Below are 992,182 nucleotides of genomic sequence, written 5' to 3' on the forward strand. Positions count from 1 at the left end.
ATGAATAAAGCTGTATTCATTTGCTCATTTTGTATGGCTGCTTTGGATCTGCCAGAGCAAAGATGAGTGGCTGAGGCCAAGTCTGTGCTGCCCACAAAACCAATACTTACTATCTGGCCCTTTACAGAAAAGTCTGTGACACCTGCCTTCCTTTCAAGTCACCTTCTGTCTTTTTAGTCCCTGATGCCCAGGCTGAGCAAAGTGGCCAGAGAGGGACTGGTCAGGCAGCCAAAGGCACCCAGGATCACCGTGCAGGATGCCAGGGAGCACTGCTCTCTGGCCCCCTCTGCTGGCCATCCAGACAGCTCCGAGGTAGGAGGAAGGCGGGCAGCTGTGTGACAGCACTCAGGCCCAGGCCGAACTTCCTGGGTCCCAGGCAGGGCTCTAATCCCGTTTCTGTTTTATTGTCCATCCTTGCTCATCGCACTGTGTACATGCACTTAGCAAGCACCGAGAAACATGGCAGACACATGACAAATGTTTACTGAATGAGCAGGAAGCATCTCTTATAGTCTCTGTAACTCCAAGGCACAAAGGCTCAAGGAACAAGTCAGAAGGGACCCTCGGCCCCTTGGCCCCCATCACATACATGGTGCTTGATAATGGCACATGAGGACACCCACTATCTTATCTCTGCCTTGGCAGCTCGGTCTCATCTCTCATCCCAACACAGATGGGCCAGGTAGCAGCTTTGATGAAGCTCCTTTTTTATTCTGTGTTTGTGTCAGGAGCCCTGCACTTGGCAATTTACAACTCTGTAGGGAGCATTACTTCCATTTTACACATGAGGAGACTGAGGTGCACTACCGGTAAGAAACTTATTTACACACCAGGTCTGCCTGACTCCAGAGCCCACGTGCTCTCTGTCATCTATCTTTGCTACTCAGGCTGTGGCCCTCGGACCAGCAGCTTCTGCCATTGGCATCCCCTGGGTGCTTGCTAGAAACACAGACTCTCAGGTCCCAACCCAGACATCCTGAATCAGAACCTGCATTTCCACAAGCTCCCTAGATGATTTGGATGCTCATTAATATTTGAGAAACACCATCCTACATGTTCTGTCATCAACATTGGGAGACTACCTTAAATAAAAGGAAATCTGGGAATGCAAATCAAAACCACAATGAGATACCACTGCACACCCATTAGGATGGTTATTATAAAAAGGAAAAAAGAAGAAAACAAGTGTGTTGGCAAGCACGCGGAGAATCAGAACCTTCCTGCATTGCTAGTGGGAATGTAAAATGGTACAGCTGCTGTGGAAATCACTATGGCAGTTCCTCAAAAAATTAAAAATAGAATTACCATATGACCTAGCAATTTCACCTCTGGGTATAATAGGCAAAAGAAATGAAAGCAGGGACATGAACGGCTATTTGCACACCCATGTTCACAGCAGCATTACTCACAGTAGCCAAAAGATGGCACCAGTCCGTATCGATGGATAAGTGGGTAAGCACAATGGGGTCTATACATACGATAGAATATCATTAAGCCTTAAAGAGGAAGGAAATACTGATACGGGTTACAAGATGGATGAACCTTGAGGGCATTATGCTCAGTGAAATAAACCAGCCACAAAAGGACAAATATGTATGATTCCACTTATATGAAGTCCCTGGAGGTGTCAAATTCATAGACAGAAAATATAATGGTGGTTGTCAGGGGCCAAGGGTGGGGGATGGGGAGTTAACGGGGGACAGGATGTCAGTTGGGGAAGATGAAAAATTCTGTGGATGGATGGGGGTGATAGTTGCACAATGTGAATGTACTTAACACCCCTGAACTATCCACTTAAAAATAATTAAGATGGTAAATTTTGTTGTGTATATTTTATGACAATTTTTAAAAATGCTTTAAAACAAAACAAGGCAATCTGAGGAGGATTGTGGGGGACGCTTCAGGCTCACAGCAGCAGAGTACCCTAGTACCCTATTATTCTTTCTTGCTCCTTAGCCTTACATTTCAAGCTTTACTCTGTGTATTCCCTGCACCCACCAGCATCCCTTTTGAAACACTTCATAATGGAACAAATCAGAACAATGTGTGGGTGTGAATTTTAAAGTTCCTGTCCTCTGGTTTATCATGACCCAAAAGGCATTAACCTGCAACGTGTTTGACAAAAATCTAAAAATGCGAAACAAGTATTTCCCATTTACCAAAGAGGCCCTACAATGAGTTTATTTTATACACATGTGTAGGCTCACAATTCAGGAGGACCTGGGCTGAAGGTGTCAGCATGGGATCTATGTCTAGCCCTCTTTTAGGGGCTTGTCCTTTCAAGGTTCTCCACGAAATAAGGGAGCCCTGGCCTACATGCACACTGTCAGGCATTTATGCCTGTGTGGCTTGACTCTGAGTGTTGTTTACATAATCATAATAATGAAAACAAGGAATACCCACTTAACTGTAGAGGCAGGAAGGGGAAGGAATGTGGTTGAGATGGAAGAGAATTCTTGATTTCTACTTAGTGGTAATAAACAGATGCTATGAGAGAGAGAGAGAGAGAGAGAGAGGGAGGGAGGGAGGGAGGGAGGGAGGGAGGGAGGGAGGGAGAGAGAGAGAGAGAGAGAGAGAGAGAGAGAGAGAGAGAGAGACCATTATTTAGAAACATGGGGGAAAATAAGAGATACGAAAAGTGGCTGTCTTTGATGAGCAGAACCTGTAGGTGAGCAGGTGAGGTTAAGGTCTGGTAACTGATTGTAAAAAGCATGTATATGCAGTCTATTCTCACTGCTAGAACAAAAAATACCATAGACTGCGGCTTAAACAACAACCATTGATTTCTCGCAGTTCTGGAGGCTGGAAGTCCAAGATCAAGGTGCTGGCAGATTCAGTGTCTGGTGAGAGCCTGCTTCCTGGTTCATGGACGACTGTCTTCTTGCTGTGTCTTCACATGGTGAAGGGAACAAGGGAATTCCGTGGGCTCCTTTATAAGGGTACTAATCCCATTCACGAGGGTTTTGCCTAATCACCTCCCAAAGGCCCCATCTCCTGACACTTTGATTATAAACAAGAAAATTAAAAAGTTACCCATATGGGGCCGGCCTGGTGGCTCAGGCGGTTAGAGCTCTGTGCTCCTAACTCCGAAGGCTGCCGGTTCGATTCCCACGTGGGCCAGTGGGCTCTCAACCACAAGGTTGTTAGTTCAATTCCTCGACTCCCACAAGGGATGGTGGGCAGCACCCCCTGCAACTAAGATTGAACACAGCACCTTGAGCTGAGCTGCCGCTAAGCTCCCAGATGGCTCAGTTGATTGGAGCGCATCCTCTCAACCACAAGGTTGCCGGTTCGACTCCCACAAAGGATGGTGGGCTGTGCCCCCTGCAACTAGCAATGGCAACTGGACCTGGAGCCGAGCTGCGCCCTCCACAACTAAGATTGAAAGGACAACAACTTGACTTGGAAAAAAAGTCCTGGAAGTACACACTGTTCCCCAATAAAGTCCTGTACCCCTTCCCCCAATAAAATCTTTAAAAAAAAAAAGTTACCCATATGATGTAGCAGTTATCTGGCACAAAATAGATGCTTAATAAACGTCTGTGCTCTTCCTTCAATCACTAAAATGGCAGAACACAAATTACTAAGGTTCACAAGGGACTGACTTGTCTTTAACCCCCTTCTTCCATTGCTCAGAGAATACACTGTGACTGTTGTCCAAAGCAATCCACCATCAATGCTTCAAAACAAGTTTTAGTGGCTTTGCATGAAACAAAAAAGTGATTGCAAGAGAAACTTAAAATAATAATCACCTGAAATGCAAGTGTAAACAATGAGATAGCATTTTTTGCCCATCACACTGATGGGTGAGCCACTATGCTGGTGCAGGCATGCGCACACTAGACCCAACAATCCATTCAACTTCCAGAGGCAACTTGCCCACAGCTATCAAAATTACTTCAGGCACATTCCACTTGGCCCAGCAATCCAATTCCAGGAATTTCTCCTACAGAAATATTCACATATGCACAAACTGTGTGGAAAAGCAGCTCGTAATATGAAAAAAAAAAAAAAAAAAAGGTAAAACCCAATTATCCACCAGCCGGGAACAAGTTGGTACATCTAGACAAAAAAGTCAGGGAGCTCTTTCATACTGAATTGGGTTGATCTCCAAGAAACTCATAAGTGGAAAAAATGAGGTGGGAAAAACGCTCTTACATATACTTGTACGGGCATACCTCATTTTATTGCGCTTCACAGATACTGTGTTTTCATCAACATTGAGGCAAGACCCTCCACCAGCAAAAAGATAACCACACACTGAAGGCTCAGATGACCTCTTAGCAAAAAAGATTTTTTGTTTTTTTTTAAAGATTTTATTGGGGAAGGGGAACAGGACTTTATTGGGAACAGTGTGTACTTCCAGGACTTTTTTCCAAGTCAAGTTGTTGTCCTTTCAGTCTTAGTTGTGGAGGGCGCAGCTCAACTCCAGGTCCAGTTGCTGTTGCAGGGGGTGCAGCCCACCATCCCTTACGGGACTCGAGGAGTTGAACTGGCAACCTTGTGGTTGAGAGCCCACTGGCCCATGTGGGAATCAAACCGGCAGCCTTACGGGAATCAAATCGGCAGCCTTCGGAGTTAGGAGCACAGACCTCCAACCGCCTGAGCCACTGGGCCAGCCCCCAAAAAGGCATTTTTAAATTCAGATATGTACATGGTTTTTTTGGACATAATATTTTACACATTTAATAAACGACAGTATAGTGTAAATGTAAGTTTTATATGCACAGGGAAACCAAAAATTCATGTGACTCACTTTATTGCAGTGGTCTGGAACTGAACCCACAATATCGCCAAGGTAGGCCTCTATTGTGCATAAAATGTAGATGGAAAGACACACAAAGAAACTACAAGAGGGTCCAAGGTGAGAAACTTCATATTACTCTTAATATTCACTATCTTGACTGGAATCTGAACCATTTTAAAGCTAAAAGTAAATCTTTATGCAGGAAAGGGGGGAAGTGGGGAGTTACTGTTCAATGGGTAAGGAATTTCAGTTTAGAATGAAGAAGTTCTGGAGATGGATGGTGGTGATGGTTGCACATCAATGGGAATGTACTTAATGCCACAGAACTGTATACGTAAAAAAGGTTAAAATGGCACATCTTACTTAGGTGCAGTTTACAAGAAAAAAACCAATGTACATATAAATGGGTTTGAAAGCGCCTATCTCTGAAGCAGTCCATCCCTCAGCCGCCCCCACGCAGTGGCACTGGTGGGGCTAGGGGGTCGTGGGACCCCCCCCAGGTGGCGGGGCTACGGAAGGTCCCCAGAGCCGAGCCGCGGGACGCAGGAGACCCCAGGGAGCGGCAAGAACCCGGGGGGTCGCGAGCAGCCGCGCTGGGACCTGCTTAACCTTCGGCCCCGGGAACACGCCGGCGCAGTCACCCGAGTCTTCGGTCCGGAGCTGCTGGGATGTCTGCCCTTCTGGGCCTGCTCAGTCTCCTCTCAGCCTGGACACCCACTCAGGTACAGCCCGCCCACCGCGTTCACAGGTCCGCTGGGGACCGCCCGCATTCCGACCCGCGTCGCTCCCGGAAAGCCACCGCCCCGCGCCTGCGCACTCCCCGCGTTTACGCGACGGTGCGTCTTCGGAGGCGCCGCGCCTGCGCAGACCCGGGTATGTGCCTGCTTGAACCTGGATGCGGGCTCGTCCTCGGCTGTTCATCGTCCGATCCCGCTCATTGGCTGAGAGGTGGAGCGTGGGCCAGATCCGCTGCTGATTGGACGGCGCACGAACAGCTGGGGTCGCGTGGGCCAATGGAGGGGACAGCTGGGGCGCTTATCGGGACCGCTGAAGGCTGTGGGCTGTAGTTGCCATGTTCTTCGGCCATGGCTGCGGACAAATCGCTCGTGGCCGTGACCTGCACCGCGCCGATCAACATCGCGGTCATCAAGTACTGTGAGTGCACGGGCCGTGGGTGCGACAGCCTGGCGCGGGTGGACTGGATGGGGCCCTGCAGGCGGACTGGGCTCGCCGCCTCTTGTGAGGACGCGGTTGGAGGTCCACGTGCAGTGGTGAGCACTCATCCCAGCTCTCCACCCGGCCCCGCGGTGTGGCCTGCCGAATCCCGGACCTACGCTGCAGCCGGGACACTTGGGGGAGGGGGGTGTCACTGTCCACATTGGACGTCCATCCTCGCGGGGCCCGGAACACTTGTTTAAATGGTCCACACAGGACGTCCATCCCCAAGGGGGGACTCAGCTGCCACGGTCACGCCCACTCCGGCCACCTCGGGCCTGTTCTTCATTTCTAGCATGTTCCCTTTTCAAGAATGCTCCGTAAGTGGAATCGTTTAGTATGTAGCATTTTGGGATTGGCTCGTTTCAATCACTATAATTTCTGGAGGTTCATCCAGGTGGTAGCGGCAACAGTACTAAGTTCCTTTAGTGCTGAGTTGCCTGGTGTGGATGGGCCAGTTTGCCTAGTCATACACCTTTTGAAAGGCTGCAGGGTGGTTTCCAGCTTTGGTCTATTAGGAATAAGTCTGCTTTAAACGTTCGTGTTCGGGTGTTTGTGTGAATATAAGTTTTCATTCTTCTAGGGTAAATGCCCAGGAGTGTAATTGCTGAGTCATAGCTAGTTGTATGTTTAGTTTTTTTTAAAGAAACTGTTAAATTGTTTTCCCCGAATGGCTGTACCATTTTGCATCCCCCCACCTGTGTATATGTGATGTAGCTTTTCTGCTTTTGGTGTTGTCACTGGTTTTTGTTTTAGGTGACACTTCGTGGTTTTAGTGTGTGTTTTTCTACTGGCCAGTGATGCTGAACACCTTTGCATGGGCTTATTTGCTCTCTGTGTGTCCCCTTCAGTGAAATGTCTGTTCATGTCTTTCATCCATGTTCTAATTGGATTGTTTGCTTTTTAACCATGGAGTTTTGAGAGTCATTATATATTTTAGATACTAATGCTTTGTTGGATAAGTGGCTTGCAAATATTTCCTCCCACTCTGTAACTTGTCTTCATCCGCCTAAGAGGGTCTCTCAAACAGCCAAATTTAAAATTTTTTGGTGAATTCCAGTTACTAGTCTTTTCATTTGTGGATCGTGCTTTTGGTGAGACGTCTAAGATCTCTTTGCCTAACCCTACACTCTAAAGATTTTCTCTTGTTTTTTACTAAAACTTGTACAGTTTTACATTTTAAATTTTAAGCCTGCAATTTATTTTGAGGTTTTTTTGTTTGTTTTTTGTATAAGGTAAGAGACTTGGGTCAGGGTTCATTTTTGGCCTATGGATGTCCAGCAGTGTTTGCTGAAAAGGCTGTCCCTCCACTGAATTGCTGTTGCACTTTTTAAAAATATCAGATGGGTGTATTTATGGGTTTTTTTCTGGGCTGTCATAGATCACCTGCCAGGTATGAGTATTATCTCCTGTAACTGCCTACCATCCCCGAAGACCCCACACGACAGTACAGGAGATTTGAGGTTTTTTTCAGTGACTGGGGCTCCTCATGTTGGAAAGAAGGCAAAAGCCTCACAATTGAGCGCTTAGTACCTGGTAGGCACTCCAAGGTGATTTGTCGATTGAGTGAAAGAAGATAAAACAAACAATGAAGCAGGGAGATGGCTAGCCTCCAGCTCTGCTGGGGGACCTGGAGCTCAGTGAAGTGGGGAGCAATCCAGGAGGGCTTCCTGAGGGTGCATGCACAGCACAGCAGGAAGAGGATTTAAGTTGTGAATTGAGAGAGCAGGGTCCAGGCAGATGAGGGAACTATACAATGGGAATGGGGGTGAATGGGGAGTGCCCATGGGGAGGGGTGGGGCTTTGGTGGGTGGGGGCAACGGTGTCCTGGTTTGCAGAGCCAGCAAACTGACTGATCTTGTCTTGGGTTGTCTGTTCAGGGGGAAAGCGAGATGAGGAGCTGATCCTGCCCATCAACTCCTCTCTGAGTGTCACTTTGCACCAGGACCAGGTTAGTACAGACTGGCAATAAACACCAAGATAAATATTTACTAAACTGTGGCTAAACTTTTAACAGTTGGTAACAATAAATCCCCAGTCTGTGAACTGTGTCCATTCCATGCCCCCTGTTAGGAATGCTCATCACACACGCATGCACACGCCTACGCCCTTGGGTCTCCTCTGAGGTCCTGTCCCTTCATTCTCGTGCCTGACCCAGTGGCTCTACTGTGGGAAATGGATAGGGAGACTAGGCCTAGGGTCCAGCTGATCCCCTCCTGCCTTGGCCTTGACCTCCCATTCTCCAGCCAGGCTGTCCCTGTCCCTGAGTGGGCAACTGTGATGGGCCATGGCAGGAAAGGCCTCCCGAGCAGAAAGGGGTGCTTGGTGGGCCCCCACCCTTGAGGTGGCTCTGCATTTTCTTTTCCAGTTAAAAACCACCACAACAGCTGTCATTAGCAAGGACTTCACCGAGGACCAGATTTGGCTCAATGGCCGGAAGGAAGACGTGGGGCAGCCACGCATCCAAGCCTGCCTGAGGGAGAGTGAGTGGGGGTCCTACATGGGATTTGGGGGCCAGATCCAGCCTGTTCCTTCCCCTCTGTCCCCTCCTTGCTAGGCGGGGACTGAGAAGCACAGCAGGTGCTGCTGCCTCTTTACTCCCCATCCAGCTTTCCGAGCCCCCAGGGGATGGAGAAGGGGTGCCTGTTAGCACAGCCGGGGTTGGGTCTGGGGTCTAGGGCTTTCCCTCAGGAGGCCTGCAGGAGAAATTTGGGGCAGAGGCCCAGTATCAGTTGTGCCTCTTATCTGTGGTAGGCAAGATGCCAGGAGCAGGTCGGGGCAGCTCTGCCCAGTGGCTCTCTCCCCTTCTCCACAGTCCGCCGCCTGGCCCGGAAGCGGAGGAGCACCGATGACAAGGACCCGCCGCCCCTCAGCCTCAGCTACAAGGTTCATGTTGCATCGGTGAACAACTTCCCCACGGCCGCAGGCCTGGCGTCCTCCGCTGCAGGCTATGCCTGCCTAGGTGGGTTCCCAGAGGGAGACTCACACTCTTGCAGCCTTCAGGGAGCCCTCACCACATGAGGCTGAGGCCTTGGTTGTCTCACATATCTAAACATTAAAATCTCCCAAGAACTCTACGTGTTGGACCCTCCAGGTTGTATGTGATAGAAGCCCACCTCAGACTGGCTTAAGCCTAAAGTAGGGACAATTTCTTGGCTTACGTCACAGAATTCCAAGGGTGCAGTTGACTGCAGACTCTTCAGCAGCCTCACTGGGCATCTTCTTCTCTCCCTTGAAATCCTGGCTTGCTGTCCTCTGCGTTGGCTCACTCTCCAGCAGGCCCTCCCCACCTAGGGGCAAACTGGTCACCACAGTGGTGGCCATTAGGCTTGCACTGTCCTCATAGCCACTGAGACTAGTGAAAACCCCAGTGAACCTGGGGCCCAATGAAAACTCCAGGGATGATGCCTGCTGGCTTGGCTTGGCTCATATGCCCATGCCTGAACCATCTTTGGGGGCCGGCGGGTGGGTCAGCCAGGCCAGGAGGGGGTGCCAGTATCTGGAGGCAAAGGGCTTGCCTCATGGAGCCCCAGCTCTGAGTCCTGGCATCAGACCCTTGATCAAGCCCAGTCCTGCTCTGGCACCCAGTGTGCCGGCCGCCCCAAGGGTGCACATTTTTCAGGCCTCTGTGCCTTGGTCCCTGCCCCAGACAGTACCTGCCCCTCGAAGCCTAATTTCGTACTAATCCTCAGAGAAACTCTCTAGCCTCTTGGCACTCAGTCCTATAGGTGGTTCCGCTCCATAGGCTCTGGTGGTCTTGGTATGTCCAGTGCGTGCACTTGAGAACATTGAGTGTATGAGCACGTGGATGGGTGCATGGATGAGCAGGTGAATGCTCACTGTGGGAGCTGGTGACTGAAGCTCTGTCATCTCAGAATTGCTCATTTCTTGGGCTGGCACCCCCTTCCCTCTTAATCTCTGAGTCCTCTCTTCCCCTGTGCTCTCTCCTGTGCTTGCAGCCTATGCCCTGGCCCAAGTCTATGGGGTTGAGCATGACCTCTCTGAAGTGGCTCGCCGCGGCTCTGGCAGTGCCTGCCGGAGCCTATACGGTGGCTTTGTGGAGTGGCAGATGGGGGAGCAGGCCGACGGGAAGGACAGCATTGCCCGGCAGGTGGCCTCCGAGTTGCACTGGCCCGAGCTCCGAGCCCTCATCCTTGTGGTAAGTGAGACCGCTGTGGAGCAAGGGGTCCTCTTGGGCCAAGCTGGGAGCAGGAGGAGGGAGAAGAGACCTGCTTCTTGAGCTCGCTGTGGGGATGAGAAAAACGACTCTTGGTGGAGCCTTCAGGAATGACTCCAACGTGGCAAGGGGACTGCTGGTCTAGATGCTGCCATTGCCAGATCTGTGTCACCTCTGCCTTTGTCGGGAGGTCTCCATGGTCAGAAGGCACTGGCTCCCACCCTGCTGTCTGCAGCAGCTGAGGAAGGGAGGGACGGGATGGGTGTTGAGGATGAGGTCCAGGCTGTCTTTCCCTCAGTGCAGGTGAGCGCGGAGAAGAAGCCAACTAGCAGCACCGTGGGCATGCAGACCAGCGTGGAGACCAGCCCCCTGCTCAGGGTAAGGCCAGTGCGGGGCAGGTGCCATCTCCCCAGGGCAGGACACACGCCACACTGCCCATGTCCTCCGAAGCTGAGCTCACTGCTCTGCTGGACATGTGCATGGATGCTGAGACATGGGTGGGCGCGGACCCAGAGCCTGTGCTCTGGCTGCTATGCTGTGAAGCAGCCAGTGCCTCATTGGGAAACGCCTGTGCCTTGCAGTTCCGGGCCGAGGCAGTGGTGCCGGCTCGCATAGCAGAGATGACCCGCTATATCAAAGAGAGGGACTTCCAGGGCTTTGGCCAGCTGACCATGAAAGACAGCAACCAGTTCCACGCCACCTGCCTGGACACCTTCCCGCCCATCTCTTACCTCAACGACGTGTCCAGGCGCATCATCCACCTGGTGCACTGTTTCAACACCCACCACGGGCAGACCAAGGCAAGGCGGGGCCGGGGCAGCCCTGGAAACCTGTGGAGTGGGCTTGAGGCAATGAGCTTCAGTAACACCATGTCGTATCCCAGCACACGCTTGGCTGTGACAAAGCTTCACAGCACCTGCTTTACACCCCTGAGTGCAGGGCGCTGACAGTTTCCGTTTCACTGTTTCATTTTGGTTGCCTGACCCACTAAGGGATCGCAGCCCAAACTCTAAAGCACTGATGTGGGCGACCGCCTCCCCATCACATCCTTAGTTGGCGGGCAGAGGTGCCACCACTCCACTCCCGGTTGTCCCCGTGGGCACTGTGGGAGTTCCCGGGTCTCCATGGCAGATGAGAGGGCCTGAGGGGAGTGGAGCCACTGTTCAGGCGATGATGTTGACCGCGTGGGTTCCAGGTGGCGTACACGTTTGACGCGGGCCCCAATGCCGTGATCTTTACCCTGGACGACACTGTGGCCGAGTTTGTGGCCGCTGTGAGGCACAGCTTCCCCCCTGAGTCAAATGGAGACAAGTGAGTTGTGGGTCCCCCCATTTGGGAGGCCATGGAGGGAGGAGCAGGGTCTCCTGCTGAGCTCGGGACAGCTGCACCTAAGGCTGGTGCTGAATGGGGAGTCCCGCAGGGGGACCACAGGCTGTGTGTCACCGAGTATGCCTTGCTGTGACCATGGACTCTTCTTCCTCATACACCCCAGCCCTGTGGTCACAGAGACGGGCACATGCGGCGTCATGGCTCCTATGTGGACAGTACTTGCAGCCCCACTATGGGGACGGAGCATTTGGATTTCTTCCTACCCGTTGTTTTAATGGTCCTTTCTCAGTGTGGGGACACCGTCCTGTAGGGGTGTTGGAAGTGTGCGGGGTCATTTTCTCTGTCTCCGTAATTGGGGTAGTACTGACGTCTAGTGAGTGGGAGGCCGGAATGCTAACTTCCTTACCAAGCGGAACAGACCACACAACCATGATGGCCCCCGAGGCCACTGGTGCCCTCGTTAGAAGCCCTGCTCTTATTGCCCTTGTCACCCCAGTGGGTAGTGTGCAGCTTTTCCTGTTCTGAGGAACATGTAATGGACTCATGCTTGACCTGAGGCATTTTCTTCTTAAGTTGTGTTACCCTACTGGGTGGAGCAGTAACCCCAGGCCAGGAATGAACTTAAAACCTCCGGGAGGTTTCTGGAAACCTTCCTCTCACAGTGACCCCAGCCAGGTCCTTGGTCATTTCTACTTAGTTTTTTTGTGTGTGCAGTAAAATACAGAGAAACATAAAGTTGGCCATTTTAACCACTTTAAAGTGTACACTTCAGCAGGATTAAGTACATTCAGTGTTTTGCAACTAGCATTTCTATCTGGTTCCAGAATTTTTCATCACTCCACGGCAGTCACACCCCTTTCTGTCTCTTGGGTCTGCGTGCCCCACATTCTTCCCATCAGTGGACTCACAGCACACTCATGCCTTCCTTTCCCCAGGTTTCTGAAAGGGCTGCCCGTGAGGCCTGCCCTGCTCTCAGACGAGGTTAAAGCTGCGCTGGACATGGATCCCACCCCTGGTGTCATCAAATACATCATTGCCACTCAGGTGAGGCCTGGCACCAGCCCTCAGCCCCAGGGCCCAGGGGCCCCTGCGGCCCAGCTCACCTGGGGAGGGCCCCATCCAGCACACAGGCCTTGAGGACTCAGACCTGGCACGTCTACCCAGTGAAGGGACTCCCCTTCATCCCCACTTCATCGGGGGTGTGCAGCCAGGTTGCTAAGAATAACAGCAAAAGGAGGAGCACCACACTTCTGTTTTCAAGGCATCTGGTCCACTATGGTTTGTTTCACTCACTCGCTCTCAACGTGAACATTTTAAGACACCCTGTGAGGTTTGGGGCAGCATTCCCAGTGCTGAGGGAGGCAGGTGGGGCTGGGAATGTGAAGACTCCAGGAGACAGGTGCTAGGGGTCCGAGGACCCTCAGGGCTCGCCCACTGGAACCAGATCAGCATCGCTGCTCAGAGTGGCCGAGCCGGGATTTCACTCACATCATCGATTCCAAGTCCCCATGACCTCAGGTGCCCAGGCCCCAGTCTCTACCTTTCACTGAGTCTGGGTGATAGAGGCCGAGAGACCATGTGGTTCTGTCTGAGGAAGTTGGGCACAGGGCCAGGGTGTCACCACACGGGTGGTCAGCTTCTGACCTGCCCTTACCTGGGAGTTGGGGGGTACACCTGTCCCTCCCTGTCATCCCAACCTGACATTGATTTCTCTACCTGCCAGGTGGGGCCCGGGCCTCAAATCTTGGATGATCCTCAGGCTCACCTCCTGGGCCCCGATGGCCTGCCGAAGCCAGCTGCTTGACCAGTTGCTCGACAGGAGCCCCGGCTGCTGCTGGAGAAGGGCCGCTTTGCTGGGACTGGGGAGCTGGTTGTGGCGGTGCCTGTGCTATGCTTTCTGGGGCTGGTGGGTGGCCCCCTCGCCCTAGGCCAGGCCGTGGCTGAATGGGGGCAGTGGAGTGACCACTTGCAGGCGCCAGGTGGTCAGGAACGGGCCCCCCACCAAGTGCCTCACCTTCCCCACCTGCACCAATACTGTGCTGAGATGAGGGCTGGGGTCAGATGTGGGCCCTGGGGGACCCAGCTGATGGTGGTGAGCTGCTGGTGTGTCTCCCTGAAGGATCTCTGGCCCTGAGCCCTGGAGCCACTCCCACTGACTGAAACAGGAGCTGGGCCACCGGAGATGCTGGGGAGTTGGCATCCCTCCATGGAGCTGGAGGACCAGGCACTGCAGGGAGCTGCCTCTGCGGGCTCCAGAGCCCTCCATTACGTGCTTTGAACATTACGTGCTTTGAACGGTTGTCCCAGCTCCTCTGCCAGAGCTCAGGCCCCTGGGTGTGGACGGAATGTTTCTCCATAAGACCAGGACTTACCTCCAACTGGAGGTGGGAGAGGAGCACCATGGTGCGTTGTCACAGGGAGCCCTGTCAACAGACCACGGGGAATAAAGCCAGCGTTGCTGATTGGGCCTGGCGTGCTTCTGTGTAACCAGTGTCGCTGTGTAGGCAGTGGGCAGCGCTCAGCGGGAGGGTGGAGAGGGTGCGGGCTGCGTGCCTCCTGCAGGAGGAGAGAACTTAGAACTTGCCCATTTGCTGACTTCTGAAGAAGCTGCCTTCTGCCAAGGTCCCCTCATTGCCCAGCCCTGTGGTGGGTGTTCAGCACAGTCACCCCCAGGGCCACAAGCCACATTCAGTGGCTATGGCTCTGACAGGCGTGGGGACATGGTTTGGGTCCGGCTTTAAGTTCCCAGTCCATGAAAGAAAGTGGGAAGCGGGTTTGCAGGGAGGAGCACTGATTCAGGAAGGTTCCAGTAGCTTACAGGTTCTGGACCCCAGGAATTGCTTGCACTTCTAAATGAGTTTTTCCATTAGTGTGAGGTCCTGCAACTCCTCTCCACTTTCCCAGCTTCAGCACAGTTGGCTTAGAGGAAGAGGAGAGGACGCCTACACCTATTGACCTGCCTGCTGGTTTCCCGCCTCTCCCCCTGAGAGTCAGCTGCTACTGCTGCTGACTGAAGGGGGTGGGCAGAGGAGGGAGATGACAAAGGGACAGGGCCAGCACTCTGACATTCTGGGTTTTCCCAGGAGCTTTGTACATCCCGTTTCCCTCCCCTAAGTTAGTCCCGTGGAGAGGGCTGCTCACCATACTTGCACTAGTCCAGGGCCAGATGAGGAAGTAGGCGCTGGGCCTGCCACTGACCTTAGTATTGGGCACTGACTTCCAGGGAGGGGTCCCCCAGGCTCCTGGTCTGAGGTCCTTCTCCCTTGAGGGGATTTTCCCCCTCCCCCCAGTGGGCATGGTCAAATCTCTGGACTTTAAAACCCTTCTGGGAACCTGGCCTGCTCACCGTCCTCAGTAGGCACTTAAGAGAGCCCAGCATTATGAGGGCACTTTGCCTTCTGAAGCAGGTGTCCATCTCACTGGGTCCCCCCTCTGCCTATGTCCAAGACCCCCAAGCGATGCTTAGGATGCCCCAGGTTGACCAGGCTCGGAGCTGACAGGAGAGGTGCCTGGCACCAAGTGGGCATCCAAGTTGGCGGGGGCCACGGTTTGCCCCGGGGAAGTGAGGCGGAAGACCCCTCCGACCCGCAAGCAAAAATTCTGGAGGCCGGAGCAAACCTCCCGAGCACCGCAATAGCCTCGGCCCCTTGCTGTCCAGGCCCGTCACTTGGGAGCGGGACCGGAACTCAGGGTGGGGCGGGGCTGCACCCGAGGAACTAGGGGACAGGGTGGGGGTGGAACCGGAACTTCGCGCTGGGAGGTGGCTGGCGCGCCGGGCTCAGTGTCCCAGCGGAGCTAAGCCGAACCGCTTTGCTGGTCGCCATGGGGCAGATCGAGTGGGCCATGTGGGCTAACGAGCAGGCGCTGGCGTCTGGCCTGAGTGAGTGAGCCCGGGCTTGGCACGCGGGGCGGGACGGGAAACGCCGAGACCCCAGGCTGCAGGCCGAGGGACCGGGTGGGCTGGAAACAGGGCAGGGGAGCCAGGGTCCTGACGAGTCAGAGACTCCGGGCTGCGGGCCGGGAGGCGGGAGCTGAATCCTGGGGGTGTGGGTCTCCGAGACTTATGCGGAAACCTGCAGCTGCATGGCGGGGAAGTGGGCCTGGGGCTGCCCAGCAGTGGGAGACCTCGGGCTAGGGAGGTGGTCCGGAGACCCTCCTGTCCCCGCAGATACCCGCGCCCCCGTCCCCTCCCCCCTTCTGCTGTCCCCTTTTCACCCCCGCCACCCCACCCGGACCTCACCCCGCAGATAGAGGAAGTTGCAGCCCTAGGGGAAGAGGCCTTCACCCCGGGTGCTTTCCGGGAGTTACCACCCTCCAGGATTGGGAAAACCTGGCAGGACCACCCACTCCTGCTGTTCCTCCTGCCCTGGAAGCCCCAGGGGTCGCGAGGGGCTCCCTCCCCCGCCCTGAGCCTTCACAGGACATCTAAAACCGCCCAGAGGGACCCCTCCCAGCCCAACTATCAGAGACTGCTTCTGGGGAAGGATGGCAGGCCCCCTCAGTCATGCTGAGCCTGTGTTCAGGAGCTCTGGTGAAAACACAGTGGGGTCTGCACCCCTGTGCTGTACTTGGAAGTGGAACCACTTAGGGATGGTGAGATTGGGCCCAGGCAGAGTCTGAGGCAAGAGGAAGCTGCCCAGAGGCTCTGCCTGCCTCTGGGGACCTGCCATTTCCAGGAAGGACCTGCACCCAGTGGGAGTGGGTGGGTGGAAAGACGGTGGGGAATGTAGTGATGAGGAGGGTCCTAGCCCACCACCATTTCCCTGGGACCCACCCTGAGGCCCCTCTGCCAGCTGGGGACAGGAGTCTGGTAAAGCTCTGGGAGGGAAGGGAGCAGATATAAATGAAGTCTCTCTGGCCCCTGAACTGTAAGATCACATTTTGGGGTGAGCAGTTTTGGGTCATGAAGCCTAATGGTCTGTTCAGGCAGGTCACCCCCTTGAGTTTGGCGTCTAGAGTGAGTGAGAAGTCAGTGAGTTAGATAGTTCTCACTTTTTTTTTTTTTTTTTAATTTTATTGGGGAAGGGGAATAGGACTTTATTGGGGAACAGTGTGTACTTCCAGGACTTTCCCAAGTCAAGTTGTTGTCCTTTCTATCTTAGTTGTGGAGGGCGCAGCTCAGCTCCAGGTCCAGTTGCCGCTGTTAGTTACAGGGGGCGCAGCCCATTATCCCTTGTGGGAGTTGAGGAGTTGAACTGGCAACCTTGTGGTTGAGAGGACATGCTCCAACTAACTGAGCCATCTGGCCACCCGGGAGCTGAGCAGCAGCTCATTGACTTCATTCTAGTTGTGGAGGGTACAGCTCGCTGGCCCACGTGGGAATTGAACCGGCCGTCCCGTTGCCCAGAGCTGGCGCTCTAACCTACTGAGCCATCCGTCTGCCCCAGCTCTCCTCACTTCTCCCCAGAGTTGTCCCCAAGCAGTTCCCCTGTCTGCCACAGGTCATGAGGCCTTAAACAGCTGCAGACCAGCCTCCCTTCCTCTCACAGCTCCTCATCCCCCAAGAAGTAAAAGGCGACAGAGGGCACCAAACTCGGAGCTCTCTGAGAGGCATGGGTTCCAGTCTCCTTGGGTGCAGCACCCCCAGCACCCCTGTTCATGGCATGCCCACTGTGTGCTAGCTGAACCTTCCTTGCCTTAGCTAATGTCCTCAGGATCATGAGGCTGGAGCTGTTCCTGCCTCTACTTTACAGACAATGAAATCAAACCTAGAGAACGTACAAGCTGCAGCTCAGTTTCCTCCATCACCAAACGAGGCAGTTTACTGGAAGGTCTTCTAGGGCCATTCCTGCTCTGAGATCCTCCTCTTGCTGACTTTTTTTCCTGACTCCGTATAAACTGCAGCCACCTGAGACTGCTCAGGCCTGGCTAGACCCTGTTAGCAGCTGCCTGCAACAGGCTTCTTTTTTATTGTAGAAAATTCCGTCTAATCAGATCATGTCCCCTCCTGCTGAAAACCCTCCAGTGGGTCCAACTGCGAAGAATAAAAGCCAGAGTCTGACTGCTCTGTCCCTGTCCCCCTCCCTTCTCAGTCATTCCAACTGCACAGACCTCATCTCTGTTCCCAGATTTCCTAGGCGTACCCCAGGACCTTTGCATAAGCGGTTTCTTCTGTCTGAAGCATCCATGGCTGGCTCTGCCGTTCATTTCTCAGTTCAAATGTCACCTGCTTAGAAAAGTCTTTCCAGAGCACCTAGACATTTCTGTCACAGTCTCTTGTTCCAGTTCACCATCTCTGATGTTTATTTCTGTCCGCTCCTGAGACTATAAGCCCCACGAGAACTGAGGCCTTATCTGTCTTGCTCCTGCTTTGTCCCTACATTCACTTACAAGAGCCCCTGCATGCGGTGTGTAGTCAGCCCTCACACCTCCTGGTCAGCCAATGGTGTCTTTGCTCCCCTTTTGCTGATGGCAAGCAGCAGAACTGAGGCTCAGGATGGGAAAATCACACCCCAAAAGGCAAGTGGGCCTTATACTGACTGAGCACATGGAGAGACCACCCCTCCCTCTTCCAACTCACAGAAGTGCTGATGAGCAAACCAAAAGAGTTAATATATAGCTGAGCTCCACTCCAAGGATGGGAAATAATGCTGGCAACAAAAGCAGAGTGAGGTTTCAAGCTGGTGGGTTGGGGCAGAAGAAAGGGGTACCTAGGGAATTGGGACCAACAAATGTTCGGGTTTTTACCCAGTGGGATTTTGGAGCCTCTGTGTGAAAAGGGCTGAAACTGAGCTGCATGCCTCAGGCTAGAGCCAGGAAAGGCTACTTGTACAAGAAACAGACTAGAAAACTGTCCCCCCCAAGGAAGCTGCCATCTGCTGCCAGGGCCTGGATGAAAAAAGCAACAAACAAGGCAAAACCCCTGGAAGCTCAGGCTTGTGCTACCGTGTTTCCCTGAAAATAAGACCTAGCTAGACAGTCAGCTCTAATGTGTCTTTTGGAGCAAAAATTAATATAAGACTGGGTCTTATTTTACTATAATATAAGACCCGGTCTTATATTAAATTATATTATATTATACTATATTATAGTATATTAATTATATTAATTATATATATTATATTATATTATAGTCCTGGTCTTATTATATAAGACCCGGTCTTATAGTAAAATAAGACCGGGTCTTATATTAATTTTTGCTCCAAAAGATGCATTAGAGCTGATTGTCTGGCTAGGTCTTATTTTCAGGGAAACACAGTATGCATGGGGTGAAGGCTGAATCTACTCTACCCTGTGCTACAAGGACCACTGACCAAGAAATTCAGATAGACTCCATTCAGGACTGGAGAAACCTATAGAAGCAAATGTGAAACTGTTCTGTAAGGGCATTTCCTCAACCAGGACACAAGGCTGCCACAAGAAAACAGACCCTGCTGGGCACAGCTCACAAACATACCCACCATTTGAGGAAGCAGGCACCATTAAACAGGAAAATGTGCCTCCTTAAAACCACAACTACTAGTGCCCTTTGGGAGAGACTTGAGAATACGTGTACATGTTTAAACAGACGGTTATGTTCAAGGGGATAAAGGAGTAGAAAATTATAGAGGACAGTGCAAATAATGACTAATATAGAATGTCTAGAAATAAAAAATATAGTCATTAAAGGTTAATGGATGAATTAAACACTATCTATAGATGATAAGAAAATTGTTAAAGTGGAAGATGAATCTAAGAAAACCTCACAGAAGGTAGCAGAAAGAAGTTGAATCATACAATAATAGTACAGGAAGACCCAACATATATATTGGGGGTTCCGGAGGAGAGAATCAATAGACTGGAGGGAGGCAGTGTGAAAGGGATAATGGTTAAACATTTCCAAAATTGAAGGAGAAAAGAAAGTTCCTTATAAAATAAAGGAAAATAAATCCCTTCTTGGACACATTGTAATAAAATTACAGACCATTAAAGAAAATCTTCATTTTTTTGTTTTTTAAAGAAATTTCGAGGGTCAGATGCTTTTACTTATTTTGAAAAAATTTTTGGGGAATATTGGGGAACAGTGTTTCTCCAGGGCCCATGAGCTCTAAGTCGTTGTCCTTCTATCTAGTTGTGGAAGGCGCAGCTCAGCTCCAAGTCCAGTCGCCGTTTTCAATCTTTAGTTGCAGGGGGCACAGCCCACCATCCCATGCGGGAATTGAACCAGCAACCTTGTTGTTCAGAGCTCACACTCTAACCAACTGAGCCATCCGGCCGCCCTGAAAATCTTCAAATTTACCAGAGGGAAAAATGGATTGGTTTAAGACTGATTTCAGACTTCGTATCATCAATAATAGATGCCAGAAGACAATGGAATATTATCCTTGGTGCTGAGACAAAAACATGAATTTAATATCCAGATGATCTATCATTCAGAATGAGAGTATTTTCAGATATCCAGAGAGTTGCTGCTAACATACCCTCATCAAAAGGACGACTAAATGAGGTACTTCAGGAAGAGGGAAATTGAATCTTGAATCCAGAAGAAAGGACTGGGATGCTAGAATGACGATACTGGTGACTATTGACTGTAAATAATTAATAATAATGAGTAATTTGGGGATGAGATTGAAGTTAAACATTCTACATGTGGTTCAGAAAGAGGAATTTTAAAATTAAAGTTTGATCAAGTCAACAGGAGGCAGGAGAAGCAACAAAAGCACTTGTTAAAGAGAAAACACAAAATAAGATAAAATAAGTTACAATTATCTGCAATCACAGTCCATAAACTCTGTTAAGTATACTACCAGATTGGTTAAAAATTCAGCTATATCAGCTTATTCGTGATAGCCCAAAACTGGAAGCAACTGACATTTCCCCAAGATGGAAGAATGGATAAATTCATACAATAGAAACAACTCTATAAGAAAAAGTGGTCCATCCACCCAAACGGCATGAATGACCTTGACAGCCTTCCATTAAGCAAAAGAAGCCAGATCTAGGGTTCCAGTCTTGACTGGATAGGGGCACAAGAGAACTTTCTGGGATTATAGGCATCTTGACTTGGATACACATGTAAAAAGGCATCAAGCTTATGCCTGTATATTTTACTGTGTGTAATAATTATACCTCAATAAATTGCTGGAAATTCTGGGGATGGATGGTGGTGATGGTTGCACAACAGTGTGAATGTACTTAAGCCACTCAACTGTTAATTTTAAAATGGCTAAAATGGAAAATTTTATGTTATATATATTCTACCACAAAAAAAATTGCAAAAAAAAAAAAAAAAAAAAATTCCTGGGGAGGAAAAATCCAGATGTATGTCATTTACAGCAAGAACACGCAGAGCTGAAAATAAAGGGTTGGAATAGCTGACAAATACTAACCAAAGAAAGGTGTAGGGATATCGGTATCAGACAAAACTAAATGAAGGTGAAACACAGGAATAGGGGCAAACAGGAACACCATGCAATGAGGGGAGGGCTTCCATGAAGCAGATACAAAATCTACAGTCAACAATATAGTCTTTCAGTGCATAAAGCAAAAACAAAATCACAAGTGGTCACAGAGCTCAAGAGTGAGTGTTTAGGGCAGCCGGATGGCTCAGTTGGTTACAGCGTGAGCTCTTAACAACAAGGTTGCTGGTTCAATTCCAGATGGGATGGTGGGCTTCGCCCCCTGAAACTAGGATTAAAAATGGCGACTGGACCTGGAGTGAGCTGCGCCCTCCACAACTGGATTGAAGGACAACGACTTAGAGCTGATGGGCCCTGGAAAAAACAAAAACACACTGTTCCCCAATATTCCCCAATAAGAGTAAAAAAATATATATATATAGTATATATATGTGTGTGTATATGTGTGTGTGTGCGTGTGTGTGCGTGTGTGTGTGTGTGTGTGTGTGTGTATATATATAATTTTAAAAAAAGAGTGAATGTCCAAGCTGGAGTCCATGACCCTCCCCTCACCCAGGGCTCAGAGGCTTGCTGTGCCCCCACAGTCCCTGGGACACAGGCCCAGCTCCACCAGTACCCGAGGCTCCTTCAGCCTCTTCCCCAGCTCACATGCCACTTCCTAGGGAAAGGTATCTCCTTATGTGCAGGGGTCTGTAACTGCCTGGGTCCTCTTCCTGGGCATAAGTGTTGATGGACATGAGGGCTGCTCTGGGGTGGGCTGGTGGCCCAGCTGTGGGAGGGGGGAGTACAAGGGAAGGTGGCCAGAGCCCCCTGCGGACCCCACCCCTGCAGGAATGGGACAGGGGCATGCGCCTCCCACAAGTGCGGGGCCCCTACTAACCTGCTTCTCCTCTGCCCACAGTCCTCATCACGGGCGGCATTGTGGCCACTGCCGGCCAGTTCACCCAGTGGTACTTCGGCGCCTACTCCATGTATCCTCCTACCGTAAACCCCAGGATGGGGCGGGGTGGGGGTGGGAGAGTGGCATTGCCTGCGGCAGCGCACGTGGACTGGGAGTAGAGATGCCAGTGCCTCTGGGAGCACAGCACTTCACAGTTTGTAGAGTGCTGCTCACATCCCTGGGCCCTTTAGACTCAGAATAGGCTCAGCTGCAGTTTTGGAAGCCAGGGCTTGCTGTCAAGCAGTGAAGCAACTTGTCTAGTTCCTGGTGAGGAAGTGGGAAGTGTCAGCGCCCCCAGGGATCCCCTGTGTACCCCCTTCTATCAGCTGTCCCCCTGGCCTGCCTGGGGCTATCCAGGAATGGGCTGGGCCCCTCCGTCCCCTCCTACCCTGCGGCCAGCTGTCGTAGGCCCTCTGGAAGCCAAGGCAGGCGTGGAGGAGGGAGGGCACAGGACAGGCAGCCAAGGGGCCAGACCTGTGGAATCCTGCCTGGTTGTTCCATGCTATGCGGCCCCAGGCGGTTGCTGCCGCATGTCTCTGTTTCTCATCAGCAAAGAGCCTCTCACTGTGGCCCCTCGGGCTGGCCTGGGCTGTTCCTTAACTGCAGAATTAGTGTGGCAGGTGTGTTTATCTGCCTGCTGGAGTACCCCCGAGGGAAGAGGAGAAAGGGCTCCACGATGGAGAGATGGTGAGTCCCCCACCTGCTCTGGGGCCCATCCTAGGGGCTGGGTAGAACCCACAAGGGCAGGACACCAGGTCAGGAGTCCTGCAGGAGCCTGGCTCTGTCCCTCTGAAGCTCTCGCACCAACACCTTCGTCCTCCTGGACAAACCACAGCTGGTGCCTGCCCAGCTGCTGTGGCCCCGTGGCCCCTGGAAGGGAGGAAGCCAGGGTGCTCTGGGGCAGCGTGGGTAGTGGGGTTGCTGAGTAGGACCCAGCCTGCCTTCCCTCTCTCCCTCGGCCTAGTGGACAGAAGTACATGACGAAAGTGGTGAAGTTGTTCGGGCCCCTCTCCAGGAATTACTACGTCCGTGCCATCCTGCACCTTGGGTGAGTCCCTGCCCACTCTCAGGCCCAGGAGCGCCCTGGGGTCGACCCTCCCACTGGCCTGGCTGCCTGGATAGGAGAGCTTGGGGTGGGTCAGGCCCCTCTTAGCCCAGCTATTTTCCCAAACAAAACCCAGGTCCCAGGCTCAGCCAGTGGTTTCCCCAAACCTGTATCCCTCATCTCTTACTGCGGAACAGTTCGCCGCAAACCTTGGTAGCTTAAATCAGGAACAGTCAGGGTTCTGGGGTTGGTAGGGCCCAGCTGGGTGGTTCGGCCGCCTGCCTCACGCACGTGTGTGGTGGTGACTGTGGTGAGGCTGGAACACGCAGCTGCTTGGGCCTCCCCCCAACATGGCAACTGGGGCTAAGCTTGTTAGGGTACAAGTCCAGGCAGAGGACAGCTGCAGGGGCCCAAACATAGAAGCCCTGCATTTGGCAGGGTTGGATGTCGCCTCCACCCAGGGTCCTGTGGCTAGCACACTTATGGTCTATTTTGTCCTAAGATCTTGTGGCATCTGCCCAGGACCTGGACCCCTTGCCGACATCTGCTGACTACCCTTTTGAGTCTCTTGTCCTCCCCACTCTTCCCCAGGCTGTCTGTACCAGCTGGCTTCCTGCTTGCCACCATCCTGGGGACAGCCTGCTTGGCCATCTCAAGTGGCATCTATCTGCTGGTGAGTGGTGTGGACTGTGGTCAGTCCGGCTAATGCTTGATGCCTTGGTCCCTGCAGCCGCCTGCAGGCCGAGCCAAGGCCAGGAGCCTATGTCCTTGCTCGTGTGATAATAGGAATAGTGGTGACCCAGGGGCCTAGGAGTCTGCATTTTAACAAGTTCCCTGAGCTGCACACTCTTCACCCCACAATAGGCCTGGCGCCTTGGAGAGGCTCCAGGCCGGGATGGGTCCAGGGTGAGTGGGCTCCTGCCCTCTTGTCTGTCCCCCCGGCCTCTCCCTCCGTGGGTGCTACCTGTTTTCCTGACTCAGCATGATGGACACACAGGCAAGGCCTCCCTGTCCTGCTCCTGGGGGGAGTCTGGAAAGCGGCCTCCAGGGGCTCTTTCAGAAGCCCAGGGATTCCTCATGTCCCCTCTCCCCCTTGGGGCCCCTCCTGGCATGGTGAAATAACTTCAGTTTGAGGTTAGGCAGAGCCAGGTCCTGGCTGTGTGGCCTCAAGCCAGTTACTTAACCTTTCTGAGCTACAGTCCCTTCAGGTCTTAATTGAATTCAGAGTTGGTCCTACCCTGTCCCCTGGTGGGAGTGGGGGAATGCAGAGCCCGGGGTCAGGGTGGGGGTGGTGGCTCCTGTAGTCCCCTAGGGCCCAGCGCTTCCGTATCCCACAGGCAGCCATCCGTGGTGAGCAGTGGACCCCTATCGAGCCCAAGCCCAAGGAGCGGCCACAGGTGGGGGCCACCATCAAGCAGCCGCCCAGCAACCCCCCACCCCGGCCTCCAGCTGAAGCTCGCAAGAAGCTCAGTGAGGAGGAGGAGGTGGCAACAGGAGTCTCCAGTGGCCCCCAGGAAAACCCCATTCCAGTGACCGATGAGGTTGTGTGACAGGCACCTTGACCTGCAACCCAGGTGGTTGCTGTCTCTAGTAGCTCTTCCTGAGGGGGGGTAGCCCACCCAGAACCCAAGGGCACCCCTTTTTTTGCCATCCGGAACCACAGGCCCTCTTTCCGTGTCATTCGAAGCCACCGATCATCTTTCTCAGTGACACTTGAAATCACAGAGCATCTTCTATTCTGTGAAATACAGTATCTGGAATTCCAAGTATTTGAGTTTCTACTCTGGAAATTAAATTTCCAGGCCTGGGAGGAGTAAGTGTGTGTTTCCCTACCAGCTTTCCTGGACCTTCCCAGACTCAGCTTCTGGAGGCCCCTAGTCCCAGCTGAGTGGCTGAGTGAACAAGCAAAGCAATGAACTAGGGGGTTGGGCAGGGAGCCCAGCAGGCCTTCATCTTGGGGCCCCTTCCCTTGGTGTCATCCAGGATGGCCGACCAGCTGGGAGCGGGGGGTGAGGGGCTTCAGGGGCAGGGCCCAGCGTGGACCTCCTGGGTACCGCCTGTCACTCCCCAGCTGGGAGCCCTTGTGGTCGCCCAGTGTCATGCGGGAGACCCTGCTCGCTGCGCCATTTGTCATGCCGGGTGTCATGCAGGGTGGCCTGCAGTGTCTCTGCTCCCGCTCCCCACATAAGAACGCAGGATATGGTGAGGCCAAAAAGGAACACCCACAGAATCATAGATGGGGGAGTCATACCACTATATTCTCGCTGGCGACATCCGCCTCTCTGCAATCCGCTCTTGCCAGCCCAGCCACCATCTTCTTGCTAGCCCCCATTTTTTCTCTGCTAGCCTAGCCACAGCAGTTATATTAGTGGCCAATGGCTCACTGGTTAGAGCTGACGGCCAACTAGCCACAGCTGATGGCCATGCAATCACAGTCGATGGCTATTTACTACCTGAGCCAGCACCTTTCTATGTGAGGCCGAGAGACTGGAAACTGCTTTCTGGGGCTCTGTCCCCACACCCAGCTTTGCCTGGCTTCAGCTCACAGCCCAGCCTGGAAAGCCCCTTCCTCCTTGATGGGCTCTCCTCAATCTCCCACTCTCTCAAACCCTGGAAAAATCCTTAAATGCCTCCCTCCTGTTGGCCCCCCTGCTCTCAGTAAATCCTACTTGCAGAACTGGGGGTCCTCTAATGTTCCAGGGCCAACCAGCACTCCTGTACCAGCCTTGCCCCGAGACACAAGCACTCTGGCCTTCCAGAACGGCAGTAAAGCCTCAGGCCCCCTTGACGTGCTTTTATGAACCCCAGACCTATCCGTGCTCTGTCTCCAGCATAAATCCACCCCTTATCACCTCCCTGCTCTGCCCTGCCCCTTGCAGGCCATTCCCAGGACTGCAGCTGTCACGCCCAGTGCGGGCTCAGAACCCATAATCTTTCGCAGCGCAGGACAGACGCCCTCTGCATGCGGATCCTACAGTCACTCCCCACTCAACCCTCCGACACAGGCACGCTGCCTTCTCAGGGCCTTTGCATAGGCTGTTCCCTCTGTCTGGAGCGCCTGTCCCTGGCTGGCCATCCAGGCCTTTGCTCAGGTGGGGGAGCGGGGGATGACCCTCTGTTTGGAATTGCAGCCCCTCCTACTTCCCTGCATCACGGTCCTTAATTCTTTCGCCAAAGATAGTGCTTTACTGCTTATTCTGTGGTGGTCTGTCACCCCGCGTGCCCTGCGGGCAGGCAGGGAGTCTGCTCCTTTTGTTTACTGCTCTATTCCCAGTGACAGGTACATATAAATATGTGCTGATTCCACAGTCCTTCTAGGTTCAAGACAGAGGTTACCCTCCCCTCTTCCTGGGTGCTTGCACACCCAGGAAGTTAATCAGTGGGTAAGAACAACAAGTTAGAAAGGGAGGTGCTGACAACTGCCCTGCAGCCTTCACAGCCTGAGGTCAACCCTTAAAGCTGGCTGGGCCTATCCATCAGAGGTGGGGAAACAGGCTCCACAGGGGGTCGTAGCTGAGCCAGAACTACCTCAGAGCCCCTTCCACAACTGCTGAGGCCACACACTCCTGCGCCCCTTAACTAAATGCCTCCCACCTCAACACACCCAAATGCGCTAATTAGAACTTACGTGGTGAGAACATTGACCTAGTCATCAAGGCAGCCGGGGGGCATCTGGCCTGCTGGTGCTAGCTAGCTTTGCTGCCCCTGGTCTGGAAGGTGACCAGCTGTGGACAGAAGCCCAAGGGGGGGTGTCCAGGCCATGGCACTGGCCTTTGAAACTGCCTTGGCTTCTGCTGGGGCTGAGGGAGCATGACTCAGACACTGGAAGGTGATGATGCTCGCCCAGGCTGCAAAGGTGCCCCCCTGAGCTGACACCCCCTGGGAGTTATCCTCAGAGACGCCTGTCCCTGGGGCAGAAAGGCATGCCCCAGGTGTTCGCTGTCATTGCAAAGGCCTGGCACACCCTTGACCCGTGGGTACAGCAGGGTTGCCTACATCACCACTGGGCTGTGGGAGGGAGGCCCATCCCTGGGCCCCACACCATCACCAGGTGGTATGAACACCAGGTGAAAACTGTAGGTGCCAGCAGGGCACACTTGGGCTGTACTTGTTTAAACCCATTCCCCACCCTGGATGCAACTGGGGCTCAAGTGTAGACCTTTCAGGAAGGATATGCCAGAATCAGGCCTGTGGCTGCCCCTGTGGGTCCAGCTGGCTGTCAACCAGACAGGTGAGGGTGAGGAGAGTGACTTCACTCACCCCTGCTGTGCCATCCAATGCTGTGCTGGGGGCTGTTTATCAATGTAATAACATTTATTTACATTTACAATAAATAACTGTTTTAGAAATACAGGGGGCTAGGAAGAGGGAGCTTGGGGTGGCCTGGACCAGCCTGAGACCAGTGACAGGGTGAGGGAAGCCCCGGGGGATTACCGAGTTGGGGGCGTTAAGAACACCTTTTCTGTTTTAAGAAGTTCCTTAACCAGGTTCCTTCTAGACTCACTGTCTGTTTTTGTGAAAGGGTAACTGAGTGTCCAGGTGGGGCCTGACCAGCACACGGTCACCGGGCCCGTCCAGTGTCCATTCTCCACTGTGCTTACACCAGAGGCCTGGAGCCCCTGTACCTGCTCAGGAACCCCGGGCAGCAGAAACAGGGTCACTCAGGGCATATAAATAACTAATAAATACACATAAATAGGAGGGGCCCTCTCCACAGAGAGATCCCCACTGTCCAGTCTGGGAGGTGATCCCTGCCCATGGCACGGGGCGGGGACAGCTGAGGCTGGCAGTCATCATGCCACCCTGGGCAGGACGCAGGTGCAGCCAATGGGCACGCGGATGGACTCAGTGTGGAAGGTGAAGGCCCCCGGCGTGGGTGTCCCCGTGGCGTCCCGAGAGCAGGGCTGGCGGCGTAGTACCAACAGGCTCTGGTGCAGTGGGACAGAGTTGAGTGCGGCTGTCTCTCGGCCGGTCCTGGCGCTAATGCAGCCCTTGCACAGGCACTCAGCAACAGCCAGCTTCTGCGGGTAGCGGCTCTCGTCTGTGTCCACGCTGTGGGGACAGATGGGTGAGGCCCAGCCCCAGAGCCTGGGGGGGGGGGGCATGTCCCTCCTTCCCCCTATGGCTACCGATGTGCTCAGGGGCGCTGCTAGCCTGAGTGAGGGCTGAGGCATTAGGTTGCAGGGAGGATGGTGCGTGGCTCCTGGAGGGCCGGCATGTAGCCCGGGCTCAACGTGGTGCTTGTCTGCGTCCCCAGTACCCTCCCAGAGCACAGAAGCTGGGGGGAGGCTTCCAGGAGCCCCCTTCCCTTCCCTCTGGGCCCAGCTCAAACTCTGCAGGGGCGCAAGTGGGGGCCCCAAATTTTCCCAGAGGACCCTGATACCCAAGGTCTGGGCTGAGATTTTGGAGACAACATCGGCAAGGAGGTCATCTAATGGAGCCCCACTGTCCAGGGTAGGGGGGCCTGGCTGGATGAAGGTGAGTGTGCTTGTCCCATTTAACAGGTGAAAACACTGAGGCTAGAGAGCTCTGCATTAAGCCAGTGCCCAGAGAGGGGAGGGACCCCAATGCCACACAGCGGGGATCCCAGTGCCCAGGGAGCTCCCATAGGCCTCACCGGTATCTCCAGGGAGAGATGGAGCGCTGGTGGACGTCAGCTTCCAATACCTCCTCGGGCCGCAGCACTGGGCACTGGGTCCCAGTCGGGGGCTGCTTGTTGCGCCTCCTGCGGCCCACCACCTCCAGGCTGGACACCAGGGCTACTGGCAAAGCCAGTTCCCACTTGGCAGCTCGAGCCAGCAGGTGTGCCGGGACCTGACCCAGGGGCAGCTCCTCAGCTGTGTAGCAGCGTGGGGTCTCACGAGTATGGGTGTGGGAGCCTCCCCAGAGTGGAGGTCTGTGGCGGGCCAGGCTGGCAGGCAGCCAGAGCAGAAGCAGGAGGCCAGGGAGGAGCTGATGAAACAGGTGGTGGGTGGTCAGAGGGGCCCCAGTGAAGGGAGCATCTTGCTGCCACCCCAACTTGCCCTCTTCCCTGTGGAAAGATGAGGTACAGCCCACCCAGCCTCCACAGCTAGGGAAACTGAGGCCCAGAGGGGCTAGCACCTCAGCCCTTGCTCCCCAGTACACTGGGGCTCCTGGGTTCTGTCTGTGTCCTACCCCAAGATTGGGGGGGTTTCCTGGACCCCATCCCAACATCTTTAGTGTGGGGGTCAGGGAACTGCCACCCCTCTGGGCCAGATGACACCGTCCAGGTGGGGGCATGGGGAGAGGTGGCTCACCATCACAGTGGCAGCAGCTGGGCTCCGAGCAGTTGGAGTGCACCTGATGGCCGTCTGGGACACACCTGGCTGTGGTCCTGCGGTGCACCTGGCTGTGGCTGGCTTGCAGTGCCCTTTATACCTCAGCCACACCTGGGGAAAATCCAGCACCGCTTCCTCCTTGGGAAGTGCCCAGCCGCTTCTTCCTCCTCCCCTCCCTGTGGGTCCCTGGTGAATGTCCCCTCCTCCCCAGCCCAGGGCAGGCAGGCCCACCCCATGCTCCAGCCTCCCTCTCGCCCCCATCCAATTGTCACCTTGTCCTGTTACCCAACTCCCTCACCCAGAGGGACCCGACTCCAGGCTCAGCACCTGTGGATGGAGCCACAAACACATCCTGCCCGTGTGACATTCTCGCAACGTGCTATAAAAGGGTTCCTGGCTGAGTATTCTTTTGCCACTTGCATCTTTGATGCCACTGTATGTTTTTGATATGTGGACCCGGTGACCCGGGTACCTGGGTGGGGCTTGCTCATCCCACGCTGTGGCACAGGGCTCCTATCCCTGCCGATGCACACGAGGTCGGTTCCATTTTTTATCTAAGATGATCAGATCAGGTGAACTTCAGGGTCTGCCTCCTCCTGTCCAGGTGGGAGAGGTTCCAGGAGAGACAAGGGGGGCTGGGGCCAGTGAGCAGCTGCAGGTTTCCACATGGTCTTCTGTGATTTTACTCAACAAAAGTTCCAGCTGAGAAGCCTGAGATGGAGGGGCTAGAATGCCTTGGAAACTTTAAAGTGAAGTACACCCTAGGAAGCTTTGTTTAAGGAGGCCCCAGGAGCCCACCTGCGCCCCACCCACTCAGCGTTGTTCGGGGTTGCTGGCTGGGAAGGCAGGTGCTGGAGGTGGCTTTGTTACCCTGAAGAGAGTTTGGAGCCAGGTCTTGCAAAGTTTTGAATGAGGTTTGGACACCACCCGGGGGTCTCCTGGGGCCCTGGCCACCCTCCAAGACCAAGGGCCGTGTCTGCCCTGGTCCTCTCAAATCAGTCTAAAATGTCTAGTTAAGGAGGGTCTAGCGGGTGGAGGGAGGGTGTCAACCTGCCTTCCAGTCTTTCTTCACCTGCTGGCAGGTGCCAGAATGTACACCATTATGGCGCCCGTCTCTAGGCTTGGAACCGCACAGCTGATTGACATGAAGACCCCCTGAGACGGGAGCGGCTGGAGAAGGCAGTGGGATGGATGGCTGGGCCCTCCCAGCATCTTCACTCAACAGAGTGTGTCTCTGGGCAAGGAATTGTCTTCTGTGGGCCTTAGTATTTGTCCCTGTAAGCAGGGCTACGTAGCCCTCCCGGGAAGCAGGTGAGGACTGAAGGAGATCCTGTCCTGCTTACGTTGGCCGGATGGAAACACTCCGGGAACACGTGCTGTGTCTGTGACTGTTTTCCCCACTTAGTCTGAACGATGGATGGATGCATGCAGAGTTCCCGGGGCTGCTCTTCCTTACGATGCCCCTACCCATCTACCCTCTACTTGCATGCCTCCTGCAATGGGGAGCTCACCCTCTGCCGTCATTTTCTAGGGCTGCCATAATGAAGTTCCACAAACTGGCGGGGTGCGGGGAGGTTAAAATAACAGAAAATTATTCTCTCACAGTTCTGGAATGAAAAATCAAATGAAAAATCAAAGTGTCAGCAGGTTGGTTCCCTTTGGGGTCTCAGTGAGGATCCTTCCTGCCTCGTCCAGCTGCTTGTGGCTGCTGGTGACCCTTGGTGTCCTCGGCTTGTAGACACAGCACTCCAACCTCTGCCTCCGTGTTCACATGGCCCCTCCTCTGTGTGTCTTATAAGGACACTCACCCTCATTTCAAGAGCCTTACCTTAATTACGTCTACAGAGACCCTTTTCTCAGATGACGGCACCTTCCTCGCAGATACCAGAGCTAAGACTTCAACATGTCTTTTTGGGGGGCACACAACTGAGCCAGTACAGCCCAGGACAGGTGTTTGTACCGTGGGTTAGGTCAGGTGGAGAGAAAGACCCTCCTTAGGCTGAGCTGAGACCTGCCACCCTGCTGGGGCATTTGGGGATCTCAGAAAAATTCTAGTCCTCCTGCTGTCCCCAAAAAGTAGTGAGTCCCTTGAGGGCAGGGACCGTGTCCCCAGCACGACCTTCCCTAGCACCTAGATGCGCCATGACTATAGCAGAACGAAGGGTAGAGAGATGAGTCTGGACTCTCCCGTGGGGAAAATGGGGTGACAGTGCCTCACACATGGGGCCGTGTGGCCGTCCATGCTGCAGTGCAGGGAGACGGTGGGGTGCAGGGTCAGCTACATTGCTTCCTTTAGCTGAAAAGCCCAGTTAAACACTCACACAGATGCTGGTTTAGGTAGTGAAAAGGCTGTAAAACTGTTGCTTGCGCAGTGGGTCCCGTAGTGTTCCCACCGCGCGGGAATGCTCAAGTCCAGCCCTCCGGCCCCAGCCGTGCCCCCCGGGACGTTAACCGCCCCCGCGGGTGTCTGCATCTTCTGTGTTACTGTGTCTGTTCCGAACAGCCGGCCGCTTGGGTGGGTGCAGGAAATTGGGGATCCCGGCTTGGCCCTCACCTTTCCCCGTAGTATGCCCCGGGTGCCCCCAGAGCTGTTCCACGGGGTCGTAACAGTCAGTCCCCTGGAAACCGACCGACGGGACCGGCGCGGGAACTGGGGGTCAGGGGTCCCTCCTCGCGTGGAGGCAGGAAGGACAGACGCAGGGCGGGACTGGGCAGCACCTCATTCCTGGGCGCATGAGGCAAGTGCAGAAGTCTCGGGTTGGGCAAGACTGGAAAGGTGGCCGCCAGGGGACCGCCAGAGAGCGTCCTGGAGGCGGTGGCTGGGAAGACCCTCCTCCTCAAACCACGCCCCGCTGGGTCCCGCCCTTTCCAGACCACGCCCCTGCCGACCACACCCCCAAGTCCCAGAGAATCAGGATGAAGAGGATGGAGGTGCAGAGAGAAGGATGTGGAAGGGACCAGGATGCAGGAGGAGGGGATGGACAGAGGAGACAGGTGCCGAGTCACAGACACGGAACCAGAGACTGGCAGAGGGAAGGCAGGGGAGGGAAAGGCAGAGGCCAAGGCAGGAAGGCAGAAACACAGGGGACACAGGGACAGACACGCCAGGTGCCTCTGTAGTGGCCCAGCCTGTGGCTCAGAGCCCCTCCAGCCCTGGCTGGAGAGAAACAGCCTCAGTGGGCCTGGTTTAGGAATTGGCCTGCAGAGGGATTTGCTCCAGGTTCTTTGGGCTTCAGGTTTGTTTTCCCCCGTCCGGAGGAAGGCCCAGCAGCAGGGCTCAGTCCCCTCATCTGTGAAATGGGGATGACAATACCATCTCCCCCTTCTCCCAAGGGCATGCCCTTCCTGACACTTGGCCCCAGGCAGCCCTGCGCACGGTCAGTCTCTCACACAGCCCAGTTTTCTGGTGTACACAGCACTTGGCCTTGTGAGTGGGGGCCTGTCCAGGGTGGGGGTGCTTGCTTGTCCACCAGGGCCAAGACCAGGGCCTTGTGTCCTCAGCTCAAGTTCTTGGAGCTGCTGTGGTGCTGGGTGGTTGGAAGAGAATGGAGGCGAGGAGCCAAATGGGGTTTGGCGTAGGGGCAGGTAGAGGCCTGACCATGGGGCTGGGAGACGGAAATCAAGGCGGTCATGCGGGGCGTCCAGCGGGGTCTCTGCTCCCGCTCCCCACAAGAGAACGCAGGATATGGTGAGGCCAAAAAGGAACACCCATGGAGCCATAGGTAGGGGAGTCATATCACTATATTCTCGCTGGCGGCATCCGCCTCTGCAATCCGCTCTTGCTAGCTCAGCCACCATCTTCTTGCTAGCCCCCATTTTCTGCTAGCGTAGCCACAGCAGTTATATTAGTGGCCAATGGCTCACTGGTTACAGCTGACGGCCAATTAGCCACAGCTGATGGCCATCCAATCACAGTTGATGGCCATTTACTACCTGAGCCAGCACATTTCCACGTGAGGACGAGAGCCTGGAAACTGCACTTTGGGGCTCTGTCCCCACAAAGGCCTTGGCCCCTTCCCTCAAGAAGAGAAGAGCTAGTGTTGGGAGCTGCCAGCTAAGCGCCTCCAGGGTTACTCTTGAGGAGAGACAAGGTGACAGCTTGAGGACAGCACTGTGGCAGCAGACAATGAAGGGACTGAGGGGATGGGGAGCGGAGGGCTTGCCTGAGCTATGAGAGGAAGTGGGAGGAGTCAGCCAGGTCAGAGTGCCAGGAACAGGAAACAGCATGTGCAAAGGCCTTGGGGTGGGAGGAAAGGCAAGCAGAAGCAGGGTGGAGGCTGGGGGGTTGGGTCGTCAGCATCTGCAGGGTGGTAAGGCTCTTCCAGCTGTGGAGGACTGAGGACTGGAAGGCAGGGGATCCCACGGTGGCCTGGAGAACTCGGGGAGCAGTCTGGTAGGCAGAGATGGAACTTGGGAAACGTAATTGTTTCCATCATTTGCATGTTAACCACCTGTCAGTATCTCAGCCCTCCCATTTCCTGGAGGGCAAAAATACCCAAGGATTCATCACACAACAGAGGCCTCCCTTTTCTCAGATGCCTGGCCTAGAATGTTCTTTCCACTAGACCTGGGGAGGGGAGAGTTGGCTCGGGGTGTGCCTCACCCCTCCCAGGACAGGCACTTGCCCCCGTGTAGCAGGTGAGCCATGCCTCCAGACAGCTAATGGAAAACTGCTAGTTTAAACCCAGCTTGGGTCGGGGGAACCCAGGGCTGTGGCTCCAGCCCAGGCGTTAAGATCAGGGTCAGGTCAGCCTTTTGGGATGGGAAGAAGCTGGTCAATTGGGCAAGGAGGGCTGAGTGCAGAAATCTGTGTGGTGGGCTCGCCTGTGGGCTCCTGGCTTTAGAGGGGCACTCACTGCCTGGCTGGATTGCAGGGCCCAGGGGCAGAGTGACAGGGACAGGTTGGCTCTCAAGGTGTCCTGGATTCTGGCTCCATGTCCTTAAAAGCCACCCATTCAAAGAATGGGAGTTTCCTTTGCACCTGGCTTTGACCTGATAGCAAACCAGATAAGTCTAAAAATTGCAGACACATGACAGGCTGCCGTGATGTAAGAGGGAGGGACGTGGATGTGAAATGGAAAACAGCGTGGTTTTGGCCAGTCCACAGCACTTGCTCCCTCCCAGCGCTTGTGTCGTTTAATCACCACGTAGCGGAGGGGCAGAGCACCGTGGAATGCGCCCTGTAAGCTGGTTGCAGCTCAGCAGGTCATGCAACCAGGTGAGAACCCCAGGCTGCTGCCTCCTGACGCTGGCCCCACAGGGCCCTCCTGCAGAGCTGGAACTGGGGGCAGCAGTGTGGGCTCTGGGGGAGCATTTTGTCCGTACTTACAGCACTTGCTTTATAGTAACTCGAGGGTGGCAGGGCACCCTAAGGACGATGGCACCACTGTTTAGTCCCACAAAGAAAGACCTGGAACGAGCACTGGCATCTCCCCCCGGGGGTCCTGGCCCCCCTGGGGCTGAGTTGTTGTGGGCACAGCAGGGCAGCAGCTCTCAGAACTGCTGACATTTCTTGTCTGCAGTGGACAGAGTGGTCCTGGGCCCAGGACTTAAGCTGAGCTATGGGCACAGCTGTGTGGGCATGGATGGCACATTTAAGGCTGTGGGGAACTGGCTTTGTGGCTGGGTGTTGGTCAGGCCTGAGGAGTGTCCTTTCTGACCTCTCTGGCCCAGGTCCCACTGCTGGGAAAGGCGGCCACCGGTTTTCGTTCACAAAGCCCAGCCAGGGCCAGTTCCACCATGGAGACCAAGGCGCAGTGCTCCCTGGGGGCTGGGGCCAGGGCCGGGTGCCTGGACTGGCCGGTGAGTGAGTAGTTGCTGTTCCTGGCTGGCAGCTCCCGGCGAGTCGCACAGGGGTCTCTGGAGGACTCCATGTCCTCAGCCTGCATCAGCCAGGGGCAACTAAATGCTAGGCAGGCCCAGTGGGTGTTGTGAGGTGGCTGGCTCCGGTGCCATGCGGAGGGCAGGGGATGGGGTGCCCCAGGCACATGCAAACATCACCATCAGGGCAAGACAGCTGCTTATCAAAATATTTTATTTTAGGAGACCCCTCAAAAAAAGACCCTCCACATTAGACAGATGCCCAACAATACCGTTGGCCTTTTCCTTCTTTTTTTTTTTTTTTGGTCTTTTCTGTATTATTTTTTTTCCTTTTGAAATCAACTAAAACAATTTGATGCTTAAAATAAAAGACAGGAAATATTTCCCAGTCAGACTTTTGTCAAGAATATATATATTTTTTGATCCTGGGGAGGGGTAGGGCTGGGGAAGAGGCTGCTCAGAAGCATTCGGTGTTCCTGTCGACAGTAGGAGAGCCGCGTGGTGAGGACACCACGCACAGCAGGTCGAGAACTCATCTGACTAACAGAGAAAACGAAAACGGGGAGGAAAATGTATGGGGCAGCTGATGCGGGCATCTGGGACTTACAATTTACAGAAAACTACGTCACGTTCTTGCTTGGTGCTTTGCTGTCTGCCTGTCTGTCTGGTGGGACCTCTGCTCTGGGAAGGGACTGATCATGTAGTTGGGAGAAGGCTGGGGGTTCAGCGTCATCTTCATCATGTGTGGCTTCTTTTCCAGCTGAGAAACTTTTTTTTTCTTTTTTAATTTTTAAAAAGAATCACAGCCAAAGTAAGACATTAAATGCAAAATCCAAAATGGCTGCGCTTAGCCTATTTATAAAAACACGTGAGTCTCTGCCTCTGGTGGGGGGGCCGAGCCCGAGCCTGCAGGGCCCACTACACTTTCCCAGGGATCTTAGCCCGCTTGCGAGCGATGGCGTCCTCTACGGCTTTGAGCTGTTTCAGGAGCTCCTCGCGTCGAGACAGCGTGCTGGCCTTCCCTGATTTGGTGCCGGTGGAGGTCGCGGTGCCGGCATCCGAGGCTTTGCCGGGCACACTTGTGACTTTGCTGGAGCTCTTGGACTGGGGTGATAACTGACGCTTCCTGCAGGGGTGGAGAGGCTGTTAGAAGGGTCCAAGTGCCTCTCTCCCTCTGCCACAAGCTTCCTGCCAGGCGGGGAACACGAGGCCCAGTGTGGGGGGCTGGACCCCGTAAGCTGTACCTGCCAGGCAGAAGGCACCCTCTCCCCAGTGTACAGAGCCCCCCTCCCCTGGTGGATGAGTGTCCAGGGCGTAGCCTGGCATTCTGCTAACCTGTCTGTCCCTTCTGCTTCGGTCCTTGTATGCAACTGCCCTCCGTGGGGAGGTGAAACCCCACACTGCTGACTTAGGAGGACCCCTGAGACCGTGGGGGCCCCTGGTGTGTGGGGGGAGTTGTATAGCTCCCTGTGTCCTGTGCCCCCCATGTCTTCCGTCACCCAGCCCTCGACCCTGAGCTGCATGATGCAGGTACACAGAGGAACTTGGAGCTTACTTCCTGGGAAAAGGAAATTACTCTCCTACTTCCTGCGTCTGACATAGAAGGTAGGAAAAGAGCTGGGACCCATCCGACCACTCCCCTCCCCCACCTCAGATGGGTGAGCTGAGTGCCTCAGGCTCATTCTAAGACCCCCTGATAGGACAGAGTGAGACATGTGTGGGGCTGCCCTCTTGCCTCCAGGTCTAAGCCCCGCATATTACCCAGCTGCCTCTGGGCCTGCCGATCCTTCCCAAGGCAAAGGAGCCCACGCAGTAAGCCCAGGGCACAGGCGGGGTACTCACCGGTCTGGCAGGGCAACAGGAGCCTTGGAATTCTGGCCTCTCTGCCGCTCTGGCTTTGGGGAGCCCAATCTCCCACCTGACTTTCGGTCCCGAGAACCTGGGTGACAGGGTACAAGTTAAGACCAGGGTCCCAGTTACATGTGAGGCTGGCAGCCCCACATGTAACTGGGTGCACTATTACTGGATGCCTGTGACCCCGTTACAGTAGCAACAGCTCACAAACAGCTTCCTCATTTTTACAGGAAGAGGCAGAGGGCAGAGCGGATGAGAAAGGAGGAAGGGGAACAGTGATCGTTTGAGTGAGGCCTCGGAAAACCCTGGACGCTGAACTCCAATTTGGGCTCCAGGTATCCAGAGCCAGCGTCTGAACAGACCACTGAGCTTTCACTATCCAGTCAAAGAAAACAAACCCTCTCTCCTTGCTCTGAAAAAACTCATCTTACGGGTCTTCAAAGGGGAACAAAAGTCACGGTAGTTTAAAAAATTAAAGCAAAACCAAGCAATCGGGAGCAGTGGCTGCACTGCTGCTGAGTGAGTGCGGAGCCCGAGTGAATGGGGGCGGGGGGGGGGGGGAGGGGGAGCGGCGGGGGGGGGGGAGCGGCGGGGGGGGGGGGGAGCGGCGGGTGTCAGCGCTTGGTGGAGACACATGGGCTCTAGAGTGAATGAGGGTCAGCGTGACCACCGTGGCGTCTATGCCTTGGGGGCAAAACCAGCCCTGGGCTCATGGCGGGGGCAAATAGCATTCCCCATGGCCTCGTGCTCCTGACTGGCCCTGGGACCTGCACACCCAGCTGCCTGGGGGTTTGGCCGGGCCCCTCTGCCTTCCATTTCGGGGAGGAAAGATGGCCTGGTGAAACTCAGGTTTTGCTTTACTTGTTAAAGCCAGCCAGGAAGATGCTCCCCGAGTCATGGCGTGGGGCCTTGGACCGCTGCGGGTCCCACAGTCAGACTGCTTTCACAGTAACACCGAGACCCTGCCTGCGCTTGGTGCGCTGAAGTTCTCACAGCCTGGGGTGGAGTTTTCCAGAGGCCGTGTTTTGTTCTATCACAAGAGATAAGAACCCAGCCACTGTCTGTTAGCCAGACATTAGAGATTCGCGACAAAGAAAAAAACCAATGCCGCTCTTAACTTTTTTCGGAAACAGTTATTTTTCATTGAAAATGTTGTTTGTGTTAAATATAGTGGCTTACTACTGTTATTTAAAAATAAAGATTAAAAATTGTTCATAGTTTTAACTTCTAATACAGTAAATATTGATAGATATAATCCCGTAAGATGAGACGTTCCCGGGGGGGTGGGGTGTCCTTAATGTTTTTAAAAAGCAGGTGTCTTGGCCCCTCTGCCCGTCGAGCCCCTGCAGGGACAGAGCTCACCTCGGTCTGGGGACAAGTTGGCCCGCTTGGCTGGAGGGCTTTGCCTGTCCTTGTCTGAGGGCTCATACCGCTTCCTGCTCCCTTTATCAGCGGCCTGGAATAATGGAGGGGGCACAGTGAGGACGCATGGCCGGAGCTGTTGGCTGCCAGGCGGAACAGTGAAGGGAGCAGAGTGGTGACAGCCTCACTCCCAGACCTGCTCTCTGCTCTTACAGGCCCCTCCTCTGGGCTCTCCCTTTGCCCACGTGGCCCCAAGTGCAGGCAGGGCCCACTGTTTTGGGGCCTTCATTCTCTGTGGCAAAGGTGCCAGCAGAGACGCTGTACTCCCTGGGGGCTATAAGCCGGGAACAGGATTCTAGTGGGCTCAGCCTTTTGCTCTTTTAGTCCCACGGGGCCTTGGGGACATCAACTCACAGAGGCCAAGTTTGCTTTGCTCTCTGTCCCAGTGCTGCCCTGTGGGAACTGGCCAGCCCAGGCACAGGAAGGAGGGTCAAGGGTGCATGTTCTCAGGGGAAAGGAGAGCGCCCACTCCCAGATGCGCTAAGGGAACCTGTCTGCCCCCTGCCCATGCGCCCCTCCATTTCTCACAGGGCTGTCTGTCAGGGCAGGATGAGCAGGGGTGATATCCAGCCACCAAATTTCTAAGGCCACTTGGCCCTCACTCAGTCTTAGGACGACCTTCGAGTGTGTGGTTTCCTGGAGCTCCCACCGGAAGTGCCTCCGGCCTCACCTTATTCAGCAGTGTCAACTTGATCTCCTTGTGGGCCACAAAGGCACCCTGCTGGGGCTGCCCAGGGGGTGCCTGCTGTGGGGTGGATGGCTGCTGGGTGGATTTCCCGCCTGTGGAAGGTTTCGAGGATTTGGGCGGTTGTGTGGACGAATCCCTTTTCCTCTTTTCCTCTTTAACGCCATCTTCCTTTTTAGATTTTCCTATAGATGAGAAATGCTGGGTCAGGGTCACCGACCTGGCATGGTGGTTTCCCAGCGCCACTTGGAGGAGGGGTGCGTTATCAGCCAGGGGATGGGCACACAGGGATGCAACTGGCAGGCCCCCGCGACCTTGTGTGACTAGCTGCACGTAGTGTCAACCGAGGCTACTTGTACCCTCTCTACACAAAGGAGCTGCCCCTCATTTGGAGTCACAATGCACAGGATCCAAGGAGCCCCTGTACCTTTCTCCTTCTTGGTCTGGGCTGGGGTGGGGGACCGAGAGCTGGCTGAAGACACGGGGCTGGCTAGGTCTGCGTACATGTCGTCCGAGTCCACACTGTGCACCGAGCTGCTGCTTGACGTGGCGCTAGACACCGAGGAGACACTGCTTACGCTCAGGGACCTAGACACACACAAGCCTGTTTGTATCCACATGCCCCGATGGCAAGACAGGCAGGGGCTGGAGGCCCCACTGGGGGGTTTCTATGTCCACTTTCTCCAATTCCCATTTTTAAGGAACATGTACCTGTCAGCTTGAAATTTCAAGCTGGATACAGGTGACACACACCAAGTTGAGGCCCCCTATTGTTTGCTGGGCAGGGACATATGACTAAGTGTGACCCAAGAGTTAGGGACAAAATTTGGAGTCCCGGTTAATGATATACCACAAAGGGAGAGGGCACCAACCCAGTGACACCAGACGCCAGATCGGAGACTACCTTAACACATGGTGTCTCAGGAAAGCATGAAAATGCTGGCCAAGCTCATGGGTACTGGGTTCTGTCACAGCTCACGCTGCACAAGGACCCGAAATGCCCAAAGCTGCCATGTCGGTTTCTGCTGAGTACTCTCTCTTATGCTCTGACAAAGCGCCAATCACTGTTTCCTAAGGTTGGCAGATGCTGGAGCAGGGGAGGGGGAAGGAAAGAGAGCCCAATGATTTTTTAAAGGTTAGGTCTTTAAACCTATTTAGAAAGATTTAGGCAAATGTACATAAACCACCTGCTTTCTAGAAATGAAAGAGAAAGTTTGACTCAAGGAAGCTAAGGACTGATTCAATACTGTCTTCTTTTTAAACAACTAAATAGCAGAATTCTTTTCTACTTATTCTTTTCTCAGATTTAAAAAAAAAGTGGCTGTCCCCACCTGCCTCAGGCATAACAGACCAGGGCAGGACCCAGGCCTCCAGACAAGAACAGGCACGAGGGCCGATACACCAGCCTCACTCAGACCTGCTGGGCACTTGTAGGGACAGAGGGTGTCTGGGCCCCTCGACGTGCTGGGAGCTATTGGGCCAGGCTCCCTGCTATGTGAGCGTTAGTCCGTTCTCTCCGCCTCGTTCAGGTGCAGCCACCCAGCCGTGCTGCTCCTGACCGGCTCTCAGCCACAGGCTGCCTGAGGGAGAAGGATGCTCACAGCTGAGGCGACCTCTCCCCGGTTCCTGGACTCGGACTGAGAGGCAGGGGCAGAGGGGACTGGGGCCGGAGAGGTGCCAGCAATGACCTGGATCTGGAACTAGAGCCGCTGTAGCTGCTGCCGCTGCCGCTGCCACTGACGGTCCGCCTGCAACACAACCAAAAGTCCCGTCACTCACATCTCTGCCGAATTGACAAAGGGAAGATACACTCTCCTCAAAACCAGGGCTCATCATTGGCCTGATACAAATGTTTAACCAGTAACTTGCCAAAGACCTGGAAGTGGGTAGAGCTCATTTGTTTTTTTTTTTAAGTACAACATTTCCTCAAAATAAAAACACTAAACTTCTCTTTAGCGTCCCCACTCCACCACTGCCTCTTTCCAGGGAAGGTTCTGGGTGTTGAGGAAGTGCCTTCCCTCCTCAGGTGGAGCAGTGGGGATGGGCAAACACCTCCCATTGCACTCATGGGGAAACTGAGGCTCCGTGAGGCAACGTGACTAGCCAAAGCCCCACAGGACAGGGACAGAATGGGTCCCTGGCCTCGACTGCCTTGCCTGGGAGTGCCTCCTCCCCCAGCCCTGAAACCAAAGGTACAGATATCCCAATGAGGGTCCCTGAGAGTGGTGTGCTCACCTCCTGGGGGGGGTCCGGGCTTGCCGCTCCCTCCTCCTGGCTTCCCGAGGGTCTCCTGGCTTGGCGGACTCTGGGGCGGGAGCAATGGTCTTGGGGGCCTGTGGTGGCACTGGAGGTGGGGCTGGCTTCTTCACCGCCTTCTCTCTGTGCCATGGGATAGAAGGAGGTCAGATCTGGTGGGGGGCCCTGCCAATGGCCTCAGGCTGTGCCAGTGGGGGCGGCCCGAGCAGCCGCGGCTCTCATAATGTTTCTGAAGCTACCGAGCACCAGCCCTGCCTCCTGCTCACATCTGAGAATAGCCGAGAGTTGGCGCTGTGGTCCCCCAGACCTCCTGCCCCGAATGTGGGGGTGGCTCCGCGAGGGTACCCGGGGGCACACTCACATGTGGAAACCACACTGCAGTTAAGAAAACAGCTACCAAAGCTTTCCTTCACTGCCCGTGTGGGAAAACACTCAATTGTTTTAGTGGCTCTGAGACTCCCGACTCAGGGAGCACACAGCACGCACCTATCAGAGACCCTGTCAACAAGTGACATCAGCAGGAAACAGAGTCTTGGGTGAAAGCAAGCTGCTCAGCACCGCGCTGGGGGTGGATAAAAAATGCAGAAATGGAAGTGCATCCTGTGTGACTGTGTGAAGCCGCTGCAGGGGTTGGAGCGTCTGTACTGTGTGGTCTCACACATTTGTTAAACTCACTGAATGGTACAATTTAGATAGATGCGGTGCACTGGACATAAATTATACCTCCATACCATTCATATAAAAAAGTGAGCTGCTCCGGATTCCCTCAATGTTTCTGAGGCCTTATTATCTCACACTGTTCAGGATGAAAAATCTATAGGACAGAGCTTTTCAGTGCCTGCCATGCACTGGTTTTGGGGCTATTTACTGCTAAACAAGTAACAACCTGTAAGAACAAGTCAGAAAACAGAGCCTGCGATAGTGGCAGGGACAGGCGTCCAGTGTGCCCATAGGCTGCCCTGCCCCTCAGGTGGCAGGATGAAGTGCCTGGCTGAGACACTGCAGGTTAAGTGCTGTGCTGTTGGTGTAAAAAGTTCTAGGTATTTCAAACTTTTCCCATCAGTCACATCTACTGAGAAGGGTCAATGTGACCAACTCCAGGAGCAGCAAAGAAGGTGAAGGTGAGGCAGAGCCTGGCAGCTGCTCCTTCCCAAACATTGCAGACAGAGCCCCAGGGCAGAATGAGGTGGGACCCCCCACCATCTCCTGCCCAGTAAGAGCGGAGCCAGGGGCCTGTGCTGTGCTCGCTCTGAACCCCAAGGAGCGTCATCACCACGCTCCGTGCTGGAGCACAGACGTGGCATATGGCCCCGAGGTCCGCACGCTGGGAAGTGAGAGGCCAAGCCTGCACCCTGCAGCCTCCAGAGCCCGATTCCCTGCGCTCTGCCCACCTCCAGGGGTCCCGTCTCCAGTTCTCATGGGGCTTCTCCATAGACATGATGAGAGGGAGGGAGAAGGCTACAGGCTGCCAGCCTGATCTGACCACTGGGCACTTACCCTGCTTTCCCGGGAGGCGGAGCTGGCTCCCCCTTGGTTCTGACAGAAGGTCTGTGTGGGGAAGGCGTTGGAGATGGGGACGGGGATGAGGAAAAGGACCGGGACCTATGGAATAAACAGAGGCGTGAGGAGGGAGCGTCGGGGTGCTGTGGTCCGAGCCTGAGCACACAGGAGATGCCACCCCAGATTCAGAGAAGGCCACTTGTTTCCACCGATTTGCGTCAAATGTAAAATGGGTTTCAGACAGTTCTGGGTTGTTCTGTAAAACACACGGCCAGAGAAGAGAGGAGAGTGCTGAGGACAGATAGTAAGCACGCTGGTGAGTCCTCCTGAGGCCCTGGGAACCGTGTGGGCAGGATGGGACGGCACAGGCTCTGCTGTCCATGCTATGAAACCCCAACAAGGAGACACACAGCCTGACCGGGCCATGACAGCATGGGCAACATGGAAGGCCAAGCAGGGCACCTGAGACCCAGGTGCCTGCAAGGTGGGGGCGGTGAGGGTGGCCCCGAGATGGCCGGCAGCACAGGACCGCAAGTAGAGGTGACAGTGCTGAGGTAGAGGCTGACCTGGCCCGGGGCGTGTGCCAGCTGAAGGACATTGTGATGAGCTCAATGTGGACACAAGCTGCAGGTGTCAGTAGGGTGGACAAAGCGCCAGGAAGGGGGCACTGGGCCTGGAGGAGTTCACGGAGGCAGGGCCTGGCCAGGCTGCTGCCCTCACTGTCCCAGGATTCACACGATGTCACACAGGAGGCAACCCTTTAAAAGGCTCATGGGTTTGCTCATCTTTTCCCTACTTAGAAACTGTCATGTGAGATTCCCGACATTTTCAGCCAGGCAACACCAACAGCTAAGCACAGACTCTGGCAGTCACATGAGCTGTGATGGACGAAGACAGAGCTGCACAGGAGAAACGCCCGTTTTTCCTCCTGTCCTCACAGTCGCTGCTCTTGCTGGGCGGCCCACAGGACACAAAGGAACGCCAGGTTCCCTTCCAAGAAGCTTGCGTGACACTGCAGCCCCTTGTGGGTCCCCTTGGCCCCACACCCATCCCTCAGAAGGCCGCTGCCGAGCCAAAGCCCACGTGGGTGCTGTAGGACACAGTCCGCTCATGTCCTCAGGGATGGCGTGGGTCTGCCCAGGAGCAGCCAAGGCGTGGAGCTGGGGAAGAGGTCTGTTGAGGGAAGGACACTGCCACGGGGCCCAGGCCCACGTCAGCACAGTATAAACATAAGCCACTGGAAGGTTAAGTGGTGAAGAAAGTGCACCTAATTTTGTGACAATGGCTAAGCGGTTCACGTCCAAACAGGAAATAGTCTGCAGCTTACGAGGTGAACAAACTGGTTTGGGATGCGAGGTTGGGTCCTGAGTCGAGTTTCTTTAGAACTGAGTGACGAGGAGGCCAAGCATCTTTCTTGGGGTCCACCTCCTGGAAGGGCAGCTGGGTTCCTGCTGACTCTCTCCTGCTTGCCGCTGACGCCCCCACCGTGCCTTACTCAGCGGGAAGGGCCTGGCAAGCCTGCCGGGCTGACACCGGGTCTCTCTCTGGCTGTTTGTAACCTTGGTCCCTGTCACAGTGGCACCAGGGCTGTCCCTGATCTCAGAGACTACAATGCCATGGGGCTTTCTTCCCAGTCTCTCAAGGGTCAACGGCACATGCACAGGAAACACGGTGGTAACCTCATAACACTGTGATTTCCCAAACTTCCCAATTTTCCAGCTTGGCCGCAGGCATCTCCCCACAGCTCATAGCCTTGTTTCTTAAATGAAGCCACATACGAGGTCTCACCCATTGTTGATACTCTGATCAATATCTTTTCTGTCTTCCACGTCACCTTCTACAGGCAGCACACCATGACTACCCATGACTGGCAGCCCTTTTATACCCCCTGCGTACTGCTTAACTCCCGGCAGGAAGGTTGTGAGGCCCCAGGGTTCACAGCTGACCCTCTAGACTCCCTTAGATAAATGTCTGCTTTTTTTTTCAAGGCTATGGCTCTGCACAAGATTCAACATTCATGGAAAACAGGTCCCACCTATCACCTATTTTGTTTGCTCCACAGCCCACTTAAAATGTTAACTTCACAGTCAATTCAATAGCTTCCACGATCTAATGCGGTTCTAATTCTTTCTACAACTGTCCTAAAGTAAGACTGGCTGCCAGGAAGGGGCGCCACTGTGGGGCGACAGACAACTGCAAGATGAACTGGTCCGTTTATTCTCAAAACATCTGGTGATATGCTTCCCAAAGACTTGTGTGTGTGGAGAGTGTGTATGTGGGTCTCTGTGTGTGTGTGTGTTGCCTTCGGATTCTAGCACATCCAAAAACCAGGCCAGCGTAGGTGCTGTTTCTGAACCGTCTCCTAACGCGCACCCGCAGTTTGTTAGCTGGTTGGCACCCTGCCGTGCAGTCTTCAAAATTTACCATGACACAGGTAACTTAGGGAGACTGTTCTGACAACAGTATCTGGAAGAACATTGTCCGCAGAGACCTGCCATCACATGGGCCACACCCAGGTGCCCGTTCACTGCACCCACCGACCCTGGGGACGTACCTGGACCGGCTGCCTGAGAACGAGCTGTGTCTGGAAGACCGGCTGGAGTAGGAGCTGTAGGATGAGGACCGGGACCGCGACCGGGACGAGCCAGAGCCCGAGTAGGACGAGGACCGTGAAGATGACCTAGAGAGCCAAGGGGAAGAGAGGAGAGGCTGGGTCTAGGTCTTCCTAACGACACCCCCCCCCCCCGCCTACTGGTGCTGGGCCTCGGGTGTGAACACTGATGACATGGCTATACTCAGACCCCTTGCCACCCCCCCAGCCCCCCAGATGCACCCCACACACTGACACACACACCCATCCTCCACACACCTTTGGGGACATGCTGCAGTCCCACCCCCCTCTGGTGGCAGTGGTATTTAGAAACCAAGACCTGAGTGCCAGGTGTCTGTGTTGCTGTGACAGCTCCCAGGCCAGTGGACGGAGCCAGGACACGTGTGCCTGTGTGCAGGGGAGTGTCTAACCACACACATGTGCATCAGTTTTTCTACATCTGTCCATTTGTGCGTGTAGTGAACCCTGAATCCACACTGGGAACTCCAGTCCCCACCTAACACCCCGACTCCCCTGGCTGCCCCATTTCTGATCTGTAATGCCTTTCTCTAACGGAGATACCCAGCTCTCACCATCCATGACTTCACTTGTTTGTTCAGAGCTAGTTTACACACAAGTTTCAGAGCTGTTAACCCCAACTTGCAGGAGAAACAGATGGACTGTCTAGAGAGTGAGGCTGCCGGTCACTCCTCACGGCATCTCCCAGGGTGACCCAGGCAAGCTTTCTTCCCTTGCTGACCACCCCCCACCTCGGCTCACTGGCCAGGTCTGTGTTCTCTGGGTCCCCCACATCCTAGCTGATCTTCACATGTGCAGACGTACCAAGGTTCTCAGCAGCAGTCTTGCTGCTGACGCTCCAGCACTCACAATTGCTCAGTAAGTCTCGGCTACACCTCAAACGCCCACTTCGTTACTGACTTGTCCCCAGGCAACAAGGGCATATCACCCCGGTGGTATTTATGAACAGCCACTCGCACTAACTGGCCTCCTTACCTGGAGGAATTGGAGGCAGAGGCTGATGAGGCTGATGTTTTGCGACGCCTTCGTGCTCGGCTAGGGGAGACTGATAACCCGAGTTTCTTCTTGGGAGACTTAGACCGTCGCCAAGGGTCCTTCCATTCGTCTGCTCGCTTCACCTGTGGCCCGGTGGAGGCCGTCTCCTTCTTTGGTGGCTCAGCTTGCCGGCTAAAATCACAGAGGTGTTAGCAATTCCTGGGCCACCTTCCATATGACAGTATTGCTATTTGGTGAAAGAAACTTGAGAAGTGAGATGATGACATAATTGGCTTATTTGAGGAATGTCTGAACAATAAAGTGTCATCAAAAGAGGTAGCAGACATTCCACCTACTACAAAACTTATCTTGAACAAGACAAGCAGAGATCTCTCCATAAGTGGTTTCCACGCACACGTGTCTTTTTCAGGGGAAGAGTCATCTTTCCCCTTCACGGTACCCTAACCATATTGGTGTTTCCTGTTTTGGGTGTAATAATTTATTGAATTCCTATCTTCCTCACTATACTGCAAGCTCTGGGAAGGACAAGGATGGAGTTAGCCTCACCTAACATATTTTCTCTAGAGCTGGCACACAGTAGGTGCATAATACTTAGGAAATTAAAGGGTAATGAAGTATTTTTTGTTGTCAAATGTATTAGAAATTTTGTGAATTATCAAAAGTCTCAAACATTTCCTTTGTTCTGACCTTGGTTTAAGTGGACTGGTTTAATTCGCCCAGAGAACATCTGATTAAAACCGCAGAGAGAGAGAGAAGAGAGAGGCCCAGAGAAAGTCACAGGTGCTCCTATACAATAGCCATTAACTGCAAGTGTCCAGACTGAGGGCTGGTGGGCTAGTGAGAGGAGAATCTGCCAGGCTCGATGGCAATTCCTCTCAAATCCTGGCTGGGCAAGGAAGTGCTGATTACAGGTGGACAGATGAGACTAACTGTAAATGAATCAAGGCCTAAACGTGAAAACCACACACATTGCAGTGGAGAACCCGGAGGGGAGGGAGGTGGCGGTCACCAAGTCCTGACGGTGGGAGCCCGCTCACCCCTGCCCCGGGTGGAGAGAAAGTGGGAGCAGGAGGCTCAGCAGCCCTTGGGAGGCGGCTCAGCACCAAGCCGGTGCCCCTAGTCCTGAAGAAATACCCACAAACCTAAACATCCCCACTTAAATGTGAGCTCATGCGCAGAGTCCCAGAACCATTACCAACAGTCTAATATGATGGAATCTGCTGGCCCTGTGATTTTGTTTTTAAACTTTTATTTACGTTATGTGTGTTTTTCCAGGACCCAATAGCTCCAAGTCAACTAGTTGTTTCAATCTAGTTGTGGAGGGCGCAGCTCACAGTGGCCCATGTGGGGATTGAATCAGCAACCTTGTTAAGAGCCAACTGAGCTAACCGGCTGCCCATGATTTTATTTTTCTTATTTAAAAAAATTATATAAGTTCATTGGAAAATTTTTGGAAAATATAGAAAGACAAGGAAATAAAAATCCTGTTATCTCGCTCCCCAGGGACAGCAAACGTTTAGCATTTCTGTATTTTCTTTCCGCCTCTTTTCTTCTCCACGATGCATACTCGCATGTGAGTTCACACTCACTCTAACCACAGCTGGGACCTGCCTGTCACTGCTCAGCCGGCAGTGGGCGCATGTCTTCCCACATCGTCCATTTCTTGATTGTGTGACAATTCACTCAGGTGTTACATAATCTGAATATTTCTACACTGTTAGCTGTTTCTAACTTTAAAAAAAATACAAACAACATTCAAATGACCCTTTATATATAAATCTTATGGACATCTTGTTTATTTAAGGAGAAATTCCTAAGAAGTGGAACCACTGGGTCAAAGGAGAGGCGTTTACAGGTCCTTGGTGTATTGTCAAACATTTTCCCCAAAGGTGAAACCAATTTATACTCGTCCTGCAGTGGGAGGTGCCCATTTGACCTCATTGTCCACAATGCTGGGCTCCTGTGTTACCAGTGAAATACCACAAGCACCACCAGACAAAAACCCCAAATCCTGGCAACTGCACACACAGAAACGGGCTCCTGTTTGTTTTGAGCTGTACCTCCAATGGCTGGAGGGCTGTGTCCTCTGGGCCTCCTGGCGCCTGTGAGTTCTGGTCGTCTGCCTTGTTCTTGGCCAGTTTTCTAGTAAGCTCTTATATTTTGAAGGATTGGAACCATTTCCCAGGCTAGTTGCTTTTTATAGTTTTGTGGTGCTGTTTGACACACAGAGCATAAATCGTCAAATCAATTTCTTTTCCTTTTCTCGTATAGTTTTCTTTTATGCTTGCAGAGCCCTTCTCCATTCTAAGTCATATTCACTTGCATTTTCCTTCTAGTTGATCTAGAGTTTTTTTCCCGCAGTACTGACTAACCAGCTTCTTTCCCAAATGGTTTACGATGAGATGTCACCTTTGATGTATATAATTATTCTGAGGGGGGAGTGCTCAAAGGTTGTGCTCTCCTGTTAATCATTCTCTCATTCTAGAATCATATCTGCAAATAGGTCCCCAACATATGGACAGACGGTCCCCCAATTACAATGGTTTGACTTATGATTCAAGTTCACGACGATGCGAAAGTAATACACATTCAGTAGAAACTGTACTTTGAATTTTGATTTTTTTCCCCAGGCTAGTGATATTTGGTGCAATGTTCTCTCGTGATGCTGGGCAGCGGCAATGACCCACGATCACGAGGGCCAACAATGGATGCTCTAGTGTATTCACTGTGTTAGATGATTTTGCCCAACTGTAGGCTAACTTAATGTGTTCTGAACACGCTTAAGGCAGGCTAGGCTAAGCTATGAGGCTCGGTAGGTTAGGTGCATTAAATGCATTTTCAACTTACAGTAGGTTTATCGGGACGTAACCCCATTGTAAGTCGAGGTGCATCTGTAGTTAAAGTGCCTGCTGCTCTTCATTTTCAAAGATTACTTGGTAATCCTACCTATCTTTACCCACAGAAGAACTTCAGCAACACAGTCAGGCCCTGCTCCCCCAGTCCCACTGGGCTTTTGATTACAATGTTAAAAACTTACTAACAGAATCTTGCCATTTATTCATGTCTTCTTTTATGGGTGTAAGCAAAGGATAACAGTTTTCTTCAAAAAAGGTCCTGACTTTTTGGAGTAGATTTTTAGTTATTTGAATTCTCCACCACCAGCATCTCAGCATCTTGGCTTATACCTGGTTTTACTGTGACCAGCATCTAGTTATATTAGATAATTAACATAAAAACCATTGCCTGTTGATATTTTCAGAACTGTTCAATCTACCCACTAGCAAGTTCCATGCCTACTATTTGCCAAGAGTCATATACCAGGAGCAACACCCAACATTAAAACTGCCCTAAGGACACACTAAATTGAGGGATAAAATCCTTGTTACCTCAGCCCAAACCCCTATAGCTATTGCCACATAAGCTCATAAACGTGTCCTCCTGGAAAAGTAATCCAGGAAGGAAGTGAAACCTGTCTGATGGTTCCAGCCTGCCACAGGCCATCCGGGAAAAGCTTTCACCTTTATACTTCCTGTGTTATTCTCAACCTAAAATGCAACAGGAAATGGAACACCTTGGTCACCAGGTCTTTCATTAGTCATCAAAGTGGCCCAGTTTTGTCAACCTGCAGCCCTTCTAACAGGTGATATGGGAGAGCCACCTCACTATAGAAATTTTAAGTCTCCCTTTCCCTGGTTTCTTAGCTCCTTAGCCACTGGCTCTGACTACTCTTCTAATCAGTTTCTGAATCCTACACTAAAGATTGCTCCTCGCCTGCATCACAGGATGTCTCTGTGACTTCCCAACATCCCTCAGGCCATTCCGGACCCCCCAGGCCAGTATATTTGTTGATTGTAATCACTGAAGCCTAATGTTCTTTCCAACCCATTCTGGGCCCAGCTCCTGGACAACTGATGCCACCTGAATGACTGGTTGAATGGCCACAGGCTCTACAGAGCTAACGGATTTATTAATTAAAAGCTATTTTTCCTCATTCCGGGGCCTTGGCGATACAGAGGACACCCCAGCAAGATTGCCAGCCCCAACTAAAGAAGCCAGGCGGGTCTCGGATCTCGAGACCCTATCCTCTCATCTGAGGTGAGATAGGGCAAGAATTCCATGAATCCCCCAATAGGTAGGGACAGCTCTACGCCCCTGCCCAGCAGGAAGCAGATACAGAAACACAGACCTCCTGTCCCTCAATTTCCCATAGAGATTTTATGGGGATCACGGCTCTCAAGGAGAAAACCAGACAGGCAGTTAGATATAGGCATCGGGTCTCTGCATTACCGCCCAAAAGACCTCCCCTCTCTGTCCAAAATTCTCCTTTTCATTGTAAACAAATGAGTACAAGATACCCAACTAGATTAAACGTGCCACTCACACCTGCACAGTCTAAAAAGATGAGGTAATAGCCTCCTGCCAATCACAGGTGTCAATCAAGTGGTCCCATGCCCAGAAAGGAACAGCCCATTCTAGAGAAAAAAAAAAAAGGATAAAAAACCCAAGTCCTCGCCAGTCAGGCTCTTTTTGAGCCCGGGCCCTTGTCCCTTTGGGCCTTTTTGCCTTTTGAGCCTCTTCTTTTGCTCGGCCCGCTCCAAACTCTTTGGAGCGCACTTTTTCTCCTAATAATGTCACCTTGGGCCCTTGAGCCATTCTCTACTGCTTGGGTTCACTTCTATTTCTTCGAAGTGTACTGTCTCTTCTAATAAACTGCTCTTTCACCACTTTATTTCTGTGTCTCGTTCAGTTCTTTGCTCAAGACGCCAAGAACCTGGACATGGCGCCGAGGAGGACTCACTCTCTGGGAACAGAGGGAGAGAGAAACAGATGGAAATCAAGGGATTGATTCATGAAGCAGCCATGACCTTACTGAAAGTTCTTGCTGTCGTGATGGAAAAGGAGAAAAGATGCTGTACTCTGTCCTCATCATAGCTGGAAAAGAAAACCAATTGAGGCCACAGAGAGGTGGCCAACGCAGGCCTCCATAAGCTTTTAAGAGTCAACGCTTCCTTATCAGGAAGAATCTCTCACTAACTCTGGAGACTATGGGTTTCCAAATGAGCTGGCTCCTTTAACAGGCCTGGAGGTGTCCCTAGTCTCTCATTCTCTGGTCTTGTGCCAGGGGAGGGCCTGAACTCTGCCATCACCCCCAGAGTCAGCCCTACACAGATGGAGCCAACAGCTGGTACCACTTTCCCTCTTTAGGGCCAGTACCAGGCCTGGCAGTGACCCCAGTTTAAAAAGTGAAAATAGGGCGGCTGGATGGCCTCAGCTGGTTAGAAAGTGAGCTCTGAGCAACAGGGTTGCCAGTTCGATTCCCACATGGGCCAGGGAGCTGCACCCTCCACAGCTAGATTGAAGACAATGAGCTGCCGCTGAGCTTCCGGAGGGGCGGCCAGATGGCTCAGTTGGTTAGAGTGTGATTTCTCAACAACAAGGTTGCCGGTCAATTCCCGTGTGGGATGGTGGGCTGCGCCCCCTGCAACTAAAGACTGAAAACGGCGACTAGACTTGGAGCTGAGTTGCGCTCTGTACAACTAGATTGAAGGAAAACGACTTGGAGCTGATGGGCCCTGGAGAAACACACTGTCCCCCAATATTCCCCAATAAAATTGATAAAAAAGTGAAATTAAAAAATATATGAATGAATAGTACAGGTGATACCTGGATACAGCAAATCATGCAGTTGGCACAAGAATGAGGTAAGTTTAAGGATCACTCTGTGTTCACGAGTCACTCCGCAAACCACCAGAGTCAAAGATGAATGAGCGGAGTCCCAGTTGGTTTCTCTCCCCCGACATGGGGGACCCAAACCAGGAAGAAACGGTTTTAGACTGGGATGCAGAACTTACATCAGCTATTTTAATGGCAGATGTTATGGAAAAAAATGACTAAATTAACAATCAATAACAAATTCATTAAAAATTCTATTTGGGAAAAATGTTCATATGATATTGGGAAAAAGTGGGGGAAGAGGCAAAATCCCCACTCTCAACCCTCAAACACATGCGGGCGGGAGTGTGGCCAAGCTCTAACAGCGGCAGTCATCTCCAGGCCATCTTTTCTTCCTTACTTTTCTTTATTCTTTCGGAAGTCTTCCAACCTTTCCTAAATCATCATGGTTTAAATTATTACAAGAAAACGTTTATTTAAAATTTTTTTCCATTTCTGCAAAGAAAATCTTTTAAGACTGTTGCCGAGTGCACACTAATCACTGGTTTTAGTGACATGTCCTCATGTCTTACAGGAACCTCAAAGGAGAAAGAAGGTGGTGCCCCTGCCCACTGACCTCAGGCTCTGGAGTGGAAAGTGGCTTGTAAAGGGCACCCTGTCGAAGACATGAGTCCTTAACTGTCTATAAATGCAGCACCACCAGGGACAGCGGAAGCCGTCCTGCGCACAGCAGCAAATGAAACACACACCCAGTTAGGAAGGGACAATAACTAAGAACAAGGCTTAGGCCGATGTGCCATGGAAACCCTGGTGAGGCTGGCACCTCCGACCACCCAGGTCCCCTGGTGGTCAGACAGGTCTGCAGGGGCTGTGGGGCTGGGGTCATGCCGGTGCCTTGGGCCGATGGTAGAGAAGTCAGGCTGTACTGCTTTCTGAGAGCCCAAGATACCTGAGTCTGAAGCCCTTCTCTCACTGGATGACAACACCCCTGAAGAGAGGCGGGAAAAATAGGGATCAACTGCACCCAAACAGAAAACAGCAGGCTTGCCACCCACTAAAGCCCTGTGTGCAGGTGAGCCACTTAACACGTTGAAGACGTGACCGTGAAGAAAACCCAACTGAATGGAAATAGCTGGTAAGAGAGGACCTCAGTCAGGAATACTGACATCAAGAGCTGGCTGACCAGTTTGGAATTTGCATAAACACTTCTAAACATACAGGGGGAAAAAACCCTCTAGTAACCTCTGACGGAGGAAGTGGCCTTCCCTAGGCGCAGCTACCACACAATCTTATCTCCCGGTACCCGGTCCTTTGTTCAAGGCCACAGAGAGACTCCAAGGGACAGAGGGCAGCTGTTCTATGACTGTCAAAGAAAAATGTCACAGTAAAACACAACAAAGCGTTCCTGAGTCACCTCTGGACACGCTCACATCTTACATCAGCACAGAGGTGTCAGTGCCGATGATGCAACGTGCTCAGAGCTTGTCTGGAAACTCCGACCTGGGTGGCTGCCAGGTTTGGGGTCAAAGGTGATAAAAGATAAAAAGGATGAAGGTTCTTCTAAAACCAAAAGGGTTAAACATGTAATAAAGATACAGGAAAAGGGGGAAAAAAGATACAGGAAATTCGAAGGACGTGGATTTCCTCTTAACTGAACTCACTCACACTCATGTCTGGAGAAGCCTGTCAGCAGTTCCTCTGCTATTTCATCGGAGAAGCTTTGTGGAGAATTACACTCTGCTCACTTCCGTTAGTACTCAGCAGAACTGTATACAGGGGTCCTGAGTGTGCTAGGGGCTGTCACGCCCCCTTACTGGACGTGTGTGTGTGTGTGTGTGTGTTCCTCCTGCCCCCAAGTGCACCCTGCTCCACACTGCGCGAGGAGGAGGCTCCTGCCCCAGCGCACCCGAGGGCAAGCCTGCTACAGAAGAAACAGTCCCAGTAACCGACCCTCCCTAAAGCAGGCCCACCTCTAATGCAGTCCTTCGCATTCCCTGTCCAGGACTATCCTTACATTTTATGATCCACCCCACTGGCTGTAACCCCTCCTCCAAACTCCGCTGCGCTGTGTGGCTCTGTCTTAGGGACCCACACACAAGAAAGAATGTGACCTAACTTGTATTTCCTATTCGTATTACCTAACTCCGCGTCCCTCACAGGACCGAGTAAAAGGCCTACAGCACATGGCAATGCATGCCGAATCAACGAGGCCCAGAGCAAGTCCCAGAACCCTGCCAATTCCAGGGCCCAGAGTCCGGCCCTGACTGGAGGGCCCTGGGCGATCCAAGGGCCCGTGGAATTATACAAGGGTTGCCATTGCGGGCGACAGTCCTTCCAAGGGAGGCTTGAGAAAGTGGGGGGCAGGATAGGCTTTCCCCAGCCAGAGGGGCACTCCGAGATGACAGACCCATCACTTTAATCCTCATATTTTGAAAACATATCTGAACTTAATAACAAGAAGGTAAACCTGAGAGAAATGTAACTGCTAACAAAGGTGACACTTATGATCCCACTCACATTTTAATTTCTGGATGAATAGAAAGAAAAATAATCTGTACTGTTTCAAGTGGTGGGCAGGTATCATCAAGACTTCCTTTCCAAGGTGAGGGCCTGTCATTCAAATACGTTTTCGGAATTTCTAAGACTACGAACCTTGCCTTAGGTTCTTTATTTCTTCACTTCCCACCCTTGTTCCCCACAGCGAATACACAACTATGACTGTAAACAGAGTAAGGCTCAAACAGGCTCCAGAATGCTGCTGATTCAGGACTGTATTTGTCTTCATCTGTACTTACCCAATTCCGACCCATATCAGACGTCTACACTTAGCCTTGAATACACGAGACACCACTATCTTCATCTTTATCAAACAGTTGGGCAATTTCTGGACAACTCAGTGGGTAAGGAGTCAAGAAGTTAAACAGAATATACTTTTTCTTCCTGGGCAAAATGACTTTCTCTGAGCCAAGCAATTAAGCCCTGCCCAGGACTCGTTAGAATGAGCAATTATAAAGGTAAAATAGGTTTATTAAAATCTCAGGGGAGTGCCTTTTGCGCTAACAGAAATATCAGTGACTATTTGAGAGCCAAGCCTGTGTGGTGAGGCTCTAACTCTGGCTCATCAGGGACCAGTAAGTATCATGACAGAGCCAGAAGCGGAGTGGGAGGTGCCCTGCCCATCACAGGGCCTCAGGACAGCACCATCCTGCTTCCTGGGTTACACACATCCTGTGTGACTGCTGAGGGCAGGCCAGATGTAGTCATCTGACACACTCAGGCTCAGCAAAGGTGTGAGACTCCACCACGGGGGTCTAGGTACAATCAATCCCAACCCATAATATTCAAATTCAGGAAATCAATAAACTCCACCAGATGAGACGTGCACCTCAATGGGATGGCACTGAAAGGCGGTGGTGAACCCCTGGCTGCTGGAGGCAAAGCAGAGAGGAAACCGAGATGACCAGCCCTGCGCTGTGCAAGGCTGGAGAGGCAGCCACGCCTAAAAAACAGCAGGGGAAACAGTCACCAAAAGCTGAGGGAAAGCTAACATCCCCCCCCCCCAAAAAAAAAGACAGCAGAGTCCCAGGGAGCAGTCAGAGCAGACCTGAGTGATTGTCACCTTTCTCTCTAGAGTGGCAGAAGGCCACACAGCCTCAGCCACAGCTACAAGGGTGAGGCTGAGCCAGACAGAGACACAGAGGGCAGTCATCCGCGTGCAGCACGTTCACGGCTATTCCCTCCCTGACCGCAGCTGCTCCCTGACCCAAAGGACAAGGCTAAGCCAGTGCTTCCGAGTCTTTCCGGGACAGTTACCAACCACTCTGCAGAGGCTATGCACGCTCGCTGGCTGCCCACCTGCCCTGGGGCCCCTGGTGCATCTCAAACTGGAGGCTCGCGGGTTGGCATTTCAACGCCAGGGCCACATTGAGGGTGCAGTGACAGCCCACCAACCACCTGTGCTGAGAGCCAGGGCACAGGGCATGGCAGCCCCCGGCGATGAGAACCCCATGTGGGAAACAATCAGGCTTCAGTGAGTGTGAGGAAAGGAATGGGAACCAGTTCTCCCTTATGAGGGTTAAACAACTCTCCTAGGAAATGAGGAACCTGCCATTTCAACCCCAAGGGGCACCATCAAACCTCAAACGCCCATCTGAATATTTAGTCAACAGCTTCAAAGATAACAGGTAGTCTGAGCAATAACCTCCAGGGAAGGTCCCAGTTACTATTTATATATGGAATGAAATTAATTCACCTAAGCCAAAGGACATCCTAATTCCCTGCCTCAGCTCCACCCAGAAAGCACACCCACTGGCTTGGCTGTAAAGAGTAGGTTTCACAAAAGGGATTTCCCCCTATCTACATCGATGTAGAATTGGTTAAAAGGTTCTGTTCTATCTGAAAATAGCCCCAGTACAGGAGTAGGCAAAAGTTCTCAAAAGGCCTAATTATAAAAGGAAAACCTGGGTGAAGAGTGACACAATCTCTAAATACAGGGACACTGCATCTAGCCTGGGAGACGTACAGAAAAACCGAGATGTCCCTGAGGTAGAGATTTGACAGAAGTCAGCTCACCAATTACCTGTCCTAGACAGGTACATACAGCTGGGGGAAGTGAGGGAGAACGGCAGGAAAGAGGGCAGACAGGCGGGGATAGAAGGGGGCCCTGGTCTCCTGCTGGCCTGCTGGGCCTGTGACTCTGTCTCCCAGGAACGGGTGTCTCGGCTTAAAGCTCTTATTGGCTGCAGATTAAACAGAAGAACCACCATATTTCATTAGTTTATCATCGTCCACTCCTACTTCTATCCACTGGACCCTGCAAGTAATAGTCCCAGTGGAGAGTCTGTCCTCACACGGTGGCTGAAGACAAAAGCTTCCTAAGTGGTTCTTTCTGGATATAGTTATGTCATCCTCCTATTTTAGGTGAGAAAAGTTCTTTTCATCCAGCTGGTGATGAAAAATTCCAAACCTGTTGAAGGCTAAATAAACAAGCTCTACTGTAAGAGGGAGATCATACAAAGGTATTATGTGAGGGAAATTCAGCCACCTCCTGAAGTGGTCACGCCAGCTCTGGCTGATGAAAGGAGCTAGGAGGCCATGCTGGAAATTCTGTTCTGGTGAAACCTCAGCCCTCAGGCTGGTAGCTGGGCTGGCAGGGATCCAGCCAGGGGATCAGAGATGGGGTTCAAGACTCCCTAGCACTAATGAGACAGGCTAAATCCAGACCAAGTGATGCCGAGTGCCCCCCCCCATGGCAGTAGGTACTGGGGGGTGGAGGCCCACAGGAGAATAACTGAGAGTCTGTGGAGGAAAAGAAGGGAACAAATGAGGTCAGAAACCAGGGTGGGGTCAGGGAAGAACAGACCCACGCAGTTTGGTGAGAAAAGTGCATGTGATTTTAGGAAGAACTTAGTCAAGCTTCCTGATCCCTGACCTACGACTAGTGCAGCTGAGTTATCACTGATCCTTTCCTCGCTTGAGAGTCTATAGTTATGCAAACATAGGATTTGGAGGCTGTTCACAGCAATCTGCTACTTGGGGGCCAAGCCAATACATGCCACCACTTTTAAAACACTCTTTTTGGATTCCTATGCACTTTGCTTTGAAGAAGAGGGCAGGCAACACTGGAGGCACAAGTGAGACTAAATGGGCATCTGTCCTACAAGTTAGTAACCAGCAGAGAAACACAACCGACCTGTGCAGCTGTCCTCCAACAGGCCCTCTAAAAAGTACACTTGTGGGTCTAAAAACCCTCTCCTGGCTCCCTCCGCTGGAAATACAGATACTTGGTTTGAAAGAGCTGCCTGGCTTCTCGGAAACAAGCAAGGTTAGTAGGGGCTGGGGAAGGGCTGGTAGCCTGAGTAAATATGAGTAAATACACTTGGAAACCACTTGCTAATGTGATTCAGGAATCCACGGAGTTACATGGGCAGTGATGCCCTAGCCATTCACTTGCCTGTCTTTCTTGTGTCTCTGCTTAAGACCAGAGATCTGGATACACATCAAAACAGAGCCATTTTATGAATCTGGAAAGCAGACTGAGTTAGGTCTGATTGCAGGACTCAGTCTGCAATTCTACCATTGCTACAGCACTCACTTGTATCACATAAGGTACAAACGCAGGCTGCTACCAAACCCAAACTCATTTATGGCTCCATCAAGTTCAGGAGCGTCTGCTCTGTGCCAGCCCTGAGACTACAGGGCCCTCCAGGGGATTTACATTCTAAAAGGTCAAAGATGATAACAGATAAGAGAATGAGGCACAATAAAGCAGGGTGGGAAGATAGGAGTGGGGAGACCTGTATGCGTAGTGACAACCTACAGAAGGGATAAAATAAATATTTGCAAACCATATGTCTGATAAACGGTTAATATAAAAAAATATAATGAACTCCTATAACTCAATAGCAAACAAACAAATAATCTCAAAAAATGGGCAGCAGATCTGACTAGTTTCCCAAAGATGACATATAAATGACCAGCAGACATATGAAAAGATGCTCAACATCACTAATCATCAGGAAAATGCAAATCGAAAGCACAATAAGATATTCCCTCACCCCTGTTAGGATGGTTATTATCAAGAAAACAAGAAATAACAAGGGGTGGCAAGGATGTGGAGAAAGAGGAGCCCTGATGCACTGCTGGTGGGAATGTAAACTTGTGCAGCAGCTGTGGAAAAAGTATTGAGGTTCCTCAAGAAGTTTAAAAACATGAAAGTACCATATGCTCTACTTAGCAAGTCAATCCCACTTCTAGGTATACAGCCAAAGGAAATGAAATCACTCTTAAAGAGATACCTGCCCTCCCATGTTCACTACAGCATTATTCACAATAGCTAAGACATGTAAACAATCTAAGTGTCCACTGACGAGTAAATGGATAAAGAAAATGTGGTCTATATAGTCAATGGAATATTATTCAGCCACGAAAAACGACATCCTATTATTTGTGACAACATGAAGGGCACTAATGCCAAGTGAAATAAGTCAGACAAAGACTCTCTGTTCTCACTGTATAGTCTCACTTATATGTGGAATCCAAAAAGCCAAACTCACAGAGAGTAGAATGGTGGTTGCTAGAGGGTGGGGGAAATAGGAAGAAATTGGTCAAATGGTACAAATTTCCAGTTATAAGGTGAATAAGTTCTGGGATCTAAAGTGCAGCATGGTGACTGGAGTCAATAACACTGAACTGCACAGTTGAAAGTTGCCAAGAGAGTGTATCTTTTATTACCACACACTCAACCAAGGTAATTATGTGAGGTGATGTTAGTGTTAACTAATTTTATTGTGGTACTTGTTTCACAACGTAAATGTATCAAATAATCACATTATATGTCTTAAACTTACACAATGTTATATCTAAACAAAGCTGGAATAAAAGAGGCTTTCCCTTTAAAAAAAAAAAGGAAGATGAATATCATCAAGAAAGTGACAGGGCAACCCACAGAACGGAGACTGTATTTGCAACTCGATATCCGATAAGGGACTTGTACCTAGAATATATAAAGCAATTTTACAACTCAATAACGAAGACTACCAAATTTTAAAATGGGCAAAGGATCTGAATAGACATTTTTCCAAAGAATAGATACACATGGCCAATAAGCACATGAAAAGATGTTCAACACCTTTAGTTATCAGAGAAAAGTACATCAAACTACAATGAGGTACCACTTCATAATCACTAGGACAGCTATAATCAAAAAGATGGATAACAAGTGTTGGCAAGGACGAGGAAGAAACTGGAACCCTCACACATTTCTGGTGAAAATGTAAAATGTTGCAGCTGCTTTGGAAAAGTCTAGCAGTTCCTCAAAAGATTATGCACAGTTACCACATGAGCCAGAAATTCCACCCCTAGGCGTTTACCCAAGAGAAATGAAAAGTCTGTTCACACATAAACCTGAATGTACATGAATGCTCATACCCAGGAGCTGAAAAAAGTTGAAACAACCCAAATGTCCACCAATAGATGGTTAAACAAAATGTTGTATATCCACACAATGGACTATTATTATTTGGCCATAAAAAGGCACGACGTATTGCTACATGCCAGAATACGGATGAACACTGGAAAACATTGTGTCAAGTGAAAGGAACCAATCACAAAAGACCATGTATTATATGATTCCGTCTATATGAAATGTCCCCAATAAGCAAATCCATAGAGACAAAAAGTGGATTGATTAGTGGTGGCCAGGAGCTTGGTGTGTGTGTGTGGGGTGTTTGGGGGAAACTAGGGAGTGACTGCTAATGGGTACGGGGTTTCTTTCAGAGGGACAAAGGTGTTTTAAAAGTGTGGTGATGGCACCACAAGTCTATGAATATGCTATAAACCACTGAATCTGTACATGTGAAATGGGTGTATTGCATGGTCTGTCAATTAGATCTCAATAAAGCTGTAAAACACACACACACAAAACTTCATTGAGTATTACGATTTTCTAGTGAGGACCACCTGTCCTGCTCCAGTATTTAAATATGTTTATAAAGAAAAAGGGCTGTGAGAAGCCCCAGAGCCTGCCCCACACCTTGGGCCTTTGCTGTGGGGCATGTCCTCACTGCCCACTGCAGCAGTCCAACTGGCAGCTGTCATGCAAGCAGCATGGAAGCCGCCACATAGAGAACAAGCTAAGTGGAGTGGCCAGCTGGCCACCTGGAGACTCAAGGGCCGGCATTCCAGCTGCTAGAGCGCCACACTGTGGCCAGCAGCATGCACCTCCTGCAGCTCCCAATCCCTTCTCCCACGCCCCAGGGGAACCGGATGCAGGCCTTCCTGATTTAGGCCAGCAATACGCTGTCCGTAGTGCATGTCCTGTACCACACATGGCACGTGATAGGGCAGCACCTACGAATCAACACACATCAGCATTTCTTCAGCACCTGGTTTTGGGACCGTGGGCTGGAGCTGTGGGAAGCAGGTGTGCTTGCTGACCAGCGAGGCCCAGACAGCGTTGCTGCAGAGCCCCAAGCCCCGCTCCTCTCAGGGTCCCACACCCCGGCCTCCCGGACCCCAGCAGGGACCCCAGTATTGGGGAGCCTACCTTGGTGGCTGCGGGGAGCGGGGCTTTGGCTTCTCCTTCTCCTTCTCCCGCTCTTTCTCCCTGTCTCGGTCTCTGTGCTGTCTGTCCTTCTCGTCCCGCTTGGCTCGCTCTCGCTCCCACTCCTCTTTCCTCCGCTGCCGCTCCTTGTCTCGCTCGCGCTCCCGCTCCCGCTCGCGCTCCCGCTGCCGGCGTTCCCGCTCTCGGTCTCGCTCCCGCTCCCGCTCGCGCTCTCGCTGTCTGTTCTCTCGCTCTCGTTCCCTTTCCCTTTCCTTTGTTGAAAAGCCAAACACACACACCAGCTGCAATTTAAACACTTATAATGAAAAGTACAGAGAAAATGCAAAAGAGCAAGGCAATGAAGATTAGGAACAATCTCTGGTGTTAATTTTGTTTCAAAGTTTCCCCTTAAAAATGGGTTAGATGGCAAATTAGGGTGGAACTCCACCTAAGAGTGAACTCTTCCAACCACTACTTCTGGTTGCGGGTTCTGGCATGTGAGCCGTGGGCCTCCCTGGCCTCAGCGCTTCACGTGAAGGGTGCAGACAACCTAGGCCTCGCACAGGCCCAGGCTCGGGGCACCTAAAGCACTCTGTCTGGAACGGGGTGGAAACCCCAAAATGGTGGCTCTTGTTTTTCTAACCACAATGCTTGAACACCTTTTTGAACTACTGCTCTATTCTCATTCATTCATTTGCTGTAATATTCAAAGTTAAAAGTGAATAAAGTCCAAATCACAGCACACTGATGGTTTTCGGGCATTAGGTGGCCTTAGGGAAATGAAGTGCACTCCTGACCTTCATGCTGGCCTGCCCCTTGGACATAGTGGGGGAACATGGTGGAAAGGGATTCCAGCAGGTGCCTGCTACCTCCAAATCTGCCCTGCCTGGCACGAGACACCTGCAGCCCTGTAGCCCAACTGCAGTGAGGAATCTGCTCTACCAGGTAGAGGCGCACAGATTGTTAACCAGTGTCTTCATGTCTCTAGAATCTCAGCAACTAATGGGCTCCCAGGGCAGTCACCTTCCTTTGGTCCTAAAAACACATGGCTGTCACATAAGTCACAGCACTATTAAACTGCCTCTAACTGATCTCTTCCTAGTGGCAGCTTTTTCGTATCACCCTAAAAGCATTAAAATGAGGGACTCAAAGGCTGAAGCACATGTATTTGTAAATACAGTAAACTCTCAGAGAAGTATCAATACAGACCAATTCTCCATTAGACAAACAAGGCCTGGCTGGTAGAGGCCCACAGAAACGGACTTAAGTGGTTAAGCACAATTATAAATGGTATTATTAAGGAGTCTGAAAAAGTAATATGCTCAAGAGAGTGGAACACACTCCCCTGCAGACTTTTGTCAATAACCCGATCAGCAAACCTAATTAAAAAAAACCCAAAACCTATAGCAAGAACACAAATAAACCCAAGGAAGTCTGCTCAAATCACCACAAATTTAATCTGTGGATCTGAATCAGTTCTCCACAGTCAATTGGGCGGGTTAGTACACTACGCTGACACAACTAAGCCCACATAAAGTCCGACAAATAAGAAAAGAGGGCAATTTTAAGGAATGGCTCAGTGAAGTTCAGCTCTGCACATTACGTCCTACTTACTCGATAATTGTGGTACGGTTCTGTTTCTGTGTATTGCACCCTGAAATTCTCGTACTGTCCGCCACGCCAGAACCGCTCTATTTCATAGTCATAGTAAGGGTCTGCGTAAGGCTCGAGTCTGCAAAAAGAACGAGTAAAAAGTATATCTTTTCACTTAAAAATATGAATGTAAAAGTATTATATAAAATGTTAACAAACAAAATCTAACACATTAAGAAAATAACGCACCATGATTAAGTGGGATTTATTCCAGAAATGCAAGGTAGAGTCAATATTAGAAACTTCATGAGTATACTACATATGGTAATAGGCCTAAAGGGAAAAGCCAGAGGATTGTATTTACAGATGATGAAAACGTCTGTGACAAACTTTCACTACCCTTTCTTGATGAAAATACTCAAGAAAACAGGAAATGATCCTTTCTTAATGTGATAAAATATATGTATACACTTTAGAATAAAGCCAGCATCTTACTTCGGGGAAACGGGGAAGGCACTTCAGTGAGATGGAAACGGCAAGGAGGCCTGCTGTCCCCTCAGTGACCTAACATCGTGCTAGAGGCACTGCCAAGGCAGTCAGGCTACAGAAGCCCAAGAGAGGCAGAGTGGGAAAAGAAGCGAAAGATCTCAATTTGCAAATTAAATGATGCTATAAAAATCGAGACTTGATGATAAAGCCAATTCAAATAGCCAAAGAACCCATCCAGTAAGGCACATGAAGAAAAATGAACATATAGAAACCAATATCTTCATACACACAAAAAATTACCCCTAGGAGACAGAGGGTAGAGAAAACTCATTTACAACCGCAAGAAAGAAGAAAACATATGGAGGAACAAAATACATTTAACCAGAGATGTGCAGAACTTTACTTCAAAACATTCTCGAAAGACACAAAAGTTTGTGTGACGATATGCCTTGTCTTTAGTTAGGGTGAGTGGATATCACCAAGAAGTCAGTTCTCCCTACATTAATTTACAAATATAGGGCAATCCCAGTAAAAACACCAATGAGTTTCCTTATGGAGCGAGACAAGTCGATCCTCACATCCACATGGAAACAGACATGCGAGACCAGCCAAGAACACACGGAAAAGACAAGACACACGCTGGGATGTGATAACATTATAGGAGGCCTGGGCGTGAAGACACACACGGAGGAATAAAACAAAAGTCCAGAAACAGACCCCAGCACGCATGATCAAGATGGACTTTCGATCAACAGGAACAGGACACTAGCTAATCCTTGCGAAGAAGGTGCGAGTAGACCCACATGACCCACCTGGGCCAGAAGCCAAGCACACTGACCCAGATGACCTGCCCTGTGGGTGTCTTGAACCTGGGGGAGGTGGGGGGAGGACAGGGAAACGCACATTTGGCAACAGATGGGCCCCAGGAGGCTCTTGCAGGGATTTCGTGGGTAAACTGGCGGGGAAAACCAAGGTGCCCACAGCTTACAGAGGCCCCACTCTGAGTGGCTGCGGAGGCCTCTGCCAGGCTGCGCTGCAGCCCTTGCTGCGACCACCTCCAGTCACCTGCAGGGCCTTCTGCTGGCTGCTCTCTAGGGAATCTCTCCTCTGGTGTTTCCAGTGCCTTGGGCAGAGAAAACCTAGGCTGGCTCTGCCAAACGATACAGCTGTTTTTCATCCCAAACAGCCAGACATCTTTCTAACAATCTAACCCTCACACTACTCAGATAATATTTAATGACAACAATCACTAACTGTGCCGAGGCCTGCAGCACGGCATCGTGTCACACAGAAAGAGAGACTATGGTCCCCGAGGCACAGACTTTTCCTGTGACCTTCAAAATATAAAAACCAACACAACACACAGCCAACGAGCTGGTTAAGCAAAATGAAAATGGCCTCTCTCCTGAGGGATTTCTCAGTCTTAGGAGACAGCCGATGGAGAAAGGGCACTTTCCCACCTGACACGTGCCAGCGATCCCTCAGCCTGCCTCCCTCGGAACCAAGTCTGGGCTGCCCACGAGCCCGCAGGGCCTCGGACGCCCGTAAAATGCTACCATGAACGCAACCTGGCAACAACTGCCTCTTCAGGCACCATCTTGAAGGACAGACACTGGCAAGAGCACTTCTAGGCCCTGGGCATGTGGCCTAACAGTCTGACCCTGGTTGACTAAGAAGCTCTGTTCCCGACAGAGATAGTGTAGACGACATTCCGTGCAGGTGACACCTCGTGCATCCTGGGGGCCCCTATGTCTTCTGGACCACAGGCAACCTCCAGGACTCCGTGGAGTGCTCTCATACAGTCCCCACAGCCCTGTGCAGAGATGACATTTCTTAACGTCTCCTATGCATGAGGTCTCACGGGTCAGATGGCATCTGAATACAGTGCCCAATGTGGTAGAAATGAAACTTTAAAAGCTATGAATTGGGGGTGTCTGTCTAGAGAAACAGTATTTTTACTAAGTGATCATGCTAGAATTGTGTTTAATTCCAAATAAAGGTATAAAGTAAAAACAATTTTCCCATCCTTTATACCATGCTAGAATACTTCACCCGGAGTTGTGGAACGGGCAGCATTCCCATGGGTTCTACAACCTAGTACCTAGCTCCACATGACCAGAACTTGACGGCACTAAGAAGGTTTTGTGACAACTACTCAAGAGTAGTTTCTATCCCTACAATTCAGCATCAAGTCTGACAGCCTACGCTCCTGGAATTAAAATCAGTGTCTCTCTGACTATGAGTGGGCAGCAGAATCACCTAGGGGGCTTGTTAAAAACAGCAGGCTGGGCTCCACCTTCCCTAGAACTTCTGATCCAGCAGCTCCGAGGGAATGGTTTTCAACAATCTCCCAGGTCTACGGACCACCCCTGGGGAGCTACAGCTTTCAATCATTTTACCACATTTCCCCACCTGGGGTGTAACCGTGATTGTAGGCCTGCTGTTGTCCCTCACTGGGTAAGGAGTACCAGGGCACAAAGCAGTCACAAAGCAGGGTCCCAGTAAATAAGAATTATTAAGGCTGGCCTTTTTTGAGTCTTAACATTGATGGCCCTTGAGCCTGTTGTTAAATTCCAACTTAGTTTCTCAGTCACCCTTCTGCATCGTCCAACTCAAAGCTGCCAGCACAGCTGGCCCACGTGCCCTGCTCAGCCGTCTGAGTTCTAACCCTTTCTCCCAGCTTCTGTTTTAACAGTTCCAACCCCACGCCCACAGCACCTGGCGGCTACTTTCTGCAGTTGCTACCTTTCCTTCTGCAGTCACCTCTGCTGAGTGGACCCTGGCTGACACAGCCCTTGCACTGAGTGCCATCGGAAACAGCTGGGGGCACTTTCCCACCTCACACATGCTCGGGCCGCATTCCCAGCAGTTTGGACTGACTAGGTCTGGGTGGGGCCTGGCATGTGCATGTCACAAAAGCTCTAGTTAGTTCTGAGGCATACCTGATATTGAAAACACAAACAAAACGCAAGTAAAAGCCTGGCTCCAAGGCCTGCTTCACAGGCTGCTGAGTCTCAGGGTCCTGCAGCATCGACCCTCCCTGGTAGAGAAGGCAGCAGCCAGCGTCAGTCTGGCACCAAACACGGGGCAGGACTAGAGCACACCTGCTTGTGCAGCCAAAGTCGCCACAGAACCAGACCCGCCGACGGCTCCCCATCAGGCACGTTTCCGGAGTCCGTGCTCTGGCCAGGATGGGAACCTGGCAGTGTCAAGGATCGACCCTGAGCTTCTAAAGCCTCTGGTTTCCCCACTCACACCCGGTCAGAGCACGTTCTGCGCTGCAGCGTGCTTCTGTGGACACTAGCTCCTGTGACTCTCAGGCAAGGACAGTGTCATCACCTGCACTTAAGCTAGAAAGGGGTGAGGCCTCCAGACTTGTGGCAACATGCCCTTGGTGAGCCAGGAAACGCAGTTCTCACTCACACACTCCTGCCTGTGATCTCACACTGTACCCGCACAGAATTAGAAAACCAAAGTCTTAATTACTCTTTAAACCTCTCCCCCTCTGACCTCTGAGCTGCCAGTGCGGACACTGGAGCATCCTCTCCTCTTCTCTCTGCACAGACAGCCCAGGGACGCCTAACCCGGGACCGGAGGGCCCTGCCACAGCCTAGTGGGTTCAGGTCGCCAAGACCAAATCCTGAAGCACAAGCACTGTGTGTGTTCCTTTTCTCTGCCTTTTACTGCCATTTCAGCCAGAAGTCAGTGACTGTGACTTTCCAGTAGCAAATGTAAATGCACCAAGTGTTGCTACAAGACTAAGATGGTGCTAAAGCCGGTTGGGATCACTGACCGCATTACATGCCGTCCCCGGGACCTGAGCCCACATGGCACTGGCTGCTCCAGAGAAACCTGGCCTCTTTCTGTTCCCTGAGAGGTGAGCGCAACAAAGCCAGGCTTTCCCCTGGGAGCAGGAACACTGGGAGACAAGCGCTGTACTCATTAGGTTATACAATTTGGAAAGATTCGACTTATGTTTTTCAACCATATATGCTTTCTCTGTAATTATTTTTTAAGAGACCAGTAATAGAATATCTGGAAGAAATAATAAAGACAGCATTTACAGTGAAAAGGGTCAAACCTGCCACGCTCCTGGATTTTAGTGACAAATTTCACAGGTTTTCCTGGTCCCTGCATAACTTGGGGAGGGGTGGGGAAGAAACTTATGGGGCTTTAGGGGCTTCAAGAACGGCTGTAAAAACTCAAAGTTCATATGAACCCAAGTGGCTGTGAGCCGTCCCCAGTCACACGTCCCTGACACAAAAACATTTCCTTCCTTCCCAGAAGCTGAGGCAAGTCAATTGCAAAACATGTGGAATTATCTCCGGGATGTCATTCCGAGTCCAGGGACCGTAGATGGACACCAGCCCCCACACACCTTGGGGAACCTATGTGCTGCTGCTCGCCAGGGCCTGAGCCCCACACATCTGGGGACAACTTAATTCTCTCCAAAGGGAAGGAAGAGCAAACCAGTCCTTACGCTGTGTCTCTGACATCTCTTGTGATCCGATAATTCCAATCTCGGAAAACCTCATTTTCTTTGTCAAACTCTCGTTCATCTTCACCAATGGTCATAGTGAACCTTTTCTCTTCAAAGTCAGGCTCCTGTTCTTTTCGAATGGTTGCTTTTTTTAAAACCTACCATGGTGAGAAGAGAGAAGCCAACACTAGTTACTGTTAGGAAAACAAAGGGAAGCCTGTCCTGATCTGACCCGCACAGCGATCCTTGGCCAGTGTGGCTGGAGCGGCCCTGCAGGAGCGACGCAACTGAGCGCTCAGTGGGTGAGGGCACAGGATCCCACGTGCCCTTCTGCGGGACTGGAGCGTCCTGTCTCTGTCCCTGCACACAGCTATACCTGGCACTAAGCAGGGCGAGGAACTTCCTCACATTCTGGGACGGGTGACAGAGGTGGCTGCTTCCTACGAATAGTCCTAGCACTAAACCAGGGAGCCCAGGTATCCATTCAGTGATGAGGACCACGTGTGGTCTGTATAAGTCTGCTCACGGCAGAGAGTCATTCAAGTCTCAGAGGCGAGAGCTGGTGAAGTGTGTGCCGTGGGAGCGAGGAAAAGTTTTCAGTTTGTCATCTCACTGAAAAGAAATCGACACGGGGCTCAGAAAGCAGCCTGGACATCGGGGGCCAGAGTGCAGCCTGGAGTAGGAGTGGGAAGAAGGGAGACCCTTGTGTGCACCAAGGCTCTCTAGGGAGACAGGATGGCTCCTCCAGGAATAGCAGAGTGTGCTAATTGTGGGGAGTGGCTGGGGGCTGCAGCACCAGCTGGGTGTGGCCCGATGTTACCCAAGCCACATGAAGACAGGGGCCCATATTCTAGGCTGGCAATCCTGGCCTCCTGGGTGTGGTCCTGACCTAGCATGCCTGAGAGAGATAGCTAGACATCACTTTCTATTCTCTAGCTCTTCAAAGAAATCGCAGAAATATACCCATCACTTCAGAGGCTTTACTGAGTTTTCAATCAGTCTCTGGATCAAGGAAATCATAGTTTGGTGCAAGGACCGCCACTACTATTTTTCTTCTCAGGTTTTCTGCTGAATTCTGTTACCTCCTTTGCATGCCGAAGTCCTCGTTCCCATGCACTCTCTGTGGGGGGTTCTGGAGGGGGTGGAGGCAAAATTTCATCAACTACTGGCCCACCCTATTAAAAAATGAGAAGGAAAAGTTGAGAAAGCAAGCAAAACTTGAAAATCTATAAAGAGACAGGGGAGCAAAAACACCAACTAAACATCAGCTGGCTGCATGTGGATGCTCTCTCCTCAGAGCCTCACTCTGGCTTGACATGGCTGCCCCGAATTTAGGGTTACCTCTACATGGAGACAACGGAAGCATCTGGAAGGCGGCTTTGTAACTACGAGGTCACAGAAATGGCTTTTACATAAGGCACATGAATGTGCTTTAAGCTGGAGATTCACAGAGCTTAGATGTCTCACTTGCTAGCAATTAAAGAAAAGAGGTGTTCACGCACCCAAGGGTTGGCAGGCATCAGTGGGTGAGGTCCAAGAGGCGGGGCACCGTTAGGCGGGAAAGGTTCGGCTTTGGTGATTAGGGAGTAGTTGCCCTTGTCGTTGACTCCAGGGTGAATAAACCTACAATTCATTCCCCAGGTACAGTTCCCTAAGGAGACAAAAGTCAGGTCAGAGTGGGTCTACGAGAACCCAAGTGCATGAGGTCCACTTCCTGCCTGCTCTGCTTGGGCAGCAGCTTTTCTGAGGGCCTGTGACATGCCCGACAGTGTGCTGAGCACGCTCACAGGCTGCAGGTGTCACCCTCCACCCCATAAGGTGCACTGAGCCTGACGGTGGACAGGCCAAAGCCCAGGGGCGGCAGTGGCAGGCCCGGGCTCACAGCAGGGCTGCCCTGGCCGTCACCTCCCCCCAGGAGGCCAGTGCAGTTGTGCAAGTGTGGGCTCACTCCTCACACATGCACTCCCGCCCTCACCGCCACACAGGCAGGTGCCCAGCAGGCAGGCCTGGACAGTCTTAGGCCAGACCCTCAGCTGGAGAGTGAGCAGTGCTTCCTAAAGGGCCCCTGAAGGTGGCTGGTCACGTGTTAGAGGAAACAGCCCCAAAGTCACCGTGTGAATAGTTCATTTTTGCCTAAAAACAGAAAAGTCTGAGAGCTTCCTAGTTAGAAGCGGCCCCTGCTCTGTGGGTTTACTACTCAGAGACACTGCACCTCCAGCGAGGCTCACAGGTGCATGTCCAGGATCGTGATTCTGACTCAAAACCCACGCATACTGAAATAGAAATCAACAAGCATAAAAACGGCCAGAATTCTGCACGCCTGTCTGGGAGTGATCTTTACCAGCTCTGTAAATTTGCATTTCTCCGATCAAAAGCCTCATAAAATACTTCAGGATATTTCTGGTACTTAAATGTGTTAAAGAGAAAACATATAGACAATTATAATAAATTAACCGTTTATACTTTACCAAAAAAAAATGTCACCTGTTAATTTTATTCAGTGAGAAAACACTAGGGTTATTCAAGGAAACCACTTGCCTTTTCAACACCGAAGGCAAGAAGCCAAAGTTTTTAATCTAATTAATGGTAAATCACTTTTTTACAATTTAATTTCTAGAGTGGGTAATATGTGCACAGGTTCAAAAATAAATATCTAAGTAGTTTTAAAAATATTTCCAATGGGTTAACATGTAAACTTTAAACCATTTTTAATATATATTCACTTCTAAACATATTCCATTTGAATATTTCTGTGAACAAAACCTGTTTTTCCTTATATAACATAAATTAAAGAGAAATAATCATTTGGTATTTAGGAAAAAGCTAAACTTTACATTTTAAACATTACGAATATTTAAACTTGTATTAAAACCAATTTAATAATATATTAATCTAAATTAAATATAAAATAAGGCACGCTAAAAATTGCTTCTCTGAGAATGCAAAATGACAGATAAACTTTTAAAATTCCTAAAGGTGTTTGAGAAATCACATAGAAGAGATTGTCAAATACTGTACGACAGAGGATTCAAAATCCCAGTCTCAGGGGATTTAAAGAAAAAAAGACTATGCAGTCGCACATCTAAATAAAGAATTCCAAGACATTATCAACTTCACCATTTGACTCATAAAAACTCATACTGTATTCCACCTTGCTTTCGTAGTGAAAAAAGAAAAAGCTCGTTGTAGAAATTTGCAAGTACAGAAAACTATTAATATAGACCACAGCTTTCCCATAATTTTTAACCTAATTTACATATATATATCCACCACACACACACACACACACACACACACACACACACACACACAGTGGATAAACAGGTATTTGTTAGTCTCTGTTCTTTTTTAAATTAAAAAAATTTCAAAACAAAACATCACTCATGAGCCAGCCAGCCCACTGACAGCAAGACTTTTTTTTGGTAGGGGAGAAAAGAGGAACAGGTAGATAAGAAACACGCGAGCAAAGTGAGAGGTAAGAGCAGAGACACACACCCCTCCGAGACACCAGTGGGTGACAGAAGCCCATCCCCTTGGCCCCCCTGCTCCTGGCCGTGCTAAGATCCCTGCTGAGCATATGTTTGGACCCCTGGCCACCAAAGAGCAGGAGAAGGACAGATGTCTAGCAAATGCAAGCAAAAAGAGAACAGTCGGAATAGTGCAATCCCAGTAGCCTTTTTAATGTGAATTTTTATCAGCGTAGAAAGAAGTCTGGAAGGATACACCCCGAACTGCTGGGACTGTGGAAAGAGAAAGACTTTTACCCTTTATTGTCTTGACACTTGTCAGCACATAATACTTTCATAATTAAAAAATGTACTTGGAGAGGGGTGGGGGGTGGGAGATGAGCGTAAGGGCGATCAAATGTATGGTGATGGAAGGAGAACTGACTCTGGGTGGTGAACACACAATGGGATTTATAGATGATGTAATACAGAATTGTACACCTGAAATCTATGTAATTTTACTAACAATTGTCACCCCAATAAATAAAAAAAATGCAAAAAAAAATGTACTTGGAAAACTAATTCTCTGGGAAATGTAAACAAAAATCAATCTTCTGGTTTTAAAATTGGATGGTGGTCTGCTTCTGAATGAAACTTCACATACACAAAAGTTAGGTGGATTGTGATGCTGACTGGATGACTAAATAGGCTTACAATTATATAAGGACATGGGTATGAGCCAGAAGGGAACAGAAGAAATGGAAGCAGCTGTGACAGGGCAGGACAGTGGGACAAGTTTCTTCACTTCGGCACACACAGGGCTTCAAGGGCATTGACACTGCTCTTTTTCTTAACGGGATGGTGGGCACATAAGCAATTGTTTCATTCTTTATGTCTGTGTAAACATTACATATTTTATATATGAAATATTTCCTAATAAAAAGAATGCATGGAAACAAAAAGTACCCAAAGACTCTAAAAGCTATTCAGTGAAATCTCCATGCCTCCACAGAGGCAGATATCAATTTATTGGGGATCAATCAGTCAGTGTACTCATCCCCATTTTTTCCTGGTTACATCATACACTCTGTGTTGAACCTTGCCGTTTTTACTAAATATATCTAAAAAAAGGAACCTGTATGCTCAACAGCAACAGCCCAAACTCTTATCAGTGAAACAGACACAATACATGCAGGAAACCTAATGGGCCCCAGCAGAAATCAAGGAAACTAGACAGAGAGGACAGGAAATGAAATGCACATCTCCCACGCCAGCAACCCACTGGTGACAACCCACACACGACACCAGCTCAAGGAATCCATGGTTTGCAGTGTCAGAAGACAGCATGCCATGTCTGTGAATAGAGGTCCTGAGACACTAACAGCTTTTTCAATTTCTGATTGTTGGTTCCAGCGGCGAACAGCACAGGGCAGGGCTGACACCACTTCTCAGGCTGCGCTGCCACTGTGTTTGCAAGGCATCTTACAGAGCACTCGATAATTCCGCAGGATCTCTCTGCGTTTCCATAAAAAGTACTTGCTTCCCACTAACATTTTAAAGACTTTATTTCTAAATAAGACGTAGTTGTCTTATTTAAATATTCCTTGCTCCCATTTCCTGTTAGTCTAAATAACTCAGAATAGGTAATAAATATTCAGACTGCGAAAACAAAATAAAGCAGTTTAAAGTACTTCATGATGGGAAGGCAGAATATTTACAAATCTAACAATTAACTATTAAGGACAAACCTCAGCTCTGCAAATGCATATTCTAATAGGCATAAATCCAACAAACCATCACATACAAAGTTGTAACAATGTAACACCACAACTCAGGTGTCCTTTCCTTTGCCACTTCAGAGAACTGTGACAGAAATGGACAAACACCCACAGATATCCAACAGAGTTCTGAGATATTTTAACTTCTTTAAGGAATACCCATTATGGTAGCCGAAAGAATTAAAATAATTTCTGGACTGCTTCTTTATAAATAATGTAGACTCGAAACCAGCAGTTCTCTAACTTTTTGGTCCCAGGACCCCAAAGAGCCTTTTCTCGTATGGGTTATATCTACTGATATTCACTGTAGAAATTAAAACTGAGAAAATTTAAAGACAAAATATATAACACATGTCATTTACGTTAACAATGTTAACATAAACGCTCTATGAAAAGTAACTATATTTAAAAAATACCTAGTGATAGGAGTAGCGTTATTTCCCTTTTTGCAAATCTCTAATGCTGACACAGAATAGTAGACAGCTGGGTTCTCATGTCTGCTTCTGCATTCAATTTCTTGTGCCAGGTCGTTTCGGTTGAAGCAGGTGAAGCAAATCCAGCTGCAGGCAGAAATGTAGCTGGACAAGGGAGGGGCTTCGTTTTAACCGCCTTTTCAGATACTCTGGGATGGTCCTTGATGCTGCGCCACTTACCAAATGAAGAAGCCTTCTTCATGGCGGCAATGCAGGATCTATAACCCTATTACTGAACTCTTCCGACTGTTCCACTGAAATCCACTGATCTATCTTGAACTGTGAATGGGTCTTCTACCCAGGTATGATTTTGTAACACCACACAATGGTCATTTGGAAGAGTTCATTAAACACTACAAAGCTGTCAAGTTCATGGTGGAGATAAGAACTCTCCTAAATTCTAACTTTCACTCCAGAGCTGATTTATCATTAGCAGCAGATACCGTCAGTTGTTTTCCTTAAAGAGGCAGACTCCCTTGGTGAGTCTTGGAGAAGACCTGGCTCTGCGGCACCATGTCATGGTCGTTCCTGTGAGCAAACACATGCTCCCTGGAAAGCGCTGCTGGCTCAGTTCACTGTGCAAACCTTGTACGTGCCCTCCCGGGAGGATCTTTTGCACGTCAGTGCATAGCAGAGGGGCTCCGTGTGCACTTGCAGTTTTGTCATACTGAACGTAGAAAAGACATGTACTGAGAGTCCTTATTGGGGTGACGAAAATGTTCTAAAACTGGATTATGGTGATGGCTGCCCAACTTGGTAAATGCAATAAAAAAATCACTGGATTGTACACTTCACTTAAAACAGCCACATTTTATGGCATGTAAATTATATCTCAATAAAGTTGTTTTCTTTTTTAAAGACCTGTACTCAAGTGTAAAATTTAATTATAATTTTTACTGCTCTATCACAGACTTCGTTAAGTGAAATTGGCATTATTTAACTGTGAGTACATAGTGATCCATACCTGACTATTAGTGCAGACTTAGTATTATTATGAAAATAGGTTTGATCTTAGGGGACTTTTCAGGCCCTGAAAAAGTTTCAAGGACCTGTACGGGTCCACAGACCACACTTTGAGACCTGTTGCTTTAAACACAAGAGAATATAGGGAGTCAAAAATGAGCAACAGACATTTCTCCAAAGAAGACATACAAATAGCCAAAAAGCACATGAAAAAGTGCTCACCATCACGAGTCGTTAGGCAAGTACAAATCAAAACCACAATGAGGAGATACCAGTCTCACTTCATTAGGATGGTTACTAGAGAAAACTTGGAAAAAACAAGTGTTGGCGAGGATGTGAGAAACCGGAACCCCTGTGTACTGTTGGTGGGTAACCCGTCGTGGAAAACAGGCCGTTCCTCAAAAAATTAAAAACAGAACTACCAGATGACCCAGAAATCCCAACTCTGCATATATACCCAAAAGATGTGAAAGCAGGGTCATGAAGAGATTATTTGTCCACCTACATGCACAGCAGCATTATTCACAACAGCGAAAAGATGGAAGCAACCCAAATGTCCATTGTTGGATGAATGGATAAACGAACTGTGGTCTCTACACACAATGGAGTATTCTTTATTCACCCTTAAGAAGGAAATTCTGACGTGTGTTACAACACGGATAAGCCTTGAGGACATTATGCTAAGTGAAATAAGCCAGTCACAGAAAGACAAAATACTGTATGATTCCACGTATATTAGGCACCTAGAATAGTCAAATTCACAGAGAAATAAAGTAGAATGGTAGTCACTGGGGGCTGGGGGGGAGAGACGAGTTAGTGTTTAATGGGGACGGTTTTACAAGATGAAAAGCATTCTAGAGACAGAGGGTGGTGAGGACCACAATATCAATGTACTCAATGACACTGAATTTGACACTTTCAAATAGTCAAGATGGTCAAATTTTATGTGCATTTTACCACAATTAAAAAAAGAGCGAGAGAACAGGAAGAAGCAGAGAAAAGGAAGCCTGGCTCACAGAATGGGCTGGGTGCTACTGACAGCTGAATCAGAAACCCAGAGGGGCATACAGCTCCACGAAAATGCTATTTTTGCCTTTGTGAGTAGAACTTTGTGTCTTGATGATTCTACATCAATATATAAGGTAAAAGTATACCATAAACAAATACTGGTGCTTTAAAAATGTTTCAATTTGTATTCTTAAGTACATTTTGTTGTCATCGGTCACAAATATCAATGTGTCCATTTGGGCAATTAAATGATTAATCTGCAGATCACAACTTGTAATAGAAATATAGCCAACAAACTTTTTAAAAAAGAATTTCCAAATTAAGATATAATTCACATAACATAAATTACTACCATTTAAAGTATACAATTCAGGGGTTTTTAGTACATTCGCAAAGCTGTATAATCACTACCACTATCTAATTCCAGAACATTGCATCACCCCAAAAGGAAACCCTGTACTCATTAGCCACCAACCCCTTGCTGCTCCCACCCCCAACTCCCCAGCCTAGACAATGACTAATCTACTTTGTCTCTATGGATCTGTTTCTACTGGACAGTTTACATAAGTGGAAATGTACAATGTGTGGCCTTCGGTGCCTGGCTTCTTTCATTTGATGTAATGTCCTCAAGGTTCATCCATGTTAAAATATCAGTACTTCATTCTTTTTTATGGCTGAACAGTATTTCACTGTATGTGTAAACCCCACCATCATCGGCTGGTGGACATTTGGGTTGTTGGCACTTTTTGGCTACTGCAAATAATGCCACTGGAACATTCATGTACAAGTTTTTGTGTGGATGTATTTTTCATCTCTCCTGGATGGATACCTAACGTGCAATTGCTGGGTCATATGGCAGCTCTACCCTTCACTTTCTGAGGCACAGACAGACTGTTTTCAAGAGCAGCTACACCATTTTATATTCCCAGCAGCAGTGTATGAGGATTCCATTTCTCCGCATCCTCGCCAAACACAACAAACTTCGCCTTCAAAGTGACTTCTCTTGCGATTGGAGGGAACTTAAACATACCCATCTCAATTGAACACCATGCTTATAAATTGCAGGTAAGCAAAAACATTTACATCCAAAAACTTTCTTATAACTAAGAAAAGGCAGGAGCTATGTTCTAGAACACAGAAAGAATCAACCATTTCCTTTTGTACTATATCACATTACTCTGTAGAATAAACGAACAGTATGGGGGGAAAGGTAAATATATATATTTTTTAAATTCCCAAACAAGTTACTGGTCATGCCCAGTTCGGCTGCAAAAAAGGCCGCTTGCTACTAGCTTCAGATTTTTCTACCGCAGAAAGCCTTACCCACTGGTCTCACTCCCTGAAATCCAAACTGAGCACTTAGTCTGACCCTAGTGGCACCTTGCTCCTATTGTGATGTGACCCTGGTGACGTCCATGGAGATGGCATCCTGTCCTTGGCCATCGGGCATCTCCTGACGATGCTGATCTGCAGTTCCAGCAACAACTTCCTCGGTGTGCATGCTTCCCTTGCTAAATTCTGGACACTACTTCCGCGGTGTGACCCGGGCACCCAGATCAGAGCCTCTGTGGCATGCATGGTGGGGCGCTGCTGCCTCCTGCTGTGGGGGCCTCTGGCGCTAGTCCTGACTGCCAATTTGTGAACAGCGCTAACGGGAAATGACCACAAGTCCATCTCCGTATGTGCATACATATTTGTCCCCATTGCTTTAATCTAGAAATTTCAGAAAACAATTGACATTTCCTCCTACATCATTATGGAAAAGAGGTGCTCTGCTCAAGTTTCCATTTTCTGACACTTCCGATGCCTTCTGAAATGTACTGCATGCGTATCTGTGGCCTTAGCATGGCTCTGCTGCTCGGGATGTCGCGTCTGCTCTACAGCACATGACCGTGCGGGCTGCCCTCCTGCGGGCACGGTGGAGCCCGTCACATGCAGGCGAGTCAAAGTGTTTCCACGTGGCAGAAATGAGCACGGACACAGCACAGGCCCAGAGCACATGCCCCCAGGAGCGAGCTGACCTGGGTCCTGCATCCTGAGTGTGCTTGTCCCTCGGCCCCCGCGCACCCTCATCACCGGGCCATCCCTCAGGACCAGGGAGAGGGTCATTCAAAGGCCACCCAGCGCAGAGCTGCTCTCTCTGTGAGATGGGGCTGCCACGTGCCCGCGAGCCCACCCGCCCCATGAGGCCAGCGCACAGCACTGAGAGCCTCGTCGGGTACCTCTAAGTCTGCCCCTCCAAGCCTCCCCTTCCTTCTGGCTTCACAGCAGTACTCTGGGTCCAGGAGAAAGAAGTCTGGCCTCTGGAGCAGGGGACTTTGAGGGACTAAAGACAGTGAATACTGTATATTTTGTACCTTTAACCTGGTCTCTGAATGGTATGGAATTTGATATTGGTGGAAGAAGAGTGGATAATGGTGTCACAACATCTGGAAAAGAAGTACAGGAAGCTCTTGTGAACTTTACACAGTACACGCAGGCTGGGTCAGTGAGCAATCTCATCAAGGGTCAGAGTAAAATCAAGAGAAAAACATCTTCCTACCTGTCCAAGAAAAATGCTGGATCACAAGACATTTACCCAAACTACTGCTGCACGTCAAAGAAACCCTAAGACTGGGAATTCTCATTTCCACTTTCAAATTGCCCAAGACTTTATTCCAGACTTTTCAACAAGATTTTATCACACTGCCACCTGTTACTGCTTCTTGACTCGCACTGTTCACCTTTCAGAACAGAGGGAGCCTTGCTGCTTTCAGAGGCCATCCCTTTGCTATTCTGAAATCCATTCTAATTGATCGGATACATACTGCGGAGAAGTGGTAATTTTTCTTACAGAGGTGGGAAAATATCAAAACTGGCACCTGTGGTATTTTGCCTCATAAAAAGGACCGCTTTGAAAAACGATTGCTATAGTCTACGTTAAAATCATGGGACTGTTGTAAAACAGGTGGGCCTGGAACCATAAGTGTGAGAACGACCAGGCTGGCTCCCCCTTGAGTTGGTCATTAAAGTAACGGAAGGACCATTAAAAGAATGTATCATTTCCCATTCATATCACCATAACCACCACCACTAACTGTCACAGTCTAGCCCCACGAACAGCCTTGCACAGGCTCCAGGGCACGCGGCAAGGTTGAACCACCACCACAGTCCTAGGAAAAGCTGAGGCCACACAAGTGGACCGTGCAAAGGCCCCGCACTCAGACAATTACCTTTCATGAAGAATCGGCAGGTGGGACGAGGCCTCACCTTCCTGTCACTGGGGTCCTTTACTTCGCCCTCTTCCAGATCATCATCCTGAAACAGAGGACAACATGACTTGCAGAGAGAATCGTCTTCATAAGAGTGAACAGGCAGGAAGGGAATCTACCTATGGGCATGGCTTTCACCAAACAAGACAGGATACGGTCACAAGGCCACTCACCAATGCATCACATTTTCCAAACCTCTGATTCCACATGCACCCAATGGGACACCTCAAAGCGACCTACGAGACTGAGGCATCCCACAGGAGAACACTGAGTGAAAATACCGTGAAGCACCCGACAAACCTGGGTTTCGTTATATTTCTCTTAATTAGCAATTCTGGGCAGGAAATGGTTATACTTCAGGTTTTTCATATTTTGTTATTTAAACAAAATTTACAGAAAATATTTTATGTCCTTAAAATTCAACACTAACTCGCTCTAATTTGAAAGTCTGGGGGTGAGGAGGAGGGAAGTGACTCAGGGAAGTGACTCAGGTAGGCGATGCCGTCTGGTCAGTTTTGTGGAACCACCTTTCACCTAAGATCTACCAGGCCATTCTCTTCTCATTCTTAGTACCGAGTTCCCAACCTTGGCTGCCAAATTCTAAAATCAGGTGGGAGCTTTAAAAAGCCCAGGGATTCCAAAGAGCAGCACGACCTGGACCACTATCCTGTGCCCCCCCAACCATCTCCTGCCCCGGACCTTGGTCACCATCGATCTGCAGACTCCCACCCCTGCCCCTTAGTTGAGACGCCCACCCCCCAAGCAGGTATCCAGCTGCCCTGCTGACGACATCTCCGTTGGTCCGTCCAGGATGGAAATCCTCATTGCTCGTGTCCCAGCCTATTCCAGAGCGCCTTAGTGCAGTCAGTCCAAGGGGTCCCTCAGGTCTGGGAATCACTGGACCCTTTTCACCCCCCCATCTCCTGCGCTACCACCGTCTAGACTATGGCCCAGTCCCACCTGGTTAGGGAAAGCACTCCCTCACTGCTGTCCCCCACTCTCTCCCACATGCTCCCCACAGTGACCTTTTCTTTTTTTTTTTTAAATTTTTTTGGGTAACAGTGTTTTTTCCAGGACCCAACATCTCCAAGTCAAGTCGTTGTCCTTCAGTCTAGTTGTGGAGGGCGCAGCTCAGCTCCAAGTCCAGTCGCTGTTTTTTCCCCCAATCTAGTTGCGGGTGGTGCAGACCACCATCCCATGCGGGAATCGAACCGGCAACCATGTTATTAAGTGCACGCGCTCTAACCAGCTGGGCTAACCGGCTGCCCCCACAGTGACCATATTCTTCCTTCTCCTCTTCCCTCATCACTTAATTCATCTATTTTCAGATTGCTGCTTGAGTCCCCTACCTCAGGGTCCCTCATCTCCCTTCAGGATGGTCCTTACAGCCCCCTCTCCTGCAGCACTGGCCATGGACATCACAACCTGCCTGATGGAATGGAGACTCCACCAGACAGGACCGTGTCTGTCTTTCTGCCCATCACGTGTTGCCGGTGCAAGCGCAGTGCCAGGCTTCTAGGAAACGGTTAGTTAAGTGTTCACTGAACGTGGAAATGCTGAAGTCAAATCCTGGATTTATGATGACTTAGTTTTAAAGCTTAAATATTTGTATAATCTCTACATTGAAAATATTTAGTTATTAATAGCACCTTATAACAAAAAGAACAGATGCCTAAGAGTTTTATCCCCTAAGAGAGCTAACAGAATTTCTCACTCTCTCTCTATTTTATTTTTTTTTGAGAGAGAGAGGGATTAAGTTATTTATTTAAGGACTTTTTTTTAAGGTCCATTGGATTCATCATATAACTGAAAGTTTGTACCCTCTGAACAACATCTCCCCATCTTCCTCAACCCCAGGATGACTGCTTTAAGTTTTAGAGAAAACGTGCTTATTTTATGCTAAGTGACAGAACACCTTTCTCTCCCCTGGTCTTCTTTCCTATATTTACTTCTTACCTTTTTCTCATAGTAATAGTTACTGCACTAGAACCTTAATATGATATTTTACATGAGCTCTTATCTAAGTTGGGGGAAGATTCTTTCTTTGTTCTCATTAGAAAAACTAAATTTTTTTGAGAGGTTAGAACGTATTCAAATCTTCCTGCTTCATTTAGAAATTAATGCACGGGAGTGACATGATGAGTACAGAATAATAGTTTTTCAGAAGTCAGGATTCATAGTAAGTGTACTAGATCAGATTTAAAGAGGCGTGTGTTTCTACAAAGGTGTTACTTTCAATATACGCAAGAGCAAAATGGAAAACCACCGCCCATCTTCAGATTGATAAGCAGTCACATAAACCATGTGAAGGAGTATACACAGCCACTAAAAACAATCAGTAGACACACATAGAAATGCCCAGTAAAGCACATGATATAATGTCACCCCAATGAAGACAGAATAGCATCTACCCACTGACCACTGCCATCTAGTCCCCTCACCGGCCAGGATAGACACTGAGGGCTGTACACACTAGTGTACCGGGCTTATGGTCTCTCCTTTAATAAAAAATAAACAGAAACAATCAAATCACTCAACAATACAATATCCTGAATTTTTGACTAACCATTCAACACAATGGCTTTTCAAGTGACAGATGACTAAAACGAGTTCTTCAATCTTATAGTTCATGCAAATAGAACTCAAGAAAGCGATCTCTACAGCCAAACCCACAGTGCTCAGCTGTCGGAGGCTGTTACACTAAGCGTGTAACATCCGGTAATCCTTGTCGGCCTCCTGACCACGTGACCTAGAGCAGAGGGAGCAGACAGCAGAGGACAAGGAGAGGCCTTGGCGGTCTGGCCAGAAGCAAACTGGTGGGTGTATGAGAGGACAGGAGAGCCGACGAAGCTCTGAGCAAACAGCAAACATCACCCTGGATGGTGAAAATGGCATAGGCACCTAACTAGGTGAGTGTGCAAGGTCCTCCACAGCTTACAAATCTAAGGAATGGCCACGGCTCACTGGCAGACTTTTCTCAGCACTTCTTCAGGGTCAATATGCACAGGGCACATTCAGCTTTAATGCCTTTATAAAATACGTACCATGGGATGGAAGGCCTAAGTTCAAATTCTGGCTGAGTGACGGTGGACGCGTCCCTTCACTTTGAGCCGTGGTTTCCTCTAGCAGAACAGGGGTGTATTCAGAGTGCTCACACACAGTGCCTCGCATAACACGAGCAGTGAGCACTGCAAGAGCAATCGCTATTTTAATGGAAAAATGCCTCCGAGACAGCATGCTGAAATATAATTACCTCTGAGCAATGGCAGCATAGGGGATTTTTACTTTCTTCTCTGTACAGGTTATTTTCCTTAAAACAAAACAAAACGACCAAAAACCAAAAACCAATGCCTGTGTATTACTCATATAAGTCGTTTCCCACACGGCAGCACCTATAGCAACGGGAGATAAGGAGACTGTCGCCACGTGGTGCCGCCGTGCAGGGAAGCAGACATGGCACGCGGGCATGGGCACCAGAGCAGAGGCCCAGGTGCCACCCTGATGCTGCCACCAGGGGCCAACCACAATCTCTAGACCCGGGACCTGTATCCGTACACATGGGACAATGCAGGTCTCTAATGCCTTATCCGAAACTCTCACGGCCAGATGTTTTGGGAACTCAGAAACGTTTCAGCAAGGCCATATAACGGGGTCTGAAGCAGCAGCTTCTAACAGTCACGGTAATCTTTTCTGTGAGCTGTCACCAACCCCACACGGGGGCGACTACGGGACCACAAACAGCCTGGCGTCAGCTGGGGCTGGAGCTGCCGCACAACCAGTGAGGAAACCTTTCCCTTCTCAGAGCTTCTGGGCTCTCTTGGCCAAGAGTAAGGACCGTGGCCTGTGCTTACTCGTGTGCCCAGGCTGCCAGTCCTCTAGGTGGCTGACAGCACATGGGCTCTCTTCTCCAAGGTGGCGCAGGCGGTGGCTTGCCAGGCTTCAGCAAGGGGACCCGTGCTATCCTGCACCTAAGTGATGTGGAAGAGATCAAACACAGGGAACGGACCACCTGAAAGGAGCGGGCCCTGAGGAGTAAACCCTCAGCCACGAGGGTTTTGTAAAAGAGTGTGTATCCAGACATGAAAGAAACAGCTGTATGTGAACAGGAGAAAATATAAAATACCACCTGCAAAGAAAATGCTTCCGAGTATTTTTGTACAGGGCTGGGCTGAGTGCTACCACTTCTGACCAAGGAGTCACATGGACTGTCCACTCAGGCTGTGGCCGCTGTCCTGCTGTCTCCCAGAGGTCACCCTACCAGTGAGAGAGTCACTGACGAAAGGAGGAATGGAACAAAACATGTATTCCACCCTTTTCCAAAGGAATGGCGTACTCCAGGTAGCTGAAGTTCTGTCAACCAAATGACAGTAAGATAAAAACAACCAAGTAAACAAGCCAAGGAGAGGATGGACAGACCAAAGATGGGGGGACGCAAGTCTGTAGAGGTGAATCAAAGACCCATGAAAATTGTTCGATCTGCTCCTCAAACCCAGAAGGAATGGTTCTGGTGTGAGACTAAGCAGAAGTGCAGGAGAAGGAAAAACAGAACTTTCCACAGTGGGAGTTGCCTATGGTGGCTCTGTTCTCTTTTCTGAGAGATGCACATGTAGAAACAAAAACACAGATGTGTCTGATTTTCTTAAGCGTGGCTTCCTGAACAGGTAAGAGACTACTGAGTAAATAAGGCTCACACCAGGTTCAGTGTCAGGGACCCTCAGCCCCCACTCCACAAATTACCAGGTGCTAGAAACAGCTGGCCCACAACCCCGTGTGCAAAACGCCACCCTACCACAGCAGCGGGTGGCACTTCCCGAAAGGCATTTGTACCTGAAGGGTGTTCTAGCAGCATACCAAAAACATGTAAAGGTAATTTAAGGCCTTAGTCACGAACTGTGTGGTTTAGACAAAAGAATTTCCAGGGCTTATTGTACAATTGACGGCACTTTCTAGGAAACTACCAAGGGAGCAGAAAAGTTAGGAAGGGTGGGGTGACTTCCCTTCAATCAGTTCACCTGTCCCAAGACAGAAAAGCAGGATGATGCACCCGACAGAAGGGAAGAGCTCCTCAGTTATAGGAGGACGTGTCCTTGGAGTTCTACGTTCCCAGAAACGCAGGGCAGGGCCAGAGGTTGAGGGAGGAGACGGAGCAGCTGCGTGTGCAGGAGGGGCCATCGACTCATGAGCCTCTTGATTTGGCCAGGCTGGCAGGACGCCTGCTGGGCACGGAACTGCTCATGGGTCTCACTGAATGCATATTTCCTCCTCTTAAAAACACCCAGGTGGTTCACCCTGATACCAGAGCTGCACTTGCGAGGCACAGGGAAAAAGCCCTGTGCGGTAATGTCGTATACTTTCCACCAGGACCAGAAACTACTCTGCAGGGATTTAAACTAAAGAGGGCCAGGCCAAAAGCCTGCCAGACGCCAGCTGTTCTTGGACCCAAGTGCACACCTCTGGTGCCCTCGCCAGCACAGAAATGTACCTGGGGACACAGCATCTTGGGAAAGAAAGATACAGGAGTGTGTGCTTGGTGGGGACACGAGGCATACATTCTAGCAGAGATCTGATAGGGAAGGAAGAGTTAGAAATGAAGGGAGAGAGCATGAAAAACCAGCAACACGTCTTTACACTGAGTTCTTTCAATGGCGGGTGGTAGGGCAGGTGCTGGTTACCCACAGCCAGTGCTTGAACTGGCCTCTCTATGCAGACGGCTCTCCAGTGTAAACCTTCCGCCCACAGCCACTCCACATGTCAATGGCACTCAACTTAAACATGCCCCAAAGCAATGGGGTTCTCTAACTGCTCAGAAGGCAGTTATTGTCTGCCTACAACGTGCCAGGTCCTGGAGCCACAGAGGAAGCCAACCCTGTAGGTCCTGGATATAGGGAACTTGTGTTCTTCGAGCGTGGGGTGGGGGGCGGGGGGAAGCAACAGAAACAACTGATGACGTACAACAAAGGTCTACGCCAGGTACAACAGAGAAGGGTAGGAGGCAAGGGCAGGAGGCGGAGCCTATGTACAGGAGGTGACATTTATACCAATACGTAGTTAAAGGAGTGGGAGAAGCCCAGAGTGAAGTCGGGCAACCAGAGGAGTTCCGGCAGGGCAGGTGTGCTCCCGTGAGGACCCAGGCCACCATTTACAGTACCTCCCTGCCATGGTGAGGTTTGCCCGTCCCCAAGGTGAGGGCAGGCCCTGCTCTACCCTGTCACATCCCGGCATGGTCTGATAAGCCTGGCACACTACAGGACCCACCAGAGCTGTGCCCAAAGCACAGACCTGCAGGGGCGTCTTGGGTAGAAGGCCTGGTCGAAGGTGCAGGAAGGAAAGCGCGTTCCATGGCTGAATGAAACTGTATTTGGATCCCCTCAGCAGCACGCTGTTTCTAACTAGGCTGAGGGGCACTTCACGAGAGGGTGCCACACCAGGCAAAACATGCCAAACCAACCCACCAACTGTGGGATCTGAGTGGGCAAGCAAACCAAACTGGATTTTTTATTTCACAGGCTGTTGCGAGGGGAAACCAGCAAATCTCCAGACAATGGGTGTTTTCCAGCCAGGGACAGCGGACTTCAACTCAGTGTCCCCCACTGCCACATCTAATACAGTGGGGAAACCCACCAGTATGATGACACCAAGGCACTCTGGGACTCGCAGGGCGACACTGACCCCTATGATTATGGAAAGGTAGGGGAGTAGATGAATTTCCCCGAGACTTATTCAACAATTGAAGCAAGAAGAGTTTGTGACCGGTCCGCTCTTAACTGGTAATGGACTGTCCAGAACCCCCAGGCCACAATCAGGAGCCCCCCAACATCCCCTGGTGGCAGAACACACACAAAGCTTTTCTCTCTGCAACACTGAAAAACCAAACTCACAGGCAATCTCAAACAATGACTTCCACTTCTGCCCAAGATTTCATCCAAATCAATGAACCTGAGTGTTACAGCACCATTTTTCCCTTTGCCAACCCTGTGGTAGAGGTGAACTTTCCAAAAGTGAAAGGGAAGCATCGCTGGCAAAACCTAAGGACACTTGCATGATAATGTCCCGACAACACCCTTTTTAAATAGTATTAGGCAAAGGTTATTAACTCAGGAGACCATCTTGTACACTTAGTTGTGATAAAAGACCTGAAATTCTAAGCTTGTAACCACACACAAACAGTTCTGTTCTTATGAACCAAAGTTAGGTAAGTAATGTCTAAAACCCTATACATTCATGGCCACCACATTTTAAAATGGACTGAGCACACGTGCACCAACACACTAGTAGCGTGGTACCTCCAGTAAGCGTGTGGTTAAATATTTAGCAACCTTTTCCCTCCCAACCCAAAACAGTTCTGAGATACCCCACACACCTTCCACGGAGATGACTCTCAGATAAGCAGACTCTCCTTCTCAGGGGTACTTAACAAAACCAGGTTACTTCCATCTGTTCTGTCCCTCTCTCAGCTCCTCTGAGTAAAAGCATTCCTCAGAACTTCAGGCTATTCCCACCTCACCAAACTCAATTCCTTAAAGATCACGATTAAAGTTCTTTCAAAGGGATTATCTGTCATAAAACCCTAATATGTCCATATCGAACATGATATATTACAAGTCTTACCTTCTCCACCTGAAGGCCCGATTACTTAAATAAATTATAAGTGTGATGGTTTGATTAAAAGCTGAGATGTTCCCGCACACAACCCCATTTTCACTAGTCCCGAGGGTCTTTCCAGGGACACTTCCAAAGATGCTTGGCCCAGATGGGACCCTCACCAGAGGACAGGCCATGGGACAAAGATAAAAATGCCTAAAAGAATAGACAAAACTGGAAGACAGCTTGTAGAGTCTTTTTAGTCTCAAGAAGCTGACAAGGGCTGAAGAGCCACAAAGGTTCTGGCTGAATGCTAACTCAAACAGGATTTAAAGACAGCAAACACAGCGGGAGAAATGACCTCTTCACTTGATTAAGAAAAAAAAAAAATTCCAGAACTTAAAAAAAACCACCGGGGTGAGGCATTTTAATACAATCCAACCAAGAGAACCAGACTGAGTGAGGGACCCTGGAAATTCTGCCAGCTACCAACTGGCAGACAGAAGTTTTCTGAATCTAGCATATTTTTCCTCCTTGATTTTCAGCACTTCTTAATTGCCATGGCGACTGCTCCCAGAACAATTCTCTTTTTCCTGCACTCCTCCATCCCACCTCCTTGTTCTGAGACAGAGCGGATGGCTGAGTGAATCCTGGGAGGAGCCTCACTCCTGTACCAGGCCGAGGTGCGGCTGGTGACGGGAAGTCCCTTTGGGTTCTGCCTACACACCCTGGCAGCTCGGGCATACTCACGTCAATCTCCCCGTCGTCAATCTCTCCGTCGTCATCTTTTTTTTTCTCCTTGGCGGCCTCCAGGGGCTCCTTGTCTTCCACACTGTGGACCCCAGCCTTCCCTCCCTCCCCAGCAGCTCCCTCGCCCTTCTCCTCGTCCTCCTCGGCCCCGGCCTTCTCGGCCTCGTCCTCCTGCCCAGCAGGGGCTGGCTCTTCGGGGACCTCCTCGTCGTAGTCTAACTCATGCTCATCCAGTTCCCTGGTGACCGACGAGGCCTCGTCCCTCAGGTCGCTCGTGCGGTCTTCCTCCCCACTGTACCCCACCTCTGCGCGCGGGGGGCTCGTCGGGCCCCTGACCAGTTCCTGGGCCTCGGAGTCCCGCTCCTGGTCCTCCTCTTCCGAGCGACTCTCCTCCTCCTGGCTCAGTCCCGGGCCGGCATTCTCCTCATCCTCCAAGTCAGACGCCCTCCCCCCAGCTCCGTCCAAATCCTGATCAGACCCACTCTCCCTCAGAATGTCATCGTCCGAGAGCCCCTGCTGCTCCTCTTCTTCGTCCTCTGGAGAGCGAGGGTCCCGTTCAGGGCTCTCGGCCACATCCATCGGTACCCACAGTTCTGCAAAAACAAAGAGAACACAGAATCATAGCATTGAGCCAAATGGAGTGAATCTTGCCCTGGTTTATCAGGCCCCATGCTCATACCTACCTGCTGGGGGGGTCGGGGTGGGGGGGAAGGATGAGGACCCGCACTCTGCTTGGACATGCACTGCTCCTCCAAACCCCAGACCCTACTCCACAGACCCCTGCTTTGGCCGTTCCACCGCCGAGGAAAGCAGGCCGTCCCCACACACAGCACCTCCACGACGCTGGGCTGTGCTCACTAAGCTGTGTGTTAAGTGCCTCACATCTGCAGCAACTTGGCAGAACGACACCTGGCGTACCCCTTCTTCTCACAAGTGCAACCCAAATGGTTAACAGAAAGTGAGTGATAAGACATGCACTGCACGGGACAGACAGCCTTGTGGACTCTTAGATGGCTAATGAAATGCAAGACAATTTGCATCATGAAATAAGGCAACAAAGTGGAACGTATGTGTCTGACCATTTTTCGGGAGTCATCCTGAAGGGTCTGGAGCAGAAACCCAGCCCATCTACAGGAGTCCCCAAGCTGTAGTCTGTCTCCTGTTCCTGCACACGCCTCTCCAAGTATGGCCCTGGCTGCCTTATCAGAGCACTTGGGATGATCTGAGGACACACCACAGACCCCTCCGTGGAGCGGCCCGCGGATGCCCAGGTGTTCATGCACGCGATGATTCTCACAGGGAACTCGTGAACCACTGTTCTAACACAGGTACGCTGTGGAAAAGAACTCTGGCGGAAAGTTTTACATATTTAAGTGCAATTGACGCTTGAACAACACGGGTGTGAACTGCGCGGGTTCACTTACGAGTATATGTGGATTTTTTTGATTGGCCGATGTAGTTCAAACACACATTGTTCAAGGGTCAACTCCATGGTTGGAAATCTGAGAAGGTAGAGGGCCGACTATAGTTACCCTTAGATTTTCAACTGCTTGGGAGGTCGGCACTCCTACCCCCGACATGTTCAAGGTCAGCTGCAATTTCTTTTTTCTTTTTCTTTCTTTCTTTTTTTTAAGACAAGTAATCTAATTTTAGATTATTTTATTTTATTGGGGAATATTGGGGAACAGTGTGTTTCTCCAGGGCCCATCAGCTCCAAGTCAAGTCGTTGTCCTTCAATCAAGTTGTGGAGGGTGCAGCTCAGCTCCAAGTCCAGTCGCCATTTTCAATCTTAGTTGCAGGGGGTGCAGCCCACCATCCCATGTGGGAACTGAACCAGCAACTTTGTTGTTCAGAGCTTGCGCTCTAACCAACTGAGCCATCCAGCTGCCCAAGTGTAGTTTCTTAAGTTAAAAGATCGACAGTGTCATTTTAGATTTCATTTCTACTTTTACTAATCTACATTTAATTATAAAGTGAATATTTTCTGGTTTTCCTACCTCAATGTGCAAAGACAGTACACTGTTCTGTTTGTTTTAAACACAGACTGTATAAGGTGAAGTAAGAGTGTGCGTGCATGAAACCAACATCAAACAGTCTATAAGCAAACGCCATTCACCAACGCAAGGTGCAGCAAATTACCACTGAGTTGGTTTGAAATAATAGGAATAGTCAAGGGTTCAATGTTCACGTGGTTCTTCAAATTTTTTTATTTAAAATAATGTATGTCACAGTCATGCTGCTTGGGGTTTCAGCTAGATCTGGAGACATACACACATATATTTACAAACCTTATATAAAATTATTGTATGTATTTATATAACAAAAGATTAAAAATCTTTTTAAATTTATACTTTCAAAAGGAGAACCTGTATTAAAGATGCAACATACCAGGAGTTGATATCTGAACCTACAGTTAAAAACTTTTTTCGGCTGTTAATGGAATAATTTAACACACATTAAGACAAATCACTTAAAATTCATCACTTTATAAATAAACGAAATGGTTAGTAGTAATAGAAATTTATGAACCAGTCAATTCAGTCAAAGTCATTTAAGTAGACAGTTTTAAAAATGAGCTACTGTTCAGTCTTCCAACTACACTATCCAGAGGTAGGACTACTGGAAATAATTATTAAAAAGTTAGTCTTAATATGGTGTATGTACTCTGCTGAAAATGAAAAGCTGAGGTTATGCCATAGCTTTCCGCCCTCCCTGCGCAGGGCAGAGCCTGTCACGACATACTCCTACGGGCCCAGCAACAAGCAAGGACGAGAAATCTACCAAGGACAGGGGCGGCCGCGAAGACCCCTACACTCTAAACTCTTCCAGATGTAGCATGGGGGCGGTTACCACCATCAGCCAGGGACGAGTGGCAAACTGGCAGCCTCCCTATTCCGTAGTTAATGATATTAATAAAACACATAAGATTTGCCTTTGTGTATGCTACTCAATGCCTATCTTTGTATATTTTTTATTACATTGTATATAAGAAATCTTCTCCACAGAAGGGCAGGGCCTTTCATCTCCCCAGCTGCTTAAACTAGCACCTGTTACTCTGTAGTCAGGCATCACACCCCACTGATTACTGAGCCTTATACATCACTACTTGAAACCAAACAATTTCCAGTTCTCACATTTTGTAGTATAATGGTAACCTCGACACAAAGATATCTCTTAAATCAATCAACCAAAACTCCATGTCCCCTCAAACTAGTTTAAAAATCACACAACTGACACTCTGCAGAAAACACTGCCCACCCCAGCCTGTGATTGGCTTTGCAACATACTATCCTATTCACAGCCACAAACTGTCATAACCTGGTCACAGCCCTTTCCCAGGGCCCAGGTGCAAATTGGTTTCTGGTTTGGTTTCATTGTTATGATTAGATCCAAACTGCTTTTCATATTTTGGCAAACCTGAAATTAAATCCCAGAGTAAGAACTGGAAGAAAAAAGTGCCTAACTTTAAGTAATCCGAACTAATGCAAGAAATGGGCCAGTAACATGGGACATTTACCTCTTGGTATGATGTATCTTTACAGGATACATGCGCTAGTGCAAACAGTGTGGCCTTCTAAGGCGGAACTTGAACCCCATTTCTACTGCTTCTTAGCTTTAGGATCTTGGACAAATTATGTGAACTTGCCAGACCTCAGTTTCCTCATCTGAAATATGGGGACAACAGTGCGTATTTTACAAAGCCACAAAACAATTAGATGAGATGAGCCTGATAATGTGCCTGGCACATGCTTCACACATTTTAATTTAAACTGAATTCATGTGAAGGGGAGTAAAGGCAATCCTCTGCTTCCAAGAACCATACTCCTTTCACCCGTCGATTCATTTCAAGTCTCCTGGTGCACTCAGGGGTCATTCATTCACTTTGCATTCGTCAAATGCCCTGAGAATCTACTTAATGCGAGACTGTATTATTAAAACAGCTTCTGCAATAAAATCAACAGCCACCACTGTCCACTGAGAGACAACTACTCTGTGTCAGGCACTTGACCAATTTTCTCCCATCAACCTTCCAAATATGTGATGTTCCCCTTCATAGATAAGGACACTAAAGCCATATGGCCACACAGTGGCTATCTCAGAACTGCAAGTCAGAGCTGCGCCTCGAGCGAGTGCTCAGTCCCACAGCTCTGGACCACGCAGAAAATGAGTTTCGGCTTCCTGCCTAGGAACCCCTGCTTTTTGCCATTGTTCCTATACGAAAGTGGGAACCTGACTTCCAAAGTGATTTTATAAACTCCTTTTTGGAACACAGCCCATCCATAAATTGGGGACTGGCTCCTGTACCAGTAGGTTTTGCCTGTTTTTGTTCTCCCTTCTAAAGTTCTGTGCTGATCCAGCTACACTCCTATCTTAGCCCTTCTTAGAACCAAAAACATACCTTTTCATATAAATGGAAATGTTAATATGATTTATACAGACTACTAGTCAAAAAATAGTGACGAGCACATGGAGATCCAACTTGTGACACCATCTATTTTATTTTAAACTTGTCTGCTGTCTGAATCTTAGGTACTTAAACTAAACAGGAAGGTCCTCCAGTTTGAATATGGAAATTACTTTGACATTTTAAGAATGCGAAGGTTAACTTTTCAACTTTTCTTTTTAATTGGGGAATATTGGGAAACTGTGTTTTTCCAGGACACATCAGCTCCAAGTCAAGTCGTTGTTTTCAATCTAGTTGTAGAGGGTGCAGTTCACTAGCCCAGGTGGGAATCAAACCGGTGACCTTGGTGTTGAACACTGAGCTCTAACCAACTGAGCCAACTTTCCAACTCTTAAAGGCAGTTTTCAGGGCTGACTAGAGGTGGTGACGTCAGAGGTCCTGAGTGCATCTGCTACTCTCAGGGGCAGCCCAGGGCTCCATCAGTGGTGTTTAGCCTTTTGGGGAGCAAGGATTGCTTTGAGAATCTGATGAAGGGGATGTCTCCCCTCCTGAGAAAAACCTGGATACCACAATTTATCTTCTAATTTAGGAAGTTCAAAACCTCCTGAGGTCCATTCATGGTCCCCAGAGTAAGAACTCTTGCTCTAACTATATTGCACATTATTCTATTATGTATTCATAATTACCACACTGTACTGAGATTGTTTGCAAAGTCTGTTGGGAGGCTCCACTGCCCCCTATGAAGTGCCTGACTAGAAGGGCTCAAACTCACCTCTGTGTTCCCTGGGCTCAGCAAACGGCTGGCATGTAGTAGCAGACTTCTCATGTAATTTACTGTCTAAACTAGAATGTGTTTGAGACTGAAAGGGGGCACTGTTAACAATTACAATAGGCATGAACAGGGTCTGTCCACAGCTCACAGGGACATCCAGTCACCCTAGGAGGCCCTGAGGGAAGGAATCACATCTCTTCTTTCCTGGGAATTTACAATCTGAGGATGCTCACAAGTGAACACCTTGCAGAGGGAAATACGCCAAAGAACTTCCCTGTTACCAGAAGCACACCTTGCTATACAGAACAGGAAGAGTGTCACTGGGGAATCAGAAGATGGCTTGCGTTCCAGGACATGCTCTGGGCAGGTTAACTGTCTCGCTAGGTGTCTGTGTCCTAAATTAATTTGAGATGAATTCCATTTAACAAATATCTGAATGTGTGCTCTATGTCAGGTGGTAGGAAAAACATTGTTAAGTGTAGACAATGAAATGGAGGGTGCTCTGGTCATGTCTTCACTAACTCCCAGGTGCCCAGATTTTACTGTTTGTTCTTCTCACACAATTACCCTGTAATCGAGGATTCTTGGCAAAGTTTAGAACTAATTCTTTTATCTTTTGATCCATAAGATGATGAACCTGCCCAGAGAACTGAAAAACAACTATCCATCATTCACTGTCTCCACTGCCTACTGCATCAGGCAGATGGTGACTAATAAATGTTTGTTGAATTAATAAATGACAAAAGCTCATTACCTGACAAACTACCTGTTGTATACTAAAAATAAATTTGAATTCAGTGCCTAATTTTTAGAAGACTATACCAGCACTCAAGCATAGAGTGGGAGCTGTCTCATTTCCCAGCAGTCACTCTGGAAGGCTGCATATGGATTCCAATGGCACTGCTAAAGCACGGAACATTTTGGTAACTACCCTTTTGAGTGACCTTTCGAACCTGCAAAACACTCTCTTGGTGCTCTCAGTAGCAACAAATCTTTCTCCTCTCAAGGTGGGTCACTTTGACAAACCACAGGAAGCCATTCAGAGCCTGGTCTGGTAAGTGAAGTGAGTTATCAAGCAAGGTAAGACAATGTTTGGTCAAACATGGGGGTGTGACTATTGAATGAGACAGATTTTCTCACATGGCTTATGTATTTACTACCAAAACAGGCGTTCTCAAGAGATTTTTGGCAAAGGAGCACCAATAAAATACAAGGATAACGTCTTGGGATAACAACTTTAAATAGAGCAGTCCCTATCTGAATGCCCAAGTTCTGGCACATCTGGTTAAAATTCTGACTCATAACTTCACGTACTTACGTCATCTAAAGGAAAGACGTTGAGCGTGGTGACAAACACTACCCCCAAACTGACTAAGCTTGACCACCAAAATACTCAAGGAGGAAGCACTCACCTTGAGACGATGTATAGCTGTGCAAGAGTAAAAACAAAAAAGCAAAAAACCTATTTTAAACATGAGCAAGGTCATAATTTACCTGTTTGCTCTCTGCAATGATTCCACACAGCTTTCTTACAACGTTTGAGCATTTCCCACCCAAAACTGGAGAGGCATTCCAGCCTTTGGGACACAGTTGATTAGTTTCCAGAGCTGGCTGGGTTCCACGTCTTAGACTGTAAAATTAGCAGATCAAGACTCCCCTCCCAGGCCTTGGAAGTGGGAATCAGCCTGGGTCCAGTCTCACCCTGAGAATCCCAACCTCTGCCCTGGACAAGGACCGATCCATGGGCTGCACGATGGAGGCGAGTCTCAAGGGAGAAATGAGAGCCACTGCTATGCCCCTGAACAGCACTTCAGATGTCAAACACCCTCTTCCTCCATTTCCCCCAAATGAATCTGAAGACTGACCTACCCTTGCAATTGAGTCTGCTGGCATTTAAAATGGTCAACCACTCCACCCAGCAAACTCAGCTGTCATACAGTAGTGAGGAGAACTTAAGTTTCGGCAAGAGCAAGACTGGAAGTCTCAAAGTCTTAGGTCTTCCAGCACCATACCAACTGCAGTTAGTTTAGACCAAGGATTCAGCCTTCTCTGGGCTCCTATCCAAAGGGGCAAGGAAATTCCATATTCCTGAGAAAGTGGCGCCCGTCTCTAGGCACAGCCTACGCCTCCCACCTGTGCACACTGGGGGAGCTGAGAGAGCAAGTTCCAGGAGGCTCCAGAGAGCTCAAAGTTCCCGAAGAGCTCATCCCCAGTCCGGGCCGGCAGCCTCCGGAGGGCGAACTTGCGTGCCTACTCCCACATTTGTGGGCGGCAAACATGTGCCCCGCAAACGTCCCGGAAGAGAAATGACAGCTTCAAGAGAATCAACTCCACCGCGGGGCGCAGAGGCAGCCGCGGGGAGCTGGGGATCTGAGGGGTTTCAGGACCCCCAGGACCAGCTCGCGCGGACGGAACGCGGGATCTTGTCTATCTCAGCGTCCCCTTCCCGGGGTCCGAGAACCACGCTTCGGCCGGGGGCGCAGCCTGGAGCACTCCCCGGAGGCGGCGGCGGCGAGCTCCCCGGCCTGGGCTCCGCGCCGCCGCCACGCTCCCCTCCTGGCCGCCTCGGCCTCCTCCTCACCGCCGGCCCAGATGCCCCGCCGCCGCCACCGCTTACCTCAGCGCGAGGGCGGGGAGGGGGCCACGGTTCCGCTGGGGTCCGGCCGGCGCAGGGAAGACGTCCCTCGGCCCTTCCGCTCTTTATAGGCTCCGGGTTGAGGCGCGACGCGGGCGGAACAAACGGGCTCCACTACCCCCGGGGGCCGGCCATTGTGCTACGTCATCAAGGCGCGACCGTCCTGCGGACCGGCGGGCTTCCCTCGCTCGCCCCGCCTTCCGCTCGCTTCCTTCCGGCCTCCGCGCGCTCCCGTCGGTGCGCGGCACGCGCCCGAGCCCGCCAGGGCGCAGGCGCCGCCCGAGGCCCCGCCCCCAGGGGTGTTCTGAGTTAGTGTGTGGCTGGCGGTGTGACGGCGCCTGCGGAGAGGGCTTTTGGCGCCAGGCAGTCAAGTGACACCCCGAGCCCACGTTCCCGCCCTGGGTTCTCGGTGGGGAGTTCCGCCCTTAGCAGTGATGGGTTTCGCCCTCGCAACTTTCAATTTTAACTTCCCTAAGACTAAAGAATTCCCATTCTAACAAACATAAGCACCCAATAAAAAATTAATATTTTTTGAGATACTGAGTTTAAATATCAAAGCCTGAACGTTTGTAACTATTTCCGTGGAACTCAATAACTCCTGCTGTATTAAATATAGTCAGTTCAACACAAAATTAATCATTTTTGAGATACTGAGTTTAAGTATAAAAACTTAAAAATTTTAAAACTAATCCTGCTTTCTTAAGAATAATCAGCTGAGAACCTCCTACACTGTTGGTGGGAATGTCAACTGATACAGCCATTATGGAAACCAGTACGGAGATTACTTTAAAAATTAAGACTAGAACTACCACGTGATCCAGCAATTCCACTTCTGGGTATTTACCAGAGGAATATGAAAACACTAATTTGAAAAGATATCTGCAGTCCCATGTTTGTTGCAGCATTATTGCAATGATATGGCATCAACTTGTATCTAGGTAGCTGAATGGATAAAGAACAAGTAGTATACATGTTTATAGTCAATGGACTATTATTCAGCAGTAAGAAATGTGAAATCCTACCATCTGTGACAACATGGATGGACCTTGAGGGTATTATGCTAAGTGAAATAAATCAGAGAAAGACAAATACTGTTTGATTTCACTCATGTGCAATGTAAAACAAAACAAACAAAAAACAAAAACAGACAAAACAAAAGCAAACTCAGAGAGACAGAGACGACAGACCTGTGGTTACCAGAGGGGAAGGGGATGGAGGGAAGGCGAACAGGGAAAAGGGTCAATTGCATGGTGACAGATGGAAACTAGACTTTTGGTGGTGAGCAGGGCGTAATATGTATCTGTAGGTCAAGAATCAGGACATGGCTTAGCTGATCCTCTGCTTTGAGGTTTCTTCCAGGCTAAGACTAAACATGTAAAACGATTTCCATTGGACTAAATAGATTCCACTCCATTAAATATAAACAGTTCAACACAAAATTAATCATTTTGAGACATGGAGTGAGTTTAAATACTAAAGCTTAAAAATTTTTAACTATTCCCATCAGACTAAAGAGCTCCGCATCTTTTAAATGGGATGAGCTTACCGGTGTAACTTTTTCATGGTTAGAAGGACATCGTGTGGTACTTGGGGTATTTTTGCATCTTACCAATTGCCTTCAGGGCAGCCTGCAGAGGACCAAACTGCGCTCTCCGTTTAGAGACAAGGAGCCCACTTCTAGAAGGGTGCTGGGCTTGATTGAATGTTCTGCTATCCCTGCCTTCAAATTCTTAATCATTTTTGAACAAGGGGCCCACGTTTTAATTTTGCACTGGACCCTGCAAATTATGTAGCTGGTCCTGGCAGTAACTAAGGGTTTTGGGGGATGGTGAGCAAAGCAGACCTTTCCTCACCCCATCTTCCTCCTCCAGGAAAACTACTCCTCCTTGGGGCAGACTGCCACCATTCTGCCCATAAATCTGAGTGTCTGGCCCACAGTGAAGTTGAATTAACTCAGATGTTTGCCTTATGTTATCTGAATGAATGAATGAGCAAGGGAAGAAATGAAGGCATTAACATAGGGTTGTCATGTGACCCAGCAATGCCACTCCCAGGTATCTAACCCAAGAGAAATGAACATACATGCACACAAAAACCTGTACAAAAACTGTTAGTAGCCGTATCATTCACAATACCCCAAAGTGGAAACAACCTAGATGTCTATCAACTGATGATGGATAAATAAAATGTGGTCTATGCATACAATGGAATATTATTTAGCCATATAAAGGAATGAAGTCCCCTCTCCCTCTGTCTCTCCCTTCCAATCTCTATCACGTGAGGACACAGGTAGGTGGTGTCTGCAAGCTGGGAAGGCGGCTCTCACCAGAGCCAGAACCCAATCAAGCCAGCATCCTGATCTTGGATGTCTAGTTTCTCGAAAGGTAAGAAAATAAATTTCTGTTGTTTAAGGCTCCCAGCCTATGGTTTTATTATGGCAGCCTGAGCCGACTTACATATTTCATTTACATGAAATATCCAGAAGAGGCAAATCCATAGAGTCAGAAATGAGATTAGCGGTTACCAGAGCTGAAGGAGGGGAAATAGGGAGTCACTGCTAAATGGGGACAAAGTTTCTTTTAGGAGTGATGAAAATATTCTGAAATTAGGCAGTGGTGATGGTTGTACAACTTTGTGAATATACTAAAAACCACTGAATTATGCATTTTAAAAGGGTGAATTTTATGGCACCTGAATTATACCTTAATAAAACTATTACTTTTCTAAGAAGAAAAGAAATGAAGGGAAACAGGAGAGAAGGGGAGAAAATGCAGGAGGATAGCTGAGAGGAGGTGGGGGTGAAAAAGAGGAAAGGGCTGGGAGAGGTGAGGAGAGGCAAATGGGGCCGGACTCCTGCCCATTACCCATGACTCTACTTCCCAACTGAATCTTGAGTTGTCTTCCCTTTTCTCCATCCCCCTTGACTCTGGTTCTAGCTACCACCGCTTGCTCTGTCACTGCCCCCTGACCCCCACCCTCCCCCAGATATCCAGAGCCATCTTTCTATAATCTTGGGTTTGTTTCAGTCTCACTACTCCAGCCTGAGGCTCCCCAGGGGCTCCCTCTGCACCCAAACACCAAAGCCTGATGTACCTGCTCTTTAAAATCTGGCCCCACCAGCCTGGCCTGCCATTCCTCATGCTCCCTCCCTGGCTCTCAACTCTCTCCACACTTTTTCTTTGCACATGCCACTCCAGCTGCCTGGAACACTGTTCCCACCTTTCCCTCTCATCTAGCTAACTTTTTTAAAGGACCCATCAGCTCCAAGTCAAGTAGTTGTTTCAATCTAATTGTGGAGGGCGCAGCTCACACTGGCCCATGCGGGGATCGAACCAGCAACCCTGGTGTTACAAGCATGGTGCTCTAACCAACTGAATTAACTGGCCACCCCTCATCTAGCTAACTTTTAATCATTCTTCAGGTTTCACCTTGAATGGACCACCTACCAGAGCCCTTGTCTATTTCTGCAGGTGGGCACTAGCTCCTGGAGAGCAGGATTGCAGTGATCACCCTGTAACCTTGGGTCAGACACTGAGTTGCTAATCACAATGTTTGCAACATCTAGAGCGCGCGCGCGCGTGTGTGTGTGTGTGTGTGTGTGTGTGTGTGTGTGTGTGTTTATTGGGGTGGAGGGGAGTATTTAGAAAGACAGAAAATGGCTGAGGTCAGATTAGAACCCAGGTCTGTCTGCCCCGGGTGTGAGAGTGAAAGCAGCATCCCTCTAAGCCTCAGTTTTCCTGTTCTGTAAAGTGGGGGCTATTCACACCTGCTGCAGAATGAAGAGACCACACGGTAACAGGCACAAACTTTGTTGGTTTGTGTTGCTCTTCACTCCAGCGGGCCTCGTGCCGAGCTCCTCATGGATAAAGCTCCCATTGTTATGTCCATTTTATAGTTGGGAAAATAGAAAGTGAAAAGTCACAGAGCTGCGATTTCATCCCCGGCAGCTGGACTACAAGACCCAAGCCTTTTCTGACATAATGAACAACGCTGTCTCCAGATTGTTACTCTGGCTGTGATGTATGTAAAAGAAATGTAAATATCTGTTTTATCATTTGGGGTCACTGTCCCTGACGCTAATGGGTGCATTCCCCCACATTCTGAATGCTGACAGGCTGTGGTCACATCCTGCAAGGGCCACTGGGTCAGTCAAGGACAACACCTGCATTGGCATGACTTACCATGTAAGATAGCTGCCACCACTGAGCTGTGACAGACCATGGAACATGGAATCTGAATTTAACACGGTGGTAAGCTACACTGAGCCACAACCACGTCGGCGAACAATGTGGTATTGCTGAGAGCAGTACCTGGTGACCAGCAGTTCCACCCCAGGCATACACCTAGACAGGCGTTCTCAAGGTGGGGTCCCTACACTAAAAGCAGCACCTGGGGACTTGTTAGGAATGCACATTCTCAGGCTCCATCCCAGAACTGCTGCATCAGAAGCTCTGGCAGTGGGGCCAGCAGTGTGCATGTTAACAGGCCCTGGGTATTTTGCTGCTTCAGGGAGCGTGAGAACCACTGGACTGGTGCCTCTCTTGTCTACGGGCACAAGAAGACATGAACAGGACATTCATAGATTTTTCAGTAGTAACTGAAAGAAAAACAAACAAACAGAAATGACCGGGAGAACTAAGTTCGCGAACTCATCCTAGAAAAAGTGCTACATACGTCATTGCTGAATATCACTACAGTCTCCTTTGAAGTACTCCCCTTGGGAAGCTATACACTGACACCAGCACCTAGTCCACCCTTCAAAGCAATTTTGGAACTTTTTTTCTGGAAGGGTCATCAGAGGTGTCATCGTATTACCCTTAATGTCCTGAATGTCATAAAAATGTCTTCCTTTCAATATTTCCTTTATCTTTGGGTAAAGAAAGAAGTCAGTGGGGGCCAGATCAGGTGAGTAGGGAGGGTGTTCCAATACAGTTATTTGTTTACTGGCTAAAAGCTCCCTCACAGACAGTGCCGTGTGAGCTGGTGCATTGTTGTGATGCAAGAGCCATGAATTGTTGGCGAAAAGTTCAGGTCGTCTAACTTTTTTATTTTATTTTTTTTAAACCACAATCATTTTTTTTTTTTTTTTTTTAACAGGACTTTATTGGGGAACAATGGTCAAATTGTTGTTCTTTCAGTCTTAGTTGTGGAGGGCGCAGCTCAGCTCCAGGTCCAGTTGCCGTTGCTAGTTGCAGGGGGCACAGCCCACCATCCCTTGCGGGACTCCAGGAATTGAACTGGCAACTTTGTGGTTGAGAGTCCACTGGACCATGTGGGAATCGAACCAGCAGCCTTCGGAGTTAGGAGCACGGAGCTCTAACCGCCTGAGCCACCGGGCCAGCCCCTCGTCTAACTTTTTTACGCAGCCTTTTCAGCATTTCCAAATAGTAAACCTGGTTAACTGTTTGTCCAGTTGGTACAAATTCATAAGGAATAATCCCTCTGATATCAAAAAAGGTTAGCAAGAGCGTTGTAACAAGTTCACGAACTTAATTGTCAGAACTCGTAGGTGATTGTAATGTTGTACAATATTGTAATTGTTAAAAACTGTAATACATAAATGTCAAATACATATAGATGGGTGAAGCTGTTTTCTTTCCACTATGTGAAGCTGCTTCCAGAGAGGGTGTTGACCACCCTACTGAAGAGCGATGGGGAGCCACAGGAGACTCTTAGGCAGGGGACTGACTTGAAGAAAATGGCATGTTGGTGATTTTAAAGCCCCTATATCTTTCCTCTTTTTTTTTTTTTTTTTTTTGAACAGTGTGTATTTCCAGGACTTTATTGAGGAACAGTGTGTTTTTCCCAGGACCCATCAGTTCCAAGTCAAGTTGTTGTCCTTCAATCTTAGTTATGGAGGGTGCAGCTCAGCTCCAAGTCCAGTCGCTGTTTTCAATCTAGTTGCGGGGGGCGCAGCCCACCATCCCATGCAGGAGTCAAACCGGCAACTGCCCCTCGGCAGCTCAGCGGCAGCTCAGCTCAAGTTGTTGTCTTCAATCCAGTTGCAGAGGGTGCGGCTCACTGGCCCATGTGGGAATCGAACCGGCAACCCTGTTGCTCGGAGCTCACGCCCTAACCAACTGAGCCATCTGGCTGTCCCAAAGCCCCTGTATCTTATAGCTCCTAGGTCTGTCACTTTTCCTCTTGGTTTTCAGTGCTCTGGTCCCTTTTTACAGCGTGCCTTGTACTTTTTTATATGATGTTGGACATTGTGAATAAATTATTGCGGGGGCACTGGGATGGCATTCTGTACTCCCAATGAGGGTGAGGCTTTATTCTTACAGGTAGATGATTTCAGAAGATCACTGGGCCCCGGTGAAGCCTTGCTTCTAGGCCTCACTGTTTCGGAGAGGGTGGTCTATCTTCCTGGCGAGTGGACCTCATGCCCCATCAGAGGAAAGCCTGCACGGTCTGCATGGCGTCCACCTGCGCAGACATAATCTACAACCTGTTTCTCCTCATGCCACATGGCTGCTGAATGTGTGCTCAGCTCCTTACCCTCCAGGTGCTCTTTTCTGCTGGTTCTTGCAGTTTTCCTGGCTTGGGCAGCTTAGGGTTGGCCACAACCTCAGAGGATTTGAACTCAGGATTTGGGGCTCCTTTTCTGCCGGGTTTCTCCTCATAGTTCTGCTGGTTTGGACACCCGTCTGCTTAGTGAGGCTGTGCTTCCTGCTTTTATTTCCCCCACGCCAGTCGGGGGGTGAGCCCTCGTGGTAAACGGAGTAGGGGACTTGGTGTGACCTGTCCCTCTTTCTAGGGTCAGGGCCCCCTCATCCTACCAGTGTTGGCTGCCCTCCAAATACCTTAATATATGCATGTGTATCTTTGTGTTTGTCCGGCTTTTATAATCGTTGTTACCGGGAGGTGGGGGAGTTTAATACAAGGAATCTGCCTGAAAGCAGCATTTTAGAAAGGTGAATCTGAAGGACAAAACGACAGGGAGGAGGGCTCCAGAGGGCTCTCACTCGCTTGTCCAAATTGGCCCAAGCCTAGGGTCACCCTTTGCTGTTTTCTCAAGATGCCGCCAGAGGGCGCGCCAACCCAGATGTTCTCGGCAGGCGGGGGCGCTGGGTGCGGGATCCTGGGGATGGGTGAGTGGGCAAGAGCAGCTGTTGCTTCCGGGTGGATCCTGCTGTCCTAGTTTCCAGGGCCTGTCAGCCTTTCTCATCCTCAGGTCACAGCACGGAAGAACGCCTGGAAGGCGCGGGCAGGGTCAGGCTCCTGGACATTCAAATTCTGTACATCCCCTTCCACTTGCTCAGAGCCACGTGGTGGATGCAGGAAGGCCTTCGCCCGTTCTGTGAGGGATTCCCCACTCACATCACAGTCCCTACCCAGATACAGTGAGAGGGCGACCAGGGGCGGGGTTCTGCCATCAGGGAACCTGACACGTCTGGACCCTTTCCCCTGCAGGCTCCTTCCCCCCACCTCGGATGGGCACCCAAAGCCGACCCACGTGGCCTCATTCCCTCTCTCAAGACACCCAGGGGCGACCCTCGAACCTGGCCCAGTGGTGGCTCCCTACCCTTGCCTCTCTGACAATGTTCTCGCCCCTACCACCTCACATCCTACCTCCCCCTTACCCTCCCACGTTGGGTGAAGGATTCCTAGGACCTCTGCGCCTGAGGCTCAGAGTTTTTGCTGTTTCTGCCACCCCAGATGCAGCACACTGTAGAACCCCTGCCAGCTGGCTTGGGTGAGTGAATGGATGGATGTCAGTTCAGTTCCCACCCGTGGCCTTTAGCAAGGGCCTGGGAGTTCCTCCCCCAGCGACACTTTACGGCATTTCTTTGGTATATGTGAATTGCCAGCATCACTCCTCTTGTGCTTTGGGGTCGTTATTAAGTAAAATAAGGGTGACGTAAGCAGCGCGATACCGTGACAGTCAATCTGATAACCGAGACAGCTACTAAGTGACCCACAGGCAGAGAGTGTACAGATCGTGGAGACACTGGACAAAGGGATGATTCGCTTCCTGGGCAGCACTCTGCGAGATTTCATCCTGCTACTCAGAACAGTGTGCAACTTAATGAATTGTTTATTTCTGGAATTTTCCATGGAACATTTTTGGACCACGGGTAAGTGAAACTGTGAACAGCAAAACTGTGGACTGTATTTCTCTATGACATCCATTTTTAACAGCCAGATACTCTGCTGTGGAGACACAGCATCATTCTTAACCACTCTGTGGACACTTAAGTTGTCAGCAAGTTATCTTACTATGAACAAAAGCTACGTAACTGTGCTTTACAGTTATGGCAGGTGCCACTGAGGGTTCCTCTGCTGCTGCTGGTGGTTGGAGGGGGGGGCTGCTGACTCCAGGAGGAGCTCGCAGAAAGTGGGGACATGTGAAAATCTGTGAAATGTGGTCTGTCCATAGGTGAGTTAGTGGGTGTGAGAACTCAAGGCAGAGTGAAAACACTTTCCACATAGGAGCTGGGCAGTGATGCTATTGCTGCACTGGCCATCTCTCTCCTGTGAAGGAGGAACCCCCCCCTGAGATCAAGGGAGAGGGGAATGGAGTAGAGGAAGGGCCCAGCATGAGGCTGAAGATACAGGTTGGTCCCAACTCTGCTGCTTCTAGATGAGCTTCCTCCTCTAACAAGGGAGCAAAATAATAAGGTTCCTGCTCTTCAGCCTGCTGTGAGGATTGGCTGAGGTAGTCCCCACATAGACAGCATGGTGCCTGCATGTAAAAGGGCTCACTGAATCTCAGTTGTCATTGCCAGTTTCAATTATTATTTCTGTTAGCTGTGTGACTCTGGGCAAACCGCTTTCCTTCTCTGGACCTCCGTTTTCACTTCTATGTGATGAGGGTCTTGGCATGGATGGCTTTATAACCCCATTCCACACAATTGGATTCCGTTCTCTCTCAAGGTCACCAGAGTCTGCGGCTTCTTCTGGAATGTTGCATGGAAGGTAGCAGGGTGGTTTCAGCACCAGCGATGGAGGACAGCAGCCCAGGAGCTGTCCATGGGGCTGAATTCACGAGAGGACCTCCTGGAGGAGAGGGCAGCAGAGGAGTGGGCGGTGGACTGGGGGTGGCAGCAGTGGACAGTGAGAGATGGAGAAAGCCACCATCCAATGGGCACAACGGAGCCTTGTGTGTGACTATGGCTTGTGGAGTTGCAGCCTTCCCAGAATTCCTGGCAGCCCCAGTGGGGATCTAGGTGCAGTGTTTGGGGGTATTACGGACCACAGCCTGGCACATATATCATTTCTTCCATGACCCTTTTTTCTTCCCTTCAGCCCTCTCCCCTCACCTCATCTCTGTGGTCCCATGTTCAGCTGGATCCTCTTCCCAAGAGGAGTGCGAACCGTGCCCCTCGTGGAGTGCACAGCAGCAAGCCCCAGTCTCAGCAAGAAGGGCCTTGTGTACCCCTGCCCCCCAAAAGCTCCAGAACTGGGGCCCCAGTTCTACTCCTTCACCTGAGCCAGACACTTCCCCTTCCGAGCCTCAGTTTCCCCTCTGGCAGGTGCTACAAGAGATGCTCAGCAAGTATGTCCTCCTTCCCTTTCCAGGTCACTGTGAAAGGCCCTCAGGGGGGTGGCCACCACACCCGAGTCACCTTCAGATTCCAGACAGCGGGGCATCCCCAGTTAATTCCAGCCTGGTCTCTCACAGAGAAGGGGACTGGTCCCTGCCCTCCCCTCTGGTCTCTGCCTCCTCCTGACAAGCTGCTGTTAAAGGCTCAGCTGGCTAGTGGGATGGGGGTGTGTGTCTTTCCCAGACTGATGAATTCCTGGGGAGCCCGTGCCCAGGGCATGGGAGGGGAGGCAGCAGGCTTTGGGCTTTCTTCTCACAGGTCTCCCTACTGGGTAAGCTGCATCAGCTGATGCAGGGTTGGAGTGTTCAGCCATGCAGGGGGAGGGGGAGGGGCATAAGAGAGCAGGGAGAAGTTGGGGGGGCTGTATGTCTGCGCATATGTGTGTGTGTGCGGCATTGCAGCCTGCAGCATGAGAAGCCTTCGTCCGTGGACTGGCTGAGGTGTGGGATCAGCTCCCCTGTCTTTCCTGGAAGAAGGAGGAAGAAGGCACGAAGGCTCTTTGCGGGGTAAGTTCGTAGTGATTGCAGGTTTCTCCTGGGGGCTGGGCTGGGAGAGAGTGGTCCTGGCTGCCCACTTGGTGGAATGTTCTGTGGAGAAGTGCCACTGTGCAGGCAGAAGAGGGAGGGACGGAGGGGGGCCCACTGAGATGCCGAGGCGGCAGGGGTGGCTGCAGGGGGGGCTTGCACATCTGGAAGATCTGCTGTGAGAACTCTGGATTCAGTCCCAGGGTGGCCAGCCTCTACAGCTGGAAGGGAAATGAGGCTTCTGGGGAGTCGCAGTGCTGCGCTGGGATCCTGGGGTGCTCATCTCCTCAGCTAAGCAGAAAGGGAGCCTCATTTTCAGGAGAGTGAAGGGCCTGGGGTGTATGTAGGCATCTGTGACTTTAGGGGTGTAAAGTGTGCTCTGTGAACTTGTGCACGTGGGCTTAGGAGAGTGAACGGTGTGTGGGTGTGTGTATATTTACAGTACATACCTGCGCTGTGGGGTGTGAGAGAGCTTCTGTTGTGTATTTAATATGCATGTGTGTGCTTGGGTCCCTGGATTTTGGACATAGGGTGTGTGCATTGGTGAGTGCAAGTGTGTGTCCATGGAGAAGTGTGCACTGCACATGTGTGTGTTGAGGTCTGTTTTGTATGTGTGTGTGGTCATGTGTGTTGGGTATGATGGGGAGGGGAGTTTGAGTTCATGAGTGCTTTTGTGTGTACGTGTGCTCATGTGTCAGTGTTTCTGTGTACTGGTGTACGTGGGGGAGAGTTATAGGGTGTGTGCAGCATGTGTCTGCACGTGTGTGTGTGTGAATATGATGTGACTGTTGCATGTGTGCGAATATGTATGTGCTTGAATGTGTGAGCATGTCACATGTATGCAGGTGTGTTGCAGGTATATTGTGTGCATGTGTGTAGAGGTGTGTTATGTGCATGCATGTTGCATGTGTGTCACATGCAGCATATGTGAGCAGGCATGTGTTGTGGGTCTGATGCATGCATGCATTGTGTGTGCGTAGGTGTTATGTGTATGTGTTGTGTTTATGTTGCATGTGTGTGCGCAGGTGTGTGGGCAGCCTCCCATGGACCACCACTTCTCTCCCAGCCCTGCCCAATTCTGTGTCCTGGTCCCTGCCCTGTCGGGGCTGCAGTGGAGGCTGTAGGGATGGTAAGGGCTGTTGGTCACTCGGGCTGGGCAGGCGAGGATGGAGCACCTGGCCCGGAAACCGGCTCTGCACAGAGGGGCATCTGCTGCCCGCTCCAGGTCATCATGGGGTCGGCCTGGCTGGTGGGGAGGCAGGGTGGGGCTGCTGTGGGCCAGCTCCGTACACTCCTGGCTTCCAACACCAAGTCAGGGCTCTGAGGGGAGCTGACATGTGTTAACGGGTAGAGGTATGTGTGTGGTGTATGTATGTGTATCGTGTGTATGTGGTGTGAGTGTTGTGTGTGGTATGTGTATGTGTTGTGTGTGGTGTGTTTTGTATGTATGTAAGTGTTACCTATTGTGTGGTGTGCTGTGTGTTTGATGTATGTGTGGTGTGAGTGTGTGGTGTGTGTGTGTCCTGTGCCCTCACCTGTTTGCCCAAGTGCTCTATCAGTTTACAATAGACCTCTTTGGCTGTCATTCTCAGGAGTATGAGAAGGGGGGGCACCTCTGAACAATGACATGTGGAAAGGGGTCTGTGGATCTGTTTCCAGACGGAGGTGGAGCAAGGGTCTGCGTGGTCAAGGCCTGGGGGCTCCTGGGCAAGAGCCGGTCATCGGCTTCTGACTCTGTTCCCAGGAAACTGAGCCTGGGCACCCACTAACCCTGGGTGTGTCAATCTTACTCCCTCTCTACAGCACAGGAGATGTTTGCCAGCCTGTTACCAGCTACTGTCATTATCCCCACTGACAGATGGGGAAATCGAGGCTCAGGGAGATTAAAGCCTTAATATTAACATTAAATAACAGACACTGAACCTTCACCAAGCTTCACGCCCAGAACTTTTCATGCCTTGACATTTTGCAAGAATCTCACCACATCCCTGAAAAGTAGGTACTTCTATTCTCCCCATTTCACAGATGAGCTCATTGAGGTCTAGAGATGCGGTGTGACTTCCTAATGACAGAGGGCTGCTGATAGCACTCACGTTGTGTTGGGCCAAGGGCTCGACATACATGTTGCCTGGTTAAACCCCCCTCAGTCTTGTGTGTCAGGTAGGAGTGTTATCTGTATTTACATACCAGGAAACTGAGGCTTGCAGAGGGGTGTGACTCACTAATAATATTAATGGCAGAGACCAGAACATGCATTCCCTCTTCTATCCCCTTGCCCGGCCTAGCAGATAACTTCACAACACCTGGGGGCCTGGCTCATAAGAGAGGCAGGTGTTCACTGGGTCCTGCAAATGCCCCACTGGTGTTGGATGCCTCCTGGAGCTTCCTCTTCTTGTTCCCTCCAGCACCTGCTCAGCCACCATGGAAAATGGGAGCGAGCTGGATAACTCTAACAACGTGTCGCTGGTGTGTGGGGCCGCCGTCCTGGGCTCGATCGAGTACAGGATGGTCTCGGTCTTCCTGGTGCTCCTGGTGTGCCTGGTGGGCATCGTGGGCAATGCCATGGTGGTCCTGGTGGTGCTACCCACGCGGGACATGCACACACCCACCAATTGCTACCTGGTCAGCCTGGCACTGGCTGACCTCATTGTGCTGGTGGCCGCGGGGCTGCCCAATGTCTCCGACAGCTTGGCTGGGCAGTGGGTCTACGGGCATGCTGGCTGCCTGGGTATCACCTACTTGCAGTATCTGGGCATCAATGTTTCCTCCTGCTCCATCCTGGCATTCACTGTGGAGAGGTAGGTACCCCCAGCCTTCCTCTTGCACGCCATTTCCCTCACCACAAAGCAATACGGCCATGATTTCCTGGCTGCAATCCTTGGTAAACTGAGGCTCAGTTGAGTGGAGAGGGGAGCTGGGGTGGGACCCTGGGAGAACGTGGCACTGGGGGCAGGCATTAGGAAGTAGGGTTCTAATCTCAACTCTGTTGCTAACTCACTGTGGGATGCCAAGGCAATCCCCGCATTCCTCTGGGTCTTGGTTTCTCATCTGGAAAGTGGACATTTGGACCGGACAATCTCTTGGGTCTCTTCCAGTTCTGATTTTAACACCTGAGAAATATTCTAACCTCGTGGTTAAGAATATGGACTCTGAAGTCCATTGAATGGGTTCAAATCCAGCTCTGCCACATCCTAGATGCATAGCCTTGGGCAAGTTGGCCAAGGGCCACACAGAATCAGGACATAACTGAGGCCCTCGGACATACAGATGCTGGCCTGGTCCTAGCTCTCCGCACCTGTACCCATCTGGGGTCCAGTGGCCTCCATCTCCTGGCCACGTGCATAGACCTGGTGACCTGAGTGTTGCAGGGTGGAGGGTCCAGGCTGTGAATCTGACCATGCGGGGCACGCAGTATTGTTGGCTGCTTCAGTCAGCATGCTTTGGAGGTGGGCACCCGGAAAGCCACTGGGACTGGTGCATGGCCAAAGGCTTTTGAAGGGCACCGGGATCCCTGGGCTGCAGCAGATGCAGCCGTACCTGGTGAGCCTCAAGGACAAACGTCCTTGAGAGGTGAGTACCCACTCGCCTCCCCCTTCAAGACTGGCTCTCTTTGCTCTGCCAGCACCCCCTGATTGCTTCAGGACGGCCAACTGGCTCCCCAAATCTTCATGGCCTTCAAGTTCTTCCCATGAAAGGACCAGCTCAACCATTGCGTCCCCATTCCAGTTTCCCCAGATAGGGAATCTGATTGGCTAACCTGGGTCAGATGTCCCCCCTGTGGTCCAATCACACCCTGGTGGGTGGGTCATGTGACCCCACTGGCCCAGGGGCAACTGGGTGACCTGTGGCTGCAGGTACATCGCCATCTGCCATCCGATGTGGGCACAGACCGTGTGCACCGTGGCTCGGGCCAAGCGAATCATCGCGGGCGTCTGGGGGAGCACGTCCATCTACTGCCTGCTCTGGTTCTTCCTGGTGGACCTCAACGTCAGTGAGAGCCAGGGCCTGGAGTGTGGCTACAAGGTGTCCCGTAGCCTCTACCTGCCCATCTACCTGCTGGACTTCACTGTCTTCTTCATCATGCCTCTGCTGGTGACCACCGTCCTCTATGTGCTCATTGGGACACTCTTGTTCCGGAGCTCCAGGTCCCACCTGACCCATCATGGGGGCAGCGAGGCCTGGCCGGAGTCAGGAACCAAGGAGGGAGATCCCCATGGGCCAGGTGGGGGCAAGGTGGGCAGCTGCCCCAGGCCCAAAAGCTTCCCGTCTTCCAGGAAGCAGGTAATCAAGGTCTCCTCCAGGTTTGGGTGGGGGTGGCAGGTGACGTGTTGGAGGGTGGGAGGAATTGGTACACAGAGAGAGGCAGAGAGACAGGACGCAAGCTCAGCATTTGTTCATTCACTCAACAAGTGTCTACCAAGCACCTACTATGTGCCAGTCATGGTTCTAGGTGCTGGGACACAGGGGAGAACATGACAAGATAGACATCCACCTGGCTGGGCTCATGGCAGGTGGAAACACACCATGAGTACCACAGATACACAGAAGACTGTCAGAGGAACGATTGCAAATGAGGAAAAAAAGGAAGCGGGGAGGAGAGGGCGTTTAGGGGCAAGTTGGGAAAGGCCTCACTGTGAGGTGACAACTGAATAAAGATCTGAAGTTGGCAAGGAGCACACAAAGCAAACATCCACGCCAAGCATTCCAGGTGGTGGAAGCAGCAGCACAAAGGCCTGAGGCCCGAGAATGCCTGGCGCTGGGAATCAAAAAGGGGATGGGGGATGGGGAGGGGCCTGGGGGCTGGGAGGGCTTGGCTCTGACCAGTGGGAGTAGGGACAAAAGTCCGGGGCATTCTGAGTGGGGGGGCAGCCTCTGCCTCAGGTTTCAGCAGGATCCCCACATTTTCCGAGTCTGAGACAGGTGTTTACAGGCTTCCACGTGTAACCACGATGGGCGCTCAGAGAGACTGAGGCAAGGAGAGACCTGAGCAGAGAGGGCACCTATGAATGAGCAACAGGGATGCTAGTGGAGGGAGGGAGGGAGGGAGAGAGAGGGTGGGAGACGGAGAGAGACGGAGCGAAAGAGACAGAGACGGGGAGAGATAAGGAGAGAGAAAGGGACGGAGACAGAGAGAATAGAGCCAGGTGCACCGGGGGTGGCAAAGGCCTTTGCTCATAGGTGGGGTGGAGCATGGCCCCAGACACAAAGCTATGGACACACAGAAAGTCAAAGCTCCTGGGGCAGAGAGAGTGATGACTTCATGGGTGCCCCCTTCCTCACCATACTGGGGAGGAGACTGCTATTCTCCTGATGCTACACGTGGGGAAGGGAGGCTCACAGGGGTTCAGTGAGCTGCCCAGGGCCACACAACTAGGAAACGGGGAGCTGGGATTGAATTTAGGCATGCCTGCTCCAGCACCCACTCACCTGCGGCCTCTGCACCCTGGAGGCAGCAGCAGGGAGGTGCCAGGATTAGAGCAAATGAGGGGACATCCAGAGACCTTCCCTCAGCTCTGGGGCACCCAGGAAGCTCCCTGCATGGGTGAGGCTGGTGGCTGCCCTCTGAGGTGGCCAGGACACATGCCCCTTCCCCTTCCCAATGACACCACCTCCCTCAGACATGGGCACAAAGAAGCCCTGATCCTAACAGACTGTCCTTGGGCTATAAAACCCCTGTGCCCTCCCGTCTCCCTGACAGGTTTGTTTTTGGGGGTCTGGCGATGCACGCCTGGGCTGAAAGAACAGAACAGTGTCCCACCCAAAGGGACATGGCTGCAGAGCCATCAGATCTCCACGGGCGCAGATGGGCTGCAGAAGCAGCTGGGTCTGGGTGGCATGTGCTGTGTGATCCCTCAGATCTCTGAGCCTCCACTTCCTCACCCCCAGAGCAGAGGTGATAATAGCACCTGCCTGAGGTGGGAAGAACCCAGGGTAGGGGAGCGAGGGGGGTGTCAGCCACCACTGCATCCGACTCGGGCCTCGCTGCAGCATCAGGGTTCTGAGGCCTGGGGGGAATCTGAGAGGTCTGGGTGGCAGGGTGCACTTGGGGGGCTCAGGGAAGTTACTGTTTACCACCCTATGTGGAACTATTTCAGGATCGTATCAACAGACCCAGCTTCAAATGTCAGCCCCCGGAGGCGGCATAGGAAGTGTTTATTAGCACAATGCTCAGCGGATGTGCAGTGATCGTTTAAGTTGTGATTTTACTCACATTCTCATCACTTACTCAGCAAACACTTCCTGAGGCAGCAGCTATGGCTGCACCTTCCTGTGGCCTTGGCTCGGCCACCAGCCGTGGGTACGCTGGGCCCCAGGGGCTTCCCCTCTCCCGCTTTCCCGCAGGTCACCAAGATGCTGGTGGTGGTTGTGCTGCTCTTTGCTGTCCTATGGATGCCCTACCGCACGCTAGTGCTACTCAACTCCTTTGTGGCCCGGCCTGTCCTGGACCCCTGGGTCCTTCTCTTCTGCCGCACCTGTGTCTATACAAACAGTGCCATCAACCCCATCATCTACAGCCTCATGTCCCACAGGTTCCGCGTGGCCTTCAGGCAACTGTGCAGGTGCGGGGCAGAGGGGCCCCAGAGGCACGCAGCCTGCCTCAGCACCACCAGCTACAACGACGTGGTCCAAGAGATGCCTCAGAAGACGCAGACCCGCAGGAGCGAAGTCACCTGCCTTCGGGCCGCTGCGCCTCCACCCCAGCCACAGGAGCCATATTTCAGCAAGGTCTGAGGGGTGTCCCGCTGCTGCCCAGCCCCTCCCTGCCTCCCTCCCTCTGTCTCCACTCCCTCCGTCTGCTAACTGCTAGGTCCCGCAGGTGTCTGCCCTGTCCACTGTGGCTGGCAGGGCCAGAAGAGGGGGACACATCCCTGTTGCCGATGACTTTTAGCTCTGGGTCCCCAGTGGCTTTCTTCATAAACTAGGGCATTAAAGTATCCTGGGTCAGGTGGTTGAAGTTCAAGTGCGAAGCTCTGTCACCTCCTCCGGAAGTGGGAGAGGTGAGAAACAGGAAGAAGCTGAAAGGATCCCAGCCGTCACCCGTGTAAAATTATGAACATCCATCATTATTATTTTAAACATTTTTTTTTTCCAGGGGAAAAGTCCTGGTGGGTATTAAAGGAATGTACTTCCAGCCTTTGATAATATCCATCCATCAGTCTAGCTGTGGACAGTGCCACCTGGTGCCACATCAAAAGGGGACCCAGCTTCTACCGGCTGATACCCAGAGACACTTCATGCTGCCCCATCATTGGCCACTTTGCTGCTCATGTGTGCTAAGAATGACCTAGTACATAGGACTCCTGTTTCTCTCCTTTTTGGGTTCTGTCCTTGGTCCCGAATCCCTGAGTGAGACTGTGTCTGGGTTACAAATGGGGTAGAGCGCTTGACTTAACCAGAAACAGGAAGTCATTTCTGAGCTCCCTGGCTCCCAAACTGCGCAAGCCCAGGCTCACGGGGCCCACTCTGACCCTCAGGCATAGCCACCTATTCCCCTCTGGGTGAGCTGATTCCAGAGCTCCTGACCCCAGAGCTAGACATGACAAAAGCATGGGTCCCCAGACCCCATCCCTATTCCTCTTGAGATTATTTTCCTCTTGGGCCCCTGCAATGGTCATTAAAAGCAGATTTTTCGGTGGAGACTTGTTTGGGAGTGGGTCTGAGTTTTCCAGAGGTGGCCTGAGTGCAACCTTGGCAGCAGGGCACCTGTGTAGGGTGGAAGGAGGCGAGAGTGAAGGTGAGCAGGGGCAGAGAGGCATCCTGAAAGCTGGGCCACCCAGCTGTGATTCTACAGGGGCTGAGGGATGGACAGGGGAGGATGGGAAGATTCGGGGCCTTGCTGCAGGAAGGGCACCCACGCTGTGACCTCGTGGCTGAGTGCAGTGGACAAAGGCATCTCCTTCGGCCCCTGATGGTCTGTTCGTGTTGAGGTCTGGTCATCGGCATTGAGAGGCCAGTCCAACGTCAGTCATGCTGTCTGAACAGTTCCTTTACTATTCATCAATAGGGAGGTTAACTGTTTTACTGTCCCTTATCCAGGACATAGATGGAAAGCAGGAAGTCAGTTAATGTGTGCATCCCCTATTCCCCTGCAAATGAAAAAAGAAAACTTACTAAGTGCCGCTGGAGCTCACTGCCTCTGCTTCTGCTCTCCAGCGAGCATGTGTGGCTCAACCTGGGGCTGAACCGAAGCCTCAGGGTAAATGCCCTGTGGGATGTGGCAAAGGAGACAGGGCCCGGTGCCGGCACAGGCAGATCTGCGAATCCTGGCGGGGTCTCCATGTCCTCCCGCCAGAGACAGCCATGAGGATGGAGGAAAAGACGTGGGGCTGTGTGCTTTCTGGTACAGAGTTGGAGCTTAAGCTGCAGAGTGCTTCCTTTGGACATGGCTGAAACGCTGCTGTGTGTGGTCCCCTCTGAGCTTTCTTGGACTTTACCTGAGCCTGTGCTCCCAGAAGACAGGCATAGGGAAGAAGCCCTCACAACCCTTTTGTTTTCCAAATATCCTGAGAGACTGCTTACTGCAAAGAACCCCTTCCCCAAATGACTGAGCTGAGACTCCAGCCTCAGATTACCTGCTGCGTTACCTGTGACCCGGCCAGACCCCCACCCTCTAGCTCCCAGTTCTTTGCCTCAGTTGATTAGCTGAGGTTAGAGCTGTTTGTCCCCCTGAAACTAGCTAGATGCAGAGAAAAACATTTCCCACTTTGCCGACCCTGACTCTCCCCCATTGCAAAACAAGCCTACTTGTAGACCACCCACTTGTCACCTGCAAAGCACCCATCTGTCACCTGCAAACTACCCACCTATCACTTGCAGTCTATCTACCTATTACCCGCAGATTACCTGTCACCTGTCTACTTCCCGTGCAAGCCCAGGGCAAAACCACCTGACAGAACATGTGGCCTTCAGATCCATGGAGCTCTCCTTATTGCAATGGCCTGAATGAAACCACGGCCTTTTCCTACACATTTGTCTCTGGCTCCCTGACTTAGAGCCTGGGCAGGGGAGGAAAGGCTGGGGAGGTTGGGGGAGCACGGGGGGTGTTGGGAGCCATGCTCGGGGAGGGGAGTGGTTCCAGGGCCTCTCTGCGCCTCCGTCTCTCATTTCCCACTTTGACGATCCCCACAGGGGTCCTGAGGATGAAGAAGGATGAAACGCGTGTGGTAAACTATGAAGTGTTCCTGGTGTATGGGCTTCACCCACTCAGTGGGCCATCATTCAGTCGGCTGTCAGGAGCCATCTAGGTGACTTGGGTATCTGAGGACCCCAGCTGGTGAAGGCCACCTCCTGGGAAGGGGACCCAGGCCCCTGGAGGTGAACTAGGGAGGTCTGGGGTGCAGAGAACAGAGCACTGGATGTGTGTGGGGTGGGGGCTGCAGCTCCCACTGGGCTGAATACTTCAAGGATCAGGAGCTCCCTGCCTGGCCCTGTGTGGAGACGGGGCCGGGGCCAGGATGGTCACTCAAATTCCCACTGTGTTAGAGACAGAGGAGCAAGGCCCCGAAGCATGTGGACAAGGGCAGGGTCTCAAGGGGGCACTGGAACTGGCCTTGTGTCTAGGTACCACATTAATGTCCCTGAGTCTCCAGTTTCTTCTCTGGCAAAACAGAGAGCTCACTCCCATGACCTGGGGTGGGAAAGTATTGAATCTAGCAGTTCTCCAAGTGTGGTTGGCAGAACCCTCAAGGTCTATGATGTCAAAACCACTTAGACGTCATTTGCCTTGTTCACAAGTTGACTTTCACACGGATGGGACAGAATCAGTGTGGTGAAAATACTGCTGCCTGCGCTGGACCCCAAGCTGCACTCACGATCACCACATCCTTTATGCTCACACACGCAGCCAAAGAAACATGGCTTCCTCTGAGACAGTCCTTGATGAGGCAACAACGAACATGAATTGTATTAAATCTCAACTCTTGAATTCTGTCTTTTTCATGTTTTGGAGACAAACGGGAGGTGCGCAGGATGTCTGGAGGGAGGGCACGTGTGCCAGGTTTGCGCTGCGAGCTGAGCCAGCTGCAATTCCCACAGAGCATGCGTTCACTTGCAGGAACGACCGCGACACGCCTTAGCGACGCAGAACCAAATCGTCTCACAGACTCACCCAGGGAGCCTACCGCTTCAAAGAGAACTGACAGTATCTGTTGCTAATGGTAAAATTCGAGGTCTCAGGTGAAAATTAGAATTTAGGCGAGTCTGTATCTCCCCCGTGAGCTTGACCGCTTTGTAGCGTTCCATGACTTTTCTGATGACATTGGTGGTGATAGCAACGAGTGCTGTGTTCTGATATTGCACAATGAAGTCTGTCACCATTCGGAAGATCGATGACTCAGTGGTGGTTGCACATCCTCGCGAATGTGCTAAATACCACTGAACTGTGTACGTGACAAGGGTGCAGGTGATGTGTGAGTTTTACCTCAATTAAAACCCCAAAAATTTGGGGAGAGTGTGGTGGGGCGTGAGCCGGGTGGGGAGCCTGGTCCCCACATTGCTCTGGCAGGACCCTAGGTGCTCTCCCTCTGTGACTCAGTAACACCAGGGACTCTGCCAGTCTGAGTCCTGTGCTCCAGTGGCCTCTGCGAGCTCTGCCTTTGTCTGCCTGCCCTCGAAGGCTTTAGTGCATTTCACCGGCTGCCAGGACAGCGACATATCCTTCTCCGTCTCACTGAGATCAAATGGGGAGATTCGGCCCATTTTAAGTCATCTTAACGTAGATAAAGGGCTTAGAAAGTTCAGCAGTGTCATGGTCATTTTTAAAGAATCTTACCTTGTCCTGTTTGGATAAACGGTTGAGCAGACAGCTCTCCAGGAATTGTTACTCAGTCAGCTTCTCTCATCTGATCTTGAGCTGCTCACAGAACTCTGGGTGGATGGCCCGGTTACGAGGAGATGAGGTCAAATGGTGGCCCTGAACGTGGACCATGTGTGCGAGGAACTGTGACACTGCATCCCTGGTCAGAGCTGGCTCTGGGGAGGTGCAATTGGCACAGTGGAAGGATGAGGGGGTGGAGGAAGAAGCCCAGAGGCGGACAGGCAGGGCTGTAGACCATCAGGACGTTGGAGAGGAGGACATGCTTTTTTGTCTACTGGCCCTTTCACTCCCTCGGTGGCTTTAATGACCATGTGCCCCACCCCGGTGTCAGGCCAGGTGCCTAAGAGAGTGGTCAAGGTGGGCCAGGCCCCTGCGGAGAGGCAAGGGAGGGGAACCAAACCAGGAGATTCGGAGAGTGGCCACTGTTACGGGGAAAATAAATAGGGTGAGAATATGGAGGATCAGGGATGGTCCCTAAGCTGTGTGACAAGAAGGGCAGCCCTTCCGGAGAAGCAGACCATGATGAGGTACTGACCTGAGCAGCATGAATAGGACCAGAGTATGGTGGCTGTCCAGGGCCTGGAGGCCACCTCTGTGTGGAGGGAGGCCCTGAAGGCCAGGGCAGAGCAGGATGCCATCTGACCTCCCAAGCACCCTGATCTGGGAGCGGCAGCCATGCCTGAGAGGTAGGGCCAAGCAGACTCACTGGTAAGTTTGGAAGCAGTAATTGAGAGAGAACCCAGGTGAAATCACAGACCTAGCGGCCGGATGGTGGACGGGAGAGGCAAGTTTGGCGAAATCAAGTTACTTTGACAGTGAGCTCTGAGTAGGTGAGGGTGGTGTTCTATCAGGGAGGATGGTGACGTCTGGGCAGGGGTGGGAAGCAGACACAGGGATGAGGGGGTATATGCAGTCCTGGACATGCAGGACCCTTGAGGGACATCGGGGCGATATCAGGGCAGTGCGTAGACAGGTTTGGGTCTCAGAAGAGCCATGGCTGGGCTAGAGGGAGATTTAGGGGCACAGAATTCCACGTGCCCACCCAGAATGTGGGCAGTGAGAGCTTTGAGGGAAGGGTGGAGGGGCTCTGACAGCCTTGAACTCTCATTTAGAGAAAGGTCAAAGGTCAGAGTTCACCTTTATCCACTGTAGTCTGCTGGGTGTTTGCTACTTCAAGCAAAGTTAGAAAAGAACAAATGGTGCATTTTCTAGCAAGGACACCATGCTGGAGAGTGCCCATAGATGCCCAGCTGCGAAGTGGCAGGACCATGGCTGGACTCCGCTGGCTTGGGATTGGCCCAGCATTGTCCAGTCCAGCCGTAGCATGTATAGCCCCACAGCGCCAGCAGAGCATACTGGGGGTGGGGTGCCCGTCCCTCATGCCCACTGCAGCCACCACAGGTTCCATGGTGCCCCCAGTTCAGGATATCCCCACCCCCACCATCCCAGGGGCCACTGTGGGCTTTCTCCCGTGTCCACCTTCGTCCTTGGTGCTTGCCGACTGCTCCCTTCTCCCCTACCAGCTTTGGCAACCACAGAGCTTCACCCTACCCAAGACACTCCCATCCCTGGAACTTTGGTGGCTGGTGACCGGATGGGTGACATCCAGACCCCAGGCCTGACAGAGGGAGGTGAAAAGACTGTCAGTTGGGTAGGATTAAGCCCTTCTCTTTGGTATTTGATAGCCAAACCAGAGCTTCTGGTTGGATCCTGGAGGAGGCAGCAGTGGGCCTAGAAAGGCAGTGCCTGTTTCCCGTGCCCCAAGTGGGTACAGCAGTTCCCAGTGTGAGTGGTAGTGTCAGACTGACCTGGGGCTCCATCCAGCTCTTAGCACCACTAACTGCACGGCTCTGGCCGGGGATCCGGTCACTTCAGACCGCAGTGGCCTGTGTGTATGGTGGAGGTGGTGGTGGTAGACCTCTAAGTGCTTGGTACACAGATGACCCAAGATGCTGGCCGTGTGCACCCCCACCCCGCAGGGCTCAGAGAACTAGGCTCTTCCACCACTCTGCTCATCAAACTGAACTTCTTTATTAAGTGCCAAGGGTCCAGGTGGGCGCTGCCCCCTGCAGCCCCTCTGCTGAGGCCTGTGCTTGGTACGGTTTTCAGGAGCCAGAGTCCCCAACAGCCAGGGGCCTAGAGGGTGATCCTGTCTTTGCTAGTAGCAGGCCTGTGGGCCCTGGCTCCTGGAGAGCAGCAGGGCGTGTGAAGCGGTCTCCCTTCTGCAGTGTGGCTGCTGGTCACTTCACGTGTTCGGCAGCGTGCGAGGAACAGTAATACTTCTTGTGGGCGATGAAGGTGGACAGGCTGCTGAACTTGATGTTGCAGAGGCGGCAGTACCTGTGGTTGCCGTTGGGCAAGGGGGCCGGCGTCCCTTTGCTGGGGGTCTGGACGCCCTTGTCCGAGTGGGAAGGGGGTGTTGGCGGGGCCGCGGGCGGGCCCGGCCGGGGGCTGCTGTCAGGAGGGCCCGCGGGCGGCTCCTGGCCATTTAGGCCCTCACGGGGGGCAGAAGGAGAGGGAGTCCGGGCCTCCGAGCCGGGGCCAGGGCCAGCCAGGGGCTTGCCCAGCAGCAGGCCGTGAGCCAGGCGCAAGTGCTCGACGAGGTCTCCGCGAACCAGGCCGTTCAGGGGGCAGTAGGGGCACACGACAGCGGGGTCCTCGGGGGCGCACGGGCGGCGTGGTGCGGCGGGGCACGAGAACTTCTTGTGTGCCAGGTAGGCCTCGAGGCTGTGGAAGCTCACGCGGCAGGCCGTGCATTCGTGGTAGTCGGCTAGGGACGGCAGAGCGGGCGTGGGGCTGTTCAAGGGAGTGGCGGGAGCCTGGCGTCGCGGCTTCTTGCTCAGGTCAATAGGACCATCAGAGGGGTCCGGCTCGCTTCCGCTTCCGGGCCGCGGCGACGGCGACGCAGGCGGCTCGGGGGCGTGGCCTGGAGCAGGCGGGGCAAGACCAGGCGGCTCGGGGGCGTGGCCCGGCGCCGGCAAGGCGGAGCCTGGCGCCGCGGGGGCAGGGCTGGCCGCCTGCAGCTCGTAGAGCTTGCGGCGCCTGCGCGTGCGCACGGGCGGTGCGGAGGGTGCTGGGGTCCCAGGGGTCCCTGGAGGCGCAGCGGGCGCCGGCCGGCGTGGCGGCGGGTCGTGGCGGGAGGCGCAGTAGTAGCGCTTGTGCACCATGTAGGTCTCGTGGCGGCTGAAGCGGATGTTGCAGGCTTCGCACAGCGTCCGGCGGGGGTCGTCATCTTCATCCGCACCGCTGCCGGGGCTCGGGCTGCCCTCACTGCCTCGGCTGCCCGCCTCGGCCTCGGACGTGGCCGCGTCCCCCGCCTGGTCCTCACGCGCCCCGGGGCCCGGTGACGAGCTTGGCGCGTCGGACTCGGTTGGCGGCGGGGCAGGGGGCGCGCGCGCCGGGGCGGGTGGCGCCTTGGGCCTGCGGGCGGGGGGCGCGTCATCGGGCGCACGGCGGCCTGAGCAGTAGAGGCGCTTGTGCACATAGAAGTTGCTGACGTTGTTGAAGGTGATGTCGCACTCGAAGCACGTGGCGCCCTTGGGGGCCCCCGCGAGTAGGCCGGCCGACGCCCCTGCGCCCGCTCCCACCCCTGCCTGCAGCCGGCTGTGTACCAGCTCGGACATCTTGGCCAGGATCTCCGAGGCCGGGGGCGCTGCGGGGAACTGTGGCAGGAAGAGTGCGCCGGGTCCTGGGCTCGAGCCCGGCGTTGGGCTGGGCAGCTCGGCCTTGATACGCGCGGGTGCGGGGCTGGGAGGTGAGGGCGTCCGTGACGAAGGGGTTGGTGGGGGCCCTGACTCCACCTCGGGTTCCTCGGCCGCCTCCACCTTGATGCTTCTGGGCGCAGCCGGGGGCTCTCCGCTGCCCCCATTCTGTGGGGCCGCTCTGGTTTCTCCGTTGGTGGCCTCAGCCAGGGCTTTCCTGTCCAGTCCTGGAGATGAGGTGGGTGCCAGCCCCAGGTCGGCGGAGGCCAGGGGGCCGTGTAGGGCTGTGTGCTGCTGGAAGCCGGCCAGACTGTCTGCAGGGAGACCCCAGGGGCCACACTTCAGGGCTGGAGCAGGACCTACCTGGGCCAGACCTGAGGAGGGGGCAGGGCAGGAAGGGAGAGCTGGGCTGGGCAGAAATGGAGGGCCAAGGCCGAATTGACTCCCCAGCTATCTCATGAATCAGTCCCCTCCCAACTCCTGGGGGGAGCGGGGGGAGGACTCACCTGGGGGGTGCTTGGCCACGGGGTGCCCAGGCCCTGGTGAGTAGATCTCAGCCTTGGAGCCCGGCTGGCAGACCATGTGGTTGGTCACTAGGTGGCTGTAGAGGATGTCCCTTGTGGTGGAGATGAAGCCACAACTGTGGCAGACACCTGCAGATGGGCTGTAGGGTCAGGGCCCTGGGGTGGGTGGGCCCCACATACTCCCCCGACCCACCCCCTGTCCCCTTCCCAGCAGGCCTACCGCTCAGCGTGTCTGTGTGCACCTTGAGATGCCGCTCGCAGTTGGCCTTGGTGGTGAAGGCTGACAGGCAGATGAGACACACGAAGGGGCGCTCGCCTGGAACACAGGGCCCAGTGAGGGGCCTTGACAAGGGCCATGTGTGGAGGGCTCTTCAAGCCTCCCAGGACCTTGGCCCAGGCCCAGCCCTGAGCTGACTATCCAGACAGCCACAGGTGGGCTTCATGCCCTGGGAGCTGTGGGAGGCTGTGTGGTGGGGTGGGAATACCACACAGATACAGCTGTGGCTTGGGCACGCACAGGATATCATTGAGCAGGTGGGGGGCCTGAGGGGCTTGGGGCCTCACCGCTGTGGCTACGCATGTGGATCTCCAGGGAGCTGGCGCTGGGACAGCTTTTGCGGCACTGGGGGAAGGGACAGATGCGCTCGTTGGGGTACGGCTCCTTGGGCTTCTCATCGATGGCGGCTGTGGTGGGGGAGCTGGCGCTCTGGCGGCTGGCGCAGTAGTACAGGAGGTGGGCTTGCAGATTCCGCTCGCTGCGGTACCAAATCCCGCAGTCCTTACAGGGGAAAACATCTTCTGTGGGGGTGAGAGGTGGGTGAAGCCTGAGGCGACATCCTGGCAGCAGAGGGGCTCCGCCTGCAACCCGGGACAAGGCAGTGGACTCTGCAAGGGGGGGGCTCTGCCCTGGCTGCCCCCAGCATCCTCCTGCTCTGAGCAGTGAGGTTTGTGACCTGCTGTACCCCCTCCATCACTGCTGCCCCTTCTCATTTCCATTTACAACTTGGGGTGCCCTCTCTACAGATCTCCAGGATGCTGTGGGACTACATGGATGGGGTCTCTTCATGTCCCCCAGGATGGCCTCTATGCTGCCTCCCAACAGAGCCCCATAAGGAGATGCCGGGGTCTCAGAGGGTGCTCATGGGAGAAGCATGGACATGTTAGTGGACACCCAGTGAGTGAGACGAGTCCGGGATGTGGTTGTGTCAGTGACTTGGCAGGGTGACCATGTACAGGTGAAGAAGGTGGGTGAGCATGGACAGGTGCATGTGTACTGGCGAGGGGGTCATGAGGGCTGGTGTGGGCCCACGTGCTTGTGGAGGACGGAACAGGGTTAGGCACGTGCACTGGAATAGGAGTGTGAGTGGTCAGGTGCACAGGAACCATACGCATGAATCCCCAAGCATTGGAGCATGAGGACGAGAGTTGAGCATGGCTCTGGGTGGCTTCTGGGGTGGGGGCAGGCAGGGGCTGAGGCCAGGAGCTGCGGGGAAGAGCCCTTGCTGTCTCCCCTTCACCCCCCTTACACCTGGATGGTTCCACATCAGTTACTGGCTAAATGATCACGTTGCTGAATCCACCAAATTTACTCAAAATGGGCTGCCTCTCATTTTCCAGTTTATAGGAGTTTGGATCGCAGGGGTGATTTTGCCAGCAGGTGAGGATTTCTCTGATGGGTGCTTCACTAGTTCTCTGGTCTTCAGTGTATCTTTATAGCAGAATTTAAAGGAATATTCTGTTAGTCTCTTCCCCTGCTCTGTGGCTAGCTGCCTCTTGGCTGAACACTGCCTGGGGAGGGCTTGTTCTGCACCTTGACCTTGAGGTGGAACAAGGGGCCCTGGGGTTCCTTATCTGGCTTTTAGGCTGTGGAATTTACAGACCAATGTCCGATCTTGGTTTCTATTCCTGCAGTTAGGATGTGTTTCTCAGCCCATCTTGTCCAATGTTTGTCCTGGATTCACAGTTATTGCAGAAGTGCTCCTCCACGCCGGAGGCTGCCAGGTTTCCCACTTTTCCTACTTTTAAGGAATTTAAGTACCTATCTGTCTGGGTGAGGTGGCCACCCCTCATACTCCCTATACTTGTAGTTTTTCTGGTGACTTTTCTGGCTCTATTTCCTTCCCATTGTATCGTTTTTCTCTGCTTTTCAAGTTGCCTTTCATTTGGGGGCCTCAAGGCAGCTCTGTTCTCTATCTGCTGAGGCCTTGAGCTGGGATGGGGAGGCCCCTGGTGGGTTTGTTCTTATATCTGCAAGGTCAGTGCTGGGGACTGCTGCTGGCTGCAGTGTCAAGACAGCGACCAAAGTGTCGGAAGCCCATTCAAGCCCTGGACAGCAACCCAGAGCTTATCATGAGTCAAGTCCTGGATCGGTAAAGCCCAGGTAACCTGCACAAACACCTTGAGGCTGGTATTACCATTACCCCCATCTCACAGGTGAGAAAACAGGTCCAGAGTGGTGGAGTCTCAAGAATTAAACTGGCCAGGTCTAATAGACATTGGTACTCGAGTTCTTAAGGTCCTTCTGGACCACCAGTGGGAGAGGTCCGTGCAAAGGGCTGGGCTGGGGTTTGGAGGTTTAAACGAGATGGCTTCTCAAATCAAATGCTCCTGAGACACTGCTGCTTGGGGATTAGGAACTGACACCAAAGCCGGAGGCCAGAGAGAAGGAACTGGGGGCCGAGAGGGGCTGAGCCTGGGCTAGCTTGAGATTGCAAGCCCTCCTACCACCTGAGGGTCCCTGCAATCCCCCATTGGAGCAGCCCACGTGGAAGAGCTGGGAAGGCAGCCTCCATGGCAAGGACTCAACTGATGCCTCTCGTGCCTCCTTGGGCACTAGAGGCCATTTTGTGAGTCAGGTTCTCCGGGCACCCTGTGGCTGTACCTCTGCCCTGGTGAGGTGGCCGTCCTAGCTTCTGGGATACCCTTCCACCCTCCCTTCTCCCCTGAAGCCCTGACATCCAGACAGCACCCTTTTGCTCAGTGCCACCCTCTCAGTTTGCCTGCAGGACCCACATTCTTCTGGAGCAGTAGCCTTGCCCTATTCTGGCCTAGACCCTCTACGTGGGCTTTGGAGGCAGCCCACACCTGTAGCCTGTCCCTTTTCCACACGGGTGTCAACAGTTTCTCTATTCCCCATGTCATGTCCACCAGCATACAAACATACGAGGATGGCCTGAGTTCCAGCAACGCAGGCTGTGTGCCCTCTGACAGGTTCTTCCTCGGTCCCCTCCGAACGCTTCCTCATTCCCTGCTCACTCTGCTCCGGTGCTTTAAATTGGGGCCACAGGGACCTCCAGGCTTGCTAGGCCAGCAGTCACTTCTCAGCCTTGGTCTCACCACACCCAGGACACATCGGATACCACTGCCCTTAGCAGACACTCTCCAACTCTAGTGTTCACAGGTCGTGCTCTCCCTGGGGGTCGCATCCTGCCCCAGAGCTCCCCAGGGGGCTGTGGGGCTGTGCTGGAGCCCTGAGCCACAGCACGCATTCCCCCAGCTGTCTGGGGTCAGGATGTTCAGAGGGGCGCTCCAGCTCCCCTGCCAATGACTGCTGAGCGCCATCCACGCAGACAGCCACACCAAAGCCCCTTACCAGGCCCGACTGTAGCTGGCAGGTCCCATCTGGCTCTGCCTCAGCTGCCTCCACCTGCTTCAAGCTGTCATCACCTTTGACTTACTCAAAAAGGTCACTTTTCTCCCAATTTTGCAACTACACAGTTGCCACCAAGCAGCTAGGGTGATTTTACAACCAAATTGGATCCTGCCCTTTTCTGCTTAAAGCCGCCTCGGCTCTGAGAAGAAGTCCTGTCCTTGTGTGGAACGACCCTCAGAGATTTGCCCCCTTCATGCTTGCTGCACTGCCAGGCTCCAACCCCAGCGAGCAGCTCCTGGGCCTGCGCCCGGTGGGCCACCACTCAACTGCTCTTTCCTGGTGTGCAGGTCTCTGGCTGACTTCTCTCACCTGAGCGGCTTTCCCCAAGCACCCCGATTAAAGGGGCCCTACCACTGACTCATCACATCACTGCTTTCCTTCAGGAGGTGTACTCCTGCCTGCAGCTGCTGCTGCTACCTCCAAGTAAGGCCACTTCTCTGGAGTGGTAGCACCCTCAGGAGAGGCCAGCGCCCCACCTGAGACCCCAGTGCTTGCACCGCTTTGTTCATTGTGGATGTTAAATGTTAAATAAGCATTTATGGAATGCGTGAATCCTATTTAATTCTCACAATGACTCACTGAGGCTTAGTGTGTACTGGGAGAAGTGAGGGACACACAGCTTCCCAGTTCAGGGGTTCTCAGCATGTACCTTTGCCCCCAGGGAGGACCTGGGCAGTCACACCTGAGGTGGGGGTGGTACCAGCATCTAGTGGGCGGGGCTGGAGGCCCTCCACATCCCTGGATGTGCTTGTCAGCAGAAGCCTAGAAGCTGAGAAACAGAAACCTAGCTCTGCTCCAAAGTGGGAGGCATGGGCTCAGGTGTGTGCTTGCTTGCTGGGCCTTTCCCAGTGTGAGACCTGGGCCCGGGGACCCTGCTGCCTTTGCGCTCGTCTAGGCTCACGCTGCTGCTCTGCTTTCGTGCAGCCTGCTGGGGGCTGCCCCATTACAATCCATGAGCCAACCATTTCTCTCATGCACTGGCTGCAGCCTGGAGCCACCCCCGCCCCCGCCCTCCTCCTGGGACCCCTTTCAATTGCCTCACGCCTGTCCATTGCAGCACACTTCCTCCTCTGCTCAGATTCCAGGGGTCATAGATCTTTGCAGATCTTGAGCTCCTGGGCACCACCTGTAGCTCTGTGCTCAGGGACAGTGCTGTCTCTGCCACATAGCTGGGTGGCATAAGGGTGTACTTACTGTTGATGACAGCTGTGGCCAGGATGGACGCCATGCCGGCCTGCTGGGGCAGGAGCTGGATGTCGGTGTGTGAGGGGGCCAGGCTCTCAGGCTCTGGGGGCTCCTTCTTCACAGGGTGGCAGGCGGTGCTGTGAGGCTCAGCCACAAGGAGCACGCTCAACAGTCCGCCGGCTGGCACTGGCTTGGTGAGCCTGCACCAGAGGGCTTCATCTGTGGGGGTAAGGGCACCTGTGATGGGAGATCCAGCAGCTCTGGGCCTACCCCCCTGCCCTGCAAAGAGTCCCCCATCTTATCTTCCTGAATCCCTCATCTTAGAGACCAGGATTTTGAAGCCCCGGGGTGGGGGATGGAGCCACGGCCTTGGTCAGGGAGTGGCCATGCCTGGGTCACAGCTGTGGCTGGCTGGTTTCCACAACAAGCCGTCCTTCCTCTGTGGGGCAACTGGCTGGTCCCCCAGGCCTGCTGGTGGCTTGGGCCTCTGCCCTGAGCCCATGAAGTGGAAGGGCTCCGGGGGTGGCCAGCACAGCAGTCCCATTTTCCAGGAGGGGGTGGCATGTGGGACAGGTGGCAGAGCACCTGGGAGGATCTACTCATAGTAGCTGTTGGGCCAGGCCCTGGGTGGGCCTCCCAGCTCCACTCAACTCTGCTGGTGCACTGTTCCCAAGGCGGCCTGCAGGGGGCAGCCTTTGCCAACAGGACCCAGCGAAGTGCCCAACCATCCACCTCCAGCGTCCAGCACCAGGCCACCTTGTTTGCCACAAGGACCCTTGTCCTGCCTAGGCAGACACAAGTGGCCAGAGCCCTGCTGACCAGGCTAGCAGGAGGGGAGGTCCAGGCAGTGCCAAATGGTCTATGTCCTGGCTGGTTGTACAAACCCACGGCTGACCACTCGCTGCCAACACCAGGCCCTCTAGTGCCTTCCAGCTGCTCTCTGGGTCCCTAGAGTGCCCCTTGGTGGGTAGGAGGGGCCAGGGTCCTCTCCCCACTGAGGAGGGGGAAACAGGTATACTGGGTGAAGAGGTAGCCCATGTGTACAGGTCGATGGCAGCGTAGAATGGAAAGCATAGGTCCTCAGATGCTGAGCCCAGCACCCATTCTGCACCCTTGCTATGGCCTGGCAGCCCTCAGGCAGGTAGGGGCTGTCCTGAGGAGCTGGTCCCAGGGCCACCGCCTGCCCTCAGAGGCCTTTCGCTCTGTCGGGAAATGACAGCCACTCTCAGGATGGAGCTTTGCCTTTACTGGGGTGTTCTGAATGTGCTACGTGCTCAGGAGGCAGTGGTCAGGGTGACATCCCAGAACATTCGAGCAAAGTGGAGCCTCCCCCTCCACAGGGGAACGAGATGAGTTTCCCGTGGTCGGTGGATGAACATGTGGCGAACAGCCCTTGCTTAGAAGTTGTCATGCGTCTGTCCCCTCATCGTTCTCTAGGACCCAAACCTTCTCGACTGTAATGGGGGTCCCCATTGCCCTGACACCCTCACTTTCACCCTGGGAAGGCCGTGCCACACTTTCCTCAGGAATAAGACCACCCAGGACAGGAGGGCTGTAGTGATGGAGAAGGAAGCCCCTGCGTCTGTGTGGCCTGAACGCTGAACTGAGAAAGTGAGGGGCGAGGACCCGTATCCTGCTCTCCCTCCTCTTGCCCAGGCCCTCCCTCCTGGGTCCCTCCTTCCGGAAGGTACAGGGAGGCAGGGGGGACACAGGAAGGAGGCCAGGGCAGAAGCTGGGCCATGAACTGTTTGACCAAGCTCTTTCTTCAACCTCACAAAGAAATGGAGGCCCCAGAAGGGGAGGGGACTTAGGCCCCACAGCGAGGTGTGGACATGGCCTTCCTGAACGTTCCTGGAGTGGCCTGACTGCACAGGCCCTGGTCCAGTCGGCACCGTGGCTAGGCCTGCTGGCCTTCCTGGCTGGGGTTCCTTCACTGCCCTGGTGGTCTCCCAGAGGCCCTGAGAGTGCTGCTGGCTTCTTGAGACCTGACTCCTCCACCCCCAGGGCAGACATCTCTCTGGCCCCAGATTAATTGGGGTGCTGGGGGTGTGGTGGCCAGCCCCCCCTCAGCCTGGCTCAGAGCAGGCTAGTTTCCCTTTAAGGCCGGCGCGGAGAGAGCCAAAGGACCTCCACCTTCCGGAAGGCCGAGAGGGAAGCGCCAGATACCAACCCTTCCTGTGGATCTCTGCATTGGCCTCGGCCTCTGTCAGGGCCCTGGGCAGCGTCCTCAGCCAGCAGGCCTCATCCTCCAGCAGCAGGGTCAGGGCTGGGCTCTGGGGGACAAAAAGGGGGATTAGCAAGGACATAGAACGGGAAGAGCTCAGCCAGGGGTTCCCCATGGGGAATGTGGGGGTAAGCCCAAGAAACTGCCTGAGGGTTGGGCCAGGTTGGGGCCTGCTATTCATCAAGTGCTGTGCTGGTGATACCTTTCAGGGGTCAGGCGCTGGGTTCTCTTGGAAACCAATTGCTCAGAGAGGTCAAGCAACTTATCCAAGGTCACACAGTCAGTGGCAGACCTATATTCTCTCCTTACTACTTTTCCCATCCTGGCAGGCCGCTGAATGCTATGGCATGTACCACGGGGTGCATGGAGCTGTACAGGCATAGGCTCCTCCCACATGGGCCCCCAGCGGCCTCTAAAATGAGTTCTGTGGGCCGAGGCAAAGATTGGTCCCAAGTAGACAGCATCTCCCCAGAGAGGGGCTTTCATGTCCTCTCCGAAAGGGGCACCCTTCCTGCTGCAGGGCATGCGGCAGGCCCACCTTTGTCCTGACCATCCCCAGGGCCAGGACATGGCAGACACTCAAAAAACACCTGCCTGGGCCCAGCATCTCAGCATGTCCCTACGCTGAGGCTGGCTCAACACCTGGCCCCATCTCTGTGGCTCCCAGAGACCAGCCTGTGACGCACCTGGCCCTGCTGCCAGCCTGGATAGCAGGCAGTGTCCTTTTCCTATTTCACAAGTGAGGAAACTGAGGCATGTGGAGGGAGGGGAGGGACAGCTTGAGCCAGCACCTGGCCCAGCCATGCTCTCCCCAGCTGGGTCTGCCAGCTGGCCTTTGCAGCGCGCCCGGAAGGAAAGAGCAAGAGCGCTTTGGGTTAGGCCCTCAGGGCTGCTGCCTGCTGGGCCTTGGAGGGGGGTGGCCTGATTTCCGCTGCCCTGAGGAGCACAGGAAACACACGTCCTCTGTCCCAACTCAGCCTGGTGCCAGGAGATGAGGGGAGGGGCACCTGCAGCCCCACTCTGTGGCCTGGCCCTGGTGAGATGTCTGGGGGACATGGTGCAAATCCATGGCGGGCTGATGGGCAGGGCAGAACCCTGGCCCTCTTCGCCTGAGGAGATTGGGGTGACTGCTGCCACCCCCCGGGCCTCAGCCCCACCACTGGACCCTGGTTCTGGGCTCCTCTGCCCGGAAGTCCCCAACCTCAGCCACTGAGTCCCGTATGGAAAGGTATATCGTATGTCAACATTTGAGTATTTTTGTTTTATGCAAATAAATGCCTTTTACTTAGAAACTGTGTACATCCAGACAGCAGTGTCACTTGCTGTCACTTGGAAATGCTACCACCTAGATGGGTGGTTTTGTGCATCTTAGGGGTGCATGTGGCAGTTGACGGAGATGCTGCCATGGTAGGGTGGCCAGGGCAGGCGATGGCATGTGGGACATCCTCTGATGGGTTCTGGGAACCACCTGCCAGGTCAGAGCCCACAGCACTTCCTTGGGCTTTGCCTGTGGGGACCACAGGGGCTCCAGAGCTGGGCATCAGGTCCAGTCCAGGCCTGGCTTGCTCCACTGTGCCCTTGAGCAAGCTATCACCTCGTGATGGCCCCTCTGACCACCTCTGCATCTTGTCCCCATCCCGTGGTAGACTTGGGGGCCCAGCAAGATCAGGCCAGTGTGCTGGACCCTCCCAGAAATAGCTCCCAGCCAGGCCGGGGCACCCTGACTCAGGCGTGGAGCAGCTGTCCCGTGGGTCAGGGAGAGCCCCGCCGTGCTACGCCATGAAGTCCTCCTTGGGCCTCGGCATCTTTCTGGATATGGCTGAAGCCGCGCCTGTTCGGAGCTTTGGCCCAAGCCTGCATGCTTACTCTGGGACCCATCCTGGTCCTGCAACCTGCCACATCCATGGCTCTGTGACTCAGTGTCCCTCAGGGCATTGAGAAGAAGCAATCTGTGTGAAGCCCTCCTCTGGAACAGTACCCACCTGATGTGTGACCAGCACATGACAAATGAGCCCCCACCACCCTTACTTTCACAATCTCTTTGGCCAGTAGGACACACCAGGCAGGGGCTGTGCCTTTGGGCCCAGGAGGCTGGCATCCACTGGAATGCCAGGCCAGCAATCACCAAATGTCAACCTGGGGTGGGGTCTCCACCAAGGATCCTGCTTCGGGGCAGGCTGGTGGCAGGCATTGCCCAGCTTTTAATGGCCACTGGTTCTTCTGACACTGCAGAACAGGGCATGGGAGCTGGGTGCCAGCTGGGGTCTCCGCCAGCTGGGAGGTCTGTGGAGGTCACAGTCAGGGACAAGCCTGGGAAAAAGTAGGCCGGGCAGGGCTGGCACAGTGGTGGGTGAACGAGCAGGGCCAGCAGCTAGCAGCAAGGCAGAGGCCGGCCGGGGCCTCCCCGAGTCTCTAATGAATATTAATGAGTGGAGGAGGGTGAAAAAAATTAATCTGCCTGATCCTCCGATGGGTGCTGCGGTAACGATATGAAATCTAATTATTCGTCCCAATATTTCTAAACCCTCAAACTGAGACTGACAGCCTCCCGGTCGGTTTAATGCTTATCACTCTCAGGAGCGCGTGTTCGCAGCATGATAAAAACCCCTGCGCCCAGCTTTGCTGACGCTGCAGAACCCCTAATTTTCCATGTATGTTCTAAGCAGAAGGAAGGCAGTAGTGCCATGTCTCTAGCCAGCTCTGTGCCTTTTGCCTGGAGCAGTCCATCTCTGTGTCCCAACGGGTACTGAGCACCCAAGCCTGGTGGCTGTGCTGGCCAGGCTGGGTGACTGCCCCCATCTGTGAGGGCAGGTGAGGAAGGAAGGGATGCAGGGGCCTGGAAGGGGCTTCCATCCTGCACCCCATACCTGACTCTCAGGAAGAAATGGGCCAGAAAATCCAGGTCTTTATGACTGACCTTCACCCTCACATTCCCTCAGCCCTTAACACTTGGGGAGCTGGCCCCCCACTCAAGTGGGGAAGGCTAGAGATGCAATCTCTAAAGCCGGGAAGGCCGGATGCAATCATCTAAATGGCAGCATGCCTGCCCTGGGCCCGTAGGTGTGCAAGGGCCACCAGCCCGTGGCTGATGGGGAGCAGAGCATAGCCCCACCCAGCCTGCCCCTACCCCCTGAGGAAGTCCCTCATCCTGTACCAGGCAGCTGGACCTCCAATGTCTGCTGGGCTGCAGCCCGAAGGCCACCTCCCTGCCCCCAGGAGCACGCCCAGCCCTGGGGACCGAGGACATTGGGTGAGGGGCAGATTTGTCTCTGCTTCTCCTTTGGAGGGAGTGACGAAACATGGGGCTGCCCCATTATTTGTTTTCTTTTTTCCTTACTATTTTCTTCCCAATGCTGAGCAGCACGGGAACAGAAGCTCTTTTCTCTGGTGGTGAAGGCAGGAGCCAAGGCAGACCCCTTCCTGGCTTGCCCTGCCTGTGGGCAGCGGGGTACATACCTGGTGGGGGGCTATTCATAACTCCACCCCTGCCCTTTTGCCAAAACTAGCAGAGCCGTGTGTGCCGCCAGCGCCTTCCCTCTACGAGTGGTCCCAGGCTCAGTGTCCAGTCTGAGTTCAGTTTGCCCTGGGCAGGCCGTGTCCACAGTCAGTGAGAAGTCCCACGGGCCCTGCCTGCAGCCCCTCGGGGGTTGCCCTGTCCCTCTCTCCTGGCTCCAGGCCGGCCCCACCCAGCCCCGGGATAACGGGCGGCCACTTTAAATTCTCTGGGTGCATCTGAGAACCCTCCTTGTTTCCCCAACAAAGAGGTCAGTGTCTGGATTCTGTGCCCACCGATAACCATCAGAAACCCTATCTCTGCCGCATCCGCTGTGACAACTTTATCTGAGGCTGTTCCCAAACCTCGCGGTGCTTCTCATGAAGCAGAGTCAAGGGGAGGTGGGGGCCCTGTTCTGGGGTAGGAGGGTTCCAGCATAGGGAGCAGACAGCCCTGCAGAAGGTCAGTGGGGTACTGGGCCTTCCCTGTGAACCATGGGCAGGTTCGTGGGAGGGCAGGGCTAGGGCAGGCCAGGGTGGGCTCTGACTGGCCCCTCCCATGCACCTGAGAAGCCTCACCCACATCCCCACTAACCTTGACAGAGGCAACAGCCTTTCAGTCCTTGAGCCCCTCTTGTGAAGAACCCATTTCACAGGTGAGGAGACTGAGGCCTATAGAGGTAAATGGCGCTCAAAGCCATGGGATGTGGCTGTGTGTACACAGGACTAAAATCCAAGTCTGCATGAGCTCTACTGCATCACTGCAGCCTTTTTATTCATTCATTCATTCACCCAGCAAACAGTCCCCGAGGGCCTGCTTTGTGCCAGATGCGGGGACACTGTCAACAGAACACGCAGTCCCTGATGTCTCGGTGTGGAGGCTGGAATGGAGAGGCCAGCAAGAAATAAGCCATTGAGGCTGGAGGGGAAAGTGCTAGAGAAACAGGGACAGGCTGAGAAGGGCTGAGGCCTGGCAGAGGTGGGGGCAGGGTGTGGACTGCTGTAGACAGGGCAGTGGGGTGAGGCCTGGAGAGGTGAGGAGGGAAGCTGTGTAGACATCAGAGGGGAGGGGACATCAAAAGGGAGGGAGAGCAGAGGAGGGGACAACAGCGGAAGGAACAGAAGGGGGAGGGCATGGCATGGCACTGGGAAGGGCCATGTGGCCCCTAGCTGTTTTCCTCAGGGTGGCCCTAGCCTTAGGGAGGGAGCCAGCCATTAGGTGCCCTGACTCCAAGGGAGGGGTGGCCAGGGCTGAGGAGGAGAGGCTTTTCCCAGCCCTCAGATGGGTCTTTCCAGTGTGTGGGGAGGGGTAGTAAGTCCCTCAGACCAGCTGAGTCCTTCTCCTGAGACCCTAGGACGCCAGCCTGGGTTGACCGAAGCCAGAGCCCCTTCATGCCCACAGCGCCTTCCACACCCCATGGCACTTTCCCAGCTCCCACAATAGCAGGTAGGTGTGGAGAGGAAGTGTGCCAGGGACCCAGAAAGGCCAGCAGCAGGTCTCCTGTCTGGGCTTGTCCCTGGGAGGGCACCCACCCCATGCCGCCCTCTTCCCTCCCCTGGTGCTCCAGCAGAGCCCAGACCTGACCATCCCCTCAGGGGCCACCCCATGAAGGGGCACGGGCCAACCTGGCCACACCCTACCTCTGCTGCTTGCCAGCTCTGCGCAGTGGGATGCATGAGGCCCTCAGATACGTCCACCTGGAGCCTGAACATGGTCGTTTGGAAAAACGGTCTATGCAGCTATGATTAAATTAAGGATAATCCAGATGAATGATTACCCAGGTGGGTCCTAAAGTCAATGACAAGTGTCCTTGAGGAGGAGAGAAGAGACAGGGAGAAGAGGAGGCAGAGGTAGGACGGACACATCTCCAAGCCAAGGAACCCCAAGGATCCCCAGCAGTCACCAGAAGCTGGAGAGAGGCCTAGAATGAATTCAGAGACCCCAGAAGGAACCAGCCCTGATGACATTTGGCCTGAGAACTGGGAGAAAATACAATTCTGCTTAAGACACCCATATTGTGGTGCTTTGTTACAGCAGCCACAGGACACTCTTACAGGCTGGGGCCCTCTCTGAGCCTCAGTTTCCCCATCTGTACAATAGAGTAGTTGGAACAGCTGCCTCATGGCTGAGGTAGGTCAGCAGTGTCAGTGTAAAGCTCGACCTCAGGGTCTGTTGGGGAAGAACCGTTGTGGTCCTCATCATCTGTTGGCACCCCAGCTCTGAAACAGGCTACACCCCAGTAATGTGGGAAGGGAGCACAGCCTCAGGGCATTCCTGTGGGGTTCCATGGGGCTGCAAGGTTCATAGGACAGAGGACAATGGGCTGGGGTGTTTGGAAGACGCTCCTGGGAGCACGGAGCATGGAGAGGCTCATGGGCTGGTAAGTAAGGAGGCAGTGCTGGGACAGGGGCATGGGCAGGAATGGCTGGCAAGCCAGTTCCAGTTGTTGTGCCCAGACCTTCGTGGGTAGCAACTGCCTGCTGTCAGGGTGTGTCCACAACATGTCATGTGTCACTGACTCCCACTTTGCAAGTAGGAGCACTGAGGCTGGACAGCTGCAGCCAACAGTGGGACGCCCCCTTGCACCTGGCACAGTGAGGAGGCTGCCCTGATGTGGAATGCTTGGAAACATTTCAGCAGGTGAGCAAAGCAGGACCCAGGGCAGCTTGCAGTGGATCCCTACCTGGGTAAAGAAAGGGCTTGCAGCACCCCACACCTGGGCTGGATGTCCCAAAGTCACGGGGAAAGCAGTCTAGTGATGGGTGTGTGTGCGGGGTCTTCCCTGTGTATTCCCATGTCCCTTGTGAATTTATAACCTATTACAAACAGATGTAAATGAGAATGAGAGAGAATGAGAGAGAGAGAGAGAGAACTAGGAGTACATTTGGGCATCCTGCTTCAGCCCCCACCAGCCCCTGCTGTGAGGTTTGTCTCTGCTATGACAGTGACAGCTGACACCAGCCTTCGGGTCTCCCAACATGGAGGGCGACTCAGAGCCTGGGGTGCCTCCAAGGGCCCCAGCCCCAGCTCCAGCTCCCTCTCCAGGTGAAGGACCAAGGAAGCCTACCCAAAAGACCCTCTATACCTCTCCTTGGGCAAAACCTCACCTGGGGCCACTCCACATGTCAGGGCCCAGGGGGTCCCATTTTAACCTTTCAGGCAGGGTCTTTCCCCACTGAACCTGCTGCCCTGCATGGTAGCCATGGGGCCCCTCCTAGGTCTCACTGATGTCTTATGGCTAAAGACATCTGGCCTTGTGGCGAAAGTGGGTGAGCCCTGGGGGGACAAATGGGCAGACAGATGGGCCAAGCTGGGGGTGAGAGTTGGTTCATTCATTCATTGATTCATTCATTTGTCCATTCGTTCATTCATCCACCCACCATCCATTTATTCACCCATCCACCACCCACTCATCCATCCATCCATCCATCCATCCATCCTGAACATTTCTTTTGTATCTGACTGCAAATTTTAGAACTGGCTGGGTCTCCAAGCCCTGATTTCCAACAGTGGAAGCCGCTAGTGGGTCAGGCATGGATCTCCCAGAGGTCACACAGCAGGTTGGTGCCAGAACCAACTCTCAAACCCCCGCCAGGCTCTGTGCCCCCCGGGTCCTTCCTGGGGCTCCCACTCGCAACATCCAGCTACCCTGCCCCACCCCCGCTCCAACCTGCAAGTGTCCCCCCAACAAGGAGACCAGCAGGAAAGGGTGGCCATTACCCATCAGCGCCTCTCCTCCTCCTCCCTCTCCAAAGGGAGAAGACAAACCTCCTGGCAGCCAATAGGACGATATGGGGCAGGAGGTGTGTGGGGGGAGAGAACTGGGACCCATCAGCTGAGCTCGATAAAGGGCCCGCTGAAATGTTAGTAAAAATATTTAGACAATAAATGAACTATCAGAAAGGCACGCATATCTTTAAGAAATCAATCATCTTGTATGGTGCGTCTGGACACTCGGCGCCAAGGCAGAGATAGCGCCTGCCGGGGAGATAAGGGTTAATCAAGGATTTAATTCTGCAGGAGATAAAGCTGCGGGGAAGAGCTAGGCTCCTTCCTCTCCAGGCTCCTCCACTAGAACCTCAAAGGCCACTGGCTTCTCTGGCGCTGGCTCCCTCGCTCCCCTTGGACATTATCTCTCTGCCTGGAGAGGGTTTCCAGCCTCGTGCCAAGTCTCCCCAGGGTGACCTGTGCCCCAGGCCCAAGGAGGACAAAACTCCCAGAGAGGAGGCTGCAGGCGGGAGGAGAGGGTGCGCGTGGGCTGACTGGGCTGTCTCCGACCCCTAGGCTGTCCTCACAGAGCCTGCAGGGGTCTCTGGGCTTGGGCTGAAATGGGTTCCAATTCTCCTTCTGCTATTTGATCGGATGACTTTGGAAAGTCACTTAACCTCTTGCAGCCTCAGTTACTTCATCTGCAGACTAGGGACAGAGGTCTCCCCCTCACAGGGTGGGAGGGAGGAGGAAATGAGGTGCTGGAAGGATGCGTGCACAGCACAGTGTGGGGAGCGAGTCTGGAACACACACCTGTCCATCTTGGAAGGGGCTGATTATCTCCAGGAGGGAACAGATGCGAGAGGTGTAGGCCCCACTCAGGACTTGCCGAGACACGCAGTCCTTAGCCACCCTGCCTTTTTCCCATCCCTGCTCATGGGTTTTCTTGACACTGAGTTTAGAGATGAGAGCCAAAGAGCTCGCAGCCCTCCCACTCCTCCTTCCAACTATTAAGTGCCCCCCAACAGCCTACCCTCTGAAGAGTCAATTGCTGCTTGAATGCCTCCAGTGACAGGAAGCTCACTGCCTCCAGAGACTATTCTAAACACCAGAGCCTCCATCCCATAGGGGAGCCAAATTCAGGTTCCTTTCACGGAGCCAAAATCCACCCTGGAGCTTCCACTGTTGCCTCCCTGCTTGGGCCACAGGACAAGATGGTCATCCCTGCTGCAAGTCTGCTGGCTCTAATGCCTGCCAAGCTCTGCCCTGTGGTAGGCACTTCACATGGATCATCTCTCCTTTAACCTGCCCAGCTGTCCTGGTAAACAGGTATGCTGCCAGCTTCCCCACAGACAAGGTGCAGCTCCTCTGCTATGGGGAGGCTGGAGGGTCTGCAGGCTGAAGTCTCAAAGATCCTTCAGGGCTTCCCTGTTTCCCCCCAAAATCCCAAAGACTGAGGAAATAGAAGCTCAGAGAGGTTAGGGGCCTGCCTGGGGACACACAGCAAAATAGCCACAAGGTAGAAGACCCCAGGATCCAGACCCTGTGCCATGGGGGCAGCCTAGCCATGAAGGTGGGCACCCTTGGTCCTGGACCAGCCTCCCACGGACTTGCTGAGCAGTCTGGGCAAGCACCTAACTCTGATCCTGGCTGCTCCACTATGACAGGCAGTGCGGGTGGTCCAGGGGGCCTCCGCTGGGTTGCACATTTGGTCCCTGGGAGACTTCTCTAATCTCCTGAGGCCTAGGTCCAAGCCCAGAGTTTCTGACGCAATGTGACCCACAGCCCAGGTTTTATTGACCATGGGAGTGGGAGGGGGCTATAAGCACTGGTCCAAGGGTCTGCAGGTGGGGATTCTGCTTGTGATACCCATCAGCCCTTGGACACTACTCTAGGCAGAGTTCCTGGGGCCCTGGTTTCTGCAACTGAGAAACAGGGTCTCTAACCGTCAGGTTGGAGCTAGTTAGAATTATCAGGGCAACATTTGGCCTCCAGGTGCAGGTGTTGGGGGAGAGACCCACCCACACAACCCACCATTGCCTGCTAACTACACGGAGGCTGATTGGAGGGCCATACCTGGGGCCTTGGGACCAGGAGACCCAGCACTGGGGGCACTCACCAGCCAGTATATACCCTGAATCAGCCACACCTGCATGGTACATCAGGAATCAAGAGGGCCCAGGCCATGGATGTGCCTGCACACTTGGAACACCTGAGCCTGGGCCTGAGTGGACCAACCTGGGGTGCTGCCTGGCCTCCAAGGCAAGGGCCGTCAGGACCAGGAAGTGTTTCCTGAACATTCATCATACACAGACCCCTCCAGGTTCCCATACCATAGGCTGCCCATTCTGCTGCCCCATGCTTACTCATTTCCCATCACTGATGAGCTAGCCACATGCCAGGTCCAGCCCTACGACTTGGCTCCTTGTTGCTTCCTCTCCTTGAATGCCTTTCTCCTCTGCCTTACCAACTTCTACTCATCCGTTAAGGGCCCACTTAAAAAAAACCCTCCTAGCCGTGAGCCGCTCTGAGTGGCTGACTGACAACTGGCGACCGACCACCTCAGCTGGGAGCGGGGAGCGCAAGGCTCATATACCAGCATGAGCCAGGGAGCTGCGTCCTACACAACTAGACTGAGAAACAATGGCTTGAACCGGAGTGAGGGGGGGAGGTGGAAGAAGGGGAAAAAAACAAAACAAAATAAAACCCCTCCTTCAGGAAGCCTTTCTTGTGTCACACCAAGGTCCCAAAGGCCCCACATCACTTCCTCTAGGAAGTCCTCCCTGTACCACTTAAAGTCCCAGAGGTTCCCACATCACCTCCTCCAGGAAGCCCTCCTTGTGCTCCCAGGCAGTTAACCCCTTCCTACCCTCCTGGTCCCAACACCCACATCTCCCATGGAGTAGTGGGAGCTCCTGGGCTAGAGTCTAACCCAGGCCTGGCTCAGGGGGGTCAAAGGGGCCTGTGCCCTAGACAGGATGCTGCCCTGGCCACTCCCCTGTGGCTGGTGGGTGGGCTAGCCATGGTTGGGGCTTCTTACCAGTTCGGCCTGCCTGGGGGATGAAGCTCTGCTCTGGATGCTCCCTCTGAATGGGCCCCAGGAAAGGCCCTCAGTGAGACTGTGTCGAGCCCGCACGCACTTCTGCCCGTCCTGCAGGACCTGCTCCAGCTCGTCTGTGGGGAGAAACATCAGAGGTGAGAGGTGCGCGTGCCGTGGTGACTGCCGAGCCCTGCTGCCTGCCCAGGTCCAGCTCACTGCTGCAGCCCCAGTCCTCCAGGAGCGGTTGGGGGGCTGCAGGGCAGAGAAGGGAGGGCCGCTCTGTGGGCTTGGGCCTGAGTTACAGGGATGGTGGCTGGTGCCTGGCTTTGTGGGCCAGGGCAGCCCCTGTGCCAAAACCGTTTCTAGAGACAATGGGCTGCAGAGATAGGATAATGAGGGGTGCCTGCAGCTGGATCTGAGGAGGCAGGTGCAGCTCGGGAACCATGGCTGCTGTGTCAGGAACATTCATGGCCCTGACACCACAGCTGCCATATCAGGGACACCTATGACCCTCATGCAGTCAAGGGTGGCACTGGCAAAGTTGCCTGTGCCTAAGATGCAAGCATGAAGCCAGGTCACCCCTGCTGCCTGTGTTGGGTGGGCCCAGAGCAGAGGACAATGATGCTGACGAGACCCACCCCGTCCCCTCCACAGTCCTCCCAGCCCCTTCCTGTCAGCCAAGTCCCCGAATCTGCAGAGCAGGCCTGTGAGGGCAGCTGTGGAAATGCTGGGCCTTGCTTTCCGCATCTATCAGATGGGATCCCCAATACTTCCGACCTCCTCAGGGTGGTACGAGGATGGAAGGAGTTAATCAACCTAGCGTGCTTAGCACCGGGGCCTGGTGGAGGAACCGAGCACAGAGCCAAGCACTCTCTCCAAGCCCCTCAGCAAAGCCCGAATCTGACCTCTGTGACGCTGAGGTCAGCTCCGTTTACTCCCTGCACGCGGATCGGCGGGGGCAACTGAACACTGCTGCTCCCACATCCCTCTCAGAACCTCTGCTCGCTCTCCTCAAGGTCTGTGCCTCGACTCTTGCTGAGGCCTTTGGCTAGTCGCGGCCTCTCTCACAGTCTGTCACCTAGCTGAGGGTGGAAGGTTCCCGGGGGCTGTGGCTACCTGTGCCATGTTCTCCGGGCTATGCCAGCTTGCGTGGCTATAACTCTCATGGCACGGCTAGAGTGGCATCTGCTGCAGGGCCACCTGCAGGATTCTGTTCTGTTTATACACACAGACAGGCCTCAACTGTGAGCCCCTGCTACGGTCATTGTCATGGGGCGGGACCTTGGGGTCAAACAAGGTCTGCAGTCAGGCTTCGGGGTTCAGCCCAGCCTCATGCATAATCCTTAGGACTTTGTAGAGTGCGCTGAATCGTGGCCCCCAAGAATATATCCACCCAGAACCTGTGACTGTGCCCTCATTTGGAAAAAGGGTCTTTGTAGATGTAATCAAGTTAGGATCTCAAGAGGAGACCATGCTTGATCATCCAGTGGGCCCAAAATCCAATGACAAATGTCCTTACAAGAAGGACACACAGAAGAAATCAGAGGAAGAAGACCGAGGCAGAGATGGAGTGAGGCAGCCAGGAGGAAGCTGTGCCTGCGGTGCCCAGGAGCTGGAGGAGGCAGGAAGGACCCACCCCTGGGGGAGCCTCTAGAGGGAGCACAGCCATGCTGACACCTGGACGTGGGACGTCTGGCTCCAGAATTGTGAGAGAATAGATTTCTGATATGTTACGGCACCAAGGTTGTGCAAATGTGTCAGGGCTGCCCTGGGAGACTCACACCTGCATGTTACCTGTCCCCCCCCCCAAGCCTCAGTATCCACATTGGACAAGCGGATGGTGGTGGCTACAGCCTCTGAGGGCAGCCTGTCCTGAGGCTGCACACACTCTGCCCAGGAAGGCCAGGCCACCTTATGCCTCAGGTGCCACCGGGCTGCTTGGGCCCATGGAGGCCTCACGTGGCCTGGCCTGGTCCCTGAGCGAGTGCTGCTGTGGCGGCCCCACTTCCTGGAGCCCCGATTGGGCCGGCTGTGGCCTTAATGGGCCCGATTATCAGATAACTGCCGGCCTAATGGCAGAGATAATGTGTAAATATGCCAGGAGGCCCGACTAAAACGTTCTAACTGGGTCCTTGTCTTCCCCGGGGCAGATAAGATGGCAGGGGACCAGGGCGAGGCCGAGGAGGCCGGCGCCCCTTTATCAAACCTGCAGAGAGGGGGGCAGAGGCTGGCTCTGTCACTTCATGGCCTGCCCACGAGGGGCCTCATTCCCTACCAGCCCACCCAGGATGCATGGGTCCCAGCCCACGGTCCCTTCCCCTGGCCCTTGCAGGGATTGGCACCGAGGGGCTGAGTGAGAGCCAGCTGGTCATCAGGGATGAAAGTGTAGCCCAGCTGCATGCAGTCACCAGATCCTGCCCAAGTCACCCTATGAAGCTGGCCCTCTCCTTGTGTCCCCTGTACAGGTGAGGAAACCAAGGCCATGCAGCTGGCAGCAGGATGCCAGGATCTGAACCCAGGCCACCCGGCTTCACGTGCTGACCCGGAGTCCTGGCCCCTCGTGTCCTGGGTATATCTGGGTCTCTGACCGTCCCGCGGCTGGTCTTCAGGGGTGTGTGTGTGTGAGGGAGAGATGGGAGGAAGAGGCTGTCTGGACATGAGCTTGCTGGGCACTCATTTGTCCATCCATGCCTCTGTCTGTCCAGCCATCTGATGGGCCTAAGTGCTGCTGCTGAGGGACTGAGCCTGTGCACTACCGACTCAGGGCATTGGGGTCAAGGGGGAAGCATCCAGAATCCTAAAGCAATGGCCTGTCCCCACCCTGACAACCAGACACACACTAAGCCACACAGGAGTTGGCCTGCACTTGGGCCTCTGGACAGTGGTGCCCATGGGTCTCTCTGGGCACTATTTCTCCTGCTGGTGCCATAGACCGGACAGGGATAGTGGGCACCGCTCCCTCTGTTCTCACACATTTTCCTTTCCATGTACAGAATGTTCATGAAGGCACTGTTCCTGGCCTTGTTGGTCATGGAGTCCCCACGAGGAGACGACGCCTTTCCTCTGAGGCCGGCACCCACCTTCCTGAGGGAAAAGGAACTCGGAATTCAGCTCAAGTCTTCCCACATGTGGGCCAAGCCCCACCCAGACTCAGGGACATGGAGGGGGCGGGAGGGGGCTGACTCAGGTCACCTCTTGAACAATAAGAAGAGTGGGGCCGCCCCACGTCTCCCAGTCTGCCCCAGCTTGTCACACCTGTGGGGGGCCTGTGGTCCCTCTCCTGGAGCCCTGGCTCTGGCTTGTTCCCTGCCCTTATGTGAGTAGAGGAAGGCACAGAGCCAGTGGGCCCCTCACCTGCCCACGCGTGAACCCACAGGCAAACGGCCATGCTCCCTAATCAGAGCCCCACGGCTGGTGGGCCAGGCCTCTAGATAACAGCATGATTGGTGTTCCCCATGGCAGCTGCTCCATCTTCTGGGTATCATGCACGGCCAGAGAAGGCTGGCTCCTGATAAAGGCAGCCATTCTGCACCCAGGAGCAGAACCCACCATTCAGAGCTTGATGGAGGCTGGTCAAAGCCTGGGAAAGGTGGGAGGCCAGGGAACTGAGACCTGGGCTGGGGATTGGCAATGGTCACCATGACAACCCATCTCCCTGATCCTGGAGAGGCCATTTCTGGTACCCCCTGTGGGTGGATGTAAGGCCATGGCAGGTGCCTAGCTTGGTGAGCGGCACATGGCTGGATGTCAGCCCCAGCTCACCCACTGCCCTTGTGCAGTGCACAACCTGTGCAACTGTCCACGGTGGCCCTAGTGATGTTCAACACCCATCTGCTCAGATAACCTATTTCCAGCTCCCAGTTCCTGCTCAATCCCTTGCATGGCCGAAGTTGGGTCAAGCATGGTTAAAGCCCAGTTAGCACCTAGCAGAGACTCTCACGACCAGAAGCAAAATTGCATCAGAAAAGTGGGGGTGGGTAGGACCACCTACTCCTGGCAGACTGGGTATCAGTTCAAGGCCAGGCATGAATGAAAGCAGAAATGAGTGAGGGAGAGGGGCTAAGGGGTAGGAGATGCTGAGCCAGGGGTGACAACTGGCAAGGAGAGTGACAGGCAGGAAGATATAGTTCTTTTTACACAGCCTCTGTAACAGCTGGAGGACCCAGACAGGGGTGGCTATGAAGATGGTCAGCTCCCAACCACACTGAGAGGAAATCCAGGATCCAGGAAGGCCCAGGAGCGCCCAAACCATATCCTGAACTCAGGCTGGAGGTGAGCCTGAGACCCAGGTCTCTGGACTGATGGCTTAGGGCTCACTCAGTCACAAAACCCCGTATGGGCAGCTGGGCAGGCACAAGGGAGGCACAGGGCTCTGTGGTGGCATTTCCCATGGTGGGACAGTGAGGGTAGGCTTCCAGGTGGAAGTGTCCTCCTCCCTGGTCATCTCTGGTGACCTGTATCTCTGTTTCCTCCTCCCCAGCTCCAGAACAGCTGGTGTGAACAAGGCAGAGAGAGACACCAGCTCCAGCCAGGTCTGGCCAACTTTCCCCTGCTCTATTTATCATGGTCCCTGTCCCGTCAGCGGGAGAGTCGGGGTGATGCCATTTGCTCTGAGAAGTCACAATGCTCACATGATTTCTGGCCTTAGCCCAGCACCTGGCACAATGCACAGGGATTCTTCCTGGCCACACTGAACGTATTTTCTAGTGTATAGAGCAGGAGACTGAGGCTCAGAGAGGGTAAGCAACCAGCCAAAAGTACACAGTAGGTTGGTGGGATTTGAATCAGAGCTCCAGCCACACTCATGGCCAGGGTTTGATACCTTTTCTGGGCTGAGGCAGGAGGCAATAGAGAAAACAGAGGACAAGGAGGCTGCCGGAAGGGGTGTGGGGGGCACGGCGGGCCAGCCCTCAGCTCTCCTGTCCTGTGGCTGACTTCCTGCTTTGTCCTCAGTTTCCCCATCTGCAGATGGCCTCCTCTGGGGGACGGGCAGGCCCATGCTGCCTGGGTGGACCCCCTACCCCCATAGGGGTTGTGCTATCACTACAGACACAGCATCGGGACAAAGACTAATTTATTCTGGCAAACAACCCCACACACGTTATTTCTAGAACAAACATGCCGCACAGGATTCAATTTCATCCCCAAGCATCTGCAAGGAACCAGATGAGAAAATCCAGCCTTTGCATATTTATATGATTTACACATCTATTTAGGTCTCAAAATGCTCCCATGGCATCCTAAGGGGACAGAGAAGGGAGGCAGAGCTGATTGTTGCCACCCAGGCCAGCTCAGGACACACTCTTGGGAGAACCTGTTGGAGGGGGTGGCCGGGTGGGAGAATTGTGGTCTGGAATTAAGAGGCTGGGGCCAGGTCAAGGCCACCTTTGCCTGGCTCTCACTGAGCCTCAGTTTACCTCCTGGGCTGGTGCCTGGGCAAGTAGAGGCCAGTATTTCGGTAGGTATGGCCAGCATTGCTTTTCCTCTCCTGGGAGCCCAGGTACCCTGAGGCCTAGGGCACAGACTGGGGCTGCCACTGAGCTGCTGCCTTCAGCCTCGGCCCCTAGCTCTGCCCCTACCCTAGAGCTCATGATAGCCTCCCTCAACAATATGAGTAACAACCCAGTGAGAAAGTTCCACTCTTTCAGCCCCACCCCACAGAGGCAGCCCAGAGAGTTTGAGCAACTCTCTCAGAGTTGCACAGCAGTCACCTCACACAGACCAGGCCCAAACTCCTTTCTAATGGAAGATCCAGGGCTCCAACCTGGACCATTCGCCTTGAGAGCCCACTGTGCTCAGCCTCCCAGGCCTCAGTTTCCCCCCTGAGCAACGGCCCCAGGAGGCTGGCTGGCAACTCTGATTTGGAGTGGCCTTGTGGGTTTGCAGGAATGTCCATGAGCTTGGGGGCTGCCTCCTGTACCCTGCTGGCTGGCCCCTCCTTCCAAAGCCCAGGCTCTCTAATGAGCAGTGGCCTCCAGAGCAGAGTCCAGCCATCCTTCAGTCCACACCCTGAACGGTGGGCTGCGGGAGCAGCACGTGGGCGCCCACCCTGGGGTCACTGCCAGCATCCACTTATCTAATCAGGCTCATCGTTCCCACTCAGCCCTGCCCTGTGGCTCCTGTGGGCCAGCTGCCCCGGCTTTGTTGGGGAGTGGCCCTATCTCAGGGATCACGCTGTTTGCCTTTGATAAAAGTCACAGAAAAGGGAGAGAAAAAGGAGTGAGAGGCGAGAAGGAGGGAGAAAGAGGAGGAAAACCTTGGGGAGAGCAGGCACTACCCTGCCAGGGTTCTAGATGTCTCTGTTGGGTGTAGGCGCAGAGTGGGACTGGCTTGGAGGCTGTGTGGCCCTGAGAGTGTGTGCTTCTAACACATCTGTATCAACATGGAAACCAGGCCCAGAGAGGGTGAGTGGCTCTGTCAAAGTCACACAGCAGATCATGGCTGGCCCCTCTCTGTCCACCTTGGCCTGGTATCGACCGGCACAAGCTCTCCTGCAGTGATGTGTCATGTGGACCTGTTCACCAATACACCTGCTCAGCCCCTCCCACTGCAGACACACCTCCTTGGATACCCCCCATTATCCGGAACATTGGGGGGCTGAGCCCATTTTACTGAGGGTGGTGTGACTTGCACAAGGTCTCCGGATCTAAAGTCCATCGCTTTTCCTGCTCCCCACTTGACACTCTTGACTGGGAAAGCTGCGAGCTGTGTGGCGGCTGAGCCCCTAAAAGGTTGGGTGGCTGCTCCTCCTGCCCCATGTGGCCACCACCATCCAGCCTCTGACCATCCTCTCTGCAACTTCAGCAACTGACCCTGGCCCTGCCTTCTGGGACTGAGCTGCCTTGAAGAGGGGGTGGGGTATTGACTCCAATTAACTCAACTGCCAGGGCATGATGTATAAACCTCTGTCAGCCCCTGCGTTTGTATCCTGCCACTGCCATCTCCCAGCTGGACAGGTCATTTCCCTGCCAGACCTGTTTCCTCTTGTGTGAAATGGGGGATAAGAGCACCTGCCTCACAGGTCACTGCAAGGTGAAATGGCATAATGGATATGGTATGGGAAGCACAGGGCCTGCACACAGTAAGAGCTCCACAAGCACTCAGAGAAGCACGGCCCTCAAACAGCCAGAGCGGGTCCAGCTGGGCCAAGCTGCAGTCTCTGCCAAAACTTGGCCAGGTGCTCATCTCCTCTGGACCAAGGCCCCCTCCCTAAAGCAGGTGATACCAGAGCCCATTCTCAGCAGTGACAGGGCTTCCTAATGGCTCTGGCATGGCATCACGGTGCTGGGATGCAGCTGCAGCCACTACCAAGCACGCCTGGCTCCAGCATGGCCTCCCCAGGATCAGGGAGATGGGTTGTCATGGTGACCATTGCCCATCCTCAGCCCAGGTCTCAGTTCCCTGGCCTGAGATCTGTGTGACCTCCCACCTTTCCCAGGCTTTGACCAACCCCCATCTATCTCTGAATGGTGGGTTCTATGTTATTTTATGCTATTGAAAGCCCAGCACTGAAGATGTAAATGTGACCAAGACCAACGCCCATTTCACTGATGGGAAAAGTCAAAGAAGAAAAAATTTCTGGGAACCGCCTAACCAGTGGCACAGGGTCTCCTGGGCTCCACAACCTGGTCCCACCGCTACCCACGGAAGTCTCTGGCTTCTCACCCTGACCGCTTGTGCCCTCTGCGCAGTGTGGCCCCCAGGCCTGGTTATGGGAGTCCAGCCTCTGTTGGCACCTAGTCCCCCCAGTGCCCAGGCTAGTGGGGTGCAGAAAGCCTAGGTCCTCCCCGGGCGGGGGTGGAGGGAGTAGAGAAGTCTCCCCTTTCATTCCAGGTTACAGCTTTTCCAAGGGCTTCAGCCCAGACCCTTCCTTCCTAAGAAGCATCCCACAGACCCTGTGCTCGCAGTGGCTGGCTGCAGGGGGCTAGGCTGGAGGGGATACCAGAGCTCCCACTCTGAGGGCTCATCTTAACCTCCTCCCATGGGAAGTGGACACACCTGCAGGGAGACCCACGGCGGCCTGCTCAGCTCCGTTCCTGCCTGAGGTTTTCCTTCCACTGGACGTGGGCCGAGTGCCTGCCCATCGGCTGAGGCACCACTTCTTAAACCTCTCCTCTCCTGCCAAACTCTGCACTGTGGCTGCACCATGTGGGGTTGGCTGAGCTTGGGCAGAGCTGGCAAGTGACATTCCTGGGAGCTGATGGCAGAGGGGGCTGGCAATATGGCAGTGTGGCCGGCTCCAGTGTGAGCCAGTGGGTGCTGCCCCAGTGCCCAGCACAGGGCTGGGGTGGGGGGCCCTCCAAGGCCTCTGTGTGCCCTACTGCACTCGTGTGTGCAGTGGAGGCAATGCCCTTGGCCACCGGCCCCTCCATCTCCTGCTTTGTTGTATCCTGAGCGCCACTGCGGAACCATCACTGTGGAAGAGCTGATGCCTGTATTTTATTAACTCTCAGTCTCTTCACTAGAATGCCAGCCCCTTAGGCTGGGGTCACCAACGGCTGTGTCTTGATGGCCCCGAGAGTGCCGCGGACCCAGTGAACACCTGTGTCTGGAGGACGGTGGCAGGAGGTGGAACCGGAGCTGGACATTTCAGTCTGATTGACAAGCAGAGGCCTGGGAGATAGGGCAGCTGGTCCTGCCAGGCCTGGGAGGGGCCCCATACCGGCCTCCTCTCTGCTTTTGTTCTCACCTACTGGCCACCTCCCTGCCCAACCCTGGGGCGGGGCCCAGCCACTGTGGGCCACTTCAGAGGGGCGGTGATCAAACTGCCCACCCACAAAGAGGCGGCAGGCAAGGAGAGGGATGACTGGGTCTGGAGTCCACATGGATTGGCCCCGCCAGCCAGCCAGGTGAGGGCCAGGCAGGGAGGGCGGCCCCAGGTGCTAGAGCCCCCGGCCCTGCCCCCCACCTCACCTGCCAGCTGGTGCCTGTGAACTTCTTTCCCTATCGCTGGAACATCACTGGGGATTATTGATTTTTTGATATAGAACAACAGCCCATCTTTATCGGGCTGAACCCTGGCCCCGGCTAATGGTGGAGCTGGGACCGCCTGGGATAGCTGGAGTGCAGGGTGGGGCCCGGCTCCCCCACCCCCGACCTCAGGGGCCCTTCACCACTAGCAGGCCCAGAACCTGGCAAGGGGATGGCCCTAGGGAAAGAGGGGCTTTCAAGGGCTAGGAAGGAGCTTGGCCTTGGCCATCACTGGGACTGGGCCCCAGGTGGGTAGTAGGGGCCGCGGTGGGGCCACACTCAAGCCCAAAGGTGCCCTTTCTGAGGCCCTGTGGGCAGCTCAGAGTCTTAGGGGAGGTTGTGGTGGGGGATTGTCTCAAAATCTGATCACCCAAGATGGAGCCCCTTGGGGTGGGATGTCAGACACTCTGCCCCATCCAGGCATAGCCGAGAGGATGGGCTTGACTGGCAGGAGCAGCCATGAGGTGGGGCCTGAGACTCCCAGTGTCCTGGGCTCAGGACAGTGCCCTATGCTCACTGAGTTTTCTGACAGGCCCCTCCCTGTTCCCCACCCTGGATGGAGCCTTCCCTTGGGCCCATGGAGCCTGAGAATCACAGCTTCCTGGGTGCCTCAAAGTGCGAGGACTCATGATCTCTCCTGCCTTCTGGAAAAGTTAACTGTCCATGGTCTCAGTCTTTCCACCTGCGAAGTGGGGAGAGGGAGCCCCATAAGCTCCTGGGCCCTGGTACTTTGGTCTTGGGAAATTCTGAGTCCTGAGCACTGGGGTCAGGGTCCCTGGCTCTCCCGGGCCCTGCCTTGTCCTGTGAGCAGGCTGGAAGCAGGATGTGTGATAAGGTAAAGAAAATACCTCCTGTGCAAATAGCTTATCTGGCCCCTATCGGCCTGCGCGTCCTGGCCCCTGCTCCATTTTTCCAGGGGCCGACGCCATTGAGGGGGCCCTTCCTTCTTGTCCAGCCTCCAGCTCACCACCTTTCAGCCCTTGGCCTGGCCAGCCTACCCTGTTCCCTGTGCCGGGCAGGGGCATAGCCCCTTTAGGGCCCCGTCTCCACTCTGTAAATGGGCAGGAGGGGTGGGCATGAGGGTGAGTGAGGGTCTGGGCAGAGGCCCGATGGTTGAAAAAGTGAAGGTCTCGCCTCCCTCCTCCCTCCTCCCGGTGCTGGGACGCTGGGTGCTGGCCCGTTTCAGGTGAGCCCCCCTGAGGGGGCAGCAGCAGGCACTGAGCTGACATCATTGAGAATATCATGACACTGCCAACGCTACTAGGGTGAGCCCCTTAGGGATTACAAAGACTCTTCCAGGAAAGACGACAGTCAGTCCCTGAGCACCTACTGACCCTTAATGAGCACCAAGCACCTCCCATCTGCTCCGCCCACAAAGAAGGTGTTTCCATGTGGAGAGGGAAGCTGAGGCTTAGGTAGAGCTATAGCTTACCCACAACCCCACTAAGCCCTCACAGCTCTAATTGGGACACTGGCCCCCTGCCCCAGGGTCTGTGAGGGATGACCCAGTACAAGGGGAGGCTGGGGAGTTGTTAAAACTCTCTCTTGCGAAAGCCGTGCATGTTCCCTGCACTGTGTAAAACCAGCAGACCCTCTCTTTCATGGCACTGATCAACTCAATCCTCCAACCATCCCCTACCCTAGGGACTGGTTTATCATCTTTACAGACAAGACAGAGGGTCAGAGAAGACCGGACCACACAGTAGGGCAGGGTGACTGAGGGTCAGAGAAGACCCGACCACACAGTAGGGCAGGGTGACTGAGCTCACACCCAGACCCCCGACCCTGTTCAGTGCTCTGTCCTTCATGCCCCTGAAGAGAAGGTGGGGAGAACAATGACTGGGCCTGCGCAGGGCTGGGGAGGAGGGTGAGGAGGCTCGGAGCACAGAGAGCCCTGCCCCGCACTAATGGGTACAGGCCGGTCTCCTCCCTGGACATAGCTCCCTCCTGCTGAGCCTTTACTCAGGAACTATTGGGGCTTCCCACTGGGCCCCAAATGGAGCCCTCTGCTGCCCATCGAGCTGAGCCTATGGCTAGGCTCCCCTGGGGGTCCCTGTGTCAGGGGCACAAGTGCTTGCTCCCAATTCCACTTCTTGCCCCTGTCTCTCGTCTGCCAAGGTGACTGCATGTGCCCTCAGAGGCCCAGCAAAGGCCTTGGGCCCTGGGGTGGGGCAGGTAGAGTTTTGGTAGAACCAACAAAGCTCAGAAACGGGGAAGGGAGTGGGTGATGGTGGGGCTTCCCCATGTCAGCCCCAGATCTGCTCTTTTTGCTTGTGGCCTTTGGTGCTGGGCATGACTGGCCCACTGTGTGCGTGTGGGGAGATGCACATGTTGGCAAAGCGGTGGGGACGTCTGTGCAGAATTTGCTGCTTTTAGAACCATTTCTCCCTCTTCTTGTAGAAATTCTGCAGGCCAGCAAAAATTAAAAATAAATGGCTTGCTATCTTCAACACGACGCAATGACTATCCTCACCACTCTATGCCTGGCCATACTGAGATTATTTTTCTGGGATAAATTCTAGAAGCTGAAATGCTGAGTCAAGGCAAGAGCATCACAGCTCTGTGTGGGGTCTGGGTGGCTCCAGCCTGGGCACCTGGGTTTGTGTGAGCACTTTCTGGTTGGGGCGGGGGTCGGGCCCAGGTCCTTAGAGACCACTGTGTCCAGTAGCTTCAGGCAGCAGGGGGAGTCTTAGTGACAAACAGGAACACTGAGGCTCAGGGAGGCTGAAGAAACAATGCAGGAGGCACTGGGATGGCCCAGATGGGTGCCTGGGGCCAAAGCCCTTCTAAGGACTTGCTGCTGAGGGCACTGGGGCATCCCATGAGGGACGGGGCTGAGCATGGGCGGGAATCCAGATGTCTAGAGGGGTAAAGGCGGGTTCTGGCACGGAGGGGAGAGGGGCAGAGGCAGGCAGAGCCCCCTCCCCACTACAGTGCACAATAAGCCCCAGAGATAGCATCACGCCTCATTTCAGGACCCAGCTCAGCCCTTTCGGGCAGGATATGACCAGCCTTAGAGCCAATGGCGGCCCCTTTGTCCCATCTCCGGGGACCGATCTTATCGGCCTCGTCCACCGCTGCCGTAATGGAAAAACGTGGTGAGGAAATCAAAAGTTACGCACAGAGATAGAGGAATAATAAATAAATAAATAAGGAGCCCAGCTCGCCTGGCAGGGGGAGGGGATCTTCAAGAACAAAGTGTTAAGTCATGGCGGGGCGGAGTGCTGAGGGGTCAGTAGGGGCCTGGTTCCCATCCTGGATCTCAGAGAGCCATGCAGCACATCCAGCCTCAGTTTCCTCGCCTGTCAAGTAGGTGTGATGGAGGAGCCCACTTCTCGGGCTGGGGGAGGTCCTGTGACAAATGGTGCCTGGTACAAGGACAGTTGCCATCTACAACTGCCAGCGGGCTGCCTCTATTTCCTTCCCGGGCAATGAGAGCCAGCTGGTATAGGGGAGGGAACTGCCTGATGGTGACCCAAACGTGCCCCAGCTGAGGCTGCAGAACCCCAGGGAGAGCCTAACACCATGCCCTGGGGATTGCACAGCCCTGGGGACAGCCCTGGGGATGCTTGGAGAGAGACACCACGTTGCGCACGCTGCCCTGCCCTGCCCTCCTGGCACCTCAGACAGTCTGAGCATCCTGTCCTACAGAGGAGCAGCTTGAGTCCAGAGAGGGGTACAGTAGGCCGAAGGACCCCAGGTAGAGAGGTGACAGTTGGAAAATGGGTCTGCTCTGGTGTCAGTGTGGGGGCTGTGCCAGCAGGGGGTAATAGGACAGTAACAGTGCTGGTGACAGGGACAGTACTAGTGACAGTGCTATAAGTGAGAGTACCAATAACAGTACCCGTATTAGTGACAGCAATAGTGTTGGCAGCAGCGACACTGCTAGTCCCAGTGACACTGATAGTGCTAAGAAGGCTGACAGCATGAAACCTGGTGACAGTACCAGCGGGGGTATGAGCACTGGTGGTGGTGGAGGGACAATGCCAGCACTAGCACTGGCAATGACAATGGAACAGCGACAGTGGCTGTAATGGCAATTAGCGGGCTGCTGTCAAGCACCAGCCCTCCTGTTCCTTGGGGTCCTCCGTGTACATGTAGGACCATTTTACTGGGAGGCAACGGACTCAGAAAAGTGAGCCAACAAACCCCAGGCCATAAGGCGAGGCTGCAGTAAGTCTGCGTTTGGGCCTAGGAGGAGAACAGGAAGGGAAACTTCTGGAAAAGGCAGCCAAAGCTCTCGGGTCTCCCCAGGTGGGGGTGGGTGGACCTGTACCCCACTGATGTTTGGCAGGGGCAGGCCAGGCAAAGGCTGATGCTCAGACACACAGCCGACCAGTGGGGTGAGCTGGCTGGAGCAGGAAGTCGGTGGGAGGGCGGAGGAGGAAGCGGGGCTTGATTAGCGCCCGCAGCCAAGATAGGCTGCCCTGGCCATAGATAGGCACTCCCGGAAGGCTGGTGAGGTCAGTGGGCAGCATGGGCAGGCGGCCAGGCCTGGGCCCCCCAGCTCCAGCCATGCCCCTCGCTGGGCACCCCGCTGCCCACTCACCCTCCCCTGGAGCAGTGTCCACACCCTCCGAGGAGGGGCCCTAGAAGCCCATGAGAACCACATGGGGGCTGGGCCAGGAGAGGATGGGCGAGAGCCCCTCCCTGGGAGGTGGACTGAGGGTTCAGTTCTTTCAATCACACAGCAATGGCACTGGAGCAGCTGCCCAGCCTCTCTGGGCCTCAGTTTCCACATCTATAAAACAGGCAGTCCAGCATCTGAAGCCAAGTTTCAGTCTCAGCCTTTTCATGGGTCTCCCATGTCCACCCTGAATCCCTACAGTTGACTCCCCACATGGCAGCCCGCCCACCGGCCAGCCCTCGCCTCCCTGCTCTGTCCTTGTTTCCCCTGCAGGTCCCACTAAACTCCCGTGAACACAGGGCCTCTGTATGCCGTGCTCTGTGGGGCGGTTTACCTGGGGTATCCACTGAGCTCTCTGTGCAAACCCCTGAGGGTGAGGGGCAGCTCCGCCCTAGCCCGCTGACCACCCTTCTGTTCCTGTTCGCGTTATCTGCTTAGCCTGAGCCCCTCGCTGACCGCTGTCTCTGCTATAGACTGCAGCTCCAGGAGGGCAGTGGCTGGTCTGTTTTGCTCATGCTATACCCCCAGTGTCTGCGATAGGAGCTGGTCCACAGTAGGTGCTCAGTACATAAAAGGGCAAGTGAGTGAGTACATGGAGATAAGCTCCTATGGAGCAGCTGGACGGGCTGGCAGTCGAGTCTTGCTAAAGAGCTATCCACTGACTGCCCGCTCCTCCCACCGGTTCTGCCCCCCCACCGACCTATGACCCCGAGGCCCAGGCACCTTTGTCGGGGGCATATGGAGGTTGTCGTCAGAACCAGGCCAAGGGGCAACTGCCATGGCAGTGTCAACGTGAGTGCTGGGTGGTCAGCTCCTCTGGGGTGAGGAGCTGCTGAACACATTAAGGGGGCTACCCAGGGCTGAGGGGTCAGCAACCCGGCCGTGGGGGAGCCACTGCCAGCTCTGTGCCTCAGTTTCCTCACCAGTTAGAGAGGGAGTGGGAGCACAGGCTTTTCTGGGGTGCTGTGCAGGGCCTGGTGCACGGGACGCTAGGGCCTCCCGGGCAGCGCAGGGGGTGGCGCCCAGGTGGGCCAGGCCAGCCACAGAGGAGAGGCCACGGTTCCTGGTCCCACCTCAGCCCTGTCCTAGGGGCTCTGCCCACAGGGCCTTGCTCAGAGAGGTGGGCAGTCCTGAGCTTTGGTGGTGGACGCCAGCCGTGGGTTTAAGCCCTACCCTGGCCTGGGAACTTATGCTCTGGGGAGGGGCTGACAAGGGGTCATGGAAAGAGCTGGGGGTCCGGGGCAGTGGGTAGCTGAGGTTTCCATGAGTCAGTCAGCCACCCTCAGCCTGTGCCGGCCAAAGCCTGTGACCTCTGAACTCCATTTCCAAGATAACCAACCACAGATGGGGCCCCCTTGCTCTGAGCTCCCCTCTTCTCCCCTCTGCTGGCTCCAGACCCAGCCGGGAACACGCCAGCCTCAGGACTCTCGCCTGCACTGTGGCCTGTGCCTGGTATACCGTCCCCAGATGGCAGCTCCTTCCCCTCACTCTTTTGGTCTTTGGTCAAATGTGGGCTCAGCAAGGCCCACTCTGGCCACCCACTTTAGATTCGCTCCCCCTTATTCACTTTATTCCAGAGCCCCACCCCTTGGACCCATGACATTTTTACTTCTTTATTATTTAGTTTGTTTCCTTGACTAGAACATCAGCTCCCTGGGCGCCTGGACTCTGCCAGCAACACGCAGGTACTTAATACACAAATAAGGGTTGACTGAATAAACGACTTCTTTCTCTTGCCGAACCCTGGGCTATAGACCCCATGTTCCTCTGGTCCTATGGCCTGTGTCACCCCCACAACACACCTCCATGAGGGCAAGACTGTCCCTGTCTCTGCAGGCACCTGCAGTGTGAGTGGCCCCTAGTAGGTCCTCAGGAAACACCTGAGAGGAAAGAATAGCCAACTACAGGGACACACAGCGCCCTTGTCAGCAAAAGCTCCATTTCCCCTGAGTCTCGGTTTGCTCAGCTCTGCAGTGGGGAGGTCAGGATGGTGTAGGGCCCGCTGGGTAGTCTCAGGGAACATATCCCTCTGGGGCACCGGGTATCGGGCCCCCTTCCCTGGGCCACCCAGAAAAAGGTCGCTCTTGACCCAGCTGGTCTGGTCTCTGGAGCTGACCCTAGGCTGACCCCTGCCATCCACCATCTCTCCCTCCGGGGTCCCTCCCCCATCTGTTAATCTAAGACAAATAGGCCTATCAGGCTGCAATGCCAGGTCTGGTGATAACGCAAAATAGCTGAAATGATTTTTCCCACCCACACATGGCGAGCTGGCGGGAGGAGACTCGTGGCCGGGCCATATCGGCCCATCTCCTGGGCTGTCCATCAAGACAGGCTGTCCTGCCTCAGCTGCCAGCCCTCCGCTGCCCGATAACAAACCTTGAGGTTTGCATAGAAACTCCAGGCAGCAAGATTAGTCGGCCAAGTACGGCCCAGATAGCCAGCCCAACGCCCTTGCTCACACTCTAGGGTGAGGATTCCCAACCTTTAGCAGGCCCCCCGGGACCCCGAGGATGGGGGACCAGGCTCCCGACCCCGAGCAGGAAATGGCTGACAGATGCCTCGTCTGGCTCCTCACAGCAGCCACTTCACTGACGCTTCCTGGAGGTTCTCTCACCCCATCCATTCTCTGTATGGCAGCTGACAAAACACCCTGCTGAAAACCCTTCAGCTCGCCCGTTTTACAGGCAAGAAAATAAGAGTGTCTTCCCACAGTCTATGGCATTGATTCCAAACCCTGACTCGTGAATGTCCTGTCCTACCTCTCCCCACCCCCACTCCAACCTCTAATGCCCCAGTCACACCCACGCGTCAAATCTCAGGACCTTGGTGTGTGCCAGCCCCTTAGCTGAACACTCATGCCCCACTAGGCCTCAGCTTGGATGGCGGTGGGGAGAGGAGGTTAGGGGCCTTCCTATGGTGCTGACCTGGCTCTGACCACCTGGCTGTTTCCCTCTGTTGACCTGCAGTGCTGTGAGGACCTGGCCAGCCTACCCATCACTCCCTCCATGGCTGGAGATGGAGCTTGGGACAAAGAAGGTGACACCTTCTATTGGGGCAATTGGATGTATTTTGTAAACAGTGGTGACCAGGAAAGAGTTCCAGGCCCCAAGACACTGATGGGTGAAGGGGACTTCGTTCCTGGGGCCCTGATCACACAGCCAGACCAGAAGCAAGGTGTGTTTCCTGGAGGCCAGGAGTGGGGGGTATGGCGGGGGTGGACACTAAAATGAAGCCAAGAGACACCCCCCACCAAACAGGCACAGCCTGATCAGATCCCTGTCCACTATGGGCTGGGTGACCTTGGCCATGACACTGCACCTTGCTGGGCCTCAGTTTCCCACATTGTAAAATGGGGTTCAACTAGTATCTCCCTCACAGGACTGCTGACAGGATTGGGAGAGATAATGGCATGAAGGGGTAAGTGCAGCTTACGATCTGGAGAAAACGTGAGCAAAAGCAGTTCTCATCACGTCCTGAGCATACATGTGACCCTGCCATGTCCACAGTCCTGCTCTTGGTGGACATGGGTCCCCATCCCTGTCCCATGACCGTCTCTCCTGAAATTGGGCCACCCCAGGCAGGGGCTGCTGGGCCCAGGGGAATCCACCACAGTCTCAGCTCTAGGGAAACCCAAGCCATGCCCCCACCAAAGGCCCTGGCTTCCAGGGGGAGCAGAACCCACTCGCCCCTGGAGTCAGGGTGGGGGCAACAGACTCTGGCCCCTTGTGGGGACTCTTTACCCCAGGAGTGTCACAATTGTTACCCTGCCTAGGGCTGGGCACAGGTTACTGTTGAGTATTGATGAGTGAAACATGGTGGTCCCCAGCCATGCACCCCTGCCCCTTCCTGCTCCAGCTCTGCCTTCCTGCCCAATGCCAGTCTGGGGACCCAGGACGAGCCTCCTGTCCATTCAGTTCCCTCATGATAAAGCCAAGCCATGGTACAGCAGTTGGTCCCACACAGGCTGCCCCACCACCTACAGGCCTTCTCACCTGGTCTCCAGCCTCCCAAGGCTCTGCCTAGTTGGATTTGTTTTGTAAACAGTGGTCACCAGGAAAGAGCTCCAGGCCTTGAGACATTTAATGGGTGAAGAGGCCCTGCTTCAGGGGCCCTGATCACACAGCCAGGCCACAGGCCTGGGCACCCACTGTCCTGACCACTAAATGTGCCCCTGGCCACCCCCTTCCTTCCTGGGCCTGTGAAGCCCAAGCCGCCCTCAAGGCCACTTGACGTCTCCAGAGCTGGACAGTGGGGAGCATCCACGGTGAATAGTATCCAGGGTGTCTGTACCCCGCTGCCTCCCAGGCAGGCAGATGGAGAGCTAGCTGGAGCTAGATGGCGACACTTGCATTCACATCCCCTCTGTGCTGGGCACAGAGGGCAGGAAGGAGAGGGCAGGAAGGGAGGTCAGAAAGTGAAGCCTTCTCAGGCCACCCGTGGGGCAACTCACCCTCCCTCTGCTGGCTGAGGGGCTACTCATAGGAAGAGCCCTGAAGGACTCCCTGGGGGAGGTGACCCTACAGATTAGGCTGCCCTGGGGGCCCAAACCTGGGCCCAGCCCCCATGCAGTGTAGCTGCTCCCTTCATCTGTCTTCTTACAACCTACCAGGCAGGCCAAGGTCATGCTAATTGCCACTGGACAGAGGCTTGGATGGGGCCATGAGGTGCATGACAGGCCCAGGACCCCAGTCAGATGGGACCCTAATGGGGGCTGCGTGTCTGTCTGACCTGCTTTTTCTGGACATTAAGTAGGGATGCAGGGAGGGGCACAGGGTGGTGGGGGGTGTAGGGACAGGCCAGAGTGATGGTGGGACATGGGGTGGGTGGGGCCAAGCCCTGAGTAGCACAGAGCTCTGGGCCAGCAGAGCAAAGGCAGTGGCAGCCGCCCTCCCAGACAGGCTTTGGGGATTATAGATTATAGCTTGTATCCATTTGCATATCGGAATTTTAAACAGCCAACCTCTCTAGCAAACAAGGTCATTTCAAAGATAAATATACTGAGCTCTCTCCCTTCTTGCTGCCTACCCCGCCTCCCTTTGAATTGGGCTGGAGGCTCAGGCCAGGGCAGCTCCAGGCCAACACCCCTTCCCTGGACCTGGGGGTGCCTTCCCCACCACGGGCTGTGACCCCCTCCCCATAGACCAGAAGCAGGGAGGGATCCCCCTCTGCTCAGCTCCCACCCCCAACCCCTCTCCCTAGGGACTAGACTCCACCTACCTGATTCCTCCCTGACCCCACCTCCCCTCCTCAGGCCCCAGGGCCTCTTTGCTGGGCCCGATCCCACCTCAGAGCCTTTGCATGGGCTCTGCCCTCCGCCTGGCACCCCCTCCTCCCACATGCTCGAGGCCCTTTCTGCCCTGTTGGGCCCTCTGGGGTCATGCACTCCTTAGGACCGCTTACTTCTCCCACACCCCACAGGTAAAGTTGGTGTTGTAGGAACTCCAGGAGGGTGAAAAACCCCGGTACCCCCAGCATTTCTCCAATACTCAATGGGTGTGGCTCTGCTCCAGCTCTCACCCACCCCTGATGACTCAGAAGAGGAGGTGACATCTCAGAGGCCACACTGGCGTCACCGCAGAGCTGGGCCTCAAACTCAGCCCGAACCCTAGGCTCTGATGGACAGGAGATCTGGTTCTGGTGCAGGGGGGCATCTGGGGTGAGGGGTGGGTGATGGAATCTGTGGGGCTGAGATGGCCACCCCCCACGGGGAGCAAAAGGTGCTTCTCCCTGCTCCACAGCTGCACAGCGTGGCCGGCCCTGAGAGTAGAGTTCTGGTTGTCTCAGACAGTGGAAACTGCCGACACCCCTAGTCCCAGAGGAACCCATTCTGCCAGGAGGGATGACAGCCCTAAGGGTGAAGAAGCTGAGCTGAAGCGCTCGCCCTGTACCAGGCACGGCTCTCTCCTCACAGCTCCCTCCAGAGGCCAGCGCTCTCTTTAGCTCTGTTGTACACATGAGGAAACTGAGGCCCAGAGAGGCTAAGCGACCTGCCTGCACTCACTCAGCAAAGTCGGGACCCAGGCCTAGCAGGGAGACTCAGGGTCTGTGCTCCTGCTCTCAGCACAGCTTGGGGGTTCCACTTGAAGCAGCGACCCCTGAGAACCAAGCCACCAGCAGCTGACACAGCTTGTAACTTTTGAAAATGAAAACACATACCCTGAACACCTCCCCAGTGTGTGTTTGGAGCTCACCAGGTATCAGGCAGTGGCAGGAGGAAGTTGGGGGGAGGGCAGTAATGGGGCCAGGAGATGATGGGATGGGAAGCAGTGGTGACGGTCACTCTCGGGCCCTAGGACGTGCACTCTCGTGCGCACCGAGCCCTTGCATACCTAGGACTTCACCTAAGTTTGCAGTGTGTGTGGAGGGCCTCCTTGGAGGAGAGGGGCGGGAGGCCCCCCCTTCTGCCCAGTGCCATATGGGTGTCTCCTGGGGGTTCTTGTGGTCATCTGTTCTCAGGGCCCTGACCGCTGTAGGCAGGGCAGCCACGCTGCACCCACCATGCAGCTGCAGAGAGGGGCACCAAGGCCTGGCCTCTCTCCTGGGCTGGTGTTGCCTGGGTCTGGGCCAGAGGGCGGCCAGAAAGGCGAGAAGGAGGCAGCCAACGTGGGCTGCAGCATGGGCTCTGCGCGGCAATCAGCTCATCCTCACACAGGCCAGATGGGGAAACCGAGGCTCGGGCCCAGTCACTTATCCAAAGCCAGTGTGGGGCACACTGTGGTCCCCCATCCCAGATGGAAAGATGGGTGGCCCCCCAGGCTGGCCTCCCAAGTTGCTGGTGAGGGTGGGGGCTGCGGTTTTCCCCATGCTTGGGGGCGGGGGATTCGCGGCAGGCGGGGAATCAAGAAACAGGGAGAGACAGACAGGGAAGGAGGGACGCTCACACACGAGAGGCAGAGGGGCTCAGAGGGACAGAGAATAGGACAGAGGGCCTTGGACTTGTGAAGCGCGCCGGGACTTGCAGGTGAAGAGTGCAGAGCACCGGCTGTGTCCCTACCTCCCAGGTGGTCACTGCCAGGCAGTACCCTCAGGGACACCAACCCAGACAGGCCCTAGGAAAGCCCTGCCGCCACATTGATGGCACGGGCCGCTCCTGCGAGATAAGAGTCCACTAGGCCTCTCTGGCTTCCCTGGCCAGGCGATAAGTGTGGCCTGCTTGGGGTCTGATAGGGGGCAGCCACCGCGGCGGTTGGCCAGCGGCCGCTTATCGGCTCATCACTGCCCACTGCACAAAAATTCGTATCTGTGGGAGCTGATAGGGAGCCCTCTGGCCCCCAAGGATGCAAATAGCTCAAGGAAGCTCCCGGGTGCACCCCAGCCCTTGCCCAGGGTCAGGTTTTGATCTCTAGAGGCCTCTGTTGCTCGGTCTGTGAAATGGGGATGATGATACTGACACCACAGGACGGATAGGCACTTCCTGGGGTGATAATTGAAAGTGGTGCTCACAAACCCACAGCTAACTCTGGAGCCAGGCGGTGGGTCCGCACCCAGCTCTACCACTTCCCAGTTGGTGACCTTGGACAAGCCTCTTGGTCACGCTGTGCCCCTCTGCCCTGGCAAAGCCTTCCCTGACCCCCCAGCGAGGTGAGGCCCTCACCATGTGCCTTTTTCACACTGGTCATGAACCTCACTTGTATTACACCTGTATGCAAGCTCCCTGATGACTGTGTTTGCTCACAGCCGTGTATCGGTTATACCATAGGGGTTCAATAAATGCTTACTGCATCCACACAGGTGCCTGGCATGACGACGCAGTCTCTATTCCATCTTTCCAGTAACCCCAAGAACCATGCCTTCCCTTCTTCCACCCCAACTCCCGTGCAATGGCCCTCGATGGCAAGTTGTACTTGTGCCTGGAGACTCAGTCATGCCAAACCCTCCCACACGCCAGCCCATGTCCCCGAGCTGAGGAACCATACAGACAAACGACATGCCCAGCCTTCCTTCTCTTCACAAATGGGTGGAATTGGGAGGACACAGAGAGAACACATCTGGTGGGACCTCCAAGGTCAGAATTCCAGCTGCAAATTGGAGGGGCATGATGAGCAGCACAAAACCGCCCTCAAAGACACTCCCTGTGGTCCAGGACCAGGCAGTGTGCCTCCTGCCTCCCATGTGGCTGCAGCCACCCCAGGGAGGGTCAGGGTGGGGGTGGGTCCTCTCCTACCCTGCGCAGTCCTGAACACCTGCATAGGTGTGAACCCCCAGCCTGGCTGGGAAGGCCCTCCACACGCACCCACTTCCCTCTTTGTCCTGGCTGTTTCTGCCTCCTGGGATGCCTTTCCCTGCCCTCACTATCTACTCCTTTCCCAGCCAGGTCAGACTCTACCTCCTAGGAATCCTTAGAACACTTCTGGTCTGCAACACAGGGCCTGGGATTGAGTTCAGAGCATCGGCATGGCGCGGTGCCTGCCTCCAGCAACACTGCCGGCCCCACAGGCAGGCTGGACTTTGGAACAGGCACAGGCCCAGTGGGTTGCCACCAACCTCTCCAGCCAGCAGGCCAGGCCAATCCCACCCAAGACGTCAGGGTGGCCAGCTCCCAGGACTCCCAGAAGCCGGGGGCAGGGAGGCCCAGGGGCATCCTAGAGAGGCAATGCTGTTGGATTCAACCGCAGGCATGGTTACCTGGCCCACTCCACCTGCTGACCGCCTCCTCCAGACTCGTCTCTGGCTCCTGCCCCTTGGTCTCCTCGGGGTCTCCTGGGGATGTGGGGGACGGTGGTTGTGGTGGGAGCAGGCAATTAACTTCTGCAGAGAGGAAAACACAATCAGGCCCTTCCAATGGTCTGGGCACTGAGTCGCCCGCCCGCCCTACCCTGGGGCCAGGATGGACAGGAGGCCCAGGTGGGTGAGCGTGAGTCTAAGGTCACCCACCCCTAGGCTTGTCTAATTGAGGAGGATCAGATATGCCAATTTTCCCCTTGGCCTTTAACACCCCTCACCCCCTCATTAATTGTAGCAATAATAATTGCTATTCCAGCTGCTGTTAATAATTAGAACGCGGATGGCCTACCAGGCACGCCCAGGCCAGACTAGGGCTCCACCTCCCCGGTCTCCTCCTCAGGCAGCTGGGGCCCCCTCTGGTAGGCCCCGCACCCAATTCCAGCCCAAAGGGCATATTTGCCTTCCCTGTCGGCCTGATAACCACCTCGGCCCCCAATCGATGAGCTTCCATAAAAGCCCCCCCCCTTGGTGACGTCACATGCCCGGCAGATTATTAATACCCAAGATAAGGGCTGTGATTAACATCAAATAAATCAATCACACAGTATAAAAGTCCTATTATTTTTGGCTATAAATCAACGTGGCTGGCATTTGAGCTCCAGCCACTGCGAGGGAGCCGTGCTAGGCCCGCCCGAGAGGCAGATATTGCTCCTGCCGCCTTATCGCGCCCATCGCCGTGTTATCACCATGGCCTGTGCCAGGTGCAACCCCGGCTGTTTTTTCCAGCTCCTTCCCCACCCCCGCCCCCATGCAGCCCCGGCTCCCAGATCAGATAAGGGGCCCGGCTCCCCAGGAAAGCCACCAGGTCAAAGTCCACCAGTAATGAGCCATTTGCCCTTTGGCAGAGCTCAGCCTTGCGAGGCCCCCCAATTAGTGCGCAGCACCTAATAGTAATGGCGCTGGTGACAAGGGGCCTCTCACACACTCCCTCAGGCCCTCGGCCACCCACTGAGGCTTGTGCCCAGTTCCAGATGTGGAAACTGAGGCTCAGAAAGGACAGGAGCATGGCCTAGGGACCGGCAGGGCGCCAGGTTGGCTGTGCCACTAAGCAACATGGGACAATGATGATGATGACGGCACAGATAATAGTAACAAACCAAACCCAGTAACAGAGGCCAGGCCCGGGATCCCTTCACCTGGCCCAGAGGACCCGATGAGCCTCGGCCCTGGGTTCAAGTCCTGCTAGCCCAGTCTCTTCTCACTGCATGGTCATGGTGACCCCAAAGGGACACAGGGGCTAGTAGGTCTCCAAGGATGAGGCTTGTTGAGCTCCTGGGCCTGTGGCCATCCCAGGGGGAACCCTGATGTTTTGAGACTGGGAAATGCTGGAGGTAGAGGGTCCACAGTGAGAAGGACCCTTCCTGCCAGGGATCAAGGTCTGCTGGGATCTCTGCCCACGCCCTTCCCCTCCTAGGCTTTTAAGCCCCCATCCTGCCCTTCAGAGCCCTCCTGCTGTCCACTCTCCATCCCATCTCCTGGCCTTTGAGCTGCAGGTGCCACCACCTAATACACCTTTCCCTGTGCGCCCACAGCATGGGTGGCTCTACGCATCCTTTGGGTCTCTGTTCAATGTCACCCCGCCCGTCGCTCCTTCACTCCATCACGCCCATCCACTTACCACCCTCTCACATGGTCCAGTTTGTGGCTACGTCTCCCCTATCAGACTATGGCCTGGGGGTAGTAACTCAGCCTCTGTGTGCAAAGGGCTTCATGGCATGGAACGGGAACAGGAGTAAGATGACGACCTATGGCCATGGCAGAGGATCTGGGAGGTGGGGGACAGGGGAGCCAGGGCTCCCAGCAAGCAGACCAGGCAGAGCCCACCCTCCTCGTGCTTCTACCACTAGCTCCCCACCCCCCAACCTCAGTTTCCTCTTCTAGAAAACAGGGTTGAGGGTGCTGACCGACCCAGCGCCTTCACCTCAGTGAGGCCCCTCCTACTGGAGGCGTCTGGGGGTACAGCTAGCCTGAGAGGCGTCACTAGCTTGGAGGCCCCCAGGGGACCTGGCCAGAGCAGCCCTCCTGGTGTCAAATTAATTCATCCCCAGGTGGGAGGCTGTCTCTCCTTCTCAGTCCTGTTGTCAGCTTGAGAAATTTGTCCCTCCCTCCCTTGGGGAAACTGCTACCAAGAGGGCCCAAGGAGAGATTTAGGTGCCTGGGGTGGGGTGGGGTGGAGTGGGGAGCAGGGACCGGGGGTGGGGGGGTGAAGCAACATGAATCCAGACCTGGGGGTCAGATCCCTGCTCAGGTGCTTACAGGCTGTGTTACCCTGGGCAAGTCATTAACCTCTCTGGGCTTCATTCTCTTGTCTATAAAATGGGGTGACATGCTTTAATAAGAGAACCTGCTATGTACCAAGCACCACGTGTGCTGAGGCAGGCGTCACAGCCAGGCAAGGCCTCGCTGCCCCATTTCATAGAGGGTAAACTGAAGCTGGGAAGGGGCATGGCTTTCCCGAGGTCGCTCAGTGGCCCATATGACTTGCTGTCTAACCCTGGGCTAGGGAGCCCATGGGAGCCTCATCTGTACCACAGGAGGCTGGACTTCTAAGACCCTCCCACTGAAGGTGTACGTGCCTCCTCTTCGCAGCTACCCCACACCCCCTCCAGCCCCTGGGGTCAGGCCCTGGGGTGGGAGCCACCGTGGCCTCTCCTGACTTCACTGGGCACAGTTAGCCCTCAGATACACTGAGCTCAATGTCACTTCACAGATGTGGAAAATAAGAAGGACTGGCTCCCATGAAGTCACAGGTGATGATGTAGGACAGTGCGGTATAACTCTGGGTGCCAAACCCCAGCCTGTCGTGCCCACTGCCTGACTCACCTGGACTGGAAGGGCTCAGGGGCTCAGATTCTCCCATGGCCTCTGGCTCTGGCGCTGCAGCTTCCTGTTCTGGGAGGCCCGTGTCTGCGGCCTGGGCTTCTTCTCTGGCCTCCATGTCTCCGAGGGAACCTGCAGACATAGTCAGAGGGGAATCATGAGGCACTGCCCCCTCATGGTGCACCCTGGCCACACCACGGGGTCAGAGGCCATGAGGAGGCAGCCATCAGCGTGGGGGCTCCCTCAGGGCCCCTCAAGACTTGATGTGTGAACTCCACCCTATAGTAACCCAACCACTGCAGCAATTCCAACGCCTGGGGGTCACTGGCCCTCGCGCCCCACCTCACCTGCCCTGTAGCCTCTGCTCCCCCACAAACTGCTTTTGCCAGGACAATGGTCCCAGCCTCTCCCATCCGCTCTGCTGCAAGCCACGGGAGCTATGGGGACTCTTCTTGGTCAGGAGCCCCTGGGGGTAACACAAATGCCATGGCCTCCCCCGTCCCACAGGTACGTACTTCGGGGGTTCGCAGAGCCCCAGTGTGCATCCACAGCCCCCGTGGGTAAACACCTCCTGGGCCTTGCACAGCGATTCCCTCTGCCCCAGACCCCTCCTCTGGGAAGCGCCTCACACTCCGGTTCTGAGGTCTGGGAACTTCACAAGGGTGGGCCCTAGTGCCCAGCCCACAGGAAGCACTTAGAGAAGCTAAAGGAATAATTGGTTGATGGGGCACAGGTGAATGCACACGTGTCTGCAGTCAACCTCTGGGGGCTGGAGTGCCACAGGTCTGGGCCCCCTAATTCCAATCCCCATCTCCCCTTAGAGGCTCTTATAGGGGGTGCCCCATGGAGCCCATACAGGTAAGAAGGCAGCTGAGAGTCCAGATGACGTGACCCCAGACCCCCTGTAAGGGTATTGAAGCTGGACCTGCCAAGCCCGAGTGCAGGCCAGGGAGGAAACCTCTGCCCCGAGGTCAGACGGACGGTGCCAGAGTGGTGGGCAGAGAGAACAGTGGTGACCAGGGGCCCCCAAGACATGATGTATGAACCCCACCTGCTCCCCAAATCCCCTAGGCCTCCTCTATCACTGTCTGTCTCAGCCTGGGCCCTGAGACAGGAACTAGGGTGAGGCTGCCTACTGCCCCAATTATAGCAGGTCCTGGATGGACATCGTTTCCTTATAATGTTGATGAGATGCTATAAAAATCAAACTATGGCTTATTTCTGTTAGCCTAGGGTAAAACTGATTTCGTTACATCATTTCACTTAAAGTCAGGGAACCTATAGAGGACATTAAGTGGGGACTTACTGTACCTCCCCAACTTCCTCCTCTGCAGCCACCTGCCCTGGCCTCTCCACCCACTGGTCATCAGAGAGATGACACTTATCTTCCAAGTGTGGCATGGGGAACATTGTGACTCATGGAGCCCAGCTGTGTCTACTCAGGAGTGGGGAGTGCACTTCTGGGCCCAGGCCACTGAGCCTGAAGCAGCCAGGCCGTCTTGCTGTTGAAGACAATGAGCAAGAAGAAAAGTCTAGAAGCCATGGCAACATCTGCAAATTCAGACCTCAGAGGTACCTGATGGAGTAGAACGGGGCTTGCTCTGGCTGGTGACAGTAACAGAAGGCACCAGAAGGAAGGCCTGATCTGGGAGGAATGGAATGGCCACTTCTTAAGGGCTGAGCCCCCCATCCCTGGAGCAAGTAGCAGCAGAGGGAGACTTGCTTGGGATTCACACCTTTGTGGCTGGTGGTTCCTGACCTTTTGTATGTTATGACCCCTCTGGGAATCTGATGAAATCCAGTGCCTTCTCCCTGGAAAAACACGCAGAGGGACCAAAATTTGTCCAGTTTCAGGAGCTTCTCACCAAATTGTTGGTGTGCTCCTTCCCGGTTCCCTCACTCTCCTCCTTTGCCCGGGTTTTCCAGGGGTGAAAGGAGTTGGTTGGGTGGCTGATAGAGGGAGATGGGGCTTGCTGAGACCTCAGATGCCTGCCCATCAAGTAACAACAGTGCAAGCAGCCAGCGTCCAACACGGGCCACAGAAGCTGGCTCATGGCAGCAGGACAGACAGGGAGACCCACGAGGCTATGACAGAATGAGCAATGTTGTGGCCAAGTTTCCAGGCTGACTTTCAAAATCTAGCAATTTACATGGAGTAGGGAGGTGGAAAGCTGATTTCTCTTTGCTCAGCTTCCCTCTCTAACCATAGGTGGATGATGGCTGGCTATAGTAGTAAAAACTAAGTTGTTCCTGGTGGGGCAGATGCCTTTCCTGCCTTCTGCCAACATCTAAGGACAGGACCTCTGGACTCTGAGGGGGACCTCGAGGGTGGTAGGGGAGACAGTCAAACAACAGAAAACTATAAATGTGCTGTGAGGGAGGGAGGTAAATGAGAGAGAGAGGGAGGGAGAGGGAGGGAGGGAGAGAGAGAGAGAGAGAGAGAGAGAGAGAGAGAGAGAGAGAGAGACAGGCAGAGATGCTATCAGCAGATCTCAGAGGGGACGACACTGGTATGACGCTGACGAGGCTGGCAGCTGAGAAGAGGGCAGAGGGGCAGTTTGTGCAAAGGCCCAGAAGCAGGACAGGCTGTGATGTGGTAGAGGAAGAAGGAGGGGGGAGTCAAGGCTGACCGAGAGGCTGCGGAAAGCATGGATCCTAATGCTGGGGGCACTGGGGAGCCACAGAGGGTCCTGGCAGAGGTGGCAGGGTCATTTCCCAGCCGCAGACCTCTGGATTCAGCTCCTGACTAGTCCCAGCCTCCCCAGGACACTTCAGAGCTGTAATTACTCAGACCACACAGAACCAGCCTCGGGCTAAGCCTCTGTGCTCTCCTCCATGCGCCCACACGGGCAGGCTCCATGGCAGGCAGGGCACACCCCAGACCGGTCCAACTCGTGCCTCTGTGACAGGTGGGAGGCCTGACCCGCCATGACCTCCCTTGGCACACTCCGGGCCAGGCAAAGGCTGGCCTCCACTCCCTCTCCTGTGGGGTAGCCCTGAGCAGGCTCTGCCAGGCATGGGGCCAGCACACAGTCCTGGTGTCAGCCCATTCGCTGGCCCTTTTCTAGAAGGCCTGATGTCTTCTGTGTCTCATTCAGAGCTGGAGGGGGTGCCACAGAGCTGTGGCCCCTCCTGCTGAATGGCTACGGAACTTTAGGGCCTCAGGGGCCTGCTCGGGAGAATAGGTATGAAGCCACCTGTTTTCAGCAGGGACCAGAATATTGGGGCTTGGCCAACGCCGGGCACACAGCTGACTCCCTTCCCTGTATCTGCCAGGCCCCTAGGACAGCAGCCCCGACTCGGTGCCTCGCCCAGGTGGGCCTCAGCCACCCAGGGAGGCCTGAGCCCCTGGCAGGTCCATTTATGGAGAACAAAGGCCCGTGTTCCACACAAAGGCGAGACGATGAGCGTGAAGAAAGAGGCTGTCGGCCTGGCAATTTATTCTAATGCCGCTAATTCAGTTCCAGCACAATTAAAACAGCTCTGATAATGCAGGAGACAATTGCCAACCAGCAAATCGCTACAAGCCCACAGCCAGGAGGTGGCATGGCGAATTCTACCCCACGCCCACCTCATTACCCCACACGTGTGCCATGTCACCCCCGCTTCAGCCCCTGTGACACCCCTGGGGCCACCTGGGCCCCCGATCCATCAGGGACTCAGGTAGGAAGGTTTCTCTGCTGGCCTGGGGCATTGAAGAGACGTCGTGCTTCCTGGGTGCCCTGTGCTAGGAAAGAGCCCCGCCTGCCCCTGTGGGACCCTCTCTGCCCAGAGACCCCAACAGCTGAGCCAGGCCAACCCATGATCAGGCAGGAGGTATCCTTGCTGTGTGACCTCAAGGCAAGTCACTCTACCTGTTTGTGCTCAGAAACCACACAGCTCCTACCTGGCAGGATGAAATGTAGTGTCACCTCTATTCCAGCTTAGCTCAGGGCTGGCACACAGTAAGTGGACCCCAAACATCAACTGTTATCACCACTGGTTACTACCACACACTGCCCAGTAGGGCCTGGGAAATGGTGGGGTGGGGGGAGGATGTGCTAGTATTAAGTACCGCCCATATATGAGCCCTGTGCTCCGCATTTTACAATGTCCTCTTTATCCCGGTCACCCCCCTGTAGCCAAGGGGCGTAGGGACGGTGGGGAATATGTGTGGGGAGGGTGGGGCACACTCCCGGGCAGCCAGACAGGGTTCACAGAGAAGTGGTGGGAGAGGATAGCAGGACCGTGGTGGGGGTGGGGTGCAGGGGGAGCCAGTAGTGATGGGCAAGTGAGCCTTCCAACACCTCCCAGAGCGAAGCCCACGTCAGGACCACCTTGCAGATAAGTTCACTGAGGCCCAGCAAGGTGAACGGACCTGCTCATGGGTGTGGGCAAGGAAGCTTTGGGGGGGTGCGGGGGGAGATGGGCAGGGCAGGAGTCACCCCCAACACGCCACCCTTCTGGACACTGGCTCAGGCCATAGCCCTTCTCTGTGCCAGGTGCACCCCCTGTGGCTGAACCAAGAGCAGGGGCAATGCTGGTCCCATTACTCGGCAGGCGGGAGAGGCTGGGCACCTATCCGGGGGAGCCCACGGGTGACAGAGTGGTCACCATAGGCCAGGGCAACATGGCCCCCGCTGCCCGGAGCCCCCCTGGTTATCACGATGAGCAGACGCCCACGTGCCGATGCGTCTCCTGCTCATTAAGCTGGACGCCGAAATGGAAATGAAAACATAATAGCTATTTGATTGGGGGTGAGATATTTTGCATATTGGCTCAGCACTGATAGCGGAATTTCATCAACTCCCTTTTTTCATGCTTTAAAACTGAATTATGAAGACAGGCTCTGTGCAGCGGGATGATCCCAACTCCTTCCAAGTCCCCCAGCTGCAACGATTAACGACCCCCTCCCGGCTTTGATGGCCCAGGCAGCTGGGGGGTCCTTTTGAATGACTGCCTTCAAGAAAGCTGGTGGCTGAGGAGGGGACAAAATCCCCCCAGACTTCAACCCCCAGGTGGATCTACCAGGTGGGTGCAGATGGGGGTGGCTCAGAGCATTGGATGGGAGTCTGAAGCCCTGGGCGAAGACCCCCTCGTCCCTGAAGACTGTACCTGTGTCGAGTTGGGGAACTCTCACTGCCCTCCTCCCGGTCATTGGAAACGTGAAAGAACCAGGGCAAATCCCAGTGAGCCCCCACCTGGGTTGGGGCTTGACCACAGGTGCGGGTCTTTCCCTTGTGCCTGCCCGTTGCACGGGTTGTTTATGCCTCTCTGGGAAGGTCCTCTATAGTCCCAACTTACAGGGGAGGAAAGAGAAGAGCAGGTAGCTGCTCAGGCACCCCCTCCTGTGTCAGGGCTGGATTTTGAATGCAGGCCGGCTGGCCTAGGGTCAGAGTGGACACTGGAGGACCACACTCTCTGCTCCTCCCCCACCTATATCCCGGCCTGCCTGGGGAGTGGCAGAGGTGGGAGAGGGGTACCAGGCAGACCCTGGAGTGTGGGTGGACCTGCGTTCTGATGACCTCATTTTCAATCATTTTTCTTTTATTCACTCATTCAACAATTCACTAGCCCAGTTCTTCATTTACTCATCAAACCTTTCCTGAGTCCACCGAGTACCAGACACCCAAAGGCATTGGAGACCCTGCCCCCAAGAAAGAAACGTGAAAAATGTAAGTGTGGCCATTGCCACAAAAGAGAGGTGGAGGTGCTAGTCAAGGATGGCTTCCTGGAGGAGGCAACAAGCAAGTGGCAATCTGGAAAGGGACAGGGAGGTTGCCTGCAACGGGAGCCAGGGAAAAGCATTCTGGGCAGAAGAAACAGCAGGGTGCTGAGACTGGTGAGCTTGTGCAGGCTATGTCTCCTTGAGCCTGGTTTCCGGAAAGCCAGGGACGAAAGCCGCCTTGTGTCATGGGCTGGGGTCAGGGTTCAGTGAGGTGGTGTCAGTGGGTGCTGAGCACAGACTTGTGGTTATTATTACAACTGTTGTTATTGTTTCAACTCTCCAGGGGGGTGCCACCTGACCCTCTGGGGGCAGGGGTGAGGGTAGATAGGCATGGGGTGGCTGAGGGGCTAGGGCCTGGGGAGGGCAGTGCAAGCTGAAGAAAAAGACCTGCCCCCTCCACTCCCATGAACCTGGCAGAAGGCCTGGACTCCTGTCTCGCTGGCCCTGGGCAGCTGGTGGGTGGGCGGGGGCATGGTGCTGCCAGGAGAGAGACCCTGGCCTCTGGGCAGCACAGCGGCCAGATAAGGCCCCGATAACGGAGAGAAAATAGCAACAGATTCAGACTTTCCCACTGCTGGGTAGCGGGTAGCTCAGGCCATGGCGGGGACAGAGGCAGTGAGGACAGGCCTGCTTTCCCTGAGGGAGCTGTGCTGTGGGAGCTCAGGGTGATGGGGACCCAGCCATTCAAGGGGCCCGGCAGACAGAGCTAGGTCTGAAGCCTGACCTCTCGGCAGTGGGCAGCATGACGTCTGGTGAAGCACTCCTTCCCCCTGGGTCCTGGCAAGCAGGACTGGGTGCTCTTAAGCCCCCTCCCATATAGGAGATCTGGCTAGTGTTTGACATACAGGGAAACTGAGTCACAGAGCACTGGGGAAGCTGGCTGCTCTGGCCCAGCACCCACCTGTTAGCTACAACCCCACGCATGCAGCCTCCACGCACTGTCCAGGCCCCTTGGGACCAAGTGACTTATACTTTATGCACAATTCTGGCAAGCAGCTGAGCGAAGAGAAGCCGGTTAGAAGAAGGGAGCACTGGGTAGGGACAGGGTGAGGTCAGAACCAAACTCAGAAGAGCAGGAGGGAGTCCAGCATATGGGGCTCCAATGAAGGCAGGGCCCTGCATGGACGGCCCCAGATGGCCCCATGGCTGGTGAGGTTGGCTTGTGTTACCTATTGGGGGCTGGAGCACGCCCAATGGAGCTTCTGATAGGAAAGGCGTCTACGGGAAGGTGGGTTGGCACAGGGAGCAGGTTCTAGGCCCCCAGTGGAAGTTACAAAGCCTGGGGAAAGGGTTTCACTTAATCGGAACTTCTTCAACAGCTTCTCTAGCATCTGGACCAGAGGCAGGTTGCCGGCCCACTGCCTCCTAGCAGCTTGCAGCAGCAGACGGCTGGGAGCGCTCTGGAGGGCACAGGTACTCACAGGAGGAGGCTAGAGCTCTAGGAGGGCCTCCTGGGCACCCAGCCAGACCCCAGCACGACCCTCCCAATGGGTCCTCTCATGCCCACTTCCCACCAGGACACTGAGGCCTGGCACAGATGACACATGGAGACTGGCAATTATGGCGGGTCTACATACCATCCACTGCACCTCCCTAAATGTGGCCTGAAGTTGCCCCCTTCTTCCCACACCACTGCCAGAGTGGGGTCCAGCCCATCAGCAGGTCCCCTTCTGGGCCCTGGATCCTCCCTGTTCCACCCTTATCCCGGGAGGACGACTAAACCCCTTTTGCTGTCCTGGCCCGTCATCCACGGGGCCTCAGCCCACACTGTCCCTCTGCCAGGACACTCTGTCGCTTCCTCTCTATCCAGTTAAGGCCTCCTCACCCCTCAGTGAACTCTTTCTCCCCCAGTCTGGGTGTCCCAGAAGCCTCACATTTATTTGTAAGTCCTTTGTGTGATTCTTGATTTTCCCGGGGGGGGGGGGGGGAAGAGTGAGGGTGGGGAGGAGCTGGCCGGCTGATGCTCCCTGCCTGCCCCCCAGTGCCCAGAGGGAGGATGAAGTGTGACCCCACCCTGCAGTCAACTTCAAGGAAGGCGCCGCCCCAGTAGCCCTGCTGGCATGTGCCCTGTGTTCAAGGACTGCACCAGGGCCACCAGGATGGGGTGCTGTTGGAGAGGCACATGGTCCCAGCGGAGCGCAGAAGGGTCTCTGGGGCCTCAATGGGCGTGGACGAGGAGGGGCCCGCAGGCCCCTGCTGTGGCCTGCCAGTGGCTCTCATCAACCCAGGATCAGTCCCCGATGACAGCTTGGGCGACCACAAGAGGATGTTGGCAAGATAATCTTGGCTTATTCGAGCGGGCAGCCTATTCCGCAGAGGGCAGAGTGAGTGTCTGAACCTCTGTGTGTGCTGAGGACCTGGGCCCAGACGCCCTCCAGCACTGGTCCTGTCTTCCCCGCCTTCACCCCCATCCCCCACCCCATCCCAACTGCACAAGTAGGCCTGGGGCAGAGGAGTCATGGGGACTGAGCAGCTTGAGGCTACTTCGTCACCAAAGGTCAGCCAGATGTTGCTTGAATGCTTCCTGCAATGGGGAGCTCATACTGCTCTTCCAGAGGCCCAGACATCTGAGTCTTGGACCCTTGCACCTCTTGGGTCTTTGTCTCCCCATCACGCTGTGTATAACTGCCAGGCTGAGAGCTCATAGCCCAGTAGGCACCCAAGCCAAGCCCAGAGGTGCTGGTGAGTGCGACTGTCCCATGTAAGCCAGGCTGGAGATGGCTGTCGCTGTCACAACACTCTCTGGGCCATCTGAGGGTAAACAGATGCCCTCAGAATCAAGCACGAACTTGCAGTGCCAGGGGAGTGCTAAGCATACTCTCTGGGAACACACACCCATGTTCTAATGGACAAGAGCTGCAGGGACCTACTCCAGCTTCTGACAAATTAAAAATATCCTATGGGGATGTAATTCACATACAATAAAATTCATCCTCAGCTTTTAAAGGCGTAAGTGTTTATAGAAAGAAGGGAGGGGCAGTTACATGTACCCCAATAAAACCCAGGGCCCCTGTGGCCCAGTCTCATGCAAAGATACACGCTCTATCACCTTTCCTTGTCAACTCTCCCACACCCCAGCCACCCAGCGCCTCTCTCGGGCCCCAAACCCAGACGATTCAGGTCCCTGTGCCTCTGCCCTCCCTCCCTGCACCCCCACTTGAATGTTCATTGTCCCCGCTTCCCTCCCCCTCCTTCTCCCCACACCCACTTTCTGACTCTGTCACAGGCCTGGCAGCTGGGCTGGCTACACCATACCTCACTGTAAGGGTGTGGAGGGAGGCCTGGGTGTCAGGAAAAAATAAACCTTCTCCTCGGCAGACAGCGGGTGGGTGACAGGTAAAGTTATTGCTGCTACTGTCGTCATTATGAGCGACCATGCTCACGTAGGTATCTTGTCCGAGTCCTCCTTATGCCTGGGAGGGCTGCTGTAATCAAGAGCAGCCCCACGTGCAGAAATGAGACCTGCTGTCCACCCGTGTAACCTCTGGGACAGGAGGACCCCCTCCTAGGCTTCAGGCTCCCCTCGCCCTGTGGCCACCCTCTCCTCCTTAGGCCTCACCCTCCCTGGTCACCCACTGGTTAGCTTCCCAGGTCCTTCCTCCTAGGGCTGTCAGTGCAGATTCTAAGCACACACTCTCTGGCGGGCAGTTGTCTACACCTGTGTTCCCCATTGCACTCAGCCTTATGGGAGATGCTTACCTGGAAACCTCAACCCGCCCTCCTCTACTCAAGCTCCCCCTCCCCATGGCTCCCCATCTCTCTCAGTGCCAAAGCCAAATCCTTACCATGGACTGCAGCCCATGCCAGCATCCCAGCTCTGGAACAGCACCTTGCACATAGTAGGTGCTTAATGAATACTTGTGACTGTGTGATGGGGGTAGTAGGAGGGAAACAGGCTGCTCATGGACAGCCTGGCTCAGGAATAGGGCTGAGGCACAGGGGCAAGGGGAGTCTCGTTCGGCCCCAGGGGGGAGTCTTGGGGTCTGAGCCCATGTGTTCAGGGTGGATGACCAGGGGCTGAGCCCCGAAACAGGGACATGCCACCTCCTGCCACTGGTAGAAGATAAGCCAGGCCTGCCCTGCCTGGGGTCTCTGAAGCTTGGGTGGGAATGGGGGCTCCAGGCTGGGAGGAATGAGATTCAGGGAGATAGGGTAGTGACACCCGGCAAGGGGGTGCTGCATCCATATCCCGCCCCCCAGCCACCACCACTTCCTCCTGTGGCCAGCGCTGTAACCGACAGGCGGAACTTGGGGGGCTTAACTGCTCCGGCCCAGGGGGCCACGCCCAGTGGGAGCCGAGCTGTGAGCCAGGCACTCCCTGCCAGGCAGCGCTGGGGCCTCTCCCAGCCTGGCCGCTGCAGGCAGGAGTGAACTCCAGCAGTAATAGTGACAACAGTAGCAGCAATAACGACAACAGTCGCAGCAGTAGCACGGAGCGGCCTCCACAGCAGGCCCAGTTCTAAGGATTTAACCACAAAGCACTTTTGATCCCCGATTCATCACCTTAGTGTTACCTTATTTTACAGATGGGGAAACTGAGGCAAAGGGAGGTAGAGAAACTGGCCCAAGGCCTCATAGCTAGAAGAGTGGACAGGTGGCCTGCTCCCTTCTCCTGTGCCCTGCCCTGAGCCCAGTGTTCCCTACGCTCCCCCACCCACTCTGTGAAGTGTGTGTGGGGGTTCGAACCTAGGTCTGCAGACTCCCAGGCCTGAAGCCTTGTCTCTTCCCTCACCTGGCCTCAGTTTCCCTCCCTGGCCCTGTATCACAGATAGACTGAGGTCTGGAGAAGCCCTGCATATCCCTTGCATGCCTTTCTGCGTCCATTCCCTGATTGCCATGTGACTGCCATGTCTGCCCCCAACTCCAACCCTCAGGCCCTTTCTGTTCCGAGGCCAGGGCCTGGGCTCTGCCAGCTATTTGCTCTGTGGTCCAGGGCATGTATAACCCTCTTCACCATATGGAGGCGCTGCCTGCCTCCCTGGCTGTGGTACAGGGTCAGCAGGGGTGCACAGTGGCTGGCACCCGTCCCTCCAGGAGCTGTGTCCCCTTTGGCTTAGATCCCTGGGACACACTGGATAGCCCTCAACAGTTTATGAAGCTCTGCCAGGACCCTCCTCAGCACAAGCCTGTGGGGAAATTGGTTCCTCTCTACAGATGAGGAACTGAAGCAGAGAGTACTACACAAGCCCTCACCTGGCCCCATCACAGGCCTTGGGCCGTCTGCCCACACAGCTGCTCAGGGCAAGGCAGAACCAAGGCCGGGTTGGGGTCCTGGGTATATGGCTCTTGGCCTTGGTTTACAGATCTGGCAAGTGGGTGCTGATGCACTGACCTTGTAGTGCTGTTACAAGGAGTGAATGAGAAGGACTTTGTAGGAGGTGAAGACCGCCCAGGTGTGGGTTATTCCCAGGAGCACTGTGACTCCTTCTACCAGTTCCTGAACACCTGCCACGTGCTGGATCAACCGTGAGCAAACAGGTCCAGATGGGTGTGCGTACGTGTGTGTGAACATCCTGGGTGGGGGGTGGACACGAATCTCAGATCTCATGAAGTGCTACGGTGGTACAGGACACAGACAGGCAGGTGGGCATAGGGGTGGTCAGCAAGGGCTTCTTGGAGGAGGAGGCAATATTAAAGCTGTGACTGTGAATGGGGGGGCCACTTCGGGCAGAAGGAACTGTCAATGCAAAATCCTGGAGTCAGGAAAGAGTTGGCGGGTTCTGGTGCTGCAGGGGAGTACGGTGGGGGCTGGGGAGGAAGAGGGGTGGGAGCACAGGCAGCTGGCTCGGCACCTGGCAAGCTAAGCAGAAGACTGGGCACGGGACTGCAGCTCCTGTGGGTGGCCACCACCACCAGGCAACCCCTGCTGGGTGCCACCTGCTAGGCCTCGATCAGGATCCTCCTCTGCCCTGAGCTTGCCCCTTCTCTCCGGCCAGGACCATGGCCAGTGGGCTGGTCCCCCAGCCCTGTCCCCAGGGGCAGGGGCCGGGCAGGGCGAGGCAGAGAAAGGGGAGGCGGAGGAGGTGGGAAGAAAGAGCGGGGCCTGAGAAAGCCCAGCCCGGCTGATAGGGGAGAGATTGGTTTCAGCCGGAGCTACGGGCCTGCCAAGTCCACATCCTATCGCGCGGCCTGCACTTACTCAACATTCATCTCCGCTCAGCTCGGAAACTTTATCAACGCTGGAGGTTGGCGCCATCTCTGGGCCTGGCCACTCCCCGCCCTCCGATGGGCCCGATAGCCACTGATAGATTACACGAGATTGTTTCACTCCGAGGACCGATTACTAATACTCCCGGGGGAGGGGACACAGACCACGTGGCCTGAGCCGGGTGGGGAGGGGCCAGGCCACTCATGAGCTGGGGCGGGGGCGGGGGGTGGGGGTCAGGGAGAACACACTTGGGGCCACGTGGCAAAGACCCCGGCATGTGACTGGTGGGAGGTGAAGGGGCAAAGCCACAGTGTGGGGTGAGGGTGGTGGTCAGGGCATGGTGCGTGGCACAGGCAGCCAAGGTCATGGCATAGAACAGAGCAAGAGGAGGCCTGGGGAGGAGACGGGAAATAGTGCCCAAGAAAACGGGGTGCCACTGGCTCCAGAGAGACTCTCTCTCCAGATGGGTCAGTACGGCTGATAGATGGGAGTGGGGCTGTGGCAATTGGAGCTGTTGCTGTGCGGCCCCCATGTCAGATGGCGGCAGACTGCTTCTTGGAAGGGGACATGGCCCCAGTGTGACAGGGCCCTGCCATCTGATAGTTGGGGCCAGGAGACCCCAAGGAGGAACGGGCAGGCACCGAGCCCTCCTCAATTCCAGACTCTTCTCTCACCTGTGGGCACCTGGCCCTCAGACACTATTGCACTGGGACTCGCCCCACAGCCACCCTGAGAGAGGCCTCCCATTGCCTACTTCACTGAAGAGCTGCCGCCGGAGAGAGGGGGGAACTGGGCCCAGGGAGGCCTGGGTTCGGGATTTCATTCACCCCTTGGGGTGGGCGGTTCTCATCTCCGCTTCCAGGCCAGGCTGTCCCGAAGCTCTGTGGTCAGGAGCACACCCAGGCCTGGGAGACTCGAGTGTCCAGACTTTTGGCAGCCATCCTGGGCTGTTTCTCCAGTGCTCTGGGGATGGTGTGCAGGGAGGAAGGAAGAAGCCGGTCCTCTAGGCTGGCCTTTTCCCTTGTTGGGTGTGGCCAGGTCCCAAGCAACAAATCTACTCTGCTCCCATTGCACATATAAAGAAACCTCTCCGGTCCCATGGGGAGTTAGCGGCTCTGCAGCGCCTGAGCCCGCACCTCCTGGCCTCGTACCTCCTGGCCCCGTGTGCCCCTCATTCCCAGGGGGCCCACGTCCACAATGTCAAGGAAGCTGAAGTAGGGGATGCTTGGGTTCAAACCCCACCAGGCAGGGCCCTCGCCCACCCTGAGTCTGTTTCCTCCACTGAAAATTGGGAGTTAAAACATCAGCCTCAAATTCAGAGAGTAGAATGGAGGCTGCAGGGGCTGGGGGTGGAGTGGGGACTTCGAGTTCAATGGGGACAGAGTTTCTGTTGGGATTATGGAAGTTTTCTGGAAATGGATAGTGGTGATGGTTCCACACCTTGTGAATGTACTTAATGCCACTAAATTGTACATTTGAAAGTTATAATGATAAATTGTATGTATACTTTACTACAAAAAATATCTGCCACCCGTTGCCAAGGAGCACACAGCAGGTGCTCCATAAGTGCCTGTTCCCTTCCTTGGGGATTCAGAGACACAAGTCCCTCCCTACCTATGGGCACAGCTCTCTGCAGTGACTTGGCCTTCCCCACCACCACCACACTGCCTCAGGCCATTTGCCAGATGTGGAGACTGACGCCAGGGCTTGCTGGGGTCTGGTCCTGTGTCCACAGACAGGGGTGGGATGCTGGGGGCCGTGTCAGGTCCAGGAGGTAGGCCAGACCAGCTCACCCATCCCATGAATGACCCTGGGAAAAGTTCTGCTGCTGGTCATTGCTTGGCCCCTGAGGAGGGGACTGGGGCTTCCCTGGTATCCAGCTCCATGCCCTGCAGGCCAGGAATTCAAGTAAGACTGGACCGAGCCCCAGGCCTGTGTGAAGCATGGTCCACACAGCCCCTAATGGTCTCCTCACGACCTCGGAGGGCCCCATCCCCATCTCACAGGAGACTGAAGCTCAGGGGTTTTAGTGATTGGCCCAAGGGGACCCAGCGAGTGGTGGGCAGGGATTTATACCCAGGGCATGTGGCTCCAGAACTGGCAACTTTGATCTTTAGGGTGAATGAGAGACATGATGCTGACAGTCACCTTGGGGCCTGGACATTACAGCTTTGAGCCAAACCCTTTGGCTTGCCAAACCTTTGCTTAATCTGGATTCCCCAAGCCCATCAGGCCAGTGCAAAGTACGTGGAGAGGAAAAGTCTGGTACACGAGGAGAAGGAAGAGGAGGGAGAAGAGAGGGAGGGAAAGAGGGATGGAGGGGAGGAGCCATATAGTTCTCGTGTCCCCAGCTCACTCTCTGGGCCCACAGGCCATGAGGCTGCCCTGGAGATGGTGCTGGCATTTGAACTGGGCCCTAGCTGTGCTGGTCAATGCATGGCAGGGGGCTGGCACGTCTCCTGCTGTGATATCTCTTTCCCTGCTCAGAGCTCTGCCTCTGCTGTTCCCTCTGCCAGGAGCATTCTTCCCCACACATGCCACCATCCCATCAGCCTCTGCTTAGAGTTTTCTTCAACGTGGCCACCTATCCTCCTCTGACCATCAGTCCCCCAGCTACTGGGGTTCTTCCATTGTTAGCGATTCTTTGCTTCTCTCTCTCCCCACCTGCCTGGAGCTCCATGAGGGCAGGGACCCAGGTCCTGCCTGTGAAAGTCACCAGGATCCCTGGGCCAGGCCCCACATACAGTAGGTGCTCAGTACAAGTTAGAGGTCAGCTTGTCTGTCCCAGGCAGCCAGACCCCGAAGGAGTGAACCCCAACCCTGCCTCTGGGATGGGGACCTCACTGTCCACTAGTAAGGACCCCAGCTCCCGTGCTTTAGGGATCTGTCCATGACATGTTCACTTGCAGGCACTAATTTTTTTCTTCCAGTTTCCTTTTTCCCTTGGGTTTGCTTTGCTCTCCTGGGATAGGGGCTGGGGTAGGAAGTAGATTTATAAATCAATCAAGGGAGGATTTATTGAGCACCTACTATATGCCCTACACTGTCCTGGGGGAGATAAGAGTTGGTATAGAATGGGGGCCCCTCTTGGAGAGATTTTAGGCAGGTGTTAGGAGATTCCTCTCCGGTGAGGCTGCCTGGACTGTCCTGTCACTCTTGTGCTCTGGGTCCCTCTGACCCTCACACTTCCACCCAGGAGGCACCACCACCCAATCTTTCGGGGTGGAGGATGGAGGCCCAGGGAGGTAAGGGGCTCAGCTGAGATCACGCAGTAGCAGTCTGGTTCTGGCTGTTTCCTCCCCTTAGATCTCAGCCCAAACTCGTTCCTTCCTCACCCGTCTGCTATTTTCCACTTACGCATTTTTTGAAAACACCCACGCCTGTGGCTGGTTTTCGGGTCACGGAGCCCTGCCGGTACTGTGGGAGCTGGGGGGCCTCTGGCCAGGCTCTGGGCTTGTCCGGCTTACCTGAACTCCGTCTGGCCAACAAGATACCACATGGGGTGCAAAGTGATTTTGAACACAATGAGAATCCCCCCAAATTGCTCGAACACTTCTTACAGACAGTGGTCTGCTGTCCTGTAAATTTCTGAAAATGGGAGCTCTGGAAGACCCCAAGTTTTTAGAACATGCCAGAGACACAGAAAGCGTAGCAAACCTCCTTGTCATTGCATGGGTGGGGAACCTGAGGTCCAGAGTGACAGGGCTTGTTTTGCTGGAGGGTACAGAAACTGCTCAGGGAGGCGGAGACCAGGCCCTCCCCTTCACAGAACAGGAGGCAGGTCTGGGACACGGGTTGGGACTGTCATTCTTGTAGGTGGTGTTACAGAGAGCCTGGCAGAACACAGTTCTGGACAGAAATCATAGCCAGAGGAGGGCAGAGTCAGGGGACAGCACACACAGGGTCTGGAGGTGCCCAAAGGGAGTAGGAGGGGGAGCTGGCTGGCCTTGAGCTGTCCCCATCCCACTTTTGAACTTGGAGTTCCTATCTGGGAGTCAGAATTGGCAGTGCTGATTTCAGGAACACACAAGTCCTGGCCCCCCAATTCATACTGTGGGTGTCTGGGCTCTGAGGGTCAGCAGGTTATCTAAAGGCCAGCCTGTCCTGTCCATCTGCCTGCACACAGGCAAATGGGTGGCTCTGGCAGTAAGGCTTGGAAAAAGGTCCACCCTGTCAGAGTGGGGGTAGGGGGAAGGGAGGATTTATACCACTGAGGCAAGGTCTGGGCTGGGACACTGTACCCCATAATAAGGGCATCCAATGGAGGAGGCCCCACCCTCTCTGAGGAGGCCCAGCCCCACACAGTGCTCAGCCAATCCCTGGGTCTCACTCATGCTTATTTGCATGACCCATTTCCATTGGCTACCAGCACACAGGTAAGGACCTAGGTTCCCTGGCCAAGGAGTGCCTGGGGGGAAGTTGTTGGGTGGGCAGGATTGGGAGGCCACACTAAGGGTGCTGGGCTCTGGGAGTGCCAGACTCTGGGAGGGCTTGCTAGGGAGAACCTGAGCTCTGGGAATGCCAGACTCGAGTGCCACGCTGAGGCGCCTGGGCTCTGAGGGGCTGGGCTGGACTCTGGGGGGAAGTTGATGGGGGACTGGGCTGGGCTCTAGGGGTGCTGGGTTAGAGGTGTGCTGGACTCTGGGAGTGTCAGACACTGAGGGGCTGGGCTGGGGGGGCCCTGAGCTCCGGGAATGCTAGACTCTGGGGTGCCAAGGTAAGGGACCTGGTCTCTGAGGGTGCTGAGCTGGGCTCTGGGGGGAGCCCAGATTCTGAGGGGACAGGTTCTGGGGGTGCTGGGCTCTAGGTAACCTGAGCCCCAAGTCTGGGACACAACGGGCTGCCTGCCACATAGGTTAGACTTTGGTTATATATAGTTCAGGCTCTTCCTTTTCCTCTAAGGTTCCACCCCCACCCCCAATTAGGAATGGCTCAGAGAGGGAAAGATACTGACCCAAGGTCACACAGTCAAGATGCAGCAGCACAGCTGGACCTTGCCCCAAGTCCTGTGCTCCCCTGACCCCCAAGCTGGGTCCTTCCCTCCAGAGAGGGACTGTAGGGGGCAACTTCTTAATTTTAGCTGCCTCGTCTCAGGGAGGGCTATTTTTTGGCTCTCTTTGAAAAATGATGATGATAATGATGATTTTAAGAGAATCTGAACCCACCCCCGCCCCGGGTTTCAATTTAGATCTAGCGGCACTACTTTCTTGGGCTCCATGAGTTGTGGGGCAGTGAGCTTGCGAGTGTGTATGTGTGTGTGTGTGTGTGTGTGTGTGTGTGTGTGCTCACGTTTTGTTTCTGGCATTTTGGTGGGTGAGATAAGGGGAAACAACAGAACTGCTCAGAGCAGCAGGCAGATAGATAACAGCGATAGGACTCCCCTACCACACAGGCCTATCGCCCTTTTTATCACAGTTCCCTTTTCTTTCTTTCTTTCTTGTTGGGGGGGTAGGGTGGAACACACCCCTACCCCCAGCCCCCAAGCTGAGGAACCGAGGGGTGGGGCTTCCCTCTCTCAGGCTCCCTCCTGCTATGTCCACACACCCAGCACCCTGGCCCAGAGCTCCTGGCTGGGAGGGGCAGAGGTTCCAGGGTGGTTGTCACCATGGGGATAGCAGCAGCGGCAGCACCTCTACCTTTGCAGAGTGAAGAACCCATCTCCCTCTCATCAGCTCACAAAAGGGTCCTGGGAGTTGGTGACTCCCTGTTTCATGGACAAGGGCAGGGAGGCTCAGAGAGGAGACATGACAATGTTGGGGTGGGGCTGGGATTTGAACCTGGGCCACAAAGCTGGTGGTCTAGAGACTGGGTGCTGAACTCCTACCTTGAGAAGTCCTGCCCAGGTGGGCATAGCTGGGCAGGGATGTGGAGCCCTCAGGGGAGCCAGCCAGAGCCCAAGGCCTGCAGGGCAGGTCTTAGTATCTTCAGCTCCATTTTACAGATGTGGAAACTGATGCTCAGTCCAGTGACAGGGAGGCTGGACCCCACGCTTCCTCTGCATTCCCTCTGGCTCTGGTGAAAAGTATGGGCAGTCCATGGAATGGACGCCCAGGGCCACAGGACAAATGTTTTAGAACCACCTGTATCACTGGGGGATAGGATGGGGTCCTGGGCTTCAAACCAGAGCTGTTTGCCAAAAACAGTCCAGGAACAACGCTGGTGGGATTCGTGGAGCCTGTGTAGCTGGCAGCCCCAGGGACCCTTGTCCCTGCACATATGTGCCCCCTAGAGAACTCCTGAGCCCCCAGTGCTGTCCCCATTTCTCTCCCATCTCACACCTCAAAGACTGAGGACAGAACTGTGAAGAAACTGATGTCCAGGGATATTGAGTCACTTGCCCAGGCCACCCACCCAGGCAAGAATCAAACCTGTCACCCCACCCTACACTTGTCCCACTCCCCTGCATATACACACATTTTACTGGAAATAGCTATCTTCCCTTAGAAGACAAAACCCAAAAGACAGAAAGAGCCAACTTTATCACCGACGGAGCCAATTTTCCGGGGGCAGATGTAGAGGCACCTGTTGTCCACTGATCTTGGACAAGGCTACGTGGCCTCGAGCAGTCACTCACCTTGACCAGGCCGCTAAGCCAGAGTCTCTACTGCTCCCTCCCATGCTGTGTGACCTTGGGTGAGCTACTCAACCTCTCTGAGCCTGGAGTCTTTCTCTGAGGAAACATGAGGGCAGAAGTGCCCTTCCCAGGGCTATTGGGAGGATTCTACAGGATAATACAGGTTAAGTCCAAGCCTGGCATACAACAAGTGCTGAGCAAAGGGAGCTTTTACCTAACAATGGCTACCATTAACAGGATTGTCATTGGGGAGACCCAGAGCCACTCAAAAATGTTGGTGACTGCCCACTCAGACCTCCTGCCTCTGGGCTCACAGAGAATCTCATTTCTCAAGAGTCACTTTAAAAACCTGTGCAAAAAGATGGGCAATGGCCAGCTGCCCTGTGCCCACCGGGAGCCCCAGCAGCTCCTCTGGAGGGCTCTCTGCAGCAAGGGAGGCTGGCTCAGCCTGGCTACTGCCCCAGTGGGCATGTCAAGGCTGCCAGGGTCTCAGTTTCCCCTCCTGCTCAGCTGGGGGCTGGCTGTCCCTCTGTAGGTGCCAGCCCCCCGACAGCCCCCGTCACCTGTCCCTCACCGGGAGGATTAGCCGCACATCGGCCCTAATCGCCACGAATCGCACCATCAGCGCTGGATCTCAGATCAGCTGAAGGAGGAGGCTTTATCCAGACAGACGCGGAGATGGCACCTCAGTCCCATCTGGGCGCTGCTGTCACTCATGGCAGCTGGGCCAGTCACAGAAGGCAGGATGACTGGAGAGGAGGTGGGTAGACAACCGGGAGCCCTCCCTTTCCCCAAATGGGGTCCTGCTTGGTCCCTCAACCTTTAATGGGCACCTACGGGGTAACCAGGCACTGTTCTAGGTACCCAGGAGACAGCAGAGACCTGAAGAGGCAAAATTCCTGCCCTTGGGGGCACTGCATCCTTTCCACAAGCCTGGGCCCATTTGACAGACGAGGAAACTGAGGCACAGAGATATGCCCCAAGAGTTAGAGCCCTGGCAGCTGAGTCCAGACTCCTGGCTCTGGCAAGATAAATTCTCCCAACAGAGGGCTTGCCCCTTGGGCCCAGGCACCATTTCCTCCAGTGTGATTCCTTCTAAGGGAGGCCTGCTCTGCCTCCCCAGTCGGGCCCCTGGATGCTGTCTTTGTACTGAGGCCTGGGAGGTGCATGCTGGACGCTACGAGGTACATGGCCAGCCTGGGGGCCAGGAAAGGCCGGGAGAGACAGCCCAGGGCTCCCCTCCAGGGCCCCCACCCTCTCCACCCTCCTCCCTACCTTCTTTTTCAAAAACATAATTTATCTGTGTATTATCAAGAAATCCAGACACTTTAATCAGTGAGCTATGAAGTCAGAATTTCCATTCTTATCTGCGGGAGGAGTGGAAATGGAGGAGATAGGCTCGGGAGCGGATCGCTGGTGGGGAATGTTAATGGGTGGAGAGGCTGGGCTATTGGCCACGGAGACACCGTATCTTCCCCATTATCAAGGCCGTATCTCGCCAACCATCTCAGCGCAGTAATGGGGCCAGTTCAACTTTCCAAGTTATCACAGGAGCTGAAACCTGCGCCCGCCAGAGGCCCGGACCAGGAGACAGTTCGGGGCGGACTGGGCTTTGGCCGGCAGAGCTGGGAGGGAGAGGAGGACCGCTGGCCTGGCCAGGGTCCCCAAGGGCCTGGGTGCCTGCGGACCCTCAAGACCACTGAAGTAAGCATGAGGGGGTCCTTCTGCTCTCTGAGAAAATGTTTGGTTTTGGTGGAGTTGGGTGTGAGCCGATCACATAGGAAGGGAAACTGAGGAAGGAGGCCACCTCAGGGTCCCAGTGGGGTTGGGTGGTCCCAGGCCCTCCTGAGCTATGACAGGCCCATAAAGCACGAAGAAGGCCAGTGGTGTAGGGGCACGGCAGGTGGGGTTGGGGTGTGCTTGCCCTGCGCTCCTACCTTGTAACCTGTACGGTCCCCTGTCCCCTGCCTGGGGCCTCTTCTAGGCCTAAGTCCTGGAAGCAGGAAATATCAATAGGGTGGGGACATCCTGGTGAGCTCTGCCCCTGCTGGTCGGGACCTAAGGCTTAGCTCACTCCACAGCCCCTCAGCAGCCTGTGGAGCCTGGGGTATGCTCAGTGTGCCCCTTAAATGCTGAGGGCCTTCCACGTTCCTCAGGGCCTCTGCAGGAAACACCTGGGGACGGGGGAAACACACAGGGCCCATAAACAGAACACCTCTGTCCGTTCAGAGGAAGGCGTCCCCAAATGCACATTCCAAGACCCTGGGGATGAATGCTCTCACTCAGAGAGGGGCAGCGAAGGTGTGGCGCATGGGTCTCACCCTAGGGCCCCTTCTGCCTGGAGGAGCCCCTGTCTCATGACTGAGGCTCTAGTTGCTCTCTTGCAGCTAAAAGGCTGGGCAGTTGCCACGTTGGCCCAGAAAGGTGAAGGGACTTGCCCAAGATGATGCAGCCAGTGAGGAACAGCATGGAGAGCAGATCTGCACGCTGCCCGGAACCCCAGGAAAGCCTTGGTTTCCTGGACTTGAACTTGGAGATCGCCAGACTTGGCAGGGAGCACAAAGCTCTGCTCTGAAAACCATCAGTGTGGCCATGTTCTCCCTCCTGCCCCCAGGAGCGTGCTGCAGTCCTGGGTCTGACCTTTAAACTCTCTAAGCCTCAGTGTCCTCTGTGTACTGGGCTAATCACTAAACCTCCCTCGAAGGCTGCTGTGGGGAAGGCTGTGAGCTCACTGCTGTTAAGTCCTGGGCACAGAGCAGGGGCTTAGGAAATGCTGTAGTGACCAATGGCCAGCAAGCCCAGAGTGATCACGGAATGAGCTTAGGGACCCAGATTAGCTGGGAGCAGATGGGGGAGGACACCACGTGAGGCCCTATGGCTGCCCACGGCTCTGAGCCTCTGCTTTCTCTCCTGTCTCGAGGGGCTGAGTAACTACTGCAAGGACAGCCCAAAAACCAGTGAAGGGGCAACCCCAGGCACCAGATCACTCCTTGGGGGCTGAGAATCCAGCAATGCCCAGGATGGACCCACTATTGCCTGCAAGGCCTGGTTCCCAGCGGGGGGCCCTCTGGCAGCTCTTCCCCCCTACTGTAGGAAGGAGCCAAGACTACCTGGCCTTGGGACACCTTCCCTTCTTGCTTCTTGGGTCTGACTTTCAGGGTGGGGGCTTGATGGAGAAAAGGGAAATTGAAGCAGGAGGCTGTGATAGGCAGATTGGGAAAGCGGGAGGGCTTGAAGTCAGACACCAAGAGTAACTGTCAGGAAGCAGCCCAAGGGGGGAGGGGAGAGGTGCCCCTCTGTCCTCTCCATTTTAATTTTGTCAAACAACTCAGATGACACACCAGCTCCGGCCTAGGCTATACCTCCTATGTCAAGTCTCATCCATCTCATCGAGGCGCCCAGTGAGGTCGGGTCCATTTTGTAAGGGGGAACTGAGGCTCAATGACTTGCATGAGGCCTAGACACCCTCAAAGCTCAGCCTAGTGTCCCTATGACACCTGCATCGTGCAGAGCTGGAGACAGGCTCAGGAAGGTAACTTCTGTATACCTGCAGTCCAAGAACCTCGACGCCAGAATCCTACCTGTCTGTGGTGGTAGCCCCACATTCAGAGATGCCCCCTGTGACCTCCCCTCCTTCCCAGGAAACAACCCACCTGCCAGTTCCGGGGGATTTGGAACACAGGCACCCAGCCTGGGAGCTGGGACAGGGCTCCCGCAAACCACCCCATCCATCCTGTCTCCACATCACTCATGTGCTGTGTGACTGGTGCAGCTACCCACTCTCTCTGATCCTCCATTTCTTTGTGTGTAAAATGGGTTGAGAACCCCAACCTGAGCAGGCCACCAGAGAACCACAGGAGGGGATGCCTGGAAAGCACTTAGCAGGCAGGCACTCTCACTACTGGCTGGGTCTGTCTCCATTCCAGCTCCTGGATTGGAGGAACCAGGAGCACCAGGCCTGGGCTCAAGCAAGCTATGCACTAGCACCCCATCCATTCTTTTACAGGTGGGGAAACCAATGAGAGTCGACAGGCTGCTGACCCAGGGGAGGCAGAATGGAGGGACAGGAGGCCAAGGGGAGGGCCTGCTTATCTGCCTCACCGGGCTCTGGCCCAAGGTCAGCTGCCACATTCCTGCCCCAGCAGGGCCACTGTCTTCTCCCAAACATGGGGCTGCTAGGAGGGCAAAAGAGGAGGGGAGGAAAGGGGCTGGAGAGGACTAAGGGGCTGAGCGGGCACTGCCCAAAGAAACCTTTGCCTACCTCTGGGGCCCACAGGCCCAGCACCTGTGTCATGAGGCTTCAAGCATGTCACAGTCTCCCAGGGCCTCAGTTTTCTTGCCTATAAAATGGGTTAGTCAATAATGATGAGATCATAACAACAAGTAGACTATCTGGGCAGGAAGGGACTAAGCGGGCTTGGGTGTGGGGCCAGCCCAGCCCAGGATATGGTACAGTCAGGGCACCACTGCCCACGAGACCCTTCTTTAGAAACGTATACCCACAGGGGAGGAAGGCAGGAGGCAGGGATCTATGTGGAGTGACCAGCCCTCAGGACTTCTGGCAAAATATCAGTATTCCAGCCAGCAAATTTCAGGGCCATAGCGTCCACCTAGGACACAATGCCAGGTCAGCACTTTACAGTTTGCATCTGGGATCTCATGGATCCCCACATAAAGGCCCCAGGAGGGAGCTGCTCTTATTAAGCTCCTCCTTCAAAAGTGGAAACTGAGGCATTAGAGAAGCCACTTGCCCACAGGGTCATAGCGAGGCCAGGACTCAAGGCTCAGCAGTGGCCCCCACTGCATTGGCCTCCCACTCTGGAGGTGAGGGCTGTCCTGAAGCCCAGAGTCCTCAAAGGGTGGCCCAGACCTGGAGCTCAGAGCCCCAGCTGCTTGCTCTGGGGGTAGGGTGGGGATGGAACCCTGAGGCCCCAAAGGAAGGGTCTCTGTCCTCAGCCCACCTGGTGGCCTGATGGGATGGTGGGAACATGTCATCCAGCAGCACACAGCCCAGGTCCCCATCCGATCTGGGACCTCAGGTATTGACACCTATTGTGTCCCAGCGGTGCCTGAGTTCTCAGCACAGCCACTGGAGCAGGTACCATTTTACACACATTCTATAGATGAGAGAACCAGGGCTGGGAACAAAGGAGACACTCGCCAAGATGTTCAGCTGGGAAGCAGCCATGGGCTGGAGCTGAATCTCCAGCCTCACTTGGGGGTTTCTAGGTCAGGTCCACATGCTGAGAAAAAAGGCTGGGTGAGGGTGGAGGCCTCTCTCAGAGCTGAACCATACCCCCTATTTCCTCATGGCTCCAGGGCAGGATTCAAGTCCTAACCTCTTGTGGCCTTCACGTCCTCACTGGAAAAAATAGGGCATTCGACTGGGCTGTGCCCACTGTGGGCAAACTGAGGCACAGAGGGAGCACCACATTGATGCTGCCTGGCCCTCTGCCAGGAACCACTAAGTGTGCCTTCCTCAGGAAATCCCCACTCTTCCTAGACCCGCTCTCCCAGGCTGAGATGGGCTCACTGCTCTCCTGGTGCTTCCAACTGCTGGCTGGGGACCCTCCGCAAGCCCATCTGCCTCTCTAGGCCTCCAGCTCCCATTTCATCTGTGAAATGGGCACAGGGACACAGGAGACTCTGGGGTCCTCTCACTTGGCCGCCTGCACTGTGACCCCTCAACTCTGGGCTGGCTTTGTCCAGATCCATCCAGAGCTCAGGTAGGAAGGTGAAGAGGTGGGGAAGGGGATAGAAAAACATCACTGACCACTCTCTAGTGCAGCCCTTCCTCTTTCCCTCTCCTCTGACAAAGGAGATTCCAGTACAGAGAGGGTAAGCAATGTGCCAAGGTTGCACAGCCTGGGAACCCACTTGGCAAGATGTGGCGGGAATGAGCAGGAGGGCAAGGCCAGCCAGGAAGAGGGGTGGCTGGTGACCAGGGGCTGGCACAGTGAGCTCTGTGGGCCACAGGGTCAGGCAGGGGCTGTGTTTTACTCTCCGGAAGAGAGTTTGGGAAAAGGGACTTCTCCATCTCATATAAGCTGGAAACTACAGATGTGACCCAACCAACCACAGAGATACTGCCGAGGGGGAGGAGCAGCAGGATGGTCGGTGGGACCTGTTTCAGATGATGTGTATTTCCCTTCGATTCTCACAGTTGTGCTCAGGGGCGAGCAAGGCCATCATCCTGGTTTTGTAGACGGGGAAAACGAGGCTCACACGGGGCAGGAGTTGCTCCTAGTCCCACAGCCAGTAAGTGCCACAGCCAGGATTCCAGCCCATGTCCACTTCATGTCCTGAATCCATTAGATCATTTATCTGACAGAGAGTTCTGGAAGGCCCATTCTGTGGGGAGAGGACCCACTCCCTGCTCCCGGGAGTGAGTGAGCACATCGACTGATGAGGTCACTTCACAAAAGGAGGGGGTGGAGGTGGGGGATGACCTACTGGTGGGGGGCTCTGGGCAGCCAGTGCAAAGGCACTGAGGCCGGAAGGGACTGAAGGAAGCCAGAGAGAGAGAGATCCTCCCAGTCTCAGCTTGTGCGCAGCCCTGGGAGGGGCTCAGCCCTGATGGGAGCTGCCCCCACGAGTGTAGGCTCTTCCCTTCTCACAGGGCTACACGCAGTGCAGCTTGAAGGGAGGTAAGCTCTTACCAGTGGGGCCATCTGCCCCCTTCTGCCACAGCCAAGGATACTGAGGCCCACAAAGGCTGACACTTTCTGCAGGTGGAACCCCCCTCACCACTGGCCACTGTTGCCTGTGTGGGGAGCAGCAGATGAGGTCCAGAGAGCACACATGTGGCTGCGGCCTCAGTTTCCCTATCTGTGAAATGGGGACAGGGGCCAAGGGCAGCTCCAGGAAGATCCAGGGGTATGGTGGCTGGGTGGGCAGGAGCCCAGCCAGGTGCCCAAGTGTGGCCTGGCCAGCTTACGTGAGGGCCTAGGTCTGGGTCTATGGGGTAGGTGATAACAATCGGCGAGGCAACAGCTGCCTCCAGGAGGAGGCCTGTCGATGGCAGATAGGCCGGCCGGGAGTATTATTCACGAGCCCGTCAAGCCCCAGGAACGTCTGGTTGGCATAGAAACAGGAGATAAGGGGTACAATTAATGGCATCGCATTCCCTCCTCCTTTCTTCCTCAACTGACCCATTTAAATCGCTGGCGGTGCTGGTGCCATGCTGGGCTCCCGGTGACCTCCGGGGAGGGGCTGGCTGGGCGGCTGGGACTAGGCCAGTCTCAGGCCCCCGGGTAGGACTGGGTGAAGTCTCCCCAGGGGCCACCCCTGCACAAGAATGTCTCAGGAAGAAGGCCATGGGAGACTCAGCAAGAGCAGGGCTGGGAAAGACCCCAGAGCGCCTCTGCTCCCAAAGGCCATTTCACAGGTGTGGAGACTGAGGCCCAAAGAAGCCCAAAGGCAGGCAGAGGTGAGAGGACCGCGGGAAAGCAGTGTGATGTTCATGGACATGCTGGGTCAGAGCAAGGGGCCAGGCTGCCTGCATTCCAACTCTGGCTCTGCCACTTTCTTGGGTGAGAAACTCAACCTTTTTGTGCTTCAGTTACCCCAGATATAAACGATGATAAGAACAGGACCTGCTTTAAGTTAATGTGTGGCTTGGTATAGAGTAAGCTCCGTAAGTATTAGCTATTATTAATACCATTACTACTAACAAATGAACTATCTTCCTAGAGGTCCAGGAATGCAGAAAAACCAAGAACTGTCTGGAGCCGGGTGAAGCCCCACCATCCGGGTAAGACTGGGCTCCAGAGGGTACCAGAACGCTACTCAAGTCCAGGTTCAGGAGTGAGGGTAGTGAGCAAGGCCCTCTGCTGTCTCTAAGCCTGCTGTCCCCTTTGCTCACTATAGTCCAGTCCCCATGCCCCCAGGGCTCTGAAGAAGGGGCCCAAGCCAACTAACAACAGGACTTAGGTCCCTGTCAACCTCTGGATGACAGGCACTGTCACACCTGTTTCTCAGAGGCTGTGGAAGGTAAAGTGGGTTGCCCATGGTGGCTTGAGTCAGGCTGGGCAGCCAGGTCACCACAGCCCCCTTTCCTCACTTCTCTGCCAATCCCCGTGGGGTGGTGGGCATTGCAAGGTGGTGGCCCCTGGGAACCAGGAAGACTCCAGGTGCCTCCCACACATGCAAAGAGAGTGTGCAGGGCTCTGTGCAGACAATTGTGCTTACATTTATAAAAACTCACAGAGACCACCTCATCTCCTTTCGGGGCCTAACCCAGTCTCTGCCGGAACTGGCCCTTGCCAGAAAGCACTGACTACCAGTCCCACAGGTGGGCGTTGGGCTGCTGGGGAGAGCAGGCTGATGACTTTGAAGCTCGGAGTAAATTAGTCATCCTGTGGCCACCAATAATTTGTTTAATCAAACTCTGAGAATGTGTGAAAAACACCATCATCTGAGACAGAGTTGGAGCAGCTGTTGGGGCTGGGACTGGCAGGGAGTGGTAGGGCTGGGGAAGGCCCAGCCAGCTTCTTCTGGAAGCCCCTTCCCTAGTTGGCCTGTTTCCACTTGGTATCTGAGATCCAGGGTCCCTAACGGCCCTCCCATTGTAAAGGGGCTCTGTGGCACCTCAATATCCCCAGTCTGACCTGGGGCTTCACTCCTATCCCCATTTTTCAGAAAGGGAAACTGAGGCCCCACCCTCCTGACCTCATTCTCACCTCCTCCCACAGAATGAGCCTTCCCTAGCATTATGTGCCTCTCAGCCCTTCACTCTCCCCACAACAGCCAGGAATCATCATTCATTTTTCAGAGTTGGAAACTGAGGCCCATTGGCCCTGGTGCAACCCCATGACAGGCCTTTTCCTGTCCTCACTGGAAGAACCCCCCCCCATTCCAGGAACTGTCCCGGACTACTTAATGTACCCCATCTACTCTCCATTTCCTACCCTGTCTTGACTTCCCCGACTGCTTCCAGCCTCACCCCCTCCCATCTCCCCAAAGTAGTATGACCCAGTGCTTGCATACAGCAAGTGCTCAATAAAGTCATTCTGAGTGAACCAAGGCAGGTCTACAAAGACTTTCTCTTCTGATTTGGGGGACCTGCTCAAAAAGACACCTGCACAGTGGGTCCCCCAAAACTCAGCCTGGGCAATGGAAACCACCTGGTTTTTTTTTTTCTCTTCAAGACAACTCCAAGCAGGTTACACATCACATACTTGCCAGAAACGATACCAACCTCAACACAATTCAAGAGGAAAAACACCTTCTCTCCTGCTGGAGGTGCCAACCCCACCTCTGGCTATCTCACACTATCTAATAGGAATCAGGGGCGGGGTGTCCTCCTCCCCTGCCCTCCCCTCTTCAGGCCAGCAGTCACTTTTCTTTCATTTTGATGGACTGTACCACCCGCAGGGGGAGAATCAACTTCTTGGCAATTAAGTGTTTGGGACGAAAACTCGCCCAGACAGACGCACCCTGGCTCAGACGCCAGTTCCCCCTGCCTCCGCTGGGGTCTGAGGTCCCCACTCGCCTCAGTCGCGACGCCCCCACTCTGTTGTTGCCTCGAACCGGCGGGGCCTGGTGGCCATAGATAAGGCCTCTTATCACTCTTGGCGATCGCCATCCAGCCGACCGGCCCCAGTGTTTATCAGAGCTCACATCGACCCGGGCGGCAGGAAAGCTCAGCGGGCTGGGGGAGCCAGGGGTCCCGGGCTGCGCTCTGCCCCACGCTCTCCACCAGCGCGGCCCGGCCTATCGTGTCAGCCATCTGGCCGGCCAAGGCCGCGCTCCCGCCTCGCCCTCCCCCGCTCCCACGTTTGAAGTTAATAAATGGAAGCGCCTATCGCCGCCGCCATCGGTTACGCGCCTTATCAGCGTGGCACATCTATCTCTGCGCGGAACAAAAGGCGCACAGAGGCGCGGGCAGCTGCGCCCCGGCTTTGGTGGGGGCGTGGGGGGCGGCGGCCCCAAGCGCTCGGCTCCCTCCCCTCTACACCAGCGGCCTGGTTACAGGTGAGGCCAGCACAGCGGCCGCACAGCTGCGAGGGCCGTACGCACAGCCGCGGGCAGAGGGCTGGCGGGCGGGCGCCGCCGCTTGGTGACAATCAGCGTTCGCATCTTAACGCGCCAAGATCTGCAGTAGGGAGGAGGCTCCCCGAGCCGCCGGCTGCAGGGAGAGTGCCCGGCCCCGCCTCCCAGACCCAGCCTCCTCCCCTTAGGGGGTCGTAGGGGCGCGGAGAGTGGGCAACAGGGGCTCGCCCGTGCGCACGCTGTGATCCCTGTCCCCAACGCGCACCGCTCGGCTGACCCAGCTGGGCCCGGGCGCTCGCCCCGCTCGAGACCTTATCAGCGCTGGCGATCGGTTCCCAACCTGCGATCTCCCTGCCCGCGCTATCTGCATTTCTCATCACGCTGAAACACATACACATACACACACACACGAGAACAGACCGAACAGAGGCGCACAGGGGAGGAGGGGAAAAAGAAACCAGAGAACGCGCGCAGATCCGGACCTGTGGGTGGTTTTAATACTTGAGTTGACTTGATAGAAGGCGACTTTCTGAAAATAGGTCCCACTTGCACACTAAGGGAGTCGGGTTACGGGAACCCGGATTCATGTTTGCGTTCCCCCCTCTCCCCCGGACCTCTGGAGTAGACATTCCCCCAGGAGTTTGCACACGCGGTCCTGGTGGCAGTGGTCATGTGGACTGAAGTAGCAGTACCCGGGTGCCTGGCTGGCCCCCTCTCGTCGCCTCCCGGGCAGCCCTGACTACCTGCCCATCTGGCCAGGGAGATGCGACCCCCGGAGGAAGTCCCGCGCCCCGGCCCTGGACGCCGAAGCACTAAGTTATTATTGGCGTGGGGTGGGGAGCGGCGCTTCCTGTGCGCTAGCTCAGTCGCTCCTCCGCCAGCCGAGTAGCCCGGAGAGTGCAGGGCGCTCTTATCGCCGGGGCATCCGCAGTGTGGACACAACGGCCACTCAGTCCCGGTGGAGTGGCCCGTGGGCCAGATGGGCGAGAAATCTGGAAGCGCATAGAGGCGACCCTGGCCCAGAGCCCCCCCTCTGATTTGGAGCAGCTCCTTGGATGAGGGGGTTGTGCTCGAGGGCATCTGAGCGCACCTTCTGCTGCCCGTGCGGCCTTGGCCGGGTCAGATCTCCAGAAGGCTGTTTCCGAGCAAGGAAGGCTCGAGTTCGAGACACCGGTGACAGGACTCGGAGGTCTGAGTGCCTGGAGCCCAACGCTCGGGCTGCGGTAGCTGCACGCGGCCCCCACCCCCACAAGCCACGCTGCTCTTTGGGCAGCAGGAGTGGTGGTGGGCGCGGGCTGGTCCCCGCCACTTGGCCATGCATTTCCACGCGGCCCCGGGTGCCCCCTCTTCCTCCCAGGTCTCTCTTTCTCCCTCTAGATACAAAGCCTGGGAGAGTCAACCGCGTGAGATAAGATCACAATTTCAGCCCGTCCCGACAGAGCGATCTTATCAGGATGGGACTTGCAGAATGGAATATTTTAAACTTTATCTGAGCCCAGATCGGGGCCGCCTTATCGCCGCACCATCTCGGGGGATGCAGGGGAGGGGCCGGCTGCTAGGTAGGCGCGCCCCCCAGCCACCCCGCTCCCGGACCTCTGGGCGGACACCTCTCTGGGCCGGACCCCCGGTGCTGAGCCGAGACGCGGGGGCCCAGCCCGCTGCGGAGATTAGATTACGGCGCGCTTGGCACAGAGAGCGGGGGGCGCGGCGCGGGGTGAAGGTCGCCGGCGCCGCGGGTAGAGCGGGGCGGGCGGGTTCGGGCGGGGGGCCGGCGGGGGTCGGGGCGGTCGGGCGGGCAAAGTTTGACTCACGCTTGATCTGCCGGGGGTTGCTCTGTTTTCTTCTGGACATGTCTCCGGCGCCGCGTGCCCTCCCGGCGGCCGCCTCTAGCCCCTCGCGGGCAGCGGCGGGCGGCAGGGGCGCGGCGGTGCTGCGGAGCGGCTCATGCCCACGGCCCCCCGGCTCCACCGCCGCCCGGGCCTGCGCCCCCAGCCCGCCGCGCCCGGCCCGGAGCCGCTGCGGAGGCCGGAGGCTCGGCCCTGCGCTGCGGGCGCGCGGACCGCCGGGGGCGGCGGGCGGCGGGCTGCTGCCGGTCCTCGGCTCCCGCGCAGACGCCGCCGCCGCCGCCGCCGCCGCCGCTCAGCTTTTCTCAATGGAACCTGTGAGCAGAGCGCGGCGAACCGGGCGGCCTGGGCCGGGGCGCTCACGGCCGGCGGGCGGGCGGGCCGGGGCAGGGCCTGAGCGTCACGGACGCCGCGCCTCCGGGCCCGCCCCAGCCTCGCGGGCCCGCCCCGGCCTGCACAGCGCTAGTCCCGCCCCGCCCTCTCGGCTGAGGCCACGCCCCCGATCTGATCCTAGTTTCTTGCCTTCTTGGCCCCGCCCCCGACGCCGAGGCCCCGCCCCGTCTGGCCCCGCTCTCACCGCGCCAGCCCCTTCCGGAGGTCGCGCCCACGGCCCTGGGTAGATCTCTGGCCTCCTCGACTCTTCTTTTGGCCCTACAGCTTTGTCCCCAGTTCTGTCTCGTACTCGGCGACCTATTCCGTCTCGCCGCTCCTCCGCACCGTATCCAGCCAGACTCCAGGCCTTTCTGGACCCGCCCCTCGATGCTAGCTCCTCCCCCAAGCCTGGCCAGACTGGGTTCGGCCCCTAGACGCTCAGGCTCCGCCCCACCTCTGCCCTGGCAGCCTGGCTCCTCCCTCGTCCCGCCTCGGCTTCACATGGCACCTCCCCTTCTCTGTAACTCCGCCCCCAGGTCCTTGGTCCTGCTCAGAACGCCTGGGCTCTCTGTCCTCTTCCGCTCGCGGGATTCGGGCAGTGAGGGGTCAGGAAGCCCAATTCCTTTACGTTCCACATTTGTCTTGGGCCGGATTTAGGGTGTGGAGCCGACTCTGGCTGGTGAGGACTTCTGTCCGAGATTACGGTGGAAGCAGCATCCCCTGGGTCTGCCACCCCGGTGGCCGTGACCCTCAAATGGAGAGTCTTCTCTTGCGTTCAGATCTGGCTGGAAATCTGGGAGCGTGTGGAAGCCAGGCGTCTGTCCTTGCTCCCCCCACCCCCAGCAGCCCACGGAGGTTGTCCCTTGGAACCTCTCCTCTGTGGAGTGCCCCTGCTGGAGGCCCAGGAAGCAGGCCCCTGGGTGGGTTGAGGGAACCTCCATGCCCCTCTGCGTCTGGACAATAGGAAGGGAGCGAGGGTCTCAGATGGAGACAACTTTCCTGGCTGTTGGATGTGTTCATGGGATACCAGAGGCCACCCATTTCCAGTGAAGCTCAAGGTCACACAATATTCAGGTTTTCCCCAGGAGCACAATTTCATTTTAATATTCTTGGCCTGCATTTGGTGCCTGCCCTCTCTCCCACATATTCGTAAGAAATAGGGTGTTAGCAGGGCCCCAGGGCTACCAGGAAGAACTTGCAAAGATCCCCTCCCACCAGATGGCAGATGATGATCACCACTGTCACATGCAAGGCTAGTTCGGTGCAGAGCCCTCTGCCCATGAATCCCCCTTGCCCCCACCATTCCAACTCCTGTTACCTTTGCTCCCACCCCATGGATGAGAAGAAGCGTTGGTTACCCTTGAAGCCTGGGAACTCTCCCCTACCTTGCCACTTCCCTCAGGGGATCTCTGGATAGGAGAGTGGCAGGCAGGGCAGGAGGTTGAGGTCCATGCCGGGACCACCCACCACTGCTGGACAGACAGGAACACTAAGGCTGGGAGGCCAAGAGATATGCCCAGGGTCACACGGCTCCCTACCCAGGGCCAGTGGGTACAACCTTCTTGTAGCTGCCTGGTGCTGTACCCTCTCACTGAGGAATGTGGGGCCCATGGCTAGCTGTTTCACTCAGCCCAGGGCTCCCACAATATTTGTCAACTAGATGGGGCACACCACCCATCTGTGCTTCCCATTGGGCCTTACTGCCTTCCCAAAGACGGGGACATGGGAGTCAGGGATTCCTGGAGGAGGTGGCAATAGGCTAGCACCTGTGCTGTGTTTGAGGCTTCATGCACACCCAGGTTGGTGCTGCTGGAATGGCTGGAGATCTGTGTTAAGGAGGATCCTGAGGAACAGCAGGAGAAAGAGCCATGATTGATTAGTGATGTCTGTCTAGGGTGCAGGATAAGAAGATGGGCATCACTTGGGCCACTTCTCGGCCCATATACAGATGAAAAAACCCAGGCCCCAAGAAGAGGAAGACATCCAAATTACCCAGCAACTTAGGGGCAGAGGCAAGTCGGAAATAGAACCGGCTGACCAGGACTGGCCACGTCATTTTTGGGCCTAAGTGCAAAATGAAAACGTGGGGCCCCTTGTTCAAAAATTAAGAATTTCAGAGCAGCAACAGTAGAGCATTAAATCAAGTGCAGGGCCTTCCCCAAGTGCAGACCCCATGCATCTGTGCGGGTCTTAGGCCCATGAAGCGCCATGACAGCACTGACACAGGTGAGAGCTGTTTCTGGAGCACTTTCCGTCTATACATTGCCCCTCAATCTGCCCTTCAAGGGATATTATTACCGCCATTGTACAGAGGAGGAAATTGCATTGCTGGTGACCAGTGGCAATGCCATCGGAACTTGAACACATTACTATGCCCTCAGGGAAGGTCTGTTGATCATGAAGGCAGCGGAGCAAGAAATGTTGAAAGGAAGTGAGCCCAGAGCAGGAGCAACTACCTCTGCCTGGGGAAGTCAGGGAAGGTGGCCTGGGGGAGGTGGCATCTGAGTGGGGCTTAGCAGGAGTCCCTAATCAGGTGGGAGAGGAGAAGCAGGGTATGGTGTTGCTGAGGATGTCCCACTTGGCCACCACCATCCCCCATAGGCTGCCTGCGGTGAACCCTAATTTCCACCTGCCCCTGGGTGCCTGCAGGTACTGCCGGGATTCACATCTAAAAGTCATTAGTGGAAAAAAACAGAATTGCATTCAGTCCTCTTAGGGGACTGCCAATGCCCACTGTGGAACTGAGAGGGACTTTGCGTGGAGCTGGGCTGCTCTGGCCAAGCTCATTCTCTGCTTGCTGGATTCCAAGGCTAATAGCAGGCTTCCTGGGGGCCTTCCAGGAGGTACCAAAGGTGTCTGGGCCCAGGAAAGGCTCCTGGGCGTGGGTCTGTCCTGGGCACCTACTTCAGGGGTGATGTCATCTTCGCATCACCAGCATTTTCTAAGCCCTTCCTTTGGGCTGGTTCATATTCTGTCATGGTATCCTTCTGCAACCTTCTGGTGGTTACAACCATCGGGGTCACCTAGGCAGAAAGTGGCAAAGCTGGGCCTGGGACATAGCATTCAAGATTGCTGTGGCTGTAATGAAGACACTAAGGTTCAGAGTGGTCCTTCAGCTCAGAAGTGGCAGAACCTCCTGTAATCCCAGGCAGGCTAACTCCAGAGCTCGTGTCCTTAACCCTGGCCTGGGAGCCAGGAGAACTGGGTTGGAATCCTGCTTCCGCCATTTTAGAAGGTGTGATCTGAGCAAGTCCTTAACCAATCTGGTCCTTGGTTTCTTCACCTGTAAGTGGGGGTGGCCCCTGACCCCTCAAGGCTCCTTTAGCCTTGATGCCACTGTGGTTCTGGGCTCACATCCCATCTACCTCTGCCCTCTGACCTGTGGGCAGGCCGTCTGTGGGCATGCTCCATGCTGCCCTGCCCCAGGAGGGTGGCTCAGGGCCTGGCAGTTGCTGTGTGTGGAGGAGGAGACTAATAGCGGCACCTTTCATGTGCCAGGCCCTGCTCTGGTTGTTGGGCTATGACCAAGGAATCCAAGAAAGTTCTAGAAACTTAAGCTGGACATTGAAGGATGAAGAGGATGCTCAAGAAAGAGTGATGGGAGAAGGGGAATGTCAGCTGGTGCAAAGGTGAGTAGTGTGGGGTCTCAAATGCCTGGTGCTGGAGCAGACTGTGGGGAGCATATCCTGGGGCTAGGCCACATGAAGTACCTCAGGATGCCAGGACACACCGAGAGCCCTCTTTCTGCTTTACTGTCCCCCCCAGTGTCCATGACTTCACTTCCTTATAGCTCTGAAATGCCCTTAAAACACTGTTACCACCCCCTTCCTGCTCCAAGCCTCCCTTACCCACCACCCTAACTACTGTCACCCCGACCCTGCCAGCCCTCCAAAGCCACTCCTATCTCTGCTGCAGGCTGAAGCCATCGTGATAATCTCTGCTGCGGCCTGTTCTGCTCTTACCCTTTTTTCTGGACCTCCTTGTACATGGGTCCTGGTAGCCTGTGGCCTGGGCCTTTGCAAAAGCTGTTCCTGCTGTGGTTGCACCCTTTCCTCCCACTGCCTGGCCCACTCATCCTTCCTTGGGGAAGGCCCTGACTCTTCCCAGACAAGACTAGGCCTCTCCTCTCTGCTCCCGCTCGTGGGGACCAGGGGCCTCTTTCACAACACTCAGTGCTCTGTCATCTTATACTAGCAGCCATGGGAGGAAGGTCATGGCGGGTTCCTCAGTGCCAAGTTCCCTGCAGGACCATTAGAATTCCCATTTGCCAGATGAGTAAACTGAGGCTCAGAGTAATGAAGTCGCTTGCCCAAGGCCACACAGCAGGTAGTGGCAGAGCTGGATTCTCCCTAGGAAATCTATACCCTCTGCTTCAAAATGGACACTGGTTGCTGCATTGGGAAAGGGGGCCCAGCCTGTCCTGTGGCCCCTGGCTGGGCCAGGCCTCGTTCCCCTCCCCGCTACCAGTCAGCTCAAGGCCCTGGAGCCGCTGGGCAGCTGCATCAGGGGCTTATCCTGACATTTGTCAACACTGGCTCTGTGAAGGGTTTAATTAACTTCCCGTTTCAATGGGGGGATAATGAGTTTTAAGCACCATGTGACTCTGTAAGGAGGTCAAATGGCAGCAATGATGTCAAAATAAATTAAGTTAGAAATCAGGAGGTGGCCTGCGGGAGGGGCAGGGCAGGAGCTGGCCTAGAGACAATGAAATGCTGCCTGGGCCACCCGGAGGGGAGGGGGTTGGGAGCGGGGTGGGGTGGGGGGGATGGGGTGCTGCCTTGGCTGCTCCCATGGGTGGCTCTCGCCTTGGAGGCTGGGCTCAGGCAGTTCTGGTACAGCTGGGGACCCCACCTGAGGGATAGCAGAGAGAGTTAGCCTGGGACCATACCAGGCAAGCCCCTTCTCCTGGAATGGTGGTCCTCCATCAAATCAGCATCTCTAATAAGTGGCACCTTCTGATATCCTGGGACACAAGGGCTGTTGCCTGGAGACTGTCCTAGGTCCTTGAGTGTTAGCGATAGCCACGCTTTCTTGCAGCCGCCCAAGTGAGGCCCACTGATCCCATGGGGCAAGGCGATACTGGGAGGAAGTATTATCTGGAAGGAAGTATTTTCTGGACATTTCCCAACTCTGAGAGCTGGGGTCACGTGGTTACAGCACTAGATAGGAAATGCACACTTCCCCACAGGAAGACTTCCTTTCTTTCTTTCTCCTTCTTTTCCCCCTTTCCCCTCCACCCCCCGCCCCGCTCTGCTCCCTTTCCTCCTCCTTTGTCCCTTCCTCCCTTCCCACCCACAAACATATCTTGAGCTCCCACTCTAGGCATTAAAAGTAAACCGTGAACACACACAACCAGTTGAGTCATGGGGAGTCTAGCAGCGGGAAGAGTCTAGCCACCATTAAATAGTGGGTCCTGGGGCACATCAGAAGGTCAAATGTACTATGAATAAAGCAGAGTGGGGCCCACCAGGGCACTGGGGGTGCAGCTACCACCTTAAACAGGTGGTTAGGGAGGCCACAGAGCGGAGGTGCCATTTGAGTACAGACCTGAAGGAGGAGCCAAGTGCATGCTGCGGGAAAGGGTGTGGGTAGAGCAGTGAGATCCACCAGTACAGACGCAGCACTTAGGCCATGGAGAGAGCCTCCACGTGTCACGCTGGAAGGAGTTTTGGTGATTGTTGTGCCCATTTAATGAGTGGGAAAACTGAGATGCAGAGAGGATGGTGATGAGCCTGAGGTCTCCTGCCCCCTAGCCCAGAGCCCAGCCATCCTCAGTGCTGGTGTTGGCAGAACACAGCCACCCCCCTTCTTAGGCCCCAGACATGGGTTTCAGGGTCTCTCAGCAGCACAGGCCGAGGTTCAGTTTGTTCAGGCTCAGCTAAACCCTGGGCCTCTGGAGGCCTGTCCTGCCCCCTCTTTCTGCCTGGGGGCTCCCAGGAGGAGGCCAGTGGCCTTGAGCTGCAGTCCACAAGGCCAAGCGGCCAATCACTGAGGTAGGCAGTGCCGTGTAGGAAAGGGGCTGTGGCTTTGGATGCCCAGGCCCAGAGTGGGTAGGAGGGAGAGATGGCCCCAAGGGGCTCAGTTTGACTGCTTTGGGCCACAATCCACAGAACAGTAGGACCTCAGGCCCTGAGGGCAGGCTTCCGGGGAAAGCCTGGAAGACAAAGAAACCCACTGGACAGACAAAAAAACAAGGAGGCACGTGGTTAGGGCTGGATTTTCAGAGCCCACACGTGGCACATTCACAGGTGACCTGGGTAGGATCCACAGGCCTCCAAACCCTGTCCCCTCATGGGGGGGGGGGGGGTGCTTCAAGGAATCTTGACATTGGCCACCCCAGAGTGCCAAGAATTTGTCCCTTCTCTGGCAGCTGACTGCTCCTCTGAGGCCAGCTCTGTGGGATCCTTTCCATCAGATTCTTCCCACTGTGTGAGTGTGACCGTCTATACATTTTCCTGGGCAACCAGACTCTCGGAGGTGTTTGTGGCCCCAGAAGCTGAGAAAAGCCCATTTTAAATAACATTCTCCAGTGGGTTCTCTTGGCAGTTATGCCCAGCAAAGCTCCTCCTTTATGGGGCTTGGGGGATTGGAGGCCAGCCTGCCGCTCCCCAACCAGCTGCTCTCCCTCTGGCTGCCCAAGTTCAGGTACCCTCCCTACTTTCTCAGCCTGTTCCTTCCACCTGCACCTCCTCATCTGGTCCCAGGCACCATCTTCTCTCCCACTGGTCTCTGGGCTGGTGGGGCCAAGAGGTCCTTGGGGTCAGGCTTTGGGATCTAATAGGGGATACAGTTAAACAACACAGCCATCTATGTAATCTTCTGCTAGGACCTTCTCCCTCTGCCCTCCCCTGCCTGCCTCAGAGCAGCCCCTGGAGTGACCTGCAGTCTTCCTCGATGGTAAGCCAAGGCAGAAGCAGCCCTGCCTGAGGACATTTGGGAGCAGGTGTGGGGGCTGTGCCCCATTTTCTCAGCTGCAGGATGGCCGGGAACTTCCTTGGGTCCTCAGGAAACAGCAGCCCTAGCAGCTCCTGCCTGAACCCTCTCCCATCCTCATCCAGCCCACTCCCATGGCTGAAACAGGCCCTTCTGGATGCCTTCTGCAGAGACCGCTCAAGAGCCACGTGCCCCCAGATATACCCATAGTCACGCATATCTCAGTGTGTCTGGGTGGGTCCAGTGTTTGCCGTGTGTGGGGCTGCGTGTGGTGTTGGCATGCGTAAGGCCGTGGAGGGGTGCACACACGTGTGTAGTTAAGCATGGGTTTCTGAGCCTAAAGGTGAGGCTAGAAGCTGAAGGGTGTGCGTCTGTTGTGTTTGTGTGTGGGAGAGCTGGCGATGGGAAGGCCTGGAGTCCAGCTGCGGGACCCAGGTGCCCAGCCAAGTCAGGCAAATGCTGCCACCTGCTGGCCAGGCGGGCATTTCCATGCCTGGGGCTCTGGCAGCAGGAGGGGGCTCAAGCCACAGGAGTGGGGCGGCTTGCTCCCACCAGTCCCTGAGCAGACTGCAGCCGCTATAGGTACCCACATATCATGAGCATCAGCACCCCAAGGATTTGTGATAGTGCAGAGTGGCCGCCTGCCCTAGAGCGTCCGATCACAGTGTCGGCACAGCCTGGAATGTCCACCATGTTCCCAGGTGATATGGATGCTGCTGGCTCTGGGCCCTGCCCCAGGCATGGTTGGCTGAACAGGGGGCACCCAGGAATGGGGGCACCCAGTCCTGTGGACCTGCTGGGTCCCATGGGTCTCCATCTCAAGTCCCCAGATAGCCTTCCTCAAACACGGCTCAAACTCATCCACCCCAACCTAGCACCTCACTGCTTCATGAGGCACCAGCGCCCTTCTCACCCCTTTCCGTTCCTGATCTCCAGTCATGTCTGAGGTCCTGCGGTGGAGACCCCCCACCCAAGGAGACCAAAGCCCGCCCCTCATGAAAGAATCTGTTTGGAGGTCCCTGAGGGCGGGACCGGCACCTGCTTCATTTCCCAGTGCAGACCAGGTGTGTAAGTGTGAGATGGATGGCCAGGCTCCCTCACTGAGTTTCTCATGGCCACCCACCTGGGGTTGGGGGTGGTGGCGCACCGCTGGGAGGGGCTGAGACTGAGGGAGAGGACTTGAGAAGGGCATTCCTGGTAGAGGGAACTGTACAAGCAAGGGCCTGGCAGGATGGAGGTGAGTAGGGGGCAAAGGAATGTGGAGATGGGGCAGGGGCGTCATGGGCCTGGACAGAAGTTATAAGATCCCAGTTATTGTTTCATGTGTGGCCTCCCTCTCCACGTGGAAATGGTGAGGCTCCCCTCCTTTCTCCAACATGTGTTGCTGGGGGCTTCCTCTGAGCAGCCCTCCTCATGCCTGGGCCCAGGTGGCCCTCAGGGGCAGGACCAGATGGGTACTTGACTCTGGACAACTTCCTTTGCCATCCAGGTGCTTGTCATGGACACGGGAGTCTTTGAGGGGGTCTTCAAGACATGGTGGGCCGGAGAGGTCTGAGCCTGTGTGAGGGTGTTTCTCCTGGTTTCACCCCTCACGCTGCCTCTGCTGCCTTCCTGTGTCCCCAAAACTGAGCCACATTCATGATTTCCCGACACTTTAATCTCTCCTGCTCTGCTCCCTGGGCCTTAGCACAGAGCCGTGAAATTTCAGAAACATGGTGAGGCTGTGCTATGGCATGATTTGCACCATGTTACAACCCTGGAGGGGCTGATGGGACTGCTTTGCTGCTTGGGAGGAGGCTCTGCAGGGCCAGGTGGCCCTGGTGACAGGATAGCAGTGGCAGCTGAAGCCGACCCTTATGAGCCAGGTTCTGGGCCAGGGTGGGTAGGCAGTAGGGATGGAAGGGAGGACAGACACCATACAGTAGAGTCTTTCTGTGAAAATAGTGGGAATATATTTTACAGGATGAATTTGCTGTGATTCGTACAGTATAGCCTCAGAGTTCCCCCATGTTTTATTTATCAGCACTAAAGAGGCATTCTGAGTGGCACACAACACTTTCTAGAAAGGAGATTTGGTCTCTTTCGAAATACCAAAATAAAAACTTTTAACATACACATTGCACCCAAGGAAAAATGAAAAAAACAAAACAAAAAAAAAAACAAAAACAGAAGGAAACAAACCATGAACCTTAGACACCCAAGAACAGAAGGAAGCTTCTCCCACCCTCCTACCCCCTTCAAAGACATGATTCTGTAAAATGGACGTGTTCCAACCCTTGGCTCACGTCAGTGCATAAGATGCCAGCAGCGCCACCCCCGGCCCTGAGTGTCCCAGCCGGCTGCTCTGACTGCAACCCTGGGCCTGGAGCCTGCTAGCACCGGGGAGCCAGTGAAAGACTTCTCGGGGCAGCTGGTGCCTGTGGGCCTTCCGTGCAGCCCCCATCGCTCCTACCCACCCTGTCTCCCCAACCAATCCCCCAGGTAAAAAATCAAGGAAGCCTGTATTCACATTACAACATGAAAATAGCACCAGAAACTTCAGAGCTAAATTGCTGATACTTGCAACCAAGAGCTCCGTGTAGGAGGAAGGCTCTAGAAAGGCAACCGCAGAGGCTTGGTTGGGGTGGAGGCTCTGGGGAATGGGAAGGGAGGACCCGTGGGAGCTGGCTGATGAGCAGCTTTCTCCCTGTTCAGATAGGAACGTGGCCCTCCGGGTTCAGGATGCACTGGAGAGCAGTGCTTCTGTTGGTGGCACAGACACTGGCCATCACGATGTGTGCTCAGAGAAGGCCGGTTATACTCTGGGGGCCAGGTAGCTCACAAAACACTCTTCTAGGCAGAGTGCTGCACCACCCCCATTTGATCTGTAAAGCAACTTTGGAATTCCAGCTACAGCAGCAACAAGACGAAGAGGAGTTTGCCACTATCTGACCGACCGCGGCCGCCTCAATGTACTTCCCTGCTAGATGACATGGAGGGGAGGAAACCTGTGCAAACCTTCAAAGAAGGGGGTTCTGTGGTGTACTGTGCATCCACAGTGGGGGCACACAGGGTGCGGGGTGTGAGCTGCTCTTTCTTCAAGTTCTTGTTACTGAGAAAACAGCTGCATGATTTCGAAGAGGCTGCAGCTGGCCGACCCCTCACCGTCACCTTTCAGCTAGAGAGGGATTGTTGTCTATTCACCCCCGGACGCTGCCCAAAGCATTAGAGTCTCAGCTCTAACACCAAAGTCTGAGCATTTGCATGGGAAGCCAGGTGGATTAAGATGTGGCCACCAAGTGAACTATCTCAGGAGACTGAAGTGTAGATAGGAGTCCCTCATGTGTGGCGTTCGTACCCCAGCCCTTTTCCCATGCACTCGCTCATGCCTATAAATTATTCAGAAGGATCCTTTTTTAAAGGGATCTTGAAGCTGGTTAGTCTCTGTCCGAAGAGCTGGCTGAGGAGGTCGCTCTGGGATTCGGCGGTCCAGCAGCTACGGGGGTTGGCAGGTTCAGCACCGTGGACAGCTCTGGCCCTTTTGGGGGGCCTGTGCAGGGGTCTCGCCTGGGGGAAGGCCTTGCTCAGCCCATCCTTGCTGTGTCTGAAGTCCCGGTGCGGGTGGCCAGGCTCCCCCTTCCGCTGTTCCGAGGGCTGGGGCAGCGTCGTGCTGTTCTGGCTACTGGGCCTAGGCTTGGCGGGGAGCACACGGCTGGGAGTAGCCTGCTTTCGGGGAGCCCGGGGGGGTTTGTCAGGGACTGCAGGGGTTCTACCCAAGGTCCCACTTTCCCTCCTGGTTGGCCCCAAGGCCCGGCCCTTTCTCTTCTTCTCTTTGCCATCTCCATTCTCCCTGGAGCCCAGGTTCCCTTGGGGTCCCTGGTCACCAGCTTCCCTTGGTGCCTTGGGGTGGCCCTTGGCTGGGGCTCGAGTGGGAGGCTTGTCTGGGACGGGAGTCTGGCCTGGACAGTTGGGTTTGGCTGGGGTGGTGGCTGTCTCACTTTGGAGCTGCCCACTGGCTGGTTGGGGCTGGCTACCGCCTGCCATCTTGCTGCTGTGCCGTGGGCCTCCATTGCCCTGGGAGCTGGGACCCAGCTTGGCTTTGAGGGTCGTGGGCTTCTGCTTGTCCTCGGTGCCACAGGCTGGCTCTCCAGGTGTTGGGCTTGCCATGGCCTTCTTCGATTGCACCGGGAACTTGGGCACTTTGCTGGGGGTAGATAAGGCTGGCCTGTCCTTTGAAAAACTCCGGCAGCCCCCATGCTTGGTGGCACTACCCTTGTGGGAGGGGCCCTCTATACTCCCCTCAGGCATCATCTGGCATGTGGACACCTGCTTCTCCTTCCGGAGCAGGGAAGGGGCTTCGGGGCAATGGTCAGGGGCACATTTGCCAGGGGTACACGGGGTCCTGTTTTTCCCTGAGAACGGGCCAGCAGCCCTCTGTTCCTCTATGGCTTGGCCTCTGGCCCCCAGCCGGGGCAGAGACTCCTCCAGAGGGAGAGCCTGTTGGAGAAGAGGCACTGGGCTGCCCGGGGAAGCCTCATCTGTGGGGCTCTTTGGGGCTTGGTCTGGCTTGTGGCCATCTTTACAATCCGCTGAGGCTGCTGGAAAAGGAGACAGAGATGGGAGCAGGAGCTCCTGGGGGTCAGAGGGCCGATTGTCCCCACTGACCAGGTGGCCCACAGAGTCTATGGGCCTCTCTGGGGTCCTGGGCTGACCCTTGATGCTGCCGGGAGCCGCCTCCGGGCTGGGCTGGAGCAGGGCTGGGAGGGCTGCCTCATTCAGGGCGGGGCCGCTGCTTAGGGACAGAGGCCAGTCCATGACCAGCCCAGGGGTGCTGGTGGGTGTGGTCACCCTGCGCCGTTTGTTGGGCAGTGTGCCCTCTCGGGCAGGGGCCTTCTGCCCAGGGGTGCCCGGTCTCCGTACCCCACGGAATGTGAAGGGCTGCTGCCCCCTCCTAAGGTGTTTGTCCATGTGTCGGTCGAACTGCTCCTTCTTGGTGAACGTGTAGTTGCAGGAGCTGCAGACGAAAGACCTCTTGCTGATGTGCGTGACATTGGCGCAGAGCTCACAGGCATATAGTGGGGTGTGCTGCAGCTCCAGCTCCTCCCTAACCTCGTGCTCCTTGGCCAGGTGCGCGCGCAGCTCACGGGGCTCAGGGTAGACCCGGGGGCACTGGGGGCACAGAAAGACGCGCTGTGGACTATGCACCGCCAGGTGGCGCTGCAGCTTGAAGGGCTTGGGGAACCGTTTCCCGCAGTGGTGGCAGTCGCGGGAAGGGTCCTTGCAGTCCTGGTGCACGGGGATGGCATGGAGGAGGGTCTCGCGGTTGGAGCAGGGGTCAGGGGACAGGCTGGGGCATGTCTTGGTGGAGTCGGGGAAAGTGGTAGAGCTGCTGGGCGGAGTGGGGTTTTCGCAGGTGGATGGGCTGCTGTTGGCCAAGGCGCTGTCTGTCATTAAGGAGCCATCCAGGTTTGAGTTGTTGGCACGAGCCTTGGGTTTTGCCCTCTCCCTCTCTGCGGGGCCCCCATTTGCCTGACCAACTGAACGCTTGCCCCTGTGGGGTTTGGACGCCTGACCCATGATGCTGCTCAGGAAGTGTGTGACAGTGCTGTCCCCCTCCCAGCATCCAGGCGGGTCCCCCAGGGACCTCCGCACCGGCCCCTTGCGGGCAAACCGAAGGGCGTGCTCCCGCAGGTGCTCGTTGTACATCCAGACGTCCGCCACCTCCCGCAGGCACATCCCGCAGGACCACAGCCCCGCGCGGCCCTGCACGTGCTTCTCCTGCAGGTGCTCCCGCAGCAGCTCACGAGAGCCAAACCTGCGCTCCACACACATGTAGCAGGTAGGGGGTGGCGACGGGCTGTGGGCCAGCTTGTGGAGGTCCAGCTCGCCCAGGCCGTGGAAGCGCTGGAAGCACACCCTGCACTTGTACGGTACCCTCCCGGCCTTGGCGTGACGGTCTCTGCCTGGGGCCCTTCCGGCCCCGGCTGCCTCCTCTGTCCTTTGGCTCTGTGGCCCCTGAGAGTTCTCTGGGGCCTTGAAGTCTAAGAAACTCATGCCAGGCAGACCAATAGGGTCTTCGTAGCGTCCCAGGAAGCACAGATCTTGCATCTCCAGTTTGGCGCTGAGCCTCTCCAGATCCATGGCGTTCCCCGGGAGCCCGCAGTCATAGTGCTCTCGCTCCAGGTTGGGGGGCTCAGGGCTCACGTCCCCGAGAGAAGAGGCAGTCTCCTCGGGGGAAGCCCGCAGCTCCAGGCCTCGCCAAGCCGCTGGGACCATGTGTAGCTCGGGGATGTTCTCTGATGGGTGGTCCTCAGTGCTGTCAGAGGGCCCCTGCGCTGCATAGCCTGCCTCTGGGTCAGGCTCCAGGGCCCATAGGTTGGGGCCAGGGGCCCAGGGGTCAATGCCAGGCACCTTGCTGCTAAGAAAGCCCTCCAGCAGGAAGGACTCGGGCAGGCCTGTGGCCTCGTCACCCCATGGGTCCTCATGGGACAGGCAGAGGGAACCCGAGTCACTGAGGTCTGTGGGCAGGTGGGCAGAGGGCAGACTGGCACTGCTCTGGAAGTCGCCACTGGGTTCTGGTGGTGGCGGGGGCTTTGGCTTTTTACAGCGCTTCCCATAGACTCGGGGGTTCTTCTTCCGAGTTAAGCGGTTGCTCAGAGGGAAGAGCTGGGAAAAGGAAGCTTCGTCATCGAACAAGGCATGCGGGTCCCTGAGATCCAGGCTGGGGGCTTCAGGAGCGACAGCCTCATGCTCCTGGATCCCGTCTTCTGGGTTGTGCAGGGGGCCCCGGAGGCAAATGCTGATGGTGCCTGCTGCTTCAGAACCACGAGTCTCGGGAGGGCCTGGGGGTCCCGACAGGGCCTTGTGCGCCTCCCCAACATCGTGCCCTGACCTGCCACCCACTGCTGTGCTGTCCCCTGCAGGCTTACTCCTAGCTGCCTGTGATGGCTCTCTGTAGATACCTGATGTCCTGGTCTCTCTGGGTCCCTGGCCACCCCTTGCCAAGGCTGACTTCTGCCCCTCTGGTCCTTCCCCAGAAGGTGCCCCCTCCATTCTCCCTGGATGGGCCACCCAATTCCCAGGTGACTTCTGGGAGGGTGTCTCCTCGACGTCTGTGGCGGCGAGGAGAGGCGGCTGCATGACCCTGGTCTCCCGCTCTGCCTCTGGTGAGAGGCAGCGGCTTGGAGGGGCCGGGTAATTGGCAATCGCAGTTGATGGATTCCAGCGGCTTCTATCTGAAATCACATCAGGAGAGACTCGAGGACCTCTCTCCTCCCGGAACCTTCTTGCTCTTGGCTTTCTCACTTTCTTATTTGATTTTCCCTCTGACTCGCTGGGGACGTCCGCAGGCACTCTGCCCCGCCTCTGGCCTCCTCCTCTCTCTGCCCCTTTGGGATGGGGCTTGTCCCTCTCCAGCCGGTCCCGTTTCCTGGGCTCTGCAGGCCTCAAGTTCACCCCTTGCTTGACCAGGCCTGGAGGGTGTGGTTCCTGGCTCGGGGGACAGCATGATGTTCCCAGAACGTGGAGCCTAAGCCCCTTGGACATCTCAGGACCTGGGATGTCCTCAGGAGCCATGGAACCCTGGACTGGAGGTGACCCAGCCGTGTGGCTGGGACCACTCAGTCCTTGCTTTGGTTTCTCTTTCCCAGGTGCCCTGCGGTTCTTCTTTCCAGGAGGGTGGCACATCTTGGTTGCTATCTCCCCAGGCTGGGGAGCGGGCCGGGTCAGGGCGCTTAGCTGGGAGGTGGCCCCTCTGTGCAGCCCATGCTTCCTGGCTCTGTGTCGGTTTAAACCTGGCCTGGAGCGGAAGGTGGCTAAGCAGATCTCACAGGTCACAGGCCACCCGCTAGGGCCTTGGTCCTTCCAGTGGCCGTTCTCAGTGGATACGGGCCTCTTTTTAAAGCCATGAGGCTTCTGTCTGGGGTCCTGGGGACAGAGCGGGTCCCCCTGGGGCATCTGGTGGGGGACATTTCTGAGGCTCTGGGGGGAATTGGGTCTGGAGTTGTTGGCCGTGCTGTACAGAGATGCAGCTCTGCCTGGGTGGAGTTCTTCATAAGGGCAGGTGACTGTTGGGCCCCTAGTGCCAGCTTCGGTGGCCTTTGTAATGCCAGGTGTCTCCAAGTCCTCCTGGCCTTGGGAGCTGGCCCCCACCTCCCCTTCCCAGCGGGCATGGGGCTCTCGCCCTGAGGTCCCCTGGTGGGAAAGGTCAGAGGGCATAATGGTGGTGCTCTGGCCTTCCCTGTTTCCTGGGGTTTCTGAGGACGGGCCCTTGGGTGTCCTGTCAGGGCTGGTGTGTGGCAGGGCTCCCCTGCAGTGAGGGTCTGGCCACTCAGCCCCGGGGCCTATGACTGCCCCCATGCCATCTGTGGTGGGAATGCCGGGTAGGGCCGCAGCCTTGATGGTCACTCTTGGGGAGATGGCCCTCACTGGGGGAGGAGGGGCATCCCAGGCAGGAGATCCCCTTGGCCTCTCTTTTCTGGAGCCTTCTAGGGTTCTTGACATGCAGCCTTCAGGGCGGTCCCCCACATGGGCGGGAGTGAAGACATTGATAAAGCCAGGCTGGCCCAAGGGAGGGTCTTCCAGGAGGCTGCATTCCCCCAGGACAGGATGGCAAGCCAGGATTTCCTTGAGGCCACAGGGGTTTGTCCTTAAAGATGAGGGGGCTGCCAGGGCCCCACCAGCCCCAGCATCTTTGGGAGCTGGGATGCAATCAGCCCTTTTCGAAGTTGTCCAGGCAGAGGGACAGGCTGGCAGATGCTTTGGGCTGATAGGGTCCCCGCAGGATGAAGCTGGGAGTAGCCCCCTCAGCTCACCTGAAGGCACCGGGGGAGGGTCTTCCTGGAGCAGGTGCTCAAGGCTGCAAGGAATAGGGGTGACTGCAGAAGTGGGCAAGGGGGCATAGCCAGCTAAGGCCCTCATGGGGGCTTCCAGGCTTTCCCCAATGAGTAGCACATGCTTCTTAAGCCCTGAGCAGGTCGCCTCTTCTGGAGTGCAGTCCTTGGGCCCATTCTGGGAGTGGGCTGCTGCCAAGGCCGGGACCAAAGATTCTGCATCAGAGGAAGTGGGGCTTGGGGTGGCCCGTGCCTCATTCTGAGGGCCCAAGGCTGCCCCGCTTTCTTGGAGCTGCCCCCCTAGCTGGTCTGCAGCCATGGCCGGGCTGGCTAGTGTGCTTTTAGAGTCGGTATTGACTGTGGCGAGGTCATCCGGTCCCCCCAGTGTCCCCCAGTTATCTGGATGCAGCTGGCTGGCTTTGCCCCGGCCGTTGAGCTTCTGAGCCTGTCCATCTGCCTCTGGCCCCAGCTGATATCTGGCCATTGCAGGGACAGCTGTCATCTGCACGCCCCCATCAGAGCCTTTGGCGGGGCTGCAGGCCACGTTCCCATCTTCCATGCTGTCTCTTTCCAGATCTGAGGGGTCGCTCTGTTGAGGGCTTTGGGTGTCAGCAGGCGGGGGCCCCTGTAAGTCCCGGGTGTCATCTTCGCTCTCAGATGCTCTGGCCACCAGGAGCTGGAGCTGACGTAGGGGGCTCGTGGCTGGATTTTGGGGCCTCCTGCCAGGACTAGTGTCAGGCATGCAAGCAGGACTTGGGGAGGCTCCTGCTGGCACAAACTCCTTGTTACCCTCAGAGGCGAGGCCCCCCACCGCAGGGTGGAGAGGCCCGCCTGTGCTGCTGACAGAATGTCCCTTGGGAGCATCCGTATGACTGGCACCAGAAGGTGGAAGGGCATCCAGACGCAGAACCCCAGCACCCCGACATGCCAAGTCAGGTGCCAGACGGGCAGCGGGGCTGTCGTGCACTTTCAGCTTGGGGGCATCTCGGCAGGGTCCCTGTGACTTGGGGGATCCTGGGAACAGCCCTCCTCTCTGTGTGCAGGGAACGAGCAGCAAGACGTCTTCGCTGTGACGGATTCTGGTGGCCCTGTTATTTTTAGAAAGTAAAGGCTCACAGTTTGAGCCGCACTTTGCTAAACTCCCCTTTTCCGAAAGGGGCTTGTGTGGCTCTCCAGGGTGGGGCGTGCAGGCTTCTGAGTGTACCCTACAGCCCTCTTCTGCCTCGGAGAGCCTTGTCCTGGAGACACGGGCATTCTGCACTGACTGGAAACTGAGGCTGGCCCCAGTGGGGCTGAAAGGAGCCCCAGAAACCCGGTCTTTGTGGGTGCTGGGGAAAGGGGCAGCTTCTCCTGGGGGGAATGAGGGCCACTCCTCCCGGGGGCTCCCCAGAGTCCCCTCTGTGGTGGCCATGGCTGTTTCTGCCCCTTCCTGGTGTGGACTCAATTTGCCAAGACCAGTGAAGTCGGCTACAGGGAATGTGTCCTTGCCGGGCAAGGTGGCCTGGTGGACCGGCAGCGGGGTACCCGTGCCTGAGCACATCCTGCCTGCCTGCTCAGTTCTGCGCAGCTCTCCTGACGCCTCATGCACCCCTTTACTTTGCAGCTGACTTTCTAATTCGGTGACCAATCTTTTGATCTCTAATTCATCCTCAGACAGGTTGCTCATAAAAGCGACGCTACATTCGCTAACCTTGCTAGGCAAAGGGGGAGGGCTGGCTGCCACTGTCCCTTCACGAGGACACTTCTTATTGAATGCCTTTCCCCCTGAGAGATCAGGAAAATGGCCCAGATGGCTGGACAGCATCGGGGATACTTCCTCCAGCAGGGGCCAGCCCTTCTCAGGCAGAAATGAGGGGTATGGTGGGTCCAGCTGGGGTTTTCTTGGGGGAGGTTCGGTGCATGCAGATGGCGAGTGGGTGTCCCCATTTCCAGACAGGCTGCTGTAGATCGGGGGGTTGAAGCCTTCTCTGGGCAGCCCCGAGAGGAGGGGTGTGGATTCCAAGGTCAGTGGCGATTTGGCTTTGTCAGAGTCTGTGTCAACTTTGTAGGGTGGATTCTTGGGAGGTTTTGGCTTGAGGGAACTGGCGTCCACACCATCCCGGTGAAGGTGCATACTGCCGGCTGGCGCAGTGTCGGGAGCTAAGGGCTTGGAGTACAGGTCTTCGCGGAAACAGCCAGCCAGGTCTTTGGGTCCAAGGAGTAATTCGCTCGGGGGGCTGCTGTAGGGCTGGGGCCCCTTTTTGGTAGCTGGAACCACGGAGTCTGCATTAAAAAGAGCAGGATCACAGCCAAGATTAGGGGTCTTTAGAAACAGGATGCTGGGCTCTGGGTAGGCAGTGGTGGTGTCAGTGACAGGCAGCAGCAATTGTCCTGGCATGTAGGCAGGGGGGTCCTCTGTGTCATGAGAGATAGGGGCTTCAGTGCACCGGGAGACACACAGTAGCCTGCCTGCACCTGGTGCTGGTGAGCTCCGATTGGGCGCCATGGTGTCCTCTCTGCCCGGCTGTGGTTGCTCTGAGGCTGGGGGACAGGGATTTCCTTCCACACAGGTGGCCAGAGGAGAGCTGGAAACGTCTCTGCGAAGCTTTGTGGTATCAGGGGGAAACTCTTCAGCAATTTCAGGGCTCTTGGTCTCTTGGGGGAAGTCTAGTGATGGATGGTTTTCCTCTGGGGTCTTGGTGAGAACCTGCAGGAGAAGCTTGGGGCCTCTCTCCTTAGGGCCCGCCCTGGCCTCAGGGCTTTGCAGTGGGCCCTGCACCTCTGGGCTCTCACTGGGGCCTGGACAAGGCCTGCCTGGCTTTGTGGTTTCCTGCCTCACGACCTTCCTGGATTTCTGCTGCTCTCGATCCTCTCTGGGACCTGGGGTCAAGTCCACTTCCTTCCTCTTCTCACCCCGGTGCCACCTCCGGCAGCTGTGGTGGGGCTGGCCTCTGAAGCGGGAGCCCCGTGGCTGCAAGCTGTCCTCCTCCTCGGACTCCGAGGCGTAGTCGTACTCCTGCAGCCCACCATCCAGGGTGCTGGGCTCGGGCTTCTGGGCTGCTTGGGAGCAGTGCCCGCCCTGGCCGCGCTGCACCCGCCGCCTGTGCAGCTGGTTCTTCTGTTGCACGATCTTGTGGATGAGCTCCTTGCTCCAGGTGCCACCCTGCGCCTTCCTCTTTCTGGAATCCTTCCCGGGGGACAGTCGGAGGCGCTTAGAGCTCCTGGTCTCCACCGGGAGGGCCTGGCCACCAGGATCTGTGTGGCTCTTGGGGGCCTGGGGCCTGAGGTCCTGGGGGTGTGGTGGGGCTGGCTCAGCCCTGTCACCCTTCCTCCTGGGCCGTAGGCAGGGGGCTCTGGTTCTCCTGCCCGACTTCTTGGCGGTGTTGGATGTGTCCAACTCTTTCCGGAAAAACTTAAACTGCTTCCCTCTCCTCTGCTGGCTGGCCAGGCTGACCCCGTCTGCCTCCACACACACTGGGCCCAGGGAGCGGGTTTTGGGCCTGTTGCAGGCTGGGAAGCTCCCGTCCCCAGAGTGGGTGGCCTGGGGTTCCAGCGGGGCAGCCGCAGCTGGGAGCGGGAGGTGTGCTTTGCTCTCTGGCGTGGCCCCCACCCTGGTCTTGGGGGGCTGCCCAGCACTGGGACCTCTGGGGCCAGAAGGTTCCTCGTCGGCGAAGACATCAATGAAACTGCTGTCGATCTCAGGGTTGTCTGACTGGTACTCCAGGCCGTTGAGCGCCTCCGTGATGAGGCTGTCCAGCTTGGCGTCATCCTCCAGGTCCAGGTCCGACGCCGGCAGTGGGAAGGGGGCAGCAGCCAGGCCAGACAAGAAACTCGTCCTCAGGGGGTCATCTTTGCCGTCCACCCGGATGTCCCCTCCTAGCAGGAAAGGGACCATCTTGGTGTGGCTGAGCAGGCTTGGGTTCCCGCTGGCTGGTGCTTTGGGGGCAGCCAGCACAGAGAGGGTGGCCGGGGGAGTGGGGAGCCCCGAGGACTGCCGGTGGCCCTCCTTGGTCCTGGCCAGGAGCAGGCTGCAAAACTGCCGGTGCTCCAGAAAGGCAGCCAGGCTGCTGTAGTTGCGGTCACACTGCTTGCAGGTTAGTAGCACGTCTAGCTGGTCCAGGCTGGCGCTGCTGAGGGGGAAGTGGTGGGCAGAGTAGGGGGGCGGCTCTGGAGGGAAGCCTTCCAGCCCCCTGCTGCCCACCTCAGGGCCTGTGCTGGGGAACGGGGCTTCCTCTAGGCATTTGAAGGTGCCCTCAGCCCCCAGTCCCTCGCTGGGGAAAGGGAAGGCCTTGACTGGCTCTGGCTGGTAGTGGATGGGGAGAGTGCGTGAGGGCTTGGGGGACGGGAAGGGGCTGCGGGTCTCCTGGGGATGCGTGGGGGGATGGAAGAAAGCAGAAGTCCCGAGTGGGCCAGGGAGCTGGCTCTCCTCTGAGCTGGGGTTGGCTGGGCTGCTAGATAGTGGTGACAGTGACGAGCAGGTGCTGCTGCCAGCCGTGTTGGTGGCAGGAGAGGGCAGTGGGGACTCAGTGGGAGAGGCTCCCACCAGTCTGGGTGGGGGCAGACCAGGGGTCCCTTGGGGTGAGACCTGGGGCTGGGCCACCCCAAAGAACAGGGCCTGGGCTCCGGAGTCCTGCAGCCCACTGTAGGTGAATAGCCCTGGGGAGCTGCCACTATGCTGGCCTGGGCTGTCTCTTAGCACCGCCAGCTTCTCCCCTGGCCCTTGATTCTTGCTGGCAGCACCCAGGTTTCCCTGGCTGCCCCCCTGCCACTCTGGGGCCCCTGGGGGAAAAGGCAGCCGGCTCAGCATCTCCACTGGATGGGGACTAGGCCTGGTGGCTGGGAGTACCTGGGGCCAGGGCAGCGGGGGACTCTGGCGGAGGCCAAGACGCTGGCCTGGGCTGAGCTGGCCTTCAAAGAATGTACTCGTGGAGGTGGCGGGGGTGCCCAGAGGAGGTGTGGGGTAAGGGGCTGCAGCGGGATCCCACAGCTGGGGCAGTCTGGTGGGCGGGGGCCCTGGGGTAGCCAGCTCTGTGTCCAGAGACCCAGGGCTGGTGCCCACCCTGCTGGCTCTGGGGCTTCCATACACCTGCCCAGAAAAGTGCCTCTGGGGCACAGAGTTTGGGGGCCCCCTGGGGCTCCCCAGCTCATTGTGGGCAGAAGGCGGTCTCTCAGGGAGGGCTTTGGTCAGGCTCTTGTGCAAACTGTCTGGGAAGGTGGCCGTGCTCTCCGAGAAGGGGCTGGGGGCTGGGTGAGCAGCACCAGGGGAGGGGAGAGCATGGCCAAGGTCACTGGGGGGATCAAGGGCCCTGGGCTGGTTGGGGTAGCAGGGTGGCGGTGGGGCAGCAGGCCGGGCAGGGAGGGGGTAGGCTGCACCCATGCCCACTGCCTCCTCCGGCCACGCTCCCCGAGGCTGGTGGAAGGCAAACACTAGTGCCCTCTCGGAGTACTCAGGCTCAGCTGAGTTCTCTGGGAAGGATTTCGGGCCGGCCCTGTGCAGCGCTGGGAAGGGGAACTGGAGGGAGGCCACCCTGGGGCTGCTACCTTCTGGAAAGGGCTCCGGCTCTGTGGGGCGCACCCCGAAACTAGCACCTGGGAAGTTGTTCTCGGCAGTGGGCGGCCAGGCATCGGCCCCAATGGCCTGGAATTCCGAGTAAGACGCTGGCCTGCCGGGGCTGGCGTCATTGCTCTGGGGGGCCCTGAGGGGTGGGGGCCCAGGGGTGGCGCTCGGTGAGGTATAATTGGTGGAGGTAAAGCTGGAGGGGGTCTCCTGGAAGCACCTTTGGAAGCTGAGCTCTTCTGGGGCAGGTGGGGCCTCTGCCTCTGGGGGCTGGGTGGCCTCACACTGTAGGCCCTCAGGGGTCTCATCCAGGGGTGGTCTGGCTCTTGAGCCCACGATGCTCAGGCTGTAGAGTTGCTGGGGGCTGTCGTCAGCCCTGCCTGTGTGCTGTGTGGGAGCTAGTGTGTGGCTCCTCCCTGGTGGGGCCCGAGGGCTGCAGCCTTTTCCGTGGGGGTTGATTAGGGGCTGGGTTCTCGGGACTGGGGCCTTGGGCTCTCCCTCCCTAGCCTGCTGAGGCTGGGTTTCAGGGGGCTCCACGGCCTGGGCCCCGCTGTCCACCTCCCTTGTGGCTTTGGTGGTCCTGCTGGCTGGGGCACCATCCTCGCTGGGGGGCTGGGTAGCCGTGCCACTGGCCATGCCACTGGCCGTTTGGCAGGGCTGCAGGCCTCCGGTCATTGCTGGGGGTGGCGCTCCGCGGGGCTGCTCCCCAGGCATGGCCCCTCTGTCTGGGCGCTAGGAGGATGTGGTGGTCCGAGGGGGTCCGCAGGGAGTGGGCTGGGCAGCCATCCTTGCCCCTTGGGGGGCCCTCGAGAAGCCTGCTCTCATAGTCCTGAGTGGAGCCTGCAAGGAAAGGACAGAAGTGAGCTGAGAGCTGTGGAGGCTCCCTGGCTCCCGTGGAGGCCATGACAGCCTCCATGGGATGGGAAAGAGCTGGCACAAAAGCCCCCACCTTTAGGGGAAGGGGCTCAGCTCTAATGACACTGAGAGACAAGAGAAGAAAAGGGTTCCTGTCAGATTGAGCAAGAAGTTGGGGGGAAAGGGAAAGAGGGAGAAAGAGAAAAAAAGAGTGCTGTTTGGGGTCTGAGGGTCTCAGAAGACCTCTGGCTACTGTGTTTCCCTGAAAACAAGACCTAGCTGGACCATCAGCTCTAATGCGTCTTTTGGAGCAAAAATTAATGTATATATGACCCGGTCTTATTTTACTGTAAGACTGGGAATATAATATAATATAATACAATACAATACAATACAATACAATACAATACAATACAATACAATACAATACAATACAATACAATACAATACAATACAATATAATACCGGGTCTTATATTAATTTTTGCTTCAAAAGACGCATTAGAGCTGATGGTCCAGCTAGGTCTTATTTTCAGGGAAACACAGTACCTCAGAGCAGCCCTGCTTTGGGCCAGCTAGGCCATGAGCAGAAAGCCCCCAGATCTGAAGAGGCCCCATGGCAGGGATGACAGGCACCTGGCAGCCATCTGTGTGGCCTGAGCTACAGCCCAGGCGGGGTCAGGGGGCAGCCCAGGCAGGGCAGAGGGTGTGCCTTCACCTATCAAGAGGAGGCGCCTCACAGCCGAAGCCAAACTAGGAAATAAGGGGTAAGATTGTGCACACCTGAGTCTGGCCCTAGGCTGAAACCTGGTCCTATAGGGGTCTTGTGGCTGGCTGGCGTAGTATAGCCTCAAGCCACCTGCTCTGGGGACCCACTGGTCAGCACTGGGGTGGGGCCTGCATCTGTATTTCTAGGCAGCACCAGGCACCACTGGTGCTCCCTCCCTGCATTTGGAAACCTGCCTAGGGATCGTACCCACTGATGAGGGGTGCTCTGCCTGATTTGGGGCACAAGTTTCCCTCTCTTAGGTTGGTGTGGTTCCAGTACCAGCCAGCAGAGGATGCCACACTGCCCCCTTTCTCCCTGGCTAACCCCATGGATCCTCCTGCACGTCAGCAGCCTGGGGGACCCTCCCTTCCTAAGCAGAGGTCTCACCCCCTCCTCTGGGCCCTATTGCCTGAAGCCAGTCCTCTGCTCCCCTTTCCATCTCAAGACTGAAAGACCTTTAGGCAAGGGCTTGTGGGTGCAGTTTGTTGAATGAATAAATGATAGCAGTAATAGAAGTGTGAGCTCTTTCTAAGCACTTGGCTGGGGCCCAGGAAGCTGAGTGCTTTCCATCAATCACTTCTCTTGTCCTCACAGAGATTCTGGAGGTCAGAACCATTAAAGCTATGGGGAGGTAAGTAACTTTCCCACAGCCTAACAGCTAGTGGAGGGCACTGGGGTTCCCCAGGAGGGGCCTCCTCCATTTGTCACACATGGTCTGGACATGTGATCACGGCCAGGCTGTGCCCTGTGTGGGGACAGCAGCAGCCTGGACCCCTCACGAAGCCCCCTGCACTAGATAGGGCAGAGGCTGTGCAATGCTGTCTCCCCTGCTGGACTTCAAACTGCTTGGTGCAAGTCCTGGCTCAGCCACTGACCCTCAGTGGGAACTGGGACTAGACCTTCAGCTTCCATGTGCCTGGAAAATGGGGATCCCAAGAGAGGCCCCTCATAGGGCTGCGGAGAGATGACACGAGTCGCTGTGTCCAAGTTGTACACCAGGTCCCTGGTGGAGCATCTGCTGTTTGTGTGGTTTCGGACGATCTGTTTCTGCCTGAGCCTGGGGCTCCTGACTGGGGAACCTGCAGTTTATTCACTGCCCCTTCCCCATGGCCTGGAGTCTGGCGCACATTAGACACTCAAAAGGTCAGTTTCCACATCCTTGAAATAGGGATGGTAATGGCGCCTCCCTCACTGGGTCGTCCTGAGGTTCAACATTCTATGTGACCTGGCATGGTACCCAGAACGCAGGGGCACTCCCTCCTGGAATGCCAGCACCTCCCCAACCTCAGTGTCCCCATCTGTGCACTGGGTTTCGGAGCTGCTTCTCCAGGGGCATTTCTAAAAGCCAGATGGGAGTCGAGTCTGTCAGCACTCCAGGCTGCAGCCACACCTCTGGTGGGGCCACCTGGGCCATCCTGCGTGGGCTTTTAAGGAGGAGCAGAAGCCTCTGACCCAACGGCCCCATCTGTTCTCAGGGGCCCTTGCAGCCTCCAGGCAGCCCCAAGCCCTGCCCAGAAGGCTCCCTGTTGGGGTTCCAGGTAGTAGATCCCATTACTAAGATTCTGCTGTCCCTTTGGAAGGGTTGTTTCAGTTCGTCCTGCTGCCATCAGGCTTGGCCACATGGCTCCATTTGGTTACTAGCTATGAGTAGCAGTGACTCATGCTACGTCTGAGCAGAGACTTAGAGCTGAGACCTGGGAACCTGCCTTGTTGACTTTTTAAGGGCTGAGGTCACAAGCTGTGGCCAGGCCGCTTGGTTGTCTAGCGGGTGGGCTGGCTGCCTGGTCGCTAGGGGGCACTCTCCATTTCTGGGCTGCTTCCCCATCTGCCCAGTGGAAGGGGGACAGACCAGGCCCTTTTGTTTCCAGCAGCCAGAAGCAGCTGCTTTTGGTGGGAAGGCCACTGTGGGGCTGATCCCTTATTCACGTGTTCACACTCACACAAGTGCTTCTGGGCGTCTGTCTGCCTGTGCTCAGGGCCCACACACTGCGGCTTCCGAGACTTGACTCTGGCTCAGAGTTCCTGGAAGGCCCACGGAAGCTGGGCATGGGGGGGCATGGAGTGGCATTTATTGAACACCTACTGCATGCTGGGTGGAATTTAACCGAGGGCCTGGGGGGTTCAGTCGGGCTCCTGAGGAGGCTTCCTGGAGGACGTGGCATCGGTTCTAGCCTCGGAGCCCAAGGACAGAGAGGGCATTCAGGGGTGGGAACTGTGAGGATAGGCAGGTGCAGGGCTGTTTGGGGAAACTTGGAGAAAGAGTTCTGTGCCCAAGGAAGGAATTGCTGGGAACTGGGCCAGTTCCTGAAGGACAGTGAGGACTTGGTAGGGTGGGCAGGTGGGACCCCAAGTAAGTGGGCAGCCAGGCCGCAGCCAGCAGCTTGGGCAACGATGGCCTGCTTCTCTGTGCACTCGGACCCAGGCCAGGGAGTCTCCTGGGGGATCCTCCCCTTGTTGCTGGCTCCAGGGATGTCTCACAGGCAGAGCTCTTCACCCAGCTTCAGGGCAGTGAGCCAGTGAAAGTCAGGCCAAGAGCTGGCTCTGACCATGTTGGGCGCTGGTGTAGGAGGGGATGGGGTTCTGGCCTCTGGGACCTCCCCTCCTGAACTTCTCAGATAGCCTAAGGGGGCAGGACCCAGGCCAACTTCTAGACCGAGGCCCAGGGCTCCAACTGCAACAGGCGGTGAAATCCCTGCGGTCAGGCGTGCAGAGGTGCCATGGGCCGCTGACCTCCCAGGCCCTCCTGGCCTTGGAGGGTATCCTTCACCCACCCCTGCGCAGGCTGCCGAGAGGGGGGGCCTGAGGCCTGGGCAGCTTCCCGAGTTGTTTTAGGGGATGGCAGTTGAGGCCAGAGTAGCCGTCAGACAGTGAGCCCTGCAGGTCCAGACTCTGAGCAGCCTCTGAAAGGGATGGGTGGCTGGGGCCCTGGGTCTGAACTCCCCACCCATGCTGGGTGCATGCCCCAGGTACCTCTCTAGACTTAATCAGCCTGGGCTTCTCCATCTGTGACCTAAGAATAACGCTGGGACCTGTCTCAAAGGCTCATGGCAAGGGCGAAATCAGTGAATAACCTCTTCTCAAAGCATTTAGCAGAGAGGCTGGTGGGAACCAACGTATCTTCCCCATTAATACTGTAAGCACCATCACCCCTCTGAGCCTGGATTTGCTCATTGGCACAAAAGAAAGGTAGTGAGCAGAGGATAAGAAAGGGGCTTCGGGGAAGGCTGGGCGGGGTCTGAAAACAGGAAAAAGATGCTAATTTGTTGGTTTGAAACAGCTGTGCCCCAGGCCTCTCAGGAAAGGAGGGGTCTGATCTGAGGGGCCCGACTTGCTGGCCCCTGGAGAACATCAGGTGACAAGCTGCCATCCTGAATGTCCTTCTCACTCTGGCTCTGGACTGCGGTTAGAAGCCACGTGTCAGCCTCTGACAGCTGGATTGGGGAGACAGTCTCTTAAGGGAGGCAGCTGGCAGCCCCAATTACCGCCAGAGTGGGGAGACGGAAGGAGACGGAGCCAGGGTGGGGCGGGTGGGGAGGCTGGGACGAGGGCATCTCCGGCTGGGTGGCAGCCTGCCAGCCTCCAGGCCAGCTGTCCTCTTCTACGTACCTGGGGAGTCGGGCCCTCAGCTGAGTCGCCGCACAGCTTCCTGAGGAATGAGGATTTCTTGGCTGCAAGGAAAACGGAAAGTGTGTCAGAATCCATGTGGTGCTTGGCTGGGGTCCGAGAGCCCCGGGAGGAGCCAGGCAGAGGGAGCAGCTCCCGGGTGAGGCCCCCACAATGCCATGCAGAGCCAGCAGGGCCCCTGGGTGCCAGGAAGCCACCGTGGGGCTGCGAGGAGATGGTGAGCTCAAGAGGCCATCAGACAACTCAGTCCGGCTGGGGGCCCTGCAGGGTTGGGGTCAGCTAGCTGCCTTCGTCCCAGGTTTGATGATTATTTTACATTTCCTTTCATTAAGTTCTTATGTGTGCATAGACTCCACATTCGTGAGGCTCCCAAACTCAAGACAATATTCAAAGGTCTGCAGTGAGACGTCTCACCCTGAACCCTGGCCCTTCCACCCTCTTCCCCTGTCCTGCTGTGTAAGCACTCGGGAACTTCTTGTGTTTCCTTCTAGAATTTCTTGATGCAAATACCAGCAAATATGAATAAACATTCCCATTTTCCTCCTTTCTTCAACAAAAGACAGTCTGCTGCACTCACTGTTCCACACCTTTTTTACATTTAACAATGTATTTTGGAGATAATTCCACAGCATTCCATAGAGATTCCTGTCTGTCTGCCTGTGCATCTTTCCACCACACACAGCTACAGAATATTCTCGGTTGTCTATATTGAGCCTTACAAACAGTAGGGCCACAAATCCATGCCAGTGAGACCCTCAGGGTCAACTCTAAGAAGAGATAGTGGGGTTAAAAGGCAAATGCATTTGTGATTTGGAGAGAGATTGGCAAATTAATGCCTGGGATGGTTTTAAAATTTGGCCACAAATTCTTTGATCCTCCTCCTTTGAGAAGGTAGGGCCCAGTTCCTTCCCCTTGAACGTGGGCTAGCCCTGGTCACTTGCTGCTCACGCATGGAGTAGGGTGGAAGAAAGGTTGTTGGACTTTAGAAATTAGGTCATAACAGGCACTGTGGCTTCTGCCTTGCTCTCCGTCTGATCGCTCCCTCAGAGGCGCCATGTTGTAAGGACACGCATGCAGCCCTGTGGAGGGTCCACATTGGGAGGAACAGGCCTCCTGCCCATAGCTGTGTGAGGAGCCACCTTGGAAAAGGCTCTTCCAGCCCCAGTTGAGCCTTCAGATGAGGCAGCAGCCCCTGTTGACCTTCCCGCTGTAACCTCTGAGAGGCCCTGAGCCAGACCACCCAGCTGAGGTGCCCAAATTCCTGACACACAGAAACGGAGAGAATAATGGTATTGTTTTAAGCTGCTATTTGTCACATAGCAACAGATAACGAATCTATTAGTACAACCCGATGGGATTGCACCGACTTGCATTCATCCTGACAAAGTAGAGAACCCCAGGCTTTAATGTAAATCCTGGCATCACAGTGTGGCCTTTCCCGGCAGAGGTGGGCAGACTGAGGCCTGGAGAGAGGACGACCACAGGGGTCGCCGGTGACTCGGTGGAAGAACTTTCACTCTACCTTCCAATTCATTCATTTATTCACTCACAGAGCTGCAACTGGTGTCAGATGCTGCAATAGGCACTGGGCATACCGTGGTGAGTGACTAATTCCTGGCCTCTGCCACATGGAGCTCATATGAAAAGTTAACAGATAGATGAGGCAACCAAGGCTCAGAGAGGTAGTCTGACTTATCCAAGTTACACAGCACGTAGTGAAGCACACAGGGGGGTGAAGCAAGCCTGCTCAGGACCATACATGCCCCATGCTGGACAGAGTGGCTCTGTACCTTTGAACCTTGGTCCTGCCTCAGTGGCCCCTTCCCGTCCCTGAGGTGCCCTGCCCCCACATGCTCAGCCTGTGGGCAGAGCTCAGCCACCCCATCACCCTCTTTCCCCAGTCCCAGGACTCTGGGCCTAACATTCTGCCTGTAGCACCCCAGGGCTCTTGATGCCAGCTGCCCCTCCAGGGGCTCGAGGACCAGTCTTCGGTGCTCAGATCACGGGGCAGGCTCCGGGCAGCGTGTGCCCTAGGTCTCGGGTTCCCACCCCCGCCCAGACTCTTGGCAAAGCCCCTTGGTGTGCGTTGGTGTGGGTTTCAGCATCTGGGGCCCCTTTGAAGTCGGGAGATCCAATCCTCCAGATCCGGGGCTGCCCCAGGGAACCCCAGGAGTGCAGGCATCTCCTTTTCCTCAGAAACACTACCTGGCCCCTCTCCTAACAGGCCTGGCCCCAGTGCTCCAGGTAACTCAAGACTACGGTCAAGCTGGCTGGCTCTGGCCTGGGGTGTGGGCAGCAGCTCCTGGTGAGGGCGGTCCTGGACCCCTGCCCTCCCTGTGCTCACACCCCATGACCCCTGGCCCCTTTCCGCGTCCAGCCGCTGCTCCTGACCCTCTTCCCTCACCTGTTCTTTCAACCTGCCTTGTTTCAGCTATGGCTTCTCTGTCCTAGAGCTGGGCTTCCCTCTCCTTTCTGACCCACCTCCAGCCGGCCCCAGTCCTGGCCCTTCCTCCCGAGTTCCCCCTGCCTAGGACACCTCCTCCCTTCTTTCCAGTCTTCCTGATTTCTACTCACTTCCAGGGTCAGACCATGTGGGCCTGGGCTGGAATCCTGGCTCTGGCACTACCTGGCTGTGGGACTGGGGCCAACCTAGTGTCTCAGAGCAGTTTCCTCGCCAGGAAAATGGGGATGATCAAAGTCCTGCCCTCAAAGGGTTGTCGAGGAAGATTAAAGGGGACAGCACCCCTGAATCATTCATGCACCCAGCTATAGGAAACCCTTTGCTGATGTTTGCTCTGAATGTGGTCGTGCTCTTCCAGGCTCCTTTCCAGTCTACCCCATTCGAGAAGCCCTCCCTGTTGTGTGTTGTGTCCACCTGAGAGATATTTGTTCGTGAGGCAGTGCTTCCACCTGTAATCACTGATCTCTAAGCACAGGGCCTCCATAAGGAAGTGACCCTCAGCCAGGCATGGCTGTCCTTGGGTGAGGGGCTCTCGAGCACAGGTCGGGGGTGGGGACTCCAGCCTGGGAAGCTGGGATGGATGACAAGGGGATGGGCCAGTTCGGGTTTTATTGGCAGATTATGGGAGGCCCCAGATGGTCTGGGATGCTGTGCACATGTGCGCAGCCCACATCCACACCCAATCCCAGGGCTCTGCTCCCTGTCCTAGGTACCAAATAAGAGGCAAGCTCTATGTGCCTTTGGGCAGAGCCAGCTGGGAGAGGCAGCAGGCCTCCAGCCTGCCCTGAGGACAGCTAGGCAAACTGAGACTTAGAGCAGACTTGGGTTTGTCCAAGGGCACACGGTGACTTGACCCAGCCGCCCAAACCAGGTTGCCCTCCTGCGCCTCTGGGAGGCCCCTGCCCTGCCTGGGTCCAGCCCAGGCCTCGTGATTATTGATCCCCGCTCTGCTTCCGGCTGTCCAGCCTCGCAAGTCACCTGAGCTGCCTCCCTGGGCACTGACTTTGCCACCCAGCCTCTCTGAGCCTGCACCAAGACTGGTGTGAGACATGGCCTGGCCCCTCCAGTCACCGGCCCACTCCCAATGGGCATGGTGGGTGAAGCCAGGTCCCCTGTCTGCCAACTCTGCTGGGCAGGGGTCTCTGTTTCCAGGTCATCCTTGACAAGCGTGCCATGCCGACCGCCCCATGAAAATACCATTGTGGAGCTGGCACCGCTCTCTTGGTGCTCCTGACCCGTCTGAGTCCCTTTCCCAGCCGGCCGGGCAGCCGGACGTGTCCCAAGTTGTGGGGGAGCTGAGCAGAGTGGAGTGGCCCAGAACAGCACCTCAGGTTCCCAGTTAGCTGTCTTTGCTCTAAGAGGCTGTGGTATGGCTCATGCTGACATTTATTTCACAAATATCCCCCTTTCCTTTTTCTTCAAACGCTGCCGCTTTGCTTAAAAACTATCTGTTACCCAAGCGCGCAGATAAAACGCTGCAGGTAAAATTATATCTGAGATATGGCCCGAGGGTACGTTTAAGAATACTGCGCAAATTATCAGCTGCATTTATCTTAATTACTTTGGGGGAAAGTGGAGGCTGGCGTTGGAAGGGGCCGGGAAGCGGGTGTTTGTCCCGCCTTATCGGGTGCATAGTTGAGATCCTTTAACAGGAGGGAGATAAGAGGAGCACGTGGGGAGAAAATGATGTCTTCGAAAATGACAGGGAGGCGCTGGTGGGTGGAGGGAGAATATGCTTACAGACAGGGTCCGTGCCCACCGAACCCACCAAGGGCTGCTACAGCACTAACCACCTTCCTCTGTCCTTTTGTGCCTCAGGGACTAGTATTTAGGGGGACGTGACACACTGCTGACAGTAGCTCTTCATTTCCTAGACTTTACGTGTCAACTCTCCAGAAGGTGACTGGTGCCTCCATCAGTGCCTGATGGCCAGCCCGAGCCCTGCCCAAACCCCTCCTAGAATAAGTCCTGCAAACCCACCAGGACACCACACACCTTCATTCTAGATACAAGTGCAGAGCAGGACCTTATGCTGAGTGTGGTGGGAGCCCTGGAACTTCAAGCAGGGACTGGCAGGGACTGTTTGACAGGATGGTGCTGGCTGGGGATGCAGAATGGTTTGGGGGCTGGATGGATGCAGGAGAAGATGGGAGCTGGCTACCCACATCCAGCTCCGCCCAAGAAGCCTTTCCCCGAGCCTCAGCTCCTGGACGGCAGCAGCCTCGTCGGGTACATCCCGATGGCCCTGGATCTGGAATGCGCTGGCCGGCCCAGCTGACTACCTGACATGAAGAGGGCTGCCAGAAATCAAAGGCGGGAATCCCAGCCTAGTCCCCGATGCCTGCGCTGACTGGCTGTCTCTGAAACCCTGGACACCAGCTGTCCAGGGTGGGAGGGACCAGCTGTCTAGGGGTCCTCCGTGCCCTCACCTGCAAGATTGCAATGACCACATTGTCCCATACAGGCTGAGTAGGGAAGGGCCAAGGAGTGAGATGGGAGACTTGAAAGAAAGAGAAGTGTGGAGTCCTACGTGAAGTCAAGATGCCGGGGACCCAGGCAGGAGCCCTCAGGGCCGTCAGAGGGGCTGTGGGAACCCTGTGCCTTTGTCCCTGAGCTCCTGGTTCAGGCACCCGCATGTCTGAGAGGTCTACATGATGCTGCCTGGATGCTCCTGTCCCACTGCTGTCTGCCCTCCCCTCCCAGCACCCTCTGCCACCGTCCTTGTTGCTGCACGCCGGGGACGCTCCTGCCTCAGGTCCCTGCACCCACTGTTCCCTTCCCAGGATGGGCCTCCTTTCCCTCCTTCTCTGTCCAGGGCTGATGCCACCTCCTACAGACTCAGAGCCTTGTACTCTGCCCAGAGCAGATGGTCCGTCTGGGAGCCTGACCCTCTGTCTTCTGTAACGAGCCCCCACCCCCACCCTGAGGACCCTAGGAGGGGGGCAGGAAGCTCAGCACACCCCAGCCTCAGCTGGGCCTGGTCCCCCCTGGCTCTAGGTCACACTGGGAAAACTCCTGGAGGGTGAATAATGTTCCAGGCTTCATGTGATTCTGATTTTGTCGGAAAGATTGTCACTATCTCTTCCCCCAAATAACCCATCAACACTCAACGGCTCACAAAAGTCAAACTTACTTCCCATTACTTTAACCATTCAACATGAAGTCCCAAGGGCTTTGTCACGATCTTGGGGGGGGGGGGGGTGTCTGTAGTGGCTCGTTCAGTGCTCCTCTAGCTCCACTGCCCTCAGGTAAGTGAGAGGTTTCTAGACATTTGCTGCCTAGGCCGTGCTGTGGACCAGCCCCTGGAGGCAGAGTCTGGGGCCCAGAGTGTGCCTTGGGAATCGTTCGTGCTGCCACCCTGCCGCCCTGTGACCCCAATGTATGACCTTGTGAGAGGCACTGTTCCGCACAGAGATTGGATCCAGGTAAGAGGAGGGAGAGGCAGGGGCTGCAACGTGGGGTTGGGGACCCACATATGGGGTCTCGCTGTGTGCTCTGTGGGCCTTCCTGGGGCCGGGAGGCTGGGCCAGGTGTGGTTCTGACTACCCCAGGCCTTGGGATAAGTCGCCTTAGGCCAGTCTTCTCACCTCCCAGCTACCCTGGGGTAGGGGGCGGCATCAGACCCATTTTACAGACAAGGAAGCTGAGGCTGTGGGCAGTACTGTGTTTCCCCGAAAATAAGAGCTAGCTGAACAATCAGCTCTAATGAGTCTTTTGGAGCAAAAATTAATATAAGACCTGGTCTTATATTATATTATGTTAGATAAGACCTGGTCTTATATTATAGTAAAATAAGACGGGGTCTTATACTAATTTTGCTCCAAAAGACGCATTAAAGCTGATTGTCCGGCTAGGTCTTATTTTCAGGGAAACACGGTAGATGAAATGGGTGGTAGCTGTAGGGCTGCCTGCTCTGGCTTTTGGAAATCAAGCTTGTCTTGGCCCAAGCAAACCCTCCACATGAGAAATAGGGACCTGAGTAGAGGTCACTTGGGGCCTCCTTCCTGTGCTTGGCGGGGATGTGGGGTTTAATGAGCTGTGTCCTGAGTGACAAGATTAATGAGCTTTCTCGGAGGCCGGTGGCTGCTTTAATTACTCTCCTGTCAGGTTTGGAATCCTATCAGCCTCATTTTTCAATTAAAAGTGATTATAATTTCACTTCCTAAGGATGAAAGAATTAGTAACGTGCCGGTTTGCAGGGAAGCTGGGTGGGGGAGGGGTCCTCGATTCTCAGGGTTCTGTTGAGTTGAGGGAACGATCCACTGTATGAGGGGCCTGCAGGAGACAGCCAGTGGGCAGAAATGGGTACTTATTGAGTTTTGTGTGCCAGGTGAGGCATTCCCAGGCAATTAGTCCAATGAGGCACCTGCTGCATGCTGGGTTCAGGGGCCACACTCCCTGGACACAGGCACTCAGCCCCAGCATACAGATCAGGAAACTAAGGCTTGGAGTATAGGGGACCAGCTCAAGGTCATATGGCTCTTGTGTGGTGGGCTGGGGCTGGTGCCTAGCTCTCGCCACTTCCAAACTCTGTCTACTCTTCTGTTACCTCTTGTCATCTCCTGGGACAATCTGGGTCCGAGTCCTGCAGAAGAATCCTGAGTGGCTGGAATCCCCACTTTGGGAGAGTCCTGGGGTGAGGGGAGGCCCTGGGGACTGCCTTGGGCTCCACACATGCTCGGGCCCTGGCTGGACTCCTGGGGGTGGGGCACTGGGATGCAGCAGGCCACTTTCCTGCTCTCGTCTTCTGGGCTGGGGCTGGGGTTGGGGTCTTGCTAAGGTTTGAGGAGGGGGTGGGTGTTCCCTGGCAGTGGGGTGGGCCTTCACCCAGGCCCTGGTCTGCAGGCTGGAGTGGGTGATCCCGCTCCTATCTGAGCCCCTGTCCTGAGGGTCGCAGATGTCCTGGGTGCTCCCTCAGCTGGCACTGCCTCATTAATCCTCTTGGGTCCATGAGGTTGGTCTGTTGTCCTCTCCATCGCTCAGATGAGAAACCAAGGCTCCGAGAGGGCAAGTGACCCTTCCAAGGCCACACAGCCAGAAGCAGCACCCAGGATAGGAACCTCCTCGCCAGCAGCTTGAGGCAGGCACCTTCCCGCTAGTGTTTCCTGCAAGGCTGCCTGGGGTACTCGGTCGGCTGGCCCTGCCGTCCTCTTGCGCTGTTATCTTGACCAGTTTCTGGGCAGCTGGGATGTGAGGGGCTGGCTCTCCTTGGGCCCCACCGAATCTGGTTAACAGATCTCAGAGAAGCATTCCTGGGAGCATCCTTTCCCGTGGGCAGGTGACCCGGCTCAGGAGGGGCTGAGTGGGTGGTGGGTGGGTAAACCTTTGGCTGCAGCGGCCTGGCTCTGAGAATCCCAGATTCAAGGTCAGGGAGGCGGCCCTCCCATGAGACGTGCTCCCCAGTTGTCTGAGGGCAGGAGGCCACAGCATGGAGAGCAGAGGTGGCCTAGCTCCGGCCCACTACCCTCTCCCTGCAGCCTCATGGGCCTTGCTCCTGCTCTCTCACTCGAGCCCTGGTTCTGATCCTCAAAGGCACTCAGCTCTGACCCCACACAGGCCTTTGCCCTTCTGCTGCCCTTTACCCATAAGCTGCCACCTTTCTAGTCCTGGCTCGTGAGGCCATACAACCTCCCAGCTCTTCTGTGCGGAAGAAATGAATGCTGTCTCCTGCCAAGCCATCTGCTGGGCCAGGCCTTGTCCACCTTTGCCTACATTAGTTCCTAGCTCCTATGCACACACAGTAGGTGCTTCTGTGTGGGGGTGACACTCCCATTGGGTAGTGGGAGATGCGGGGGAACTAGACTTGAGAGGCCCCATGGGCTGGGGAGAGGAGGCTGGCTGGGGCAGCCCAGGCACAGGCAGGGGTTTCTGGCCCCCAGGACAAGACCCTTCCATCTACCAGGGGCTCTCAGGATCCAGGTCCGAAGGGGTGGGGGTTTGACAAACTGCAGAGAGCCAGCCTGAGGGGTCTGCAGCTCTGCCTGTTCCTGAGGGAGCCCCGATCCCTGACCCTGAGGGGTCCTGGGACACCTTCCCCCACAGCCTCCAGGAGGGTTGCACCAACCCCAGGCCACCATCACCCCTTTTACAGATGGGAACACCAAGGCCAAGGCAGCCCAGACCAAGCCCATGCCTGCATACAGCTGTCCCTGCCCTGTAGGACACCCTCCTCGACCTGGCTGCTGGGCCTGGGCAGTAGGCTCCCCTCCCTGGGCCCCCTGCCATCACAGCATGCACCAGCTCTGTGCAGGAGGGGAAAATGAGGCCTGTTGGGGCAGACACACAGCCAGCATATCATGGAGTGGGGTCTCAGGCAGACAGGATGGGCACTGACGGGTGCCTCTTCTCCTGGGACAGAGCGGGGCCCCCACCCTCCCCCTTTCATAAAAAGTCAGAAAACATGCCTGTGCTGGAAAACAAAAGGGCTGCCAGGATTCACAGCCGGTGACAGCCCTTCCTGAAAGCCGCCCCTGTCTGGGCCTTCAATTTACTCGTTTAGCTCTGCCTGCGGCCTGGTGCAACATATGAGGAAGCTGGCCTTCCCCGGGGCTCCCCTGGCAAAGCCACAGATGAATTTTTGGGGTTGGGGGTGGAGGAAGGGAAGGAAGAGGTTTGGGGGAGGACTGGGTGGGTCTGTGCTGCTTAGGGACAGGACTCTGTCCCTGTCTTGCCCTCCATCTTCATGTCACCTGTCCTTCCAGGACTTCACACTCCTGTCCTTGCTGATTCAGCCCCCGGCCCGCCCCCCCTCAGGCACACCATATTTGACTGTTTATCCCCAGGACTGAGCTTCCGATTAGTTTTATGTGCCTCCATGTCCCCAGTGCCAGGGACTGAGCCTGGCTGAGGCTGGGATCAGCGCGTGCTGCTTCAAGGAGCAGAGAGCGGGGGGCCACACTGTTGGCACCCGCCCGGCATCCCGTCTGCCCCTCGGACTCAGGTTCACAGCTGCATGAGCGGCGCTGTGGCTCCTGCCCGCCTGCCTGATGGGGAGCTGCTCTGATGGCTGCCGACTGTGGCCGCCAGGAAATCCAGCACAACGGCAGGCTCTCTGATTTTTTAGGAAAAGCCAGAAATCCAGGTTTTAAAGGGAAACCTCCCATTTTTAAACGTTGGCAACAAATTCACAGACAATAAAATAACTACTGTGTGGGCTAAAGCCTTTGGGGCCAGAATTGAGCCTATGGTTAGTCTTGTGTGACCTTTCTGTAGGTGGCACACATTCCAAATGTCCCACCAAGGCCCTTCGGTTACTCACTCATTCATTCACTCATGCATTCAGTGAATTTCAACCAAGCACCTCCGGTGTGCCGGGCTCCCTGCCAGGTTCTGGGACATGAACATGATGGGACAGAAATAGACCCCTCTGCACAGGGATGACATCCCAGTGGGCCCAGTTTAGGGCAATTAGGGTTCCTGACCCTGTGCCCTGGAAAGTTCTCAGGATTTCCAGAACCCCTATTGGAGTGGGAAAATCCCTCACTGGCAAAGGACCTTATGGGCTCCCTACGCAGCAGGGCTCAGAGAAAAGTTAGGCCCCGTTCCCCAGGTCACACAGTGGGCTGCAGAGGGGCTGCCAAGAGGGCAAGCTTGGGGTAGGCCATGTCCAAAGCAGGGGCCTCGTGAGAGCTGTGCAGAGAGGAGGGCGAGCTGAGCAGTGTGGACGTGACGCAGGGTGCCTGGTCAGCTCCTGTGAGGGCAAGGTGTGCCTGAGCCCCCACCCAGGTGTCTCTCTGGCCTGAGGCTGGATTGGGTGCCAGCAGGAGACAGGAGCAAGGCTACACGGGAGGTAGGAGGCCAAAGGTGTGCCTGGCATGGGGGTGGTGGCTCCCCATGCCTTCTCAAAGTTTTTGGGCTCTCCTCCCAGGTGGCTGAGGCTGGCAGCTGCCCTGTCACCCAACTCCCCACGATGAGGACACGGACCTTGCCCCTTTCCTGACCCACTGCCACGGGCACCCCCTGGTAAGGGTTGAGTCTCTCCCCTGGGAGGGCTGGCTGGTAGCGGGGCCTTGGTAAGTCCCTCGGACACTAGAAGGCGGAGGGGACCTGAGATCCTGAATGATACTATGGCCCTATCCAGCTATGTGACAAAAAAGGGACCTACAGGCGGGAGGCTCATCCACACTCTATAGATAAGGGAACCGAGCTCCAAGGGGCTGACATACTTGCCCGTGAACACACAGCCAATAGGCCACAGGCCCCAAAGTCCGGGCTGGCCTCTGCCCTGCTGCACCTCTGCTGTCCTTCTCTTCCTGGGCCAGGCCACCAACATCTCTCCTGCTCAGACGATTGCGGTGCTCCATCTCGGCTTTCGTGGGGGCTCCCTGAACCTTGTTTTGCCCACAGCAGCAGAGCGATCATTCCAAACACAAATGAGGCTGTATCTCCCTTGCAAAACCCTCTAAGATACTGGAATTAAGTCCCACTCTGGCCTATAAGTCCCTGCACCACCGAAGCTCTGCTTCTTGGGCCTTCTGGAAAGCACTAAGCTCATGCATGCCTCAGGGCCTTTGCACTCGCTATTTCCTCTGCCTGGAACATTCCTCTCAGACGTTCCCATGTTGGGCCACAGTTGGTCTGGATGCCTCAACTCAAACATTGCCTCCTTGGTGTCTCAATGAAAGTGATTTCTTTCAAGTATCTGTTTCATATTTTGTGGTTCCTTCTCCCGCTGAATTTGTCTTTGCCGAGACAGTGTAGGGGATGGGAGATAGGGTGTTGTGGATTGAATCGTGTCCCCCCAAAAGATATGTCCAAGTCCTAAGTGCCAGAACCTGTCTCTGGATGTGACCTTATTTGGAAATAGGGTCTTTGCAGATGTCATCAAGATGAGGTCATCCTAGGTTAGGGTGGCCTTAATCCAATGAGTGCAATGAGTGTCCTTTATAAGAGACAGAAACAGGGAGAGGCCACGTGACAACAGAGGCAGAGACTGGAGAGATGCAGCCACAAGCCCAGGGATGCTTGGAGTTCCCGGGAGCCAGAAGAGGTAGGTAGGCCCTTAGATCCTCTGGAGGGACTGTGGCCTTGACCGATTGTCCACTTCTCCATGAATGGTCCACTCTTCTCCAACATGCTCTGGCCAAAATGTTTGGAGTCACTCCTGCCCCTCTCTTCTCTGCATCAATGTCCAAGCCAATCCATCAGCAACCCCGTTGGCTCTGCCTTCAACCCAATCCAGAATCCGACTTCTGCACCTACATGCCATAGACTACTGTGGTCACCTCCTTCCTGCGCTCCTGCCACTACTCTGTTTGCCAGTATCTTGGAGGGAAGCACAGAGCTGCGTCTTGCCATTTCGTGACTGGCTGCATGGTGTCCCCTGAGGCCCTGGCATTGTGCCTGCTTTGCGGGGAACTGAGTCATGGCAAGGTCAGGGATTTCCTTTTCCAACATGATGACCTGAGCCCAGGGTACCCTGGAGGAACCTCCATGGGCAGGAGCCCCCAAATCCAGCCACACTCTGGGAGTCTCTGGCCACATGACCCATGCTGTGGTCCTCGAAGGCCCAGGGGTCCCTTGTGTCCCTGCACAGGGGCCTGCTGCAGAGGCGCTGGCTGGGAGCAGGGGCTGCCCAGCCCCTATGGGGGTACAGCCTCAATAACGCCGATATTCATCCCAGACAAGCCCTGGCTCTGTTGGCTTCAGAGGGTGGCGCTGGCTGAGACCCTGAAAAAAGCCCCTCCTCCCTGGCCCTCTGGCTGTTTTTCTTTCATCAATTGAAGAAAAAATAGGAAAAAAGCAGAATGTTTTGCTAAGGACTGAAAAAAGCATTGTGACCATGTTTATCTTTGATGGCATAGGGGGTACCGGGCACAGGGAGTCCCCTCTCTCTGGCCTTTGAGGTAGAAGTGAAGAGAGTGGGGCAAGCTTTGAGCCAGTGAGGGTCTTCAGGGATGGGGACGGGAGTGGGGGTGCAAAGCCCATGTGAGCCAACCCCTGGGAACCAGAAATGGGCTTGAAAAAGACAGAGGAGAAGTGAGACAGAGAGAAGGTTCTAGCAGGGCAAGCAGTGAGACAACCATTTAGTGCTGTGCATACAGCTGGTACTCAATAAGTGTTTGCTGGGTAGATTTATGGGTGGCTGGCAAAGCCATTCTGAGCCCTGTGGAGTCTGCTTACTCTAACTTCTTAGGAAGGCTGTCCCCTCACATTGGCTTTATGGTGACAGCCCAGCTCTCATTTCTCAATCTTGAATTCCCATCCTCCCAACTTTAAAACATGTACTCCTTCTGCTCAAAAAACAAAACAGAAGAAAACAAAAAACCCTAAATGTGGCTTAGGGAAAATGATGTCTATACCAGAAGGTGGTTAAGAAGAAACAGAAAGCCAAAAACCTCACAAGAGGTCCAAATTGAGCTCTGAGCTTCCTGGCCACCAAAGCAAAAAAGGAACAACGCACAGTGGACCGGTCTCTCCCATTATCTGACCAAAGTGGAGCACCTGTGGGTCAGATAGTTTTTCTGGAACTCTTTTAACCAATCACTACCTCACAGCATTGTGATGAGATTAAAAGAGATGCCCAGTGTTGCACTCCTGGTGGATGGTAAACGTTCAATGGCTGTGAATTCCTTCCCTTTATGCTACAGGTGAGGAAATGGAGGCTCAGAAAGGCACATGGCTTGTGAGGTTGTCAAACAGTGAGTGAGTGCCGGAAACCAGATGCCGAGAGGAGGCCAGGGCTCCCCCTACATTTTCCCCATCTTAGGGAGGGAAGCCCCAGCCTGCAGTGCTGCCTAGGTCTGAACTCATCCCCAGTCGAGGTCTCTGAGCTGCCAGGAGCCTGGGAGGGGTGAAATGGCCCCAAGTCACTCAGCCTAGGTCTTCTCCAAATCAAGTGGGGCAGCCTTGGGGGCCATGGGCATGGGGACCTGCCCCATGAGGTCCTGCTATCCCAGACTACTGGTGGCTCCTCATCCCATTAGGAGGACCCACTAGAGATCCAGATTATGGGGGGCCCTTGAGTGGGAGGAATGTCAGGTAGGGAAGAATGGTTGTACATACTTTTCCACAACAGGTGACCCTCCAGGAGTAACCTCAGGGGTGACCCTAACCTGTGGGGTGAGCCCAACCTGCAGTAATCCTGACCCAAGGTTAACCTTGACCTGAGAGTGACCCTGACCTGGGGGACCATGACCTCAGGTGACCCTACTCCAGAGCCGAGTCTGCGGGAAGCCACAACCTGCACCTCCTCAAGACGTGGCTTTTGCATGGACCAGGTCCAAGTAGGGACAACACGCCAGGGCCAAGGTAGCTCTGGGCCAGCTGCTTCCACTGGGGAGACCCAGCCCACCCAAGTGCTTTCGAGCTCCAAGCTGCTCCACCTGCTCAGTGAAGGCCACCCACATTCGGGCTCCCTGGCTCAGTTGTGGCCCTGCTGGGGTAGCAGAGGCTGGAGAGCAAAGGTACACCATTGGCCCCTCCCCTGGGGCACCAGGGAGGGGCCGGCTAATAGATGTCACCCTTCAACACGGCAGACACATCCTGTTGGTCTTGTTTTCCCCTAAAATAATGGGTGTATGCTAATTTTTAAGTAAGAAATAGATTATGGGTAATGAAAGACAAGCAACTTGGCAACCCGAAATACCATGGCTAGGATTTGTTTGGTCACCACGGGACAGCACCCAGGCCACTGTGGAGCTGTTACAGAGAGTAAGGGGGAGCCCACACTGTATTCCCGTAATGGAGCAGGCGAGCTGCTCACAGCACACTCGGTGGGATGGGCTCTGCAAAAAGCAAACATCCATCTACGCGCACCTGGACAGGAGCTTTGTGAAGGGGGACTGCACGGGCAGGGCCTGGCCTTCTCATTTTTAAACATCTCTGTCTGAGTTTCTGACACGGAGCAGAAATTGCTTTTATAAGGCAGAGTCCAAGCACGGGCTCTTCTGCAGAACTCTTTCCCTTGCTGAGCACAGGTGCTGGGACTGCGGCCTGCAGGGAGCTCACTCTGGGGGAGGGCAGGCAGGAAAGGCATGCTGGGAGGCTCTGCAGGGCACCTTCGGGGAGGCCTGTAAACTGAGGCCAGGGAGGGGAAGGACTGCTCTGGGGGCCAGAGCCAGCGACCCCGCTAAGCCCCCAGGTGAGCGGCCCCCACCCCTATTGCCCCTGCATCACACCCACACTTTTGCCCTCCTGCCCTGTTCCTGGACTGAGCTCTGGGCCCCACTGAGGGGCAGTTTCCCAGCCGGTCCCACCTCGTGGGCTCTGGTTACTCCTGAGTCCTTAGGAAAGTTTTCCTGGCTTCCACTACCTTCCAGCTTTTCACATCTCAGCTGGTCTTAATTCATTTCCTTCAAAGTCCCCCAAAGCAGTTCAGCCACATTAGTGCTTGCCTGCTGCCAGACACTCTGACATGTGTGTGTGTTTTGGGGGCGGCAGGTAGGCGATTGCAAAAACCATCTTGAGTTACTAAACTGCAGGAGCTTTTCTGCTGCTGGGGTCAAGAGCTGCAGGGCTGGAGAGCATGTCTGGCCTGGGCCACAGGGAAGGCTGAGCAGGACAGTAACCATGAGGGACATTGTGGCCACACTGGGGCAGCTGGGAAGGGCTGGCCTTGACTGCCTGGAGACTCCAAACCTTGTCTGCATTTCCTGGGGGCATCTGAGCAACCATGGGGCCTGTACGGCCCCCATACCCTCTGCTCTGCTCTGCTCCGACTATGTTTAGCAAAGCCTTATTCGTGCCACTTTGCTGGGGACCGGTGCTCACACTCTCTCAGCCTCTCCCAGCCTCTCCCAGCCCCAGCCCCACCTAGGCACTGAGGTACAGTTGGAAATGCCCAAAGGGACCAGGTGAGAACACAGTGAGGCAGAAGAGCTTGGGGTGATCAATAGGGAGTGCTGGGGACTGATCCCAACAGCAGATTCACGCCACATCCAAGGGGGCAGCAGCTGCTCAGCCCCACCCAACTGTTTGCTCATGGCGTCATAGCCCAGTGCGGACGCTTCTCTCAGGTTTCCAACAGAAGCATGGATATTCTTGTGGACTTCTATGATTTAAAAAGCAGCTGTGGCCAACCAAATACAGCGCTGGGTAGATCTGACCCAGGGGCTGCCAGTTTGCAATCCCCACCCTGTATGTTGTTGTCCCCCAGAATTCAGATTTTCTTGCTTTGCCCCATTTCTACCCCTGGACCATCCTTGCAGCTACAAACGTTTCCTCTGTGTGAAAATCTGTTTCTTGCCTGCCCAGCACCCATCCTCCTATTCCTGGCAATAGCACCTTGAGTTTCCTCTGGGGAACCACCCTCCCCCGCCCTCTGTCCATGTGGTTGTGGTGGGGCTGGCTTTCTCCTGTGTTGTTAGACTAGATTCTGATGCCACTGTGTGAGTACCTGGATCCAGCTATGCCTGAAGCATGCACTGCATGGCACAGTTACGGAAGTCAACAGTTTCATATTTGCTTACCCTATTTTGAGTTGAGTTCTGATCTCCTATGACTGAAAAGTGTCCTGATCAAATACAACCTCACATGGGGTTCACAGGTGAGCCCCTCTGGGCACTGGCTTCATCCTGGGTCAGCCTCTGACTGTCCTGAGGGGCCAGACACATCCTCTAACCTGCTCGTTACTTTTCTCCTCACATAGCCACTGGAACTTGCTTCTCATAGTGGTCGGTGTGTCCTTTCTGCAGCCCCCCTCTCCCTACCTTTCCGGCTCAGAAGAGCGCATTGCTTCATGAACTAGCATGTGCTGTGTGCCTGTCCTGGGCCTTGAAGCAACGAATCTGCACCAGAGATTTCCAAATGATTCTAAGACCTCCCAGTCTTCCTGTGAGACCTTGCATGGACACCCACACTCCTGGAGACCTACAGCTTCCTGGGGCTCGGCCCTTCCTCACCCCGCCAAGAGGGCTTAGCAGAATGTGACTACAAAGGGATATGGTGGCAGGATGAAATTCTAGTTCTGATTAAAAAGGCAAACAACCCATTCATACCGGTAACATTAATACACTACTCGAAACACTTCACACTGCTGTTTGCCAGTTTGTCATGCTTCTGAAGGGCCGACTGCTTTTCTTGAAGTTTTTACAGGAGAAATGGCGTGGCGTCTGGGATTTGCTTTAAAAAAAAAGCAGCAAGAGTAAGTGTGCGGGCAGGGACAGAGGGAAGCGGGTTACCAGGTGTTAGTAGCCCTTGCAGCTGAGTGACTGGACATGAGTTGGGTGCCTTTCTTGCTCCTTCTGTGTAAGTTTTTAAAAGTCCACCATAAAAATGTAAGAACAGTTATTCTATAAAACAACCACCACCGCAAAAATTCCAACTGTGTTGCTAAGGACCCCAGAACTGCAAGGAGTTTTGGACCGCGGGATGGCACACAGACTCCACCTGTACCGTCAGTTCCAGGAGGAAAGATTTCAGAAGGGAGGGTCCCTTAGTGTGGCCCCGAGAGGTGTGCACAGTGAGGGGGCCCTTTTTGGCCTTTAGGCAGATCAAAGAATGTATTGTCCAAACTTGACATTTCTGAGAGTAAACAGGGAGTGAATTATTTTGTTATAAATTGATAAAAACTGCAAAATAGAAAAGGACACTGACCAAGGAGATAAATAAGTATGTAGCGATTGACACCATAAGAAAATGGGATGACACTGCAGGGGCTTGCCCCTTGCTCTGGCAAACAACCCATTCCAACCCCACACCTGACTCCAGCCCCACCATCCCTGGGACTCTGCCTAAGATGGCAGCTCATTCCATTCATCTCCCCTCCTGACTCCTAAGGGTCTGGACCTTGTAAAAGTTGAAAGCGTCCTATCTATACATATTTCCCACATATCTGAACTCTGGTATGTGCAGCTGGGTGTTGCATGTATGGTTTTATCTTCCTAGGGAGAGCTGGCTTTTTTATGGGGTCTTTCTGTTCCCTGAGGGTGGGCCAGATGAGAGAATCAGCAGACCCAGGAGAGCTTAACTGGCTGTGTGCCCCAGGCTCTCCCCCGGCCACCCTGCCCAACTTGTTTCCCAACAGGAAAACACCGAGCGGGGTAGACAAGAGGGAGGTAAGCCCATGGGCAAAGAGCCCCCAGGGACAGGAGAATGATGCCTGGATGAAGCGGGAGGGGCCTGTTCCCTTTCTGTACCCCCAGTTTCTGGCAGAACCAGCCAGCATCCAGTGTAGGCTCAAAGAAAACAGGTACTTGTGGAGGTCTGGGGGTGTAGGTGTGGACCCAGGCTGACTGTGGAGGAATCAGAGCTATGACTGGGGCCCAGGGCAAGTCCTTATTCACAGATAGGAAACTGGGGGCTCCACTGGGATGCAAAATGTCCATCTGGGACGTGCCATGTCCACACAGCATTCTCTCCCCACTCCAGCATCCCCAGACTGTTTTCTCCTGGCCTCTCCCTGCAATCGTGTTCCTGTGAGTTTATCATCCTGCTGCAGTGCAGTGTCTGCTCATGTACTGGGAATCCTTGATCCACCTGTTCACCTGGGTTAACTGCCTCCTGTGTTGGATGGGAAGCTCCTGGAGGACAGGGCCTAGTTTGACAGGTTCACCCTTGTGTCTGCTGCTTGGCACAATGCCTGGCAAACGTAGTCATCCATCCATCTATCCATCCACCCATCCGTCTACCCACCCACTCATGCATCCATCATCCATCCATCCATCCATCCATCCATCCATCCATCCATCCATCCCCCATCTAGCCATCCACTTGTCTCTAGGACTAGAATTTTGGTCCTGGGGCCCTGAATGCAATACTCTAGCTCCTGGCTCACTGCAGGGCCGAGGGCAATACAATGTCTTGGAGTAAGTAACTGCCCCATGATGGGACCCCACCACCCTGAGAGTAGATCTGACATGACTGGACCTAAATGGTATGGGTACCACAGCTCTGCCACTGACAGCTCTGTCCCATGGCTGAGAGAGGGGACAACCCCCCTGGGCTCATTTCTGGTCAGCTCTGGGGTCCTGTGGGAGGAGGGACCTTACACAGCCAATCTGGGGTCTGGGTCCCCATTTCTGCTTGAGCTTATGGAGGATTCCAGGGTCTTGTGGGCCAAAGAGCTGGCAAGGGGCTGGAGTGGGGGACCCTGCTGTGGCCTGGGCCACGGCTGTCCTCCCCGCCCACACCGCCGTCCTGGTAGATGTGCCTCCACCCCCAGAGGGAGACAGTGGCCTGTTGTCTTGGACCCCATCCCTGAGGCAGCTCAGCCCTGGCCTCAGTCACTGCTGTGCTGGCGTCCTTGAAGACACTGGTACTGCCTTGAGAGCAGGGCCAACTTGGCCCGTCCACTGAGATGCCAAGAAGTAGACGGAGCAGAGTCACCGTCCCAGCTCACACTTAGTCTCTGACCAGGGTCCCTGCACTGCAGCCACCAGTTGACCCACGGCTGAGCCAGGCCTGAGCCCTCCATTTGCTGCTGCCGTTTACACAGCTGAGGGGACTGATCTGGACAGGCTGGTCCTGGGCAGAGGTGGCCACCGATTGGCAGGTCCCGGATGCAGGCATAAGCAAAGTGGTCCTAAGAGCCCCAGCCGTGGCAGGGCGGCCCTCCTTCCTGCCTCACCAGGCCAGGCGGAAGTGCATCCAGGAGCAGCAGAAGCTGCCCTGCAAGACCTGAGTGTGGGCCCCTCTGCCAGCACGTGGGCCTCAGTTTCCCCATCTGGAAAATGGTGCTGTGGTCCCTGCTGGCTCAGAGGTTTTGAGCTGCAGACCCCAGAGGAAGCTGGGGTGCTGGCCTGAGCTCCTGAGGCAGATCTGCTCAGCTCCCTCACTGGGTGGGGTCACAGCATGCTGAGGTTCAAAGGTCATAATGCAAGCTAGGCAGAATCACGTCTTGGGTGTGTTGACCCTAGAGGTCAGGCTCTTCCACTGGCGCCCTTGTCTGTTCCCACCATGGGAGCTGACGGCTCCGTACTCCCCAGGGAAGGCCATGGGGACAGTTGTGGATGAGAAGCAGCTCACTTTGACCCTCCATTTCCCTTCCCCCCAACAGGTTGCCTCCATCACCAAGGCTGAGTCTCCTGCCAATCCACAAGGCTGGCACAATGACGAAATTCCCATGTCCTCACTGAGGAACCAAGGACCAGAGAGGTGTGGACACTTATCCAGGGTCACACAGGCAGGGGCCCAGTGTGCTGGTGTCACCCTGAGGCCAACTGGAGGCCTGGAGTGTGGCCCCCACCTCTTGCGTGTCCCAGTGTGCCAACCGGCCTGTGGACACCGCCTGGTCCTCCTCAGGTGGCCTAGGGCCAGCATTGGGCAGAGCCGTGGAGAGGGGACACCTAGGAGAAAGGGCTGCTTGCCTGGGGTGCTCTCAGAACGACCCAGTTGGCCTCCACCCAAACCACCAACCGCCAGCCACATAAGTGAGGCCAGCGAGGACCAGCTGGCTGCCCCCGAGTGGCCTGGGCGGGGGCAGCAGAAGCACCGCTGCCAACCTGCAGACTCATGAAAAATGATAAACCATTGTTATCCGAATCCCCCAGGTCTGGGGCTGTTTGTCACACAGCAATAGATGGCTGTAGTAGTCAACATCTCTTGGCTTTAGGTTTCTTCTCTGTTAAATGGGGATAAAATAGACTTCCCAGGGGTGTCGGAGGGTTACATAAGATGGTGTGGGTCAAGCCCTCAGCACAGCACGGGCTGACAAACGACTGCTGCTATTACAGCTTCACCATCACCTGTCCCTGGACCTTATGCGAATGATTGTTTTCCTGTGGGGAAGCGACTTGGATCAGATCTGACTGTCTGGCCACAGATCCCATCCCAGATGCTCCAGCTGCTGCAAATGACCCACATCTACACTCATCGGCAAAACTCCTGTCCCACTGTTGGGGTGACCACCCCGATTACCAGGAGGTACCGTGTCTTTGCATCTAAGTCCTGAGCAGAGGGACCAGTGAAAAGTGGGGGTGGGGAGAACCCAGCTCCCCCCACTGGTCAGTGTGAGGAGCCAGAAATCACAGAAGGGACCTTCTGACTGCACAGCCAGGAGGCAGGGATCAAAAGCCGTCTCAGGAAGGAGACGAATCGCTTCCTCTCTTCCTCCAGCATTTTCTTCATTTGCTGATAAAATGCGCTTCTGAGGCTTTCGCTTTGTTTTCTCTGACCCGGCTTTGTCCCGTGGGCTGACCGAGGCCTCACTCTTCCAGGCTGATGGGAGCGACCTTGAGCTGGGCCAGAGATGCCTCTGACTTGTGCCTGAGGGTCTGGCTCCCCGAATACCGGGAGGCTGGGGAGCAAGGACCAGACTCCTCTCTTGACTGGCACCCCCAGACTTCCCAATGCCAGCATGTCTGGGACAGAAGGAATCTGAGGTGGTCTTAGACTGGGGGTTTCCGACTTTTATAGTCATGGAAACGTTGGTTCAACTGTCTAAAAGACATCTTACAGAGGAGAATCTATCTATCTATCTATCTATCTATCTATCTATCTATCTATCTATCATCTATATATTAGGTTGGTGCAAAAGTAATTGCGGTTTAAAAGGTTAAAAATAATTGCAAAAACCGCAGTTACTTTTGCATCAACCTAATATCTATTATCTATCTATCTACCATTTATCTATCTTACATATACACACATAATGCCTATATAAATATTCAGATTCATAGTTATATGTTGGGGCAAAGATTACTAACATAGGAAGATGCACAGCCATGCCCTCCTGACCCCTGGGAACTCTGAAATTTGCCAACCCAATCTCCCTTCTCCCTCCCTTTCCCAATTGCTGGGGAAGATAAAGGGATGGAGACCCACATGATAAAGGGATGGAGAATGGGGAAGAGGGAAAGCAGGGTGTGCCCAGACTGTGAGCCCTGGTAGGGGCTCCCAGTGGGCACGGATTCCCTAACGAGAGCCTTCCCTGGAACTTCTGCTGGGCTGGCAGGTGGGACAGAGGCCTGAGCCATTGGGCCCTCTTTGCCACCCTATGGGGTGGGTGGGTGGGTCTCCTGAGAGAGAGGCCAATTTGGCAGAAGGAAGAGCCAAGAGATGAAGAGAGGCCGACTTTCGAGGTGTTGTCTGGGAACCTGGATCCACCTCTGCCTGAAGCCTGCTAGTTTTTTCAGTCCCACAAGCCAACAAATACGCTTTTGCGTTGTAGGAGTTGTTTTCATCACTTGTACTCAAGAGACCCAAAGCACAACAATACGTACAATACAGCTTGCCAGCCAACCTAAAAGTGGAGTTACATGGAAAAAGGAGAGGGGGTGTAAGAAGTGGAAATTAGCGGATGGATGGTGGGTATCCCTAAGGATAATTCTGCCCCATGTGGCCGCAAGCCAGCCCTCAACCCCTAGTCGGGGCGAGCGCGTGGGTGGAGGGGCCTTGGCCTGCAGTGAGACGACCAGCTTGGGTAGAGGCTTTGGACTTCACCTGGGATGGCCCAGGGTTGTGACTTCCAAGGACAGGTGTCTAGAGGGGAGGCATGGGACAGTCTGAATGCAGCAAATGCTCTTGACTGATCCAAGCCTCATGGCAGGACTGACGCATGGCAACATCCTGGCACCAGGGGCATCGTGCGTGGACTACAGCTGTCACCGGGCTGTGAGATGACCAATACAGGCGAAGGAAACAGATTTTAGATTCATATATCTGGGCTCAGTCCTTTCTCCTTGCTGGGTATGCAATCTCAGACCCTCAAATGGGAATTATAATATTTACCCAGAGGTGTACCGTGGGATCAACACCAAATAAGCTGGACCAAATCCTAGCTTGGTGCCTGGTCCACAGCACCCAGGAATGGCACCTGATCCCAGTAACCCAAATATGCAATTTACATAATATTATATATAAAATACATACAATTATATAAAATAATATCTCTATATAACATATATTATATATGTATATGCAACATATACACAATAACATACATATGTATGTATTTCATATATGTATAGCTACCTAGCTCCAGAGCTTCCGAACTGGCCGTCCAAGGTCATCAAAGAAATCTCCTTGCCACAACTTCCTGAGGCGCTGCCTACAGAGTTTGACACCAGGTAGGGTTCCAGAGGCTGCCTCACTCCTGGAGGGCTAGCCGACGCAGCGTGAAGCAGGGAGAGGGTGTAGGATGGGTTGAGAGGTGTGGGTGCCCTGGGGTGGGCATGGGTGCCTGCGGGGACCACCAGGACGGAGACCACATTAAAAGCACAGACCTGGGAGCCCCTGCGTCCCCTCTTCCTGTGGGCACCGCGTCTCTCAGCCACATGCTTGCTGAGCACCTGTACATCTCCTGGCCTCCGGGGCCAGGAAATGCCCTGGCACAGCAGGTTCCAGGAGCTCACTGGCCAGCGGAGCAGATGCCAGTACGAGCCGATGGAGTGACGCCCAGGAGCTTGGACTGGAGTACAACCCACCCCAAGCCCCAAGGCCACCCTGAGAGCCCCAAGAATGTCAAGTCTCATGGATGTTTACAAATACAGACAATATGTTGAGATGAAAGTGGTTCAGTGGATAAAATATATCATGAAAGTGTGTGTCCCCTGTTTCTTTTCCTCATGTAGCCATTGGAAAATCTGAAATGAGCCCTGGGGCTTGCATTCCACTTCTCTCAACAGCACTGGTGTAGATGGTGAGCCCTTTCTTTGGGAGGCCCTATCGCTGATGGACACTTTTGGACCTTGACGATCTTTCCTGAAGTCACACGTTTGAGATCCCTGGTTGCCAGAAGGCTGGTGAAGTGGCGTCCACTCCACTCCACTTTCTGTAGGAACAATACCAGCTGCCGGACACTAGGCCTGGCCCATGGCTGGCAAAGCACTTTCAGGCCACACAGGTCCTCACCCCCACACCAGGAGGCAGGACTTGTGAGGCCTGAGGGCAGGTGGGGAGACTGAAGCTCAATGAGGTGAGACGCCGTAAGGTAGCCCCACAGCCGCCTGGCTGACCCTTACCTGAGCTCTCCTTGTGCTCGACATGACGAGGTCTCTTGTGCTGGTGGGGCTCAGCTCACAGCTGCCTGGGTAAAGTCCAGCTTCAATCTTTAACTCAATAGGCTACGGGTAATATGGCACCAGAGGGCCGCAGGCCCGAGCACGCAGACCCAGGCACCTACCGCCCCAGCAGCAGGCAGGCCCCTCTGGGAGCCTCTGAGACTTTAATTATTCCCCAGGCACCAGCCCGGCATAAATACAGCCTAGACATCCAAGAAAAGCACGCTGCCGGTACGGGGAGCCTTTCCCAGAGCTAAATGCAGCCTGGGCACTGGGCATGCCGGCAAGCGCGCTCAGATAACAATCGGATTAGGCAGGCCCTGAGCTGACCCTGGAGTGGGCACGCTCCCACTCACCGGGAGGGACAGCCGCGGCCAGGCGAGAGGGCCGCCGGCTGACTTTCTTCCGCTGGGAGGGCGCTCCGGGCGGGCGGAGAGCAGGAATGCATGTGGGCTGGTCGGCGTTTAGAATATATTTATAGATGGGGCATGGCTGCCAGCCGAGTGGTACCCTTGAGGTCAGCTTCCTGCCAGGCCCTGTGGCCAGATGTTTACTGAGATTGCAGAGAGACCGACCCACCCACGCAGGCCCGGATTTATTCCACAACCACGCTCCGAGGCTGCTCCTTGCTGGGGCCTAGCTGGGCTTCGGAAGCTCAGAGAGGAGATGGCCATCACGACCCTCCTCAGGTTCCAGTATGCCAGGGCCTTGAGACACGGAACCATTGTGCCCAGGGTGGATTTAAGAAGGAACCATGGAGGGGAGGGCACTCAGTCTGCCTTGGGAGGGAAGGCTTCTCAGAGGAAAGGCGGGGCAATGTTGGAGGTGGGTTTTGAAGGATGGGTAGGAGTTTTTCAAACATCCCAAGGAAAGAAAAATAGCATGTGCAATGGTATGGTGGTGATCAAAGAGGTGGAGCACTTGGAGATAGCGCTTGTCCAGTGTGCCTAGCGCACGGCATCTAGGGGTAAAAACATAAGGGTATAAGAAGGTCAGGAACTTCAATGTGGGCCAGTCGCCAGGGGAGCTTGTTAAGATGTAGCTCCCAGGCCTGCTCCCAGCGGTTTTGATTCAGCAGACCTGGCAGAGCGGGGAGACTGAAGTTTAACCACCACCAAGAGATTATGATCCAGAGCCACAGGCCGCAGTTTGGGAAACCGAGGCTCAGAGAAGGAAGAGCAGTCAGTCTGGAGAGGCTTCCTGGAGGAAGCAGCGAGAAAGGTGAGGAGGGCTTGGACGGGGGAGGGTAGACTATGCTAGGGGTGGGCATCAGGGATTCCACAGCTAAAGGGCACTTAGAAACCAATGGTGCATGGCAGCCATGAGCACATGGAGTCACTAAGCGCTTGCACATAACTGGTCGGAAATGAGACTCGCACTAAATGTAAAACATACCAGACCTCCAGAACCTAACCTATCTCACTGATTTTATATTGATTACATGTTGTTATGATGATAGTTTGGATATTCTGTATTAAATAAAAGTAATTTCATCTTTTTCTGTTTATTCTTTCAAATGTAGTTACTAGAACATTTCAAATTGCCTATGTACCTTGCATTTGTGACTTGCATTATATGTTGCATTATTATATCATATTCTATTCTGTTCCTGCACATTCTCATAGACACAACGACGTATTCACACACACGCGCGTGCACATACTCATATATGTGCTCACACAAGGATGACATGTTCATGTGTAAACACTCGCAGATGCACGCACACACGTACACAGGCACACATACACGCACTCACACACGTGTGGCTGTACCCCCGCTCTGCCCATATGAGCACACGGATACATACATGCACACATTCACAGACATACACACACGCCCACACACGTACATGCACACAGCCTGCTCTCACACACACCGCTGCTCTGATGGCTCTACACGGCCAAATGCTAGGACAAGAGAAGGCTTTGGTCTCTGGCTTTCTGGATTCTGGAGACAGCCCCTCACAGCACAGGCCATGGACAGTGGCAGCTCCGGCCCTTGAAATGGATTCTTGCTAGCCAGGAGGTGGGCTGGACGAGCACCCACTCATTGCCTGTCCTGCCCGTCGGCCATGCCCACGCCCTTGGGCTCCTGATGAAAGGGCCAGCCCCTTCTCCTATCTGTGCCTCAATTTCCTCACCTGTAAAATGACAACAGCAGCCCCACTTCCTCAGTGAGGTGAGACATAGCACTCACTGCTGCGCTGCCACCTGCCAAGTGCCCTCCTTCCCATCATGGCACAGACCAGCCCCAGATGGTTGAATGGGAGTGAGTGGCAACTATCTTGAGGGGTGGGGACCCCACTTCTCCTGGCAGACCCCGGCCAAGGGCTCCCTGAGGGCATCATCCTCCCCTCAGCTGCTCTCCTTCTGGCCCCTGGGATGAAGGGGCTGCAGTAAGAACTGGGGCAGGTTCGAATCCTGGCTCTGATTCTCAGAGCTGTGTGATGGAGGTAGGTTGCTCCACTGCACCCCTTCTCCCAAAAGAAGGGGCTGGCTAGGCCTGAGCCACCTCCTGCCCTCCCCTAGTCCTATTTTCCTTTCTAGGATCAGTGCCTGGGATATGCTGTCCCCACCCGGAACACCTGCTATGTCTCCTCGCAGCCTCACCTGGCCAGCCTCACCAGATCCCGCCCAGATGCCCCTCTCCTGGGCACCTGCATGAGCCTTTGCGCCTTTCCTACAGTGGCTACATAGGAAGCCGCTTCTCGCCTCCTCTCTGGCTGCCCCCCCCAGCCAGACTGTCAGCTCCTGCAGTGGAAGAAGGGTTGGTTGGTAACCCTGATGCCTGGAGCATAGCCTGGTCCCTGGGCAACCCTCCATACATGATTGTGAGGTGTGCACAAAGCACAGAGGGTAACCACCACCTGGTGGTGGCAGCGCTACGGCCAGTCCGGGGAGGCCCCTGTCTCCTCCAACTCCAAGCATAGGTGATGGCTAAGGAAGTCACTTGTCCAGGGCAGAAACCGAGCCCCAGCACCTCTCTCCCATGCGGTGGTATCAAAGTGAGATGCTTCCCGGCAGGAGCCAGCTTAGGAGTGCCTAGGGCAGAGCACACCCCCCTGCTGGGGTTGGAGAAGGCACGTGGCACTCCCGGGCCCCATGTCGGGTTGGGCAGCCTGGCTGGAGCCCCCCTGACTCCTCTGACCACTCCCCACTACGTGGACTTGGGGCAAATGTCTTAACCACTCTGGGGTAAGAACTATGGATTCTGCTAGTTGTTGGGTGCATTCTGGAACTGTAGAAATAGCCACAGGATGGGTTTGGGGACCTACTGGGCCCCCTTTGGAACAGACCTGAGCTAAAACTCCATAGATCACCTAACCTTGGGAAGTGACGCTCGGGTCTGTTAGGCTTAGTGTCCGTTCAGAGCCAGTGTCCTCAAATGACATGCTTACTCCCTCTGTGCAGTGTACAGTCATCCTGGGCAAAAGCCACGGGTCCCTTTGGGGAAGGCTGGGAGAAAGACGAGCAGCATACATTTCTGGCAGTATAGCAGGGTCCTGCCTAGAGGGGCCGGGCCTCCCCTTCATTCAAGGGAAGACAACAGGTAACAGGCATGGAGAGGGTCCAGGGCTAGTGCTAATTCCTCAGAAGCCTCAGGGAAGGGTGGGGGCCCGAGGACAGAGCCCCTCGCAGGACAGGGCCGTCCTGTAAAGACACAGCTTAGGATTATGACTGCCTCAATTTCCCCATCTGTGTGCTCAAAGCTCAGGCTCCCAGGCAGAGGTTGAATCCTGGGCCCCACATCTGTTATGCAGCCTTGAGCCAGCACCTCGTTTCCCTGTGCTGGTTTCCCATCCATAGAAAGGGGGTGAAGAGGCCTCCTACCCCTCATCTGATGGTGGGAATGGGAAATGGTGCAGCCACTGTGGGAAACAGTCTACTTGCAGCTACTCAAAAGATGACCACGAGACCCTGCAATTCCACTCCTAGGTGTCTACCCCAGAGAAAGGAAAACACACGTCCACACAAAAACATGCACACGCATGTTTGCACTAGCGTTCATTACTCATGATTGCCTAAAGGTGCAAACAATTCAAAAGTCCATTGATGCATGAAGAGATAAGCAAAACACGTGGTCCCTCTATACACTGGAATATTATTCAGCCTTTAAAAGGAACGAAGCCCCAATACAGGCCACCACATGGATGAACCTTGAAATCATTATGACAGATGAAGAAAGGCAGTCACAGAAAGAAAAATGCTGTGATTTCACTTACATGAAATGTCCTGAAGAGGCAAATTCATAGAGACAGAAAGTAGCTTAGTCGTTGCCAGGGGCTGGGGGGAGGAGAAATTGGGAGTGACTACCAATGGGTCTGGGTTTTCTTTTTGGAGTGATGAGAATGTTCTAGAACTAGACGGTGGTGATGGTTGCACAACCTTGTGCATATACTACAAACCACTGAACTGTATACTTTAAAGGGGTGAATTGTATGCTATGTGAACTCTATTAAAAAAGAAAACCAAAAGGTTCCAGCCGCATAGGGCTGATGTAGGAGACAGATGACACCAGCACCTGGCAGCGCAGCCTCCACCTCCAACATCAGGACCTGGCCCGGGCTGCCCCATCCAGCCATGGCCTTGGTCACTCCATACTGACAGGCCCCTGGCCCTGCTGCATCAGCCACCACGCCGGCCCCTTGCTTGGAACCCAGAGAATTCCCATTCTGCAGCAGCCCCAGAGGGCAGTGCCCGGCTGGCCACATGAGGGCCCAGAGGAGCAGGCCCTGTTTACACATGGCCACCTTGGCCCAGCAGCCCGGAGGAATGCAGAAAATGCAACGGTCACATTCTACAGGCGGAGGCCGTGCCCAGGCCGTTGGAAAGACTCAATGGCCGCTCATGAATGTGGATTCTGTTTGGCCGCTGGCTGGGATGCTGGCCCTGCGAGCAGCCCAGAGTCAAGACAGAGGCTGTTAGCAGGCGGCCAGGGGACAGAATGTCCCCCATCCTGCCACTGGCTCCTGCCTGCCCGCCCACCAGGAGGGGCTGAGGATGGAAGGGGAGGCTGCTCTGGGCATGGTCCCACGTACCAGTTCCCGTGTCATTCCCCGTGTTGGTGTACTCATCTCCTGCACTCACCTGTCCACTCACTCACTCACTCGCTCACTTGTTCACAGGCACTCAGCCTTCCTCCTTTGCCGACTGCTGTCTCTGGGGCCCAGGTGGGGTGGCTGAGACCAGGACAGGTAGCTGTGTACTGTACCTTGAAGGCAGGCCTACCTGGCCCTCTCTGTAGTGTCATCAGGGACCCCAGGGGGTCACTGCCTGGTTCTGGTCTTGTGGTCCCTACTGTTGAATGGGACCTGACTCAGGGATCTGAGGCCGCCGCCCCTCCCCCAGCCCATATGTTTGTCACTCAAGGGGCTCGCCCACCCTAACCTGTGGGTGTGGGGAGCCTTCCTGGGGGAGGAGAGGAAAACTGTGTGGCCAGCTCCCCAGCGGCTGGTGGTGGGCCGCCTCCTGCTTCAAGCGCTGGGTGACAGGGAAGACAGGCTGGGGAGGGCCCCTGGGATGACCAGGTCAGGATTTGGCAGGTAAGCCCCCAGATATTCCCAGACGAGCCCCGCCTTCTAACCTCCACTTTAGGCTCTTCCCCCCATGGTCATAAACGGAGCTTATATTTGGAACTGTCCTCCCCCAAACCGGCTCTATTTAAACAAGGATGTAATTCTCAGAGACCACTTCAATCCCAACAAAAGCGGGGCTGTGTAATGACGACTAGCGAACCTATAGTTTGACGCTGGGGTCACAGCCCCCAAACTCTTGCCAATGTAGTCAGTGATCTCATGTTCTGGTCACTGGGAGTCCGGACCAGCAACCGCAGGCGGTTGTGCAAGGGGGCGGGGCCCTCAGGCTTTGAAGAACATCTGGAGGCAGGAACTCACAGTGCTAACCTCAGCCAGGCCCCTGCCTGGCCTGCCACCATGCTTCCCACCCCTCCCCAAAGTTGTAGTGGTGCACTCAGACCAAAGGGGAATCTACAAGAGTGACATGGAACCAGAAATATGTTGACGGGGCCTGGCTGCTTGACAGCACCTGACGAGGGAGGAGGCAATCCTGTCAGAAATGACAGCTATATTGGCTTTTTGGACCTCTGAAGGAGTAGCTTTCAGTGCACACATGACAAGGTTGTATGTGAAGTCCTCAAGAGCACGGACAGAGGTCCATGCACAGCACATACATTGAAAGTGGGGCCACCACTTATGCTTCAGGTACCTTTGGGTGTACAGAAAAAGGTGGCCCCCTGGGTGTTCACAGCCCCAATAAGCCAAGGCCTGGTAAGCAGAGTATGGGCTGGTGCCCTTGTGCAGTGAACAACCTGCCCAACTGTACAGGCCCATCTTTCCTTCCACTTAGGGAAATGGCGACTCCTTAGCTAAGTTCATGGTGGGACTGAATTAAAAGATTGCAGTCAGTCCCTGAGGATAGCATCTGTCACCCCAACCATGGCCACCAGGTGAATGGTGAGGACAAACTAGCAAGGGAAAGACTAAAGAAACAAGCCCTGGGCACCTGCAAGGCCGTCTCAGTGAGCTCCCCACCACCCTTTACCCTTCACCATGCTCAGTTCAGTTCCCAATACGTACTGGGCCAATTCCATCAGAGAATGAAGTTGGCTACAGAATCCTAAACATCTCCCAGCTAGTGTGTGCTGACTGCCTGCTGTACCTGGCTCAGCAGGACGAGGCTCTGAACAGGAGGGACATTCTATCCGGAATGCACACAGACGATAAAGGTGGGATGTGGAAGAGCTGAGGGCAGAGCAGAGAAAGGGGCATTCTGACGGGTAGGGTGGGACCACTGGTGGTCAGCTTCGAATGCATGGCTCCAGCTCCAGCTTTGTCTGCAGTGGGCAGGAGAGAGAGTTGGTAATACTCTTTCCCAAGTCTCTTCTCCACCATGCACTTCTAGATGAACCAAAGCAAAAGTGGGCCTGCAGGCTGGGGTGAGCTGCTCACTGGGGAGGACTGGAGAAAGCAGTGTCCAGTGGGACCCAGGCTGCATCCTGCCTTGGCTGCGTGACCTTTCCCTACAAACTCCCTTCATCCTGGATTTGTAGCTGGCAACTTGCACCCTTCTAAGTCTTTTGCATCTTCAAAACCCTTCCTACAGACCCTGTGAGTCTCCTCAGAACCATGGGTAGTAGCCACAGTAGCTGGCATTTGCCAGACTCACAGTGTGCCAGGCCTGTGCTGCAGTGCTCTATCCCTCAGCTCATCCCATGAATGCTTGTGAGTTCTCCCCATTTTCCTGATGGGAAAATCAAGCCCGGAGACCTCGGCGACTAGCACACTGACCCTGAACAGCTTATTCTGGAGGCTGCACTCTGAATCACTATACAGTCTTCCCCTCATTCTTAGCCCCTCATTTTGGATGAGAAAGCAGACAAGTAACTGAATTCTTAGAAAGAGTCAAAACCAGAAGGGGGGGGCGGTGGGGCTTGGCTTGGAAGTCTCAGGGCTCTGGAGGAATCCACAGTGTGAACTGATGTCAAGAAGCACATGTGTCTTTGGCACCATCAATGGTGGCAAGCTTCCAGAAGGAAGGAGGTGAGAGCAGGTCTCTGCTTCCAGGCCACCCTGGTGTTCAGCAAATGTGAAGATGTGGCAGAGACCCACTGACTTTCTTCTAGGGAGGGAGGCAGGATGATGCCTGGTTTGGAATGTCAAGTCAGAAAAGGCACAGGACTTGAAAAGATTAGGCTTAAAGGGGACATAATCTCTCTATTAACATTCTCCAAAGGCAACTGTGTGTAAGAGTTTAACCTGCTGTGTTGTGCGCTGCCCAGGATGACAGGACCAGGGACAACAGAAACCACAGGTAGGAAGCTTTTTGCTCAACCTGAAGAGAGCTTTCTCATAATCCTTTGGTGTATTCTGTGGAGGGACCATGGAATGGACTGCTGTGATAGGAAGTGAGTTCCCCGTCACTGGGGGTATTCAAGTTGAGTCAGTAACCTGGAGGCAGAGTCTGGTGGAGACTGAAATATAGATGAGGGGGTTGAAGTTCATGACTTCTAACTTCTCTCTGACCATGAAATCCTGGGACTTGCTGTTTCCACACTGCTGGGGACTGGGGCCAGCCTGGGGTCTAGGCACATGGGCCACACACTCTTTACTTGTGCTTCCCATGCAGCGATGCTGAAGGGGCCAATAATCTCCCCTCAAGATGCCCAGCTTTCCAATTCCTCTCTCTTCTCACTCACAGGTGAGGATCTTGGCAAGCGCTGTTCTGTGGTTCCAGGACCTGCCAGCCCAGGCACACGGCACACGAGGGCATGCCCTCTCAGAGGCTGCCCTGGTCACCCTTCCCAAAACTGTAACATCTTCCAACTTCCCACCTGTATCAGCTCCCAGTCTGATACTACCCTGGCATTTTACCCGTTTATCTTGTTTGTTATCAGGAAGTCGGGGTCTTTGCTGGGTCCAGGGGTGCCTGGGACAGTGACGCGCACAGAGAAGGCTCAATGTACATTTGTTCCACCAACATGCAGACGTGGACTAGAGTCTATCTATGGGATGGAGAGACACTATCATCCACTGCTGCTCACCAGCTTTGAAGTGTTGGCTCAATTACTTAACTTCTCTGACCCTCAGTTTCTTCATCTAGAATATGGGGTACCACCTATCTCAGGATATGAGAATTAAACGCAGTAACACGTGGCACAGTCCTGATACGGTATCCAGTGTAAAGAGTTAACGACACAGCCACCACCAGGGCGCAGGAGGCCACTTGCCTAGGAGCCCCCACAACCTCTCTGGTGCCCACGGGCCTGTCCCCCAACCCAGCTGCTGCTCAGGCCGAGGGTGCACGGCAGGATCTGGGTGGCCGCGGGAAGTCCCCGTGAGCCCTGCTGGCCTTCCCTTCCGGCCGCCGCCGCGCGGCGCCGCGTCCCCACGGGTCCCGCCAGCGGACTCTCTGGGCACGCGAGCCCGCCAGGGGCGCCGGCCGTTGGGGGGGGGGGTGTTAAGGGTCGCACTGCGTGGCCTCCCCAGCAGTCGCCCAGCGGTGTGGATACCCAGGGCCAACCTGAAAGACCCCATCCGGCCCCGCGCGCTGCCTCCGCCACCGCCCTGAGAGCCGTGGGCCAGCACGCCTGGGGGCGGCCGGGAGGAGGCGGCGGCGGGGCTCCGGGACTAGCTACTCTGGTCCGTAATGAATGAGCCGGCCCGCGGTGGCGCGCCCCCGGAATCCCCGGCCATGCGCCCCCGCTCCCCGCAGTCTGGCCGGGCAGACCCGTCTCCCCGGCGGGCACGCAGGTCTTTGCAAAGTGCCCAGCGGAGGTTGGCAGAGCTCTGCAAACGGCGCTGGGCAGGGTTGAGGCCGGCTGGTCCGCGCGGCCCCGCCGAGCCCCCAGCGCCCAGGCGTTGGCGGCGCTGCACGTCCCAGGCCGGGGGAGCGAGGTCGGGTAGCCGGGCCGGGGCCGCGGCGCAGTGAGGCCGGGAGGATCATCTGGCCCCGCCGGGGCGCTCCACCGAGGGCACGGGGAGGGGCCGGGCCGGGGACGCGGGGGCGCGGACAGCCAGGTGACCCCAAGGTCTGAGACCCAGACCCTCTAAACCGGAGCCTGTAGCCCTGCCCGGGAGCGCGGGCGGCGCGGGGCGCGGCGCGTCCACACTCACCTCCCGCTCCGAGGGCCCCGCTCCGCTCGGCGCGCTGGCGGACACAGACGAGCGCTCTGCAGCGCGGAGCGCAGTCCCATCCCCGACCGCAGGCCCGCCCGGGCCGTGCAGACGGGCCGCGCGCCCGCCGGGCACCGAGCCGCCCCGCCGCCGCCGCCGCCGCCGCGCCGCGCTCTGCCCCTGCGGGGCGGGGTGGGGAGAGGAGGAGAGCAGCCTCCACCCGCTTCCCAGGCCGGCGCGCGAGCGGGCCAAGTCCTCTCCAAACAAGCTCTCGGCAGCCGGCTGGGTGCTCTGAAGGCCCTCCGCCCAGCCCTGGGCAGCCTGCTGGTCAGCCCCCAGGCACAGGGCCGGCTTCAGTTACAAACTTCGTCCCCCCCTCTCCCCCCCCCCCGCACCGCCCCCCACAAGCTATTTTTAGCACCGCTCTTCCTAGGTGTTTGTTTCATGGGATCCACTCTAGTGATGGGGTCCCTGATGGGACAGGTATGGTAGCCACCAAACCCCTTGTCCACGCCCCTTTGCCAGCCCACCCCCATACTGGCAGGGCTGTGCTGCTCAGATGCAAACCTGGATTTAGCCCGACTTTCAAAAGTGCTGGCATAAATGTACCCATGTGGTTTCGAATTGCTCCTCTATCCCCACCCCCTCTCTGCCTCCTCTCCAGCTCTAGCTAGGTACCAACATTAAACATTTTCCTCTTGTGCTTCTGGATGGCAGGCTGAGGCGGCCATGCCTCAACTGTCACTTGGCACCTGCTTGCGGAACTTCATTTTGAGGTCCCCCAGGTTGGCACCTCAAGGGTGTCCTGGGAGGAGGTGCTCTTGTCTCAAGGTGGGAGTTGACGTTCCCCTTTATAAAATCTTGGTGCCTTTGCTCTGGTCCCCTTGTCCAGCCTCAGGCCTGTCACAGACTGGCCTGGTGAAGTCTGGAACACAAATGGTGGGGAGCTGGAAACATTCAGGCTCCTATGGAGACAGGGCCCTTATGAGTCCTCTGTTCAATGGCTTCATTCACAGATAAGGATATAGAGGTCCAGAGAAGGCAAGGGACTTGCCCAAGGCCACACAGCCTAGTGTGTGTGACATTGGCTGCCCTGGGACAGGCAGGAGGGAAAGGCTAATCCCTAGTGTAGACTTGTGGGTCTCTTTCAAGGTCAGGAGAGGCCTCATTGGAGGTGTCCACCGACAGAGGCAGCCCCTCCCCCACAGCAGACAAACACAAGGTGTGGACTTAGGGCCCTTCTAAGAAGTGAAATCCTGGGAGGCATACTTCACTTTACAGAAAGGCATCCTTTCAGAATTAGTCCTTTGAACAATGTTCCCCCTGAGAGCACTGCAAGCATGCTTTAATTTACACAAGTTCAAGTTTCACACCCTCTTAGGAACACCTTTATTATGTAAAGCAAGGTATAGGTAACGCACAGGATCCTGCACACTGACTTGGAAATGAGTGAATGGGCCTGGCCCTCCCACCCACCTGTGGCATTTTGGGTCTGCATGAGGGGTGGAGCTCTGAGCGCTCCACTTACCATCTACAATAAGCTAAAATACACTGAAAGTTGAAGTTGATTTTCCTGTGCCTGTTTATTACAGCATGTGAAGGCACTTCCAGGAATTCCTGCTGGTCGACTTGAAAACTTGAATTGAACAAGGGGTAAGGGGCTCAGAGGCCCCTGCCACCCAGCCCTGCTTGGCACTGAGAGACTCCGAGATTCAGCTCACGTTTCTGTGACATCATTCTGGGCTCTCCCTCTCCATGGAAAGTGGCATGGGAAGGGGCTGAGAACCCCCCTTGAGTTAATCAGTATTTCAATCAAGTTGGTTTCCTAACGTTTCTAGTGCCGGGGGTCCCCTGGCTCAGACAAAGTTCCCAGAAGGTATTTCCTTCCTAATCCTTCCTACTGGGTCTATTCTTGTTTCTAAAAAAGGCCAGTTTCAGAACTCACCTGTGGGGTGTGTGTGTGTGTGAATGTGTGTGTGTGTGTGTGTCCAGCCCATGGCACACCTGGACACTCCTTGGGTGGGAGAAGCTAGTTCTCTTTCATGAATGTGCAGAAGTGACTTACTTACTTACTTACTTACTTACTTAGGAAGAAGCCCTTACTTAGGGATGGCACCCAAGCCCACAGTCCTAATTGCCGGTGGGCCCTCTGCCTGCCCTGGGCCAGGTGCTGTGCAGACAAATGAATCCCACAACTCTAGGATGTGGACCACGGCTCTTCCCAATTTACAGAGAGGTTTAGCACATGCCCCAGGCCACATAGCATGCCTCTCCTGCCCGGGGGCCACCATCCCACAGAGCTATGCACTCAGCCTTTCAGGTTGAGACCTTAGACAGCCTGTGAGCTCCCACCCCAACCCTCCAGGACCACCTGCTTCATGTAACCCAGTGCTTCCCAATCGGGGCAACCTTGCGCCGCCATACACAGGGGACATTGTCTAGAGACATTTTGGTGGTCACAACTAGGGGGCTGCTATGGCATCTACCGTGTTTCCCCCAAAATAAGACCTAGCCGGACAATCAGCTCTAATGCGTCTTTTGGAGCAAAAATTAATATAAGACCCAGTATTACATTATATTAATTATATTATGTTATGTTATATTATATTATATTATATTATATTATATTATATTATACCTGGTCTTATCTTATAATAAAATAAGATTGGGTCTTATATTAATTTTTGCTCCAAAAGATGCATTAGAGCTGATTGTCCGGCAAGGTCTTATTTTTGGGTAAACACAGTAGCAGGCAGAGACCAGAGATGCCGCTAAACATCCTATAATGCACAGGATGACCCATGACAAACAATGACCTGGCCCCAGAAGTCAACAGTGCTGAGGGTGAGAATCCTGTTGTCCACAGTCTCCTGAGGGTGGCCGGCAGCCCAGACCCCTGGATCTCAGTGCTCTTTTGCCTGATCAGGCAGTGCCTTCTCTTCTCTTCATTATCCCCAAAGCTGAATGTGCAGCCACATCCACCCCTCCTGGGAAGAGCTGCCCAACACGGAACACTGCACAGGGCACTGAGGAGAGGGCATGGGCTCACAGGGTCCCACGTGGGAGTCACTGCGCTTTTGTTCTGAGAAGTAACAGAGCTGGAAGATGCCACTCTGCACAGGGAGATGGCCCAGCAGTGGTACTGACTCGATGTGCCCAGAGTCACAGCATGGAGCTCAGCTGTCCTGCTCCTGGCCAGCCCCCATGCTGCCCAAGGCCCGAGGCCCACTCCGGGTCGCCCTCAAGGGGCCGAGGCTCCCTGGCCCGCTGCGAGTGTGGGGAGAGCCAGTCATCGCTCCTGAGTCATCCCTTTGACTTCTGCCTGATGTCAAAATGAAACCACGGACCCAAAGCCAGAGCAGGGGTGGGAGGAGTGAGAAACCTCCAGCAAATTCCAGGGGCATAGTGTCACATGGCCGCTCCAGCTTGACACTGACAGTGCCTTGGCATGGGGGCACACATCCATCCAGATAGCCTCGAACCTTGAAAGCAATGTCCCATGTCTGCCCCGTGTGGTGGTCCATGCCACACCCAGCAGGGTCCCCTTGTCCCTGGGAGATGAGACCTCCTACCTCGGACCAGGCCTGTGGCTGTGACATATGGTGTCAGATATTTAAACCCTCCTGGAGTTTTTGCAGTAAGTTTCACCTGCAATCTCTTGGGCTCCCTCAAGGTCCTTAGCTCCATTTTCCAGATAAGGAAATTGAGGCTAGAGGAGGGAGGAAACCTGTCTTAAGGGCATGAACGTTAATGATAGAGCCTGTTGGGTGCTGCTTGTTTGCTCTGCTCCTCTGCCTGCCGCTGGCCTTCCCACAGAATCCAGGGTGAGGGTAATGGCAGCCAGCAGCTGCCTGAGCCCTGCGGCACACTTCCTGCCTCACAGATCTGCCTCCTGGGTGACCCCCCCACTTCTCCCCAGGGCTCTGGCCAGTAGATGCGGGCATGTGGATTTGGTGGCTCTTGTACCCTGTCCCTTTAAGATGCACTTCAGCATAAATGACAGTAAATATGGAAGTACATGGAACCTGAGACCTCTCTAGGAATGGGTAACCTGGTCTATCCGAGCTAATTATCTGTGCACTGGCCCCTGCTTTCTAGAAAGTGGGCTCCAGGGAACTCACATGAGGAACATAATCAACGTCAGCAGAATTCACCAATTAGTCCATGAACTCGGGAAGCCTGGCACAGGCAGGCTTGGCCTCAGTTCCCCACTGTGCTCTACCAGCTGTGTGTCCTTGGGCAAGTCAGCAACCTCGCTGAGTTCCTCTGGGAGTTGGCAGTAGGGATGCCCACTACTCAGGGAGGATCTGAGAGGCTGAAGGGCAGAGCTGGCCCATGAGGCATGGCTGGGCAGTCCCAGCTCCTCCTGAGAGTGGCTGGGACCTCTGGGGGCCTTGGAGCAGTGGGACACACAGACACAAGGATCAGTGGTCTCACAGACACAAGCGACCTTGATGCCCAGTGCCTGCCCCTGCAGCAGACCCTCTCTGTCCCTGATACTCTCCTGTGCCCCTCAGGCACTCAGGCCAGGGCCGAGGGCACCAGAAAAATAAAAATAAAAACTAAAACAAAAATAACAGGCTCTGGAGTACAGAAAGTACAAAATGGAACCGAATAAATCTTCATCTACAAGGCACGGTATTAGCTTTACTGCTCAGCTGCCACTCAGCTCCTCAGTGGTTCTAGGTAACACCTGGGGGTACATTTACAGTGTCTGCTGTGATGGCGGTGGGGCTCACCCAGGAAAGGGAGACAAATGGGGGGAAAGGGGAGAAAAGAGTGAGGAGAGTCAGGAGGGAAAGAGAAAAAGAGAGGAGGGCGTCTAGGAGAAGAGGCAGGAGGGAGAGGGAAGCCTGAGAGTGGCCCAGAGGCTGGGGCTGGAACCTGGGCGCCTCTTTCGAAGGAGACATTCCAGACTGGTGGTGGCACATGACTCAGCTGCCCTAAGTGAAGTTGTCTCTGCCCCTGTCTTCCTGTCTTCCGAACAGCCCCATTTGTGAGCAAATGTCCCAAAGAGGCACTCACACATAGACTCAGGCACGCCCTCCTACCACATGCCATGATTTCACATGGTGAGCCAGGCCTGGCTACAGGACCCATAGCCTGGCTGAAGGTCTGGGTGTGCAGAACTTCCAGAGGCAGACCTTTCCCAGGACTAATAGCCCACCTCCTCCCATCCTCCCAGCACCAGCTCCTTCACCTCCAGGAAGCCCTCCCTGCCTGCACACTGGCTCAGGTCTCCCGTGTTTCCTGAGTGCCGCCCAGCACAGCCAGCGGGCAGCTGGTGGCCTAGGTCCAAACCCCAACAGCCATGTGGTCCGAGCCTCAGTTTCCCCATCTGCCGTGGTAAATCAGACTCCTTCATGAGTGGCTGGGGCCCATGTGTGGCTGTTCTCCTGCTCACACTCTCAGCAGAGCATCCCGGACTCAGCCCCTCACAGGCCTTCAATATGGGAATCCTTCTAATGAAAAGAAAACAGAGGCGGCGGAGACTGGCCTGGCCGTGGTAACCCAAGCCAGTGGCCTGCTGCATGAATGGGCCCTTTCATGGGACAGCCGCAGAGTGAGGGCCTGGGGTGGAGATATCTGTGCTGGGCCCAAGGAATGGCAGTGCCCAGGGCAGGGAGGAGAGGGAACTTGGCCTTCAGCTCCAGCCTCCAGCATCAGGGCCTCCGGGCCCAGCCTCCTCTTCCTCTGAGTCCCGGACACCCCCTTCTACCAAGCCTGGCTGCAGGAAAGGAGCCAGCCATCCCCTGTCCAAATGCCACTGTCCTTGTTTTTTTCCTATAATTATGTCTCTGAGGGATAACTACAAATTTACATTTTGCTCAGCTTGGTCATTTATTCGGAGCCTGCGCGGAAGGCCAGGCTGTAAAAGGCGCATTGATGTGTGTTTTCGCGTTGCTGGGGTGACCGGCTGAGGCGCGTGGACACAACCGGCCCTTTTAGCCAGGGCGGCTCTGCGAACAGCGGCGCCCTCACCACCTGGGCCTGTGCAAACGCCTCCGCTCCACTCGCCATGAATGACTTCAGTGTACAGAGGTTTTCTTTTTCCATACCTGGCCACCAAAACTTCCAACATTCTTCTAGAAAAAAATGTGGCAAGCTTCCCTGGGATCATTTTCTCTCTGAATGGATTATCCATCCCGGTCCCACCCAAACATAAGGCAGCCCTTCTTCCATGTAGCGACATTAAAGAAAAATTGTGCTTCCGTTTCTGCCACCTGCTGCTGTGGCCCTAACAATAGTTCCCTTCTGACTTCCTGGGGGACAAAGGCTAGTGGTCAGACATTTCTCTGAGTCTTTGAAGAGACATTGACAGATTGACTATGTGGCTCTGTGTTTAGCCTGCCCTGGGTGTGTCCTGCTGACAGAGGTGATGAGGGCCCAGGCTGGGTGCAGAGCTGGCAGGTCAGGGTCTAGAGCCAGCCCAGGGAGCCCAGTCCCACTCTGGACATCAGCAGATATTCACGTGGTCCCTAGCCTGGGCACAGGCTTTCCTTGATGTCCCCACCCATCCCTGCCAGGTACTGTCAGGACGCCACGTCTTCTTCTCAGCCGGTGCCCTTCAGAAGGACACCTCCTCCAAGGAGAATGCGAGGGTCAGGACAAGAAGGGACAGTGATGGGCAGGTGGGTACACTCTGTGTGCATGTATGTGAGTGTTTGCTTTTGCGCATGTGTTGGAGGATGTGTAGGTGTGCATGAGTGATTACATGTACCTGAGAGACTACGTACAAGTGTGAATGTGCATTTGAGTGTGTACGTACGTGTGTTCATGAAGATGTGTGTACACATACGTGTGAGTGCATGTGTCTGTGTGTTTGTGAGTGATTATGCATATATGCATATGTGAGAAAGCATGCGTGTGTGTGCGAGTGTGGGTACATGTGAAGGAGGGTGTGTGCATGCTTGAGTGTGTGGATGTGCACATATGTATGTGTGTGAGTGTGTGTTCACACCTATTTCTTCTGGAATGCAGGACCCTTGAGCCAGAGGACAGGAACTGTCTCGCTCATGCTGTACGCTCAGTGCCTGCAACAGGGCCTGGCACACAGAAAAGCTCCTATTTGCTGAATAAACGAAGAACAAAGAGCTTACAGACATCTGGAAGGGAACCTGTGCAAGACGGTTAGGATGAAGCCCACGTGTGTCACTGATGACACCTTGTATGGTTAAAGTAGCCGCAGGATCAGCAGTCCCCGTGGGGCATGCCCTTTGAGGACTTCACCCAGTTAATTTATTTAGTTTTCAGAACTCACCCAAGCCTGGAAGGGGTCCAGAGCTTGTCTGAGCAGCAGCGTGGCAGAGTTCCGGGTTCACATCCCAGCTCTGCCTCTTACAGCAGGCCTTGGCAAGTGGCCTACCTGCTCTGGGCCTCAGTTTCCCCGTCCCAAGAGGGTTGTTGGGTTATTGACGGCCAGCACCAAGCACTTAGAATCTAATGGATGTGAACTCTTAGTATTATTATCAGTGCCTTTCCCGGTTGACTTATTTTCCCCTTCACACGTCCCCAAATGTCCCCAGTAGTCATGACTTAGAGTTCATAATCCTAACAGCTCAACCGTGATCACCACTGTTCTTCTTCTAGCGTTTGCTGCCTTCGTCTGGGCCTATCTTTCCCGGAACTTGTACTGACCGAGTGTTCTGGCTGGGACTCTGCCTTGTGCATCCCTGTTCCCCCCACAGGTGGTCAGTGCGGGGTGATGTGCGGACCCCAGGGCCCCGGCCCCACAGACATCTGTCACAAGAGCCAGGGAAGATCAATTCTTCTGCTGCCTCACCCGCAGCCCTTTCTGTTTGTCCACGCCTCAGTCACCCAGCGTCCGTGGTGGGACATGCTCCTATGAAGGCTGGGAACTCTCCTGGCTATCTACCTGATCACAGTGGCCTAGATGGTGGACTTTGTGGCATGATGCTGGCCCGGGCACCTTGGGCTGGTGAAGAGGTCTTCTCAGAGCTCTCCCATAAACTCTGGGGACCACAGGCCCTGTCCTGATGTCTGGGCTGGACTTTGGGTGGGAGCAGAGAGGAGGCAGTTGGTTTATGGCCCAGTGATTATGCCCTGACCTTCCAGAGGCCTCTTGTCCTGGCTCCTTGCTACTCCCAGGCCCTCCCAAGTCCTGGGCCTCACATGACCGCCCCTCCCGGTTCTTGCACTCATTTCTCTGCTATATCCTGCCCACTGGCCTCCTGCCTCACCTGCATGTGCTGCTTTGCTCCCAGTAGCCCCAAGCCTGCCCCTCCTCCACATCTGGATGCTGATTCCCTGCTTGTCATTCCACCCTCTCCCTGGGCTAGCCTGCGGAGGGAGAGGGTGGTGCATCTGTACGCTCTTCCCCAGGCTAGCTCCTTCCTCATGAAAGCCTGTGGAGCCTCTGGCAGTAAGAGCAAACCATGTGAACAGGGGCCTTGCTCGGGCCTCCTCTGCTGCCGGGGGAGTCCCTGGCCCTCCCCCTCCTCTCAAGCTGTGCTGCGCAATACTGTGGCCAGTAGCCACAGGCAGCTGTCTACATTCAAACTAAATAAAAGTAAAAATCCAGTGCCTGCTTGTACTCGTCACATTTCAAGTGCTCAGTGGCCACATGTGGTTCGTGGTTCAGTGCTGGACGGCACAGACAGAACACATTGCCATCGTCACAGCAAGTGCTATTGAACCCGCTGTCCAGAAAGGGCACCGGCTGCTGCAGTTGTAACAGGTACTAGAAAATGTTGAGTAGCAAACCTAACTCAATAGCGCCATTTCCTGTTCCCAATTTATTTTGCATTGTTAGCAAAAAATACACAAAAAACCTCCCCAAAACCCTAAAACCCTAGACATGCGCTTACAAAACCTCTCTACTTCACCAAAGGAACATGCCCTTGTCCATTTAGGCTCCATCCTTCCACCTGATGCAGCAGCATCATGTGGAAAGGCGAATGAGCGTCACCCCAGCACCCAGGGCAGACATCACCAATCGACCGGGTGCTCGCCCTTCGTATCTCCCCGTCCTTCTCAGCCGTGCCTCCCGGGCAGCCCTTCCATGGACAGGAGTGAGTACCTGATACCTGTTCACACCTGTCAGGGCTGAGCCTGCCACCTGGTCAAGGACCTCAGAAGAACTGCAAAGACCCTCAGGCTTCAGTCGGGAATGCAGAGCACTTGGCGGTTGCCTGGGCACACGGGGCCTGGCCCTTTTGCACATGCAAGGTTTGTGTGAATGCCGCCAGTTCTTGTGCTTTTGGGGCCCTGTGCTGTCTCGGCATTTCACTGCCAGGTGTTTACTTAGAGCAAACAAAATGTTTATGTATCATGTACGCTCTGGAACACACAGGGCACCCTGCCACTGCTAGACCTGAAGCACAGCCAGCACACTTCCAGGGCACCAATGCAGCCTCTCAGAACTCAGTAGCACTCCAAATCCCAGCACAATCACATACATACTTGTGTGTTAATGAAATTCTAGTTGTGTAGCGATGGCAAAAGGGGGTTAGAACAACGTCCTACCCATTGCAAAAATATCCACGAGCACTTGGCGGTGACTTTTCTCAAACACACACTTTGTCATGTCCTGCCCCTGCTCACAAGCCTCTCATGGCTGCCCTAGTCCCTTAGGACAACATGCACACTCAGTTGAAGACAAAGCCTTTCCCCACCAGGCCCCAGGATATGTTCTCATTCTCAGTGCCTGTCCCTCTTCTTCCTGATGATGAAGATGATAGTGATGATGGTGATGGTGATGATGGTGATGGTGATGATGGTGATGATGGTGATGGTGATGGTGATGATGGTGATGGTGATGGTGATGATGGTGATGGTGATGGTGATGATGGTGATGGTGGTGATAGTGATGGTAATGGTGATGGTGATGGTGGTGATGATGGTGGTGATGATGGTGATGGTGATGATGGTGATGATGGTGATGGTGATGGTGATGATGGTGATGGTGATGGTGATGATGGTGATGGTGATGATGGTGATGGTGATGATGGTGATGATGGTGATGGTGATGATGGTGATGATGGTGATGGTGATGATGGTGATGATGGTGATGGTGATGGTGATGGTGATGATGTTTCCACTACTACCAAATTCCCCCCTTCAAAGAATGTTCCTGTTTCCTGCCTTTCTTGCTTGTGACATAGAACTTCATGGGGATGCTGAGCTCTATGTGGGTGGCAGGTACGGGAGTGTGTGCGAGAGGAGAGATCTCAAGAGCAGAAACAGATTGGGCATCTGTGTTCTGAGTGACATCGGCTCCCTCGCCTCCCCTCTCTGGGCTCTTGTTTCCCCATTTGTGAAACAATAGGGTTGAACTGGGTGACACCTAAAGGGTCTTTCTGGGTTTAAGGTTTCCTAACTATTTTTGCATTACATAAGTGGTTTTGCAGCAACCCTTCTTCTTCCTTGAGATATCTGTATTTCCCCAGGCAAGGCACTCCCTTTCTAAGTATAGGAACAAGCAGGATACAAGAGGACTGGGGCGGCATGTCCTGTGGAGCCGACTGCTCTAACTTTGGGTGACCTTGGGCATGAACTGAACTCCGCACACCTAGTTTCCTCCTCAGAGTGACTACACCTCTCAAGGAGGACTGAAGACACATGGTATTAGGCAGGGAATGTGTGGGCTCAGAGCCTGTGGCTCTGGACACTTGGGGACACCCATCCTCTGCCCAGCACTGTTCCAGGGCTGAGCGGCAGACACCATCCCTGTCCTCATGGGCTGTACTCCCCAGTGTTCACTCCCTTCTCTCCTGGAGGAAAGTGGAGCCCAGGGGTGGGTTGGTCCCTGAGGTCCTTAGCTAGTCACCTGAGAGCTAGTCTCTGAGTCCCTCTTAGACTGGACAGAGCTCGCTATGGAGAGCACCTCAGGAGATCTCTGTCATTTCTGTGTGGAGACTTCTATCCACCACGAGACAAGCATAGTGTAGCGGGTTGAGTTGTGTCCCCCTAAAAGATGTGTTCAAGTCCTAGCCTCCAGTACTTGTGAATGTGGCTTTATTGGGAGATAGGGTCTTTATAGATGTCATCAAGTTGAGGTCATGCTGAACTAGGCTGGCCCCTGATCCAATGACTGGGGTCCTTATAAGAAGAGGGGAATTTGGATACGGACTCAAGGGGAAAGGCCATCCGTGTGCTCATGGAGACAGAGAATGGAGCTGAGGGATGGCTGGAGTCCCCAGGAGCTGGAAGAGGTAGGAAAGATCCCCTCTAGAGCCTTTGGAGGGAATGTGGCCCTGCTGACACCTCGATTTTGGACTTCTGGCCTCTAGATTGTGAGAGGATAAATTTCTGTTGTTTTAACCCACCCATTTTGTGGTAATTTGCACCAGAAGACCCAGGACAGTAAGGCACCCAGGGACTGAGGAACGGGCCCATGACACAAACAGGTGACATAAGCAAGAAATATCAGTGGCCAGTGCACATAAATGTCCAGTCCCAGAAAGTGACATGATATGGCATTGTTTTCTTTAGCAAATTGTCAAAGGTGTGAAACACATAGATTTCCCAAGGCTGGACGATGGGAACTCCCACACTGCTATATTCTGGAATATTCCTCAATTTTGTGAAGTCATCCTAAAAATCAGAGTCAAGGTGAGGTGGTGTCCCCATTACACTATGTGATGTCAAAAGTGGGCAGTCTACATAAACGCCCACAATGGAAGATGGTTTAACCACATAGGCTGAGACCAGGAAGCACCAGAAAGTCATACTTTTACTGACCCTGGAAATTGCTCCTGATCTGCAAAACGCCAGATTGATAGAAGAGATATCTGTGCTAATTTTGTAAAAAGGCCACCCAAAGAAATGCTCAATTCCAGGGCGGGGAGCCTGCGGGAGAGTCTACAACGGGTATCTCTGGAATCAACGGTCATTTTGAAATTTCCCTGTTTGGGTTTTGCTGTAGTTTCCAAACTTTGTGTAAAGAAGAGGTATTATTTTTGAAACAGGAAAACAATGCAATTAAAAGAAGTGGCCTCAGCCCAAGTGCTTGAAGCCACCACTTCTCTGGGCCAGCTGGCATATGGAGAGGTGGGTCTCCGGGCGGGACAGAGCAGACAGCTGCGGTTTCTGAGGGCATGGTGGGAGCAGGTTGTTGGGACGGTGTAGTCATGCCTGGGAGCTGAGGCCGAGGGTCAGGTGCTTCTGTGACTGAGCTTCACTTGGCTTCCCCTTATCTGGTCTCTGCCCAGCCCTCTGACAGCTTGTTCTGTCACCTGAGAGATGGGTGGTGGGAAAGAATCACCCCACAGGATTTCTGTGAGAACGTTCACATGCTTGAGGAGTGCTATGTGAACATAAGTGGTGAGCAGTGATATGAGCATCCCAGTGCAAGATGATGGGCTGAGCTCAGAAAGGCCAAGCAACTTGCCTAAGGTCACACAGCAATGGGCTGTGGAATGACACTAAACTTTGTTGCGTCCAACTTCAGTTCTTCTGTTCTTCTCACATGGCTTATTGCCTCTTACCATGGAGAAGTTGGGGTCCCCCATTGGGCCTCTTGGGTTGGCCACGTGTTGATTTGAAGTACCAGAAGGAACAGACTCGGCTCAGCCTACATGAGCAGGAGTGCCAAGGAGTGTGGAGGCGCCCAGGGAAGAAATAATGGGCCTCAATCCAAAGGGGTGGATTTGCATGTCACTTGCATGCCAGGCTGGGATGTGGTTCCCTGATGTGTGGGTGCAGGCATGGCCTGAGAGGGGGGCTCTGGTGCGATACGTCCAGGGAGGGATCTTTGAGGTCACTAATGGGCGGCCAGAGCCCTGGGTGGGATGCACGTCACAGGCTCAGTACTTGCCCTTGGAGCCTCGCCACAATCTGGGGGATAGCGAGGACTAGGTCCTCTTGGAAATGCCACCAAGACTCAGAGGGCTGGGTGACCTGTCGGAGGGCTCCAGGACAGTCGCCTGCACTAAACCTCTGGTTTACCTGGGGGAGGACTTACTCCCAGCTGGGGGGAGTGGGCCGCTGGACAGAGATTTCCCTGGAGGTCAGCAGTTCACTCCCCACTCTCCCCAGAGGAGGAGAATGGTGGGGACATGCTGCTTGGATCTGAGGAGAGGACAACAGCAAGCTGATAGCCACCACAGAGGCCACACTTCCCTGGGTCACGTTCTCCCCGGGCCACACTGTCTGGGCCACGCTCTCCGTGGGCGGCTCCCAGCCAATGACTGTGCTCCATCCCTGAGAAGGAGAGCCCAGAGGCATCAGAAAGCTGCAAAGAGAAAGGACAGAGCTGCCCACCTCACAGAGCCCCACGGGGAGCTCTGCCTTCTGTCTGCTGCTGGGCCAGGGCCACGTCCGTCCCCATGAGAACCCTCTATAAACTCCCCTTCTCCCTCCCCTCTCCTCGGTTCCATCCAGGCTGTGACCCAGAGGCTCAGCCATCTGTCCAGAAAGGCCAGGCCCTGATGCCAAATCCCCTTCCTGGGGCAGAGGCAGGGTGAGCGAGCAGGCTTGTTTGTGTTTGATATAAGTGCTGGATTGTTCTCTCTGCCCTCGTCGGCTATTATGCGGAGGCAAGTCCTAAAATAATATTGCACTTCCTCTTTCATAATTTGGAGGGAGGATACTCATCCGGAATCGAGCTGGATGGGGATGCTTTCATGTGCGGGCACCGGGGACTGTGCATTGCCTCCCAGCGTGGTGGATAAGAATGCTGGGCTCTGTGCTGGCCACGTTCTCCACGTCTGCCAGTGTGGGGGGCTGCCCTGGGAGAGGGCTGCTTTTGTTTTTTAATGAATATGTCTCTTGGAAAGTTGGTCCCCTCATCGGATTGTTCAGCATTCCGGACGGGGCCGTGAGCCCTGGACCCCAGAGACCGGAGCCAGTGACTGGCTGGCGACCAACTGTGAGTCTGGCTCACGAAGGCACCCCTGGGAGATGGTGGTGCCTGGCGCATAGTGGGTGGTCAGCACGTACTCGAGTTGACTCCAGCACAAAGAGCACTCACACAGCAGACTTCTCTCTGCAGCCATGGATTGCTTTGCTTTGATTTCTAAATGCTGCTTTAGTTTATGACAGTGGCTGGGATGCACGCTTCCTTCCAAAGTCCTCAAAGCCCTTCTGTATTTGTTATCGAGACAAGTATTCGGGTGCCCTAAGCATTCGGGGAAGAGGGCAGTTGTTCTTCATGGGCTTCCTGGTGGAGGCGAAGCACAGACTTCTGTGCCGTGTAGGCCCGTGTTCAAATCCCAGCTCCACCCCTAGTGCCGGGACCTTGGGCTTCACTTATCCTGTGCCTTGATTTCCTCACCTGTAAAATGGGCTAAAAAATACTGACCTGGAAGCATTGTTGTGAGGACTGATGTGAGAAAACATAGGGCCCAAATAGAACTCAATACATGATGCTACTATTATTAAAATAAAGAACATGGCATGTAGTTGGAGCTTAATAGACAATTTCTTTCATTTACTCTGCAGACATCTGCTGAGCACCCACCAGAAGTCAGACCCTATGGTAGGCACCAAGGGCACACAAAGAGGGAGACGGCATGGATCTTGTCCTCAAGATGATGACGGTAATGATGATAAAAGTGATGATGGTGATGATAATGATGGTGATGGTGATATGATGATGATGGTGATGATGATGGTGGTGATGGTGGTGATGATGGTGAATTGTGTCCCCTTTGCCCCCTCCCCCTGCTAAGATACATCCACCTGGAAACTGTGGATGTAACTTTATTTGGAAAAAGGTCTTTGCAGATATAATCAAGTAAAGGATCTCCAGCTGAGATAACCCTGGGTTATCTGGGTGGGCCCTAAACCCCATGACTAATAAAGACAGGCAGAGAGATTTGAGACTCAGACACAGGGGAGGAGGCCATGTGAAGACTGAAGTGAAGCGGCCATAAGCCAAGGGATGTCTGGAGCCACCAGAAGCTGGAAGAGACAGGAAGACTCTTTCCCTGGAGCCTTTGGATGGAGTGAGGCCCTGTGACACCTTGATTTCAGACTCTGGCCTCCAGAACTGGGAGACAATACATTTCTGTTGTTTTAAGCCAGTTTGTGATAATTTGTTACAGTAGCCACAGGAAACTGAGAGGCTTGGAAAAATCCAGATTTCCAGGCTGCCCCAGACCAGTTAAAACCAGAGTCTCTGAGGATGGGAATGGGCATTAGTGTTTTCTAACACTTGCTGGAGCACAGAACTCAGTCCTTGAGGCTTGGCTCAGGGCTAAGGGGGACCTGGAGGAGGGCAGTCACTGGGAGTCACGAGTCCCGGGTTCTTGCTTACACCTGCTGCCAACCTGCTGGGTAACTTTGGGCAAATTGCCCCTTGCCTGGGCCTCTGCTTCTCACTCGCATTCTGGTTCTCTGAGGCATTCTGCCAGCAGCAGAGGCATTCACAGGGTCCCCTCTTTTAGAGCCTATAGACCACAGGTCATGCTGAGTCAGCCCCTGACCCCTTCCCTGGGCTAATCAACAGGGACTTGCACGGAGAAGGGACAGTTGGGAAAACTCCTGCCAGCCAAGAACAAAGGGAGTTCGACCAGCCCCATGGCTCCCACCCAAGGCCCTTCCCACTTGTTTATAATAACAAGTATATTCACGATCCTAGAATAAAAGTAAAGATCCTTTAACACATACAAGTTCAAAGGCCTTATCCAGTGCAATCAACAGGACCCATGATGGAGACCCAGCTGTTTGCTCCTGTAGAATTACAGTGAACGGGGCAAACGTGCCTGCAGGATGAACGGGGCTTTAGTGTCTGGGATGGTATTACCAACGAGACGCCCCAAGGGAACAAGAAACTCCTGCTACACCTCTAAAAAGCCAAAGTACCACCTTCTCTGGATATAATCAGCAGTTGCCATCCTAGAATAGTCAGTGTGTGTTAAAATCGTGCATCACCATAATGGGACAAAAACAGGAGCCTGACAAAGGTTATTGTAAAGAGACCTGACCTGCTTGGATGTCCTGCAGAATGCCCCTATGGCAGGTGAGTGGTGTGATACTTCCTTACCGTGCAGGCTGCTCTGTGCATGGCGGGTATTGAAAAGCTGCTGCCACAGGCCAGCAGCCCCCTCCAGGCTTTGGCCTCCTGAGCAGGACACTGCCCGTCCCAGTGGGTGTTCAAGGCATACCTCCACTCGCCAACCTCTTGCCAGCATCTGAAATCCCTCCACTAGGACACTGTTCCTTCAGCTGATGCTAAACTAGAGTCTGTTCCCAATGGGAAACAAGCACATCCCCGTAGCTGGGATTGTGGTCAGGCCGCTGGAGGCCATGGGGACCTCTGCAAGGATGATTAGCAAGGATGAAGGCCCCCCCCCCCCCCAAATGCCTTTCCTGGAATGTGAAAAGGCTGCTGAGAGAAATGGGCCGGGACACTGGGCTTTGGGCAACTCCCAAACCCAACCGAAACACAGAAACGTGAGGGTTGGTTTTGGTGGATTGTGGTCTACGGAGAAGACACATTTCTGTTTTGAAAAATGACAGATCCCATAGTTTGGCGGACCCCCAAGTGGTGTGTCCAGAGCCACCTCCTCACAAACGTCCCTTGAGAACTGAACACTGTCACTGAGGAGTGGGCCGTCCTGTGTGCCTTTTCAAATTGTAACAACGTGGTGCCTCTGGGGTGTCAGGGCCTCAGGCACAGATACAACGGGGCATGTTCCCTTGGCAGAGACAGTCCTGACAAGGTCTGCAGGGGCTGTTTAGCTTCCTGCCCCCACGAAAAGAGAGTTTGTTTTCACTTTGAGCACATAGAGAAGCTGCTCTGATAGTTCCAATTCAAGTGCGCAAAGGCCAGGCAAGTCTGGGACAATTTCAGCAACAAAATTAATAACGATAGTAATGGATTATAACCAATAGAATAAAATAAATGGCCCCAAGTCCACAATGGTGTACATAATTGCTTCAATACATAAATGGGGGCACAGACAACTCCTTTACAGCACACGCCAAGCATAACTGTAGAGGGAATAATGCACACAGGGAATTGTTATTCGTCCAACGTCGCAGTAACTGTCGTTGGTGGCAAGAACAATTAGCGGATGTTAAAATTAGCTAGCCAAAATACAATGAAAATTAGAACACTGACATGGTTGAGAAGTATCTCCCCACAAGGTACTTCTTAATTACAGAGAAGAAGAGTCGTTTATAGCCCAGAAATGTGACACCACTTAACCAAATGATCAAAGTTACCACAACCTGGAAAGGGACCCACAGGGGCATCCTGTGCTCCTGGCTCCTGCCCTGAGGATGCTCATTACTTCTGTGGGATTCCTGCCACAATGCACAACCAGACTTATTGGGAAAAACGCCAAACAAGCACAAATGGAGGGACATTCTCAAACTAACTGGCCAATCCTCACTTCTTACAAGTGTCAAGTTCATGAAAGACTGAGGAATGGGTTCGGATTGGAAGAGACTAAGGGACATGACTAGCAAAAGCATGTGGGACCCTGCCTGGGGTCCTCAACCAGAGAAAGGACATCGATGGGTCCACCAGTGAAGTTCTACTAAGGGCTGGAGGATAGTGAATTGTAGCGTATTGACGTTAATTATCCCAATGTTATGTCCCATGTGAATACTGGGGGTGCTGTATCAGAACTCTCTGTGCTATTTGTGCAATTAAAATTATGTCTAGGGCCGGCATGGTGGCTCAGGTGGTTGGAGCGCTGTGCTCCTAATGCCGAGATCACTGGTTCGATTCCCACATGGGCCAGTGAGCTGCGCCCTCTACAGCTAAGATTGTGAACAATGGCTCTCCCTGGAGCTGGGCTGCCGTGAGCAGCAGGAGGTCAGTGTGGGCTGCCGTGTGCTGCCAGGAGCAGCTGGCGGCCAGCATGAGTGTCCGCAGTGTGAGTGGCCGGCAGCCGGCGAGAGCTGCCGTGAGCTGCTATGAGCGGCCGACCGACAACTGGCGACCGACTGCCTGGGGTGGGGGGGGGCGGGGAGCACAAGGGTCATAATACCAGCCTGGGCCAGGGAGCTGTGTCCCACACAACTAGACTGAGAAACAACGGCTTGCATCGGAGTAGGGGGGAGGCGGAAGAAGGGGGGAAGAATTTATGTGTAAAGAAATAAATAAATAAGCAGTCCAGGGTCAAACTCCTCACTACTGCTAGTTGGAACCTTCCAGAGGCTTTAGGCCTTGGCACTTGCAGCTCCTTCTCGTTTTCCTAAGGCAGAGTGTGGACACCTCTACCATCCTGGTTATGCTCCTCTAAATGGGCCCTACTTGGCCAAGATCTTCTTCGAGACAGTGTAGGCACGGTGGGGACTGAGGCCAGGGGGTGGAGAGCTGACAGGGTCCTCCCTCCATCTCTCTGGGGTTCCATCACCTGAGCAGCTCACGGTGCACTCACGGCTCTGATAAAGACTTGTAGATCAGATGAGTCCCATCCTTAGCCTTAGCCCCCAGGACCAACCTCTCTCTGCTTTAGGGCCCCTTTGGGGCTATAATGTTGGTTAAAAAAAAAAAAGAAAAAGCCAGACACAAAAGAGTACATTCTGAATGATGTCATGTATACAAAATTCAAAACCGTGAGCCTGACCCCTGGTGATGGAGGGCGGCTGCTGGCTACTGGTGGGTACCTTCGGGGAAGGTGCTGGCTGGGAGGTTTCCAGGGTGCTGGCGTGTCTGGATCTTGGTAATCGTTACATGGGTGGGTGGGTTCACTTTGTAAACATGTGAGTTATGCGGTTTTCTGTATATAAACGATTCTGCAGTATTCCTACAGGACACACACCCTCACTTCATGGCATTCTGCCCGGAGGCAGCCCGGGGGGCCGGGTGGGAAGGCCAGTCCTACCCTGGTGCAGGAACCTTCCAGCTGTTGAGGTCTTGGGGGTCAGAGGTCCGAGTCCCTGGGCACTGGGGAATCCAGGCTGCGTCTGTTTACTTAGCTGGGCCTCCTCACAATGTCCCTTCTGTTCTTCCTGGGCTGACATCATACACTACAGGCTGGGGAGGGCTACAGTTGTGGGGGGAGGTGGCCCCTCCAGCAGCCATTGGGAATGGAACCCACCTTGCAAGGAGCCAGGAGGAGGCAGACCTCAGCCAGCCCTAACGCCCCGTGTGCACACACGAGCCCTCCTTCCTTCCCTGTCTTTATGCTTCAGTTTCCTCCTGGGCCAAATGAACGTTTGGGGCAAAATCTGCAACCCTGAGCAGACCCAAGGGGGTGATGAAGGAGACTTGGAGGATGAGTGGCTTCTTGTTTCCGCCCATCTGCTCTGGCCCACTCTGGATCCTTACCACTCGCTTCCTCCTGCCTCCCTTGTCTACACCTCCTGGCCTGAGTCACTCCCTTAATAACTAACACAGTTTGGGAAACATTTAAAGCATGCTGCACATTTTTTTCATCGCATGAGCAACAAAAGCATTAATTGAATCATGATCTCCCATAAATGTGGATGGGAAATAACTCTGCACAGCCTTGAAATAGACTTGGCTGCTTTTGAGCTGAGCTGTAGCTAACTCAAACCAAATACACCCGTTTCTTTACCGTGTCAGCTACTGCCCCGAGCCCAGCTCCACCCTGAGCTCCAAGTGGAGCCAGCTCCCCGCAAACACCGGGGTGAAGGGAGGCGTCAGGGTCCACCTTGACCTCCCCACTGATGCCACTGAGGCCCTGGGACAGGAAGGGGCTCCAGGCTCAGGACTGTGCTGAGACGAGAACCTAAATCTTCTAGTGTCCTTTGGGAGGCCATTTTTCAGGGCTCAAAGACTGGGTGTCCACGTGCAGGTGAGGGAGGTGCAGAGGTTGGCATTCAGGCAGTAGGTCCTGCCTCTGGTGGCTCTGAAACACCTTATGCCCCTTGGTCTTCACAACCTTTGAGGTGGAGTTGTCATGCCCATCTTACAGGTGAGAAAACTAGGCCTGCAGAGGCTGCCTGAGGGGATAGCAAGTGGGAAGGGAGGGAGGTACAAACCCAGGTCTCTGCTGTCCCATTGCCATGGGTTGCATTCTTTGTCCCAGAAGGAGCATAGGGCTGTCCCCTGGTGCCCTCACCCCGCCCCAGGGACACACCACAGCCTCCCCACCCACCATCGGCCAGGAGAGGGCAGCCTGGGCAGCTTCTGTCCACCAGGAACAGCCCAGCCTGAGGTTTCTCAAGGCTCTGCAGAGGACACTGGCTGGGTGCTCACAACTCCTCCCCAAGCGGGACCTGGGTCCCCACCACATGCTGGGGGTGTGCTGCTGAGAACAACTGCAACTCCATGCCCATTTTACAGCAGAGTAAACTGAGCTTCTAGGAGGTTCCCTGTGCTTGCCCAAGCTTGCAGAGCTGTTAGCAAGAGAAAGGGATTCAGTACAAATTCACTGAGTCTGGCCTCGTGCGTCTCGCCCCATCTCCACCAAGCTGGATGCGGCTCCTGCCCTGAGGAGCTCTGAGGCCGACAGTGGAAATGGGAGGTCTGCCTGGCTGCCCAGGACCGGCCGCTGCACGTGGGGCTGGGGCAAGGCCAAATTCTTTCCCTAAGCTCCTGCTGTGCCAGCCTTTGTGTGGGACTCATGAGGCACAGGCTGATGGTGCCTGCCCCAGAGTCCAGCCCGCCAAGAAGCGGCGGGTGAGCGCATGCCTGTAGTCCAAAGCCTCCTTCTTGCCCTCCCTGGGGAATTCCACGTGCCCTGTGGTCTGGCCCCGGTACCTCCTCTGGCATCCCTTCCTGAGAGTCCCTACAGCACCTGGTCATGGCTCTGTTGCGAGATCACCACACAGCAGTGAGCGGGTGGCCTTGGAGGCTTCTCTTCTCCACATGACTCCAGGTCCTTTGAGTGCAGGCCTGTCTGGGTCCTCCTTAGGTCTCCCATGGGTTCTGGAAAGCCCTGCCCACTCCTACCTGGGATGACCTGAGGACCACCTCTGTGATTGGGGCCTAGCCTCAGGTCCCCCATCTGTTAAGTGGGTTTTCTGGTACACCCACCTCACTGGCTGGGGGTAGGCCAGGTAGGCTATACGTGCAGGGTCAGTGGCAGCTATCACTGAGGGTGTGGGAGCCAAAGTCACTGTTTTCTCATGTTCCTCAGCTCAGTCGCTCAGGCCAGGTAGAGAACCAATGAGAACATGAACATGAGAATGGCTGCACACAGGGAGGGGCCCATGCTGCAGAGGTCAGAGGTGGCGGTTACAGTAAGGAACCCACATTTCAGTTTCAGTGTTGGGCAGCAGAGGAAACCAAGGCCCATGAAGGTTAGGGGTTTACTCAGGGTCACACTGCTGGAGCCAGAGTGAGAACCCAGATTGCCCAGCTCTCAAGAGCTATGGGCCGTGGTTGTTCAGCGGTTTGCACCATGGGTTCCATGAAGGAGGTGTGATGGCCCTATTTTAGAGCCGAGAAACTGAGGCTTGGTGGGACTGAGTGGTCAGCAGCTCACCACATGGGCCCAAGTAGACCCAGCATCTAGTTCTGTCCAGCATCCTGTGCCCCCAACTGCCCTCTGCTCACCTGAGATCTGTGGGAACAGGGCCGCGGGTCTACATTCCCCACATATCAGCGGGAGGAGATATGCGCGCAGAGCTGATAAGCAGGCCTGGAACTGAAGACGGGGAAGTCTTTCCAGCTCGGTGCCTTCCACCCGGGACCACCTGAACTTGACTCATCTCCAGCTCTTCCCTGGCAACACCCCACTTTGATCTCAGCTGCTCATCAAATCCTGGAACATTAGAACTAAGAGGCCCCCTTTGAAGCCGACAGAGGTGGTTCTAGGACACATAAAAGGAAGCACTGTTTAATGGGCTGTGAGGAAGCTTGGGGAACCTGGTCCCCTTGGGAGGCCGTTGAGGCTGAAAATAGAAATTAAATTCAAGGAGGGTTGAGATAAATTAGTGCATGATAATAAACAGCTGCTATTTCATTTGTGCCAATGAGCCAGGCACGGCGCAAAGCCCTTTCACATACATCCTCTTACTTAATCCTCAAAATATTGCTCTCAAGGGTTCATTGACCCTGCGCGACGAGGAAAACTGAGGTGTGGATGGCTTGCATGGCTCGCCTGAGGTTACACAGCTGGTAAGTAGCAAAAGAAGGCTTTGATCCCAGCTCCTTCCTATGCCAGAGATGGAGCTTGTAACCACTGTGCAGACTGCTAGTGCCCCCCAAGTCTGTGTTCACACCAACCTCTCCACTTCAGACTGCATCCTGGGCTCCAGAGGACATCTAGAGAGCTGCTGGGAAGTCAGAGCATAGCACTTGCCCCCAGTACATGAAGCATCTCTCCTCATTTGTCCCTTGCCCCCTAGGGGAGCTGTGTCCGTGTGCTGGGCTCCAGGTTTCCACTGCCCCTCCCCACAGGCTGACTTTCTTCCCATAGAAGAGAACTCTTTGGGTCAAGGCGGGACATGACAGGGAGCTGTCTTGGTTTTGATTCATTCACTCAATTCATTCATTCAACAATTGAATCCACAAGTATTTACTGAGTGCCTACTATGTGCTACGTACTGTTCTAGAAGTGCTCAGAAGTGTTGAGAAGGAAGGAAATAAAAAAGAACAGAGCAGAAATGAATGAAATAGAGACTAGAAAGACAACAGAAAAGATCAACAAATCTAAGAGTTGGTTTTTAGAAGAGAGAAACAAAATTGACCAACCTTTAGCTAGACTAAGAAAAAAAGAGAGAAGACTCAAGTAAATAAAATCAGAAATGAAAGAGGACACCGTACAAATGATATCACAGAAATACAAAGGATCATAAGTGATGGCTATGAATAATTACATGCCTACAAATTGGACAACATAGAAGAAACAGATAAATTTCTAGAAACATACAACCCACCAAGACTGGATCATGAAGAAATATAAAATCTGAACAGACCAATAATGAGTAGGAGATTAAACAGTGATTAAAAACCTCCCAAAACAGAAAAGCCCAGGACCAGTTGGCTTCATTGGTGAATTCTACCAAAGAGTTAAAGAATTTAATACCAACACTTCTCAACTATTCCACAAAATTAAAGAGGAGGCAACACTCCCAAACACATTTTTACGAGGCTGACATTACCCTCCTACCAAAACCAGACAAGGACACTACAAGAAGAGAAAACTATAGACCAACATCTCTGATGAATAGAGATAAAAAAATAGCAAAACAAATTTAAGAGCACATGAAAAGGATTATACACCATGAGCAAGTGCCATTCATCCCTGGGATGCAAGGATGGTTCAATATACTCAAGTCAATCAACATGATACACCCCACTAACAGAATGAAGTATAAAAATCATAGCTCAGTAAATGCAGAAAAAGCATCTGAAAAAATTGAACATCCTTTCATGATAAAAATACTCACAAATTAGGTAGAGAAGGATTGTACCTCTAATATAATAAAGCCCAGCTAGGGCAAGTCCACAGCTAAAATTATACTCCATGGTGAAAAGCTGATTTCCCTGTAACACAAGGAACAAGACAATGGCGCCCACTCTTGTCACTTTTATTCAACACCGTACTGGAAATTCTAGCCAGAGCAATTAGTCAAGAAAAAGAAGTAAAAACCATTACAATTGGAAAAGGAGAGGTAAAATGGTCTCTGTGTACATATGATATGATCTTATGCATAGGAAATGCTAAAGACTCCACAAAAAAACTGTTAGAATGAATAAATTAATTCAGTAAAATTTCAGGATACAAAGTCAACATGTAAGTATGTTACATTTCTATACACTAACAACCAACTATATGAACAAAAATTATGAAAACAATTCCATTTATAACAGCATCAGAAAGAATGAAATGCTTAGGAATAAATTTAACCAAGGTGGTGAAAGATCCATAAACTAAAAACTATAAAACAGTGATGAAAGAAATTCAAGAAGATGGCTGGCTGGGTAGCTCAGGTGGTTGGAGCGCTGTGCTCCTAATGCTGAGGTCGCCGGTTCGATTCCCATATGGGTCAGTGAGCTTCGCCCTCTACAGATAAGATTGTGAACAACAGCTCTCCTTGGAACTGGGCAGCTGTGAGCAGCCAGAGGTCTGCGTGAGCTGCCACGGGCTACTGTGTACTGCCGTGAGCGGCCGGTGGCCAGCGTGAGCGGCCGGCAGCCAGGGTGAGTGGCCAGCAGCTGGCGAGAGCTGCCGACCGACTGCCTCAGATGAGGGGAGCGCAAGGCTCATAATACCAGCATGGGCCAGGGAGCTGTGTCCTACACAACTAGACTGAGAAACAATGGCTTGAACCAGAATGGGGGGTGAGGGTAGAAGAAAGGGGAAAACAAAAAAGAAATTCAAGAAGACACAGATAATTGGAGAGATAGCCTGTGTATATGGATTGGAAAAATTAATATTGTTAAAATGTCTATACTACACTAAGAAATCTATAGTTCAATGTAATCCTTAGCAAAATTCCAATAGCATTTTTCATAGAAATATTAAAAAAAAAAATCCTAAAATTTGTATGGAACCACAAAAGACCCCAAATCCAAAGCAAACTGGAGAAAGAACAAAGCTGGTGGCATCACACATCCTGATTTCAAACTATATTACAAAGCTTTAGTAATCAAAACAGTATGATACTGGCCTACAAACAGATGCACATATCAATGGAATAGAGTAGAAAGTCTAGAAATAAGGGGTCTGGTAGATGAAGTAAAGCCTAGTATATAGGGTCAACTAATATTTGACAAAGATGTCAAGAATACACAATGGAGAAAGGAAAGCCTCTTCAATAAATGGTGTTGGGAAAACTGGACAGCCACATGCAAAAGAATGAAACTGGAGCCTCACCTTACACTGTACAAAAAATCAACTCAAAATGAATGAAAGACTTACATACATGTAAGACACAGCTCCCTAAAAATTCTAGAAGAAAACATAGGGGAAAAGCTTCTTGACATTAGTCTTGGCAATGACTTTTGGATATGACATCAAAAGCACAGGCAACAAACCAAAACAAATAAGTGGTATTACATCCTACTAAAAAGTTTTGCACAGCAAAGGAAACAATTAACAAAATAAACAGGCAAACTACAGAATAGGAGAGAATATTTGAAAATCATATATCTGACAGGAGGCTAACATCCAGAGCATATAAGGAACTCAAACAATTCAATAGCGAAAAAACAAATAACCTCATTGAAATATGGGCAAAAAACCTGAATAAATATGTTCCCAAAGAAGACATATATATAGCCAACAGGCACGTGAAAAGATGTCCAACATCACTAATCATCAGGAAAATGTAAATCAAAACCCAAATGAGCTATCAGCACACACCTGTTAGAATGGCTGTCAATCAAGAAGAAATAAGTATTCACGAGGATGTGGAGAAAAAGTAACTTAGGTCCATTGCTGGTGGCAATGTCAATTTGTGCAGCTATCATGGAAAACAGTACGGAGGTTCCTCAAAAATTTAAAAATAGAACTACCATATGTACGATCTAGCAATCTCACTTCTAGGTATATATTCAAGGGAAATGAAATCAGGATCTTGAAGAGATATGTGCATCCCCATGTTGACTGCAGCATTATTCACAACTGCCAAGACACGGAAACAACCTAAGTGTCAATGGGTGGATGAATAGATAAAGAAGATTTTATATATATATTACACACACACACACACACACACACACACACACACACACACGAATATTATTCAGCCATAAAAAGAAGGAATTCCTGCCATTTGCTCTCCTCATACCTGGATGAAGCTGGAGGGCGTTATGCTACGTGAAATAACTCAGACAAAGAAGGACAAGTACTGCATGATCTCATTTATATGTGGAATGTAAAAAGGTCAAACTCATAGAAACAGTTAAATGGAGGTTGTGGGGTAGGGGGGTGGGAGAGGGGAGGAAGGGAAAATGGGCAGATGTTGGTCAAAAGGTATAAACTTCCAGTTATAAGATGAGTAAGTTCTGGGGGTGTAATGTCCAGCCTGGTGACGAGGGTTAACAATACTGTATTATATGAAGTCAGACAATTAAGTTCGCGAACTCATCCTAAACCACATGCTACATACCTCACTGCTGAATATCACTACAGTCACCTTTGAAGTACTCCCCTGGGGAAGCTATGCACTGACGCCAGCACCTAGTCCACCCTTCAAAGCAATTTTGGAACTCTTTTTCTGAAATGGCCATATGGCAGATCTGTCATCATATTACCCTTGATGTCCTGAATGTCATCTAAATGTCTTCCTTTCAATATTTCCATTATCTTTGGGTAAAGACAGAAGTCACTGGGGGCCAGATCAGTGAGTAGGGAGGGTGTTCCAATCCAGTTATTTGTTTACTGGCTAAAAACTCCCTCACAGTCAGTGCTCTGTGAGCTGGTGCATTGTCGTGATGCAAGAGCCATGAATTGTTGGCGAAAAGTTCAGGTCGTCTAACTTTTTCATGCAGCCTTTTCAGCACGTCCAAATAGTAACCCTGGTTCACTGTTTGTCCAGTTGGTACAATTCATAACGAATAAGCCCTCTGATATAAAAAAAAAAATGTTAGCAACATCATTGCAACAAGTTCGTGAACTTAATTGTCAGATCTCGTATACTTGAAGGTGGCTGAGAGAATAGATCTTAAATGCTCTCACCACACACACACACACACACACACACACACACACACAGTAAATATGCGAGGTGACAGATAGGTTAACTAGCTAGATTGGGGGCATCATTTCACAATGTATACATATGTCAAAACTACCTGTTAGATACCTTAAATATGTACAATGATTATTCATCAATCATACCTTAATAAAGATGGGGGGAAATGCTGAGACTACAGCCATAGCCCAATGGACAATGTCCCTGATCTCGTGTCCTTATATTCTAGAAGGGAGCGGACCGTGGGCAGGTGGACATAACATGGCTCAGGTGGTGCATCCATTCTCTGTGCTGCTGTAATGAATTACCACAAACTGCGGAATTTAAAACAACAGAAATTTATTCTGTATAGTTCCAGACGCCCCAAATCCAAGATCCAGATATGGGAAGGACCTCACTCTCTCCAAGGCTCTAGGGGAGGATCCTTCCTGGCTCCTCCAGCTCTACGCGTTCCTTGGCTCGTGGTTGCGTCACTCCCTGGCCATCTTTCCTGAGTGTCTGTGTCCTCTCCTCTTCTCATAAGGACAGCAGTCATTGGATTTAGGGCCATCCTAATCCAATGCGATCTCATTTAGACCCTTAACTAATTTCATCTGCAAAAACTCTATTTCCAAATAAGGTCACCTTCACATATTATGGGTGGACATGAATTTTTGGAGGACATGGTTCAACCCATTATAGGTGATACCGTGTTTCCCCGAAAATAAGACCTAGATGGACCATCAGCTCTAATACGTCTTTTGGAGCAAAAATTAATATAAGACCCAGTCTTATTTTAATATAAGACTGGGTATAATATAATATAATGTAATATAATATAATACCGGGTCTTATATTAACTTTTGCTCCAAAAGACATATTAGAGCTGATGGCCCGTCTAGGTCTTATTTTCAGAAAAACACAGTGAGTGCTTCAATGAAAAATGAAGTATAGAAGGGGCAAAGCAACTGGGGATGGGGGACTGCGTCAGACAGGGTGGAAAGGGAAGGCCTCACTGAGAAGGCAACGTAGTGCTAAGGCCTGAATGAAAAGAGAGTGTGAGCCTTGTGGGGGGGGCACAGCCCGTGCAAAGGCCCTGAGGCAGGAACCCACTAGTGGCTTTGAGCAACATGAAGGAGACCAGTGTGGGGACTGAAAGAGATGGGTGGGGCTGACTCACTGACTCCTTGGTCATGGGCCTCCCTGGGCATGGTTACAGGAAGAACAGCCTTGGCCTGTATTCTGAATGAGGATGAGAAAAGCCATCCCTGGTCTCTTGGAAGTCAGCCAACTTGGGTTTTAAAACATCAGGATCCCTCTGGCTGTCTGTGGCGTTACTGGTAGTATGGTATCCTGAATGAGGACACCAGAGGCCCTGGACAGTTCTCTCTACATGAGATTTGGGACCTTGAGCATGGACGCTGTCAGCCTGACTGTTATTAGGGGACCTGGCATTTCCCGGCCATTCCCATTCTCTCCCAAAGCTCACTGGACTTCCAGTCTGCTTGGCAGAATGCCCTCCTACCCTGTGCTGTGTCAGGTTGCCTGGCCTGAAGCCTGGTCTCTCCTTCACCAGTTTCTCCAGCCCCGTCAGAGGGCTGCTGGGCAGGGCAGCCCTCGGCTCCTGAGGCCTGAGACCGAACATCAGTCTAACTTTCCTAGGTGGGGCAGGCCCTTGGCCACTGGTGCCCAGGCCCTTCACCTTGATGGGAACCTACTGTGGGTAAGAGGCCAGAGGAGCTGATGCACCTGGTGGGCTGGGAGGCAGTGCCCATGGGTCAGCTCCATGCCATGGGACTGAGGGGTCCTCAGAGCTGGGAGTCCAGGGGCAGCCAGATTGGATGTCTTCCCGTGACATGGAGCTACCCACGGAGAAAGGAGGAGGGGGCCCAGACCCTGGGGGATGTGACTGTTGCAGTCAGGGAGGTGATGGTCTCATTCCCATGGTGGGCTCCACTCAGTGCAGCTTGTTACCAACATGCCAATCACCTAATCCTCCCAATGATCCTGTGAAATCTGCCCTATGCTCGTCCCTTTGGTACACATGAAGAAACTGAGGCTGAACGCCTACGGAGCTTGACTGACAGCCTGGCACACTCTTAGCCCTGCCATGCGTGTTTGTATGGGGTACACCATGCCTGACACGCGGTAGGTGCTAAGGACATGTCTCTGCTTCTGTGGTACCTCCAAAAGGTGACAACCTAGTTATTTTGTTAATTAAAACTAGTTTCTTTTTAAACTAGTTTTGTTATTGCCGTAAAATATACATGCACAAAATTTCCTATTATGACCATTTTAAAGCACACAATTCAGTACATTCACAAGGGTAATCATTACCTTGATCTAGGTCCAAAACGATTTGTATCACTTCAAGAGTAAACCCTGACCCCATTAGCAGTCACCCCTGACCTATGCCTCCCCACAGCCCTTGGCAACCACCAGTTTTCTCTTAGTCTCTGTGAATTTGCCTGTTCTGGACATTTTGCATAGGTGGAATCACAATATGCGGCCTTTTGTGACTGGCTTCCTGTGCTTTGCACGCGATTTTGGGGGCCCATCCATGTCGCAGCCTGTGGCAGAGCTTCCCTCCTTTTCCTGGCTGAGTAACATTCCACTGGATGGATGTGCCACATTTTGTTTTGCCATCCTCTCTTGGATGTCCCAGGTTGGATCCCCACTTGTGGACATCAAAATAGGACCTTGGAGCCAGAGTCAATCCACCCACACAGACAAGCATGTGAGGTGAGAGTGGGCGGTGAGCTGGGGCAGAGCGTGACCTAGATCCAAGTCCTTAAGTGGTAGGCTGGGACCTCTGGGCTGGGTGGCCCCTCGGTTCCCTAGTGGAAGGACCCCCAAGAGCCCCCCTCATTTCTGGCTTGCCAGGCACTGTGTGTGGCGCTGGCTCCCACCACAGGGCTGTCTTCAGTACAAAGATAGCGGCTGGGCTCTGTAAATGGTGACCCGGCTTCAGCATGGGCCCTCCATCTTTCTCAGGGGGAGCCAGAACATCACAGTCACCATCTGTGGCATGCGACCCCAAGGGGTCAGGGCCCTCCTGAGGCCTTGTCCTTTGATTTAAGTTTTCTTGACGACAAATCCCTAAGCCTGGGGAGGAAGCCAAGTGAGCCTGACGGGTGGAGAGAGATCTGGGAAAGTCACCCCATTTTCTTCACCCCATTTTATGGATGGGGCAACTGAGGCCCAGAGCTTCACGGTGATGTGCTAATAGATACCAGGGGCCATCGGCAGGGAAAAATGGTAGCCTAGGCCTTTGGCGCCCCCTTTATGTTGTGCTGTGTTGTCTGCCCCCCCATCCTCAGACGCCCAAGTGTGAGCAAGGCCCGGGAGAATCTGTGCTGACACACATTTGTCGCCTCTCCTCTGAGTGTCCAGAGTAATGGCCTTGCTGAATCCCACCACTATGAGGGATGGTAGGATTTGTCTTTTCCAGATTCCAGAGGTGCCGCAGTCCTTGGCTGGTGGCCTTGCCTCACTCTGACCTCCACTTCATCTCGTCTCTTTCTCTCTGACCCTCCTGCCTCCCCTCATAAGGACGTTGTGATGACACTGGATCTGCCTGGATCACCCAGGATCGTTGCCCTTAATTGCAGCTGCAAAGTCCCTTTGCCATGTGAGGTCACACATCTACAGGCTCCAGAGTTAGGACATGGATGTCCTTGGGGCTGTTATTCTGTCAACCACGGGGAGCCTGGGCTTGAACTTAGGCTGCTCGGCCTCCCAAGTGGGCAGCTCACAGAAGGGGAAACCGAGGCCCAGAGAGGCGAGCTGTTCAGGTGAGCTGGTGAGTGGCTCAGCTGGAGGCTGAGGGCGGAGTGGTGGTAGGCAGCCTTGTATCCCCAAGAGCGCTCTGGGCTGAGGGGGGCTGGCTGCCCTGGGGTATGTGAGCGTGGGCTGGGTCTGGCCCAGATCCTCACAAACTGAGAAAAGGGGCAACAGCAGGAAATCTGGGGAGGCAGGCAGGGCCGGGCCACACTCGGGACAGGAGGAGGGGAGCTGGCAGGGAGACCGTGCTCGGCAGGAATATCTGCGGAATCAGATTTAGAGGGGCTGTTGCCGCTGTCTTCTCTTTAAATGTGGAAAGTATTTTTCCTTCAGTAACTAGAGCACCTCTGTGTTTATAACATCAGCCCCTAGGGTGGGGGCAATGGGAGGTAACCATCTGGAATGCAGGGTTTGATATGCAGACGCTGGCTGCTGAGAAAGCGCCCTGATGGCTTTTGTGATGGGGATGCCGCTGGGGTTTGAAAAGCTGAGGTGTGTGAGTGTAGCATGTGTCTGGCCTGTGCATGTAGTGTGTGTGCATGCAGTACGTGTGCATGGTGTGTAACGTGTGTGTGTGTGTGTGTGTGTTACGCTGAGGTACACCCAGAGCCAGGCAGGCCTTTGTGCAGCTCTTTCACTGTGAAACTTGGCTCCTGTTTTTCTCAGCCTCGGTTTCCTTATCTGTCCAATGGGGACGCGTACTGCTGACTGTATGTGTATCTGGAATCAGGATGTTGGCAAGAGGAAGGTGAGTGGCTGCCCTGCTTCTTTTTCCAGATTGCTGGAAGCTCCCTCCGCCTTCTGGCCGGGGCTGTGCTGGCCTGCAGCGCCTCAGCACCTTCAGAGCTTTCCGAGTGAAGTGATGGAAACTGGGGTCAGAGAGGCTGATGGTATGCCTGGTGCCCGCAGCTGGGAGGCAGGAGATGAGGGCCTTTGGGATCAGGGCGCAGTAGCTGGCAGATCTCTCTGGGAAGTGCATGGGTGTCCGAGGGCTTCCACCCAATGGCCTCCTTCTCTTCAGGGGCCAGACCTGCATGGCTGGAGGCTGTCCCCTCTCCTGGCCCCTCTTCCCATAAACCTCTGGCAGGACTCACCCCATCTTTTCCTGCGGGACCTGAACAAATCCACTGGTCCCAGAGGCTGGGGTGGAGGGCAGTGTATCCGGGGCACTGGAGAAGGCCCTTGGGGTGGAGGGGATTCCAGCAGAGACTGGAAGGACAGAGAGAGGAAGGAACAGTGCATACAGGGCCCCAGAGGTTGGAGCGACATGGGCAAGATGGTCTGTCATTTCTTCCTAAAAGTAAGGATTCTGATCCCTGCCTCTAGGGTTCGTCTTGTGGCTTTGAGGTGACACTGTGTGAAGGGCCGAGGCCAGCGATGGTTAAAGGAGCTCTTGGCAAGTGGATGCAAAGTTTCCCAGGGAACCCTGTGTGGGCCGGCAGCCTCTGCTTTGGAAACCAGCAGATGAGGGTGGCTGATTCCTCAGCCCACTTGGTCCCTGTCTCACCAGAGACTCCCGTGAAGTGAACGGACCACAGAGGTCAGCTTCTCCCTGCCCAGCTCCTCAGCTGGCTGGATCAGGGGTGGGGAGAGCCATCTGGAGAAATGTACCTGGGACAGAGCCAGAATTCCCATCCCCAGAGATGTCAGCTGGGCACCAACAAAGAAAGAGTAGAAATGGAATAAAAATTCTTTTTTAATGCTCTCGGCTGCTAAGTTCAGCACGTTAGCCAGAAATCTGAGCGAAGCGCTCGCACTGTGGCCTGTTCCAAAACTTTGCCTTTCACGCTCCCGCCTGGTCCAAGAATCATGGGAAGGGAAGGAGCCATTTTCCTCTGGTCCTTCCAGGGCCCTGTGTTGCCAGGTCATTACAGTGAGATCGGATTAGGGAGCAGAGCAAGATCCTCCATGATTAAGAAAGACAGGCCAGGTGAACAAAGACGAAGTCAGGAGAAGCGCTGCCAGGTCCGCTCTGGGGCCCGCAGAGGCAGGAGTGCGTGAACTTGACACCAGGCCCCAGGTGGGCGTGCTGGCCTAGTGTTCCCTGCTAGAAAGCTCTCTCACACAATCTGCCTTCCTTCCAGGCCTCGGGAGTTTCACGAGCCTGTGAAGAGCATGGGCCAACACTTCAGTGAAGCCTCCTGTTAAATGACTCTCAGCTGCCCTGCAGTCCTGAGATTCTTGGTGACTGTGTATGAAACTGGCTCTGAAGAGGTCCCCATGTGGGAGAGAGAGGGCAGGTACAGCCTACTCAGAACTGAACTTGAATCCGGAAATGTTGGCCTGGAGGGTTCCTAAGAGCACTGTCTGAGCTACTCTGTCATTTTACAAGGGGAGGTGGGGAGGGCTGAGGCCCCACCTCTTAGGGGAGTCATGTGCCCAAGTCGTGGTAAGTGACTACCGAGGACCGCTAACTCCTTACTCCTAGGCTCCCATTGCCCCCAAACTAGCCCTAACTTTATAATGAAAAAAAAAAAAAAAAAGGAACCCGTGATTTGTAGCAACATAAGCTTGACTAGAAGATTCGATTTTTCAGCAAAGATCCACTCTTTCCTCCCCAACCTCTGTGGTAGGATTAGACTTTTCTGCCCCGTGGAAACTGGCCCTGGCCAGTAGAATGTGGGTGGATGAGATAATGTATGAGTTCTGAGCTCAGGACTTAAGAAGCAGCTGTGTTTCCACTCGCCACTGGGAGCTTCTGCTTGGCCATGTGAGGAAAAAACCATGGGTATCCCACTGAACCAAGAAGACCGTGAGGCAGACCTGAAATGAACCCATGGCCTGGAGCCAAGTTCAGCTGAGCACAGACTAGCCTAGACGTATCCTAGAGACATGCAGATGAGTGAGCGAGAAAAACATGTCTATTGCTGTATGCCACAGAGATTCTGTGGTTATTTGTTACACAGCCATAGCCGACTGATACAGCTTGAAATCTGGTAAAGACAGAGGAAAGATAGGAGAGGTTCCTAAAATCTACAGAGTACTTTCTATGTACAGGGATGATCTTATTTTATCTTCTTAATAATGCTATGAGGTTGGTATGGCTATTTCCCCCGTTTTGAGACAAGGGAACAGGCTCAGATTGGTGAAGTGACCTCCTTAAGGCAACATAGGCAGAAAGTGGTGGAGCTGGGGTCTGAACCCATGTCTGTGTCCCCAAAGTGCTTGTGTTTAGCCATTATACCTGCATTGTTCAGTAGGGTAGCTACTAGCTACCTGTGGCTATTTAAATTTAATGAATTAAATTAGATAATGAATTCAGTTCTTCACACTAGTCACCTCTCAAGTGCTCAGCAGCCATGTGGTGGGTGCTGCATGGGACGGCACAGATATAGAGTGTTCCTAGTGTCCCATGGAGTTCTGGTGGACAGGGCCATGTGGAGGTGGTAGACTCATGCCACTGGTCTCACTGCCTGGGAGATGGTTCACTGGCCGCTTCAGGCTCTTCCACCAGTTTGCTTTGTAACCCTGGCATCAGTTCACCCCCACCTCCGTCTTGTCACTTATAGGACAGGTGATGAGGAAGATGGCTGTTCTCAGGCCCTTCGAGAACCTCGCTGCAGGACTCTGGGGCCACGCTGGTTGAACCCAAAGTCAGGGCAACTGTGCTGACAGACAGCTGTGCTCTCAGGGATGCAGCAACCACGTGTGCAAAATCTGGGCTGCTCCAGGGAGTCCCAGACGCTGGGTAAGAGAGGCAGGGCGACCAGAGGAGGTGGTACCTGGGAAACTAAGCCAGCTTGGGTTTCCAGGGCTGAGGTGTGTGTTCCAGGGGAGGTGGTTTGGGAGGAAGCCCGCACTATAGCCCAGCCTCACCACTAGGATGGGGGGGGGCACATCCACAAAAGCCAGCCTTGAGGCCTCAGGCAGCCCCTTCCCAGAACCCAGACACTTTGAGGGGAACTTCTGGATGCATTCTATATCCATCATGGCCTTGTGGAGAGCTGATCCCATGTTCTTTACATGCTGTGGTCACACAGGCCCAGAGAGGGTGTGGGCACTGCCTGAGGGCACACAGCCGCAGGAGGCAGAGCCTGCGCACAGATAGCTGTCCAGCTCCCAGTCCCAACATAACCCTCCACGCACTGATCCCACCCTGAGCCCAGGAGGCTCACCTCGGCCTGTGTGCTGGACACTCTGACCAAGCCCCTGGCTCTTAAATAAGCGTTAAATTTCAGAACAGTTTGGGATTTACTGAAAGTTGCAAGGTTAGTATGGAGAGTCCCTGTATGCCCCTCATGCCGTTTCCTGGACGGTCCACAGCTAACAATAGTGTGGTACAGTCGTCACAACGAGGGCGCCACTACTTCATTCAGATTTCCTCAGTTTGTCCCTAATGTCCTTTCTCTGTCCCAGGACCCCATCCAAGATCCCACGTATGAGTTGTCATGTCTCCCAGGCTCCTCTGGGCTGTGACAGTTTCTCAGACTTGCCGGTTTTTTTCTGATGGCCGTGACAGTTCTATCCTACCACTGGACAGCGAGGAGCCGGGAGAGCTGTCTGCTGGTCTCCCAGGGCTGGGGGTGGGGTGGGGACTCAGACCCCAGCCTGTCTGCCTCCCCAACCTCCTGACCTCTCCAGGTGAGCGGGGATGACTCCTGCCAGCGTCTCCTACCCAGCCCACGTGTGCTGGGCAAGGCTGTAGCATCGTAGACGGTGCCATCGTTACATAGTGGTGTCGGACACTCTTCTTACATTAGAAGAAACACACACGCAGGGAGGGGCTGGAGGTACCATGTGGAGTGCGGGGTCCTGAGCAGGACCCCCCTTCCTCCTGTGCCCCCTTCTAGCCCTGCCCTCCTTCACCCCCATTCCTCCTTTTTTGGGTCCTTTCCTTCACCTGCCTCTCAAATATTGCTGTTCAAGTGGCCCTCAGCCCAGGACTCTGAGGGCAAGCCCGTGTGGTATCAGGGCGACCCCGCCCCCCCAGAGTCTGAGCCTCTGTCTCTATGTCCTTCCCAGCCGCCCCACCTCCCACCTGACTTCTCTAGCTGGACATCCCCGCCATCTCCATGTCCACATGCCAATGCTGGGTTGAGCCCACCCCGTCCCGTCCCACTCCTTCCCTGTTATTCCTAGGTTGCCAGGACCCCCTGGGGTCACCCTTGCCCCTGGTGCCATCCTGTCCTTGGTCCCCGAGTCCCCCACCTGCACCCAGTCAATTGTCACCTAGCAGCCCTCTATCCCGAGCACCTCATGCCCCCACGTGTTGACCCCTCCCACACTCCCGGTTGGTTGTGCCCCTCCCCCAACACCGCATCTGCTGCTGTGCTGCCCACAGGCCCTGCCACCGTCGTGGCCCTGTCTCTCAGCTCTGATCCTGTAGTATCCGCTGACAGAAGCTAAGAACGCTCTGGAATACAGGTTTCTCCTCCCTGGGCAGGGCCATGAGTCAGTGCGAAAGGAAACTGAGATTAGGTCAGACCCTGGAGGGTGGCTTGATTTGAGGAAACCTGGAGGTGGCCCAGGATAACCCCCCAAAGAGAACAGATCAGAAAAGCAACTGCTCGTGCCCGGTGCTGGCCCTTCTAAGTTTGTTAGGAAGAAATAATAGTTTCCTCCTTAAACGCATTAACCTCCCAGCTTTGGGTCACCTGCTTTCTCTTTCCTTGTTCGAGGCAGCAGGAAGCACAGAGGAAGGAAAAAAAAAAGTGCTTTTCTGGCCAGCTTAGTTCTTTGGTGTATCCCTCTGGGGCCCAGCTGCCAGAGACCGTGGAGCTGGCAAAGGCTGGCTCAAGCATGACCGGGACAGTGAGAGGTGTGCCCGTTTCCCCGCTCCCTCTGAACCAGAGGCCCGAATGGTGACCTGGCAATGGGCCCATCATGAGCCTGGCTGCCAAGGGACCCAGAACCCAGAATCCTAGCTCTAGCCCTGCTGGTGACCTTCCATGAGGCCCAGGTGAGTCAGGGTCCCAGGGACTCCATGGTGGTCAGTAGATGCCAAGAACTTTCTGTAGACAGGCCCTAGATATGAAGGACTCATCGGGGTGAGTTGGAATCTCCACGTCCTGCCTAAAGTGAACCCTTTGGTGGAACGAAGGAGAGGCAGTGAAGTCGGGCTCTATTTGCCATTTCTCATCCACTCACCCCTCCCTCCAGGAAGCTTTCCTGAGCCCCTCCCTGGTTGTTCGGGCCGCCCACCCGCTCCCACTGCTTTGCGCATGCATCAGGCTGGCTCGAGGGTTTGCACAGACATGTCCATCTCCAGGGCCAGGCAGGCACGGGGCCTGCTGCTCGTCCACTGAGCAAACGAGCGACCTTGGATGGGTTGTCAGAGACGGCGCATCCACACCAGTCTGCACAGCAAAGCTAAGCACACTGTGGGATGCAACCCCACAGTTTCCCTCCCTTGGCCCTGTAAGATTTATGAGGGCCTGGGGGCAGCGATCTGCCCATCACTTTCTGCTCACTCTCAGGGGAGGAAGGTCTTAGGTCTTTCGTCACTGCCCTGTGGTTGAGTCTGAGACAGGAAGGGCTCATTTAACCATTGGTGACTTAGCCTCTTATGATCAGGTCTTGGGTCCATGGTGGCCCAGGTCCAGTCCCTACCGGGGGCTTGGATCTGGAGGCCAGTGGGGCAAGGGGGGGTGCCAGTCCTGCGCAGGGATTAGACAGGTCCCCGAGGTGGTGACACTGTGAAACGGAGACTTCAGATCTTGAATTCCCACAAGCACATGTGCTTCTTTGCTCCAGCTGTCCCAGCAGGGAGACACCCCTAGCCACGGCCATGAGCAGGATTCTATCTACTGTCTTCCCATCAGAGGCTGCCGGGTGTAGGTTCACCTTCCTTGTGAATGAGCCGCTGGGACGAGGGATGGAGAAAAGGGGTATGGGCTCCTCACCTGTACCAGCAGGCAGGGAGCACGCCATAGACTGCATGGAGATAACCCAGGGGGACAGCCACAGCCTGTTGGTATGGCCTGGAGATACGACTGGTCCTTACATTTTTAAAGGATTGTGGAGAAGGAGAAGGAGAAGAGGAAGAAGTGATAGAGACCACATGTGGCCCGCAAAGCCTAAAAGATTTACTATTTGGCCCTTTACAGGGAAAGTTTGCAACCTCTGGGATGGAGAAAAGGGCAGGGCACTCAGGCTGCTCGGGAGGGGGGCTTGGGCGGTGGCCAGGACCCCGCAGCTGTGCTCCCTCCTGGACACCAGCCCCCATCCCTGGTCGCTCTGGAGGGCCCCACCTCCGTCTCTCCCCAGCCCAGGCCTGTCTCTCTGGAGGGTCCCACTTCCCTTGCCCTCTCCATGGCCCCTCAGAGCCGGTCCTGCCAGCAAACACGTGTTCTGTAGACGAGCTCCTCAGCCAGCGTTCCCCCCTGGCCCCGGCCAGCAGATTCTGTTCCAGGGCTTCTCCCAGTACAGCCCCCACCCCCATGCTCAGGCCGTGGAGCTGTGTGGCCCTGAGCCAAATGTTCTTCCCTCTGGGCCTCGGTTTCCTCATGTGCTTGGTGAGTGGGTCTGACTCCCCTTCTCTAGGGCCCTTTCCAGCTCCAAGTGCCCATAATCTCCAATCCCCTCAAGCTCAAGAACCACCCCGAGCTTCACGAACAGGAAGGGCACCATGGGACCTCATAGGCTGGCTCTGACACCTGGCCTGTGACAGCTGTCTGGTGACACCTTGCTCTGACACCTGACTCATGACACCTGGCTCACTCCCACCTGTGAGGTGCTCTGGCCAGAACACCATGAAGCCATCTGCATGCCAGCTCCACCCTCGGCCTTGTGGGCCTGGATTGCTGCACTGAGAAGGGGCCCCATGACAGATTAGCCATGTCTGCTGGGGATGGAGGAGGTGGTGATAACAGTGCGGGTGTTTGCTGACCTCACTTTACAGTGTGGGCTGCTTTCCTTAGCTCAGGCCCTAGCATTTTTCCTCCCTCAGAATAGAATCCAAACTTCTAATCTCAGTTAGGAGGGCTGTCCGCTGGCTTCCTCTGCCTTGGTGGCTCCAGCCCCACCACACAGCCGGGGCTTGGAGACGTGCAGCTCCCGGCTCTGCCTAATGTGCTGCTTACTCCATCCGTTTGCAGACGTGTTCATCGTCAGGGCGACTCGGTCCAGGGGGCTGTTGGCTTGGCCTACTTGCCCCATGATTGGTAACCGTTATGCTTTTCCCAAGTTGTCCCCCTTGGTCTCTGCATCTGCGTCTTACGGAGGCCCCGCCCTGGCTGGCACATCAGCCTCTCACCCTTTTGGGAAACTGAGGTGGGCTCAGGGTTTCACAGTAGGGTGCTCAGTCATCGCTGTGTGCCTTGGAACAAAACGGGGTCCCCTACCTGCCCTCCACAGCTCTCTGGTGGCTGCATTTCCAAGGGGCCGTCCCTGGGAGGGCCAAGCCCTGGACTCCTGCTGAGACAACAGCCAGGTCTGAGGTCACCACAGGGCAGTCTCAAGAGCTCCTGTGTAGTCTCTGGGCTCCTGGAATCTGGGGAGCCATCTGTACACAGGTCGGCCTCCTTATGGAGACGGGAACATCACACACTGTCTGTCCTGTTGTGTTTCTTGCGCTGGGTGGGGTGTGTGGGTGGAGTTATCTCATTCTTGACACCTTTCATCATCACCAAAATATTTCAGAATAATAAAAAGAGAGTGGAATGAGTGAAAGGGAAGCATTTCCTCATGCCTGTGGGAAGGAGATAAAAGAAGGCGCATACCATTTCCCATAAATTTGGCTGTTTCGAACAAATCTGTGTCCCCTCTGTGGTGCCTGGAAGCTGAGACTGCTGTTCACACAACCCTCACCAAGGAAATGGAAACTGGCCTTCCCCCCATGGGGGGGCGAGTCAGGGAGCAAGGCGTGCCCACACCCATTGTGGCTCAGCGTGCCTGGGACTGCACCCTAAGGGGCTTACCACTCAGGTTAAGCTCTCCCTCCTTAGGGTGCAGTACCCGGGGGGAAGTCAGCTCCTGATACCCCCACGCTCTGGGGACGTGCCTGGTGTCAGGTGATGTGTTAGGTTCAGGGGCTGCCAGAACAGAGTGCCACAAACTGGTTGGCTTCAAATAACAGACATTTCTTCTCGCCCAGTTCTGGAGGCCAGAAGTCCGGGATCAAGGAGTGAGCAGGGCCAGGCTCCATTTGGAGGCTCCAGGGGAGGATGCTTCCTGCCTCTTCCAGCTCCTGGGGGCTGCCGGCTCTCCCTGACATTCCTTGGCTTGTGGCTGCATCACTCCGATGCTTGCCTCTGTTGTCACATGGCCTTTCCTCTGTGTGTGTCCGTGTCCAGATTCCTCCCCCCCTCGTCCCCTGCAAGGGCACCAGTATGACATCATCTTAACTAATAACATCAATAAAGTCCCTATTTCCTAATAAGGTCACACTCACAGGTTCTGGTGGGTGTGGATTTGGGGGGACACTGTTCACCCGGCACAGAAGCCATGCCCTAGCTCTGATTTTGCTCACCTGGGCCTCTGTGCCTTCCACACTAACAACTGTAAGAGAGGTTGGGTGCTTAGGTTCTTAGAGGAAGAAAGTCAGTGAAGATGGTCCAGTACCTAGGAGGCACAGAAAATGTCCTGGGGGAATCGAGCCATAGTGACAGCCTTTCCTAATCAAATGGCCAAGGTGTCACAAGAGGCACTAGCAAGTAGGTGGCACTGAGGTTGTCAGGGTTCATTTAGTGCCAGGACAGACATTATTAATGAATCACAGAGCACTTTTCCATGGGCCTGGATGTAGCTTAGTCCTGCCTCAGCCCTGCAGGCAGCAGTCACCACCACTTGGGACCCTCTTTTCTGGAGCCAGAGGTCTCTCCCCAGTTAATCAGAGGAACTGGATGGGCTCCTCAGAGCAGTTTGCTTGTGGCCTGTGGAATGTCCTGGATGTAACTCAAAGCCAGAACCACAGGTCACATTACTGTCATTTTTCTGAGATATGTCACCTAAAACCCAGGTAACCAAAGAAAAGGCAGACAAACTGGACTACATCAAAATTAAAAGTGTTGGTGCTTTAAAGAACACCAATCGAGAAAATGAAAAGACAATGCTCAGGTTGGATGAAAATATTTACCAGTCGTATAGCTGATAAAGGTCTAGTATCTAGACTATCTATCTATAGAACGCGTACAACACAACCACAAAACGGGCAAAAGATCTGAATAGACATGTCTCCACAGAAGGTGCATGTGGCCAACAAGTACATGAGAAGATAGGCAACCTTATTTGCCCTTGGGGAAACGAAAATCAAAACCACAAGGAGATGCCACTCGCCCCCACTAAGATGGCTAGAAGCAAAAGTAAGACAGACGATAACATGCGTTGACAAGAGTGTGGAGAAAGCAGAGCGTCTGTACATGGCTGGTGGGAATGTAAAACAGTGCAGCTGCCTTGGGTAAGCGTGGCAGTTCCTCTAAATGGTCAACACAGAGTGACCACAGGGTTTGGCACTTCCACTCCTAGGTGTAGACCCGAGAGACATGAAAACATACATCCTTGCAAACACTTGTACGTGAATGTTTGTAGCGTCACTATTCACAACAGCTATGAAACAACCCAGATGTTCATAAGTGAGCAATGGATAAATACAACGTGGTCTGTCCCTACAATGGAATATTATCCAACCATAAAAAGGAATAAAGTCCTAATAACACACACTGCAAATGTGGGTAAACCTTGAAAACCTGATGCTAAGTGAAATAAGCCAGCGACAAAAGGACAAATGTTATGTGAAACTGTCCAGAACAGAAAAATCCATAGAAATAGAAACGTATTTTCTATTCTTGGTTGCGAGGGGCTGGGAGGAGAGGAAAACGGGTGACTCTGAATGGTATGGATGGGGTTTGTTGTGGGGATGATGAAAATGGAGAATTAGATGGTGGTGATGGTTGTACAACTTTGTGAATATACCAAAGCCATTGGATTGTACACTTGAAAAGGATGGATTTTATGGTGTGTGAATATATCTCAATTTTAATTTTCCTTCATGCATTCGTTCACCCATTTAGTCAGCACTCACTGATACCCACTCTGGAGAGCTCTTAGGTTGGTTCTGAGTGAGCCAGAGATGAGTGGGTGAGATCTGACCCCCAAGGAGCTTCTAGCCTGGGAGATTTAAGGTCAAGTTCTTGGTCACATTCCCCCATCAACCCGATCACTCTTTTGGTAAACCAGGACGTCCCCTCTGGTGAGCTTTGCTGAATCAGGTGAAGGGAGATAGCAGCTCTGAGCCCACCTCTGGGCCCACAAAGTTCCAGGGTGGATGGAGATGGATATGAATTCTCTGTTCTTCCTGCCGTCTAACTCTCCTCCCTGAGTCAATGTGCTTAACCAACGGGAGGCTGTGGAAGTGAGGGGCAGGAAGGGAGGTTCCAGGACTGGGCCCTCAGAAGGCCCTCAGGGATGCTCACTGCTGGGGTCCTGAGCTGCCATGGAAGAATTCTGACCATGTGAGACTGCCATGTTGGGTGGGTGGGGGGGGGCCTGTGTCCAGCCTGCGATCCCAGGGGCCTAGCCTTCCAGCTGTTCCCGGAGGCCCACTGTGAAAAGGAAGCCATCTTGGACGCTTCTAGACCAGCCTGCCCATCCGCTGACCACCACTGAGTGTTGTCGACACCACACGGCCCAGCCTGTCCTGCTAAGCTCCTCACCCACAGGACCAGGAGATGCAAGAACACAGCTGCTGGAAGCACTATGTGTTGGAGGGGTTTGTTAGGCAATAGCAGAGCACTCAACCTACGCTGGACACCCCCGCACCCCCCACCTTCCCGCTTTCCTTCCTTGCCCGTGGAGGCAGGGAACGTACCACACAGAACTGACAAGGCAGATATACCTGCCCCCAACATTGACCAGAACCCAGACTATGTCCCAGGGACTGTTGAAGCTGTGGCTGCTCCAGCAAGGGCTCCAAGGCCACCGATTTCCAATAGGTAGAGAGAGAACTGGCAGCATCACCGGAGGGCCCAGAATAGTTGCCGCAGCCCTATCCCCCCCACCCCCCTCGCCCAATGCCCTTGGCCCCTGCTTGGGGTGCGCCTCTGTTATAACCTGGTTGTATGGCTCCGCCAGGTCAGTCCTTTTGGGTTTCCCTAAGAAAATGAAGGGCTCCACCTGGGGGCTGGGTTTATTGACCTCCGTTAAGAGGGGCAGGGGGCTGGGGGCTGGGTGTGCCTGGGAAAAGAGGGAACAAACATCGGAGAGGCTGACGACGGAGCAGGTGGGGCTGGGAAAGCACTTTGTAAAGGGATCCTCTGTGTCAGGCATCATCATTAGCAGAGGTGGTGGAACCCCTGCTGATGACTTTGCCAGGACGGCCTTGAGTGCAGCCCCAGATGGGCCAGCGAGGCCCAGAGCCTGGGAGTGGGCAGGGAGGCTGACGGCCAGCAAGTGTCTGCTTCCACAGCAGGATGTGTCCCGCACACACACAAGCGCAGAAGCCGCCGGAGTCCCTGCACCGGGGCCTCTGGGCCAGCCTGGGATGAGCTGGGAGGTGTGGTGCCAGGAGGTGTGGTGCCGGGGAGGGCCGGAGAGTTCTGAGCCTGGGCGGCCCCAGTCCTGGGTTCTGGTCTCGTCTCGCTTGATTTGCGGAGCGACATTCAGACCTCAGGTCAGGTAGATTATTCTGCAGAGCTTGTCCCCTATAGAGTCCCCTATAGTGTCCCCTAGACCTATAGTGTTCCCTAGAATTGGCACCCACCTGGAACCTTTGAGGATGATGTCATTTTAAAGTAAGGTCTTTGCCGAGGCAATAGAGTTGAGGGGAAGGTTAGGCCCAGAGTCAAGGTGTTCTTATGAGAAGAGGGGACACATAGAGGAGAGGCCTCAGGAAGGCAGGGACAGAGACTGGCTGCCAGCCAAAGCAGTTCAAGGACTGTGGCAACACCCGGAGCAGGAAGAGGCACAGGAAGGCTCCTCCCCGAGAGCCTGCAGAGGGAGTGTGGCCCCGCCCACACCTTGATTTCACACTTCCAACCTCCAGGACGTGAGAGAACAAAACACATGTGAAATATCTGTACTCCAGGACAGAGAGAAATGGGCAGGGCTTGGGGCGCAGAGACCCCACCGTGCAGGAGGCATAGGGCCATGCTCTTGGCTGCTCCGTCTCGCTGAGGAGGGAGGTGCCCCCCAATGGCCTTAGGAGGACGTTGCTGGCCACCTGGTGGAAGCCATGGTGCCAGGCAGCCACCTGGGGAGAGTCTAAGGCTGTACAATTACCATGTTTCCCCCAAAATCAGACCTAACCAGAAAATCAGCCCTAGCACAATTTCTCAGGAGGACTCCCCTGAACATAAGCCCTCGTGTGTCTTTTGGAGCAAAACTTAATATAAGAGCCAGTCTTATTTTCGGGGAAACACGGTTACAAGGAACAAGCGAGTCAGAGGCTGGCTTCTGCCTTCTGGCCCATGGGCCCTCCCCGCAGCTTGTTTGCTGCAGCCCAGCACCGCACGGAGCCCTCTGTGGGAAGCCTGACACCCGGAGCTATCAGCTGCTCCAAAGAGCGCAGAAAATTGTGACACTTTATCATGGCCTTTGGCTAGAAACCCCTGCCAGCCAGCTGAAGAAGAGGGAGACTTACAAAACGGAGCAAACAGACCCAGAAACATCTCATCCTCTAGACTGGGCTGCCAGGCAGTGAGGAGGGGCAGACAGCCTGACACAGGAGACTCAGCCCGGAGGCAACAACAAGACACCAGGGACATGATTAAAGGAAAGGAGGAAAAGTTAAATAAATACCACGAAGCCGTCCATAGGCCTGCAGCCTTGGCGAGGAGCCAGGGCCTGTTGGAGGGAGACCCAAAGGGAAGCAAAACCCTCAGAACCCGGCGACGTGAGCCATGTCGGGGGTTTCAGGCCAAGAGTGGGGCCTCCACATGCTGTGGGTGTGGTTGCCTCCCGGCAAATTCAGTTGGTTTTCCTGGTCTGAGGACTTATTTGGGGTGAGTGCACCCCCAGCTTGCTCTGCTTGTAGGAGAAGCCCTGAGAACAGACCTCGGCCATTTGCCCTCCAGCTGACCCCCTGTAAGGGTCCTGGGGCTGCCACAATAAAGGACCACAAACTCAGCAGCTTAAACACAGAAATTCATTCTCTCTCCATTCTGGAGACCACAAGTCTGAAGTCAAGGTATCTACAGGTGACATTCCCTCCGAAGGCTCCAGGGGAGCAGGCTTCCCTTCTCTCCCAGTTCCTGGTGGCCTCAGGTGTCCCTTGGCTTGTGGCTGCATCACTCCGGTCTCTGCCTGTCTTCACATGGCCATCTCCCTGTGTCTTCAATTTCCCTCTGTCCTCTTATGTATCTCCTAAAAGGACACTTGTCATTGGATCGAGGGCTTACCATAATCCAGGATGATCTGATCTCAAGATTCTTACCTTAATTACATCTACAAAGACCCTTATTCCAAATGCGGGCACGTTCTGAGGTTCCAGGTGGACATATATTCAGGGGCCGCAAGTCAACCCACCTCCCCTCCCAGACAGGTTAACCCCTCCCAGCTCTGGAAGCCACGCCCACTAGATTCTCACACTGGGGGGCTGTGGACTTTGTGGGTAGGTGGCCCCATCAGCAGGCCCTCACTCCCGCAGCCTGCTTTATTTACTGTTATATATCCCCGGAACTGATCGCAGAGCCTGGCACCGAGGGGTACGAGGTAAGATGTGATGAACTGAGTCGATGCCTTCATTCCCTCCTCCCATGCTCAGTGTGGGTCGACTCTCAGCATCCGTTTATTTTCATCTTCCTCATGATCTTTAGGAACAGACCAAACCTTCCTGACCCATATCCATTGGAAGAATACAACACAACAAAGTCACCAATGGGCAGCAGCATAGACCACGGTGCACGCTGGTGGGGCCATCACTTTCTGGGAGCGCAGCTCAGTGGCTCTGAGGGGATGGGAAAGGCTACAGGCTGGGAGGCAGGCAGGACTCCTGATTGAAGGGGCAACCCGGGCCTTAGTCTTCTCATCTGTGGAATGGGGTGATAACCCCCCTTAGAGGAGTTAATATAGGTGGGAAGATCTTTGTAAACTGAAATGACAGCCCTGGGCAGTGGCTACCAAAGGGGACATTGCCATGTTCCCTGGTATCCCTCCCTCCAACCTGCCCATTCTCAACTTGTGTTGCAGGGTTCAGCAGGGAGGCCTTGCTTCATTCACTGAAGTGGTGCCTTCCTGCTGCCTATCTCACCACAGCACTTGCCTGGTGGCTGCACAGAAAGGGTTTGCTCTATAAATGGCCCCCTGCCCACCACTCGGATTCAGAACCAGATCAACCCCAGCCTCAGCCATGTTCGTGAGGACCCCTTGCTGATGGCTGCTGCTAGTTCTGAGGTTGTGCCCGGCAGGGAGGTGCTGGCACAGCCGCAGCTGTGGGAGCTGGTGGGGGGATGGGCAAAGAGCGTGCACCGATGGCCGCATCCAGGGTTCCCACGAGTGTTTCCAGGCCCCAGGCGCTCCTGCCGCTCCCCACACAGACAGCGTCATCCTCTTGCAATAAGCCACAACATTCTTGGACGCCACACCAAACCCTGACCCACTTAATACCTAAGGGGATGGCACACTCGGAATGCTATTTCTTATGAGTCATTTTCCATTCTCCATCTATCAAAAATGCAATTTTGGTTTTTTCTGAAAGATTCCCTCAGTGGCTTTACTGATGACAACCAAAGACAAGGGAAGGGATGGCAAGAGTTCCCTGTCCCACTGTTGTCAAGTCCATGAGGAGAGTGTCTGTTGAAGGAGACGCTGGAGCTCAAGGCCCGTTTTGAGGGAGAGGGCTTGGTGGCGGCGGCGGTGATGGTGATGCAGCTGCCCAGTGTTTAGTTATCACGTACTATATGCCAGATGTTTTTCCCCCCAATACGCTCTCTTGTTCAGTCTGTGTGACCTGTTTGTAAGGTAAGGAATGCTGCTTCCTCTTTGTGGATGAGACTCATATGAGTTAAAGGGCAAGGCCAAGGTCACAGGGCAGCAAGCAGGTAGTGTGAGGGTATGGCCAGTCTGCCGACCACTCCGTGGGCAGCTTTCACATAGCAGGCTTTAGGAGTGGAGGTCAGGGGAGGGCCAGGAGAGAAGTGGCCCCTTTCCTGACGGTACAAGCCCCTTCCCCCCTTCCCAGTCAGGAACAGAGGCTCAAGCTGTGCCTCCACCTCTGGAGGCAGCAAGTCAGATGGGAGGTTTTCCCTCTGCCTCATTCTCCACCAAGTGGAGGCCCATGGGAACCGAAGAAAGGCCGAGTGAAACTAGGAGATGATGTTTTGGTGTTCGGTTTTTGTTCAAACATGGGATCTATTAGAAACAGGCAGAGCTAATGAAGGTGTGGTGAAGCAGCCCTCTCGACTCTGGGGTCGTGGCCTAATTGGCCAGCGATTTGGGAGGCTTGATAGTAGACGTGGACACTTCCCACGGTAGCGCTGTGGCCCAGCAGTCCCTCGGCTAGCGAGCGAGCCTACAGAAATGCCACGCGGGCATTCACACCGATGTGTAGAACGGATGCTCTCAGGGGACAGTTTGTGATAGGAAGAAACTGCAAAGACCTGCCTGTCCATCACCGAGGGACTTGGTAAGTGAATTCTCAGATGTCCCCACGGTGAAACGTTCCTGACAGTAGTCCATCGGCTAGCCTGATGCACAGTGCCGTGGGAGAATGTGCTCTGGTGTAGGAAATGAAAGACGTGCTTTCAAATTCCATTAAAAAAAGACACTATACATCTATCAAGGCATAGAAAGTTCCAGAAGATCACCTAGCAGTGTTTACAGTAATTCTCCACAAAAGGGGAGTGGCTGGGTCTCGCTCAGAGCGAGGCTCATTTGGGCAGGAACTGAGTCTTACTTGTGTCTATATGTCCTCAGCCCTGAGCATCGTGTCTGGCGGGGCAGGTGGGGGTGTCAGGCATGGAATGAGTGGGTGCAGAATGGATAAGCTGAATTTAGTAAGGACTAAGTGGACTGCTGAGTAGACAGAGCAAGCACAGGGCTTACAGCTTGAGATCCTGGTCAATTTGCTTGCCCTCAGCGTCAAAATGGGCAGTGAAAAGCCTCTACTTCCTAGGATTGCTGTGAGTGTGGAGCCAGAGCGTGGGTGAGAAGGGCTGAGCCCCAGACTCCGTAAATGGTATTGCTGCCGTTCTCCTATTCCTCCCGGTTTTGCCTAATAGATTGGGGTGGGGGTCGGGGGGTGAGGGAAGAAATTATGGTTGAAAAAACATGGAGAATGGCCCCAAATAAAGGCAAAGGCCTGAGGACTTTCTCGCAGGCCAGACCTTGTCCCATGCCCCTCTCTGGAGCCAGCAGCAAAATTCCTGAGCAGAAACATCAGCCCCCTCTCCAGCACCCCCATTCCCACCTAGCAGGGGGCCAGGGGCAGGGAGAGGATTCAGAAAGAACCACGGAGATGCAGCAGTTAGGGGAGGGGAGGCTGGGTTTCCGTGCCACAGAGCAAGCAGGTGGGGCCATAATAACAGTCTTGAAGGGCATGGCGGCGGGAGGCCCCGCGTCTCCCCACAACCAGCCTGGGCAGTAGGTGAAGGAGCAGGGGGCCTTGCTGGTAGTGGTGGAGTCTGGAAATCGGGGTGTAGGTTGACCACCAGCCCCAGTTTGCCCACAATGAGGAGGTTCCAGGATGTGGGAATTTCAATGTTTAACCCAGGAAAGTGGGTCACCTGAGGCTGTGGTCCAGGATTGTCAGGTACTTTTGGGCAACTCACACCCTCCGGCGGCCGCCTGTTGGCTGAACGGATAGGATCAGACCTCAGATGGCTCGTCCCAGTGAGGGGACGGTGGTTGGCTTAGCTGCCTGGGGTCCTGGGCAAGGAAGACGCTCAGCCACAGCCCAGGTCCAGCAGCTTGCCAAGGGTCTGGGGAGCCCCTGGTCTGTGCTCCTATAGGTGACTGGGGTAGGATCATGGGGAGGGAGAGGTGACTCTGATAGACAAGGTCTGGCCCTGTGAGAGATGGACACAGAGTCCCTAAACAAGGCAGGTCAGCATGAGCCAGGGAGCCATTGGGGTAGGGGGGGGAGGGGTGCAGGTACCGATCAGAGGAGGGCAGAGCTGGGCGCACAACCTCAGACACAGAACCAGGAGGGGCTGTACCTGCGATTAGGTAGCTGCTACCACTCCATCGGGTTCCAAGAATGATTCTCCGTATGCTTCTCAGGAAAACCTGAAAGCCTGTGTCACTGACGGAATGGTGTTGTTTTGCTGGAGGCACGCGGAGGCCTCACTGGACACCCTCTGGGCGATGCTGCTCCTACTCCCCTGGGCCCCGCAGGGAAGCACTGCTGGCGTCTCAGAAGGTCTAGTGAGCTCTGAGCTCTCGTGTGCTCCTTTCCCTGCCTCACGCCCCTGACTGCCAGTGCCCGCTCCCCACACTGACAGCTGGGACAGCCTGGAGATCTCAGACCCAGCTCCTTGGATGCTGGCCTCAAGTTGACCTTGCACATGTGTTTCCACGTCCTGCGGCCGCAGGGGCCAGCACTGCATCCGGCCTGCCTCCTGGGTCTTGGAATTTCCTTGTCAGTTTATACCCAAACCAGCCATGGTCCCTTTAAAAAGAAAATGACCACTGGTCATCCAAAATAACAGCTGATCCTGGGACAAGTCACAAGCCAGGAGATGTCATCTCAGAGATGTCATCACTTGTGGAGCTGGGTCCGGGTTCCCTCTAGCTCACAAGCCTGGAAGAGCGGGCTGTCCCACTAGAACAGCTGCAGAGTCTATGGAGGGCTGCCCGGCCGACCGTCCTGGGCGAGGAGAAAGGAAGGGAAGGCAGGCTGCCTGGACCACAGTGTGGAACCAGCCGTCCCAGCCACCTGACCACCTGCTTTGGGGAAACAGCTGCGGGATGCTGCTTAGAGGGGAAGAGGCCTGGGCTCGGCCTGGGATGTGTCAGTGCCCCTCACTGAGCTGGTCTGAGCAACCTGGCCCATGGGTCTGGTCAGCGTACATAGTGCTGGGCCGGAGCCAAATGCTTGCTGGTTAAAGAGAGAGAGAAAAGACAGGAAGAGAGAGACCCGGCAAGTGGCCTTATAGGAATGGGACACCTAGAGGAAAATCCTGTCCCGAGTCTCAGGGGGCAGAGTCCCTTTTGCTTTCCCCATGGGACCTTCCCTTTAGTGGGCACTTGGGGTCTTGTTCTTCAGGCCTCGGGTAGGGTGCCATGCCCTGGTTATGGGGGCGATGTCCAAACAGCCCTTTGTGTGGGCTTCCACACTTTGGAGACCTGGCCACACAGACCTGGCCCCAGCTGGCCTCCCAGGGCCTTGAGGGGGACACAGGGACAGACCAGCCTCAGCCCCTTGCCCACCTGGAACTGAGAGCTGCAGCCGTCCCCTCAGAGAATACCCCCCGTCCCACGCTCCTGCAGGCTGCCCAGGACAGGCCATCTACTCAGGAAAGTGAAAGTCTGGATTGGAAATCCCTAAATTCTTTGAATTCCCTCCTTCCAAAAAAACAAAGAGTCAAGGGAGGGCATGACCTCCTCACTCTGCCTACAGGCCCTTGGCTGGAGGTCTCACAACCACCACCTCAGCTCAATCCTGGGGCCATAGCAGCCTGTCAGTTCCTGCTGTGATGGAAGCCAGAGCTACAGGCATATTCCTTTGCTCTGATTTTCACACTTACGCTGGTAATTTAAAGATTACCGAAGTCATACTTACTTAGTATGGAAAAGAGGCAAACATACAGAGAAGGATGTTTCCCTCCCACCAGATGGAATCACTGTCAGCTCCCAGCCACAGTGACAAGTCCTGGCTTGTCCGGGACTGAGGGGTTCCCGGGTGCGGGTTCAGGTGGGGACCCCATTCTGGGACACATGAGCTGAGGAGTATGGGTTAGGTCCCATGTTGTCCCATCCCTCAAAGCACTTCTGTTCCAGCTTCTGACCTGGCCCATTTTGCCTAGCGGCTCAATGCCCACTCCCACGCTCCACAGCCCACTGGGATCCGGCTCTGCCAGGCTCAGGCTGCCTGAGGGAGCCTCCCACGGGGTCCTGACGAGTAGTTAGTGGAAGGAATTAAATCACATCCCGCTCATCCTGTCTTATCTGCCACCTGGTTCCACATCTGGACGGATGCTAGCCCAGACCTTTCCCTCTGGCAGCATTTCTGATTTCTCAACGACGAGGAAGAAGAGCCCCGCAGAAGGTGAAGCCCTGTGGCGCCCTCCTCCCCCCGGTCCACAAGCCCTCCTCATCCCATGAGAACAGCAGTGATTGGGCTACTCCCAGCTCGTGAACCTTCAAGGGTTCCCTACCGTTGACAGTAATGGTTAACACACAGACCCCTGGACCCCATCACCATGGTTTCTAATCAGTGGGTCAAAGGCAGGGCTCAGGAACTTGCATTTTAACAAAAACCATAGGAAATTTGGAGGCAGGTGGTCTCTGAACTCCAGCTACAGGCAAAAGTCAGAACCCTGTGGTGTGGCATCAAAGACCTTGTAGGACCAGGCCCGACCCTCCCTCCAGCTCTATTTGCCTCTACCCTCTTTTCTGCCCCTGTTGCTTTGGCCAAACTGCATTTCATCTGCCTCTAGTGCATTGTGTGCACTGTTCTCTCGCTCTCTGGAAACCTTGACTTTCCGCTGCCTAAGTTCCAGCCAAAATGCACGATCGCTCATCCTCACTGGCAGCAAACCCTCCCTGGACCGAACTCCACCATCACTCACAATGCTTATTCCTTCCCCCTTCACTCAGCTATCAGCCCCAGCTCCCGGGAGTTATAGAGCCGTTTCGCCTTTGTTTTCCTCATCTGGTGCCCACCCATGGTGGTTGCTGTAGGAGTAATTGCAGTGCAGTGTGGTGCAATTGCTGCCTGTGCTCTCCGTTGAGAATTGTGCATGTGCATTTGGATGCAGAGGAAGACTCTATTTCCCAGTTTTTCTAGCAACCCGAGGTGGCATGTGCCTAGTTCTGGCCTAGTGTGTGGAAGAGATGTGTGTGCAACACCAAGTGGTGCCCTCCTCTGCCTGCATCCCAGCTTTTGAGGAGTGGAGACAAGCTGTGATGGCAGGAGCTGAGGCAGTTATCTTAGGCCATGAGGTGAAGCCGAGGGTTAAAGAAATAAGAGCATCAGGGAGAAGGACCTGGGTCCTGGACACGTTGGAGATACTGTGTCAGTTCTAGCCTGCGTCTGCTCAGACTCCTTGGCAGAAAAAGTCAACCGCTTTTGTGTTGGGGGCGTGGCAATGTTTATTTCAGCTGCAGAAACTTTGCAATGGCCAGGCATTAGGCTGAGAGGTTCCAATGACATTTTCGTAGGGGACCTTCTCAAGAATGCTATGAAAAAGGCACTGTTATTTTTCCAATGTCACAGGTAAGGATATGGGTTCAGAGAACTTACTGGCTTAGCCAAGATCAAGCAGTCCACGGCGGAGTGAGAATTCTGTTTTTTAAAGAACATTCAAAATAAGCTTTAAACTCAAAATACAGTACATATACAGAGAGGGATACACTCCTTTCAGTGTAAGACTCAGCTCAGTGGACCGAGTGAGAAGCAGATGGTGCCGGGTCCCAGGATACCCAGGCTGCCTTTCCCCTCAGGGGCCCTACCTCCACCCGGACCTCCCGCTGGCTTCTTCACTCACTTTTCAACGTAAGGGCCATGGAACCACACTGCGCACAAATAGATTCATTGTGGGTGCTGTGGCTTGCCTCCAGTGACGTGCAATACCCCACGGCACACTCCTGCTCTGCTGTGGATGGCCGGTGGGCAGCTGAGGCTTGGTCGTGGGCGTCCCATGTGGAGTGTGGTGGATATGACTGGTCTAAAATGCTGTTCCAAGCTACACTCCCACTGCCGGGTAGGTAAGCTCCAGCTGTTTCCAGAAGGAGGACTGTGAACCCAGGACCGACCACACAGCCAGCCTCCTTGTTGGTCTCCAGAATGTGTGCAAGGAAGGCGGGTGAGAAGGAAGAACACAGAACAGGGAGAAAAACGGAAGGAGCAGGCTTCGTGTGATTGCTTAGCTCCCCTGAGTCATGGAGGACATACCTCATTCTGTTATGGAGGGGACCACAGAGCCCAATGTCGACACAGCCCCTCTCACCCAGCCGTCCTGTTTAGAAGAGGGCAGACGGTGGCCCGACTGGCCCGAAACGTCAGATGTGAACATTCTGATCCCACAAGGCCCAGCCTTGCCCCTCACAAATTCTACTCAAGTAAGGAAGAACGATGCCCGTTCTCACCTCTGCATCCCAGACCAGAGGGAGTGAAACCGCCTGGAGCGTCCTGGTGGGAGGGAGGAACAAGGCGGGGGCCTGCTAACCGCTCTGGCTCAGTCAGCCCGGCACTGCCTGGCACCCCTGCTGCCCCCTGCTCTCCCACCATGGATGGAATCCCCGTTTTTGTCCAGGGTCAAACCTCCACTCAGCGCAGTGCTCTGGGAAGGGCCCAGCCCCACTGGGGACAAATCTTGATGACTCCAGGCCAGGCATATTTTGAGAAGGCACACGTCACATCAGATTGACCCTTGTCAATTGACCAGCCGTTGATGAAGGGAAAAGCCAGTCAGAACAATTCGGTGCTCCATGAACGAATCCTGGGAACCTTCAACCGCCTATTTCGATGGTCCTGCTATGTGGACAATAGCTTCCCTTAGGATACAGGCCCCCGTCCCCCAGACATACCACTCATGGGTCTGTCTCAGCTGGGGCCCTGAAGAGCCTCACACCAGTGAGAAGGATGGATCCCACTCTTGGGGTACGAGTGACATTTCTCCTGGAGACCCCACAGGGAGGGTGCTGGGGATGGAGGAAGGATGTCCTGGGGGTAAGCCGCACAGGAAACACCGCTGCTCTTATGGGGTGGGAGGGGCTCGACACAAGCTGATGGCACAACAGGGCTGGGTCAGGGAGGGGCACAGAGTCAGAGAAAGGGACAGAGACAGAGAGAGGGACGGAGGACATTGGCCGGCACCCCTGGGTGTCCGTGTGGGTGGTAGGGGTGAGTCAGGCAAGTGTGAGTGGTTAGAACGCAGCCTGCCTGGTGGGGGGCGGCCTGGGTGCTCCCTGCCCAGAACCGGGCTTGTTCTGGAAGGTCTATAACGTACTTTCCTGGCTGGAATCTGAATCAGAGAAGTCAATGCAAACACCCAAAGGCCTCGAGGTGCCAAGCTCCCAGGTCTTGGAGCAAGGTAGCTGGAGGGTAGCCCCCAGCAAAACACCCCTGTGTCCTAACCCAGCAGCTCTGTCTTCCTGGAAAGGGACCTTAGGGCTTTTCCCAAAAACATGGGGAAAGACTCCCAGCCCAGGGACAGCAGGAGGCCCAGGACAGGGGGAGGCCGCATCCTCTGGAGAATTCTCTGGTGTAGAGGGTTTCTGGCCCTTTCTTTGATTGGCTCTGAAGTCCGGGGTATCCTGGGGGCTTGTGGGCAGCCCGAGGCCTGTAGGCCAGCTGCCCCTCACTGATGGCCCAGACCCGCTATCCATAGACACGGTGGGCATTTACCTGGACGGTGGTGGTGAGGCGCAGGGGTCATCCATTGATTTCCCCACCTGGCCTTGGATGACAGTGAAGGGTGAGCTTTCAACCTTCCAAGAGGTCCTCTGGGATTCTCTGTGGTCTCACCCAGGTGGGTTCCTGATGGCTATTCAGCACCCACGAACCGTCAGTGGCAATAGGATGCAGGGAAGACCCCTGGAGCTGGAGGCCCCGGGCTCAAGTGCTGTGCCTCCCAGCCCTGTCTTTGCAGACGTACGTAACGTGGGGGTACTGCCTGCCATTCCCAGGACAGCTGTGAGCTTGGGAACATTATAGTGCTCAATATACACTTTCCTTTTGTCTTTCTCTATAAGGCATTTCTGGATGTTCAGTGATTCCGAAGGGCCACCCTCAGGGAACAGACTCTTAGCACACTGGGCAGGCATCAGGGGCTGGGGATGGCCCATCCTTCTGGGGGAGAGAACGGGAGGGGACAGAGATCTGGGCTCCCCCCTTTCCTCTGTGAGGGGTCTTCTCACCCTCCTGCCACTGAAACCCCAGCAAACCCAGAGCTCTGCCTTCAACAGGTTCTCAGCTCCTGGGGAAGCCTCCCGGGGACATGGTGGCTGGAAGGATTGGTGGCAGTTGACAGGCATGTGGCCCAGCCGTGTCTAGCAGTTCTGGGCAATTTCTGACCCCTCCTGCTTGTCACCTCCTCCTAACTGATCACATTTCATCAGACCAACTTTGGCCAGCTTGTGAGTGACGAATGACCAAGACAGTGGTGGCGATGGCGTCCAGGAGAGGACTCCCTGTGTGCCATGTACCATGTGAACTGCTGGGGACCCAGCACCTCCTAAGTTCTCTGCAATAATGCTCAGGCAGGTGCCGTTACAGAAGGTGACGGGGTTCAAGATGACATACCTGTGAGGGCCGGGCTGTGCACCCCACAGGTCCAAGCTTCTCAAATGTTTCTGTCAGACTCACCCCACCGGCCTTGGAGCCACCCCATGTAGGGACCAAGGTTCAGGGGCCTGACTGCTGCAAACTTGGGACTTAGGTCAAGTCCCATGTCTCACAATAAAAATCCACACTGAATCCATTTCAGGTGGAGGATAGGGGAGGTTTTCACTTATTTCCTTTTAGTCACCAAATAGAGGAAAACTGATGCTCCAAGCAGAGGGGGTTCCCCAGCATCTTTTTGGGGGCACATATTCCCAGTTTGGAAGGCACAGCCCCTGCCACAGCGGGCAACCAACAGCATCTCCACTTTGGGCCCCTTGGAGGAGGGAACCCAGGTGCCCTCTCAAGTAGGTTCTCGAACGCGCCAAGTCGGCTCCGAGCACTCTGAGCCCCAAGGTGGCCATAGCAGCCTGCACTTGGTGTCCCACCGAATGACGCCTGTCAGACTGAGCAGCAATCAATTAGCAGGAACATGGGGAAGTGAGAGGGTGAGGGGCTTCAATTCCACGCAGACCCACCTGTGGCTCTGGGGGTGGGATCAAGAATGCAGGACGCTTGGGCATTGGCCACAGAAATCAGGGGCCATCGGCTTGCTCTATCCATCCCCCCACTCATCTACTCATTAATTCATTCATGCCTTCGTTCACATGTTTATCTATGTGTGAGCCAATCTGTGCCAGGCCCTTTGGGTGTGGGCATTAGTGGACCCCGGGACGGGGCAAAAAATGATGCATGTCAGTTACAACTGTGCTTTCCAACCATAGAAGGTACAGGGCGGCTTTGGCCTTTTAAATGTCCATCCACCGTGAGCTGACCTTTTGGGGATATGCCCTGCTCATGTCGAGGCTACTTATCACATGCCAGGATGTCATAGCCATGTGGAGAAAGCCGCTGGAGAATGATCTAGATGTGGGCTCTGAATTTCCATGTTGGGCTTGTCATGAATGAGAACCAGCTGTTCACAGGCTGGGGCACTTGGGCCTATCAGGGGCGGATAAACTCAGCCAGGGACGTGAGAGCCGCATGGGTGATGCTATAGCAGAGGAGGGTGGGACTTTCTGGAAGCAGGAAGACTAGCAGAACTAAGGACAAACATCCCCCCTTCCTGACACGTGTCCACACATGAACAGATGCTCCCCTTCACTAGTGTCAGGGAAACGCAGATGAAAACCACATGAGATGCCACCTCACGCCCACTAGGATGGCTATTAGAAGAAAAACACAAAAAAGGAAACAAGTGCTGGAGAGGACGTGGAGAGACTGGAACCCTTGAGCACGGCTGGTGGGAACGTAAACTGGTGCAGCTGCTGTGGAAAACAGTACGGCAGCTCCTCAAGAAGTGAAACACAGAATTACCACACGAGGCAGCAATTCCACTCCTAGATATAGACCCACCAGCGGATTCTTGTACGTCCATGTTCCTAGCAGCACAATGGCTAACAGGGGGAGACACACCAAGTAGCTATTGAGGGATAAAGTACACGTGGCCCATGCCTACCATGGAATACTGTTGAGCCGTGAAAGGGAAGGACCTTCTGACACCTGCTACAACGTGGATGGACCTGGAGGACAATAGGCTAAGTGAGGTAAGCCAGTCACAGCGGGACAAATACTGCATGCTCCCACTCTTACCCGGTCCCCAGAGGAGCCAAATCCATGGAGACTGAAAGTAGAACGGTGGTCACCAGGGGCTGGGGGGTTAGTGTTGAACAGGATAGAGCTTCAGTTTGGGAAGATGAGAAAGTCCTGGAGATGGATGGTTGTACAACAATGTGAATGTACTTAATGCCACAGAACTATACACTTAAAAATGGTTAAAATAGTATATTTCATAAAAAACCCACTACACCTCCAAAAGTGTTCACTTTTTAGCCTTCTCAAGCGAACCACAATTCTAGCCATTGAGAGTGTACACTGCCCTTGGAGTGAGACTCAGTGTGTCACGAAGGGGGTGGCCACAAGGAGGTGGGTCTTTTCTTCTGGAACCCAGGCTCAGGACACAGAGTCCCCAAACCACCAGGCTGGCGCTGGCATGGAGCACGGGTGCACAGGGAGCGGGGAAGCATGGGAAGCGAGGAAACTGGCTGCGGGGGAGATGGGGCCAACCAAGGGTAACTTCCTGGTGGTATCAGAGCTAGGTCTTTAAAATTAGGTGGGCGAAAAGCAGGACGAGGCAGAGAGAGGTGGGAGCAGTGGCAGAAGCAGAAGTAAGGTGCTTGGGTGGGACTCTCACCTTCCCACTGCTTCTGTCTGTAAAATGAGGAAGACCCTGTGACTCATCCAGACTGCGATACCCGTAGATGGGGCAGGGAAGGAACGTAATGGCAGGAGCAGCAGCCACTGCTGGGCAGAGTGCTCGGTGCTATGAGACTTGAATGGTTTATTCAGTTTTCATAACCAGTTGACAGCAAGGACACTGAGCACAGAAATGAAGTGGAGACCTTACATCTAGGAGGCTAGAGAGTGGATCCTCTGTAGTCCTGCCTGGGAGTGCGACATCTGGTATACACGGAAAGAAGGAATAAGGGAAGGGTGGAAGGAAGGAAGAAAGGAAGGGAGGAAGGGAGGAAGGAAGGAAGGAAGGAAGGAAGGAAGGAAGGAAGGAAGGAAGAAAGGAAGGAAGGAAGAGAAGAAGGAAAGAAAGAGGTCAGAAGGAGGGAAGGGGGAAGACAAGGGCATTGCCACCTCTCAGCGGGAAGGGTGTGGATGAGCCCTCAGACCAGGCTGGTCCTGGCTCTGCTGGGGATTTGTGGGGCGGCCTTGGGGAAGGAAGCGCGCTCTCTCTGGTCTCTTGGCGGTGGTTACATCAGCACCATCAGCCCTAGAGGCCCCTTCAGCTCTAGCACCTGAGACCCAGGTCACTTCTGGCAGCTCCCCTGCCCGTAGTGCCCCCTGGTGGCAGGCAGTGGGGTTGCACCTTCCCCTGGTCCCCTGGGCTCCTGGGTGCTGCAGCCCGACTAGGAAAAGGTATCCTCTGACATTTGGGCTTAAATTGAGAATCAAGATGCTTTGAGAGGAAGCCCTGCATCTCCAGATGTGGCATCAACAGTTGCCTCCACGTGAGCACTGACCTATGTGGTCTGGCGGGTTCATCCTGGGTCTGAACCCCAGCGCTCCTGCTTCCTGGAGGTGTGAGCAAGGGTGGCCACGGGCCTCAGTCTCCCCTTCTTAGAATGGGGGCGTGGTACCCACCTGAAGCCGACGTGTGAAAACTGAGGTCATGAACATGACGCAGTGAGTGGACGTGGGAGGAACATGTAGCTGTGGGAAGGGCCTTTCCCAGGGTCGGGGTAGAGAGCCAGTGACAGATGGAGAGAGATAGGAGGCAGGGCGCTGCTTCTGTCCTCACTGAACACAAATAATGTGACGTCCTTGGTGATAAAGAGAGGACGCGGGGCCGTGCTGCCCGTAGCACTTTGTGAGATGATGGAATGTTTTAGATCTGCACTGGCCAATACAGCTGCCACCAGCCAACTGTGGCTTTTAGGGCACTTGGAATGCAGCTATTGTGACTGAGGCACTAAATCTTCTATTTTATCAAGTTTCAGTGCATTTCAGTTTAAGGAACCCCATGTAGCTGGTGGTGACAGGGCCAGATGGCTCAGAGTTAGTGGATGGGCGGGGGGTGGGGAGGCCACATGCGAAAACTGACAGGCAAGTGATAGGTGCCTTTAGATGAGTCACTTAATCGTTCTGAAACTCAGTTTCCTATCTGAGAAATGGGGCTGCACCCTGACCCTGACTGACACCCACAGTCCTGAACAAACACGTGAGGTCACAGAAGTTGGCGGTCAGGGAGATGGGCAATGTGTGTGTTTGTGTCCAGTGCTGCCCAGGTCTGGGAGGGCCTGAACTCTGGGACAGCTGGAACGGAGCTGGCAAGGGAGGCAGTGGCTGTCAGGACACGCGATGCCTTCAACTAATGTGATTTCATGTTTAAATTGTGACCAGTGACTTAATGGGAAGCAGGAACTGACACTGGGCCCAGCAGCAGCCCGTGTCCCAGGCGATCAATGTCACCAGGGGGCTGGGGCTTGCCTATACCCGGCTGGAGAGCAGGGCTGCTTTGGGAATGTAGCAGATGCTATGGTGGCTGGGAGTCCAAGCCCAGGATAACCCCGAGATCCTCTGTGCCCTCGGCTCTCAACCCCTCCTGGCATCCTAAGCTGCCGCCCTACGGTGGAGACAAATCTGAAAACATCCTGATTCAACAACAGACCCGGTGCTCCCTCCTGAATCATAAAAGGGGGCGTTATTCACACAGACTCCGCAGAAAATTCAGGGCTAGAGTCACACCGTGAACGAACTTCAGGAAGCTCTGCCACCAAGTTTGACACAATTGTATCACACGAGGTGGCCACCCCCAAGCAGGCTTCCTGTGGCTGCTTCTGTCCCTTACGCTCCTCACACCATCCTGCTCACGGGGGTTTCAGGGCAGGAGCGGCAGCCACTGCTGGGCAGAGTGCTCGGTGCTGAGACTTGAACTGTTTATTCCGTTTTCATAACCAGTTGACAGCAAGGACACCGAGCACAGAAATGAAGTGGAGACTTACATCTAGGAAGCTAGAGAGTGGATCCTCTGTGGTCCTGCCTGGGAGTGCGACACCCGGCGTATGTGGAAAGAGAGAAGAAGGGAGGGAAGGAAGGAAGGAAGGAAGGAAGGAAGGAAGGAAGGAAGGAAGGAAGGAAGGAAGGAAGGAAAGAGGTCAGAAGGAGGGAAGGGGGAAGACAAGGGCATTGCCACCTCTCAGCGGGAAGGGTGTGGATGAGCCCTCAGACCAGGCTGGTCCTGGCTCTGCTGGGGATTTGTGGGGCGGCCTTGGGGAAGGAAGCGTGCTCTCTCTCTGGCCTCTTGCCGGTGGTTACATCAGCACCATCAGCCCTTAGAGGCCCCTTCAGCTCTAGCACCTGAGACCCAGGTCACTTCTGGCAGCTCCCTTGCCCATAGTGGCCCCTGGTTTCAGGGCTCCCCCTCCCCATAATGTCAACTGGATGCCTGCAAGCTCATCTTGTGTGGGGCCAGACAGGGTAGGAAAAGGGCCTCTACCCCAGATGGAGGGTCCCTGATGGAGGGGTTTCGGGGAAGTCAGACCTATTGACACATCAACTATTCTTGACTGTTTCTCAAAGCATGTGGCAATTTGCTTGGCTGAGACCCCAAGTTCTCACGGCTGCAGGAGAGACACACGGGCAAATACAAAGCGGCATTTCCTGGTTGGGGGCTAGAGGCAGGGAGGGAGGACACGGACAGATGACCACTATGGGACACCAGGTCCAGAGAGGACTTGGGAACGGCTGATCCACCCCTTCAGTTGTCATTTTATAAATGAGGGAACTGAGCCTCAGGGAGGGAAAGTGGTGCTGGCACAGTCATATCTTGAGTTATGGCCGAGGCTCGACAGGACGAAAGACTCCAAGCTCTCCTCTGGCTATATTCAGAGAGCTCTGGGCGGGGCAGTGTGTCACATGATGCAGCCCTGCGTTCTTTCTCACTCTCCCCATTAAGGGGTGCCTGGGATCTATGTTCCCTTCCCTTCAATCTGGACTTCTTGATCAAATGGAGTGTGGCAGGTGACGCTGAGAAAGCTTCCAGGCCGAGGCCTAAAGAAGCTGGCAGCCCCCATGCTCTGAGGCAGCCCAAGCATCCCGGGCAGGTGCACACGGAGAGGCACCAACAGCCAGCATCACCTTGCCTCCCCACCATGTGGGAGCAACACCTTGCAAGTGGACCCTTAACCCGTATCCAACCACCCCAGCGGATGCTCCCAGGCACCGAGAAGTGTTGTCACCCCTGAATCCTGTCCAAACTGCAGATTTGTGAGTAGAATAAAGAACTGTTGTTATCAGCCACTGGTTTTGGAGTGGCTGGTTATGCAGCATAGAGAACCGGAACAGATGAAAGGGTGGACACCCACTGATGTCAAGACCATAGGGTCAATCCGGGCTCCATCGTGCTAGCTGTGTGACCTGGGACAAGTTGCTTGCCCTCTCTGAGCCTTGCCCTCCCTGTCCTCTGTAGGATGGAAATAATACCTTTTGTAGAATGGTGGGGGGATTGAGTGGAGGAATGTGGGCAGGTGTCTGGCATGTTTCTGGGGAGAGTAGTCCCCTAGCCCATATGCATGACCATTACCCACCATGGGCAGGGCCTGGCCCGGGAGCTCTCCCATTCACTCCTACCTCTCACTGTGGCTCCTCCCACCCCTCCACACCATCCACAGGTCAGTGAGGGCTTGTGGAGACCTGAACTTCTCTAAAAGGGTGCTCAGCTGTGGGACCTCTCACCACGTCCTGGGTGCTCCTGGCACCAGTTTCCCATTTTCTTAAGGCTGGGTGTGATGGCAGTGCCCTCCTGCCCACAACGGCCTCATACTGCGGTGAGACTTTGGAAGTTCCCCAAACACAAATGCAGCAGGGGAGCAGCAAGGAGGGAGGTGGCTGTTCACATTTCAAGTTCATTAGTAAAACAGCCTCCATGTAAGGCAGCAGGATGTGGCCCTATCGTGATGGGGTCCTACTGACCCATTGAAAGGCCTGTGAGGGTGTCAGGGGCTGGGGCATCGGGCTGATTAGTGTGAGTGGCAGTGGGTGTGGAAAGACAGCACGACTGTGGCAACAGCGGAGGAGATGGACTCAGCCCACCAGTGGCTTGTCTCTACAGTTTACAAAGAACTTAGGAGATGTGGCACTTTATAGCTCGCAAGGACTTAGGGCACTGTCTCCGCTGAGCCCCACAGAGAGCCTGGGGGGCAGGCTGCATAGAATAAAAGACAGCGGGTGATCACCTAGCCTGGCACCTGCCTAACAGGTTGAAAACCCAAGAAAGGCAGCTGTAAGCAATTATTGTGTCCATTTTACAGATGAGGAAAACTGAGGTCCTGACTTGGTCCAGATGATAACAGCAGCTAGCAGCTGGATGGCTGTGGCTGGGTGGCTCTTCCTGTTTTCCTATCCTCAGAGGGACACTAGCCGTGAGAGCTATGACTTGCTCCTCTGTATGGAGTGGGTCTCTCAGGCTCTGAAGGGTTATACACCTTGGATCTGGGCAGGTTTGAACCTGGCCTCTCTGTCCTGGGCCAGCGTGCTTCCCTGTTGCCCCTGTCACACGCTGTCTCCTGAGGAGTGGGGGCAGCGATTGCTCAGTGGGGTGGGAGGTGGTTCAGGGAGGGCGTGACTTATGTCCCCTCAGGCTCCAGAGCCCTTCTCTGGGGGTGCTGACCTCTGCCCACTCTGCACAAACCCTCCTTGTGAACGCACCCTCCCCAGCACAACTGGATTCGCCGGCTGCTGCTCCTGCCATCTGGGGCCAGAGCCACGACGTACTGCTCGGTACTGAGAAAATTGCAATTGGCATTCCCTGTTAATGAGGGCAGCTGCGGGCAGCGCCTGCCAAGAAGCTGTCAGGAATAATGTGCCCAGAATAATTATGTGAGAGAGGGAGAGGGTGGGGGACTGGAAATGCCACGAAAACCAGCGAATGATCAATGGCTCCCCAGGCCGGTCTCACGTGTCGCCTCTTGTGTGACATGGGACGGTCACAGCAGATGCTGGCCTGGGCCTACCCCTAAACTGGCCGTGGGGCCTGGGGCAAATTCTCCTCCTCGGGGCCTTGGTTTTCTTGGGTAAAATGGGCAGGGGACTAAAAAGCCAGCTCTGCAGTTCTGTGGACCCATCTATGCAGGGAGATGCCGATTGGAAGCTGGGAAGGAAAGACCTAGGGTGTGGGGGGGATCATAGGGGACCCTGGGCTCCTCGTGCCCCTCATCCTGTGATGCCATGACCGGCAGGCCTGTTGGTTCCATGGCGGCTCACAGGGTGTGATGACAGGGTTTATGGGTCCATTTGACCAGGCTGTGGTCCCCGGTGATTCAATCCACTACTCATTCAGTTGTTGCTGTGAAGTACGTGGGAGACGTAGATAACCTCTACAATCTGTTCATCTTAAATAAAAGACATGACCCTCCACAGTGTGGGTGGGCCTCATGCAATCAGGCGAAGGCCGTAAGAACAAACACCGAGGCTTCCCTGAGATGAAGAAATTCCGCCTCAGGACTGCAGCGTCAGTTCCTGCTGGAGGCTCCAGCCTGCCCTATGGATCTTGGACTTGCAAGGACATAAACCTAGTCCCTGTGTTTTCCCAAGGGGCTGGCTTTACCATCAGCCCACCTCTTTCCCTGACCACGTCTTGTGTTAGATCAGGTTTGTTAGATACGCGTGAAGTTGGAAGGTCAGGACGAGTTTTCCTTTCTTGCCAGTGGATGTTTCTGGCTCCTTCAGTAGGTCAACATGGGGCATGCCAGCAGCCCCCCTGTCCTCCTGGGGTTCTCCTCTCCCCACAGACCATGCTCCTGTCTTCCCAGGTCCCTGGGAAGCACAGCTGAGAGGCGGGCTCTGCTTTTTGGACTGGTCAGTCCAGGACAGAGTCAGGAAGATCCTACAGTCCCTGGTCCTGACCCCCCAATATTTCATAACCACAGGGCAGCCTCTGATGGCAGTCACAGCATATTCATTCATTCATTCACTCATTCATTCATTCATTTATTCATTCACCTATTTCTGCACCCATACCTCACGTCATCCAGAGTCTCCTCCCATTTGCAAGGCCCCCGGGGCTAGTCATGCCCTCTGTTGACTCATGTTGGGCATAACCACCCCTGAAATCAAAGACCAGTAGGGCAAGCTCCCTCAGGCGACACCCAAGGCCATTTGGCAACATCCCCCACACTGAGTGTTGGTCAGTTCACTGTTTGACGGGCTGGCTCACCATTTTATTGTTATTTTGTGTGTTTTTTCTAAGAATACCAGAGGTAGGACTGGCAACCCCCATCACTTTCTTCCCATCAGATGGTTGCCAGCCAGCCTGAGGGATGTCGGTTCAGTAAACACAGACATAAGTGCATGCAGCCATGGGGCTCAAGACAACGTATCGAATTCAACACCAGCACGTCACTGTGGAGAATTTCATGGTCATCACTGAAAACTTATGGCATTACTATTAACAACAATTATTCTTGTTAAATATATGATTTCCATCATGAGGGCAATATAATCCCAGCAGAAGCATTTGGAAGATGACATTTTAAGCCCTTATTTCCTTTGGCGTTCACTTAGTAAACATGTATTGCCCACCCTCAGCTTTTCAAATTCACGGCATCACAAGTATTTCCCGTCATGCTGCACACACCTCTGACTTTGCCTTTGAATGTAAAATATTCCATGGATGGCGACACACCAATGTGGAGTAAGGGGTGGGCCTGCCCAGACGCCCCCCTGGAGTGAGGAACAGTGGGCCCATCTTTCCGAGTCATCCCTGAAGGTTCAGGACCACCTGGTCCCAAGATGCGGAGGCTCTCAGCCTATAGGAAGGGGGATCCACAAGCTCACCTGGCCTGGGCGCCTCATACCCTCCATCCTTGTGTCTCCAAACAGCCTAAACCCCTAATTCAGCATTGCAGTACCCAAGGCAAGAGAGGGTAAAGTGGCCCTCAAAGAACCCTGGAGGCCAGGATTCCCCACCCCACCGCAATGCGTCTGGCACCAACAGAACTAAAAGCCCAGACCAGCCTGCCCAGTTTTGGTCCCCGCGTACTACACGTCTGACGTTCTCCATAAACCTGACTCCCTACAACAATGAGCTGTCCCTGGGGTTCCTCAGCTGGTATCTGAAGATACGTTGCAACGTTGGGAGGACAACACCCACGTGAGCGAGTGGGTATTTCCTGCAAACTTGTAAACCTGGCCACGGGGGATCTTTCCCTTCAACACGAGACCTTCTGCAGTTCCACGCACACGCTTTCTTTCCCTTTCTAAATGCTGTGATCTCACACACTTCCTTTGGCAGAATAACAACTAAACTCTGAAATACGGGTCTCCTTCTGTCCATTAGCGAGATGGGGAAAGTAAGTCCAGGTGGCCGTGAGAGGGGCCCGAGTGTCCTTATTTGTGACAACAGAGCACAAAAGGGCCCACTTCCTGGACTCCCCTGGCTCTGCTAGCAGAAGCCATTGCTTCTCAACTTCCTAAAGGGCTTGTGGGGGGAGGGGAGGAATCACCTGATCCTATGATGTCACTTCTAGTCCCCAAGCCAGTGAGAGGGCCTGCCGCCCAGCCCCAGCGGGGCCCATTCCTATCTGCCTGGATATTCAGAGAGTGTTGGGTAGAGGAGAGGGTGGTGAGTCCCTGAGAGCAGAGGATGTGCTGATCCTCAAAGGGGCAGCTGTAATTCCGTGGAATGTCCTCCCACAGCCCCTCCCTCCTGTCTCAGGCTCAGCCCAGCAGCTCTGGGAGCAAAAGGAACCTGCTAAGATGGAAGTAATTGCCGCCCAGCCATCCAGACCTGCAATGGCTGGAGCCAAGAGTCCAGGGATCAAGGTCCCTCTCATCACATGTGGGACATGTCTCTGATGCTGGAATCTCTGGCCATAAATAACTCGTTGTGAAAGGACTGCAGATTGGGGGCAGGGCTGGGACGGCGACTGGTCCAGCTGGGGAAGGAAAAGTCTTGCGTGTCAGCCACTGAGGCAGCCCCACCACACATGCAGACATGGGGAGTCTCCCCACTGCCCCCCAATGCAGCTCACAAAGTCTGGGCTCATCACCACCCCGAGAGGAAGACGGCTGAGCTCGGAGACAGGCCAGTTCACTGGCTCCGAAAACAGGAGGAAATGTGGGGAATCCTTAAACAGAACCAGATGGGCTTTGGGAGATAAAGAGAGATTTCTGGAAGGTTCCTGTGAGTTCCTGGGGACTGGAGTAATGGTCAATGAGAACCAGTTGGGAAAATGTTTGCATGGACTTGCTGAGGTTGAAAAGACTTGTGGCTGGAAATCAGAGTGGGAAAAATAAAACACTCTGTACAGGGCGGGAACAAGACAGCATGACGGACACACCACAGGGACTGGAGAGGTCGCCTTAAAAGGACAGGAACATAAGGGCAACTGTTGACAAAGGAGCAGCTCCATAAGCCCCTCATGTCTGCGTCCCTACTTGGTCCCACCTGACTTCAACTGAGGGCAATATCCGCATTAGGTCGGGGCGGGGGGTACAGAGGAGACACCCTGGAAGGGTCTCTGCAGACCACATACCCTAGTCCTTCCTCTGCTTGGTGGGGATGCAGAAGTCTTCCAACAATTCACCAATTCTCCTGAGGGTCCCCCATTCACAGCGGCATGGTGTGCAAAGGTTCAGACATACTTGGGTGGGGTGGACATGAAAACAAACAGACCCTCCAATATGATGTTTCACACACGAGAAGAATGGAACATGCTGTGGGAGCTCTGCCTTGGGGCGAAGGAAGAAGAAGGTCCACTGAGAAGGTGATGCCTGATTTGGGCTTTGACGTATGAGTAGGAGTTCATCAGGCTGGAAGAGCAATTGGGGAACTACTTCTTGCCTCTCTGCTCTTGCTGACCAAAAGAGGTGAAACTCTGTTGATGTCTCCTGCCCGAGTGGGAAGGGGACAGGTCAGCCTGTGAGTAAAAGGGCTTTAGTCCTGTGATGGATTTGGTTTTATCAAACTGGGAGCACGGGGTCTGCTCATGTGTACTGAGCAAGGGGCTGTCAATGTGGCCACTCCCCTAAAGTCTCTATTCCACTAGCCCCTTGCTCTGCCCTAAATCCCACCATTCGGTTAATGTCTTTGGAGTTAAGCATTCCCCCTCCCAGCCTGGCTGGGTAGGAAAAGGCTCAGACCAGAGTCTCTGAGGTCGGGGCTTGGAACCACGAGGGATCTGTAACCTGACGAGCACGTACATCTTTCGTGGAGAGGGTCTAGCTTTTAGCAGCTTCCCAACATGATGGGGAATGGGGCATTCCGATAACGTGTATGTCTGTACTTCCTGGTTTTGTCCGGTATGCTGAGTGACAGAGTGCTCAGGCCTGCTCTTGGGGCATTCCGTATCTCCACTCACGGTCCCCTCACGAACAACAATCCCTGAAATAACATTCTGCCTGGTTTCCTGGATGAGGAAAGATGGCGGCAGAGAAAGGAAGGACCATACCAAGGAGATCTGGGGCAGAACAGCTGTCGCCCCATGATAGCGGTACTCCGTCCCATCCCGAAGGTCTTCCCCCCAGGGGTGCCAAAGCTGGCCAGACTGGCGCTGATGGCTGGCATTTCTCCTTCAAGGTGTAAAGATTCCTGCAGCTTCCTGGGCCCACTCCTGCCTGCTCTGATTCCGGATGGCAGGGAGTTAAAGCCACAAAACAATACAATTGCCCTGGCGATTCTGGTGAGAAGGACAGATCTATGGAGCCTGCCATCCATGTTTCAGACTGGGGGCCCATGGCGGGGGTGGGGGGCGATCCTCTCTGCCATCTCTGCCCACTGTGCCAGACTGGATTAGGGAGAGTGGCTGCCCTGGCCCCAGTAGCCTGGTGGCTGGGAGCCATATGGGGCTGGGCTCAGCTTCCTGGGGCGGTACCTGTGTAGCACACAGACCTCTTCTCGTACATGGGACCGCAGGTGCTCTGCAGGTATACCATCTGCCCAGTGGCATAGCCTTGTCAGTTCAGCTCTCTGTACACGTGGAGGTTTTCTCTACAATGTCTGGAGCAGGCAGCCTGGGGCAGTGGAGGCCCTGTGTGGAGGCTCCCTCACTCCCAGGAGACCCGTTGCCTGCGCCCTGGGTGGTCAGAAAGAGGCAGAGGGTCAGGAGAACCAGAGGGCCAGCAGGCCTCTTCCTGACAACCCCCAGCTCTACTCCTCCCAGGACCCCACTGGGGCCAGCCTCTTGCCTTGGCTTGGCATCTGACTCCCATGTGAGAGAGATGCCTAAAGGCAGGAAAGGTGTCCTTTAGGTCCCTGGAGTTAAAGGGCTGAGCTGCTGGGAGAGGGTCTTTTCTCTCCCTCCTCCTGCACAGGCAGACATACAGTTGAGCATTTCAGTGTGGAAGCTGGCAGTATTGGGAACATTCCCACTCTGGGAAGGCTGCTGTAGCCTTCTGTGGCCACAGGAAAGCGTAAGAGCTTTCTGGGCCTGGCTTCCTCATTTGTAAAGTCACTTGGTTACTCTCTTGGTCACAGTGGTGATAAAAATGAGCCAGCAGGGGTGAGTGGGCAAAGAACAAATGGAGGCTTCCATGTTCCCTAGCTGAGGGGTAAGCGCCACACTGCAGAATCTAGCTGGATGTCAGGCACACATGTGGCCGAGATGATGGGAATGGTACTGGCCACCGCTTGCTGGGTCTTTGGCTTAAACATCTAACTGTCCCCAATGATCCCCCTTCACCTTGCATCTGTGGGCCATAGCACCTGATTTGACCCCTTGGGGCCTCAGTTTTCCCTGCGATGAGATGGGAAAGCAGCACCCACCCCATGGGATTGTGAGGATTAAATGAGGGGTTGAATTTTGGGAAATGGGAAGATCGGACCTTTTAACATTAACTCATCATAGGGAAAGGTTCTCTCTGTCACCCCCAAATCACCCAAAGACTTATATGGTTTTAAAGCCCCATTTTGATTCGATGCAATCCCTATCACACTCCCGCTGTCTTTTTTTGCTGAAATTGCCGAGTTGATCCTAACATTCATGTGGAGATGCAAGGGACCCAGAATAGTCAAAACAATCTTGAAAGAGAAGAACAAAGTTGAAAGACTCACTTGCCATCATTTCAAAACTTACTACAAAGCTGCAATAATCAAGACTGTGTGGTGTTAGAATAAGAAGAGACACATGGATTAATAAAACGGGATAGAATTGAGGGGCCAGAAATAAACCCTCAAATTTATAGTCAACTGATTTTTAACAAAGGGGCTAGGACAACTGAATGGGAAAAAAATAATCTTGACAACAAATGGTGTGGGGACAACTGGAAATCCACATGCAAAAGAATGAAGCTGGATCCCTAGCTCACACCGTATACAAAATTAACTCAAAAAGGGTTAACGACCTAAATATAAGTGCTAAAACTGTATGACTTTTAGAAGAAAACAGAAATAAATCTTTGTGACCTTGAGATAGGCAATGCTTTCTTAGCTATGACACCAAAAGCACAAACAACAATAAAAAAAATAGATAAACAGCAAGTCATCAAAATTAAAACTTTTGTGCTACAAATGACATCATCAAGAAAGTGAAAAGGCAACCCACAAAATAGGAGGAAATTTTTGCAAATCATATATCTGATAAGGGACTTGGATGTAGAATATATATATATATATATATATATATATATATATATATATATATCTTGCAACTCAATAATAAGAAGGTAAAAAATTACATTAAATATGGGACCAAAGATCTGAATAGATATTTCTCCAAAGAAGATATGCCAATGGACAATCAACGCACGAAAAAAACGCTCAACATCATTAGTCAGCAGGGAAATGCAAACCAAAATCACAGTAAGTGATACCACTTCATTCCCACTAGCATGGCTATCATCAAAATAACAGAAAACAATACAGATTGGCAAGAATGTGGAAAAACTGGAACTCTCAGATTGCTGGTGGGAACATAAAATGGCACAGCCATTTTGGAAAACAGTCTGGCAGTTCCTCAAAGTGTGAAAGAGAGTCATCATGTGATGTAGCAATTCTGCTCCTAGGTATCGACCCAAGAAAAATGAAGACCTGTGTGCACACAAAGATTTGTACCTAAATGTTCATGGCAGTGTTAGTCACAATAGCCAAGAAGTAGAAACAACTCAGATATCTATCAATGGACAAAGGGACAAATACACTGTGGCACATCCAGACCATGATGTATTCAGCTTAAATGCAGCACTGACAGACTACAACATGGATGAACCTTGAAAACATGCTGACTAAAAGAAGCTTGTTACAAAAGGCCACGTAGTCTCCACTTTCATTTATGTGAACTGTCAAAACCCATGGAAACAGAAGTAGATAAGAGGTTGTCAGGAGGTGGAGTGGGGGTGGAGGGAAGGAACGGGGGTGGGGGATGATGGCTAAAGGGTACAGGGTGTCTTTTGGGAGTGATGAAAATATTCTGGAATTAGATAGTAGTGATGGTTGCACAACTCTGCGAATATACTGCAGCCCACTGAACTGTACATTTAAAAGGATGACTTCATGGTATATGAATTATATCCTTTCCCGTCTCCCTACCCACTGGTTGCAGCAGAGACAGTGAAGATGGAATAAAGCCAAAGCCCCTTAAAACCTGTTCCTGGAACAAAGAAAGACAGCTCCTCCCATAAGGGGTTTGCAGACGCTCATGAAATACGCATGTGCAGCACTTAGCAGCCACCCACGGTACAGCGCCCGGCATCCTGTGAGGGCCTGATAGAGCCAGAGACTGTGGACGGGATGCCTCCGTGTCTGCCTTACGTTCACAACAGGTCTGGCAGGAGCTTCTAACTCCAGCAGCTCCAGGTCCATCCACATGTCAGTCGAAACCAAGGTGCGTATAACATTCATATTCATGGATGCGAGTGCGTGGGGTGTGACAGTGTGTGCGCACGTGTGTGCATGTGTGTGACTGTGTGTGCACGCACATTTCCTGGACAGGCAGAAATCCCTGGGGCTTGACCTGCCCCATGCCAGGCGCAGACACCAGAGGCCTCCAGAGGGACTATGAGGTTTTCCAGTGGGACATCACGCCTGTGAAGGTCACCACTCTGAGTTCCCTTGGTGTGGCGGTCGGAGACCAACCTGTCCCCAGCTTGGCCCATGCTGCTTTGGCATCCAGGAGGCCCCTAAACAATCCAGAATCTAGGGAGTGGAGTGGGGGGCTCCTAGATGGAGTATGGAATACAGGTGTGACTTTAAGAGACCAAAATTCAGACTCTCAGCGAGGGGAACCAACCTTAACACCCAGATCCTTGCAGGAGGGGCCAGTCCATTGGCAAGTCCAGGCCACGTCCCCTCTTCATTGACAGCACGTAGTACCATTTCCTTCTTAGCCAGATGAGACAAAGCAAATTCCTCAAAGAGTCAGCCCAAAGTCATAAACTGATTTTGCAACATCCAGGAGCAGCCGCTCTTTGGGAGGAATAAAACGCTAATAAGATGGGAAAGAATGCACTGGGCTGGTGTTTGCTTTTTATGCTTCTTGGCTTCCAACCCCTGAGGGTGAGTACACCATGGAGACCAGAGCAGCTGGGCCCAATCGGATACACAAGTTCCTTAGCTGAGTCTAGTAAATACGGGGACTCACAGGCTCCGCCATTCACTGGGGTGAGTGGTGCCTCAGTTGCCATCAGTCAAACACCCTCCCTGCCTGTTTGGAAAGGGTGCTCTGGACAGAGGCCAGGCCTTCTGCTTCCTCTGTCTTGTCTCTTCTCAGTTTCCCATTATCAGATGACTCCAGGCTGCTGTACAAACTCATGCGCAGCGGTGGGGGGATGTGTGTGGGCTCCATCGTCCCTGCTTACCTGTGTGGGGCCTGGTCCATGGAGCGGGGGCTCTTGGGGCATCAGCCACCTCCAGATAAGCAGGACAATCATCTCACCCCTTCCCAGCCTGTCCCACACCTTTGAGATAGGCTTTATGAAAGAGTCCTACCTGCTCTCAAAGGCCCTCCAAGACTATTTCTATGACGAGCCTCCTCGGGGCTCACTCTGGCTTGAGTAGTAGCTCCGGAACTCAGAGTTACCCCATTACCTCTGGAAAGCTGCCCCACTGGCCAGCAGCTCCTTGCAAAGTCAGCTCTCCAAGGGGAACAAGGGCAGCATTCGGACGTCATCAGCAACTTTTGACAAGAGCGGACGACACCAGGTGCTGGCCACATGGCGGCCTGTGGACTGTGATTAACCATCGTCCTTAACCTGCCCACACCCCCAGGCAATGAGGCTGTTTTGTTCCCATGCTCCAGAGGGAGGTTGGGGCTTTGACAAGAGACTCTAAGCTCTTAATGAAAGGGATCCCACATCTGCCTGCAAGAGGCTTGTGATCTGGCCTGGAGAATGAGTGGGACAGAAAGCAACGCAAGGCAAACTGGGAACGTGGATCCTTCTGGAAGACCTCATTTGGGGAGATGGAGCTGAGCCCGACAGCCTTGGGAGGTCCTTTCCATCTCTGCAGCTCTGAGACTTTTGTCGGAGATACCTCAAACAAGCATGAGGAGGCCATTCTGGCCGTGACGCTCGGTGAGGCAGGCAAGGGGAGCTGCTGCCGGCTGCGGATGGGACTCTGGGCTCTGGGCACAGGGAGGCAGGCAGAGGTGTGGGGAAGGGCCCAGGGGAGCAGACAGAGTTCCCCACGGTGTAGGGCAGGAAAGCACACGTCTCCAAGCCCTCGGCGGCGCTGCCCAGGAGAACTCAGGCAATGATGCTCTTAGAGGTAGTTAGTGGGACTGAGGACGTGACTTGTTACCTGTATTTCATTGTAATTCATGTGGACGTCAGTAGCCACAGGTGGCTAGTGGCCGCCACATTTAGAGTGTCCCTCTGGACTACTCGGACAGTGACAGCCTGTGAACACAAACTCCTTGGACACAATTTCACGCTTTATTATTGGGCCCAGAGCTCACGGGGGTATTGACATTTTGGCTTGACAGACAGAGACCAAGGAAGGAAGGAAATTCATCTTTTGACCAGCTGGTTCCAGATGAAACCTAAGGGAGCTGTCCCCTGAAGGACAAACGACGTTGAGGCTGGCCTTCCACGCCAATGCTGGGAACAGGAGCGTACAGGGGGCTGGAGGCTGCTGGCACTGTTGGCTTCTACACCTTTCCCATACCATTTATTTTTTCTGCAGTTTCCTGGGGTTGCTGCTAAGGCTCCCCTTTATGCAGCCCCGCAGCAGCCCAGCACAGAGGGTTCTATGGTGGGGCCTCCCCTCCTCCCCCACTTCGCCCCTACAGCACAGAGCTGAACTGGGAGGTGGACAAGAAAACTGGGAGGGCAGAGACCTGGGGTCTTTGGAAAGTGGGCACATGGGGAGCCCGAGAAGCAGAAGCAGAGCCTGAGCCAGGGAAGAGAAGACGCGGGTCCACCTCTGTCCATTCACTCTCACCCAGCAAGCACCTAATGAGCGCCTTCTGTATGCACGGCCCTCCCCCAGCATCTCTTCCATCAAAGGACGATGAAATACCTCCCCTGCCATAGACCTGAGTAAGCAGAAGCCGCTGTGAGCAGAGGGAGGCAGCGGGAACACACTTTTAATGGAAGAAAGCTGAGAAATGGAGGAGACTGGGAATCAGGCAGGGTGGGCCGTGCTTCCTTGGCCAAAGGAATCAACCACTGAAATAGATTTTTAAGACACATGAAGCGCCACATTTAGTCACTCCCCAAAACAAAAAAGGAATTAAATTTATCTTGAGAGACTTTCAGCCAAACTCAGAGATGAAATGTTTTTACCATTAAGATGGTCTGGGTTCATAGGTAATTGTTTCATAGGACCTTGGGGCCCCAGGCCAGCAGCAAGGATAGTGGGACAGGCAGCAGGTGACCAGAACCCTGTTCCTGCCTTGTCTGACCTCCGCCCTGATGTTTGTTACATCCTGAGTCTCCTCTCACCCAGGGAGACTGGGACGCCCTCCCGTTGAGGGCTCCGGAGGCATTTGCTCTTTGTGGGTGCCGCCTGGAAAGGCCTGAGCTTGAGCAGGGCTTGGTTCCACTGAGACTCAGCCATGGGCTTCTCTGAGCCTGTTTCCTTGTCTTCCAAGTGGGCACAGTTATGCCCACGTTACAAGTGCTGTTTGAGGACAAGGGCCTGGAAGTCGCTGAACTGGGAAGCGACAGCAATTTGCAGAGATCGTCCTCCTGACAGTAATTCCTGCTTGCCCAACACCTGGGACACTCAGCCCTGAGCGGGACCTGGCGGGGGTGTGGGAGGCAGAGGCTGAGACCCATTGCCTGACAACAAAAAGATGTGTGGACAGAATGACAGATGAGACAGGCAGAGACAAAGCCGGTGTCACTCCATGGACACCCAAGGGTGCGGGGTCCCACACTGACTCACAGCCGACACCCCAACAGGTTCCTCCGGTGGCTCCTGAGAATTCCCGACTGGCAGAACTCTCCACGTGCCGCACGTGGGGGCCACTTACAAAGGACGATCTGCTCAGATATGTGGGTGATGTCTGTGTCCCTGACTGGCCTGAAAGGCTCCCTGAAGGATCTGCTTGGGGATCGTCCCTCTCCATCCCCAATGTTCCACTGTGTGCAAGGGGAGGTTCTCATCCAAACGATCACCCCTTAGACAAGCCAGGCTGACCCGTCGGAAGTGTCATCCAGTCTCACGTACGAGGTACGTTCCCAACGGCTTTGTTCTGAACGAATCCTCTTAGAGGTCATCATGGAGGTCCCACGGGACACGGATTTTCCAAGAGGCAGACTCTTGCAGATTTACCTGTTAATTATTCCAAGGGGCTTCCGTCCTCCCTGCAAGGGTTAGATCCAACGGTGGCCACCCACCCAAGTTCCCTGTGTGTACAACAGGGCCTCCACTGGCAAGATAACATCCTCCTGGTGGGTGGCAGGTTCTTCTGGCGTGGCTCAAATACTCAGGGGTCACATCAAGGGCAGAGCCAGCAAGTGCTGTCAAAATTTATTGAGGACACCTGCCCTCTGCTCTGTGTGGGTTCTGACTCAACAAAAGAAGAGGGGGTGTCGTGTCTCTAACGACCTCAGTTGATGAGGATAAGATGACTGATCGAGGGGATTGGCTTGTGGGGGTGGAGCCTGGCTCTGAACTTGGGTCTCCCAGTGTAAGTCCAGTGTCCATCTATGAACAGCTTCTCACCCACTGCCAAAGGCACGACTGTTTCTGTACAACGGTGGAAGAGCTTCCAGGAAACCCATCAGCTCTTGGAGTAGAATCAGCCTTGTTGAAATCAAAGTGACCACAGGCCAAGGGAAGTCAATCCAATGGCAGAGAGCAGAGAAATTCCAGTTTCTTCTTCCCAGTTAATCAATCAAGGTCAAATGATGTAAGCCCGACTGCCTGGAGCTGGGCCTTGCTCGCTGGACTCAGAGGCATCCAGGACCCACATAGTTCCTTCCTCCTCTGTGAAGCCCCGGCTCTGCCCAGCTGTCTGCCTCATGACATCAAGCTATAACAAGAGAAGTTTGACAAGGGACTGTGCAAACACTGCCACATAAAGATAGGATCCTGCTCAAACAAATAGCTTGTGACACTGCAACCCACCCTGGGCAGTGCTGGCTTATAAACAAGGAAGGGAAGCTCCAGACAGGGCACTCAGGCCCCTGGTGAAAACATCTGTACAGCATACAGCTGGGCATCTTGCTGGCACGAGTTCCCCACAGAGGGAAAGACCTGGGGCTGCCAGCTTGTTTCTCCATCTCATCCATGGGAAGCACCATGAGAGCTGGCAGGACCTCATGGGGCTTGGGCAAAGCTCACCCGAAGCCCCAAGGACCACCTAGCACATCTGGAGGGTTTGGCACCCAGCTGGGTGGGCTCCCGCTGGATCTAACCATCACCCCCACCCAGGAAGAGAGATCTGCCTGCTCTGCCTCCAGGACCCTCCGCTCAGACTTCTACCATCTAAAAACCTCATGGCGAATTTTCACTGGGTTCAGCCTGTGGCCCCAGAAAACTGCAGCCTCAACACGAGCCCCGACCAGATCATCCAAGACACAGTCCTTCCGAACGTTCACGGCATCTAGAGCTACATGATCCAGTCTCTGCTCTCTGGCCCCTTCTTCCAGAGCAATCTCTTACTGCTGTGAACCCTGAGCCTGTCTGGACACTGCATACTCCAGGCCACCTCTTTCCTGACACCTCCTGTGACACCCAGCCCCCCCCACTCACAGGGCTCTCCCACCTCCACTCTGGGACCATCTGCCTGTTGCTCTGTACACTGGGGACTCCTGGAAGGTGGGAGGGTGGGCTGGGTTCTTCCCACTCAGCAGACGTCTGCTGTACTCGTATGGCCGCATCTCCCAGCTGCACATTTTTCTCTGGGGAAGCTCATGGTCAAAGGTCAATGTCAGAAGAACTGCTGTGATGCAGAAGTGGGGGGCTGCCCCTCAAAAGGAAGCATGGGGCCAGGTGGGTGGACCCTGCAGGAATGTAGGGTGTGGCCTCAACGGTGGAAGGAATTTCCAGAAGACCTGTCTATTTAAAGACGGAATATTCTCGTGCCTGCAGTTGTGAGTTCCGCCTCAGTTGGAATTCCCACACATCGGGAGAACCACTCAGGAGATAGGATAGAGGGGTTCTAACTATGGGGAGAGTGACCTTTAGTGAGTGACAGACGCTGTGACCTTTTGGGGGCTGCCTCCCTCAGGAACGCAGGGCCAATACTCAGAACGTACATATAAATCTCAAATAATAACAGCCGTAAATCCTTCCATTCCCTGTGTGCTTCATTACATTTTCCTAACACGAAAAGTTAAAAACAACAGGAGACGTTTCTGGGTTCCGCCTTCCAGGGGCCGCCTTGACCTGTGGCTGCCGCCTGCCAGCCTTGCTCCAAACAGACCTTCCCCTGTGGGCGCCGCCGCGAGGGGACGGGCTCCTCTCAGAACACGGTGGCTGGATCTGGTGACACTTGGCTCCGCGTGCTGGATCCCGCCCATCTCCCCACATGTGCCTCTGTGTGGAAACACAGGAGCAGGGAGGAGCCCCAGAGAAGATTCCCTGTTGGGGTGCCCCTGATTGCCCACAACAGGAGAAACGAGGCTGCCGCCTTCAGGAGTGGACAGCCACACTTCCAGAGGCCCCTTCCCCAAAGCCTCTGTGGAAATGGGGACAGGTCTAAGGGAGGGAACTCAAGTGTTTGGGACCTGGTGCCCCCGTTGACCCCCACACTGTGGGCTGTGGAGGGGGTAGGGGATGGTTAGAAGATGGTAGAGCCATGTCTGCAACTGTGGTTTTAAAGGACTGGGACCATTGGTGAATCTGAAAAGACAGAGAGGGACTCGATTTCCGGGTGGCAGGGTCCATATCCTGGGGGTCCCCATTCCACCCTGATTCCATCCTCCTACCCACCTTCCCCTCGATTCAGAGCTGCAGCTTCCTTCCCAGCCCTTGGTGCATTTCTAATCAGGGGGTGACATGACTCCAAGGAGAGGTGTAAATGGTCAAGCATGACAAGTGGTGACTCATACAAACATCTACTGCCAGGCAGGCCTGTGACCTCCAGCCACGCGGGAAGGCAGACAGTGGTGCCCTACAAGTAAGTGTGATGATAGAGCACCCAAAAAAAGCGAGAGAGAAGAAGTAGGGAAAGGTGGGTGTGGTGCAGTAGGCCTGTCACGCAAGTGGGGTCACCCCCTAAGGCACTGAAGCATGTCTTGACAGGACCCTGAAAACACACCATCAGCATGCGGGCTGTTAACATGAGCAGGTGACCCACCTATCCACCGCCTGCCCCTGGCCCGACCTCTGTTCCGTCACTGACCCCACATTCACCAGCTGGCCTCCATACTTCTGGAGCAGACTGAACGCAGGTTGCAAGACTCGTGCCAAGCGCAATCCCTGTGCGACGAGATGGGATCTGCGGCTGTGACCACTGGCGGGAAGGCAGATGGCTGCTTGCTGGGCATCTGCTCCAGATCTTTAACAGCGAAATGGTTTTTCTGGAGTGTGGGAGACATGCTGAGTGAACACGTCACATGGTTCTACGATTGTTGTTTTCACCTCTGACCCAACCGGCACCAATGTCCCCACCGAGGAGCCACACCAGATCCATCATTCTGCCTGGGACAGAGCGGCCCCCCCACCCCAAATCCAGCCACCATGCGGCCGGAGCCCTGAGCGCTCCGAGGACGAGGATGCCCCTGCCAAGCCAAGCCAGAGTGAGGGGTCGGGGAGCAGGGAGCGGAGGTCCTGCTCTGTGGCCTTGAGGCTATAACAACACGTCAGCATTTGCAGGGCTGCTTTGAAGGAGAAAGTGCCGGAAAGAAGGATCTGCGGAGGCAAGGGAGGCTGCACAGGCACTGCCAGCAGGGCATTCGCACCCTGCAGAGCAGAGCCCCGGGGAGGCAGGCCTATCACACTAGGCAGCCTGTCCAACACCGCCCGTGGGCAGAGGGCACGTGGGTGCGGCCTCCCTATGTCTGAGGCTGACTGCAGGCTGCGGGCTCACGCGTGCCACACGTGATCTACACATCATGGGAAACACCCATACTGGCTGCCATGTTCTACGTATGCAGGGAGCTCAGGCTGCCGTTTGCCAGGTTTTCCCAGAGAAATGACTCTGCCAGAGCTCAGCCTGCTGAGCACCACGAAACACAGTGATGAGCAAGGCTGATCCACTGGCATCATCGGGGTCCCTCCCTGCGTGCGTCTGTCCCGGGCGCGCTGGGCACGATATCTGTGTGGACAGTCACGCAGCTCAGGCGCAGATCAATGCTTTCAGACGGCAACTCTAGCTACGCACCTGGGCCGCTCACTCTGTGTGTTTCTCTGAGAGAGAAACAGAAGTGTGTGGGTGGGGAAGGCCTGGAACCACTCAGTTGCTCAACAAGCATTTCCTGGGGGTTCCCTATGTGGCAGGTACTACTGTGGCCATTAGGCTAGGGGGAGTCCCGTTCAGGGGGAACACACAATTCTGCACCCACAGTAGGAGCAGCAGGCACAGGGAAAGTGCTGCATCCTGAAAACAGGGTTGGCTGGGTGTCTACTAGGGTACTTTTGGTCAGGGTCTAAACAACTGGGTACTGACTAGCCTGCCCTTCTTTCCTTCCTTCCTTCCTTCCTTCCTTCCTTCCTTCCTTCCTTCCTTCCTTCCTTCCTTCCTTCCTTCCTACCTTCTTTGCTTCCTTCCTCCCTCCCCTTCCTTTCTCCTTCCCTTCTTTGCTTCCTTCCTTCTTTCCTCCTTTCCTTCCTTCTTTCTTTCTTTCCTTCCTTCCTTCTTCTCTTTCTCTTTCCCTCACTCCCCCCTTCCTTCCTTCAGCAGATATATATTGAAAACCCACAGTGTGCAAAGCCCTGCGATGACAGCAACGCTGTGGGAGACCAGACCCAGAGAGCTTCTATTGTAGTTTAGTTTGGGGGTGGGCGTGGGGCTGGCTAGAAAGGAACCAATATCAACGGTTCTACTTAACATAGAATGCTCAGAGGGTGGTCTAGGTCCTCGACATTCATAATGTACAATTGTATATAACAGGAGGGAGCCCGAGCATTGGTAGGCATCCCTTAGGAAGGGCATGACTTGCATCTCGAATGGGACATGATGTTGGTTGGGGCTCTTTGAACTGAACCACACTAGCTCATTTCATGAAACTGAACGTAGCCCTGACATGTCATGGCCCCGATGCGGCAGAGGTAACAAGTCTGTTGAGGAAGGGGCCTCACCTACTGTGCTGGAAGCAGGCTGTTCAAAGAACGTCCAACATCCACCCCTTTTCTGCAAAAAAAATGTATCTTTATCTCCCCTGCACCGGCACAGTTTAAGAGGAAGTGAGAAGTATCCAAGAGACAACTTTGAGATCAAGGGCACAGGAAATTTTGCCTTTCATCTGAAAATCCATCAGCTGCAGAGGAAATGCATAGCCAGGCAGATGCCTGGGCAGCGGCTCAGAGCTCATATTAGCTCCTGCTGGTGTGAATAAGCCCGAGGCGACGGCTCCCGACAGCGTAAGTGCCTCATCTCTCTGGGATGGAGCCCATCCACAGTGTCCCCGGCGGCTGTTTGTACTCCACGGGCAGGCGTGCATCGCGGTTGTGACTTGGGGACAAGCAGTTTTCCCAAGCAGTCCCCAGACACAGTCTGTCTCCCTTGTGTTCAGACAGAGCCCCAGGCTCAGGACACTTAGGAACGTCCATCGCTTGAACTGACAGCATGAGGTTTTTTTGGCCAGAGAAAGCTATTTCCCCGGTTAGGCAATGGTGCAGGGATTCCCTCCCTCCAACACATGCAACAGCCACGTGCTTTGGAAAGGTGCATATTTGGTCCGTAAATCCTAATGAGAAGTCTGCTGGTTTGTGCATTTCTAATGTCTGTGATGAGGACCTTGAGGCACACGGACCAAGAGAGAGCTCAGCACACACTTGCCTGTATGTGCCTCTCTTTGGAGTCCGACTGCCTGGGGCGAGATCTTAGCTCCACCCTCAGAAGCCACTTTGCTTCTTTCTGTCTCAGTCTCTTCATTTGTAAACAAGTGACACTGTACTTACCCCCATGGCATGGGGGTGGGGTTTTTAGGTGTATTTGTCACCTCTTTTATTAGAGTTCCTTAGTTCATAGTTGTTATTATAGGAAGCACAAGAGTCTGGAAGCCAGGAGATCTGGGTTGGGTTCTTGCTGGGCAAGGAAGTCCCATAATTCTCTGGGTCTCAGTCTATCTACCTGACAGCGGCTTATGTGGGATGGTATTGCTCCAATATTCTAGCTCCAATATTCTAGGATTCTCCTTGATTGCCGGGCTTATTTGTGATTTCTTGTGAAGTCCCCACACACATAACAGGTGCTCAAGATAATGTGTGCTGAATTAATGAACAACTATAATGAGTATAAATGCCAAAGAAATAATGCAGATAATAAGTATCATAAGGGTTAGAAGAAAGAAGCCATCACTCAGGACTGAGGAGGTCAGGAAGGCTTCCTGAAGGAGGTGGCAGTTGAATTTAGCCTTAAAAATTGATAAAGATTTAGACGGGTGGAAGAGGAAGAGATACGATTTTAGGCAAGAGAAGTGGAGTGAACAAAGTTGCACATGATGAATCAAAAACAGGCCCTGCCACCAGGGAACCTGAGTGACAGAGTAGAATAAACACAGTTGGAGATATGCAAGTTTTCAACAAACGTACCTCCCTAGCACCCTTTCTGAGGAAGCTACTAAGGGATGTGCTCCAGGAAAACAAGGGAGTAAACCAAGAAAGTGAGAGATCTGGATCTCAGAAGCAGGGATCCAACACAAGAGCATGGCGGAAATACTTCCCTCATCCCGGGAATATAGAGAAAGAAGATTCTCAGACCATCAGTTGGGCCCCAGTCACCGAGAACATCCGGCCCAGACTGGAGCAGCAGAAGCTTCCAGAAAAGCTGTTTTCACAGAGATGAGATGAATAGATGGTCTAATACGTTTGAAAGTAGTGGGAAGAGAGTCACATGACTGGGAGTGAGTTTGGGGTTGAATTAGTGATAAGTGCACAGAAACGTAAGCCAGCCAACCACAACCAACCAACCCAAACCACAAGACACAATAAAATGCTCAATAAAGAAAAGTTACAGTATGCAGCAAAACTCGGCTGTGAATCCTGGCTATGAAATCATCATGAAGTCAGCATTGACCATGGAGCTGGCCAGGGAGGGTGCAGGCCGTCTAGTGTGGGGAATGGACACATCATGTCTAAAGCAGAGCATCAAGAGGTGCTCATATACAAACATTCATCGTGACACGGAGGCAAAGGCCTCAAGAATGAGCTCCATGCACTGAGCATAAATACTCACGGACAGGAAACGGTGTCAAGGGGAAGGAGGACCTGGGAGGGACGTTATAGCTCATACAAGCCTACAGAACTGTTTGACCTTCTCAATGAGCTGTATTTATAATTGTGATAAAGCGAGAAACTAAATAAAAAGTGAGAGGCAATTTGCCATCGTTCAATTGTTGGAGAAAGGAGGAAATGTAATGATCATAAACACTGCTGTGGGGGTGCCTGGAGTCCGGGCTGCCTTCTGGCCGGCGTGGACAGTGGTGCAGTCCCTTTGGAAATGCCTGGTCACTTGTGCCACACACACCTTCCACGTGCAGCACCCACAGGCATACTTACACCCGGAGAAAGCTCTGCACATCAGGGGGCTTAGGATATTCACAGTGGCCTTCTTGGTGATGGTGAAACACTGGAAGGGGATCAACAAATGGTACATCCGCACAAGGAAATAGTATACAGCAGTGAAAACGAAAGCCCTTCAGCTATGGATACACCTCAGATGCACCTTAGAAACAGAAGAGTCAGTGGAAGCAAGTCACAGAATGAAATATACCCTGGATGACAGCATGGTAATACAATTCAAAAACAAGCAAGGCAAATTGCAGGGTTTAGGGACACTCTATATATGGTAAAACCATAAAGAAAAGCAAGAGAATAAAAAAATTATGGAGTGTGGCTGTCTCTGGGGGCAGAGCCAGGGGTGGGTCAGGCAATTCCCAAAAAGGCACGAGAGGGCAGATGGTTTGTATCTTCATTGGGAGGTGGGCTCGCAGGGTAGATTTTGCCCATGAGCTCACAGCTCTTCTGTGCATTGTGTATATTCACTTGAATGTATCAAATATACCATTACAAGGATGGGTAAAAAAAGCCCCGTCCACGGACCTTCCCGGAGTCCTGTGCTGTGGGTCATGTGCATTCGGAGTGGAACTCACTGCGTCCTGAGCTCCCAGCCATTGACCTGTGTGTCAGGCACCTCTTCATTTCAGCCCCAGCTGAGAAATGGCATTTTGTTGGCGCTGACATTGCGTTCCTTCCCACACCTACTCAAGGCAAAGCCCTGGCAGGGGCCAGGCCAGGGGACAGCAAGAAGGTGGGAAATGAGAGGACAGCCATCTGCAGCCCAGATCAGCGGCCCCCACGTGCTGGGCGGTGGGAACTGGCTCCTGTGGACAGGTGTGCTGGGCAGAGGAAGGGGAAGGGAGAGGCATGGGCTGAGAGCGCTCAGAGCAAATGGGCAGGTGCAGACCACCACTGGGAACTGAGTGTTCCAATGACAGCCGACATCAGCAACCAGGACGGCTTCCCCTGGGCTCCAAGTAGCATGATGACACTGCCACCAGGGGAAGCGTGGCTGAATCCTGCGTCTTAGGCTGTAAAGGGTTCTGTGGGAAGGACAGGGGACTCTCAGGGGAGGACAGCATTGTGGGCTGTCCTCCCACACCCGTCTGCCTCTGTCCACCACTGCTTGGCTCTCCTTAGAAGGGGCCCCAATCCTGGGACGCTCAGTGGTCGAGTCCCTGCTCGTTTTCTCTGGAGCCTGTTTTGCGATTTAGCCGGGGGCTCTGCCTGCACATGGAGCTGCAAGACCACTGCAGCGACATCATCAAAGCGTCAAGGTGAGCGGCATACCTGGGCACACCTGGGCTGCGCCTTGCCTTAGCGTTCACAGCTAACCTGCGGGCCGCGCTCCCTTGGTCAGCGATCAGAAAAGGTGCTTGCCTGAGAACCCACACCAACTCCACGAACCCCTCGGGATCATAAGACATTTCAAAAGTACAGAAAGGACAAGAAAAATAATATAACACGTACCATGACACACCCCAGCCCCTGGCCAAAATTTTTGGCCAACATTAGGAAAACTTTCAAACACAGAAAGGCTGAAAGAATGGTGCAGCACACCCTCATAGATTTGCCACCTTGGTTCACAGTTTTCCACAGTTCACTATGTCTTATTACAAATTTGTCCACCTCTCCCTCCCGCTATCTGCCGATTGATCTATCTTATTTTTCATGCATTTCAAAGGACATAGCAGACATCCATACACACCATCCCTGAACACGTCAGCATGAATTGCATTAACTAGAGTTCAACATTTTTTTAAGGGAAATTACTGATGGTAAAAAGCACACATCGTAAATGTACCAGTCCGTGGGTATTGACGGAGGCCTCCCCCACTGTGACTCAAACCCTGTCAAGGTATAGACAGTTTCCATCGTTCTAGAAAGATTCCTCGTACCCTTTCCCTGCCAATCCCCCAGCCCCTCACACAGCCAACTGCTTACCACCTAGCGTTTCCTCCAATAAATGTCAAAGTCTACAATAAACAATTTAAATAGCAATGGCTTGAGTCATTAGAAATGGGAAAATGGGTGGCAGGTCTCATGACATAAAGTATTAACCACATTCCTGATGGACTTTCACGGGCTCTACTGTCCCCTAAAAGCTCAGCGTTGAGATGCTTCAAATTCTGTGTGCCTGTGCATGGAGCTCAAGGGCTGCTGGGAATTGGTGTACTCCCTGAACGCCTGCAAATCTTATCAGAAATAGCCCAGAGGAAACCACTTTGGGGGTAGGAGGGGCTTACAGATGTAGTCTACAGCCTCCTCCATCTCACTGGCGACATGAGATGTGGCTGCTTCTCGTAACCGGGATTACTGTCAAGGCCAGGGCAAATTTACAAGTTCACGGTCAGGTTCTTTCTTGTGGTGCTCTGCCACAGCCCACAGATAAGGTCTAGGGTTGACATCTGGACGAGCTGCGCGCTCTGCACAGACCTGGCAACATTCTGCACCTCTTCCCTGTGCTCCCACCGCACACATTGGCTCCAGATGTTTCCACAGCATCTTCAGCAGGGTGGACCTCAGAAGATCATTTCCTTCCCAAGGAAAATGGAAACGCGGAGCCAAGGGCCAGGGTACAACAGGCGACAGTAGCACACTCTGCACGCGGACCTCCTTCCCATGGCCCCTGGGGGCTTCCCCACCAGGCCCAGAAACGGCCCCAGGTGCTTCTCAACACAGCACCAGGCGGCTGCAACCCAGCGCCCTGGTCCAGCTTTAGATGTGACCTCACTGTTCAGCCTAAAGCACAGGGTGATGAGGGAGACCCAGAAGCACTATTTCGAATCAGCTCTACATATGCAACGCCCCCAGGGCTGCCTTCTGTCCTGCTGTGGACACAATCAGCCCTGCCCTCTAAGCCACTTCCATCAATGGCCTTGGACTCGGCTGAAGACGATTTTCCTGTCCTTGGGTCCATTCTGAGAACCCCTCAAATACCTGGGTCACAACTCTCGTCCATGAACACCCCAAACCGTGCCCCAGTGTCAGCTCAGTACCAACACGGACGCAGTACAAACCCACGTCCTGACGTCAGCACAACGCTCACCACGTCCCAACGTCCACACAACACTGACCAACATCAGCTCCGTCCTAACCAGGCACCCGCTTCAGTGCAACACTAACACATGCTTATCCTCAGCTCACCCCTAACCCACGCACAATATAACCCGTGTCAATCAGCGTGGCGCCAAATCAAACTCCAAAGACAAGAGAAGGCTGTCCCTTACCTTTGCGATACCAGGTCACAGGCTTATATTTCCACCCCGAGGAATGTGCCAGCCTGCCCGTGGGTGCACGGCTCTTCCCTTGCAATCACCGGCAGACTCTGCGAATTACAAATGAGCATTTAGACTGAAACACAAGCGGCAGTGCTTTGCACGTCTCAGGAAACCACCATGATCCAGCCCCATAGGGAGGGGTGGCTGCTGGGCCACCAGGAAGCCAGGGGCCCTGCCTGTTGGCTCTCCTCCCACCCCCACTGTGCCCCACCCAAGAGCCACACCCACCATCCAGCGTGTGTGTCTTCATTTTTGTCCCTGTTCCCATTGTGACAAACGTGCATGGCCACAGTCACCTATAGGCACAGCCATGGAGGTTGTTGTGGCACAGTTTCCTTGACACCTTCCTGATATTACTCACCCTCTGTGCCTCCTTCAAAGTCAATGGATAGAATTCTAATGTGTTCTTGTGGGTCACTGCGTGGTGTCCCTGGGAAGAGAGGTGTCACTGGAGGGAGGGGGTGACCTTGTTTGTCCCCCTCACCATGGGCATCACTTGCTGCCCTGTGCAGCGCCACAGGAAGGATGCTGAGAGGTACCAGGTGGGGTAGGGTGGGTCTCTTCCCCAGGCTCCCAGGAGGGGACTTTTGTCTTGATGGGTCTTCATTGCTGCTTTTCCCAGCACCTCTTGTCCTCAGCTTCCAGGCTTCTGTGTCAGCTTTGGAATTTGTAGTCAGTAACTTGTGGTCTGGTACCCACCCCTCCCCTCCTGGTGTCCCCCATCTAGCCTCTTGGTTGTTTCTTAACTTGCTTGACGTCTCCCTTATCTGGACAGCGAAAGTGGCAAGAAGCCTGATGTCTACCAGGACACTTCCGTTCCCACCCACAGGCTTTCGGGGAAGGGAAGAATCAAAACTTGTGCCCAACATCTGTTCAGAAACTGCTGAATTCGGAGCCACCAGACCGGGTCCTGCCCTGCTCGCTGGGCTTGCTTCCGATGGAGCCCAGGCATTTACCATGTCTTTCGAAGCCTCAGTTGGTCTATTTAGAAAGAGACCTGTGCCTCCCTCTCAGGACGGTCACAAAGATGGAATGAAACTGTGGGGACTCGAGAAGTTCTAAGCATGACAGGCTTTGGAGGTATCTTCCCACCCCCAGCTGTCAACGCCACGCCAGCAATGCTGTGCCAGGAATGCCAATGGCTACAGGAATGACAGGTGATAGCTTCAATCCTCTGTCCTCACTGGCATCCATTATCTGAACGAACGCTCACTAATGTCAAGTGGTTCCCCCAAGGACGTGTGTTCCTACCCTCCGGTGATGCCTCCTATTTAAAAAGGATCACGGCGGCGGCTCGGTCTGCGGAGTCCCAGCTGTGTTCTTGTGCAGTCGGTTAGGCTTACCCTCGCCAGGTGCTCGCTGGCTACTTCCACCCTCTGGTTTATGTAGCATCGTTTGGACTGTCAGCAAAACATAAAACATAGCTGCCTTCAGAGGCCAACTACACCATAGGCTCCTATCTCATCCGCTGTCTAATGAATAGTTTCCAGGTCACCGTGGCCTGGGGGGGACATCTGGCCTCCATCTCTCCAGCCCACAGATGTTGAGGGACAGACAGGCTTTCCCCCCTCTCATGGTCTCTCTTTAAGGAGCATTAAAAAAAAAAAATCTTGAAATTGGAGAATGCTGGTGTGTGTGTGTGTGTGTGTGTGTGTGTGTGTGTGTGTGCGCGCGCGCGTTTGTAAAATAGCCTGGCTGTTTGCAGGGGCCTGGTGGTACCCCTTAACCCAGTCTTCTCCATCACAGGTCTTCAGACACATCACAGCTCTTCTGATCCTTGGTGACAAGGGACGACCAAGGACCACAGTCAGTCCTCCAAGAAGCTCTAGTCCTTTATTCCAAAACAGCCCTTCTGTCTGATTACAACTTTTCCCCACGTAGAACAGACACACAGAAAAGTGAACGCATAGCATACAGCTCCCTACACTGCCACGTACCGAGCACACCCGGTAACCAGAGCCCCACTGAGAATCAGAATATGGCCCCCCTTCCTCAGATCTGCCCACCTGTGGCCTGGCTCCGACAGCCCAGAGGGCTGGTCCACTGGGTAACTTTTGTTGGTAGAATCACAGGGTGTGACTTCCTTCATTCAACTCTATGTTTAGGAGATTCGTCATATTTTCATTTTTAATTGTTGCTCATATACATATAGGGTAAAATTTACCGTCTTATCCATTTTTAGGTGTAGAGCTCATGGCGTCAAGTGCATTCACATTGTCGTACAACCATCCCCACCATCCATCCCCACAGGTCTTTTCACCTCATAAAACTGAAACTCTGTCTCCATTGGACAATAAGTCCCCCTCCCTCCCCCTCCCAGCCCCCATCCTGCTTTCTGTCTCTATGAATCTGACTACCATGGGTCCCTCATCTAAGTGGGATCATACAGTATTTGTCTGTGTGACTGGCTTATCTCACTTCGTATAATGTTTTTAAGGTTCATACATGTAGCATGTGTCAGTTTCCTCCCCTTTTAAAGTTGAATAATATTCCATGATAGATATACAGACCACAGCTTGTTTATCCATTCATCCATCAATGGACACTTGGGTTAGTTCCACCCAAGTGGGTGTACAAATATCTTTTTGAGACTCTGCTTTCACTTCCTTTGGGTATGTAGCCCAAAGTGGGATTGCTAGGTCCTATCGTAATTCTACTTTTAGTTTTTCTGAGGAACTGCCGTACTGCTTTCCGCAGAGGCTGCACCCTTTTTCATTCCCAACCACAGTGCACAAGCGTGCCAATTTCTCCAAATCCTTACCAACATTTATCTCCTTTTGATGTAGCCATCCTAGAGGGTGTGAGGTGGTCTTTTACTGTGGTTTTGATTTGTATTTCCCTGATTTGTGACGTTGAGCATCTTTTCATGGGTAAGAATTGTCCATATTGTTGTGTAAATCCTATTATGTGAACAGTTTATCCAAGTAGTCTCCTACTGATGAGCACGCAGGTAGTTTCCAGCTGGGGCTGCTAAGACGGTCTCAGTACACATCTTTCGTGAACACACATGAGCATTCCCACCCAGGTGTGGGATAACTGGGCTGTGGGTAGAGAGGGCGGAATGGTGTCCCAGTTTAGATGCACCCGACCATGCACGCACCTCTGGGAGCTTCATGTTCTCTGGACACTAGGCGTGGCCCAGGGGGTCTCACTTTAGAGCTTCTGCTGAATGGACGGCCGTATCTCAGGGGGGGTTTAGTTACACTTCCTTGACGGCTAATAAAACTAAGCACGTTTTCCTATTCATTTGGGTTTCTTCTTTGTGAAATGTATGTTTCAGACTTTTGCCCACTTTTATGTTGGGGTGTTTGTCTTTTTCCTACCGGTTTGTAGGAGTTTTTGAAAAATGCATTCTGCATAAAGGTCCTTTGTTGGATGAATATGGATTGAGAAAATGCTGTAAGGGACAGAGCCATGACTGTCTTTCTCCAAAGATCATTCTTTCCCTAACACGCCATCATGCCAATTGTAGCAAATGGCTTCCACGAGCAATTTCCTTCCCTCCCTCCCTTTCTTCCTCCCTGCCTTCCTTCCTTCCTTCTTTCATGAATGAGAACATCTGCCACATCTAGAGCCTGACACAACCCCCCACCCCACTCCGCTGCTCTCGTCTTAAACACAGCCCAGACGAAGCAGTGCCAGCCTCCATGCCAGGTGGCTTCCCTTCTATACACTATACAAGCGTTTCTCCCAGGGCATCCGAGGCCCTCACAGGTCAGCCCCACTGTGAACTCATATCCCTGCCCAGGTGCGGGGAGCACGCGGGCCTCACACACCTGCCTGTGCTGGTCCCAGCTGGCCCTCCTTCCTGTGGACTCACTCTCCACAGCCCCTGAGCTGTGCGAGCCCCTCGCTTGCCCCCTCCCTGGTGATGATGAGCCGGGCCTGTTCCTGTGTTCCCATGTGCTCTGTCAAACCTGTCCCAGCAGCTTTTCCATGGAGTCCATTATTAATGAAGATGTCACGCGGGGTCTCAGCTCCCGCTCCCCACACCAGAACACAGGATAGGGTGAAGCCAAAAAGGAACACCCACGGAGCCATCGATAGGGGAGTCATACCACTTTAGTCTCACTGGCGGCTGGGTTGGAGACACAGGAAGCAGGAGCCACACAATCCGCAACCTGCCGTCTACTTCTCTGCAACCAGCCCCTTACTAACTGCAATCCGCACCTGTTATCTCAGGCATGGCTGTTATATCAGTGGCCAATGGCTAACTGATTACAGCTGATGGCCATTTACTACCCGAGCCAGCACCTTTCACGTGAGGCCGAGAGCCTGGAAACTGGTCTCTGGGACTCTGTCCCCACAGAAGACAAAGATTACAGTGGCTGAGGTTGCTGAGCTCTGCCGGAGGCCAGGCCTGGACCAGAACATTCCACACAATATCCCACTGACTCCTCCTAACAACCCCGGAAAGCCAGTTCATCTTATAGATGAGGACCCTGAGGCTCAGAGAGGCAAAGCAACTTGCCCCAAGCCACACAGCGAGTAAGTGATGATCTGACTCCACAATTCCAGAGTGGCTGCCAGCACTGCATGGGGGACCATGCCTCAATGGCCTCTATGCTCCAGGGCCGAAAATCAGAGTAAATGAGTGAAGGCTCAAGCAAACAGCATAGGTCTCAAAGCCAAAAGGGCTCAGTTGTTAGCCATTAACTGGGGACTTTCCAACACGACCCGGGCCTGCCCAGTAACACAGACTTTCCTTCCCATACAGGAACAATAAGAAGAAGGGAAAAGCCAAGAGAAAAATAATAAGCAGAGAAAAATAGTCTTGGAAATTTTCCCCTGAAGCAAGCATAATTGCTTTGGATATCTGGAATTTGGGCGCCGTTGGAGAAACATCAGGTCATGATCAGTGTTTTATTTCACGTGCTGCAGGCAGATGGAATAACGGCCGTCTGCAGTGGCTCAGTTGCTGCTCAGAAGCCACGTGAAGGCCCAGAGAAGTCGTCCTGATAAACAGGCCCTGGCGCCCTTGGCTGTTCCCACTTTCCACTCACTTTGCAGGCTTGGGATGCTCACATTTGAGGGGCTCAAGTTGCTGGCTGTCCTCCACAACATCACGAAGCCATCAGCACACATTTCCTGCAGGGCCCCGGCCTTGCCCAGGGCCCACAGGGTCCCGGGTTGAGAGCCTTCGCGCAGCTCATACACTGTGTATTTCAATTACAGAGCGATCTGTCCTTGGGAAGGGGCTGAGGCCAGGGCCAGGCTGGGGAGGTCAGGAGGTCAGGGGCAAGCCCCAGGGTCTGCGGTCTTCACCAGTGTAGACAATCACACTGGGCTTGAGGGCTCTGGGGCTGCTCCAGCTCAGGGCACTGGGAAGTATCATGAACAGGGCATGCGTCCCTTTGTATTCATGAGGTGAGGTGGGCGCAACGTTGAGTGCAACGGAGAAGCCGCCTAATCCAGCGTGGGGTTCCTAGCACTTTTCTCAGGAAAACTGGCGGAGGCGTGTCCCAGGCAGGAGAACAAAAGGGCTGGGGCTGTGAGAGTGTGAGTCTAATCTGAGGATGAAGATGGGGGCGCGGGGGCACACCTGTGCACTCTCTCTGGCCTCCCTCCCTCCCTGCTCTGCTGGGCAGCTTCCCACCAGCACCCAATAGCCCTGGGTTTTCAGATGTGGATAAAACACCACCCTGGGCTTGGAGTCTGCTCTTTTGCGCTGCCCTGGTTGGTGAGCAGGGTGTGTACACCCGTGGGGCCCAGCGAGCCCGTGGGAAGAAGAGTGCAGGCGCTCAGCAGATGCCAGCCCTCCTTTCTCTCCTGCAGGTGCTCCAGGGGGCAGTTCCTTCTGCCAGCTGGGTCTCCACCTGGCTCTTGAGCTCCTGGAGCAGAGGTCCTAGGCAGAAGATGCACCTGTAGCCCTGTCGGCATCCCCTTTCCAAATAAAAGTGGGAGCTTGTAAGCTTTGCCTCAGCTCTGCTTTCTGGAGCACCTGGCTGAGGCAGCCAGAGTCACAGATCTCACCCCAAAGGTACGCGGCATGGGGCCAGACAGGGCCAGGGCAGACGGCTGAAGGGGAAGGAAGAGAGGGGCAAACCCAGAGGAAGACACAGGCCTCTAGGTGGCTTTCAAGAGTCGGCGAGAGCCTGACAGACAGCTCTTGTGCACGGAGACCTGGGACGAGTCAACACATGTCTCCTCTTAACCGGGCCCTTCATTTTCACACGTGTAAACTGGGCGGAGAGACATGTCAAATAAATAAAGTGAAGATCAAGGAGATGCAGGATTTGGAAAGCAGAGAGGGCTCCTCAGAGCACCACTGTCATAGGTATTAATTCAAGGCAAGATCGGGCCCTTTGGGGAAAGCCTAGCCCCCGAGGCCTCTGATCCCCAGAGGGTCTGCTTTGCCCCAGAAGCAAAGATCTACACGACAGCACTTTAAGTTACCTGGGGAAGTGTGCTCAGACTCAGAGGTGGGGTTTCAGGGGAGCTTTGTTCCTGGGAATCCAATGTAACCTGGGACCACCCGAGCCTGGGGACAATTGTCAAACCTCACCAGGCTGAGAGGACTCAACATACCCTTGGAGAGTCACTGCATCCTCCTCCTTGGGGAGAGGGCTGTTTGGGGAGCATGAGAAACACACCAGAGCCATAAAGATTAGCTAATGAAAACGGCAGCCTTTCAAAGAGTCAGGACATGAAACTGAAGTTAGAAAGTACTGCAAGGCCCAGCCAGACAAACCACAACAGAGGCCAAGCAGGGTCTTTTTTTTGGAAGATAGTATCAAGAAAAGCGAAAACAACAAGAGCAAAAGCAAAAACAACTGGAGTCAGAATCTGGGCGGGAGATTGCCAAGGTCAGAGACCCCAGACAGAGGCCTCGCAGTTCAGGCCTTGAGACTCAGAAAATTCAAACAAGTCTGAATTTTGGAGCGAAGCACTGAGTCTGCTCGACAGAAGGCGAGTTGGCTGGCCAGGCAGCAGGTGGCCGATGGCTGCCCTTTCGCAGAGCAGTCCCATACTCTCTCCTGAGACTCCCAAGGACCCCACCTTCCTAGGAGTCTTGTGACCCCAGTTCCCGCTTGGACTCTGCCAGACCACCCCACTGTGTCCAACATTGGTCACGCCCATGTGCCTTCCCCCAGCAGGGTCCCAGGGCTTCCTCCCCAAAGGCTGAGCTACCCAGCACCAGCCCCCACCTTCTGTTTGAGAGAGATGGACTTGGAAACCCTGGCAGCCAAGGCACAGGGCCACCAGTGAGCATGTAAGACCTGGACAAGCGAGGTACTTCCAAGTCTTGGTGCCATTTATTTTCTCCCCTCCTCTTTTGCGCCTTAGCCGAGCTGGCCTAAAGAGCAGCGGTCAATTTGGTTAAAAAATTAGTATGACAATTATTTGCCACTGCCACTTCCTCCTCTGGCTTTCTCTAATTAGCCTGGAGAGTATGAGGGCTCCACAGAGCTGGTGTGACTGCCCCAGAGTGCCAGCGAGGGTGAGCATGGTAGGGACAAAGTCCCAGAAGCAGACAGGTGGCCTCGTGGCAGGGGTTATGTGGATGCAGTGGGCACCTGGGCAGGATGTGGAACAGGGCACTGCCAGCTCCCAGGCCTCGCTTGGCTTTCTCTGAATTGCTCTGGTAAAGCCCCACTGCTAGAGTATTGAGCTGGTGTGAACGGTGCATGTCACACCTCTCCCTGACACAACTGAGTCTTAGAGAAAACATGTCTGTCATGCTGCCATCACCTGACCAGTGCCTCCAATGGCCACAGCCACATGGGCTCTGCTGAAGCCAAAAGTGAGATGCCCCCTGCTTCCTGTGGGTCCCTCCCTCTGTCAGCTTTGGCGCCAGGCCCCCAGCTGCATTCGGCCTGGGATTGACAGCGGTATTTCCCCTGCTTCTCTGCCCAACTTGTGCTCAGGCATCTGCTATTTGGCACTACAGCATCTTGGCAGAGGGTGGAGAGGGCAGATTTGGCCACAGTGACTATTTTCCCATGGTGGTACAACAGCCCTAGCATTCGTGTTTAGGTGCTCTGGCCAGCTTTTTCTAAACAAAATGCTATGATTAAAAGCTTTTGGCTGGAGAGATCAGGTCAGCAAACCCTATGTGTTCTTTGCAAAGTGAGACCCCATCCATCCTATATCCTGCACCTGCTAGGTGAGCAAACACTTGACATTGAACTACTGTGATTTTACTGTGGAGGGTATGGGGCCTCATAAATGGCTGCTGAATTGACCTCAATCTAAAGATAACAGATATTCCTTTAATATATATGTATATATCTATATCTATATCTATATCTATATCTATATCTATATCTATATCTATATCTATATCTAAAATCTCCTAGAATCAAGAAAAACACCATGAAGGATGGCAGAGTTGATAATCACTCTGCCTGTGACTTTCTGTGAACACATTAAAATTACAACTAAATTATAGAACAATCAACCTGGAGAACCATCTGAAGTCTAGCTGAACAGAAGCGTTATAACTAAGGATATAAAGAAGAAGCCACATGGAAACTTGTAAGAGGGGCGGAGACCTGAAACAGGGCTGGCCCCAAACCTCTGTGTGGCAGACGAAAATTGGGAGAGACACCTCAGCCACAGAGGTTCCCCACGGAAGAGCAAGGGACCCCAGCCTCACACCAGGCTCCCCAGCCAGGAGTACTTAGTGCCAGGAAGAGGAGCCCCCACAACTTCTGGCTGTGAAAAATCAGTGGGGATTCCGACTGTCTGGGTGGGACAGAAGGCAGTGGGAAACCCAGCTGTCCTCTGAAAGGGCCCGTGCACAGATTCACTCGCTTGCAGGTACTCACCCTGGGCTCTGGTGGAGGGATGGTGATTTGGGGGCATCGGAGACATATGGGGGGCAGACTGAGGTGTGTGGCTTCGGGGTATGAGCTGGAAGATAGTCACCATTTTCCCTGTGTGGGGAACTCCTTCTGTGCAGCCGGCAGGTGGGCGCCATCTTCCTTGTGTTGAGCCCGCCCCCTACACTTACGGCCAAATCTGAATCTGATTGGTCTGGTGAGCTCCGCAGCTCCGTCCTGCTGACTCACTGGAATCCCGCCCCACCAACTCCCACAGCAGGAGGCTTTGTCAGCAGCTGAACCTTATCAGAGCCAGCAGGCAGCCGCAGGCCTCGATGTGTCCTGGCTTTTTGTGGAGCTACCCCAGGCCCAGGACTGGTGGTAGCCCTCCTCAGTTTGCAGTGTGGCCTCTCCCACATGCCTCCAGGTTCAGCACACAGGCAGTGACCAACTCTGGATCACTTTGTAGCTCCTACGAGGTAGTCCCTAGCTGGTCACAGGCAGTGGGTGACATGGGCCTGTACTGGAGCTCTTCCCAAGAGACCCCAGAAAAACATACTTGGAGGTTGGCTTCAGATCACAGCAGAGCACCACCCAATTAGCCCCACAAGCAGCACACCCAAAGGGTGGTCTCCATAGTCATGAGAGCCCACTCGGGTGAATCCCACTCACTGGGGTAAGCCCCCCACACAGCAGACTATAAGCTGTGGACATGGCCAAAGCCCATAGCCAATCAGCGTGAGGGTCAGTCCAACCCACTGATGTGCCAATAGCAACCAAGGCTCAACTATAACAGGAGGGCACACACAACCAACACAAGGGATACTCCTGGAGCACCCAGTGCAGGTGACCAGGGAGACTGTGCCAGGGCCCTACAGGGCACCTACTACATAAGGCCATCTGGCAAGTGATGTAGCAGATCTACCTAATACATGGAAATAAACACAGAGAGGCAGCCAAAATGAAGAAACAAAAAAATACATCCCAAATAAAAGAACAGGAGAAAACTCCAGAAAAAAGAGCTAAACGAAATGGAGGCAAGCAACCTACCAGATACAGAGTTCAAAACACTGGTTATAAGGATGCTCAAGGAACTTAGTGGAACTTCAACAAAGAGATAACAAGCACTAAAAAGGACATAGAAACCATAAAAAAGAACCAGTCATCAGTGAAGACTACAATAACCAAAATGAAAAATGCACTAAAAGGAATCACTAGCAGACTAGATGAAGCAGAGGATCAAATTAATGATTTGGAAGACAGTGTAGCAAAAAACACCCAAATAGAACAGCAAAAGGACAAAAGAATTTAAAAAATTGAGGATAGTTTAAGAGACTTAAATTTCCCCAAGCACTGGGGTACCAGAAGGAGAAGAGAGAAAGCAAGGGGTTGAGAACCTATTTGAAGAAATAATAACTGAAAATTTTCCTAACCTGGCAAAGGAAATAGACATACAAGCCCAAGAAGCACAGAGAGTCCCAAACAAGGTGAGCCCAAACAGACCCACACCAAGAAACATTATAATTAAAATGGCAAAGGTTAAAGACAAAAATAGAATCCTAAAAGCAGCAATAGAAAGGCAACTAGTAACTTATAAGGGAGCTCCTGTAAGATTGTTAGTTGATTTCTCAACAGAAACTTTGCAAACCAGAAGGGATGGGCAGAAAATATTCAAAGTGATGGAAAGCAAGGATCTACAATCAAGACTACTCTACCCAGCAAGGCTATCATTTAAAATTGAAGGACAGATAAACAGCTTCCCAGACAAGAAAAAGCTAATGGAGTTCATCACCACCAAACAGGTATTACAAGGAATGTTAGAGGGACTTCTTTAAGACCAAAAATGGAAGAAGATCAAAAATATAAGTAATAAAATGGTAATAGTTACATATCTACTAACAGTTACTTTCAATGTAAATGGATTAAATGCTTCAATCAAAAACATAGGGTAGCTGAATGGATAAGAAAACAAAACCCTTACATACTTGTATGCTGTCTACAAGAGACTCACTTCAGATTGAAAGACACACACAGACTGAAAGTAAAGGGATGGAAAAAGATACTTCATGAAAATGAAAGAAACAAAGAAAGCTGGGGTAGCAATACTTATGCCAGACAAAATAGTCTTTAAAACAAAGGTTATAACAAGAAACACAGAAGGACCCAGTAATCCCACTTCTGGGTATTTATCTGAAGAAACCCAAAACACTACTTCAAGGGGATGTGTGCATATGTTCATTGCAGCATTGTTTACAATGGCCAAGATGTGAAGGCAGCCTGGGTGTCTGAATGGATGAATGGATAAAGAGGAGGTGGTACATATATACAATGGAACCTTGCTCGGCCATGGAAGGGGAGGGGTTCTTGCCGTCTACAGTGGCATGGATGGACCTGGAGGTTATTGTGCCAAGTAGAATATGTCAGACAGAGAAAGACAGATGCAATGTGATTTCCCTTATATGTAAAATCTGAAGAACAAAATAAACAAACAAAACGGAAACAGACTCATAGATACAAAGAACATTTTGATGGTTGGCTGATGGGAAGGGGGTTGAGGAGGTGGGTGAAAAATGGGACGGGATCAAGAAGTACAAATTGGTTGTTACAAAGTAGTCATGGGGATGTAGGGTATAGCAGAAGGAATATAATCAATAATATTGGTGTCAGATGGATACTAGATTTATTGGGGTGATAGATGGGAGGAGGTTGGGGGCAGGGTGACAAAGGTGAAGGGATGAAGAAGCACAAACTTGTAGTTACAAAATAGTCAAGGGGATGTAAAGTAAAGCACAGGGAATATAGTCAATAGTATGGTAATAGCTATGTATGGTGCCAGGTGGGTACTAGATTAGTCAGGGGCATCATTACTTAAATTATGCAAATCTAACCACTGTGCTGTACACCTGAAATTAATACAAAATAATATTGAACGTTAACTGTATTGAAACATTCAGAAAGGGGAGGGGAGGTGAAGGGGAATAAGAGGTTTAAATTTCCAGGTATAAAACAAATCAGTCATGGGGATGTCATGTGCAGCATGGGGAATATAGTCAATAATATTGTGATAGCAGGTACGGTGTCAGATGGTTGCTGGATTTATCATGGTGATCACTTCTTTAGGTATGTAAATATTAAACAACTATGGTGTACGCCTGAAACTGATATTACGTTGTACGTTAGCTATGTTTTTTAATAAAAAGTTAAAAAAAGAAAAAAGAAAATAAAAACACCATGAGTGGAAAAATGGGAAAAGGATGTGATGGTTCAGAGAAATGGCTCCCAGTTGTGTAAAAAGACATTCACCCTCACTCCTAACAAAAGAAATGGAAGTTAACTTATAAAGAGCTACAGCTCTGCAGTGATTAAAACAGCACGGCATTAGCAAAAAGATAGATACAAAGGTCAATGGAACAGAACAGAGAGGTCAGAAATAGAACCATAAAATATATAGTCAACTGATGTTGGGCAAAGGTGATTTAAAATGGGTCATACACGTAAACGTATAATGCAAAGTAGAAACTTCTAGAAGAAAACAAGGGAGAAATTCTGCTTAAACATAAGGTTGCCAATGAGTTTTAGATATGATACCAAAAGCATGATCCATGAAAATAAACTGATAGACTGGAGTTTATAAAATTTTTTATTAAAATTTGCTCTGTGAAAGACTCTTAAGAGAATGAAAAGTCATAGACCAAGGGAAAATATTTGCAAATCATAGTTCTGATAAAGGACTCATATCTAGAATACATAAATAACGCTTAAAACACAACAATAAGAAAATGAACAAGCCAATTTAAAAATTGCCAAAAGATCTGAACATTTTACCAAAGAAGATATACAGATGGCAAATAGGCAAATGAAAAGATGCTCACCAGTAGGGAAATGCAAATCGAAACATGGAGCTACATCAGAATGGCCGATAACACCAGATGTTGGTGAGAATCTGAGGACCAGGAACTTTCTCTCATTGCTGGTGGGAACACAAGATGGTGCAGCCCCTTGGGAAGACACGTTGGCAGTTTCTTACAAAGCTAAACATAGACGTGCCATACAACCCCGCAGTTGCACTGCTAAGTATTTAATCAAATGAACTGAAAACTTATGTTCACACAAAAACTTGTGTGTGACTGTTTATAGCAGCTTTGTGCACCCTCCGCCCAAACTAGAAGTAACCAAGACGTCCTTTAATAGGTTGATGGAGAAACAAGCTTGGTTATAGTATCCAGTGATAAAAAGGAACGAGCTATTGATTTACAACATGGATGAATCTTAAATGCAATTTGCTAAGTGAAACACACCAGACCCAAAATGCTACACAATCTATGATTCCATTCCTGTGACATCTGGAAAAGGCAAAACTATAGGGACGGAAACCAGGTCAGTGATGGCCGGGGCTGGGGGAGAGGACAGTGGTTGGTTATAAGACAGCCTCCAGAGGAGGGTAGGTGGATACAGCGGTACTGAGCTGATGGATACATGACTCTCGGTATTTATCTCCCAGAGATAACTTTATGCCGCAAAGAGTGAACTTTAATGTACGCTAATTAAAAATAAATCAGTCAGGATGGCGGGAGATCCCAGGATCTAACTGTATTACAAATGTTGACACAACCTCCCTGAGGCGAGTGGGGAAGAATGGAGCTGACCTGCCGTGTTTCCCCCAAAATAAACCCCAGTTAAGATCGTCAGCCAGACGGACGCATTTAGTACGTTAAGATGATGTTCCAGAAGAAGATGACATGACTGGATTTGAATAAATGTAGATTGTTGTGCATGAAAAAAATAAGACATCCCCCGAAAATACGCCCCAATGCATCTTTTGGAGCAAAAACTAACATGAGACCCAGCCTTATTTTCGGGGAAATATGGTATAAGACCCGGTCTTATCTTCGGGGAACCACGGTAAATAACTTTGGAAAATGGCGTGTAGGCTGCACACTAATGCCACAGACAGGAGAACGACCTGCACATCAAGACTAGTTGGCGGAGTTGCATCTCAGGGGGAGACAGGTTAGTTTTCAAGCGGTTTTACATGGACATGTGGGTCGAGCAAATAAACAAATGGATGGTGGATGGTGGGGGCCGTGTGTCTCACTGTTGGAGTGGGAGGGTGCAGAGGAGCAAGGAGGAAAGGCCAGAGTGATACATGTGGCACTGGATTAGTCAGGGACAGCAGCATGAGCTAATTTTTAGCTTGATAGATGATAGATAGATAGATAGATAGATAGATAGATAGATAGATAGATAGATAGGGATAGATACAGAAGTACTTATCAATCCGTGTGAACAAATGGGTTAGTACACACATATATGCTCCATATGCTCCCTGGCTCCATCTGCTCAGGGGGCCTAGAAAGAGTGACATACCCAGGCAAGGAGCATACCTGATGCCTAGACCTTGGTTTCTAACGCCTTCTCCAATAAAGGGATCCAGAGTTTCTTGGAGAAACAGCCGACTCTAGGGCTGCGTCAGGGAATACAGGAGATGGGCCAGCGTGTAGTGCCAGAAAGTAAGGAAGTGCTCAGAGTAAAAGGATGGGTGTGTCACAAGGACACAGGAGCCAACCTGAAAGAATGCCCGCTGGCCAAAGCTGGAAAAACGAAGCAACCAAATGGAGGACACGAGTATAGTGCCCCATGTACAAAGGAAACATCCATGGGTTCACACTGAGAGAAATAAATGACAGAAGACATAAACATACAGGGAGAAGAGACACTTTTCCTATACAAAAAAAATTCCAAATAATGTATGTCGGTACCTCCCCTCTAGGAGGTGGAGCTTAATGTCCCCTTCCTATCCTCAAATTTGAGGGTGGCTTGGATTTAGTGATTTGCTTCTAAAAATAGAGCAATTTAGAGCGGAGGGAACTGGCAACACAACCTCAGCCAGGTGATCAAGGTCACCATCAAGCGTGAGAGGCACGGTGACGGTGTGTACCCCCCTTGGGTATGATAGAGTGCTTGGCTTCTGTGTGTCCTTCCTCCAGAACGCAAAATCTCAGTCTAACAGAGAGGAAAACATCAGAAAATCTCAAACTGAGGGGAATTCTATAAAATACCTGCCCAGCACTCCTCAAAACTGTCAAGGTCATCAAAAACAAGGAAAGTCTGAGAAACTGTCACAGCCCAGAGAAGGCTGAGGAGAACAAATATCATATTCTCCTGGATGGGATCCTGGAACAGAAAAAAAACACATTAGTGGGAAACCTACTGAAATCTGAATAAAGTCTGGCATTCAGTTCATCGTAAATGCACCAACGCTGGTTCTCTGAGTTTTGACGAATGGACGGGCCATGGTGATGTGAGATGTTAACGACGGAGAAAACGGAGTGAGAGGTATGCAGGAATTCTCCATCCCACTGTTTCAACTTTTCTATAAATCTATAATTCTTCGAAAATAGAAACGTTGATTTTTAAAAGATGGGCAAAAGACTTGAACAGATATTTCGCCAAAGAAGACATATGAATGGCAAATAAGCACACGGAAAGGGGCTCAGCCTCATTAACGCTCAGGGAAATGCAAATCAAACCATGGAGAAACTGCAGCTCACAACCCCTAGAAGAGTCCTCTTCACAGAGAGGCGTCACTGCACTGGATGGCAGGTAAGATGGGGCAGTGCTTTGCAAACAATCAGGTCCTTTGTTAAAGGATAAACGCAGACTTACATAGGACCTGGTCGTTCCCCTGTTAGGAATCCACCCAAGTGAGGTGAAACACATCCACCATAGAAATCTCTATGCAAATGTTCATGGCACCATGACTCATGGTAGCCCCACACTGACTGCAACCCAAGTGTCCCCTGCCTGGGGAACAGATTAACAAAATGTGGTGCATCCATACCCTGGGATACGACTAACGGTAAAAAAAGAACAAGCTTCTGATACACACTACAGAGTGGATGGACCGCAAAAATATTATGCTAAGTGAAAGAAGCTAACTGCAAAAACAAAACAAAACAAACCCCTGCATACTCTAATTCCATGTCTATGAAATTTTCAGAAAAGGCAGTTCTCTAGAAACAGAATGCAGACCCTAAGGCTGGGCTGGGAACTGGGACTCACTGCAAATGAATGGGAGGGAACTTTCTCGAGGTGAGGGAGACGTTTTAGGACGGTATTGGGACAATGGCGACTTAATTCTATAAATGTACTAAACAGTGGATTGCACACTTATGGGGAGTGAATCTTATAGTATGTGAATTCTACCTCAACAAAACTGCTATAAAGAAAACAAGGGAGTGGGGCATTTTCACCTTCAGTAACTCTCAGATGGGTCTAATGTGGAAATGGATCTTTAATTCTTGAGAACTCCTTGGAAGAAAGGAAGCAAGCTACAACACAACTGCAAAGACCACATACCCGGAAGCAAGCCCACACCACAGACAAACCAAACTATGTACCAGGAGTCAAAAGGAGAGCTCATTGGCTTCCCTGGTACCCAAAATGGCCCTAAGCACAGCCATCTTCACAGACTTGGGTAAATCAACCCACTGACAAGCACCCCTCCCCACACCTGGTCCCTGCTCTCCTGTGAAGGTCACCCCCTGGGCCGCTCACCTCACAGTGAGGAGCTCCCTATGCAGGCACCCCCCACACCAGCGCGCCCACAGACGGATGAATTACGAATTCCATGTGAACCCGGAACATAAATGGGTAAGCCCATGCATGCTTTATTTCTAGCTCCATCCCCACATTTCACAAATATTGACCAAGTGTCATTCTACACCCATGGTGGGCCAGACCCTGACGGGAAGTCCCCAATTCCTCTCGAAGAGTGACCCAGGGCATCTGGAATCCAGTTCCAGGCTCCAGAACTTACGGCTGCCACTCTATAACTCTTGTGCTTGAATTCCAAGACAGCCAGCCCCTCACTGCCTCACAGACTCGGGCAATACCCACCCCACCCCATCCACTTCCTACCTCTCTTTTCTGGACCTCACCACCCAAAGAGTCAGTCTGTCCAGCAGTCCGTGAGGCCAGGGTGCTCCTCATACACTGCACAGCCCCAGCACCCACTGGCTGACGGGAGGAACCACCCAATCGATATGTACGGATGGAATGGTGAACTGTCTCTGAGGGGTCCTAGAGTGGAAGGTGGAAGAGCACATCCATCACTGAGTTCAAACCAGCTGTGTGTCCTTGGGGAAAAATCAGTGTGCTTCTCTGAGCCTAGGCTCCTCATGTGCACGACAGGAGGACGCCATTCTCCAAGAGCAGACGACCCCTTGGCACAGGGCCCGATGGATGGAGCACTTGGCCCCTGGAAACAGCTGGTGTTCTTTGCTCCTAGAGTTTCCTGGTTGCATAGCACCAGGGATACCAGTCTCTTGTGGTCGGCGTAAATGGTGGCCCTCACCAATGGCCACTATATCCTCATTACGTGCATCGCTCCTGGCTGACACACTGGCTTCAAATACTGCCGAGAAGTCGTGAGTGGCCAATTCTGCACAGGCTGGGGTTCATAAAGGATACCTGAGCTGTCAGTAGGCGCAGGCCATCATCCTGATGGGACTCAGAGGTAGCCGGTGGCTTGTCATAGAAAAGACAGCCTGGACAGGGCGACACCCTGAGACCTGGCTGACCGGGTAAAGTGGCAGATCCGTCTTGGGGGAGGGACACTGATCAGGCAGCCAGGACCCCACAGGAGTGACTTTGGGCAAATCACTGTTGGTCAGATGAGTACATTGGACTTTGTCCAAATCAAAGAATGCGAAGGTGCCTCTGGAAGCTTGGATGCAGCTCTGGAGTAGAGCAGGCAGGAGGTGGGTGCTCCCAGCTGGGCTACAGTCACACCTGGAAAGCTCATCTTTCCTCCAATCCTGTGATAGCAGGTGGGTTTCATTGCCCCACTTCATAGATGGGAATACTGAGGGTTAGAGGAGTTGAGCTCAAGCAGTGTTCCCACTGCCCTTGGGCGTGTCCTGGGGCTGGTCTGCTGGCAGGTGGGCAGGCATTGGGCGACACCTCCTCAGAGCACCAGGGTTGTGCGAGGGTCCTGGGCTGCCCCTGGTATGCTCCCCAATTACTTGGATCCTCTTCCTCTTTCTTGGGAGGATGTTTGGTTCCAGAGTCAAACCGGGTGAAGTCACGTGGTGGTTGTTGGAGGACAGAACCGGTGACTCAGCTGCACGAGAGAGAGACCAGGGTGCTTCCAGACCAAGGAGGTGGGAGAGACAGCCCATCAGGAGGGCAGTTCCTCATTGCTCCACTGGAATCCAAAACAGAGTCATGGCCTGGGGTATCCCATGCAGGGATGGAGGTGACGTAGTGGCTGCTGAAACGTGCACCTATCCCTCCCTTGAACTTCTGACCGGTCAGTGTTGGAGGAAAGCCTCACAGGGGAGTGAAGTTTTGTCTGGGCTACACAGAAAGGTCGACTCTGCCTCTGTCCCTGGTGAAGAAGGGAAGAAGGGAAAGGCCATGGCTCACGTCACCTGGGCTAGGCCTGCCTGCCCCTCGAAGGCTTGTGCGGTACTCACTTCCCATAACCCACTAGAAATGCAGCTCAGCGAGCATCTTAGAAGCACCAGTGTGGGGTGTCGGGGTACAAGGCTGAGAGCTGGCTTGGTTAGGCGACCCGCGGCCAAGGCAAAGCTGAGCACCACATTTTAGGAGGTGCAGGGGGAGCAGAGCTTGGCGATGGAGATGTAGGGACATGCTCTACCTCGGGAACAAAGGGACCCAGGGGCGCCCTGGGCACTGGGACCACCACCGGCAGTGCAACGCAGTGAGATGTCCCAATGTGGCTGAACCAGAGCTGGAGAGGCCCCAGGTCGGCAAAGCCTCCACCGTCAGGGCCTGAGCTTTGTGGCATCGACCCCAAGGCCCTCATTGAATGGGAGGGTGGCAGGGACTGGCAGCTCCCTGGGGACTGGGAAGGCACCGGATGGGTCAGGCCTCCCCCCATACACACCTCCCAGGGCCCTTTGGTCCTCCGGCCATGGTGCACGTCCACCCAGTGCCATGCCCCCTGCGCCATCCATCACTCCTCCTCCCCCGGGAACAGCAGACTCCCTAATCGTGGCGGTCCCGCTCCATTGAAAAAGACAGGGAGTTAGGGAGGGCAAGGGTCCCTCATGGGGGAGAACAGAGCTCCTTATGCTGACAAACCAACAAAACACTCCAGGGCGAAACGTGTGCAGAAGAACTTCGGAGGAAGCTGCTCAGTGTGGCTTGGCTTCCCGTTTGAGTAAGGTCAGAAACCTTCCCCAGGCACACCCACCCCGCCCCCAAGGCTCATGGCCATGAGCTACGGGTCCAGGTTCCCTAAATAGGAAGAGTGTTGGGGTCCTGCCAGAGGCAAGAGGTCTGCCTCTCTGAGCTCCACTGAGCTCCCTGCAGAAGACACTATTCTGTGGCCAGGAGCCGTGGGACCTGCTCTTGGGGCCTCCCTTCTTCCCTCCCTCCTTGTTTCAGCCTCCTCTAGGAAGGATGACAACTCGTGTCAGTCTGCTACCCCTGCTGGGTGGGGTGCCGGCTGTCTGATGGATTCCAGGCCTGCTCCTGGGAGGTAATTTATAAGCTGTCCACTTCTCTCCCTGACTCTTAAGTAAGTCTCAGCTGCCGACACCACGAGACCTGAGGTCCTTAGGAACGCGGGGACTTTTCCGCTCTGTGCTCACAGCTGTGCTCTCATCCGCCCACCATGCCCCTCCCACCCCCCACCAACTTGTCATCCTTCATGCAATGGCCCAAAAGGTCCCTCTGCTCAGGCAACTCTTCCTGAGCAGGACCCAAGCTGAGTGCCACCCTTCTGGGATGATACATGAGCAGCTATTCTTAATTCTGTAGGACTTTCCACATCGTTGCAGGGGTCTAGCGGCTTCCCATCCACACCAGGGGTGTAATACCTATGACTAAGCCAGTGAATCCTGAATCACCTCCTATTCCATGGTCCAAAGTCTGGGAACGTCCTGCTCGATGCAGTGGAGATACACTGAGGACCCCCAAATCTCTGTAAATTCAGGGGAACACAGAGCCGCAGGCTCCCTCACTCAGAGGAACTCTCAACACGAATCCTCGAGAAGATGTAGCCCTCAGACAGTCCTGATGCGATTTTTTTTTTCCATTTTGGAAGACGGGATTTTCACAGGTCTGATTCTCTTAGGGGGCCACATCTATGTTTTCGGGGAGAGTGATACTCCAGCTGTCTCTCATGAAACTTGCTCATGACTAAGAGATCCAGCTCCTTTATGTGAGTCAGAGCTTGGCCACACAGGGCTCTTTGTGCTGGTCATGCCACCACACAACGCAAATCGCGTTTGCCAGAAGTCTGTTTTATGGCGCTCTGAATGATTTCCCAAGATAAACCCTCAAGAGTTTCCTTGTAAGCACTTAGGCTTTTGTTTATAAGAATCTTTGATCCACTAAGAGTGTTTAGAACTCATAGAAGCTTCTTCCCTGCCTTCCATCACCACTCGGGAGCTCAGCTGGGCAGTGATTTCATCAGCCTGTCCTCAGTCTGGGGACCCACGGCCGAAGAGAGAGTCCCCAACCTGGGGCCTGTCCCCAGGGATCCCCAGGGTCCCTACAGGCTCGTGGCCACCTTTTCCAAAATAAAAGTTCCATACTGGGCCCTGGACAGCTACTGAGAGGGGGCCCATGTCCCTTGATCCTGTATGAGGGGTTTGGCCTTCAAACTGCAGCTCAGGATGGGGTGTGTTCCTCCCATGAAAGCCCAGCCACCTACCCAGCTACTTGAGTTGGAGGCAACACCCCACTGCAGACCCCTAAAATGTATGACCGTCTCCCAAACACCCAGCCCTTTGGCCCTTCTGAGTGGCCACTCCTTTCTCACTTTGTGCAATATTTTCTCCAAAAGCCTTTGCAGCATGCCCAGTCCTTTTGTTATTTCAGGTTGTTTTACTTCCAGCCCAGATTTCCATTCTGTTACCACCAGGATGGAAAAGGCCTCCTCCATCTGATTCCCGCAACCCCAAGATTCCGACTCCTTAAATAAAGCCGAGTGTGGTTTGGGGTAGAAGAAGCCTATAGGATCCAAGAGAATACGAGGGTGGGCGGCCGTGTGTGGTTGGAAACACTAGCACAGCGCTGAGGTCGCCCAGCCTGGTGGCTACAAGGAGCCTGTGGAACCGACAGACGAGCCTGGCGACTCTGGAAGCTGGTTCAGACGAGGGACCATCCCACATGCGTTTCAGGCCAGGGCCCCAGTCTTGGCTTCTGTTCTGCGGTTCTCTTGGGTGTGAGGCCTTCCCCTGGCTCAGAGAGTGACAGCCCCCAAGTCCTTGTGCATTAACCGACTCCAGGGGCCCCCCACAAAAGCCTCCTTCTGGCCAGCAGGGAACCTTCAAGAAAGACTTGCCATCCTGGAGATCCAATGGAATTCCCTCCTTGTGTTCCCTGCTCCCTCCCGCAGCCCCTGGGAATGCCACGAAATCTGGGGCAGCCCCTACTTCAAACAGATTTGCTCCCTAAGGGAGACCGTCAGCGCGCAGGACATACGGAGGGTTAGGAGAGGGACGGTCTGCGGACGGTGAACTGGCTGGTTAATTTGACTCCTCTGTGCTTTCAATCCTGTCAAAATCAGTTTCAAGGCCAGGATTGCGGTCTGGACTTGGGTGGCTCCGGGCCTCCATCCCATATGGTAGATTCATAATTCCACAAGTTCAAGGACTTGCGATGACCTGCAGCAAGCAGGCTGTTGGTGGGAGGGACAGGGTCCTTCCCAATTGTCTATAACTCACGTGAGGGGAGGGGTCAAGCTCTGGGACCTTAGACAAACCCTATGACCTCCAGCAACCTTGTCCCTCACCTGGGGGTTTGTGACAAAGGCCACCTGTCAGGGTGGGGGGCACGCGCTCACTCCCTAACCATGTGTCACGAGCCTCTCCCACCCCAAAACAGAGCGTGTGGAGGAGGCCACGATGCTGACTAGGGTAGGGGTGAAGGCTGCCACAGGGGGAGTGGGAAGGGTGCCGGTGGTGGGAGGTGGAGGCAGGGCTAGGGCGGCCGCGACCTTTTGGACTCTCTGCTCCCTAAAGTGAGGCTCCCTTCATCCCCCACCCTATCAACTGCCATGGCCCCAGAGAGGCCCTCTGTACCCCATCCTTGCTCACTACACCTGAGAACTTGATTGTCCCCTGGGTCACAGCATGCTCAAACCTCCACAGACCCATCCCAGCTTACAGAACCAGGAAGCCCCCATGGGCAGGAGACCCGCCATATGCTGGCCCAAGACCCCCATTTTCAGCTGAATCCCAACAGAGTTGCCTCTTCCAGCATCTAGAGGCTACAGGTAAGCCTTGGTTTGTGGCCATATCACCCCAACTTGCCTCTGTTTTCAGGGCCTTCTCCTCTCCATGTGTCTCAAATCTCTGTCTCCTTATAAGGGTCCCCCTCCCCCATCTCAAGATCCTTAACCACATCTGCAAGACGCTTTTTTCTTAGTAGGTCACACTCACAGGTCCAGGGATAGGATCTGATATCCTTGGGGGCCATCTTAGGTGGGTTTGACAATAGAAATAGAAATAATGGCATTCAGCTCAGTATCATTGTAAACAGGGGCCACTACTCGTTATTGAGAAGAAAAATGTCAAAACTCAAGCAGTTTTGTGAAAGACTATAGTCTCTCTGCTCTATTTCAATTCCAGCCAGTTTCTCAAAAAGCAGGGATGGCTCCTCTGAGCAGCAGGGCACTGGTTTTCTAGGAAGGGTCAAGGGATGGAGAGAGGCCCATGATTGCCATCACCCTAAATAAGGGTAGGGGTGGAGGGATGGGTTCCAGACTCTGGTGCACATCTGCTGAAAGCTGTGACCCCTGAATGCAGAAAAGCTGACTCCTCCCTCCCTCTTTTCCTCCTTCCCGCAATGTCCCCCACCGTGAGAGGTGCCATTCCAGCTGCATACACGATGGGCATGTGTATACACTCAGGCTGGTGTGTGCCATCTTAGACAGTCCCCAGCATGAGGTTCAGAACTGGATGCACAGCAGGAGAGATGGCTCGAACCCCGACGCTTTAGTCGAACATCCTTCCTAGAGAGCAGGCCAGTGAGCCGGGGTCTTGCTAAAAGCCATAGAGCGTCAGAGTGGGAGTGGCCCCAGGGCCCATCTGCAGCTGAGTGTGTGTGGCCAGCCCAGGCCACACAGGGGCAGCTCCTCACCCAGACCTGGCCCTGAGCCTGCTCCACTCCACCTGCTCTGTGGCCCTGTGGTCAGGGGTGATGGGAGACAGGAAAAGTCGGAGATGCTGATGTGGAATTGACCACCAGGGGAGCTAGGTAAGTGAGACTGCAATAGTGCCAATGACCAGAATCTAATTATGACCAGGTAGCAAGAACAAATGCTTATTGAGAACTTTCTATGTCCAAGGCTCTTGGCAAAGCCGATGTGGATTATGTCATATAAATGGTCATTCCTTCATTTAGCCATTTAAATAAACTTTAAATTCTACAAGTTTTAGAGTCACACAAAAATTGTAAGATAGTGCAGTGTTACCATATGCCCAACACTTAGTTTCCCTCTTGTTACCATCTTGGATTAGCGTGGTACATTTATTACAACTAATGAACTAATACTGACACATTACGATTGGCTAAAGTCCATTCTTTATTCTGATTTCCTTAGTTGTCCCCTAATATCCTTTTCAGTTCCGGGACACCGTATTATGTTTAGATGTCATGAATCCTTAGGCTCTCCTGGGCTGTGACAGTTGCTCAGACGTGCCTCGTCTTTGATGACCTTGGCAATTTTGAGCAGTGCCGGTCAGATATTTTATAGAATGTCCTTCAATTGGGATTTGTCTGATGTTTTCCTCATGACTGGCCCTGGTTGTGGGCTTGGAGAGAAAGACCACAGAGGTACAGTGCCCTGCTCATTGCATTCTTAGCTAGGGTGTGCACTGTCACCAGGACTTCTCGTTGCTGATACTGACCTTATCACCTGGCTGAGGTCACATTGGTCAGGTCTCTCCACTGTCAAGTTACTGTTTGTATCCCCTTCTGCCCTCTGCTCTTTGGCGGGATGTCACAGCTCAGCCCACCCTTGGGGGTTGGGAGTCATGCTCTACCTCCTGTGGGGGTAACGCCTACATATGCTTTTCAGAATTCTTCTGTATGTGAGATTGGTCTCTCCTCCCCCATGTGTTTGTTTATTCAATTACTTATTTATAGCAGTATGGTCTCCAGGATATTTGTGTTATACTTTGGGTGGCCAAATATTTTTGAGCAAGGCAGCAGTCGCTGCCCCTATGGGTGTGATCTAGAAGGAGGAGACAGAGTTTCCACAGCATCCTCACCACAGTGAGGAGTCACCTTTCCTACGTTGCTCAGTGTGGCCACCGAGGCCCATGGGGTTCAGGCCATGGACACACATCTCTATTACCCGAGGGGGAGGCATATGAGAAGGAGGAGTTTGGGAGGGCGCTGCATGTAGGAGTGTGCTGGGGACCCCGGGAGCTGGGTGTGAGCAGAAAGTGAACAGAGGTGAACGAGGGATGGGAGACAGGATGCAAGAGATGGAGATGGGGGGCATGGTCCAAGGGTGCGGCCGTCATCTGGGGGGTCTGGGGAATGGGGATCCTGGGGTCATCCTGGAGGGTTCTGGGGAACAAGGCTGTTTGGAGGCAGGAGGGTCCCCAGCTACTGTGGTCCTGGGACAGTTTTGAGTCCAGGCCTCCAGACTCCCTATATTTCCTCACTAAATGAACAAAGACCACAACTTTTTGTGTGTGGAGGAGAAAGTATGCAGTGTACCTAAATCTATAAAGCCTCCAAAGTGGAAAAACCTGTTGTTTTTCCTAAAAGCAGTGCCTGGAAACAATGGTGGCCTTGTTTCAGACTTTTCCCTGGCTGGCTTCCTGGTGGGAGAAGGGGTGCAGGATGCTACGTGGGAAGTGTGGGGAGAGGTGGAGATGCCAGTCAGTGGTCCTGGCCTCCTGCCCACCAAGGACACCTCTGCAGCCACCCCCCTCTGGGGAGGCCTGCTTGCTGCTGTCTGCAGGGAAATCTCAGAAGTTCCTCTTCAAAGGCTGGTGGGTGGCCATGAGACATGAACTCAAACAGCTTTATTCCCAAGACTTTCTTAGGCTCGTGGGCATGCGTTTTTGTTTTTTAAAGAATAGTTTGCTTAGAGAGAAAGAAACAAATGTACCATTCTCAGGTCTTTCTAAAGGTTGAGCTAAGCTGGGTCAAAAAACATGGCTCAATCACTCCTGGACAACAAGTTCCCACAGAACTCAGCGAGGCAGCTGTGTGTTCTCAGCCTGTACCTCTGCTCACCCCCCAGACGGTGCCTGCAAATTCCGCTCCACCATTACGTGCTGTGTGAATTGGGAAAATTCTGGACATCTCTGAGGCCCAGTTCCTTGAGTGTAAAATAGGTATAAGAACAACACCTGTGTTGTAGGACTATTGTGAGAACTGTTACTTATACATCTCCGTCTGCTAGAGCACAGAGACGTAACTCCGTGATGCTGGAATTGTCTTTTCCATTCGTTGCTGCAATCTCTCTGAAATGTCAGCTACCATAATATCTGTTATTGTTGTTGTTGTTTTATTATTATTATTAACCCAAATTCTCCGATCTCCAAGTTTCCAAAAGAAACTGTGGGTTCATGCCAAAGGCTACAATGCTACGCATCCCAAAACTAGATCTAAGTCTGCCCTCTGCTATTACTGCCTGAAATTTCAAGCCCAGACCTTGAGTGAACTTGTATTCCTTCTGGGCTGGACCTCCTCCAGCCAGCGGCTCCAGAGCCCCAGCCATGACAGTGAAACTCATCAGCGATGTGGGATAGAGCTCTGAGCTGTCATGGTGGGGCGTCCTGCCCTGCTGAGCTGTGCTGTCAGGTGGGAGCAATCCCTTCCCTTCTACGAAAACTTCCTCGAACAAAATCATTAGACCTCATCCAAGTGGTCTTGAAACCCCTTCCCCACTGGGACCCAATCATTCAGAGATCCTGACGATGTTCCCCGAAGGTAGAACTTAGTGCCTGCTCCCGAATTCACATGCACAAACTAACTTTGTCCATTAGGTCTGTCTTCCATAACTTTTGCTTTAAGCTATCAATGTCTATTTCCATTGGTCTGTACTAGATGCTGGTTGGGACAAAATTGCACGTTTATTTTATGAGTGTTTCCTTATATTCCATAGAAGGCACCAGAGCCCTTGTGGCATTTGAGAACAGTGGTCAGAGAATGCGGAATGCAAAGGAAGTTTTCACGCTATCATTCTGGGTCAAAGAACAGAGGGTGATAAAAAGGGAAGTGATTCTAGAGCCTTCCCTGGCATCTTACATATTGCTCAGTTTCCACAAAGCTATGCCACAGCTTAGCCTTCTGGATAGGAGCAGGGTTTTGGGGACCTTTGCTGATCAGCTGGGGGAACAATGTCCAAGTTATTTAACCTCTCCAAAACTCATCTGTAAAATGAGCCTAAAAATAGCACTTGATTTGCGGTATTGTGGAGATTAAATAAGGGAACACAGGGAAAGCATGTACCGTGTTTCCCTGAAAATCAGACCTAGCGTGACAATCAGCTCTAATGTGTCTTTTGGAGTAAAAATTAATATAAGACCTGGTCTTATAGTGAAATAAGACTGGGTCTTATATAATATAATATAATATAATATAATATAATATAATATAATATAATATAATATAATATAATATAATATAATACCGGGTCTTATATTAATTTTTGCTCCAAAAGACACGTTACAGCTGGTTGTCTGGCTAGGTCTTATTTTTGGGGAAATATGGTAGGAAATCCTGGCATGTGTGGAGGGCCAGATAGTATTTAATTATCATTATTATTGCATTTCCTTCCCCAAGGGGGGGGTCCTGGTTTAGCACTATATTCTTAAATTTAGACACATAATTGATGCTTGATAAATGTTGGAGAATGAATGCATTTAGACATTGGTAAGAACAACCTACACATTGGCTGTGAATGACAACTTGTCTTGGGGTTGATGTCCACATTTTGGGCTTCTCTGTGCTACCAGACCCCCACAACCTGAGAACAGGGTACATATCTCATATGTCTATGTTTTAAGGAGTTGCTGAAGAATTCTATATCAAACCTACAAAACATTATTGAGAGAAATTGAAGAAGATCTAAGTAAATGGAAATACACCATGTTCATGGATTCAAACACTCAATGCCCTCATGATGCCAATCTTATCCCAGATTTAACTATAGATTCAAAGCAGTCCCAATCAAAAATCACAGAAGACTTTCCTTTTTTTTGGTAGAAATTGATAAATGGAGTCTAAAAGTTATATGGAAACGCAAAGGCTCTAGAACAGCCAAACAATCTTTAAAAAGACCAAATTGGAGGAATTACACTATGTGACTTTAGGTCTTACTATAAAGCTACAGTAATCAACAAAGTATTGTACTGGAGTATAGACAGGCAGATAGTTCAAAACCAGAGTAAAGAGGGCCGGTCCGGTGGCGTAGGCGGTGGGAGCTCCGTGCTCCTAACTCCAAAGGCTGCCAGTTCAATTCCCACATGGGCCAGTGGGCTCTCAACCACAAGGTTGCCGGTTTGACTCCTCAACTCCCACAAGGGATGGTGGGCTGTGCCCCCTGCAACTAGCAACGGCAACTGGACCTGGAGCTGAGCTGCGCCCTCCACAACTAAGACTGAAAGGACAACAACTTGACTTGGAAAAAATCTTGGAAGTACACACGGTTCCCTAAGAAAGTCCTGTTCGCCTTCCCCAATAAAATCTTAAAACAACAACAACAACAACAAAAAACAAAGAATCCAGAAATAAAACACAAAAATATAAGTAATTGATTTAAACAAAAGATGTCACAGCAGCTTAGTGAGGAAAGGAAAGTCTTTTCAACAAATAGTGATGGGACAATTGGATATACAAGCGGAAGAAAATGAACCTCTCCTCAGTCTGCATACAAATAGTAATTTGCAATGTATTGAAGACCAGAGAGCGAGAAAGAGAGAGACTAGGGACTAACACACACACACACACACACACACACACACACACACACACACACACACACAGAGAGAGAGAGAGAAATAGGGCTAGGCTTAGGTGGACCCCTGGCAAGATTGTGGGGGTAGGAACAAAATAAACCAACTCAAGACACCGTAATGTGGAGCAAGGGGCACTTCCTCAGCCCACAGCCCCTGTTCCAATCCGAGCTCCACCAGAGCTCAGCTGTTTTGCTTGCACAGGTAGCTGTATCTCTTGGCACCCGAGTTTCCTGTCTGTACCATACAGGAGTTGAGATAAATGATCACAAAAGTTCCCAGCTCCAAAATTCCATTTACTGAGCTCATAAACATGTAACAGAAACACCCTCTCTTTTATTTGATTTCACAACTAGCCTATCCCCCCTGCATCAAATGGGGGGCATGGAGGGCACTATCCTAGCATACACTCAATTTTATAAATCCTACATAAATTAAAATTAATTGGGAGGAAATTTTCAATGGTATTGCAACTCTCTGAGAGAGAAATTGGAGCAATATTAGGAATATTGCAAAATCCAAGCATGTCTATCCAAAGCTTTTATCAGACAGATCCCAGTTGACCCACTTTTCCACATTTGGCAATATCTGGCCTGATTCATCCATGAACTTTTTCTCGATAATCTCCAAAGTGGCTTTTAAATGCCTCTTCATGTCTAAGTGAAGTTCTCCAGTCAGGGACTGGGCTTCATTCGGATTTGGGCCTGGCTGTTGAATGATCTGTTTTGCTCCGTCTGGGCAGTGCAAGTGGTCAGACTGGCGGGCTATGGCAGCCTCCGGTCCCCATGACTTCACAGCCTAGAACCCGCACTGAATGACGCTCACAGATGTGGGGGGTGAGGAGGGTGCAGGTGTAGGGCAAGCTGGGAACTCTGGGAGGCTGGAGATGACTCACCTATGAGGGTGGAATTATCAGGGAGGGGGCTCTTTCTCTGGGTCTGGAGCTGGGCTGGAACACCCCCCCCCCCAAGACTAGAGCAGCTGATGGGGACACCCATCCTTCCCCCCTTCCCCCACACAGCCTCTCCTTACAGCTTGGCTTCCTCCATCTTAGAGGCCCCAGGGTCCTCAGGCTTCTCATGTGGACGCCCAGGCCTCAGCACGAGAGTTCCAGTGGAGAAGGAGAGAGTCAGTCTTTTACACCCAGCCTCCAAAATCTGGCTGCATCTTCTGCCATACTCAGTTGAAGAAGACACACACCCTTCCAGTTTCAGGGGAAAAGATCCAGATATAGAGAAGACCCATGTCTTGAAGGTATGATGGGTTTTAAACCTCCACTCCCTTGGTCCCTCCTCAGCGACAGGAGGGAGTGATATCCCATGAACATGGGTTTGCTGCTGCCCTAATTAAAACCTTCTCATGGATGCCCTCCTCTTGGGGTAAACCCTCACCCTTCCCTCTGGCCCTCAGGCAGGCTGCCCAGCACATAGCTACCCACACTTCTTTGTTAGTAGTGCCCTGATTTAGTTGGGGTGTCAACCACCCTCCAGGCTTAGTTCTGGTTTTGTAAATCTGGATAATGTAAACATGTCAGTCAGCCCCAGCCCCTGGCTAACACCTGTTTGTTTAGTACAGATGCCACAAAATTGGCCAGTGGGAAGTGATGAAATCTGCTGGGGACATGGGAGAAAGGTTCCTCCCGATTGAGAGAGTGGGGTCTGGATCTGCACCTGCAATGACCACCTGGGGTCAGGAGGAGCCGGCCTGAATTCAAGGCTGGCAGGGGGGAGGATGAGGGGAAAGCTATGCAGAGCTGGATCCTTGCAGCTGCACAAGCCAAGCCCGGGGGAAGCATTGGTGCTGTGTTAGGCCGTTGAGTCAAGGCTTTCTCTTACTTGCTCCTGAAAGTGTCCTGAGTAATTGCCCCATCTCCCCTGCTGCCTCCAATCACACATTGCCTCTCCACTGAGCTCCAAAACCACTTGTCTCCTACCACGTGCCAAGCTTTGCGGGGTGCTGCCCACCCCCTTCTCTCTCTACTTTCCACACACGCCTACCTCCCCTCCAGGTCTCAGCTTAAATATTGAGACCCTTTATTTACCCTGGCAACCTAAAGTAGGCCCCATTCAAATTTCACGGTCCTCAGAATAATTGCTACGGTTGACAATTGGTGTGATTCTTTCAGGCTCTGTTCCTCACTAGCCTGTGGGTGAAGGGGGTATGTAAGGGCAGAGATGTGTCCAATCTTGCATTCCCAGCACCTGGCACAGCACCTGGCAGACAGCAAGCACTCAACAAATCTCTGTTACCTCTGTGTACCATCCAGATCTGGCGGCATCCAGAGAGCCAAGAATTCTTCCCCCAGTTAGTGGGAACCCCTTTGGTTCTGGGAAACTTCAGAGTCAAATAAACCTGGAAGAGAACAAAGGCCCCAGCGGCAGCAGCTCTGAGCTGACCCTCCAGCAGTTGAGGAAGCTGGGGTGGTGCTGGGGCCTTCCCCAGCCCTGCCTGCCCCCTTCCCACCTTTTCCAGCTTTGTGGCTCCCTACACTGACAATGGCCAACGACCAACATGGCAGCTCTGCGTTCTAGGGAGACAAGTGGGTAGTACCCCTAACATAGACATTTTCAAAAAATTCTGGCAAATTTTTCTGTCTTGGATTTTTCCAAATGAGCATTTATTTTAGGCCAATACAGATTTTACCATTGGAAATGCAGCTTAATCTTCATTTTTGTTAGTGTTTCATTGAGGAATTTGTGAAACTCAATGTAGTGAAACTGTTTCAATATACCGTGTTTCCCCGAAAATAAGCTGGACAATCAGCTCTAGTGTTTAATATAAGACCCGGTCTTATTTTACTATAAGACTGGGTATAATATATAATATATAATATAATATAATACAATACCGGGTCTTGTATTAATTTTTGCTCCAAAAGACGCATTAGAGCTGATGGTCTGGCTAGGTCTTGTTTTGGGGGAAACAGGGTAGAAGTAGTAACATTAATAGTTTAGGAATTTAGATAGTAGCCAACAGACTGTTCCCTGGAGCTCCTGGGTTACCTCGAATTGACTCACCTAGAGGCTGCAGGTGGGGAGCCTTCCCACCTTCAACAGCTCTGTCTTGGGCAGAGGGGCCCCTGGTTTCTTTGGGAAGCAACAATGGCCCTCCTGCTGTGAGGAAACTGGAGCAACAATGTTTCCACAAGGTTCTACAAGGTTACTAGTAACAATGTGTCCTGAACCTGGTCCTGAAAGTCACCCGCACAGGGAGGGGTGGTGTTGGATGAACAATATAGACTTAGGCTGAAGGAGACGCCGGCCTGAGGCGCCATGTGTGAAGGTCACCCTCACGAGGTCCTCTGTGGGCCTTTCACAGTCACACTGGCACATCTCCTCGTCCCTTGCTGGGGACGCTTGCGCTGGGCCTTAGCGATCGTGTTAGGAGACGCAGCCAAGGCTGCCTTTCTGGTTGTGGAACAGAGTCATCAGCCTTAGACCCTATACACATCATGACCTTGTCCGTTGGATACAAGAGAGACGCTTAATCCTCCTACACCCCATCCCAGCAGCGTGGGAGAAGCAACTCCAAGCTCATTCACTTCTCCACTCATTGGTCCATTCACACGGCCACCTCTATCCTTCAAACACGCTGCTCCCTATGCCCGGAACAGTGGTCCTCAAAGTGACATCCCTGGACCCGCAGCCTCAGCTTCACTGCCACTTGTTAGGAATGTAAGTTCTTGGGCTTCCCCTTGACCTGGGAATCAGGAGCGAGGGGGTGGCGCCTGGGCCATCTGGGCTTCAACAAGCCCCTGGCAGGCGCTGAGGCAGGCTCAAGGGTGGGAACCACTGCCAGTGCATCCTCTCCCAACCCCCTCTGCTCAGCGGATGCCCCTCACCTGTGATACTCCCCTCCGCCCCTCAGCCTTCCGTGACTACCTGCCCCAGCCGCTCATACTCCCCCCGCCGTGTGACATGCCACTCCTGTTTCCACTTGTCTCGGGGTAGATTTCCTGAGGATGGAGTGCCTTCCTCCCATAGCAGTTTCTCCACAAATGTTAAATGGATGGATGGATGACTGAGTGAATGAACACAGTCTTTATCAAGCCTTATGTGGTGGCAGACTTGGGGTTGTGAATGTGAACAAGGTGGGGTTCCTACTCTCTGCCCATCATGGGAGGCGAAGAAGAAATGGATGGGGCCCTCGGGGGCCACGGGCCAGGGCTGACGGCCGCAGGGTGGATGCTCTGTGATCACTAGCTGACCCTTCCATGTCCTGCGATCTTTGCACAGCGCCTGGACGGGCGTTTCCTAGCTGCTTTCGTTGGGTGAGCCAAAGCAACCATTCTGGCTATGGTCCAGGCTGGAGGACGTCCAGGTGTCATGTGGCTACTCCAGCCCCAGCCCCTGTGGTCTGGTCAGGCTGCCATTGTCACCAGGGCACACGGCAGTCGTCCTTCCTCCCTGCTCTTTGTTTTGGAGCCCGTGGTGGGATGGAGAGTTCCCAGAGCAGCTCCCATCCAGGGTAAACAAGCCTTGCCTGCCTGGACATTCTGGAGAGATGGCCTAAAAATAGGCGGGGAGGCTTGACTCATGGGAGAGACACTTGGAGATGAGAATTCCCCTCTTTCGGGATGATTTGTTTGGGTCTGTGGAGGATGAGGAAGGTGACTGTCATGTGGTGAGTCATCTGGGAACTCTCAGAGGTGACCACTGTGCCCTGGCCTTTGATTTCTCCCAGGCCGCTGACGTCCTAGCCTCGGGATGGACACACCACCGAGACCCACAGAGGAGATGACAGCAGGGAGCCGTGGGGGGACAAGATCCAGGGTGGGAAAAGCCAGCAGCTGACACATCCTCTCCTGAACCATGAGCAATGGGCCCGCTCTGCAGCCTGCAGGGGCCGGTCATGGTCTCCCCACTGCTCCGTCCTCCTCACATCCTGAAGTGCTGACTCAGGTCTGCCCTGAGTTCCTCGTGCTGCAGTGAGCCCGTGTCTCTGCTCATCCCGAGGAACATCCTCAGCGGGCAGGATGCAGTCCCCACAGAACAGGCTCCTCTCTCTTGCTCCCGTGTGGCAGCAGGACTCTCGAAGCCGTCAATATCACACAAAAACCAAAGGCCTGGGACTGGAGGGCAAAGTCTCATCTTCCAGAAAGTCCTGGATTGCTTCATGATCTTCCCTTTAGTGTGATGTATTGCTGGGGATCTCTTCTTATCACTGGCAGTAAATTCCAGGTCTCCTAGGGATGATCAGTGTCTCTGCTTTCCCAGATGATGGGCTTTCTGAGCCACACCACTGGGTAGATAACATGGCCTGGTTATCACACTTAGGTGACTGCATTACGTCCATCCACCCATCCATCCACCCATCCATCCATCTATCCACCCATCCATCCAAAAAGCACATAGGAAGCACATAGGGTGCCACTCCCTATACACCTGGAGCACAGAGCTGAATGAGACGCTCCGTTCCCTGTGCTCACCTGGGAACACAGGTTGGATGCGATGTGTCTCTCTTCTCGAGAAGTACAGTCTTTGGGCAGTCCATTAGCAGACAGCTGCAGAGCAGGGGACAAGTGCCAAATGTAAACACAACTGACAGGCACCTACTCGGCCTAGTGGGACTGAAGGAAACTCCCAGAAGGGGTTGTGTATGTCTTGCATCTGAGGTCAGAAGCCACTTGCAGACAGGGCCTGGATTCTGTCTGTGTGAGTGCAGGACTGCTCAGGGGACAGGCAGGAATGAATGGACAGGCTCACAAATGAGCATTTGCAGGCTGTGAACAGCCCCGCCCAGCCCCAGTGTCCACAGCACCAACAGACACCGCTTCAGGTGGGTGCCCTGGGACGGAGCTTCCGTGTGGAGCCAGTGAGTCAGCTGCTGGCCAAGGACACTTGCTGTTTTTCCAGCCTCTGACATCTTGTGCCATTATAAGCAGTGACTTAAGCATCTGGATAGCGGATACAGGGGAATGCAGACAACCAGGGCCGCCGGGGCAGGGCAAGGAGCTGGGAGCCTCGAGGACGGTAAACATTCCCAGTCAGCGTCTCCCCACAGGGGGCTCCGTGAGTGAGTCAAACGGCTTTTGTTCCTTTTGTTTTTGTTCATTCCATAAAGGATTTCACTTGACTCATGATTTCCCAACCAGCTCCTTCTGCAGCTTAAGAAAGCAAGAGTGAATAATTGCTCTGGGTTTTTGCTTCTTGGTTCCCCCCGCCCCCTTCATTACAGGAATGTGTAAACACCCGGGGTTTTTGAACATGGGCTGCCAAACCTCGTGTGCTGGTATCCACGCTGGGGGGAACCATCCGACCCTTTCGGTGAGGTCTGCCAGTTACCAAGCCGTTGAGGACCTGGCCTGGGAAAGGAGCCATGGCCCTGCCTGGAACTTCTTAGCCGTCTGTCATGAGCTGAATCATATCCCCCAAAATGCATATGTTGAAGTCCCAACCCCGAGGACCTCAGAATGCGACTGCATTTGGAGAGGGAAATTTGGCCAGACACACACAGAGGAGAGGCCATATGATGACGGGAGAGGTTGGGGTAACGAGGCCATAAGCCCAGGAAGTCTGAAGCCCCCCAGGAACTGGAAAAGCCCGGAAATCTCCCCTGGAGCCCCTGGAAGGGGCGTGGCTCTGCCCACACCTGGATCTCAGACTTCTGGCCCCCAGACGGGGAGAGAGCAGATTCTGTTGTTTTGAGCACCCCCACCCCCCACCCCCACCCAGTTTGTAGTCATTTGTTATGGCAGCTACAGGAAACTAATAAAGGGCTGTATAATTTTTTTTCGGGGGGGCTGGCAGGGGCCTATGGATATTGAGTAGCTACCTGTGCTCCACCCACTAGATGCCAGTAGCATCGCAGGCCTCACCAATTGTGACCAACATGCCTCCAGACACTGCCAGTGTCCCCCCAGGGCAAAGCCGCCTCTGGTTGGGAACCTTGGGGGCAGAGAAGGAAAGCCGCCTGTAAGCACATGGCCCTCTTTCAAGGCCTGTCCCAGCTTGTGTCCTTGGGGACGGGCTAAGCTCCAGTCCTGGGACCCGTCCACCCAGACTTTGCCCCAGACATCTGCCTCTGCTTTGTGTGCTGTGTAGAGCCCACCTGTCCCAGGACGGCGGTGGGAGTGGGTCTGGATGCCTGGACTGTGGGTTCCCTGAGGACAGACATCCTGTTTCCAGAACCTTCAAAAAGAGCCTGCCCCTGGGGGATCCAGCCACCTCTGTAGAGTAGACGGGCCATTCCTACTGTGTTGACTCCCTGATTTTTCATGTGGCCTGCAGGACATGGATACGGACCTCAGGGGACCTGGCACGCCACGTCTGGTGCCAGCCTCCTCCCACTCTTACCTCCTCACAACCCATGCCAGCGTGTCTCACAGTATGGCTAGGGGACCACCTGTATCACAACAGCTCGGGGGTACTTGCAAACTGTGCTGAACCCTGGGCCCCACCCCAGACACCCCAGTATGTCAGAGAAGTGATCTTGAATTAGCATTTCAACAAGCTCCCCAGGCACCCCTGTGCATAGCCCAAGCACCAACAGACGAAGCTGCTCACATGCCCTGCACACTTCCTGCTTGGCCTTCCTACTCTCTCTGCCCAGCAAATTCCTACTCAACCTTCAAAACCCAGGTGAACTTTCACCTCCTCTGAACCCTTAGAGGCTCTGCCAGGCATGCATATTGAATTTTCCCTCTGTGCCCACCTAACACTTTGCTAACAGCTCTCTTAAAGCTCTTACACTCTGGCGTAGGGTTTCTGTGTGCGGTTGGAGTGTAGTGTGTATGAGTATGGTTGTGTGTATGTGTGCGTGACACTGTGCGTGCATGTGAGTACGTATGTGAGTGTGTGCTGTGAATGTATGTAAGTGCCAGGGTGTCTGTGTGTGCCGTTTCAGTAGAGCTCCAGCTCCACAAGGGCGATGGCCTTGCATGTATCCCTGTGTGCAACTCCAGGGCATGTCTCAGCCCGTGGTGCAGAGAAATGAGGTGTGGGAAGCAGGAGCCAATGAGGTGATGGGTGCATCACAATCGAGGGCCTGGTGGGCTGTCCCAGGGCCTGGAAGGGCAGGGCCTGTCTTTGTAGTCTCTACTTCTGGCTGGGGCAGGTCCACCCTGGATGGACAGATGGAAGGACAAGGGGAGGAAACTGCTGGGGCTTAGAGCAGCGACCGTCTAACGTCATGATGATGCTTTGAGGGAAAGGCCTGGCACGGGCCAGCGTAAAATCTGGGCACAGCTTCAGGCACGTTCACACATTTTTACACTCTCCATGGCCATGCCAGGGGATGGTGGTGACTGGCTGGTTCTCACCAGCCGGCCTCAAAGGTGCCGTGTCTTGGGGAAGGTGCCCATAGTCCAGCTTGCACAAACGCCTGCTGAGTGCCCCAGGGCTCCCCAAATGTCACAACGGAGAGCTGCCCTGCACTCTGAGGGCAGGCCGGAAGGGCTTCATTGCCTCAGCTCTGGAGTGCGGTTGTGCAGAGGATGGTTATTTGGGAACCCCTGTCCCAAAGCAAATGGCTTCAGGAATGGCCTCACTGTCCCACTCTTGCCCCACCCTTCTGCCCCCACCTGGTCCCCTCAGAAATGGACCAGGACACCAGCAAGTAAAGGACAAGCATCCCCTGGGCTTGGCCTGCACCCACACCTCTCAGGTGCTCCACCTGAATTCAGAGCATGATTGCACCTCTGAAAACACCTGCCTGAATGGCTCATGGAACCTTTAGGGGGCAGACAGTCCATCTCTTCCAAATGTGTCTGAGCAACAAGGGCCTGACCATCAGAGAGAGAGGAAGGCCAGCTTCAGGGGTGCTCACGCCCCATGTTGCTGGCTGTCAGGGAGTGGGGAATGGGCCCGGCTCCTGGCCTCCTCGTCTGGGCTGCAGCAGCGGGACTTAGGCTCGAGACCCACGCCTGCAGAATCAAAGCCACATTCCCTTGGCATCCCTATGGGAGCTGTGGGCTGGGAGATGAGCAGGAAGACTGATTTCATCCCTCCCGCCTGCCGGGTACAAATGGTCATGGACTTTTGGGGAAACGTGGGGATGCTTGCAGAATGTCACTGAGGGCCTCCAGATGAACCCCTTCTCTGTGAAGAAGGCACCGCAGAGCCCAGAACGGGGTTGCTGCTGAACCTTCCATGCCCCAGGGATCTGCTGCAGGCTCCTGGCCCTTGACTGCCCAGAGCCGCGTCGCAGACGGCCTGGCTTGGCACGGTCATTCTTGACAGCAGGTCCTCTGGAGGGCTGTCACGTCTGTGCTCTCTGGGAAAAGCCCCTCTCGGCTTCAAGTCCAGCTTTGCTTCCTTCGGAGGCCTACGCTGGCTCCGTCCAATGTGACTACACCCCTGTGATGGGCCTTCCTTACAGAAGGTCTTCAGTGTATCTCCCCTGCGCCCAACTCTGGTGGCTGCACTCACTTCCTTGTCTTGTTAACAGCAGCGGCAGGAATATCTCCTCCCATCTCCTGTGCATCCTACACTTCAGGCATTTCTAAAACATCCAGTCACCCTCAATCCTCTCCTCCCTGGCCTCCCTGCCTCTTCCGGCAGCCTCGTCTTCCAGCAGTGTCCTGGCAGCTTTGCTCGGAGCCCTTGCCGACACCTCTCAACCTTCCTCAGTGAGGCAGGGCGCGGGACTCAGGTCCCTAACCTGCCTGCCTCATGAGGGATGGATAGGGGCAGACTGGGTCCCTGTTCAGTCACTTATGTGCCACAGCATGTGCTCCTTGCCACCGCCTCTCCACCTCAGGAGCAGCCTCTGTCACTCCAGTTCCAGGTCTGCAGGTGGAGAGCTTGTGCAGTGTCGTGGCAGGATGTGGTGGGGACATCAGTCCCCATGTCAGGAGGATGCCTGGAGACCTGGTGCCACCTCTCCTGCCCTCAGGGCTTGGGCACGTACCTGCCATGAACTTCAGTCTGCCAGTGTGTAACAGAGAGAAATCACCATCATAGCAGGACTGTCCTTTTTGAGGCCACGTCCCTGTCCTCACCTGGCCCTGGTGGTGGTGTCTGGGCCCATCCTCCTGAGCCTCTCAGGTTCCAGATAAATAATCTATTCATAAAGCAACGAAACCCTTCTCAACCCATGCCACTGCCCGGTGAATGAATGAAGGTTCACTAGTCGAGCACGGGAGCTAACATGTGGTATGCAGATGTGTTTGTGGGCAGATGAGCATGTGTGAGACATGTGTGAGCAGACGTGCCTGCAAGCGCATATATGACATGTGCATGAGGGGAAGTATTTGTGTGAGATGTGCACAGATGTGTGCATGAGCAGATGTGTGTGCGAGGTGCAGACATGTATGTGAGCAGCTGCCCCAGGTCCTCTAGGATGCCGGTGCAGGCCTGGGTCTGTAGGAGGAGAGGGTTTGCACCAGCCCCCTGGGTGGACCTGGGCTGAAGGCAGTTGGTACATCTCTCACTCCCACGCCACTGAGAGAGGGTTGGCGGCTGTACCTGGGACACACTGAGGGTCCCTGGGGAAAACTGGGAAGGAGCCAAGGACTGGGGAACATGGAGGTGGGCGTGGGGTGAGTGGGGAGGCTTTTCACATCACAAGTATCTTCTCTTTGCAATAGTCTCCGAACCAGCTAGAGGGAGCCACATGGCTACAGACGACAGCTGGATGATGTGCCCCATCTCCAAAATGTTCCCAAGTCATGTCCCCACCAAGCGGGGCTCACTGCCTCCTCCTCGTGGCACTGGAGTCTATAGAGACCCTCTGTGCTGCCCACATTGCTACGTGCCCCAGTCTCAGCTTTGAAAATGCTTCTCCATGCTTTCCGGTGGCTGCATCTACATCCCCACGGACCCCAAGCTCCAGCTCCGAGCTGTTTATCACTACATTTGCCTTTCAGTCCTGGCACATGGCAGCATGTGGAGAATGCTGAGGCTGAGTGGCTGGCACGTGCGCAACAGCTGACCTGCACAAGGAACGCAGAGCTCTCACCCCTGCCACTGCGGGCTGCTAGCGATGACCCTCCTTCCCCTCTCTGTCCCTGTCTACCCCCAGTTGGGCCTTCCTCCCTTTCTCCTGCTCCCTCATCATTACACAGTCATTAGAGGAATGACTTGACTCTGTCCTAATGTTCCTCAAGAGAGTCATTTCTAAATGCCAGGAATAGCCATGATTGGGAACAGATTACTCGCAACACTTCCCGCAGCAGATTGGGACAGGCTGGGGTAGACCAGGCACTGAGAATCACCTCTTACACCATCATAGGGAGCCAGCATCACCGCTGAGGGCTGGCAGAGCATGGCTCCACTGCACGGGGGGGCAGACGGCTCTAAGGATGGGGCAGAAGACCCTGCTGCTCCAGGACAAGCGCCTCTTCCCAGCTTGTCCCCCTGAACTGTCTTTTCTACACCAGGGCAACCTAATACCTGCCCGCTGGCAACCTGAATCCTGGAATATACAAAGGTGGGAGCCCTCTGGACCTGCAAAGGGCCATCGAGAGCATGTGGAAATTCACGAGCAGACCCAACTCTGATACCAGCCATCACATTGTGCATTCCAAGTTTTATCTAAAGGCAAAGCAGCGTATAAAAAAATCCCAAAGTTCCCTGGAAGCCCCTCCCCCACCCCATTTTTATTACAAGTCAGTGTTAAAAACGTAAAGAATCCTCTTTCTTCTTTTTTTGTTAACCACATAAGAGGAAAAAATGAAATCAACTTAACCACTTTTCAATTTTTTCCTGGCCTACCCCAACAACTCATAATTCTGGATTGTAAAATAAACAAAAATCAGGAGGACCTGTAGAGAAAGCCCCTAGAGCGTAGAGCGCCCAATGGTAGAGTCTTGAGCCTGGACCCAATGCCTCACTCCTGCACCAGAACAGACATGTCTAATCCACCACGGAGCATGGACCCAGCACTGTAGGCAGCCATTACCAATCAATCTCAGCCGACTTGCAAGGTGAAACCTGTCACACATCCCTCATTTGATTCCAATGGACGAAATTCAGAAAGGGGAGGTAACTCACCCATGGAGGCTGGACCTGCGCCCAGCAGAGGGTGATATCCCCAGAAGGAGTGGTTCCTGGGGCTGTAGAAGAATAAGAACAGGAATCTTCAGCTGCTTATTTTTTTTATTCAACGATTCTGCTACAGAGTATTATACTTTCCTCAACAAAGGACAATGGACTTTTGGAGGCTGTGGTGAGTGAGAAACAGTAAAGATTAACCCCTTGGTCATGGCTGTGCCTCCTAATTCTGCCCCCTATTCCTCGAAAAGATCGGGATTAAGTGGTCCTAAGTGGACCAATAGGAAAATATTGACTTCATTCAATTGCCCTCTGGTCCTGATGACTCTCAGATATGTGCTTTTTAAAGAGTTTAAGAGGCAAGTTGCAAACCCCAGTCTCCAACTCCAAGAGACCTGAAAGGAGGCCTTGAGCTGCCTGAAATGAGCTTAAACAAACCAGCGTCTCTTCACGGTCTGCCCCTCCTCTTGGGATGCCTCCTTCTGCCTACCCCGTTCCCTGTGAATGTCACTCACGTGGCTCTCCATTCCTCCACAGGGACATAAGGGCAAATTCCTCTCTCCCTTCTCAGCAGAATCTGCCTTCTCTTCTATTCCCTACCATCCAGGTCAACAAATATTGATGGAGCAGCGGCCACATCTCTGTCTGAGTGGGCGCTGCTGGGCACACAGACACAAACAGGCTGAAATCTCCCCCCCCCCCCCCCCGCCCCTGGGAACTTACAGCCTGATGTGGGCCACAGAGAAGCAAACAGATGAAAATTAGAAGATGCTTCATTCAAAATTTCCAAAACCTGGAAGATGGCCTTCAGTAGGTGAGTGGATAAATAAACTGTGGTCCATCCAGACAATGAAATATTATTTGCACTAAAAAGCGATAAATAAACCAAGTCATGAAAAGACATGGAAAACCCTTAAAGGCATATTACTAAGTGAAAGGAGTCAATCTGAAAAGGCTACACACTGTATGATTCCATCTCTATGACCTTCTGGAAAAGGCAACACTATGGAGACAATAAAGAGATCAGTGGTTTCCGGGGCTTGGGGGGAGAAGGAGGGATGAATAGATGGAGCACGGAGGATTCTTAGGGCAGCGAAACTACTCTGTGTGACATCATAATGGAGGATTCGTGCCATTACACATTTGTCCAAACCCTTAGAATGGACAACACCGAGAGTGAGCCCTGGTGTAGACTACGGACTCTAGTCAATAATGCATCAGTACTAGCTTATTGATTGTAACAAGTGCACTCACACTAATACAAGATTTTAATCATAGAGGAAACAGGATGGAAGAGTGGTGAAGGGGAAAGCAGAGCACATAGTAACTCTCTGTATTTCCTACTCAATTTTCTAGAAAGTTAAAACTGCTCTAAAAAAAAAAGTCTATTAAGTAAGGAGGGAAATGAAGGGATGGTGGCTTGTGCCACAGTCCGCTAATCTTGTAAGTCCTAATGGGAAATAATGGTTTGATGTTTTTTTCTTCTTTTTAGATATCGAGTTCATTTGAAATGTCGGTCTTCAAAATGCTACCTCAGGAGGCAGAGATAAGACAAGACAGCGCGTCCCCCTGGAGGTCCTGTCTCCCTTTTACGGAAAATCCCTTGATACAGATGAAGGGAAGATAGCGTTGGAGTCCAACAGGGCTGGTTTCAAACCCAGCTTTGCAGTCTGGTCTGGGGTAAACAGCTTTTACTCTTGGAAGAACTAGGAGACACAGAGGCTCCAACTCAAGCCCTGGGGTAGGGAGGGAGCATCCAGGAGGGGAGAAGGCTGGGAAGGCCCGTGTGTTGGTTCACGTTCCTTGTTCTGGGCTCCAGCGTGTGCTTGGGAGGTGGGGATGGACAGTCACACGGGGGTGTCTGTGAAAAAGGAGGGAACTGGGGTTACCAGGCCCTGCCCTGACGCTGCCACTCTTGACAGGAGACGACCCAAAGAAATAAGCCATTAAAAATGGAAAAAAATGAAGGCTCACCCCCCAAATTCTACAGACAGGAAGGAGGAGCATAGAGACAGGAAGGAACTGAGGAGCGACTCCCTGGACTCAAACATGACAAGGCAGGGCCGGCGACCTCATTGGTGGAGTTGAATGAACATCTGGGGCCTCTTGCCAGTAATTACTAGGAATTCCAAGATGGCACAGCAGAGTGTTACACCAGGCTCGGGGCCCATGTCAGGGGACCCATGTCCTTGGGGACCTGAGGCCTTGGGTGATGTTTCTTTCCTTTCCCAGAGTTCTGGGCACAGGGCAGGTGTTTTCTCAGATGTACGCTTATGGGTGCCAGGAAGAAGAAGAGAGAAAGGGACAGTGTGAGGCCTTAACTCAGACTTTCCCCCGTCAGCCATGTTGTAAACCCCTCACTTATTTCCCAGAGCCCAGGAAAAGTGCAGTGGGGAAAGTATCACAACTTTTGCCCAAATTCCTGTGTTTTTTTTGTTTTGTTTTGTTTTGTTTTCTTTTTTTACCTTCTTTGTGAGTCAGGCCGGGATAAATCTGCACTCCGTCCAGACTGTCCTAGCCTTTATCTGATTGGAACGAGGCTTTGCTGACAGCCATGTGGGGTTTGGGAGGGCTTCAGGACACAGAGAGATAAACACCAGTGATGACTTGACTCCACGTTCCATTGGGAAGAGGGCTGCACTCCCTCCCTAGGAAAACAACTGCTAACTAACCCACCCCGGCCATCTGTGAGAGGCGCTTTAGTCCAACCTCCCCAAGACAGTGAGGGCCCCTTGGAGGCTGTTACACCCCAAAAGAGAAGGCCCCTGGCAGCCTTCTGGTACCTTGGTGGGTGACCCAGAGCTGAGCGCTTCCTCAGCGTGCCTCCTTTGCACAGCTGAAGAGGCCTGCCTGCCCCAAGTCATGCTGTTCCTCAGCTCCTGGGAAGCCTGGTTCTGTGGGATGTTAAACCCCAGCCCATCTTTAATATTTAAATTGATTGCTCTTAAATCCTGTGACTGGCTTGAGACGGAAGCTGAGATCATTTTCATCTGAATGCTAACCTCTCCTCAGGGGCCCTATTAGAAATCTATAATGATCTCAGAAGGTCACAAAGGTCCCCTTACATCACTGACCACTTGGATAGGTGTCCTGGAGACCCAGCAGCCTTTTGGGTCCACAGCCTGTTTTCCTCTGGGTTCAGAAGTACACAGCCCCTCACACAAACCAGCCCCCACCAAAGTCAGTGAGCTCACTCAGATAGGAAAAAGATAATTTCATATTTCAAAAAAGCACTTAAACAGCAAAAGTTCCTGTGGATACCACATGTGGAAAACCCACTTACAAACGGGCCAAATCCCCAAACCGAGGCTCAAAATTGCAGAGAGTTCCCATGATGCTGGTTGGGGTGGGGCAAGAGAACAGGGTGAAAAGGCAGAAGGTCCACCAACATGCAGACCACGCCAAACACTAGCTGGCTCCCCTCCCACCTCCCCATCGGGGACAGTCCCTAGCACTGACAGGCCAAACGGTTCCCCCAAGGCTGTTTCGTTTCTGAGCATCTCAGCATATCCAGACTGGGGCCACCTCTGCCGGTCACTTTCCCCTCAAGAGGAGGTGGGCCAATCAAAGGCTCCTGTTTGGGCTCCTGTTTCATGCCACTGCCAGGTGGAATTCTTTAAAGCTTAATCAAACTCTCTCATCAAAACCAAACTCTTTCAAGTCACCTGTCCCTGGGGAGACTAACTGCTGCTCATTTGGACGCCTGTGTGCACGGGCCCTTCCCTCCTGCGGAAATCTCCAAAACAAGGCATTTAATGTCTCCCCACCACGGCGCAGGGCTCATCCAAGGTGGCTGTCACTGAGTTTCCAAAAGGAACTCCTGGGATAGTCCATGGCCCACATCAGGAACAGAGTGCAAGGCCCAGGCTCCGAGGGGACCAGTCCAGTCTCGCCTCATGCTGTGGGCTGCAGGCAGGGAAGAAAAGGGACTTAACAGACCTTTGACCTTGGTGACAAGTAGGTCAAGGCTTTCCTCCCAAGCCACATGATGAAAATAGAACCACTTCCAGGTTTCAGCTAGAAGTGTAAAGACAGTTCTGCTGTCCCCTTCTCCCTGAAATCTCAGGGGGAAAATAGCAAGTGGGACTAGAAACCGAAATTCCAATTCCACTGTGAATAAAATTTAGAAGCACCCAGAACTTGGAAACATAAGACATGAGGACCCTGTTCCAAATGGAGGGCAGAGTGGGTTAGGAAGTGGAGAAAGGGCGCCTGTCACTGCTTATCCCGGACTCTATCAACACTGCACAGGGTTCCCCAAAGTAGAGTGTGCCCCCATGAGAAGGGCCAAGCACCCCGTTGATCCTCTCAAGGACCTACTGGGGGCAGCAGTTCTGAGATGTGTGGGTGGCTGAATGGTCACTGGATGCCTTGGGCACACAGAGTAGCACGAAGAAACTCGCAGATGCCATTGTTGCAGGAAGCAGTGTGCAGGCGAGGCGGGGGGCAGGAGAGACTACAGCTGCATCACACGTGTGCACCCACCACACACGCTCACACATGTTCACACATACCACACATGCTCACAGACGCTCATACTCATGTTATCCCAAGCACAAATTGCATCAAAAGGAGCCCATCCTGGACTCAGGAGAGCACCCAGCAGCCCAGGGCCCGTCTGGGCTGTCCCCACTGCCTCCCGCAGCTCATGGAGGAAGAAGTCCTTTCATTCAGACAACTGAGTTCAGTCGGGCCCAGCAGCATGTGGGAGCCACACCAGACGCCCACAGGCACGTGCTGGCGGAGTATCTGCCAGCTGACTCATCTATTGAGCTGATGTCCAGTGGACACCCTCCGCGTCTAGTCCCGTTGGACACGTGGCCTCACCTAACCTCACGGCTTATCACAGGATGGAAAACAAATGGCCTCAAACTGCTTCCTGTTTCCTTTCCCTCCACTGCTAATCACGTCTCTCAATGCATGTCCATGGAGCAGGACAGCTCCTGCCAGAGGGTCATGTGCTTCAGAAATGATTCATTCCTGACGTCTTACAGGACGGTGGTTTCGGGTAAACTGGGGACTCAAGGCAAACACACTGCTCAGTCAAGGCCTTCAGCAGAGTCTCTCAAGTATTTCTTCTTGAGGAAAAATATTGGAAAATTGGTGAAAATATTTACATTGATTTTTATCTCTTTATCTTAGTTCGACTTTTTATTTTCCTTTTGGTCGATTCGTTTTAGTGAGATGCAAAATAAATCCGTTTATATTTGAAGTCTCAGAAAAGACTGAAATCCTCGGAGAAATGATTGGTTAAATGCTGTTTGTTGAACACAGACTGTAGATAGTTCAGCTGTCACCTCGACGAGGACAGCCAGCATGGGGACGGCTCTCCCTCACCAGTCTGCGTACCGATCTGTCCTGAGATGTGAGCTCCAACCCCAACTTCCCAGTACACCAGGACCCATTGCCAAACTTTCATGTCTTGCACTAAAAATAAAGCCCATTTATGATATATGACCTTGCCAAGCCTCCCGAGGGCTGTGTAAAAATTGCTTTCCGGATCAATCCCAACTATTAAAACAATTCATAGTAAAATAAAAACCCTGAAAGTAAATACACCAGAACACAAATAAAAGTTGTCTTCGGGTGTCTCCTTGCTCTTTACATCTACTATTCTGTGATTTCCAAATTTCTTAATGAGAATGTGTTACCAAAAACAGAAGTTATAGGTTTAGAATATTCAGGGTCAGCCTCCAAAATCTGCTACAAAAATGTCTTCTCTCAGAGGTCACTTCTTTACTTGACCCAACTCCTAGCAGAGTAAGAATCAAATGGTCGCTGAGCCCCCCCGCCAGGGATCCCCTGAGGCAGGTACTATGAGCCTCATTACCATGAAGAAGACTAAGGCTAAAGACTCGGGTGGCCAGGAGGCCCCAGGCAGCTCCTATGCCTGCTGTCCCAGACTACAGAGGGACGCGCTACCAGCCCAGGAAAGCTGGGGCCACCTGAGCTGGAGAGGCAGGAACGATCTACCCCAGAGACCCTGCGAGGAACCACCTGCAAAGCCCCTATTTCCAAACAAGTCACATGCGTAGGCGAAGGGGTGTTAGGACTGAGCATGTCCTTTGGGAGACATACATAGTTCAACTCACAACAACTGTCCAAAAAGAGTCAGGTCTTTGAAGAGGTGGAAGATGTTTAGACCCTACACACACACACACACACACACACACACACACACACACACACAGTAACACATAGCCTCCCCTGTCCCCCACACCCGAGAAGCCTCTGGGTGTGCCTTCATGGGTAACCAGGGATACAAGCCCCATAGGACCGTTACAACGTTGCAGACTGGCCGCCCCATTATCTGGCTCTGGAGAGAGAATCTCCTGTGTGTAGAGGGCACCAGACCAGTCCAGCCACCAGGTCCAGCAGCCAGAGCACAGCAGACTTTCCAGGGAGTACACAGCTGCTCATTCTTCACCCATTTACACTTATCTCCCCTCCAAAAGGCCAACATGCCCACTCCCAGCTGGTTTCTGACCCATCCCTGCCCACTGATTCCCTTCTTTCCATGAAAAGGGGCCCCTTTATCTAAATCCTCCTGGAAGTGCCGTAGGCTGTAGGAGATTTTAGGATAGGGGTAAAGAATGTGTCTCCAGTTTAGCCCTCAGGAAATCTGAATAGAGAAACTGCAGGCATTCAGTGGGAGTTCAGCCAGCACTGGGAAATCAGAAGCAAAGACTCACCAGGGTGCCATCAAAGGTGATTTTAAAAATATTGAAGGAAACTCGAAGAAGTCTGGGCAAGGGGCCTGAGGAAGGCAGCGGGTGGACACCAGGGAGTGGGCGTGAAGCTGAGAGTCCGGGGCTCCTGTGTGGATGCCAAGGCCCCAGGAGAGGGGATGGGTGGGGACCAGCAAGGGGGCCTGAGGGTGGGGGGCGGGGGGACAGCAGGGGACCTCCCCTCCCAGAGTGAGCACGTACCTGTCCCTGCTCAGCTCCTGAGTGACCAGGGCCAAAGCAAGAGACCTGCCGGGGGGCATCCTGAAAAAGGAGCCATGGGCCCTGGTCCACACACGTGCACACACATACACACACACACACCCGTGCACAGTCACGCTCATGTACAGAGCCACATACACACCTTCTCAGACTCTCACACACACAGACACCATGGTTACCACACTCAACCCTGCTCACAAACTCACACACACTCACATCCTCACACTCACTCACGCAGACGCTCTTCTCCGTCTTCCCCCCACCCCATCCCATCATTATGATTTTTCCATATAACGCTGCACATTTTTTCTGAAATGCCCTCTTTTTTCCACTCTACAGCCTGGCTGCAGACCAAGTTGTGCTCCTGTAACCAGATGCACTTTGGGAACGGCCTGTGGACTGTGGGGTGGGCTGGCAGCACTGGGACCTTTGCCCCCCAACTCCCTGCCCCAGCCCATCGCTCAGCTCCTGCCAGAACATCTGCACGCTCTCCTCTGCTCCACAGCACGTGGGAAACACAGCAGGCCCTTTTTGGGTAATGCCTGCCCTCTCCGCAGCCTCTGAGCCCCAGCCCTCGGCAGACTGGCACCCGGCCTGGACCCCCAAGGCAGCCTGCAAGTCACTGCTGGGTGAGTGAGTGAGTGAAGGAGGGCGCCCCAGGGGGTGTGATCCTCCCTTTCTGTCAGGCCTGGGGAAGCACTCTCCAGGAGGCTCCCCCCTCTATTTGCAACACTGCGGCTTGGCCAGGTGAGACACCTGCCATAACCCACAGCTGACCTCATTTGTCCCCATTGCACCCCCAGCCTTGGGGCACCCAGCGCCTCAGGGCTCCCCTTCCCACCCGAGTTTGGGAGAAGAGGGAAAGGCATACAATAGGAGAATGCAGGACAAACCCAGGAGGAAGGGAACAATGACGTGGCTGCTCTGCCATCGTCCAAGAGGTCACCACCCTGCATGGCCTGCCCAGGCAGTGCTGCAAAGCCCTGACCGCAGAACCCTGGTTCCCGGTCCCAGCTCAGCCCCTCTGGCTGTGTGGCCACATCCAGCCCTTCAACCTCTCTGAGCCCGTCTCCTCACTGCTAAAACAGCTGCTGTTTTCCCCATCAGACGAGGTCAGGACTATATGAACTCCTGTGAGAAGTGCCTCGTCCAGGCCAGGGACGGGGTGCACAGACATGCTAGTGTCCTCGAGGCAGGCGCTCAGCGAGTGTCACACACAAGGACTGATTCACACCGTATCTGTGCTGGTGGCAACGTTAAAACAGGAAGAAACGACTCACCACTGTGGAGTCACACGGACCCCATGTCCAGATTCCGTCCATGTGGTTTGCTAATACTGGGCCTTGATGCTGCAATCTCAGGGTCAGGAAAGAACAGCCCACGTCGTTGGGGACAGATGGCCCAGCCCAGGTGCACGGGGTAGCATTGCAGGGCCATCACTTCAGCATGTGGCCTGTGTGTGGAGAGAGCTTTGTCCTTCAGCCTCCTCCTCAGGTCCGAGGATGTGCCTCTTGGTCTCCAGAAGGAACTCAGCTCCCTTCTGACACCTGCGGGGAGAAGCAGCAGCTTCTTTAGTTTTATTTGATTTGGTTTCAAACATCGAAAAATAAACATCAGTCTTGCCATCTGACAGAAAATGATCTGCATTACAAATGATCAAGGAAATAGTGAAAACAATAAAAATGCCCAAACCATCATCCATCTGTCACTCCAGGATTGACTGAATGATTCATTCATTCATTCAACAAACATTCACTGGGCCCTGTGTATGGGGTTGTGTGGAGCTCCAGGTTGTGACACAAGACTGACGAGATTCCCACTCATGCAGCCGGCATTCCAGGGGCGGGGGGAAGCAGACACCTGAGAGGGTCAGAAAAAGAACAGAACCGGCACAGAGTGGGAGAAGTGCTGAGAATGGAGGAAACGTGGGATTGGAAGCAAATCTTTTCTAGTTGTTCCCCAGAGTATTGTTCACTTATTCACTCAGCAAACACATACTGTCTTCCCCGCACCCGGTGCCCTGCACTCTGGGCACCACGGTGCAGCACTGTACCCACGTCTACCTCCTTCTTTAAATGCTTGACTCAGTACTGTGTTGGGAGATTTTCTTCATGTTCCTAACCCATTTCTAACCGTCGTCTTTGGGGCTGCATAATATTCAGTGAGCCCCACCCCCGCTAGTGAACACCGAGGGTGTCCCCATCCTTCCCTATTATAAATACCACTGTTGTGAACATCTTCGTGCTTAAGGTTTTGATCTGTGTGTGTGAGGCTTTATGCAGCTGGTTTCAACCCTCCTTCACCAATTAATACTATGATTACCTCAGGCGTGACACGGAAATGTCAGGTGCCATAGAGAAGTTGGTGCTTCACAAAAGAAGCCTTTCATACAGGCTGCAGGCCATGACCGTGTTTCCCCGCAAATAAGACCTAGCCAGACCATCAGCTCTAACGCGTCTTTTGGAGCAAAAATTAATATAAGACCCGGTCTTACATTATTTAATTTTTGCTCCAAAAGACGCGTTAGAGCTGATGGTCTGGCTAGGTCTTATTTTTGGGGAAACACGGTAGTAGGCCAGGCATCAGTTTAGAGACTTTGCAACCTTATGAAAGAAAACAGAGGAGAAATAGAATAGAAAATATTGCCGTGTGTCACATAAAATAGGGATTAGTATCATGAGATTGTATTTTATTTGTGGATGTGATGGTGTATGTCTTTAGGATCAAGATGAAAACTATATTCCTTGCTGTGGATCTCAGTCAAAAAAGTTTGAAAGCGTGATGTAGTGTGTTAAAGGTGACACCCCCCACACACACACAAAAAAAGAGATATGCCCATGCCCCAGAACCTGTGAGTATGACCTTATTTGGAAAAAGAGCCTTTGCAGGTTTGATTAAAAGTAAAGGATATTGAGATGAGATCATCCTGGAATAGGGTAAGCCCTAAATTCAACGTCCTGAGAAGAGAAAGGAGAAAGGACACACCGAAGCAGAGATTGAAGTGATGCATCTATAAGCCAATGAACACCTGGAGCCACTAGAAGTTGGGAGACAGGCAAGGAATGCACTGCTCCGCAGAATGCCAGGAAGAACCAATCCTACCAAGACCTTGACTTCAGACTCATGGCCTCCAGAACGATAAGAGAATAAATTTCTGTTGTTTTAAGCCCCCAGTTTATGGTCAGCCACAGGAAATGAATACTTGGGCTCTAGCTGGTCTCAGATGGTATATGTTGCATACATAGCAGGTTGGACAGTGGCTGTCACCTGGAGCAGAGGGCAGGGCAAGGTCCCTCCTGTGCCACAGCCTGGAGGGAGCACGCAGAAGGCTTTCCTTCTTTCCAGAGACTGCCACATTCTAGCTGTTCTGCAAAACCCTGTACTCTGGCCCTACAGGGTTATTTTGCCCTGCAGGGTTATCTCAGGGGATATTTTGCAATCCCCTGAGAGCAAAATATCCAAGTGACCAGTGAGGCCTTCGCTGGACTGCAGAGGAGAGGCAGCAGCAGAGTGTGATAAGAGCCCGCAGAGAGTGTTTTACCAGTGACAAAGCATTTTCTCTTACATGATCTCACTTGAGCCCTCGCACTTGTGGAAAGCCGGTTTTATAGATTTGGGGATGAGGAAACCAAAGCCAGATGTGGGGTCCCTGGTCCCGCTCCCCACATAAGAATGCAGGACATGGTGAGGCCAAAAAGGAACACCCACGGAGCCATGGATAGGGGAGTCATACCACTATATTCTCGCTGGCGGCTGGGTTGGAGACACAGGGAGCAGGAGCCACATGATCCTCAATCCACAGTCTGCTTCTCTGCCAACCAACCAACCTCCTAGCGTACCCATGGCAGTTATATTAGCAGCTAATGGCTAACCGGTAACAGCTGATGGCCACCAAGCCACAGCGGATGGAAATCTGATTACAGCTGATGGCCATCTAATAAGCGAGCCAGCACCTTTCCATGGGAGGCCGAGAGCCTGGAAACTGCTCTCTGGGACTCTGTCCCCACAGACGGTATCCAATGGCAGAGCCAAACCTGGCCTGTCCAGTGCACTTCAGTGGGACAAGAAAATGGCCAGCATTGTTCTCTGGCAGTGGGAAGTCTGGAATTCACTGCACTCCCCATTATGAATCTCAGCGGAGCTGAGACCTCATTGGTTTTTTTCCATTTACAAGCAATGCTTCAGGTTTCGCACATGGTAGGAGTGACATCTGGCCCACGTAACAGGCACTTTCCCGGTGTCACTGAAGGATGCACCATCAGAGGGAGTCATGGAGCTCCTGGTTACAAGATCCCAACAGTGGATTCCAGGTGGGAATGAGAGCCAATATGAAACCATCACTCTTGCTGAGAACAAATAAAAAACTCTACAGGACATGAAACTATCTATTGGAAGGTATCAGGAGCTGCTATGAACAGGAGGAAGACTTTGGAGAGGGGAAGACCAGAAGGGTGGGCTAATTCATGCAGCTCCTTTTCTTGTGGAGGAATCTACCAATTGTAGGCACTGGCAGGAGGCTGAGACTCCCTGTGGCTTTGTACCCAGGGGCCACAGCTGGGGGATGGAGAATCAGTGGACCTCTTGGTGGAGACTTAGGAGGCTTCATGGATATAGCCATTTTTCCCCCTGGGTCATGTGGTGAGTTCTGGGGTTATATGGAAATGGGATATCCTAGAGAAGTAGAGTCACAGCAAAATTTAGACTTCAGGACCCACCAAAGAGGTGCAGTGGTAGGTGTCAAAAAGAACACATTAGGCTATTAACTGAAAACCTTAAAGGACCAGAGAGCAGATAAAAGGAGATTGAGCTTACCAGGGCTTCAACCTGCTTGACTCAGCAGAGTACCTGGATGGATTCAGACCATCTCAGCAGAAAAATCAGTCAATCAACTAGCACAGTCAGCTTTACTTATGAAATAAGAAAATAAAGGCTTACGTCTCTTAAAAAAAATCATCCCAGCAGAGGGAAGGGTAGAACCTCTTAGAGAAATATAGCATCAATGAGAGCCTCTATAATGTTGTGGGGGCAGAGCCCCAGAAAGTAGTTTCCAGGCTCTCAGCCTCACATAGACAGGTGCTGGCTCAGGTAGTAAATGGCCATCAACTGTGATGGGATGGCCATCAGCTGTGGCTAGTTGGCCGTCAGCTGTAACCAGTGAGCCATTGGCCACTAATATAACTGCTGTGGCTACACTAGCAGAGAGAGAAAGATGGGGGCTAGCAAGAAGATGGCGGCTGGGCTGGCAAGCGTGGATGGCGGTTTGCGGACAGTGTGGATCCAGCCTCCAGTGAGAGTATAGTGCCGCCAGAGAGAATATAGTGGTATGACTCCCCTACCTATGGCTCTGTGGGTGTTCCTTTTTGGCCTCACCATGTCCTGCGTTCTTGTATGAGGAGCGGGAGCAGAGACCCCGCCTGGCACCCTGCACGACAAATGGCGCAGCGAGCAGGGTCTCCCGCATGACAAATGTACTTTATTCACAATGTTTAACATTCAATTAAAAATTACTTTTCATGACAAAAGACAGGACCACATGACCAAAAGCCAAGAGAAAACACAGATATTAGAAACAGACCCAGAAGTGAACCAGATAGCAGATTTAGAAAGCAAAGATTTTAACTATAACCTTGCTGATTATGTTCAAGAAAACAGAGGGAAAGATGGAAAAATTCGTCAGAGGGCATTCTAGAACTGAAGAAAAATACAATATCAGAAAAGGAAGAACACATTAGACAAAGCAGAAGACAGAGGTGGAAACTGGAATAGAACATAATCAACTGAAGTTAGAGAAAAAAACTAATGAAAAATATAGAAAAAATTCTTGGAGATAAATGGGACATGGGTAAAAAAAGGTTAACATGCAGTAAATGGAGTCTCAGGAAAAAAGATAAAGAACAAAAAAGAAGCAATATTTGAAAAGATAATGAAAGAAATCAACCCTCCAAAACCCACAAAATCAGAAGCATGATAAATGCAAAGAAAGCCACTTCTAGGCAAACCATATTAAGATTTCTTAAAACCAAAGACAAAATCTTAGAAGAAGCCTGAAAAAAAGGCTTATTACCTTCGAAGAAGCAGCAGGGAGACTGACAGCCAGCTTCTCAATAGAAAGGATGGAAGTGCAGAGGCAATAAAATAATGACTTGTAAATGCTGAAAGACAGTATTCACCAACCTAGAATTCTGTGCCTACTGAAATTATCCTTCAAAAATGAAGGTGTTATATAGATATGTTCAGGCAAGTAAAAGCTGAAACTCTTTTGCCAGAAAACCTGCACCAAAAGAAATACTAAAGAGAGTTCTTCAGACACAAGGAAAATGACCCCAAAGAAAAACATGCAATTGTAAGAAGAAATAGAAAGCAACAGAAAGAGTAAATATATGGATAAATACAAATGAATATTTCCTGAATATTGGCCACATAAAGCAATGGTAAAATAAATTGTGGGGTTTAAAATATATGGAGAATTAAAATGCATGACCACAAAAACAAAAAAGCAGTAGGGTTTAAAGAGAGTTAAGTTATTCTAAGTTTATATTACCAGGGAGTGGCAAAGGTAATAATTTGTATTAGACTGTAATAAATAAATGTACCTGTTTCAACCTCTGGGGTAACCATTAAAAGACTTGTAAAAGTTAATAGATGGAAATGATGGAATAATAAAAAGAAAATTAGTAATAAAAAAAAGACAAGATATGAGGAAAAGGGAAACATAAAAGAGATGAGTCAAATAGAAAAAAATATGATAGATATAAATCCAAATAATTCACTAATTCATTAAATGCAAACAGACTACTGCAAATGAATGACTAAGATTATTGGAGACTAGATGAAAATATAAACACCAAATCCATCTTTATGTGGATTATAATAAACACACCTTCATTATAAAGCAGAATGTTTGAAAAATAAAATTATGGAATGAAAAAAATCACTCAAACAATAACCAAAAGAAAGCTGGTGTAGCTACACTAATATTATACAAATGAAGCTTTAATGAAGGAAGCATTACCAGTGACACAGAGGGACATTTCCTCATGATAAAATAGTTAATCTGCCAGAAAAATATTAGAATCCTAAGTTTGCATTTATTCAACGAAATGTCAACAGAATTCGAAGAGGTAGAGAAACCTACAATCACAGTGGAGGATGTTAACACACACCTCTTTCAGGATACCAGGAGTGAGCCTGGTTCCTTCACCTGGCGACTCTAATATCTAAAAAGGCTAAGCAAAGAGCTCACCTAGCCTTCATAGAGAGCATCCTCTCTGTCTGAAATCTTTGTTATGAGCCAAATGTGGATGGGCCATCACGGAGAAAACTCTGGGCATGCTCTTGTCAAGAGGTGATCAAGGAATCCTTTCTGAGGGAACACAGCCTCTTCATGGAGTAGGTTAGTTTGGAGTGGACACACATCCCCTTGTATTTAATTCCTGTGCCCAAATTCATTACCCTTTTCATTTAAAAGTCACCTCAATACTTTCCCAAGATTACTCACTTCAAGGTATAAACAGTTCCCTATTAGAAAGAGCTGGGGGTAGGTGTTGGGGCTTCCTGGAAGCTAAGATAATAGTGGCCGCCTAAATCTGAATCTTTGCAAACATCCTCTAAATATCGAGACGAGAAACAAGAGCAACACCACACATCTCTGCAGGGCGCCTTCCCCCTTTCCTCCAGAATTGTCTTTCTCAGACTGTGCCTCAAATGTCCATGCTTTCAGCAAATCTAAATGACAAAGAATACTAAAAAATTTAAATAACCTGTAGATAGAAAAATAAACCCTAATTTCAAACAGAGCTATTTCTTGAGCTCCTCCTACAGAAAACTGGGTGGGAGTAGAAAGAGTCTGGAACAGCTGCATGGAAAACAGAAGTAGAGACTGAGCTAAGAGCACTCCCAGAAAGAGAAAAAATCCATCACAAATGTGAAGATAGCAGGAAAAAAAAGCTTTGATAAATCAATGCACTACAGGAAAGGCTCTCAGAAGTGCATATGAGATTTGAGGCACAGTCTGAGAAAGACAATTCTGGGGGAAAAGGGGAAGGTGCCCTGCAGAGATGACATGGTGATGGATAAAAGTTAGGACAGAAATTTAGGATCACACAAGTCATTAAAACGTGGAAGAGCACACAGCCCCTTCTCACCACAAAGGCTCTTTGCTATCCTAATAAAAGAGAGTACTCTTGGACTCGGAATCTTGTAAACCACCCCAATTTGCCAACCGTTTCCATAAAATGCAGATACGTAAAAAGACTTCATCTATAAAATAAAGAATTTGACCCCTTTGAAAGGGGTAAAAAAAAAAAAAAAAGGTTACGCTACAAGTCCAAGTTTCTAGATTTTCCATTTTCATCCTGGCTCAGCTACTTTCAGAGCCATCATAAAGAGATATAGTCTCTCTCTTTCTTTCTCTCTCTCCCTCTGTATGTGCATGCATGTGCCCATACATACACACATTCACTCTGTGAGATGGAGGAGCTGAGATTTTGTTAGCAAAAAAAACAAAAAAATAAAAAGTCATTATAGAAAACAGAATATGAGGGTCAAAACATTTCAGGTTAAATTACTGCCCCTCTAATCAAAATGAGGAGAAGAAAAGAGTGACATAACACTCCAAACTTGATATTCTCAAACAAGCATTTGAATATATAAAACTCACCTTAAGATGTAAATTCAAAAACTAAGAAATGGATGCACACCAAAAAAAAAAAAAAGATACAACCCCACAGAAAATGAAGTAAACGTTAATTGAACTCAAGAAAGAAACAGAAGAGAAAGACAAAATCACATTAAAAATGAAGACTAAATTATAAGGTACCCCAACAACAGATTTGAATGAAAAATGAATGACACCATTGAAGAAAAGCAGAAAATCAACCAAAGGGATGAAAATGAGATGAAAAACAAAAGTGTTAGAGAGAAAGAGGTTAAAATACAAGACAGATAAGGAGAGTCAACTATGTATAATTGGAGTTACTGAAAAGAAAAACTAGAAAGCAATAAAACTTTTCAGAAATAGAAGATCTGAATCTATGTAACTGGACCCACTGGGCACCTGGAAAAATTTGCTTGGAATAATGAACTTTGAGACATACTTCAGTGAGACTATTAGACATTAAAGATAAAGAAAAAATCTTCAGGTCCTCTTGGCAAAGATAGCAAATAACTTTAAAAGGCTAAATAAATAAATATATTAGCACCAACCAATATACAAAGCAACTGAAATACCAGTTATAGCAATGAAGAATTAATTCCTATAAGATTAACTCTTCCATAAATAAAAACTATATACACTAGACAAATATGAAAACTAATACCTGAAGGAACTGGGGAGGATCTGAAAGAGGCAGAAAAATGGAAGTGTGTCTACACATGGACGAAGGAATGACATGGGGTAAGTTTCCATTTTCATGGTGTTTTGCCTGATGGCAAGCCCCGGTTGACACCACACAAATGGTTAACATTCTAATAGAAGACACACAATCTTACTGGGTTGAAAAAGCAAAGGACAGCATTTGTAGCAATCATAGAGTTGGAAAGTATGGGGGAAACCCAGGAAATGATAAAGAGAGAGAGAGAGAGACCAAAATTCTGTGTATAAACTCTACCCAAATTCCTGTGTCGGACACTTGAAATGTGCATGCATCTGTTCAGCTAATAGAATTGACCGATACAACTGACAGACACAACACATTAGTACACATCAGAGGAACATTACAGAATCCAAAAGTTATACAGTGCATTAGTCATATTTTAAATACTTCAATTTTTAAAAAATATAGACCACAATGGAACTAAACTAGAAATCAGTAACAGAAAGATAACTTGAAAATCCCTGAATACATGGAGATTAAACAACACATGCCTCAAAGAAGAAATCTCAAGAGAAATTTTTAAATATTTTGAGCAAAATGGAAACAAAAACACAACTTATCAAAATTTGTAGGATGCAGCAAAAGCAGTACTTAGATGGAAGTTTATATAGTACATGTATAAGAAAAGAAGAAAAATCTAAAACCAATAATCTACATTTCCATCGTACGAAACTAGAAAAATGAGAGCAAATTGAATCTAAAGTAAGCAGAAGACAAGAAATAATAACTACAGCAGAAATCAATGAAATTGAAAACAGAAAACCAATAGAAAAAACCAACAAACCAAAAGCTGACTCTTTGAAAAGATCAATAAAATCAATAAGCCTTGAGCTAACTAAGAAAAAACAAAAACTAATATCAGAAGTGAATCACTGAAGATCCCATGGATATTAAAAGCATAATAAAGGAATACTAGGAACAACTATAATGTAGATGAAATGGACCAATTCCTTAAAAGACATGATGTGCCAAAACTCATACAAGAAGAAACAGATGATCTACATAGGTCTATATCTATACAGAAATTGAATCAATAATTAATAACCTTCAAAAACAGAAAGCACCAGGCCCGGATGGGTTCACTGGTGAATTCTATCAAGCACTCAAGGATGAAATTATATTAATTCTCTACAATCTCTCAGAGGACAGAAACAGAAGGAATACTTCCTCACTCATTCTGAGGCCAGCATCACTATAATACCAAAACCAGACGAAATGTATTACCAATACCTCTCATGAACATAGATGCAAAAATCCTTAACAAAATATCAGCAAATTGAATCCAATAAAGTATAAAAGAGTTATACATCATAATCAAGTGGGATTTATGCCAGATATTCAAGGCTGGTTCAACATTATTAGAAAGCAATTAAAGTAATCCATCACATCAATAGACGAAAAAGAAAAATACATGATCATATTAATAAATGCATAAAAACATTTGACATAATCCAACACTCATTAGTGAGTTAAAAAAAAATCTACCAACTGGAAGCACAACACAAATAATAACTTAAAAAGCAACTTTTCCATGGTTAAAAATAATGCACAATAAGGAAATCCAAAGGGTAAATGAAAAATTGGGAAAAATATAACATATAAAAAATATAAGGACAAGGGGTGAGAAATCCAAGATGGCAGAGTAAACACTGTACCTCCATCCTTCTTTGAACACATTAAAATTACAACTAAATTATAGAACAATCTACTTGAAGAACCACCTGAAGTCTAGTGGAACAGAAGTCCTATAGCTTAAAATATACAGAAGAAGCCACATTGAGACTGGGAGGAGGGGCAGAGACGCCGAATGGGCCCCAAACCTCCCTCTGGCAGTTGAGCATCAGAAGGGATATCTTGGCTGCGGAGTTTCCCCGTTGGGGGAGCCACGGACCTCAGCTTTCCACACTAGGCTCCCCAGCCCAGAGTTCTGGTGTCAGCAAGATGAGCCTCCACAACATCTGGCTGTGAAAAACTGGGGATTCTGAATGTTTGGGTGGGCTTTGGGAAATCCAGACATCCACTTAAATGGCCCATGCCCGGACTCACACACTCGCAAGCACTCACCCTGGGCTCCAGAGGAGAGATGGTGACTTGGAGGGGTTCAGAGACATATGGGGGGGCAGAATGAGGGATATGGCGTCAGAGGGAGGACTGGAGGATGTTAGCATTTTCCCGGTAAGATGGTCCTTTTTCCATGCAGCTGGCAGGCGGCAGCCATCTTTCTTGTGTTGAGCCCGCCCCCTACACTTCCGACCAAATCTGAATCTGATTGGCCTGGTGAACTCTGCAGCTCCGCTCTGCTGACTCACCTGGGACTCTGCCCCACCCAACTCGCTTACCGCCAGAGGCACATTTTCTTCCAGCAGCCAGCCCTCCTGAATTGCACTCTTTTTTGGAAAATATTGCAAACAACCTAAATGCCCAGAGTGGTTGAATGAACTAGGGCCCATCCACACAATGGAGTACTATGCAGTTGTGAAAAATAATGAGACAGTCCTCTATTAACTCATATGGAATAATTTCCAGGATAGGTTGTTAAGTGCAAAAAACAAACAAACAAACAAACAAAACCCAAAAAACAAAACAGCGAAAGACTGTCTATAGTATGCCATCTTCTGGGTAAAAGGAAGGATAGTAAGGAAAAAGTATATGCTTAGTTTTGCAAGAGAAACATGGGAAGAATAAACCAGAAACTAATGAGACTGTTTATCTGCAGGAAGTGAGTAATAATGAGGGGGAAGAGATGGAGTAAGTTATGACCCTTTTCTGAATACACTTATGTGTAGTTTTGTGGAACTTTTGTTACTATATTACACACTCAAAAAAAAAAAGAAGTATGGGGAGGTGACTCTCAATGGATTATAGATAGAACAAAAGAACCTACATGTATTTCAAATTAATGAAATTTAGGGAGGGGGAGAAACTCACCCAAGTCATTTTTGAACAGCATTTTGACTAAAGACAAAAAGAAATGTAAGAAATATTGAACTCTGGTTAGCAGCTTTCTTTCACAGTGGTGAGGATTAGCAATTCTGAAACTATCTTCTGTTTGTTCTAGGATTGAGCAAATAAGTAACTATCTGGAGGATAATGGAAGCCAGATTTCTCACTGTTGGAGAAGGGAGTTATAAGCATGGAAAGGGAGAGACTGGTCTGGGACTGGAATTGGAGGTATCAGTGTGAACTCAAGGTCACATATATTATGGGTGAGTGTGTGTGCTCTAGAGAGATTATGGGTATAGCTATGTCCTGTCTGTTCACCTCCCTTCCTCATATTTCCTCGATGAAGCTACTGAGAAGCTTCAGCAGTGACACACCAGTGGCAACAAGCATGCATGGCCCCCACATCTTGGTTTCTACAGACCATTCACCACTTACAGGAAGCTTCTTGGAAAAAATGCCAGATTGCAGCGCTGTGCAGAGAAAGCACAAGATAATCTGGGAATATCTCTTTTCACCAGAAAGTAAAGAAGTGCTCCAAGAATGATGGGGACATGTCAAAAGGACACAGGAATCAGTTTGAAGGGGGTTCCACTGGTCAAATCTGTGACAATTGGGGCATCAAGAGACATGATGATGATAATGAATTATAACCCAGTAAAAAAAAATAAAAATACATGAGCCCATAGTGATAGAAACATATAAATGTTTCTATCTCTCTAAATAGATGAGAAAGAAAGCTCTCTTCCTCATAGTAGGATGCTCACTAGTACATAGCAGAAACCATAGAATGGAGAAAACGTAATTTAGTAACCACGAAGTTTAATGAAGTACCTCAGGACACTGGTATATTCTCAAAGCATCTCACAAAATAGTTATTAATTGCTGTGGTAGGCTAAATAATGGCCCCCAAAGACATGTGTGCTCCCTAATGCCCAGAACCTGTGACTGAGACGTACAGGGAGAAGGGTTTTTGCAGATATGATTTAAGTTAATGATCTTGAGATAAGGAGACTTTTCTGGATTATCCAGGTGGGCCCTAACTGAAATCACCTGTATCCGTGTAAGGAGGAGGCGAGGGGAGGTTTCAGGCAGAAGATGGGGAGTCCATGAGAAGACAGGACTGCGATTGGAGTTGATGCGGCCACAAGCTAAGTGGACGCCTGGAGCCACCAGGAGCTGGAAGAGGCAGGAAGGCGCCTGCCTTTGGGCCTCCAGAGGGATCAAGCCCTGCTGACACCCTGATTTCAGACTTCCGGCCTTCAGACGGTGAGAACAAATTGCTGTCATTTTAAACCACCCAGACTGCGGTGCTTTGTTACAGCAGCCCCAGAATCCTAATTCCACTCATCAGCCACTTTCCAGTGGAGAAGCCTGATGGAACCCCTAACCAGCTGGTCAGTATCACAGCGGGGGGCCTGCTGACAACATGTGCCTCTGGATGGGATGCACAGAGCAACACAGCCTCACTTCTGTGCCGTTCCTGCTGGAAATGCACCACCGGAATCTCAGCTCCAGGAGGCACTGAGGCGAGGCCTACCGAGAGCTGTCCGGCACCCTCCCAGCTGTCAAGGTGTGAGACACAGACAGACAGAGGTCAAAGGGGCCAAAAGTCATGACAAACACACACACCACTGGCTCCTGATCAGACCCTGGACCAGAATTTTTTTTTTCCCTCTTCCTATAAAGGACCTTATTGGAATAATAGGCAGTTGAATAAGGTCTGTAGACTAGATCATAGGACTGCACTAATGTTAATTTTCCAATTTCAAAAGTTGAACTGTGGTTATGGAAGAGACTATCCCTGCTCTTCGGAGACATACCTAAAGTATTTGGGGGTGAAAATAAATAAATGAAATAAAGGAAAAGTCCCCCCCACCACCCAACCCCCTATACACACATTCCCCTTCCTCGGGGCAACAGCTGAGGTTCAGTGGCCCTTTCCTCCCAGAGTCCAGGGCCAGGTCAGCAGGAAGCCATTGTTCAGGGCTGTGCTACCTTTCCTGTTCCTCCCAGGGCTGAGCTTGCAGGTTGAAAATGCAGCAAAGTTCTGGGTGGTGAACACACAATGTGATATATAGATGATGCATTACAGAATTGTACACCTGGAATCTATGTAGCTTTACTAACAATGGTCACCCCAGGAAACTTTAATTAAAAAGAAAGAAAGAAAAAAAAAAGAAAATGCAGCAAAGATCAGAGTAAGTCATGGGGCCTCCAGACCCGCACTGCGATGGGGAAAAACAAACTCTGTCTCTCCTGGAATTCTGTGTGGTGCTGGGCTCTGCTCAGCTTTTCCTAAGGCCACTGCCCAGAGCCTCCTTAAAGATCCTGGAACCCTCGGGGGAGGCACTGCCCTCTTCCCTCACCTCCACGCCCCCATCCCTGGGCCACCCCAGTGCCCTTATCACGAGGCCTCCCTCTGTCTGAGACCCTCCATGTCCCCCAGCCCCCATTCCTTATTGGAACATTCCCCGAGGCTTGGCCTCCCTGCCGACTTTCCTTGGTTTGCAGAACTTCTTTCCAGATCCGTGTTAAATCCATCATTTTTCTGGCCTGCACGAGTCCTGACACACATCACTCTTCTCCCCCTTCACAAAGTTCAGAAAACCGTTTCCTCTTCATTAAAAAGTCTGACGGGACAGCGCCTCTCTGACACTTCGTCTCGCGATGGATGTGACTGGGAGACGGCCATCGCAGTGCTTTGAGCCCCGCCTGAGCTATTTGTGGGGCCAGTGCTGGGCGTTTTCTTTGTGCAGTCCTATGGAGAATTCCAGCATAACTCCGAGATCTTATATTCCACCTTAGGGTTGCCACGTTGGAGCTCAGCCCTTTAAATTGATGTGAAGGAAAAGATTGTAAGGTTGACAATAGGCTATTAAGAGTGTTTGAATACAGGCTTAGAATCCTAAAAAACATGGCCCTCTCAAAATACAGCCGAAATGGGAACTCTGCCAGGAATCACATTTCCGGCCCGGGCTGTCCATGCTCCTGTCCCCTTCAGGAAACCTCTCAGCTCTTCCCCCTAACCGGGAGCCACCAGAATCCCTTTGAGCAAGCAGGAAAATAATCAGGGGTCATAAGATGCTGACTTTCTATCGGGAAACCTCTATGTGGTTTGAGGTTATGTATTTGGATATTATTTTCCTCATTCACCATTTATTTTCTTAAAATAATCAGCTCCTTCAGATTCTTGTGGCAAGGAGCTTCCAGTAACGTCTGTGGTGAAATCAGGGTGCTGGGAAGGTTGCGTGCTTTTAGCAAGGACGCCTCATGAAAGAAAGTCCGTAACGTTCCGATAATATACGGTAGGTCTCTGCTCCCTCAATGACACCTTTGAATGTGCTCCACTGCTTTTTACATTATAAATAAAGAACTGGCACACGCTGAGGTTGCTATTGGACGCCTGCAGCACACCGCCCGCCAACTTCCTAGATGCTTGGAGTCTGGCTGCCAGCATCCAAGTCGGGACTCCAATTTAACTTCAGAGCAAACGACTCCGTTTTCCGTGTCGGGTTGGATCCAGGTTTCCAGAGTGATACTAAAAAGCTGCAGACTTCTCAAGGAAAAACACAACGACGCCCCACCTACGACCTTCAGTTTTCAGAAGGCCACGTTAAATCATGTGGGGACAGTAGCAGAGACATCTTTAACCACCCCCAAATGGCCGTCTGCCCTCACTCTGTCCACACCTTGTGCCTGATTTCCTCTCAAAAGGTAATCTTCTGTTCTGGCCAACATAGTGTTCAGCCATTTTTAATAAGCATCTTTTCCCTCTTCTCCACCCCCTATCCCGGACAGTTTTCCACATTGAGGGGAGAGGAGGGTCTGGAGTAAGGGGGTGAACTACAGGGGTGGTTCTACAGGGTCACGCCTGGCTCACACGGGTGTGCAATTCCAAACTTTGCTTCGTTCCCAGGAATCTCAGAGCCAAAGCTCTGGTCATTGCTAGCCACCCTAAGGGGTTATGACATACGTCTTAAAAAAATTCATCTTATTTCAAAGTTCATACTTGTTATGGGTTGAATTATGTCCATGAATGAAATCCTAACCCTGGTACCTGTTGAATGTGGGCTTATTTGGAAATAGGGTCTTTGCAGATGTGATTAAGTAAAGATGAGGTCACTAGGGTGGGTCCTGACCCAGTGACTGGTGCCCTTCTAAGAAGAGGGGGACTTGGAGACGGAGAGATCCAGATACACAGAGAAGGAGGCCCTGTGAGGACAGAGGCAGAGGCTGAAGGGAGGTGGCCACAGCTAAGGGGTGCCTGCAGCCCCCAGGAGCTGGGAGAGGCAGGAATCATCCTCCCCTAGAGTCTTGGGAGGGAGTACGGCCCTGCCAGCTCCCAAGACCGAGAGAGGATTAACGTCTGTTGTTTGAAGCCACTTGATGTATGGTCATTTGTTACGGAGGCCCCAGGACTCTAGCACAAGCCCCTGCTAGGTCACCTGCTGTGAGCACAGGAGCTACAGTTCGGGTGAGACCCTCAGGCATGCCTCGGCACCCCTGAACAGCAGGCGCTCTGCTGTGGTGGAGGAGGCCCCTGGTGCAGAGGGAGGTGGGGGACCCACAGCCGAGTTTCTGAGGACCTTCTTCCTCCCATGCCTGGGGCTTGGCAATGTCTAAGGCCAACGCCCAATGGGGCTGGGGGCTCCTGCCTCCCTGGGGAGCTGCGTACCCTTTGCTTGAGCACCTGGGCAGGGGTAGCCCCTGGATATACACTCTTCCCCACCTCTGGGTCTCCCTTGCCCACTTGCCCCTCTCGGCTCTGACTTCCTGACGGCTGATTTGAACGTTCCTTTTGTTCGCAAAGCCTCGCTCACCTTGCACTTGTCACAGGGCAGTTTACCCAGATTTGTGTGAGGCTACCCGTGCTAGATGGTGGACTCTGTTACAGTAAAGAAAACTCTGTGCCCAGCACTAAGACCTCACAAGCACAGACCGTTCAGTGCTCGAAGGCTACCCTGCTGGCCCTTATCTCTGGGTTCCTACTCTGCCCGCCCAGAGCCCTTTTGAAACCCCACTGCTGCCCTCTGTTCTCCACACCCTCAGATGCTGGCCCAGTGATAGGGGCTCTGAGAATGTCGTGAGATGGAAGGAGGGTGAGGAATGATGCCCACTCACCAGGTCCTACCCAGGAAGCGTGAACTCGGTCATATTTTCCAAAGTTCGTCTCTAGACCCACAAAACCTATTCTGCATCCCGAAGCCTCAGGTTCTAAGGGAAAACGGACCTGGATTAGATGTGCTCTCCAGCGCTGCCTGCTCTGTGGGTACTGTTTGGGATGGGGGTGATGACATGGAAGATGAGAAGTCACGTGTCCCAGACGTGTGCAGGGATGACGTCTCCAAGCAGATGTGAGCCACGGCGCCTACCTCGCCAGGTACGGGCGCCTGACCATGGGAACAGCCCAGGTGTAGCCCCATTTCTGGGACAGGTGGACATTGCTCACCCAGAGGGGCCTGCAGGCAAACAGAGGCGGGATGACCCACATAAATGCCCTGATCCCCAAACTTGGATCTGCCACTGCCTCCTGCGGTGTGGGCAAGCTCTGGGCCTCGTTTCCTCCCGCAAAGCACAGGCTGTGCGTGCTGACCTTCTGTGTAGCTGCAACGGGGAGGGCTGAAGGGCATGCGGAGCGTGACACGATGATCCTTCTCATCCTGAATAACCATAATAATAGCCAACGCGCATTAGCGATCAGTAATGATCATTAGGTACCCTGAGGATGCCCTGCCTGTGCTAAGCGTCAACCACCTGGGGATCACTGAGCTGCAAACCTCCCTGGGAGGGGCCTTGCAGGAGTCACTGCAATCCCGTTTGGGGAGTGGTCTCCTCCTGGAAGGAGGGAGGAGAAAGGTGGAGGAGGAGAGCCCCACACAAACATATTGGAGGCAGGGCGGGGAGCCTGGTGGCCAGCTGACGTATCCCCACCCCCTACTCCCGGTGGCTGCACAGCGGCCTCTGCATGACTTGTGTGTTAGTCAAGAGCACAGATGACAGGGTAGCAGGACCAGGGTTGGATGGAGCCCCCACCAACCAGCAGCCAGAACACTTTCAGGAAATTCTTACCCTTTCAAAGCCTCCGTTTCCTGACTGGTAAAACATGGGGCTAATGCAAGTGACCAGGAAAGCTAATTCTCTGCCAGGTCTCAGCTGCTGTTCCAGGCACTTCCATGCAACCCTCCAGGCAACCGCTGTTTTCACCTCCACTCTCTACTTTGGGGGTTGCAAACTGTGGCCCACGGCGAAATCTGGCCAAAGGCCTGTTTGTGTGAGGCCTGTAAACTAAGATTGGTTTTCAACCCTTTATTTTAAAATGATATTTAAAAAAAAAAGAAGAAAGAAGAAGCAAAACAAGAATGAGTGACCATAGCATATTTATCCTCTGGCCCTTTATGGAAAAGCGTTTGCCACCACCGGTCCAGGTGGGTAAACGGAGGCACAGAGTGGGCCAGTGGCTGGCTGCAGGGTTAGGAAGAAGCATGTCTAACGGTAACGATGACAGTGTCTGAGGCCTAGCACGCGTCCAAGGCCAGAGAGAGCACTCACCCTTTCCTGGCAGCATGAAACTGCCCAGGTCACTGCCTGAGTAACAGTGTGCTCGGAAAGAACGTGCTGAGTTTGGGCGGCCTAGCCACCTCACTGACACACAGGGGTCCTCTGCAAACAGGGTCAGAGGTCCCCAAGGCCATAGTCACCTGTGCCCTCTCCTGCAGCTGGAGCAGTCAGGGGCGGTGTCAGGAACACAGGCTGGAGCGTGGGTGGAGGGCATTTGTGGGAGAGCAGTGAGGGGTCTGTGGTAGTTCACACACGGCGATTAATGAAGAGTCTTGGACGACTCTCCAAAGGCTGGAAACACATCTTGTCTATTAGAATTCTTCTACAAAGTCACATCTGATGTGTTTCCCGGCCCAACGGCTTTCACAGGGAGACCAGGCAAAGAAAAACCAGCTGCCGGTCCTTTGTCCAGGCTGCCCTCACCTGGCCATGGTGGTGACATCCAGCCCAAGGGCCAGGCAGACGAAAAGCAGCAGCACAGGTCAAAGCAGTGTTGGGGCCAAGCTTCAGAACATTCTTTCTTTGTATCACAGACCATCTGTCCAGGAGCAGCGAGACAGTCAGTCTGTCTGCTTCAGCTCAGCTGGGGAGCGGAGAGACGCAGGTATGTGGACAGCGCTCTCTTCTAGGAACCAGCCTTCAGGTCTGGGTGACAGAGGGCAGGGCTTGCCCCTTCTGCAATTCCTTGGTCTACCCTCTGGGATGTGGGAGTCAGAGCAATGATTTCTCAGCTCTCCCAGCCTCTGTGGGAAGGACTCCGTGCCACGCCAATTCCTGGGCACCACGGTGTTGCTCTTCCTGGGCCGCCTTTGAGAATAAGGCACATGCTGGCTCTGTCTCTGCGTCCTCCTTCACCTCTGGCTCCTACTCAGTCTAACCTCTTCCCAGATGCCACCTCCTTTGGGAAGCCCACCAGCATTTGGTGGTACCACCATTGCCTGCATGCCGCTGATCATTGCTTGCTCCCTGACTATATGCACACATCCCTTTCATCCATCTGTCATCCTCCCCATGGGGTGAGAATGCCTCCCCTCACCTACTTGCCTAGGGATGGGACCTGGGGACGCTCAGTGAAGAGTGCTACATGAATGTCTGGGTGACCAGAGGGAGACAGGATGAACCCCATCATGTGCCTTCTTGGACCTGGGCCAATGGAGAAACCTCTTGGGGCTGCCAGGACTAGAAACCTTCAGAGTTTCAGCCTGGCCCCTTGCCATCGTCCTCTCGCCCCTTTGACCATTTCTCTTTTGGTTTCTCCACCAAAGAGAGATAAGGGTGCAGAAAGCTTGCTTTGGGCGATCAAGAACATGCATGTGGACCCACTCCTGGGCTCCCCACCTCCACGGATCCTAGGTGGGCAACTCCGGTCCTTGTCATTCCCTGGTTGAGACTCCCAGCTACGGAGCTTCCAGGGAGTCAAGTGAAACAATGCAGGAAGCATGGGATAATCCAAGGGTTTCTACAGCCCCGTAAATGTTTGCTGCCCCTCCAGTCTGCACTGTGCTTGGGGCCACGGTTCCTTTCCCAGACACCCCCAAACAAGTGCCATTTGTGGAAACCAGGAGCCCTGAAATTAGATCCTGTTTTGCTGTGAAAACACGCGGGTGGTCCGGGTCGGCTGGTTCTTGAGAAAAAGATGGGACGTTCACCAAAGAATGTCCAAGGAGAGAGAGGTGGGTGCAAGGGCGCCTTTATTTCAACAACAGTTGGCACGGAGGCTGAAGATGACCTCTCAGATCCACATATTTTCAGCATCCTTAGAGGCCTGAGGCTTGGGGCGGAATGCTTTCCCGCTGGCCCACCCCCACCACAAAGACAAGTGCACCACCGGGCCAAGCGGATTCCACTCTCATCTATCAGACACTTGCCAGGTGTTGGCTGGAATTTTCCTCCAAAAACACCTTTTTTTATATAATGAAAAGGTCTCATCTTTCCCTGGCAAGCTCCACTGTTTGCTCTCACATAGTCCTTTTGTCCTGGGGCTGTTAGATGCCAGGAGGCTGGGGGACGTGCTGGGGACAAGCTCACAAACACAGAACTGCCCAGGCAGCCTGGGCCAGCACCCTGTGAGGTTCCTCTGGAAGCTCACGCTCACCTGCAGCTCCCAGACCAAGGAGCTGCCATGCTGGCGGCGCTGGGAGGGGTGCTGGGAGAGGAGACTCTAAACCATGGATGCACAGGGGCACGCAACTGGGGACTTGGCCACGGGGTCCTCATTGTGGCCTGTGGGCCCCTGTCTAGATGGTGAACAGGTGCACAGCTGCTGACAGCCTGTCCTTGGAAAACATCCACAGCCACCTCAGAGAGAACCAGCGAGGCCTTCGGCTTACTGGATGAAGTCTCCTGCCGAGTGAAACTGAAATCGGAGTGTGAATCCCCAGAGGTATTTTTTTTTGGGGGGGGGGGCAGAGCTGCACCATCAGGCCATGGCCCACCGCAGATCCCAGTGTTCCCCAAAATGCACTAAGGGGAGCCCCAGCAGAACCTCGGCCAACACAGTTCTCCAGGAGAATACCAGGAGGCAGAAATGTTCCTTGCGAAGCAGAATGAGCACCAATAAAAATGGGGGCTCTCACCCTGGCCTCTCGCTGGGGCCACCCAAGCCAACACTTACAGAATCTGAGCCACACGGGCTTGTCATGACTCCCGAGGAGACTGCACAGCGACTACCCCTATTTTTAGTAGACTGAGACTTGGCAAGATTTGGGGATTTGACGAGTCCACAGAACTACTAAGGAACAAAGCGCGAATTCAAACACAGATTTCACAATCCCAAGGCCTGGGCCATTAATGACCCATACTGCTCATTACCAATCCATTAAGAAATCCATCAGCCCTACTCTCAAAATATACACAGGCTCTGGCCACTTCTCACTCCCTTCACTGCTGCCACTTGGGCCCAAGCCACTGCCATTTGGACCTGCACCGTCCACTGTGGTCACTGCTTGCCATGGGTGGCTCTTTAAATTCAAAGTGATCAGAATTAAATAAAATTAAAATTTACTCCCATTTAGTTGCACAAGATGCATTTCAAGTGATCAACAGCCACAGGGGACTGGGGGTGATCGCACGAGAGCAGCTGTAGATCATTTCCACCACGGCAGAAAGTTCTATGGAAAGGTGCCGTCTGGACCATTGTCATAGCATCTAACTGGTCCCACTGCTTCCGCACTTGTGCCCCCATTGCAGCCTCTTCTCCACCAGCAGCCAGAGAGCCTTTAAACATGTCAGTAGAGATCTACATGTCTCAGTCACTTCCTTCAGGTTTCTGTTCCGATGTCACCTACCACAGAGACTTCCCTGCCCTCTCTATCCAAAATAAAATCCCTGTCCTCACGCTTCATCCTCTAAGTAGCTTTTTCTTCAGCGCCCATGATGTGGAATACATCCGTGTATTGTCCATCTCACTCACTCTGACGTGAGTTCCACGATGGCCACTTACGTTGCTCTACCCCCAGAACTGAGAACACAGCAGATACTCATTCATTATTTTTTGAATGAATGAATGAACTAACTTTATCTAGACCGGATGGGCAAGGTGGTTTTGAAATGTGCCCCCCATCCTTGGACACGCCTCCCTTCAAAAGGTGGAGGCCAATTCCCCTCTCCTCAAGCGTGGGTTGGACTGAGAGACTCGCTGCTCACGAATAGAAGGTTGTGAACGTGATGATGTGTGACTTACAAGAGGAAGTCAAAGACCCTGGAGGCTCTGCCTGCATCGCTTGGTCACTTCTCCTTGGTGGACGCCAGCTGCCACGTTGTGAGGATGCTCCAGCAGCCCCCTGGAGCCGTCCCTGTGGCAGTGACTGAGGCCCCTTGCCAAGAGCCAGTATGAGCTTGGCGGTGGAACTTCCAGGCCCAGGCCGGCCTTCAGATGATTGCAGGGCAAGGGACACCTTGACTGAGAGACTGTGAAACCAGTGCCATCCTGCTGCCCTCCGGTTCATGGCCCATAGAAATTGTGTGAGATGGTAAACATTAACTGCCTTCAGCTGCTGCATTTTGGGGGCGTGTGCAATGCAGCAGTGATAACTAACACAACTGGGCAGAGCTTTCTCCAAAATACAAACCTGGTCGCGTCATCCCCAAACTTTGGCCCACACACCCTTGGGAAAGACATCCACTTTCCTTTCTGCATTTAATACCACATGACACATGTCGACTACCTCCTGTCTACCCAACACTGAGGACAGAAAGATGAAAAACCCTTCAGTCTGTGGGTGACTCAGTGTGAAGAGGCTATCCCTGCCAGTTTCTGCTCCGGCGCCCACAGAGCCCCCGCCCCGTCTCTCTGCACAAAGAGGCAGGAGCCCCCTGGGGTTCAGGCATGGTCTGGGCTTAGAGACTCACTGCCGACTTCTCCCATCTCTCAAATGTGTTTCCTGCCGTTCTTGCTCCACCGTGCAGGCCAAAATGGCAGCTCCCCCCTACAAGCACGGTTTATCTAACGGCCTCAAGAGAGGGAACAGCCAGCTTCCTAGACGTGACGGCCTCCAGGACCAGTAAATCACAATGAAATGGGCGGCAGCCATGTTTTGAAGACAGTCAATGGCAGAAATCGGCTGACAAATTATGACCAGCTGAACAGGATGTTCCCACTCTGAGAAGCCCAAGTTGAACGTGACCCAGACAAAAGAAACCGGCTTTTTAAGAGCAAGCTGTCCATTCCGAGACGTCTCGCTATAGGCACGGGCAGTACTGATTGTCCCCAGAAGCTCGGCACGGTAGCCACGTGGACTCTGGGAAGAGCCCTGGCAGGGGATGGAACCACGGGCGAGTCACCCTCTTGCTCTTCCTGGCTGTGTGGCCTCCGGCCACTCATTGCTGTTTCTGAGCCTCACTTTCCAGTTTATGAGGAGCGGGTGATACAGTGCAAAGGGCCATTGTAAGGATCCAGGAAGAGAGCAAGTGAGAGACACCTCGTGTGGTCCACAGCAGGCAACTGCTTAGTGCCAGTCTCCATTCCCTCACGGCATCGCTCCAGCAGGTGATTTTCAGGGGACTTTATTCTACCAAACCCTCCTTCTCTTATTCTTCAACTTCTCACAGGTGGAGCCCACTCTTGGCAGATCAGCAGTTTCCCCAGGCATGGCTCTGGTGGCCCCAGGGAAAGCTGAACCAGGCCGAGCTCCTTCCCTCCTAAGATCACAAATGGGAAAAATGCTACTCAGAGCCGCCTCTTACCTGATCCAGGAAGCCTCCTTCCATGCCCTCTTCCCACTCTGCCGGCTGGTCGGAGCAGCAAATCCAACCCTGGGCCAGCACCTCTAGGCTGGTGGCCACACAAATCAAGGCTGGCATTCAGGGCACTCAGCTTCTGTGCATTACTTCACGTTGTCAGTGTCACTTTGGGTAAGGCACGCACCTTTCCGGGCCTCAGTTTACCCACAAACAGTAAGGGTAGGGCCGGCCTCAGAGGAGCTGATGTGCCAAATGCAGCAGGGTAGACAGGGGTGAGTCAGAGCACAGATCTCAAGTAAAGACAGAATATTGCTGATTTGGCCGGAGACATCGGGAGATGTCTGTGGATGGTGTCGCAGCTTCCTCTGGGCAGAATAATTCCAGTTTCCCAAGTCAATTATCACGGGACCGAGGTTATCTGGCCATCAAATCATCCTCAGGGCTCTCTTTGGAGCTCGTCTTGTCTTTCCAAACCCACAGAGGGTGTCCTCAACCAGTTTACACAGAATATAAATTACTCTGGAAGAGATTTCTGTTTAGATAGCTCAGGGTATAGAAACCAATAAAGTCATAGGGGCCCTTTCTTGATCTTACCAGTTCTGTTCTCATTTGTGCCTCTGTGACACCTTCAAGTCTCAGAGCACTTGCCCATTTCTACCCTTTCTTCAGACAGAATTCCACAGGCCATCATGTGTTGGACTCACCCATTCAGTGGGGCCCATCACTACCTGTGTGCCAGGTTCTGACAATGTGCCAGAGACGCCCCTAAGCCAGGCCCGACTGTCAGAACCAACACTGCAACCTCAGTCCCGGACTGGGGGCCAGGGCAGATAGCCCAAATGCACTCCCATCTAGCCTCTCACTTCCTCAGAAAACCATCTCTCATCCACAGCCTCCTGTCAAACCATCAATGTGAACCAAGTCATGGATTTTCAGAAAACCACTCACCGAGGCCCCCAAACCAGCCATAGTTAGTAGCACAGCCCTGGTCCACATGACACACATTGCACAAGACCAGAAAAGCAGGCCCTGCCACCCGCGCTTGGTTTTCTCTAGCTTTTTGAAGGCTGGGAGATTTTGTTTGTCCACCGTGCAAAAATTCACACGTATCTGAACGCATGTCCCTGTGCCCGTTATTTATTGCCAAAGTCTGTGTGTGAGAGCAACGCAGCCCAGCTGTGTTAGGAGAATAGGCAGTTTGCACCGAGATCTCCGTGTGTTGAAGCATGAGCCTCCTCGCCCAAATTGGCTCTCCGTCGGGACTGAAGTTAGACGGAATTACTCCCTTGGAGAGCGGCAGGGTCTTCCCGACCAGAACCCTGGAGACTTTTCAGAGCGTCTTCGATCTGCCACCCACCCCCATGCCCCACTCCACACAATGTGCTTGGCTTCCTGTAAATCATGAAAGCCAACCCGGCTCTTGTTTTTTTTCTGCCTTTTAAAGGACAGAGCAACAGCTGCCATTTCCCTTTTTGGCCGGCATTGTCCTGGCATGAGAAAGGTAGATTTATGCAAGTCCACTGAAATGTTGACAAACCACTAGATTGGAAAATAACGAATGGCATAAATCTGCCCCAGAGTGAATGGCAACAGCCTGGAGTAGAAGAAGAGGCAGCATGAAATCCTAGGCTGTCCCCCGCCCCACGCCGAGATGGGAAGAGCCAATGTGGTGAGATCGCTCTCTCCAGCAGGAGCTAATTGCTTCCAGACACTAGTGGAGCACCTGGTGCCCCAAGCCACCAGGACTGGGAGTTAATGCAGCCGATGTCTTCCCTTGTCCCCACCGCCCAGTATGTGCAGAGAAACTGACCTCTGCTAAGTCTTGGGATGAACCTGAGTGGTATTGAGATCAACTCTAAAAAGCACAACCCCTTTCTTCCTTGGTGGCAGACCATACAGGGTGCTGAGGTGGTGAAGAGTGACCTCTGGCTGACCACCGCATTGCCCTCTGCTGGCTGTGTGACCTGGGGAGGTAATTTCACCTCCAGGCCTCTAGTTTCTCATCTGGAAGAGGATACTCAGTAACCCCCAAACTTGCAGATTTGTGTGTGTGTGTGTGTGGGTGTGTGTGTGTGTGTGTGTGTGGGGAATAACCAGGGAATCAAGGTCAAGAGCTTGAAACAGTGGCTGGAACAAAGCCCATGCTCACCAGGTACTGTCTCTCATCAATAATATCACCATCACGATAACTACCATCATCGTTAATATCACCCTCATCCCCAAAGTAATGGTGTTTGTAGGTGGGGTCTGAGGTGATCTGGGGGGGGGTCCCCAGGGTAGAGTCCTCATGATGGGATCAGCACCCCTATAAGAAGAGAGATGAGAGATATTTCCTCTCTCTCCGCCATGTAAAAAGACACAGCGAGAAGGTAGATGTTTGCACACCAGGAAGTGGGCCCTTACCAGACACTGGATCTACCCTGACCACCGACTTCCCGGTTTCCAGAACTGTGAGGAATAAGTTTCTATTGTTTAAGCCCCCAGCCTGTGGTATTTTGTTATGGCTGCCCAATCTGGCTACTATCCTACGGTGGCTGGCGAAGCCTTTTGGGTGAGCGTGCCCCTGCGGGGAGATGGGTCAGGGCAGCAATGTCGGTGCCAGGCATCGGTGGAGCTTCAGTTTCTTTGGCTCGAGCCAGGTAAGGTGAGAAGTCTGGACCAGGCAGCTCTACACATGCCTCCTTGGTAACTCTTTCAGAAAATGCAGACAGATTTCAGAGCTGGCCCACCTTGGAGAGAAAGACAATGAGCTATAAGAGGAAAAGATAATGGGGAGACCCATGGGTTGGATGCCACCCCATGAGATTTGAGGTCACAAGTGTCTCTAGGCCATTTTCCTGGGTCTCAACTCCCTGCCCGTCGAGAATCAGAAGGCTAGGAGCACGGGTCAGCTGAGTAGAACCCGAGTTCTGGTACAGGCTCTCTTCCTGGCTGGTAGGTGGCTGTCTCCTCGCCATGTCTCACATGGTGGTACGGGGTGGGGTTGTGGAGGGAGGGAGGGAGGGAAGGAGAGGGAAGGAGAGAGAGAGAGAGAGAGAGAGAGAGAGAGAGAGAGAGAGAGAGAGAGAGCTCTTCCTCTTCTCATAAGGGCACTAGTCCCATCATGAGGGATTCACACTCATGACCACGTCTCCCTTCCAATGCCCCACCTCCAAATGCCATCACCTTGGGGGGTAGGGCTTCACCATGTGAATATCAGGGGATGCAAACATTCAGTCAGTAACAGGCAGCTTTGAGAGAAGCCCCCGAGCTCCCCACCCCAGTGAGAAGAACCCCAAAGACGTGACCAGTCACTCTCCAAAGCTATGACTGTTGTGCCCTGAGCACAATCATTTTTCCCTTGCCGCCTATATTCTGTGAGAGCAGGAGTTTCTTATGCCTTTTAAAATTCTCAACAGAGCCTGTTACCACGTCTTGGTGTTTGAGGAATGAACGAACAAATGAACAAATGAGTGAAGTCTACCCATTGGTTCCCAGGGGAGACTCTGGTGGGATTCTGCCTTTTGCCCCAACAAACTGTTGCTTTCTCTTTTGCCCCAAAAAATGCAGCATTGAGAGATAGGGAGGAAGAAAAGGTCTGAAAGAAAAACTTCAGACCTTTGCTTTCTCCATATCTCTCAACGCTGCATTTCTCTTACTCATGTTTATTCGTATCCCTCCGCCCTTTCTATTTCTTTTCTGTGACCAAATGAAGAAAAATAAATCTATTAACAGTTTGTTCAAAGTACCTTCAGATGCAGCTTGTCAATTAATCTTTCCAGAGCCCTTGAGGTGGTAATGTCATTACCGCCCCATTTGCCAGGGGTCAGTTGAGACCACACTGGGCAGGCACCGTGTGGACTCAAATCCAGAATTTTCAGACCTCAAATCCAGTGCCCACCCTACTTCAGGGTGCTGTCTTGTCTGTTTGCATCCCGGGGGCCCTGACCCCTGGCCCCCAGCCCCAGCTGGAGCCCAGCATGCCTTGGTGCTATCCTGCAAGAAGCCATCCTACTGTGTTTCCTTGAAAATAAGACCTACCCTGAAAATGAGCCCCAGTTAAGATCGTCAGCCAGACGGACACATTTAGTACATTATGACGATGTTTCAGAAGAAGATGACATGACTGTATTTGAGTAAATGTAGATTGTTGTACATGAAAAAAATAAGACATCCCCTGAAAATACGCCCTAATGTGTCTTTTGGAGCAAAAATTAATATAAGAGCTGGTCTTTTTTTCGGGGAAACACGGTAATGCCTGGAGATGCAGGATGATGCTACAGGAATAACTAAGGATGGAAGCCAGCGTGTGGAGGATGGTAGGGCGGACATTGGGACAAGCTGGGCCCTTGGTGCCACAGGGGAGCTGCTAGTTGATCGGAGGACTGCCCACCTCCATGCTCCTCACATGAGATAACAGGAGTCCTGAGTTCAAGCCACGTTCAGCTGGGCCTTGGGTTTGGGGCAGGTTGGAACCCTTCACGGAGCCTACAAGAGCCTTTGTTAGGGTTCACCCAGCCCCGAGCTTCTCTTCTTTGTCCTCTGCCCCCCATACCCAGGGTCCAGCAACGGCCACGTGTTCGAGCCTTGAAGAAGCAGCCTTATGGCTTTGGCACCTGCAGTTCTTGGGGCTGGACTGAGGCTGTGGACACCCCAGTCTCATTAGTAACTTGCTACCTTTGAACAGATAGTCTTCCCAAATAGCGAGTACTCAGAGATGGCAGTTCACACACTGAATCTCTATCCATACAACGGCTACACCTCTTTCTGCCTGTTTGTGACCTTCAAGCTCTTCCTCAAGCACCCTCCCAAATACCACTCTACTCGTCTGTGGGCATCGGGAGCCTCAGAGAACTACCGTCAGGTGGAGAGAAGGACCCAGAGCAAAAGCGTATGACCCCTCCGGTAGCGGGGCCAGGGGTTTGCCGACTACCCCCGGTTCACTAGCGCCGGGCTTCCCAACAGCAGACAGTTCTCTCTCTGACCACGTGTGCACCCTTAGGCCCCGGCCACTTACCCGGCCACGGGTGCTCCCCTTAGTGACAGCAGACAGTCCCACTCTGTCTCCCTGCCCTCGTCACCCTCCTGGACCCAAGTTGCTTGGCTGGCCATCCCCGGTGGCTCTCACACTTGGCAGGACAGCACCAGCAACGTGTTGTGCTGTGCTTGGCGTGGGCCCGACACAATGAAGGATGAGTTGGACAACAACAGCGAAGTTGATGCCAAACTAATTGATTTCACAAGCAAGAGGGAGACCTGCCAGCGCGCCCCCCACCCAAGGCAAGGAGGATGCCAGCCATTCTCCTCACAGAGGGGAGGGAGGGGAGGGCAGGACAGGGAAGGGCGGGGAGAGAAGGGGATGGGAGGGGAGAAAAGGGGAGGGGGAGGACAGGGCAGGGGAAGGGAAGGGAGGTCAGTACAGGGGAGAAGAGGGGAGGGGAGGGGAAGGAAGGTCAGGACAGGGGAGAAGAGGGGAGGGGAGGGGAAGGAAGTTCAGGACAGGGGAGAAGAGGGGAGGGGAGGGGAAGGAAGGTCAGAGGAGGGCAGGGGAAGGGAGGGGAGATGATGGGAGGGGAGGGGAGAGATGGGAGGAGGGAAGGGCAGGGGAGGGAAGAGTGAGGAGGGGGAGACAGGAAAGGGGAGGGAAGGTGCATGATGAACATATTGATCTTCAGTGATAACACACGTACCTCCTCAAACAAGGACCTGGGGTTGACTCATGTGCCACCTGCCAGGTCTGCTACAACACCTAGAAGGGGCATGGAGGAAGCCAGGTTTCAGACGGCACACACGTTATTATGGCCTCTGAAACCTTGCGCGGGTGCCTGGCCAGGCACCGGCTCTCCAGCAGAAGTAGCCCCACATGCCGGCCTGGGCTGCGTTGAACTCGAGTCTGAGTTTGCTTGATCCCAGAGATCTCGCCTGCAAAGCAGGGATATTGATGTCAACCTCCCAGGGTTGTGATGAACAGAAGGGGCTGTGTGAGCGGAAAGCCAGTCTCCAGCCTTGTGTCCATGGCCCTCTGGAGCTTGCAGAACCATGGGAGTTCCAGCCCTGATGTCCCAGGCAGTTATCACAGCAGAGAAAATGAAATCTCCGGATAAGAAAACAAAGCAGAGCAGAGACACACATCGCAGACGGCAACACGCTTATTTGGTGGATGGCCAACCCTAGGATACTAGAAAGGGCAATGGGTTTGGAGTTTGAAGACCGGGATTGGAATCCTAGCCGTGGCCTTCCAGCTGTGGGATCTGAATCTGGGGTCATCCTGTGTGAAATGGAGGTACTGGCACATACCTTGCTGGGTTGTGTGGTCCCTGCTGATCCCATCCCCATGTCTATGAAATGGGATCATAGCACTGAGCCCAAGGTGGGCAGGCACCCAGCATGGGCGAGCAGGAGGATACGGACCCTCCCATCTTCTGCGTGGCCATGACCGTGGGCACAATTTAGCCGAAGGGGCAAGATTATCTTTCACAGATTACATCTGCAAAGACTTGGGGAGATATTTCTAGGTATTCAGCTCCTGCCCACTGAGGAGAACTCCTTAAAAGCCCATTTGTGCTAAGTCCAATTGGACTCTCCTCCCAAACAGCTTCCACCAGCATCTACAGGAACCCTGAGACTCTCAAATCCTATACTTGATTCCCTTTGTCAGAAAGGAATGGTATTTGAGAGACTGTCTAGAAAGTCATGACATTCTAATCCAGCAGCATGTGAGGACACCAAAAAGAAAATGTTTCAATTCAAAAGAGATATCCGGGGGTGGCCGGTTAGCTCAGTTGGTTAGAGCCTGGTGCTAACAACACCAAGGTTGCTGGTTCGATCACTGCATGGGCCACTGTGAGCTGCGCCCTCCTTAACACGTTGCGTACGGATCATGAGAATCTTCACGAGGGATTTAAACCCCACCGTACGCAACGTGTTAAAAACAAAAAAACAAAAAACGAGAGAGAGATCCGAAATGCACAGCTCATGTTCCCTGGGCTCAAATCCTGCTCTGCCACCCGCTGCTGGGCATCCTTGGACAAGTCACTGAACCTCTCTGAGCCTCAGTTTCCTCATCAGTGCATGGGATAACCACACTCCCTTGCCAAGGTTGTTGAGGTTAAAATGAGATGTCTATCAGATGCCCAGCATAGCACCTGGCTTATAGCACACGCTCAGTAAACAATCATACCCTTTTGTCTTCCCTTGGCATGATTTGAAGTCTCACAACTTTGCCCCCAGCACGGGACTGTCATAAGAATGCAAACAGCTGAGCCTTTTTCCTATAAAGTTCAGAACGTCACTGGTGTTAGAGAGAAAGCTGAGCTGACTGCAGACATGTGAAATTGTGTTCACATGCAACTTCCTTCATTTTTTCCCACTGCACGTTTGATGTGGTCACTGGAATCTTAAATGTTTGTAGCTGTTTGCAAATTCACTCTGCCCCCATGCGCAGGAGGGAACGCCCCGGTGGAAGCTGAGCTTGCGTCCCCAAGCTTCGCATGCACACTGCAGTTGGCCTCCTGCTGACTCTGCCAGGCTGGGGACAGTCATCTCCCCTCGTGTGATCAGAAGGCAGGTTCTAGAACAGGCTCTGCCACCTGGAGTCTCAGGACCAAAACATCCCAGGGCAGAGATACTGCCAAGGCCACAGAGCTTGACCTTCCCACCTGACACGTGCACGCTGGCCAGGACAGCCACAGCTCTACCTGGCATCCGTGCCTGGACTTCTGGTAGTGGCACCTCAGCTGTCCTCCCCCAGCCCCGACCCTCCTCAGGTCACGTGGTCTGGGCAGGGCTGACCAGCTCCATGAATGGCCACATGATCCAACACATCAGAGCATCTACTGCCTGGTCTCAGGGACTGGTCCAAGGGGCTAGTGACTGAGCCAGGCCTAAGAGGTGAGGTCCTGGGATGTGTCCCAGGCCCAGGTGAAGGAGCTCATGCCGTACAGGGGTCTGGACCAGAACCTTCCGGGGGCCACCCTGCCGCCATGAGGGCCAGGACGTCCTGAGGAGGAAGCAGAGCCTTGAGCTGGATCATGCCCATTGGACACACCCTTGGAGCTCTGAAGCCAGCCGCCCTCTGTCAGCATTTCCATCTGTGCTTCAGGCAGCCCAGGCTGGGTTTCTCTCACTTACAGTCAAAGGGTCCTTTGGGTAAAATTCTCGCCTATCTTCCCCATCACGATGGGTTGCCCAGCCTCTCTGCAGTTGCTCCCCTGGGCAGCTCAGCCACCCCACTGTCCTGTCTTCATGTCCCTCCTTCCTCTCCCTCCAATCCCTTCATCGGAGCACATGGCTTGCCTCTGTCGGTGCCTGTCTGGCTGGGCACCCTGGGGCAAGTTGCTTACCCTCTCTGAGCTTGTCCCCCTCTCTCCAAGCAGGAGTGCAGCTGCCTGCCCCCATCCGTGGGTTCCTGGGAGGATCAGAGATCATGGACACTGAAGCTCTTCCTGATGGCAGGGCCCAGGTGGGGCCAGAGACCCTGGAAGCCACTTCACTTGATGGAGAGCCACCAAACGGAGGAGAACCCTCAGCCATGCATCGGGGCTGAACAATGGCCCCAAAGATATCAGCTCCTAGTCCCTGCCACCTGCAAATGCCACCCTACATGGCTAAGACATTACAGATACAGGTATTAAGGATCAACTCAGGAGAAGAGGCGATTACTCTGGGCTATCAGAAAGGGCCCTGAACGCCGTCACAAATATCCTTGAAAGGGAGACAGAGGGAGATGTGACACACACAGAAGCGGAAGGCCGTGTGCCCCTGGAGGCAGAGACGGGGGTGATACAGCCACAAGCCAAGGAGCACCCTGGAGCCCCAGGAGCTGGAAGAGGCAGGAAGGACCGCCCTCTAGAGCTTCTAGAGGGAGCGTGGCCCCGCCCACACCTGATTGCAGACGTCTAACCCCCAGAATTGGGAGAGGATACATTTCTGTGGCTTAAAGCCACCAAGTTTGTGGTACTTTGTTACAGAGGGGACAGGAAACTAATATTCTATGTAAATCAATGGGTAAGTAGGATTTCAACAATTTGCACCAATCCTATTTATGGATGTTTATACACATATTCCCCTAGTTCCAGCCAACGCCACCCCTCTCCTGGGTTCTGCACCCGCTGCACCTCAGCCTCCACTTCAGCTCCACCAAACCCAACACAGATGCCTCTAACACGGTTTTGCTTATGTTGCTCCCAGCCTAGAGTCTTCAATGGCTCCCTATTGCCCTTAGAACAATGACTAATGTCCGATAGGCGCCATATGGTTGTGTGTGATCTCATCCCAGTTTACTTCTCTCGCTTAGTCTCTGCTACCCTCTCCTTCCCGCCCTGCCTCCTCCAGCTAATATGAACTGAACCTCTCTTAATTTCACAAACATGTCATCTCTACTGTTGGGCAAATTAAGAGGGTGAGGCGTGCAAAATGCCTGGTGCAGTGCCTGGTGATTGGGGGCCGTGAAGGGAAACGGCAAGGCATGGGTCCTGGTTCAGCTGTAGGGGCCTACGGGTTCCCCTTTCACCCTCTAAAAAATGTAAGTGCTGGACCAGAAATTAGCCTTCCAAGGTCTCCCCTGCTCCTGTGAGTTCACAAGAATCAAAACGTTTCAGATCAAGAAAAAAAAACACATGGCCCATAAAAATGAGAAGGTTTTGACCTGGTGTATCCAGATTGGCTCTTTCTGTGGATTCAGATCCACCCACCAAACCAAAGCCCAAAGCCCTGCATGTGTGCCCATGTCACAGCACAAAGGTCAAGATCAGGAAATGAGACAGGGAAAAGTCAAGGCAGCAGTGGGGTTGGGGGTGGGAATTAGAAATGGTGCGTGACGTTCTTGAAAGTTCTCTGGAGCCTGCTTCCCTCCTGCTGGTTAATATTTCTGCGGCTTTTTCTACAGTGACAAGTAGCACAGGCAACAATCGCTTTCCTACGAGACTGTTTCCCTGGGACCTATTCCAGTGCCCCACATACAGTAGGAGCATAAGAAATACACATTGAGTGGATGAGCAGAGCCAGTGCTTTCCAAAGAGGAGTTCTCAGACCTGTGCAGGCACACATATCCCCTTGGCCCAACATCTCCCCTCTACTCTCATCAGAGGGCACTATGAGCAACCAACTGAGATAAATAGTCCTGACCCCCATGAAACCTCTGCTTGGCGAGGGACACGGCATCCAGGCACTGCCATGTTTATCCTCCAGCTCTTCTCTCTGCTGCTATTCTGAAAAGTGCATTCAGATTTTGTTGCTATCAGAAGTGACAGTTGGCAATTCTGCACTCTGGAAGGTCCGATAAAAGTGTAATGGAACCGGTGTGGCCTGATTTTATTTTATATGGCTTTGCTGAGGCTACAATTCCTCGAACCTTCAGAAACTATAAACAGGGCTGCTGTGTGAGCAAGGCCCTTCAGATGTTTTTAATAGAGCATCTTCCCCTCATCAGGGGACGCTTAGTAGATAAGGTTTGGGAAAGAAGGGTCTTCCTTTTCAAATGGGAAAATGAGGCAACACTTTCTGCCCAAGCATTCATTCTCCAAGCACACGTGAGGGGCCTCCCGCATGCAGAGGCTGCTGGTGACACAAGGACACAAGAGGAGCAATGGCAGCTCCCTGCAGCAGTGAGCTTAGGGCCTAACCCAGTGCTTCTCAAACTTCCGCGCACAGAGGAGCCACCTGGGTTCTTTTAAAATGTAGATTCTCATGCAGTAGGTCTGGGCAAGGTGAGGGTCTGCATTTCTAACAGGGTCCCAGGGGATGCCAGCCTGGGACATGTGTCAATGTCCCCCAGCCTGGGGACCAGTGGCACTGACAACCCCTGAGATCTTGTTAGAAGTGAAAATTCTGGGGCACCACCCCTTGTTCTCCTGTATCAGAATCTCTGGGAGGGGGCCCAGGAATCCGTGCTTACTTAACAAGCCCCCCAGTGGAGTCTGACGCTCTAGCGGGTGTTAGCACCACAGGGCGTACATAGACCGTGGTCAGCAGATTCGGTCCAGGAGTTGACACTTCCTTCTTTCTTGCACACCATGACATCACTAAACAAGAGATCACACTCGGTCCCATGATCCTTCTCCACACAGCAGTCTAGGCAACCCATGGGAGTTGGCACTCACGGTGACAGCTATGACATCCCAGGTCTGCACTAAATAAAGGACAGATGGTCCCCCACGATGTGACAGATGCTATGATAACAAGATGCACAGTGCCCCGGGAGCTCAGGGGAGGGAGCGACTCATGGTGTTTGGGGTGCGGGAGGGGTCACAGAAGAGGGGAAAGAGGAGCTGGGTGTTGGGAAGACAAGTAGTTCTCTAGGCCAATAAGGGAAGGCACTCGGGTAGGGTAACAGGACGGGCAAGTGTGGGGGGTACAAACACTCATACTTTGCTTGGAAACAGTGAGTGTGAATCAGCTTAGGGCCAGACCAGAGCTCCAAAGTAGAAATCGGGCCACAAAATGAGGAATGGTGAGACGGGAGCCAGAAGGCTTGTGTGACAGAGGCAGAGCCCTGTGGGGGGGACGACACAGTCCCTGCAAGAAGGTCCATGTTATCCCAGTGGTTGCCCCTGCCCGCCCTGCCTATCTGCCCAGGCCCCTTCCCTGAGACCCGCCTGTGGGGGAAAAAGGACAGGCGGCAACACAGAAGGAGGAGGAGAAAGAGGATGGATAGATGAGATTTGAGACCCTCCAAGATAAACATACAGAGAAACTGAAAAAGTTGGGACCTATTACATTAGCCATGGGAAAAAAAATTAGCATTAGGCACTGCATTTTAATAAAGCATTCTGTCTGGTTTTGATTTCACAGATGTAAAAATATGCAGGCAATCTGGAAATAAGTTGGACTACTTCAAACTGTTTCTATAAACCACATTTGGGATTCTCTCAGCATTGCTGAGATTCAATTTACAGAGACTTCTTCAAGTCAAAAAAAAGGAAAAGAAAGAAAACAAAAAAACCCAAACCTAAATAAACTCCGGGGGTGGGGGGGAGGGCTGTTGTCGGGTCTGTGGTGTGTGTAATCTATTACCACAAAAAGAATCATCCAACAGTGAGGCAGACTTTCCTTTCTCATTTTAATTGGTATGATCTGGTGTTGTCCTAATTACAGAGATGCAGTGAGATGCTGCATTTAGGAGACATGGAAGAGATTTTCCTTCCAGTATTAAATACAATCTGTATTTTTATCAGAGAATTTGGTTATTAATAGAACATATGCGTTCTCCAGTTGAACATGAGACTGTAGTGATGCATGGGGCAGGCCCAGTGTCCCCAGGGGTGTGGGAACAAAGGGCGCTGGGCTTCTGGAGACCCTGGCAAGAACTGAGAAGCTCTTAGCTTTGACGGGTTTTCATAGACAACGCTGGCCAGGGCCGAACCGTCCTGGGCATCCTATAGCCCACTCTGTTTACTCAGGGCTCATCAGCCTAGAGAGCTGGAGCCCCAGGGATCTTTGGCAGGGACCTCAGCTAGACCTGACCTGCAGGCCAGACTCCCACTGGCTCCTCCTTACAACGAAGGGCACCTCCCACTCCCACCTCCCCCCAGGACCTCCCACTCGGCCCTTCTGCTAGGTCCTTAGAACCTTCTTCCATGACAAATCCTGCTAGGTAATAGGTTGGTGCAAAGGTAATTGCGGTTTTTGCAATTATTTTTAACCTTTTATGGGCCCAGCATGCTTCCGCTGCGCTACTCTGCGATCTTGTTTTTAACCTTTTGAACAGCAATTACTTTTGCACCAACCTAATAGTCCTCTGTCGCTCTCCCCGCAGCCTATCCCCACCCTGGGAAGTCCCATGAATGTCTACAGTCCAGTGTCCCTGAGGGTCTGTCTCACCAGCAGTACCTCTGGAACTTACGCCCACTCAGTCATGGCTGCTTCTTCCAATCCCTTGGCCAACCACATCCCCAGCCAGACTAGAACCTGACAAGGAGCCCTCCCAGGGAGGCAGTGTTTATTTCAGTTTGCATACATTTTTCCAACACAAAGGAGCTCAGGCACATGCAGCGCCTGCATCCTGGTTGGTACCTTCTAGCAGCGGCCAGTGCCTCTTGGATTGAGCTATCTTCTATTAGGAGAAGTGGGGCCCCCACCACGTTTTGGGGTGACCATGGCTGGCACCCATTTTTAGAGCTACTTTCTGACTCTTCACCCTCGCTGGTCCTCTCTGGGAGAGAAGACGGCCAGCAACCCTGCAGCTAAATGCTTCTGGGGAGCTGGTGCCAAAAACAGCTCTCCAGCACACAAGACGAGCCTGGCTCACTGTCCCCCTGAACACATCACTGAGGGGGAGCCTGCAGTGGGGCCAGCCAGATCCACACACATCGCTCCCCAGGCCTGCCGGGGGAAGAGCAGTTCTTGTTTCCAGAGGTTTCTGGCGAAGTGTATGGGCTCCCATTACTGGCTGATTTATAGGGAAAGGGGGAAAAAAGGCCAAGTGCAGATATCCATCATTATGCCCTGATCGAGATCCTCTGACAAACCCAGGGTCCCACTGGGAAAAGGATGCCCTTGAATGTTGAGACCTGGAATTGGGAACTCGTCCTCCCAGAAGGAAGTTCCCTGGGCCAGTCCACCCAGCCCTCGCCCTTCTGATGCCCCTGGAATCAAATATACTTTAATTAATCATCATCGTCATCATCTATTGTCGGTGGAACAATTTATAATTTAAGAGTTTAGGATACTTATATTGGTTCCCTTATCCCCATGACAACACCTGTGAGTATGTGTGTACATGTGTGTCCATTTGTAGGAGTGTGTATCCTTCATGTATGTGCGTGCGCTTGTGCACGCGAGGGCCAGCGAGAGGGAGTGTTCCCTGAGTAAATCCGTCAGTAGCACTTTACTTAATGACAAGATTATGGAAACATCACTGAGGTCTCAAGTGTCTCTAGCACTTTCCAGCTCCCTCTGAAGTAACAGCTCATGAGCATGGCCCATGTGGTTGTGGACTTTTCTCTTTCATCACTGGTTGTTTTGCTTGTGTGAGCAGTGGCACTTTCTTGCAAACTTTAGAGGTGACCCCAAACAGACGGGAAGATGATGAGGGCATGGGTAGACAACCCCCTGTCCCCCGCCCGCCTGCTGCAACAGGCACCACTGCTGCTCCACAGTGAGGAGAGAAAACAGACCCAGCGCCAAAGCAGAGGAAACTGAGACCATGCGGCCAAGAAAAATTGCCTTTTTCTTTCCAGTCTCTCGCTAAAATAGCTTTCTCGTTGGCTGCGTCACTGGGGGAATGGCAGAAATAATATGTTAAGTTGCTGAGGCCGCCTCCTTTCCAAAGGGTTTTTCCAGTGGCAGGCGGACGGCAGCCCTGCTGCTTCTCAATCGATGGCTCCTTCCTCTGTGGCTGGGATCTCTGGTGCCCTTTACCCCACGCTGTCAGGCTGGGGACACGACAGGCTGCAGAGTCACCCCAGAATGACCTGGGGTAACCAGGATGAGGAGCAGTCTTTCTTAAAATGGAGCCTTATTAATCAGTCAAAGCGATGTGTGGCCCCCCCTCTCACGGGGGGTGGCGGGGGGGAAAGGAGGGCACGAAGAAAGACCACCACGTGGCATGCAGATCTTGCTGGCTGTCTACACAGGGGCCAGGGCAGCTGTGTGCTGACTTGGAGCTTCTCTTTGTTCTGCCCCGCCTCAAAATAGTTAGAGCCCTATTCAAACATTGGCTGCCTGAGTCAACCCTCCCAATAGATCCATCATTTTGTCAGCCGATTACCATGCATCACGCCTGCCTCGGTTCCTTTAACCATTTCTTCTCCCCCACCCGCCCCCACCCCTGGCCCCAGTTTTTCACTAAGCCTCTCCCTTTCTGCTGCACCTGACATGGGCGGTGCAACGAGATTGAGTTCTGTTTCCCATTCCATCACTCTGACTTGCCCACCCGCCCAGCCGGAGGAAGAAAGGAGGAAGGTTGGCATCTTTGGGAAAACAAGTTTGCTTAATCATGGGTGAGCTTTCAGGGGCAAAGTCAGTTGGATAAATCCTCACGTGTCTGGCTCCCTTCCCAAAATGTGGCAAAACTCCCATGTTAGAAAGCCTGGAAGGAAAGTCTCACAGGCCGGGCCCCCTTTGCATTTAGCACATAGGTAGGAGCAGAAAGTTGGAACGGAGGGGGTGAGAAGGAAGTGTGTCCTTAGGCAGACAGGAGGGCAAAGGATGGGGTGCTCTGGGCAGAAGTTTGAGCAATTAAGGGAAGTTGGGGGTCACCATCCATATCCTAATGGTACCTGGTTAAATAAATACCAAAGACAGCTTTGAAATACAATTGGCCCTTGTAGGGGTTGGTGTGCCGACCAGACCACTCGCACAGTCAAAAATCCATGTATAACTTTTAACTCCACTAAAACTGAACTATGAATAGCCTGCTTTGACTGGAAGCCTTACTGATAACAGAAACAGTTGATTAACACATATTTTGTATGTTATATGTATTATATACTGCGTTCTAACAATAAAGCTAGAGAAAAGAAAATATTAAGAAAATCATAAGGAAGTGAAAATATATCTACAGTACTGTATGCACTTACTGAAAAAAACAACAACACCCACATATAAGTGGACCCTCACATTTCCAACCAATATTGTTTGAGGGTTAACTGTATATGCCTCTACTACTTAGCTGCTCTTGGCAAAGCCACTCCCTCCCTCCCACTGCTTGCTGACCCAACAATCTCAGCAGTAGCTTGGAGTTCCCAGAGGCACAGGGGACATCTTTCTCCCCTCGCTCAATAGTTACTCTCACTTTCCAGGCAATTATAACAGGCAAGGTGACCTGCTATTCCCCCCCATGGTCTATGACAAATTCAGAACAGGGTCAGATGACAGTTTTGGCTCACAGAGATCTGGCCTATTGGTAGGGCTGTTGAGATTTTGTGCGTCATCTCTCCAAGGAGAAATTTTGTGGCTGTGTCTGAGTGCACAACAGTGCTATTTGATGAAGATGAAAGTGAACTAGGACATAGTTAAAACCTTGGCTAGAGCACAAGAGGCATGAAATTTAGCTCTGCCCTGAGTCCAAGAGCTTCCAACAGTCCCTGCCATCTACCATAGCAATCAGAGCACGGAAATTAAGCATATGAGCCCTCCCTCCCTGCCTGTGCCCCGCATGTGTCCCCACACACACTCCACCCACCAGTCGCTCCCAAGTGCTCCCACCTTCTTGCCTCTGGTGGGGTTTTATCCTGTGCCTGCAGCAGCACCTCCTCTCACCTATGCCTATGGGGTCCCTGTGGAACACCTTTCCTGTTCTTCCCAAACAAAGTGGACAGCAATAATGGGATCTCTTTACTGAGCACCTAATTCTCCTTTGTTGAGTTTGGTAGAGTGCGTCATTCAAGAAATCTGTTCATTACATCTATATTATTAAATTGTCATAAAGATTGTTAATATTTCCTTATTATTTTCCTTACCTCTCTATTTTATGTCTGTAGGACCTGTAGTGATGTCCCTCTTTCATTTTGGATAATTTGTGACTTCTCTCTTTTTTCCTGGATCAGTCTGGCTACAGGCTTTGTTGTTCAGATCAATTTGTTGTTCTGTTCAAAGAACCAGCTGTTTGTTTTATTGATTTTCTCTGTTGTTTTCCTGTCTTCAAGTTCATTGATTTCTGCTCTTATTTTTATAGTTCCTGTTCTTCCACTTACTTTGAATTTATTGTGTTCTTCCTTTTCGAGGCTCTTAAGGGTGAAAGCTAAGATTACTGATTTGAGAACTTTCTTCTTTTTCAATATATACATTTAATGGTATAAATTTCCCTTTAAGTATGGCCTTACCAGCATCCTATAAATTGTCATGTTTTCTTTCATCGATTAAATTTTTGTCCTATTTTCTCTTTTGATTTTTTGACCCATGGGTTATTTAAAAGTATATTTTTTAACTCCAATATTTGGAGATTTTAGATATAGATTTCTACTTTAATTCTGTTGTGGCCGATAACAGATTTCACCTCTTTTAAATCTGCTGAGATTTGTTTTATGGCCCAGAATATGGTCTATCTTGGTGACTGTTCTATGTGTGCTTGTAAAATTGTGTATTCTGCCAATGTTTGGGAGGACTCTGCAGTAAATGTCAATTAAATCAACTTGGGTGATATTATGATTAGGATTTCTACATCCTTACTGACTTTCTTCTATCCACTTGTTCTATAATTTACAGAGAGGAGTATTGAAGTTTTCAACTACATATCTTTGGGAATTTTTCTGTTTTTACTTTATGTGTCACGTGTGGATGAAAGCACATTTACAATTGTTATGTCTTCCAGAATGACATTTTTATTATTATAAAATGTCCCTCCTCTCTTGCAATATCCCTGTTCTGACGTCTACTTTATACGATGCTATCATCTCTACCCAGCTTTCTTTTGATTAGTATTTTCAGTATAACTTTTTCTATCTTTTGACTTTCAATCTACCCGTGTTTTTATGTTAAAATGGTTGGTTTTTGTTTTGTTTTGGAGACAGCATATAGTTGAGTCTTATTTTGTTACCCAATCTTATAATCTCTGTCTTTTCATTGGGCAGTTAAACTTAAATCTATCGTCTTTCTACTTATTTTCAACTTGTCTTATCTGTTCTTTTCAAAACTTTTTACTATTTTTTTCTTATACTGGATTAACTGAGTATTTTTTATGATCCCATTTTTTATCTCTACTATTGCCTTAAGTGTTATACCTAAAAGAGGTGTTAAATTAAAAGAATTTTTAGTGGTTTCAATAGGGCTTAAAAATACAACTTTCACTTATTAAGGTCTACCTTCAAATAATGTTATACCACTTCACATATAGTGTAATAAATTTATAACAGTATACATTAATTTCCTCCTTCCCCTCCTTTGTACTATTATTATCATCTACTTACTTCTACATGGTATAAACCCCATAATACATTGTTATCCTTTTTGCTTCAGATAGTCTAGCTTCTAATTTATGTTTTTGAGACCTTTATTGAGATGTAATTCACTTGCATAAAATTCACCCATTGAAAGTACACAGTTTCATGAACCAGAGGTTCTCAAACTGTGTCAGAATTACCTGGAGGGCTTATTAAAAGGCAGATGGCCACGGCCCACCCCCAACTCTTCAGATTCGACAGATCTGGGGTGAGGCCTGAGAACCTTCATTTCTATGGGAGATCCCAGGTGGTGCTGACCCTGCTGGTCTGGTCCAGGGACCACCCCCGCACACCTTGAGAATCACTGCTATAAACAGAATTATAAATACAGATTACCAACCTAGCCCAAATAATGATATATCCACATTAGGAGGCTAAAGAGAGGTGGGTGGAGGTCTAAAGGAAAAATTCTGATGGCCAATCAAGTCACCCAATGGGTCTGTGGAAACACCAGACACCTGACTCTGGAAGAGAAGGGGCATCCTTCAGGGGACAGTGGTCAGGAACCTCTGGCCAAAGCAAGGCTGAAAGTCTAACCCAATAATGACTTTTAACGAATGAATGATTTTTATTGTCCTCTTCCTCCGGGGCTGTGTGTCTTCTCATCAAGCAAACCTAACATGCAGGAAAACCTAAGTCTACACGAAATATGTTAGGCACTGAATATTTGTTTTATATAAAACATTACTTTTTTTTTTTTTTTTTTGCTTTTCTGACATAGCACGTTTTAAATTCCTTTAAAAACAAACTCCTGGGGATACTGAAAACAGGCAGAATGCCAACAAAAGTTCGTCTGATGCTCTCCCCTTTGTTGGGAAACTCTAGTGTCCTTCTGAGGGCAAGAAGCAGGGGATGATGAACCTTCTCCACACTTGTGCCCTCAGGAAGGGCCTGGCCCATCCCCACTGGACACAGTCCCTTTCATCCCAGTCCTTCAGAGCACTTTGAAGGTGCCCAGTTCATAACCTGCAACGTCCCTTCCTTTCCCTCCCCCCAACTCTCACAGCCCACCCCCTAGAGCCCCTCTTCCCAGAGCTCCTCCCAAATCTTCCCCGTTATTCTTCCAGCTGTCACCTCCCCAACTCCCCTCTCTTCTCAGTTCCACTTTTCCTCCTGCCTACATCTAGGGGCCAGTTCTGCCCTCCAATTCTGCATCACATGGCTGGCAGTGGGAGTGGTCTGTGGGGTGGTCTCAGTGGTTTGGCCAATGGACTAAGGATTGAAAAGTCACAAAACTCCTACGAGAGCAAATAAACTGTCAAATTTGCCTGTTGCCTAAGTTACAGCCCAAGGAGCTTTCAGAAGCTGTGGATCACAAGAGTCAATGGCACCTCCACAAGAACTGTGCCAGATGGCAGTTTAAATGTGGAAAGAATTTCGTGAGCACGTTTCACTTTGCTCTGATAAAAAAAAAAAAGACTGGTTAAGCCTTGACCATGACCATGGCAGGAGGAGGTGAAAGCAGGGTGGCAATGGCACATCCCCGGGGCTATATGTGGGATTCCAGCATGGAGCACTGACAACTTTTTCTCTGTCAGAGAAACTTTAGGATATGTGGCTTCCAATATAACTAGTATTCTGATTTTGATGGACTCACATGGCAAGAAAAACAAGTTCATTTGCCAGTGGGGAGTGAGGATTGGGGAGAAAGGAGGGGGGAGGAAAATAGGAGGGATAGAGGAAATTCCACAAGTTACAAAAAGTTGGACCCCTCCATTCCTCAATAAATAGTGTTTTAATTTGTTGTGATTAATTCAACATTTCATTTTAGTTATGGAAGTTGGGCACATGGTATGTGTAGTTTGGCAAATGAGTTCAGCTTAGCCCCCCTAATCTGCTTCTATTTTCTCATTCTCTCCCCGGTATCCCCCTCCTTTCACACAGATGAGTGAAGGAATAAATTAGTCCGGAAATGTTTCTGCTCCAATAAAACATTATCACCTGTCAATCACCGGACAAGTACATGGAAACCCTCTCCTGTGCGATTTCTATGACCTCGGCAAAGCTCACATGGTTCTGAAATGAGAGCGTCTTAGCCATATGCCACATGTGACTGAGCCATGCCCCTGCTCTGCCAAAGCGTGTAGGGCAGTGCATGAGAACCCGTCATTTCCCCATCTATAGTGTACATACATGTTTCATGTAACATCTGTTTGGAGTTCATTGTCTCTTTTTTTTCAAAGCTGCTTTTTACCCCAACTTACGACAAAAGCAGATGAGTAAGCAAGATGATGAACTGGTCGCCTGTGAGTTTTGATAGATAATCAGGTTGCACTTGGACTGACAGGTCACAGGACTACCTACCACAGGCAGCTCAGAAGCCTGCCAAGGGACAAAGACACAGCGATAACAATAAAAAACTTTCCTCACCTTAATACTTCCCTCAGCTATCGTTTTGAGTTCCAAGTTCACGACATTTTGGAGCAGCACCTGCTCTATTATTTCACAGGAGAGAGGGTGGTGGTGTGGGCAGCTCTCAGAGCTGGCTCAGGGCACCACCGCCCCTGTTGGAGAGGATTCTGGAAGGCCCTGGCCATGCTCCTTGGCGTTGCAGAACAAATCTCCTCCTCTGAGGCCTCTGAACTTTTATTCAAAGGACAAAGGCTTCCCAGCCAGCTCTCCCAGTGGCCCCAGTCCAATTCATCATGTTCTCTCCACTGCATCTCTGGGTCCTCTGGAGAGAAACGTCAGCAGTGTCAGCTCATGCTGGCAGTCTCTGAAGACAAAAGCACCCCGGGGGTGGAATGCGTGAGGCCCTTTGTGATGATGGACGTGAGGCTGAAAGTCTTAAGTGTTTGTGCAGTCTGGTGCTAATAACACAGGATCACCAGCAACTTGAAACATTTTATGAGATGCAATTGGTGCAGGGCGCCAGACGTCTCCAGCCCACCAGGCGCAGACCCACTCACTCTCCAGGAGTTGGGTTGGCAGCCTGGGGTAGCAGGAAGTGGGTGCGGCTTTAAAAAGCAAGAAAGGCTTGTGTTCAAATCCTAGTTCCACTACTTCCTAGCCACCTGGTCTTAGACAAGTCACCTGACCGCTTTGAAATTAAGCCCCTCATGGTCAGAAAACATACTTTGTATGGCTTTAATCTTCTTCATTTATTGGGATCTATTTTATGGTCCAGACTACAGTCCATCTGGAGGAAAGTTTGATGTGCATGCTACTGTTTTGGGTAGAATACCAATTAGGTAAAGTTAATTGATAACAGCCTCCAATCTTCCATATCGTCACTGATTTTCTGACTACTTCTTCTATCCGTTGTTGGGAGAGGGTTGTGATGGCTTCTGATGTGTCTGCTTTGCTGGGCTACAACCTTCAGTTCTCCAGTCAAATACTAATCCAGGTGCAACCGTGAGGGGATTTTACAGATGTGATTAAAGTCCCTAATCAGTTGACAGTAAATGAGGGAGCTGATACTGGGTGGGCCCAACATGTTCAGACAGAGCACCTTCAAAGCTGAGCTGAGACCTCCCCAGGGAGAGAAGAAATCGCTCCTATGAACAGCAAACAGTGGGTACTATGACTGCACCCGCATCGGCCGGCTGTCAGATTTGCTTGGCCCGTCCCACAATTGCATGAGGCAGTAATTTCTTGTATTTCTTGATACATACAAACCTACCAGTTCTGCTCCTCTAGTCAAACCCTGCCTGATACAGGGGTATTGAAACCTCCAGATAGAATTGTGATTTCTTTATACATCCTTTCAGTTTTACCACTTTTTGCTTCATATATTTTGAAGCTGTTATTATACATTTAACATCTGTATCTTCTTAATGAGTCGACCCCTTTATCATCATGAATTAACTTCCTTATCCCTGGAAATCTTCCTTGGTATGAAATCTACTTTGTCTGGTATTAAGACAGCCACTGCAGCTTTCTACTGATCAGTGTTAACATGGGATATATTTTCCTAGCCTCTTACTTTGAACTTATTTGTGCCTTTCTGTTTAAATTGCCCTTCTTTAGGCAGCATTTACTTGCGTCTTGCTTCTTTACCCTATCTTGCAATCTGTGTCTGAATTTTGAGTTAGAAAACTTGCATACAGTGTAATTATTTAAAATTGTAATGAATACAGTTGGATTTAAGTCCATCTTCTTGTTATTGGGTTTCTATCTGCCCCATCTGTTCTTTGTTTCCTTTTCCCTGTGGTCATGACTTCTTTCAGATTAACTGAGAATTTTATTTTAATGATACTCTTTTCTCCCACTATGGGCTTATTAGCTACATCTTAACTTTCTATTTTTACTGAATGTCCACAGTTGATCTGTGTGTGAGAATCCCTTGGTTTGCTTATCACAAACACAGATTCCTGGAGTTGCTTTCCAGGAAAATGTGTTTTATATTTTTAAAAAGATTTTTATTAAAATATAGCTAACATACGATATTACATTAGTTTCAGGTGTACACCATAATTATTCAACATTTATAGACCTAAAGAAGTGATCACCGTGATAAGTTCAGCAATCATCTGACACTGTATTATGCCATCACAATATTATTGACTATATTCCCTATGCGGTAGATTATTTATTTGAATTATTTGTTTTATACCTGGAGATTTAAACCTCTTATTCCCCTTCACCTTCTCCGCCTTTTTTACTTTTTCAATTACAGTTGGCATTCAATTTATTTTATATTAATCTCAGGTGTACAATATAGTGATTAGACATTTATATAATTTAAGAAGTGATCCCTCTGACTAGTTTAGTACCTGCTTGGCACTATACAAAGTTATTACCATATTATTGACTATATTCCCTATGCTTTACTTTACATCCCCATGACTATTTTGTAACTACCAATTTGTACTTCTTAACCCTTTCACCTTTTCACCCTGCCTCCAACCCCCTCGTATCTATTACCCCAATAAATCTGGTACCCATCTGATAGCATACATAGTTATTACAATATTATTGACTATATTCCTTATGCTACACCCTACATCCCCATGACTACTGCGTAACAACCAATTTATACTTCTTAATCTCGTTTCCTTTTTCATTCACCTCCAAACCCCCTCCCATCTGGAAGCCATCAAAAAGTTCTTTGTGCCTATGAGTTCGTTTCTGTTTTGTTTGTTTATTTTGTTCTTTAAATTCCACATATTATTGAAACCACATTGCATCTGTCTTTCTCTGTCTGACACATTTCACTCAGCACAATATCTTCCAGGTCCATCCATGCCACTGCAGATGGCAAGAACCTTCCGTATCCGAGCAATATTCCATTGCATATATGAAACACGTACTCTTTATGCACTCATCCATCTACAAACACCTGGGCTGCCTCCACATCTTGGCCATTGTAAACAATGCTGCAATCAACATATGGATGCCCATTTCCCCTCGAAGTAGCATTTTGAGTTTCTTCAGATAAACACATAGAAGTGGGATTACTAGGCCCTTTTTTGTCTCTTATTATAGCTTCTGTTTTAAAATCTATTTTGTCTGGTGTAAGTGTTGCTACCTCAGCTTTTTTGTTTCTATTTTAATGAAATATCTTTTTCATATCCTTTCACTTTCAGTCTGGGTGTGTCTTTCAATCTGAAGTGAGTCTCTTGTAGGCAGCATATATAAGTCTTGTTTAATTATCCATTCAGCCTCCCCATCTTTTGATTGGAGCATTTGATCCATTTACTTTTAAATTAATTGTTGATATATATGTAGTCATTGCCATTTTATTATTCATATTTATATATACCAGGGGTGCCAATAAAATGTATACAAGTGGACACTTTGGTCAACGTTGCTCAAGCAGTAGTTCGCCGTAATCAGAAGTATCTGGACGCTGATAGTAACCACTTTGAGCACCTCTTTTAATTGCAGAAGTCAAACGTGACTTGTACTCATTTTTTGTTATCAGTATTATTGAGTATTATAATTTTAATAGTTTTATTCCTTTCTTAAAATGTATATACATTTTTTTGGCACCCTCTGTATATTTGTCTTAAAGAAGTCCTTCTAAGATTCCTTGTAATACTGGCTTGTAATAGACTTGCTGGATAGAGGAATCTTGGTTGTAGATCCTTGCTTTTCATCACTTTGAATATTTCCTGCCAATCCCTTCTGGCCTGCAAAGTTTCTGTTGAGAAATCCGCTGACTATCTTATGGGAGCTCCCTTGTAGGTAAATAACTGCTTTTCTCTTGCTGCTTTTAAGATTCTTTGTTTGTCTTTAACCTTCGGCATTTTGATTATGATGTGTCTTGGTGTGGGCCTCTTTGGGTTCATCTTGATTGGGCCTTTCTCTGCTTCCTGGGCTCGAATATATATTTCCTTCACCAGGTTAGGAAAGTTTTCTGTCATTATTTCTTGATTCCTTGCTCTCTCTCTTCACCGTCTGGTATCTCTGTGATGCGAATATTGTTATGCCTGATGTTGAACAGAAGCCCCTTACACCATCCTCATTTGTTTTGGATTCTTTTTTCTTTTTGCTGTTCTGATTGGGTGTTTTCTGCTACCTTATCTTCTAAATCACTAATTCCATCCTCTGCTTCATCTAATCTGCTGTTGATTCCCTCTAATGTATTCTTCACTTCAGTTATTGTATTCTTTATTTCTGACTTTGTAAAAATGTTTTCTATCTCCAGTTTTATGTTTCCTATCTCTTTGTTGAAGTTCTCCCTGAGATCATTGAGCATCCTCTAACCACCATTTTGAACTCTGCATCTGGTAGATTGCTTGTCCATTTTGTTTAGTTCTTTTCCTGGAGCTTTGTTCTATTCTTTTATTTTTGACATGTTGACCCTTTTTGGCCATCTCCCTGTGTTTGTTTTTATGTATTAGGTAGGGCTGCTATGGCTCCTGGTCTTAGTAGAGTGGTCTTATGTAGTAGGTGTCCTGTGGGGCCCAGTGGCACAATCTCCCTAGTCACCTGAGCGAGGTGCTCTCCAGGTGTGTCCCTGGTGTGGGTTGTGTGTACCGTCCTGTTGTAGTTGAGCCTTGGTTGCTGTTTGCACGTCAATAAGAGGGATTGATCCTTGGGCTGATTGGTGGGAGGACTGGCTGTGGCTACAGTATCATTTGCTTAAAAAAAAAAATCAGGGAACCCATGAAAATAAACTATGATGAACACTACACTATTATTAAATTCTAGCTAGATGCTCCTGTGTTCCTGTGACTTTCTGTTTCTTCATTAGAAAGTGAGAACAGGAGCTTTTTGAGAGGGATGGACATCATAATACCTGAGACTTTCTCTTAGATACAACTGGAAATTTTGAAAAAGACTAGCTTCCAGTTAAGTTTGGCTGACTGAACACATGCATTTTTTTTCTGCCTCTTAACAAAACCAAAATATGAATAGAGGAGTAGGAGGCACAAACCCATCAGAAGTAAAAGCACTAAAAGGTAGATACCATCGGGGAAAAGAAGAAACACGAGTGGAGAGAAAGTGAGGGGTCTGAGTAACCGAGAACAAGTTGAGGAACGTGGAACTTCCATGCCTACAGAGAACGATGCCCATGGGAATAAGTTGATTCAAATAGAAAACTTTCCAGTACCTTAGGAGAAGAAGTCCCTAGGAATCCCTGAAGGTGGGAACATGGGCTAAGATGGAAAACAGAGCGCTGATTAGACCCCTTTCCTCCCCACCCCCTATCAGCCTAGACCATCCTTCCCCCACCCTAGCCTAAGCAGGAAATTTGCTCTGAATTGGAGGTTGTAAGGCAAAATGCAAGGCAAGTGCTAGCTGTTTCAATCAATCAATCATCAGTTGAAGGCTACCTGCCATGTCCCCAAATCTGAACCCCTTTCTCCCACTTACTGCTGGGGTCTGGAGCCAGGCTTACACCATTTCTTATGCTCAGATGGAACTTGGTGGGCCTCACTCCAGAAAAACTGTCATCCCAAGAACAATGACCACAGATACTGACATTTGAAAATAATCCACTGAAACAGCTGGTCCCCGAGTCCCTGCCTTCCTGAGAGTCCACTGACAATCCCTGATGCATGTACGGAGCCAACGTGCATGTCTTCTTATACCCACTCTAAGAATGGTGGTCAGCTAGGGACCACTGCATCCTGAGTGAAGACATCACAAAAAAGACAGAGATCAAACTCCCCCAAAATGGAAGAAAAAAAGAGAAAGAAAGCTAAAAACAACTAACAGGAAACAGAAACTGCAGGGATTAGGGAGAGCTCCAGAGAAAAGCACATTTAATAACCTCCAGGAGAAAAAAAGATAATGTACTAATGAAATAAGAACAGAATAATATAAGAAAGAAAAAATACTACATAATTTTTAAAATCTTGGAAATTTAAAGTATATTAGTAAAATAAAATCAATGGAAAAGTAGGAGGAAATAGTGAAGGAAATTTCCCAGAATGTTGAACAACTAGAGAGAAGAAAAGAGAGGGACTGAGAGATTAAAAATAGGGGAGAAAAGACAGGAAAATGAAAGGATCGACCTCAAAGGCCCAGAACCTGAGTAATAGAAGTTAGAGAACACAAACTAATGAAAGAAAACAAAAAACAAACAAACAAAAAACTTCCCAGAACTGAGAGGCATGAATCTTCGAGTGAAAGACTTTGCTGAGTTCACAGATAATTCATCAAAAGAGACACATGCTGCAGCCCATAATGATGAGATTTCAGAAAACCCAGAGTCAAGAGGGGTCCTAGAAGTTTCCAGAGAGAAAACAAATCACAACGGATCAGGACTCAGATGGCATTTGTTTCTCAATAGCAACCCCAGCTGCTAGAATACGATGAAGAAGTGCCTTTAAAATTCAGAGGGAAATTTCTTCCAACCCTGAATTCTGTAGTCAGACAAGTGACCAAGTGTGAGGACAGAATAAGGACATTTTTCAGACATGCAAATTCTTTAAAAACTTACCTATTGTACACTGTTTCCCAAGAAGCTATGAAGCAAAGGAGAACATCAAGAGAAGGGAAGATATGAGATCCAGGAAACAGTGCTTCCCACCAAAAGACAGAGGCAGAAATTGTAAAGAGGGAGAGCAGCAGAAAGAAGCATCAAGACAGTCTGGGATACGCTGGGAGAGTCCTCACTGAGGATGGAAAAACTACGTGAAGGAAAATCGAACTGATAAACTGTCTTCCATTTGGAGAGAAGTCTTAGAGGTGAGTTAAATGACATGGAAAAAATAGAGAAGGCCAGTTCATAGAAAACTAAGCAAGTAGGAGGGGAGCATTTATTAATCCCAGAGAAAACAAAAAGTTGCACAAGAAAAGACATGTAATCATAACACACAACGTAGCTTGCTGTGAACATTATTTACATAGCTCACAATAATTCATAAATACGGATGTAACCAAGGGTCACCATTTACTTAGCTATATTAGGAGGACTGGAAAGAAGTTGCAGGGATGTGAATATTCAGGGTGGGGAGCTGTGTAAGAGAAAAGAAGTCTGTAAAAAATGTAAAAAAATAAGAAGCAATAAAAGCAAACTGTTTATATTTAGTGAAAAACAATCAGGAAAAACAAAAGAGATAAGAGTAATTACATCTGGGAAGCAGGATTTGAGGTGGGGAGATAGGCAGGGAAGGGCTGTTCTTCAGTAGAAAATGTTTTGTTGGACTTTCAATACTGCACATATGGATTCCTTTGGTGGGGGGAATTACACTGAAAAATAAAGAGGCAGAAAAAGAATTGAAAAAAGGTTGAGTGTCTCATGACAGCTAGCCAGTGCCTTCCCAAATCAGGTGGGCCATAATTTGCCCACATGGTCCATCTAACGGTTCTGGATTTTCCTTTCCTTGAATAAAACTTGATGGTGAAACACCATAACCAGTGAGCTGGCAATAGGGCAGGAATCATTAGAATTTCCCTGATCTTGAGCCCACCAAGCAGGAAACCCCTTACTCTGAGGGTTCCAAGGACCAGAGAGCCACTCCCACCATGAAGCTGTCCTTCTTCTAGAGAAGGGTTCTCAATGTGACATTTGGGGCCAGCTTGTTCTGTGTTGTGAGGAGCTGACCCATGCATCATATCCTGAACTGCATCCCTCTGCCCACTTCCCACCAGTAGCAAGCCCCCCACCCCAGTCGTAGCACCAAAATCGTCTCCAGATATTGCCAGATGTCCTCTGGGGCTGGGCTACCAGATTTAGCAAACAAAAATATAGGATGCCCAGTTAAATTTGAATTTCAGATAAGCACAAAATCATTCTTAACGTAAGTATGTCCCAAGCAATATTGGGGATCTACTTATACCTCTTTTCTTAAACCTAGTTGTTTATTCCAAATTCTAAAATTCCTATTTATCCAAGCTTTCTGCATTGTGTCTGACAACCCTAAAAATCACCGCTGGTTAAGAAGCACTGCTCTAGAACTAGTCTCTCCACTTTTCTCATTGCACATCGCCATCTGTAAATAATTTTGTCTCCTTGTTTATAAATTATACACATATGTTATTCCATTACTACACTGCAGATACTATTAAACACATACACATTGAAATGTTAAAAGAATAATATTCAAAAGTCCACAGAAGTTTTCATCTTTTCTCCTCACACCCTCGTGAGTCATCCTGTCCACCCCGTTTGGACTCCTCTGCTCAGGAACACCTGTGTGACTCTGACCCGGACCTGAATGATGTGACTTCCGGGGGCCGCCTTCTGATGCCTCAGTGGTTTTAGAAAAATAGCTGACCTCCTGACACTGATTTCTTGCTAGGACACTGTACCTCTCAGCCATTACCAATTCCTGGTTGATTCATCAAGTCTTTTATGTGTCTGTTCCTTCAGCAAGTATTCAGGGGCCCCACGTGTGCCACAGGTTGGGTACCAGGATCAAGCAGTGACCAGGACCAGAAAACCCTGCAGCCTGGAGCTGATATCCTTAGAGGTGGGACAGACCCTAAATAGTAAATAAATATATAATATGTCGGCTGGGGCCATGCACTGAGAGGAAAACAGAAGCAGGTAACAGAAGGTGTCTGGAGAGGTGGCTGTTGAGCAGAGCCTGAATAGAGAGCAGGAGCAAGTGGGCAGCGACGGGTCTGGCAGAAGGTTCTCAGGCAGAGTGCTAGGATGCCCGCCCTGAGCAGAAGGGCAGGCGGGCAGGAGGGGGGGACCTCTTTGGCCTCCAATTTGGAAAATCGACTGTGGGGCCAGGGTGGGGGGCACTGGGAGACCCATCAGCAAGCCATGGCAACAGTCCAGGTGAGAGGTGGGGCTTGGACTGGGGTGCAAATGATGGAAACGCTGGCAAGATTTTGGATCTATTTTAAAAATGGTGGTAGACGTCATCAAAATGGCAGCGTGAGGTGAGCCTCTGTAAATCTCCCCTGGAATTTACAACTAATCGAACAACTATAATTCCACAAAGGACTCCCTGCACAGCAGACACTCAAGACGAAGAGGCCCACTACTGAATTCACCTAAAGGTGGGTGAATCGCGCGAGCGGGGGAGGTGGGAAGGGAGAAGTGCGGTGACGGAGCCGAGCGCAGGACGCAGACCTAGCTCAGTGCTCCGAGCTCGCTGGATCCCAGAACTACCGCAGCTGTGGGAGAGGGAAGATCTCGGACTGCTAGGGATCTCGGACTGTTTATGGCTGACAGGGCTGAGGGGGCAGCATATAACACGGTTGAACCCAACGTTCATGGCAGAGACCTCGGAGAAAAGACTGAAGGTGAGAAGGCTGAAAACGGTGGTTTAAGCCCTCACTGCTGAGCAGAGAACGGAAGCCTTAGGTACTGAGACTAGCCACCCGCTCCCTACCCTCCCAGAGCTCGCCCCGCCCCCACCTGCCCGGTGCTAGAAGTGGAACAGTAGCAGTGTCAGATCAAAAGAACAGAACATTTGCTGTTCTGAGAACTGTGGTCCTCAGACACAGATTCGCAGCCCAACTAGTTCTGGCAAAGGGGAGGGAGCTGTGGAAGCAGGACCCACTGTGGTGGTGGTCGCTGCCATTGCTCTGGGCCACCTCTCACAACTCACCCTGCCTCTGTCCCCACCTAACTGGGTGGATCCCTGCAGGAGTAAACAGAACTGCTGAAACACACGGGCTCTGAATCTGGTGCAGGAACAGCTTTGGAACTTCAAAAGCTCTCCACATACCCACCGGGACACTGCGTCCTGTGACCCAGGCAAACTATTAACAGAGGAGAAGCCTGTCTCCCAGGGAATCCCCCCATTGTGTGAGAAGCTGGAATAGTGCAGAGAAAACATAGCACTACTGTGTGAGAGAAAAAAAGGCTGCAGTCAGAGAGAAAATAAAACATTCTACCAACAAGTACTGGAAAACAAAAGAAAGACCTCTTCCTATCAACCTGTTGCAGAAGCCACTCCTGTAGATGTCTAGGAAGAGAAATAATAAATCAGTAATTGCCATGAATAACCAAGGCAACAAGACAGCTGAGAAAAAAAGTGAAAAGTCTCCAGAAAAGGAACTGAAAGATATGGAAATGTGTGACTTCAATGACAGAGAATTCAAGATTGCAGTTCTGAAAAAAACTCAACGAGATGCAAGAAAACACAGAAAGGCAGTTTAATGAACTCAGAAACACAATCAAAGAACAACATGAGCATTTTACGAAAGAGATTGAAATTTTAAAAAAGAATCAAATAGAATTCCTGGAGATTAAGAACTCAATAGAAGAAATTAAGAATGAAATAGCCAGCTTAGGTAGTAGAGTTGACCAGATGGAGGACAAAATCAGTGACATCGAAGATAGAAACCTGGAAATGACACAGATGGAAGAAGAAAGAGACTTCAGACTTAAAAGAAATGAAAGAACTCTACAAGAACTTTCTGACTCCATCAGAAAGAGCAATATAGAATAATGGACATACCAGAAGGATAAGAAAGAGAGAAGGGAACAGAGAATATATTCAAACAAGTTGTCAATGAGAACTTCCCAAACTTGTGGAAAGAACTGGATCCTCGAATCCAAGAAGCAAATAGAACACCTAATTACCTCAATCCCAACAGGCTTTTTCCAAGGCATGTTGTATTGAAGCTGTCTAAAATCAACGACAAAGAAAGAATCCTCAAGGCAGCCAGGGAAAAGAAGACGATAACCTACAAAGGAAAGCCCATTAGATTATCATCAGATTTTTCAGTAGAAACTCTACAAGCCAGGAGGGAGTGGAACCAAATATTCAAACTATTGAAAGAGAAAAATTATGAGCCAAGAATAATATATCCAGCAAAGATATCCTTTAGATATGAAGGAAGAATAAAGACCTTTCCAGACATACAGAAGCTGAGGGAATTTTCTAATACATGACCTGCACTACAAGAAATACTAAAGGAGGCTATTCGACCACCATCAACAGGGACAATTTGTGGCAACCAACACATAAAAAGGGGGAGAGTAAAGGCCTGAACCGGAATATGGGAATGGAGAAAGTAAGTGTGCTGAAGAAAATGGAATACTCTAAATATCAAACTTTCTTTTACATAAACTTAAGGGTAACCACTCAAAAAAAATCCAGAACTGAAATATACACTGTAATCAAAGAAGAAACAGAGGGAAACATCAAAGAATACCACCACACAGAAATAATAGACAACAACAAAAAGGCAAAGAAACAATGGAGACATAGCCTTACCAGAAAACTAAAGATAGAATGACAGGAAATCCTCACATATCAATAATCACCCTAAATGTAAATGGACTAAACTCACCAATAAAAAGGCACAGAGTAGCGGATTGGATGAAAAAACTAAACCCAACCATACGCTGTCTCCAAGAGACACATCTCAGCTACAAGGACAAGCATAGACTCAAAGTGAAAGGGTGGAAATTGACACTCCAAGCAAATGGTACCCAGAGAAAATCAGGTGTAGCCATACTGATATCAGATGAAACAGACTTCAGGGTGAAAAAGGTAACAAGAGACAAAGATGGACATTTCATAATGGTAAAGGGGACTATACAACAAGAAGACATAACAGTCATCAATATTTATGCCCCCAATCAGGGAGCACCGAAATATACCAAGCAACTACTGACAGAACTAAAGGGAGAAATTGACCAAAACACAATTATACTAGGGAACTTAAATACATCATTGACAGCTATGGATAGATCATCCAAACAGAAAATAAATAACAAAATAGCAGCCCTAAATGACACATTAGATGAAATGTACATAATTGACATATATAGAGCACTTCACACTAAAACATCAGACTATACATTTTTTTCTAGTGTACATGGAACATTCTCAAGGATAAATCATATACTGGGACATAAAATCAGCCTCAGCAAATTTAAGAACATTGAAATCATACCAAGCATATTCTCTGATCACAAGGCTTTGAAATTGGATATCAACTGCAAAAAGAAAGCAGAAAAAAACACAAATACATGGAGAGATTAAACGTTTTAAAGAATGACCGGGTCAAAGAAGAAATTAGAGGAGAGATCAAAATATACATAGAAACAAATGACAATGAAAATATATCCTACCAAAATTTTGGGGATGCAGCGAAAGCAGTTTTAAGAGGGAAATTTATATCATTACAGGCCTATCTCAAGAAACAAGAAAAATCCCAAATAAATAACCTCATGTTATACCTTAAGAACTAGAAAAAGAACAAATGTAACCCAAGGTCAGCAGAAGAAAGGAAATAACAAAAATCAGAGCAGAACTAAATGAAATAGAGAACAAAAAGACAATAGAAAAAATTAATGTGACAAAGAGCTGGTTCTTTGAAAAGATTAACAAAATTGACAAACCCTTGGCTAGACTCACTGCGATAAAAAGAGAGAAGACGCTAATCAACAATATCAGAAATGAAAAAGGGGAAGTTATCACAGACACCACAGAAATACAAAGGATCATCCAAGAATACTATGAAGGACTATATGCCACCAAATTCAATAACCTAGAAGAAATGGACAAGTTCTTAGAAACATATAGCCTTCCTAGGCTGAACCATGAAGAACTGGAAAATCTAAACAGACCGATCACCAGTAACGAAATTGAATCAGTCATCCAAAACCTTCCCAAAAGCAAAAGTCCTGGACCAGATGGCTTCACTAGTGAATTCTACCAAACCTTCAAAGAGGATCTAATACCAATCCTGCTCAAGCTCTTCCAAAAAATTGAAGAAGAGACAGTACTCCCTAACTCATTTTATGAGGCTAACATTACCCTGATACCAAAACCTGGTAAGGACAGCACAAAAAAAGAAAACTACAGACCAATATCTCTGATGAATACAGATGCAAAAATCCTAAACAAAATTCTAACAAATAGAATACAACAATGCATTAAAAAGATTATTCATCACGACCAAGTGGGGTTCATCCCCGGGGCACAAGGATGGTTTAACATCCACAAATCCATCAATGTGATACATCACATAAACAAAATAAAGGACAAAAATCATATGATTATATCAATTGATGCAGAAAAAGCATTTGACAAGATATAACATCCATTTATGATTAAAACACTTAATAAAATAGGTATAGAAGGAAAATACCTTAACATAATAAAGGCCATATATGACAAATCCTCAGCTAATCTCATAATTAATGGTGAAAAACTGAAGCCCTTTGCTCTGCGTTCAGGAACATGACAGGGCTGTCCCCTATCACCTCTGCTTTTCAACATAGTGTTGGAAGTCCTTGCCAGAGCAATCAGGCAAGAGAAAGAAATAAAAGGCATCCAAACTGGGAATGAAGAAGTTAAATTGTCACTCTTTGCAGATGACATGATGCTATATATAGAAAACCCTAAAGACTCTATCAAAAAGCTATTAGAAACAATCAACAACTACAGTAAAGTTGCCGGCTACAAAATCAAAGTACAAAAATCCATTGCTTTCCTATATACTGACAATGAAATCTCAGAAAAACAAATACAAAAAACAATTCCTTTTGCAATTGCAGCAAAAAGTATAAAATACCTAGGAATAAACTTAACCAAGGATGTGAAAGACCTATATGCTGAAAACTATGACATTTTTAAAGGAAATTGAAGAAGATACAAAGAGATGGAAAGACATTCCGTGCTCATGGATTGGAAGAATCAACATAGTTAAAATGGCCATATTACCCAAAGCAATATACAGATTTAATGCAATCCCCATCAAAATCCCAATGGCATTTTTAAAAGAAATAGAACAAAAAATCATCAGATTTGTTTGGAACCACAAAAGACCCTGAATAGTCAAAGCAATCTTAAGAAAATAGAACAATACTAGAGGTATCACACTCCGTGACTTTAGCTTGTACTACAGGGCTACAATAATCAACACAGCATGGTATTGGCAGAAAAACAGACATATAGACCAATGGAATAGAATTGAGAACCCAGAAATAAAACCACATAAATATGGACAGATAATTTTTGACAAAGAAGCAAAAACATACAATGGAGAAAAGACAGCCTCTTCAATAAATAGTACTGGGAGAATTGGATAGCCACGTGTAAAAGAATGAAACTGGACTGCTATCTGTCACCATGTACCAAAATTAATTCAAAATGGATCAAAGACTTAAGCATAAGACCTGATACAATAAACTGCATAGAAGAAAACATAGGTACTAAACTTATGGACCTTGGATTCAAAGAGCATTTTATGAATTTGACTCCAAAGGCAAGGGAAGTAAAAGCTAAAATAAACGAATGGGACTATATGAAACTTAAAAGCTTCTGCACAGCAAAAGAAACCATTGACAAAATAAAGAGGCAACCAACTGAATGGTAGAAGATTTTTGCAAACAGTGCCTCCGATAAGGGGCTAGTATCCAGGATATACAAGGAACTCATGCAACTCAACAACAAAAAAACAAACAACCCAATTGAAAAATGGGCAGAGGACTTGAAGAGACATTTCTCCAAAGAGGACATACAAATGGCAAATAGACATATGAAACAATGCTCAACATCACTAATCATCAAAGAAATGCAAATCAAAACCACAATGAGATATCACCTCACCCCAGTCAGAATGGCTATCATCAACAAGACAAATAGTAACAAATGTTGGAGAGGCTGTGGAGAAAAAGGGACCCTCATACACTGTTGGTGGGAATGCAGACTGGTGCAGCCGCTATGGAAGGCAGTGTGGAGGTTCCTCAAAGAATTACGAATAGAATTACCTTATGACCCAGCAATCCCTCTCCTGGGTATCGACCCAAAAAATCTGAAAACATTTATAGATAAAGACACGTGTGCTCCAATGTTCATTGCAGCTTTGTTTACGGTGGCCAAGACATGGAAATAACCAAAATGTCCTTTGATAGATGAATGGATAAAAAAGTTGTGGTATATATACACAATGGAATACTACTCGGTGGTAAGAAAAGATAATATAGGAACATTTGTGACAACATGGATGGATCTTGAGAGTATAATGCTAAGCGAAATAAGTCAGACAGAAAAAGCACAGAACCATATGATTTCACTGATATGTGGTATATAAACCAAAAACAACAAAAGAACAAGACAAACAAATGAGAAACAAAAACTCATAGACACAGACAATAGTTTAGTGGTTACCAGAGGGTAAGGGGGGTGGGGGGTGGGAGATGAGGGTAAGGGGGATCAAATATATGGTGATGGAAGGAGAACTGACTCTGGGTGGTGAACACACAATGGGATTTATAGATGATGTATTACAGAATTGTACACCTGAAATCCATGTAATTTTACTAACAATTGTCACCCCAATAAAAAAAAATGGCGCCACAGGACCTGCTGAAGGATTGAATGTGGGTGTACAAGAGAGCGGGATGGAATTCAGGATGATTCCAGGGTTCTTGGCCCAAGAAAGTGGGAACGTGGGAGTTTGTGGGAGGAGCAGGATGGGGGTGGGTGGTGGCAGTGTGGAACTGAGGTTTGGTGATGGTACACAGTTTTCCAGAAAGAATGGGTCACTGTGTATCATCAAAATTCTTTCCCTTACCTCAGAAAATAAAACGAGACAGTTATGTGAAAGCGACCTGGTAACTGTGAAGTTCCACAGCCATGTTAGTTATGGACTCCATGAGGACGGTGCAGAGGTGAGGAAGGAAGGAGAACATTTGCTAAGTCCGGCGGCAGAAACGGACCAGGAGAGTGAAAGCGTGACTAGGAATTGTAACAATGTCCGTGTAATGAACCTGTAACTGTAAAGCGCTTTCTCACCTGTTACCTTGGCCTCGATCCTCATGACAGCCCTGTGAAACATTATTATCCCCAATAACAGTTGTAGGAAACGAGGCAAAGAGGGCAGAAGGGATTTGCCCAACATCACACAGCAAGTGAACAGCTGAGATCAGGCCTCAGACTCCCAGTTTCCAGGCTGGGGCTCCCTCTACCAGACCCAAAATAAGTTTCCTTTAAAAAAGTAACAACGAAAGCCCATGATGGAAAGATGTTGAATGTCTCAGTCATGAGGGAAATGAAAATCAGAGTCCTAGGCAGGGGCCACTGCACACCCGCCAGGACCGGACACACTGACGATGGAGCTCGGGAGGCTGGAGGCTGGAGGCATCACCAGTGGGGCTGCCCCATGGTCCAGCCACTTTGGAAAATGGTTCAGCAGTTTATTATAACGTTAAGTATACTCTTACTGTACAACCCAGAAATCCCTACAAATATGCATGGAGCATTGGCCAGGAGTGGGGCGAGAGGGGCAGAAACACCAGCCTGAGTACAAAGCACATAGCAGCTCTATGCATGGCCACCAAGAACTGGAATCTGTCCAGACATTCTTCAGCTGGGGGTTGGCTAAACCAATGGCAGTGGCAGCATGTTGAATGAGGGACAGCCACTCAGCAATCAAAGGAGCCAACTGTTGATGCCTGTAACAACTCAGATGTCAGATGCATTATGACAACTGAAAGGAGACAGACTCAAAGGGTTACATCCTGGATTGTTCCATTTCAATGACGTTCTGGAAAAGGCAAAAGTAATCTCTGTGACAGAAATCAGATGGGGGCTGCCAGGAGCTGGCGGATGGGAAGTGGTTGACTACTAAGGCCATGAGGGAGTTTTGGGGGGGGTGGGGTGATGGAATCCTTTTATACCTTAATTGTGATTTTGGTTACACAGTTGTTGAATTTGTCAAAACTCATAGAACAGTGAGATGAAAAGGGTGAATTTTACCGATGTAGATTGTATCCCAATAAACCTGACGTAAACAACAACAAAAATTGGACCAAATCCCTTTCCTGCTGCAGATGTGTCAACATCTTATTACTCTTTGGGTAAAATGTAAACTCCTTTCTGCCACCTCTGAGCTGAGCATGACCTGGCCCCGCCTCCTCCTCCTCCCTGTTGACCCTCCCACACGACAGCTTCCTGGTCCTTGAGCATGCCCAGTCCTCCAGTTACTCAGGGATCCTGCACACTCTGTTCCCCACCCCGAATGCTCTTCCCTTCACCCCTCCCCACATCCTTCTCAAGTTTCAGACTTCAGTCTTCCCACCACCTTCCGAAGGAGGCTCCCATCTTGTCATACCTCAGTCTTTCTCTTTATCAGTCGCAATCATACTTTTATGATTTACAGATGTTTACCTGTTACTTATCTGTCTCCCCCATAAGTGGGTGAGCTCTCAAAGGACACATACATGTGTTTTGCTCATCACTGATGCCCTGTCCTTATTACAGTGCTCGTCACGTGATAGGTGTTCAATAAAATTACTGAATGAGTGAATGAATGAATGAATGAATGAACGAACTAAGTTCTGGAGAAAAGAAACAGACAAAATGACTTCTCTACATCCCATTCTTTGGCAAAAGAAAAACGTCTGTCAAAAAAAGAAGTTACCTAGACCCCTCCAGACCCCGTGCAAGGCACATACTGAGCCATCTTGACCAACAGAGGAGCAAGTGACACTGAGTCCTACCTGTCACAGTTGTGGGCCCCGAATTCCCTGTTCAAAGCCTGTTGTCAGTCTGAAAAATATAAGGACAAAAAAACAGTTAATGACTGCCTAGAGTCTAGTCTTTCCCAACTGCCTGGCTTTGCTCAGCCTAAAATCAGTAGAAAATGTTTGGCCAAGTTCAGTGCCCGCTCAAACACCAGAGCTTCTGAGTGTCGGACCAAACACCAATCTTTTGAAGTTGAGATTCTGCTAATGCTTGGCTCAAAACAACAGAGTCACTAAGGGGCTTATAAAAGAGACTTGAAATGCTACCCAGGCACCAATTAGCTCTTACAAAAGTTTGTATTTTGATGAGCAACGTGTAAATGAATCAGTTACACATGGCTTACATTTCCCTGGAAACACCCATGGGCTTAAAAATTAAAGGGTGGTTGAGAGAGGTGGGGCCCAGGGAGAGGGATCTTTGAGCCCAAACGTGGGTACAGGTTTTGCCAGATTCCTAATGTTGGGAGGGGGTAAATAGTTGAAGACATCTGGCTGACATAAAAACATGGCTGGGTTCGTCCTTCCTCAAAGCAAATATTATTCTCATTAAAACATAATCAGATCATCTATTGGGAGGAGTGAACCATCGTGGAGAGCGGCACAAAGAATCTCTTTTGTTACACAACAGCTGCTCTCTCTGCGGGGTTGCAGGAAAAAGGCGTGGACGCCACCACCCCTGTTGTGGTTCCTGCCCAGCCTGGGCTCCCTCCAATGACTGGTGAGACTCTCAACCAGGATCATGGCTCCTCCCTTCCAGTTAGGTCTCTGGGCATACCTCCCTCCTCTTGGAAACCACCTTCCCACCTTCTCAGCCAGGGCCAGGGCAGGAGGTCTCAACTCAGGGGCATTACAGTGTGAGCGTTAATTTTATGTGTCAACTTGGAGAGGCGATGGTGCCCAGTTGCTTGGTTAAATGCCAGTCTTGATGTTGCTCTGAAGATATTTGGTAGATGTGGTTAGCACCACCATCAGCTGGCTTTGAGTAACGAAGGTTATTCTTCATACGTTGGGTGGGCCTTATCCAACCAGTTGAAGTTCTTATGAGCAAAAACTGACGTGTTCCAAAGAAGGAAAAATGCTGCTTCAGGACTATATAACACACGTCCTGCCAGAGTTTCCAGCCTATTGACCTGCCCTACAGATTTCAGACTTGCCAGCTCCACAATCCTTAAAAAAAAAATCTCTCTCTCTCTCTCTCTCTCTCTCTCTCTCTCTCTCTCTCTCAATAGATAGATAGATAGATAGATAGATAGATAGATAGATAGATAGATAGATAAAGATTGATGATAGATATTCTATTGGTTCTGTTTCTCTGGAAAACCCTGGCTGATACACAGAGAAAGCAAAGCTCTGTCAGGCCCTCAAAGCTAGCCCATGAAAAAAACAGTGGCAGGGTAGACTGGTGATTCAAAACGCCAACGCTGATTTATATGAAATTCTAGACAAGGCAAAATTAACCTATGATGAAAAAAATCAGGGTTGACTAGGAAGTAGAGGACTTTCTGGGGTGATGGGAAACTTCCAGGTCTCAACAGGGGAGGGGACTCATGGATGTTTGCTTTTGTCAAAACTCGGAGAATGAACTTTCAGTGGCGGGCAACCAGCCCCAACCCACATTGCAGTCTTTCTTGGACACCTCGCAAGGTCTGTGGACACAGGTCGGTCAGCGGCTGGCCTCGGCATGCTCTGGGCATTGTGTGGAGTGGCCCCAGGCTCAGCATTGGTGCCACCCCTGAATCGGCATTAGCCTGGTGCGCACCCCACCCTGGTGACCGACTACCTAGGATCCTGCCTCACCCAACTTGCTTATTCCCTGAGGATGTTTCAGCAGCTGAGCCTTATGGGCAGCCAGCAGGTGGCATCATGACTTGGGGTGCCCTGAGCCTTTTGCTAAGCTGCCCCAGACCCAGCACTGGTGGCAGCCAGCACTGGTTCTCAGCAAGGCCTCTCCCATGTGCCTCCAGGTACAGCACAGGCAGCAACCAACCATGGATCACTTTGTAGCTTCTACTACGTAGCCCCAGGCTGGTGTATATATTAAAATGGCAATAACTATATATCAAGAATGACTTTAAATGTAAATGGTTTAAATGCTCCAGTAGGGTAGCTGAATGGATAAGAAAACATGGCCCTTCCATATGCTACCTACAAGAGACTCACTTCAGACCGAAAGGCACACATAGACTGAAAGTAAAGGGAAGGAAAAAGATATTTCATGAAAATGAAGACAAACAAAAAGCTGAGGTAGCAATACTTACGCCAGACAAAATAGACTTTACAACAAAGACTATAACAAGAGACAAAAAAGAATCCAGTAATCCCGCTTCTGATATTTATCTGAGAAAACCCCAAATGCCACTTCAGGGGCACGTGTGCATTCATATGTTCATTGCAGCATTGTTTACAATGGCCAAGATATGGAGGCAGCCTGGGTGTCCGGCGATGGAAGAATGGATAAAGAGGAGGTGGTACATGTATACAGTGGAGTATTGCTCGGCCATGGAAGGGAATGGGTTCTTGCCATCTGTGGCAGCACAGACGGACCTGGAGGGTATTGTGCTGAGTGGAGTGTCAGACAGAGAAAGACAGATGCAATGTGATGTTGCTTATATGTGGAATCTAAAGAACAAAACAAACAAAGCAACAAACAAAACAGAAACAGACTCCTAGATACAGAGAACAAAATGATGGTTGCCAGATTGGGGGTGTGGTGGGGGCGGTGGGCACTGGGTGAAAAAGGTGAAGGGATGAAGAAATACAAACTGGTAGTTACAAAATAATCATGGGGATGTAAAGTAAAGCACAGGAAGTATAGTCATTAATATGGTAATAACTATGTATAGTGCCAGGTGGGTACTAGACTAGTCAAGGGGATCACCTCTTAAATTAGAATGTCTTTTTTTTCATTTTTTATTAGTTTCATTTTTTCATAAATTATCCCCAATCTTCTTCAGTGTTGTACTTTGTGATTAATAAATTCAAAATTGTTGATACTTTCGACTGACTCTGTGAAGTATAATATTTTACTGAGAAAATACTCTTCCTATAGGTACTGACAGACCTGATAAGCTCAGAGCAAATTTGGCTAAATGGAGGGTTTTCTCAACTCTAATTTTTCCGTTTGGACATGTGTAGCTATTTCAGCCTGGATCGCTGGGCAGGTGCTGTCTTTCTGTCTCCATTCAGAGAACTGCATTAACCAACAAGCATTTCACGAGCCAAAACTCATCAAACAAGTTGTCTCTATTTACAATTCTTTTGAATGTTTCAAAATCTTATGTTGTCTCAACTACATTCCATTTGGGTACAGAATATAAATTTATCTAGTTTAAAATGTGGACTTCATCAGAAGATTCTTCCACAAGTCCAGAACATTCCAGCGTGAAATTGTAGCACTGCACATAAAATCCCAGGCTCCAAGTTCACAAAATTTGATCCCTCTGCTCTTCCCTGGCTTTTGCAGTGAAAAGTTTCAGCATCTTTTAGTGAGCAGGCTTTCCTCCTTCACTTAAAAGCTTCAGGAACTAAAGTTTTCTGGTACGATATTCACTGAAAAATTGGAAGTTTCCAGTGGACTTTGGGAAAAATGCAACCAAACATTAAGAACTCATTTACAAAACAATGCCATGCCATCACAGGCCACTTTGTTTCACTTACAAAGGTTCTAACACTTCTGAACCCATTGGTGAGGGCTGGCAGCACAGAGACGGCATGGACTGCCCAGCTGACACTCCTTTTGTTTTGCTTTTTTAACTTAGTGTGGGTTCCGTCACACAGACTTTGTGGTCTAGTTTTTCTACTTCATGGTTTTACCTTTTGACAATCTCGGCTTCTATTTTGATTAGAATATCCTGATGTAGTTATTGCTCATGGGGTAACATCGATTCTAAGCATATTTCTGCCCGACAGATGTCCCCATTCGGCAAAAAATACTGTTTTTGCCATGATGTTTATGCACCACCAAAATTTGAATTTGTGTTATCACTGCAAAAATAAATATAACAATAATGTTGTAAAGATTTTGTAGGGTGTCAGATGGGCACTTGTCTTATTAGGGAGACCACTTCAGGGACGGTGTAGATGCCTGATCACTGCACTGTATACCTGAAGCTGAAACTGAATTATACTGAATGTCAACTATAACTTAATATATATATAGTCACAGGATGTGGAGTTCAGCATAGGGAATAGAGTCAATGGAATTGTAACAGCTGTATACGATGTCAGAGGGGTAGTAGATTGGGGGGTGGTTATCACTTTGTGAGGGGTGTAAGTCTCTAATTAGTACACTGTTTTGTACACCTGAAACTAATTTAAAAAAATCCTCATACCTTCAACATTGAACTTTCACACTGGATCAACAAAAGTCTTTATATTTCCCAGGCTGCCCACTGACCGTGCCAGCTTGGGGTTCCCTGTGTCCTGCAGGAGAACACTTGTGGGGATGGCACAGTGTCCAGGAACCAGAGGCTGGCAAGGCAGCTGACTCTATGCTCTAAAATTTTTTTTATTTTTTAAATCCTCAAATTCTGGCTCGATTCTCTTGCCCACCAAAGTCTCCACACCGGATATTCGCTACTTCTTTACCTAAAAGAAAGATTAGTAAGTGTCAGAGACGACTAGCTAATGCCCGACTGAGTCTCCCGGGGTCACAGCCGCGGTATTAGACAAAGCGGGAGCCCCAGTCCCTTTCTATGGGATTCGAGGCATGTGGATGTTTCATACATAAAGTCACCCACGTGGGATGGGATGTGGGGAGGCCCAAGAGTGGGCACACTTGAAGAAAATGAGTCCCAAGAGGGAAGGCAAGTTACCCTCAAGCCACCGAGGCCGTGGTGGAGCCAGAACTTTACACATCCCGCTGCCACCATCAGACAGGCTGCCTGTGGAGACCAGAGGCAGCCTCACCTGTGGTGTCCGATCATGACCCTCGGAGCACCTGAGTACAAAGGGGACACCCGGCTTTGGGAGACCATGGCCTTCCCCCCATCGTGCGTGACAAGGTATGGAGACTGCTGGACGCACAGTGAAGGCAAAAAAAAGCTGTTGCACAACAGGAAACATGAAACACCCCCTAGAATACAGCAAATAATTTTAAATTATAGGAGGAATGTTAAAATAAATATTTAGAGGTTTTGATGAAACGCAGCTCTGTTTCAAAGGAAAATGAAGAGTCGGAAAAACAGGCTCAACGGCTATTTTCGCATCAAGAAGCTGAGTTGGATGTAAGAACACATGGGGAGAAGCCCCTACCCTCCAGACACCCTGAGACTGAGATTCTATATTCATTGATTCAGTCTTTTCTTTCCCAGTAGCTCTTACAATGAACAAGCCCATCCTCAGGGAGCTCTAGAATCAGCGGGCAGACAGCCACAGCCCTCACAGGAGCCAGGACAATGATGATGGCCAACCCTCATCCCAGAAGATCAGGCACAGGTTGGCACAGAGACCAGGCCTGCACCCTTGAGGAAACTGAGGCCAGAGAGGGTGAGTACCCAGCCCAACATTACACTGGAAAGTGGGCAGCTCTTGCTGTGTCTGCCCAGCGTCCTTCCCCTCTGCTCCAACCCAAGCTGCTCAGCCCAGGGCAGTCTGAGGACCCAGAACCAGGCTGCTAGCTCAGGAGCCTCCTCCTGAGAGGACAAGGCAGGGCAGGGGGCAGGCGCAGGCCCTAAAAAGAAGCAGAGGACAGGCCAAGTGGACATGTGGGCAGGACCAGCTCCCTGGAACGGAGTTCAGCCGGTGGAGAAGCAGCAGCGGTCTTGTGTGTGGATCATCCTGGAGGAAGAAGGCGTCAGGTGCCTCTCTAAGCAAGTGAGGGAGGTGCTAGAAAAGTCCCTGAGTGGCAGAGGGAGGGAGGGATCAGCGCACATAGCAAGAGCCCGGTCCCATCCTGGGGGCTGGACCCGGCACGAATCAGCAGTCATTCATCAGAGCCCTGGGAGTCCCCACCAGCTGCCAGCACTCCGAAGTGCCCAGAGTGGCCAGTGCCTGCCCTCATGGGGATGTATAGTCACATAACAGTGACAGAGACCCAAGAGGTGGGGCCAGGGACACCTGACCCAGGGTGGCAGGGCCTGCTGGGGACAGCATCTCAGGAGAAGGTGTGAGCAGGCCAGACTGATGCACCATCTCAGAGCTGTAAGGGCTCTGGGCAAAGAGGGCTGCCCCGAGGAAGGATTTGGGCATTTCTTCATTAGCTCCACATTAGACCAAATCAGATTTTCCCTACAGTGCCCACCCACCGTGGCATTTCCAGGCCCTGAAAGGGGCTGCATGGTGTGCTCACCGAGAGCGGGGGTTTTGAGGGCTTCCGGAGTTGGGTGGTGGGAGGGGAAGCCCCTGAGACATGGGCACTGCCCGCCCTTGAGGGACAAGAACCTGCTCTCGACAGGGACAGCGTAAGTTGTAGAACACAGGGCTCAGCTGCCCTGTGAGCTGCAGATGGAAGAATAACTGTAACCAGGACACTATCTAATTAATTTTGCATGTGCTGTTGCACAGAAAGTGGAATTCAGTGCAAACAGGATTCCTGGAGTCTGAGAAGCAGTTCAGAATCTAGGTCTTCCCTGAGACCGGGAGCAAGGTGTCCCCATATGAAATGACGTTGCACCCACTCATGCCCCAGGAGATGGAACTTAGAGGACATAGGTTCCCCCACCCAAGTTTGGAGGCACCCCCTTGAATCCAGCAGCACAGAGCATTCTGGTAGAAAGCATGTTGAACCACCAGGCATTCCGGAAAGCCTAGGGGGGTGGCAGTTTTTGCCTTAGCCCCCAGCTTACGACACACCTATGTGACTGTGGCCCTGAGCTGGTGCCAACAGGGTGGACGACACCCCTAGGTGCTGGCTGCCTCGGTGCCTTCCAACATTTCACAAGGGATTTGAGAAGGCTGAGGAGGAACAAGGATACAGAGGCAAGAAATGCCTCCTGCAGCTGCTCGGCGGGAAATGGGAGGTGGGGGGCTAGCAAGGAAATCTGGGCAAAGGGGCCTCCCTGGAAACCACTGTTTGGGGCCATGTTTTCTCCAAGCCTTTGTTACCAAGGACGTTTTGTTCCAAATCCCTACCCCTCACCTGAGATCATCGTCCATCTTCGTAAAAAGATGGAATAATTCTTTCCATGCCTGCTGGCCAGGTTGGGTGTGCATGGGCCAGGTCATGTTGGCATGGCAAGGAGACACGGCTGGGAAGAATGAAGCCCTCCCCCAGCCTCAGCTCCAGCCCACTGCCCCCTCCCTCCCAGCCTGTGCCTCTGCAGCAGGGCAGCTTCTTCCAGGAAAGAACAGCCTGGCTCCGTGTGTCCACACAGCCTTCCTCACGGCCACATCCATGCCTGGGGCCTGAGTGCCTATAAGGTGCCAGGCCATGTATGGGAAGTGCCTCACATGAATTATTTCATTTAACCCTCATAATAGCAACCAGTTGCCGGCATTAATTTTTATCCTGAGTTCAAAGATAAAAACCTGATGCTCTAAACCCTTGCCTGTATGGTCAATTGATTTTCAACAAGGGTACCAAGACCAGTCAATGGGGAAAGGACAATCTTTTCAAAAAATGGTGCTGACAGCTGGATATTCACATGCAAAAGAATAAAATTGGAGCCCTACGCAACAGCATGAATGAGTATAAAACTTAAGAGACTCAAAGAACTAAATGTAAGAGCTAAGAGTGTAACTCTCAAAGGAAAGCAAAGTGCAAATCTTCATACCCTTGTATTAGGCAATGGTTTCTTAAATATGACACCAAACGCACAGCAAGAAAATAAAAAAATAGGTGTATTGTACTTAATCAATATTTAACATTCCGTGATGCAGAGGACACCATCAAGAAAGTGAGAAGGTGCAGAATGAGAGAAAGTACCCTGCAAATCACATGCCTGATGAGACTTATACCTGGAAAACATGGAGAACTACAAGTCAAAAATAAAAAGACAAAGAAGATACACAAATGGACAACCAGCACATGAAAAAGATATTCACCACCATGAGACGTCAGGGAAATGCAAAGCAAAACCACAAGGAGATGCTACTTCACACTTATTACAATGACTCTAACCAGACAGACAGAAAATGAGAAGTGATTGAGAGGCTGGGGAAAATTGGGAACCTCATACACTGTTGGTGGGAACATAAAATGGCACAACCACTGTGTCTGACAGCTGCTCAAAAGGTGAAGCCTGGTGTTCCCCCATGACCCAGCAATTTCACTTCTATGTGTATACCCAAGAGAAATGAAACATGTGTCCACAGAGCTTGTACATGTTTGTAGCAGCATTATTCATAATAGCCAAAAAACAAAAACAGCTGAAATAGCCAACAAACTAATGAATAAACAAAATGTGGCACATCCATACAATGGAATACTACTCAGCCATGAAAAGGAATGAAGTACTAACACATGCTACAGTGTGCATGAGCCTTGAAAACATTATGCTAAGCGAGATAAACCAGTCACAAAGGCCATATGCTGTGTGATTCCATTTACATAAAATGTCCAAAATAACCAGAGGGTAAGGGGGGTGGGGGGTGGGAGATGAGGGTAAGGGGAATCAAATATATGGTGATGGAAGGAGAACTGACTCTGGGTGGTGAACACACAATAGGATTTATAGATAATGTAATACAGAATTGTACACCTGAAATCTATGTAATTTTACTAACAATTGTCAACCCAATAAATTTAAAAAATAAATTAAAAAAAAATGTTCAAAATAGGCAAATCCATAGAGACAGAAAGTAGATTCATGGTTGCAGGGGCTGGAGGGGGGGAGACATGGGAATAATTGCTAATGGGTACAAGGTGATCTTTTGGGGAGATGGAAAAGTTCCAAAATTGATTGTGGCTCTGGTTGTACAATTCTGTGAACATATTAAAAACTACTAAATTGTACACTTTAAATAGGTAAATTGTATAGTACAGGAATGATATTTATATAAAAAACAACTGAGACTCAGGGCAGTAATCGATGGACCATGTTCCACATAAAGGGCAGAAGGCAGGACTTGAACTCAGTACCACAGGTCAAAGCTCTTTACTACTTGCTCTGTTGCCTCCTCTGGATTTACATCTTCTGAGTTTTCCCTAACTCTGGATTTGCTCATCACCAATGACCTAGTCCATGCTATTCCCAGCGTGGTCCCTGAGCCAGCAGCATAAGCAGCCGCTCACAGCTGCTTAGTGATGCGACATTTCAGGCCCCACCCAGACCTGCTGATCAGAATATGCATTTTGACGAGAACCATGGGAAATCTGTGGCCACACTACAGTGCTGATTACATCCCTCCCTTTCTCACAAAAGTGCCTCGGAAAGACTTGTCAACCATTCCTGTGTGTAGCGGGAGTCACTGTGGTGGTGAGAAATCCACACGCGATTTGGAATAAGAAGACCTGGTTTCAAGTTCCAGCTGTGCCACTTCATTCATTCATTCAATCATTCATTCATTCTTCATTCATTAACTGGTTATGATACAGCAGACCTGTTCTAGGGACACAGAGATGGACAAAACAGACAAACATACCTGCCAGCCCTCATGGAGCTTACACAATAATGAAGCTAACTAGCTCTTGCAAATTGAGGAAACTCAGCAAGTTGGTCCACCTCTCTGAGCCTCAGTCTTCTCATCAGTAAAGGCTGTGAGGGCTACATGAGAAAATACGGGGAATTTGGCCACAGCGAAGCATCATACAATTATACACCAGCTTCTCCCAGAGTGTCTTTTAACAGAAGCAAAGGGGAAGTGTAGGGCTAGAATATCTGAATTATCACTTTGGTTCCAGCTGCTGGATTTTCATTACTTTCCCAGGGGGCTGAGGGCAGCTGCACGTGAGTGGGAGACATCTGGTTGGGGAGATCAGACAAGGCTGGCCTCCCTGCTCTGGGAGTAAGAGGCAGCTGCTGCCACCATCCTGTGGTCAGATGGAGGCAGTTTATCAGTGTGGCCCGGGAGCTCTGGGGACAGGTATACCCTATAGGTGAGCTGGGGGAGATCACGGCCATGTTAGACCAACGTAGAGGCACTGTGTTGGAAGGGAACAGTCATTGAGTCAACTTACCACTTCCTACAGGAGATACCTTCCTAGTGTTTCTGAGGGGGTCAGCTAGCCCCATATCTCACCTGCCACCCTGTTGCATTATGAAGCAGGACCAAGCATTTTGGGAGAAAGGGGGCAAACACCCTTAAGAATCTGATTTTTCCACATTGAAGCTCCTGAGGAACCACTGTAGCTCACGGATGCTATCTACTTTCTAAGTCAGTAGCTCTTGTGGGTCTAGATGCTGTCCTAGACACCCCCTCTAGTCATGGTGGAGTAGGTCATTTGGACGGGCCCATCTACTAGACAAAACGCAAAACACACACACACACACACAAAAGACTAAATTAAAAAGGTTTGAAGGCAAGTCAACAGCAATGAAGAATAACAGAGATAAGATTCAGGAGAGAAGAGACAACTAGAGAGGTATGACTGAGTTGGAGTCTCCTCTCCACTCAAGACATCTTCTGATGAGGGTAGAGCCACCTCTCTGCCCAGTCCATAGAGGCAACAGAGAGGCTGAGACACTGAACAGATCATTCAACGGACTCAAAGTGTAAGGGACATAGACTAAGGGGCGGGGGATCGAAAAAACACCAAAGGCTTAGGTGGGAACGCTCAAGGACTATACTCTAAGAGTAAAGGAAAACTGGAAATGGACCACCTCTTGCAGATATTAAGCCCAGATATAAGTTCAAAATAACTCAGTCCCTGATTAGGATGCAGTGATAATGGCATTCTTTAATGCCCCAGAAGCTTACATAAGTCCTTTCGTGAAGGAAGTTGACATCGTCCCAGGCTTAAGGTTTTGCTACCGTTTTTCATGTAAAATATCCAGTACAGAATCAAAAATAACATGGAATATAAGGAGATGGGACAACATGATGAAAAGAACAAAAGGAACAACAGACAATATAAAAGGAGCCATGGAAGAGGATAATGGCATTATCAGGACATGGACTTTCAATAATTAATTAAAATATTCAAGGAAGTAAAAGGCAAGATTGAGAATTTTGGCACAGTGGAAACTATAATAGGGAGTCAGAGAGAAATTCTAGAACTCAGAAATACAATAAATGAAATTCAGAACTTCATAAATTAGACCTAACTGAAAGAATAATTAGTAAACTGGAAGATAAATCGAAAGAAATTTTCCAGATAAAAATGATAATTATTTTGGTGACTGTACATTAGTATTTACTGCAGTTTATAATTGCATTTTCCTAATGACTGATGACATTTAACACATTTTCATATGGTTATCTGGAGATTTTTTATGACGTGCCTATTTAAACCTTTTTCCAATTTAAAAAATTAGGTTGTCTTTTTTAGAAATACTAATTTTTATTAACGTTTAACAAGTCCTAGATGAACATGTTAATTTCTATGGTAACCTAAAAAACAACAAAGGTATTTATAACTATCAAGCTAATAAAGGGGGTATAAAATAATAAAAAAACAACCATTTTTAAAGCCAAGAAAGAAGAGAAAAAGCAATATACAATAGTCAGGATAAATAGAAAGCACATAGTAACTTAGATGGGAATGTTAGATGAAATCCCAAATATATCAGTCATCACATTAAATGTAAACAGACTAAATGCTCAGAATAAAAGACAAAGATGGTATCTTTTGTCAGTGGGAAAATGTGACTTTTTCCTCCACTAAATGACTTTCTTGGCAGCATGTTTTTTGTCTTTGACCATCCCCCATTATCACTACACAGAGAAAAGAAATCTGTAAGTCTGCTCTCTGTTGGCTGGAAATGTCTGATAATCATTGCTGAGAGACTGTTTTGGTTTGCTACTGAAAAGCTAGTTAATTCTGGTAGACAAATTCCCTTTCTAAAGAAAGGTTACCAATTCTACTTGTCAAGATCCTTTAAAAAGTGTGTTTTTAAAATCAGATTTACTGTCGGTGCAGTTCCCTTTAAATTCTCACAACTTAGTCCATCCTTGTGTCTGGAATATTGGTTAATATCTCAAGCTCTGGAGCTGCCTTGGTTTGAATCTTGACCCTTACTAGTTAGAGTTGAATCTTTATTTCACCTCCCTGGACCTCAGTTTCCTCATCTATAAAATAGGACGATGGTCTTTACCTCATAGGGTTGTCATGTAGATTAAATAAATGAATGCCTACCGTGGCACATAATGAATATACAATAAACAATAGCTGACATTATGACCATAATATGAAAACTATTTTATTAGCACTACTCTCCCATCCCCTTTTTGCTGTGGCCAGTTCCTCCTGATCCCTGTCAAGACTCAATTCAAAAGCTATTCCCTTGTGTGACTCTTGTCCTGACCATTCCTGCCATGCTTCATGTACATACATAAACAAACATGCACCTCTAACCCTCACAGCCGTGTGCTGGAGGCAGATGTTTACATGCATTTAATTCACCCCACATTGGAAACAAAAGACTCATGAAGGTAGGGAAGGAATGATTTTTTTGTCTTCCTCCTTTGATTCACATCTTCTATAGGAGATTCTAAAGTCAGCAAGTCAAGTCACAGTTATGCAGTCGAAGTGTCCCTTGAAAGTCCTTTCCATCGTCCCTGTAGAACACCTGGTTTGGTGTATACATTCCTGGCACTAGACCTTGCCCACTGAAGGGAGAGACCCACGGGGCCAGGTAAAGGATGGACCCAGAGGAAGGTCTACATACCAATGTAGGGGTATTTGAGCTGTTCTTTGAAAGGACTGGCCAACCCCAAGAAGAAATAATAGGAGAGGTGGGGAATGGAGATAGAGAGATGAGAATCTCAGTGCCCTGCTCAGCAGGAAGACTCACTGCGCTCTGTCCCCGTTGTGATTTCATATCCCATTGCACATGCACAGGTTTGGTGTTCGTCGAGAGGATGAAAATAAATGGAGCAGCGTCCTCTGATGCAGGGTAAGCTCTCAGCCAAGGAGTTAGCTAAAGGTGTGCTCCAGCGGAGAGGGCTTTCAGGTCCGACTGTGTGTCAGTCAGTCATTGAACAATCGTTGGAAATACAGAAATGAATAAAACAGTCTGTTTCTTCAAGGAGCTTCCACTCTCTTCCATAAGAAAAACAGTGGGGAGTGGGCAGTCACGTAAGTGGAGATTTCAGGGACGATGGAAAGGACTCTCTCCTCCATTCCTAACACGGAGTAGGGCTCGGTCAGTGTTTGTGGTTCCCATGAAGAAGAAAAATGAGAGAACAAAACCGCCACAGGGGACATCCCAAGTGCACATGTTAACAGCTTCTGACTAAAGAGCTGCCTGGGGACAACAAGTAGCTGTTTACTCCACGTTTTGTCTGACTTCCACTTTGGGAACATCAAGGTCAGAAATAATGGCTCCCAGTGGCCTCTTCCATTTCCACACAGGCGGCCACAGCACGCTGCTCCATCCACAGCGCGATGAGCCTGCCCCTATAAGACCCTAGTGCTCTATTTTCACACTCCAGGCGCCGCTGCCCAGGCGCCCCGCTTTCATCATTTTGAAGGATGAGCTGTTTGCCGCTGACCCACACAAAGCTGTCCTGGACCCAGCCGTGCTTTCTCTAGTCCCACTCTTACTCTATGACGGGTCTGGGAGAACTCCCTGCCAATGCACGTGTTGTGTGTTCTCCCGCCTTCCTCGGAGCAGACACCACGGGCAACCCCACCACACACACACACACCCCAGCGCAGCGTTCTCTGCTGGCGGCTGGACACAATAGGACAGACAGGACACCTGGAGGTCCTCCCTCTTCCACGCAGAGTTCCCAAGTCTTCTCAAATGGGGCAGCCCTGGGCTCCAACAACGGCGGCAGGCTTGCCTTTCCAGAGAGTAAACCAAGCCCAGGAGTTGTGGCTGCAGACATGTAGACCACCTACCCCGTGGAAGAGACACTGCGCCCCTAAGCTAGAATGGGCGGCCTTCCTGTCACAGAGGACTTCCGGCATCAGAACTGCCACCAAGCAAACTAAACCCAGAAGGGTCACGTGTGCCCATCAGATGAACAAAGATAAGAAGGAACATGAAGACACAGCGTCAGCCAAAGTGTGGACAATCGCACAACTAGAAAACTAAACTGATGCGCCAACATTTAAAAGGCACTTGGAGGCAGCAATCGTACTCCGAGGTTTGCGTGGTGCAAAGATGTGGGCACAGTGTTGTTCAAAATAGGAAAATCTCAGGAACAGCACCGCTGTTATCAGCAGGGAACAGGTTAAATCCAGCATGGGTCATCTTCACTGTGGAATACGATGAAGCCGTCCAAAGGAATGAGGGGGACCACCCTCACAAATGTGGAACAACTCGCGATAAGCCAAGTGAAATCAGCAGGTGTCCGGAAGAGTGTGTGAAGGCCAACCCATGAGGAGAATAAGGAAATCTGTGTGCCTGTGTGTTTGTAGAGGTACAGATAATCCCTGGCAGAATGCACACAAGGAGCTGGAAGATGGAAACAGGAGAGAAGGGAGGGGCTCTGAAAGCAGAGAGACCTCCTTTTCCCGAATTTCTATCTCACACACAGACAACCAATTCGAAACAATAAATATTGTCAGCTGCGCTTTGTGTCTCTCACGAAGGCCTTCTGAGGTCCTTAAAACGCCAGACTGGATTCTCTAGTGGATCAGAGAGTTTAGTTCCTGCCAGATACTGCCTCTCCTTAGACCAATGGGAAAAGCAATACAATTTCATTTTGCCTAAGCGTACTGGCTTGGAGGCCTGGTGGTGAGATCATGGCATTTTGTAAAGATACTTAGAAACGTAGACAGAGCCCTGTGCTGTGATGGAGACAGACTGAAAATGCAAATTCACACATTAGGGACTGAACTGTGTGCCCTCAAATTCGTACGCTAACCCCCAACATGACTGCATTTGGAGATGGGGCTCTCAGGGGGTGATTAAGGATAAATGAGGTCATAGAGGTGGGGCCCTGATCTAATAGGACTGGTGTCCTTATAAGATGAGGAAGACGCACCAGAATCCTCTCTCCATACACACAGAGGAAAGTCCATGGGACGCCATGCAGAGAAGACAACTGTCTGAAAGCCAAAGAGAGAGGCCTCTGGAGAAACAACCCTGCTGACACCTCAGGCTTGGACTTCTGGCTTCCAGAACTGTGAGAAATAAATGTCTGTTGTTGAAAGCCCTGGTCTGCGGTATTCTGCTATGGCAGCTAAGGCTAAGCCAATGTGTCCCTAAATCTTTGACCTGGGGACCTTGCTGACGGTGGCGATCACCTTCCATGCCCACACACCTCACTCAGGCTCCCAAAATGCAAACACCGGGTCGACCTTGCTCAGGGATTGGAGGGCACATGTTTCTGCCCACTCAGAGAAAAATACTCAGGCCAACCAGCAAATTCTATCTTCTTTTCTCATTCGATGTTTTTCCTTCCCAAACACCAAGTAGCCTTGCTGACTTGAAAACGTGAACATTGCAAGAGACAGCAGGGAACCACAGAAACCAACCTTCTAATTTACCTCCAAAGGGGCTCAGGGAGAGTTTTTCAGCCAAGGGGGCAGCAGGGTGGAGCCCCAGCAGCCCCGCCACCATGGTGAGAGAGACCCTACCTGGAGAAAGCTGGTGGGGAGCCAGGCTTTTGCCACACCCGCTCTGCTCCCTCGCCCTAGATTCAAGGGGAGTGTGGCAGGAACTAGAGTGTGTGGAAATGGGCCACCCTGTCTGGCTCGTTCAAAAGCATCCTCTACACGCTGGGGAGGGACCCCTTCATGCTGTTCCCAACCTGCAGGATGTAAATATGGCGGGAGACCCCAGCCAGGGCCAGCGGGGCTGTGGGCACCCACAGTGCGAAGGGATGTCTTTGCAGCAGCCGAGATGGAGGGAACAGCATTTAGAACAAATCCCCCTTGACAGAAATTTGCCCCAGGTCCAAAATCATCAGTGAAAACCCAAATGGTTCAAGTCTGGCAACTCATCAGACGATGTTTGTGTGAGAAACGTGTCATGCCTGGTTGCAGCGACAGCTCTGTTCCCAACGCTGTGTGCGGGTCTCTCTGTTCCCAACGCTGTGTGCGGGTCTGTAGCATCTTAGAATTCCCAGGAAAGGACAGCTTCTCTGGAAATGAAGTTATTTTCAAGGGAGGGAAGGGATTTACCAATTGCTAAGTAATTCTCACATTTGAAAAACAAAACCAAAGATGTATCCAGAGACCCTGGTAGAGGTTAATTGTTTTTTAGCGTTTTTCCCCAATTAGCACAGACAGCAGAATGAAGTATTTCAGAGGGTGACCCTGCTCCCTGTGACTCAGCAGGGCTGGCACCAGCCACAGGCCAGGAGAAGACCCAGCAGGGCAGATTCCAGCGCAGGGGTGGTTAGCAGGCCAGGCCGACATCGGCTGCACGGATCCCGGGCCTCTGGGGCAGCCAAAATCCACAGCTGCTGAGGCCCTGGTTCCGGCCAGCACCTCTGCATACAGAGCAGCTGGCTTCCCTACCCCACATGAGAAAACACCCTATAGGAATGTGGGAAAACCCTATGGAAATCGGATACCTGCCTGCGGTCTGCTCACGGGCAGCACATTATTTTCCTACCGCCAAAGTCCGTCTTGGAGGGTTATAATCAGCTCTAGAGCAAAACAGTGCCTGGTGCAGAATTGTGGCCAAATGGTCTTTTTTTTTTTTTTTTTTCCCCAACACATTAAAAAATGAAATCTTCCTTTTGCTGAGTTCTTAGAATTGTTTTTCCATCAACAGTCTAAGACGCCTGCCGTCCTCTGCCCACCACCTCACTCCCTCAGCCCAGTTTTCTCTAAAGTTAGCTCTCTGCTGGGTTCACCCACTCCCGACACCCCACCCCCCCCGCCAAGAATTGGGGAAGCAGGAATTTTAATTTTTAAATTTTTCACTGTACGAGGGAACTGAGAGACTCTACAGTTGGTGTAGGATAGTTAGATCCTCTGCAGAAACATATCCTTTTTAAAGCGATTGGTTAATGAAGAAAGCGTTTTCTGAGTTTCCAGGGTCCCACAACACCGTCGCTGGAAACAATGCCTGTGCTTTAGTTGTGATTACCTCATAAGCACCCACATTGAGGTGTTTTCAAAAATTATTTGATGCTTCCTACCCAACTCTGGGCTCCTTTTCTCATGAACTGAAGTCTCCAGTTCAGAAGTGGCCAGAATGAGACTGCTTCTTGAACAGTAGGTCAAGTTATTGAGAATGTTTATCGGAATTCAAGTGGGTACACAGAGCAGTTGTTATTCGTGTGATAAAGAATGAACACAATATGTAAAGTCAGCTCCCACAATACACATGGAAAACACTAGAAGTAGTGGTGTGATACATGTGACTGTGACAAATGACACTGCAGCAGACGCAATTTTAACACGTGTCATCTGGGGTGGGGTCTCCTCCAGACGCCCGTGTCTCTAGGGATGTTTCAAGGACCGTGTTTGAGTCCCAAGGTCTCCTTCCATTGCTGAGGCACCCCAAAATGAAATTGGTAAGATCAGGAGGGTTTGTGGCCACTTCTGTCTCATGGTTCCATCAGGGACAGACACACACACACAGTCAAACTCTCAGTGTACTCGTTTCCGTATTTTATGTCGTTGCTAAGTAACTGAAGAAATCATGCTGAGTGACCACGTGCTCTTCTCAAGCTGACCAAGATTTCCTGTGCCAGTTCTCAGAACTACTAATGATGGAGATGGGTGGGGCGTTTCTTGGTGTGTCAAGTAACCAGTCGAAGTTACTTTAGGCAAAGTAGATCCCTTTCTTTCTTTGTTTTTGCTTTTGTTGTTGGATAACAAGAAATGTCCAGGCTAATATCCATCCCTTTTATAAACATCAAGACAATCAGTTGACTTGCTTGCTCCATGACTGTTTTTTGTTTTTTATTAAAAAGAAAAACTGACAGTCGAGGCCTGGGTGATTTGTCTTTGCTCAGCCTGACATTCTGCATCAGCCACAGGTGGTCTTGGAGCATTTGTGTCACTAGCAGCGTTCGTTCGTGTTGGGATTCTGGAGGCTTCGCCCCACAGCGTTTCTCTCTGAAGGACACTGGTTCCAGGACAAGACAGCATATCTGTGTATTTAAATTAGTGAGCCCTCAGCACTTTTGAAAGCACTTTCCTCCTGGACATTTGAGGACTACATTTTATGTATTTATTTACTTATTTATTTATTTCTAAACTTTTTAAAATTAGTTTCAGGTGTACAAAACAATGTAATAGTTAGACATTTGCACCTCTCACAAAGTGATAACCCTCCTTCCCCGATCTACCAGCCCTCTGACATCGTATACAGCTGTTACAATACCATCGACTCTATTCCCTATGCTGTACCCCACATCCCGTGACCACATATATATTAAATGATAGTTGACACTCATTGTTATTTGGCTGCAGGTGTACAGCGCAGTGGTCAGGCATGCACACCATCCCTGAAGCGATCTCTCTAATAAGACGAGCTGAGGACATTTTAAACCAGATGGCTGTGGTCGTGTCCGGGGTGGGAGGAATCCAGACCCTCTGGCTCTTCCCTCCCACTCCGTCCACCCAAACCGCAGAGCGACGACTGCATGGAGCAAAGGACCACTGCTCCCTCCAGAAATCGCACGGCACTTCTACAGCCCAACCAACTTCACGTTCTTGCTTAAATGTTGCTTCCTCACAGTTAGCGCCCTCCCCCCACCCACAACCGTGTGCCCCAACAAATAAAGGTCCTGTCCTCCCTTTGACCTCTCTCTGCAATGTGACAGCTTGTAGCTGTGGGTCCTCCATCTGCGTGTGCTGTTTTTCACCATTCTGGACCCAACTCCACAGGGCAGGGTGTGTGTGTGTGAATACCCACCCTAGTGGATGTGTGTCAAGGGGGTGACGAAGGACCCCAGGCTTTGAGAGCGCTCCAGGGAAGCCGGGCCCGTTGTTGGCTGCGCCTGAGCTCCACAGCAGGAAAATCTCGGTGGAAACACCTTCTTCTGGGACTGGAGGTAAAGTAGAAGTAAATTCTAAAACTACACCTCTGACAGGTGACAGGGAAGGTTTGCCCCAATGTTACAGTGCATGCCGAATGTCAAATAAACCAAGAATCCAGCTCCCTCAAAAAAATTAAAGTAGAATTACCATAGGATCCAGGAGTTCTACTTCTGGGTACATGCCCCAAAGAACTGAAAGCAGGGTCTCGAAGAGATATTTGTGCCTCCATGTTCATGGCAGCATTACTCACAATAGCCAAGAGGTAGAAACAACCCAAGTGTCCATCGATGGATAAATGTAAAACACAGTGTGGTCTGTCTATATAACGGAGGATCATTCAGCCTTAAAACGGAAGGAAATCCTGACACATGCTACACGATGAAAGAACTTTAAGGACATTATGCTCAGTGAAATAAGCCAGGCACAAAAGGACAAATACTGTGTGATTCCACTTCTATGGGGTTCCTCAGAAAAGTCAAATCCATACAGACAGAAAGTAGAATAGTGGTTGCCAGAGGCTGGGGAAGGGGGTTGGGAGTTCGTGTTGAATGGGGACAGAGTTTCAGTTTGGGTCGATAAGTTCTGGAGACGATGGCGGTGATGGTTGTACAACAATGTGTAAATGTACGTAACGCTAGCGAACTGTACACTTTAAAATGATGGTAAATTTCATGTTCTGTGTATTTTACTACAATAAAAATGAATAAATAAATAAACCAAGAGTTCAGACAGAGTCCTTCCACCTAAGGCTTGATTCATTCTGGCGTCTCCTGGGTACTGTGGGTTCAAAGCCTGAAAGCCCAAAGCTCCCACATAGCACCCACCCTGTTTTTAATGAGTCCTGCTCACGTGGCACTTTTAATGACCTGGGCAGGGATTGTCGCTGTGTGGTCAGAAGACCACCTACAGCAGAGTTATCTGGGGGCCAATTTACAATGCAGATTCCTGGGCACGATTCCAGGCTCTGAATTGATCTTGGGGTGGAGGGGCTCAATCACCTGTACTTAAGCAAGCCCCTCACATGCTTCTTATGCCCATGTAAACATGAACACAGTGCAGAGCGTGGGTCTTTTACGTGCCCTTCAAAACACTGATTTGCAAACCCAAAGACAACTCTGGTGGAAACCTAGAGAGAGCAGGCACGCTAAAGTGATTTTCATAAGCACCTTTTGTCACATTTCAAGTCCCTAAGTCTCCATACTATATACTAAGCTTTTTTAAAAGGGTGTTCATTTAGAGGTGACCCTGAAACTGTCACTAATCGTGAAACTTTATAGAATCATTGAGTTTTTCGAGAGAGACCAATAAAACCCGGCTTTCTCACTTGCTGGTGAGGCCGCTCAGCCCGCCGGGGCGAAGCTGGAACACCAATAGGAGGTCCCCGCAAATCGCACTCGCTGCCAGGACTTCCTGCCGCTCTCAGGCATCCACGGTAGCCCACAGTCAGAGTTCCTCTGTGGGAGGTTTGCTACCACACTGTGAAATGTGAACTGGCCCCTGGATCCAGGGGTCCGTTTCACCTGGCTTCCTGCCTGCAGGAGAAGGAAATGGTAGGCGGGCAGTTGAGAAGGGGTCAGCCACACACCATCAACCTCTCAAGGATGCTGGCCAAGCAGGCAGCTCTCCAAGCACATTGTCCTTCCCTCCCTTGATGAGGGAACCACACCCAGAAACCCAGTTCCAGTTAGCAGGAAGCAGGCCCTCCCAGTCCCACCCCGCTGGCTGCTGGGTAATGAGGCCAGAACGAAAACCAGACAAAAGTGACTTGGAAGAAAAGAAAGGGCAGGAGGGCACATCTGAACCTACTGACACCAGGCCTGGGGTGGGAAAGAGCCTCTCCGGGGGGGCAGCGGACGTGCCCCCGCCGTCACACACCCTAGGACCCCTTCCAGAGAGTGGTCTTCCCAGGCGTTATTCTGCACACAGAGGAAAGAACAAGAACGTGTTTACAACAGGCCCCTTTGAGCAGGGCCCCCAAGAAGACCATCAGCTTTGAGGTAGTGTGTACTCTCTGCTTTTGTTCAGTGGGTAAGTTGGTTTTGAACCTGCAGATGTGCTGGGGGGCTATCTCCCTGCATGCCCATGTGAAGTGACAGACACAGAGGTACGTGACACAGGGCAGATTCTATGTTAGGGGCACAACAAAGTCCCAGAGGACAGCAAACCATCTCCACCCTGAGAGGAGGGACATGTGAGCGTGGCTTTGAAGGATATGTAGGAGTTTGCTGGCTGCAAGAGTTTAAAGACCAGCTCTGTCTCCTGTTTTACAAGGAGGACCCTGGGACCTAAAGAGAGAAAAGAACCTGCCCAACATGTGTGTGTGTGTGAAGACTGGAACTGGGAGCTGAGGCCCAACACCTGGCATTATCTGTGTCCTGGGAAGCTATGGGGGTGCAGAAGTTCTTCAGAGGTGGACCACCTGACAAATCAGTCCTCTTGCTACTTTTGGGGGAAATGTTCTCTTAGCTTGAGTCTCAGATGCATCCAGGTTTTACTAAATTCCTCTCCACCTGGACTGAGCCCTGCAAAGGTTGGCAGCCCAGAGCAATGCTGATAAAGAGCAAGATGGGTAATTCTCTCGTCTCTGCTCAGATGCTGCAGTGACAGGATCAGGAGAGAGGCACAGACTGGACAAATGGCATCTGCCAAGGGACAGACACACCAGCCCAACAGGTAGAGGGACGGTTGGATGGCTATGTTTTTTTTCCATGAAAACAGATCCAGTGAAACCTCCAAATGCCCCTCTCAGACGCCAGGTGGAATGAACTGGCCAAGGAAGGTCCTGGAGAGCTCTGTGTGGACAGGTGCTTTGTGTGGCCATCACACATCGCCTTCTAGGAACAGCAGACAGGAACGGGCCTGGATGCAGCCCTGCAGGGAGAATGTTCCAGTCCTCACCCTCTGGCAGCGAGGGGCACAGTCGGCGGTGTGACCTTGGAGAAGATACCCCTTTATATGAGCTCAGTTGCCTCTTCCAAAAATAACAACAGAATCGAGTGCAGCCTTTCCTGACCCCACTGGGAAAGGGGAAGAATTTGACTTAATACACTGAACAAGCACGTGGGAATCCAGAAAGGGTTGGACCTCACTCTAAGGGACAAGCCTGACAGTGACCTGGCAGCAAGCGTCCCCATCCCACCCCACCACGACCAGAGCCTTCTCAAGCACCCACTCCACACCAGGGGCTGCCCAAGCACCCAATATGCTTCCCCATGGGAACCTTCCCCATACGGGGATTCAGTGCCACACGCCCACCAGCTGCCCTGCCTCTGGGTCACATGGAGTGCCAGCCTCACCTCAGTCTCCCCAGCATCTCCCTGCATGGCAGCTGCCTGATTCTGGAGGAGACCTGGGACACAGAGGCCCAGCCAGGGCCAGATACCCCAACTCTGGTGTGCTGCCTTCAAAGGGTTCCTGGGGACCCAGAAGTGGGGCTCCCTTCAGACATTTGGAAGTTGAGACTGGACAGCAGGAGCCCGCTGCCCTGGGCCTCTCCCAGGTTCTTCCACGAGGACAGCAGCAAACCCACGGGGACAGCTGGTCCCCGGCATTGAGGGGCCATGCACGAGGCTACAGAGGTCAGATAGCAAAGCTGGTACTGCACAGAGAAGCCAGGATTTCAATGTGTTATTTTGGGAAGGGCGTTTGGGAAGTTCTTCCAAGTAGCCCAGTGGGAGGGGCGGTTGGGGGAGCAGAGAGCGTGGGGGTGACCATGATGGAGCCGAACAAGGGGTGCGCGAGCGTTCACTGTGTGTGTGCATGTTTGAAATTTTCCCAATTAATTGTTTTCTTAATCCTGACTGGTTTGACTATAAAGTCACACTGTTCCCTGTAACATGAATCATGGCTCCTCCCTGGGACTTCAGGTCACTTAAGGTTTAAAGGGAAAAAAAAAATTTTTTTTGTTTTAATCTTGAAGAAGGCAACAATGGCATTTAACTGATGTCTGAGATGAGGGGCTCTGGTCCAAAACTTAGGGACCCGTCCAGAAAATAACAGAAGACCGCGGTAAAGTCTAATACAGTAGACTTCCCATTTCATTATTTTAGGTTGAAAAACAAGGACCAAGCTTTGCCTTCTCATCAGAACCAATGGATTTTTGCTGGGCCACATGGTGATCACAGAGGAGAACTCAGAAAACACGTACCTTACAGAGCCTTGGGGCTCCAAGGCCAAAATTAACCTAAAACGTTTCACATGCAGCGTGTGTTGTTGCATCTATTATTACATCTGTCCTTGAAAATCAAGAGAGAAAAATGAGGCTTGAGCAGCACGAAAGAACTTAAAACACGAGTGTGTTAACGGTCGAGGTAGTTGGAGGGACAAGATAGATGTCATCCCCCCGATGAGAGCAAAGGCAGCTGGCATTAATCACGTGTGATCCTTTATCTTCTCACTGCCTCCCAATAGGACATCAGAGAGCTAGGTCGACGCCAAGCAAATATTTAGTCAGATTTTATTCTATTTACGGCATCTCATGGCAACACTGCATGGTTATTGAAGTTAGACGCAACCCAATCAACAAACACACACAGCTGCAGCTGGTAAAGCAACGCAGCTCCTCGGGGCAAGACCCCACTCTGGACCACCCCAGAGAGCGCCCGGGCTGTGCACCCAGGTGCCCAGTGTCCGCTGCACGGAAGGTGCCCCAGCCCAGGTGCACCATCTCAGCCCTTTGGCCCAGACCACCCATGGGCTCATCAGACCATTGACCACCTACCCCTCTTACTTCCAAATACCACTCCCTCCTGACCCAAGGTGTGTGGAATCCTTTCGGGGCGCACAGAGCTTTCGTTCCACCATCAGAAACCAAAGGTGAAGTGAAAATCGACATACCGAAAGCAACACCCCGGCTTAAATTCATACTAATGTGTAAATGACCAGTGGCAGACGCCTCTAAGTGCAGCAAAGTTGGGCTTCTTTCCATTACATCCTTCAAGGGCCTCCACAGCGTGGGCCCTGCCTCCCCACTCTTCTTTGCTCACCACTTTGTGTGCAATGGCTCCCACTTCCTGTCTCCCCACTTTGCCTGTGCTCCAGACGGGCCCCCTCTACTTCCTTCTGCTGCTCCTCACCCCCATTAGGCCTGGCCAGGCGTCCCTGTGCTCCTATCGGCTCCACTGCTGCCTGGGTGCATGTCTACCACCTCACCTCCCCTGGCGTCACCGTTCATCTGTCTCCCCAAATCGACTGGTTCTACTTCGAAGCCTCTGCTGTTTCTCCAGCACCTGGCATAAGGCTGGCTCTTGGTAAATGTTTGTGATGAGAAGGAGGGAGGCAGGGAGGAAGGGAGGGCTGGGGCCAGATGCTATCGGAGGCCTTGGGAAGAGGAAGGCAGCTAACATAGAAATAGAAGCAGGTCCTTGCTCTGGCTAATGATCCAAACTGTGTCTCTGACCCCAAACTGGGCAACAGGGGGGCCTCAGGCCCTAAGCGAGCACTGGTATTGCAGCTTACTGACGACGCCTGGGCCATCGGTGTGAGCAGTGCCCCCTGGACCCGGGCTGCAGGTGAGAGCCCTCGGTGTCCCCTCTCCAATCTCAGCTCTTGGCTGCTCAGCCTATCCGCTGGGGTTTATTTGCATCCACTTTGGAACAAATGGATTTCTTCCATATTTATATCATAGAATAAACAGAGACGTTCCCGATCAAAGGCCACCCCGGAGGGCCTGGAGATAATTACCAGAGCGTTTTCCCAACCGAGGTCACGCCGCCCATTCAGGAGACGGGCCCTGGCTGTGCCCAGCACATGTTCCAGCTTGGTGACCATCAGCATATTCTGGAAAGGAACAAAACGTCACATCCTATGGGGTCGGTGGCTCCCTGTTCGAAGATTCAATCCGGAGCCCAGCTGGGGGGTCTCAGAGCAAACATTCCTCCACAGGCATGTGCATTTATGCTGCAGGCTGGGGCAATCCTCCAGACAGCCCCAGAAGGCTGGGGAGGCTTATAAAAGGCGTGCGTGTGTGTGTGTGTGTGTGTGTGTGTGTGTGTGTGTGTGTGTGGTGGGAGGGGGGTTGGGGGGGGACCTGTTCTGACCCACACTTGCCCCAGGTCACACGGCACCAATTGGAGGAGGGGAGTTTGGAACCCACACCAGAGAGTTGCAGTCCTGCTTTGGGTCACAAGGTGACCGAGTGAGGCTAGTTTAGAGAGACAGGATCCCTGGGATGGATTTCCATGAGGGAGCGTGTCAAGGACAGCAGGATATTTAGCTCTTTAATCCATACAGAATTTATTTTGCACGTGAGGTAAGGCTCTAACTTTACGTCTTCCCAAAAGGTGGACTAATGATCCCAAGAATACATTTGAATGATCCTTTCCTCTATCTGAAATTCCTGATTTCCCACATGAACTTCTCCTTTCAAGGGCCATGTGCTGGACTCCATTTATTTTTTTAAAATCCCCTTACTTGTTTCTGTGCCATGCTTCTGAATTTGCATCGCGTTAGAATGTGGTTTGATAACTAGAAAAGCAAGGCCTCTGCCGTTTCCCCCATATGTTTTAATATTGCCTCTCTCAGATTCTAGCTATTCATGTGTAAATTCCAGCGTTTGTCACTGGACTTTCCTCTCTATCCTCCATTTTCTAAATAGTTCTGTCCTCTTTCCCATATGCCTGTTCCTCTCCTCTGCACTGTAATTTCCTTAGATCTGTTTTCCAAATTGGCTACTTTTCTCCTCAGCTTTGTTAGAACTGCAGTTGAACTTATCCAATGAGGATTTTTTTTTTTTTTAAACAACTACATTTTTCATTTAAATAAATTCCTCTGGATGAACTCCGAAACCATTTCTTCTGTTCTGATCTTTCATTCTGACTCCTTACATATGTCATAATTTTAAATAAACACATCTATTTCATATTGTTCTGTTATTTCTAGTTGACAGAGTGCTGATCCTATGTTGGTTAATTATTCCTCCGGAGAGTTCATTTCTTAACGTGGTTTGTATTGCGGGCTCCTCTCTGGCAGGAGTTGCTTTCTGGGCGTGTCCCAGGGACGTGGAGCTGAGGAAATGTATATGCGTTTACCAGCTCCCCGATTCTGGCCTCGGTTTTATGTGCATTCCTGTCTCCATGATTCTATGCCGTGCAGACAGAGTAAATGCAGTAACCAGACCCACGGAGAGTAAAGGTTTGAGTATTTTTTGCGGGGAAACGGTTTGTTTCTCTTCAAATCCCTGGACAGACAGCAACTTTCTTCATCGCTTCCGCAGGCCAAGGGCCAAAGGTTTATAATCCACTTTTCCTGGTATCGCAGCCCCTTCATGGGAGGCTCCATCCCAGTGCCCTACACCCCCAGAGCAGGAGGCACCTGTAGCTGTAGGCACCTGCAGTGATACACACGAGTCTGTCCACGGATGCTGAGGTGTTTGAGCACAGAACACAGATGGCATCTGTCTCCCTCTTCTCCCCATGGCCGGGATCAGGACAAAGCTTCCTACATGTTCCTCACCCAGACGCACTTAGTTCAACGACAAAAGTCTGAGCACTCACTACGTGTCATACTCTGCTCCTGGCATTTTGATATGTTAATACCATTTAAACCTTGCAAGAAGGGAAACAGAGAGGATTAGGGGGGAGGCTGGCTGGGCGGCTGCCCAGGGGACCCACTTAGAATGGACAGGAAGGGATTTCTGGATGGATGGGAATCAGGGCTCAGGTCTCCACTCCCCCTCTCAGTAATTAGCAAATGTAAATTGGTCTCCGTGGGCGGGGCCCACACTGTATCTGTCCTGCTTTATTTCCATCGATTGTCAGGGTGCTGCTTGCCAGGGACACAGAATTTATTTATCTATATTCTCAAGCTTTGATGTGAAATCCAGGGAGCTGTGTGGTCAAGAAAACTACAAAATAAAACTTACAAGAAAATCAGGACTAGTGTTTCTGATATTGTTTCTGGAACATCCATTCTGCTTCTGCCAGAGGAAGTGAATGAGAACGTGAATCTGTTTCTGTGTGGATGGGAAACCAGTTTCTCTGGCTCCACTCAAAGGCTGTTGGACAGACCCTCTAAAGCTGCACCAAATAGTGAGCCTTCTGCATTCAGGCCCTGGGACCCAGGGGTCATTGTCCCCTTTGCAGGTGAAGAAATGGAGGCTTGCAGTGAAACAGACACTTGCCCAAGAGACTGCGTAGCTGATGGGTGTCCACAGGAGTCCTTGAGCGACAGCAACCTAACGCCTGTGCCTTCGGTGAGAACCCACCCATCCGCTGAGGCTGCCCAGGGCACAGGCTCTCCTGAGGGAGCTGAAGGCATTCCTCACATTCTCCATCCGCAGGTAAACTTCTGGTTAACTGCTTGTCTGTAAACCAAGCCTTCCAGTGGCCTGCGACCAATTGGCTGAGGGTGTTTCCAGAAGGGATGTGGCCCCCTGGCCGCACAGTTCTCTTCCAAGCTCATAACAACTGAGCCCTTCCTGGAACCCAGAGAGACAGCTGGAAGAAAGCGACAAGGCTCTACAGAGAGACGGGCCTCCACCCCACTGGCTCCCAACCCGCCTTCCATCCAAACCCTGTGCAGTGCTTGCCTGGGGATGTGAGAAGCCGGGAACGGACCCTGCTGGACTCAGCCTCGTGGCCAAGCTGGACATCACAATTCCCCAGGTCACCCCATGGCCCCAGGGCAGCTGTGCACCTTGGAAACGCTGTGACTTTATCGCAGAGATTTGTGTTTGTGAAACAGAACTTAGAGAGGGAGGATGCCTATGCCCCCGGGAAGAGGCCAGAGCTGGCAAGGAGGAGGGGCAGGGCCAGACTGGAAAGAAGAACAGACGCGACTCCACCCATCCGTGCGTCCAGAGCGGCAGGCGACATGTCATCACACTGAGGCTCTGCTACCTGATCACACTGTCTGGGATCCGGGGGTGAGGGGGTGATGTCTTGCGGGGCCATTATTTACCCAAATACGCATAACAGAATGAGGCGTCATTGCCCCTATGAAACAGCGAGATCCTTGAAGCCAAATCTGTGTCCTTTGGCTCACAAGGTCCCAACCCCCAGCTAGTCTTTGCTGAGCAACTGAATACTCAGGAATAAGCCGCACTGATCGTTGGGGGGGGGTATTCCTCCCCCCGGGGCCTGGCTCCCAGCAGTACGAGTGCCCCCACGCCATGCTGAGAGGCACGCTGGATCGCTCCTGTCCAACAAAAGACCCCTTCCAACTGCATCCACCTGGAGCGACCTCTCTCCAGTGGTGTCACTGACAACAAGTCAACCAGCCTCAAGGTCTTCTCAACAGATGGCATCTGAGTGAGCGGAAATCCCAAACCTCGCACAAGAGAACAACGTGGACGACAAGCAGCTTGGGCCGGAGAAAACGCTTCAGCAGATGTGGACTCAGAACAAGGAGCCTTTATGAGATAAAGGAGGGAGAGACGGGGGCACTACAGAGGAAGCGAGGGGTTCCTCCACTGCCCTGCCCTAAGCAATGTGCACGGGTCCCTGCCGATGCCAGGCGAGCACCCCATGTTGTGGGGAACCCTAGCCACCTGTCCCTCCTCATGGCGATGTCATCAAAGTACAGAGGAAACGCAGGTATCAATCCTGACAAACCATGGACGACAAGCACCTGAAATGAAACAGCAGTCACACGGGTGGCAATACCCTGTGACACAGGCGTTGGGACATACCAGGTTAGCAAGATGGAAGTGGGTGCAGACTTTTTAGGAGTTACTTGGATGTGTGTCCAGTTTTAAACGGGGTTTACTCCTGGTTCCGTAATCCTACTGCTGGGAACTTAGCCTAAGGCATTAATAGGACATTTATTAGAAAGATGGATAAAGATGCTTATTGCAACGTGGGTTTGTAGTAGGAAACACCACGGAATTATCTAAACCCATCAATTAGGGATTTGTGAACTAAATGTCGATGCATACAGGCAGACCTTATCTTTCTTCTTCATTTCTGTATCCTCAAGCCCAGAAAGTGCCTGGCAGGTTTTAGAAGACCCTCCATCAATGTTTGCTGAAAGCATGAACACAAAATGATACCATGTAGCCATTGGAATAAAACAAAAGAACTGAGCAAAGAGTTCTGTTCCCAGGGCCACAGTGCACTGTGAGTTACATACGTGATGCGTAGATAGTAGAGATAAACATTTCATTTGCATAAAAACAAGTACAGAAAGATACATTTAACACTTAATCACTGGGTCACTCTGCTGTTTCAATTTTTTATCAATAATATATCGTCAGAAAGCCAAGGAAAGACATTTCCAGTGTTGAACATGCATCAAGTCTTATGACTTTAATATCCAAGAAGCATCAGAGAATTTGCTTCCAACTTGGATTCAGAAGCTGGCCTGCATTTCCTGCCAGGAAGTAACTTGGTTGTCAGCCCTAAGGCCGCAGGTCACTGGACTCTGACCCAGCCAACCTCTAGGGTAGCCAAGGGAGGAATTGAAAAAAAAAAAAAGACTATGAAAAAGGTTCTCAAGCTGCTCTCAATGGGAAGAGCTGCTGAAATGTGGGGTTACTGGCAACATCATTTGACAACAGGACATAGCAGAAAGAATACTTTATCCTTAGACCACCAAACTCATAACAAGGAAGAGAGCCTGTACACTGGCCCATCTCTGCGTCTGAGTCTCCTGAGTGGCTGTGGAATGGCTGAATGCTGCAGCTGGTTACACCCAAGTTGGTGACGCTTCGTCATGAGACTGCACTTACTAACAGAATAAAGCTACACACTCCATGAAGGTGGTCTTCCTATGACACCACTGTCACCCCAAATGTGTTGATGACTGTCCTGCTGGAGCCAACTGGGGGGCCTACTTGTGTCTCTCTGAAGCGTTCCCCCCACACCCATTTCCACACAAAACCCCTGTTTGCTCCAGGGGGCTGTACCGGAGACCTGTTGTATGCAGAGCACCCGCTGACCTGAAGACATGTCTCAATTCACGTAACTCTTCTATCAGGGCCTCAGTCAGTGGGTTCCAGACTGACTTTGCCTGGGAACTTGGGCTTATAGACTGGATGGTCACTTGTCAATGAGTTTCTCTTCCAGATGTTTCCATTTTGTCCTGAAATTTGAATCCACCTTGCCAGATAAAAATTTGTCACCACTGAGAGCATCCAACAGAATGAAATGCGGATGCTTGAAATGATTCCAAAAATATTTTGGTAAGTGGCAACAGAGCTGGAGTGAGCGAGTGGGATCGGAGGTCACGCCAGCAGCCCTGACATGTCTGTGACCCTGGACAGGCACACATCTTAGGTGGACTGGAAATAACAGGAACACCGAGTACAGAAATGCCACAGAGCTCAAGAGGCTGCAAAAACTAGAGTCGACCAGAGCAAAGCTGAGGGCAGTGTGTCTCAGCTGACTCTAACTGACCATGGAACAGAGCAGTGATAAAATCAGCATTCCACAATCCTGAGAGGAACAGCGGAGGGAGGTGTCTCAGTGTCCTGTGGTTGCTGGAACAAATGACCACAGACTGAGTGGATTAAGGCAACACAAGTGGATTCTCTCTCCGTCTGGAGGGCAGAAGTCTGATGCGTGCCTCTCTGGGCTAAATCAGGTTGTTGGCAGGGCTGGTTCCCTTGGAGGCTCCAGGGGAGAGTCCGTTTCCTGCCTTTCCAGCTGCTACAGGTGCCGCTGTCCTTGGCTCCTGGCCCCTTCTGCCATCTTCAAAGCCAGAAGTGTAGCATCTTCCCATCTCTGACTCTCACCCCTTCCCCTGTGATCATGTCTCCTCTTCTCTCTGACCCTCCGGCCTCCATTTTATAGGACCCTTGTGATGACACCAGGCCACCTGGATCATCCAGGGTCACCTCTCCATCCCAAGACCCTTCACTTAATCACACCTGCAAAGTCCCTTTTGCCATATGAAGTCACATAACCACTGGATCTGGGGGTCAGGATGTGAACATCTTTGGGGGCCATTATTTTGCCAACCACAGGGCAGGACCTCCTAGGCCGGGCTCTGAGAGACAAGGCCAGTGCACACATGCCTTGGAGTTCCACAGATGCTGTAAGGCAGGTGCTTGTTACTCTACCACCCAAAGGCGAGCAGCCGGAGATTCAGGTCAATCGAGTGCTCATGCCACATGTCCAGGAAGCCCCGAGCCCAGTCTCTTCATCACACTATCGGCTGCACCCCAGCGTGGGGGCGAGTCAGGACTGGACGCCACTTGCCCTCGGGCCACCATCTAACAATCGCCATTGTTAACCCCCCACCTGGCTCTTGAAGACCTTCAAATCCCTTCAGTAACACAAACACAGGGAGACAGGAAATGGAATACGAACCTTTGTGAAGAACCTGAGCACGTGTTGCTTTGACTCCTGATCTCACAGGAGGAAAGTTGGGCTGGGAAGGGCCAAGCCATTGACTCAAGTTGCCTGGGGATGGAGTGACAGAGGCAGCGGTGAGCTGGCCAGGCCTCTGCCTCCCATGTGGAGTGCGCTGTGTTGGCTGAGTCCCAGTGAAGGAGGTGGGAGCCGCAGGGCTCTCTTCTGGAGCTGGCTGCGGTGGGGGAGCCACAGGTCAGGGCTGGGGAGGCTGGAGAGACCCTGGGGCCCTGAGCACCCTCCCAGTTCTGAGCTAGAACAGGTAGCAGGTGGTGGGGTCCTGTGCCATTACCACATGGGAACGTCGTCAGCTGAATCAGCAGCACCAGGCCAGCCTGCGGAGGGTGATTTCCAAAACATGTGGCCGAGAGTGACCAGGAAGCATTGCACTCCGGCCACGATGCAAAGCAGTTGGAGAGGCTGGGAGCGTCCTCCAATAGCTGCTGGGCCCCTGTGGGGCCAAGAGCGAGGGCCACTGTCCTCAGCACCCCTGAAGATGGACAGAGGGATGGGGAGCATGCAGCATCCTGCCCAGGCATGTTCCACTTGGGCAGCTGGGAGCCCCAAGTCACCTGCCAGGAGGGAGCCAACCTGCCAGGGAGTCACAGAGGTGGAGCCTAACCACAAAGCATGTCTAAGGGGAGGGCACCTGCTCCTACCCCTCAGCAGTAGACAGGGCTGACCCCTGTCCCCTGTCCCTCTCCTGGAGGGAGTATCCGCCAAGACACCCCATGGACATGGCTCTGACTCCTGTGTCCACTTTCCCACGCCCCACCAAACACATCTGCATAAACCGCATTGAGACCGCCTTGCCTCATCAGCGTAAATTCCCGCAGAGTCTGCCAAACACTCCAGCCTGAGGGGCATTTGGTGTGTTTTTTGAATTGTGGAAACGTGAAACCATACTTCCTTCCTTACCTAAGAGTTAGCAGCTCTGGGGAAGGGGCAGTTAGGGAAGGACCCTGCCCCCAGGAAGGGACAGTGGAGAGGCACGGACCCGCCCTCTATCTGCTTCTGGACAGGGTCACAGACTTTGACAGCACTCCAAGTCAGTGTTTTGCTTTGCCTTCTTTTGTTTTGCTTTTCATTTTTCTGACAGACTCTGGCTGAGAAAAGCTGTCATTCTTAAATTTATTCAAGGGGCATAATTGTGTGTGTTCACTTTTCACTTTACAAAGAGACTCAATAGGATAACTCAGGCCCCCAGCACAGCAGTCCTGCAACATTTGTTTTGAAAATGCAAATTTGCTCCAACATGACTAATATATTAAGGAACAGTTTGAGCATAACACAAATGGCTTGTTTTCCTATGCACAATTTCATCCTCCAGGAATGCAGGCAACGGTACCCACTGAACTGAGCCTTAAGAAACACACGACACACACACCTCAAGCCTACAGCAGCCACAGTGCACCCCAAGTGTGAGGGCCACACCCTCCACGTCGGGGACCACCCAGCCTCTGACCCAGCCAGCCCTCCGCCGGCCACCTCTCAGTGGCGACCCTCCCAGGCCCACATCCTAGCAAATTCCACCTGTTGCAGTGCTTACTGTACTAGTTATGTATTGAACCATTTAATGCATGAAACGGGCCTGCTGTTTTTATTAGGTCCCCATCTTCACCTGTCACTGATAAAGTTTTGCGTGCTGTGACCGCAACCCCATTTTTCCCACAAGCCCTATGGTTTTTAATCGTATGATTTTGCAGGGCTTGGCGGTTTTTAGGAACGCATCCATCATGTGATAGCAGGACCATCCACGTCACATGTGATGTGTGGTTCGTCCACAGTACATTCTTATCCTTTATCCTCCCTGAAGACCCCAAAGAGCCCCTCGCTCGCTGCCTTTGGGGTGTGTGCAGATAATGTGCTCCCTCCCTCTTCCTGAGCATTCACCTCTCATGATGCTATGTGTGTGGGTTGGCACTTAGAATATGTGTGACTGGTAGGTAAAGACTGGGCTGTAATGAGTTCTAGAGAAAGACCCCGCCCCCTCCCGTAACCTACACATTTATATTAGTCCTTTTCATGCAGCCATACAAGCCCTTTTCACTAAAGAGAAAGCTACGTAACTTTCTTCCTGCCCCGTGACAGGAGTTTGATCACAAGGTAGAAGAAGTCCCTAAATGGCAACTATTTCAAACCAAAGACCAAATAATTTAAGGATGAACTCAGAGTGACTTCAACAGCTGGTTAAGCAATTACCGCCATCGAACAAGCATTTCTTCATCACCTACTGGATTCTAAGCACTGGCCATCAAACCAGGAGAAGAATCTAGACAGAGAAACAGGAGCTTGCATAAATTAGCATGTTCTGCTTCGCGCTGGTAGTAATAAATAATAGATGCGGAAAGGACAGAAGCGGAGAGTGATGAGTCTGCTTCCTCCTCTGAATCACACGCTCCATGGCGTCAACGAAGGGACAAGAGCGCAGCAGGGTTCTTGGGCCTCCCGCTTGCCAGACACTGCCAACAGCTTATCCCATGAGCTCACTGACAGCCTTGAGGTGAATCCCAGCATAAGAAAAGGGGTCCGAGGCTCAGGGAGGGTAAGTGACTTGCATGAATTTGCACCGAGCGAGTGGCAGAGCAGGGGTCTGAACGCAGCTCTCCCTGACCAGTGAGTTCTCTGGTCTGAATAAATGAATCAGGCACTTTTCGATTGTTTGGGGGATTTTATACTGTATCGCTATATTACAAATTGTTTTCATTACCTCATTTTACTTCTTCTAATGCATTTATTCTATATTTATAAGCACAGGACCTTTTTAGAAGCAAAAGAGTGTATCTCACGTATTCACCGTATGGTGCAAGTTTTCCGTAAGTTGAAGGATTCTCTCCATTCTTTATCCCATTACTCTGAATAAAGTGTGCACTTCCTCAGAAGGGCGGTGACGCTGCTGACAGCAGAGGCTGCCTCCACTCTCCCCCCTCAGAGGTTTCCTCACAGCCCAGTAAGCAGAACCCTCAGCCCCAGCATACACGTCGCCCGGACAGGCTCACAGGAAGGGGACGGCAGAGGCCTTAGAAAGGCCCTGGCAGGGGTCCCGATTCACCCCTAGGGCAGCCTTGGTAACACACAGTCTAGAAGGGTCTGCACAACCCTTCTGAGATGGCGACAAAGTACCCAGAGAAAATACCCAGAGGAAGTACTCAGAATAGATGGGGGAAGTGGAGATCCCTGATTCCACGTGGAAAGGTTCTCTTGTCTGGGTTGGGTTTGCATACAGAGGGAGCGCCGAGTCCTTGACTTAGAAGCTCTGGCTCCTATGAGTGGAGAGAACTTTCTGGAATGTTCCGGGCATGTCGTGAACAGCAGCAGTACATCTTCCTGGAGCATCAATTGTACTCGAGGGTTCAAGGGTAAAAACAGTAAAATAGAAATTCAACTGGTCAGTTATTTTAAACATTATTTTCATATGTTTGAAAAAAAACATGGCTGTATGTTGGGATTAAATGTAAAACTTCAAAGAAATGCGATCCTCGCAAAGGGCTGCACCAGCCAGTGCCCCCAAATTGCCATCAAGGTCACCTCACAGATGCTGTCCTCTGCCTCTCCCAGGCGTGGGTGGTAACGACGTCATTCTCACATGTATGAAAGTGTGCCGGCCTCTCCTTTCCAGGATACATACATGTTACACTAATTGCAGCCTAGCGTGAAATCGCAGTTTACACAGATGAGCTTCATGCTTATACGTTCTGGAGCATGTTTCTGTGGGAGGCATTTGGGACTCAGCTCTGCTCTTCAGTGTTGGGACAGCCCTTTTAAGACCCCTCTATCCTGAGGCAAGGAGATAGAAGGATCCTCCGGTAATTTGGGGGAAAGTGTTGCTTCAAGTAACAAAATTTTCCTCCTAAACACAGTTCCGGCTGTCACCAGACTTAATCTACTTCATCTCAAATATAGAATCCAATCAAAAGGAGAGGAGCTCCCCCCCCCCCCAACAGCCTGAATCCATCTGGTACTTAGCACGCACAGCAGCTGGGGTGACAGGGGAGCCCCAAGGCCCCTCCTGCTGCTGCCCAGTTTGTACCGTGTTTTTCACACTTTAGTCTTTCCATCTCAATGCACAACTTTTGCCACATCTGAATACTCCCTATACTATTTACTTCTTATCTTTCTTTAAATAGATTTACATGTATGAAAATCAAACCTTGATATTGCTACTGCAAATGAAAAATCATAATCAACTGACTAAATAGTAAGAAACCATAAAAATGAAAATGAGGTGATGCTATTAAATTCTAGCTAGATCCCGAGGTCTCCAGATGGATTCATCACTGAAATCTACCAGACATTTGAGGGGGGGAAAATAACCAAGCTTATATAAACGCACTCAGAAAATAAAGGCGAAGGGATGTTTTCTTATTCATGTTATGAGGCCTATGACGCTGATACCAAAACCAGATGAACACATTACAAGAAAATAACAGACCAAAAATACCTCATGAGCATAGACATAAAATTCCTTAAAATATGAGCAAACCAATTCCAGCAATATGAAAATGATAGCACATTATTACCAAGTGGGGTCTGTCCCAGGAATGCAAGGTCAGTTTAATACTTGAAAATAAATCAACCTAATTCGACATACAGAGAGAACAAAGGAGAAAAGCAGATCCTCTCAAAGATGCAGTAAAAGCTTTTGACAAAACTTAGCATCCAATTATGATTAAAAACTCCAAGCAAATTAGAAATAGAAGAGAACTTCCTCAATCGGATAAAGGGCATGTATGTAAAATCTAGAGCTCACATCATCCTTAATGGTGAAATATTGGAGTTTCCCCCTAAGGTGAGGGCAAGGCAACAATGTTCCCTCTCTTCACTTCTAAAAACATTGGACTGGAGGGACCCAACTGTGCAGAATGACAGAAACAGACAATAAAACGCCTGCAGATTAGAAAGGCAGAAGTAAAACTTTATTTGCAGACAATGTGAACACCTACCTAGATAATCCCCAGAAACTAAAAAGAAAGAAGTGACTAGAACTAGAACTAAGCAGGGTCTCGGGATAAAGGTTAATATCAAATATCAGCTGTATTTCTCCATATAAACACAAGCGATCGGAAAGTGAAAAAAATATATATCATTCACAATTGAGTCATAACACGCTTAGGGATAAATTAAACCTGTGCTAGGCCTGATGCTGAAAACTACAAAACATTACTAAGAGAAATTACAGAAGACCTAAACAAAAGAAGAGGCCAACGATATTAAAGGAATTTGGAACAGTCAATATAGTAAAATGGCAACTCTTCCCAAATCGGTCAGTAGATCAGACCAATCCCAGTCAAGGACCAGCAGGTTGTTTTTGTAGAAATTCAGAGGCCAATTCTAAACTTTCTATGGAAATACAAAGGACGTGTAATAGACAAAATAATTTTGAAAAAGAACAAGTTTAGAAGGAATACCATTTAAGACGTACTATAAAGCTACAGTAGTCAAGACAGTGAGGTATTAGTGTAAAGACAGATACATACAGGTCAAAGGAAGAGAGTCAGAAATAGACCCACACGTAAATGGGCAATCAATTCTCAACAAGTTACCGAATTACTTGGGGGAAAGAAGAGTCTTTTCAACAAACGTGCTGACACAACTGCATATCCATATGGAAAAAAATGTATGAATTTCAACCCTTACTTCAGATCATACACAAACATTATCTTGACATGGATCACAGATCTAACTCTGAAACTAAATTTATAAAACTTCTGGAAGAAAACACAAGAAAAATTATTCATGACCTTAGGATGACAAATAGTTCTTGGAGACAACACAAAAAAAGCATAAACCATTAAAAAATTTGACAAATGGAACATCATAAACTTCTGTTCTTCAAGAGACATTATTAAGAAAATGAAAAAGCAAGCCACAGACTGGAAGAAAATATTCACAAAACACATATTTCATAAGAGACTTCTGTCCAGATGACATTTAAATGCTCTCAAAACCTAGTAATAAGAATACAAATACCCCAATTAAAAATAAGTAAAAGATTTAAGTAGATACTTCATCAAAGATTGCAAATAGGTACATAATAAGATGTTCAAAATCATTAGTCACTAGGAAAATGAAAATTAAAACCATACGATACCACTACATACCCATTACAAAAGCTAAAAAATTTTAAAACACGTGACAATACCCAATGCTGGCAAACATATGGGGTGACTGGCAGCCCCAGGATTAGGGAGGGCAAGTGAGGCATCCAGAGTGAACATTTAAGGAGACACGCTCCCTCAGGGTCATGCAGGCCCAACCCCGGGGGACCCTAAGAGTGCATACCTTCTTAAATTCTGCCCCAAGGTGTCTCACTCGTTTCACCCTAGTCCCAGTATTGTCACCTGGAACTCTTGTACGCTGTTGCTTGGAAAACAAAGCAGCTATTGCTTATATAAAGTTAAGCACACACTTATCATAAGACCCAGCAATTCCACTCCTAGAGTGAAGAAATGAAAACACATGCCCATGCAAAGACTTGTACGTTAACGTTTATAGTAGCTTTACTCATAACAGCCCCAAACTGGTAATAACCCCAACGTCCATCAACTGGAGAACACACAAATGGCCATACATCTAAATAATGGAATACTACTGACAATAAAAATAAATAAACCTCTGATAAACAACACCACAAGATAAATCTCAATAATATTATGCTCAGTGAAAAGAAGCCAGACACACAGAAAGTGTGTACTGATATAAAATTCCAGAAAATACGTATCTGATCTATGTGAGGGAAAGCAGATAAGGTGGGTGATAAGCTGGGGTGATGAAAATGATTTATCTCAATTGTGGGGTTGGTTACATGCATGTATAAATTTGCCCAAACTCATCAACATGTATAATTCAATTGATTATAAGTATTTCATTAAAAAAAATAAGAAAATTAGAATTTAAAAGGACGCAGGAGGAGGAAATCTAAGATGGCAGAGTAGACAAACTCTGTGCCTGCTTCCTTCCACGAACACATTAAAATTACAACTAAAGTATAGAACAATCAACCTGGAGAACCATCTGAAGTCTGGCTGAACAGAAGTTTTATAACTAAGGATATAAAGAAGCCACGTTGAGACTGGTAGGAGGAGCAGAGGTGCAAAATGGGCTGGCCCCAAACCTCCATGTAGTGGTTGAGAACTAGGCCATGGAGGTTCCCCCTGGAGGAGCGAGAGACCCTAGCTCCACACCGGCCGCCCCGGCCCAGAGTACTGGTGCCAGGAAGAGGAGCCTCCACAACAACTGGCTGTGAAAAACAGTGCAGATTCTGACCATCCAGGTGGGACAGAAGGCTGCGGGAAACCCAGATGTCCTCTCAGACAGCTCACACACAGACTCTCATTCCCAGGCACTCACCCTGGGCTCCGGTAGAGGGATGGTGACTTGGGGGCATCAGAGACACACGGTGGGGCATGTGAGATGTGTGGCTCCGAGCAAGGGCTGGAGGATAGTCGCCATTTTCCCTGTGTGGAATCTTCTTCCTACATAGCCAGCTGGCTGGCGGGTGCCATCTTTCCTGTGTTGAGCCCTCCCCCATAAGGCCAAATCTGAATCTGATTGGCCTGCTGAGCTCTGCTGAGACCCACACCAAAACATATTATAATTAGAATGGCAAAGGTTAAAGATAAAGAGAGAATCCTAAAAGCCACAAGAGAAAGGCAACTAGTAACTTATAAGGGATCTCCCATAAGATTGTCAGCTGATTTCTCAACAGAAACTTTGCAGGCCAGAAGAGATTGGCACAAAATATTCAACGTGATGAAAAGCAAGGACCTACAAACAAGATTACTCTACCCATCAAGGCTATCATGTAGAAGGACATATAAAGAGCTTCCCAGACAAGAAAAAGCTCAAGTTCATCACTACCAAATCAGTATTACAAGGACTGTTAGAGGAACTTCTTTAAGATGGAAAAAAAAAAAAAAGATCAAAATTATGAGTAATAAAATGGCAATAACTACATATCTATCACAATTACTTTCAATATAAATGGATTCAATGCTTCAATCGAAAACACAGGGGGGGCTGAACGCATAAGAAAACAAAACTCTTACATATGCTGTCTACAAGAGAATCGCTTCAGATTGAAAGACACACACAGAAGGAAAGTAAAGGGATGGAAAAACATATTTTGGGAAAATTGAAACAAACAAACAAAAAAAGCTGGGTAGCAATACTTACAGCAGACAAAATAAACTTTAAAATAAAGGCTATTAACAAGAGCAAAGAAGGACCCAGTAATCCCACTTCAGGGTATTTATCTGAACAACCCAAATGCTACTTTGAAAAGACGTGTGCATCCATATGTTCATTGCAGCAGTGTTTACAATGGCCAAGATGTGAAGGCAGCCTGGGAGTCGTCAATGGAAGAATGGTGAAAGAGGAGGTGGTACATGTATACAGTGGAATATTGCTGGGCCATGGAAGGGAATGGGTTCTTGCCATCTGTGGAGGCATGAATGGACCTGGAGGTTATTGTGCTGAGTGGAGAGTAAGACAGAGAAAGACAGATGCAATGTGATTTTGCTTATATGTGGAATCTAAAGAACAAAACAAACAAAACAGAAACAAAGTCACAGAGATACAGAGAACATACTGATGGTTGCCAGATGGGAGGGGGGTTAGAGGTGAGTGAAAAGGGGGAAGGGATTAAGAAGTACAAATTGGTTGTTACAAAGTAGTCATGGGGATGTAGGGTATAGCATAAGGAATATAGTCAATAATATTGTAATAACTACATATGGTGTCAGATGGGTACTAGAGTTCTTGGGGTGACAGATGGGAGGAGGTTGGGGGCAGGGTGAAAAAGGTGAAGGGATTAAGATGTACAAACTGGTAGTTACAAAATAGTCATGGGGATGTAAAGTAAAGCATAGGGAATACAGTCAATAATATGGTAACAACCATGTATACTATCAGGTGGGTACTAGTCAGGGGGATTGTTTCTTAAATTATATAAATGTCTAACCCCTATGCTGTACACATGAAATTAATATAAAATAATACTGAATGTCAACTCCAATTGAAAAAATTTAAAAGGGGATGAAAAGGTGAAGGGACATAAGAGGTCCAAATTTCCAGGTATAAAACAAATAAGTCATGGAGATGTAATGTACAGCATGCGGAATATAGTCAATACCAGTGTGATAGCAGGTACGGTGTCAGATGGTTGCTGGACTTATCATGGTGATCACTTCTTTATGTAAATGTTGAATAACTCTGGTGTACACCTGAAACTAATATAATATTGTATGTTAGCTATATTTTAATAAAATTCTTTTTGAAAAATGAAGTACGGATACAGGGTAGGGCATGGATGAATCTTGAAAACATTAGGCTAATGAAAAGAAGCCAGTCACAAAAGACCACATATTACGTATGTGATTCCATTCATAGGAAAGTCCACATCAGGGAAACACAGAGCTAGAAAGCAGATTAGTGGGTTAGTTAGGGCTGGAGTGGGGGCTTGGATATAGGGTTTCTTACTGAGGTGACGAAAACGTTTTACCATTGGCTGTGGTGATGGTTGCCCTGTGACTAACTGAATCCACTGAATTATACACTTTAAATAGGCGAATTGTATGGTATGTGAATCATATCTCAATAAAGCTTTTTATAAATAAATAAATAAATAAATAAATAAATAAATAAATAAATAAAGAACACTGGAACATCTTGAAGGGTTTCCCACTGGCCAATCATGGAGTCATTTGAGTCGCAAACGTATAATGACTGTACCAGATTAAAGCAGACACATAGGTCACACAAACCCTTGAGTCCATCATCGTGCTAACATACGTGGCTTTCTGAGGTTCATCAGGACAGATGCCTGGTGTCCCCCCCACCCCCCGCACTTTAACAATTGCTAGAACCAAACATGATCCTGTGTGAAGTCGATTTCAGGGTAGTCTCGTGGTGGACGAAGGGAAGTACTTCTCTATAAAGAACCATAGCTGAGAACCAGAAAGAAACAGATAGAATCAGAAGTCACCACACACGATCCTGAGCATAGCTGTGGACCCAGGCACGCCCACCTGCTGCCTGAGTTCCAAGGGAAAGGACGGGAGGGAATGTGTGCAATGGATGGAGCAGACCAACGACACCCCAACCTGCTGGTCAATCCAGGTAGAGGAGTGGGGTGCGCTCGGGAGGGGAGGGTGGAATGGATGAAACAAAACTGCAACACACTGATCTTTGCTGCAGCTGCTGCTGAAGTTCTCACTCATACTATGTGTTTCACTTCTGTGTAGGTTTGAAAAAAGTGAGGGAAAGCGCTTTGATGGGGCTGATAGACCCACATCGTCTCTCTGTACATTTTCATGAATTTCTACTCTACTGACCAGTAGGCTAAGAAAGAAGAGGCCTATTTTGACAGCATAAAGCCTGAATTATGAGAGTGAACTTGACCAAAGCAGGGACCTAGCATGTTAATATTTACGTAGTTACATCAGAACGATGTAATTTGGTCTGGCAACGGCTTTGCCAATTAGGGATTAGGAAGGCAAGACTTAAAGGTTACTGAACAACAGGCAAAATGATTCATTATTCTTAGGTCATTGGAATAAAACATAGATATGCTTAACTATTTATGGAATTTCACCTACTCACTCTCACGCAGGCCTGGGGCTGGACTGAAACATGCAAGCCAGCATCGTGCTCTTACGGCCAAACTTTAAGGGCCGTGCGCCCCAAGTTGAATTCCTTTTAAGGATAATTTCATTTCTCTGCCGATAATGTCATTCTGATTGTTGAGCCCACTAGCCCATCCAATGGCCATAATCCATAGTTTTGAAATTTATAGCCTGCGATATGGCCTTAGCTCTATCGCTTAGTTTCTATTTTCTGTCTGACTTTGGACAAATCTCTTAAAACTCTGAGCCTGTCTTAAAAAAAAAATCTGTATAATAGGTTTAACCTCTAGGAGCATTTTATTATTATTATTATTATTATTATATCTTTAAGGAGGGTGCACCTTACAGTGGCCCAAACTGGGATCGAACCAGCAACCTTGGTGTTATTAGCACCACACTCTAACCAACGGAGCTGACCGGCCGCCCCTGGAGGAGCGTTTTGACAAGGATCAGAGTCAGAATAAGGAAACCTTGGCACAGATGCTGTGCCCGGGACACAGCAGGCACTCAGTCACATCACATCAATGGAGAAGGGACAAAACATCGCACACCTTAGGATGAGGCTTTTCCAGAACCTCAAAAATAAACTCCCCTGACTGAGATCCAAGAAAGACCACACCAAATTCCTGCCAAGGTCCAGGTCACGTGGCTGCAGGGAAGACTGACTTGGCTCCTAGGCTGAGCTTTCTGACTACCCTCCACAAGCCTCGTCTCCTCCAGAACCAATACTAGACCCCAGTGACCGTGTCCATACTTTCTTCGGCATTTTCCAGCCAGCGTTCAATGTCTTCCAGCCACCAGGAGCCAACTCGGAGAATGAGCATGAGAAACATGTGTCCTCGCCCGCAAGGCCCACCCCAGGAGGTGGTGACTCAGGCTTTCTGGCGCGTAAGGACCGAGCACTGAGAGCCCAGCTGAGCACTCCTGGCCGGAGGGCGGCGCCTTCCCTGAGGGTGGACACTTGCCTCCATTCGGCCGCTAACTTGCCGGTTCAGGTGGTGGCTGCAGCAGCCAGGAGCCTGGGGACACCCAGCCTCCAGCCCCTGCTGCCTGCCATTAATGAGTTTTCAGGTGGCTAGAATAATGTCTAGCTACTTCCTCCAGCTGCCTGTGGTTCTGGGGAGAGCCACCTCAGCAAACTTTCGCAGCTCTGTAGCTAATGGTGCCTCCCCGAAGGGCCTGATGACATCATCGTGTGGAATGAAAACAAAGCTCTGAGGCACAAACTACTTTCTCATCTGCCATTTCTGTGATGTGTACAACCAAGGAAGGGGCCTTGACCTCCCTGACGAAGCCTGGAGAGAGTAAGCATTCAGAGACACCACCATGGAAGAGACGTGCTCCCCTGGGCCTGCTCTGGCTTCCTTTGAAGCTTGTTCCCATCCTCAAAAACAATCTGGGTCAACCCAGCACTCTCTGGAAATGGAAAGCTGGACAGTGGATTGGGGCAACTGCGTCCCCACCTTCCATGGGCCATGGCCACTGCCATGGAACCGGCTGACATTAGCTTCTTTCTACAGACCCCCGTACAGACTTGGGGGGCTTCTTGGTAGATCCAGGCCCCCTTGTCACTGTGAGAAGCCTCCCCAGCCCCACCCATTCTTCCCAGAAGAGGGAGCTTTCCATACTGCCAGCGCTTTGGTCAGAACAGGCAACCCCAACGCCCAGACTCTCGAGCCAACTCCCACTTTTGCAAATCCTGGTCTGACTGAACCATCACGTCATAGCAGTAGTTAGAACAAGATCCAGATGTCCATGTTTCTTCACTTACAGGAGAACTGTCTTCCCTGACTTGCACTCACGCTGATACCTTCCCAATTACCAGAGACCCAGGTCTGGGGAGTAGGGCAAAACCTCCTTTACAAACTGTTCTCCACTTCCCAGAAAAGCAGAGAAGCAAGGAGAGGGAGACGCCTTGGGCGCAGCACATTCACATGACTTCCAGACCTGCTGGCTGCCTAGCGTCTCTCAAATGGGTGGAAGGCTGCCTAGCAGGGGTCAGTTTCCGGCACCGGGGTCTCCAGCTCCTCGACCCCACCTTCCATGGAAATCACATCCAAGGCATTAGTCCCTGGACCTCATAGCAGGGGTTGTTAATCTCTGCGTTGGAGTAAGGGACCCTGATGAAAACTTTGGTGTCTTGTTACTTTGAGCAATTGGCTTGGAAGAGAGACTGGCAACCAGGAAAAAGACTACGTTGTTCCCAGCAGTGCAAGAGGATTGTCGTTACACTTAATAATGATAAATGTACCACAGGCTATCGATGTGCTAGGCTTCTGGGCCAGGGATCTTGCCTCTGAAGGAAGAGTGTGAGAATGAGGGGAAGAAAGGAAGAAGCACAGGAGAGATGGAGTGGGGAGTCTTAGCTCCGGCTCCAGCCAAGCCGAGAGCTGCCATCACCACGACACCGGGCTTATACAAAGCTTACACCAACGTGCCTCTGCAAAGCCCTTCTTCCCTTGGCATCTTTCACTCTCACAGCAATGTGAGGATTGGAGAAACGTTGCTACCATCCAATGGAATTACAAGTGAAACGAAATCTTGCAAAAGACTTAGAAATGGGCAAAAAGCAATGGCTGAGTGTCCCGTCCAGTTTCGATCGTATTTGTCTGGTTTCAATCGTATTTGACAAATCTAAATGGTAGAAAAATGATAATAATGTAAGTGATTCTTGTCCATAGAAATGCACTGTGTCTGGGTGGAGTGCAGGATCCCGGCCCCGGATAGGCTAGCTTTTCACCCCAGCACTCCTCACCGGCTATGTGTGTGGTTCTCTGAAATCTCCTTTGAAATGCTAGCGCTGTCTTACTGGTTCCCTCATTAGTTCACAAAGTAAATAAAATCCCTGATGTGTGTGCATTTTGTATTGGTTTGAGTTAGAATTTTATCTTCCTTTAAAAATGATCCTTTTTCCACCAGGTCTCACGGCTAGCGAATGGCAGAGTGGGGATGTGAGCCAGCTCAGCCCACTCTGTCCAGAAGGAAAGAGAAAAAGGAGCCTATTTGGTGCATTAGTGATGTGCCTGCCATCTGTACCTCATTCCTCCCTCACTCTGCAGATGAGGAAGCTGAAGGTCAGTATCATCGAGGTGAAGCAGAGAATCAACCCAACCGGCAGACTCTGCTCCAAAATCCACGATCAGCCCCAAAGCTGACACCTCCACATGGAATGGACAGGACACTCCTGTCCTTGCTGTTGTCCGTCTCTGGGGTGATGACCAGAGGCCTCCGCCCAAAGCCTTCACTCCTCAGGGGCATGTGTGAACAGCCCCGGAAGAACGTTGGAAGTCCAAGTACCCCCAAGACTTCCAGAGAAGCTCCACTTACAGGAAATACACTATCTCTAGAAGCTCGAAGGCGACTTTTCAATACCGAGATGCAGCTGGTTAACTACTAGCCAGCCAGAGGGAAAACTATGTCTACAGGAGAGCTCACCAGAGAAAGGAAAGGAGGGAGGGAAGGAGGGAGGGCGGGAGGGAGGAAGGAAGGCAGGCTTCCTGTGGTTGTTTGTCACCGGCCTTGGGAAACTCTGGTCCCCTCCTTGGTCATTGCTGGCCTGTGGCTGAAATACAGCATAACCCCAATCATTAGATCTCTCCCTGCGTCCTCGCACTAGCAATATTCCCAAACTTGAGTGTGTGTATCCATCGCCCAGGGAAGGGTGTTACCACACAGATTCCTGGGTTCTGCCCATAGAGATTTGGATCTGGAAGTCGCAGGGAGCCCAGCCTCTGTGTTTTCTATGAGCAGGCCCTGTTGTCTCTGAAATGGCGCTCTAACCTGGGGTACTTTGGCTAGGCTCCAACCGCGGTCTCGTACATAAAGGCTCCAAGAAAGGAGTCTCTGAACTTGGATGAGAAAACAAGGACATCTTCACTAACCTTAGCGGAAATGGAGCATTTCCTTCAAGGACAAAAGTAGGTCCCCACGTGTGGCAGAACCAGCCATTGCGCCTGGGACTTGTCACGTTGCCGGCACCTTCAGTGCCCTGTTCGCTCACCACTGCACTGCAGTTGTTGGAGCTGCTTCTCTATCTCCTTAGAGGCATAGACATCTGTCATGCGGGGGCTCAGCTCCCGCTCCCCGCACCAGAACGCAGGATATGGTGAGGCCAAAAAGGAACACCCACGGAGCCACAGATGGGGAGTCACACTGCTATAGTCTCGCTGGCCACTGGGTTGGAGACACAGGAAGCAGGAGCCACACGATCCACAACCCGCCGCCCACTTCTCTGCCAATGAACCAACTCTCTAGCATATCCATGGCAGTTATATCAGTGGCTAATGGCTAACCGGTTACAGCTGATGGCCATCTGCTACCGAGCCAGCACCTTTCCACGTGAGGTCGAGAGCCTGGAAACTGCTCCCACAGTATCACTCTGTCTGGCCTGTTATTGGATGTCTACGCCAATATAGCTGGGTTCCTTGGTATGCCCAGAACACAACTTTTATATGTTTAAAAATATTTACGTACGAGGAGGGGTCCGTAGGCCACAGCAGACTGCAAAGGGGTTCCCGGCACCATGAGGGTTAGGAACCTCTGATCTGAGTGGGGCGTACCACCAGCACTGTCGCACGTGGAGGGCAAGCCAACCTCAGTGGAGTGGATGTCCCCTCGATGCTACGGCTGGGCGTATGCCAACCTCGTCCACCCATCTGGAAGGAGGCCCACGGAGTGTGCAGGGTGGGCCCCTCTCCCCACACAAACGTGGCAGCACAGGCTGACTTGTGGAGAGCAACACTGAATGTCACTCACTATATGTTGTCTTCCTTGCATCCCAGCCCATGGTCTCTCCATCATGATGCTGGGGACAGGTGACCCGTGGTACGAAGAGGACTCCATGCTAGAAAGGCTTGTTGCTATTCACAGAGAGGAGCGAGGGCGCTTCGCCTGAATGGTCACAGAACTGCCCTCCCATGAGGCGAAGGAGCCCCGGTGCACAGCCAATCAGTCTGTGGGTCGGCGGCTGAGGCCCAGAGAGATCGAGGGGCTTATCTGAAGTCACACAGCAGGAAGCTTCAAAGCTAGATGTCAGGCCCCCACTAAGCTGCTGTCCTCTTCACCAAGCTGTGTCCTCATCAGGCTGGCGTGTCCGCGGGACCACACCTCGGGACGTGCCGGACGCACTGGACCTGCGTGAGGCTACGGGAGCTGGCTGGGCTCAGAGCAGCTCCCTGCCCATTCTGATATCTGCCAGTGTCCCAGGCAGAGGCTTCTCCAGGGCCAGGAGCATTGCTCTGGCTGCTGAAGGACTCCATGAAGGCAAAGTTGTGTTCTCAGGCCAGACCCAGCTTCCCACTCCCTTGAGCTCTGCTGCCCAAGAAGCCAACCTCACCTTCTGGGATATGAGGAGGAGAGCGGGCCAGGCGCAGGCAGGGCTGGGCCCAGGTCGGAACCTACGGGGAAGGAAACGGGCCGTCCAGGGCTTCTCAGCTGGGAACTGTGGCCAGAACCCAGCCTCACCCTCTGCTTCACCAGTGGCGTCAGCATCTGCTCCTTGAGGCTGGAAAAACGCCTTCTAGAGATGGGTGACCCAGAGTGGACCCAGAATCATCCTCCCTAAGGAAGGAATTCAGGGGCATATGGCAGTCACTGCTAGTCATGGGGAGCAGTTAAGCATGTGGCCTCCAGAGCCAGATGGCCTGGGTTCCACCCGCTCTGTCACTCACTAGCTGTGTGAGCTGGGACAGGTTGCTGTACCTCTCTGTGCTTCACTTTCCTCTTTTGTGTCTGGCACACAATAGATGCTTGATAAATACCTGTCGAATGGACGCTGAGTACTACAACTGACAACTTCGTAGCTTACTCAGCTGTCACTAAGGCGCAGAGAGGGTCACGGCCTTCTCAGGGAGGTTCCACCTCTCCCCATCGCTGTCATCTGGGAAGAGGCCTGTGGCCGGATTAGCCCACATCTCAAAAGCCTGGCCCTCTCCAGGTCCCTCTGGTGATTCAGATGCTGATTATTTAAAGATGTTAGTCACTTCTCCAAGTTAAAAAAGATTAAAGGGACAAAAGAATTTGTTGTGTGTTTTCTTTGGTTTTTCCCCTTTTTTAAACTTTCAATTTTGAAATAATAAATTCGCAGGAAATTGAAAAGAAATGTACAGCAGGTCCTGAATACCCTTTCTGCACTCCCACCTCCCCGTGTTAACATCTGGCACAAATGCAGTGTCAGTGCAACAGCACAACCCCAGAGCACATTCAGTTTCCACCAGTTCTATGCACACGCATGTGTGTGTGCGTGTGTGTGTGTGTGTGATTAGCTCTCTACTAAGAGAGTTCATTCCTTTTTATTGCCGAAAAGAATTCCATGGAGATGAAAGACAACATGAGTTGTTTCCAGGTTTTGGCTGTTAGCAATACAGCTGCAATGAATATTTGTGTACAGTTCATGTGTGACAATATTGTCCTTTTCTCTAGGATAAATGTCCCAAGAGTGTAATTACTGGGTTGCATGTTCAGTTTTAGAAGGAGTTGCCAAGTTGTCTTTTAGAATGGCAGTACCATTTTGCTTTCCCACTGGCAATGGATGAGAGACCCGTATCTCTGCACCCTTGCCAACATTCAGCGTTATGACTGTTTCTACTGCAGCCATTCTGATAGATGTGCGGTGATATCTCATTGTGGTTTCAGTTTGCGTTTCCCTAATGGCCAGTGACATTGAACACCTTTCCATGTACTTATTTGCCATCCATGTCTCCTCTTTGGGGAAGCGCCTGTCCACGTCTTTTGTGCATTTTCTCATGGGGTTGTTCGTTTTTTCGCTGTTGAGTTTTGAGAGTTCTCTGTATATTTGGGAACAAAGTCCTTTGTTGGATACATGTTTTGCAAATATTTTCTCCACTTGGTAGCTTGTCTTTTCATCCTCGTAACAGAGTTGGTCAATAAGCAAAGTTTTTCATTTTGATCAAGTTCAGTTTATGGACTTTAGTATGTTTATGAAGACCCTTTGAGGGGTCGTGCTTTCAGAGTCAAGTCTCAGAACTCTGCCTGGCCCTGGATCCTGAAGGTTTTCTTGTGTGTGTGTGTGTGTGTTTTCCTAATATTTTATAGTTTTCCATTGAAATCCACACCCCACTTTGCATTAATTTTGGTATAAGGCATAAAGCAACTCATTTTCTGCCTCTGGATGTCCAGCTGCTCCAGCCCCAGCTGTTGAAAGGCTGTCCTCCATTATGGAAGAGTCTTTGACCTTTATTAAGAATCATTCGGGCATGTCTGTGTGGTTCCATTTCTGGGCCTTCTGTGCTGTCCCCTCCGTCTGTGTCTGTCCCTCCGCTAACACCACACAGTCTTGATGGCTGTCACTCTGCACGCGCTAGCGTAGCAGGTAGAGTGATTCTTCTCGCTTGACTCCTCTTTTCCCAAATCGCTTTGGCTCTTCTAGGTCCCTTGCCTTTCCGTATAAATTTTAAAATAAGCTAGTCTGTGTTGACAGAAATTCTTGCTGGGTTTTTATTTTCTCCTTTAAAAATAAGCATTTGAAACCATCTCCATTCACACGGGCATTTCTGCAAATCCCTAGCCAGTGGTACCTCAAAGCCTTCCCAGAGCTCTGGGTGGATGTAAACTGGATTTCCTTGGACGCCAATGTTTACCACTTAGTAAGTGGCCTCCTGGGTGGCCCACTCCTGCTGGCCTCCGTAAGCTGGCCCCTGTCCCCAGAACATTCACGAAACCAGGGCAGAGTCTCTCCCAGCGGCTTTGGCTGCTCCTGTGGGGTTGCGCCTACTGGCTGTGGGCGTGGGAAGAAGTGTTCCTCAGAAGAATGGCTTCACACACCTGCCCTGCATCGGCATCCCTGAGGGCCCATAAAACACAGATGCTAGCTTCATCCAGAGCATTCGATTCAGGAGGTCTTGGGCCTGAGAATCTGCATTTCTAGCAAGTTCCCAGGTGCTGTTGCTGCAGGTTGGGGACCCCACTTGAAAACCCCTGCATTACACAATAGGCTACGGGTGCATTTTAAAGTACAAATTATAGCTCCACTATTATTTAAAGGAGGGGTGGAGGAGTGAGGGAAATGGTTCTTTCCAGATTGTCTCATTTAAATGGTTTGTTGGTGGTTCATAAAATCTTTTGCTAAAGGAAACATTACAGATTACACGGTACAGGAAGCATAATGAGCTACCGCGCGTCACACACTCGCTGTGCCAGACCCCGCGCATAGGGCTTTTCAGGGTCGTTTCATTCATTTTCCCCTCGTTCCGCCCAGGGCCACAAGGTTAGCAAATTGCCTGACCTGATCGGGTCAGTGCCAGGGACAGCGAGGCCTGCAGGCCGCCAGAGCACCAGCCAGGCTCTTCTTAGAGAAACGACCACAATACCATCTGTGTAGGCCGAGAATGGCCTCCAAAGATATCAGGTCCTCCTCCCAGGAACCTGTGAAGATGACCTTCAATGGAAAAAGAACTTTGCAGGTGTGACTGAATTAAGGATCTTGAGATGTGGAGACTCTCCTGGATTACCCGAGTGAAACCTAGAAGCAATCATGAGTATCCTTAGAAGAGAGAGGAGGACGAAGTTTGGTACACACAGAAGAAGAGGCCATGTGAAGACGGAGGCAGAGAGACCGGAGGTGTGTGGCCACAGCCCGGACAGCCTGGAGCCCCCAGGATATGGATGAGGCAGGATGCTCCTCCCCTAGAGCCTGCTGAGGAAGACTGGCCTGCTGACGTGCTCCACGCGTGTGCTTGTGTTCCTAAAGGTCTTTAGCACATTTTTATGATGATGAAAATAATATATACTTATTATAGATAAATTAGAAATTACAACAAAGCATAAAAATAACTCAGCAGCTAGAAATAAGCACAGTGACCATCTGGGCAAGCTGCCTCCCATTTCTTCCTTTGCACTAAGATCTCGCTGACATGTGGATTAGATTAAGTCACACCCTAAATGCACCAGCATGGCAGAGAAGACAAGGCGGGGGGGGGGGGGGGGGGGAGGGTTAGAACAAGCTTGGGGAGCCAAAGGGGGGGATCTGGGTCTTCACCTGGGATCTGTCATTAGCTGACCCCGCGGTCTTGGACAGTTTTTTGTGTCTTAAATGCATCTAGGGTTCTGGCTCCTCATCTGTAGAATGGGCACAGGGGTGTTGTGCAGAGTACACAGTGCAGGTAGATGCTCTGGGGCCTGCAGTGCTGACCCGATGTTAGCGGTGCCGGTGCAGGTACGTCAAGGGAGGCCCGCTAACGTGTGAACGGTAAGCTGGACTCAAGCTTTCCAGTTGGTAGTAGAGTCGACTTTTTAAAAATTAGTTTCAGGTGTACAAAAAACATAATGATTACTCACTTACACCCCTCACAAAGTGATAACCTCACCAAGTCTACTACCCCTGACCTCATACATAGCTATTACAGTACCACTGACTATATTCCCTGTGCTGTGCTTTACATCCTGTGACTATATATATATATATATATATATATATATATATATATATATATATATATATATAAATAATATGTACTATATATAATATATTATATAGTATATTATATATATGTGTATATATATATAATACACACACACACACACACAGAGGGTGCCAAAAAAATGTATACACATTTTAAGAAAGGAAAAACTGTTATTAAAATTACGCTGATGGTAACCACTTGGAGCACCTCTAGTAATTGCAGAAGTCAAATGTGACTTGTATCCATCTTTTGTTATTGGTATATATTGAGGATTACAACTTGAATACATTTTTTTCCTTTCTTAAAATGCGATGTATAAATTGGTACAAAAGTAATTGCAGTTTTTGCAATTATTTTTAACTTTTAAAACCGCAATTACTTTTGCACCAACCTAATATATACATATATATTTAAATTATAGTTGACATTCAGCATTATTTTATATTGGTTTCAGGGTTACATCACAGGGCTTAGGCCTTTATATAATGTACGCAATGATCCCTCGATACGTGTATAACCCCTCTGACATCATACATACTTTTTACGACATTATTGGCTATATTCCCCACACTGCATTTCACTTTCCTGTGAATATTTTGTGACTACCACTTTGTACTTCCTAATCTCTTCTCCTTTCTTACCCACCCTCCCAACCCCACTCCCCCCTGGCAAGCATCAGGATGTTCATCTGTGTCTCTATTTCTATTTTGTTTGTTCATTTATTCTGTTCTTTAGATTCCACGTATGAGATCATATGGTATTTATCTTTCCCTGTCTGACTTATTTCATTTAACATACTGTTCTCTAGGCCCATCCATGTTGTTGCAAATGGTAAGATTTCATTCTTTTTTATGGCAGAGCAATAGTCCATTCTATAAATGTACCACATCTTCTTTGTCCAATTGTCTATTGATGGCATTTCAGTTGTTTCCATATCTTGGCTATTGTGAATAATGCTGCAGTAAACATAGGGGTGCATATATTTTTTTTCGAATTAGTGTTTTGGATTTCTCTGGATAAATACCCAGGAGTGGAATTGCTGGGTCATAAGGTAGTTCTATTTTTAATTTTTTGAGGAACTCCCATACTGTTTTCCATAGCGGCTGCACCAATTTGCAATCCCACCAACAGTGCACAAGGGGTCCCTTTTCTTTCTTGATTTATTGATGGTAGCCACTGTGACAGGTGTTAGGTGATATCTCATTGTGATTTTTATTTGCACTTCTCTGATGATTAGTGACGCTGAGCATCTTTTCATATATCTATTGGCCATGTGTATGTTCTCTTGGAGAAATGTCTATTCAGGTCCTCTGCCCATTTTTAAATTGCATTGTTTGTTTTCTTGGTGTTGAGTTACATGAGTTTTGTAAATAAGTTTTGGATATTAACCCCTTATCAGACAGATGTATCACTGGCAAATATCTTCTCCCATTCAGTAGGATGTCTTTTTTATTTTTTTGATGGTTTCCTTTTCTGTGAAAATACTTTCTAGCTCGATGTAGTCCCATTTGTTTATTTATTTTGTTTGTTTGTTTGTTTTGCTTGCCTGAGCAGATATATCAGTAAAAATATTAATAAGGGTAATATCTGAGAGTTTACTTCCTATATTTTCTTCTAGGAGTTTAATGGTTTCGGGTCTTACATTTAAGTCTTTAATCCATTTTGAGTTTATTTTTGTATATGGCATAAGAAGGTGGTCCAGTTTCATTTTTATGCATGTACCTTTCCAGTTTTCCCAGCACCATTTATTGAATAAAATATCTTTACCCCAATGTAAATTCTTGCTTCCTTTGCCATAGATTAAATGGTCATATTGGCATGGATTTATTTCTGGGCTCTTTACTCTGTTTCATTGATCTGTGTGTTTGTTTTTATGCCAATACCATGCTGTTTTGATTACTATGGCCTTGTAGTATAATTTGATATCAGGTAGTATGATACCTCCAGCTTTGTTCTTCTTTCTCAGGATTGCCGTGGCTCTTCAGGTTTTTTTTATGGTTCCATATAAATTTTAGGATTATTTGTTCTAGTTCTGTGAAAAATGCCGTTGGTATTTTGATAGGGATTGTGTTGAATCTATATATTGGTTTGGGTACTATGGACATTTTGACTATGTTAATTCTTCCTATCCACGGGCATGGAATATGTTTCCACTTATTTGTACCTTCTTTTAGTTCTCTATTCAATGTCTTATAATTTCCTGAGTACAAGTCTTTTACTTCCTTGGTTAAATTTATTCCTAAGTATTTTATTTATTTTTTAAATGAAATTGTAAATGGGGTTGTTTTCTTAATTTCTCTTCCTGATGGTTCATTATTGGTGTATAAAAATGCAACCAATTTCTGAATATTAACTTTGTATCCTGCTACTTTATTAAATTCATTTATCAGTTCTAATAGATTTTTGGTGGAATCTTTGGGGTTTTCTCTATATCATGTTGTCTGCAAATAATGACAGTTTTATTTCTTCCTTTCCCATTTGGATGCCTTTTATTTCTTTTTCTTGTCTGATTCCTGTGGCTAGAACTTGCACTACTATAAATGTGGTGAATAAAAGTGGTGAAAGTGGGCATCCTTGTCTTGTTCCTGATTTTAAGGGGAATGCTTTTAGCTTTTCACCCATTGAGTATGATGTGTGATATTAGCTGTGGACTTGTCATGTATTGCCTTTATTATGTTGAGGCATGTTCCCTCTATTCCCACTTTGCTGAGAGTTTTTATCATAAATGGATGCTGGATTTTGTCAAACGTTTTTTCTGCATCTAATGATGTATTGCATTATTTGATTTGCAAATATTGAATCAATCTTGCATACCAGTAATGAATCCCACTTGATCGTGGTATATGATCTTTTTAATTCATTGCTGAATTTGGTTTGCTAACATTTTGTTGAGGATTTTTCTATCTATGTTCATTAGAGATATCAGCCTATAGTTTTGTTTTTTTTTGTAATGTCTTTATCTGGTTTTGCAATCAGGGTAATGGTGGCTTTGTAAAATGAGCTTGGGAGCCTTCCCTTCTCCTGGACTTTTTTGAGTAGTTTGAGGAAAATAGATGTTAATTCTTTTTGGAATGTTTAGTAAAATTTACCTGTGAAGGCATTTCGTCCAGGACTTTTGTTTATTGGGAGTTTGTTGATTACAAATTAGATTTCATTGGCAGTTCAGATTTTCTGTTTTTTCTTGTTTCAGCCTTAGAAGATTGTATGCTTCTGGGAATTTACCCATTTCTTCCAGATTGTCCAATTTGTTAGTGTATAGTTGCTGATAGTATTTTCTTAATTTTTTTTCCCTGTGGTGTCTGTTGTCACTTCTCCTCTCACATTTCTGATTCTATTTATTTGGGTCCTTTCTCTTTTTTCTCGATGAAAAAGGTTTGTCAATTTTGTTTATCATTTCAAAAAACCAGCTCTTGGTTTCATTGATGCTTTGTGTTGCTTTTGTTTTTTTAGTCTCTATTTTATTTATTTCTGCTCTGATCTTTATTATTTCCTTCCTTGTACTCACTCTGGGCTTTGTTTGCTGTTCTGTTTCCAGTTCCCTTAGATATAAAGTTAGACTGTTTATTTTGAGATTTTTCTTATTTCTTTAGGTAGGCCTGCCTTGCTATATATTTCCCTTTTGGGAATGCTTTTGTGGTGTCCCATAGATTTGGGGTTGTTGTGTTTTCATTTTCATTTGTCTCAAGGTATCTTTTGATTTCTTCCTTGATCTTATTGTTGACCCATTCATTATTTAGCAGCGTGTTATTCAGCCTCCATGTGTTTGTGTGGTTTTCTTAGTTTTTTCTCGTAATTGATTTCTAGTTTCATACCATTGTGGTCAGGGAAGACGCTTGACATGATTTCAATCTTCTTAAATTTGTTGAGACTTGTTTTGTAGCCTAACATGTGGTCTATCTTGAAAAATGTTCCATGTGTACTTGAAAAGAATGTATATTCTGCTGCTTTGGGGTAAAATGCTCTAAAAATATCAATTAAATCCATCTGGTCTAGTGTGTCATTTAAGGCCGCTGTTTCCGTGTTGATTTTCTGTCTGGAAGATCTGTCCATTGGTGTCAGTGTGGTATTAAAGTCCCCTACTATGATTGTGTTACTGTCGATCTCTGCTTTTATGTTGGTCAATATTTGTTTTATATATTTAGGTGCTCCTGTGTTGGGTGCATAGATGTTTACTAGGGTTATGTCCTCTTGTTGGATTGATCCCTTTATTATTACATAATGTCCTTCTTTGTCTCTTATTATAGTCTTTGCTTTAAAGTCTATTTTGTTCAATATAAATATTGCTATCCCAGCTTTTTTCTCATTTCCATTTGCATGAAACATCTTTTTCCATCCCTTTACTTTCAGTCTGTGTGTGTCTTTCGAACTGAGATGGGTCTCTTGTAGACAGCATATGCATGGGTCTTGTTTTCTTATCCTATGTCTTTTGAATAAAGCGTTTAATTAATTTAGATTTAAAGTGATTATTGATAGCTACACAGTTATTGCCATTTTATTATTCATAGTTTTGATCTTCATTTATTTGTTTGTTTTCTCCTTTCTTCTGCTTAAAGAAGTCATTTTCATATTTCTTGTAATACTGGCTTGGTGGTAATGAATTCCTTTAGCTTTTTCTTGTCTGGGAAGCTCTTTATCTTTCCTTCAATTCTAAATAATAGCCTTGCTGGATAGAGTAGTTTTGGTTGTAGGTCCTTGTTTTTCATCACTTTGAATATTTCCTGCCATTCCCTTCTGGCCTGCAAAGTTTCTGTGGAGAAATCTGCTGATAGTTTTATAGGAACTCCCTTGTAAGTAACTAGTTTTCTTTCTCTTGCTGCTTTTAGGATTCTATTTTTGTCTTTAACCTTTGCCATTTCAATTATGATGTGTCTTGGTGTGGGCCTCTTTGGGTTCATCTTGCTTGGGACTCTCTGTGCTTCTTGGGCTTGTATGTCTATTTCCTTCACCAGGTTAGGGAAGTTTTCTGTCATTATTTCTTCAAAATAGGTTCTCACCCCTTCGCTCCCTCTATTCTCTTTCTGGTACCCCTATAATGCGAATATTGTTACACTTAGTGTCGTCCCACAGGTCCCTTAAACTATCTTCATTTTTTAAAATTATTCTTTTTTTCTTTTTGTTGTTTCGTTTGGGTGTTTTCTGCTACCTTGTATTCTAAATCACTGATTCAGTCCTCTGCTTCATCTAATCTGCTGTTGGTTTTTTCTAGTGTATTCTAGATTTCAGTTACTGTATTTTTTAATTTCTGACTGGTTATTTTTTATGGTTTCTATGTACTTCTTTATGCATACTATTTCTTTTTTGAAATTCTCACTAAGTTCCTTAACCATTCTTATAACCAGTGCTTTAAACTCTTTCTCTGGTAGGTTGGTTTCCTCCATTTGATTTAGTTCTGTTTCTGCAGGTTTCTTTTGTTCTGTTATTTGGGACACGTTTCTTTGTTTCCTTATTCTAGCTGCCTCTCTGTGTTTGCATCTATGTGTTACATAGATCTCCTATGTCTCTCAGTGTTTGCAGGGTGGCCTTATGTAGCATGTGTCCTGTGTGGTCCAATGGTTCAGTTTCCTTGATCTCCTGTACATGTGCTCCAGGAGTGTCTCTTGAGTGTGTCGTGTGTGTTCTTCTGTTGTAGTTGAGCTTTGATTTGTTTTGGCACATCAGTAGGTGGGATTGACTCCCAGGCTGACTGACTGGGAGTGTATGAGCTGCTGCACGTGGGCTGACCCCTCAGAAGAGGATGTGCCCCCACAGACTCTTGTGCCTGTTGAGACTACCTTTTGGGTGCACCACCTGTAGTACTCTGTTTGATTTTATTTGGGAAAAGGGACTTTGCAGATGTGATTAAAGATCATGAGATGAGATCAGCCTGGATTTTGGGTGGGCACTACATCCAGTGACTGGTGTCCTTACAAGAGAAGGACAGAGGGAGATTTGGGGACACAGACACAGACAGAGCCCCTGTGAGGACAGAGGCAGAGACTGGAGGGATTTGGCTGTAAACCAAGAACACCAGGAGCTGGAAGAGGCAGGAAGGCTCCTCCCCTAGAACGTCCAGAAGGAGTGCAGACCTGCTGACCTCTAGATTTTAGACTTCTGGACTTCAGAACTGGGAGGGAATACATTTCTGTTATTGTCAGCTCCCTGGTTTGTGGTAACTTGTTGTGGCAGCCCCAGGAACTAAGACACTGTCCAGCATCCCTTAGGCAGGATGGGTCAGTCAAAACGCCTGTTGAGGCATTCTGGGTTCAGCTTCTTAAAGAGCAGCAGCCAAGAGAAATCCAGGGAAGGGGTGTGAGGGAACTTCAGCACCTGGCAGGTGCACATCCTGGTAACATTGATTTCCTGGCACATTTTTGTGGATAAACAATGGTTCAAGCCAATAAAACTGGAGCTTTGTATGGTAGGAGGTGCTCATGCATGCCCTCTGCCTCCTCAGACCCTGTACACACACATTATATTTTTATGAACCCGTGCAATGATGTCTTCATGCAGTTCGTGTTCTAAGAAGAAAGAAATGGAATTATTTTCCTTAGTACCACTCACTGCAGCCACTCACACAATAACTGAGCCCCATTAACTTTCCAGAGCTTCTCTACCCTTTCCTCTCCTTTTATCCTCATCACAGCCCACGACCCAGATGGTGCAGGAAACACCGTGCCCATATCGAAGGTGGCAGGAATCCTGGGGAAGGGAGGGGTGGTCTAGGGTCCCACTCTGCCCCGAACTGTGCTGGCACACACCAGTGGGACAGGCAGCTGGAGAGCACCAAGGCCGTGGTCTCTCTGCCCCCTTCACGCCAGCCCAGCTGAGTGTGGGATGGGCTGTGTCTTCCCACCAGAAATGACTTCAGAAGCAAAGGATCGAGGGATGAATGGAGCATTTTCTAATAAGCAAATAGCCTCATTTCTTCTTAGTAAAAGGAGAGCAACAATGCTTTAAAAAAAAAAAAAAAGGCCTCTATCCTCCACTCTTCATCTGTCTTCAAACGATACAAAAAATGGTGTGGACCCTGGAGTCAGTGAGATTGCACTCAGGGCCTGGCACTTGGCTGATGACCTCGGTCTCAGTCACTACATGGGTTTCCCATCACTGCTCTTAACAAGTTACCACACACTCAGTGGCTTAAGCAACACAAATTTATTCTCTCCCAGTTACGGAGGTCAGAAGTCCAATGTGGGTCTTGCGTGGCTAAAATCAGGGTGACAGCAGGGCTGCTCCCTCCAAAGGCTCCAGAGGAATCTGTTCCTGCCCCTGTCAACTTCGGGTGGCTGCCGGCAATCCCTGGCTTATGGCCGCATCGCTCCAACTTCTGCCTCTGTTGTCACGTGGCCTTCTTTTCTGTCTGTGCCAAATCTCCCTCAGCCTCCCTCTTATGAGGACCCTATGATTACCTTGGACAATCCAGAAAGATCTCACCCTCTCAAGACCCTTAACTTAATCACACCTGCAAAGCTCTTTTGCTGTGTAAGGTCCCATATCTACAGGTTCTAGGGATTAGGGTGTGGACATGTTTGGGGGCCATTTTTCAACTTACCCTTGTTACCTCATCTTAAACAGGAACCATAAACCTGCCCTCTTAGGCCTAAGGGGGCAGAGGCTCCTAGAATGTGTGCCCCACATGGACCTGGCAGTGGTCAACACGGGCAGTGAGGTTGGGACTAAGCTGAACTCAGGCACTGCCCCATCAATTGCTCGTGGCCATCAAGTGTCCACATTCCTGGCTGGTAGTGCTATCCCCACCCCCCGGCCTTCTCAGGTTAAATGCCTGTCTCTCAAGACCAAGAGAAGCCTTGGGCCAGCTCAGCCCATCTGCCTACACGCTGCAGCGCAGATGAGAAGGTGGACGACATTCCAGGACAATATCCATGAAGAGAAACTTCTGGTCAACCCAGATGTGGAAAGACTGACTATACACTCCTCTCTCTGGTCATATTTGCTGTCTGGATTGGTCTTTAAGGGAAAAATCTGATCTCTCACAAGAAATGAATTAAGCAGGAGGTTGGAAACAAATAAAGGAGATAAGGTGACACTGAAAGAAAGTTCTAGAACACCGGCAGCATGAGTCCAGACACCCTACTCCCTTGAGAAGGTACATAGGGTTCTTCCTGTTAGGCAACCAGTCTCATCTGTGGGAGTTTACTGCACTCAACTCACTCTCTGTTGGAGGAAAATTCCTTTGGAAGCCCCCATCTGCCAAGGACTGTTTGTTAATTATGAGTATGGGAGGTTCAGGGGGCAGGACAGTGCAGGGGGGAGGAGGACAGGCTCGTAATTCCTCTGCAATGCACTGACTTCAGAGGTGTGGAGACATATGGTGGGAGGCTGGAACCTGGCCCAAGGTGCTGGCGCCCATCCACGCTGTCTCCCTCTGCGGGGACCCACTGGCCAAGAAGGAAATGCATTGTGCTGGCCCAAATACTGCCAGATGTGACGAAGCAGTGGATTCTGGTTTTTAAATCCTCGATTACTCAGAGGTGGCTGACCTGGGACATAACTTCCTCCGGATTCCCTGAAACCAGCTTACTGGGCCTGTGCCCAGACCCCGCCTGCCTGAAACTTGGCCTGGTGCATCCCAGGGTCTGGGCAGTGCATGGCTGGGTCTGAGGACACATCCTTCAGTACACACACACACACACACACACACACACACACACACACACGAGTTGGTATGAATCCTTGCCTTCTGAGTGTGCGCTGGTCCTGACTTCTGGGATCCAGTGACTTCTTCCTTCTAACCAAATGTGCACCAGATGCCATCACGTAGCACCTTCATCGTTACCCCAGTCCCCAGTCCATGGCAGACATCACTAGTCAATCACCAAAATCCCAGCAGGGGCTTTGGGATCCTTTAGCACATAGCACCTCAGGCCCTCATAACTTTATCCATCTGAAATCACACGTTTACTAATCTTGCCTGAGATCACTATGTTTGCTTTCAAATACACACCTCATACACTCTTTCGACAATGCCCCCCAGGATACACTGAAAATGCTACTTTCAACGGTTAAAATTCCTCTTATTAGCCGAACAGTATCCTCTCCAGGAGGACAATAACTGGAGGTGCCTGCATTGATTGGGAAAAGCAGGTTAGACTGCTGACTTAGCAAATCTAGCTGAAGGCCACCAAAGGTCTGCAGCCTTCTGCGTTTACTGGGGCGGGGGAGCAGTAGAGCATGATTTTGTCGTGACGCGGAGTTCAGGGATTGCCATGACGAGGGTGAAGGGATCCCGCTGATGGAGCCGCAGCCAGTGAAGTGGACGTTTCCAACGAACGTGTCTTTACAAGTCTGCATCAGCTCTGATGGGAAAAGCTAAGATCTCAACTGGAGACACCTGCAGCACCCATGATGCTAAGTGAGAGAGGCTGGATACAGAACACACACTGTCTGCTTCCTTCATAGGGAATGCCCAGAACAGGCAAATCTCTGGAGACAGAAAGAGGATTAGGGGTGGCCGCCAGGGGATGGGAGATGGGGTGACCGCTAATGGGAATGGGGTGATAAAAATGTTCTAAAATTGATTGTGGCGAGAGCTGCACACTCTGTAAATACACTAAAAACCATAGAATTGTACTCTTCCAATGAGTGGACTGTATGGTATATGAATTATATCTCAGTAACTCTGTTGGGTTTGTTTAATAGCATCTGGGAGGCGATGACCTCACGATGGGATGGCCAGGCTGCCGGCAGGCTCACAGCTTCCGGGCCAGGTGGCCTTGGCAAGTGTGTTAACTGTCCTGAGGCCCAAATTCTGTAACCATAAAATGGGCTTAAGACAACTCACCCTTCAGAGCTGCGGGGGGGCTCTTGTGTGGATGAAAAACCATGAGAAGACAACCTGGCATGTAGGAAACACAGTAAATCCAGGTTCTTTGGGAGCAGGCCTGGTGATTCCCAGACATGGAGCTCAGGGTGACAAACAGTGATCCGTGACTGACTGAAGCCTGAGCACGCCCTTGGATGGCCCTTGGATGGCCCCTGGGGGCTGTCCCATCCCTCACCCACCCACAGAGGGGCAGGACCTGTGGCTCCCGTGCAGTGACAGCATACTTTCTGCAGGAGAAAAGGGACAAGACACCCCACACACCCATGGGTCCCTAGCATTGCATAGTGGGAACGTGGGGGGCCAGTGCCCCAAACTTTTGTGGGGAGTGCTCTGCAAAGAGGTTCTCAAGGGAAGAGCTCAGACAGCTTGGACTGAAGCATAGAGTGGAACAGCAGCCACCGCGAGCGGTTACTGTCTCCTTCTAGAGCCCCCTGAGGAAGGGAGGGGAGTGGGAGAAAAACTGCCAACCCCGGGGGCTGCAGTGAGGGCACTTTCAGCTCCTGAAGGCTTTTCTAGGCTCAAGGGTGAAGCATCGAGGACTTTCAGAGACAAGGACCACATAAAACATTCCAGCAAGATTCTACCCAGGTCTGAAGAGTTGGAGGAAGGCCATTCCTCCTTTGGGAGAGCCTTCGGACACTGGCTGATGAGGACACTGTTTCAAGAGAAACTGAAACCATAAAAAGGTGTGTTTGCCCTGGAGCCCGGCAGTTTCCCTCCTTTGGGAATCACTGCCACAAGGTACATGCCCTGGGATGCAAAACCGAGGGGACAGGGTCTCAGTGGACCAAAGTGGGAATGAAAACACTCAGGTCCCGATAGCTAACACATCCATCTATCCAGCAGCTCATTTCTGTCTTTCTAGCTTAAATCGAGCTCGGAGTCTGAAAGGACTCTCTCCTCCAAGTCCAGTGCCAGGAAGACTGTAGGAACAATTGATAGCTGGCATTTCTGAATCTGGAAGCCTGACCACCAGCGGGGACAAGACTGACCGAGGCCATAGAGAGGTCAGGAAGCCCGAGTTCTTACGCCATCCACGCTGGGGTTGGAAATCCTGCCAATGTTTTCAACAACCAAAAAGCCACCTCCGCCCTGTCTCCCATTACAACTCAGGACGTGGAAGGCATGAGGAATCGCCAACACATGGCGCCAACACATGGCAACAGCTCACCGAGATCGTACATCACGCCAGATTTTTGCACAAAGCATAGTGGCACTTGGGGAGAAATGAACTTCCGAAAAGGTCTTTGGTGAACCTCATCCATTTCCCTTTCTATTCCTCACTTAAGTCCCCTCCAAGAATCGCCAGGTCCTTCCCAGCTATGAAGCCCAAGCCCAGGGGGCCTACAGCAAACCCCTCACCCCCACCCCTCACCTTACCCCCCATGAGAAAGGGCTTTGGGTTGAGTTTGCATGTTAGGGAAGAATCTTCCCAGGGAGTTTCTGGAAGTTTATGTGAAACCCCGATTGTCACTTTCGCTCATTGCCCGACTTTATAATGGGAAACAGACACATCCATAAACCCCAGGAAGAGACCTGCTTTGAAAACCTGCTCAGATGAAACTGTTGTGAAGAAACCGGCACTCACAAATATTGCAAAAATGGCTTGTTATTGGTAACGCATGATTAAGGTAGCTCATGTACAATCGAGAGAGGTTTATGCCCAATTCTGCTCCTGGTTGGTCAGGGAGACCCAGCCCTGTCTCCATGCTTGGTCAGAAAAGCCATAATGAAATGCACATTTAGCAAAAAGTATAGCTAATCGGGTTTGTTCATGGCACATCCGCACCCAGGTACTGAGCGACAAGCCTGTCACCAGGGACATGTCACAAAAATAAAGAATAATGCAGCAACTAATAGAAAACCTTAGTGAAGGAGGAAACCCCTGATTGTGTCAGAGCAAAGACTGCAGACAAATCACTATCCCCACCAAATGAATCTGCTTTTGAGCGCCTGCATTTGGTCTAGCACTAGGAATTTTCAACGGGAAAACAGAATGCTTTGTTTTGCTTAAAGATGGTCCCAGACTGCATTTGTCCCATGACTTCATTGCAAATCTGAATGCATTGATGATAATAATAAAAATACCGATTGCCCTAATAGCATCACATCCAGACTGTCCCTGATGGCTGGTGCCCGGAGCCGGCTCCTGAACCAGGGAACTTGTACTTACCCTGGAAGCGGTGGGTGTCTGCTGCATGTCCTGCGGTGTGGCATGTGGAGGGTCAGCTATTTACGTGTCCTCCCTGATTGCATTGCCCCAGGTGCCCGCAGTAGCCGCAGGGCGCTGACTCTGCTCTCTCCTGGACTGGCTCGTGCTCAGCTGGGAAGTTTCAAGTTCCAGGCAGTCTGGGATTCCCGCTCCCCTCACACACACTTAACCCTGCTTTTGCCTGGTTAAGAGGGATCCGCGTGAGATCAGTCTTGCGCGCTTAGCGACACAGACCGGCTGTGCTCAGGGATGAAGGACCAGCTCCTGGTCTCCATCTGGCTTCCCTCTTGCTTTCTCCTTAATAAACTGGAGCATGTGGGGAAGACGCCAGAAGATGCTTCTTTGCAAGGCTTGTCGGTTTTCTTAACCCTCTGGACTGTTTTTCCCCAGGCAGCAGTTTTTCCCCAGAGGAAGTGCCTGCTTTGGGACGTCTTTTCTGGGGGTTAGCACCCCACAGGTCTTGGGGTTGGGGGTGCCCTTTGCTGGGCTCCTCTTCAAAGGACTCCTTTGGAGAGTTTGGGCTCGGATCTCACCCCTAGGCTCAGGGAGGTTGGGGGCAGTGAGGGAGAAGTGTGGCTGGTGGATTCCAGCCCACTCCTAATTGTCTGTGGATGCTCAGCCAGTCTAGCTCTTTAAAGAGCCCCAGCATCTGTAACATGTAAATAGTGCCCACTGACCAATAAAGTGATTTATGTGCCCAATGGAGGCGAATCGCCAAACTGAGCCCCCTCTCCTCTGAGCCCACTCACACCTCCCGGCCCCTGAGTTGCCCATCCTGTCTGCTTACCAAGGTGTCCTTGGCTCTCATGATCTACAGGGAAACTGAGTCATGAGAGCTTGACGTGGCTGTAGTTCACCCCATAAGCAGGTACTGAGCTCCTACCACGCAGCGGGCGGGTTTCCATGGTGGATGCAGGAACAGATGATGGTGGTGACCTCTTGCACGCTCACACACACACTCACGTCCTTACCCGTCTGACCACATGAGGCCGTTAGCACGTTCCCTGGTCATATGAGGGTCACACGACCCTCTAAGATCCCTGGGGTCTCAGGTATCCTCTCTTCTTGATTAAGACACCTTCAAGAAGGACCCTCAGTCGTCACCAGCTTGGGGGACTAAAAAGACACGTCCCCAATCTTGGTTCTGATTCCTGATTCTAGAACTGATGCCCCAGAGTTTCAGCCCACAGGGGTGGACTTTCAGAGCCTCTTTCTGTGGGCCTCCGTCAGACCCCAGATGGAGGAAAGGAGAGAGACAACGCCAACACCCACACCAGGTGGCCTTGAGAGGCAGCAGCAGGCAGGTCAGATCCTGACTCTGGAGTCAGCTGGATTCAAATGGGACTTTACCACTTACTGGCTGTGCCACTTAAGGCAAGTTGCTTAACCTCTCTGAGCTTCAGTGTATGCATCGGCAAAGTTCGGGAGATGATGCTCAGGATTAAATGACTTTAAAACATGTCGCGTTCTTGGAAGTGCTGTTACTGGAACTCAAAGAGTGATTGCATCATCCCCTGGTCCCATGCAGAGGCTCCCTGGGAAGCCCTGGGGGCTGGAGCACTTGCGAGCCAGCTGCAGGTACTTACGCCTGTGGCTGCAGCCAATTTGCTGATGTGTATCTGCAGCCTTGGAAATGCTGTTAACCTTTGCTGCGGTGGTTCCCTGGGCTCTCCCCTACAGAAGAAATCCAAGATCCAGGAATCATGGTACAGAGATACTAATTAACTGGAAACTAAATGCCCCAAAATAGGGGGATGGCAAATTGGGAAACATCCTGAAATCGGTCAGCATACAGCCCATGCATGGGTGATGCATGAAGAGCTTCCACCTCTGCGGGGTTGATATCTAAATGTATATTTAGATATAAGCAATTCTACCTGGAATTGACAAAATAAGATCTCAAAAATGGAGGGCCGGTGCATTAAAATAAAATTATCAGAAACGTGAAGTCATCTTAATGGGTGTCTGAGACATGAAATCTTGCATCTGGGGTGGGGGCAGGCAAGGAAAGAATGAACAGGCTACAACACCCCACAGGTTCATCTTGGGGACCTCTGGAGGGCAGGATTACGGGTGGTCTTTAATCTTTTCTTTCTGCTTTTCTGTATTTTTGAAGTGTTCTACAATGAGCATGGATTGCTTTTATTATCAAAAACCAGACGTTCATGAAATAAAAAAAGCCAATCCTGACTTCTCCCTCCCTCATTTTCAGTCATCGGTTCTCCCTTTGCACTGTCTCTCATTTCTCCTTTTCTGTTTCAGCTCTTCTCTGCCAGTCAGCGTATGTCCCACTACCCACCTCCCGCTTCCCAAATAGCCCCTCTTGCCCTCTGCCAGGGGCCATCCATCTGCACCAACCCAGCTCATCACCCTCCCCACAATATGGGGGGTGCCAGTATTACTGTGCCCAACTCCCAGATGGGAACAGTGAGGCTCAGAGAGGTTAAGTGACTTGCACAAATCAGACAGCTAACAGGTGGCAGGGCTGGGACTTGAACCCGTCTTACACCAAAGCCCTTAGCCATCCTGAGAGGTGAGAAATTCCACCCCATGGGGCCTAGTGGGAAAGATGCCAAATTCGACTGGGTGCTTCCCTTTCAGGGCTTGTCTAGGTGTTGCCATTCTGCGTAGTGGCCTCACAATTCGCCTCCCAGTCGTCCTGTGTCACCATCACAGCATCTGGAGGGCAATTACGGTGTGCAAGTTACCATGAATGAATGAATGCATAATCCGCTTATTCGACCAACATTTTTGAACTTTTCCTGTGTACCAGGGGCCATCTGAGCACTGGGGGCTCCGATGCGAATGAGACACGGTCCCTACTCTTGGGAGCTTGCGCTGTAGTGAGAGCAGACAAATCAACAGGCATACAGATGAACAAGGAAATGTCGGAAGTACCTGAGAGCAGTGTGTTCTGGCAGAGAATTCCAACAGGATCTGTATTTTAAAGAGGTGACCGGAGAAGTCCCCTGTGAGGAAATGGCAGGAGGGACCTAGAGCCTTCCCTGGAGGACACCAGGACAAGTTTGGGGCCTGGATGGTCAGGTTTACGGGTTGGCTTGGCCAGGCTGTCGTTTCAGGATTCAATCAAACGCTTATCTGAGTGTTGCTGTGAAGGTACTTATGGACGTGGTTCACCTCTGCAGTCGGACTTCAGGTAACGGAGCTCATCATCCTCCATAGTGTGTGTGTGGGGGGGGCTCATCTACTCGGCTGAGAGACTTGGGGAGAAAAACTGAGGTTTCTGTGAGGAAGGAGAAATGCTGCCTCTGGACTACAGCGTCAGCTCCTGCTGTTTCCAGCCCTGCCCCCACGGACTTCAGACTTGCCAGGCCGACAGCTGTAAGCCAAGTCCTTAAAATAAATCTCTTTCTCTATGTGTAATCTCTTCCTGGCTCTGTCTCTGACGACACAAGATGGAACCTTTCTCTGAGTCCTGAGACTCTATTGTGTGAAGGAACCTCAGGAGTTAATAAAACGTGGATTTCTCTACTGTGCTTCCTTTCATAATTGAGTTTTGTACAGTTGGGAAACTGTGTGCAAGGCAGGTACACAATCGGTTAACTTACTGTGTTTGTGGCCATTTCTATTTAAAAAGCCAGGCTGGGCATCCTGCCCTTCACAGCACCGTGACACTTTTTTCTGTGGCAAAATGCGATTAAACATAAACCATTTCAGGTTAGACCACCGTTTCCAGAAAAACAATTTCCTAACTTGTGGACTGCCTGTATTTGTTGGATTCTACTTTTTAACCAAGAGCTCTATTTTGTAAACAAGGCCTGGAAAAACTTTATAAGCATAAATCTGGTAGATTTAATCCAGTGGTTTCAACTGTTGGCTGCACATTAGAACCCTGGGCAGGTTTTGAACCTCCAGTGCCCAGGCAAACTGCAGACAACTGAACCAGTCTCGGGGCTGGGGTGGTGCCAGTGCTTCATTATCCTCCAGCTGTTTCCAGAGCCTGGGCAAAGTTGAGCACCTCTGGTTTACCCACAGGACTCTAATTAGGCATTTCAGACCAGCCTTTTTCCTTTGTGGGGCAGACACAGAGTGCGCCCTTTGCTAACAGCACGCTCAAATTTTGGGAGGAATCGTGAACCAAACACTGGCCTCCCAAGAGGTGAAATTGCTAGGCTGGTTGTCATTAAGTAGGGGTGACAGGTGACTGGCCTGTGTAAATGACCAAAGCTATGAGAAAGCCTCCTCGTGTCCTGCACATTGGAGTGGATCCTCCAAACTGGTTGGAAGTTGAAACCCCAAAGCCGGTAACTGATGCCAGGACCATTAACAAGTGTCTTGGGGAGGAAAAATAGATGGTATTGTCCATCCCTTGTCCAAACTATGGTACATTCCCACTTCTATATCCTGTGCAGGTCAGGGTGCTTATTTCAGTAATCTATTCCTGCATAACAAACCACCCCAAAACTTGGTGGCTTAAAACAGTAAAATCACTTCTTATCTCTCACACTTTCTGTTGGCCAGGGCTTGGCTGGGCAGTTTTCACTTGGGCTAAGTCATACAGTCTTAATGTCAGCTGGGGCTGTGGTCTCACCTGAAGGCTGGACTGGGGTGGGGGGATCACTTCCAAGGTGGCTCCTCACACGGCTGGCAAGCTGGTGTTGGCTGTTGGCTGGGGGCCTCAGCTCCTCTCCACACGGCGCCTTGGGTATCTTCACAGCATGGCGGCCAGCTTCTCCAAGAGCGTATGATCCAACAGACCAAGGTGAGAGCTGCAATCCTTTTGTAATCTAGCCTGAAGGGGAAGTCACATACTGTCACTTCCACTATGTTATACTGAGCACGCAGCACCAGCCGTGGTTCAGTGTGGAGGGGAGTGTACCAAGTCTGGAGGTGAGGATCACTGCAGCCATCTTGGAGGCTGGCCCCATAGTCTGCCGTGTATCCCCGAGGGAGCCGTATTCCTCCCATTTCTTATTTTTAGCATTGTTTGCCACTGTGAGTCTGGGAATGAGGGGAAAAAAAATACTATTTTGAAACACAGAAGGTATCCCCTTATGTTTAACTGTCCGTCCTCTGGCTTATTTCATCCCTTTCTCATTTTATTATAACTAGAAGAAGCCACCTTCAAACATTCTCCTTACATGTCTTGCTAGCTCCATCACTCAGTTCACGAGGTGAAGGTTCCACTTTCCATATTACTGCAGCAACAGTATTGCTAAACCGTAACCAGGACCCCATTTCTCTAGAAAGGGCGTGGTGGGCATTCTTGCTAGGGTCTCTCATGCAGTTGTGGTCCTGTGTTGGCTGGGGCTGCGGTCTCGCTTGAAGGCTTGGCTGGGAGGGATCACTGCCAAGGAGGCTCCTCACAGGGCTGGCAAGTTGGTGCTGCGGTCAGAGGTCTCAGTGTCTCTTCAAGTGGCCCTCTCCACAGGGCTGCTTGAGTGTCACAGCATGGCTGGCTCCCTCACAGTGAGCATCCCAGAGACCAAGGAGGAGCTGCAGTGCCTTTTATGACTTAGCCGCCTTAGGAGTCCACTCTGTCAGCTCTGCCGTGTTCTATTGGTCACACAAACCAGCCCTGACTCAGTTTGGGAAGGTGAACACCAAGAAGCATGGGTCAGGGGAGTCATCTTGGAGGCTGACCACCACAGTGCTGTCCTAGAGAGAGGTTGAAATGAAAAGGGCTCAGAGAAAAGCAAAGAAAGGTCAAGGGAATCAGATTGATTCATCTGAAAATGACCAAATTACACCGGGATGGGGCTCAGTGTTAAATGACAGATCAGCTCATGGTGAGCACACACAGAAAGAGCCAAAGTCAGGAATCTGTGGACTGAAGCCTTAGTCCTACCACTTCCTCTCCAGGGCTGTGACGTCATGTAACTTCCTCATGAGCAAGCTGGACATGATCTTGGCTTCCGACCTTCCTTATACATCCATTTGTTGGAAGACCAATGGCACGATGGAAAGAATAGTAAAATACTAAGAGTTATGCTGTCTTTATTAGCTTATTTATTGTAATTAGAATAAGGCCCTTTGCAAAACCTACAGCTTTATTGTGATATAATTCACATACCATGCATTTCACTGATATGAAATGTGCAGTTCATTGGTTTTTAGTGAATTCCTATTCCAGAGAATAGGAAGGTCGCTTTGACACTTGAGAGGCTATTCTGACCACAGAGAGAAATCCCAGTTGATATGGCCGAAGTTCAATGGGGAACTCCTCCTCCCAAAGGGCCTAGGACCACAAAGTTCAGGCGGAAAAAGGACTTTGGTGGGCAGAGAGGTCTGGATATTGGGGCTGAGGAGTCTGTGCAGGGGTTTCAGGCATCAGCTTCACTCACTTGAGGTTGGCGTGAAGCCTGATGGCCTGTCCGGAGGGGCCTCGGCACCACAGGGAGAACCTGCTTCCCGAATCCTGAACTCCCGTTTCACTCGCTCCTGCGGAGGAGGCGCCTTTATTTTCAAGGCAAGTTGTTTGGGGTGGGACCCTATGGCCACCTGCAGTCACACTGCCCCTCTATCCGACCCTCCTGGAAGCCTTTCCATCATTGCATTTGGCTCCGGCCACCCCATTCCACAGCCGGACCTGAAGAGAAAGGGGGATGGGACCCTATGGGCCAGAGCCCCAGCAGTGGGACAAAGGAATGATGGCTGCAGGTCCTCAGAGCAGGGGACAGGCTTGGCCCCAAAGGGTCGGCCAGGCGCCTCAACAAAGGACATGGGCCACAGGAGGGCATGGCTCTCCTGATAAACCACATCCAGATGCAGGAGACAGGATGCACTTCCAGCAGCAAAGGGAAGAAACGGCCTGTGAACACTGATTTACTGGACGTTCTGATTTGGACTTGTTTCTCTCTGTCCCTTCCTTGCTCCGTGCAAGACCGATGAGCAGAAGGAACGCTGGCTCACAAGCGAGGACGCGGTGGTATCTTCTAGAGTGAGTTAGGGGGCTCCATCATGACCCCAGCAAACAGGGAGTCCCAGCTGCCCTTGGAAACAGATCAGGGCGCTCTCTCCTCTGTTGCACAGCTCTGGAGCCAAGTCCAAGCTGTTTCGCCAAAACATTCTCCCCTCTCGCCTCCACAGGCCGCAGCCTGGAGAATTCCCACCACCACCTTCTGACCTGACCCTCCGTCGGGGGTCAAGAATTCCGTGGCAGACGCTGAAGCCACGGTTCACGGAATCATCCTCTCATCCATGGACACGAAGGGCTTTTCAACTTTCTGCTCTTATAGAGAACACAGCTGAGGTTGGAAAGTTGTTCAGAGGGCCTCCATGGCAAGTCCTGTTCTGAGTTCTGTCACTAGTCCAGGTTTCCCGGGCAGCCCTGAGAGCTCCCTCCATCAAGTTATAGGCTTCACAGAGATGCTTCCTCAGGACCACAGTCTCCTGGCGTGGATCAAGTGAAGAATTCTATACATCAATGAACTGAAAACGTGGATGGCTCGACAAGGGAAGGCAGCTGGCAACTGGCTGACTGGGGAAACTCACTGACAGATAAATGTGGATATAAGCCCGTGAGGGAGGGACTGCACTCATGCAAATGTCTATGTGTGTGTGACACACACACACACACATCTGTGTGCACATGCACACACAGGACCCAGAACTCCGCTTCTAAATACCATCTTCCTCTACAAGTGACCAGGACTCCTTGGAGAGATGGCTGAACCCAGTCTCGGCAGGGAAATACGAAATGCTCCTGGAATATCTTGATGCACCAGATGGCCAGGAGCCCGGGCGCCGTCAATGCCTCTGAAGCCAGCTTGAGGGGGTGCACTGAGAGCAACAGATTACACCCTGTTGAAAAAATTGTAATTCATGAGTTCATACTCAGACAAATAAATAGTCAAGTCAGTGAAAGTCTGAGGAAGCATGGAATAGTTATGTAATTTTCAAGTACCTTGCTACAAAATACTTATTTATAATAAAGAGGGAAAAAGAAACGTTGGAGGGGCCTGGAAGACAGTATATTAGTTAAATGATCAGTGTTCAATGGCTTGTAATGGGACAAATTTAAATTTTAGCCCCTTTCCCATGGGAAAGGCACGGCCTCACTTCCTGCCATTCCTGCCCACCTGGAATGTCATCTCCAGAAGGCATCAGACATCCTATAAAACCAGCCGAGTGCCAAGGCCGAGAACATCAGGACAGATGAGGAACTCACACTGACTAACGGAGATGGATGTGGGGCGACACCCTGGTACCGAGCACGACACTGCCCAGATGGACCCGCTGCTCTCCCGCCCGACTGGGACGGGGGTCAGATGGACAGTGCTGCTTTCTGATTCTGATGGCACGCTGAGGCCAGAAGAAGGCCCGTGTGTGTAGGAGATACACACCAAGGTGCTGGGCTGGGCGCTCGTGGCTGGCTGCACCCTCCGCTGCATTTCATGCACAGCTGGCAGCACTGTTGGCAGGGTGCTCCCTCGCCTTTGCATGGAGCTGCTGGCTCGTCCACATGTGGTGTGGAGACCACACATGGTCTCGTCCACACTCCCCGGGGCGTGGAGGCTGACCTGCCACATCCTTGGCTCTGCTCAGCTCCACACCGCCTCTCCATGTCGGAGTTGAGTCCTCGACTGCACACCGCAAACTCTGCTGCCCAGGGCTTCACCTCAGAGGAGGACCCAGGCTGGAGGGTCTCGGATGGCATCCCAGGGGGATGGTCATCACGGAGGGCGCCCCAGGGCCATGGGCGCCCCAGGACAGATGAGGAACTCACACTGACTAAAGGAGATGGATGTGGGGCGACACCCTGGTACCGAGCACGACACTGCCCAGATGGACCCGCTGCTCTCCCGCCCGACTGGGATGGGGGTCAGATGGACAGTGCTGCTTTCTGATTCTGATGAGCAAGACCCCGAGGGACAGGCGTGTCCCTTGCCCCCACAGGAGGGCCCTGACGTGGTCCACCCACTGCCCACTCCTCCGGTGGATATCCAGTGCAAACATCAGGGTGAGAACAACCCTTGGGTCGGGGTGTCCCTCCACATGCTTCTCCCCTCTGCCCTTTTATGTCACTCCACTGTCACCCGCACATCCCAGCCAAGGAAGGGTGGGAAGTCAGCTGGGCCCTGAGAGCTCCTGGCCTCACTGGGGAAATGGGGGCCTTTAGTGCTTCCCTCCCTTTCTTTCCTGACTACGACCCACACGTCCTGGGTTCTGCCTCCACCCACCACATGCCAGTAATACACCCTCCTCAATGTGACAAACAAACATGTCTCCAGACATTGACCAATGTCCCATGAGGGTAAGATTTGCCCTAGATTGAGAACCATGGGGTCCTCCTATGACCCACACTTGTCCCCCACCAGGCTCCAGCTCCCTGGCTTATTGGCAAAATGACCACCAGCTGAGCGGGGAGGGGGAACCAGGTGAGTCCCCTGGTCTTGGCTGGAGAGAGAAGCATAAGAAAGCAAACTTTCTTGGGGACACAGAGGTCCATCTGCAGGGCTTGTGATAAACTCCAACAGTGCCCACACACAGGCTTTCCTTGTCAGCAGCCCGAAGCCTGAGTCACTACACCCACCGCACTGAGATCATTCTTGAAAATCCCCCAATCACAGACCAGCACAGGCTGGAGGGAGCAAGTAAGAGGGAGCTGCTTGGCTGTGATAAGCCGGGTCCGGAGCTCAGAGGGTTCCTGGGGCTGCCCCAGGCCTGTGGCCAGCATGAGGTCCTCACTTAGGTATGCTGGCCCCGGAGGCCGGCAGGGATAGCCTGGGAGTCCACGGAGAGGCCATGACCCATACCCACACAGCTTGGCCAGGGGCCAAGGGCCCCTGTGTGGTCACACCTGGAGGTCCTCACAGAGAGTAGGCCAGCAGCCAGGGCAGCGTGGGAGCAGGGCCTCCCGGCTCACCTCCTCCTGACAGCCTGGCGACTCGAGCAGAGCTGGGGAGGACAGAGTCACATAGAGCTGTCTGAAGGTGGTGTTTCAGCCAGAGCAGCCCCATGGGCAGGCAAGTGCTGAGTAGGGGTCCCAGCGGTCCTTTTGGATCCCTTTCCCATGACAGTGGGGGCCAAAAGGGAAGAAGGAGCCTGCCCGGAGAGGCTAATACTTGAACCCCACAACAGTGGCCCCAGCTCTTGGGTTCAGGTCAGCTCAGGGTTTAGGCAGTGGCGGCGCGGCACGGCTTGGGGCCAGAGGGGCTGAGGGACGGCGCACAGGAAACAAGCCGAAAATGAGACTCCTGCCCACATTCCAAGTCTATCTGGTCCTTCTTCACCCACTTCCCATCATCTTTCTATCTGAGAAATCAGGGAGTTGGTGACCAGATGGAGGACAAAACCAGGATATGTGGGGCCTACCACTTATGTCTTTGGGGGTGGAGGGCAGTCTTTTTCTAGAAAAGCAATACAAAAATCACAGATACCAGACTTGCGACATTGGTGAATGCTTAAGTTCATGCACTGCCAGGCGCCCTGAGGGTGATTTGATGGCCAGATAACCTCGGTCCTGTGATGACTGACTTGGGAAACTGGAGTTATTTCCGCCCAGAGGAGGCTGTGACACCATCCACAGACATCTCCCGATGTCTCAGGCCAAATCAGCAATACTCCGTCTTTACTTGAGATTTGTGCTCTGACTCCCTTCATCATATGCCAATTCTATTTTTTTTAAAGCCCCATAAGACATTATTTTCTTTATATGGGCAGTTTTTAGACTATTCACATGTTTACCACTTTCTCTGCTCTTCTTTCCTTCCTGCATCTCAGATTTTCCATCTGGGATCACTTTCCCTTTGCCAAAAGTATAGTATTTAAAACTTCTTTTAGTGTGTGTCTGCTGGTGGCAAACTCTTGCCCTTTGTGGTGTGTGTGTGTTACTTAAAAACAAAAACCGCAGGTTTTAATTGAAGAATAACAGAGGTAAATGTACCATCATCGCACTCCTCACACAGTGAGTGCACTCAAATTAAGAAACAAAGATGCCAGCCACCCCCACCCCCATCATTATGGCCTCTTCCTCCTGGGAGGGCTTCAAACACCACCATTCTTCTGTCTGTGTTTGAAATGAGCACAAATGGAATCACACAGTGTCCTCTTTCTTTCCACACTATGCATGCATGACTCGGTGTGACTGCAGAAGCGGCAATCTGTTCGTTTCCATGGCTATTTCAGATTCCGTGAAATGAGCCAGCCATGAAGATTTGCCCATTCTGTTAGTGATGGGTGTCTGAGGATTTCCTTTGGGGCTCACAAACAGGTGCCATGGCTGACCTGGCACACGTCTTCTGAAACACACGTGCCCACAGGGCCTGGAGGGGCTGCTGTACCATCAGCGTGTGTGTGCTCACTTCAGTAGAAGGCACCTCACCGTTTCCCATGGCTTTATCAGTTTGCACACTGCGCATGTCACATAGTAGGCCCAGTATTTCACCTCCCTCAATATCACGAGTCTTTTAAATCTTAGTGATTTTGGAGGCATCTCATGGTGGTTTTGATTTGACCAGTGAGATTGAGCAGCTTTTCAGATATTTAGTGACCATGGGGAGATCTTTTCTTATTATCTGTTCATGTGTTAAAGTCTTTTGCTTTGTTTGGGGAAGGTAGGAGAACCAAAAACATCATTCACCGTTAGGTAATTCAGCAGCAATGAATGACTGACAGTTACAACCCTCATTCCTGAAAATGATCAGGATGGCCCCTCCATCTCCATTCCCTCCTCCACTGGCTTCCCAGCCGCAGCCCGGTGCTTGGTCCATCCGTACATAGAGTTGTCTGTGTGTATTACCTTACAGGTAATAAAAAACCTTATAACCTATACATCTGGATATAAGTCCTTTATTGACTAAAATAATGGCAAATATCTACCCCCCTCTGTGGCTGGGTTTTCTGTCCTCTTTTAATGCTGTCTCTGATGAACCAAAGTTTTCAATTGGAATAAACTCCAATTTGTCAGTCTTTTCCTTTATAGTCGGTACTTTTGCACACAGTTTAAGAAACTTTTGCTAACTCTCAGGTCTCCTTCATTATCTCTCAGAAGTTTTATTGTGTTCCTTTCCCATTTTTCTCCATAACTGGTTTTTGTATACGTTGTGAGATGGGGATGAATAGTTTCCTTTATGAATTCACTCATTGCTTTTAAGAGTTTGCTTGTGGATTTCTTTGGATTTTCTTTATAACCACGTCATTGCAAATAATGGCAGTTTCATTTCTGGCTTTTCTAACCTTATACCTTTACATCTTCTTTTCTGGTGAGGTTCTGCGGTGCGGTGCCAAACGGAAGCGGTACTGGGCAGCCATCCTTGTCTCAGTCCTACCTGAGGAACGGAGCTTTTGATATTTCACAATTAAGTAGAATATCTATTAACATTCTGATCAAGATTTCTTGCTTGATCAGATGAGGGAAGTTCCTTTCCATTCGTAGTTTGCGCAAAGCTCTCTTAGTCACGAATGGCTGCTGAGTTGTACAAATGACGTTTCTGCGTTAACTGAGATTATCATATGGTTTGTTTCTTCGTTTATGTGATGAATTACATTGACTAATTTTTTGACTATTACACAAAACCTGCATTCCTGAAGTCAACCCAACTTGGCCATGATATATTATCACTCAATATCACTGCGTCCAGCTTGTTCATACTTTGCTTAGGATTGTTTAGGATTTTAAAGAGAAACGCTGACCTGTATCTCTCTCTCTCTCTCTCTCTCTCTCTCTCTCTCTCTCTCTCTCTCTCTCTGTCTCTTTGAAACAGACTTCTCAGATTTTGGTGACAAGGTTATGCTGCCTCACACAACAAGATGGGACATGAGCATATTTTGTTGTTGTTGTTGTTCTGTGGAAGAGCTTTTAACAGGCTGTTGTTCTTTCCTAAACATTTGAAACACTTAACAGTGAAGTCATCTGAGCCTGGAGTTTTCCTTATGACAAGATTTTAAGTCATACATAAGATTTCTGAAAGATAGGTGCTGTGAAGAGTGACCTCAGCAAGATGGCAGTATAGAAGTGTCTGGTGTTCTCCTCCTCCCAGAAACGTCAATTTGAACAACTAACTATCCACACATGAAAGGGTCTTCACAAGAGCTTAGGATTCCAGGTGAGACATTACAGCACCTGGGTGGAGCCTAGATAAAAAAAGAGGGTAGAAAAGACAGTTTCACGTTACCTCTGTGACCCTTCCTCCAGGCCCAGGCAGCCCAGAACAGAGAGAGACACCCTCCCCATGGGGAAGGGAGAGTGAAGTGAGCACTCAACCTCACCATAGACTTCAGTGCCAGCCCACAGGTGCCAGGCCGAACTCTGTGGACCCAAGTACCAGACCTGCCCACCTGCTGACCCAGGCACCAGGCTGGCCTGTCTAAGAACACTACCAAGGTTCCTGAATGGGCTGGCTGGTGAAGGACTCTCCCTGCCACAGACCGTTGGTGAAAACTGGAAGAAGTGCCTACTTCTTCAAATGCACAGACATCCACACAAGGACACAAGGAAATAATAATGAAATGAGAAATGATGAGAAAAAGAAAAGAGTAATCAAGGAAACATGACAGCACAGAAGGAAAGTAATGAAACTCCAATGATGACCCTAAGAAATACAGACATAGGAAGTATCTGAGAAGAATTCAGAATTATCCTTTTAAAGGAACTCAGCAAACTACAGGGAAACACAGATAGACAACTAAACGAAATTAGGAAAACAATGCATGAACAAAAAACCAAAACATTAAAAAAAAACACAGAAATCTTAAAGAGTTAAAGAAAACAATGACTAAAATGAAGAATCTGATAGAGCTTTAAGAGAAGATTGGATCAAGCAACAGAATTAGTGAACTAGAAGACAGGCCATTTGAATCATCCACTCAGAGGAGCAAGAAGAAAACAAGAGTGAAGAAAGCCTACATGAATTATGGGATGCCATTGAGAGAGAGAAAAAAAAAAAATCTACATATTATTGGGGTCCTAGAAGAGAGGGGAAAGGAGCAAAAGCCTTATTTTTAAAAATAATAGCTGAGAACATCCCAAAGCTGAGGAGAGATTTAGATATTCAAGTTCATGAAGCTCATAGATTCCAAAATTTCAACCCCAAATGATCTTCGACAGGACACATTATAATAAAACTGTCTAAAATCAAAGACAAAGAGAGTTTTAAAAGCTGCAAGAGAAAGAAAAAAATTCCTTACATATAAGGGAGCCTCCAGAAGGCTATAAGTGGATTTCTCAGCAGAAATTAATGGAGGTCAGGAGACAGTGGGATGATATATTCAAAGTGCTGAAAGAGCTGCCAAAAGAACATCCAACAAAGTTGTCCTTCACAAATAAAGGAGATAGACTTTCCCACACAAACATAGGGGTGCATATATTTTTTCGAATTAGCATTTTGGATTTCTCTGGGTAGATACCTAAGAGTGGAATTGCTGGGTCATAAGGTAGTTCCATTTCCAGTTTTTTCAGATACCTCCATACTGATTGCCATAGTGGCTGCACCAATCTGCCATCCCACCAGCTGTGCACAAGGGATCCCTTTTCTCCACAACCTCGCCAGCACTCGCTGTTTGTTGATTTATTGACCGGAGTGAGGTGGTATCTCATTGTGTTTTTAATTTATATTCCTCTAACAATTAGTGAGGTTGAGCATTTTTTCATATGTCTATTGCTCATCTGTGTGTCCTCTTTAGAGAAAAGTCTCATGTCCTCTACGCATTTTTAAATTGGGTTGTTTACTTTTTTGATGTTGAATTGAATGAGTGTTTTATAAATTTTGGATATTAACCCCTTATCAGATGTATCATTGACAAATATCTTCTCCAATTCAGTAGGCTCCCTTTTTGTTTTATTGATGGTTTCCTCTGCTGTGAAAAAACTTTTTAGTTTGATGTAATCCCATATGTTTATTTTTTCTTTTACTTCCCTTGCCCAAGGGGATATACCAGTAAAAATATTACTCAAGGTAATGTCTGCAAATGTCTTCCTATGTTTCCTTCTAGGAGTTTTATGGCTTCAGATCTTACATTTAAGTCTTTAATCCATTTGAATTTATCATTTGCAACGATATAGATGGACCCAGAGAATATTATGCTAAGTGAAATAAATCAGACGGAGAAAGACAGATACCACATGATCTCACTTATATGTGGAATCTAAAGAATAGAATAAATGAGCAAACTGAACAGAAATAGTCTGAGATACAAAGAAACAACTGATGGTTGCTAGTTGGGAGGGGGATAGAGGTGAGGGAGAAGGTGAGGGGATTAGAAAGCACAAATTGGTAGTCACAATATTGCCACAGGGTTATGAAAGACAGTTTGGGCAATACAATCAGTAATGTTGTAAAGATTTTGTAGGGTGTCCGATGGGCACTTGTCCTATTAGGGAGACCACTTCAGGGATGGTGTAGATGCCTGACCACTAAAGCAGAAGCTGGATAATACTGAATGTCAACTAATTATATATATAACTATATATAACTATATATACACTCACGGGCTATGGAGGACAGCATAGGGAATAGAGTCAATGGAAATGTAACAGCTGTATACGATGTCAAAGGGGCAGTAGACTGGGGGAGGGGATTACCACTTTGTGAGGGGTGTAAATGTCTAACTATTACATTTTTTGTACATCTGAAACAAACAAAAGGCTTTCCCAAACAAATAAAAGTTGAGGGAGTTAGTTCATCACCTGTCTTACAAGAGATGCTAAAGGAGCTCTTCAAGCCGAAATAAAAAGATGCTAACTAGTGACATGAAAACATAAAATACACTGGAAAGGGAAGTAAACAGTCAAACCCAGAATACTCTAATATGGTGGTGTGTTAATCACTTACCTCTAGTATAAAAATTTAAGGACAAACGTATTAAAAAAACACTACAGCTACAATAATTTGTAAATGGATACACAACATAAAAAGATGTGAATTGTGACATCAAAAACAAAACTGGGGGGAGGGTAGTAAAAGTGTAGGGTTTTTGTATGCGATCAAAGTTATCATCTTTAAAAAGACTGTTATATCTGTAAGATGTTTTATGTAAGCCTCATGGTAGCCACAAAACAACAGCCTACAGAAGATATACAAAGGACAAAGAAAAGGGAACCAAAGCATACCACTACAGAAAACCATAAATTCACAATGGAAGACAGCAAAAGAGGAAGAAAAGAACAAAGAAACAATAAAACAGTCAAAAACAATTAATAATACGGTATTATTACATCACTACCCATCAATAATTACTTTAAATGTAAGTGGATTAAAAATCTCCAAATGGAAAAAAGCATCAAGTGGCTGAATGGATAAAAAAACCAAGACTCAATTATATGCTGTCTAAAAAGAGACTGACTTCAGCTTTAGGGTACACGTCGTCTCAAATGGAAGGATGGAAAAGATTTTCAATGCAAATGGAAAACAAAAACCAGCAGGGGTAACAATACTTACATAAAAAAATATACTTTACTAACAATTGTTGCCCCAATAAACATTAACTTAAAGAAAAAACAAACAAACAAAAACCCTACACACACATATATACATATATGCACTTTAAGAAAAAACTGTAACGAGACAAAGGTCATTATATAATGATAAAGGGGTCAATTCATCTAAGATGATATATCAATTGTAAATGTATACACAGCACATGGTGCTGAGTTTTGAAAAGATAAACACAACTGACAAACCTTTAACTAGACTAAGAAAAAAAGAGAGACAACTCAAAGAAAATCAGAAATGAAAGAGAAGACATTGATTATAACGAATACCACAGAAACACAAAAGAATCTTAAGAGATAACAACGAACAAACATACACATTAACCAACTGGATGACCTAGAAGAAATTGTCATTTCATTAAGTCTTATTTTTAGAAATAAGACTTAATTAAGAAGATACAGAAAATCTGAAGAGACCATTAAGGAGTAAGGAAATTAAACAGTAATCAAAAACTTCCCAACACAGAGAAGCCCAAGACTAGATGGCTTTACTGGTGAATTCTACCAAACACTTAAAGAATTAATGCCAAGCTTTCTCAAACTCTTCCACCAATTGAAGAGGAGGGAACACTCCCAAATTCATTTTATATGGCCAGCATTACTCTGATACCAGAGCCAGACGCAGACATTATAGGAAAACTACACAACATTCCTGATGAATATAGATGTAAAAATTCTCAATGAAATACTAGCAAACAGAAATCAACAGCACATTAAAAGTACCATACACCATGACCAAGTGGGATTTATCCCTGGGACACAAAGATGGTTCAACATGTGCAAATCAATAAATGTGATACACCACATTAATACAATGAAAGATAAAAATCATGTGATCATCTCAATAGATGCAGAAAAAGCATTTGATAAAATACGACATCCTTTCTTGATAAAACTCTCAACAAACAGGGTATAACAGGGACATACGTCAACATAAAAAGGCCATATATGACAAGCTCACAGTGAACATCATACTAAACAGTGAAATGCTGAAAGCTTTCTCTCTAACATCAGGAACAAGACAACGGTGCCCACTCTCGCCACTTCTATTCAACACAGTACTGGAAATCCTAGCCAGAGCAATGAGGCAAGGACAAGAAAAGGTATCCAGTTCAGAAAGCAAGAAGTTAAACTGTCTGTCTGTAAATGATGTGATCTTATATAGAGAAAATCCTAAAGACTCCACCAAAAAACTGTTAATAAACAAATTTAATACGGTTGCAAGATACAAAACTAACATACAAAACTCCGTTGCATTTCTATACACTAACAACAAACTATCTGAAAAACAAAGAAAACAATCTCATTTACAACAGCATCAAAAACAATAAAATACTTAGGAACACATTTAACCAAGGAAATAAAAGATTTGCACCCTGAAAACTTTAATTTCTTTGATGAAAGAAATTAAAGACATAATAAATGGAAAGACATCCCATGTTCATAGATTGAAAGAATTTTGTTAAAATGTCCATACGACCCAAAGCCATCTGTAGATTCAATGGCATTTTTCATAGAAATAGAAAAAAAAATCCTAAATCTGGATGGAACCACAAAAGACCCCAAATAGCCAAAGCAATCTTGAGAAAGAAGAATAATGCTGGAGGCATCACAAGTCCTGATTTCAAACTATATTACACAGCTATAGTAATCAAAACAGTATGGTACTGGCATAAAAACAGCACATAAAACAATGAAACAAAACCTAGAGCCCAGAAATAAACCCATAAATATATAAAATAATATTTGACAAAGAATATTCAATGGGAAAAGGAGAGTCTCTTCAACAGATAAGAGCTGGAAAAATGGGATATTCACATGCAAAAGAATAAAACTGAAATCTTATCGTATACCATGCACAAAAATTACCTTGAAATGGATTAAAGACATAAATGTGAGACCTGAAATCATAAAACTCCTAGAGGAAAACATAGAGAAAAAGTGCCTTTACACTAGTCTTGGTCATAATTTTTTTGGATATCACACTCCATGCACGAGCACAAAAGCAAAAATAATCAAATGAGACTACATTAAAATAAAAAGGTTGTGCAAAGCAAAAGAAATCATTAACAAAGTGAAAATGCAACCGACGGAATGGGAGAAAACATTTGCAAACTATACATCTCATAATGGGTTAATATCCTAAATAAAACAGAAATTCATACAACTCTACAGCAAAACAAACAAACAACCCAATTAAAAAGTGAGCAGAGAAACTGAACATTTTTCCAAAGACAAACATATGGCCAACATGAAAAGATGCTCAACATCATTATTCATGGAAATGCAAATCAAAACCACAATGAGATACCACCTCGAACCTTTTAGAATGGCTATTATCAAAAAGACAAAAGACAGTAAGTGCTGGCAGACAAGAGGAGTAAAAGGGAACCCTTGTACCCTGTGGGTGGGACTATAAATTGGTGCAGCCACAGTGGAAAACAGTCTGGCTATTCCTCAAAAAGTTAAAAATTGAACTACCATAGGATCCAGTAGCCCCATTCTAGGAATATATCCAAAGGAAATATAAATTTTTCCCTAAGAACGTTTTATGTATTCCAGAAGTTTTGATGTCAATTTGTCATATTTAATTGTCAATTAAAAATACTTTCCTATTTTGATTCTTTATTTGACCTTCTTTATGGTCTAGCCTGTGGTCAACTTTGATAAAGTTCCAAAGAGCACATGGGTGTGCTCCATGACCGCTGGATGCAGCGTTCTACACGTCGCCTGGGTCAGGTTCCTGAGTTACAGTGGAAATAACCCACACCTTACTGATTTTTTATATACTGTTTCTTAAACGTTTGTCATAGATATTGAATTTCATGTCTTAAAATTGTACAGTCTCGTGATCTGTTTTTTACAGGGTAATAAGAGGGGCCTTTAAAACAACTCGGCTCCTTTCCTACCCATCCCAACTTTACAGAGTAATGTTTTCCAATATTTTCTTGTTTTTGACAATTTCAGTGTGAGACAGAGCACTGAGACATATCTGTGTGATTATGGTTCTATTTGTTCACCACTCCTTCTTGCTCTTCTTCTGGAATCCATGGTGTTTCTCTTGAAGAAAATTCCTTACAATTTCCTTTTTTTGAAGAATTATCTGCAGAATTAGCCTCATTTTTGTTTATAAATGGTTTTTGAAATGTCACCCAATTCTTTACTATTAAATAACTTTGAGCTATAATTTATATACCAAAAATTTCACCCTTTTAAGTGTGCAATTCAACGAGTTTTAGTCAATTTAGAGTTGTGCCAACATCACCATTAATTCCAAAACATTTTTGTCACCTCAAAGAAGCCCCATGCCCCATTTCTCCCACCCCCTCATCCCCTGGCAATCACGAATCTGCTTTCTGTCTCTATGGGTTTGCCTATTTGGAACATTTCATATACATAGGATCATACAATATGGGGCCTGTTGTGTCTGGCTTCTTTCGCTCAGAATGTTTTTAAGATTCATCCATGTGGTAGCGTGTGTCACAGCTTCCTTGCTTTTTATGGCTGAATAATACTCCATTGTGTGGATGGACCACATTTTGTTTATCCATTCATCCGCTGACAGACACTTGGTTCTTTCCCATTTGGGGCCATTGTGAATAGTGCTGCTGTGAACATTCACGTACAAGTTTATATATGAACATAGGGCTTCGATTCTCTCGGGTGGACTCGTACAGCTAGGAGTGAAACTGCTGGGTCAAATGGTGACTGTCACCAGCTTCTTGAACAACAGTTTTACTAAAGACCCAGTTCTGTGTAGAGAATGTTGTCCTCTCAATGCCTCATTGGTACTCTACCCTCTGCTTCTGGTATCCTGTGGTTGCTGACAAGTCTGCTCTGATCTCTGCACCCCACTGTAGGTGGTCTGTCTTTTCTCTCTGGCTGTTTTCAGAATTATCTTTGTCGTTAATGGTCTGTGTGTGTCCAGGCATGGATTTATTTTTATTTACTTGGGATCTGTTCTGCCTCCTGAATCCTTTAAATGTTAAATTTCTTCTGTTCTCTCCACTCTCTCCTCCTGGGATTCCAGACACGTTAATTAAACCTTCTCCTTCTAGCCTTATGACTGGTTCTTTTGCCCACTTCCACCTCCTGGAGAATGGCCTCCAGGTGACTGTGAGGGAGTCCTCAGCTCACAGCGCCCATCCTCGGAGCATGGACGGAGGCATGGAATGTAGACAAGCTGTTTCCCTGGAGGGAGCTGCTCTGCCCACCCTACCTTCACCCCTCAACATGTTCCGCGTTAACTACCCAGCCCAGGAACCCCCAGAGGGTGAAGAGGAAGAGGCATGGCTATTTGGCATGGCAACTTGGAATGCTTCCCACAAAAAGTGTTGAGCAGGCATAGTCTAAGCCAGGGAACACAGTTTTGTTGTGGGAATTTCAAAAATCTCACTCATGTAACTGCCAAACGGTGTGACAGAAGCAGGCCCCACACGCTGGTCACGTGTAATGCAAACCACCTCTGTGCTTATGTTTGGAACTGTTTTCTCTGCCTTTCTTTTTTTAACTTTAGACGATGAGGCAGGTTCTTTTGGACACGACTTTCTCTAAGGAGCCCTGGAGCTGCGACTTTCTGGAGTTGATAGCACAGGTTATTGGTGGGAGTTCCTACAATCCTGAAGCCGGCTCACACTGTAGCGGGGTGCCTGTGTCCGAGAGGCACTCTGACTCTGGGGGAGCTGACACTCAAGGCCCTGTTGTGTGGGACTGACAGAAACAGCCATGCCCCTTCCTTTGCAAGGACCCACAAGTGCTGCCAGCACAGCTGAAAGGGCCCGCTGGTGACCTCTGAGCATCCACCAGGAGTGGGGTGGGCCTCGGTAAACCATCTCTGAAGAGGAACTAGCATCAAAGCTGCTGTGGTCATAAATACATTTTATTTCATTAGAAATGCTTAATTACAGTGTTGAGAGCATTTCCCCCTAGAAAAGTAGGTAAGCAATATTTCCATCAAAATCAGTTGTCTTTGCAAATACCTATTTTCATTACACTGAACAGAGCACACAGCAAAAGGCTTCTGCTACTCCATTTTTTTCAATTTTCTTTTTTGTTATAAACACCATAGCAAATTAAAAAAAGCTGTTTAAACAGAGAAAAATATTGTAGTTCTTGATTTTCTGCGTGTACTTAACGCAATCCACACTGTGCTTCCCCACTCTTTCTCTAGACACCAACAGTGTGACTCAAACGAAAGGGGTCTTCTGGCAGGGGCAGCGGCTGCTGTTATCGTCTGTGTTACTGGGACACTTTCTCCTGTGGACGAGGCTTTCGGATGCACTTTAACAGAATGTGTGGGGTCACCTCCTCCGTGCAAAGCCGTGGGGCCAGGGCGCGTGTAGAACTGGGTGGTTGGCTGGAGCCCGCGCTGAGCGCGGTGACGGCTCCATCTCAGGTCCTGTCGCAGTCAGGCGGCCTGTCCTGCATCACTGGATCTGAATGGCTCCGTGCTCAAGCTGCATTTCGGACTGCAGGGTGGGCTGCAGGGTCTCAGCCGTCTGCAAGAGGGGAGAGAGGAGGGCTTTTCTATAAAAGGACCCGCCACTCACCAGTCACAAAACACCAATGGTTTCCATACATAGAGCAAACACACACAGCAGAGCTGAGAGGGGTTGGGTCCCAGCTTCACCCCGGCCTTGAGCAATGACTCTCCCAGATCCTGAGCTACTCACGCAGCAGCTCTGACGAGTCCAGGCCGCAGGCCCTCCTCACGGAGCCTTCCGCTTGCCCAGAACCCCGCCCACCCTCCCATACATGCCACAGGGCTCCTGGAAGCCTGTGCTGCTGATTTCCCACCCCGACCCCTGCTTATCACTGGGGAACATTCTCGCAGTAGTTAACACGTCCTTAACCTAATATATTTCTCTAGAATTTCAGTTACCATTTTGCCTTTTCTTATAAAACTTGATCCAATGTTCCAAAAAACATTTAGGGGCAGCTACCTTTCTCCCCTTAAAGACGTATGTTCAAATTAATGAGTTATAGATATTAAGGACTTTAAATGCATATTCACAGTTTTAAGTTAAAGGGAAAAACACAATCATAAAATAAGTCACCAATCATCCAGAATTGGCCCCCAAATGGAGATTTGGGTTTATTTTAGGATCTACGCCATTCGTCAAAGGCGATGTCACAAAGACTAGACCCTCAGAGATAGGCTCCCAGCTTCCCTAGCCGTAATTTAGCTGGAGGGGCCCGACATGGTGACCACAAAGGAAGATGCAAAGAAAGCCACAGAGACGGAGCACGGAAGTCCCTGGGGTGTGGGGGCTGGTGCTACAATTCCTACTACAGGTCAAGGGTACGCTTCTGAAATACTACACAAACATCAAATGACATTCAGCATAGTGTTTCCTTAAAGGAGAAGCCTTCCGGTTTCAGATGAAGGTTTCGGCACAGGCACCCTCCGCACTGTCTACAGAGCTCAGGAGAGGGGCTGGGCAGGTGCAAGGAACAAGGGATAAACCTAAGACACAGGCGGAATGGGGAGGGGTTCCCCACAAGTTTCTGGACAACAGCAAGTGGATTAGAGCATGCTGGTAGCTGCAGGCGGAGGGACGGAAGCAGGAGGGAGGCCAGGCGGGGGCAGTAAGCATACATCTCATTCTCTACTCCGTTGCTATCTGTCCTAATGGAATGGTTCTCAAGAGCTGCCAGGTGTGAGCGGAGACAAAGAACGCTGACAGGAAGCCAAGGGGACAGAGGGCTAAAATGGACACAGCTTTCTTCAATTCCAAAACCTGTAGAATAACCACAAACTTATAATCCAGTAAGATGACCCACCACACAGCCCCCAAAACCTGCAGGACACGCACTGCGTGACCCTTCCGTACCTGCCCAGCAGCACGGAGCAAACTGCCTTTACAGAAGGACCCCATTCATGACGTGGGCATCACACACTCACCCAGTGTGGGACGAGGTGGGGCTTGCACGGGTGCTTTCTTCCAGGACAAGTTCACTCTCAACCACATCAAATAAGCTGGCTGGGAAGCGCGCGCGCGTGCGCACACGCACACACACACACACAAACACACACACACACACACACACACACCCCCCACCCCACACACACACCACGCACGCACGCACTCTAGGCCACGCATCATCCTTCTTAGTCTCCAGAGCTTCTGTGGTCACTGCTATGTGAAAGCCCAACACCACTCAGAGCCAGAAGTACCTGGAAATGCCCAGGCCACGGGCACTGCTGGAGGGGCCTGGTGGGGATGGGGGGGGGGGTGAGAGGCATGTTTCCTCTGGAACACACCTTCCCAAACTCTGGGCCAACTGGGGCCTCGTTGTGATTCAGGAGAGTAAGAATTTAAGTCCTCACTGGACTACTGAGTTCACCCAGCCAGCCACTTGGTCACCAGGGTCACGTTGGGTAACCCACGTGGCTCTGCTGAGCACCAATCCTCAGCAGCCACCTCATGCGGCTGCAAGGGGACCAAATGAGAATATCCTTTTCTCCAAGGGCGACGGAGAGCACACAAAACCTAGCACAGTGCAGAGAAGAGGGCGAGAGGGGAGAGGAACAGCCTGAAAATTTGGGGCTTTAATTCTAAGCGTCAAAGGCTAATGGCATCAAGAGACACAGGCTCTTAGTGCCTGGCCACAGAAAAGAGAGGAGCAGACCCCGAGAGGACGGCAGAATGTGCAGGAAGGCGGAGCAGGAGTCAACACCCAGCAGGCTGGAACAGAACACCAACAGGGTCCTGTGGGCAGGGGGCTCTGAGGCCGTCCCTTGCCGTCCCACGGTCAGAGCATATAAAAGCCCCAGCATCACAACGGCACTCTCGATCTCAGCAGTAACATTAGTGATTTAAACCTACAGGCTATGTGATTTGAGAAAGCAGGCAACGAGCATTTGTGTCATTTGCAACACCAGCAGCCTTGTGCTTTGTTCCAAGGGACCGCCTGTCTTCTCAGGAGCAATCCTATGGTTACTCTCATAAACACAGGAATCCACCCTAACTTTAGAACTGGTTGTTCCAACACAACCAACCAATCAGACAGAACCCACTCGTACCGTCCTCTAAAGGGGCTCAGGCCGCCAGGCTTCTGCCAGCTCTCCTTGCTAGCACAGGGGCTCAGGCCTGGTTCCCCCAGACCCAGGGGACTGTGAGGAGAGAGGCCATGATGCTCGCTCCACCCAGGACACTCACCGTGGGGCAGCTCCAGGAACGCTTCAAATGTCTAAAGCAGCAGCCCTCTCATCGGACACTTCCAGAAGTGTCCAAACGGAGTCTCAATACAAGAGCTCCCGAGAAAGAGCAGGTAAGGGACAGCGCAGGAGGAGACCCAGCAAAACCAGACAATGAGAAGCTTCCGTGGCAAGCTCACAGTCAGTCAGACATGCTGAAGGAGCACGTAGCAAACAAAGGGAAAAGTGGGCCTTACGAATGTGGAGTTCCCAACAAGGCGGTCAGGATGCCTTGCGAGAAGTGTAATGTAAGAAGCCGGCTCAGCGCCCGCAGGACCCAGGGCAAGCACTACAGCTACCGTGGCCAGCCTGCACTTCCACCACAGCGCTGCGAGCTGCGCAGAGGCAGGTGCCCCAACACCCAGTCCCTGGGCAAAGGGTCGAGGCCAAGGGCTGGGCCTGCAGAAGCACTGACCTCTGCTGCCCCCCACAGAGAAGCAGCGAGGTTTCAGGTCCCGGAGACCCCTCACTTGCAGAGGAGGATTGAACAGAATGTAATTTTTGCCTCTGAATTTATAGACAAACATTTGCATGAGACAGAGTATCTCAAGAATCGGTTTAGGGCTACCGATCTAACTTCTTACCTGTACATTTTCAGGCACTAAAAAAAAAATGGAGCTCCACAGGAGTGCTTCTGTCTGTCCTAATTAAGACTCTTTCACTCAATGGTAATTACCTTGCAGGAGAACATCAGAAGTAGTAACACCCTAACTGGGGCTGTGTTCACACCTGCAGAGGCCCCAGGACCTGTCCACGGACAGGGCATCCACTTCTCGAAGGGACAGGACCCACCTGAGCTGCAGTGGTGTGGTCTGTCACCGGTGCCAGCTGGACGTACTGGACCTGGATGTCACTGCCCTGGAGAGGAGACCCGTCCACGCCTGCAGCAGCAGGGTCCGAAGAGGCCACGGCTATCAGCTGGGCTCCTTGCAGTACCTGCAGGGACAAAGCAGATCACCGTCAGCACTGGCCCCGGTGCGAGGGCAGAGGTGAGCACCACGCACGCAGACTCCGCCATGACCGTAGGGACCAAGGAGGACGGCCCAAGACCACATTCCGCACTGCCGGGATCTGGCTCGCGAATCACTCAGGAGGTGTGTCTGCTTGGCAAGTATATGTGTGTGGTGTGAGCGCGTATGAATGTATCTGCATTTGATCAGGTTGTTCCGCCACTTCTGCAAGTGACCTCTCTCACACATCCACATATTGGACACAAAAATGGCTTTTGAAGCCTCATAGGAAAAAAACCAACTAGCTTGAGTTTCCAAAGAGTGAGTGCGGGGAAGTGGCCAAGGGCATGCCTGAGAACACAGGAACGGAGAGACAGCGGGACACAGAGCAGGAGGTAAAGCAACTGAAGACCCCCCGAAATCACTTGTTCTAGGATCACAGGGAGGGGAGACCTGGAGGCAGCCAAGAAAGGGAAAGGACATGGAGGCACGTCCTCGACCCACAGGCAGGACATATGCACCAGTACAATTCTGGGAGCCCCCAGATCATTTGTGAGTTATGGGAGATGAAAACATGGAGTTCCACAGGAGTGCTTCTGCCTGTCCAAATTAAGACTCCCCAATGAAAAAGCCCCCCAAGAGTTGACGACAGAGTTTAAAGAACAGCAGACACACAAAACCCAACACTCCAGATGGAGTCGAGAAGACCTCTGGGTGAGGGGCGGCAGTCAGCAAAGAGGAAACACTGGTGACGGATGGCTAGAGAAGAACTCCCAGGGGGGAGACCAAGTTCCAGACACACATCGCCAGCACACGGGCCGTCCTCACAACCAGGGCCACTGTGCTGGGCTGTGGCTGGAGAGGGCTAGATGAGGCCTCAGGGGACGGGCTCCGGGTGACCCCACCACTGGTGAGCATCCCCATGACCAGGCCCACTGCCCGCCCAGCCTACCTGGTGCTCCAGCAGCTGGAAGGTAGGCTGGCGCCTTGGTCCCCTGCAGGCCAGGATGGGGAGGTGGGGGCAGGGGCCCTGACGCTTTGCATTCAGGAGAGTGAGTTGCCATGAGCTGTGAGGGTTTTTACTTGGGGGTTGCGTCCCATCCCTCCTTCAAACTATGCTCACGGCACCACCTTCGCTTTCGGGCTCTCCACAGTGAGGCAACCATGACCACACTTCCTGGCCAGCCCACTGCCTCCAGCAACAGCAGCAGAGCTGAGGAAGATGGGGCAGATGCGTGGAGAGAGGATGGGCTGCTCACTCCAGGAAAGGCGGGCTTGGAGTCTGTATGAAAATATAGTCTGTGGTTCTAAAATAATGTTCTAGTTTTTGATAAGCAAGAGTTCTGTTTCTTTAACCAGGAACCCATCAGTGGAAAAAACAGATAAACTCAAATTTTTAGAATAAAAGATGGCAGCAAGTTCTTTTCCTTTTGTGTCTTCAGAAACCATCTGCGAACAGTTTCACATTCTAATGCCAGCTGGCTGTGTTGGGAAGAATACTGCTCCCCAACATGTACACGTCTCATCCCTGGACCCCACGGGCGTGTGCCCTGACATGCACGGGCAGAGGCACTTTGCAGATGGGATTAAGCTGATCCTCTCAAGATGGAGAGAGTATCCTGGAGTATCGGGGGGCCCAATGGCACACGGGCATCTTTAAAGCAGAGACTCTTCCCCAGCTCCAGAGAGCAAGAGTTGACTAGACACTGCTGGCTTTGAAGACGGAGGAACGGGCTGTGAGCCAAGGAGCGTGGTGCCTCTAGAAGCCAGAAAAGGCAGGAAACAGATTCTCCCCTGGAACCTCCAGAAGGAACCGGCCCTGTGACACCTTGACTTTAGCCCAGGGAGACACGTGTTGGACTTCTGACCTCCAGACAGAGAATAAACGTGGGTTGTTTAAGCCACGAGGTGTGTGGCCATTTGTCACAGCAGCCACAGGACATGCATACAACTGCGGTCACCATTTCCTTAACTACCTCCTTTGAGTGCAAGAACTGGCTTCTTGGTCCCCAAAGGGCTGATCTGACAACAATGGTTCTTTATTAAAACACTACTCTTTTCCATTATAAACCATTTGCACTAGTGAGTTTTTGAAAGGTTGAAAAAAAAAAAAACACTGAAGAAAACTGAAGTCTCTATTATTCACATTTTCTTTTTCCCAGCATTTACTCTCCACCAGATCTTTCATGATCAGAAAATAGGACCCAGTCCTGTCCAGGTCCATAGCTTTGCTTCCCATCACCAGGGAGGCAGCCAACCCCCACGTGGCCCGTGGGGCCGAGCAGCCTTGGGCAGCAGCCGGCATGGCCTTAGCAGAACTGAAGGGCCGGCTCAGGTGGGGGGGCCTCCCTGCAGCATACCCATGGCCCTCAGTGCTCAAAGCCAAGGGTCCCCGAGTCTCCTCCGCATAGCCAGGTGGGCCTCTGCTGGGCATCAGTCTCCTCGTGGCTTGGGAAAGCATCAGCATTTTTTTAAGAAAGAGCAGCAAGATTCAGGGCTCCCTAGGCCCCTCCAGCAAACGTCCCGACATGCCCTCCACTCCACAAACTCCCAGCATGGACAGAAAGTCAAAGAAGTCTAATCCAGACAAGTCAGCTGGGACCTGAAGAAAGGGAGACACGAAGCTATATTTAGTCATGGATTGTTCTAGGAGCCTCTGTGCATCAGAACGGAGGGGCGGTGGTTTTATTTTTTTGGCATGAAGAGTAAAACTATCAAAGCCCCTTCAAAAATCACATGTCAGATGTCACGTTTCTTTAGCCTGAGCAAACTGATTCTGACGGGTCTGCTCCAACTGTCAGAATCCACACAATGCCTCAGTCATGTGGGGTGACCGAAGTGGGGTGATTCACAGGTCTGGAGCGGTGACATGCCTGCACACCCCTGGGCCAGCAGGCTCCACTGCATACGTGCCACTCTCTGCTGCCCTGTGCCCGGCGGCCTGCCCTTGTGTCCAGCCCCGCTGGCCCCTGCCTCCCTCTCCTCTGCTCCTCCTCCCCCTGCCTCTGTCTTTGCTTCCCTTCCACTACGAACGGAAGCCAGCAGAGGACCCGGCGATTCCCACCCGGCCCACCACGGCCCGCTCTGGAGCCCTGGCCACCTCTAGGAGCACAGTGCATCTTGCTTGAGTATTTGCTCAGAGTTCCCCCTGCCTCCACCAGTGGAATAGGAGCTCCAGGAAGAAAAGTGGGGAGGGGGTCATGTTTTGTTCACTGCTAAATTCCTAGCATCTAGAACCATACCTGGCACTCGATAAATATTCGTTAAGTAAATGAAAATGAAGCTGATGTTGATGAGGAAACACTAAGAATGAGAAACAGGTGAGAAAACAGGCCGTTGCCTAGACGGGTCCATCAGACAGGGACTGAACTGTGGTGATGTGCAAGGAACATGGAAACATGTCTGCGTGGATTTTCAAAGGCTCTCCTGGTGTCTAACAGGGGTTGAGGCGGTTGTTCCTGAGCCAGGCAATTCTACAGGAAAACTCAGGAGAGGCAAATGGAAAGTTTTCAGAAGAAAATGTGAAGGGGTAAGAGCAGTTAAGAAGACACCTGGGCAAGTTAGGGACGACTTTCCTGTAAGCACAGCATCACCTGAGGTGTGAGTGGAGGACAGTGCGGAGGCCACGAGCCAGGGAGGAATGGGGAAGGCCACACAAGCCAGACCGAGCTGACTGCCTGCTCCGATCCACTGCCAGCCCTGCAGACCAGACGACAGCACGCCTCCCTCCTGCCTGGCGGTGGGCCTCTCCGTGGCCCTGATACGACACGCTCCTTCCATGGCCGCCCTCTTCACAAGGCTGAGCCAGCTGACACGTGTGAAAGAACCTTTGCACTCCTGGATTCTCTGTGACAAGACAAATCCATATTCCCAAAAGGGGGCCAGGAAAAGGCCAAGTCAGTTGAAGGGTATCTGAATCCAAACAGCACTACATCGAAGCCAGCCGCCGCCGACCGGACGAGAACATTTACTCATGCGCTTTGCACTCAAAACACCACTGAAAGGTCATGCACAGATAAATTACAAGTAGTGTTACAGGTACAGTGATTTGGTTTTGATGAGCCATTGCAAGATTACACTGAGTGTCTGAGAGAAATGAATGCAACTTATTGTTAAGTCTTAACTAATGGAACGGACATTTGCCTTTTCTCTGAATTTCAGTTTAGCATCTACATCATCTTAAATTAGCTCAACTGTCAGCAAGTGACTGGCCTGTACTGAAGGCTCTCTGGTATATTCGGACCAGCCTGCTCCCCGAGGCCACGAGGCTGCATCAGCTACGTGTCAACAGACACCTGCTCCACCCAGTGCCCGCTGCCCCCTGCACTGTGCTCCCCAATTCCCTCCCGCACAGCAGCCCTCCACATGAACTCCTCTCTAGAAAAACAAACTCAGATATGTACTGAAGACCTACCATGTGCAAGACCCTGCAGGGGTAGGAATGGGACCCCAAGAACGTATGTTCTAGAACAAACACAAACTATGAAGCGAAGTGGACTGCATTCTGAGAATGAGAAATGTCTAGTTCTCTTACCTGCAGAGACTCAGGAAAGTTCTGCGGGAAGGAGGGATGGGAAGGAAGAGTATCATAGGCAGAGGGAACGAGAAGGCCCAGAGACGGCAAAGGAGGAGACCACGGGGTTGGCGAGGGCTGTGGGGGGAGGGGTGTAGCTCACACAGAGGAGAGGTGGGCTCAGTGCCGGGCAGAGCATCTAAGGCTCCGTGAGGACAGCAAGAGAGCTGAAGGCTCCATTTAATTCTGTCTGGCATCCCATGCACAGGATATTTAACCGGTTAGAAAGAACACAGTTCATCCAGCTGGGCCAAGAGGACTGGAGAGGCCAGGGCAGGATGGAGGAGACACTTGCTATTTGTGGGCCCATCACGGGACCCCACTGTTGTCCAGCCAAGGCCAACTCATCTTTCGTCCCTTTGCCTCTTTTTGGAGTGGCTGTAGGCCCGGGACCCTGACCCAGCAAATAAAATCCAGTATGTGACTTCACGTTGCCAGCCCAGGAATGGACACAAGGATCCAATCCATTCCTCTATTGTCAACTCTCAACACTGGATGGAAACATGGCGCTTTGGCCTGGCAGGGTCTCTGCCGGATTATGCAGCCTCTCCACGACACAGGTGGGGCTGCCAGTTCCGTATCTTCTCTCCACAGACGGCTGCTTCGCCCAGGTCTGTAAGTCTGAAGTTAACGACAACTACTTTGGTTCAAGGATGCTACACTCTTGGTCCTCATCCCCATCTTTACAACATTCCTGCAAACTGTCAATTCTTTGTGCTATGGAATGTGTAGCAATGTTCTTGGGAATCTGGAGATGTAACACCCCTAGCACAGCAGAGCCACTGCAGAAACACTGACCAGACAAGGTGTCATTAGCAGGCCTGGTGTCCCACAACACCCTACTGCAGTTTACTAAGACCGAGAGCAACCCAGCTGCGCGTGGGTGACAAGCTGGTTGGGAAGCCCGGCATAGTGCTCGTGGCAGCTGCGTCTCTTAGTCAGCAGACTTATTCCTGACTTACACGCACCTGGGAACTTTTTATGACTTAGTCCCATGTAGGAATGCCCATGTGACGTCCCTGCGCCGGCCCCCACATTCCTCCAAGTGGGTAACCTCATGTCTAACTTGTACAGTCGTGGGTGGTTTATTCCCACGGCAAAGCTGGGGAAAGGAACGTGGGCCAGCAACGCCCATTCGAGGGAGGTTTGTGATTCAGGTGAGAGATTGTGCTGGGCAACAATGCAGCCACACAACAGCTAGAAAAGAAATCAGTCTGAGGAAAAGACAAAATGTAATAGACGTGTAGGCAATTTTCAAAACCACACAGACAGATGCCCTTCTGGTGGGTGGAGAAGGGGAAAGAGGGACACAGGTTGCAATGCTCTGTGGCTGCCCTGACTTAGCACTGGTTTGCCAGATCCTGGACTGAACTTAATAAAAAAAGAAAAATCTAGGCAATGTTTTGAAATACTAAACTAAAATGTTAGGTACTATAATGTAGTCACAGTTTTGTAATTGATATATATTTTACGAGATTCCTTAATAAGTGAATTTAAGGTCAAATCATGTAACTAATTTTTAAGGAAACTTATGAAATCATGGAACTTATTTCCGAGAAGGTTCTGCCTGTACTCTGGTTTTGGCGATGAGCCATTACCCCCTACAAATGGAAGACATTTTAGGTTTCCTAAGAGATTTTTTTCCCCTGTCAGCATTGCCAATAAAATGACTTTTCACATGATTTACACCGTTGATTAAATCTTAAGGATTGTAATGTCAGAAACCTCAGAATCTAAATGTGCAGAATTATAATAGCAAAGGTATGCATATTACCAGTCTTGCTGCTAAATGAAAATAAAAATGTTCTCCACTGGGAGTTTATTCAAAATGCTATGCCTTTTAAACATTTCCACATTGGTTTAGTTTTGCTAAGTGATTCAGAAACGAGTTAAACACTTAATGTGCACAGAACTGGAGGAAAAGACCGTCCAGACATTTCGGTATCATGCTTCCTCTTCCTCGTACTCCAGACCCTGCAGAGAAAGCCGGCCCATGGGGCCGTCGCCTACGAGGCCTCAGCAGAAGCCCTGTGCGGCCAGGCTGCCACAGTTCCTATGCCTGAACTCCAAGGCGGGGCAAGACACGGCTATTTAGACAAAGCGATTCAAGACATTTTTCAGGGAATCCTCAAAATTTGGAAATGACTCTTCTAAGGTGAGATTAACATTTTGTTAAAGAATGAATGAAATCTTCTCAAAAATGGGTTATTCTTCGGACGAAAGAGTAAACACCGTAAGGAAGAGTACAAAAGGCCCCCTCTCCGAATGGCTAACTTCACCACAAGCCAGCAGAGGCAATGGCACTCTCAGCAGGAACCTTGCCCAGAAGCAGCACTGATTTCTCACAGTGCAGCCCATGGAAGCAAACATGGAAGACGAAAGTCAGTCTCACGAAAGTCAGTCTCCACAAAATAACCACATGGCTGAGGATTCCGGGGATTCGCATCGAGGGAGTATCAGAACTGACGGGTGGGCACCCTGTGGAGTGGGCTGACGGTCCAGGCTGGGAGGGAAATGCCCCATGGACCTCACGTAGTAATGTTTTCACCTTGTGCTGTTTTCATGATAAGAGAATGAATCATGCTAAGGGAGCGAGGACGTCATGCAGAACGACCTGGAAGAAGACCCAGCGGGGCTCTCCTTTCAGACCAACGCACAGTCTGGGGTGGAGAAAGGGCTAAGTGACCAGCACACAGTAGGCAGTGACCAGCTCACACAGCAAGGCACAAATGGGCTGAGATGAGAACGGAGCAGACACCCCCACAGGGCCTCAGGGAAGGCTCTGCAGCCAGGGGTCACTCACGAGGGAGCTGAGACAGGAGTGGACACTCGGGCATACCTGCACCTTCTCTCTCTCTCTCTCTAATAACTGCATTACCCTGAAGGCAGGGTGTTTGTGTGAGGGTCACAGAAGTGAAACGACCAAAATAAAAACAAAAGGCTACCAGAAACAATTACACAAAAGATCTGATTTGTCCACTTCTCAGCTGTGTTGCTCAAAGCTCTCTGCAGCCTCTTGAAATACACAGAAGGCTGAGACAGATGTGTTGGTTTGGACCTGATTTTAAACTGGTGACACGGAAAACCCATTACATCAAACCTTAAGTGCAGAGCAGCAAAGAGGAGGTCACATGCCATTGTCCCATGGATCACTGCGGTGCCCCACGAAGGGGAATCCACTGAAAACCTGTCCAGTTGATCCTTGCGCTGGCAGGAGGATGGCTGGCCCAGCACCTCATCCTGCCTCCTGCTCATCTGATCGTGGCCCAGGTCTTCTGTGGGGCAAAGCTTGCCTGGACGAATTCCCACTCATCTCCCAAAAGTGAATTTTCAGTTCCTTCTTCATTCTGCCTGCTCATTTTATGTGTGGTGCCTTTTTCAAACAGGCTCTGGAACGTAGAAGGCTCTAACTGGAATGCGGTGAGCTCCCAGGCCAGTAGCCAGCGGCAGCACCTCCAGGCTGTCAGTGACAGCGAGCCTGCGGCTGTACTTACAGGGGGGCTCCCAGACGGGCAGCACGTCATCATACGTGAGACACTCACGGACGGGGTGCAGGCACGGGCTACGTTCCCAACTTCATTCAGAGGGTTCCCCTGTACATTTCTGAAGCACAGCCAATTATTTTCCGACAAAAGAAAAGAATGGCATAGGGTACGAATTTAAAGCAGTCTACGAAGGGAATCTGGATCTCAGAGTCCTGTGTTTTGGAGCACACACATCTGGTTTTCCGCTTTATACTGCCAATTCTGAAACTCTGTTTAATACCCAACTGAGATAATGCAAAACTGGTGCAAAACCTAAAATAAATGCAAGAAGCCTAAGGATTTTTCAGTAATATTTAGATATAAAATTCCAAATCCAACCAAGAATCCACCCAGATGCGAGAGAGAGAGAGAGAGAGAGAGAGAGAGAGAGAGAAAGAGAGAGAGAGAGAGAAACCCCAACCCCCCAAAAACAAATGAGAAACCCTCAATGTACTTATAAGATCTGCTTTCAAAAGTTTAATTGTGTGGCTGGGAACAGGGACAAGACTACCAATCCCGAGGCCTCCTGGAAAAGCCATGATCATTTATTTGTTGTGTTTGTTTTAATCCAACGTGTTATGAGAACGTAATCAACCAGCAAGATGAGTTCCTCAAATCTGGATGTTAATTCAAGGAGTAGCTTCCTCGTGACAGGCAAGGAAGAGGCTGAGAGACAGCTGTCCAAGGGATGGCCCCAAATCACCAACTGGCCAGGAGATCTACCAGCCCGAAATCTTTTTCACCTATCAGTATAGCAAATGCCAAAACCAAATGATTATTCTTAAGCCTTTAAACCCACTGATGGAACACTAGTGGGTTTCCCTGGACTCCATTCTGAGTGCTTTCATAAACCACATCACCATTAGTCGAGGGTCACAAATGAGTTCAAATGGCAAGGCTCCTCTGGGGTCGCTCTGGGGTCACCACAGAGCAAGACCTGGCACAGAGACTGCTCAGTCCCCAGGGTCCGAGCCAACTGCTGCAACATTCTAGAAAAGCATCTCACAGCCAGTGCTTGCAAAGCGAACAGGCTAACAGCCGTGAGCTAGATTTACAGCCCGGAGCTGATGGGAAGATGCCCCAGGGAACCCAGGTCCAGAGTCTGTGCACACAAAGCCCTGGTGTGGCAGGCAGTAATACAAAGCAGGTTCTGCTATGTGCTCTGTGGCTCAGTCCAGCACTGGAGCACGAACCTCAAACACAATCCAGGAGAAAGCAAAACAAAACCTAAAAAACAGAATAAAGCAGAAACGGAAATCTGCAGATACTTGGTATTCATCCCCCATCGTTCCAGATAGGCCAGCTTTCCGGGGAACAAATCTTAACCATGTGTCTTAAAACTGTCCAGTTGATTGGGGCTGGGGTAGGGGGAGGTTTAATAACTCCTCCCCCTACGAAAGTCAAATCCAAGGCCCTCCACATTTTCCCAGGGGTCCAGGCTTCTGGCTTCTAGAAGGGGAGGTGCAGGGGTGCGAGGGGAGTGGGTGAGACAGCAGGAACAAAATAAAAGGTTTATTTTAATTATGTGTGTAAGTACATCACATCACTGCAGTGCCGTTCAGACCCTAGGAAGGGAGAGGGTGCACCAGGCTACCAGCTACCGCACTTCACGACTGCAGTGCACTGAGATGCCCAGCCACAGGAAACGAACGCTGCCAGATGCCGTCCGGACTGATAATGAGGACAAAGTGGCCACCACCTCATAGGACGTAGGTGACCTAAGCCAGGACTGCGCTCAGCGCTGCTTCCCTCGCTGTCCTGTGGCAGTGTTCGCACGGCTTTATTTCTTTTTTTAACTTGGAAAACTCACCGCACGGAACAGCAAAAATTACTGGTGTCATAGGGCAAAAGAACAAACTTCTAAAAGAGAGGCTCTGCAACTTACCTACTGAGTTGATTTCAGTAGGAAGCATTAATAAAAATGAATAAAATTAACAGAAATGTCTGCTTTACTGGGTGACATGAACGTCAACTAATGTTCCCTCCTAATCAGGATGGAGAAAAGCAATTTTTGAAAAGAGGGTACACCAGTCCTCAAATTCTCACCTAACAACCCAGATCGCATGAATGACCAGAACCCTCAGCAGACCATAGGCCCCCCTGAGAAAGAGCCAGACAGTTGCCTCTCACAGAGGGCAGCGGGCACCCACAGTGGAAACAGCTTCGAGTCCTTGCATCAATGTAAACGTGCATCATATTGTAGAAACACACACGGCCTTGCTAGTCATGCGTATGGGTGATTTATTATGAAACGCTGACTGACAGGGACGTCTGCACGGTCCTCATACTGGTGACACATCAGCGTGGCGTGATGATTCTATTCTGATAAACCACGGGGCCTGCTGGCTCTTAAAGAAAAGTTTAAAACCTGATTTCGGGGCCAAGTAACCGACTACACACCAAGTGGACAGTCTCACTAGGTGACAACTTACCACAGCGGCCCTCGTTGGTGAGGACGGCACTTCTCCCCTTTCGAGGTGACGGTTCTAGAGGTGACTCCATCCCCACACGTCACCTCAAAGCACAGCGTGACTTAGTGCATCGAACAGGCGCAGGAAACACTGCCCCTTCCTTACCAAGCGTCCCTTCATGTAAGTGAAGAGGGGACTGCGCCTGTGTTCCCATCAGGACAGCCATCAGGAGGCCCGGGAGGGACGTGAGAGGCAGGGCAGGGCACACAGGTGTGTCCCACAGGACGCCACACGGCACCCGGAACGTCACCACTCACACTGCCTCACACACAACTTGTTTCACGGCGTAGAGCTTGGGTTTATCACACATCTCTGTAAGATGTGGGTCCACGGTGAGGTGGTCAGCCAACGTTCTACAAATGATGGGGTCAGGGGTGTTGGGGGCCCAACTGTGTCCCCCAAAAGATATCTCCATGTCCTAACCTCTGGAACCTATAATGTGACCTTATTTGTAAATAGGGTCTTGGAGGATGTAATCAGGATGAGGTCACATGAAAGCAGGGTAGGACCTAATCCCATGACAGGTGTCCTTATAAGAGGGGGATTTGGACACAGAGAAAGGAAAACACCATGGGAACACAGAGGCAGAGGTTGGAGTGATGCACCCCCAAGCCAAGCACTGCCAGGAGCCCCCGGGAGCTGGAAGAGGCAAGGAAGGCTCTCTCCTGGAGCTTCTGGAGGGAGCACAGCTCTGCTGACCGTGAGTTTAGAATTCTGGCCACCAGCACTGTGAGAGGATACATTTATGGCTGTTTTAAGCCACCCAGTGCGGGGTCACTGGTTTGGGGGTGACGGGCCAGGAACAGTCTTTGCACTTTCAGACCCTCCACTAGAATGCCGTAACCCCATGCCCAGGGCCACCTGGTCAATGGTCTTTCATTGACAAAGCTTCAGGCCTTTTGTTTCCAGAGAGCATCCTGCTGGCTCCTTTCCCTAATGTCTGTCAGCTCCTCACAGGTACATGGCTCTAGGGGAGCTCGCCCTCTGCCCTTTCAATGGGACAACCAACGACCTTCTCCCAAATGTCAGGGCCTCAGTCTTCCTGGACACTCCCCAACAGGTGTGGGAGTGGGTCTGCACTGGGTCCAGTGCAGACAGGTCCTGACCCTGCGTGGCTAGTGCACGAGTGACATCAGCCGGCATGACAGATAGGAACACGGCAGGGCTGGGCTGCAGACAAGAGGAACCAGATGCGGGCATGAATCTTAAACCTCTCCTGTTGCTTAAGGACCATCATAAGAAAGCAGCCAAACTTCAGAAGACATGAGCAATGGTCTCTTAAAAAGCCAGATTCCAATTTCCCACTGAGAAGAACTGGCCACCATTGGACCAATTTCTAATTAACCTGCAAGAGAAGGGGCACCTCCTCCTACAAGCTAATGGTGCGTCCCTTGTCTGAATCAGTACTGGGCAGGGCCAGCTCTTGCGACCACTCTCTCCCTTCACCAAGACCTGCCGTGCAAATAGCCGCTGGGATCCAACCCCACCTGGGGCTTAGAACTCTCCAGGAACCTGCCCATCTGACGCAACGGCTCAGGAAATTCCATGCTGAGGTAAGACAGAGTGCAATTACTGCCTGGCCAAGGTGACTAGGACCAAGTAACCACAGATATTTTCAGGCCCAAATCCCCTTTCTGCATCCACAGCAGAACTCAGTCCATCCTTTCTTAGAACAGGCAGGACACTCTGGACTAAACGTTTGTGTCCTTCCCCCCAATTCATACGTTGAAGCCCTAATTTCCCCAAGTGATGGTGTTTGGAGGTGGGCCCTTTGGGAGGTGATTAGGGTTAGATGAGGCTGTGGGGGTGGGGCCTCTACGACGGGATTAGTGCCCTTCTCAGAGGAAGGGGGTCACTGGCTCTCTCCATGCGCACCCCAAGCAAGGCCATGGGAGGACAGAACCAGGAAGAGGGTCCTCACCAGAACCCAACTGGACCGGCACCCTGATCTTGGACTTCCAGCCCCCAGAACTGTGAGGAATAGCTGTCTGCCGCTTAAACTCCCAGTCTGTGGCGTTCTGTTAGAGCCGCCCACACTCAGAGAGTGACGGTAGATAAACATCTTTATCTTCCTTCTTGTGTGGTGGGAAAGACATCCTGAGGAGAGGAAGTTTCAAGAACTGTTTAATCACCAAAAGGGTCCAGCTTGGTGAGAGACCAAGTCAAGAAATTCTGGACATGTTTGGAAACGGCTGGAAGGACAGATCCCTGCGAAAGAAAAATCCACTAACAGACCCACAGGCACCTCTGATAGATCAGCCTTGGGTTTGAAATCCAATGGTGTTAATTTTCTAGGACTTTCCAATGGAAGGGACATTCTTATTTAAACATACACTGTTTTCTGTTCAATGGTCCGGAAAGACCTACTTTATATACATTTCAAGTTCAAGTTAGGAGGAATCCCTTCAGCATATCCCTGGACTCCCGCCGCCATGGAGTGTTTCTCTGGGAGCATTTTGAATCTGGGGATTTCACAGAGCATTCGCCTTGGTCCCTCGACACTGAGAGACCACGTTTCTAACCTCTAGAAAGCAAAACGTAAGACAGGCAGGACGACGGCCCTTTTAGAGCGCCGCAGTCTTGGCGGGGCGGGGGGGGGGGGGGTTGCGGCCTTGAAGGACTTAGCAGAAACCAAACCAGCGTCCTGTCCTCTCCCCTGTGTGCCCTCCAGGTGGGACCAGGAATCGTTTGCCCTGTTAAAGCACAGCATGCCATTCTCAAACATGTTGTGCAGACACAACAAGACAACTGCTCGTTCTCACTGCACGGTGCTCCAGGCACCCCATTGCGAAACCAGATTGACACCAGGAGTCAGAAACGATGCAAACGGTAAACTTCAGGTGTAAAGGATTTCTTTAAACTTTGTCCAAGTGAAAAACACCCGAAAAGCAACTCTTCACACTCAGCCAACGCTGGGCCACCTCCGGGGAGGAGAGTGTGGGCTGCCTGGGAAGAGTGAGTTCACGCTCGACAATGTGTTTCCATATCATACCCAGCATGGGGCTGTGTTCACGCTATCACTCCTGCACTGAAAACAACAAAATACCGCCACAGTAACTCCGAATGAGAGGGAAGGAGGGAGGGAGATAGGGAGGGCTTGCTTCTGTAAATGATTCCGTCTCAGAAAACACAGTTTTGCACATATGGAGTTCAAGCTACAAGTTCAAGCTGAGCCCAGGGTGAGGATGCAGCCAGGCCAGCGCCCAGGGGCAGATCAGTGGAATGAAGACCTGGAGCTCCCTCTTCCCGTACCCCTCATGGGCCAGTGGGTGACGGAGCCGACGGAGGGCCGAGCCAGGAGAGCAGAGATCGTACATGAAAGGCCGGTAACAGGGAAGCCCCTGCATCCTGCTCTAACACAGTGTGTCCTCTCTGGGGACGTCCTGGCTGCTGCTGATGGCTGCAGGTGTCAGGATCACACAGGCTGTTTTAGTCATCAGAAGAGCCCCTCGATCACCATTCTGAACCTGAGCAGATAAGCACCCGGAGCTCTGGCCGGTGGGCAGGACCACCAGGGCGAGTGCATTTGCGAGGGAGCAGCAGGGCTGGCCGGGGTCCCGGGGCCTCAGCTGTGCGCTGGGCACTCGGCACAGATGCCATCTTGTTTGTTATCATTAGCTCCACTTTGCCAGGAGGAAACAGGGCCTCAGAGGCTAACGTATGTGCCCAGGATCAGAGGCCAGTAAAAATACAACCAAACAGAAGAGGCTTTGAACACAGTTGTGGCAGCTCCTCTGGGCCGCTCCCATCACACCATGAGGCTGGAGCCAATCACTTGTGTGTGACGGAGATGTGTTAGAAAAAAGTGAAAAGAATGATTACACAACAAGTCATATAACTAAGAAACTTCAAGAGCCTCATTTGACTTTAAAAATAATTTCCCCTTAGAACAACAAGGGAAATTATGCTAAATCCCCTCTACTTTGGCCTTTGTTAAGAAGAGAAAACAGCCTCAAGGCCTGCATTCAGTTTCTTTTTGGCCGACTTGTCTCTTGGCTCAACACCGGCCAATCAATCAGGGATCGTTTGCCCCTGGTGCATTCTCCAACACGGGGGGAACGCAACTCAGGTGCCAATGGAGCATCCTCCCAAATGTAATAAGACAATTTTTCTCAAAAAGATTAGCCAGTTGCTTACATCTGAGGAACTATTTTTGAGGAGACACAATTTTCCATCCTCTTTTTGCAAACCTTCCAATAACTAGGCCCGATTTACCCAACTGTTTTCGACTGAATGTGATGGGCCCACCAGTGGCCTGGGGCTGGTGGCCCATGTCTGTCATCTGGCCTAGGCAGCTTCATGTCTCACTGCTCTGTCACTGCCTGCCCCACTCTTGGTGACGTAAGACATTCATTAGCGGATAGGCACATCTGCACTGGGCTGTTGGCTCTCTATTCTAGGGGCTTCCACCTGTACACCTCGACTTGCATCTTTTGCCAGCTGGAACGCCATCCTCAGAGCTTAGAGCAACTTTCAGTAACAGGCACAGGGCTAATTTCTATGGACCGTCCCTAATACCAAGTGGACAGTACTGAGTGCTGTGTGTACAGGTGATGACACAGGAACATGAAGTGAAAAGAGTTACTGAAAGCAAATGCAATAGCTCAACAGGGCAGATGAACAGGGAGAATTAAAAATTAATCTGGGTTACTTTACAAGCTTTTTGTTTTACTTTGGAAGTCAACATGAAACAATGGCTTAAATTTTAACAATAAGTGACTATATTTGTATACACATAAAAATCATCTCTAGATTATCTGTCTGCTCTGAATGTATATTATACACAGAGCAGCTACCAGTTTAATGTGTTCTTAATCTCTCCCCTCCCGTCCATTTTTCTCTTACACACACACACACACACACACACACACACACACACACACCCTCTGATGGTCTCAGACATTATACTTTCTCTCCAACCCAAACCCAGTGGCATGTCACACATATTTTCATTTCATTTTTGGACTGCAAATCCTTAGAGGAAATGTGAAGAAAGGTGATAGTGGATTTTACCAAATACTTGCAAATATTCTCATTATCTGAGTGAGAGGAAACGTGGAACCTTCCAGCTGCTCAGAATAAGGGGAATCATCCTGACACTTTGGTATGTTACTTGATCAGAAATCAACCTCTGCTCTGCAACTGCATAAAAAGTCATAATACCGTGTGTTTCCCCCAAAATAAGACCCAGTCGGACAATCAGCTCTAATGCGTCTTTGGGAGCAAAAATTAATCTAAGACCGGGTCTTATTTTACTATAAGACCAGGTTTTATGTAAGACCAAGTCTTCTATTATATTATACTAAAATAAGACCAGGTCTTATATTAATTTTTGCTCCCAAAGATGCATTAGAGCTGATTGTCCGACTGGGTCTTATTTTGGGGGAAACACAGTAGCACTTGCACTGGTTCTGCTATGGATTGTGCCAAATTTCTAAACATAAATCCTTCTGTAGACAGCACTGTCTGGTCCTGTCTGCATGTGCTCCATAAGCCTGTCGGTGTGAAAACGCCTACAATCAAAGGCTCCTGATGGGAAAGACAGGAATCTGCGTTTTCATGTCCTTCAGTTTCCCACAGGTCAGCGAGTGCGTTAACACACATAGGATTCGCTTTTACTCATTTCAACACACTGTTAAAGCAGGAGCTTTAACAATTTCACCAGGTACCCTGATCAGACAGGAACTATGGTTTCTAGATAAAGGACCCCTCATAAACACAGTGAATTAAATAATCGCTCAATGGTTCCCTCTCAAAGTGAGTAAAAGGTGGGGAATGACCCTGTGCTTGAAATTTTCTTCCTTCTGCAGTAATTCTGTCATATAAATGGTTCGAGGCCTATGAGATTTTCAGTCAGGCTCATTGGTGTCTTCTTATCTGTCAGAACTCAGGACACCGCAGGCCCCACTTGCTCACGCCTCTCACCACTGGACAGTCTGGTGGCAGTTCCTCTGATGGACCCCCTTCTTCCCTGCTCAGGGCCCTGGGAGGAAGATGACATGATCCTGAAATCTCTAGACCATGGAGACCAGCAACAGCGGGACACAGTACAAACCACGGAACCCTCTCAGCCTGATTCCTCTCAAGTGTTCTCCACTGCCTACCACTCTTCCGTTCTGGAATGGAACCACCCTAGTCCAAACATGACCACAGTTAAGGGCATGAAGAACAATCTACCAATTTATAAATACGGGCAAGTCAGAGATCCTCGAGTTTACACGAGGGGAAAGCTGTGGCCTGGTCAGAACAGGAATGAAATGTCCTAATAGGTATCTTCCATTACCAATTTCTCTGTCTCTAAAGAAATGAAACATCTGGAGCTCATGACAGAGTGCCAAGGTTCATTCCTGCTTCTAAAATCTCACCTCCCACCCTTCACTCTCCACAAGCCAGAAGTCAGAAATTAAGTTCCTGGTGCAGCAGTGGTAACTTGACTTCCTTTCAACTGACAGCAGCTGCTCTGATGGCTTCTGGAATAGAACCCTTGGGACTAAAGAATCCTTTACACATTCCTTGAATGCTCTGCCTGGCCATTCAAACCAACAGGTTATACTGGCCGGGCCCCAGACATGGGCTTGGGCTGTGCACCCAATCAGGTGGCAGTTCCTACTCATGACACAGCAGGCCCATTAGCAGGAAACAGACACGTTTAAAAGAAGCTTCAGAAAAGCCCGAAGAAATCACCCAAACTTATTTATATAGTAAAAGTTCTACAACTTGGGTCCCACTGAAAAGAAATTTGGAATTACTCAGAAGTCACAATTTTTCAGGTTACTGAGCTGTGAAGTTTAAGGAAGTATTTTTCTGTACGTTTCCAGGTTATTACTCGTGATTAAAATTATCGATGAACATATGCTACTTAAAAATGGAAGAGTTTTGCAAAATGTCTTCAATTACCCTGACTTCACAAGACTTTGATGTGGGACCCAACCAAAGGGGCTCAAGGCGGCCCTGGGTCCATTGACTATTGTGTGATGTGTCCAAACCATCAGAAACATCTTTGGGATTTTATTATAAAGCTACACTACTGCAGCCGCCACTAATATGAGCCCCTTCAAAGACATCATAGTTTCAACTACCTAAGTACTGAAAATGTATATATAGGTAATCATTTCATCTAACTTCTCTCTAAAAATATTATAATACCCTGCTCAGCCCAAACTGTTGTCCAGCTTTTTCCTGGTCATTCCTGACCTGATGTGGTCTTGTCTGTTACAACTGTAGCGACAAGATAAGCCCAAAGGAACACCGCAGCGTTCCCAACTGATGGTCACTTAGCCCGAGACCCCCTCCCTGCTTAGGGGAGGCCAGAAGCTACAGCACATTGAGTTCTCAGGTCTTCTGTGCGCACTGGCATCTGGTCCGTTTTGCTTCATATAACAAGCCTCTGTTGGGGACCAAACAGATTCCTGAAGAATTAGAGCCAGCAGCAGGAAATACTGTGGGCCCCTTGTCCCATCCGGGCCAGCTGCCTCAGACAGGGTGACAAACCCACAGCGTCTCGCTCAATCCAGGGCTGCCGGCGGGCCAGGCTCCTCGACCAGGCAGCAGGAGACCCACAGTTGTTTTCGTGACTTTTCTAGGATGTATTTTGGAACTAGTCAACACCAAACTCACTCCACTCTGACCTTTTATGGCTTAAATTAAATTATATTTTCCACCATTTCTGGTATGGAAGCTTTTCCATAAGGGATGAATTCCCTGAGCTACCTAGGTTCTCCAAGATTTCTGTTTGTGTTTTGGCATGCAATGCAGGAACATATTTTCTTGAAGGGAACATTTTTATTAGAAGTGAAGTGATCAGTGTATGCCATCTGGGAGGCTGACATTGTTCTCCCCAGTGTGTGACAAACCATTAAAAGTGGACTAAAGCCTCCCGGAAATAGAGGAGACATTTACTGCTACAGATAAAGGCAGGCTGTGCACACACACAAAACACACCCCCTACACACACACATCCTATACAAACACACAAGCCCTATGTACATACACTATACACATACGCCGCACACAAACTCCCCTTATATATACACACCCCCTATACACATGTCCCACACACACCCCCTCCACACACACAAACCCCTTTTGCTCACCCACTCCAAAAAAGTCCTACACATCAAATGCTAGCTACTTCCCATCTCTTTTAAGCTTTTTCCCAGCTGGGTTTAGAAGGCCTCGTTTCATGGAAAAAATTCTGAAAGCTACTGAAATTTACTTTGAAGCAAAGTATAAGGAGGGACACAAATGCCAATGAACTCAAAAGAGGTTTAAAAGTTTAAAGAATGCCAACGCTTAACAACTGTCACCCCAATAAACCTTAATTAAAAGAAAAACAAATGCCAAAGCTGTTGTTAGCTGGATATTAGTAACGTTCTCTCACAGATACACAATGAGAATAACCTGGATTTATCACTATGCTGCTTAACTTGGTTTACTATACCCGGGTGTATTCAAATGGACACTTTGGTCTACGTTGCTCAAGCAGTAGTTCGCCGTAATCAGAAATGTCTGGACGCTGATGGTAACCATTTTGAGCACCTCTTGTAATTGCAGAAGTCAAACGTGACTTGTATTCATCTTTTGTTATCAGTATATACTGAGTATTACAATTTTAATATAGTTTTCCTTTCTTAAAACGTTTTTTGGGCACCCTCTGCATATGTATTTTGTGTGTGTGTGTGTGTGTGTGTGTGTGTGTGTGTGTGTGTGTGTGTCGTGTATTATTACAAAGATGGGCTTACCAGAACACACACAAAATCTCCCTGGTTACCAAGTGATCTGACATTGTTGAGCCTATAGACATTTAAGAACTTTTTCATATACATCGTAGGTGATATTAGCTACCACTGGGGCGGGGGTACCTATCAATATCAAAATATCCATCTAGTGGAAACAGTACTAAACCATTTCATGATTCATGATCTAAGCAGCAGCATGACTAAAGCCCAAGACTTGAGAGATTTCCCAGGTGGCTAGAAATCTCTCAAATGTAGAGGAATAACTGACCCCGATTTGAATGTTTCAAGACATAATATTGCCTAGCAACAGAGTTTATTACAAAGTGAGTATTCAAATCTTACTAAGTCTCAGTCTACTAGATCCAAATTCCACACTGCGCATGTAGCCTGTACCTGGAAGCAGCCCTGTGCACGGTTCTGCCCCACACCTGAGGGCCTCCTGCACGCACAATGTAACAAGGCAGGAAACAGCTCCCACGGATTTGTCCCTTACTTTTCTTGTACATTTTCATAGCTTTGGTGACCTCACCCCCCAAAAAATTCCTAAGAGCTGGGCAAAGGAAGCACTGTCATTTCCGTCAAAACAGAAAGAGGTAGAGAAGGAAATGAGAAGGAAAGACAGATTAGGCCACAGCTCATGACAAACAACTCACTCGATTCCTCGGTGGTGATGGTGGTGGTGACAATGGCAGTGATGGTGGTGGTGGTGACAGCGGTTGTGCTGCCTCGGTGATGGTGGTGGTGGGGTGGTGGTGGTGGCAGTGATGATGGTGGAAACGGTGGTAGCAGTAGAGAACTGGCGCCAGTTTGGCCCTTCAGGAGTCATCAGATGAGTTGGGTTCTGGATCCCTCCCTGACTTCCCCTCCTTCCACAATCCTGGAACAGCTACTACCTACTGTCCTCGTGTGTAAAAGGGGAGTAACACTCACCTAGTTCCTGAACTTACCTCATTTCCTCTACAGAATTCTACCAAAGAAGTTACGACGTAGGACAAAGCACGTGACCAGATCCGGAAAGGGACATCTGAGTCACTGCAGGCAGGCAACTAGCTCCCTGCGATGCTTTGGAAGGGAAGGCATAGTTTAGTATCTGAAGGTAATTTTATATGATGGGGAACCTTGATACATTACATCTAGGCTAAAAGAACCCCTGATGTGTTCTTCTTGGTTGTGTTTTGATCTTTATTAGCAACTTAGTATTAACTAAAACAAAGAATGCACTAGCACACTCTCAGGAACGGGTGCCTGTCCTTGGGTGTTGAAGAGCTCAGTAAACAGAGAGCAGCCTCAGACATGGTACTCCAAGAGGAATTTGAGGTCAGCCACCAGAAGCTGCCAATTACCGTATTTCCCTGAAAATAAGCCTTAGCCAGACAATCAGCTCTAATGTGTCTTTTGGAGCAAAAATTAATATAAGACCCGGTATTATATTATATTATACATTTTATATTATATTATATTATATTATATTATATTATATTATATTATATTATATTATATTATATTATATATTATACCCGGTCTTATATTATAGTAAAATAAGACAGGGTCTTATATTAATTTTTGCTCCAAAAGATGCATTAGAGTTGACTGTCTGGCTAGGTCTTATTTTCAAGGGAACACAGTATCCAAAAACAGACTGTTTTTGGAGCATTATTTCTTAGTCACATGAATAAATGTTCAGGTCTTTGCTTTATTTTCTTAGACTCCCCAAAGAAATAAGATGAATGGAATGCAAAAGATATCTCGGAAATAGTATAAATCTATATTTTAAAAATCTAAATTTTTTAAATGCAAAAAAGAAAATGTTATGACTCTTTTAACAGTTCAATAATTAACAATGTATAATTATGAAAATGCATCTGACTTTATCATTAGCAAAGCTGCCTCAACAAAGCACAGAATTAATCAATCACGTAAACGTTCTCAATGTGAATTTTATGCCACACGGGTGGGTGGGCAGGTGTCTGCCTGAGGTCATGACACTGGCATTGACAGACTCACCTCCAACCCAACAGCCTGAACAGAAAAGGTTATGTCTGGGGGTTCTAGCACGTGATTCACCCAATAAATGACTATGTGGAAACATATCCGTCCTTGTAACTGCAGCGGTACCTTGCCTTAGCGTCACCGAACTGCGGGCCCACGCTTCCTGTGGGCCTCTTGTGTGCTTGGCCCTGTGGTCCGTGCCTGAGTGAAACCAGGACTCCCGTGCAGCCCACGCTTCCTGCATGCCTCCCAGGCACTCAGGCAGGACACAGGCCCTGCATATGGCACGGGCCCTGCCTAAAGAGCTCAGAGTCGAGCCACAGCATGGATGCTAAGAGATGCCGTATCCCTCCTTGCAGGCAACCTCGTCCCTCATCCTTCCCAATTCAAGATACTGGCACGTATGTCCCATACTGTACTGGAAACATGGTTACCACGGGGGTTTGCAGGGCCCACAGCCTCCGCTCTTGAATGCCAGTTATATCCCCTCCTGGAACACTGCCACGTGGGGGAGCCTGCACAAAGGAGAACCACGGGCTCAGGTGGACAGCCCAGCTGAGACACTGGCCATGGATCAGCACGCTTCAGCCCCAGGAGTGAGCCCCCAGGCAGGGCAGCCCGCTAAGCCTCCAGATGACCCCAGGCGATCCCAGGGACACCACTTGGAGCAGAACCACCACCCGAGGAGCCCAATAAACTCAGAGTCATGAAAGATAATGAAAGGTCCTCATCTTCAGCCCTAAGCTTTGGGGTGATTTGTTAATACACCAAGCAGTAACTGAAACAAGAGTGACAAACTGGTTGTGTAGGGAAGTGTCCTTGTGCTTATAAGTTCTATGATAAAGTTTTTGGTGTTTGCAACTTACTACCAAATAATAGAACACACACACACACACACACACACACACACACACACAGTACTTACTTATACAAATGTATGGATTTCTGGTTGTTTGTACTTTCATACAATTGAATCGTGCGTGACTCACTGACTGGTTTTTGAATTTAGGCAGTTTTAGAACTAGAATCCTCTGTACTGCAATACCAACACGAATTAATAATGTCTGCGATTTGTATGGACACGCTAACTTCTTATTCAATCATCGTTCCCACTTACATGACTAAGTGGAGACAAACCACTTATGTGGTTTCACTAGAAACACAAAATGCTCAAAGCAATCATCAAGAGTCGATGTCGCAAAGGCAGAACACACACTAAATGCGAGTGCCTTGTCTGTGTTTAACTGCATTTATTCCAGTTGATCGTGCCTGAAATATCCGAATTAACCCAACAGCGAAGGACTCACATCCTTGTTAATGAGACTGAAATGCTCAGCTGGCAAAGGACTGGAAACCAAGCCCACATGCCCGCTCTCTCCTAAAGAATGTTCTTAATTTGTTGAGTTATTACATTATGCTCTAATTAAAACAACATATTTTCTATGCCTTATGCAATCTAACCCCCCAAGAAAACAATTATCTTTGGAGAACACAGAGAGGAAAAAAAATACAGCCTTTTCGATTCAGTTCACTTAAATGAGTTACAGGAGATGTCTGGTTTTGATATGAAGTCATGTGGCTGAGAGCTTCATGTCACCGAGCGTGTGACCTCAGAGCACTCTTGCTTCCACTGTGGTGCCAAAGCTGGGCCCGTCTCCTGTGTTGACTCCACAAAACCCGCTGCTGAGGCACACATCACAGGTTCAAAACCATTATCTCCCCAACTGGTCAGGCAGATGTAAACTTTAGTACTTTATACTTGCATGTCACAATTTGTTTTGTGGAAGCCAATTTGATACTGGGAATCTTTTCAGAAAAAAAGTCCTTTCTTTTTGGCTGCTTCTTTCCTCCACTACTCAAATTTAACCTCTCCGCATAATCTCTCTACTTCCATGTTTAATTCTATAATTGTAATGCAATCTCCTAGACTGAGCCAGATTGTTTAGTTATTTCTCCAACTGATTAGATACTTCTGAAAATTATTTTGAGTTGGCTAAGTGTTCAATCACAACAAAATAATCACATCTAAACCATGTACGTCTTGCTATCTAAACTTTGTGTATCCCATGATTCCCTGTAAGCACTTGGCAATTTTTACCCCAAATTCCCCATTCAAACTGAAAAACTGTTATAAAAACCTCGCAGTCAACTGTTAGAGTTGCACGTGATTTCTGAGAGGTTGGCGTGAGCTGTGATTACATCTGAGCTTGCCCTATTGTCTTGGCTCCAGTGGTTTAAAAGTATCGGCTGTCAGCTTCCCTACACTTGCCTAAGTGTTAGCCCCTGAAGCCCAGAGTTTGCTTCTGCCAACACCTGGGGGCACTGCGAAATTGGTTCAAATTTAGATTAATATCTTTAAAATTATTTCGTTATAGTACCTAGTCCCAGCCATGTAAAGAGACAGCATATTCACACCCAACATTTTAGTGAACTACTGCAACGTGCACAAAACACACCAGCAACAAGTTCATGAATCACTATCAAGTTAGGTCATTGGTGCTTTAAAGGCTTTGACTTAAGCAGAAATCCTCTGTGGACATAAAAAAGAGTTGTGAGAGTGTTTTAGTGGTATCTGGGAAAAGGTGTGAGTTTGGGATGGGCTGGAACGTACTGTCATTGTTCCCACTTAGACATCCGACTAGAAAGCCCCCAAGCCCTTAAGTCTTGCTGTCCAGTGCATTTTAGGAAGAGCCAGGATCTGAAGAGTGCGGATGCCTCACTAGGGCCAAACTCTGACTCACACGCACGAGTGCTTCCCTTTGATCTCTAACAAGGGCTCACAGAACAGAGACGCACACTACACTCTATTCCACCAGACCCCACCATGCGCAGGCTTTGCTGTCCGGAGCCAGCTTTACCTGTCCCACAGGTGAGGCGGGATGAGTGAAGAGTGGGACTGAGAGTAACCCCAGGCTCTGTGTATCCCCCATCCCCGCTCATTCTCTGAGGGGAATCCTGCCTATTTTCCCCATCTCACCTGAAAAAGTTCTTCTGGCAAATCATCGCAAGATATGAGCGCACCCGGCTAACCAGACACCTTCCTGAGCTCACCTGGTGAGTGAAGGGGCCCTGGACTCCAGCTCCGGGTGCTGATCTGCTGTACTATGTGGGGATTGGGGGTGGCAGGCCCCACTTCTGAGGCTCATCCAAATCTTAAACCTTGAAAGGGGTTTCAGAGATACTCTGGTTTCCCAGGAAGAGTGTGACTTTCAAGTAACATGGCCTGTCCACCAAGCGCCTTGGGCTCCTGTTCTCTGGGCCGACGGAGGCAGGAAGCACACACGACTGTCAGCCCACGCCACAGGCCTCTGCTTCCTAGAACATGTACTCACAGCAAAGGCGCCCAGGACAAAAAGTGAACGTTTCCTCTCCTCCGTAATGGCATCGTTTCGCTTGACTCCTCACTTTCCCCTAAAGAACAGCCAGTGTCGCAAGGAGCAGAACCATCAGGCCGGCGTAGCACTGGAAGTAATGAGGCTCCTGGATGGCAAGATGCAAACCGCTGAGTGACAGAAGCCGAGACTTTATGGGCTATGGCCGAAGAAGTTCCAGTAAAAAAAGACAAACACTGTGTTACTGGAACACTAAGCACCATTAATCGGAATTTAAGGGTTACTCCCAAAACCTTTTTAACCACATCATTCTTAATCAATGCTCAAAACTGGGCCAGGTTGTAATCCTGTATTATTCATTTAAAAGGTCTTCAAAAATGACTTGCCAAGGTTAAAATGTCCATATAACTTTACAAGGATTTTCTATGTACGAAAAAGCAAGGTCAAGAAAACACGGTCACCAAAGTTAGCCCGAACCGAACTCTGTGCCTTGGCCTTCCCACTAACGTGGATGCTCTGAGGACTGGTCTGTTCCTGCTCGGCCACACTTGGCTTCCTGGTTCAGGGAAAGGAGCACGCTCACTGCAACACATGAAAAGGCTGCCTTGACCAAGATGGTCATTCTCCCTAATGAATGTTTGGTAAGAAATGTGACTGGAAGTTTTCTCCATGGAATTAGGATAAGCGTCCACAGCCTTTTTCCATCCCAGCGTCCGGCGCTGTGTTACTCGCCAGGCAGGCCCAAACCTTGGCAGCACCGTGAAACATAATCTGGGATTTTCAATAACACCAACATAATGCCTCCTGCCATCCAAGATTCCACGTGGTAACAGTTCCCTAACATGACTAAAACATGTTTATATTACGTTTGGCATTTAACAAATAATTTTAATTCATTTTAAATAGCTAAGTTCTAATCTAAATTGTTTCACAGTGATGAGGCTCAGAGGATCTGCTTTCTCTGAAAGGCTCATTCATGGCTATAATTTTAACAAGGAAGGGAACATTTTCTAACTAATGCTTTAAGTATACGAGTATAGCTTTCTAAATAATGTCTCCAAAAATCTCTCTCTCTCTCTCTCTCTCTCACACACACACACACACACACACACACACACACACACAATAAAACTAAAGGAATGTTCTCTGCCAGACTCTACATCAAGAATTTCTAAGGGTCACAGCGCAGGGACATCACTCGAGAACAGAACAGACCTTACTTTGAGTGTGGAAAGTAAAAACTTCTTCCTTCAGAGTCCATTCACCACTCTCATGCCCTGCCTGCAGGGGCAGTCTCTGAGGGTTGGGACAAATGCACCCACTTTCTCAGAGAGGCAGCTGAGCGGACAATGAGCATCTATCAAGTGCCACCCAAATGCCAGGCTGAGCACTGGGCAGCCTTCTGCTCTTGATGAAGGCACAACTTCCTGAAGCAGGTCTCCTTTCAGTGACGAGAAAACCCAAGCAAAAGAAGTGAAGTCTCTGCCCTAAGACGACGCACTCACGGAGTGGCAGCACCGAGGCAAGACTTAGATCCCAGTTACAACCCTCCCACCCACCCAGCTCTCTTCCAAACCACATCCCACCCAAAGCTGGGCCTAACTTCGTGGCCAAAGCAAAGGTCTCAGGAGGCAGCACCATGGGAGTGCACCGATGCAGGTGTGGCCAGCGGGGCAAGAGCCCTGGACAGGTGCTTTACCTCTCACTGCTGACCTACTGGGGGTGGGAGGAGCCCCACAACCCTAACTTTCTCTGACAGAGAGTAAGTGGGAGATTCAGGTGCATTAGGTCCAACATGGCTGCAGGCCCCCATGGAGAAAAGCCTCTCTGTTGCTGGCGGAGGCTGGCTCAACATCCCAGGCTGTTCCCAGCAGGGCCTCCCAGAACAGAGCAGCTGCAACTGACCCTCTGGGACAGGGCTCCTTCTCTCCCTCACCTTCTTTACAAGGACAACATGAAGGCACACGATAAATGAGTTAATTTAAAAATACTCACTAAGAAAGGACAGTAGTATGTAGTAGTTAGTAGTAAGAAATCGCCTACACTCCACTAGTACCTATGGTCAAAGTGGGGACAAGAGAAATCAGCACAGTTTGAATTTGTTGAATAACGTGACTTTCAACACCAAGAACCATCTGGAACAAAGCCAGAGACACGTGTGAATAGCTAAAGGACCAGCCTCAGGCCCGTGCATCTTTCTCCAGAGTCCACGACCAGAATTAGTGACAGCATCTTAATTTCAGCCCTAACAAATCTGGCCACCTGGCTTTCCCCCAAAACAGCAGATTAGATGCAGGATGAGGAATGACCACTACATGAAGATGGGCATGGCCGAAAGCGGAAGGAAAAGAAGAGGAAACATGCACACCCGACGTGGTTCAGGGCTGCCTCAAGCCTGCTCACCACTCCCTGAGTGCGGATTCCAGCTAAGCCTCCAGTTCTCTGGGGGTCTGCAAGTTGTTCGTCTTTCCAGATCCTTCCTTCCCACATTTGAGAAGCACTGGGCACTGCTGTAAAGTACCCACAGCAGACCTGCCAGGTGCCACATCCCCGCATGGGCGGGGACTAGAGTCCTCTGCTATTTAATTTGAAGAAAATGTATGATTCAGAAAGTATGGTCCACTGTCAGAACCATGTTACAGGATTATGTAAATGCAGTATAATAAACTCCACATGACAGGAAGACATCAGATCTCCCTGCTGGAAACGAAGTTTGCTGCGGACTTGACCTTACAAATCCCACCACAGGCAGCTGCAGTCAGCACACCGCGCGCTTCCTTCCCCTCTCCTGCCTGGTAACAAAGGGAGAGGTACTTTCACAGAACCTGCGCACTGACTGAGAAAACACTCCGCCAACACAAGCAAGACTAGCAACACGTATCTTAGAAGTAGAAAAAAGAAAACCCAGGATAAACATGACCCTAACATGGAACAGAAGTGAGAAGAGGCTTGCCAACGCCCAGCATCAGGAAGGGAGACTCCTGGGCCATCAGCCCGTGTCATGTTTAGCTGCTCCGTAAGGATTCCCAGTGTTGCCACATAGTCAACTTTAAATGGCACTTACACGTACTGAATAAGAATTTAACATGAAGCTGATGAGAGGGTCACTAAACCTCTGAACTCAAAAAGATAGATGTAATTTTGCACACGAGTATATTATGCAATTTTTACGTAATTTTTCAATTACGTCAATAATACATTTTTTTGCGGGCTTCTATAATTCAGGAGGATTTTCTGTTCCCCAGAGTCATGGCAGCCATTCAACACCTTCCCCCCATAAAACTGGAGAGTAGCTGTCGGGAACGTTACGTGAGGGAAGATTCGGGGGCTGCATGTGGATGAAGGCGAAAGAGCCCTAGGACCCCGGGACTGTCCTCTCATGGGCATGGGAAAGAGAGGAGGCAGGGAGGGAAAGGGAAGGGCAGGGAGATGGAGAGCAGAGGCGGAGGTGGCAGGGGCAGAGCGGGGCGATGACACGGCAGACACCCCTGCCTGCAGCAGGCTGCGCTTCTTAGCCAGCCCGATCGGTGACATCCAGTTGAGTGGGGTGTTCTGCATCTTGCGAAACACCCTTCTGTGTCACAAGTACACGGTCAATGTAGAAAACAAGGCTGTGATGAGCTGGGTAACTTAACAGGAACAAGAACTGGACCAATGACAAAATACAAAAAACGATTTCCAAAGGAAAACAAGAAAGGATTCGCTAAAACAGATTTAACAGAAAAAGGGGGCTTCCTACGAACAGAAGGTACCAAATACTAAAATTCCTCTGGCCACCATCAGCGTTAGTCCTGCCTTGAAGTTCTGTCCTTAACTGAAGGTCCCACAAATGTGACCCATGATGAGAATCAGGTAGAGGTGGGAAGGCAGCAAGAGATTTTATAGGTGACTAATAAATTATTATGTGTGTAACACAGAAAAGTAGATGGTGCAGTAGTTCTATTTATTTTGTAGCAAGGTTGCTAAGAGTCCGTGGGAACCTGGAGGAAGACGCGCCTGCCCAGACGTGAATCAGTGGTAAATCAGGGCTGCTCGCGTGGAACAGGCCGATGAGGCACGAACGTGAACATAAGCAAGGCAGCAGCAGCTGGTGAGTGTGAAGAAGGGGCGAACACAGAAAGCACTCTTGTTTGGGAAATTTCCAGAAGGTGGCTCTTGCGAAGTAAACTCTAGGAGTCCCTCCTGAGTTGAAAACTGTGGCTGGAGCTCCTGTGCCTGCCGTACCTGTCCACAAAAGTTGGGTTCTCCGCCTGCATGACTTATTAGGGATGGTGTTGTCTCTAACCATACACAGTGACACCATATGAAACCCCGACTAATTTCAAAGTCTCCAGTGGAATTTTGCTCAGGAATAGAAACACAAACAAACAGGAAAATCAAAGGTAATAGACTTACTTTGCTCATAAATTAAAGTTGAGCAACATTTTAATCAGGATAAAATTTCACTCCCAGGACAAATACAAACCACTAAACTGTCAAAAACAAAGAGATAAACTGCTGCTGGTGACCGGTCCTCTCCTGCCCCAGCTGGGACATCTCTTGTCTGACCGAGTGAAGTATCAGAGAAAAGCTGCTGAAAACCGATTTCTATTGGGCCTGGCCCAATAGCTCAAAGAAACAACTGTGGGTTTTTCACATTTTGCGTTTCTTTGGCTTCTTGGCTCTTCCAAGGCAGTTATATTTGTATATTAATATTGCTTCAGGACTCTGATGAAAACCTCATGTGTATGTTCAAGATGAAACTTTCGAACTAAGAAACTCCCATTTAAACAAATGCTTTAAGGTCTGTCGCAATTCTCCCAAGGCGCCCTGAGGGTTCAACAGAAAATCCAAGGGATGTAACTATCCTCTCGCTTCCCAGGCCAGCGACACACATTCTCCACAGCCCATTCATGGCAGACATCAGGCTCTCGCTGATGACAATGGGAATGCACACAGGAGTTGCAAAGGAAGTGTGCACTTGGTTTTGAGAGTAACAAGTATTATTACCTTGACAGTAAATGGACTCGGTGTTTATGGTTCATAAGTTATGTGTTATAAAAATGGGAGATCATCCAGACTCTAGTTCATAATTATTCAGAGGTTACAAATGAAACTTGAATGGAAACTTGTCAAAAGGACACGTAAATTTTAATCCTCGAATTCACCAGCAATTTCACTTGATCTTAGAAAGCAAATCACTCCCTGGAAACCCTCACAGTTGGCACACTTCACTTTGTGAAGACAATTCATATTGAGTGTGTTCAATGACTGTTTCAGTTACTTGTCTGAATTTAGAAAACAGGCAGTGGCTGGAGTTTGTCAGTAATACCCACAAACAAACCTACCATATTCTGATATACGAGTATAGCTACTGTACAAACACGGTCATTGACAATATTCATGCAAACTTACAGAAAACGGTGATCAGCAAATGGGGGTGTTTCATCTGGAAGGCAAAGAGCTACCTGAACCCCCAAAAAGAAGCCGATGTAGCCCAGAGCGCTGCAGTCCACATGTCCTCGTCCTTCAGGACGTCCTTGGCCACCAGGAATACAGCCAACATTTCCCCAGGGCTAACACTGTTCCACCCTCTTCCTCCTCGCTCCTTCCCTGTGGCAATGCAACGTCTAATGATCCACGACAGCAAGCAGACACAAAGTGAAGGCAGGTGAGGAGCACTTACCTGCCCATCCTGTCCCACGTGGTGTATCTGTAGATTGCCCTGCAAAATGGATGAAAAAAAAGAGAGATCAAGCACAAAAAGGACTTCAAGACACAATGAGACAGAGATAGGATCTTCCCCACGCCATTTGTGAATAAACAGCAAAACCATTAACATCAATTCTACAAAAACTCAACCCTTGTAGCAAGCAATAGGACCCCCCCAAACAAAATACTTAACCTGAATTTACAGGTACTATTTTTCCTTATAAAAACAAACTCAAAAAAATCATTGTACCCCCCCCACCCTGACCCCAAATGAAAATGTCATTTTCTTCTTTTTATATTGAAACAAGTTTAGACTTACAAGAAGAACCAAAAGTGGTATTGAGAGGACCCGTGTAACATTATCACAACCAGCAAATTGACAGGACACAAAGCAATTAACTAGACCACGGGCCTAGTAGGATCTCACAAGTTGGAAATTCATTTTCACTTGTTTAAAAAATAATAATAATTGCTTTAAGTCTGGTAGGTTCTGCTAAATGTCTCTTTGCAGATATCCTCATTTTGACAAAACAATAACTTAATTTTTAAATGAACAAGGTAAGATTTCATTGTGATAAGAAGACAATTGCATATTATAACTTATGACAAAGGAACCATTAGTATTCTCAGCAATTTCTTCTAATTCATTGCATTCAATTCCTAATGGAAACAAAAAATACTGGATTATATACACAAGAGGGATTCAGTTATGAAAACTGAAAAAATAAAAGAGCAAAATTGATTAAAAAATTGAAATTCAAGAAGCATTCTAATGACTTTTTGGCAAAAACAACATAAAAGCAAATGTATGCTGATTTTCCCTTTTACTATTACATCAGTTTTCCTTCCTTTCCAATGGCTACCAGCAAATCAAGCATTCTGATCATGTGTGCCTTCCAAAACGACACCTTTAAATTGTTAGTTTGGCCTTAACTTGTCTGTGCCTTTCCAAATGAAGCCTCCCTGCCCCTCAACAAGACATCCCATAGCCTGCCGGTCTCCTGCTCCACTCTTCACATCTCCTGTACAACCCATGTGAGGGTGAGCCCACAGATTCCTCTCCCATCACCGTCAAGCTCCTTAACTTTCACAATCAGGACTTCCAGGACCATCTCCAAGTTCACTGTTTGCTGCTCTCCTTCCTCAGATCGATGCTGCAGCCCCACCAGCGGGCTTTCTCCCCTTCAATTGTTTGGCCACATGCCAATTGGTGAAGTAAGTATTCCTATGAATGAATCAATCCCCCCACTTGACCAGGCATCTTATTTTTCCACACAGTGGAATTCACTCAGCCAGGTATGCTCGTTCTCCCCTCGGCTCATCTCTCCCCTTTGCACGCCGGGCCCACTGATAAGCCTGTGGGATCCAAATGAAAGCAATTCCCTCCTAAAGCACCCTGGATCCCCTCTCCCACCAGTCTCGTGTTCTCTGCACCAGTGAATGCACGTCACTTGTGGCCTTCCTGGCACAATCAGCTCCTGTACGCTGTCAGGAGCCTCTAACTCACATTTCAACACAGCAGCAACAGCCAGCACAGCGAACTGCACGAAACGGCAGCTCAGCAAGCATCTCATACACGAGTCAGTGAGCAAATTACGGCCCCCTCCACCTTAGCCCCCTAGGTTCTGGGAACTAAAAAGTCAAGAGGGCACTAAGGTCTTATCTACTTCCTAGGTTGCTGCTAGAATACGAGGAGAAATGTCCACAAAGCAGCTCTGAAAAGCCATCAGGCACCACTTAACTAGTCAAACACTTCCCTGGAGAGCTTCTCCTGAAAGGCTCTTTGACGATTCAGGATTTGCACGATCACTGCTGGGTCTGTAGCTGCTTTCGCAATTGGTGTGTGAGGAAACCCGACACCCGTGTAACAACACACCACAGTGCAGCTCAGGCACAAAGCTGCTACTATCTCCACAGCCTAGAAATAAGTATGTTCTTCAGCTCCCGGCCCACACTGCAAGGGGTACGCCGTCCCACACCACACTTGGTCAGTAGCGCACATGTGCACTGCTCTGCGTCCACGGGACAAGGTCAGAGGAGGTCAAGTGCACTGAGTCTGCTGGCACTACCCTGTGCCACAGGAGACAGTCAACAATGTCCTGCAACAGATGGCCATCAACCACCTGTGACCCGCACAGGAAAGCTTGAAAGAGAAGGTCCACCTGAGGGGCTCACAGAACACCAGCAACGTGACCAGCTGGCCTCATCCTCCAACAATTCAGACGGCCCACTGGACCTTCACACACCGACCACCTGCAGTAGCTGATGCGCACGAAGAACAGCCCTCGTATAGCTGGGAGGATGCCCTGCATTCTATCCTGATCATGGATGAGAATTCATGAAACGTGGAATGCCAAAGCCCTGACACCCTGACCAGAAGCTTGGCTCTCGTGAACTTAAGGCAGCTGAGGCAATCCTAGAAGCGCCATGTGTGTGGAGAGCCGGTCAAGCTGCGCTGAAAGCTCACAGGACGTGCACGCGCTATCTCACCAGATTCCCCGCCTCCCCACAAAACGGGCATTGGTCCCACAGGGCAGAGACGGAGCTGAGGCTCGTGGAGGTGAGAACACGTGCAGTCACAGGGGCAGAGCCTCCCCTCCTGCCCTTCCCATGCTAGCATGCCGGGGAGCTCCCCAGGTGGGAGAGCAGGGCTGGAGCTGTGCTGGGAGGTAGGTCTACATCTCAGGTGGGAAGACGGGAAGCAGCACGGGAAGGGAGAAAGGGGGTGTTCAGAGGGCAGCTCCAGCCAGGAGCAAAATCCTCTACGAAGCAAGTATTTACAAAGAAAACCAGATGGGCCACACAGATAAGCTGGCAGTACAAGGGCAAGAGGACAGGCAGGGCCTGGAGTTTGTGCCCAAGGAAATGAGAGTCCATGGCTGGACGTCCATGGTGTCTGGGGACTGCCACTTGTCCACCTCATTTGACAAAGATCAGAGTGTGGGGAGCCCGGCACAGGGAGGGCCTGCGGCAGCACTGGCGGTCGCCACTCACCTCGCTGTCCTGCGTGATCTGCACCTGCTCCCCCTGAGGCACCTGGGCGATGTGGAGGTGACCCTGTGGGATCCGCAGAGAGAGAAGACAACAAGAAGCATCAGAAGAAAATCAAAACCAGAGGAAACAAGAAACGCTTTCTGAAACTTCTGTTCTTTATTATCTGCTCACAATTCAAGAAAAGACAGTATGTGCAGGGGATAAGCCACTTAATAGCCTCTTGAAACGAAACGTTTAGTACGGAACACCTATAGAACATTTTGCAGTAATCCTTAAAGGAGCGATGAGGCCTAGGAAAAATCAATTAAGTCTTTAAATGTTACTAAACAAGCAAATTTCAGAATGTGAAGGACACATAGAAAAGGAAAAGAAATTTTCCAGAATATCAGAATTAAAAAAAAATATATCATACTATCAACTCAGAGGGACCTGAAACCTCATGGAACAGCCAGGCAGGGTCTGGGAGTGCTGGGTGGCTACACGGGGGTGTGGGGTTGCGGGGAGGGCAGTTGTGCATCTACACTGAAGACAGGTCAGGCAATTTTTTTTTAATCAAAGAAACACTTACATGACTACGTAAACAGCTAAACACTAATAAATGTGGCTTCCCCCCCAAAAAAAAAAACCCGAAAGCACCCAACTACAACGCAGTTATATTTGTAGATACAGGCAGACAGTTAATTCCTATAAACCTTAACTTTGCTCAATGAAATGAATATCTATGGTCTTATTTAACATTCTAGCTTAATAAAAATGGACCTTAAACTATTGTAGAATTTTCTATTGCTTTAATTTTACTATGTCTATGTGAACCCGGTATCTAAGTTATCTATTCTGGAATTCTTTCACAGACTTTCTTACTAATAAGATAAGAGTAATTGCCTTTGTGACTGTCCATTAAACAAAGAATTCACTATTCATAACTGCTTCATCTCCGTTGGAAAAAGAAAATGTCCATTTAACAGTCCTCATAGCACTTTCTGGAAGCCCACACCTTTCCAGGCCGTGTGCTGAGTGCAACATCGAGCCGAGGCTGCCCTGCGACGGGAATCAGGGTTCCAGGAGAAAGCCCTGCGATGCAGGTGTACAGCGAGAGGCTGGGTGTGACTCAAACATCACCAGGCCCCCGGGGCACGCTGAAAATGTCCTGTTCCCTAGCAAAGTTCCTGCCCCCGAGACCTCGGCCACAGGATCCGTGAAGGCTCTGGAGGCATTCCGCCCTGGGCCGGCACCACGAGGGGCAGGACGACGAGGCTGTGTGGGTTCACCACTCAGCTAACGGTCCACACAGGCTGAGTGCAGGACCCACAATCCAAAGGAAATGCTATGCAGTAACTAAGGCCACCAGCTTTTGCCACTGACCCCAGAAGGAAAGTCCCTTTTCTTCCCCCTTTACACAGGTGCCCATGTTTCCAAAATGAGGAAGTATCTCTGACGCCTCCCAGGAGGACGGGCAGCAGCAGGGTCCCTTAGAGCTGACAGTGACCACCAGGTGCAGCAAAGCAGGGAGGCCACAAAGGGCCCATGACAATGACACCGTCACCTGGTACCCACCCTCATTATGAAATGTAAGAGCCCCCACCCCTAACTACTTCTACTCTAAGGTGGCACTCTTCCCTCATCCCAGGCTGTCCACGTGATCCAGAAACCCACAGAGAGCCGATCTCGCTGCTCCCCAGAGCTCCCTCCCTGCCGCGCCCTCCCTCCAATTCATTCCGGCAGAAGGGTACATACTACTTGGACCTGTCCGTCCTCTCCGATCTGATGGATCTGGACCTGCTGGGCATTGGCCAGGGCGTAGTGCAGGGCCTGCGGCTGGGGCTGGGGCATCTCACTGGCGGGCGGTGGTGTGGTCATGATGCTCTCTGTGGGGAAACAGACGGCGCTCAGAGCAGCTGGCAGACGAGCCGCACCTGCACACCTCTGGCTGCCTTCTCTTCCCCGACCCCAGACTCCCACAGAAGAGGAAAGGAAGTTCTTCATCCCAAGACCTGAGTCAACGTGTCCCAATGGAGAGCACGGCATTTGGAGAGCTCATTAGTAATAAGCATTAGATAATGCAGATTTCTGACCTGTAGACAGAAGGAAGCTAAAAAATTGACTATTCACCAACACAAATGATTCTCATCTACTCATTTAAATGAATTTCCTCAGGATGTATCGACAAAATGAAAAATAGGACTAAACTGATATTAAATTATTTTAGAACAGCAATTAAGTAATATGTGTCCTTGGATAATTTAACTACAGAAAAAAGCTCTGCCCATGCATTTAAAGATACACTTCCAATAAAATTTCACTTTCTATGTTTAATCCAAAATGAGATACATTTGTTTTGATGTTGTGTATTAATTTTAATTGTAATGATATCTCAATCAGAAGAATTTTCTTAAACACTAAGGGCTCAGAAAAAACATTTTAATTTTTACATATTTTTGTTGTAGAGAATTAGGATGGATTTATCAATAAAAAACTTTTAAACAGAAAAACATTATTATATTAGAATGAAATTCTGTGAGAGAAGGGGAATAGTAATATAGATGCAAGAAGAAAAGATGTAAAATGTCTGATAACCGAAGGAAAACTTTTCATGCATTTTTTAAATAATTTAATGGTGGGCATCAAATTGATATGATATACAGATTCTACTGCAAACATTTTTAAAAGTAAACTATAGCAATGTGTCAGAAATTACATCCTTTTAAATTATTTCCAAGTATCATGAAAAATTATAGGTGCCAACATTTTAAAATATCACCTTAAAAATATGCAAGGAAAAACACTTTCTCAAACTTCTTTAACAGGGTACCAAAACATTGAAAATCCATTCTGCTAGTTAATAAGGCCTATATAACTAAATACATTGCCAGACAATTTCTGCTCCAACGTTAAGAAAAAAATCAACTGATATTGCTGGTTTTCAAAAATATAACCAAGAAGAATCACAGTCCCCAGGGTTCTAAAAAAACTGTAGGAGATATGACTTACGGGTCTGATGTAAGTGGTTTCCCAACCTGAGATTCAAATGATTGAATTTACCATTTAAATTTAGCTCCCTATATTTATATATGAAGACCAGTTAAAATCCATGTTTTATAATTTATACTGAAATCAAACTCCAGTGTGAAAATGTACACTAGTGACTTGTGATCAAGAACAGACCAAGATCTACAGCAAGTGACCAGAGAAGAGGTCGAGGGACAGTGCTGAGGTGGACCTGGACCACACCGCCTACTGGAAGAGCGTGAAACACAAGGGGTGCACACCCAACGGGCCTCCACCCTTCCCCCGCCTGACCCTTTTCTGCATCCAGGGGAAAAACAGCTGCACAAACAGATTTGCATGCAGTGGGGCTGTCAAGAGATGGTTCTCTGCAACGCTAACATATTGGGCACTAAATAGCCGCCCACCTAAGGTCTTCAACTCACCAATGAGACCTGTGTGAAAAAACAGTGAACTGCATTTTAAACAATAAAATGTAGCCACCTTAAACTCCAGCACCTATCAAGTTTATACAGTGTTGCCAGATAGGAGAGTGCAATACAAATGTTTTAATAAATTGATTTTTTTTTAAATCTGTTGAAACTGGTGGTTTTACCGGTTGTGTTCAAATTGGCAATACTAACCTTGGCTAAAAATCTCATTTATACCATTTATTTGGAAGTTTATTTCTTGTCTGCTGATAATTCAAAAGGAAACAAGACATCCCCAACTGGAATTGCTACCCATTCCAAATGAATGGAATCCTGGCTTTATTACATTTACTGGATTATTTCTGCCACCAGAATACCCTTAAATAACAGATGCTAGGCAAAGAGTATGCATAAAAGACAATGACAAAAATCCCAGAAGTCCCTTTAACTAACCATCTATTTTTTGCTTTACCTAATTTTAGCCATGTATGCAGTATATTAAAATAAAGAACAATTAAATCACCAGCTTTGACAAAGCTAGGTACTTGTTACAAAGTTTATTAAAAGAAGAATACGTTCTGTGTTTCTCTGAAAACTTGTTCGATTCCAGCACTGGCGAGGAGGCAGCCCTCGGACCGGGAAACCTCCGGCCTCTAGCAAACGATGCAGGAAGGCAGCACGTGGCAGCGTTTATGAATAGGAGCGTGAGACTAAATATCGTAACTCAGAAGAAACTCATTCTTCATTCTCTCTAGACAAATAAACACCTAAAGGCTGAGGGAATATAATTATGCTCATCTCCCTCTAGTGGTTTTTTTTTTTTTTAAAGCCCTACCTTGAATGCCACCCTCCTCCTTCCCCACCCATGGCTGGGTTTGCTGCCCTCCAAACACCTGGCACAGAGACCGAGGTCGAGGCAGCAGTGCTCTTATGTGTACAACAGTATCCATCTCCCGAGAGCTGACCACACAGGAAAACGAGGACGGCCCTGCGCCTGGGCACAAGTGCGCACGCACCTGAGTAGACAGCTCGTCACTCAGGCCGTGAAAGGTGCTGCTGATTCTGTTCTTCTTCCAAAGTCACCTGGGGTCAGCCAGCTGATGAGGTTTCTCAGACAGAGGCTATTCCAACTGATACATCCTGAGACACTGAGCTCACGGTCCCAGAGCTGAGCCTGCCAGGGGACACAGGCACTACAGACCTGCTCACACAGCAGCTATTCACCACCCACGAGAGGCCAGCAGCACCCAAGAGGCATGTGCACCCACAGCATCTTAGAGGAAAGGCTGACATGTTTATAAACAAAGAAACAAAGTAAATGAAAACAATGCAACTACCATGAAACTGAATTATCATCATCCAATTGAAAGAAACACTAATAACTGGAAAAGAAACAAACACTAAAGTAAGCATAAAAAAGAAATTATGAAATCACCAGCCATACAGCAGAGATCAGATGTGAGAGGGAGGTAAAGACCACCTGAGTCTCTAGTCACAAGGTCAGAAGCATTTAAAGGTTGGCAGCCCAACAACCCAACCACGACTTAAGGGACTCAACACCTCGCCACTCACGTGTGGTCTAGAATAGCTAGAGGCACCACTCGGCACTTGTTCAAAATGCAGAGTTTTGGGCTCTGCCCAGATGTACTAAATCACGATCTGAATATAACACGATTCCAAGGAGCCTGCCTGCACATCAGCGTGGAGAAGCACCTCCAGACAGGGGGACACCATGTCCACAGCAATCCCTCCCATGGGGAAACCTCTCAAATTAGACGATTCCTCCTTGTGCGTCTGGAACACACACTGAGTGCTGACCGTGTGTCCAACCCTGGGTTAGGCCATGTAGACCCCAGGGTAAAGAGGACAAAACCCCAGCCAGGTGGAAACTTGCCTTCCTGAACCTCCGTCCCTACGCTAATCTCTCAGGCCCACAAAGCCAGTCTAATTCTTCAAGGAGCCACGTTAGCATGCCCCACGATTGCAACCTCTTTTAGTTCTCAAGACAGAATTCCTAACTGTAAGACCAAGGCCTAGATTTCTCACTAAGAGAGTCTCAGCACAGGCCATTCACACAGCACTGCTGGGAGCCCGACTTGTGTGGCCCACATGGGCTGGCCGCCTCCCATCTTCAGGAATCGCTGGCAAGTTAAGGCAAAGTATCTGGTAACTACCAAAACAACGGGGAGGAAACCGCTTCCTGAGGTCTGGTTCAGGGAGAACAAAGCCCTCCGAGGACTCCAGGTAACCTGGTCTGTCAACGCAGTGTCTCTAGAACAGGAGTTCCGGCCGACCCCACCCACTGCTGCCCCTGAATCCTGACCCCAATCCCAATCAAGGCTCGAGTTCCAAGTCACTACCCAGGGAGCCACTGTGGGAGTTTAAAAAAACACACAAAACGTTTGTTAAAATATTTTGAGATGTCTTGGGAAAAAGCCATATTCAAGTCATACTGTCATTCCTCGTGAACATTTTCCTACAACGCCTGAAAGAAAAGGCATAGAGAATTTTTTCCCATTATCCTGCAGGTAAGTCTAACTCAGGCCCTAAACTCGAAACAGTAATAAAGAGTGCTCACCCCTAAGCCTTCATCTGTGGTTACCACACAAATAAGGACAACAATGTGGTAAATAACGACCGTAGGCAGAGGGAGGAAGTGAAGGAGCTGCTGGGCACAGCGCCTGCCGTGGTCCTGACGGAACCTGTCCTTCTGCCTCAGCACCCAGGTGGCATCAGGGTGCGGTGGCCCTGGTCTACATGCCCTCTTTACTGCCACAGGGTGCCCCGAGCGGGTCTGGCCGAGGCTCCCCACCTGCCATGTTAGCAGGGCTCCCTAGATAACTGACACCGCATGTGTGTGCACAAGGTTAAAGCTGCAATCACTGAATCCCGAGTGGCAGCTGTAGATTCTGCAGGCGGGAGGCCTCACTCGAGACTGCCCCCACCCCCACCCCACCAAGTCCCACGATGCAAACTGCCCGGGATGCTCTCCACAGCGTACCTGATGCACTGTACGAGGATGAGGACGGCGTTCTCCGAGAAAAGCTCTTGACGGCCAGGCTCTGACCTCGCTGTTTCCGCCGCCAGGCTGTCCGGCATTTGGAGTCAATGCTCTGTTTGATTCGGTACCAGTCTGATTCCGTGATGCCAAATTTATAGAAGAGGTGACCTGGAAGCACACATCCCAGACAAAAGCCCCATGAGATGAAGTCCTGCCTCTTGAACCCCGGCTTTTTGGGAGCAACTTGGACACAAAAATGTGATTGGAGCTGAAAGCCTCCCCTACAGGCATGCCGGCTATACGGTACAAATTCTTTTCATTTATTTAGTTTTCACATTATTCTGACTGGATCCACCCACACCAGATGGAAATAAGGCAACAAGCTAGGTGCTGAGGGCGCACACGAGCGCCCAGACGCTGCACACGCAAACTCTCCTCTGCATGCTAACGTCACAGAATGCACTCAACGTCCTGGACGTCGAGAATAAAATCAAGGTCTCAACGATTTTATCAGAACTGCGCTTCCACACTCCAGCTCATAGTCCTCTGTTCATTCATGTCTGCCTGGCTGTCTCCTTCCCTTCTTTCAAGTCTTGGCTCAAATTAAACCTCAATAATCCTACCCTTAACCAGTCCATTGAACCCCAAGCTCCCTCCTACCTCCATCCCCGTCCTGGCTCGCTACAATTTTAGAGAATGTATATATTTATTGCATTTACTCTTTGTTTCTGTCACAGACACAGGAATCTTTTGTTTTGTTCACCCGTGTGTGCCCAGAACCCGGAATATCCAGGCGCATGGTAGATGCTTCAGCATTTATTGACTAAATGGTGATTGTGATCCATCTTGAGACATTCTCCCATTGCTACTTGGGTCTGAGGCTGGCTTACGTAACTCTTGGTGCCTTTCCACGTGCCTCCTGGATCAGAACGGAAACTCCCTGAGGACAGAAGCGACTTGTATTCCCGAGAGCCCCACAACCAGGAGGACAGGCTAGCCACAGAGGTGGGTGCGTGTCACTCACAGTACTCCCGTGGCTTGTCTCCCGCTCAGCAGGACATCCTATTGGCACCCACATTTGTTAGCCATTTAAATTATAGAGTGCTCTCAACACATGACTGAATGGCATCCAGAGACACCCCACCTTATCAACAATGAGGAAACTGGGGGTCAGGGAGGCCACTGAGGAGTGGGCGGCAAATGGAGACCCCTCACTGCCAGCCCCACCTCTTTGTGCTAAATCAACAGAAAGTAATGGTCATGAACGTGGGAACCGCAAGAAACACTCCTCATCAGTGTGACCTCCTCTCTAGCTGGCTTATGACACTTCACTACTTAGTGGGGAAAAAAATGGATAAAATTCAAAAATTGAATAATAAAAAGATTAAGCTAAAAAAACTTCCTGTTTTGACTACTTACAGCATTGAGTTTGGACCATCTCCTGAGAATTCACTTGATGTCCAACTCCTAAATGCTGTTCCTATCAAGACCAAAACTACTACAAATAATTAAAACAAAGGAAGTATTTGTTTTTTTAAGTACTATATTAAGTATCAAAAGTTCCTTTTGTCTTGGAAAGACATTTCTAGATTTTTTTCTATGAGCACATGCTTAAGACATCTTTGACTCTAAATATTGACAACCAAAATTTCTGAGATCTAGACAGAAAAAGAAATCGGGTTAAGGAGAGGTAGGCTTTATAGGATCGGAAAGAACAAAAACCGAAGGTAGCGTCAGCAGCACTTTGTAATTCTCATGCACAAAAGGAAATACATAAATGAAGTGGCAACTCTTTGCTTCTTGGTTTTCAGGTCATCTCTAAAATAAACACAGAATCATGAATCGATATTTACTAAACGTTCACTACATGCTGGGTATGTCTTTAGGTGCAGGGGGTCGCCTCACAAAGTTCTGGACTAGTGACCAATTTTAGTGACAAGAGAAACCAACTACCAGCTGTAGTTACAGGAGAATCCGACTGTTAACTGTAGTTGTACAGTTACAGGAGAACTCAAGTACTGACTGTAATTACAATACAACTCACTGACTACCGTGTTTCCCTGAAAATAAGACCAGGTCTTATATTAAGGTTTGCTCCAAAAGACGCAATTAGGGCTTATGTTCAGGGGATGTCATCCTGAAAAATCATGCTAGGGCTTATTTTCCAGTTAGGTCTTATTTTCGGGAAAACACGGTATAATTACAGGAGAACCAAACATTAGAACTACAGTTATATAGTTATAAGAGAACCTAACTCCTGACTGTGGTTAAAGAAAACTACTAACTACAGTTATATATTAATAGTTCTATATTAATAGAACCCAATCACAGACTAAAGTCACAGGAGAACGGGACTATCAGAACTACAATTATATAGTTACAGGAGAACCCAACTACTGGCTACAGTTGCAGAGAAGCCCAAATACAACTGTGGTCTCCAAAACAGGAAAAGAAACAGCCATCATACACCGTATCAAGATATCTTATTAGGTACATGCTTCAATAAAGAGAAACATTCTACAAACCATCTTCTTCTCCTCGTATCTTCACCCACAAGGAAAAAATCTTCCAAATGCCTCTAGGGATTAATGAAATTATATATAAAATTTTAAAAACTTAAAGACTATATATAAGACACACACGGGTATATAAATATAAGAAATGAGCAAAAACATTAACATGTAAATTCAACTTTGTAAAAACCAACTTGCCAGTTCAAAACCTGGCTTACATTCTTTGAAGAAAAAAATTTACATTCATGTAGTTATACATTATCCATTTTTGAATTCTCTTAAGACATATTACATAATTCCTTCCAACAGAGACTCAAGACTCCAAATGGATGGCAAATGCCACCCTGAGGACTGCCAAGAAAAACTAACTAATGAATCACAAATGTTCCCCTGCTGAGCGCGTCCTAGGGGGAAGGAAGGGGGTCGACCCGATGGGGCAGGAGTGGAGTCAGCTCTGCCCTCAGAAACCCCATGTCGGGCATCCACAGGGCAGCTCCAAGGAGAAGCGCTGATGGCAGAGGGTGGGGGCCTCCTGATCGCACGGCTGCCTGGCACTGCTGCTCTGACTTTTCCAAAAGCATTCTTCCTTGGCATTTAACTGGTATTTCACATTTGTTGAAGCAGTTTATCTCTTAAGTTATTATATGCTCATAAGAAAACCTCATGAAATAAGAATGTCATTACCCTCACTTCAGTTCCAAGTTGAATTATCAGTTAGGAGTGAGACATGGCTTTAAAATTCAGGCCTCCCAGAGCCCACCCAAGTGGAGAAATGGTCGCAGCGTAAACCCCAGGAGCACCTCACTCTGCCCCTCAACAGCACCCAGGAGCCCCACTGGGGGACACTCAGGAGACCAGGAAGAAGATGACGTCAGATCTCACACTGTAGCCTCTGCTCGCATGACTCCCCTCAGCTAGGCTGTCACCCTGGCTGCCCTGCGTAGGAGACAGTGCAACTTCAAGGCCATTTCCGGTACATGGCCCAGTGCACAGGGTCTCTGGGAAGCTGTGGGGCCATCTTATCTGGAGGGTGAGCCACTTAGCCCTCTGAAGCGTCTTTGTGGGAGAGCTGTGCAGCAGGCAAAGCCCCTGGGCCACCCCAAAAGAACGGCCCCTGCGAGCTTGTCCCTGTCTTTCCTGGCAAGTAGTCTGGCCACCACCTAAAGATCTGAAAAGAGTCCGTCACTGTTAACCACGTTCCCACTTTCCAGAACACCCATGGTTTACACTGGTGGTTCAAATCACAAAACCAGATTCCCAGCTCTCAAATAATGAGCCCCACAGAGGGGCTGAGACACACTGTGGGAAAAAGGAACATAGGAAATCAAGTGAACAGAGAGCATAATCTCGCATCCTTGGTGGGTGGCATGGGGCTTATCAGTCACAAAGGAATGAAAAACACTGTCACTGCTAATGTAATCTCAAATTCAAGGAGAAAGCGAAGCAGAAAGCTTAGTGCCAGCAACTTATTTCTTAAAATTACAGTCCTGACTTGATAGTGACTGGCCTAGAAAAACAACAGAAATCTTCAGCCCTCCGAATCAGGGGAACTAGCCCATGTGCTCTCTCATGCTGGGGGGGGCCCGCACCCCACACACCATGTTTGTCCAGCGGGTCCCAGCCTGAGGACCAGGTTAGCCCCTTCTCCCCAAGCAGCGGTGATCCCGACTGAAGATAAGCACAGTGGAGTGACACCACCCCTCGAGCCATCAGGGAGTCCACGGCGACCTGTGAGTAAGGTCCCCACTGTTCTGCATCTCACAGGCCCCTTCTCACCACCAACCCACACAGACCAAAGCTTCCTCCCAACTTTCCAAACAGGTGCCTTGGGATCCCCAAAGACACGTGGTGGGCCCCCCCAAAGAAGCCGTGTGAGACACAGTATCTGATTACTCAAGAACCCTGGCCCTGTGTACAATGCTGAAAAGTCTGCCGAGATTCATGTCCTTCCCAGGACCTCAGAAGGTGACCTCCCTTGGAAATAGGGTCTTTGCAGATGGGATTAATTACGTTAAATGAGGTCATACTTGAGCAAACTGAGCTCTAAATCCAATATGACGGGTGTCCTCATAAGGAGAGGAGGAGAGACACAGAGAGAGAGACCCAGGGAGAAGGAGGCCGTGTGACGACACAGACACAAGGAGAAGACAGCCGTGTGATGACGGAGACACAAGGAGAAAAGGCCGCTGAGGACTCCTGAAGGGGCCCGTGTCACTCCTGCAACAGTAGACTGGGGCAGGTGTGACAAAGCAGCCAATGCCTACATTCGCCACTGCTCAAGTTCAGTGCTCAGGAGTTTGATCCTGTTCTAGTTTTTGCTTTTTTTTTTTTTTTGAGTAACCATCAGCAATGTAAATGAAACTGGGCCAAAAGGAAAAATGGTCAACAAATACTTTCAACCTTTCAAAATTCCACCTGAACTTTAACACTGAGAAGGCAGCGACTCACGACGTTTCCCAGATGAGGGAGCGCTCAGCAGGCAGCCAAGGTCTCCTCGTGCAGGGAAACAGGACTTGACCGGTTCTGTCATCGCAGTGCCTTCCACCACGCCATGCAGACTCCTGAGCACAGCACGCCCACCTGTCACCAGCCACGTGCTTCTGCTCTGAATCCCACCGGCCCAGCTTCCCCTCCCCCACTGCAGGACAGCCTCCATGCCTGTGCCTCACAACGTGTGTCACAGCCTGTACCACATTCCCAGGTACCTCTGCTGGTAACGCTATGAGAACAGTAACCCACCACCAGACGCCATCCCCCCACAGCCCTGGGCCCGATCCCGGCCGCTCTCGGAGCCTGTCCACAAGCCCTGCTCTCTGCCAGGCTTCCGCTTCCAACCACTGCGGCGTGGTCAAACTCCCCGTGACCAGCTCTCGGGGCTGCAACCACTTACATATATTTGACTACATACTGTGCGTTGGGAATCGCTTCTTGTTCATCTACAGGGGGTGCCCAAAAAATGGATACAAGGGGACACTTTCGGCAACATTGCCCGAGCAGTAGTTCTCCATAATCAGAAATGTCTGGACGCTGATGGTAACCACTGTGAGCATCTCTTGTAATTGAGGAAGTCAAATGTGACTTGTATTCGTCTTTTGTTATCAGTACATATCGAATATTACAATTTTAATACAGTTTTCCTTTCTTAAAATGTGTATACATTTTTTTGGCACCCTCTGTATACATCTCAACAGCGCTTCACACCGTGAGTCACACTGTCACACACCATTACACGGTATCCTGTCACCAAGCAAACCCATGTGTCCTTAAGCTTGCACGCACATTCTGCACGGTGCCCACAGATCCTAGTGGTGCCCACTGCAGTAGGCATCATGCTTTAAAACATGGGTTGGCAGACGGTGGGCAGACCCCTGCCTGCTTTGGAAAGCCATGTTTTACTGGTACACAGCCACGCCTATTCGTTCATGTTTGGTCTATGGCTGCTTTCAGAGCTGAGTAGTTACAACACAGACCCTATGCCCGCAAAGCCGAGCACACCGATTGCGTGTCCCCTAGGAAAAGTCTGCTGACGCCTCTGACACTCTTCATCCGGGAACTGCTTTAGCCCCACCCGAGGGACTGATGTCAGCTGGTTTCTCATACAGGTTCTCAGGAAGCTACTCAAAACAATTCTCAGGGTCTGGCAGGCCCACACACTCCAGTGTCTTTCCCATGGACAGGGCCCCCGGCAGTACTCACTAAAGGAAACGCTCGATCCAGAAATCCCTCTCTTTGCTCTGTGACTGGTTCTGACGCCGACATCTTCTTTAACCCACCAGCCGAAGGCCTGACACGTCCCTGAAACGCTACCTGGCAGGGCCCACCCTCCAGCCAGGTCCTTCCTGCAACCGCAGGCTAAGGGACGCGAGCCAAGCACAGGAAGCCCACACTTACACCGGATGCCGTAGATGGTGAGGGGGTCAAGTTGCTTCTTGCCATGCTTCCCCTGGCCTGACAGGTTGGAGACAGCCTGCACCTCCCGGTGGAAGAGGTAGTCCAGCAGCGTCAGTGCCATCTTCTCGGCGGTGCGGCAGTTGGTGCTGATGTGCAGCATGTCGGAGGGGATGATGGCACAGCGCACGCGCATCTCGGGGTTGTTCTCGTCCCCCAGCCAGGTGCCGTTGGGGTAGTCCTCTGCAAGAGAGAAGGGCAGGCTCAGACAAGCTCACACTCTCCAAAGGGCCCAGTGCTCAGCTCAAACACACAAGAAAGATCGAGGGGAGGGGGGGCTGGCTGGCAAATCGCTCCCCCAACTTCCAAGGTGCCGGCCAGGGGGGCTCGGGCAATTCCTGCGGTCACAAAAGAGTGGGACTTTATGTCTGATGAAGACCAGAAACGAGGCCATCATTCCCCAAAGGGCGGCCTGGGTGTCTGTTGACCCATCTCAGGAAGATGAACGGCACATGGTGTAACATGTAAATGCTCTTCTGCCTTCAAGGCTGGCTCCCGCAAGGCTACGCCCGCCTGGCTAACTCGGTTCAAAGCAAACGGAAAGCAGTGCTGTGCGCCAGCAGCATGTGTGCCACCCACCCGATGGCCTGCCCAGAGCTCTCACAAGTCTGACAACAAGAGGCTACAGAGGCCCTGGCTGAGGACGCTGCCCGACCCTACCACAGGCCTGTGTGTCTAGAAAAGGTGACATGAACAAGCTCTAGCCTCAAACCCCAAATTATCTTTACAACTCCAGGAGGGTAAAGAGTTTTTGAAAAGACTTGTGTATGGTTTCCGCTTCGCCCTGCATCCAGAAGGGTGGCAAACGGGAGTGGTCTCAGAGTGCTAACATCATGGATCAGAGAGGGAGGCCACTCGCAGAACACACTCCCTCGGGTTCCACCGGCTATGAATCCAGGCCGTCAGCACAGGACAGCCATGCAGAGTGTTCCGTCTCTGGGACGAGACTCAATGCACAACCCTGGATTCCGTGACTCAAGCCTCCACTTGGAACTGCTCTGTGAAGAGGCTACTTGGAAGGTGGGCATATACGAGGTGAAACAAATGATTTACATGATGGAAGCTGTTCTTCTGACCTGCTGAGGGGTCAGCAGGCCGGCCAGCTCAGCAAGGACAAAGGGCTCAGGGGGATGCTAAGCTCCTCACACTGAGTCCTTCCACTGCCCTGCTGTGGCACCCTCGCTCCCTCGACCTTCCAGCAGTGAACCTGGACGTGTACAGATCAGAAGCACCTTCCGACCTCCTGCTTGAGCACCGTGATCCCTCTCCTCTCCCTGTGGCCAAATTCCCTTCCCTGCCACTCATTCTTCCCTGGAGAATCCACCATTTGCAATTTTCAGATCTCAAAAGTTCCTAATGACAGAATGAATATCCCTAGGCCTTGTGTCTCGACATGCCCTAGACTTTGGCTTTCTCGAGGGTCGTCTGAAATGGAAACACCCAGAGCTCAACATTCATGTGTGGGACGGACCCCCAATTTCTCAAGCTTCAGCAAGGCCACAGCGATGGTCATAAGCAGGTACGAGGCTGATGTAGAGAGAAAAGAGGGAGGGCACTGAGGCAGCTAGCTCTCCCTCCTCCCCAGGAGGAGCACTTCACTTATGATCACAAATCGAGAAAACAATCTATTCTGCTTGGAAACTTGGCAGCTTTCCAAACAATCTCTTCTGACCCTAATGTGGAAGCAAGTGAAGGTGTGAGAGAGGGAGAGAGAGAGAGAGCGCGCGTACCCCCATCCCAAGCAAATGTGGGGGGGGGGTAGGGATGTTAACAGGGAGAGTTAAAAACCCCCCTCTGGGGCAGCCGGATGGCTCAGTTGGTTAGAGTGCGAGCTCTTAACAACAAGGTCGCCAGTTCGATTCCCACATGGGCCAGTAAACTGCACCCTCCACAACTAGACTGAAAACAATGGCTTGAGCTTGGAGCTGGGCCACCGGTGGGTGGCCGGTCGGCTCAGTGGTTAGAGCGCAGTGCTCATAACACCAAGGTCGCCTAACACCAAGGTCGGCAGTTCGATTCCCACATGAGCCAGTGAGCTGCACCCTCCACAACTAGATTGAAAACGACTTGACTTGGAGCTGAGCTATACTGCCCCCACAACTAGATTGAAAAACAACAACTTGACATCCTTGATATTCTGGAAAAACACAGTTCCCCAATAAAAAAAAAACAGAAAAAACAACAACCTCCCTCTGGGAGCTGGGATCTAAGAGGGGCTCCAGCTTTCTGCTGAGTGTCTACTAGGCCTGTAGGCTGTCATGTCATGTCATAGGCATACTCATTACTGCTTTAAGATTTCTCATGAGCTTTATTTTGAAATGTCCCGATATTTACATTCCGGCCTCATGCACAGAAGAGGTCCCGACAAAGGGTGGTCAGCCCTGCCTTGCTTCGCCAAAGACCTGGAGCAGAGCAGAAAACCAAGTGGTTAGCCGTCTATGACTCCTACATCCTGCCCGCTTCACAGGCAGCCTCCCCCAGCCCAGCTCCTGAGTCACGAGATTTGCATGACCATCAGGCGAGGCTCGGTAACCCTGGCAAGATGACCACGTCCTCACTGGGGTGGACCGGCGGTTGGAAGGACTGCTTAGGGTGTTTGAGGCTGGGCTCCTGGCTTTAGCTAAGGACAGAAAACAACTCACAAATCTAATTTTTGGAACTCAGACTAAGAGATGAGTAAGCAGTACCATTTCTCAGAAACATCAATGGTTTGGAAGTAAAGAGGGGGTGCCATGAGCATATGCTGAGATATGTGCATTTTTCTGAACATCCTCACCAGCCAGGCTTCCCCACACGTGGTTCAGAATCACCTCCTCACTGCTCCTGGTCAAGTATGAGTGCACAAACTGAAATTCTCGATGCATCCAAGGGACATCTGAGAACCTGAGTTACTCAGGGGAGCTGCCCATACTGAGCTCATGAACAGAGGGGAGGGTGGATACAATGAACAGAGAAGTGGCAGCTACAAGATGGGAAGTGCCACACAGCGGAGGGGCAGAGCTGATCACTTCAGACGGAGGCCAGGGCCGGCCTCAGCAATGAGAAGTCTGCAAGCAGATATGGTAATGAACCACCTGTGTGGAGAACCACAGAAAAGGTTCCAAAAGAAGGAGCGGCTCACACTGGCCTGGGCCGGGAAGCGCCAGGTGCTCTGGGAATGAAATGGAGCCAGTGAGGTCAGAGCAGGGAGCACGGGGCAGACCCGTGAGAACAGAACAGGGAGTGAGAACACAGAGACGGGAGACAGGGCGACAGAGGGCGCACGTGGCCACCTCTGGGGCGACTCAGCAGTCCAGGAAGGACCCATGGCATGTAGGCATTACATCTCACGACAGGATCTGCAGTGTGTGAACCTCCCGCGGTCAAGCAGGGATGCTAACTGACCGCGAATACAGTGTCAGGCTGAAGGTGGTACCTAATGACACCACGTTTCTGGACTTAAATGCTTGAGCCCAGGAAGCGGGGCAGCATCGTGAGTCACCAGGGGTGGGAGGCGATGCCACCTTGCCTCCGTAACCACCATCAATACTGCACACGGGCCAGTGCAAGGACGGTGGGCTGGGGCTCTCAACCTAAGTAGCAGCACTGCCCAAGGTCACGGTGGCCTTTCTCAGGCATAACAAGTTATGTGAACCCTGCTCGGCAAGCTCCTCGTGTTTACATATTTTTAAAGCAATGTAAACACTGGACAAGAGCTCAGTGTTGTTTTCCAAACAGCAAGTCAACATCTCGTCAAAGTGATACTGAGCCTGTGTAGGTGGAATGTTGGCAGGGTGGCCCTTCAGTCCAAAGGGGTGATAACTCGAGCTCTCTCTATAAACTCGCCATGAACCTCAATTCTTACTCGAGCCCCAAGAAACAGCTTCCTGCCAAGCTGCCCTCCGCACCCCGTCCTCTCCTTCCACCAAAGTCACACTATCTGCACCGTGAGGTCTCCCGCTGGCACCTCGGCGTCCAGGCCCTGCCCAACCTCTCGAATCACAGGCTGTGGGGTAGGGCCCAGAAGCAAGGGGGCTTCTGACGCTCACACCCCTGTACTAGGAGCACCTCACCATGTCCAAACCCTGTACTTGGCCCCGGTGCTCAGTGACGTGTGGGAGAAAGAGCCATCCTCCTTCCACATGTCACACATTAGACAGCCTCACAGTTCCAGCAACAATCGAGACAACACACCAGCAGGCTGGCGCTGTGACAGTCCATCTACAGGAATGCAGGAAACACACATACAAGGCAGGTATTTTCCCCCAGGGGCTGTGTCCTCACTGGGCCGACCATCAGGAAGCAAGCTTCAGTGCCCACGGCAGCCCTGCTCCCTGCTGACGCCTGCCTACAGATGAAAGCCCAGCCTCAGTGCTAAGCAGATGGACTTTCGGAAATGTAACCAGAATATTCTGGAGGATGAAGGATGTCATTTTAAACTCCTACAGTAGTTATGATTTCAGTAATTGTTTCAGGGAATACTGTCCATCCATCCCCCCACCCCCCCAAAAAAAACAGCAAATCAGTCTAAAAATTAACTTTCCTTATTTTCCCTCCCTTATCACTCCAGAAAATAATGGCTTACAGTTCTCTGGTAACACAGGAAATTATCCAGAAACTTTATTTCAAGCAAATATCTCAAGATTTTAAAAGGCATTTTAAATAACCCATTTATAATTTAGTCATTCCTGACTTGACTTATATGCCCTGGGAACTGCAGTTGTGTGGTCATCTCTCAAGCAAGAAGTCCAGGCTAGGTGGTTAAGAAACAGAGGTTGCAGCAATTCTGACCAACCCAGAGGTGAGAAAAATCATTGCTATGGGAACAGGGGACCCATCCCAGAGGGAAGAGAGGACCAGGGCTCCACCATCACCATCCGTGGGGCTCTGGGGAGCACCTCTGAGCCCCTTGGCAAGAAGAGGCTCACCTGGGACGCTGGGTGCACTTTTCGCACCCAGGTCATGCTGGGCGCACCGGCTGACTCAGCTCTGCTCCCCTGCAGCCCTAACTCACCTCCAACTTGGAGCCGGAGCCCCTTCTGGATCCCTGCTTCTCACCAGTGACAATAAATCATGTCTTTCAAATGGAAAACAAGACAGAGTACTTGCCCACATAAATATTTGAGAAATTTGAGATATTCGCCTTTTGACAATTCAGAAAGGACGTATTTATTTTACTAAAATCACTTGGTCCAGTTTTGGCATCTGAAACAATGGACAGATTCTAGTAGCTTTATTTGAAAACTACCAGATTATAAGAAAAATAAACTTGCTTTCTATTACAATCATTTAAATATTCAATGAAATTAACTGGCACTTCTAAAAAAACCTATTGTAATGAAAACCCTTCAGCAGTAACTTGAAGGTTCTTACCATTAAAACAGCTGAGAATACACATATTTGTTTTGAGGTTCTATTTTGGTGCCAGGAAAATGAAATGAAAAGGAGGACCTCGTTCTCGTGGTCATCAAGTCTAAACCAAGAAACACAAGCAGCTGCTGTTACGCTTCCTTCCCCTCTTGTTGACATACATGCACACATACATACGCACATACGTTCTCCTGAGATCATGCCGCACACTCCTGCCAACAATACCAGTCAGCCTTGGTTCCCAGTCACTCTGCCATCCCAGGGCCTAGACCGAAACAAATCTCTCTTCCCAGGACGAGCGCTAACCGTGAGAGACATAGATAAGGCAGTATTTACTCAGCACCTACTATGCGCTGGGACTTCACATGCATTATATTGCAACTCTGGGGCTCTCTGCTAAGCAAACATGGACACTGAACTGACTCGATATATAAACAGCAAAACCCATGTCTGTGGACAGCAGCTCTGCACACATCTTGCGCATGAATGAGCTCATAAAGGGCAAGGCTGGACAGTCTAGAAGGTTACCAGTCACTCCAAATGCCATCTCGCACCAGTCAAGCCTAACTTGCCACCTCGGCTCTTTCCAAAAACAAAGTGGTTTTGCCCGTGGTGTCCCTCTCCGCCCCCACAAGTCCTCTCAGGGTCAGCAACTCTGCTGGGAAAGGGCACGGGAGCAGGGGCCCACTTCCTGCAAACGTGCTGCTTGGACACACCTATGGGTTCCAGTTCTGCCACCTCTGCTCCCAGAACGCCCCCACACCCTCGCTGAGGGCTGCCTGTAGCAGCTGGTCCGGTAGCTATCACAGAGACGACATAGTCAGTTATTTGCAGCCATGAGAAGTGACTCTACCCAAAGGATAACAAACAAACCGAAAGAGGGCAATACTTTATGATTCACTAAATGCTGCACAGTTGTTTCAAGACTCGGAACATGGGGTCAGTTCTACAACACAATGAACTTCAGTTCAATTTAGTTCCTCAAGGTCAGCCTCCATCGTCTCCAGGGAAGTCTTCATGGAACAGATTCAGGGCCTGAGGTGGTATCAGGTTGTATTTCCCATCTATGCCCCAAATTAACTTTCCTCTGGCTTTTGTAAAGGCCTACTCAAACTGTTTATGCATTTTAAAAGCAACAAACTGCATAAAATGGAAGAAATGGTTTCAAACATGAAAGGTAATACAGGATAAATCCACACAGACTACCTTGCCAGTGTCCTGAACCCTTTCAGGCTGCATTACTATATACGTACATCATGGCTCAGAGTGTTTTCAAAGCCAGGATGTGGATTCATCATAATTACAAATAATGAATTCCTTCCACTGGAGGTGGAGAGTAAGAATCCTACGTATTACATGAAACATTTTATTGTTGCACTACTTACAATTCTCTGCCCCATAAAAGAACCATGTATTGCGGTATTCCAGGATCCTTGGGGTTATTTTTATGTATGTAAAAATAAAGCTACACTTGTCACAGCATGTCAGCTACAGCTACCTGCTAGCTAAACTTCTATGATGTCATATATAGCTGCTTCAAAAAGATCTTCACCCCAACCATGTATCAGTGGGTATTTAATGACTATTTGGGATGGGAAAGGGGGCAGAACGATTAAAAGAAAAGGAAAACACATGGCATGTTCTGAACAATGGCATGCCTACCCATCAAGACGACACCTGTGAACCCCAGGTGGCTCCCTAACAGGTCCTGTCCTTCCTATGCAACCAGGATTTGATAACTACATGAAAGAGAACTTGAGAAATCTGTAAGATTGACATTCCACAAACTACAAATTACAGAGATTTCAACTTAGAAACGGTACGTTCTGCTGTTTTCTTTTAAAAGAGGTTTCTGGTATGGGCTATTTTTGCTTTGTTTTGCTTTGTTTTTTGTTTTGTTTTTTTGAGTGAGATGTTTTAGATCAACAATCGTATTACAAAGATTTTACCAGTAACACTGAAACATTTCTTAAAGTGAAAACACGATTCCACCATCCTGGAAGTCGTCTGCACACTAGCCATGGCCCGAGTTCCCTGTCACGGTACCACGGACGCCCTGCTGGCTAACGACCCTCCGAGCGGAGGAAAGGGAGCTCGAGCTAAAGTACAGCCTCAGCGTGTCCTCACCCCACGATTCACGTCCTGCCCTGGCCTCCCTCCGTCCACCCTCTGTGCTTCTGCAGGCGGTGATAGGCTGCAGTTTAAGTTATGTGCACAATTCTTCTGCTTTTACATTTCACTGCTATCAGTTAACTCATCAGAATCACAATTATGATCATTCCCGTCTCTGAAATATTCTTGTAAAAGTCCTCAGACTCTCCGCCACGTCCATGAGGAGAAGGCGCAGAGAGAGCCAGGGCCTGACTCACTGCAAGACTTCCCCAGGAGAGCAGTCAATGTCACTAAGCGAGAGTGGGAGGAGGAGTGAAGGGACAAGACATCTCATATCGCAAAAGGACACGTGCAGTCTGAAAAGACACAGATCAGTACGATATTCATTTGTTCTGAACTCTCCAACATTCAGATCTTTCATGTTTCCCAAAGGAGTCAGGGGTTAGAAGACTGAGAAGCCTGCTCTAGGAGAGTCCTGTCTATACAGGCAGAATGCAGTACACCACATAGCTACACACACCACGGTGCCCACACTAAAGCCAGCATGCCCAGTGCCTATGGTGGGCAGAATTCTAAGTTGGCCCCATGGGCCCTGCCCACAATTATGTCACGAGGCAAAAGGATCCCACAGGTATCACTAAAGCCACTCACCAGTTGCCTTAGGGTGGGGGAGAGTCTCTGGGTGGACCAATCGTGTGAGCCTTATCACAGCAGAATCTTCTCTGCTGGTGGCAGAGGGGGACGATGGAGACGTCAGAGGGTCATGGGGACAAGAGAGCTCTCTGCTGTAAGACAGAGGGGCCATAGGGCAAGAACCTGAGCACAGTCCCTGGCCAACAGCCATCAAGAAAACAGGGGCACTGGTCCTAGAACCCCAAGAACCCAAACCTGCCAACACCCTAAATGAGCTTGGAGGCAGAGCTTCCCCAGCGCCTCCAGACACAAGCCCAGCAGGCTCGACACCTTGACAGAGGCCTCGTGAGCCCGAGCAGAGACATCTGCTCTCCAGACCTATGAGATAATAAACAGTGCTGTAAGATCCACTACGTTGGTGGTGACGTGTCATGCAGCACAGAAAACACAAATGCATCAGTACATGTAAGAGGGAACTGGAAAGGGATGCGAGGGAGGCCTCTAACCCTTTGCCCTGACGCACTTGGGGCTCTGAAGCGGCAGGAACACACGACACTGTTCAGCGTGACTTTGGAGGCCGCGTGGCTGGTCAGAGTCACAGAAACTACTTCCAGATATGTGTTGGGTCAAACATTAACACAGGGAGTACAAGGTATTTATGAGTCATTTCCAAAATGGGATTAAATCCATGTTCAGGCCAATCACTGGACTGCTCTTTCCCAGCTCTAAATTCATCGACAAGTTTTTGAAACCCAAGTGCTCCATCCATGCTTGAGCTGCGCCCGAAACCCAGTGTTCACACACCTCTCCTCTGACCCTCACTCCGCGGTGCTCCCAGCTCACACTTCAAATGTTTCAATGAAACATCACCTTCCCCACGTCCCTTTTCTATACCAGACAATCTCTGGAGCAAACGTCATTAACTCTGGAGTGAAAGGACGAGCCCGGGAAGAAGGACTGCAGCTTTTTCAGTGATGGACGAGGTGCCGGAGGTGAGGACCAGGGGAGCCCGCAGGCTGGGGAGAGACCAGGCCAGGAATGAGCAGAAGGAGGCTTTTCAAAACACACCCTGCTGGGCCAGTCCTCCCAGAACTGGAACACACACTACTTAGAATTTGGCACCAATTTCTGAGCCCTTATACATGAAGGTGTTTACAGTCTGACTGTGAACCTCATTCCCACGTGACACCTCCAGTGAGTGTCCATAACATTTTACCCTTCCAACCAACCTATAAAAACTGACGGCCCGCCTTTCTGGTTTTAGACACAGTTAACTTTGTACCTGCAGCCCAAATACCCATGCCTATTGGGGAGTGATGTGACATCTTTAAGCTATAAACAGACTGATAATCTGTGGTTTTTCAACCGGCAATTCAAGATGGTTGAGTTACATATAGGATCGTGATACAGGAAAAGGGAAAAAAACAAACGGTTTTTGGTACTGATGCCAATTCTTTCCCCAACAATATGAGCACATTCCACAGAAACTGCATGACCACACCATTGACTGACAGCCAAGGCCACCTACTCAGGCCGGGATGCCACCAGCTGGGAGGGCAACTCCTCGACTGCAGGGCAGGGCCAGACCAGACGGGCCTCTTTCCCTGTGAATTCCTGCCTGCTGAGCAGGGATGTCATCGTGAGCTCAACCACGACTAAAGCAGGTGTGAAAGGGCGCCTCGGCATAAATGACCCCCTCCACTGGGCACAGACAGGGTGGCCCTAATCAGTGTCACGTGTCCATTCTGAAACTCAGCATGAGACATCGAAATGGTGTCACCTTCCCAGGCACTGTTCTGGATCGCCCTGCCGGTCTCCCTTCTCGGATCTCGGATAAGCTTAGCATTCACTATAGGGCCATGCTCAAAGATCCACTCACATTCTTATACTAGTTTCTAGTTTCTCTTTATTAACTTCATTTTATTTTGGTCGCTAACCTCTTTGTAATCCTATTCTTAGTGGCATCCAATTGACGATCGCCGATAAAATGTGTCTTAATGTTACCACACAAAAAATGTATGCAAAAAATTTTTATATATAAAATAAACTATGGAAATAAATTCCCAAGAAATGTTCTTCTGCTAACTGTCCCTCTTTGTGTAGGTACAGCTGATGTTTTGTAAACACAGCAATTTGTATCCATCTTATTTCGGAGCCTCTGGCACCATGAACATCCTGGAGAACATGTCCAACTTCCTGTTACTGTGACACAAAATGAACTGCTTCTCCCAGACTGCATTTCGCCACCCCCACGGAGCACATCACAGATAGTTACCATAGAAGTCAGTAAGCATACTGACTGGGCTTTGGAACATTCAGGAAGACAACCTCTGATATTAATTCAATTATACCTGAAGTACAACCCTTCCCCGCTAAAATTAAGTACCCAACATTTTATATGTAGGATTAGTCAAGTTTTGTAAGAATTATCAAATGCATAATAAACAGCAGGAACTTAAACTCTTCATTAAGACTCTAAATCGCTTCATTAATGAACAGATCCCATTTTTGGTCCCTTTTTGCTAATTTGTTTCTCTAACTCAATTAGCCAGCTTAATCTTTGAAGGATTATACCCACCACACTTTCAGTACTTAACCCAGAAGTACACAAAGACCAAAACCTCCAAGGGAAGACAGGAACAAGAACTAAGGAGTAAGTTTATTGTTCACTGTTCTCAACAGTTAGCAATTCTTTCTTATGTAGTTTATGCCACAGACAGAACTGCCTAAGCAAAATACTGGGATAAGAAGAGACAGTACCTTCGCAGAATAATACAGTAACTCCAAATTTGATATAAAACTGCATGTCCATTCATGCAAACCATTTGGAATTCTTCAGAAGTAACCATTTTGAAACCTGTGGTTTCCCAAAACTTCAGGCACTGAAACAATTTTATAAGAAGATAAGAACAATCTGTCTTGTTGCAGCTCTAGGCTCTTATCAGGAATTAAAATGACTCAATCTAAAGATGAGCTTATGGCCCTTTAGCACTTTGCATATTAATAATCCTTCTCTAATATAAACTAGCTGACTTGACATTCTCTCCAGTTGAGCAAGCTGTTCTAGTCTTGGGGGAGGACGCAACAGGGAAACAGCTAATCCAATTTTCAGTGTATTCATAAATCTCACAGAAATGTTTAACAGATGATGCCACTACAGGTCGATAGTGAATCTGATACAAGAGACATTAATGGATTAGCTCTTTTTCCAACATTACATACACAGCAGTCACTTAAAGATGACTCCCACCTTCCCCAAACCACCATGCCAATGAAGGCAGCTCAACTTGAGTTCTCATAACACTGAAACGGCTGGGGGAGACGTTCCCAAGGACAGTGTCAGTAAAACAGATCTTTTACAAAATGATTCTCCTAATGGTAAAATGGAATGGTCCTGAACGATAACCTCTTCTGCAAAATATAGAAAATTTAAAAGCAGAAAAATTTCTCTAATTTGCCCCAATCGTAACCTGTGTTATACATTAGTCACATTTAACGGAAGCAATTAGTTTTAAAGGTGATTATAAAACTTTGCTCAAAGCCTCTGCTAAAGAAAAATGTTTTACACAAAGTGTATCATCTCACATTTAAATAATTTACAATCAGATACAAAAGAACCCATATTTTTTCTTACAGATCTTAATAATACTAATAAAAGCTCAAATTTTGATTCCTTTTTGTTCATTTTAGTGTCAGTCTGCGATTTCTCCCACTGCAGTATATTTCATCTTGATCATATTGCATTAAGAAACAAACATTTAAAAGTTAAAATTCTTTGCTTTTATGATAATCACAGACTTTCCCAAAATTATGAAATGTTACGTATCTAAGCTGATGGAGTTAAAACCAAACAAATGGTCAGCCTAAAGTGGGTAGCCAGATCTGGTGGGTATTTACCCAAAATCAACATGAAAAAAGAGTAAGAACAATTAGTTTTCGCTGCAATTGTTGCAAATGTGATTTCATGCAATATCCATGAGGATGAAATCAGCAGCATCCCTCTTTCCCTCAAATTTAATGTATAAAGCAACTAGTCGCCCCGACCCAGCAATTTCACTCCCGGGTATCAATCGACCCAAGAAAAATGGCCACATACAGCCACACAGAAACCTATACACAAATGTTCACAACTGCACTACACATAACAGTCAAAAAGTGGAAACCAAGTGTCCATCAACAGATGAGCGGATAAATAAAATGCAGTCTATCCATACAGGTAGAATATTATTCAGCCATAAAAAGAAATGAAATACTGAAGACTGCTACAACATGGATGGCATCATATGATTCCATTTATACAAAATGTCCACAGTAGTTAAATCCATAGAGACAGAAAGTAGATTAGTGGTTGCCAGTCGCTGGGGGGAGGAAGAATTGGGAGTAACTACTATGGAGTTTCCTTTTGAGGTGATGACAATATTCTGGAATTAGATAGTGGTGATGGTTGCATAACTTCGTGAATATACTAAAAACCACTTAAGTGTATGCTTTTTAAAATGGTGAATTGTATGGTATGTAAATTAGAACTCAATTTTAAAAAAAGGTTGCCCCTAATTCTCTTCTCTTTCCACCTTATTCTGCCATCCCACTCCTAGCAATTTAAGTTAGAGGTGAACAGCATTTTGAGGAAACCACTGTTTTCAATGTTTTAGATATGGTGACAAGTCTTTCTAACAGGATGATCTTCACTCAGCAGAAAAATCTACCTTGCGTTTTTAGGAAAAATCAACAACTCAAATGTTGAAGCAGAAAATCCTCACAAGTTTTGACTAGTGAAGGAATTATAGGCTTTTGAACTCTGTAACAATACTAAATTTGTCTGAGTTCTCTCTCTTTTCTCTCCATGCTGTGATAAGTCCTGTTTGGGAAGCATTAAGTTAGCCGCCAAAGGTATGACAAAGGTGCCAGGTGGCAGGAATCCTTTGAAGGGTACACCAAGCCGGCCACACAGACCAAGGGCCAGGTGAGAGTACACCTCAGACCCTGGCAGGGGAGAGGAAGGGGGGAGAGAAACCCCAGTGTGGGTGAAACGGGTTCACTTAGACTCTAACAGCCACACCACACAGTTCCCTCCAAATCTCACTGGAAGAGGTAGCACAGCTCGTGGCGTGGACCGACTTGAAGGTGCTGTCACCTCCGCGAGTCCACACTAGGCCCTCCTCAGAGAGCCACGGCCAGACCTGTCGTCCCAGACAGTACTGCTCGTTACACTACTAGTTATACGAGTTACAACTGTCCCTTATAAGAAAGCCGCCAGAAGTTGGTTAAGTAAGTGAAACTGACTGACAACGTGTATGGAAATCTGTGTGAATGTGGAAAGATTTCTACTATGCAGTGGAAAAAAGTGAGTTATAGAATCATAAATCAGTGTGTGTGTTAACACAGAAAAAAGCCTGGAAGATTTAGAGATCCACAGATGTGGAATTTTCCAGGTTATTTTCACTTTCTTCATCGTTTTTATATTTTGTCACTTTTGAAAAACAATAAACATGTATTACTCTTCCAAAAAGCAGTGTGTATCTGGGGGAACTGTACCTACTGCCGTTCGGGCAAAGGAAAGGAAAGGCTTTGCGGGCGCACCTTCTGAGTTCAGGGTGATGAGGGTGACGTTGTTTCCGATGTTCTGACTCCCTGACTGTCCACAGGTGGAAACGGAGTCACTGGCCTCCGACCCGCTCTCCCCGTCCTCGTTGTGGCTGTCTTCTTGTCCTGGCACCTTCACCACGATGGTGTTCTGCCGACGCCCAGGAACCGCACTGAACGGGGAAACAAAAACACCAGCAAGGTTGTGAGAGCAGCACAGCCGAGACAAGCACTGAGTCACTGCAATGTTCTGGCCTTCCCTTATCAGAGACTAACTTCACGCGGAGCAGGGGGTCACAAGTCTTCCCATGCAGCTCCTTCTACTAAGATTGATAGCAATTTAATGCCAGGAAATAGTCTGGGGTTGAAAGAAACTGTATACAATTTTAGAAGTTTAAAAAACTGTTTATATCATGAAGTAAAATCACAGCTCACCGCAACTGAAGGCCTAAATGTTGCTTTCCGATCACAAGTATTCCTACAAAGTATTGACATTTGTGTAAGAGTAACTTTTAAACAGTAACTTTTACGTCAAGGGGAAAGACTAAATTAAGAGGAAGTACGCCTAGAGACTTCCACTGACCCAATCCACTCCATACTTAGACATTCTAGAAATGACTCAGGCGGTGAAAACGCAGTTATCACTCCCAGTATTCCCACTGACAAAACCCACTAAATTAGGTTTAAAAAGCCAGTCAAGAATCTCCTAGGGGAAATGCTCACCCACCAGGAGCAATGAGATACTACCAGAAAGACAGGACACAGGCCAGCTCCAAAAAGTGCTCAAAAAAAAATATCCAGAGATGTGGTACTCGCCTTTTTAATAACCCTCTCAACATCACTTCACGTGGACTGAGAAAGGGGAGAGAAGCACAATTTCCTTGTTTACACATCAAAACGGGTTTCAAATCCTGGCTCTACCCGGAGGAGGACTATCCTTTCTGGACTTGATTCCGCAGAGGCCTATCCAAGCTGACCTGGCTCCTAAAGGCTCAGACTCTGATGGCTGACCCGCACCCAGGCCACGCGAGAGGCACGCCTCACCCCGCCTCTTCTCCACTGGCCAGATCTCCCGGCCTCTGAGCCCCTGACACCCGGACTTCACCACCTTTTCTCCCTTCGCCCCACACGCCCACCTTCAACGGCACAGCTGGGCTCCCAGAGGCCTGGGCAACAACAATAAAGAAAACAGGACGTAGCTGGAAGAGGAACAATCTGCAAAGGAGACCGAGAGAAAAGGCAAAACAGAACTCTGTGAAGACACGGAAACAAAAACAGCCCTCTCGGAGGCATGTTGGCAGGAAAAGCTGGGCCCAGGCTGCTAGGCAGGGCCACCTGTGGCAGACTGCATGGTCACACAAGGGTGGCAACGATGCCTTTTTGCACTTCCATTTCTGACAAAAGTTACAAACAAAATACCTCAAATGAAAAAGGTGTGAGAAAAAAGCCATCACCTCGAAATGCTTCCACCACTTAGCAAACTTACACGAGGGTGTCCATTGACCTGACATGCTGCTGGACAAACAGATACCCAGAGGTGAGTAAGCCGTGAACAGGTAAGAGGATAAGGGCTTGACTGAGTGTTGTGAAAACACAGCGCAATGTCCCTATACCACACGCTACACTAGACACAACAGTCCCAAACGCCGCCTCTCCCTGAAGCGCTGGCCCTTCTCCAGCTTGTCCGTAGGGACTTGGGCCCGCAGCATGGCACAGCCCTCCCCACCGCCAAGAACTGTGGGCAGTGCCTGTTGTGCTCAACCCACATGAGGACAGAAATGCCGACTGTGCCTGGCTCGGAACGCTGATTTGTCCGGGAGGGGACTCATCACGGTGGCAATGGCAGTGAAAGGTGGGGTTGGTGTTGTGGCTACTGACTTGCTAATGATATTTTCCAGGGAATCCGGTGCCCTGCTGCTCAAGGGGTCTTCCATCTTGGCTACAATGGCGTTCTGCCGATCACTGTTGAGTATTACTGTAGTCTGGGGGACGACGCTAGGGAACAAAAGAATCACAAAGAAAAAGAAGACCTTAAAACAACAACATTCATTGTCAGAGTGCATAAGAGTAATTTAATACAGTCAGCTCCCAATGACCGGCCCTAAGGGAGGGAGGTGGCCCCAAGCAGAAACCACATTTAAAGCAAAGTACAGTTACCACTGAGCACAGAATAAACTGGAGATGGGGATTTTTTTAATAGAGTTTAACCTTCCTCATTGTTGGCATTCTCAGTTTGCACAACGGGATAATAATGGTAAAGCTGAGATAAAAATATTTAAATCTTTATATAGAACATAAAGATCGAGCTATCGCAAGTTGTTATTATGCAGTTAATAAGGGCTCTAAAGTAGCATGTTCGCATGAAAAACAGCTTGATATTTTTACTCATCCCATTCCAATGGATTCCTACTTGACAAACCTAGGCTTTCATAACCACTGTATTTAATCAGTATCATCCCACAATGTTCGTGCTGCTTTGGAAAGAAAAGGGCCATCACAATAGAGGGCCTGTGGGTGGGCCACACGGCACTGATTGCCTCCAGGTTCCACTGGGAGAGCACAGGAACCACGACCAAGGGCCTCAGGATTTCGCTTTGAAGGCCAACGATCCCAGGAAAGAAGGGCACCCTCACCGGCACCTTCCTAGAGAGGACGCACTCTGTTTACCAGCAGCCAACAGCCTATCTCAAGGCCACGCTCACTGAGACGTCCCAGTCATAAATCTTCTAGCCCTCAGCACTTACTGCACCAGGAAAGTTGAGCATTTGCTTTGTTGTGGAGGTCAGAGTGCCAGAACAAGCACTTGAAACGCACAGCAGTATGACCTGAAAAAAGTGTCATTCTTGGATTTCACACTCCAAGACACAACTCTGAGGAAACATCGCCTTTACACAGAAGATTTCACGTGACCAACAGCACACGTGCAAATCCAGCCCACTAGCACAGCCGCACGGCTGTTAACTAACCCCCGGCCAAACATCAGTGCACAAATGGCTCCACTTCCTACCCAAGTAAATGGCAGGACCACTGGCCTTCGAAAACAAGAGCATGGTCAACTGCACTTCACTCAAAGGTATATATTATTTCTTTTCAATTATTCTACTTGTTCTTTGGTGATACCTAAAGTCACCCACCAAACCCTGATGACCAGGCCACAGGTCAGGCTCGCGAGTAACCTAGGTGACCTCTGACTCGGTACTGTGGTCACATACAGGCTGACGATGTCATGCTCCTCATATATCAAAACAGGAGACAAAATAGTTTGCACACATTTGGTATTTCCAAAGTGTATTCCATGGAACACTAGTGTCCCCCAGGATCCCACACACATACCCTGCCCACGCCCTCATTCCAGGAGGGTCTACTGAGTAGTAAGTCGTTCCCTAATGGACGTTACCACATTAACGGTCTGAGAAGTCCTGCAAGAAATACATAGATTAAAATTTATTCATGCTCATCTGGAAGTTGTTTGACTAAACATACCTTTTTCCCCTGGAGATTCTTATTAAGATCAAGGAAATACTGTTCACAGGCCAGCTTCAAGCTGGAATAAATGTAGCCCTAGAGGTACCCCAAGGCTTCCAGGAGGTTCCTGGGTGTGGACAGCTCTCAGCAACTCAATTTCCAGATCCTGACTTTCCAGAATGTTCTATTTCCTAAAAATGATGCTTCTTGGGAGAATGCCTCTAGTCTATGTGTTTGTTCCCTTTCACAAAGCTCTTTTCCCACTTTAAAAGAAAAAAATTACCTCACTCTAATTATACTCAGACGTACTGTCCATCCAGGAAATGAACACCTAGGTACCAACACAGGGCCAGTCTGAAACACAGCAATGCCTCCACTGACCGACTGGAAAACCCTTCAGTGAGTTACTGCTCCAAAATTCTTCACTTTCAACAAAACTGACAGGATCTAGTTAAATATTCAGCTCACAGATCATCAAAAATAATTTCTGATGATAGACCACTACAATTTTTGGCATGTAACGTAAAGAACTGAGGAACTCCTTCCTTTCCCACATATTTACTTATGGGAACAAAGTTTCTCAGAACTTAAAACTGTAAAAACTAAAAAGAGAAACAGAACCAACGCGAACCCTGTCTCATTTTAAGCGGTGTCATAATTATCGTGGGGTTCAGAAATTAACTAAGACTAAATCCACATCCATCTCAAAAATACATTCACAATACTGTGTTATTAAGAATTCATTATAAACGAGTGATAAACATTTGTGTTGTTGTGTTCGACTGTGTACTAACAATTATAATGAGAACTCAATACAGAAGAGCTTTTTTAATCCTTGGGGTCTTCCAGTTACAGGAAACAAACATTTCAGCTTCAATTTCTATCCCTATTTGTGATGCAAAGGAGTGTGACAGCCTGGTTGACAGGATAAAATTTTGTGAGGGGAAAAACAGGAATCAAAGTTCAAAAAGCAAAGGAACAATGCAAAATTTGGCTGTCGAAAGTTTATTCATGGGATTTTTTAAATGGATGACGGTATTTAGATTATAATAAAAACATTTAAAGAGCAATGAATCCGTTTTGTTTTTAAATATCAGTATTACAATATGCCAGAAATTACACCCTTTCTACTAATGCAATTTATGTCAACCTCAAATTGTATTACAAAAGAACGAAAAGAATTTCGTTTTTCAAAAATTATGTAACATCTACCATGTTTCCCCGAAAGTAAGACCTAGCTGGACAATCAGCTCTAATGCGTCTTTTGGAGCAAAAATTAATATAAGCCCCAGTCTTATTTTACTATAATATAAGACCATAATATAATACCGGATCTTATATTAATATTTGCTCCAAAAGACACATTAGAGCTGATTGTCTGGCTAGGTCTTACTTTTGGGGAAACAGGGTATATCATATTAAGAAGAATGAAGTAGTTCTCTAAGGGTTGATATGGAAACATTGTCACAATATTAAGTTTCTTGACTGGCTGAATTACAGCCCCCAGTCATTCAATCAGACATCCGTCTGGGTACTGCTGTGAAGGGCTTTTGCAGATGTGATTAAAAGTCTACCTGGTGGATGTCAAAAGAAAGATGATGCTGGGTGGGCCTGGCCTAATCAGATGGAACGTTGGAGGGGAGGTTTAGGCTTTCCCTGGTCTTGGAGACTCCAAACAGCTCCCGCCAGCTGACCGTGATCTTCCCTTCCTGTCCACCTGACCTACAGACTTCCGACATGCTTTGGCTGCCCCCACAGCCGTGCAGGCCAATCCCATGTGATAAATCTCTCATGGGGGCTCTCCCTAGCTCGCTCTCTTTCTCTCTCGCTCTCTCTCTCTGTCACATGTATCTCCTATTGGTTCTGCTTCTATGGTTGAACCCTGATACATTCTGAAATAAGTATAGATCCACAGGAAGTTATAAAAGAAGTACATCAAGTCCTGTGTCCCCAGTGGTGACATCCTATAACCTGTGGTTCAATACCAAACGTAGGAAAGTGGACTCGGAACAATAGTGCTAATGAGACTACAGGCCTTGTTCAGGTTTCACCAGTTTGTGCGCACGGGGACGTGGTCTGAGGGCTTCAATGCACCTGACCCTGGGCGTACATCTGTGTGCTGCTCCACTGCCACCATCCCGTCCCACCCTGTCCCCCAACAACCACGAGCCTATTCTCCATCTATAGTTCCAACATTTCGAGAAAGTTACAGGCATGGAAGCATACAGCACATGACTATTTGAGACTGGCTTTTGGCACTCAGCACAATGTCCCCAAGGTCATCCAAGTGGCAGCACATATCAGCAGCTCACTATGTGTTGTTGCTGCATGTTTGTCCAGGCGCGAGTGTTTGTTTCCAGGTGTACCAGTTTGTTTAACCTTTCACCCACAGAAGGGCATCTGGGGTGTTTGCAGCTTTGGGATATTACAAATAAAGCTGCCATGGACATCCATGAAGAGGTCTGTGTGAACAAAAGTTTTCATTTCTCTGGGACAAATGCCCAAGAATGTGATTACTGGGCCATATGGCAAGTACATGTTTAGCTTTATAAAATATCGCCAGACCGTGTTCCACAGCGGCTGCACCATTTTACATTCGCACCAGCAATGGAGGAGTGATCCAGTTTCTCCACATCCTCGTCAGCATTTATTTGGTGGTGTCACTATTTTTTCATTTAGCCATTGTGGTAGGTGTGGAGTGATTATGTCACTGTGGTTTTCTTGGCCCATTTTCTCATTGTATTGTTTGTTTATTTACTGTTGAGTTTTGAGAGTTCTTTATTCTAGATACTAGTCTTTGTCAGGTAAGTGGTTTGCAAATGTTTTCTCCTAGTCTGTGGCTTGTCTTTTCATCCTCCTAGCAGGTCTTTCACAGAGCACAAGTTTCTTATTTTGATCAAGTCCAATTTATCTTTTTATGCTGTTGGTGTCAAGTCTAAGAAGTCTTTGCCTAACACCTAAGTTCAAGAATTTTCTCCTGTGTTTTCATCTAAAGGTTTCTCAGTTTCACATTTACATTTAAATCTGTGATCCATTTAAAATTAATTTCTGTTCAAGTTGTGAGACTGACATTGAGGTTCTTTTATTTTGCCTGTGGATGCCCAATTCTTCCAGCACCGTTTGTTAAAAGTCTGTCCTTCCTCCATCGAACTGCTTTTGCACCTTTGTCAAACACTAGCTGGGGGCATATTAGGGAGGGTCTATTTCTGGGCTCTCTATTCTGTTCCACTGATCAATTTATCTACCCCTCAGTCATTTTGTTTTTTAAAAACTTTCTTTTGTGTTCAATACATGCCTTCACAATCTTAAATCATTATCTCTACCTTTGTGGTTGAAGCGCCTGTGAAATAAAAACTTACCAAAATTAAGGAAAAGGAAAGCAGCTAGACCCACAGGCTGTCCTGTTTTAATTCTATTATGCTAATTCACAAGCTGAATATTCTTGCTTAACTCTAAGATTATGCTAATTACACACTGAATACTCTTGTCTAAATACAGCACCATTCAGAAGTAAAACACGCCCTAGAGCTTGGCCCCGAGGCCTGGGACGGGGCAGAACAAGGACCATTCGCTCCTTGAGGACAGTGGCTGTGAGTGCAGACTCCAGCAGGGGCAGTCAGGGCAACGGAACTGCCAAGTGCTCTGTGGGAAAGGAGTCCCTCAACCCTGGAAGCCTGAGGGGGCCCTGCAGTACCTTCCCTGCAGAGATGAGCAGCCCACTGCACACATAGGCCAACAACCTGCCCAGGCCACACCGCTGGGAAGTGGCGAAGTTAGATTTGAGCCCGAAGTCCTCAAGCAGCAGGGCCAACAATCTTAACCACCATCAGTGAAGCAGGAGTCTACAGCCCCCAACTTCTGGAATATCAGAAGTTCCTGGGGAAGCGAGGGCCCATTCCCAGACAGCCTGGGCCTTTAAAAAACAAAAACAATTCCCCCAGGTGATTCTGATGGGTGCTTCTGGTTTAAAACAACAACAATAAAAATTACACAAACCTATAATAAGAAGCACAAATCTGCTCTGTTCACTGTTTTCCCCACAGCACTCAGCACCTTCTGATCTATTACCTAGTTCACTTATTACAGTTTAGTTTGATAAGTGCTCATCCCTATGCAGGAAACTGCTTTGTGACCACATTACAAGTACCTGTATTACTACTTTAAAACATCAAATTTTCTGCCCCCTTTGCTCATCAATCATACAAAATGGACTATTATTTAAATGGACACTTAGGAGCTTTATTCAAGTCCATGTAAAAACAAAAAAAACAACAACAACAAAAAAACACAAAATAAAAGACATCAAAAAATCTTCTCCTTGAAAAATACAGGATTTAAACTATTTTTCACAAGTTTGTATTTGCCACTTTTTTTATTACAAAAGAAAAATTAAAAACGAGTTGGACAAAAGTAGTCTTGGGTTGAACCAGAGGGCTTGGAGCCCATACAGTGGTCTAGTACAGGCAAGGTTTATGGGGATGATGACACCAGGACAGGACCAGCCAACACTTGACAGGTTAGTGTCTGATGTGCAGAGAGCTCAACAACACGCACATGCAGACCTGGGACAGACAGAGAAGGGTCAGGTGGACCAGAGGCTGCACCCAAGCTCTACAGAAGAACTGGGGCTGTCAGATTGGTGTACTCTTAGAGAATTTTGTAGGAACTCTAACTCAGAATCTGCAAAACCCCTATACAGATTTCAGGGGCTTATAACTGGATGCTGAATGTACGTCTACATGCATGCAGACACATATACACACACCTCTCACTGTGCACTAATAGAGAAAACCCCTTAGAACCATGATAGTCAAACCAGTTTACTCTTTGGAGCCAGCTCCATCTTCCTGAAACACACACATGGAGATTCAGATTTGAGGTTGTTGCTGGCTCAGGGGGATGGGCCAACATCAACTAACAAGTCTGCCATGCAACTGGTGGGGTGCAGGGAGGTACAAGGGTCATGCCTATGTCCTCCATCCCCACCCAAGAGTTTCAGTGCACTGGGGTTCAACCAAGCAAACGCTTCTTAAGTTCCCATGCAGAATGGAGTCCCCTGGGAGAATCAGGTTTGTATAAGCAGCACAGTCCTTCCTTATTTCCAATTCCCAAAGATCAAGGAAAACTTCCACAAGCACCGAAAGCATTTAATCCAAGCAAAAAACTCATCTAGGAAATAAGAAACCAAGTGCCACCAAGTCTGATCCATCATCAACAGTGACACACCTCAAAGAAAAACTCTCAATTAACGAAAACAAACCAGCAAGGACCTCAAGCAATTTCTTCTGCTTTCTACTTACAAGAAAACATGTTGACAGGTTCTTCTAAAACCCCACAGGTATTTGTTCCCTAAGTACCTGTTCTCCCATTGGCTCTCACAGTGCTATTCCTGCATAGCACACAAGAACCTGGGTCACAATAAAATAAAACTATTCAGTTCAGTGTCATGTACTTACACAAACAGAATTGTTTACCAGTCTTAGAGTTTCAACAAGGGCAGAAAGGGGGGTGTGAGGGGGTAGCAATTCTCAGTTAAATACTCAGTCAGATACTCCGAGGTCCCCAAGCCTGAAACAGGCAGGTGGGCTGGGGTCCAACATGAGCCCCTGCCCCTTTTCATAGGGTGATCCTGTCCCCTGGGAGCTACTACGCAGCCACACTACAGTTCCAGGGGGTGTTTTCTGCAAACACTCCCCTGGGACAAGTGCATGTGGGTGGGACATAAACGGGAGAGAGGTGTGTCTCTCCCAGGCCAGTGTTTTAAGAATGGGATATGCCTTCTCCAATCTTTCCTTTCCCAGACAGAGGACCCTGAGGCCTTAGGGGACGGCAGAGCACAGATGGAAGGCACCAGCATCAGAGCCACACCAGGAGAGAGCCGTGGGAGGCCCAGAAACACCCACGTGGCCATGAGCAATCTTCCATGGTGTCGACCCCCAAGTATCGGGGAGTCTTTACCACGCAGTTCGTGCTAGCCCATCAATACACCAAGCACTCAAATGAAACATTTACTAAAATTTGTTTTCAAATGTTTATTTCTATTGCTTGTAGATTAAAAGTTAAGACGTCGTAACAACCAGGATCCAAAAAAAATACTCTTAGGGATTGGAATAAATTAGCATTAAAAATTTCTTTCCAATATCTAATGAGATGAGCAAAACGTAAGTATAAAACCAATCCGTCCAACTGCATCAAAGAAATGAGGATAACCTAACACGACTAACTTCAAAAACCAGCTGATTGACAAAGACGATTCTGAAGCAGACAGACTGTAGAGGCTCAGGTTCTAACCTGCACCTCGCCCCGCCCCACAGGAGCCATGCTTGTATGGTAACAAATTTCTGTGAATTCAACCCAATAGTTCAAATCAGGAGAAGAGCACATTGGTTAGGAAAGCGTATTTTTCCTTCTTTACAAGGAGCTACACAAATAACTGCTAGTGACAACAAGTGGGAAAGGGAAACTTGAATGACAGCACTGGCTCCCTGCGGGGAGCAGGCCCTCCATCAGCGCACGGAGGAGCAAGATACCAGGCCCTCCATCAGCGCACGGAGGAGCAAGATACCTGCCTGTGACTTGCACAGGCATGCCCTGCGGGTGGGGGACACTCTGAACACTCAAGAAGTCACCTGGTACCCGGTCTAGTCTCTAACACCATTTTCCAATACAGGGAGAAATGGCCGACTCTGGGACTGGGACAGTGAACATACAAGATGAGCCTGGAGCATCTCGTGGTGCCAGAAAGGGAAGCAGAGCTCCGACCAAACAAATCCCACAGCGTTGGGGTGGGGGGTGTCAAAGGCCTCAGGAGCCACCTGAGGGCGCCCCCAATGGCCAAAGCTGGAACAATTAACGCAACAAAATGAAGTAGTACAGATGCTCCTTGACTTATGACAGGGTTACATCCCAATAAACCCACTGTAAGTCAAAAATATCATAAGTGGAAAATGCACTTAACAGACTTCACCTACCTACCGTGTTTCCCCGAAAATAAGACTTAGCCAGACAATCAGCTCTAATGCATCTTTTGGAGCAAAAATTAATATAAGACCTGGTATTATATTATGTTATATCATATCATATCATACCATATTATACCCGGAATTATAGTATAGTAAAATAAGACCAGGTTTTATATTAATTTTTGCTCCAAAAGATGCATTAGAGATGATTGCCCGGCTAGCTCTTATTTTCGGGGAAAGATGGTATACTGAACACCACAGCTTCGCCCAGCCTGCTTTATATGTACTCAAACACTCACACTGGCCTACAGTTGAGCAAACCATCTAACACAGTGAATACACTGTACAGTATTAGTTGCTGACCCTCCTGATCGTGCAGCTGACCAGGAGCTACAGCTCGCTGCCACTGCCCAGCATCACGAGAGAGAATCTCATACTGCGTATCACTAGCCCAGGAAAAGCTCAAAATTCAAAACTCGAAGTAGCATGGTTTCCACTGAATGCACATCGTTTTTGCTCTACTTTGTGAAGTTGAAAAATCGTTAAGTCAGACCACCGTAAGTTGGGAACTATCTGTTTTGGATTCTAACCCAAAGTATAAAATAAATATCCATGAATCCATACTGATACAAATGATTGACTAAATTAATAAGTGAGGAAGAGGAGACAAATCTCCCAGTAAGAACAACAAATAGTGTGTGTAGATGCTCCACCTTATAGGAGGTGGAGCAGGACTCCCATTCCGTAGGTGGGGACCAAGCTAAGCGACATCCTCCCAAAGAGCACAGGCTGGAAGGCGTGGGGGGAGGGTAGCAGCTGCACTGCGGAGACACCTGACAAACATCCCTCAGCCGGCGATCCACGTCAACGCCAGCAGTGAAAAGTCATGGAGCCGGCACACACCCTTGATGAGATGCAATGGGAAGCACACGTCATCTCTGTGGGCCTCCTCCCCAAAACCCCCAACCCCCGTCTAATCATGAGAAAGGCACCAGACAAATCCCAACTGAAGGACAGTCTGTAAAACACCTGACCAGCACTACTCAAAAAGTCATAAAAACAAGAAAAGCCTAAGAACCTCTCACAGACCAGAGGAGCCCAAGGAGACACGGCACCCAAATGTCATGTGGACCTGCAGACATTTAAAAGATGACACGGAACATGATGAAAAGACTACGCTAATATATTCTAGAATTTAGATGAAAAGGAAAAACCATGTGAGATACAAACTAAACAACACTGACTCAAGGAGGTCTACATTTATCAAAGTTCTGTATTTATTAAAGAAATTGAACTCATAACTAAAACCTAAACTCAGATGGCTTCACTGGCAAATTCTACCAAGTATTTAAGACAGAAATATAGAAACACTTTCAGAAAATGAGAGATGACTTCCCAGCTCACTTTTTGAAGCTAGCATTTTCCTGATAACAAAACAGAGAAAGCATGTCAAAAAGAAAACTACAGACTAATACACCCCATAAACACAGATGCAAAAACCCTTAACTAAAGATTAGCAAATCAAACCAAGAAACTATATAAAAAGCGGTAATACACTGTGATCAAGTCAGGTATATTAGAACAAATGCAAAGTTAGTTTAGCATTGGAAATCCATCAGTGTTAAGACACTGTAACAACAGAATCAAGAAGAAAAACCATAAGGTCATCTCAAGTAGATACACGAAAAGCATGTGAACATTCAATGCCTACTCATGATAAAAACTCTCACGAAATAAGGAAAAGAAGGGAACTTTTCTGACTTGAGAAAGAGCATCAATGAAAACTTTATAGCTAACATCATACTTAATGGTGAAAGTCTGGATGCTATTACCCAGAGATCAGAAATAGGGCAAAAATATAAAAAATAATACACTGAAATGGAGATTCTAGCCAGTGCAGCAAAGTAAGATATAGAAATTTAATAGAAAGTAAAACTCTTTATTTAAAAACAATATGACCACGTACACTTTTGAAAAAAAAATCCCCACAGAAAAGCTCCCTAAAACAAGTGAATTTAGCAGTGACACAGGATAATGGTCAGTATACAAAAACCTACTATACTTCTATACATACCAATAAACAACTGGATAGTGAAATTTAAAATACAACATAATTTATGACAGTATTTAAAAATATGAAGTACTTAGAGATAAATTTAACAAAATATGTACAAGAGCCCCACACTGAAAACCGTTTAAGACCTTGCTGACAGAGCGTGAAGACCTACATAAGTGGAAAGGTGTACCATGGTCATGTATCAGAAGACTCAATTATGTTACGACGGCAACTGTCTCCAAATTAATCCACAGATTCAACTCAATCCCAATCAATGGGGTATGAGTTATTCTAAAACTAGAGAAGTACACCAAATTATTAGAATGCGCACAATCTATTAAGCGATGTGACTCTATGTTTATTATCTGCTTTGATTTTTAGACTGTACCTCTGAGCCATCAGATTACGTTAATGATTCCCGACATTTTATGTGTGTAAACTGTATGTTTTCCTTGGCTAGTACTCAGCCCTGACATGTACAAGGAATCACAACGAGGTCACCAAAAGTCTGCAGGTGTGTGAGGTAGTGTAGAGCAGTAGGGAAGAGAAATCACATGCATACAAAATGAAATGGAAACATCAAAAATTCAAAATTCAATAAGGAAAGAATTAAACAAGTCCGTCATGCCTGAGACCAAACCATTTCTTCAAAATTCAAACCACCTTATCTTGAGTTTGTCACATTTTCTAAAGCCTATGAAGTGCTATACTTTTGACTGAGAAGGTCAATGGCCCCAAACTGGAAACATCCTGAACACTGCGTACCCCAGCCAAGACTGCCCTGCTCCAACGCCAGAACAGACATGCTCAGAGGGAGACCTCTCTCTACCCGGAAGCCATGAGGGCTCAAAGACCCAGAAGAGTCTTCCACAAATATCCATCAACATTTAAAACAAAAGATCCTCTGGGATATAAAACAGAGAATCAGCATATTAGAGGGAATTTAAATAATTTCTTGATCAAATATTTCAATTCTCTATGGATCAATAATCAGTTTAAAGGAAAAGAAGAAAAAAAATTCCCCTTCCAAATGTTTTACATGATATATCTCTCTGAAAGACAAACTTTAAGAGAAATTACATGGGTGGCCAGCCCGGTGGCTCAGGCGGTTAGAGCTCCGTGCTCCTAACTCCGAAGGCCGCAGGTTCAATTCCCACATGGGCCAGTAGGCTCTCACCTTGAGCTGAGCTGCCACTGAGCCCCCAGATGGCCCAGTTGGTTGGGGCCCGTCCTCTCAACCACAAGGTTGCTGGTTCGACTCCCGCAAGGGATGGTGGGCTGCGCCCCCTGCAACTAGCAACAGCAATTGGACCTGGAGCTGAGCTGCGCCCTCCACAACTAAGACTGAAAGGACAACAACTTGAAGCTGAACAGCACCCTCTACAACTAAGATTGAAAGGACAACAACTTGACTTGGAAAAAAAAAGTCCTGGAAGTACATGCTATTCCCCAATAAAGTCCTGTTAAAAAAAAAAAAAAAAAAAGAAATTACATGTATTTTCAGAGTATAATAAATAAGCCTCTGATGTATTATAATTGGCTTAAAATTACAGAAACACATTAAAGCTTTAAAAATGTTTAAGCTTTTAAAAATGAAAATCTGTTATGTCGATCACATCTCAATAAAAATAAACCACTTGTGCATACAAAAATAAAAATAATAAAACAGAAACCTACTGCTTTTAAAAATAAGAAACATAAGCATTTTTCTAGTTAGTATGTGCAGGTGACCGAACACAAGCCCAAAACTTCCGGGATCTGAGTTGCTGTCTGTCAGACAGTCTGGTTCTACAGGACCCCACTGGACAAGCAGGTATGCTACCCCGTGATCTACGCACTGCATGCAGGCAGGCACGCTGGCCTTCCAGAAGCCATCACCGAGGACAGCACCCCAAATCCGGCCAGCACCAGGCTCAGCAGTATCCTACTTTACTGTACCTTCTTCAAATGGCTTTATGTCTATACTCAAAAAAAATTAAAAAGTGCAGAAAAGGGGTTTTTACACTTCCCCAACTCAGCACAGACACTTCTGTAGTCCTCTACTTCCAATACCAACGCTAACCAGCTTCAGAGTTAAACTTCAAGTCACTATGCCTGGAATTCCAATTAAGCAAAATCTGAATTTATGGTAGGTACACTTGTAAGGAAGAAAAAAGCACCTAGCTACAAGTCCATTTTTCTTTTCCCAAAATAGAATACCATTGTTGGGTGAGACCCCATCCGAGAAACCTCACGTTTTCACCACAATGATTAAGCTTCAGCATCAAAGAAAAAGGTTTCCTTTCTTTACTTTTCTTTTTTTCTTGAATTTATTTAAAGAATCTCATTCAGGTGTAGAATCTGAAAATCTGGATCCAAAATGCCAATTGAGGTTGGCTGCAGTCCACGGCCTTCTGAGCTCCAGGGATTAACGAGAAGAACTCCCAGAGCTGACAGCACAGCCTACCCTGGGCCGGTTTTCATTACCGACCACGTGAGTGGATTTTGGCGCCGAGAGGATTTCTCGGTGGGCCCCACAGCTGGGAGGTGGCACCAGCCCCGGCAGGTGGGGCTGCTCTGGGCCACGTGCAGCCTCTCCAAATGGAAGGGAACGTGGTATTTCAAAGAACAACTTCTCCTCCACTATCTAGAGGTCCCATCATAACTGCAAAGACCTGTACAGTGTCTGCATTTGTCCTGTGACGTTACACTCAGACTTCCCAACAAATCATTCACAACAAACACAAGGGAGCCTAAGGAATCTTAAGTAATTTTTAAAAGCATATGATTTGGCTATAAAATAATCTAGCACTTATATACTTGTAACTTTCATATTAAATATCTGAGGCCCAAAATAAATAACTCGAGGAATTACCTTACTACTCAGAATGTTAACCATTTTTCAATTGTTTTGAGACTACCCACATTAAGACAGACAATTCTCATTTACATGTGTTTACAAAAATTAGTAACTTTCTAGTTTAAATATACATTTTTTTCATTGATATACTGAGATTAAATTCTTATCCTTTATTTTCTTGTTAACAGTTTTTAATTGTTGGCAATTTTTAGTTCTCATTTTCAGAGCTTACATGGAAAGAAATGTCAGATTTAGAACCTTCCTTAAAAATCATTCACGTACATCCTATTTAAAACTATGCCTATGAGAAAATGGAGGAATGGTTTTTTTCCTTCTAATAATCTTACATCAACTTTTATAAGTAATGGTTTCACTAACAATAGTAATAAAACCTCGTTCCAATATACGATAAGCATATTATATAATAGGTTGATTTTATCTCACCAATATGATTCTTTAAAATCAGAAAAACATAACTGATTTGGGTTAACTAGATTATATATCTGAATCAGTATTAGAATACTTTTATTTTACCTCTTGGTCATACACTCAGAGAAAACCAAGGCAGATCTCTAACTGATAAAATTCCCCGGCAGAGGGAGGCATGGTGGAATTTCTAACCAGGAAAGTTGCTAATAGTTCTTCCCACTAGCTCTGCAATCACTGGAACACTGAAGAAAGCCAGAAAGATGGTGGCTCCCTGCAGCCTGGAAATGCCCAAGCGGGCCGCTCTGTCATCATATAACTCAAAGGAACATGGTACACCAACCAGGAGGGACAACCTCAACAGAAGTGGCGCCAACCTCTCTCCCACCCACCTGTGTGAGTGAGCGTGGGCAGTTTTGTCATTTGAACTGTGGGAGAATCCTGGCCTAAGTCACCTTCTCTGGTCTTCTTTTTAAAGCTGAGGAAACTGGAAACGGGCTCAACATGACTACATGACTTGGTCCCGGTCACTCTAGCAGTTTCAAACTAGGGTAACTTGTGACAGGCAGAAGGAACATCAAAACAAGTCACCTCAGGTCCAAATCACAGCTACAATAGCTCTCCAGTCCCTGGACACTCGCCTTCTCCACCTGACCGTGATGGAACCATCACAAATAATCAAAGGCAGAATCGGAATGGACAGATTTTGTCAACATTTACCCTGACTCATCTCATGAAGATTACCTCTTCCAAACTCAGGTTAAAGAGTGACACACCTCCAAAGAGGACCACCCTTATAATATGCAAGCTTCTTACTTAAGGGCAGGAAGCACGTCAGTCATTCTTTCCTTACCCTTAGAGCAACAGTTCTCAGTGGAGGTGCCCAGGGCGCGTTTCGAAAAACAATGAATGGGACATATCTGGTTATCAAAATTAAGAGATACCATTGAGATTTAGTGGGTTTAGTCCAAGGAGGTTAAGACATCCTTCAATGGATGAGAGTCTTAACTAACAAAAAATCTTTCCGCACAAAGTTTAAATGTCTCAGACATTCACGAGTGAAAAACATGCTTCTAACTCTGAGCCCAGAATCTTATTCCATTCTATATTTACATACGAAATATTTTTGGATAGTTTTAAAACTTGAATTTTCTAGGAATTCAATTCTTGTTCAAGTCTAGAAAAAAATCATACTTTGCTTTATCTGAAACTTCATTAAGAATTGCTCGTCGTTTTATAAATATTCCATCACTGACTAGTGTGAGTCACCAGGACTTGACACGGGAGGTTTGGGCATCTGGCCCATTTTATTACATACTACTATCCTGCCATTTTTCCTTCCATTATACTTAAGGCATTAGATTCATGTTTTCACTACAAATTATATTTTCTAAACATCGCATTTTAGGATAAGAGGGCATTACAAAAAAAATCTTCTTAAAAAAGGCACTGGGTCTGAAAGGTTTAAGACTCACTGCTTGCACAGAGGACATGCTCAACAAACGTTTGCTGGGAGAAAACACACGCGGAACCTGTTAGGACCTGTCAGGACAGCATAAACCAGGGCAACAGACCCCGTCTCACAGCAACACCAGGAACTGCCTCACCTGCCCTCTGGGGACAGAGATCCCCGGAATCTCCGACCCACAGCTGGCGATGAGGCGTAAGGGCCACGCCGTGTTTCAAACACACCAGGACACCTTGGAGAGGTAAAGGAGATACTACTAATTATGCCCACCCCGCAGGCGTCACCCACAGCTGTCCCAGACAAACCGGGACAAGTGGCCACCTTGAAATTGAGGCAGGTTTGCGAGCATCGCAAAATCAACCAGAAACCCCTCCTCAATCCCACATTCCCCTGAAAAGCACACAAAGCCCCTAATGCTGCTCCTGTCCCCAGGGCACCCAGGCAGGGCGGGACCCAGCCCAGCCCGGCAGCAAGGCCTGCCCGCTGCTGTCCTTCCGGCTCTCCGTGGCTCCCTCTCCTCTCATCCACCATGATGCCCACTGCCCTTGCTCCTCACAGACACACATGGCAGGAGGTGTAGTCGGTCCAGAGAACCAGAACAGGAGAGCCCTCAGCAAACATGCTTCAAGTTTTCGTGAAGTACAGAGAGAAATTTTGCCACTGCCACAAATAGGACTTTTTTGTTGCCAGTTGTGGGAAAGGACAGAAATGCCAACAGGACTGATGGAAACCGCTGCTCAGTGCCTGAGCTTTAGCTCGTCTCAGGAGCCCACGTAGGTGACCAGATGCCGTGGACTAACAGATAATATAAACAGGTCAAAGATTTTGAGACAACATTCCAATCTAACTAAACTCTTCATAAAGTTTCAATTCAAATGGTACATACACTCCTTACCACACACCTCACTACGATCAGGCTCTAAGTACTTTTTTTTAAAACATAAGCACAATAAAAACTACAGATGTGAATGGAAAGTTTGATATACTCAAGTGAAATTTATAAATACTACCTATGGAGAAAAATATCTAACGACTCACCAGCTAGACTAGGAAAAAAAAGAAAAGAAACAAACGCACATCTTCAAAGATTTGGTGGGTTCATTCCAAAGAAAAGATGCACCAGACTGGTTTACGTCAGAAGGAAAAGGTGAGGCTGGCCGAGTGCAAGCCGGTCCAGCAGGGTGTCCGTGTTTATCTGGGGTCTAACTGACACAGGGGCCGTGAAGCTGCTGAAGCAATGCCCTCACGTGCGTAACAGCTCAGGGAACTGCGCTGGGAGCCTGGTGAGGAGGTGACCTGGGCCCCGGGGTCTGTTCTTACCATCGCACTTTGTTGCAAGTCTGCGTCGCGCCGAGAGGGGAGCCAGCCACCATGGGGACTTGGATGGGACTGTGCTGCTTGTTCGTGACCAGATCCAGCTTTTCTTCCAATGATTTACAAGTAGCCTCGAGAGCTTGCAGCTTGGCTTCAATGCTATCCAATCGTAAGCATATTGTCTGGTTAATGGAATACAGGAATGACTGGAAGTGAAAAAAAGAAAAACTTCAGAAGGGATATCTTTAACTTTAAGGAGACAATTTCAAGGAACACCAAACAGCTATACCCTCATTTCAGTTGTATCTAGTCCAACAGAACAATCAATCCCTGCACTTTAGCTCTTTAGTCAGACGCCAGAAACATTTGAGTGAACAAGTTCAACCTCTTGTACTTAAAATGTGATGATACCTTAATCATGGTTTTATTTTTACATGCAGTTGTGATCTTTACTAACACTGAAGTCCATGGAACAAACACGTATGTCGTTTTTAGGACGTTCTTCTATTAGTGAGTAAATTTACACCTACAACTAGTCTCTAACTATGAAAACAGATTACACGTACCATCAAAACAGCCTGGATCCCCCGGGCCCCCACATTCATATTACTCCCACTGCCTGGATGTTGAAATGTGGTTCACCGGGATCCCTGCAGTTGTGAAGAGCACGCCTGCCACCTAGTGGTCAATATGAAGAGCAGCCTCACACTTGTATCATTGCTGAGTCAGGTCCCAGTGACCAACTCCAGCTAATCACAGTAAGCAGTGACATGCATGACTCCAAACCCAAGAAATGGGTCAATCCACACAGCAGATAGAGAAGCCTCTTCACTTCCCACAATTGCCAATCCTGCCGTGAGGCGACAAGAATACAGATGGAAGCATGTCTTCAGGTAAGACTTCCACTGTGCAGCAAACACTCTAAATAGGTAGCACCAGCTGATAGGATTCAGGGTGCCGGTGAGGAGCAGTTCGTAAAGCATCCACCAGCTCGATTTAGTAGGAAGGCTGGCTCGAGAGTCAACAGCTAAAAATAATGAAGAATTTGCCTTCTGTCTTTCCCTCTGCTTGTCTGTCCACAGTAAAAGGCCGGCCTCTCTTTGACTGACAGGACGTGCCATCTTTGACAGGACGTGCCATCCGTCCAATTGCTGCTGACCTCAGCTAAGGCCTACTCTTCTCATCTGAAGCAAAACAGCAACATTGGAGCAATATCACACATCCCATCATGTGGCTGGCACCAAGGCCCACAAGAAGAAAACGGATACTATTAGTTATTCAGTGCATTTTCAACAGACTGAGCTGATCTTTGGAAGAAGTTAAATGCATTTGTCTGCCTGCCTGGGAAATAGGGCAGTAAGGGGCAGCAACGTGGTAAATAAAACCCACACGTTGTCCAAACAACTCACTTTGTCTCAAGCAATCACTCCCTCTGCAAGACTCATCGTGAGTGTTAATACGTAAAGCAAAGGGCTAAACGCCACGTCCTCCGTTGACTGTTCTCAGGAGAACAGAAGAAAAGCAGTGCGAGAGGGCAGTGCAGACATTCTCACCGGGATCTACAAAGAGGCAAAGTCCATGGCTCACCTAACGTAAGCTGTCTTGAGAACCACTCATTGGTGGCTGAATTCTTGAGATAAAATCACTGATAGTTCCACTATTCTTTATCATTTGAAAACACCAAACACTGGGCTCCCAAATTCTTAAAACACAGGAAAAACCTTATTATTTTAATTCTGAATTAGAACTGATTCTGCCTGGGGGTTGGGGGAAAAAAATCACTGTTATGTGCTATTAAAACAATGTGTCAAACAAAGTAATAACACAGAAGAAAGACAGAGAATAGTATTTGTGAATAAGTCCTTTATATACAAGTGATAGTAATCATAAACATTCAAATTTATTCATTAACGAGTTCTTGGCAATTTGGCGGGCAAACTTTTTCAACAGTATTCAGTTTGGCAGTATTCAACCCGCAGACCAAAGTCTAACTGATTGACAGCAGGACTCGGGCTGAGGCCGAGGCTAGGCCACGTTCATTTTTTACTTTGTACATTCCCGTATTGTTCATGTTTACAATGAATGTATTTCTGGTGGTAAAATTCTAACTGCATTTTATTTTAAAATATAGTAATCTGGCATTACTAATACCGTCACCTTCTATCCATTAGTCTGAATACACTTTTAAAACACCTACATGTTTAAGCTTCCACGGCTTCCACTGAATAACAAAATTGTTAAGTTTGGGGGCACATGAATGTTTCTAAACAGATACCCCATGCAAACAGAGGGATTATATGAAAAGTTACTCCGGTTTCCATTTGCATTGCTTTCCTCTCAACATGTGCTGATATTTACCTCCACGACTCTGTAAACACTAAACCAAGTCACCAAATCCAAAGATCCAAACTCACTGACTGACTGACTCAGTGGTTTCCAAAACTGCATCCAGTAAATTTTAAAATGTAGGTGACCTAAGTGGTAGGTACAGAAGTACTTCATCACTAATGGGAAAAAGTAGCCACACAAATTGCTTTCTTCCCTTCTGTCCACAACAGGTCTACAGTCCCATAGGGAGATGCCTCATTTGGCAGCAATCTCAGTCTGAACAATGTTTATTCTTCATACTCTTTAAGGGGGTAAAATGGCTTTATGCACAATGCAGGGGGTTGAATGAGGACTCCCCAAAACAATACCTCTACATCCTCATCCCCAGAACCTATGAATGTGGTCTTATTTGGGAAAGAGTCTTCGTAGATATAATTAATCAAGGATCTCAAGATGAGATCTTCCTGCATCAGTGTGGTCCCTAAATTCAACAATGTCCTTAGAAGAGAAGAAAAAGGAAAACAGACACAGACACATAGGAAGGAGGCCATGCGAAGATGGAGGCAGAGGCTAGAGGGATGTGACCACAAGCCAAGGGACGCCGGGAGCCCCCAGGAGCTGGGAGGGACAGGAAGGATCCTCCCCTGGAGTCTTTGGAGGGAGCACAGCCCTGCTGACACCTCAATTTCAGACCTCTGGCCTCCAAAGCTGTGAGAGGATAAATTCCTGTTGTTTTAGGCTCCCCAGTTTTTACAATTTGTGTGGCAGTCCTAGGAAATGAAGATATAAGTAATAAAATATGTTAGTATTTTTACCTTTATGGAGGGGTCCTGGCAATTGATCTCTAGTCGCTGGCGTTTCAAAGCTGGTTCATCCTCGTCTGTCACTACATGATTCTCCAGTACAACTGAAAACCAAAGGCAGAAACAAAAGACTTCAACTCGAATAATGAAAAAGTTTTACAGAACTATTTTAATATTAAGATAGTAAACAGCTCTGACACCTTAAGATTAAATGAGAAATGGTACAACCTGTTTCATATTTTACCTTGTTATAGTTTTAACTTAAACCTCTCAGATAGAACAGAGGCTCTCTCCTTAACCTCAGTAAAACCGAGACACTGGGCAATCTCCCCAATGTGCCACGGGGTTGATTCTAACACCACAACTATGGCTTCTCATTCGATGCTCTAATAAGCTGCCCTGTATGAGTTTCAACATCATAAAACCCAATCAATAATAATGATTTCTTCCCAACTTTAAATTCTTGTCTGATGACCACCTCATTGCAAATTCAAAACCACTCTCTGGTTATTACATTTTTTTAGGTGTTGGTCATCAAAACAGTGCCAAACTTAACATGCTAAGTTATATAGAAAGTTATTACACAGTGCCGCTGAAATCAATGTCTCAGCAATTTCCAATTGATCTTCATGGTTCCCTCACAGACAAGTAACTCAGCCTACATTCAAGCCTGTCACAATAGGGTCCCAAAATCCTTCTTTTCATCTAAAATTAACTACAAAAGCAGTACTAAAGACAACCACAAAAATCAAAGACCAAAACTGTCCACAACCTCATTATCTTTGCAAATTGAGTTTCTCTGTCCCTGATCCTTTGGCCTAGACCTAGTCAATCAATAAACACTTACATACGAGCAATTATAGAATTTTGTATTCAACATTTTTATCGAACATGATACCATGAGTACTTTTCCACTTTGTTACAGTATTTTTTTCCTTCTCAGCTCCTTGCCTGAAATTACCAGTGTTAACTGCCAGGTATAGTTCTCACCTCTTCCTACATGCTCACACATGGACACAAACATATTACATATACACAGGAGGGCCAAGGCCATCTTATCAACAGATCTGTCTGCATCTTGTCTTCACTTAGCAATGTAATGTGAATAGATCTGCCGGTTCATGGTTTCCACTCACATTTTAACAGTAATATCAGTTTGTGACTGTTCTACAGAAATGAGCACCAGTGTATGAGACAATATATAAATATACACACAGAACACATATAGTATCATATTGTGTATACACACATGCACACACAGAAGCGCGCTTACCGTAGCACTTTGGGAGCGTGTCCACCCATGGAGAATAAACTATGGTGCACGCACACTTTGGCTTATCATCTGTCCTCCTTCCAAATGCACCCCAGGCTACAGTTGAGCTGGAAAAACTCGCTGTGGACAGACGATACCTGCCTTGCTTGGACAGTGCTGTCTGGCCGTGTCTCAGCTTTTCCCCTCTAGCCCTCCCTGTATCCCCAACCGTTCAACCACTTCCACTCAGGGAAATCTATCCACCTTCCATCCAGGCCCACATGGATGCCAGAACTAATGCCTGCTCACGCTGTGACACCAGCAGTGGCACAGCGCATACCCCCAAAGCAGACCAACCCTCTGCCCCTCACACACAAGGCTGTCCACAGATGTGGATAAAGCTCATTTTGCTGGCATTCAATTCCTCATCTGCTAAGGGAGGGTTGGGGCAAGCACGGGAGAAGCCAAGTACACAAGTCTCTGTGGTCCTGGCCCCACCTCAAAGAACCTCCACTTCGACAGGCTAGTATATACGAGGTCTGACAATTAAGTTCATGAACTCATCCTGGAAACAGTGCTACATACCTCATTGCTGAATATCACTATGGTCACCTTCGAAGTACTCCCCTTGGGAAGCTATGCACTGACGCCAGCGCCTAGTTCACCCTTCAAAGCAATTTGGAACTCTTTTTCTGGAATGGCCATCAGAGTTGTCATTGTATTACTCTTGATGTCCTGAATGTCATCAAAATGTCTTCCTTTCAATAGTTCCTTTATCTTCAGGTAAAGAAAGAAGTCATTGGGGTTCAGATCAGGTGAGTAGGGAGGGTATTCCAATACAGTTATTTGTTTACTGGCTAAAAACTCCTCACAGACAGTGCCGTGTGAGCTGGTGCATTGTCGTGATGCAAGAGCCTTGAATTGTTGGTGAAAAGTTCAGGTCGTCTAACTTTCTCACGCAGCCTTTTCAGCACGTCCAAATAGTAAACTTGGTTAACTATTTGTCCAGTTGGTACAAATTCATAATGAATAATCCCTCTGATATCAAAAAAAGGTTAGCAGCATCATTGCAACAAGTTTGGAACTTAATTGTCAGACCTTGTATGTTACAGTTCCAAATAAGATCTCAATTTCAAAAAGTGTCAATGCCATTAAACCTGTACTTACTACTAGATGACTCATCTCCAAACTCTCAAGTTTAAAGACACCGCATAGTCCTATGGCTCTAACATGAACCTTTTACAGGTCCTAAGAAAGAGCAGTAAACTGATCTCCCAGAGGTGACTACCTGAAGCTCCCCTGCAGAAACCAGCCAAGGGCCAATAGTAACAAGATGCATCCAGCCCACCTAAGGGATTCGCATCACATGCTGTGGGCTCTGCAGCAGGGAGTGCCTCATCCCCTGCCACAGAGATCCATATCCACAAGTATTGGTGGGGAGCGAAACAGAGTCTCAGGACCTTAGTCACCACCTAGTTGCTCCCCCAAAAAAACTGGTAGTAATACCAGGACTGGGAGGACAAGAAAGAGGCCCTGGCAATTGTTATTTGAATTCTTTTAATTTGCTGAACAGAAAAACAAGTCCAGAGAGGTTAGGTGACTTGTCCAGAGCCACACAGCTGGCTCCTGTAACTACAGAAAAGAAGACTCCATGCTCCTTGGCAGGGTGAAGCACCTCAAGCCCAGAAGCAAAGGGCGCTGAAGCAGAGCAGCAGATGTGTGAAAGGAGGCAGACGACAGAGGCACACACACCAGGAATCAGCAATAACTTCCCATGGGCCGTGGGGCTGCAAGTTTCTTTTCTTCTTTGTCCTTTGCTGCATTGCTTTTTATAGTTTTGCATGAACTACTTTTAGAATTAGACTAAAGAACTCAATGTACATTTTAAAGCCATCACAATCAACTGGAATGATAGGCCCGAGGAAAGTTACAATATGTGCAGACAGGTAAAGTATGTGCAGCTATGATGTGTACATGCAAAACCAGAACCTAACCATTTTTGTTTTAAATGGAAATTTTAAAAAACTGGAAGGACATACATGCCAACAATTTAAAAGCAGATCTATTGCTAAGACTATGGGAAATTTTTATTGCTTATACTTGCATGACTATACTTTTCAATTTCACAAAGGTCCGATTTTAGAGATGAGGAAAAAATAATCTCACTCTTAAACCCACTCTGGATGCAAACGTGTGTAACGCACCACAGTATTTGCCAGGTGTGTGCAAGTTTGTTTGGGTCAGAGATTGCAGGCTTTCTGTCTACAAAGGCCTCAGAGAACCACCCTTCACACAGTAGGTTTTCATTAAATAGCCAATAAACTGTAGTTCCCAGTTATTTAAGGAACAGAAATGGAACAAAAGTAAGATGAGAAATGATGCTCTAAGCCTTCTTTGGACTGTAATCTAGAGAAAAAGAATTTATTTGGAAAGTTAGCTGTCAGAATTTTAATAGTTCTAAAAATGCTTCAATTTTATGTAACTGGAACATTTTTCTTTTATAACACTGCAGTGTGTGCTTTCTAAAAAAAATCATCATTCAGATATTGAACCAAAATATGAACACAGATATTTTTTTAAATGTTATATACAGTGATAGTGCGCCTTCTTTTTTAAGTTCAGTGGTATCTAAGGTGTGGGGCTAATGACGTCAAGCCTACAAGTTCTAGCTCTAAACAAACTGGTCAGTTTTTTCAGAGAAAATTGTGGTTGACCAGCTACAGGTGTATACCCTAACTTTGTTCAGTGATCTGATAAGGCTCTTGATCTTGCCAGTTAAGAGGTGACAGTGCTTCTTATAAACAAATCAGAAGCAAAATAAGGGGGAAACTGACTAAAGAATAGCATGTCTATAAGAGTGACGTCATTTCTTTATGACTGCTCATTTAATTCCAAAATTATTTATATTACTCTCCCTTTCCATATAACTAATATATAAATGAGGTTTTTCAATTAACATATCAAACAGATCATACAACACAGACATCATACTTCCTTATGAGATTTCTGAAAATTCTCTTTTCTGTAGGAAAAATTATTCAACATTTCAATTCTACCATTCCAGAAAGAAAAACCAGGCAACCAAAACATTCAGTGTCTTAATTGTGTGAGTTTGTGATTTCAAATTTAACAGAAATATAAACCACATAAAACATTTTTTATAGTTTAAGTACTTTAATTTTATTTTTCAATTATAGTTGACATTCAATATTATATTACTTTCAGGTGTACAGCAGAGGTTAGACATTCATATAACTTATGAAAGTGATCCCCCAATAACTCCAGTCACCACCTGACACCACACATCATTATTACAATATTACTGACTATATTCCTTATGCTGTACTCTACATCTCCATGACTATTTTGTAACTGCCAAATTTGTACTTCTTAATCCCTTCACTTTTTTCACCCAGCCCCTCAAGCACCCTCCCACCTGGCAACCATCAGTTTATTCTCTGTATCGATGAGTCTGTTTCTTTTTTGTTTGTTTACTTTGTTTTTCAGATTCCACATATAAGTAAAATCACATGGTATTTGTCTTTCTCTGATTTATTTCATTTAGCATAATCCCCTGTAGGTCCAACCATGTTGTTGCAAATGGTAAGATTTCACTTTTTATGGCCAATATTCCACTGTATATATGTACCACTTCTTCTTTATCCAGTCGTCTATTGATGGACTCTTAGGTTGCTTCCATATTTTGGCTATTGTAAATAACGCTGCAATGAACATAGGGATGCACATATATTTTCAAATTAATGTTTGGGATTTCTTCGGATAAATACCCAGAAATCGAATTGCTGGGTCATATATAGTTCTATTTTTAATTTTTTGAAGAAACTCCACACTGTTTTCCATAGTGGCTGCACCAATTTGCAATCCCACCAACAGTACTCAAGGGTTCCCTTTTCTCCACATCCTCACCAACAATTGTTGTTTGTTGATTTATTGATGATGGCCATTCTGATAGGTGTGAGGTGATATCTCATTGTGGTTTTAATTTGCATTTCTCTGATGATTACTGACATTGAGTAACTTTTCATGTCTATCGGTCATCTAGATGTCCTCTTTGGAGAAATGTCTATTCAGGTCCTCTGCCCATTTTTTAATTGGATATATATATATATTTTTTTGGTGTTAAGTTGCATGAGTTCTTTATATATTTTGGATATTAACCCCTTATCAGATGTATCACTGGTGAATATCTTCTCCCACTCAGGTTGTCGTTTTGTTTTGTTGATGGTCTCATTTGCTGTGAAAAAACTTTTTACTTTGATGTCATCCCATTTGTTTATTTTTTCTTTTGTTTTCCTTGCCCGAGGAGATGACATCCAAAAAAAATTTTACTAAGAGCAATGTCACAGAGTTTACTGCCTTTGTTCCAGTTGTTTTACAGCTTCAGGTCTTACATTTAAGTCTTTAATCCATTGAGTTTATTCTTGTATATGGTATAAGAAAGTGGTCTGGTTTCATTTTTTTGCATGTATCTGTCCAGCTTTCCCAACACCATTTACTGAGGAGACTGTCTTTACACTATTGTATATTCTTGCCTCCTTGTCATAGATTAATTGACCATATAGGTATGGGTTTATTTCTGGGCTCTCTATTCTGTTCCATTGATTTATGTGTCTGTTTTTATACCAGTGCCACGCTGTGTTGATTATTATAGCCTCGTAGTATAGTTTGACATGAGGTAGCGAGATACCTCCAACTTTGTTTCTCAAGATTGCTGTGGCTATTTGGGGTCTTTTGTGGTTCCATATAAATTTTAGGATTAGTTGTCCAGTTCTGTGAAAAATGCCATTGGCATTTTGATAGGGATTGCGTTGAATTTATAGATTGCTTTGGGTAATATGGACATTTTAACTATATTAATTTTTCCTATCCATGAGCATCGGAGAGCCTTCCATTTATTTGTATCTTCTTCAATGTCTTATAATTTTCTGAGTACTGGTCTTTTACCGCCTTTGTTAAATTTATTCCTAGATACTTTTTTTATGCAATTATTAATGGGATTGTAAAATATATAAAACTAAGGCAAAAAAAAAAGAGGAGGAAACACACTAAGAAATCTTTATATAAAACAAAAGTATAGACAAAATTTTTCACAGATGAAGTTCTTGAAATTTAGAGGTTTTCTTAAAATAAATATTTAGTTAAGGTTTCAAAGTAAATGTGTGCCTTTAACATCAGTAACAAAAATTACCAGCCTTAGCAAAAGTGTAGGAAAAGTTGTTCTCACACACAGTTGACAGAAGAATAACTTAGCAAAACATTTCTGGGAAATCTGTCAGTGTCTTATCAAAATTTTATCACAAAGCAATTCTAGTTCTGGGAACTTACCCTATAAAAAATATTTGCCAAGATATACATGCAAGTATCTTTATTGCAGGGGCGTATATGAAAAACAGTGCAAACAATGGACATGCCGTCCACAAGGGAAGGGTTTAATAAATGAGGGGGCACCTATAAATGGAATACCACACAGTTGTCCAAAAAATACAGTCAATTCATACATACCAACATGGTAAGACTTCCATCACACATTGTAAGAGTGAACTTTAAAGGGGGGAAGTTGTAAGGAAGAAAGTTGTCAGACGACCCCCTGTGCGTGGTGGTAAGAAGAAAGAGACTGTGTGCGCCTGTGCACAGCAGGGAGGGGAGAGCAGACAAGGTGCTGGAAGGACACCCATCTGGGAGTGGGTGTGGGAGCTGATACTGTTTACACACTCCGTGATTTGAATTTTTCATACAGAGCATGCATCACTTGTTTTTTTGCTTTCTTTAAAGGGTTCAAGAAAACTTCTGAAGCGCTTTGGGATTTTTTAAAGAATAAAGAGAATCAAGGCCACCGAACTCTGCCACAGCTCTGTACCTGGGTGATGGGGACTCAGGTCTTCCACTGCAATCTGTACCACGTCCGCCAGATCCTGTTCTGACATCATCCAGAACGAGAGGAGAGGGGCCAGTCAACCAGCAAGAACTAAACTCACGCAGGACTAGGATTCTGTCACCTACAAAACAAACACAATGGCAGAGGAGAGGGGGATTAATGATGGGGACCTGTGAAATGAACACTGCTAACCATGTATATTCAAGAGGATGTCATTTGTCTGTGGATTTTTTTTTTTTTAATATAGGGTTCTTCTTGCCCCAAGCTACCAAAAAGTTAAGTGTTCTTTGAGAAGTGAGCAACAGCCCCAAAACTGCTCACTGTCTCTGTCCTTAACCGCTAGATTAACTCCTCCCTGACAGCCTCTCACTTTATCAATCCATTCCTTACACTACCTCCAAAGTCACCTTCCTAATCTGGCTTGAATCCCCCCAAGCCTAGAGTCTCCAGCGATCCCCTACTGCTCACAGAACATGTCCTACGCACATCCTCCAGCTGCTCCCCATGGGGTCTCTGTTCCTGCTACGTACACCACACACCAGCAAACCATCGCACTGTTGTCTCCAGTAGTACCGGAAGTCCCACCTCCCGAATTTTACCCAAATGGACGCTTCTGCGCTCCATGTCAACTCCTCAACCCCACGCACCCTCTAAGCTCCTGTGTTGCTTCCCCTTGGCTTCCAGCACAGACCGGAACCACGGCACTGCACCACCGCCATGCCCAGCAGCAGTGCCATCCTGGCCACACTGCACTTTCCAGGGCTGGGCCACCCGCCTCTGGTATGAGTTGTCATTTCCTGAGCCTGGCACTGTGTCTGGAATGGAGTCAGCTACTTTCTTCCTGCTCCTAAAACCCTTAGATTAGGCCTACTAGAGTGACCTGATTTTCCAAAACAGAAATGAGGCCATGTCATTCCAAATATTTCTATCGATCCAGGGATCTAAATATAGTACTGAAAACAGGATGTACTGAAGAACTCAGGAATCAATGTCACCATGTAATTATCATATCATACTTTATATTACTTATTTATAAAATAAATTTATAAAATAAACTATTTAACTTTCCCCAACCAGACTGCATGCTCCCTGAGGGCAGAAACCACACATTCAACTCTAGAGCATAGCTCCTTTCATGAGTTAGTACTCACTGTAGCTTGTCACAACTCCCAGGGGACAGCGGGGCACTAAATTACAAGTTACAGATCATTTAGTTTTTCAAGTAGGAGTCTCCTGACAGCTCCTTTTGATGGTAAGTTCTAACAGGCATTAAGCGAAATTCACAGGTTTCACACGTGTTTTTAAACGCTATAAACAACGTGGTTCTCCTTTCGCCAGATCATATTCTATAGCATACGTGGTACCAGCTCCGGAATTGCCCAGGGATGGCAATTTTTAGAAGGAGGAACCAAGCTCCTCTGAAATCTTCCTTTGTAGAGTACATGTAACATTTTTACATATACGTGATCAAATGTATGATTATAAAAACGGCTAAGGTGTTTTTATTCCCAATTTATGCCCTTCACACAATACTGAATGAGGTGAGAGAGCATCAACTGTCCTTAACAAAGAAGAGACTGATAACAAGCTATCGGGAGGGGGAACAAGCACCTCAGAGGAACTCAGACTGAACCCTTTCACAATCTGACCATGAAAAGACGGCAGTACCAAAGATTTTTATTCTCCCCAAACCTTCCCCATAAAAACACATGGAGCAGGTGGGGTAGCAAAACCAAAATCCAGGTCAACATCTAAAATGGAACTGAGTGATAAGGTGTTCCTGCCAAACCCCAAAACACAAGCAAAGGGGGACACACCACTGACAGTTACAAGAACATCATGATAAAAGCACATATGAAGCAGGAAACAGAGAGAAGCAATGCGTCAACTTGAGAACAGCTAAAACCAGGAAGTGAGCACAGTCTCATAGTGGACAAATGCAAGAGGTCCGCAGTCAAGTCTGGAAGGCCTAGAACATTCTGGGCCCCATGAACTCTCAAAACTAATCATCCAAAGCTCCCTGTAGGCCAAACACACTGAAAAGAAATAATTGGCAACAGAATACAAAATGTACAGGACAGGGAAAACCGTGACGGGAAAATAAAACTCTAATTAAAGGTGGGAGAGAAAAACAGAGCCAGGAGAATTCAGAAAATGAGCTGCTCCTTTCTTTAAAACTTCCTCAAAACCACAGAAAATAGAGCTCTAGAACACTGAAATTAGAAAAACTATTCTAAATCAAACCTCCCTTCTAAATATTCAGGAAAACTAATTCCACATAAACTGAACAACAGAAAATACTGAGGTCCAATCCATACGAAGATAATATATTTTAAAAGAGAATAGGAGAAAGTTAACATCATTAGAGACAGTGAAAGCATGCTAGAAAGACATGTCCCCAAAAGAGATGAAAATATTATCCTAGTATTTCAAAACAGGCTAAAATACATGAAGAAAATGATATAAGATATCATTAACCATGAAGCAGCATTAGAAAAGCTCAAAAATGAAGTGACGGAACTAAGATGAGAAATAAAAGAACACTAATTTGGGAAATGAAGACAAAACTAGAAGGAATCAAAGAGCAAATAAACACAATAAATTATGTCTTAAGAAAAACAAAAGGAGTAAAGGAAGGACATTTTAAGAATAAAAAAAGAAATAAAAAGAGTTCAAGAAAAAATAACATAGTGACAGGCAAAGAAGACCCAACACGTGTGTAACAGGAGACTCTAAAGAAAACCAAAGCAACACTCACTCAAGTGTGGCACGCTGTACTGTGAATAGGGGAAATAGGAGCTCTACTGTGCTTTTGGTGGGAGTATAACCCTGAAAAGCAACAGGCAATATAGCTGTCAAAATGCTACCGGCCACAGCCCTGACCTCGCCACTCCCCATTCAAGAATCCATCCAGCACACAGATTCACATATTTGTGCAAAGATCTATGTATACCAAAAACACAAAACAACTAAGGCATTGCTTTTAGCAGCAAAAGAATGGATACAACCTAAATGTACAATAGGACGTTGTTTAAAACAAGTATGGCACAGCCAAACAATGGAATTCCAAACAACTATAAAAAAAGGAGGCAGAGCTCTCTAAGGACAACTCCCAAGATGCAGTATTACACGAATACAAAGGGGGCAGAACATGTTTTTTTTAAAAAAAGAAATACACTAGATATGCATAGAATATCCCTGGGATATAAGAGGTGAAAAGGAAACTATTTTTCCCCTTTCACCCTTTTATAATATTTTGCATTGTATAATATTGCAAATATGTACAATATTTGCATTTTTATCATGTTCATGTATCATCTTTTCAAAAATTAAAAAAAAAAACACATACTTTTTTAAATGGTCAGACAACTACATATTTCGGCATAAACTCTGGGGGGAAATGCTCAGTTCCAACCTCAGTTACATGCAGTAATATTCTCTGAACCTGGTGTCTGTGCGAAACACTGGGAGTTTCTTCAACCTTCATCATCCTCAGCAACTGCTCCAGGATTCAGAGGCAGGCAGAACCCACATGAACTGATTCAGGAGAACCTGTCAGGATAAGGAAATAAGGCGTCGTGCTAAATCTGTGTCCTCTGAAGACGACGTCTAAGTACAGATTACCTGGTGGTCAGTTTGAAGACCAAAGCTACTCATGCCATAAACTCGGTCTTGTTTTTTCTGAATTAAGAACCAAAGCAAAGGTTATTACAGGGATACACTGGACTTCTTCACGAAGGCGGTAGTCCTCAGTTAGATAATACCACCCAACCAATCTTTGACTTGATAGATTTAAAACATTTTAGGATCAGACTGCTTTCAGAATCCAATTAAAAAAAAACAAACAACTGATGGACCCTTTCCCAGAAAAAGAACACAGACAAAATTCTGCCAAGTTTCACAGGGTTCAGCAACACCACTTTAAGAGCTAATTTACAGGGGAGTGTGGCCCCCAGAGGACGGCTCCCTGCCTCTCCTGCAGCACGCTGTGACCACCTGACCAAGTTCCAGCCAATGGGACGTGAGCTCAGATGTGGCACATGGCAGGTCCAGGGACAGGGGCTAGAACGGCAGGGCAAAGAACGAGAAGGGAATGGTAGCCTGGGGCCTTTACATGTATGGAGCCATCATATGTCCCTGGACTGCCTGCCCCAGACTTCCTCATAAGAGAAATAACCAACCACTTTAAAATAATGTATTTTGGACTCTGTCACATGCAGCCAAGCTTAACTTAAGTGATACTCTCTGAAGCCCATTCATGATGGCCCTGGATCCAGCTTTCAGGTTAAATACTTATCTCTCAAAAAGGGCTAGTGGAAAGTTTTCAAGGACCCAATTAAGCTTTTTCCTGGTTTCTAAAACCTGTGCGAGGAGCTTAAAAAAATACTCCAAGTTCACCATAAAATCCTGAATCCGAATCGCTTCCAAATGAGGACACCATACATTATCCAAGTTGTTTATTCAAAATGATTCTGTTGCCAAGATAAAGAATCACTTAAAATTCTGCTAACAGTGAAAGTCTAAATAGAAAAAACTAGGGCAATAAGCCCAAGAAAACTGGAACAGAGCGATACATGCAGTTGCCATTTTGGCAAATTAAATTTGCCATTTCTCAGAAGTCCTGGAGATAGTCCAGTTTTAATATAATAAAGCAACTGGACTGAGATTAAGGGACAATAATGTCTCTAATGGCAGTGACTAGTTAGAACCCTAGTAAGCTTGTCAAGAGACCATCTTTCATGGGACACATGAAATAGTGCCCACCAACCAAATCAACAACCCAAGTGCTTCTTCTTAGGGGAAGCAAATGGTACATGACGGCACACCCTACCGTAAAATACTGCACACATTAGTGTGAGTGAGATTGGTTAAATTACATGAACCACAATGGAAAGAGCTCCAAAGTGTAACACTAACAGAAGGGAATATAAAAGGAAAATTGCAGAACAGTATGTATATAATCCCTATTCTGCTTTCTAAAAGTTGCATGCGTACGTACGTGTGTGTGTGTGTGTGTGTGTGTGTGTGTGTGTGAATCCATACCCGATGATCGGGAATGATACATACTTCTGATACATACATGTATAATGAGCACTTTTTTGCCCAGATTTGTGAAGGAAAAATAAGGATGTGCATTATACATACGCGTTAGTGCATTAGTACTAATTCTGCATTAGTACTAATTCTGTATCTATATAAACGTTTTCAATTCTTTTAGTTACGCTTATGAGTTAAAAGTGTCACTCTAGAAATCAATAGCGATAGCCATACACAAAATAATAACCCTGGAATACAATAATCGGTTTTGTTGAACTTAAGATGAACTTGCAACAACAAAGAGTTCTTAGCCTTCTATGATGTGTTAATATCATAAATTTGTTAACAGTACATAAAATTTCTTGGACCTTGTATCTGTTCTTGTGTTTTGTAATTATTTGTTACATAAAATTTCTTGTATCGTAATATGTTAAAAAATAAATACTAAAATCCCTTTATAATACAAAAAACAAGTACCTAAATGTAAACAAATAAAAATTTGAATTAAAAAATTAGAAAGAAAGATTTTTTCCCCTGAATGTTTGGGCCAAAAACATGGGTGCGCATTATACACAGAAGCACATTATACACGGCAAAATACAGTAACTTAAGGTTACCCATGAGGGAAAGAGTATACAGACAACAGGAGCTGACTTTCATCCTTGATCTTTCTGGATTACTGAGTTTTCTGTAAGCCCATTTTATTGATCAACGGTGAAATCGTTTTTCTGAAACAAAGTAATAAGTACATAGCCTACAAGGTGTGTGCATCCACACAGCCGTGACCAGTTGCACAGGTGTGTCCGAGGTTACGGCCACCACACAGCCCTACCCACTCTGTGAATGTTTCCATTCTCTTGAACCACTGTGTCATACTTTCTCCTCTCCCCTCCAAATCCCTCTCCTCCTTCCCTCAGGGAGCTGGTAGCCTTGCTTTCTCTTCCCCATCAGTTCCCTTGAACTTGGCATCCCCTCCTGTGGCTGCTACAAGCACCACGCGACCTTGCTCTTGTCCCCCCGGCACGCCCCTCCTCACGGCCAGGTCCCCGCACTTCAGCAGTCTCCCTGGTCCTTCCCAATACACATCGCGCTGCTGTTTCTCCACCTCCCCTCCATCTCCAATCCTCTGCTTCCCTTCAGAGCAGAATTCCCCACAGATTGGCCTGTATATGCGGGCAGACACGCTCGCGAACTCATCCTAGAAAAAGTGCAACATACCTCATTGCTGAATATCACTACGGTCACCTTCGAAGTACTCCCCTTGGGAAGCTATGCACTGACGCCAGCGCCTAGTCCACCCTTCAGAGCAATTTTGGAACTCTTTCTGGAATGGCCGTCAGAGCTGTTGTCATATTACCCTTGATGTCCTGAATGTCATCAAATGTCTTCCTTTCAATATTTCCTTTATCTTCGGGTAAAGAAAGAAGTCTTTCTTTACCCAAAAGAAAGGTGAGTAGGGGGGATATTCCAATACAGTTATTTGTTTACTAGCTAAAAACTCCCTCACAGACAGTGCCATGAGCTGGTACATTGTCATGATGCAAGAGCCATGAATTGTTGGCGAAAAGTTCAGGTCGCCAAACTTTTTCACGCAGCCTTTTCAGCACTTCCAAATAGTAAACTTGGTTAACTGTTTGTCCAGTTGGTACAAAATCATAACGAATAATCCCTCTGATATCAAAAAAGATTAGCCGCATCGTTGCAACAAGTTCCCAAACTTAATTGTCACACCTAGTATGCTGTCTCCATTTTCTCCCCTCATATTCTAGAGCCAGACCAGGCTCTGGTTTTCCCACCCACCACACTGCCCCCATTCAGTTCTCCCCGCATGCCTGCCCTGCCCGCCAAAGTACCTGCTCAGGGTTCCCTCGCGTCTTCCACAGCCGGCCGCCCTCCCTCCCCTTCCTTGCCTGGTTCTGTTCTCCTGGCCTTGTCCCACACAGGCTCTCTGTGGGTTCGTATCATCTTCCTGACCTGTAGTGCCCAGGGTTCTGTGCCGGGCCTCTTGTCAACCATCCTGAAATACCATCCACGTGCTGAGGCTGAACAGATTTACCCCTCAACTCAGACCTCGCACATGAACTCCAGATCCACGGCGCCAACAGCCTGCTGGTCAGCTCCCCTGGGGGTCTAGTCTCAACTGTAACACGCCACACCGAACCCAACACCCACCCCACAACCAACGTGCTCTTCCCAGACTTTCCATCTCAATTTAAGGAAACACCCCATTGCTCAGGCCAAAAGCGTCAGTCCTTGGTTTTTCTCTCATGCCCACCTGTAGGCAAATTCTCTCATGATACACATTCTCCGCACCATCTGGAGCTGTGCACTAGCCTCCGCAGGGGCCTCCCTGCTCTGCCTTTACCCCATAATTATTCCAATACCCAGTTAAAAAACTACCTGGGTCCTAACACGTATCAGACTGTTAAGAGCCCGCTGAAGGCGTCCTGCTCACTCAGGATGGCTTCCCAGTCCTCTGAAGCCAGCTGTGCACCCGCCAGCACCTCTCAGTGCGACTCAGGTTCTCCGCACTGCTCCTCACTCAGCCCAGCGCAGCAGGCACACGCCCAGCTCAGGGCCCTTACACTCTGACACCCGCCTGCCCCTCCACCACCTACTACTGCCTCTTCCCAGTGACACTGAATTGCACCCACCACCAGCACCCACCTCCCTGCGCCCCTCTCCTGCTTTATCGAAAAGCACTTACCGTCTAACTTACGACATGTGCTAAATGTTCATTTTGGTTACATCTGTCTCCTCTACTACTGTAGCAGGTCAGCTCCATCAGGGCAGGAATTTTCACCATGTCGCTCACTGCCTAGCACAGGGTTGGAACACACTGCCCCTCAATGAACGTACGTGTGATGAACCTAGTAGGTGCACACCAAGGCAGAACTATGAAGGTCAGCATTTCTCCTTAAAAACCATGGATTAGGGTCTTTAAAGTTCTCTGTGTCTGTGTTTTGATTTCAATAAGGACTATGCCATAATTACGTCACAAACCTATTTAGTTTATGACTGTGAACTTTATGGGAATGACACTTTCAGTTGTTAACAGTGAAAATACAACACGCTGCCCATCAGCTGTCGGCAACAGACACAGGCTGTTCACCACCCGAAATACAGCACTGCACAATGATTTTTAATTTTTGCTAACTTTCAAATAAATTTTAAATTTTGGATACCCATACACTAAAACCACAAGACCATTAAAACAGGAATAAAAGAAAGGCTCCTGTAGTTGAGCATACAACTTACCTTTAGCAGTAAAGGTTAAAAACAAAAACAAAAAGAAAACACTATGGACGACCGGCTTTCATTACATGAAAAAAGGCAGCAAGAAAAAAAAAAACCGAACCAAGCTTCCCTGTACTGACCCCAGGATTTTTCTTAGTCACTGCAAGAATGACACCACTTGGGTCATCTCATTAGGAATGTCACAACATATGGGGCTTTTTTTCCCATCAGTTTTTTGGGGCAGTCTTCATAGAGCCAATTCTATCACCCCTTGAATGAAGCCCCAGTGCTGAATCTGATCTGGACCAGGTGATCTCCACAGGCAGCAGAACCATGTAGCCAGGTGTATAACCTCCCAGGGCAGTGACCTGACTCTTCTCTACTAGAATTCTTTACTAGCCATCACATACATGCAGGGAGACTAACGAGATGCCGTCCACAAGCCATGGCTAAAAAGCCAGGCACACCCCTTACGCATCTTGGAGGGGGCTTGGAAGTCATCTGGTGCTAGGCTAACTTCACTTTATAGTTGACAAGAATATAAACTGAATGTATTACTCTCAGGGTTGGGAGTGTTCATGGACCAGAACGAGAGGAAGAGGATCCTATAAGTCTCGGAGTGCAATCACGCAGAAAAGACGCTGGACCATGACAGGAGTGATGGGGAAGGGCCGCCATCACCAAGGTCCTCAGCAGGCCCGCCTCCCTGGATCCCAGCCCCACATGCCCCTCCCAGGAATGGCCAGTCAACAATGCCATAAAAATCAGAGCAGTAATTTCCATTCCCATTTAAGGAAGTGGCTAAGTAGTACCAAGTTAAAAAGCTGTATCTCCAGAAACAGGGAAATTTCCAAGAAACTAAAGGTCATTCCATTTAGTCAAATCCTTCCAGATGTAAGTGTAGTAATAAAATAACCAATTAAAAGCCAGTATGAAGCAAAGAAACCAATTTTTATTAAACTGAGATATGTGAAAAAGACTCGGCTTACTTCATACTGTTTATTTTTTAAGACACCCCCCTAAAAATGCTTAAGTTTAAAATTAGAAAAAGAAGGTCAAACTGGCTTCAGATGGCAGGTCCTTCCTCCTTATAGCTAACATGTTTGATTAAATTTGCCACTTCCATTCATGCTTTCCAAAATACATAAGCCGCCTGAAATATAAACCACAAATGCAGAAAAGAGAAGCTGGATTTAAGCTGATCCCACAGCACCCACTGTCCTGGTTCAAACTCATTGGTCTCGGGACCCCTTTTATCATCTTAAAATTAGTGAGGCCCCAAAACCTTGTGCTTGTATAGGTATATCTATCAATAGTTACCACATTTGAAATTAAAATAGAAAATGTCTGAATATTTCTTTATTCATTTAAAAATTATAAAAACTAACACATTACATATGAACATACAAAACATTTTTTATAAAATAATAACTACAGTTCCAAAGCAGCAAAATCTTAAGAAGAGAAACATAGTTTGGCATTTTTACAAATCTCTTAGTGTCAGAATTAATGGAAAACTGGATTCTCATATATGTATCAGTTTTCAATATGTTGTAATAGGTTGTTCTAGTTGATACATATAAAGAAAATCCAGCCTCCTAGAGAGGTGCTGCTGGGACAGGAAAGATTATTTTAATAGCCTTTTCAGATCATTATAAATATTCTTAATACCAAAACTCAACAAGTGTTTTATTTTTTTCCCAAAGGCTTGTTGCAATGTAGAATCTGAAACCGTATCTGTGAACTTTTTGTTCTTTATTACTTTAAAATACATTGGTATGCCTTGCCCTTTAAATGGATCTTTATGCCAGTGTGATTTTGTAATATCATGCATTGGTCATCTGGAAAATACTGATTCACTGAGCTATGCCTATCTTCCAAATGTCGTTTATTATATGCTATCAAAAGCATCACATTCATTAATATGAGCACTGATCTCATCAGAAAGTCTTTAAATATTAGGAAGCTGTCAGGCTCCTAGTGGCAGATACAAGCTTTGTGAAATTCCAGTTTCACTTGAAAGCTCAAATTTTATCAATGGCAATAGTGTTAATTGCTTTCCTTGAAGTGATGGGCTAACTTTGTTCATTTAGTAAGAAATGTCAGCTGTTTTTTCCCTGGTGGTCCATGAAAAAAAGCGGCTAGTTTAGCTAGCAACTCAAAATTGCAGAAGGGCAATCCTCTAACTCTGAAATGCCACAGAAGTGCTTTCTGCATACTTCCTGTTTTGTCACACAGAGTAATAAAAAGAAATGTATTCAAGGGTTTCAATTTAATAAAATAAATGATTTTTATTGCTTCATCAAGGACATTCTTAGGTGAAAAAGGATTTTTCTAAATCGCGTGGCAGTGAAGAATACAATGATACAAGTACAGCTTGCGGGGGGTTAGCCTCAATTGTGCTAACGCAGCAGTAGTTTTACTACCATTGATCCTGAACCAATAGTGCAAATGTCAGTATGCAAAAAAGGCAAACGACCTCTTACAATCATTATGAAAACTGTGTGGACCTCACAGATCCCCTGGGAAGGTCTCAGGGACACTCCTGGTGTTCTGTGGACTACACTTTGACCACCATTGTTTTCAGGTACTACAGCTCTAGAAAGAAAACATAAGAACCACAAATACATTAAAGTGAATTCCAGATAACTTCTACTGTAAAATATAAATCATATATGTAATGAAAAGCAACCTTTACTTGATTTACCAACTGCCAAAGATAAATGTAAATATACTTTAGAAGCCTGCATATATCTTGCAATAAAAATTTTGGACTTTACATATATAACACTCATATTTTAATTCTTCCCTGATAGCTACTAAACTGCTTACATTGTGAAGTATTTATTCTGATAATATAAAATGCTACATCTGCCAAAGATGCACAAGTATAATAACTTACAATTGACTGTGGGCTTAAACACCTTAACCTTATTTCTTATTCTTAGTTCCAAGAGAAAGTTTAATGAGTCTCTGTGAACTCGTTTACACAATTAATATTAAGTGATCTTACTGCACTCATTCATACCTTCTTCAAAAAATAATCATTGGGCACACATTGTACATAAACATAAGCTACAAGGGACATTTAAGAGCTCTCCTGCAGGTAAGTTCCAGAGAGAGTTTTCCGAAGGGGGCTCATCTTCTAAAAGCCCAGCTCAGCACCTTCCATGACCCTCCTCTGCTGATGACATCATGTCTAAACTCCTCTATCCAGGTTTCAAGCCTTTCGCAGTCTGGCTCCCCCCGCCTGCCTGTATATGATCTCATTCACTCAACAAACGTCTTCTAAGCTAAGGGTTGGCATACTATGGTCCCAGGGGCCATATCTGACCCTCCACCTGTTTTTGTACAGCCCATGAGCCAAATCAAAAGAAGAACAATATTTCAAGACGTCAAATTATATGAAACAAAAATTTTGGTGTCCACAAATAAAGTTTTATTTGAATGTAGCCACACCCAGGTCTCCGCATAGTGTCTATGGCTCCTTTGGGGCTGTAATGGCTCCTCTAGCCGCTGCAAGTCTCACTTTAATGTAAAAACAGAGGCTCTGGCGTTGGATTGCCAGTACCATAGCACCATGCTGGCACACAGGAGCCACCCACACATACTTGGTTAGTGGATAAAGGAATAATCTTGAGGTTCAAACGCTCCGATGAGCATAGATAATCCTGAAACTACTGCTTCAATTCCCTGACGGCTCCTTCAGTCTTTCAGCTGCAAGGAGAGTAGAAATCTTGGTTCTAATCATCTCCTCATTAAAAACAAAAACAAAGTCAAAAGTAAGCATTAACTCTTTGGAGACTCTCTCTCTCCTACACCTCGCACTTGTTGCTCTATTTTTCAGTTAACATGGAAACATTCAGAGATGTGAAAATGAATTAGATGACATAGGTCAATTTTTACAACTCAACAGGAGAAAATTATGTTTCAGAGAGACATTATATTTTGATGACTGTATACCTAAATCCAACTATAGCTCATTTTATACTCAGATACTGAATGAAAAATAAAATTTAAGTCATTTTCCCACAGGTATCTGTTCATATAAGAAATATCGGTCCGAAGGTAGTAAGAATTCACACTCAACATTGCAATTTGTCTAAAATCATCTAATAGAATGGAAAATTCTCAATAAAGTATCATTGAATAACAATATACCAAAATTACAACATTGTATAGTAACAGAATCTGTCACAATTTACAACAAAAAGTACAAGAGAAAAGTCACTCCCCTGGAGAGAACAAGAGGGTGCCTTAAACCTAATAACTATCAAGGAGAGCTGCCGGGACAGTGGTCTGTGGGGTTCCCCACCCCCAGAGTGTGGGCTCACATCGTACTGGCAGGTTCCTCACAGAAGCGCAATGTTATCGTGCGTTCTTGCACTTGCAAGGGTACACTTTACAACCACAGCCAAGCTTTTAATTAGCAACTTATACTCATTTAAAACTCCTCTGAGCTCCTGTGCAATTCTAAATTTCTAAGATTTTATGATGTTAGTTTATCACAGACAAAATTCTAACTAGATGCAAATTTCTCTCAATTAAATCAGCACTCTATGAGGTTGACAAGCATAAAAAGATACAAGACCTGGCAGGTAAAGTTGATAATGACAATAATTATAGGAGCTACCATTTATTGAATCTTAAACACTATATTAAACATTATCTCATTTAATCTTCACAACCTTTGATGTAGGTGTGTCCCCATTTTAGAGATGGGCCCATCCCTGAACACTCCCCTTATCGTAAACATATATCAGGAATATGTACTAAGGAATAGGAGACCAAACAGCAGTGAAGAAGTGGGGCTGGGGTGGGGGAAGCCGAGCTCCCACAGTTAACTCATCGTGTGCCCAGGTAACTAAGCCCACGTTAGCCATCACCACGTGTTCTGGAGTTTGGTCCTGTGCATCCATCCCTCCTTCCCTCACCTCCCTCCAGAAACTGAAATCCTTTTACCCCCCACCTGCCCCTCCTGTGTATGCCTTTCTACTGCGCAAAGCTTGGGGAGGGAGTGGTCAGCAGTCCCAGGGGTAAGTGTCCTACCTCCTTTGTCCACCTCACAATTTCATAGAAACCAAACAACTAGCATGTGTCAAACCGTTAAGGGAATTTATAATCCTAACCAGTAACATAAAAACAAATGAAAATTAACTCCCAACTGGAGAGTCATCAGAACAAGAAACAATGACAGGTGGCAAATGCAGATGCCAGGACCATTCCAGAGGTTTCTGACCCAAACAGCAGCTTTCAGAGGCAGGGCAGATAACCAAGGAGAACCAGCTAATATGATCTAGAACAGAAAACAGACAAAAGCGTAAGGAGGCCAGCAAAAGTCGTATGTGCGTCGCTGGCAGACACAGCCATGCCAGCATCATCATGGGGGCCAAATATTCTTGGGAAAAAGTATATTCAAAGATCACGAAGGAGTCCCCTTTTCTTTTGCTATAAAGGACATTATTGGGATAATTAGTAAAATCTGCATTAGCTCTGTTGCTTAGATAACAGAGCTGCATCAATGATAAATTCCTAATTTTAAATTGTACTGTGTTTATGTAATAGAATGTCCTTGTTTTTAAGCAATAGCCACTTAAGTATTTAAGGGCAGAGACACATATTTTAAATTGTTCAGAAAAAAAACAACAACGTATATACACACAGAGAAGTTGTAGAAAGGAAGAGGGAGGATACAGCAAATACAAAATATTAACATCTGAGAATCTAGAAGACGATACCATAATTCTTTGTACTATTCTTGCAACTTCTAAGCCTGAAAAAAAAAAAAAAAAAAAAAAAAAAATTCCTAAAGAGATGCTGATGCTTTTTCCCCAAAGAAAGGCAGTGAGGATAGACAGAAGCATTCTCATCTGAAGATGACTTGCCCAATACTAATTGTACTTCTGAGAGGCTGTCACGGACATTTTCTTTCCAAGTAGATTTTCCCAAAATAAATTAAGTTTCTGACCTACACACTCTGAGTGCCTTCACCAGATAAATGAGATGGTTCCGTGGATTCCTCCAGATAACCCCAAAACCTCCCCATCAGCAGTGATGAGCGTGGATGCTGGAGGCAACTGGCAGAGCGGTCTGTGACGTGCCGACAGCGCTCTGAACAGTGTGTGGAGCCAGCAGAAGTGTTCCTTACCATCATCTTACGGTCACTCAACTCCCAACCTTGATTTCTTTCTCCCACATGCGTTAGTACTTTTAGTCCAGAGCTTGAGGATTCACAAAGTACAGCCCCAGGACCAAATCTGGCCAGCTGTCAGTTTTTGTAGGTTAAGTTTTATGGAAAAACAGCTATGCCCATTCAGGCTTCCACCCTTCAAGGGCAGAGTCAAGCAGTTGTGACAGAGATCCCTAAGCCAAAAATATGGACTTCTTGGGCCCTTTACAGGAAGTTTGTTGCCTTTTACCCTAGTGTTTAATGACATTCACAGCATCTTTAACAATCTGGAAACGGCCTCAAGACTGAGAGTTAAATGAGACACGATTACTGAACAGTAATCTAGACGTCCTGAGGTGCCTCTATCACAGGATCGGTCACTTGTTCCAGGTCTGGACGGGTCCACCTCCTGGGAGCTGGAAAGAGTGATTTCTGATTCAGATGAGACGGATCTATACACACCCAACGAGGCAACCAGGCTTACTGAGCTCTCACGTGATCCTGGAAGAACCCATGAAACAAGATGAACTGAATTTTTTATTACCAGCTACGTGAGAAGGGAACCCCATGCAGTGTATGTTTGCTTTCGTCTTACTGCAGCCCATTGAGCGTCCTTTCTCCTCCCTAACATAGTATGACTGCATTTTATACAAATTTGAATTACACAAATTTAATATATTAAGCCCTCGTTTTGCAAACAAAAGTGAAATTAGTTGAATCCCACAAATCTTAAAAATCCATAAAGTGCTTAGAAGGCCAATTAACTGCAAACTGTGTTTGCCCCCTGGCAGCTGCAACTTTTACATGGTTCACAGGACACCCAGACTTGTCAGTCAGTCTAAACACATGGGGTGTGAACTACTTGGCATCTTCAGGGAAGTGTTCCTGGCATAAAACGCAGCCTGCCACAGCACTTTGCTCCCAAGGCCCATCCCTGGCCCCCTGATGAAACAGTTTCCAGGAGGAGGGCTTGGCAACAGAAGGCCCCAACACGGTCATCCACCTGCCAAGAGGATGGCGGGGCTGCACGTCTGTGGTGACAGCAGGAATCACAGCCCAAGTCCTTCCCTGCTCCCTCTAGTAAGAGGGAGACGCCTGTGCCTCTTGCCACGTTCAGAGACACGTAGTTCACACCAAGGAAGTGACAGCAGCGCACATTGGCACAGCCAGTTTATCCAGACCCACTTCTAGTTCAGAAAGGTTCAACTTTGCTTCAAGTTACTTCATGATTTTTCACGTTGAGGAAAAACGGGAAAAAATCACTAAAGACCACAAGCAGCATTCTTTGAAGCACAGAATGTAAATCTTTATTACAAAAAGCTTTGTCAGCACGGGGCTCTGCCTAGTCAGAGGCCCCAGCCTGCCTGGCTGAATGCCCTCCCAGGTTTCCTGACAGCCCTCCTGGCCACAGGGCCAGGCCTCCACCCCTACTCCGCAGCCCCTCTGCCCAGCTCACTTTCACTTGTGTGCCTGATTTATGCTCAACTATTTAAAATGCTAAAATACAAAAAAACTTAGGACAAAGCAATGGTAGTCAATTTCCCACATTCAGTTCTACGTGACCTTTTCAGTGATTTCACTAAAACCTGTTCTCATCCCTTCACATTCTCTGGCCTTTTCCGACAGATTTTATTCTTCCGTGCTTGTGCCTCAGAAGCAATCTGACCTGTGGTTACCTGTCTGGGACACCGATCACTCACATACCACCCTCCCTCCTCCCCAGTGTGAGGCTCCCTAAGGGGACAAAGCAAATCTCACTGTCCGCCCCACCATCTACCATGGAGGTAGATGGTCCAAAACATTTAATCAAATCGGACAGTTCTTGACTATGGGTAAACATGAAAGATGCAGAGAAGTTATTAATAATGCAAAATAGGAACCACTTTCATGTGACTTTACAATACTTTGGGCATATTATCTGCTTGTGGCTAAGTTAATGGTTTCATCACATTTGAATTCAAGAACAGCCACAGGTTTCAAGCAGTGGGGGGCCCCAGGTGCTGTTGCCAAGCTCCGCTTCCTCTTAGAGACTTACTGTGGAATGTGGGGAGGGTGCCCCACCTCACCACTGCACTGGGGACATAAGGAAGGGTCAAGAGCCTTCTTCCTGCTCCTTGCCCTCTAGGACTGAGGACAGACACCGTCTCTTCAGAGGGGACAGGCTGAGCACAGCCCTGGACAGTGGACAGAGCCAAAGGCAAGGCAGAGGGCATAAAATGAGTAGGTGAAGCTCTTGTTTCTAAGTGGTCTCACAACCTGACAAAAGTGGGAAACCTAAGGGGTGAGTATTTTTAAAAACACTTGGAGAAGCAGGGAGACTGCTATGATTCTCATCTTCTGGGATGCACCACGTGAGGTCCGGGTACTGTCCACGAGGAAGAAAACAAGTGTACAGTTTTTTAAGAGCAAAGTGCAACCACGTGACCCCACTCCATACTCGCTCTCAAATTCCCCACGACTCCTCCTCACACCCCCTAAAAATGAACATTTCATAATGGGTCAAAGCACTTCTGATGAACAATTCATTACGTGATTTTGTTTTTATGCTCACTATATGTGTGCAGTCAGAGGACGCGTGACAATCTTTATTTCCCTCCGGTATAGGGAAGACTTTCAAAGTTTTTATCTGAGACATTCTCATTGACAGCCTTAATGTTTATTTTCCTCCAGAAGACGTCTTCAAAATGAGAACATGTTTATTGTTTCCAGATTTAAACAGCTAAAGTGGTAGGTAAAGTTACATGGACATTTTAAAGTCAGTCTTGCATTGTCATGTAACATCTTTCATTGTATAGCTAAAGTTTTTTGAGATATATACAATCTAGATAAAGAGAATAAGGAAAAACTAAGGTTCATAAGCTATTGTTATCAATAAATCATTAATGCAAACTCATCTAAAACCCGCGCCTGGCATACCTATTTACCAATCCACAAAACAAGGTTTGTGGTTCATTATCTCTTATTTCCTTGGAGACCATCTAGCACAGGAAGTGTTTCTTCAGCATCAAAGCGACTATGCAACACCTGGCCATTTCTTAAAATGCAAATTCTAAGTCTTTCCCTTTCAAGACTGGACACTTCTATTCATGGCCACATTCCATCTAGAGTAGAGAATAATTAGAAACAATCTAAATGAACAAAAATAAAAGAATTGCTAAGTAAGTTATGATACATCTACTCAAAGAAATGTTATACACCCATTATAGGTTATCATTATGAGAACTATGGAAACGGAAAATTATGGTAGTGAAAATCACTGAAAATGTTATGTACGTATGTAGACACTATGTGTATATGTATGTAATTTTTTTTTTTAAGGAGGGCGCAGCTCACAATGACTCATGAGGATCAAAGTGGCAACTGTGGTGTTATTACGTCACAGCACACTCTAAACAACTGAGTGAACCAGCCACCCCAACATATTATATTTTAAAATGTGTATTTTGTAGACAAAAACTGGAAAAGTATTCTCAAATATATAATGTATTAATGTGCTGGGACTAGAGGGGCTTTTTTCAGAATTTTTTATGTTGGTGTGCTGTTTCACACTAACAAAGAAAAATATTTGGAAAAAGTATTAGTTTTCAAGAAAAACTCTGTGTGCTTTATCCTGAAAATCAATCTGGAAAAAAAACAAAAAAAACAAATGCACTTGATCAGAAAAAGATCCCCAGACTACCAACTGGTGAGAGAGAATACAAGAAATCAGAAAAAATTTATTACATTTTAATTTTTTTCCAATTATATCAAAACCTAAGTTTATTTCTTGAAGTCATTATTCATCCTCAACTTTAAACCTCAATGGAAGAGAAAGGGGTACAGGCATGCTGAAGCCATTCCTACTTGCCTTTTATACATTTTCTGACAGCCTTTGTAAGGTTTTACTTCTGCGGATACAACAATTACACCAACAAAGTGGTTTCCCAAAAATTGGGGGTATATTCTCAGCATGAAAACTAGCTTTCTTAAAAATCTCTGGGACTGCCTTCTCTTAACAAAATAAAACAAAACAAACATACAAAATAAAAATAAAGCCTTTTATTAGATTTGTCACCATATCGCTTCTGTTTTAGAAGAGGGATCAGTTCACAAAATTTGGACGACTATTATTAGCCCAACTGAGTTGCTTTTCATTAACTCCTGGGGAAAAACCAATATCACGATATGTAAATCACTTCTCCACAATACAGCTTTATCCAGAAATAAGATAACTTAGAACCTCAGAAAATTCAGCGAGAAGTTACTTGACTGTTAACTTCAATAGACTTGGAAGAGAAAATACATTCATATAATCTCTTTGGTTCTCCACATTTTGACCGTGGCAGGAAGCTCGGTTAAGTTGGCCATTATTTCGTATGATAATAAAGTGTATACGTATAAACTGTCTGCTTGCCAAGAGACGTGAACCTCTTAGCTTCCCTCTGTAAAATGGTAGCCATTTCAATGCTTCTGTGAGGATCACGTGCCACATCTGTAAAGTGTTTAACTCAGGCACCCAGTAAGCGCGGGGCAGGGGACAGCTATTACTCTGCGGTGGCGGTGGCGAAGCACAGCCGCCCTGAAACACGTGGTCCGCTGTGAAGCGCAGCTCCGTTCCCTACAGGTCACTCCACCTATCAAATAACAGCGCCCACCGCATAGGGTTGTTGTCAAGAATAATGAATTTATGTATGTAGAGCCCTTGAAGACAATGCCTGGCGTCTATTCAGTGCTCACTACACATTTATTATGTTTTCTCCCGAGCATCATGCCTGCAATTTGGATAAACTGCAGCAAAAGAGGTTTGACTGTCTTCAGACACCTTCAGCGATTATGAAACTCGGCCATAACTCAGACACAGCCCACCTTCCCCCTGGCATAGCTAGAGGTAATTAGCATGATTTCTTCCTGTTATTATTTTAAAAGAAAAGGGGAGATGGAGAAAAAACACTTTAAACATTTGCAAAAGTATAAAATTATACTTTAAAGTGGTGATTATCAATGGAGAAGTTTCTGGAAACTGAGGGAACATTTTTTGGTTGCCACAGTGATGGAGAAGGGGTGCTACGAGCAACAGTTGCGGGGAGGGGTTACAGTACATCCTGTAATGCTTGGGTTGGTCCTTCACAACAAAGAATTGCCCTGCATTCCTCATGACTTTCAAATGCCCAGAAGACATTCATGTAAATGAAAAATCTGTTTATAATTATCTAAGCCTAGAACCTAATTATATTTTAAATGCAAACACAAAGGATTTTTTTTTGTTCTAACATTGTTTTTCCAAATTATACGATAACTAGGCTCCTTGTAAAATATTGAAACATTACAGAAACAATGCAGAAAATACCTAGCAAAAGTAAATCTTCCATATTGCCTGTTAAGGACTGATTGTGTCTCCCCGAAATTCATGATGAAACCTTAGCCCCAGTATCTCAGAAGGTGGCTGTATTTGGAGACAGGGCCTCGAAAGAGGTGACTAAGTTACAATGAGGCCATTAAGGTGGGCCCTAATCCAATCTGACTGGCGTCCTCGTAAGAAAAGGAAACTCTGACACATGAAGAGACACCAGACGCGTGTGTACAGAGGAAAGGCCGTGTGAGGGCATAGCAAGGTGGCCATGTGCAAACCAAGGACAGAGGCGTCAGAAGGAACCAAACCTGCTAACCAAACCTTGATCTCACATTTCTAGTCTCCAGGAACTAAGAGAAAATAAATTCCTGTTGTTTAAGCCAAAAAACAAACCAAAAAACAAAACTGGACACTTCTGAGAAGTACTAGTCAGGATTTTGGTGAATGTCCCTCAATTTGGGTTTTCTCATTATTAGACTGAGGGCACGCATTTGTTTCAGTGCGTCATACAAGGGTACATAACGTCGTTATGTCTTACTACTGGTGATGCTAAGGTGGTATCTGCTGGGTTTTCCCACTGTGAAGTGACTACTCTCCCCTTTGTAATTTATAAACATTAATATCTTGGAGGAGCTACCTTGTGGCTATGTAAATATCACAGATTGGAGATTTAAAGCGATGTGACAACTGAATGAAGAGTGGGATCTTGGATTAGATCCTGAAACAGAGAAAGGACATTAGTGGAAAACTGATTAAGTTCACTACGGTCTGTGCATTTAGTAACTAGTACTGTTACTAGTTACAGCCGATGTTCATTTTCTGATTTTTATATGGCTATTTATGTAAGATGTCAGCATTAGGAAAGTAGGTAAAGGGAGTAGGGAAGCTCTCTAAACTATTTTTGCAACTTCAAAATGAAGTTTACAAAGCTGCAGGTTCTGCTTTGGGCAGGGCCTGAGAGTCTGCATTCGAGCTGCCGCTGCTGGCAGCGGACCACTTCATTAGCAAGGCCTTGGCAAACACAGCGCATGCATTTCACTGTGCACAATTTCCAAAGGACAATCGACGAAAATGCATCAAGATTATACTTCGAGTACAGTAATCCCTGCTTAACTAGAGGTATTCCTTAAATGCTGGCACGCTGAACTACTTACTCTCTCAGTACACTGACACAGGGAGAAGCCGACTGAAGAATCTGAAAACGCAATCTTTGCTACAACACACATCTATGGCTGGCCTTCTCCAGCTGAGCCTGGCACCCCTCCAAGGCCGCGGAGCCAGGAGAACCTACACAAGGAATCCATGCCATCCACCCACACTGCACCAGGGAAGCTGCCGTGGGCCTCATCATCTGGCCACACGTCCCACTGATGGTGGCATCATCACCAAGGCCACTGGGAGGCAGGAGAGTGGACCAGAGTGTGAAGTACGGGCTCTGGAACTCGGGTTCACAGCGAAGGGCGGGCCGGCACACACATGACCTCTGCTCATCCCATCAAAATGATTTTTAACAGCGTATAACAAACCCACAAGAAAGAAAATAAAACGGCGGGCAAGAGATTTTCCAAAAAGACTGAGAAAAGGAAACAGCAACCTGGAGCACACAAGAGAGGGTACAACCCAAGGAGGGCTCTAAACGGCACCCGGCTGGAACCCAAACCCAGGGCGCTCAGCAGAGGGCGAGGGCTGCGCCTGCGCGAGGAAGACAGCCGGGTACAGAAAAGCTATACAAGGGGCTGCCAGACCAAGTGCGGCAGCCCCCAATCCAAGGGGTGTTCCTAAAGCTGAAAGGGCAGAGAAAATCTCTCTGCCGTCTGGCATTCCAGGTCCAAGCACAGTAACAAGTTCCCAATCACCCAAAGGGAAACCCACACATTTTAAAACCAGTCCCACAGACTCAGATCTCTCTGCCCGCTTCCTCTTGCCTTAGACAACAATGACCAATAATTGAGAACTTGCCCTGCAAAGCAAGAAGCCAGTATTTTAAAATAAAAAGACAATGATGGCAGTGACACTAGACGAAATGAGAGATCACAGAACAAAAAAGAATTGGAAAAAAAAATCCTTATTGGTATCGTCAGAGTCAACGAGACAAATGCCTTCAAAAAACAAAGGAACAGAACAAATATACACTTGGAAATTAACATTTCAATTATGGAAATAAAAATGTTAAATAGGATTGGAGGAGAAACTGAAGGCCTCTCCCAGAAATAAGAACAAAATGACACAGGAAGATACAGACAAGAGATTCAGGGGCTCAAGATATCCATCACCAAACTAACAGGAACTTGGAAAGGTGAAGAGTAAAAGCAAAGAGGAAGAAATTCTCAAGCAAATGATATAAGACACTTTCCCAGAACTGAAGGACAAGGCCCCAGGAACGAAGAGCGTTCGGAATGGGACTCCACATCGTCTGGCACTCTGGAAATGTCCTAAAACCAAAGAGGACCCTAAAAAGTCAAGCGAAAGGAGTAAGGCTACTTGGCAGAAGGTCCTCATTGAAATGAAGAAAGCAAAGACTAAAACATGGAGTCCTGAGCAAACTCAGATGTATAATAAAGGAAAATGTCAGGATACCTGTGGTGGTATAGAGTACTCGATCCAGACCAGAAAAAGAGAACAGAGGAATGGGGGGGAGGGGGAAGTCTGGAGGGACTTGACACTATCCTTGAGAATTTAAAACAATTTAAGCAGCCAATAGGAGCAGAAAATGCAAAGAAAAAGAAAGGCCAATACAAACAATAGAAAAAACAAACGGCTGTATAAGAAGGGTAATGCGCTACTTGGCTGCGGAGCAAACAACTTTTGCACAGTTACAAACAATGAGTTAACTGAGCACAGTGGATTCAGGGGCTAAAAGAGGTGGGATATGCTATGAAGAGCTAAATCATAGTACCATAACAGAAACTCAAAAATGTGTATAATTAATAAAATACCAGCTTATCATTTAGAGCTATGGAAAACTTACTAAAGAAACAAAACGATATAAACGGTTGGACAGGCGACTACTACTTCTCATCATAAGTTTTTCATTGACATTTTATTATGTACCTTGCTTTAAAATATTATATATATGTGTTACTTATTTTAAATATTCAAACCCTGGCTCTGTGTGTCTTAGGCAAGTCACTTAACCTCTGTGGACCTCAGTCACCTCATCCATAAAACAGGACAGTCTCTACCTCACTGGGTGGTTGTGATGAGAAACACTGGAAATGATTAAGTCCCGGCCAGAGGACACGATCCCATAAATGGCAACTGTTTTTTAAAAATTAAAACCCATGATGGCAGAATACAACATGAGAAGAACATATTCTGATTGCAACACAAAAGGTAAATGGAGTTGAATATATAGAATTAATTTTACGGGCAGTTTTGGTGTTTTTTTACCACTGGGTATTTGTACCCAGGGTTGTCAAAAACTCAATGCTAATTGATCCAATCATCTACTTTCTGATGTAACCTTCCCTCCCTGAGAACCACTCAACTTTCCCAAGTTATGTGTTTCCCAAACTTCCAGTTACAACTCTACCCTTAGGAAGGACGGTCTCCTCTCATCAACTAGTTTACCTTAGTGCTCGTTCTACCAACGCCCTCAGGCCTTGGAGTGCATTCCTTGGGGTACATTCAGGAAGAACAGGTAACTGGAAACAAAGCAATCACCTGTTTCCTTCCACAGCCTCTAACCTGCAGGGCAGGCAAGCTCTCTGTCCTTGGAGGTTGCACTTGTTAACAGTTCTTTGGGAAATATTTATTTCTCCAATATCAAGACAATCCCTACCATCTCATCAGTGAAAAACGAGTCCTCTATTAATGTCTCCAATTCACTCACAGTGAGGTGGAATGTACATCGACTTTTTGCAGCCATGGTGGGTGGGGCGGAGGGACTTCAAAGCAAAAAACTAAGGCCACATTTCAAAAGGATTACACCACAGAAATAGCAAAAAAGTATAGGGGTGAAAGAACCTGCAATCCTCATTCCTCAAGGCCGGGAGGAGGGCTGGACCCGGTCCTCTCCTAGGTCTACAGCAGCCTGTTCCTAAAACGGCACCTTAGGTCCCTACTTCCCTTTGTGAAACCGTAAGCAAAGTAAGAGAACGCTGTTTGTGTTCCTGGCTCTCGGGGCTCCGTTTCACGTTAGGAACTCGGGATGCCAACCAAGTCGGAAGTCGGGCTGACAGGAACTACTGCACCGCAGGGTCTTTCGGGTGCGTGTTCAGTTTTCCTCCCATTTCCCAGAGAAACGAGAGACCCCGCCTGCCCCCTCGTGCAGCTGCAGGGCGGCCCTCGGGACGTCTGGGAGCACCTCTCGCAGGGCTGCTCCCCAAGTTTAAAGGCAGCTGCCGGCGGCCGGGCCTGTCACCCGGACCGTCCTAACCCGCGCACGGCGTGACAATATGGGTGGGAGTGGGGGGGTGCAAGTGCAAAAGAAAATTAATGAAATCAACAGTCTCCCGTGGGAAGAAAACGAGCCTGCGATCGGCCCTGTGACCCGGCCCCCCAGTAGCGGGAATGTCGGGGGGGACAGCGCCGTGCGCTCACGGGAGGAAGCGCGGGGGGCCCTGGGAGCCGCAGGAACCGGGGGGCTGACAGGGAAGAGGGGGGCGGCGGGGCCTAGGGACGCTGAGGCCGAGGGGGCGTCCGGAGGGGTTGACAGAACTGAGGGGAGCGGCGGGGGAAGGACGGGTGACGGCTGGGCTCAGGCGGGCGGCGGGGCCCGGGGGCGCTAAGGGGGCTACCGGGCGGGGGTAGTGGGCCGTTGGCGGAACCGGCAGGGCGTCCCGGGAGGGGGCGGCGGGCGCGGCGGCCGGAGGAGGGTGCAAGGAGGAGGGAGGAGGGGAGATCTCGCTCTCGCTCTCGCCCCGCGGGAAGGGGGAGGTGGAGACGCGACCGGCTGCGGGAGCTGCAATTACCGTGTGGGCTGCGGAATTCTCGTGGTGTTTGTCGGGGAGATGCGATAATGGCGTCCGTCCTCGCGAGAGAAGCCGCCGCTCTGCGCAGGCGCCGCGAGTCCCTCCTCGAGGCCCTCTGCCCTGCACTATCTGCGCAGGCTCCCTGGGCGGGGCGCGCCGGGAGCGGGGGAGGGGCCAGAGGCAGGGCCTGCAGCTTGAGGCCTCCCGCGCGCGCTTTCGCCCGCGCCGTCGATCGCCGGGCATGCGCACGCGTTGTACTCCAGTGCCACGGTTTGGGCCCCGAGGAGCTCTTACTTCCCCAGGGTGTGTTAGGGCTCCTCGCTAACCCTTGAAAAATCGTGTCGGTGGGCCGTTGGAGGACTTTGCATTTTCTTTGAGACTGAATGAATTAAGAATTAGCTCCCCACCAACGACTACATATCCCGGAGGGCCCTGCGCGAACCGCGAGCAGTACATTCTGGGACTCGTAGTCCCGGCGTCTGCGCCGTGCCTGCCGGTACTTGTAGTCTCTCCATACTCCGGTAGTCCGGCCCGCGCCGTGGGCTGCTGGAACTTGTAGTTCAGATGCACGGGATCGCTGCGCCCCGCGTGTGCTGCTGCTTCCGCTCTGGCGGGGTTCCCCCAAAGAATAGGTGGTGCACAAGGGTCCCCCGTGTCATGTGCACAGTCCTGAGTGCACGCTCGTGGGGGAAGAATATATTAATTATATGTGATATATGTTTTGTATATAATTAATGTTATATATTGCATATAATACGCACCTATGTAAATATAAACGATTATAAATATAAATATGGTATGAATGTAAATATATTTATAGAACATAAGTGCATGTTTGTGGGTATTCCCAGACTATAGACAGCAATGTTATTCCTGCTTGTTGTCATCACCGTTGCTTTTCATGTGTGCTGGGCTTACTATTACTTTTCATTTTACTTCTTTATACTTGCCTCTGTTTTCTGAGTTGTTTACTTTGAGCAAGAATTCCTTTGATCACCCAAACACAAGAGGATGGAGCTATTTTCATTCAGAAAAGGAAATGCTTTACCATGAGTTTCCTGCTCATTTCCCTTTTGCCAATGATAAAAACTTGATTCAGGGCAGCAACCAGTTGTGCAACCTTGGGCAAGTTTGTTGAGTTAGCCTCTCTGCCAGTTAACACTGGGGTTCTGCTGAGGCTGGTCACCGGATTCCTTTACCGAAAAAGTGCCTTAAAGAAATTGCAAAGAACCACAAAAGGTCAGCGCTGGAAAAGATAATTGATATGGAAACGAGATATGTCCTATGTAGAGATGAGAAGTCCAAAGAGATTGGAAAAATTGCTCAGCAAGGTCACAGGGCTGGAAAGAGACAAAAAGCACTGTGTGGAATCCAAAACACCTTGGTCTGGAGTCTACAGTCCGTTCACAGTGGGGAAAAAAGATTGCAAAAGCTAACCACAAAAACCCTGAGAGAGGCATGGGAGCAAAAAAGTTCTTCTGTCGCCACCTCAGCCTCAGTCAGAGCCAAATCTAATACTTAACTATGTAAGAAGTCTTAACATTCTGCATCTGAGGAGAAAGCAGATAAACGTAAGGAGATATTTTTCATATTATCTCAAAATATCAGAAAGTCCTCACCAGTAGCTCCCTTGCAGGTGTGGGTTTGCCGACTCCTTCCTGCCCAGGGCTTGCACACTGCTTGGCTCCAAGCAACTGCTTACTAAGTCATGTTCAGAAATTAAACCAATCAAAATTATAATTGTGTGTGTGCTGGAATCCTTGACTTCTCTTTTTTGTTTTCAATGTTTCCGATTTACTTATTTTACATGTTGCTGCCCAGGAAGCTCCAATAGAGGAAGGTGTTCAATAGTCACATCTCAGTGATTAACCATGGTTTTTTCCAAAAAAAAAATTAAATCGCTTGAAATCGACAAAGATAGCTGTCTACCGATAAAGGGTCACTTCCTGACCACACAGGACCCTTCTCCTTACCCATCAATTCATATAAGACTCCAGTGGACATCCCTGGAGTTAATTAGGCTGAAGTCACGTTTGGTGGGTGGTTTATAAGAAGAGAGGTGCACTCTGACCTGGATGAGACCAGAAATGGGGGACCCCTTAGATGTATGTATGCGGGACATTTGCAAAGATCTCAAAGGCCCCTTCTTCAAAACCACGCAATGCCCACTTTAAGCAAAATCTGGAATCCTTCAGAACAGTCCTGTTCTTGAAGATGTCAGTAGGATGGAGAAAAGTGAATTATTCATGAAGTCCTTCGTTGCCCAAGAAAGCTTAGAAAACTGAGCTTAGAAAGCTTAGAAAGCTGTTCATAAAAGCAGAGCCATAAGAACAGGCCTGAGCTGGGCCTTGAATCTAAGCTCTCTTGTGGCAAGTTGCTGAGGCTTCACACTCACAGATCATGAGGCCCTGGGGAGGATTCAATGTAGCAGAGCTTCTAAAGGGATTAGCAGAGGGCCTGACTCAGAAAATGATGATGTTACTGGTGCTGAGTTACCATGCCTTGGGCAAGGCACATCTTATTTTAATCCCTATTCTTTATGAAAAACATAAAGTTCAGAGAGATTAAGCAACACACCCAAGGTCACACAGCCATAGCAGTACAAGCACTTTGAAGAGGAAGTTTGTGAGATGTGATGGAAAAGGTACTTAGGATGTGGGCCGTGCAGGTTGCAGGTCCTCGTTGGCCAAGGGATGAGTTTTGTCTTGATCCTAAAAATAATGGGAAGCCTTTACAAGGTTAGGGGCAAGGGTAGATATGATCAGATTTGTGTTTTCAAAAGTCACTCTGGCTGGAGTGTTGGAAAATCAATTGGGGGTGGGGAGGAAGGGTCCTGAGTGGATTTGGAGCGAGCACTTGAGGAAACTATGGCAGGCTTCCAGGCAAGAGACAATGGAGTCCTGAACTAGGGTGATCCTAGGGGAGACCAACATGCAGAGAAGTGGACAGAATCAAAGAGTGAAATCAATAGGACATGAGTATGAATCCAATACTGAGAGCAGGGTAAGGGAAGGAGGGCAGCTCGGATGCCTCATGGGTCTGCAAACATGTAAAACTGGATAGACAGAGTACCGTTCCCTGGGATGGGAAACTCTGCGCACCACTGGCCACTGGCCACCATTGCTGTGGAGGCTGCCAGGAACAACGCTTCTTTGTTATTGGTCCAGCCAAGGGGGCCTCTTCTGTAATTCTTCCCCCATCCTATGACACTTTCCTCTACTTCACACAAAGGCCCCCTTTGTGTAGGTTCCCAGCACCTGCTGGGAAAAGATCATGTTGGGGGTGATCTGGAATCCTGGAGCTAGAGCCCACAAAATAATTCACGGGAAATGGGAAGAAGGAGCACCCAGCACCCACTATGGCCCCATTTCCCCCTGGCGTGAATTCCACTCAGACCTGGGACAGGCCACAGCCATACGTTCTGGGCCATCAAGAGATTTAAAGATTAGGAAGTGATGTCAGCAACAGGGCAGAATGCGGGGTCCCCCATCATATCCTCCCTCAGCAGCCATAATTTGGCATCCATCCATGGACAGAAGTACCTTGGTGGGAACTTGGAGATGCCTAAGAGACTGTGAATCCCTGGTGGAACCCCAATTCATAAGGGCCAGTTTGAGTCAGCTACCACTGACTCAAGTGGAAGATTCACTAACCTTGGTCTCAGCTACAGACCCAGAAACAGACCATCCCCCTGTGGACGCGGCTACAGCTCCATTTGGCCTTGGTCCTGTCACCAGCATCATCCACCAAGGGATCCAGCAAGAATCAGACCTACGCATGCCCCAGATAACAGGCCCAATGTATTTGGTTCTGGCTGTGGACCCTGAAGCAGCCTGGGACCCAACTCTAGCCCCTCTTAGCTGTGGTCCAGGAGCAGTCCCAAGCCTCCCAGGGGGAGACACACCGTCCGTAATGTGATACACCACGTTAACAAAATAGAAGATAAAAATTACATCATCTCAATAGATGCAAAAAAAAAAAAAAGCATTTGACAACTTCAACATCCTTCATAATTAAACCTCTCAGTAAATAAGGTACAGAAGGAACAAACTTCAACATAATAAAGACCATATAACTGATAGCTAACATCATGCTCAATGATGAAAGGTGGAAAGCTTTTCCTTTAAGTTCAGGATCTTAGTGCCCATTCCTATTCAGCATAATAATGGAAGTCCTAGTCAGAGCAATTAGGCAAGAAAAAGCAATAAAATGCATGCAAATCAGAAAGAAAAAAGTTAAATTGTCTTTGTTTGTAGGTTACATGATCTTATACATAGAAAATGCTAGTAAAGACTCCACCAAGAAACACTTAGAACTAGTAAATGAATTCAGTCAAGTTTCAGGATACAAAATCAACATGCAAAAAATCGGTTGCATTTCTATGCACTAACAATGAACTGTCTGAAAAAGAAATGAAAATCATCCCGTTTACAATAGCACCAAAATAATAAAACACTTAAGAATTAATTTAACCAAGGAGGTGAAAGATCTATACACTGAAAACTTTAAGATGTTGATGAAAGAAATTAAAGAAAACGCAATAAATGGAAAGATATACTACCTTTATGGATCAGAAGAATTAATATTGTGAAAATGTTCATACTATCCAAAGCCATCTACAGATTCAAAGTAATCTCTATCAAAATTCCAATGGCATTTTCCACAGAAATAGAAAAAACAATCCTAAAATTCATATGGAACCAGAGAAGACCCCAAATAATAATCCTGTGAAAAAGGAACAAAGCTGAAGGCATCATACTTTCTGATTTCAAACTATATCACAAAGCTATAGTAATCAAAACAGTATAATACTGGTGTAAAAATGGACCCATAGACCAATGGAACAATGTATAGAGAGCTCAGAAATAAAACCACACGTATTTAGTCAACTAATCTTTGACAAGGGCACCAAGAATATGCAATAGGGAAAGAATAGTCTCGTCAATAAATGGTGTTGGGAAAACTGAATATTCACAGGCAAAAGAAATGAAATTTGACGCCTATCTTACAACATACATAAAATTAACTCGAAATGAATTAAAGACTTAAATATAAGACCTGAAGCTATAAAACTCCTTGAAGAAAACATAGGGGAAATCTCCTTCATAGTGGTCTTGGCAGTGTTTTTTTTGGATATGACACCAAAATCACAGGCAGCAAAAGCAAAAACAAAGTGAGCTACATCAAACTAAAAAGTTTCTATACAGCAAAATAAAAAAGCAACTTATAAAATGGGAGAAAATATTTGCAAACCATATATCTGACAGTCAGTTAATATCCAAAATATATAAGGAAATTATACAACTCAATAGCAAAAAACAAAAAACACAACAAAACCCTGATTTTAAAATTGGCAGAGGACCTGAGTAGACATTTTTCCAAAGACATATAGATATATGAAAAAGTGCTCAGTATCACTAATCATCAGGGAAACACAAATCAAAACCACAGTGAGATACCACCTCTCACCTGTTAAAATGGCTATTGTCAAAAAAATAAGAAATAGCAAGCATTGGAGAAGATGTAGAGAAAAAGGGACCCTTGGACACTGTTGGTGGGAATGTCACTATGGAAAACAGTATGAAGTTTTCTCAAAAAATGAAAAATAGAACTACCACATGATCTAGCAATCCCACTTCTGGGTGTATATCCAAAGGAAAGAAATCAGTGTCTCCAAGAGATATCTGCTTGCCCATGTTTATTGCAGCATTATTCACAATCGCAAGTGTCCACCGATGAATGAATGGGTAAAGAAGACGTAATATATACAATGGAATATTATTAAGCCACAAGAAAGAACGAAATCCTGCCATGTGCAACGACGTGGATGGACCTAGAGAATATTATGCTAAGTGAAATAAGCCAGACACAGAAAGACAAATACTGTATGATCTCACTTACAGGTGGAATCTAAAAGAGCCAAACTTATAGAAACAGAGAGTAGAACAGTGGTTGCCAGAGGCTAGGGGGTGGGGAAATGGGAGATGTTGATCAAAGGGTAGAAACTTTCAGTTGTAAGAGGAATAAGTTCTGCAGACCTAATATACAGCTTGGTGACTGGAGTTAATAATACTATATAGCATACTTGAAATTCACTAAGATCGTACGTATTCTCACCACCAAAAGAAAAATGAAAACTGTAAGAGACAATAGAGGTATTAATTAATCTGATTGTGGTAGACCTTTCAGAATGTACACATATATTAGATCACCTTTTCATTTGTCAATTGTACCTCTGTAAAGCTAGAAAATAAGTATATTTTTTAATTTTTTAAGAGAGATAGGACCCTACCACTGTTGCACGGATATGATGTCCTGTGAACCTAGGAAAGCTACCTAAACTTCCTGTGCCTTTAGTCTCCTCCCTGTAAAATGGGATAGTAAGAACTCATGAAAGTTCCTTGTGTGGTAGCGTGCCTTTGAGTACAGACTCACGTGGGTTCCACTCCCAGTTACCTATGTGGCTCTGGACCAATAACATTATATCCCTGGCCTCAGTGTCCTCATCTGTAAAATGAAACAATAAAATCTACCTCCCAGAATTGTTTGTAAGTTTTGAAATTGACCATGGGAAGTGCTTACAGCAATATTTGGCACAAAAGGTATACTTACCTGGATCTTTTTTGCAAAAATTTGTATCTATACCAACAACTCTGACAATCATGTTACTACCAATGAAACATTAATAGCTACCACCATTGATTGCTTCCTAGGTTCCAATTTCTGTGCTTTTGCCTAAATCTGTAATAACCTGCTGGTTTATCTACATTTTGCCAATCCTGTTTGACTGCTTTTTTTGCTATCTTTTTCTTTTATTGTGGTTAAATATATATAACATAGAATTTACCATTTTAACCATTTTAAAGTATACAATTCAGTAACATTAAGTACATTCACAATATGTGCAACCACGACCACTAACTCGTTCCAGAACGTAATCATCACTCCAAAAGAAAACCCTGTACCTTTTACCAGTCAGTCCCCCTTCCTCCCAGCCCCTGGCAACCACCAATAGATCTACTTTCTATCTCTACATATTTGTCTATTCTGGACATTTCATGTAAATGGCATCATACAACATGTGATGTCTTATGTCTGGCTTCTTTTCCTCAGCATAATGTTTTCAAGGTTCATCCATGTTGTAACCTGTGTCAGCATTTCACTTTTATTTTTAATGAATAAACTTCATTGTTTTAGAGCAGTTCTCAGTTCACTGCAAAGTTGAGCAGAAAGGCACAGAAATTTCCCATGTACCCCTGGCCCTTCCACACATGTAACCTCCCCCACACTGGGGTTCACTCTTGGTGTTGTACCTTCTTGGTATCTTTTGCTAGTCTTTTCCCCCAGCCTGTGGTTTGTCTTCTCCTTCTCTTGACAGTGTCTTTTACAGAGAAGTTTTAAATTTTACTGAAGTCTGGCTTAACTATTATTTCTTTTTCATGGATCCTGCCTTTGGTGTTGTATCTGAAAAGTCATCGCTAAACCCGAGGTTGTGTAGGTTTTCTCCTATGTGCTCTTCCAGCAGTTTTATATGGTTAAAAATAATTGCAAAACCCTCAATTACTTTTGTACCAACCTAATAGTTTTGCATTATACAGCTAGGACTATGCTCCATTTTGAGTTAATTTTTGTAAAGTGTGTTAGATCTGTGTCTAGATTCATTTTTTTGCATGTGGGAGTCCAGCTGTTCCAGCACTATTAGTTGAAAAGACAATTTTTCTCCATTGTGTTACCTCTGCTCTTTTATGGAAAATCAATTGACTATATTTGTGTGGGTTTCTTTCTAGGGTCTCTATTCTGTCTGTGGATCTATTTGTCTATTCTTTTGCCAATACCACACTGTCTTGATTATTGTAGCTTCATTCCTTTTTATGGCTGAAAAATTGTATTTTGTGATATACCACATTTATTTATCTATTCATCCACTGACAGACATTTGGGTTATTTCTACCTTTTGGTTATTGTGAATAAAGCTGCTATGAATATTCGTGTACAAGTGTTTGTGTGGATGTATGTTTTCATTGCTGTTGGGTATATGCCTAAGGAATGGAATTGCCAGGTCAGATAGTTCACTCTTGGTTTAACTTACGGAAGAATCTGTTTGACTTCCCAAAGACACTCTTCATTATTCTGAGCGAGCAGTTGCTGACTTCCTCCTTCAGAGAGGTCCGCGTGGGGAGGAACCACCAACCAGCACCACCTCACCAGCCACCTGAGTGTGCCGTCTTGGAAGTGGGTCCTCCAGCCCCAGCCGAGCCATCTCAGCTGATACCGTCTGGAGCAGAGGCAGGCTGTTTTCACCAAGACCTGCCCACATTACAGATGTGTGAGCTAAATAAATGATTGTTGTTTCCAGCCACTAAGTTTTGGGGTGATTTGTTAGGCAGAGGTCACGGGGATATAGGCTTCCATGCACACTTTTTATTCCAACCAAAAATCTCCCTGTAACAGGTAAGAATTTGGAATGGATGGTGGGCCATTTCCCTGCAATACCATGTGCACTGATTATGCACCTGACGCGTATGCCTGTGGAAGCGATGGACAGGCATGTGGCAGCACTCAAAGAGATGATGAGCTCACGGCCACGTACGCCAGCCCTGCCCGTGCCACTTTCCAGCTAGGGAGAACTTAGACCAGGCACGTCACGCCCTCAGCTTTGGTTTCTTCCTCTGTAAGATGGAGACTGAAATATCTGCTCCGTTAGGACCCTTTGGAATACAGAGAAAAACATTTTTAACTGGCTTAATAAAAGGAACTTATGGATTCACATAAATGAAAAGTTTGGAAATGGACTTGAGAAATAGGAATGGCTTGGCTGAAGCAATGTCATATTCTCTCTGTGTGACTTTCTCTCAGACATCTGCCCTTTCTAAACCAAGGGTTCTTATTATGACAGCAAGAAGCCCTTCAGCAATAACCATTAGGAAACTTTGAAGAGAAAAGGTTCATTACTTACAGGCCTTGGAGTGTCCAAGGCACACAGCAAGGTGTGTGTGGGGGGGGTGGGGGGGGCGGGGGGGAAGAGAGAGAGAGAGAGAGAGAGAGAATGGGCCTGGGGTTCTGCTTTCACTGGGGTCATGGGTTGGGCCTAGGGTTTCACAGGCTCACTCTTTATTAATGAATTTAAAACATAACAGCGAGAATTTAAAGTGTGAAAAGAGAAAAAAAACAAGTAGCCCAAATGGTCAGTTATCAGAATTAACCAAGATCTCTAAAACCAAAGGTGTCTCAATGGGGCGGGTGGGGGGGACTGGCTCTTTATCTAGTCATGTGGCTAATATTATATTTGTTTGAGATAGTTATCTTTGAAATGGATGCCTCTTTGAAATGGATGCCTCCGCAATCATAGCTTAAGTGTCTAAACTTGCATTACAGAAAAGAAAGTCCACTGTCAGGGCTCACACCTACAATTCCTCAGTATACGTGGTGACGCTGGTGTATACAAACCTAGTGCACTGCCAGGCATATAAAATTATAGCACATACGATTACAGCAGGAGGCCCTCCCACCCAAGTTTGTGTAAGTACACTCTGTGATACTCACACAACGATGAAATCACCTAACTACCCATTTTTCAGCATGTATCCCCATCATTAAGCAACGCATGACTGTATAGGCTTATATCTCATGGACATTTCCAGAGCCACAAGAAACAGTTACCTGCAGTTCACGCTGGGAAAAAGAGATTTTCACTTTTCACCTTTGAACTTTATGACTTGTATATATGTTTAACGACAGAGGTTTCAATTTCTACTCTAAAAGCGATTGAAATGGTGTGTGAATCAGCTGAGGGAATTGCAGGACGAGCTGGTTCCAAGGAGGTCAGAGGGACCCCAGACCCACAGGGATGGCCAGTGATGCAGTCTACCTAAAATAGGCTGGTGACGATGGCAGGGCAGCCTGGGATGGTGGAGGACATGCCCCTAAGAGCAAAGGGAAGTTGGCAGGTATCTGCTTGCCAATGCAATTGGAAGCCTGGGCTCATGCAGGGCCTGTGACATGGTACTTGGCATGCAGCAGTAGTAACAGAACCATTCTAAGCACTTTACTTGTATCTTTTCATTACACCCTCACAATAACGTAACAAAGTGTTATTATCTTCCTGTTTTACAGATGAGGAAACAGAAGGTAGAAGTGAATGAATAAATGAATGAATGAATGAATGAACGAATGAATGAATGAAGCTACCCAAGGGTAGGTACATTTCTAAAATGACTCCATGGGAAGAAAAGCCTATATATTCCAGAGTTGTTTTTTGTTGATTGCAACAAAGGCAATCAAACTTCTGGGCCAGTCAGAGAATTGGATGAACGTTACAGACCTTGTACACAACCAATGGGGTTCTTGGGTTCCCAGGAGCCCACATGTGGACTCAAGGTTCAGAACCCTTGTTCTGCGGGGTTTTCCAGATCTAAGACCCTAGGATCCTATGATAAGTTATGATATCCCTGCCCCCTCAAAGCTTATCAGTTTAACCCACCAAAGAAATTAGAAACTTCTCCAACCCTGTAATCTCCGTTTCATGGGTAAAAAGTGTCTGCGGAATAAACTGCTATGTAATCCAACGTAGTCTTGTTTGTTATCTGGCATCTGCAAATATTACAGCTTACATAATGAGAGACACCATCTTATTTACTGTCCAAATGTGGAGACTTTTATGCAAGAAAGGGGGACCAGTAATATTTATATGGAGACAAGAGCCAAAACCTGGGTGCCCTGGGGAAGCCTAGACAGCTTACTTGGGGCAGAAAGAATTTGTATCAAATCAGGTCTGTGTTATGGACAGTGGGGACTGGCTGCTTTTCCAGGAGCCCTAGGCAGAGAGGTCACCTGCTCACCGGCCCCACCCCCCACCCCAGCTTTGGCTGAGTCCCATTCCCACATTTTTGTACCTATTGGTACCTGTACATACATATAGCCTGGCTTTGTGCCTGATCTGGGGTGGCCTGAGGCCAGAGAGCCACATGGCTTCAAACAAGAGGTCAACCCCGAATAAGAGAGACTTTGCCCACACCTGTGTGCCTTCGCCTGCCCCCTGGGACTTGCAGCAGGCCTGCCTCCCTGGCTAGCTCACCCAGCTGTTTACCAGATCAAAGCACAGTGACCCCAGGGGCCTGGCCACTGCATAGGCCACTTGTCCCAGCACACCCACCCCTAAGCCAAACCAAGTGTCATTCTAGAAGCTGGGATGGTTGAAATTTAACCATCAGGTTCGTGGTTTGGATGAGTTTTTATAGTAAGAGGTGGGTCCAATCCACTCCACCACTGTCCCAATCAAATTGAGGACACATAGTAGGAAAAAAATCACCCTCTATCGGGCTCTGAGGGGAACAGACAGACCCAAGATGCTAAGGACCTCGATATGGGGCAGGAAGTATCCAAAGTCCTCAGGTTTCTCCGTCTTGGTCAAGCAGGCGTGGGGGACTCTACAAGGTCATCTGCTGAGGCCAGAGCGACCGTGCTCCCAGTGTCCCTGTGCATGGAGAAATAGAAATAACGCTTGTAAGTAGAATTTCTTAGATTTCTTCGAATCCTCGAATTTCCCCAAATGCGATTTGATGTTTGTCCAATTTTATGGTGTCTTTCAAAATAGAAGACAGTCTGGAGCCAGAAGTCTTGGGTTCACATTTCCACTCTGTCTCTTTTCCCATGGATGACCTTGGGCAAGTCCTTTAACCTCAGATTCACCGGGTGGTGGGGGTGAGGCAAGAGGCTTAGAACAAGGCAGGCAGCAAGTGCCGCCCCACACCAAGACGAGCTGTTATCATGCAACATCCAGCCCTGATGGGAAAGGAGCCAGTCATTCAATCTCCAGAACCCCTTCAGCAGAGAACATTCTCAGCAAACAGGCAATAAGTAGACCACCCACGCAGCTCTGTCCTGAGACTGCTGCAGGTCAGCCTCATCCTTACATGGGCACAGTTAATGCTCTTTGAACTTGGACTCATTGCTCCCTCTTTCTGGGTCTCAGAGTCTTCCCGTCAAATAAAAGGCCTGCATCAAAGGCTGAAAAGTTGGCTTCTGATGTAAATATTTCACAGTTTCCAAGATTGGGTAGTTGAAAGAGTAGGGGCTTCAGAACCGTCGCTCCTGTGGGGTGGGCCAAGTGACACTTGTCGTGAGAGCTGGGCGGGTTGCTTCACCTCCCTGAACCTCAGTTGCCTCATCTATAAAACGAAGTGTTGCATGGGGCAGCGTAAAGAAGAAACGATGTGAGTGGAAAGCCTGGAACACACCAGGCTTTTGGTGAGCATTAGTAGCTCTTTCCAGTTAATCTGTTGGTCCACACCTGACGACAATGCGGAGCTCTCTTGTCTCGAAACCACAGGGCGATTTACAGCACTTCAGCTCCACTTGGGTTCCTGTTAGGCCAGAACTCAGGCCTGTGAAGGTGAGAGCAGGCAGCCTAGGGTGTGTTGGACCGCACCCCTTGGGGTGAGCTTGGCTTAAGCTCCAAGAGGATTGTGGGATTCGGGAGTTCCTATAGGTCCCAGAGAGCAGGAAACCCAAGGAGTCCTCCCTGATGTGGCACAGAAACGAAACCAAAGTCATAGGGATCCACGTCGAAAACCCCCTACCCAGAAGGGGATGGGACAGAAGTCTTGTCCCAAACCCTAACCCTGATCCTTTCAGTTACCCCACACTCAGAGTAGGGCCCCCAGACCGGCAGCAGCACCACCACATGGGAGGCTGCTGTACAAGGCAGTACCTCACGTCCAACCCAGACCTACCTGTACATTGCAAACCATACAGCAGCGTCTGTGCTCATATAGAGAGACACTCCCACCTGCCCGCCTCCAACACCAATTCCCAGGGAGGCAACTACTATGAATAGTTTGCAGGGCAGCTTTCTGACGCTTTCCCTCATGCACATAGAAACGCATCTAGCCATGCACAAGACTTTTCAAAGAATAAAAGTACCTCACTTTATATGCTGACCTGTACCTCGGTTTTCTTTACTTAACTGTAGACAATTCCGCAATTGTGTCTCAGTACCTGAGCCTGCTTAGTACTACCATGAAGAGCATCAGACCACCTAGACGGAACCCTCGCCCCATCACTGCGCAGATGTGTGCCCCTTGGCAAGTTTATTAACCTCTCTGAGCCTCAGTTTCCTCACCTGTAAACGGTGGGTAATAAGAGTACTTACCACACAGCGCCATTGGCAACACGAAATGAGGTGTTACGTGGAGAGGCTTAGACCAGAGTCTGGCATCTCAGAAGTACTCTCTGTGCGTTATTATCACCATTACGTCACCAGGGACAAAGCATGCACGACCCTGTATTTAACCATTGCCCTCGTGGGTGACATCCAATTTTTATCTAGTAAACCATACTCCCCCACATCTTTGCACACTTGCGCAGGACAGAGTAACAGTAACTTTGTATCGCGCGCCTAAATCGGTTTATGCGGCGGGCAGTAGTCCAACAGCTGGCAGGGGAACCCTAGGGCACTGTGATTTCAGAGTCCCACAGTAAACGGGATTTATTCTGCCAACAGGGAAGACTAGAACTTCCAGAGGAATCCATTCCTCTCATTCCGTGTTTTGTTTATTGGGATTGGGCCGAATATTTCAATTGGGGGAAAAAAAGAAAGTTTGTTACTAAAAATGATTGAGAATCACTGGTGGTTTGGCCCAGAGAGAAAAGTCAAAGAGTTACAACATGCTTGGAAATAATTTCAGGGACCATTTCATTTAAGCGTGCCCCGGCCATGTCTCTGTGAGTGCGGAAGCTACCTGCTACCCACGGTGCATATCTCTTCTTACATCTGTCATCAGTGACGTCCACATCGGTAGCTTAACGTTGGCTACGGTGGGAGTTGTCACACCGTGATAAGTGACAAACACTACATACACATCAGGGCTTCTTATGCCCCAGCAGAGCTGGTTATCAAACTTTCACCAACACACCACTCATGTTCTCAAACATTTTAATAGGTATCTTGCTCACGTGTCCGCAGGGCTTCTTGCTTTGGCCCACACTGGCGGGTCGGGCTGGGCTCCAAGCTGGGGGCGTGTCCCGATCTGTTCAACATGTCTCTCCTTCTTCTCTGCACTTGGGCCAAAGCTGGACCCATAAAAGAAGAGCTATGAATATTTGTGGAAAGATGGAAAAAAGAGGATAATCCTTCGCCTTTATTACTTCCCATCAGAGAGCTGCTTTAGTTATGGCAAGACTTACTTTGCTGACACCAGCTTGGTCCTGAAGATACATGGCCAACTTGAGCAAACATGGGAAACCTATTCAGGATTCAAGCAGCGTCATCACCCGTGTTTCCCCGAAAATAAGACCTAGCTGGACCATCAGCTCCAGTGATGGTCCAAACAACTGAGCCATCCAGGAGCTCAGTGGCAGCTCAGCTCAAGGTGCTGTGTTCAATCTTAGTTGCAGGGGGCGCTGCCCACCATCCCTTGCGGGACTCGAGGAATTGAACTGGCAACCTTGTGGTGGAGAGCCCACTGGCCCATGTGGGAATCAAACCGGCAGCCTTCGGAGTTAGGAGCACAGAGTTCCAACTGCCTGAGCCACTGGGCCAGCCCTTTAATGCGTCTTTTGGAGCAAAAATTAATATAAGACCCAGTCTTATTTTACTACAAGACCCGGTATAATATAATATAAATATAATACGATACAATAATACCAGGTCTTATTTTAATATAAGACCGGGTATAATATAATATAATCTCAAGTCTTATATTAATTTTTGCTCCAAAAGATGCGTTAGAGCTGATGGTCCACCTAGGGCTTATTTTCAGGGAAACACAGTCTTTGCAGGGCGCGATAGGCAATACCATTTTACCCTATGGTAAGGATGGTGTTCAACGCACATGTTTCATGTTTGGCAGCCCCTTCATGCAGTTCCACAAATGTAACCTAAAACCTCGCACTCTCCTGCATCTTGCATCTCTGTGTCGGGGGTAGCTGAGTCCGCAGGTAGAGGAGGGCCACCTCTGCGGCTCTCAGCTATTCCTGTCTTCTAGCGATGTGCAGGGTTGTGCAGCCGTGTTGAATCTCCGTTTTCCCACAGGGATTGACACGAGGGTGGTTTGTGAGGGCTGCACTGTTTGTTAAGTGTTGCTTCCCATCAGACACAATCGTGGTTGTGCTTCAGAGGGGCTCTGGGAGAGAACAGACAATGGAAGACTGGTACAGTGCTGAATTAAAGGAGGCTGCAACAAAGGACATGCAGCCAATTATCCAGCTCTGAGTCTGTTGTCATCCATGACAAGGAGAAAGCAGCAGGAGGGAGGGGTGTGCCTACAGTACATTTCAGGCTGAGTTTCCCTGAGCTTGGCCGAGTCATTGCTTCAGGGCCCTGGACTGGGGTCTCTGTGGAAGAAAGGTCCCTGCTGGGCTGTAAGGCAGGAGCCAGAGCTAACGTGGATTCCACAAGCTACCTCATCTAATTGCAGCCAACCTGCTGTTATTATACACTATTGTTCTCGTTCTATGGATGAGGAAACAGCCTGAGGGTGTGGGGTGGGCGACCGGGGGAAGGGAAAGAACCTGCTCAATAACTCAGGTAGTGAGTAGGGAGAGCTGGGTTATTTGGTCACAAATGTGTCTTCCCCCCTCCATAATGTTGAAAACTTTAACACAAAATTAATCAGCGACACTTAAACAGGGAAACTTCATAGGAAAATCTGCATTTTCATCCCCTCTTGAAAAACCGAAAGCTCTGGCAACAGATGCTGCCGTGCCTTCCACACTGACACAGTGCCCACCTTTCCCTACTGCCTCTCAGCTCCAGGTTGAGAGTCAGCTGCCTCATTTACTTACCTGCCAGGCCCCCAGTCTGTATCCCAGGAATCAGGTAAGATGATGGCCAAGGCCGCACTCCACCACCGCAGCCTCCACTTCTGTGATTTCACAAACACTGACTCTTTCACATGATTGGATGTTTCTTGCCCATGATGAACCCACATGGTCATGTCCCATATGTGGAAAGTGGCACCTCTTCACTGTGCTGCCCTCCAGGTCCCGACTCTGTGCTCATCCCGAGATTGCTCTCAAATCTACATGTAAATCATTTTAATTTATATACGAGATAAGACAATTAAGTTATGAACTCATCCTAGAAAAAGTGCTACATACCTCATTGCTGAATATCACTATGGTCCCCTTCAAAGTACTCCCCTTGGGAAGCTATGCACTGATGCCAGCGCCTAGTCCACCCTTCAAAGCAATTTTGGAACTCTTTTTCTGGAATGGCCATCAGAGCTGTCATCATATTACCTTTGATGTCCTGAATGTCATCAAAAGGTCTTCCTTTCAAGATTTTCTTTATCTTCAGGTAAAGAAAGGAGTCATTAGGGACTAGATCAGATGAATAGGGAGGGTGTTCCAATACAGTTATTTGTTTACTGGCTAAAAACTCCCTCACAGACAGTGCCGTGTGAGCTGGTGCATTGTCGTGATGCAAGAGCCATGAATTGTTGGCGAAAAGTTCAGGTCGTCTAACCTTTTCATGCAGCCTTTTTAGCACTTACAAATAGTAAACCTGGTTCACTGTTTGTCCAGTTGGTACAAATTCATAATGAATAATCCCTCTGATAGCAAAAATGTTTAGCAACATCATTGCAACAAGTTCTCGAACTTAATTGTCAGACCTCGTATATGGGATATCCGTCAGCAACATGTCTACTTTCATAGGGAAAGCTGACACACGAATCTGATGGTGGAATTTCAGGCCTTGGGTGGCCACTGCCAGAAGGATTGTGGGGAGTTCCCTCAAGGGTCCACAAAGAACAGAGAACCTCTGCCAGGTCTGGTTGGCAGCCCAGAACAGCAGGAACCTGGAGAAAGAGGGATGGGGGAGTCATTCTGCTCAATTTTCTTGCTGCTGGAGCACTTTCACCTCCTCCTTGTGGGAGACTGAAGTTTCAGCCCTACCATGCAGGCGGGCGTGAAGTCATAGGAAGACGTTCTGCCCTCTGCCTCCCTCCCCACCAGCTGCCCTCACCCACCTGCTTCCCTGGGGCTGGGCTGGAACCACAGGTCATGGACTTCCTGGGACAGCACTATGACAATGGCCACAAATCAATGTACTGCAGAAAAATTGGTGCCTGGGAACGGTCCAGAGAGGGCATGGAACAGGGACCCTGTACCGGTACAGGCTGACCATCTGCTGACCCCAGGCTCCAGGCAGGGCTGGCTCTTCTGGGATCTCTGCTTTCTGCCTCTGAAGCTCATGTAAGGTCCATCCATCATCAGAGTCTCTTCTCCCTTCTCTCTGCCCACAGTGCACCCCCTCTGGAAGGGCCCGGCCTCTGTGCCAGGGGGCACCCGGCAGTCCCCCATCAACATTTGCTGGAGGGACAGCGTCTACGACCCCCGGCTGCAGCCCCTGCAGGTCTCCTATGACGCGGCAGCCTGCCTCTACGTCTGGAACACCGGCTACCTCTTCCAAGTGGAATTTGACGATGCCACCGAGGGGTCAGGTGAGCCCGAGTTGGGGTTTAAGGCCTTTCTCGCCTCCTGTCACATCCTAAGGGTGGGGTCATGGGTTTAGCAGAGGAGACAAGAGCTTTGCTTACATACGAAGTTTGGGGACAAGGACCAGCATTGCAGAGGCAGGAACAGGAAGAATTTATGAAGGGTCTCAGCGGGGACAGAGGAGTGATGCTTATTTTAAAGATTAGAATGCCAATCACCCACATTCACACGGTTTAACTAGGGACAAAACTACGAACAAAGTTAAGTCTCTTCCCTCATGGGTTACATTTCAGGGACCGGGGAGGAAGAAACACTAAGCTAATAAACATGCAAGGATATTGCACATCAAAGGAGAAAAACAGAGGAAGGCAGAGGAGAGAGGCCTGGTGGTGGTGAGGCCTGAAAGGAGAGGAGGAAGGAACTTGTGCTGACAATGGGGACGGGGCACCTGCAGCCTGATTACCTCACTGGTTCTTACTCGGAGTGAGATAGGCCACCAGTAGACACTGACCTGGCTGAGGTTTTAAATGGATGCCCCGCTACTATGACAAAGAGGAGGGCAGGAGGACAGGGGTGGAACAGGGACGCGCAGGAAGCTGTCCAGGATGGCGGTGGTGGAGGGCGGTGGGACAGGTGGGCAGGGAGGCCCCAGAAGCCACCAACCCCTTATGGGTCCCAGTGCTCTGGACGGGCTTTACGTGAATCAGCTCCTTAAATCCTCCCCAGGATGCTCAGGAGTTTGGGGTGGTTGCTCCATCCGGTTGGACGTCAGGATGTTTCTTTCTATGATATTTGCCGGGGTTGGCTGCTCGATTCCAGCTGGTGCTTTTTCAGTCCCTTTTGGTGTCATCATAAGGCTTGTTTATGCCGACCATCAGTTTTCTTTCTGGGACTTGGGAATGTTCCTACATACAGGACAGAGGGAGCCCACGTGACCCCCCCCCCTGCGAAAACCTTGGGCACCAAGTCTCCTATGGGCATCCCTGGTAGATAACACTTCACACAAGTTATTACCACTCATTGCGACAGGAGTCAGGGCGTCCCTGTGAGTCCAGCAGAGAGAGGACACTGGAAGCTGGCACCTGGTCTCCTCCAGACATCACCCTGTGTACCTTTTCCCTTGGCTGACTTTGCTTGTATCCTCTGCTTGTAATAAATCTTAGCCTTTCTGGGCCAGTCCTCAGCCTATCTCCTCCCACATGCCCAGTTATCTTGTTCACTTACCTGTTGCCCTGGCAGGGAGGTACACGCCACAGGGGCACTCTAAACCATGTGTGCCAGCCTCCTTGGAGCCTGGGGACAGGGACTGGATAGTATGCAAGGCCCAGCCTCACCTGCCTCTCCTGGATGACTGCATGAGAGGACAGAGAGTTCTTTCTCCCTGTGCAGGCCCTGTGAAGTGCTTCATGCAGACCATGCTGAGCCTTTTCAGGTCTCTGTCCTCATCTCACAGGTGAGAAGGAGCTCATGTTTCCTGAGCAGCCGCCTATGTGTCTGGAGCTGCACACGGTTCTTGGTCAGTCTTCACAGTAACCCTCAAGGATGCTTGTCATGTAGCGCTCCCCACATGCAAGGGACAGGACCCTCAACTCTGGCCAACATAAGCAAAGAGGAACTTCTTGGAAGGTTAAGCCTAGCTCAAAGCAAAGAAAGAAAGCTGGACACCCCGATCTTGGAAAGCACAGGAACCAGACCAGCTCAGGGCTCCGGGGAGCAGAGGTTATACATTTATTTACTTAGCACGCCAACTTTTTTTCTGCCCTTGTTGGTCTGTTCCAAGTTCAAATTCCCAAGGAGCAACTGAAATTGGCTTTCCAGGTTTAATATGGTTTGTATTATTTTTAAACATTTCAGGCAGCAACTTTAAAAGACTGAATAAAGGATAATAGTTCCTGAATTTTTAACTGCTTGGTTAATAGTTGTGTGAATATACTAATAATTTTGAGAAATACAGATATGGCTGTAGATGGGTTATTATATAATTCATATTCCTCCTATATAATTTTTATGTATAGTTATGGGTCTTTACGATATCTATATAACAGATTTATTTTCCTCTAAGTCATAAAATAGGAACAACTTTGAAAGTTACTTTGGACTTTTGTATGAGTATTGTTAAGATATATTTGACAAAGTCATTCAGATTCCCAAGGGAGAGGGTCTGGTGGCTGAGCTTGACCCTCACCTAGTCCTTGGTCAGTGGGGTACCCGGGATGCTGACCCATAGCCTCACCAAGAGCACACTCTGATGGATGCACTGGTCCTAGGGGACATCGCAGTGTTATTTCTAGAAGGTGGAAAGTATGCTGGACAGACAAGCAAACACCCTCTTTAAAAAGCACCGCCATGTAATGAATAACAGCACACACAAAACAGACACCTCTGTGGAAAGTATTGGAGTCTTCATTTATGCAAGGAGAAACAGAGGCTTGGAGGGGAAGTGACTCCCTCAAGGTTGAGTGGCAAGGAATAGAGGGGTCGGGTTCAAACCCAATGCCTGCTCATGCTAACGCCCTCATCAGTCATAACTGGCCCCCTTCTCCTTGTTAAGGGCTTCACTTCAACAAACTTGAGTATTTCATGTAACAACGGCATGAGATGCATGTTATTCTCCATTTGACAGATGAGAAAAATGAGGCTCAGAGAGATTCACTGCCGGAGGTCACAGAGGCCTCATAATGAGATTCTCTACTCTCCAAAGAAGGGAATTTTAGGAGCATGAACCCTCTATGGAAGGAATCTGCATCCAGCATCCTCAGGGTTCAGGCACAAGGCCAAAGGTGTGAACCAAAACATAAGAAAGGAAAGAACTAGCACGTGGTTTGAATGTGGTCAAGCTCATGTAGGTCCCCAGGAGAGCCAGCAGCCTGCTCAGGGTGCAGGTGGGCTCCTGGCTCCAGCCCAGCCAAGCCCATGTCCAGTGTGTAAACCCCAACGGGAAGGCCAGTGAATGGTGAGTTCAGCCTGGGGCACCCATCCCTCCCCCACCAGCAAGAAGACACCCACGCCTGGACCCTCCTGACAGGTGGAGCAGGGATGTCTCTGATGCTTCAAGGAGGGCTCAATTGTGTGCATTATTCTTATTTAGGTGTCTTACAGCATGTGTGCATTAGAATCTAGTTGTTTCTGTGTCTCACAGGAGCTCAGGATCAGAGTTTAGGCTAGGAAACTAGACCATCGCTGGTGTCATTTATCTCATGAATCGTAAGTCAAGGCCTCCTTTTGGTCAAGAATGTCAACCTCTTGAAATTTACCCAAAGTTTGAATCATAGGAGTGGGCATGGCCAGTCAGAACAACCCTTTCTCTGGCTTCAGTGATTGGTCCAGAGGTAGGCATGTGATTCAAGACAGGCCAATCAGAGCCAAAGAGTTTTTCTTGGAAATGTTAAAAGAGAATCTCTCTCTCTACCTGCCCACTGGGGTCACCTGCATGCCCAGGCCTATGGGTCCTTAGAGAAGACCAAAGCCAAAAGATGGAGGAAAAATTGAGGCCAAGGCCATTGTCAGAGCTTCTAACTGCAGGTGTGCCTGAAGCCAAACTAGCCCCTGAGAGACTAATCAATCTCTTTGTTGCTTCAGTCAGTTTAAGTTTCAGTCACTTGTTTCCAAGAGTCCTAATACAAGTAGACAAATAAAAAGTGATTAAATTAAGAGAGAAGAAATAGAAGGGGAACAGCCGGAGAATTGCCAGTTTCAGTTTTTTTAATCTTTGCTCAAATGGAATTTAGCTGTAAGCTGGGTCTGTGCAGCCCAGGGTGAAGGGGAACGTTGGCCATGATCTGTTTCACTTGACCCACAGAGATGGGCTGTCAGAGCATGGTGCTTTAAGACTCCCAGACCCGTCCTTCAGGAAGCTGGGCCCACATAAGCCTGGCCCTTCTGACTATATGGCTATTGGAGTGCTGGTAAATGTTTAGCAACTGGCCTTCTGAGTGTGGGGCAGGGTGGGGGCAGCAAGAAGCTATGATTTGTAGTGTGTGCCACTTCTCATGGTATAAATGCTCCCACATGGCTGATTCCAAGCTCCCAATGCAAAACTGCTGATCATGAGTTGGGAAGAGATGCCCACAGTCCGTTCCTGGGAGCCAGATGAGCCCGTCCCACACATCACTCTTCTGAGCTCTTTTCTCCAGTCCTGCAGCCTCCGATCTCAGTTTTCCTCTCCAAGTGAGTAATTCACTGTAATGGTTGAGACTTCCTTTGTGTTGCATGTGACAGAAACTCAACTCCAACTGGCTTCAGCAAAGAAGAGGGGAACTTATTGGCTCAGATCTGAAAAGTCTAGGGCGCATCATGGTCTAAATCCTCCCTGTCGGCTCTTTCTTCCCCTGGTGGGTTTGTTCCAGGCGGGGACTCCCGAATGGGAAAAAGATGGTGGCCTGCAGCCCTGGCTCAGCCTCCCAATAGACTGGCACAAAGGGACACCGCCTCTATCCCAGCAACAGCAGCATCAGCCCCAAGGCTTGTTCCCATCACCCAGCTTCCATCAGTCATCTCGGGTGAGCCACTCACAGTGACTCTGGGGGTGAGCTGCCCTGGAGCAAGGAGAGGCCAAGAGTGGAGGACCCCAGGGTGCTATTCCCCAAAGTGGGGTCAGGCCAGAGAGGCACACTCAGTGCCGTCTCCACTGGGCCTGATGTCACTGCTGTTGACCCTGAACTGACCTTGGCCCCCTGATTCTCATCGCTTTCAAAGTCCAAGGCTTTCATGCCCATTGTTGCAGCCAGGCCTCTGCACTGACCCAGTCCTGACCCCCACTCTTTGGCTTCTCCACCACCTGCTCGATCTGGTTCAAAGCGGCTCACCCCACCCGTCCACAAACCAAACAAATTATCTGGTGTCTCTCCCCAGCCACATAAATTAGTTGGGTAATTCCCCCTATGGCTCACATCCACACAGGACAATCTGGTTTTACTTTACTTGTTATTTTCCCCCAACCCCAGTTTCCTACTTCTTTCTCTCCTACTCAGTTTCCCATGCTCCCACACCCCCCATCTCAAGTCGTTTTCCAGCCTCTGGCCCTCCCTTTTCAGATTTTCTGTCTTCTTCATTCATCTCTATTGGAAATTGGGTGTCTCCAGGAGCAAAGAAAATGGAAAACACAGCTGAAAGATGGAAAGTACTGAAAAAAGTTTTGCCGCAAGAAGCAGAATAATGAGACTCACCCATAATTAAAACAAACAAACAAAGGAAGAAAAACCCCTGGATGGATGGAAAGGAAATGCCTCATGAGCAAGAAAGGAAGTGAGTGGAGCAGACGCACAGGGTAGAAGGAATTCTGCATAAAATGTGATCACATAGATTGGGTAACACCAACAGGCGGGAGCCAGAAATTCAAAGCAAAGCATTACCAGGAGGCCGAGGACATTTTCTGTCAGCGTGGAAGGTTCCAGCAGTTTTTCCAACGGGTGAGGGATACAAGCGCTTGGAGATTAACACCGGCCAGGGAGGATGAATAACAGAGGTGGAGGCAGCAGCTCTTTCCAAGGAATGTGAGTGGTACTGCAGCCAAGAAAGAAAGAGCAAGGAAAGGCTTTTTATAGGAAAGGCGGGTGGAGGCAATGAAGGGAAATAGGGCCCAGCTCTAAATGGCCCCCAGCTGTCAAACCCGTAAACCACTTCACAGGTGAAGGAAGACCCTTGTCCCAGCCCAGTGCAGTGATCCTCTTCGTAAGGAATGACAGCACCATTTCCACCTGATTGTCGTGTTAGTGCAGAAAACGCATCAAAGGTCAAGGTTCAAAGGCCACAGATAGATCCTATTGCTTCTTGAGAAGACGCCCTGTGTTCTGTGAACCAGATCCTAAATTATGGCTAGTAGGAATAACCATCGCTGCTGCTAGTTACGTATGTGACAAATCAATGTGCTCCTTGGAGTAAGGTTTTCAAGGCATTTAATTCTCACAGAAACCTCAAGAGACAGGTAAATATTCCCATTTATCAGAAGAGGATACCTAGATCCAACATTCCAACCCAGGGGTGTCTCCAAATCCTACTCTGTCCCTGCCAGCCACAGAACAAAGCTGATACATGGTGGGCTTGCTGACGGTGGAAAGCCTGGCCTGACTCCAGGGTGCTAAGATGCCCTGTTGTTCCCCCATCCCACCCACTTAGCTGAGTAGGGTGAGTAGACGAGCAGATGGCAAAACGCCTGTCTTGCATGCCAGACCCTTCTTCTTTGGGGGTACAGGGTCCTAAGCTGCCCCTCTAGCCCCCAAATAGCAGCTCATCTTACTCCTCAAGGGTGGGGGGTGGACAGCATTGTGCTGAGGATTGCGAGGCCAGAAGAACAGGGTATGAGGCCGAGTGCCTCTGCTTGCCAGCTGGGTGGCAAGAACGTGTTACCTAACCTCTCTGACCCTCAGTCTCCTCCTCTGTAGACTTAAGATCTGACACTGGCTGGCAGATGGGAGGATGCAAAAGGACCCTCGTGAAGCACTTAGAAATGTGCCAGGAGATTTAAGCATTTGATCAATGATAGCTTCGCCTACTGTGGTAGTTCCTTCAAAATAAAATGATCAAAGCAAGGGTCTGGCTATGTGCTCTTTTAATGTTTTCCATTAGAGGGAAAACAGAAAAGGCGGAGAAGCAGGTGCTAGGCCAGGCTGAGTCTGGCTTTCTTGGACTATGGAGAACTCCACGTGCTTCTGTGACCCGGTCAGTTCCCTGAAGGAGGACAAATGGAAACTCCAAGCCTGGAAGCCCCCAACGTGACTGGTGAGCAGCCTTTCTGAAAGGCCACTCACTCGCAATTGAGGCATCGGGCACAGACGCCACAGTCTGCTGCTAACGTTCCTTCCAACATTGGAGTGAATTTTAAGTCATTTGTAAAGTGGGGCCAGTAACAGCCTTTTATCCTCTCAATGACAATTGATAACTGTCCCCACTGCCAAGAGATCCCAGCTGGGCATGGTTCCTGAGAGCCGGAGTCTGTGAGCACCACTCACCATTGTAGAATCAGCAGCTGACGCACACAGCAGGAGCTCAGTGTATGTTTCGTCCTGGAGCAAATGCACGACTAGCAGACCAGTGTGCTTTGCAAGTTTGCAGACTTCACTTCCATCCGTTGGCGATCTTCAGGTGCAAGGCAAAGAAACTGACTCAGGCCACAGAAGCCACAAAGAAGCTGCCTGGAAAAATCTGGGGCTCCCCTAGAAAGGCAGGCTGGAGTTGGATCAGGAATGTGGTGGCAAGAACTGCTGTGCCATCTCTCTACGCAGGACCCAAGCCCCAGGGGATCCTTCCATTGGTTGGGTCAGGCAATGTGCCTGCAGTGAGGCGTGAACTGGTGGTTCTAAGATTATGCACAGTGGGGCAGAGGGGATGCCCAGAAGGGAATCCTGTGCTGTCAGGAAAGGGACTCTGGCTACACGGTTCAAAGATGACACCTTGCCTGGGATGAAAGAGTGTGATTATCACACTTTTATACTAGGGAAGCTATTTTTCACTGAAAATTTATAAATTGGTAATCTGGTTCCTAAAACCATATATTTTCCATCTTTGTTAAGGAATCAAGATATACAAGATGTGAGCAAACAATACAGTGAATATTTAAATTAAAAATATATATATTATAGTAAGAGACACATTGCCATTAACCCCCACCCCCAAGATACTCCCCCTTGCTTCAAACACACTTATCCCATCGTTCTTGCCACTTTCTGAAGCAGTTCTGGAAGTTCTCTTTCATGAGTGTCTTTAGTAGCGCTGTCGTGGCTACCTCAATGTCCTGAATCATTTTGACTTTGGGGAAGAGCCAGAAGTCGCACGGTGCCAGATCCGGTGAATAAAGTGGATGAGAACACACCGTAATGTTTTTAGTTGACAGAAATTGCCGTATACCAGAAGTGATGTGTGACATGGAGAGTTGTCATGATGGAAGATAATTTACAGCACACTTTAAAACACATCTTCTCTCAACCGTAGCTCACACCCGACTGACTGCACTGAACAAGTTGAAACTTGTCACATATGGTTACTAAGGTTCAACGTGCCTCTTCCTGTATCGAAGATCCTGCCTTTCTGTTGGATGACACTCGACAGCAGCATTCACCATGTTTTGTGATCACAATGGAAAGGCTCCGTGTCACACATCGCTTCTGGTATTGCAATTTCTATTAAATTAAAACATTACAGTGTGATCTCCTCCACCTTATTCACCGGGTCTGGCACCGTGTGACTTCTGGCTCTTCCCCAAAGTCAAAATGACCATGAAAGGTAAACATTTTGAATCGATTCAGGACATTGAGGCAGCCATGACAGCGCAACTAAAGACACGAAAGAGGACTTCCAGAACTACTTCAGAAAGTGGCAAGAATGATGGGGAAAGTGTGTTCAAAGCAAGGAGGCGTATTTTGAGCAGAATTAATGGCAATGTGTCTTTTATTGTCATAATTTTTAAAAATGTAAACATTCACTGTATTTTGTGATCATACCTCGTAAGTTATTTATCAGTGTTTCTTCTCTTAGGTCCTAGGTGTGGGTATTTTCTGGGATGCAGAGGTGTTATTTGGAGTTTGGGTGGAAGTATGGTTCTCTGAGCCTGTCCCCTCACCCAACCCACGGGAATAACAATCCCCACATAGGAAAACTTGCTGCCCACAAAGGCCCATGAGTCCACATCAATTCCAACCCCCTCACTCCCCACCAGGCCAATCCAGGCTGATGTCACTGGCCCAACCCCTTGATGGTCTCTTCCTCCTCCCCCACTGTTCTCCCACCCTCTCGTCTTCCCTCTCCCTTTTCCTGCACTAGTCTTTTCCTCTTCCCTTACATTGTTCCCAGGGCACCCGCCCCACACTCTGATGGCACCATCCCCTCTAGCCTCCCCAGCATCTGGAATGCCAGTGAGGCTGAAGAGGACTCCCCGTCACATGTGGTGCGTCTGCGCTCCAACCATTCCTGTGATGCATCAAGGCTTCGTCCCTGGGTGTCCTGGGCAGTTGTCTGACAAAACGTTCCACTGAACAGGAATCAATTTGGAAATGAAAGGACTGTCGGAATTCCCTATCACGTTGTAACACCTGTGTGTTTCCAACCCTGCCCTCCCTCTCTCCATCGCTAGGAATGCCATTCACCATTGCTTCCACAGAACTACCCAGGAATTACATGTTCTTGCAAATATTTACTAAACACAGTGCATAGAAATGCGCTACGTCGCAGAACCTTCCCAGATGCAGTCCTTGCTCACAAGATCTCAAGTTAGGAAATATGTGAAAAGGTGAAATGAGAGATAAGCTAAATCACGGATGGAGAATGGAGAATGCAAGCATTGCCACGCCCCGTTTCTCCAGGCAGACATCACCATAGATCCCGCATCCTTCCATGGTCCTGTACCAGGGTCTGGTAACCATGTCCGTAAGGCTGTCATGCAGAGCAGAACAGACCACTATGCTTCCCAAGGGTTTTGCAAGGCAGAGGAGATTGTACGCCGCAAGGCAGTGTTGTGTGCCGCGTATAGGGAGGAGGAGGAGGCCTGTGTGTGGCTGGGAGCACAACCTAGGGAGAGGAGGGGAGGGAGGTGGTAAGTGAGACTCAGTGGAAAAGGGACCAGAAAGAGGAGACATTTGAAAGGAGCCATGGTGGAGGCCTTGTAAGATTAATTGGAGGGGCTTTCTGAATCAGATGCCTAGTAGATTCTTCTGTTAGGTTGGTGCGAAAGTAATTGCGGATTTTGCAATTGTTTTTATCCTTTTAAACCACGATTACTTTTCTACCAACCTAATAACATATTCCGGAGAGCCGACCACAGAGTCTATATTATTAGGACTTCTAACATTGGCTTTGTATTTGAAAACAAGGTCAGTGGGCAGCGGCACTCGGGATCCAGGCACCCCAATGTGCTTGGATTCACACTGCTCCACCATGATAGACGATGGCCGGGAAGGGATGCCCAGCCCACACACGGCATGGTTTCACCCTGCACACCTCTCTCCATGCTGAGGTCGGAGTCAGGCCAGGGGCGTTGAGGAATTAAACCATTGGTGGCTGGGGCGAATCTTGCATGATGGGTCCATCTTTAAAGTGCGTCGGCAAAGGCTCCACTCCTTGGCCACTGTCAGCGCCTACCCCTTGGCCCTTCCAACCCATCTCTCACTCCTCCCTGCACAAAGCCTACCCTCCAGCCACTCAGAACGTCCAGGCATGCCATCATGGGGGTCCTCTCTTCCTCTTATCCCTGGCTGCTTAGAACCATCTTCATCTTTATCCTGAGGGCTTAGCTGAACCACCACTTCCTCAGGATGCCCTACACCAGTTTAGATCCCCCAAAGCACCTCATCCGTGCCTAGCACCACACTCATCACCGCTTGTGTTTTGACTCACTGTCTGTCTGTCCCTATGCATTCCCAGCTCCAGGACGCCAAGATGGCATCTACACCGTACTCTCTCGATCCCCAATACGCAACATAGGGTGTGGCACATAGCAGGAATGCAGCGACTATTTGTTGAATAAATGAATGATTTTTCCACTTTTATGCCCCCTATGGCTGGTTGAGTTCCTTCTAATGGACCCTCTCTTGAGATATGTTTACCCTTCAATGTCTTTATGTGCAGGTCCTATCTTGGGAGGAAAAGTGGCTGTTTCAGGTGACTGCAAATCTCTGCTTTGATGATGATGGTGATGATGATAATTTTAATAAGAACAATAATACCCATGATAACAGAAAGTGCTACTGCGAGCTGAGATCCCCCTGGTGCCAGGGGGCGCTGTTGGGAAGCATTGAGTAAACATCACTAGCTGAGATCCCGCTGGTGCCAGGGGGCGCTGCTGGGAAGCATTGAGTAAACATCACTAGCTGAGATCCCGCTGGCGCCAGGGGGCGCTGCTGGGAAGCATTGAGTAAACATCACTAGCTGAGATCCCGCTGGCGCCAGGGGGCGCTGCTGGGAAGCATTGAGTAAACATCACTGTATTTGATCCTTGCCGAGGTCCCATGAAGCAGGTGTCATTATCTTTCTACAAATGTCAAATCTGAGACACAGAGAGATAAAAACAACCCCTGCAAAGCCGCACTGTGTGAAACCAGGATTTGAGCTCAAGTTTGTCTAGCTTTAAAACTAAAGCCAATATATGATGACCTTTGAGTTCAAGTTTACCTGGCTTTAAAACCGGAGCCAATATGTGATGACCTTAGAGTTTAACTCCCAGAGAGTGATCTGGATTCCCTCATTCCGGGGTCCCGTGGTGGGGTTGTGCCCCACCAGCACTGACAGCGTGCTGGCCGCTGGCTATGGCTCCCACTTGCCTGGAGAGGGTTACAGAGGCCTCTTCTTGGTCCGGAGAACACACAGAAAGCCCCTGCCCTTGAGCTTTATAGCTTCGGAACGTTAGTTAAATCCCAGAGTGGCACCAAGAACAGGATGTCGTGTGAGTTGCAGTTTTGACTAAATAGAACATCTCAAACATCTTTAAGCCTTAAAACAACCGTGCCTGCCAAATAGCCTGCTTATACTGGTAGAAACGTGGGCACTACAAATAGATGGCTATTAACAGCCACCATTGTAAGAATAGAGACAATAGTATCTGGGGCCAGCAAATTGCAGAGTTGAATCAGCCTCCAATGTCATCTGTCCTCAGGGTATTTGGAGGGTCTGGCAGTGACTGATACAACTTCCCAATTACATCTCAGTGCACCTGCTCACAGAGAACTGGGGTGGATGACGCACGGCCCCCATTCTATGGACAGACCCTGCTGGGGGCTGGCAAACTAAAGGCCCCCTTCTCATGGATTGGGCTTGCATTTTTAAATTGTTTTATTAAAGGGAATTATTTTGACACTGTGTTGTCATTATGAAAAGTCACTGAGGTTTTTTTATCTGGGGCTGTAACCTTAAATTGGGTTCCTAACGTTCCCAGCAAGAAAAACTGCAGAGTTTGGCTTGAACCCTGCTGTGTAAGCAGAGGGGCTGAAGCTTCAAGCAGTCCTGGGTTGGGGTCACCGGGTGACCTGGGGCAGGTGACTTAACTTCTGAGTCTCAGTTTCCTCATCTCAAAAATGGGCTAATCGTACCTGCTGCAGTGTCATAAGGAGGTCATATGTTCTCTGGGGGAACATAAAGTGCTTGGTACAATGCCCAGCATATAGCAGGTGCTCAATAAATGCTGACTTGTCAGGTAGTAGCATTTGCAGCACATACTAACTACCCACCAGGCACTGACAGTTATGTGAGCTAACAGATATAGCTGCCTACACAGCACCCTGAACACACAAGAGGTTGATCAATGAGAGCCTCTTCTCCTGAATCGGCGATTTCACCCCCTATCAGAGACATGTCAGTGGTTGCTGGGCCTTGTTCTTTGAGTGCTTCCAAATTGCCAGGTGTCGTGCTAAGAACTTTGTGTTTCCGATGTGACTTAATCCTTGCAACAACCCTCGGATTTGGCACTAGGCTCATCCCCATTTTACAGATGGGGAAACTGAGGCTGTGAGCAGTTCAGTAATTGCATCACTCAGTTTGGAAGAGATGGTGCCGGCATCCGATTCCAGAACCTGTTCCTGACCACCTCCAGAAAGGGAAACAAAACACTTTCCCAGTTTTTAGATAAGTACACAGTAGCTTTGCTGGTGGGCTGTCTTTGTCATCATCTGAGAGACATTGTTGCAGTGAGATTCTTCTGTGGAGTCCATACCTGCTGGCTTTCTTGAATTTAAACATTGTACTTTTTGATGTGCTCTTTTTCTCTTCTGAAACACACTTACAGGACAGAGGCTGCATCAGCCAGAATGGCAGATCCTGGTATGTCTCCACTGACTGTCCACAGGGGGCCCCCCCAGCCCACATTATAGCTTATCTCCTGCTGCCAGTTTCAGAAAGCCAGTCAGCCCCAGACCTCCTTCCTCCTTGCTCATCCCTCTTGAGAAGCTCACGTTTTGCTTATGAGAAGCTCACGTTTTGCTTATGACCTTATTTGCGTTTGCATATTACAAAGCTCATCGGGGCAGCAGTTTGGGGGAGTATTGTTATGAATTTGCTGGTCCCCAGACCAGGTTTCTGGCAAACTCCTGGTTCATGTACAAATGACCAGATGTCAGCACGAAGGAGATGCGTATTCTGGAGGCCCCACTGAAAAGGAACATTCTTTCCTGCAGCAGGAGAGCCCGAGGATTGCAAAGGATGGACTTCCATTTATATTCTCTTACTGAAACGGTCTACTGGGTCTTCTGGAAGCAGACAGGCAGGAGCCCAACCGGCCAGAGGCTGCTTGAGTAAAGAATTCTGGGAGCAGTTCGATGTCAGGGAGAGCAGGGAGCCGTGGTCCGTGGGCTCCAGTCCTGCTGGGAGGGTGACCTTGGGAAAGTCTTCTGACCTCCGCAGCTCTTCACCTGCCAGAGGGAGGAGTAATGCTGGGTGCTCACAAGTCCCTTCCCATCCCAGCAGCCTCTGATCCTGTCTTTTTGCTGTTGGCGACAGTGTGGAGTGATTTTTCTAAACGTTATTTTTGGCGGGGATTTGGCAGACATCCAGCTAGTGGTAGATGTATTTCTCATGCAGTTGGTATCACCTTTCTGGAGACTTTATGTATGTACCTACATATAATTCTAAGTGCTTGAACTGGAGGGGACCGCAAGAACCATTTGGGTTGCAATTCCTTTTTTTAAATAGATGCAGCAGCTGAGTGCCTGGAATGTTACGTAATGTATAGTCATTAGCCTTTGGTCGTCATCCTCCCCTGACAACACTATACGAAGTGCTTTCCCTGCCATTATCTCTGTTTATCCTGTCAACTGACCTCATTTCACAGGTGGGGAGGCTGATGCTCAGAGAGGCTGAGCAATTTACTCTAGGTCACACAGCAAGTTAGAGCTAAGCTGCAAATCCGGATCATTAAGTAATTGTAGCATTCTGCGTGATTCCCTAGACATCCCAGGCAGTTCCCAAGCTGCCGTGGGAAAGGCTGAGTTCTGCTATAACACAGACCTTCTTACTGAATAAGTGAGTGGCTGAATAAACCAATCAATGAGCTGAATAATCCCATTGATTCATCCACTGGGTGTCTCCACCGGACATGTCCTAGATTAAGTGCTGAGAATACAATGATGGACAAGGCAGAAATGGTCCCTGTTCTGGGAACTCGACGGGCTGGTACTTAACCCACAGCCTATAAACTGTGTCCACCAGTTTGTGTACAATTCGATTTGTTCCTGGCTTAGATGAAACACCCATCATTCCTGCCTCCTGGCACTTTCATTCTGGAAAAAATGATACAGAGTGCATGGACATCCATGTGGTTACCTTCTGCGTAAATGTGCATGTTGCCAGTCTTGGTCTCTCAGTTCCCAAGGCATCTCCTGGAGGACAATTGGTCAAACGACAGGCAGACTCACCCTTTAGTCTCATCTCTCGGTCACTAAGCGATTCCTTCTGGTAGCACGCGGTCTCTGGCTGCCTGGCGCTACAAACTCCCTTTCTACCACTGATACACAACGCCAGGCAAAAGTGGCACAAAGTTTATCACTGTCTGCATTTCATGGTTCTGTAATGTCCTTAGATTACATCTTGTACTTTGAAGGATAAAGTGGAAAGGCATAAATTTTGGCATCAGACTTGGGTTCGAATCCTGCCTCCTGTGGCTACACCTCAGGGATTACTGGCAACTTACCATGTTTCCCCAAAAATAAGACCGGGTCTTATATTAAGGTTTGCTCTAAAAGACGCATTCGGGCTTATCTTCAGGGGAGGTCATCCTGAAAAATCATGCTAGGGCTTATTTTCCGGTTAGGTCTTTTTTTGGGGGGAAACACAGTATTTAAGCTCCCCTCATAAATTAAAATCCGACACAAAACTACAAAGACCAATCTGCTGGAGTTCCCTCACCTCTCAAAGGGAAAAAAAATCAACCCCATTGTATTTCTCGCCACAGAAAATCCCCATTAAAGTCTTGCTATTTGAACCCACCTTGGAGGTTTTCTTCTTTCATGCTCACAGTGCTGCCAGCTGCCCATAGATTCAGAGTTTATGATTTAAAATGATTTTATATACTTGCTGGGCAAAGAGCTATTTCTGCATATCTTGAAAAAGGAATTCATGTATAGTTCATATGCATGTGTATGTTAAGGAACATAGAAGATTACCTTGTGAAACCATAGAACTTTATGACTAGCCCTAATGACCTAGCGTCCAGGGGTGTCAGTCCTTTGTTAACTGGCCCGCAGCAAATTCCAAAAATATATTTAGTTTACTTAAATAAACCAGGTGAGGCAATACGTACTTCACCTTGAGTGAGTGGCCCGGCTGTTTGTGTATTTTACCGCATATGGCCCTTGGTGAAAAACGTTGAAAAAAGTTTAGACACCCCGACCTAGACCAACACCCTCATTTCAAGTGAAGAAAGGTGATGATAAGCTTTCCGACCTGACCGAGAGCAGAATCATGAGCTGAATCTGTTGCCTCACTTAGAGTTCAGTGCTTTCTGCTACAAATACTTGATATGGTAAAAACCAAACAGAAAACACCACTAGCCAGTAGGATTTGACATGTAGAAGAGTTGATGCAAGGAAGGCCACCCTGGAATTCACCCCATCCCTCTGCCCTGTGTTCCAGACTTGCCCCAGCCATCCCGGTAGCACATACTCACTTCCATTCAAAGTGAGACGTCCCACAGTTGCAGCTATATTTGCAGCAGTTGTTCATGGAAATCTGTTAGCAAAGTGCAGCTGGAGATAGGCTGAGCCACGTGCCTCAGAGCCACCTGGGAGGTCATCAAAATGCAGAGTCCCAGCCTTAACCCTGGACCTGGGGATGGTGCCGCCATTCTGCAGTTGAGAGCCAGATTGCTCATGTCTGAGCCTGTGCGTGTCAAGCTAGCAGCCCTTGGGGAGGCGACTCGAGTATGTAGGGTGACTTAGAAAAAAGTGCTTCAATAAAACCTGGTCGTAGAGTGGGATGGACTGAGCAGGGGCTGCGCAGAGTTTAGCGCTGGTGGAAAAGGTAGGATGCCGTAGCTCAGAATTTATTTTAAAATCTTGCCCTTTACATATTAGTTTCTGAAATTATTTGGTGATAGGATTCAAGCCGATTTTTATTCATTTGAAAGTCGTTTTTTTTGTTTGTTTGTTTGTTTTTTTTAATTCAGGAAGTTTGGAAATCGTATAGCACCGGCACGCATCTCAGAAACGGTTTTTCTTTGCCTTATTGCTGCAGGCTGGGGTTGAGGCCCTTACCGCCACCTGGTGGCAGCACTGGGATCTGCAGGCATACACTATGAGTGTGATGTGGGCCGGCCCAGGGCCAGGTGACAGGGACAGAGGTGAATAAGACAGACAAGACCCACCTCTTATAGGGCCCGCCTTCCAGTTTGTTATTTCAACAGGACATCAATCTCTCGAGAGTGAAATGAGACCTCTGTGTAGACTGTATCGCAGCAACACCACAGTCCAACTAATAGACAAACTAATACACAAGTTCCACTGGTTTCATTTTCCAGGAATTAGTGGTGGCCCCTTGGAAAACCACTACCGACTGAAGCAGTTCCACTTCCACTGGGGAGCAGTGAACGAGTGGGGCTCAGAGCACACAGTGGATGACCATGCGTACCCAGCAGAGGTTCGTAGACAGCATCCTAGCAGCAAATATGTGGGTGATTTCTACATGCCAGCCTCGATTGTAGGGTGACTAACCATGCTGGTGGCCCAGAATGGGAGGATTTCCCAGGATGCGGGACTCTCAGTGCCCAAACCAGAACAATTGGCCACCCTACCCGTTCAATCACGTAACTATCCTAAGGGGAGGGTACTATTAGCACTTTCATTGAACAGAAGAAGACACTGAGGTTCTAAGTGGTTATACGAGGTCTGACAATTAAGTTCACAAACTCATCCTAGAAAAAGTGCTACATACCTCATTGCTGAATATCACTACAGTCACCTTCAAAGTACACCCCTTGGGAAGCTGTGCACCGACACCAGTGGCTAGTCCACCCTTCAAAGCAATTTGAGAACTTTTTCTCTGGAATGGCCCTCAGAGCTGTTGTCGCATTACCCTTGATGTCCTGAATGTCATCAAAATGTCTTCCTGTCAATATTTCCTTTATCTTCAGGTAAAGAAAGAAGTCCTTGGGGGCCAGATCAGGTGAGTAGGGGGTGGGGGTGTTCCAATGCAGTTATGTATTTACTGGCTAAAAACTCCCTCACAGACAGTGCCATGTGAGCTGGTGCATTGTCATGATGCAAGAGCCATGAATTGTTGGCGAAAAGTTCGGGTCGTCAAACTTTTTCAAACAGCCTTTTCAGCACTTCCAAATAGTAAACTCGGTTAACTGTTTGTCCAGTTGGTACAAATTCATAATGAATAATCCGTCTGATAGCAAAAAAAAAAAGGTTACCAGCGTCCTTTCAACAAGTTCGCGAACTTAATTGTCTGACCTTTTATAAGGTGCCAAAGCCAGACAGCTGGGATTCAAGAACAAAGCCTGTGCTCCTAACAGCCTCTCATTGAGCCAGGTGCTTGCTGGTAGTCAGTTATGGACTAACGGCTTCCTGTCTTTTGGGTGCATCCGAGGCGTCCTATTGAGGATCTGAAAATCTTTACACTAGAGGGCATCTTTAAAAAAGTGATGTTTGCAACATTCAAAAATGGGAGTCAGGGAAAAAAATGAGTAGAGATACATGTTAGGAATTGGTTTTTGTAGTTATGGTGGGGTGATACGTGGTGCCTTACAGACTTCCCCCAATATTTTATTAGGAAATTTTTCCAACATACAAAAAAATGGGAAGAACTGTGTGCAGTAAGAACCCGTGAGTCACCCAGATCCTACGGTTCACATTTTGCCATATTCACTTTATCACACCTCTGCCGACCCACCAGCCACCTGATTTTTGGATGCATTTCAAGTTATGAACTGTTTCTGTTTCAACTTTTTGTTGCCATTGTTATGGGAGTAATACTACAGTTAAAATCAAACTAGAGTCCGGCCAAACCAAAAAATGAAAATCACGGGTAATCACACACCCCGAGGTGACCTCTGGGGACAGCTTATAAATAGGGAGTTACGTATGTTGTTCTATACATATTTACAAATATGACAAAAATGAAGGCACAGTGGCTTGCAACAAACACTCTCCCTTTCATTTGACGACACACCGTTTATCTTCATAACTGTGTATCTGCACCATGGTTTTTAATGAACAAATATTGTAACAGAGGAGGTTGTTGTCATTTATTAGCATAGAGGCAAAATCAGAGATGGGACGCGCTGGGGCGCTCCCTGGTCAGGCCCCTCCTGGCAGTGCCTCTGAGGCATGTTGCCCTTTCCTGTGGGGGTTTGGAAGACAAAGCCAGCGCCAAAGTTGGGGTCCGTGAAGGAAGAAGCCTGCAGTCAGGGCCATGGGCCCAGTAATCTCTATTTCTGCACTAGGGTAGCAGGTGAGCTACGGATGGGCAGGAAGGGGACTTGCCACCCTATCTGTCCCCAGAGCACATGGTCAGGAACACTAGGACTTGGGAGTGAGGTGCCACCTGGAGCACACGTGGACCCAGCAGCGCGGCAGAGTCCCCAGGGCTTTCTGGACTCTGTCCTTGCAGGCTCGGGGCTTGGGTCACCATTCAGAAAGGCCTCCACCAAATTCATGTCCGTAGAAAGAAATATGAGTGGACACCCAGGTCCTTTCTCGGTTCTGTGTCAGACCGGGCATCAGCAGCCCCACAGAGTCTCATCGCAGAGAACCCGGATCCGGCCCAGGTGTCCTGGCTCCGCCTCCCGCTCGTCAGAGACCCAGGAACGCCTATTTCCCCAGCCAGTCACCTGCCCCTGCTTTAATCTTCATTATCTGGCCAATCCTGATGTCAACTCTGGACTTAGGAAAACCGAAGGAGTGGTGTGAGATAAGGACCCAGATGAAGACAGAAAAAAAAGGGCAATATTTGGGGCATACTTACATCAAAAATTATTTGTTGTTTACCTGAAATTCAAATTTAATTGAGAGTCCTGTATTTGATGTGGCAGCCCATGCTCAAGGGTATCTGAAAAATAGCCAATAATCCGACCGCCCACTTCTATTTTATAAAGTTCAAACAAGCCTCTTTCTCTCCCACCAGAAAAACTGAGGCCCTTACTCTCTGTGGTTTCATCAAGCCTTTGGTAGCCTCAAGTCAGGTTGTACCGACTGGACTCATTAAAATCGTTAAAGAGACACACAGGTCTGCCACGCAGGAGGGGGAATGACTATTTTATTTCTTACTGCATCGTGCTAAGTGTCAATGCTCTTTCTCCTGTGTTTCAGCTGCATTTAGTTCACTGGAATTCTGTGAAATACCAAAATTACAAAGACGCTGTGTTGGGAGAGAATGGTTTGGCTGTGATAGGCGTATTTTTAAAGGTAATCTCTTGCCAGGGCATGTAGCTCTCCTAACGAAGGACTGTTTTTTGAACACAGTCTATGTAGAATGACCAGTGCTTGTCACCCGGTCCTCTGCTTTTCAAATGAACATTTCATGTCTGTGCCGTGCAGCTGGGGGCCCACCATGAGGCGCTGCAGAAGTTGGTGGAAGTCTTGCCGGAAATAAAACATAAGGTAAGCTCCATATGTCAAAATCAGCAAATTGGAAAAGGAAAATTGTTTAGAGCAATGCCTCGCTTGCAAGGGGAACAAAACAGCGTGGTGGAACAAGTGTTGCAGAGAGGGTGTGAGACCTGTTCTGGAAATGGAACCCACTGGGGCTAGCTTCAGTTGTGTCAGCTGGCTGGCTATCTGGCATTATTGTGTCACTGCTATTCTCGGGGCATCTCCGTTTTTAGTATAATTGGGGTGCTGGACGCGATTTGAGTTTCTCAAAATTCAGTCATTCAGGCAGCATCTTTAAGATTGTTTGCCATGTCCGCCTGCACCGGTCCTATTTAGCTACTTAATTTTTTTTTTTCTTTAATGTATCCGCTTTTTAAAGTCTTTAGCCTGTCCCAAGCAACAACATCCATTAGTTTGTTTTAAAACTGATAGAAATAAATGCCTAATCATGAACATTTAAGACTGCCCACCCAAGTGCCACCTGGCACACTCCTGGGGGGCACTCAAGACCACCATCCCTGAGAGCATGGAGACCACAGAAAGCCCTGCAAACTTTCCAGCTGATCTTTGCCCAGCTCCCTTCAGACACCTTGCTGCGGTAAGCATTGCTCAAAAAAGATAACAAGGTTACAACAATGTCACTTTTCTCCAACAACAATTGAGAAAGGGCTTTGATGGAGAAGTGGAAATTCCAAACAAGTGCAGTTTATTTGTTCGGTACCAAACAAAAGCATTCTGAGACAGAAGGAGTCCCCGTGGTCCTTGAAAGTGGGGACGGATGGGGCTCCCACCTGTCTGAACAATGAGGAGCGGGGCTCCAAAGGAAAGCTGGGGGCCAGCCCTTCCTCTGCCGGTTCACAGGGACCGTTTGATCTGTGTGGTGCATTCCCTTGATGTTGACCTCTGGGCTTCGTGGGACTGAGACCAGCTCATCCCCATTGCCTTGGCCACCAGCTCGGGAACACCGAAAGGTCAAGGTGCTGGGAGCACCCTCTTCCTCACTGGTCGGAGGCCAGAGTAAACCTGGGATGTTTTCCCCACCAGCATCCACCTCCCGTATGGCGTGGTGTCCACCTCCTGCTGGGAAAGAAAGTCACTGACTGTGAGGTCCTGTTTATTCAGGGGTGTGTTTTGATTCCAAGGAAGGCTCTGGAGAGTAACCCATGAATTCCCCCAATATGGGCTAACTCAGGGTCTCCTGGGCAAACCACATGGGAGACATGATATCAGTGCCATGACAGAAGATACTGCTGGTCTTCATGGTCAGTTTCCTCACCTGAAAATTAAGAGTTAGAATCTCAAGAGGACCAGGCCTAGCCTTAGCGAGCAGGGGTCTGTGCTCCATGGATTGGGGAGTGTAACCATTAGAGTCATTTGTCACAGTCTGCGCTCCCTCCTGCTGGGTTCCTCTAATGTCTGGGTTGATTTTTAAATTTTGCAACATTATGAGTGACTTCTGTGGTGTACAGTTCTACGGGTTTTGACAAATTCATAGAGTCACAGGGCCCCCAGCCAGGACCCTACAGAGCAGTGCCCTACCCTGAACATTCCACCCTATGTTCCCTCGTAGAGTCAAGCCCCACCCCGCCCCTACCCCCTGCCCCAAGCCTTGGCAACCACGGATTTGTTCCAACCCCTATAGTTTTGCCTTTTCTCCTGTTTTTATTCTGACGTGCTATATCACATGGAGCTTTCTTTATAAGCTACCTTCCCTCTTGCCAAAGTGGGATGCACATAAGTAGAAAAGAGAACCACAAAGACGTACAAAGGGGGCGCCCGTCCACCGGGAGCTAGTCTGTCTGTATTGGTGATGGACAGTGGTCCAAACCACACTGTGTGCTGCCCGCTAACCCTTCAGCCACCAGGGCTGACAGACACATTGAGGAGGGGCCTTGACTTGCTGGGGCCCCCCAGGGGCAGCCGCTTTCTGTATCACAAGCTGTTCTGAACCCTAATGTACTTTAGGGATAGAACACAGAGCTCCTGGTGACGTGACTGGAAATACGGAGATGTTCTCTCAAATTTTTAATTGGCAAGAAACAGGCAATGGGCACAGTGGTGGGTCCATTCAGCTGCTTCTTCTTATGAGCCACTGCCTTTGCGTCCACCCCTGCAGGCCCCAGGGAGACAGGAACCAGCCCTGGCTTTGGAAAGGGACAGACCTCCCGTAGTGTCTGGGTTCTGCCACTGTCTAATTGCGTGGCTTCGGGAAAGTCGTATATCTAGCTTACTTTCTTCATCAATAAAATAGAAATACTCTTCAAAGCCTGGTTCTGAAAATTCAAGGTAATAGCCTCAGAACGTCTCTGGCAGCCTTTAGGGCTGGGGAAGGGAGGGATGTATTTGTCACCACACCCACTGATACTTTTGCATTTTGTCCCATGTGACCTGTTTCCTTCAAGAATTAACTAGACCAAACAATAGAATATTATTTGGCCATAAAGAGGAATGAAGCATTGACACATGTTACATGGATGAACCTTGAAGATATTAAGCTGAGTGAAAGAAACCAATCACAAAAGTCCACATATTATATGATTCTATTTATAGGAAATGTCCAGAAGAGGCAAATCCATGGAGAAGGCGGATGAGTAAGGCCTGTGGCAGGATGGGGCAGGAGTGAAGGGGTTAAAGGAAGTGATAGCTAAACAGTGTTTACTGTGTTTTTTTGGTGTTGTTTTTTTTTCCCGGAGTTCTTTTTTGAGATGATGAAAGTATTCTAAAATTGACTATGGTGACAGTTGTACATATCTATCTGTGAATAGAAAAAAAGCCATAGAATCACACACTTTAAAGGGATGAATTATATTTCAATAATGCTGTTTTGAAGACATTAACTAGATAAGGAATCATTAAGTGGAGCACCTGGCACACTCAAGGCCCTTCGTAATTATCTGTCAGTGTGAATCAATTTACTTCCTTCCTTTCAGCCGCTTAACTAACATCTCCCCGTTTCTGATGGATGCAAGTCAGCAATGAAGGTACAAGCTGGGTCGTCTGGGCCCCATGCTTTTGCCTTTGAAGGCTGGGTAGAAGGATTCTGATGCACAGAGAGGGCTCCGTCCTTGGGGACGAGAGAATGTCTGCTTCAGGCTTGAATACCCTCTGGTAGTGCCCTGCCCAGGATGGGTCTGGAGTTGAGGCTGCTTAGTCTTATGCTCCTTTCAGGTGTGACCCCTTGTGGCCTTTCAGTCTCACTCTTTACAGAGGGTGGAGGCCACCGTCCTGGGCCTACCGACCCAAGGGACCCTGAGGGTCCTTTCTTCTCTGATGCCTTTGGTTTGCAAGGAGGCAGAGACTGGCCCAGAAGCCCTCCTTTGTCTTTGTACCTGTCGGGCGCTGTGCTGAGCCCCCTGTTCCTGCCTCTGCTCATGGATGCCCTCAGGGAGCCCAGCCTGGGGCTCAAGCAGGGATGGCCCCATCTGCAGGCTCCCCCTTCTCTTTTTCTTGCTTTTGTGTCCCACTTATTCACTCTAGCCACATGATCTCTTTGCTGTTCCTCTAGTCCATCAGGCAGCACCCCTACATCAGGGCCTCAGCACTGGCTGTGTCCGCTGCTCCTAAAAGGCTCTTCTTCCCTGGGAACATGCATGGCCTCTCCCTTCACTTGCTCCATGTCTTTGCTCAAATGTCACCGTCCCAGGGAAGCTTTCAGGACCACCCTCTTAAAATGCCCACTCCCCCTCGCGGCCCTACATTATTTTCCTCCATCACACTTATCACCGTGTATACTGCTAGATATTTACTTATGACTTGGCGTGCTGTCTGCTTTCCTCTGGTAAAAGATGAGTTCCATGAAGGTGGTGGTTTTATACTCCAGCACCTGAGATAGAGTCAGGTTTACCATAGGTGCTAATCACATAACTGTGAATGAATGAATGGACGAATGGATGAATGAATAAAAATGAATGGTGGCACTTGGAACTCAGAGAGGCAGGTTTCTCCCCATCCTTTTATAAGGCACAGAAAGCAAGCAAACGTGAATTCTGAACACAGGCTCCCAAGTAGGATGTGTTGACAGGAGTCCCTTGTGGAAGCAGCACAGAGAACCTGGCACGAGATGGTTGAGAACGGCTGTCCAGCTCTGGCAATACAGCCTGCTCTCTGTGAGAAGGAAAGTCTTAGCCTAAGAGTCAGGGAATCTGCTGAACTTGGGCCATCCTCCTGAATGTGTGTCATTACCAGGCTCTTAGGTCTGGGATGGCTGCTTTAAAGAGAAGTCCAGCTGCCTTAAAAGTGAAATATTTTCTGGTGTAGTCAATATGGAAAACAGAGTCTGGCAGTTCCTCAAAAACTTAAGCATAGAATTCCCAAAGGTCCCAGCGTTCCCACTTCTCGGTATGTATAAGCAAAATGATTGAAAGCAGGGTCTTAAGAGATATTGGTACGTTCATGTTCACTGCAGCCTTTCTCATAATAGCCAAGAAGTAGAGCAACTCAAGTTTCCATTGACAAATGCATCGATAAACACATGCGGTACATTATTATACAGCCTTAAAAAGGGAGGACATTCTGACACATGCTACAGTATAGAGGAACCTTGAGGACATTATGCTAAGTGAGATAAGCCAGTCACAAGGAGACAAACACTACAGCATTATATTCATATGAGGTCCCTAGAGGAACCAAATCCATAGAATGTAGGAGGATGGTGGTCACCAGCAGCTGGGGGAGGTGGGGGGGGGGGGGTTAGTGTTTAACAGGGACAGAGTTTCAGTTTGGGAAGATGAGAAAGCCCTGGAGATGGATGGTGGTGATGGTTGCACAACAATGTAAATATAGGTAATGCCACAGAACTATACACTTAGAAAGGTACATTTTATGTTGTGCATGTTATTTTACCACAATTTTTAAAAGTGAGATATTGTCACAGCCTAGGTGTAGGAAAATAACTTTAAAAGGAAAAATGTAAGCATTGGGTGGGGATCTGCGCTCTGCTACTGGGGTCACATTTTCTTATTGCTGCTTCCAAATGTGACAGCTTCACCCGCACAGCCTTTATCTCGGGGAGCACACTTCCCTCCTAGACACATGAAGGCCACATGGCCGAAATAAAGATGGAGTGCGGTTTCCTCCCTTCCTGCGCCTCCTGCATCTCCGCCTGAGCACTGACGCAGCCTCTCGTCTCGGTGTCTCAGGATGCGCGTGCAGCTGTGGGCCCCTTCCAGCCCTCCTGTCTGCTGCCCACCTGCCGGGATTACTGGACCTACCCGGGCTCCCTCACCACTCCTCCACTAACAGAGTCAGTCACCTGGATCATTCAGAAGAAGCCCATTGAAGTGGCTGCAAATCAGGTGAGCTGCACCTGTAGCCAGGGGAGTGGGACTGCATTGAAGAAATTCCTCTTGTTTGGTAGTGTCATTGAGATATTGTGAGCAAACATAGTGGAGTTTTATTCTTTGGTGTGTTTTTAGATGCTCCTGCATAAGAAGAATTTTCCAGTTGAACTAGGAGCTCGTTGAGATTGAACAGAGGTGTCTGAAATCACAATTCTTCTTCTGACCTTGAGCTATTAGTGGGTGTGAGAGAGAGAAATGGGTGGGGGGGGGAGGAAGAGGGGACTGATACGGGATGGAAAACCGTTATATTTTGGCACTATCTAATCTTTAGTGGTTTAGAGTTCAGACGTGTCACGTATCCCTGAGGACTAATGGTTGAACTCTGTCCGTCTTTACTCTTCAGTCTATGTCAGGGTAAAGAACAGAAATGCTATTATAATTAAAACATAATCGGTCCTTACCCATAATGGGCCCTCAGTAAGTGTTTGTTAGCAAATAAATTACCCAAGAAAAGGATGTCATAGAGGGATGTTGGAAAGCGATTAAACAAGTAGGATCATTGAGGGAGAAGAGAAGATTTTAGTGTGTTCTGCTTCTTTGAATTCTAGAACAGTAAAAAATTTGGAATTGCAGAGGATTTTCTCACATGCCATATTAAGAAATTATGGAACTATATGTGCGAGAGAAAATTCCAGAAGGAGGGTATTAGTCGGTTATTGGTACAATAATGCTATGTAACAAGTCCCCCTCCCCCAACTCAATGGCTTAAAACAAGCACTTACTTTTTCTGCTAGTGGGTATATGGGTTGTCTGGGAAGCTTTGTTTTAGGCTGTGGATGGCCGGGCTTCACAGAATGTGATTGGGGGTTGGGTCAGGCCTAGTGTCTCTCATGCTCTCATGTCTGTCACAGTAAGTGACAAAAATGCAAAAGACAAGCCAAAGCGTACATGCACGCTTAAGGCTCTGCTTGCATCATGCCCATTTGCATCCTGTTGACCAAAGCATGTTACAATGGCAAGGCCAAAGTCAGTGGGGTAAGGGGACATGAGAGAAGATCTACTGAACAATACCCTATTCTAGCACGTAGATACACACCACAAAGTTCCTACTAATTTTCCCAGGGTTACTGCTCTGCAGTGGTTTTTATTTTCTTCCTTTTCCTTACGTAAATATTCTATTTTATTTTTCTAAAATAAGTAGATATTCCTTGTATACTTTTTTTTAAAGTTGTATCTTTTTATCTGGAAATCTCAAGAATTGGGAGAAAGTCTGTCTGTCTAGGGCAGTTTAGATGTAGGGATGACAAATCTGCAGCAAGCATGCTGTCACTCACCTACCTCTGCCCAGGGCAGACATTTCTGATCAATGACAACAGTATTTATCACCTCTGGTTCAGCGATACTCCTTCTGAAGGCTCTAGAGGAGCTCTTAGAGGTCTTCCAGCCTCACAAATCTGTAAAACTATTCTCTTATTTAAATGATGTGGAATGATGCCTTTTGCTCTGAAAGTCTGAACTTTGACATAAGGGGTGTAGATTACCCACCCTATCCCCAAACCAGAACTGTTACAGATGTGAGGAAGGCCTTGGCTGAAGAACGGCCCTTGTCACCAAGACTCCTTCCGTCACTCTACAAATATGCAGTGAGCACCCATTATGTGCAGGTTTGCAGCAGGAGAGGGTGAGAGGGGTTGAGGAGGGAGGGGGTGATATAGAAACGATGATGTTAGTCTCTGTACACTACTGTCTGTTGGGACAATGGAAACATAAGTGGATACTTTTAAGACAGGGTGATGAGAATTATACAAAAATGTACAGCAGAAGTCCCTTACCCTGGGGAGGGGGTATTAGGGTGTGTGCACTCCTGGTCAGTGGAAAGGAGATTGCCAGGTGAAAGAGAGGAGAAAGTCTGCATTTCTCAGAGTCAAAACCATGGGCGAAGCAAGAGCACTGAGCTGGAGTGCCCGGGAAACTGTGTGCACAGTGTCCTACATAGCTCGTCGGGTGCTTCATCAGCCGTGCAGATCTGACTTGCTCGGTAAATGGTCACTATGTAAATAAGATCCCACTTCTGTATTTAATTAAACATGTGAGTTATTCTCACAGAGCTCATAAGTATATTCTGAGAACAAATGAGATGATACATTAAAAATAATCTTTTAATTCCTTGAATGAAAAGCAAATAAAGTATTACTTTTTAGCATTTCTATCGTATGTATTAGTTCTCTATTGCTGTGTAACAAATAGCTCCAAAACTTAGTGGCCTAAGAAAACAAAAATCACTCCTCAGGTCAGAATTTGGGTGGTTCCAGTTTGGGATCTCTCGTGGAGTTGCAGTCAGATGTCAGTTTTCTGAAAGCTTGAATTGGGCTGGAGGATTCGTTCCCAAAGTGGCTCATGCAAGTGGCCTGCACGTTGGTGCTAGCTGTTGGCTCAGTTCCTCTCCTCATGGGCCTCTCCGTGGGGCTGCTTGAGTGTCCTCACAACGTGGTGAATGGCTTCCCCAGAGCAACTGATCCAAGAGATCGCGATGGAAGCTGCAATGCCTTTCCTGACCTAGCTCAGGAGTCACCTCAGCCATATTGTATTGGCCACACAGAACCGTCCCTGAATGATTGTGGGAGGGGACTATACAAGGCATGAGGGACACTTGGGAGCTGGTTCACTCGGTACCTGTGCCCAGCTCACTCTAGTTGCTCTCCATTCCAGCTGGCCGCGTTTCGCACGCTCCTGTTTTCTGCACTTGGTGAAGAAGAGAAGACGATGGTGAACAATTACCGCCCAATTCAACCCCTGATGAACCGGAAGGTCCATTCATCCTTCCAGGCCACTGAAGAGGGCACCAGATCCTAAATTCATTATGTCCAAGTCCATGGGTAAAATCGACTTTAAAAAGAGGAAGTGTTGTTTCCCAAGTTGCATGGTCTGATCATCCATAACCTCTGAAATTAAAAAAGAGAGATGGAGATCATTATTTTAGTCAATGTACTTTTCAGTTGCAATAAAAATAACTTGAAGGAAGCTTAAGTATGATGGGGAATGGATATCCGGGACATGGAATATCTCTTGGGACTCCCAGCCATGCATGGCAGCCTCAGGTGGGCCAAACAAGCCTCTGCTGACTGAGGTCGTCTGCCCAGCCCTCTCTCGGTTCCATGCTTTCCTCTCTCCAGGCAGGTGCCCTCTGTTTCTCCACACTCATGTCCACCCCATAGTTCCCAGGCAACAGAGTCTGGGCCTAACATCCTTTTACCCAATTCCAAATGCCTGGATAGATCAGTAGCGTGGCGCTACTGTAACAAATGACAGCAAGCTGGGGGGTTAAATAACAGAGACGTATTTTCCCACAATTCTGAAAATGGAAGTCTGAGACCAAGGTGTCCGCTCTATGAGGTTCTGGTGAGACCTCTCTCCTTGACTTGCAGATGGTGGCTTCTCCCTGTGCCCACCTCACATGGCCTTTCCTTGGTGCATGCATGTAAACACAGCGCTCGCGTTCTTCTTATAAGGCCACCAATCCTATCAAATTATAACCCCCCCCTTAGGACCTCATTCAATCTTTATTACCTTCTGAAAGTCCCATCTCCAAATATGGACACCGTGGGGGTTAGGGCTTCAACATCTGAATCTGGAGGACGCAATTTAGCCCATAGCAATCACACGCTGCAGACTTAAAGCAACAGAAATTTATTGTCTCACAGCTCTGGAGACCAGAAGTCCACAATTCAAGGTGTCTCGGCAGGGCTGGTTCCTTCTGGAAGCTTGAGAGGAGAATCCACTCCCTTGCTTTTTCCAGCTTTTAGAGGTACCTGCACTGCTTGGCTCAGGGCCTCTTCCTCCATCTTCAAAGCCAAGGAGTTGACTCCTCCAAAGGACATGCCACCATTTTATTGTGGTCATTCTGGAAGGTGTGTAATGTCTTTTGTTTGTTTGTTTGTTTTTAAATTGTGATGAAATATACATAACAAAATTGCCATTTACACCATTTTTTAAGTGTATAGTTCAGTGGTATTAAATGTATTCGTAATCTGCAATTATCACTACCATTCATCCCCATACCTCTTTCCATCATGTAAAACTGAAAACTGCCATCCATATTAAACAATAACTCTCCATTTTCCCCTCTCCCCAGCTCTTGGTACCCACTATTCTACTTCCTATTGATACAGCTTAGCTAGCATGTCCCTAGGGAGACAGGGAGGTCCCTGGTGGAACAAACAAAGACAACTATATCCTAAAACTCCAGGTTTTGAAATCACTCCTCACTCCAGGACAAAACGTAACAAGGCCTTGAGGTTAATCGTAAAATTCCTTTTGGCCTGACAAATGGAGCAGATCGGATAGATAAGAGTGGGTTACTTTGCTAATCCCTTCAGGATGGACAAGCAGAACAAACCCGGTAGACAAATTTCATTCGAAGGCGCCAGTTCCCTTCTTCAAACAGCTTCCCTTCCCCAAACAGGCAAGGGAAGGTATAAAAGTAAGAGCTTTTGCCTCAGTCACAGGCCACCCCCATTTGGTACCCCCTCCCGCTTGGGAGCTCTAACCCTTTGCTTTCAATAAACTATCCTCTTTTTAAAACTCTTTGCCTCTCCTGGGTCTGTGTTTCCATCCTTCGGCCTCATGAGACACGATCCCGGCCCACACCCAGAAACTGCCAGCAGATCCAACATCATCTACATCGTCTGGGGAATCACAGGAAAAATATTCCTCCGTGGCTATCTCTATGATTTTGCATGTTTTAGGAATCAAACATAAATGGAATCACACAGTACTTGTCCTTTTGTGACTGGCTTATTTCATTCAGCATAACATCCACAGCGTTTATCCATGTTGTAGAACGTCCTTCCTTTTTAATGCAGAATTACCGCCTAATTGATAATAGCATTTTTCTTTTCAGAGAATTAAAAATGTTCCCCTCTGGTAGAGATGCAACACCACCAACAACCTAATTATGTTATCTTTCAGCATTACCTTACTGTTAGACAAACAATGAGAAACAGCACAGAAAAATGAGCAAATGCTCGTCTGTCTCCCAAAGGGCAGTGAGAAACTCCATCTCATTTTGGGGAGATAAAGAATAAATAGATGCATTACAGTCCACAAATAACACCTAACATCAAAGAGAACCTATATTATAGATGTGGTTTATTTTGGCAGAGATTTACATTGTTTTCTCCCAATCACAGAACTTACCATGCCAACAATTTACATTCTGCCTTTGGGCTATTCAGTGTCCTGGCACTTACTACAAAGAAAGCAATCTTAAACTTCCTTGTGCACATTCTTTCCTGGAAAAGTGTAACTGCTCACGGGCGCCCATGATATTACAATGTTTTGTCCAAATGCATCGCAACAGGTTTTAATGTTGGTTTACACAGGCTCCAGAGTCATTTTTCTTTCACCGCAAAACAAAGAAGTTTGGGTGCATTGGTGATGGGTGTGTGAGGTGTGGATGTGACAGCTGGGTGCAGGGCTCTGGATGGGTGGGTGGCTCCAGTTGCCAGAGACGGGTGGTGTCCAGGAAAGAAGGAGATAATTTTAAGTTTGGTCTGGACCCCCAAATATTCCTTGTCTTTTAGGACAATGTAACCATTCTTGAGTCTCTAGCGAAATGGGCTTTATCTCATATAGAGAGTTTCCTATGGCTGCTATAACAAATGACCGCTATGTCTCTCTTGAAAGGACCCTGTGATGACATTGGGCCCACTGGATAACCCAAGGTCATCTCAAGACCCTTAACTTAGTCACACCTGCAAAGTCCCTTTGCCACGTAATGTCACATAGTCACAGGTCCTAGGGATGAGGATGTAGACATCTTGGGCTATTAGTCAGCTCATCACACTGTATATGCGACACTATCCGTGGCAACTTTAGCCAAATAGCCCTGAGGTTGGTCTCTTCTGGGGATGTGGGGAGGAGATAGATTGGGAAAGGTGCACTGGAGCCTGGGGGCCTAGGGCAGGGAGTGGGGGTTATTGCAAATGTTTCAGAGCTGCACTGTCCTGTAGCACATTTTGTGATGGTAGGATTTTCCAGAGCCATACAGCAGCCCTTGGGCACACGTGGCCATTGAGCCCTTGAAATGTAGTCAGTGTGACTGAGGGGATGACTTTTAATTGCACATAACTTTAATTCGTTAAAATGTAAACGCCACACATGGCTGGCCAGTGGCTACCTTGTTGGGCGCACACAGCTCACTATCTTAACACTGAGCGTTAGTTACATGGGTTTGTACGTATGTTAAAAACCAACGAGGTGAGTACTCAATATTCATACAGTTTACACACTTCACGAGGTGGTTATTATACCCCAATTTAAAGGAACCCATTTTAGAGAGCTCAGGCTTCTGAGCCTCTGTAGACAGGACACGAGGCCACCTGGGAGGTTGACTCAAGCACTTGCAGGAGTGAGTGAAGCAGGCAGGAGATTGGAAGCGCCAGGATGCCCTGATGGGAGTGCAGAGGCCACAGAACAAGGGATGTCACTGGAGTCCTTTAGCAGAGGCTCAGCAGGCAGGCCTCCCCTTGCCTCCTTCCTTAGCTACCTATTGAGGGTATCATGAAACATACTGCCACCAGGTCACCAGCACCACCAAGAGAAGTCAACTCTATTTACTAAGGCAGGGCACAGGCAATTCTTTCTCAACAAAAATGGTTTAAAATCAAACATGTTTGGCTCTTAAAAGGATCGAGTTCGGTAGTGATGTTGGGTGAAAGAGGATGGGCTCAAAGGAGTCAAAAGAGATTTTGGAAAAGGACGTGATCAAAACAGACAAGCTTCTGTTCAGCTTCTAAGCTGATGTCCCCACTCGCTTATAATCAATAACTGAGAGCTGACCCAACAACCGGGCATGCCACTACCAATAACAGTTCACACAGCTGCCTTCCCAGCTAGGACCCAGGCTGAGTTTTTTCATGCATATTCAGCAATGCTCAACTCTACTGTGTGTCAGAACCACGGGGAGCTCAGCCCTGATCCCCAAAGCTTGTGGTACCCTGGGACTGAGGAATGGGGTTTTTACAAAGTTCCCCAAATGACCGAATTGGGTGGCCAAGGATAAGACCACAGCAGTTCCATACAGCTGTTATAACAAGTTCTATGAAATCATTCTCATGGGGAAACTGGGGGGCTCGCTTGAGGGGTGGAGACTTTTGCGACCTCTGGATTGGAGGCGGTCCTCTGAAGCCTGTGTAGCATTTTGCTCTTGACTTCTCTGATGTGTGCAATTAAGTGAAAGAAAAAGAATGCAGCCTCACAGCAACACACAAAGTCCTGAACTTGACAGTTGAGTGAGAAATCTGATTCTATGATAACCTGCAGTTGGATTTTAATGAAAACTCCATCCATAAAAGGCACCTGCTCAGCTCTCTCGCGGCTCATGAGAGTGGCCTTCTCCGATATGGAAGGAATGACAGTCATTGGAGGGTGAGGTCTCTGAGGTGGAGTGTGGGATGGGGGAAGACAGCAGCCATGCGTCAGTTCTCCGTGGGCCATCCATTGCCACAGGGACTTTGGTAGAGAAAGGCCCAGCGGGACCTTGCAGGAGGGAGAAAAGTCCACAGCGCCCTGAGCTGGGCTCCACTCACCACACAGTAACATCATGTCCCAACAAGAGTTCCAAGAACAGGTGGGGTACTTTGCTCTTCATTTTTCATGTTGATACAGGTCTTTCCTCTGCACAAATGTCTTTGTCTCCTGATGGATGTTCTCTTTTGTCAGTTATTTTGAAAAAACCGGCATTAACCCTGAGACAGATTCTCCCGGTAAGCACACCACCTGACACATGGCAATGAAACCACAAACACACTGAGAGGAAAGACGTTGATCTCAGCCCTCAAAGCAACAGCACAAAATAACAAACACAAGCGCTTCCACTCCCTGTCCGGAGTGGCGGCCAGGCACGGAAGTCAAGGTCTGCAGGTTTGTAGGATGGCTCTCGCAGTGACGCCATTGTGGCCTAGGCTTGTATTGTAGAATTTCTGGCCCAACTTTTAAAGTTCAAGGCTTCCTCCCTTTGCTTTTATGTTATTTTCTCGTTTTGTAACAATACAAATGTGTGAGAAGCTTGCAGGTTCGTGTCAACTGCCATCTCTCCCTTCCGACCCTCCCTTTCCCGTACTGGCTTTTGGGTGATTGCATGGGACTGGGCGGTAGGCCTGACTAAATCCCCTCCTCGCTGCTCCCTGGGGACAAACTCCACAGTTCTTATGTGGTGGTCTCTGCCCACCTCCCCCAACCCCTCTCTATTGCCCATTCTGTGCCAGCCAGGAACCCAGCCCCTTCCCACAGCTGGTCCTGGCGGGCCTGGACATCCTCTCGCCCACCTGCTTGATGGTTCCTCTTCCTTCTGCTCTCAGCTGAAACACGCATGCCTCATGGAGGCCCCTTTGGAGCCCCCAGACTGCCTGGTGCACAGCTGTATGCCAGTGATAAAGGGAAACCTTGTCCCTTAGGTATTGTCCCTCCTGCCAAAAGGCATCCACCAATTCCATCTCAGTAAAGGGCACCTCCATCCACCCAGCGCTCAAGCCAGCCTTGGGGAAACCCCTCAGAGCTCTCTGTCCCCTTATTCCCTGCACCCCAGGCATCAGTGTGTCCTGTTGGCAGCCCCCCTACCTTATGACATATTCCAGATCCACTCACTGTTCTCCATGTTCTCTGCTACTGCCACGAAATGGCTTCATCTCTAGCCAGGATTATGTCGCTAGCCTCCTGATTTTGCCACTTCCTTCCAGCTTTGCCCATTCCCACCTAATCCATTCTTTGTTAACAGGACTAAGATTTTGGGGAGAAGTGTCAGCTTGACTATCTGCTTCCCTGTTCAAAACTGAGGCTTTCTGTTACACTTGGAATTAAGCACAAGCTGCTTCCTGTGAGATTGGACCCCCAAGATCCCTTCCACATCAACCCCTGCTCAGGGAGTTCTCTGTGTGCCTTGCTGCCCCACAGCTATTTGCATGAGTCACCCACACCCTCAATCTCCTCCTCAGCCTCTGCCCTGACCACAGGTCTCCCTGTCATCCTCTTCCTGTCACCCACTGCTTGCGTCCAGGCACTCATCACTTGTCATCATGCTTGATAGCTGTTCACTGCTTGTTTCCCACTCTGGAAGGTAAGTCCTGCGAGGGTGGTGTCCTCATCTGCTCACTTGCTCGCAGCACCAAATAAACACTCATTTGGTAGAAAGTGAATGAGGTGCTCCAACTCGTAGAGCTCAGTGCTGCTTGCCATCCCCGAATAGCAGTGTGCAGTCTTGCCTCAGCACCTGAACCATGCTGTTTTCTCCTGGCAATGCCCTAACCCGTCAGGCTCTGCTCATAAACGTTTTTCTATCATTCAAGCTCAGTCCAAGTGTCTCCTATTTTGTGATATTTTCCTTGGCACCATCCGAGGAGAAGTCACCCTCTCCCCTGTGCTGCTGCACATCGTGACTGAGGGAAGCAGGTACAGAGCAGCATGGAGCAGCATGGAGTAGGCATGGAGCAGGAATATTGGGGAACAGTGTGTTTCTCCAGGGCCCATCAGCTCCAAGTCGTCCTTTAATCTAGTTTGGAGGGTGCAGCTCAGCTCCAAGTCCAGTCTCCGTTTTCAATCTTAGTTGCAGAAGGCACAGCCCACCATCCCATGTGGGAATTGAACCGGCAACCTTGTTGAGAGCTCGCGCTCTAACCAGCAGAGCCATCTGGCCGCCCGGGAATTACTTTTAAGCAAAGTGAAATCTTCTGATCCTTTCTACTGAATTCTGGAAATTCAGAGGTGGCCATCCTATAGGGAGGGGTTCTAAGTCTCTGAACACATAAACACATATCAAAGGTGGAAACATCAAACAATAGGCTTTTCATATATATATATATATATATATATATATATATATATATATATCCATCTTACATATTCTTGATTTTTTTCAGTATTTCATAATAAAACACACAGCTTCACATCAGTTTAATATCCAACAACTGAACACCTCCCACCAGTACGTACCAGTTAGTGTGTAAGACAAGCAGGATACATCTGTGGGCGAAACAACAAAGCACCCCGGCCCTGGCCCGGGTGGGGCTTGCATCCGCAGGGCGAACAATACTGAGATGACGGGTGTAATAAGCAAGGGTGGAATCTGCTAGAGGCGACCAGGGCTCCAGAAAGAGCAGAGTGGAGGCAGGGAGCCAGGTACCGGGTCAGGGTTGACTCACTGAGAAGTTGACATCTGAGCAAAGACTTGCATGAGGTGAAAGAATAAGCTGTGCAGGTACCGGAGATGGTTCTGGAAAGTTCCAGAGCATCAGAGAGACCAGCATGGCTAGAATGAAGGGAGCGAGGGCACAGTATCAAGAGAAGAGGACAGAGATCTGACCAGAGAGGACAGGTCCAGAGGGGCCTTGGGGACCATGTAAAGGTGGGGTTTTGCTCCAAGGGGAGTGAGGACACTTCAGAGCAGGTACATCTCAATCACGGTCTTACAGGGGACAGACACAGGTGGACTACAAACTGTCTAAGCAAAGCCACCCAGCAGTGATGGTAAGAGAAGTGGATGCTGGAGACATTGGTGTTGTGATCCAGCCCTACTGACTGTGGGATAAGAGAGAAAGTGAGGTGTTAAGGGTAAAGCCAAGGTGTTTCGTGCCAGCGGCTTGGAGGAAAGAGTTGCCTTCAGTGGATCAAAAAGCTGGGAGTGGAGGTTTGGGGGTAAAGGTGGAGAAATCTGACCAAAGCTAGAGATCTCCTATTCCCCGCAACTCTGACCTTGTCTTGCCATTTTAACTTGTGAGAGCTACGCTTTTGATTAGTCATAGCCTTTCTGTTTTTCCATCCCTCACTCATTTCTAGAACCTAAAAAGGGGGAAATGCAGTAAAGCAGAGGCGTGTGTGTACTGCTGAGTGGAGAACTATAAAAATGATTGGGGTCTGACCCTCAGCAGGCAGGCGCAGCCCCATGGGCCCCCAGGAGCCAGAGCGGCCTTGGGGAGACATGGGGTGACATGTGTAGCACCTCCAAAATGGAGTGCTCAAGCACAGTGAGCGGGATCTCATCTGGAGGCCATCTGGGTTCTCCTAAGGAATCACTCTAGCCATATGGGCACGGGGAGCAGAGGCAGCCAAGGTCTTTCCACCACTGGCTGTGTCCCTTGGGTTGGAATTGCCGATAGAGACTGGACAGATGATGCTGGAGCCCCTCCCCCACTCCTTGCAACTTCCTTCCTGCCGGCCGAGCTGGCCACCAGGAGCTGACTGTTTGGTGCTACCTCATCACCCCACTCCCACCCGTCCCTCCCTGATCGAGGAAAGATGAGGTGCCAAATGTCCTGGAGATGGCCGGCCTGAGGAGGGAGGAAACCCTGGGCCCTGACAACCTGCAAACCTACTTCAGCGTCTGCAGGACCCTTCACGGAGGCTAGCCAGTGGGGCCTCCAGCCTCCACAGGGCAATATCGCATTGATTCTGTCCCTCCTTCCAGCTGACTCTGCCCAGACATGCTTCCGCAGCGTCTTTTAGCTTGGAGTCCCAGGTGCTTCAGAGGTGTCTGCACATTCACCATTCTGTGCAACTATCACCACTCTCTCAGGCCAAGACAATGCATGATCCCACAGAGAAACCCAGTCACTCCCCATCTTCTCCCTGTGGCCCCGGCAACCACCAACACGCCTTCTGTCTCTCTGGATTTACCTTTTCTGGACATTTCATATAAACAGCACCATACAACACCATGCGTCTGGCTTCTCTCACTGAACATAATGTCGTCACAGTTCATCCATGCTGTAGCGTGGGTCAGTGCGTCATTCCTTTTTTGGGTGAATAATAGTCCATTGTATGGTTATGCTACATTTTATTTATCCACTGATGGGTAGGCCTGAACTCTTAACTCATTTCCTATTATTGCTTCCTCTTGAAAGGGTATTCTTTCTGAGCACTGACAAGGCCAAGCTTGGGGACATAGCTGAGAAACAGGGCACAACCCTCACCATGATAGTCATAAGCATAGTGCCTGAAGCATAGGCAAACTCTTTTATTTTTATTTTTTATACATTTTATTGGGGAATATTAGGGGACAGTGCGTTTCTCCAGGACCCATCAGCTCCAAGTGGTTGTCCTTCAATCTGGTTGTGGAGGGCGCAGCTCACTGGCCCATGTGGGAATCAAACTGGCAACCTTGTTGCTCAGAGCTTACACTCCAACCAACTGAGCCATCCGGCCGCCCCTCTTTTCTTTTCTTTTCTTTTCTTTTCTTTTCTTTTCTTTTCTTTTCTTTTCTTTTCTTTTCTTTTCTTTTCTTTTCTTTTCTTTTCTTTTCTTTTCTTTTCTTCTTTTTTTAACTTAGCTGAGCCCTAAATGAAAAATCTAACCCTATCATCTCTAACTTTGCTTCTCAGCAATGAGTAATGCTAAAGTTACTTGCAATTTCCTTGAGAGATTTCAAAATCCTTTCTGTGGAATCAAACCACAGAAATATTATTCCTGGTATGTCACCCAGGAAAGGTCCAAAGTTGTGTCCAGTTTCAATGCAAAGGAAAAAGTTTTTTGTCTTTACTTGAGCAAAGGACAGTTCTTGAGCTTTTATAGAGGTTTTCTGGGGCCCAAATGACTCATCTGAAGAAGGACAGTTCTTGAGCTTTTCTAGAGGTTTTCTGGGGCCCAAATGACTCATCTGATTGACATTTGTCTTGTCATGGATACCACACACTGTTGCTCATCCATCTTCCAAATTCCGTCCACCAGCTGTTCAAATCGACTGGAAACAAAGACTATTTCAGGCTCTTTTGCACTATCTAGATGCCGACATAACCACCAGTCAGATTGATTAGTTAATGTAGCCAGGGTTTGGTAAGCTGGCATGGGGGTGTTTGGTCTGTGCCCACGTTGTTGAAAAAGAGTTAGTAACGGAACTCATAGTGGAAACTTAGAGAAAGAACAGGGATAACCACTCTCCAGTCAGCTATCTAAAAAAGAAGTTTAATAAAATGGGGGGGGGATGGTCATTAATAAGAGGAGGTGTGTGTAGATGTGCACATAAAAAGAGTCTTAAAGGCAGAGGCTAGTGAGGGGTGGGAGGTAGGTAAAAGCGAGGTTTCTTCACCTGTGATCTTTGGAAAAGCTGTCTAGTTCGCGATGCCATTTGTTCTGGGGCCTGGGAATTCGTCATGGAAATTCTCAGTTTAAGGTCACCTGTAGGGACTGTCTCCCAGGTGTCCTGAGAGTGATGCTCTGGGTCTATTTTGACATGACTAACATGGATCTGGGAGGCTTTTTCTTTCATTTTGATGGCAGTGTAGATGTTTAGCAGTACCTCAGAAGGTCCTTCCCATCGAGGTGACAGTGTGTATTTTCTTCTAAAGACACCCAGTCTCCCGGCCGAAAGGCATGGCAAGCCTTGCCAGTCAGGAGGGGCCACGCCTCTTTTAGCTTCAAGCACACTAGTTAGCTCTCGTGTCTAGCTAGTCATAGCATCAAATGTTTTACTTAGGTTTCCAGAGTGTTCACTTAATCCGTGAATGGAAGGTTTAGAGATTCCAGAAGGCATTGGGTGTCCAAATACTATTTCGAAAGGGGTTAAACCACATTTCCTATTTGGAGTATTCTGGATCTTTATAAGAGCCAAGGGTAAAGCTTCTGGACATTGCATCCAGTTTCTTGACAGATCTTTCCTAAAGTCCTTTTTATGTCCAGAGCTTTACATTCCACTTGCCTTGATGATTGCAGATGGTAGGGGGCATGAAGTTTTAAGGAATACCCCAGCGTTTTTGCAAGTAGGTGGTTTATCTCTGTTTTAAAATGAGTTCCTCGGTCTGAGCCAATCCATAAGGGAATGCCAAAATGTAGAATAACCTCAGTTATTCGTTTCTGTACCACAATTGTGGCATCAGCACGTCCAGTCGCTTAGCATCCAGTCCACCCTCTACACATGCAGACAACAGCCAGACAGTGAGAATAGCCTAAAGTGGGGGCAAGTCTATAAAAGTCACTGGGGGTATCGCAAGGGGCAGTGTGGGTCTAGGAGGACTTCCTGAGGTACTGATTTCTTCCAGGAGTTTGGTGAGATTACAAGTAGTACACTGGGAAATAAGTGGTCAGAAGTTTTGCAGATCCTTTGTAAGGAACTGAAAGATAATTGGTTTTGCCCTGGGACCTGCAAAACTTCTGACCACTTACACCGTGTCTATACGTATGTCCCATTTGGTGGGATATAAGTGCAAGCCAAAAAGCCAAAAGAAAAGGAGCTATAAGAAGTCCATTTGGCCCAATATAAAATTCACTGGATAATTGTTTCGTACCCATTTGTCTTTTTCAGATTGGGAAGCATTTGCCCAGTAGTTAATACCAGCCAGGGATAAAGGCAGGTTTCAAATTGGGTAGAGAAAGGAGAAGGGGTTCTGTTTTGGGCTGCACATGGTGCGGCTCTGTCAGCCCTGTGGTTTCCTAAAGGTCCAGTACCAGTTTCCTTAGCGTGGGCTGCACAGTGAACAAGAGCAATGTTAGATGGAAGGTGAATGGCGTGTACTAGGGCAGCAATTATATGCCCTTTAGCAATTGGGAGTACCTACAGAAGAATCCACAGGATTTCCAAATGGTGCCAACAGCCTGACAGACTCCAAAAGCATATTAGAGTCTGTATAGATGGTGGCAGTTTTTCCTTTTGCTAATGTGGAAGCTCTGGTAAGAGCTATGAGTTCAGCAGCTTGGGCTGATTTTACAGGGGGCAAAGAATCTGCTTCAAGGTATTCTTTGGAGAACCTATGCCATAACCAGTTGTTAGGTTTCCCTGAACATTTCATGTACAGGAGCCATCACAAAATAAAAGTACGCCTGGGTTACCTAAAGGAATGTCTGACAGATTCCTGTGGCTTTGAGACCATTTCTATAGTGGCCAGGCAATTGTGGGGAATAGAGTGGGGCAATCCACCATCAGGAAGGAGTAGTAAAATAGCTGGATGGAAGGCATTATGCCTACTAAGTAAGATGATGGAGGGGTTAGTTAAAAGTGCCTGTTCATAGGTGGTCTGTCGCGGCCACGTGGAGAGGTGCTAGTCTGAAGAACTTGTAAAATACCCGGCACAGCATGGGAACATAGAGGTGAATGGGGGAGCCACATGTTAGAGTACTGGCTCTGTCCATCGAAGCAGCAACTGCTGTCACCACAGGCCACCACAGGTAAACAGGGGGGCAGGCCTGATGCCACAGGGTCTAATTGGCATGAGAAAGATGCAATGGGAGGTCTCTGAGAGTCAAAAGATTGTCCTAAGACACCTGCAGCAATCCAGTTCTTTTCATGGCTGTATAAATGAAAGGATTTGTCAAAGCCAAGAGCTAGGGGTGTGAACTGAGTTTGTTTTAAAGCTTCAAAAGAGGTTAATGCCTCTGAAGGCCAGGAAATAGGGTCTGGGATGTTATCTGGGAGAAGGGCACACACATGTTTAGCAAGGACTGCAAAATTAGGAATCCATTGGCAGCAGTAGCCAGGTGCCCCTAAAATTGTACTTTAGTTTTGGGGAGAGGGATGGATAAATGGACTCAAGGCGTTTGGGGGTTAGCTTTTGAATGCCCTGAGATATCTCATGTCTTAAGCAGATAACAGTTGTTTTTACCGATTGAACTTTAGATCTGGAAGCTTGGTGGCCTGATTTAGTTAGTAATTTTAAGAATGAGTAAGTCTATTAAGAGCTCCTTGCTTAGTTTGATTACAAAGCAAAAGGTCATCAATAACATATCCAACAAGCATGGAGACTTGGGTAAAGGCTACAGAGTCTAAATCTGCTTTAAGGACTGGGAAAATATTGAGGGGGACTCACAATATACCTGAAGGTGATGAGTCTGTGTCAAGTTTCTCCCTTGCAATGTAAATGCAAAAAGAAACCGGGAGTCAAAATGGACAGGGATAGAAAAGTATGCTGAGCAGAGGTCAACTACCGTAAACCAGGCTGTATCAGCGGGAATTGAGGAAAGAATAGAGAAGATTCAGTGGGGAAGAATGACTTAGGGCTCTTGGGACATGTACAGACTGACAAATTTGGTTTCCAGCTGCATCAAATTTACCCTCTTTATGTACTGGCAAGATTGGAGTGTTGTTGCATGAGGAAGTCAAAAATAACATTCCCTGTTTTAGAGGGAGTCTGTTTTCAGGGTAAACTCATTGCTCTGCATTTCTGGAGAGCAGGTACCGAGCTGGTGAAGGAAATGGTTTTTCTTCCTAGTAATGCAAAGGGACTCTACACTCTGGCAATCCAACTTTATTTACATGTGTGGCCCGGAGGTGACTTGGGACATCTTTTGAATAAATCTCCTCCTCTTCCGAGGAGTTCAATTGACAATGAATTTCCAGTAAAGGAATTAGGAAATTTGGAGGTTGGTCTGAAGGCAGAGAAATGAAAACACCATTTTCATTACAACTTATAGTTGCATTCAATTTACATGGCAACTCTCTATCAAGGTTTGCTGGTGAACCGCCAGAAACTAGAAAAGCATGCTGAGAGTGGAGAGGGTCCCAGGATATTGATGTAGGCTGAAACAGGGGCAAGGAAACACGCTGCCTGGAAACTCCTACTGCTTGGATTGTCAGGGGTGATGGGTAGCGAAAGACCCTCTGAGTGGATGGTAGAGAAAGTGGCACCAGTATCAATTAAGAAATCCAGTTCCTGCTCCTCGAGTTTAAGTTTAATGGTAGGCGACAACCAGCTGACACCATCAGTTAAGGGGGACTTGTCCATCAGGAAAAAAAAGGAAACTTCTGGGGTTCTGGGGCTTACGTAGAAGTATTGCCTTTTAGACTTTTTTTCTTAAGCGCTGGACAGTTTTTTTTTCCAATGTCCTGATTTCTTGCAGTATCTGCAAAAGTCTGGAGACAAATGGGGGGGGGGGCTTAAATTTACTCTCAAGTCATGCTTTTGTCTTTCTAACGACTCAAGTTACAAAGCAAGAATGGAAGCTTTTAATTGTTTTGTCCTTCTGCATTCCTGCAAACTATTTTCAAAAAATTGTGTGGTGGCTTCAATCAACACGCTTAAGGATTGCCCACTCTAACCAACAACAGTTTTTTGAATTTGGTTTTTAATATCAGGGAGAAGATTTCCCCGCAAGAGCAGAAATGAAGAGATTCCTATGCCCCGGAGCTGCTGGGTTTAATGCAGTGTGTCTCTGAAAGGTTTCTACAAAACATTCAACAACAGATGCTTTTAGATACGCTCATTCTGTTTTGAGTACACAATTCAACTTTGGACCAATTTGCGTTGGAAGGAAAAGCCTCCATGACCACTCCTATTAACCCTTGAATATCAGACGGCTTCCACTTGAGCCGACTCCAGCTCATTTACAGGAGGGCCTGGGAGAGGGTCTGGCCATCTGTTCTCCCTATGAGGAGGGTGTTCTTCTCCAGGTGGTCATCTGGCCTGTCTGATAACTACTGTACAATGAGCTGGAATGACTCCCCTTAGCAGCCAATCCAGATCCCTGTGTGAGCGGTTATAAATAGCTATTCACCTTTCTAATGCCTCTCTGAACTTTGTTGGATCTTCAGAGAGAGAGGAGACAGACAGAGTAAGAGGGTTTTATAGGTTAGAAGATCAGCTGCTGTCCAGGGGACATGGATTCTTGGGGGCAGGGGATCAGGATACATGCGCAAGGAACATTTCATATGAATATCTGAAGCTGGTAAGGCCTATTTATCGAGTCCTGGAAAAGAGGAGAAATCAACGGGAACTGCAAAGTGAGCCTTCCTGCCCTTTCTCGCCGTTTGTATTAAATTCATTTCCTGGCGTTCAGCATTTACACAAATCACCTGGATGCCTCTAGCTTGGCAATCAGACCTTAAAGACCTCTGTACATCGTGTAAAGGAAGGGAAGTTAAAACAGGCAGCTGGGAGTTTAAGACGTCTTCTGGGGATGTTGGAAGACTTTTTAGGATTTAAGAGATCTGACTCAGGAGCTGAAGCTAGGTTTTTTGTTTTTATGTTTGTTTGTTTGTTTTTTCTTTTGTGTGTGTGTGTGTGGGGGGGTCGTTTAGATCTGGGGCCCAAAGATCCAAAAGATTTTCTGTAAGATCTGGGACAGGGAGTCGGGGATAAAGGGAACTATATGTGGGAGGAGAAGGAGAATTTACATTCTATTTGTTCTTTAATTTTTGTGCTAAGTTTAACTTCTGTTCTTTGATTTTATTAAGGGAATCTTTTAAGCTAGCTGTTATGCTTCTTCGTGTTCTCTTTTCTATTAGCTCTTCCCATAAATACCAATAAGGCGTTTATGAGAACTTTCTAATATTTGTTTTAAAGATACAAGTTTCTCCCATTCAAAAGATCCATCTTCTGGCCATTGACGGACAGGGTCCTCATCAGTATATTTATTCCAATAGCAACTCATTACAATAAGCCTTTTAATGGAAAGACCCAGAGGTAACTTCCCAGGCTTAGAGTAAATCTTTACCACGGACACTAACGGCATCCCTGGAGTGGGCTCAGATAGTGCAGACCCCGTGATCCAAAAATCCACTCCTAAAGAAAGTCAGAGAAAGCGCAGACCTGTGTTACACAGGTGGTAAGGATGGTGTAGTGCAGGGGTGTCCAAACTTTTTTCAACGTTTTTTACCAAGGGCCATATGCGGTAAAATATACAAACAGCCGGGCCATTCACTTGAGGTAAAGTACATATTGCCTCACCTGGTTTATTTAAGTAAACTAAATATATTTTTGGAATTTGCTGCGGGCCGATTAACAATGAATTGCAGGCCGTTGGCCCACAGGCTTGACACCCCTGGATACAGTGTCTCCAGTTTCGCATAAAATGTGAGATACTTCCAACCACAAACCGGCTACTTTGTGGCACTAGGCAAGTGCTACTGAAACCAAGGGTCCTTATGACTTTGATTAGATTTAGCTTTAAATCCTAGCTCTGGAAATCACTTCCCCCGCCCCCACTCCCCACCACCCCCTCTTAGAGACCTAGCGTTTCCCCCCAGATAATCAGCAAACGTCCAAGGCAGCAGGAGACAGTAGTTCAGACCTCTGGCAGGCTAAAGATAAACATCTTGACCTAAATTCTGTTTCTGCTCTGAGCCCTAAGGTGAAATAACCCCTCTGGCTACTTTCCTGTGAAACCAGACAGAGGGACACTGGAACTGACTTCAGAACTGTCCTCAAGATCTGAAAATATATTCCTCTTACCTAACCTCCAATCAGCTCCCAGCAGGACCCCGAACACCTCTAACCACCGGTGTCTTGTGATTTTGCCCTATATGATCTGTAACCTACATACTATCAGGGAGTTTAAGACTTTTGAGCATGAGTTTCCTGTTCTCCTTGATGGTGCCATTCATTATAAAATAGCCAATTTTTCTCCACTGCACTTCTCAGTGGTTAGTGTTTGGCTCTGGGTTTAGTGTTTGGCTCTGGGTGGACGAACTCTTTCTGTTCGGTAACACTACTGCAATGGGATTTTTCCAGCACTAACAAGTAATGAAGGTTTAGATGACAAAGGCCCCTGATGGCCTAGGGTCCCTTATGACAAACTCCCCTGAGAACTGGCACAGCCAGAGAGAGACACTTGAAACCGTAGTCTACTCTACTAGCCACTTGGTGCATCCCCTAAGTGCATCTTCCAGATGGTGGAGACCAGAGAAAAATATTTTTGCTGGTCACAAAGCCAAGCCCTTAGGACACAGAACAAGATGGAAGGAAAAACCTAATCAGGTTTTTACATAGGGACCCACAGCAAAGTTTGTCTGAATGGACATTAGTCTGGAGAGAACCACTTAACTCCCTCACCTGTGAGGCCGGCTCATACAACAGGCTTGCAGGGAGTCTATGCCTGTTTACTATCCCGATGGTATTTCCTTCTTACAACAAATGACACGAAAGACGTAGACACAGAAGAAGAAGAAAAAACACCATCTCTGGGACGAAAGGAGCAATAAAGAAAACCCAAGGAGGCACAAATACCGTCTCTTGCCAGTCTAAAGTTAGAAGAGACAAAAAGGGCTCTCACCATTTCTAACTTCTACAGAACCTCACAGGAAGAGACCAGAGTGTGCAGGGCAAACGAAAATAATGCTCACCTCTGCCGAAAGAGGGCCACGATTTCTCAGCTGCAGCACTCCCCGAGCCAGCAGCGTCCCAACCAGTAATGCTCCTGGCAGGCTCAACAAATTGTTAGGGGCTGGGGAAACTTTCCCCTTACCTCTTTAGTTCTTCTGGCTGGTTAAATAATTCAAACATGCAGCAGATTAACAGGAGAAAGTCAAATTTTTAATACGTGTGCATGGGGAGGAGGGGGGAGGAGGGAGGTACATTGTTCACATAAGCATGAAAATTCCAAAGACAGTGAGGCAACCTTGGGTTTATATGCCATTCTGGACAATGGAGAAAAGGAGGGAATGTGGTCTTAGATATCAGAAGGGAGCAGGGGCGACTTATAGCTATAATTGAGGAAATGCTGAACACACATGGCAAGTACATTTTTGCTAGGCAACTCACAAACAATGGGACACAGAGGGTAATCTAGTAAACATGTTTCGAATCTTCCTAATGTTAGGGTGAAAATGCTTAAGGTGGTTATGCCAAGGTTCCCTTCCTGAAACAGGTTTGCCTGTCTGAATCCCTGTAAGAAAAAGGGGAAGTAAAAAAACTCTTCCGGGGTTTGTTGGGCTTTAATTGATTTCAGTTTGAAATAATCTGCACATCAGGGTGGCACATTCCAGGGACACTCGCTCCGGAGCCCCACACTATGCACACACATCTGCTCAGAAAGAGAACCTAATTTCGGATATTGCTAAGGGCGGTCCCACATTTTCAAGCATGCAGACAGGAAAAACTAACAGCTGAGCACAATAAAAGCATGGCTTTTAAAACAAATTTCCAGAAGAAAAAAAAGACATTTGCTATATGAAAAGAACACAGACATTTCTCCCATATGGCTGAGAACAAACTTAGCAGGGCAGCCACTCGTCAGGGGGGAGTGCAAGCTTCCACGTCAATGAAGGATTTATCAGGTACATATTTTTCGGGGGAAAAAGAATGCGTTCAAAAGACGAGCAAGGATCTTACAGGACTATAAATACTCAGGCCATCACTCTTGAATTTTGCAGGGTGATTAAAGCCACAACCTTGAGCATCAAGAAAACTCAGACTGCAACAGTAAACAAAGAATTGTCTAATTTCCACCCTTTCCAACTCTTGCTGCTGTATTGTGGTTGCTTCAAAGGAGACAGAACAGTAACCCAAGTTAACCTAACCGGAGAGGGCAAGCTGTTCTGGCGCTCTGTGAGATATTGTATCTGTCTTACCTCATTTAAACTTCAAACACTTCCCAATGTACAGATGTGAAAGCTGAGGCACAGGTAGATTGATACAGTCACACTGCTAGAGCCTCCTTCTAAAGCCAGACCACTAGCCACTGCATACATTTAAGTAAGTGCAATTCTGAGTCAGCGGCAAAAGCAGGGTCACCGACGAGTATGTGAAAAGAAAGGAAAATCTCATTCAAAGCGGAGTCCCCTTAAGTGGGAGCTCTCTGCATGTACCACCCATTGCAGCTCACTTTACAAACTGTGACAGGAAGAAGCTTACTTCACATACCCTGGCAAGAAGACAGAAGATTTTTCTCCTTACCCAGCAACAGCCCAGCCAATGAGAAACAATCACACTCACTCTGTGGGAGAAGCCACGGCCACTCTGAACTTTCGCTGTGCTCCAATGGACTTTTGCTCATACCCACCCTTCCCAACTTCCTCCTTTTTCGCTATTAAATAATGTTCCCATGTTCTGTGGACTTGCCTGTGGTTTGCTAAAGTTTGCATGGCCTGAATTGCATTCCTCTGATATTCCCAAGTAAACTCAGTTTTGCTAGTAAAATAATCAGCTATTTTATTCTCAAGGTTGACAAGTACAACAGAGTTGGAGCCAAGCCTTTTAAACCCTGTAAGGTAAAGCAAACCCACTGTCTGTCAGAGCAAAGGGTGTGTCTGCAAGGCAGAAAATAGCTCTAAATGCGTGTCTTGTAACATTTATTTACCCACAGAAACAATAGGCTTACTTTACGTGAAACACAACTGGTGGTGTTTTGTTTGGAATATTTGTGAAACTCAATCCATTTCTGCTGATTAAAGGTTTTTAAGCCCATTCTACTCTCCCCGGGCAAGGGAGGCAAACTTTTTCTTTCCGAAGGCTAAAAACATCAGCATTTGCCCCTCCCTACAAATGGCTGTCAGAGACCAAGCCAGATGACCAGGGAGACTTTACATGGAGTCCTACTTTCCCCAAGGAAGAGACACAAACCAGGGTGAGGAGAGTAATGTGCAACCTGGATGGAAAGGGAGGCAGAGCCATGAGGCGGCCTATGTATTCTGTGGGTAAATGTCCTTTCAGATTAACAATGTAAAGGGAGTAGATGCTCATAGAAAGTTTAGAAACCACAGGGAAATATAAAAAAGAACAAAGTTATACAATAGTCCTCACTTAACACCCGTGGATAGGTTCTGAGGCTTGAAGTGAAACCCTTAGCTAATTAATATAAACAAGACTTAAGGTTTTACAGCATCTCATCAACATTATAATGAAACGCTGTTATTGGAGGACCTGTTATATGTAACCCCTCTCCACCTGGAGATAGCTGCTATTACCTTTTGGGTATATATTTAATCAGTTTTGCAGCCATTTATAGATACTATTACTACCACTAGTGACTACTATTTATTGAGTTGTTCTTTTGTTATAGACACTAAGTCCTTTACATGTGTTAGTTCATTTGTAGTAGGTGCTACTATTCCCATTTTGTAGCAAGTGAAACCGAGGCCTAGAGAGAGGTAGGATTTGCTCAAGTTCCTTCAGCTGGTGTGCAGTGGGGTCCAGGTAAGAAGTCAGGATACTACTGCCCTGAAACCCTGTTTCCTTCCCCCACCCCCAGTTTTATTGAGATATAACTGACATATAACCTTGTATTAGTGCAACATGTACAATATAATGATTTGTTATTTGTATACATGCAAAATGATCACCACCATAAGACTACTTAACATCCATCGCTTCACATAGTTACCATTTTTTTATGTGATGAGAAATTTAAGATACACCTCTTACCAACTTTCAAATATATACTACAGTATTGTTAACAATATGGTTACAATGCTTTACATTATATCCTCAGGACTTATTTATCCTGTTACTAGGAGTTTGTACCTTTTGATCACTTTCACCATTCCCTACCCATCCCCATTTTCTACAGCTCACATTTTGCAATCAGGAATGTGAAAATCACTGAAGGTTTGGAGATAACATATGAGAGTTCTGAAAGTGGGTAGAAAAGCTTGAAGAGCAGCTACTATATTGGCCCAATGTCCAACCTGTCTTCTGAGAGCCGGAGGGCCTGTGACATGTTCTTTTCTCCTAAGATGGCCCCACATCCTCTGTGTTTCCAAGCAGAAGAAAGAGGCTTCCTAAAAGGGGTTAGAACCTACACCATCTATAAGAGATGCTGTTCTGCCAGACGGAAGCACCATGTACGTTTACCTCCAGGGCAGCTAAACCTGTACAAGGCTGATCCTGTTCCTTCCCCAAAGAGGCAGCGACCTTGAGGCTGAGTTACACCCTACCTGAGAAACTGCTTGCTCCTTCAAAATGGCAGTTTCCCAGCTCTCAAAAAATAGATGTGAAAATCCAGCTCAGCCAGAGTACCCCAAGAATCCACCAAATGGGGCCTTGGAATGTTTTATGCCATTGTTTCACTCATGATAATATTACAAACACATTTTTCCAGAATAGATTCTTTTACATCTTGATTTTTAAGGATTGCACTGTATTCCACCACGTGAATATAGTAACATTTACCAAAGCAAATCTGTTGGACGTTTGGTTTATTTCCAATATTGGCTATTATATTTTAAAGATATAATAAGTAACCGTGAAGCCAAAAAACAGCACACTCCTTCTTTCCTTAGAGAAATTCTGAGACGTGGGATTACTGGCCAGACAGGACACACAGTTTTAAGGTTTTTGACAGAAACTCCCAAACGTCCCCCTACAGAAATGTTCAAGATATTCTCCCCACCAGCCCTGGTGAGAATAAATTACATGACTTTTAATGAATTACTGGCTAGGGCCTTAGAAGACCACTGTTGAGTGAGCCGTTGAATTGAATCTGTATAAAGAACCAAAAGTTCAAAAATTCCACCAGTAGATGGCACTCTTTGCTAAGATTTGTTTTGAGTGGAACTTCTGGTAAAGCGTCTCAGGACTATTAAATTTACATCAGGGGAGTCAGGCACATACCTAACAAAGCAAATTTGCAGGAGGAAATCTAGGACGTTATATGGAAATCAATCGACAGTGGTGGCAAAACAGTAGGATCTTGGGATCCCTTAGGATCTTGAAAACGCTCCTGGGATGTTGTCACCCTTTCAGCTACTAAGGTCTCTGCAACTTTCCAAGAGCCCCTCCTGGGAGGCACCTACATTCCAGGTGCACCTGTGTTCTCTCCACCTCTATCCCTCGAGAAAAGCAGGATTGGGCCGGCCCGGTTCCTTCTGACTAGCTCTCTGGGCCCTTGTAGCATCCCTGGCTTACCACGGCTGTAATTTCACACTTTCCATGTGTGATTATTGATCGCATCTCTCTGTTGTTGCAGGTGGCATTCACTGTCATGTGCCGGGAGCCCAGTGTAGTGGCAAGCACAGGGGACACACCCTGCAGGTGCCAGCTGTGTGAATCTAGGTGGAGGTGGTGGGGACTTTGTTAGAGCTTTGGCAAATGATCCCCCTCCTTGCAAAATGAAATCTGTCCTGAGATTGTCAAGTCTTAACTGCTATTAACGACAGAAATTTAACAGCAGTCTAGAGGTGGATAAAGCACAGGAAGAAGGGTGGGAGAATCACTAAAAGTACACACGGGTGCAGGGGTCATCAGAAGGATGTGGTTCCAGCTCACTTACTAGACAGTTACATCACGCCACTAAGCCTTAGTTTCCTCATCTACAAAATGGTGCTGATAAGAGCACCCACTCTATTAAATACGAATTTGCCCTTTGAGGGCTCAGCACTGTCCCTGGTACCCAACAAGGGCTCTGAAAGTTTGCTCGGCCACTACAGTCCAGTCTCCTGCCAAGCAGCACTCTCTGAATGGACGGTGGGTAGAAAGAGTGGGGAGATTATTTTTATTACCCCTAGCCACCAATTTACACATCTTGCAAGTTAGTATTTGTGTCGTATGACCTTCTGGCTAGCAATATTTCAATCGGTTCTAACGTTCCAGAAGAATGGCTAGCATGCTGGAAGGGGGTGCAGAATGACATGCCTTGGCTAAACTCCCCGAGTCCAGACTCTTAAGCTTTTTCCCTGTTCACATGTCAGTTTAATCAGCAAGTATTTTGGATTCTTTCTTGCTTCCAAGCCTACGATGACTGGTCACCCTGCAGTCCCTCTCTGACTTCTGACCACTAGCTCCAGCTACCTGGCGACCCTTCTTACCTAAGGCATCTCTCAGGTTCTTCAAGAATAACAGGCTAAACTAGATTTGGGGTTGGAGTTCTCAGAATGTCTTTCTGAGAATGTCCTGTTTTGTCACTTTGACTGAACTCATGCAAATTCCTAACTTCCCAAAGGCTGTGTCACTGCTTCTCATAGTTGTGTGCCCCTGAACGCTGTTCCTTGGCAGAGAGCTCTCCCTTAGGTTAAAATGGGAATTTCTGAACCCAGGAATCAGCTCAGAATGTGGCTAAAGCGCTTCCCCTTCTTTAAGCTCCTGTCACTCAGCCATGTGATTCAGTACCTCAGATCCCAGCTGGACCACGAGCTTCCCACAGGAGGGGCCATTTTGATCCTCTTCATATGTCCCTGGTCCCCGGGTGCAGGCAGGCCTTCCTTCTCTAAGCACCAAAGTCAGGGGTCACTCCAAATCCCACCCTTCCTGTCCTGTGGCCCCAGGCCGGCCCTGCTACACAGCCTTCTCCCAGCCTGGTCGTGTTCAGGCCCACACCGGCGGCGGAGTCCCCGGGTGTGCGTTCGGAATCACCGCGGGAGTAGGGCTGGGGAGATGCGGAAGCTGGTGAGGAGGGCGCGGTACCATGCGCTCCTCTCTCCCGGGACCCCGCGGGGCCTGGACGGTTCTCCAGGCTGGCCAGAGCAACACGTGCGCGGAGGACCAGGGCTGGGGGGGCGGGGCCTGGTGGGCGAGCTGGGCGGTGCCTTCGGAAGAGCTGGGCGGGGCCCAGAGGCAGCAGGTGAAAGCAGGCGCCTGCCGGGGGAAAGGGACGACGCAGGGCTGGGCGTGGAGGGCCGGACCTGGAGGCGGGGCTAGCGGGGCGGGGCCTGGAGGACGGAGGGGCGTGGCCAGGCAGCAGCTTACAAAAGCGGCAGCCCCGCGGTAGTAGAGGTCCTCTCTGAGCCGCTGCGCGCTCCTTGTGTCTGCTCCGACTGGCGGCGCGGCAGCATGGCGGGCGCGGGCCCGAAGCGGCGCGCGTCGGCGGCTCCCGCCGCAGCCAAGGAGGAGGAGCAGCAGGCGCAGGAGCGGATGCTGGCTGCTCAGCGCGCGGAGGGCGCGGAGGGCGCGGGGAGCGAGGGCGTGACCCTACAGCGCAGTATCACGCTACTCAACGGCGTGGCGATCATCGTGGGCACCATCATCGGCTCAGGCATCTTCGTGACGCCCACGGGCGTGCTCAAGGAGGCCGGCTCGCCAGGTCTGGCGCTCGTGGTGTGGGCCGTGTGTGGCGTGCTCTCAATCGTGGGCGCGCTCTGCTATGCGGAGCTGGGCACCACCATCTCCAAGTCGGGTGGCGACTATGCCTATATGCTCGAGGTCTATGGCTCGCTGCCCGCCTTCCTGAAGCTCTGGATCGAGCTGCTCATCATCCGGCCCTCTTCGCAGTACATCGTGGCGCTCGTCTTCGCCACCTACCTGCTCAAGCCTGTCTTCCCCACCTGCCCGGTGCCGGAAGAGGCCGCCAAGCTCGTGGCCTGTCTCTGCGTGCGTGAGTAACGGCGCGGGACCCGGCCTGAGGGGGGAGGGCGAGCCGCGTGCCCGCGTACCCCGGCCATTCCGAATCCCCGGCCATCCCCGCAGCCCTGGGTCTCCCGCATCCCCAGGCCATTCCAGCAGTTCTAGCCAAAGGCCAGTGGTCCCAGAACCCACGTGCGTCCCACTTAGTTTACACATCACCTTGGGAGTTCCGCAGTGACACAGAGCAGGGTCCAGCGTTCCACTTCCCTACCTAGTCATTCAGATCTGTTGGAGCTGAGTAATAGTCTCCGTAGTGTCTGAAACATCGAGTTTCCTGTTTGAGTTCCCCAGTGCTGTCTATGGAGACAGAAATTGTAGTTAAGATTCATTCATTTGAGCTCTTCACATCACCACACAGGAGCCAGAAGAGGCTGACTCATGCAAAAACCATAGTAATAAAACTGCAGATTAAATTTGTATGTGTTGGGATGGGTTCTTTTGGGGGGGGGTCCCATGTTTTCACAAACAGCCATTGGCCATAGTCCTAATGCGCACGGTGTTAGTATGTTGGTGAGTGTGGTCCTGGTGTGTTGGTGGATATGTTAGTGGATACATGTTACGTAAAATTTCCCAGGGTCCAGAGACCAAAAGAAAGGCTGACAACTCCATCATTACATCAAGAGTTTATTAAGGTAACTTACATAGCAGGCACTTCTGGGCAGTGGCAAAACAACAGGGATATCCTTCATGCCATGTGGCAGGCGCTAAAGGATTACATAGGTTAGGGCAGAATGAATAGGGGTACTGGGGTGTGACCCACCCCACGTAAGGGGAGAACGCCTTACATACTTGCTCAGCATAGGGCAAGGGCCTGTTCCAGGAACCAGTATGTCTGGGGCATAAGGGAGGGGTCTAGGGCATAGAGTGGACAGACTCTGGAGGGATTTATGGAACATAATCTCTGTTCTGGCCCAAATCTAGCTGGATCTAGCATGAAGGTCCGGCAGCGGTCAGGCTGCAGTCCCTATCATGGAGCAGTCTCTCCGCCCCACTGTGTGTTAGTATGTTGGTAGACATGGTCCTGGTATGTTAGTGGGCACAATCCTGGTATAGTCTTCACCTTTGAGTGAACCACGCCAGAGAAAATTGCTGCTTTGCAAACAGTTTTCTCGTGGGATTTCATAAAAAAGTTATTTGTACCAAATGCCGTGTGATTTTCCTTTCAGCTGTTGGCAGTTTTTCCACCTACCCCTTGGTCAAACTTTAGGGAGGCTTGCAACATGGAAGTGTCCTGCTTTCAGAGCTGCCACCTGATTTGAGGATTTGGCCAAATCTCGCTTGTGCAAATAAGTACAGTCAGCTATGAAACTCAGCTATGGGACTCTGCAGTTACTTGGAGTGGCTTCTGCCTGGCTATGTCTGTTGGTGCTGTTGGGCTTGTAGAGTGAGTTTCTTGCATCAGCCTCACTGTGGTGTGGGGGCGAATATTTCAGAATTCTGAGGGATGCTCTGGAAAGTGGCATATCCAGAAGGCAGAACTCAAGACAGAACTTTGTTTGGCTGCGTGAAATCACACTTTCCTGAGACTCTGAATAGGTAGTCACACCGGGTGAAGGGACAATGTTTGCCTTTTGGGAGGTCTCAGTGATATGGTACTCAGCTTTAAAAAACTTTGGTCCACACCTACCGTGTTTCCCTGAAAATGAGACTTAGCCGGGCACTCAGCTCTAATGAGTCTTTTGGAGCAAAAATTAATATAAAACCCGGTCTTATTTTACTATAAGACCAGATCTTATCTAATATAATAGAAGACCTGGTCTTATATTAATTTTTGCTCCAAAAGATGCATTAGAGCAGATTTCTGGCTAGGTCTTATTTTCAGGGAAACATGGTAGGAATAGGCATAGCAATAGTCGATGTGCCTGAGAATAGGAAGGCCTGTGGCTTCTGGTGAGCTTTGAGCTGAGGGTTTTATGATATGATATGTTGGGCTGATTACGGGAAAGTCTCTCTAAAGGCAAGGTGACTTTTGTTGGATTGTTTGGTCATTAGAATTTTAATTGTCCAATTTTCATCATTGCTAGATTATGATACAATGTTTGGGCCCAATACATAGTGAAATAGATAACATCTTTAAAGGGCCCCCTCTCTAGTCTTTAAAAATGGATCCCTTATTTCTTCAAGTTTTGGGTTTAAGTAAGTAAATCCTCAGACAGATTCTAGAAGGGCTGCCGTGGACGTGTCCTGGCCAGCGCTCCAGGTCACGCACAGCATTGCGGGCCCATCTGGTCGAGTCATGTCAGTCGCACCCTTTTCAGTAGGGGTGAAGGTGATGTTTTTCCATGTGTTGATCAGCCTCCGTAGTTCTTTTTCTCTGAACCACCCATGTGAATGTGAGACACGTGTGTGGTCGTGTAGGGGTGTTTCTGATGGGAAGAGGAGTTTTAGTACTACTAGAGATGTGCTGTCTGCAAGAGCGAGCGCTGGTCGAAAGCCTGACTCTTCTGGAGAGGGACATGGCTTGTCCAAGGCTGACAGAACTCAGCTAACTGGACTGGCATGGCTGCTCTCACTCAGCACAGAGAAAGGTTAGGGTTGTCCAAGGAGGGGGCCTGCCTTTGTAAGGGGCTTCTGAGAAGGCAGTGAAAAGCCGCAGAAAGTTTCCGAGTCCTTAATTACTGCGCAAAAGCTGGGTTCTAAAACTTCCCCTTAAGATGAGAAAGGGTGCTCTGCACCCCTTTCTTCCTGGAGCCCATCTCTGCAGCAGGTGTGTGCCCCAGCGTGGCTTTCGCCAAGCAGCAGCCTGTGCTGGTGCTTCACGAAAGGGCCCTGGGGCCACTTTTTCCAGCAGTGTTCGTGGGCTCTGGAACATAGGTCTCATTTTGCTGGTTGATCTTTTCAGTCCCTTGGGCACGTTCCACAAGTTTCTTTCTGCTTGTTAAATAATTGTGTTGTGAAACAGGGTGACGTGGTGCTTAAATTGATCCTGGGGACAATATAAATGGGGGAAGGGAATCCCTTTTCTTGTAGATCTGACATACAAATGATGAGATGGGCTCTTTTCATAGTGTAGCTCTGGTGTTTTCACCTTTTTAATAAGTCATGAAGGTGAGAAGCTAGCTCCATAACTTTTTCTTGACAGCCATGTGGCATTTGGCGTGAGACTAGGTTTACATGGGTTATAGATTGCTTAACGGAAACTTGTTAGCATTAGCTTGAAATTCAGGTAAGTCTGTGTTTTGCATTTGTGGCAGAAGTCACTCATGCTGAAGGTGAGTTCTCACTGGCTGGGTTTGCCTTGAGTAGTTTATCCTTCCTTCCTGGGCCGCTTTCTCTAAAATGGGACAGTGGTTTCTGGAGGGGCCCAAGCTGGAGGCAATAGGTGAGGGCCAGCCCATGGTAGGGTCTTGTGTGTGGGAGTGACTGTGGTTCAGAAACATAGCTGTGGCCTAATTGGTCCTTTATCTCAAGGGAGAAGGTCTCAGAAGAAGGGGTCTGGATTGGCCCACTTCTCCCTCTGGCTAGTTGTAGAAAAGACTTGGAGCCTATCTGTCATGGTCACTCCAACCCAGGATGTGTAGGTATCCGAGGAGTGACTGCAGACCACTGGTCACCCACCCTCCTCTCTCCCTCTTCTAGTTGGGTGGAGGGTAGGACCATGCCTGCTGGGACAACTTCCGCATTCAGACTTGCTAGTTACTTGCAGCACGTACGGTTGTCTGCTGGTGGCCGAGAATGGGACTGTGGAGCACTAGGTCCCCTTCCTGTATGGTGGCCCCTCCTGAGTTCTGGAGAGCACTTTCTCCCTTTTGGAGACATGAGGTGGCCATGGCTCCCCTAGCCTGAGTTAGTCCCCCACCATGACCCTTACTTAGGCAGATCTGTGTGGGGTCGGAATGAGGGTTCCTCAGCTGTTGTTCCTCGGGGGACCCATGACCTGAGATATTTTCTACCTGGTGTGAGGTAAAGAGCCGCCACTGTGCGCATGGATGGATCTGGGTTCTGTTTCAAGAAATTCATGGGGACCCCCGAGCCTCAGTTTACACGTATATGAAATGGGGATTTGTCACAGCCCTGCCTGGGGATTTGTGAGCATTCTAGGCCGTGGTGTATTTAATGATGGCACATGGGGACCCAGTCACATGGTGACCGTGACTTATTTTTCACACTGCCCTCTGGTGTTTACCTGTAACATCTCAAGCTGCCCCAGAACTTGCTCTTTTATGGTTTAGAGAAAAGAAGAGAGAGGGTGGAGAGAACGCAGGAAAAAGCCAGAGGTGCTTGCCAGCATTTCCTGTTGGGGTCTGAGCTGATGAAATGCCTATCCCATGTGTCAGCCCTGCCAGCCTCGGGCTTTCCTGGGGGGTAGGGAGAGAAATGTCAACTTGTTCTCAGCTCCTCCTGAGGCGTGGGTTTGGTGTGTGTGGGGGTGAGTCATGGCTAGCTGACGTGCAGGCAAGTTGGTCAGTTGGGGTGATGACCAGAGCGGGGAGGGGAGACCATGGCAGCACACCTACCCCCATTCTTCTAGCCACCTAGCTTGTCTCCATCAGTACCAGGTGGTGACCATGCTCCTGGGGGTGTGGGATACCACACATGTCCACCACTGTATCCCTGAGACTCCAGCGCCTGGCCTGTCACAGTGAGGCCTGTGTAACAACTCCCACCTGGTTTGAGGTGTCTGGCTGCCTGCCAGCTGCCAGGGCTGAGCCCCTTGATGCGTGTAGCAATGGCTTCTGGGTGTTTCCAAGGAGCTGGTGACCCCAGAATCGTAAGCCATGAGCTCAGTGCAGACAACAGCACAGTAATTAGCACTGAAATCCGACTTGTTTGACAGACATGAAAGTACTCCGGCCACCGGAGCAAGTCAGGCGGAGTCACGGGACTGGGGCTGATGCCTGTTGGGTCCTTCACAGAAACATGTGACCCCCAGGGAGACAGGAGATGCTGGCCAGCATTTCTAACCTTTTTCCCCCCCGGGTCATTGTTCCCTTTAATAATCCCACGGAACGTGCAGACTCTGCCTAGAAATATGTACCAGGCACATTCACTCCAAATTGTATGGTCATGGTCTACTCAGGCCCTCTAAGGCCCACCCCCTCCCCTGAGAGTGGTGCCCTCATCAGAGCAGAAACGATGTTTTCTAGCCGGTACCCTTGGATTCCCCTCTTCCCACATGCTCTGCATTCTAGCCTGTGAAATCAGTGTTGTCATCCCCATTTTATGGCTGGGGAAACTGAGGGAGAGGTGGGCTGGGAGCGCAGACTGTACCCTCCTTCACGGCCTTTTGTCATTAGCCATGTGGGGACACACAGCCACGTCTATGGCGAGGGTGGCAGGTGTCAAGGGTCTGGGATTGTGTCAGTATCACGTCTAGGCATCTGGTTAGCTGGGGTGAGGATACATGTGGATCTCAGGTTCATCCATGTTCCGGACTCCTGGGAAGTGCTTCTCCCCCTGACGGGGCCACCAGACTCCTTATATACCTTTCATCTTTCTATTAAAATCACATTCCAAACAAGCTTCCAGGGCAGGGTGGGCTGATAGCCGCCCTCTGGGCTCCAGCTGCCCAGTGGCAATAGGCCCTGTCCTGTGGACACACTGCCCCCTCCTTCCATGACTCAAAGCATGTGCTGGGGGCCAGGAGTACCATGTGATTGCACACTCCCGTTTGGTGTCACCTTTTCGGGCCCTTGTCTGGATTGTGGCCAAGGGAGTTGCCCAGAGTGCACCTGTTCACACCAACAGGATGGCTGCCCAGTCCATCAGCTTCTTGGCTCTGATGGTTGGTGTCTCATCTACATCATGGCAGGAGACCCCCACCCCCCGGCCCCAGTTCTTTCCTGGGTCCCAGCAGGATGCTGAATTCTTGTTACTGCTCAGGAGAGTGGGCTGTCCCAGGCAGGACATTTTTGGAACTGCAGCTCCCCCTCCCCCAGTGTGTTTTGCCCGCTCTGTGAAGAATGAGCATTGACTTCCCATTCGGGCTCTGGGAGCATGATACATGCAACCCGATCCGTGCTCTGAGTCACTCTGACCTTGGGTGCTGGCTGACATCTGTCGCTGCTGAGACCTGATCGTCTGTGAGTTGCTCAAAGGATAGCCAATGCAGCATCAAGGCCACCGCCAGCAGACGTGAGCCCTGGTGCCCACTGTGACCCCCCTGGCCGGCCCAGCACTTTGTCCCTATCTGTGTGCGCTGCCTGGCTGCGTCTTCACCTGGTTCCCTCGTGGGAGACCCTGTTAGCATGATCAGCTGAAAGACTGGGGCCGCTGCAGGAGGCCTGAGTGGGGCACTGGCTCTGTCCCTCAAGCTCTTTGAGTCCTTGGGCTGTGGAACGTGGTCTGGGTTCATGGCTTCTCCGGGCCTGTGTTTCAGAGCCTGGAGCAGGGCTGGGGTGGGTGGGTTCTGCCTGCAGAGGGTGTATGAGTGGGCCATCCCATCCTGGCAAGGGTCAGGTGTTGGAGAGACTGTCCAGAAATCAAACATGGCAGAGCAGGTGTGCCTGGCAAGGGGAACCGTGAATGCCCTTGGGGACCAGGAGCCGCAGTCCCTCCAGGGGCCAAGAGGAAGCTACAGGTTTGCCAAGCACAGGAGAGGGAGAAGGTGGGGCCTGCTTGCGCCCACTTCTGGTGAGTCTGGATGCCCTATGCAATCACACCTGTGTGTTATGAGTCTGGGGGAAGGTTCTCCTTTCCCACCCTCTCAGAGCTTAGGAAAAGGATTGGAGGAGGAATGAGGGCAGCCAGGAGGTGTTATGGGTAAAGAAGGTTTTTCCCCCACAAGCCTGGCCTGTTCCAGGAGGGGCAATTTGCTTGGGCTGAGGGTGCCAAGTTCAGGGGTCTGGGGAAGGAGAGAGGCCGAACCAGATTTTGGTGAACCAGCATTTTGTTCCAATGGATTGGTGGGGATGGGCAATTCAGGCCATCACTGCTGAGGCAGTGGGAATGTGAGGGTCTGTCCAGCCTGGTCACAGGTAAATGCATACCATGAGTGTCCTCTAGCTAACAGGGTGGGGCTTCTCTGCAGTGAGCCCATTCTGGAATGTGATGGAGGGAGCTCGCAGCCTTCACTGTTTTCCAGGATGGTGGGACTCAGTGAAGTCCAGTGCTGTCCGGTCCATATGAAGACCCTGTACTGGGGCTATGGAGCAGAATGGGGACTGGGCCCTGTCCTTGAGTTGGCCTCACATGGTAGAAGGGAGGCTTGCGTGAACACACATGTTCTATAGCTTGGGTCAGGCCTGTGCTTAACAGGGCGCATGCAGGCAGGGAAGCTGGGGATCCCTGGCCTGCCATCTCAGGGTGCTTGGGGCAGGCACTCATGGGCACCGCTCCCTGCAAGTCCCACGTGAGAAACCCTTGGCCCAGAGAGCAGCAGACACCTGTGCAAGGCCCCACTCTGAAACGCCAGACTGGTTCAGACATGTGGGACAATGATCCCACATACTTGTCCCCTCTCCTTCAAGGGTGCCCCCAGTAGACTTGCATCTCAGTCATGTTTATGGTGGGTGGGGCCCTACAGGGTTTGCCTTCATTGGTGGGTCTCAGCCCTGGCTGCACCTTGGAATTAGCTGGTTAGGGCTGATGCCCAGGTCTTCCCAGACCTAGCAGGGTATAGGAGTACAGGCCAGGTTGCTGTGGAACTTCTCATGGGAAGCCAGGATTGAAGACCCTGGTCAGCACAGGAGTGGCCCCACTCCTGGTGATTGCTGTGTGACTTTCAGCAAGTTGGATAGCCTCTCTGGGCTCCATTTACCCCAACTATCAAATACAGGTGTTGGTTGAATGCTACACCTCTCAGGTACAGGGACTGAAGGTTTTCTCTCCTGCCCCCACCCCGTTGTTTCTCAGTCTAGGTGTGTGGACAAGGCTCCCTGGCTCATGCTGGTATTATGAGCCTTGCGCTCCCCCCGGCTGAGGCAGTCGGTCGCCAGTCATCGGTCGGCTGCTCCCAGCAGCTCCTGGCCGCTCTCACCAGCTGCCGGCCGCTCATGCTGGCCCACAGTAGTCCATGACAGCACACAGCAGCCCAGCTCCAGGGAGAGCTGTTGTTCACAATCTTAGCTGTAGAGGGCGCAGCTCACTGGCCCATGTGGGAATCGAACAAGTTAAGGCGCTCTGGTGCTCCAACCAGCTGAGCCACTGGGCCAGCCCCCTCTTTTTTTTTATTACTGCTGGAGGAACAGAGGGTTTGGGGTCTGTGTGGGGGTTTCCAAGCCACAGATGTATGCATGTGTCTCTGCATTTAGCCAGTGATGGAGACTCCTAAACCACTGAGTCCCTTGCACACACTGCCTTGTCTGTTCTCAACAGATCTTCACACTTAGCAGTGACCTATCAGATTCATATGAATCCTTGATGGAGTGCCAGACTGTTTGCATAACTCAGCCACAGAGCAGGCAGCAGTATTCCTAGTTAGTGGATGAGGAAACATGCTCAGACATGCTTAGTAACCTGCCCAAGGTCACACAGCATCAACTCCGAAGATTTCAAAACCAGAGGGCATGCCTCCCTCCTATCTGTCCTAGCTATTCTTGGGTTTACGGGGCCCTTTGGGAACTTCCCTCTTCTCCAGGACTCTTGCTGTCAAAGAGCCTGGTAAAGCAAGAAAGTCACTATTTGTGGGATTTCCTGCTTACCTCAGGACTGAGTTGACTGACATGTTTTTAAATGAATTTGTCAGCCCCAGTCTAGACGCTTGCTGACATCTCCACCCTGGGCTGGGGTGAACTCTGTGTGGTCGGGTGTAGCCCAGCCCCAGTTAAAAGTAGGAAAAATATGGAAACATGTATTCCAGTGCTGAATTTGAAAATGTAATGCTGGCTTAGTAATTTCTGCAGAAATCAGTGAGTCAAGAATGGGGGAGGAACTTGAGGGCCAGCATACCCCTGGCAGATTTCATGCCTTGCCTCTGCCATGGGCAGCGGCCTCTTGATTTGGAACACTTCCCTTTGCTCCCAGGGAGACTGGGGTCCCATCTGAACTACCCCCTACTTCTGGGAATTGCTTTATTTTCCCTCAATGGCCAGCGGTCAGGCCATGGGTGGGTCTGGAACCGTTGTCAACCTGAGCTGCTCAGTGTTCTAGTGCATTCTGGAAGTGACATCCTCCTTCTCATGGGGTTTGGGTTGTCAGGTCACACACGTTTGTCTTCTTAGAGCCCAGTAAAGGTGATTTACGTATCATGCATGAAGTCACCCCCTGGGTCTCCGAGTGGGTTCCCCAGACCAGCAACCTCAGCATCCCTGGGAACAGGTCAGAGAGGCAGATCCTCAGGCCCCCAGGGGACTGACACACCCTGTAGTGTAAGACCTTATCTGTCATTAGGGATGAGAGAGTTAAGGCAAGAAATGAGGAAATGCTGGGAGATAGAGGGGAAGGAGCAAGCCACCATGGGGGGGCTCTGCCTGGGTTGGAGCTGACTGGGGAGGGGGCTCGCACTAAGCCTGCAGGACATCTGGACTTCAAGGAGCCACGGAGGAGGGTGTGATTAACAAGACCCACGACCACTGAGTGCCCACCAGACCCTGGGACCCCGTGTATGCTGCATGGCTTTGGACGAATGAGGCAAAGGCAGGGCAAGAACCCACAGTGACTGAACTCCCTTTTCATGGTCAGCCCCATTGGGAGCCCCTCTTCCAGCCACCTGGGCCACGCCATCCCCTATTCTTAGTACCTGAGCAAGACCGTGGTCACTGGTCGCTGTCCTAGGAGCCGGCCCACTTGCAGCCAGGGCTTTGGGTCCAAATGCCCAGTGAATACTGCAGTGTCTCACAGGTGGGGGCCAGGCTCCAAGTCAGCAGGCTGGCTGGCTGGCTGCCTGGGCCTGGCTCTTGGGCCAGCCTCCGTCGCAGTTGTCAGAGGGTGCTGCTCTCTAGCCTGGTGCCAGCTGCTGCCCTGGGTGCACCTGGGAGACTAGGCTACCTGAGTTTCCTGGAACCAGTGCAGCCTAACAGCCACTTCCTCTCTATCTTGGGGGCCTGTGGCAGAGCTCTAGGTCAAATGACACTCATTTGCCTGGCAACTCAGCCCCTCCCAGCCAGTTTCTCACAGCCGGAACCCAGCTGTGTGAGGCAGACATAGCTCAGAGGCCTCAGACTGTCTTTGCCCCAAGAATTGGCCGTTTTTACTGAGGACCCTAAAACGGCATACAGAAAGCAACTTCTTTTTCAAAGAGATTTCTTGGAGGAGCCCACCGGAAGCTGCTTTGTGTTAAGACTCAGTAGTGAGGTTCTAGGCTCTGGGACTTCTAACCTTGGGCTCTGCCTGGATCCCAAGTGTTACCTGCCCCCACTTATTTCCCTTCCCTTCTGTCCTGGGCGGGGGAGGGGAGGGTTCCTGCAGGGCCTGGCCCAGGGATGGAGGGGGGGGAATCGATTGCTGCAGCCCCCTGGGGGCTCATTTCATTGGCGATATGGGACAGATTTCCTGATAAGTAGAGTCCAGCTGCTGCAGTTCTGGTCGGTTCTGTTGGGCTTGTCACCTCCTTCTGATGTGTGTAACCTTGAGTCAGCAGTGGGAGTGAGGGGCTTAGAGTCAGCCTGCCACCCCCAGGTACACTGAGAACACTCAACGATGGGATGAGTCTGAGTATACAACTGGTGCTTATACATTGCTCTTGTTGGTCGGGATCATTGCTGGTTTTGTTATCCATATCCACAAAATCTCGAAGAAGTGAAGCCCCGGTCCCCCAGCCTGATAAATCCCATCAGGGTTTTACCCTCAGCTGGGGAGGGAAGTAGATTTTGCTATATTTTTTTGTGATTGGGTGTTTGGTGTTTTAAAATGAAAACAGACTCTCCTTGCATTTCAAGGGAGGCCATGTGAGTGAGACAGCCAGATGAGCCAGCATTGCATACATGAGGCTGTAAAACTAGCAGAAAATAGTTGAGGTCATTGTCTGGAGAAGTCACGTCTGGGGGCAGAACCCCAACAGTGGACAGCCCTGGCCCTGGGAAGAATTACCAGGAGGTGGACGATTAGGGGACCTAGAGACTGAGATGGTCAGATCAGGCTTGGGAGGGGCCTTTGCGTGCTGCTCAGATAACCACCCTCCCTGAGACATCGGCCAGGGCCAGGAGGTGGCTGGGGACTTGGGTGTGTCAGCAGTGAATGCCCCTCCCTGCTCAGAGCACCTTCTCATGTACCCCCATGCCTTTGTGACGTGGGCATCATGAGGAGAAGCAGAGAGATTGTGGGGTGTCTTGAGTCACACTGGTGGGTGGAGACCCCCAAGATACAACATGCACAGGGTTTGATGGTCCCAGAGGCGCTACCCTGTGGGGTCCTAAGAAATAACAGATTGAGGTGGGGAGCCACTGTGTGTCATCAAGCTTATAACCAGCCAGTGTCTTCCGCCCTTGTGGTCCTGTGGGAAGGTGCTGCCCTTGAGGTCTACAGATGAGGAATCTGAATTGAGCTGCCCAGTTCAGGCCAGCCCTGGAGTTGGAACTCAGGGCTGGGCTCTAACTGTAACCAGGTGTCCCCCGAGGCCAGGAGGTGAGAGGAAGAGGCCTGGAGGAGGGTCTTCCTTCCTTCACTGGCAGTACTTCCTGCCCTTGAGGCGCACCTGACATGAGGATGGAGGTACAGGTGGAACCATCGCGGGAGGAGGAGGGCAGGAGACCCTTGACAGAAAGATGGTGACTTTGCTGGAGCCAGTGGGGTGGGCCTCTAGTGCAGCCCTGGGATCCCGGCTCTTGCTGAGGTTGAGCTGGACGCCCCTGCCAGCCAGCTAGGTGGACCGTGTTACACCAAGATGAGGTTGGGGACACACACAAACCTAAAGAAGAACAGGCTTCCCGCTCGGCCCTGTGGCATGGGCCATCCACACACAGCCCAGAGCCACTTCCTCTCCAGGGAGCAGTGGGCTTTATCTCCTTGGCTCCAGCTGTCGCAGAGCTTGAGCACAGCCATGCTTATCTGGGGGTGCTGGCTCAGGGAACCCTGGAGAGGGCTGGCTTCTAGCCAGGGTGCCCTCCTGATAGCCACCCACCTTTATCAGCCTGTGCTGGGCCCCTGCCCTGGTGTGCCCCATCCTCTCCCTGACGGGAGCACAAGAACTTTCTCCTAATCTCCCTTCCTGGAGGGGCTGCAAGCTAGTAGTGATGGTGACAACAGCAGCAAACCCTCCTTACGTCTCCTTACACCCAGGACCTCCCAACATGCCCATCAGCCGCCATCCTGCAAGTGTGGAAACAGGCTCAGAGGAGTTGGGCATCTTGTCCAGGGGGTGGAGCTTACAGCAGGGCAGCTGAGCTGCAAATCGAGCCCACTGACTGCCTCCCAGGACTGCTTTTGTTAAGGCTAAAGGACACTGAGTCCTGATGGACTCTTCCATTTACTTAAGATTATATTTCATTTTGAAATTTTTTTTGAAAAAGGAACACTATGAGAACAATAAAGGACTTGTTTACTCATTGGCCGAAGTCATTGAAAATTAAAATTTCACCATGTGTTGGTTCTTTTTATAAAGAAACACATATTATAAAGTCTCCTTTGTTCTGCGAACCAGTCTCTTCCCCTTCCAGACTGTGCACTGCCAGCCCGCCTTGCCTGTCCACAGTCTGGCTACGTTTAATGTCGTGAGACGTTGGAGAAAACCTCAGTGCAGAGCAGCTCTGACACCTGCTGGGCAGGGCTCAGCACTTTCTAGCCGCCAACAGTTGGGTTGTATCTTGGAATGGGCAGGGTGTGTGTATCCTTTGTTCTCAAAGGAGGGGCGTTGGGCCTCCGTCCCGCCCTAGTGACAAGGTCCCCTCAGTGTTAGTGATCACCACAGTAGGACAGCCCCACAGACTGGAGGCTGGGGCGCGCTCCTCTTTCTGGAGCCTTAGTCCTCATCTGTGAAGTGGAGAGCTGTCCCTACTCACCGCAGGGTGGAAAGATTGCAAATGGGGTGAGCTGAGCAGAAGTGACAGCCAGAGCTGGCTACACTCAGTGCCAGCGGTGCCGCTGTGGTTTCTGAATCTAGCTGGCCTGAGACCAAAAGTGGGCAGGGCTGGCGGCCGGAGGAGGAGCTGCCACACAGGGCAGCAGGCTTGGCCACGCCTCTGTCAGGGCATGAATGGAGGGGTGATGCAATCTGCAGGCCTCTTGCGGTATCCGGAAGGTTGTGTGTGCTTTGAGGAGGAGGGGCCTGAGGCACTTGCTCCAGGGTTGTCACTGACCCACAAGGAAATAGGAGGCTGTCCCAGAAAAGCCGTGGGACCCGCCCTCTCCCTGTGCAGAGGCTGTGCAGAGGTACCCAGGGCCAGGAAGGAACAGATTAGAGCCCGGGCTTGCCCTCCGAGGCCCTTCCACCCTGGGTCCCAGCCACGTGGCAGGTTGGACCAGAGAACACTAGACTGGAAGCCTAGGAAAAGGGAAGTTCACTGTTTACCCTCCTTTCCCCACCCTGCACTGTCAATCCTGTGGGGGACGTCAGGGGGCCTCCGTCCTGGGTCTGCCCTACCACCTTGGACACGAGGCTTCTCTGAACTTGTTTCTTCCGTGCTGGAAATGGCAGGGCTGATGTGCTTAATACAGGACAGCTTGATCCCACTGGTCCTAAGGACCTGGACAAAGTGTGTGTCCACCCCAGAGCCACGCAATGAAGGTGTGCTGTTTGCCCTGTGCACATGTCGGCCCCCTCCTCTGAGCCTTTCTGCTCCTGCTGAGAGATGTGGCTTCAGCACTGTGACATGGACACTTTGTCATAAGCCTCACATTCTCATGGCTTCATTTAAACCCCTCACTCCAAAGCAGCTCATCTTAACTATTACTGTGCTTCGCCGAAAATAAGACCTAGCCGGACGATAAGCTGCAAAGTGTCTTTTGGAGCAAACATTAATATAAGACCCGATATTATATCATATGATATGATATATTATATTATACCAGGTCTTATAGTAAAGTAAGGCCGGGTATTATATATTATATTATATGACATTATATTATATTATATTATGTTATGTTATGTTATGTTATATTATATTATATGACATTATATTATACAAGACTGGGTATATTATAGTAAAATAAAACTGGACCTTATATTAATTTTTGCTCCAAAAGACACATTACAGCTGATTATCCAGCTAGGTCTTATTTTCGGGGAAACACGGTATGAGCCAACAACAGGTGCAAAACCACAGCCTAGGAGCTGGGGGCTCCACCAGGATCCCCAGGAGTAAGGGTCACACCCGGTGCAGGGGAACTTCTGAGTGTTTCAGTTTAGGAATAGCAACTACTTACAAAATATTTTTGAGCCTTCACTTTATCAGTGCGTAGCATATGCCTACAATCTCAACCATTGCATCAGCCGGAGTTTAGAGCAGTGAGGGAAAAAATGAGGGGAAGAGGGTGCTATGAAGGTATGACTGAATTTCCAAGAGACGTAAGCAGGCAGGGAGGGCATTTGGGCCCTTAATCCTATTCAGAGCACTCTGGGAAGATTTCCTGTTCTACCTGAACTGGTGAGTCTCATCTAGTTAATTAGCATGGATTTATATCTCTGCCCAGTCCTCAAATGGTAATAGTATATGTAATTAATCTATCTGGGGAAAGATGCCACCTGGGGTCCCCCAGCCCCGGCCTAGTTCTGTCTGGAAAAGAGAAAGGATGAACAAAAGGCCTTTCCAGATTTTCTTACCTGACTCCACGCAGCCCTCTGAGGAAGTGGGTGTGCGGGCCATGGTGGGGAGGCCCTTCCCATAGGTCCTGGCCATGCTGGTTAATGTTTAATGACCAGCCCTCCAAGGAAAAATGGCCCCCATCTGTGCTCCTGCCGATTCCCTGGTGCAAGTGCTCTCTGGGTGGCTGGTTTCAAGCACGGAGGGGCCTGGGACTAGTGAGTGGGTGCCGCTAGCCTGACAGCATATTTCTATCCTACGTAAAGATTCCACAGCATAGAGACCTGAGTAAGTGCATGAGTTAGAAAGAGTGAAATGGGAAGGGATCAGTGTTGAGTGTTCGTCACCTTTGTTTTGATCTAATTTTGTTTCGTTGGAAGTTTCCAGAGTGGCTGTGTGCCTGTGTTAATAGCCAGCTCTCAAGATCTCTGAACACTTAGTGGCAGCTATGCAGGTGTATACTCATCGCTTGACCCTCCCCTCCCACCTCTGCGCAGGGCTGGGGTCTTATAGGCACCCAGGCAGCACCTGCTTGTATGCAGGCGCGTTTGCCGAGCCTGGCTTGGCTGCTGCCCTGTCCCCATCTCGGCTCCCATCCAGGTCAGGGGAAACCACATGTGACTGGCGCGATTTTCAGTTACCAAGGTATGTTGTTACAACAGCAGTAGAACTGGAGCTTGTGTGTGGTTTCCACTAACAGCTGTGACCACCTGAGCCAGGCTGCTTGTTGACCCCCCAGGGCTGTAGCCTGCAACTTCAATTCCCATTTCAGGTGTAAGAATTGCCCCCATCGTCCCACCACTTGATTTGTCACGTGGATTTGTGCTAACAGGATACCTCACTCACCTATTTTCTCAGTGGGATTCTAGAAGATTCTCTTTGAAGACAGGGTTGTCCACCTTCAGGAAGTTTGGTAGGCCGTGCATGAATTTGATAAGTTATGGTAAATGTTGAGTGGGTGCAAAAAGGTGAATGTAGTCCTCCTCCAAATGGCAGGTTTGCTAGCATTTAACCCGCGCTCTGAAGACAGCACTCAACTCAAAGACCCCACCCAGGTGTGCAGAGGGTGGGGTTGGAGAAGAGGAGGAAAGGTAGCTGGTTCTGATGGTCAGTCCCTTAGGAGGTTGAAATTCATTAAGGGGTTTCCACATCCAGCCGGTGTGGGAGGGGCTTCCCCCACAAGGGGGCGGGGCTGGCACACTGAGCCCTCTGACAGTCCCAGCCAGGGAATTTCAGTTTGAAACCTAGTGGAGGGAGGGAGGAGGCAGGAGGTGGCCTGCGACAGGGCTGGGGCTGAAGCCAGACCACAAGCTCCCAAGCATAAGCTGTGACCATGACTGCTGAAGTAGGCCCCCCTTCCAGCCCCCGTCTTAAGTGAAGAAGGTATCTGACCAGTTAGGAGCAGATGCAACCAAGGACAAACCTAAAGAAATAGAAAATCAACAGAATCAGTCATCTGATCCAGCGGAGGAGAAACGTTCCCAATCATCTCCTCCAACTGAAAGCCAAAGTAGTCCACACCACCAGAAGAGAAAGAAGATTTGGTCTGAGAGCAGGTGAGTTTCTTAAGTCATACCTCCATGGCTTAAGAAACAAAAGTCCTGTAACTTAGTCATGGCCAGAGGTGGAGGAGATAAGAAAGGGCCTCCTCAAGCTGTTGCAGAAGAGCAGGTTAAAGTAAAGAAGAACCTCTCCCTGGAGGAGAAAGGCAGGCCAACAGGTCAGATGTTAAGGAAGAGAAACCTTCAGTGAGCAGTCCTGAGACACAGCCTGCTCAAGAAGGAAGGAAGGAGAGAGAGGAGGAGAAGGTAAAGGAAATACGGGATAAATCAGAAGCAGCAGCAAAAAGGGAGACCAAGAAAGTGCAGGCCAGTGAGCTGAAAGCAGAGAATGCCTCTCAAAAAACCACCAAGACCCAAACCGTCCAGTGTAAAGTGACCCTCCTAGATGGCACCGAGTACAACTGTGACCTGGAAACGTGCGAGGGGCCAAGTGTTATTTGACAAAGTGTGTGAACATCTCAGTCGCTTGGAGAAGGGCTACTTTGGATTTTGTTTCAGGGAAGCCCTGAGCAGAGAAATGGACTAGATCCCACAAAAGAAAGAAAGAGACAACTGCGAAAACTCCCCTAGCTGTTCATCTTTAATGTGAAGTTTTATCCTCCTGATCGGTCTCCATTGACTGAAGATATCACTAGATACTTCTTGTGTCTTCAGCTTTGTCACGACATTTCCTCTGGCCACTCTTTTGTGACTCACGCCCTCCTGGGATTTTACACATTGCAGGCTGAACTTGGAGACTGACTCAGAAGAGCATTGTCGTGCGGGGTCTCTGCTCCCGCTCCCCACATGAGAACACAGGATATGGTGAGGCCAAAAAGGAACACCCACGGAGCTATAGGTAGGGGAGTCATACCACTATAGTCTTGCTGGCAGCTGGGTTGGAGACAGAGGAAGCAGGAGCCACACTGTCCGCAACCCGCCATCCACTTGTCTCTGCCAAACAATCTCACTTGCTAGCAATCCGCTTCTCTGCAATCTGCAATCCACACTCCACCGCTTGCTAGCTCAGCCACCATCTTCTTGCTAGCCCCCATTTTCTGCTAGCGTAGCCACAGCAGTTATATTAATGGCCAATGGCTCACTGGTTACAGCTGACGGCCAACTAGCCACAGCTGATGGCCATCCAATCACAGTTGATGGCCATTTACTACCTGAGCCAGCACCTTTCTATGTGAGGCCGAAAGCCTGGAAACTGCTTTCTGGGGCTCTGTCCCCACAAGCATAAAAGTGGTAACCTCAGTGACTTCCAGTTAGCCACCACACAGATTAAGGAACTGGAAGAGAAGGCAGTCGAGCTGTATAAAACCCCCAGGGGCTTATCTCCAGCACAAGCTTATTCTCAGTTCTTAGTGCAAAAGGGCTTTCCATGTATGGTATTGACCTACATCATGCCAAGGACTCAGAAGGCGTGGACATCAAGCTGGGCCTCTGTGCTAATGGACTTCTCATTTACAAAGACAAACTGAGAGTTGATTGTTTTGCTTGGCCGAAAACCTAGAAAATTTCCTATAAGCACAGTAACTTCTACGTTAAAGTTAGGCCAACAGTGGGAGGTGGCCAGTTAGCTCAGTTGGTTAGAGCGCGGTGTTCTTACCAACAAGGTTGCGGTTCGATCCCCACATGGGCCACTGCGAGCTGTGCCCTCCACAGCTAGATTGAAACAACTACTTGACTTGGAGCTGATGGGTCCTGGAAAAACACAAATAAATAAATAGAAGTTTAAAATGGGAATAACTATGCCAGCCAAAGCTAACACAATACAACATTGTTGTGAATTCAAGTGAGATAAATGTAAATTGTCATCCTCTTTGGGAAAAAAAAAAAAAGTTAGGCCAATAGAGCTGGACACAATTTGAGACCACTATTGGATTCAAACTGCCAATGCATCGGGCTGTAAAAAGGTTATGGAAAGTGTGTGTGGAGCATCATACTTTCTGCAGGCTTGTATCTCTAGAGCAGCCACCAAAAGTCAAGTTCCTGACCTTGGGGTCCAAATTCCTCTACCGTGGTTGCACCCAAGTCCAGACCCACCAGGCAAGCACCCTCACTGATAGACTAGCACCCCGCTTTGAGGACACCTCTAGTAAACAGGTCTCCAGGAGCCTAGATGGAGCGCCAGTTGGTGTTGTAGACCAAAGACTTATGAAAGATTTTCCTGGCCCGGCTGGGCATGTTTCAACCCATGGCCGTGGAGTGGTCAGCGCTGCTGGTACAAGACAGGCATAGCAGAAGGGACATCAGAAGCACAACCAAAGCCCCACAGGTGCCACTCATTGACGGAAAGGAGTTCACATGAGACTCTGAATGTAGTGGAAGAGGAGCAGCAGGCAGAGCTGGGAAAGACGAAAGAGTAACCCCTGAAGAAGCTAACAGTAAAGAAGTATCACCAGGGAGTGGTCCTGGGGCGATCCGAAAAGTGGAGCTTCTGACACAGAAAGACTCCACCATCCTGTCTTTGGAGAGCAACACAGCAGCAGCAGTGAGAGTGCGGAGGAAGATGGGGGAGAGGACCGGCCCCACCACCGTGGGACCAAGGACACCGTGAAGGGAGAACAGGAGGAGTATGAAGAGGTGGAGGAAGAACCCGGCAGAGCAGCCAGGTAGAGAGGGAGGAACCAAAGCCAGAAGCCAGCGCAGGCAAACAAGCGGGGGCCAGTGTAAGCACAGTAGAAACAGTGACCCAGGAAACTAGTCGCCCCAAAGAGATCTGCAGAGAAGGTGTACACAGAGGCACTAGTGAGCGAGAGATGAGGGACGAAACAGAGAGTGTGAAACATACAGTTAATGGAGAGGTGTCTTGTGTTGATGTTTTTGCCACAAATTATTTGTGGTTCAGTGCCGCCCGTGGTAGAAACCGAGGTGGTAACAATTTCTGATGCCTCCCAAAGGACAGAAATCTGCACCAAGAAAGTCCCTATTGTCCACAATGAGACCAAAACCATCACACGGGAGTCTCCACAGATTGATGGTGGGGCCGGTGGTGACTCAGGCACGTTACTGAGCGCACAAACCGTCACATCTGAATCCGTATTGACGACAACAACCACACACGTCACCAAGACTGTCAAAGGTGGAGTATCTGTACCAAGAACGGAGAAACACAAGAATTGAGACTCTGCAGGAGATGCAGACATCGACGATGCCCAGTCTCTGGCTCAGGCTATCAGGGGAGCCAGGGAGCATCACCCCGACATGCCGTCAGGAGAGTGGTAGAGCTCAAAGAAACGGAGTTGGAGGAAGGGAACAAGGAAGTTAAGAATTTTGTTTTCTAAACAACAACATTCAGTTTGTGAACCTGAAGAATTTTGACCATTCCAAGTGTTAAGGCCGTATCACTACAGCGAATTTATACTACAGCTGGTAACAATGACCAGAAGCCTGAAGAATTAAAATGCCAACACCAAACCTTAACAGCTCTGGTCTATACTGTTCCCTCACATTTTAATATATAACGTTTTTTTATAACCACTTCTAAATATTGTAGGTTGGTTGCTTTTTTTTTTTTTTAATTAGGGAATTTTGTTTCCTGTTTGTGTACAAGTACCTGCTTTTTGTGACTCACTTTGATCCATGAGAGTGAACAAAGCCAGCCCCAGCTGGTAAGGTAGCCGTCACTTCAGCAGGTGCTATTGTTTGGAAAGGAAATTGACGAATTTAGATAGTGGCTTTCCTTCCAGCTTCTTCCCCTTTGAATTCCCATTAAATTATGGTAAATATTTACAGAGTTTTCAGATTGCAGTGAATAGACTGTATGAGAAAATATTATATATGAAGACAGATGACAAGCATTTCTTTACATCTTGAATATTTTCTCCTGTTTAAGAAATCCATTGGGATATTTCTTAGATTGAACCCTTTTGACTTTCCAGTCTTGTGACTTTGTACTTTTAGTGGAAAGTCAGAGACTCTCCAGACTGGAGAATTATGAACAAGTCCGCTGACCGTGCCCTGCGTTCAGGGACCTTTCGTACCATAGTGCCAACGCTTCTCAAACACACGCTGCTTGGGCAGCTTTCCAGAAACAGGAGGGAGGAGCAAGAGAAGACGAATTCTTCCTTTCTACTAAAATACTCAGGCAGCTTAAAACCTTAGTGCTTTCTTTCTTAACTTGTCCAGATTTCAATCCTTGCCATTATTTGACCGCTTGTGTGGGACACTTGCTATGGAAGCTGCTTGTCTATGTGTGAAACTGACCTTTGGTTACGGAGCGCCTGTCTCTTTCCGATAGTGTGCTGGTTCACACAGGTGTGGGGACACTGGGGAGTGGAGTCGGGGCTGTGGCCGTTGTTTGATGGTTGTAAGAGAGCTATACCATTTGAAGCTGACACCAGAGACCTGGTAGGGACTTACCTGTGTTGAACATTTTTTTTTCCTTTGCTTTTGACCCTCTATATGGTGATGATGCCGGATTAGGTTTATAGCAGCTTCCAGTTGTATTAGATATTTTGCTTTCCATAATACTGTTATCAAATAGTTTGTTTATGGTCTAAAAAATAAAATTTTCATTAAAAAAAGTCCTTTGTGACAGCCCAGGGGTACCTGAGATGGAAGCTCAAGCAAGTGTGGTTCTCAACCTTTGACCTTGGGCCTGGAGAGCTGTCAGGGTTACCAACACAAGTCCCAGAGGATGAAACCCCACCGATGGGGCGGGGTTCCTTCTCAGCCTGCCCCTCGTATGCATGCTGACTCCCTGGCCGGTGGGACTCACTCGCTGTCTTGCCTCCACAGTGCTGCTCACGGCCGTGAACTGTTACAGCGTAAAGGCTGCCACCCGGGTCCAGGATGCCTTCGCCGCCGCCAAACTCCTGGCACTGGCCTTGATCATTCTGCTGGGCTTCATCCAGCTCGGCAAGGGTGAGTATGGCCTCTGGGTCCTGACAGCCACCCTGTGAGGCCCTGCTGTGCCCGGGATCGGGGGGAGCCCCCCCTCTGAATGCCCCCAGCCCTTAGATCCTCCATGCTCTGACATGTCACACGTCACCTGCTCTGCACCCACACCTGAAACACAGGGTCTACCCCTTCAAATGCCCCCAGCCCTCAGATCTAGCATGAAAGTGTGTCATTTGAATTGGGGCACTGTAAGCTGGGTCGTGCCATCCCAGGAGAGGCACTGACATTGAGTTAGAGAGACTGAACATCACCCAACAAGTTAAATCAGTCCCAGAGTGGCGGAGGGTGGGTAGGATAGTGACAGAGCGGGGGGCGGGGGGCAGGGCGTCGCGGAGAGAGCTTAGCACTGTAAAACAGCCTGGACCTCAGCAGGGCCCTTGTACCCACGGATGCCCCCACACACCAGGTCAGCACTTTGTCCCATCACATGTGAGTCGCCCACACCCCACATGGCGTTCGGTGGCAGTGCATCCTTTCACTAGTGGGCCCTGTTCCTTGTGAATGTGCTGTGATTTGCTTATTCTGTGGGCAGGGATGGGGAGGGCCCTGCATTTTGGGCCACTGTGGAAAATGCTGTTAGGAATACTCTTGGAGGTGTCTCTTGGTGCACAGCACTGATTTCCCCAGGAGGGTGGACAGCAGGCCCAGGGCGGGCATCGGCTTGGATCCCCCAGATGAGTGATGCTGCTGCGGCTGGTCCAGGGCAGGTTCGGAGAGCCCCTTCAGAGGACGTCACCACACAGCACGCTCCCCATAGCCCTGCGGGTGGGGGCAGGTGGGACACTGGGGCCTCACTCTGTGCCTGAGTGCTGTTAGAAAGCTGGGACCGTGGAGACCAGCCCCTATGTCCTCTAGCTCGCCAGGGCCATCGCTGGCCTGATGCAGCTGGTCCCTGAGGCAGCTCAGAGCTCTCTCATGGGGAGAGGCAGGATTTGGGCTGCTTCCAAAGTCCTGTGCAGGCACAGGGCTGCACACTCCTCCCATGTCAGCTCTCCTCCAGCGGGAAGCCCTGTGCGGGTAGCAGCTGTCGCCTTGTCACAGCCCACCCTCCTCTTGCACTTTGGGGCTGGCTAGCTGTGCCGTGTGTGGATGGAACACCCCTTATGGCCCCAAACCTGTGGCCTCAGGGCTTCTGCCTGTGATACCCAGAAATCGATCCTTGCCGTTCTGGACTCTTCTGCTCTCCCCATCCCCCTTCTGGCCACACGGGGCACCACACTTTGAAGGAATCTGGCGTCCACAGACCACGGGACTGTGCAGGGAGGATGCTCCTGATTCAGATGCATTGGGTGCACGTGGGGCTGCAGTGGCTGCCACAGTGCCTGCCCTTGCCAGTCCTCTCAGGGTAGAGAGAAGTCCCCCGTTCTTGTCTAAGCTGACCTATTGATGTGGGAGCAAGAATCCAGATAACTCGGGCAGACTGTCTTTACTAAATACATTAATATGAGCCCAGCCTTTAGTTGGCACCTGGCACCTAGTAAGAACCCAGCTCCCATAGCAATGATCGTCGTCATCATTGAATGGAAAACTGCACCTGATTTGCAGTAACTCTCTATGGTTGGTAGCCCAGGTCACTACTTCAGGAGCTGGAGTTCTTCCTCTTGGAAGCGTGTGTGTCTGACCAGTGATGTCAGGTCACCCGGAAGTCCTTGTAGCATGACCTGTGGGTGAGCCCACCAGGCAGGGCTGAGGTGAGGCAGAGTCTACCTTGAATACCTGGCCTCGTGGAGAGCTCATGGGTTAGGACTGATGGGTGAAAAAATCCATCCTGCTGCACCCACCAGGCGATGTCCAGCCTGGAAATGGGTCATTTGATAGAAGCCTTGCTTGCGAAGGCATTTGCTTGTCTGGTATGATTAGATATGGAAAGATGAGGAATGTAGTGGGGAACCTGACTTTTGTAAAAACAAATTTCAGTAGGCATAGCAAAGAGCTTTTGTTCGGCTTGAATACATAATGTGTTTATAATTCTGTTGCTGTCGAAAACATCCTCCCCCCTAAAACAGTTCCTTTTTGAACTCAGGATATAGTGCAGTGTCTGCAAAATTCCTGTCTCCTGTTTTTCTTGAAGAGATTTACTTTGTTCCCAGATGAATGCCTTCCTTTCTAGAGGACAGACACAGTGCTGAAACATTGACCCCTCCTCCCACGAGTTATCTGACTCTGTTTCCCTCTCGGGCAGCCTGCCCAATCCTCATGGATTGCCATGCTGATGGCTGGCAGGAGGGCTAGGTCCTGCTGCAGGGGCTCGGCTTGATGTGCAGGTTGGCCTCTGGCTGTCCTGTGTCTGGAGAATGAGACCTGCTGCCTGGCTCAATGGCCCAGGTGCGTCTCTCTCCTTCACCCTGGGGGACCAGTCTTCCTCCTCGGCACTCGGCTCTCCAGGCCGGAGGCTGCAGAAGAGGCTCAGCAGGCCTGGATTCAAACCCAGCTGGCCATTTGTCAGCCACCAGGCCTCTGCTGACCTCAGGTCCTCATTGCCATGAGACCTATGCGCAGTCCTACCCTTGTTCTTTACCAGAACTTTCTGAGGCTCTCGGCATGGCTCTGTGCAGAGACCCAATGAGGACACGCCTGCACAGAGCTCGCGCTGTGGTGTGGGACGTCCACAGGAACAGGAAAATCATGGACGGGCTGACAGGGCTCCATACCAGACCAGGAAGGGCCTTCTGGGGGCAGGAGGGGAGGGCTGGATGAAGGCACAGTTCAGGGTGACAAAGGGACTGCTCTGCAGGGCTCGGGGGCTGAGATCTTGGGTGTGGGAGGAGCTCAGGCTGCCCCTGTGGCTGGGGGTAGGGGGTCACCCAGGAGAGGGTCACGCGGGCCAGGTGGGTGGCATCCAAGGTGTCTGGATTCCCTCCCAGCCTTTTCAGAGGGGAGACTGAGCTCAGGTGGGCATTTCAGATCTGGGGGGCTGAAGTAGACATCGCAGAAAGTGTGGATGGGGCAGCTGGGCTGGGGGAAGCCACAGAGAGAAGCAGGACGAAATGGTAGGCAGAGGGCACTTTGCAGCTCAGGACGATCCTGCCAGCTGCCTCCACCTGCTTGTTCTTTTTGTGTTGGCCTCTTACCTGTGACACCCTGCAGGGTCCACAGCCCCAAAGTCAGGCCGTTCCCAAAGCTGAGCAGTGTTTTCAGGGCCAGAGGGTGGGCATGAGGTGCGGAAGGCTTGTCCTTTATGCCCAGGTCCTTCCTGGAGGAGGGACTCGGCCCCTGTGGTTTTGCTTGGGCTGCGACATCCACTGGGAGGACAACTTGTGTCTCCTTGAGCAGTTGCAGAGTGGATTGCATAGTTGTGCAGATAAAGTTCCCACAAAATCGCTTTCTTCCCCTTCCACGTTGCATCTGAGCAGGATGCCCTCCACTCGGAGGTCGTGGGAGAAGACGTCCCCTCCACCAAGGCCCAGGCCCCAGCCCCTTGGGCCCGCAGCCTCTGTGGCTTGCCCAGCCGCTGGGATGTTGTCCCCAAGTGCCAGGAGATCTGGTGTGGTTAGCACTGGGAGCAGAGGCATGTAGACTCCGCGTTGACGGTCCCCTGTGTCCATCATTGTCCTAAAGGACTGGGGGGATGGGAGAATCGAGGAAGCGTGGGAGATGCCCCCAGCCAGAAGGAGCAGCCTTGCAGTGGGGAAGGCCCAGGCAAGCCTGTGATTGACTGTGCTCACAGGGCTAGAGACTGGTCTGAATCACTTTAGAGTTTGCATTTGGTTCTTAGGTTAATGGGCTCCCAGGACTTAGAGAAGCAGTGGCCTATGTGGCCCCATATAGCAGTATCAGTGACCCCACAAGGCTTGTGATGGTGGGCACTGTGTGTGGGGACGTGAGCTCGCTCGGGGGAAGCCCCGAGGACACAGTGCTGGGCTTCCTGGGAAAGGCCCATGCAAACAGGCCAGGCAGCCTGAAAGGCCAGGCAGGGGCAGGGAGGAATCACTCATCCTGAGAGGTGTCTGGGTCTTGAGGACGGCTCTCCTTGGGCAGGTCCCTTTGCCTCCTGGAGACTCGGTCTGTGAAATGGCAACACTAGCAACCGCAGCCCCAGGACTGCTGGGGCCATCTCTGGCTGTCATGAAATGTTGCCAGGCACCTCAGCAGCTTGTCAAATGGACTGTCCTCCCTTGCAGGGAAGGGATTGGCATATCAAGCACTCCCAGGCCCAGGCTTCCCCTTAGTACAGAGTTTAGGGTGCCTGTGACAGCCCGTCTCAGGGGACCAGCATCAGGCCGGGACTGCAGGATGCTGTACCCTGGGGGGTGGGGCACAGGGCTGGGATTCGGTTCTCTGCACCAGTCAGTCACCCACGCCCCAGGAGACAGAGAGGGGGCCGCAGGTCCCTTCCCGCCAAGGGCCGGTCTGCTCCTCCCAAATGTGCATGTGGCAGTCACGCAGCAGACATGGGAGCTCCTCAGCTGCCGTGGAAGCACTTGTGGCCAGGATCCCATGATCGAGGGAGGGTTGGTTGCTTTTCCCGTGGGTGGTCTTTGACAGTTTTTAATTGAGTCCTTCCATCGGGCCTGCCCGGCTCCATGCTAATTCAGCTTCCAGAAGCATAACAGATTTGCAGTCACATGCTCTGTGTGCCACCCTGAGGGATGAAATCAAAGGCCCAGAAGTTGGGCTCTTTCCCACTGCCCCCCTTGGCTCACCGTGCCCTACAGCTGACCAACAGAGCTGTGGGGGCCAGAGCTGCAGCACGAATGGGGGTGCAGCCACAAAGCCCTGTGCTGGCATGATTATTTCTCAGGGGTCTCTTGCAGCCTGTGCAGGGGGAAGGGTCCTTTCCAACGGATTTGAGGCTTGAAGCTGATCGTGAGGCTAAGGGACCAGCTCTGCCAGGAGTTTAAAAGACGACACGATGGACAGACGGTGGCCATGGTGAATGAGCACTGTCCTTCCCTCAGCCTCCCCCAAACCCAGATTCCTGCCACAGCACCGTCCCCAGATATCAGGCAGGGCCAGAGCAGAGCAGGCACTGCACCCAGGCACTCAGCCCAGGATGGGGACACAGATGGGAAAGTGGGAGCCCCAGTGAGCCAGCCATGGGATGCACCCCGCCCCCCCGCCCCAGGGTGCCTGGTCTGTTCTTTCTCTCTGAGCCCTCTGTGGCACACAGAGCTGACTAACCAGATGGGGGCCCCCTGGCGTGGTCAGCCCACTTTGCAGAGCGTGATCCCGAGGCCCAACAGCTGCTCGATCAGCTTGTGATTATGAAGCTGGATCCAAAGCCTTGGCTGTCCCATGTCCCCTCCATGTCTGTGAGGATGGAAACCAGGGAGGTCTGACCCAAATGGAACAAGGCCCGGTTGGTCTCTTGTTTGCAGAGAGTGGCTGGGGCTGCCATAGTAAAGGACGCAGACTGGGGGTCTTAAAACAACATTTATCCTTTCACAGCTCCAGAGGCCAGAAGTTTGAGATCAGGACCCTTGCCCCCTGAAACCTGTAGAGGAGGATCCTTTGTGTCTTCCAGCTTCTGGTGGTTCCTTGGCTTGTGGCATCATCACTCGTCTCTGCCTCTGTCCTCACGTGGCCTCTCCCTGTGTCTCTGTCTCTCTTTTTCTGTGTCTTTTTAATGGCACTTTCGTGGGATTTAGAGTCCTCCCTGAGCCACGATCTCATCTCGAGTTCCTTACCTTAATAACATCTACAAAAAGCCTTTTCCAAAATCAGGTCACCATCTGAGATTCCACGTGGACATGAATTCTGGGAGACCTTGTTCAATGTGCTCCATGATGTAAATGGCCATCGCATGAAACCCCAGAGGGTAGAGGGGAACGGAAGGCTGAAGGTTCCAGGGGTGGACGCTCCCCTAGTTTGGGGATGACTTTCTCAGTCAGCATCCTGAGTCCCCGTGCTGGGAGGGGTGCCCATGGGTTGGCTGAGGCTCTGAAATGTTCTCTAGTTGCCTCCCACTGACAGCCATCTCCAGATTGGGGAAGTTGACAGGCTGTGTGTGGCTTCCCAGGCCCTGGGCCGAGGCAAAGCGCCGCTGAGCATTTGACCAGGTCTTCCCCGACGCAGGGGCAGGACAGAGGGTGAGGTCTCAGGGGACGCAGGGACCATGGGGAGCCAGAGGGCGGGTACATCCCCCCATGTGGGAAGAAGGACTGATGTTGGTCCTGTCCCTATATGCATGTGGCCCCTGGGCACCCTCCCAGGCTTCTTCTGTTGGCAAGGAGGCTTCCCTGCGGCTGGGAGTACCCTGCCCTGGGTCGATGGTTCCCATGACTGTGTCGGCATGACACAGGAATTTGGGCTGATTTTCCCTGAAATCTAAGGCCCCGGGACCTTTTGAAAGCTCCCATCCTAATTATTCTGCTTCTCAAGAGGATCCCAGTGGGCAGGAAGCAGTCACTGCCTGGCTCCCAAGGCTGTCTATGATACTGCCACTTGCCGAAGGGTCCAGTTGTGTCTTAGCTTTCTCATTCCTGACAACCCGCCCGGGAGGTGCTGCTTGTGGCTGCATTTTAGGGCAAGGAAGGCAGACTGAAAGTGTAGGGGCTTTGGGGTTGGGCTTGCCCAAGGCTGCACCCAGGTGGAACGCAAATCAGCACTGGCTTTGAGGTTGCAGAAAAGCCCCAGAGAAGGGGTGGTGGCAGGAGCCATTAGCGTCATATTGTGGGATCCCAGGGTTCCCACACGCCCCTGGTCCCTGTGGGAGGTCCTACACTGCTCTCGTTCAGTCATGGTCACTTTCTTGCCTGCCTTTCTGGTAGACGGGGACCCCACCAGGCTAGAGCCCAAGTGTGGGGAACTGTAGTCATTCATCCGTGTCTGCCTGTGCCTGGACCTCTATGTTGGAACAAGGATTGTGCCCCGGTTTGGACTCCGTGTGAGAGAGGGCCGGGAACAGTTAGTGGATCTGTCGCCTGCTGTCTAGAGTGGGGTCTCAACCTGGCACTGTTGCCTTCTGGGACCATCTGCGATGGGGCCACCCTGTGCATTGCAGGATGTCGAGTGGCACACCTGGCCTTCCCCTAGAGGACCCCCACCGCAGTGTGACAACCCCTACTCTCTCCAGACGTCACTGCATGTGCCCTGGCTGCGGGGGTTGGTAGGGGGTTGAGAAGCCTGTGTGGAGTCCAGAGTCTGCCCTCCTCCTGGGAAAATACCCTGTTTTCTTTCTCACCTCCATGGGCGTGGAGCAGCTGGGCGTGGAGCAGCGGCTGATACACATTAAATGGAGCTGTGGCTGCCTCACTTGCTTTTTGCTGCCCTAGAAATGGGCCGGCGTCCTCCCACTAACTCTCCAACCCTCCTATCGCCCACCTGCTGTTAGGGCTCCAGCCCTGCCAGGAGACGAGGGCAGGTAGAACCACTGCCTGTGAGCGGTCACCCCTGAGCTCCTTCAGGCCCGCCAGTCCTGTGGGGGTGCGCAGAACCCGCAGACCGGGCGCCTGCTCCCTGGCACCCATCAAGAGAGAGGGTAGCACACTCAGCCAGCATTTGATCAGGTGCCCAGTGGAGCTGTGGGTCTCCACATTGGGCCAGCATCCAGCACAGACAGGCCAAGCAAGCCCAGGAGCTCCGCCACGCGTGCACGTGTGTGCCGGCCGCTCTCAAGCAGGTCACTCTCAGATCGCTTTCTCTGTTCCTGGTCCTCAGTGCGGCACACTGTGCTTGTGAGAGAATGGAAACAGTGAGGCGACAGGGCAAGGGGACCGCTCAGGGGAACTGGCAGTGTGAGTGGATTGGGGCCCAAAGCAGCTGAATCCTTGACTGAGCTTTGCCGGCCTTCCTCTACCGCACTCCCCCACCACACCTCACCTCACCGCACGCTGTGCCAAGAGAGAAGTGGGAGGTGTGTCAGCTGTGCTCCTGTATGTCTGCTTTCCCCCAGGCACTTTGGGAGTGCCCTCACCTGGGCAACTCAGGGAGGTCCCAGAAGGATGGCTCGGCCACACTTGTCCTAGGTGGGCTGGTTCGGAGGGGCCTGGCCAAGGCCCTAGGTACAGTGAGATGTTTCAGTCTGTGTTGGTCAGAGCAGCTAGTATTTACCTGGGGTTTCAGAGGCTGCAAAGTCAAGCTGTAAATCATAGGAAATACCATTCCATGGCAGGAATTCTGTCTCCAGCATGACTGGCTCAGGTAGATGACTGGATTTACATGTCAGAACTCTGGGCTGGTAATTCCTTGATGAAAACCTTGAAGCCACCCAGGCCTCAGACCTGAAAACATCAGGCTCTTATCTGAAAGCCCCAGGCTATGTTTCAAGCCTTGAATTGTATCCTCTGCAAGAGTAGTAACCATCCCCCGCTTAGCAGTATCTCTAACCTACGTGTGTGCACGTATGCACACACACCGTGTCACTAACTCAGGATCCTGCTTGGGTACTAGTTTTCACAACTGCACCGAAATCCGTATCCCCGCATATGGGAAAAGAAATCCAATCTGAATAATAGACAGGAGATCTAAAAATATATCCTGATAGGAAAATGGGGCAGATTAATGTGAAAATTACAAATTCAAGACAAGTCTGCATTACTTGTAAGGAACCTTTATCATGAAAGGTCTTTCAAGTTGCAGGAGGGGTTGTGAGAACCTGACCTGGCAGCACCCTGAGGCAGTGGGGAGTGGGTACATGACCTGTTGGAGATCTGGGCTGGCAGGAGCAGTCCTGGGCAGCTCTTCCAGACTCTAGGAGCCCCTGCAGCATCCTGGGGTGGCATGGCCTCGCGCTCTTGCATAGAGTACCCAGAGGTGAGAGCCAGCAGGCATTCAGAGGGGCTGTCCTCAGGATCCCAGACCGGCTGCATGCCAGCAGGGCCCCGCACCCCGGGCAGGTGGCTTGACTCCCAGTTTCCCTGACTAGGATAGATGCTCCTCTCCCCTACCCGTAGCGGAAGTATGTGGTAAGGCCCTGGGACAGGCAGGGCTCAGCAGATGCAAAGGAATATACATTCTAGAGCATTCCACAGGGGGCAGCTAGGTGGGAGCACAGAGGGGCTCTTCTGAGATGCTGTTGAAGAGGGCACTGTCCTGAGGCAGCTCTTAGCACTGCCCCCACCCGCCCTGCTGACCACCCTATGACCAGGCAGTCCTTGATGTGTGGGCCTCCGAGACATCATGTGCAGGGTACACATGGGATGAGGTGCCAACTACCCTGGAGCCTGTTCTGGTCACAAGACCATGGCCTCGTGGGCGGGGTGGGGGGGGGCTCGCGGCTTCCTTGTCCATCCCTCAGCTCAGGCAGGAGATCAAAGGCCCAAGCACTCCTGCAGGGTTAGGACAAATAAGCTCCCTGACAGAATCTAGGGTCCAGGATAAGCCAGACCCACAAACGGGGGCTGGGGCCTCTTGCTCCCTCACTGTGGCACCATAGGAAATTCGGTGCTACCTTTGAAGTGCAGGTTTCAATTAGGTAAAATGATAGGTGTAATGGGAACCTCCCTTTCACATGTCTCTGTGCAAACCTCCTCACATACCGTCACCCTGCCCTGTTCCCAGGGTAACTGAGGCTGTCACAGTCCATGTATGGAAGGCATGGACTCCCATCAGGTCCTCCATCTGCCTGTCCCCCTAGGGACCTGCTGACTCACAGGCCACAGATAACACTAACCTGTGTAGCAGCCCTGGGGCCACAGTAGGACCTTGGCAGCAGCTTTTCAGCAGGGTGGGGGCATAGATCCTCGCATCCAGAGCCACAAGATTCATTTAGAAATGCTCCCCAAACAAACAGTTCACACCTGACCAATAGTTCAACTGTCAGATGGGCAGGAGGTGAACAGGAGCCTCCATTCCCTCCCGTTGGTGCCTTTGCTCCTGTTTAGAGCCTTTTGTTCTGAAAGCAATCACCTGTGAGGTGCCTGTCTGTGCCACACCCACCCCTGGAGCCAGGGGAGCCAGGAACCAAAAACCCAGGGCCAGGTGACCCTCATCAGTGGGGAGCAGAGAGCCAGCTGACGCACCCCTGGGCCTGTGTCTGTTGGCACTGGCTGGTGGGCTGGCCCCCTCCTCCCAGAGCAAGTCTTTCCAGGCCTGAGTGTTCCTGGACCATTTTACAGATGATATAACTGCCTCTGAAAGAGCCAGAAACTGTCCTGGTAGCCAGGGACCTTTCTGAGATGCCAACATTTCACAGGGTCTACTGCGTGGGTTCGAATCATGGACCCCAAAACACGTGTCCACCTAAACCTGTGAATGTGCCCTTATTTGGAAAAAGGGTCTCAGATGTTATCAAAGTAAGGATTAGGGTGGGCCCTAAATCCAACGGGCATCCTTGTAAAAGCCAGAAGAGGCGCTACAGGGAGGCCATGTGGGGAAGGAGGCAGAGATTAGAGTGATGCAGCCATAAGCCAAGGACACCTGCAGCCCCCGGAGCTGGAAGAGGCAGGAAGGATCCTCTCCTAGAGACTGGAGGGAGCACGGCCCTGTGACACCTGGATTTCAGACTTTGGGCCTCCAGAACTAGAAGAGAATAAACCTCTTGTCTGAGCCCCCAGTCTATGGTTATCTGTTAGGGCAGCTTCAGAACACTTACATGTGGACCTCACTGAGCCATGACACAGATCAGACGGGCTTGTCTGCCCACAGACTCCAAAACAGACACTACAGTGTCAGTGAATGTTGGGTCCTGCCCATTGCAGGTAGAACTGGTCATCAGAGAAGTAGAATGAGCTGTCCAGACCCCACCCCTATCCCCCAGTGCATTGTCCCATCTAGATTAAGGATCAAGGCTGAGATCTCCCGCCAGGGACACCTGTCCAGAAGGCAGTCACATTGCACCGGCCCCAGGTAAGGGAGTTTCCTAGAGTCATGGCCCCATCCGCCCACACTGTCCTCTCATTCAGCTCAGTGTCTCAGGCACTGCTGTGTTCCAGGGATAGGTGTGCCATTTTCAGGTCCTTTCGTGCTCACAGCAGCCTTGAGGAGACAGCATTCAGAGACCCATCGCACACGCAAGCCGCCTAGTTAAGGTTTAGCAGCTTTCAATTCTCCAGGCACTGAGTGCTGGCGTGAAGCTCATACCCAGGCCCCCTGATCTGAGGCTCACATTGCAGGGTCTCACATGCAGCTGGCACTCAAAATGGCCAACAGAATGGTCCGCAGATCAGCCGTCCCCTCTCAGGTGGACCAGGGACCCCTTGGAGGCTATATTCCACCAGGTCATGGCACAATCATACCTTGCCTGAGTTCCCAGCCCCGGGTTAAGTCTGGGGAATGTAAGTGTCAGTGGTTTATCAGGTGCGTTTAATTTGTTGCAGTGGGAAGACTTCACCCCAGCATTTTTGCTTGCTACTGTATTTTGCTCCAGGAACATTCCAGAACAATGATGTGACCTCTGTGCAGCGCTCTCTAACCCAACATTCTTTTCTGTCTGTTTGGCCTTTGCCAGGTGACGTGACCAATCTGGATCCCAAGTTCTCATTTGAAGGCACCAAGCTGGACGTGGGGAACATTGTGTTGGCATTGTACAGTGGTCTCTTTGCCTATGGGGGTTGGTAAGTTCCAGAATGTCCAGTACCCTGGGCCTTGGGACACATAGGCCAGGCCCAGAGGTGTCCAGAAACCCACATCTCTCGGCCACCCATGGGCAGTTTTAGACAGTGACAGGAAATCCTTTTAGGGCTGCTCCGAGCCTCACACATCCAAAAGAAAAAGCACAGAAAGGATGCCATAGCAGCCCTTGGTGCTTTTCTCTGCTGTGTCTTGGCCCCTGAGAAGGCGACCCTGTAGGTAAACCTTGGCTAACGGGTGTGAAACATTTAGGCTCAAAAGGTTGGGCCTGGTGGTTCCCTGCCTCTCTCCACCAGGAGCAGAATGCCTGCCTGCAGTTCTCCTGTACTTTCTGTCCCCTTGGGTCCCCTACTGGCACCTCTCTGAGGCCGACGCATGGTGGGTAGGTGGGTGGGGAAGGTGCTAGAAGGCACTTCTGGGAGAGGACAGGGCGGATCAAGGGGGCAGCCCTGTTGGCATAGTTTTCCCAAGGGAGCAGGACTGTGCCCTCACCTCTAGCTGCACACCTAGCGGGGCCCCAGTGGTGGGTGAGGGGTCTCCTCTCCATGGGCCCAAAGCAGCCAGCAGGAGCTCCCCATAGAATCTGCTTTTTTCCCCTAATGACTTTGAGACGAATGTATAATTAAACTGCTCTCTAAATTTTAGGAATTACTTGAATTTTGTCACAGAGGAGATGATCAACCCTTACAGGTACATGTGTGAACAGAGATATTTCTTTTCGTTATTTTACTATGAAAGAAGGAAAAGGCCTGGTTCTGCCTAAGAACCCAGCCATGGGCCCAGCCCAGCCTCAGACAAAAGCATCACAGGGTCTTTCCGGAAGGGCTTTGGGGTTAGGATCACGCTTGGGTGGAGGGGCGTTGGTTTTTGGCCTCCAGTCAGCCTCATGGTACCTTGAACAAGATTCCCCCTCAGAATGAGCAGGAGTACCCATTTCACAGATTGGGAGCTGAGGCCGGTGGGGTCGAGTCACTAGCCAAGTTCACACAGCTGCCCAGCCCCAGGTGCCAGCTTCCAGCTGGTGACCAATGCTAGTGACAGTCTCGCCACTTCCCACCTTCCCCACACAGTGAGATTCAGGACCAGGCCCAATGTGTGGGAAAGCCATCAGGGCTGGTACTGTCCGGGACCGCACTTTGATGATGTGACCTCTCATTCCTTCCAGAAACCTGCCCCTGGCCATCATCATCTCCCTCCCCATCGTCACCCTGGTATATGTGCTGACAAACCTGGCCTACTTCACCACATTGTCCCCCGAGCAGATGCTGACGTCGGAGGCCGTGGCCGTGGTAAGACACTACCTGCCAGCATCCGCCCAGGTCACTGAGAGGCCGAGGCCGGCCCCGCTGCCTCTGAGCCCATGTTGTGGAGCAGACCAGGCTCCTCATCTGCAAACCGCGCTTTTGCTCAGAGGGGTTGAGCTGTGCTCTGCCAAGCCTGCCGGAAAGTGTAGGGCACAGGTTCTCAGCCCTTGCTTGTGTGAGAGAATCAGCCGTGGGCTTTAAAAGTGCTAATGCTCAGGCCATACCCTGGGCCAGCGTTAAGTCAGCATGTCTGTGGTGGCGTCAGTTGTTTTTAAAGCTGAGTACAGGGGTTGAGTCTATTGCGGTGACGTGGAAGGCCTTGAGGTCTGCAGCCCCGAGTACGGGGTTATAGGACTGGGAAGCTAGCCCCTACCTGCTGTCTATGTGCATCCTGAGGCTTCTGCACACGGGGTTCAGAGGAGGGAGAGCAGCGTCCCCAGGCCCCACAGTGGCAGCCGGCTGAGAGCCTTTTCAGCCAAGTAGAGTGGGGCCCCAAATAGAACCAGCAGGCTTTGGAACGCCCTGCGGGGATCCCATAGGCTCACTTCCCACAGTATCCTCACCAGCAGCTTCAGTAGGTGAGGGTCGGCAGCCACCTGTTCTGCTTTCTGAGTAAATACTCACTGAGCCCTACCCTGGGTCAGGTGCTGGGGACCCAGCCAGAGACAGAGCAGTATTCCCTCACGGAACAGACATGTACATGGGAGAAAGACCGGGCCCCTGGTCATCCTGGTGTAATGCCAGCGTGTGGGGATGGGGTGTGAGGCGCGGGTGCTGTTCTAGAGAAGGCTCTGTCCCGGGGCCCGCCTTCCCCCAAATCCAGACCCTGAGGGGTCACTCATGAGCAGAAGCCTTGTGAGGAGTGTGCGGGAGGCTATGCAGACAGGTGGGCCAGGCTGGGCCGTGAGGACACACACTGTCCAGGTGGAGAAGTTGCGGCTGCAGGTTGGGCATCGTGGGGCACGGGGACTCACGCTCGGCATCTGACTAGGACTTTGGGAACTACCATCTGGGCGTCATGTCCTGGATCATCCCCGTCTTCGTGGGCCTGTCCTGCTTCGGCTCCGTCAACGGGTCCCTCTTCACGTCCTCCAGGTGAGCCCACCCAGAACCGCCCTCCCGCACTCGGGCTCTGCAGGAGCTGGGGCAGGACCAGGAGGGGGCTGAGCCGTGGGGGCAGCGCCACACCCCGCTTTTAAACGTGAGCTTTCCAAGCTCTGTTGTTACACTGAGGACTACATAGCTGTCAGCATGTTGAAGTAATACAGGAATAAAGGAGCCGTGAACTCTCCCCTGCTCAGAAGCAACACAGCTGCTGCGTCCTTCCAGATTCTTTCAGGAGGTCATTGTGACCCTAGCCAGGGGTGGGGGGAGCAAGCCCCCTGAATTTTCCCCCTTGCCAGCTGAGTCAGTCAGTCAGGGACACCAGGACGTAGGGAGCCGCGTCCTCAGCACAGGCCCTCTCACTCGCCACCCTGCCTGGGTTGCTCGGGGATGAAGCTGATGGCCTGCTCGCTCTTGTATCCACAGGCTGTTCTTTGTGGGGTCCAGGGAGGGCCACCTGCCCTCTGTCCTCTCCATGATCCACCCGCAGCTCCTGACACCCATGCCCTCCCTTGTGTTCACGGTAAGCCAGTAGCACCATCCAGTGCCCTTCTTTGCTGGGGGTCCTCCATTGGAGGCCTGGGATGTCCCCCGGGGCCATCTGTGGGGCTCCCCAGCAGGAGGCCTGGGAGTGGGGGGAGACGACAGGGTTCATCTGCATGACACCGTCCCAGCTTTACCTGCTGTCACCTGGGCAGCAGACCGAGGCGGAGACCGAGATGCAGATAAGTTAACAAAGTGTTTCCTCGTGTTGTGCCCTTCGTTGCATGCTTTACTGAACACCAAAGGGCACTGGATTTTTTTTTTTTTTAAGTTTTTAATTCCAAAAATAATACACAGTAACAAAAAAAACCCCACAAAACTTCGAACAGTCTGGTACATGTGAAGCAGAAGCTCTGTGAGGGAGCTTTATAGGTGTGACGGTTTATAGGTGGAGCTCTGTGGTGTGTTTACAGGTGTGCAATGCATGTGCAGAGTGTATGTCTTTTTAGTGAGATCACATTGTGTGCATTTTTATTCAACTTGTCTTACCTCTTTCCATGCCAGTACACGTGATTTTATTCTCTATTGTTATGTAATGAATCACCCAAAACTAAGTGGCCTAAATGGAAAGCGTTTATTGGCTCAGTTTCTGTGAGTCAGGAACTCAGGACAGCTTAGTTCCCTGGCCCTGGTTCAGGGTCTCTTGTGAGGTGATAACAAGATGGCTGGTGGGGCTGCCATCTCATCTGAAGGCTCGGCCGGGACTGGAGGAGCCACTTCCAGGATGGCTCCTCCTATGGATGTGGGCAGGAGGCCTCAGTTCCTCAGAACTTGGGCTTGTCCACAGGGCTGTGTGAGCATCCTCACAACACCGCGTCTGGCTGCTCCCCAGAGGAACAGCAAGGAGAAAGCCATCCTGTTTTTATGACCTAGCCTCAGGAATCACCCTTGCCACTTCTGTCTCACTGTTTGTCAGGAATGAGTCAGTAAGTACAGCCCAACTCAAGGAGAGAGGGCTGGGCTGCACCTCTTGAAAGGAGAAATACCAAATGATACTGGGACATGTTTAAAACCACACTGAGTTCAATCTCCGTTTGAAAATTGCTATGTGGTTGGCATTCAGTGATCTGAATGTACGTGGCTCATATATGTGGTATCCAGTGGCCTGGGTGTCCGTGGCTGACTTAAATAAGCCCCATGGTGGGTACTTAGGTTGGTTCCCTGTCATTGCTCTTACAAGTAATGCTGCAGTGAGTGTTGGGTTTAGGCTTTTGCTCCCTTCCCGCTCTCACTGGGGCCTTTGCTTCCTGAGAACTCAGGTGTTGCATAGACTAGACCTTCCTTTAAAGTAAGAGTGCACAAGTGCAGCCAGCCCACCCAGCAGATGTCCCAGCGTCGAGGTGGCCTCTGTGGTCTGTGGCCATCCTGCTCCCGGCTCTAATGGGCCCTGCAAGTCCTTACACCGTCCCATCTCTCTGCTTGCAGTGCATCATGACCCTGCTGTATGCCTTCTCCAGTGATATTTTCTCCGTCATCAACTTCTTCAGCTTTTTCAACTGGCTCTGTGTGGCCCTGGCCATCATGGGGATGCTGTGGCTCCGCTACAAGAGGCCCGAGCTGGAGCGGCCCATCAAGGTGAGGGCCCAGCCGTTCGCAGGCAGCGCAGGCCAGACACACACCCAGGACTGTTTGGGGGCTCAGTGGGTCATGTGCTGGAATCGGAGTGTCCCTGGGGGTCCTGGGTTGGGAGCCTGTGCCGCACAGCTTCTTTGTTCTGCCCTTTCCGGCATGTGCCTGGGCAAGCTACCATCCCTCTCCCAGTTGCCATCTTCCCTCTGAACCAGGGGTTAGTCTGCTTCCTGCAGAGGGTTCTGGTGAGACTCCACCAAGATAAACATGTGAATGTGCTTCCAAATCCTATCTGGAGGGTAATTAATTCAGTTGACGACTGATACTTGGGAACTTCTCGGTTGCCTGCCTAGCGTGTGACGTCACATGCTGGGGCTCATCAAAAGACAAAATAGACTCCCCCAAATCCCTGCCTTCTTAGAGCTTATATTCTAGCAAGAGGGAGAAACGACGAATAAGAAACCTGCAGCGCGTGGTGGAGGGGTGATGAGCGCTGTGGGGGTGGGCAGGCAGGCAACGTGAGGGGCCTGAGTGGCCTGGGGGCCGCTGAACAGGATGGCTGGGTGGTCACGAGTAGGTGGCACATGGGCAGAGGTGAGGGGGCATGTGCTCTCTGGGGAGGGTCCAGGGGATGCTACCTGGGGCAGGAGGGGAAGACTGTGACGGGTGAGCGGGAGGTGACGTCGGAGCCCGTAGGGCATGGGCACTGCCAGGACTGGCTCTCCCTCATTGAACAGAGGTGTTTTGGTACTAGACTGCCCGCTACACCTGCCCCGGCCTCAGCCTTCCCAGGAGAAAGCTGAGGTGCCAGCTGAGTCTGGCCTAAGGTAGATGCTCCTCTCTTCATTAACTCAGTATCAGGAGCTAGCTGCCCAAGGTGACCTTGTTTCTCTGAAAGGGGGCGGAGGGGCAAGGAAGGCCATGCTCCTGCTGGAACAGCCCAGTGAGCACGTCAGCTACGACTCATGTCAGGGGAGTGAGACTCACTCATGGTTCGTGGTGGACACTGGCTCGCAGCTCCTGTCCCTTGTCCAGTCCTCAGTGGCATTTGGCTGTCATAGCTGGCACCCATCTGCCAGCTGGCTTCCTCCCCATCTCCTTCACCCAGCAGGGCCCAGCTCCCTGCCTTGGAGAGGTTCTCCTGGGGTACCAGGTCAACCTTAGTGCCCTGGACCACCTTGCTCCCTGCTTGCGGTGGGCTCTGTCCCCTGCCGTTCTAGGCACGTGGTAGGCTCTGTCCCACTGTTAACCGGGGCTGGGGAGGGGCATGCAGTCTGGACTGACCGGGTGGGCTCCTAGCTTGCCCTTCATCTCCCGGGGCCTCTTGCCAGTGTGTGGACAGATGGCCCAGTCTGTGTGTAGACAACCCTCCTGGCACCAAGCCTGGTAGATACAGAAGTAGGACAAGATCCCTGGAACCAGACTGGGATGGGCTGGTGGCACCTCTGTGGCTGGTCTGCCTTGAACTCTGTGGGTGAGTGTGCAGACTGTCTGCCCGTGGCTGTGCAGACTGTGGTCAGCCTGCCCACAAAGGCTCTCTGAGAAGGCAGGTGCCCCTCACTTATTAGTGGGTGGTGGAGGTCTTCCCAGAAGCACCACCACCTTGGGTGACCTCGGGGGGTGCTGGGCCAGGGCTTCTGCCCTGTGATGTGGGAACCAGCAAGTTTGACCTGCTCTGACCTTGGGACGCCTTGAGGTTCCAACCTGGTTGTTTGTGTTCACCCCTCGGCACCGTCTGTGCTTTGGTTAATTACTGTCAGGCACCAAGTGCTGAGTGAAAGTAAGAAAAGGGGAAGGTCTCAGTTTTCCAGAGACCCCAGCCTTGAAGGAGGCTGACTCACAGAGGACCAGCATAGGTCAGACCCTGGTAAATGCTAGAAGAGATGGATGGGCACATGTGATGGCCCTGGGAGTCCAGAGCCATCGTAGACCAGCTGAGAGAAATAGGCTCAGAGCCAGGGATGCAGGGTATGCTTTGGGGGTCCCATGGGAGAGGCTGGATGGGCCGGAGGGGGAGGATGGTTCCAGCGAGGGCTGGAGGGTGGTAGGACACAGCACTTTTAGAGGGACAGGACGTGTGACAGGATGTGGGAGGTGCGGGAAGGGAGCGAGCGATGTCGACTGCTCGGCAGCTGCTCTGAGCCAGTGCCCATCGCTCCACCCTCTGTCCCCAGGTGAACCTGATACTTCCTGTGTTCTTCATCCTGGCCTGCCTGTTCCTGATCGCCGTCTCCTTCTGGAAGACCCCTGTGGAGTGTGGCATTGGCTTTGGCATCATTCTCAGTGGCCTGCCGGTCTACTTCCTTGGGGTCTCTTGGAAAAACAAGCCCAAGTGGCTGCTCCAGGGAATCTGTGAGTATCTCCCCAGTGCAGCCCGGCCCTGGCGCCCCTCTCCATCGCTGCCCAGGGTCCACCAGCATCTCACCCAGGCTGTCTGCTGTCTCATCTAATCCCACAGCCAGGAGTGGCCAGGGGTGTTCATGGCGCCGAACAAGGGTTCCGGCACTAGGCAGTGACGTCTGGCCCATGTATTTCAGGGATAAGACGCTCAGCCTGGCACCAGCTAATCTCAGAACAAGGGATTCCAGAAAACCAGGCTGCTTTTGCCAAGTAACGAAATCCCACTGCCTGTCGCCAGCTGAAACGCAGAGGCTGACCTAGAAAGGCAGAGAAGGAGAAAATAGAATCTCTGCACTGTGATCACAGGGCCAACTGACAAGCCAAGTTTAGGAGCCTCTACTGAGGCCACTGTTAATGTGACCAACTCCTGGGAAAGTCATTGATGTTTGCAAGACTGTGTCCCAATCACCATGGACAGCTTATAAAATCCCCAGATGGCCATCCCCGAATTCTAATCCGCACCTGCCCGGTCGTTTCAGTGGAGCTTTGCCTCCAACCCAGACTAGGCTCCCTATTAATCATCCTGAAGAGCACACCCAGGCTCTAAAGCAGAACCCTCTGTCCTGAAATCACCCCCGACAGTGTTCGTCTGAGCCTCACACCTGCCTGCCTGCTCCACCCCCTCTGCAGCGTGGCCGGCTGTCATCCTTGCTGCCGGCCCTGGTTCTCTGACAGGCGGTGGCCCAGGCGTGGACCCTCAGGAAGGGCCCATCCCACAGTCCCTCAGCCTCGGGACCCATCATCCCACTGTTGCTCCTGACCATCCCTGGGTTCTGAAACAGGGTGATGGGTAGGGCCAGCATGCTCCGCCCCCTGCCGAGTTCCTTGGCCCCTCCCCCCAGGGTAACTTACAAAGTCACTGACAGGAAGTGTTTATGCCAACCAGGCGTGAGGCTGGTGCCCACCAGTGGGGAGGTCCACAGGCCCAGTGCACAAATGCTCAGATCGGGAGGCTTCACATCACATTCTAAGTTTCTGGCTTCTCTGACAAGCTTGGAAGTCATGGCAGTGCGGGCTCCCCGTGTCCCCCAGGCATGTGAACGCATGACCCCCGAATAACTCTGCTCTCCCCTCCCCTGCAGTTTCCACAACAGTCCTTTGCCAGAAGCTCATGCAGGTGGTCCCCCAGGAGACATAGGGAGAAGAGCTGGGAAGCTGCCGGATAGAAAACGCACAAAGATCGTTTTAAAACAACTCGCCCACCTAAAAATCAACTCCGGTCCATCATCCACGGCAGCTCAGCGGAGCGCCCCACACCGTGCCCCCACCAGGTCAGGCGCCGGGGCCACTGTGAAAAACTGGTACGAATTTAGTCCCAGAAGACGAACTTTTATCAATACCTCCTCATGAGTGTGAGGCGCGAGGGCTGAACCGAGAAGATGGGAAGAGGCCGGGGTTCCTGACCAACAACAGACTTTTGCCATCTCGGGCCCTTCTCCTTTCCCACCTTTTTTCATTTGTATTATTTTTTTTAACTTAAATATTGGGTCAAGTCGATGCCACGAAGATGATTATTTTTTAAAGAAGTGGGGGAGGGCAGGTGGGGAGAATCACTTGTTCCCTAATGCTGCCCGCAGCCACGGAGAGATCAGGTCCTGTCATCGGGTATGGCTCCCAGCACCAGCTCCGGCACCGTCCCACGGCAGGAGGGATTCTGAGAGCTGAAAACTCAAGCTGCCAGCGAGCTACCGAGACTGAGCTCGTGGTGTGGGCAGCGGACTTGCACTGACAGACGCTTGGCTTCCTTATGTTTTTGGTATAGATGTAGTGACATTGGGAAAACTAACCCTGGGCTTATGTCTCTGCCTTAAAGACCTGAGGCAGATCCCTCCCTGACACCCAGAAACGAGAGAGAAAATCTTTGAAATGGCTGCTTTCAGAGAAGTTTGTAGGAGACAAAGGACTTGGGCTGATTCTGACATCAGCCCCAGCTCCACAGAAAGAGCCAGTTGCTTTGCCTGGTGTCTGTAGCCAGCAGGGCTCAGAGCAGAGGTCACGGGCAGCTGGTCGATCCTGGAGCTCCCTTCAGGACGTGCCAAGCTGGTTTGTGGCTAGACTCCGGTCATTCATGACACCAGGGGGCCTCTGAATTTGTTCATCCTGCCCTGGACTGCGGCCTGAGCAGAGGCACAAAGGCAGGAGGATTCGGGCATCTCCTGCTGGTGGGCAGTGGGCAGCACGCTAGGTGTGGCCCTCAGGTGATGCTGCCTCCCGGCCCATGCTGCGTCCAGTTCGGGAACTGACTCCACGTCTCTCAGACAAAGCCTTGGGCGTGGAATCTTCCATAAACAAGCACAACAAGGAAGGCAGATGCTGTGACCCCTAATGGGCTTCCCATCCAGTTCCAGTAAGGCAGCCCCTCCCAGGGTCCACAAAAGTGGCCTCACTGGCTGGATGGCAGCCCCAATATGCTGTCTGGGTCTGGCTTCTGGCTCCTGGCCTGTGCTGGACTTGATTCCAACCGGAGGATGACGGAGCCCAGCATTTTTCACCACTCCATCTCTGCACCTGTTCTGGAGGCCCTGACTTTCCAGGAGTCTGACTTCTAGCTCAGCACACCTTCCCTCCCCTCCAGGGATCCTGTGCTAGCAGGCTTTTTTCCTTGTGGCTCCCGTGGTATTTTCCCTGAGGGTGCAGCTGAGGCCCAGCTAATGTGTCCAGCCACCACTGGCTTTCCTGAACTGTTACTATGTGCAGGCACCCAATCTGGGAAACTTCAGCTAAGGTCAGGTCGTCCTCCTCTAGGCCCCCATCGTAGGTGCTGGGGGCTCTGCCTTGGCCTCTGACCACTGACCTTCCCTCGGGGAGATTGAGCTGAGCCCTCAGGCATCAGGCCTCATTGTTCAGCCACATGAGCTGAGCAATGGCCAATGGCCAGTCCAGCTTGCCACCACCCACGGGTCAGGAGACCCGTGCCATCTGGTGGCTCCTGATGTGAGAGGACAGACCACCACAGAAGTCGCCTCAAATGAACTCCATCCTCCTTGGGCTATATTCCCCTCATCTGGGGTGGAGCTCGATGTCCAACGGCAGAAAGTTCCCAAGGAAGTCAAAAGACCTCATTGTAGACTTTCTGTGTTGGGCAGAACCCCTGCCCTGGGCCTCAGTTTTCTCATCTGCAAATGGGGCCAGTAGCCAGAATATCACCTGCCTTTTAGGTTTGTGCACATCCAGGAGACTGTGCACCTCATGGTGACCGCAGCCCTGTGCATAGGTGGCAGGATTCTGCCTAGGGTGCACTGCCTTTCCACAGGAAACCAGCATCATCTGAGCAGAATGTCAGTCAGCTTCCTCCCTAGGGCGGGGGGCACTTTGGCTGCTGTCCTGGGTCAAACCTCTGGCTCTGGGAGGATGGATACAGCCTTTCGGGATACAGGGAGCCAGGTGACCCTGTCCAGACCACAGTGGCCACCACACGGTAGCCTGCTTCAGCAGCCTGCAGACAGGTGTGGGGACCCACAGTGTTCGTCATGGGGAATTGGGGCAGTGTCACCCCTGCAGAGGTAGGCTGGGTTCCCTTTCACACAAGCAGGGGCTGGAGGGGGCACTGAGGTCAAAGGCAGTTCCCCAGCATTTGGGCTGGGACCTCTGCTGTGAAGGTGGGTTGGGGGGCCCAATCTGATTCTTGGAGCTATATCCCCCAACCCAGCCCAGTCTAGGGACCCTCCCCAGAAGGCAAGGACTGCGTCCTGAGGTGCCAAATCAGGTCTGCCTGCTGAGTGGGTTTACCTGGGGCCCTGCCGTGTTGGCATCTGGGGAGGCAGACTTAACTCTTTCTGATCACTCTACTGACAAGTGTCCTGAGCGTTCACATTTATGGAGACTAATTTTTTTTAAACAAGTCCTGGCATGACCAGCAAGCATTTGTTCCGTGGTTCTGCTATTCTATTTTGTCCTAATGTCTCACTAATAATGTAAAGGATGCTGTTGGCACTATATTTATTTGCGGGGTCCGTTCAGCCTGGTTTCTCCAGTGCGTTTTCACTGTCCTTGCATCTCTGTTGGTGTCCCCAGCACGTCAGTGCTGCCACTGTGGCACTGTCATCAGCCTGGCCCAAACACCTCTGCCATGTAATGACGTGTGTGGCTTCAATGTCTCTTTCTCGTCTCCTGTTAATAACTAATCTGTTACATTTGGCTGGTTCGGGGTGGGGGGATTCTGTTTTTTTGTGGGTTTTTTGTTGTTGTTTTTAAAGAAAAACGATCAAAATTATAAGTACTGCTGGTGGCCTTCTGTGTTCTTTTCTTCAGCACCAAATTCTGGGAGTAGGAATGTTCTTGGGGGTGCGTCCCCTGGAGGGGGTTGATCGTGTGCCTCTTGGCCTACCTCATTCATTCATTCATTCATTCACTCACTGACAGCCTCCTGGAGGACAGACAAGGTGGCCATAGCCACTGATGATGGTGCTGAAGGTGGGGAGGGAGGCAAGGGGGCTGAGTGAGAATTCAGTCTACCTCTTGGGAGGGACATTGAAGTGAAGACCAAGAAGTATGGAGAGAAGGTTCCAGGACCTGAGGTGGGAAGAGCTTGGCCACAGGACTTCATCTGACTGGTTGCTGCCAGGACCAGTCCCAGGAGGTCAGGAAGGAGACACATGCGAGCTTGGGGCCATGAGGGAAGGAGCAAACCAATTTACTCATTTCCACGGCATCCTTGAGTCTCTGGTCTCGGGGTCGATAGGGCCAAGAGTCATGCCAGCTCTTCCATGGACAGCTCTCACTCAATTCAGGCAAACTGCTTTCCAAGCATTGATGTTTGAACAGGTCCTTGAGGACAGGCAGGACGTGGGTGTGCCAGGATGGGAAGGGCATTGCAGGGTGGCCTCAGCCTGAACCACGACGAGGTGGGAAGACCGTCCAGAGAAGCTATCAAATGAGCCCAGGTCAAGGCCTTGGGTGCAAAGGCTAGCACTGGAGGCTTTGGGTACCCACTAAGGGGGTTCCCACTCCCTCCAGCAGGCAGTGGGGCTGCCAGACGGGGTTGGGGCAGGGAATGCCACCTAGAACCACCCGCAGTGTGCTGAAAGCCCCCCCCCCCCCCCGAGTGCCAGGTCCCAGTGTTGCTGCCACTTGTGAGAACACTGGGTTCACAGGTCACCAAATGAGCACACGAAGGAATCCCCCTCCCAGCAGGCTGGATGGGGGTGTGGAGTTAACAGGAGGGAGGTGGGATTGCAGAGCTGGAGTGGGCAGGGGGCTGCCTGTGTGGGCCTGAGAGGAGCTTGCCAGACTTGGCTGCACCCACACCCCCAGCGGCTCAGGTGCCCACAATGGTTCTCATTCCTGCCTAGGCTACCTAAGCATCCACTTTCTGCTAGAATTCCAAGAAGCCCAGGGGCAGCTCTGTATGACGCACAGATCACAATGCATCCAGTACATTAAAATCCTACTTCCGTTTGCATGGAAGCAGGTGGAAAACAATGAAAGGCGTGCAAGATTGAAAACCTCATTGTAACCCTTCTGTGGCCCTGGCTGCACCCAGCAGCTGGCCCTTCCCCCAGCTTGGGGAGGAGCTCTCCTTCCACTGTTGTTGATGGAAAACAGTCTGGACCCTTGAAAGGACAGTTTTCGGACCAACGGTCCCATATGTGTGGTCAGAGCAGAGCTGTCTGGTCCGGCTCTTCCTTTAAGAGGGGTTTAGAGAGAGAAGGTGGGAGGATGAGAGAGATGAGAGGAAGGAATTGGGGGTGGGGAGAGAAATGTCCACGGGTAGGGGATGCCAGGGGCACATTCAAGCAACAACCTACAATTACTCGATCGCTCTGCATGGAGAGGAATGTATGTTTGGATGAGAAAGGGAAGGGAGGAGGCTGCTGGCTGCTACAGGAGGAGACCTCTGTCTGTGATTCCCAAATTCTTAGAAAATTCTGTCAGGCCCACCAATCTCACCATGGACATATATGGAGCTGGTGAAGAGGGGTTGGTGGGGTCAGGCCATCAGCAGCGGGACAGGGAACTCTGACATTGCAAAACTACGCTTGCCCGTGGAATTAGCCAGAACCACCACAAGAGCGAGGGGTTTGGGCAGGCTGTGGGAATGGGGGTGTGTCACATCTGGGCCAAGGGGTAGAGCTCAGAAACTTGGGGATGTCCCTAGGACTCTAGACCCCCATGTAGAAAAGTTCGTAAATTTTACGTGCACGGCACAGTGAATTTCCAGCTGCCTAGATCAAATGACAGACCAGAGCCAGCATCGCAGAAAGCCTGCTGATTTCTAAAAGCTAATTTAAAAAGTATGGTTTTGCGAATGGGTGAATCATCCACCTGATTCAAGATTCAAAAGGAACAAAAGGGGACAATGTGAAAATACTTTTCCTGTTCCACCCCCCAGGTACTCAGGGTACCTGCTCAGTTCCCGTAATTGCAGGGCCTCAGGCCAGCAGGAGTTCATAATGAACAAAGGAAAGATAAGGAGGCCCAACTCTCCATATCTACAGTCCCAATAGAGGGTGTTGGTCAGTCGGGGGTGTGGGGGCAGTGGGACAGACTGCAGGTGGCTGGGATGTGGATAGCGTCCCCAGGGACAGCAAAACAAACAACATTTATTGACAGCGCTGGACTTCCCCAAGCCATGCCATCCTGGAAAACAGTGAAGGCTGAGAGCCCCCTGCCCCATGTTCTGGAACTGGCTCACTGCAGAGAAACCCCTCCCTGTATGACTAGAGGACACTCACGACATCCCTGTTGACCTGTGACCAGGCTGGACACAGACCCTCACATTCCCTCTGTGCCTCAGCAGTGATGAGCTGAACCACCCGTCCCCACCAATCCATTGAAAGAAAATGCTCGTTAATCAAACTCTAGTTTGGTTTCTCTCCTTCCCTAGACCCCTGAACTTGGCCCCCTTAGCCCAAGCCCGCAGACAGTCCTTCCTAGAACAGGCTGGCCTGGAGCTGGGGGTAGGGGTGGGAAAACTTCTCTACCCATGGCCCCTCCTAGGAGCTCCCACACCCCATAGACGAGAGACCGTTTGCCTAGCTCCCGAGACACTGCACACGTCAGAGCAGTGTTCTCCCAAAGGTGATGGCTTATCCCCTCTGCAATAATCCTTCCCAATAAAGTCTCTTATGCGGTCCAAATTTGGTTTATATTTGACAATTCCCTCCCTGTGGAATTTGCCGTCCAACTCGAGGGACCAAGCCAAGTCCAGAAATAAAATAGCAGCAGCTTTAATGGAACAAGTGGGAACTCAGGGCCTCCTTTCCGGGGCTTTTTGAGAACGAGGCAGGGCTATCCCACAAGGGAGTCAGACGCCTGGAGAAAAGTCAACTCAACTAGAGGAGTGGTGCTGGGGCGGCTGTCATATCCAGGAATGCCTGGGAGGACAGTGTGGCCCTTTGAAAACATTGGGAAAGTGTTCACTAGAGAAATCAGCGTTGTGAGTTGGGCAAGAGTGTGGGCGTGGTAGACCACTCTTGAGATAAAAGCGGCCTCCCTGCAACCTCAGGCAGGGAGACCAAGTCCAGCCCTCAGCCTCCCACATGCCACTTTCCCAATCTCAAATCAGGAACTGTCGAAGGGATTAAAGACACCGCTCCGAGAAGGTCAGAGCTCCACCGAGCATGGCTACTACCTATCAGAGCAAGATAAGGTTGAGACCACAAGGTGGGCAGGCCAGACACATGCCTTGACTTTGGGCGCAGGGGTCCTCCCTTGGAGGGCCATTCCTCCTGGGGGCCATTCCCCAGCAGCCTGCACAGAGGTCAACAAGGGAGAGGAAACTTCTAGATGTTTTCCTGCCTGGCCTTTGCCCTGATCTTGCTGTGCATTTCCAAGGTGCCCTGCAGACCCCAGAGCCCCACCCATTTGAAGATGGGGGTATTTCTGTCCCTTTTTCTCCAGCCCTACGTGTCTGACTTTGGCCCAGGACCCTCAACTCACTGGGAGCCGAGAAGAGGCACAGGGGTCCTGGGTGTGGGGTGGGGGAGGAACAAGGGACTCTCTGGTCGGGGCAGACTCCCAGGCTGGTGGGAAATTTGGGACAGTATGGGGGCATTCACAGGCCCTGGGAGTTACCACTGCTTTTGCTGTTTTCCTGCCTCTAACGGTTGGAGCCTTGAGTATAAACTGCAAGAGGCTTTAGGCCCTGGATCCTCTGAGACACCAGCAAGCCCAGATTCATTAATTCATTGAAGCCCAGATTCACTGATTCTGTGCCTCTGCTCCCATCCTGTTGAGGTCTCCCTGGGAGGGAGGTGAAAGGGAATCTCGGGGCCTTTCTGAGGCCACCACCACGGTGGAGAAGAATGTTCTGGAGCTCCTGCTGGAATGGCCTTGGGGCTGCACACCCAGGGCTCCACCTGGCTAATCTGGGTAGTCTCCCTGGGTCCTGGCTGAGTGACTTTGGCCCTGACGGGGTCTGATCCTGGAGGCCTACCAGGATGCCACACTCCTACTAGATGACAAAGATGTTTCTTCAGGCGACGATGAGTTAGAATCACAAACTGGGATTGAATTGGCTGCACCAGGCTCATCAGGGCCCAGGCCTTCGTTGTACAGATGGAGAAACTGACGCCCAGAGAGAGAACGACAGAGTGGCCTCACTGGGTGAGACTATTCAAGTGACAGATGAGATAAAAAAAAAAAGTGCCAAGGCTGAATTCCTGTTAGCATTTCACCTTCTTTATCAACGAGAATGACCTCGTTGTTTTCATTAATTACGTAGTTTAAATAGGTAATATACACACATGATACAAAATTCAAAAAGTTCACAGAATACATATGAAAGCAGACTTCCTGCTCCCCCTGTCCCAGGGTTCCCGGGTCCTCGTGGCCTGTTCAGAAGGGAGCAGATCACCCAGGGACCAACAATGAAGTGATCGTAATGAGCTAAAGCCTTGGGCGTGGACCAGTTACATTCCAGGGGACAGAAAGAAAGAACTAGAAATGACATCCCCTCGGGAAAGTGGAAGCCACTATAGCTGTTCTTTGGGAAGGGAAGGAAGAGACCACACAAATCTCTGCCTGGGGTGTTTCAGGCTAGGGAACCATCCAGAACAGATTCATGGATAGACATTGTGTGAGTTTACAAAAGAAGGTGATGATTGCCAGGGCCAGTGGTTCTCTGGAAATACCTGTCAAGCTGCCCTAGATTTTATTTTCGGGTGTGGCGGTGATAGGATGTGCTCAATTGGCAGATCCAGAGACTTGCAGCGGGCGTGTGGCATACAGGCTGCAGAAAGGCATCTGGTAAGGTTTCCTGGGTCCTTGTTCCCAGAAGACAGAAAGGCCGGTGGTGGGACAGAACATTCAGGCTGGTGTGTGAGCCACTGGGCTGCCATGCCCCAGAGAAGCCGGTGAATGAGTCTGTGGGGCATCCCAGGGGATAGGCCACATGTCATGAGCCTTGTTTGTCCACCACCATTTCTATCCTCGACTTGAGCAAATATGAACGAGGTGCCAAGAACAATATTTGAAGGACATAATACAATGGCTATTGTGTTTGAGACAAAGATCCACCTCCTGAAATGTTCCTAGGGCCTTGCATGTCTGCCCCATGCCTGCTTTTCCAACCTGTATTGAACCACCTTCAATAGTTTCCACAGATGGTCACATTCTGAGATTTCAGGGCATGTGAATTTTGGGGAGATGCCGTTTAATCCACTATATGCTTGTGGGGGAGTTATGACTGGTGTAAGTTCCCAAGGGGCCTTGAGCCGGTCATGTTCTTGTTCTGGTTCCATGGCAGTGGCCCCTTGTGAATATCCTTCAAGCTGTGGACACTGAGGATATGAGCACTTTACTGTTTGTATGTTACATTTCAATGAAAAGTTTACATTAAAGAAGGGGGGTCACAGAAAATCAAACTCAAAGAAAACACAAATCTGCCGTTCCACACATATTTATTCATATTATTCGTTTCCCGGGACGGCTGTAGCAAAGTACCACAGACCTGGGGGGGCTTAAACACATGTCTATTATCTCACAGTTCTGGAGGCCACATCTGACATGGGTCTCGCGGGACTAAAATCCAGGTCCTTCTGGAGTCTCCAGGTTGGACCCATTTCCTTGCGTGTGGCTCCTCTCTCCAGCTTCAAAATCTTCTCTCCTTCCTGACCTCCTGCCTCCTTCCCCTATGACTACATTGGGTCCCCCTGGGTACTCCAGAATCTTCTCCCCATCTCAGGATCCTGAACTTCATCCCATCTGCCCTGTAGCCAAATGTAATCACAGGGTCCTGGTTCAGAAGGGTTAGGGCATGGACATCTTGGGACTGTCACCCTGCTGACCCCTTGTCTACCCTGAAGACTGAGAGAGTGAAGGGGAGTCTGGACAGGTGAGCTACGCCTGAGCCAAACCCATCGCCCCACCCTGCCCCCTGACTTTTGGGTGGGTCTCGGTGTGGGGAGGCATGATGCCGGGTTGGATTGAAACGGCGGTGACATTGAGGGCTTTACGAGCTGTGATGCAATGTGGAGCTTGGTGAGACGACTGTAGACCAGATTCAAACATTCCCTGCAGCCTCGAGTGTAGGTTAGATGGATGTACGACTCTGCAACCTGGGAGTCTAGGATCTGGTGAAAAACAGAAGGGAGTCAGTCAGACACTATTCACCGTCTTAAATTCTAGAAAACTCTCTAACCCCGTGACTTCCATACCAAGATGGCTCAAGTCTGGGATTTCATCAGGGATTCAGTGTTTCCACCCTGACAGATGTCTGTCAGTCACTCCCAGGGACAGATGGAGATACTGCAAGAGAAGTATTATCAGGATCCCTGGCAAAGAGACACTCATTCTCGTGCTGGAGGCCCAACAGATTGAGCTTCCTTTGGGAAGCAATTTCTTCTTGGATTTATCCGTTCTTTCCCCCCATGTTTCCCCAACTCATTCATCACCTGGCTTCTGCTGCCTCTTGTCCTGAAGGCTTGAGTGACACTCAGAGGTTAATCTCTCACTTTCTCATCCCTCAAGGCCGTCTCACAGGCTGATTAGTCAGCGCTCAGTCTTGCTGCCCAGCAGGCGGCACACAGAGAGCAGACTCTGTAGGAACTTGTTGGGCATTTGCTTGATCCCCGTGGGGGAGGCTGGAGAACACTGGGCGGGGGTGGGGTGGGGGTGGGGGTGGGGGTGGGGGGGTGAGAGTAGGGTTAGCACATAGGGATTGGGGCTGATGAGAGCTGTAATTTTGTAGTCAAGCTATTGCAAAAGGTTTAAATGTTTCCTATGAGAAGATGTGAAGATAATTCAATTTCTGATGTTACAGCAAGAACATTTAGTGCTATCGTGCTTATAAATAACTATCCTGATGGGATCTTGGACACATCTTGACCCGGGATGTCCGGGGCCTCCCCTGCACATGGCTGTGGATGGAATTGGCCTGGTGGAAATGTCAGCAAATGAATCCATTATAAACAGACCCTTTGCTTGAAGGGGAAGACTGAGTAGGAGCAGCATTTTTCCTCATCTATGACGGGCCCTCCAGGAAGACGCTCGGGCAGACAAACCCTTGTCCACAAGAGTTTGTTCCTTTCAGGAGCTGCATTCAAGATTTTCTTAAGCTATTAGGCCCCAGCACTGTGACCATCTTAAGATGCTTCTTTTACTCTCAGGGAGGACAGCATATAGGTTCTGAAGGCGTCTGTATCAGTATCCTGGCACTGCTGTAAAAAGGACAATAAACAGGGGGGCTTAAACAACAGACATTTATCCTCTCACAGTTCTGGAAGCAGAAGTCTGAAATCAAGGTGTGGGAAGGACTGGGCTCCCTCCAGAGGGTCCTTCCTGCCTCTTCCAGCTCCTGGGGGCTCCAGGTGTCCCTGGGCTCATGGCTGCTTTGCTCCATTATCTGTCTTCACGTGGCCCCTCCCCTTCATCTGTGTGTCTGTGTGTTTTCCCTTCTCTTCTCTTAAAGGACACTGTCATTGGATTTAGGGCCCATCCTAATCCAGGATAACCGCCTCTTGACCTTACCTTAATTATATCTGTGAGGTCCCTATTTCTGAATGAGGTCACATGCTGAGGGTCTGGGTGAACATGAATTTTTTCTTCCTTTCTTTTTTGGAGGGCAGGGGCACCCTTGAACCTACTAGAGACTCCATGGCACTTGTCAGCACAGACCTCTCCCCTCTCTCAATGTGAACATTTCCAGTTTTGGTCCATGTAGAAATGCCTGGCATTTTGTAAAAAATGTCCACCAGCTGGAGGGTGAGGCCCACTCGGTGGGCCCACCCAGAAATTCGAACCAGATGGTGGTGCTATTTGTTGGGGGCAGGAGTGAAGCTAGGATCTCAGGAAACCTGACCAAGGCCTCCATCTCAAAGTCTTGAAACTTTGGAGCCAAACAACTTTCCCTGCAAACAACAGCTAATGGGGAGCAGTAAATAAAGCAGACAGATCCAGTGGGGTCTCTGGGAGGTCCCAGTGTCAGGGCTTCTGGGGGTTGGGGCCTCCGTTCTCAGCTCCTACCCCCTCCTTCCAGAGTAACTGCTCCAGACAGTGAGGAGTAGGGGGTGAGGAGCGGGCCTTGAACTGAGCAGACTGTGGGCTCTCAGCCCCACTGGCAAGCTTCTCTGAGCCTCCATGTCCTCCCAACAAGAGGGTGACCTCATGGGGCTACTGTAGGATGAAGTGATATAAACATACATGCCTAAGACGCTTTGAGGCCCCTCTCTGACCTTGCACCCAAATGATATTCCAGCGTCGTCCATTTGTGGATTCGCACCAATTAGGTGATTTAATGACAGAACCACAGGCCCAGACAGAAATTGTGGTCCAGGCTGCTCGGAAGTGGAACTCGGCCACCCTGGACCACATCAAACAGTCGGAGGCTGTCAGACCCCACAGCTGGGAGTGTTCCCGGAGAGTGAGTCCTCCTCGGCGCCATGTCCAGGTTCTTGGCGTCTTGAGCAAAGAACTGAACAAGACACAGAAATAAAGTGGTGAAAGAGCAGTTTATTAGAAGAGACAGTACACTTCGAAGAAATAGAAGCAAACCCGAGCAGTAGAGAATGGCTCAAGGGCCCAAGGTGACATTATTAGGAGAAAAAGTGCGCTCCAAAGAGTTTGGAGCGGGCCGAGCAAAAGGAGGCTGGAAAGGCTCTGACTGGCGAGGACTTGGAGTTTTTATCCTTTTTTTCTCTAGAATGGGCTGTTCCTTTGCAGGTCTGGACCCACTTGATTGACACCTGTGATTGACAAGAGGCTTTTAGACTGTGCAGGTGTGAGTGGCTGGTTTGATCTAGTTGGGTACTTTGTACACATTTGTTCCTCATAGGGGTAGATAATTACAATGAAAAGAAGAAGTTTCGGACAGAGAGGGGAGGTCTTTTGGGCGGTAACACAGAGACCCGATGCCTATCTCTAACTGCCTGCCTGGTTTTCCCCTTAAGAGCTGTGATCCCCATAAAATCCTATGGGAAGTTGAGGGACAGGAGGTCTGTGTTTCTGTATCTGCTTCCTGCTGGGCAGGGGCGTAGAGCTGTCCCTACCTATTGGGGGATTCACGGAACTCTCACCCTATCTGATCTCAGATGAGAGGAAGGGGTCCCAAGACCCGCCTGGCTTCTTTGGTTGGGGCTGGCAATCTTGCTGGGGTGTCCTCTGTATCGCCAAGGCCCTGGAATGAGGAAAAATAGATTTTAATTACTAAATCTGTTAGCTCTACAGAGCCTGTGGCCATTCAACCAGTCATTTAGGTGGCGTCAATTGTCCAGGAGCTGGGCCCAGAATGGGTTGGAAAGAACATTAGGCTTCAGTGATTACAATCAACAAATATACTGGCCTGGGGAGAATGTTAAAACCTATTTGGTTTCTGGGATGGCGTGGGGACAGAGCCAGGAGTGCAGTTTCCAGGCTCTCGGCCTCACGTGGAAAGGTGCTGGCTCAGGTAGTAAATGGCCATCAACTGTGATTGGATGGCCATCAGCTGTGGCTAGTTGGCCGTCAGCTGTAACCAGTGAGCCATTGGCCACTAATATAACTGCTGTGGCTATGCTAGCAGAAAATGGGGGCTAGCAAGAAGATGGTGGCTGAGCTAACAAGGGCGGATTGCAGCTAGTACGTGAGGTTGGTTGGCAGAGAAGTGGATGGCAGGTTGCGGATAGTGTGTCTCCTGCCTCCTGTGTCTCCAACCCAGCTGCCAGCCAGAATATAGTGGTATGACTCCCCTACCTATGGCTCCGTGGGTGTTCCTTTTTGGCCTCTCCATATCCTGTGTTCTTATGTGGGGAGCAAAACCAGAGACCCCACAGGCCGCCCCACACGACAAATGGCACAGCGAGCAGGGTATGGTTCCGGCCAAAGCTCTCCAAAGGGCGGTGGAACAGTTTCTGTGTATGAACACTCAGTCACAGGAAGACCAGGAGGAGCAGCTCCCAGAGAGCTGGACACCCGTGGAGGGGAGGGAAGACATGGACGGCTCTCCAACCAGCATAGGCTGAAGAAAACGAAGGTCGTTGCGGCCCTGTGGGCTGGGAAGTTCTTGCTGAGGCAGTGTCGTGCAGGAGACCCTGCTCGCTGCGCCATGTGTCGTGCAGGGAGGCCTGCAGGGTCTCTGCTCCCGCTCCCCATACAAGAACGCAGGGTATGGTGAGGCCAAAAAGGAACACCCACGGAGCCATAGGTAGGGGAGTCATACCACTATATTCTCTCTGGTGGCACTATACTCTCACTGGAGGCTGGATCCACACTGTCCGCAAACCGCCATCCACGCTTGCCAGCCCAGCCGCCATCTTCTTGCTAGCCCCATTCTCTCTTCTCCTTCTCTCTCCCTCTCTCTGCTAGCGTAGCCACAGCAGTTATATTAGCGGCTAATTGGCTAACTGGCTACAGCTGACGGCCATGTACTACCCGAGCCAGCACTCCTCCACGTGAGGCCGAGAGCCTGTAAACTACTTTCTGGGGCTCTGCTCCCATAGGCAGCCCGGATGCAGGACTTGTAGTCCCAGGAGAAAACGCTTGCTGAGTCCTCCGTGGGAGATGAGGGTGAGGTCAAGGTCATCCCTCACCCCCAGGACAGCCCTGGCGAATGACTATGGACTATGGGGAATTGCCTTCTATCCCTAATTTAATGGACCACTTGACTGTTTGCTTGGGAACATACCACCATGTAGTGGAACTGGCGGATGTTTGTTTTTGTGTCTTGACTGGCCGCCATTGAGAATATGTAAGCACCTTGATTGTGAGTCGCTGTTGTTCCAGCAGGGTACCCTGAGAGGCACAGAGAGAGTGGCAGTGCCCTGAGAGCCCTGGCTGAGTCCAGGAAGTCTGGCTGTGCCCAGAGAGAGTGGCAGTGACCTGAGAGGCCTGGCTGAGTCCAGGAAGTCTGGCTGTGCCCAGAGAGAGTGGCAGTGCCCTGAGGGGCCCTGGCTGAGTCCAGGAAGTCTGGCTGTGCCCAGAGAGAGTGGCAGTGCCCTGAGAGGCCTGGCTGAGTCCAGGAAGTCTGGCTGTGCCCAGAGAGAGTGGCAGTGCCCTGAGAGGCCCTGGCTGAGTCCAGGAAGTCTGGCTGTGCCCAGAGAGAGTGGCAGTGCCCTGAGAGCCCTGGCTGAGTCCAGGAAGTCTGGCTGTGCTCAGAAGGACTGGTGGTGCCCTGAGAAACCCTGGCTGTGCCCAGAAAGCCTGGCTGTGTCCAGGATATTGCATGCACCTCCAGGCTCCTCGCATAGGGCCCCTCGCGGAAGACGCTTGTCGCGTAGATTATGAGGTGAGGCCCTATAGGGGTGGAGCGTGGGGACAGAGCCCCAGAGAGCGGTTTCCAGGTTCTCGGCCTCACATAGAAAGGTGCTGGCTCAGGTAGTAAATGGCCATCAACTGTGATTGGATGGCCATTAGCTGTGGCTAGTTGGCCGTCAGCTGTAACCAGTGAGCCATTGGCCACTAATATAACTTCTGTGGCTACGCTAGCAGCAAATGGGGGCTAGCAAGAAGATGGTGGCTGAGCTAGCAAGCGGCAGAGTGAGGGTTGCAAATGGTGTAGCTCCTGCTTCCTGTGTCTCCAACCCAGCCGCCAGCGAGACTATAGTGGTATGACTCCCCTATCTATGGCTCCGTGGGTGTTCCCCTCTGGCCTCACCATGTCCGACGTTCTTATGTAGGGACTTTGCTCTGCCCCAAGTGTCCCTTCACCTGCCACCTCTTGGCTACGTGGGATTGGCCACACATCACATGCTCAGTGAAGGCTTTCTAGACCTTGCTCTGATCCCACTGAACTGTCCTCACAACTTTTTTTTTTTAAATTAAGGTTTATTGGGGGTGACAATTGTCAGTCAAGTTACATAGATTTCAGATGTACAGCCCTGCAATACGTCATTTATATATCACATTGTGTGTAACGTTTTTTTTTGTTTTTTTTTAATTTTTATTTTTCAATTACACTTGACATACTATATTACATTAGTTTCAGGTGTACAACATAGTGACTAGACATTCATATAATTTACGATGTCATCACCCCGATAAGTCTAGTACCTGCCTGGTACCATACCTAGTTATTACAGTATTATTGACTATATTCCCTATGCTGTACTTTATACCCCCATGACTGTTTTGTGACTACCAGTTTGTCCTTCTTAATCTCTTCACGTTTTTCATCCCAGCCCCTAGCCCCGCTCCTATGCTCATATCTTTTATCACAGAGCAAACTTTTCCCATCCAGGCATTTTTCTTGTTTCGTTCTCTAGAATAAACACTCCAATGGGCCGGGTGTTGGAGGAAAGTGTCGGCTAGTCCTGGCTCCAGCAGGAGGTCGGTGTGAAGGGAGGTGGCTGCTTTCTGCTGTTCATGGCCCTCTGGTGACTTTTTCCAGTCTGTCCTGTGGCTTCCAAACCGGTCATGGAAGGGAAGCTCCAAAGGAGGAAGAGAAAGAGGTATTGTCACTACCCTGCTGCCCTGCCCATGGCTTTGGGGGTGGCTGTGCCCTTTGACTGCTATCATGGGCCGAACTGTGTCCTCAAAAAATACATGGCCACGTCCTAAACCCCAGTACCTGTGGATGTGAACTTATCTGGAAATAGAGCTTTTGCAGATGTCATCAGGTTAAGATGAGGTCATACTCAAGTTGGTAGGCCCTAAATCCAATGTCAAATGTCCTTAGAAGCAGAGGGAGACAAGAGACACAGACACAGAGAGGCCATGTGATGACAGAGGCAGAGGTTGGAATGATGTAGCTATGAGCCAAGGAATGCCTGGAGCCCCTGGGAATAGGAAAAGGCGGGAAGCCTCCTTCCCTAGCATCTCTGGGAGGAGCACAGCCCTGCTGACATCTTGATCTTGGACTTCTGGCCTCTAGAACTGGGAAACAGAAAAATGTCCATCGTTTGAAGTCATTCAGTCTGTGGCATCTTGTTGCGGTGGCCCCAGGACATCCTACAGCAGCCCTCATTAGGTTTCTGAAAAACTCACTCCTGCCTTGCCCTGGCACCCCTGCGTGTTGGAGGGGGCCTCCCCACACCTCCCCGATCCCCTGAATCCTGCCCACACTCTCCCTGCTCTGGGCAAGACATCTCCTGTGAGGGGCTGTGCTCAGCACAGGCCTGCCCTCAGCCGTTGCCGAGTGAGGAGCACCCTGATCACAGCTGTGCGGCCTTGGGCACGCTTGGGTGCCAGGCTGCAGCCACTATGGGGTGGGGGCAACACCTGATGTTCCCATGAGGATGTGAGAGATGTTCTGGAGGAAGTTGTGGGTGAGCCTGGAGCCGGCCTCACCATCAGCCAAGAGGCCTGTGAAGGATGCCGTGCCCTGAGATCACATACCCACAAGACAGTTGGGGTGCAGGGTGGGGGGCGTGCATTAGTGTCCTGGGGCTGACACAACAGACGGCCACAGGCCAGGGGCTTACAGCAACAGAAATGTTCTATCTCCCAGTCCTGATGACTAGGAGTCTGAAATCAAGGTACCGCAGAGCCACACTCCCTCTGAAAGCTCTAGGGGAGGATCCTTTGCCTCTTCTGGCTCCTGGTGGTTCCAGGCAGCCTTTATTTTTTTAATTTTAATTTTTTTTTTAGCAGGATTTTACTGAAATCGGTGTGTATTTCCAGGACTTTATTGGGGAACAGTGTGTTTTTTCCAAGACCCATCAGCTCTAAGTCAAGTTGTCCTTTCAATCTTAGTTGCAGGGAGCGCTGCCCACCATCCCTTGTGGGAGTCGAACTGGCAACCTTGTGGTTGAGAGGATGTGCTCCAACCAACTGAGCCACCTGGCTGCTGGTGAGCTCAGCGGTTGCTCAGCTGCAGCTCGTTGTCTTGCGGAGGGCGCAGCTCGCTGGCCCCTGTGGGAATCGAACCAGCAGCCCTGTTGCCCAGAGCTCGCGCTCTAACCACCTGAGCCACCCATCCACCCCGGTTGCAGGCATCCTTGGCCTGTGGCCGCATCACTCTAACCTCTGCCTCTGTTCTCACACAGCCTCCCTCCTCTGTCTGTGTCTTAAATATAAGGAATTGAATTTAGGGACACTCTAATCTAGGGTGACCTCATCTAAACTTAATTAATTACATCCACAAAGACTCTGTTTCCAAATAAAGTCACATCTGAATTTCTGGGTGGAGGTGAATTTTGCGGGGACACTGGTCCTCCCACAACCAAGGACTATAACTCACATTTGTAACCAGCTCCCTACGTGTCTGGTGCACGTTTTCCTAACCAATCGCTCGCTGGGGAGCCCCGGGTCAGTCTTGAGCCCTGCAAGGTCCTGCTGGATCCAGCCTTGGACGCCGTGGTGTCTGGGCCTCCTCCTCTTCCTCCTCCCGTGCAGGTGACTTTTCCCAATGGGGATTAATACTAGCGTCCGGCAGGAGGATTAAGTGAGGTCTGATAATCGGATAAAACGGCAAATGGCTGTCACTGCACTGATATCAGGAGGGTTTGGAAGGCATCTGTGTTTTCTAGAACAGGTGATTTTGACATGTCACTGCCACAGCTAGAGACTCGCTGACCTCTGCCCATTGTTTCCTCACTGTGTGACCACAGGGCCTGGTGGATAAGCTGCTGGTCAGAAGAGTAAAGGGTAGGAAGCAGCCAAGATTTCCTGATCCCAGGGCTCTCACTCATGACGTCGGGGGCTGAGGAGAAGGGGGCCAGAGCAAGTGGGGACACAGGAACGTTTTTCTCCATGGAATACAGTGCCCTGTGCCTCAGGGCCCCTCTCTTTTCTGGCTGTGTCTATTCCCTACATCCCCCTGGAGCCAGCACAGTTTGCCAAACACACACAGTTCTCCTCCTGGAAAGGGGTTTGAGTACCTGTCGCTCAGAGTCCCAGCTTCTCATCGCTCAGTTTTCTGAGCTCAGCTTCAGGTATTAAACCGTCTCAGTCCCTTCTCTCCCAGAGTTCCTTTTTTTTTTTTTTCAGTTTATTTTTAAAGGATTTTTTTTATTGAGGTGTAATTAACTTAATATAATGTCAACCGTTTTAAAGTATACAATTCAGTGGCATTTAGTACATTCACAATATCGTGCAACCACCATGTCTGTCTTGTCCCAGAACATTTTCATCCCCTCAGAAGGAAACCTCATAGCCATTAGCAGTCACTCCCCACGCCTCTCTCCTTCTAGCTTCTGGCAAATACTAATCTCCTCTCTGTCTCTATGGATTTGCCTGTTCTGGACATTTCATACACACACAATCATACACCACGTGGTCCTTTGTGACTGGCTTCTGTCACTCAGCATCCTGTTTCATCCATGCTGTAGCACGTGTCAGTGCTTTCTTTGCATAGTTGAGTAATATTCCATTGGGTGGGTGTGCCGAATTGTGTTTATCCATCATCAGTGGATGGACATTTGAGTTGTTTCCGCTTTGGATCATTGCAAATAGTGCTGATTTCAATACTCGTTCTCATTTCTTTGGGGCACATACTTGGGAGTGGAATTGCTGGGTCACCGGACTTTCCTTTGATCTGACCAGAGGTTCTGGCTCCACTTGCAGTGCTACCTTATCCTAGCTGCCTCCTCAAGACGCCTAGCCTCCTGGCTTGGAGAGGAAGAGAGCCCCAGTCACACACTTTCCCACCCAGGTGAGCCAGGTAGCCAGGGCAAGGCATCCTTCCCAGAAAATGGATTGGTGCCTTGGAGGTGATTCCAAGAGGGTCTGAGGACCCTCTGTGCAAAGACACTGAGTCATGTCGTGAGAGCCTTCTGCCCTCATCAGCCCCTTTTCAGCCCTTTGGATGGCATTGAGAAAATGCTGATTAGCTGCTGGTGGGCCTGAATGCCTCTCCACACTTGGGATTTTCCTTTCTGGCTGACCTGAAGTTCCTATCCTTTGGCCAACAGCCAACACCTGCTAGACTCAATGTATGTTTGCTACATTGCATTTGTTTTTGTACTTACCTTCTATTTATGGCTGGTTTTCCCTTTTAGTAAATAAACTGAGTCAATTTAAAGATGGTAAATAAGAGTACAGTGGCAGGGAGAAGGTAAGATTGTAGATCAAGTCATGGGATGGCTGATGTTTGGGAAATCCTTAGGGAATCAGTCCTAATGGACCAGGAAGTGGGAGACTCAGACCCTATTTGTGTTCCAATATTGTTTTAGGGTTCTTTCTCTTTCCTCTCTTTCTCCCTCCCTCTCTCTGTGTCTTCCCTCCTTTCCTTCTGTCTTCTGTTTGTAAAATTGCACATGAAAATGTCTACCATCTGCGGTGTATCACTTGATGAGTTTGGACAAACACATACAGTTACTAACCCAACCCCCCCATCAAGATAGAGAACATTACTGAAAGCTTTTTGAAAGACAGATTCCTAGTCAAGCCTATAGTTTGGCCAATCTTGGGTGGAGTTCTGGGGTCCACCTACGGAAGGGTGCCATGGAGAAGCCAGCTGGGAGGTGCTGGTCTGGGGTCAGGATCCACAAGTCCAGCCGTGGATTCGTTCCGGGGTTTCGTCCTGCCTCCTTGCATGCCAAACTCTCTCCTGCCCTGAGCCCCTCGAGTGTGCGTCCTCCCACAGGCGGGTGGTATAATCCATCATTCAAGCAGGGGCACAGTCCCAGTGACTTACGGAGCTAGGTCCTGTCTGACATGCAGCAAAGGCTGCACAGTGGACAATGGAGCTGGGGGCTGATGTGCATGCACAGACTACCCCCCCCCCCACACACACACACCACACAAAGTATTTTCAAATAATTTGTATTAACATTTAAAAATTGAAAATGATCACATTTAAAAATAAACAAATTTCTGACTTTTTCTTAAAAAAAAAAAAAAATCAAGGATCTAGCAATTTAAGGCTCATTCTCCAGAGACTAGACATGGCTCGACCATCACCTCTGCCTGCTCACTCATTTCTCTTCCGGATCTGGCCCATGGAGGCATGTGAGATTTCAACTCCTGGCCCATGAAAAAAATATCTCCAAGAAAACATCAGTCCAAATAAGGCCACCACATTGTGGCAGCCCTGGAGTTGTGCAACGTGTGGCCCAGGTGCAAACAGCTTCTCCTTAGGAATCCTCCTGGAGCTAGCCACAAAGAGACTATAGGTGCAAAGTTCCCAGAGAGACACTGGGGGAGGTGAAGGGATTAACTGCTTTCAGTTTGCCAGGTGGGCCTGGGATTTAAAACACAACGTGGGTTATCACCACTTCCCACCTCTGTGGGAATGGCAGATATAAGCAATAGATTACAGCACTCTTTCTCTAAACCAGGGTTCTTAGTCTTGGCTTTGGACATTTAGGGCTGAATCATTGTGTGTGTGTTGGGGAGGGGGGGAAGGGGTGCTGTCTGGTGCATTGTGGGATACTGAGCCGCATCCCTGACCTGGATCCACTAGCTACCAGTAGCAACTCCCTCCCAAGCTGTGACAACCAAAAATGTCTTCAGACATTGCCAAGCATCCCCTTACTTGAAAACTAAGCTCAGCTGTCACTCAGGGGCTAGATAGCCAACACAGCTGATTAGAGCTGGCCCGGTGAAGCCCCTTTGTTAGAGTGTCCTGGTTGGCATATCCACGCTCTAGCACTGTGACCCCTTTCAGAACCTCTGTTGCATCTTATGGACAGGCAGAGAGCCACATTAGCTCCCCGAGTCTCTGCTCACTATCCTCCTCCACCCTTCCTTTAGGGACAGTGACTCACAGAGCCAGGTGAGGGCGGGCATGTGTCAGAGCAGCTCCCAGGAGCATCTGGCCTCATTACAACCCTCCTCTCCAATTGCATAAGGGACAGCCTGTACATTAAAGGTAAGTGAGGTGTGTTCTGTTGAGAAACAACCCCCTGGGGACATGTTTGTTGCCAAGTGTCAATGAGCGGAGGAGCCAGGTGGAGGCAACCACGGCCTCTCTATCCCCACCCCCAACCCTCACTCAGAGGCTGCTGGCTAATGCAAGAGGCTCCAGGATTGCTCCCTTCCCTGAAACTGCCAGTGAAAGCCCTGTCACGGCAGGCCGCCCGCTCAGATGGCGGAAGGCAGTGTGTCTGTACCAGCTGCCAGCATTTGGCTCAGCAGTTAGAGTCGGAGGGGCTGTGCTGGAGCTCTGCAGAAGGGCGACTTGAAAGAGACCCACAGAAACAGGACCTTCCCTCCTCCTGGAACGCTTACAGTTGCCGTGGGCACAGAAGTGAGAAAGGAAAAAAGAGTGACCATGTTTGCATCTCCCCTGATAGACCCAGTCAAAGCTGGGGGTGGGGAGCGGGGGATATGGCCCCCAGAGGGACAGAAACGCAGTCTTCAGTCTTCAGCAGGACTGAGCAGTGGGGATTTGACCCAGGGACTCCAGGTGAGGCCCTGCGGCCCAGGAATGCAGTGGGGTCTTTCTAGAGGAGAGCTATGGGTAGCATTCTGGCTGCAGATAGAGAGGCCAGGATGGCTGGGACGCTGGCCTTGCAGCTGCGTCCACGTGGCACACATGTGTCTTTCCTTAGCTAAAGGCAGGGGGTCTTTTTGGGAGCCTTGATGTTACCATTTGCTCGAATGAAGAGGAAAAGCCATGGGCAGGAGTTAGGAAGCTGTGCCCTTTTGTTACAGGGTTTCACACCCACCACAAAAATGACATTTAGGGCCAGGTGATGCTGTGGTGGGGCCGTCCTCTATGTGTTATAGGAAGTTGAGCAGCATCCTGGTCTCCACCCACTACATGCCATGGCACCCCCAGTACTGACAACCCAATATGTCACCAAACATCGCCAGGTGTCCGCTAGGAGGCACAATCAGCCCAGTTGAGAGCTGAGCACCCTTGCCAGGGCCCTGAGCTGAGCAAACCCCCCTGAACTGTCCTTCCCTCCTCTGCCTCGCTGACCGTCCTGTCGAGTCCCTCCATCCCCAGCTCTAATGCTGGCCACACCTGCCATGCCCAGCACGCCCACGTCTCCCTGTCCTTTGAGCCTTCTCAGCATCTTTGGAGGCTGGCGCCCTCCACTTAGCTTCTGTTGCCCTCTTCTGGGCTGGGCTCCTGGGAAGGGCTCCTGCCAGTGTTCACAGATTCTCAAAGCCAGATGGGTTCATCTGGCTCTCCTCAGAGGTCTGCTGAGAGGCCCAGGACTCAGTGGGCAGGATCTTCTCATGTCCAGAACATGGAGGTCTCTCCCTCAAAGATCAGCAGATTCATTCACCAACGAAGGGAGGGGAGGAAGCCCTACTGATCCTGGTTTCTCACCTCCTTCACACCCGAGGGAACTACGGTTATTAGAGGACAAATTATTCCCCACACTTGTTGCAGATGGTGAGGCCAACTTTATCCAGGATTGTCGTGATGGATGTAGGGATGTGACAGTGGAGTATTGTAACAGAGAGCGATGGGTTCAACTCTGAATACAAGGTGGGCCAGTGGGGATTTATAGTCAAGGAGGAGGTGGGGGTTGGTGGGTGGAAAAATTACGAAGAGGAAACCTCAGGGATGAGAGGGACTCTGGCTAAACTGACCTGACAGCATTCTTCCTGAAGGCAAACCAGGTGATTGGACACCACCTGGTGTTGGGGGGGGGGTAAGGGGTGGGATGAGAAAACCCAATAGATATCGAGGGTGTCCAGTTATCAAATGTGGGAGGTTCTGGCTAAACTGACTTAGCAGGGTTGTTGCTAAATTTGGATTCTTTAGGGCAAGGCCAAAGGGTGAGACCTCTTGAAAAAGTGCTCAGAGGAGCCAGGCTAGAATGTGGTCAAGGAGAAGTCTTTGTCACGGTGTGGAGGTGGGCATTATGTTAGTACTCTGTTGTTGTTGTTTTATTATTATTATTATTTTTAAATATCCTTTTATTATTTTTTTCATATCTATAGATCTGAAGGCTATTCTGTTTTTCATTTAACCCCCCCTTTTTCCGCCTCCCCCCAACTCCGTTCAAGCCGTTGTTTCTCAATCTCAGGGCCACTCTTGCCAGCGCCAGCAGCCCAGCTCCAGGGAGAGCCGTTGTTCACAATCTTAGCTGTAGAGGGCGCAGCTCACCGGCCCATGTGGGAATTGAACCAGTGACTTTGTTGTTAGGAGCATGGAGCTCCAACCACCTGAGCCACTGGGACGGCCCTATTATTATTATTATACAGGAGGAAATGGGGACTTGGAGAGGTCTGGTCACCTTCCCAAGGTCACCCAGTACTGTGGTTGGGTAGGCATTTGAGGCCAGCACCCTGGACCCAAATGTGTTACCACAAAACATTGGCATCTGGTGAGGGATGGATGAAGGGGCCAAGTCTTTCTTTTCTGATGCATATACTGCCCTTTCCCCGGTCAGACCCCAAGATATGGAATATAGTGGACCACCCTCTTTTGGGCAGTTCCTTCCGGAGGCCCCTTACTCAACATCTTTCAGGGTTTTTCTGAGAGTCAGAGAGAGAACCGAGGCCTTTCTCCCAGTTGTTTTTCCTTTAATTCCACACCAGCAGGGTCCTGGCAGAACAGGTGGCCCCCCAAGGAGAGTAACTGAGGGACTAGTTAGTAAGATGAGGACCTTGGGGACTACAAGAGCGGGAGCTAGAACCCCTGGGGTGGGGTTGTCAAGGAGTCACTATTCGTGCAGCTGTGGGAAGGGTGGCCTGAGAGGTCCTCTGTGGGGGAATGTGGCCCACTTCTCTGCAGGAAGGAATGGGCACGGGACTTTCCCTGGCCTCACTCTCCTCCATCCCAGGTCTCCAGGCTGCTGCAATACTGTCTTCATTCGCCCAAGCCAACTGGAAGCTGTGGGTGAGGAGCTGGGAAGCGTGCCACGGAGGACAGCTCCCCAGGCCCAGAGCAGGGAGGGTGCAGCGCAGGGAGGATGTACAGGGGCCAGGGCAGGCAGCACACTGATCCTTTCAGGTCTGGGCAGAGCAGGCTGGATTTTAATGCCAGGTGGCTCCAGGTAGGCTGGGGTCACCAGGGAAGAGGGTGGGGAGGGCTCATCTGCTTCCAGCATAGGCAGCCAAGGCTTAGAGGGATGGGGGTGGCTGCCTGGTTCTGGATCAGGGCTCTTATTAATCGTCCCCAGTAATGAACTTCAAAAGAGCTCCCATCAGGCTGAACAAGGCTGGACAAGCAGTGATTATAGGCCTGTGCCCAGAAAGTGGGGTCAAGTCCTGATCTGTGAGCCGCACCGTCTTCCTGGCACCCTCACTGGTTCCGTCCTCCATGCTCTCCTGGCATCCAGACCTCTTTCTGTTGGTGCACTCCTCCAGGTCCTTGCTTGGCTGAACTCCCCACCAGCCAGAACAGGCTGGCACCAGGAAGGGGCCCCTGTGACTGACTGAGCAATGGAGGGCAGTGGAGATTTTGCGAGAGGCAGTAATGGAGCGCCCATCCAAGATGGACCCTTCCTACCTCCTCCTGTCAGTAGTGAGGCTTTGAGTCAGGGCTGCCACATACAGTGGCACAGTTTGTACACTGCACGAATGCACCTGGCACTGCCCGTGCTCCCCACGCACCCTGTACACCCTGGCCTGGGCCTCTTCCAGCCTGAGGATGAGGTATCTGCTTCTTTGCATAGAGATGCCATCTACCAGCCAAGCCCCCTGAGGTACTGTGCCTGCCCACGGGGAGTGCTTTTTAACAATGAGTCCCCTTTTTCAGTTCTCACCAAACCACCTGATCCAGCTATGGCATGGTAACAAATCAGCTCAAAACTTAATGGCTTAAGACAATGGATGATGAGGGCTCATTGCTCTGGGCAGTTGGGCTCAGCTGGGTGGTGCTTGCTCGGGGTCCCACACACAGCTGCAATCAGATGGTGGCTGGGCCTAGAATCATCTCAAGGGGTCTTTGTCCACATATCCGGCCCCTGGGCTGGGCTGGCTGGCACTTTGGGGCTAGTCGAGCATCTCTTTCTCCATGCAGCCCCTCCACAGGGCTTGCTTGGAGCTCTCCAGAGCTTGGCAGTCTCACATTGGTTGGGCTTCTTACATGGAAATTCTGGATTCCAAGAGTGACTCTTCCAAGAGACAGGAAGTGGAAGCTGCCAGCCTCCTGCGGCCCAGTCCAAAGCTGGCACAGTGTCACTTCTGCTGGATTCTATTGGTCCAGCAGCCACAGAGCCCACCCACATTCAAGGAAAGCTGTTCTAGGCTCTACCCCTTGCTACAAGGAGGGCCAAAGAATTTGGATGGCTATCTTTACCACCATGTCATACAGACTGGTGGCGGCCCTGTGTAGGACCCTGTACTAGGAACTGGAGGAACCCCAAAATGAATAAAACCCCACTCTGCTTTCCGAGAGCCTCCAGCCTGGTCGAACAGATGAACGTACATAGAGTGACAACACAGATCACATTTGGGACTTAGCTATGGTAGAACAGGTGCTGGTGACCCATGGTGGGGAGACCCCAGGGAATTCTAAGGAGAATTCTGTCCCATCTTCAGGCCTCCAGCATCTGTGTGATCAGCGAGGATGGACTGACCCTCACACCTGCCCAGGTGTTAAGGGCAGAGGTGTTAAGGTGTCAAGGAGAGGCCTCCTGTGAGAGGGGTGGAGAGAGGCTTCATGGCAGAAAGGGCTTGAGCCTTGGGGAACCCCTGGAACCCAACATGTGATGGTGGGGGATGCAGTGGAGAATGAGGGACAGTAGGAAGCATCATTTGATCCTGTTTTGATCATTTCTCATTTGTAAGATGAGGAGGGGGAGGCCCAGAGCAGGGGAACTGCCGTTTCCCCAGATCCCTCACCTGTTAGTCTGAAAGCTGCCACTGAAACTCTTTTTGTATTAACTTTAGGCTTTTATAAACTCAAACAATACAGAAACCTAAAGTCAACAGTGACAATTGTCTCTCCTCAACCTCCCAGCCATCCTTTTCAGAAGTAAAAACCCAACTTATTTTCTCTTGTCACCTCCTCTGGAGATTAGGGAAAAGGTAAGCAGTCCCATTCTTCTGCCAGGGTAGGTTGTGAAACTTAAAAGACTTCTCCACTCTTAGAATTACCAGTGCTCACGGATACATTTGCATTTCAAAAGAAGAGCTGGGTGGCTAAAGAAGAGTTGGGTGGCTAAACAGATGGGTCTTGCCTCTCTTCTAAGTTTGGTTTGGTCTGGTTTGGTTTTTTGAGAGTGTACAAGTTTCCTGGGGCTGCTGTAACAAATTACCATAAACGGTACAGCTTAAAAACAGGAATGTTCTCTTTCACGGTTCTGGAAGCCAGAAATCTGAAGTCCAGGTATCAGCAGTGCCGTGCTTCCTCCAAATGCTCAAGGGTAGAATCTTTCTGTATTAGTCAGGGTTCTCCAGAGAAACAGAACCAACAGGGTGTGTACATACACAGAAAGAGATTTATATAAGGAATTGGCTCATGTGACTGTGGATGCTTACAGGTCCCAAGATCTACAGGATGTGTTGGCAGGTTGAAAACCCAGGAGGGCTAATGGTATGGTTCCAGTCCAAAGGCCAGCAGGCTCCAGACCCAGAAAGAACCAATGTTTCAATTTTCATCTGAAGGCAGGAAACAATGGTTGTCTCGGCACAAAGGCCATCAGGCAGCACAAAGGCCGAAGGCCATTTTCTGTTACTCAGAAAAGGGTCAGCCTTTTTGTTCTATTCAGGCCTTCAACTGATTAGACGAGACTCACCCACATTGTGGAGGGCAATCTGCTTGACTCGGTCTACTGATTCAAATATTAATCTCATTCAAAAGCACCCTCACAGGATCACCCAAAACAATGTTTGAAAAATATCAAGGCACACCCTGGTCCCCTCAAGTTGACACATAAAATGAATCCTCACACCTTCCTGCCTCTTCTAGTTTCTGGTGGCTCCAGGCATTTCTTGGCTTGTGGCTGCATCACTGCAATATCTGCCTCCATCCTCACATGGCCTTTTCCCTGTGTCTCTGGATCTCAAACATCCCTGTCCTGTCTCTTATATGGACACCAGTCCTTGGGTTTTGTAACTCCATTCCATTTGTAAAGATTCTAATTCCAAATAAGGTCACATTCACAGGTACCAGGGGTTAGGACTCGGACATATCTTTTGGAGGGTCAATGTTCAACAACTGGTGTCCTCATAAGAAGACAAGTGAAGACACAGGGAGAAGGTTGTGTGAAGACAGAGACGAGTGATACAGCCACAAGCCAAGGACTCCAAAGATTCTGCTGCCACCATGAGCTGGAAGAGGCAGGAGAGATCTTCCCCTACAGCCTTCATAGGGAGGTGGCCGACACCTTGATTTCAGTCTTCTGGTCTCCAGAACTGGAAGAGAATCAACTTCTGTTATTTCAGGCCCCCCAGTTTGTGGCAATTTGTTATGGCCACCCCAGGACATTCAGACACCCTGTTGGTTCCTATTTCTAATTCATTTCTAGTACATTGAAGCTATATGCTAACCCTATTGGTCTGTATTTTTCTTGCCATTTGCTTCTGTCTTGGATTTATTACGACATCAGGATACCAGGAAAGTATCTGACCTTTTGACCAAAAGGACTAGAATCATCTCTGCCCATTATTTATGTCCATGGACAGATGCTCTTTGAGGTAACTAGAGAGCAGAGAGGTGAAGGCATGGGGAAGGTTAAGAGAAAGAACATAGAGGAGAACCCCGTAGGTCCTCCTGGGCCTTTGCCGTCAGTCTGCCCATCTTCCTCACGCACAGCCTTCCCCACCCTACTCCTTCACTGACTCCAGCCCAGAACTTCTCCCCACGTGCAGGAGGCCCACAAACCTAGACACCACCCCTGCTGTTCCAGTCTGCCACCGCTGAGATCAACCACAGTGCCCACCTGCCTGTGAGACTTTTAGCTGTCACCTTGTTCTCTGTGTGCTGTGACGTGAAATATGTCAGCCAGCCTAGGCACCTGGGCGTGCTCACCTTTCTCACCTGGACCATGCCAATGACCTCTTGCCACCTGTTTCTTTTTCCTTTTGTTATAATTACCACAAATTTAGTGTCTTACAGTTCTGGAGGTCAAATGTCCAGTTGGGTCTCACAGGGCTAAAATCAAGGTATAGGCAGGTCTGGGTCCTTCTGGAGGTTCCCGGTCGGAATCTATTCCTTTGTCTTTTCCATCTGCTTTCCTTGGCCCATGGCCTCTTCCTCCGTCTTCAAAGCCAGCAGCGTAGCATCTTCCAATCTCTCTCTGAGTCTTGCCCTTGCTTTCGTCATTACATCTCCTCTCACTGACTCTGTTCCTCCTGACTCCCCTTATACAGACCCTGGTGATTACATCAGGACCAGTTGGATAATCCAGGATGATCTCCCATCCCTCCTTCATTTAATCCATCTGCAAAGTCCCTTTTGCCACTATACATATACACAGATTTCCTGAGAGGATCAGGATGTGGTTACCCTGCCATCTCCCCATCCTTCCATCATCCCAGTGCCCAGGGTGCTCTTTTTTTTTTTTTTTTTTTAAGATTTTATTGGGGAAGGGGAACAGGATTTTATTGGGGAACAGTGTGTACTTCTGGGACTTTTCCAAGTCAAGTTGTTGTTCTTTCAGTCTTAGTTGTGGAGGGTGCAGTTCAGCTCCAGGTCCAGTTGCCGTTATTAATTGCAGGGGGCGCAGCCCACCATCCCTTGTGGGGGAGTCCAACCGGCAACCTTGTGGTTGAGAGCCCGCGCTCTAACCAACTGAGCCATCTGGCCACCCGGGAGCTTAGGGGCAGCTCATTGACTTCATTCTAGTTGCGGAGGGTGCAGCTCGCTGGCCCATGTGGGAATCAAACCAGCAGCCCAGTTGCCCAGAGCTCGCGCTGTAACCAACGGAAACACCCATCTGCTTCAAAGAGTGCTCTTTTTTAAAAGCTAGATCCCTTCATGTCACCGCCCATCTTACCACCCTCCAGAAGCAAGCCGTAGGTCATGCTTAAAACAAAACCCAAACCCCTCCCCATGCCCACAGCCCCATGGGAGGGGGCGCTGCCTCTCCACCCGCTCCCTCCTTCACACCACAGCAACCCCTAACCCAGGTTACTCCTGATTCAGCGCCTTCCTCAAGAGGCCTTCTCCACCCCTAACCTAAAGGAGCCTCCATCCTCCCCACCAGGTTGCCCTGTTTCATTTATCCACACGTTTATCATAATCTAAAGCTATCTGCGTGTTTGTCCACTTGTTTCTGTCTCCCCTCTCCCCACACACACACTAACTTTGAGTTCCGTGAGAGCCGAGGCCTCTGTGTGTCTCGAGTAGCCTAGGACGTGGCAGGCACTCAACAAATATTTGTAAAATGAATGAAGCATTCCATCAGGGGCTAACGAGTTAAAGCCAGCCCTGTCGCCTGTTTCTTGGCATGGGTTTGTTGTCTAGTTCCCGGCCAGTTATTCAGACACACAAACAGCCCTTGGCCTCAGCTGGGGGAGAACAGAGGGGACAGTGTGCTGTGTAGACAGTCAAGTCTCCAGCCTCTGGACGCTCATTGTACCACTTCAGCAGATGAAGTTCCCTCCAACTGTAAGGAAAGTGCACAGGGACTCGAGGAGTTGTGCTCTTCTCCACCCATGATTTGGGAATCTTGCTTATTTGAGCTGCCACTCCAAGTCCTAGTTTGGCCTTGGCTGTCGACAACAGAGAACACGATTTGTTGGCTGGGTGTCACAGCTTGGCGGAGCTTTGTAACCACAATGGAGATAAATGATTCCCCATGTCCTGACAGCAAGAAATAGCTTGTTTCCTTCTGGTGAAGAGAGCCTTGAGGAGCCGGGAAGGTGGTAATGCTCACAGATAAATGGCAGCCAAGCCCGAGAGGCAAGGAGCACAGCCGAGTGCACCTAGCACACGCGTCATTCCTGCCCCATGCCACAGGGATCTTCACATAGCTCTTGCATGGTTGTTAATTACAGCGAGGTATACAATTATCTCCAGAGAATGCAAGCATTGCATGATTTTGCCCAGGGCTGAAAAGATAGGTCCACTAGCCAAGTAGATGAAAGGCCAGTGAAGCAAGAGTCTTCTCCAGGTTAATAAAGATGGAAAACCTAAGGTGAGTTTGCTTACATTTGCTCCCCTAGGAAGGGGCCCTCCAGAGACCCTGGAGGCCAAAGGTGAACACCCAGAGGTGAGAGTTCGGCTAGCTTTCTACAGGAGAGAGTCCAGCCAGGTGACATAGAGCGTCTGCAAAGCTGCAGGGCCAGGGCTGCTGTGGAGATGCACCTCCACTCACAGCGACATGTTGAGCCACATTTGCACAGTAAATTTTCACATCCTCGTTAAGCCCTTGTTTGTATCGTGCAATGTAGTTAAACTGACTCTTGACCATTTCATGGACGACAGGACTCCCTACATTAGCTGGTACCTCCTGCACACAGAGAAGCACTCCTTTGCTCCATCCCTGGGACCGTGGCCTCACATGCTCTGGGTGCCTCCCTTTCTCCTCTTCTGGCCCTATTTGTTAAAACCTGCAGGATCCTATGCGTTAATTCCCAAGGAATGAAACAGCCTGAAGGACCCAGAAATTGCTGGGCTCTCCCTCCCATGGATTAATGGCTTTCCTAACCCGATTGAACAAGTCTGAGAAGCCGCTTCTCTCCAACTTGACTTCCCTCCTAGTCTTTTGTTTTTCAAGTCAGTTTTCAATGGTTCACCAAAGATTTCAACAGTGCGTGAGTCTTGGGTCATAAATAAAAGAAACTGCCAACTGAGATTTGTGGGCCATTTCAATAGCTTCTCCCCTGAGCAAAGAAAACCAGCAGCTCCTGACATTGCACTTTGGTCCAAAGATTAGCTAGTCATTTTGTAATGAAAATGACAAACTAGTTTGGCTTTGCCTTTTGAAGTTGAGGCCTCCTGGCGACTGGACAAAATCCTGCCAAAGAACTGAGGTGACTCCAGGAGAATCCATTGGCTCAGATGGGGAGAGTCGAGGCGTGTTAGGAGTTAGTGTTTGTCTAGTTACTGTTAGAAGTCAGTGGAGGGTCCCAGGAAGGCTTAAACCAAATTCTCACAGACCCTAAGCCATCATGAAACAGCCAGGGAAAGTGCTAGGGCCATGTCCTGTTTCCCTCCTTACTTGAAATTCCTTTGATGTAAAATGTGGGAAAGTACTGTGAAGCTATTTCATTTGAGACTATAGAAATGTGTTGGTTTTCTGTAAAATCACAATATGTCCAACCTCTCGCCCGTACATTGCTTTGCATGTGTGTTCTCTCCTTCACTGACATCTGGAAAGTAAGCCCACTACATCTTCTTTTATCCCCCATATTGTCTTTGTCATTCTCAGTCCTTGGCTTTCCTATTTAAATTTTAGAATCAGCTTGTCAGTTTGTACACACACACACACACACACACGAAGCCCTCTGGGTTTTTGTTGAGGTGGCATTGAATCTATAGATCAGTTTGGGAAAAATTGACACCTTTCTAATTTTGAGTTTTTCCTCAGTTATTGAGATCTCCCCCCATTTATTTAGGTCTCTTTAAGTTTCTCCTCAACAATACCTTGTAGTCTTCGATGTAGAGTCTTGCACATCTTTTGTTCAGTTTATTCATAGGTAGTTGACGTTTTTTGATGTTCTTATAAACGGTAACTTTTAAAGATTTTTATTTTCTATTTGTTTCTTGCTGGTATATAGAAAAACAACCAATTTTTGTATGTTGATCTTGTATCCAGCAACCTAGCTAAATTTACTTGTAAATTCTAATAGATTATCAATAAATTCCTTTGGGTTTTCTACATTATGTGTGTCTGAATAATGACAGTTTAGTTTTTCCTTTCCCAAACCTTATGCCTTGTATTTCTTCTTCCTGCCTTTTTTGAACAAGCTAAGCCCTCCGATGCAATGCTAAGTAGATCTGGTGAGAGAGGACATTACAGTTTCACCTACATTACCCTCCTTCTCCCATCAAAAAGGTTATGAAGGATTCTGGGAAGATGACAAGGGCAGCATAGTTTTGGGATATTTCAAAATCTCCACTTAAAAACAGGTAGCTCAAATAGATAGAAGAATAAAGTGCACAGTGGAGTTTTCCCAGAGGCCACACGACATGCTACAGCCTAACACATTAAATGCAAAACCAGACATAAGAATCCAACTGTCTACATATATTACATAATAGTACACTTGGCTCTTTGATGACAATAAAAGTTCATAACATGAGTGATAAAAAACAAACAGCTCTATGTCAGAGTGAAACTGCATTAAATAAACCTGAAAGTACTTTTTTGTTCTTTAGAAATCAATAAAATATAGTATTTGTATTGATAAAAAAAAAAGAATCCAACTGTTGTTTATTAACCAGACATGAAGATATTTGCAAAAACATAAAACATGCCAGTCTTCTCACTAAATGTTGTGTTTTCAGAAATATAGTTCCTTTTCATTTTAAAAAATTAGTTGTTTATGTTAACATGTAATGGGATTATTATTGCTATTGAAAATGAATTAAGAAATAAATCTTTAAAATAAAAAATATTCGAGGACAACATCTATAACAAAACCAGGAGCTAAGATAGTCCCCTGCAGCCTGAGGTACCAGTGGGTGGGGTTGAGCCCCATGCCAGGCACAGACTTGGGGTGTTAGGTCTGTGTGGAGAGGGAAGTGGGCAGTAACATGCCTGCCTGAGTAAGGGGGTCCCAGAACACCTACAAGTGTGCCCTGGACAGCGTGGTGGCAGGACAGTTTTATACTAGCAGGTGAAGCTGACAAAGGGCTGCTGCTGGGATAGTGGGTGAGCACAGGGTGGCCTGGTCATGTCTGAAGGAGCTGGAACATGCAGGCCCTGTGAGCTCTCAGAAATGACTAGCCAGGGCCTCCTTCCAGGACAGAGCACCACACGGAGGGAAAACTGCTGGGAGCGGGATCAGAATTGAGCAGGACATGGATGATAGAGACACATACAGGACAGGGTAAAAAAGTGTGTGTGGGGGGCATAAAGGCAGGCATCTCCAAAGGCCAGCCACCATGTGTGTTAAAATCACACGAGAACAGCAGAAGAGGGATCTCCATGAAAGGAGGAAAGCCATCTGTACCAGGCCTCCTGCTACAAGCTCATGAACATTAAATCCACATAAAAAGCGACAGAAAAGGCTCAAGGTCAAGTCCCATACAAAAGTTACTACAAGAAAAGTGACAATAGGCAGAATAATATTCCTACAGAGAATGAAAGCACTTCAGAAGGATGTGCTCACAAAAAGACCAAAATTGTAACATGCTATTTGAAATTAAGCTAAAAATGTTTAAGAAAATGATAGAAAACATGAGGAGGAAAAAAACACCCACCATAAGTCAATTTTTAAAACTCAAAAATGAAGTGACAGGTCCCATAAAAGAATTAAAAATAAAAAAGAAAAGCATTTCATAAATGAAGACTAAAGTAAAAGGAAGACAAGAGTATAAACAATGAATAATGAACACAAGGAATAATCCCTTAAGAGAAGTTGCAGATGAAAAGGAGGACATTTCAAAATTCAAAAGGAAACAGAGAACATGAGTAACAGGATTTGAGAGAAAGTGAGAAATACTGAAGATCAGCAATAAAGACGCAACATACAGATAACAGGAGAAGCCCACCGTGTGCCACAGCCGTACACCTGTTACAGTCATGAGTTCAGGCTGACACCTCACCACAGCCACATAGTACTTTTGAGAACAAGTGTATTCCCAGACAGGAAAAAGGAGCTCATCAACACCAAACCAGTATTACAAGAAATGCTAAAGGGACTTCTTTAAGAAGAAGGGGAAAAAATCATAAGTATGAATAATAAAATGGCAATAACGACATACCTATCAATAATTACTTCAAATGTAAATGGATTAAATGCTCCAATTGAAAGACACAGGATGGCTGAACGGATAACAAAACAAGACCCATATGTATGCTGTCTATAAGAAACCCACTTAGATAGAAAGACACATACAAACTAAAAGTAAAGGGATGGAAAAAGATATTTCATGCAAATGGAAATGAAAAAAAAAAAAAAACACACTGGGGTAGCAATAGTTATATGAGACAAAATAGATTTTAAAACAAAGGCCATAGTCCCTGGTGTCATTCCATCCTGCGTGTCTGTTCCGCCAAGCAGTAGTCGTTTATCTCCGTCCATTTTCTCTCCCACCTAAGTGTGTGCCACCACCCCATGGAAGATTTGATGGACATGGACACAAGCCCCTTGAGGCCCCACAGCTATCTTTTCCATTGTGAACTACAGGCCGACAAAGATGATCACTTTAAAGTGCATAATGATGAAAATGAGCACCAATTATCTTCAAGAACGGTCCGTTTAGGGGCTGGTACAAAGGGTGAATTGCGCATTGTTGAAGCAGAGGCAATGGATTATGAAGGCAGTCCCATTAAAGTAACACTGGCAGATTTGGCAACGTCAGTACAGCCAACAGTTTCCCTTGGGGGTTTCGAAATAACACCACCTGTGGTCTTACAGTTGAAGTGTGATTCAGGGCCTGTGCATGTTAGTGGGCAGCACTTAGTAGCTGTGGAGGAAGATGCCGTCAGAAGATGAGGAGGAGGAGGATGTGAAACTCCTACATATGTCTGGGAAGTGGTCTGCCCCTGGAAGTGGTAGCAAGTTTCCACAGAAAAAATTAAAACTTGCTGATGAAGATGATGATGATGATGACGAGTTTGATGATGAGGGAGCAGAAGACAAAGCTCCTATAAAGAAACCTGTTTGAGATAATCCAGCCCAAAATGCACAAAAATCAAACCAGAATGGAACCTCAAAACCATCAACACCAAGATCAAAAGGTCAAGAATCCTTCAAAACACAGGAAAAAAACTCTTAAAACACCAAAAGGGCCTAGTTCTGTAGAAGACATTAAAACAAAAATGTAAGCAATTATAGAAAAAGGTGGTTCTCTTCCCAAAGTGGAAACCAAGTTCATCAATTATGTGAACAATTGCTTCTGGATGACTGACCAGGAGGCTATTCAAGATCTCTGGCACTGGAGGAAGTCTTTTTAAGAAAATAGTTTAAACAGTTTGTTAAAATTTTCCATCTTATTTCATTTCTGTAACAGTTCTATCTGGCTGTCCTTTTTATAATGCAGAGTGAGACCTTTCCCTACTGTGTCTAATCAATGTTGTCCAGGTTCCATTGCCAAGAATGTGTTGTCCAAAATGCCTGTTTAGTTTTTAAGGACGGAACTCCACCCTTTGCTTGGTTTTAAGTATGTAGGGAATGTTATGATAGGACATAGTAGTTAGTAGTGGGGGTCAGACAAATGGAAATGGTGGGGAAACAAAAATATACATGTGAAATAAACTCAGAATTTTAATAAAGTGAAAACAAACAAACAAAAAATAGAGGCTATAACACGAGACAAAGAAGGACATCTTATAATGATAAAGGATCAATCCAGCAAGAGGATATAACGCTTGTAAACAGTTACACACCCCATGTAGAAGCACCTAAATATATGAAGCAAATATTGACGGATATAAAGGGAGAGCAACAGCAATACAATGCAACATCACTTTCTTACATCATATAAAGCATAAACTAAAAATGGATTAAAGACTTAAATGTAAGACCTGAAACCATAAAATAACTAGAAGAAAACATAGGTAGAAAACTCTCTGACAGTGCTCTTATCAATATTTTTGGGGGATATGTTTCCTTGGGCAAGAGAAACAAAAGAAAAAATAAACAAATGGGACTACATCAAACTAAAAAGTTTTTGCATAACAAGAGGAACCATCAACAAAAGGAAAAGACAACCCACTGAATGGGAGAAGATACTCTCCAATGATACGTCCCATAAGGGGTTAATATCCAAAATATATCAAGAACTCATATTTAACACTCAAAAGACAAATAATCCAATTAAAAAATGGGCAGAGAACCTGAATAGACATTTCTCCAATGAGGACATACAGATGGCCACTAGACCTATGAAAAGATGCTCAATGTCACTAATCATCAGAGAAATATAAATTAAAGAATGTCACTAATCATCAGAGAAATAATAATTAAAACCACAATGAAATATCACCTCACATCTGTCAGAACACCTATTATCAATAAATCAACAAATAACAAGTATTGGCAAGGATATGGAGTAAAGAAAACCCTAGTGCACTGTTGGTGGGATTGCAAATTGGTGCAGGCACTATGGAAAACAGTATAGAGGTTCCTCAAAAAAATTAAAAATATAACTACCTTATGACCAGCAATTCCACTTCTGAGTATTTATCTGAAGAAATTGAAACACTATTTCGAAAGGATATATGCATCCCAATGTGCCCTGCAGCCTTATTTACAATAGCGAAGACATAGAAGCAACCTAAATGTCCATCGATAGACTATTGGATAAAGAAGGAGTATTCAATATTACTTGGGCATAAAAAGAGTGAAATCTTATCATTTGTGACAACATGGATAGACCTAGATAGAAGGTATTATGCTAAGTGAAATAAGTCAGACAGAGAAAATCAAATACCATATGATTTCACTTATATGTGGCATCTAAAAAACAAACAAAATGGAAGCAGACTCATAGATACAAAGAAGAAAATGATGGTTGCCAGATTGGAGGTGAGGGGGTGCTGGGTGGAAAAGACAAAGGGATTATGATGTAGAAATTGGCCGTTACAAAATAGTCATGGGATGTAAAATACATCCTAGGGAACATAATAAAAAATATTATAATAACTATGTATGGTGTCAGGTGGGTACTAGCCCTATAGGGGGGATCACTTCATAAGTTATATAAATGTTTAACCACTATGCTGTACACTGTAATATTGTATGTCAACTGTAATTGAAAAACAAACACACAAACAAACAAGTGGATTCTCTCTCTGGGTTGGGTGTTGAACTTCCACAGCCACTGCTGTGGGGTAGGAAGGAGTTTGTTCTGGTCTAATTGTTCAGAGGAGACGGAGGTGGGAATGGATGTGGGGGCGGCCATGGGGAACCTGGAGAAAAGATAGTTGCAAAGCCGCTGCGGCAGCTGAGCAGGAGAGCTGGAGGGGCCGGAGTAGGCTCGGGGTCCGTGGGTGTAACTGTGCTCACTCGCCTCTTCCAGGTACAGAAAGAGACCTGGCAGCCTAAGTAAATCTGGCTCAAGGGCTGGAGGTGGCAGCAGCCTTTGGTTATGGTTGGCCCGCTGCCTCACAAACAGAGGCTTAGTTTCTTTGTGGTCAGCTCCCTGATTTGCAAAACAAAGCAGGAGTATTCTGCAAGCCTAGTGCGTGGCGGGAAAGAATGAAGAAAGACTGGTGGCAGATCAATCTGAATTAATGTATCTCCAGAGCAGGGAGAGGGCTTGGCCATGGGCCCAAGACAGGGGATGAGAAAACTGGCTCCCATCGCCCTGAAAGCCCAGCATCATCAGAGACGCAGAGCTCACGCTTTGGAGCTATTGCCCTGTGCCAGGCACTGCTTTAAGCACCTTTCCCTTATCGACCTTCCCAAGCTCTACTCTCACATCTGAAAACGCAGCAGCCATGCTGGGGTGCAGAAATCATGTGCTTTCCCATCCCAATATTGCCTGGGGGCCACAGCAAAAAGAACAGGGACTCAGGGCAGGAGGATATTCTGTTTGTCCAATTCTGGCTGGAAGGGCTGAGCAACTCAGAACCCTGGTTAGAGTGAGGCCCATCTCCTCCATGGGCCTGCAAAGTCATTGCGGCTTCACTGTGGTCAGCGATTCAGAGAATCGCTGCCTCACATCACTGGCATCTCAGAGCCCGAAATGCTTTGACTCATTTTTTAATTGCAATGAAACATGGATTGTTCCGTGGATGAAATCATTGACGTTGTGGCTGTGTGCGGCCAGCAACCTCTGAGCAGGAGAAATAACTCAGTGACCCTTCTGACACACTGGTGGGAGACATTTTGACTTCTGGATCCCTTGCCCATGGGTTTGTTTTGATTTTTTTAATGGAACCTGATTTAACCTTTGGGCAGTTGGACAAAGGCATCTAAGGTTGCTGGAAGATAAGCCTTGAGGAAGGGCCCAGTCTCAGTAAGATTTTCCTACAGAGAGATTCTCTCCCACCTTCTCGAGAAAAGAACTCATCTTGCCAGCTTCTCCATGCTACGTGGAAATGTATCTTAAATGATGTCCTATGTCAGCGCTTCGGCTATGGAGCTTGGGAAAGAATGTGGAGGGTGGACATCAGCGAAACATAGCTAACGTGAAAGTTCTAGAGGTAGATGCTTCTGTCATGCAGGATGTTAGGCGGGGTCTCTGGTCCCGCTCCCCACATAAGAACACAGGATATGGTGAGGCCAAAAAGGAACACCCACGGAGCTATAGATACGGGAGTCATGCCACTATATTCTCGCTGGCGGCTGGGTTGGAGACACAGGAAGCAGGAGCCGCACAATTCTCAACCCTCACTGCGCCGCTTGCTGGCTCAGCCACCATCTTCTTGCTAGCCCCCATTTTCTGCTAGCCTAGCCACAGCAGTTATATTAGTGGCCAATGGTTCACTGGTTACAGCTGACGGCCAACTAGCCACAGCTGATGGCCATTTACTACCTGAGCCAGCACCTTTCTATATGAGGCCGAGAGCCTGGAAACTGCTCTTTGGGGCTCTGTCCCCACACTTCCAAATGCTATTCCAGGCAGCCTGGGGGTCCAAAAGAGCCGCCGTCACAGGACTGAGGGGACTCTATCAAATTAATGAGGCTCTCAAACAGGCTTTAATCCCTGCTACTACCCAAGATTCTAGATGATTCCAGTCACAGAGAATGCTGCATCTTCACATCTCAGTGACGTGCAGAGCTGCAGCAAAGCCTGTAGCTTATACTAAGCAGTGAATGACTGGTTTTAGAGTCTTGAAAGCGAGGCACCAGAGAGATAAGGAGGTCGCGGGTACCCCAAAGGGATAGGGGAAGGCCAGGTAGGTGGGGGAGAATGTCAGATGGATGTCCTCGGCCATTTTCATCAGTCTCCAAAAGGCAGATAACCAGGAAATACCATCAATGGTGTCTGTCGTGCAGGGGACCCTGCTTGCTGCACCATGTGTCGTGCGGGGAGGCCTGCGGGGTCTCTGGTCCCGCTCCCCACATAAGAATGCAGCACATGGTGAGGCCAAAAAGGAACACCCGCGGAGCCATAGGTAGGGGAGTCATACTAGTATATTCTCGCTGGCGGCATCCGCCTCTCTGAAATCCGCTCTTGCTAGCTTAGCCACCATCTTCTTTGCTAGCCCCCTTTTTTTTTTTTTTTTTTTTTTTTTTGCTAGCGTAGCCACAGCAGTTATATTAGTGGCCAATGGCTCACTGGTTACAGCTGACGGCCAACTATCCACAGCTGATGGCCATCCAATCACAGTTGATGGCCATTTACTACCTGAGCCAGCACCTTTCTATGTGACACCGAGAGCCTGGAACCTGCTTTCTGGGGCTCTGTCCCCACAGTGTCTTTTTCTCCCAAGAGCCACTGGTGGAGAGTGCAGGTCCGGAATTACACTGGGTTGGAATGGTTTAGGGTCTATACTCTGAGAAGTGAATCACATCTGTATTGTGGGGACAGAGCCAGGAGTGCAATTTCCAGACTCTCAGCCTCACGTGGAAAGGTGCTGCCTTAGGTAGTAAATGGCCATCAACTGTGATTCTATGGCCATCAGCTGTGGCTAGTTGGCTATCAGCTGTAACCAGTGAGCCATTGGCCACTAATATAACTGCCGTGGCTACACTAGCAGCAAATGGGGGCTAGCAAGAAAACGGTGGCTGAGCTAGCAAGAGCGGATTGCAGTTAGCAGGGCGGATTGCAGCTAGCAAGTGAGATTGGTTGGCAGAAAAGTAAACGGCAGGTTGCGGATAGCGTGGCTCCTGCTTCCTGTGTCTCCAGCCCAGCCGCCAGCGAGACTATAGTGGTATGACTCCCCTACCTATGGCTCCATTGGTGTTCCTTTTGGCCTCACCATGTCCTGCATTCTTATGTGGGGAGCGGGACCAGAGACCCTGCATGACACCCCACGTGACATGTAGGCAACCTCGTACCCTGCATGGGATCCTGAATGGGGTCAGATGAAGGACATTAGTGGAAAAACCATCAAAGTCCAAATAAATCCTGGAGTTTAGCTAATCACCACGTGTCAGTATTGGTTTCTGCATTTTGATCAATGTACCACTGTCATGGGAGAGGAACACACAAGAGCTCTTGGAACTATCTTTGCAACTTTTCTGCAAATCCAAAATTATTCCCAAAGAAGAACATGTGTTTAATTAAAAAAAAAAAAAAAGTCACAGGTGAAAGCACTAGGAGGCTGGGGAAAGTGGAGAGAGGGGCATCTGGGTGGGCAGAGGGCTGAAGGGGGAGGGGGTGGGGATGGGGCACGGAGAGCCGATTACAAACCAGTAGGGGGAGGAGGCATGGCTCTGGCTGTAGGAAGCTTGGAGGTGGGAGAGCTTGGGCTCTTCTCGTACTCACCATGTTTCCCCGAAAATAAGACCAGGTCTTATATTAAGTTTTGCTCCAACAGACGCATTGGGGTTTCTGTTCAGGGGATGTCATGATTTTTCATCCTGAAAAATGTAGGTAGGTAGATGACACTGTGGAAGGCAGGATTAGGGTTATAAAATGCAAACAGTTGGCCTCAGCCCTGAGCCCTCGGCAAAGACTTTTCTCACCTGGCAGGCAGAAAGGATTCTGCTCCTGTTTGTTTTCAGAACAGTTGAGCAAACAGTAGTTAGGTTGTTCCACAGACACCTGAAGACACTGAGTGATGGTGACACCAGGAATTGCAAACATCCGGGTATCTGCCTGGCCTCCTTTCCTCGGCTCCTCTGTCCTCTCTGGATTGTGAAAGCCTGGCAGACTCCACTGGGGGACCCAGGCGCCAGCCACGACCACTCCCCTGAACGATCTGTGTGTGTGAATGTGAAAACCGGCAGGCTCTATATCCTCTCTCAATTCATCAGATAAAACTATTGCTAACTCTGCACTGAAGCCCCATTTTAAAAACAAAGAAGACAAATGCAGCTTCTAACACATAATTCATCTGGGAGAGAGGAGAGTTCGGAAAAGCTGTGTTTCTGAGCCATCCCTGCCAGCCAGTAGACGAGACTGGGCAGCACTGTGGCAGGTCTGCTGGGGACCCACGCACGACCTCGGTCTGTGACACTGACAACAGGCCAGTGTCTGCGGCAGGAAAGGCTAGAGCTGCTTCCATCTCTGACTCCCAGGTGCTTTCACACCAGCTCAGCACTAGGGCAGGCTAGTCCCAGAGCCCTACTCGTGGGTCCCTGGATGCTAGAGGATGACGCAAGATTGGCATCACGTGGCCTCGCTGGGAGCCCGCCGTCCGTGTGGAAGGGCTGACCTCTGCTGGCTGGCTTTGACATTGCCAAGCTCCGTGCTGCCCAACTTGTAGGCTGTGTTGCATCAGCCAGCGTGCGCCAAGTGCTACGGAAGCCTTGCCGGCTCCGGTCTCAGGCGACACAGGCTCCCTGCCCACAACACGTTTGCAGGCTGCTGGGTTGTGAGGGAGTGGGCGGTAGGGTGAAGCTCAACTCTGAGGCTCCTTTCTCATTGCTGTGGGACTTGCATACTCACTCAGCCCATAGTCCTGGGCCTTCGCTCCACCATGGTAACTAGGGGCCCCTTAAAACCATAGCAGTGCTTGTCACATAGCAGGGAAGCTCTGTCTGCGGTTGCTGAGCCCAGGCCCCGGTTCTCATTGACCTGTCCTTTGGCCCTTTTTGCCTACATCCTCGGCCCACAAAAGGGTCAGGTCATCTCTGTCTCTGGACTGGCCAGAAGGCTCCTGGTCTACTCCACCCTAGCCACCTGGACCATGGACCAAAGCGGTCTGATGCTAAGAGAAAATAAGACATCACCTTTTACTCTTCAGAATATTATCACAAAGAAATGCACTCTTTCCTGGAGGATGGGGCACGTGTGGGTTAAGGGTCAGAAATGGGTGAGTGAGGATGCCCAGTTTACATAGTGCTTGCATTTCAATGTAGTAAAACTTTTTCTCTATTTTCACTTGTTCTTTTATCAGTAAATATATATTAATGTGAACATTTCACATATGCGTGTGAGTGAAGCCAATTTTCCTTGTGTTATGTGATTGTCGCCCTCTGCTGGCCGACCTCAGCACGGACGTTTTCTTGTCTTGACCAGAGACACATCCTGGAAAGATGGGGACGATTTTCCAGCCTTTCATGTCGCGTGCACCAGTGAGTCAGTGAGTGGGTTGTAATGAAACTACGAGCCTTGTGAGCCTGCAGGCTCAGTGGGTCCCCTAAGCCTGGGAGGGTTTCTGGGAGGTGGGCATTGGCTTCTGAGACCCCACCCACTGTATCCTGACTGCTTCACAGCACCTGTCTTACAAGTTTGCTGCTTTTGGGGATGAATTGAGGGTAACATTAAATACATTACTCCTATGAAAAGATGTTCCACATCCTTATCAGCATTTGGTGTCGTCACTGTTCTGGATTTTGGCCGTGCTCCTAGGTGTGCAGTGGTGTCTCCCTTTCTTAATTTGCATTTCCCTGATGACAGGTGATGTGGAGCAATCTACATGCTTTATACCATCATCAGTTAACTGTCTCTTCATGGAGGGAGGATATTTGAGAGACTGGGACGCTGGAGACATACTGAGGGGACGGTGAGGGTTGGAGTGGAGGCCCACGTGGGAGGGTCCAGGCTGTAGCAAAGGACCATGATTGCCTCACACAACATCACGTTAATTTCACAGGCGTCACCATGTTTCCTTGGATCAGTTTCCACCCATTCCCTGGAATATTCTATGTTGTGTTTTTCCTCCCAGCATTGAGAGTGTTTTTAGGGCCCATTGCTGCAGAATTGCCCCCTGCCCACCCCAGTTCTTTCTTCGTACGATAGAACAAAAAAGGGAGGGAGGGAGGGAGGAAAGAAGGAAAACATAAGATATAAATCAGTGAGAAGCCAACACTAAATTCATCAGTGGGGATGAGGGTCAGGATTAAGGGTTTGCAATGAGACTATCAAGCCTCAGACCAAGTCCATTCGTATGAAAGGTAGGACTTGCATGTTGTTCAAACTGCGTCAGAACTGGCTCAACTCTCCTTCTAGCAACTGTAAATGTATTCATCAGTCCTATGTTTCCCAGAGAGATCTTTCTAAATATTCATTTTTATCTCACTTGAGTTTTGATTTCAAATGTGTGAGTCTTTGGAATGAATGATCCCCGAACGGTATACTATTTAACCAACTCTCTTGACCAATTGAAATATTCCCCTCCTCTGACCATGCCAGACAGAAGTTCTCTGTATCACTCTGTGAATCATTTGGGGACTTAATAAAATCACTGACTATTCATAATTTATTAACATTTAAGAAACAGTACAAAGGTAAGTAAGATAAGTCCTGAGAAAGATTCAAATCTAGTGGAAGACAGACACAGCACCTGGGTAATTAATATGCAGTACGTTTCTAAAGTACTCTCGTGACAATTAGAGGAAGTGCCATTATTGGGGAACTTTTCACTTACTTGGAAATCAGATAACATGACTATTATTCCTGACATGTCTTTGAAATGCTGGGCAATACTTAACCAATTTTCCAATCCAGTGTCTGAGTGCCTCTTGTGACATACCAACCCTCAGATTCCGATGCAGAAGTCTGTTGATTTTACATGGTTTCTACTAATTAGATCATTCACTAGCGTGGCCAAGAATAGAAAGATGTGGTTAGCTGTGTGCCCAGAACGTAGGTTTCAGAACTGTACTTCCGTGAAAAGTTAACACCTGGCCTCTTCCAGGTGGCCTGAGATCAGAAGCATGTAGAAAAACAATGAGAGAAAAGCCCTTCTGGAGAATTAAGAGGTTTTAGTGGGTGCAATTTATTTTTATAGCTAGGCAGCTGAAATTTAAGGGGCGACTGCAGGAACCCTAAGCATAAGTTGTAAACTATGAGATGATTGAGCTTGACAATTGAGCTGGTCCCTGGGTCAGGCAGGATTAAACAGCCAGATGCTCAAAATAGTGATATTATAGGGATTTAAAAAAATCAACTTACTTTAAGAATCATCTTCAACTATTTGCTCAAGGAGTTTTACCTTTTTAAAAACAAACTTCGTATTAGGGACAGATTTGCACTATTTCTCATACTGTGCTTTCTCTCGTTTGGTGCCTCTTACCCCTGCAAGGAGGTAAGATGATTTTGGACTGCGTTTGGGTAGGCTTAGGGGACACACTCACCGGCACAGACATGAGACAGCAGTCTCACGTGGGTGGCCTGCAAGGTCTGTGACTTCATTTCAATCTGCTCACTGACTCATTGTGAGCCCTATGACCTTAAAGATGGCTTCCGAGTTTGCAATTAGCATATCCAGCATGGCTTCTGTCTTTTGTTCCATTTTCTGTGCTATTGTTTAGGTTTTGGTGTTTCCCTCTCTCCAAGTTTTGCATTTGATGATTTATAAGATGCTATTGATCTCCTGTGATGCCTATGAGATCTGGTGATAAAGATGACAGGGAGGGCTGGCCTGGTGGCTCAGGTGGTTAGAGCACTGTGCTCCTAACGCTGAGGTCACCGGTTTGATTCCCACATGGGCCAGTGAGCCCTCTACAGCTAAGATTGTGAACAATGGCTCTCCCTGGAGCCGGGCTGCTGCGGGCTGCTGTGCTGCTGTGCTGCTGTGAGCTGCCGTGAGTGGCAGACCAATGACTGGCAATCGACTGCCTCGGGAGGAGTGCAAGGCCCATAGCACCAGCATGGACCAGGGAGCTGTGTCCTACACAACTAGACTGAGAAACAATGGCTTGAACCAGAGTGAGGTGGGGGAAGGTGGAAGAAGGGGAAAAAAAAAAGCATAGAGAGACAGATGGACACTGGAGAAGACAGTTTAAGAGATGTGGAAGAGCGAGTGAGAAGGGACATCACGTATTTAGTTGGAGATCCAGAAGAAGAGGAAAGGAGAAGGGAGCAGCAGAATTCTCTGGAGAGAAAATGATAGAGAAATTCCCGGACACGATACAGCCATCATTCACAGCTTCACAAAGACGACAAATTCCCAAGCAAGATAAATACAAAGAAATTAATATCTAAATGTATGTTAGTGAAAATGCAGGATAATGAAGATAAAATCATAAAAGTAGTTAGAGAAAAAAATTATCTTTCAGCAAGATCTTTAGACCTTTAGAAAATCTCCAAATATCTGGAAACTAATACACTTCTAAGTAACCCAAGGGTCTAAGAAGAAATCAAAAGGGAAATTAGGAAGTACCTTTAACTGAATAAAAAGCAAAACACAACATATTAAAAACTGTAATTAAAAATTGAAGCAGTATTTAAAGGGAAATTGAGAGCACTAAACTCTAGATATCTCAAATCACTGAATGAATCACAAATAAATAACAAAAAGATCTCCAAATATTTGGACACTAAACAGCGTACTTTAACCCCAAAGAGGAGAGAATTTTGATTTTGGCCACACTGGAGCAATGAGACTGGATTTATCCTTTCCCCTCAGACAACTACTGTGTTTCCCCGAAAATAAGACCTAGCTGGACAATCAGCTCTAATGCGTCTTTTGGAGCAAAAATTAATATAAGACCTGGTCTTACAGATATTATATTGTATTATACCCGGTCTTATATTATTGTAAAATAAGACCGGGTCTTATATTAATTTTTCCTCCAAAAGACGCATTAGAACTGATTGTCCAGCAAGGTCTTATTTTCGGGAAAACACGGTAGAAAACTGGACAAAATAGATGAAACAATGGTTTTGATTTCTCCGTTCCAGTTCCTCTCCTTTTCCCCTGCTCCCCACTCCCTCCTTCCTTCCTGACTTATTCCTTCCTTTATTTCACAGAGCATTTGAGGAATATCATCATGGTTGTTTGTCTCATTAGAACAAAACCTCCTGGTAGCTTGTGGCTGGGTCTTCTGTTTTGTATCTCAGGTGACCTAGTATAATGTCCACATGTTGTAGTATCCAATTAATGAAATGATTTTCAAATCATAACCTCACTTCATAGCACATAGACTCTCTTAAATTTGTATTTTGCTTTTTACTTTTGTAAGCTTTCTGATGTTTTCACTTGACTTTCCCAAGAATTCTGTGTAGTAGGTGGGTAGATTTAATATTCTCACTCTCCAGATGAGAAACGTGCAAAAAAACCTGCCTCATTTATACCACGCTTGAGAGAGCCTTCCAATTACACTTATTATTGGTGGTGAGGGTAAGTTAGAAGTTAGTTAGGTCCATTAGTCTTCTTTTTTCTCTTCTGGATTTCAATTTGAAGACAGCAGGGGGCGCCTGACCACACCAAAGTAAACTTGAAAGTTAATGATATATTAAAGATAATCCATTCAAGCTTCAAAAATGTGAATTTCACTAAAATAGGACCCTGCACTTAATCTTTTTTACTATTTTAGGATTCTGATCTCATTTTAAATGTTCTATTCTCTTTCTCAGTAATGAGAATTCAACCTTACGTAAATCACCATGACACGTAGAATCCCAGAGCCTTCCAATTCAGCTTCAAGATTCTTTGGGATAATAAAAGTATTAAGCCCTGCATCTACCAGGTCTTTCTAAATCTTCAATAGTGAATGTGCTCCCCCCTTTTGCAGCCCTTAAGAGGGGACTGCTGCAATGTATTGCAGACAATGTGCTGTACCTGAAGATGGCCATCTTGCTTCAAGTGCATTGCTTCATAGTTACCTAATAATTTAGAACAGTATAAAGGTAGTAGGCATATTCTTAAAGTCATATTGCAGTAGAGGCAATGTAATGATTTCTGCAGGGCAATAGTAAGGATTTGCCATTTTGTAGCTCATCGCTGAAGACAATTATGTTTTGAGGCTGAGGAGCCAGGTTTCTTGTGAAATTCTGCAGCTCCATCTCGATTAGCTTCTTTTGTTTCTATCATCACATATTTTCTATTCTCTGACAAGCAGTACTGCATATAACGGCAGCTTGAATCCTATTCTACCTTTTCTTCCCATAGTTTCCCCAAATTTAATTTTCTTCTTAAAGAACTACGTTTCTAGACAAGTCTTGGAGTTGTTTGGAAAAGCATTCCTCCCTGGCTGTTCAGCGATTAGTAAATTGATTCGATCTAAGGTAATTTCTTTAAGGCTGAGTCCTGTGGCGGTTCACCCACAAAGTAGGAAACTAGATTGTTTCCTGATTTATGCTGTCCCTTTGCACAATGTGCTTGTGCTTGTCCTTAATTTGTCCTATTACTTTGATTAGAAGTCATCTTCTACGTAACAATCATTTTCACTCTGTCCAAACCACAGCATTCCAGGTCCCACATACAAATGGTTTTCCCATTTATTATTATGTTGAGTCAAGTACTAGAATACAGTTTCCTAGTGGGCTGTTTTAGTTTTCAGGCTTGGTAAACTAACTACCCTCTCAGGGTCATTAGCTCTGTTCTACCGATGAAGAAACACGTCCTCTAACACAGGACATTTGAGGAAAGTCACATAGAAAGCGAATGGCAGGACTGTATTTTCTTGTTGAGCACAATATCCTCAGCACCTAACGGTACTGGCACTTAGGCGGGAGAAGGGATTGTCTTTACTTAGGGTCTGCAAATCCTTTTCAGTGGAGGAACGTTTTTCTGGGTGGAGCCACAGCAATCATTTTATTCCCAAAAGGATCCAAAGTAGGAAAATGGGGCTCCCTTGCAGAGTCACCCAGTTGGGTCAGTCTACACAGGGCTAAGCAATTTGCCTGAACACAAGAACCACCGAAGCCAACCTTCAGGCCCAGGCTGGGCAGCTGCGGAAACGACAGGTGGCGCGTCCCCCGGGAAAACTGAGAACAGACGGAGTTGACCGGCGGGGAGGACGCGGGGCGGAGGGGACCGGGCGCGTGTTGGCCACTTCCCGGCGGACGCCAGTCAGAGCAAGAGGACCCCATGGCCCTTTCCAAACACTCGAATGAAAACAGCCGGGAGCCAGGACCCGTTCGCTCCGGAAGTGACGCTCCTCCACTCGCTGGTCCCCGCAAACGTACTTCCCGCGCGCCGCGCGCGGCTTTCCATCTCCCCAGGTGTCTGGGCACCTACTCGGACCCGGCGCGATGGGCAAGAAGGGCAAGAAAGAGAAGAAGGGCCGCGGGGCGGAGAAGACGGCTGCCAAGATGGAGAAGAAGGTGTCCAAGCGCTCGCGGAAGGAGGAGGTGAGCGTGGCCTGGCGGGTCGGGCCGCGATGCGCGTGTCGTCTGGTGCGCGAGCTGCGCCGCTGCTCGCTGCTGGCCTCCTGCGCCCCGTGTCAGCCGCGTTGCCGGGGTTCGCTCTGCCGGGTGTCCGAGGGGCTGGGAGTTACGTGTAGGAGGAGCCGGGGGTGAGCGGGAGCGCCTCTGCAAGGGGCGTGATCTGGGGGGCAAGGGCTTAAGTTCTGAGCCTCACTCCTCTTTAAAAGAGGGTAAATGTTCCCACAGCGACCCTGCGCAGTGAGCATCCGTGGAGTAAGCGGAGCTCTGAGGCGTTCAGCAACAGTTGATGGTAACCACCACACGCTTCTTTCTCTTCCAGCCCCACTTCCCCTCTCCCTCTTTCTTCTTCTCTCTCTCAGCAGGGTTTGCAAATGGAACAGGCTGAACCTAAGAGTGAAGCGTTCTGCTTTCTATTGACTCTTGTTTACCGGCTCCCTAACCTGGGGCAGTTTATAATGGTCAATGAGTGCTGTGTGCTGTCTGGGCTTTAATCCTCACAACCAAGTGCATTGGGTAGCTTTGGCCTCCCCATCAGACAGGAAATCAGCAGCTGACAGATTACACAGCTCAGGGTCACACAACTGGAAAGTGGCAAGAAGTGGGAGAGGTGAGAGTGGAAGTGGGTTGCCTGAAGGCAGAGCCTGTGCCCCTAATGAGTGGAGCATCTAAGCCTGCTCCCAATGAGAGAGACCGGTGGAAACGCCTATCCTCATGTGACTCGGGTTAAAGGCATAATGGTGGGCTTTAGTGCCAGCTTGTACCAGGCATTAGGGACGTGGTGGTCAACAGGACAGCCCATTCGGTAACTAATTACCCACATAGAAGTAGCAGGATCATGGATGCTTCCATTGACTGCTATGAGGGTGAAAATTGGCAGTCGCTTTTGTTAATATCTAGAAAAGTGGACGCTACAACCTACCAGTTACATGCCTAAAGGTTTACCTTGGAAAAATTCTCCCCAGCTACACAAAGGTAGGTACAGGAATGGCCACAGTATTATTGTTTATGAAAACAGAAAATTGGAATTGGCCCAGATGTTCATTCATCAGCCAATGGGATGGGTGGAGAAGCTGTGATGGAGTGGTAGCTCCATCAGTAACAGTGGCTACTTCGGGGAGGTGAACGTGGTACACGCCCGAGAAGGGCAGGGGCGGGGGTGGTACTGGTGGCTGTTTAGGCCCGGGAATGTGGTGTTCTGGTGAAAGGAACTGAGAGAAGCCAGTGCAGCATGGAGTGAGGAGGTAGGATGGGAGATGAGGCTGGAGAGGAAGAGTGGTCTGTAGGTATAGGAAGGACACGTAACTTACCTTCAGTGTGGAACGTGGAGGGCTGTATGTGGGTGTGTATATGTGTGTGCATGGGGAGGTAAGGAGGCAAGGGGGGGCATATCCCAGGTCTCAGCATGAGCAGGGTGGGGGTAGTGAGCTTTCAAGAAGAGAATAAGCATAGAAAGGGACTTTCCCCATGATGCACAGGTTGTGCATTGCCTTGTGGGGATCCAAGGGGGAGGTTAATGCAGGGAAACAGCCACTGGACTGTGGGTAAGAAGACCAGGATCCAGTGCCACCCACCGGGGCAGGTAAATCTTAAATCTGTGTCTGCAGTTGTAAAAATAGAGACTCTTACACAGTGGCTGCAGCCCATAGTTGCTAAGCCCCCACATGCAGGTTCTGTTCTAAGCAGATTGACAAGTCTTGCTTGCTTGGAGCTCTTATTGTTTTGGTGGGAGGGAGGTAGAAACAGAAAATAAATTGAGCAAGAATTCTTATTATCAGACACTGCTATGCAGACAGCAAAGCAGGCTGGTGGGGTGGCCCAGGCTTGGTTTGCCGAGAGGTGGGTGAACGTGCCAGCAAGAAGTCAGGATGGGCTTGTCTAAGTGAAAGGCCATTCGGGCCGAGTGTGAGGGTTTGGAATGAGATGATACACGCAGAGTGCATGCGTCCACACTTCCAAGAAAATTCCCTCTGAGGTCAAGCTCTGAGTGTTTTTGCATATGTCGAATTCTGTGTCTATGGCGAGTGGGAAAGCTGACCCAGGCTTTTGAGCCCATAGTAGGAGTTAAGAAAACATCTCACACGTGACTGCTTGTCTGCTTTTAGGAAGACCTTGAAGCTCTCATAGCCCATTTCCAGACACTAGATGCCAAAAAGACTCAGATTGTGGAAACACCCTGCTCTCCACCTTCACCAAGGTGAGCAAGACTCTTCATTATAGCTTCTGACAGTTTTCTTGTGTAAATTGGAAAACCGCTTTAAATAGGCAACATGTTTTCATAAATAACCAGGCACTTGGGACATTTGCATCATTAAAAGCTCTTCCGTTGATCAGCGCCCACAAAACGTTTTTTTCACTTTTCTTCTGAATAATGGGCAATTGGCTGGTCCGCTCTTTTGTCATGCAGAAACATGGAGATGGGGTCTCAGCACAGCTGATCATCTGGGAAATTGTGCCTGGTTTGAAAGCTCCCCGACTGGTAACAATTTGTGGAGTAAGTGTTGTCCCACTTTGGTTCTGTGGTTCTTAGGTTGTTTTAAAAGTGCCTATCACAGGTAGAAATCTTGAAATCACAATAGCTTTTAGCTGTGTTTGTTTATAATGCTTTTACATTCTTGTGAAAAATGTTATTAAATATAAATTGTGTAGAAGGCATTTTAAATGAATTTGTAAATTATGTGAAAACTCCAAGGCGTTTTTGTAGGATTTCAAACACTTGTGGGATAAGCTGAAATGAGCAGGCTTTGGTTTTCATCTGCCTTCTTATTCCTCTGCATCAATTCTTCTGGTCTTTGAATTCCAGTTGTTTTATAGTTTGAGTTAGGGCTCTGTAGTTCTCATATTTGCTATGCTAACAGCAGAGACAAGACACCAAATGCACGGAGTTAGGAACCTAGAAAAGGCTGAGTGACTCTAACTAAGAGATAAATACCCTGTCCTTCAGAGTAGAGGAAACGTGTTAACTTCACAAGCATCTGGGACTGCTTGGTTGAGAAGTGATGTGCTTTGTTTCCCTCAGGATGAGATTAGTCTCCCTAGAGCTGTCCTCAGCCTGAATGGAGGCCTGGGGTCCAGCATTTCAGGAAGGGTGGCAGTTACAGTGCTTCAGGAGGTGCAGGTGACGGCTCTGGGACCTGAACTCCAGTGACCTGGGACCCAGAATTTAATCACACCTGTTCAGAGGGGTGTGTGTGTGTGTGTGTGTGCAACATGATTATCCCCCCACCCCCACCCCCCGGGCCAAATGAGCTGACAGCAGCTTTCCAGCAGCTCCCAAAATTGGAGGGCCTTCCTGTTCTTCATTTAATCAATTCTGTTAGGAGTCTGGTTTTATTTTCCCCTATACTTGGCATGTTACCGTTGGAGCCAAACATAAGTTCCACATGCAGTAGATGTACTTTTTCATTTGACTGGTTGACGCAGACAAGCCCTTGAGCTCTTTAAGGCTTCATCTGTACCGCGCCCCTTAGAGAAGCCACTTGTGGATGGATTATTTTTGGATGACATTTTAGAACTTTTCCTAACATAACACCCCAAAAGCCAGGTTTCATGTCAGGATATAATTTGCAACCTTGACGATTCCCTGGGTCAACTGGGAATGCTTGCTGACAGAGGGAGCAGTTGATGGAACTGAGATATAATGAGATTAAGACGTTTTGGTTGGCTATCTTAGTGACATCTCAACTCCTACCTCCCCATCATCTTGTGGCAACAAAACCATGAAAATTACCAACTTTTGTAAGAGTAGATCTCTACTCAGATGTAATTTAATGGGGAAATAAGGACAGGGCTGTCAGTTGCATCAGTTTTTCAGGGTGCCTGTGTGTCTGTGACCTGGAGAAGGTGGGCATGGACGGCAGTCACACTTTGCTGCCCTGGGCCTAAATTGAATTGTTTCCCAAGTTGTGTTTGTTACTTTTCCACAGAAAATAAGTAAGAACACGATTTGTGGTCAGAGAACTTTGGGAAACACTGGCTTCCTTTTTTTTGAAAAATTTTTTTGCTGTGATAATATATAACAGAATTTTTTTAATCTTAACCATTTTTAACTGGACAGTTCCATGGGATGACTTACTTTCACAATACTGTGCAACTATTACCGCCATCTAGTTCCCAACATTTTTCATCACCCCAAATAGGAACTCAATACCCACTAAGCAGTCGCTCTCCAGTCCCCCTCCCCACAGCCCCTGCCGACCTCTGCTCTCTCTCCCTCTGATTTGCCTCTTCTAGCTATTTCATGGAAGTGGAGACATACAGTGTCTGACCTTTTCCACTTAGCATAACGTCCTCAAGGTTCTTGCACATTGGAGTATGTGTCCGAACTTCATACCTTTTAAGATTGAACAGTAGTCCATGGATGGATGGACCACATTTTGTTTATCTGTTCATCTGTTCATGGACCTGTGGATTGTTTCCACTTTGTGGCTGCTGCGAACAATGCTGTAATGAGCTTTGCTGTACGGGTATCTATTTGAGTCCCTGTTGTCAATTTTCTTGGCTATATCCCTAGGCTTGGAAAATTCTGTGTGTTTAACTTTTTGAGGAACCATGAGACTCTTTGCCTAGCAGCTGCGCTGTTTTAATACCCGGTTCTTGACTGCAGAATTTCTCAGCCTATAGAATGTTTCTGTGTACAACACATCCCCAAGAGAAAAGAATCTTTCCGATTTCCCAAACTTAGTCAACCTTGAAACCTTTTTTGCTGTTGAGTAGCTTCCTTTGGAGTTAGTGTATGGAACACACCTTGGGGAATACCACTGGAGGGGATTTTTGAAGGAAGGGCATTTTCCAGTGACTGACCTTCCCCGTCACCACAGCTTTCATTACTTTCCACTGAAATGGTGAGGCTGTACGTATAATTTCCTTACAGCCATTCTTTTGTCCTTTTGTGTTAAATAAGTAGAAAGTGGTTTGCATTTTTTTTCTAGAGGGAAGTTATCTGGGATGTCGATTGAAATGCTTAAATACTGGACTTTTTAGAGCAGTTTTTTTGTGATTGGAGAGGACAGACCCTTAAAATAGGCAGTTTTGGACAATTGAGCACATATGTAGGAGCGCCTAGACGTGTCACTGCCTGGTGATTTTTAGCCGGCTGCTGTGGGAGCAGCCCAAGTCCTGCCCACCGGGGACAGGGAGCCTGGGTACTAGTATCAGGGTCCAGACCGCTTTTAAGGGTGATGCCTTAGCTTCTGTTCTCAACCCCAGGCTCCTCTCTCACAGAAGTTTAGAGAAGCCTAGTTCCTGGTGGTAAAACACTCTGATGGAAGGGAAAACGGCGCTCAGATTGGGAACAAATGGATTGATTTTGTGTTGACCTACTGCTTTTATCTGTTGCAGGTTAAATGCCTCACTCTCCGCTCATCCTGAGAAAGATGAATTAATCCTTTTCGGAGGTGAATATTTCAATGGCCAAAAAGTAAAGTATATATTTTTTTCTTTTCCCCCCAAATTTCCATGGGTCTCATTGGGCGTCAGATTAATGTAAAGCAATGATATCAAACACTCACTGGTCCTTTAGTTCCCCTCCCGTATGTGCCCCTTGCTGAGCCGTCAGGACTGGTACGCGACGTTGTCCTTGACAAGCTATCAGCTGCCTTCAGTGACCTTCAGGGTCACTCCTCTTCCCGCCTGCTTGAGGGTGACCAGCACTCTGCTCGTTCGGGTTCATTGTTCATGCTCTTCTTCCTCACGATGGGTTTCCAAAGTTGTTTTGAGTAGAAAAAGTACGGATCCATTATAGAGCTAATTTTCACTTTCACTTGTAAGCAGGCTAGGTTTCAGAGTTGTATATTAAACAGTTAACAAAAGCGTAAGTTCGCCTTCTTTGCATGGTGGACAGATGGTTTTTTTCCTTGTCGTTATCCCAAAGGATCCAGGGGACCAGCCACACCCGCCCTGCATTGATAGGATTTGCATTGCTTTAGGAAACATGTTTTCCAGGGAAGGCTAGCGATTGAGATCCTTCTTTCTACTGACCGTCGCTTGCATGGAAGTATCATTCATGACAGTAAAGTTCCTCTTCCCTTCCGCAGACGTTTTTATATAATGAGCTCTATACCTACAACATCAGGAAGGACGCCTGGGCCAAGGTCGAAATCCCGAATCCACCCCCGCGGCGCTGTGCTCACCAGGTATGTGTGGGTACTGACCCCCCAGCCTTCTCTCTGTTCCTGTTGGGGCTTTGCTTCGAGGATTGTCTTAGAGACTTTTCGAGGTGGTAAATACTAGGGCGCCTGGTACAGAGAAGCCTCACACGTGGTCCTCACTGTGCTGTTTTCTAACTTGGACTTGTTCCTGAGCTTCTTTGCACGTCAGTGCCTTCACCTTCCAGGGGGTGTGACGACCGTATGAAATAATCCAGGTGAAAATGCCCAGGGTGGTGTCTGGCATGTAGCAGTCAGCACGTCGCTCCTTCTCCATGCGAATAAGAGCCTCGCATAGGCCCACGGTCTGGTGACTAGGGCGATGAGAAAGAGAAAACAGTATGCAGAGACACGCGTGAATGGTGCACGGAAGATCATTACTGTAGCGCGGATGAGCTGTAACCGGGGATAATGAAGCAGTTGCACGGAATCAGCATGTTGTTGGCTAGTTTCTGCTTGAGGAGCGCTCTGGCAGAGCTATTAACCTATCAGGGAAGGAGGCCTGTTTCAGACCCTGGAAGCTCCGTCAGGAGAGGCACTGGTCGTCTGGTTCATTGTCATAACCCAGTACTTGGAACAGTGTTGGGGCTCAAAACACAGTTTGAATGAGTGGTGCCTCTCCAGGCTGGAGAAAGGTCACTGTGTGCGCCGCTGTGGTGTGAATAAAACGTCTCCGTGCTGCTCCTGTTTCTGATCCTGTGCTCTGAAGTAGCCTGCTGATCTGAAACGGGCTGAGAGGAGGACCCGCCGGCCCCAGCTGCACGGATGGCTTGTGCCCATGAAGGCTCGCAAGCGTTTGGACTGGCTTATCTTCTGGAAAAGAGGAATCCTCTTGCTTTCAGGTTTAAAAATTAGATCTTAGTAAGCTTGGATTTTAATAAAGAAATGGGTCTTGATAAGTTTGAGTCCATTCACCAGAGCCCACTCCAGTTCTCAAGAGTGAGTAATCTGCCCCAGGCTCCTGAGCTCGGGACAAAGTCCTTCTCAGACACGCAGTTTACAGGTCAGCGAACCACAAAACTGGCCACATCATGACTGTCTTTGAAACAGTGCCGTCCATCAGGTGGCACATCGTTGAATATTCTCAAGGGAGGAGGGCTCTGTCGGCCACTGGCCAGCCAGGGGGCTGTGTGGCTCTGGTGGGTCTAGGCTGTCGTGGGTGGTTCCAGTGTGGCCTCTGCGTCCTGGGCCTCCAGCAAAACCACAGAGGGCAGGCCCTGAAAGGAGAGTGGACAGGAAAGACATTCTCAGGTGAGGTGAGGGCTTAGCATTTGCGTGTTTGGGTGAGATGGAGGCCAACCTGGAGTTCTGGGGGAGGCGTTCCAGTTTTATGTGTGTTACCTTTTAGTCTTTGCTTCAACCTTCTACAAACAATCCAACCCAAAGCTCAAAAGCCCTAGACTAGATCGTGTATGAATTGCCTTTAAAATTCTCTCAATCTGTGTTTCTTGTATTTGCATCTATAAAGGTTATTTTAGGTGACATTGGAGCCACTCTTATCTTGGCTATCTGAAATACATTCCCTTACACGGTGTTTTCCTTTTCTGGGAAGGCTTTCTTAATCACGTTTGACTTGTTTTTCTCCTCTTGTGAAGGATCTAGCATGGCGATCTCCAGTCTAGAGTCTGGAATGTTGCCCTCGCCCCGTGGAGCTGGAGCTTTCAGTGGGGTGATGGGAAACTCAACTAGGTGGTCACTGGAGAAACACCCAGAGACGTGGGCAACGTGTGTTTTGCTGATACTGATGCAGGGTCTTGGATGTTGGGTGTTCTCGCTTTATTTTCATTGAGTTAGTGAGTAACCTTGGGAGTGAGAAATGTAATTCTGCTCATGGGATGTGAGCCCTGGAGTTCCTGTTCTCAGCTGCTTCCCCCACTCAGGCAGGCACATTGGTTCATGGGATGTGCCCGTGGGCCGCTTGTTCCGGGAGTGCTTCGATGTTCTGCTACGCCCAGTAATACACTTCGAAATATGCACATCTGATGTGGCATGATGCCAGGTTAGCGTGGCTTACGTGCTGTTCTCCCCTCTCCTGTGCGAGAGCCTCCTGCGTGTGTGGGCCAAAGGACATTGTCTTCACTGCTTCTCTGTGCCTTCCTATTATGCTTAAATCTTGTAAAAATAAATGTTAATGATGTGACATAAACATTATACATCACACATGTTTCATTCGTGAGTGCCAGTGCTTAATAGCTAGGAAAGGGATTAATGAGGGCAGGTAAACAGCTTTATTATAGATATTTAATAAAAAATACTGTCAGTTTGTGTTATGACTGTTGTTAACTTTTGGTATAATTGTGTTCATTTTAATGAGATATGGGGTCTAAATATAAGGAGATGCTAATTTTACAACCTAGGAATGCATGAAAGTTTATTAGGTTTTTGACTTGGGAGGATTTGTTGATGGGGGATTTTTCCAGAGTTTTCCCCTTAAAGTCTGGAGTGTGGGTGCTGGCCGAGACTACTGTGGGCCGTGCTGTGCTGGGCCGTGCAGGTGCTGGTCCCCACCCGTGGAGCCAGCCGCGAGCTGTTCAGCTGTGCCCTGACCTGTTACCTTTCTTTTCACAGGCTGTGGTGGTGCCTCAGTGCGGCGGGCAGCTATGGATCTTTGGGGGAGAGTTTGCTTCTCCCAATGGAGAGCAGTTTTACCACTACAAGGATCTCTGGGTCCTGCATTTGGCCACCAAAACCTGGGAGCAAGTCAGGTAAGGCGCTGGGTGACGAGCCCGACCTCTGGCGTGGCTCCTGTCCCGTGCCAGCATTCTGAGTTCACAGTGATGGGATCAGATCTCACAGAGTTCCAGGGCTCCAAGGAGCACGATTGCAGAGCCCGGAGAGACCAGCCTTGCTGGGAACTGCAGGAAGGGAAGAGCTGCCGTTTCCTCTGCACCCGTCACAGAGAAGCCTGGCGTGGCCACAGCTACTTGATGCCTGGCTTTGGTGAAGGCATTGCCAGAATTGCAGGGAGCAGCACTGAATCTGGGCTTATATTCCTCTTCCTCCCTTGGCCATATCTACATTGATCATATTGCAGTACAGTTGGGCATCTATGTATCTCCTTAGAGGCAGCTCTGGGTTTCGGCTCGCTGGAATGGAGCTGTGGTGTTTATTAAAAGGGGGTACTCTTTCTAGGTCTAACTGATGTAGAAACAGTGGGGCTGATAAGAGGAAGGACGGGCAATGTCTTTCTATTGCTCTTCAATAAACTAGGCTCAGCCATCATTGGAGGCTGACTTCTGCATCTGTCAGTGACATTGGTATGTGGTTGTCACATTTCTGTTGTACTTCACCAGTGGTGTCAGCGGTTAGAGCTGCACGCCTGACTGTGGAGAGACAGAGTGGAACTAATGTCTGCATATAAATTATTTACGAGAAGAAACCTAGGAATGTGACAGATTGAAAGTAGAGTTATGTGGCTTCATTCTTCTGGGGTGCGCATGCCCGATTGCTGGGCTGTGTGTGCCATGTTGCAGGGTGCCTTCGTCCACTGCTGAAGCAGCAAAGTAGGGTTTCCTCGCCTCGGTGGACCAGGTGGCTGCATTGCGGAATTCAGTAGTGGTGCAAAATGTTTTCAGGTCCTGGGACTTCCATCGGAGGGGAGCCTCCCTCCCAGGAGGGTGTGCTAGGTTGTTTGGTGATGAGCCCCTTAGGAGATCGCAGGGCCGTGGAGGCCTGATCTGCTGGCTTCAGGCCTGGAAGGGAACTAATGACGTAAAGAGTCCATGGTGCAAGTGGAAAGTGTAAGTAGATTGGCTGACCTGCTGGAAAAGGACTCAGTAGCCATCTGAATGGAATTGGAACCAGGAGAGCCTTGGTGTGTACGTCCCAGATTACGGACTTAATTCTCCTTTCTCTCACCTGCTCTGGGAAAGCTTCACTATCTTGGTAGGCACAACAGTCAAGAACTTATTTTCATATTAAAATTGATTTCATTGTGTATATGTTGAAACTTAAGTCATTTTCCCCTTAATTTAAAAAGCATTTAGGCCTAGAGCCATAGAATCTGTTGTCTTGCTTTGTTTCCATTTTTTTGAAACCCAGTTTTATTTATTTGCTCATTTGTTCATTGTTGGTGAATTGATTCTTGATATTTTCATCAGCTTTGGTAGCTTTGTCCATAATTTACGGGTGAGGGAACAGTAAACCTCTCCATGAAAGAGTATGTACCAGTCTGATAGCTCCTCAGCAGGGCCTGGGGTTGACGATAGCACTTCTGTGGGGTGTTCCTGCAGTGACAGTCTAAGCTCGTCTGTGACATGCATGTTTTCTCGTGGCCTTCCGACTTTTCGAGTTCTGTAACATGCATTGTGGGTGTTTGTTCCAAGGAAGCAGGGAGGCAGTATTGGTGCGTGGTCACTTTGCACAGCTAGCTGTGGCCGCTGTCCCCAAGACAGACACGGCCGCTCTCACCTCAGTGCGCGACTCGAGCTGCCTCCCGGTGCTGTCAGCTCAGTTATGCCTACGCAGTATTCGAGGTGTCTGTCCTAAATCAGAAATTGTCTGATTAATACATCTCTCACCATTTGAATACTTGCTTATTGTAATTAAAATGTGAGGTTTTGTTTTTTTCTAAAGGTACAGTGTAAAACCTGTTAAAAACTAATGTGAGGGGTGGCTGGTTAGCTCAGTTGGTTAGAGCACGACGCTCATAACCCCAGGGTGGCCGGTTCGATCCCCACATGGGCCACTGTGAGCTGCGCCCTCCAGAACTAGATTGAAACAACTTCTTGACTTGGAGCTGATGGGTCCTGGAAAAACACACTTAAAATAAATAAAAGTTAAAAAAATAAAAAAGAGCTTATGTGAAACAACAAAAATAAAATTCAGTTGCCATTCTTAACCCCTGTATTTTAGTTTAGGTAGAGTGGTGGGGCAGGAAAAAGGTTATGTGCTTTAGCTTTTGTCTAAATTGCAGTTTTTCAAGCCTTCCTTCTGGGTGATGGTCTCTTCTTCTTTATGGGTGAGATGAGCAGAGAGACTGACAGCATTGCTTTGAGCTGTTCCCTTCGGTGGCCAGGGTGCAATGGGTGCATTTCACCAGAACTCATGGTCTCTGAGGGTCATATGGGAGTGTCTGTCTGACTAGAAAGGTGCGGCCAATTGCGTACAGATCTGGAAATCTGGAGACGGACCGTCTGTCCCCACCTCTGACTCTTATTTTGTTAGCCAGAAGTTTTTAAATGACTAGCTTAATTTCTGTTTCTGCAGCTCAGCAAACTTTAGTTACTGCTGCTTCACATATTTATGGTTATGAGATGTTTTAGGTTTGAGGCTTGCTCAGTTTTTAAGGTCCCTGATGGGATGTAGAAAATCATAAATGGGATACACGAGATATTTGATGACAGAGGTCCATTTCCCTGTCTTCGTTGTCTCCCGCCCTTACTCATCTTGGGCTCTGTGCTCCAGCCTTCCTAAAACGCTCGGTGCCTTGACCATCCTTGCAGTTGCAGCGCTTCCACCCACCCTGCCCCAGGTGTCTCTTGAAGACCGTTGAGGAGAGCGCACCCCCGGTGTAGCCCCTTCTCTGGCTGTTACAGTTGTCTGTAACCCATCATACCCGGGAAACAAGCGTATCTCGGGCAGGGCTTCTAAGTCAGTCACTGCACCGGGAGCCACAAGAGATGGACAGATCTGACTGTACGAAGTGGTAAAGGTTTTGTATGGGAACTGATGCCACAAGGGCCGTGGAGAATAGTGACAGGTGGGGAGAAAGTGCCTGCAATGCAGAGTGAGACCATATTCAAAATAGAGGTCTTCTGTAAGGTAATAAGCAATGAGCGGCTTGACAGAAAACAGAGCAAAGGACATAAAGAGGCCAGTCACAAATGGCAGACCCCAAAAAGGAGTCCCATTCAATGTCGGCGAGGGTTAGGAAAACAAGGACTTGGTGCTGGTCAGAATGTCGGCAGCATCTGCTGTTCCATCATCATTCAAAGGTGTGTGCCCTTTGACCCCGGATTCATTTCTAGGAATATACCTGAAAGAAATACTCTATTTACTATACCCTAAAGAAGCACTCTTCCAGCACACCGCATTCTCGTTTGGGTGCTGGATTTACTCTTTCAGGTACTTCCCAGTGTTCCAGGTACTAACAGACTTCAGGCTGGCTGCCCCATGGAATAAACAGTTTTTCTGGCCTTGTCTGAACCTGGAAGGGGCACCTTAAAGCTCAGTTAGGGTTTCTGAGCAGGAGTGGCTGGGAGATTTGTCAGCCCGGGGAGATGGCTCAGCGCTGAGACAATACCTCCGTGACTCTATTAGTGATTCTTAGACTTTCGTGCACCAAAGGCTGTTAAAATACACGTTCCTGCCCTAACCCCAAATACCAAGTCTGATTCATAGCAGCTTAAGATGGGTTTCAGGCATCTGCATTGTACATTAACCCCTCCCCATCCCCCTCAGCGGCTGTGATCCAGGTCGCCCTGCACCACACCTGGAGGCCTTGGTTACTGGTCCATCGACCTTGGTTACTGGTGGGTTTCATGCTGACGTTGAGCATTGTTTACTGAGCTGAAAATGTCTGCTGCCCTTTCAAGAAGTAAGAAACCTCATGTAAAATGCCTCTTAGATCCTTAGCAATTCAAGTCGTGTAAATACTGCTTTTGTAGTTCACGAATTATTCCAAAATGAAAGCATCGCCCAACTGTTGTTCAGCAGGCCTGTGCAGGCTTAATTGACATGGCTCAGTGTAACCGTGGAAAAGTGCAGGTAGACTGGTTATTAAAGTCGGTCTATTGATTCCAGGAGCTAGGATACAGCACGTGGGATTTGGACTTACAGCTGCTGCTGCTCATAATTGGACCTGGTTATTAGTACACTGACGTAATGGCCATTACTGAGAGGACTACTGCTGGCAGTTTGTCCTCTGTAATTTTTCCTTATTGATCTAAAAGAAAAGGTAAGGAGAGTCAGCCAAAATAAAATGACGACTGATTGTCCATTTCTGGGGACTATTCGCTGAGCCTGGGAGAATCCACATGATATGGGGCTCAAATCACTTGAAAAATACAGGAAGAGTTTACTATGAACTGAAATTATTTTGTTACCATGATTTGGCCTGGCACTCTGCATCCGTATTTTACTATTATTTTTCACTCCCTTGGAGGTAGTTCTACAGTCGGGGAAACTGAGAGTGAGAAAGGTTACGTATTGGTCAAGGCCATCAGAGGCCGAGTTAAATCAGCATCTGTCATTTGTCCCTTTCTTGGCCTTTAAACAGGTTTTTCTTGTGGCAGGGCAGGATGTATTTCCTCTTGCTAGCTGGTGACTTTCGATTTGTATGATACGTGTTTTTTCAATGCTGATATTCTGATTCGAGTTAGGTTTCTGATACAGCAAGTGTGTCCAGTCCATCCTTACGTGGGCTGGTCTGAAGAAACAAGAGCAAGAAAAGGTGGGGCTGTCCCTGAGTAGTTAGAAAGGACTGTCGTTCTGAGGTCAGGTGGTGCAAGCGCACGTCAGGTCACTGAATGGGCGTCCTGACCGAGCGCTCCCTGCGAGGTCCTGTGTTTAGCAGCTGAGTGTGGAGACGAGCACAGGCTCTGAGTCCCAGCCTCCTGGTGCCGTGTCCTGCCAGTGGAAGCTGAGTGACCTGAGCCGGTCCTACTAGCACCCCAGCACCCTGAGTGGTGTCTAGTGCCTGTGTAGAGGCACATAACAGGGACCAAATGCAGCCATCAGCACCCAGGCAGCACCCTGCAGCCGCTGTCCGTTCCGAGGACGGCCTCTTCAGATGCTGCTGATGGCCTCAAAGAGACCGAATACCAGTTTGGTTTTTGTAAAAGTGCTTTTTTTCTTTTTTTAAAGTAAACTTTAACAAAGTAAAATATATTAAAAAGAAAAATGCACAGTCACGTGCAGCTTGATGAATCGGACAGAGTAAACACACACGTGTGCTCCGGTGCGGGAGGCAGCTGTGAGCATCCCGGAAGCCCCGGGTGCCCCTCTCAGGCCCCCCCTGTGCCTGCCTCCACGCAGGTTAGGTCTGCTTGGTTTGGACATCGTCTGAGTGGACTCTTACAGAATGTACTCTGGTGGCTGGCTGTTTTCACTGAGCATTATTTTTGTGAGATTCACCTGTGTTGCATGTGGTACTAGTTCGTTTTGGTGCTATACAGTATCCCTTCATAGAAACATGTCACTGTGTTTGACTGGTGGTGGGCATTGGGAAGTGACCAGTTTCCGGTCATTACAAATGGTGCTGCTGTCAACATTCTTGTACACATCTTATGATCAACATATATACGCGTTTCAGTTAAGTGTATGTCTAAGATTAGAGTAAGGCGATGGGGGCACAGGCTTACCTGCGTTCAGCTGTTAGCCCTGGCCAAACGTTTCTCACCCTGTGCTGCTGGTTTACAAACCCACGAGCTGGGCAGTAACTGCTCCATCCAGGCCAGTGCATGGCATTTTCAGTCTCTCTTGGTTTTACCATTCTGGTGGTGTTTCCTTAGCACATTTGACAAGAAATGGGCACTTAGTAATACCGGGGGTGCCAAAAAGATGGATACAAGTGGACACGATGGTCAACGTTGCTCAAGCAGTAGTTCGCCGTAATCAGAAATGTCTGGACACTGATGGTAACCACTTTGAGAACCTCTTGTAATTGCAGAAGTCAAATGTGACTTGCATTCATCTTTTGTTATCGGTGTATATTGAGTATTACAATTTTAATAGTTTTTTCCTTTCTTAAAACGTGTATACCTTGTTTTGGCACCCTCTGTATTTTATTGTCTTCATTTATGCACATTCTGCATTCTAGAAACATTTCCTTGATATCATCATGGTTTGAAAATGAGAGGAAAAATCCTAGGGTTACTAACGTCACGAAGACCAAAGCTTAAATGAAATGTCAGCATCGGCCCCCTCGTTTTACATTGCACGTGTATGACCAGCTTTAGAAGCTATTTTGACATTCCCTTCAGTCTCTATCTTCAGTGGGAGGTGCCTGCAACCCTGCCTTGATTAAAAAAAAAGGGGTGTGGGGGGCCCTTATTTGGCAACATAGATTCTGTATACTGATTGTTTTTATTTTTATAAAATATATTCGTGCAATCGTCTCCCCTTCCCCGACTGCATTTCCTCCAGGAAGCAGGGAAGGGAAGTGTGTGGGTGTGTGTTAAGTGTGTGTGCACCTGTGTGACTTTGAGGGAAGTTAGACACCAAAACGGCTCAGCATCCGCGCGCCTGCTGTGTCACTCACAGTGCAGAAGCTTTTACCGTGTCTCACAGTGGAGGGCCTGCAGCGGGCCTGGGGAGAGGAAATGGATTTAAAGAATTACCTTTTCCCTCCCCTTTAAACAAATGAGTGGCTGATAATTGAAGGTCTGTCGGTGATTATCAGCAAAAGCAACCCTGAAACAGTGAGACACTGGACTGGCTGGTGTCTTCGCTTGCTCAGGCTGTTATAACAATACCATAGACCAGGGGGCTTAAACAACAGACATTGGAATTGATTTCTCCCAGTTCTAGAGGCTCGAAGTCTAAAATTAAGGCGCGGGTAGATTCGGTGTCTGGGGAGGGCCTTGTTTCCTGGTTCATAGACGCTGTTGTTTTGCTGTGTCCTCACATGGCTTGTCCTTGCTCATGGAGAGAAGTCTCTCTTCTCATGTTGTAAAGGCACTGGGCCCCTTGTCAGCGTCCGCTGCAGCGTCTCCTGCTGTCCTCGGAGCCCGGCCAGAGTGCACCCCTGTGGTCACAGTGACCGAGGTCGTGTGTGCTGAAGGGCAGCGGCCTGGTGCAGGGCGCCCCCTACTGCGCGTAGAAGAGAATGGGCCGGTGGTCTCGGGTCCATCACAGGATTGACTGAAGATGAGCACGGATTCCACGTCCATCCATGTGGAGATAATACCCAAGGCCGTACTGGTGCAAGTCCTCATGTTCATCCTCTGCCCAAAACACACGGTGGGCCGAAGCATCAAGAGGCACGTGGGAGATCTGGGCAGCGTGACTGCTGGAAACGATGGTGTGGTTAACGTGTCTACTGAAGATTCGGGGTCACACTCTCAGGCGGCCGTTCCATCATTGGACACGTAATGGTGCTCCATGAACAACCAGATGACGTGGGCAAAGGTGGAAATGACAAAAGTGAAAAGATGGGAAACGCTGGAGGTCATTTGCCTTATGCAATTGAGATCGCCCAGTAAACATTCCCTGGGACGAGATCTGAGTCCTAATAACTCATCTGTTATCCTGCTAGTTGTAGAAATTTAACTTCATAAACATTAAACACTGGATTCTTAAAATAAATAAATAAATAAAAATCAAGGCACTGACCCCATCATGGGAGCACCACCCTCGTGACCTCATTTCAAACCCAATCACTCCTAAAAGCCCCACCTCCACATACCATCACATTGGGGGGTAGGGCTTCAATATATGAATTTTGGGGAGGACACAGACATTCAGCCCATGACAGCTAGCACCTGGTGTTTGCAAATGATCTTTCCTCCGACAAAGGTGCTTGTATCAGCGAGGGCCTAATCAGCGAGGGCCTAATCAGGAAGGCACGAAGGGGAACGGGCTCACCTGTGATGGAGAACGCCAAGCCAGCAGGGACAGCGAGAAGCCGCATGGCACTGCTAGGCTGTGGGGGTGGGTGTCTGGAGCTGGAGGGATACCAGTGCTCCCGAGATGGCACTGAGACGAGGCGGGGGAGGGGCCGTGTCCAGTCCTTTCACTCTCTTCCCACTGGTGCCTGTCGCCCTGTGGGGGACTTCTCTGTGACAGCGAGCAGAGCCGGGAGCTGCAGGGCAGGAAGTGCGTGTGGAGCCGGAGTGCTCAGGCAGCTTTACCCCTCCTCCAATCATAGCAGGCCTGCCCTACCAGCTCTTCAGGTTGCCTGTTTGTTAGCGCTCGGTTAGGTCCGCCTGCCACACTTAAAAGCTAGCATTTCTACAGGCGAACCCCACATTCCTCGCTTATCCCTTGGAGGAGATGCAGTTGCGTAAGGGGAGAAGAGTTTGGCACCCTTTCTCCGTTTATTTCTAAAACCGGTGCCATCCCAGCTAGTCGTCTGTGACTCGTGAACCACAGAGGGAGGCCAGGCTACTTACAGAACTCAGCTATTTTCAGATGTCGTTCACATGCCAAAAAAAATTACCCTTTCAAAATGTATAATTCGATGGTTTTTAGCATAGTCACAGAGTGGCACAACCATCATTTCTAATTAAAGTTAGAGTGTTTCCATCACCCCAAAAAAGACTCCGTTCCCACTTCCACTCAGCCCCTCACCCCCGTTCCTCCTTGCCTCCAGTTCTTGGTAACCTCTAATCTGCTTTCTATCTCTGGATTGGCTTATTATAGCTTTTTCATATAACGAGAATCCTATAATGTTCTCTTGTGACTGACTTACACTTAGCATGTTTTTAAGGTTCATCCATTCTGCAGTATGTGTCAGAATTTAAGTCCTTTTTTACGGCTGAATAATATTCCATTGTTTGGGTGTACCACATTTTGTTTATCCATTCAGTCATCGATGGACATTTGGGTTGTCTCCACTTTTCCTCTCTTGAGAGTAATGCTGCTATGAACATTTGTGTACAACTAATACATTTTTATATGTATAGAAGCACTTAGTAGATGAATAAAAATTGGTTCAGTGAAAAATAATATACATAAATGTATGAGTGTATGTGTGTGCGTGTGTGCACACTGGTTTCTCTTGATTTAGGAAAGGAGCCAACGTTTGGTCTTCAGCTAAATCCACTTAGTGTATGTATCTTAAAGCTAGGTCTGAGAAGAGCTGACATCCTAGGAAAGAAGAATCATTAGCAGAATGATTCAGAGTTACAGTCCTGTTGAGGGCAATGACAAGGTAGCTGAAATCAGACCTTGGCCCACAATTGTAAAGTATGTGCATCTTGGGGTGTGACACATGCATATGGAAATGGAAACACATGTGCTCTGCTCTCTGGCTTCTACAGTGAGCTCATTGGGCTCATGGGCTGAGGCTCTTTCAACTTCACAGTGAGGCAGGTTTTATTAACAGCCACGCAGCAACTGCGAGTGAAGCCAGGAACCCCTAGAAGTGGGAGGGGAAGCTTGTGTGGACGCCCTGCCCCTTCACTGCTGATTGACGATTGTGTTGATGTGCTTATGTGTAAGGGTGGGGGAGTACCAACGCGTAGAAAGCAGGATTTGTAGGAAGGCAAAAGATGTGTGAAATTGAAGACTGTCATTAGGGTACGTGGTCATTTTTTTGGCCCATAGATTTCTTTAGTGTGAGAACTCTGACTTCATTGGGGATAGTTTAGTATCTTAATCAGTGGTTGAAAAGACCAGTTCTGGGACCAGACTGCCTCGATTTAAATTCTGGCCCTGCCGCCATCCAGCTTAGTGTGTTTCTTGACTTCTAAGTCTTGATTTTTCTCATCTGTAAAATGGGATTAAAGGTAATATCTGCACTATGCAGTTGTGAGGAATAAATGCCCATAGCATAGAATACACACTCTGTTAGTGGTAGTTTTCTTAGTAATAGTTAAAATAAAAATAAAACCAGGACACATTTGATAGGCTGCCTGGATTCTAGAGACTGTTACTAGTTACTCCGTACGATGTGTGATAAAATCCCCTATACTTACTGAGTCCCAAATCCGTTGTTCGATTTAATACTTGGAAAAGTGAGACCAAATGCTAAAGTCACCCTGATTGAAAGGAAAAGGGAGTTGCTCTTGCGGACGGACGGACAGCTCCTGCTTGGGCCACGCCGTCACCATCCTTGGAGGAGGAGCCTTTCCTAGTCCTAGGATGAGCCCCTAGACTCAGTTCCCTGTTGGCTGGCCTGTGTGACCGTGACTCTCGGATTACAAGAGCGATTATTCCTTTGCTTAGTGAATGTTTCGGCGCTGTCTGTTACGGCATGGCACTATGGCTATAATTTTGTAAGGTGTAAACTTTGAGATACCTCAGGGAAGCATTTACATACTCAGTGCTTCACACTTTGTTTATGCCCTAAGCCCAGGGAGTTATTTGATGCTTGTGCATTCTCTATAAATGTCACCACAGTGGCCCACGAGTGACAACTCGCCCTGTTGGGATGGCATTGTGCACGTGACTCAGAGGCACTGAAAGTACTCACTCCTACAACATTACACATGTATTTTTGTGCTGTGTATAGATGGGGCTGAGTACGGCATGGTAATTTTTTAAGACTCCATATTTAGGAGTGACAGCAGTTGAAAAGTGCCTGTTGGAGATTCAAATATAAATAGGCTTTTTTGGGTGGCTTTATTTTTCTAAAGGGGTATGTATAGTCTTTTCATAGAAAAAGTTTCCCGTTTTGGTTACAAAACACACTGGTACTTGACTACTGCCACAAAAAGTAAATCGAGTCCTTCGTGCCTGGCTCACTGGAGGACAAAACCCCCTTTGGATTAGTAGGCAGAAAGCCAACAGGAGGCTGGCGCATCTCAGCTACAGGGAGGCATTTAAAGATGACCCTTTGCTGACGCTGCTTCCATAGGTCATTGGGCCTTTAGATTCATGGGTGCTGGACTAACACTGTAGCATCCTGGCTCGCTGTCTGTCCTGCGTAACTTTTTTTTGAAGTGACTACACTAGTTTAGTTGTTAAATGAAAACTTGTTCCCCACATTGTACTTCTAAAGTGTTGCATTGGAAAACTTCTCAGCAGGGGAGTTTGCGTCTTGCCCAGCACAGGCAGTGTTTTCCTTCTCATCAGCTTCTCTTGTGCAGCTGCACAGTGTGGCCCGTCTCAGCACCAGCACAGAAGACATGGAGCCGTGCGGGTCATGGCAGCCTGTGGAGTGGGGCCGGCTCCGAGGAGAGCCCTGCCCCCACCACACCGGTGCCAGATGAGGCCATCGCCTGCCGACCTGCGGGTGGGGTTGTCATGGCGTACCTAGACTCTCCTTTTGAGTTTTGTCCCTTTGGTATTTTTATCATGAATTTGGATAAGAAAATATGCTTACTAAATTTGTGGGAGAGCAAATAAGTTGGTTGACAAATTCAGCATCCAAAATTATCCTTGTGGACCACATCTAGCAAGAAGTATTGAAGTGGGATAAATTTCCCTTGTAGATTGCATATAAATATAGGATTAAGATGTGACAAAAAAGAAAAAGGCTGCCTTTGCTCGCAGAAGAGAGGGATTTAGGAACTGTAATCCAGGTAGGCAACATATGATGAGGTGACCCAGAGGCCAGTGCTTAACGGTCGATGAACAGACTGTGGAGTCCAGGAACAGGCATTGATGACTTTTGGCTAACTTTCCGTGGATGAGCACAGTAGTCATTTTGAGTGACACATTAAAAGGGACATTAATAAACTGAGGGCATTAGGGGAGAGAGACCAGTATGATTAAGCATTTGAAGAAAGGTGAGAAGAATGGAATTTGGTCTGGATTGGAATAAGGGAAGACCTTGGGGGGTAAGGGGGTCTCAGTGATGTGTAATGAATTGTTCATCTGAAATTTGCTGAAGGGGAGATATTTGGATTGGGCAGCTCAAGCTTCCTGTTCACTATGAGATTTTGCATGCTGATATATTATTCAGAGCACCTGGCTTGGGGGAAGTTTTATAGAATGATACGTTATGTAACTGTGGTTCAGGCTGTAACCATCCTTTGCAACCTGGAGTTGTTGAGGTCTTTGGGGGTGGTGGTGCTGCACATGACGGTGGGATTCTGTAGGTGGGAGAGAGAGCCAGGCCTACAGAGCAATCAGTGCAACTGCAGTGAGCGGAGAGAGGTATGGGGAGGATGAGGGTTGGAGGGGGGGGGGGGCCTGATTCCTACGTAGGAAGAATCTGTGGAGTGTGCCTGGATGACCATGGTGGCTCTTTTTTGATCAGATTGGTTTTTTTTCTTATTGTAGAGTTTTAAGAGTTGTTTGCATGTTTTGCATAACAGTCGTTTGTTTATCAGAAGTGTCCTTTGCAAGTATTTTCTCCCAGGCTGTGGCTTCTCTTCTAATTTGCTTGATAGTATCTTTTGCAAAGCAGAAGATTTAAATTTTAATAAAAGTCCAGCTTTTCAGTTATTTTACATTTAGTTCTGTGATCCATTTTGAGTAAATTTTTGTGAGGGGTGTAAGGTCTGTGTCTAGGTTCATTTTTTTGCATGTGAATGCCCAGTTGGTCCAGCACTGTTTATTGCTCTTTTGTTCAAGATCAGTTGACTATATTTATGGGGATCTGTTTCTGTTCCATTGGTCTGTTTGTTTATTCTTTCCCCAACACCACACTGTCTTGATTACTGTAGCTTTATAGTAAGTCTTGAATTCAGGTAGCATTAGTCGTTCAACTTTGTTCTTCTTTCCTTTAATACTGTGTTGGCTATTTTGGGTCTTTTGCATCTCCATCTCGATATAAACTTTAGAATCAGTATGTTGGTATCCATAAACTAATTTGCTGGGATTTTGATTGGGATTACATTAAATTTATAGATCAAGTTGTGGAGAACTGACATTTTGGCGAGAGTGTTTTCCTATCCATGAACATAGAATGTCTCTCCATTTAGTTATTCTATCTAAGTATGTTATTTTTAGGGTGCTAAATACCATTGTAAATGGTGTTTTAATTTCAGATTTCGCTTGTTCATTATTAGTATGTAGAAAAACAGTTGACTTTTGTGTATTAATTTTGTTGCCTACAACTTTGTGAGTTTTCTTCTCAATTCTTTTGGATTTTCTACATAGATGATCTTGTCATTGGCAAACAAAGACAGTTTTATATCTTCCTTCACAATATGTGTAACTTTTTTCCCTGTTCTTGCCTTATCGCAATATGATGTTGAAAAGGAGTGGTGCAAGGGGATACCCTTGCCTTGTACCTGATCTTAGTGGGAAGGCTTTGAGTTTTTCATTATTTAGTGTGGTAGTAGCTATAGGTTTAGATCTTTATCAAGTTTAGAAAGTTCCCCTCTATTCCTGGTTTACTGAGGGAGTTTTTATCATGAATGGGTATTAGCTTTGTCAAATGCTTTTTTTGCATCTATTGATGTGATTTTTCTTTTTCAGTCTGTTGTGATGAATTATAGTAATTGATTTTCGAATGTTGAACCATACTTGCATACCTGGTATAAATCCCACTTGGTCGCATTTTTATACTTTTTGGATTCAGTTTGTTAGCATTTTGTTGAGGATTTTTGCATCTGTGTTCATGAGAGATATTGGTCTGTAGTTTTTTCTTGTGATGGTTTTGGTTTAAGAGTAATGCTGGATAGAGGATAGAAGCTATCCTCTGGAAGATTATAGAGAATTGGTATAATTTCTTCCTTAAAATGTTTAGCAGAACTCACCAGCAAACTCATCTGGGCCTGGTACTTTGTTTTGGAAGGTTATTAATTATTGATTCCATTTTAAAAATAGATACAGGCCTATTAACATTTCTTGTGTGGGTTTTGTCAAATTGTGTGTTTTAAGGAGTTTGTCCATTTTCTTTGGGTAATCAAATTTGTGGGCATAGAGCCGTTCATAGTATTTCTTTATTGTCCTTTTAATTTCTGTGGGATCTGTAGTGATGTTTCCACTTTCATTTGGTATTAGTCATTTATGCCTTTATTTTTAGTTAGCTTGGCTAGAGGCCTATCAACTTTATCAATCTTTCTTTAAAAAATAACAACAGCTTTTGGTTTTGTTGATTTTTCTATTGATTTCCTGTTTTCAATTTCATCAATTTCTGCTCTAATTCTTATTTCTTTTCTTCTGCTTACTTTGGGTTCTTTAAATTTCCTCTTCATTTTCCAGTTCCCTAAGGTGTCAATATAGATTATTGATTTTAGATCTTTATCCTTTTCTAATATGTGCATTCAATTCTATAAATTTCTAAGCACTGCTTCCCATGCATCCCACAGATTTTGATAAGTTGTGTTTTCATTTCCATTTGGTTCAAAATATTTAAAATTTTTCCTTTGACCCATGTGTTATTTGGAAGTATGGTGTTTAATCTCCACGTATTTTAGGATTTTTCGGTTATCTTGCTGTTATTGATTTCTAGTTTAATTCCATTGTAGTCTGAAAGCAGATATTGTATGATTTTTATTCTTTTAAATTCATTGCGATGTGTTTTATGGCCCAGAATATGGTCTGTCTTGGTGAATGTTTTATGTGAGCTTGAGAAAAACGTGTGTCTTGCTGGTACTGGATGGAGTAGTCTATAGATGTCAGTTATGTCAAATTGATTGAAGATGTTGAGTTCAGCTGTGTCCTCACTGATTTCTGCCTGCTGGTCTGTCCATTTCTGAGAGAGGGGCATTGATTTCCCCAACTGTGATAGTGAATTCATCGGTTTCTCTTCGCTATTCTATTAGTTTTTGCTTCATATAGTTTGATGCTCTGTTGTTAGGTGCATACATGTTAAGAATTACGTCTTTTTAGTGAATTGACCCCTGTAGAATTATGTAATGCCTTTTTAAAATCCCTGGTAACTTTCCTTGCTTTGAAGTCTGCTGTCTGAAAATAACTGAGCTACTCTCACTTCCCTTTGATTAGTGTTAGCATGATATGTTTTCTCCATCCATTTACTTTTAATCTGTATGTAACCTTAATGTATGTAACCTGTATGTAATCTGTATCTAACCTTTCTTGTAGACAACATATAGCTGGCTCTTACGGTTTTGATCCACTCTAACAATCTCTGACTTTTAATGGTGCGTTTAGACCATTGACATTCAAAGTGATTGTTGATATCGTTGGATTAATTTCTATCCTATTCATTACTGTTTTCTATTTGTTGCCCTTGATCTTTGTTCCTATGTTTGTCTTTCACTCTTTTTTCTGTGGTTCTAATTGAGCATTTTATATGATTCCATTTTCTCTTCTTTCCTAGCATATCAGTTATACTTTTTTTAGTGGTTGTAGAATTTGTAATACACATTTACAACTAATCCAATTCCATTTTTACGTAACACCATACTACTTCACAAGTAATTTGAATACCTTATAATAACAATATAATTCTAATTCCTTACCCCCATGCCTTGTATTGTTGTCATTCATTTCACTTATATATACATACATGTGTATGTGTGTGTATAAAAGCTTACATAACCAAATACATTGTTGTTGTTATTATTTTAAACAGACTTATCTGTTTGATCAGTTAATAAAAATAAAAGTTTTTATTTCACCTTGTTCAGTGCTCTTTCTTGATGTAGATCCAAGTTTCTGACCTATATTACTTTGTTTTTCTCTGAAGAACTTCTTTTAACATTTCTAGCGAGGCGTGTCTGCAGTCATGCATTGCTTAACGATGGGGGTATGTTCTGCGAAGTGTGTTGTTTGGCGATTTTGTCATTATGCAAACATTATAGAGAACACTTACATAAACCTGGACAGTACAGCCCACGACACACGAAGCTGTGTGGTATAGCCTGTTGCTCGTAGGCTACAAACCTGTACACCAGGCTGCTGTACTGAATATTGCAGGCGGTTGTAACGTGGTGGTATTTGTGTATCTAAACATACATGAAACATTGAAAAGTATAATAAAAATACAGTATAAAAGGTTAAAAAATGGCACGCCTGTATAGGGCATTTAGCATGAATGGAGCTTGCAGCACCGGAAGTTTCTTAGAGGGAGTGAGTGGTGAGTGTGAAGCTAGGACGTACTGTACACTGCTGTAGACTTAGAAACCTGTACACGTAGGCTACCTTAAATGTATTTAAAAATAAAATATCTTTCTTCAATAATCAACCTTAGCTTACTGTAACTTTTATTTTATAAGCTTAACATTTTAAAAAACTTTTCGACCCTTTTATAGTTAACACTTGGTTTAAAATACACACTGTACAGCTGTACAAGTAACTTTTCTTTCTTTATATCCTTATTCTATAAGCTTTATCTATTTAAAATAAATTTTATTTTTTATGTTTTAAACTTTTTTTGTGAAAAATTAAGACACAGACACACACGTTGCCTAGGCCTCCATAGAGTCAGGCTCATAATATCGCTGTTTCCCACCTGTACGCCTTGTTCTCCCACCTGTACGCCTTGTTCTCCCACCTGTACGCCTTGTCCTGCTGGGCAAGTAACGCGTACGGAGCTGTCATTTACTGTGATAACGAAGCCTTCTTCTGGACTATAAGCCAGAGGACCTGCCTGAGGCTCTTCTTGAGGGGGTGTCACTGTTTTCAGAAATATGTCCACTGTGGTTTGCTAGGTTTGTGTCTTATTTTCATTACAGATTTGGTTATAGGCGGGTAATGTACCATGAACATTCCTCTCTATTAATTAAAACCTTTCGGGGTTGGGGTCCATGTTTTTAAACTTTTTAAGGAGCTTGTTAAGGTTCTGGTCAAATTAGGTGGTACTCAGTAAATGCTTATGAAACAGAAACTGGTCTAAAAAGTGTTTGTTTGTTTTTAAATTTTAGATCGCCAGGGGGTCCTTCAGGTCGCAGTGGACATCGGATGGTGGCCTGGAAGAGACAGTTAATCCTTTTTGGTGGCTTCCATGAGAGCACAAGGTCAGTGCCAATAGCAGGAAGATCTTTCTTTCCTGGAGCGGTGAACTTTTTATGGGAAGATGCATTCTGAATACACATGGAAAATGCGGCCCATCCCCTAAAACCAGGGCCAGCTTCATGGACATGCAGCTCAGGTAGCCCCACGGGGCCCCTCACTCAGTAGGGCCTGAGCTAGTGTAATGCTTTGTGTCACTGTCTTGAAATTCTTACTAATTACTGAACAGGCCCCACATTTTGATTTTGCACCCAGGCCTGCAGATGCCCCCGGTCATATCTAACACAGGATTCTTGACTTGGGCGTGGTACAGAATCCCCTGGAGGGCTGCTTAAAACTCTGGTTGGTGAGCTCCACCTCAGGTTTCTGACTCCGTAGGCCTGGGGTGGGGCCTCAGAATCTGCATTTCTGCAAGTTTGCAGGTGATGCTGCTGCTGCTGGCCAGGGGACCCCACTTGGAGAGACACCAGGCTAAAATGAAAAATTCCTCGTTCCGGGAGATGCAGCAACCGCTCGCATTCTGCAGTGGTGTCTGAAGCGGGGCCTCCAGTTCTGTGCCGTGGTTACCTTGGTACCAGGTACCGCAGCAGGTTCCTGGCCAGCCCAGCAGGGTCCCTGATGGTTTTAAGACTGTCCTCTGTACAAGTACCCTCTTGTGTCCTTGGTTTAGTCCAGGAAAACAAGATACACAGTGAACAGTTTAGTTGCATTCCTGTTGCTGTCACACTCCAGTAATGTCTGGGGTAAAAGGTCTGGACTGTTGTAATGCCTAGTGAAGGCAGTGTTGGCCCTGCTTTTCCTCTGACCGTGACCGTGTCAGAGAAGGCGGACGGACATCTTTCTCTCTGTGTGCTTCATTTTCCGCTCTCCTCTCCCCTCCTCTCAAAAAAGAATATTATCAATTTATGAATTGTGGTGGCCCACTCACATTTTTGGCACATTATGGATCCATTTGAACAAATTTGTTTTCTGATAATTACTGGCTCATGAAAAGAAATCCTCGCACATATATGTGAATAAGGAGGCATTTGGTGGGTGAGGAGTGAGTATTGTAATTTATTTCCCCTATTTTCCCATCTTAGGCTGAGGTATTGTGTAGATTTAGGTCAATTGAAGCTTCACTTTTCTCCATGAATAAAGAATATTTTTATTAATTGAGAAAAGGGGATATAAATTTTTCAGTGCTTTTGGAGGGGATTTCAAAGTACAATTTAATTAAATAAGGAATGATTTTGTAGCCTTAAAGGTATAACTTCGGTATAATAATGCTTTAATTTTATGTCTTGTCATATAATTTACCAAATAGTTTTTACACGTTCTCTTAAAGACTAACTATCAAGCGATTTGGTAGCGTAGGTTATTGTCTCACATTAAAGATGAGGAAATCAAGATAACTAATACGTAGTAGGACTTGTCCTCAGCCAGAGTTGCTGATGTGCAGTTGGTCCCATGTTCCGTCCTCCTGCCCCCATCCCGGCTCACTGCCCCTGGTCCGCCCTCCTGCCAGGCGGGTGTTTGGTTGATTGTTGCTGTTTTGGATAAGAGATCCTGGGCTGTTTTTTAAAATTTATACCTAAGGAATTGTTGTCTGTATTCCTGAAACTTTTTTTAAAAAACAAGTACTTGTCACACACAGACATCGGGATTCGTGAGTTTGTCAGTACATTAATTCAGCATCTACTGTGTGCAGGGCAAGGTGTGAGAGGTCAACAGCCTCTCCTGGCACCACAGGGTATAAAGTGAATCAAGCTTTCCAGTGGTGCTAATGGGCAACCATTGCAAAATTGGAACTTTTTGCAAAGCTGTTGTCATCTGTTACCTTGTTTAAAATGATTGTTTCTGAAGTATTTCCAACATAAGGAAAAAATGAAGATATTAATTAGAACAGATAGCTGTGTGGTCATCATATTAAACAAATTAGTTTGACTTCAAAAAACAACCCAAATAACAGTTGCTCTTTATTTTATGTGCAGAATAGAATTATTTTGCTGAGAATCTGCAGTGTGAAATCTGAGGAAACAGTAGAACGTGGTGAAGTCTTTTAAAAACTCCAAGCCTCCTCATTCCTCAGTCCGTCTGTGCAAAGCCCTCCTCCCACAGAGGGTGCATTTGCCCGTGGGGCCAGTCAGAATGTTCACCTTGTTTCTTGGTCGTCCACAAGCAGACTTGTTCTGTTTCACAGCACCGTGCTTTGCACAGTGTTCGAGGGTGTGGGCCAGCCGACCAGCCTTACACACTGGTCCTGCTCTGCAGCCCCAGCCTGGGATTAGAGAATGCAATGTGCACGAGAAAAATCCCTTCAGAGGGAGGGGGAGCTGCTCACTCCCTCCGTGTTTTCTCCGTTTGAAAATCAGCTCTGGCTTTCCAATTTGAGTTGTTGGAATACATCGGTTATATTTTGGTGTAATTCTGACCTGAGGCCCCTTGGCATTGCCTGTGGCCGCCTGTAAAATTCCCACATCAGTTTACAGCATTCTATCTGTGACTTGGGCAGAGCTGCTGCTTTCCCCACACATGGGGCTCCCTTCTCAAAGCCCCTTCTGCGTTTTGAGTCCTTTGTCACTTAAGTCCCAGGAGCACTGAGCAGGGCAGGGCTGCAGTGCCTCCTGGGACACCTCAGCCATACATTCTCTTTGCTGCTGCCTGTGTTTATGGAGTGAAAGGATTTGCTTCTGGCGTCTTTCAGTTTCAGGACTTCTTGGCCCATCTTCCCACCCAGTCCAGGGTCTCTTCACTGCCCTTGCCAAGCTGTAAATACTTCACCCTGAGTGTTCACGTAGGTCTATAATTCATTGTTGAGTTTAAAATTACACTAGTAACCTAACAGAATTATTTGCAGGATTGTGATTTTATAAAGAATGTAGAGAAATATAGCATAACTTTCAGATCCAGGCAAAGTACTATGCTTCTATGGGCTAGCATTATTTCTGTTTTTAAATGCAATCTCACATATGCTTCCAGTCCTGTCATATGCATTTAAACTTCAGTTAAATAGAGAACTTAGTACAAATGGTGGAAAACGTACCTTTAATTTAAATCAGACTTGCTTATTAATATCACTGTCTTTTTGTTTGTGCGACTTCATTATAACCAGAGATTACATCTATTACAACGACGTGTATGCCTTTAACCTGGACACATTCACGTGGAGCAAGCTGTCCCCATCAGGGACCGGGCCCACACCCAGGTCGGGCTGCCAAATGTCCGTCACTCCCCAGGGCGGCATCGTCATCTATGGGGGCTACTCGAAACAGGTAAGACACGGCATATAGGAAAATACAGCAACTTCTGTCTGTCGCCTTTTCAGTGTCACCAATAACGAAAACTTCCGAGTAAGATTGCACATTAGTTTCATATAAAGGATTCTTTTTACTGAATTCGAAATGGACAGAGATGGTGTTAATTTGCTCCAGCCACAGCACGTTCTAACCCCTATGCCGTGACAATGCTGCAGTGTGAATAGTGTGTATGGGGACCTGGATTCCTAAGCCTGAGATGCTAACACTGCAGTATGTCCCACTGTAGAATATACCACGACTTGCTTCTCTTTCCTGCTGCCAGTCACCGTATCTTTTCTCACCTGCGAGCAGTGCCGATGTGCTGATGTGAATCCCAGCGCACATCTCTCGGTGTGCGTGCACTGGCGTCTCCTGCTGGCATCTTCTGCTGGAGCCTCACACGGCGTGTGTCCTCCAGACAGTGTGTCTTCCACACAGCCTGCCCCTCAAACCTCCCGTTGTATTTTTCGATGGATTTCAAAGAAAAGTACACAGACATCTGTACACTTCCCCCTAAATATGTGAACCTGCACGTCATTGAGTAGCGTTCAGTATTTAATTTTTCATGTAAAAATACCCACATTGACCTGCACACACTGAGTGGTCACTCGCTGGTCATGACAAATGCCTGCACCTGTGCACCCTGCAGCCCTGCCCTTCCCTCCCCACCCCCAGAGGCCAAGGCTGTTGGGTGTTACCCACCGTATATTCCCTTTGCCTGTTCTAGAACCTCGGATACACGCAGCCACACAATATGTGCTCATTAGAGGAAGCCTCCTTTCACTCAGCATGTTTTGAGATTCGTCCACGTTGCACGTTTCAGTTCACTGCTTCTTCCTGCTGAGCAGTGCTCATTACATAACACACCACAGTTGGTTCATTTTTTATTGGTAGACACCTGGGCTCTTTCCAGTTTCTGACTCTTCTGAATAAAAGCTGCTGTGAGCATCCTGTGCAAGTCATTCTGTGGCTGTACATTTTGCTGCCTCTCGGGTGGGTTCCTAGGAGTGGGCTTCATGGGCCACAGACGGGTGTAGCTCAGTTTGATAAGAAACCGTCACGCCTCTTCCCAGAGTGGTTGCACCAGAACCGCCCGAGAGCTGTGGTTGCTCCACACCCTTGCTAGCACTTGGTGTCACACAGTTTTATTTTCAGCCTTTCTAGTGGACGTGTGCCATCTCCTGTGGTTTTCATTCTCATTTCCTCTGGATGAAACAGACCCTCTGATTTGGTGGCTGAGTAGGTCACCTGTGGAGAGGGTGGGACAATTGAGACAGGGAGGTGTCCTGTGTCCTCCATCTTCCATACCCCACCCACCCCACTGAGCGGTCAGCCTTTGTCCTGGAAAGAGAAAAACAGTTGAGTTTTCTGCAGTTGTGAGCTGCTTGGCCTCAGCTAGACGTTTGACAGTCGGGGGGGCCCTGAGAAACATGCTGGCGGGGCCAAAACGGTGCAAAGTACCCAGACCCAGTGCTTTATCACAGCACATGCTTCATAGAGTAAAATACGATGCTAAACAGTGAAACCTTGTTAAGCTGATACCACTTTCAACAGAATAGGGCCTAATTCTCAACACCTACTTTTCTCCGGCCCACCACACAAATTAGGTGCATTAGGTGCATAAACTGAGTCCACTTACTCCAGGCCTGTGGCATTTGAAATGCAGTGAAAAGCTTGTCTGTTTAGATTCATGGGGGATTTATCAGAATTAGTGAAAAATCTGAGTTGTGGATGCTATGGAATGTTAAAAAGTGGTTAGTCTAAGTAGGTAATGGGCTGCAAGGAGTAACTGAGACAGCGGTCTGCTCAAATCCCGATTGGAGTGTCCTCTACAGGGAGGATCCTGGATGTCGGAAGGGGGAGCTGCTCCTCCCTGCCCGGCATCACTACAGGGGGGTTGCTGGGTGACCTACACAGTGAGCTGACAAGACACCTAGTGCATCGTCCAGTGAAAATGCCCTGGAACCATCTCATATCGGCCTGCAGCAGTAGGCACTTAAATCGTGAGGTGGGGGAAAGAACAGCCTCTTAGTGGTTTCCGTGTTTCACAAATGGTCCAACTGGGGACCTCAGCCATCCCTGTTCCTGGTTTTGGAAAATTATTGCCGTTGTAAGTCCAGGGGAACCAGAACAGAATTCTGATAGCTTTCTAAAACTGACCTCCCATTGACCACGATGCTGAGGGTGCTGGAAGCTGGTCAGCAATGTTGGCAGGTTCGAGAACGGAAGACAGCTTGCTGCTGTCTCCACTGCTCCAGACACGTGAGCCAGGAGGAGTTCATGGCATGTTTTAAAATACAGCAGTGCCCCCTTATGTCTGGGGGATACGTTCCAAGACCCTCAGTGGATGCCTGAAACTGTAGATAGTCCCAAACCCTAGATGTACTGTTTTTCCGTATACATACGTACCTGTGATAGATTTAATTTGTAAATTAGGCACAGTAAGAGATTAACAACAATAATAATCACATAGAACACTTGGGGTGGCCGGTTGGTTCAGTTGGTTAGAATGTGGTGCTAATAACGCCAGGGTTGCCTGTTCGATCCCCACATGGGCCACTGTGAGCTGCGCCCTCCTTTAAAAAAAAATTTTTTTTAAAAAAATAAAATAGAACACTTACAGCAAGCAGTATACTGTAATAAAAGTTACGTGAATGTTTTCTCTCTCTCTAGTAATTTTTATAATTTTCTGTCCAAAGCTATTCCTGAATCTGTGTTACCATCCGTTACTTGCAGTAAATGGCTTGGTATCACTCGTTTTAGGGGATCCCTCGCTGAAGTCTTCCTATGGGCCCAAGGCCTTCCTGGCACAACACACTGCCGTCAGTTGCAACACGTTTTCTGTTCATGTCTTCTCCACCCACACATTTAATCACTTCTCCATCTTAACTAAGCGCTTGCATGCACTGTGGCTGTCCCTTGCGTAGTTTGAGGTATGACAGCAAAAGTAGCACACATTTCTTTTTCCTTCATAATTTCACGGAGAGAACATTGCTTCTTACTGTAGACCTCAGCAGCCTCAGCATACAACATTTTTCTAATTAAGTCAGGAACTTTTACCTTTTCACTCAAGGAAGCACTTTATGGCTTCTCTCTGGCACGTCTGAATTACCAGCATCAATACTCTGCTCTCTCCAGAGGTCGTTATTAAGTAATGTGACAGTTATTTAAACACAGGCACCGAGATACTGCAACAGGTGACTCAGTAAATGGGCAGGTAGCATATACAGCCTGAATATACTGGACAAAGGAATGATTCACGTTCCAGCCTGATCGTGTGAGGTTTCATCACGCTGTTCATAATGACGGGCAATTTAAAACTTATAAATTGTCTGTTTTGGGTATTTTCCATTGAGTATCTTATGGTTGACCACAGGTAACTGAAACTGAGTAAAGTGGAGCCGTGGATAAGCAGGGACTGCTCTAGGTCATCGTCACCTGTCTGGGAGCATGTCTCAAGCGCACATGCAGTTTGGGGAGGTTTCTGTCAATCAGCTGTAAGGCGGAACCGCCTGGCTGGCCGGCTCCTCCTCTTGCTGTTGGTTGTGTTGCTGTTTCTCAGCTGTCAGGACAGCGGCTTCCTGTGTTTGCACAGCCCCTGGTTTGGATGTGTTGTGAGGCCGCTTTAATTGGCCCTGGAAAAGCAGGTAACTTGAAGATAACTTCTTCCTCTTGGGGTTTTTCATTTTGTTTGAGTCTTGACTAGGTTGCGGCTGCTTTCTCCAGAATTTCCCCCTGCCCTTTGGGGATAAACGCGGGAATGCCCCAGTGAGGGGGCACGAGAAGTAAGCGCCCTTCATAGTGCCGTCGGCGAGTCCGCTTCTCCGCAGTGCAGGGCCTTCGCTCACTCAGAGCTGTTGCTGCCTTTTCCAGGGATCATACTGCACTGAAAGCAGGCGTCTGGGGTGGGCTGGGGTGTCTGCTGTCATGACAGTTGAAATGAGTCCATCTCCGAGTCTAAGACTGAGGGAGGGGTAGCTGCTGATTTGAGGACACGGGTACAGAGCTCACATGAGGCCTGCAAGGACATGGCCCCCGGCTGGGCTGGGTGGGAGGGCAGATGGTGGTGTTCGCAGCCCCGTGCTGGGCCCGGTGCTGGGCTGTGGGGTCTCAGGCAGACTTTAAATAATTTCGGAGACAGTGAGTTGTTTTTCAACTTAATGTGGTAACACTTGGTATACAGCTCTCTCTCAGATGTCCTTGGATTCCGTCAGTACGGTATTAGATAGAAATTCACAAGGGGAAGAATAAATTCTGCTCTGTGGAGCGCACACTCGGGTTACTCGAGTGTGGCACTAGCGTCGGGCTCCGGAGCTGCGTAAAGGGGGTGCCTCGTCCATAGAGAAACGCCGGACCCTTTTCAGAGCTTTGACTCCCTAGACAGAAGTTTGACATCTCCCCAAATCCATGCAAATTCTGTTTCCTTTTCTTGTACAATCGAATCCAGTGAAAAGACTAACGGGGTGAATTTAAAGCCAGTATGATAGACATTAATAGAAAGAATCTGTCGCACAGGTGATCCAAAATAAAAGAATAGCACAAGGCAGCCTTTTTTTCCCTTTGAGGACAAGGCGATTGGATTTTTGGGGCAAGTCACACTTCCAGAAAAGAAGCTGCTATGAAGGAGGAGTTAGGAAGCTCTTGGGGGTCCAGACCCGTTAACTACTCAGCTACTCAGCTCCCGTCGGGAGGGCGTGGCGTCCTTGCTCCCCAGCCAGCGCTCTCCCTGGCTGGTCACTCTGCGAAAGCTGCGGCCCTGGGTGAGCGAGTAGCCCTTCTTAGGAGGGCTTCAGGCTCACGAAGCCTGAAAGGGGACGTAGTTAAATGTTATGGCATAAAAGATCCCTCCCGTAGCCTGTTGGTTGTAAGAAGTCACTGCTATCAGAAAAACAGCACAGTTAACGTCGGCAGGTGCAGTGATGACAAGGAGGCTGGGAGAGAGGTTGGCTGAAGCGCAGCTGTGATCTGAGTTTCTAATGACAAATAGAGATGTCACTGAATTCCTTTACTGTCCCCTCAGCAGGCAAGGCCTCTTGGCGTGAATTTAGTTCCTGAGAATGTTGGGTCTTTTGGTCTAGATGGGGGGGCGGCAGGGAAGTGGTAATCGCTTCCTCTGTGTGAATCTGCTAGGAAATGAGAAGACCATCTAGTCTTATTAACCTGTAATATACAGAAATTGCAGTTGCGTTGTGCAGATGTTTCTAGAAGGAAAACCAGAGGCACGCACCAGTTTTCATTTCCTGAGATTTGCAGCTGCTCCACACACATGACTGATGTTGAAGCCCCTTGGTTTTAGGACACTCGGGTCACATGTCCAGTCTACGGACACTTGGATTGTTTGTTTTGTTTTCCAAAAAGAGAAGAGCTTTTTTCCCTCCTTACGGTAAACACAGTACATACTCATGAGTTAACAGGAGAAAGGATCGTGCACATACATTTCCTGGCTGTCGGCTGAGCCGGCCTAGAAGCAGCAGCACCAGCAGCAGTGAGTGTCCTGGGGGCCAGATCTTGGTTTCTAACACCACCTCCAGCAAAAGGAACCAGGGCTCCTTGGAGAAATGGCCAATTCCAGGACTGGGGCAAGAGATATGCAGGATGAGTCTGGAGCATCTTGTAGCGCCAGGCCCTCAGGAAGCGTTTATAAGAAACCACACTGATGGACTGTGTCGAAGGGACACAGGAGCCAACTGAAAGTTACTAGTGGCCAAAGCTGGAGCCATTTGAAAAACAAAGTGAAATGGTGTTGGATTATAGCCCACAGTGTAACATAAATGATCATGTGTCCACACACTGATAAATCAAATGATTCAATGGCTAAATCGGGGAGAAGAGACAAATCACCTATGCAGGATTCCACGGGAATTGTGTCCGTAAGGGCACGCACCCTCCCAGAGGTGGAGCGTGACTCCCTTCTCTGGAAGTCGGGGCTTCACAATGGTGTCCTCCTGACGAGGACAGTGGAAAGTTGGCGGGGGAAGGGCTGACATACACACTTCAGCAAAGTGATGAAGGTCGACACCAGCAGTGCTAAGTCATGGTGACGGCACGCACCCCTGCCATGGTGTGATGGGGAGGGTGCTTTATCTCTGGGATTCTCCACCCGAAAACCTACAGTCCTGTGTCCAATCATGAGGAAAACATCAGACAAATCCCAATAGAGGGACATTCTACAACACATCTGACCAGCACTCCTCAAAACTGTCAAGATCATCAAAAACAAGGAGAGTCTAAAAAACTGTCATGGCCCAGAGGAGCCTAAGGACTCATGATGACTAAATGTAACATGGTGTCCTGGGACAGAAAAGGACATTAGGGGGAAACTAAGGAGGTCGGAATAAAACGTGGCCTTCAGTTAATATTAATTTGTCAGTATGGGTTTATTAACTGCTGCAAAAGTGCCACACACGTGAGATGTTAACTGTAGGGGGAAACTGGGTTCGGGGTATATGGGGACCCTCGGTACTACCTTCTGAATTTTTCTGTAAATGTAAAACTATTTCGAAATTGAAAGTTCATGAAAAATAGGGAATTTAATGGACAAATGCAAAGAAGTTAAAATCTGCTGAAACCCTTCCACCCAGGAAAATATTTTTCCTTCTAGCTTTCCAGATACTTTTAGTGTTTGGGTAATAGCTGTGGCATGAGGCATGGCAGACGTTGCTGTGGAGAATGGGGTGTCTGGTCTGGCTGGGTAACGATTCAGGTTTGAAGCTGAACACTTGGGGTTCAGGCACCTGGGCTGGTTGTTTTAGGAGCTCAGTAAATGTTTACATGGATAGTGGCCGGCTTCTGCTTGGAGCATTAATTTGATCCTTGCAGTGACTCCTGAGTCACAGGATAGGAAACGTGATGGGAACTGAGGATGCACAGGAACTGAAAATGAAGGATGGCACAGCGTGATTGTCATGAGTGGTCCCCGTGGTGGTCTCCGGTAGAGCCCCATCCACCCAAAATAGGACTGCTGCAGGGCCGGAGAAAGCTCTCAGTGAGAGAGCACTGAGTGTTCCTAGCATGACTGTGGTGGTTAGAATGGCGGGTTTTTAAAATTGTAAATCTATTCTTAGTGAGTTAGACCAAACCTTTTGTTATATCTGTTCAGATGAGGTCAGCATTCAGCCTGTCGTATGTCAGCTTTTCTCTGGGACTGGTCTACAGGACAGGGCTCCCCCCCCCACGAGAAATGAGAGCAGGAGCTTGAGGGGCTGCTCCTGGCTGTCGTTACGTGGCGTCCAGCGAATCTCAACACAACTCGCCTTTTCTTTCTGCAGAGAGTCAAAAAAGATGTGGACAAAGGCACCCAGCATGCAGATATGTTCCTGCTGAAGTTCGAAGAAGGAAGAGAAGGTACTTGTGCTGTGAGAGAGGACGGGCCTGTGGGTGGTCTGTGTGCGGCTGCGAAAGCAGGGCAGGAAACAAGCCCAGCCTCCCCTGTGGATGTGGGGTCGGTGGTCAGCCCCCTGCCTGCTGCCTGGAGCTGTGGGCTAGCCCACCGTGCCCCAAGCAGGCCAGGCCAGACACTACCGTCAGCAGCCCTGAGTGTCAGCCTGTGTGAGCAGCGGAAGTAGCTGAGTGTTCGTGCCCTGGGGAATTCAGGACGGACTGGCTTGAAAGCACATGTCCATCCATGAACTACCCCCTTTGTAGAGAGCAGGAGCCACAGCTTTCTGGTCATTTCTCTCACTTGTTCTTGCTCAAGAGCAAGTGACTGATGTTAAGATACAGACTTCTGGAATGCTTACTGTGGGGCTGCCATCCCCAGCGTTCACTTTGTAAAGCTCCCTCACAAAAAGCAAGGTTGCGCTTCCTTTGCGTGACGCCCGTCTTGCGATGAGAAGACAGGAGTAGACCTCGGGGTCGGTCCCATCTGGGTCAGCTTGGCGACCTCCATCAAGTGTTTTCACCTCCCGGTGAGATCTGTCTTCTGCAAAATGAGGGACGGTTGTGCAAAATCCCTTTATCTTGTTCCCGCACTAACATTCTTTAAGCCAGGCATCTCTCAGGTGCCAGCCATACTGCATTGCATTGCGTGACCGGTGAGGAAGCGCTTCTGCGTTTCCAAGTGGAAACTCAGCTTTAGAGCCGTGAAAGAACTTGTCCCTTTTACACATCAGTGGGCTTGAACTTGAAATCTGGACCACGTTCCAGGCAGGAGGACCCCGCGCCTGTGTGCTGTGCCCTGCGTTGTGGCCATCAGGCCTTCGACCCCGCCCCCACCCCCCACCCCCCAGTAGGAAGGACATGAGGCGTTGTGAGCTGGTGCACGCTTGTGTGCACGTGTCGTACAAGTGTGTCTTATCTGGCTACGTGCAGGGCACGCTGACGGCTATTCTTTCCTGTTTCCTTAAAACATTAAAATGCTGATGGTAGCGGACTGGCCTCATGGCCCCCAGGGTGCGGCCTGGAGGTGCACCTGCACTGTGTGCCTGTGGGCAGCATGTGGGCAGGACACAGCAGCATGTTGGCCCCTTGCTGCTGCTGCTGCTGCTAAGCTTTTTTAATGACCATTAAGGGAAAAAAATCTGGGTTCTTTTTTCTAAATGTGGTGGGAAACTTTCCCCCGTATTTACGCTGGGTTACATTTTGAGGGTGAGCACAGAAGTTAGGCACAAGCCAGAGAGGGAAGGACAGAAAGTGGTGTGGCCAGCAGGAGAGCCTGTGGCATGCAGCCTGACGGCACAGCCTGTGCATTAAGAAGGGACGACGGAGCGGGGCTCCTCACGGGGGCCAGGGCGCAGCGTGGGCTTCTCCCAGCACTGGGAGTGCCCACCTCCACGCCTCGTCTCATCCCTGCCTCCGTGCACAGCTGGGACGTGGTCCTAGGATGCGGCGTTTGGAGGGTTTGTGAAGAAAGGTAGTCCAGTGCAAACAACGTTAAGGACAGGACGAAGGGGGGGGGGGGGTTGAATCGTGTTCTGTTTTTCTGTAGAGGGAGTCAAATGAGTGAACTTGGTATTCTTTCACCTACAGTCTTGCATTTTTCATCTGTCCTAGTCACTGAGGGGAATTGGCACACTGGTGCCCTTGGCTGGCTCTTGGTACCCTTCTTACGCTAGCTTCTGCTCTCCCGTGACAGGCAAATGGGTGTGGACTCGGATTAACCCTTCGGGTGCTAAGCCCACTCCCAGGTCTGGCTTCTCAGTGGCCATGGCCCCCAATCATCAGACGCTGCTCTTCGGGGGGGTCTGTGATGAGGAAGAGGAGGAGAGCCTGGAGGGTGACTTCCTCAATGACCTGCATTTCTACGACAGCGCCAAGAACCGCTGGTTTGCAGGACAGCTGAAGGTAGACTTGGGCTCTGATGGGGTCGGCACGATAGGTTGTGCGCCAGACACGCAGCCTGACGCAGGGCACCGGGCTCGCACCTTTGTCGTGGCAGCGGTTCTGCCTTCCAGGCCAGGTGTTGAGACACCCTGGCTCCCAGGTCCCTCTGCCTCTGAGCTGTCACTGCAAGCAGGGACTCGGTTACCTCCGTCCCTGCTGTGGCACCAGCCCCAGAGAGGCACACAGAGGGTGCCGTCCCAACAGGGGGACCTGAGGGGCTTCGGGGCTCAGTGAGCTGATGAGGGCAGGTCAGTGGCCTCAGAAACGGCCCGAGGCTGAGGGAGGGTGGCCGCTCTTTGTGGCAGAGGCTCAGCTCTGAGCGAAGGGCCTTGGTGCCTCTGCTAGGAGTCGGGTGAGCGAGAGGGTTCGTTTCTAGGCTTGCCACCCTTTTCCACCTTCTCTGAGGGGTGACAGTGGGCAGAGGCTGTGGTCTCTGAGGGGCCGCCCTGGCAGGTGGATGAGGGGAGTGGCCCACCAGCTGTTCGCCCAGCGCCTGGGGTGGGTGGCGCTCCCCGTGCACGCTGGACCATCCAGGCCGCCCCTGTGCAGCGCCTTGTGCGTGCTGCTGACGTGCGCTGCCAACGTGCGCTGCCCTGTTTTTGTCCATAGGGACCCAAGTCAGAGAAGAGGAGGCGCAGGCGGGGCATGAAAGTGGAGCCCGAGGGTGCCAACAAGCCGGAGTCTGAGGGGGTCAGCGCCCAGGCACCCCTGGAGGTGGTTAGAGAGGTGGTCGCAGAGGATGGGACTGTGGTCACCATTAAGCAGCTGCTCACTGCCCCAGGCCCGGCTGGACAGCCACAGTCAGATGAGGATGACAGCCCCGAGGAAGCGGGTGGCCCCATGGTGGAGCCGTGCCCCCGCTCCAACGCCATGCTGGCCGTGAAGCACGGCCGCCTCTACCTCTATGGGGGCATGTTTGAGGCCGGCGACCGCCAGGTCACCCTCAGCGACTTGTACTGCCTCGATCTGCATAAGATGGAGGAGTGGACGGCTTTGGTGGAGGCCGATCCAGGTGAGCTGCGCTGGGTAAGCCCCTCCTCAGGTTGGGGCGAGGGTCCTGAAAGCATCTTCCTCGCGTCTGTCCCCAAGTGCCACCCAGGTGTACCCTGTGTTGATGGGCTGGCTGCGTGTGTGCTCTCGCCTCTGGCCATTGGCAGGAGGGGACGCCCCGTCATGGGGAGGAGGCACCTGTGTGCACACCTGTCCTGCTCCGGGGACTCAGGGCAGCGAGGCTGCTTGCCTCACAGGTCACGGGCTCACCCTTGGCACCACTCGTGTGAGCCTCGGACCTAACCGGGAGTTGTCTGGAGGCGCATAGTTGCAAAGCAGATTTTACCTATGAGAGCGTCCCATGTCTCAGCCTGCAATGTGCACAGGAGCAGACCGGGCAGCCCCTCCAGCCTGCGACCTGACCCTCTGGGTCCCGTTTGCTCTCCGATCCAAGCTGCTGTGTTCCTTCACTCCTCACTTGCACATTGTACCACTGGCTGCCACTAAGTCACTGCTCATTTCTGTAACATCGGAGACTAAAAATAAAGTTAAAATCCACACATTTTAGGAAAAGTACAAAGCGGCGGCTGTGAGATTTGTCCCTGTCTTCTAGTGAAGTGAGGTCACAGCTGGGCAGTAGGAGAAAACTCTGAGATGGGCTTTCTGGTTTCACCGATCTCCCGCTCGCCATCCCTGCCAAGACCCAGGGGAAACCATGCGTTTTCCTTGGGCATCCAGCCGTGTTGGAGTCAGGGGACTCGCTTTCATGGCGCATTTCTTTAGTGAGAAGGTGGGGTTCTCAGGAGCGCCAGCTCTCGGTCCCCCTGGCTCTGGGCACACTGACCTATGGATGTTCATTTTGCTCTAAAGAAGCTCAGGAGTGGCTGGAAGAGAGCGACTCAGAGGCCAGCAGTGCAGGCGAGGGCGCTGAGGGCGGAGAGGAGGACGAGGAGGACGAGGAGGACGAGGAGGACGGAGGTGAGTGTCCGAAAGCTTTGCTTTGCAGACGTGCTCTGGAGGCAGACTCAAGTTTTGTTGTGTGTTTGTTTGTTTTAAATACCTGTGTCTGGAGTGTGTTGGAGCAGCTTGCTATCTGAGCAGTGTCGTGGTTTCTCTGGCAAAGGGAAGAAGGGCCTCTCGGGGTTGTGTCTGGAGACGTGGGTGCTCACACGTTCACTCGTCAGACCATGAGCGGGCGGCCTCCTGCACTGCCTGCCTCGGCCCTCCTTCCTCTGCTGAGTGTGTTTCTTCTCTTCCTCCTCCCCACACAAGAGCCACCGCACCCCTTGGTGATGCCCGGAGAGCAGTTTGCAGACTACCTGCCCAGGACTGAGCAGCACTGGGTAAGGCTTGCCCAGGAGGGCGCTGGGCCTGACGCAAAGGAGAAGAAAGTGCTGAAGGTGGCCCAGGCCATGGCGAAAGCTTTCTTTGAGGACTCGGCATGAGCCGCCAGGCTGGCAGGAGGCACACTGAGTGAGGTGGTCTTCCTTCAGCGTCACTGGTGTGGTTTAAAATAAACCGGACTCGGAACGAGGCCACGGCAAAGGTTGTCTTTGTGGTCCTGCCTGCGCCACGGTCCAAGTGGGGCCTCTTTCCCTGGGCAGGGCCAGGCTGAGGGCAAGGCGACCTACATAGCAGGCAGCACTTTGAACAGCAAATGCCCACAGGAAGCACGTTTGTGTTCTGATAAAATCGGACCATTTCTGCTCTTGGGGGCGGGGGGTGGGGGGAGTTCCTTCTGCAAAACTCGGAGACACGTGTTCTGATTGACCGAACGCACGTCATTAACCTTGGAGATCGTCCCTGATTTTTAAAAATTAACAGGAGCAGCCTGTACACGCTTCCCTATTGTCTGTAAAATAAAAGTCGCTGTTGGCTGGGCAGTTCTGTTCCTTCTCTGCTCGTGGCTTTGCTCGGAGTTCGCTTGTGATCAAGTGGCCGCAAGGCCTCAGGCTGCTCCTCTCGCCTTGCTGGGGAGGAAGCAGTGGCGCCATCCATTGCTCCTTTCTTCTGGGGCTCAAGATTGTCAGTTGCATAGTGACAGGGAGGAAGAAGTCTGAGGGCAGGGACGCCACCATCCCCATGTGGCATCTCTGTCCAGCGCCTGGTGTGGGAGCAGGTTCTGTCACAGTGGCAGTCAGTGTGTTAACACACTGGCTGGTGCCTGCTCCAAGGTAAATGGCAGGTGACCACTTTTCATTTATATACTTGGGGTCAAAAGTTGGGCTTGGAATTTACACCTGGCACATTCTTTCATCTTAAATATCTTCAACAATGCGAATGTAGTTTTCAGTAATGGGGCCACCATCCCCTTCACTGCCTGGAACGCACCATCCCTTTCATTATCTGGAAGTTAAAAAAAAAAGTGGGAATGCCTGCCTCCGGCAGTGCAGGGCCTGGGCCTGGGAAGGCTTCAGTGCAGGCACAGAGGCCAACATTCCCCAGCAGCAGCCCCTCGCTTCACCTTGCCTCTGTCTTCTCATGGCGCTCGGCCCGCACCAGCTTCGATGGGTGTCACCTTGCTCTGTAATGGGATCCAGAGGGGAAATGGGCTCTCGAAGGCTAATCAGAAATAGGAAGCCCTCCCCTTGTAGTAACCTGCCCACCGTATCTGCCTGTTGGAGCCTCCCTCTGGGTGCGGTGCCTGGCAGTGCCCACGGGAGCCCTGGTCATCGGGGAGAGGCCAGGCGGGTGTTAGGCAGCACATGACCTGGCTGGTTAGCACGGCCGTGCCAGGTAGACGGGTGAGGCGCTCTGGTGTTAGCCTCGTAACTCGTGGCGCTTCCCTCGGGTGCCAGGGCAGTCTGGGGTTTTTTCTGACATTCTGGGTGGAGCTGGAAGCTCCTCGGGCAGGGGTGAAAAGCCAGGGTGAATGCCACAGCTGGCCGGCGGGAACCGCACAGAGGTCCCCCAAGGCCTTTTGTCCGCTTCTGGGATATAAGCACGCCAGGCTCGATCGTGCAGCTGCTAAGGCTTTCCAGCGGCTTTGGGGGAAATAACTGGAAGATCTTGTTGGCTCCAATGTAGTTGTCTGTTATCGAGGCCATTTACTTACGGAGGAGCCTATAACGGTAATGAGATTTGAAGAAAGAAGATACTTTTAATCAACCAAGTTGAAAGAGAGCGCCCCTGAAGAAGAAACTTCTTGTATAAACAAGTATCCATTTTGTTGTCATGTCCATGGGGCTGTTGCTAAGGATGCAGTTTGAGGAAAGAGGCCAGTCAGAGCCCACGGGGATTAAATAACTGAGCTTCCAGGAGAGGAGCTTCTCTGCTGCCTAAGTGCTGTGATCAACACACCAGTAACAGTGCACTTTGCTTGTGCGGCAGCTGGGGAGGGAGAAATGCGACACAGGACCACATGGTCCCCCGGGAGCAGTGGCCAACGCCCTGCCACCCTTCTGTCTGTTGGTGACTGGTTTGCTGAACTGAATGCTCTTGATGCCCCGACAGCCACCGCGGCCATGAATGGCCAGTACAAAGCCCCGGGCCCTCCATCCCCTGCATGGCTGGAGCCGGGACAGCTGGGAAAGGGCTGCGTTCCGGTCAGCGAGGGGCCCTGTGATGGTGCACCCCATCTTGATGCTCCTCAGTTTGCTGGTAGTCATTGGTAAGCACCCCACCTAATACCCACCTGCTTGGTGGGTTCTACCCCTTTCTCTGACTGCTGCCCGTCAACTGACCACATTAGCCCTGCAGACACCTCACCAGAGCTCCTGGGAAGGTTCCATGCGGCTTTGAGTGTGACAAGTTCTCTGTTGTCCCCACTTGCAGGAGTGGCTGAGCTGCTGTCTGGGTCAGGCTGCCCTTAGGAATTCGAGGAGGTTGGCCCAAGGCAGTGACTTCCTTGGGATGGAGTTGACTTGAGTAAGAATCAAGGGAACTACCAGTTAAGCTTGGATGTGTTAATTCAAAGTGTTGTTGTTATAAGATGTGACTGTGGTGCTTATTGCAAGTTGACATCTGATTTTTTTACTATGTTGGTGCAAGGAAGTCAGTGGCTAGGTGACAACACAAGTACATGGAGGGACCAGGTACTGGAGGGCCTGACGGTGAAAGTCAGCCTCTTCAGGGTCGTCCCACTTGGGGTAAGAGGGAGCCCTCACGAAGCTGCCCCGCGCGAGGTGAGCTGGCTCGGGAAAGCTCCTTAGAAATTCACACTTAGAAGCCCCCCAAGTGTTTTGCAGTGAGAAAGTGACAACGTGTTGATTGTGTGAGAGGACATGGCAGCGAGGGGACGATTGTTCCCTAGCGTGAAGGAGAAGTGATCAGCTCTAGCTCTAGTGAGCCTGAACTCCATCCGCCATCTATTGCTCAGTCCCACGTTCACTGAAGGAACGTTCTAGTAACTACTGTTTTCCCAGGTGTTTTAAATCAGGAAGCAAGCTGTGTGTGGTGGCTTCTCAGGAGAGATCAGTCTCATCTTCCTGGCCCTGATGCTCCTGAATGTATCATAGTCATGGTGTCTGTTTTGCAAGAGAGCAAGTCCAGGCCGGGCCTGACCACCAGGGGGTCTGACCATGGTGTCGGCGGGAAGCTGAGGCACGGACCGGAATAGCTGGGAGTCACAGATGTTGGGACCAAGATGACCCGGGCTCCCCGAGCCCAGCTCAAGCCAGTTGTTTCTCTTAGTCCAGTCCTAATAGTCCCTCCACTGGATGTCAGCCATCGGGGGCTAAGGAGCCACCATGGAAGCTGTCACCGAAGATGGGCACTTTGAGCACAGGAGCCTTGTGCGGGGAGGGGACCGTGGGCCTCAGTGTAGGGAAGTAGGTGTCAGCCTTGGAGCTGGGCCTGGAGAGATCCCAGTGAGTCAGGGAAGGATTCTGAGCAGAGCAATTCTAATGGGAAAGATAGATACTTAGTAACTGTCCCATGAAAAACAGATGTGGAAGTTTAAGAAAATTAAAATAGGTTTGGAAGAACAACACTGAGGTCCTTGGGGCAGTTGGCTGGCTGAGGGAAGAGCCCTGGGCGGGGGCGGGGGGCCTGAAACCTTAGGCTCTCAGTTTTCGGTGAGGAATCTGGGCCCCAGATGGTGGATGAGGGGACATTCTAATCACACAGGAAATGCTGGCACGGAAAGGTGGGGGGCACGTTTCAGATTCGTGCCCCCGGAGCTTTCCTGCTCAGAAAATTATAAAGTCCTCCAAAGATGACAGAGGAACACTGTTGGAAAATGTAAGCTCGGTTCCGTAAGTTGCAGTGATGGATCCATCCTGAAATTTTGTCAACAGAAGGAGCTTGCAGGAAAGACCCTGCTTCATAATGAGATGATGCGAGTTTCACATGACGCTGATGGTGACTTGAAGGAGCACATTTTGTCTTTAATCTCAACAGTGTCCCTTGCTTCTTAGATGGTGAAATGTACAGTAATGGTACGATTTAAACAGTTACATTCATTAAAGAAAATTATTTTATTTTCATTTTGTAAGTTACCAAGCTATTTTTCCAGCTAAAAGAAAAAAAAAAAGGCCGAGGTAATGTTTGTAGCTGCTCCATCGATACGAAAAGTGAGAACATAGTGAACATTCCCTGTTGTCAATGCACAAAGTGATTGCACAGTATCAGCAAACAGTTTACATGCACCAGGAAGAAAAGGGACAAAAGAAAATGCAGATTGAGACCCATTTGTGTCAGAGTTCATTCACATAAAGGCCTCTCCGTCCGGGTTAGTGGTTTCATGTCTAGAGTGAAGCCGAGTTTCACACGCTGCTCACCTGAACGTGAGGGTGTGTGGGTTTTATGTCATTCACGCTACACCGGATGGCGTTTCTTTGGAAAAGGTGCACGGTGCCAAGAAGCAGGTCCCGCGGGAGAATATTGTCAGGTTTAGCTCAGTGTTGGGGAGGCACCTGCAGATCAGCTGTCAGGGGCACAGTGTGCGTGAGGGCCGAGTGGGGTGGGGGTGGGGGCTGCAGGCGGCCGTGGGCAGGCTCACTCAGAGGCCCAGAGGGAGGAGCTCGGGTCCTGTCATTCATGGAAGGTCAGTGGTGCATAGTGTGTCTGCCCCGTTGGAACTGAGAACCTTTACCGAGAAGAACTGTGGGCTGTGGAAGCGCTCTTGTGATGAGTGCTCTGATGTTGAGGGACTAGAACGTCTCACAGCTGCCTTGGGTATGTAGAGTGCTGACCTCTAAGGAAGCAGCTCTGGTGTCCGTCTGACCTTCCTAGCGGGTGTGTGTGAAGTACTGAGGCAGGTGCTGCCCGCAGGGTGGAGGGAGCAAGGGTACAGCCAAGACCCGTCTGGACCATTCCTTGGGGCCTCCTGCCCTCCATGGGTGTGGACTGCCGCTGTCACCACGTCACCCAGCAGTGGTGGCACAGCTGAAGACCTGCTTCACGTGTGACACAAACATGATGGGAGGGCAGCAGGAGAGGGTGTGTGCAGATGTGATGACCGGCCCATGGCCCTGGCACCCAGTAGGGGGTGTGTGTCTCACACAGTGGGGAGGGTGGGGCAGACGGAACTGAGGTAGGTGTGTGACCTCTGCTGCTTTCACCCTGCCCTGCTCACTGTCCCCCAAAACCCCTGATCTGGGCCCACTGCACCCGACTTGCCACGTCCACACCTTGGTCTGCCCCTGGTGGGGCTGCCTGCTTCTCTGAGGTTTAGGGACGGACGTGTTTGCACATTTCTGTCAGGCACTTCCATGTTGGGGCTTCACGCAGGAGCAAACTCCAAAAATGGTGTTTGTTCCTACCAGTGGGCTACAGTTTTGGAGAACGTTTAGCCATCTTCCAAAGCAGGGGTGTTCCCCTGTTCTGAGCACCGCACTACGCTGTGGTCTCCCTTCTGCACTTGTCTCTAGGTTCCGGGCATGTCCCCCTCTGACTTCCGTCGTAAGGGCTGTCCCCTACGTGTTTCAGTGACTGCGACCCTTGCATTTCTGTAGCTTTCAGATATCCTGTATATTCTGTAGTTCACCTCGTCCAGGCATGTGGATAAACGGTCAAAATACAGCTTCATTTTTCTTTTTTTTGTTTTTGAACAAGGGCAACTGCACTTTTTCTTGCTGCTTTTAAGGCTGAATTAGGGACACTTCTTGGCACTTGGGACAGATCGTTTTTTTCCATCTTTGTTTGCAATGGTCTCGCCTGACAAGTGGCCAACCCCGGGCAAGAGAACAAAACTAAACAGGCACCTTGAGTTTACCCACTGTCAGAGCTTCACCCTCACACCTTCTTTCTTATCTGGAATCTCGGTCCTATTGCGTTACTTATGCTTAACTAGGAGCAAATCCTTTTCCTCGGCAAGATTAAAAATGACTACCATGCTGTTTACTCGATATCGTGACACTGTGGGGGTACATCAGCTATACTCGGTACTGTCAGTTGATCGCAGAGCTCAGGCAGCCCATTCAACTATGGAAACAGATGTCTTCAAGTCTAGTAGGCACCTTTATGTTAAGTTTCTGAGACCAAAGGCAAGAGAAATTGGAAGGCAAGACCTGTAAGAATTAAAGAAACTGAATGTAATCTAGGAAAGAGGTTGCTCTTCCTACCCTTAGTTCTGAGAAGTGTCTTGTTGTACACGTGAAAATGAAATAAGCAGCTGGCCGTGGAGGAGGCCGCCATGGGTGTCTGTGAGAGCACCCACCGGGCCTCTTAGGGCTCCCCCACTCCTTGAGCGCAAGGAGCCCTGCCTCGGGAGGGAACAGCCTGCCCAGAGGCATGACACTGGTGCTGATTCTAGATGCTCACATGTCCTTCCGGGATCATCAAAAACCCAAACTAAGAAAATGCAAAAAACAGAAACTCTGTTTCATTCATTCCCCCAGATATTCATCCACTTTTAATAAGTCCTCAATGTCTGGGGCTTGGTATCTGAACCCGTCCACTTGGCTCTCAGTGACACCCTTTGGTTTGTAAGTGGGTTGGCCATGGAACTTACTACCCAAACTGGGACTCTTTTGAAAGTGAAGGGACCACTTTTGTGACCAGGCTGGGACCTCAGGTGTCTGCCAGGACACGGGGCTGCCCCATTTATTTGTGTGCTCTGGGCTCCAGACAGGTCCTGAGACGTGGATGGCTGCGCCCCAACTTGTGTTCCTCGTGTGTATCCTGGGCTTAGTGCGTGTGGGAAAGAGCCTGGCATCCTGCATGTACCGTGTCTCCCCAAAAGTAAGACCTAGCCGGACAATCAGCTGTAATGCGTCTTTTGGAGCAAAGATTAATGTAAGACCCGGTATTATGTTATATTAAAGACCCGGTCTTATATTATAGTAAAATAAGACCAGGTCTTACATTAATTTTTGCTCCAAAAGACGCATTCGAGCTGATTGTCCAGCTAGGTCTTATGTTTGGGGAGACACGGTAGGTGTTTGCTCACACCCCACACTGTGGCGTTTCAAAGAAGTGAGTATTGGTGGTTAGATGTGGTTGTGGACTTCTTAGGAAAGTGAGTCAGAGCCCTTGCATTTCGGTGACCCCTCCCTCTCCTCCAATGGTTCCCGCAGCAGCCTTTGCATTTTTGTGGCTGCACTGAAGTTTTCTGTGTTGACATCATCTTCCTTTTCAGCTATTTCGGCTTGTGTGTTGCACACCTGATCTCTGTCTTTGGGAATCCTGTGTGCTAACGATTACAGAACTTAAGAGTTCAGAAGAATGGATAAAGAGCATTTGTCAGGGGCCTGAGTTATCCAGGCACTAAGCAGACTTTAAAAAGCACAGGTAAATCCAGTGCACAAGGCTCCTCACTTCTGTGGTAGATGGAGTGGGTGAGCCACAGGCACTGACTGTCCCCTGGTGACCTTAGAAGGCAGCGTCCTTCCCAGTGATTGTAGGGTAAGATGTGAGTGTAGGTTCCCAGCCTTGGGTGGGGAGGGAGAAGTGCACATGGGGTGGTGACCTGTCCCCCTCCTCTCCATGGCTCTGGCCCAGTATCTCCAGTAACTCAATTTCTCTGCCTCCGGTTTTCACATCTAGAGCGTGTCGGAGGAGAAATGACTCTCACGAGGTTGGTCTGGGATTAATTAAAACTTGTCAGCGCTCGGCACCGCTGGGGGCCAGCCATGACACACACGTCCGTTCTCCCCACATTCCCGCGTGTCCTTGTGCAGCTCAGCACCCACACATCCCCCAGGAGCGCATGAGAAAAGCAGGTCAGCTGACCTGGCCCCGGAGGGAGGTGACTGGTGCACCTGGCAGGGAAACCTGAGGCTCTGGGCAGGTGGGAAAAGCAAGGGGACTGAGCTAAAAGCGGCCGGTCTGCAGGGAGCCCGCGAGGCAACCTGGTCTTTAATCACACTGTTTGGAAACCAATTAAAAATGAGCTTTCTGGAGTCTATCCGTATGTTCTAGTCTTGGTGGACTCCACTTGGAATTTACCAGGAGTACAGGGAAGTGGCTCCGCCCTCTGCAGGTGCTGACAGAATGTCGGCGTGTTGATTTGGTTTTCGCAAGTGTGTGATTGGCAGCTAGATGAGTGATGCAGACACCTAGTCATGAAACCACTACTGCTTCTGTTGAATGATGCGTGTTGCTGTGCTGTCGTTTGTATGCATCTGACTGCCTCATGGTGATTGCATGTATGTAACCTGCGTTTGTAGGTACCATTTTTGTCATGCAGTTCTTGGAATGTACAAAATAAATCTCTACAATCTTTACAAAGAGTTGCAAACAGAATTATAAAACACGTATCCCAGCATGGATGATTCTTAGAGCTGCAAGGAGCAGGCATCTTTATTTGGTTCACTTCAGGTCTGCAGCAACCACTCGATATTAAAAAAGAGGAACGGAAAATAAGATGTACAAAAAGATGTAATACCCCTTTAGAAAGCAACATTATCAGAAATGTATTTCCTACGGATCCTCCCTCCCTCTCCCATGTCCCCACTCCCCCAAAAAAGACCCCAACCTAAACCAAACTGTGAGAAGGAAAGGGGAGTGAATGTATAACGGAAAAAAATAAAACTGAATTTAACTGGAACATGCTCTAATCTTTAGTTTATTTCTGGTTAAAAATATAGCAATCCAGTGCAGTGTAGTAAAGAAATCTGCTTGAAAGGTAGCAGAGAAACAGCTAAACATAAGCAAAGCAAGGCAGAGTCATAGACGGGCTGTACCCAGGATGACTGTGGGAACTTATTGTAAGGACCTTCCAGGCATGAGCTCAGGGGGACCCACCTATGGACGTGCCCATGCCCCCACAGACACGCCCATACCAGCTGGCTGGGGCTGGCTCCATAGCTAGGACCACGGGGCACCCAGACATTCTGGAACCTTGTTCTTTTGTTTGGATGACAGAGCAACGCTGGTTGAGAAGGCAGAAACACCAGGAACCTGTTTTTGTTGGACTGAAACAAGTTACGTTGTATATTTTGGGGAAGATGGATATGCAACGATTTCTCAGGAATTTTCAAGCCACTGGGTTTCAACCACACTCCTGTCCTGGGACCAGACCAGTTCTGGAGAATGAATGAGGCATCTAGAAGGATTGTGCATATGGGGGGTGGGGGGTGGGGGGGAGGAAGTCGCAGGCACAAGACAAAGATGTGAAACCCGTGGGCTTAAGGACAGTGAAAGAAGATGATGTCATGTAAGGGCCGTCATTGCCACAGACACCTGACAGGGACACTGGGGCCTGGATACGCGTCTTGCACAGAAAGTGCAGGAATGCCACACGCTCAGAGCCCCGGGGCCCTCGCACTGTCCCCTGCCCTCCAGCACCAGCCTGGGCTTCTGCAGCACAGCTCCCCGGGGTCTGGTAGGAGGGTGGCAAATGGGGAGGGGCAGCGGCAAAAATAAGGACTTAGCTTTAAGACTGTGTGGGGAGCCGGCCTTGCAAGGAAAGCCGTGCGGCAGTGCCGAGAAGAGGGCAGGGTTGTGATCTGTTTGATGAGGAAGAGAAGGCAGCTCTTCTTCCTTAAGTGTGCAGCACAGATTTAAAATAGAAAGAGGCTGAGGCTGCCGCCAGCCGGAATGGGACACCCGTGTCCCCTTGCCTCACGCCCATACTTGTCACCCACTCTTCCAGCACAGAGAGGAAAAGCAGAGTTAACCCACTTCCGCGTCACGCCTCACAGCAGCTGCTTCCCTTCGGGCCGGGCACAGCTGGACACTCGGGGGATGGAGGGTCTTCCTCAGGCCGCCTCCTCTTCCACATCCGGGCGGAGTGTGATGACGGTGATTTAATTTTTTTGCCGCTGATTTGCTGGGATCCCTTTTCTTTCCATGTCAAGCTGGAGGGGACGGCGTGCTGGCCTCCTTCTGCCATGCCACACAGCATAGTGTTATACAAGCAAAGAATTTTGGCTAAAATCCAAAAAACATTACCCAGAAAAAAAGGCAAACTGTGAGTAATACCCAATCGTGTTGTTCTGTGAAGAGACCCGGAAGCAGCTGCGGGGCTATCCGAGTTGTGATCCTTCCCTTTTTGTTGTTTTGCTTTTAACGTCCCCCTTTTGTACACCAACGGTTGTTTTTGCTAACGTGACAATCTCATCAGATGAAAAAGTTAATAAACAAAATGGCGACTCCGATGTTTAGCAAGATCACCATGGCTACCAGGATGGGGGCCGAGCCCTGGAACAGAAGGAGAGAGAAGAGGTGAGCCTGCTGCCCGGTCTGGGACGTCCTCTTTCTGGCCATGCCCCCTCTCCCCCCAGCCAAGCCAAACTAGGGTAGGAAGGTAACGGCCCACTTAGGAAATGGTTGGAAACATTCCTCAGCGTGAAGCCTCTCAAAGGTCAGACTCGAGGAAGAGGTTGCCCACTTGATTCTCAGTCTGCAGTCACTGCTCTTGGAACCCCTGTGGCTCTGGAAACCCTGGCGCCTGCCCTCCCTCCTGGTGCCCAGGTGTCTCTTTAAGTAGACATCCCCACACCCGAATTATTTTTTGCCTCCAGCTTTGTACAACTGGGACTCCAAACATTGTCACTGAATTTCAGGTGCAGCCCACCCAGAGTAGCCCCTAAATTTGGCAATGGGAGAACCTTCTAATAGTCCTCAAAACACACCTTCCTCAATAGAAACTTCCTTGAGTAAGCTGCTCAAGGCCTGTGCTAACTGCCGTCCACGTGCAGCCTCAGCCTCCCTCCCAAGCAGGCAGGAGGATTTACGCTTTCCTTCAAGCCTTTCCTGGGGTGTGAAGCACCCGACCCCTTTGGAACCGAGGCCCCGGCGGCCTGGGCACTCAGACCACAGGCTCTCCTTCCCTGGGCCGGCCGTCCTGTCCTGGAAGCTGCTCAGTGATGGGTGTAGAGGCCGCCCTGCTGGACAGGGGTGAGCGGCAGTGCCTGAGGCCTCTGCAGGAAGCCTCGCGCCTCTACCCCAGGGAGCTGCATTTCAAAGCACCCCAAAACGCCAGCATGGTTAAGGGGGCTACATATAGAACACTTCCTGTACCTCGCGGCCCTGCCCATCATTCAGCTGTTCCTGAAATAACCACACACACGTGCACGTGGGTGGGTACACACCACATGTGCACATACACCACATACCTATGTGGGCACATGCACACACGTTTCTGCTGCCAGGATACAGAAAATTAAGTTGAAAGTGCCAACTGGTATTGAGGTTCCAACAGGAGCACACGGGGCCTTTGGGCACGGGGAGGGCAGGAGCATTTTAGGAACCGGCCCACAGTGTTTCAAGGGGCAGAGATGGCCGGCCTGGAAGGTCAGCAGGCTGCCTTCCAACAGGAAGCTTCTCTTCCAAGGGGCACTGCCCCTGACACACCTGGACAACACCCAGATGAGGGACGCGACTCCTGGGGGCGGGCAGACACTGCCCTGGCCCCGCAGCGTCCCTGAGTCCCAGGGACCCAGTCTAGACGCATGAGGTGTAGGAGTCGGACTCTGCACGCCTGTGAGAAAGCTCCCGGTGTGTGTTCCTCTTGTACAAGTGAGACAGCAGGTGAGAGAGCCCCTGTGGGCTGAAGCCATCGGTCAGGGTGGCACTTGGTGGGACCGCATGGGGGTGTCACCCCTGTGGTGTGAGTCTGAAGTGTGTTCCATTGGCCCTTCCCATTGCCACTTGGCTGAGGGAGCAGGGCATGTCTGCTTACAGGTGGAAGCCACCTGGTGAAAGGTCCCAGGAGGTCCCTTGCGGGTGCAAGAGTCCTCCCCAGCCCCTTCCACCCGATAGTCCAGTTCAGGGGCCTCTGTTCTTTCTTCCAGCCCGTCCACTGTGGGAGTAGTGCTCCTAGGCGAGTCTCACACACCTGAGACACACGGTCCTCACTCGGGAGCAGCTTCAGCGTCCCCGATGGGGCCTGATCAACCTGGGTCACAGCTCTACCCCGAGCGTCTGACTCTTGCCCGGGGGTGGTCCAGAGGCTGCATTCTAACCTCCCAGAGAATGGCACTGTGGCGTCCCGGGCCCACACATGTAGAACCATGGCTCTGATAGGAAGGGGGCCTTGTGGTCAGTGCCACACAGAACTCTGTGTGACTCATGCTTTAGAAAGCAGACTCAGTGGGAGCAGGACACAGTGTTCTGGTGGATTGGGGGGCCTCAGCGCCTGGCCCATAAGGAAACAGTCTGATGTGGACAAAGGGACCCTGACCCAGTGCCCAACCTGACGCCCCACCTGCTCTCTAGGTCTGGCCTCTGTGTCTCACGGGATACTCTTCGAAGACGCTGATGCTGCGGGCTCCTTAGCAGGAGACGCCCTCCAGCTTGGGAAGAAGGGGAGCCCATGCTGCCCACTTTCTTTTGGGAGCTTCCAAGCCATCCAAGTGCCTTCACTAGAAGGATCTAACCTGGGAGTAAGCCTCTTGAGGATCTGAAGGAAATCTGACCCCCGCCCTGCAGGGGCTTCCTGTGGGGGAGGGTCCCAGTCCTGTGGAAGCAAAAGCCATCGATTCCCCTGAGCTTGAGGAGGACTCCACTGAAGACCCTGGGCCTGGACACTTGCCCCCAGGACCATCTGGCGCCCACTTACCGTGCTGGACTTGAGCTCGTCCCCGTTCTCCTCATCTGATTCCAGTGGCACAGGCGAGGACTTCTGGGGCGGGGAGAAGGTCAGGTCCCAGCGCAGCAGCCGGGGCTCGGCCCTGTCGCCCAGCCGCAGGCTCTCCAGTCTCTGCACCGCGGGCTCTGTGCTTGCAGCTGGCCGGACATTCTCCTTGTTCTGGGACTTGGACCTCAGTCTCTGCGCCCCGAAGCCCCGGTCCTCGCCCAGGCCCCGGCAGGTGCCCCCCCTGCTGTAGCGTCTCTTCTGGGGGTGCGGCTCCTGCACGTGGGAGTCCACCCTCAGCAGGGGCTTCATCTCCATCTCATAGTTGCTCAGCTTCTCCTCCTCCAGATCCAGCAGCTTGGCACCCCCTGGGCTGGGGTTGCTGGCCCGAGGGTGGGAAGTCCAGGAGAATGCAGGGGGCGACTCCGTCCGCCGCTCCCGGGGTTTGGGGTTGCCGGGCTGCTTGTGGCCTGAGCCCCGGGTGCGGAAGTCCTCCGCGGGCTGGCCACTGCGGAGGGCGCCGCTGCGGACACCCCTGGAGCCCCCAGCCTTCTCCTCACCCCAGCTGTTGCGGCCATAGTCCCCTGCCCGGCTCTCCAGGAGCATCTGGATGTCCCCACTTCGCTCCTCATCGACCGAGATCTGCCGGGAGAAGTGGGCGACTTTGTTCCTGGAAGCGGGGGCCGGTGGTGGGGTGGCAGAGGGGCTGGTTGGGAAGCTCTGCAGGGGGCTGTCGTCGGGGGTCAGGTCCGAGGGGGTGGTGCCTTTGCGGTACAGCTCGGGGCTCTCCTGCTGCAGGGGCGTCCCGATGGAGATCACTTCCATGTCATCGCTGGAAGCCTGATGCTTCGGCCGCTGGTACTCCAGCCCTGTATTGAGCAGGGAGCACACAGACGTTGGGTTACTGAGACATTCTGTACCAAGCCTGGTCTCACCTGAGGATGGCAGGAAACCAGCTGGGGCACCATGGTTCCCAGTCCCTCCACGGACCTCTAAGCCCCTGACCCCACTGGTGCTTTAAGGATGGCCAGGTCACAACAGGCTGTGGTAGACAGCAGCTCTGGCTTCGGTCTCCAGCTGCAGAGCATGCAAAGAATTGGGCCCAGCCTACTCTGTGGGCTCTCAGGTCCCAGCCCCCCACAGGGCCCTCCTGAGGTTGAAAGGAAGCATTTCCTGCTAGGTGACCTACAGGTTCTCATGGCCTGGGGAGGGAGGCCACACATGCTCACCAGCTCTGTCCACCGACACCTCCATCTCAGGGTGGCCCAGGCCTTCTGGGGGCGCGGCCTATTCTGACAGAATGGGTGGTATCCCCCCTCCCCGTCCCCCGCCACCTGGCCTGAGGCTAGGCTTCCCTCCCTGCTTCCATTCTGTAGTCTCTGAGCCAGGGCAGAAGAAGGCTGTGGGGGGCATGGTACCCTCATTGTGGCCAGAAATTTCACAGTCCAGCAGGGGCCGGGACCCCGTTTATGAGGAGACACCCACCGTACTGCTGGTGGCAGGCACAGGAGCCTGAGGCTCCTACCGTTGCCTTGGGGTTTGGGACACAGGACGAGGTACAGACACCATGGCTGTTCCATGGAAAGGTGAAGGCCCCCAAAGGAAGCCCCACATGGTCCTGGACAGGAAAATCTGAGACCCTTGAGTGCTGGGGAGACACATGGGGCTCAGGGCAAGTATCAGACCCCCTGCATCTGCCCCATCTGTCACGGGGGTGTGGCCCAGGTGACCAGGTCTCATCCAACTACGGTGCCTCTGTGGCCATGGGACAGGGACATAGGCTGGGTTGCAGCCCCCCTGCCTCCAGCACAGAGCTAAACAGGCTGGGTTGCAGGAACTACCCTGAGAACTGCCCTCCCTGTGGGGAGCCCTAGTCCCACCAGAGGACCCCCTGCCCTGCCCTGACTGGTCCAGACTCTCTGGGCACCAGGCTCACACCCTAAGGCCCCAGACAGGCCTGGACACAGCCCTGTGGGGTTCTGTGGCCTCCTGAGGAGACGCTCTGTCCACTGACAGCCCTGGGGTCGCCCTGGCTGGCCTGCGGGCCCCACACCCTGGAGGGAGGCTGGTGCCCTCCTGCTCGGCTCCAGCCTCCCGATTGTCAGAACCACCAGCCGGGAGATCGTTCTCAGCTAAAATTAGTTCCAGAGCACGTGACATTCCTGGAAGCATCCTTACGAAAATGCAGAGCAGAACATGGAGCATGTGTGGCAGAATTCCAATGCCTCCGTCCCCTATCTTGGGTCCTCCTGCCTCCCAGAAGCCAGCCTGGCCTCCCTTGGCTGCCCTGAAGGCCAGGCCCCCTACCAGGGAGGCGAGGAGCTGCAGGGCTCCAAGGGAAGAGCTCCGGGTGTGCGCTCAGGACACTGCACCATGGCAGGTTCCATCCTAAATCCCCCAGCGGCTTCCACTCCCCACTCCCAGTCGGGAGCATGGCCCTGAGGGAAGCGATCTAACCTGCTCTCCAGGGCTTCCTGCTGCAGAGGCGTCTTCTGAGTGAGGCTGGAGGGGAGGGGGGTGGGAGACGGGCGGCCGGTCTGGCCTGTGAGGACCTCAGCCTCAGCGGGCTCCTCATCAGTACCCTCCTCTCCAGCCCTTCCTGCCTCCCTCAGGCTCATTCCCCAGAGGGAAGGACGAAGGTCCAGATCTGGTCGACCTACAGTAGCTTCTAGTTCCTCCCAACTCCCACCAAAGGATGCTGCGGGACCTCCCCTCACTGTTCCAGAGCCACACTGTCCAGCACGGCCGCCACTAGGCACCTGGGCCGTCTACAGTTAAATGCAGGTTAGTTATGATCCAATAGACACAGTTCCTCAGCTGCACTAGCTGTACTTCCCGCATGGCTAGTAGCTACCTCGTTGGACAGAACAGTTACAGAATAGTAACATCGCCACAGAGAGTTCTAGAATAACACTGGGGGAAGGGCAGGGAGAGACACCACTTGCACAAGCAGAGCCAGACATCCACCTTCATGGGAAGCCCGAGAGTGAAGCGTGGACACACACATGCACACAGGGACACAGCCGTGGAGGCAAGGAGAGGTGCTGAAACCGCACACGCTCTGGCACGTGAATGAGGGAGGCATGTGCCCAGGCCGGTGCTCGGACATGCACCATCATGAAAGCTAACACGAGGCAAGGGAACTGCGGGCAGAACCCACTGGGATATGGCCATGGGGACACCCAGCTGCCCCAGCCCATGTTGCGCCCGGACTCACCGTTTTCCCTGTGCTGGAAGGAAGGCGAGAACTCTTTCGCAGCGATCCTGGCGATCCGTGCTTCCTCCTGGGCCTTCTGAGCTGCAGTGAGGGCTGCCTCGGCCTTGGCCCTGGAGTGGGAGGTCCTGGGCGGGAGAGAGAGGAAGGGCAGTGAAGGAACAGGAAGCAGAGAGGGACATGTGCCCGCCAATCCCCACAGGGGGTTGGGCCAGGATAGGATGCCGGGAGCCCTGGGGTTTGTGCCCTCAGACCTTCGCTCTCTCATCTATTCATTCAGCGAACACTGACCAGGTCAGAGGGCAAACCACACCCGGGAGCAGGGCCTGGGTCCAGGATGGAAGTCCTGCCTGTAAAGGTGAGTCTTTGTCCTGGGCAGAGCTCCAGGTCCTGTTGCAAGGAGTGTCCCCCCTTCCTTGGGTCGTGCCCACAGACCAGAGGCCACGACCCACGGCTGACGTGTCTCTGAGCCTCCAGGGATGAGCAGGTGCTTAATCAATGTTGACCTGACCGGAAATGAATGGTTTGGGGGTGGCTGCACCCCATCGCATCCACAGGGTAAGGGACTGGCTGGCTGGGCTCTTGAGCAGGAACCGGCAGGCTCCACGGCAGGACCAGTCCATTGTCAGAAGGTCAAGGGCATAAGGAACAAAACGTCTCCCCCAGCACCAGGCATGGCTCTAGGCCCAAGGAGGGCATGGGCCAGGCAAGCTGGAGGCCGTATCAGAACCAGACCTGCCTCGGAAGGCAGCGCCGACCCCAGTAGCTGCCCAAGGAGCCTCCAGACACCTCCAGGTGCCTACTAGCCTCTGCCCCGGCTGCCCCATCAGGTGTCAACTGGGCTTCACTCTTCCCAGCAAATGGCACTGCCACCCTGAACTCCACCCTGAGTTGGGGAAGGCTCTTCCTGGGAAGCAGGAGCTGGGATTGGCCCTCGGCTCCCCCAGCCAGGAATGTCCTTTCACTCAGACCCTCCACACACATACAAGGCCAGGCTGGGTATCGTCTGAGCCATCATCTGGCACCTTCTGGATGCTGCTATCACTAACTTCCTGTCATGTAGGGTGTCATGTAGGGTCTCTGGTCCTGCTCCCCACATAAGAACGCAGGATATGGTGAGGTCAAAAAGGAACACCCACGGAGCCATAGATAGGGGAGTCATATCACTATAGTCTCGCTGGCAGCTGGGTTGGAGGCACAGGAAGCAGGAACCACACTATCCATAACCTGCCATCCACTTCTCTGCCAACCAACCTCACTTACTAGCTGCAATCCACCCTTGCCAGCCACCACCTTCTTGCTAGCCCCCATTTTCTGCTAGCGTAGCCATGGCAGTTATATTAATGGCCAGCGGCTCACTGGTTACAGCTGACTGCCAACTAGCCACAGCTGATGGCCATCCAATCACAGTTGATGGCCATTTACTACCTGAGCCAGCACCTTTCCACGTGAGGGCGAGAGTCTGGAAACTGCACTCCTGGCTCTGTCCCCACACTCCCTGTGTGTGGAAGATACAGGCTCAGAGAGTTTAAGAAGCTTCTCCAAGTCAGCATGGAGTGCAGTCTCCAGATGCTGAGAGAAAGCAAATCTATTTCCTACAGGCTCTGCCCAGAGACGAGGGCCAACTCCCACAGCATCTTCATGTACGTGGTGGTGTCACTGCAGAGCACAATGGCCTCTCCGTGTCGGAGCCAAGAGGCCCCAGGGAAGTCACACGTCTCTGCACCTCAGTTTCTCCCTCAGTCACAGAGTCAATGACACCACCCACCCCGTGTGGGGGGAGGCACATGAAGTCCCCAAGCTCAGGCCAGACGTGGGGGACACGATCAGAATGGGTTTGCTCTCCTGTCAATAAACATTCTACACACATGTGCTAAGTGCCCAGACCCAGTGATGTCCCACACCACGGGGGACACAAGGATGGGGGCCACCCAGTGAGCTTCGCGGGGCTGCCCTGACACTTCTGGGTGGTCCCGGGACTCTGATTCAGGACCCCAGGGTGAGGGCATCCCCACCTGCTCTGTGCCTCTCCCCAGCTGAGGCACACGTGAGGCCCTCCTCCCTTTGTAAAACTAGGGTGCCCAAGGCTGGACCAGGCTGCAAGTCTCTGTCTCGGATGCCTGGTATCCTGGCGCCAGGGGCTCTGCTCCCCAATACCAGGGAGACCCAGCACAGCGACTGATCCCCTAAGACAAGGGGCGCCTCCCCCTCAGAGGTCTCCCCTCAAGGCTCCTCCAAGCAGCCTGACCTGCCCAACACCCACATTCCTCAGAGTCCACGGGTTTAACCTGGAGTCACTCCTCACAAGTGACTAGGCTTTCTTTTTTCAAAATCTGCCACACTAAGAACAACTTTACTGGAAGAAACCAAATGTGTCTCTGTCTCTCTCTGTCTCTCTCTCTCTGTCTCTGTCTCTCTCTGTCTCTCTGTCTCTCTCTCTCTCTCTCTGTCTCTCTCTCTCTCTCTCTCTCTCTCTCTCTCTCTCTCTCTCTCTCTCTCTCTCTCACACACACAGGAAATCATAGCATGCACACGTGTCCAGGAAATGAAGCGAGCGGCTGAGGATGCCCGCTCAGCAGTCTCCAGGGTTCTCGTTAATATTCCTCTCCCGACGCTCCCACGTCCCCCCACCCCAGGCACCGCCTGGGAGCAGGCGCCAAAGATTGAAGAAAAACCTCTGTGCAAAATGTAGTGTGGAGAAAATTCTACTCTTCACAGTCTTCTCTCCTAGAAATTGGGAAAAGATGACTGTCACTCAAGAGAGCTGCAACCCTGGGTCCCTGGGGAGCATAAGCTGAGAAGCAGCGCCTTCTAGAAGATTCCTCAGGAACCCTGGGGTTGTAATTACAGCAGGAACATGGTAGCGACAAAGCCATTAGTAAAGCACTAATTATTAATACTTAAGTTTGTGACAATGACAATCAATTGGCAAGTCATTACTGCATCCTTTGGCTGATCCCTGCCCCACACGCTCCCGAGAGCGCTCTCCCACCTCACGCCAGTGTGTGCCAGCCTGTCGGTCCCTTAAGGTCACAGCTGCAAGTTTATGGAAAATCTGGACTTTCCTGTCTCCGCTCCCAATTAGAGGCTGGTAGAGGCGCATATATATATATCTCGAGGGTCACTGGTGTCATCACATGAAAAACGAGGGTGGAAGTCAGCCCCAGTGGGGGCCAGTGTGAGGCCACAGTCATCCAAGGCCATATCTCAGGGTGGGAGCATCCGTGACAGGGAGAAAGGACAGGATGGCAGGGTGAACAGAGCGGAGGCCCCCCGAGTCACCTCCCTGCCACTTGTTTGTCCTCTGCTGAGACCCAGTGAGCAGTGAGAGCAGCACTGAGGCCCTGAGTGACCTCCTTGTGGGGCTCCGAACTGGGGGCTTTTGGGTGTGGGTGGGTGTCCCCTGAAATTGTACTCAATGTTCTATATGCTTTTCTCCCCCCTGCCGCCCCAAACAGAGGCTTTCAGCAGATAACATGAGGGTCTGTGATGCCCCAAAGCTAAGACGCATGGTCTGAACACAGTCGGTCCAGCTGGAGAAAGGAAGCAGTGCAGCGCTCAGTCACACCAGCACGCCAGAGAGCGCGGTGCCCACGGAGGAGAGGCACGTGCGAAGGGCATCGTCCCAGCTCACCCCCAGTGGGCTCTGAGCTCACCTCTGCTGAATTGATGTGGCTTCTCTCCAGAACGTGCCATGGGTTGGTGTTTTGCTTTGTTTTGGGTAATAACTTTTATTGAGCTATAACTCACATACGATACAATCTCCCATTTAAAATGTGTAAGTCAGTGGTTTTTAGCGTATTCCCAATTGTGCAACCATCACCACAATAAATTTTAGGACATTTTCACCACCCCCAAAAAGAACCCTGTTCATTTTATCAGTCACCCCCCCCATTTCCTCCAACACCTCCCCACCAGCCCTAGGCAAGCACCAGGCGACCTGTCTCAGTAAATTTGCTTATTCTGGACATACCACGCCCAACTAGTTTTTTTCAAGGTTTTCTATTTTTTTTAATTGAGATGTAATTTACTTAACATGAACCATTTTAAAGTGTTCAGTGGCATGTAGCACATTCACAATGTTGTGCAGCCCCCACCTACCTCGATCTAGTTCTAGAACATTTCCGTCATCCCAAAAGAAGACCCATACTATTAGCAGTCACTCCCCACTCCCACATATGCCCCCAGCCCCAGGGGGTTCTGAGCGACAATTCGGCATTGACAAAGCACCTCCCATCGTCATGGGGTCCAACCGCACGTGGCTGCTGCGTGGAATGCTGCCGCTTTCCTCCAGCTGGCTGAGGGGCGGGGCCACAGTGTGTATTGCCCCCAATCCCAGGGACCTGGGGTCATCAGCTGGCAAATGAGTGTCACAGCTGACAGACAAGTGTCCCCACAGCCCTGTGTCTGGCTGGGATCTGAGCAGGTGCTGGCCGCCCTGAACCGCCTGTGTCTCTGTATACCGAGTCTGGGATGGGCCTGGCCCTCAGGCACACAGTGTGCTCACGTCCAGATGACAGAATGCTCACAAATAAGTATGTTTTAGGGGCTGCAACCCGAGTGGTGGAGACTGTGAGCGGCCAGGCAGTCAGGCAAGAGGGTGCAGGGGCCTCCCAAACCTGGGGGGAGGCACCGTGAATGAGGAGGCTTCAACGATGGGCGGTTTGGAAAGGCTGAGGCTGGGGAACAAGACTGGAGACAGGGAGGGCCAGGCTCATTCGTGTCTCCGACTATCTCACACTTGTCATTAGAGCATTTATCTTGCGCTCCATCTCCTCCTAATAAGGGTAGGCAGACAAATGAACCAATAATGGAATAATTTAATGTCATGAGGAAATGAGGGGAATGGACAGAGGAAGAAAGCCGGGGGTGAGAGTAATACAGAGAGTGTGTGCCTGAGGGCCCTGGGCCACCGAGAGGGCTCGAGCTCCCTGGAGGCCAAGGCAAGCAGGGAACAGCGTTGACGGGAATCAGGGCACACATTGCCCAAAACCAAAGCTGTGACTCAAGAGAGGGACAGTCAGGACGTCTCTCAGTCGGCCGCACAGGTTTCCTTGGGGGGTTGTAAAGACCCTCGGTGCAGTCTGCTGGGGACACACAAAGTGTGCTCAGGGAAAACAACTGAAAGAGCCCGTTTGACCCTGAAGACCATCATTGTGGGCCTGGAACAGGGCCAGCCCAGTCCTGTGGCGCTTCTTTTTTATTCATTTTTTTTTATTAGTGTCAGGTGCACAAAACAACATAACGATTAGACATTTACACCCCTCACAAAGTGATAACCTCACCAAGTCTACTACCCCTGACCTCATACATAGCTATTACAATACCACTGACTATATTCCCTGTGCTGTGCTTTACATCCCGTGACTATGTGTGTGTGTATCTTGGCTATTGTGGACCGCACTGCAATGAACATAGGGGTGCATTTATCTTTACAAATTAGGGTTTTGGATTTCTTTGGCTAAATACCCACAAGTGGAATTGCTAGGTCATAAGGTAGTTCTATTTTTAATTTTTTGAGGAACCTCCACACTATTTTCCGTAGTGGCTGCACCAATTTGCAATCCCACCAACATGCACGAGGGTTTCCTTCTCTCCACATCCTTGCCAACACTTGTTTGTTGATTTATGGATAATAGTTATTCTGACAGGTCTGAGGTGATATCTCATTGTGGTTTTTATTTGCATTTCTCTGATGATTAGTGACATTGAGCATCTTTTCATATGTTTATTGGCCATCTGTATGTCCTCACTGGAGAAATGTCTATTCACATCCTCTGCCCACTTTTTAATTGGATTGTTTGTTTTCTCGGTGTTGAGTTGCATGAGTTATGTATAAATTTTGGATATTAACACCTTATCAGATATCTCATTGGCAAATATCTTCTCCCATTCAGTAGGATGTCTTTTTGTTTTGTTGATGGTTTCCTTTGCTGTGAAAAAACTTTTTAGTTTGATGTAGTCCAATTTGTTTATTTTTTCTTCTGTTTCCCTTACGCAAGGAGATATATCAGTAAAAATATTACTAAGGGTAATGTCTGAGAGTTTACTTCCTGCATTTTCTTCTAAGAGTTTTATGCTTTCAGATCTTACATTTAAGTCTAATCCGTTTTGAGTTTATTCTTGTATATGGTGTAAGAAGGTGGCAAGAGATGGGTCACCACCTTCAGACTGCCACATGGACATCTGACCTGGAGCCTGGGGACTCTGCTGCCCCTCCTACAAACCAGCACGGTAGGGTGTGCCCAAGTCATTCCACTTCTCAGGTCCCGTGGATCTGTCATCACAGTGCCCCCAACCCTCCCTCCGTGGGCGCCTGTTGTGAATGTCCCCCAAGACTGCGCTCTTGGACAAGAGGGCATGTTGCCCCCGCTTGCTCGGAGCGCCCCCCAACACACACACACAGCACAAGTGAGCGATTGGGAAACACCCATGAAGAGGGCCACTATTGGTTCCCACAGCTTGGCTTGGTAAAAATACCACAAACGTTAATTCACCAACATCATACATGTATTTACATATATATGCTCACACATATATAAAAAGAATGCACTGCGCCAACCCTAAAATAAAATCAAGATGAGTGCATTTAATAGAGAAGAAAACCTCCCAAAGCATCATGAAGGTTAATGTTAAATGAGACTTTCAGGACTCGGCCAGCAGCCAAGCTCTGGGTAATGGATGGGTAATGGCCCCGGGGGCAGGACCTCTCTGGCTGACACCTGCAGAATTGTGTGTGTGTGTGTGTGGGGGGGGGGGGTGTCAGGTTGCAGACAGTGGGACAGGCATCTGAGCTCCAGGGGGCCTGCTCACTCACTGTCCCCTCCACCAGCTGCATCTCAAGCACGTTCTTCGCACTGCCCCCACATGCTAATCACATCCTGTACCCCACTCCCATGACCAGCTCAGGACCTGGAGAAGCAGCCACGAAAACCACACTGGGCAGCCACGTGACACTTGACATTGTTTTTTCTTTTAGTAGCGTTGTTTTCTGAAGTGCTCATTTTCATATCCACGACAACCCTCACGCAGGCAGGCACGGGTAGTATCATTCCTCTAAGAATGAGGAAACTGAGGCACGGCAATGTGGGCTTCCCTATCCCGCCGGTGGTTTGGCCTAGTTGATCCAACTTCTTGTCCAGCTGTGAAAAGTTCCAAGAGTCTATTTGAAAGCGACTGACTTGGGGGGTGAGTGACTCCAGGTGTCGCCTTCCCCAGGCATCTGCTTTGGGAAGGACCCTGTACTGAGGTGAACAATGTCTCCCCCCAAATTCACATGTACTCAGAAACTGAATGTGGCCTTATTTGGAAACAGGCTCTGCACAGACGTTAGTTCAGATGCGCTCATATTGAATGAGGTTGGGCCCCTAATCCAATGACAGGTGTCTCTATGAGAGAGGGGAGGTACGTGAGCCACCCACAGGGAGAAGGGCACGGGAAGACAGAGGCAGCCATAGAACATGTATGGAGCCCCCAGGAGCTGGAGGAGGCCAGAAGGACCCTCCAATAGGGCCTCTGGATGGAGCACCGCCCTGCTGACACCTTGACTTCAGACCTCTAACCTCCAGAACTGTGAGATGATGCATTTCTGTTGTTTTAAGCCCACTAGCTTGTGGTCATTTGCTCCAGCAGCCCCGGGACATTAATTCAGGCAGGGAGGGGATGGGGCTCCTAGGGAGCTGCAGGCACAGACACACCTGGCCCCCCCCCTGGGAGGTTCCCTTTGCCAGGAAAGCAGTAGTGGGTTTTGCATAGCTCCCTGAATGCCACAGGGAGCAGGAGGGGTGTGGCTAGAAGCGGGGCTGAGACAGACACACACGCTTCTCGGGCCCCACAAATGGTCATCTTTCAGAAGTGAAGAGGTGCTTTGGGCACATTGAGGGGGAAAGGAGCCACACAGACATCAGGTCAGGTGTCATGAGGTCACATCGCACACCGTCTCTCTGCCCAGACAGCCCCGCAAGTCCCAGGTGGCCGGCGGGGATTCAGGCCTTAATGCTGACGGTGACTCAGTGAGGCCCTGAGGAAGGAGGGACCAGGAATGAGGCCTGATCTGCTGGATGACTAAGGGGCCAGCGGCACGTGACCAGGCTCTCTATGCATGACTCGTCCCCACAGCCTATGGACAGAGACAATACCGGCCCCTGCCCTCCAGAGTTTACCCCCTTTTCCTTCCGAGCTGCCCTTGAGGCTGACGCTGTGATACCCCAGAGGTAACCCAGGACAGGTCACATTGGAGATGTCCTCTGGACCTTGTAACTGCCATTTCCTCCCTCTGTTTTCTGTAACAGTTTTATTGAGGTTTACTCTCATAACACACAATTCACCCATTTACAATTTGGTGGTTTTAGCACTTTCCCAGAGTTGTGTAACCACCACTGTCTAATCCCAGAACATTTCCATCTCCCCTAAAAGGAACCCTGTGCCCGCCCATTAGCAGTCACTCCCCCTCCATCCTCACCGTGGCAGCCACCAATCTGCTTCCTGTCTCTAAGGATTTGCCTATCTTGGACAATCGGACATGCGGCTTTTGTGTCTGGCTTCTCTCACTGAGTGTCATGTTTCTGAGGTTCATACCTGTGGCAGCGTGTCATTGTTTTTGAGGGCTGAATAATCTCCCACAGCACGGTCCTTCCACTGCGTGGATGTGGCCCAGGCATCCGTTGGTGGACACTTGGTTGCTGCCACATTGTGGCGATTGTGAATTGGTGCTGCTGTGAACGCGGGGATACAGGTCTCCGCGCGAGTGTGTTTGCTCCCTTTCAACTCCTTCCTTCTCTTTCCCTTCCTTCCCTTTTCTGGCTCCTCCTCCCCTCCTCCCAGTCCTCTCTCCTCTTTTCCTCTCTTCCTCCTGTCACCAGATCCTTCCTCCTTTTCTTTCCCCCACTTGGTCCCGAGCGCCACATGGGTCTCTAAGCTGAGGGGTAGTGGCGTGGGCCCAGCTATCTCCAGCTTTGGGTGTCAGAGGCGTCAGCTTGCTGCAGCCCAGACCCTCTGTTATGAGTTGAATTGACCCTGACTGAGCCTTCTACACTCTGATCTGGATACCTAACGGCTTGCTGGGGCTGGCGGGTTAGGATTTCTTCTGCGGAGCTGGTTTCCTTGTTATTACCAGGGGGCAAGACAGCTGGTTGGCAGAGCACCCAGTGGAGACAAAACATACATCCAGGTAATGCCCCTTCTGATTCACATGAGACTGGGGTGTCAGGGAGGGAGTGTGGGACCAGCGTCTTGTGGGATCCATGCCTAAGTCCCCATTCTCTGCCAAGTCCAAATTCCAGGTGTGGGCAGGACCACACTCCCTCCAGGCTCTGGGGGAGGGTTCTTCCTGCCTCTTCCAGCTCCTGGGGGCTGCAGGAGTCCTTGGGCTTGTGGCTACATTACTCTAAGACTTGGTCTTTACACAACCTCTCTCCTGTGTGTCTGGGGGTGGCTGGGGACACACGGGGGTGATCCCTGGATGGGGTAGCAGGAAAAGGAGGCAGGGCCAGTGCCTGCCCCTGACACAGAACACTCTTCCACTGTCACGGTCAATGTGCAAGGGTCAGTGTGCAAGGCCATCTCCCACTTGCAGGGGGGCAGCTCCAGATCTGTTTCTGTCCCCTCCACCCCACACGGGGCCAACAGAAAGACAGACATCTTTAGAGCAGAATAGACAACTAGTTTCCTTGAAGAAAAGCTGATCGCTCAGAGCCAGAATTTAGGGAGACACAAGTGCGGGAATTATAATTTCACATTATTTCACACTTGGCGCAAAACCCTTCCTTCGGCAGGCAGCGCGCTGTGCCATTCACCCGTTGTCTGCATTATTAAGTACGTGCTAAGGAGCTGCCTTCCAGCCAAAGAGTAATGTATCTCAATAAACGATCAATACATGGAAATGCGATAAGGCCTTTTAGGTAAGTAAATGAGAGTGCACTGCTCACTTTACAGAAAGTCACATTGCACTTGGCTTCCCATTGACGGGGCTAAGAACCAGCCAGTCAGCTCCAGCCTGGGAAGGAACAACGCAGCCAACACTTCTGGATCCCCCCCTCTTCCCACCCCCACACCCAGGCTCATGCTCAGCCACCCCAAGTCTGACCGCGACTTGCCCAGGGACCCTGGGAAGTGGTGGCGGTCTGGGATAAATTGGGCAGTCGGGACAGTATAGATGTCTGCATTTTAAGGAAGGATGTGCCATCATTGAGTAGAGGCAGTGGTCCCAGTGCCTCCCTGTGGCCTGTCGACCAGCTTGCTAGGTTCTCCAATTCAGGATCTCACCCCATCCTACCCCCTACCACATCTGTCTTTCCCGGTACACACCGTCTTGGCCACAGAGGAGAAAATGGGCAGGAAATGGGCAGGCTGTGCCATCAGGCGTTTCACTAGGAGAGGCACCAACCAAAGCATGCAGACTGACAGGGGCACCCAGCCAAGGGGGTGACACTGATAATGCAGGATAGGAGCACCAGTGGGCATCAAATCCCCACACGACATTTCACAGATGAGCAAACTGAAGCCTGTGGAAATGAAGGGGCACATCCAGCATCACGCCCAGGGTAAGCGGAGTGGGGGTCTCAGACCCAGGGATTCTCGACCCCACGTGCTGAAGCAGGCTTTGGCAGCCGCCAAGAGGCAGGGTGACTTTTCTTTCTGTTTTAAAAATGTGTTTTTTGTGAGGGGTGTAAACGTATAACTATTACATTGTTTTATACATCTGAAACTAATAAAATAAATGAATGAATGAATGAATGATGCTTTAAGCAGTTGTCTCTGGAGAGAAGAAATTGAGGGCTGAAGGTTTATATGGGGACTTTTTTCCCCCTAATGAATACGTCTTACAAAATGACATTACTTTTTATTTGTTTCTATAACTGAACAATAATAAAACTTCAATTTAAAAAATTACTCCGAATTACAACGATTTAAAAAAAAAAAAAAATAGCCCTGAAAGCAAATTAAAAAAAAAGTTTTTGTTTTTTTCTCTTTTCCTTTCTAATTTCTGGAAAGATCTTTAAGCATTACAAAATTTATATGGGTTGAACTGTGTCCCAAAATAGACATACTGTCATCCCTTGTACTTGTGAATGTGACCCTATTTGGAAGTAGGGTCTTTACAGCAGTAATCAAGTTAGAATGTGGTCCTTTGTGTGGATCCTAAGCCACTTATAAGAAGAGGGATTAGGACACAGACACACAGAAGGGAGGACACAGGGAGGAGGCGGCCGTCTACAAGTCAAGGTGAGAGGCCTCAGGCAGAACCAGCCCTGCCAGCACCTGGACCTCGGACCTGCAGCCTCCAGAACCGGGAGACAGAAACCTCTGCTGTTTCAGCCGCGGGGTATGTGGTGGTGTTTCAGCAGCCTGAGCCGACAAGCGCAGTAGGATGACTTCTTTTACCCACAGCATCTCTTCCTCACGGGCCATTGCCAATCCTGAAGTCACACTTGGGCCTTTGGTTTGAGCCAGTCCCATTGACCTGGTGGTTCAGGGATGCTAGGACTAAACCAAATTCCAAGGCAAAGGAAGAAAATCTGTCGCTCGGCCACCAAAGCAATCCTGGCCTCCCGACCACTGTATGGAAGACAGGGAGACAGCCCAGCCCAGAGCAAGCTGCTCCTTCTGGGCTATGGTTGCCAAGGCAACCCTGCCTCCTCGAGGGAGGGACCCACGCCCAGGGCTGGGTGTGCGGCAGGTTTCCCACCCCTCTGAGCTACTGCCCAGAGCACAACGCAGCCCTGGAGGCCAGGCCTACTGGTCGGCCCCTGGAGGAATGGAGACCGTCTCTTCTGGGTTCAGGGATCACTAGCCCTGCAGCCCAGTGTCAGCCAGCAGAGGACTCAGCCCACGTGTAGAATCAGTGCCGTGGCACAAAGGTGAGCCTCCAGTGCTTCATAGGGCTGATACACTGTGCTCCCACGTGGGTGATGGCACAGCGTTCCCAGCTCCCTGTTTTGTCACTCACACAGTGACCTTCTTTGATGCCTCTGCTGTGTCAGACACTACAGGTGCTGGGGACACAGAGGGAGAAAGACCCAGCACGTCCTAGGAGGCTTAGCGGGCGAGGTGGGCATTAACTAACCACAATGCCACTGGTTATAACTGCAATGAGTGCTGCAGAGAGAACAAGAGGTCTTGAGAGTGCATTCCTAGGGACTGGTACCCAGTCAGGGAAGGCTTCCTGGAGGAGGAGAAAGTGAGCTGGGATTTGAAGGATGAGCAGGAGAAGGGGTAAAGGTGAGTGTGGGGGGTGCTGGATGGGGCATTTGGAGGTCCTGGGTGAGAATGGGGAGCATGGTGCACCCAAGGACCCAAGCAGAGAAGGAAATTGGGACAGGAGTCAGATCACAGAGGCCTCATTCATCCAAGGCCAGCGAGGGGTCTCTGAAGGGTCATGGGCAGAGCAGGACCAGCTCTGACTGAGGTGTGAGTAAAGAGGAGCCCTCAGCTGGTGCAGGAGGATGGACTGGGGGTGGGGAGGACAGAGGGGATCGGATGGCCCATTAGAGAGTGGGCACTGGAGAGCTAAACATCCAGATAGGTCCACACATGTGGGTGCTGCACCCATCACAGAACCGCTATCACCACCCTCCACAGTGAATGCAGCATCTTCAAATCCACCACCTGAGCCGACCCACAGGAGTAAGGCAGGGGATTGATTGGTGGATTTAAAGAAAATAATAATAAAGTCAAAAAAGAATTCAAACAGAGCCAAACTGTATAAAAGGAAAGTAAAGTCCCTTGTTGCAATTATTCTAGCGGGGCTTTCTATGGGAGCCAGGACATGGGGGGAATGAGGTTTCTATAGAGCTTGAACCCCATCCCAGTCCCTGAAAAGTGTATTTTATCTGGTCAGACCCAGTTTGAATGTCAGAGACGAGGAGGTCAGATAGGGGAGCCACCTGGAAAGCTGGAGAACATTCTAGATCAAACTACAACAGCTGGCCTCTCTTCCTCCTGCCACATCTTTCCCTACCCCCATTTTTTTTCTCCTATTAAAAAAATCTTCAAAGAAAGAAAAAGAAAAGCACAAAGTAATGAAGGAAATGGTGTCTGGTGCACTGGCAGGCTATAGCCGGGCTGACTCACAAAGGCAGCCCAAAACAGGTGGGGGTCAAGGAGATCTGCCAGTGAGGGACATCTAGTTGCCGGAGCTCTACACCCCAGCCCGGAGGAGAGCAAGGGTCCCAGCTGTCAGAGGTCTGGGCCGGGGCTATCTGACACCAAGCCCCGCCGAGGAAGAAGTGGAGTCTGTGTGTGTCCTGTGGCTGTAGTAAGAATGACCGTAGAGAGCAGGGGAGCTTTGTGTGGCCTCTCCCTGTCTCTGTGTCTCTCCTTTTCTGTCTCTTATAAGGACACTCGCATTGGATTTAGGACCCACCCTCATCCAGGATGACCTCATCTTAAGATCCTTACCTTAATTACATCTGCATTTTCCCTCCTTCTAAATAAGGGCACACTCTGAGGTTCTAGCTCGACATATCTCTTGGGGTCCGCCATTCAACCTACTATGGGGTACTAATGCTCCATTTCTCCATGACCTTTGATTCCAGGCCATAAGTCACTCCTAGGAAGCAGTCCTGACCCCCACCAGCATTCTGGGCTTCCTAGGACGGATGTCATCACCTAGGAAGGTGTGATGGGGCTGAGTGTATTGGTATCAAGCCTCCCCATTCACCAACTATTTCAGTGGGGGCCAGTTAAGCCTCTTTGAGCCTCAGTTTCCTCAACTGTAAAATGGGTATAGCAATCAGGTCCTTGCAGGATCTTGGTAAAGAGTCTTGAGATAAGGAGTAGACAGCACATAGCCCTGTGGTTCTTAGTGGGTATTTTGTGTGTATGCTCTGGTTTTTTTTTTAGCAGCTTTATTGAGGTATAATTTACATACCACAACATTCTCCTGTGGAAAGCATATAATTCAATGCATTTAGTATATTTAGAGTTGTGCAACCATCACCATAATCTAATTTTGTAACATTTTCATCACCCTTAAAAGAAACTTCATACCCTCTGGTAGTCACTCCCCATTCCTCCCAGCTCCTGGCAACTGCCAGTCTGCTTTGTGTTTTTGTTGTTGTTTTGTTGGGCATTTCTCTCAGGGAGGAATTAAAGAGCCAAGGGCTGGCAGGGGAGAGGCTCAAGCAGCTTTGTTTGAATGGGGTGTCAGCTGGGAAGGGTTGGGAGGTGGGTGTGCAGGGAAAGGTAGGACCAGGTGACACTGTGGGGCAGAGCCAGCCCCACAGCCCTTTCCCTGCTCTCCCATCGCACCTGGGCTGCCTTTGAACTCCTTTCATTATGGAGTTCCTTTTTGAGTTAAAAGAAAGCCTTTGCTGTAAAATCTGACAAAACTTTAGAAAATCATGCTCCTGGAACAAAACAGGAGAAGACAGAGGTAGGAGTGTAGAAAACTCGCCCCCAGACACAGAAACATCCACAGCACTGCTCAGTCACTGCAGGCCACCAGCTATCACCTGGAAGAGCAGGTCTGATGGACTCACTGACCAGGTAGACATGCTGGACACGTGCAGGCACCGGGGACTCAATGCATAGGGGCAGGTCCTGCCCGGAGGGAGAGGAAGGTCTGATGGGGAAGGTTGGTCTGGACACAACCCCAGAACAGTGAGCATCAGCTATGCTCTGGGAATGGACATTGGCCCCTAAGGCCTGAGAGGCAAGGAAAGGTTGGCCAGGAGAAGAGAGTTCCAGGACGAAGGGACAGTAAGTGCAAAGGCCCAGGGGTAGGGAAGGGAGCAACTTGTCAGGGAACCAAGGAAGGTGAGAGCGTGCAGGGAAGGGGTGGGCGTGGCAGAGGCATCTGTTGTGTGGTGCGGGGGTGGTGGTGGTAGAAACAATCCTAAGACCATGAGTTTAAAACTTTCCACTGTGTGGCTATTGTGGCTGGATATTTTCTTTTAAAAAATAATATAAGAGGGTATTACGCTAAATGAAATAAGTCAGACTGAGGAAAACAAATACCAGATGATCTCACTTACATGTGGAATCTAAAGCATAAAATAAACAAATATAAATTAATTTAAAAATACATATAAAAGCAATGTGGGTTCTTAAAAAAAAATTTAAATAACAAGTGTGGAGACCGAATGTAAATTTCGCCTTCCAACACTTTCCCCACCAATTCAACAACCTCCCACAGGTAACAACTCTTAATTTTGGTGGATTCTCTTCACTGTCTTTCTATGTACCATAGGCATACACATCTTGTTTTGAAATATAAATGGAGTTATACTCTACATATTTTTTTCTATGACTACTTTTTGTCTTCATATGCTATGGGCATCTCTGCTTGTGAGTTCCTCAAAATATTTCTTACTGTTTTTAATGCCTGCATAATAGTGCATTATATGGACAAGCTCCAGCTTTTGCATACTCACACACATTAGGAACTCTGGACACAAGTGTTAGCAGACCACACTTGGTTCTGTCTCCTGCTTTTTCTGCCTTTTTTTTTTTTTAACCTAACACTATCTTGGAGGGTGTGCCACATCAGCCAAGCTTTCTTCTTCTTTTTAGTGGATTTTGTGCTGAAATACATTGAGCCTGCCCCTTGTGATGGACATGTAGGCTGTTTTCCACTTTCTGCTTTTATAAATCATGGTCCGATGACACCCTGGTGCATTTGATACTTCACACACAAATTTATCTTCAGGGTACATTTCCAGAAGTGCAGTTGCTGAGTTAAAGACACAGTTTAAATGTTCCTAGAGTCTAAACTTTGACAGAGATGAACAATTTGCTATCCTGAGCAGTTATACCAATTTACACTCACAGGAAGCAGTATACAGAGGTCCGTTTTAATTTGCATTATGGTTATTAGGAGTAAGGATGTTTTTTTTGTTTTTCTTGTTGATTTGAAGGAATGTTCATAAAGAAGCTGTATGAGGCTGCCACTGCCATCCCATTTCACAGGTGAGAAAACTGAGGCCTCCAGAGGTGAAGTCTTGGGGCTGGTGCATTTATTATCTCCAGCTGGAAGCCCAGCAGCGATCTGAGCCAGGCCAGCCCAGAGAGACTGCTCCATCAGGCCCTGGGCGGGCTCCTTTGAGGGGAATGAGGTGGAGAGGGGCTCATTCTGGTTGCCACAGCAACCCACAGGCTCATTAGAAACTGGTGTCTACTGAAGAGTTGATCTCCTAATATCATTTCTCCCTCCTTCCTGGCTTCAGTCTATGTTTCAACTGAGCGCCCCCTGTTCTTCTTCCACACCCCACACCCCCAGCCCCCCGTACACCAGGAATAGCAGGCGAGCCCCCCACCCCTTTGCAAGTAGCCTATAAACCCATTGAGCAAGTGGAAAGATGGTTAATTCGGGTACTGAGTTTCTGGCCAGCTCAGGCTGGATCATAGGCCGTGCTTGCGTGTGAATGTCCCTGTGCCTGGATGGGGCCAGGGTCACAGGGTGGTAGTGGGGGACCAGGAAGGGACAGGGTGGGGGGCATGGTGCCATGGCAGCGATGGATCCTGAACTCCAAATCAAGCCCCAGTATTGTCTCTCAGTCCTAAAAAGGCTGGGCTGGGGCTGTATTTACTAAAAATCAATCAGGGAAGCATGAGTCCACATCCTCTTTAGTTTGTCTACTCAGTGCTCTGCCTGAAACCTTATCTTTGAAGTAACTCAGTTATATTCATGTGGGGACAGAACCCCAAAAAGCAGTTTCCAGGCTCTTGGCCTCACATGGAAAGGTGCTGGCTCAGGTAGTAAATGGCCATCAACTATGATTGGATGGCCATCAGCTGTGGCTAGTTGGCCATCAGCTGTAACCAGTGAGCCATTGGCCATGAATATAACTGCTGTGGCTACGCTAGCAGCAAATGGGGGCTAGCAAGAAGGTGGTGGCTGGCAAGCGCGGACTGCAGTTAGCACGGAGGGTTGCAGATTGTGTGGCTCCTGCTTCCTGTGTCTCCGGCCCAGCCGCCAGCGAGACTATAGTGGTGTGACTCCCCTACCTATGGCTCTGTGGGTGTTCCTTTTTGGCCTCACCGTGTCCTGCGTTCTTATGTGGGGAGCGGGAGCTGAGACCCCGCAGGCCGCCCCACAGGACAATTCAGTTAAAAAAGAAACCAGTCTGTCCACGATGTCGGGACTGGGCCCAGGGCTGCCAGATTCCAAGGGTCAGAGAGGCAGGGCGCACTCTCCAGGAACCTTGGTGGGACAACACCAAGGGCTGGGGGACCCAGCAAGGCCAGTGAGCATGGGGCGTTCTCCCCAGGCGCAGGTGGGCAGGCACTGTGACTGTTGTCACCAGAGCCCAGGGCAAATGGAAATGTGGACCCCTGATGGAGACGTGCTATACGTCCAGACTGGACAGCCCTGCCTGGGCTCCACATGCAGCCGGACACTTACTGTGTGATGATGGCACAATCCCTCCAGCCTCTCTGAGTCCCAGCGCCCCTAAATGTAAAATGGGGGAGGGGAGCAGCACACACAGACCTCCCACAGGGGCAGGAACCAGGGACATGCCGTGTGTTAACTGCTGCTGCTACCGTTCTTACTGCAACCACTGTTATTCCTCTTTCCTCTGCCCGGATCCAGCTCAGCTTCCCCCTCCTCTCAGGGCCAGATGGCTCTCACACATCACCCCACTCAATGCCATTTGGACTGGCAACCACTGGCAACCAGGCCTGGTGTGGGGCCGGCGAGGTAGGGCAAAGCTATTGCTGCTGCAGGCTACAGACCCCCAAAACCCTGCACTGCCCACGCAGCACCTGTCAGAGCACCTGTGTTAGGAGTGGAGGGCGGGGGGCCAGGGGCTTTCAGCCCATCCGAGCCAATTCCTGTACCCCCTGCTGACAACACGGCCGCTGTGAGGGCCCAGGGAAGCCCTCCTGCCCACCCCGCTGACTACAGACGTCCCTGCTCCCACTTGGCAGGAGACAGGAGACCTCAGCAGCATCTCAGTGCTTCCGCATCCGTCCGGAGAAGCTGGGAGAGATTTCCTTGCTAATTTTCAGTTCTCCGAAGGCAGAGATGTGTGAGCTTAACCTCACAAGACCTCAAGAGGCTTAATGAGAGGTTTGTAAAGTATATGAAGCTCCTCGGAGACCAGATCCACGAGTGGGCAGGGCACAGCGGGAGGGACTCCACCAAGCATGGCCGCTGAGGGGAGTGGGGGCTCAAAGGCCTGGGTCCCATTTTCTGCCCATTTTCCTGGTGGAGGAGGTGGCCCTGGAGGCCAGCTCTTTGGTCTGTAACAGCGAGAGCACGAGGGGCTCAGCACCAGCCATGAAAGGACCCATTTAGAGACTGATGATCTGTTCAACAGTCAACACGTGAACCCTATTCCATCAGGCAGGGAGGGGATAAGACCCACATATCAGGAGCAGCGGCTGGGCCTCAATCAGCTCCTCTAATTCCGCCCCCCACCACCACACACACACACACACACACGGCAGGGAGAGGTGATTCTCTCCCGTTTTACAAGAGAACACTGAGTGGTTTGCTGTAACGGATGCAGAGCCAGCACGACAGGCCACGCTCTGCGCTGAGTGAACTCTCTCCTGACGCTGGCATGACGGACAGAGAGACGTGACCGCCTTTCTAACAGAGAGGGACTATGTCTCAGCCATGCTCACAGACTTACCCACTCAAGTCCTGCCAGCGACAGGGATTTGAAAAGGACTCGGAAAGGGTGTTTCTGGAGAGGTGAAGTCTGTGAGCCTGGGGCCCACCTTCAAGCGCTTGTATAAGGGACAGACCTACACAGAACCCCAAAGCCAGGGTAGTTACATACAAGCGAGGACACCCTACTCATCGTCCAGGAGGAGCACTGACTCTGAGTGCCAGAGGGATTACGTTAAGAATCTTGAGATGAGACCATCCTGGATTATCCACGCAGGCTCTAAACGCCATCACAAGTGTCCTTATAAGAGGCGGGCAGAGGGAGATTTGAGACAGAGGAGAAGGCTGTGTGACCACGGAGACAGAGGATGGAGAGATGTGGCCACAAGCTCAGGAACACCTGGAGCCCCCAGGAGCTGGAGGAGGCAGGAAGGCTGCTCCCCTAGGGCCTCTGGCGGGAGCGCGGTCCTGCCCACATCCGAATTTCAGACTTCTGGCCTCCAGAACTGTGACAGGATCAGTGTCTGTTGGTAAGCCCCCAGTCTGTGGTGTTTTGCTACAGCGGCCTGAACAGACCAAGACTCAGACAGCTGTCAGGGGAGTACACAGATGCTGGAGCTGGGCGGCCTGGGTTCAAGCTCAGCTGAGCCGAGTTCTAGCCAGATGACAAGGGCAGTCACTGACTTCTTTTGCCTCAGTTTTCCCATCTATAGAATGGGAATAACAATACCGCCCGCGCCCCCCCCCCCACCGCCACGGGGTGCCCGTGACTGTTAGATTAGGGTTACTGTGGGGCACACTTCTATTAAAAATTATTCAATGTGAATGTGAAATGAAAACATCACTGAGAGTCCTGGGCTTGTATTTGCTAAATCTGTAGATCGAAGGTGATACTGCGCACCAAGGGTTCAGCACTAGTGTGTTTGCAGTTAGGCAGGAGGAAGTGGGGGCTCGCCTGGCTGCCCGTCGGGGGTCAAAGATGAGATCCGATTTCAAAGCTGAGGACAGAGTCAGGATGACCAACATTCCAGCTGGGGACAGAACATTCTGGAGAGCAGACAAGGTTTTTTTGTCCAAACGGCCTCATCAAAGGGGTGGGGAGCAGGAGTTGGTCTGCCAGGTGCAAGTTGGGCTTGATGGGGAAATGAGCGTGAGTGGAAGCCAGACTTGGGCAGGAGAGGAAGGCCCAGTTTTAGGGGTCAGCTGAGTTGTGGGTGCCATCTATCCCTCCACCTTCCCCAACCCCATCCCCAATTCCGGGACCCTCATCTCCTGCGGGTAGAGTCCAGGCCTCAGCTTGTAGGGACGGGGTGGCGAGGGCCTCTGTGACATGCAGCTGGTCCTGCAATGTGAGGGGGCCTTACAGGAGACCATTCCTGCCCTGCATCAGCAAGGCCTCTGCTACACAGTCTGCAGGCAACACAGCGGCTGGGGCCGTGGGGTCCCCACAGTGACCTCGTGCCACAGCCCTTGTCTTGGGACCCAGCGTGTGGGAGAGAAACCAAAGCCCCTGTCAGCCCTTCTTGAGTTGCCAACTGGGCAGAGGCTATAAGACCAACAGCCCCTAAAATAAAGTAGCAGCTGCCAGCTCGGGGGTCCCGCTTGGCACACTGAGTACCTGCCTTGGGAAGAAGACTCTAGCCCAGCCATTCTGCAGTGAGCTCCCTCGCCATGTCAGAGGGAAGAGCTTGGAGCTGGGGAGAGGGATGGGCGACTAGCTCCCAGATTTATCCAGGTAAGAAGCAACCACTGAGTGCTGACTGTTTGCCAGGAGCAAGCTAGATGAGCCCAGAGATGGACGAGACAGTTCCTGCATGGGAGATGCTCAAGGCTTTGTGCAGCGGAGGTTTGGGGGGGGGGGGGGCACACACGCGAGCTGGGCTGGGGTCAAGGCTGACCCTGGAACTGCAACAGTGACCTGGCCCCTTGTGGCGCTTGCCCAGGCACCCAGGCTTGGCTCTAGCTCTGCCATCTACTGCTGGGACCCTAGATAAGTTCCATGGCCCTTGGGGTTTCAGTTTCCCCACATGCGAGATGCAGATCGTAACGCCCAACTCACATACCCTGACTGTGAGGAGAGTAAGGGCATGTAGCCAGCACTTAGGGAGTTGGTGACTCTGGCATTCCCTCCTGCCCTGCCACCAGCCTCCATGGAAGTTACTGATTCAGTGACAGCTGTCTGTCCACTAGGCAACCCCCTGGGGGGCACAGTCCGGTCTAGCTGCTCAGGCCACGGCTCCTGCACTGGCATCTCTGAACCACTGGCTCCAGATGACCAGTTTCTGCCTCTGCCCAGGCCTTCTGGAAGGACCCATGGGTTCAATCTTTATCGTGCCTTCGGGTGGCAGCACCAAGCCAGACACCTGGGGACAGAGGTGAAGGAGACACAGGCCTGACCTTTAGCAACAGAGACACAGACCCTCTGCATACCAGATGTGTGGCCTTGGCCTCTACTTTCTCATTTGTGAAGGGGGACAGTAATGGGATGGCTGAGTCAAGTACGACTGAGACTATTATAAACAGACTGTCCGGTGCCACTGAGAGAGGACAGGGAGCCGCTGTGCCAGAGCCCTGGTGTGGAACGAGGCGCTGTGGATGGGACACGAGGTCCATGTGGAGCTGGTACGGCGTCTGGCTGGGTAATGTCTGCTGCACTACTGTTCTTACTGTCATCACCACTAAGACCTTAAACCTAAGAGTGGCCGAGAAGCAGATGGAGCTTATAGCCAGTGGGAAGTGCCTGGGCAAAAACCCCGGGGAATGCTTATTTTCAGGAAGTTTACATTCTTGTAAAAGTGTTTGTTTAGGGAAATATACATATGAAGTGAAAGAACAGAGCTAGAGGAAAGAAGCAATAATGAGGGAAAAGACTTGCTCTGAGTAAGGCCCCAGGAAGATGACGGGGTGGGGAGTGGGGGTGGGGTGGGGGGGATGGTCTGCTCCCAGATCGCTTAGCCTGGAGAAAGCAGAGTCTGGGGTGGCCTGGCCCTTTTCTCCTGGATGACCCCTGTTCTTGGGGCTTTCCTCACCAGCCCCACAGAAGAGACTCTGTGATGTCGTCATTTCCCTGGTGAAAGGGGACCTGGGTGACACAGGCTGTGCCCATACCTCTCCGCCCACCCCCAACTCCTTGCTTCTGTCTGCGTTCACCCATTGTTTCTGGTGGGTGAAGTTGTGCATAAGAAAACGTGCAACTTGCGTTATGTTCACATTGTTCCCTCATATAGCCATCATGTTGGAGCAAATTCGCGTTTTCAGAACAAGTGTCACAGTGGAACTGATGACACAACTACCGCTATCAAGCAGCTAACCTTGAAACAATCCTGTCACCATTTACAGACCTGGAGCAGACCTCGCCTAACTGTCCGCTAATGTCGGCACATTTACGGTCTGAAGACGCAGTCGCAAACAGCTGGGCACCGGACAGCACGCTGTGACTGGTGAGCTCAGGGCTACGAGGTTGGCGGTGTCAGACTCCGTGGAGCCCTGGAAGTTGTTGGGAAAGGCCTGTGCTTTTCCCTGCAGGCAGCAGGGGAGCCCCTGAAGGGTTTTCAGTAGGGGAGGGCCTTCTCAGGTCAGGGGGCTGCCCTGTGGATGGTGGATTTCAGAGGGAGACAAAAAGGAGGCTGTGGGACCCACGGGTAGGAGGTGATAAGGGTCTGAGCAATGTTTTAATTTAAAGGGTAAGTGGAAAAGATCTGGCTAGCTGGCCAATCGGAGAGATGGGGGCCCTCATACCAAACCCTCAGTGGGGGGCTCTGATCCAGGACTGACGGTGGAAGGGGCCAAGGCTCACTCGCCCCTCATCTCCAGCTCCATCCACCCCCACAGGACCTTGTCCCCAAAACAGACATCCCAGAAGACAAGCCAGGACATCAGAAACAGCCACAGAATTAACCTGGCCTGTTGACCAATGGTCTCAAGACATCAGATATGAGCCTAGCGCAATCAAGCAGCAGGGAAAAAAAGCCCAGCTGTCTTCTGGGTTTTGGTTTCATGAGGACCATGAGGCAGAGTCAGCTTCCTACAGATACCATCGGCCACGAGTTCACAGGGTCCTGAGCGGGGTAGGGAGCACTTCCAGGCCAGGTGTCTTTCATGAGAGAGCCTCCCCCAACAGGGGGGTGGCTGGTGGGCCATATGTGGGAGCCTGAGCTCTTGGGCCAAGCCCGTGAGCTCCTCTGTGTCAGCGGTAGGCAGGGGAAGCCCACAGGCTGTCCCAGCATGGTTTTAAATACATAAAATAAAGCACGTGGGGTGATGAAAGACACTGATTATTTTGAAATGTTATTTATGGATCACATTTGTGAGATGGTTACACATCATGTCATGCTTGTTGATGAAAACATGAAACAAGCTGAAGCAGTCGGCCACACACGGACCACAATTTAGGGGTGATGCTAGGTAAACGCTACCTCACGATCTGAAACTACCGTTGAGGCTTGTCCTGCGGCAAAGTCACAGGCCCTGCCCCTGCCCCTGGGGCCGGCATTCGTAAATGGGCGCCATGCTAACCTTCATCTAGAGGCTAGCACAAGTGTAGGTGTGATCTTTCCCCATCCATGCCTGTCAGGAACCCTTGGCATTGCCCAGTGAGTGGAGGATGGGACTTGAGCCCCATCCACACATCTGAGAGTCACGAGAAGGCCTCTCAGCATAGCAGGGAGAGACGGCCCAGCCAGGAAGGGGAAAGGTAGGCCAGCTTGTGCCCCCAGCCCCACCATGATTTCTCCCTGCCATTAAGGCAGTTCACAGACCAGGAGAGGATAGGTAGTGGCAACTCTGAGAGGGGGCACCCGCCTCACATGGCCTGGGGAAGGGTCCAGAAGGGCCGCAGGTCAGGAAAAATGGTCAGAAGCACTGCGGACTGGGTCACAGAGCCTGAGCACACAGCTGCAGGGGGAGGGTGCCCGGGATGGGGAACGGCCTGGATGACGCTGGGCAGTCGGGAGATATGCTCCCACACCAGAGACACCACCAGGGCTCTGGGACCCCTCCGCTTGGTGGTGGGAAGCACTGAAGGTTCTAAGCTGGGAAACAGTGAGCTCTTCCCTTTAGGAGCCTGATTCTGGCTGTGGGAGGAGAGTGGGTGGGGATAGAGAGAAGAGCTTGGCGGGGTTACTGCCTGCTTCAGGAAAGATGGTGATGGGACCCACGGGAGGAAGGAGGGAGCTGGGGCCACTCTCGAGGCAGAATCACCTGGAACCAGCAGGGTTTGATCAGGGACCAGCTGGGGCCAGAGGAGGCAGGAGTTCAGGATGTGTCAGGGACTTTGGCCTGCCCAGGTGGGTGGATGGTGATGCCTTTTACTGAGCTGGGAAACCTACATTTAACAGAAGGTGGTACCAAATGCTACAGGCGCACACCCACTGGGATGGTGACTATCAAAAAACAGAAAATAACAAGTGTTGGTGAGGATGTGGAGAAATTAGAACCTTCGTGCCCTGTTGGTGAGAACGTAAAGCGGTGCAGTCACTGTGGAAAAACAGCCTGGTGATTCAAGACATTAAACATAGAATTACCGTATGGCCCAGCAATTCCACCTCTGGGTACACACCCAAAAGAACTGAAAGCAGAGTGTCAAAGAGATATGTGCACAGCCTTGTTGGAGCTGCATTAGCCACAGAAACGGAAAGATGGAAGCAACTCAAGTGTCCACCAATGGATGAATGGACGAGCAAACCATGGTCTATACATGCAATGGAGTGTTATTCAGCCTTGAAAAGGAAGGAAATCCTGACACGTGTTACAACGTGGATGGACCTTGAGGACATTATGCTCAGTGAGATAAGCCAGACACAAAATGGCAAATACCGTATGATTCCACTTCTATGCGGGCCCTAGAGGTCTCACTGTCATAGAGACAGAACGCAGAATAGTGGTTGCCAAGGGCTGCGGGGAGGGAGGTAGGGAGTTCGTGTTTAATGGGGACAGTTTCATTTTGGGAAGATGGAAACGTTTTGAAGATGGATGGCGGTGATGGCTGCACAACATTATAAATGTGTTTAATACCGCTAAACTGTATACTTCAAATGGTTAAGATGATAAAATGTATATTATATGTATTTTTTTTTTTACCACAATTTAAAAACTTTGAAAACAAAAATGGCATAGGAAGCAAGGACCAAAGAGGCTGAACAACGTTCACCAGAGAGGTTTGACTCAGCAGCCAGAGCACCTGTGCCTGCCTTCCTGCAAATCCCTCCTCAGGGACAGACAGCTGAGGGACAAACTCGCGTGCCTCTCTTGGAGACTCCCCTCTGTGTGCCCATGATAAACCTTCCTAATCCACCAAGGCCCTTCCACTGACCCAGACTTGGCCTCAGACTCCTTCTCAACCCAGAGCCCTAGGCAGACTACCCATCACAGACGGTGGCAGCTGCTCCCCGCAAGCTGCTTCATAATGAGTCTAAATCAGCACCAGGCCCCAGACACAGGGCGGGCTGTCTCGGGCCTTGGCCACGGTGTCCCAGCCGGGCACCTTGGCCAGTGCCAGTGATAACCAATAACTGAGGTTGCAGCAACTGTGGTGCCCTGTGGAGATCGTTCCCTGTTCAGACACTTCATGTAATTACCCCACCAGCCACCAGCCAGTCACACTGCCTGCTGGGTAAAGCACTAACAAGGGGAGCTTCTGTCAGAAAGGGAGGGATCTGTGGCTGTGGGGGGTAGACGCCAATGCTCCAGCCCCCACAGCAAGCCAGACGGCATGCCGCCCGCCCACCCCTGTGCTGAGGGCTCAGGCCCTCACACAACCCTGTCACCAGGCCCCAAGCAGGTGGCCTGGAGAAGGAAGATGGTCAGGAAAAGCAGCTGGCTAGTCTAGCTCCCCCCAAGGTGGGAGCAAGGCCCTGCACAGCACATCCCTGCCAATGCCCACACATGGGGTCTCCTGGGTCTGTGTCAGAATGCACAAGTGGAGAGAGTAGGGGAGGGGTAGGGGGACGGGGGTGGGAGGGGAGAGACAGAGAGACAAGAAGACAGAAACAAAGGGCATCCTTGTGTCTATGCTCCTGAGCTTTTCCCAGAAGGCAGAGAACACAGAATTCTCCACTTGTATATGCTGCTTTTGGGGTTCAAATCCTGCCTTGGCTGTCGAGTGGCTGAAAGCAACTTCCACTTCCAGTCCTCTCTTAAAAGGACAGCAGTCCTATAGGCTCAGGGTCCTACCCTTACGACCTCACTTAACCTTAAGAACCTCCTAAAAACCCCATCTCCAAATGCAGGCACGGTTGGCAGTTAGGGTTTCACATATGAATTTGGGGGGTGGGGGTACACAATTCAGTCCATAGCAGCAGGTGTATTAAGAAGGAGGCCAGACTGACAATATCCCAAATCACAGTGGTTTAAGGTAGAATACATGCTGCAACCTGGATGAGTTCTGAGAACATGGTGCTGAGTGAAAGCAGCAGACACAGGATTCCATTCGTGTGAAATGTCCAGAAGAGGCAAATTCACAGAGACAGAAAGTGGAGCAGAGGTTCCCAGCAGTGGGGAGTGACTCCTTATTAGTGAGTATGGGGTTTCTGTTAGGGGTGGGCTATCGAGGCTCCACTGTTGTGCAGAGAACCCCACTTTCAGTGGTCCCCACTCAGGGCAGAGGCTGACTGGGTGGGTGGTCAAAGGGAACACGGTATGGGGGTGAATGCAGCAGGGGGGTGGGCTGGATGGCAGCAGAGCAGCAGCTAAGATTCCGGAGTGTGTATTTGGTGGCAGGCGCGTGTGTGCCGTTGCCCCCCACCCCCTGACCCCGACCTCACTTAATCCAGAACCTCCTTGAGGTGCACGGCCAGAAGTGTGGACCTGGGACAGCTACACCATTCTCTCCACAGGGCCTGGATGCTGGCTGGTGCTGTGTATTTTGGCCAGTAAATATTTTGAATGTCACCTCTGGGAACAGTTATGATTGTTTAAGGAAAATAGGAAATGGAAACTAAAACTGAGGAATTGAGATAGAAATGATTCCTATTCCATGGATAGAAATGAGACTGAGAGACAGTTTAGCCAGGTGGCTGAGCAGGGAAGGGCCCGGGTGGCTGAGCAGGGAAGGGCCCGGGTGGCTGAGTCTGGTGTGCAGCAGCAAGGGGTCCCCTCCTCCCACCATGGATGGAAAAGCAAGAACTTCAATGAGAAAGGAGCGTAGGGTCTGGCTGAGGAGACAGTCCCCAAGGCCTTTCTAGCCCCACAGCGCCACCCTTTGGGCACTATGCAACAAAGAGAGGCTCATCTGAGGGTCAACATTTTCCCAGAGCCAAACGGGTGGGGGAGCTTTATCAGGAGTCCTTGTCAGGAAGTTGCCCCCCCCCCGCCCCGGGTGAGCAGTGCACATGTATGGTCACCCCTAGCCCTGGTGGTTATAGTTCCCTCAAGGGGAGTGCAAAGCAGCCATGAGAACTGGGGAACAGCATCTGCGCATGTGAGACAGGACTCAGAGCCAGGCTGGAGCACCCCCCCCCCCCCCCAGTAGTTCAGTTGTTGGTTAATGAGGCTGTTGCCGGGGTTCCAGGGATTCCAAGGTGAAAATACCAATACTGATTGTTACAATCTGGAGGGCTTTCCGGTGGCAGGTACATGTGAGTCTCCCCTACACACTCCATTCCCAGCTGCCCCAGCAGTGGGGTCTGTCATCACGCCTGATGTGCAGATGAGGAGACTGAGGGTCAGAGTGGTGAAGGCTCGTCTGCCCCTATAGCCCACACCACTAACTACTCAGACGTGACCGTCCATATTAGAAAGATCCCCTCCATCCCCTCCTCGTTCCTATACCTGCTAGGCGCAGAGAAAGAAATTGCCTGACTTCAGGGAGCTCACAGTCCCAACAAATAAATAAAAACTCCTGTATCACAGGACAGATGCTAACACAGAGGGGAAAAGAAAGTGCTTTGGGATCAAAAAAGGGACCAGCTGACTCCTTCTCGGAGACTGGGATGAGCTCAGAGAGGTGGGTGTTAAATGGGTCTTGAAGGATGCATAGGAGCTCACTGGGCTGAGCTGAAGGAAGGCATTCCCAGCAGAGGGAACAGCGTGTGCAAAGACGGCTGCCCAGAGTGTGGTGGCGTGGCCGTGCGGGGGTGGTAGGACACAAGGGCATCTGGCTGGGAGTTTGGACTTTATTCCAGAGGCTTTGGAGCATTGGAACAGAGAGCTTAGATTCCTGTCCTTACAGCTGCTGACCAGCCAGTCTGTCGACTGCGAAGACGACCTGATAGAGGCACCACAGACAGGCAGCTGTGAGCTCTCCCTGAGTAAGGTGCTGTGGAGCGGGGGGTCCCCAGGCCCCAAATTCTGTTCTCCCTTCTCTGTACTGGTGCAGACCTTCCACGGAACTGAGATCCAGACCCTTGTGACTTGCCACCACAGTTAGTTCCATAATAACTAGTGTCCTGGCTGGTCCTTCGGACCTCTAGGGGTGTCAGGAGGCCAGTCTGACAACCAAGCCTGGGAGTTACAGCTAATGCTTTGGTGGGGGTGGACCTGTGCTGCCAGATCTCCTCACGGTTCCCACAATTCCCTTATTTGCAAAGTGCCACCAGCCAGCTCCTCCCCTTTGAGAAGAGCAGGTCCCCAGACCTTACTTCAAAGCCTCATTGGGGGCTGGCACCAGCAGTCAAAGCCTCATGGTCCCAAGAGAGGACGGGGTGCCAGCTCAAGGGGGCTGAGGACAGAGGAGGAGACCAGGGCATGTGGCCCCTGCTGCAGGGATGCCACCCCTGCTCCACACGATGCTGTGAGCCTGGCAAGTCTCAGCACCCACTGGGGGCCCAGCGTCGTCCTGGTCACAAGGGAAGTTAAGGGGCTTGGGAAAGTTACAGGTATTAAGTCATGGGGCCAAAATTCAAGCATCTAAATATCCCTCAATATATACTTTAGTCATTTTTGTTGTTGTTGCAAAGACAGGCTCAAATTACACATATGATTTTAAAGCCTGTAATTTTGACTTTCGCCTTACATCAAGAACACCTTAGAAGGCAGCTTTGCTCCAGGGAAATGCATGATGTCTAACTGATCTGTATCACACGGAAATGTTCAAAAGTGTCTGTGAATAAAGGAGTGATTGTCGCAGCAGCATAACATGCCCCTTTTATGTGGGCATGCGCTTTTAGGTGAACAGGAAAAACATACCCTTGACAGGGACCTCCCAACACATCAACAGTGGCTCTCAGGTGGTGGGACCTGGAAGCTGCACTTTTGTCCGACTCTAACAAAAAGAGGAAGAAAATAGCAACATCAAGAGCAGGCTAAGCAAGAGACAAAAGGGGCCCAAAGGCCAGCCTGAGAGAAGAGTGAGGAAAGGCCCCTCCCTCTGACTGGGTGCTGGAAGGGGAGGGGAGTCTTGTTCCTGAGTCTCAGAGGGCAGGGGTCCCACCGCCAGCATGCCACCTCCCTCTTACTCAACAGGTGCCTCTCTGAGTTACTGCCTCACATTCACGACAGGTGGACTCCAGGGCAATCAATCATCCTGCCTTGTGGACCTGCATGGCTGCCTTGGCCTAGCTCCCATCCAAACAGCGCACAGGGACCAGGAGCCACTTTTGCCAGCACAGGGAGGGGCTTTCACTGTCTAGTGCTGTAGGGGACCAGCCAGCAGCCTGGAGAGAGCCCATCAGCCTCCGCAAGGGCTGGGCTTGGCACTGGAAGCAGAGTCCCCACAAACGTGGTGGAAGGATGGACTTCAGTTTAAGCTGTCAGTGTATCGGTCAGGCTGGGCTAACTGCTGTAACAAATAGGCCCAGTGACACATAATGGCTCAGACGCAATAGACATTTATTTTGTGTTCGTGTCAAGTCAAACCCAGGTATTCCTGAAATAGTGACCAGACAATGACCACAACTGACTGCTGACCTCACAAAGAGGTACAATGGTCTCTACGTGCCCGCTGGCATCAGAGTTACTCAGTATATTTAGGAAATGTTCTTGCAGAAACACACACACACATTTGGGATCTGATCAAGCCTCTTGGTCTAACTACCAGTTTCAGGAAATTCATGGGACAGAGGAACATATTAAACCCATCCGGAAGGCACTCAGAAAAGCCAGACTGGGCAATTCTACAGGACTAACAACGTAATTTCCTCAACAAACAAACCGTAAGGGAAAAAAAAAAAAAAAAGCAGAAAGGGAAACTGTAGGTTAAAAGAGAACACAGAGACACATTGACCAGTTACAACATATGGCTCTTATTTTAAATCTGACTTAAACAAATAATTAAAAGATGAGGCAGCCAGCAGAATGAGAAATCTGGCTGGATTGTTAATGATATTAAGTATTGGTGTTATTTTTTCGGGTGGAATGATGTTGATGTTATGGTTTTATTTTTAAATTCTTTTTATCTGTATAGATGAAATAGTATGACGCCTGAAATTTTCTTCAAAAGTAACCTTTGAGGGAGCGGTGGGTTAGGGTTCAGGAAAACAAGATGAGTCATGAGCTCCTAATGGTTCAAGCCAGTGAGTGGCCCATGGTGTTTATGAGACTCTTCTCTCCACTTTTGTATATGCTTGAAATTTTCCATAATAAAAAGTAGAAATAAAATTAAAATCAAAGTACACGGCACACCCATGTTCGTAGCAGCATTAGTCACAATAGACACAAAGGTGTTAAGCAACACGGGTGTCCATTGATGGATGAATGGATAAACAAACTGCAGTCTATCCAGACAATGGAATATTATTTGATGTCAAGTAGGAAGTTTTGAAACGTGCGACAATGTGGATGGACCTGGAGGACATTATGTTACGTGAGATAAGCCCGTCACAAAAAGACAAATATTGTACAATTCCACTCCTAGGAGTTACCTGGAACAGTCAAATCCATAGAGACAGGAAGCAGAATGGTGGCTGTCAGCGGTTGGGGAAGGCAGTTAGTATATAATGGGGACATAGTTTCCATTTGGGAAGATGGAAAAATTCTAGAGATGGATGGTGGTAGTGGTTGCACAACATTGTGAATGTACTTAGTGCCACTGAACTGTACTTTAAAAATAGTTAACATGGTAAAGTTTATGTGATGAGTAATTTATCACAATTATTATTATTTTTTTTAATAAATAAGTGTACTCATTGGCAGTGGCTCTGTTCCAGGTGGGGACTCAGGACCCAGGTGGCTTTGATCTTCAACCCTGGCTCCCAAGGCTGCCACATGTCTGGGGAAGCCGAGGACCCAGAGGGGAGGGTCACTTCACTCTCACCCAGTACACGGCCACCCCACCTCAATCGCATAGAGGCTGGGCAACTCCATCCAGCTGTGTGCTGGGGGGAAGGGACGGGGTTGGTGAGCCCAGAGTCCAGCGGGAGAAGAAACGCAGCCTGGTTTTATTTCAAGTTTCCTTGTTGCCCCAAGAACATTCCTACCCAAGACTGTTTTCAAATCAGAGAGAAAGTGATTAATCTGCCTCAGGAAGAGAGTGATACTGTGCGGCCCGGTCCCTGTGCGGAGGGTGTGACACTTCCCTGTAGTAGGAAGGAAGGAATGTGGAGGTGAGAGAGCACAGGGCAACAATAACAAAGGAATGAGCACTCCACTAGGCCCTGTGTTGGAGCGCTGCATTGTTTCCTGGGGCCACTGCAATAAACTAGCATGAAACGGCTGGGTCAGAACAACAGAACTTTATTTCTTCATAGTCCAGGAAGCCGGGCATCCAAAATCAAGGTGTGGGCGGGGCCACACTCCCTCTGGAGGCTCCAGAGGAGGGTCCTTCCTGCCTCTTTCAGCTCCTGGGGGCCCCAGGTGCCCCTTGGTCTGTGGCTGCATCACTCCTGTCGGCCTCTTTCCGTGTCTCTGAGTCCTACGCGGTCTTCTTATAGGACACCTGTCACTGGATTAGGGTCCACCCTACTCCAGTGTGGCCGCCTCTTAACTAACTATATCTGCAAAGATGTCATTTCTACATAAGGTCACATCTGAGGTTCTGGGTGGACATGAATTGGGGGGGCACTATTCAGCCCCTACCAGCCCCCCATGACAGGTACTGTGCTCTCACCAGCCCCAAGGGGGGGAGGTCTTATGGATTTATGGTGGGGGGAGACTGAGGCTCGAGTAGCAGACTGGGACTCTAACACCTACACTATCCATCTCCCACTATCCAGGGGCCCCAGGGCTGGGGGCTCAAGGGAAGAGAGGGTAGGGCCCAGACAGGCGAAGGTGAGATGGGAGAGCAACACACACCTTCTTGACTCCCTGACACTCTTGTGATTTCCTGGGTGGCATCCTAAGGTTCAGGAAGGGGTCAGCGTCCCGAGAAGCTTCAGTCTCTCTTCCCCAAGGAACCCAAACTGGGGAGAGCTCTGTAATAACGTCTCTGGTTGAGCTCACCAGGACCTTGGGGGAGGGACTGAGTCTCCCTGGTGACAATGACAGGAAAACTCAGGTCTGCCCCCAGGCCAACCCCACTGCTCCCCAGGGGTGCCAAGGACTCAGAGTCAGGGAGTCAGTGCAGAGCAAATGCAGCAGACCCCGAAAAGAGGGCACATGTATTTATTAAAAACCCAAATTGTAGGCAGTTCTCCAAAAAAGGGGCACGCGGCCAACAAGCGCACGAAAAGCAGGTCGACATCACCTGCCATCAGGGAAACGAAAATCAAACTCACGAGATGCCATTAGGATAACTAGAATCAAGCAAGAGCTGGGGAGAATGTGGAGAAACTGGCACCCACCTGCACTGCTGATAGCAATGCAAAATGGGGCAGCCACAGGGGAAAAGAGGGTGATGGCACCTCAAAAAGTTGAACCTAGAATTGCCATGTGGCCCAGCAATTCCACTCCTAGACGTATACCCCAAAAGAACTGAAAATATGTCCATAAAAGAATTTGAACACGAACGTTCATAGCAGCATTATTCACAATAGACAAAAGTGCAAACAACGCAAAGGTCCATCACAGATGAATAGTAAACAAAATGTGGTCCTTCCACACAATGGAATGTTACTCGGCCATAACAAAGGAATGAAGCTCTGACACACGCTACGGCTGGATGAACCTTGAAAACATGATGCTGAGTGACAGAAGCCAGCACAAAAGACCACCTATTGTGTGATTCCACTTACATGAAATGTCCAGAATAGGTAAATTCATACAGGATGTAGGTTTGTGGTTGCAGGGAACTGGGAGAGTGATTGCTGATGGGTAACAGGTTTCCTTTGGGCGTGATGAAATGTTCTGGATGGTTGCACAATCTGAATACACTAGAAACCAGTGAACGGTACACTTTAAAAGGGGGATTTTTATGGTATATGAATATATCTCAATAAAAAGTGACTGAGGCACTTCTATTTATTCATTCATTTATTCATGAATAAATACATAAAGTATTTACATAAAGTATAGTACTACATAAAGCAAAGTACTACATAAAGTATAGTTCATGAATAAATGAATCTCTACATTGTTCCCTTCTAAAGTTTAGACAGAGTTCATTTGCCCAGTGTCCCCTCAGTAGGGACTATCCCTCCCCTGCTCTATGTCCTAGTGTCAGTCAGGGTGTCCGTCCTCTGCCCACCTTCCTCTACATTTGAGGTGGGCACATGACCCAGCCTGGCCAATCATAAAATCCCATATCTCATGGGCAGTGAGTGGGCAGGTGACTCCAGCAGAGCCAACAGACCCTTTCCAGATCATTATTTTACAGGTGCTGGGAGAAAACGCTCTCTCCTTCCTTCCAGGATCAAAAACTATAAGGATTCTGTGAACTCTTTTCTTTCCTACCACATATGCAGAGAATCTGCTGGAGAATGAACTTAATACAGAGAGGAAAGCAGAACCAAAAGAGGAAGAGAAAGACAGAGCCCTGACTATCTGAACCCTGGATCTAGCTGTGCCTGAAGCCCATACGGGAATGGGAGCTGATACAGGGCCTGCTTGCTTGAGCTAATTTGAGCTGTGATTCTGTTGTTTGCCACTGAGTCCCGATTAGTACAGCCAAATCATACTTTACACAGACATAGGTTTGGAGAAGACCTCAAAATTACTCTTCAAAATCACCTAAAGTATAGTTCTACATTTAGGGGCTCTGTAATGCAAACTATATAGCTCTTTAAACAACAGAAACTACCCTTAGCAAGATGCTTTTGCAGTGAGAAGTTCCCTTTTCCCATCTTGTTCCTTTCATCCCTGCCTCTGTTTCTCTCTCCTGCCTCTAAGCTGATAGGGTTGAATCCATAACTTTAATAGTCCAGGGGTGTGACTTCTCTGGACACTAGACAGCTGGGAGAGGGAGACCTGGGGTGGATGACCCACTGCCTGCCAGAGCCCATTAATGGGTTTTTGGAGGTTCAGGAGGCCCAGGGCAGGATCTGGGGGTGGTGGTAGGAGAAGGCTGACAGCAGACAAAGCCTGGAGCTCACAGTGGAACGGCTGGGACATTTTGAGAATAGTGACATCTGTAAGCAGGGGCAGGTTCTTTTAGTAACCAAGATAATCCACCCCCCCTTCTAACTCACCAAACGATCTGTGAAGCCCAACACACACACACACACACACACACACACACACACACACACACACACACGCCTTGTGTAGGTTGTTTTTCATGAAAAACTGTCATGGCCAGCAAAAAGCCGAAAAACTGGAGCAGTGCCTACAAACTGGGGGACAGGATGCACGAGCACGTGAAAACCAAATAAACTTTGGGGGGAGGAAGGCATAAGGGGCTTGAGCTGACTCTGGGTTGTTCAGGTGAGTAGTTAAGTTCTGATCCAAGCTCTCTGGAAGGCAGGCTTAATCCCAGGGGCAGGCGCTGTGATTTTCAGAGGAGCTGAGGTGAAGAAACAAGAAGAAAGGCATTCACAACCACGGGAACAGCCTGGTCATGGGGCAGCGTGCACAGTGTACTGGGATGTGCCCCCAAAATTCACATCCACCAGGAACCTCAGAGTGGGTCTTATTTGGGATAGGGCCTTTACAGATATAGGTCATATTGGATGAGGGTGGGCTGTAAATCCAACGATGTGCTCTTATAAGAAGGGAGGACACCAAGAGACACAGAGAAGAGGAGGCCGTGTGAAAACAGAGGCAGAGACTGGGGTGACGTGGCCACAGCCAACAGATGCCTGGAGCCCCCAGGAGCCAAAAGAGGCTGGAAGGATCCTCCCCTAGAACCTTGAGAGGGAACGGCCTTGTTGACACATTGATTTTGGATTTCTGCCCTCCAGGACTGTGAGAGAATAAATTTCTGTTATTTTAGGTCCCCCAGCTTGTGACACTTTGTTATGGCAGCCCCAGGACACACACGCACAGACAATCAGGACTGTCTCTGAAAGGACCGATGGTCCAGTGTGGCTGGTGTGAGGGCACAAGCACAGTGAAGACACTCCATTATCCCTTCCAGAACTGCCCACTGAGTCCTGTATCAGTCAGCTATTCCCACCACAATGCTATGTGACAATCCCCCCCAAAGTAGGTGGCTTAAAACATTCTTGCTCATGCATCTGGGTCACCCCAAGGAACTTTGTGTGTGGTGGCTCCCCAGGACATGTCATGGCATTGGCAAAAGTACAAGAGAGGTGAGCATACAAAGCCTCCCAGGGCCTCAGCTTGGGACTTGTATGCCATCACTGCCACCCTATTCCACTGACCAAACAAAGCCTTAAGTGGGAGGGCCAAACAGTCACAGGACAACGGGCGTGGTCCCAGCAGTGGGGAGAAGCATCAGGAACAATTGTGAAATCTACCACAGTGCCTACCGGTTCTGGCTGGACTGAAACAAACTTAAATGAAATTAAACTTCTCAGATCTGACCAGCGTGGATATGGCTGTTGCAGGCACTGACTGTGCTGTTTCACTCAGGTGGGGAAACTGAGGCCTGGTGACTGCCAAAGAGTTGACGGGAGGGGAGTATTCTCCACCCCTCTCTCCTTGCCTGTGCTAACATGTCACAGAAAAGACAACCAGGTGTCCTCTGTCTTTCCTTGTGACGTTGTTACTCCTCACAATGACCCCAGCAGGCACACATTATCTTCAACCCATTTCACAGGGTTGAAAACGAAGGCTCAGGGAGTTTATGCATCTTGCCTGAGGCCCCAGAGCTAAGAACAGCAGAACCACTTACTGTTTCTCTCAAAGGTGGAGAAAAAATGGGCTCCAGCTGCAACAGGAGGGTTTGGGGTGAGATTTACAGGAAAAATTCCTGCAGTCACCAAGTCTGGGGACAGATCACCAAGATGGTTTTGGAGTCCCTTTCTCTAGGGCCTTGTAAAAGGCAACAGCTTCTCTTGGGAGGCGGGGAGCTCAGGGGAGGATGGATCAAAGGCTCTGCAGCCTCCTCCTCCTCCCCCAGCCCAGGGTGCTCCTAGATGCAGCCAGCATGCGATGTGGCTGGCTCCCTGTCTCCCCATGTCACCCAAGGTGCTTTCCAAGTGCCAGGTGGGAAAGCTGCTTGTGGGTGAGTCAGAGGCGCTGTGTGTTCTGTCTGACAAGTGGCACGGAGTGAAGTGGGCGACGGTCCTAATTGCATCTGACAGCTGGCATCCCCTGACCCCACGCTCGAGGACGAGACACCGTGGAGTGAGAACCGGAGGTGATGGAGGTGGGGGCAGGAGCTGGCTCCCCAAGTCCCAAGACCCTGACACCTGCCAGCTCCCAGGAAGCACCATAGAGATGCTAGACACAGGCCCAAGGTCAAGAGTTCCTGGATCTCTGGGAAGGAACCCAAGGTTTTCGGGCACACATGGCCTCAGGGCAGCAGCTTCTCTACCCCTCAGCACACCCTACACCTGGTCATTTCCCAGGATCATTCACCTACTCCCTAATCTCTCCTCCATTTGTGTTTCCTTTTTTTAATGTTGGGAGGACAGAGCAGGAACAGATGGCTATTGCCCATGTGGCATGTGGCTGGCCCTCCCCCGGAGGCAGGAAGCCACACGTACCCTGCAGAGGGCCCAACTCCACAGGCCTGGAAGCACGGCTGCAGAGCAGGCCGCCTGGTGGGCACAGGAAGAGGACGGGCAGGCTTGTTCTGGAGGACCACACTGGGAGAATACCCGGGTGACATGTCCTGCCCTCAGCCAGAACGGGCAGTGCACGGTTTCCTATGGAGCTGTAGCAAATTCCCGTATGCACAGGGACATCAAACAACACACAAGATCATCTTATAGCTCTGGAAGTTAGAAGTCCAAAATGAATCTACCGGGGGGGCTGAAAGCAAGGTTTCGGCAGGGATGGTTCCTTCTGGAAGCTCTAGGGCACAATCCTTTTCCTCACCTTTCCCAGCGTCTAGAGGCCACCTGTATTCTTAGCTTGTGGCCACATCACTCCAACCTCTGCGTCCCTCACCCCAGCTCCTTCTCTGACTGACCCTCCGGTCCTTCTCTAATAAGGACCTTTGTGATGACACTGACACCCCCCACCTCACAGATAATCCTGCACAGTCCCCTCATCTCCAGATCCTTAATTTAATCACACCCGCAAAGTCCCTTTTGCCATGGAAGGTCTCATAGCCACAGGTTCCAGGGGTTAAGACATGGCCCTCTTTATCAACCCGCCTCAGGGAGAAACCCCTCAATGACACAGCAGTCAGTCAAGGCCACCCCACCACCTCCTCCTGAATCTTCTCTCCCAGCCAAGGTAAACTGGTGTAGCTTTTTTGCCAGGCAATGTGGCAGCATCTCCCACACACTTTAAATGGAGTGCCTGCTCTGGGAGATTCTGGTGCAGACATACCCACGCCAGGAGCAAAGGCGGGTGGACAAGAACAGTCTCTGCTGCCTTGTTTGTAAGACTGAAAGATCGGACGCATCTGAAACATTCATGAATAGAGTACAAGTTGGATCAATCTGGTGCCTTGGACCATGGAACACTATGTAGCCATTAGAGAAACATATAGGTCTGGATATGCTGACATGGTAAGATGTCCTTCATACAAGCTAGGAAAAAGAAAAACAAGCTACAAAACAGCACTAACAGTACAATTCTGTTGCTGGTACAAGAAATCATGGAGGTGTGACACACATATCTGCAAATGCATTGAAAAAAGTCCGAAAAAGCTAATCCCCTGTTAGGAGATGAGCAGGTGCTGGTGGGACATAGTTACTTCATACCAATCTGTTCATTGTTTTAATATTTTTACAAGGATATATTATCATTTTAATAATTTTTTAACCTAACATACCACCCTCCTCCCCCAATTTCAGATCCTCATAGATAGTTTCCTTTAAGATGCAAAGATGTCCCGGTCAGAGAGCCCAGGCAGGTAATTCAAGCTCCCACTGGACCCCACCGGACTCAGTGCATGACTCCTTGTGCCTCAGCTCTGGGACTGGCCTGGCACAGATCTATAACTCACAGGAGCAGCAGAGTCACTGCGGACAGCTGACGGCAAACAGGCAGGGTGCCTGAGACCCACCAGTAGATACCAGCTCAGGGCCAGGCACATAGCAGGTGTTCGAAAAGCATATGGAAGCCCCTCCCTGAGCAGACCACACCTGAGGTTTATACACCAAATCCTTCCCATCCCAGCGGCAACACTGCATTTGGAGAACATGTCAAAGGAGCCAGCCAACCCCTTTGCCCCCATATTCACAATCAGGGGTGAATATGATCCAGGTCTGAAGGGGTCAAGAGATGGAGCAGGGCAAGAGGCAGCACCCCAGATGTGAAGTCTAGTTCTGACTGGGACACTGCCTGGTTGTGAGACCTGGGCATTGCCCTATAATATAGGGGAGCCTGGCTCTTGGCCACACTTCCCATGGGACCCATTTTCCCACTGTGTTGGCAGGGACGGTCCCCATCCTGCCTGGCATGCAGATTCTACATGCAGCGATCAATTAGTCATGTCTGCTGTGGGTGCAGGAGTGAGAATCTGTTGCCAATGTGCCAAGAATTTGTCATCTCCCATCTAAATGCTTATTAAGATCCCTCCTGGCTCCACCCACCTGAACCTATGTTTCTGCTCACTCAGCAAAGCATCACAAGATGACGTTAGCTGACAGCCAGCAGGCAGGTGGGCCTGTCGCCATAGCCCTGTCATTTCCATGATAACCCAGCCAGCCTCAACACACAGGAACAGGTGCCCTCATCCACCTGGCATCCTCTGGGAAGGCTCTCGCCCCCACCAGGACAGACGGATGCCCTCTGTGTCCCTGGGCTCCGCAGCCCAGCCCCACCTCCTGCCTCATACTCGTGTCCATCCAAGGCTGCTCCTGGGGGAAGAAGAGATCTTTGAAAAGCACAGCCACCCCTGCCTACCTCCTCCTCGTCCCCAAACATAGCAGTCATTCCCAGGAAGCAGAGGTGGCCCCAAGCTCCAGGCTGCGGGTTGAACGCCAGGCAGAAGCCAGGCCAAGAAGTGGGGGGTGGGGACATGGAACGCTTGGGGCATCGTCCTGCCTAGCGTGTTCTGGATATCTGCTCCCCACCCTCACCCCTAGTCAACTCAAAGTGCAATTTCAAGAGCCAACCTGGTCCCCTGCAGGGGTCTTGGGGTGGGGTGCGGTGTGCGTGTGTGTGTTGTACACAATGAGTTCTCATTCTCTCCTCACAAACACCCCCTATGCCTACACACCACACACACCATCTTGTGCGATCCCCACAACACAGGACCCCAGGGGGAATTTCCCTCCACCGTTCTCTGTGAGTCAGTGACCCGCCTAAGGCCAGAAAAGGAGCCAGTGAGTCAGGACTCAGACCACGTCTGTGGGATGTCAGGGTCCAGGCACTACAACACCAGACTAAGCCTCGGGAGCATGCAATTCTCTCTTCTGTGAACTCTGCCAGAGGACATTGCCTTGCCGGACCAGGAGGATCCACCTCACAACCTCAAGAATCTGTGGCCATAAGCGAGGTCCCACAGCCCCCTCGGACAGGACAGAACACTCAGCTGTGGCTGCTCCTTGCGAGCTTGGTCCAGTCATCCCTTGCATCAAGGCAGCCATGGCCACCACCAGGCCTCCTGGTCCCCAGAACCCAAGGAAGTGGCCGGTGCCCCAGACAATGAAAGAAAGTGGGGCCTAAGCAGTTATTCATTCATTCATTCATTCATTCATTCATTCATTCATTCATTCGAAACATAGCTATTGCACAGACACTACACTGTTGAGCCACACACTGTCCCAGGTGCTGGGGACTCAGCAGTAAACCCCTGTCCTGGAGGAGTTCACGTTCCAATAGAACGGAGTCAATACATGATAATAAACACTTCCTCTCAGCTTTTTATGACTTTGCAAAACCCTTTGACATCTTTTCACAGTAAACGCTTATTGCAGATAAATCGCAAAGGAAACAGAGAGAGGGGTTCCCAGCAAAAGGAACACCACCAGACTCCCATGTAACTTTCACAGGGTCTGTAGGGTCTAATCCGTCCTGGGTTTCATACCGTCCAGAACCCTCCCTGTCCTCTGCCTGGGCAGACATAGCTAGCTGATCCCAGCACTGCACTGGGTGCAGTGTCAGATACCTTCTTAAGCATGAACCCTCAACCCAGAGTGCTACTGAAGTGTCCCAGGGCAACCACGGCGAGGGAAGATGGGGAGGGGCAAAGGGGCCACAATCTGCCCCGTCCCACCCCTAGCTCAGCTCCTACCAGTACCTTTATCTGGTTTATACCTTGGGGAGCTGTGAGTTTATGTGACTAAGGGCTCTGCAACCGAAAGTTGAAGTGTGATGCCCTCTTTCATCTCTCGTAGGTGACAGGTTTATATTTTGACTCTCAACCAGACCACAGGCTGGTCCTTGGAAAGACCAAGACCTCTGGTGAACAGCAGATGACAGTCATTGGGTTTCATTTTCCAGGCCAGCAGCTAGGAGCACTGAGATCGACTAGTTATGTCTGCCACAGACATATTGAGGGGTGACAGAGAAGCAGCAGGCGAGAAGGTGACATATTTGCTATCCAGGTAGAGGACACTTCATAAAAGTGTCCCGAGTGTATGAAGGCAGGAGGGGTCTACACTGTGGTCCACAGAATACAATCTGTTTAAAGCAAGTTCACTGAGAGAGCCCTCAAGTTTCCCACTTTGCTGGGACTAACTACTGTTGGGTGACAGGACAGAATGCAGCCTGTCACAGCCCGTCACTAAGGAGAGTTCATAACGGGGTGCAGAGGACCCTACAGGAGGAAGTCACAGGTGAAGGATGGTAGTGCCTTCTGCTCTGATCTTGTCTCGCCCGGATTGACCCTACTGGCACACCTTCCCTTCACCCTCGCCTCCCACTGAAGACGCTGTCAGGGCACCCTCCACCTTCTGCCTTTGCCTCAGGCACATCTGTGGGCATCTCCTCTCACCCGTGGCCTCCTATGAGAGAGGAGAGTGGTGGTTCTCGTGCCAGCCTCCTGGGATCTCCCCAGGAATGCAAATTCTCAGGTCCCACCCAGACGTGCTGCTGAATGAGAAGCTCTGGGAGTGGGTTCCAGCCATCTGCATTGTACACACCAGAAGAGGGTGCTGGAGGTACCTGAGAGCTGAAGGGCTCTGCAGCCCAGGTGGCTTGCCAGGAAGGAACTCAGCATCTTGAGGTGGCAGCGTAAGAAAGAGCACCCCAGGCAATTCCCACGCACACAGGTGGGTGGGGAGGGGAGCTGGGAACCTGCTGCAGACCCTGTCCCAAGAGGTCAGAACTGCCCAGACTCTGAGAAGCGGTTCCAAGTGCTGCCTGAGGTCTCCCCTCCTCTTAGACACATTTTAAATGCTAGACTGTGCTTTTGAACGCTCCCATGACATAGGAGACCCACTTAGGAGGAGATGGAGGCCACAAGCGGGCTACATCCCCCGTCCCCGGCACTGCACAGGTCCAGGCTCTGCATCACCCCTCCCACAGCACCCGTCTCCGTGCGGTATGTGTAGTGTGTGTCTGAATGTGTGTGTGTGTGAATATGAAAGAGTGGTGCCTGTGTGTTATGAGTGCGTGTGCCATGTCAGTGAGTTGTGTGTGGGATACGTGTAAATGTGCGTGTGTACAGAGTGGGACACTTTGGTCAGCCAGTCCCATTCTCAAAAAGGGGCTGGACTCCAAAGCCCCAAATGTAGCAGGTATATGCAACCAGGAACCCACTTTACTGCTCCCTAAGCACCTGCCCAGGTGCCTGTCACACTTGTGACAGGACAATCCTCTTGGTCGCACACTGACCAGCCCCTCAGCCCTCCTTCCCTCCGTCCTCCCTCCATGTAGTAACACACTGACAGAGCCCCCCCCCCCCCCCCCGGAGATTTGGACACACCAAAGCTGGCTGGCCAATGCCCCATGGGTCCCAGGCTGCCCCAACTTCTTTGTACCCCTCTAGCCCTCCTGGCCCTCTCCCAGTCCCTGCTTCTCATGGGTGAGCCCTCAAAAACCCCCACACTCTCCTCCCTACCCAGAGGGGCAGGGTTGCCCCAGGCATAGGATGGAACTGTCATCCCTTGGGTTCTCAGGCCTTCACAGCAGGCGAGTGCCATTATTCCTGTTTCACTCAGAAAGGTTGAAAACCTGCCTTCGTGGAGCGCCCTGGGCGCACTGACTGAGCTCTGCCCACACCACCACTTCGGCTCCTTAATGGGAACCAGTGCCCCCCAATCTCTGTGGGATTTGTCAGAAAACTCCTCAGTCCTAAAAAGTTCACCTGGTCATTGGACTCTAAAACAAAGTCAGCTTCATGGAAGACCGTCCACTGAATCTTTGTGCTTCTGCCCCCCCCCCCCCGACCCTCAGCCCAGAACTAACCTGCAGGACAGATGGGAGCTGCCATGAACACCCCAAATCTTTGACAACGCCATGCCCTGCCCTGTAATTGCTTCTTGTCCACTGAAGTCAACAAAACAACCAAACATAATACAAAAGGTAAAAAAAAAAAAAAGCAAACATTGGATGGAAGGAAATATGCCAAAATGCCAGCAAGAGTCTCTGGTGACATATTAGACCAGACCTAATGTTGCTTTTCTCCGTTTACATTCTATTTTCCAATTTTTCTATATGGAGCAAGTATTACATTTATAATGGAAAAAATAACTATTGAACCTAATTTGATCTTAAAATACTAGGTGAGTAGTCATAACTGTGGCTCCTATTTATTTCCGTGCCTGAACATTTCTAGGGGAGCAGAGAGGGGGCGGACAGAGCAATTTTGGACCTCAGTGTTCAGGTATAGTAATGCCATTTTTCTTTGGGCTTCTTGGAATGGATTTTGTTTCCCTCTAAAACCTCAGATACTGTGAGTGGCAGATATTCTGCCAACAAACTGCAGCCACCATTTTTATTCTTTCACTGTGGCTCAAAGGTCACTGAAAACCAGAACCAAATGGGCTAAAATTTTAATTAAGTGACAAGGTTGGGAAGGCCTGAGCATAACTGGGCTGGAAGCTTTCCTGGAATAACTCCAGGCCTACCCCTGGCTGGGAATACAGAATCATCCAGAAAGATGCTGGGGCCTGTCGTCCTGGATGTGTCCTGCCTGGGCCGCCTGAATGACCCAAAGCTGTCCCCAGACCCCTGTCTCAAGCCCCAGGATTCTCAGGGAAGACCCTGAGGGCCCTACTCTGACCCACCAAAGCAGACAGATGGCAGAAGCTTCCAGTTAACTCAGTCAGGAATTGTTTCTTTAGAACCCAGGAGCATGGCTGCCTAGGGGGCACTTGGCTTTTAACACAGCAACTTCCTTCAACCTGCGGCAGGCATCTGCCACGTTCTGGCTGTCCAAAGCCTCCCACAGCCTAGCCTGGACCAGATCTGGGCTCAGACGCTTACCTCTGCAGCTCCCAGAGATTCAGACCCGGCATCCCCTTCTTGCAGCTCTGAAGCCCTCATCCCTGCACCAACACTACAGAGACCTCAAAATCCAACATGGTGCCCGCCAACGGTCAATTCCAGACCCACTGCTGAGGGCCCAGCAGCCCTGCTGACCCTAAAGTCAGTAAGTCCTTTATCCCATTCAGAACAGCTGCTGGCCCACAGCACCAAAAGTTGCACAAACACTTGCCCAGCGCCCACAGCTCATCTGTCAGGTTGGTGCCATCTCCTAGGCCAATGGACAATCTGGGTCGCAGGCTGGGGTGACCAGGGCAGCTTACACCCTCTTCCCACATCCCAGCAACGCTGGGCACTCCATGCCCACCTGGGAGTGTGGCCACAGTGGCATCACACCTTTGTCTTAAGCCAGCAGTTGTCTAGTGCACTTTACTAGCAAAACAGCCCACTTTCCTTATCCGTTAATATTTTATGTTAAACACATCATATAAAACAGACAAAAGCGGTACTTCTCTGTTTGAGGAGAGGCGGTAGCAGCCAGAACGTCCTCAGATGGACCCTTTCCTTGCCCTACCTCTGAGAACTTCTGAGGAACCCCAGGGTTCCACGGGGCATAGTTTGAGAAAGACCAGTGTAGGCCTCAAACTGGGTGTCACGATTGACCAGATCAGGCCTGGCTCAGCGCCCCAGACCACCTTGCCACCCCCGGCCCCGCCTTCATCCTCCTACCTGGAGGCCGCAATCTCCGCCTTCTGCTTAGCGATGGTGGCAGCCCGCTCGGCCGCCTCCACGGCCCGGTCCACCTTCTCGCGGATCTTGCTGGCGCGCAGCGGGATGAGGTTCTTGCGCTTGCCGCTCACGAGGATGTTCTGTTTGTACTTGCCCTCCTCCTTGGTCCCGTCGGGAAAGGTCATGCAGCCGTAGCCATGCCGCCGGTTGCTGGCCCACTCGCCCTCATACTTGAGCCCGTCGGAGCGCTGGCTCACGCCGAAGCCCGCGCGCTTGTCGTTCTTCCACTCGCCCACGTAGGTCTCGGTGGTGGTGGCGTCGATGTCGTCCTCGATGACCGACAACTCGGCCTCGCCCTCCCCCAGGCTGATGGTGGAGTGGATGTCGCTGGCCGTGGAGCTGACCGTGCTCATGCCAGCCTCGCTGCGGAACGAGCTCTGCTTGCTGCGCTGGCTGGCCAGGCTGCTCTTGGACTCCGACTTGCGCAGCTTCAGCCCGCTGAGCAGCGAGCGCCGGAACAGCCCCTTCTTCTTGTTCTTGAGGATCTCGGAGTCACTGTGGGCCACGAGCACGAAGCCCCCGCGGGACACGGCCGGGGAGCCGGCCACCGCCGGGGAGGCGTCGGGATGCAGGGCGGCGCCATTGGTGTGCTCACTGCGCAGAGAGTTGATGGACGTCCTCAGGGGCGAGCGGATGACTGCCGCCATGCCGTAGGGGACACTCTGTCGCACACCGTAGCCTTGGCGCATGCCACCGACCCACTGGCCCTGGTAGGTCCCTGCAGAGACAAAGGAGAGAGGGTCAGTTCCCAGGAGGGTGACAGAGAAGGGGCACCTTACACGGCACTCAGAGCCTCCATGGTCCTCTCTGTCTTGGGGCAACTCTGTGAGGTTAACAGTGAGGGAGACAGACCATGGTACATTTTTGTGCTTTATGTCACTGGTGGTTGTTTTTAAAGACACTTCCCTCCTGCCTCCCCCAGTTGAATTTTGTTCTCTCTCTTAGAAGTTGGGGAGGGGGAAGGGAGGCCTAAGAGTCTGGATGTACAGTCAGGACCACAGAGTCAAGAGTGAGTTGGAGAGTTCCCCCTGCACATGGGCAGAAGGCCAACCCAGCGAAGACCAAGGAGGGACGTAGTGAAGAAGAAAGAAGCACATCCTGGGTGAGTGGCAGCTATGGGAACACTTGGCTACAAACTGGGTGCTGAAGAGGCTGTCTTAGGAGGTAGAAAGTTCCACGTTGCTGGAGGTATCGAAAAAGAGTTTGGAAGAGCACTCGGTGGGAACACTTTAACTGCATTGGGACCTTAAGTGCTTGGGGACCTTAAGGCATTGAGATTGGCAGACCTGATACCCCCAAAAGAATCAAAAGCAAGTATTTGAAGAGATATTTGCACACTTGTGTTCATAGCAGCATTATTCACAACAGCCAACAGGTGGAAACAACCCAAGTTTCCATAGACGCGTAAATGGATTAACCAGATGGCGTCCATCCATACAATGGAATATTATTCAGCCCTGAAAAGGGAGGAAATGCTGGCATATGCTCCAACATGGAAGAACCTTGAGAACATTATCTGAGTGAAATAAGCCAGTCATAAAAGCGCTAGTGCTGTATGATGACATTTACATGACGTGTCTAGAATAGTTAAATTCATAAAGACAGAAAGTAGAAGGGTGATTGCCAGGGGTGGGGGGAGGGAGAAGTGGGGAGTTGTTTAATGGAAACAGTTTCTGTCTGAGGTGATGGAAGTTTTGAAAGTAGATAGAGGTGATGATGGCTGCCTAACATTGTGAATGTAATTAACGCCACTGAATTGTGCTCTTAAAAGGGGTTAAAATCGCCAATTTTATCATATCTATCTATATCTTAACATAATAAAATAAAAAGGCAAAAAATCAGCAAAACTGGGCTCATATTCTTGCTCTGCTTATAGGCTGTGTGACTTTAGGCAAGTTTCTTTCTCTCTTTTATTTATTTATTTTTTTAAGATTTTATTGGGGAAGGGGAACAGGATTTCATTGGGGAACAGTGTGTACTTCCAGGACTTTTCCAAGTCAAGTTGTTGTCCTTTCTATCTTAGTTGTGGAGGGTGCAACTCAGCTCCAGGTCCAGTTGCCACTGTTAGTTGCAGGAGACACAGCCCACCATCCCTTGCGGGAGTCGAACCAGCAACCTTGTGGTTGAGAGGATGCACTCCAACCAACTGAGCCATCTGGGAGCTGAGTGGCAGCTCATTGACTTCATTCTAGTTGCGGAGGGCGCAGCTCACCAGCGCCTGTGGGAATCGAACTGGCAGCCCCGTTACCCAGCGCTCGTGTTCTAACCAACTGAGCCATCCGTCCGCCCCTAGGCAAGTTTCTGGACCTCTCTGTCCCTCAGTTTCCTCATGTATAACAGAAGGAACCTAAAACTCTTCACACCATAGGTCGCTGTGAGAATTAAATGACCCTCAGCAAAGTGAGCATCCACCTGTATCTGTCCTTCGTGTTATTAGAGATATTAGCAGGCTTCAGCAAGACACCAAGGCGGGGACATTCCATCTGGTAAGGGCTTTAGGGTGAGAATGGGGGGAGGGGGTTCTGTCCCATTACTCTTCCAACTCACTGTCGCAGAGGCTGCACACCCGAGGTTCAGAGGCAAAGATTAGCTTGTTCTGAGCGACAGAGAAGGTGGAACTACGGTTCCAGGTCCGGGGTGCGGGCTTTCCCTCCCACTCTCCCTGAGCAACCATGTCCTGCCATCCTGGCCTTCCACAAAGCCACCCAGCCGTGTCCCTGAGGAGTTCAGTGACCAGGACAAACCACAGCCTCTCTGAGCCTGTTTCCAGTGAAGTGAGGGCAACCACTCAGTGACTTACTCCTGAATTCTGGGACTTTGCAGATCCTATGATGGATTAGCTGACACTGGGAAGGGTTAAAATGTGCACATAGGGCATACCCAGGGCCCAGACAAAGGTGACCAGCTAGGACAAAGGATCTGTAGAGCGAGGCCTCGTTTAAAAATATATACATCACTTCATGTCCTGAACAGGCAAATCCAGAGACAGAAAGCAGACTGGTGGTTGCTGGGGCTGGGGGGAGGGGGAATGGGAGTGACTGCTAACGGGGATGGGGTCTCCCTTTGGGGTGATGAAAATGGTTTGGAACTAGATAGAGGTGATGGTTGCACTAAATACACTGAATTGCCACTGAATTGTTCACTTTCAAATGGTCAGTTTTACATTATGTGGATTTCATATTAGTTTTTCAAAACAGATGTAATGATTGGTAGCAGAGAAATGAATGGAAGCACAGTGAAAAAAAAATATATATAAATAATTTCAAATTCCCAAAATTACACAAAAGAAGAGCTGGTCAAGTTCTAAGGGGTTTTGAGAGTAGAATCAGGGATGGGCTTTAAAACAAACGCCTGTGGTCGACCAGGTCTTGCTGGGGTGACTAGTCTAGAGGTGCTGGAGCTCTGGGAGAGCAGAGCTCACAACCTGGGGGACCTCACTTCACTTCTCAGACCTCAGTTTAGTCCCCTGTGAAGTGGGCGTGATAACTGTACCCACCCGCTAGGTTCAAATTCTATAACATATGCACATAAAGTACTGAGCGTGACGGAGTGGCTAAGCCTTCCTTGCCCAGAGTTTGTAATCTTGTTGTATTTGTATTTTTGTCCCCAGTGGGAACACATCTCTGATTTCATAACTGACGTCAATAAGAAAATGGATTTCGATATACAGAAACACTCTCCAAATCAGCTCCGCTATGACTGGCCCGGGCAGCTCGGCCTCATGGCTACACAGCAAAGGGTGGTAAAGGGTAAGAGAGAATGCAGGCCAGCTCAGCAAGCAGGAGACAAGGAGACAGCCAGGAGCCAGGAGATGGTGCCTCCAAAAGGGAGGCTGTCGGGCTTTCACTCCCCACCCCCGCTGGGCCTCTTCTCTCACCAAAGTCCTTTCTTTTCTGTTTCTTTCTATCCCCACTCATCCCATCTCTCTCTCTCTCTCTCTCTCTCTCTCTCTCTCTCTCTCTCTCTCTCTCCCCCCTCCCTCTCTTTCCCTCTCCCTTTCTCTCTCTCATTGGGGTTGGTGGGGGACCCCATCACCCAGAACACCATCATGACCTGGACAGGAGATCTGAGTGGACTCAGGTGAGGAAATAAACCTCTCCAAATCTCGCCCATCAATGACAACTAGAATGATCCAGATAGTGGGGACGAGCAGATGAGTGAGACAGGACCACCAGTGGGTCTCACGCTTGAACAGAATCAGCATTCCCCATCAGGCATGTTAAAACCCAAGTTTCTGCACCAGTCGGGTGAGCATGGCCTGAGAATCGGCATTTCTAATAAGCTCTCAGGTGAGTCTGACGCTGTGCTCAGGGGACTGCCCTCTGAGGTTCACTAGACAGTCTCTCCAGGACGTGGCACAGCACCTGGTGGGCACCAGTGCTGTCTGGTTCAGGAAACACCTGGATCTGAATCTGAAAACCAGAGCCTCAGCCGGAGTGCAGCCTGGCTAGCTCGGTCCACACTGCTCAGCCAGCTAAGATCCAGCCTCAACCCCAGCTCCTGGCATCTTGGCAGTGTGGACAGTTGGCTCTTGCCAAGTTATATGCATCTCTCTAGGGCCCCACTTGTCTCACACACTCTTATTTTCCTCCTCTGTAGCCCCCACCCATCAGCTGAAGTCCTGAAGCCATCACGTCCCCAGAGAAGCAGCCTCATGGAAACACACAGCCTCACTATGTGCCAGAGTCCAGGGCTGGGACAGCACCAACTTGGAGACGCACAGCCAGATGAAATGGCCTCTGGCCTCTGTAGCAACAAGCCTAAGGCACGTGTCAGATTTGGCCACAAGAAGCCCATGTGGAACGGCGTCTCCCTGTGAGGGTAACGGACATGAGGAAGCACTGAGCAATACCTTTAACTAAGAAGTAGTTTTCCCAGAGTTTCTGGACACAAAAGGCCGAGTGTACTTCATTCAGAGTTAAAAAGACCACCACAGCAATTTCACAGCACAAGGGCCAACCCCAGAAAAATCCAAGCCCGGCAGAAGTCTGAAATGCCTGGTGAGGAAGCTACTGTTCCCCGAACATCCCTGAAGATAAGAGTCACCTGCTGTATTTGTATTTAAGAGAGAGAGAGATTGAGAGAGAGAGAGAGAGAGAGAGAGAGAGAGAGAGAGAGAGAGAGAGAAAGAGACATCCTCAGGCTCCAACTCTGACCTACTGAATCAGGATGGCCCGAGAGGACCAGGTAGTTTGTACATGTCGCAGCTCCTAGGTGATTCTTCTCGTGAGGGCATCCCCCGGGTATATTAGAGATGTGGAAAAGGAAGACCAGGAGGTGAAGCGAGTAATCCAAGGTCACCCAGGCTCATAGGCAGCAGAGCCAGGGTAGCAGCGTCACAGCACAGGTGGGCAGACTATGTTCTAGAACGTTCCCTCCTTTACACTGTATCCTGGACCTCTCTCTACATTTTCTACATCATTAATAATGGTTGCAACTAGTTCAACACGTGAAGTTCCACAATCATATAAATTACAAGCCAGGCCTGTCCTGCGGGAGACCTTCTGTTGTTCATTTTTGATAGCTAATCTTCGTACACCATGTTAAGTTATATCCTTAGGATAAATTCCTAGAATAAAATTGCTTGATCAAAAGGAATGCTTTTTTTTTTTTTTTTTTTTTTTTTTTTAAGGTTTTTGATAAATTGCCCTTGGAGAAAAGACCACATAAAAACTACCATTACCCCCACAGTGTCACCAAAACCAGAAAGTGTCTTTTTTTTTTTTTTTTAAGATTTTACTGGGGGAAGGGGAGCAGGACTTTATTGGGGAACAGTGTGTACTTTCAGGACTTTTTTCCAAGTCAACTTGTTGTCCTTTCAATCTTAGTTGTGGAGGGCGCAGCTCAGCTCCAGGTCCAGTTGCCATTTTTCTAGTTGCAGGGGGTGCAGTCCACCATCCATTGCGGGAGTCTAACCGGCAACCTTATGGTTGAGAGCCCGCGCTCCAACCAACAACTGAGCCATCCGGGAGGCAGCTCAGCTCAAGGTGCTGTGTTCAATCTTAGTTGCAGGGGGCACTGCCCACCATCCCTTGCGGGAGTCGAGGAATTGAACTGGCAACCTTGTGGTTGAGAGCCCACTGGCCCATGTGGGAATCGAACCGGCAGCCTTCGGAGTTAGGAGCACAGAGCTCTAACCGCCTGAGCCACCGGGCCGGCCCAGAAAGTGTCATTTTTAAAAATCTGTTTCAGCTGGGCTCTGAAGAAGTATGGCCACTGGACTTTGTTATGGGAGGAACTGTGTTCCTCCCACATCTCTATGGTGGGGTCCTACGCCAGAGCACCTTAGAATAGAACCGCAGTTGGAGACCATTTTAAAAGAGGTGATTAAAATCAGGTTGTTAGGTAGTGACACATGAAAAGATGCTTAGTTAGCGTCACTGATCCTGAGGGAATGCAAATCAAAACCACACAGAGTAACACCTCACACCCACTGGGGTGGCTACTATCAAAACAACAACCAACCAACCAACCAACCACACAAACAAACAAACAAACAAACAAAAGACAAAAAACAGCAAGTGCTGGGGAGGATGTGGAGAAACAAGAAACATGTGTCCCGTTGTGGGGAACATAAAACGGTGCAGCCACTGTGGAAAAGTCTGGCAGTTCCTCAAGAAAGTGAACATAGAATTACCATACGACGCAGCAATCCCACTTCGGGTGCACACCCAAAAGAATTGAAAGCAGAGTCTCAAAGAGATATTTGCACACCTATGTTCATAGCAGCTTTATTTACAATAGCCAAGAGGTGCCAGCAACCCAAGTGTCCATGGACAGACAGATGGATAAGCAAAGTGTCTGTCCACACAATGGAGTATTACTCAGCCTTAAAAAGGAAGGAAATTCTGCAGCACACTACAATACGAATGAACCTCGAGGACGTTATGCTAAGGAAAGTAAGCCAGATACAAAAGACAATTACTGTACGATTCCACTTACATGAGATACTGAGGGTAGGACAGAGAGTAGGAAGATGGTGCCAGGGGTTGGGGGGAGGGGAATAAGGAATTGTTTAATAGGCAGAGAGAGGGTGGCCATCTGTAAACCAAGGAGAGAGGCCTCAGAAGAACCCAATCCTGCCAGTATCTTGAACTGTGAGACAATAAATGTCTGTTGGTTAAGCCTCCAAATCGGCAATATTCTGCAATGGCAGCCCTAGCAAACTAATACAGGATTCTCAGTCTCTAGCCAGGTGAATTAACTATATAAATAAGAATCATACATTAGGAGGACAAACCAAGAGAAAGGATGAAAAGCCAGATTGCCGAGAACACATAAACAACACATTTTAAAAGAGAGCCTTCCTCCTTTCTACAGGACATAGGAAGAAAAGTTTCTGGAGAAATAGAACTAAACGATTGTGCCTTAGGGACACGAGGCAGAGAAGAGGGTGGGGTGAGGCAAGGACCAGACACAGAACTATTAGGAGGAAGTCCTTAGTTCTGAACAGAGACACTGCCCACTTCCCCAGCCAAATCCAGCCGGAATATTATGCTTGGTCAGGATGGGGAGAATTTCTCCTAAGAGTCCGAGTTGGTCCAGGAGTAAAGGCTGCCACACACAGAACTTCCAATCAGCTTTTGGTACCTTACTTTAATAAATGAACAGCTAAGGACATTTGGAGAAAGCCTCCAACAAGTAAGAGAGAGACCAAAACATACAAATAAATGAGGAAAAAAATTGGGGGGTGGGGTATTGTGAAACATGCAAAGTGTGAAAAAGACATCAAGGAAGTCAGAATTAAATCTTCAGATCAGAAACTGCATCCACAAAATGAGAATCAAATGAAATAAAATAGGAAAAGTCAGAAGAAAAGAAAGAGCTCCTGGAAATTAAAAGTATCATGGCTAAAATAATGTTGGTAAATCAGTTGGAAGAGAAATGCAAGAAAATCTTTCAAAAACCAGAACAAAAAGAAGAGGTGGGCAAAGTAGTGAGAAATAGTAAGAATATTAGAGTCATCCATGAGTCACCCTGAAGGCCCCACATCTATACATTAGGAGCTCCAGAGATCAATGAAGGAAAATTACCAAAGGTATAAAATACGGATGTGTCCTAGAATTGAACAATGTGAGTGTTCAGGCTGTAGGACTCATAGACACCTTGCACAATAAAGGAAAGAATGCCATACCAAGACACGACATTGTGAAATTTCAGAATTCCAATGAGCAAAGATCCCAAACACTTCCAGAGAAAAGGAGAAATAGACTACACATGAAGGACTGAGAATCGGAATGGCATGAGACTTCTCAACAGTAATATTGAAACCTAGAAGTCAGTGGGAAATTGACTCTCCCCCCCACTCCTGCCACCAGTTCTGAACAAAAATGATATTCAGTCTGGAATTCTATACACAACCAATTTACCAATCAAGTAATCCAGCAACAAAAACTGTATCTTCCATGCATCTTTTCTCAGGAAGATACTGCAGGATGTGTTCCACCAAAATGAGGGAGTAGACCAAAACAAAGGAAGACACAGGGAGATCCAACAGGGAGAGGTGAAGGGAATTTCCAGGAAGCAGACAGGAGTTGGAGTGGGGGGATATAGACACACACACACACACACACACACACACACACACACACACACACACACAGAGATACATAGCTCTCTCTCTACCTATATAACTTCATGAAAACAACAAAGGAAAATATACAAACGTATAAACTATATATAATATATATATATATATATATATATATATATATATATATATATATATATACACATATACACATTATTTGTAGAGATTCTGGTGGGCTTGTTTGTGTGCAAAGCTACATTGTATTCGCCTGAGAATTTGGAAGGTGGAGAAAATTAACCAGTGATTTAAAGAGAACTATGCAATTGAAAAAATGAGGCAGTTACTAACTCAAGTTGTGAATGAAAAGCATGTGGAATCAGAGTGCATTGCCTGGCTCAACAGTAAGCAATACAGTCTTACAGTAGTGAAAAAACTGACTGTGGGGACAGAGTCCCAGAGAGCAGTTTCCAGGCTCTCGCCCTTACGTGGAAAGGTGCTCACTCGGGTAGTAAATGGCCATCAACTGTGATTGGATGGCCATCAGCTGTGGCTAGTTGGCCATCAGCTGTAACCAGTGAGCCATTGGCCACTAATGTAACTGCTGTGGCTACGCTAGCAGTAAATGGGGGCTAGCAAGAAGATGGTGGCTGAGCCTGCAAGAGCAGATTGCAGTTAGCATGGCGGATTGCAGCTAGCAAGTGGGGTTGGTTGGTTGGCAGAGAAGTAGACGGCAGGTTGCGGATAGTGTGGCTCCTGCTTCCTGTGTCTCCAACCCAGCCGCCAGCGAGAATATAGTGGTATGACTCCCCTATCTATGGCTCCGTGGGTGTTCCTTTTTGGCCTCACCACGTCCTGCATTCTTATGTGGGGAGCAGGACCAGAGACCCTGCATGACACCCTGCATGACACTATGGATTTAACAACAACAAAAAGTGTGACATAACAATACTGGAATGGTTAGGGAAGGGAAGAGGAAGATGGTTCCAGAGGACTGAAAAATCTTAATCTACCATAGTAGGAAGTCAATCAATAATGACTCAAAGAAAGCAGTTAAGTTCATATATGTAGCAACTTGGAGGTAAGTCTCTGAAGACTCAGCCGAATGAGTTCAAAGCTGTAGCACTGGGCAGACGGAGGGGGCCAGGGTCCGGCTGATTTTCGTTCTAAGCACTATTTTGTTTTCAGCACTAATTGATGTCAAACTAGGGGGCACATACTTTCTGATACAGATTACAAATTTTACAGAGGGATGGGAGGGAAGGCACCTTTACGAGAAAATTCTTACAGTAGTGATATTATCCTTTTTTTTTCCAGCTGTGGAAACCAAGGTTCAGGGAGGAGCTGTGACTCCTGGGGTTGGGGATCTGAACTGGGGCACCCATGCAAAGTCCTGCTCCTCACAGAGGACCCTGGCGGTGAGTTCCCAGCCCATGTATTTTGAAGGCTGGTGGGGAAAGCCAGAAAGAGGGGGCAGAAGTGGCAGGTGCGTTGTTTCCTGGGGGTTGGGATACAGAGTGGAGAAGCTTCCTTGGGAAGGCCTCAGATACATGCAGAATTGGGGCAGGAAAGTGACCATGAGAGGCCACAAGCATCTCAGGCAGATGACAGTGGTGGCTGTTGCTACTCTACGCCATGGTTCTCCTGGCACCATCAGTATCACCTGGGAACTTGTTGAAATGCAGATTCTCGGGCTCACCCAAGCCCACTGACACTCTGGGGATGGGCTGACAACCAGAGATGCAACACTCCCTCCAGGTGACCTTGATGCCCTTCAAGGTCAAGAACCCAGGTACTCTCATTAGAATCACCTGAGGAACTTTGAAAAATAATCACTGATGTCAGGTCTGCCCAGAGTCACAGATTCAGTGGGCGAGAGGTGAGGCCTGGGCGGCAAAGGGTTTCTTTGTTTAATTATTTTTTTTCAGTTACAGTTGACATCCAGTGTTATTTTATATTAGTTTCAGGTGTGCAGCACAGTGGTTAGACATTTGTATAATTTATGCAGTCATTCCCCCCCCATTAGCCTAGTATCCACCTGGCTCTATACATAGTTGTTACAATATCACTGACTATATTCTCTGTGCTGTACTTTACATCCCCGTGACTATTTTGTAACTACCAATTTGTATTTCTTAAACTTTTCACCTTTTTCTCCTACCCCCAACCCTCCTCCCATCCAGCAACCATCTATAAGTCTGTTTCTGTTTGTTCATTTATTTTGTTGTTTAGATTCTACATATAAGTGGGGACATACAGATAGCCAACACACATATGAAAAGATGCTCAATGTTACTAACCATCAGAGAAATGCAAGTTAAAACCACAATGAGACATCACCTCACTCTTGTCAGAATGGCCATCATCAATAAATCAACAAACAACTGTTGGCGAGGATGTGGAGAAAAGGGAACCCTTGTGCATTGTTGGTGGGATTGCAAATTGGTGCAGCCGCTCTGGAAAACAGTATGGAGGTTCCTCAAAAAATTAAAAATAGAACTACCTTATGACCCAGCAATTCCACTTCTGGATATTTATTTGAAGAAATCGAAATCACTAATTCGAAAAGATATACGTACCCCTATGTTCATTGCAGCATTATTTACAATAGCCAAGATATGGAAGCCCCCTATGTGCCCACCAATAGATGACTGGATAAAGAAGTGGCACACATATACAATAGAATATTACTTGCCCGTAAAAAAAAAAAAAAAAGAAAAAGAAATCTTACCATTTGTGACAACATGGATGGACCTAGAGGGTACTGTGCTAAGTGAAGTAAGTCACGGAGGGTTTTAAAAGCTCCCAGGTAACTCTTATTTCAGAACCAACACTCATTTTCTCTTTTATATTGTTTTTTGAGGACCAGAGAGCTAGTGGCTGAAAAGCTGCCTGTGGGTCTAGCTTCCATCTTCACTTCAGACAGTAGCCTCCATCTCACATTCTCCCAGGAAACCCACCCTACCAGCCCTCTTTTCTTACAACGGCTTGGGGCCCAGCCTTTGGGCACATGATTCATATTAAGGTAGGTGATTCGTGGTATGATTTATGAGCCACCATTGCAGGAAAAGACACACATCCACCCACAACCACACACAGTGGCTCCAAACCTCCCCAAGGCTGTCTCTGGGCCCTACGGAGACCTCCACAGGCCTCTTTTTCTGGAGTGCTGGGCCAGATGACCCCAAAGAGTGAGGTGGGGTGGGGGCTGAGGCCTTTGTGTGGGGCTCCTATTCCAGAGGGACCGGCAGAGGAAGTGAGGGGTATGGGCAGGACACCCACTAGACCCTTTGGGTTCAAGTCCAGCTCCCCCATCAACTGTGAGGCTGGGTGACTGACTTACTCTCAGTGTCCACATTTGTACATCGTGATGATGGTTTGTAACCTGCAAGGCTGCGGCGAGACTGTGGCTGGACCTAAGAACCTGGAGGAGCCTGCCAAGAGTGAGAGCTGGGTTCCTGTGTGCTCTTTTATCCTCAGGGAGGCCCCAGATGACTGTTATATCCTCATGGAAGTCCCCCCAGGTGCCAGCCATCGCCTTATGGAGGTCCCCCAGAATCTGTCCCCTCTGAGAAACATGAGATAGGGTTGGAGGCCAGCTTGTCCTGCAATGTCCTTTGCAGTGACTTCTGATGTAGACAGCTCCATCACTGGTCACCTTTGAACTTCCTCAAGCAACCCCCCAGCCGCTCCCCCCCTCCACCAAGCCATAGCTTCCTGCAGCACTGGGATAACACCCCCTACTCTAAATGCCTGTTTATTCTCCTAACCAATATCTACTAAGTACCTACTGTGTGCCAGGGGCTGACAATACACATAGAACAAGAACCTCTTGGATCTGAGATTTAGAGGAACAGAGACATTCCGTGAATACCACCACTACAAAGAAAACTAAAGCTGGGCTTGGGATGGAGGGAGAAGGCGGGCAGGAATGTGGTCAGGACCACCTGCGCAGATGACACTAAGTGGTTCCTGCACCCAGCAGACTGTATGTTCAGCCAATCACAGCTATCGCCATCCCATTTGGCTTTTCTCCAAGCACAGACTTCACCACATCCAGGAATAACCCCCCCTGGGGGGGCGACTGGTAAGGACTTCCTAGATTCCAGAAACCTCTTTAAAAAAAAAAAGCTGAATGGGAATGTAACATGGTGCACATACTTTGGGAAACAGTCTGGCAGTTCATCAAACAGTTAAACATAGAATGACCATATGCCCCAGCAAATCCACTCCTAGGTGTCTACCCAATAGATATGAAAACACACATCTACACAAAAACATGTACACGAGTGTTCACAGCAGCATTGCCATAAGAGCCAAAAGAGGGAAACAACCAAAACGTCCACCATTGAATGACTGGACAAACCAAGCGTGGGCTATCCACACACTGGAATATTAGTCAGTCTTAAAAAGGAATGATGCACGGACGTATGACAGGTGGATGAACCTCAAAAACATTATGGTGAGTGAGAGAAGCCAGTCACAAAAGACCACATATCATATGATTCCATTTATAGGAAATGTCCAGAAGAGGCAAATCCATAGAGACAGAAAGCAGCTTAGCGGTTGCCATGGCTGGGGGAGGGGAGACAGGGAAATGATAGTGAGGTATAGGGTTTCCTTCTGAGGTGAGGAAAATGTTCTAAAATCGACTGTGGTGGTGCCTGCACAACTCTGTGAATATACTAGAAACCATTGAATTATATGTGCACTTTAAACGGGTGAATTCTATGGTATGGGAACTATATCTTAATAAAGCTATTAAAAAGAAAGCCGTGGGTTAGTAGAGACTTCTCTGCAATCTGAGCAAAGAGCGGTCTGGGCGTGAGGCAGCTCCAGCCTTCCTCTGCCCCAGGGAGGGGCACAGAGGTCTCTGCTCTCTCCTGATAAGACATCACAGCTGCCCCATCCATTCTCCACTTCCTGCTAATGCCAAAAGCCTGGGTTTAATGACAACCCCCGCTTGGCCCAGGTCCTTCAGGGCCCCTTTCACAGGATAAGAATTTCCCAGAAAGCTTTGCTCAGCAAACCAGGGGGCTCCCATAGCTGGTCTGTGGTTCCAAGCGACGCCCCAAACCTCCACAGAACATGCCTGAAATCTGCCCAGAGGTCCCCAGTGGCCTACCCTGTTTCCCCGAAAATAAGACTTAGCCAATCAGCTCTAATGCATCTTTTGAGCAAAAATTAATATAAAACCCGGTTTTGTATTATATTATATTATACCTGGTATTACTATATTATATTATATTACACCCAGTATTACATTATATTATATTATACCCAGTATTATATTATATTATACCTGGTATTATATTATGTTATATTATATTAGACCTGGTCTTATATTATTTTATGTTATATAAGACCTGGTCTTATAGTAAAATAAGACTGGATCTTATATTAATTTTTGCTCCAAAAGACACATTAGGGCTGATTGTCTGGCTAGGTCTTATTTTCGGGGAAACATGTATTTGGAGGAGACGGCTGGGTCAGGATTCCCCACAGGACAGAGGTGGAATGTCCAATTTCAGAGGTGACATTTGCTCCTGAGGGTGGGGTTTGTGCAGGGGTCCCCAACTTGGGATGTGCAGACTCCCAGTGGGGGGGCATGGTTATAATCAGGGGTCACGGGGAGAGAAATTAACCCTTCTTTTTCACTAACCTCTACCTGAGATATGGCAGCAAAGCACAGTGGTGTCCGGCAAACCTGTGATTTTTGTCATTGATAGAAACGGCACGTCCCATGAGAGTAACTGCAAACATGCTGGGATAGTGTTACACCCAGACCTGCCCCGGCTGGAGCAGGGCCGGAGAACTCAGGATGAACTTCCCACCCACCTGCTGGATGCCAGAGCGGCCAGCCAAGGGTGGACAGGGCCAAGGACACACAGCCCCGTGCCCACCTCTATGGCCCCGTGGATGCCACTCCAAGCTGATGTGGCCTGGGGAAGGGACATCCAGTACTGTGCCTTCATGCCTCGGATACTGCTGCCCAGTGCAGGGGTGACACTGAGGGCTCCACAGGTGGGGTCTGATATTTGGGTTGGCGACCCTGACCCTTTCTGGGGTCTCCCCAGCCCCTCACCCCACAGCTCCGCAGAGAATCTGGCCTGACCCTACCCCAGTCACACTGGCTCAGGGCAGAGCACTCTCCTTCCAGACACCTGTCACAGTCCCGGTTACCCAGGCAGGCGGAGCTGGGTGCCCAAGGCTGACAGGTCCTTGAAGGAGGGGCTCTGCTGCCCCCCGAGGTCCCCAGCATCTGGGTAGCTTAAGGCCACTGCCCAGAGTCAGCAGTGCCCGTTCTCGCCCACCTCTCCCTGCCCTGTCATCTCTAACTCAGGCCAAGGAGGAGAGAGGAGAATGGCTGGGTATTCCAGAAACTTCCCTCAGAGTGCTTGGGAGCACCAAGAGACACAGGAAATGCCAAGGAAACTAGAGAGCGGCTCTGGAGGCAGAAGGCAGAGGCGAGTTTAATGGTGTGAAGCCCTGAGTTGTTCCCACCTCCTCCCCAAAAAGACCCCTGACCCCTGGGCACTGTCCTGGCTCCCAGCAGGGCCATGCTGTCCTCCTGTTGGGCATAAACACCACCCTCAGGCAAGGTCGCCTGAGACCACGACACAGGGAGAGGGAACAGGTCACTGTGGCCCCCACCCAGTAGCTAACCTCCCCTCTTGGCTACAAGGAGGGGTCCATCCGGATGCTGCTCCCTGCTCTGCAGCTGAGACTGAGTCCATCCCAGCAAAGAAATGCCCCCCTTTCTGACAGCACCCTATTGAGAGTGAATCCTGCTCCCTTAGACCCTCCCCAAACCGCTCACCCAAAGCCCAGTCCCCTCCAGGCTCTTCTAACATCCTCTCGCTTCATGGGCCCCTGGGGAAGGTCCGCGCTCAATGCAAAGAGGAGTAAACTTGTCTGTTCCACCGCACATGTCTTGCCCAGAGGACCTCGGCACTCCCGAGGGTGTCCTGGGTGTTTCCCAGGATTCCTGCCCTCTGGCCACTATGGATAGAGGGGAAGGCCTGGAGGCAGGGGGCTGCTCTCTTGCTGAGGGTCAGAGGCACCAGTCATCAGCCTACCGCCTTGGATCCCCACAAGCTCACAATCATGCCTGACAACCCCTCCACCCCAGCTTGCCCCAAATGCAGCACTGTTGAGAGTCCCCTCGAAATCCCCCACACTCCAGGGACCCAGCTCCTATTTAATGCTCCTCACAGTCTCGAGAGGCTGTCACAGGACTGGAAACTGAGGCAGGGTGCCTGCCCTGGGGCAATGGAACAGCCAAGCCCCCAGCCCCCAGCTCCTACTCCATACTGGGGACGGTGTGGCCAGGGGGGGTGAGGCCCCCTCCTTTGTGCCACAGGACATCCTGACTCAGAGGTTGCGTCGTGGACTTAACAGAGAGGAGCCTGGAAGGCCGTCCGTGCAGGACTGCTACAGTGGAACAAGCCAGAAATGGCAGCTTAAAAACAGGGTTGAGTGAGAAACAATCTGTGCATCCCTGACAGCAAGGAGCAATTCATTCTCCCTCTCTCTCCAGCTCTCTTCTCCTTCTCCTCTCTCTGTCTCTTCCCCCCACTCCCCTCTCCTGACCTCTCTCCTCCCCTCCCTTTCTTTTCTCTTCCCTCCCTCTGTCTCTGTCTCTCTGTGTGTCTCTCCTCCCTAAACCCCTCCCTTCCTTTGTCTCTCCACTAACTTCCTTCTCTGGTTCACACATTCCTGCACTTTCCTCCTCCTGCTCCAGCCTCCAGCTAACAGGACACTGTGCCTGTGAACACCTCATGGCCACTGTCAGCAAGGCTGCCTTTAGCCCGAGAAATCCCTGACCTCTGCTATAGTTTTGCCACATTCTCTTGAGGATCCACAATTAATTTCTTTCAGATTGGGCCCTGCACCACGGACGCAGCCACTCAGCCCCCACGCAGGGAGTGCGAGTCCCCACTTTGTCTGTGGGACGCTGGAGCCGAGGGAAACTCCCAGCAGGCTGTAGGCTGGGACCTTCATCCCCAGTGGGTTTACCTCCTGTCTTGTTTCTCCTAACAGTTGAGTTCGTTCTGTGCAGGCCCAAAGGGTCAGCCTGTGGGCTCCACCCCTGAGAGCATCTGGCCCCCAGCTATGGCCCCGTGTGCTCTGGCACAGCCAAAGCCACCCTGGTTCCCGTGGTTCCCAGGTGGCCTTGCTCCCTCTGCCTCTGGGCACTTCAAAAAGCTCCTCCTGGAGCATCTGTGGTGGTCCCCAGCCTCAGGTCCCTGTGGGAAAGTCACACCCCAGAGGATTTCTCAGACATCTCAGATGCCTCCTGGGTCTCCCTGTTAGCCTGGCCTCGCCCCCTGTCCCATCAGTATCAAACAGGGAGCTGTGTCCCCCACACAGCCCGGGGCTTATTTGTTCACTGCTGTCCCTGGAGCCAGCTCACTGCCTGGCACACAGTTGGTGCTCAATAAATACCCGTGTGGGCCCCAACCTCCCCACAGATACTACGGTTGTTCTCTCCCTACTGGTAAGACAGACCCTAAATGCAGCCCATCAAAGTGTCTGTGGCGAGAACAGGACAACATCATCTGATGGCTCAGCCGGTGGGTAGTAGTCCGTTTCTGTCAGGTTTGTACTTCCTGAGCACCTACTATGTGCCTGCCACCATGCTAGGTACTCTATGGGCAAGAGAAAGGTGCCCACACAGTTTATTTCAAGGAGTCCACCAACCAGTGGAGGCAGCATGCAAAAAGGCATTATGGGGGGTGGTGGGGAGTCAGGCGCTGCCGTCTAAGTCACTGAGGGATCTACAACATGTAAGAAAACCTCACAACTCAACCATAAAAAGACAACCCAATATTAAAGTGAGCAAGGATCTGAACAGACATTTCTCCAAAGACATACAAATGGCCAGGAAGCGCAAGTAAAGAAGCTCAACATCATTACTTATCAGGGAAATGCGAATCAAAACCACAGTGAGGTACCACCTCACACCCACTAAGATGGCCAGAATCAAAACGACAGACAATAACAGGCATTGTTGAGGATGCAGAGACATTAGAACCCTTGAACGCTGTTGATGGGAATGGCAAATGGTGCCGCTGCCCAGGAAAACTGTCTGGCAGTTCCTCAAAAGGTGAAACATATGACCCAGCAATTCCATTAATAGGTATCTACCCAAGAGAATGCAAAACATACACCCACACAAAAACTTGTAGCACTATTCCCAATTGCCAAAAGGTGGAAGCAACCCAAATGTCCGTCAGCCAAGGATGGATAAACAAAATATGATCCATCCACACACCATGAAATATTATTCAGTCTTAAAAAAGGAATGAAGTTCTGATACACGTGACATAGATACACCTTGAGAACCTTAAAGGAAAGAAGCCTTCACAAGAGACCACATATTGTGTGATTCCATTTCTGTGAAATATGCAGAATAGGCACATCTATAGAGACAGACAGTAAATTAGTGGTTGTCAAGGGTTGTGGGGAGGGGACTGCAATGGAGAGTGACCACTTAATGCATACGGAGTCTCTTTTGGGGGTAATAAAAAATACTCTAAAATTAGATTGTGGTGACAGTTGCACAACCTTGTAAACATACTAAAACCACTGCATTGTACACTTTAAAGGATGAATTTTTAAAATATTTTTATTGGAGAATATTAGGGAACAGTGTGTTTTTCCAGGGCCCATCAGCTCCAAGTCGTTGTCCTTCAATCTAGTTGTGGAGGGCGCAGCTCAGTTCCAAGTCCAGTCAGTGATTTCAATCTTAGTTGCAAGGGGCGCAGCCCACCATCCCACGTGGGAATTGAACCAGCAACCTTGTTAAGAGCTCGCGCTCTAACCAACTGAGCCATCCGGCCACCCCTAAATGGTGAATTTTATGGTATATAAAACTATATCTCAATAAAGATGATAGCAAAAAATGTCACTGGGATACCATTTTTCTCCTCACAGGGTGTATGTAGGCTTGATATGGTACAATCTCTAAGATATAATAAGGAAAGTGGGGGGAAATGTGAAGTACAGAACATGGGCTATAATTCACCATTGATGTTTTTAAAAAGTTTACAAAAAAACAACAACAACAGTAATGATAGCTTCTTTGTGGACCATCTGCATACACCAGGCACATGCTCAGAAATCTTCTCATCTCGCATTCGACCTTCAGGATGGCCGCATGCAGGCCCGGAACCAAGGCACTGAGGTCTGAACTCAGTTCTCTGCCGTGTGATTCTGTGGCTTCTGGAATGTGACTTGGGCAAGTCACTCTAACTCCACCCCCCTTGGTTTCTTCCTCTGTAAATGGGCACAATATCATATGGACCTCATGAAATGATAGGCGAGAAGATGACCTAATGGATGTAAAGGGTGGCCACTTGATCCCATCTCTGCCCCTAGTGTCCCCCCACCTCCCACCAGGTGCTCCCTCCCCCTCGGCCTGACTACATCCTCCAACACTGAGCGCGAGTCAGCCATGCCTCTGCTCTGTGCCCTGCCCGATTCTGAGTCCCAGGCAAGGTCCTTCCCTCCCTTGTCAAGCCCACCTCAGAGGATGATGTCTACATTTAGGTCTAGACTCCCAAGCCCCACTGCACCCTCATCCTCACCTGGCTTCAGGCAGCTTCTCACACTGAACACATTCCAAAGAGACTCCTGGCCCCTAAACTCTCCTTCCCTCTGTCTTAAATGGGAGCTGGCTGTTCTGGCCTCGGCCCTCCTGCTCAGCCCACCTTGGGGTTCTGAATCTCCCCAGCCCATGGCCTCCATCCAGATCCAGGCCATCATGTTCCCTTCCCTGAACACCTGCACCCCCCCAGCTTCCAGTCTGCCCCCTCCCTTCTCCACCCAGCAGCCACGGTGAGTGTCTGAAAACGACCTATACAACTACCACAGGACCCAGGAAGCACACCCCTGGGCATTTACCGGAGAAACGATGGCTTATGCTCACACATAAACCTCCCCAGGAAAGTATGCAGCGGCTGTATTTATAATAGCCCCCAACGGGAAATGCCGCAGATGCCCCTTGCCCAGTGACACATGGTGGCCCATCCTCACCATGGAGTACTAGCCAGCAGTAAAAAGGAGCCGACTATTGATACAGTAGTGACCCGGATCACTCCTCAGAGAATTACAGTGAGACATAGAAAGCCAATCCTCAAAGATGACATAGTGTATGCTTTCATTTCTAGAACATTCTTGAAATGAGAAAAATGATAGAAATGGAGAAAATGATAGAAATGGATGATATCGTGGTGGCCAGGGGTTCAGGAGATACAGGGGTGAGAGGGAAGAGGGCATGGCTATAAATGGACAACTGGGGGGACCCTTGTGGGGATGGAATGCTCTGTATCTGACTGTATCAATGTCAACATCCTGGCTGTGACACTGTATGAGCGTTTTACAAAATGTAACCATTGGAGGATGCTGGGTAGAGGGTACATCTCTGTATTATTTCTCACAAGGGCCGGGGAATCTACAATCATCTCAAAAAGTTTAATTATAAAAACACAAACACCAGGTAGTGTCGCTGCCCTGCTTAAATTGTTCAGTGCCCTTTCCTGGCCTCCAGACAAAATCCAAAGTTCCTCTCGTGGCCAGGAAGGTCTCGGTACTCAGACCCCTTAACGGCCTCCCCCTCACTGCTGCAGCCACATGCCTCTTCCTTTGGTTCTTGGAACAAGCCAAGCTTGTTCTGGCCTCTGAGCCTTTGCACATGCTGTTCTCCTTCCATGCACACTTTCTCTCACTCTACACGACTGGTCCCTCATATTCTCTGGCTCTCCGCTGATCTGTCCTTTATTCATCGTCCAGCCATGACTTCCAGAGTTCCCTGCTGCTGCAGGTGCTGTGGCCACACCAGGGCCACAGTGAGGAACTCTGCAGACACGGTCTCTGCCCTCTCGGAGCTTCCAGTCCAAGGAGAGGAGACAGCCATAGAAGCCACTTATTACAGTATATAGGAGCACGTGCAATAATAGAGGGTCCAGAGGCATTGCAGAGGCCAGAGGAGGGGTGCCCCACTCCTGGCAAACCCACCCATTACCATCCTCACCAAAATGCATTTCAACTATTGCTTTCCCCCTACCCCAGAGCTACCCACAAGCAGCCAGGCCTTTGAACTCAGCAGTGAGCAACCAAATGGCCGGGGGTGGGTCCATAGAAAGCTTATGCTCAAAAGTTAGCTGGACAGTCCTCAGGTGAGCAGTGGGGCACCAGCTTGTGGCCCCTTGGCTTTGCTTCTACAACCAGAGTAAGGCGAAAGTATGAAACCTGCCGACAAGGTAGGCCGCCGTCTGGTACTCCTGGGAGGGCCCTCTGGCCTCCCTTAGGTCCTGAAACCCTCTCCATTGAGAAGCCCCCCCGCCCATCCCTACAGTCAGACTGCCCCACCCCCACTCCCCACCATCCACCTAGAAATACCTCATTTCCTCCTTAGCTGTCCTCACCCCTGAGGCATAGGCTGACTGGGAGGGGGATAGGTGCTTCTCAAGGTTTGTCCTCAGGACCACCTGCATTAGATGGCCCCAGGTGTGTGATCCTGCTGTAGACTCCTGGGCTCTCTTGGGGAGCTTTTCAGGGGGCCCGGGTCGGGTGATTCAGACAGGCAACCACACGTTGCCGAGTCTCTGTTCTGGCATCTCCTTCTCAGCAGCCCCTGGCCTTTGCTTTGGATCCACAGGCCTGTAGGAGTCTGCTGGCTCTGCCTTCCTCCCATTTCCCACTCGCTGGGCTCAGGGATGATCCATCTCAGTGTTTAGGCGCCTGTGGAGAATGGAAGGGTTCTTGTTTTGGGGTCCATGGATAAGTCCCAGGGAGTATGTGAACCCCAGAAGTGTCCACAAAAGATCGCTTGTGTGCAGGGACGTGCAAGTGTCCTGGCAGGGGACCCACAGCTTCTTCACACTTTCAGAAGGGCCTGAAAGAACCCACAAGTTTATGAATTGCTGGGCAAAGGTCCACCAAAGGCTAAGTTCAGAAGACTATGGTGTCACCCTTCCCTGCCTCTGCTTCACTGTTAGACCCTGGGCTCCTCTCTGGGTTTGAGTTTCCTCATCTGTAAAGCAAGGGGATGGCTGAAATAACTGCTCTGTTGCTGGGTGCTGGAGACAGCCCTGGGGCCAGTCGAGTTCCACTGCCCACATACGACATGATCAAGCCACATAAACCATGAGACTCACTTTTCTCATCTTCTAAATGGGAGCATATGGCTTATCTCAAAGCACTGTTTTAAGAAATAAAATAAATAACATTTATGGTACTTGGAACAAAGTCAATGTTTAAAATCTGTCAGTACCCTTCTTTCAAAGGAATCTCCCTGGCTTTTCCATTCTGTGTTTCACGTCTGTGCTTTGGAGCGCTTTCAAAGTGAAGAATGTAAGACCTTCCAGCGGGTTGAACAGTGACCTGCCCCCCCCCAAAAAAGGACACATCCACATCCTAATCCCAGTTCCTGTTAGTGTGTCCTTATTTGAAAAAAGGGTCTTTGCAGATGCAAGGAAGTTAAAGATCTTGAGATGAGATCTTCCTGGGTTTGGGTTTGGCCCTCCACCCAATGACAGGTGTCTTTATAAGAAATGAAGAAGAGGCAGCAAAAAAGAGAAGAAGGCCACGTGGTGACAGAGGCAGAAACATAACAGCACTTTTCCTTACTGTAATATTGGCGTTGTGCTTGGAAACTGTCTCGTCTGTTTCATTTTTTTTTTAATGAAGCACAACATTAATTTCATGAGCCACTTGACCCAGAGTTTGAAAACCTCTGTCTAAAGTGGTGACGTGGCCCTGCTTTTACCATCTACGTAAACTGGGTACCACCCTCCAAGATCCTGGCTAGAGTGGTCTGGATGGACCCTCAGAGGCATCCCAGCGATTCTAATGTGCAGCTGAGGCTGCTCTGGACAGGGGCCTTCAACCTGAGCTGCACATTAGAACCACAATGCCAGGCTGCAGGCAGCCTGCCTCAGTCAGCAGCTCTGTATGGGGCCAAGGAATCAGCATTTTTCAAAGCACCCAGAAGACTTCATGTGCAGCCAGGACTGGGAGTAGTGTCCTAGAGTCGTGCTTCTGACGCTTGACCCCCCCGGGCATTCGGAGTCTGACCCTGGCGGTTTTCACCAGAGCATGAGAGTCTGCATTTCTAACAGTCTCCCAGGGGACCATCCTTAGTGATTCTACCGTGTAGCAGAGCTAACAGACACTAGTCTAGGGCTGCGATTCTAAAGGTTGGGGCCTTGGGCCAGCAGCTTCCGCATCAACTGAAACTTGTACGAACTGTAAATTCCTGGGCAACGTCTCAGGCCCAGAAATTCAGGCGTGGGGTCAGCAATCTCTTTTAACCTGCCATCCAGGTGATCCTGGTACACGCTCACGTTGGGGGAGCTCTGGCCTCGAGTAACAGGCAGCGGCAAGCCAACCCCCTGTCCAAGTCCTGTGCTCCACCAGAAGCACAGACCCTTGCTCTCAATTCAGCAGGAAACACAACTTTTGCAGAAAAGACTGACAGGACTGGGGTGAAAAACAGGCAAACACCCCCCACCTCCAGTGGTGGTGTTTCTTGGAGTGTGGAGCCCACACACGGACAGAGCAGGAGCAGGCACACTTCTGATAGCCAAGTGTGCAGGAGGGGTCACGGCTAGGTGGTCACTGTCCAGGAGACGTGGTTTGGCTGGAAGAGGTGGCCCGGTGATAATTAGAGCAAAGCCAGCCAGCAACCCAGGCAGCCCGTGTAGACCGCTCTCCGAGGTGCTGAAGAGACACCTCTTCTTACGAAATGATGACAGGTGTACCCAAGAGAGCAGGCCCCTTGGTCTAATTCACAGAGCCTCTTTGTGGCAACGGCACGACCCTGTGCAGTGGTCTCCTTCATCTACCACATGGCCTCTCACAAACCAGGAAACTACAAATTGGGGGAGCGGCTGATCCAAGAGGGGCTGGACCATTGTAGAAAATTCAAACACACATCACCCTTTCTTCTAGTGCTCACGATGCTCAATATCTTGTCATTTAAGGACATAATGAGTTGCGTACACAAAATTATCAGCTCAGAGGTGAGAGCGAGTTATCTTTAGAGTAGTGGAGGCATGGAGGAAATTGAGGGGGGAAAGGAGTCTTGAAGAAAAACAGCAGAGGTTCCGGGCCTTCTCCCTACAGACACCGTCACCCTTTGCTTCTCTGGGGTCTTCTCTCTCTAGCCAGATGGGCCCACAGCCCCCTTTCCTTGGGTTAGCTGTGTAAACTGCTAATGTCAACGAGGGCTGCTCACTACCTACGGGGGGGTGGTGGCTATTTTCAGAGGGTGCTGAGCCTCACTTCCTCACCAGCCCCATTAGGCTTCCTCATATAAAGCCCGTCTGTCAGATTGCTCCAGGGCTGCACTGGTGAGGGAGACTCAGTAACACTTTTTTCTCAGCTATTATTGGCAACAAAGAACTAGTTATTTGCTTTTTCCTTCTCTTTTCACCTCCTGGAGACTTCTCCCTCCCCAAAGTGGCTCAAAGACCACCTCTGAGGAGATGCTGTTATTTCCCATCGCTGAGGGCTAGGTTCTTTTTGTTTCTGAAATGAGTTCTGATATGTATAATATCTGTGTTGATGGGACCATTTCCTCCTAACCTGGGCATTTGGATTTTTAAAAAAGGGGAGGGGCATTTACTTTCACATATTCATGGCCAAGCACCAAAAATATGCCTAACGGTCATTTACTTTGTTTGGATGAGGCTTTTTATCCCTTAAACGGGGTATGAACTGCATCAACCTGTATTTAAAGTAGAAACAAAGCACCCTGCTCCGTCTGTAATCTGAGCCCTCCTCTAGGTCTGGCACGCTCCCTTTACTGGGATGGCTGCTTCTCAGGAGGATTCAGTAGGGATTGGAGTACTTGGCTAGCGAACAAACCTGGGAGGGTACACGTGGCTGTGTTTTGGGGGATCGGGTGAAAAACGTCTCTGGGTGACAGGTGTATTGTGCTTCTGCGCACGCAGGCGCCAGGGGATCTGAATTTTGACTGTGGGCGTGTGTGATTTGTGTGGGACGAGGGATCTGGGCCGGTGAACGGAATCTGTGTATGAGGGGGAGAGGCCGGGTGTGTGAGATGACTCATATCTTTCAAGCTGTGGGAGGGTTTATTTGCGGGGAGGGGGATAACTTTTGGTCTGAGGGGGTCCTGCGTACATGGTAGCCAGGAGGAACTATTTACCTGTGCAGCCTAGAGCAGGGGTCCAGTGAGTGGAAAACAGGTAATGCAACTTGGTGGGACTGGAGGGGGGGATCTGTGCATGCGTGTGTGTGTGTGTGTGTGTGTGTGTGTGTGTGTGTGAATGTGTACTTGCCTACAACTCTGGGCTGCTGCAGCCAGAGGAGAAGAATGGGTATGGAGGAAGAGGGAGGTCCAAGGAGGCAGTTTTGCACAAGGCAATTTAGAGAGAGGGGTTCCACACAAAAGCACAGGATCTGGAATTGCAGTCCTGAGTGTGAATCCCGGGGCCGCCCAATGCTCATCTGGCTTCTCTGAGCCTCTGCTTCCCAATGTGGAAAATGGGAAGAACAAGAAAACCAATCCTAAAGAATTACAGGAATTAAATGCTATAATTCATGCAAACACGTGTTCCATGCCAAGCACACGGTCAGTGTTTAATATTGCAATTTATTACCCTTCTCAATGTCATCGTTATCATGTCTGGCTATTGGTTCTAAAAATAATCATTACAAGTGACATTCATTGCAAGTGAACTGTAATAATAAAACAGTGATAATAATGAATGCTTACAATATTCCTGGCATCGCCACGTATACCACCTCAATGAATCCCACCTACTTGACAGATATTATTATCAGCCCTTTGTACAGGTGAAGAAACAGAAGCTCAGAGAAGTTAAGTAACTTGCCCAAGGTCACAGAGTGGAGCAAAGGCACAGCTGGAACTCAAGCGCAATGGCTGTCGACTCCACAGCATGTGCTCCTGCCACCCCACACCCCCAGCCTTACCATCTCCGTGGGGTCATGTGACAGACTGGAAACCACTCAGCTCACTTCAGTGAGCAACACCTGCCTTGCACTCAGGGGAGGATAATCCTGGAGGAGGAGTTGGCAGAAAGTGTCCCCAGTTGAAATGGATTCCACACCAATTCCAGCTAAATGTAGAATACATTTGCCGTTTGTGCATTATTCATGAAAAACTCTGTTTTCCCAAGTCAGCAATGGGAGCTGAGCTGAAGTTTGGGAGCTCTGCGGATGCCTGCCTATCATTCCCATCCCTGTACCCAGGAAAAGCAGGAGTGGAGTCAGGACCATGCACTGGTTTACAGCTCTGCCCTCTCCCAAGGGAGACCCACCACCGCCCACCAGTTGACTGGGGAGGAGGTATGGAGACCCACTGCTCTGTTCTGGTGGATTATGACACCCCACTTGGGCTCTGCTCACCTGATGGACGGCTCAACAGCATATTTTCTTTACAGTCACCTCTTTCATGATGAGAAGCGGGGACCATGTTCCAGCAAAGTGGCTCCAGATTGTCTGGGCCTGATTATCCCAGGCCAGCAGGGTCAATTCAATTTTCTGTCATGTCATGTCACCAACCAAAAGGGAGCAGCTGGCCCTGGTGCCCTGCATCTCTGTGCCTGCCTCGGTTGGCATACAGGTGGTATGATGAAGACAGATCAAGGTTCAAACTCTCAACTCTGCCACCAAAAGTTGGGGGCCTGGCTCCTGGGCCTCACTACCCTTATCTATAAAATGGACACGATCCCCTCCACCACGTGACACTCAAACAGAAAGATGTACAGAGGAAGTGCTTTAGGGAGAACACTGCTTAGCTGGTTAGATGGGAGAGAGAGAGAGAGACCCAAGGATGTAAATCCAATGAAAGAAGCCTTTCTCATATCAACACACCAGACCCTAAACTCACGGCCAGCCACAGAATCAGATCTCCTCATCCCCCAGTAATCACAATGTAATTATTGCCCTTCCCTCTAAAACAGAAACTCCGTGAGGGCAAAGATTTTTGTCTGCTTTGCTCACTGCTGTTTTCCCAGAGTCCAGAGCACCTGCTCATGGTAGGCACTCAGTAGATATTTGTTGAACAAAGGACAGAATTCGAGGGCCACTGAAAACATTCTGAGAAGGTGGGTAGACTGGGATGCTAGACCTCACTTGCAGATATTCTAGGAAGTTCCTGACTCCTCCTTCACATGTTCCCATGTGAGGCCCCTGCACAGGACCTTGAAACTGCTCTCCTGGCTCAGGCACAAGTGGGAGCACTTCTGGAGGGATGGACCTGCAGAGCAGCCTGGCCAGAGTCCCCAGGTGACAGCTGCCCCTGGTCTCCCAAAGCGCCCAGCTGGGAGCGCCAGGCTGCTCGGCCACCCACCTCAGCCACCTACATCTGCTGCCAGGCCTGGCCGTGCCTGCCCACGGTGCACACACGCTTGCGCACAATCACACCCACGGCCTGGAACCCAGGCAGGTCTGTCTGCTGGCCTGGCCCCCATGCCCCAGGGTCAGGAAACTCTCCAACCTGATCTGTGAAAACAACAACAGCACAGAAAAGGCCGCCTGGGACCAGGGCTGGGCAAGACTGTGACAGGCAGGAGCATTATATAATTAACTGCCCCCCACGCCTCCTCCCCTTAGAGAAATAATGAACCCTGCCTCTCAGTTGCATAAGCCAAAATAATAATTACTCTCCAGCCCTCCGACACTCCTGGATGTGGCCTGGGAGCAGGTGTTAGCGCTTGCTTCATGCAACTAAGAGGCAGTGAGCATGATTTCTATGCTCAGGAGAAGCACACAAGTTACTGCTGTGCCCCACTCCTTTCCCGGGCATCCATGCCTGAAAAATTATCGAGCTGCCAAGAGAGAAGCAAGGAGGCACTTCTTAGGATGAGCTCCCAGAAGGGGTGGGGGATGCATCTGGAGACCAGGCTTGTTTGAGGTCTGGCTTCCAGGAACAGTAAATGCTCCATGCCTCTTGGATGCACCAAGGAGTGGGCACTGGAGTGTTTAAGGTAAGGGGGCAGCCGCAAGGCCGCCAAGGCTACCTGCAGAGAAACCATCTTATAGCAGCAATGGGCAGTAGACGGGCAGCTCTCTGGTTTCCGCACCAGCTCAGCCCTGAATGTGGTGGCATCTTAGAATGAAGGCACAGAGCATTCCCTAAACTACTGGGGAAAATGATTCAGCCACTGAACAGAGAGATTCCTGGGTCTCGCTAAACAGATGGGCCTCCCTCCCTCCCTCCTTCCAGCACCCTGTTCTTGCTCCAGCAGCGCTAGTCCACGTCCAACCACCTAGAAGTTTATTGCCTTGTTGTGTTGGTTTGGGTTCGCGTCCCCCGCCTCTAGCTCTCCCGATCGCTCCCTCTCCATTGGCTTGGGTTGATCAGGACGGAGGGAGGCCCTTTGGCACCGCAGGAAAACAAGAAGCAAAGCTGAGGCCTGACTCCTGGAGGCCCACACCTAGGGAGCTCCGTCAAAAAGAGAAGGGGGCCCTCTCCCAGCCCCTCTGGCCTCCGTGGGTCCCAGAGGAGGCCGTGGGCCCAGTCCAGCCTTTCCGAAGGTCTCTGGCCTGCTCTTGGATGATGCACAGACTCTCTGCTCAGCTCCGCGGCTACCAGGCCTGGCTCTGCTCCTGGAAAGCCACCAACACCTTTCAGCTGGCACAGGGGTGCTGTACCCCACCAAGCAGTGGGGCAACCTGTAGCCAGGGCGGCTGGGCCTCCAGGGATATCCAGGAAATGCCCAGGTACCCACGGCCCCGCTGGAGGGAGAAGCTCAACTTCCCCAGAGATAAACACAAGAGGCAAGAGAAGGTCCCTCCTCCGCCCAGCCCCCGGCCCGCCCGCACGCACCGGCGCACCTACCTCCATCCGAGTAGGTCTCGGTGCCATAGCCGTCCTGCAGCCCGTTGCTCCAGGTCCCTTCGTACTTGGCCCCGTTGCCCGTGCACTCCCGCACCCCGTAGCGCCCCTTAAATCCGTGCGTCCACTCGCCCTTGTACACCCACTTCCCCTTGCTCTCCAGGCCGATTCCGTGGCGCTTGCCCTGCGCCCAAGTGCCCTGGTACGTGTTGCCGCTGGGCCAGGTGTAGACGCCCAACACCTCGAAGCCGTGGCTCCACGAGCCGGTGTATTCGCCCTGGCCCTTGGGGCCGGTGCAGACGCCATGGCCGTGCGCCTTGCCGTCCTCCCAGCCTCCACAGTAGGACCCTCCATCGTCAAAATTAAACCTACCCCCACTGGACATGCATGTAACTCGGTTTGCAAATCCCGCAAACGGTGAAAAAAAAAAAAAAGGCGATCAACAAACCGGATTCTTGGTTGGTTGGCTGCTGGTTTTGTTTTGCTATTTTTTTTTTTTTTTTAAGGAAGAATGGAGAAGCAAAAACACAGCAAGCAGATCCCGAGCGGCGGGCGGCCGCTGCACCGGCTTCGGTGGAATTTAAGTCAATCGGGGGCGATTATTCATTTTCGAGCTGCGCCGCGGAGCCTGACCAGCGTCTCGCGCTCCCGCTGGAGACAGGACCGGAGGGGAGGAGGGAGGGGGAGGGGAGGGGAGGGGGAGGGAGGGGGCAGGAGCAGCAGCGCTGGTGCAAACGGCTCCACCTCAGCGCCAAGTGCCCCTCAGAGGCGAGCCCGCGGGGCTGGCCGTACAGGCCGCCGCGGGGACGGAGGCTCAGGCCCGGGGCGCAGCCCCCCACCTGCGGCTGCCGCGCTGCGGGCGCCCGAGGGCGGCGGCCGGGCCCGCGGGCGGCCGCACTGGCGGCGGCGCGGGCGGCTGCACCATATTGGGGGCCGCGGGCCGGGCCGGGGCGGCGGCGGTAGCAGCAATGCGGCGGGTCGGGCGGTGGCGGCGGCGGCGGCGTGCGCTCAGGGCCCTGCCTGCGCGCTCCGGCCGGCGCGGCGCGCGCCCGCATCCCGCCCGCGCGCCCCCGCCCCGGCCCACCGCCCCCGGCGCGCGGGCGTCCAGGAGAGGGGAGCTGCAAGGCCTGGCAGAGGGCGCGGGGTGCAGGCGGGGACCCTGGGCACCCCGGGCACCTCGCCCTCTTCATCCCCCATTCGGCGCTCCCGCCCGGTAGGCTTTCCCCCTTGCCCGGGCCCGTGTGGAAATAGGGGTCCAGCCAGGGCACCCCAACCCCCCCTTTCTCGGGACTTGGATTTAAAGGGACAAGAACTGCGTAATGGGAGGGCGCCCAGCACCCAGCGCTCTCTCTGCTCCTCCCGTGAACCGCGAGGTGAAACCCGGCAGAGCAGGCCTGGGGCGGTCCGGGGGCGCCGCTCCCCCACCCGGCGCCTCGCCCCTCCCGCCTGACTCCTATCAGCGACTCCTGCCCCTGGTTTGACTGGAGAGGCTCTTGGCAGACCACAGGTGGTTTTTCTCATGACAAATAATCCGTCCTTTTTCCTTACAGGCAGTTTGGGTCCAAATGTGGGCGGGAAGGGGGCGCTTGCCTCAGAAAACATGTCCCCTCCCCATAAATTGAATTCCTGGCCACACACATATATCTTAGAATAAAGACACCCCAATTCCGTCCCTACCCTGCACCCTGGCCAACAGGTAGCCCCCCACTCCGGGAGTGGTCGCGCTCTGGGGGAGCAAAGTGGGATCACCACTCGGGCGTTACCAGGTCTCTCTCCACACATACTCCCGCTCCCATCCCCCTGCACTCCCAAGAGATGGTGTCTGATTCCTGGATGCGAGTATCCTGGGACCAATTTAAAATGCATTTCCTGGACCATAAATCCGCAGGCAGGAGATCCCGCGTTCCCAGCCCTTCAGGAGCGTGTGCGGCAAATGGCAGCATTTAGGGCTGCGGAGGGGAGACGGCACAGGGTCCGGGCTAGTTGGAGTGCGGGCCGGTGACGCGGGCGGCGTTGCGCCAGGAATTGCAAGCCAGGCGAAGGCGCCTGAGATTTAGCACAGCTAAAGAAGTGCGATTGAAACCTCCAATTAGTCGGGGGCCCTGCTCAGCCTTCTCCTGCCCGCATTGTTCCCACCTTTGGCTACACAGGCCCTCAATAGAAAAATAGCCCCTCTTCCGACTCCCAGAGCTCAACTCAACTTCTAGTCTTGGCCTGGGCATCCAAGCCCCCTCCCTAAAGCGTCCCTAGCCTGGTGTGCAGTCACCTCCTCACCCACCCCCACTGAGGAGGGTCATTTAGGGAGTTTTCCATTTTGCTTTGTGATTTGCAGTTACAATGATTCAATGCACCTTCTCGTCGCTGTCTCCCTGTGCTCATCTGGATGGCTTCTCTAAATGCCTCGGGTGGAATTGTTGGGTCAAGCACATCTTGGACTTAATAGAACTTGCTCTCCAGAACACCTGGAGCATTTCCTTCTCGCCCTGAAGTTCACCTGCACTTCCTTCCAGTTCTCTACTTCCTGACAGGCACTTGGTATTATCAGACTTCCTATTAGGTTTCCATTGACTTTATTTTGTCAGTCTAAATGAGTATGAAATAGCATGTCTGGGCAGTTTGGTGTAAATGAAAATTATATGGTGGTGAACGTGTAGGCAAAAGGGTTGCAGACTTTCCTCTCAAGATTCAGGTTCAAATCCTGCCTCGAGGGCTGGGCAGCTGTGTGGCTTTGGGCAGTCAGCTCGGGTTTCCTCATCTGTAAGATGGGCATAATAATAGTTCCTATAAAGTTGCCATGAGAATTCAAGGAGCTGGCACTCAACGCATGGTAAGCACTGAAGAAGTAGGAAGTAGAGGTGTTATTAGGAGACTAGCCCCCCCAGCAAAGGTCATGGGTTCCTAGGATGTGGGATGCCCAGCCATCAGCCTGCTCTTCCCAAACACTGTTGACATAGAATTTCTCTTTCTCTTGTACACGCTGCACTTTCTTTCTTCCATTTTATTTCTAACCCATTTTTTTGCTGATTCAGCAGCCCTTTCTCACCGGAGCAGAGGATTTCAACTGAGATCTTGTTGGAAAATGGTGATTGGTTCCAAGCGATTACTGGTCAGCACCTTCTACCTCTGGGTAATGCATACCTTTCCCCCTGGCAATTCCAATACTCCCTCTCACCCTTCCCCAACTGACCCTCCCTTCTCTCTCCTGCACGGTCAGATTAGCTTTAGAAGTGACAGACTCTACTGTCTGAAATGCAGAAATACGAGGCATTCGTTTTGTGCAATCTGAAAATCGTTCTCCCATAAAGTGGGGCTGGAGGTATTGATTTCATTTTGGAGGAAACTCTCCAAGGCTATAAACATAGTACTACCCAGCAATTTAAAAACAAAAACCAGGGAGAAAAACGAAAAGCTCTATCACCATGCAGAATTTCATGGCTGTGTGCACCAGGCTCTAAGTAGGGGTGAATACCTCCCATTAGGGATCTCACGGCTCCTCAGGTGACCTGGGCTTACATACCATCTGTGCGTAAAGTTCAACTCTGAGCCTGTCTCAGTGAAGTGTCTGATCAAAGGGAAAATAATGACCGAGGAGGATTCCAGCCCAGGTGGTCTGGTTTTCCAGCCTATAACCTTTCTGGCCTCCAGCCATTGCACTGCCCTTCCCTTGCCTGCTCCCTCTTTGATAGCCATGACCGGGAAGTTTTCTGGTTTCACCTCCAGAAAGGCTTCCTGGTTTCCCTTTCATCGCCCAGAGGCCCATCTGTTTCCTTCAGAGAACTGAACTATACACTGCAGTTACCTGTTTGTCTTCCTGTCTCTGACTGTGTTTGCCCGGACACTGAGATGGCTGCATCAAGACCTCCCATTCTGGGGGCTCTCCTATAACGTGACGTGGACACTCCTCCTGAGAGGTGGGCTAGCTAATGAGTGTAGCAGAAGTGACATCGTGTGACTTCGAAGGTTGGAGTGTAAACAGTGACACAGCTTCTACCTCATGGTCTCAGGACGCTAGAGCTTGGAACCAAATCAGCATGATATTAAAAAGCCCAAGCAACCCATGGAGAGATGCATAGAATAGAAACAGGGCCTCCAGCTCACAGCCCCAGCTGGACTCCCAGCCAGCCCAGCACCAGTTGACAGCCCTGTGAATGCACCATCTTGCACTCAGCTTCTCCAGCTCAGGTGGGCCACCCCCATTAATGCCACATGGAGCAGAGACCCCACCCATGCTGTTTTCCCCACCACAACTTGTCATCATATAAATTTCTGAACAAAAAGTGACTGTTGTTATGTTAAGCTGAGTTATATAAACTATAGCTCAGGGGCCAAATCTGGCCCGCTGCCTGTTTTTATAAGTAAAGTTTTATTGGAACACAACCACCCCCATTCATTTACATATGCCTATGGCTGCTTTCCCACCATAACGGCAGAGTTGAGTCACTGCAACAGAGACTATATAGTCCATAAAGCATAAGGACCACCTTGTCCTTTACAGAAAACGTTTGCCAAGCCCTGTGTGTTAGCCTGCTCAGCTGCCATGGCACAATGCCATAGACTGGGGTGTGGGGTGTGGCTTAAACACAAAATTTATTTTCTCACAGTTCTGGAGGCTGGAAGTCTGAGATCAGGGTGTAAGCATGGCTGTGTTCTGATGAGGACCCTCTTCTTGGCTTACAGATGGCTGCCTTCTCACTTTGTCCTCACATTTAGGGGAGATAGGAAGTGGAGGGAGAGAGAAAGAGATCAGGTGAGTGAGCATGGGAGAGCAAGAGGGCTCTGGTTGTTTGTTTTCTTCTAAGGACACGAATCCTGTGGGATCAGGCCCCACCCTTAAGACCTGATTAACCTTAATTACTTTCTTACTCCAAATACAGCCACAACAGGGTTAGGGTTTCAATATATTAATTTTGGGGGGACACGTTTGGCCCATGAGACCCTGCTTTAAGCCACTGAGTTTTGGTATGGTTTGTTACACAGCAATAGTAATCACAACAAACTATAAGTTTCGTGCAGATGGAACCACATCTATGTTGTTCACTTTCAGTGTAAGATGCACATTTGGGGCACAAATTACCAACCTACCGAGTTAGGTGGTGGTAAATAGCGTGGTGACAGGGAAAACCATGTACGGGGGACCTGGGCTCTGCTCTTGGTTCTGACACTAAGTTGGTGTGCAACAAGTCTCCCAGCTTCCTGAGGCCCAGTGTCTTCACCTATAAAATGAGAAACGAGATCGTTCCCCTGCTCCCTAAGTTCTGTAGTTCTAGAATTTTCCTCAGCACTCATTGCCACTCTTCCTGCAGTCCAATGTGACCCCCACACTGCTGCGTGGTGGGTTAGTTTATTTCCTGTCTCTGTGCTGCAGATTACTTATCAGGACTGTGGGTGTGGCCTGCCTGGGGCTATTGAGGGGAGCCTTCAGAGGGACTATCTTCCTGGGGTCACCCCTGACCAGCTTCTGGGGTTTGTTGGCTCAGCCCTGTGGCACCCCAAAACTGGTCCCCCTACACACACTCATGCAAATGTGGGAGGTTGACATGGCTCCGGTGCTAGGAGCAGTTGTTAGAAAGGGTGTCTGCTAGCTAATCCGTGCAGTCCCCTTAGCTGTCTGGGTTTAGAACCTGGCTCAGTCACTGACTTACTGGGAGCCCATTATGGAATCTTTCTGTGCCTCGTTCTTCATCTTTAAAGTGGCACCAACACCTGTTCCCACTTCCTAGGGCCGGGCGAAGAGTAACCAACTCAACACAGGTAGCTAAGGTGTTTGGTGGTCCCTACCACCTCGTTGGTCCTCAGTAACTCATAGTTGTTATTGTTATGATTCCTTCCCTCTCCAGGGGTGGTTGTTTCCAAGACTGAAGATGGTCATCCGATACGTCTTCATTGCTGCCTATGCCCCAGGCCTCCCTCCTCCATTCTCCTAACACCACCACTCATTTTCTTATTGTAACTCTCCACCTGCCCAGACTCAGCCCCCAGGGAAGAGACGACAATTGCTTGGAAGTGCTCATAAGGGTCTAAACCTTGAAATCGTCCTGGGGCTCTTGATTTCCCCCAAACCAGAGGCAGAGAAAGATGTCAGCCATGGGTGGGAGCAAAATGAGGAGTCAAATTATTGGCTTCGTCGGCCGATTTCTCTGTGCCTGTCCTTGAGTGTCTTATTTCATCTAAATCCTGGCATAACCCTCTGGGGTCTGAGCTGCAAGCATGCCTTCCTTCTCAAAGATGAGGAAACTGAGACTCAGGCAGGTAAAGTGAGTGGCCCAAGGCCACAGACAGCTAACAGGAGTCAGCACCAGGGCTTGACCCCAAAAGGTAAGGAGAACTTTGAGGGCGTCTCATTCCTGGACTGCTCTCCACTGCCAGAACCCCGCCTTCAGGGCAGGAATCCTTTGTTTTTGATTAATTGCTGACCAGCCACGTGGTCAAAGGTCTGCTAAGGAGAAAAGTTGAGAAACCTTAATCTGAGCTTTGAAATTGACTCTATGGCACCCTGCTGGGTGCATTTTTTCCTTACCCTGTAGCTGTGTAGGCCCACATCTTAGTTTCAGGAAATGCTAGCAGTGTAACAGTGTCTAAAAGGAGTACCGACTGGTGCCAGGCACTTTCTCAGCATTTTCCGGTGTTTAATTCATTTATTCCTCTTAACAACTCCAAGATGTGGTTCCTAGAGGATGTTATTATCCCCATGTTATGGATGAGAAAACTGAGGCAGAGTCAATAGTAGTAGGGATGACATGCTTAAGATAGGCAAGTACGTTCTTAAGGAAACCTTGATATTTCAAGTTCAAGTGCTTCCAGACTCATCCACTCTGTTTTTCCTCTCCACCAGGAGTGCCAGGAACCCCCATTCCTAACCATCCTTCCTAAGGACAGCCAGTGAGTGCCTGCTGGGAGCTGGGCTCGGTGGGTGCCACGAAATCCCTACCTCCCCCAAGCCACGTCAGCCCCTAGGGTGGGTGGATGCCACATTATGGATGAGGAACCAGAGCCTTGGGCAAATGAGCTAACCCGCCAGTAAGTGGCCATATAGATTCGGGGCAGGCATGTGGCCGTCCCTTTCCACCCTGCTGTCCTGCAAGGAACCCTCAGTCCTGCTCCCTAAACTACCTTTTCCAACTCAGCCACTGGAATCATGACATCCAATAACAGTAGAGCAGCAATAACAGTAGTCACAGTACCCTGTCATCGCAGCTGCCCCTCTACTTGGCCTGGTGCTCACCCCTCGAAGGCAACACTTGCTGCTTCCTCTACTTGCACTAGAAATGCCAATCATGCTTTCTCCCTGCTGTCATGTAGTAGGACCCTACTCCCTGATCACAGCTGCTGGTCCAAGCTGAATCTCTCTCCTGGGAATCAGGATCCATAGATTCCAGGTTATTGATTGTCAGGGTGTTGGACTGAGAGGTACTGGAAAGAGCATATTGCCCTTTCCAATATGCTCTTAACACCATCCGGTTCAAAATATAAAACATTCCCTTTGTGTACCTCCCGTCTGTTTCCCTCCACACACCATAGGAAACAGCTCTTCTGACGTGTATCACCATAAATTAGTTCTGCTTTATCCTTGAACCTCATATAAATGCAATCCTACGCTAGTGTCTGGCTCCCTTCATTCAACATATTTCTCAGATCCATCGGATTTGTTATGTATAACAGCACTTTGTTATTTTTGTTGCTATATAGTATTCCATTGCATGAATATACTATAATTTATTTACCTATTCTCCTGTTGGGAAGCACGTGTGTTGTTTCTAGTTTGGGGTGATTTTGAATAAAGTTAGTTATTTTCAACAGGTGTTTTGAGTAAAACTCGTGTATGTCCCTTCTGCGGGAGAACTTATTGGGACCTAGGGTAGCAAATGTTAGTATTTAGTTTCCCAAAGTAGTTGAGTCAATTTGCACTCCCCCAGCAGAGCGTGAGAATTCTAGTGGCTCCACGTCTGCACCAGCACTTGGTAATGTCAGTCTTTCTAATTTTAGCCAATCTAATGGATGTGTAATGGTATCTCATTATGAATTTACATTTCTTAGATAAACACTTTGTAAATTAATTGGGCTTATTTTCCACTTGTATTTCATTATTTCGTTTTTTAATTTTTGATGTTTCTATCTATTCTTATTTATTTGTTGTATTTATTTTTACAGTTTCCTTCTGAGAACATCAGATGCAATGGATTTCATATTTAGATTGCTAATATAAAGTTTTCTTTGAAAATAAATATAGCCAAGTTAAAAAAAAAAGAGGGTGTGTGGGGGACACACTTAAACAAAAAGATTATGCAACTAATGGGACAGCAGGGATGAGAATGTGGCAATTTATTGGAAGAGAGGGGGACTTCTCTGGCTTCAAGAAGGAGGTAAAAGCAGGCGCTGGGCAGCAACCAAGAACTGGTAAGTCGAAACTCAAGTCGCTCCCTTTTTCTGGGTCCCACGGTCTCTCCTCTGGCCTGTCTGCACTATATTTCTGCTCTCTGTAGACCAGTTTTCTCTGTCACAATACGCTCTTTCCAGTACCTCTCAGTCCAACACCCTGACAATCAATAATCTGGATTCTATGGATCCTGATTCCCAGCAGAGAGATTCAGCTTGGACCAGCACGAGTCAGTCAGCTGTGATCAGGGAGTAGGGTCCTACTGCATGACACCAGGGAGAAAACATGATTGGCATTTCTAGTGCAAGGAGTGGAAGCACATTCTGCTCCAAAAATTGGGATGTGTATTCTATTGAGGGGACAGATAATTTGACATGGAGAATGGAAGAACTCTGAAAAAATGGCAGGCATAATTTTACTTCCTATTTACCAAGAATTAGAACTATCTATGACCCCAAAGATCACTGTCATTGGTCATTCAGTTTTCTAGATGAAGACAATTATGAAGAGAGGAGTGGAGGAAGGAAGGAGAAGGAGGAAGATGATGCAGAAGTGATTTGGATGGATTAGCAAGAAGGGAAAAGAAAGGCTGTGGAAGAGGTGATAATGATGGTGATGGTGATGGCGATGGTGATGATAGTGGTGGTGATAATGGTGATGGTGATGATGGTGATGGTGATGATGGTGATGGTGGTGATGGTGATGATGGGGACGATGGTGATGATGATGGTGATTAATTATTACATTGATGTTCCTAGATCTTTGCTTGGCACTTTACATTCACTATAACATTTAATCCTAAAACAACCTTATGAGGCTGGTACTATTATTATCCCCATTTTACAGATGAGGAAACCTGAGGCTTGGACAGGTCAAGTCACTTGCCCAAAGTGGAAATGAACCCAAGCAGCTTACACACATGATCTTCTGTCTCAACTGGGTAAGTGTCCCCTCACTGGAGAAGACGAGTTTTTGTCTGTGCTCAAGTCACATATTTGTACAATTTGATCAATAGTCAAATAGCAAACGCCCATGAACAACCACTAAGCCCAAAGAATTGAACATTATCAGCACCCCTAAAATCCACAGTGTGCCCCTCCCCGATCATAACCTTCTCCTTCCCCCCAGACAGAACCATTAATCTGAAATTATGGTCATCTTTTCTTCTTATACTAGTGCTACCACCTGTGTATGTGTATTCTTTAAGCACTGCAATTTAGTTTTGCCTGTTGTTGAACTTTATGTGACTAAAATTAGACCATATATATTCTTTTTTGCTCAACATTGTGCTCGAGGGTCATCCATGCAGTTGTGCATCAATAGGGTCCATTCATTCTCTTAGCTGTATAATATTCCCTTGTATAAACAGCCATTCTCCTGTAATGGGATATTTGGCTTGCTTCCATTTGGGGGCTATTACAAACAACTGCTTCGACTTATTGGTCTATGTATTCTGGAACGTGTGCACACTTGTCTTTGCCCAGGAACACTTGTTCACTTCTGGGACTCACCGTAAAGCTCCCTCTCCAGGAACTCCCCACGCCAGGTAGGTGCTTTTCTCTGGACTTGGTCAGCATCTACGCTCCTCCCGTTATAGTGTATGTCGCTGTGTCACGTGGTTATCTTCTAATTCATGGTCTCATCCACTCACAGGAGGAGGGGGGAGTGCTGCTATGTGGGACCCTGTCAGATTCCTCTCTTCCCCTTTGGTGCCCAGCGTGACGTCTGGCACCCACTAGGAAAGCAATGATTGCATTTTGAGTAAATGATGAATGAACAAACGAATAAACGAACACTCAGCAGTCTCTAAACATTTGTTGAGCCGAAGCTTGTCACGTAACAAGCCCAGAGGTGCTGTTAAGACATTAAGTCTGCTATGGCTGTTTCTGAGCTGTGTTTTGACCTTGTTTGACATGGGCTGATATCACGGACATGGCACCTGGGGACATAGGCTACAGGCAGAGGAGTGGGGAGGATTACAGAGGCCTTACTCACCCTTCCTGCTCAGCAGGTGGTTTGTCGAATGCATAAAGACATCCAGGAAAATGCTTCCGGCTGTGTTGCCTTTTTCTATTCTCTCCTCCTTCTCTGCCTCCCAGGGCTAATAAGTGTGATTAGACCTCATTAGAGTGAGGCAGCCAGTGGTTTCCTCTTGCTTTTTCCTTATCTATTGTGTATCCAATTCCTCCATCCTCATGGAAGATTAGTGAGCAGGATGGTGCAGGAAGAGGCTCATGGATCTTCTGGTTCATTGAAGAAGAAGATGAAAGTCCTGGAGTCCAAGGCAAGAGCTGGGGACAGGGGCTGAGCTGCCATAGGTTGGCGAATGTATCTGAGTGTGAAAGCCAGCGTGCAAAGGCTCAGACATTGGGGACGTAAATCCAGAAGTCACAATAGTGGATTGGAGGCCTGGTCAGCATAGACCAACTGGTGTGCAGGCCAGGCCAGGTGAGTTCACACCTATCCTTTCATTGATGAGCCCACTGACCTTGGGATTGCATCCAGTCTCCTTTACATGATTGACCAGGCCTTCCTGACCAGTGCCTGCCTTCCCTTTCTGCCTCCTCGCTCTCTACTGCCTAGTTCCTGCTCCTGTATCCCAACCTGCCTAGGCTGGCCTCCTCCCTCACATACGCTGTTCCCCTCCAGGTGCCATGTCCGTGATGCCTGCTGCATGCTTTCATATCTCAGCTCAGTAACTCCTTTTAATAGGAAGCCTACTGACCCCTTACCCGCTCTGAGGCCAGGATGGGTGTTTCTGCCCTGTACTCCCAGAGCTCCTTGGACCTTCTGACTCACCGCATTTGGCACGCTGTGTGGCCCAGGTTTGTTTCATCAGCATTCTCTGCTAGGTGGTGAAAGGCAGGCACCATGGCTGTTGTGTTCACATTCTATCCCAACCCAGTGTCTCTACAGAGTAGGTGCTCCATAAATATGATTTGGGGTGACTGAATAAATAAGGCGGTAAAATACTTGCTCGGGATCATGGAGTGATTCAGAGATAACTGGGACGAGGGACAGCTCCTTCCCTCTTCTAGCCTTGTCCCCCAACCTTGCCTTTTGCAGAGACAAAGTCAGGTAAGCCCCCTTCTCCTCCTCCCTAGGCGCTACCTCCTGTGCCAGTTCCAGTCAGCCATGGACATAGGGCTGGTCAGCATCCAGTACCCTTTACCTAGGCAATTCAGATCGCCCCTGGTTCTCAGCCCCGTGTTGGGTAGTCTTTCCCCAGGTGCCGATGACCTGTTTCAGCTCCTGAATCAAGTAGTAGCTGAAGGCACACCTAGGTCTGAATTTACCCACTTACTAAATTCCCTTTTTGCTTACATCACTCTGAGTTGGGTTTTCTGGCATTTATTTGCCAAAGGGTGTTTTAAAACAGATTTATTGATATATAATTCACATACCATATCACACATACATTTAAAGTGTATAATTCAATGTTTCAAGGATACTCATAAAGTGATGAACTTCCACCACAATGTAATTTTACCTTTTCACCATCCCCCAAAGAAACCTGTACGTACTCACAGTCCCTTCCTATTCCCTGCTCGCCCAACCCCTGGCAAGCACTACTCTACTTTGTGTCTCTATGGATTTGCTTATTCTGGACATTTCCTGTCAATGGAAGCATACCACAGAGGCCTTTTGTGACTGACTTCTTTTACTCAGCATAATGTTTTCAAGGCACGTCCATGTCGTGGCATCTGTCAGTACTTCATTCCTTTTTATCGTCAAATAATATTCCATCATAGTGATGAACCACATTTGTTTATCCATCATCAGCTAATGGACATTTGGGCTGTTTTCCACTTTTGGTGATAGTGAATAATGCTGCTATGCGTTCATGTACAGGTTTTTGTGTGGACCTATATTTTCATTTCTCCCGAGTATAAACCCAGGAGTGGAATTGCTGGGCCATACGATAGTTCCATTTCACCTTTTGAGGAACTTTCCAGACCAGCTGTACTATTTCCCTAATGATTAGTAAGGTGGCGCATCTTTTCATTGCTTCTCGGCCAGCCAAGTCTAGTCTCCACGTCATCAGTAACTGTAATTGCCATTATCGGAGCTTCTGCTGAGTGATAGCTTTCTGGCCACGTGGGCAAAAACCATGCCAGTTTTGTTCTCTGCCCCAGCTCTAGCCTCGGGTTTCTTGAATGATGGTGTATGTCTTCTTTTGGAGAAATACGTATTCAAGTCCTTTGCCCTTGTCTAAATTTGTTTTTCTGATTGAGTTTTCGTTCTTTATATACTCTGGATACAAATCTCTGACCAGCTCTATCTGCTTTGCAAATATTTCCTTCCATTCTGTGGGTTGCCTTTTCACTTTCTTCATGGTACCTATCCTTTGCAGCACACGTTTTTTATTTGGATGAAGTCCTATGTATCTACTTTTTCTTTTGTTGCTCATGCTTTTGGTGTTGTTGCTAAAGGATCTTCACTAACATGCCCACCTTCTTTGAGAGGACTGCTCACCCTCATCAATCTGGCCTATTCTGTGTCCTTACAGTGGGTGGCCTTGCCTCCCATTCAAGAGCACTGTGCCCTCAAGATGGGGGGGGAGGGGTTTGAACCAATGACGTCAGTCTTGTCCAGTGACCCACAATGAGTTCTTGGGGAAAAGCATCTCAAGTGCCTGGATAGACCAGGTTCTGAGATCCACAATCCTGTCCCCCACTGTGGCCAGAGCTGACTAGACACACTAGGACCTCTTGGAGGAAGGGCCAGCAGGAAATGAAAGACACAGGGAGGGGGCCAATCAGAGTATAAGCACAAGTGAAGCTCCACCCCTTCTTAGGGGGCTGAAGACCCTGGAGCTTGCTTGAATCTGATGACTCTCCAGGCCCATCACGCTTCCATGAGTTCTGCCCTATCAGAGAACACACCTGTCCTTGAGCTTGCAGGAGCCAGTCTCTACCCTTTGCCAAGTAAAGAGTGAGCGGACTAGCTTCTTTCTGTGCTCCACCTGCCTCACCACCTTTCCTGCCTGCAAAACAGAGACTTTTCACCCTGAACATTCAACAGCTCACTCAACATTCATTCAAGAAACCTGAGGCTAGAGCTGGAGATGTGGCAGAGAACAAAACTGGCATGGTTTTTACTCATGGGGCCAGAAAGCTATCACACTGTAGAAGCTTTGACAATGGCAATTACAGTTACTGATGATGTGGAGACGAGGCTTGGCTGGTAAATAGTGATGCCAGTTAAGGAATCCCCTAACTGAATGACAAAGAAATTATGGAAGCCTGGAGTGGGCCCACAAGATGTGTGCTCAGTCCTAACTCTGCCCTTTGCTAGCTGTGAGTCTTCACGCAAGTCACTCAGCCTCCGAGTCATCACCTGTTAAATGGGAAGAAGAATCAGCCTCTCCTCCCTTGCCGATCCCTCCATTTATGAAGAGCTCTGTGCCAAGGTCTGGTGTAGGCATTATCCATTAAATCAGCACAACGATCCCACGATCCCACGTACTAAGAAGCACTCCCAGGAAAGGAAACAGAAGCTCCAGGAGGTGGGAGAGGCAGAGGCTGTTGGCCCAGGGTCTCTATGTGTTCCCTGGAGGGCTGGAGAAAGAGAATAATGGCTCTCCTAACTTCCTGCTGGTCCATCTCCCCCCGCCCCTCCCGCCCCACACGCCTTCATACTGCAAGGGGGCCATGGCTTTGGGGAAATGAAAGGTAGCTCCTCTCATGAAAAGACCTGGGGGTCCCTTGAACTATCACTTTCTTTTTTGCAGAGCAGCTTTTTAAAACGTGCTTGGTTCATAGTATAACCATTACATTCACTATACACACTTTGGAAAATACAGAGAAACACACACAGGAAGTGAAAATCATCATCATCCCACCGCCCAGCAGTTACACAGTTAATTGCTTTATTTCCCTCTGTCATTTTCTTCCATGCATAGTTAATACCGATATACAGATGCTCCTCGACTTACAACGGGGTTATGGCCTTATCATGGGCCATAACCCTATCATAAGTTGAAAATATTGTAAGTCAAAAACACATTTAATCTACTGAATATGCTCAGAACACTCACATTAGCCCACAGTTGGGCAACTGTCTTGAGTTTCATCTCAAGAGTAATTGCTTTCCTTTTCCTTCTCACCAGAATCAGGAGACACAGATGGGCGTTTTATAGACATGATGGGATACAAAAACGCAAAACACAATATCCAGAAAATGCTGGCAACGCAGTAGAGCGTAAAGTACTGGTTGTTTATGGCGTGGCTGACTGGGCCTGTGGCTCCCTGCCACTGCCCAGCATCACAAGAGAGTATCGTACCACATATCACTAGCCCAGGAAAAGATCAAAGATGAAATCAAAATTCCAAGTAGGATTTCTACTGAATGCAAATCGCTTTCACACCATCTGAAAGTTGAAAAATCATACAGGACTGTCTGTATTTTACAAAATTAAGATCTACCAAAAAGCCTGTTTTGTACTTACTTTTCTGCCACTTAGCATATGTCCTAAACATGTTCCCATTTCATTAAATTGTCTTCTACAGCCTACCTTAATGGTTGCTAGTGTCTCTATAGCTGTTAATAATAATAGGACACATTTATGTGTACATATACTTCATATCCTTTTTAGAGCTTTAAAATGTTTGCATTGTGCTCACATGTTCTCGGTGCTTTCCATATAGTAACTCATTTTATCCTCACAACAACTGCATGGACAAGTCTACTATTATTATCCCATACAGAGGAGGAAGCTGAGGCACAGAAAGGTGAAGCTACTTGCCCAAGGTCACACAGCTGCTAAGTGGTGGGGCCAGGATTTGAATCCATGCAGTCTGGCTCCAGACTCCACCCGGCCTCTAACATGCCTTCTATTATGGGCAGAAACAGGACAGGCATGACTCTGGAAGGCCGACAGAGAGGTGCCAGGAAGGCCAGCTGACTCTGGGCCAAGTATGTATGTAACTGATACTGGGCTGTCTGTTCCTCCATTACCTCATTCTCAGAAGCCTGCAATGGGGAAGGTAGTCATGTCTGTTCTGTGTGGCCGTGTGCACCCACGGGTACTAGTAAGAAGCACTGGGAATGCATTTAACATGGAAATCCTATAGCTGCAGTAACATGAAGGGGGTCCTCTTCTGCCCCAATTCCCAACCCTCTTGGTCTCAAGCACCATGTCCCAGCATGAGGTCTACCCCAGGCTGCCCATGGTGATGCTGGCCTAAGCTGCCACAGACAGGGGCTTCACTGGCCAATGGCAGCCATGGCAGGAAGAATGAATCACAGATCTTGGCTGAGAGAACAAGCACGCCCTTTCCCTGGGAAGCCACAGGAGCCCCTGGGATTCTGGGACTTTTTACAGGAGCAGGAAGAAGGAAGCAGAGTATAGATGCAAGACCAGTGTAGAGGAGTGTCGTTCAAGTGTACATGAGGGTCCTACTAGGGGGTTGGTGTCCACGCTTCAAACTAGAGAGCAGGACACCCAGTGATACAGACAGATCATGTTCTACCTGGCCAGCCTCCAGTGCTGGAGATGTAAGTTTCTGCTCCCTGACCCATAAATAACATTGCGATGGACATGCCCACGCAAGAAGGCAGAGGGGACTGCTGGTGGGGGCCCGTGGCCCACAGTCAACTGTATGAACTTAACTCCTAACTCTACTGCATCCCGGCTGGGTAACCATGGGCTCCTTAACTTTCGTGAGCCTCGGTTCCTTCTCTATCAAAGAACCACCTCCTAGGGACATGTCCCAGGGACGTGAAATGGGATACCTACTGTGCCAGAGGCAGGACGCCCAGGGTAAGAACTGCATTACTAGTTCCAATGTGTCCATGGGCGCCTCTCTGATCTGTTCCTTTGGATAAATTCCAAAATGCGGAACAGCCAGGTCAAGGGGCATTGCCCACCCTGCCGCTGCCACTTGGATGGTCCTCCTTTTCACAGCTGCTCAACCTTCCGCACGTGTCAGAATCACCTGGCTCTGATTCTGGTTCGGCAGGGCTGGGCAAGGCCCGAGATGCTGTGTTTTAGGCAGTGATGACGTCTCTGGTCCAGGACCATTGTCTGAAGAGTGTGGGTCCCCAGGCTGGCTCAGGTTCTCTGCCATCCCCTTCTTGCAAGAAGCCTGGTGCTCAGTGGGGCCAGGCAGACCACGGCCTTAGAAAGTGTGTTCATGGCTGGCTGGTATGTATCCTTGGGGGCTGGTGAAGCTGTTGTTGGCACGATTCCTACGTCCGCACAGCTCCTGCCCTCCCTGAGGAGTCTGAATCTCTGCCATTAGCCCAGCCTGGCTGTTGATGCAGCCAATTCCTGTGACTGTATCCCGCCCAGAGAGGATGAGACAGACTGGCTCTCTGCACCGTGGCCAGGCGGCGTCCAGCCTGTGCTTGGAGGGCCCTTCCTGCAGCCTGCGGGCCTGCGGGATTCTGTCCCTGTGGTGCAGTGAGCAGGCCCAGAGAGCACGGCAGGCAGAGGGAGACCCCGTCTGGACAGGAGCGTCTGTGCAGCGCCTGCTCTGCCTGGGGAAACAGACAGTGTACGCTGGCTTTCCACTCCACCCTGAAAGGCTGCAAATGCCTGTGTGCTCCGTGGGCTGGGTGGGGACCCAAAAACCCAACCACCATTTCTTATGTTTTTTAATTTCGACGTTTTAATTTCTTTTGAACATAAGTCACTTTTTGCAAGCTTGAAAACCCAAAAGCTTTAATCCAGGTGAATGCTGGGGGGAGAGCACAAAATACTTCTAGTGTTTTCCTTTCCACACGAATCACACAAAATTGCCAATTTGGGGCCATTTTTGCCCTCTGGAAGGGCAATTTCGTGTGGCTCAATATTAACCCTCATAGCAAAGCTTTGAGTCACTTTTATAACTACCCCATTTTCAGGACATGTAGTACCAACGTATTTGTACACAGTCACATATTTCACTCGTATTGCTACCAATATTTACTGTATATTGTGGAATCTAAAACGCCACCAAGCGTAAGGTGCTCTGGGCCCCTCTGTCCCACTGACAGCTGGGGAATTCCACTGAACGATGCTCTGGGGACCTTTAAAGAGTCAGTGCCCCCGCATTTTCTCTTTCCAGCATTTTAGGGCTATCGTGCTCCATGGTTTGCTTCCAAGAGCCACGTGCCTATGAAGACTGATGAGCCGACGCAAGAGAAAGCTCCCGCGTGGCCCAGTGCCTGTCTCATGTCAGTGGGAGCTGGTCTTCTTCTCTTCTGTCCACCAAGACTCCGAGGGTCAGGTGGGGGAGGCCAGACGGGGAATCCAGGCCAGAGACTGAGCTCTGCCTGATCCCAGAAGACGGACAAAATGCCAACATGTAGACAGAACTGACTCATCTGGCCCCAACCTTCCAGAATGAGAAGAGGCGAGCTTCCCAGGTGTCATTATGCTGTGGCCACGCTGGAGAAACAGGGTGGACCCCCTCCCAAAGTTGGGTTTGGATGTCGAAAGAGATGAACCACACATGCACCAAGAGGGGAGGACAAGTTTGTTATTCCCATGATGAGACTTTCTGGGCAGAGAAGGGCAGCTTCCCAAGTTGCTCCAAAGTAACTTGAGGGAGCAAAGAAATGAGACTGGCCTGGGGTCTTATTGCGGTTGGAGTGGGGCCATGGAAGAAACTGAATGGAGCTGTGTGGATCCCCTGTAGCAAAGTGGGACGTACCTGGGCTTTCTTATCAGCTTGTCTGGATGTGGAGCGAAGAAGTGGGGTGAGGCTTAAAAGCTGCCAGTAGTCCAGCATTTGGCAGACTATTTCCAGTCAACATGCTTGCTTCCTGATTCCAGATTAAAACACTGGCCATTGCGTGTCTGGCGTGACACTCAGTGACATGATATGCTATGTGTACACACGTGCGAGCACATCGTGCAGGGAGCGTGTGGGTGTGTTCAGCCCGCCTCTGCCCAGAACATTCTCACAGCAGTTTCATTGTCAAAATACACTGAAGACTCTACATTATGAATAGTTCAACATGTACCAGGCATCCACGTACCACCCCCCAGATTTAACAAATGTTAATCTCTTCCATATTGGCTTTGCAGTGTTTTATAAGGAGATCAAAGTTAGAGAGAGTTAAAGCTCCACCCCATCTTTTCCTTCCACCCCTGCCCAGAGGTGACTGCCTACGGAAGTCACCACATTAGTCCTATGCCCTTTTCCCACCGTATGCCAACATCCAGAAACCATATGTCATAGTATTTACATAACGATCATCACACTTCAGATCCTTTAGCAACTCAGTTTTTTTTTCACTCAATATGATGTTTTAGGTTTATCCATGTTGATTCATTTTTAAATGTAGTATAGTACATTATTCCACTGTGTAACTCCCAGCTTGCTTAACTATTCTGCATCCTGATAAGTATATAGGTTGTTTCTCATTTCTGTTTCTTAGATGATGAGTACAAGACTCCTCAGCCAGGAAGTGGCAGGCCAGGAGGGCGAGCACAGATTTTCAGACTTCAAATCTAGTCTTCCTATGTCATCAGCAGAGCATCACATGTGAGCTCGGGGTCACCACCTGTGATGGTTTTAAAGATATGCCCACAATTTCTCGGATATTCCACCCTTCGAGACGTGGAGCTTAATTCTCTTGCCCTTGAGCATGGGCTGGACTCAGTCACTCGCCTCTAACAAATAGAGTATGGCAGGAGTGGTGGCATGTCACTTCTGAGATTAGGTTACAGGAAGACTGGCTTCTGTCTTAGCCTCTGTATCTCTCTCCTCACTCACTCTGTGGGAAGCCAGCTGCCATGCTGGAAACTGCCCTGTGGAGAGACATAACAAGGAATGGAGGCCTCCTACCAACAACCAGTGAGGACCCAAGGCCTGCCAACAACCACAACTCAGTTGAAGCCCCACATGACAGCCCTCACTGTAACCACATGAGCCAGAACCACTCAGGCAGCTCCCAGACTCCTGACCCACAGAAACCATGAGATAACACATTTGTTGTTGTAAGCCCCTGAGTTTGGGGGTGTTTGTTATGCAGCAGCAGATAACTGATACACCCATTGAGCATCAGTCAGAGGCCAGGTGATAAAATGCAGGTGGATGTGGGTGTCCAGCTGGCTTTACCTCCAGTGGTCTCAAAAGTGTCTCTTCCTTATAGCATGCTGACCTCAGAGGGAATATGATGACCCAGAAGTCCCAGTTGAACGTTCCTGAGTGTAAATTACTGACACAGAATCCGGCCCAGGAGTGTTTTGGAATTTTCCTCCAGGTGAAAAGGTTTGGAATCTGGTGGACCTGGGTTGGCAATCCCCCTCCCCTCTCCTCTCCTCCCCGAGCCTCAGTCTCCTCATCTGTAAAGTGGGGTCAATAATAGCACTTCTCTCCAGGATGGTGGAGACAACTCAGGCAGATCAAGTGAGCCAGTGCTTACGGGAGAGCTCTGTGGGCCTCACGGTAATCATCCATCTTATTAATCCACTGAGGAGAAGTAAGAAGATTTTCTTTTTATCAACCTCGACTTCCTTTTTGAGTATGGAGCATGCAAAAGGCAACAAAAACTCCTCAACAAAGTCAAAGGAGAAAAAAAAAGACTTGCAAATTCCAACCTGTCTCAGTAGAAGCTGAAGAGAAACCGCAGGCTGTTCGTGAACCAAGTACAAAAAGAAACTCAGGGAAGGGAACCAAACGAACAAGGTCCATGAAAGAGAATGCAGCTTCCTACCCACAAAAGATGGCACAAGACAATAAAAGAATAAGACTGCGGAAGAAGATACCAGTTCCTCCGTTGCCCTCTAAACTGCCACCCATAAACCTGATTCACCGAGACATCGTGAGGGCCTGGTGCCAGCAATTAAATCTGGGCACCAAAGGCTTGAAATTGGAAGCATGTAGGCGACTCTGCGAACATACTCACCCTCATCAAAAGGTTATTCCCGTCACATCAGCAGAGGCCAAGCTCTTGACCACAACACAAAGAAAATTAAAGATGGAAAAGTGGGAAATGACTCTGGAAAGTTCTGATCCTTCTAAAGTGACTGCTCCCCCTGAGGAAGGGATGCCTGCTCTTGAAGGACTGGACAAGGTTGTCATGACAACTTCATCCCCAGATGCTGTGTTTTCTTCCTGGACAGAATTGCAGCCAGAGCTGGGAAGATGGAGGCAGAGGAATCACCACAAGAGGCTTCTAGTGTCAGGTGGCGTGTGGTCCATGGGCGAAGTCTTCCTGCACATAAAGAGGGTTGGGTCCAGCTACAGTTTTATGCTGGGCAAACCTGAGTTCCTGAAAAACACGGGAGAGTGTGTGCACTCTTCTTGCTACCTGCGAGCAAATTTCCACCCCTATTCCTGGAGAACAATATGTTGTGCCCCAAATGTGTTCAGAGGAATAAGGTATTGATGAAAAGCCTTCAATGAGACTACAATGCCAGGAAAAAGGATGCAGCTATGATTCTAATTAATCATAGAAAGGAGATTACTATCAACTCCATGATGCCGCTGACCACTGAACTCCAGGCTGCTCCCCCCCTCCCCCCCCCATGCTTTCTGCTTAGAAGAGGACGCACAGGCTGGTGGGGTGCAGGTGTTACCCTCAGACTCCCAGCAGTGCCTGCTGCTTCGTCTGTCGGGATACAGAGTCTTAATTTTTAAAGTGGAAAAGTATTCCACAAATTATCATTTGTTGTGATTAATAAGATGAAAAAGTCAATACTATCAAATGATTATCCTTCTGAAATAGAAGTGACCTCTGCAGCTCTTTAAAGTGGGAACTTGAGCAATGTAAAGGGGTTGAGTGAAACAATACTGCACTCACATGCTTGATTCCCCACCTCAGAATTCTGTCTTTCTGGGGTCTGCTGCCTTCTTAGTTCAAACTCGACTGCTTTAAGACAAAGGGAATGCTGTTATTCTCTCCACTCCCCAAAACATGTTCTTAATATACAACACAACATTTTTCTAAATTTTCTTAACCTGAATTTCTATGATGTGTCTCTGGGATAAAAACACAGGGTACTTTGTCATTGTTATTTCCATTTGTAATTGTTTTGTACATTTTTACTGATTAAAAATGTTCAAGTCTACTTCTAAATCATAAATACATATGTTTAAAATGTATATATAAAATCATCTATTTAGGAAACTTGTATGCAAATAAATGTTAATAGTATTAAGCCAAAAAAAAAAAAAATACACTGAGCAGGAGCTCAGCAGCCCCAGTGGCCTGGGCCATGGGGTTCAACGTGGCTTCCCCCTGAGATCTTGGAGGGACTGACAGGGGAGGGGCTCTTGTGGCCCTTGACCCTCGTGTGCCCTGCCAGGCTCTGTGCCCAGCCTTGCTGGCCTTCTCTCAGTTCCATATGGACCCAGGCTGCTTTTCAGGGGCCATTGTGGAATCTCCTCCAACCCCAGTGAACTCTATTTTTTTCTTTCTTTTTTTATTGAGGTAAAATTCACATAACATAAAATTAACCACTTTAAAATGAACAATCCAGTGGCATTTAATACTCTCATAGAGTTATTGCAATGGTCATCACAATCTATGTAATTCCAGAACATTTCCATCACCGCAGAAGAAACCCCTGTACCCATTAGCTGTCATTCCCCATTACCCCTCCCTTCAGCTCTGGGCTACCTTTCTGTCTCTACGAAGTGCCTATTCTGGATGTTTCCTATAAGAGGAATCATATAATATAGGGCCTTTTGTGTCTGGCTTCCTTCACTCAGCATAAAGTTTACAGGGTTCACTCATGTTGTAGTCTCTGTCAGGGCTTCATTCCTTTTTATGGCTGAATAACATTCCATTGTGTGGGCGGTCCATGTAGTGCTCATTCACTCACCAGTGGATGGACAATTGGCTATGGCCACTTTCTGATTAGTATGAATAACACTGCTGTGAGCACTCATATACATTTTTGTGTGGATGCAACTCTTTTGGATAGACACCTGGGAGTGAAATCATTGGGTCCAATGAGAGCTTTCTGTTTACTTTTTTTTTTAACTTTTTTTTTTTTTCAATTGGGGAATACTGGGGAACAGTGTGTCTTTCCAGGACCCATCAGCTCCAAGTCAAGTCGTTGTTTTCAATCTAGTTGTGGGCAGCACAGCTCACTGGCCCATGTGGGAATCGAACCAGATGTTCGGAGTTATGAGCACTGCGCTCTAACCACTGAGAAAACCGGCCGCCCTAGTTTATTTTTTTTTAACAGATCAGGCATTTAATTAGGTTCATCATAATAAATTTAGAGCACCAGTTTGGGAGGATAAACCCCATTTGTGAGAGCAAACGCAGAGCGGAGGGAGTGCTGGAGCTGAGGAACTGCGTTGATTTTTGGCAGAATTTGCGGTCCACAGCTTTCTGATCAATTGTGCACGGCTATTAACCGTATATTTCTCTTTCTCTGTGTCGAAGATCTCCCCCTCCTGGTGTCTGGGCTTATGCAGCTTCTTCTTCTTGAAGTAAGTAAGCCTCAGTGAGATGTTTTGGGATTTTCACACCACTGATATCAATTTTGGTGGAGGTGGCGATGACAAATTTCTAGTGTGTTCTACGCAGAGGAACTCGATTGAGGGACAGAGTTCCAGTCACAAGTAGCAAGCCACTGCTCAGCTGCTTCAGGAAAATCACCCTCTTGTCTCTATGGCGCCCAGTGAGGATGGTCAGAATGGTTCCGGAAGTGATGCTGGCCGCAGGTTTTCTCACCTGCTGACTGAGGGGTTTCTTGCTGTGGCTCAGCAGCTTTCGAGGCACATCTTCAGCAGGATCGTATCTAGGCATTTTTCGACGTTTAGCCACTCGGGGGCCACCATTCTGGTCGCCACCAACTGGTTTTGTGACAATAGCAAGAACCTCCTTCTTTTTCTTTTCGGTCCTGGATTTAGCTGCTGAATACTTCCTCTCACACGAGGCCTTTTGGGACTACATAGCTGATCAGGAATATCTGCCGATTCCTCTGACCTGCGCAGGGTTCCGGCTGCCGTGGGGCTTCCCCTTCTTGGGCGTTTGGGCCTTGAGGTTCACCTTCTGTACCTGCCACCAGCCTCAGCCTGCTTGGGTTCAGGTTTCTCCTCCTTCGTGTCTGGCTTCTCAGCTTTTTCACCCGCCAGCCGTCTTGTAAGACGGGCAAGAGAACTTTCTGTTTACGTTTTGAGGACCCTACGGCCACTCCTTCAACCCCCACCTGCCCTTCAGCTCTCAGTGTTCTCGTGATTGCACATAATCCAGGTTTCACATTCCACGTGGCTTTGTGGAATGATCTGGATGAAGGTCTCTGAGCCACATGCGAGCAGGGGTGGGTCTTGATCACCCTGCACCCAGGCCTGGCACGTGAAGACACTCCAAGTGCCTGTTAATGTGTGAATAGGGTACAGGTGACAGCTGACAGATGAGCAGAGATGTCACCAGGGAGCCCAAAATCCAGGAGCAGGGACCACTTGGCAGGGGCAGCGAACGCTTGGCCGGGCATGGGAGGCTGAAGTGCCAGGGGTTTGCGCTCCAGGAGCAGCCTCGTCAGTAACTGACAGAAGTGAGGCTCTCTGCGATATCCTACACTGTCCTGAGATTGCCGGTGGGGTGTGGCCCTAGCATGGCGTAGGATTAATGTCTCCTCCTGTGGGGTCCCTTTTGCGTTGCCCCTCACTCTCCCATCCAGAATTTCCTGGGTCACCTCCAGATAGACGGAGCCTCTCGAATCCTAGCTCAGGGTCTGCTGTCTGGGAACCCAGACCAAGACAGCACGGCACGTCCTCTGGTCCAGGTGAGGCTTAGCTTTGTCAGTAGGAAGAAGGAATCATCATTTAGGGATTCATCATCATAATAGGGATTGACAAGAATCAAGAGGCTGCTTTCCCGGGCCGCTGCACCAGGCACAGTCAAGTTCTAGTTCTCTGCGCTGCAGGACGCTCCACTACCTCCCCTAAATGCATAGGTCAGACCTGGCCCGGGAGGGGTGCAAGTGAAGCACCCATTCTCCGGGTCCTGTTGTGCAGGCTCAAACCTGAGGGAGAGCGCCCCCTGTCCTGGGGACCCTGATCCTGACTGTAGATAAGGCTCTTGTGTACCCATATGTGTACATGTGTGTAAGTGTGAATGGGTTCATGTGTGTATGTGCTCGAATGTATATCTGTGTGCTAGTATATGGATATTGTACATGTTTATGTATATACACACATGTATATGTAAGTGAATATGTATATGCACATGTGTATTTCTATGTTTGTGTGTAAGTGTATATGCACACATGTGTGTATGCATTGTGTATTTGTGTGCATGTGTATATGCCTATGTGTATGTGTATGTTGATAGGTGTTACATGTATAAGTGTGCATGTGTGTATATGTATGTATGTGTGCATGAGTGTATTGTGTATGTATGTGTGTGGATGTGTGTGCACACCTAACAGCAGCTACTGAGCATGTATCATGAGCCCAACATCATCCGAAGAGCTTTACATTTATTAACCTATTTAATCCACACAACAACCCTGTAAGGTAAATCCTACCATTATCCCCATTTTGCAGATGAGGGAACTGAGGCTCAGAAAGGAAAGTGGTTTTCCTAAAACCACACAGTTAGTAGAAATGGGACCAGGGTGCAAAGCCAGACAGCCTGACGGCAGAGTCCATACTCTGAACCCCTAAGGCACATATTTGAAGACGTAAATAAACTACGTCTTCATAAATTACGTCTGCTATGTCAAATAGCAGAGTGATGCTCTCGCCTGCCATCTTTCCTTTTGTTCTGGCTCCTTTGCAGCCTAGGAAACAGGAAACCCTAGCGTGTATCTGGTGCATATGCTCACTTTACATTAGGAGGAAGAACTCCAGGGAGATGAGCGACTACCTCAAACTCATAGGGCCTAAAGTGACAGGTGTGGGTCCAGACCTGCCTAGGTCCTGGGGGGCCAGTGGGGAGGTGGGACTCCACATGCTCTCAGACTGCAGAACCATCTCCAACCCAGTCTGCACCAATGGTTGTCCTTTCTCTGACAGCCGCCAGGACCAGCTGGGTCTCTCTGAAGTGAGTCTCTGCCCGAGGCATGCTGGGCTATAGCCACTCCCCAAGAACCTCCCACCTGACCATTCATTCTCTCAGTGGGTTCTTTCCTCTTTGCTCCTTACTGCAAGCTTTAGTGGGAAAGTAAAAGGCCAGGAGAGACCAAAAGGCAGGGGTTGGTGCCTCCAGCGCATATATTTAGGCCAAGCATTGGAGCAAGGCAGCTTCCCTCCTGGCTTCGGGCCTCGCCCGCCTGCCCGGGGTCGGATCATGAAACCGGAGGAGGACGTCGCCTGCGGTGACAGCTGCCCACACTCCCCCCGTTTGGCCGACAGACAGGCTGGCCTTGGCCAGAAATGATATGTTTTGAAGCTTTTCCTGAACCAGAAGCCCCAGGACAGCGCCATTTGGGTGGCTGTTGTTTGAATTCTTGAAATCAACTTGCTCTCTTTTTCCTTTTTGATTTTTTAAAAAATGTGTTTCATTATGTAATACATATTCATTGTAGAAAAATGAGAAAATACACATAAGCATAAAGGAGAGTTTATAACCTTCCAATTCCACTACACAGAGAGGAAATGAACCAACTTGATCCACAGGGATGACCCTGGCAAGCTAGAAGCCAGACCCTGTAAGGCATCGTCATTAGTATTGAGAGTTCAAACAGGCAAAACTAACCTTTAGTATTAGAAGCCAGGATGGCGGCCACCCTGGGGAGTGCGGTGTGGGGGGGAATTCTACTTCTTGGACTATCCCCAGTGTTTGCACTGGGCTGTGCATTTATGATTTGTGCACTTTTCCATGTGTATGTTCCATAACATATTTACTAAGTAAAAAACTTGCCCCTTTCTATTCCCAAGGGATCGTCAATATTAACATTTTGGTGTGTTTTCTTATAGACATTTTTCCATCATATTTGCATGTTTTTTTCATGGAAAGATAAAATCCTCCTTCCCCTCCTGTGTTTTCACTGGGATGCAATGAATGCAGAAGTCAGACTGCGGGGCTGGGGGTGAGGTCCCACCTGAACTATTCAACCACGTAGCCCAACTCCCAGGTTCTTGGGGTGAGAGCAGTAGTGAACTCTTATTCTTCATTTGCTCTTTTCCCTTCCTCTAATGCAAACATCTTTCCAAGTCAAGAAATCACACTTGTGCTTTAACATAAGGGAGCCCCAAATACAGGGACACACCCATTGAATCCTCCACATTGTTTTTGGTCCAACTTGACTTATAGAAATGCTTTGAATGCAAATGGGAATGCATATAAACTTTAACTTATTAATTATATTAGAAATGCACTTCTAGAGTCACAAATGAGATCCCATAGAATGTGTGGTGGAGACAGGCGAGTCATCCATCAAACCATTTTTCTCTTCCTCCTGGGGATACGGGCTGCCTGCATTTCCTAGCTGCTCTAGCAGGTAGCACCGTCATGGGACAGAGATTGTCCAGTAGAATGTGGGCAATTATATCTTGCACTGCTTCAGGGCCTGGCCTTCGAAATGTCCCCCTTCCAGCCTTCCCAAGTTCACACCCACCTGCTGGCTGGACACTGGATCCAACCCAGGGTGCCGAGCCCCAGGGCATGGTGGGTCCACCACATGGAAGGGGTCTGGACCCCTAAAGCCACCCACCCAACATCCAACTAGAACTGACGTGAGAATGAATCAACCCATGGTGTTATTTTACATGAATGTCTCAATTCTTTGGGGAGCTGGTTGATGTGCCCTAATTTAATACATCGATTTAGAAGTAATGTTTTTCCCGCCTCACGTTTCATAGGTCAATTTTATTCAAACTCATCACATGCATTGTCAACATCCATGTCTTTATCTTCAAGAACCACTTCCTGAGTCTTCACACGCAGTTTTCCAAAGCACATCATCTTGTTTCCGTTTATGAATTCTATGAGATTGTCATCCATTCGTGACACGGTTGACAATTACTTCACCAAGACACACGTCTCTCCAGATACAAAAGATCGGTACCGTTTTTTCCCCCATTTGACTTGTAGGTTTAGATCCTTGGTCTTCCCAACCTAAGCACGTACAGCATTCCTTTGCAAAGAGATCTTTAAACAGCTTCTTCACATCTACACTGGCAAGCTCGTCTCGCGGGAAGATTGGCTAGATCTAGGTTCATTTTTTGCGTCCTTTGTTATTGCTTCCCTCCAGTTATCCCTGCACGTGTCTGTGCCTAGCCTTGTTTGAGGTCCTTTCCGAACAAGGTGTCTTCCGCAAACAAATGTAGTTGTTCAAAATAAAATAATTAAAAGACTGACCTGTAAAGACACAACTATTAGGTGACTTTATTTTTAAACTGATCTCTTTTCTTTTCATGATTATTTACTTTTTATATTGGAGCTTTTCTAACATACAAAAGGAGGGTGAAGTGTATACACCCTCATGGGATAGCATGTACACCGCCCCCCCAAGGCAGCTTCCACAGTGATGGATATATGGCCCCATTTTGTACTGTTTCCACTATACCCTCTGTTGTAAGGGATGCATTTTGAGGGGTGGGGAGGAACCTTGCCTTATATTCAAGGCCATGTAGTATATTTAGTCAGCATCATTTTTGAAAACCATTTGCTATAGAAAATGGCAAACATGTCAAAGAGGACAGAGTACAATGGACCCCATGTGCCCATGACCCACCTCAACATGGGACCCATTTTATTTCAGCCACACCCCCAGCTCCACCTGCCCCCAGATTGTTTGGAAGCAAAGGCCAGACAAGTGAGTCATTCTTTCATCCAGTCAATGTCATTGTTCACGGTTTTGAGGCATATGAATGGGACAGTCACCCAGGATTCAGATCCCGATGCCTCTCCTACTGTCTGTGTGATGTCGGGCAGGTGTCTTCCCATCGCTGAGCCTCTCCCTCCAGAGGAAGAAAGTAGCAGTGCCTTCCTCACAGCATTTTTGAGGACTCGATGTAAAAAATGTCTGTGAAGTGTTGAGCACAATAAATTCTGATTAGGATTCTTTTTTTATCAACAATCTCTTTTTAAATATTTTAAAAGCTGGTGGGGGATGGGGGGGGTAAGCTGGAGGACAGAAATGTTCCATTTCAGTCTGTGCATCGCTGTGGAGGGGTGTTAGCTCCTTGGTCAGCGGAAGAGGCCATGAGACCCCCCATATGGAGGAGCTGGTGAGGGGTGGGTGCCCACTCTGCTGGATGACACGTGAGAGCCCAATGGCTTCCACTGAAGGATTGAACTACGTCTCCAGCCATTCCACCAGGGGGGCACTGTTGGCATCTTGGGGGCAAGATCGTTCTTTATGGTGCTCAGGAATTACAGAATGTTTAACTTCCCTTGCCTCCTGCCTCCTAAATGCCAACAGTGCCACCACGTCTCTGGGTCAGCCACAAAACCCAGACAAAGACCGTGGATGAGTTGCTTTTTGTGCACCTTCTGGCCCCCCAGAAACATCTGTGGGGGGTTGTGACTGAGGAGAGAGTTAGGATGCTGTGATCACAAGGGTGAGGGCCAAAGTGGTCCCTCCTTTGTTCACCAGTGTCCCTGTGTCTTCATTTGTACCCACAGTCTGGGGTCACCCACACCAAAGCTTTCTGTGCTTGTCTCCATCTCACTGTTACAGGCTGACCGTGGCCCTCAAAAGTCAGATGTTGGAATCCTAACCCCCAGGACCTCAGAGTGTGACCGTATTTGGAGACAGGGCCTTTACAGAAGTGATCAAGTTAAAATGAGGTCACACGCGTGGGCCCGAATGCAACATGACTGGTATCCTTATAAGAAGAGGCGACTGGGACACAGGGATGTGCACAGAGAGACCATGTGAGGACACATGAAGAAGGTGGTCGTCTGCAAGCCAAGCCTGGAACAGCCCTCAGAAGAAACCAGCTCTGCTGACACCAGGACTGTGGGAGAATCCACTTCTGTTGTTTTAACTGTCCTGTCAGGAAACAAATACACTCACCTGGCCAGGCCTGACTCCCACTAGCTAAAAGCCGGTGCAGCTCTGAGAGGCTCACCTAAGGAATAAATGCCTCTGTGTTAGAGTCGAGGCTGCATGGGGTTGGGTGGCACTCAGCTCAGACCTCGACACCTGGTCCCGGTCAGATGACCACCATGGACAGATACCATCTGTCCCCGCACACAAATAAATCAGGCCCATTCTGGTGACAGCGTGATTCAATCTGGGGGAAGGGATTTCTGTCTTCAGCCCAACCAAACTGGGTGATGGTATTGGAGTAAATTGAGATATGAGTTGAGATTTCATGTTATGGAATCGAAGCAACAGAAAACAACCCATCAAGAGGGCTTTCTTCCTCTTGTTAAAAATTTAAATTAAATAGTTCATGCAGGGAATCCATTTAACTTGGGAAGCATATCCTTAAAATGCAGACGCAGGACTTAATGATTTTTACTTTCACCTTGACAATCTAATACTGCCTACCTTTCAGAAAGGAATTCTGTCAGGGAATCCTTTTCAGAGCCAGTTCAAGAAGAAACCGTTAACTAATTTAGGTTTAGGGGAAAAGAAGATCTTTCTTTCTTTCTTTCTTTCTTTCTTTCTTTCTTTCTTTCTTTCTTTCTTTCTCTCTCTCTCTCTCTCTCTCTCTCTCCTTCCTTCCTTCCTTCCTTCCTTCCTTCCTTCCTTCCTTCCTTCCTTTCTTTCTTTTTCCTTCCTTCCTTCCTTCCTTCCTTCCTTCCTTCCTTCCTTCCTTCCTTCCTTCCATCTCTCTCTCCCTCCCTCCCCACCTTCTTCCTTTCCTTCCTTCCTTTCTCCTCTCAAACATGTATCTCAGGGTTTGGCCCACTTTTTCTGTGAAGGGCCAGGTAATAAATCATTTTGGTTTTGCACATATACTGTCTCTGCTGCAACTACTGGGCTCTGAGGTTGTAGAACCAAAGTAGCCAGAAGGAGTATGTAAATAGGTGGGTGTGGCTGTGTTCCAATAAAACTTTATTTACAAAAATAGGCAGTGGCTAGATTTGGCCCTCCAGCTGTAATTTGACGACCACTGACATAACTCATCTAAACGCAGAGATACAGAAGTGTCCACTTTGGTTCAGCTGCCCAACCAGAGGTGAAAAAGGACCCCATGGCCAAGAGCTTGAGTACTAGACGCTGCTTGGGTTCAAACACTGCCTTGTAAGTTAATTAGCAGTGTGAACCTGGACAAGTTACACACTCCTCCAGCCAAGTTCTGTTGGTAAAAGGGACATCATAGTAGTCCCTGTTTCTGGGGTGGGCTGTGGGAACAGAGCTGATGTGTACAAGGGGCTCACCCCAGTGGCTAATATAGGGGTACACGAGAGCCTGCGAGGATCATTAAAGAACATAGTCCTGCCAGGAGGAGAGAAGGGCAGTTTCTTCTTCAGACTGAGGAGACAGGAAGGAGAAGAAGCCACGGGAGGGTGGCAGAGGGGATTAATAAATCAGGACCCCCCGGGGGCTGGGGGGAATTGACTTGAGAGCAGGGAGAAGGAAGCAGACCAACAAAAGGAGGGCAGTTCTGCCCACAATTGTGTGTATAACACAGTGAAAACTAATCAAGTGGCTCCTTTTTTTCTAAGGCTTGTTGTTCCCTCTCGATTATACTGTGCACAATGGCAGAGACAAGGTTAATTTTTTCACAACTTGTTCCCAGGTCTTAGCACAGAGCCTTGCATGCAGCCGGTGCCCCATAGAGGCATAGGTGGGAGGTAGGGAGAAAAAGGAAAGGCTTCTTCTTGGGACACCAAGAAAAGATGTCACATCATCTGAGAGGGGTGGGCCTGGGGAAAGGGGCTATGGAGGGAAAAGCATCCGGACAGAAACATAAAAATAACAAAATGCACTGTGTGAACCATGTTTGGGTCCTGAGTTTTACAAAGTACATGAAGACATTGGATAATTAAAGAAGTCTGAACACGGCTTGGGTAGTGATGATATTAAGGAAATACTGATAATTGTGTTAAATGGCGTGAGGGGCACTCTTTTTGAAGTCTTTATCAGTCAGAGAGCATCTTAAAATACTTACATGCAAATGACACAATGTCTGGAATTTGCTTTAAAATTCTGGGGCAAAAGAAAAAAAGGAGTAGCAAATCATTGAAACGAGATTGGCAAAATGGCTTGATGTTGAGTGGAAGCCAGGTGACGGCTGCATGGGGGTTAATTATGCTCTTTTCTCTACTTTTGTGTGTGCTTAAAATGGTCTGTAACAAAAGGTTAAAAATAGTTTTTCTTACAAAAGCACTGGGTGATAAGTATAGAGGTCTGCAGTATGACATAGTGTTTACAGTGAACAATACTGTATTGTGCACTTTAAAATTTGTGGAGAGGGTAGAGCTCGTGTGAAATGTTCTTACCACAAAAAAAAAACAACAAAAAAAACCCACAACCCAAAAGCAACAAAAAAAGGGGCATGAAGAAAGTTGGAGGTGATGCCTATTTATTACTTGATAGTGTAATGGTTTCATGGGTGTGAGCATATGTCCCATATCGTCAAGTTGTGTACATCAAATATATGCCAGTTTTGTACATCAATTAAACCTTGATAAAGGTTTTGTTTTGTTTTTTTTTAAGAGCTAGGGGGACAAAAAGCATTGGAACAGCCACTGGGGTGAGTCCTCGCAGACAATGGTGCCCAGTCCAGCGGTGCCCTCTTCATAGCAAATATTTCACACTCCCACTGCCATCCTGAAATGAAAGGCATAGAAACGTATACTGTTTCCCCAACTCCACATACCGTGTTTCCCCGAAAATAAGATCTAGTGGGACAATCAGCTCTAATGCATCTTTTGGAGCAAAAATTAATATAAGACCTGGTCTTATTTTACTATAAGACCAGGCCTAATATAATATAATATAATATAATATAATATAATATAATATAATATAATATAATATAATATAATATATTAATATAATATAATATAATATATTAATATAATATAATATGATATAATACCAGGTCTTATATTAATTTTTGCTCCAAAAGACGCATTAGAGCTGGTTGTCTGGCTAGATCTTATTTTCAGGGACATACAGTAATACCCAGCTGTAATATACAGCAGATATAAAAGGAATAACCACAAACATAAAATAACATGCTTTTTAATGTGGCGATGCTTAGCTGTGCCTCCCTGGGAGGAGAGAATGGACCTGTCAGCTGCTTGTGTTGGCACACAGGCTCACATGAGCGTGACAGTGACCTACGGCACCTGACCCAGGTGTGCAGAGTGGGACCCACCAACTGGTCACGTGGCTTTCCAAATGGCAAAAACCTCTTGACAAAGTTCTGGACACAACAAAACTCAGTGTCCCCGCCGTTTGCAAAATAGTTAGTTGCATGCCTGGCAACAGTGCAGAGTAAATATGTGTAGAGCCATACTTTCTGTCTGTATGTAAAGTGGATGTGGGGGCAGAGCCCCAGAAAATAGTTTCCAGGCTCTCAGCCTCACATAGACAGGTGCTGGCTCAGGTAGTAAATGGCCATCAACTGTGGCTAGTTGGCCGTCAGCTATAACCAGTGAGCCATTGGCCACTAATATAACTGCTGTGGCTGTGCTAGCAGAGAGAGAGAAGGAGAGAAAGAATGGGGGCTAGCAAGAAGATGGTGGCTGGGCTGGCAAGCGTGGATGGCGGTTTGCGGACAGTGTGGATCCAGCCTCCAGTGAGAGTATAGTGCCGCCAGCGAGAATATAGTGGTATGACTCCCCTACCTATGGCTCCATGGGTGTTCCTTTTTGGCCTCACCATATCCTGCGTTCTTGGGTGGGGAGTGGGAGCAGAGACCCCGCCGGACTCCCCGCACGACAGTGGAGTTTGGACCTAGACACACAGTTATAAACAGGGTTTCCACCTGTGTGAACATCCCACAGGATGTCCCAAAACAGGTGGATGTAGGACGCTGGTCTAGTGGCCTGTCTAGGATCTGTGCCTGGCACCCTCCAAGTACGGGTGGTACGCTGTGTTCACTGTGACAAACAACCTCCCTCCAGAAACTTCCAGCTTGGCCCCTGGGGGAAACAGTGCCCACTGCATTGGGCTTAGGGACACCGGCTAGGGGGCATCAACCAAGTGGCCCAGCTTTGTGCCTTTCCCCAGTGATGATGGCAACTTGGAAGTGGGAGTAGGTAGAGACAACAGCGTGGACTCAGGCTGGGGCCTCCCAGCTGCAGGTGCTCAGGGAGCTGCAGAGAACCAGGTGGACCAGGCTTCTCAGGGGCTTCTACCTGGGAGGGGAGGCAGGTGGGAGCCAGGAAGGGAGGCAGGCTGCAGACCAGGAGACTGGTGCCATGTCGGGAGCTGGCTCTAAGCAGGAGGAAGGCAGAGCTCTAGAATCAGACTGCGGTGGACCTGGGCAGCCCGCCCTAGGGCTTGGTGTGGTGGTTACTATTAGTGATGGGAGGTGGAGGTTCAGAGGTCAGAGGTCGTTGTGAGGACTCCCATAATTCTGTGGGTCAGGTAGCAAAACTCAGGAGAGAGAGATTGCAGAGTACAAATCATGTGAATGTTGAACTGAGCAATGAATGTGGCCTTACGAAGGCATGTGTCATTCCTGGCCCAGCACAGCCCCCACTGAGGTCTCAGCCCAAGAAATGACCTGGATCCGTGCTTCCCTGGGCTGTTCTTGCTGTGCCTCATCCAGCTTCCTTCTGGGGGGCTGCTTTGCCTGCCATGGCCGCTGCTTTCTTCCAGGGTTGTACAGGCCTTTCACCAAGTGGCTGGTTGTCCTTTTGTAGTCCACAAAATAGCTTATCGCTTCAGGAAAAAAAATGACCTCATCCAGGCCAAGAATGTAATTCAGAAATGAAGCCGTGCTGCCTTTGGCTACAGGGTGTGACTGGTCCTCAGACGTCCGGAAGCCTGACCCACCACCCGGGCTCTGTTTTCCCAGGGACAAAGCTTCTGCCACAGGATGACTCACGCCCCTGAGACAGTGCTCACTGGGCTCGTAGGAGGCCCTGCCCACCTGTCCCTGTGAAGGCTTCACCCCACAATGGGTGCCACTGCGTTTTCATGACGTGACATGAGGATACAGTCTTAGGGGCATAAGTGGTGGGTTTTTCTTTGATGTCCTTGGCTGTGAAATCTCCCTGATCCAGCCTGGGTTGGTGCTGAGAAATGAATTATTGTCCTATTGTTGGAAAGGGGCCTTCACAGAAGACGAGAAGGCCAAATGAGAGTCCAGGAGCCTACGGGGTCCTTCCAGGGTCTGCTTAGCTCCCCCCAACTCCACACTTGGCCCTCCCAACATACAGAGAGGTGGCCACTGCATAGTTTTACAAAAGCAGTTCAGAGTCTCAGGAACTTGCCCATGGCAAGCCTTGGGACTGGGACAGTGGCTCCGTCAGTGCGGGAGGCTCTATTTGGGGACAAATGGGCTAGAGGAAGAGCAAGCAGAAAACCGGTTGCCAGCAAGGCATCTCCAGACACCCCTGTCCCCATTTTCCTGGCACCTCATCGTGGGGCCATCTCTGGCTCACTGAGCTCAGTGGGAACAGGGTCCCTGCACTGGGTCGCACCCACACAGCAGGAGCAACAGGCTAGGGTCTGTGTTTCCAGATCCTTCTCTGGCCACCCCCAGTCTTTGTAAGTGGAAGGGAGAAGGATAGAGGTGCACTTTCCCCTGGGTTCATTAGGTCACTGTGGTAGGTTAAGTAATGGCCCTGCCACATGCCAAGTCCTGATCTGTGGGCTCTGCAGATATGTGACCTGACATGGCAAAAGGAGTTTGCAGGTGTGGTTAAGGAGCTTGAGATGGTACAGGATCCTGAACCTTATAGAAGGGAGGCAGAGGAAGATTTGACCACAGGAGAGGTAGACAGTGACGTGACACAGGAAACCGGAGAGATAAGGTGATGTGATGTGGGGCCACGAGCCAAGGAATGGGACACCTCTAAAAGCCAGAAAAAGGAAGGAAATGGGTTCTCCCCTGGAGCCTCCAAGAGGAACCAGCCCTGTAGACACTTTAATTTTAGCCCCTTGAGGTCTGTGGTAGACTTCTGGCTTCCAGAGCAGCCAGAGAATAAATGTGTGTTGTTTAAACCTCTAAGTCTGTGGTCATTTGTTACAGCAGCCACGGGACACTCATACAGCTGCCTACCACCTTTAGAAGGTAGAAGAGGCTGGAGTGGGTTTGGGTTTCAAATGATGGCTCTTCTCAAGTCCCTATGTTAAAAGCTACGCAGGTTACTGCCCTGGAGCTCTTAGGACGTGTGGGCTCTATCACTGGTGGGTGGCATCTTCGTCCTCACCATCATATTAGCAGTATCGCCAGCCCAAGACCTGACCGCCAGCCCCATTCAATTTCTAACTGCAAAGTTAGCGAGCTCACAGCAGGCACAGGGAGACTAGCTTCTTAAAATCGAGCTCGTCCTGCATCTTTGCACAGTCCAGTGAGATGGGTCCATTGCGGTCATTGTGCAGATGGGCTCAACTGAGTCACCCACGGTTCCCTCTCCTGCTTCTGGGGCACCCTGGCCATCTGTGGAGCCTGGCCCCGAGACAAGCTACTCTGTGGCAACATTCCCCACATTCTCCTGTTGGACTGGACTCCTCCCCAGGTTTCCCACAACAGACCGGTGTTTCTAGAACCACCACCCCGACTTGGGCAGGTAAGGCTCAGCTTCTGGTTGGCCCCAAGGGACAGGGCAGTGTGGGGCCAAGAGCAGTAGTCCTGGGTCCAGGTCCCCACCCTCCTGCCCTGGCATTTCCTTCTCCTCGAGGGGCGATAACAATACCCACCTCTCAAGGGTGCTATGGAGACCAAACAAGACCACAAGGGCATCCAGCCTAACCCCACACAGCTGCCATGGTAGGCATTTAGTAAGCTAGCCTTGGCAGCCGCGGTTTCTGACCATAAGACTTCAATATTTTTCATTGACTGAAACAGCAAATGAATAAATTTATTCATTCAACAAGTATTTATTCAATCTCCTGAGTGTGGGTTGCTGTGCTAAAAGTTGAGCTAAGGAAGAAAAAAAAAGAGAACCTCAAGTCTGAGGGAATCCCTGTGCTGCTGGAAATGGAAGTCTGGGGGATGCTGTCCCTTCTCCCTCCCTGCCACTGGGGGGCCCACAGGCTCCGCGGATGCCAGGCAATCCCCTGCAGACAGGAACCCAGGCCAAGGCTGTGGGTCTCCAGGAACCAGTCATTCCTCTGTGGCTCTGGAATATTAAACACATTCCACACAGCCTCCGGGAGAGCCACAGGCCCCGCTAGCAGACTCAGAGGATTGTTGTCCAAAGGCCACTGTGCACCGAGTCCCAGCTTCCCAAGAGAGCTGGGGGAGCCCTGAGCATCATCGGGTAGACCCCATGCTCCTGTTGATAGGAAACCTGAGCCCCAGGATGGGCAGGGCCTTGCCCAGGGTCCCTCGGCAGTCAGGGGCGGAGTCCAAGCCCCTTATGCTCAGCCAAGCACGGTTTCTGCCAGACTCCCGGGCCTCATTAGAGAAAGAAACACAGCTCAGACAGAGGGAGCGGGCAGCCCTGCATTTGGGGCTCTCTTCTCTGGGTATGGGATAGCACCCACTGACACGTCCCTGTGGACTGACCTGAACATCCAATGTGTTTGCACAGAAGCTCTGGTGTCCCCTCTGGCCAGAGCCTACTTGGACCCTCCAGTGCATTTGTCCAAATGGCATCTGCCCCCCAGGAGATCTGTGTTCTTTGCGGTCAGGAGCCAGAGCCTCTCCCTCTGTTCTGGGGAATTTCTCCACTTCAAAAGGAACTTTCTGTCATCGTGAGTGACTGAGAACCTTCCCTGTCAGGCAGACACTGGGCTTTGGCAAAACACGGCCATGGAGCTGGACAAGATTTCTGGCAATTCCCTAGAATTTCTGTGAAATTCCCTAGAAATCATGACATTTATTTGGCCCCCCATTGTGAGTGGGGAGTTTGTACCCGTTGTCCTTTCCAGAAGACTCCTGCCACCAGATAAGCATGACAGTTCCAGGTGAAGGGCCCAGGCCCCGGGCAGCAAATCCCACTGGTGATTCTGGGCCAGATGCCACCTTAAGACACTATAGTGGCCTCTGCATTCATGTAGACCACCCAGGGTATCCTGGACACTCCCCAGACGCTGGCCTGTCCGGGGCTGGCCACATTGCCACAGCAGGCACTTCTTGCCACCAGCTTCCTCCCCTGCGAAATGCTGAGTTCTCTAAGGCTTGCTTATACTCAGCACCATTTAGTGGAGTGGCACGTTGGCATGTTTTTCAGTCACAGAGATGGCTACTGGTAGGGATGTAAAATGGTGCAGCCACTGTGGAAAAAAAAGTCTGGCAGTTTCTCAAACAGTTCAACAGAGTTACCATATGACCTTTTCTGAGGTTTATACCCAAGAAAAATGAAAATACACAAACATTTTTACAAGAATGTACGCAGTAGCTTAGTCATGATAGACAAAAGGTAGAAACAACCCAAGTGGCCATCAACTGATGAACAGACAAACAGAATGTGGTCCATGCACACAATGGATGTTAATCAGCCATAAACAGGCATGAAAGACTGATACCCTTCTACAGCTTGGGAGAACCTTGAAAACAGGCTGCTGAGTGGAAGAAGCCAGTTACAAAAGATCAAATATTATATGATTCCATTTATATGAAATGTCCACATCCACAGAGACAGAAAGTAAATTAGTGATTGCCTAGGGCTGGAGGGAATGTGGGTGGCAGGGTGGGGGGGTGACACCTAGGGAGTGCAGTGTTTCTTTTTAGGGTGACAAAAATGTTCTGAAATGGACTGTGGTGGTGGTGGCACAGCTCTGTGAATATAGTAAGCACCACTGCACTATGCAATTTAAATGGATGAATTGTATGGTCTGTGAGTTCCATCGCAATAAAGCTTTAAAACAAACAGGAGTTAATGGAAGAGAAGAATGAGGTACAGCTGGAACTTTCAGACACTTTCGGAGTCTTTAATTATAGAACTTTATAGAACTGGCAATATTTACTATGTCACTGAACTGTAGGCTTTAAAAGAGTTAAATGGTGAATTTTATGTGTAAAAAAAAGTTAATAAAAGTATCAAGGGGCTGGCCCAATATAAAAAGAGCTGGGATCTCTAATAAACGTGTCCCTTGCAAATTACACCAAAGTGTATATTTTTATTTTGAGTCCTTAATCGTGTGCCAAGACCTGGAATGAGCCCTTTTCCTATAGTACCTCATTTGTTTTTCAAAAGCATCCTAGGGGGCTATCATTACTATCACCCAATTTTATAGATGAGGAAATCAGACACCCCAAGACGCCCAGTTCCTTCCCAGGCAGAGAGTTGCAGAATGGCACTTGAGCGGCTCTGTCAAAAGCCACACTCGCAGGCAGGTGGGCGGCTGCCTCTCCTGCTCTGTGCAGGGTACCCACTTCCTGTGGTCCATGGGAAGGCGGACCAAGGTTCCTCACTCACAGCTGGCCTGACATGACCAGCAGGTAAGATGTTTATGGTGGAAGGCAATGGTGTGAGAAGACAGGTGACGTGTAACCCAGGCAGACCACCACCACGCTCCCCAAGCCTCCGTTTAAGCGAAGCTGCAGCAAAGATAAGAAGGGAGGCTGGGGCCCCCAGCCAAAGCATGCTGGCCTCTGATGTGCTGAGTGTCTATAGTGATACCATAATCATGATGACAATGACAGCCTTGGTTAGGGACATCCTCCTATATGCTAGGCCTTATCAGAAACTTCATGCATCGTCCCATTTGACGCTCACAACAACCCGAGACAGAGGTCATAGTGTTTTCACCGTTTGACAGCCAAGGAAGCTAAGTCATCACATAGCTCCAAGTGGCAGAACAGGGATTGGAGCCCAGAAAGTTGGACTCCGGGGTCCCCTGCTTGACACCAGCGACTAACAGGTAGCCTGGGCCCTGAATGTGCCCCTGAGATGGCAAAGTCGGGTTAGCACAGTAAACATTTGGAACCTTCTCCCAGGTGGTAGGTTACATAACAAGAGAGGGAAGCTAAGGTCAGTGTCTGAAAACGCAAAGTTCCATAACCTCCCGGAGGGTGCTCAGTGCTTAGACGCGAAGATGCTTCCAATCACGCACAAAGCCAGCAGCCGCCCAGGGAGGCCAGCACCATCCTGGCTAGAAGCAACTGCTTGCCCTGCAGGGCTGGACACGTCTGATTGGGCGAAGCAGCAGGCAGGTGCTGAGCGGCCGCAGTCTAGACTCCTCTCCCTCCGGCAAGGGAACATATGGGAGCCCAAGGCTATGGCCACAGCGAGAGGCAGTCGCCAGGGCAGGCAGCCTGGGCCACAGCAGGTTTTTCTATGTCCAGGTGGATGCCCACTGATGAGGAATCTGCCCTAACAGAATCAGGGCGTACCTGGCTCCAAGAGGATTCAATTATTCATTCAATAACTATCTACTGGTCACTGTGATGGTTGATTTTATATATCAACTTGGCTGAGCCACAGTTCCCAGATATCTGGTCAAACATTATTCTGGATGTTACGAGGATGGATTTTGATGAGATCAACATGTAAATGGGTGGACTTTGAGTAAAACAGTTGCCCTCCATAATCTGGGTGGGCCTCCCCTAATCCGATGAAAGGCCGGTATAGACTGACCTCTTCCAAGAAAGAGGGACTTCTGCCAGCAAATGGCCTTCAGACTGCAGTATCGGATCTTTCTTAGGTCTCCAGCCTGTGTTAGTCCACCTTGTAGATTTTGAATTGCCAGCTTCCATAATTGCATGAGCCAATCCCTTAAAATAGAGACAGAGAGAGATACATATGTGCATGGATACATACACACTGTTTCTCTGACAAATACTGGCACTTGCTGTCTGGTAAGGCTGGAACTCAGAGTGGTGACACAGCCCCCGAGGCCTCAGTCTGCCCCATCTATTAAAGGGGAATGGTAACGCCAGACCTTCAAGCACAGTGTACAACTGACTGCATAGGACAACGCAGGTGCAAGGCTTTGTCAGCTCCCAAGACCAAGGCTGTCTGCCAAGATAGAGGCTCCTCCCAGGCAGCTGTGTGACCTTGACCAAGGGACTTCACATCCTAGGTTTCCATTTCCTTGTCTGTGAAATTGGCTAATAACAGTTTTACACCGTAGGTGGTGATCCCCCATGAGGATTAAGTGGTACCTAATGTGTAGGAAAGGAATTGTGCCCAACCCACAGTAGGTGCTCAACAAACCGCATCTGAATATGGGTCTGTAGTCGCGCTGGGAACTTCACTGCATTAGAATCACCTGGGAGTCAGGTTGCTGGGCCCCTCTGACCCACGGAGTCTTCCTCTCTGAGGGGAGGAGCCGAGGGTCTGCCTCTGAATCATGTCTCTCTCCAGGTGGCAGATTTGGGGACCCTGGCTCATCACAGAGGGGCACCAAAGGACCCTTTGCATCAGACAGGCAGCAGCAGGGCCCTGACCTCACGTCCCTGGGCCGGGGCTGGGCTCTCGGCCACCAACAGAAATTGCCTGATAATGAGCTACCTCATTACCTCGCAGACTGTCATTCCCCTCAGCCACCATCTGCCATCTCACCTGTCACCTGGCATGTTCCCATCCTGCCACCGGCAGGAAGGGGGGAATCCATGCTGCCTTGAGCCTCCTCCCTCAAAATTGTGCCGCATCCTGCTCCATGGGGGGGGGGGGGAGGGCTCCGAATTGAGGCAAGGCTGTGCAACAGACTCGGTCTAGGGCATGGTGGGGCGGGATGAGCAGCGGGGTCCCCCAGTACATCCTCCAGAAGTGCTGGAGGGGTCTGTTTGTTCTACAGAGGTAACTGAGCTACCTAGTACAACACTCAAAAGCACACAGGGTCCCAGCCCTGCCTCTATGTTCTTCTCTCTTACCAGAGCTCCAATTTTGTCCAGGGTGCCAAGGTCCCAGCTGAAAACCCGCATGTCCCATCCTTCCCTGCAACCAATGACATGTGCATATCAGGGATGGGGCTTCTGGAAAAGTTGGTGTCTGTGCTTTGCAGACCTCTTCCCCATCTGGAGGCCACAGATGTTGGCAGTAGCGCTGCCATCTTGTGGCCATGAGGACAGGAGCTGGGTGAGATCACTGGCCAAGGTGCAGCTGCTGCCCAGACTGGACTGCGTACCTCTGGCCGCCTTCAGGCTCCATGATGAGGCATGCTCGTGATTCCATGATGCCAGAGTCTGGTTCTGCACCCGGCACCCATGCTCAGTTCTCAGCCATCTCGAGAACAAAGTGAGAATCTTCTCCCAGCACCCAGCTGCCCAAGAAGCATGCAAAGAGACCAATTTCTTGGGGTCTTTCCAGAAAAACTGGATGCACATATAAGCACATATGATGATAAGTTATTTTTCTTCTCCATCCAAATGGTAGCACAGAGCGCACTACAGCAGAGCTTAGCTTCCTCCTAGACAGGGCATGTAGTTACGGTGGCTGTGCATCCTTCATTGTGTGAATTGACTTGAAAACAGGTAACAGGGTCCCCACCATGGGAAATCAGGCGGTTGCCAATCTTTCCAGGCACGTGTTTTGGCAATGATTTCTAAAGGTGCTATTTGCCTAGATGGTTAAGACTATCATGGAAGCCCAGAGGTAGCCCTATGAAAACCAGGCCATGAGACAGTGAGAAGGCTGGCAAGGAGGGCACCTTTTCTGCTTTCCTTCTGGGAACAGTCAAGGGCTGGCCCCACCCCCAGGCCTGGCCCCACCCCCAGGAAGCCTGACTTCCCCCACAGGAGGGTCTAGCTCTTCCTCTACTCCTCTTGGCCCCACCTTTGGCTCTTCCCTGCTCCATTAGAACCTGCTTCCCTCTCTGTCTGCCTTCCTCTTGCCCCTCTTCTGGCCGTCACCACTGAGTCCTGCCCCTACTCTCTATTTCCTGGACGATTGTAACTGCCTCCCGCTGGTCTGCCAGCCCCATCTCCAGCCCCATAATCACACCCAAAAAGTCACTCTCCCCCTGCGTAAAACCCTCCAGGGAGCTTGTTGCTTCCACAGGCAAGGACCACCCCCAGACTGTCTTCTGCGGAGGAACACACTGTGTCAAGCCCCGCCCTCCCCACCACTGCTCTTGCACACCGTCGTCGCTCTTCCTCCGGGCCGGTGAATACCTGTCCTTCAATTTCCAATCGGTGGCAGCCCCCCGGAGCCCGGCTGCCCTGCCATCTAGACCTGGCCACTCTCCCCTGCAGACTTTCACTCCAACTCGAAGAGCTGCTGTGCACTGTGCGTGTTGCACTGTGCTGGTGCTTTTCCCAGCACCATCTCACTTCAGCCTGTCGATCCCAAGAGGTCGACTGCTGTTGCTCCCATTTGACAGAAGAAGAAACTGAGGTTTTCTGTGGTAGTGTCCCCTGGGCTCAGCACATAGGCTTTGTTGGTTGAAAGGAGGCATAAATGAGGCTGGCAAGGAGAAGGAAGAGGCAAGAAAATTCCCAGTTTCCATAGCAACAGAAAGGCTGCAGCTCAGGGAACCGAGAGGACTGGGGTGGGGGAGTCCTGGGAGCAGGATAAATCATGGGATTTCAAGCTAGAGGGGATTTTCAATTTCCTTTGGTTCAGGAGTTCTACCTGGGGGGCGAGTTCCCCTCCAGGGGACATCTGGCAATGACTGAGACATTTTTTATTGTCATTTTGGTAGGGTGGGGGGCTACTGGCATCTGGTGGACAGAGACCAGGCATACCGCAGAACATCCTGCAGTGTATAGGGAGGCCCCAGCAGCGTTATCCAGGCCAGAATGTCTATCGTGCCGAGGTTGAGGAACCCTGATGTAGTTCAATCTGTTCTGGGTTTGAACCCTCTCTATGACTTCTTCCCACCCCCTCCCAAGCTTGTTTCAGTCTTTGCTTAACTGCCTCCAGTGGCCGGGAACTCACTACCTCTGGGAGCAGTTAGTCCAAGGTGACGAATCAGTGCCGGAACTGGCAGGACATCCAAGGGATGAAGTTACCCATATGTCTCCAAAGCAACAAGCAATACTCAGCTCATACTAAAGGCTTTGAGAAAAACGAGCTGCCAGTGAGCTAGGACACCAGCTTCTGTCCTCAGATTTTCTGCACAAAAGGGTCCTCCAGGAACTGGGGGTCTGGGGGGAATTAAGAGGGTCCAATTTATTCTTGGCCCAGGATCTGTCAGCCTGTGGCTGCAGGGTGGTAGTGGGGAGAGGCAAGAAGGAAGCAGGACTTGGTCATCTGCATTTGCAGAAGTAAAATAAAGTTTCTGAAATATTGAAGTCTTGTTAATGATACGCTTGTTGAAGTACTTAGGGGGAAATGTATGTACTCTGAAAAACATCAAAAAATAAGAGGGATCAATGGTAGGTAGGTGGGTGGATGGATGGATGGATGGATGATGGATGATGCACAGATATGTGATTAAACAAGTACATATAGAACATTTTTATTAAAGGTCTATGATTAAACCCATGTTACAGATGAGGAACCCTTTCAAAATGTGATGGAAAGTGCTCAAGGTCACCAGTTAGTAAATTGTGAGGGCCAGGATTTGAACCCAGGTTAGTCTGATCCAGAGCCATTCTCTGCATGCCCTGTATGACTCAACCGTTCCACAGGAGATCATTGAGGACGCTGGCTGCTCCAGGGCCTGTCTAGGAGGGGCACCCTGGCATCGCTGTCACCAGAAGGAGGGATTGCAGGGGGGTGGTCGGAAGGCTGCCTTGATCTCACCTATAAGGTGGGGGCTGTTGAAAAGTGCATGTTTCCCTAAGGTACCCATTGGCGCTGCCCAACTGGGAGATTAGATACTGAAGTAGAGCCATGAACTAGAGACGCAATTCCTGCCCTCGTGGAGCCAGCATTTAATTTTACTTTCCTCATTCTCATTATTTTCTGGGCATGGCCTAAAGAAAGGGTTCCTAGCCCTTTTTGTGTGCCGTGGACCCTGTTGGTCTTCTGGTGAAGCATATGGATCCCTTCTCAGAGTAATATTTGAAATGCACCAATAAAATGCATGGGGTATAACCAGTTATACGAATTTAAAAAATAACAACAACCAAAAACCATTTTAGATCGAGATCCAATGTTATGTGCCTCTTTACTAGCACATTAAATAACAAGCTCTAATACTGCGGTTTCTCCCATTGGGGGTGGCCCAGCAGGAGGCCGTCAGCACCTGTGCAATGATGTGTTCTGGTGCACTGGTTCAGTGTATGAGCACTGGGGTCAGATGGACCTGGGTTCGAATCCCAGATCCGCTATTCATGAGCTGTGGCGTCTTGAGTTATGATGTCGTCCTGCTCACACTTGGTTTTCTAATTGGAAAAGTGAGGATGATCACAGCACTTGCCTGGAAGCTTGGAGGTGAGAATAGCGACTCTGGCTGATATGACCCCATCTAAGTTCTCTGTGGGCAGCAATGTTGCCTCCCAGCTAATCCCACTGAGCCTGGGGCCTGCGCACATCAGTTAAAGGCTGGTGCACACAAGGATGTAATTTTTTCTTCCCATCTAAGTTTACCAACCCTGATGTCCCTCTGTGAACCCCATGAGGACCCCTGCTCCCACGAGAATTGGGTTTGGCGGCTGGGCTGGCAGAGATTCTTGGTCTATTCAGTCCTCCCCGAGCAGTGGGAATTTTTTAACCTCTTGAGCCCAAGTGGAGCCAGAGTGTCCCGGCAATGACCTCTGCACCCCACCCCACCCCCACCCTCAGCCTGGGCCCACAGATTGAGGTTTTGCTTTTTGTTCCTCCTGGAAAGGAAATCAGGCAGTGTCACTCAGACCTTGAGCCAGCAGCCGGGCCGTCTCTCAGCGGCAGGAGAGAAGTGAGGCTGTTTTTGCGCTCACTATGTTTCTGGGGTCCAGTGGTCAGGAAGGCCACTCAGGGCCAAGACTTTTTAGTCACCAGCCATCCCAGCTGTGTTCCTGAAAGTCTTGGCAGAAATGGGAAAACACAGGCTGGCCAGGAAGTAGAGACGTTATCCAGCTGTGAGTAACCGGCTGATGAAACCGGCAAGGGGAACAGCCTGGGCAAGGCAGGGCAGTGGCATTCAGCAACGAAGCCCTTCCAGAAGACAAAAAGCATAGACCAATGTGTGGCCTTGCGAGCCAGGCCTCAGGGTTCAAAGCCAGCTCCTGACTGTGGCCTTTCATGAGTTGCCTAACCTCTCTGTCTTTTTCGATAAGATGGGGATCATAAGAGTATTTAGTCTTAAGAGCTCTTGCAGGGAGCAAATGTGACAAGTGAGTGCAGTGAGTGAGGAAGGAGTGTTAGCCCCTTCTCGGCCTGGTTTCCTCATCTGGAAACTGGGAAAGTGGATTCGGCCCCATCTCACAGGACCTTGTAGATCTGACCTGACCCCTTCCTCTTCTGGAAATGGAATCCAGCTCCCTTCCTTGACACTGAGTCTCCCTGCCCCCTTTTAAAAGCCCATTCGGTTAACTTTCATGCATAGATCTTAAAGAAAACTGGAATACAGGGTAAGGGCCGAAGCGACGCCTCCTACACTGCTCTGCCTGTCAGAAGCCTGTGGGCATCTTCTTCCCAGGCAGGGCTGCCTCTGTCTGCACATGTCTGACTCACCGAGCGTACACGTGGGTCATCCTCCCTCACAGCATGTCAGGAAGTCTCCATCCACGCCATTTCGTAATCCTGGTAAACACTGGTTTGCCGTACAACATTTATTTATGTATTTATTGCAAAATAGCTATTTTTCTCATTGTAAGAGCAGTACAATACTCATTGCAAAATATTATTCAGAAAATAAAAAGTCTGATGAGGAGAGAGAGGAAGAAAAGATCACCCTTCACCCAAATTCCCAGGAGTTGTCACTGTTCACTCCTTGCACTCACCTTGCCAGATGGAGATTTTTAAAAACAGACTCTATAGAAATTTATTTGATTACTTTTTTTTAAATTAAAGTTTATTGGGGTGACAGTTGTTAGTAAAGTTACATAGATTTCAGGTGTATATTTGATTGCTTAATTACAAACTTAAGATTATACATATGTATGTGTTTGCTGTTATATACACATATTTTTTCATTTATATATACATGTATTCACATATACACATATATTCATACAATGTTTTTATTTCATTTTATAGTCTTACACCTCCACTGAGATTAGATTAGGAGAGCAAGGACATGGAAATATATTATATTCAGGATTTGGGGATTTACATGGACATGTTTTTAAATGCTGTGGCCACCTCTCTGAGGTGCTGCAGACCTCATAATGCTGCAGACCCCTCCACATCGGTCGCATTCCTCCCTTATCCGCCGTGCCCCGTGGGTGGGCAGGGGCTGCTTTCCCGCCTGAAGGCCTAAGGCTGCTAAAGGCTCCCTCCTTACCAGACCTGGGCTGCTTCCGCTTCCTTTGTTAATCTCCTTTACCCCCACACTCATCTTTATAAATTGACACTTCACTAAATTCCTTGAACTTGCCCAACCGTAGACAATGGACCGGGCAGGCCTACATTGTGAGGGAGACCTGGGCCCCCGGGGCTCCTGTTGGTGCCCCTTGTCGGACCCCCAGGCCCTCCTCTCACTCCTACCTACACTTGCTGTTGGTGAAGGGTCCTTACACTCAGCGGGAATGAATTTTAAGGCAGGGGGCATTGAAAGAGCTAGTCTCTAAAACTGCATCACTGACGTGTGTTGGCAGAAAACCACATGATCCAACATGTGCCTGCGTTCCACCTGACTTCAGAAAACTTCCAGCTGGATGTGATGGCTTGGAAATACTCATGTTCTACTCAATACCTCACAAGTGCAAAACCTCTGTGTTCTCTCAAATACTCAAGTTTTAACCCGCAAACTGCACAGGATCTTTAAAAGCCTCTTGTTTGTACTCTTACACGTAGGTGGACTTTCCCCCTCAGCTCTCCTGTAAAACCCTCTCTGAGTAAGTGCCTACTCAGAGCCAAATACTCACCAGGCTCTGGTCCTTGCACCTGATCCATTACCCGCTTCCCTCCTCTGGGCCTGGGCCACTTCCAAGTGGAAATCAAGGAGTTGGTAATCTCTTTTCTCTTCACTCATCCATTATTTGAAGAAGCATTTCATACTTACAATAGTTACCCAGCAATTACTGAGCACCTTCTGTACGTGTGCTGGATAGGCCATGTCTGGTGTCATCCTTACAAACAGCCCTGTGAGCTAGGTATTATTAGCCCCTTTAACAGATGAGAATACTGAGGCTCAGAGGGACAGTCCCCTCTCACACTGGGAGTGGCAGAGGCAGGATTCTTTACCGTGCCTTGGCCTGAAGCACGACTCAGGTGTGTCCTCCGAGCACACACCAGCCAGGAAGGGAGAGGGGCATCAAAGTGCCGGCTGATAGGTCTGCACACAGTAGCTGAGCAGAGTTGTGCTCAGAGGCTGGGTAGGAACCACCTGCTCCTCCAGCCCCAGAAGGGCCCACTTAGACCATGTGTGGCCACTGCCAAGCCGGTTGTCAGAGATAAAGGAAGACAGAGCCGGACCTGCCTCCTTCCACTGTGCACATCCTCTGTTAGCTCCCTGGGGCTGCCATAACAAAGGACCACAAACCTCAGGTTTAAAACAACAGAAATCGGTTTTCTCACGTTCTGCAGGCCAGAAGTCTGAGGTCAAGGTGTGGGCGGGGCCGCACTCCCTCTGAGGGCTCCAGGGAAGGATTCTTCCTGCCCCTTCCAGCTTCTGGTGGGGCTGGCAGTCAATCCTTGGTGTCCTTTGGCTTGTGGCCGTGTCCTTCCTGTCTCTGCCCCTCTCCTCACATGGCCTCCCCTCATTGTGCGCCTGTCTCTGAGTCTGTTCCTATATAAAGCTATTGGACGTTGGATTCAGGGCGCAACTAATCCAGCATGACTTTTTCCATCTTCCTTGACGACATCTGTGAAGAACTTATTTCCAAACAAGGCCACATCCGCAGGTAACAGGGGTTAGGACTTACACACATATTTTTGGGGGGGACACAATTCAACCCACTACACCCGTCAATAAACCAGGCGAGGATGATCCGAGGTGCCTGCTGGAGGGGACTTGTGCCTTCGCAGGGCATCTCATACCCACTTACCTCCATACTTGTCCACTGGGACACGCTGCCTGTCCCTGAAACACATGGAAACGAAAGAGGATGCGCCCTCACAGGGGATTTGGGGCCTGTGGGGACAGAGCCAGGAGTGCAGTTTCCAGGCTCTCGGCCTCACGTGGAAAGGTGCTGGCTCAGGTAGTAAATGGCCATCAACTGTGATTGGATGGTCATCAGCTGTGGCTAGTTGGCTGTCAGCTGTAACCAGTGAGCCATTGGCCACTAATATAACTGCCGTGGCTACGCTAGCAGCAAATGGGGGCTAGCGAGAAGATGGTGGCTGAGCTAGCAAGAGCGGATTGCAGCTAGCAAGTGAGATTGGTTGGCAAAGAAGAGGACGGCAGGTTGCGGATTGTGTGGCTCCTGCTCCCTGTGTCTCCACCCCAGCCACCAGCAAGAATATAGTGGTATGACTTCCCTATCTATGGCTCTGTGGGTGTTCCTTTTTGGCCTCACCATGTCCTGCGTTCTTACGTGGGGAGCAGGAGCTGAGACCCCGCATGCCACCCGGCATGACAGGGGCTAACTGGAGAGATGAAGGTGCACAGCAGTAACTGTGTAACTCCCAGCGGGGGCTTGGATAGGAGACACTTCAGGGTCTGATAGGTGACTGTGCTGAATGTGATGAGATGAGGGTCAGGCGCTTCCCTCTGACATACACCTGTCCCCTCCCAGGGGTGCCAGCTATCATTGCACGCAGCCCTGAGCACAGAGCAGGGACCTATGAACATGTGGCACCTACAGGAATCAGTCCCCTGGTTTGAAAGGAAAAGCTGGAAGGGGGTAGGTATGAAAGCCTGTGGAGAGAGAGGAAAGGAAAACTCCAGCTTCAGTTCCCCTTCCCCGTTCAGGGGGTTGGGCCTGCCCCTACTTCCTGCTGCAATCTGCCCTGTGGCGCCACCTGCTGCACGGCTAGGGTAACGCACCTGGTGGGAACATTCACGAGAGGGCCGGTGGGCACACGGTCCTCACGCCTCGGTCCCCATCACTGTGCTCTTCCCTCAAAGGCAACTCCTAAAGAAGCCCACGCCTGGCCCCAGCTGCAGAAATGTGCCTGGAGGGCTGGAAGGGGAGCCAGGACCTTGGTAGTGGCCCCTAAGTCACCTACATTGGGGGGCCAGTCAGAGTTTCTCCCCACCACCCTGTCTCAGCCCCGTCCTCAGCACGTACACATTTACACTTATGAATTTACACACATACTCACACCATTGTCATACACTCTGCTCATTCTCACACCCATTTTCTCACACTGCTCACACTCACATCCATGGCTACACACTGCTGACTCTCACATTATATTCAACCCTGTGCCACACACTGCTGACATTCACACCCATAGTCACACACTGTTCACACTTACATCTACTGTCACACACACATACACATACAACCATTGTCACACACTTATCACACTCATACACACACACATTGGCACGCACATGCTTTCTCTCATACATATTCATACACACTCATTAACACTCATACACATTCCACATCCTCCTATAAACACACTCTCTCCCACACTCATGCACTCACCCATACATCTGCTTACACTTATACTCACACACATGTCCACACATCGTCCCACAGTAACAATCACACACACTCAAACACTCACATTACCTCCCTTTTACTTCCACGCTCTCACACTCACACACATGTTCTCCCACGCTGGCACCACACACACCAGTCTCCCGCGCTCACCTGTACAGGGGTTCTTTCTCACTGCTGAGTGGGGTGAAGAGGGAGGACTTCACATCGCAGCACTGCAAACAAGTCCGGGGACACCCTAGACCCCCTTTTCTAGGCCGCTTGTCAAACCTGACGGAGGTAATGTTATGTCACATTCACCATGGAGCTTTTCTGATTCCACATCATGTTTCGGAGACTTATCAATGTAGCTGCAGTTCATTGATCGTAATGGCCCCAGTATCCCATTGTGCCAATCCACCATGATTTATGGATTCATTCTCCTGTCAGGGAATACTGCCAGGCTGCTTGCTATTATTATAAACAATACGATTGTGAGTGTTCGTGCATGTGTGTTTGCACATCTGGGAGCATTTTTCTGCAGCTTGTCCTTAAAGGTCATGGGATGTGTGCCCCTTCCACTCTCCTGGATGCCACATGCAGGGGTCCTCTGTGCAGCAAAGGATCGGACACCTGTTCTCCCAAAACGTGTCACCTGGTGTGGTCAGGTTTTTAAGTTTTGCTAGTCTGCTTGGCAAGAAAAGGTATCACATGGTGATTTTGATTTGTGTATTCCTGCTGACTTGCAAAGTCCCACATTTTGCATACATTTGTCAACTATGCACATTCTCTCTGCTTCTACTTGCCCATTCCTGGGTCCTTTGTCCGTCCTCCTTTCCACTTGGTTACTTGTCTTTTAGTTATAGATTTTCAGAAGTTCTTTAGGTAGTCTGATACTAATCCTTGACTGGTTACTTATATTGCAAATAACTTCTAATCTGTGACTTGTGTTTTCACTTTATTTACAGGAATATGTTTTGAACAGAAGTTTTAAAAGTTTAATGTCAAAATCATCAATATTTTCTTCTACAGTTTGTGCTTTGGGGATCTTCTCCACATTAAAGTCATAAAGATATGGCTTTCTCCCCCCAAAGTTGTCCACATTTTGCTTTTTGCTATTAAAAGCCAACCAGCCATCAAAGAATTGTCACGACTGCTTCCCCCAATACGGTTTCCACCCCAGCCTCCTTGCCCTCTTGCTGGCAATTTTCTCCTCTCTCCACCCTCATCCTCCTCACTTGCTTCCTCTGGTCCACTCCCCCAACTCCAAATTTCCCTTCATCAATTTCCAGAACAATTCCGCTCTCCCGAGGCCCTCTTCCCACGTTCAGCTCCAGCCCATCGTGGGAGAGCCCTGACTAACACACTAGCTCTGTTATTTGTTCTCATGTGATGGTGACCACATTTCTCAGCCTGCCACAAACACCTGTCATAAAACTTGCCTGCTGTAAACACCCTACCCAATTGCTCTGCCACGAATGCCTGTTCCAATTGCTGCCACTGCACAGTGTAACCAAATCACCCTGCACATCTACACTCCACCTTATTCTCTGCCCAAGGAGCTGACTGTACGTCTGGCAGAAATGGACACCCTTATACTCTGGCTGCGGGCTGCCATGGCACCCTGGTGTAAAATCAGCATGAAGGTGCTGAGTGAGGTCCCATGTTTACTCCTTGGGCTCCTTTCCCACAAGGTTGCCTCGGGCTGGTGTGTCCCACACCTGAAGGTCACACCTCCTCAAGGCTGTGGACTCCACACATTACCTGCTCCAGGTTCCAATGCTGCCCGTCTTCATAGTCCAGGCCCAGGAGTGGCAGCAGCCCTGGAGTCGTCCCCCAGTGTCCTTGCAATATTCTTCATGGTCCCCTGTCCCCCACCACACACTCCGTAAGTAACACCCTGTAAATACCCTCCTCGCGTTATCCTAATGTGAGCGTGCTACGCGTTCCCTGACTGACAGAGCAAGGGCTACCTTTCCTCCTTCAGGAACCCTTAAGTCTATCAGCTGAGATAGAAACCCTCATAAAAGTCAGAGAGACTCTGGTAGGTTCCAGTGATCCTCAGTTTCACTGGTAATGACCATGTGTCCTAGTTGGGTCATTGTTCTCCTTGAGCTAGGATGTCACAAAGATTTACGAGGATGGTCAGCATGCCAGAGGGGCAGCCTGGCCACCAGAAAGTCAAACTGTCCCTTCACCCCCCCTCGCCCTGCCCTAAGCACTGATGAAAGCAGCAAGGCAGAGGGGGGGTGGGGTCTGACAGGAGAGCCTGGCGACAGTCCCAGGTTTTCCCAAGCACTTTATCAAGGTCAAAGAAGGTTACCTCCTCCTGCCCCCAACCCCTGCCTGCTGGAAAGTTAAATTCCATAAGAGAGCAGTGACAGCTGCCAATAAGAGATAGAGTGGCAGTGGGAAGGACATGTGCTTTGAAGCTGGACCTGTCTGGGCCGGGTGCCCAGCCTTGCCATTTTCTAGTTGTGCGCCTTGGGAAGGTCCCTCAGCCTCTCCGAGCCGGGTTTCCTGGTCCATAAAGTGAGGGCAGCAATGCCACCTTCCGTGTAGAACTGTTGAAAGGATTACAGAAGTGCATGTGAAACATTTGACCTATGGCAAGTACTTATTCATTGTTAGCATTCATTGCTGAAGCATTCTTATCATTAGGATAAAAAACAGAACTGCTAAACCTGTCCTTTGAATATAAGAAAAAGGCACATTGGTTTCAATGCTGAAGCTAATGACCATTGCCCTCTACTGTTTTGTCATATAGATGAAGACACTGAGAAGCTGAGTGGCTTGCCCAAGGTAATCCAGCAATGGGTCTGGAACACAGGTCTTCTGAGTCTGTTTCCACACTCTCTTGCTGTGGCAGATACATCCTAGGGGGACCTGCAGTGAATTACACCCTGTGTGACACCCCCCCCCCCCGTCTCCTCAAGGGTGGGCAGGACCTGTGACCTGCTTCTAACCATTAGAATATGGATGTCACTCCTATGGTTGCATTTCATTATTTAAGACTGGCTTAGCAGACTGGAGGGAGATAGATTCTCCCGCTGGCCTTGAAGAATGAACAGGCATGCTGTGAAATACCAGTGGAGTAGGCCATGAGGCAGGGAACTGTGAGCACCTCCAGGACCCAAGCGTGGTCTCCAGCTGACATCTAGTGACAAAGTGAAGCCTTCCATCCTCTAACCACAAGGAAAGGAATCCTGCCAACAAACTGAGTGAACTTGGAAGCAGAGTGTTCCCCAGTCGAGCCTCCAGATGACAGCGCAGCCCAGCTGACAGCTGGACTGCAGTCTGCGCACTTGGACTCCTGACCCACAGAAACTGTGAGACAATAACTGAGTTATTTTAAGCTGCTAAGTTTCTGATAAGTTATTGTGCCACGTACGATCCTTCTGTGTCCTCCTGGATCATGAGAAAACATCCCATTTTTCCACATACAGTGATAGCTAGCCCCTTTATCATGCCTTTGCTCATTCATCGATTTACTGAGCACCTGGGCTCTGGGCTAGCCCATGCCAGGTATTATATTATGTTCTTCCTGTCACTCCCATAGTAAAGGACCTCTGGCTCTAAATAAGCATAAGGCTTCCCACAGTAAACACAGCACCTTCCAGCCTCCTTGCAGGGAGATGTAACCATCTGACCAAGTTCTGGCCAGGGGATCAGAGCAGAGGTGATGTGTGCAACTTCTGAACCATGTTCTCAAAGACCACGAAGCGCCCTGCCTTTCCCCTCTCCCCTTCCTGTTGACCAGAATGCAGCCTGTGGTGAGCCAGCTTGGTTATGCACTGTGTGCCTTTGTGGGTGCCATGCTCACCACGCAGGCCACCCTGCAGGACCAAAGGACTCATTGTCCCTGATGCTAGGAGATGGCCTTCTGCTATCAGCCCTCTCTGGAAATACCCTCAGCTGAAGAGCTGCCTTGCCTGAGCCACATCCCCTCTGATCCATGTGGGGATACAAAGACCCAGCCCCTTGCCTTGCTTGGGACATCTGTGAAGGGCCATCCCAGCCTTGGAGCTCCTTGTGGGGCTGGCTGAGGCCTGTGGAGGCTGCATCACAGCAAGGTCTCCCCTGCCTAGCAGTACCCATGAGACCCTTCCTGCATGCAGACCTAGGCCCAGTCTGTAGCCCCAGACAGAAAGGCAGCCCCACAAGACTGGGGAAACAATGAGAGAGAGGGCACCTGTGCCATGCCAGCTTCATTCACCTTAATAAGAGAGAGACAGAAAAAGAAACTTCCATTTCTGCTATGTTGGTTGTCTTTGTTACAGCACCCAAATCGATATCCTCATGAACATACCAGGTCCGGTGGATGCACGGACAGCCCCAATGGATTTAGTGCCTGTCATCATGGGTAACTTTTTAAATTCCTCCACCCAGAGAGCTGTGCCTTTCTAAACTTAGTCCATTTGGATAGGGGTACCTTTTTCTAATTTGCACCAACACAGCCTGTGGACTAGCTCCAGCCTTACCTGCCCTGTGGGCTTAAAGACTCATGGAAAAGAAGACACAAGTCCCCTTCAGCAAGGTCAGCACAAGACTGCAATGCAGAGGCAGCTAGTCATGACATAAACAGGTGGCCAGCAAAGAGTCAGAAATCCTCAGGAGAAAGTTCTTCCAGAAAGTCGTCTTGACCAGCAAATGGGCGGCTCACGCAGGACCACACAGCCCCATTTGGAGGATGACTTATGGACCACGCACAGCAAGTCGATGTGAGAAGTGGTGGGAAGTGATGGCAGAGGCCATTCAGAGACTGGATAATGCAGCCTGTGTTTCCTACCAGCGTTTGCAAGGACTCTGCTTATCTGAAAGACTTTAAACTTTAGTATCAAATGTTGAGAATCAATGACACGGTTTTGGCCAGTAAGCATATTTTACACATCATATCAACAGATAAATAACATGTGGCAATGATTAGAGTGATTTCTACAGCAATACTCGGCACACAGCAAGGCTGGGAAATGCAGAGAAGAGCTTATTGCTAAATCTGCTGCAGGACATTGAGAACGCAGGGCGCGCCCACCGCTGAAGGGACGTGTCTCTTCGCTCCCACTGAGCACCAAGCCTCTGGAGGAAATCAGCACGATTTTGTGCTTCTTGGGCACCTCCTACGTGCTTGTTCATGGAGGTGTTCCATAAATCGATGACAATCTGTCCACTGGTGGTCCCTAAGCTAGGGGAAGTGCCTTTGCCACCTGGATTCCCTGCTGCTCGGAAGCTGCCAGTTCCAACCAAATTGAACAGGCTCCATTTCAGCAGTACAGTAGATGAGGCCAGGGCATCTCCCAGCACATGGGCAGCTGGATCCCTTTTTACCATTTTTGTACACCCAAAGCTTTGATGTGTTTGGGCTTGCAACATCTGCCCCTATTGTTGGGAGGACTACCCTGGGCTCACGCAGGCTAATTCACCCTCACAAGTGAAATGTCTGGGAATTTATATCACTCTAGGCAGCCCTTCACCAAGACAGTGGGCTTGCAGCGGGAGAGTGAAAACCTGCTCCCTGGGCATCCTTGTGTGACCTCCTGCCCTCCTGCTCCGTGTCCCTCACTCTTGTTCCTGCTTCTCCAGGAAACACTTCCCTGATAATCTCTCGCAAAAAAATCTTCACATTAGGTTCTGCTGCTGGGCTACTTGTCCGAGGAAAAGAGATTTGGATAAATGTGCAGATTCTTTAGTACACCCAACAAAGGAGACAGCTCTATATGAAACTATAATACAAGGGAAGGAGAAGAAGGAACAAGAGGAGGAGATGGTGGAGGAGGGGAGGAAGGAAAAAAAGAAGGAAGAGGAGGAGGAAAAGATGGAGAAGCAGAAGGAGGAGAAGTAGTAGCTACGGATTTGGGGACACCTTTGGAATGTACTGTTCAGTGAAAATAGCGAAGTGCCTAAGAATGGATAGCGTATCCTTATTTTTGCAAAGGAAGGCTAAGAATGTGTATTGTGTGTGTTTTCATCTCCATAAAAAAAAAAAAGAAATCACAAAACTCATGAAAATGGATACTTAGGGTGCAAGAGCGTGAGCAAGAGTTCGCAACTTCTCCGTATGTTTCGGTTCTTGAGTCATGTGGATTTTCACTACTTCAGAAAATAAAATACAGATTCCTAGGCTCTACCCTCCAAGGAACCTGAAGTGTCTGGTCTGGGGTGACGAGCCAGGATCTTGAATGTCTCCTCTGCTGATTGATGCTCTGCCAGACTTGGGGACATTGCTCTGAATGATTTCATCAAATGTTTGAACAAAAACCCAACAACCACCAGCAGCTAAACACCCAGGTGGTGCTGTTTTCCAGGACACAAGCCAGCCCACTAGAAGCGCCACTGAAAGCCGCCTTTCATTCCTGGGTGACCCCTGACGGCAAGTGTGAGCCGGGCCTCCCAGGGTGGAAATCGACTGCCTTCCCGGCCTCCTGGGCCCCTGCAAGCCCAGTGCTCGCGCCACATCTCCGTTGCCACAGCAACAGCAGACACAATGGTTTCTGTGGAGTTCGGGTCTATAAATAATTTCTAGATCAGTCTCTTCGGTGTGAACGAGGTGGGCTCGGCAGGGCGGTTCGTGGTGGCCCGTGGGCCAGGCCATCATCCTCAGGAAACAGCCATGCTGGTGTGGGGGGGTGCGGAAGCAAGGTGGCAGCCTGCGAGTCTGCCTAAAGCCATGCTCTGTCCAGCTGGGCCTGGGGGGCCTCACCCCATTTCACAGCAGTTCCAGCTTCAGAGAACAGATCTGGGATTACTCTATCTCCTCTGTGAATCTCAGAGATGCAGAGACCTGAACCGGCTACCCTGGGCGAGGGGGAGATGGCTGGGTGGGGGTGGGAAGGGTTAAAAAAATCCCTTCTGGTGATTTGGGGCCTGAGAAAGGCTCAGAGGGCAGATGTGGATCCCTGTTTCTGTGCTGGCAAAGATGGTGCCTATTGAACGTCTCAGCTGGGGGAGCTCTGGCAGAACAGAGGGCCGGGAACAGAGGCTACGGATCTATCTGGCGCTCTCAATGCAGGCAGCCGTTCAGCCGTTCTAGTGATGCTCTAAGGATGCCCTTTGCAACGAGGTCCTTCTTTCTTCTTCTTTTTTTCAAATAACAGTGTTTCCAGGGAAGGGCTCACAGTCCCCAAACAAGGGCTGAGGAGGTGGCTGGTGTCATTTGAAAATCAAGCTGATTGAACATCTCTGCTCTCTGATGACAGTGAGTTCCTGGATGCTGGAAGGGCTCCTGGCCGTGGTGCTCTGCGTGTGGCATTAGGAGCAGGTGTTGCTTTGACACACAGTGGGCTTCTTGCGATGTGAGTAGGGCAGCCGCTCTGGAGGGCAATGAAATGACCGCTCTCAGCCCTGAGACAACGGGTCCCTCCATGCAGCAAGTCTACCTCCCAGGGTTCTTTCGGACCCGCGTCCCAGCATGCGTGTGCCAAGGCATGTTCCGTAAGCATGCAACGAGTGATGTTCCTCATAGCTCTATTTACTACAGCGAAGAGAATAGCCTGATGTCTATTGGGAGGGGAGAGTGTCAATATAGCCTGGCGCCCATACACTAACAACTAGCGCACAGTCAGACAAAAAGAAGGGGTAGGTCTGCGCAAGCTGATTGCAGGACAGTCTCTGAGATAAATTAAGGAAAAAGAGCAAAGTGCATGGAAGCTCCCACTTCTGTAAGAAGGACTGTGTAATGCATGGCAAACTCGTATAGATGTGTGTATGTGTGCAGACACACATACCCTGTTTCCCTGAAAATAAGACTTAGCTGGACAATCAGCTCTAATGCGTCTTTTGGAGCAAAAATTAATACAAGACCCAGTCTTATTATGTTAGATAAGACCAGGTCTTATATTGTAGTAAAATAATTTTTGCTCCAAAAGACGCATTAGAGCTGATTGTCCGGCTAGGTCTTATTTTCAGATACACACCATATCTATGCATTACACATATATAAATGGATAGAGAGTATTTCTGTAAACATATGCAAGAAACTGATGACTTTGCTTAGCTCTGGAAAGGCGGGTCTGGTACCCTGAGATTTGGGGTAGAAGGAGACTTGCTTTTCATTGCATACTTTTCTGTAGTGTTTGTGTGTGTGTTTTATTAAATCATTTGCATACATTAATTTTTCAATTAAACATAGATGGAAGCATGGAGAAAAAGGAAGGGAGAAAGAGGAAAAGAGGCAGGAGGAAGGGATGGAGGCAAAACCTTCATTTCTTCTAATCCTCATGACTCCAGAGCTGGCTTTCAGGGTATGTGGCTGGAAAGTCAGAGGGTGCTAGCCCCAGCATGCTTTCAATCTGGGGACTCAGCAAAAGCAATGAAAATGCAAACCAGATATGGAAGTGCTTTTCTCTGACTCTGCATCAGCTCCCAGGCTGCTAGAAAATGCTCCTTGAGAGGTGAAAGGCAGCCTATAATTCGTTTCCCTGACTGAGAGGACAGCTGGGGTTCTGGGTTCTCCAAGGTGAGTGAAACAGAAGCAGCTCTCGGAGGCAGCTGCGTTTGCCCTCAGCCCAGCTGCAGTTCACCTTGCTGACCAACTGAGAAAAGGGAGAGAAAAAAGGAATGAAAAGGACTTGGAAAGTGTGTTTTTCACATGTCTGAAATGGATGGAGATCTGTCATGCAGTTGAGCCTCAAGAACTGTGAATCTGCTGTCTATTGTGCTACTAGTGACGAGGGGCG

At 50.2% G+C, this 992,182-nt stretch overlaps 12 protein-coding genes, 2 long non-coding RNA genes and 5 pseudogenes across 31 annotated transcripts; 12 read left to right on the forward strand and 7 right to left on the reverse strand.

The window, feature by feature from the left end:
- The first annotated feature begins 5,610 nt into the window (after window positions 1-5,610).
- Window positions 5,611-13,935, forward strand: MVD (mevalonate diphosphate decarboxylase). 2 transcript variants are annotated; one of them, XM_074314460.2, is made up of 11 exons: window positions 5,811-5,902; window positions 6,179-6,282; window positions 7,843-7,913; window positions 8,331-8,445; window positions 8,778-8,924; window positions 9,922-10,121; window positions 10,443-10,517; window positions 10,721-10,939; window positions 11,335-11,450; window positions 12,404-12,512; window positions 13,192-13,935. In XM_074314460.2, exons 2-11 carry the CDS (start codon window positions 6,276-6,278, stop codon window positions 13,270-13,272), a joined length of 1,140 nt encoding a protein of 379 aa, XP_074170561.2. In that variant the 5' UTR covers window positions 5,811-5,902; window positions 6,179-6,275; the 3' UTR covers window positions 13,273-13,935. The 2 variants fall into 2 exon arrangements, with proteins under 2 accessions (XP_019598303.3, XP_074170561.2); XM_019742744.3 differs by lacking the exon at window positions 6,179-6,282 and having other exon boundaries at window positions 5,611-5,902.
- Window positions 13,936-15,196: 1,261 nt separating this feature from the next.
- Window positions 15,197-24,557, forward strand: CYBA (cytochrome b-245 alpha chain). Its single transcript, XM_019742697.3, has 6 exons — window positions 15,197-15,348; window positions 21,708-21,777; window positions 22,359-22,433; window positions 22,711-22,794; window positions 23,383-23,464; window positions 24,129-24,557. Exons 1-6 carry the CDS (start codon window positions 15,291-15,293, stop codon window positions 24,339-24,341), a joined length of 582 nt encoding a protein of 193 aa, XP_019598256.1. The 5' UTR covers window positions 15,197-15,290; the 3' UTR covers window positions 24,342-24,557.
- Window positions 24,558-27,435: 2,878 nt separating this feature from the next.
- Window positions 27,436-34,963, reverse strand: IL17C (interleukin 17C). Its single transcript, XM_019742698.3, has 4 exons — window positions 34,751-34,963; window positions 29,418-29,603; window positions 28,409-28,743; window positions 27,436-27,843 (listed from the first exon to the last, which is right to left on the reverse strand). Exons 1-4 carry the CDS (start codon window positions 34,961-34,963, stop codon window positions 27,585-27,587), a joined length of 993 nt encoding a protein of 330 aa, XP_019598257.3. The 3' UTR covers window positions 27,436-27,584.
- Window positions 34,964-35,107: 144 nt separating this feature from the next.
- On the reverse strand, window positions 35,108-94,748 carry ZC3H18 (zinc finger CCCH-type containing 18). 2 transcript variants are annotated; one of them, XM_019742695.3, is made up of 19 exons: window positions 94,575-94,738; window positions 86,781-87,373; window positions 78,411-78,495; window positions 77,556-77,627; window positions 69,033-69,181; window positions 68,613-68,705; window positions 67,531-67,688; window positions 62,583-62,700; window positions 60,972-61,240; window positions 46,232-46,423; window positions 45,182-45,307; window positions 42,625-42,729; window positions 41,107-41,250; window positions 40,560-40,619; window positions 39,299-39,459; window positions 38,857-39,056; window positions 38,127-38,220; window positions 36,753-36,849; window positions 35,108-36,036 (listed from the first exon to the last, which is right to left on the reverse strand). In XM_019742695.3, the coding sequence occupies exons 2-19, from the start codon at window positions 87,357-87,359 to the stop codon at window positions 35,829-35,831; spliced, it is 2,910 nt and encodes a 969-aa protein (XP_019598254.3). In that variant the 5' UTR covers window positions 87,360-87,373; window positions 94,575-94,738; the 3' UTR covers window positions 35,108-35,828. The 2 variants fall into 2 exon arrangements, with proteins under 2 accessions (XP_019598254.3, XP_019598255.3); XM_019742696.3 differs by lacking the exon at window positions 77,556-77,627 and having other exon boundaries at window positions 94,575-94,748.
- Window positions 94,749-104,358: 9,610 nt separating this feature from the next.
- LOC109453131 (thyrotropin-releasing hormone receptor-like) lies at window positions 104,359-115,260 on the forward strand. 3 transcript variants are annotated; one of them, XM_019742635.3, is made up of 5 exons: window positions 104,359-104,646; window positions 107,070-107,462; window positions 108,519-108,945; window positions 111,007-111,390; window positions 111,758-115,260. In XM_019742635.3, exons 1-5 carry the CDS (start codon window positions 104,429-104,431, stop codon window positions 111,779-111,781), a joined length of 1,446 nt encoding a protein of 481 aa, XP_019598194.3. In that variant the 5' UTR covers window positions 104,359-104,428; the 3' UTR covers window positions 111,782-115,260. The 3 variants fall into 3 exon arrangements, with proteins under 3 accessions (XP_019598194.3, XP_019598195.3, XP_088656326.1); XM_088800200.1 differs by lacking the exon at window positions 104,359-104,646 and adding an exon at window positions 104,778-106,659; XM_019742636.3 differs by lacking the exon at window positions 111,758-115,260 and having other exon boundaries at window positions 104,368-104,646; window positions 111,007-111,533.
- Window positions 115,261-117,491: 2,231 nt separating this feature from the next.
- Window positions 117,492-192,906, reverse strand: ZFPM1 (zinc finger protein, FOG family member 1). Of its 2 annotated transcripts, none has more exons than XM_074314461.2 (10): window positions 192,382-192,906; window positions 162,152-162,280; window positions 159,230-159,352; window positions 137,008-137,141; window positions 126,713-126,815; window positions 124,552-124,761; window positions 120,270-120,503; window positions 119,926-120,021; window positions 119,688-119,834; window positions 117,492-119,555 (listed from the first exon to the last, which is right to left on the reverse strand). In XM_074314461.2, exons 1-10 carry the CDS (start codon window positions 192,419-192,421, stop codon window positions 117,721-117,723), a joined length of 3,051 nt encoding a protein of 1,016 aa, XP_074170562.1. In that variant the 5' UTR covers window positions 192,422-192,906; the 3' UTR covers window positions 117,492-117,720. The 2 variants fall into 2 exon arrangements, with proteins under 2 accessions (XP_074170562.1, XP_074170563.1); XM_074314462.2 differs by having other exon boundaries at window positions 117,492-119,495; window positions 192,382-192,904.
- An 8,531-nt stretch (window positions 192,907-201,437) lies between these two features.
- On the reverse strand, window positions 201,438-508,580 carry ZNF469 (zinc finger protein 469). Of its 2 annotated transcripts, XM_088800201.1 has the most exons (6): window positions 508,300-508,580; window positions 445,009-445,057; window positions 384,610-384,876; window positions 336,672-336,769; window positions 219,295-219,356; window positions 201,438-214,905 (listed from the first exon to the last, which is right to left on the reverse strand). In XM_088800201.1, exon 6 carries the CDS (start codon window positions 214,777-214,779, stop codon window positions 203,095-203,097), a length of 11,685 nt encoding a protein of 3,894 aa, XP_088656327.1. In that variant the 5' UTR covers window positions 214,780-214,905; window positions 219,295-219,356; window positions 336,672-336,769; window positions 384,610-384,876; window positions 445,009-445,057; window positions 508,300-508,580; the 3' UTR covers window positions 201,438-203,094. The 2 variants fall into 2 exon arrangements, with proteins under 2 accessions (XP_088656327.1, XP_074170564.2); XM_074314463.2 differs by lacking the exons at window positions 336,672-336,769; window positions 384,610-384,876; window positions 445,009-445,057; window positions 508,300-508,580 and adding an exon at window positions 252,284-252,527.
- A 21,012-nt stretch (window positions 508,581-529,592) lies between these two features.
- BANP (BTG3 associated nuclear protein) lies at window positions 529,593-647,378 on the reverse strand. 10 transcript variants are annotated; one of them, XM_019742730.3, is made up of 14 exons: window positions 647,240-647,378; window positions 626,000-626,106; window positions 622,537-622,675; window positions 615,419-615,510; window positions 612,282-612,481; window positions 595,624-595,740; window positions 593,743-593,918; window positions 580,012-580,251; window positions 573,608-573,775; window positions 568,928-569,058; window positions 567,194-567,265; window positions 564,174-564,212; window positions 533,724-533,867; window positions 529,593-530,229 (listed from the first exon to the last, which is right to left on the reverse strand). In XM_019742730.3, the coding sequence occupies exons 3-14, from the start codon at window positions 622,604-622,606 to the stop codon at window positions 530,158-530,160; spliced, it is 1,521 nt and encodes a 506-aa protein (XP_019598289.1). In that variant the 5' UTR covers window positions 622,607-622,675; window positions 626,000-626,106; window positions 647,240-647,378; the 3' UTR covers window positions 529,593-530,157. The 10 variants fall into 10 exon arrangements, with proteins under 10 accessions (XP_019598289.1, XP_019598288.1, XP_074170566.1 ...); XM_019742729.3 differs by having other exon boundaries at window positions 625,970-626,106; XM_074314465.2 differs by having other exon boundaries at window positions 625,904-626,106.
- Window positions 646,399-655,598, forward strand: LOC141567468 (uncharacterized). Its single transcript, XR_012490109.1, has 2 exons — window positions 646,399-646,534; window positions 655,355-655,598. It is a non-coding gene; the product is annotated as an uncharacterized LOC141567468 (long non-coding RNA).
- A 2,874-nt stretch (window positions 655,599-658,472) lies between these two features.
- CA5A (carbonic anhydrase 5A) lies at window positions 658,473-692,480 on the forward strand. Of its 2 annotated transcripts, XM_019742752.3 has the most exons (7): window positions 658,476-658,741; window positions 664,486-664,683; window positions 681,105-681,223; window positions 683,899-683,994; window positions 684,127-684,189; window positions 689,319-689,474; window positions 692,169-692,480. In XM_019742752.3, exons 1-7 carry the CDS (start codon window positions 658,585-658,587, stop codon window positions 692,310-692,312), a joined length of 933 nt encoding a protein of 310 aa, XP_019598311.3. In that variant the 5' UTR covers window positions 658,476-658,584; the 3' UTR covers window positions 692,313-692,480. The 2 variants fall into 2 exon arrangements, with proteins under 2 accessions (XP_074170569.2, XP_019598311.3); XM_074314468.2 differs by lacking the exon at window positions 689,319-689,474 and having other exon boundaries at window positions 658,473-658,741.
- A 23,309-nt stretch (window positions 692,481-715,789) lies between these two features.
- On the forward strand, window positions 715,790-760,033 carry SLC7A5 (solute carrier family 7 member 5). Its single transcript, XM_019742706.3, has 10 exons — window positions 715,790-716,396; window positions 737,271-737,396; window positions 748,762-748,867; window positions 749,529-749,573; window positions 750,049-750,172; window positions 751,179-751,282; window positions 751,718-751,814; window positions 753,260-753,409; window positions 755,578-755,755; window positions 756,886-760,033. The coding sequence occupies exons 1-10, from the start codon at window positions 715,856-715,858 to the stop codon at window positions 756,939-756,941; spliced, it is 1,527 nt and encodes a 508-aa protein (XP_019598265.1). The 5' UTR covers window positions 715,790-715,855; the 3' UTR covers window positions 756,942-760,033.
- On the forward strand, window positions 725,553-734,384 carry LOC141567648 (band 4.1-like protein 2 pseudogene; annotated as a pseudogene).
- On the forward strand, window positions 733,909-735,477 carry LOC141567649 (band 4.1-like protein 2 pseudogene; annotated as a pseudogene).
- Window positions 760,034-790,913: 30,880 nt separating the features above from the next.
- On the forward strand, window positions 790,914-792,291 carry LOC109453134 (nucleophosmin-like; annotated as a pseudogene).
- A 12,620-nt stretch (window positions 792,292-804,911) lies between these two features.
- On the forward strand, window positions 804,912-846,161 carry KLHDC4 (kelch domain containing 4). The gene is made up of 12 exons (XM_019742724.3): window positions 804,912-805,091; window positions 807,230-807,321; window positions 810,465-810,543; window positions 811,160-811,258; window positions 813,839-813,975; window positions 830,602-830,694; window positions 833,784-833,943; window positions 841,236-841,311; window positions 843,041-843,249; window positions 843,898-844,300; window positions 845,149-845,256; window positions 845,551-846,161. Exons 1-12 carry the CDS (start codon window positions 804,993-804,995, stop codon window positions 845,721-845,723), a joined length of 1,728 nt encoding a protein of 575 aa, XP_019598283.3. The 5' UTR covers window positions 804,912-804,992; the 3' UTR covers window positions 845,724-846,161.
- A 5,328-nt stretch (window positions 846,162-851,489) lies between these two features.
- LOC141567470 (uncharacterized) lies at window positions 851,490-854,209 on the forward strand. The gene is made up of 2 exons (XR_012490110.2): window positions 851,490-852,388; window positions 852,599-854,209. It is a non-coding gene; the product is annotated as an uncharacterized LOC141567470 (long non-coding RNA).
- On the reverse strand, window positions 853,930-934,514 carry JPH3 (junctophilin 3). Its single transcript, XM_019742739.3, has 5 exons — window positions 933,753-934,514; window positions 905,329-906,106; window positions 861,399-861,523; window positions 858,167-859,050; window positions 853,930-855,804 (listed from the first exon to the last, which is right to left on the reverse strand). The coding sequence occupies exons 1-5, from the start codon at window positions 934,132-934,134 to the stop codon at window positions 855,724-855,726; spliced, it is 2,250 nt and encodes a 749-aa protein (XP_019598298.3). The 5' UTR covers window positions 934,135-934,514; the 3' UTR covers window positions 853,930-855,723.
- Window positions 934,515-934,890: 376 nt separating this feature from the next.
- LOC141567469 (developmental pluripotency-associated protein 4 pseudogene) lies at window positions 934,891-955,443 on the forward strand (annotated as a pseudogene). Its single transcript, XR_016022019.1, has 9 exons — window positions 934,891-935,256; window positions 936,082-936,284; window positions 936,779-937,931; window positions 938,427-938,496; window positions 940,582-940,655; window positions 942,606-942,723; window positions 942,970-943,063; window positions 943,608-943,669; window positions 951,177-955,443. The product of XR_016022019.1 is annotated as a developmental pluripotency-associated protein 4 pseudogene (transcript).
- Window positions 955,444-956,290: 847 nt separating this feature from the next.
- Window positions 956,291-957,830, reverse strand: LOC109453133 (large ribosomal subunit protein eL6 pseudogene; annotated as a pseudogene).
- Between the last annotated feature and the right edge of the window lie 34,352 nt (window positions 957,831-992,182).

This window comes from Rhinolophus sinicus, chromosome 8 (genome assembly GCF_057876585.1).
Source record: "Rhinolophus sinicus isolate RSI-liver-muscle chromosome 8, RSI-T2T, whole genome shotgun sequence".
NCBI classification, from domain to species: domain Eukaryota; kingdom Metazoa; phylum Chordata; class Mammalia; order Chiroptera; family Rhinolophidae; genus Rhinolophus; species Rhinolophus sinicus.

Excerpts from the sequence above, each read along its gene's own strand:
- BANP (XM_019742730.3), bottom strand. The coding sequence starts at position 622,606 with ATGATGTCAGAACAGGATCTGGCGGACGTGGTACAGATTGCAGTGGAA. Across the intron at positions 595,741-612,281 it reads ACTTGCAACAAAGTGCGATG|CGTCGTCCCCCAGACTACAG; the intron begins GTAAGAACAGAC and ends TTTGTTCCCTAG. Across the intron at positions 567,266-568,927 it reads AGGACGGACAGGTCCAAGTA|ATCCCACAGGGTCACCTCCA; the intron begins GTATGTACCCTT and ends CTCTCTCTGCGG.
- CYBA (XM_019742697.3), top strand. The coding sequence starts at position 15,291 with ATGGGGCAGATCGAGTGGGCCATGTGGGCTAACGAGCAGGCGCTGGCG. Across the intron at positions 22,434-22,710 it reads GGCTCCACGATGGAGAGATG|TGGACAGAAGTACATGACGA; the intron begins GTGAGTCCCCCA and ends CCCTCGGCCTAG. Across the intron at positions 23,465-24,128 it reads CAAGTGGCATCTATCTGCTG|GCAGCCATCCGTGGTGAGCA; the intron begins GTGAGTGGTGTG and ends CGTATCCCACAG.
- ZNF469 (XM_088800201.1), bottom strand. The coding sequence starts at position 214,779 with ATGCCTGGGGAGCAGCCCCGCGGAGCGCCACCCCCAGCAATGACCGGA.
- MVD (XM_019742744.3), top strand. The coding sequence starts at position 5,833 with ATGGCTGCGGACAAATCGCTCGTGGCCGTGACCTGCACCGCGCCGATC. Across the intron at positions 8,446-8,777 it reads CCAAGCCTGCCTGAGGGAGA|TCCGCCGCCTGGCCCGGAAG; the intron begins GTGAGTGGGGGT and ends CCTTCTCCACAG. Across the intron at positions 8,925-9,921 it reads TGCAGGCTATGCCTGCCTAG|CCTATGCCCTGGCCCAAGTC; the intron begins GTGGGTTCCCAG and ends CTGTGCTTGCAG.
- SLC7A5 (XM_019742706.3), top strand. The coding sequence starts at position 715,856 with ATGGCGGGCGCGGGCCCGAAGCGGCGCGCGTCGGCGGCTCCCGCCGCA. Across the intron at positions 748,868-749,528 it reads CTCTTTGCCTATGGGGGTTG|GAATTACTTGAATTTTGTCA; the intron begins GTAAGTTCCAGA and ends TCTAAATTTTAG. Across the intron at positions 750,173-751,178 it reads CGTCGGAGGCCGTGGCCGTG|GACTTTGGGAACTACCATCT; the intron begins GTAAGACACTAC and ends GCATCTGACTAG.
- LOC109453131 (XM_019742635.3), top strand. The coding sequence starts at position 104,429 with ATGCAGGGTTGGAGTGTTCAGCCATGCAGGGGGAGGGGGAGGGGCATA. Across the intron at positions 108,946-111,006 it reads TCCCGTCTTCCAGGAAGCAG|GTCACCAAGATGCTGGTGGT; the intron begins GTAATCAAGGTC and ends GCTTTCCCGCAG. Across the intron at positions 111,391-111,757 it reads AGGAGCCATATTTCAGCAAG|GGGAAAAGTCCTGGTGGGTA; the intron begins GTCTGAGGGGTG and ends TTTTTTTTCCAG.
- IL17C (XM_019742698.3), bottom strand. The coding sequence starts at position 34,963 with ATGGAGTCCTCCAGAGACCCCTGTGCGACTCGCCGGGAGCTGCCAGCC. Across the intron at positions 28,744-29,417 it reads GTTTGTGGCTCCATCCACAG|CTCCTCCCTGGCCTCCTGCT; the intron begins GTGCTGAGCCTG and ends CTGTTTCATCAG. Across the intron at positions 27,844-28,408 it reads ATCTCTCCCTGGAGATACCG|CGTGGACACAGACGAGAGCC; the intron begins GTGAGGCCTATG and ends CTGTCCCCACAG.
- ZC3H18 (XM_019742695.3), bottom strand. The coding sequence starts at position 87,359 with ATGGATGTGGCCGAGAGCCCTGAACGGGACCCTCGCTCTCCAGAGGAC. Across the intron at positions 67,689-68,612 it reads GACTTCGGCATGCAAAGGAG|GTTTTAAAAAAAGCAACCAT; the intron begins GTAACAGAATTC and ends TCACCATGGTAG. Across the intron at positions 62,701-67,530 it reads AGAGATGTCAGAGACACAGC|ACTCGAGCCTTACGCAGACC; the intron begins GTAAGGACTGGT and ends TTCTTTTTGCAG.
- KLHDC4 (XM_019742724.3), top strand. The coding sequence starts at position 804,993 with ATGGGCAAGAAGGGCAAGAAAGAGAAGAAGGGCCGCGGGGCGGAGAAG. Across the intron at positions 805,092-807,229 it reads AGCGCTCGCGGAAGGAGGAG|GAAGACCTTGAAGCTCTCAT; the intron begins GTGAGCGTGGCC and ends GTCTGCTTTTAG. Across the intron at positions 813,976-830,601 it reads AAAACCTGGGAGCAAGTCAG|ATCGCCAGGGGGTCCTTCAG; the intron begins GTAAGGCGCTGG and ends TTTAAATTTTAG.
- ZFPM1 (XM_074314461.2), bottom strand. The coding sequence starts at position 192,421 with ATGTCCAGAAGAAAACAGAGCAACCCCCGGCAGATCAAGC. Across the intron at positions 126,816-137,007 it reads CCCCCAGGCAGGCCGAACTG|AGCCCAGCCCTGACCCTGCT; the intron begins GTAAGAAGCCCC and ends TTTGTCCCCCAG. Across the intron at positions 120,022-120,269 it reads CCACATGCGTAGCCACAGCG|GCGAGCGCCCCTTCGTGTGT; the intron begins GTGAGGCCCCAA and ends CCTGTGTTCCAG.
- CA5A (XM_019742752.3), top strand. The coding sequence starts at position 658,585 with ATGCTAAGGACCTCGATATGGGGCAGGAAGTATCCAAAGTCCTCAGGT. Across the intron at positions 664,684-681,104 it reads CGATGCCACCGAGGGGTCAG|GAATTAGTGGTGGCCCCTTG; the intron begins GTGAGCCCGAGT and ends TTCATTTTCCAG. Across the intron at positions 683,995-684,126 it reads TGATAGGCGTATTTTTAAAG|CTGGGGGCCCACCATGAGGC; the intron begins GTAATCTCTTGC and ends TGTGCCGTGCAG.
- JPH3 (XM_019742739.3), bottom strand. The coding sequence starts at position 934,134 with ATGTCCAGTGGGGGTAGGTTTAATTTTGACGATGGAGGGTCCTACTGT. Across the intron at positions 859,051-861,398 it reads CTTCCAGCACAGGGAAAACG|GGCTGGAGTACCAGCGGCCG; the intron begins GTGAGTCCGGGC and ends TGCTCAATACAG. Across the intron at positions 855,805-858,166 it reads ACGAGCTCAAGTCCAGCACG|GGCTCGGCCCCCATCCTGGT; the intron begins GTAAGTGGGCGC and ends CTTCTGTTCCAG.